This window comes from Lepidochelys kempii, chromosome 2 (assembly GCF_965140265.1).
Source record: "Lepidochelys kempii isolate rLepKem1 chromosome 2, rLepKem1.hap2, whole genome shotgun sequence".
NCBI lineage: Eukaryota > Metazoa > Chordata > Testudines > Cheloniidae > Lepidochelys > Lepidochelys kempii.
In genome coordinates, this window is record NC_133257.1 from 96,809,029 (window position 1) to 97,962,461 (window position 1,153,433).

The 1,153,433-nt window shown below is 41.4% G+C and overlaps 4 protein-coding genes across 28 annotated transcripts; 2 read left to right on the forward strand and 2 right to left on the reverse strand.

The window, feature by feature from the left end:
- Nucleotides 1-206,744: 206,744 nt before the first annotated feature.
- On the forward strand, nucleotides 206,745-638,037 carry DOK6 (docking protein 6). Of its 5 annotated transcripts, none has more exons than XM_073331715.1 (9): nucleotides 206,745-207,515; nucleotides 399,039-399,146; nucleotides 428,734-428,848; nucleotides 476,685-476,804; nucleotides 491,193-491,382; nucleotides 529,595-529,733; nucleotides 556,683-556,800; nucleotides 578,213-578,286; nucleotides 607,842-608,862. In XM_073331715.1, exons 1-9 carry the CDS (start codon nucleotides 207,450-207,452, stop codon nucleotides 607,872-607,874), a joined length of 963 nt encoding a protein of 320 aa, XP_073187816.1. In that variant the 5' UTR covers nucleotides 206,745-207,449; the 3' UTR covers nucleotides 607,875-608,862. The 5 variants fall into 5 exon arrangements, with proteins under 5 accessions (XP_073187816.1, XP_073187814.1, XP_073187817.1 ...); XM_073331716.1 differs by lacking the exon at nucleotides 607,842-608,862 and adding an exon at nucleotides 600,059-600,082 and having other exon boundaries at nucleotides 206,746-207,515; XM_073331712.1 differs by lacking the exon at nucleotides 607,842-608,862 and adding an exon at nucleotides 632,222-638,037 and having other exon boundaries at nucleotides 206,748-207,515.
- Nucleotides 638,038-646,257: 8,220 nt separating this feature from the next.
- On the reverse strand, nucleotides 646,258-684,948 carry CD226 (CD226 molecule). The gene is made up of 6 exons (XM_073331718.1): nucleotides 684,856-684,948; nucleotides 684,241-684,570; nucleotides 665,206-665,538; nucleotides 651,624-651,735; nucleotides 650,548-650,608; nucleotides 646,258-646,628 (listed from the first exon to the last, which is right to left on the reverse strand). Exons 1-6 carry the CDS (start codon nucleotides 684,899-684,901, stop codon nucleotides 646,491-646,493), a joined length of 1,020 nt encoding a protein of 339 aa, XP_073187819.1. The 5' UTR covers nucleotides 684,902-684,948; the 3' UTR covers nucleotides 646,258-646,490.
- Nucleotides 684,949-733,820: 48,872 nt separating this feature from the next.
- Nucleotides 733,821-879,201, reverse strand: RTTN (rotatin). Of its 12 annotated transcripts, none has more exons than XM_073331720.1 (49): nucleotides 879,025-879,145; nucleotides 878,275-878,462; nucleotides 877,353-877,551; nucleotides 875,945-876,034; nucleotides 871,673-871,763; nucleotides 870,177-870,291; nucleotides 869,514-869,664; nucleotides 868,295-868,454; nucleotides 864,694-864,875; nucleotides 857,556-857,671; nucleotides 855,351-855,521; nucleotides 853,134-853,346; nucleotides 851,616-851,728; nucleotides 848,739-848,865; nucleotides 846,137-846,262; nucleotides 843,308-843,424; nucleotides 840,143-840,282; nucleotides 839,595-839,766; nucleotides 835,860-835,959; nucleotides 830,978-831,066; nucleotides 826,124-826,241; nucleotides 825,714-825,810; nucleotides 824,145-824,213; nucleotides 821,400-821,588; nucleotides 818,538-818,777; nucleotides 813,439-813,583; nucleotides 812,032-812,186; nucleotides 810,896-811,115; nucleotides 806,921-807,049; nucleotides 805,338-805,445; nucleotides 801,410-801,568; nucleotides 797,185-797,256; nucleotides 791,819-792,011; nucleotides 789,979-790,061; nucleotides 780,809-780,920; nucleotides 779,360-779,558; nucleotides 777,951-778,041; nucleotides 775,212-775,365; nucleotides 774,704-774,841; nucleotides 773,454-773,665; nucleotides 766,521-766,626; nucleotides 761,648-761,745; nucleotides 760,619-760,696; nucleotides 758,502-758,628; nucleotides 753,274-753,476; nucleotides 743,769-744,036; nucleotides 737,187-737,290; nucleotides 736,272-736,341; nucleotides 733,821-734,304 (listed from the first exon to the last, which is right to left on the reverse strand). In XM_073331720.1, exons 1-49 carry the CDS (start codon nucleotides 879,053-879,055, stop codon nucleotides 734,222-734,224), a joined length of 6,711 nt encoding a protein of 2,236 aa, XP_073187821.1. In that variant the 5' UTR covers nucleotides 879,056-879,145; the 3' UTR covers nucleotides 733,821-734,221. The 12 variants fall into 12 exon arrangements, 11 of the variants coding, with proteins under 11 accessions (XP_073187821.1, XP_073187825.1, XP_073187829.1 ...); XM_073331724.1 differs by having other exon boundaries at nucleotides 773,454-773,509; nucleotides 868,295-868,460; XM_073331723.1 differs by having other exon boundaries at nucleotides 733,822-734,304; nucleotides 868,295-868,460; nucleotides 878,275-878,321.
- A 58,041-nt stretch (nucleotides 879,202-937,242) lies between these two features.
- SOCS6 (suppressor of cytokine signaling 6) lies at nucleotides 937,243-968,308 on the forward strand. Of its 10 annotated transcripts, XM_073331731.1 has the most exons (5): nucleotides 937,376-937,722; nucleotides 950,896-951,086; nucleotides 955,801-955,898; nucleotides 962,992-963,122; nucleotides 965,961-968,308. In XM_073331731.1, exon 5 carries the CDS (start codon nucleotides 966,086-966,088, stop codon nucleotides 967,688-967,690), a length of 1,605 nt encoding a protein of 534 aa, XP_073187832.1. In that variant the 5' UTR covers nucleotides 937,376-937,722; nucleotides 950,896-951,086; nucleotides 955,801-955,898; nucleotides 962,992-963,122; nucleotides 965,961-966,085; the 3' UTR covers nucleotides 967,691-968,308. The 10 variants fall into 10 exon arrangements, with proteins under 10 accessions (XP_073187841.1, XP_073187838.1, XP_073187832.1 ...); XM_073331736.1 differs by lacking the exon at nucleotides 955,801-955,898; XM_073331734.1 differs by lacking the exon at nucleotides 950,896-951,086.
- Nucleotides 968,309-1,153,433: the final 185,125 nt, after the last annotated feature.

Consider the following 1,153,433-nt stretch of genomic DNA (forward strand, 5'->3'; position numbering starts at 1 on the left):
TGTATTTGAGGTCTATAGGAAAAAGCCTTATAAATATTAATATTCATTTAGATTTCAAATCACCCCTCCTCTTTTATTTTTCCTGCTCTTGCCCCAGCCTCTCCCCCCACATACATGTGCATGCATACAAACATGTACATATCAGCTTATTTTAAGGGCTTAACTGTGCTTTTGTTTAAATATCTGTTTTATTAATTCTGCGTGTTTAAGTATTTAAATCATGTTTACGTATCAGTAGCTTTCTTATGTGAAGTAGCACTCTAAGCATTAGGACTTTCAAAATGACAAATTTTGAAAGCTTTGAAATACCATTCTCTTCAAATGTTAAAAAATGATGTGTAAGACCAGCATTTCTCAGCCACTGGGTCAGGGATATTCTCTAACAGGGTCAATAGCAACTGCCCTGGGGTCATTAATAGGAATATGAAAAAAACCCTACAAGTTTTGGTTCATAGGGATTCTATAGACCTAATGTGACAGTTCTGCAGTCCCTTAATTACAGTGTGATGCTGTGTCCGTATGAGCCTGAAACTCCAAGAGGAATTCTTAGTTTCCTATTGAAACCAACAAGTCTTGCCACCCTAACTCCACTAGCACATTAGATGCCCCTCTTCATTTTCCTTACAGTGGCCTACAATCCTTCTCCCTTTCCCATGTCTACATGGGCACCTGCCTGGCCTGCTCCCCGTAACTGCTGTCTTTGGGGAGTTGTGGGGAATAGTAAGATTGTCTGCTGTCCTTTCTCAGACATCCATAGCTGGTGCCCATGTTCTCCCATGGGGTGGAGGAATACATTGATTGAGACAGGTAGTTTTTAAACACAATTTCAAATTTGTGGGAATTAAGATTTTAAGAATGTTAAAAATAGTGATTTTGCTTTTTTGTCCAAACTGTCTTTCCTCCTGCCCTCCCAAAGCAGACTTCCTCACTGTTTTGTTGCCTAGACCTCTTCATATTTTGATTCAGAATACCCTTTTCACTCTTACAAGCACAGAAGGAAAGAAGGGAACCATAGCAGATAAATTCCGTGTTTTCTGTTTATGTACATAGGCCTATTGCCATTAGATGAGCATTGTGTTACAAATAATATTGATCAGATTTTAAAATATTTTCTCAGTTTAAATTAGCCATCAGATAATTCCATGTTTTTCTATCTTTTCCACATTTAATGGCCTGAATTCCATATTAGATTTCAGAAGAGAGAGAGCTTTCAAAACACTAAAACTGCAACTGTCATTTACTTGACTTGGCTTTTCCTTAGTAACTTCTTCATGTGCAGCTACATATAATACACCCTGGTGTACGCACTCTCGCGCTTGCTTGCTCTCTCACTGTCACAGCAGCAATAAACTTCTGTAAGGCTATCCACCAAGAAACCTGCTGGTGTCTACAGGAATTATGCCACACAAACAGCCTGCTTTTTGTTCTATTCCTGCCTCTTACCCACTCCCAGTTTCTCCAAATACCCATGGATATTCAAAGGCCCAGACTTTGTGGGGAGAGATGTGGCAAATGGTTTCCATTCTTCCCTTTTTGCATTATTTCAAGGGTTTCTCCATCATTTTTACTTGGATTTCTGTATCTCCATGCCTCTTAGAGAAGGAGAGCAGATGTCTCAAAAAGCCAATTGTTTTGCTGCCACATTTTAAAACTAGAATGGGTAAAGCTTAGAAAATTTAGAGAACAATTAATCATGCATTGGCAAAGGGATAGTCTTTTCCATCTGGATTTTTCAATTTGTGATTGAGAATCTGAAGATTAAAAATAATAGAACATTTAAAAAATTGCAAGTGAAATTGAGTTTCCATCCAGTAAACATTATTCTGTACACTATATTTTTCTTGCTGGAAAACTACTGTGGACAACTCACCACAAAATTAAAACACCACCGACTGTTCAATACCCTGTTCTGATCTTACTCATTTTTCAGATGTTGTGAATAAATGAAGAGCACTTCTTGAGTCCCCCTAAAACTCCAGTTACTGCAGCTCACTGAGAATCTTTGTGTCTACTCAACTAAATTCATCACAGTCCTAAGTGTAATGCAGCCATAGTGAAAATGTCAATATGCAAAATTTAAATGAAAAGCTAACAATTGTTTATTCATTTTAAAATACTTTCACTTCATCTTAATAATTACATTAATGCACTTAGTAATACTGTAAAGTCATGCAATATGCTTAATGTTAAAGCATGGTATTCCTTAAAATGTTGAAAAAGTGTTTTCTCTGACAAGATATAAAAATTAGTTTGTTATACAATGTGAAAACCCTAGAGGTCCAGCAATTGGGCAAAATTCTTAAAGTTTCAGGAGTCATATTCAGGATATTTCAACTTCTCTCATTAAACCGTGAAACCAAAGCAATTGACAGTACTAATAGGGAGCTAAGGCTTTGTGATTATTCCTGCCAAACCTCAAATGGTGAAAGGTGCAAGAAAAAGAAAACAATAATTAGTCTTCTGAATCCTGAGAAGTACTTAAGTTGAAGGCAACTGACACAGTCATTTGGGAACTAATTCCCAACAATCTATCTAAGCACTACATCATAAATCTTTGGTATGTGTTTGCCAGTTGCCCCATTGCAATACAAGTGGTGGTCACACTGATGTAGTGCAGCTGGACAGTCCAAGGGTAGTGGTGGTAAGTATAATTCTCAAGTGGTGCTCAAGATTAGAGCTGAATGAATAGTTCACAAGACATTACTTCCCCAGCCTGTTTAGCATCTCTTCCTGTTCATGGAATATTTATGAGAAAATGATGGTTCTCCTTCAGGTGCTTGTTCATCTCGATTCCAATCAGGTGTGTGCACACGCACACATGCATGGTAGCTGGAACATTTTTCCCCTAGCAGTATCCATCAGGTAGGCCTGGGCACCCCCTGGAGTCACAACTTTGTGGCGCTCAATATAGAGCCCTGTCGACCCACCACCCACTCAGTTCCTTTTTACTGCCAGTGATGGTTACTGAAACTTCCCTGTGCGACAAGCGCATTTTGCAGTTTCTTACATTGTTCTCCATTAATTTTCCATTGTTCGTTAATAGTTAGTAGTTCATTAGTGTTAGATAAGTTTCCTTTGGTGGGGAATCCCCGCCTACCCTCTCCCAATGCCAGGGTCTCCGGGCTTCAAAGCCTGTGAGGCCTACAGCAAGTGTATTCCCAGAAGCAATCCTCATACCTCATGTCTAGAGCATTTAGGAGAGGGCCATCAGAAGGATCATTGTGCCATTTGTAAGACCTTTCGGCCCAGGACTTTAAAAGATAGAGACCAGTGCCTGAAGGTCCTGTTGATTGAGGCAGCATTCTGCCCCCAGCCCAACCCTGGGTCGACGGACCCTGTGCCAAATACCTCCTCCTCCGTGTGGAGTGCTCCGGCACTGTCAGCATGACAGTATCCCAGTAAGGACTCACAGGACTGTCCCGGCTCCACTTGCAGCTCACATGCCGCATGCAGGCACTGTTCGCAATCGCTGGTTCCACAAAATAAGAGGCTGAAGAGCGGTCGATTTCCCACTGTTAGGCCTAAAGAGCCTGCCGCTGTTATACCCAAGTCGGGCTACACCAGTGTTGCTCCACCAGTGATGGTCATGCCGACTCCTGCCCACGGAGAAAGGTGGTTGAGTCTGGACCTTCCTCGCTTGCTGAGGCCAAGCTGTGAGCTGCACCTTCCTTCAACAAGATGACCCTCCAATCTCTGAGCCCCGTGCACCACTCCCCAGCACTGGAGCACACCCAGCAGCCACGCTGATCCCCGAGCCCTCGGCGTGAAAGCTCGGTGCCTAGAAGTACCACTCCCCCATGGTCATCGTTTTCACAGACCTCGGAGTTGGAGTCACGCTTCTATCGGTCCCGGAGGAGTAGGAGCAGATGATCCATGTTTGGGACCAGCACCCTTACCCAGCACCATGGCCCGCCCAATGGCAGCCCCTGGCGCAATGGCCCTTTTGGACTCCCTGGGCCTTTCATCAAAGCCATGGCCACAGCCAAGGGTCTCATTCCAGGGCGATGTTAGTGGCCTCAGCCTCATTTATACCCCCGCCAGCACCACCGGCACCAGTAGGTGGGGGTAGGCACATTAGCACCTTATGCTACCATCTCAATGCCTCCAGCATAACTGTCACTGGGCCTGGGGGGTCCCAGCGGCCCCAATACTGGCGGGGACTCTGGCACTGGTGGCTATGTTGGCTCCGGCACCAACAGCAATTCCGGTGCCGATGGCAATTCTGACCTTGAGGATGACATCTGCACCGATAGCACTTTCGGCACCAGCAGTGCCTGCATCGGTGTATACAGCCCCTATACAGCACGACACCATCTAGGCTGGCATCGGCCCAAGAAATCTAGGTGCTGCAGGATGTCTTGGGTGCAGAAAGAAGGGAGCAGCCACCCCTCCCGTGAGTCTCTTCTTCATTCTCACCAGATGAGGCATTGGAGGGCCTGGCAACAGCCCCAGCCTTGGAGGACAACAGTGTTCTGCAGCAATTGTTGTGGAGGGTTGCCCAGGGCCTGGGCATTCAGGTGGAGGAGGTAGTGCAGGATGCAGATCCAATGCCGAACATTCTTGCCCCCTCTGGACATGCACAGTAAACCATTTTGTCCTGCCCCCATAAAGACTATCTCTGACACCACAAAAACTCTGTGGCAGACCGCAGGCTCATTTGCTCCCTACGGCTAATCCCTAAAAAAGATGCTACTTTGTGCTGTCCAAGGGTTACGAGCATTTATACACACATCCCACACCTGACTCTCTCATGGTCAATGCTGCCGACCAACATGAGCGTCAGGGCTTTCAGGGATTTTCCCTGAAGTATTGGGAGGAGAAAAGGCTTGACCTTTATGGGAGAAAGGTCTACTCCACTGGAGGCTTACAGCTCCACGTATCCAACCAGCAAGCCATCGTCAGCATGTACTCCTACAACACATGCTGGGCGATGGCTAAATTCACGGAGATGCTCCCCTCGGACTTGCATGGCATTGGTTGAAGAAGGGAGACTGATCTCAAGGGTGTCCCTTCAGGCGGCACTTGACAGGGCAGATGCGGCCAATGGGGTTATGGCCACAGGAGTAGCTATAAGAAGGGGCTCATGACTCCAGGTTTATGGCCTCCCTATGAGATACAGTAAACCATTTAGGACCTGCCTTTTGAGGGTGACTCTCTCTTCTCAAAGAAAACTGACAAAAGGCTAAACAGCCTTAAAGACTACAGAGCCATCCTGAGGTCTGTGGACCTCTACACACCTTCAACTCAGTGGAGACACTTTCGTCCACAACCTCTTCAGCGGTTCAATCATCAGAACTGCCAAGAGGGCTCCAGGAGGAGAAATCGGAGCGGCAGGAGAAGGCCGCATCAACCCTCTGGCCAGGGCTCAGGACAGTCCAAGCCATCTTCAGGGCCAGACTGGCCTTTTGAAGGCACAGTGGAGGACGGCACACCAGAGCGAGATCTGGTTCTACCGTATCTTACCTTTTCATCCTAAATATCCCTTCTACCATGCGTAGTCCCGTATTACTTCAGACTGCTGGGTGCTCCACACAGTAGAGAGGGGATACTCCATCCAATTCTGTGGCCTCCCGCCCTTTCACCCCCCTTCCCCGTCCCTCTTCAGGGACCCCTCTCACAAGCAACTCCTCATCCAGGAGGTGCACTCACTCCTATCGCTAGGGTCAACAGAAGAGGTTCCTCTGGAGCAGAAGGGCGAGGGCTTCTATTGTTCTATTGTTTGTTTCCTAATACCGAAAGCCAAAGGCGGCCTCAGGCCCATCTTGGACCTGTGAGAACTCAACAAGTTCATGAAGAAACTCAAGTTCTGCATGGTCTCTTTGGCTTCCATCATCCCCTCACTGAATCCAGCAGACTGTTATGCCATCCTCGACTTGAAGGATCCATATTTTCATATCACAATCACTCAGACCCATAGAAAATACTTCAGATTTGTGGTGAACAATACCCACTACCAATTCACAGTCCTTCTGTTCAGCCTGTCAGCAGCACCTTAGTCTTCACCAAGTGCATGGCAGTCATTGCCGCATTCCTGCTCAGGCACCAGGTACAGGTGTTTCCGTACCTCGATGACCAGCTGATCAAAGGCTGCTCCAGGACCCAAGTGGAAGCTCATGTCAGACTAATCAGAGCCATCTTCAACAACCTGGGTCTCCTAAATGAAGCAAAATTGACTCTGTCCCCCATCCAGAGGATAAAGTTTATAGGGGCAGTACTGAATTTGACCCAAGCTGGGGCATACCTGCTGGAAGCAAGGTTTCAGGCCCTGACAGATATCATTCAAGGCCTCAGACAGTTTTCCCCACCACAGCAAGGAACTTCCTGAAGCTTCTCGGACACATGGCTGCCTGAACCTACATGGTACAGCATGCCAGACTCAGGCTTTGATCTCTTCAGTCATGGCTCGCGTCAGTGTATTGTCCAGCCCAGGACAGCTTGGACAGGATCATGACCCTGCCTCGCCCAATCATTGATTCCCTCATCTAGTGGCTTAACCCTCAGGAAGTGTGCTCAGGGGTTCCCTTAACCTATCCGCAGCTGTCTCTCTCACTAGTGACGAATGCATCAGACTTGGGCTGGGGAGATCATCTGGGAGACTGCAGGACCCAAGGTCTCTGATCTCAGGCAGACCTAGCTCTCCACATGAATGTCAGAGAGCTAAGAGCAGTGCGCCAAGCATGCCAGACCTTCCATGAACATTTAATGGGTCATTGTGTATGAGTTATGACAGACAATACAACAGCAATGTTCTATATCAACAAATGGGGGGTGCATGCTCCTCTCCCCTGTGCCAAGAAGCCTCCATGCTGTGAGACTTCTGTACAGAACATTCAATACACCTGCAAGCGTTGTACCTCCTTGGGGTGCATAATGAGCTGGCGGACCACCTCAGCAGGTCGTTTCATGCCCACAAATGGTCCCTTCATCCAGACATCGCATTCTCAATATTTCAGAGGTGGGGCTTTCCCCAGATAGACCTATTTGCCACGCGACACAACAGAAAGTGCCAGCAGTTCTGCTCCTTCCAGAATCTCATCTCAGGCTCCGGAGTGGACGTGTTCCTCCTTCCATGGGGATGCTATCTCCTTTCCACCCATACTGCTCATTCACAAGGTACTCCTCAAGTTCCGGAGGGAATGAGCTCAGGTCATATTGATAGCACCAGCCTCCTAGATGTCAGTGGAAGCTCTGGTCACCCTTTCATTCTTCCCAGACCTTCTGACGCAAGATCACGGTCATCTTCAACATCTGAACCTCAAGTTACTTCACCTCATGACATGGAAACTCCATGGTTGAACCCGATGGCGCTTTTCTGTTCAGACCAGGTTAGGCAAGTCCTCCTTGGCAGCAGGAAACCCTCTACGAGAGACACCTACCTTGACAAGTGGAAGAGATTTTCAATCTGGTAGGCGCAGCGCCATTCGTTCCTGATGCTACCCTCAATGCCACTCATTTAGGACTACCTCCTCCATCTGAAGCAGCAGGGTCTTTCATTGTCTTCAGTAAGGGTGCACTTAACCGCCACATTGGCCTTCCATCTGGGTGCAGAGGGCCGCTCGGTGTTTGCTAATCCTATGGTCAGCTGATTTTTAAAAGGACTCAGCAGACGGTAATCTCACGTCTGTCAGCCTGTCCTCATCTGGGACCTCAACCTGATCCTCTCTAGGCTCATGGGAACACCATTTTAACCGTTAGCAACATGCTCCCTGCTCTACCTCTCTAACAAGGTGGTGTTCCTGGTAGCAAGAGCCTTGGCCAGGAGGGTGTCTGAGCTCAGGGCCCTAATGTCAGAGCCTCACTACACCCTGTTCTATAAGGACAAGGTTCAGCTTAGGCCTCATCCTACTTTCCTCCCAAAGGTTGTGTCACAGTTTCACATCAACCAGGACATTTTTCTCCCAGTGTTCTACCCAAAGCCTCATTCCAGTAGTGGGGAACAGAGACTCCACTCTCTGGATGTCTGCAGGACAACCAGCCTTTTACATCAAGAGAATGAAACCATTCAGAAAATCAGTCCAGTTATTCATGGCAATGGCAGACAGAATGAAAGGTCTGCCGGTGTCATCACAACATATCTTGTCATGGATAGCGTCCAGTATTCGTGAGTGCTACAATCTGGCAGGGGTTCCTGCACCTCCATCACTGCGCCCTCCACCAGGGCACAGGTTTCATCAACAGCGTTCCTGGCTCAGGTTCCCACACAGGAAATCTGCAGAGCAGTGACGTGGTCCTCCATCCATACTTTTGGCACACACTATGAGATTACCCAGAAGGCCAGAAACAATGCGGCTTTCAGACGAGCAGTACTCCAATCAGTGGAAGACTTTGACCCCACCACCTAAACTTGGGCTTGTGAGTCACCTGATTGGAGTCGACATGAACAAGCACTCGAAGAAGAAAAAACTGTTACCTTCTCGTAACTGTTGTTCTTTGAGATGTGTTTTTGTGTCCATTCCAATACCCACCCTCCTACTCCTCTGTCGGAGTAGCCGGCAAGAAGGAACTGAGGGGGGTGGCAGGTCAACAGGGCTCTATATTGAGCGCCATGAAGGCGCAACTGCAGAGGGCACTCAGGCTGACCTGACGGATGCTGCTAGGGGAAAAATCTTCCGGTTACCATGCATGTGTGTGCACACACACCTAATTGGAATGGACATGAACAACACATCTCAAAGAACAGCAGTTATGAGAAGGTGAATAACCATTTTTTTCTTCAAATGTACTCATTGTTCACATTTATTCAACACCTTTTTTTTTTTTCAGTCTGCACATTGATACGGTTTCAAGTGCCCAATAATCAGTATTGGGATTCAAATTCTGTTGCTTGGCTGTGATAGGTAACATTTTTTTCTGTTCCCTAACAGGATGAGTACTCAGCTGCGTCCATTAGGGACAGTTATACATGCAAATAGGAAATTTTATTTCAGCAACTACTTAAGCATGTAACTTTGATATATTCTGTCTGTGACTAGTCAGGCCAGTTACTTTAAAACTGGCCAAAAGAGCACAAAAAATGCAGAATCATGACTAAAGTGATCTTAGCTTAAAATTTCCATAAATATCTGTTCATCATGGACCTAATCACCATAGAAACAGAACACCTCATCATCTTCAGTTGTGAGCATTCTTACAATACCTTTGTGAGGCAGGGATGTATTATTAACCTCATTTTGCACATGGGAAACTAAAGCACAAAGAGATTATGACTTGCCCAAGGTCATGCCGGAAATCTGTGACAGAGCTAAGGAACTCAGGACTCCAAAGTCCTAGTCTAACATTCCAGCCATTTGGTAAACTTTCTTCATCATATAGAAGTACGTTCAGTACTCAACTCTACTAAATGCAGATTTTTGAATCCTTGATCTCACATGAAATTGCTATAGTTAGTGATTTATAAATGTTTATTTCTCTAGAAGCTTACTAGATGTTAACAAATATAAAAAAGAATATTTACCACATATGAATGGGTCATAAACACTGCTCATACAGTAATGGGAAGCCATATGAGTAATCTTCAAAATAAAGTGTACTCTTCTAATGACAATCTTAGAGATCTGTTCTTTAGGAAGCTGCTTATTCTTAGGGATCAGATACAATTTCATACATGTATAAAGTGTCCAAATATCAGAATTATACACAATAATGAAATTGTTTGATTAGTTATTGGAGGAACATGTTTGCAACTTTATATCGGGGTGGGCAAACTACGGCCTGCGGGCTGGATCCGGCACGTCAGGGCTTTGGATCTGGCCCACGGGATTGCCACCTCCATGGCACTGCAGGCTCCGTGCCGCTCCCGGAAGGAGCCGGCACCACATCCCTGCGGCTCCTGGGCCGGGGGCGGGGGGGTGGGGTGGCAGAGGGCTCCGCGTGCTGCCCTTGACTGCAGGCACCACCCCCTGCAGCTCCCATTGGCCAGGAATGGGAAACCGAGACCAATGGGAGCTTCATGGGAGGTGCCCTCAGGCGAGGGCAGCACACGGAGCCCTCAGCCCTCCCTTCCCCTAGGAGCCGCAAGGACGTGGTGCCATCTGCTTCTGGGAGTGGCGCGGGGCCAGGGCAGGCAGACAGGGAGCCTGCCCTCACCCCGGTGTGTGCCACTGCCACCCCAGAGCTGCTCCAGGTAAGCAGCGCCAGGCTGGAGCCCGCACCCCGAACTTCTTCTGCACCCCACGTCCCAATGCCCTGCCCCGAGCCCCTGCTGTGCCTCGCACCCCTCCTGCACCCCGACCCCCTGCCCTGAGCCCCATCTTGCACTCCTCCCTGCACCCCTGCCCTGAACCCCTTCCTGCACCCCAACCCCCTTCCCTGAGCCCCCTCGTATACTCCAAACCCTCCTCTGCCCAAACCCTTGCCCTGAGCCCCTTTCTGCACATTGCACCCCCTCCCACACCTAGCACTCCCTCCTGCACCCCAACCCTCTGCCCCTGTATGCAATTTCCCCACCCAGATGTGGCCCTCGGGCCAAAAAGTTTGCTCACCCCTGCTTTATATTAAACTTGCTTATCTTTTTCAGAGGAATAATAGAGAGAAATGCTCTTTGGGGAAAGTTTGATCTATTTTGTATTTCTTTCTTACTTTGAAGGATGGCCCCCACAACTTCACCTGCATGGCTGCTTAAATATTTTTATGAGATAAATTCCAAAACAATGTTTATCCTATTGTCCACCTGATGGCAAAATAGAGTATTTTGGTGGGATTCTGTGAAGTGCCTCCAAGACAGGTATCACAGGACTCTCAGTTCAGGAGAAGGCAGGGGCTATAGTGGCTTTAAGTCACCTCTATGTCCTCCCAGTCTTCAAATTCCCATATTTCTGTGGTGCAACCATGTTCCCCTCCCTGCAAGTACACTTGTGAGGGGTCCTCAGTAGGCAATTCACAGCTATCTTCCTCAGTTCTTGTGAAGGAAAAATATTTGCATATACTGGATCAGTAAATGTATTCATGGATAATCCTCCCACAGCTGGACACAGGGATTTTAGGACTCCTTTATAACCCCCCAGCCCTTTTACCTGGTTTATAGGGCCCAGGCCAGGAGATAAGGCTTTTTAAACAGTAAAGACCCAAATAACAGAGGAATAATCAGAACCAAAAATTTAAAATCAAAACACTCTTCTTTTCAATTACTAGTCTGAGTGATATATTGAACAAACATAAGCATGTTAAAGTACAAATGTAATTATGTTGGCTCTTTTAATCACTAAGAGAATATATTCAAAGTGGCTCCATTTTGGGTGCTAATTGATCATAATCAGAAAAGGACTCTGCATAATGAACCTAGCTCCTGACACAAATGGATATCATAATTCCTAGGTTATTGCCATTTGAAAGGGGAAAAATACAGCTAGGGAAAGGACAAACAGACCTGTGCCATTTATCATTTAATTTTTGTTTTCCATGGAAGAAATTGTAGAAAGAGAAAGAGTTTGTATATACTGAATCAGTAAATACATCAGACGACATCAACTTATTTGCTGAACTCATTAGCCAAAAACAATGCCTATAGTATTTGTACAATGCACTGTATTTCTTTTATTACAAGTGGATTGGTCTTCTAGTCATATAATCAATATGAATATAAATGGATTCAACATCCAGTTTTCTGCAAAATTTCACATTATACATTATTATACTCCATTGGTATCGAATTAGTAGAACTTTTAGTTAAAGGCACAGTCTTAGAGATGTGTTTGGCCTCGTGCATTTATTTCTGCAGACTATGGCAGTGGAGTCTCAATCACTATGGGTATAAGCCAGAACCCATTGAAGCCAATCCCAAAACAATTCCCAAATAAATAGTATAGAGCATTATTGTATGGGTCACTTGAAAAAGCCATAAGAAACATATTAAAAAGTCAGAATTCAGGAGGGTCTGGAATAAGCACATTGCTGTTTCTGCACATTAAAAGAGACCATCTCAAGTGTATTTTGAAAAGGGACTAGCAAATTAGAGGAGTAATCACACTGAATCACATTTACTGTATTGATGTAAACCAGTCTGTAGGGAGGCAGAGTGGCCTCCCTCCGAACTGGAGTGTGAAGGACCACCACACTTTCCTGGGTGGGCGGAGCCAAATCTGCCCCTCCCCCTCTCTGGAAGTACCAGGTCAGGACAGGAGAAAAGGAGAACCCTGGAGCTCAATTGCTGCTGAGCCACTGGAGAAGAATGGACATCTCTTCTAGGGAGCAAACACCACTGCAAGAGCCCAGCCCAGCCCCAGAGTGGACCAATGCCTTGCAGTCAGGGGAGGCAGACAAAGACATTAGGGGGGAGGGATAGCTCAGTGGTTTGAGCATTGACCTGCTAAACCCAGTGTTGTGAGTTCAATCCTTGAGGGGGCCATTTAAGGATCTGGGGCAAAAATTGGGGATTGGTATTGCTTTGAGCAGGGGGTTGGACTAGATGACCTCCTGAGGTCCCTTCTAACCTTGATATTCTATTATTTTACTCTATTCTATGATTCTAAAACCCTGCCAGACGAAGAGCTGCCAGAGCTTCCAGCAGCCGAGTATCCCGAGGAGACAGAGGATCTTTGGACCACTGAGCCCTACACCCAGACTGTCATAGGAAGTAGCCCAGGGGGACCAGACTCTACTCTGGTTCTGCTGCCGGAGTGTGGGTCAACATGTTTCTGGAAGATCCCCGCTGACCAAGTGGTGGACCCATCCACCACTGTTAGGGCCCTGGGCTGGGACCTGGTGGAGCAGGGTGGGCCCGGGTCCCATTACCCCTGCTGCCAACCCCACCCCTGGGATAGCGACCTATTCACCCCTAGACCAGAAGGCCTGTGTGTTGCTTGTAGTCTGCTCCAGCCAGGCGGCTGTGGGCTAAAGACTGTGGCTCGGCACCACCCAGAGGGCCAGAGCTCCTATATAGACTGCTAATTATAGGCTGTTAATTACTGTCAGCCAAGCAGCTGTGGGCTAAAGACTATTATGATTCGTCCTGCCCAGGGGCTCAGGGCTTTCCCCTATAAGACTCTTACTTGTGGTCTGCAGTAGTGAGGTAGAATGTGAGGGACCACTACACAGACCCTGCTGTCTTTGTTAACCCTGTGCTGTATTTTTCCATCAGTATGTACTATGTTTTCTTCTTCATCATTAGTACTTGTGTTTAGTGGAATATGGAGTTCAGATAGGTGAGTAGCTCTCGTTTCCTTTAGTGTAACAATGATTTGTTTTGCAGTGGCAATGCCCTACGAAAGTTTACATGTATTTAGGTATAAGTGATCATTGATCACACTCCTTTATTGCAGCATACTCTTCTCAACAGTCAAGGAGTCATTTGTGGAGTCCTTTAAGCAATGGACAAGACATAAATCATAAGCTACCTATCTGCCCCCCAAACATCTTACGCAGTTAAACAAATCAAGTTTGTGTAGCCTTTATGATATTGGCTGCTGCTGTATTAGTTTCCTCCCAGCATGATGTCCTGGTACCAAGTATGACTCCGGTCACACTGTGAGTGCATGAGCATGTTCCAAAGCAGTCAAAACTATAAGAATCTCTCCTTATTTTTTCCTGGGTGATTTCAGCTGCATCCATCCCCGGGAACCACTATTCTAATTAGCAGTGGAAAGGCATAACCTGACGATAGTTACTAAAAGATAATATTGTAGCATTTGCCATGTAATTGATATTGCTTCCAGAGAAGGTGCCATGTAGTTACTGCACTGTTAATAAAAAATATGAGCAACATGTATAATTCATTACCTATATGCACTATACAGCCATAGGTTGCAATAATTTTGCAGTTTAACCATGGCATATAATCTGTGGCATGTGTATTTTTCAACTGGCTCTTTTTAAAGACCTCTGCATTTCTTGGGTCTTCATTCAGCTTATTCCATAAGCACATTTGCTTTAAAATATTACGCTTTTCTTTGGGTCTATGTACCTTTAAGGATTAGTTTTATTCTGTGTGGTAATATTTACTGGGATAGTGTGCAGAGGACTGGAGGTCTATATTTTGAACATGTAGTTGCCTCTGGTAAATTAGTCTCTCTAAGACTCGAAGGTGTGACGATTCAGATAGAGCAAAGACATAGAAAGTAGTGCTAGCAACACACCCGGCGAGTTGCTTCACATACAGCTCAGAAGGCACAGTGACCCTAATTTTCAGACAGAAAAGCTAACCAGAATGTCCAGTTCTGCCTTTGGTGCTTAACTCAACATTGAAAGATGCAAACACCTACTTAACAGGCCGAAACCCAAATGCCCATTTGGGATGCTAAATAAGGGATGTGAATCTCCTCCTAAGGACCCCATGTATGAACATTGGGCCCAGAGACAGAAGATATGCACAGATACTCAGAATGATGACTGTAAAAGGCCCAGTCCTGCTCCCATTAATATGAAATAGTTTTATCATTCTCTTCACTACAAGCAATGTCAAGCCCTCATTAAGGGGAAGAAAATAGGAGCCGTGCTTTTAACTCCACTGAAATACTGAAGAACAGGTGGATTTTTGGGACAGGATAGAAAATAATAGTGTTTTTTTTAATTAAAGTTAGGATTTTTCTTTCTAAATAGAGACATTTAGCATCTGTGCGGGAAGTACTGAGGAGCTATTTACAGACCCCTTTGTGAGAGTCCCCCCAAACCCCTCAGACTGTACCGGACAGCTAGTTTATGTATGATTTGAGCTGAAATAATCCAAGCTCTGAAGAATGACAATTTAAAAAAAAGCCCTGGTGGTTGTGATGGATCAAGGAACCATGGATGGGTGAAAGAATAATCCCTCGCCCTGTGGCTTCTTTCTACTTTTCAAGTAGAAGAAAAAGTAAATAAGAGAGTGGGGGGAGGGGTTTTTTCCCCAATTTTATTTTCACAAGTTTATTTTCCCCCTCACTTTTCATCTTTTCTCCCTTTTCCAGAGGGGAATGGAAAAAAAGCATGTGGAATAAACATACGAGGGGGGAGGGCCGCAGCATCTTAAAATGGAACTTTTTATATTTTTCAACAAAAGAAACAAATTATTTTAATTTATAATCAAACAACATTTTGTTTCAAGTTTTCCATTGAAAAATCAAAATTTTAATACAAAAATGTTTTGTTTCAAACATTTGGTGGAAATAAAATTGGCTGTTTCAACCAGCTCCATCTTGAATCAAAACTACTTGCCTAAAGCAGTTTATTAACTCTGCAGGCTGACTGTGAGGTCTGTAATCTCCAGGGACCAGAGCCTAGATCCTAGTGCAGGTTTTTAATACCTATTTTGCTTTGGTCTTCACTAAAAAGTTTAGTTGTTACCAGATGTTTAACACAATTATTAACAACAAGGTAATGAGAACACAAGCCAAAGTAGAGTAAGTACAGGTTAAAGAATATTTAGCTAAGATGTATTCAAGTTGGCAGGGCTTGATGGAATTCACCCTAGTATACTTAAAGAACTAGCTGAAACAATCCCAGACCCATTAGTAACGATCTTTGAGAACTCATGGACAACAGGTGAAGTCCTAGAGGAATGGAGAAAGGCAAACATAAAACCTATCTTAACAAAGAAGACCTAGGGAAATATAGATCAGTCAACCTAACTTTGTTTAATAATTTGTTCCAGTATCTTTCTGAGTATCGCAAAAAGAAAAGGAGTACTTGTGGCACCTCAAATAAATTGGTTAGTCTCAAAGGTGCCACAAGTACTCCTTTTCTTTTTGCGAATACAAACTAACACGGCTGTTACTCTGAAACCTTTCTGAGTATCAATCACTTTGTAACACCTAGAGCAGTGGTTCCCAAACTAGGGGTGCCACTTGTTCAGAGAACCCCCTGGCCGGCCGGGCCAGTTTGTTTACCTGCCTCATCCTCAAGTTTGGCCGATCGCAGCTCCCACTGGCCGCGGTTTGCCGTTCTCGGCCAAAGGGAGCTGCGGAAAGCGGCGTGGGCTGAGGGACATTCTGGCCGCCCTTCTTGCAGCCCCCATTGGCCTGGAGTGGTGAACTGCGGCCAGTGGGAGCCACAATAGGCCGAACCTGTGGACGCAGCAGGTAAACAAACCGGCTTGGCCGGCCAGGGGCTTTCCCTGAACAAGCGGCACCCCCTCATTTGGGAACCACTGACCTAGAGGATAAGCCAAAATAGATTTCTCAAAAAACAAATCATACCAAACCAACCAATTTCCTTCCTAATAAGGTTACTGGCCTAGTGGATGAGGGAAAGCAGTAAATGTGATATATTTTTATTTTAATTAAAATTTTTGACATAGTTCCATATGATATTCTCATAAACAAGCTAGGGAAATGGGGCCTAGATGAAATTATTACAAGGTGGTTGCACAACTGGTTGAAAAGCTGTATTCAAAGAATAGTTATCAATGGTTCACTGTCAAACTAAGAGGATGTATACAGAGGGGTTTCACAGAGGTCTTCTCTAGTACCGTTCAGTATTTTCATTAATGCCTTGGATAATGGAGTGGAGAATATGCTTATCAAATTGCAGGCTGGGAGGGATTGTAAACTCTTGTTTCAGTGTTGCTGAATCTGCATTTTTTGCTGAAAAACAATTCCCCTCAACTCTAGTTGTAAGTACTGCGTGTTTTGAGTCTTCTTATGACTGATGACTTCTACTAATGCTTAGGCCTTCTTGTAGAAGCAAAAGTTTTGTGCTCCCTGATGTGCACGTTCAGTACAATAATTTTAATAATCTTTAAAATACTGCAAAGAATTTTTTCCATAAAATTGCCTTAAATGAAAAAAAAATTGCTTAATAATAGTGCATTTTCAATTTACTTTTTAATACAAACACCATTCAGCCACCTACCTTATGTTTACGAACATACCATCTATAGGCATGTACGTGAATGCCTCAAGGCCAATAGGAAAGCATAGGATGGATCCTCTTGCTATACAAACAGGATAAGATCACGCTATAAAATTCAGGACATACCTGTGCTCTGTGTCCCCAGGGAGGTAGAGTTAGTTGTGACATTTTGAAACAATGATGAATTTTTTTCACAAGAAATGGTGCTGCTCTTTTTTACCAAGATATGGAGTAGTTGAAATTTTTCAAAAATTCAAAATTTTGCTGAAAATGTTTCAAATTTTCATAAACCTTTTCTGCACTTTTCCAGCACCTTGAGGAGGTGTGGTTTCTCCAGACCCCAAGCAGCTTCACATGTACACTACTGTCACCAGCAAGTGACTGTGGGCACCTTTCTTTTTAGAGACACCAGCTTGCACTTGCCAGGTTTCTGCAGCAGAGGATACAACTGGCAATTTCTATGCCCCCCCTGCACTGACTCATCCAGGGAAAAATATAATGCTTAAAATACGTACTTTGTCATATCTCATTACTCAAAACCCAGTATCTTGTACTAGGTATATTATCAGAAAACTGGCTGAATGAATATTGGTAATAAAAGTTACTAAGGTACTATGGAGCTACAGTACGACTGAGGAAAAATGTAAATCACTTCAAACATACTACATCTGTCCAGGCACAGAATTCAAAAGCTTGGTCACTATGCCCACTCTATTTTTCCATTCCTCATACAAATGACAGCCTTCCCCCTCTCCCCTCCCCCCCCCCCCCCAAAAAAAAAAAAAAGGTTAAAAAGTTGAACTGTGGATGTTTTACTGTTTGTTAGCACTGGTAAATCTGCTCTTATCATAGAATATCAGGGTTGGGAGGGACCTCAGTAGGTCAACTAGTCCAACCCCCTGCTGAAAGCAGGACTAATCCCCAGTTTTTGCCTCATATCCCTAAATGGCCCCCTCAAGGATTGAACTCACAACCCTGGGTTTAAGTAAGCCAGTGCTCAAACCACTGAGCTATCCCACTTGCTTTTCTTTCACTTGTGATTGTGGCAGGCAGCCACTTCTGTGCATATTACTTGGAGCAGCAAAAAATGTTAAAGGAGAGAAAAAGGCAAACAGCTTTTTGAAACATTAATAGTATTCTCCCTAATGAGGAAGGGCTCTAGACAAGTTTAATGAGCTTGGAAGTTGGTGGTTGGAAACCACTGAGAATTTAAGAAAAGTAATGGGCCTAGTAATCAACTGGTGTAAATTTACACCAACAGAGCTAGCCCAACATTACCCGCAATGAAAGTCCTTTGTCTTGACTATGATTTGATTTGATTGGGTGAGAATCTTGGCATGGATTGGAGGGAAAAGAAACCAAGATGCTGCTTGCTAATAAGTTCAATTATATCCCATTTTTGTACCAAGCTATGTGATTGCTTAAAAATCTTTTAGTTTAAAATTCTAATGGCTGTGAAACATGCCAGACTGACAACCATGGAGACTGAAACCTAGTATTTATTCATTGAACAGGTACAGCACAGATAGAAGTAGTGCATATCATCCTGCCCACTCCCTGGTTCATTGATACATTATTCCTTAGCGTAAACTCAGGGAACACAGTTAAGTTTGAAGCTGTACAAATAAGTAATCTGCTTAGTTGGAATCCAAGAGTGCAATTAAAATATCTGTGGGACTCTTCCTTTGTTTTTCTTTTGTACTTAAAATTGTATTTAATTTTATTTCTTTTCATCCTGTAATCTTCCCCTTTATCCTTTTGATTTTACATCACTAGAACGAACTTGTTCTCAATAGATTAAGACTCTAAAGAAAGAATGTGAAATACAGTTTTTTTCATTGCGAGGTTATTATTGGATGGGCGAAAAGTCTAAAAATATACAGAGTACTTTTTAAAAAAAAAAAAGATAATGAAACTCTTGATAGTAAAAATGTTACCATAGAATAAAAATCCAGCTCTGTGCTTCTAGAATCCAGACATTGCAACCTCTCAGATGAGTAATGTGAGCAGCCACTGAACCTGAGTTATGCGACAGGAAAGAGATGTTTTTTTTTTCTATTCTAATCTAATCTGCCTATCTCTCTAAAGAAGTACTGTGCTTTGTCCACTGGGTCTTCCACTGTCTGTGGTTCAGGTGCCATTGGGATTTGGCAAATGTATTGGATGGTAGCACTGATGTAATGATGACTCAGGAGCGATCTTGCGAGTCCCTGGAGTCAATATTTCACAAGCACTAATCTTTCCCAGCAAGGAATGCAGTAGAAGCTGAAATCAAAGAGGAGTCAGAGTGTTAACATTATGGATGGGATGGATCTTTGAAAATGGCATCTATTCCTGTAGATTTTTAACCTTTAACCTTATCTGAAATTTAAAAGCACAATCACAGTTTAACAGTCTGGCTTCTCTGTGGTGCTTCATTTTAACCTACATGAATGATGCCTGAAAACATGATCTGATCTGGGATTCTCACTTTCACTTGCTCCTGAATGTTTCAGTGGGTGTTGTATGTGTGAAGTGGTTATCTTTCTATGTGACCCTTGATTGTTGCATAGTTGTACCCTTCTCCCTCTTTTCTTTGTTTTTCCTCTCCTCTGGATCCCCCAGGTCTCTGCCTCCATTAACATACTCATTATCAAGGGAGTACTTACTTATACTGAAAAATTGTCTCTTGCATGCGCATATGTAATGTATTATGTGCCAAAGGCTTCTATTTGCCCTTCATAATGTAACAAGGTTAATAATGTTAAAGTTGATGAAAACTATTTTATATAAGACATTTAGCATGAAATTTCTAATAGCTAGCAACATAGTAGGCCATAACTAGCTTTTTGCACCCATTAATTCCACAGTAACTGGAAATAAGAATATATTGAAGGTCTGTGTCACTCTGAGTTGAAAATTAGAACAATTCATTGGTGAAGAAGAAAGCTGCAAGAATATTCAGCTAACTATATTTGCCCAGAGGAACCTTATTTCTGTCCTATACATTGCAGAGTAAAGGTCAGAGAAAGCTGTTTTCAGTAAGAAACAGATAAGTAAAATTCATTTGTGAAACTTATGCAACTCATCCTGTGAGTTATCTTCAACTAGGGACCACTTTTGGAAATGCTTTCAAATATTTGCCTTGCCTGTATTTGCGATTATTCTTTCTCCAGTTCATTCAAATGAAGTGTCCACCCAAGCAGGGGACGTAGAGTAAGACCAGAGAGGAAGATGCAAAGGGTTCAATGACTCCCAAGAGTGTGTATTACATATAAAATAATGATATGCTTTTTTTCCACCTAAGAATGTGTATTAACCAAAACAATATGATTATCTACCAACTAAAAATGTAAAACTCTATAAGTACATGGAAAATGCATGTGTTTCACATATTCTTGTATCATTATTACATCTATTTAACTTTGCTAGACACTAAAAATCCTGGACTGAAAAGAGACACTGGATTTATGGCTTATTACAACAATCTATAACCCACTACCAAACCTCCTTCCCACCCAAGCTGTCTTTTTTACTTCTCCCTTCCTTTCCCACTATGCCTGGAGGGGTGTTAATGGGCCACTTCACCATGAATGGGTTTGTTCCATCTTGTATTTAGTTAAAAGAAAAGGAGTACTAGTGGCACCTTAGAGACTAACCAATTTATTTGAGCATAAGCTTTTGTGAGCTGCAGCTCACTCACTTCATGTGACAGGCTGAGTATATTTCCTAGACCTGAAGAAGAGTTCTGTGTAAACTTGAAAGCTTGTCTCTCTCACAAACAGAAGTTGGTCCAATAAAAGATATTACCTCATCCACCTTGTCTCTCTACATCCATATAAGACTGTAGCACTCTCTTTATAATAGTGCAATCCTAACCCTTCAGATGTATTAGGTTGTGTAATAGACCCCAAGGAAGATGGTGAAAGTTCTTTTGTTTTGGACTCCTTACAATTAGACTGGATAAAACACTATAAATCACACATAATGAACAATTCTATACTGGCAAGGAGAGTGGACTCAGGGCTTTTCTGCACACTCAAAAGGTTTTTTTCACTTTAACTATATGGTACAACTAAGCAGTATAACCCCTAGTGTGGACACAATTATACTGGTATAAAGTTGTACTAGTATTATGATATACTGGTATCGCTATTCCTATATGAGAAGGGTAATAAGCTATATCTGTTTAAGCACCTTTATACTAATACAACTGCATCCACACAAGAGATTGTACTGGTATAACTATATCAGTTGAAAAAAAAATCACACCACTAACCAACATAGTTAAACTGTTACAAATTCTGTGCACAGACCAGGCCACAGTCTTAACCAGCTGTTTAAGATGACCAGATGATTCCAAAACTAGAAAAAAGCCAGAATACACTGGTTGTTAGTGTAGGACTTAAGGAAACAAAACCATGATGACATTTCTGCCACTCACAGCCTTTCTCTTCATAAATCATAGACTAGCAAAACAATATAGAATGCACAGTCGTTGAACTTAAAAACATGTTGATTGCCTTTGACAACTGAGTAACATTATCTCAGTATTTGTAATGTTCCCAGTCATGCCCTTTTCTTAGTCTAGGGAATGGTGCAGTTAACGTAGGACTGATATCTAGTTATCTAGGGCAACGTGGGAATGTTTTTAAGTGCAACTACTGCAAAAACTTTAATGAATGAAATGAAAGAGCTTATGTTGGATTCACACTAGTCATTAGATATTCACTAAACTCTAGATTACCTTTGATACTTGCACAATCTCAGTAATGCTTCTCTGATGTTATTAGAGATGCAAATAGAAGTCAGGTCAGAAAAGGAGCATTCTCACTTTAAAAGATAAATCATTCATAGAGACACATTTGAAAATTCAAGAAAATAGAGGCAAAAAAGTGATTTCTGGCAGTGCCAATTGCACTGCCCAATACCCTGGCAAATATGGTCTGTCTCACTGCTTTCTAGAAAGAATTCTGCGAGAAGCAGAGGAGCTCTGGGTTTTGAACCCAGTGATGGTGCCCTAACTAGAAGTCATATTGGATGAGATGTTAAAAATGACTTTTATTGTTGTAGTATCTCACTCTCTCGGGGCTGCTCTTAAAGTCAGAGAATGAGTAAACCTCTCTTTATTTCTAATGTCCCTTGGCCTGCGCCGCTTCCCGCAACCCCCATTGGCCTGGAGCGGTGAACTGCGGGCAGTGGGAGCCGTGATCGGCTGAACCTGCGGATGCGGCAGGTAAACAAACCAGTCCGGTGCGCCAGGGGCTTTCCCTGAACAAGCAGCAGACCGGCTTTGAGAACCACTGCAGGAGAGTATGTGGAGGAGGTGAGGGATAGGATTAGAGAACCTATGTTGCTTTACTTGTATCACATTGTCACATACAGGAATTATGGTAATAGCTACAGTTCAAATGATACTCATTTTGAGGACTTTTAATTCTCCATTTGGGTAGACATACACATGCGAGTTCTGATTGCGCTAGCCCACTAAGAGTAGCAACATGCCGCGGAGGATGGAAAGTGGCTCGGGCTAGCCACTCGAGTACAATCCCACCCAAGATCCTAAATACCAACTCAAGCAGCTAGCCTCAGCTGCTGCCTGTTTTTAGGAACTATGCTGGAACAAAGCTAGTGCATTTACATCTACCTAAGCTAGTAATTACACCTCCAGTTCCAGTATAGATGTACCTTAATGCAACAAGGTGTATGCTACACAATGAAGTACAGCGTGTTTCTGTAACAAGCCAGGGATTCTCCCCAGTTTGCCAAGGACTCGCTACCAGGCCCACCACCTTTTAGGCAGGATTACTGTCCAAATTTAAACCAACACACAAACAAAACTGTTTGTTAAAAGACCAGTTTCCTTCTCCCCGCCCAGACAATCTGGCAGTCCTGCTTCCTGCAGCTCCCTAGCCCTCTCTCAGCCAGTTCTGACTCACTGAGCTGCTCTCCGACCCATTATAGCCCCAGGCACAGCCTCGCCCACTTAAATAGATGAACTGGAGCACCTGTTCTTCAACAGGGAAGCTGGACCTACCTCAGGTAATGGGCCACCCATCCTGTGACAGTTTCACTTGCCCTGGCCAATTAAAAACTAACCCTATAATATTTTAAATTGGACAAAAAAATTAGCATTTAGTTTTGTTTCCAATTAACCTTAATGCCAAAAACACCTCTTTACAACTCGAAGGCTATCAATTTAAAATTCTATTCCACTGAAATTAATTGATTTAGAATGCTGAAAATGTATGTTCAGCATATGAAAATGTATGCTGAGAATGTTTAGAATGCTGAAAGTATGTTCAGAATCACATATGTTGGCTATACATGTGCATTCAGCAGCAGTAAGTCAGAAAAATCGTGATCTCTGAATGCGGAAATGTTGTTATTCCGATCCTAGTATGCATACAGATAAAGATGTTTTCAAAATTGTTGTAACCATTAGGATATTAGAGAGACAAGATGGGTAAGGTAATATATTTTACTGGACCAATTACTGTTGTTGAAAGAGACAAGCTTTCAAGCTTACATAGAACTCATCTTCAGGTCTGTGAAAGGTACTCTGAGGGTATGTCTTCACTGCAATAAAACACCCAAGTCTGTCCCATGTGAGCTGACTCGGGCTCGTGGGACTCGGACTGCAAGGCTATAAAATTGCAATGTAGAATTTTGGGCTCAGGCTATAGTTCAGACTCTGAGACTCTTCTGCCTTATGGGGTCCCAGGCTCCAGCCCAAGCCTGAAAGTCGACACTGCAACTGTATAGCCCCATAGCTGGAGCCCAGAGAGCCCTAATCTGCTGATATAAAACAGCCAAGAATGCTTTTTTGTAGACCTACCCAGAATGTCACAGCTAAATACAAGGAGGAACAGATTGTTTAGCATGTGTAGTTCATATATATTGTAAGAGACCATTTGAGGTGAAGTGATCAGTTAACACCTCTGCAGTCATAGGACAAAAAAGGGAAGTTAGTGGTTTAGAGATTGTTGTAATAATCCATAAATTCAATGTCTTTATTAAATCCATGAATTTTAGTTTCTAGCAATGTTATGAATTTAAGCTCCCAGGCTTGTCTTTTGAAAGTGTTGTGCAGGTTTCCTTAGAGGATGAAGACTGAGGGGTCAGATTTGGAGTGAGTGCTTTGTGAAGTGTTCACCAACAGGTGATTTTTTTGTGTTTTTTCATTTTTCTGTGTGAGTTCATTTGAGCATGTAGTGATTGTCTTGTGTCACCCATGCAGTTGTTACTGGGGCATTCCATGCACTGGATGAAGTACACCATATGTTCTGATAGGCATGTGTAGGACTCATGGATCTTGAAAGATGTGCTGTGCGGGGTATTGATCATCATAACAATGCTTCTGATGATGATAAGCTTGCGAGGTTGGGGAGATTGTTTGAAGGCAAAAAGCGGGGAGGAGTTGGAAAGATTTCTTTCATGATGTGGTCCTCATCAAGTTTGGGTTGTGTTGTTTAATGATACCACCCCACACTGGAACCCATATGAGACAAGTGACATTTAGAAGTGTGAAGCTGAAGGGTGTTTTTCTTCCATATTGAAGTAGGTTGTTGTATTTGGGTGGCCCATTCTGTGATGCAGTTTACTTCTCTGTTGGAGTGTCTTTGTTTGGTGAAGGCAATTTTAAGTGTGTTAAGCTGTGTATCCTGGACTTTCTCCTCGGAGCATATTCTGTGGCAGGGATCGGCAACCTTTGGCACACCGCCTGCCAGAGTAAGCCCAGATTTGTTTACCTGCCGCATCTGAAGGTTTGGCCAATCGCAGCTCCCACTAGCCGTGGTTCGCCGCTCCAGGCCAATAGGGGCCGCAGGGAGCAGTGCGGGCTGAGGGATCGGGAGCCATCCTAGTACCCATGACTGTTCCTGAGGTTTGGACAAAGTGTGTGTTGTTGAATGTAAAATTGTTATGGGTCAGGATGAAATAGATGAGTTTGGCCATGGGTTTGGGGTGGATATCTGAGTGCTGTCCATTTGTCTTGTAGCTATCTGAGGCAGGCATTGTTGTGAGGGATGTTGGTATATGATGAGGCGACATCTATGGTGGAAATGGATGGTGTTCCAAGGGAGATTGCTAATGTTACAGAGTTTCTGGAGGAAGTCATTTGTGTGCTGGAGGAAGCCAGTCCTTTGTATGTTGAGTGGTTTGAGGGTAGTTTCTATGAGTCCTGATATTCTTCAGTAAGAATGCCATGGCCAGATATGATCAGTCTGCCTGGGTTCCCTTGTTTGCATATCTTGCATATCATGTAGAAGGTCCCTGGATTGGGTTTGTGGGATGAGGTTGTAGAGTTTCTCCTGAAGTTGTTTGGGGAAGGATTTGCTGATGTCTTTAAACTCCTGAGAGAATTGTGGTGTGGGATCTTCTTTGAGTTCTTTACAGTAAGTTGTGTCGGAGATTGTCAGTTGGCTTCATTGATGTAGTCACCATGGTTGAGAACCACGATGGCACCTCCACTCAGGGACTGTGCTCTCAGTGTGGATGTGATGTTTAAGGATTTCACATTCAGACTTTTTCCTGATGCAATCAAATTAATGATCAGGTTTGTGGTTTCATCCACTGTGAGTGCCTACTCAGATGATTCTTCTTTCTTATGACTGCCAGTGAGGCTGGGGTAGTTGTGGGTGGTGTCATCCCTGTTGTGAAAGAATTCTTTGAGGTAGAGTCAGCAAAAGAATTATTTTAGTTCTCCACATGTTAATATATTAGATAAAGATGTGAGACCAGAAGGTTTAATACCTGCGGGCTTCCCATTTATTGTTCCAAGGCCACATGATTATAATGGATGCAAGTTTTTTTTCTGAATTGGGATAGCCCAGCTCCAGGTGTACGGTTTACATTTCATCCTAAGGTGGCAGCGTTTCCATCCCCACATTTAAAAAAAAATTGATATTCATTTTTTTTAAATAACAAAGAAATACTTTTATGTGCAGATACAAAAGAACATTTTAAAAAATTCATGTTTTTTAAGAAAGTTTCAAGTTTTTTTCCAAAATACGTAAAATGTAATCATGGCACAATGTGTACCACTGAAGCTAAAGGTGAATTATAGGAGGCTTGGAGAGATGAATTGCCCTTGCACTTGGGCATGGGGTGTAACTACCCATAGGCTAAAAAAAATTTTGTAGCTGGGAGGGGAAGGTCCTAGAGCCTGGGCTCCAGTCCAAGCCCAAACATCTAGACAGCAATTTTATAGCCCTGCAGCCTGAGCCCTGCAAGCCCACATCAGATGACACAGGCCAGCCATGGATGTTTTATTGCTGGGTAGACATATGCATACAAGCACTTTTCATCCTGAAGCTCTTTTCACAAGTAAAGCATCTCCTTGACTAAAAGGTGAGCTTTGCCTGAGTAAAGTCTATAAGACGTAGCCCAATAGTATTTATACTTTACTAACAACATCATCCATGCATTTTTCCCGAATGTGAAAACTACTTTGAGGTCACACATTATTAAGAAAACTGGGACCCCAAAGTCTAAAGTAAACTCAGGAAGTTTTATGACAAAATATGTTGAAAAGATACAAAAGAATATATGAAAATTAAGACTGTAGATGAAGAAAACGAGCATTTCTAATATTCTGTCCAATATTTATTTTGCAAATATAGACTTAGAATGCTGTTTTTTCCTATAATCTATTTGTGATACAATAGAACCTCAGAGTTACGAACTGACCAATCAACCACACACCTCATTTGGAACCGTAAGTAAGTATACAATCAGGCAGCAGCAGAGACCCCAAAAAAGCAAATACAGTGTAGTACTGTGTTAAATGTAAACTGCTAAAAAAATAAAGGGAAAGCAGCATTTTTCTTCTGCATAGTAAAGTTTCAAAGCTGTACTAAGTCAATGTTCAGTTGTAATCTTTTGGAAGAACAACCATAACCTTTTGTTCAGAGTTAAGAACATTTCAGAGTTATGAACAACCTTCATTCTTGAGGTGTTCGTAACTCTGAGGTTCTATGGTAATAGAGAAGAGCCTAGATTTGTTTTGTTTTTTTTAAAGTGATGCGGATTTGAATGAAGGGGAAAAGAAGTGTTAGAGGAAAAGAGCAAACACAAAAACAAAAAATCCCAAGAATTTAAGGAACAGTAACTAGATAAAAAGCCTAAAACAGAAAGTTAAATATGCAGGAATAAAACATCTACAGCCCCTGAGCAGATTCCTCTTTTATGATCAAGATTTCTAACAAGTTACACAAAGAATAAATTAAAGGGGAAATACAATACATACCATAACAACATAGCTAATTATACCAAGAAAATGGGTCGTAAAAATGATCAAAGTGAAAATATGGTGACTTTTTTTGGTTTGTTTTATACACTGCATCATTTGTAAACCCTTACTCTGGATACATCAGAGGAATTTGCTAGCTGTACATATTTAGGCAACTTAGCATGATGAATCTAGACGGGTAGCTTTTTCTGGTACCTGGTATACTGTGTTCTGTGTTATATTTTAAATTTGCTTTGGTATCATGGTTTTCACTCCTGAGTATTTTTTTTTAAAGATGGTATCTTGTGAAAAATATTTTAAAGTTTCCTTTTTGGATGTCATATTTTTTACATAATGTTGTTTTTTTTTCCTTTACTTAGTTTTTATTACATTAGGGACATTTGCCTGAAGACAAAATATTTGCTTCTTAAAAGTACCATTTCACTTTTAAGAACTATGTACAAATGCCTTAAGTTCCCTATGCGTAATCAATCTGATCCAGTGACTTTAGTAACAAGAATAAGATCTGATTGCTTTTTACTTCTGTTTGACTTGCAAAGCTAACTCAGCTAAAAAAAGCCATGTCTACATAGGGAATTTTATCCCCTCCCCATCCATCCCTCCACAAAATCCTGTTCATGCTACTGCCAGTTCATGTAACACTTACCAAAATATATTTTTGAACCACTTCTCATATACCCAGGGGAATCTGTCACAGTTTTACTAAATTTAATATAATTTTAAGTGAAAAATATCAGTTTTTGAAGCAACTATTTTATTTACTGAAATGCTACTGTTTTTAAGGATCCCCTGGGAGAATAACATGAAGGGAAAAGGAGTCCAGGAGAGCTGGCTGTATTTTAAAGAATCTTTATTGAGGTTACAGGGACAAACCATCCCGATCTATAGAAAGAATAGTAAATATGGCAGGAGACCAGCTTGGCTTAACAGTGAAATTCTTGCTGATCTTAAATACAAAAAGAAGCTTACAAGAAGGGAAAGATTGGACAAATGACCAGGGAAGAGTATAAAAATATTGCTCGGGCATGCAGGAGTGAAATCAGGAAGGCCAAATCACACCTGGAGTTGCAGCTAGCAAGAGATGTTAAGAGTAACAAGAAGGGTTTCTTCAGGTATGTTAGCAACAAGAAGAAAGTCAAGGAAAGTGTGGGCCCCTTACTGAATGATGGAGGCAACCTAGTGACAGAGGATGTGGAAAAAGCTAATGTACTCAATGCTTTTTTTGCCTCTGTCTTCACGAACAAGGTCAGCTCCCAGACTACTGCACTGGGCAGCACAGCATGGGGAGGAGGTGACCAGCCCTCTGTGGAGAAAGAAGTGGTTCGGGCTATTTAGAAAAGCTGGACGAGCACAAGTTCATGGGGCTGGATGCGCTGCATCCGAGAGTGCTAAAGGAGTTGGTGGATGTGATTGCAGAGCCATTGGCCATTATCTTTGAAAACTCATGGTGATCGGGGGAAGTCCAGGACGACTGGAAAAAGGCTAATGTAGTGCCAATCTTTAAAAAAGGGAAGAAGGAGGATCCTGGGAACTACAGGCCAGTCAGCCTCACCTCAGTCCCTGGAAAAATCATGGAGCAGGTCCTCAAGGAATCAATTCTGAAGCACTTAGAGGAGAGGAAAGTGATCAGGAACAGTCAGCATGGATTTATCAAGGGCAAGTCATGCCTGACTAATCTAATTGCCTTCTATGATGAGATAACTGGCTCTGTGGATGAGGGGAAAGTGGTGGACGTGTTGTTCCTTGACTTTAGCAAAGCTTTTGACACGGTCTCCCACAGTATTCTTGCCAACAAGTTAAAGAAGTATGGGCTGGATGAATGGACTATAAGGTGGATAGAAAGTTGGCTAGATTGTCGGGCTCAACGGGTAATGATCAATGGCTCCATGTCTAGTTGGCAGCCGGTATCAAGTGGAGTGCCCCAAGGGTTGGTCCTGGGGCCAGTTTTGTTCAATATCTTCATAAATGATCTGGAGGATGGTGTGGATTGCACCCTCAGCAAGTTTGCAGATGACACTAAACTGGGAGGAGAGGTAGATATGCTGGAGGGTAGGAATAAGATACAGAGGAACCTAGACAAATTAGAGGATTGGGCCAAAAGAAATCTGATGAGGTTCAACAAGGACAAGTGCAGAGTCTTGCACTTAGGACAGAAGAACCATGCACCACTACAGACTAGGGACCGAATGGCTCGGCAGCAGTTCTGCAGAAAAGGACCTAGGGGTTACAGTGGATGAGAAGCTGGATATGAGTCAACAGTGTGCCCTTGTTGCCAAGAAGGCCAATGGCATTTTGGGCTGTATAAGTAGGGGCACTGTCAGCAGATCGAGGGACGTGATCGTTCCCCTCTATTCCACATTGGTGAGGCCTCATCTGGAGTACTGTGTCCAGTTTTGGGCCCCACACTACAAGAAGGATGTGGAAAAATTGGAAAGAGTCCAGTGGAGGGCAACAAAAAGGATTAGGGGACTGGAACATATGACTTATGAGGAGAGGCTGAGGGAACTGGGATTGTTTAGTCTGCAGAAGAGAAGAATGAGGGGGGATTTGATAGCTGCTTTCAACTACCTGAAAGGTGGTTCCAAAGAGGATGGCTCTAGACTGTTCTCAGTGGTAGCTGATGACAGAACAAGGAGTAATGGTCTCAAGTTGCAGTGGGGGAGGTTTAGGTTGGATATTAGGAAAAACTTTTTCACTAGCAGGGTGGTGAAACACTGGAATGTGTTACCTAGGGAGGTGGTGGAATCTCCTTCCTTATGTAACCCTTCTGCCAGGCCAAGTTGATAGCACAGGGTTCAGTACACAGGGGTTCCCTCTCATCAAAGCAAATGCAAAACTGGCTCGAGCCCCCACCCAGTGACCTGGGAAAATCTTAAACACCCCCTGGGTGTACCTCTCGCAAGCACAGAGTCTTGGTGTAGTAGAGAATCTTTAATAACATGAGGTAAACAACATCAGCATCAAATTGGGGAAACACCACAACTAGTGTTCATTAACCAAACCATGAGCAAAGACCCACCCCAGAAAATTGGGCCACATCCTTTCCCTCGGGTTCTTGAGTCCCAGAACCCAAAGTCTCTTGAGTCCAGCAATCCATAAATCACCCAAAGTCCAAAAAGTCCAGCCCCAGAGTTCAAAAGTTCATCTGCAGAGTGTTACTCCCCAGTCTAGCTAAAATGTGCCTGTGTGTGGGGGAAAGAGGTAAGGGGCACCTTAGGTGTCCTGAAGCTGACTGGCCCACAGGGCTCTGCTCGGCTACGCTGTCTCACGAATGGCTCTGCTCCACCACGACCGGCTCCGCTCTGCACAGCTCGCCGTCTCATGAGCAGCTCTGCTCAACTCGGCGTCTCATGAACACACCGCTGTCTCACGAACAGCTCCGCTCTACCACGACCGGCTCTGCTCAGCTCGCCGTCTCACGAACAGCTCTGCTCAGCTCGCCGTCTCACGAACAGCTCTGCTCAGCTCGCCGTCTCACGAACAGCTCTGCTCAGCTCGCCGTCTCACGAACAAACCGCTGTCTCATGAACAGCTCTGCTCCACCACGACCGGCTCCGCTTTGCACAGCTCGCCGTCTCACAAACAGCTCTGCTTACCTTGCCGTCTCACGAACACTCCGCCAGCCTATCCACGAACAGCACCGCTGCACTCTAGATCTTCCAGCTCCCCACTACCTGACACAGTGCTCAGTGATTTCAGCTCATAGTAGCGGGAGCCTTAGTGCTGGTGCACCATAAGGCCAAAGTGAATGCAGCACAGTACCTGTAGCAAGATTCTTAATAGACCCAAAATTAGCTCTGACATTCCACAGTGGAGAGAGACAGAGGTGCAATTGGTGCTTCAGGCCCTCAAAAAGGGGCCCACACCACCAGGTACTAATACCTGTCTCAAGTCTGTCTCAATTCAGAGTTTTGGAACCCATGTCCCTTACCTAGCAAGTGCTACTCAGTTGATGGTGAGTCCCTCCATCATAACAAAAGGCCAAGTATAGTTCCAAGCACAGTTCCCATAATCAGGGTAATAACCATTTATTCTTCCCGCTCCAATAACAGAGACACTGGGGATCCCACAACAGCCAAAGTGACCATTTGGGCAGTTATGGCCTCATTCTAGGCGGGGTGGGTGTGCCTACGCAAATGAGATCAGCCCCTGAAGTTCTTTTCCACAACTTGCCACACCTCACCACCAGATGTCAGGGTGGAGCCCATCCTGACTCTGCTTACACTTAGATATTTTTAAGGTCAGGCTTGACAAAGCCCTGGCTGGGATGATTTAGTTGGGGATCGGTCCTGCTTTGAGCAGGGGATTGGACTAGATGACCTCCTGAGGTCCCTTCCAACCCTGATATTCTATGATTCTAAGGGTTAGATTGATGTATTGCGGTTACATATGCTTATGGGAATAGTGCAGCTAGAGTCAGATAATGCAGAATGTGAATTGCAAGTGGTCATGTCATATGGCATCAAGATGCCTGTTGTTTAAGAAATCCAGGAAGTGTTGTATCTCAGAGTCTGAACAATGAGCAGATGAAAGGTTCCAGATCAGAGCCAGATAAAGACATAGGCACTGTAGACCCATGCCTAGGCATCCAGCTCCTGGAGTTATGTGATTACAACATAATCTCAGCTTTTTAGCACTCCTGGTTAAAAAGGAAAGCTTGAAAACATGGATTTAACATAATCTATGTAATCTGTCTGAATTTGCAGACAGCCTGAATTAATTGATCTGAGAGATTTGAACTGCCCCCTATATCTTAGTGGGAAGTTAATTTCAAAATCCACTGAACTGATGACTCCACCACCAAGAGCTCAGCAGAGGACGTAGTGTATGGCAGAAGAAGTATGCTGCAGGCCTGAACTACCCACCCAAGCACATATGTCTCAGCTGCTGGGATAAGTACTGGGTATGCCACTCTTCCCTTTCCAGGTACGAGAGTGTGACCTGAGGTGCCTGGGGCAGCCCTCACTAGAAATGCCAAGGTCAGGGCAGGCTGCAAAAAGGAGAGCAGATACTCCCAAGACTAGTGGGTAACACTGTAGTTAAACTACCCAGCCAGTCACAAACTGTGATTCTGACCCCCCACACTGGTTATCAAGAACCAGAAGAAGACAAAGAAAAGAAATCACACAGCCCCCTTATTGCATTCCTGTTTTCTGGCTTCCAATCAGCACCAAGGTCCAGTACACTGAGAAGTTATTTTAAAACTGCTCATTATACAAAATGTTCTTCTGATCCCAAAGGACCAGCCACACTGCCAGGTCAATATTAGGTTGAATCTTACCCCAAATACCATGCTGCCAGCCGATCCTTTAGTGTAGAGAACTAAAGATTTATTATAAAGAAAAAAGAAAGAACAAGAAGAGAGCTGTTAAATGGTAAAGCAGTCACATACATACAAAGATTCAGATTCAATGTATCAGGTTCTTAGTAGTACTGGTGAGTTTGCTGGCTTGACAGTCCCTCTGGAATACATCCACAGTTTAGATGAGTCATTCAGTCCTTTGTTCAGAGCTTCATTTGGAGAAAGTTTACTCTGAAGGTAAGGAATGAAGACAAAATGGAGATGATGCAGCTGCCCTTTATAGTCCTTTTGCCATGCAGCTTGTATTTCCTTTGTTTCAAACACAAGCTGCCCAGCATATGGCCTGGAAGCCTTAGAATTCTGTCGATAGGCATGCTTCTACATGCCTTGCTGAGTCATAAGATGTAGCCCCCGGTCCTTTCAGTGGGTTCATTGTACAGTTGATGGGCCCTCAAGCAGGCTAGGCAGTGCTGATGCCGATCTGTTTGGAGGTGTCATCCAGATGCACAGCACAAATTTGGAAATACAGATATACCATACATATCTATAATGTACAAGACAAAGGTGATACAAACATATACACATTATCATACTTGGCAAATTATAACATTTTTGCAGATACCTTACATGGTATATCTGGCACAACTCATTGCAATTTTACAATATTGGTATTCATAATATCCTAAAGTGTCTCCCAGATTCCATATAGCATCACAGAGAGGGAGCCCCTTTAAGTAGTAGTAACTTGTGGCTGACAAAATCAAAGACCTAGATACATGATCTTTTCCATAGGAGTATATGTTAGTAGTAATCTTCAACACTCCCATTCTACAGTTGTAGAATACATCTAGTTTTAGCTTCCTCAACAGCCTAATCATGAATTTGCTTCTGTTGCATCCCATGAAGCAAAATAATAGTGGCAATCAGAGCCAGTTGGGAAGTTTTTGAGAAAATGTTCTTCATCAGAAAATGCCAATTTGTTGAAATCAAAACTTTGCGTGGAAACTTATCTGTTTCAAAAAAAGTTAATAACCAATAACCCAGTGGTTAGGGCACTCACCTGGGATGTCAAATCTCTGCTTTGCCTTATTCAGAACAGGGATATAAAGCCGGCTGTCTCACATCCAAGATGATTGCCCTTACCACTGGGCTATTGGCTATTTAGGAATGTCAATCTCTCTCTCATTATTTCATTAAAAAAATTGGTGTTGATCCAATGTGGAACAAAAACCTCAAAAAAAAATTCCACCCAGTCTTAGTGGCAATTAATTATTCATATCCTCTCCATTTTAAATACTGAAAGGACTGTTTCTTTTTCTTCAATGAGAGATGGAAATATATCTGTCACTGACCAGGGCTTCTCCTTACCTCAAAAATATACGCTGCTACACCAAGTCTCTTGCAAGGAAATTTATATTTTTTAATATAAGCAAGTACACAAACAGAGGGACAACCGTTTAACTCAGTTCTTATGTTCAGGCTTCACCTTCACCCCTCTTAGGTGTCTCTGGCCATTTCTCAGTTCTGATTAGCACTGCTCTCTCTCTGGGGCAGCAGTCTTAGAGCTGTCTCCCTGAGCACCTGGCCCCTTGCTCCAGGCAACCCACCACAGGAGTTAGCTCCATTCCATCATGGCTTTCCTTTTCCAGGCACAGCCCAACTCACTCAATCCCCACTTCTTTCTGCCTACTAGATGCCCTTTATAGGCTTGGGTGTAGCTCAGCCTTCTTTAATTGGTCGGATTGGACTCACCTGTTCTGGTCCAGGGCACTGGGCCTAGTCTATCCAGAGGGACCAGCTACCCTGTGGCAATATCACAATTGAATAAATGGGAGTATGGCACAAAATTTTAATAAACGTAGCCTCAATCCCAAATAATTATCCTTTCCTGTTGACATTAACGCTTCTTATCAATTTGAAGACGGCATTAACTTTTATAATTGTATCTCTTCAGTCTAATATATTCCTTGTCAGCTCAATAATCTCCCTTGAGTTCTTTTACTAATGAATTAATTTGATCAAATTGATGTTTAAATTTCTCTGCAATGCTTTTTAAAGGCATTGCATGTTAGATACTTACAGTCTGCTCTAAATCTTGCTCTACCATGTCGCAGCTTTCTAAAAGACTGCCAAATAATCCTAAAATATCTTTCTCTCCATAGGTGGTGGAATTAGTAGTGCTGCAGATGCTGCCATATCTGCTCGCTTGAAGTTGAAATAACAACCCAAATACACAGCTTCCGCCTTCAGCATCCTCACTATAAAAATGGTTTCGGCACCACTTTTTATGTCCCTTCCAGCTACATGAAGAGACAATACATGCCTTGCACAGCATTTTTGTTGTTTACGTAGGTCCCGTATAGGAAAGCCTATCAGGACAGCACTTAAGCATGTGCTAAGTCTTACAAAGCTCAGTGAGACTTAGGGTATGTCTACACTACGAAATTAGGTCGAATTTATAGAAGTCGGTTTTTTAGAAATCGGTTTTATATATTCGAGTGTGTGTGTCCCCACAGAAAATGCTCTAAGTGCATTAAGTGCATTAACTCAGCGGAGCGCTTCCACAGTACCGAGGCAAGCGTCGACTTCCGGAGCGTTGCACTGTGGGTAGCTATCCCACAGTTCCCGCAGTCTCCGCTGCCCATTGGAATTCTGGGTTGAGATCCCAATGCCTGATGGGGCTAAAACATTGTCGCGGGTGGTTCTGGGTACATATCGTCAGGCCCCCGTTCCCTCCCTCCCCCCATGAAAGCAAGGGCAGACAATCATTTCACGCCTTTTTTCATGAGTTACCTGTGCAGACGCCATACCACGGCAAGCATGGAGCCCGCTCAGGTAACCGTCACCCTATGTCTCCTGGGTGCTGGCAGACGCGGTACGGCTTTGCTGCACAGTAGCAGCAACCCATTGCCTTCTGGCAGCAGACGGTGCAATACGACTGGTAGTCGTCCTCGTCGTGTCCGAGGTGCTCCTGGCCACGTCGGCTGGGAGCACCTGGGCAGACATGGGCGCAGGGACTAAATTTGGAGTGACTTGACCAGGTCATTCTCTTTAGTCCTGCAGTCCTATTGAACCGTCTTATGGTGAGCGGGCAGGCGATACGGACTGCTAGCAGTCGTACTGTACCATCTTCTGCCAGGCAGGCAAGAGATGAGGATTGCTAGCAGTCGTATTGTACCATCTTATGCCAGGCAGGCAAGAGATGAAGATGGCTAGCAGTCGTACTGTACCATCTTCTGCCAAGCAGCCATGAGATGTGGATGGCATGCAGTCCTTCTGCACCGTCTGCTGCCAGCCAAAGATGTAAAAGATAGATGGAGTGGGTCAGAACAAGAAATAGACCAGATTTGTTTTGTACTCATTTGCCTCCTCCCCTGTCTAGATCACACTGCAGTCACTCACAGAGAAGGTGCAGCAAGGTAAATCTAGCCATGTATCAATCAGAGGCCAGGCTAACCTCCTTGTTCCAATAACAACGATAACTTAGGTGCACCATTTCTTATTGGAACCCTCTGTGCAGTCCTGCCTGAAATACTCCTTGATGTACAGGCACACCCTTTGTTGATTTTAGCTCCCTGAAGCCAACCCTGTAAGCCGTGTCATCAGTCGCCCCTCCCTCCGTCAGAGCAACGGCAGACAATCGTTCCGCGCCTTTTTTCTGTGCGGACGCCATACCAAGGCAAGCATGGAGGCCGCTGAGCTCATTTTGGCAATTAGGAGCACATTAAACACCACACGCATTATCCAGCAATATATGCAGCACCAGAACATGGCAACGCGATACCGGGCGAGGAGGCGACGTCAGCGCGGTCCCGTGAGTGATCAGGACATGGACACAGATTTCTCTGAAAGCATGGGCCCTGCCAATGCATGCATCATGGTGCTAATGGGGCAGGTTCATGCTGTGGAACGCCGATTCTGGGCTCGGGAAACAAGCACAGACTGGTGGGACCGCATAGTGTTGCAGGTCTGGGACGATTCCCAGTGGCTGCGAAACTTTCGCATGCGTAAGGGCACTTTCATGGAACTTTGTGACTTGCTTTCCCCTGCCCTGAAGCGCATGAATACCAGGATGAGAGCAGCCCTCACAGTTGAGAAGCGAGTGGCGATAGCCCTGTGGAAGCTTGCAACGCCAGACAGCTACCGGTCAGTTGGGAATCAATTTGGAGTGGGCAAATCTACTGTGGGGGCTGCTGTTATGCAAGTAGCTCACGCAATCAAAGATCTGCTGATATCAAGGGTAGTGACCCTGGGAAATGTGCAGGTCATAGTGGATGGCTTTGCTGCAATGGGATTCCCTAACTGTGATGGGGCTATAGACGGAACCCATATCCCTATCTTGGCACCGGAGCACCAAGCCGCCGAGTACATAAACCGCAAGGGGTACTTTTCGATAGTGCTGCAAGCTCTGGTGGATCACAAGGGACGTTTCACCAACATCAACGTGGGATGGCCGGGAAAGGTCCATGATGCTCGCATCTTCAGGAACTCTGGTCTGTTTCAAAAGCTGCAGGAAGGGACTTTATTCCCAGACCAGAAAATAACTGTTGGGGATGTTGAAATGCCTATATGTATCCTTGGGGACCCAGCCTACCCCTTAATGCCATGGCTCATGAAGCCATACACAGGCAGCCTGGACAGTAGTCAGGAGCTGTTCAACTACAGGCTGAGCAAGTGCAGAATGGTGGTAGAATGTGCATTTGGACGTTTAAAGGCGCACTGGCGCAGTTTACTGACTTGCTTAGACCTCAGCGAAACCAATATTCCCACTGTTATTACTGCTTGCTGTGTGCTCCACAATATCTGTGAGAGTAAGGGGGAGACGTTTATGGCGGGGTGGGAGGCTGAGGCAAATCGCCTAGCTGCTGGTTACGCGCAGCCAGACACCAGGGCAGTTAGAAGAGCACAGGAGGGTGCGGTACGCATCAGAGAAGCTTTGAAAACCAGTTTCATGACTGGCCAGGCTACGGTGTGAAAGTTCTGTTTGTTTCTCCTTGATGAAACCCCCCACCCCTTGGTTCACTCTACTTCCCTGTAAGCTAACCACCCTCTTCTCCTCCCTTTAATCACCGCTTGCAGAGGCAATAAAGTCATTGCTGCTTCACAGTCATGCATTCGTTATTCATTCATCACACAAATAGGGAGATGACTACCAAGGTATCCCAGGAGGGGTGGTGGAGGAGGGAAGGAAAATGCCACACAGCACTTTAAGCACAGCACTTTAAAAGTTTACAACTTTAAAATTTATTGAATGACAGCCTTCTTTTTTTTGGGCAATCCTCTGTGGTGGAGTGGCTGGTTGGCCGGAGGCCCCCCCACCGCGTTCTTGGGCGTCTGGGTGTGGAGGCTATGGAACTTGGGGAGGAGGGCGGTTGGTTACAGAGGGGCAGCAGTGGCAGTCTGTGCTCCAGCTGCCTTTGCTGCAGCTCAACCATACACTGGAGCATACTGGTTTGGTCCTGCAGCAGCCTCAGCATTGAATCCTGCCTCCTCTCATCACGCTGCCGCCACATTTGAGCTTCAGCCCTGTCTTCAGCCCGCCACTTACTCTCTTCAGCCCGCCACTTACTCTCTTCAGCCCTCCACCTCTCCTCCCGGTCATTTTGTGCTTTCCTGCACTCTGACATTATTTGCCTCCACGCATTCGTCTGTGCTCTGTCAGTGTGGGAGGACAGCATGAGCTCGGAGAACATTTCATCGCGAGTGCGTTTTTTTTTCTTTCTAATCTTCACTAGCCTCTGGGAAGGAGAAGATCCTGTGATCATTGAAACACATGCAGCTGGTGGAGAAAAAAAAAGGGACAGCGGTATTTAAAAAGACACATTTTATAAAACAGTCGCTACACTCTTTCAGGGTAAACCTTGCTGTTAACATTACATACATAGCACATGTGCTTTCGTTACAAGGTCGCATTTTGCCTCCTCCCACCGCGTGACTACCCCCTCAACCTTCCCCCCTCCCTGTGGCTAACAGCGGGGAACATTTCTGTTTAGCCACAGGCAAACAGCCCAGCAGGAATGGGCTCCTCTGAGTGTCCCCTGAAGAAAAGCACTCTATTTCAACCAGGTGACCATGAATTATATCTCACTCTCCTGAGGATAACACAGAGAGATAAAGAACGGATTTTGGTTGAATGCCAGCAAACATACACTGCAATGCTTTGTTCTACAGTGATTCCCGAATACGTGTTACTGGCCTGGAGTGGTAAAGTGTCCTACCATGAAGGACGAAATAAGGCTGCCCTCCCCAGAAACCTTTTGCAAAGGCTTTAGGACTACATCTAGGAGAACCGCAAATGCCAGGGCAAAGTAATCCTTTCACATGCTTGCTTTTAAACCATGTATAGTATTTTAAAAGGTACACTCACCAGAGGTCCCTTCTCCGCCTGCTGGGTCCAGGAGGCAGCCTTGGGTGGGTTCGGGGGGTACTGGCTCCAGGTCTAGGGTGAGAAACAGTTCCTGGCTGTCGGGAAAACCGGTTTCTCCGCTTGCTTGCTGTGAGCTATCTACAACCTCCTCATCATCATGATCTTCTTCGTCCCCAAAACCTGCTTCCGTATTGCCTCCATCTCCATTGAAGGAGTCAAACAACATGGCTGGGGTAGTGGTGGCTGAACCCCCTAAAATGGCATGCAGCTCATCATAGAAGCGGCATGTTTGGGGCTCTGACCCAGAGCGGCTGTTCGCCTCTCTGGTTTTCTGGTAGGCTTGCCTCAGCTCCTTCAGTTTCACGAGGCACTGCTTCGGGTCCCTGTTATGGCCTCTGTCCTTCATGCCCTGGGAGATTTTCACAAAGGTTTTGGCATTTCGAAAACTGGAACGGAGTTCTGATAGCACGGATTCCTCTCCCCAAACAGCGATCAGATCCCGTACCTCCCGTTCGGTCCATGCTGGAGCTCTTTTGCGATTCTGGGACTCCATCATGGTCACCTGTACTGATGAGCTCTGCATGGTCACCTGCAGCTTGCCACGCTGGCCAAACAGGAAATGAGATTCAAAAGTTTGCGGTTCTTTTCCTGTCTACCTGGCCAGTGCATCTGAGTTGAGAGTGCTGTCCAGAGCGGTCAGAATGGAGCACTCTGGGATAGCTCCCGGAGGCCAATACCATCGAATTGTGTCCACAGTACCCCAAATTCGAGCCGGGAACGTCGATTTAAGCGCTAATCCACTTGTCAGGGGTGGAGTAAGGAAATCGATTTTAAGAGCCCTTTAAGTCGAAATAAAGGGCTTCACTGTGTGGACGGGTGCAGGTTTAAATCGATTTAACGCTGCTAAATTCGACCTAAAGTCCTAGTGTAGACCAGGGCTTAAGCACCTGATTAAGTGCTGTCCTGAACAGGGATGGGCTTGATCAGGACCTTAGTTCATTGTCATTTGTGTCTTCATTCCCATAGACAAAAGCATACGCCTTTCAGTCTGTTTAGAAGCTGCTTTTCTATAGCAACTATATATTGATTCATAGCTATTGAATGGATGTATCCTGGGCTACTTTTCTGCTAGAAAGGCATACATGATAGTATTACTGAGGCATAAGAGCCTGATCCAAACTGCACTGAAGCCAATAAGAGTCTTTCCATTGTCTTTGAAATACATTGGGTTAGGGACCAAGAAAACAGAAAGCACCACAATGAATCATATATAGTAGAAGAAGTGGAAAATATGCCCCACGTTTAAGTCAATACTAGTGTGCGTATTGAGATGGACATTTGTAGAAATGAAGCCATGAGTTTCAATACTTTGTAGTTGAGATATTTTGTTGCTTTTACTTTTTTTTTTTAGATTCACTATTGAAATAATATTTAAGTTGAATTTTTTCCCTTTAGAAGTGTATTCCTGAAAGCAAAGCATTATTGTCAAATTCTACTTATATGTTTACCTTTTCAGTTATTCTAAATGCTGATGTCAACTCTGAATTTGGTAAAATGTAATAGCTTAAAGCCAGCTAGTTCCATCAGGATAAGAGTGACTGAGGAAACATAAAAGAGCATATTGTGAAGATAAAGGTTTTTTTACTTTGAAAGAAATTGTGGGTGTTTCAGAGAGGGCTTTATTTCTTTTAGATGGAATCCTGAGATGCCCTTCAAGTGATGACTACAATCAGTATCGCAAACCTAGCAACTGCAATTTCCACTTCAAAAATAAGAAAAGCTAAGTTCCAGACAAGGAAAAACCAAGACTTTGGACTAGACCCACAGCTGCTACAAATAAGTATAGCTTCATAATCACCAATACCACATCTGAGCTAATTTACTTGAGCTGAATCTGAACTGCTTAGAAATTCCACTGTCAGATTTGCTCACATTTGTTTTCGCTTTTCTTCCACCTTGTTTCTGACTTAGTATTATAATTATAGTTATTTTATAATACTTGAAAGTCCTCAATACTTCATTAAGAGTTAATAAATGAATCTCAGCTATATCTTTTTCCCTAATAAATTTAATTTAATCTTAGAATACTTTATGGAGATGTATAAAATTGCCATGCATTCTAATCTGCAAATGCTTCTTAACAAGTTAATTCCACAAAATAATCTATCAATTATTATCAAGTATTTTAATGTAATTTAAACCCTGATCCTATAATGTGATGTGGTCAGGCAGACCCCGGAGACCTTCTGCTATGCTTGAGCAGAGCCCTAATGTAGCTATATGTTGGTGCAGGAAGCCATTCATACACATCACATTGTAGAATAGAGGTTTTAAGCATAAATTTGATTTAGTCAAGATCCAGGCTGAGGTTCAGACAGACTTTTACCTTTTCCCAGCCAGTGCAGTAACAAAAACTAACATGAAAACTTTTATTTTCTCCTAGATACCTGCTATTCCTCAGTGTGTGACCTGAAATAAATCAGATGGAACTGCAGTTGATTGGTAAGTGTCTTCTGCAAACTAGAAAATACTCTGTTTTGTCAGTTAGTTGATTCATTTTCAGCTTGTTCAGCAGCTAAGTAATAAACATTTCTGTCACTTCACTGAATTCACAAAATTAACCAGAGGGATTGTGGAAAACAAATGGGAGTGCTTGGCTATACTTTCTTTCCATCTTTGAGTAACAGCAAAAAGCCACTCTACTCATGATCAATTTGTCTCTTTATTGTAAAAAAATTACATTTTGTATTATATGCAGAATATTTTCTTCTCATATGTACTACCCCAAGTCTCTCTGAAAACATCTGTGAATGGACATGAAAACCTCTATGAACATGTAGAAAGTCCGCTACTTTTGAATATCTTCTTCATCATCTAGTCTTTAAATGGCTATGCTTTATAGGTTTACTCCATATTTTGTAAAAGCATATGAGCAGTGTGGAATTGAATTAAATGCCTGCCTTTTGGAAAGAGGGGAGAAAGCTCTTTAGATGGTGGCTTTTCATTTACATAGAATGTATACTGTCCCAGATAATCTCTCCGGTCCCCCCAGTTCTTCATACTGAAGGGGCTCTTTGTGTATTGATCTCTCTGTCCCTTTAAGAATGGGAGTCTGCTGTCTTTTTGGCTCATTTCCCTAAATCAGACTGCCTGACTGGACTCCATAAATCCAGGATCTACTCAAAGAGAAGGGGTGGCAATAGGTGCGGTTGGGGAGGGGGAGACATCACCATTTTCTCCTTTCCAGGCTTGTGGAGGTTAAGTGGAAAAGTTAATATACACTGGGGCCAACGTTCCCTCTAATTTTTTCTATCCATGTGCAGAATGTATTTTGTTATATGCGCCAAATTATCGAGGTAATGTGCGGATGTGAGCCACCAGTAGAAATAAAAAACCTATCTATCTATCTATCTATCTATCTATCTATCTATCTATCTATCTATCTATCTATCTATCTATCTATATTTAAAGTTACCATCGGGATAATTACTGCAGCCAGGACAGGTTAGGCATTTTAGAATTCACTACTCAAAGAATTAAATTTAAGCATAGGAGAAAAATAAAATTATGAAATGCATAGACCAGTCAAAAAACTCAAATAACAGCACTTTGAAAGAATACAATTACAGAGACTATATGTGCATTGCAGGAAATATCTAGAAGTAACTACAACAATAACAAAAGTATGTGTTGGGAGGTGAGTGTGAAAGAAACAGAATGTGTGTGTGTATGGGAGACAGAGATGTGTGTCTATGTGTCTCTGTGAGAGACATAGAGACAGACTGTGTGTGTGAGAGAGACACACACACACACTGTGTGTGTGTGCTGGCCGATGGGGAGAGACACACACACACACTGTGTGTGTGTGCTGGCTGATGGGGAAGTCTATGAGAGACCATTCATTGTCTCTTTAAGACACACATCAGAAGGCTCAGGCAGCAGCAGCTGCCAGCAGCTCTCTTGCTCCAGACCTCTGTTTGCCCTCCCCTGCTCTGCAGAGATGGGGTACATAGGCATGGGGGAGGGGGAGAGACAGATTGTGCATGTGTGTGGGTGTCTGAATGTGTGTGAGACACAGAGACAGAGTGTGTGGGTGTCTGAATGTGTGAGAGACACAGAGACAGTGTGTGTGTGTGTGTCTGAATGTGTGAGAGACACAGAGACAGTGTGTGCGTGTGTCTGAATGTGTGAGAGACACAGAGACAGTGTGTGCGTGTGTCTGAATGTGTGAGAGACACAGAGACAGTGTGCATGTGTGCTGACTGCCTGGGAAGTCTATGAGAGATAGGGTTGCAAACCCTCCAGGATTGTCCTGGAGTCTCCAGGAATTCAAGATTAATCTTTAATTAAAGAGTAGGTCATGTGATGACACCTCCAGGAATACGTCCAACCAAAACTGGCAACCCTAATGAGAGACCATGTGTGGTCTCTTCAAGGCACTCACCAGAAGGCTCAGACAGCGGCAGCTGAGTTCTCCTGCTGCTGAACCCTGTCCCAACTCCCCTGCTCTGTGGAGATGGGATACATGGGCAAGGAGAAGGAGGGGAAACCCTGACATCAGCACCTCCTCTATCCCCCCCAATCTCTACAGCAAGCAGGAGAGTCCCGAGATCAGCTGGCCAGGGGCTCCAAGGCACAGGGCAGGAGCAATATGGATGCAAAGCAGTCGGGGGAGGAGCACCTGCGCACACACCACTGTGCCCAGCTCTGCTAATCAAGTGCACGGCACTTGATTTACTCCTGGGTGGCGACACAACCACGCAGCTTAGAGGGAACACAGACTGGGGTCATATTACTATAGAGAAGAGCTGTTGGCATACCTAATTTGTTCCGTTTTCTGGCAATTCAAAAACAATTGTCAGGTCAAACGAAAATGAATTTTTAAAAAATTTTTGATTAATCAAAAATTTGAAAAAAAAAATACTCCAGGTGGAACAAAACATTTTTATTTCAAGAGCTTTGTTTTAAAAATAAAACTGAAGGATGTTTCAAAACAAAAAGACAGGTTTCAGAGTAACAGCCGTGTTAGTCTGTATTCGCAAAAAGAAAAGGAGTAGCTCTCGAAAGCTCATGCTCAAATAAATTGGTTAGTCTCTAAGGTGCCACAAGTACTCCTTTTCTTTTTTCAAAACAAAAAGTCATTTCAAATTGAAAAATCAAAACTTATTGTTCTAAAAATGTTGCAATGAAAAGTTCCATTTTTTTTCCAAATTTCTTTTACTTTGTTTTCTGTGGTTGTTTTTTTTAACACAAACAATTCAGTGAAACCAAAATGGGTTCACTAAATGTTTGATGTCACTGAATCTGTATTTTTCAAAGAAAAAAGTTTAGGATGAAAAATTTCACCTAGCAATACCATAGAGCCATTTCATGCAGATCCCAGGGAAAGCTGAAGCCAGACAGGACACTGAGGACCAGAACAGATGCAGAGATATGGGATCTCAGGCAAATCTCTGGATGATCTGAGCAGCTTGGAGCCACTCCTGTCAACTAATCCATGATTTGGAAGCAAACCCTTGTGACACAAAGTTAGGGGAGGGACTCCGAGGGAAAACCTTGTGATGATTGTCTCCCCCAGACAACTCCTTCGGTTGCCTTTGTTATAGAAAAGGATGCCCAGGTCAGCGTATTTTGCATAAATACATCACCACAATGCGGGTTTGATCACACAAAGAGGTGTTGCACAAATTTTGCAGGCAGTGTTCAGTTGTCTTCTTTTGAAAAGGTCGTCACTAGATGCATTCTTGTGGTAATAAGTGGTTAATGCAGAAAAAAATACTTTTAAAAGTTTGCAAGACATAACATGTACTACTTGTAGTATAGTTTCGGTGCCGAAATAGACTGCAAGTTACTCTTTCTCTGTACAAAAGTGAAAGGAGTAGGTCTGTTTCTGAGAGAATATTCCTTTTTTGAAATAGGTACTATTTTGAAATCTTTCTTGCATTTTGCAGCTAATATATTACTGCTCTCTGCTGCCTGCTTTGCAATTCTATTTACTCTGTTTTAAGATCAAACATGTCTCAAGGGAAATGAAATCATGCCTTTTACTAACCTGTTTCCTCCAATTTGATGGAGCAAGTGCATAAATCCTGAGGAAATTGTTCAAGACCTATCATAAAAAAATTAATAGAGCTAAAAACAGCACCAGAGCTATTTGTATATCATGGATTACCTTTGGAAACAAGAGGCCTGAGGTGGAATAATTCTCAATAAAAATTCAAGACACTGGTGCTAACAAGGGAATGAGTGTCTTGAGTAATAAACTGATTAAATCATAGACTCATAGGACTGGAAGAGACCTTGAGAGGTCATCTAGTCCAGTCCCTTGAACTCATGACAGGACTAAGTATTATTTAGACCATCTCTGACAGGTGTTTGTCTAACCTGCTCTTAAAAATCTCCAATGATGGAGATTCCACAACCTCCCTAGGCAATTTATTCCAATGCTTAACCACCCTGACAGTTAGGAAGTGTCTCCTAAAGTCCAACCTAAACCTCCCTTACTGCAATTTAAACCCATTGCTTTTTGACCTATCCTCAGAGGTTAAGAAGAACAATTCTTCTCCCTCCTCCTTGTAACAACCTTTTATGTACTTGAAAACGGTTATCATGTCCCCTCTCAATCTTCTCTTTTCCAGACTAAACAAACCCAGTTTTTTCAATCTTCCCTCATAGGTCATGTTTTCTAGACCTTTAATCGTTTTTGTTGCTCTTCTTTGTACTTTCTCCAATTTTTCCACATCTTTCCTGATATGTGGTGCCCAGAACCGAACACAATAACTCAGTTGAGGCCTAAACAGTGTGAAGTAGAGCGGAAGAATTACTTCTCGTGTTTGCAAGCCTGCTAATACATCCCAGAGTGATATTTGCTTTTTTTGCAACAGTGTTACACTGTTGACTCATATTTAGCTTGTGGTCCACTATGACCCCCAGATCCCTTTCTGCGGTACTCTTTCCTCGGCAGTCATTTCCCATTTTGTATGTGTGCAGCTGATTGTTCCTTCCAATGTGGAGTGCTTCGCATTTGTCCTTATTGAATTTCATCCTATTTACTTCAGACTGTTTCTCCAGTTTGTCCAGATCATTTTGAATTTTAATCCTATCCTCCAAAGTTACAAACATTGGTGTTCCTCACTAACTGAAATATTGCCCAAATATATCTTAGGCAATGCACAGATATCTGCTTCCTCATTTCTAAAGAGCAGAGTTAAAGACATTTAGGGAACTAGTTAGTGCAGTCAGCTGGACTAAAGAGATCAGAGCCTTAAATGTGGAGGAGGCTTGGAATTTGTTTAAGTCAAAGGCTCAAAAACTATCTGGAATTTGCATCCTGAGCAAGAGGAAAAAATCTTGTAGAAAAGGGATCCAGACCTAACTAGGTAACTAACCACCTCAATAAGGATATTAGGAGTTAGCAGAGAGTCTACAAGGAACAACGGATTGATCAGCAAAGAAAACTACATCTTGAGGTTCAGAAATTGTAGGGTAACAGTGAGAATCGCTAAAAGTCAAGTTGAGTTAGATCATGTAAAAAAATGAAAACAAATAGTAAAGGTTCTTTAACCATATAAATAAAAAGAGAACAAGAAAAGAAGTGGAAATGCTACATAGCAAGAATGGGATACAGATTAAAATTAATCTAGGTATGACCCTAAAACTAAATGAGTACTTCTCTTCCGTTTTCAGTGAGGATGATAATGTGCAACATGGGGGCATAGGCAGGATGGCTAGTAGAAATTAGTGTATAGAAGTGACCACATGTGAGGTGAGAAAAAAACACAGAGTTTAATGTGCTCACAGGGAACAGATAATCTCCTCTGCAGAATACTGGCACAGGAAATTGCAAGTCTGGTATCAAGGATTTTTAATCTATCAAATGAAGGGTGATACTGTATAACTGGGGAATAGCTAATGTGATATTGATATTTGAGGAAGGGAAAAAATGATCCAGGCAACTACAGCCCCATTATTCTGACCTCAATAGTATGCAAGGGATTAGAAACAATTTTGAAAGAAAAAATAACTAAACACATGGACGTAAACAAAAACTTGGATAGAATGCAATGTGGGTTGCAAAGGTAGATCATGCCAAACAAATCTGAAATAGTTTTTTATAAGATAACTAATTTTTTAAACAAGGGAAGTGTGGTAGATCTAATCTATTTGGTGTTCAGTAAAACATTTCATATGGTACAGCTACCACATGGGAAATTATTACCTAAAATGGAAAAGATGGGGGTTTGTATACAAATTTCAAGATAGGTAAGGAACTGGCTAAAGAGGAGATAACAATGGCTTGTGCAGGAAGGAGAACTCTCTGGCTGGAGATAGGTTAACTAGTAGAGTTCCTCAAGGATTGGTCTTGGGACAGATATTATTTAATATTTTCATTAATGACCTTGACACAAAAAGTAGGAGCGTATTAATGAAATTTTCTGTAGCACAAAATTGGGGTTGCCTGCAATAGCTGGGGACTGAACTCAGTGGCCCACGAGGTCCCTTCCAGTCCTATGTCTAATGTTCCGACTGGAAGTGGCCCCATCCAGGAAGCCCAGCTCCCTGGTTGAGTAGACGGGAGACCATTGTTACTACTTCTTGCCTGAAGAGTTCAAATGCTAACAAGAAGAGAGGAGTACTTTCAGCAATAGAAACACATCTACCAGGAAGAGGGGTCCTGGGTTAGTTAGCAGATTTCCAAGGTACTCCCAAGCTCCAGGATTTAAGAGGAGAAGGAAAGCCTGAATGTGCTTCCCATGCTATGTGCACTCAATCTTCAGCTTGTACAAACTGGTGTAGCTCCATTGAAGTAAACTGTAAGAGACTGATTTACACAACCTGAAGATCAGGCCCTCATGGGTAGACTGAGAACCATGTAACAAGCTTATCAAATGCACACTTTCACCACCTGGAGAGCTGATTGGCTCCTGCTTCTGAACTCAGAGTTAGCTCCTTTCTTTTTCCGTGCCCTGGGAATGGGGTTTCTTGTTACATAACACAAGTGGAGGTTCCATCCTGTTCTTCCCAATGTGGAGAATAGACTTTCAAGGCAAGAACCAGTAGCATTTATTTTCTTTCACTCCACCTGCTGAATGCATTGCCTGAATATGGAACAAATAGCAGGGATGTTAGAGTGCAATGTATTGTCCACAAAATAGACCTGATTCTGAGAGGTGCTGAACACCCAAGACTCCCATTGTCTTTAATGTCTGTAATGGCTTCTCAGTGCTGCTCAGGACTGAGCTCTATAGACAGACAATATTCAGCTGTGTGAATGGCACCATTATCAGTGGTGTTTGGCCTGTTCATCATTTGTTGTATGTTTCTCTAATTGGCATGTGTTACTTGATTCTTAACAAGATCTCAATAACTATATTAATGGCGTTGGAAGCTCCAGTATCTTGCCAGTATTAAAATTAATAGATGGACTTCATTCATAATAATGATCTTTCTGAAATGTATTATTACCTGTCCCATTTGCTATATCATAGACTTATCATTTGTTTGTTTGCTTGTTGCAGTTGTACAGCAATCTGAAAATAAATTGCATAGGCTAAGTAAGATGAACAGGCTGATTGGCAAACGCAAAAAAATAATTTAAAAAGAGCAAAGCATAGATGGCTAGGAGGGAGCAAAAATTAGACCTTATTCCATGCCAGCAAGTAATATGAACATATGAGCTCTCATTTAATGACAAATGACATTGTATGCACAGAGAAGAATATGGATCTGTACAAAAATGTTAATATTTTCCTTGTCAAACAGAATCGTTTTTAAGATGAGATATTGAGCTTAATTCTCCAGCCTTTGCACCTTCCACAAACTGCATGTCAATATTTCCAAAACAAAATAGCAATATTTTATATCTACTTTGCACTGATGTAAATGGTCACAAATACAATGAAGTGGAGAGTAAGGCTGCATACATTTAAGGTGTACACTTTTAATATCCAGGAAAATATCTGGCTAGCAGAAAAGCTCCACATTTAGAAAATCCCTTCTCTTCTAATTCTTTTTATTAAAAGGAAGAAAAGACAAAGAATGTAGCATTGTGTACTGCCACTTTAAAACACCAACGCAAAGTTTTTGCTCTCAGGTCCATCTCTTTCTGAAGACCAGATGCAGGCACACATACTATAATTGGATAGTCCCATACAAATCCCTCATGGAAGTTTTAATAGTGACAACTGGACCTAGGGGTTACAGTGAGGGACGTGATCGTTCCCCTCTATTCGACATTGGTGAGGCCTCATCTGGAGTACTGTGTCCAGTTTTGGGCCCCACACTACAAGAAGGATGTGGAAAAATTGGAAAGAGTCCAGCGGAGGGCAACAAAAATGATTAGGGGACTGGAACACATGACTTATGAGGAGAGGCTGAGGGAACTGGGGATGTTTAGTCTACGGAAGAGAAGAATGAGGGGGGATTTGATAGCTGCTTTCAACTACCTGAAAGGGGGTTCCAAAGAGGATGGCTCTAGAATGTTCTCAGTGGTAGCAGATGTAGTAATGGTCTCAAGTTGCAGTGGGGGAGATTTAGGTTGGATATTAGGAAAAACTTTTTTACTAGGAGGGTGGTGAAACACTGGAATGCGTTACCTAGGGAGGTGGTGGAATCTCCTTCCTTAGAAGTTTTTAAGGTCAGGCTTGACAAAGCCCTGGCTGGGATGATTTAATTGGGGATCAGTCCTGCTTTGAGCAGGGGTTTGGACTAGATGACCTCCTGAGGTCCCTTCCAACCCAGATATTCTATGATTCCATGATTCTATGAACATTCTAGCATCTTCTCTACCTTGTAGCCATAGAACTCACAGAGCAAGCAGTTCAGATAGGTTGGATAGCAGTGTTTTCTTGGATTCAGAGTTTTAATGCAAAGACTATGCAGACAACAGTTTTAAATGTTTATAATGATTTTTTATGGCAATAATCTTCAGTTCTCTTCTGCTTTCCACCACTCTACTGATATCTGCTATTCACTCTCAAAGCTATTTGGGAGCACTTGTGATCATTCTTCTTCAGCCATGGCTCAAGCCCTCTTCCTCAGTTCTCACACCTTGTTGTCCTATTGTCTCTTTTCTTCCTCTAGGTTTCTACTCCTTGTAGGGGTGACGGAGTCTTCCTAATAGTGGGGTGGGAGAGGGGCATGAAACCTTATCCCCTTTCTGGCCCTGACCCCACCCTTCCTCTTCCCTCTGGGGCTCTGCTTCCCCAGCCAAACCAGGAGCCAGGGAGCCCAGGCCCCACCTGCCTACTGTGGGGACCCAAGAGAAGCCCCCAGCCCATGTCCCTGCCCCCCGGGCTCCTCACCCAGGGTGGGTGGAGAATCTGTGGCTCCCCACGGCTGCCCGCACAGTTCGTACCCTGACCTGATTCCAGCTTCCAGCCTGGGGTGGGGCCTCAGGGGCCAAAGTGCCAAACCTAAGCCATGGTAAGAGCTGCCTGGTCAGCTGTGAGGAGCCGTGGACACTCTATCTGCCGTGGGCAGGGAGTCCAGAGGGCAGAGACACAGGCCAGGGGCTTCTCTTGGGCCCTCCCACCCTGGGCAGGTGGAGGGGCTGCAGCTCCCCACAGATGCCAGGGCTCCCCAGGCCTCTCTTACCCAAGCGGGGCTCCAGCTTCCAGCCCAGCTGGGGAGTTGGGCCTTGGGGAGGAAGAAGAGGGGTAGGGGGCTGAACCTGTAGTGAAAAGGGACAGGCCAGGCTCATCCACTTTCAAAAGTAGAAGGGCCATCCATGGCCCCTTGGCCAACCATGTTCCGGTGTCCCTGACTCATCACCATGCTTCTTGTATACACTGTAGCTGTCATTTCCTCCTACACACTAGAACAGGGTACTGTACACTGTGAACAGAATCATAGCTGAATGGCATGCTGTCGCTGTACGCAAGGCATGCATTGCATATCCCAAGACTGGCTGTTCCCAGAGGATTATTCCATTTGGACCCCAAACACGTGAACAAAATGGCATCCTCTGCACGGTGTGACCTGACACATACGATGAGTGTGAGATCATGCTATATGGAGGATGCTTTCTGCATGCATGTGTATAGTTGCATGCCTGACTAAACTTGGCCCTAAATGAGAGAGGATGTCATTTCAAGCGGATCTGTAATAAGTAGCATTTCTGGCTTTCCCTGACCTTGGTTCCTCTACTCCAGCTGCTTCTTGAACTCCAGCACAGAGTTTAGCATACCCTGATTTGTATAAAATGTTGCTTTCCTTATTTTTGTTTTACGTTCCTATTTTCCTGAGAGCCCAGTGAGCCACCTCTGCCTTCTTTTATTGCTCTCCTGGTTGGCTTTCATTCTCTGTCTCCTGGGATTATCCTTTTAGAATAATATTCCTCAGTTCTATAGCATCTTTTATCACAGCACCTTAAAATCACTAATTAATTAAATCTCACAACCCACAGACATCATAGATATCTGCATTATTATCCCTGTTTTATAGATAAGGAGGCTGAATCAGGAAAGTGACTTGTTCAAGATTATACAGCAATCTGTTTCCAGAGATTGGTGTTACATCCAAGGTTCTCTTTCTTTAGGCCTAAATATTTATTGAGGAAACAATTAGAAGACAGATTGTCTTTGAGAGTTTTGATTTTTATCAAGTTTATTTGTTATTGGAAATTATTTGCAAATATTATTTCTGCACACAATTGCTTTTCCTGATTTCAGCAGTGTGGAAGGCTTGGCTGCACTGATAGGGAGATGGACAGCTCCTGGGAAGGAGAGATTGTGCTCAGGCATACTGGGGTCTACATCTTCTTGTGCCTCAAAGTACATGTTGGAGTGTGTCTGGGGGAGGCAGAGGGGATTCTGTGCCTCCCACTGGGCACCTGGGAAGAATTAGGAGGGCCAATTAGCTCTCAGTCCCTCTTCCCATCCAATTTAAATCCCTTTCAGGGATCTAGGGGGCAGCTTGCTGTAGTTCAGGGATTCTCAAACTTCATTGCATCATGACCCCCTTCTGACAACAAAAATTACTACACGACCCCAGGAAGGGGGATTGAAGCCTGAGCCTGCCAGAGCCCTGGCACCCCAGGCGGGAGGGGGAGCGCAAAGCCCAAGTCCATGGGCTTCAGCCCCAGGTGAGGGGCCTGTAACCTGAGTCCTGCTGCCCAGGGCTGAAGCTGAAGCCAGAGCCCCACTCCCCAGGGCTGAAGTCTTTGGGCTTCATCCCCAGGGGGTGCGGCTCAGGCTTCAACTTCGGCCTCAGGCAGCAGGGCTTGGGATTTGGCCCTGGGCCCCAGCAAGACTAACACCAGCTCTGGTGACCCCATTAAAATGGAGTCGCGACTCACTTTGGGGTCCCGACCCACAATTTGAGAACTGCTGCAGTTGTTTCCCCTCCCTCCCTGTAGCTGAGGTATGTTGAACTGTATTTCCAGGATGCTATGGGTCTGTATGTTGTGGGTCTCAGGAAGGAATTTTTTCCCCATTGGACAAACTGGCACTGGTCTCACCTTCCTCACAGCTTTATGGCAACACAGGTTAGGTTAAAAAGTGTAAGAATAGGAATTTCACCATTATGGGGAATATAGGAATGTTAGTTTGTTGCAACTTGTGGCCAGTGTCCTGTGCAGATAATGGCTAAAAGGGCCAGCTCCCAGAGGCAAAAGAAACTGGTGGACCTTTTGTCTGCAAGGAGAAGGAGACCTGAAATCTTTGCAACCTGAGTTCCCCCTTGATAAGAGGATTCAGAGGTATGCTCAGAGTTAGTGCATTAGTGAAGAGTGTCTCCTTCGAGTTATTGGTTATATGTTGTGAGCCCTTTAATCTCATACCGGACCAAACTAAATATCTGGTGTGTGAGAAAGCATCAGCAAATAGTATCCCTCACCATTGTTAAGTTAATAAAGTTTCAGCCTAGCACTTAAATCCATCTGTATGTCTGTCTTTCATTCACATGCATGTCCTGATCAATTTTGGATTGCAGCTTGTTTGCCAAAAAATTTACTGAGAGTATACTATATCTGAAGTTTGAGCTGTGTTGGTTAGTTTGGACTGAACGTGCCCCAATGTATGTTTCTGTTCCCTCACTGGATGAGTGTAACTCTTGGAATCAAATTTCACTAGTTCAGAAGTCACTTTAGGTGAAAATGTTATAAAATCTATTTCCACAAGTATTCTGGCCAATAAACTTGTTCATTTTCAATATCTGTGGAAAAGAACATATAAAGGGGGAAGAATTATAACAGAATCAACATCCATTTGTTATTTTCACAGAAAATTTGCTGAGATATATTCCCCTACCTCTAAACCTAACACCATGCAAGTGAGACTCCGCTTATTAAAACCAGCTAGACAAGTGCAGGCTTTCAAAGCAGGATAATATTGGGCCTACAGCTAGGAGCGATTTAACGTAGAGACAATGGTATCAAGCAGCATCCATTCATGGAAAGGCATCTATGACCAAAAGAGAACCTAATGAAAAGATGAGTAGTATTAAAGTCTAAGATCTGGGCACATATTGAAACTTGATCTCTGATCAAAATGCAGCTCTCTGGAATTCTCACTGGTGGGGGCATGAGAGGATGCTGTACAGATAAATTAGTAGAAGTCTGAGGGGTGAGCTTCTGTGTATTTCTTTAATGGTGCTACCATTAAAATAAATAATCCTGAGTCAAAAAAATACTCTTGTAGTGGATCTGAATTGCCAAGTGCTGCAAATCATGCCCCTTCGCGTTACTTTCAATGATTAAAAAGCTGAGAGTGCAAAGCCAAGCTATGAGCAACCCACCAGCGTTTTTAGCCACAGTACAGCTTTTAAATATAGTTTAAGATCTTGACTATTTGCTGAGTCTGTGGGAGTTAAAAGGACTATTTGCTGGATTCCAACTGTGGAGTTAACCTCTGCATCTCGCTGGGTACCTTTCGTTACTGCTCCATAGTACAGATATTGATTTTGGTTTTGATATTTTAAGCATTCAGGCCTTGATTCTCCACTATCTTGTCCCCGATACAGTCATTTCCCCTTGTGTATAGAGAGTGAACAGTGGGTGTAAAACATTACATAATCATAATAGTAGTATTTCACACCCAGTTTGCACAGCTGTAAGTGGCTACAAAAGGTGAGATGCATTGGAGAATTACGTCCTCAGTGTGTGTCTAAACCCTCATTTCCACACTGCTAGAACTTCAGTAAGCCATCATTTTTTTTCTCCCCTATATCCTGGACTAGGACATGTTGTTATTGCTCTGGCCTTTTTGAACAATGAACAACACCAAGCATGATGGACAGTAATAGACTTGGGCAGAATGGCCCAGGTTGTTGAAGATATTAAGTGCACGGTGGTCTTTGGGGTAAATTGCACTTAATAAAAGTGCTAATAAGAAACATCTCTTCCACTCAGTCGTCACTTGTTAGAAGCATCCTGCTCTCAAGCTGCTATCTCTGAGTACAGCACAGAGAGCCATCAGTCACCTCACCATTGCAAACATAATATCTTCAGCTTTTACAGCTGCCTGCAGCAGCTGCCATCTCAGTGAATGACTCCTCTCCTCCTCATCAATTTCCTTTCTCTGGCCACTGGTGCCAATCAGTGCCCTAGTTCTCCTGTTCCTTCCTCCCAGCAGCAGGTGCCTTCATCTCTCTTACTCCTCCATACTCCTGTTAATGCTCCTATACCCACATCCTTGTACAGACTGAAGACTTTGCAAACTGCCATCCACTCAGGGTTGTTTTTTTTTTAAGCAATGCTCTGTGCTGACAGTATGCTAGATGCCTTTCAGCTAGACTATAGGCCAAGCAAACTATAGAGACAACGCTTACTGCTCTATGGCTGACCTGCTCCTTTCCATAGAAAAGAAAGCACATCCACACTCATCCTGCTGGATCTCAGAGGCATTGGAGCTCACTAATCACCAGATACTCCCTCCCCACCTCCAAAAGTCTGTGACTGGAACCACCATAACAGGGCTTAAATCCTTTCCCTCAGAATGAATCCAGATGGTGACTATGGCCACTTTTCCCTCTATCTCCAAAAGCTCTTATCTGTGGAAACTCACAAGGCTAAAGGCTCTGCTCCATATCATTCAACATCAATTTGTAATCCCTGGGAGAGTGAGTGAGACAAAGGCTGAAGTGCCAGCAGTATATGAACAACAATACATCTCCTTTACATCAAATGCAAACAGTACCTTCTGCCAGCTTTCTCAATGCCTAGCCAAAATCAGCATCTGGATAAAGAGAAGCTGCCTAAAGCTGCACCCAGGGAAGATTGATGTGATGCTAATACAGAAGCATTACAAAGAATTTGCCTCCTCTACTGCATTCCCCACTCTCAAGAGCATCTGTTCTGAAATTGTTAAAATCATTCAACTGATCATGTGAGATGTATCATTTGGATCCAAAATCTTGTTGGATTTTTGGCCCTGTAGAATCTAACCATGACCCCTAACTCAGATTTGACCTCCAACTCAAATCTGGATCTGGACACAGCCCCCTTGGCCCCGTTCATATTCATACACAAGCAAAAAGAAAAACAAAAAGGTGGAGGCAGGATTTCTGAGGAAATCCAGTATTTTGAACAAGCAGTAATGCTATCCCAGAATATCAAATCCTGAAACCACTTTGCTCTTCCACTCCAGTGTCTGTGTTGCCATAGTCGGGGAGGAGTCCACTGCAATCAGGGTGGAATATCATGCTGTGAATGAAATGCACCTTTGCCTGACATGCCTCGCACAGAATTCAACACTGAAATGGTTCGACAATAACACCATTAGATTGCTTCACTGTAGAGAAGGGTCTGAGCCGCAAAGTCCAGATCAGGATCTGAGTTTCTCTAGTAACAGCCATGTTAGTCTGTATTCGCAAAAAGAAAAGGAGTACTTGTGGCACCTTAGAGACTAACCAATTTATTTTGAGCATAAGCTTTCGTGAGCTACAGCTCACTTCATCAGATGCATACTGTGGAAAGTGTAGAAGATCTATTTATATACACACAAAGCATGAAAAAATATCTCCTCCCACCCCACTCTCCTGCTGGTAATAGCTTATCTAAAGTGATCACTCTCCTTACAATGTGTATGATAATCAAGGTGGGCCATTTCCAGCACAAATCCAGGGTTTAACAAGAACGTCTGGTGGGGGGGGTGGTAGGAAAAAACAAGGGGAAATAGGTTACCTTGCATAATGACTTAGCCATTCCCAGTCTCTATTCAAGCCTAAGTTAATTGTATCAAATTTGCAAATGAATTCCAATTCAACAGTTTCTCGCTGGAGTCTGGATTTGAATTTTTTTTGTTGTAATATCACAACTTTCATGTCTGTAATCGCGTGACCAGAGAGATTGAAGTGTTCTCCGACTGGTTTATGAATGTTATAATTCTTGACATCTGATTTGTGTCCATTTATTCTTTTACGTAGAGACTGTCCAGTTTGACCAAAGTACATGGCAGAGGGGCACTGCTGGCACATGATGGCATATATCACATTGGTGGATGTGCAGGTGAACAAGCCTCTGATAGCGTGGCTGATGTTATTAGCCCTGTGATGGTGTCCCCTGAATAGATATGTGGGCACAGTTGGCAACGGGCTTTGTTGCAACGATAGGTTCCTGGGTTAGTGGTTCTGTTGTGTGGTGTGTGGTTGCTGGTGAGTATTTGCTTCAGGTTGGGGGGCTGTCTGTAGGCAAGGACTGGCCTGTCTCCCAAGATTTGTGAGAGTGTTGGGTCATCCTTCAGGATAGGTTGTAGATCCTTAATAATGCATTGGAGGGGTTTTAGTTGGGGGCTGAAGGTGACGGCTAGTGGCGTTCTGTTATTTTCTTTGTTAGCCCTGTCCTATAGTAGGAGACTTCTGGGAAGTCTTCTGGCTCTATCAATCTGTTTCTTCACTTCCGCAGGTGGGTATTGTAGTTGTAAGAATGCTTGATAGAGATCTTGTAGGTGTTTGTCTTTGTCTGAGGGGTTGGAGCAAATGCAGTTGTATCGCAGAGCTTGGCTGTAGACGATGGATCGTGTGGTGTGGTCAGGGTGAAAGCTGGAGGCATGTAGGTAGGAATAGCGGTCAGTAGGTTTCCGGTATAGGGTGATGTTTGTGTCACCATCGTTTATTAGCACTGTAGTGTCCAGGAAGTGGATCTCTTGTGTGGACTGGACCAGGCTGAGGTTGATGGTGGGATGGAAATTGTTGAAATCATGGCGGAATTCCTCAAGGGCTTCTTTTCCATGGGTCCATATGATGAAGATGTCATCAATATAGCGCAAGTAGAGTAGGGGCGTTCGGGGACAAGAGCTGAGGAAGCGTTCTTCTAAGTCAGCCATAAAAATGTTGGCATATTGTGGGGCCATGCGGGTACCCATAGCAGTGCCGCTGATCTGAAGGTATACATTGTCCCCAAATGGGAGAGTGATCACTTTAGATAAGCTATTACCAGCAGGAGAGTGGGGTGGGAGGAGGTACTTTTTAATGCTTTGTGTGTATATAAAAAGATCTTCTACACTTTCCACAGTATGCATCTGATGAAGTGAGCTGTAGCTCACGAAAGCTTATGCTCAGATAAATTGGTTAGTCTCTAAGGTGCCACAAGTACTCCTTTTCTTTTTGAGTTTCTCTACAGTTTTAAAGGATTTAGACTCATGTTTCTGTATTTTTATTTTTTTATATATATAATATGCTTTGGTATAAAATAAAGCTGGAAATCAAGTTCATTATTTTGCTGCTATCTAAAGCGATAGGTTTGTAAATATACTCCTTAATGCAGTGCTAGGTACATTAGATTCTCTGCTTTAAAAGGCACCAGCACAGTTTTATATAAGGAATCATATGTTTATATTGTGAAACTTCACTCAGTATTTAACATTCACTTATGTAGCTGGAGTTATTTCATCATATTATAATTGCATTTTAAAAGACATCTTCAGCTGAGAATGAATTGCACTCTGCCTGCGCAGAGCATAGATTGCTAATTAAAATGGTAACTGTTTGAGTCTTGCAGGTATATCTTAACTGTATCTTACCTCTGAGTATAATTAAAGAAACTAAATGTTGTGGATAGGAAAATGTTGTCTTCACTTATCTCTCCTTGAAGGAAAAAATCTTAGCTGATGATTATTGTAAAACTCAGTGAATGAGAGGCTAGATATGGCAATCAGCATGTCCTAGTGGCTAGAGCATTCTGTTGGGCCTCTGGAGACCTAGGTTCTAGTCCTGGTTCTGTCACTGGCCTGCTGGGTGACTGTGGGCAAATAATTTCAGCAAACTGTGCGCCCATTTCGTTAGCTATAAAATGGGAATAGTAATTAGATCTAGGTGGGAAGCAGTTTTCCCATCCTGTGAAAATTCGAGATATTGAAAAACTCTGTTTTCATACACCAAAAATCCCAAGAAAAAATGGTTTGGGTCAATTGAAATGTTTCATTTAAATCATTTCAAATGTTTTATTTTGATTGGTCATTTTTATTTTTAAAATATAATTAGATTAAATGACAAAATGAAAAGTCATTTTTGAGCCAGGAAACCAGAAAATTTTATTAAGAAAATGTCAAAAGAAAATATTTTGACATTTTCTTTTTTTTTTATTAGAAAAAAATTCCTTCAAAACTCACCCTTTCCCATGAGAAGTTTCAGTTTTGACTAACTGGCTTTTTCCAATGAAAAAATGTTGAATCTAAAAATTCCTAACCACCAATAGCGATAGTTATTTCCTTCTATAGAGCACTTTGAGATCTACTGATGGAAAGCACAATCTGAGAGCTACGTATGATGATGATTATTCCACAGAACAGTCAGAACAGAAGCAGTCACCATTTCATGTAACTTGCACTCATTGCAATAAAGAGCAGGAGCATAACTGATTAAGAATAAAGAAGGTTTTATTCAACAGCTCTATCTCCTAATTCTTTCCTAACTGTTTGTCTTCTTTGGACATTTTAGAAAGGAAATGTTTATTCTTCCCTCTGGTCTCCATGCACATGGCTACATCTTTTCTTTTACAGACGATGGAACAAATTCATCCCTGGTGTAACTTCAGGGAAGTTACTCCTGCATTTGGCCCATTCTTAGAGACTGTGAGCTCATGGCTAGGATTGTTGGTTCTTCAGTGGGGAAAGAATTCACTGGTTATGGACCTACCATTGAAGCATGAGATTTAATTTCAGGCCTTCAATAACTAGGAAACAGTTGCTGTTCAGCTCTCCATAGTGTGCAACTGATCTTGAAGTTTTCTTGCAGAGTGCTAGTTTTCAGACCAACCTGCCATTTCTTTTGTTGTTGTTCACACTAATGCTGGTTTACTTGTTTCCAACATGTCTCTTCCTTCTTTCTCTGGGACGTATCAAAGGATATGAGAGCAAAATAATCAACTGACAGAAAAATACTCATTTGACAATCCGTTAACTGTGAATTGCAGTGGTCAGTCATTGCTATTGTCATGTGGTACTGGTCCAAACCGATGGGGAGTTTATAAACCAGCTTTGAATAGCATCCAATACATGCCATAGATGTTCCCTATCCCCTCTGTCTCCTACTTGCTTGATCTAAAAGGTGCCTTGTTGTTCAAACAAACTCTTTGTTGGGGGAAAAATCCACTCTGACACTATCTGCACAGACAATTTTTATAATTTTTAAATGAAATAAAAAGTAAATCATGATGAAAATATAACATTTAAAAGGAGATAAAACAGTTCAACAAACAATTATTTCCTTCCTCAAAGTGTTTGTAGAATAGGCTTCTTCTGATTTCAAAGTGTGAGAATAATCTGCTAACATGTGGTAACTAAAAACAATTTAGTTCTTACATGGAATTTCTACACTGCTTTTACCATAGCTGATTTTATTTTCTACTAGTGCCCCTATAGATGTCCAAGGATATAATATGAGCTTATTGTGCCTGGTTGTTTGTTTTACAGCTGAAAGTTACACAATTGGTCAAGGGGAACTCTTCCAAAGAAAGAGCTGAGTTTCAATCCCTGACTCTTGATGCCAGGAAATTTAGTACTGAGTAATGCAGCCTCATGAATAACATTTTCAATGTATTCACATGCAGCAGGCCTATTCTATTATATATTTTGCATAAATGTCATGAGAATCTATCTAGACTGAGTCACAACAACTATTAATTTCCTAAATCCCTCATTATAGTGTATATAATGAATCCTGTACGGTTTTAGAAAAAGTTACCACACAATGCAATCTGAATTACCAGTTCTCCCTTTATAATTAGAATGAGAAATATCCATGATTAATAGGTGGTAATGATTGGTAAATATTAAAACATTAGAAGGCACAATGAGGTTCTAAATAGGAGATGTATAAAGAATAACAAAACTCTCATTTCTGTGACGTTCTCTGACCCATTCCACGTTTTTTCCCTCATATGAAATTATACCCAAGTTCACCAGATATCCTGAATTCAACATCATTTCACAAATTTTGCACTTAATTTACTTCAAAATGTCACACAACCTCATTTTTTCCAAGAAAAAAGCTTACAAAAACATGCAAACAAAAACATATTTTTCAAAATCAATGTGCACTTGTGAAACCTTTGTGATAGCTCTGCTTAATTTTTTGTCGAAATACTTCCCACACTGTAAGATAGGTTGCACTGCTGAGTAATAGATTTATTCATGTGAAAGGAAGGTATTTTCAGCTTTTGTCAATGTCTACACACTTAGAACTGTATTTTCTGTACACTTTTTAACAAAAAGAGGTGAACACAAGATTTCTTTAATCTTAATAATAACTAGCTACAATCTCCATTTCCAAGTTGGGATCCAAGTTTTTCCTCTACTGTTGGCTAAATCTGCACATTGAATCCTAGCACCCCAATCTTGGGCAAAGTTCAGATTTGGTTCAAGACTACGACCTACAAAGTCTGGGAGTTTTCAGATCAGTGGTTTGGTTCTGTCCATTACAGAGATACAAAATTCAGATCCAGAACTCAGCTCCAAGGCTTTTGTTTGAGCCTATCTCTAATAATAATAATAATATTTTGCACTTCCACACCACCTTTCATTTAGGGATTTCAAAGCACATTACTGATCTAAGAATCCCAACAAATCTATAAGGGGAATAAATATTATTATGCTCATTTTACAATGAGGGTATTGATGGAGGTGAAATAACCACAGTGCAGTCACTTGTCAGGAAGGTTGCTGTAGCTGAGAATAGAACCCAGACCTCCACAAATCATCTTTCCCCATATTTCACCTGTAACAGCTTTATTCCTGATTTTTTTAAACTATGGAAATGTCTCAGCCAGTCAGAGTTCAAGGATGCTGTTACATCCATACTTATGCTTATTTCTCAGGCATTTATGTACCCCTACACTCTTGTTTGCATAATGACAGTACAGTTCTATCTCACTAACCATACAATATGCAAATCCCTTTACTCTGAATGGCAAAAGGCCATCATTAGCCAAGCAGAGTATAGGGATTTACATTAATCAATGTATGGCTGTTTCTCAGTAACACATAGTGATTATCTAAAACTCTCAACTCTGATTAGCAAGGATGAGAGGAGGGTGATATTGAGAAAACTGATCTGAGGTGAGCTGAGATTTTGAAGTTACCATGTTTGTTGTGGACATGTGGGTGGCATGTTCTGATGGGTGTCATCAGAAAGATCTCCTGAGTGAGATTTTAACACATTTTAGCATAATTTTGAGGCTATTCCCTACATACTCATTAATAACCCTTTGTGAGGCTAAAACACGTTGCTCAGAAGCTGTTGCATAATATGGAACAGAACTATGATGAACACAAATAACATTTGTATACAATATATGCATTTTTCTTGCTAACTAGACACTGTAGATATGATACATATTATGTGTTATAAAAATAAAATCTTGGCTTTTTGTAAAGTATAGATACTTTAAGACAAGATGATAAACATGGTATTAGAAATATAGGGCTAAATTCTAGCTGATATAAATTAACATAAAAGCATGAACTCAAGAACTATGTCAGTTTATACCAGGTGAGGATCAATGGTAAAATTTTCAAAAGTTCCTAAATGACTTAGGAGCTTAAGTACTTAAGTGCTTTTGCAGTCTTTACCCTAGTCCATCATTTGGTCAAGAAGAGATTGAGAATAGTAGAATTTATACACATTCTGAGAATTTTTATCCCTTATTTCACAGGCACTTTAGGTGGCATAATTGAGAGAAAAAAGTATGCTGCATACAAGAACAAGCACAATTTTTCAAATTTGTCACTGGTAGCGTAGTTTTTTTGCTGTTAGTGAGGAGTAGAAAGAAAGAAAGAAAGAAGTATAGCCGAGCACTCCCATTTGTTTCCCAAAACCCCTCTGGTCAGTTTAGTGAATTCAGTGGAGTGACAGAACTGTCTATTACATAGGTGCTGAACAAGCTGAAAATGAATCACATACCTGACAAACTAGAGTATTTTCTGGTTTGCAGAAGATACTTACGCATCAACTCCAGTTCTATCTGTCAGCTTAATTTCAGGTCACACACTGAGCGATAGCAGATTCCTAGGAGGAAATAAGCTTTCTTTACCTTTGCTTTTTATCACTTTTACTGAGGAAGGGTGAACTGACTGGGACAAGATAAAAGCCTGCCTGAACTTCAGCCCAAATCAAGCTCATGTTTAAATTATATTAAAATACTAGCTAAAGTTTAGTGACGTGTTTATAAACCACCTATATGTTAGATATCATTAAAAAGCTGACAGTGGCAAGGAGCTACTGCAGATACATCTTATTCTGTAGATGGAAAAAATGTGGCACTCCCAGATGCCTCTAGTATAAACTGGCATAATTAAAATGAATTCTATGTACTTCAGTGGAGTTATGTCAATTTATACCAGTTAGCCAGTAAGGAAGTGAGATTTTGAAGTTTAATAAAGCACTGATCATTAGGACTGATTGACAATTTTCCATCAAAATTGGGTATTTTAAAAGAAATATGTTTTTTAACATTGTTTTCAAAAAGTGTCTAGTTAACATAGAAAATTTCAGCTTCTAATTGAGAAACTGGATGCCTGAAAACTGAAAGGTTTTAACTCAGAAATGCCACCAGGGTGCCTCATGGGATTTATAGTTAGGCTGCTTCATGCCCCCATGTAACAAGGGGTGCATGGTCTCCCCCACAGATAGACAGGGAGACTCCCTTACCCACCCTTCCGCACATCCATGCCCACCCTGCCAGAAATAGCAGGGCAGGACAGGAACTGGAAGTATAAAAGCTGAGCGCTGCAGCTCAGTTGGGCTGGAGTCACCAGAGGAGACAGACGCCTCTTGCCCACTGCTGGGTCTTGAGCCAGATGGTGACCACTACAGCGCTGACAAGCTACCAAAGCTGCTGGCTGCCAGGAATGTGGAGGAGCTGCTGGGACTGCTGTCATAAACATACAGTTAAGGTAGCATAAAATCCCTCCTTTACCTGAAAAGGGTTAATCAGTTCCATTAACCTAGTTGGCACCTGACCAGAAGGACCAATGGGGAAAGAAGATACTTTCAAATCTGGGGGCTCGAAGGTTTTTGTTTGTGCTCTTTGTTGTTCTCTCCGAGACAAAGAGAGAGACCAAGCAAGTAATCCAGCTCCTACTGAATGATACATCTAAAATTACAGAAATAATAAGTAATAGCAAGGAAATGTGTTAGAGTATCTTTTGTTTTAGCTTGTGAATTTTCCTTATGCTAAGAGGAAGGTTTATTCCTGTTTTTTGTAACTTTAAAGTTTTGCCTAGAGGGGAATCCTCTGTGTTTTAATTCCTATTACCCTGTAAAATTACCTTCCATTCTGTTATGGAAGTGCTTCTTTTACTTCTTTTTTCTTTATAATAAAGTTCTGTTTTTAAGAATCTGATTGGGGTTTTAGTGTCCTAAAAACCCAAGGGTCTGGTCTGTGCTCACCTTGTTTACTCTCAAGCCTCCCCAGGAAAGGGGGTGAAGGGGATTGGGGGGATATTTTGGGGAAACAGGAACTCCAAGTGGTCCTTTTCCTAAATCTTTGTCTAACTAGATGACACCATCCAAGGACAAGGAAGAATTTGTGCCTTGGGGAGGTTTTTAACCTAAGCTGGTAGAAATAAGCTTAGGCGGCTCTTTCATGCAGGTCCCCATATCTGTACCCTAGAGTTCAGAGTGGGGAGGGAACCCTGACACCTGCCATTAGCTGACTACCCTGGGGAGATGGAAGACAATCCTGGGACCCAGGTACCCCACAGTGGGAGTGTAGGAAGTAGACCAGGGGAACCAGACAATAGTCTGGTGGTGTTGTGTCCTGAAACTAGGTCAGCATGTTTTGGACAGATCCTCGCTGATCCAGTAGTAGAACACTCTGCCACTGGAATCCGATGGAGGCAGGTGGGTCTGGGTCCCTCTACCCCTGCCACCTGAACCCTGGGTGGCAGCCTCCCCACCTGAGGTCAAGATGCCTGTGTTTGTCTGCCATCTGTCAGAGCTAGGATGTCAGACTGTTTTCTGCCTAGCCGGAGAGCTGATCCCCTAGACTCATTTCCTGCTCTACCCTGACTGCAGGCCAGAGCCTAGTAACTGTTTAGTGCCCTTCCCTGCCTGAGGCCTGGGCTCCTAGACTCTTTCTGGGTGTTAATCCCCCCCTGAATTTGAGCCCTACAGAGGCACTGTAGTGAGGGGGGAATGGCCTCCCTCCCAGATGGGAGCAGCCGTGACCTCTTCCACCCCATTTTCCAGTATGGGCCAGGTTCCCCAGCTGGACTACATCTCCCATAATGCATTGTGATAACTCAATGAGAGGGAAGACTATGGTGCATCATGGAAGATATCAGCCAGGGAGTCCCACCCAAAGAGGAGAATGGGGGTATGAGGCACCTGAACTACAATTCCCAAGCCATAAATGAGACAGGATTCCTACCAATAAAAGACATTCACTAAACATCCCTGATTCTGACTCAGGTCACCTTCCATTTTATCCTGTGCACAGGAGTTGAAAATATGGGGAATCTGTTGAAAATATAATATGATATAACACTATCAAAACCCATAACCACAGGGGATATGCACAGGCACAGACAACCTTACTAGCAGCATTTCCTAATGTTTGAATGCTTCACTTTGCACACTTTACATTTATATAATGTATATCTTTGGGTGTTTTTACATAGATGGAATGCAAGGATTTATTAACATCCACTGGTGATAAAACATGTAAGAGACAGACAATTATTACTAATTGTGGGCTTAGTTCTCATCTGTGTCAAGTTTACAATAAGAGTGGAGCTGCTCTAAATTTCAAAGATATTAAGGTCAGAAGGGACCGTTATGATCATCTAGTCTGACCTCCTGCACAATGCAGGCCACAGAATCTCACCCACCCACTCCTGTGCTAAACCTCTCACCTATGTCTGAGCTATTGAAGTCTTCAAATCATGATTTAAAGACCTCAAGGAGAAGAGAATCCTCCAGCAAGTGACCCGTGCCCCATGCTACAGAGGAAGGTGAAAAACCTCCACGGCCTCTTCCAATCTGCCCTGGAGGAAAATTCCTTCCCTACCCCAAATATGGTGATCAGCTGAACCCTGAGCATATGGGCAAGATTCACCAGCCAGATACCCAGGAAACAATTCTCTGTAGTAACTCAGATCCCACCCCATCTAACATCCCATCACAGGCCATTGGGCCTATTTACCATGAATAGTTAAAGATCAATTAATTGCCAAAATCATGTTATCCCATCATACTATCTCCTCCATAAACTTATCAAGTTTAATCTTAAAGCCAGATAGGTCTTTTGCCCCCACTGCTTCCCTTGGAAGGCTATTCCAAAATTCACTCCTCTGATGGTTAGAAACCTTCCTCTAATTTCAAGTCTAAAATTCCCAATGACCAGTTTATATCCATTTGTTCTTGTGTCCACATTGGTACTGAGTTTAAATAATTCCTCTCCCTCTCTGCTATTTATCCCTCTGATATATTTATAGATAGCAATCCTATCTCCCCTCAGCCTTCTTTAGTTAGGCTAAACAAGCCAAGCTCCTTGAGTCTTCTTTCATAAGACAGGTTTTCCATTCCTCGGATCATCCTAGTAGCCGTTTTCTGTACTCGTTCCAATTTGAATTCATCCTTCTTAAACATGGGAGACCAGAAGTGCACACAGTAGTCCAGGTGAGGTCTCAACAGTGCCTTGTATAATGGTACTAAAACCTCCTTATCTCTACTGAAAATACCTCACCTGATGAATCCCAAGACCGCATTAGCTTTTTTCATGGCCATATCACATTGGCGGCTCATAGTCATCCTATGATCAACCAATACTCCAGGGTCCTTCTCCTCCTCCTTCGTTACTTCTAATTGATGCGTCCCCAGCTTATAATTAAAATTCTTGTTATTAATCCCTAAATGCATGACCTTACACTTCTCACTATTAACTTTCATCCTATTAGTATTACTCCAGTTTACAAGGTCATCCAGATCTTCCTGTAGGATATCCATGTCCTTCTCTAAATTGGCAATACCTCCCAGCTTTGTATCATCAGCAAACTTTATTAGCACACTCCCACTTCGTGTGCCGAGGTCAGTAATAAATGATTGGTCCCAAAACTGATCCCCATCTTTTCCAATTTAACTAATAATTCCCCATGTGGCACGGTATCAAATGCCTTCCTGAAATCTAGGTAAATTAGATCCATTGCATTTCCTTTGTCTAAAAAATCTGTTACTTTCTCAAAGAAGGAGATCAAATTGGTTTGGCACGATCTATCTTTTGTAAAACCATGTTGTATTTTGTCCCATTTACCATTGACCTCAGTGTCCTTAACTACTTTCTCCTTCAAAATTTTTTCCAAAACCTTACATACTACAGATGTCAAACTAACAGGCCTGTAGTTACCCAGATCACTTTTTTTTCCTTTTTTAAAAATAGGAACTATGTTAGTTATGCTATCTGCTGCAGGTGGCTGAGGAGTTTATGGCATATTGTCTGTTCTGCCCCATTTCCCCTCCAATCCCTAGCCCCCTCTCTTCCTGTCTCCAATGCTGAAGGTGTGGGGAGGATGGAGGTGTACAGCTATGATAGGGGAAATCCAAGGCTGAGCCTTTAGGGCAGCTGTCTGGCTGCTTTGCTGCTGCAATGGAAACAGATAATGACGGGGCCCAGGACTGAAACCTATGGTTGTAGTTTTACATATAATTATCAGAATAAGATAATGTAAATATCTGTAATTGCCTGGAAGATTGCAGTAGCTGGAATAAAATAGTCATCAAACCTGACCTTCCAATCCAATTACCCTTCTTTACCCTTTCCTCCAGGAATCTTCGTTTCCTATTGATTAATTTCAATAGCGCTGAATTTTTGCAAGACAATTGGTATGTAAAACTGCACATAAAATTGCCATTTATTTGCTGTTTTCACCATCAGCCAGGAGGCGTTATCCAAAATGATTATGTCCCTATATCCTGTATCCTTATAGCTGGGGAAGGATAGTTTTACAATGATTAGATATTTTATGCTAGTGCTAAACGGCCCTGAATTTGTAACTGTTTACACATGCAATTAATTTTATGGACTGTGAGCAGCACCCCTGAAATCAAAGATAAGCACATACATCATTGTATGCAATGTTGTTGTAGCTGTGTTGGTTTCAGGATATTAGAGAGACAAGGTGGGTGAGGTAATATCTTTTATTGGACCAACTTCTGTTGGTGAGAGAGACAAGCTTGTTGGTCCAAAAAGAGATATTACCTCACCCACTTTGTCTTTCTAATAAGCACATGCATGCATTTTGCAAGACTAAAATCTAATTGGTTAAGAAGTCTATAATTACTAATGGGTTAGCAATAATACTTAACTCTTCTATATTACTTTTCATCAGTAGATCTCAAAGTGCAAAGTAAGTATCATTATTTTCATTTCACAGACGAGGAAACCAAAGCACAGAGAGCTGAAGTGAGTTGCCCAGGTCAGCCAGTGAGGTATACAAGACTTTAGCAAACTTTTTGGAACTCAAAATCAACTGTTGCAGAGTACTCTGTCGTATGTATTTGGTAAGTACCAAATAAATCAAAGGATCATTCATGGAATGCTTTCCCTTTTCAGGAAGTCATTACATATTCCAAATTGTTTTCTTTTCTTCTTTGAATTATCCTTCCCAGTATTTAGATTAAACCTTTTTTTTTTAAAAAAAAAAGCTTTTAATAAATTGGACTTGTATTACTGAGCGGGGAAATAGTTACTCTGTTTACCCCCAACAAAAGGGGAAATATTTGACTGAGTTTATAATAACAACTCTTTGTAAGGAATAAGAGAAACTTAAATCTAACAGGAAACTCTAATGCATAATTAACTGAAGAAGCTACAAAGTTCACAACAGTTCACATTGTGACAATTATAAAGAATAATAGGAAAAAATTGCCCCACCCATTGATGTGGGTAGGTGGCATTTTTAAATGAACTTGGCCTGATTTATGATGTCATACATAAATAGAGCAGGGCAAAATTATTCAGACAAATAGTTTATTTGCCAAAAAATGCAGATTCAGGTGGACTGAATCTCTTTGCAAATTCAGGCTGAATTTGGCAAATAGTTTAAATTAAAAATATACTTTTTTTAAAAAGTTGAAACTTTTGAAATTGACTTTTTGTTTCAAAGTAACGTTTTGTTTAGAAATTTAGCTAGCTTTATTTTTTGTAAGTAAAAAAAAGCCACTCAAATATGAAATGAAAGAAACAAACAATTATTTCAGGTTGAACAAAACATTTTGTTTGACCCAAAATGAATAAGTTTTCCCTTTTTTATTTTGCTTTTGGGCGAATGAAACATTTTATTTGACCCAAAATGAAATCTTTGCAGTCACTGAACCAAAAAAATCAATTATTCACTCAGTTCTGTACAGAATTTCTATGAAATTTACAGTTGCACATGGTTTGGACATAAGATAAACTAATGCTCTGTGGTTCTGACAGGCTTTCACTTTGAGGCTGAGAGTTCATTTTAATCCCAAACTGAAAGTGTAACTTGGGAGCTGCAAACACAAATGGATCAAAACTTAAATAAAATAAAAACCAAAATTATTTATGAGCAGTATGATTAAAAACTACTCTGTTCCACAGAGCTTTAAATCTGGGGGACCTCAAAGGCCATCAGGCAGAGCAATCCAGATCACTGCAAATATCCTAAAAAGGTACACACTGAGGATCAACAGGATAGCAATTACAAGCAGGATAGCAATTACTGGGAATGGAAATAAATATAGTTTGAGTAGTCTACAGGAAAAAATACTGTTGATGCACTCAGATAATGATATGCTATTCTGTTGGCTAAATAAATGTATCAGATAAAGAGAAAGATTGGTAGGAGAGCAACAAAAATGAGTTTTCAGGACACTAATGCTCCCCTGAGGGATACGATGCAAAATTTCAGAGTGAGCCTTGCGTAGTTTTTCTTTCACTGCAATTTTACAGCAATATTAGGAGTATAAAATGAATATGGTACAATTCTTCTATATAGAAATACATACACTATAGAACTGGGCAACATTTTTTGACCAAAAAGGATTTCTCCAGAAAAACTGCAGACTCAGTGACACCAAAACTTTTTGCAGATTTGTACCGATTTTGCCAAATTGTTTTACAAAAAAGAAAATTAAAAAAACAAATTAGTTTGACATTTGAAAATTAAACATTTTGCTTGTTTGATTTAAAATAACTTTTGTTTCAAATTTTCTTCATTTTATTTTTTAAAATGTTAAAAATGCTCACAGATCAAAACTTGTTTTACTTTTTCATTCACTGAATTTTTTGAATAATTTTGTTTTCAAGTTGACACAAAATTGTTTTATTGTATTTCAGAATTACGTTCACCTGAAAAATCCCTGTTACTGCTCAACTCTTATCTGTAAATGAACTATTTTTCAACTGAAAGTAACTAGCTATGATATAAGTCATATGTGATTTCATATCTTGAATTTGAATAGCTCATTTTAATTCTCCCTTAACCATCTCTTACTGCTATTAAAACAGAGGTCATACATATACATACCCTGGAATCATAATCTCTTCACATTATCACATTATGTTTTTCAAGAGCTTTACTTTTTTTTTGGTCAGAGCTGCAGAGTGCTGCTGTCTTTGGTGGAGTTTGATCCAAAGCTTCTCAATGAGACAGAGAATGAACTGCACTCACCTACCTGTGAATTGGACCCATTTCTTTAACAATTAAGGCTCAGTGTTCACCATGGCAAAAATTTAGGAAAATCATGAAAGACATGCAGATGTCATAGGGAAACCCCTATGCCTGCAAGCATATTTTAATATCACATATAAATATTTTAAGATGTACCAAAATATTATTTAAATTATTTGGGAAATCAAATGAGAAAAATCCATAATATGAATTGAAAAGTAATGGCATTCTTATAAAAAAAATATATCAAGACATAGGTCCTGCTCCCCAGTGACTGTTACAAATCTGCAAATCTTAGAGCCTCCCTGAAGCTGCTATAAATTATGCTGGGGGTGGAAGAGAGGGAGGTGAACCAGTGGAGAGCAATGATGGCTTAAAACTATTTTTGCCCACTTTCTCTTTGCAGCTGAGATCCTGCTCCATGTCGACATTTTAGAAAGCTTCAAGCTATACAGTTAGCATTGTTGATGTATGTTACCTTTTTTCCCCTGCATCTAGTCAGGATATTACCATCTATCCAGCTGCCCACCTTCAATGTGAAATGAACGGCCAAAGTGGTTGGTTTCAAATCAGGATGCAAGGTTTCCTTGTTGGGCTTGATTTTATTTTGTTTCCTGTTCTTTATTATTATTTTTGCTGTTGTTATAGGTTTGGAGAGGGTATATTATTTGTGTTTTTCTTGCTGCTGCTTTGGAGGTGCAGGGGCATTAGGCCAAATGAGCTGACACTTTTAAGTTTTGTATTTTTGTAATCATCATTAAACAGTATGGGAGCTTCAGATACATGTTCCTGTTTGGAGACATCTCTAATTGCTCACCATGATGTGGTTCACTGGGTAACATCTCTTCCGCTGGAATTTTTCAGGCTTTGATGTGATCCAGGTCCCACGGGGTTGGAGCATTGGCTTACCTCCATTCCCATTGAAGTTGGTGTTACTATTCTCACTCATTTCAGTAGGACCAGAGTTAGGACAACACTGAGCAATTTTCCAAATCCAGCCCATTACCTGCAGGAGTCTGATTCACCTTCTTTGAATCAATGGAAAGACTCCTGTTGAGTTCAGTGGAAGTTATTGTCAGGCTGCATAGCATCAGGATTGCTGGTCCAGACCCAAGCACAATTTAGAACCCCTCAGGGAGCTCTAAACTCATGTAGACACGATAGCCCCCAGGTGCTGACCTTTGGTATAATTTCTCATTAAAAGCTGTCTTACTTTAGAGCACCCACCCTGGGATTTTAGCATCGGCTGAACTGGAACTGAACGTCCATTGACTATTGAATAACTTTTGTTTGCCAAGGGTCAAGAAAAGTTTGAAGCAAAATTCAGCTCAGTAGAAAATTTATATTAAAGTTCATCCAAGATGTATAAAGTATGTAAAATAGGCGGATATTTTGTTTTGTTTTTACCAATGCTGTAGGCACAAAATAAGCTGCCGTGGAATTTATCTTATTATGCAAGTTCCTTAAGCTTTTAAATAATCAGCATGTTACATACATGGGGAAACAAAACTGAAAATTATCTTGTTCCCTTGTCCTCTTCATGACACCCAATAACAAATGCGTAGAAAAGTCGTATCATCTGTACAATGTTCTCTGCATAAAAATAGCTTCAACTTCCAAGGTTCTAATAAACATGGAGAAAATGTGAATAGAAAAAGGAACTTTATTTGCATACAATTACAATTCTGTATCTCTTCTCCATATGATTTTTCTATAGTTATTCCTTTGATGTGCTATTATTCTCCATATTAAGTACACATCTTCCCACCTCATCTGATTCTATTGTTTCGTCCCTAAACTACATTTTTAATTGATCACTTGTTTATGTCTTCTATAAATCTTGTCTGTCTCTTTGGCTCTTCTCTTGCATATCACTCTATTGCGAGGAAAGAGCTGCACTTAAATTAAACGGTGTGAATGTTTCAATAATCCTTAAAGTGTTAACATGCATCTTTGATATATTTATTAATGTTATCTAATGTTTAATGCATATTTCAAGAATATTGAATATTCAGATGTTATTTATCCTCTTTGTATATTTTTCTCATCAGTTCTGATGATAAGTATTGTATTTGACACAGTCGGTACTTGCAGAATAAAGACAGGATTTCTGTGGTCAGAAATTCATTGAAGCATACTGAAGCAATGGAGGCTTTTCTTCTTCCCGGTGTATCCACTTGACAATTTTGAATAGATAGAACTGCTATCTCTTTCCATTTTTTTCTCAGAATAAATGTTTGGTTCTTCTAATGGAAGTGATTCTCTTTCATTTTTACTTAGCTTAATTGCGCAACTTCATAGAATCTGGCAGGAAAGCAGATGTGGCCTAAAATTACTCAAACAAAAAAACAGCAAGAAGAATCCATTAGACAAATATAATTTATGTACCTGGGATTCTGCAAACATATGCCCTCATATTTAAGTGCCATTATACTTCATTAGTTATTTTTCTTCTATTAAAGCTGAGGTAAGGATGAGAGAGAAAGTTGGGCATTAGTCCTATATGTATAGTTTATGACATGTGATGTAGCTGCAACTTCTCAAAATTAATGTAGTGATCTCCAACAAACTAGGCCAGTTGTTCTCAACCCATGGGCCACATGCGGCCCAATTAGCACACAGCTGCAGCCAAGCTGCAGCCCAGCTGTGTACTAAAAAAAATTCAAAAATTACCGCTCTGGTATGGCGAGGGGAGACAGCTTCAAGCAGCCTTGCTGGAGCGCTCCTCCCTGTAGTGGGCTGATGACGACTGCAATGGGGTAGGGTGTGGGAGAGTGGGTCTCTGGGGAGGATTGTGGGGGGCGCTGAACAGCATAGGCGTGGGAACTAGGGGTTTGCGGGGGTGCTAACCCTCCCCCCCGGTTTTATATGGGGCTCCACTCCTGGCCCCACGGCAGGGGTCCCAGCTGCCCGGCCTGGCGCAGCAGATCCCAGGTTGCGGCGGGGGTCCAGGTTCTGACTGCCCAGCCTGGCTCTGCATGGCGGGGTTCGTGTCGCAGCTGCCCTGGCCCGTCTGGCCCCATGTGGCAGAGTCCAGGTCCCAGATGCTCTGCCCAGCCCAGCTCGCTTGGCAGGATCTGGCTCCCGGTTGCCTGGCCCCATGCCCGGGTCTCCTCTCCTGGCCCCGTTCTGTGGAGAGGTCTCTGGGCAGGGGGCAATGGGCAAAGGTGTCTGTGCGGTTAGCAAGGGGGGCATACTGTGGTTCTCAACTTGTGCTCTATGTAACACAGTGTGGGCCACATATGTGTTGATAAAATGATAAACCACTGAACGGAGAACCGCTGAACTAGGCTGTTTGGGAAAGTCAAGAATTCTGTGTGTGATATAAGCCACTAGAGTTTGCAAAGTACAATAGCCTTATGTTATCAGGAACTTATAAAAAAGTGTGGTAAGGCTACAACAAATTTGAAAGGGAAGAATAGAGACTCAACTTTAACAATAGAGGGATTTACCACACATTTGTAATTCTTCACACACTACTATGAAAATTTAATCCATAATACAAACTGTGTCCAAAGACTTGTTTGAAATGACTACTGTATGCAAAAGGATGCGAAATAGGCAGCACATGATAAAGTTAAGACTATTTTTATTTATTGTTCTAAGAAACTAGGATGGTATAGAAAGCTGGAGGTGCTGTGATGCAGTTTAGCTTTAGAATGAGCTGATTCTATTGCCACTCAGATTCAGTGATGGCCCAGCATTTGAGAGGATAGGGTTTGTGAGGAGCGACCAGTGGTGGTTGCTAATGACTGGAGGCCTCAATCTGAAGTGACCAGATTCCAGAAGCTTCCTGTCCAGCTTCAGGTATCTCTTGTAAAGGAAAGTTGCAAAATAACACAAATATACAAAATGTGGTATGCAAAGCGTGTACAGGGAGATAATTCCTATGATTCTCACCGTGTTTTTGCAAGGTCATTTCAGACTCTGCCTACTCCTTAACTCTAATTACCTTCTTGCATTTAGCTGACAGGATCTCTAGCTTTTACTCTTTACATTCCCCCTGGAATTGGTAGCACTTGCTTTACAGTTGTTGCTCCCCAGGCAACCTGGAAAATGTGCTCCCCCTCTCAGTCTCACATTCGCTCGCACAATAAACAGTCACTAAACATTTTGCTGCCCTTAGGTGACTGCCCATTCTGTCTCTATGGTGGAACCAGCTCTGGGAATTAGTGATCCCTGATATCCAGATTTCTTATCTTGCTTTTTCATTTTGCACACTATGGTTGGCTGATTCTCTAAATTAGCTGTTGGCTCAGACAGGTCTACACTACAAATTTATTTTGGTATAACTACATCACTAATCCACCCCCCTGAGCAACACAATTATATCAGTCTAACCCCCAGTGTAGACTGCACTATGTCAACAGGAGGGCTTCTCCCTTTGACATAGCTACAACCTCTGGTTGGAGGTGGATTAACTGCGCCAACAGGAGAAGCTCTCCCGTCAGCCAACTAGCGTCTTCACTGAAGTGCTACAGCAGTGCAGCAGCACCGGTATAGCTGCACTGCTGTGGTGTTTTAAGTGTAGACCTGCCCTCAGCTAGTTGTCTGACTCTAACTTTATGTTGGGCAGCCTGACTTTCAATTCCTAATTTTAAAAATTTAGCTTCAGAATTCATATGTCACTGAGTTAAGTGATATAACCCACTTTCTTTCTCCTATCTTCTCACTCTTTAACTCACTCATTCATTCTCTCTCTCCTCTCCTTTCAGTCTCTGGCAGGCTGCTGCTTCGTTGTCAGTTTGACTGGTCTGCAATTGATGGTATGCACTTTCATGACCCTTTGAAGTGCTGATAACTACTGCAGCTGCTTCTTGCAGTGTGGCACAAAGTCACAGGCTTAAACATAAAATAAATAAATAGCACAATGTGTTACTAAACCGCAAGCTCTGAAATTCCTCCTTGCTCTTTTTCATCTCAGCCCTACTCCCTCAGGGCTTGTATGTATGGTGCATTAGTCCACCCTAGAGAGGTGTGCACTAGCGTGTCGCACACTAACTAGCCTTTGTGGTTACATTAATGCTCAGTAAAGAACCTTTAGTGTGCAGGGGGCAATTAGTGCGCAATATGCTAGCATGCGCTGGAATGTACACCCCTCTAGTACAGACTAACATGTAGACAAGCCCTAGGGCGAGGTTGCCGCATTATTCCTTTTTAAGAAAATTGATTGAATAATTAAACCTCAATGTATCCTATTTACAGTGTTGGAGGGGGAAGGGTTCTGGACTGTGTCAATGGCTTCTCAAAAGGGAGCTGAGTCTCATTTTACTCTGTGGACATTGTGTCCTATGACCTGGAGCATCAATTGTTCTGAGAAAACCTATTTTATTTCTATCTACTGATTTTTCTCTCCCCTGTACGGTGCTAATAACTTACATCCATTTCCAATGAATGTGGGGACACTACTGAATGCTTTTGTTATTTGCTGCAAAAAAATAAAATGGAAATAAAACCCAATCCTTAAACAAGCTCTAAAGATGCATCACTGTCCCCCAAATGCTCAAGTCCCCAAAAATATGACGGAGATTTGACCTCTCAATTCATTCTCCTTTGTCCTATCCAAAAAATAGCATGCCATATTTTTTGAGAAGTGATCAGCCTCAGTAACATTTTCTCTAAAATGAAAACTTCTTACTTTTTTATATATTCTTCCACAAACCACCTACTTTACTGGGAAACAATAGAGATCCTCAAAGGACCAGCAAAAATTGGGTCGACTGGCTGGGTCATAGCACAGTATGCTTTACTACAATCTCACAGTGGAGATACCACCTCCCTAATGCATGTATTTTGTCTTCCTCCCACATTGCAGTATAGACACACATCCAATTTAATTGCTGGTCCTGGATACTGTAGATAGTGTTTGAACTTGTGCTACTGCAAGCAGCTGAGCGGTGATAACGGTAAAACTGAGTGAATGTTATCCTGCTAGAATTCAGAGAGTAACATATTTTTGAGCTGATCACAGGTGCAGAAACAGTGCTTAGAAAATGTTCTGATCCTGAAAACATTTTATATCAGTCTACCAAAGTATTTTTCTGGTCCAGGGAAAATCACAAAACATTGACCATAAAATGTGTGGGTCACTTAATTTAGGGTCAGATGCTACATACCTTTCTTGCACTGAGTAGCGTTTACTCATATGGATAGTTCTACTGCCAAATAATGGCTGCAGAATAGGGGCCTTAATTTTGTTTTCAATATTTTTCTTAGTGAATATCAATGTAAAATCTCTCAGCAGTTCCACAAAACAAAGGTTAATATTTGTACCTTTCCCAACAAAGCCTGCAGTGCAGAGGATTCCCCCTCCTTCCTCCTCCCCCTCCCCTGCTACTAGTGCTGTCATAAGCAACTGCTGTTTCCATGTTTTAAAAGAGGGTCAATGTCCTCATTAAGTGAATGTTGGGGATTATTTTTCCTGCCACATCCAAATATTTATTTCCATGCAACTTCATGTGGCCATTGCAGCTGCCTTATAATATGAAGTGCTTATAATGTCAGAAGCATCATGGGTATCCAAGCTAATTATTTTGGTGGGTTCACACTTTAAAATGAGTGCATTGTAATTTACCACATTGCATTCTTTCCACACCCCTTGCCTTAAGTTCTGACATGATTTTATCATTCAGTATTCTCATGAACTCCTAGTGTTAGAGCTTAATGCTTGAAGTTTATACCATTTGGAAGCAGAGGGAGAGAGCTTTCACAGGGGGGATATGGCTTTGATTTCAGCTGTAACAATTCTCTACATAGCAGTCACTAAACAGAGATTAGAACTGAACTGAGGAGGAAAAGGCAAGAGGGTAATGAGAATTATGTACTTTTAAGGCCTGATGTCTTACTAACAACTAGAGTTAGCAAATACTGCTGCGCAGTATTGGACAGCTGGGATTTCTATGTTTTCAACAGAGTACAGCGTGACAGATGCTAAGGATTCGTAGAATATTCAAAGACCATTGTATTAATATTGTACATGTTATGAGTATCTGTATGGGCTTGCTAATAATTGCATTTCTAGTCAAATGGGTCAGATAAGCAATGCTCTCTGCAGGAACTTAAGTCAATGCAGGGTAATTAATGCAAGTTCCCAATATTGAAACAATGCAGCTAACAAGTCGAGACCCCCTCCTTGGGGAGGAAGCTCATAGATTGGATTTGAACAGGTTCAAGAAGCCTAAGAATACCAATGCCTTGATAGTGTATACAAATACTAGCTCTGATCTGGGAGTCAGATGGTCTCTCACACCATCTGAGAACTGATAGGCATGAGACTATGACCAACAGAACCAGGCCTTGTGTGAGGACTTGAAGTATTTTCAACCAGCCAGGGTGTTCATGGGGAAGATGGGTGCCACCTGGTAAGCTAGGCAGGTGCATAAGATGTAAACTGTTTTAAGAAATGTTTTATCTGAAATGCTTTTGTTCTGAATAAATAATACTCTGCTTTATGAAGGTGGCTGGTGACTTGGTGATCCCTGTAAATGCCCTTAGAGAAAAGAACAGCAGGGGCTGAATTGAATTCCGATTTGCTGAGGTGATCACAGTGAACTGCAGAAGTCTACAGCTGAAGAGCCAGGTCTTGACAAAGAAAACTGTGGGATTCCACCCCAAGAAAACTGAAGGCATAGTCCATACTTTAGGCTGAACTCCACATTAGCTACCTGGAATGTACTAACCCTAAATGAGGTCAGGTACCAGGTTTCATTAGTTGGAGAGTTGAAAGGATACAACATTGTGGTTGCTGGGGTAACGGAGGTGAGACTCATAAAAAATGTTCAACATTCTTTGTAGCATGCAAGTTTATTGTACTCTGGAGGAACCAGCTACACAAACAGGGTGATGTTAATGCTCCAGCCACACTTTAATAAATAACTCTCAACACGGCACCCTATTTCTGATTGACTGCCATATGCCAGTTTGATACATCACCATAAGCAGCTGTCCGCCATTGTAGCCTACACTCCCACCAGGGATGCTACTGACACTAATAAAGATTAATTCTATCAGCAGCTAGCAACAGTGATGCAATCTGTTCCGCTGCATGACAAACTTAGAGTTGGAGATATGAATGCGACACCAAATTGTTCCAGAAATGACTTTGAGACTATTCTCAGACGATTCTGCTCTGGAACAATAAATGAAAACTCTGTGAGATTTCTCTTCTTTTGTGCTTTTCATCATATTACCATCATTGCCTGTTGATTCAGGTGCTTTGATATGCATTGGTAAACTTGGATATCCAATGAAGGCCCGATGAGGAAGGAGCTGGATCATATATTGGTCCAGAATCACACTATGGTAAGGTCATATTAGGTCTACAGAGGCACAGAAGACCCAGCAAATACTGACCATTGTCTCCTTGTTGCTAAAATGGCAAGTACTCCTAATTTCAACACATGAGTGAGCCTGTTATGACACATAAGGCACAATAAGAAAAGGAGTACTTGTGACACCTTAGAGACTAACAAATTTATTTGAGCATAACCTTTTGTGAACTACAGCTCACTTCATCGGATGCATTCTGTGTGAAGTGAGCTGTAGCTCATGAAAGCTTATGCTCAAATAAATTTGTTAGTCTCTTAGGTGCCACAAGTACTCCTTTTCTTTTTGCGAATACAGACTAACACGGCTGCTACTCTGAAACCTGTCATAAGGCACAATGTGTCTGTGACAATTCAGTTCTTGCTAACAAGTACTCATCACAGTGCATAACAAATTCAATACACTTGGCGCTCTCACAAATGACGTAGATTTAGCTTGGACTGCCGTAAGCACAGTCATCCAAGAAGCCATAGTTGCCACCCCTACACTGAAATGCTAAAATGAATGCCCTGGGGTACCTGTTGAGACATTTCAAATTCTTCAAAAGAAATTTGAAGCCAGGCAATGCGACAATGCTGATGAATGTGAATATTTAGAAGATATTTTTCCAGCAAGAGAAAAAGTGGATCATGAAGCTAATTTTGAGAACCTGGCAAAAGAGAGAAGAGGGAATAAGATTGAATAAATTATAGCCTCCATTTAAAGCTCTTCAATCACTTTGATCCAAAACTGGAGAGCACATGGGATTTATGCCGATAAATATGGCTGATGGTAAAACATGCACAGCCCAAGAAGTCCTCTAAAGATGGAAAGAATACTAGAAAACTGAACTTAGCCATTCTAAAGCAGCTGTATTCCCAGATTTGGACTCATTAGTAGCAGAGGCAATCCCTGGTCCTGAAACTTGAGTAGATGTACCTACCTTGGAAGATGTTTGTTCTACCATAAAAAGAAACTGTGAAGCGGGCAAGCTGCTGGCCCAGATGGGATAACATCTGAACGTCTGAGCTGTACCATAGAGCCTGTAAATGTAGTTTTACACCAACTTCTTTGTCTGGGCTTTGGACTACTGGGATGGTACCAGTGGAGTGTGTCGTCAGATGTCACCAGGCCTCATTTTACCACAGAGTGGAAAGAAGGGAAAGGGAAAAGGCCCATGCACTGAGTACGGCAGCTGCAGGCCAATAACTCTGCTTTCTGTTCCCAGAAGTGTTGTTGCACATTTCCTTCTTGTCCAGCTCCAGCCTCTCCTTGTGAAACATCATCACCCAGAGCAATGAGACCTCAATACAAGGCAATCTTCAATGGATGCTATACTTGCTCTATATCTTTTATCAAAGATCCATCACGAATTCAATCATACTTTGACAGCAACATATGTAGACCTAAAGACAGCCTCAATTCTGTCAGTAGAAGGCCCTACAAGACACAGGCATTCCTGACATTGTCCTGAGGTTAATTCAAGATCTACATAATGATTTAGGAGTTTAGATGTGATGAGGGACATATAGGATATGACAGGTTTTACACTAGCTCCAGAGTGAAGCAGGGATGTGTCCTGGCCCCACCCCTCTTCTGTTGGACAGTGGATTGGCTCCTTGAACATATCTCCACAAATACCATTATAAATTAATGCCTTTTAGGGACCTGGATTATAGAAATTATGTCATACTCTTTGGCTAGGATGCAAACGACCTTAAAGATACACTAAAAAGCTTCCAGCATGTGGCAGCTACCCTTGGATTAAGGATTTCTTGATCAAAAACAAAAATCTGGAGCATTGACATAAAAGTTGTGATACAAGATATCTGTGCTGCTTGACAAACTATGGAAGTAGTAGATGATTTCACCTATCTAGGCATAAATTGTCATCAAATGGGTGCATCCAGACAGACATTCTGAGGAGAATCAGTTTAGCAGCCTCAACCAGTAAGGCCTTGCATAGGGTCTGGAGCCAAAAGAAGGTGAAATTATATTCAATAGTATGTATTTATCAAATCTGCATACTTCTATCCTCTTATACAGATTTGAAATGTGGAGGCTGCTTAAACAGAACATCAGGAGGCTGGAAGAATATCATACATGTTACAAGTAGCAATGATTAGGCATAAGTATTAGGAATTTATTATTGAGAACTGGCCTTGAGAGGATTGAAGTCATCATTGGTCACCACCAGCTGCCACTTTTTGGTCATATTTCCCACCTTGGAGATTAAGTCCCCACACATTGAGCTCTGAAGATCAGATTTGAGATCAGCAAGGGACATTGCTTGGCCACAGACTGGCAGTGGCCACGCAGTCATCCCCAATTAAACTGGCTACATCAGCTCCGAATAATAACCCAAATAATAACCAGGAAGCTTTTAGATGCCTGCAATAAAGCCGTTACACTATGTTGCCTCAAACATTCAGCCCTATGGATCCTCACTAAATGTATTGTTGTTGAAGGCTTGAACTCTAAGTGCCCTTAAGGAGACTGTGTTTTCCACTGGAAAATGCTGATTCATAAAAACCCAAACTTTACATAGGAACGGATTGGTTTTAACCAATTTCCCGTTTCAAAAATATTTTGAAAAATAAAAGGTCAATTTTTGAATTCAAAATAATTTTTAATTTTTAAATTTAAGTTAATTTATAATAAAAAAAGTCAAAAAGGTCAATGTACAAATAAAATATTTATAAATGATTGAAATATAACATTTCAATTAATGTGATCTATTTTTGTTTGGTTTTTGTTTTTGTTTTAATTTTGATTTATAAATTTTTTCTTGATTTTATTTTTTGTCCCAGTTCAAGAAGGAGTGCTATATCTCCAGACTAGCTCAGTTAGAGTGACTAATGATGGTCGCTCTGGAGGACCTCTGTTCAATCCCTGAAGATCCCAAAATGACAGCTATTCCACTTGTAGCATCCCATGCTCAGCTCCTTCCAGATCAGAAAAGATGAACAGTTGTTTTCATCATATGTCACCCACACAGAACCCCTGCTCTTCTTTTACCCCTGCTAAAGAAGTGATATCAGTTATATCATCCATCATCCTTCCTATCCTCTAGTTTCAGGAGCCATCTTTTAGACATTGATCGTGTTTCCCAGTGATGGATGAACATCCTGCAGATCTGGACACATAGTTGGTGCTGATGTGACAGAGACTTGGTTATAAATCAAACCAAAAACCCCAAACATTATTTTTGAAAGTACATGCTGGGAATAAAAAAGAAGGCTAGAGGTGACATTTTGGCTTTGGGCTACGTGCTGTGGAAATATGAAATATATTTTCCCTCTTGTTGCCTAAAGAAAAGTTTCTGAACAGTAAGGACAAAAGCAACATTTTCATGTACACTGATCAATGTACAGGAATGGTCTGTCTTGATTCACAGTGGACACTAGTATTGCCTACGGCCAAGGGTAAATCTGGAGTTCATTTAAAATGGTCACAAATACCGGGTTCATGGCATGAATTATTAGGTAGTTCTCTCTTTTCTTGGCAGTTTTCTAATATTATTCATCTAAACGAGAGTAACATTTAAAAATTGGATTATCTTTTTCTTCCTGAATTAATGCTGGGTACAGTTAGCTGCAGCTATTTTTCATGTCTATCCTTTTTTTCCTCTCTCCACTGTCATACTTTCTTTGTGTGTGTACACACACACGTATCTACTCCTATGTCAGAAATGCTGTGTTGAGGAAAAGAGTCTCATCTGAAATTAATCAAAAGATTTATGGTCATCTTCAATTTTTATTGCACTGACAAAAACATCCCAAGTGCCCAGAATTGCTCAGCATAACTTGGTAGGATTCATAATTTTTTTTTTTTTTTGGGAGGGGAATAAGCTACGGCATCTAAACCAATAAAAGCAAGGAATTCTGAATGGGTGATATAAATGGACAAATTCTCTCGATCCTCCTTCCTCTTTCATATACACTCTCGAGAGAAGTGCTGAGCTTTCACTTCTAGGACAAAGCTCAAGCTCAGCATTTCTACCCAAGGTTTTGTGGTTGTTGTGTAATCCCTCAAAGAAAATAGTTTTTTTAATCATCCAAAACACTTAATTTAATTTGGTTTCTTTTCGTCTGAATCTGAAACTAGTACTGTGATGGTGTAATGAATTGTTGGTCCCGAAAGACTTGGTTATAAGAAATCTATTCACGGAAATATTCACAGACAGCTGCAGCAGCACAGGAGCTAGCAAACAGAGGAGTTTGAGTGGGAGTTCTGTTGGAGGAGAAGGTATTTGTGTGTGTTTGGCTTTGTATTGGTAGTATTTGTATGTGTAGAGGCTTGTAGGGGCTTTGTGCTGGGAGAGAAGCTGAGCCCTGATTAGGGGGCGGGGCTTCACTGACTAGGGGTCCTATAAAGGTAGCAGCCAGTCAGGCAGCAGCACAGACAGCTGCAGCAGCACAGGAGCTAGCAAACAGAGCTGTAAACAGGGGAGTTTGAGTGGGAGTTCTGTTGGAGGAGAAGGTATTTGTGTGTGTTTGGCTTTGTATTGGTAGTATTTGTATGTGTAGAGGCTTGTAGGGGCTTTGTGCTGGGAGAGAAGCTGAGCCCTGATTAGGGGGCGGGGCTTCACTGACTAGGGGTCCTATAAAGGTAGCAGCCAGTCAGGCAGCAGCACAGACAGCTGCAGCAGCACAGGAGCTAGCAAACAGAGCTGTAAACAGGGGAGTTTGAGTGGGAGTTCTGTTGGAGGAGAAGGTATTTGTGTGTGTTTGGCTTTGTATTGGTAGTATTTGTATGTGTAGAGGCTTGTAGGGGCTTTGTGCTGGGAGAGAAGCTGAGCCCTGATTAGGGGGCGGGGCTTCACTGACTAGGGGTCCTATAAAGGTAGCAGCCAGTCAGGCAGCAGCACAGACAGCTGCAGCAGCACAGGAGCTAGCAAACAGAGCTGTAAACAGGGGAGTTTGAGTGGGAGTTCTGTTGGAGGAGAAGGTATTTGTGTGTGTTTGGCTTTGTATTGGTAGTATTTGTATGTGTAGAGGCTTGTAGGGGCTTTGTGCTGGGAGAGAAGCTGAGCCCTGATTAGGGGGCGGGGCTTCACTGACTAGGGGTCCTATAAAGGTAGCAGCCAGTCAGGCAGCAGCACAGACAGCTGCAGCAGCACAGGAGCTAGCAAACAGAGCTGTAAACAGGGGAGTTTGAGTGGGAGTTCTGTTGGAGGAGAAGGTATTTGTGTGTGTTTGGCTTTGTATTGGTAGTATTTGTATGTGTAGAGGCTTGTAGGGGCTTTGTGCTGGGAGAGAAGCTGAGCCCTGATTAGGGGGCGGGGCTTCACTGACTAGGGGTCCTATAAAGGTAGCAGCCAGTCAGGCAGCAGCACAGACAGCTGCAGCAGCACAGGAGCTAGCAAACAGAGCTGTAAACAGGGGAGTTTGAGTGGGAGTTCTGTTGGAGGAGAAGGTATTTGTGTGTGTTTGGCTTTGTATTGGTAGTATTTGTATGTGTAGAGGCTTGTAGGGGCTTTGTGCTGGGAGAGAAGCTGAGCCCTGATTAGGGGGCGGGGCTTCACTGACTAGGGGTCCTATAAAGGTAGCAGCCAGTCAGGCAGCAGCACAGACAGCTGCAGCAGCACAGGAGCTAGCAAACAGAGCTGTAAACAGGGGAGTTTGAGTGGGAGTTCTGTTGGAGGAGAAGGTATTTGTGTGTGTTTGGCTTTGTATTGGTAGTATTTGTATGTGTAGAGGCTTGTAGGGGCTTTGTGCTGGGAGAGAAGCTGAGCCCTGATTAGGGGGCGGGGCTTCACTGACTAGGGGTCCTATAAAGGTAGCAGCCAGTCAGGCAGCAGCACAGACAGCTGCAGCAGCACAGGAGCTAGCAAACAGAGCTGTAAACAGGGGAGTTTGAGTGGGAGTTCTGTTGGAGGAGAAGGTATTTGTGTGTGTTTGGCTTTGTATTGGTAGTATTTGTATGTGTAGAGGCTTGTAGGGGCTTTGTGCTGGGAGAGAAGCTGAGCCCTGATTAGGGGGCGGGGCTTCACTGACTAGGGGTCCTATAAAGGTAGCAGCCAGTCAGGCAGCAGCACAGACAGCTGCAGCAGCACAGGAGCTAGCAAACAGAGCTGTAAACAGGGGAGTTTGAGTGGGAGTTTGAAAGGGGAGTTTGTCTTGTGGTGCTTGTGTGGGGTTTGGTTTTGCTGTGGGTGGTGGTGTTTTGGTGTGGTTTGTGTTTCCCAGATTAACAGGATTTAGGTGGGAAGGCTATGACAGATTCAGAGGTGGCAGTGGGAGTGACCCATGTAGCAGATGACACAATGAAGATGACTGGATGTGGAAGCTGTGGTATGTACATGATCCTGGAGGGGGCACCTGGTAAGAGTTTTGTCTGCATGAAATGCCGTCTGATAGAGCTGATGGAGGAAAAGATCAGAGGTTTGGAGATGCAGGTGGAAAGTCTGGTAGAGTTTAGGAAGGGGTTTGAGCAGATTATGGAGCAAAGACATGAGGTATCTGAAGGGAAAAGCTCAGACTTGCAGATGGAAGCAGGACTAGGGAATTTTGAGGGGAGACTGGGTGAGGAAAGTGGTCAGTGGAAGCATGTGACTAAAAGAACTAGGCAGAGGAAAAGACGGGCTAGTGAAGGAGAAATAGAGCTTCAGAATAGGTTTGCAGAGTTGGAAAATGAAGAAGGGGCTCAGCAGGTAGTCACTGAAGGTGACAGGGCAAGGAAGAAGAGAAGAGCAGTTAGTCCTATAGGAAAAGGGGAAGAGTTAATGGAGATTACACCAAATATGAGCCCCAGGAGGATACAGGATGGGTTAAAAAGGATTACAAGGGAGAATGGGAATGGAAAAAACTTGCAGCCAGAGGGAACAGGGGATAGACTGGAGAATAGCACCGTCACTAGGAAAAGGCAGGTCTATGTGATTGGGGACTCTTTATTGAGAAGAATAGATAGGCCTGTAACCAGAGCTGATCCAGAAAATAGGAGGGTGTGCTGTCTTCCAGGTGCTAAGATACGGGATGTAGACCTGAGGTTAAAAAGGATTCTAAAGGGAGCGGGAAAGAATCCCCTAATTATCCTTCATGTGGGAACAAATGATACGGCTAGATTCTCACTGGAAAGTATTAAGGGAGACTATGTTAGGCTGGGGAGGACGCTTAAGGAAATTGAGGCTCAGGTGATCTTTAGTGGGATTCTGCCTGTTCCTAGAGAAGGGCAACAAAGGTGTGACAAGATTATGACTATCAATAGATGGCTTAGGCAGTGGTGCTATAAGGAGGGCTTTGGGATGTATGGCCATTGGGAGGCATTCATGGATAGAGGACAGTTCTCTCGGGATGGACTTCATCTGAGTAGGGAAGGAAATAGACTTCTAGGATGGAGGCTGGCACAACTGATTAAGAGAGCTTTAAACTAGGAATTTGGGGGAGATGGTTGGGAGATGTCCAGGTAATCTCCACGCCAGAATTTAGCATAGAGTGGAAAGAAAATGAAGTAAGAGTGGATACAGCTGTAGGTAGGAGGAAGGGCAGTGTAGATACAAGTCTAATAGGTTATACTGGTAGTAAAATAACCGTGCCTAATAGGGTACAGAATGTGAGTGAGGCCAAACAGCAAAAATTAAGATGTTTGTACACTAATGCAAGGAGCCTAGGTAACAAAATGGAGGAACTAGAGTTACTGGTGCAGGAAGTGAAACCAGATATTATAGGTATAACAGAGACCTGGTGGAATAGTCGTCATGACTGGGCTACAGGTATTGAAGGGTATGTGCTGTTTAGGAAAGACCGAAGTAAAGGTAAAGGTGGTGGAGTAGCACTGTATATCAATGATGAGATAGAATGTAAAGAAATAAGAAGCGATGAAATGGATATGACTGAGTCTGTCTGGGCAATAATTAAATTGGGGAAGAAAGCTATTAGAGCCTCCCCTGGGATAGTGCTTGGGGTGTGCTATAGACCGCCGGGATCTAATTTGGATATGGATAGAGCCCTTTTTAATGTTTTTAATAAAGTAAATACTAATGGAAACTGTGTGATCATGGGAGACTTTAACTTCCCAGATATAGACTGGAGGATGAGTGCTAGTAATAATAATAGGGCTCAGATTTTCCTAGATGCGATAGCTGATGGATTCCTTCAACAAGTAGTTGCTGAACCGACTAGAGGGGATGCCATTTTAGATTTGGTCTTGGCGAGTAATGAGGATCTCATAGAGGAAATGGTTGTAGGGGATAATCTTGGCTCAAGTGATCATGAGCTAATTCAGTTCAAACTGAATGGAAGGATTAACAAAAATAAATCTGCAACTAGGGTTTTTGATTTCAAAAGGGCTGACTTTCAAAAATTAAGGAAATTAGTTAGGGAAGTGGATTGGACTGAAGAATTTATGGGTTTAAAGGTAGAGGAGGCCTGGGATTATTTTAAATTAAAGCTGCAGAAGCTATCGGAAGCCTGCATCCCAAGAAAGGGGAAAAAATTCATAGGCAGGAGTTGTAGACCAAGCTGGATGAGCAAGCATCTTAGAGAGGTAATTAAGAAAAAGCAGAAAGCATATAGGGAGTGGAAGAAGGGAGGGATCAGTAAGGAAAGCTACCTTATTGAGGTCAGAATATGTAGGGATAAAGTGAGACAGGCTAAAAGTCAAGTAGAGTTGGACCTTGCAAAGGGAATTAAAACCAATAGTAAAAGGTTCTATAGTCATATAAATAGGAAGAAAACAAAGAAAGAAGAAGTGGGACCGCTAAAAACTGAGGATGGAGTGGAGGTCAAGGATAATCTAGGCATGGCCCAATATCTAAACAAATACTTTGCCTCAGTCTTTAATAAGACTAAAGAGGATCTTAGGGATAATGGTAGCATGATAAATGGGAATGAGGATATGGAGGTAGACATCACCATATCTGAGGTAGAAGCGAAACTCAAACAGCTTAATGGGGCTAAATCGGGGGGCCCAGATAATCTTCATCCAAGAATATTAAAAGAATTGGCACAAGAAATTGCAAGCCCATTAGCAAGAATTTTTAATGAATCTGTAAATTCAGGGGTTGTACCATATGATTGGAGAATTGCTAACATAGTTCCTATTTTTAAGAAAGGGAAAAAAAGTGATCCAAGTAATTATAGGCCTGTTAGTTTGACATCTGTAGTATGCAAGGTCTTGGAAAAAATTTTGAAGGAGAAGGTAGTTAAGGACATTGAAGTAAATGGGACAAAATACAACATGGTTTTACAAAAGGTAGATCGTGCCAAACCAACCTGATTTCCTTCTTTGAGAGAGTAACAGATTTTTTAGATAAAGGAAACACAGTGGATCTAATTTATTTAGATTTTAGTAAGGCGTTTGATACTGTGCCACATGGGGAATTATTAGTTAAATTGGATAAGATGGGCATCAATAGGAAAATTGAAAGGTGGATAGGGAATTGGTTAAAGGGGAGACTACAACGGGTCCTACTGAAAGGTGAACTGTCAAGTTGGAGGGAGGTTACCAGTGGAGTTCCTCAAGGATCAGTTTTGGGACCAATCTTATTTAATCTTTTTATTACTGACCTGGGCACAAAAAGTGGGAGTGTGCTAATAAAGTTTGCAGATGATACAAAGCTGGGAGGTATTGCTAATTTAGAGAAGGACAGGGATACTCCAGTTTACAAGGTCATCCAGATCCTCCTGTAGGGTAATAGGAATAGGATGAAATTTAATAGTGAGAAGTGTAAGGTCATGCATTTAGGGATTAATAACAAGAATTTTAGTTATAAGCTAGGGACGCATCAACTAGAAGTAACGGAGGAGGAAAAGGACCTTGGAGTATTGGTTGATCATAGGTTGACTATGAGCTGCCAATGTGATATGGCTGTGAAAAAAGCTAATGTCGTCTTGGGATGCATCGGGAGAGGTATTTCCAGTAGGGATAAGGAGGTTTTAGTACCGTTATATAAGGCACTGGTGAGACCTCACCTGGAATACTGTGTGCAGTTCTGGTCTCCCATGTTTAAGAAGGATGAATTCAAACTGGAACAGGTACAGAGAAGGGCTACTAGGATGATCCGAGGAATGGAAAACTTGTCTTATGAAAGGAGACTCAGGGAGCTTGGCTTGTTTAGCCTAACTAAAAGAAGGTTGAGGGGAGATATGATTGCTCTCTATAAATATATCAGAGGGATAAATACCAGAGAGGGAGAGGAATTATTTAAACTCAGTACCAATGTGGACACAAGAACAAATGGATATAAACTGGCCACTAGGAAATTTAGATTAGAAATTAGACGAAGGTTTCTAACCATCAGAGGAGTGAAGTTTTGGAATAGCCTTCCGAGGGAAGTAGTGGGGGCAAAAGATCTATCTTGCTTTAAGATTAAACTCGATAAGTTTATGGAGGAGATGGTATGATGGGATAACATGGTTTTGGTAATTAAATATTCATGGTAAATAGGCCCAATGGCCTGTGATGGGTTTTTAGATGGGGTAAGATCCAAGTTACCCGGGAAAGAATTTTCTGTAGTATCTGGCTGATGAATCTTGCCCATATGCTCAGGGTTTAGCTGATCGCCATATTTGGGGTCGGGAAGGAATTTTCCTCCAGGGCAGATTGGAAGGCCCTGGAGGTTTTTCGCCTTCCTCTGTAGCATGGGTCACTTGCTGGAGGATTCTCTGCTCCTTGAGGTCTTCAAACTACAATTTGAGGACTTCAATAGCACAGATATAGGTGTGAGGTCTTTTTTAGGAGTGGTGGGTGAAGTTCTGTGGCCTGCATTGTGCAGGAGGTCAGACTAGATGATCATAATGGTCCCTTCTGACCTAAATATCTATGAAAAAAAAAATACTCAGAAGAATCTTGCTAGAATGAAGCATTTGAAATCAAATCCTAGGAAGTAGAATCCGTAATAGCTAGAGAATATTTTGTAGAGCCAAAGTAAAGTTAAGCTTGTGTTCTAATAAGCTTTTGGGTGATCAGACAAGCAATTTGGCCAACTACAAGATCTCATTGTATTACTTGGGATGTTTTCTAAATGAAGTTTAGCCTGAGACAATATTCAGTGTAATTCATTGCCATAGCTTCATTGCATGCCACCAAACTGCCTCCTGATAGGTTTGGGATTTCAGTATTTGAACTGCAAAAGTCACCTGAGAATGTAATTTTCACTCTAATCACACCACCACTTCCTACATTAGCTGCCCTAGTTTTCACCTTCCAGTATAAATATATAAAAGCACCAATGACAGTAGTGGTGATGCTCCCTATCCCAATGTCAGAAGTGCTTTTCTGGTAAATGCAAAGATCTCTTTGGTTATCAACAAGACAAGATGGCCTTTGTTTGGGACACATGAACCTTAAACTATCTATGTGAAATTAGATGATAATGCGCAAGACACATAGTGCGCTATGTAGGTGACAAGCTGTAATTTCTCTTGTTTACATGTGTCATATATATTGGCAAAATATGCTTTAGATACCCCTTTGTCCTCTTGAGTGTACCCCTCAGGTTACAAGTCTGGATGCCTTCACCTTCCTCAAGGGTAGAAGAAACATGCGGACCAACAACTCTTAAACTGGATCTCTGGGCTGTTTCCCAGCCACATTAATCCAACAAGCTCAACTGAGTTTAACACATGTAAACCTTTTCCTCTGGAAGCTTGTAACCGATAAGCTGATTAAAGGACTCAAAACCAGCTTCTTCAAAACAAAGCATTTTATTCTTTCACCCAAAGGTATCAAGTATGTGGAGCATAGGTATAAAACAAAAAAGGCCTATATGCATGTTTCACCTTGCCTGAACTTTAGACTTTCCTCGCAAGCTTTAATAAGCTCCATACAGCCCAGTTTACCTCTATTTCTAGTCTGAGAGAAGGAGAAGCAGAAGCCTCATTCTGCTTACAATCCTTTCTCTCTCCCCCTTCCCCATTGTATTGCCTAGACTAGCATCTTTACGTTTTTATACACTTTAATCCTATGTTCAGCCTGGAAAGAGTAAACTTTGCTAGCCTATTGTATGCTAGACTGGCGATTATTTCCCCCTAAATAGGTTCCCCAAGGACCTTTGGTATTCCTTACAATAGCACCTTATCTTTGCCATTGTTTTGTTTCCTGTTGGTTTCCCTCTTACAGTGTACTTTGATTTAACTTTATGCATTCAGGCAGGTTGATATCACACACAGAGAAACTAAGATGCATATGGTTTTTCAAAAAGCACATAATTCCCTTATTCTCCACAGCATGGTTAGAGGAAATGTATAATCCCTCATAACAAGCAAGTCTAAAACAATTCCTGTTCACATCATGGGTTTCTGCAGTCCAGAAAACTGAGCCTTTCTCATGTCCCATTACTTCTGACAAGATACAGAGGGCTGTGTGGTGATTTGGGAATCTGCCTGGACACTTTACGAATTCTATGTGAGAACATGAACTCTCTGTATTTTTATCATGCTGCAAACTCCATTTAGAGTGTGGGGACAAGTTGCCTTCTCAGTGGTCTCTTTACCTCCATGTTGGACTGAAATTCCAAAGGGTAGTGGAACAGGGCTGACAATGGAGACCCATCAGATTAGGATCATCCTCTATTGAAACACAAACCCCATTGACAGTAGACTAGCTAACAACCAGAAGACATGGTTTGTCAGGGGAGAGTTAGCCTTGAAATGAGGTCACCTGTTGGGAATGAACAGGAGTTCACCCAGCATAGGGTCCTGGAAGGTTATAAAATGACAGGAGCTGATCTCTTTGCTTTCTTTAGCCATTTTGACCAGCTCAAGATGAGAGAAGCTGTTGCCTACCTGAACTCAGGAGGCCGCCAAAAAACACAAGGGAAGAGTGAGCCAGTGTGAGGTGAGCATGTAACATTTATTATTTTTATGTAGAACTGTGTTTTTCTTGCGTGATTGAGTTAAGAGCTATAATGTGTTAGACTTCAGAGCAAAGTGTCTCTGTGTTATATGCTATCCCTACCTACCTTGAAGAGGTAAACCAGAAGGCTCACACCATAGTTCTGGGAAGAGGGTATATTTAAGCCACAGGAATCAGCACCAGTTCCAGGGAGTGGGTAGAGGGACCATGTAGACCAGGGTGGGTAAAATATAGCTCGCAGGCCGGATTTGGCCCCTCTAACATTTCTGTCCGGCCTGCCATGACCAACATTTCTGTCCGGCCTGCCATGACCAACATTTCTGTCCAGACCCCTTGTGATCTCTGAGTCCGGGCTGCTAAAAGTCCCACAGCACAGCAGGGTACTCAGGCAAGCTGCCTGCCTGCCTGCCGTGTCCCCACACCGTTCCCAGAAGCAGCCGACTGCTGCTGGCATGTGTCTGCATGCCCCTGGCGGGGGCAGACACAACTCCATGTGCTGCCCCCATCTCCAACACTGTCGTCACAGCTCCCACTGGCTGGAAACTGGGAGCTGCGGGGGCGGTGCTTGCGGGCACGGGAAGTGCAAGGAGACCTGCTTCCCCCTCCCCCCAAGGGGTATGCAGAGACGTGCCAGCAGCAGCCGGCCACAGCCACTTCCGGGAGCACCATGGGGCCATGGCATACAGGCAGCCTGCTTGAGTCCTGCTGTGCTGCCGGCCAGGAGAAGCTAGTGGTAAGTGCCTCCTGGCCAGAGCCTGCACCCTTCGCACCCCAATCCCTTGCCCCAGCCCAGAGCCCCACTCCTGCACCAAACTCCCTCCCAGAGCCCGCACCCCCTCCACTGATATAGTAGAAATGTGCAGCCCGTGATGACTTACCAAACTTTGTGGAGTGGTCCGCCTGCGAAAATGATTGCCCATCCCTCATGTAGACTAAGCTCTCAGGACAGGGTGCTAGACAGAGGACTTGCACCCTGACTGTGTGCCTAGGGACCCCAATACTTAGGCCCTGGCCTGGAATGTGGGAGACCCAGGTTCAAATCTCTGCTCCAAATCAGACAGAGCCAGGACTTGAACCTGGTCTCTAACAGGCCAGTGGCGTAACCATCAGGTTGTAGACTAAGAAAGTCTTTCTCTCCATTTTGTGAAATTTTTCAGAAGGTCTCATTTTCGTTCTACATTCAAATGAAAACAAATTTCAAAACAGATCAGTGTTTCAAGAAACAGAACTATTGTTTTCTGGCCAGTGGATTATTTTCTTTTGCAGATGAGACTAGTCCTGCTTGCCTCTGTTTCCCCTCTGTAAAATAGAGATAATAATTCCTTACCTCACCAGGTTGTTGTGAGGATAAATTAATTAATATTTGTGAGATGTTTAGATTCTACAGTGCTGAGTGCCATAGAATAGTATATGAACTAATTGTTATCCCTCAAGTTGTAGCAATACAAGTTACCTGCAACTCCCATATGATGTCTACACCCAGAGGTGAAAGTAAGCTGGTACGCCCCGGTACGGCGTACTAGCAAGAGCCGGTGCACCGTACTCGGGCAGCCCGGATTCCCCAGGGGGCAATTTAAAGGGCCTGGGGCTCCCAGCAGTGGCTGGAGCCCCAGGCCCTTTAAATTGCCTCCAGAGCCCCACTGCTGGAGCCCTGGGGTAGCAGCTGCAGGGCTCCAGCAGCTATTTAAAGGGCCTGGGGCTCCCCTGCTTCTGCCACCTGGGCCCTTTAAATAGCCACTGGAGCCCCGCCACCACTACTTTAGGGGTCTGGCGGCTATTTAAAGGGCCAGGACGGTAGAAGCAGGGGAGCGGCGGGCCCTTTAAATAGCCCCCAGAGCCCTGGGGTAGCGGGGGCTCCAGGGGCAATTTAAAGGGCTGGGGCTTCAGCTGCCTCTGCCACCGCAGGGCTCCGGTGGCTATTTAAAGGGCCAGGGTGGTAGAAGAGGGGAGCCCTGGGCCCTTTAAATAGCCCCTGGAGCCCCAGGCTGCTGCTGCTACCCCGGTGGGGGTGGGCACTTATCTTACAGGGTGGGCTGGGGCTGGCTCTGACCCCTCAACCCCGCCCCTTCTTCCCTAGGCCCCGTCCCTTCCGGGGGCCAGAGCTGGCCCCAGAGTACCAGTAAGTCACTCGATTTACTTTCACCCCTGTCTACACAACTCCAAAAATGGAGCCAGGACATCTGGTAGGCACACTGATACAGTACGTCTCCCAGGAAGCCTCCATCATCAGGACTCATATGCTGCCCCAACCTCAATTTAAACTGCCCTAGATTAGTCATGCCCCTATTGATGCAAACACCACCATCTCCACAGTGGGGCATAGCTAGCCCTCCACCAGTTTGCTGAATCAACTGGTACTTCATGTGATGTTAGACAATTAACTTTTAACCAGTTTTACAGCCTGTTTTTCTTTGTTTGTTTTCTGCATTGTCATACCTCAAGGATGGTTCGTGTGATTACCCCAAACATTTCATTAAAAAGTATTCTCCTATGTCAGAGAAACACATATAGCAAAAGATGAGGTGGTTGCATGTCAAAATCAGTCCTACCAAGGAAAGACTAAGATCATATCTTTATTATAAAGTCTATGAGCCATATCCTGTAAATCCCTCCTACCATGTGTAGTGCTTACTACTGTGAGTATCACTGACGAAAATATGACTCCTTTTGGGAGTAAGCACTCTGCCTTATAGAAGTGTTTGCAAGATTGATCACGATAGGACAATCAAATAAAAGTACTCAATGGATCAGCAGCAGGTATAGTAGTAATAAGTGGTGCACAGAAAACACTTATTGATCCCTCAGGTTCCAAACAGACCTGGATTTAAAACTATTCCTAATATATTAATACTGTTCAGCCTATTTCTAGCGCTATCTATTAATTTTTAAAGCATGCCTCATATCTCAGTAATTATTACTACTCAGAATACAGTTATTTCAGATACTCTAAATACTTGATATCAGGGATTGCACTGGATGATTTATAAATGAAATACCCAGTATATGTACTTCCTTAGATATTAAATGGGTTCTGATATTAAAAGTAATAATATGTAGGGACACTCACATATTAAATCAAGTCCTAACATGAATCATCTTCAAAAATGGAAACACCTCCAGAGATCCAAGGTATCCTTGGTAACTTCCAATTTTAGTAGTATTATCATGAGGTATATAACCCATAGAGTATGTACATACAAATAGTTTGATGTGTTTTTAAACAGAGTGCTCCAGTTCTAGTTAGCCTAAAGAAGATAAATTATTCCTGGGGGAATTCTGTGCCAACAGATTAAAGATTCTGTGCACAGTATTGTCAAATTCTAGATATTTTATTTGTCAAAATAAAACAATATAATCATACCAGTTTTAATTATTTTTGGTCATCTATTTAAAAATGCCTGTCAGCAAGTATGTCTATAACAATCCAGACAAAAAAAATTAGAAAATGTTCTTTGACAAATAGATTCCTTACTTTATTAATACAGAACTCTGAGTAATAAATTCATTTAAACTACAATACAGAAACGTATTTCCTGCACCCCTCAGAAGCAGTGCATAGGCTTTGGGGAGTCAGGGGTAATGGAGGAGCTGAGGGAGAGGGAAGTAATTTCTGGGACGGAGCCCAGGTGTGAACTTGGAGGGTTTTTGGGTGTGGATGGGAAAAGAATAGAACAGGTTATTTGTGGGGGTGGGAAGGGACTGTTAGGGAGCTTACCCCATGCAGACCCTGCTGACCCCTAGCCTCTCCCATTCAGTCAGACACATCTGCCACTGTCCCCATGTGTTCCTTCACCCCATGTGTCCTTGCATCCCCTGCCATCAGACCATAAGAACATAAGAATGTTCAGACCAAAGGTCCATCCAGCCCAATATCCTGTCTACCGACAGTGGCCAATGCCAGATGCCCCAGAGGGAGTGAGCTTAACAGGTAATGATCTAGTGATCTCTCTCCTGCCATCCATTTCCACCCTCTGACAAACAGAGGCTGGGGACACCATTCCTTATCCATCCTGGCTAATAGCCATTAATGGACTTAACCTCCATGAATTTATCCAGTTCTCTTTTAAACCCTGTTATAGTCCTATCAACATGTGTCCCTCCACCTTCACACAGACACCCACTCCTCCCATCCCCCTGTAGCCCTGCACCCCCTCCCCCTGTCCCCATGTGTCCCCTTCAGCCACGCCATTCCTCCCTGTAGCTCTGCATCCCCTCCCCCTCTGCCCATGTGGCCCTGCACCCCCTGCCATGGTGGCCCGGTGCCTCCACTCCCATTCAGCCCTTGCCCCAGTCTGTCCTCCCCCACTAGTCCTTATGAGCCCCTGTCTGACACCCCAGCAGCCCCATGCTGTCTCCCTATAGCCCCTGTCTCCTGACCTTGTCCTACAGGTGCTGTGAAGAAGGTTCTGAAGGCTCTTTCTCTTCCCTAGCTGCCTGGGAGCTGCTGCGGTGTTCTGTCACCACAGCACCCTCTGGTAGGCAAAAGGTGGAACTGCAGCAACTTTTCAACAGATGCTTAGTTCTGTGCAAAGAAATGAAAAATATGCATGGCTTATAAGAGTAATAAGTGAGCAACAAAAAGGCCCAGATAAAGTTATTTGAGTGATCATATTTTCCATCAGAATTTTACTGGCACTGTAATTTCTAAAGTGTTGACACTGTTTCAAATATCGAGTTTCGCTCATTAGTTTTCGGGGTGTTTTCTTTTTAACCTTCATGCTGTTAGATTTAACACACATTAAAACATGATACAGCCTTTCATCTCCCCCTTTCACTAGCCTACATCTGAAAGGGTCCAAAATCCCCAAGTAAAAATACAACAACAACAAAGCCAAATAAATTATTCTAGCTGTGGTTTGTCCTTCACCTTTGTCCTCTGATTTTTGTACAGTCAATAATTAAGAAATGACTAAAACAGACAAAACTGTTCTGTTCACAGTTCCTGCTGGGATTAAAATTTTATGAAGCTTTTGTGGCCCATTTCAAATCTGACCTCCAATGGCAGCAACAGAGGACAACTTGTTATTTCTTTGGCTTAATTGGTTCCTTAAGGAGAAGGCACAGAGTCACACTATTACCACCAGTGAAATTTCAAACTCAAATATATTGCACTCGGTAACTACTTTTTGTTGTAATTTAATTATCAGTAAAATAACATAACTGATTCTGCTGAAGAATACTCATTAATCCTGTTAGTTATGTTGGGGCCACAAAGGCTTTGTTTATAGAGTATCAGCCAATATCTGCCTTCTGCTATATGCGAGCAGTTCCCATTGCTTTTAGTGGGAGTTGTGTACCCATGCATGTCAGAACAGAATCTGTCGGGACATAACAGTCACTTAGGGTGCAAATGAATACTTGTTTTCAATAGTATATTTACCCCACTGCTAGCAACTGTACGATGTAGGGTTTCATTACATGGTGCTAAATGCAACTGATCTCTGTGTTCACCATTGGTGGTATTGGGGAAGATGCACCATTACCAAAAAATGGATATTAAAATTTGCAGTGCCGACAAAGCCAACACGCTAGAGTCTTGTGCTACAATATATTGTTAAGTTTATTCTTTTTCTTTTTTTTCAATGCTGAAAAACATGATATTGCCTTGAATAGTTATTCTCTAAACTAAATGATTTTTTCCTTTTTCAAAGACATAATTTCAACAACAACAACAACAAAGATGGACAGGTATCTCAGCTGCTTCTGTTGCTGATGGCATAAGATCTGATTTTAATCCAATTTAAACAAGTTTAATTAATTGCTTTGATTCAGTGATTACAACATCCTATATGCCAATTTAAAAAATAAGGTGACACAGCCTATTTTCCCACATTCTGTTCATAATCTTATTTACTGGTTATATCAGGTAGCACTTACAGTGAGCCAAACACTGTCCACACTCACATATAGACATAGTCCCTGCTCCAGGCATCATAAGTGGAATTTAAGTGCTGCACAGGTCTCGTACTGCCCCAGGACACAGCTGTGAATTTCACCCACTACAAATGAACTCGGTAGTTATAAAGCCACCCAAGAAGAGGACAGCTTTTTCACCTGCATTCTAAATTTTAAAGGATTCAGGTTTCATTTCAGTCTATTAAATAACAGACAGAACAATATAAAAGCACCAGTTTAGCTTGATACTTCTGAAAGTCCATTTTAAAGCCCAGACTTGGCTTGGGTGGAGACTGCACTCCTTGAGTAAATATGCTCAGCCACCATATTCTCTTGCAGCTCAGTTAAAAACAATAATAAAGCAGTGTTGCTTTGCTGTATATTATTTGAATTGGGAATAGACACAATGTTTCTGTTTCCTCTCTGTATCTCAAATAACAAGAAAAAGGGGAAACAAATGCAATGAATGTCCTGTTGAGTGTGTCAACAGCCTGAGTAGCTGGAATGTGGGCTGGGTAAAGGTACAGGCGAAAGAGAGGAAGGAATCCTCCCTCCCAGGCTATAGAGTGGCTGCAGAGCTATTGATGGAATCTACTTCAGCCTGCTGAATGAAGTAGTCCTCCACACTTCTTAAATGACCGCAGGGCCTACTACTGGAGGATCTGCACAACAGTTGATCCTCTGACTCCACCTCTACCTGCTCATAGTCAAGCAGAGAACCTCTCCACACATCAGAAACTCATCACTGCAGAGGGGAGGGGAGACTTTCTCCATGATGAACAGCCCCTCCCTGGCAGCAGTGTCACTGACTAGACCATCCATGCCAAGAAGGTGGAGGCAGAATTCGTCCCCGGCTAGGTGAGCCTTTGATTAAAACATTTTCAAATACATTGAAGGCATGTGCTTTTTTAAATCCTTCTCTTTGTAAACAGCAGCTCTCAGCTTTTCTAATCAGGAAGTGGATAGGTTCTACTTGGCATGTGGGAAAACACAATCACGTAACTAAAAATATGTACATAGTTAAATCCTCTCTCCTCCAAACCTTCTTCTTGTCCCATTAACACTTAAGGGCTTGCATCTATGTAGCGGTAGTCACAAGAGTCAATAGATATTGACTGCCTGTCCTGTGATGTCTTTTGTCATCTGACTCAGATCATGTGCCAGGAAGTCTAGTATGTTTCTAGCACTCGTGAGTCAGACTCCTATCAGTGCAAGGTACAAATGTGAAATTCAGGAGACTAGAGACCAGATTCTCAGCAAATGTAAATCAGAATAGTTCCACTGACTTCAATAAATTGATCTCACTTTATGCCAGCTCAGAATCTGGTCCCAGAAGGCCGAGAAAACTACCTCCCATATTAATGAGGGGTCTTACACAGCCATCAAGTTACTCCAGTCTGGTAACAGACAGGTAGCTAAGTGCCTCATTAGTGTACTACAAAAGTATTTGCACCTGGGGAATGCCCACCAGACAAAATGCAATCAGTCTGGCTGGTTAGCCGGGGATAAGTCAATGAACCATTAGGGAGGACAATAGGTCTTTGAAGATGCAAATCTCCCACCTTCCTGAGAATCTTTCTGGGATGCTACAAGCGGCCTTTGACTCATGGCTGCTTTGACACTGCAAGGTCACGTGATCATGTCACCTGGTACTGGACTCCGTGATAGAATACCAGTATTTTTCCACTGCGGGGGTGGAAATCACACTGAAAGACAAAGGATTCCTGCCATATATAAATCCTATTTAAGACAGGGAAGTGAGATAATCAGGGTTTGTTCTTCACTGAATCCCCGCCCGGGATGGCTGCTGGAAACATCTAAGAAACAAAAACAAAGGAGTTGGGGAGAAGGACTGAGCCCAGGCTGGAAAACGTGCCAGGCCTGTGAAAGAAATACCTGGAGTTTTAAGCTGCAAGCAAGAGCAGCCTGTCTTCAAGAACCACTGCAATCTGCCAAAAACAACATTTAGGGTGAGCAGTTACTACTTGCAGCCAGTTTCTATAATGTATTAAGCTTAGTTTGCATTTTTGTTTTACTTACTCAGTAATCTGCTTTGATCTGTTTGCTATCTCTTATAATAACTTAAAGTCTGTCTTTTGTAGTTAATAAACTTGTTTTTGTTTTCTCTAAAACCAGTTGTGGAATTCATAATTGGGTGGGGGAAAAAGCTGTGCATATCTTCCTCCACATTTAGGGAGGCAGCAAATTTCAATAAGTTTATGATGTACAGTTCTCTGTGCAGCGCAAGACAATACAATTTTGGGTTTATACTCAGAGGGGCAGTGCACTTGAGTGCTGGGCAATTCCTTAACTGAAGCTTTCTCATGCAGAGCTGATTTCAGTGCCTGTGTCTTTCTGCAGCTGAGTGTGTCCCTACCCATGTGTGTGCTGGAGAATGCTTGAGGACTTGGCTCAGCAGAACAGTGTAAGGGAGCCCAGGCTGGTGGAACAGGTGGGAAACAAGCAGGGAGAACTGGAAGTCCTGGCACAGTTAAGGAATTATAATGTGATTGGAATAACAGAGACTTGGTGGGATAACTTATATGACTGGAGTACTGTCATGGATGGATATAAACTGTTCAGGAAGGACAGGCAGGGCAGAAAAGGTGGGGGAGTTGCACTGTATGTTAGGGAGCAGTATGACTGCTCAGAGCTCAGGTATGAAACTGCAGAAAAACCTGAGTGTCTCTGGATTAAGTTTAGAAGTGTGAGCAACAAGGGTGATGTCGTGCTGGGAGTCTGCTATAGACCACCAGACCAGGGGGATGAGGTGGACGAGGCTTTCTTCCAGCAACTCACGGAAGTTACTAGATCGCAGGCCCTGGTTCTCATGGGAGACTTCAATCACCCTGATATCTGCTGGGAGAGCAATACAGCGGGGCACAGACAATCCAGGAAGTTTTTGGAAAGGGTAGGGGACAGTTGCCTGGTGCAAGTGCTGGAGGAACCAACTAGGGGCAGAGCTCTTCTTGACCTGCTGCTCACAAACCAGGAAGAATTAGTAGGAGAAGCAAAAGTGGATGGGAACCTGGGAGGCAGTGATCATGGGATGGTCGAGTTCAGGATCCTGACACGGAAGAAAGGAGAGCAGCAGAATACAGACCCTGGACTTCAGAAAAGCAGACTTTGACTCCCTCAGGGAACTGATGGGCAGGATCCCCTGGGAGAATAACATGAGGCAGAAAGGAGTCCAGGAGAGCTGGCTGTATTTTAAAGAATCCTTATTGAGGTTACAGGGACAAACCATCCCGATGTGTAGAAAGAATAGTAAATATGACAGACGACCAGCTTGGCTTAACAGTGAAATCCTTGCTGATCTTAAACACAAAAAAGAAGCTTACAAGAAGTGGAAAGCTGGACAAATGACCAGGGAAGAGTATAAAAATATTGCTTGGGGATGCAGGAGTGAAACCAGGAAGGACAAATCACACCTGGAATTGCAGCTAGCAAGAGATGTTAAGAGTAACAAAAAGGGTTTCTTCAGGTATGTTAGCAACAAGAAGAAAGTCAAGAAAAGTGTGGGCCCCTTACTGAATGAGGGAGGCACCCTAGTGACAGAGGATGTGGAAAAAGCTAACGTACTCAATGCTTTTTTTGCCTCTGTTTTCACGAACAAGGTCAGCTCCCAGACTACTGCACTGGGCAGCACAGCATGGGGAGGAGGTGACCAGCCCTCTGTGGAGAAAGAAGTGGTTCAGGACTATTTAGAAAAGCTGGATGAGCATAAGTCCATGGGGCCGGATGCGCTGCATCCGAGAGTGCTAAAGGAGTTGGCGGATGTGATTGCACAGCCATTGGCCATTATCTTTGAAAACTCATGGTGATTGGGGGAAGTCTGGGACGACTGGAAAAAGGCTAATGTAGTGTCCATCTTTAAAAAAGGGAAGAAGGAGGATCCTGGGAACTACAGGCCAGTCAGCCTCACCTCAGTTCCTGGAAAAATCATGGAGCAGATCCTCAAGGAATCAATTCTGAAGCACTTAGAGGAGAGGAATGTGATCAGGAACAGTCAGCATGGATTCACCAAGGGCAAGGGCAATCACTAATCTAATTGCCTTCTAAGATGAGATAACTGGCTCTGTGGATGAGGGGAAAGCGGTGGACGTGTTGTTCCTTGACTTTAGCAAAGCTTTTGACACAGTCTCCCACAGTACTCTTGCCAGCAAGTTCAAGAAGTATGGGCTGGATGAATGGACTATAAGGTGGACAGAAAGTTGGGTAGATTGTCGGGCTCAATGGGTAGTGATCAATGGCTCCATGTCTAGTTGGCAGCCGGTATCAAGTGGAGTGCCCCAAGGGTCGGTCTTGAGGCCGGTTTTGTTCAATATCTTCATAAATGATCTGGAGGATGGTGTGGATTGCACCCTCAGCAAGTTTGCAGATGACACTAAACTGGGAGGAGAGGTAGATATGATGGACGATAGGGATAGGATGCAGAGGGCCCTAGACAAATTGGAGGATTGGGCCAAAAGAAATCTGATGAGGTTCAACAAGGACAAGTGCAGAGTCCTGCACTTAGGACGGAAGAATCCAATGCACCGCTACAGACTAGGGACCGAATGGCTCGGCGGCAGTTCTGCAGAAAAGGACTTAGGGGTTACAGCGGACGAGAAGCTGGATATGAGTCAACAGTGTGCCCTTGTTGCCAAGAAGGCCAATGGCATTTTGGGATGTATAGGTAGGGGCATTGTCAGTAGATCGAGGGACTTGATCGTTCCCCTCTATTCGACATTGGTGAGGCCTCATCTGGAGTACTGTGTCCAGTTTTGGGCCCCACACTACAAGAAGGATGTGGAAAAATGGAAAAGAGTCCAGTGGAGGGCAACAAAAATGATTAAGGGACTGGAACACATGACTTATGAGGAGAGGATGAGGGAACTGCGATTGTTTAGTCTGCGAAAGAGAAGAATGGGGGGGGATTTGATTGCTGCTTTCACTACCTGAAAGGGGGTTCCAAAGAGGATTGATCTAGACTGTTCTCAATGGTAGCTGATGACAGAAGAAGGAGTAATGGTCGCAAGTTGCAGTGGGGGAGGTTTAGGTTGGATATTAGGAAAATCTTTTTCACTGGGAGGGTGGTGAAACACTGGAATGCGTTACCTAGGGAGGTGGTGGAATCTCCTTCCTTAGGTATTTTTAAGGTCAGGCTTGACAAAGCCCTGGCTGGGATGATTTAATTGGGGATTGGTCCTGCTTTCAGCAGGGGGTTGGACTAGATGACCTCCTGAGGTCCCTTCCAACCCTGATATTCTAAGATTCTATGATTCTATGAACAGGTGGGCTCAATGGTACTCCAGTACATCAGGTGGCACCCCGGAGGGGGCAACCCATCACAATTAGTATCCTACTTTTGGTACTAATAGAATTTCATCTTTTCAAACTGTCAAGCATTCAGAAGTCAACTGAAATAGGAAAAAAATTATAACCAACTTTTTGCCCCCTTTTCCACCCTAGGAGACCTTGATTTAGCTGACTAAATACATACAACTTACATATTATAGCATTTCAACAGCAACAAACAGCTTATAATATATCTTTAAGTATGAGTTTAGAATAGAGTTCAAACTAATATTTTCTTTAAATTCTACAATTTTATACTTTAGCTAGCAAGACTACCGATGAAGATCCCAATTCAGTAAAGCTCTTCAGCACATGATTAAAGATAAGTACATGCTTAAGGGCTTTGCTGGATGAGGGCCTAAAAGCCTTGATTTTTTGGTTTACACACTTTAGATAAACACACACGTATGTATAGGTGGTATTAAAATAATAATGTCACAATGTCTATGCCTGCAAGTGGAAGTCCTAGAAATCTAATTTACTGGAACTTCACATATCTTGAAACACATTTGAACATGCCAAGACATAATAGGCAAACAATGCCTCAAATTCACATCACAGAGCACCTTTGTCACCCATCATGTGTTAAAGAATGTTGCCAAAGGTTATGACAGGAGAAATGTGTCAACAATTTACTGTGCTATAGTCTAATTGGACTAGTGACTATTTGAGCTGAATTATACCTGAAAGCCATCATGACCTAAATAGCTTACAGAACTAGATTTTTCCCTGCTAGATTTTGAAAATATATGACTCTGAGCATTTGGGAGTATTTCTTTAAAATGTTTTCCTTATTATACCTGTCAGAGGCATGTTCTATCATAGTTTCTGTTGCTATTAACAAATTATTACAGCATGCTTCCTTACTATAATTGGCTTATACTTTTAGGCTTATTTGTTCATCTTGATATGTGAGATTAACTCATGGAATTCCTTGTTACACTTTTGTGAGTTATGCATATAAATCCCTACAAGATTTTGCATTAGGAAAGGACAGAGTAAATACAAAGGCTATTAGAAGAAGTCGATGCCTGTAGCTAAGGATTGTCACCCATAGAACTAGTGTTAGCATTTATTTTATTCAGCCGTAACACAAGGAACCTACAGGCCTGTAGTCTGTAAGACATTGGCTTCAGCAGTTAGCATAAGGTTTGAGGCCTATGACCTTTGGCATCAGGGTACAGGATATATATACACTAGTGACTCTACATATGTGTGGCTGTGTCATAATCCCCTGTTGTCCACACCTAAACCCCAGAAGCACAGGTCTGAAGGTGACTAGCGGACAATTAAGCTAGCGTGTCTGTGGGGTATGGATAAGTTTTTGCTGTGGCTCAGGATCCTGGTCAGGCATGGGTGAGACTTCCTCCACCAGCTACTCCAGGTAGAAGTGCAGAATCACATACTTTTTGTCTTCCAGGGCAGCCTCCACAGTTCCTGCTGCTTCCTTATCCTGGCCCTCATCAGCATCCCTTTTGACAATGAGGCTTGCAGGATTGAGGAGGGCATCACTTCAGCCACTTCAGGGTCTATACTGGGAGTCCTTGACAGCACCTGGTCAAGTTCCTCATAGAAGGGGGCATGTATGACAAGCCCTCCTGGCGTGTCTGTTCAAGTCTTTGGCCTTCCTGTACAGAAACTTCAAGTGCTTGACACATTCCTAAAACCAGAACCTAAGGCTGGTAAGTTACAATGGACTCCCACCCTCCTTGCCAATATCCCCTCTTGCTCTTCTGCTACAATCCTGATTTTAAGACCAAGCGCATTTGAATTACTGTGCACTAACTTTTCCTTCCTGGATAATATGCCATGCCATATGTGTGAATTTGAACTGCAGTGCTGAAGCCATGGCATTGTCACACTGCTTCCCCTTACCAATCTCCTCCAATTTCCCCTCCTCCCTCCAGCCCCTCCTCCAATCCAACCTGAAAAGATTCCCATGTTTTAAATCAATGAGTTTATTAATTTCTGATTAAGCACTATTAGGCATTTGGCTAAAGCTCTTTCTTAAAAACAGTTTATTAAGGAAAAAACATTGTGCCACTGTGTCTGTGCATTTCTTGGCCAGCAGTCAGGCAGTGATGGTCCCAGGGCCACACTGAGCAGGAAGGGAGGGTATGGGTTAGAAAGGTCCCAGTCTGGGATGAGCCAGTTGTAGAAAACTTAGTCAGTTGTCTACAGTTAGTACCAGGTGTCTTTTGTACCTTGTAAGACTACATAGTTTCAGTGCTTCTCTCATGCCACTGATCTTACCATCCCCTTACAAATGGGAGCTCCATTTAAGGGAGAATGAGCAGGGAGGGAGGTGGAAGGAGGGGTTAGGCCCACAAAGGGGAAGGAACAAAACACAGCTGTAGAACACTTTGGTTGTCTGAGGTAAAGTTAGTCACAACATTCCTTTTTCACGTGGAAGAGTACAAAAATTTTACTATCCCCTTCACTGGTATCTGACTCTCCCCACACTGTGCCGTGCTGCAGCAGCTGTGGGAAACAGGGATGGGAGAAGGATCTGGTCTGGTAGTTGGATAAACACAATTGGTGTCACTTTTGTACTGGAGAGTCGAGGGGCTCATGATGCAGATTGGAAACTTTTGGGGACCCTGAATCAAATTTTGTTGTGTTTCTTTCCTTCCTTGCCTATTTAACCATTGTTAGCCAGGCATGGGGCAGGATTTTCTGGTAATGGGGCAGGCATGGGGCAGGATTTTCTGGCAATGCTGGGAGTGGGGAATGATTTTTATGGTTTGCATTTTCCTTTGCATGGAAACTCCATATGCTAGCTAAGAATATAGTTAATTTACAATTAAATTGCCTCACAGTTGTCTAAGCATATTTCAGCAAATTTCTGGTGTGACACAAACTCCAACTGGGTCTTGAGGTTCAATGTCTGCAAATGTGCTTGGTCCACCTTCATAGCTGACCAAACCCCTCCATTCCGCAATATACAGAAGGATGACCACTAGCAGAAACATCTCTGTGGCATAGATTGCTAGATCTCCTCCATGGTACTGGAAAGCCACTTGTCTTTTCCATTCTTGTACCCTGAAAACTGCTATGTTTTCCTAACTTTGACTAGCATGTGGACTTGGGTATACACACGTATATAGTGTTATACCCGTGTCCAGCACAACAAATGTGGACACTTGGCATGGTATGGGGACCACATGTGAGCTTGTATATGACTCAGTGCTTGAGTATGTATGTCAGTGTAGACAGCATAACAGATAGAGGAAGGGACTAGAAGTCAGACCTTGGTATTGGGCAAGTCAGTTAACTTATTTATGCCTCAGTTTACCCATCAGTAAAATAGATATGTTTTGTACTTGTCTGGTATCTTTCATCCAAGATCCCAAAGTTTTATTACAAACATAATACAGTCACTTCTTAATATTACACAAAACATAACCATGACACTATGTCACTTATATATTTGTTATTTGTATCTCATTCCTCCTTGGAAAAAAATTATTTTCTAACATAGGCCCATTTCTATGTTTCATCTCTGTAAACATAGAAAAACAGTAGTTAACCTTTTAACTATTGAAAGTATTATTGTGAGATGTGGTGTGAACAGGAAGGAGGTATAAGGTTATGGAATCAATCCTGGAAATGTCTGCCAGTTACACTAGGTATAACTGAAATAAAAACTTAGCGTAGCTTTTTCAAAAGCTTTCAGCATTGGCCTAAATTTGCTCCAGTTGAAGTGGCATCTCTATGGCCCTCCCAGTGTAATTGGCAGATACATTCTTCTTTCACCAGCAGTAAGGAAGCCTTTCTAAATTGTTTCATTAAGCATTTGTATTTTAACTGTATTGCAACGGATTTAACTTTTTGTAAGAGTTACTTGGCATTCCAAAAAAAAAAAATCCCAAATACCTTAACTGAACAACTGTTTCCCTAAAAGGCCACATTCTGGTTATTGTTTGAATGGTTATTCAATTAATACAGACTTAATTGTAGTTCACTCCATCAGTAATACATGTACCAAGTGGATTATAGATATAGGACCTAATTTTCAGATTGCACTTAATTGGACCTCCCTTCTAGAGCCCACAGCTTTGTGGACACCGTAAATACAGTATAAGATTGTGCTCAGAATTATTTGTGGGTGCAATTTAGATGACTGAGATTTCCACCTGGGTGTACCTACAAATCCGTTAGTAGATCTCTAAATTGTCCAGTTTACATTTACAAATAATTGAAGGCACAAAACTGTGATCAAGATTATTTGTGACCACAAAATCAATTGTGTGTGTGAAAAGAGAGACTGGTTGTGCAACTTCTGGCCTAAAGTGCTATTATAGTGTCATTATGAAACCTAATTTACACGTTCTGGTTTTCTGGATATATATATATATATATATACATCCACAGATTGTGTATTTACAAGCCCAGATACTCAGCTGTGACGAGTATCCACTGCGTGCAACTGAGGCAGTTAAGGTATGGCAAAGGTTTAGCTATGGCTTCTTTCTCCTTGGGTTAGTTCTATGCTCATCCTGAGATAGTTTATCGTATCCTGGAGGCTGCTCTAAAGTATGCCAGCTGGCTATGGTTTCAAGGGGCCATTCCACAATCCAAGAATAGCCAGGGTGCAATAGTGCTTAGGCCACACCTAGGGCTTCATGGGTGCTGGAGCAGAAACCAGCTACATTGGCTCTGTGCCAGCTAGGGTCTTCTCCTCCCCAGGAGAATCCTCAGCTGAGGAGAGCCTCTTGCTTTCAGCTCCTTTGCATTGTTGGAGCATGCCTATGGGAATGAGAAGAGAACCGTGTCCAACACAATACAGTACAGTGCAATACAATACTGTAAATACAAATATGTTCTGTAAATTAAGATATTAATAATCACAAGACTGCACAAAATGTGATAGGCACTTTCCAGCCATAAGAAAAACAGCCCATGCTCCAAACAACTGACAAATTACATAGGTAAGACATACAGCACTAGGCAAGCAGACAAGTAGCATAGATGATGTTAGACACACTTTTGTGCCCCTTCTCCACTACGTTCAACTCCCTGCTGCTTTCCCCAGCCAACCTGTTCCACCAATGCTGCCTCAGTGCTCCTTATTTGAGCAGCCATAGTATAGCTTCAGGCCAACAAAAGCTAGTCAACCAGGTGTAATATTTTTAAGCCTTTGTATTTGTCAATGTGTCTGAATGCATTCTAATTAAATTGGTAATCTGCTAGCTTAAACTGTTAGAAAGAGAGAAGAAACAGCATCAGAGAGATAGCAAAGAAAGTCATCCATCTCACTGACCTCAGAGAGATGGATAACCTGTTTCATTCTTTACTGAAACTGTGGCGGCAGCAGCACTGAGGATGGAACTGGAGAAAGGTAGGAAATAAAACATTTCCAGGCAGAATTAGATATCCTGATTAATGATCTCAAAAACCCCATGTGAGTTTTTCACACCGCCTGATAGTCAGTCTCTTCTGTGGAAAGCAGCTGGACATGGGCAAAAATTGAATGCCACTCTGCTGTGTCTAGGATGCCACTCTGCTGTGTCTAGGATCACTGGGGAAGGTATGAAATGTTGCCAGTCACTAACGAAATAAGCATTTGGATGACATTAAAATATGTTCTGGAGGGATGGAGGGGAAGCTAGGAATGTTCCTGTAGATGTACAGACTGGCATATTTAATTTTCTCACATGAATTTTCTGCAGCAGAGATTATCTTCAGTCTATCTAGGTCACTGCATAAGGGTATTTCTTACATTTAATTTTGTTAAATGCTAATTGGTCTATGAGGACATTCATAATCACATTTCATTTGTCAAGCAGCAATATAATTTATATATTAACACCATCCTAGCCAGGAAAGGGAGGTCATTAATCTTTTATCTTAATTAAAACACAGCATGAGGGCAGTGGAATTCAGTGTGCAATATCATACATTCAGTGGTGTTCTGAAGCATATATTGACTGCATGCTTTCCATTCACTATGCCAGCTGAGATACAGGATTGGCTATAAAGGATGTAATATACAAGGATGCTGCAGGTTTTATGTGGGTATAGATCTAAAAAAGTAAGAAAATGGTTAAATCCTGGAATGCTGTCTTTCGAATATGCTGCTGTAGTGCTAAATGCAATTAGTGGAGATCTGAAAAGGAAGTTTAGAATCTAAATTCTACTTTTTGTTTTAATGGTGGCACAGTTACAAAGAAAGCAGATGGACAAATTTTGGATTACCTACTCTCATCTAATTGTCTAGTGTTTGTTTGTTCGCCAAGGCGGGGAGTCATGCTCCCAGCTGCAGTGTAGACATGCCTCTAGTAGCACCATTTGAGCAAGGTGCAGCAGGGCTGTGGAGGTCCGCTAATGGATACACGGGGCATTAGCTCATTGCACTGCCAATAAGTTTAAAAACAAAAAATGACGAGTAAGTAGGAAGGAAAAAAAACTTACAATGAAATGAAGAGGGAGAGCTAGCAGGATGTGTACTGAATTCAAGCACATCATCCTTTACTTTTCTATGGTATCCCTTTTTCACTCCTCGCCTCGCTTCCCCACCATTCCCCCACTCCTTTATTTGTGTTTTGTCTATTTTGACCCTGATCCTTCAATGAGCTCCATGTGGATAGACACCTGCATGTGCATGGAGCATATTGTCTCCAGTGGGGCACCATCCATGGAAAGCTCATTACAGGAGTACAGACTTTGATTTTAAGTGCTTCAGGGCAAGGACTTCATTTTCTGAATGTCTGTAGACATCAAGTATACTTGTTGGGACTATGTAAATTTTTTTAAAAAAGTTAATATTAATCTCTGGATGGGCCTGTAATGATCTTCCATTTAAAATAACCTTTTTTCTATGTAGATGGTAGCTCACATGACCCAGTTCTCAGAAATAAGAGAAATAATGTAGGAAGGCTACATCAAAGAGAGAGGAGTAATATACAAAATGCCCATCTAGCAGTAGTTGCAGTGCATTATCCACCAAATATATCATTAAAAAAATGAGTGATACAGCCCCATAAATGCACACTGTGCTTAGAAAGACAGCCCAAGCCACAGGCTGTGATTAGTTCCTCCAAGGCTGATTGATTTGCTTTCTGTCCCCAAAATCTAATAATCCATCGCAGACAACAGTCCAACAACATGGTGCAATAGTTCAGGAAAGGGAGTGTGTGTGTGTGTATGGGGGGCATTATTTGTGAGAAGAAGAAGGTGGTAATACAGATACCTTGAAAAAGTGGATTATAAGGAGGAATTAAACGAAGAGGCAGCAGATATTTGGGCCCAGAGTCTCAAAGGTATTCAGGCACCTAATTGCAATTGTAATCAAAGGCAGTTCGATGTCTCAATATCTTTAAGGATCTGGGCCTTGGTGGACAAACAAAGGATAGCATGATATAAGGTGTGAGAGATTAAGGAGTGTGTAGGTAGTGAGAGGAGAAGGAGGGAGGTGGAGAAGAAAGCAAAAGATGTAGAGGGGAAAAGTATGATTAGGGGATTTGATGGTGAGGAAAGGGGACTGAATTTAATGTGGTACAAAATAGAAAGCCAATGAAGGGATTCAAATAGGGGGATAACATAGGTCAGAGTGGCGGGAGAGGAATTTGGTTAATCAAAGGCATTTTGGATACTGTGAAGAGGGAAAGACTCAAGAAGGTCAGGTTAACCAAATTAAGAGGCAATCAAGGCAGGGACAAGCTGTTAGCCATGGGGATAGAAGAGAAAGCATAAATATAATAGAGGAAGAAGTGATAGGAGTTAGGGAGACTGGACATTGAGGAAAATAAAAGAACCAAAGATTACCATGCGATTGTAAGCCTCAGATAGGAGGGAAAATGGAGTTGTCAGTTAGATTAGGGAAATAGGGAAAGGGTATCAGAATGAAAATCTGGTATTAGAGAGAATGAATTTGAGACGGCAACAGGGGACCTGGGAAATGCAAGAGAGTGGGGAGAGGTTGTAGGCTGAGAGGTAAATTTAGAAATCTTCCACACAGAGATGTTAATTGAAGCCATCAAAGTGCATGAGAGAAAGTGGAGGTGAAAATTTAGGACAGTGCTCTGAGGGACACCAAAAGAAGAAGAGGAGGAGGAAGAGCAACTAATGTAAACAATGAAGAAATTGGTAGTAAGATAGAAGAACCAAGACAGCACAGAGCTACAAAAACCAATAGGGGAGAGAAAGTGGAGGAAGAGAGACAAGGTACCAGAGGGATAAGAATAAGGATAGAGAAATATCCTTCTCATAATTTAGTGAGGGGGAAATCTTCAGTGACATTGAGATTGAGATTCAGTGAAGTAAAGATAATGGAAGCTGGATAGGAAAACAGAAGTGAGCTGGAGGAAAGGAAGTCAAGACAGTATAAGTAGAAAATATTCTCTATGATTTTGGAGATGGAAAAGGAGGAGGAGGAGATAAAATAACAATTATGGAAGGGAGGTAGGATTGAGGGAAAATTAGAAAAGGTACAGGAATATTTGAAGATTGAAGGAAATATGCTAGAGTTGTGAGTGCTGGTAGAAATAAGGAAAACAATTTGGGAAGGAGTCATGGATAACAGAAGTTGTAAAGAGACGAACTGTGGAGGGAGCATATAGATCTTATGTTTCCCACATGCAGAGAAGTTAGATAAAAACATAAAATCTTTTGCTGGAAGTTTGCAGTGTAACGCTGCTTTATTTCTTAGGATTCAGAATGATGATACACACAGAAAGAGTGAAAGCAAGCTACTCTCTAAAACAGACAGGCACATCTCACCATACCTTACTTTAGGTTGGTTGTATCAGAATGAGTCTGATCACACACTTTCTTTCAGAGCTCCCTATCCTGCAAGCAGGACCAGAAAACGCCTCACAAGTTAAAGTGACAGCCTATGAGTCCAATACCATTTTCAGATACACCACGGCTTTTGAAAGGCACTCCCATTCATGCCTCTGCTATTTCTGTAGTACTCTTGAAGAGGACCTAGAAGGAGGTGACTGTACTGGAGGAAGATGTGTGAATCAGCTTCTGAAAGAAGTTCCTTCAGAAAATTGCATCATTACAGAACATGAATATGCCAAGTCAATGATCAGGTTATAGCTTAGTCCTTTGTGTACCAAAGGACTGGAATGAGAATGTAGTTAATAAATGGCATTCACATGGGTGCAAGGGAATCCTGTTATATTCAACAGTCACCTCTAAGTAAATGAGGCAATTAGTGATGTAGGGAAAACAAAATACATGATTACTGCAAGCAAATTGATGAGTGGCACAAAGAAAAATATTAATTATTGTGCTTCCAATGAATTAAGAATAATGATACTTTGGAAGTATTTACTGCATGCAGACAGTACCCAAGAAAATTGTATGCTGTATTCCTTCTTGCCAGCTCCAGGTCTTTTAGCCCCAAAAGCACTTAGTACATTTCTTATTGCTTCTTTCTCCTCGGTGGCTATTTTGTCACTTTAATTCCAGATATGAGCAGGAGCAGTTCTTTTAGGAGTCACTACTAGCAGCCACCACTTTATGAAAGTATAGCCAGCATGACATACAGTGCTATAGAGTAACTTAGGTGGCATCCATCCCCCAGGAAGCTAAGCTTATGGTTTATCTTTAAGGAGCTCCCAATGTGCAGTAAGAGAAATAGAGTGATTGGGGCACTTTCTCCACTTTCATTTTCTTAAACTATTGCAGTTAATTTTCTGACCATATAAAGTCACACAGCAGAGGATTTTGCTTTGTTTTTAAGCTTTACTTCTAACATAACTCCTTTCCATGGGAACTTTTTTTCATTTATCAAGATCCACAATTGCTATAGTATAAGACTGGAATTCTGAAAATGGTTTGAATGGTGCAAAATAATAATTTGTAAAGAAAAAGAATTCTGTGCATTTTAGTTAATTAAAAGAGCTTGAATCTATGTATAATAAATTTATATAGTCATATGATTATACTAAGTTAGTATAGCCAAAAAATTTATTTGATTGTGGAGTGGTTTTTTTTTCCTTTTGGCCTTACCCAGCCACCAGTCATCTCTTTCATTGTCACTCAGTTCATCCACAACACAGCAAAAAGGGTCAAATATAGTATGGTTAGGAGGGCTTGGCAAGTATATTTTCAAAATGGGCACTCCCCAAGAAGAATCAAAGAGATTTTTGTCTGAGTAATACAGGCTACACAAGCACATCCAGTGAGGATCTTCAGTAAAGGAAGAAATGATGTCTTGAGTCTAGACCAAAGATAAGGGGCCACAAAAGGTTTAGTTCTAATTATAATGGGAAACCAAGTTCAAAAACGACCAGCACCTTGGTTACCTGATCTGTCTACCTGTTTACAGAATTTAGAGCTTTTCAAAGTTAAAATAGCAACTAGATCCCAAAACAGGTTAGGCATTCGTCTTGACCCTGGAGAACAATTATTTTTTTTTAGGTCTTCTGCAACTCCTTTTACACTGTATATGTATTTTTCCACAGGCCCAGTTGCCCATACTTTATTTCCCTGTCAGTTTGCAAAGTTGTATTTTTATCACTGAAATATATACAACTTGGGATGCGTGCCTGAACGCTTTAGCTTTTGGAGCTACAACAAAATTCCAGCTCTTATCACTTTCAAAAATACTTGTTACTGTGAGCAGTTATTTCTTAACAATATCTCACTGTTCAATTATCTAAATAAAATATGTAAGTATTTTATAATAGACTTGTTTATCATTGTTTTTATTCCATTAAACAAATGGGAAGTATTTAGTCATTTTGTTTTCACAGGATTAATACATTTGATATGTAAGAACCATCTTAAAATTTGTTCCTGCACTTTAGCAATTTGCGCTCAGTAAATTGTCTCCTTATCACAGCATTTTATTTACCTGACTCAAACTGTTATAGAAAAGGTGATTGAAATAGTTATCAGTGTTTCAGATACCACTCATTCAGATAATAATATGAAAGGACATGCTTGAAAAACTAAACTGGCCTTCAACTGAGAGAAATATTTTTTTAATAGCAGAGATGCTGCAGATGCAGCTAGAATTCTACTCAGGGCACACAGACTGAGTTCTTAGTGCCTCCTCCAAACTCATTCCTCTTGCAACCTCTGCTCCTCCTTTCAATTTCCATGCAGGAATTAGTGCTAAGAATTACAATGTAATTAACATTAAACCATGCTTGTTATCTCCAAAATCTTCAACTTCTCAGTGACCTTCAAAGTAATGACCTGTGCTTATTTTAACATTTTATTTTTTAAAAAAAATCTGCTTACATTGTAAAATCCTTGGGGCAAGGACTGCCTTTTTGTTCTGTGTCTATACAGCTCCTCATACAACTGGTCCATGACTAAAGCTTCTAGGTGCTGTGGTAATACAAACAAATAATATGGATAATCGTCTGAAAACTGAGGCAGAATTTATTATTTGTATTGTGGTGGCACCTAGGAGCCTCCATTATGGAACAAGAGCCCATTTAACTAGGTTCAACCATCCTGTGCTTGCCTCCCATTGTAACCGATGGAGAACTCAATATTGGGACCTCCCCATATTCCCCCCTCAACATTCCACATGGCAATGAGGTCAGTGCACTATCCTTACCACTCCACTCATGGGAACATTAAAGAAAATAACAGCTTCACATACACTGACCTATGAAAGTCATGGTTCGTATATGTGTAGCTGAAATGAAAATGACTGTTCTTTCCCCTTCATAAGTTCTGTTCCATTAAGTTTTATTAAGTTTTAAATGGTTTTTTAAATAGCCTGATTTATGTTACAGAATAAAATTCTATTTTTGAACAAAATTAATCTTTATTAGTTCATAACATATGCTGGCTGATGCTGAGCAGGTCTAACAGCAACCAACTATCTGTTATTGCACTGTGTCACACAATTCATAACATCACTCACAAACAATATAAATAGGTGCGTTGACAATACAGTATTCCTATGTACACAGCAATCTCTGCAAGATTCATACTGGGCATAAAAAGAGCACAGACAGAGAGAGCACACAGTAGAAACATACACATTACAGTGGCTCAGTATTAAAATCGTGTTTCAAAGCCTCCCTAAGCCATATAGGTCCACTTTGAGCTCTTCTAATAGCCCTTGTATCTAGCTGTTCAGCAGACAGCCACTCCACCTCCACCCTGGTGGAAACTCTCCCCCCTCTTTGCTTCACAGGTATTATGCAGGACACAGTAGCCAGCTATAACCATTGGGATATTTTTCCTCTCTGAGGTCCAATCTTGTAAGTAAACAAGGCCAACAATCTTTCGAATGACCAAAGTCACATTAAAGTGTCATTTTGCTGAGCCTGTAGTTGAAGCACTCCTGGTGCTGTCAAGGTGTGTGGCTTCATGAGTGATGAGAGCAAGGGGTAGGCTGGGTTGCCTAGGATCACTATTGGCATTGCAACATTTCCAATGGTAATCTGCTGGTTGGGAAAGAAAGTCCTGATTGCAGCTTTCTGAACAGTGCTATGTTCTTAAAGATATGCACGTCATGCATCTTCTCCAACCTGCCCACGTTAATGTTGGTAAAGCATTCATGGTGGTCCAACAGTGCTTGCATAACCATAAATAATGGCCCTTTCTGTTGATCTACTCTATGAGGTAGTCTCATGCTAAAATAGGGATATGTGTGCCACCTATTGCCCCACCACAGTTCTGAAACCCCATTGCTGCAAAACCATCCATTGTGTCCTACACATTGAACAGTCACAGTCTTGAGTAGCAGGAAGTGATTAATGACCTGCACACTTGCGTGACAATGACCTCTGCAATGGATTTCACAACTCCAAATTGATTCCTGACTGACCAGCAGTAATCTGGCATTGTAAATTTCTATAGTGCAATCACCACTCGCTTCTCAACTGTCAGTGCAGCTCTCATTGTAATGTCCCTGCTCTGGAGCATGGGGGATGAGTTTGGAACAAGATCCAGGAATGTGGCCTTGCACAATTGAAAGTTCTGCAGCCACTGCTCATCATACCAAACCTGCATGACAGTGCAATCCCACCAGTCAGTGCTTGTTTCTCAGACCCAGAACAGGAGTTCCACCATGTCCGGTTGCTCTGTAAATGCCACTAACAATCTTTAATTGTTTCTTTCTATGTCCCACAGCAATCTAGCTACCGATCATCATGTTCCCTGCAATTCCTCTTGTGGCACTGCAAATACTGCAGGATCATGTACCCTGTGCTTGCAATGCTCATGACAGTCATGAGGAGCTGTGCAGGCTTGATGCTTCTGTCAGAGATGGGGACAGCGAGGAGAGATGTGCATGTTTGTGGGATTTTGAAGAGAAGGCACAAAAAATATGGGATTGTAGCGAGGCGGTGTGGCTCCCCGCCGCCCTGGAGAGGCTCGAGCCCCTCCAGACACCAGAGTGGGTGGAGCCAGGAAGCTCTGAGCCCATCCTTCAGAGGGACAGGCTGTGACCCGGAAGTATAAAGGCGGGCCCTCAGAGCTCACTAGAGGACTAGCTGCCGGGGAGGCCAGATGTTGCCAGCCTAGCCCATGACTGGGAAAACCCCACGGCCCCAGGTCCATGCCAAGACTGGCCAGACCTGCCTTGCGCCAGCTATCCAGGGGAGTTGCCGGACCTGCCTTGCGCCAGCTCTCCAGGAGAGTTGCCGGGGCTGCTACTTGCCCACTGCCCTGAGGAACCCATGGTGCTGGACCCCCACAGAGAACACCGCCATGACCCAGGTACCCTACGAGGGGGAGACCAGAAGTAGCCAGGGGGCAGCTGACCCTAGTCTGGCTGCACCACTGCCAGAGCCAATGTCAGTGTGTTGCGGCCAGGATCCCCACTGACTCAGCAGCGGGTCTTCTACCGCTGCTAGGGCCCCGGGCTGGGATGCAGTGGAGTGGGTGAGCCTGCGCCCCCTGCCACCCAACTCGTGGTGGCAGTCTCCCCCTCTCCCAGGCCCTTGGAGGCCTGGGCTAATTCACACATGCTGTGTTGCTCAGCCCCTGCCTGAGGGCCTAAGCTATTGACTGTTTGTTGCCCCACCCTGACGCAGGGCCTGGGCCTGCCTAATCTTGAACTGTTTGCTCTGTCCCTGCCTGAGGGCCTGAGCTACTGACTGTTTGCTGCTCTGCCCTGACCCAGGGCCTGGCATACTAACATTGGGCTATGTGCTCAGCCCCTACCTGAGAACCTGAGCTACTAACTATTTGGTGCCCCGCCCTGACTACAGTGCTCGTTCCAGTTACTGCAAGAGCTGCCAAGGGAGACACTGGTGGCCTGACAAATTCCCCAAAGTCAACCGTGTGTAGCGAGCTGGTGTGGCTCCCTGCTGCCCCAGAGAGGGTCAAGCCCCGGCCTAGCCCCTTTACAGGGATGCAGAAGAAATTATGGGATGGAGAACACTGCATTATGGGAAGTTGACCCCATGCTTCCAGTCACCCCTGCATAACATGTTTCAGCCCCGTCAGATATTGAAAGAACTTCCCAAAAGATTCTGTGCTGGATCATGGTGAGTTGCACAGTGGGATACTTATCCACAGTGCACTGCATTCTGCATCGATACAAGCACTCCTGATGAGGACATGCACTGCTGACACAAGGAGCCAATTGTCCACACACACAAGAGATGTAATAATTGCAGAGGCTGTATGTCGACGTAACTTAGGTTGATGTTATTTTGTAGTGTAGACATGGTATGACCTCTTTTAAAGGGGGCTAGAGTGGAAATCTGAATGCAAACATAACTGTAATTGTCTTTGTTGTATACTTAATCACATGAAACGTACAGTATAAGTTGGAAAATTATACATTGTCTTTGTTGTATACTTAATCACATGAAATGTGAAAGGTACAGTATAAATTGGAGAATTATACATTGTATAGAATATATTAGTGCTAATGGTTTCATTGAATTATAGATATATTTTATATTATTGTAACAAATGTATAACTAGTGTTACATGATCTCACAGTCTATTTCTTTGTTAGCATAGCTAGACTGAGTCCCCCAAACAATGCTGAGCTCCTGTCGGCATCAAGCATAACCTCTCTGTTTCCAGCAGAGGGTACAAAGGTAGCTCTGCTCTGGCTGCTGTACCAAAGAGTTTCAATTTCTCCCCAGCCAGGAAGCACATCTCAACCCCCTGGATTTGCTCAGAGAGTTATCTCCTGAGACAGAGGCTCTTCCTATTGCCTGGAATGAGACACACCCTTTAGGGGCTGCCTAAGTGAGTGCCGAGAAACATTCACCCAGCCAGCACAGCAACACTGTCACGATAGCAATACTTACTGATGGGGAAAAGGTATTATGAAAACTTTAAAATGAGAATACATACAAACAGATTTCCAGAAGAGACCCACTTTACTCTTCTTATACCATATACACTTAAAACACACAAAGATTGAAAGGCCAGAAATCAGCAATGAAACAAACAAAAAGACAGCTAATAAGTTAGAGAGATTTTGCCTTACTTGGGTGCACAATGTGTGGCAGAGAGAGTAAAGAGTTTCCTTTCTCTCGACCTCCTTCCTCCTTGCAAAGGCCGTGTTAGATCTGGGCAGAAATGAAGTCACTGTGCTCCAGGAAGCACAGAGATTTCTCCCTAGTTACTCCCCCAGGAGTGAACCATGTCTCAATGGGGGTGAAGAGGTGTGGAGATTAGGCAGAAGCAAATTGCAAACCTTTTAGGGATTTAAGGGTTAAAACTAACATATGGAATTCCATCCAGAAACTCACAGGGGGTCAGAAAAGTATCTGGTCTGACACTCCACTTAACAAACAGGCCACTTCATTCTACACCAACTTTAGTTTCCAGCGTTATGTCTACACATAACGTTATGTCTATACTGTGTTTATACAGTGCCTAGCACAATGGAGTCCTGGTCTATGACTAGGTTGCCTAAGTGCAATGGATTATACAAATAATAACTAATAATTAATAGAATTACCATATAGCTTACAAAAAGGGCAACAACCTGTATAATTACTAGAAGCCTTGGATTTTTATCACATTTATCTACTTTAAGGAGCGGGGGGGAATATGTTCTGCTCCTAGTGATGGTCTGGGTTATGGATTAACTTCCAAAAATCAGTAGTAGTAAATCAACAACTTGGCTGAGAACTATTGGTGGGAGAGTGAGATTGTGTGAGTGTGTGTGTGAGAGAGAGAGAGAAGTGGTACTAAGAATTCAAATCTCTTATTATCACATACAAGATTCCCATCACAAACTATTGCCTATTAAGGCATTGCCAGCATATAGGAATATTAGTTTGCACACTCCTAAGTTTGTGGGAGCCCATTATGTAATGCAGCTTCTGTCTTTATTTTGCTGGTGAACACTTAACTGCCAGTTCCATAGGTAAAATCCAAGATACTGCCTACTCTCTTGGCCCAACCCGTTTCCTATTAAAGAGAACAGAAGGACTCCCATTGCCATCACTGGGAGTTGGATCAGACCTATGTGAACATTAAATATCCCACAACACTTTTCATAAAGGTAGGATTTTGAGCAGACCAAAACTTCCCTCCCCACCCATATTCTTCAATTGTATACCTGTTTGTAACAGATATGGCAATTTCCTGTACAAACCATATTCAATTAAGTTAAATCTTATTGAATTATGTTTAAGCATTGAGTTCAATGCAAATGTTTGTGTATTATTCTGAGATTGCATGAAACTTCTTTAGGAGGAAGACAAGATCAATGCAATCTCTGAGAAGTATTGTGAGCTTCAAAAGACTATACTGAACAATGCAGCGGACACAACTGATCTTTTGGGATAATCTGTGTGGAGTGGAATTCCTAGGAAGTACTTGAGAAGAGGAGATTGCAAACTCCCACCTCTGGACTCAGCCTTTGAAGCTTTCCCTTGAGATGGGAACCTTTTGTCTGCAGATCATTTGTTACATGAGGACAGTTCAAAGAGCAAGCATATAAAGAAGTAACTGACTTACTCATGATGGTTATTGTTCTGAGTAAAAAGACTGATGAACTGGTAACCACAAGAAAACCCTTGGGTGAGCATTGAAGATCAGTCTGTAGGGGAAAAACTTTGGTGACTATCATAGGTGCACCATCTTGGAATGCCCAAACAACTAGGAATCCATCTTGGCTGCCCTTCTTCCCCTTCCTCAGGTGTAGTTTCCTCCCCTTCCTACCAAAAGGTGGGAAACCAAGCAAAGCATGTGACTGTGATCTGCCCAGTAAGAGCAGGGCATATAAAGGCTAGCAATCAGAAGGAACGAGCTGCCCTTCTGAGTGGCAGAGTCTGGAGGTGCTGCTGCAGCAACTGCTGGAAAGCACAGCAGACACCTCAGCTCTCTAGGTTGCCCCAGAGGAGTAGGCAGAACACCGCACTCATTCATCTGGTTGCGGGAGGCTAATTCTCACTTGCGTACAGAGAGTGTGTCACCAGCTGCCACTCTTTCACTGAGGACAAGCACAGACTCACAACATTGCAGCGGGGGCGGGGAGTACAAGCCAAGTCATTGCTGGGGCAGAGCCATCATCAGCTGATCCTGAGGTCCACTCCTTACCTGCAGGTTCTGCCAACTGCAATGACAGCTGTCTTGTCATTGCAAGGGTCCTCAGAGCTGCAAGACATGGTAGTGGTCCATTGATCCTCCATCCTCTTACCTGGGTCCCGTCCTAGGGGAGGGAACTTATCCTCAGTCAGTCAGCATATTACCAGCCCTTTACTTACCTTTATATCACCTGTTCTGGGGGTCCTTGCTTTACCTGTGTTCCTATTCATTTGGTTCACCTCTGGTTTACCTTGTTTAGAACTGTTGATTGTTTAATAAATACCTTGGTTGTTTACACCCACACATCCTTCTTGGTTTACCATTTTTTTAAGGGGCTAACAACAAACCCAGATGATAGATGTGGGTAGGACGACATTCCTCTAAACTGATTCTCGAGGTCCACCAGCAATAACCCTTTTTGGAGTTGAGGATGATGTCTGGTGAGTTTATTAGCACATATGTAGGTTCTTTAATTGTTTTTATATTTTTCTCTATAATGCTTTTATCTTAATAATAAATCTGCTTATTTAGAAAGAGTTGGGTGGTAGTTTAATAGTGGCAATTACACTGTTTACTTTCTCTGAGGAGAAAAGTAAGGCAGTCTGGCATAGGCAGCCTGACTCTGTTTGGGAGGTCACAGTACAGGCAAGGAGCTGCCCAGTCTGGAAATACTCTGGTTAGGAGGGAGAGAGGCATAGGCCTCTGCCTAAGAAGGGTGGCAGCTAAGGATCTGGGAGCCTAGAGTGGGTGCCCTTGCTGGACCACGGAGGGGGAATACAGCTGCTCTTGCCCGGAACTAGGACGCTTGGCTGCTGACTTCTACCCCAGAAGTGTCTGCATTTCGGTAGGATACGTGTATAGTTTGGGAAGGCTCGTAGTATGTTTTGGGGATGAAAGGCACTATATACATATAAACCATTTTCAGATAGTTGAGCATCTAGGTCTTCGTTCCGTATGAATCTATCACTAGGCACAAGATTTTCAAAAGTGACTGGTGATTTTGGGCGCACAATCGAATGCCCTTCCAGAGACCTCTCAGAAGGGCCTGATCTTCAGAAAGCTGGTGCTCAACTCTTTCTGAAAATCCAGCGCCTTTAAGGTGTTTCAAGTTGGGCACCCAATAAATGAGGCATCTGAATTTATTAGCCACTTTTGATTAAGTTGGCAAAGACTTGTTTATTCAAACGCAAGTTTCAACTTTCCAACAATCTAGGAATTTTTAATTATATTTTCTGCCTGACTGTCTGCCTGATTCCATATTTATGTGGAATAATATTTAGAGAAGCACTGGCAAAAGTTAAGGTTGTTTCCCCTTATCTCCATAATAAGCAAGAAGCTGAGCACACCACATTTTTGAATGCATAACAGTGCTAGAAAAAAGTGCCTTCAAGACATAAAAGTCCAATGACATGCCAGTGCTATAAATGGGTATAGATGTTCAATGAAAAAAAGAACATTGTTTTCTGAGGGAAATTAGATCTGATCTTTATGATGAATTAAATGTTTTAAAATGAACATGGTTCTAAAAGTCAAGCCTGTTTCTCTGGCATTTTTTGTCTTTTTTATATACAAAAGCTGAGGTAAGTAATTTTTGAGATGCCCATCTGGAACCAAAGCCCTTAGCAATTCAAGAACAAAGCAGATTTGATGCACTATTGATTTTCTACCTTAGCAACACAAAAACAATTGCTATATGCAAAGATCAGTTTTTCTGGATCTGTGCCACACACAGCTCTTTTAATATTTGTGTAACACAGACTTTTAGTATCAAGAAAGGGTAATCAATCTTAATGCACATGTAGAGAAATGGAAAAAAAGGAAATACAGCCATTATCAGAACAGTTTTAAGTAAATTCTATTTAATACTGCAAATAAAAATGAAAGCTACTTGAATATTAATTGATACTTTAATATTTTAATTAAATTGTATTGTATTACTGAGAGCCATCATTATCTGTCCAATGGGTAGTCAGGGAATGGGCACCATACTTGAATTCACCTTCCTACCTCCCTATGAGCCAAACTACAGTATAACCTCACCGAGATATATTGTGCTAAAATGACTGTTACACAGTAGCATTCACAAGTCACTGAAAGGTTCGGGACTTGGTGATATATTATATGTTTATAGGTGCAGACAGAAGACCGTTTAAGGCAATAGTGAGTCTTTTCATAAATCATTAGGGTGAGAATTTCAAGTTCAACCTAAGGTTGCCCAAGAAAAAAAATCTCATTTAGAAAATATTTTACAATGGTGTAGACAGCAATTTGAAATGTGGGTACACACAGACTAATTCACTCCCATGGGTTATTTGCAAGTGTTAATATTATTCATCATAAGGGCTACTGAATGGGGCCCAATAGTAGAATGCAATGACATGCTTTAACCCTAATGAGTAGGACTGGTCAAAACTTTGAATGAAACATTTTCCCATCAGAAAATTGGGTTTCATCAAAATTTAAATTTTCCATCTGAAAAAACTGAGTTGGAGTGAATTTTCCATCAGGAAAATCTAAATGAAATATATTTTGCTTCAGGTTGGGTCTACATGTCCCCATTTCCCCCTATCTACCCTGATTTCCTGCCTGGCTACATCTGTCCTAATGCACCAAGGTCCCTTGCACAATTCAGGATGAAAATTAATTTCAAGGTATTAGAATTTCCCATGGGACAGAAATTCAAATGTTGTGGTCAGCTTTAGTCATGATAAAAGGTTACAAATGAGACCCATAATATTGGGTTCAACTACATATAAAACATTCTACACCCCACCCCATCTTCTGAAAGCATAAGTTTCAACAAATAGTGAATTTTCTGTATTCTCTTCCCCCTCTTGTTCTGTTTTGTCTCGTATTTTTGTTCTTCACCCTTCTGGTTTTCCGTGTTCTCCCCTGCTCTCTTTTCCCACTCTTGTCTCCTCCCTTGTCCTGTATCATCATTCTTGTGTTCTTTCTCTCCCCCTATGCTGTACTCTGTCCATGTCCAAGACAGTGAAACTTACTAACATTTTTACATCAGGATTTCAGCAAGTTTTACTGTATGCTTGCACAGAAGGAATGTGTTAATAAGGGACCTGATCAAGAACAAAATAAGCTGCTAGCATATCTTAAATCTTGTTGCCGCCAGGAAAGTTAAAAAATTGCATGCTGTGAATACATAACTAAAAGCCTGACTAAAACCAGGATTGTGTGAGCACCCCTATCTATCTGTAAACTTTCTATGAAACATCACATTTTAAATTTTCTGGGTACAAATAAATTTGTGCAATTTTTGTTAACTATTCTCTGATGATAGGTCTGATCTAAAGCCCTTTGAAGTCAGTGAAAGTCTTTCCATTTGCTTCAGTGGGCTTTGGATCAGGCCTACATGACTCTTTTAATGAGTACAATTTAAAAGCTTTGTGCACATGTAACACTGACAGGTGCCGCTCATCGACAGACAGGATCGAACCTGGGACCTCTGGAACTAAATACATGAGCTAAAAGCCACATGGCTCTTAGCTATGGCTGTAGCAGACTCATTAATCACTAAGTGATCTCTGTGCCACTAGAGGAGACAGAACACCACACCCAGGCAGTGTGTGGGTTATACATACAAAAAACAAACCATACCTGTGAGCTGTTTTCTAGCTGCTGCAAATTAGTGTAACTCCATAGGTTTCAATGGAGATATGCTGATTTACAAATTTTAAATCGACACGGTTTAGAAAGCTACATAAAATTTATATCACAAGAACAGAATCCAGAAGAAGGAATTTACCACCTGTTTCTGCCACCTTAATGGGACAGATGGTTTTGGAGCATGGTAATCTAAGAAACAAGCCTAGAACTGAGCCACTGCTCTGAATCCTACTGGCCAGCCAGATAATTGCTTCTCTCCAACCCATTTTATGATTTGATATTTACCATGCAACCTGGATAGTTGAAAGCAGGTGCTTGATTTGAAATACAACCATATGAATTAGGAACTAGCAGCTGCTCATGTACAGATGCTCTGTTAGAGCTTGTCTATATGTATATTTTCTTCATGGCGAGCTTGGGATGTAAATCACCCCACAGTAGCCTGATGCACATTAAGCATCTTTGTGGACCCTGCTGTCGCACACCAAAAATTCCCTAGAGTGCTTTGATCTGCTCCTGTTTCAAAGTGGGGTCGATCAAAGTGCACTGAGGCACTTTAGTGTGTAGCAGCAGGGTCCACAAAGAAAACTTTGTGTTCAGCAGGCTGTTGTGGGGAATATTTACACCTCAGCTTGCCACACATAGTGTTCATGTAGACGAGCGGTTATTTTCTTTCTTTCTTGTTAATATCAGTTTTGTAGAGGTAGAGTCTGTTTCTGCAAGTGCTCCATGCTCAGGGTTCTGTTGATGTCAGTGAGAATTGCCAATAAATGCCTCTGTGATAGAATAAGATACTACTGTGAAGAAGGAGAAGAAGAAAAGGGTTGATATTGCTTGAGAGTTGGTATGCCTCAAAAAATGACGAATAAGGAGTTAATTTTCTTTGTACCATAGATTTCAAAGGTTCTGGTTTCTATTTCAAACCTGATATTTGTGGTTCCTTTTGTGCTGCAGAATGAGTACACCCTTTTCAAAGAACAATTCTTAGGTACTTCGATTCCTATAACTATGATAGATTCTTTTTACTTCCAGAGTGGAAAAGGGTGGGAGATGAAACAATAAACTTCTCCACTTCTGTGTGTATGGCTTAGGTGCAGGGAGGATTTCTGGACTACACTTTAGTGTTGACCAAGAAAAGTTTTGTTTCTGATTCCAAAAACATCTTGAGAACTTCTCTGTCTACTTCTAAACTCCAGTCTTATTGTTGAGAATAAACATATTTAATTTATCCCACAGCAGGAGAGAATATGTTTGTGGTAAAAAAAGCAAAAACAGTGAAGAAGAAGTAAGAACTTTCTCTCAAAGTCTTTGATAGCTGCTGGTTCAGCCAATATCAGGACAAACTAGAGGCTAAAAGGAAGCAGATAAGCTGTAAGGAATGAGTTTGCCTACATTCACCAGAAAATCCAATATTTAGCTGCAGTGTCAGTTGGTGATCTTTAAAATAGATATGGGAATTGATGGCTGGAGGGATCCACTAAAGAAGTTGTCATAAATATAAAGGGAAGGGTAAACCCCTTTAAAATCCCTCCTGGCCAGAGGAAAAAGCCTCTCACCTGTAAAGGGTTAAGAAGCTAAAGGTAACCTCGCTGGCACCTGACCAAATTGACCAATGAGGAGACAAGATACTTTCAAAAGCTGGGAGGAGGGAGAAAAACAAAAGGTCTGTGTCTGTCTATATGATGCTTTTGCCAAGAACAGGAATGGAGTCTTAGAACTTATTAAGTAATCTAGCTAGGTATCAGAGTAACAGCCGTTAGTCTGTTTTCGCAAAAAGAAAAGGAGTTCTTGTGGCACCTTAGAAACTAACCAATTTATTTGAGCATAAGCTTTCGTGAGCTACAGCTCACTTCATCGGATGCATCGGTTAGTCTCTAAGGTGCCACAAGTACTCCTTTTCTTCTAGCTAGGTATGTGTTAGATTCTGATTTCTTTAAATGGCTGAGAAAATAGCTGTGCTGAATAGAATGAATATTCCTGTCTATGTCTTTTTTGTAAGTTAAGGTTTTGCCTAGAGGGATTCTCTATGTTTTGAATCTAATTACCCTGTAAGGTATCTACCATCCTGATTTTACAGAGGTGATTCCTTTACTTCTGTTAAAAGTCTTCTTGTAAGACAACTGAATGCTTTTTCATTGTTCTAAGATCCAAGGGTTTGGGTCTGTGGTCACCTATGCAAATTGGTGAGGATTTTTACCAAACCTTCCCCAGGAAGTGGGGTGCAAGTGTTGGGAGGATTTTTGGGGGAAAGACGTGTCATAGAATCATAGAATAACAGAGTTGGAAGGGACCTCTGGAGGCCATCTAGTCCAACCCCCTGCCCAGAGCAGGACCAATCCCAACTAAATCATCCCAGCCAGGGCTTTGTCAAACCTGACCTTAAAAAACTTCTAAGGAAGAGGATTCCACCACCTCCCTAGGTAATGCATTCCAGTGTTTCACCACCCTCCTAGTGAAAAAGTTTTTCCTAATATCCAACCTAAACCTCCACCACTGCAACTTGAGACCATTACTCCCTGTCCTGTCATCTGCTATCACTGAGAATACTCTAGATCCATCCTCTTTGGATCCACCTTTCAGGTAGTTAAAAGCAGATCTCAAATCTCCCCTCATTCTTCTCTTCCGTAGATTAAACAATCCCAGTTCCCTCAGCCTCTCCTCATAACTCATGTGTTCCAGTCCCCTAATAATTTTTGCTGCCCTTCGCTGGACTCTCTCCAATTTCTCCACATCCTTCTTGTAGTGTGGGGCCCAAAACTGGACACAGGACTCCCGATGAGGCCTCACCAATGTCGAATGGGGGGAAACTAGAGTCCAAACTACGTTTCCCAGTAAACCCAGATAAAGTTTGGTGGTGGCAGTGGAAATCCAAGGGCAAAGGGTAAAATTAATTTGTACATTGGGGAAATTTTAACCTAAGCTGGTAAAAGCAAGCTTAGGAGGTTTTCATGCAGGTCCCCACATCTGTACCCTAGAGTTCAGAGTGGGGAAGGAACCTTGACAGAAGTATAATTAGCAGAGCTCGGTGGGAAATGATTTTCCTCTGCCGGGACATTTTTTTGAGAATTTAAAATTTTCTGCCTTCTTGAAAAGTCAATATCTTGAAAATATTCATGAACCAAAAAAATTATTACCTTTTGCTTTGGTCAACTGAAAATTTTCATTCTGATAATTTTGAAACATTTTATTTTGATTTCAGTCTTTTTTTATATTTTTAATCTTGTTTTAGTCTAATTAATTTAAATGTCTAAATGAAAAGTAATTTCAAACTAGAAAACTATAATTTTTCATTTAGAAAAAAATTAAAGCTTTCAATTCAAAACTTCATTCTCAACCTTTTTCCCCAGTCATGACATTTGTCAGAACTGACTATTTCATGAACAGTTTTGGTTTTGACAAACTTTCATTTTTCAATGAAAAATTGTTTCATTGAACAATTCCCAATCAGGGTACTATAATAATCAGGTCTTCCATTGCACAAATCAAAATAGAAGATGAATACTATACATAGTAAGCTGCTTAATGTTCAGTTTATGGAGGAATTAAGTTCCTCTATAGAGAAGTTATATTAGCATTTTAATTTTTTTTTAGATTTTCACCAAGATTTTTTCTTTTCTCCAAGAGATATTTGCATATTTAACTGAAAGATAGCAAATACTGAACTGAGATGGAAATCTCAGAGGGACTATCAAAGGCAGATTTTTCATGCTTGATTAAAATTCAGTTCATTAGTTTCTTTTGCTAATTACTTAGGCCTGGACTGCACTACAGAGTTAAGATGATGCCAGGCAGCTTACGTCGACCTAACTCTGTAAGTGTCTACACTAAAATGTCCCTCCCGCTGATGTAACTCGCCACGACACCAACATAATAACTCAACCTCCACGAGAGGCATAGTGGTTAGGTCGACATAGTTACAGTGATGCAGTGTCAGTGTAGTGACATTTACATCAACCTTAGTGGCCTCCAGGAGGTGTCCCACAATGCCCCACCCTGACTGCTTTGGTCCTTGTTTTGAATTCTGCTACTCAGAGGCCAGGTATGCAGGTACACACCCCTCCCCCTTTAAAGCCCTGCAATTTTATGCAATTCCATTTCCTGTTTGCTCAGTATGGAAAGCTCTACCACCAGCCCCAACGGCCCTGTGGATACTAAGAAAAAATATTTAAGCAGATTCTGTGGATACTTTGGAGGAGTCATTGGCATAGGTCAACAGAGTGAACACTAAGGAGAAGGTGTTGGATGATGAGGAGGAGAATGGGGGACAGGTGACTGGGGATCCAGTTGTTCAGTAGGCCAGGACTTCTTTTAGAGTACAGAGCAGTCAAGCCAGTCCCTACCATCCAGCATGGCTGAGCCTGATGCAAAGGAAGGAACCACTGGTAAGTAGGTAGTTTGCTTTGATATTGCAGGGACACATCTATTAATTTACCATTTTTTTAAAATCATGCGACAAGAGGTAGTGAAATAATCAGTAGAAATAGAGTTGCTATCTGCTTCTTATTCCTCATACAGTTAGGCAGAGGAGGCCTTGCAGAACAGTTTATGTGCACCAGCTGTTCTTTGTATCCTCCATAGAGATCTCTCCTGGAGATAGTCTGCAATTCTCTGCTGAAGGTTTCTGGGGAGGGATACCTTATTTCTTCTGCCTGCAGTAGGATACCTTCCCACACCACTCAGTGTTTACTTCAGCAGTCATCATTGCAGCACACAGGCTAGCAGCATACAGACCTAGTCTGCAGCCAGACATGTGCAGGAGCTCTTCCCATTCAGCCTCCGTTATCCTCAGGAGTGAGATATCAGCTAAAGTCACCACTGCTAGTGGAAAACAGTGCCAGTATTCAGTTTAATTGCCCTATCCCCATATACTAATGCCCATGGGCTACCAAACAACCCTCTTATTGTGCCAACTTGCCCCGTCTGTTCCTGGGCCATACTCACCATGGCTGGGACTGCCACTTGCTCTATGCATAGGTGCCAACTTCTGCTCACACCAGTGGGTGCTCAACCCCTTTCTGCCCATAGCCCCACCCCAACTCCACCCCCGCTCCACCCCCAATTCAACCCCTTCCCCAAAGTCCCTGCCCCAAGTCTGCCCCCTCCCTGCCCCTATTCCGACTCATTCCCCAAATCCCTGCCCCAGCCCTGCCTCTTTGCCTGCTCCCCTGAGTGTGCCATATTCCCACTCCTCTCTCCTTCCTCCCGGAGCTTGCTACACCCCCAAACAGCTGTTTGGTGATGACAAGCACTGGGAGGTAGGCAGAGGAGTGGCCTGGTCAGGGGAGGAGGTGGAGAAGAGGTGAGGTGGGGCCTGGAGGGGAGCTTGGCTGCTGCGGGGGGGAGAGGATCCACTAATTTTTTCCTGTGGGTGCTCCAGCCCCGGAGCACTGATGGAGTTGGCTCCTATGGATCTATAAATCCAAAGAAGAAGTGATAATGTAGTGCTTGCAACTTGTGGGGATCACAGGGAGTGAGTTCAATATACCAAGTTTCCATTTATATTGTGAACACAGTCACAATAGTACCTCTGGGCATTGTATTTTTTGCAACTGGAAGTGTCTTTCCATCTACACTAGTGGAGTGTCTCAACCAGATAAAGGAGAAGGAAGAGAATGAAGGATAACATGCAGCAAGTGATCATGCAAGCCTCTGGTTCTGCAGATACCAAGCAGAGGGCTTAGAGGATCGCACTCGTGAAATGGATAGGGAAAAGGAGAGTGACATGCAGCAGGAGATGATAGCACTTCTAAAATGGCAAAGATATGCTAGAGAGTCTTGTTGACCTTTAGGCTCAACAGATTCGTGTTTGCCTCTCTCTGTAGCCCATAGAGAACTGCAGTCCGGGACCTCTCTACACCTACACCCCACATGGCATCCGGGGCCATTGTACTACCTATACCACTCCACCCCAGGGGAGAGTACAGACAATCACAGAAGCACATACACTGATCTGTGAGAGACATGTTTGGTGTATAGGTTTGTGAAATGAAAATGACTGAAGGGGGAAAACAAAGGTTCTCTTCCCTGTATTTATAAAGTTTCATTCAGTTATAAATATGTCTGCTTACATGGCTTTGAAATAAAAGTCTATTTATGGAAACTTAATTCATCTTTATTAGTTCACAACATAAGGTAGCTGGGGCTGGCATCCTTCACAGATAATAGCAATAGGTGCATTTGCAATGTTATATTACCACACACAAAGTACTCATTACAAGGTTCATACTGGGGTGCAAAAAAAAAGTCAGACACGCCACACAACAGTAACACACATTACTGTGTGTAACGGGGTGCACACCTCACCCCATCAGCTTTGGCCCATTGGCCCTGCTCCTTAAACACTCAGGGAGGCTCCAAGCTGGTGCAACACACGTGCACTTTATTTAGTGTCCATTTCCCCTCCTGGTCTCTGTCCCCTTCTTCCATGTCCTCCCAGCCTTTTAGCTCATGTGGCTGGCAGGAGTGGCAGTTCCCAGGCAAGCACTGGCTATTTACCCAGCCTCAATCCATTCCCCGGCATTGGGGCTGGAGTGGCAGGAGCTGATTAAGGGCTTTCCTAGCAGCGGCCTGCCACATTGTGTCTCATTATTAAAAGGGTCTTCTGAAGTCTTACTGAGCCTGATAGCTCCCCACTGAGCAGTTCTTATAGCCCCGACTGCTCAAAAATCAGCAGACAGCTGTCCCACCACTACCCTCCATCTCGGCAGGAACTTCTCCCCCTTTGCTTCACATATATTATGAAGCGCACAGCAGGCAGCTATGACCATGGTGATATTTTTTTCCACTTAGGTCTAATCTTGTAAGAGGACAGTGCCATCAGCCTTTCAAGTGGCCAAAGGCACATTCAGCTGTCGTTTGGCACCTGCTGAGTTTGTGGTTGAAGCGCTCCTTGCTGCTGTCAAGGTGGCCAGTACATGACTTCATGAGCTAGAGGTAGGCTGGGTCTCCCAGGATCAATATTAGTATTTCAACATCCCCTCTAGTCTGGAAAGAAAGTCCTTGCTTCCAGCTTTCTGAACAGACCTTTGTTCTTAAAGATGCCTTGTCATGCACCTTCCCTGGCCATCCCATGTTCATACCAGTAAAACATCCTCGCTGATCTATCAGCACTTGCAATAGAAAAGGAGCCATTTCTGTTGATGTATGCTGTGGCAAAATGGTCCTGTGCCAAAATAGAGATATGCATGTCATCTATCACCCCAATGCAGTTTGGAAACCCAATTGCTGCAAAACCATCCACTATGTCCTGCACATTGCCCAGAGTCACAGTCATTCATAGCAGGATGTGATTAATGGCCCAGCACACTTGCATCACAGCAACCCCCACACTGGATTTCCCAACTCCAGATTGATTCCCGACAGACGGTTAGCAGTCTGGCACACTGATCACTACTCGCTTTTCCACTGTCAGTGCAGCTCATTTTGGTGTCGCTGCGCTGGAGGAATGGGCCGAGTGCCACACACAGTTCCAGGAATGTGGTCTTGTGCATCTGAAAGTGCTTCAGCCACTCCTTGTCTTTCCATACCTGCATAATGATGCAATCCCACAAGTCAGTGCTTGTTTCTCAGGCCCAGAACAGGCACTCCACCATCTGCAGCTGCTCCATGACTGCCAACAACCACCGTGAATTGTTTCTTTCTATGGTGCATAGCAAGCCAGCTTGCTAGGAATCATCATATTCCATGCAGCAACTCTTGCAGCTCTGGAAATACTGCAGAATCAAGTGTGTTTGTTCACAATGCTCATCACAATAGTGCATAGCTATGCAAGATCCATGCTTCTCACGGAGATGGTGGATGCATGGGTTAGCAGGGCTTTTGAAGAGAGGTGGGAGATAAAATTATGGGAGAAAACTGCATCATGGGACATTGAAACCATGTTCCCAGTCACCACTGCATGTCTTGTTTGCCCAAACAAGGCATTGCAAATCTTCCCAAATCTCTGTGCTAGATGGTGGTGAGTTGCACAGTGATGTGCAACTACTCAGTTTGCACATCTCTCTGCATCGATGCACGTACCAGTAGTCAGGACATGTGCCACTGACACAAGGGGCATAGTGTGGACATACAAACACAATTTAATGACTGTGGCAGCAGTACATCACTGTACCTTAGGTCAAGTTAATTTTGTAGTGTACACTTGCCCTTAGTGATAGTTAACCACTAAAAGGATCTATTGTACTGCCTAATTTTAGAACTAAGAAACCTATAGATGAGCAAGATCTTCAGTCCTCCTAAGGAGCAGAAATATGCATAGGGGTAGCGAGGTCTGCAGCATGATTTTGTGTCTGTGAAAAATAAGTAAAATTCATATAAAGCTACCAGGCTGGGATCTCTCAGTAGATAAAAATATTTTAACTGCCAGCTGTTTCAGTTGAAACTAACCCACTTTTGCCCCATCCCCTGTTATTGGGCTGTGCGTTCTGCTGACTTTATGGATTCAACCAGAGCTGCAATCTAGTCTATTGAGCTAAAGAAAAAGCCACTCAGGGCAAATAACAGAATAATTTTCTTTTATTCTCTGCGGGGACATTTTGCATAATGACAATGATAGTCTTAGTTCAAATTGCTGATACTCTGATATCAGAGTTCTTTTGTGGTGGGTGCGTTTCTTTCTTGAATATGAGAAATATTTTATTTAATGTTATAAGTATTCTATTTGTAATACAAAATATATTATAGCCAGGGGGAAAAAAACATTATTCTGAGTGCCTGGTCTCACTGGTCAAATGTCTAATTAAATATTCTGTGCAGGGTGTGTAAAGAAGGATTGAATTTTCAACACTTAATTACTTTAGCCAGTTGCCATCTGTTCGTTGATTTCCGACCTTTTTTCCCCCCAACTTCAGACTACATGGAGTGTCTGCAGGCAAGCCAATTAGATCATGGGTGTTTCATGCTGACAATACAACAGACTTAATGTCTACCTGAAGAACTCTGGTTGGGAAATTAATCGTGATGACACAAGGGCCTTATGTAACCTTCATCTGGCATGCAAAGCGTGAGTTTATTATGCCTGGCATCATTCTTAATGGTGATAAAGTAAACTTCTGATTTGTTTCTTCAATACATGACATTAATCACACACTGTCAAATGCTTTTCATGATGTAGTTGCTCACAAAGGTAAGCAGAATAATTCTAAAAAACATCCCCACAGAAATTACCTTTATTGGCCCTCAGCAGAGAGGTCATGGAAACTAAGCTGCCCTCTCGTCCCTACATGGAGGTTCCACCAAGACAGGATTGAGGCACATAACATGAGCAGTGGAATTACATGTTTCCCTGCACTGCTCTACCTATATATTGTGACAAAGTTCCCGCTATACCTTGGTGGGTCTTGCGCTTATTGGCGGATATGCTCACCTTGGAGCTTCACGGCAGCCCTCAGCTTGGCTGTTTTTCTGAATTCACAGTCCAGGTCGACTCCTCCTGTGTCTGACCAGGAGTTGGGAGGAACACAGGCCCACCCTCTACTCCGGGTTCCAGCCCAGGGCCCTGTGGAATGCAGCTGTCTAGAGTGCCTCCTGGAACAGCTATGCGACAGCTACAACTCCCTGGGCTACTTCCCCATGGCCTCCTCCCAACCCCTTCTTTATCCTCACCATAGGATCTTCCTCCTAGTGTCTGATAATGCTTATACACCTCAGTCCTCCAACAGTCCGTGTTCTCACTTTCAGCTCCTAGTGCCTCTTGCTCCCAGCTCCTCACACACACACCACAAACTGAAGTGAGCTCCTTTTTAAAGCCCATGTGCCCTGATTAGCCTGCCTTAATTGATTCTAGCAGCTTCTTGATTGGCCGCAGGTGTTCTAATCAGCCTGTCTTAATTGTCTCCACAAGGTTCCTGATTGTTCTGGAACCTTCCCTGTTAGGAAACGGAACGTCTTTTGCTTGCTCCTCAGCTATCTGCTTTCTATTCTTTCCTAAAGCCCCCTGGCCCGGATTTTTCTTACTTTTTGCACCTGCCTTAGTCCCCCCCCGACCGGGCCAGACGCTTTTTTGTTTTTTCTTTTCATTTTTTGTGTTTTTTTCCCATCTACGTCCTTCACCGGCCATCCCCCCCCACGCCTGCTTTCGGGCGCAGCTATTTGCCTCAGCTGAGCCCCCGGAGGAGGGGGGGGAAGATTGCCGATTTTGCTGTCCGGAGGGGGGAGTGGAAACCCCCAGACCCAGCCGTTGTGTCAGCAGCTCGGATCTTACAACATTCTTAACATACCGGAGGACTTGGAACACAGCCAACACAGCCGGAGACGGAGATTTACAGAAGAAATAATATAAATCATCGTGACGGAGGCCGTGAGATTGAGTAACTTTTTGAATTATACTCTCGTGGGGGGGAGTTTGACTGTGATTACTTGCGTTTGTGGCAGCACAGGGGGTGTGGCGTGGAGACCCCCACCCCCGATCCATCGGTGCCCCTACCCCCCCATCGTTATTACAACTGTCACGGCCCCCCCGCAGTCTGTCCCTGCTGGCAATCTGCCATCTCCCTTCGGATCCAGCTGTTTGCTTTGAACTTTGCCTCCCGGACCGGACCTAACAACCGACCAACCGAGACTCTTTGGACAAACGTGTGTGGGTCTGCACCCCCCCCCCCCGGACTGCTTATCCTACAACTTGCCTCTTTTACTGGACCCCGATTTTGTTCCCCCCTTCCTCCCAGCCCCCCTCCCTCGGCATTTTTTCCCTTCCCGTCCGCAGCCAGCGGAGGGAGGGGCTATTCTGCCTTCTCCCCTCCCCCCTCCTCCTTCCGGTGTCTCCCTGTCTCTCCCTGCTCACAATGGCGGGGAACGAGAGGGGCGAGACTGCTTTAATAAAATTAGTTGTCCCTTCCCCACCACCACCCCTGCCCAACCCCCAAGGTCCCCCCCCTACTACTATTGTTAAGGTACTTACCACCCCCCCTGCTGGGGCACCGGTAGCAGGAGGCACCAGGGTGATTGCTGCTGCTGCTGCACCCACTACCCCCCCAGATTCTAGGAAACCCCCCCCCGGTTCGCAAGAAGGGCCAGGGCGGGTGGAAGGAAAAGGGCCCCGCTAAAACCACTGAGCCCTCCATGGCGGGAGCTGCCCCCACCGCTGCGGCCTCGTCATCAACCGTGGCGCCCCTCCCAGCGTTTCCCTCCACCAGCTCTGTGATTGTCCCTCCCCCGGCCCCCGCTCCCCGCTGCCTGCCGCCTCGTCATCTCGCCCCCCCCCTGCCTCCGCCACCATCACCAGCGGCCGAGGCCCTTTCCCCGCCTTGACCAGGAAGCACGGCGTCCGTTGCCTCCTGGTGCCCGCCTCGCCCCACGTGGAGACATACGTGCAGGCGTTGGCGAAGGTGGTGGGACCCACGGCTATTGTGGCGGCCTCCAAGATGTATGGGAAGGTCGTTTTCTTCTTAGCCTCGGAGGATGCCGCCCAGGAGGCGGTAGAGAGGGGCCTGACGGTAGGGGGGGTGTTTGTCCCCCTAGAACCGTTAGAAGACCTGGGCGTTCGCTTCGTCCTTACCTCCGTTCCTCCCTTCTTACCCAATGCTGCCCTGTTACCCACTCTTTCCACCCTGGGGAAACTTGTTTCTGTCATCAGCCCTCTCCCGTTGGGCTGCAAGGACCCCACCCTCCGTCACATTTTTTCGTTCCGCCGGCAAGTGCAGCTTCTACCACCGGCAGGGGCGCGTGACGGAGAGGCGCTTGAGGGGTCCTTTCTAGTCCCCTACGAGGGAGCCCGCTATCGGGTCTTTTATTCTACCGGAGAGGCCCGGTGCTACCTCTGCCGTTCAGCGGGGCACGTCCGCAGAGACTGCCCTTTGGCTGGGGGGGGAGGGGCACCCGAACCCCCCGAGACCCGGCAGGACATCGGCCCCGTCGCTGCCGACGCCCCTGGCTGCCCAGTACCTGAAACCAACCCTCCTCCTACTCGACCCATCGCTGCTCCCGTCCGGGCCCAAGAGATACCTTCCCTACAATGCCCGGGCGAGCAAGGGGTTTCCACCCTTGCTAGTACCAACCCAATAGAGCCCATGGAGGAGGGTGTGGCAAAGATATTATTGGGTGTAAGAGGGCCCTCCCCGAGGAGAAGCCCCCGCCCCTCATGTTGCCCCACCGCTACCTCCCCGAACCCCTAAACCATCGCCTCCGCCCCCCGACACAACCCCTGCTAACCAACCCCCAGATGATGCTATGGAGGGCTGGACCCTAGTCCAGGGGAAGCGAGGCAAGCGGAAGGCTCGAGCTCCGCTGCATCCACCCGACGCGGAAGCCCCCCGGAAGACCAGGAAAGGAGGCACTGCTATCGAGCCTCCCGCCACGGCCGCGAGCGAGATCCATCCGCCGGTGTCGGGAGGGGAAGACGGACTGGCATTGGAGGGCAGAATCCCCCCTCCACGGGAAACCCTTGTTGTACCAATAAAATAAAAACCAGCAGGATCTTATTAAAGGGAAAAAGGCAAAATACCACATTTATTGTGAATACAGAAAGAATCATAGTAAGCAGTTAGTTATAGCTATAACATTCCATTCAATCTCATATTTATTCACACATTCATTCATACACACACACACACACACACACAGGTTCTGCAAGGTTGTTATCATAGTTACCAGCCTTAGAGTTGCTCATGCCAAGCCACTGGCCAGGTGGCCTGGACATGAGGAGGGAGCAGGGCCTTGTCAGATGCTCATCTGATGCTCCTGGAAGTTGGTTTGCAGAATCAGACCCCCAAAATTCTCACTTTTTAGAGTCTATTTTTATAGGAATTTCTTCCTATGCCAGTCTATGGGAATTGCTTCATCATGCTGTTGCTGAATCAATCAGCAGATAGCACATTCCTGACGGCTCCAAGATGTTATCTTGTTCTTTGGTTCTCCCATCCTTGAGGCTGTTGGGTGGATTCCAGTCTGCCCACCGGGGGGAATCCTCTGATTATTTCTACTTGACGCCTTCTTCAGCCGAGGGACACTGGATTCTTAGGCTGGCACCTCCCTGATCATTCAGTTATTATCCACACCAAGCATCCATCCACATACATCCTCTATCTCTATTTTAATCACAATTGTTAATACAACAAAAGGGTGGGGAGTCTCTGGGTGCTGTTTCTGTTGTTAGAGTATTGCTTTGAGTCTCTCTCTCTGTGAATTGCTTTGAGAACAGACTCTGTCTTAGAATGTACTAACACAATTAGCAGCTTGCAAGTTTCACACATAGAGGGAGAGAAACAGTACCAAAAACCAAGAGACCTCTTAATTAGTAATACCCTGGAATTTAAACTCTGGGGAATCAAACTCATTTGTGATTTTAATACAGAACTTCTTTAATATGATCCAACACCCTCCCCTCCGAGACTCCTGAGGACACCCCTTCTGCCTGGATGCTACCCGAACCCCCCGCGGACCCCGAGGCGGCCGTTGAGGCGGGCCCTAGAGGAGAGGCCCCCGGGGTGGCAGGAGTTGGCCTCTCCTCCGTGTATGCGGAGATTGAGGCCCTGGATTTGACCCCAGTCACCCAGGGAGGGGATGATTTGCTGCCGGCTGGCCTCGAGCTGGGCAGCCTTACCCCAGTCTCCCTTTCCCCATGCTCCCTCCCCCTTTTTGCCTTCCCGGGTGAGCACCCTGCAGAAGGCGGTCCACCACCTGATGCCGTGACCGCTAAAACCACCAAGGAGCCAGCACCTAGCATTATTGGGAGCCCCTCCCCTTCCCCCTTAACCCTTGATTCTGCTCAGGAGGCACTTTCCTTTAGATGCTCTCCTCCTGCACCCCAGAGCCTTACCCCTGCCCCTGCCCCCACCCCTGCCCCTGCCCAAGGTCCCTCCTCCTGCAATGTTAATGCCGCCCCTGGGGTTATTTCCTTTCCGCCTTTTGCAGACTCCCCCCAGGGAGCAGTCTTTGCACTTTCTAGTCGCGACCTGTTAGGAGTGGCAATTTTTCCCCTGCCATCCCCCTCCACCCCAAGGCGTGAAGTGAATTTAATAACACCAGCCTGTCAGACGCCTCGTCGGTGGTCCGCACCCTGTTTACCTGCCTTAGCGGACCACGAGGCTGTATTAAGAGGCCCATCAGGGAATACCTTAGGAATTGTAACCCCACCCCCCCATGAGCTGCGGCATGCGCTACGGAAGTTCCTAGAGCACTCCCGTGGCGCCCGCGATAGGGCACAGCTGGCTCTTCGGCTATGGGGGGACTTTGATCAACTCCTCCAGGCCACAAAGGCCCTTATAAAGGAGGGCAGGGGGCAAGGAAAGCGCGGTGCTGCGGCCTACGAGCGAGCCCGCAGCTTCCGCAGCGATCTACTCACCTACGGGATAGGTCATAGGTTGCTGTGCAACCCGCCGGGGGCCCTGAACCCCCCCGCCAATACGAGACCCCCACCCCCCCAGCCCTCCGTATGACGCCTCTTATTATTGCGACCCTGAATACCAGGGGCTGTAGGATGGCTCTCCGCAGGTCCCAGGTGCTCTCTTACCTTCGGGAGGGGAGGTACTCTGTAGTTTTCCTGCAGGAGACCCATACAGACCCGGACGCCGAGGACAGGTGGCGGCTGGAGTGGGGGGACGGGGTATACTTTAGCCACTTTGCGACCTGGCAGGCTGGAGTGGCAACCCTATTCTCCCCCAACCTACGGCCTGAGGTGCTAGGGGTCAATGAGACCGTGCCGGGCCACGTGCTGCACCTTCGAGTCCGTATGGAGGGGCTCGTGGTTAATCTTGTTAACATCTATGCCCCGCAAATGAGCTCCAGGCGGCCACAATTTTATCAGCAGGTGTCCGACTTTCTCGGCACCCTGGATTCGCATGAGTGCCTGGTCCTGGGAGGGGACTTTGACACCACCCTCGAGGAACGGGACCGCTCAGGGGCCGAACCGAGTCCGGCCGCTGCGAATATTCTCCAAGGGATAGTCGACCATCACTCCCTAGTGGACGTCTGGCGCGACCATCACCCAGATGACACCTCCACGTTCACCTTTGTCCGGGTGGAGGCCCATCGGTCACACCACTCTCGGTTGGACCGTATTTACTTATCCCGTTTCCATCTTTCACAGGCCCACTCCTCCGCCATTCGGCCGGCCCCATTCTCCGATCATCATTTAGTCGCTGTAACGGTTTCCCTCCGTGCAGAGAGACCGGGGCCGGCCTATTGGCACTTTAATAACAGCCTGTTGGAGGACGAGAGCTTCGTGACGTCCTTCCGGGAGTTTTGGCTGGCCTGGCGAGAGCAGTGGCGTGCCTTTCCCTCGGTGCGGCGATGGTGGGATCTCGGGAAGGTGCGCGCCAAGCTCTTCTGCCGTGACTACACTCGGGGCACCAGCCGACGGCGAAATGCAGCGATAGAGCAGCTGGAACGGGAGGTCTTAGAGATGGAGAGGCGCCTGGCCGCCGATCCCGAGGACCCGTCCCTCTGCGGAGCGTGCCGGGAGAAGCGGGAGGAGCTCCGGGCCCTTGAGGACCACCGGGCCCGAGGTGCCTTCGTTCGATCCCGCATCCGCCTCCTTGGGGAGATGGACCGCGGCTCCCGCTTCTTCTATGCCCTGGAGAAAACGAGGGGGGCCAAGAAACACGTCACCTGCCTTCTTGCGGAAGACGGCACCCCCCTCACGGGTCCGGAGGAGATGTGTGGGAGGGCCCGTGACTTCTACACACGCCTTTTCTCCCCGGACCCGACCGAACCTGACGCTTGCGAGGTGCTCTGGGAGGAACTCCCCACGGTCAGCGTGGGCGACCGAGACCGACTAGAGCTGCCTCTCACCCTGGCCGAGTTCTCGGAAGCCCTCCGTCCATGCCCGGAGATTTATTGGTGGGCATGCGACGGGCTGACCGTGGAGTTTTACCGCGCGTTCTGGGACATTCTCGGCCCAGACCTAGTCACCGTCTGGGCTGAGTCCTTGCAGAGCGGGGTCCTCCCTCTGTCATGCAGGCGAGCGGTGCTCGCTTTGCTGCCAAAGAAGGGGGACCTCCGCGATCTACGAAACTGGCGTCCCGTCTCACTCCTTAGCACAGATTACAAAATCGTAGCGAAAGCAATCTCTCTGCAGCTAGGGTCCGTGATGGCGGACGTGGTCCACCCAGACCAGACCTATACTGTCCCGGGTCGCAGCATTTTCGACAACCTCTTTCTCGTCCGAGACCTTTTGGAACTCGGGCGGAGAGATGATCTATCGTTCGCCCTCCTGTCTCTTGATCAGGAGAAGGCGTTCGATAGAGTAGACCATGGGTACCTCCTGAGCACTCTGCAGGCATTTGGATTTGGACCTCAGTTTGTGCGTTTTCTCCGGGTGCTGTATGCCTCCGCGGAGTGTTTGGTTAGGCTCAACTGGACCCTGACTGAACCGGTCAGCTTCGGGCGAGGAGTGCGGCAGGGGTGCCCCCTCTCGGGCCAGTTGTATGCTCTGGCGATCAAGCCTTTCCTCTGTCTCCTCTGCAGGAGGATGACAGGGTTGGTGCTGCGGGAGCCGGAGCTGCGGCTGGTCCTGTCGGCGTACGCCGATGACGTACTCCTCGTGGTCCAGGACCCGGGCGACTTGGCGCGAGTGGAGGCATGCCAAGCCATCTATTCGGCAGCCTCCTCCGCCCGAGTCAACTGGGTCAAGAGCTCTGGCTTGGCGGTGGGGGACTGGCGGCAGGTGAGCTCCCTCCCACCCGCACTTCAGACCATACGGTGGAGTGCGGGTCCACTGCTCTATCTCGGCGTTTACCTTTCCGCCACGCATCCTTCCCCGCCGGAGAACTGGCAAAATTTAGAGGGCGGGGTGATAGAGCGGATCCGGAGATGGACAGGGCTACTCCGATGTCTCTCCCTCCGAGGGAGAGCACTGGTGCTTAACCAACTAGTCCTGTCCACGCTCTGGTACCGGCTCAACACCCTGGCCCCGGCCCCGGGTTTCCTGACCCACCTCCGGAGATTGATTCTAGAGTTCTTCTGGTCGGGAATGCACTGGGCCCCTGTTGGAGTTCTTCAGGCCCTGCCCTCCTTCCTTCAGGGGTAGATGAAGTGTCTGTACACTCAGGTCCGCGTTTTCCGCCTCCAGGCCCTGCAGAGGCTCTTTTATAGTGCAAGTAGTTCGGCGTGGAGCATACTGGCGCACGCCTTCCTGCGCCGTTTCCAAGGGCTTCGATATGACCGGCAGCTCTTTTATCTTTCTCCGAGGGGTTTTCCGCGAGACCTCTCCGGGCTGCCGGTCTTCTACCAGGACCTCCTCCGGATCTGGAAATTGTTTCTAACAACCAGGTCCGTGGCGGCCACCGTGGGGGCAGATCTCCTCACGGAGCCCCTGCTACACAACCCCCAGCTCCGTGTGCAGGTGGCGGAGTCCCGCTCGGTGCGCCAGAGGTTGGTCCTGGCGGAAGTCACGAGGGTCGGAGACCTCCTGGACTACGACCGGAGAGACTGGTTGGATCCCCTGACGCTCGCTCGGCGCATGGGGCTCTCCAGCCTTCGTACCCCCCGGCGCGTGCTTCAGGAGGTGAAGGCCGCTTTGACCCCCGCTGCTCGGGCTTATGTTAGCCGAGCCTTGTGCAAGGGCGCACCCCGCCCATCCCTTACCCCAGGCCCGCCGGACCTTTCCATCGGGCCCCCACCCCGTAGATCCCAACAAACCCCTCATCCTTTCACTGCAAGCCGGCTGCACGAACTGCAGCCGGTTAGCTTTCAAATTGCTTCACGGAAATACTTATATACACTTACGCTTCACACCCTTCACGCCCACACCCTGGTGTCCCGCCCCGATACAAAGTGGCGGGATCTCCTGCCACCTTTGGAGGGTGAGCAACCTCGGTGGGCTAGCCTGTATTCCACCCTGGTCCCAAGGCCCGTCGGGGACATCAGTTGGCGGCTCCTTCACGGAGCTGTGAGCACGGGCGTGTTTTTGACACGGTTTACCCCCATTCCGGACACTTGTCCTTTCTGTAATGTGAGGGAAACCCTGGCGCACGTGTATTTAGATTGTGCCAGATTGCAGCCCCTTTTCCGGCTCCTCACAAATATTCTATTACGCTTCTGGCTTCATTTTTCCCCCCACCTTTTTATCTATACACTTCCCATCCATGGCCCCACAAAGTCGCGGGATCTTCTGGTCAACCTCCTCCTAGCTTTGGCTAAAACAGCCATTTATAAAACCAGAGAGAGGAGGTTGGCCCATGAAACGTCCTGCGATTGTGGGGCCATTTTCCGATCCTCAGTACACTCACGTATCCGGGCGGAGTTCCTCTGGGCGGCGTCCACCGACTCCCTTGAAGCCTTCGAGGAGCGGTGGGCGCTGTCTGGGGTTCTCTGCTCGGTGACCCCGTCCGGTTCCCTCCGTCTGACCCTTTGATTGAGGGGAAGAGCGAGAGACGCCAGCCCCAGCTGTTGCCGCTGTGGATACCATCATTCCTGTCATCTAGGAGGGGTCCTATAATACATGGGTGTCTACCCCCCCCTCCCTAAACTGTCCACCCCGCAGCCGTGCCCATCTTACCGGGCACTCTCAGGAGAGGGAGGATCGGTGACACTGGGTGCGGCACTGGGTAACTCGAGGGGGTGGAAGACCACGAGTGTCGAGGAAGCCCCCCCACTCTGGGCCCAGGCTAGCCTGAACACTTCTCCCTCCTGAAAACTGCTGTGTTATACCTTCTGATTGCGTTGTTTTGTTGCATAGTTGTTTTGTTTTCTTTGGTAATTCTGTAAGTGTTACCAATAAACTTTCTGTTTTTAAAAAAAAAAAACAAAAAAAAAAACCCTTCCCTGTTACCTTACCCAGGGAAAAGGGACCTACTTAGCCTGGGGCTTATATATCTGCCTTCTGTTACTCTCCTATAGCCATCTGGCCCGACCCTGTCACAATATTCTGCAGCTAAATAGAGGACTTCAATTCTCCAGAGCTTGCAGTCTAGCAACTTTGATGAGCAATAAAATTAACAAATGCCTGACTATATTTCCTAATGAACTGTTGCAGTTTCTCACTGAAATGATTCAAACATATTTAACTATTTTTGATAAATTATTTAACATACATTCATAATTATTTCCATCTTTGCTAAAATATATACAGTCCATAATGTGGGCCCAATTTTGAAATGTAGGGACCTAATACAATTAGTTCACCTGGGCACCTTAAAAAAATGGCATTAACACAACTGTGTCCAAATGCATCACCATCAAAATGGCCCTTTGTGGCTGTAGCGGCTGTTACCGAAAAGTATTACTTCCGAACAAGGGAGTTCCAGGGAAATTTTAAGGGGTAATCATCTTCAGTTTCATTTAATATCTGCAAAAGAGATGTTCTCCTCCTTAAAGAAAGTAATCCTTTGGGGAGACATTGAACCATAGATGCTGAGACAAACCTGAAGGCCATAATCCAAAGCTCATCAAAATCAATGAAAGACTCTTTCTATTGATTTTAATGGGATTTGGATCAGGACCCATGTGCAAGATTTTGATATTCTGTTAAGGATGCCACATTTCAGAACTGGACTTCTCATAATGATTTATTTACTCAATGAGAGAGAACATACATTAGGGAAAGAATCTAATGGGTTAGAAGCACAGATCCATACACTCCGGTGTAAGAGTTGCCTCAATGTCTCTATTACTTGAATTGCCCATTGCAGGAGCAGGCCTGGTTATAAGGAAAGATAGGTGGGGAGTACCACGTTGGAGGGCATCTTAAACCGTGACAGTGTAGATCAAGTAGACTAATTGTTACTAAAACCCAGGGTTGTCTTTATGCAGTGTATGATCTCCCCTCCTGCCTCCACTTCCTTATTGCTGTGAACAGAGAAAAAAATTGCATGGAATACACTTAATATGATTCATTCAATTCCAATGCTAAGCAGTTATGAAACTTATAATGAACCACTTTGTATGTTTTGTTTATTTGGCAGCATCAAAACAGCAAAGATTAATGCATCAGGGAAGAAGTCTGGAGTTCATGTCATCTTGCCTAGTCTATCCCCAGATTCATACTAAGTGGAACATTTCCCATTATACTGTGTACAGACTTAACCCTGCAACTAAAAAATAACAGATGGGGCTGAACACTAGATTTCCTACATGAAGGAATTGAAATTTAGTTCAAAAATTTATTTCAGCTTGTATTCAATCATGTCTGCAATTAGGGAATGTAATTCAGAGCAAGCTAAACTTTTTGTCATCCACCCTCCTAAGTACTCCAGCATTGCTTTTGACATTCTTAAATATCATTCCAAGCTGAACTACTTAACATTATTTACCAAGTGTAGTGATGGATTCTCCATCACTGACCATTTTTAAATCAAGGTTGGATTTATTTATTCACACATTAGACTTTCATGTTCCACCCTGTTAATCAAAATATCACAGCTATCAACTCAATGAGTCAGTTTGTGAGAGGCTAGGGAAAGGTAGTACAGCGATCAAAGGAAAATGATAGACCATCCAATCTTTCCTACCTGCCTATCATGTCCTTATAGCACTTTAACACTGGGATTGATATTCATAGGGCTTGGCTACACTTGCGAGTTAGAATGCATTAAAGCAGCCCCGGGCGCCCTAGCTCATGATGCATCCACACTGGAAAGGCACGTAGAGCGCTTGGACTCCATGCCTGGAGTGCTCCTGGTAATCCACCTCCACGAGAAGCATAACGCTTGCTGCACCCTGGCTGGAGTGCTGTGGCACGAGTGTGGACACTCTGGTCTTTTAATGCACTCTGATTGGCCTCCAGAAGTGTCCAACAATGCCTGTTCTAGCCAGTCTGGTCATCACTTTGAACTCTACTGCCCTGCCCTCAGGTGACCAACCGTCAGACCCGCCCTTTACATTCTCTGGGAATTTTGAAAATCCCATTCCTGTTTGCTCAGCAAGGCATGGAGTGCTCTCAGCACATCTTTCCAGGCGAATGCCTCCACGCACCAGGCAATCCCCAGTATGGAGCAATGGGGAGGTCCTGGACCTCAGTGTTTGGGGAGAGGAAGCTGTCCAGTCCCAGCTGCGCTCCAGCCTTAGAAATTACAATACCTTTGGGCAGATATCAAGGGACATGATGGAAAGGAGCCATGATTGGGATGAAGTGCAGAGCGGGGTTAAAGTGAGGGAGCTGCAGAATGCCTACCACAAAGGCCACCAGGCAAACTGCCACTCCAGTGCTGCCCCCACGACCTGCTGTTTCTACAAAAACCTGGACGCAATACTTGGGGGCAACCCCACCTCCCCTCTGAAGACCACAATGGACACTTCAGAGCCCAGTTCAACAACGCAGGAGGAGTGAGGGTGCTGAGGAAGAGGGAGACAGCCTGGCATCCCTAGATGCATGCAGCCAAGAGCTGTTTTCAAGCCAGGAGGAAGGTAGCTAGTCGTAACGAATGGTGCTTGGGGAAGAACAAACACCAGAGGAAGTGCCCGGTAAGCGGCTTTTAGTTTGGGAAGGAAGTTGTTTGGTGCGAACTCTTGGGGCAAGGAGGGTTAGGGCTGCATGCATGTCTAGATGCAGAATAGGGTGTTGATGTGCTCTCACATCGCGGTAATTGGCCTCAGTGATCTCTTCAAAGGGCTCATGCAGAAGCTGGGCAATCCACTTGTACAGGTTCTTTGGCAGAGCTACTGTGCTCCTTGTCCCAGTAAGGCTAATGTGTCTGCACTACTGTGCCATGGGGGGCGGCGTGGGGACCATTGCTGCACAGGCAAGCTGCATATGGGCCAGGGCGGAAGCTGCATTGCAGTAAAAGACCCTCCCTTGCTTCCCAGGTCACCCTCAGCAGTGAGATATCTTCCAGGACAAACTCCAGTGGAAAATGTGGGGACAGTGTTCAGTATAGGGGCCCCCTGCAGCTGTTGACTCTCCCCAAGGCACAGAACCCCAGAGGACAGTATGGCCGTAAAACAATCAGTCCCCTTTGCCCCTGTGCGTACTCACCATTTCGGGGCTCCTGTGGGTTGTGTGCTCGCTTTAGGATGGGAAATTTCTGCTATTGTGTACACTGTGGTTGTCTTTAAGTACAGCTGAATCATTGCTTTGTCTGGTGTGAACAATGCTGCCTCTGTTAAGTGTTGCATTTTAGCTTTACAGATGCAACCTTGAGATCCCAGCCGTCCGTGTTATCAACGGCCAAAAGACTCCAAAGAATCAGGAAGCGTACTGGAAAAAGCAAAGAGGACATGCTGCATGAAGTGATGCAGCAGTCCATTAATGAAAATCAAAAAGTGCAGCAGGAGGGTCTGCCAGTAGAATGCCGGCACCAAAGCATGGAGCGGCTGCTAAGCATCATGGAGCGCCAAGCGGACTAGATACAGATGCTTGTAGAAATGCAGGTGGAGCACTTCTGTGCCCGCTCCCCCCCCTGCAGCCCTTGTCCCAAAAAACTCCTTTCCCTTGTGCCCCCATGTCACTGCCAACCCACTTTCCCCAACATCTGGGTTCTTACCGCCACCAATGCCTCTAACATCTGTGGCTTCACCACCCAGCCCTGCAAACTATGACCCTTACCCACTACACTCAACCCCCATCACCATGCATTTTAGCCAGCTGGAAGTGCAGTACTCCTTGCACAGCACTCTAGACAGGAAGGCTGAGTATGATAACAGGACATAAGCAAATCTGTGATTGTTCTGTTCCCCACTGCACCCTCTTTCCTCATCCCACACAGCACCTATGTGTAATGCCCTGTTTCCCAAGCAGTTATGTTTCTTTTCAATAAATGGATTTTTTGGCTTTGAAAACATTCTTTATTATTGCATTAAGTAAAAGATACTGTAGCCCAGAAAAGCAACAGGCACTGCAAGTCAGTGCATCATATGTAGCAAACACAGATTCCTACTAACATTAGAACCACTGCACTTCACTCCCATGCAGGACACCAAACTTTACCAGTGGCTTTCAGCCTCAAATTGCTCCGTCAAGGCATCCCTAATCCTTGCAGCCCCACGCTGGGCCCCTCTAATAGCCCTGCTCTTTGGCTGTTCAAATTCAGCCTCCAGGTGTTGAACCTTGGAGGTCAATGCCTGAGTGAATCTTTCATCCTTCCCTTCACAAATGTTATGGAGGGTACAGGACTGAGATATAACCATGGGAATGTAGTCATCGGCCAGGTCCAGCTTCCCATACAGACAGCACCAGTGGCCCTATAAATGGCCAAAAGCACACTCCACAGTCATTCTGCCCCAACTCAGCCTGTTGTTGAACCGCTCTTTGCTGCTGTCAAGGCTCCCTGTGTAGGGTTTCATGAGCCATGGCATTAAAGGGTCAGAGGGGTCTCCAAGGATCACAGTGGGCATTTCGACTTCCCCTATGGTGATCTTCTGTTCTGGGAATAAACTCCCGGCTTGCAGCTTCCTGAACAGGCCTGTGTTCTGAAAGATACGTGTGTCATGCACCTTTCTGGACCAGCCTGCATTAATGTCAGTGAAACTCCCACAGTGATCTACAAACGCCTGGAGAACCATAGAGAAATACCCCTTGCAATTAATGTACTTGGAGGCTAGGTGGGCTGGTGCCAGAATTGGAATATGCGTCCCATCTATTGCCCCTCCGCAGTTAGGGAAACCCATTTGTGCAAACCCAGCCACAAAGCCATGCATGTTACCCAAAGTTATGGTTCTTCTGAGCAGTATGTGATTAAGAGCCCTGCAAACTTGCATCAACATGATTCCAACGGTTGACTTTCCCACTCCAAACTGGTTAGCAACCTATCGGTAGCTGTCTGGAGTTGCCAGCTTCCAGATTGCAATTGCCACCCACTTCTCCACTGGCAGGGAAGCTCTCAATCTTGTGTCCTTGTGCCGCAGAGTGGGGGCGAGCTCAGCACAGTCCCATGAAAGTGGCTTTTCTCATCCAAAAGTTCTGAGCGACTGCTTGTCGTCCCAAACTTGCACAATGATGTGATCCCACCACTCAGTGCTTGTTTCCCGAGCCCCAAGCAGCATTCCATGGTGTGAGCATGTCCATGAATGCCAAAAGCAATGTCATGTCGTATGCGTTATAATAGTCAACGTCATCCTCGGACTATCACTGTCAGCTTGTAGCTTAAGGAGTAACTCGACTGCAATTCATGACATGCTGGCAAGACCCATCAGCATATTCCTCAGCAGTTCGGGTTCCATTCCCTCAGACCAAAAGGGAAGACAGAGCACGCAGTACAAAAAACATTGGAAGATGGCGCCAAATGTGGACGGAAGCACAGGGATTGCTGGGATGTGAACCAATGGATCATGGGGCATTGGGACAGAACCCAGAAAGCCACAGAATGGGAAGAGGTGCTCTGTGGGATAGCTGCCCATAATGCAGTGACTACACCAGTGCGCTTGCAGCTGACAGCGTGGACACACTGCAGCACTTTCCCTGCTGTGGTCTCCGAGGGCTGGTTTAACTCCCAGCGCTCTACTTCTGCAAGTGTAGCCATGCCCATAGTTTTCAATAGCTACAGCCTTAACATTCACAGATATCCACATGTTTCTGGATCAGGAGAGGATTCTCTCTTGTTCCTCCTTTCATGCATGTTTTTCAGATTAAGGAAATATAGATTACACACCACAAAGGCCCAGCTAGCACAATGTCACCACTATAATTTAGGGCCAATTTTACACCTGGACCTAAGAGCTTGATCCAAATCCCACTGACATCAATGGAAAGCCTGACATTGACCTCAAGGTGAGCTGGAGTGGGCTGTAAGTAATCACAACTTCACTGAAGTCGACAGAATTACAACTTTAGAGTCTCTTGCAATAGAAAAAGAAACAGGAGTAACAAGCATAGGGAGTGATTCTTTGTTTAGTGTGAGGGACACACAATTCCTATATCTCAAACGGCTCTTGGAATCCAGCTTGGGCTGCAAGTATTATGACAGTCAGTCTAAGGCCTGGTCTACACTAGAAAATTAGGTTGTCATAATTACCTTGACCAGTGTAGTTAAGATGACCTAAGTCCCCATGTAGACAGCATTAGGTTGATGGAAGAATTCTTCTGCTGACATAGCTACTGCCTCTTGGGGAATTAGATTACCTATGCCAATGGGAGAATCCCGCCTGTTGGCATAGGTAGTGTCTACACTGAAGCGCTATAGCAGCGCAAATGTGCCATTATAGAGTTTTAAATGTAGGCAAGCCCCAACTCCTGGCCCAAATTAATCAGTCATGGACTGGATTGTTTTCTACACTATATCCACCACTTACACTAAGTCAGAATTTGGCCCATTGTCCCCAGTAATGAGAAAAGAGAAAGCAAAAGTAAAAAAAAATCTGCTCATGAGCAAATACAAATCTGATCACAAGCTCTTTAGTCTTTCGTTTTAATAGGAGTTGAAATACTAAGTGATGTGGTGAGGTGAAGCTGTGTTAATCATCATTCACAACATTAGTTAGTAGAAAAGAGGACAGTTGAATAAGGGCAGAGATCTCTTTGCTAAAAAAATCAAGTCATTCTGAAAACAAAAATATAACTTGACTGAAATTTGAAATTACCTAATGTGACTGAAAAGGTTTAGAAGAAATAGTGTTTGACTTCATTAAAGTAGTAATAGAATTCTACATTCAACAGGAACTAGAAGAAATATTGATTATATGTACAACTTCACAGTTAGAAAATTCCAATTATCTCTTTCAGCCACACGTCAACATCAGTCCATCTATCCCATTCCTGAAAAGCATCAATAATTGATACAGCTTCCAAGCATGGACCTGGCCTTACCAAAAGTTATTCTATTTGAGCCACAGAGTTGATGTCGGTATACTTTATATACCTTACATAAATGTTATCAGTGTCTACAGGATTCAAGGGGAAAACTAAGCATTCTGCAAGAACAAAAAAGTAAATAATCATTTGTATTCCAGTCAGATAGTACAAAATGACAGTTCATTCTTGTTTGCTCATTAGTTTGGTTAAAATGCACAAAAAATGAAGCTAACATACAGTGATAGAAATGTGTTACTTCACAGCTATTTTATTAACTAGCAAATCAAATACCTGATTTTTAAAACTAATTTATATTTTTTGTAAAAATGTCTTTGATCCTTTCAAATTTTGGAGATACTGATTGTGCCTTGACTAGTATTTAAGATTTTCTCTCTTTTTTTGGTCCATGATGGAAGCAGTTACTATTTCCAATTATTTATTTTCAGGCATGCCTGAGGCATTTTAATGGGGAAGAAGGATTCATCCTGGTGACATTTTAAATAGTAGATTAATACATTCACAGGAGAAAGATAATCTTTATATAGAATGATGATGCAGCATATTTTGTTCAGAGATATTGTTAAAATGCTGTCAAACAAATTAATGTATTTTTAAAGAGGTATTTAAGATTGGGTGATTTAAGAAAAAATATTTAAGCAGATTCTATAATCTCTATGCAAATGAAATTTTCAAAGTGACATTTGCTGAAGACATGGCTTGATCTGCCACCTTTTGGCTTGCTGCCTCTCAAATCTACCCACCCCTAATCAACACTAAGTACCAAAAGTTTTGTACTCATTAATATTTGATAAGTTGTCTGTTAAAAGAGTGCAGTAAAGAAAGAACCACCTAGTTAAACACCAAATAACTATTTGACACTAGCAAAATTCATCCCTTATTCAGAATGTATGCAAATTCAGCATCAGTCATTCCCATTCACTACCATTAAGATAAATCATTCTCCAGAGACCTGTCTCACTAAAGTAACCATAACAATTCAGTGTGTCAAGAGCTGAGCAAAATTTTTCAGACTAAGTTTATTTGCCAATGTCATAAATATAAAGGGAAGGGTAAACCCCTTTAAAATCCCTCCTGGCCAGAGGAAAAATCCTCACCTGTAAAGGGTTAAGAAGCTAAAGGTAACCTCGCTGGCACCTGACCAAAATGACCAATGAGGAGACAAGATACTTTCAAAAGTTGGGAGGAGGGAGAGAAACAAAGGGTCTCTATCTGTATGCTGTTTTTGCCAAGGACAGAACAGGAATGGAGTCTTAGAACTTTTAGTAAGTAATCTAGCTAGGTATGTGTTAGATTATGATTTCTTTAAATGGCTGAGAAAAGAACTGTGCTGAATAGAATGACTATTCTTGTCTGTGTGTCTTTTTTGTAACTTAAGGTTTTGCCTAGAGAGATTCTCTATGTTTTGAATCTAATTACCCTGTAAGGTATCCACCATCCTGATTTTACAGAGGTGATTCCTTTCATTCTATTAAAAGTCTTCTTGTAAGACAACTGAATGCTTTTTCATTGTTCTAAGATCCAAGGGTTTGGGTCTGTGGTCACCTATGCAAATTGGTGAGGATTTTTACCAAACCTCCCCCAGGAAGTGGGGCGCAAGGGTTGGGAGGAAAGACGTGTCCAAACTACGTTTCCCAGTAAACCCAGATAAAGTTTGGTGGTGGCAGTGGAAATCCAAGGGCAAAGGGTAAAATTAATTTGTACCTTGGGGAAGTTTTAACCTAAGCTGATAAAAGTAAGCTTGGGAGGTTTTCATGCAGGTCCCCACATCTGTACCTAGAGTTCAGAGTGGGGAAGGAACTTTGACAGCCAAAAAATGCAATCTTGGGTAAATGAAAGCTATTGAGGGTTAATTTGGCAAATAATTTCAGCTGAAAATAAATTGGAGAAATTCAAAGTCAGAATGTTTTGACATTCTTGAAATGGTGTTTCACTTCAAAAATTGTATCTAGATTGGTTTTAAAAAAAACCAAAACAAAAGAGTTAAATACTCAAAAATGGAATAAAATATTTCATTTGACCTAATTTTTTTAGAGCAGTCACTGAACCAAAAAAAATTATTCACTCAGGCCTAAATGTGTCCCAGTTAATTATATAACACTTTTGCTAAGTAAATATATGTATCACCACTGAATTGAAGTGTCCTAGGGGGTGCATTGAGGCAATGAATAAGTGTACAGAAAATTGCATATAACTGGGGGAAAGGAACATTGTGTGCAATGACACTGGTACAAACCTCTGTTTACCAGAGGCACCAGGAGTTCTTTAACATGTCCACACACAGCTGGGAGAGGTTGGGTTGTTTTTCTTTTTTAATGGTCTTGTCTGAAGAATCAAGGTATGATATCAGAGCCAGACTGAGGGCCTTTGTTCATGAGAGAACATGCAGTAACAAATGCTTTAAAATGTTCCCTTTCTTGTTAGGGATGATCCCAACTTGAAACACCAAATCTAAACACTTAAACATTGAGATGGTTCAAAATCCAAACCTAGACATGAATTGTATTAATAGCACCTATCTTTATAATAGGCCAGACCAAACAATTCAGATTCAAACATCCCAAAACAGTTAGGTGTTCAAAATCCCAGTGTCACAGTTACTAAGCGAGTTGTCCCTTCTTAGAATCTCTTAGTGCACCCCTCACAGGTGTCAGATCTTAGGCCTTTACCTCTCCTGGAGAGAAATTCTGCAATTCATCCACTCTTAAGCCATATGATGGGATTCATTCACCATGCTAGCACCTCCTGCTAGATGTCAGAGGGATTAGCTCTGCTAGCCAGTGCATCTTCTTCCAGTGGTGTCTCACCACCATCACTTCTGCTCCTGGAAGCATGTCATTCCAAGGACTACAGCATCTTCTTTAGGACACAGCCCTCTGGCTGTGCCCCACTCTGTACTTCCCCTTTCCAGGGGACAATACCACAATCCAACCATTCAGCCCCTTCCTCAGTGGCAACTGGTGGGGGGAGGAACCCGGGCCCACACACTACTCCAGGTCCTTGCCCAGGGATCCTGTAGGTGGCAGCCATGTGCTGTGTCCCCTTCAACCTCACAGTCTATTTCCCTGGGCTATTTCCCCACAGCCCCAGTACCTTCTTTGCCCTTGCCTCTGGGCGTCAGCCTGCAACTCCCAGCCACCAGCTCTTCCCTAGCTCCCCTGGGCCCTGCTAGCAGCCCTGCTCTGTCCAGATTGCTGGCTTTCTTTTACCTGCCAGGCAGCTTATCCTCCCTCCTTGAGCTCCAAACAGCTACTGAACCTGCTCTGCCCTGCAGCTCTTCTTATATGGGCCTGGCCAGCCCTGATTGGCTGCTCCTTGCAGCCCCTTTCTAGTTGGCTGTCTCCTGCGCAGCTGCTCTAGGGCCTCATTAACCCCTTACCAGTCAGCGTGGGACGATGCCCCATCACAGGCTATGACCTGGGTTTGAATGGCCAATTAAAATGCCAGGCTGCACATGGAGGGGGAACAAGGTTTAACTCATCAAGAAAACCAGCTGGGCAGGAGCAGGATGATTAATATAAAGAGAGGAAGTTTGTAACAGAAAAGGGCTTGGGGAAGAATCTCTAATTACTCTCTGGGAATAGAGAGGATGTAAGGAGGAAGCCTTAGCAACAAAGAAGACCTAGGATCTTAGTCTGATAAGTAGCTAGGAGACACAAAGTAGCCACTGAAAGTAGAACAGGCTCTAGTAGTAAGCCCTTATAAAAATGAAAGCTCTAGCCTTCCAGAGAGGGGGAGAGAACGACCGGGAGGTGTTCAATTAAGGAAAAGAGCAAGGGAAACTTAAGAAACCTAAAAGGACAAAACTGAGGATGGTGGATGTTGACTAAGGATATGCTTTTAGTGTGGCATTCTCTTAGGGAATTCCAGAAGAGGGCCCTGAGAGTCCTTATCCTGAAAGAAGGATACAGCAGCAAGGAGTTGTAAGGAGCAGCCCTGGGATGCTATTTATATGCTATGCCAATTATAGGGTCCCTGGGCTCCAGCCTGGTGTAATGGGAGAGCCTGGATTCTCCTACCAGCCACTGGATAAGGTGGTGTAAAGCCCCCCTGTTACTAGTGGATAAGGAAAAGGGAAGCTCTGGGACAAGGCAGTGCAAGGACTGTTGGGGCCAGAGACTGGATATAAGGACCCTGGACTCTTGGCACTCTGTTATACTGGAAGAGGTAGACTTAAACTGTGACCTGGCTGGAGGGCTGAGGAAGAAGGCTCAGGAAGAGGCTAGCTACTAGAGTGGCTGTCAGCAGAATGTGCCAGATACGGAGAGAACCACTACACCATGTCTGCTACAAGGAGATGCTCCTGTGGTGAGTTAATTCCTTTGTGGAATATCTTTCTTGAGAGATGTTTAGACTGGGACTGCTGAAATTTTCAATGTTCTGAAGAGTTATATAAACATGTTAACTTTTTTATATTCGTCTTAGACTTAATTGATTCATTCTTGTGAACTACTTCATTGCCCATTATTACAAACTGGGCAACACAATGGGAATACAAGAAGATAGAAAGATGTGAGGATCTATTAAAAGGGAGAAAGCAAACTCTGGAGAAGAAACATAAGTGGAAAGAGGAATAAAATGAAAATAGGGAGATGGGAAGAGACTGATATCTGACTATAAAATGGGAATGTAGACAATAAGGAAAACATCCACCCTTTTACATTTCTGATCTGTATTTAATTCATTACACTCACTGTGTTATAGTATTTCTCTACCAGATGCCCAGCAAGCCTGGGGAAAGGGAATAACATAATGAATTCCCTACCGCACAAGGATGATAAAGACATTAAAGATTGTGAGCTGTTTAAATGCTGGGTGAGAGTACCATCTAAGTACCAAATATAAATAGACAGACATATTTGGAAACTTGAGTTGTCCTACTTTGTGCTGTTGCTCCTGGGCATGTTCTATGGCGGTTGGTAACTTTCCCCTTCGGTTGAGAATAAGGAGGATGTTTTTATAGTAATTTCTTTTTAAGAGGCCAGGCTAAAACCAAATTGAACAGTGAAGGTGTCATTTTTCCACCAGTCAGCTTTGAGGGAGATGGGTGGTTTCTCCAGTCACCAAGAATGCTAGTTAGGGTGTTAAAAAGATGCCTGGAAAAGCATCCTGCACCAATGGATCTACTTCAATTTATACAAAGTGAGGATCTGGTCTACAGGTTCTAGACTGTGAACATAAGAACAAAATAACTTTTTCACGGTATCTGTCACTTTGTACACTAGCTACAGGATATTTGATTGTCTCTATGCTGTGAAATTAGTATTATCATAGCTGCTATATTCTATGGGGCTTGTCTTTTGGATCTCATCTTCCATACAGAAACAGACTGGTTTATATGCCTCTCTCCACCATCATGGTTTGTGCACTGCTGTTGCTGAGTGGTTTCTCCCTCTCTCCCGCCCGCCCGGGAAGGAGGAACAATATGTGTGTAGCTTGCAGGTGTAACACACTGGCCAGTGTATGTCACATGATCCTCCCCTCCCCTCCCCTCTGCACCTGATCAAAAAAGAGTGAGAGTCTGCTACAGCCCTAGTTAGTATCTGGCTCTTTAGCTCAAGCAGTAAAGGCTTTTTGTTGGGGGAGACCCTACTTCAGTGGTGGGAAAGCTGCAGCCCACAGGCCCCATGCAACCCATCAGGGTGATCTGATTGTGGGCCACAAGACATTTTGCTGACGTTACCGTCCACAGGCATTGCCCCCGCCACTCCCAGTGGCAGGGAATGGTGAACCACAGCCACTGGAAGCTGCAGGGGGCCATGCCTGTGGACAGTCAATATCAGCAAAATGTCTTGTGGCCTGCAATCTGATGGGCTGCAGGTTGCCCACCACTGCCCTAGTTCAATCCCTGGTATTGGCTAAGATGATGATCATCATACAGGCATGCTAGAAGAAGGGGGATGGGGGAGTAAAGGAGTTGAAGGGGGAAACATAGAGAAAATAGTAATTTTCTTCTGTAATTTATAGACTGGTGCTGGCAAATTGTTGCATCTATATTAGTGGATGGTAACTTAGATTGCAAAGTGGCTTCTCTTCATGCACTCAACAGGACTTTAGAAGTTCTGGGCCTAACTCCCCTCCTGTTTCCCTTCCACAGCATTGTATTCATCTCTTCCTCACTGCTCTGGTTGGGCAGCAGGACCATGGCATCTTCTCCCCTTCACTACTGATTGAGAGTAGGGAGAAGCAGCACTGGTCACATCCCCTTTTTGATCTCCTATTACACCCCAGTGTCCCTGTTAAGACCTTTGAATGTTTTAAGTATCTTAAACTGCCATAGTAGCTTAAAACATCTTCTGTATCTTAAGCTACATGAAGGATTTAAAGCAGTTTAAGTTTTTTAAGATGTCTGAGGTCTGTAGGACAATTTAAGCTGCTTAGAGTAGCTCATGCTACTTTGGAGCCCTAAAGCTGCTTAAGGAGTCTAAGACCCTCTAAACCTTTAAAGCATTTTAATCCTCTTAGGATATTCTTAATCTCTGGCATATCATCTTGTGTGTGCTTGTAGCATGAGTGTAATAACAGGACTCCAGGTGGGGACGTACTCCCACACCTCTAATGTAAAGAGGGATGCTATAGTTCAGCCCCAGTCACCAAGGGATCCACTCTCAGGGTTCTGCTCCTCCTCCTTTGGTGTGCATTGTGATAGTGTTGCTTAGAGTGCGAAAGCTCTTCCCCTCAAGTCGTTCTCTTCTTCTGCCTTTTATTTGGGTGAGACTCCAAGCTGAAAAGGCACTTGGGTTCCTATGCTATCAGACTCCTAGTACTCTGGAGCCCAGACACTGCTCTGCATTCAGAAAACATCGTTATGTTGTACTCTCCATTTGGTGGTTGGTTGTGGTTTTGGTGTGGGTTTTTTTGCCACAGTGTAAATAATTTGAGAAAGAACACTTGCTCCCTGATTGGCAAGCTGTGTTCCCACTCCATTTATCTTGTTCAGCTATGCAGCATGCACTTTGAAACCCATCTCTGTTACAGGCTCCTATCTGACTCAAACTGTGAACTTTGTCTTGTCCTATGTGTGGAAATATTGGATATTGACTGTGTTCAACACTGGAAGTGACCAAAACCAACCAATGCACTGCATTTCTGACAACTGCCCTGCCTGGGAAGGGTGTTTGACACCACATTGAAGGACTAACACTTAACCATGGCTGTAATCTGGAGCCAGTGACTTTGTGTCTCAACTATGGCCCACTCTCAGGGAATGATGGATTTTCTACCCTGGGGCCTGCAGAGGAGGAAACAGCAAACATGACTGGTGGGTCTGTAGGTTTTTAATCTGAGCGTTGGTGGGGGGCTGTTTAAGAGCAGAGTTCTGCTCTGTGCAGGGAGGCAGTCATCACCACTTGTAATAAAGATGTACAGGAGAGTGAGGGCGGGAGTGATTGCCCAGCCTGGAATGCTGACAAACCTATCAGTCATGGAAGGGGTGAGATTAGGCTAGAAGAAGGCATATCTCAGGACTTCTGTTTCCAAAAACTTGTAACTTTCAAATGCTTTTAGAGTAAAGTCAGTGTGGTTAAATTCCTTTGCAAAGCCTGTATTCCCCACTTTCCTGCCATGACGTCCCCAAAGGGGTTACACTAGAAGTCCAGAGTGCCCATAGCTTAGGCAAGACTCTGGAGGAGCACGTGTAGGTGACTGGGGGCTTGGGAGGCCTCAGACCCTGATTTAGGGGCCTAGGGCATCTGGATGGCACTCCACATTCCAAGGAAGGACCTCAGATTTTGTATGAACCTCAGAGTGTGCCCTAGAGTCCAGAGCAGGAAGCAGTGACTCGACTCTATCACAGCTCTACTGACTTAGAAGCATGTGGAGCCCAGCAATTGGCTGGGTCCCCTCACAACAAACTGGTGAGCGTACAATGTGGCACAGAGCCAGGTTGTAACACAACCATTTAAAAAGTTTTGGGGGAAGACTTCCCCCAACTTTCTGCTCAATTAAGTTTTCACACCGCATTTAAATACTTTCATCCGGACCAACCTCTTGCTGATTACATTATTTCCTTATTCACCGCTTCCAGTGGGGAAACTCATTTACACTTGCAAAGAAAGTAAAGGCCTGATCACTCCCCCTGGAGGGGGGGGGACCCATGGGAGGGACCCTAAGAGGAGGATAGCTGTGATGGGTTTCCCCTAGGTCATTCAGTAATTGGCCAATGTGGATTGCTATAAGGATCTGTAGTAAACCAGATGTGACACTGAGCCAGCAAGGTTAAGCAACTAGTAGGCTAAATGACCTTCAAAGACATATTAGAAAAGTATATAAATGGTAATTAGGGCCATTCCTTTTAAATAGGTAACAAAGCCATGTTAGATAAACTAGAGCTTTGAAATGCAAACCTGTATTGTTAGAAAATTAGAGATACAAATACAATTAGTATTTACGTTTTACCTATATCTTGTTAGATGTTAACCAGTAACCAGATTGGTTTGTGGATGGTAATTCCCTTTCATGTCTTAATTACATTATATTATGCTTGCAGGTGGTTCAGTTAACCTTAAGATCAAAGATGTAAGATATTTCAGGAAATAATACTTATATTGTCTTCTGTTTAAATTCTGTGCCATAATGAAATGCCTTGATAGTCTGAATGGATAATTGCCTTATCTTAATTAATACTACTAGTTTACCTGTGCATACATAGGAAAAAGATTGTTTTACTTCAAAGCAATGCTGTGCATTACCTAATCTTCATTAAAGGAATGCCCGCTGTGTTATGATGTCAAGAGGCTATAGTAGCCTGCCAGAGATCTATAAAAGAATTCTAGGACCTTATCCTGGTCATCTCAAGCCTGCTAGAACCTTATCAGGGGAGCTTTTGAGTCGTCATAAGACTGAGGTCTCCGGGTACCCTAGACTGACCATGCAAGTTCTAGAAGTTATGGAAGGATTTGAACCAATGTTTATTGGATTATAACCTATGGAATTGATTCTGAAAGATCTTTTTTGCAACTCAGTAGAAATGGTGAACTGCTATAAAACTGACCTAAGAACTGTATTCATATCTGCATGTATAGTGATCTTTTACAAAAGAAAAAAGTATTGTGATTAATAAATCTTAGTTTAGTTAATAAGAATTGGCTGTAAGTGTGTATTTGGGTAAGATATGAAATATTCATTGACCTGGTGATGATGTGTCTGATCCCTTCGGATTGGTAGAACTTTATATATGGTGAAGATTTTAAATAATCCTCAATTTATTTGACTTGGCTGTCTGGGTGGGAGCCCAAGACTGGATTGCTTTAAGAGAATTGTATTTTTGGCTTCTGGGTAACCAGTACGGTATTGTAGAAACTGTTTTGTTGCTGGCTTGGTGAATCTAATTATTAGAATAACCACCAGTTTGGGGGAATTGTCTGCCCCATCCTTTGCAGCTTGCCCTGACTGAGCAATCTCAGTATGGCACCCTCCATTCACCATGGTCACACTGTGGAGTCCCTGTGTATCTGTACCAGTGTGAAGGCCCCCCACACACATTCTTTGGTGCTGCAGTGCTGTTCCAATCAAGTCAAGTCTCCAAGGCTTCCTTAATTTGCGGCTGTCCCAGAGACGCCACCCACTACCACCACCTACAAGAGGGAAAGGCTGTTTGTTAACTTTAGTGACTCTCACTAATTAATGCTCTTGCCTTTTGTTGGATTTCCCATATGTCTGTCAGCTCCTTTTTTCATGTGTGGCTCCCTAGCTCCATAGATCACTCTCCCTGAGGATCAGGAAGGTGGGAAGGTGTTATACAGGCATCTTTTACATGGGTCAGGGATGATCCATTCATGGAAGATCCCACCTGCCCAAGGATCTAGACAGCACTCTCTGGCCTTACTTTCCAACTAGTTACAATGATGACAAAACTCATTCAGGCAATTCTCATCTGCAGTAACAGATTCTATTTGGAGGGATAGAAGGGGGAGAAAAAAACTATAAAAATCTACTAAATGTGTCAGGAAGGCAATATGAATAGCATTTCTGAAGAGTATTTGGAAGTAGTGAATGCTGAATGCCTTATCAGTAATGGCACAGGCAAAGGTTATCTGGATGTGCCATACATCAAACATTGATTCCACGGCAACTAATTTAAGTGAAAAAATGTCTCTCAGCAAATGCTCTAACACAACATGAAAGCTCTTTCTTTTAAAGTGAAAGGCTTTCAACTGCCCAAGCAAGTTGTCTTTATTTAATATCATTTTCAACCTTGTGTAACCAACTTCCAAACCTCAGGGAGCACAGCTGAATCCAGTGGGACTCTGTCATGAATGTCCAGCTACATAAGCTAATTTTAAATAGTATATTAGGACAGCAATTAATATTTTATGTACACCATAGACCAGACTTCCCTGAAGTCAATGAGACTTATCCACTGACTTCAGTGGCTTTGACTATAGCCCTCCATCTGACTTTAGATATGAACGTAGAAAACATACTGTGGTTGTTTTAAAAGTTAGTATTCAGCTATCTGAGATACCAAAACTTTCTTAATATGGTATGGGAAAATGATAGCTTTCAAATGGGGGCCACTAAAGAAACACAATCTTGTCAAAAACAGAGGCTTAGTTCTGTCAAAATTTCCTAATTTATGAATATTAAAGACTCACATGGAAATCAGAGGCCAACTGGAGCCTTGATGTAAAAAGAGCAAGAATTGTAAAATCCTTAAATATAAGGATAAGAACTTAAGTCATGACGATGGTGACAGATACAGGAAAACCTAAGAGAGAATATTTGATGCATTCTCTAATTCTTCTTATATCAGACATTTTAATCAACATTGAACTTTTTAATATATATATTATCTATATATTTTTAACCATTTAGGTTTTCTCTTCACAAGGCTCTGTGAATTTTGAGCTTTTATCAGGGTTTGATTAACAGCAATCTAATTGTGACGGTTGCGTGGGACAGTGTTTCTTTTGGTTTCGTGATTGGCTGAACTTAGCCCATGTGGTCGGTAGAAATCATATTGACTACTTGAGGGGGAGTAGCTGTATCTGAATGCTACTGGGAAGCTTGGAGGAGTGGAGGGGAATAAAAACTTTGGCCTAATTTTCAGAGCTGCTAAACACCAGTAGCTCCTGTTGACTTCTGCAGGCATTATGGCTGCTCAGCAGTTATCTTAATTTTTCCAGAATGTGATCACTTGGATTCCCCAACGTCACAACAAAACACCAGAATACCCTCTTCTCAATACTTCATTATAAATGTTGCGCTGAGTTTTAAAGAGACATATTATTTAACTCAGGTTTTGTCTTATTTAATTTCCCTTGTGTCAAGGCTCTGGCGTGTGGCTTTGGGAAACACTGTCGTCCTGCTGTACCTCACAGCTTGCATGCCAACAAAAATAAAATATGCCAAGTGCATTATTGCATTTCTGTATTTGTCATCACACCAGAGTTACTGAATCGATGCAATTTCCTATGTAATCCTAGAGTCTGAACCTTCAATTAGAACTGCTAGCATGGACCCTCTCATCTATTCAGAGTCCCATGATGCAGGGGACCTCGTCAGCAAATCTAACTGTAGGACTGATGCGTGCCGCATCCGATGAAGTGAGCTGTAGCTCATGAAAGCTTATGCTCAAATAAATTGGTTAGTCTCTAAGGTGCCACAAGTCCTCCTTTTCTTTTTGCGAATACAGACTAACATGGCTGTTACTCTGAAACCTGTAATGAAGTGATAAACTGTATTATACTGTTCCACCACTAAGTGGCACTGCATAAAATACCCTATTTACACTAAACTCAGCCATACCCAGCAGAGCATTAAAGGAATTTTAAGATGCTGCTTACATCTGGTGTGTGTAAGCAAGCTCTGCAGCCAGTCCATATCTAGTACAGAAGAACATGATTTTCATTGTGAAGGGAGTGTTCAGATCCTCTTCTGTCTCCTTTGTAAATGCCTTTGCTTAAAAGTTTGGGTAACGTGTTTTCCTGCACTGTGAAGCAGTACCCCGCTTCATATAAAATACTGTATATCATTTCTTTTGTAAATAGTTGAAGACTCAGGCTTAAATGCCACAGAAGCATACCTACTACTGGACCAGTAAAATTCAACTTTAATTTCTCTGAGAAAATCATATGGGGAAAAATGCAAATACCTCTTCTACATCTTAAAAATGCAGATATTTTAACACTATTCTTGCTTCCATTCAGCTTGGAATTCCCATCATGTTCTGCTGCTCCTATCCCTTCTTCCCTGAAGACCAGTGTTGCTCATTTGCAGCGGGAGGGTGAATGGGCTGCTTTCAAATGAGGGCACTGTAAGCTCCCACTTTACTTAATTGACTTGGAGGCAGAGGGACAGTAGAGACTATCAGATGTTGGAAACCGAAATAGGGTCTTCAAAGATGCATAGGTTGCAGAAAAGTATGTGAGTGCTGGTCATGATGTAAAAGGGTGGGAAAGAAATCTGAAACCCCCTACTGTACACTTACTAGCCAAACCACATCTATGGCTTTGCCAACAGTAACTGCATCCATCCATGTACAGTAGGGGCAGATTCATCCCTTCAATGGCATTATGGCTGTTGCAGGGACAGCCAGAGGCAGCTTGTACATCCTCAATAGCAGGGCTGCTGGAGTCTGGCTGTTCTAAGTTGGCCTCTTGTGCACTGTCTTGTATGAGCCACTGCAGAAGTCCAACATTCTTGGAGCATAAGAAGACTTCTCCCTCTCTGGCTTGAAATGCCCCTCTGGCAGAGCCTCGAGGAGAAGGGAAGGGGTCAGCTGCAGAACTGGTTCAGTCCCTCTGGCACAGGGCCCCTCATTCCAGGAGTGTACCATGGAAGGGTTTACAGCCTCTTTTCACCAGTGTAGCCAACACAAAGGATATGTAGTACAGGGATAAATCTTCCCCACAATTCCTTCACACAATTCCTTCCTTGAATCCATTATTGCTAGCAGGAAAAACGTTAAGATCAGCAAAATAACTATATTTCAAAGCTAGGAATACTCAACCAACTTTAAGCTATCAACAAGGTCTAGAATAACTGCCTTATTCTTTTTTTTAAGAAAATATTAACCCATTTTAACCTGCTCGAAAGTTGAGCATGGAACTAGATACATACTGATTTTTTCACTAATCTAGGGCTACAGTAAAAAGTAAATGGAATCCACTTTACTGGGAGTCAAGAAAGAGTGTCATTTTCTCCTATACCAATTGTATTTCTGAGCATCAGGAGGCTGAGTTAGGTGTGCTCTTACAGAAAAGCCTGGCAGCCTTTCAAATATAGCAACATGAAGAATGCAAACTGGGGCCCAACAGATAGCTACTCTCTCACAGGTAGTAACATCAATACAAGGTTTACAGAAATCCCACATAAAAACAACGGAGTTGCAATTTCTGTAAAAAGCTTTGTCTTTTCTTATTCACATAAGAGATTCACTTATGAAAATGTACCATCTAGAAAAAATTATTGATTTGAAAAATGGCCTTGCAGACTACATAACCGCTATATGTTCATTCAGAGGAATGTTAATATATTTAATATGAAGAAGCTTTCTATAGTAGCTTGGATTATAAACTAGTTTTCTCTTAATAAAATTCAGTGGAAGAAGGAATACTTCATTTAGCTTTATTTGCCCCTATATTCTGATTTGTAAGAAAACATACACATCCCAGCAGGGACACTTTATTTTAAGTGGAATCTATGAAACTGACACGCTGCATAACCAAATCTATAAAACTGCAATCTGGAACTCAAATTGGTTCTATAGAAATTATAGTCAGGGGAGTTAAATAATTTGAAATTGTGATTGCTGGCTGATAAAAGCAAACTTAAATGGCGGAAAGGAGAACCCTATTGCTAGGGATTCAGTACTGTGATGAAACTGGACAGCCAGGAATCATAATGAGGGGTGTAAGATTTTTACAGGAAGTTTAGTTGATTTATCAGAAAGATCATGGAGAGGAAATTTGTTACCATGTTGCAGTCCTGCAACTCCAATGCAGCTACCATGGGTATGGGGGTAAAGATGGATTTGTTGTGTGAGGAAGGGAATGACGTTGATGGTAAGCTGTCTGGAGTGGCTCATGAATGTGGGTGCCAACCTCAGGGCAAACTGCTACAAACCAGGGTACCAGACCAGTGGTGAGTTCTATACTTAGATATTACCGAATCAAATGTGAGTTCCTTAACAGGAACAGCCTTAACATAGAGTCACACAGTCCCCTTGTTTCAGAGTAGCAGCCGTGTTAGTCTGTATTCGCAAAAAGAAAAGGAGTACTAGTGGCACCTTGGAGACTAACCAATTTATTTGAGCATAAGCTTTCGTGAGCTATAGCTCACTTCATCAGATGCATGGTACCCTCATCTATTGTGCCACCCAAGAAAGTCTGTTATGCCAAAAATCACAATAAGGTTCAGGTTACTCCCAGTCTCAAAGGATAAGTCCCCTACCCCAGGTCAATTGTACCTCAGATCTCACACCAAAGATGACTCATGTAGCCAATCCTATAATAAACTATCTAAAGATTTATTAGCTAGGAAAAGGAAATGAGTTATTTGCAAAGTTAAAGCAGCTAAATACATACACACAGACATGAGTTACGGTCTTAGGTTTAAAATAAATTAATGCATGCTTCTGTAACGTGCAAGCTCTATATGTCCTTTAGGGCTAACCCAAGCTAAACAGCTGGTGATCCCCTGTTCATGCTTAAAAGTCTTGCCCTCTTCCAGAAGTCCAGTCAGCATAGGGATAACCATTTCTTCTTGACAGGGATTTTTATTTCCCCCACCAAGCGCAAGTTGATGGGATGAGTATTTGTGCACATCTCCTCTTCATGGTTGGGGGAACAAAGTCTTTTGTCCACCAGTATTCCACAATGGCTTGTCTGGTGTCTATGGGCCTTCTTTTGTCGGAGAGGAGATGACACTCTTGTGATCAACTAGCATTTCACACTTGGTAATGCTTCTCTCCTCTAAAATGTGAGGGTTTATAGTTTGAGAGCAAACACTTAATAGTTCCTTATAACATGGGGTACAGCTATTATAAGTAAGATTAATACATGCAGCATCCGACGAGCATTTTATAAAGTCTAAATACATTCTTATAATTCTAATATCTATTTTAACACCACAGTTGGCATAAGAGGATGATGGGTCACCCATCACAGGGAGTGTAGATGGGGATGATGGAGGAGGTGACAAGGCAGGTGGGCTCCTCAAACACAGAAAAACCAAATTTCTTGTTACGGATACTAGGTACTACAATAATCTAGAATTACCATGAGAGGCATTCAAACCACTGTTCTCATATTACCACATTACTCTTCTCCTAAATTAGAAACCCTTATTTTCTCTCTCAGCCTTTTATTTCAACCTTCTAACATTTTCCTACTCCAAATTTATATCAGAATAAATTAGAGTAGAAACTGGTTTTACATTATGGCACACAGATTACCTTCCTCTATTGGAATGAGATCATTGTGTGGTTTCCTTAGCCAACATCTGTCTCCAACACCTCTGCCTTCTCCAGAGATTTAACTGATAAATCACTAGCTGACTACTTTAAACACATGATAAAAGTTATACATTTGTTACTATTATTATAACCCTTAGGAACCTGAGAAACCTTATTCTAGTGCCAGGCTCTATCTGCTATCTCTAAATTTCCAGCTCATAAATAAAAGTGAGCTTACAAGGATTTACAGTAAGACTCACAAGGCAGAGCAAACTGGCAGAGTGGAGCTACAGTTATCTAGATTTATTTTTAGTCCACAAATTTTACAGGCACTGAAACCCTGCCATTTCCTGACTTTCAAGTTTTATGCTTTTGCATAAAATTAAGGCATCAGACTTTATATACAGTTATAACCTGTATATTTTTTTTTCAAACTGAAATGTGTGTATATCTACTAGGGCTATCAAGCGATTAATCACGATTAATTTTTTTAATCGCATGGTTAAACAATAATAGAATACCCTTTATTTAAATATTTTGGATGTTTACTACATTTTCAAATATATTGATTTAAATTACAATGCAGAATACAAAGTACCAGTGCTCGCTCACTTTATATTGTATAACAAATATTAGCACTGTAAAAAAACCAAAAGAAATAGTATTTTTCAATTCACCTAATACAAGTACTGTAGTGCAATCTCTTTGTAATGGAAGTTGACCTTACAAATGTAGAATTATGTACAACAAAACCCCTGCATTCAAAAACAAAACAATATAAAACTTTAGAGACTACAAGTCCACTCAGTCCTACTTCTTGTTCAGCCAATCGCTAAGACAAACAAGTTTGTTTACATTTACAGGAGATATTGCTGCCTTCTTCTTATTTACAATGTCACCTAAAAGTGAGAAAAGGCATTCACATGGCACTGTAGTAGCTGGCATTGCAAGATCTTTATGTGCCAGATGCGCTAAAGATTCATATGTCCCTTCATGCTTCAATCACTGTTCCAGAGGACATGCGTTCGCATAGCACTGTTGTAGCCAGCAAGGTATTTATGTGCCAGATATGCTAAACGTTTGTATGACCCTTCCATGCTTCAGCCAGCATTCCAGAGGACATGCTTCCATACAGATGATGGTCGTTAAAAAAATGTGTTAGAAATTTGTGACTGGACTCCTTGGAGAATTGTATGACTCCTGTTCTGTTTTACCCGCATTCTGCCATATATTTCATGTTATAGCAGTCTCAGATGATGACCCAGCCCATGTTGTTCATTTTAAGAACACTTTCACAACAGATTTGACAAAATGCAAAGAAGGTACTAATGTGAGATTTCTAAAAATAGCTACAGCACTCGACCCAAGGTTTAAGAATCTGAAGTGCTCTCCAAAATCTGAGAGGGACGAGGTGTGGAGCATGCTTTTGGAAGTCTGAAAAGAGCAACACTCCAGTGCGGAAACTACAGAACCTGAACCACCAAAAAAGAAAATCAACCTTCTGCTGGTGGCATCTGACTCAGATGATGAAAATGAACATGTGACTGTCAGCTCTGCTTTGGATCATTCAGTCAGAACCCATCATCAACATGGATGCATGTCCTCTGGAATGGTGGTTGAAGCATGAAGGGATATATGGATTTTTAGCACATATGGCACGTAAATATCTTGCGACGCTGGCTACAACAGTTCCATGAGAACGCCTGTTCTCAGTTTCAGGTGACAGTGTAAATAAAAACCAGGCAGCATTATCTCCTGCAAATTGTAACCAAACTTGTTTGTTTGAGTGATTGGCTGAAGTAGGACTAAGTGGATTTTGTTTTGTTTTTGAATGCAGTTATGTAACACAAAAAATCTACATTTGCCAGTTCAACTTTCATGATAAAGAGATTGCACTACAGTACTTGTAAGAGGTGAATTGAAAAATGCTATTTCTTTTATCATTTTTACAATGCAAATATTTGTAATAAAAATATAAAGTGAGTGAGCACTGTACACTTTGTATTTTGTGTTGTAATAGAAGTCAATACATTTGAAAATGTAGAAAACATCCTAAAATATTTAATAAACTCAAAAAATGAATCATGATTAATTGCACTGTTAAAAATAGAATACCAAATGAAATTTATCACGTGAGTTAACTGCAATTAATCAACAGCCCTAATATCTACTTTAGAAGCAAAAATATTTAAGCAGTTTGAAAAGAGCGGAGTGGAGAGAAACAAACATCTGTTTCCAGTTATAAGAGAGAGCTCCTGCTTTTTCACAATGATGGAAGGCATTTATTTTTAAAAATATCGTGACCATTCCATTATGATCACCTTCAGCTGCAGAAGTAAAAAGAAATCTCCATCGAGTGACACAAGCAGAAAAGTGATTTGTTTAGGTTTCTCAGGCATGTCATTTGAGATGGAATTGTTTCCTGGAAGTGCAGACATAATACTGTGCATGTTAAACTTCTTAACAGAAAGAAGTAGCCTTTGATTAGGTTTCTTGTAATAAGCCCATGTTGAACAAGGAAAGGTATAAGTATAAAGCAAGATTCTTTCATCAACTCAGCTGTTTGGCACCATATGGGGCACTAATTGACCTGCAGCACTACTTAGGGCAAAATACATGGTCTGACTATTACAGGACTAGGAAATGTAACTATAATTAATTTACTATTTCTGGTAGTGCAAGTTGCTTTCCAAACAGAGAAGGCCCATCACTATCCCTGCCCCAAGGAGATCACACTCAAAAGCACTGGGGTGCTAGCTCTCCTATGCCAAGTGATTTTACTCAAACCCATCACAAAATTACACACACTTTCTTGAAAAGCAGCACACAACAGGAACAACACAAACATCTGCATCTTGTGACCTTTGCAAACTACTCTTTCAGACCTTTGAAATAACTAATACTTAACATTTGTAAACTAGGAACAATTTTACATGCAATGCTGTTGTGAAGCAGATAAATATCATTATGCCCATTTACAGGTAAGGAGATTTAGGTAAAGAGAGGCCAAGATTTTCAAAAGTGACTAGTGATTTTCAGGTTTCAGAGTGATAGCTGTGTTAGTCTGTATCAGCAAAACAATGAGGAGTCCTTGTGGCACCTTAAAGACTAACATTTCTTTGGGCATAAGCTTTCATGGGCTAGGACCCACTTTATTGGATGCATGGAGTAGAAAATATAGGATCAGGTATAAATACATGAAAGGATCGGAGTTGTCTTACCAAGTGTGAGGTCAGTCTAATGAGATAATTCACTTAACAGCAGGATACCAAGGGAGGAAAAATAACTTTTTTGACGTGGTAATGAGAGTGGTCCATTTCAGACAATTGACAAGAAGGTATGAGTAACAGTCAGGGGAAATTACAAAACCTAAACCTAATTTCCCTAGTACTAATGACCCAACCGCTCCCAGTCTTTATTCAGGCCTAATCTGATGGTGTCCAGTTTGCAAATGAATTCCAGTTCTGCAGTTTCACATTGGACTCTGTTTTTGAAGTTTTTTATTGAAGAATTGCCACTTTTAGATCTGTTATTGAGTGACCAGAGAGACTGAAGTGTTCTCCTACTGGTTTTTGAATGTTATGATTCCTGATGTAAGATTTGTGTTCATTTATTCTTTTGTGTAGAGACTGTCCAATGGCCAATGTACATGGCAGAGGGGCATTGCTGGCACAAGATGGCATATATCACATTGGTAGATGTGCAGGTGAACGAGCCTCTGATGGTGTGGCTGATGTTGTTAGATCCTATGATGGTGTCACTTGAATAGATATGTGGACAGAGTTGGCACCGGGGTATGTTGCAGGGTTTGGTTCCTGCGTTGGTGTTTTGCTGGTGAGTATTTGCTTCAGGTTGCGGGGCTGTCTCCCAAGGTCTGTGAGTGAGGGATCGTCCTTCTGGATGGGCTGTAGATCCTTGATGATGCTCTAGAAACGTTTTAGTTGGGGGGCTGTAGGTGACGGCTAGTGGCGTTCTGTTATTTCTTTGTTGGGCGTGTCTTGTAGTAGGTGACTTCTGGGTACCCTTCTGGCTCTCTCAATCTGTTTCTTCACTTAACCAGGTGGGTATTGTAGTTTTAAGAATGCTTGATAGAGATCCTGTAGGTGTTTGTCTCTGCCTGAGGGATCGGAGCAAATGTGGTTGTATCTTAGAGCTTGGCTGTAGACAACTGATCATGTGATGTGGTCTGGATGAAAGCTGGAGGCATGTAGGTAAGTATAGCGGTCAGAAGGTTTCCAGTATAGGCTGTTGTTTATGTGACCATCGCTTATTAGCACTGTAGTGTCTAGGAAGTGGACCTCTTGTGTGGACTGGTCCAAGCTGAGGTTGATGGAGGGGTGGAAATTGTTGAAATCTTGGTAGATTTCTTCAAGGGCCTCCTTTCCATGGGTCCAGCTGATGAAGATGTCAACCATGTAGCGCAAGTAGAGTAGGGGTGTAAGGGGATGAGAGCTGAGGAAGCGTTGTTCTAAGCCAGCCATAAAAATGTTGGCATACTGTGGGGCCATATGGGTACCCATAGCAGTCCCTCTGGCTTGAAAGTATAAATTGTCCCCAAATCTGAAATAGTTGTAGGCGAGGAAAAAGTCACAAAGTTCAGCCACCAGGTTTGCCGTGATGGTATCGGGGATGCTATTCCTGATGGCTTGTAGTCCATCTTTGTGTGGAATGTTCATGTGGAGAGCTTCTACGTCCATAGTGGCTATGATGGTGTTTTCTGGAAGATCACCAAAGGATTGTAGTTTCCTTAGGAAGTTTAGTGGTGTCTCGGAGATAGCTGGGAGTGCAAAGCCTGAGGAGAGAGTTTACATAGCCAGATAATCCTGCTGTCATGGTGCCAATGCCTGAGATGATGGGGCATCCAGGATTCCCAGGTTTATGGATTTTGGATAGCAGATAGAATACCCTTGGTTGGGCTCGAGGGGTGCGTCAGTGTAGATTTGTTCCTGTGCTTCTTTAGGGAGTTTCTTGAGCAGATAGTGTTTCTTTTGGTAATCCTCAGTGGGGTCAGAGGGTAATGGCCTGTAGAATGTGGTGTCAGAGAGTTGTCTTGAGCCACCTTAAAGAGGCTGGATTTTCAGAAAGTTCTGAAAATCAGACCCCTTTAAGGAGTCTCAAGTCATATACCAAAAATCACTCATCGCTTTTGAAATTTCTGGCCTAAGTCAGTTCCCTGAGGCCCCAGAGGGAGTTGGTGTTAGAGCTGGATTTAGATTTTCAGAGTACTTGGCTTTCAATTCTGTGGTCAGACCAACCTTCTCTTCCTCTGCTCACTCTGTAGGAAACTCTTCTGAGTAAGGACAGCAGAATTCAGCTAAAAGCTTGTAAACAGTGCACTACAGAAAAGTTTTAAGGTAGAAGTATGGTCTAGTGGCCTGCATGTATAAAAGTTGAAGTCAATATACATTTTGTCTGAGTAAGGACTGCAGAAATGTATCCATTTATTACGCTGTAAATATCTAACTTTCACAGAAGGAAGGGAATTGGGAGACAATCATGAAGTAGTAAATGCTTCAAATTCTTTCAAGCATGTTTTCAGAGTAGTGCTACCTATGCCAATGCACATTGGGCTTTTGGAAGGACATAGCAGCACTTCCTAATAGTTAGCATAATCAGTGTAGAATATATTGGTCAAATGGAGTCATGAAAGATATTCCCTCGTTTCTGGGAAAGGGCAGTTTTTTCATGTTTTGTAAATTTAGGACGCAGTCATGATACAGAGGGTATGAGTCACACAATGATTTCCCTGCCAACTCCCATTAACTTCAATGGGAGTTAGGCACCTAACTACCTTTGAATCCCACTCACAATGGCTGGATGAAGTCAAGTGCAAAGAAAAAACTGTCACTGGAAAAAATAAGAGTTCACCCCACAGCTACGGTGTTACTAAGGTCAAGCTTAATTTAAAAAAAAAAAAACCCTTTAAATTTCTGAGAACTAACAATGTGCCAAATTAACTCAGACTTAGTGATCAATACCAACATTTTTAACTGATTGGGAAAAGATGTTTCAGCTTTTTTGTATGACAGCATAGTGCCATCCAGAGGCCAGACAAGCTTATAAGTGTTTTGTTTACTATGGATGTTGTAGACCCCAGTCCTTGTCTTCTGTATAAAGTAGTGTTTGGGCTATATTTTTTCAGTGGAACTACACACTTCTTGGGCTACAGGTGGTAGAGTATAGGTAAATATTTAATTGGATTTCAAATTAATGAGAATTTTCTCAAATATAATAATTAGCACTTACATAAATCTTTATTTTCAAAACTGCACAATCTTTACCCCATGGGTAACTAGCGTTAAGACATGTTTAGACACGGGGATACTGAGATGAAGTGTCTGGCCTAATGCCACAAAGCAGGTCATTGGTGGAACTGAAATTAGAAATCGGGTGGTCCCGGGCTCCTGCCTCATTCTCAGACTCTCTGCCTTTCATCTGTGGGCTCCTTGTTTTGATGATGTATCTTACAATAGCTAGTTTCCTTTGCTCTCTATTCTACCCTGCGCTCATGGTCATTTACAATCAGTGACTGTGATACCCCTGAGGAGAATTCCTGCAGCAAACCTTCACCAGCCTACATCTCTAGCACGATAAATTTAAGTTCATTTTTTCCCCTCTTTTTGAGAGAAAACCTCTGTGAGCTGCTCAGCCAGGACTTTGGAGTCAACGCATCATTTTACAATGGCTCTGTGGTCCCAATTTTCCAATGTGGCTATCTAAATTGGACATCCACATCCTGGATGTGGACAATTACAGTGACACTTAATTGCTTAAAATGGGGCAATTATGCTTGTAATACCCAATTCAGCTGTACTAATATCCTGTTTGGACATCCTAGTTTGGTGCTGATGTTTGAAATCAAGGCTGTTTTTCTCAAACATGCTTCTCTTCTAATTGGAATATTTGTTCCATGACTTATATTTCCATCTCTACTTTATATACTGTATTCTCTTTCTTGGCTTCCTATCTAAAGATAATATCCTTGCTGCCACATACATCTCCCCCACCACTGGCAAGCAAGCCATAAAGTGATGGAAATACCACTTTTCCAATGTGAGCATAGCAAGACTGAAAAGAATTGAAGCAGGTCGACTCCATAGTCTCCTGTCTAATGCTCTACAGTAATTCTACATGGGATCCTTAAGGTGTGGGCTTATGCATGCACGGGAGAAAGGAACGCATGACCAGTACTGGCTTGAGCCAAAGCAAAGGGAAAGACTCCCATTCATTTCAATGGGCTTTACATCAGGACCTGCATCCTTGCACAATACTCAGAACCACTTTCTAGAGGGAACAAAATGCTACCACCACTATTTCTGACCTCACCATGTAGTACTTCTCATGGTCTGTGTCATACCTCCAACATTTGGAGGAAGGATTTTGCTTGCTCACCCCCATGAAGTTCTGCTGTACAGAACACTTTTACTTTAATTTTGCTCAGGGGATTACAATTTAACCTTGATTTTTTTTTTGTAGAGAATTTATGAATAAAATACTATTCAGTTGTTAAATTTATTTCCCTTCTGTTGTGCTCTTTCAAAAAAACAAAAGGAAGAAAAGGACTTCCATCCTTTGAAACAAGACAAGCAGATCTTATCATTAAGCAACAAGTGTGTCAAATATCCATCAAACCTTCCAAAAGAACTAGAAAATGACTCAGAGGTTAGTCCTTTTCAGAGGATTCAATGAATAGTCAAAATCTGTGGCATGCAAGGTTTAATAAAGACACAACAGAGAAGCAGCTAGTTTCGCTCATATGTCAGCCTTTGAATAAATATGTAAAACCCTGTTTGGTAAGCCCTATCCTGAATACTAAAAAAAAGGATTATTTTAATTTGCTTTTTAAGAAAAAGCACAGACAAAGCTTTCTACTGCTCCCAACATTCCAAGTCCATTCCTTTATTTTATGCCACACCCACAATTATCAGAATAGACTGGTGGTTTGGGAGCAGCGAGAGGAGTGTGTTCCTGCTCTGTTGGTCTGGGGCATTAGTGGAATAGGGGTGTATGGCCTTGAAAGATCAATAACTAGTTCTTTCCCAAAGAAATGCCTGCATGTCCACTGGGCACTTGAAAAATAATCATGTAGTGTTGTTCTCACAACAATTGTCCCTGGATAGTTGAAAGTCTAGGTATAAAATAACAGCTTGTATCAAACAGCAGTTTTGATGTTGGCACGTTATTCTTGCAAGTAAAATACTGAGGGCTGTTATTTCCAAGCCTACTGTGTTCATTTATCAACACACCACAATTAGACTTGACCCTTTTCCTCCTCTATCTAGACAAGCTCAAAGAAGCCTAATTATACTTTGTCTTGTTCAGCATTATAGTACAAACATAACTTCCTTTTTATTGTTTTTAATAAAACCATTTTTCAAATTTTACTCCTGTGATGATTTGGGGAATCTGTCTATGTACAAGTCATAAATTCTGGTTGATTTTGTGAAATTGCTGTAGCACTGAACATCTCAGTGCTATGTGGAATCTAACATCTGTTGTCAGGGCTGTGTTATATATCTCCTAGACCAGGGACAATGGATGATCATTAACATCAATGGCTCTTGTTCCAATAGGAGCGTCTTGGGACAATGAGTTGGCCAGTTTTATCCAATTGCTTTGCAAGAGGTTGGGGTTTGGAGAGTCAAAAATCACCACACTGGAGAACAAATAGATCAGGTGTTAACACTTCATCTCAAAAACAACAGAGCCTGAGATGCTATATGTACCTCCACATCCTCTAAAGAGACACAAGAAGACTTAGCAGGAGAAAGGGACAGAGGAGTAGTGGGGTTTTTTGTTTGTTTTTTGTTGTTGTTGTTGTAGCCAATGGGTCTCCCCCCTCAGAGGACAGAGACTCCATTTCAGAAGAGGAAGCCATATGCATAATGAGGGGATCCTGGACTCCTTACAGGAATCTGTTCGATGCCCACAGAAAGCTCAAGACTGGTGAGAACTGAGGTAGGAAATGTGTAGAGGTGTTCTATTGTTTTTTCTAAAACTGTGCATTCCTTGAGCTAGCTACAAAGTGACTGTTTTTTGGAACTATTTGCAAACCCCTTTCACCCTGAAGAGGTGAACTGTAAAGCTAGAACATCCACAAAGTGGAATTCTGGGAGAAGGTGAGCTTAAGCTACTAAAGAGCATGTGGGTGGGGGCACTCAGCACTGGGGGCCTAGGGCAGCAGGGCTACAAGGTCACATTTCTGTGAAGTGGAAACAGACACAGCCTGTGCCCAGGAAATGTGGCAGAGAGGCCAAGGAAAGAGATCCGCTAGACTCATGTGGTCTTAAACTTCTGTTAATCTAAGCAGACTCATCAAACAAGCTTGAATCACTCTCTGGAAATGGTTCTGCTTCAGACCGCACCTGCTCTTAAAAGGGACAATATATACCAACACTACATTTGTAAGATACCCTTTGTTTGGGAGTTCAATAATTTTTTAAAACAGCAAAGTTTAGCAAAACATCATCCATTGGGGCTGTTTAGAAGCATAGACATAAACACCATAGCCTACTCAGAAAAAAGGAAACTAAAGGTAGAGAGGGATGAAATCCAAACCCAGCAGCCTGGTGAGTGTCCACCTGAAAGAGCTTTATTAGGGCTGTGATAACTCCTAAAATAAACAATCATTTTATCTACACATGTTGATAGGATTTCACTTGTCCCCCAGTGCAGAAACACATCTTTCTGCAGACTGAAATAATCATGCTTACACATAAATCAATTATTTCTCATCTGAAGCAAGGTAAAAGACAATCGTGCACTAAGACAAAATGTACATTAAAAACAATTAAAGGAACACTTCAACAATTAGAACAAAGAAATTGGGAACTGAAAACAATCTGTGCACAGACACCATAGGGGGGTGGGGGGGATGGAAAAGAGAAATAAAATAAATCTTTTTTTTTTTGGGGTCCTCTGAACTACAGCATTCAACTTGGTTCACTTTATTTGTAATGCCTATCTAAAGATTACAATAAGCTTGACTGGTGGTGTAAATGTACTATGTTTCAAACATTTGGCAAGTCAAATTCAAGAAAATTGTTGTATTTGGGAGAGGAGGGTGAGGATGGGGGTTGAAGGTTCACATGAGAAGGCATTACCATGTCCGATGCTTCACGCCACTCCTATCCACAAAGTTGTGTACCACGAGCTAAGGCTCCTCTGCCGGGCAGTGAGAGGTCAGGAGTGATTAGCAATGTTGGCATATGGTAAATAAACAATAAATAGGGGTGTTGGAACCAGATCCTGCAGTCCTCACACAGGAAAAGCTCCCTTTGAAGTCAGTGAGATCATTGCGTGCTTCTAGATTGTAGGCCCATTCCCCGTGTATTGGCCAGTCCCTTTGTCCATTTTTCAATTGGACAGTTTAACTTGAAAAAAAGGGTGGGTTGTCAGCAACAGTAAATCATTAGAGGGAAGGTCCAATTTGGGTACACTGGCTTGTATAACCTCCTGTGCTACTCCATTCCACTTCAGCAGAATGCAGCAGTGATTTCAAAGTGCCAGTGCTCATTAGGAATGAGTCAGATACTTGACATAGCTATGAAGGTATTTATTTTTCCCCATGTACAAATGTCATTTAAAAAGTCAGCATTTGAAAACAGATGTCACTGCTTACAATTTCCAGTGTTAATTTCTCTCTCTGGGCTACGGAGCACTGGCTTATGGTGAGCAATTTTTAGAGAGCAGATGGAATCCGTTTGTGATTGTCTGGAGAATGTGAAGGTGTACTTTCTCTATGGTATGTACAATGTCCCTTCCCACTTAGCAGGAGGAGGACAGGGAGCAGGAGCATTTGCTTTGGACCAGCAGAAGGACAAGGGCTGCCTCCTGTTTCCTATCTCTATCCATAGGAGGATGTAGTCTTCACCTCCCTGGCCACCCACTGGCCAGTTCAGGAGGGGAAGGGTGCCAATTGCCTCCAGCAAACTCCTTATCCTTTCAAAAGGAAGATAAAGATCATTATCCCTATTCTATAGATGGACAAGATTAATTGACTTGCCACATATAACAAACACATCAGTGGCAGAGTCAAGAATGGTACCCTGATTCTTAGGCCAGCACCCGGTCTACTAGATCAGAAACTAAAGCTGCAGCCTCTAAGTCTCATGTGTTTATGGAGGATGAGGCTGGAATAATAGCCAATGTACCTTAGCTAGCATTTTGTTTTTGAAGTATCTGTAAGAGGTACAGCATTAACCTAGAAATCTGATTTATGCTTTTGCAAGATAGAACATTGAAACTAAAAATGGTGTGTTCAGGGAGATAAAATGTTTAGACTTGTTGCTGGTGAGTTGCTCATATTAATGAAATAATAATAATCAAGGAATCTGTTGCATGGTTGGTTAGGCTATAGCAAATTGGTCAACAGTCCTAGGAAGCAAAATTGATTATTGAATATATTACTTTTATGACAAAATGTGTCCAGTCTTCTTTTTCCCCCTTGGATTATATGAACTGAAGGTCTGTAGCATGGAAGCACCAGTGTGTAAGAATAATTTATAACCTAGTTATACACGACCAGTTTAATTTAATTAAAACAAAATTAGAAGTCAGGATGTTATGGTAGGTTTATAATAGCATTCGTGATTATTAATCTCAATCAAGCATGCAGCTTTTTTTCAAAAGGTTGTACTTTAATTACCAGGTTTATACGACAAGTTGTTTTAATAACAGCTTGGGAAACATTTACCCGAATGACAAGGTAACATTAAAGCTAATATTAATAAGTCAGACTGTCCTTTTTTCAAAATAAAAATATTTTGCTAACATTTATTAGGCTTTATGCTAGCCCATTTTGCACTTGTAATTTATTATTTGGTTGTAAGTGACTCAACCTTGATACTTGGGAAACAGCAAATTAGTGCTTTTAAAACAAGTTTTTTTCACTCTGGGTGAAATTTACTTCTGTTCAGAGGGCCCACACAAGGCATATACCCCATTTAAGTTTTACTTAAAAGTATTCTGAGGGTATGTCTACACTACGGAATAAGGTCGAATTTATAGAAGTCGTTTTTTTAGAAATCGGTTTTATATATTCGAGTGTGTGTGTCCCCACAGAAAATGCTCTAAGTGCATTAACTCGGCGGAGTGCTTCCACAGTACCGAGGCTAGCGTCGACTTCCGGAGCGTTGCACTGTGGGTGGCTATCCCACAGTTCCCGCAGTCTCCGCTGCCCATTGGAATTCTGGGTTGAGATCCCAATGCCTGATGAGGCTAAAACATTGTCACGGCTGGTTCTGGGTACATATCGTCAGGCCCCACTTCCCTCCCTCCCTCTCTCCATGAAAGGAAGGGCAGACAATCGTTTTGCGCCTTTTTTCCTGAATTACCTGTGTAGACGCCATACCACGGCAAGCATGGAGCCTGCTCAGGTAACCGTCACCGTATGTCTCCTGGGTGCTGGCAGACGCGGTACGGCATTGCTACACAGTAGCAGCAACCCATTGCCTTCTGGCAGCAGATGGTGCAATACGACTGGTAGCCATCCTCGTCGTGTCCGAGGTGCTCCTGGCCACGTCGGCTGGGAGCGCCTGGGCAGACATGGGCGCAGGGACTAAATTTGGAGTGACTTGACCAGGTTATTCTCTTTAGTCCTGCAGTCAGTCCTATTGAACCGTCTTATGGTGAGCAGGCAGGCGATACGGATTGCTAGCAGTCGTACTGTACCATCTTCTGCCGGGCAGGCAAGAGATGAGGATGGCTAGCAGTTGTACTGTACCATCTTCTGCCGAGCAGCCATGAGATGTGGATGGCATGCAGTCCTTCTGCACCATCTGCTGCCAGCCAAAGATGTAAAAAATAGATGGAGTGGATCAAAACAAGAAATAGACCAGACTTGTTTTTGTTCTCATTTGCTTCCCCCCCTCCCCTGTCTAGGGGACTCATTCCTCTAGGTCACACTGCAGTCACTCACAGAGAAGGTGCAGCGAGGTAAATCTAGCCATGTATCAATCAGAGGCCAGGCTAACCTCCTTGTTCCAATAAGAACAATAACTTAGGTGCACCATTTCTTATTGGAACCCTCCGTGAAGTCCTGCCTGAAATACTCCTTGATGTAAAGCCACCCCCTTTGTTGATTTTAGCTCCCTGAAGCCAACCCTGTAAGCAGTGTCCTCAGTCGCCCCTCCCTGCGTCAGAGCAACGGCAAACAATCGTGCATCTGAGTTGAGAGTGCTGTCCAGAGCGGTCACAATGGAGCACTCTGGGATATCTCCCAGAGGCCAATACCGTCGAATTGTGTCCACAGTACCCCAAATTCGAGCCAGCAAGGCCGATTTAAGCGCTAATCCACTTGTCAGGGGTGGAGTAAGGAAATCGATTTTAAGAGCCCTTTAAGTCGAAATAAAGGGCTTCATCGTGTGGATGGGTGCAGGTTTACATCGATTTAATGCTGCTAAATTTGACCTAAAGTCCTAGTGTAGACCAGGGCTTAAGGAATTTAGTGGGATTTAATTTTGCACAGAACCTCTACACGGGGATGAAGTTCACCTTCTGTGCTTTGTTTCTCTTTAGTTTACTGCACCATTATTTCCAAGACTCTGCTCCTGCAAAACCTTATTCACATGCTTAACTTTATACACTGTGAGTAGTCCAACTGAAGTAGACTTCAGTGGAATTACTCAGTGTGTAAGCTTAAGAATGCACATAAGCCCTATCCTGAAAGGACTTGAGTTCAGGGATGTACAGTACTAACCAGACATGGAACCAAAACATGGTATCTATTAATGTGGCCAGCTTTAGAAATGTTGATATACTAGGGAAATTGGTGGATTTTCCCACCTCTAACTTCTCTTATTGATTATTTTAAGTAATACTAAAACAGAATAGAAATGATAACCTACTGCCAGTGACTCAAAGGATATTGTTGCATTTTGTTTTTTGGCAGGATAATTATGTGACCCTATCCACCAATGTATTCACACTCTACATACCACATCAATGACAAAATATGCCTTCTCAGGTATCATTTGAAAACTAGCAACACATTGGTCATAACACCATTGTGAAATGACAAGGCTGTATGTGGAATTATGGGTACTCACCAATATTATGCTTACAAGTCTGTGACTAAAAGACTTTTAAACTGGGTATGTGAGGGAAAGTTGCTAATCAGGTTTTCTCCAGACCCAGGAAAGAGGCTAACACCTCAAACCAGGTGTAGACAAAATCAATTGTCCAGATATATATACTGGAGGTTGCAGGAAGAGATCATTTACTTTGTAAAAACTACTGGGTATGGGGGAGTGTAACGGGGTGGCTAACCTGCTCCTAAAATAAAAGGGGCCAAAGCATCCCTGGAGAGGGCTGTGGCTGGGGATGGCTGAATGGAGAAGCAGCCGCAGCTGGGCCACGCCCCAATCAGGCTGTGAGCCAGAGGCCCAAGGAGTCTCTCTCCATGCTGGGAGAGAGCAGGGTCTGGCTCCCTGCCTGACAGGGTACTGAGGGTGGTGCTGTGCTGGGAAAGGAGCAGGCTGAGTGGGGGTGCTCCAGGCTGGCTACTCCCCAGACGGTAGGGCCTGGTCCAAGGCCCATAGAGGTACTGGGAGGCAGAGGAAGGCAACAGGTCTGAACCCCCTTGCCTATGGTGAGTGGCCTTTACACTGCAGTCTGCCCCAGGGAGTGGGGGCTTGGTGATGACTGGCAGTAGCCCAGACTGAGGCAAGGTGAGGATAGTGGGTTGGGGGTTCCCCAGGAAGGGGACCCTAGAGGCAGAGTGTGGGAGTACTGCCAGGGTGCAGAACCCAGAGAAAGGGTCACTTGGGTCTGTGAGGGACATGGAGGCCAGAGCTGTGCAGATCACTGGTCTGCAGAGGGTGCTCCAGGCTGGAAAAAAGCTAATTCCCAATGACCAGCAGGAGGCACCGCAGGGGTGAGCCAGCTTCTTTACAGGGAGGAGAAGACAGAATGGCATCCACACCCAGCAGGGAAAGAAACTTTATCTGTGGATATATTTCAGAAGAATACATTTCAAAGGTTTACTGGGAAACCAGAAGGGCAGCAGACCCCTAAATTATCTTTCACCTGATGAGACAAGGAAAACCAGTGCATTCAAATCTGTGGGGATCCTGGCTAGACACTCACTGCTGGAAAAGGAAGATTGGTGAGGAAACTTCCTTGAAAAAAGACTGTAGCTTGTTGAGTTCGGACTTAATCATTGGAAAACATATTTTTACTTTTATTTATTTGTAACCATTTCTATCTGTATTCTTTCTGTTTGGTATCACTTAACCTTTGTCCTTTTGTTGTTAAAACTCATTTTATTTGAACTATAAACCAACTTGGTGCTTTGTTTGAAGGGAAGGATGTGTTACCCCAGTTAAGTTAGTACGCTGTAATGTACAGATCCTTTAAAAAGAGCAGCAAACTTAATATCTTCTATGAATGTACAGTAATAGGAGCTGTGCATTGCAGAGAAACATCTCTGAGGAGCTTGGTGGCTGGAGCTCACTGATTGTTGCCTGCTAGGCAAGATTTGAGGTTGAAGAACCTTGAGGAATCTGCTGGAGAGAAAGTCAGACTGGTGTGGCAGGGAGCTGACAAACAATTTAATCTCCAGCACAGCTCATTCTTGCTGAGGCAGAGAGATAAGAGTGCCTGACAGTTCTGGGACCCACCCTGCACAATGTTACAAGCCATCAATATTAGACTGAAATATCAATCCTAATGAAAGTATTTAAATCAAGATACAGGTTATACATATGCTACTGTATATGTATATTGTATTTGTTTGTGTAGGGCAGTGTGGTCCAAGGGAAAGACCTCTCCAGGGAGTCACAAGACCTCGGTGCTATGCTTGGCTCAGCTGCTCACTTTCTGTGTGATTGTGTGCCTCTAAGTGCCTAAGGGTATGTCAACACGACAAAATTAGGTCGATATTATAGAAATTGATTTTTAGAAATCAATTTTATACAGTTGATTGCGTATGTCCACACAACGCACTCCGCCGACTTAATGTGCTTACTCGCTACTGTGGCTAGCATCAACATACGGAGCAGTGCACTGTGGGTAGCTATCCCACAGTTCCCGCAGTCTCCGCCGCCCATTGGAATTCTGGGTTAAGCTCCCAATGCCTGATGGGGCAAAAACATTGTCGCAGGTGGTTTTGGGTACATGTCATCAGTCGCCCCTCCCTCCGTGAAAGCAATGGCAGACAATCATTTCACGTCTTTTTTTTCCATGCGGATGCCATACTGCTTTCAGCAGATGGTGCAGTAGGACTGCTAGCCATCGTCATCCCCCACTTCTGCTGCAATTCTGCTCTCATGAATCCACCTCACAGGTCCTCTCATCGTTCTCTATAAATATCTATTCTCATGACATCCGTCAGCCACCGCTTCCGCTGCAACTCTACTTTCCTGTAGACACCATACCACAGCAAGCATGGAGCCCGCTCAGATCAGTGTGGCAGTTATGAGCATTGTAAACACCTCGCGCATTATCCTGCAGTATGTGCAGAACCAGAACCTGCAAAAGCAGGCGAGGAGGCGACAGCGGCATGGTGATGAGAGTGATGACGACATGGACACAGACTTCTCTCAAAGTATGGGCCCCGGAAATTTGGACATCCTAGTGGCAGTGGGGCAGGCTCATGTCTTAACACCAATTCTGGGCCCAAGAAACAAGCACAGACTGGTGGGACTGCATAATGTTGCAGGTCTGGGGTGATTCCCAGTGGCTGCGAAACTTTCACATGTGTAAGGGCACTTTCATGGAACTTTGTGACTTGCTTTCTCCTGCCCTGAAGCACAAGAATACCAAGATGAGAGCAGCCCTCGCTGTTCACAAGTGAGTGGCAATAGCCCTCTGGAAGCTTGCAATGCCAGAGAGCTACCGGTCAGTTGGGAATCAATTTGGAGTTGGTAAATCTACTGTGGGGGCTGCTGTGATCCAAGTAGCCAACACAATCACTGAGCTGCTGCTATCAAGGGTAGTGACTCTGGAAAATGTGCAGATCATAGTGGAGCTTTGCTGCAATGGGATTCCCTAACTGTGGTGGGGCAATAGACGGAATGCATGTCCCTATCTTGGGACCAGACCACCAAGTCAGCCAGTACATAAACTGCAAGGGGTACTTTTCAATGGTGCTGCAAGCACCGGTGGATCACAAGGGATGTTTCACCAACATCAACGTGGGATGGCCGGAAAAGAAGCATGATGCTCACATCTTCAGGAACTCTGGTCTGTATGAACAGTTGTAGGAAGGGACTTACTTCCCAGACCAGAAAATAACTGTTGGGGATGTTGAAATGACTATAGTTATGCTTGGAGACCCAGCCTACCCCTTTATTCCAGGGCTCATGAAGCCATACACAGGCACCCTGGACAGTAGTCAGGAGCTGTTCAACTATAGGTTGAGCAAGTGCAGAATGGTGGTAGAATGTGCATTTGGACGTTTAAAAGCGCGCTGGTGCAGTTTACTGACTCATTAGACCTCAGTGAAACCAATATTCCCATTGTTATTGCTGCTTGCTGTGTGCTCCACAATATCTGTGAGAGTAAGGAGGAGATGTATATGGTGGGGTGGGAGGTTGAGGCAAATCGCCTGGCCGCTGATTACTCACAGCCAGATACCAGAGTGGTTAGAAGAGCACAGCAGGGTGCACTGTGCATCAGAGAAGCTTTGAAAACCAGTTTCATGACAGGCCAGGCTACAGTGTGACAGTTCCGTTTGTTTCTCCTTGATAAAAACCCACCCCCTTGGTTCACTCTACTTCCCTGTAAGGCAACCACCCTCCCCTCCCCTCTTCGATCACCACTTGCAGAGGCAATAAAGTCATTGTTTCAAAATCATGCATTCTTTATTAATTCATCACACAAATAGGGGGATAACTGCCAAGGTAGCCCGGGAGGGGTGGGGGAGGAAGGAAGCACCGGTAGGGTGGTGGATGCAGGGAGGCGGGAAGGACAAGGCCACACTGCACTTCAAATCTTTTTGAATGCCAGCCTTCTGTTGCTTGGGCAGTCCTCTAGGGTGGAGTGGTTGGGTGCCCAGAGGGGTCCCCCGCATTCTTGGGCATCTGGGTGAGGAGGCTATGGAACTTGGGGAGGAGGGCGGGCGATTACACAGGGGCTGCAGCAGCATTACTCCTGCTACCTTTCCTCCAGCTCCACCAGATGCCAGAGCATATTAGTTTGACCCTCTAGAAGCCTCAGCATTGCATCCTGCCTCCTCTCAAAATGCTGCCGCCACCTCTCCTCCTGCTCCCGCAACCTCTCACGTTGCTTGTCCCTCCTGTCCTCACGTTCGTTTTCTGCTTTCCTAGACTCTTCCATTGTTTGTCTCCATGCGTTCTGCTGAGCTCTTTCAGTGTAGGAGGACTGCATGAGCTCAGAACTTTATATCATGAGTGCGTTTTTTTCCACCTTCTTATCTGCGCTAGCCTCTGGGACGGAGATGATAGGGGGAGCATTGAAACATTTGCAGCTGTGGGAGGGGGAAAAAGGGAGACACATTTTAGAGAACAATAGATAGACTCTTTCACGGTGAACCAAGCTGTTAACATTACATAGCACATGTGCTTTCGGTACAAGGTCACATTTTTGCCTTTTGTACTGAGGGCCTGCTGGTTTGGTGTGAGAGATCACACACGCAGAGCCGGGCAACAGAATTTGGCTTGCAGGCAGCCATGGTAAGCCACAGTCTTTCAGCTTCTTCAAGCTTTATACCATGTGGGAATGGTTTCAAACAGCAGCACCCTACTTTCCCATACCAAGCACCCATTGGGTTGGCTATTTAAAAGGAGGGGCTGCGGTTTTCGGGTTAACGTGCAGCACAAACCAAACTAACCCCCCCTCCCCAAATTCTCTGGGATAATCACTTCACCCCTCCTCCCACCGCATGACTAGTATCAGGGAAGATCCCTACCAGCCAAACGCGAACAGCTCAGTGTCAACGCGCCCCCCTGCGCGCACACACCATGTGGCTAAAAGCGGGGATGATTTCTTCTCAGCCACAGGCAAACAGCCTAACAGGAACCGCCACCTCTGAATGTCCCCTTAATAATGTCCCTGGAGGATTTCTGCTCCATCCCCAGACACGTTAACAAACTGTTCCAGTAGCTGTACTGGCCGCAAATGCATCCCAAGTCTTCAGGGCAAACTAATCATTAAACACGCTTGCTTTTAAACCATGTATTATATTTACAAAGGTACACTCACCAGAGGTACCTTCTCCAGTTTCATGGTCCGGGAGCCCAACTTGGGAGGGTTGAGAGGTTATTGGCTCCAGGGTGATAAACAGTTCCTGGCTGTCGGGGAGAACGGTTTCTCTGCTTGCCTGGTGTGCACTCTCCTCCTCCTCCTCCTCCTCCTCATCATCATCATGTTCCTCATCCTCAAAATCCTCATCCCTGTTGTGTGAGACTCCCCCCTGCAGGTGTCCACGGACGGGCTCGGATAGTGGTAGGGGCACTCCCTAGAATTGCGTGCAGCTCATCATAGAAGCGGCATGTCTGGGGCTCTGACGCTGAGTGGGCATTTGCCTCTTTGGTTTTTTGGTAGGCTTGCCTGAGCTCCTTAATTTTCATGTTTCAGAGTAACAGCCGTGTTAGTCTGTATTCGCAAAAAGAAAAGGAGTACTTGTGGCACCTTAGAGACTAACCAATTTATTTGAGCATAAGCTTTCGTGAGCCACAGCTCACTTCATCGGATGCATACTGTGGAAAATACAGAAGATGTTTTTATACACACAAACCATGAAAAAATGGGTGTTTATCACTACAAAAGGTTTTCTCTCCCCCCACCCCACTCTCCTGCTGGTAATAGCTTATGTAAAATGATCACTCTCCTTACAATGTGTGTGATAATCAAGGTGGGCCATTTCCAGCACAAATTCTGCTGCGGGTCCCTGTTGTAGCCTCTTTCCATCATGCCCTTGGAGATTTTTTCAAATATTTTGACATTTTGTCTTTTGTAACAGAGTTCTGATAGCACGGATTCATCTCCTCATACAGCAATCAGATCCAGTACCTCCCGTTCGGTCCATGCTGGAGCTCTTTTGCAATTCTGGGACTGCATAATCACCTGTGCTGATGAGCTCCGCATGGTCACCTCTGCTGAAGAGCTCGCCACGCTAGCCAAACAGGAAATAAAATTCAAAAGTTCCCGGTGGTTTTCCTGTGTACCTGGCTAGTGCAACTGAGTTGAAAGCGCTGTCCAGAGCGGTCAAAATGGAGCACTCTGGGATAGCTCTCGGAGGCCAATACCGTCTAATTGCATCCACACTACCCCAAATTCGACCCGGCGATGTCGATTTCAGCACTAATCCCCTAGTCAGGGAGGAGTACAGAAATCTATTTTAAGAGCCCTTTAAGTAGACAAAAATGGCTTTGTCGTGTGGAATCAATCTAACACTGCTAAATTTAACCTAAACTTGTAATGTAGACCAGGGCTGAGAGTCAGATTTTTTTAAAGGAATTTAGATGCCAAGTGGGATTTTCAAAAACATCTAGGTACTTAACATTCCCCAGAAATCAATGAGTGTAAGGAACCTAGATGTCTTTGGCCTTGTCTACGCTACTCGGTTGTGTTGGCAAAAGGCAGCTTTTGTCGAAAAAACAGTGCAGGTGTGCAAACTACAATGCTCCTCCTGCCAACATAACTCTCCTGCTTTTCCGACAAAATAAAACCACCTCGATGAGAGACATGGGTTTTTTTGCAGCAAGGTTAGATCAACAAAGCGTCAGTGTAGATGCCGCATTCATTAAGTCACTGTAACTGTCCTCCAGAAGGTATCCCACAATGTCCACTGTGACCTCTCCGCTCACTGTTTTGAACTCCGCTGCCCTGCATCCAGTTAGAGAGGCATGTACCCCTCTCCTTACAAAGCCCCAGGAAGTTTTGAAACTGCTTAGCACGGAGAGCTCACATTGCTACTGCCCAGCTGAACATGCTGGCTCCTGGCAGCAACACACTCCTGCATAAGCAAAAGAAAAGTCTAGCAACACTTTTTTTTAAAATTTTAATCACAAAGTATAACCTATTGATGTTTAGGCATTAAGGACTGCTCTTTAAAAATAGTCTGTTGTAGGTGTACATAAAGTTATTCAGATTATCGGACAGGAAACAAACAAACATAAAAACTTTTCCGTAGTAACTATTGCCAAAGTTAATTAAATTGCAATCGTAAGAGTAAAGAAGTGGAAATGACTGGAGTAGTATTGGTTTTTAAACTACTTAACTTTAGTTATAATAATTATCCATTCATATGGAGAAACTATTCCATTGCATGGAGATAAATTTACAAAGTAATTATAGTTCTGTGCTGCTATACAATAAAATACCCATTGTCTTGGAAAAGGTTATCTTAAATATTTTGTTCCTTACTAAGAACATAAATCTATCTTGTCAAAATTTAGTGGACAGGGTCCTTCAGTGGAGGTTATACCAACTGAAGACCTGTCTCTGTGTGTTTATTTTAACAGATTAGGGAAGATACACTACTGGAGAAAGGCCTTGTATGTTCATCCTTTTTGGAGTATTTTAATGGTATCCCTTCTTGAGAAGATGTAATGGTTCTTTTGGGAATCTGCTCAGTTTTGTTGTGCTTGGTTCATTTTTGTCAGTTATGTAGCAGTTTTAATCTGAGAGTTTCAAGGTGAAATAAGGATCAATACCAGATTAGAGCCATGAGATGTTTTAGTAAGAGACTTCATTATACACCATAAGTAGATTTTTTTTTCATTCCTTTATTTTCATGATTCTTTTGGTGGTATTGAAACCTAATTTATAACATTGGCTAACCTCACTGGTATCAAATAAGGCTGCATTCTCTCACCTTTCCTGTTTGGCATTGTCTTATAATGAAGTAGATGGCAAAGTATAGATGGATATAACACAGGATTGCATGTTCAGCAACAGTTTGCTGGAAGATCTGGATCTTGCTGATGACATAGTTCTTCTAATTGACAGCTGAACCAACATGCAAGCCAAGACCAAAAGCTTGTCAGGGATCCCCAAAAAGATGGAGTTAACAATCAGTTATGAAACAACAAATCTAATGAGAACCCAGCAAAAGCCTTACATTAGATGATGAAAGAACACAAGAAGTAAGTCAATTAACTTATCTTGACAGAAATGTGCAAGCCATTGGAGATGACTACAGGGAGATAATGTCAACCTGGCAAGGCAGCAGCTGCATTTACCAGTTTAAACAAGATTTGTCATTAAATATCCACAATTTAAGTAACAAACTACAAATCCTCAGCTCAAATTTATTTCCCTCTTAATATATGGATGTGGAAGCTGAAAATCCACTAAAAATACAGACAGACTTCTAAATGGCTTTGAAAGCCAGTGCCTTAGAAACACTAGGCATTGAATGTAATTAATTTATAATAATGCTAAAATTTCACAGAACTGAACAACCTCTTCTCTCTGAAATTATCCAGAAAAGGAAGAGGAAATATTTGTGACATCTGTTGAGAATGAAGCCAGAGTATCTGCCATGGGACGTGTGGCATTGGGCAAGAGGAGGACCATCTAAAAGGGGTCGAACAGAAAAATGCCTCAGTTGAATGCTACTCAGAGGGAAAACTTATAGGACTTAACAACATAGAGGACATGCAAAGAGTGGCTCATGACCGATGTCTTGTTCATGCCCTAAGCAATGTCTGACAGCAAAGGAAAGATTGAAATTCAGAGCCTTACAGCTCAGTTACCAATTGTTGAATTGAATTTAGATGAGATATTTATGCTTTCCTGACTAATGTCCATGAAGAACACAGAATAAGCTACTTGCCTAGGTCATTGTTGTTCCTCTAGCAAGGTTTAATGCAAACAGAGGACACCATTTTTGACATGTAAATGGGAAAGAAATGTAAAGTTTGATTATTGTTTTCTTCAATAAAATGTTGGCATGGAGGTATACAAACTCCACACTGGGCAACAAGGGGTTAAGGAGCTGCTCAGCCTGCCCTGCCCTGATGCACAAACTAGAGGAGGAGATAAAAGGAAGCAGAACAGCTCACTTGGGGGCAGACCAGGGAAGAAAGCAGACCTGCAACTTGTCTCCTGAGGAAAGGCAGGATCTCTTCCTACAACGGCTGCCCAAAGGCCCTTCCCTGAGGGAAGGGAAGACCTGATGCAGATATGCCACACCTCCCCAAATGGACTCAGTTGGTTTGTGTTAGTCCATAAACGAAACAAAGGGGAATTATCTGAACAGGGGTGAGACTTGGCATTGATCTCGCTGAGAGCCAAGCCAGAGGAGGGAGCAGCCTCCACCCTGAGAAAGAGGGAGTCCTCACACTATGAATGGCCACAAGGAGGTGCCAAGAAGTGAACTGACCCTCTTTGCATCTCCTCACCACCAGTGGCAAACTCAGGACAATTGTGGGGTGACAGCCAGGGGTGCCTTAAGACTGTCCTCTTTGGGCCACTTCTTGTCAGACGTTTGATAGCCCTCACAGGGTTATAGGCCAGAGTCCAGTGGAGCGGGAGGGCCTGGGCTCCCCTACCAAACCCCTCTCTGCAGTTTGAAGGGCCTAAACCCTGAACACTAGGCAACACGCTCTGTGAACGATGGCCATCACAAATGTATATAATAACTTATTTGGGTTTTACTTGTCATACATTTTTGTGTTATCAGTTTAGAATAGCCAATCAGACACCATCACTGCAACTTCCAGTCCACTGAGAGGCAGATACCTCAATTACTAAGATCAAATAGGCAAAGAAAGCACCTATTATGTTTCTGATAAAATAATAATTTCCTATTTTGAAATATTAAACTTATAGACATTCACCTTAACAAGTTTCAAATAAGTTCTACTCTTATCTGTATATGTGGTTTTGATAGCTCAGTGAGTCTTAAATGTTTTATCTGGGGAACCACTTTATAAGAATAAAAGTCTTTTATGAGCCCCTGCTTCCCCTCCTGATCTCAATACTTAGTTCTGGGGGGAGGGAAGATAGGCTCATCCGACCATTGCTGGGCCATGTACCACAGCTGCAGAACCATCTCACTAGCTGAATATAAAACCACAAGGCTAGCCTTTTACTTTAATTTTTAACCCAGATAAAAGCAGTGATATCAGATAAGCAGAGTATTTTCATTACAATAATTTCCTGTAGAATAAAAAATAAATTCCTAAAATCAAGGATCAACTTCCTGTCCAAATTTAATATAAAGAGAAGTTATCACTAAAGTTTAAAAAAAATTAGAAGAAATTTTTCACTGTTTTAATAGATATATTCTTCCGTAAAGTTCCATTAGAGACAACTTTAAAAAAAAAAATCTACTAAACTGAAACTGAGGCTCTGTTTCACTAATGTAGTGAGACTCCTGGATGAGACCCCATATAAAAATAAAAAATATTGATTTTATATGCACGCTTCACAAATATCTGAGATTTTGTGGTGCAATATGTATGGGAAATACATCTCCCCTACTGTAGAAATATGTACATTGTCTGGACTGGAATAAGGGAGCCATTCTGTCCTTGTAATATGACACAGAAATTGGAGAACAACATGCCTAATTCAGGGGAAAGTCCCACTGGGTTTTAAATAACTTCTAGTGGTCAGGATCTCTCTTTCAGTAGCACAATGCCCCCTATGTCACTCCATGGCATTAGTTCATTACAGACTGAGCTAGAAGACACCTGCCTGCTGGATACCCATCCACACTTCCTGCATCTGCTAGGTTGTCCGAGATGGTCTTCTAGCATCCAAGTACTGGTCATCCCTTCTTTGCTTATAAAATCTGACAAACTCAAAGCCCAAGGAGGCTTGGCTGCAGATGAAGTTGGATAGAAGAAATCCTTGCTTCTAAAATGTTAAATGTTTTATCATCAGTGGGAGGATGTAATGTATATCTGAATTATTTGAGTGTTAGGACATGATGATTCATGACACATTTTTGAGTCAAAATTGTATCTTTTCTAATAAATTGTGTGTTATAACCTCTGTCATTTGGCAAAACAAACACACTTTTTCCCCCTTAAGCAGCCATGACTAAATCTAATAGTGAGATGATTTAATAATTACATAATAATAATGGGCCAGATCATGCTCCCTGGGTAACTTATTTCCACCTTTCTTCACAGTAACTCAAGGTACTTTTCATATATTAATTAACCCTAGCAACTCCTGAGTCAGATCTGTGAAATGGAGATAATAGTAATATTTGTGGGAAAGCGGAGGCACAGCAGAGCACTAAATGTTGTCAGGCCCTCCAGTATTACTAATTAATCCTGACTTTTTATTCCATTATATAATCTTTTAGCCTATTGCTGGTACTTCTAATATTCTTGTGATCCAATGCTATCTAAATTAACATGTAAATTTCTCAATCCAAAACTTTTGTTTCTTAATTTTTCCCTTTGAAAACTCAGCATATTACTGAAGTGTCATCTTTTGGAAGAATCCTTGCACTGGTAAGCAGTTAGTTAGATGAGTATTACCATTGAAATCAGGGGGTCTACTTGCATGAATAAGCCTTTAATTTCTAAGGGCTGTGACCCAGTGTCTGGGATAGACCACACTGAAAATGCTACACTGAGGGAAGACTGCAAGAAATAGGGCAGACAATCCCCAAAACTGGTGGTGTATTCTATAATTAGATTCACCAAGCCAGTTACAAAAGAACTTCTGGTTAACCAGCATGGTGCTACAGAAGCCAAACTCAGTCCCCTCTATGCATTCCAGCCCTTGCGTCCCATACAGACAAACAGGTCTCGTATAATGAGAGGTTACAGAAAACCCAATTCACCATATGTGAGGTTCTATTTCTTCTTTCATATGGCTGATGTAGAGCAGTAACTACAATTTTATCTGAAGTGGATTGAGCCAAATGGCTACATCAGGAATAGCAGAATTTATTGCAGTAGTGCCTCCTTCATATTTATAAATTGGGCAGTAGGTGGGGATATGTTCGATGGTCTGTCATGGGGAACCACACTCACACACTGGGGAGTCCTTGATTTTCTATTTGTGCATTAGATATCCGCATCTACCATGGTTGGTTTGAATTCGGTTCAGAGTTTACCAAGATGACTGTGGAAGGTCAGAAACCTTCTGCATGGGATCTGATGTGAGGTTCTACTATCCCAAAGGATCAGACACTCACTTACATATTGACCTGAGGGTATCTCAGATCATGCCCAAATGTCACTGTCAGTCATTCTTTTTCATATTCTCTGTGTATATATAAAGTCTGCTGCAGTTTCCACGATATGCATCTGATGAACTGAGCTGTAGCTCATGAAAGCTTATGCTCTAATAAATTGGTTAGTCTCTAAGGTGCCACAAGTACTCCTTTTCTTTTTGCGAATACAGACTAACACGGCTGTTACTCTGAAACCAGTCATTCTTTTGTAAACTAACTAAAGATTTTATTAATAAGAGAAAAGGATAGAGTTATAAATGCTTAATAGATCATATACTTGCAAATGATTACAAAGTCCTTTATATCAGGTTTGTAGCAGTGATGGAATAGACTGCTGGCTTGCAAAAGTCTCTCTAGTAACTTCCAAAGATTAGAAGGTCCTCAGTCCGTAGTTCAAAATACTCCTTTTAGTTCTAAATCTACAGTCCAGAGAACTGAAGCAGGAAATGAGGCAAAATGGAGATGTCTCAAGTGTCTCATATCCTTTGCCAGGTGCATGGAAATTTACTGTCCAAAAAAAAGCCCACAGCCCCTGTGTATGGGAAGTTTTATTGATTCATGATGGAGTCTAGGGTCACATGTCCTTACACGCTTTGCTGACTCACACAGGGTCAGGCATTGCCCGTATTTTTTCTGAGACATTCACAGGAAAGGCTTATTGGGCGGGATGAGTTTCCTCAATGGCCGGTTGTGAGCTGAGTGTCCTTAATGGACCATCAACACATAACAGACTAGCTCTGATGTAAATCTATCTAGGGAGTATCACCCCGATATACAACACATGTTTGAAATACAGATACATAGCCAACATTCATAACTTCAGATTCAAAGATGATACATGGATTTAATCAGGATAATCATATGTGATAGCATGTAACTTTTCCATTGACACCTTACATGATAGTTTATATAAAATTTGTTGCAACTGTATAACAGTGGTAGTAATACTGATACAAATGGTCATTTTCAATCATAAAGCATCACTAGGGGTTCATAGTCTAGCCCAGAAAGCCAGTAACATTTTCTCCTGTATTAAGGATATTAGTGCCACTGACCTTAAAATGATATGTTGGATCAGCCTCCAATGGAAGCAGGTTTCTGCCCTGTATCTGATATATTTTGTGTTCTCTTACACAAGATAAATTGAATTACATAATATCTAGATCTCAAAATTTAAATATTTTAGGTTGTATTAGAGAAGCTGCATGTCACAGCCATAGATTTCCATTGCCATTTATTATTCTTGGAGGAAAAAGTAATTTAATAACAATGATAAAATCATAAAAGTTCCTTGTTTAACTAAGACCTTGTTGTAAGCTGGACGAGCACAAGTCCATGGGGCCAGATGCGCTGCATCCGAGAGTGCTAAAGGAGTTGGCGGATGTGATGGTAGAGCCATTGGCCATTATCTTTGAAAACTCATGGCGATTGGGGGAGGTCCCGGACAACTGGAAAAAGGCTAATGTGGTGCCCATCTTTAAAAAAGGGAAAGAGGAGGATCCAGGGAACTACAGGCCAGTCAGCTTCACCTCAGTCCCTGGAAAAGTCATGGAGCAGGTCCTCAAGGAATCAATTCTGAAGTACTTAGAGGAGAGGAAAGTGATCAGGAACAGTCAGCATGGATTCACCAAGGGCAAGTCCCTATGATGAGATAACTGGCTCTGTGGATGAGGGCAAAGCAGTGGACATGTTATTCCTTGACTTTAGCAAAGCTTTTGATATGGTCTCCCACAGTATTCTTGCCAGCAAATTCAAGAAGTATGGGCTGGATGAATGGACTATAAGGTGGATAGAAAGCTGGCTAGATTGTTGGGCTCAACAGGTAGTGATCAATGGCTCCATGTCTAGTTGGCAGCCGGTATCAAGTGGAGTGCCCCAAGGGTCGGTCCTGGGGCCGGTTTTGTTCAATATCTTCATAAATGATCTGGAGGATGGTGTGGATTGCACCCTCAGCAAGTTTGCAGACGACACTAAACTGGGAGGAGAGGTAGATACGCTGGAGGGTAGGGATAGGATACAGAGGGACCTAGACAAATTAGAGGATTGGGTCAGAAGAAATCTGATGAGGTTCAACAAGGACAAGTGCAGAGTGCTGCACTTAGGACAGAAGAATCCAATGCACCGCTACAGACTAGGGACCGAATGGCTAGGCAGCAGTTCTGCAGAAAAGGACTTAGGGGTTACAGTAGACAAGAAGCTGGATATGAGTCAACAGTGTGCCCCTGTTGCCAAGAAAGCCAATGGCATTTTGGGATGTATAAGTAGGGGCACTGCCAGCAGATTGAGGGACGTGATCGTTCCCCTCTATTTGACATTGGTGAGGCCTCATCTAGAGTACTGTGTCCAATTTTGGGCCCCACACTACAAGAAGGATGTGAAAAAATTGGAAAACATCCAGCGGAGGGCAACAAAAATGATTGGGGGACTGGAACACATGACTTATGAGGAGAGGCTGAGAGAACTGGGATTGTTTAGTCTGCGGAAGAGAAGAATAAGGGGGGATTTGATCGCTGCTTTCAAGTAGCTGAAGGGGGGTTCCAAAGAGGATGGATCTAGACTGTTCTCTGTGGTAACTGATGACAGAATGAGGAGTAATGGTCTCAAGTTGCAGTGGGGGAAACTTAGGTGGGATATTAGGAAAAAATTTTCATTGGGAGGGTGGTGAAACACTGGAATGCGTTACCTAGGGAGGTGGTGGAATCTTCTTCCTTTGAAATTTTTAAGGTCAGGCTTGACAAAGCCCTGTCTGGGATGATTTAGTTGGGGATTAGTCCTGCTTTGAGCAGGGGGTTGGACTAGATAACCTCCTGAGGTCCCTTCCAACCCTTATATTCTATGATTCCTTCACTAGGAAATTAGGTCAGGCAGGGATGTGAAAAATCCACACCACTAAGCAATGCATTTAAGCCAACAAAACCCCAGGAGTAGACATCACTAGGTTGACAGGAGAACTCACCCATCAAGTTAACTACACTTCTCTGGGAGATGGAGTACCTATGCCAATGGGAGAAGCATTTTGAATGTAGACAAACCCTTGGTTTGAGTGTTCAAATGACTAGTATTAAAGTTATCTAAGCATATCTGACCCTAACCTATTATGCTAGCTCATGCAACAATGTTTTGTTGTCTGTTAACACCTAGGTATGAGCCCCAAGAGGATTCTGAAACTAAGGGAGGTATTGACTATATGAAATCTTATTTACTCATAAGGATTTTTTTTCTTTAAAGCATCTCACACTGTTTTGGAGGACTTTGTGTCCATAAAAGTAGAAAAGCTAGGGAGAAAGGAGCATTTAAAGTTTAGCATTTCATTTGATCACCATTTTAGACAAACTCATGCTGCTGCTTATGATGCAATTACTCTGGAATCCCAAGTCTTCTGAGGTTTCATACCTGTCAAAATAGAACTGAAATACAAGGTTGCCATTATGAATACTGTTGGTGGATCTACTAATGACCACAAAAGCTTGCTACTGTGGCTTAGGGTGACCATATGTCCCTTTTTAAAGCCCTGTCCTCACTGTCCGTACTTTTTTTTCAAAAGGAGGCATTTGTCCCATTTGCTCTTGCTGACTTTTTTTGTCAAAAAAGTGGGGTGCGATGTGGAGGAACATGAGGGTGTTGTGGGGCGAGTGGAGATGCCAGCTCCAAGAGGCAGAGTTGGGGTGGTGGGTTTCCAGCAAGGGGTGACTGCCTTGCACAGGGGGGCGGGGGAGTGCTCAGGTGAATGGCTGGGGAGGGTGTCCCATTTTCTCTTTGGGAAACGTGGTCACCCTATATGTGGCTTTAATTGTGATAACAATTTTTCAGTCACCATTGCTTCTTGGCATAGAGTAGAAATCCCTTGTTTGTCTCTGACTTTGAGAATACTTTGGCAAAGAGTTCACTGTGAATCCCAGAAGATGTTTTTATTTTAATTAAATTTAAAATATAAAATTTTTAAAAAAGTCCCAATGCGGTCTTGGCTGTGAAAAGAGGAGAGTTCCTGCGGCAAGTGGAAAAGGACAGGTCCAATAAACTTGGGGTTAAAAAAATGATGTATTAAAATGTGCTAAAGCTTTATTATAAAAACATATGTAGTACTTGTGTCTTTAGGTGCCTTTTGCTCTCCTACTGAGAAGTCTGTTTCATATTAAAAGTGTATATATAAGAAAAGAGGGAAGAAATATTTCCAAAAAATTAAATGAAATATCAAAACAAAAAATCCATTTTTTAACATTAAGAGACTCTGGGGACTGATTTACTTAGAGATTAATGCACTGCTTGGGACAAGAGCCTTGAACCTAACAGTGCACTAGAGGCATGTGTTAATGATCTAGTAAAACACATCCTATTGTGTCTTAGTGTTGTAGCTAGAAAGATAATGCAGTGCACACGTCTTCCTCAGAATTTAAGGGATTATTAACAATGTGTTGACCACGAAAGCCAACGTATTTTGTTTCTTTTAAAAATTGACAGTATGAGTGTTCTTCTTATCCTGTAATCAGCTGCTGTGCTACTTTTTAGAGAGGCATTCCTTTGAGAGGACACTGAAGTGCTTGACGTTCATTTAGAGGCTCAATACATATTTTACAATGAAAAAGAAAGGGATTTTTCACCCTAAAACGTAATGCTTTACATATTCAGGGCCTGAGCCTGGGAGGTGCTGTGCAGGTTGGGGTGGGATTGGAGAAGACTTGTAGCAAAGCATGTTGGGACTTTGAAGGCTCGGCCCAGATTTGTATGCTTTTTTTTTTTTTATTAGGTCTTGGTCTCTTAAGGCCAGGGATCCTGGGAACTGTAGTCCTTAGAGAGGACATGTGACTGCAGACTGGCCATAAAAGGGGCAACGTTCCTCCTAGTAGAGATCGGGGGCTGTGTGTAGGAGCTGTTCTCTGGTTATTCTCCATTGTAGAAAGTGGAGCTCTGGACTACAGAGCGCTGCAGTCAATGCTAGGTGCTGTGATGTTTGCTGGGTAATTTTTAAATATGTTTTCTGAGACTAAATCAAGAGAATGGCACAGGAAAGACCTGGTAAGAATCTTGTTGCGGAGAGAGATTTGAGGAAAGCAGCAGCTCAGTTAGAGATTAAGCTCTCCAGAGTCCTGGGTCTGTGCTAGCACTGGCATGGGTCCCTGCTGAGAAGAAACCAAGAGAAGGACTTGAAAGCTGCTTAAGAGGAGATCTGGGAAAAAGCAACAGCCAAGGATCTGGAGTGAGACAGATGGAGGTTCCCTGTGGGGATGTGAGCTGGGAAACTGTGACCAACAACACTGACAACCCTTGTCTCCTGCTTGATCTTTTGGCTTCTGTCATCATGTTCACCTACCACAGCCCAGTGGCCAGCACTACACTAAAAAATTCTGCTGGCATAGCGAGGAGAGTGGAAAATTCACACCCCTAGGTGACATAACTATACCAGCAGAACCCCCCCAATGTACACGCAACTAAGCTGACAGAAGAGGGTTTCTGTTGGCTTAGCTAATGTTTTTGAAGGCAGTGGGATTACTATGTCAGCAGAAGAATTTCTTCTGTTGGCCAGTGCAGCATCTATGCTACAGGGCTGTGAATGCATAGGTTCTGCACTGTAGATCTAGCCACAACTCACTGGCAGCAGACACCTGTGTGTGTCACTCAGGCTGGGGCTGTGGCCTGGTGTACATATAAAAATTAGATTGCCCTAGCTGCATCGCTGTGGACTGTGAAAAATTTTGTGCTCTGAGCACTGTAGTTAGGTTGACCTAAACCCCTGTAAAGACTGAACCGAAAACAGGTTTTTTTTTCAAAATTTTTGGTAGATCAAAAAGTCAAAGTTGTTTGGGACCAAAGGAACATTTAGTTTTGATTTTGATGGTCTATTATGGGATTTGTTTTAATTTAAAAAAAAAAGACATCTCAAAACAAAGTTATTTTTAATCCAAAAATTGTTCTTTTTCAAAACTGTCCAATTTTTTCTTTTTTACCTTTTTGGATTTTTTTTCCTGTTTTTGCTTTTGTTTGGTTTACATGAACAATTCAGTGAAACGAACACAAATCCACAAAATGTTTGAGTCTCACCAAACCTGAATTTTTGGCCAAAATTTTGCCCAGCTCTAGTTGTAGATGCCTATGCTGTTCGAAACTCAAGCCTTGATAAATTAAAGGATTTTCTGTTTGTTTGTTTTTTAAAAGTGTGTATATATAAGAGCTGAGATAGAATATGCACAAGTCTATTTATTGATTTACATGAGACCCTGTTTTAGTCTGATAAAAATAGCTTAGTAGAATATGTGCTACTTATTATCATGCATAGGGAAAAGTTCCCATAACCTAAAGGGGTAACTAAACCTTCTCTAGCCCCCTCTTCATCAGACATAGACGAGTGACTGCACATTTTATGGGAACTAAACAGGATAATCATCTCACAACTTGTTCATCAGTTCCACTCAAAAATGAAATGCATATGTACACCCTGGTGAGAGCAGAATAGACCTCCAGCTGCACTGACATAATAGATAGAGATATAATGGGGTACTGTAGGGCTTTGTAACTTTTGTGGGACTGAGACACTCATTTTCACCTGCTGTTGTATGTCTGAGCACTAATGAGCCATGAGTATGGATGATATGATGATGCATATGTCACACTTAAATGCATAAATTGCTTTACATTCATCATCAACAGCAACAAATTGCTCAGAAAAATAAAGTATCATGCAAGATAAAATAAAGTAGATAATAGTAAATATAAAAAGCAAGATGAGCTAAAAAGCAATAAATAAAGAACACCTTCCAAAACTTTATGAAAAACAAACTGTATATAGGGTCACATGCTAATATGTGTTGTTGTACTTAATATAGTGGGTCTGAGTCTCCAGTGCCTTCTGAGTTATGTAGTCATTTCAACCTGTGCAAAATGAATACAAAGTGGGTGCAAAATGCTACCACGTGCATGTGTGTGGAATTTGGATTTGATACCTTTACATATGTGTAAATGACAATGTCATATGCAAGTAGGGTGACCAGACAGCAAATGTGAAAAATCAAGACAGAGGCTAGGGGGTAATAGGAGCCTATATAAGAAAAAGACCCAAAAAACGGGACTGTCCCTATAAAATCAGGACATCTGGTCAAGACAGTTCAGGTTCAGGTCAGTAGTATACAATAGTAATTTATCTTGTTCTTGATTTCATTTTCTGTGCAACTAATCTGAAGATTTTTCTTTTTGTTTGTGGAAGACAAAGAAAGAACTTTACTGTCATAAAATTGCCCTGAGCGTCATTGGTGGTTCTTTTAGGCTTTCTCACAAAAGGGGTCTATGTGTTGAAGAAGAACTCCAGAGTTGTTGATTGTGGCTAGCTTCTTAGGGCTCTGATCCAAAGACCACTAAATCAGTGGAAGTCTTTAATAAGTATAGTTCAGGTCTGAAACATGAAAGATTTGCTAGATAATACTCCCTGGTTTAGGAGAGTCTGAAAGATGTTTCTCATGAAAACAGTCACCAGTAATTAAAATAAATAGGCCCTGGTGATTTTTATATGGACTGGCTTCCCTTTCAAGAATAAGAACAAAATATTATTTCAGGAACATCCAGAAACCCAGACAAATAAAAATGCTTCACTTAATTATGAAAAGCTTACTGTTTTATTGATACAGCAGTAGGATCCATATTTTTTCACACCCTTCAGCTTTTATTCCTATTTGTCATATGTTTGTATGTGTGTTCCTTACTGAAACTTTATCTCATTATTTTTTGTTTTCATAGCAGCTGAGGAATGCTGCATGGCATGTATACTTTTCAACAAATAACTAACTAGCTCCAAAATAAAAACCTCCCCCAGGGTTTTCACAGCTTCCTCTCATCTGAAAGCTTCTACTAGTCTCTTCCTAGATACTGCAACCCTTGTTTGTTTTTATTTTTGTTTTTTTGACTTGTGGAAGGACAGTACTTCCTGTAGTTAGGTAAAGCCAACCACCTCAAGGTGGACAAAGAACATGTATGGGGAGCAGGCTCTTCAGTTTTCCTGACCTAATAAGGAGTGCCCCACAAAATGAGGAATGCTTAGGAGGCATTCTGCTGCACAGTACTTATGGGTATTCAACTATACAGCACAGTTCTAGTCCTGAGTCTCCCCAAATTCTTAACTACCACACACTCTGACTCCCCCTCCCCCCCCGCCCCGGTTCATCACCTCCAAAGGCATCAAACCAGATCCCCAGATGCTAGTTTGCTTTTGCGCATACTCTCAATACAGTTCGCATACCAGAGATCTGCTTCAGGTTAAATTTTTTAAATGGGTTACTTAATGGAAAAATCACAGATTCAAAGATGAAATAACAAGGAAAGCAAACATGTACAAGTTATACATAAAATAAACCTAAAACCACAACCTCAGGCTTTACACTTTCAGATTAGATAAAAATTCCTTTTCTAATACAGGTTTCAGAGTGGTAGCCGTGTTAGTCTGTATCAGCACAAGTACTCTTCGTTCTTTTTCTAATACAAGTTACCTATTGCCTTTGAACTGTTTCCCAGCATACCCCCTGTCATGGAGAGGATCCAGTATTTCAAGGACAGCACCTGCCAATTGACTGTTATTCAGTTTCCAAATGAAGTCCTCAGTTTCAAGCCTGCTTTTTAAAAGGATATTTTTTTTCCTTTTTTTCTTCAGGCATTGTGACTCAAGTTTATTCAGGGTGGGGAAATTCTAGCCAGCATGTCTCATTTTCTTCCCATTAACTCTAATGGCCCCTCATTTGTCTTTTCCTGGATTATACAATGTTTGCTGCTTGGAACTAGACTTGTCTGATTGGGATGCAGCCCCTCCCTGCCTGACTGCACCACAAATTATGAACACAGTTTTCTATATACACAAATACATAAATGCATAACTTGAGTCCGTGTATATATATCTAATGATGAGCATTAAGTTTAGAACATTATAAGCTTTCATAAAAGACCTTACTTGGCCTATTTTTATAGCACACAGTCATATTATTCAACCAGTTGATTCAACTGCTTATTCTTTGGGATCCCCTAGGTGTCTGGACCCTAATTGCCACAACTTCAAGAAAAAAGACTGACCTGAAAAAATTATTGTGTCTTGACATGAAGACTTCAGAGTGATGGAGGGAAAATAAAAGAAAAGCTTTTCTTGCCTAGATCAATCTCGGATAAATCTCAAATATATTGCAAATAATATATCAAATATAGTTATCTCATCTCTGAACAGACTAACCACATTCCCACTTAATTAAAACAGTCATATTATAAAGGAGAAAGCTCAGAGGCTGATAGGGAACAAGATTCAAGCAGAAAGAGGAAATACTAGCATCCCTGAAATGAAGGATGATAGGCAAATAACGATGTATCTGACAGTCAAAAATGATCAATTCAGAAATTTCTGCCAAATCATTCTAATCTTCTGAAAATGTAATTAGTGCTCAAAATTGATAGTTTCATGGAAAATGATATTTTCAAACCCCTGTCTTTGGAACAAAAGAATGTATTAGGTGCCCAGAGCTGTACAACTAAATTGAGGCTGTCATAAAAGAAATGCTGTCAAATAATTCACCAGGAGTTGATGGATTTCTGGCTGATTTTTATAAACCATTCACAAAACAGCTATCCCCATTGACCACAGATTACATATATACACATTCCACAGTAGAGATTTATACCACTGGCTCTGTACTTTGGGACATATCAATAGCAAAGAGTTTCCATTACAAGTCTTGTTTTGGACCCCCTACTAACTCCCTACTAAAGCCCAAAAACCCCAGGCAAAACAGGTCTTCCATTGGCCTGAAACTTGTGCTTCAGTTCTTATTGGAGAAGAATGTTTTGGGAATATTTGAACTAAACTGAAACAAGCTTTCAAACAGCCTGGGTTTAGAAAAATTTCTGCTTGTTCAGTTGAATAAAATTATACTATCTTTTTTTTTTTTTTGGTCTAATTGCAACTCAAAAATGGCAAGCAATAAAAACATTCAAATTGATCTCATGAATTAGTCATCAGTGAGAACTGTCCTTTGGATCAAATTTTATTGGACAGCTGACAAAAGCTAATCTCCAAATAAAACGTTATTGAAGGTCAAAATTGTTAATGTTGAACCCTCTGCGAAGGTCTCCAGTTGGGATTGTTCATTTTGTGAGCTTCTTAGTGAAGGGTAGAAAAAGTTCAAATGTCTGCTAGCTAGAGGTACATGTATGACTTTAAATTGTGCTCTGACGTAGGATAACCTCCTGCTTAGACTAGCTGTAGTGCAGGTCACATAGCAGGAGTAGGGAGGTGGGATAGAGCAGCTTTTATGGGGGACTGCTACCTCATGTGCAGGTGTGTAGGAAGTGGATAGGCAGGTGTGAGGACTGGAGGGAGCCTTCACTCCTGACTCCAGCCGCACTCCCACCCACCACTCATATGCCAGACAGAATATGAGTCAACACAGAGCAGAAACAATTTACACTAGCTGTAAGTCTGGGGAAATCGGGGACCACAGTGTGACTTTCAGAGACTCACACAATGGATTCCATGGTCTGCTTCTTGGGCAAGGACACTACATCGTGCCCTTTATTCAGGGCCTGTGATGAAACCACAACATAGCTCTGTGATGTCAGACTGTATAACTTCTGAAGTGCCCATGAAGTATAACCCCTGCAAGTGCCTGCTTGCAAAAAAATATAAGACTCATGAAAGGTACAAGCTCTAGTGATACTCATGGAGTATATCTACCCTGCGAAATTTGGTACTTGTTTTTTTAGCATCAGTGCAGATACACTGCTATTAGCAATGGTGAAGCAACAGCGCGGATTGGGCCAGCTGTTCTTCAGCATCATGTCATGAAAGCAGATTGTCATGATATGGTGATTAAAAGATCTGAGTTCAGTCTACCCTGCTGCTTACAATTCCTGGAAAGTTGGTACAAAATTTTATTATATAGGGAATGATGAAATATTGCCGTTATGGAAGTTACAAGCTTCTCTAGCATTAATGGCAGGTCAATGAGAGACACTCGAGGACCACATTTTAAAAGAGTGAAGGCACAAGTGTTATGATTGTGTATGCAAACTGCTCACAGGAAAGCTAGTTGTGTGTGTCAATGCATTGCATATGAGGGCTGCAAGCTCTGTTAGGATAGTTATAACCATAGAGTTTTGTAGTAACTTTTACTTTAAAAAGTAGAATACACGTGGAATTTACTAGCTAATCATTACTTTTTGTTTCCCATATAGCACCCAGATAAGAGATGGTCTTCACTGTTTTGACAATTTCTGTAATAGAAATCCATAATCTGTTTAAGTTCACATAAAAATAGTAAAAAACAGGCAGACATGGAGCAGGATGGGAGGGACATGAATGATTTACTGATTTTTTTAAAAAAACAGACAAACAAGGAAATACGTAAAAAATCTTGAGAGAGTTGAGGGTGAAGTGTATAGTTTATTTTTATTGTTCAACTATAGTTAACTTTAAAAATTAAAAAGTTAGAACCTCAGAAAACTTGCACTTAAGATTCCAATACAACCTGAATGCTATCTCTCTTCCATTATTGCTGAAGACATTTTTATCCCTGCTTACTCACTGCTTTACCATGAATGGGACACAGATCTTTACTGTTCCCACAAAACCTCTCTAAATAGTGGTGTAAGACCTCTGCATACTTTGTGAGTCTTCTTATGGTGCACAGGGTTTTATATGTTTTAGAAGCTGCCAGAAACCAGTCAGAGAGATCATATGTTTATAGCTAGGCTTTGCATATTTGTGTACATTAGTAAATACAGTTATGAGGATTTCTCCTTGTGGTTTCTTCATATTGTTATTGTGGTAAAAGAGCAAAAGACACAAGTGGCCCTTGATCTTCAAAACCACAAAGAGGAGATATCTGACCCTTCATTACTCCACCCTCCTGATAAAAGCCAGAGATTACATCTCACATTTTAATCATCACAAATAGTCCAAGGTCAACCATCTCTCTGCCATTCATCATCCAGTATAAGTGACAGGACTCCAGTGAATCCCCACTCAACCTTCTGATACAAGTCAAAAACACCCTCTTGTGGGTACAAGTTAGAGACCTATCCTGTCTACCCTATTCTTTGTGAGGAAATGCAGGTTTTGCAGTATAGCCTAGTAAGCCTATAATAACATGAATGCAAATTTGGGCAGAATAAATGGCTGTAGCTTTTTCATTTGGTGCACCCAGAAGACAATATTGTCATATTTCACCCTCTCAACATAGCAGACTTATGTTCACGGCAATTGGTAGTTTGTGCAGGATGGCAGGCAAGGGGGTATCATAGAATCATAGAATATCAGGGTTGGAAGGGACCCCTGAAGGTCATCTAGTCCAACCCCCTGCTCAAAGCAGGACCAATTCCCAGTTAAATCATCCCAGCCAGGGCTTTGTCAAGCCTGACCTTAAAAACCTCTAAGGAAGGAGATTCTACCACCTCCCTAGGTAACGCATTCCAGTGTTTCACCACCCTCTTAGTGAAAAAGTTTTTCCTAATATCCAATCTAAACCTCCTCCACTGCAACTTGAGACCATTACTCCTCGTTCTGTCATCTGCTACCATTGAGAACAGTCTAGAGCCATCCTCTTTGGAACCCCCTTTCAGGTAGTTGAAAGCAGCTATCAAATCCCCCCTCATTCTTCTCTTCTGCAGGCTAAACAATCCCAGCTCCCTCAGCCTCTCCTCATAAGTCATGTGTTCCAGACCCCTAATCATTTTTGTTGCCCTTCGCTGGACTCTCTCCAATTTATCCACATCCTTCTTGTAGTGTGGGGCCCAAAACTGGACACAGTACTCCAGATGAGGCCTCACCAATGTCGAATAGAGGGGAACGATCACGTCCCTCGATCTGCTCGCTATGCCCCTACTTATACATCCCAAAATGCCATTGGCCTTCTTGGCAACAAGGGCACACTGCTGACTCATATCCAGCTTCTCGTCCACTGTCACCCCTAGGTCCTTTTCCGCAGAACTGCTGCCTAGCCATTCGGTCCCTAGTCTGTAGCGGTGCATTGGATTCTTCCATCCTAAGTGCAGGACCCTGCACTTATCCTTATTGAACCTCATCAGATTTCTTTTGGCCCAATCCTCCAATTTGTCTAGGTCCTTCTGTATCCTATCCCTCCCCTCCAGCGTATCTACCACTCCTCCCAGTTTAGTATCATCCGCAAATTTGCTGAGAGTGCAATCCACACCATCCTCCAGATCATTTATGAAGATATTGAACAAAACTGGCCCCAGGACCGACCCTTGGGGCACTCCACTTGATACCGGCTGCCAACTAGACATGGAGCCATTGATCACTACCCGTTGAGCCCGACAACAGCAACTAGGCAGCTGTTAAAGCTAATTGTCAATGTAATAGCTTTCAAAACATTAGCTTTTTAAATTAGCTATTTAGTCATGTTAATATTGTCTTTAAGGGAAATATATTTTTAACCTTAGCACTATCATTCAGAAGTTTGTTTGTTTTATCTGCGAATGCTGAAGAACCTGAAAGTGTGTTTGGAGACAATCATCAAGTGTTACTACTGATGTTAAATTTCAGCGCCTGCTAAACTTGTACCCACAATTCTATTCTAGAGTTAACCAGCAAGGGAGGAAGGGAAGAACACAACTTCACTCCTCTGCTAAAAGCAGATGGAGAGCTCCCCCTCCTTTCTGGCTCATACAGGAAGAGGTCTCCATCCTGTTTCAAGCTGACTTAACTACTGGATGTAACCATAATATTCCTTAATCATTCATGAGTTCATATGGGATTTATAACAACAGATTTGAAATATACGATACCAGGAAAATCATTCATTTTATGCACCAGACAGAGCATAAGAGTGTTCCACCAAGACGAGCAGGCTTTTGACCAAGGTGAGTGGCAATACCTGTTGTTTACCTGAAAAATATTTGGATTTGGTCCCAACTATACTGAATGGGTCAGTGATTTACCACCCTGATAGTGCTCACCTTTCATCTAGGGACAAAGGACCTGTTTTATTTGTGCTTTGGAAGCTGATGGCATTGGTATGTTTTGAAGCTGCTCTGACAAAGAATACTGTTCTCCTAACAGACCACTCTCTTGATGGACTTTCTAAGGGCCTGTTTACACAGATACTTAGTATGCAGCAAGCTTGAGTTAAATATACAGTGCTTTAGCCTGCTGAGTACTAAGGGGCCATGTGGACCCTGCTGCTGTGCATTAAAAGTTCTTTAGTGCATTTTGCATTCTGCTCTTTCAAATATCAGTGGATATTTTCTGTAATGTAAACAACTTGTAGTCTCTATTTAATGTGTCCTCAGGCATCTTGAAAAGACTTCTGTCAATAAACAAATTCCATTTTTTTTCTTGAGTCATGGAATATTTTTATATGGAATAACCCCAAATTCAAAATTAGGGAAGAAATATCCTTCTATCTAGAGTAGGAGAACAAAGTTATATTATCTCTTGGTCATTTTACTATAAATAGCCAGGAGCTACAACTGTCTATATGACAACTATTTTTCTCCATCTCTCTCTCTCATCTTATCTACTATGAACAACTGCATGATTAGATAAATGCTTGTGCTTGGATTGAAATAATGCAGATGTTATACTGCTAGAAGCCATTCCAAAATATACAGTGTCTAGGAGAGTTTAGGAATAGTTAAACTCTCACCTCACTTATCTGTTAACAAATAAAGTTTAAATTAAACAGGAATAAAAGATAAAATTGGAAGGTGAGTAAGAATATTCCTTCCCTAGCATTTGGAAAATTTCCAGTTCACTAGGATCTGATCCAAAGCCCACTATTGTCAATGGATCAGTCTGTTAATGCTCAGTCTTTTCCTAAAATAGGGTCCTAAACCAAGACAATGGGATGCAAGAGAAAATGTAAAAGTCTAGACTTTCAGATAAGTTTAAAAAAAATCTGGAGTTCCAGACACATCAAGCCTTATATTTTAATCCACTTATTATTCCTATATATTAATATAAAATATATATTGAAGTCACATAGCCTTTACTCATAACTCCATCTCCAAAGCTTTGAAATCTATTTTCCAGATTCTGATCTTTCTCCATCTTTTCCCTTTGTGCTTAAAGTGTATTTCTAGATGTAACTCTAGAGAGTTTTACTGGAAAGTACAACTTGCCCAAAGGTTGGCCAATCTTAATATTATTATTTCAGAGAAGAAATTCACTTCATGGGAAAACAATATAATAAATATAATATAATATAATTTTAATGTCCTGCACATTAACATTTTTTACTGAGACAGATATGAAAACCATTTAAAATAGAAAAGGGAAATTATGGAAAAGTGTACTTTTGATCTCACCTCAAAAGCACACTTCAAATCTGTAATATATATGTACAGTATAATGCAAAATTCTTCATAAATAACACTTCAGGGGTCAATTGTGCAATTTTACTGAGAACAGCAATTTTTTAGTAAAAAAAAAAAGTCATTAAACTTTAATTAAGCCTATTATAAACCTCTAACTTTCACATAAAATATTCTAAAAAAAATATTTTAGATACCAGGAAAATCTAATGTGTGTGCCTCTTACATCGATAGCTTGGCTTTGTGCAGCAGGCTAAATCACCTGTTTGTTTTAGGTATGTGCAAACCCAAGGTAGACAAGTAAATCAATCAGAGTTGTTTTTCCTGGTGTCTTCAAAACATAATCTAGCTTTAGTGCAGAATCGTTCTTTGCTAGATCTGCCTCAAGGAGCATTATAATTAAAGACATACTTATCACTGCTGAGAGTATAGTAGGTATGTGTGTGGCACAGTGTGGAGTTCCATTTCTCAAGCTCAAAGGGACTTCTACTTTATTTTTTTGTTGGCTGTTCAAAATGTTTATTATATTGATGCAATGCTGCAGAGTGTTTGGCAATGGGATGTAGTGTGCATTCCTGAATGCCTTAAAAAAGAAAAAAAGAAAAAAAGAAAAAAGCCCAGCCTTTCTTTATGCCTATGTGTAGACCACTCATGCCTATACTTTTAGCACAATATAGACATGATCCTCAAACAAATACACACCTGAGTCACTTTAAACTAAATGTCTGAGCTTTTCAAATCATTTTAGCCATACAGGTTATATAGTTGTTTAATTTCAGTGGGTGTTCTTGGGTCTAAATGCCCTGCCTGGGTTGGAAAATCTCAACCAAAGAGGGTGGTCGCTGAGTAAAGTTTCCCTTGCCTGTCAGTGTTTGCAGGATCTGGTCCTCTCACAAGTGTACCCAACACTTTTTGGTGCATGTCAATTCTGACATGACTTTGTCCACATGAAAATATGCCGGGACTGTGCCTACCAGGATGCACGTGTGCCCTGATCAAGTGTAAAAATCCTTAAGCAGCTGCCCTAGTCTCAAAATGGACCATTATAGTTATTTATTGAAATGACAGTTGCACTTATTGTGCTAGGCACAGTACAAACATAGGAAGGATGATCTCTGCCTTCAACAGTCCGGCCGAGCCCGAGGGAAGGGCAAGGATTATTTCCCTTAAGACGTTTTTAAGAGGCAAAATTAGCCCCCTGCTCGCTTCTTCCCTCCGCTACCTGAGCCAGGAAATCCGTGCTGTTCCCCTGGGTCACCAAAGGGGCTGGGTGAGCCGAGGGCATCAACTCCCCGAGCATCTTCTCCCGGGGGCGTAGGCAGCCGCGGAGGTGGAGCGTGCCCGGCTGAGGTGCGGGGAAGAGAGCCTGGAGGTGGGACCGGCAGATGGTGCCTTCCCCTCCTCCCCCGGCTGCTGAGGTGTGAGGAGGCGGCCCGGAGCCGGTGCCCACCCTCCCCCTCGCAGCGCCGGCGGATGGTGCGGTCCGGACAGCGGTGGCGCGGCCGCCGAGTGATGCGGGGGGGCGGCTTCTGTGCCTGTGCCGGCGGCGGCGGGGGGAGCAGCAGGGGCGCGGGGGGGAGCCAACCGCTGGCGGAGGAGCGAGGAGCGGGTCTCGGCTCCGGGCAGTAGCGCCGGCGGCGGCCGTCGATCCCCCCCCCCCCCTTCTCCTCGTCTCCCCGCTGCGGCTGCTGGAGCGGAGCCGCTCGCGCTCCCCCCTCGCCGCCGCCGCCGCTCCAGGGGCTCCGGGGCTGAGCGCGGCGCCCTGCGGGGGGAGCGGGCTGCAGCCGGGCAGCGCGAGCCAGGCGGGAGCCGGGAGCAGCCCGGAGGCTGCTGCTGCCCGCATGCCAGAGGCTCCCCGGGAGGAGGACGAGGCCCCCGGGCTGTGAGCGGCGGAAGCAGGCGGCACCGCTGGCCATGGCCTCCAACTTTAACGATATCGTCAAGCAGGGCTACGTGAAAATCCGCAGCAGGAAGCTGGGGGTGAGCCGGTTGCTTTCTTTCCGCCGGTCCTTCTCGCGCGCCTTTCCCTGGCACTTTCGGGGGGTCGGGAGGCAGGAGTGGGCACCTACCCACACCTCCTTGCCGTGGCTGGCAGGCAGCAAGCTGCCTGGGTGGGTGAGCAGGGCTTGCTCCCAGCTCCGCAGAGAAAGTGGCGGTGCTGGGGACAGCGGGGGGAAGCAGGGACCTGCTGCTGCTGCCTGGACTTTGCTTTCCCTTTACTTAGGTTGGAGGAGGGCTTTGCGTTGGCTGTGTACCTTACAGACAGTCTCTTCCCCCCAGTGAAGGCACCGTTTTTTCCTGTTTTCCTTGATGATTGACTTGTTTGGCTAATAGAGGTGATTGAGTTTTGTAATTTGATGGGAGCCTCTTTTTCCCTGTCGCGGTGTCTCAAGCTGGTGAGGAAATTTCCCTTTGGGTGTTTCTTCCCCCATCCACTCCCCGTTTAAAGCTTCCACTTGAACCGGGGTGGGGGGGGGGCAGTCTCTGCAAACTTTTGCCAGAGATCCCCTTTCTCCGTTAGAGGAGGGATGGCTCCAACAGAAGGAAATGATGGAAAAACCCGAGACTTTTGAACGGCTCCATAGCAGCCTGGCAAACCAACTGAGGAAGCAGCGAAGATTGGTGCAGGAAGAATTATGGCTCTGGGCCGGAGGAGAGGAGCAAAGTAGCTGGACTGGGGGGCTGAGAGGAGTGTAGGAAAATTGGGGGCGAGGGGAGTTACATCTGAATGGGCAGACCGCTTGGAAGGGGAATTGAAAGACTGACAGACACACTGGTTGACAACCGCCAGTGTGTGTAAATATATATGCCAATGGATAGGAAAAAGCGGCCGAAACGGTGTAACCCAAAGCGGTAGTCAGAGTCACTTTCAAGAGTGTACACTAGACAGGTAATGCTTACTCTGCTAGTCCATAAAAGCTTGCTCTGAAGGGCAGCGATACAGCGACCCAGACAGACAGAAACATCAACAGAACGGACAGAACTTTCCAAACTTCAGACGCTTCAGAACTTTCCCTTTTCTCTGTGTGTGTGTCTTGCGGGTGCTGGAGCAATACGAATTGAAAGGCCCTAATGAACCCCAGCCGAAATCATGATGAGTTTGCTTTTGTTTGAATGCATGAGCCAGAAGAGCTTTTATGATTTTATTAGGAAGTTCAGGGAGAACATTGCCAGTTTACGGGAAGCAGTGTGATTAGTCCCCAATCCAGGAGTTCCTTCAATTCCTACACGTGTTTGTAGACGGGCAGGTGTTTGGAGTAAAGGGAAAGGGGTTCAGTTGGTAGCACCGGTGCTTGTTTGCTGCTAAGAAAGGCTCCTCCTGAGAACAAGGTGCAGACAACGTGCTGAGAAGGGGCAGTAACAATTCTGGTCTCCGCTCCCTAGGGCAATGAAGAATTAAATTCTCCATTGACTTCAGTGGCGTGAGTTCGAATTCACACCCGAGTGACTCAGAGCAGAATCCTACTAGGTGCTCAGAAGAGACACTATGGTGGAGCCTCCCGCGTAATGGGCTGCTTAGCCAGGAAGGCGAAGGGAATTTAAACCAAGCCGGCGGTGTGTCGGCTGCGGAGCCGGGTTTGAATCAGGCAGGCAGTCACAGCAGAGGGCAGGGAGGAAGGTGCAGTCTCAGGCTCCAGCTCTCATGTCAAGGGCTTTTTCTCGAAAGCATGAGCCGTGTTTCTGCATCATATTTCCCTCTTCTCGACCCCAAAGCCAGATAAGGGAGAGGCCGTATGAAACCTGCAGTTCTACAAGTAGCTAGGAGCTTATCGCAGAGCTAATCTCTCTCGCTCTCCCGGATGCGATGCTTAGCTTGCAGACGCGGTGTACAGGGCAATGGAAATAATCACAAATTGAGGGGGTGAGGGGCAGCTCAGTGGTTTGAGCATTGGCCTGCTAAACCCACGGTTGTGAGTTCAATCCTTGAGGGGGCCGTTTAGGGATCCGAGGCAAATGTTGGGGGTTGGTCCTGCTTTGAACAGGGGTTTGGACTAGATGACCTCCCGAGGTCCCTTCCAACCCTGATATTCTATGACCTTTGGGACACTTTTCTGTCCTGACAGGGATGTTCCTTCGCAAAGGACACAGCAGAGTTTGGTTGGAATCCCACCTACAGCCGACTCCCCTAGCCTTCAGATGGGAAATGTTAGGGAAATTATCTTAAGTACAGCGAGCAATCACGCCTCCCTCCCCCACCCACCCCCCTTCCAAAAATCATGATTTGTAGGGTCAAGCGTTAGTTGGTGTCAGAAAGCTATCTCTGAACCTTAGTGGCGTGTGTTAACCCTTAGCTTCTGAGTCAGTAGTGGTATTATGGGGGACTGATCCAAAGCAATGAAAAGATTGAATCCGGGCAGTATCACAGCACGTTAGGGCTCTTAATTGGAGGCAGAATTGTCTTGTTGACTTACCTCCGAAAATAATTGGCCATACCTCTAAATATGTACAAATTAAAGGAAGAGTATATGCAGTAAACATATAATGGCTGCATATTAGCAGGCATCACACAAGGTTAATGTAAACATCCACAAGTGACACATATGAAGACAGGAATTTCATCATGGCATAGCTTATATGGTTGAAGTACTTTTAGAGCTGTAAATCTGAGGTGTGGCTGATAACAATGGAGTGTTCTTCAGAACTACACCTTATTCATGGTAGCTGGGCTGGTGTGCTGGAGAAGGTAGACTAGACCATCTCTGTAGTCTTTCTGGAAAATTGTCTCCTGTTGAAAAGATGTAGGGCGTGAGAGTTCAGATTTCACACCTCAGGTAGATGTTAGTTTAAGCTTATATGTGGAAAGTAGAGATGCAGATGTGAGTAAACTAAATATATCACATATAATGTACAAATGCATATTATTGTGTAAAAAAATAGCATCAAAAATCGTGAGATGCTGTGGTTGAAATGTATGAATGTGTGTGTATTGTCTATAGCTAATCAGATCCTATCCTGCCTGAATTTTCTAAATGAATGCAAATTTTATTCAGAAAATGAAACATTAAAGATTCAGGTTCCTTTCCTTATATAAAAGTATATTTCCAAATGAATGAGAGAGTCTGACTGTAGTATTTTACAGTTAAGCCTTAAAAAAGTGTACTAAAGCCTGTCTTCCTGTAGGTGAATAAATCCTCTTTAGGGGATGTAATAACATGAATTTTCTCATCATCCAAGAAAATAAATAATGAAATAGAGGGTCTGTATGTTGGAACTTGTTGCGTAGATAATTCTGAAATATGTAAAGAGCATTTTATCTCATTAGGGTATTTCTTAAATTATTTAATTTCCCTAAAATTTACATACATTCATTTTCTATTATAATGCTCTAAATTCTAAGAATGTTTTCCTGTAGCCTGTAAAAGTAGATCAGAACTGGGAGAGCCTAGATGGCTAATGCCACTTTAATGCCAAACCTGGGCTATAAAGCTTCTTCTACCCTCTAGGCAGGTGGCCAACCCATTACAAAGGTTCTTCCAGTGCTTTTGCTATATTCAGTCTTGTTTTATGACTGAGTGAGCCCTGGATGGGAACCAAACTAAAGATATTGTGTTCTAATGCAACTTGTGGAGTGACAGTCTGATGTTCAGGTGGGTGAAACAGTGCTATAGTACAAACAGAGGAAGTGTAATTCGTTTTTGAAAAACAAATTAATCTTAGGTTTGGAGTGAAATTTTGGTAGAATATATAGTTTCTGGAAACTAAAGCCATCTTATCACAACTTATGAATTTCACAGTTCTTAGAAGAAAAATGTCTCTTTATGAGTGCTTTCATATAAAATATGATACATGAATCACTATTTTATTAAAGGTATATTTTGGTTTAATTCTTAATGCCATGTAGTCCATTGGTTAATCCCTCTCTACACAGGGATATAGTTGAATTTAGATTTCAGTATAGGAAGTTCTCTCTTTGTTTAACATTCTCAATAGCAGCATCCATTTTTAAGTTGTGATTATTATACAAGTATATTCTACTCTTTTTCAGGGAAAGTAGGAGAATTATTATTCCTTGCAATCAACACTGTAGCCATGAGTTAATGATTTCATACCAAAATGATTATTTCGGATTAAAGAAAGGGCCCAAGTCCTGATGGAAATAAATGACAAAACATCTTACCAGGCTTGATAATGACTTGTTTCACAGTGGATCTACGTGATGTACCGATTATCTTTATTTTGTTGTCTCTTCGCCTCCCCCCACCCCCATTAACCAAGCACCAGTCTAACACTAGGCTTACATCTTAATGGGTTTGTGTGTACTTTTTTTGCCATCCAGCAATTTTCAAACTGACCCCATTGTGTACACTATTTCTTTACGCAGCTGGTAAAAATAGCTCCTTCTGATCCAGAATCAGAGACAATAATATCACAGAGAGAAACCTTACTTGCAGTTCTGTTTTTGTCAAAGTCTGTCAACTGCCACCATTGGGAATATAATTTAAGCTGCTGCAGAAGCAGCAGGATGTGGAAGAAATTTACCCAACTAGTTTAACTAGGGTGACCAGACAGCAAGTGTGAAAAATCGGGACTGGGGTGAAGGATAATAGGAGCCTATATTAGAAAAAGACCCAAAAATCAGTACTGTCCCTATTAAATGAGGACTTCTGGTCAGCCTAAATTTAACCCACCAAGACTCGAGTTACTTTCATTAATTTAAACATTTTAAAAAGGTACACAAAGTATTTTAGAATGCCCAGCAACTTGAAATGCGGTCTATTAAAGTCTGTGCACGAAAATATCCTAAATATATGCACATCAATTACAGTCTTTTATAAATATCTGAACTCCCACAAATTTGGAATCTATAGTCAGTAAGGATAATACTTGTAATTAAAGCATTTTTTTAAAGATCTGGATTCCCAGTGGCCTAAATATGAGTGTCTTTTCAACTTTCTAACATTACCACAGTGTTTGATATTTTGCATTTCTCTAATATTACATAAAGGAAATACCTCATTCTGCAGCCGTTACATTTGAACTGTGTGACCCTCTTTTGAAATAACTTTAATTGTAATGTGGTGTGCTGTTCAGATCATAATAGGTCATTTGTGTAGTGTGGAATAGTACTATGCTGCCTTTGTTCTTTTTGAATCTTTCATATCTGTGTTGCATTAAAATTCGTCTGACACAATTTTACACCATACTAGTTGTGCTCAGAGGCTGCAACTTCCTTGTAAGAGACAGGAATCCTTTTATTGTCTTCTAATATCCTGAGCTGCAAAGATTTCATGCATTGTTGAAGTGCTGTTTCTAAGAGGGAAAACAATTTGATGTCACGTTAAATAGTCTAATTAAAAGGAGTATTGTATCATTTCTACAGTTTTGTTTTGATCCATTTCAACCTCTTTGGTCACAACATTTATTTTATTTATTGTGCACTTTGACTACAGTACAAAAGAATTCTGTATAATAGAAATTTTCATTGTTTGTGAATATATCCTGTTGTTTATGTGTTTCCACACTGTGAGCAGAATTATTTGCTGAGTGGTTCATTTTGTGCTCTAATGCTGTTATCCAAAGAGAAAATTGTATCTGCCAGTCAGCCTTGATTGAGTAATAAATAACAGGTTGCTGTTAGCCAGTAAATGAAAAGTTTTATCATATAGCAAACTATTTTTAACCATGCTAGTAAATCATTACAGGTAGCTTTTCTGAAGACGAGCACAGTGCTTTTCCTGTTGATTGATTGAGGACAGAGTTAGCATTATTGTGAACGTGAACTAAGCTGCAGTCTGGGGTTTCTCTTGAAACATTGCAGTAAATACCTTGCAGCATGTTGATATTTAAATTACAGTCTGGCTAAGAATAAGTCAAGAAAATGTGCAATGCTTTAGCTTATATTGATTGAGAACAAAAGCTCTGTTTAACTGGAGGGGTTATAATGGATGTAGTGGGCATAATGGATGGTCTTTCACCTGGTTAGATTGTGGTAACTTATTATGAACAAAAGCAGCAACTTGATATTATGTGGAATGCGCTGACTTGAATATTTTCTTTCTGTAGTTTACCCTATATTTTCTGTTACATTTGCTCAAGGTCTTTGAAGGAATTCACGATGGGCCTATGATGTCATCGTCATCCTTTGTGAAATAAACTGACTTATTTCAGTGCATAAAAACAATTAATATGAGTGCTTTTAACATAATTTCTGTTTATAATGTGCTTTATTTAATATTAATGAATCTTCTGACCCTCAGCATTCATAAGTCTAATTCTGTGTGAAGGAACTTCTATTATTGTCACACCACTTCAAGACAGTCGGAGATGTGGCATTAAAAGGATTTACACACTATTTACATTCATATTAAATATTTTGTGCTTGGCCTTAAGTGGCAGTTTCTCTCCTTAAGATTATGAGCATTGCCTCTATGTTACTGTAGGTTATGGGAACTACAATATTTTCTCCCATTGGTTTCAAAGGGATTACTCCTCATCTGTGTACTGATTACTCATGGGAATAAGGGTTTGTGGAATTGAGCCCTTCATCATGCCAGTGATTAGGCAATAAATTTTTATCTGATTTTTAGCAGTTAGTATGCCTTCACTCTAAATTAATGGCCCTACTAAGCCACTAGTTAATGGTCTGTTGTTTTTGTCCTATTGTGAGCATTAAGGGCCTGATTCACAGTCCACTGAATTCAGTTTAAATAATCCCATTGACTTCAGTGGTCTTTGGGCCAGGTCCTTAGAGGAAAATTAGTAAACTGCATACAATCTGAATTTTCTTGTTGTAAAAAAAAAAACAACCCTACAACCTATACTCCTCTGAATAGTCCTTCTCATGAATAACTGTGGCAGGATCATGACCTACTTGTTTATGATTGAAATGTATAATAATAAGTAATTGTGCTCGTCAGGAGTTCAAATAGTGAGTTGCATTTGACCTTTTACAAAATGATTCTTCTGTTTTAATTCATTCATAGATTGTCACCTGTGCCTTCACAATGTGTTCTATGGGTTGCCTAGCAACAACAAATTTTTGCTCACATTAGTTACACTTTAGTTTTTATATATAAAACCTAGAAAATTCTAAGAAGCACAGAATAAGATGCTTTCATTTTTTTTAAAAGATGAGCAATGTTTCTGTGAATTTCATACATTGTAAAGTTTGTGTACTATTCTGAATTTGACAAAACAAGCTATTAATTCAAACACTTTCCACAAATGTCAGGATTTAGCTGACATTTGTAAGTAGATGTACCAAGCTTTGTAAAATATTTTAGATATTTGAAGTAAATAACAATAACAAGTAAATAACAAACACTCCAGTTTGTGGCAATTTACTGATATTGATTTAGATTGCTGGGCACTTTCTGAATTGAAACATGTTTCTGAAACAAAATTATGGTATTTTCCTTTACACTGTAATCTTTTAAACATTTTTAAATACACCATGTCAGTCTCTGCAGCATATCATGCAGCTCTAATATCCAGAGCTATGTCTGACTTAAGTTAACATTTAATCTGTTGCAAACCTGTACTTCCAGATAAAATATATAGTTTGACTGTGTTTGCTCTGGTCTTTGAAGATTCAGCAGTATTTAAAGGGTACTTTATTAAAGTGTTGTGTGGGAAGTTTGTATGTAATGGGCGAATAGTGCACCTTCTACTCACCTGAGTAAAGCCTGTTTGCATGAGTAAAGGTTACTAGAATCTGGCTGTTGATGCTTATCTGCCCTATAAAATTTCTCACAGGTACTAATTTGAAATGTTTTAGGAATGTCATGTTAAAGTAAAGACAGTGACACAGTTCAGACATCTGTTCTCTTTATTTATTTTGCTGCTAACAGATAATGAATGTTAAATAGATGTCCCTTTCAATGATTCATCATTAATTAAAATGTATAAGCATATGTCACCGTGCCTCAGTGGGTCACAGCTGAGAATACCAGATTCCGGACAAACTGCTGAGAAATGGGGCAGACCCACCCTAAACTAGTGGCTATTCTTCCATAAGATAGACCCAGCCAGTAACAAAAGTAAACTTTTGTCTCACCACTCTTGTTAACAAGAACTCAGAAATGCAGTCTTCTTAGGTATCCTAGCCCTTATTTCATCAGGCAGACACTAGACTAGACTTTATGATGAGAGGTTATTTAAAACCATTTTAATCAAAGAAAGGGTTCTTCTGATCTCAGAAGATCACCCACCTACCCAGGTCAATATATAACTCAGATCTTACTCAATAATCATGCTGTTGCAAATCCTTTATCTGATATTTAAAGGTTTATTTATAAGAGAAAAGAATGAGAGATTTAAAATGGTCAAAGAAATCAATTACAAGAACTCTGCAATGATTGTATGTATCAGGTTTGAAGCAATGATGTTACAGACTGATGGCTTGTAGTTTCTGGTAACTTCCAGAAGATTGGAAGGTCCTCAGTCAATTGGTTAGACTTACACTAAATGTAAGTCCATAGTCCAGAGATCAGAGCAGGAAAGAGGCAACATGGAGATGCTTCCAGGGTCTTTTATATCTTCACCCATGTGGTAGGAGTGCTCTCAGTCTTAGGCCTTGTCTACATTGGCAAGTTTCTGCACAGTAAAGCAGCTTTCTGCATCATAACTCATGAGGTGTACACACTGTCAAGTCACTTAGTGCACAGAAACTGCGCAGTTGCAGTGCTCTAAAAAGCCACCCTGACGAGAGGCATACAGCCAGGGCTACAGCACAACGGTGCCAGTGTAGCTGTAAGCAGGGGAATGGTCCTGCTATTGTGGGGAACTTTCCAGGCTTATACACTATCCCGGTGAAGTGGGCTAGCGAAAGGATCTGAGTCCTCACTCCCACTTCCTTTACCCAGAGGCCTGCCTGACCTCGAGGGCTCCCCTTCCACTCTGTGTGGCAGAGTCCTCGTAACCCCAACAAGGATGGGCCCAAAATTGAGCCTCCCAGCTTGTCGCGGTCACTGAGGGCAGGTGCTAAGGTGTTTCCACTCTGGGGTGCTCTCTCTGCACTGGACCCTTCCCTGACCCACTGATCACTACATACAGTTCAATAAATTGTATTTGCTTTGAACAGCAGTCAATTAAAAAAAATAGGAAAGGAGTTAAAGGAAAACATGTCACCCTGCTCTGTGGCATGGGGACATCACAACCAGCATCTTTGGAATGTAAGGTAAGTTCAGTCTGTTCCTCACAAGCCACAGGCCTCCTTCTCAGGCCCTGGCTGTGCTGCAGGGATTCTACAGGTCGGACATTTGCTCTGGCGGTGGCTACAAGCTCTCAGGCTTTAGGTGGCAGGACCCTTCTTCCCAGCATTGCCCCTGCCGCATTGGGATTGTGATCCCCCTCCAAATCTGGCCTGAAAGGGCCCTACGCTGGGCCCGCTGCCCAAGGTCCCCCTCACTCTTCCCAGATGCTCACCACACCCGGCTCTGGACTGTTCCAGCCCCAGCTCCACTCTGCCTCTAGCTCCCTGGGCTGGTTCTCTGGCTCTGGTTGCTGCAGATCTCCTCCCAGCACAGGTCTGCTCTGTGGGCTGCTTCTGTGACTGTGCTCCCAGCACTGACCTGCTTCCTGGGCTGTTTTTCTGGCCCCAGCTCAGCTTGGGCCCCGCTTTCTACTTAGCTCGGCCCCACTCAGTCTGACCCAGGCAATTCCAGCTCATGTGGAGGACAGGGCCCGCCCTGGCCTCCAACTTCCTGATTAGCCTGCCCGCTCTGTCAGTCAGGCTGACCTTGAGCGCTGGCCTCTCCGCATTGTTCCTGGGGACTGTCAGTCTCAGGGTCCTGATTTCCCATCGTCCCTTCCCCTTTCTTTGGTACTGGGAGCTAGCCAACTAAAACACACCCACTGAGTTTTAGTAAGGGGAAAACAGTCCCTTTACATAGACATCCTGGTTGATTACAGCGCTGCGATTGGCCTCTGGGAGATGTCCCACAATACCTGTTCTTGCCTCTCTGGTCATCGGTTTGAACTCTACTCCCCTTACCTCAGATGACGAACCGTGTGGCCCACCCCTTAAATTCCTTGGAAATTTTGAAAGTTTTGAAAATTTTGAACTCAGCACATCTTTCTAGGTGACCAGGCCTGCTCCATGCACCAGGTGATCCCCCGCTTGGAGCAATGCCAAGCTGCTGGACCTCATTAGCATTTGGGAAGAGGAGGCTCTCCAGTTCCAGCTGCGCTCCAGCCATAGGAATTACGATACCTATGGACAGATTTCATGACGCATGATAGAAAGGGCCCATGATCGGGACACACTGCAGTGCAGGAGCTGCGGAACGCCTACCACAAGGTGCGGGAGGTAAACTGCTGCTCTGGTGCTGCACCCATGAGCCCCTGGTTCTACAAAAAGATGCGATACTCGGCGGTGACCCCACCTCCACTGCAAAGGCCGCTGTGGATACTTCGGTGGCTCGCATGCCAGTCGAGAGGGGACTGAGCCAGGAGGAGGAAATCTTGGATGAGGATGTGGAGGGGGATGGGGACCTAGAGGCAAAGGACGGCTCAGAGGTCAGAGATGCATGGAGCCTGGAGTTTTTGTCTACCCTGGAGGAGGCTAGCCAGTTGCAGCTGTCAGATCTTGGTGAAGCGCAAATGGGAGAGGAGGCCCCTGGTAAGTGGCTTTGATTTTGGGAGTCGTTGAAGTGAGTTGTTGGGGGAGGAGGGTTGCAGAAAGCAGGCTTGACCACATGCCGAGTCTGAGTGGTGGAACAGGGCGTTGATTGACTCCCTAACTTCATGGGAATCTGCTTCAGATCTCCAGAAAACTCTCATGGCGATATTGGGCAATCTGCTGCTGCAGGTTCTTTGGCAGAGCTGCTTTGTTTCTTGCCCCATTAAGGGTAAATTTCCCACAACACTCTGACATCACGGAGGGGAGGAGGGGACCATTGTCACACACAGGTGAGCCGTATAAGGACCAGGGTGGAAACCACCATCTTGGAGAAGACCCTCCCTTGATTCCCTGCTCACCCTCAGCAGCGAGATATCTTGCATAATGAACACATCCTGTGGAAAATGTGGGGACAGTAATGATAAGGCCCCTCCCCCCACATTGCTGGCTCTCCCCAAGAGCCACATGCCCAGTGTACAGTATGGTCCTGGAACACTGATTTCCCCTGCCCCTGTGATTTCTCACCATTTTGGGGGTCTTGTGGCTCATGTGTGCTTGCCTGGGGTCAGCCAGTTAGTGACAGGTATGTGAATAGTGGCTATGTTTTAAATCCGTGGTCTGTGTTGCAAACAATACTGCTTCTGTAAAATGTTGCATTTTGGCTTCACAGATATGATCTTGGGAGCCCAGTCTCCCTCTTTATTGCCGGCTGAACGGCTGCGCAGAATTAGAAAGTGGCCACGAAGAACTAAAGAGGACTTTCTGCGTGATATCATGATGCTCTCTGTGGCTGAAGAACAAGAATTGAAGGAGCGGTGGGACAGCGAGTAGAGGGACTGAAAGAAGAATGCAGCACGCCAGAATGAAGCCAAGGAGCGGCTCTTAAACATTACGGAGCGCCAAACAGACATGCTCCAGGCACTACTAGCACTGCAAACAGAGCAGCTCCGCACCTGACTTCCTCTGCAGTCACTGTCGCAAAACTCTTTTACATGCGCCCTCCCAGACACCGCCAACACACTCTTATCAACCTCCTGGCTCTAGTCTGTACCCACTGCATTCCACAACTCCCCGTCACAGTCCAGCACTGCAGACTCCAAGTACTCACTGCACTCAACACTCGTCCCTCTGCAGTTGAGCCCTGCTGAACTACAGTACCCGCTGCACTGTACTTCAAAGGAGAAGGTTGTATATTATACCTGGACATACGCAAGTCTTTAACCATCCTGGGGCCCCACCTCCACCTGGGACCTTCCCTTTCCCCGTCCCCTTCAGTGCTGATGTGTTTTTTTTTGTTTATCTCTCTCCTCCGGTTGATGTTTTTTAATAAAATTGCTTTCAAACTAAAACAATATTTATTCTATTAATTGAAAGCAAACAGAGCCCTGCAAGGCAACAGACAATTTTCTTAAACTTTCATAGTGCATCGTCAGCCCCAATCACAGTCATTTCTGAGCATTACAAGCACTGCATGCCCAAGCATGGCAACAAATATTAGTGGCTTTCAGCTTCAAATTGCTGCCTCAAGGCATCCCTGATCCTTATGGCCCCGTGCTGCACCCTTCTAATAGCCCTGGTCTCTGGCTGTTCAAATTCAGCCTCCAGGCACTGAGCCTCAATGGTCCAGCCCTGAGTGAAGCTTTCCCCCTTCCCTTTACAAATATTATGGAGCGTACAGCATGCAACTATAAGCATAGGAATATTGTCATCGGCCAGGTCCAGCCTCCCATTTAGGCAGTGCCAGTGGGCCTTTAAACGGCCAAAAGCACACTGCACAGTGATTCTGCACTTGCACAGCCTGTTGCTGAATTGCTCCTTACTACTGTCAAGGTACCCTGTGTATGGCTTTCTAAGTCACAGCATTAAGGAGTAGGCAGGGTCTCCCACAATCACAATGGGCATTTTGGCTTCCCCTACAGTGATCTTCTGATCCAGGAAGAAAGTCCCTGCTTGCAGCTTCCTGAACAGGTCAGTGTTCCAAAAGATGTCTCATGCACCTTTCCAGTGTCATGTGTGCATTATGCACCTTTCCGGACCAGCCTGCGTTAATGTCCGTGAAATGCCCCAGTGATCCAAAAGCGCCTGGAGAACCATAGAGAAATACCCCTTCTGATTAATGTACTCAATGGCTAGGTGGTCTGGTGCCAGAATTGGAATGTGCGTGCCATCTATCACCACTCCGCAGTTAGGGAAGCCCATTTGTGCAAAGCCATCCACAATGTCAGGCATGTTGCCCAGAGTCAACATCTTTCAGAGCAGGATGCGATTTAATGGCTCTGCACACTTCCGTCAACACAACTTCAACGGTCGACTTTCCCACTCCGAACTGGTTAGTGACTGATTGGTAGCAGTCTGTAGTAGCCAGCTTCCACAGTGCAATCACGACATGCTTCTCCAATGGCAGGGCAGCTCTCATTCTCATGGTCTTACGCCTCAGGGCTGGGGTGAGCTCATCACACAGTCCCACAAATGTGGCTTTCCTCATCTAAAAATTCTGCAGCCACTGCTAATCATCGCAGACGTGCATGACGATGTGATCCTACCACTCAGGGCTTGTTTTTCCAAGCCCAAAAGTGGCTTTCCACTGCGATCAGCACCTCTGTGAATGCCACAAGCAATCTTGTGTCATAGCTACTATGCATGGTGAGATCAATGGCAAAGTCCTCTTGCTTTTATAGTTTAAGGAATAACTCCACTGCCACTCATGATGTGTTAGTGAGAGCGAACAGCATATTGATCAACAGTGTGGGATCCATTCCTGCAGATCGAAGAGGCAGCACGTGCCGTACCCAAACCATTGAAAGATAGCTCTAAATGCAGACAGAAGTACAGGGATTGCTGGATGCAAAGCAATTCATCACGGGGCATTGGGACAGGACCCAGGATGTCCCATGCCCCCTCTACCTTCCAACAACTCTTAGCGGCAGAAGAGAAAGAGATGCTTTGTAGGATAGTTGCCCAGAGTGCACTGCTCCAAATACCACTGCAAGTGTGAACACGCTATTGAGCAGGCAGTTGACACTGTGAACACACAACAGCGGTTTCCCTTCAGCACCCTCTAAGTGGCACTGTACCTGCTGGTGTAGACATACCCTTTTAGTTTGTGGAAAATTACAGGCATAAGATGTAGTCCGGGATCACATGAGCTAGTCACATGCTCTTGCATGATTTGATGGGTCACAGGAGCAGCCATTACCCATATTTTTGGATAAAGCATCCACAGGAAGGCTCACCAGGTGGGGACAAGCTTCTTCTATGGCCTATTGTGTTCTTTAATGGGCCATCAACTTGAATAGTTCATCACAATGTGCTGGGCAGACTGGATGTAAACACATTTGAAATAATGGTACCTAGTCAATGTTCGTAACTTTAGATATGTACATACAAACAGGATAATTGTATTTGATTGTAACTTTTTCATTGATACTTTCCATGATATACTTTGTATATGATTTGTTGCAATTGTCTAACAGTTGCAGTACCAATGTTATAAATGGTCATGTTTCAATCATACAGCGTCACCGCATAATAAAAGTTTAGTTAGAATTTACATGTCTTATTGGTAGATTAGGAAGGATTAGATTTTTATCAGTAAAAGTCAGTTTTGTCATACGTACACAAACCAACAACAAAAAATTTCCATTGATGATGATCTAAAATTACAGACAGGCAAAGTTTAAAAAAAAAATCCTGAAAATTTAGCAGAGTCAAAGTCCAGTGATTTAGACTTTTGGATTAGATTTGTTACAAATGGACTAACTGAACAGTAAAAGAGGTATGACTTGTTGACTGTAAGGAAATTTACTCTATATTTTAGCATGTGATGTTGACAATTTGTTTAAATGGTTTATAAAGATTTTTACTTTTTGAATATCAACACTACTGTAATTAATTGTCTGATCACATAATTTCATGCAATTGTGAAAACTTAAATTGATAAATTTAAAAATCTGCTTAGAATAGGTAGACGTTATCATCAATTATATATAAATTCTGCCAAGCTTACTTATAGGCTAACCAGATTTGTATTACTTTAGTGTTGAGAAATAGAAATGAATTTATTTCTATTTAAATGAATAAAAATCATGTTCACCTTACCTAAGCCTGTTAGAACGTCTAATCAAAATGTTTTTAACATACAGGAAATAGTTAGCTCTAAAAAGGACATCTTCTTAATTTAGTACTATACATTAGAAAGTATAAAGTCAAAGAAAACATCTCTTCCAGATAACCAGAGACATTCTTAAAGATATATCTTCACTATTCCTGGGTAAATAAACAGTCTTGTGTCATGTCTGAGAGGCTAATAAATTCGGACGGTCAGTCAAACCGGAAAATGGGTTGTAGAGTTGAAATGTGTAAAAAATGTCCTATCAGCAGCTCAGAGATTTTCTAATCTTTAATTAAGGGCAGTTAGTGACTGTTGTATTATCATAGCTCAGCTACCATTGCAGTGTCTGGAAAACAGAAGACCCTTTTCATGTAGTTAGGGCCAAATATTAGTAGAGCTTGAATTCCACTTTGAACTTACTGGAAAAATTAGTGCAGTCTAGGGACTACTGGTGAAATCTTGTCCAGTGAACTTCCCTAAGAAGTCAGGCTGCCACATTCTGCAGAATCTTTAAGGGCTCAGACATCTTTGTTGGCAGAGATTGTGTAAAATGCATTATGGTAATTCTATCTGGAGGTTAAAAAGACATAAATAACTATTGCATCAAAGAGCGGTTGTATAGACAGATTAAGGTCACTCCAGAAATGTAAAAATACCTTTTGAATTGGAAAACTAATTAGTGAAAGGTGGGGAAAACCTTCTGAAAAAATAAGAATAGGGCCATTCCCATCTTGATTATCACTACAATAGGTCGTCCATACTCCACCCCCCCCTCCCACCCCGTGGTCTCCTGCTGGTAATAGCTCACCTTTCCTGATCACTCTTGTTACAGTCTGGATGGTAACACCCATTGTATCATGTTCTCTGTGTATATAAAATCTCCCCACTATATTTTCCACTGTATGCATCCGATGAAGTGAGCTGTAGCTCACCAAAACTTATGCTCTAATAAATTTGTTAGTCTCTAAGGTGCCACAAGTACTCCTTTTCTTTTTACAGATGCAGACTAACATGGCTGCTACTCTGAAATGTCTTTCTGGGTTTGAGGAAAAGCCAGACTGCCTCCTCCAGCTGCCTCACATACTTATTCTAGAATCAGGGATGTGTGAGGAAAATATAAAATGCTTCACATTGCCCTATTTCCCCAATCTAGAATATGCCTTGGAGAGGTCTGAGGTGCTTCTCTTATACTTTTCTCTCCCTTGCCCACATGCATCTTATAGGTGATGGCTCCTGAGCTGTCCATCCTCAGAACAAATGGTGCATTCTTCTTGCTTGTGATGTCATTAAGTATTTATTTCTAGAAAAAGAAAGAGAAGAATGAGTAGATCACATAAGGTACATTTTTAATTTACAGACAAAAATTTATAATTGGCTTTCATTTATCCTGACCCCCATTTCTAAAATCACATTCTAAATGATGTGAACTCATCCAATCCAAATGTGGTTGGAAATTATTTTTTTTTTTTTAAATAGTGCAAATATACTTGGCACTTGATGGGGAAAAATCCATTCTATTTTTAACTTTAATTGTTGTAGTATGTTATTGGTGATGATTAGATATTGGCAAAGTGCTTTCATATGAGTTGCTTTTACCAGTGAAGGCAACTATTGTTTAGTAAAAAGAGAATAATTATATTTGCCCTTGAAATTGAACTTCTTGAAGTGCTACTGTAACGCCAACAGACTCTGGTCATTGGCGGGTGGGGTCAAACCGGGGACCCCTTGAGCTTAGTGCATGATCTTCTACCGCATGAACTAAAAGCCAACTAGCTGTTAGCTAAGGCTTTAGAGCAGACTCATTCTTCTCTCTCTAAGTGGTTTTGGTGCCACTAGATGGGACAGAGCACCACACCCAGGAGGTGTGTTGGTTACACTATTGCAATGGAAAGTCTGCTTGAGGGAGAGAACTTCCACATCAGAATACTGAAAGACCATTATAGTCTTGTGAGAATTAAAAAAACAAAAACAAAACTAAAGGCACTTAGTGGTCCTACAAAGTGCTGAGTTCTCTCGACTCTTACGTAATGTGCCCACGATGACCATACTAATTTCTGCTGATTTATATAAGGCCAAATATTATGTTGTCAGTGTTGTATTCTATTGGGATTGTGGCTCCGACTCTTAAATTAACATATTTACTGGCTGTCTAAAGACTTTCTGGCTGAAATGTTTGAAAGTTCAGACATTGAGGACAAGGCTATTTTACTTCTGATGACTTTTATCGTAGACATGCGGTACTGCTAGTTACTGTTACCCTTGAAGTGACTCTTGGGGATCTCCATGTATGTATACTATTGCAGAGAGGTCTACAGAGACTTAAGTAGACAGAAATACATCAAATGGAAAACTAGAGAAAATTCCTAAGTCAGGAATTTTGGTTTCAAACATATCCTTTATAAAATTGTTAGCCTTTGTTAACAGGCACTGCTGCTTCTTGTCTTTAAACAACACCACAGGTTCTCTCTTCAGTAAAGAAACTGATTTCAGCTCATAGCAACTGCAATAACTTTCCACAATTGTGACAAGAGGAAAACCAATATGTATGTTTTACTTTTTAAAGTCTTACTGTAGAAATTCTTAACTGCTATAGTTCTTAGGTTTTAAACTGTATTGAGGATTTGAAGGGTTTTATTTATTTATTATTGCTAATAACAAACTAAGACTCTCTCTTGTTCTAAATGCAAGGTGGCTATGGCTTATCTTCACTACTGCGCTAAATTGGTGCCACTGCATCAATGCAGCAGCGCCGACGTAATGTGTCTGCACCAGACATGCTATCGTCGACAGGAGAGCATTTCCCACTGACATAGCATGGTGTAGATACTGCTTTAAGTAAATGTAACTTACATTGCTCAGGGAGATGTTTTTTTTCACACCCCTGAGAGATGTAACTTACATCGACTTAACCGGTAGTGTTAACAAGCACTATGTGGGTAAAATGTTAGACTGTACTTAAGAGATCTGGGTTCAGTTCCTGGGCTCTGCCACAGGTTTAATCTGTGATCTTGGCAAGTCACTTTCATTTGTCTGTATGCATAAGTTACATTTAGATCCATTTTTAGGCCTCTATACTGCCAAAATAGTTTAAAGTGGCCTTAGTGTGAGTGAGAATCAGGCCTTCTGTGCTTCAGTATCTTGTTTATTTAGATCAATGGTTCTCAAACTTTTTTCATGGACCACTTGAAAATTGCTGAGTGTCTCGGCGGATCACTTAATGTTGTTTGTGCCATTAGCTAACTATTATAAAGCGCTTTGTTAAAAAGTTAATAATTAAGTTATATAATTATTAACTTTTTTTGTTCTACACATAAAAGCACAACTCATATTTTAATATCCGTAGTCTTACCTTTTAATGTGATGTCCCATATGAGGAGAGATTAAAGAGGCTAGGACTTTTCAGCTTGGAAAAGAGGAGACTAAAGGGGGGATATGATAGAGGTATATAAAATCATGAGTGGTGTGGAAACAGTGAATAAGGAAAAGTTATTTACTTGTTCCCATAATATAAGAACTAGGGGCCACCAAATGAAATTAATGGGTAGCAGGTTTCAAACAAATAAAAGGAAGTTCTTCTTCACTCAGCTCACAGTCAACCTGTGGAACTCCTTGCCTGAGGAGGTTGTGAAGGCTCGAACTATAACAGGGTTTAAAAGAGAACTGGATAAATTCATGGAGGTTAAGTCCATTAATGGTTATTAGCCAGGATGGGCAAGGAATGGTGTCCTTAGCCTCTGTTTGTCAGAGGGTGGAGATGGATGGCAGGAGAGAGATCACTTGATCATTACCTGTTAGGTTCACTCCCTCTGGGGCACTTGGCATTGGCCACTGATGGTAGACAGCATACTGGGTTGGATGGACCTTTGGTCTGACACAGTATGGCCATTCTTATGTTCTTATGATGGATGTGCCTGTTTTTGTGAGCAAAGTTCAGGGAAGTTGGGTGTAATGTTTGTCAGCTTTAGCCTTAGGTCAGGTTCAGCATTCATCCTGCTTCTCTATTTGGACTTGAGGAAAATCCTGTCTTGCACAGGTACGTAGTAGCAAATGGCATCAGAAAATGCACTGCTTTGTCTGCAAGTTCTGGGTACTCTCCAGTTCTTTGAATCCAAAACTCAATTAGGGAATGTCTTTTAAATTCTGACTATAATGTTTTGTCACAAGAAAGCTCCAACAAGCACTCTTGTGCCTTATTGGACAAACCAGAGGGCAGCTCACTGATTTTAAAAGGATTACATACCCAGTTTTTTGGTTCAGCTTCTACTGGAAAGCAATCTTCAAACTGTTGCTTAAGAGCAACAAGATGTTCTTTGATGTCTTTTTTTTTTTTGTCAAGAACCAGTTCATTTTCAGACAGAATCATAGAATCATAGAATCATAGAATATCAGGGTTGGAAGGGACCCCAGAAGGTCATCTAGTCCAACCCCCTGCTCAAAGCAGGACCAATTCCCAGTTAAATCATCCCAGCCAGGGCTTTGTCAAGCCTGACCTTAAAAACCTCTAAGGAAGGAGATTCAACCACCTCCCTGGGTAACGCATTCCAGTGTTTCACCACCCTCTTAGTGAAAAAGTTTTTCCTAATATCCAATCTAAACTTCCCCCACTGCAACTTGAGACCATTACTCCTCGTTCTGTCATCTGCTACCATTGAGAACAGTCTAGAGCCATCCTCTTTGGAACCCCCTTTCAGGTAGTTGAAAGCAGCTATCAAATCCCCCCTCATTCTTCTCTTCTGCAGGCTAAACAATCCCAGCTCCCTCAGCCTCTCCTCATAACTCATGTGTTCCAGTCCCCTAATCATTTTTGTTGCCCTTCGCTGGACTCTCTCCAATTTATCCACATCCTTCTTGAAGTGTGGGGCCCAAAACTGGACACAGTACTCCAGATGAGGCCTCACCAATGTCGAATAGAGGGGAACGATCACGTCCCTCGATCTGCTCGCTATGCCCCTACTTATACATCCCAAAATGCCATTGGCCTTCTTGGCAACAAACCTTCCAATGTTGGGAATTAACTGAAATCATCCTTTTTTACGTGACTAGCAAACAAGTCAAGTTTTTTGATCATTGTATTGATTTTTTTTTTGTCTCGCACATCCAATATAATCACTGAAATGCCCTGCCGTCCAGCGTTCTACTCCTTTAGGCGTGTGACTATATCGGAGAGGTAAGCCAATTGAGAGAGCCAGGATGAATCTTCAAAACATGAATTGGAATGGATGGTCTGTTAGAAATAGCTGTACTTCTGAACGTAGCTCGAACAAACAAGAAAGTACTTTGCCTCTTGACAACCACCGTGCTTCTGTATGAAGAAGAAGTTGTACATGAGAACTATCCATTTCATTGCACAGTACACTAAACATTCAAGAATTCATAGGTCTATCCTTTATGAAATTAACAGTTTTCACAGCAGAGTCCAAAACACTCTTAATTTCCACTGTCATTTTCTTGGCAGCTAGTGCCTCTTGATGAATGCTACAGTGCACCCATGTGGCATTAGGTGCCACTTCGTGGATACGAGCCATTACTCCACTGTCTTCCCGTCATTGCTTGTGCGCTGTCAGTACATACTCCAACGCATTGCCAGTCAATACTGTGTTCCTTCACAAACTCATCTAGTAACTGGAAAAGTTGTCCGAGGTTTTTCTTCTTGGCACTGAATGACAAAACAAAATATCTTGCAGTACTTTCCCTTCCAACTCATACCTAGTCTATGTAAGAAGATTTGCAACGTCAGCGATATCAGTCATCTCATCCAACTGCAATGCAAAATACCTACTGTTGTTCACACGTTTAATGAGAATATCTTTAACATTAGCTGCCATATCTTGAATTCTGTGTGACAGTGTCATTTGAAAGAGGCACACAATCAAACTGCTTTGCTGTCTTCTCTCCGCACATTATAAATGCAATTTCTTTAGCTGCAGGCGGAATAATTTCTTCCCCAATAGTGTGAGTTCTTTCCCCGCTTTGGCGATTCAAAGGCTTGTACAAAATGAAGCTTCCAGGGCCTTTACCTTTACTGTTGCATGAGCAACCATTGTAACTTTCCCTTGTTTCAACTCATTCAGTTTGTGCTGAAAAAATTCAGGAGGTTTATCTTTGAAAGCAACATGATTTGTCTCCAAATGACGCTGGAGATTTGCAGGCTTCAAACTTTTGTTAGCCAGTACTGCATAGCATAACACACATTGTCGCCTTGGTTTAGCTTGTTCACCAGTCCATGTGAAGCCTATATTAATATAAAAAGAAAAGGAGGACTTGTGGCACCTGAGAGACTAAAAAAATTATTTGAGCATAAGCTTTCGTGAGCTACAGCTCACTTCATCGGATGCATTCAGCTGTAGCTCACGAAAGCTTATGCTCAAATAAATTGGTTAGTCTCTAAGGTGCCACAAGTCCTCCTTTTCTTTTTGCGAATACAGACTAACATGGCTGCTACTCTGAAACCTATATTAATATAGCTTGAGTGGTATTGTCTTACCTGTTTTCAGCGTTTCAGTGTATTTTCATTACCGGTACTCATACTTGATGTACTGGTTCCTGGTAAACATTTCCTTTGCAGATGTATCTTCGCTTGCTGTACTCTCTCATGTTCGATTTTGAACTTTTCACTGATCTCACTGTCACTGGTTTGATTATTTGTTGTTGTTTTTCTTTTTCAAATATCCAGTTTTCAACCACAAATCCATGTCTGGGGGTTGACTATTATCCTACTTACTGGTCTGACAACTGTTACATTTTTTGAAAAAGCACTACATTCTGATACAGTCAGTACTTTCCACATGACAAGGATGCTCAATACATACAATAGGTAGGTTAGCTGAATTGCATCAAATACAAATCATGCATACACAGCTGAAAAATGAAACCAATTAAAACTATGTATGTAGTGTAGTAGGTACCAATTTAAAGAAATACACATTTTGTTTCTGGATTAAATGTGAGTTAAAATAAAATAACACAAGGGCCCAATTAAATCTTATCATAGACTACTAAATCTCTCCACCAGGCTGATAAAGAGGTGGGGGTGGGATGTCTCTCTCCCGCCCTGGCAGCCACCGGGCCGGGAAGGCATGCTGCAGCTCAACTTACAGGGAACTGTCAGTGCACCACCTGCAGTGGTACATGTACCATAGTTTGAGAACCTCTGATTTAGATTGTAAGCTCTTCAGGGCAGGAATTGTCTAATATCCTATGTATGTACAGTACATAGCACTGATCATGGTTGGGGTCACTAGGTACTGTTGTAATATAAATAATAGTGAATTGTTCCAAAAACATAAAAACCTGGAATAAATAATTGTGTTTTCTCCACTGCAAGCTAGTGAAGTGCATATTTAAAAGTTATGATGAAATGGTTCCTTTTGGTTGGATCTTTCTGATTTCCTCTCTCCTTGACCCCCCTTTTCAAAGACCTTCATGAAGATAAAAAAATGACTGCCTGACAGGAAAACTAGCATCTGGGGATTCCAGTACTCATCTCTCTCTACTACTTTTTGGAAGTCAGCATAAAGAGTAAAGGCCTGCTCTTAATACATATATAATTGTAGACTTTCGTTGGCATTTTAATGGATTAATTAAAAGTATAACATCACTGAGCCAAGTATATGCCTGGGATTGACCAACAAGGATGAATTTGGCCCATCATTACATAGAATCCTTCAGCATGCATAAGGATTTTCAACCCAAGAGCAAACTGTTGATGGATTTTTGTGTGTGATATGTATAAAACTACTTACAGGTCTGCATTTCCTATAAGTGGTGGTTTACTGGTTTTAGTGGTATGAGCTTGGGATGACAGCATTATTCATGGGTATCAAAACTATGAGCTGTGAAGGTCACCCTAAAAAAGTGTCAAACAAACCTTTATAACCCAATATATAATTTTCTCCTATATTTTATGGAAATGTGATTTTTAGAGGGCTTAAAAGATGTCATTGGTAACTTTATTTTTCTTATTCATCCACTAGTAAATCCAGGCAGCCTTAATTTAATGAGTCCAAATTTACAAATGGAAAAGGAAAATTGAGCTGCAATAAACTTCTAGAGGTTTAAAAATATTTAAATCAGGGTGCTATGGTTGTGAGGGTTGATTGCTATGATTGGAAAAAGCTGGTACTGTGCATGTGTGTTTGTAAAGTCTTCTTTCTCTTGAGATTTTTTTTTTTTTTTGGTATTATGCATTGGACTAACTTGACAAAGAAAGACCAAACTTTAAAAATAGTATATGCTCATTATTTATCCATGAAGTATAAATACACCATTGTTAAAATGATAAAGTGTAAGAGATTATTTTAAATACCCATATCAAATCAGTGGAAAAGTTAGATACATAATTCTCTTACTGAAGGGGTAAGAGTTACATAAATTATAAACTATTAAAGCTCTCAAAACTGCTAACCTGAGAAGATTAATTTTAAACTTAGATATGTCAGGCTTTTAAATGGTACAAGTACTGTATCTTCATGAAGTCTTTGATGTCTTAGTTTGCTAATTGGATCAGATTTTTCTCTTTTTAACTGTGGCGGGGAGAAGGAAGGGGAGAAAACTTTTACTCTTTCTACAGTTCCAAACTTCTGTTCCCTTTGAAATAGGTGTCTATATTCCTCATCTACTAGCAGAACATCTTTTACCATTATCTGAGAGTTAATCCCTTTTAAACACTCCCTTGTCTCCAGAAGGCGAGACTGCACAGAAAAATGTATCTAGCTTTGGCTTCAAGCCGTAAGTAATTGATTGATGGCAAAATTTTAGAAAATAGCATTACTTAGTTGAAGACAAGTATTAGCCCAATTTCAATAAAGTTTTATTTTGGGAACTCTAGTTATTTAGCCAACTTATTTTAGATCCCCTCCAAAGCATGTGATTTATGATGTTAGTAGCCAAAGTGATACATTGCAGATTTTCTTTAAGTGACAGTGAATTGCCAACACGATTTTAAAAAAGGCAAGTAAATAAACCACAGCACTGAGATTTTTCTCAGTACCTTTCAGTTATGCTTTGCATTGCTGGACAGAGTTGGGTTCAAAGCACTTAGAGGTGTAAAGTCAGTGTGGAATCTTTGGTTTGTGGGAGGTTTGGTTTTTTTATACATATTAAGGATATTTAAAGTTTTAAAAAAACCTTTTGTTCACCCAGATAATTTGGTTTTTTTTAAGTGCTTCTGAATATTTTTAAAATGCAAATTTATGCCATAGCTGTACTTATCCTTCCTTTTAATTTTTTAAGAGTTGCTCATCTCATAATTACATCTTTGGTGAAGAGATGCATTTCCACTGCTTTTTGGAGCCTGTGCCAATGCCACTGCATAGATCAGCTAAATCTATGGTAGAATAGTTTTGTATATTGCCTCACATGTCTGATGAATGAATACATTAGTTGTGTGACTTGTACAGCCGCCATTACTATTAAGCCCACGATTATGCAGTTTGTGTGTTACCCTGGGAGTCCAGACCCCAACTTTATGGTGCTATCCAAACAAAACAGTTCTTCAAGCCCACATACCCACCTCTTGTAACTGAATGGCCATGAGAAAAATCTACTATAGATGATTGTTGAGAGAGCTTTCATGTTGAATTATCATTGGTATTTGTTCAGTGGCTTAGGTATGCATGGTGTTTTATTGAGTAATACAATTGACAGGCCTCTGCATTAAAGAGTTTACAATTTAAGAGTTTGATATGCACTTTCTATGCAAACTTTCATTTAAGCATAACTATTTGCAGGATTTGGGCTCAATGGATTCATTCCCCCCGCACCCTCCAACACTAAGATCTGGTCTACACTATGGGGGGGGCGGGGGATCGATCTAAGGTACGCAACTTTAGCTAAGTTGTAGCTGAAGTTGATGTGCTTAGATCTACTTACCGTGGTGTCTTCATGGCGGTAAGTCGACGGCTGACGCTCCCCTGTCGACTCCGCCTGCGCCTCTCGCCCTGGTGGAATACCAGAGTTGACAGAAGAGCGCTCGGCAGTCGATTTATTGCATCTAGACTAGATGCGATAAATCGACCCCTGCTGGATTGATCGCTGCCCGTCGATCCAGCAGGTAATGTAGACAAACCCTAAGAACGGTAGTAGCAGGTGACTTCTAAGGCAGCAGTATGCTCCCTGCCCGCAGCAGTAGATACTGTCCCTCCCTTGAAGAGCTACATTAGGGTGTATCTGCTGGGGTATTTTGGTCAATCCTGGTACAGACGTCTCCTGTTGCCCCACACAGAGCCATTAGCTCGGGTGGTATTGTTCAGGTCCCCAGAACAGTGGATTCATAAAATTAATATAGCAATAAATTGAATAGGGGAGTTCACAATTTTTCAGTGTGTGGTTTTTTTTTGGTTTGTTTGTTTGGGTTATTTTGTACTCAGCTGACTCAGGTGTTGTCATAAATATAAAGGGAAGGGTAAACACCTTTAAAATTCCTCCTGGCCAGAGGAAAAAGCCTATCACCTGTAAAGGGTTAAGAAGCTAGAATAACCTCGCTGGCACCTGACCACAATGACCAATGAGGAGACAAGATACTTTCAAAGCTGGAGGGGGGGAGAAACAAAGGGTCTGGGTCTGTCTGGATGATACTTTTGCCAGGGACAGAACAGGAATGGAGTCTTAGAACTTAGTAAGTAATCTAGCTAGATATGCGTTAGATTATGATTTCTTTAAATGGCTGAGAAAATAAGCTGTGCTGAATGGAAGGAATATTCCTATTTTTTGTGTCTTTTTGTAACTTAAGGTTTTGCCTAGAGGGATTCTCTATGTTTTGAATCTAATTATCCTGTAAGGTATTTACCATCCTGATTTTACAGAGGTGATTCTTTTTAGCTTTTCTTTAATTAAAATTCTTCTTTTAAGAATCTGATTAATTTTTCATTGTTCTTAAGATCCAAGGGTTTGGGTCTGTGGTCATCTATGCAAATGGGTGAGGATTTTTACCAAACCTTCACCAGGAAGGGGGGTGCAAGGTTTTTGTGAGGATTTTGGGGGGAAAGATGTTTCCAAATGGCTCTTTCCTAATAAAAAAACCTGGTTAGACGTTTGGTGGTGGCAGCAAAAGTCCAAGGGCAAAGGGTAAAATAGTTTATACCTTGGGGAAGTTTTAACTTAAGCTGGTAAAAGTAAGCTTAGGAGGTTTTCATGCAGGTGTTCACATCTGTACCCTAGCGTTCAGACTGGGGAGGGAACCTTGACAGGTGTCATTGCTACATTGGTTATGCTTGGTTTATGTTTTTACACTTTTCTTCATGTAAACCATGGAAGTGAGAGACTTACTACTACTTTAAGTAAAATCTGAGATTCTGGTGTAATATTACCACCCCAGGAGCTGGTGCTCGAGGCACAGGCCTACAAGCCATGTGCCTTAACCTGGCCCGAGTTACAGCAATTAAAGTTAATTAAATATATTAATGTTTTTGCATATGCATATTGTTTTCTTTCTTTAAAATCAGTGTAAAATATTAAGTAACAATGAATTTTAGTATATGAGTTAGACTAATTACAATATTAAAATTATCTTGATAGATGTAATTAATGCCAATTCTTCTAATAATTACTCTAATAATTACTTTCTTCCTTCCTTATTATTTGTATTCTATATAGGTGTAAAATATCATTTCATCACATAATTTGTTATGGGCCTGCAAGAGGCAGAAGACCCACAAGTCCTTTTGAAGTTAGTAGGTGCTGGGTTTGCTCAGCACCTTGGAAGATCAGAGCCTATTATTATTTGTATTGCAGTAGTGCCAATCAGTCAGGACCCAATTCTTCCAGACATTGTACAAATTTATAACACAAATATGATCCTTTCCCCAAAGAGTTTACAATCTAATATCTGATTTGTTACATGTGGCATTCTGATAATAGTAATATTTTTCAAGTGAACACGCTGTTTCATTTTTTTCTGCCAAATCTATCTAATTGCATTTCTGAGGCTTTATCTAATCCCTACTGAAATTAATGAAAAAACATTTGTTGGTTTCAGTAGGAGGTGAATGAGAACCCTAGTGCTCTCCCCTCCATAGTACTATGTCTGTCTTTCTTTCAAATATTTTAACAACTATTTATCATCTAGGGGTGAAATCCTGGCCCCACTGAACTCAATTTAAAAACTCTCACTTGAATGAGACCAGGATTTTACCCTAAATGTCTATGGGATAACATAGGACGTGATTCTTCACAACTAGATAATCCTTTCAGGTTGCATTTTGCTCCTTTGTTTAAACAGCTCATATGTGTCATTTATCAGACTTTATTCTTATGAACTGTCAGTTTCAGAACAGGGAGAAAAAAGGTAGCAAAAGAAAAGATACTGCAACATCCTCCTACTAGACATATTTTTTTGGAATCGTGTATGTGTATGTGCACAGGTGAAGGGTGGTATAATTGGAGCAAACATGGAATAGTGAAATTATGCTAGATATTCCAAAGCTGAAACCTGCAAAATTCTTTTTATATTAGTTTGGCAAGTACTGCAGATAAATAATTTATTTTTCTCTCATGTAAACGTTGGATTCACTTGGTTATTTACATGAAAGCTCAAATTGAAAAATTCCCAGCCTGAAGACCACTATTATTCCAGGCAAAGGCAGTGTAACTGCAGAACAGTTAGATTGACTTTAATATGGTTGCAGAAGAGGCACTTAATTGTTCTATTGTAAAAAGAATGAGCTAATAAAGTCCAACACACAATCTGTCTCTGCTGTAGCTCTTGGCACAAAAGATCTCTAATTGGGTGAAGTTATCTAGGCTGTAGTTGCTGATTTTGCAGTACTGCCATGTTTACAGATAAGGCTTTAATACAAGTTAAAATTTGTTAACTAGAGAGAAACTATCATTTACACCAAAAGTGTGAGGGCACATAGCAGACATTTCTGTAAAAAATCTGGTGACAACGTAGGTAAAATATTGCAGCGTGCAGTATTGATGAATTCCATGTTTTAGGCTAATGAAATTCCTTTTTCTGAGCAAAAGACCAAGGAAAATGTTTGAGTATCAAGTTATGCAACCACTTCTGAAACAAATCTATATTTGAAATGATAGTTACATCATTGATTTCCATAGCTCTTAATTATCAAAAAGCTTTTAGCCTGGAGAGGGACAAATGCAACTATTAGATCAACATTGTGTCATGAGGTCTAGGATTGATTTGAGTACAAGAGAGAAGAAAGAGTCATCGTGTCCAACTGCCTGAGATTGTTGACATCAGTACTTTTATCTTCCTAATATCTGCTTTTTAGATTATTCATTAAGTCTGTTTTCATTTTCAGGTTTTCTGAAAATGACAGAAGCTAGTGCCAAGTGAAGTTTACTGTTCTATTCAATTTTAAAACAATGCTCTTATGTCTTGTACTGTGCTTTCTCCCCTTGTTAAATTTTTCAAATAGTTTGCTTCTGCCTATTAAGCTACCACTGTAAGCTACTGTTTCAGACTTGAACTGTAATTTGAAAATAGTTGTTGTCAAGGCTGAATCCCCACTCCGGCACCTTGAGTGGAGGAAGTGGGCGCTCACAAGGATTAAAAAAAATACTTGCCACTCTAGGCTTGTATTACACTCCCAAGGTTACAGCTTTTCTCTGACCTTGGCTTGGTAAATGCTGCCACCGCCCAAATGAAAAAATAATCCTTTGAACCCAGGAAGGAGCACTTGGAAATTCCTCCCTATGGGGTACCCTCAAGCCCTTTCACCCCCCCCCACCACTCCCCGCCCGCCTTATGGGGAAGTGCTGAGAAAAAAACAAAGGAAATTATCTGTGGCTACCAGCTAATCAAACAACATGCACACACCTCTTAGAACACCAAATATCCAATTCTATTCTTAAAAAAGGTAAATTTTATTAAAAAGAAAAAAATACATCTAAAACTTAGGCTTTTGCTAGATCTTAAAAGGAACACTTACAAAAATTAAGCACCCAAAATAGCTTTCTTGAGGGTTCATCTTAAAGGTTATAAGCAAACAAAAGCATCAGGGATTAGCACAGAGGAGATCCACAAGCCAAAATAAGAAATAAACCTGATAGCATTTAACTAAACATTCCCTATCCAAATAATATCTTCTAGGTATGGAAGATACTTTTTCATATCTGGTTCAAACCTTACACAGAAGTCCTGCTTATAGCATTGCTGCTCAGTGTTTCTGCAGCCCAGAGAACAACTGACAAAGGGAAAGTTTCTTTCCCCATTTTAAAAAGTTCTACCTTCCCATTGGCTCTTTTGGTCAGGTGCCCACTTTTTTTTTTTTTTTAACCTGGGGGACTTTTTAAGCCTTTTCAGGTAAAGCAAGTAAAGAACAGCTACCAAGAGGGATTTTATAGCTAACTTGCTGGTTGGATGTCCATCAAAGGGAGCTATCCCCCCCCTCCTTCATTTATCATAGTTGTATTAGCATTTGCAACTAAAATATAGTGATATTTTATTATTGCTTTCTATACGTGCTGAAAGCCAAAAGGAAGAATTAATGATATAAGGCACAATCTTTTCTTGGGCATATAAGATTTTTGCAAGAATTATTAATAAATGTCAGTCAACTCTGACCCTCTTCTCTCAGTTGCAGAGTTTATTATACAGATTCAACATAGGGAAGAGCCTTAGAGACTAGACTAGTGAAATAAACAGACACTACAATGAATTCCAGCTCAATGTTATTTCAGTATGTTGCCGGAACAAGGCTTGCCTAGGTATTTTGAGTGTTTTTGGTTCAGCTTCTTTTTTTTTTTTCTGAAATATATTGTATAACGTTTTGTAAGCCTCACAGTACCTATTTTCAGACTATTATTGAGATTTATATTAATCTATATAACTGGACATGTATATCAAAGCAAAGAAGCTGAAAGGACTAATTGCAAAAAACCCCTCTGAATCTGTTAGTGCTTAGAAGACAAGGGATCGTGTAAGTTTGTGAAAGTTAAGCTACAAATTATTATTACTCTTTGCTGCAGGGAGACTTAACATAGTAAAGGATGTCATTCTGCATGCAGGATATTTACTCGGAGACTCAGAAACCATGTTAAACATAAAATCCAATACCTACTTTTTTTTTTTACTTTATTTCATTTGAATTAATAGTCTGCAGTGTGTGTCGAGTCTCTCTGTCCCAGACCAACCTTTGATTAGTGTGTTCAAATGAAATGTGTTCTAGTTCCAGTAAAATTCTAAGACGATTCCAATAGTGCATCAGATGGTACCTCACCTTTATAATGGGCTCCAGTAGCCAATGGTGGATTTTGAATTTCTGCTTTACCGATGTACTTTGTAGTACCGCATACATTTAATAGTTTCCAAGGCCAGGAGGGGCCATTGTGATCATGTAGTCTGACCTACTGTATGGCTCAGGCCAGAGAACTGGAGCATCTCTCTTAGAAAACATCCAATTTGTCTTTAAATATTGCCAATGAAGTTGGACAGTCCTAATTTTTGGGAACAGAGTGTTATGGAAAATATAACTTGCTAGTATTTCCAAGCTGTGTTTCACCCTGTGTTATCTTGGGAACCCTGTGGTGGAAAGTCAGCATGGAGGTAAGGTCACAGAAGAGCACAGCTGAAATTGCCCCCCCTCAAACTTTCAGAAAAATAATACTACTAATCTAAGAACAAATGTGTAAAATTTCAGAAGTAAAAGTTTGAGGAAGTTATAAGAATCTGGGATATGACCTTTTAGTCTGAAACATTAGTGCAACCTTTACTCTCCAATGGTGTTACTGTATGTTGCTTATAATATATACCCCAGAAGTATCATAGGACCAGAGCCCTCTGTGACACTGGTGATCAGTGACTGGGGAGGGAGCAGGCTGGGGCATTATGATCACCTTACACCCTACTTTGACACTGAGGCTGAAATGGAGAGCCACATGGAGCATTTTGACTACTCAAAATAAGCAATTCGTCATTGAACCTGCCAAGGAACCACCGGGTTTTGATTTATGTCAGAAAGACTGGTATAGATTGAATTGCATCAGGATATTTCATGGGAGATGTGGACAAACCCTCTTTAAATGGAAAATGAGGAAAACACCAGTATGCAACTGTGATCAACAGCTACAAATGATGGAGCACATCGTATCTGAGTATCCCCTTTGTTTTTTCGCTGGAGGCCTGAAGGACATTCACCATCTCACTGCTGCCGCAATGTGCTGGCTATCAAATCTAGATATAAATTTGTAGTCATTGATACCTATCTAAGCCAGATGAAAGAAGATGAAGCATGAACACTCAATCTTTGTCCATCAGTAGGAGGTCGTCATCAACTAATGAAGCCAGTGTAGTCTCCATACCATATCTATTTGGATAAAGAATGAAAGTTTGCAAAAACATCTGAGGGCTTCAGAGGTTGCCAAAGCTGTCCCTTTTAGCATCTTATCTGTATCCCTGACTCGCAAAGCGAGGTTAGAAATAGTGACAGCAGGAACATCCACAACAAGCAGACTACTATGTGGAATACATATTTTATAAAATAAAAATCAGGCAAATGTTAACATGACAGGGCTACAAATACAACTTGTGTTTTCTGGTGACCACATGATCATCTTCAGCAGTGCCATCCTGGCTTATTATAGGAATTTATAATCAGAATTATAGCCCCACAATACGCAAATGTTTGTTTCTATTCCCAGTAGCAATGTTGTCATTGTAGAATAGTAGAATTCTGTAGGTCAAAAATATTATCCTGTGTGAACAAGATTCCTGACTGATAGAACACTTTGTTCTATATATGATTGTGGCAAAGTTCCTCCTCTACCTTGGTGGGTCTTGCGCTTATTGGCGGATTTGCTCACCTAGGCGCTTCACGGCAGCCCTTAGTTCGGCCATTTTCATGAACCCACAGTCAAGGTCAACTCCTCCTGTGTCTGACCAGGAGTTGGGAGGTTTGGGGGGAACCTGGCCCCGTCCTCTATTCCGGGTTCCAGCCCAGGGCCCTGTGGAATGCAGCTGTCTAGAGTGCCTCCTGGAACAGCTGTGCAACAGCTACAACTCCCTGGGCTACTTCCCCATGGCCTCCTCCCAACCCCTTCTTTATCCTCACAATAGGATCTTCCTCCTAGTGTCTGATAATGCTTGTACTCCTCCGTCCTCTAACAGTATGCGTTCTCACTCTCAGGTCCTAGTGCCTCTTGCTCCCAGCTCCTTACATTTGTGCCACAAACTGAAGTGAGCTCCTTTTTAATCCCAGGTGCCCTGATTAGCCTGCCTTAATTGATTCTAGCAGCTTCTTGATTGGCTGCAGGTGTTCTTATCAGCCTGTCTGTCTTAATTGTCTCCAGAATGTTCCTGATTGTTCTGGAACCTTCCCTGTTACCTTACCCAGGGAAAAGGGATCTACTTAACCTGGGGCTAATATATCTGCCTTCTGTTACTCTCCTATAGCCATCTGGCCCGACCCTGTCACAATGATTAATATCAGGTCCAGGTACAAAGGTATTTTTGATAGTGGATGAGCTGCATGGAATACTGGGGGGCAAAGGGGTGGTGGATAGGGATGCAGCAGTTTGTTTTAAACCTTTTGTCCAGCCCGGGCTTCCAGTTTAATTTGTTTTCATCTGGCTTGGCTAATGACTTGTAATTTTTATTGAAAAAGCTAAATTGTGAACCTTTCAAAGACTTGATTTGTTGGGGTTGAAAACACTGCAAGATGAATAATGGCATCATTATTCATTTTTTCAATATTTTTCAAGGAAGATAAATCAAGAGTGTTGCATGCCAGCTCTCTGAATGTTCTGGTATGAGGGCAGACTAGATGTGGATGGTTAAGGGTGAGGGAAATGGGATCATGCTTTACTCTCCATTTTTGGCTTGGGGATTTTGCTGTATACTTTAAGAATTTAACAGTCATATGCTATAAATAATGGAAAATAAGCAACTACATATCACAAGGCTACTGAACATTTTTTATCTTATACATCTACTGTGTCAGTACTGTTGATTCAGCAGTCTGTTTCAATTCAAGCATTCAAATATATGAAAATTACCATTCTGTTGCATTTGCTCCACAAACTTAGCTTCTCTCATTGTGATGTCCCTTAGCTTCTCTACCTCTGCCTCACCCTCTTCTCTGTTGAAATCATTTGCCCAAGTGTCCAGGGATTTAATTTTCAGCATAGGATCACCAGGTTTGTGCATTTACAAGGCATCCCTAGGAGCTACATGATCATTTTACTTAGAGCTCCATGAAAGACCACTCGCTTTCAGCTTTTGGCTAATACCTTCCCCATGGGAGGTCTGAAGAATGGCTTGAGATGCTGCCTCCTTTCTTGGCAGCCATCCTGTTACCTCTTGATGGAGAGGATTACTACTTGATGGATTGGTGGGCCTATAGCTACACTCACACTCTGGTTTTCATTGTTGGTAACAGCCATTGTCATATCCCTTCTAGAGCCTGGTAAAGTGTGGGCTTCCCTTGCCAGTCTGTGGCTCTGCAGGATAGTTTCACTCTTTGTAAAGTGAAGTTTGCTGTGGTACTCCTTTCACCTTAGAACTTCTGTCTTTTAGGTAACAAACATCAACACTAGACGGAGACAGACACCATAGCTTCTAGAAGGGGAGGCAGGGAGTAAATTAGAGCTTGGAGGGAGAGGGCTACACCTGCAGAGGTCAGAGCTACTGGACAGAATTGTTTATCAATGGATCTAGGGGACAAGGTCAAAGTAGGACAAACTAAATGGGTTAAAGGCTGTGTTAAGGGGTTAAAGGCTGTGTTAAGGGGTTAAAGCATGATTTTCAGCAGTGCTAAATGTTCTATTTGAGCCCAGCAGAGAAGGAGATAGTCACAGACACAAGCTGATAAAAACCCAGCTGTCTGCTGTGTTCACTTTGGTGTTCAGGCAGCAAAACTGAAACTAACATGAAAGTGACAATTTGCGCTGGGAATGGGGTAGTGTTCAAACATTTAAATGAACAAAACATCACACAATGAACCCATAGCTCACATAGAAGTGACTGCTTTGAACCTGTTCTAGTTATGCAGTTCAATACCTGTCTATTTTTAAAAACTTTCATATCCACATATATGTAGTAAATATGCAACTGAGATCAGGCTTGCAGGAAATTGTGTACACAGAGAAACCTGTTTTGCAATACTTGTGGAGGTTTTTAAATGTGGATTTAGAAGCCCTACTTTAGGCATGGATTTTTTAAAAAAATCTTGCTGTTTGTATTTGGTGTTAGGTCATGTTGTGTTGTGTGTTAGTCTATAACAAACTACTGTGCATGGATATTCAAACATACCTCAGTTTTCACAAGTGGAATGACTAAAATAAATTTATGATCCCAAAGCATGTAGGGAAGTCGGTGACTGTTTCCCATTAAGAATAATGATTGTTGCATGCCTAATTCACTGTGCATTTTACTAAAAAAATACTGCAATTAGGCCTTATACTTTTGAAATCTGAATGAAATGCAAATTAACATCTATTTACTGAAAGTATTTGATATAATTAAATTTCTAATTAAATATTAAATAATTAATGTAATTTCAAATAATGTCCTGATGCAATTAAAATCAGGTTAAAGCAAAATCACAGTTTATTATAACAGAAGATAAACAGAAAATATGTATGTGGATAATGGAGATTTAGAATTACTTCAGCAGCCACATCCAGGAGATGGTTAATATTTGAGATATATTTCATCCTAAACTGCCAAGATATCTCCTATAATAACTTGACACTCATGAATCCTCAGAGAGAAAGGGAGAGAGATGATATAGAGTAGGTGAGTAAATGACATTCAATGAAAGCACCTTTTTGATGAATTGTCAAATACAGTTTAATCAGTGTGAACATCTCTTTGAGACATATATGTATCTCTGCTTGGAAGGATGTCACAGCCCACCCACTGGGGACTTTATCTTCCTGAGGTATTTTGAAAGTTCTGATCACCGTAGTAACTAGGTGCTGAACCCCTTTGAATTTCTAATGTTAGGTAGTATGAGGGTGGAATAGCATTCTAAAAATCTTAATCACAAAATACTGTAAGTCTTCTGGGTGTAGAACTTCAGTGCGAGTTCTGTACACATAGGGTCTACAGACTAAAACAGACCCTGCTGACCAGGATATACAAGAGAATGAAACAGACTGTGGGATGGAATTTTTAAAGCTTAGGCTTCAACACTATTAAAGGTATCCCTTGAATTATACCAGTAGTACCAATGGACACTTTATTTAAATGTAGGATTTGATACATATAAATTATATTGCGAGTATTAATTTAACATTTTAGCAATATGTCTTTAAAAGTTGGGCTATTACTACTTGGTTACCGTAGCTGGTTACCTCACAAGGGGCGTAGTGGCTACATCTACTGTACAAGTTAGGGGTGTGATTCCCCTGCTTGTGTACACATACTCGCACTAGCTCTCTTCAAGCTAGGGTGAGTATAAATAGTAGTGTAACTGAAGTACCGCGGGTGGTGGTAGTAGTGACAGCAGAGGCACAACTGAACCGTGTTGAGTACATACCCAGCAGTTTCAGGTGGATCTGTACCCAGTATGGCTCAGCTGAGCCTCTGCTGCCGTTACCCATGCTACCACGGCTGCAATGCTGTGTGTACTCATGCTAGCTTGATGAGAGTTATCATGAGTATGTGGATATAAACAGGAGAATCGCATCCCTAGCTCATAGTGTAGACACAGCCTTTGTGTGCATGTAGATAAATTGAAACTGAGACCTTGAAGACTGAAGTTTTTAATTTATATTCAAAACATGAATACCATAGACCAGGGGTAACCAATTATTTTTTGTTAAGGTCCAAATTTCTCAGGCAAGATATGGTCAAGATCCACACTCCAGAGAAAATAATACAAAATAATAACAACGAGAAGTAAATAAAAAGATTTTGCGGTCCGTTCAAAAGCATCTGGCGGTCCGGATTTGGTCCGCAGTCTGCATATTGACTACTCCTGCCATAGACCATGGCAATTCAACATTTCTCCCTGCAGTTTACCTCCAAGCTTGTCTAGACAGACCACCTCTATGTCGTGAGAATGTACTGGTAGTTTAGTCTTTATGGTCCATTCAGTCTTTCGTCTTTCTGCACTTGGAATGCCAACAAGTGTTTTTTAATTATGGTGGCTTTTTAAAAATGTGGACATTTGCTCACTGGGAACTGGACTGAAACCACAAAACTCGTTGGCTACCACTCAGCCAAATTATCTAGATTGTAAGCTGTTTTGGACAGAATCTATTTCTCACTGTGTGTTCGTACAGTGCCTAACACAATGAAGCCCTGATCTTAGAGATTCTAGATACTACAGTAATACAAATACTAGTTCTACTAATATAACATCATAGAGTCCCCACGTACAGATGAAAACAACATTTGCTCTCTTTTAACTTGGGCTGCATTAGATTTATCATCTTAAAGATGATCGATCTCTGAACTGTCCAATCCCTCCTTAATGCTCTTCTATATAGTAATGCCATATCATATTACCAATTCAGATAACTGCTGAAGGAATTTTTATTGTTTAAATATGTCTATAATTTGAAACATATTTGCTGGTGCTTTCTTTGAAGCTTATGAATTATGCAGGGTAGTTTGAGATTTAGCAATACTTTTATTTATGATCTCATAGTCCTTTCTACAGCAACACATTGTGATTTAATGCATACTGTAATTACAAGGTGGAGGACCTAGGCTGACTTTAGTGCACACATATCTTAACACATTGTCCTGAAGGTAGTAAAATAATGACAAAATTGTATCTTTATTTTTATGTAAAATGTTAATGTTGAACCTTTTCGTAGAATAACTCAGGTCTTCCTCTGGTGATCCTGCTGAATGCATAGAATAAGGGCATTTTATAGAGCTATGCACAGGAGTAGCGGTTGGTATTACTCCATGTGTAGTAGCATAATGCTGGGAAAGTGACAAGTTCAAGTTGTGAAAAATTTTAGGGGGCATGGGTTTGAGGCTTACTGGAGTTGAGGATGGTCAAATCCCCCCTTTCTGTTAATCTGTCACTGAAAGTGAAGTGGTGATGCATTTACCCCACATGGCTCTGATATTTTACTGTGTATGCAGTGCACAGGCCACCTGCTTAAGGTTACACAACTACTGTAGTTATGTAGCGGGGAGAAAAAAATTAGGCTTTTTTATCTTTGAATAATAGGGGATTGCACAGCAACACAATCATTTTAGGAATGGGTTTCCATCATGTTAACTCGTGTACTGTGTTTGGCAGCCCAAATCTCAGGTCTCTATTATTGTGTCCTTTAGCTATAAGAATGACTGGTTATAACAATTACATCTGCAATATAATTAGGAGGTTTACACTAGATCTTTGATACCTCTCGCTCTGTTTTTCTAGAGACATGCAGGTTTATGGAGGGCAAGAAGAAATAACATAAAGACAAAGCCATATTATCTTATTTTTCTGACCTTTTGGAAAAGACAACCTTATGAATCTATTCAACCACATCAGTTTGTTTGGTTTTGGGTACACACACAAACTGCTTTCATGTACCTAACCTGGCTAGAAAAGTTCTGTTCTGTTAAACTTCCTCCTTAGCACAGAAGAATGAGTGCAGAATAAATATCACCATGATGTTCTTGGAGTGTATGCCTAAAAATTGGTAATTGCCATAAAGATAACTGGGTACATGTCTGGACTTGCATGGACTGTAATATTTTCATTAAGTGGCTTATTCAAATGAGACCAATATTTATTGGTTGTGGTGGGGTAAAACGAATACAAGTGCATATCTAATTGGGCACCTATTTAATTGGGCACCTTAATTTAAATGATGTATTTTCATGTGGTTTAATTCCAGTTTGCTAATTTATTGAAAACCCAAAGGAACAGCACTGTCATGAGAAGGCAGGACTCCATAACACTGAGATGCTATTTACAGAGAATTAGCTGTTCCCAACCACCTCTACAGTGTTAACACTGGCCACAATGGCAACAAAAGGAACTGGAACATTCCCATTTAATTTAAAGTAGGACTGTCAATTAATTGCAGTTAACTGAGCATTTAACTAAAAACAAATTAATCATGATTAATTGCAGTTTTGATTGCACTGTTAGTACTAATTGTTGTTATCTTTTCTTGAATATTCTGTTCTTTCACAACATCCAAGAAATGCTCTACACATGTTTCAACCTAATGTCTCTCTTTGGTATGTGTTACTGTTAAAGTAAAGGACTGCAATGTCCATGAAGCATCGATCAGGTGTGTGCTATGACTCCAAGATAGCTATGATTGCTCAAGGATGTCACCAGTCAAAACAACAGCTAGTGAATTTTTGAGAAGATCCAACTTTGTAGTCTTCTCACTGTGATATAGCTCATGTATTCATGATGATGTAATGATTCCTCAGGAGGGCAAGGTGTATGACTGATTGGAAAGTGCCATGTGAATAACATCTCTTAGCCATTTGTCGTTTACAGTGTTGCGTGGTCTGCTGTCCTTAGCTATCCACTTTGTAATAGCATTGGTTAAGCTGTTGTACTTTGTTTGATCCATGGGCTTGTAGCAATCCTGAAACTCGGTCACGGCTGGTGGGATTAATTTGCTGTCAGTGGGTTATCTGTAGCATAAGAACTGAAGGTGGAAGCATGTTTAGCATGTAGGTGGTACTGCAGACTTGAAGTACTTCGATGGTATTGGAACTTAGCCTTGCAATAGCTACATATAACCATCTTTTTATCCAGTGCGATCAAAACACTGATTAATCGTGATTAATTTTTTAAATCGCTTGACAGTCCTACTTATCAAGCTCAGTCTTGAAACAAATTAGTATTTTTGCCCCCGCTACTCCCCTTAGAAGGCTGTTCCAGAACTTCACTTCTCTTTAGAAACTTTCATCTAACTTCAAGCCTAAACTTGTTGACGGCCAATTCATATCTTGTACTGCCTCTGGCCCTTAACTTAAATAGCACCTCTCTCTTCCTGATGTTTATCCCTCTGACATATTTATAGAGAGTAGGCATACCTCCCTTCAGCCTTCATTTTGTTTGGCTAAACAAGCCAAGGTCCTTAAGTCTCCTCTTGTAAGGCAATTTCTCCATTCCTCTGATCATCCTAGCAGCCCTTCTCTGAACCTGTTCCAGTTTGAAATCATCTTTGTTAAACATGGGAGACCAGAATTGCATCCAGTACTCCAGATGAGATCTCACCAGTGCCTTGTACAATACCTATCTCTACTGGAAATATCTTGCATAATGCATCCTAGGATTGAATTAGCCTATTTCACAGCTGTATCATATTGGCAGCTCATAGTTATCAACCAATACATCCAGTTCTTACTCCTCCTCTGTCGCTTCCAACTGAGAAGTCCCCATGACCTTTCACTTTGCACAAGGGCTGTCAATTAAGGATTAATTCACAGAATAATTAACACATTGCGGCAAGCTGGGGGGCTGGAGCCCCAAAGCTCCGTGAGCAGAACCCTGCACCCCCAGCGGGGTTGGAAGCCCAGAGCCCTGTGCCCTGAGCAGGGCTGAAGCCTGGAGCTGAGTGGAGGTCTGAAGCTCCAGAGGCAGTGGGGGAGCTGATGGCTGGAGACCTGCACCCTGAGGGTGACAAAAGCCCAGATTTTTAAAAATCTTGATAGCCCTAACTTAAAGACAGCACTAGTCAACAGGTAACACTACATGTTTTATCTAATAAACATAGGGAACTGTATCTAATAAACATAGGGGCTGCTCAGGATCTCTGAAAATCACGCCACTGATTTAGGTCCCTGACTTTCTTTGAGTGCACAAATTTTGGCCAATATACTTAACAGAAGCAGCCTTGGCCCCCTTCAATAAACAAGTGTACTACCAATTAATGAAGTATCATATGGGGTGTATTCAATCGTGGAATGCAACCTTTCGTTCCATGGCTTCTGCCAGTCAAACTTTGGGAATGTAGATTTGCTCCCTCAAATCTGCAGAGACCTTTTAACTATAATTAATTGGCCATAAATCTTCAAACTAGGAAAGATGCAATTAAACTTCACTCTCTCAGAAGAAAAATCTTCTTAGGGAATTATACCATTTTTTCTTAGTTATATAAAACATTTTAGTCCTTTTTTCACATTTTATGATGTCCTTGGGGTTGAGGTCATGCATGTAGAGTAGGTGTACTAAAAATAGTCAACATTTTCCTCGTTGCAATATTTCCACATTACTGTAGAAAATTCTTTTATTTAAAAAATCCTGATTCAGGTTCCATTAAAAAACTTCCACAAGCTTAAATGAGAGCAGGACAGCCCCCAAATATAGGCCTCGGTGGAGAAACTTCCCATGCTATACGGTGATAAAAATGTTGACTTTTACAGTGCTGCACTCTAGGAAATGGTTTATTTTATAGATTGCATTCAAGATGTGGCCAAAGTAAAATCCCAGGTTCAAGCCCTAGAACCTTAGGAGCATTCAAAAATTTGGGTTCAAATTTTGCCAGTGGCTCATGTTTCAATAATAGACTGACCCAAAGCCCTAAATCTGAATTTGCTGAACTTTAGGGTATTGAAAATCCAAATGCAGAATTTGAAGCTTGTGCCTATTTCTTGACAATACATGTTACTTAAAACAATTTCTCTGTTTTTCATTCCTGGTTATTACATTTACTAAGAACTATAGTAACAGTATTGATATTTGTTGGGAGAAGGCAAATGGAATGGAAAATAGAATACAGCACACAGCAAGGAAAAACATTTAGTAGAGATATTGACCAAAATGTACAGGCAAGCAGCTTTGAAGTAAAACACCAAAATCCATATTTAGGTAATTGTCAAAATTGCCTGATTTTCAGAGGCGAAGCAACTGAAAATGAAGCCACTTATTTCTTTGAGCATGTAAAGTGCAATATATATATATTAAACAGTATTGATGATTACATTTGAATTTAGGAGCTTATCTTTAAGCACCCAATTTTGAAAACTATGGCATATTGCTCACTTGCTCCCAGGAGATGGATTAAGACTAAATGGGGTTCATATCTGTCATAAATATAAAGGGAAGGGTAACCACCTTCTGAATATAGTGCTATAAAATCCCTCCTGGCCAGAGGAAAAACCATTTCATCTGTAAAGGGTTAAGAAGCTAAGATAACCTCGCTGGCACCTGACCCAAAATGACCAATGAGGGGACAAGATACTTTCAAATCTGGAGCGGGGGCTGGGGGGAGGGGAGCAAAGGGTTTGTCTGTCTGTGTGATGCTTTTGCTGGGAACAGCTCAGGAATGCAGCCTTACAAACTTAACAGGAGTTGTAAATAATCTAGCTAGAAATGCATTAGATTTTCCTTTTGTTTATTGGCAGGTAAAATAAGCTGTGCTAGATGGAATGTATATTCTTGTTTTTGTAACTTAAGGTTTTGCCTAGATGGATTCTCTGTGTTTTGAATCTGATTACCCTGTAAGGTATTTACCATTCTGATTTTACAGAGGTGATTCTTTTAGCTTTTCTTTAATTAAAATTCTTCTTTTAAGAATCTGATTAATTTTTAATTGTTCTTAAGATCCAAGGGTTTGGGTCTGTGTTCACCTGTACAAATTGGTGAGGATTCTTATCAAGCCTTCCCCAGGAAAGGGGGTGTAGGGCTTGGGGGGATATCTTGGGGGAACACATCTCCAAGTGGTCTTTTCCCCTGTTCTTTGTTTAAAACGCTTGGTGGTGGCAGCATAGGGTTCAAGGACAAGGCAAAGTTTGTACCTTGGGGAAGTTTTTTAACCTAAGATGGTAAGAATAAGCTTAGGGGGTCTGTCAGGCAGGTCCCCACATCTGTACCTAGAGTTCAGAGTGGGGAAGGAACCTTGACAATATCCAACAAGGTTTTACCTTCCAAGATATACTCTTCTTCCCAGCCTAGCATCCTCTTGACAAAATTTTTCAGCCTGCTCCCTGTTTCTTCCATATAGTCTCTTGACTGCCTCTGAATCCCGAGTCTTTGATGCTACTCATTCAGCCTTTCTTCAGTCTCATTCTGCAGAGTCTGGGCCTTTTGTGGTAGACAATGTAGAGCTAAGGAACCTGATTTAATCCATCCCTGATTATATTTAGAACTTTTTGTTAACATGTGGGAGTTAGTGAATATACTGCAATGTATCTGATTTTTCCTTTGTAAATGAGAAACCCACTTTTATGTAGGGATAGAGCATATGTATTCATTCCTGTGTGAAAATACAAGTCCAGGGCATTGGGGAAACACACTTTGCAGCCATTGAAACAGAGATTGCATAGTCTGTGCGACAATTTATGCAGACCTGTTTATAAACAGGTTATAATATCACCTTTGTACTTGTCTCCAATTGCAGCAGCAAGTTCAGACATTTAAGACATACTCCAACCGTTAATTCTGTTTATCCCTCTATTTCTCTTTCAAATGTCCATTCTTTACAATGATTTTTAAAATGTTTCTAGATCAAAACTACAAGGAATAAAAGGAAACAACTTTCACAGAAATACCTAGCATTGGTCTTTCTTTTATAGATAGGAGGTTGGTGGAAGTGGAAATTAAAACTAAGGCTATATCTGCAATTGGAGCCGGGGTGTGATTTCCAGCTTGTGTAGACATACTTGTACTAGCCCTCATTGAGCTAGTGCGCTAAAAATAGTAGTGCAGCCACAGTAGCATGGGTGGCGGCTAGTGATTGCACAAATCTGCCTCGACCCCGTGAGTATGTACTGGAGAAGCTACTCATGCCGCTGCTGGTCACTGCCCATGTTACCATGGCTATACTACTATTTTCAGTATGCTAGCTCGATGGGAATTAGTGCAAGTATATTTACACGAGCTGGGAATTGCTCTTCTTGCTTCAAGTGTAGACGTAACCTAAGAACAAAGATATCTGCTTAATGTCTATTCACCCACGTCCTCTGACTCCATCATTTTTACTAACATCTCAAATACTATTATCTCATTTGCTACTGCTCCATATGTTAGTGGAAAGGACTTCAGTCTTATACTTCAGCATAGAATTAAAAAAAAAAAGATCTCTCTCATATTATGCTCTTTGAAAATATCACAAAATCTTTAAAATCACTCATTGTAGAGTTAAACCACATTTTTCTAAAACTTTCATAACATTTACTTAATGACTGATTTCAATGTAATACTGTAATCTGTACTTGAGTTCATATTTCACGTCTCCATGTTTTGTCAGGTTATGCTCATATTCAGCTTGAACAAATTTAAAATGAGACTCGGGTATTGAGTAGAGGGTTGGCAATTAAATACAATTCTAAGTTAAAAACAAAATTAGATTGCCTTTTTCTTACAAATATGTGCTCAGTTTTCCCTTTCAGTGTAGTAGGGGAAGTCATGAAAGGAAGAATTGGCTCAAGATTGGATGTTGTCCAAAATAAATATGCTCTAAGAATTATTTGGGGGACATTCCATGGCCTGTGTTATATAGGAGGCCAGACTAGATGATCACAATGTTTCCTTCTGGCCTTGGAGTCAATGAATCTGAATGAGATTTTTTTTCTTCTTCTGTTGATCTTGGAAAGGAAAGTACTTCAAAATTGGAGATTATCTTAAAACCCTGTTTTTGTAAAATTTCACAGCTCTCCTCCAGCTATTGTGTTTTAAATCTAACTAGTACTATTCTGAATCAAATTATGTAAGCCATAGAACAATAGAAATTAGGGCGGATGGGACCTCAAGAGATTATCTAGTCCATTCTCCCTTCCCCCCAGGTCTGAGACAGGACCTTCTATACCTACACGTTTTCTAGCAAACTATCTCAAGTTCATAAAACAAGAAATAAAATTAGTGGAATATTAAGTTTAGTCGTGAAAGTCAAAGAAGGTATGCTGACAGGTTCATAAATATATGTATATCAGATGCTGCTGGCATTGTAACCTTTTCTTGTGGGCCTTTCAATGTCAATTTTAGATAAGTCAGTCCAAAATTATGGGGAAGAGCCAGTCTTTGCAAATGAAATGAAATTAACTGCAAAATAACTGGAGTCATAAAGAGATCTTGATCCAGTTGGATTCCCTGCTGTGGTCAGTATAACATGTAAAGATCTACTGCCATCAGAACTTAATGTTCTTTTTGATTAGACGGAAACCAATGCTGCTTCAAATGCTTCTTTCATAGAAGAAATGCTAAAGAAATCTGGAAGCGCTCTCAACTGCAAAAATTATTTTCCAATCTCACGGATCACTGGGAAGTGATTAACACCCCAATCTCTCCACGTCAGACCCATAGTATTTCTCTTTCCATCTCACTTTTTCAGAAATGTGTGTTCTAACCAAGTTTCTATGGAATAACAAGCTGGCAGTGATAGTTATTAGAAAACTCCTTTCCAAGGAAATGGGCAAAGGTTGAATTTTATTTTAAAGTAAGATGTATTTTGAATTCTTCATCACATAGATTGTCCCTCTGCCTACTAGTGAAAATCATGCAGGTATTCCTTATTTTCTCAGTGCTGGTTTGTGCATGGCCTTTGGGCCGCTGCATAATGATTGAGAGTGAGAAGTTTTCCATACCTTGTACAGTTGCACTAAGGCCACTAACTATAGCACCCCTTACACTCCCTGGGGATTGCAAAGATTGTTTATTCCTGATCTTGATTAGAGAGCGGGAGTCTGAAATGGGGCACAGAAGAAGCAGGGTTGTGCTCTGCATTATCCTATGGAATGTGGCTAGCAAACTAGGAGGAGCAATTTCCTCCAGACCTTTCCCATAAAACAGGGGTGCCCAACCTACAGCCTTGGGACCATATACGGCCCACCAGAGCATTTCTTAAGGCTCACGGCCTGCTTCAACATAATATACTCATAGTCGATTCATTAGCACGTTGTCGTCATGTATACATCGCTTTAGTTTACACAAGTATGTAAATAGACAATTCTGTACATAGGTTGTTTCTGTCTAAATACATATGAAACAAGCTGAATTTAACATATAAATCGATACAGATGACTTCAAATCTTATTAAAATATGTAAAATCTGTTTGGCCCACACAAGGTTGCGCTTAGATTTATGACGCTCTCCTGTGTAATGAGATTGGGCATCAGTGGAAGGAGACTGCATTATCTGCAGCACAAGTTATCTCAGTGAAGCAGAGTCTTCCAGCGGAGCTCTGCACTTTCATCTGGGCTGTGGTCTAAAAGCTGCAATCCAGTGCTCGCTATTCTGCATGAAAGATTGTTTTGTGTCTTGTCCTGTTTAGTTTGGATTGTAAACTCTTTGGGGTTGAGAGTACGTCTTAATCTACATCACAACATGCTATGTGGATGATGTATGCTGTGCAAGGGTCAGATTATGTCACCATTATTTTAATTAAATAGTTTATTACACAAGTAGTTCAATTTCAGTAGGACTATTTATTTAGTAAGGTACTATTCAGTGTGAGTAAGGGTAGATTCTGGCCCTAGATAGTTTTTTAATTATGATACCTCAAATGACACAAGTAGTACTCTTGAGTTTGATTGTTGGTATGATTTACTCCTTATGTCATTGAATAGCACAGCAAGTGGCATAATAGCGTACATAAATGACTTGCATGCATGTTATACGCTAGTTTGTTTTTGAATGCTATGATGTTACAAATAGCCATTTTGAATACTTCTCTCTCATTACACTTATTTTTGTATACCCCTTTGGGGGTGTAAGAGTGAGTGACATTTACAAATTTAGTCTTTGGAGTATCCGCTTTTCAAGAATGTTTTGATTAAATTATTGCTACACATTGTTGTTTTAGTATTAGCAGTTCCTAATGTCATGGGTATTTCAAGTTGTATTTATTCAGTACATTATTTTATATGATGGAAAACCCCTGCTCCTACCAGACTTGTTCTCCCTCTATTTTGATTAAAACTCTCCATGTATTGCCATGGCTGGATTTTCATATTTTTGCAGAGCATTTTAGGCTCTGTATTAACTGATTAATCCTCCTGCTTCAAGATTATGAAACCCTCAAATCTGTGAACAATTCAACAAATCCAGATTAAAAGATTTTAAGCATTGGGAATCATGGATCTCTTGGGGCCTTGAACAATTATTTGAGCTCTGTGCCAAAGAAACCGAGCCATTAAGAATCATCATGTGTTTTACATTCTTTGAATCAGGAGGGAGGACTGACAGTGCTGCCTGTTTCTCATTTCCTTGATCAGTGATTTCTTTTCAGCTAGCTACTTACAAGTTAGTTTGTAGACAGCTTTCCACCACAACGCACATGTTGTTTAACAGAACTTCATGCTAACGATAAGCAGTTCAGTTCATTGCTGACCTGATTTTTGCTTTCAGGAGTTTTTAAAAGCTACAATAGTAAGGTTTTGTGAGTAAAATGCTTAAAACAATTGTTTTAACCAAGGGTTGACTCTCTTGACTGCATAAACTGAAAAATAACATTCACTGCTAGTATACCTAAATATGTTGGTGTGATTCTCTCTACACACACTAGCAGTATAAAGGGGCCTTAGTGTATATGAGAATCGTGCCCTTTGTTGTTTGGCTGTACATATTGAACTATATTTGCTCTTTTTACTTCTAATAAACATGATATCAAACCTATCATTGCAAGGGTTTAAGCCATCAAAGGATTTGTAAGATGCGGTATGGGGGGAGGCGAGAGGGTTTTTTTTTTAATTTAGGAAGTTTGTTAGCTGTGTACAGATCAGACATTCATGTCTGACTACCAGGAGGCTTAATAGTCCAGCATGAATTTTTGTATTCACATAATAAGGTGTACGCTTGAAGATATTCATATTTTCTCTCTCTCTCTCTCTCAGATATCAGGCCAGTAACTTTTGTGTAAATATTAACATATAAAGAAGCTCCACTTTTGACCGAACAAGCCACAACCAAGAGAGGTTGCTGATTGTAGAATATATTTGATACTACTAGATATGGTTTGACAAGTTTTGGATAACAACTTAACTTGTTTCATGCCAATATGTAGAAATCTAATTTGAGTCCATTAGAAATTGAAGTGACTAATGCAAATGGTCACTAAATATTTTCAACACCTGTTTGTGTTAGAGCTTTCCATTGGGGCCTCCTCTCATTATAAAGACAAAAAACAAGGAAGTTTGTTTGTCCGTTCCAGGATAGTGAATTTCGCTGCTGATAATGTTAATGGACATATAGAGTATATTCATAAGGGCACTTTTTCTTTAAAAGCCACTGTTTCTCCTTGATGTGCCCTCTGCAGTAACAATTTTTCAAAGATCAGAGCAGTGTTAGTCTGGATCTGTAAAAGCGGCAAAGAGTCCTGTGGCACCTTCTAGACTAACAAGCATTTTGGAGCATAAGCTATCGTGGGTTGCATCCGACGAAGTGGGTATTTTACCCACGAAAATGTGTGCTCCAATACGTCTGTTAGTCTATAAGGTGCCACAGGACTCTTTGCCAGTTTTTCAAAGGAAGTTCACGCTTCTTTTTCTTGGGAAAGTTCAGGTGCTGATTCCTGCCTTCATCCCAGTAGACGTAGCACGGTGCATGGTATTTTCTGTTCTCCTCATTCTGAACTAGATTGCCAGGCTAAATAACTATGAAATCCCAAATGAAATGTTGTCAAAAACAGACATCAGATGGACAGAAAAACAGATTCCAGAGTAAAATGGGACTCTTTGAGGTACCTACCCTTTTCAACTCCCTACTGCTATTACTCAGATTATAATGAAACACTTGAACCACCCAGAGTGATCATCTCCCTACTTCACTTCTGCTCTTTTGGATATAATGACATTCAAAGATTATTTGTGGCCACAATAAAATCAACAGAGCGGGAATTTAAGGAGACAAGCTACCATGGACATGATCCTCTGAGGCATTCAAGGAGAAGAGAGCTCTCCCCCCCTTTCACCGCACATGACCCCTCAGTTTGCTAACATGGGACTCAATCCAACTCTCAGTCAAATTGGTGAGCATCTTGTCATTAACTTCTTTGGGAGTTGGATGAGGCCTGTAGCTTAAATCCATGGGCAGCATCAAAGTAGGTCCTTCTCTGGATCAGTAAAAGACAGGACTTCTTACCACTGGGCACATTGTCAGCTCTCAACTGCTGCTTTTAAAAAAGTAAATAATACAATACAGATTAAAATTTACATTAACAAAATAATCATGTGACCAAAGGGATGGCTCCTCATTGAAAGATGATCCTGGAATTTCAGTAGTTTGCTATGATTTACAGTTCCTGCAAATTTTATTGCTTTGGATGAAAACTGAAATTGTCCTTCTGTTTGTGGGATTTCAAACAATAAAATTAAGTTAATCAGAACAATAATACACATAGTATTGGCTTTTCACCAACAAGGTAATGATGCCTGACCCTCTAATCTGTATTATCTGGTCATTTTCTGCTTAGTAAAGAACCAAAATGTATTTGTTTCAATAACAGAAAGAGAGGAAAAACATACTGAAATATAGATTATCCATTTATAAAATGGATAACCATTTTGAAACGAGAAAAGGAGGACTTTCCAATAAAGTGAGCTGTAGCTCATGAAAGCTTATGCTCAAATAAATTTGTTAGTCTCTAAGGTGCCACAAGTCCTCCTTTTCTTTTTGCGGATACAGACTAACACGGCTGCTACTCTGAAACCTGTCATTTTGCAACAATTATTTTCAGCTACTCATGAAAACATATGACACATATAATACTGACTAAGTTTATATTTTTTATTTCATTTCATAATGGTCTGCATTTTGATAACCATATTGAGCTTGATTAAGCCTTTGCCGGGGCTTCATTTTCCTCAAGTAAAAAAGGTGTATCAGCCCAACAGAAGCAGTTGGAGAGATGTCTTTAAAAGTCACAATCTTCTAGGCTCTGTGTATGCATAGCTATACACTGCAGTGAAAAGCAAGCTGCATGCAGGGGGGAAGCAGAGAGAAGGATCTGCAGTGGGAAGCTGCTAAAGCCTTTCTCTGCAGCCGGACTCTTTTATTGCATCAGGGAAAGCTCCCAGCAGTGCCTCACTGCTGGAACCTTTCCCTGATGCTGGAATTGCTGGAGCCTGTCCATGCCTCAGGGGAAGATTCCTATAGCAGGGAACTGCTGGAGTCTTTCCCCTGTACTGGAGCCTTTCCCTGTGGTGAGGAAAATTCCCAGCACTGGGGAGACAGCAGGACACTACACTGATAAAAATAGCAGTGTAGACTAAGGAAGGCACTGGTTGGGTGTGTAGAGAACTGTGTGAGTATATAAATGGGTATATACCCATAGAGTTCAGGAGTGTCTTTATTCTACTTGCCTAAGCAGTGCCTCACTAGCTACATTGCTATTAGTATCCATGTTAGGGGGGCATGTAGTGTATGTGTGGCGGGTTGGACCCCTTGGAAAGCCACCTGATGTGCTGAGCTACCACTGAATCTACCTGTTCTGCCAGCATGGGCCCCCCTTAACCTGTCTTGCTGAGCCAGGCTATTAAAGCCTCCTCTAATATATACATATAGGCAGGGCCACACCCCGCTGCAGATCAGCTCTGGGAAGACTTATATTTAGGGACTTGCTCCAACACGCAGATGTCCATAGAATCATAGAATATCAGGGTTGGAAGGGACCTCAGGAGGTCATCTAGTCCAACCCCCTGCTCAAAGCAGGACCAATCCCCAAATAAATCATCCCAGCCATAGCTTTGTCAAGCCACCTCCCTTGGAGTGCAGACCCAAAGATATATTATGAAATTTGCCCCTTCCCTCAATGTGGAGAGAGGTGTGCACACTTCTTGCCCCCCTCCCATTAGAAATTACAAAAACTGGGTTTAATAATAAACAAAACAGATTTTATTAACTATGAAAGGCAGATTTTAAGTGGTAAAAGGGGTAACAAACAGAGCAAAGCCTATTACTAAGCAAATGAAATCAAACATGCAAACTAAGCTAATTTCATTAAAGAAATTAGTTACAAATAGTATTTCTCACTCTAGATATTGTTGCAGACAGTTTGCAAAGTTTCTGTGGTTCAGAGTTCCAGTTATAGTCCTTTTCAGACTAGACCGCTGTCTGAGTCTGGACTCCCCCATTGCCTTCCCTTCAGGTGGCTTTTACAGACTTTCTTCTTGGGCAGACAGCCATGGACAGGAGGAGTCCTGTCAGCCTTTCTCCCCACCCTTAAATAAGATTTACATAAGGCGGGAATCCTTTGTTTCCCAAACTTGACCCCCCTGCTCTTACAGTGGAAAATAACAAGAAATCCCAGGTAATGTTTTAGTATCAGGTGACAAGACCACCTGACTCTGTAGGATCACAGCATCCATAAGTCAGTGGCAGTATGGAGTGTCCACAGGAAGGCCAAGCTTTTCACAGTCCATTGTCCTCGCTGATGGGCCATCTGGTCTGTCTGGCTTGTCCATTGTTGTACCTGAAGTATTAGCAGTGGGTGTCACTCAAAGTAGCATAGTTGAAATACAGATACATAGTCAATATTCCTAACTTCAGATACAGAAATGATACAGGAATACATATTGGATAATCACATTCAGTAAATCATAACATTTCCAATGATATCTCACATGAGCCATCTTGCTAAAAGTATATCTGTTATGTCATATTTATATCATAAGCATATTTCCATAAAGAATATGGAATGACATGTCACTGAAAGCAGCGTGTGAAGTGTAGATGTAATTAATATGTTACATTTGTATAACAGGTTTAGGTGATGCTCCAGTCTAACACTGCCCTGATAGTATACACAGAGGGCCTATTCATGTCCTATCTATGCATTCCCTCTGAGGTAATTAGCTCTGCTAGCAAGAATAGCTACCCTTCTTTTCCTTTTTGTAGCTACTAGATAATGCCTGCCTGATCATCCATCGATGCATTAGAGGATATGCCTTAAAACCCACCACCCCCATTGTACGCATAGAGGGAGGAATAATTTAATCCAGGGATTGGCAACCTTTGGCATGTGGCCCACCAGGGTAAGCCCCCTGGTGGGTCAGGCCAGTTTGTTTACCTGCCACATCCGCAGGTTCGACCTTTCCCAGCTCCTACTGGCCGCAGTTCACCGCTCCGGGCCAATGGGGGCTGCAGGAAGCGGCACGGGCTGGGGGATGTGCTGGCTGCCACTTGCCACAGTCACCATTGGCCTGGAGCGGTGAACCGTGGCCAGTGGGAGCTGCGATCAGCCGAACCTGTGGACGCAGCAGGTAAACAAACTGGCCCAGCCCACCAGGGGGCTTACCCCGGCTGGTCGCATGCTTATCCCTGCTGATCCCTGATTTAATCCATATAATTTATTTCCTTTCCTCTTTATGTGAAACTCCAATAAGTAAAAGCATAATAGGCAATTTTTATTTTTAATCCAATAAGTAACATTGGGCTGGATGGGAATGGCACCTGTGCTGACCTGACAGAAAATTTTGGTGCATTCTCTTCATTTACCTATCCTTGAATTTTTAGAAAAAGCTCTGCAGATTTTACAAAAATTACAGATTTGTCAGTTTGATTAGGACACACAAGAGAGTGATGACACAGATACAGCTATGGTTTTAAAGCAGAAGACCCCAATTTTATTAATTTTATTATTAATTTGTGGTCTTACATTCCCCCCAACCTCTTTAATTCCAGATTTAATTTGGTCAAGGATGGAGTAGAATCACTTTATGCCAGACAACCAAGGAATGAGGGTTGGCTTCCTCAACCAAACTTCCATGAATGAATTAATCGTTCAGGCCTCCACCTCCCCATTTCAAAGGGGAGTGAGAGTGTAGAGTGGGGTAGCTCAGTCTGTGAAGACTTAAGATCTCCTCTTGTACCATAACAGGGTTCATTAGTCCTGATGTCCTGTGCTCAGGTTTACCCTAAGAATGGCCCCATGAAGCCTCTTGCCTGCACTGGATACAAGCCATAAGTTGCAATACAATTAATTGACATTTACTACCACCCCCTTTTTTTTTTAAAGGTATTCTTTCTTCTCCTTATCCTTCAGGATGCTGTAAGGAAGGTGAACTAACCAGACACCTTGCCAATCTTGCCCAGAGGGAAGAATTCCTTTCTGATCTCAAAGGGTAATCTGGTCAGACCCATAGCAAGCTTGGAAACTCATCTCTGATAAATTTGCTATCTATATGGTAAAGCAGGTGGGCAGGCAGTTTTCAGTGGCAAGAATGGCAGCCAGATGCCCACTAATGTAGGGGATTTACTATAATTGCTAACATTTTCAACCCACCCCTCCTCCATCAAATTGGCCCAGGGCTGGTTAGGAGAGGTGCATCTCTGCTCCATTTTCTCTAGCCCCAGTCTCCACCCACTACACAATCCCCACATGCGTTTTGAGTAGGGAGAGAGGAAAAAGTGCAGGGCCTTGATGGCGGAGGGCATTCTCTTCCAATCAGGAACTGAGGGTATCATGCTATCTGGAGGGGCTCACAACTGTAAGTGTCTACATCAGGGCAGACTTAAAAACAGGGCAGACACCCCAAACTGGTGGTGTGTTCTATAATTAGATTTTGTGAACCCAGTGACAAATGTGAACTCCTGGATCACTGTAACAGTCTTACCATGGAGTCACAGACAGTCCCCTTAGACTCCTCAGTCTATCTTGGCACCTGGGCAAGTTGGTCTTAGTGATAAATGGTCACTGACACCAAAAATGGACACCGACACTTCTGTTAGTTGCCGGAAGAAAGCCTTGTCCACCTCACCCCTCTGATCTGGTGGTCTGTAGCAGACTTCCACCACGACATCACCCTTGTTGCTCACACTTCTAAACAGAATCCAGAGACTCTCAAGTTTTTCTGCAGTTTCATACCAGAGCTCTGAGCAGTCATACTGCTCTCTTACATACAGTGCAACTCCCCCACCTTTTCTGCTCTGCCTGTCCTTCCTGAACAGTTTATATCCATCCATGACAGTACTCCAGTCCTGTGAGTTATCCCATCAAGTCTCTGTTATTCCAATCACATCATAATTCCAGTTTTGGCTGTGCCAGGGCTTCCAGTTCTCCCTGCTTGTTTCCCAGGCTTCTTGCATTTGTGTATAGGCACTTGAGATAACTTGCTGTTTGTCCTGCTTTCTTAGTATGAGGCAGGAGCCCTCCCCTCTCATGTGCTCCTGCTCATGCTTCCTCCTGGTATCCCACTTCCCCACTTACCTCAGGGCTTTGGTCTCCTTCCCCCGGTGAACCTAGTTTAAAGCCCTCCTCACTAGGTTAGCTAGCCTGCTTGCGAAGATGCTCTTCCCTCTCTTCGTTATGTGGAGCCCGTCTCTGCCTAGCACTCCTCCTTCTTGGAACACCATCCCATGGTCAAAGAATCCAAAGCCTTCTCTCCAACACCACCTGCGTAGCCATTCGTTGACTTCCACATGTTTTCTTGTAGCATGGAATACATATATTACAAGTGATATTGATGCATTCAGCAACTTACATGCATTTCATAGAGTCTAAACTCTACATACATTCTTAGAAGACTAGTATTTTGAGCAAAACTAACATACAGGTGGACTGGTCTGGTCTCCAGCTATGAGTTTGTCAGTTCATCACTAATGCCTGTGGTCTTGGCAAAAGCTGGTACCTGGCCTGTCAGCATCACAGGGGGTATGGCCATTCTCTTTCTAATCTGATCAAACATTCCCTCTTCTAACAGTGGGAAGGTGCAATTTAATCATATTAGCATTATTTGTTTACGAAATGCCAGTTTTCTGTAATTACTAAATTGTTTTTTCCCTTTTTTTTTTTTTTTAGTAGTAACTGAATTTTAATACTGGCAAAATGTGTCAGAATGACAACTCTGGAGACTGACTTCCTCTATTATTCACAACATAGGCACAATATACACTGCAGCAATGCAGGTTTCCCACTGTTATGCTAAAGAGTCTTCTTATAAGTCTTTTTTGTCAGAGGATAGTTCAGTCTTCAGGTACATTCAATGTTTGTGATATAGACACTTGTTCCCTGATAAATGGAATGAAACCAGAAAATTCATTTCATACAGGACTGTGAAAATAACTTCAGGTGACTAGCAGTCTAGGACAGACTTGAAAGACAAGATTTGAGTTGACCTAAAATGTTGCATTCCATTTTTGGAGTACTAAGCCTTCCAAGCTAAAAGAGAAGAATATTCACTAAAAAGAAAGAATAAGAAATTTTTTTTTAAAAAAGAAAACACTATATACCCTGAAAAAATAAGTCTGCTCCTTTCTAAGGACTGCATTCTTACTGGGGATATATGGAGTAATATAACTAGATTATCATAAATTGTAAGCAAAAATTAGGTTGGACTAAGAGTACTGAGCAATTGTTACCTAGTTTTGGGGTCAATTATTAAATAAAGACATAGCAGTTCTGCTCTTTTGAAAAGTGATGTACTATGTAATAGATTATAATTCTAAGACTATTTTTTGAAAGAAAAATGAATTTTTTTCTTTTCTCATTACTACTACATGTATTATCCTCTTTAAGTGATTATAGTGACTCATATATCACTCCCTTGGTTTATTTTCTACACAGTTGCCACTGTATAATGGTGGAAATTGATGTTGCTCATAATAGGAATAGCTTTCCTTTCATAGCAGGCATGTACACTTCAGCAAAAGAATGATGACAATTCTTGTCTTCTATGGACATAGTCAGTCTAGGGTTGCCAACTTTCCAATTTTTCAAAACTGGACACTGCAACAAGAGTTCTGGAACCTCCCTCTGCTCCTCCACCATGGGGCCCCACCCCCTGCTTGCTATTTCACCCCCATCACTTGCTGCTCTCCCTCCTACCCCTTCCCTGTCATTTGATCCTCTCCCCCTTCTTTCCTCCCCCCTACACACCAATCTGGGTTCCCTCTGCCTGGAAGGAGACTACTCACCTGCTTCCTGCAAGGCCAGGGCTGGGAACAGCAGCCTGACGTGGAGCCTGCTGTCTGCCTGTCCATGAGATGGGTTCCATCCCTAGCAGGGGCCAGTGTGGATTGATCTGGTGCCTACCCCCTGCCCCAGCCTGCCTGCTCTCGCCCTTAAGGTAGGTAAATAGTGATTCTCCTGCCCTCTCCCCGTCCATTCCAGCACCACTGCTCTACTGTTATGGTTAAAATTGCCTGTGTTACTCAGCTTCTCCCATAGATCCTCCCCCGCCTAGTGGCCGGCAAGGGGCCAGGCCTCTCTTTCTCTCTGACCATGGAGGTGGCTCCTATGGGCCCATGGTAGCAGCCAAGCCAGCCCCCTGGGACAAAATGGAACCAGAAGCACCTCCAGCCAGGAGCAGGCCAGCCCCTTCCCCAGTTCCTGCCCAGCAGGTGCTGCTCTGACCTGGGCTCCAGCTGATGACTCTGGGCTTGATCCTATACCACCCCATTTTTGCACCCCTGCTGGCTCTGTGCCCAGGGCAGTTGTCCCTCTTGCCCTGTCCTAGTTACAGCCCTGGAAAATTGTGGTAACTGGATTTTTGGTTCACGGTCAATACTTATGACTGGAGACTGAACAGATCCCCTTAAAACCGGACGGACATTTCTGTTGAAAACCAGACATGGGGCAACCCTAAGTCAGTTGCCAGATTCTCAACTTGGTTGCAGGTTTAATTTTGACATGTGCATGCTTGAGATAACAGAACTAGAGGTGCAAAAACATTACTTTTGGCAACTGACATGTTCCGAATAGAGGTTTATAGTTTTGTAATGTATGATTACTCTTTATTTCACCTGAGCAGTTAGGTAGAGTTCAGGGCCCAGTTGGTGGTTTTCATTACCAGGAGAAATTGATCATGGAGTCAGCTATCTTTGGCACAAACCTGTCTATTTACAAGGAATGTACAAAGTCTTGTTCTCCTGAACACAGGAGAAAGCAAACAACAAGCACCAGTTTTGGTCCAAGCCATCAGGCAGACAGCACATAGTCCAAAAACACTTTATTAGCTTTCTCTCAGGACCATGTTTCTCAGTGCTTCTATTGTTGTATCTGGTCATTCTTTGCTGCCTTTTCTCGCTGCTTCTCTGGTCTTTCTGCCTTTTTTTCCCTCAGAAAACAATAGCCTGCAAAAGTCTTCTACCCACATGTGACTTGCCAGGTGCCTTTGTTCTGGGCAGTGATATGTGCCTGTGTTTTGGTTGGTGGCCTCTATTGTATCAGCTACCTGGTTCCATAAGGATTGCAATGTTTTCTTACAACTATCTTGAGAGAGGCCCATTTTTGTACCACCCATTTCAATGAGATTTAACTAAACCCATAACAGAATATTACAGCACATTTGTTTTTTGCAATAATTATCTTTTCATGGATTGCCCCTTAAAGTATATCTACTAAAGATACACTTCTTACACAAATAGAGATGTGGTTATCACTCCTGTATTTTGATCTATTAATGGCATCAGAATAATTAAATAAAATACATACATAAAATTTAACAGGGCCTGTTCAGCAGAGTATGGAACCTATCCTAGAAAGTGCTGAGCTCCTTCAGCTCTTTCTTAAAGCAATGGGAGTTGAGGGAGTACACGTCCTTGCATGATTGGACCCTCTGGCAGCTAATTGGGTAGAATTCCACTAACTGGGTAGAATATGGCAGCTGATTCCATCTCTTGAAGCACTGTGTTTTAGGAAAGAAACAGACATATCAGTCCAATTGAATAATGAACTAAAGATCCACATTTGCAACCTTTATTCACATGAATAGCGCATTGAATTTAATGTGATGGGACTATTTGAGTGAGAAGGATTATTTCAGTGTAGTGGAGGGGAGAATCAGAGAATGTCTGAGCTTACGTTCTTTGGTAATTGCACATTGAGACAACCAGTATAATGTAGCTGATTGCATAAACAGTAAGGTGTATTCAGTCTCACAGAACTTTAGAGGTAAAATGAAAAAAACGTAATTTTAAATATCTTATAAATTTATAAATAGCCCAACGCATCTCTGATAGTAATTATTTCAAATTGCTCCCATCCCTCCCCACTCAATGCCACTTTGGGAAGGTGCCACTATGAACTCATCTTGGGGAAAAGCAGATAGTGTTTTTGTGCAGTTTGGCCTCCCTGGCAATTCTACCTAACAAATGGCATCTCTAACCTCTGAAAGGGTCTCCATGGGTATGTCGACACTGCAATTACACACTCGCAGCTGGCCTATGCCAGCTGACTCAGGCTTGGGGGTCTTTAAGGCCTGGTCTATACTTACCAGTAGATTGGTGGGTGTCGATTTAGCGGGTCTAGTGAACCCACTAAATCGATTGCAGAGTGCTCTCCAGTCGACTCCAGTAATTCACCACTCTGAGAAGAGTAAGGTAAGACAACAGGAGAGCGTCTCTGGTCGGTGCAGCATGGGGTAAACACTGCAGTAAGTCAGCCTAAGCTATATCAACTCCAGTTATGTTATTACCATGGTAGTGTAGACAACCCCTAATTGTGGTGTAGACATTTGGGCTCGGGATGGAGCCTGGGCTTTGGGACCCTCCAACATCATAGCGCCCTAGAGCCCAGGTTCCCTGAACATCTGCACTGTAATTAAATAGCCATGCGAGTCTGAGTCATTTGGCATGGGCCAGCTGCGGGTGTCTAATAGCAGCGTAGACATACCCCAAATGATGCTTGCTGATGGAGGCTGCTCAAGAGATGCACTGAATGAGGGGTTTTGGCATGTGGACCTGACTTACCATAGACGCTACTGCCGGCTTCCAGGCCTCAACTAAGTAAGCTGAATTGAAGAGGCATACACGTGATGAACTAAAGATTATTGAGCAATATTTCCCTGCCCACATTAATATATTACACTTTTTAGAAGCCCTGCCTAAGGGCAGCTGCAACAATTTGCTTTAGTTATGGCATGGCTACGTTAATCAATATTATGTGGCTATCCAAGAAAATATTTTTAATTTACTTTTCTACCTATAGAAATTTTAATTTCAAACTGATTTATTAAAAATCCTATTGTCTACAAAGCTGATCCTCATTTTTACATTTCCCTTATGTTCAGTTACAGTAGCTACATAGCATTCACACTCAATACTGAAGGAAATAATTTGAAAATGCTGTAATTGGAATGCACATGGCTATGTTGTTTGTAAACAGCAAATAAGGCGTAGAAGAATGAGGAAACCCTGAAACCTTGAGTTATAAAACAAAAGGCAAAACATAATGAATGTTTTTCTGAAAGATAATCAAATCTATTTCTTCTGTATTTGCTTCATGCTTGTCTTTGGTGGCTGCCCAAAAATATTTTCTGATCTTTCCCTTAATTTCTATAGGGGAAAAAAATAAAGAATTTTATATATTGGAATGAGGGTGAAGGGGAAGAAGTCCATTGACATAATGAAATATTCATATATGCCTCATCTCATGAATACCAGTTTTAATGTCTACACATTATGTTGAAATATTGTCGAGAGAGAAATGAAAAGTACAAAAAGCCCTGTAGAAAAATGGAAAGGAATTTGACTCTTGTTGAATTATTATTTACTCCGCAAATATTTTAATTGATTACTCATGTTCTTAAAATTATACACATGCTTAAGTACCTTTCTAATAAGAGCCTAAATAAATGTCTCTAGAAAACACGGCAAGCTGCCCTCTGTGTATGGGCCCAATCCAATGCATACTGAGCTCAGGGGGAAAATTCCCACTGATTTCAAAGGGCATTGGATTGGTCATTCAGTGGACCCTGTAGTGGCAGCACTGAGTATGTTACTTCCAAAGAGTACTTCTAGTCTCTGATGGCCCAGGCATAAACCTAAGAACTCATGTTAAATCTTCACATTGAGTTGCTAACTGTTTTGTATTATTATTGCTAGGCAGCTAGACAGCTAAGGGTATAGCCCAGGGCTGGCCCACAGCATTTTGGCACCTGAGGCGGAAAGCTCAAATGATGTCCCCGTGCCGCCTCGCTTGGGCCAAAACTTTGAAAGGTCTCAATTCTGCCTTCTTCCTGTTCTACTCCTCTCATGGTACTGCTCTGCTACCCACCCCAATAAAGGAGAACTAACAACTTAAAATGCCTTGTTCAAAAATTTTAAGTAACAGTTAACTTTCAAACGCCTGAACAGCAAATGTAACTTTTCTTGCCTGCATAGTAAACACTGGCATTTTTATCTGTTTGAATAATCAAAGTGGTGCTTTCTGTGCCTTCTTGGCTGCAAAGATTTGAACTGCTTCCTACTGAAGGTCCACAGTCTGGGCCAACTCATGCTCTATTGAGATGGTTGCAAGGCCGACCAGCCTCTCCTGTGTCATTGTGGAGCGTAGATGTGTTTTTATTAACTTCAGCTTGGAGAAGCTGCTTTCTTCACTGGCAACTGTTACAGGAAGCATTAGAAGTATGTGCAGAGCAACAAAAGCATTTGGAAAGAGAGTGGTCATCTTATGTGTGCACATATATTCCAGAACAACCTTTGGAGATGATCCTGCTGAAATGTATCTTGAAAGGGCTTTCAGTTCATCACCTAAATCACTCGCATCAATATCACGCATGTCATCATGTGTCAACGCTGTCTCTAGTGCCCTGAATTGCTGGTGTAGGTCTTCTTCAGGTATAGTGAGGAGTCTTGGAATATCATACAACATCCCAAATATACTGCTGTGTTCCTTGAGCTGCGTGAAACATTCTTCAACTGACTGTATTGCACAATCTAGCACCTGCTTAAAGAATTCAACTTTGAATTGTTGTTTGGGGTCTCTTATGGGATTATCCCGTGCCTTGTAATCAAAATGTCTTCTTCAGTGACTCTTGTATTCTTGAATGGGTGGGAAAATAGCTTCAGTGTGAAGTTCCTCTGCCAACTTCTGTGCACTCTTCAGAGCATTTTGAATCCCTCATCTGACTGGTAAGACTGTAGGTATGACTTTGCTTTGTCCAGTTGTTCCATTGCTCTAGATATATCAGGGTCAACATCTTGGAGTCATTTGCTTACAACATTTGTTTCAAACAGTATGTCATGCCACAACACTAAGCCACACAGAAATTTGACAGGTTTCAGAGGAACAGCCGTGTTAGTCTGTATTCGCAAAAAGAAAAGGAGTACTTGTGGCACCTTAGAGACTAACCAATTTATTTGAGCATGAGCTTTCGTGAGCTACAGCTCACTTCATCAGATGTTTACCGTGGAAACTGCAGCAGACTTTATATACACACAGAAATCATGAAACAATACCTCCTCCCACCCCACTGTCCTGCTGGTAATAGCTTATCTAAAGTGATCAACAGGTGGGCCATTTCCAGCACAAATCCAGGTTTTCTCACCCTCCACCCCCCCACACAAATTCACTCTCCTGCTGGTGCTAGCCCATCCAAAGTGACAACTCTTTACATAATCAAGTCGGGCTATTTCCTGCATAGATCAAGGTTTTCTCACTGTGAGAAAACCTTGATCTATGCAGGAAATAGCCCGACTTGATTATGTAAAGAGTTGTCACTTTGGATGGGCTAGCACCAGCAGGAGAGTGAATTTGTGTGGGGGGGTGGAGGGTGAGAAAACCTGGATTTGTGCTGGAAATGGCCCACCTGTTGATCACTTTAGATAAGCTATTACCAGCAGGACAGTGGGGTGGGAGGAGGTATTGTTTCATGATTTCTGTGTGTATATAAAGTCTGCTGCAGTTTCCACGGTAAACATCTGATGAAGTGAGCTGTAGCTCACGAAAGCTCATGCTCAAATAAATTGGTTAGTCTCTAAGGTGCTACAGAAATTTGAAGTTATGTATGTTTCTGGTGATTCCATTTCACTCTGCCACTGTTCTCCCACAAACAGTTCCTGTCATAGCATTATCCTCCATAATGGCAACTATGGCATCATCTATCATCCCAATTTGGTGTTTGATAAGCTTTATTGCCTCCACTCGACTTTCCCATCGTGTGACACTCAGTGGTTTCAGTGTCAGAGAGGATGTTCCCAGATGTTGCTTCAAAATTTGCCATCGATGAGTTGGTGCAGAGAAAAAGACATAGATCCTTTAAATTACATTAAAAAATTCAGCAGCCTCACTAGAAGCTGACCACCAAGTTCAGTGAATGAGAACCGAATGGGACAAAAAAAGCTCAAGGGTTTAACTCTCGGATCCGTGTCTGCACTCCTCTGTTCTTTCCTCTCATGTTGGCACCATTATCGTAGCCCTGACCTCTCATGTCAGCTATCGCAATTCCCGTATCTTCCAGCTTTCTAAGAAGCACGTTTATAATACTGTCCTGTAGTGTCATCAATGTCAATAAATTCTAGAAAATGCTCTCTGACCATCACAATTGCAGGGGCATTTTCACTAGGTTCTTTTGTGAACCATTAAAGTTATTTGTTCCGTATGGTTGATGTCAGGTGTGCAGTCCAGAATAACAGAGTAATATCTTGTTGACTTCAGATCTGCCACAATCTTCTGTTTGACTTTTGTTGCCAGTAACTGTATGATCTCATTTTGAATTGCTTTTCCAAGGTAGTGGTGTGTGTACATTTCATGGGTGGTGACTCTTCTTAGATGCTCCTGGAGTACAGCATCAAACTCAGCCATCAGCTCCACAATTTTAAGGAAGTTTCCATTGTTTGGCACATGCAGCCGATCTGAAGTACCACGCAGTGCTAGGTTTTGGGTAGCAAGCATTCTCACAATGGCAGTGAGCCTTTTCAGAACATTTTGCCAGTAAAGAGACTCTGATACAATCTTCTCTTGATGCTGATCATCTCTGGTGGCCTTTAACCTTAGTCTCATCTCAAGCTCTTTCCACCTATGGAATGTTCTCTGGTGATTTTTTGCCTTCTCATGGCATGCCGGATTTCTAGCCAGATTTTTCCAGTCCTTTGTTCCTGTAGAACCCAATGTGGCTGGAACATTAGCCTGGAAGAGTTTTCAACAAAACCAGTATGCAGCATTCTGGGTTTCTGAGTACATAAGCCATGTTTGTCACCATTGGGTAGTTCACGCCAGTAATGTGTTGGATGTGTAAGGGGACTGTTGCCCCCTTACTAACATTCAGTGGGGGTGTTTTAGTTGCTAGCTACCAGTACTAAAAAGGGGTAAGGGTCGATGGGGAATCAGGACCCTGAGACTGATAGTCCCCAGGAAAAATGGGGAGAGGCCAATGCTCCAGGTCAGCCTGCGTGACAGGGCGGGCAGGCTAATCAGAGAGTCAGGAGGCCAGGGAGGTCCCGTCCTCCGTGTGAGCTGGATTTGTCTGGGACAGACAGAGTGGGGCTGAGCTAAGGAGAAAGCAGGGGCCCAAGCTAAGCTGAGGAACAGAGCAGTGTCAGATCCAGAGGGACAAGAAAAGCAGCCCAGAGAGAGCATACCCTGTCCTGGGACCAGAGCTGCAGCTCCAAAGCCAGAAGCACAGCCCAGAGAGAGCAGACTTGTCCTGGGAGGAGAGCTGCAGCAACCAGAGGCAGAGGGGCCAAAGAAGCAGCCCAGGGAGCTGGAGGCAGAGCAGCAGCTGCAGTGCAGAAACAGAGTGGTGCAGCTGGGGCTGGAGCAGTCTGGAGCTGGGTGCGGTGAGCAGCTGGGGAGACTGAGAGGAACCCTGGGCAGTAGGCCCAGCACAGGGAGACGCCTCAGCCAAGAGGCTCTGCAGGTCAAGCTTGGATTGTAACCCCAACAGGGCGAGGGCAACACTGGGCAGAAGGGTCCTACCACTTAGAGCCTGAGGGCCTGTGGCCACCACCAGAGCAAGTGTCCAACCCACAGCATCCCTACAGCACAGCCAGGGCCTGAGAAGAAGGCCTGGGACTTACAAGGAACAGACTGTGAACTGCCCTGACATTCCAGAGACACTGTTTGTGATGTTCCCTGCCACAGAGCGGGTTGATGTGTTTCCTTTAACCTTCCCCATTTTTCCTTATTCTTTTTAAAATTAAATGTTGATTAAATAACTTGCATTTGGTTTAACTTGTATGTAATGCTCAGTGGGTCAGAGAAGTACCCATGGCAGAGAGAGTACCCCGGAGTGAGGACACCCTAGCCTCTGTCCTAGGTGACCACAGCGGAGTTGGGGGTCGAGCCCCCCAGGAATCCTTGGCCCAGCCTTGTTGGGGTTATGAGGACTCTGCCAGACAGGAAAGTGGAAGGGGAGTCCTCAAGGGCAGGGAGGCCACTGGGTAAAGGAAGTGGGAGCGAGGACTCAGATCCTTTTGCTAGCCCACTTCACCGGGGTAGTGCGGAAGCCAGGAAAGTTTCCCACAATGGCGGGACTATTCCCCTGCTTTCAGATGGAAACTTCTATTTTCATTGTCTTTGGGGAACATGAAGTTTTTCACTTGCTGTGGCCTATGCAGTACAAGGAAGTCCCTCAGGCTACTGCTCAAGTGAGTCCACAGTCCCCGATCATCTAGACTTAAGGAACTAAACTCAGCAGCAGCTGTTTCTTGTGCCTCCACCACACTCTTCTCTGATCTACACTTTTCTTCAGGAATGTGCATGGTTACATCCATTTGAGATGGAGATATCGATGCTGCAGTAGTTGCCAGGTCACCTGCACTCTGACTAACTGAAGATCAGGCATCTCCTCACCACTCACATCCTCACTGGGGCCATGAACATTTGTGTCTATGTATCTCAGGAGAGCTCCTTCCTGCTTAGATAGAAAAGCTTCCTTTGCTTTCTTTCTTTTTGTGAATGCCGTCCCAGGGGGCGTTTTCTTCTTTCACTCATGACTGCTGCCTGTGCCAGCTATAGTGGCTCTCAACACTCAGTTGAAGGGGACAAATAAGCAGGCTGGTAGCAGGGCCTGAGTGAGGGAAGATATCAGCGTCTTAAGGGCCGAACTGGCTCTTACTACTTCAGTTGACTGCCTGTTCTCCTCAAGTGGGTTCAGGGAAGCAGCAGGAAACAGGAAGTTCTCTGAGAGGCTGGTGCTAATCAGTCCAGGCTCCTGGGGGTGCTAGAGAGGTACATAAGAGGCTCCTCCTCCTCTCTCTCTCTCTCCCTGCACCTTCTGCCTCAGTTTGCATCATGGTAAGGCCAGCCCTGGTGTAACCAAACACAGAGTTTTGGAATATTTGTTTTTAAAGGCATTATAACGGAGGGGGAAGGATGTAGCTTGGATCTGTAATATTAAAAAGTTGGGCTCTATTCCAAGGTAGGGGTATAACTCCTTGCTTAATGATATGGATTGCAAACTGCAGAAATATTAACCGTGAATGTGAGCCAACAATTCATGTTCTTCTGGCTCACAGACCTGTGTGCCTTCTCTTAGTTTAAAGAGTATTTTGTGGTGCACTTTTTCTGTCTTACTCATCTGATTTTACCTGAGAGGTACATGAGGGCTGCCAAATACTTGAATGTCTCACAAGATGCATGACAGTGATCTGGTCAGATAATGTACTCTTCCAGATTTGAAGAAGAGGGCAGTATAAGGTCTTCAAGCAATCTAGGCTGTTTTTTAAATACGTAACTTTGAACCTTCTGCTGTCTCAGGCTAGGCAACATCAACTGTCTTTCATTTGCAAGCTAATTTTAATTTTGTCTGATTCAGCCAGGTGTATGTGTTTTCCAAAGTAGTTAAATTGTGGTTCTGAAAACTGAAGGTGGTTTTCTTTTTTCTTTTTTTTTCTTTTTTTTTTTTGGAGGGCGGGGTAGGTATGATATGGTACACACACAAAATCAGTCTTTTCACATTCCCACATGAGATTCTATAGCAATGGTAGTGATCATAATACAAGGAAAAGAAATGGATAAAAATGTCCTCATGCTGTTTAATCAGAAAGACCACTGCAACCTTCTCTGAAGACTGCCTGCTTCTTTTCAGGGATATGTGACATTTTTCAGTTTAGGTTAATCCTGTTACAAAACTTATCAGAAATGAGCATGAATAAAATGTCTCCAGCTGATCATAAGACTAAGATAGTTCTTGCGAGGAAGGGGATCAGACTGTATGTTCAATTCTCTAATATGGTATTTTCAAATGAGTACGCTCTACTTAGCTACATTGAGAAAATATATCAATGAACCCATTTCTGTCTTTCAGGCTGCTTCTGTTTTTGACTCTTACTATTTAAAAAATAATCAGGATATATATTTTATTATTATTTGTATTATATGGAACTCGGGGGCCCCAATCAACTCAGAGCCCCACTGTGCTGGGCATATTACGAACACATAGTAAGAGAAAATCCCGCCCTTCAGAGTTTACAATATAAACTCGGACATGGTGAAACAGGTGGACATAAATGGAGAAAATGAAGAAGGGAGGATGATGGTAACAGTTATAGGAACACACATGTATTAGATTAATTATAAATAAAATTTGTAAATTCAAGCCTCTCTTTTTTTTTGGGGATATAAATAGTAATTATGTCGGTAATGCTTGTTGGTGACCTGCCTGAATTTGTAAGATTTTTATTTTACCTTGGTTCAGTATCCTAGCCTGCTGCACAGGCCAACAGAAGAAATTCTTCTGCTGACATAGTAATCCCACTGCCTTCAAAAACATTAGCTAAGCCAACAGAAACCCTCTTCTGTCAGCTTAGTTGCGTGTACACTGGGAGGTTCTGCTGATATAGTTATGTCACCTAGGGGTGTGAATTTTCCACTCTTCTAGCTATGCCAGCAGAATTTTTTAGTGTAGAGCTGGCCACTGGGCAGTGGTAGGTGAACATGATGACAGAAGCCAAAAGATCAAGCAGGAGACAAGGGTTGTCAGTGTTGTTGGTCACAGTTTCCCAGCTCACATCCCACAGGGGACCTCCATCTGTCTCACTCCAGATCCTTGGCTGTTGCTTTTTCCCAGATCTCCTCTTAAGCAGCTTTCAAGTCCTTCTCTTGGTTTCTTCTCAGCAGGGACCCATGCCAGTGCTAGCACAGACCCAGGACTCTGGAGAGCTTAATCTCTAACCGAGCTGCTGCTTTCCTCAAATCTCTCTCCGCAACTAGATTCTTACCAGGTCTTTCCTGTGCCATTCTCTTGATTTAGTCTCAGAAAACATATTTATTACTTACATTATTTGTATTTAAAAATTACCCAGCAAACATCACAGCACCTAGCATTGACTGCAGCGCTCTGTAGTCCAGAGCTCCACTTCCTACAATGGAGAATAACCAGAGAACAGCTCCTACACACAGCCCCCTGATCTCTGCTAGAAGGAACGTTGCCCCTTTTATGGCCAGTCTGCAGTCACATGTCCTCTCTAAGGACTACAGTTCCCAGGATCCCTGGCCTTAAAAGACCAAGACCTAATAAAAAAAAAAAGCATACAAATCTGGGCTGAGCCTTCAAAGTCCCAACATGCTTTGCTACAAGTCTTCTCCAATCCCACCCCAACCTGCACAGCACCTCCCAGGCTCAGGCCCTGAATATGTAAAGCATTACGTTTTAGGGTGAAAAATCCCTTTCTTTTTCATTGTAAAATATGTATTGAGTCTCTAAATGAATGTCAAGCACTTCAGTGTCCTCTCAAAGGAATGCCTCTCTAAAAAGTAGCACAGCAGCTGATTACAGGATAAGAAGAACACTCGTACTGTCAATTTTTAAAAGAAACATAATACGTTGGCTTTCGTGGTCAACACATTGTTAATAATCCCTTAAATTCTGAGGAAGACGTGTGCCCTGCATTATCTTTCTAGCTACAACACTAAGACACAATAGGATGTGTTTTACTAGATCGTTAACACATGCCTCTAGTGCACTGTTAGGTTCAAGGCTCTTGTCCCAAGCAGTGCATTAATCTCTAAGTAAATCAGTCCCCAGAGTCTCTTAATGTTAAAAAATGGATTTTTTGTTTTGATATTTCATTTAATTTTTTGGAAATATTTATTTCCTCTTTTCTTATATATACACTTTTAATATGAAACAGACTTCTCAGTGGGAGAGCAAAAGGCACCTAAAGACACAGGTACTACATATGTTTTTATAATAAAGCTTTAGCACATTTTAATACATCTTTTTTTTAACTTCAAGTTTATTGGACCTGTCCTTTTCCACTTGCTGCAGGAACTCTCCTCTTTTCACAGCCCAGACTGCATTGGGGCTTTTTTTAAAAAAAAATATATTTTAAATTTAATTAAAATAAAAACATCTTCTGGGATTCACAGTGAACTCTTTGCCAAAGTATTTTCAAAGTCAGAGACAAACAAGGGACTTGGGGGCTTTGTACAGGACTCTCAGCTTCATGTTACGTAAGTAAGTTAGATCACACTGGAAGACTTGAATTAACCTGAATGTCACCATATTCTGGTGAGATGCCTGGAGTTGTGAATGAAATTGGACACACTGCTTGTTTTTTTTGGTTTTGAGCTTTATAATTGTTGTTTTATTATTGCTTATCTACTTGGTAATGGGTACTGAGTTTTTCTTTAACTATTCTTGTGGTTTGCTTACATTAGGCTTATGTTTGAAGGGGCTGAAAATTTAGTAGATGTTAAGTTGATCTGGAAAATGTATGCCAAAGCCAAAGGCAGTTTTCCTCAGTTTTATCAGATAGTTTTATCTAAATATAACATTTAGTTTGCAGCATAACTTAAATATTTTTTCAGAAATGATGGACTATGTTTCATATGGGGAAATAAATGTCAAAGACACAAATAACACTGAAGTAATTTCTGTCAGTGATTTAGACATCACTTTTAAATATTTACATAACAGGTTGAATGAAAGTAAAAATAATATATTTAGTGAGAATATGGTGGAATTTATCCAAGTGGAAATAATCTTTAAGAGCTTATCCTGAAATGGTTACAGATGTTTTAAATAATCCATTATTTAGCAAATTTGATCCATGTTACTGTTACTTTTTATTAGCATTTCCAGTCCCTAACTGCTATTTTTATTCAGCCCCAAAACCTCATAATTTCATGATGTCTGTGTTTAAGATACTATAACTTGTTGCTATGGAAATTATTATAATGTCGTAAATGTAATACCTACTGATGGATGAAGTTTTGTCTCTTTTGCTTCTTTTCACTTGTAAAATTATCCAAATATAGAAGTATTTCAAATCACAAACATTAAAAAAGACTATATTTATGCCAAAAGGGCAAATAACCTACTTTGGACTGTTTAACCAAGAGCCTAGACGAGTCACCAAGAATTTGGTATATTTATATTTATGGCTGTCAAGCGATTAAAAAATTAATTATGATTAATCACACTGTTAAACAATAGAATACCAACTGAAATGTATTAAATATTTTTGGATGTTTTCTACATTTTCCAATATATTGATTTCAATTACAACACAGAATACAAGGTGTACAGTGCTCACTTTATTTTTGATTACAAGTATTTGCACTGTAAAAAACAAAAGAAAGTGTTTTTCAATTAACCTATTACAAGTACTACAGTGCAGTCTCTTTATCATGAAAATTTAACTTACGAATGTAGAATTATGTATAAAATAACTGCATTCAAACATAAAACAATGTAAAATTTCAGAGCCTGCAAGTCCACTCAGTCTGACTTCAGCCAATTGCTCAGACAAACGAGTTTGGTTACAATTTGCAGGAGATGCTTCTGCCCACTTCTTGTTTACAATGTCACCTGAAAGTGAGAACAGGCGTTCGCATGGCACTGTTGTAGCCGATGCTGCAAGGTATTTATTTGCCAGATGCGCTGAAGATTCAGATGTACCTTCATGCTTCAATAACCATTACAGAGGACATGCTTCCATGCTGATGATGGGTTCTGCTTGAAAACGACGCAAAGCAGTGCGGACTGATGCATGTTCATTTTTGTCATCTGAGTCAGACTATTTCCCCTTGTTTATTTCCCCTCCTATTGTTCTTGTCAACTGCTGGAAATGGCCCACCTTGATTATCACTACAAAGGTTCCCCTCCCCCCCCCCCCACTCCCGCTCTCCTGTTGGTAATAGCTCACCTTTCCTGATCACTCTTGTTACAGTCTGTATGGTAACACCCATTGTTTCATGTTCTCTGTGTATATAAAATCTCCCCACAACATTTTCCACTGTATGCATCCGATGAAGTCAGCTGTAGCTCACGAAAGCTTATGCTCTAATAAATTTTTTAGTCTCTAAGGTGCCACAAGTACTCCTTTTCTTTTCGCTTTCAGTTGACGTTGTAAATAAGAAGCAGGCAGCATTATCTCCTGCAAATTTTAACCAAACTTGTTTGTCTGAGCGATTTGGCTGAAGTAGGGTTGAGTGGACTTGTTGTCCCTAAAGTTTTACATTGTTTTATTTTGAATGCAGTTATTTTTGTACATAATTCTACATTAAGTTCAACTTTCATGATAAAGAGATTGCATTACAGTACTTGTATTAGGTGATTTGAAAAATACTATTTCTTTTGTTTTTACAGTGTGAATATTTATAATAAATATAACTGTAAAGTGAGCACCATACACTGTGTATTCTGTGTTGTAATTGAAATCAATATATTGGAAAATGTAGAAAACATCCAAAAATATTTAATACATTTCAGTTGGTATTCTATTGTTTAACAGTGTGATTAATCACAGTTAATTTTTTTGAGTTAATCATGTGAGTTAACTGCGATTAATTGACAGTCCTATTTATATTACATGAATCCTGATATTAGAACCAGCTGCTTTAATTCATCTATGCAAATACATTTTGATTGATAGCAATACTACTATTTGGCATTTTTAAGTGCTTTTCATCTGAGGAGCTCTCTGCCCTTTTCAAAAAATATTAATTAGGCCTCACAACAATGCTGATAGATGCATATCATTTCCATTTTACAGATAAGCAAACCATATCAAAAGAGGTTGTTGGCTTAACCAAGGTCACACATCATATTGGTGACAGAGTTGGGTATTCATCACAGTCTTTTGTTCTAACCACTAGAAAACATTTCTATCAGTACATGCATTTGTAACTAGCTTTCACCAACAGGCAGCAAGGAATAGATGTTGAACCCAAGCTTCTACTACTTGAGCTTAGAGAGTCACTCCGTTGGGTGGTGGCATCGGCAGCACTAGAACCTTGTCTTTCGTGTGGACCAGTCATTAGAAGGGGACAAAATTCACACTTATTTTTTTTTAAATAATAATATTTATAAGTCGCCTATTTATCCTGAAGATTCATGTATACCAGGGATCGGCAACCTTTGGAACACAGCCCATCCGGGAAATCTGCGGATGGGACGGTTTGTTTTCCTGCAACGTCCAAAGGTTCAGCTGATCGCAGCTCCCACTGGTCACGGTTCGCTGTTCTAGGCCAATGGGGGCTGCGGGAAGCGGCGTGGGCCGAAGGATGTTGGGGGGGGATAAAGGGCACAGCTGGAGCAACGGTGCCCCAGGACTGACTGACAGAGCCCCGCCACCTGGGCTTGGGTTCTCCTCACCTACCCCCCTCCCCAATCCCTTAACTGGAGGCAGCAGGGTCTGGCTGTCAGCCCCGGCATGGCAGCAGCAGCATGGAAGTAAGTGTGTCAGTGGGGTGCTAACCCTGATGTGAGAAGTTATATTGACAAAGATAACTTTTTACATTGCCTCCCTTACTTCTGTGCTGCTGCTGGCATGGTGCTGTCTTCAGAGCTGGGTGCCAGTATGTGTACTTGTGGAGGCAGCGTAAATGACTACGGACACAAAGAAGGGGAGCCCGATCAGATAAGTTTGATCGCTGCTCTAAAACAATCAAGCAAAAAGGTTATTTTAGTTATATTATTGTAATCAATGCTCCTGGTTTTACAGATGCATGGAGGCGGGAAATAGCACCCGTGCCATTTTAAATATTTTTATAATAATCTCAAAAAGAGTTTTTCTGTAAACTGTGTGTGGCATATACAGAATACATGATGGTATATGAGAAAGGTTGGATTGATAATTAGTTGGGATTACCACTATAAATCTCTCATGGTTTTGGCCCTTGTGAGTAATGCAGACAATCCAATTGCATGGAGTTGAAATCTGTCCCCCACATGGTGGTATCATAAGAACATAAGAATGGCCATACTGGATCAGACCAAAGGTCCATGCAGACCAGTATCCTGTCTGCCAACAGTGGCCAATGCCAGGTGTCCCAGAGGGAGTGAACCTAGCAGGTAATCACAAAAACAACAAGGAGTCCAGTGGCACCTTAAAGACTAACAGACTTATTTGAGCATAAGCCAGCAACTACACACCACACCACAGAAACACTACCCCAGGAACCAATCCCTGTAGCAAACCTCATTGCCTACTCTGTCCCCATATCTACTCCAGTGACACCATCAGAGGACCCAACCACATCAGCCACACCATCAGAGGCTCATTCACCTACATGTCTACTAATGTTATATATGCCATCATGTGCCAGCAATGCCCCTCTGCCATGTACATTGGCCAAACAGGACATTCCCTACGTAAAAGAATAAATGGACACAAATCGGTCATCAGAAATGGTAACACACAAAAGCCAGTGGGAGAACACTTCAATCTTCCTGGGCATTCTATAACAGATTTGAAAGTAGCTATACTTGAACAAAAAAAACTTCAGAAACAGACTTTAAAGAGAAACAGCAGAACTAAAATTCATTTGCAAATTTAACATCATTAATTTGGGCTTGAATAGGGACTGGGAGTGGTGGGCTCATTACAGAAGCAGCTTTGCCTCTCCTAGAATTGACACCTCCTCATCTATTGTTGAGAGTGGACTACATTCACCCTGATTGAATTTGCCCTGTCAACACTAGTTCTCCACTTGTGAGGTAACTCCCTTCCCTTCATGTGTCAGTATATTTATGTCTGCATCTGTAACTTTCACTCCATGCATCTGAAGAAGGGAGGTTTTTACCCACAAAATAAATCTGTTAGTCTATAAGATGCCAAATAAATCTGTTAGTCTATAAAATGCCACCGGACTCCTTATTGTTTTTGTGGATACAGACTAACACGGCTATCCCCTGATACCTAACAGGTAATAATCAAGTGATCTCTCGCCTGCCGTCCATCTCCACCCTCTGACAAACAGAGCCTAGGCACACCATTCCTTACCCATCCTGGCTAATAGCCATTAATGGACTTAACCTCCATGAATTTATCCAATTCTCTTTTAAACCCCATTATAGTCCTAGCCTTCACAACCTCCTCAGGTAAGGAGTTCCACAGGTTAACTGTGCGCTGTGTGAAGAAGAACTTCCTTTTATTTGTTTTAAATCTGCTTCCCATTAATTTCATTTGGTGGCCCCTAGTTCTTATATTATGGGAACAAGTAAATAACTTTTCATTATTCACTTTCTCCACACCAGTCATAATTTTATATCCCTCTATTTTATCCCCCCTTAGTCTCCTCTTTTCCAAACTGAAAAGTCCTAGCCTCTTTAATCTATCCTCATATGGGACCCGTTCCAAACCCCTGATCATTTTAGTTGCTCTTTTCTGAACCTTTTCTAATGCCAGTATATCTTTTTTGTGATGAGGAGACCACATCTGTATGCGCTATTCAAGATGTGGGCGTACCGTGGATTTATACAAGGGCAATAAGATATTCTCTGTCTTATTCTCTATCCCTTTTTTAATGATTCCTAACATCCTGTTTGCTTTTCTGACTGCCGTTGCAGACTGCATGGACGTCTTCAAAGAACTATCCATGATGACTCCAAGATCTTTTTCCTGATTAGTTGTAGCTAAATTAGCCCCCATCACATTGTGTGTGTAGTTGGGGTTATTTTTTCTGATGTGCATTACTTTACATTTTTCCACATTAAATTTCATTTGCCATTTTGTTGCCCAATCGCTTAGTTTTGTGAGATCTTTTTGAAGTTCTTCACAGTCTGCCTTGGTCTTAACTATCTTGAGCAGTTTAGTATTGTCTGCAAACTTTGCCACCTCACTGTCTACCCCTTTCTCCAGATCATTTATGAATAAATTGAATAGGATTGGTCCTAGGACTGACCATTGGGGAACACGACTAGTTACCCCTCTCCATTCTGAAAATGTACCATATAGTTATTTCATGGATTTCTTATGTATCATATATAACTTTAAATACTTTAAATACTTGGAGCTGCTTTCTGTCTCCCCCATGTGGATGCTGAAGGCACGAACGGAAAAGTTCCTAATTCTCTGGATTATATTAATGCAAATTAGGAATCTTTCAGTTCATGCCCACAGCATCCCTATGCGGGATTTACAGCACAGCACTTGGGTGCATTATGCTATTTGCGCTCCTGTCACTGTAGATAAAGCCCAAGATATTTCATGATCAGTGCTGCATCTTGTGGTAGGACTGTATTGTAAGTAGCAGTGCACAGCACCATCCTCTATGATGACATGGTTTTTATACAGTTTATATGTTCACAATTTAAAGGCCATAATTTCTTGTAATTTTAAGGGTATTGCAATGAATTATGCAAATATAATGTAATGTGGTTTAGTAACTACTGATTTTTACGTAAATACTTAAAGTGAGAAAAGTTAGACCCCTTATTTTAAATGCACTCAATAAGATCACTAAAAACTGAGAGACTAGTAAGAGTATGGTCTGAGTAATACAAATGAATTAGGTGAGAAAACAGATGTCATTTACTCAAGTACATTAGTAATAGAGATATACAAAAAAACTGCACCTGTGCTGTTTTTCTGAAGCGATCTTTTCTCTTTCCTGAATCTCCTTTATCTATTATTTCCATTTGACGTATTTGCTGTCATTTGGCCATGACAGTTTACAAATGATGGCTTTTCTTGTTTCTCAATGCTAGTCAGACATTAGATCTTGTTGACGTTCAGCAGTATAACATGCTTGCCAGTGGAGTCTCTGCATGAGCTCCTGTTCAGGAAGGATGAATGGAACTCACTTCAGACATGGTTTCTGAAACAAATTTGTGTTAAACCGCTTTCAAAAAACTCAGATATGCTTCAGCTTTCATAATAGTAGTAGTATTTGGAATAGATACTCTTGCTCTTTAGTTTACAGGCCAGATGAAAATTTAAAGATGAAAGAAGGGAAAAGAGAGTTCATTGTGAGTAATTGGATTTTTTGCATTTTACAACAATTGGAATATAAATTAATTACACTGATAAAGATTTGGGCTGTGTATTGTATTTGCTTCCAATTATGAATACTCCTCAGACTTTCACATTTAATGTTTCCCAGCTCCTCACCCATACATTTGCGGGGGAACAGGATTCGGTCTATTATAATTTATATCCATGTATCATTCAAATCTGAAGGAAAAAGGCAGTTTTAACCCTGGAAAACTGCTTTTCTATTATTCGTTGCCTGCCTACCACTCTGAAATATAAGATTATATGAGAGACAGACCTTAAACCGCCCAAGGTCCACCCACAACAACAATCTTCCATAAATAATATTGGCTGAAGACCTCCACCCTGTATCTAATGGGAAGTGTAATAAACTCACTCCTAAGCAACTACCAGGGCTTACAGATCTAGGACACTGTATGCCTATGTGGATTCTCCTGCATAAATGCAGAGTAGGAACAGTGGAGAATGGGTTGCTTAATGACATCCTGGATTTGTGGAGGAGATACAAAGGCTCACATGGAGCCTGAAAAGCCCCAGGCAGCCTTGGGGTTATGTGGTAATGCCTTCCTGGATGTTTTATTTAAATGTATATTTTCTCCTAGGGGGATTTACTGTACAGTGTTACCTCTCCATCCCCAAAGCTTCATATTTGTGTTTGTTTATGTGACAACTACTCATTTTATGCTGATCTGGCCCGTTCTCAAAATACAAAATGTGTGTGTGAAACTCCATACACAGCCTTTTTAATGAACTGATGCATCAATGATCTTTTAGAGATGGTTTTAAAGCCTTAGATGTGTTATCTTTTAGAATTGATATTTAAAAGTGATTTCATGTGAAAGCTAATGAAGATCACTCAAGGTGGGGCTTGATAAGTTTATGAAAGGGATTGCATGTTGTGGTTGTCTGCAATTGCAGGAGATTGGACTGTATGACCCAGGTAGTCCTATGATCTTATGTTAAGGCAATGTGGAGGGAATCTGCACTATCCTATACAGAGCTATATACTGAGACTAAATTCTGCTGAGATCCCATTGAATTTCTTTAAAAAAAGAAAAGTTTTCTAATTAACTTCTTACTTAGATTAATTTAGTACTTCATAATCCTGTAAACACTCATGTATGTTCTTAACTTTACTGTGTGAGTAGTTCCATTGATGCATATTTTTTTTGTTTACAAGATCAGGGCTTTATTAAACTGTGTTTTATTAGAACATGAATTAAAAGGAATTGTTGACTTCTCCCTTGGATCTTTGTCTCTTCAGCTTCAGTGGGGCTATTCACATGCTTAAGTATCTTGCTGAATCAGTGCCTAAAATGTAACTTTATTTATAAAACTCATTTTTCCTTCGCTATGTAGATTGTTGTAGAATTACATATATCAAATTACATTGCAGTAGTGTCAGAATTCATCAGTTGTGTCATGCCACATCTCAAACGATGACTATCATAATACAGTGTGTAGTATGAGAAAATGATAACTCAAGCATCAGGAAGGGTGAGAAATTAAATTGCTTGAAAAGCATAATTAAGGAAACAACAGTTTTATAGACTAGAGCCATTTTTTAAAATGACTGCTTGTGCACCATTCTTTGAACAGAAAAATGTCTACCAAGTATTTGTGAGGCAACTACATTTTGTGTGTACACAGATATGAATAGGAGAGTGGGAGACAGAGTTTAGGTGTGAATGTAAGGTGGAAGTATAGTGGTGAGTGAGGAATAAGAAATCCTATGCAGAAATGTCTTATGTCCCATTAATCTTTGGGTTTTATATAGTGCCCCCATATACAGTGATGAGCTGCCAAAATCTTAACAACGGGTTCCCTCCTCACCCCACTAGGGGGTCATTGCCCACCCCTACCCCCCGGGACTCCTGCCCCATCCAACCCGCCCGTGTTCCTTGACGCCCCCCCCAGCCCCATCCACCTCCCTCCCCTGTCCCCTGACTGCCCCCAGAACAGGGCAGGAGGGTCTTGTGGGCCACCATAGTGGGTGCCCACCCCACCCCTAAGAGTGAGAGGCACCTGCTGGGAGGCGAGGTGGGGAGTCCCGGCGGTGCTTACCTGGGGCAGCTCCCAGGAAGCATCCAGTAGGTCCCTCTGGCTCCTAGGGGTGGGGGAGCGTAGATCACATCAAAAGTGTCACCTTAGGTGCTGACTCCCTGGGTGCTCCGGGGCTGGAGCACCCACGGGGAGAATTTGGTGGGTGCAGAGCACCCACTGGCAGCTCCCCGCCCAACCCCAGCTCACCTCACCTCCGCTCCGCCTTCTCCCCTGAACGCAGCACCCCGCTCTGCTTCTCCGCCCCCTCTCCTGGCTTCCCGCGAATCAGCTGTTCGGCAGGAAGCCGGGGAGGGCTGAGAAGCAGGTGGCGACTTCACACTCAGGCTGAGGGTGGCGGAGGTGAGCTGGGGCAGGGAGCTGTTCCCCTGCGTGCCCCCCCGGTTACCTGCTGCAGCACGGGGTGGCCCTCCTTGCGCCCCACCCCAGCTCACCTCCGCCTCCCTGGGCCTGAGCGGGAAGCCGCGGCCTGCTTCTCAGCCTGCCCTGGCTTCCCGCATAAACAGCTGATTCGCGGGAAGTCTGGGAGGGTGGAGAGGCAGAGCGGGGTGGCGCGTTCAGGGGCAGAGACGGAGCGGAGGTGAGCTGGGGCCGGGGGTGGGGCGGGGAGCTGCCCTTGGGTGCTCTGCACCCACCAAATTTTCCCCTTGGGTGCTCCAGGGCTGGAGCACCCATGGAGTCGGCGCCTAAGGCGCCACTTTTGGCCGGTTAAATTTAGAAGCCCTTTTAGAACCAGTTGTCCCTCACGGAACAACCGGTTCTAAAAGGGCTTCTAAATTTAACAACCGGTTCTAGCGAACCGGTGGGAACCAGCTCCAGCTCACTACTGCCCTTATACGTAAATTATATAAAATTGGTATTCATCAGAATGGGCTATTTAACCTGTAAGAAACTATTTTACATGATATGGAAGCTTATAAATATTTGGCATGAATATTCTGCATTATGAAGTGTGACTTCACTTAAGAGAATTCAGAAATATTGGCAAGGTAACAGATTTCATATCTTCTATGGAAAAAGTATGCTATTCTTGCACATGCTGTTTCAGCCTTTTAAATTACATTTCGGTCAAGTAGTCACATAATATCCTCAGAATGAGTATACACAATGAGTATATCATAAACAAAATGCTGAATGTAAGAAAGAGATAAACTACTGTTTAGCAGTGGGGAATAGATATTCCTAAAATAATATTTTAATATTTAAAATATTACATTTTGTGCATCTAAATTTATTCAGATGGTCTGTGTTATTTCAGTGTGCAATCTGTAACATTTGATTAATTTAGTTGCTGAAGGATTAAGAGTATTGGAGCACATTAGTAAGTTAACAACTTTTTGATAATGACCTGCTTCATGATGACATACCTCTAAAGCTTGTTTCTCTCACCAACAGAAGTTGGTGCAATAAAAGATATTACCTCATCCACCTTGTCTCTCAATTAAATTTAAATCAGATCACTGTATGCTCCCAAGAGAGTCATGAAATGCAAAAATATGATTTATTATGTTTTTGTCAAACTTCATTTCCAAATACTTTATCTACATTTTTGTTTTTCCTCTGATTGACTATGTTTTTTCTTCCCTGTGCTGTTACACATTTCTTTGATGCTAGTTTTATACTGCTGTGTTTAGATTTGCATTCCAAAGAACCATAGATTGCAGTTTAGCAAAAACAGGTCTTTTTGATGTGAGAGGTTTATAGAGAATATGCTAACCTTGACAAGGGATTATTTGAAGATCAGTTATATAATTAACATTGGTTTCCAAAAGAAGAAAATTTTTTGGCTTTTCTGCTAGTTATGCTTTTGTTTTGGTTGTAGTAAAAAGAAATGTAATTAAATTTGACAAGTTCATGCTTACATATGTGAGGATGAGGCGGGAAAGTATTCTTGCCATGCTCCATCTGAAATCTAGATTGCATTTTAGAACCTACTTTTAAATAAACCTTGGTAGGTGGCCACTCTTAAAAATTTACCAATTGCTTTATGGCCGGTTCATGATACACTTTTTTGTTGGTGAGCACTTACTCACACCAGTAGTTCCATTGAAGTGAATGGGGTTACTCACATGAGTAAATGTTCACCAACACAAGTAAGTGTTAGTTAAATAAGATCTATAGTCTACCATGAATATGCACGAGTAGTCATTTGTTCTGTCCAAGTTCTTATATCATGGTGATGTCTGAGCATCTTCCAGAAATGCATAAAGTGATGTGACTAGCACTTGAGAAAATTGAGGTTTTGTTTCTATAATTTTTTGTTTTTGTCCATTGTGCTTTGTGTTTATATATTATTGAAAGCAAGTGTGAAGAAGCATGCCTTGCAGTGGGAACAGAAAGTGGTGAGATCCTGAAGGAGGTAATTCCCATCTTTAAGACCATCATTTGAAAAAACACTGTTTCAAGCATTTTCTACCCTTATATTAGACAGCTCCATTGCCTCTGTGGGGTGGAACTGTTGACAATGGTCCTCATTCCACAGATTAAGGTGATATTTTAGATATCCTGAGTAACCAGTCATATCCCTGTATTCACCCCTTGTGCACTATTGTAATAATCTTTGTACAAAGTATGCCCTGTGAGATACCATTTTAAAATTCTTAATTTACTGATCATTATTGTCCTGATAAAATACGTATGACAAAGTTGTTTTATGTAAAATATAAGATTCCACTGTATCATGTTACTAAAATGTGTTCCTAGTCTAGAGAGCAGCCAAACCAGTTCTTCACAGTCAAAGAGTAAGCTGATGCCTCAGTCAAGTGTAAACCAGGTCAAATGGGCCATCACCTGCTAAGAGGAAAAGGGACGTGGGCAAAAAACCTACATCTTAGCAAAGAAATACCATGGGGCTCCCATCTACACAGTGTGCTTGTTACCATGTTCCCAGCTGGAGATGCTCCAAAAGGAGGGAGAGGACTATAAAAAAGGAAGGGCAGGCACCCCAAATGATCCCTTGCTTTCTCTCTGCCCATGGCCTTCACCTGAAGAACAAAAGAAGTAGCAATGGACTGGGGAAGGGGTTCTGACTGAAAGAAGTTCAGCCAATAAAACTGTTGAAACATATGCAGAGAAAGAGAGAGAGACTTTGCCTTGAATTTACCCTAGCTGGCTAAGTTAGGCATTAGTTGTGTTTTACTTTTATTTGTCTTGTAACCAGTTCTGACTTTTATGCCTCATTACTTGTAACCACTTAAAATCTATCTCTTTGCAGTTAATAAACTTGTTTTATTGTTTTATCTAATAGTGTGTTTGAATTGAAGTGTTTGGGAGACTCCATTTGGGACAGCAAAAATGTGCATATAATTATTAATTAAATGACAAACTTTATATAAGCTTGTATTGTCCAGAAAAGGGCTGGGTTGTACATGATATACATTTCTGGGGGAAAATCTGAGACTGGGAGTGTATTGGGGTCACCCTGCAACTAAAAAGCCCGTGTGAGACTTAGCTGGGCATGACTTACATGCTGGAGGCTGTCTGTGAGCAGACAAGGAGTGTTGGCTACATGAGGAAATCAGTGAAAAAGGCACCCCAGGTTAGAGGGCAGGGGGACACAACTAATAAGTAGTCTGGATCTTACCCCAGGTACCTCATATCCTTCAACCAAACCACTGAGCACCTTGTAGAAGAGGACAGACATATTGTATTTGACATGGTATTCCACAGGGAGCCAATGTAACTAGTAGAGAACAAATCTGATGTGCTCACTGTTGCCCACATTGCTGAGGCGATGGGCTATTTTCTGTTGTTTTTTCCTGAGGGCTCTGGCTTCCTGCCCAAGTATATTGCATTGCTGTAGATTAGCCATGAGGTGGTAAAGATGTATATTATTGAGGCCAGTTTATTATCTGCCTGGATGAGATGCTATCTCCTAGCCAGCGTTAAATGACCGAACATGTTACTTACAGTCATTGCTATGTGAGAGTTTAACATCAGTGAGGAATTCAGGAGCAGTCCTAAACTGTGGACTGAATTGATCAATTCTGGACATGTATCTCCAGCTAAAGTAAACCACACTTTGGCAGAAGAAAATACTGTGAGGAGTTCTGAACCAGTTACACTAGCTGCCATTGTTCTCTGATAGAGCTTCAACCATCTGTTCTTCATTCATCAGCTGACCTCATCCAAGTATTGATCTAGCTGGTGATAGTGGTGTAGCTGTATGTTGTGTTGGATAAGTAGGGTTTTCCATCATCTGCATTTTGTTGGCACTTAAATCCTTGATTTCTCACCAGTTTTCCTTGTGGTTGCATGTAGACATTGAACAAAATCAGGAAGAGTGTTGATCCTTGTGGTACTTTGCAATTGAAGTGTTCTCTGGCAGAGGTGTGGTTTCCCATCACTACTCTTTGGATATGTCCATCCAGAAATGGCCCCAAATCATTTTAGTACATTACTGTAGATGCTACGACTTCTGTCATATGAGGCCACAGTATCTCATGACTGACTATTAAATGCTGGAAAGCGGTCCAGGAGTGTGAGAATGAATGTCTGCCCTCCATCCATTGAGTGTAGGAGACCATCTATCCATGCCATTAGTACTGTTCCTGTTCCATGATCCTGATTCCAGATTATGCTACATCTAGGGTACTGGCTTCAGTTAGATGTACCTGAAAGCAGCTCTTAGCTAGCTTCTCTGTTACCTTCCTGAAAAATGGAAGTTATCACAATAGTTAGCGAGGTCCAATGTATCCAGGTTGTATTTCTTCATTGTTCTCTGAACCTTTTGAATGTCTGAAAGAGGAAAGAAGATTCCTTCCCTGAATGATGCATTAGATTTTTCCATCAAAAGAGGCATTGGTTGCTTGTGACTCTCTCTTACCAACTAGGAAGGGCAGGAGTCAGTTTCACAAGTCTTCGTTCAAGTCTCCTTCACAGTGTCTGGTGTTTTCTGTTGTGTAAATTAACTGAACTCATGGAATGAAGGTGGGCTATTTGTTGATTGGGTGTAGAGAATAGATCCATGCAGCCTAAGAAATCTTAGGCTGGTTGATCTCTTTCAGAAGTGGGATGATTATTCTCTGCAATGCTTTGAGCTTGGTGTTGCTGTGGATGGAAAGCAGTCAGATTTTGTGAAGTGGCTTATCATTAGGATCAGCCAGAAAACCATTCTATTTCACCAAAAATTCTGAGGTTTCAAATATGTTTTCATTCTGATGCAGAACAAAAAATAGACCTTTTGCTTTATTTTTATTTATAAAACATGAGAAACTCATCCCTGTGTAGCCAATAGCCTAATAGTTAGGCCACCCACCTGGGATGTTGGGAGACCCAATTAAAGTCCCTGTTCTGCCTGATTCAGATCAAGCACTGGGGATGTGGGAGACCCAGGTTCAAGTGAGTACTCAATCAATCATCAGGCTATTGTCTATTCTGTAGTGGGTGTCTCCTGCTCACTTGTCCATTCTGAAATTGAGAATTTTTCATTGAGACTAATAGGTTCCCACACGGTTTTGACAGGGAGAAGTTTTTGTCAGATTTTTCAACCAGCTGTAATTATCACCCTAAATATCTCCTTAAGGCATGATTTGGTGGTTTCAATGCAGACAGAGGAGAAAGTTCTCTTAGCCTTTAATGCCACCTCAACATAAGCTTGGAGAAATTGAAGTCAATGGGACAACTCACAGAATATGGTGCTATTAAATATGAATTAGAATGGTAGGATCTGACTTTCAATTATTTTACCTAAGGATTATCAGTGTAGAGTATATTTCCAATAGTATATATAAGAAGTTTAGGTAATATTGCAAATACTGAAGTTTATCTTGCGCTCTCTCTCTCTCTCTGAAATATTGGCAAGTTTATATGGGTAACCATCATACAATATAAAATAGAACAATAGTTCTATTTTCAACTGTGATATTAGACACTAGCTTGCTTTTTTAATGAAAAGGTTAAAGGATCACTGTCATGGCTATGGGATTATTTTTATATTACACTGTACCCCACGGATAGTAGTGTGTTAGGATTCTTTAATTGTCCCTGGCTCTAGTTTCTTGATGACCACACATTTTAATTCTTCTTCTTTATTAATTCTATGTTACAAGAAAACAATAACTTACAAAATCAGCTTTGTCTTTCCCACTTTTCTTAAGTTACATTAGTAAGGTCAAGAAGTTTGACAGTATTAAATGAGGTTATGATGACGTTGCTCTAGGTTACAACCAAAATAGTTTCAACTCACAAAAGTGTGATTTTTGTTGTTGTTGTTAAATTGGTTTCCCCAAACACATACAGAAAGAAAAGACAGAAGAAGAGCAAAAAAGTAAAAATGTGTTTTGCTATGGTCAGATGTGGACGAATGGTTGCAGTGGTGTATCAGGCTGAAGCTGGTTCTGTTTTTTCTGTTCGGGTCAGGTTGAAGATTGAGGAGACAGAGGTGATGTAGTATGATGAGTGAAACGTTGGCCTCTCTTCCAACAGAAGAATCAATAAAGGCAATATCAAATGAGTAGGACAAGACTATGTGAAGGACTGTTAGGGTACACTGATAATAGTTCAAGAGGCACCAAGGCCATAGGTTTGATAAGAACAAGAAAATAGGAAAGGCAAAAGGAAAGGAACAACAAAGAGAAACCAGCAGAGAACCTCCTTTATAGTACTTTGGGTTGTCTCTGTTTACTATCAGCCATCCTGACAAGCACAGAAAGTTGTGTGTCCTTTCACCAAAAACATCAGAGTCTTGACCGTCTGGAAAGTATAAATTTTCATAATCCTGCTACACTTTATCTGTAAAGAGTCTCTGCATCTATCAGTAGGAATTTAGTTCCCAAAACAAGTTCAAGCAAAGCCTCCAAGTGCTTCATGCTCTTTCTGTGTGACTCTGGGAACAGGGCCTTCCCAGAATTACAAAAGAGACTGTCTGTACTTTATAGCCCTTGTAACTGTACAGTCTCTCTCCTGAAGACTGGTTATGTTTGCAGTTGGTTCTGTTGTCATGACATCACTGTCAACATTACTGTTTTAAAACTGACTGATTTCCTAATATTCCAGTTTCTGGTAGAGCAACCTTAAATGGTTTGTCTTGATTTTTTTCTGTAACTTTTTTTAAAAAAATGCTATAAAAGTTTTTATTCCATATGTTTAATATCAAAGCTGGAAGCCTCAAATGGAAATCTGAGCCACTTCTTCCTTGGGAATGCTGAAAGTAATATGAAGAATGATTTCTGGCTGAAAGTGAGGCTTTAAGCAAATGAATTAGTCCCATTGATATCAGTATCTTTACACCATAAGTAAGACTGCTCACATGCTTACCATTATGCATGTGGTTAAATGCTTTATTGGATCAAGGCTTAAATTAATTACCTCTAACATGGTAAACTATCAACGTTCAGTGGTTAGGTAGCTGATCAGTAAGGACTTCTGATATTTATCTGACTTATTCAAACTATATAAACACTTTTTCTTCTTACTGTTTCCTTGAGACTTACCAGTTGGATCTGGATCATGATTGGGCTGTGTAAGCACTACCCTCATCAAAATAAATAATTGTAATAAATAAATAGAAGACTTTGTGAAACCAGAGTTCAGTTTATAGAAAGCTGTATCTTATGCACATTTTCTGTGACCAATTTCTTTTTAGATGATCTCTCCTCTTAAAGATGAAAAGTAAAACGGAACTGTGAAAAGCCATGCTATGAACGCTGGTCTTTGGAGTATCATTGTAAACATAATGACAATTCTGCTCTTTTTTTTTTATGCCTTATATTAATGTCAAAATGATTCAGTTCCCTTTCTCTGATTTTGAGTTTATCTTTGAGTTATAAGCAGCAAGTAGGGTGGGTATATAACTATGTTTGCTAGGTTAACTAATATTTTGTCCAAAGTTGGATGGTATTGTAAAGTTTTCTTGAAATGGTGCAGCTGAATAGCTATAACTTATCTGAGTCATGTCAACTTTTTTATAATCCAAATTAAGTGTAGTTACCTGAAGTGCAAGATAGTTAGTATCTTACATGGTATTATTTGTCTTACAAACATACACAGTATATTCTCTTTATGGCAGACAGTTATAAAAAGTACTTTCCTAAAATATTTACTAAATTTCATTATTACTGTCCTCTTTATAACACAATATTTATTTGAATTTTAAAAATAAAAGATCCCAAGAATAGTGCAGTAGAAATTGAGTGGTATGTCTGCATTTATGTGGGTCTGTATGCATTTTATATCCTTATGTGAAGTGTAAATGCTGTCACATACTTAACAACTTGACTTTTTAATTTTTTCTTTCAGTGACAACTTTATCTCCCATAAAATTGAAACCTGGTCCACATCTTGGAATGTATTCTTCCCTTGACTTCTTTACAGAACTTCCATTGATCCCAACTGGTATTCAGTGTATTTAATTAGGGTAGACAACATGGTGTTGTGTTTATACAGTGGTAGATGTCAGTGTCGTATTAAAGATTTTGCCGCCCCTAGGCCCTGAAATAATTGCCGCCTGCTCAGCTCACCTCTGCTCTGCCTCCTCCCCTGAGCGCACCACCAGGTCCTACTTCTCCCCGCTCCCTGCCAGTGCTTGTGTGCAAAACAGCTTCACGAAGGAGGGGGGAAGAGAGGGGAACGCGGCGTGCTCAGGAGAGGAGGCGGGGCTGGGGCGGGGACTTGAGGAAGGGGACCAATAGGGGCAGGGAGCAGGTGGGGAATGGGGGCGGGGAACGGGTGGAGTTGCAGCGGGGCCAGGGGCAGAGGGTTCAAACCAGTGCCGGGGGAAGCAGCCTCTGGCTGCTATCATAAATTTGCCACCCCTACAAATTTGCCGCCCTAGGCCGAGGCCTTGTTGGCCTAGGCATTAATACGCCACTGGTGTGGGGTGGTGTTAGTAGTTCATCACTGATGATGATGACGATATTGTTGCAGTTCTCATCTATGACTACGCATATGACTCCAAAGTCTGAACCCTGATGCACAGAGTCAGCCACATTACGTGCATGGGAAGTCCATATCTATGATGTCTGATCATGCAGCTCTGTGGCACCTTTCATGTGCAGCCTGGAGAGATTTTGTTGATTCCTCCCAAACCTGTTACATGTTGATCTTGTCTGAGACTGCCAGTGAGTCCTGTTCTGAGCCATTTGCTCAAGTTCTTGGAGATTGATGCCCACCCACCGGAGACTGCTAGTCCAATTGTCTTTGAAGTGCTTATATGGATGACCCTTCTTTCTTTTGCCCTGACTCAGCTCCCCATACAAGATCTGTGTTGTGTTTATAGTGTGGTGGTGGGTATTAGCCTGCCTACAACTAGGTAGGCTGTTTAACCTTTTTCACTGTAAAATGTTTTTAATGACATTGTTGGTTGAAATTATGTTATTTCTAGGTCATTGAATATTGAGATGCACTGAAAATTTGAGGCAAACATCTGAAACTATGAGCAGTTCAGGACTTATTTGTCCAAGAGTCATCTAATTAACAGTCGGGTGAAATGATGATGGTTGCTGCTATAATCCTATGGTGCAATAGTGACATCCAATCGCCAGATAGGAATATTTCCAAATCATTGGCCAGTCCTCCCCTTCCTGCTGAGGCACAAAGAGAGAAGAGATTTACCAAGATCTCCTTGTATTCTCCCCGCCCCCATATTTTTTCATTGGAGAGAAAGAGTTTGTCTTCATCCAAGCCCTGTCACAGAATGAACAGAGATTCTGCCTCCCTGCTGGTTCAGGGGTCCGTAGCCTCTCCATTCTCCAGTTCTGTAACATTGCAGTTCTAACTTTAGCTGCACTGCAAAGTCTTTCCCCAGTTGGCAATGGCCCTGGAATTCTTCTTAAAGAGGGGGAATTGGGTGTGAATAAGTCAGTCCTAGTTATGTTTACTTGTTACCAGCTTTTCCATGGTGTTTGGGGAAAGGAAAGAGTGTGCATTCCCTGTTTTAGTCCCCATGTCTTCCCAATCTGTGTTCTCTCAAGTTGAGGACCCTCAAACACCCTAGGGGTTTTCTACAGAGTCTGGGAAAGGAGGAGGTGGTGCCAGGGAGCCAGAGGACTTCCCCAACCCCAACTTCACATGAGATGGGAGGAAGCTCATGGAGGTACTGTCAGCACAGTAAATACTGGGGGAATGATGGGGCCTCATGTCTCTACAGCCTATTTCTTCTGTTTAAAGTTGGCTATCAGAAGGGATTCAGGTATTAATTACTCTCTGTGTCTCGTTTATCTCTTCATCTGTTTGAAATGTAGCCAGTTAATTCATCTGATGAATGATACACCTGCAGGTATGTGTGATGCCTGTGGGGTCAAGTATCATAAGGTTTGTGAAGATTGATTTGTCATGCTACAGACACTACTGGGAGTGGAATGTAGTTTTATATAGAACTTCTTGTACCCAAAGTATCTTGACTTGCTTTACTATATGATTAAATGGATACAGGTAGTGCAGTGACTACAATATGTGTTTCAGAGTAGCAGCCGTGTTAGTCTGTATTTGCAAAAAGAAAAGGAGTACTTGTGGCACCTTAGAGACTAACAAATTATTTGAGCATAAGCTTTCGTGAGCTACAGCTCACTTCATGCATCCGATGAAGTGAGCTGTAGCTCACGAAAGCTTATGCTCAAATAAATTTGTTAGTCTCTAAGGTGCCACAAGTACTTCTTTTCTTTTTACAATATGTGTGGAAGTGTAACACAGAAAGCGTGCTTAGTAATAATTTAAATACAGATTTGGACAAAGTGCTCTTATTCTGTCTTCTGTTAGAGCCCTTTTAGATCTTGCATAGGATGAGAAATCAGGAACTCTGCAACCTGACATTAATTCATCACCATAATGTATAAGTACAGATGTGTTCATTTCTAAAAGGAAAGGAAGTGGATTTTTTTCATTTAGAGAAGCCAAATAACCCCAGGAAAATGTCACAATTTGTGTTATATCAGAAAGATGGGTGTTGCAAATTCAGAAACTGCTTCACAGTTCATTTATTTTCTCAAACCTTCTGCTCCAAGCTTAGGCTAGATTTACTTGGTGCTGTCAGAAAGCATAGACCGATACCTGCCCATCTACCATGTGCTGTACTTACATATGTTTGTTGTGAGTAACTGAGCCTGGGACATTAACAAAAACATTGACCAAGCAATAAAGAAAATTCAGTATTCTAGGGTTTAAAATAATATAACTAGGGTGTTTTGTCCTCTGCAGAAGAAAAGATTTTTAGCCCATTATGTAGTTTGAGCATTTATACTTATTTCAATTTATTATAATTTCTTGAACATTTCTTTTGTCATGGGATATAAACATAAATTGTTTAGTTTAAACAAAGTCTTACCAAGAAATGCACAAGAGATTGTGTGTGATAGGAATTAAATCTGTATTGTTACAGTTACCCTTTTAAGTATTTATTCCATTTTATTTTTAAATGAGCTGTGCCTGCAGAAAGAGCTTTCTTTAAAGGGAAACAAGCCAATGTAATAAATCCCTTTTGCAGAACGCTACACAGTATCAGAATTTATAGGGGCAGTGATTATGAAATTAAAGAGTTGAAAAGTTGTTATAAGATTTGGTCTGATGGGTTGAAACAACATTGTTTATATAATTTTTTTAGTAAAAGAAATATCCTAGGACAAATTCTCAAGTTTTTACTCAATTTAAAGATGCACAGGAATCTTAATTCTGGCATTTCCTAACTTTTGAGTGTTTGACATTATAATCTTAATAACATTATTTGTGTGTGTGTGTGTTTGTGTGTTAAATTTCCTAGGTTTTAAAAAAGCAAACTGAACACCCCCAGCAAATTCCATTGTATTGAGACCCACTTGCGTCATCCATGGGGAATTTTTAGATCTACTCTACAGACATTTGCCTCTTGAGGTTCTGAAGTAACTGATAGCAACAGTAGATTGTCATCCTCTTTGTGGAGCAGCACTAGAAAGTGTGTGTGAAAGTGTGCTTTGTCAGTGGTTTTCACAGATATTAGGTAACAGCATAGGACTGGTACGACTCAGGAATCTTGTGTTTTTTCCAGGTTCTAGAGAGGAGCAGTGTTTTCCCCAGTATTTGAAATTGGGGGGGTATTCAAATTTACAGGAGGGGGGGCAGGGCTGATGAGGGGTGAGATGATGAGGGTGAAGGTGGGCTGTATGGCACTATAGTAAAAATTGAAAAATGTTTCATGATCATTTTATTAGATTTTAAAATATTCACACAAATTAAAGTTGGCTACTCAAGCCTTCTATGAAGAACTACATCTACATCCTTTTTTGGTTTCTTGTTATAATTTTGCACAACTCTGTTAATGAACTTCTTGAATGCAATGCATTCATCTTTGGTGGCTTCTCTTGTGTCTGGTACTTCCATTCCTTCAACTGATATGCTCATTAGTTCATTCACATGATCAGGCAGAAGGAGACTTCTTTCAAAACACAAAATTCTATTCAGTGATGAAAAATAAGGCTCAACTGTAGCTGTTGTGACTGGGAGTAGCAAGAGATTAATTCCTAATTCTTTCAGCCCAGGAAACATAGCATAAAGATCAGATCGAGCCACTAGTGATGATAAAAAAGAAGTTGAAGTCAAATCTTCATTCATTCATTGTATGATATTCCACTCAGTGTTCAAATTCTCTATTCTGTCCTGAGCACATGGCAGCCCCATTGCTGGTAGTGCCTCATTCCACTCAACTGTCGGTATTTTATAAGACAGGGATCTGTAAAAGCTATGTAGAGGTTGAGTAGAATCTAGAAGGCGCTATTGTAGATTTTTAAGAATCAAGTCTGTGTACTTTTTCAGTTGTTTTAACAAACACTTCTTGTCCTCTTCACTTAAGGATTCAGTATAAATGCCTTCATTAGTCAACTTCTGGACTGAAGTCTTTGCTTCTTCCAGTACTTTTTCAATGGATAGCTTTCTGATTGATCCAAATCTAGCTTCTATTGCTGGACAAAGATCTACTACTGTTGTCGCAGATGCCTGGATGGCATTGTTTAATGACCCAAGTGGTTTCAATGGTAGACTTACAAGAGAGAGAATGGCAATAGTCTTCTCTGAATGTAGTAGCAAAAGTACTTAGTACTTAGATTCTTCCCATCTTGGTAGATACTTTCCAAAGCCAGTAATAACGGCTGGAGTAATTTTAAGACAACAGCCAAGGATCGCTCATGAGAAAGCCAGAGGGTTTTCCCAGGTTGGACTAATTTGAACTTCAGTCCCAATGTATCTTCTATATTTTCCAAGATATTCAGTCTTTTTGGACTCTTGCTGAAAAAAGAATATAATGAAGACATAAAATTTATAGCTTTTTAAATGTCTTTTGAAGAGTCTGCAGCTCATACTAGTGCTAGTTGGAGTAGATGGCCTTTGCAGTGTGTATAGGAGAGACTAGGGTTACACTTTTCTCTGAGCAAAGCTTGTGCTCCACGATGTCTTCCAGAGAAGTTTGCAGCTCCATCAAATGCACAAGCAGCCATCTGTTTGGGGTCCCATTGACAAGGATTTAACTCTTCTAAGATGTGGGTTGTCACAGATGCAGCCAATCTGTCTTCTATAACTTGAATATCTAGAAATGCATGTACTGGCCTACTACTGACATCAAGATAACATATACAATGACTTAATACTTGATGACCATTTGGATTGGTGCACTCATCAGCCATGTATGCAAATTTTTGAATGTGGTGAGAGAGTTCTTCACTTTTTCAACTGTTGAGTCTTTCACTGTTGCACCACATCAACAGCCAGTTAAGTTTCTTGCAGAAAGATAGTGAGCATTTGCTGGTCTTGTTCGGAGCCAGTGTTCAACTTCAGGATGAACAAGTGACAATGCACTTAACATTAGCCTCCAGTTTGTAGTGTGTGGTATCTCTTAAATAGAAAGTATGATGCCACAGCCATGTTTGTTCGTTTGAACTGTGTTGTGTAACAGTCTCATTAACTCACTGGTGTTGTCCTTGGTCAGTGGAGACTCAGAGTTCAGAGGTGCTTTCACATGAGTTCATCTCCCAGATGGGGGGCAAGAAGGCACCTTGCTTGTTCCTCCAGCTGCTCTGGCCACTGTTGTTCGTTGTGCCACCATTCACTCCATTTCTCTGTTGCCAATGGTCCTGCGCCATCACCTTCTGCTGCCACCTGCCACTGTCACCTCTGCAAGTTGGTCTCTTGAGGTTCCACCCAGCTCTCAGTGTGGGAACGTCGCAGACTGGGCCATCTCTTCCACAGAAACACTGTCCCACAGCAGGTCTAAGCACTTAGACCTGATTATCAGTGATTTCAGCTATAGTGGTCACTTAACAGAACAAAAGACTATCTATGGAGCCTAATCAGCTCTGTCTTTAAATAGTGGAGACAGGCAGGTCTAATAGTACTTGTGACTCAGGCAGACCATCAAGCAAAACACCTGTCCCCACCCTCTCTCTCGATGCCCTCAATCAGCACAGGCTAAGTACAGTTCTACTGTCCTTTACTCATACAGTAAGAATAACAACATTTTATTACACCCCCCCCCCCCGCATTCCAGTGATTTGTAACCCAACCCCAGCCAAAATCTATCACTTGGGCAACACAGCTCTGTTTGCTGGATACCTAGGTAAATTAGGTGTGAATGTAAATACAATCTGGTCCTGAAGCCTTTCCCCCCCCAGCCCCTAGCTCATCACTAGCGGTCAGGGAGAGCTCATTTAGACTTTGCTTACAAATCATAATTTGAAATTATTAGGTTGGCCAACATCACTGAAATGAATGCACTGACATTGTCATAAACAGCTGTACAAGGAAGCTAGTCTATGTTCATACTTTTCAAATGTATTATACTTTTTCAGGTACACGTATTTTATCAGACACTGTATATGCTTTTAAAGTATGTATGAATGTTTCAATTTCAATTCAAATGTCCAAATAATCACTAAATTGGCAACACCGCATGTAAGTAGTTCACAAAACTGGGGTCGGGGGTTGGGAAAATTCAGGGGGGTAAACACCCCCATAGGGGGAGTGTAGGTAAATCTCTGGGGAGGGTTTTCTAGTGGGCATAGATTTTATTTTTTTTTTCTGTTCATTCCAGCCAAATTTGATTCCTTCTGCCCTGTCCCAGTCATGTCTCTTTCCCATCCCTGGCTCAAAGGTTTCTAACTTGGCTAAATTTGGGCCGATTTTCATGGGGACACCAAAATTCACATCCCTGATAAAGACCGCCACTCTGTCAAATTTCAAGTTCCTACACTTGAGCAGCTCAAAAAGTCACCAGAATTTTTTGTTATGGGAAAAACAACATATTTTTCCCTAGTCTTGTTCTTAGAAATGGCTGAAGCAGTTTTCTGAAACAATTCAGCCTAATGCGGACACCCAAAATGGAAAAGTTCAGCCCAAATACCTAAAGTTTGACGGTTATAAGCAATTGAAAACAGGGTCTTATGATGGGAAGTGTCAGGCAACCTTTATAAAAGGCAGTGTGATCATCCCCACCTATAATATATAATATGTTTACTTGTGTGCACATGTATTTGGCAGCCACTGAATAGAAAATGGAATATTCACTTTAGCAGAGGCAATTTAGACATCTTCTCTCAGTGCTGAGAGATGTTGCAAGGCATTATCACATCTTATAAATCACTTGATATTCCTGTCTTCTTGAAGGCTCATATTTCACAAATTAGTGTGGTCCTTATTGGTATGCCCTTTACCTCCTCTCTGCCTTATTCTTCTCTCTCACTTCCCTATTTTATGTCTTAAGTGGGATTAAAGTATCACATAGACCTTGTGTTAGCCTTCTGCAAAGTGGTAAATATCACTCTGTGAGAACGGGTTTATAAACTGGAAGAGGGACTGCATCATTGTGGCTGTCATGGCATTTGGGATTTATTGATCTAGTATATGTCCAAGTGCTCCCACATCCCAGAATGTGACAATGTATTGGATATTTTTTCATGGCGGCAGGATTTTATGGAATGGAAAAAGGAATTTTAAAATAGTACTAAGGAATAAGTGACATGAGACTCCAAAGTAACCAAATTTCAGGTAAAGACCCAAGACTAATGGCACAGAAAGCTTAATATGATTTGGGATTTCTATGATTAAGAGAAGAATATTTTCTATAAAAGCATTTTTGAATCAACATTTTGGTGTTAAACTAAATTACAATAGTGAAAGTGAAAATGTACTTGTTTTCCAGAATTAGATAAATCTGGGTCTAAATTGAGGGACATCTCTCAAAATGAAGGACAGTTGGGACCTGAGGACTGTTGATTGACCTTACAGCTTATTTTGTAATGGATGAACTGTTACTAAAAAATTTCTCCAATATATTAGATATAAACTGGCTTTTGCTCAACATCAGCCATGGAGGTCAGCGATTTCCACTTTTTTCCTCAACTGCAAATATTTATTAAGTTCTCTGCAAGGAAAATTCCCTTACTTTGTAGTGCAGTAGTTTTCCAGTATTTCCCTTAATGCATCTAAAGGAATAATGTAGGCAGTTGTTACCAGTCTCTGTTTTAGAGTAAGGATCTGTTATCAAGCTTTAATGACATTTTGAAAAATAAATGTCTTTTCATGCAGTCATTTAATTTGGGAAAGAATGGGGGGCTTTTTGTGAATTGGACTGATTATCCTCCCCTTGTGAATACTTTTCCAACAGTTGCTTTTAATGACGATGGGCACATGTTATTTGCAGTGGTATCCAAGTGCTCCTGCTGTTACAAAACACAGCTCTGTATTTCACACCAAATCCTGCTATAATTACCTTTGAAGGAATATCAAATTTGAATGATGTCCCCTAATCCATAACTTTTTTTGTGAATTATAAGTAGTAGAGAACTATGCAAGAAGTAGTGAATTATCATCTGTAAATATATTTTTCCCCTCACCATTCACATACTTTTCTTTTCACACATTTCAAATACAGTATACTTTCATTATAAAGGACTGTGGATATGTGACAAACATTCTTTTATTGGCTGAGCTTTTATCTTTTAGAAGCAATGATAGTTTTGCTAATCTGGCTTTGAGTTAATTTGGTGGACTCACTGACTGGTCTGTCAAGATTAATAAAGTATGAGTAATATAAAATGTGCTTCAAAATTAAATTGGAACTGCCAAAAATTCAAGAAGAGCATTGCTGACGTAGGAAATCCTCAATGTAATTAATTGCATTATATAACTAAGGTAAACTTCTGGAGCAAAGCCTAGTAAAACTTGCTTCTGCAGTTGCATGATGCTACAAATCATGGATTTATAGTTTTTCTACTAAAAAAAAAAAAGTGCTTTGGAACTCTGAAGAGCTTTGGAAATATGATGAGTCTTAAACTATTTGTTATGAAACTCAATAAGTCAAACAGCAGCAACTAATTGAAAATAAATTCTCTGTAGTTTTAGTACTTTTCATCAGAGTATTATTATTATTTAGTTTAGCTGTGAAGGCCAGAGCTTTTGGAGTGGTTATTCATAACTGCATTGTCTGCATAAATGTGTGCCTTGTGTTGCACTGAAAGAACTTTAACAATATCTTATGTGGTACATGCTTAAAATGGATGTTTGTCAGCATTATCAGCAGTTGCTTTACTGAGTATCCATCAAGGCCAGTTTATTTTGTCAGCATGCCTAATGCCAGTATTGTTTGCAGTGTTGTAGCTGTGTTGGTTACAAGATATTAGAGAGAGAAAGTGGGTGAGGTAATATTTTTTATTGGACGGACTTCTGTTGGTGATAAAGATAAGCTTTAGGGCTACGCTGAGCTCTTCTTCAGGTCTGTGTGAGACCTCTGAGCTTGTCTCTCTCACCAACAGAAGATGATACAATGAAAGATATTACCTCACCCACCTTCTCTCTCTAATGTCAGTGTTATTACTTTGTGCACAATGAGAAAGATGAAGAATGCAAGGTTCTAGGACTAGGATCGGCAGCTGTTGGCCCACGGCCTGCCAGGGTAAGCCCCTTGGCGGTCTGGGCTGGTTTGTTTACCTGCCGTGTCTGCAGGTTTGGCAGATTGCGGCTCCCACAGGCTGTGGTTCACCGCTCCAGGTGGACGGAATATGCTGCCCACCACTTTCTGCAGCCCCCATTGGCCTGGAGTGGTGAACCGCAGCCTGTGGGAGCCGCAATCGGCCGAACCTGAAGACGCAGCAGGTAAACAAACTGGCCTGGCCCGGCCCGCAAGGGGGCTTACCCTGGCGGACCACATGCCAAAGTTTGCCAATCCCTGTTCTAGGAAATGTTTGAGATTAAAGGAAATATATGCTGTAGAGTAATGAAGAATACTAGATATTGTAGTTAGTTTAATGTGCATAACATTGTAGTTGTCCTCATGTGATTGAGTGCCATCTGATGTTCTCTTTCATTCCTGACTGAATGAGAATTTAACTTCATGTGTCGGTTGGAGGCTGAAATTTTCAGAACAAAAAGATGCATGCCTGAATTCCCTACACAACTTTGAAAATCTCAATCTGAATGATTAGTGACTTTCCTTCATTTTCAATAGAAAGAAATGTGAATAATTACCTGAGCTAGATTCCACCAGATGGTGAAGAGGTATTGTTTGCACCTGCTGTGCTTACAGAGCCCACTAAACTCAAGTAGTGATTCATCCCTGGAGAAGGGCATAGGTGTGAGGTTTTTGTGCTATTGTCCTCCCTCAATGGCTACACCAAGAAGGGGAAAACCCACTTCCATATTATAACTGGAACAATACTTTCAGGCAGCCCTCATTTTTCAAGTTGATAAGATCCCCTTTAGACCTATGATATTTTGAATCAACTTTGCAGTGTCATGACAAGATAGCTTAAAGATTTAAGGTTATTAAGAATGTCTTTGTTATGACAGTTATTTTGCAGGCATCTCATTCAAGAAGAGCAAGCTAGAAAATATTCATAGTGGGGAGGGAGGAAAGGTAAAGCAATTATCATTGTAGAAGTCAGAGTATAAGGAGCTCTCTAGCCAATCTTACTCCTCCTTTGGATATATAAAAATAGATTGAAAAAGTTTAATAAGAGTTGCCAGGTTCTTAAGGAAGCTTATAATTAAGGCTAAGATTTTGTCATGGTTATTTTTAGTAAAAGTCACGGACAGGTTTCAGGCAATAAACAAAAATTCATGGAGCCCATGACCTGTCCATGACTTTACTAAAAATAATTGGGGGCAGGGCTAAGTAAGGGGGAAGAATGGAGTCCCACAATTGGGTGGGGGAGCAACTGACAGGCCGAGACCCCTGCCATGGCAGGGGACACAGTCCCGGCTCCAGCGGCTGCAGTGGGGGGGATGCACAGCTCTGGGAAGCCAAGAGCGGGGCACATGGCCCCCACTGCAGCTGCCAGGCAGGGGCACACGGCCCCAGTTGCAGCCCTCGGTGGAAGCTGGGGGGCAATGGGAGGCTCACAGTCCCCGCTCTGGAGCTGACTGCAACTGTGGTCCCTGCCAAGCCCTGGTCACAGCCGCAGAAGGCCCTGGGACGTCTCAAGGGGGGCGCATGGCCGCTGCTGCAGCGCACTGTGTGGAAGCCGTGGGACTTGGGCACAGCAGGGGGCTCAGCCACGGAGGGCTTACAGCCCCAGATCTCAGGCTGGCCACAACTGCAGGACAGAGGCACACAGCCCAGCTGCAGCTCCTCATCCCTCAAGCCGCAGAGCAGGGGCTTGCAGAGTCCAGCCATCCATCCCCAGTTGCAGCAGTGCAGGGGCACGTAGTCCCACCTCCAGCCCCACCTCCAGCTGCTGACGGCTGAAGTAGAAGAAGTCACAGATGTCTAGTAAAGTCATGGAATCCGTGATTGCTGTGACCTCCAAGACTAAATCATAGCCTTACTTAAAATTAAATGGCAAAAAAACTTTGTTAATGCAAAATTAAAAGTGCCTGTTGACAGCTTGTGCCCTTCCAGATGGTTGAATTCAGCAAAGCTCAATCTTCTGAAAAACCAGGAAATATGGAGTTCAGGTAAAACACGCTCACAACATTAATTTTTTCCTTCTGGAGATGGCAATAGGCACTGAGAACTACCTGCATGCACTTCAGCGGCAGTCACTGCGTTAGGTGTAGCTGTATTGAATGGTGAAGGAATAAGTTGGAATAGTTTGAAAGAGCTATAATTGTAATATGAGGTGATCTGGGGATTAGTTTGAGGAGCATCACAGATCTATCATTGTGATATGAAGAGATCAGGGTCTGAGTACCTGCACGTGAATGATCAAAGGAACAAGGTGCATGTGTATCATGAGGTTCCACTCTACATCACTTCAACACAGAGTTGTGTTGGTTGTCTCAGTAGCAGGGAATGGAAGTCTTCTTGATGTGTGGACTGCCAGTAGTGAAGCAGGATATGAGAGCAGTCTGTGGATTTAATCTTGGGTAAAGGAATGTATAGGTTGAAGTGATATCCTGCATGCAAGTGTAAAGGGTTTATAAAAGAGTATGAAGTGGTTGTTAGAATACCACACTTCTAGGAGAATAAGCGCAGTGCTTGAGCAGAAGGCAAATGCGGGTAGCATCTGTCCGTGCTGTACAGTGAAGAGGCAGAGCATGAAGACGTATCTTATCAGCATTTTGAGGCCTTGCTCAAAGAGGGACAAGTTAAGAATGTGTATAAGGTTCTTTATTTCCTGGTTTTCAGAAGTTTGAGTGTTTTGCTGAACTCGACTCCCGGAAGGGCACGAGGTGTCACTGGGCAAACTTAACTCTGTGTTAATAACGTTTTTTGACATTTAATTACTTAGTTTTTTTAACCAGGAAGAGAAATGTTTGTTGGTAGGAGTTAGACATCATTTAGACGGTTATTGTTCTCACCTAGATTTGCAGTATATATGCTAAGTAATAATCAAAAGACCTAGGTTTTACACAGTGCTTTTTATCAGTAGATCTCAAAGAACTTTACAACATTATCCCCATTTTACAGATGGGGAAAGTGAGGCACAGAGCAGTGATGTAACTTACCCAAGATCACCCAGAAGGCCAGTGACAGAGCTAGGAATAGTGCTAGTCCCATGGTCTTTCCACTAGGCCACACTGTTGCTATGTGATTCCTTAGTGTTCCTCCCCACTCCTGTATATTTTGTTACAGTGGAATGGGGATAATGCATAGTCGCAAACAGGCCAGTGAGAGAGATCTCATCCATGGATTGTGTCCTTAAATCTTGACAATTTTATTATATGGCTGTTACAATAACTTTAAGCATGTGAGAGAAGACGGGTGTGCATCTCTCCTTCTCCATCCCCATCCCCATCCTCACCATTCTCCACAACATGTAGCTCTCCCCCCTGATCATTTCCAGTTCCCCCTTCCCTTCCCTGCCTATTAAGCCATTAGTTGGCACTGTAGAAGCCGTTAACACACAAGAAGTTGCTCTTTTCTGTCTCCTGCCCCGTGCTTCTGTGTACATATCACAGACCGCAGCTTATTGGAGGGCTGCATGCTACTTTCATTATGTAGCCCGAGCCACACAATGAGCTGGGGCCCTCACTGCTAATTCCCACCTCCATCTGGGACACCTGCCCCTGCTTCAGGCATCAGGCTGGTTTCCCCAGCCGCACCTCGGGTCCACCCAGTCCGCCCCTCCTCCTTACTGGGCCACACCACACACACATTGTGCAGCCCCTTCCACCGCACACAAGGGTGGTCTGTATCTTAACTTTTCATTTGCTGGATTTCAGGGGTTTAAATTTAAATTACCTTCATTCCCTGAACCCCAGATCCCAGCTCACATGGAGGGGCAGGGCGCAGGATTCATACCTCTGCAGAAGGGTATGGCTCCCCCAGATCCCAGCACAAAGGGAGAATTCAGGGTTGACATCTCCCTTCCCCCTAAAGTTCCTCTGCTACCCCTCTCATTCTCCAACCACTCCTTGTCTTCTGTGCTCCCACTCCCACTAGTCTCTAGCCACTGCCTCTTACCTGAGTATCCAACCCCTCTTCCCTACCACCTATCCCCATCTCTTGCTGTAGACCCCAGCCCATGTTATCACCGACTCTTGTACCCCTGGTCACCCCTCCCAGTGAACATTCACACACATTGGCTTCTTTTCTTTTCTTTTTTTTTAATATTTCAGAACCTTCTGGATATTTTGCTGTACTCAAGTTACATTTCACAGTAACACCACAGAACACCCTAACATCACCTTGATGGAGGGAGATTTTTCCCAGATGTTTACAGTACATTCTCAGATTTCTGACCAGGAAGTTAAGTGGCCCATTAATCTCAATGAGGTGGTCTCAGATGAAAGTGAATACCCAGTGGAGATGAATACAGTCTGAAACAATAGCTCTGAGACATGTGAACTCTCCATTCACATGTTCCCATCCTCCCTCTTCCCAATGCTGGAGAGTTTCTGTTATGTGTCAAGGGTACCTGTTCTCAGTTCCTCAGGCAGTCTTGATGGTGTGTCCTGGGTGCATATTCCAACTTGGGTATGCCTGTTTTAAGCTCCCCACCCAGAGGAGCAGGGCTTCCCCAAATCCCAGCTTAAATGTGGGAATAAGAAGAGGAGTTGAGATCCCCACCTAGAAAGGCAAGCCCCATCCAAAATCTGGATCCCATCAGAGGAGACAGAGATGGTGGTCAGACCCCCATAGATGAGCATCCTGGCATGTACATGGGTGGGAAGGGCAGGGAATGAGGCTCAAGCATCCCGGTTCACATTAAGGGGGGGCAGGTAGAAAGGCTCAGACCCATCTTAGAGAAGCACAGAGCCCCCTAATCCTGGCTCACATACAGGTATAGGGAGAGGGGCTCACACCTCCCAGATACAGGTGTATTCACATAGGGGGAGAATTTGGGGCTGACAGCCCCAACCCCCTGCCATGCACCCTGTCACCTTCTCTGCCACCATCCCCATTTATCCCCACCTCTCAGTGTAGCCCCCAGACTCTCTTGCACCTAAAATGCCCCTTCTCTGCCAGCAACCATTTTCATATCTATTTAAAAACACAACCAAAAAACTATATATACCTTCATTACTTCCTGGTCTTCACCTGCCCGCCTGCTCTGCTGACCGAGACAGATATAGCAATATGCTATATAACCTTTTCCAAATCCTTGCCCATGATAGGGCTGGAACAGACCCTGGTTCAGGTGCAAAGGCCTGCTGCTTATCCCCTTGAGCTATCCAGCTGTAGTGAAACTTGGAAGGCTAACCGTCCTCTGCACGTGCATGATCAGTGGAATGTCAGTGCAATCATTTAGTGTGAGAAGCTTCCGATGCACTAAACTAGAGAGACAAAATCTTTTTTCCCTAAAGGGCTGATGTGTGCCATTCACTCTATTGGGGTAACCCTTGAGCATTTGGATACTCTGCACAATGATCTGAGCCCTTGTTCTATCTCTGTCTCTGATGGTAAAAACATGTTGCCAGAATCTCTCAATTTTAAGAAATGCTGTTGGGTTTTCTTTGGCAGCAGTGTCTCTGGAAGCCCTTTTTCAAATTGTCCCAAATTTGGGCCAATGACAGCACACTGTGCCCCCACAAGGAATGCCATAATTTGAAGGCAATTTGAGCAGCTGTACAAACTTTCTAGCACGTAGGAGATTTGAGCTTTTAAACAGAAATCTGGTCTTCACCTCCACCATAGCAAGCCTGTTGCTCTTCTATAATGTGGGGGTAGGAGGGGGAGAGAGAGAGAGTGAGCATGCTCATAAATGCACACTTCAGTATAATTCTGAATTGGAGCCATCTCATTGATCTGGTTTGGCTAGGTGCAGCTGCTAGACCACTGTAAATGCTGAACAACATACTGGTAGACTTTGTTGCCAACTTACCATTGTTTCTCTCATGGAAAAAGCATTTGTGTGAGTCATTGGGGCCTTTAAGATTAAACCACAGATTTTGTCAGGAAATAGATAATGTTCACATACTTTGCAAATGAAAGAAGTTTATATAAAGCAGAAAAATATCAAAACCTTAAACCTTCAATTTTCAAATTTGAGTGCCTAAAATCAGGCAGCTGAGATGACGTGTCTGATAGTTTTTGAAAGAATTTCTTACTTCTTGCCAACAGGAGAAAACATATGTCATTTTACTGTGTTTTTGCTGAGGAAAGACATTTCTTAGCCTTTGCATTTTTCCTGTTCATTTGCATGTCTACTGTTTAAATATTTGCCTAAACAAACAAACAGCTTTGAGTATAGTGGGAAGTTGTGACTATAATACAGCAACTTTTAACTTTTTCTTCAAAGTGTTTCACTTAGTTTGGAATTCTGTGTGTTGCATGTAATGCATTTTTAATTATTCTGTACTTCTGGGTTGAAAGGTTATGATCAATAACTTTGTAGAATTCAGTGCTAATTGATTTGCTGTTCAGTATTGGAGACTGGAAGAAAATGAAAGTTCGATATTGTTCCACCTGATAATGGTAAGTGCTAAAATAGAACAAAGACGACCAGATAGGTCATCCTGAAAATATCTGCTGAACAGTTGTGCATCTCTGCTGATCACTGTGGGGCAAAATCAACATCTGTCTACATGGCTATGGAATTTGTACACCTTTACTGCTTGAAGGAACAGCTGGTTTGGGGGATGGTGGTTTAGGGGGATGGTGGGCAACTTGGGTGAAATTCACCCCTGTGCAATGACCTGGCACAAAGTCTATATACCAAAGGGCTGTTCTGAGGGCTTAAGCGGGACGGGACTTATGTGATGCACAGGTTTTGTTCCACCCATCAAAAAGTCGCCTCCTGCCTCTGTTCAACCCACAATGCTGGCTTCCATTGCCCGCTTGTTATGTTTTTCAAACAAGCATATTTTTGTTTTCTGCTGTGCTGCCCGACATGCTTGGGAGAAGCTCCCCATAAGCATCGGCAAAGTTGCCTCATTATCCTCCTTCAAATCCTTCAACCACAGTTAGGCTGATGGTATGCTGACATGCCTTTCTACTTAGATTTAAATTCTCTGGGACTGTCTTTTGTTCTGTGTTATACAGTAGCTAGCATGATGCAGTTCTGATCCACTAGAACTCCTATGCACTACAAAAATATAAATAAAACAAAATAATAATAGTCTGCACTAGGTAAATGTATCATTCATGTAAAAGTGCATAAACCCTGCATAGCAGTTTATAAAGGTTGGGGAAGGGGCAGTCTTAGGAAGTAGTGGTTGCTGCATGGATCCTACAGTCCCCACCTCCTTTAATAGTGATGTGTTAAGGCTATAGACAGTTACTTCAGCCAGTGGGCTGAAGCAGTCTCAGTGGAGTGGCACTTCACTCTGAGAGGATCCTTCAGTTCCTCTAGCCCCCATGGAGACACCCACTGCACTGGGCTCTGGGTCCCTAGATCTGGTTCAAAAGAACATTTCATCCCCATTTTTTACTTTGTGCACAAAGAAAATGATATGCCAATGCTTCAGCATCATAGAAACTGTGTACATGTAGAGGGAGTTGATTTATAGAAGCTAAATTGGTATTTCAGACAATTTTTTAACTTATAGGCTTTAATTTTTCCCATTTCTAAACAAAATGAAGCATATTTGTTTTCTCCATAAATCTTACTGAAATGTGAAAATTTCTTAAGAAGAGGAGACAGGGTATGTTGCATACTGCCAGCACATCTGGAGGAAATCCATCCTGAGTTTCTAATTATCCAAGAGAGAAGAAAAAGGCTTAATGTGTGTATGTGCCCATAAAGTATGTATGTACACAGACATGCTATATTATGGGGGGGGGAGGGGAGTGCGGATTGTGAAACCAAAGTTATCCTTCAAATATCTTCAGAATAAGGCATAAATGACTGTTTATATGTAGTTTTCAGGATCTGCAGTTACTTTTGAATTGTGTGGCACAATACCATATGGTTTACCTGGGCCACATTTACCTGATGAGTCTTTTGTCTTGAGCACTATGGGTAATTATTCAACATCTGTAATTTCCTCTTGAGATACAAGTGTCTCTCCTGTCTACCACCACTAGGAAGGTAGTATCTTATCTCACTCTTATCTTCCCTGTTTGGGTAGACAGTTTCTCCATGCTATAGGAAGCTTTGTTTTCTTGCTGCTTCTAAGCTTGACTGGAAATGAAGCAGAGAACCCCACTTTCAAAACCTGCAGTATTCTCTCCCACAACAACCACAAATTACTTAGCTTTGTCTAGACTTAAAGAAAAAAAGAATCAAGCTCTGTTAATGAATAGTAGTACTGTGTCATAGGGATGGATGAACCAAATAATAAATTTACTGGATGGCGTAAATAACTACCCTCTTTGGCTAGATGTCTGAATACCGATGGGAAAAATGTTTGCTGGATATTCAGGGATGCATGTGCCAATATGCAATTACAGGCTATAGGGATAACTTTATATCTTACAAGACTATTCCACTCAGTCAAACAACATATATGATTTTACAAATTTACAGTCTTTTCTTGCTTGTTTTGGCTGATGGAGTGAGTGGGAACAGTTTGCTGCCCTTTAAGTTGGGGGAAAAATGGCACTATTGAATTTAAATCTCTACACATTCTTATCATTGCATAACGTCTGACTTCACAGGTGAATAAGGATGGGCTGAATTGCTTAGATGATCTTCATTGACACCCACTAACAATTCTGAGTGCAAAAATCAGTAGTTTTTTCTTCTGCTGCTGTTGTGATGTCACTGTCCATTTAGTAGCCATTTTTAGTTGCTGTGTGTGTGTGTTTGTGTGTGTGTCCATGCAAGCGGGGCACTGAGATTCCCCTCACAGTTTTACATGTGAAAAATGTGCGTAGGTACTGATATCTATCTATAGATACAGATATAGTGTTATACACACACCACTTATGTGGAGGTGATAGCATTTGATAATTTTCAGTGTCATGATAAATTGCAGAACCATCTCCCTAGAACTTATTTGAACACTCCAAACACCTGAGCAGCTTCAGAGAGCTAATTTTTTTCCTATAATCTGGCATAGAACTCCTTCTTCCCAAAATGTGGAATTTCCTATCCCAAAACACTCCTTCCAATGCCCAGGATGGACAGAATAGAGTTGTGGGCCAGTGACAGCTTTTCTATATGTTAAGATGCCGTGACTTTGAATTCTGTTATCTTGTGACCCTGCAGAGCAGAAATTAGATGTTTATTCTGTGGGAAAGGGGAGATTCCCAGCTTCCCGGTGAATGGAATAGTGTGGTTCAGTCTTCTATTCATGGAGTAGAGTGGTACAGTACAAGCCACACTCTGCAGCATTTATGATTTTTTTTAATATATATATATATTCTTCAGACAGCAATTATATGTGTTGGCTCTAGTATTATCCTGCTGAGGGGCAAATCTGAAGAGGTAAGAGTCTGACCCAAGGTTCCAGCACTCATGCTACAACAAGGTGTTTCTCTAAAAGAATTTCATTTAATTGCTCCGATATAGAAGTGAACATTTTCTTTTTCATGGTCCTGATGCCACTTCCTTGAAGAGAGCCCTGGCAGCTTGCAGTGTGACAGATAAGCAAGCGCCTCTGGAGCTTCTCACTTGTTAACTCCTCAAAGGATGAGTGAATGTGAATGTCAGCCTCTGCCAGGTTTTGCTATGTCTGAGTCAGCATCTCAACTTTCACCTCCTCAAAGCAGAAAATGATCAGAGCCTGCTTGCTCTCCACCATATAATATGCAACATCTCATCTTGTTACTATTCCCTCGGAGAGTCGGCTCACATGGAGGCCCCTTTTGCTTGTAGCCTGTATAATTTTGGTAGAACACCGAAGAATGATTCAAAATAGCTGACCAACTTCCAGCTAATCATGAACATGTTGGTCTTTGAGGCCTGTTTTAATAAGGCATCAGTACAAAAGTAGCAAGGCATAGACAAAACATCTTAACTACACCATCCTTCACTTTACAATTAGCAAATACTTTGACAGCATTATCTCAGAGAACCACATGGAGGGATAGTTTTTCCAATCTGCCATGTAGCAAGAATGCCTAGAAAGGCATTGAACATGGTGCTATTTGTGTTGTCTGGTTTTGGAAGCTCTCAATGGTGTTCTTTTGAAATCTTTTCTTGGTCTTACAGCCCACTGCATCACAAAATAAGGGGTGCAGTAGTCCGGTTCCACATGCCTGATGTGAATTATGCTTGCTGCTCTTTCACAATAACAAGACGCATTAAAACATTGCAAGCAAACTCTGATATCTCCAGATAGCAGTATTTGAGAGAAGCTTAAGGGGGCAAAGTGGTACCAAGATTCTAATAGTCCCAATGACAATATCATTCACTAATCAGCTAGCTATTGGTGGCATTATTTCCTACAAAACAATCTGAATCTTATAAACCGCTAGAGTTCTGCCTTCTCTGGGCTACATGTTTTAACTGAAATTTTGAATACTCAATGTTTCCTAGTAGCCCTTATCACAGTGCTTAGCTTAAGCATGATTTCTCACATAGTAATCATCTTTTAAAAGCCAACAGTTACTTACTACAGTATGGGATAACACTGGCCCAATTGCACCTTCTCATCTTCAGGAGAAAACTCTGTCAGATACTCCTTGAAGAGATTTCTTATTGATTATTCCAATGAAGAGGTGATTTTCCTTCCCATCCTCTGTTGGATCTGGCTGTTGGGCCCACTCATGAGCCCCAGGAATCAGAAATAAGTCAGGGACAACGGTATGTGGAGGCCTTTTTCCTTTGCACCGACACCATGACCCCAGCAACTTCCCACCCCCATCCCTACCAGTGAGGCTCTCAAGGAGGGCTGCCAGAGTTTCTGCAGCCAGAGAGCCCTTGGGAGCTGCATTGAACAGTAACCACACCCTCTCTAGCTTCTCATCCCCCACAGATCGTCAATGGGGGGGCTTCATGGGGAGGGAGAAAGTGAAGGAGGGGGAGAATATTGCTGTAAAGGGACAGCTTTGTGTAAAGCTGACATTTCCCAAGAAAATGCTGCATCTGGCTGCATGACATCAACTATAATGTTTACTGTTAAAAAATGAACACATAGTCACACTTACCATGCTGAGGTTTCTGAGATATTGCATTATTTCCCTCTGCTACAAATGGTGATACAAAACTGGAGGCCAGCTGAAGCAATCTTCCAAAGTATATTTTGCAATTATTTCTTCTCTTTCCCAAAAAAGAAAAGCATGATCCTATACAGCTTTGAAGGCTTCATACCCCACTCCCCTCCTGCCAGTATACATAGTACCATATCCCAGTGCAACAAGACAGGTAGCTATGATCAAGATGGACCCTTCACCTCCTCTGCCTGTGTAGAATAGCTGCTATAGTTATGTAAAGATATGGGAAATACCTGGAGAGTTAAAAGGGTCACACATCAAATTACAATGCAGGGCTGTGATATTATTTTTTTAAAAAAGCTACATGCTGCAGCTAGGAATGTGATATTTCATGAACGCAAGTTAAAGATAAAAGATCCTACAAACTTTTCTTGCATTAGAGTGAATAACATATCAATTCACCCTCACCTTCCAAAACAGAGGGAAACTACTGCAATCTTAGCCCTGGTCTACACTATGAGTTTAGGTCGAATTTAGCAGCGTTAGATCGATTTAACCCTGCACCTGTCCACACGACAAAGCCATTTTTGTTGACTTAATGGGCTCTTAAAATCGATTTCTGTACTCCACCCCAACAAGGGGATTAGCACTGAAATCGACATTGCCGGGTCGAATTTGGGTTAGTGTGGACACACTTCAATGGTATTAGCCTCCAGGAGCAATCCCACAGTGCTCCATTGTGACCGCTCTGGACAGCACTCTCAAACTTTTGAATTTCATTTCCTGTTTGGCCACTGTGGCATGATCACGCAGAGCTCATAAGCAGAGATGACCATGGAGTCCCAGAATCTCAAAAGAGCTCCAACATGGACAGAACGCGAGGTACTGGATCTGATTGCTATATGGGGAGATGAATCTGTGCTATCAGAACTCTGTTCCAAAAGACAAAATGCCAAAATATTTGAAAAAATTTCCAAGGGCATGAAGGACAGAGGCTATCACAGGGACCTGCAGCAGTGCCGGTTGAAACTTAAGGAGCTCAGGCAAGCCTACCAAAAAACCAAAGAGGCAAAGGCCCACTCGGGGTCAGAGCCACAGACATGCCGCTTCTATGATGAGCTGCATGCAATTCTAGGGGGGTGCCCCTACAACTACCCCACACCTTTATGTGGACTCCTGCAAGGAATTCTCACGCAACAGGGATGAGGATTTTGGGGACGAGGAAGACGATGAGGAGGGGGAGGTTGAAGATAGCGCACACCAGGCAAGTGGAAAAACTATTCTCCTTGACAGCCAGGAACTGTTTAGCACCCTGGAGCCAATACCCTCCCAACCAGGGCTTCTGGACCTTGAAGATAGAGAAGGCATCTCTGGTGAGTGTACCTTTGTAAATATAATACACTTTTTAAAAGCAAGCATGTTTAATGATTAATTTGCCCTGAAGACTTGGGATGCATTTGCAGCCAGTACAGCTACTGGAAATGTCTGTTAATGTGTCTGGGGATGGGGCAGAAATCCTCCAGGGACATTTCAATGAAGCTGCCCTGGAGGTACTCCCAAACCCTTTGCAAAAGGTTTCTGGGGAAGGCAGCCTTATTCCGTCCTCCATGGTAGGACGCTTTACCATGGCAGGCCAGCAGCATGTAGTCTGGAATCATTGCATAAGAAAGCATGGCAGCATGTGGTCCCAGTGTTTGCAGGCATTCAAGCAACATCCATTCTTTATCTTTTTGTGTTATCCTCAGGAGAGTGATATCATTCGTGGTCACCTGGTTGAAATAGGGGAATTTTATTAAGGGGACATCAGAAGTGGCCGTTCCTTCTGGGCTGTTTGCCTGTGGCTGAAAAGAAATCATCCCCGCTGTTAGCCATGCTGTGGGGGGAGGGGTGAAGTGATCATCTCAGAGAATTGGCTGTGGGGGGCGGGGTTATTTGGGTTTGTGTGGCACATTAACCTGAAAACTTCAGCCCCTCCTTTTAAATGGCCAATGTGTCTTTTTCAATTTTAATCTCCCTTTCTTTCCTCCTGCAGCTACAAATGTTTCAACACTGCAACTAGCATCTCCATCCCCAAGGCTAGCACTGAAAAGAAGGTGAAAAAAACTGCACTCATGATGAAATGTTCTCTGAGCTTATGCAGTCCACCCAAACTGAAAGAGCCCAGCAGAATTCGTGGAGTCAGACAATGGCAGAGTCCAGGAAAGCACAAAATGAATGTGAGGACAGGAAGTGGGAGCAACAGGAGAGGTGGCGGGATCAAGAGGAAAGGTGGCAGCAGCATGATGAAAGGAGGAAGGATGCAGTGCTGAGGCTACTGGAGGATCAAACTGATATTCTCCGGTGTATGGTTGAGGTGCAGGAAAGGCACAGACCACCACTGCAGCCCCTGTGTAACCAACCTCCCTCCTCCCCAAGTTCCATAGCCTCCTCACCCAGGTGCCCAAGAATGTGGGGGGGAGGGGAAGGGAAGGGGTGGTGCTCTGGGCACCCAACCACTCCACCCCAGAGGACTGCCCAAGCAACAGACAGCTGGCATTCAATAAGTTTTGAAGTGCAGTGTGGTCTTGTCCTTCCCTCCTCCCCTCATCCACCACCCCACCCAGTACTTCCCTGCTCCCCCACTCCTCCCAGGCTACCTTGCCAGTTATCCCTCTGTTTGTGTGACAGATTAATAAAGAATGCATGATTTTGAAACAACAATGACTTTATTGCCTCTGCAAGCGGTGATCAAAGGTGGGAGGGGAGGGGAGGACGGTTGGCTTACAGGGAAATAGAGTGAATCAAGGGGGAGGGTTTCCATCAAGGAGAAACAAACAGAACAGTCACACCGTAGCCTGGCCAGTCATGAAACTGGTTTTCAAAGCTTCTCTGATGCGTACCGCGCCCTCCTGTGCTCTTCTAACCACCCTGGTGTCTGGCTGCGCGTAACCAGCAGCTAGGTGATTTGCCTCAACCTCCCACCCCACCATAAACGTCTCCCCCTTACTCTCACAGATATTGTGGAGCACACAGCAAGCAGTAATAACAGTGGGAGTATTGGTTTCGCTGAGGTCTAAGCGAGTCAGTAAACTGCGCCAGCGCGCCTTTAAACGTCCAAATGCACATTCTACCACCATTCTGCACTTGCTCAGCCTGTAGTTGAACAGCTCCTGACTACTGCCTGTGTACGGCTTCATGAGCCATGGCATTAAGGGGTACGCTGGGTCCCCAAGGATACATATAGGCATTTCAACATCCCCAACAGTTATTTTCTGGTCTGGGAATAAAGTCCCTTCCTGCAGCTTTTGAAACAGACCAGAGTTCCTGAAGATGCGAGAGTCATGTACCTTTCCCGGCCATCCCACGTTGATGTTGATGAAACATCCCTTGTGATCCACCAGTGCTTGCAGCACCATTGAAAAGTACCCCTTTTGGTTTATGTACTGGCTGCCTTGGTTGTCCGGTCCCAAGATAGGGATAAGTGTATTGTCTATCGCCCCACCACAGTTAGGGGATCCCATTGCAGCAAAGCCATCAACTATGACCTGCATATTTCCCAGAGTCACTACCCTTGATAGCAGCAGCTCAGTGATTGCATTGGCTACTTGGATCACAGCAGCCCCCACAGTAGATTTACCCACTCCAAATTGATTCCCGACTGACCGGTAGCTCTCTGGCATTGCAAGCTTCCAGAGGGCTATTGCCACTCACTTCTCAACTGTGAGAGCTGCTCTCATCTTGGTATTCTTGTGCTTCAGGGCAGGGGAAAGCAAGTCACAAAATTCCATGAAGTGGAGATCCAGTGCCCTTACACATGAGAAAGTTTTGCAGCCACTGAGAATCATCCCAGACCCGCAACACTATGCGGTCCCACCAGTCTGTGCTTGTTTCCCAGGCCCAGAATCGGTGTTCCATGGCATGAGCCTGCCCCATTGCCACCAGGATGTCCAAATTGCCGGGGCCTGTACTTTGAGAGAAGTCTGTGTCATTGTCCTCATCGCTCTCATCACCGCACTGCCATTGCCTCCTCACCTGCTTTTGCAGGTTCTGGTTCTGCATATTCTGCATGACAATGCGCAAGGTGTTTACAATGCTCATAACTGCCGCGGTGATCTGAGCAGGCTCCATGCTTGCCGTGGTATGGCATCTGCAGGAGAGCAGAGTTGCAGGGGAAGTGGTGGTTGGATGACCAGATTTGCAGACCTACTGCACCGTCTGCTGCCAGGACACAACAGCTGAGCAGACTGCATGCTTGCCGTGTTATGGTGAGACAAGAACAGCCAAGCAAAGTTGCAGCGGAAGCGGCCTTGCGAGATCACCAGGAGAGCAGAGTGTCAGTGGAAGCGGTGGATGACGATGATGGTTAGCAGTCCTACTGCACCGTCTGCTGAAAGCACTATGGTGCCCGCATGGAAAAAAGGCGTGAAACAGTTGTCTGCCATTGCTTTCACGGAGGGAGGGGCGACTGACGACATGTACCCAAAACCACCCGCGACAATGTTTTTGCCCCATCAGGGATTTGGAGCTTAACCCAGAATTCCAATGGGTGGTGGAGACTGCGGGAACTGTGGGATAGCTACCCACAGTGCAACACTCCGAAAGTCGACACTAGCCTTGGTACTGTGGACGCCCTCCGCTGACTTAATGCGCTGAATGCATTAGTGTGGGAACACACACAATCGACTGTATAAAATCGCTTTCTAAAAAATCAACTTCTATAAATTCGACCTAATTTTGTAGTGTAGACGTACCCTTAATTTTGCAGGTTGTTGAAAGCTCATGCTCTGGTGGCTCTAAAGCCATGTTTTCTAGCCTTAGTGTTCTCCATAACTTTTCTTTTGAGTGTATAAAACTTAGAAACTGAGAAGAAGTTTCTGTTTTGTCAGGTCTCTAGTGCTTTGTGTCTTTTCCTTTCCTGGAAGAAGTACTTAGGCCCTATTCAATCATTCTGTCAGGCATGCATCTATGGATGAGAGATCTAAAAACAACTGTTAGTTACCCATCAAACTGTCACATAGATAGCATATGAGTGGTATGGACCTGTTAAAGAATACAATAATTCTATTCACAAGACTTCTGACAAATGTCAACAATTTATGGTGGTCACCAGCCACATGAGGACTCTGGAGCATAAGCAAGTAAACATAATTGGCTGAATGACAACATTATTTGTATGCAGAAGGCAGAAACATCCAGTTCCTGGTACAGTAAATACTGCATATTATTAACACCTGCTATGAAGCTAGAGTGAGGATTTTATTAGGTTTTGTAATCTTCCTTCAGCAGTTACAGTATTTTCAAATCTGCCAGGTTTCTATGGAAAAAACCTTACACTTTCATCCTTTTTATGTAAATAGATTGTTTATAGATGATTTATAGCTTGAAAATGTGTGTGCTTAAAGGATGCAGTGCATTTTTCCTCAGCGAGATAGTATGTATCCCTCTGGATTAAAACTAAAATAAATTCCATAAAAGGAGTGTTACTGATCAATTAAGTCCATAAGCATCTTTCTATATATTTGATGAAGTGACTGTATGACTGAAATGAAATGCTCATACGTGGTGGAGATGCTGCTCTGTCATTTACTGTCTTTCACCTTGTGGCGAGTCCTGAAGGGAGTAAGGGGCAGATCATGTTTTGCATTTGAAATGGAGCTGAATTTTTACATGCACATTGTTGTTGTGAAATTCATGCCTCATTCGCAATTCATTCTCCATGCTTCTTAATCTGTGAACCCATCCGGTTCTTTTGTCTGATGCTACCATTATGTAAGGGATTGTGACCCCCTTGCTCACACTGATAAGCAGTTATTCACAGGAGTAGCCTCATTCACGTCAATCTGTTTCCTGAGTGTTTCTGAAGTGCACACAAAGATCAGTAAAACAAACTGTATATAGTTTCCCTGCTCATAATATTATATGAGAACAATATCAAATTCTAGACTGAGTCAATGGGGAATGAAGAAGATATTCAAAATTAACAGAGGATAGGAAGTACTGTCATAAAATTGATTAGAGTAAGAATTGGAAGTAACAAACTTGTCAATTTTTTAAATCAATTTTCTTGAAGTTCTTGGAGGTGCTATTGAGCAGCTGCCATCGTAGTGCTGTTATCTATGCTATAGCTGTTCTTTGGATGTGTAACAGTGTCCTGCTAGCTGAAGGGGTGGATTAATGTATGGGGCCCATGCCCAATGGCCCTGGTCAATTTGTGGGCCCCCGCAAGAGTGCCAAAATCTGGGTATAAGTGGGAGGGCCACTGGTGCTGGAACTGTGTCCCTGCCCTCTCCTTCCTCATGGGACCCCGCCTTCTGGCCAGGCTGGAAGCTAGAGCTGGGGAGTGGTAAGTGTTGCCCAGGGAGCCTGGCCACTATGGGGAGCCCCAGATCTTCTGCCTGCCCTGGGAGAGGGGCGGATGCCAGAGATCAGCCCCTGGCCCATGTCTCACCACCCAGGGCATGTTGCCGCCAGTAGAACCCAGGGGCGGGGGCTCTGGTCCGGCCTTCTGCCTCCTCCCCAGGGTCTGCAGACACGCTCTGCGGGGAAAGGAGGTCCTGCCCCAGCTGGGAGGTCACAAGCAGTGAGGAGCCAGGCAGGTAGGGCTGTTCCTGCTGCCACCTGGGCTTTGTGCCCAAAGCAGCAACCACCTGTGTCACTGCTTCTCCTGTCACTTCTGGCCCTAGGCTTGCAGTTTAGGTCTTTGCATCCTTGTTCCCCCCCACCCCCCTTCCTTGGGGCAGGGGGAAGTATTTCAGTTCAATAATCTAGCCACTTCCTCAGTGTCAGTTGTTCAGGAACCGGGCCTGCCCACTATTCATGGTCCTTATCCAGGGATCTTTTAGATAGCAGCCTCCTGCTGTGTCTCCATAACTTTGCTCAATGTTGCTTCAGTTCCCTGGGCCACTTCCCCATGGTGCCAGCATCTTCTTCGCCCTCTTCTCAGGGTATTGAGCCGGCAAGTCCAAGCAGCCAGCCTCTTGCTCCTCTTGTCCTGTCAGCAAATGCTCTGACCAAGGTACTACCCCTCCTGCAGCCCGCTAGGAATACAGTCCTCTCTCCTTGGGCTTCTTGCAGCATCTTTCTCTGGCATTGCAGATCCTTTTAGGTAAGTCTGTCCCTTGCCTCTGCCATGTTACTCAGCTCCACCCACTTCTGCCAGGCTCTAGGAACATGGCTCTAGCACCTGTGCTTTCAGTGCTGCTCCTGCTCGGGCTGCTCCTCAAAAAGAAGGTCCTATAACATGAAATGGAGACAGCACAAATTACTACAGCCCCTAGCTGTGTTATCCTGCTCTAGTGTGTTCCCCAGGGGGGATTACAGGAAGCAAGGAGCTAGGCTGCTTCCCCAGGTCTCCTTCAACCCATTACTTTCAGCTCCATGGAGCTAAAACCATAAAGTCCCCGGAGCTGGGATTTTGCAGAGATAAAGGGAAGTGCAATTCCAGAGACACAAGCTTCCCTCCATATTGGGCACAGGATTGAGCAAAGGGCTTGTAAATAATTGTAGTATATGAATAGTAATGAAATGATACAATACAAAATAAAAGGTGTGTATTTTGTGATCATAATACCTTATAAATAATTGGTATTATATTTTCTTAATTGTTTAGAAAATGCCATTAATTCTTAGAGGAAGCTTGGATAATGAAATACTTTCCCTCTTTATTCTTTCTGTTGTATAACCTATGAAAATCAGTAAGATCAATTAAATAGTGCAAACCAAATAGTCTTGTTCATTGTCACTTATACCTCCTTTTTGGATTTTAAAGACAGTTATATAATTTTTTCTCTGTACTGATCTTTCTCATTACTCGGATTATGTTGACTGCACTGAAGGTTCTCTGTATTCAATCAAGGACAGAATTTGGTCTCATTGGTTCTATAAAAATTGTTAGTATTTTATTCAAAGAAACTATCTCTCTGTGGTTTTTATGTTAAGTAACTCTTTTGAAAGAGTTGGTAAACACTGAGAAATTTTTACCTACTTCATAATTTGTGAGTGTGGAATTTTCATTAATGTTTTTATCTAAGGTTTTGTGGTGTCATTATGGAGTTTTTGCTTTATCTAATAGCTATTAGTGCTGTTTAAATGAAATTAATAGCAAAGTTCACATTGACTCCATTAGAATTCCCTCATGGACCTGTATGTAGGGCAACAAATGGTAAATATTTGGAGGGTTTGGGAGCTCTGAATTTGCACTATTTAAAGTTGTCAGTGTTCAAATTGCATGAACATTCAGAGGTAAAATAAAAAGAGGCTGTGGCAATATGATCTACCATATTCTTTTCAAAGAGGGTGATAAACTAATAGATTATTGCCAGCAGTCTCTATTTTAAGTAAAACATTGATACTATTTTCAGCCTTTTTGCTTTGTCCTTCCATAAATCTATTATATTTCATTGGTTTTAGAGGAATGTTCCTCCTGTTTCATACAGGTATACCAATTTTTATTACTTCCAAGTGTTGGCACATATAATAAATAACCCATAGTCCAAATAGTTAACTGTGAATAATTTAACACCTTAAATGGCATGTTTACGCCAGGAGCAATATAAAAAAAAGTTTTTAGTCTTTTTACATTCTGTTATCACCTCAGTTTTAAGCTATGAATGCCTGGTAAATTGGGTGGTGAATGTCTGGTAAATTGACTTGGCTTATAAGGGTCAAATGTTTTCTTTAGCATTAGCCCAAGGCCCAATTACTCACTCCTGTGGGAAAACCTACAGGAGGAGACTAAGCAGAGTACATTTCTGTTAGGTTTTCCTGTAGGATAATTCTCCTGTGTCCTTCTGTTGTGGTATGGTGTTTGCACGCTTTCCCCTTCTCTACCCTTTCACCTGTGAAATGATCTGAAGGACCATCCTCCATGCCTCATAGATCTCCTGACCTTATGCCTCTGTGCTGGCTCTCTATCCCGGACAGTCCATCCCACTCCCTGGTAGTGCAGATTGATTGGAACTGTGCATCCAGGTCCCCCTCATCCAGAAGTTACCCGAGGAACTATAGCAGTGAGGTGGTAGTGGGAACAGATTCTGAATATAGCCTGAGTCTGTATGGCTTTTCCTGGCCCATTTTCATGGGGTCAGTGGGACTGATCTGTGTATCACCACTCCAGCCCCTGCCTGCCCACTTCCTGACCACTCTCCACTTGTGGATGCCCTGTTTTGTGGAGCTCCCCCTATGGGCCTGGCTAAGAGTTGGAAACAGTATTGTCCTGACCTCCCTTTCTGCACAGGTACAGAACCTGTCAGTGTATGGATCATGAGGCCACTATAGCTGCCTTACCAAAAGGTCCTCTGTTTGCTTTTGGTACTGTAATGATTTCTCTCTGTCTCTCTCTCTTTTTTATTATTATTTTTTTTTGGCACCACACAATACACTGAGCCAAACTGATGCCTGATATCAGTGGGGTGACAAGAAGGATGAATCTGAACCATTTTCATCTAACTTTGCAAAAATTATTGAGGGTCCTTTCTTTGCGCCTTTCTGAGTATGCAGAATGCATTGTTTATCTTTTAGTTAGTATTCTGTAGAATTCCAGGCTGAGATTTTTTCAAAGTCCACTCTCTTTGTTAGGAAAAACAACAGCCAAACTATACTAACAGCTGTAAGTGATGCTTGCTAACAGTAGCTAGTACAAAGTTATCTCAGGAGAGATTTTAGCAACATAATTCTACACATAAAATGCAGAAGAATAACCTAGAAAGGAAGGGAAAGGAAAGATGAGGAAATAAGTCTACCTAGGTATTTATACATACACCAGTATAGAAACATCTAGGAATGGTGGGCTTAAAAACTGAGATACAGTGACCTAGAGACCAATATAGCATTCTTTGTGTATCAACAGTGGGAAAGGAAGACTGGCTGTGAGAGACAACAAACTGAGAAATTGAGGATCAGAGGGATTAACTGACTTTTACTGAGGTCACAGAGCAAGTCAGTGTCAGAATCAGGATTTGATCCCAAGACTGAAATCCCAAAATATATTCAGTGAAAACTATAATGTTTTTTCCCCAATAGTAAAATATTTTGATTTGGAAATGCCACTGCTTTCCCTCATGGGAGTTATAGTATGGGTACCTCAAGCATACGTCTCCTCTATAGGCTGTATCTCCTGTGTATATGTACCATGTCCAGGGATGAATCTCCTCTCCTCTCTATGAGCGGAGACCATGGGCATCATGAGAAATGGAGTCAAAATGGGGGTGTGGGGAGATTTGGAACCAACTCTAGCTCTTTATTATTTTTATATGTGTAAGGATGCTGCAAAAGCCTATTCTACAAAGTGCTGAGCACCCACAACGATCTCACAGGAGATGCTTCCTTGCAGGAACAGGACTTAACTTCCTTTCATCTATAAAATTGTAAGATCAGCCCTTGGGTTGCTTCAGATAATTGGAATGATCTGCATGTTGTGGGGGTTTAATTATATTAACATTATGTAGAAATGTTGATTTTTATTCTTAGGTACAACAGTAATCAGGAACATCTGTAAATTGGAAGTAATGATGATTATTTCACTGGGGAGGTCTGGCTGAAGAGCTATTCTTTTGCAAGCATAACACAATTAATATAAACAAAACTTACACACTGCAGCACAGAAAGCATTTGCCTTGAAAAACAGCATTCCCCCTAAGTGCATTTATTTTCAGCGTTGCCAGTTGGGAACTTTAAAAAGCAACAGCCTGGCAGGTGGATTTTAATTCCTGTTGCAAATGTTTGCTGTAGATTCTCCCCCTCCTCTGCCCCATAACTTTACTATTGCTGCATAAAAATTCATGTAATTAAAACTTTTAATTAATAATTATATCAAAATAATGCTAATGTTCCACATTTGGAAGAAGGGATATATGAATAGAAAATGTTACTGTTGAGGTTTATAGACAAAAACAAAGAAAAAACTATGACTAGAGAAATCATTAATATAGTAGTTACCAAATTCCAGTGAAAATAATTATATTAACTATAGTACACCAATTTCCTAAGGAGCTCATTATTGATATTGGAAGATGCTTAATCATTCAATGATTCATAAGTAACCAAAATAAATGAATTCTGTCGTTGGAAACATTACTGTAGACCCATATGTGCCAGTGTATCTCCACAATTTGGTTTATTTAGTCATCCAGGTTTAAAACTGCATAATTTGCTAGGAATTCTATTCTGTTCTAGCTAATCTATCTATATTCATCCAACAATGCCAGCATTGTTTCTCCATTCTAGGTGAAATCTCACAATAAATTGTCACTCACCAGTATCTGAAGGTATAAATAAGAGACCACGAGGATAAAGAACGACAAACCTTTTAACTCATTTGTAATACCATGGACTAATAGAGTTTTCTGGAGGGAGAGAGTAGGGAAAATAAATAAGGATATAAATGGGACCAGTGCCATGCCAAGAAAATATACTTATTCAGTATTTCTCTACCTTCCTTTTTGCTGTTGGTGAAGTTGTGTGTGTTCTAATAAGGGTTCTCACCATAATAGCCTAATCCTCCAGTGAGATCATAATTCTGTATTTCACATTATACTCAGTTGCTGTGGAAATTATTGTGCTGTCATAAATACAGCTTGAGAACTGGTTGAGAAGCTTCTGCTGAAGCAACAACATTTTGGTGAGAAAAAAAATAATGAAAAAGTTAATGAAAAATTGTTTTGGTTTCCCAGCCAGCTCTATTTCTTGATCAAATAAGAGAAGAACCTGAGTGTGAAATGTGGAAACACAAGAGTAAAGGTAGTTAAAAAGAAAGGATGAAAAGGATCAGAAAGATGTACAGATTTCAGTTTTGAGTTAGGTATATTTAAAACATTTTTGGTTACACTTTTATATATTGCCTAGCAAAATGGGTCTTAATCTCTGACTGGAGAACCTCAGTGTTCCTGCAATACAAATAATATTTGAAATAAAAATATCCATCATATCAGTACTGAATAGGACTGTTTACATGAGAGAGAATCACTCACGTGGATAAGGATTTCAGGATCAGGCCCCAAAGTCAATGATATTAAAAATATCACACTGAAAAGCTGCCCTTTCCAATGTAACAGCCTTTATAAAATATTTTTATTCAGAAAACTAAATTGCTCAGTTGAATGGTAACAACTTATATGTATAGTGCCATTATGTTTCCATGATACTAAGAAAAGCTTTTGTCTGTGTGTATTATGATAGGGTCAGGCCAGATGTCTATAGGAGAGTAATAGAAGGCAGATATATTAGCCCCAGGCTAAGTAGGACCCTTTTCCCTGGGTAAGGTAACAGGTTCCAGAACAATCAGGAAAGAATTTTCTGTAGTATGTGGCTGGTGAATCTTGCCCATATGCTCAGGCTTTAGCTGATCGCCATATTTGGGGTCGGGAAGGAATTTTCCTCCAGGGCAGATTGGAAGAGGCCCTGGAGGTTTTTCGCTTTCCTCTGTAGCATGGGGCATGGGTCACTTGCTGGAGGATTCTCTGCTCCTTGAAGTCTTTAAACCACGATTTGAGGACTTCAATAGTTCAGACATAGGCGAGAGGTTTTTCGCAGGAGTGGGTGGGTGAGATTCTGTGGCCGGCGTTGTGCAGGAGGTCAGACTATATGATCATAATGGTCCCTTCTGACCTTAGTATCTATGAATCAGGAACCTTCTGGAGACAATTAAGACAAGCTGATTAGAACACCTGCAGCCAATCAAGAAGCTGCTAGAATCAATTAAGGTAGGCTAATCAGGGCACCTGGGTTTTAAAAAGGTGCTCACTTCAGTTTGTGGTGTGCGTGTGAGGAGTTGGGAGCAAGAGTCACTAGGAGCTGAGAGTGAGAATGTGGACTGTTGGAGGACTGAGGTGTACAAGCATTATCAGACACCAGGAGGAAGGTCCTATGGTGAGGATAAAGAAGGTGTTGGGAGGAGGCCATGGGGAAGTAGCCCAGGGAGTTGTAGCTGTCGCACAGCTGTTCCAGGAGGCACTCTAGACAGCTGCATTCCACAGGGCCCTGGGCTGGAACCCGGAGTAGAGGGCAGGCCCGGGTTCCCCCCAAACCTCCCAACTCCTGGTCAGACACAGGAGGAGTCGACCTGGACTGTGAATTCAGAAAAAGGGCCAAGCTGAGGGCTGCCGTGAAGCTCCAAGGCGAGCGAATCCGCCAATAAGCGCAAGACCCACCAAGGTAGAGCAGGAACTTTGTCACGTTATGTAAGACAGCATATTATACTGAAAAGTAGTGAGGATAGTCTCAAAGAACTAGGAAATGCTGAAAGGTGATTCTGAGTCAGATGGTCTTTTATAATAGCATCTTTAATCACATTATGCATCTCCAAGGAGTCACAAAGGAAAATCGCAATATGGAATAAATTTCCATTTCAGATAAGTGATGAAGAAATACTTCACTGGCTGTCAGATTGGGGCACTGTTTAAATAGAAAGGACACCATGTAATTTGAGGTTTGTGAGTAAGAGGAAAGGTGGTGTCACAGGAAAATGCTAGGGCGGGGAGGCGGGGGGAAGGTTATACATTAATTTGCAGATCTCTCATTTCCTCATTCAGGTGGGGATTAGGGCTGTCACAAAATTGATATTCTTGGTCTCTGAGGAAGACTACAAATCACCTCACTACTAGCAGACCCCAGGCAACAGCTACATGGAGTCATTCTAACTGCAGTCCTATGGCTCATGGGAGGACCAGTGCTGATGGCCACTACAAAATGAATACGATGGGAAGAAATTACATTGATGGCGTTTCAGAAGGAGTGTTAGGAATGCCAGCTTCTGAGTTTTGTACCAGCCACATCGCAAACATTATGGTGGCAGGTCATGTGCTAAGGTATAGTCATATCAATCCATCACCATTATTTGCTTTGCAGTATGACATTTCTCCATGTGTTAAGTTTCTCCATATCTTAAATGAGGATAACAGTCAGACTGCTTAGACAGAGGATGTGCCATCTAGTTAATTAGGACCTGATTTGCGGAAGTGTTGAGCATCCACTGCAACCGCTGGCTTCAGTTTTCCTTTTGGATGCTCAGCATCTCTGAAAATCAGATTCTTAATGTTCATGAAGTAAAGCATGTGGGGGCACACATGCTAGAAGTCACTAGAATGCACAGCAAACTCTAGAGTGGGATCAGACCAAGAAGGGGCAATATTGGGCTAGATGAGGGGGTATTCTGATTCATCTCTCTGAGAGCCTCTGCTGTGAGGCTCATGGCTGGTGGGCCCCTTGGTGGAATTCCAGGAGGTGACGTGGTGGTGATGCTATTGCCTATCTTCCGTAGGGTTGAATAGCTGTCAGCAGAGCTATCTTGCAGCATTATTTTACATATGTGTACAGGTATGATTTTATATATCTCTATATAAAATAAGATAATTTAAAAATCACAGGTGGAAGCAAATCAGAATGGTGGGCCGAATTCTCAACTGGTGTAGATTGGTATAAATCCATTGTGCCAAATTACGTAAGCTGAAAATCTGGCAGAAGCTTTCTTAAAATTTCCAGGAAATGGAGTTTGTTTAGGAATGTATTTTAAAATGAGTTACACAGAAACACACACTTAGCCCACACCACACTGGGACAGGTAACCTCACTGGCACCAAGTGGATGTCAAGACCTGATTTTGGACACATTCAAATCAACACAAGTGTTGCCATTCACCTTCAGTGGGAGCAGAGTAACACCTAAATGTCATAGGATTCTGTTGTATGCTACAGTATTTTTTACAAAAAAGCCAAATTTCTCTGTAAAAATTCAGTAAATATGACATACTTTTCTGAAATAAATGTCAGCTCTCACCTATTGCATTATCTTCTTTATTGCCATTAAGTTTTCTTGGTGAGTCTGTTGATGGAAACTCATGGTTTGTTACTTCACTTCATGCTTTTATTTAACTTTAGTTATTTAATAATGAAAACATCTCAGTCAATTGACAAGACACTACAGTTCTGCTGATGTTATTGATTTTAGTGCTGTGCATATCTGCAATGATATACATTTAAAGTCCTTGTTAACTGATTTAAAGAATCAGGCCCTTTCTGTATTTTACAATTTAAATAAAATTGCACTAATCTTTCACCACCCACAAAACAAAAAAGCTTTTCAGTACATAACTTTAAAAAGTCATTACATAAAACTGAATTTTCTGTAAAATGTAACATGGGGCATGGGATGTTCTGTATGTTTGAAGCAAAAAATAAAATTGTTTTTTTTTTTAAATCTGCATCATTCTGCAATGGTAGAACATAGAAATTGTCATTACACCCACACCCACCCACACCCCTTTGGAGGTAACCAACCCCTGACATTTAGTGGTTGGCCAAGAACCTGAAGCATGAACACTTACATCCTTTAACATTGTTTTAATCCTGTTAATTGTAACCATGGAAGTTCTCATTATCCATATCAATGTGTAATGCTTTTGGAATCCTACTAAGCTCTTTGTCTCAATGATATCGAGGAGTTCCACTGAATATGCACTGTATATTAAATATTTCTTTTTATCAATTTTAAATATACTGCCTTTCAATTTCATTGAATTACTCCTTTTGTATTATGAGAAACGGTAGATAGGACTATCTGATATACCTTCTTCTACCGTTCATTATTTTGTATACCTGTAGCATACCAACTTCTGGGTTTTTCAAACAAAATGTTGTCTGGAGTTTGTACAAGAATAGTAAAACTATAGACAGGCCTGTGATATTGAATTGCCTCTCTGAAATGTATGAGGAAATCTTGGAAGTATGTGACAACTCCTATGTTTAGAAGTGCATTAGGTTTATAAAACCCACCCAGCTGCATATTTTTAAGGAAATGTAAGAATTATTCTCAAGAAGTCAATTTAATCAATTCCTCTTTCCTCCTTATCCACTGAGGCTTGTTCCCAGGCCCACTAAGCTCTTGCTGTTCTCATGCTCACCATCTAGGTTCAGTGCTTAGGGCACTACTTTAGGATTTGGGAGACTGAGGTTCAATTCTCAGCTCCATCACAAACTTCGTATGTGACCTTTGGCAAATCACTTAGTTTCTCTGTGCCTTACTTCCCTATCTGTAAAATGGGGTTAATAGTACATTCCTACTGCACAACAGAATTGTGAGGATAAACACACAAAAGATTGTGAAAAGCTTTGATAGCTACTGATAATACCTGGCTCTTATATGGTACTTTTTATTATTATTCATATCTGAGACTAGAAGAGCCTGATCAAAAGCCCATTGACATTAATGGAAATCTTTCCATTATTTCAATGTGCTTTGGATCAGACCCTCATTCAGCAAAGCAGGTAATCACATGCTTAATTTTATTCCTGTTCAGCAAAGCACTTACACTCAAAATTAAGCATGTGTTTAGGTGCTTTACTGAATAGGAACGGACTGCTGAATCAAGGCCTAAAAGAGGAAAATAATATTTTTGTCATCTTGGCAGCCCTGGTACTTTGATCACTGAGGGAGTCCTATATCTTCACATGACCGTGCAACCACCTTTGTCTCCCAGAACATTTATTACAAGACTCTTAAAGAAAAGACATTGCTAATTTAGCCATTTGTTTGACTTTTTATTTTGTGCAACCACCTTTGTCTCCCAGAACATTTATTACAAGACTCTTAAAGAAAAGACATTGCTAATTTAGCCATTTGTTTGACTTTTTATTTTGTGCAAGTTATCTTGTTTCTTATATATTGCACCTGCAAGGTTTGTTGTTGGCAGATAATTGAGAGTGGATTTGGAAAGTAAGACAATGCCAGATTTGTCAAAAATTACATTTTACTGCTTGAACAATTTACACATAGACAATATTTTACTTACTGGAAAATGTTATTTGATCGTCATTGCTGTTTGCACCATGGCACTAATACACTAGATACCAAATTATAAGCTTTGGCAATTTTACACAGGAAAGTAAGTAATTTTCTAATAAATGTCAACTTCCAAATTGTAATGCCTGGAATAAAACAAGGGCCAAATTCTGCCCTCAAAAATCCTTGGGCTTTGATCTCATCAGATTTCATAAATTAAGCAGGATGAACCCTGGCCACACCCCTCAAAGCAGAAAAAAAAACCCCTCTAAAGTCCTGCAACAAATGATGTTGATAGTTCAGCACCGAGACAAAGCTCAATCATTGTGTTAATGGGCATTGTGCTGCAGGAAGTGCCTCTTTCTTTATTTCTTTTTAACAAAATGTAAAACCTGAAGTTCTGACTGCTTATTGTCCTTAAAGGTTATTTAAACATTTAAGCAAGAACAGGGATGTTAGGGGGCTTATTCCTCCACCCACTTACTTCCCTGGTCCTTCTCGCATGAACAGAGAGCAATAATACCCAAAGTCCAATGGTGCAAACAATTTGAAGTTTATTGGGGTGAACTTCCAGCAAGCATGATTCCAGCTTCCTTCCTTAGTGTCCCCCTTCCCAGCTCTGACACCACAGAGCTTTACCTGTGTCCCTGTTCCCATTCCTGCCCTTAGCTAAACATGATTCCAATTTCCCCACCCTCATTCCCTGTTCCCATTTCCCCCCACACACACTTCCTGATTGACTGCAGACTATATAGTAAGACTTGAGTTCTGCTTAGCTATACCTTAACCAATCATTTTACTGAAATTCAATTAACCAATCCTAACATATTGTAACATGATTATTTAACCAATTATATCCCACCACCACCTTAATTAGTTTACACCCAGCAAAATTAATTAAACAACAGACAGGAACAATCACAGAACTAGACAGAGATTATACAGACAAGCAATAGGGAAATGGGGACTGCAGTGATAGAACAAACACAGAAATGAGGATTTTACATCCCAGCTATTGATAAGTGAGTTCTTGCCAGACAGGATGCTATCAAACTAAGTTTCCTTTTACATTTTCTAGGTACTTCCCTTTCTCTGGAGGTGACAGGCATTATCAGGACAGGATTGTATTCCTAACAGCCCAATAACACCTTATTTCAATGTGACTAGTTTGGAATGTGAGGATGTGACCATTTGCTTCCCAGTTTATGGCTCTCTGCTGCTTAGCCAAAGGCCTTAGCCTAAGAACAGGGCCTCAGACTGTCACAGTAAGAGAAGGCTCTTACACCGGCAGACCATGATTTTGATGCTTTCTTTTATACCTCTATAACTAGCCAAGTGATAAGAATACACCTAAATTCTTAGCGTATAGGCCTTTACAGACAGGCCTGAATATCTATATCCTAACAAGGGATTTTAATCATGAGCTTTGTAACATGCTGATGGGGATACTCAGAAGTGTGAGCCACTGGGTACTCGCTCTTGCTGATGCAGAGAGGTGAGACAGTGACCCAGGGTTACAGGTCAGGTAGTGACCCAAAATGTGACAATGTACTGGCCTAATTCCAATTACGCCTAGCTAATCACCCCCCCACACCCCCCACCCCGCTGTTTTCACTTGGGTACGGTGCTTTCTGAGCTAATTTGTTATGTGATATTTGTAAGCGCTATTTAATAGTCACTGTATTTCATCACAAGTGTGGTTGCATTTTACTGGTAAAATTGTTCTTGACATAGGCATGGTAATGACAGTGCTGTAATAATCTTTGGGATTGCACCTGATTTTTCAATTTCCTCTTAAGTTGCTTAAACCATTAAAAAAAGCAATTTCTTTTTGGGCTGAAATTTTCCATTCTTGTCTCATCCCCAAAATGAATCTCCAAGAAAAATTTGAGCAAAATTTATTCCCATTTTTGAATAACAATAAAGCTTGATTAGAAAATACATTTCCCCATATGTACTGATAAGTTTTTTGCTTTTATAACCCAAAGATCTGTTGTCTTGTTTTTATGACACACCTATGCAAAACATAAGCATAATTCCAGTGAAGACAACAAAAACAAAACTTCAGTAGCAAATCTGGTTCTGGATGGCTTTAAAGTTTTGACATTATTGTTAAAATCAGAAGCAAATACATTATTTTTCACAGGAAACTGCCCAAGATGACAAGTCTTGAATTTGCACTTGTCTGTAAACATTTTGCTGGAAGACCTGTTACAAATTTCAGCATTGTTTCCAACTGACAACATATTCAATTATTTTTATTATTCAGTTTCTCCTAATACACAGCTTGTTTGATTTCTTCTTTGTAATTTACACAGGCACCCTAGCACTTTTTTTCCCCCTGTGTTACCTTATAGGACACTTTTCAGTCTATGTACGGCAGAAGTTCTTTAAGATGAAGTCCATTTTATTTTAAAGGCAAAACAACACCTTGGAGATTATGTGGGTCTGAGCAATTACCCGCTGGAGTTGGGCCTTTTAGTATATTAAGTTGAGCTAGTTACACACAAATATATATATCTCCTTATGGAAAATTTTGACTTTTCAGTAAAAAATTGAAAGCTGAAAACATTCAGTCAAAGACTTTCAGTTTAAAACTGAAAATTTTGATTCACAAATGTCACTGTGGTGCCTCATGGGAGTTTGAGGTGTCTCACGCTCTATTTTCCTCTATTGGCTGGGTTCCCTAGCTGGACTACATCTCCATTGATTCACCACTGTCTCTCATCTTTCTGAGCCATTGGTGCATATTATAGGAGTCCTTGGACATGTTTCATCATGGGAAATGTATTCCAGTTGAACCCAGCCACAAGGGAGAATGGGGGTCTGTAAGGCACCCAAACTACAGCTCACATGATGTACCATAGTGGTATTTCCAAATCATTGCTGTGTTTTTCAGCTGAAATATTCTGGTTTTTATCTGTAGAAGTAATATTGATTTTTGTAATGTCTATCGCTCTATTTCTTCTTGACTTAAATTTAGGGATAAGCTTTTTATATCAAATGAGAATTATTGACTAGGGGTTTGGCTCTGGAAACAAGTTACTTTTAAGCCAATGGGACTACTCACAGAAATAAGGTTTCCTCTGTGGGAGTGTTACAGGGTAAGCCTTGAAAGAGAGAAAACTGAGAGGCCCACTGTACAACTGGAGAAAACAAAATAAATGTGGAAGAAAGGAGAAGATACGAATAGGATGGAGAAAAGTAGAATGAAATCTCCATCCCTCCATCCATATTGTTCTCTTTTTCTCTCTGTCGTTTTTTCTTTATTAATCTCCCTATTCTTCCTGCAAAAGAAAGAGGGAGATTTTTTTCCAAAAAAAACAAAGTAAGAAATTAGGGAAGGGAAGTTAAATCACTGGAATGTTCCTATTTTGGCAGCTGTTCGGCTTTTTTTTTTTTTTAACAAAATAATTTAACAAAATATTTAACAAAATAATGTTCTTTATTTAAGTGTAATTGACAGTTAAATTAAAATGATGATGGCTGGACACTAGAACACATTTTAAGCATAAACAGGGGCATGGTAATAGACATCACTCTAATGTTTGGAGTGCCCCTGTTGGTAGTGTGCAGCTTCTGAAGTATAAGTGTCATCACTATGGTCCTCAAAGAAAATAAAAGATTAAAAAAAGGTGTACCTTTAAATAATTGGCACTGTGTGTGTATGGAGCAGGGCAGGGTGCACAGGAACAGCAGGCAAGGACTTCATCAAAACTTTAATAAAAACAACAAGCCTCATTCATGCAGTCTCACAGGGTGTAAACAACCAGCTTGAAGACTTTGATAGACTGCATCGTTATAATGATGCCTGTGCCATTTAATCACAAAGCAAACTGCAAGCAAGTGGCCTCTTAGAAAGTAGAAGATAATTTTTTTAGTTTGAAACCTGCTTTGCCCAACCCATTCTCAGTTGCTTCAAAAGAAAGCTGAGGCACCTATTCCAACCAATTTGTCTTGGCTCACAAACATTTTCCTTTCAGATCAGGATAGACGTGGCTGGTATTCAGAACTCTCTAAATGTTATCAATGTATTTTTTTATAGGAGAAATATTAGTTTTGATTTTAAAAAGTCTTCATTATTCCTTTTTTCTTTAAAGAATCGTAATTGCCCAGAACAAAAACCTCAGGTCAAATATAGCCATGGTCTATCTCCATTGACTTCAATGGAATTGCATTCAGTCCCTAAATTTGTCCCAAATTATGGGTCTGGCTAGCTGAAAAAATACAGTAGTTTCACTCTGATTTACTTGTGACTTATATCTAAAATTACAAGTTACTTTGCTGTTAAATATTTGTTTGTGGATTTAAATTAAGGGAACTGTGTCACAAAGCATGTGTATTGTCCACATTTTAAAAATGAGTTGTATTTATATGCTGTGTCAAATATATTGCTTAAAGTTGTTACATTAGTTTCAAGTCATTTTTATATATTCCTCCATGTTTTTCTTCTTATCATGCTTAGTTTTCAAGAAGCTTTTCTTGCTAGCATTTGAATGTTTGCCAAGTGGTAAATAATTCATTCCTACTTAATCATGAATGTTCTCAATGTTAATTATAATATCGTAATTTCATATTGGTAGTTACACTGATTAAACTGTAAGAAAATATGTAATTAAACCTCCCTTATGGTATCCAGTTTAAAATAAAATATTTTGCAATTAAATCCCCGCCCACCGGTTACACACAGTTTGTATGTAATGGTAAATACAAATGCCTGTGTAGTTTTATGTTTTGTCTTGTTTAGCTTTTTTTCTTTGGTTATTTTTATTCTAATTTTTACAAATATGCATCTCAATTTGTTCAGAAGAACACAGCTAGTTGGATATAAGTAAGGCTAAGATTTTTGTCATGGATATTTTAAGTAAAAGTCACGGACAGGTCACAGGCAATATAGAAAAATTCACAGAGCCCGTGACCTGTCCCTGACTTTTACTAAAAATATTCATGATGAAATGGGAAGGGACTGGGCAGCTGCGGGGTGGCTGGGGCTCTAGGGCCCCCACCACCTGTGGGGACTCAGAGGTCCAGGGTGCTCCTGCTACCACCACAGTGGGGAGCTGTGGGGGTCCCCCTGCCCTCCCACGGCAGCAGATGGGGAGCAGCTGGGGTACCTCCGCTGCTCATGGCGGCTGAGAGCTTGGGGACCTGCTGCCTCAGGCGCCAGGGGTACCTTACAGCTCTCTGCTGCTGTGGAAGGCGACTGGAGCCTGCAGCTGCCAGCCGCCAGGGCTGAAATCATGGAGGTCTTTGGAAGTCATGAATTCCTTGACTTCCATGACAAAACCATAGTCTTAGATATAAGCAATATTACGCAAATTCATATGGTTCTTCAATCTCTGGGTAATATTCAACCCTATTTAGAAGGGCAGAACAAGACCTATGCAACACTTCTATTGTACTTAATCCCCTCAACATATGGCTTAAATGTGTCTTACTCTGCACAGTGGAATTTCATCCTATAGATAAACCTCACGGTATGTTGAAGCATGATTTAAATTATGAGGGACTTCAGCAATCAACTAAAAAGGAGCAGTTTTGATCCTACAATATTTTTGTGGGTAGGCCTGACTATCACAAATAGTCACACTAAAGTTAATTAAGGCCTGCTCTCACAATTAAGGGTTACAGGACCTGGTCCCTGCACTTTAACTGTCAAGAAATTCTGTGTCTGTGTGTGGGGACGGGAGCTGGCGGGGAGTTATACATGAGAATGGAGAGTTAGTTTTGTGGACACTGACTGATGTGTATGTTGACAGACCTCTGGCATGGTTACATTTACACACACACTGTGTTATTGGAAATGAATAGGGAAAAAATACTGATTTTTTAAAAAAAAATGTTATAGAAACTGGCAAGTATTTTCAATTGGGCTGATTTACTTGTATTGAATTAAGCAGGTATTATTTGAAGGGGAAGGAAGAAGACATGCAGAGGCAGCATCATATATGTATACCTATAGAAAGAGCATGGTGTAATTGATGAGATAAGCCTTGTAAAATATGCAGCAGTCATGGTTTTAGAATAAATCAGATTGTCATTTTTACTGTTCTATGTAATGAACTAGATAACCTATGCATCCGATGAAGTGAGCTGTAGCTCACGAAAGCTTATGCTCAAATAAATTGGTTAGTCTCCAAGGTGCCACAAGTACTCCTTTTCTTTTTACGAATACAGACTGACACGGCTGTTACTCTGAAACCTGTAGATAACCTGAGTTATTCAGCCTATTCTAATCTGGACTGGGCTGGGAATAGTACATTTTTGATGTTGTTCCCATTGGCTTGCATAGGAGCAGAATCAAGCCCCCAGGGCTATATCTTCCTTACAGTACTTCAGTAAATCTGTTTTTGTTTTCATGTTTCATTTTTTAAATAATCAAACTTTACTAAATCACAAAAAGCTTTGGGTGTAGTTTGCTTCAGCTTTTGGAAGACGGTTGAGGCTGTTTTGTTTTGTTCTTTGCTGGATGGGGCTGAAACTGGTTGATTCATTCCTAGTTATATTAACATCACATCCAATGCAACTGTAACTGGCTGGGAATTTTCCAATGTAGTGATTTATTTTTATTTTTTACAGAAAATGGAGTTTCTGCAAAATTGAAATTTTCCATGGTAAAATTTAGATTTTTGCTGATTTTTTTCATTTTTTCCACCAGGAAAACTGAAACAAAATATTTCATTTCACCTGGGATATGTTAGTTTTTGATGTGAACAACCATGTGCTTTGTCGAGTAAGAAAATAAAATCTTTCCAAATAAACAAACAGAATCATTATGGGGAATGATTTATATTTTTTACAGAGCAAAGTGAGGATTTTGAGTCTGGCTTAAGATTAAGGAAAACCAACAGTTATACTTTACAATACAGTGACTGTAATTACTGATAACTAATTTAACAGTAACTTACATAGCTAGAAATTTAATTTATTATTACCCTTTTCTTTCATATTTAATATGAGTATATTTTTAGAATCCAGGTACATTAACTGCATTATATTTACACTGTAATTATTGTATTTTAGTTAATCTGAAAATTGTATGAATTAGTGCTAGTTTCAGGTATCAAAAAGTGTAACTACATTTTAATTACACCACTTTGATAAAGCAAATCCTAAAAGAAAGAGGAGAAATCTAAAATCTGAGAGGGAGGGAAGAATTAGGCTCTCTCTGCCATCTCCTATTGGTTTCTGGGTCCAGTTATAATTCAGGTTAAAGTTATACACATAAAAATGTTTGGACTGTGAATGACTTACATTCACTAATGTAAGGCTATGTCTACACTTCACCATTAGCCCCTGTGATTGGCAGCTAGATTTGAGCACCTGGGTTAGCCTTGTCTAGGTGTGAATATCCCCACTGCAAAGCCCTGCTCACGTTACTGTGTCCCCACTATTTCTGTACTCACCTGTGTGTCTGGGGGAAGAAAATTGGCAGCATATGACCTCCAGAAGAAGCAAGAGGAGAACACATGGACCCACAATGCTGATAGAGGTAAGAAAAAGTTTTCAGGCTCTCTGCACAGGCACTATGGCAGAGAATGGTTTGGAAGAGTAATCTGGGGGAAGGGATTAGAGGGAGACCCCATTGACTGCAAGGCATGGGATTAATTGTCCTAGGGATGGGGGTTCCATGACCACCACTCCCAAAAGGAAGAGGCAGGTGGTGGTGGTCGGGAACTCCCTCCTAAGAAGGATGAAGTCATCCATCTGCTGTCCAGACTGGGAAACTTGGGAAGTGTGCTGCTTGCCTGGAGCTAGAATTCAGGATGTGACGGAGTGTCTGATGACACTGATCAAGCCCTTGGACTGCTCCCCCTTCCTACTTCTCCATGTGGGCACCAATGATACTGCCAAGAATGACCTTGAGTGGGTCACTGGAGACTACGTGGCTCTGGAAAGAAGGATAAAGGCATTTGAGGCACAAGTCATGTTCTCATCCATCCTCCCTATGGAAAGAAAAGGCCTAGAAGGGACCATCGAATTGTGGAGAAAAATGCGTGATTGTGCGGGTGATGTCAGAGAGAGGGCTTTGGATTCTTCAACCATGGGATGCTGTTCCAGGAAGTAGGATTGCTAGGAAGAGATGGGATCCACCTAACGAAGAGAGGGAAGAGCATCTTTGCAGGCAGGCTTGCTAACCTAGTGAGGAGGGCTTTAAACTAGGTTTGCCGGGGGATGGAGACCTAAGCCTTGAGGTAAGTGGGGAAGTGGGATACCGGGAGGAAACACAAGGAGGATGGTGCAACTGGGGAGGCCTCCTGATTCATATTGAGAAAGTAGGACAATCGGCTAGTTATCTTAGGTGCCTGTCCATGTTCCCTCTAATTTTTAACAGGCCGTGTGCCGCCGCCGAAGCAAAAAAAAAAAAAAAAGCCAGAGTGCCGCCGCTGAAACAACAACAAAAAAAAGCCGAAGCCGGAGTGTGTGCGGTGTTTCGCCGTGTGAGTGGGATTTAAGGTCTGTATGCGCACGACACGCGCACAGCTTAGAGGGAACTGTGGTGCCTATACACGAATGCAAGAAGCTTGGGAAACAAATAGGAAGAATTGGAGGTCCTGACACAGTCAAGGAACTCTGATGTGACTGGAATAACAGAGACTTGGTGGGGTAACTCAAATGACTGGAGCACTGTCATGGATGGGTACAAACTGTTCAGGAGGGACAGGACGGGGAGAAAAGGTGGAGGAGTTGCACTGTATGTAAGAGAGCAATATGATTGCCCAGAACTCCAGTATGAAACTGGAGAAAAGCCTGTTTAGAGTCTTTGGGTTAAGTTTAGAGGCGAGAGCAACAAGGGTGATGCTATGGTGGGGATCTGCTATAGACCACCAGACCAGGAGCATAAGTAGACAAGGCTTTCTTCCAGCAACTAACGGAAGTTATTAGATCGCAGGCCCTGGTTCTCATAGGGGACTTCAATCACCCTGACATTTGCTGGGAGAGCAATACAGCAGTGCACAGACAATCCAGGAAGTATTTGGAGAGTGTTAGGGACAACTTCCTGGTGCAAGTGCTGGAAGAACCAACTAGGGGTCATGCTCCTCTTGACCTGCTGCTCACAAACAGGGAAGAATTGGTAAGGGAAGTAGAAGTGGGTGACAACCTGGGCAGCAGTGACCATGAGGTGGTCGAGTTCGGGATCCTGAAAAAAAGGAAGAAAGGAGAGCAGCAGAATACGGACACTGGACTTCAGAAAAGCAGACTTTGATTCCTTCAGGGAACTGATGGGAAGGGTCCCCCAAGAGGCTAATATAAGGGGGAAAGGAATCCAGGAGAGCTGGCTGTATTTTAAAGATGCCTTATTGAGGACGCAGGAACAAACCATCCCGATGTGCAGAAAGAATAGCAAATATGGCAGGCAACCAGCTTGGCTTAACAGAGAAATCTTTGGTGACCTTAAACACAAAAAGGAAGCTTACAAGAAGTGGGAACTTAGACAGGTGACTAGGGAGGAGTATAAAAATATTGCTCAAGCATGCAGGGGTGTAATTAGGAAGGCCAAAGCACAATTGGAGTTGCAGCTAGCAAGGGATGTGAAGGGTAACAGGAAGGGTTTCTACAGGTAGGTTAGCAACAAGAAGGTGGTCAGGGAAAGTGTGGAACCCTTACTGAATGTGGGACGCAACCTAGTAACAGATGATGTGGAAAAAGCTGAAGTACTCAATGCTTTTTTTGCCTCAGTCTTCACAGACAAGGTCAGCTCTCAGACTGCTGCACTGGGCAGCACAGTATGGGGAAGAGGTGAGCAGCCCTAAGTGGTGAAAGAACAGGGTAAGGACTATTTAGAAAAGCTGGACATGCACAAGTCCATGGGGCCAGATCGAATGAATCCGAGGGTACTGAGAGAGTTGGCTGATGTGATTGCAGAGCCATTTTGGCCGTTATCTTTGAAAACTCGTGGTAATCAGGGGAGGTCCCGGACGATTGGAAAAAGACAAATATAGTGCCCATCTTTACAAAAGAAGAAGGAGAATTCTGGGAACTACAGACCAGTCAGTGTCACCTCCGTCCCTGGAAAAATCATGGAGCAGGTCCTCAAGGAATCCATTTTGAAGCACTTGGAAGAAAGAAAGATGATCAGGAACAGTCCACATGGATTCACTAAGGGCAAGAAATGTTTGACGAACCTTATTGCCTTCTATGATGAGATAACTGGCTCTGTGGATATGGGGAAAGCAGTGGATGTGAAATATCTTGACTTTAGCAAAACTTTTGATATGGTCTCCCACAGTATTCTTGCCAGCAAGTTAAAAAAGTATGGATTGGATGAATGGACTATAAGGTAGATAGACAGCTGGTTAGATTGTCGGGCTCAATGGTTAGTGATCAACTGCTCAATTTCTATTTGGCAGACTGTATCAAGTGGAGTTCCCTAGGGGTCAGTTCTGGGGCCGGTTTTGTTTTGCACCATCAGCAAGTTTGCGGATAACACTAAGCTGGGGGAGAGGTAGATATGCTGGAGGGACAAATTGGAGGATTGGGCCAAAATAAATCTGATGAGTTTCAACAAGGACAAGTGCAGAGTCCTGCACTAAGGAAGGAAGAATCCCATGCACCACTACAGGCCATGGACCAACTGTCTAAGCAGCAGTTCTGCAGAAAAGGACCTGGTGATTACGGAGGATGAGAAGCTGGATATGAGTCAACAGTGTGCCCTTGTTGCCAAGAAAGCTAGCAGCATATTGGGCTGCATTAGTAGGAGCATTGCCAGCAGATCAAGGGAAGTGATTATTCCCCTCTATTCGGCACTAGTGAGGCCACATCTGGAGTATTGTGTCCAGTTTTGCCCCCCCCCCCCACTACAGAAGGGATGTGGACAAAATGGAGAGAGTCCAGTGGAGGTCAACAAAAATTATTAGAGGGCTGGGGCACATGACTTATGAGGAGAGGTTGAGGGACTGCGCTCATTTAGTCTGCAGAAGAGATGAGTGAGGGTGGATTTGATAGCAGCCTGAAGGGGGATTCCAAAGAGGATGGAGCTAGGCTGTTCTCAGTGGTGGCAGATGACAGAACAAGAAGCAATGGTTTCAAGTTATAGTACAGGAGGTCTAGATTGGATATTAGGAAACACTATTTCACTAGGAGGGTGGTGAAGCACTGGAATGGGTTACCTAGGGAGGTGGTGGAATCTCCATCCTTTGAGGTTTTTAAGGCCCGGCTTGACAAAGCCCTGTCTGGGATAATATGGTTGGGGTTGGTCCTACTTTGAGCAGGGGGTTGGACTAGATCACGTCTTGAGGTCTCTTCCAACCCTAATCTTCTATGATTCTGGGGATATATCCCATCGTTCTTTAAGCTGAGATGCTCTAGGATTGTCTTCCAGTCAATGGTGTCTATTATGGGAGAACTTCTCTGTACTTAAGGGAGAATTGTGAGAGGGGCATTGGAAGACCATTAGCTCACAAATGAGTTAGCTTTCATCCTCACTACAAAGTGAATGGGTTCCCACCTGAGTTAAAACTGCCTGGGCTGTCAGCCACATCCCAAACTGGGTTAGCTAGCCTGGGTTTAAAGCACCCCCACACCCAGTTCAGAGGTTTTGGCATCTGGACTATAGCAGGTTAAGGTTAAATCCTGGGAAAGAGACCATGTTAATAGTGTAATGCAGATATACGCTTAATACAGAGGGGGAAGAAACTGCAGCTTTCCTCATTCTATTTAGCCATCGTGGCCCAGCCCTGGAGGTCACAGGATCACCCCCTTGGTGGCTGTCTCCACACACTTTCAATATTCTGCCTCTTTGCTGAGTCTGCAAAAAGGTGTTCTAATTAAAGCCAGAAATTGGACTGAGACAACCACTTCATTTTATGTAGGACACTGAACGAGCACCAAATGGTAATGAGTTTTGGTCAACACCAAGCTGGGCTGAATTCACACCAGCAAACTAGATGTGGAAAAGTCAATCTCCCATAACTAATCCCCTGAGTCATCAAGTCTCTGTAGTTGTATCTCTTTACAAAGACACATCTTCTACATGTTCCACTCTGAACTGAATGAATAAACATGATTTAATGTACTGACTGTAGGATTTTACTAATCTATTTATTAGTTCCCATTTCGAGGGAAGTTGTAATGTTGTGTTTTCACTTAGAGTAATTAGAATGTATTTTTAACAAGGGAAGTGGTTCAGATTATAATTACAGAGCATTATGCTGTACTTTTAATGATTTTGATCTTTACAATAATGAACAGTGTGAATCATTTTGCATAAAGTTATTATCTTGCTCTCATAATACAATTTAGGCCTTCTTCTCAGGTTCTTGTGCTTTACAGGTCATCACAGCTGCTGAGTATAGGAACCCTACTGTTTAGGCTAGGACAGATATTTTTAAATGGGATTAATAGATATGTAATAAATTGTGCAAATATCTTACTGCATTACACATCTGTATGAGTAGGACTATCTGTTTTTAATTACAGTTCTTGAAACAATATAATTTTGAAGGAAAAATGAAGATGGTATTTTAGATTTAACATTGCATGAAGTTTACTGGTGTTCAGAAATATGGTTTAATTTTCAGTTGCTTCTCTGGAGTAGGTAGTAAGTGCAGGGTCTGCAGTAACAACATGTCTATGAAAGTCATTAGGCAGGGGGAAATCCCATCCCATCTACTTGGCTGATTCAGAAAGTGCAACAGACAGTGGAACAGGTGCAGTTCTACTGCACACTGTAGGTGTAGGATGCAGGCGACCTAAGAGGAAGAGTCTGCATTTCCTATGCACCACAAAGTTGTGCATGAGGGAGGATCATTCTGTACAGCTATGGAGGGGGACATGGGGAGCAAGGCAGGAGATGAGTGGGAGCATGGCTAGTGGATCAAGAATTAAGCATATCCACCAGCTTGAACTTCCCTATCCCTATCATTAGGGAAGGTGGCAGGAGTGTAGAGGCTGCACTGATGTCCACAAGGAAGCTCTATTCCCTTCCCCATGTGCTGCTAAGCAACCCCACTGGAGCAAGCAAGCCAGAGTACTTTTTTGGAACATTTTTCTTGAAGTATATAAAAGAAGCTAAGAATGCACTTGGAACACAGCCTCCAGGAATCTGTTTGTATACTGATTACTGTAGGTGGGAAAAGGCACATGTTGGCAGGCACTGAAAAAGAAATAGCACTTTTGTATAGCCATTTGTATCAATCCTCTGTGTTGAAATCTAGCTGAGAGGAAGATGAACTATTCTAGGGAAACTCTTGGATCTAATTCCTCTCCCCTCATTTTGTGGTGTCTCACTTAATCAACAATCTTTCCTAAGAGACCTTAGTGTGAGTGGTGTTTATATGAAAGTAAACAAATAAAAGGATGATTTGTACATGTTCTGTTAGCGTGAGATGGAAAAGGAAGAGTTCAGAGACTCTGTATTCCTACTGAAACCAGTTAAAGATGTTCTGTAATGATAATGTGTCGTATGTCCTGCTACCATTATGGAATGCTAGTTCTTGTGTAAATAAATAGACCTTCAATATTTCATTATATTCTTTGTGTGTCTGTGGAAGTGGGTGTTGTGAGACTGGTGGTATATGATGGGAGAGGGTTGTGAGCTGTGGAGGTGTTAGATGGGAGTAGGAGACAACCCTGGATTACTCAAACTGGGGTGATAGTGGAGTATGTGTGTCTGAGCAGGTGAGAATTAGGTTGGAAGTAGCTGAGGAGGGTCTGATATGAGAGGAGGTTGTAATGAGTGATAAGACTGAGTGTCTTGGGAACAGAGTCAATAGTTGAACGAGGGTGTGGGTGAATTGGTGGTGGGGTGTGAAAAGGAAAGAGTGGGGAAAATGTGAGGGCTACATTGGTGGGGCAGAGGTTGGGATTAGGAGAGATCAGTAAAGGGGTCACAGAGGGATAAATACTAATTTTCCCCACCCTGCCCTATCCTATAAAGTGTCCCAATTTTCCATTCTGAAAGGGGCAGGACATGGGAGAGGGAAGAGAGCACTAATCTTTCTTCCCACTTCCCCCATAAACCTCCCTTAACCCACAACCAGGCTTTCCACATCACACTCCTGACCACAGTGTCCCAGTTTCTCCACTTTGAAAAATTGATCAGCATTTAATGGGGAGGGACCAGAGATGGGGAAGGGGCATTTGCTATGTACAGCACCATTAGTGGGAGTTGTGTGTGTGTGTGACAGATGTCATTGGCTTTAATATTAGATGACATAGCTTTTTTACAGATAGATTCACATAGGTGCATCATAATCAATGCTGAGCATGTAGGTTTTGTGCAGAGACTTAAATAAGTAATTTCTGTTGCACATATAGTAATCAAATCACCCCAAACTCATTTCTGAGCTGCCTGGAAACAAAAATTAATGTAGATGTAATAATTATTGCTATGAATACAAATATCCATTGGATAGTCACAAATAATGCGGGTTCTCTGTAAACAAATAGATTTAATATAATTCTACATGTTGACCTTTAAAGAAGTTTATTTTTAGCATATTAGGAGAGTGAAAATATCTTGCTTCTAGTATTATTCTTGAGTTACCCATATTGTTGTTAATGTTTGGACAAAGCATTACAATTGCATTATCAAGTGATAGAATCATGCTACTGCTCCCCATGAGATTTAAGTCACTATTTTTACTCACATGCTGTAAGTAAACAAAAGCATAGGTCATCCTGAAAAGAACATACACATTGTTGTTAAAAAGATAAGAAATAAAAATAAGTCTCAGTCTCTTTTATTTTGTGATTGGCACATATTTTAGGAATACCTCCTTTCTACTCTCTTGCTGTATTCAATTTGATTTCTATATAGAAGTTGCTTATTTGAATGAATGATTACAAAAAAACCTTCAGATAAAGAGAGAGAACTCCATCTTACAAAACAGAATTTGTTTTATGCAAACATTTCTTTAACCAACATAGTATATATGGTTACTGATCTCTTGTCCTGGCCATAGGTATTTCCCTCCACTGCTCTAGGGGCCTGCCAGGGTCTAGTTTGACTCCCAGAACAATTTAGTGCAGTCTCAAGGCTGCTCTAACTTGTGCCATTTCCTAATAGCCCTCGAGGGGCTGGTATGCCAGTCAGGGGTCATAGCTATTATAACTTTTTAGCCACATTCCTTCCCTCGCTACACACTCCTAAAGTGGGAGGGTCGGGGTAGGAGCACATGGGATAGAGTTATTTATACTGGTACTATGGTAGCTGTAGATTCTCAGGGCATCTGATCTGTGGTACTTAATTGAATTTCTCATACTGGTATGTGGTACCACTTCAGTCCTTGTTGGTAGGTCAAACAATAATGGCTTGATCCTAATTCCATTGAAATCAAGGGTAAAACTCTCATTGACTACATTGGGGCACAATTTTTGCTAGTAAAACACTGACTGTCCATTCATAAATTCCTACCTCACAAAATTTAGATTTACTCAGGCAGAGCCATCTCAGTAACTCAAATACAAGTGCCCTCCTTACAAGATGAGAAACACGTGACTCACAGGGTATGGACTTTAAGGGAAATATTTCATTTGGATTTTTGACACATTGTGAAATAGAGTTGCTTTGGTAAGGGAATGACAATATGTCTGATGGTTAACTTCATATCAATTAAATATGGTGAGATGTGAAAGTGTTACAATGCAATTTAAGCACTAATTGATTAATCCTTTACGTTAGCCTGTGCTGAAACTAAAAATATTGTGCTTATCAAACACAGGCTTCTGAAGAGTAGGAAGTAATCCCAACCTCAACCCCCTTTTTCTATTATGATCCATTTGTTAAGAGTGTCGTTTAGGGCCCGATTACAATGCTGTTCATCATGCTGAGCAGTGCCTTTCTTCACAAATAGTCTTCATTGAAATCAGTGGAACTACTCATGGAGTAAGGTACTACATGGAACTACAGCATGGGCAAAGGTTTCAAAATTTGGGTCTTTATGATGCAACTCCACCACCACCTTCTCTTCACTGCTAGGGGCTACTTTCTTTTTCTTTTCTTTTTTAACACTATTATCATGGGTGTTGGCCTATCTTCCCCATCACTGAAGCTGATGGAACAATGCAAAGGATTTTTCTCCTTTCATGAAGATGCACTGTGTCAGAGGGCAGCTGGTCCTTTACAGGGAATCAGGCTTAAGCTCACATGTGGCTAATCAGCTGCAATTCAAAATCACTTGTTTTTCATAAAAGCCAGCAGTAGCTCTGCTGAGCAGGAGAGCTATGGAGAATAGGAGTCCCTGGATCAGGGGAAAGAACCTAATTTACATGAAAAAACAACAAGGAATCTTTGTGGCACCTTAGAGACTAACAAATTTATTTGGGCATAAGCTTTCGTAGGCTAGAATCCACTTCCTCAGATGCACGGAGTGGAAAATGTAGGAGCAGGTATAAATACATGAAAAGATGTGAGTTGCCTTACCAAGTGTGAGGTCAGTCTAACGAGACAATTCAATTGACAGCAGGATACCAAGGGAGGAAAAATAACTTTTGAAGTGGTAATGACAGTGGCCCATTTCAGAGAGTTGACAAGAAGGTGTGAGTAACAGTCGGGAGAAATTAGTACTGGGGAAATTAGGTTTAGGTTTTGTAATGACCCAGCCACTCCCAGTCTTTATTCAGGCCTAATTTGATGGTGTCCAGTTTGCAAATTAATTCCAGTTCTGCAGTTTCATGTTGGAGTCTGTTTTTGACGTTTTTTTGTTGAAGAATTGCCACTTTTAGGTCTGTTATTGAGTGACCAGGGAGACTGAAGTGTTCTCCTACTGGTTTTTGAATGTTATGATTCCTGATGTCAGATTTGGGTCCATTTATTCTTTTGCAGGACTCCCAAGTAAGTGCCCTGTGGACTATAATCTTGCAGGGAACAGGCTAGGAAGAAAGGAGCAGAGAAGCTTGGCTGGACTCCCAGAGAGATAGCCTGAGGAATATAATGCTGTAGAGTAGATCACTCTGCAGAAGACCCTGGGTTGAGGGAAGGAACACAATGGATATGTTGAACTTCTGTTAGTTGGAAGAAATAAAGATGAAGAGACAGGGACTGAAAACCTGTGGCTGCAATGTGTTTTGACCCATGATCACTGAGTTAGCCCGCTAGTTTATAGCCTCTCAACCCAGTTAGCTAGAATGAGAGACAGAAAAAAAAAACACTATTATAATTAAATACGAATATTTCCACATCTGATTATAATCTCCCATGTTTTAGGTGAAGTTATGCCAGATTGGGCAAGTAGCTCAAAAACGTATAAATCTACTGGGTATTTAAAAAGTTTTCTGTTCAGGGACTCAAGTGAATCAGAAAGCAAGGTTATCTGAAATGTATAAATTAATTACTAGTCTAGGTAAAAGTTTCTAGACAGTATAGTTTCTTCAAATCCTACTTTGATACTAACAGATGCAGACATTTGCTATATACATGCTGTGCCAGCCCTCTTGTTATCTACTTTAATGGGAAGATTTATTAAACACTCTGTGCATTATGCACAGTGCATAGGGAGTAATTTTAGAGGGTTTTTAATCCTCAGTTGAAGACACAGAGAACAAATCTTTTTTTCCGGATTTACTTTATTTATTTTTGCTTGAAGATTGTTGTGTTAAGCTCAGTGGCAACAGAATACTCTTGTATGGGATTTGGGCTGTCAGAAAAAGCAGACCAGTTGCATAAAACAACAGCAGAAGACTATTAAAATGAGTTGTGGGTGACTGACATCCTATTCTGTAGGGTACTCAGTGAGGACAGACTTCTATGTCTGCATGCAGCCACACTGCATTCAAGTCAATAGGGCTCTGCACAGGCACATGGAATAATCTAAAGGATCACAATCTGTGTCCTTGTCAACTCCCCCACAGTTGATCTACCTTATATGTGAAGCTTATGTGAAATGAGTGAAAGAACAAAATAAAAATAGTAATAGCTCTGTTTTCTCATAGAATCAGTAAATGCACATTTTCTGTGAATTGTTCAACCGGCAGTAATTCAAGGATCAAACTTATACGATCCTGTATTTCAATGAAACGCCTCCTATTTGGTGTAAGGTTACTGGTAAAGGGTACACTATTAGTAGAGCTGCTTGGAACATTTTTGGCAAAACGGAATTTAGTCTCATTATCTTGTTTGTTCAAAGTCAAAGTGATTTGCATAATGTGACTAAACTATGTTTTGTCAAAAAACGTTCATCAGACCAAAGTTCTCATCAAGAAGGCACAGGTCACGTCTCATGAGACAGACCACAATCAAGTGGAAAATGGACATTTTGACACAAGTGTTTTTTTGTGGCAGAGTTTGAAAGGTTTTGTTTTGTTTCAGCAAGGAATGAAAACCAACTTTGAAACCTCAGAATTGTTGTGAAGTGGAACTGATTTCTCTGGTCAGCTCTAATAATTGGTCTTCTCATACAGACCATATGCATACTAGGCAATGTTGCTTAGTGGATAAAACGTGGGACTCTGACTCAGGAGACCTGGATTCTATTCCTGTCTTGGCCACTGGCCTACCGGATGGCAAGTCACTTCCTTTCCTTGTGCTTCCATTTCCCCATCTGTAAAATGGGAATAATGATACTGCCCTCCTTTGTAAAGCACTCTGAGCTCTATTCATTTGTAAACAGATTTGAAACATTTTCCATTTTGTACATTTATTTTACAGATGTATTTTTTTCTTACCCCGGGAGAGCAACCACTTGAGTAGTGGAGAAATGATTTGACTAAATGTATACAGTCGGGCTAATCCAGAAAAGGTGCAACCAGGTACAACTCCACAATAAACAGAGTTGTACCTTCTTGCACCGTTTCTTAGTTTGACTCATGCTATCCAAGAATTTCTTTGAAGTAGATATATTTTAATCTTTTCCTGTCTTTCATGTGTACAGAACAGAATTCACATCAGAGATCCTATAAACAAAAGTGATTTGTTTTCCTCCATATTATTTTGGTTCCCCTTGGCTGGAGTGAGCCTTCTGGGTTTTCCTGTTTCTGCTGCAGGGTCACCATTGTACAGACAGAACACCAAGAATTAAAATTCTGTGCTATCAATTGGTGATCAAATGGCTTGGTTGTAGAGATGACATAAGCAATATTTTCCCATTTTAATGGTTTTGCTGTTAGCTTTAAGAGCTCCTTGACAGAAAATTCTGTTCTATTGAGCATGCTCTTTTTCATGTATATTTGCAATCTCATCAGAAGTGGGATTCCTTTGGCAAAGAGCAGAGAGGTTCAAGATTAAAAGCTGAAATTTGTACGTATCACTTCTGTCATAACATTCTTATAATGGATGCCAGCACATTATAACCTAGAGATGCACAGTGAGCAATTTTTCCTAGTTCTTGTACCCACATAAAGTTATTAATCAGTGTAATGATGAGAACAGGAAGCAAATAATTGTGCTCTAAACAATTTTTTTAAAGACAGGAGATGGAAGCAAAGATATTTTTCTGTTATATGACACCAATCTATAAACTAGCCTGAGAATCAGCTGGAATACTTATTTAAACAGTATCACTGTGATCAATGCTATACAAAACAAAGAGGGAGATGCAGACTCTGATCCCAATCTGGGACCCCCAGTCCTCCAAAAATTTAAGAAAAGAATTTAGAATCTAAAATAAGTGGCAGATGGTGGGTGAGGGAAAGGGACACTATTTCAGGTACTTAAATTAAATGTTCATTAACTGGCTGATTTCAAATAGACATTACTGCAGAGAACTTCCATGGTGGAGCACATTTGATGAAACAGCACTTCCATAAAAACAATTTTTTGTGTCTTTTAAATTGTTTTTCCTTATATTTTAATTGATAATCCTTATCCCAATTCCAGTGGTACTGAATCTTGCTCTCTCTTTGTGAAATGTTTGCAAGATGCTTTCTCCCTCCCAGTCTAGCCTCTCTGTTTGCTTGCTCCTCCAGTGGAGTCTTAATCATGCGTAGGAAATTGGTGTGTTGCTATGGAAATGATAGGGATATCAGAAGTTCAACATTGAGACTTCACTGCAGGATTAAGTAGGAAGACATGAGTAGGAAGAATAAACTGTAAACTAGAGCTGGTCAGAACATTTTTGACAAAATGAAATTTAATCAAAATATGTTGTTTCATTGAAAGAAGACACTTTGGTTTTGACAAAATCTGCATCAGGAAGGTTTTTGGAGAGACTGACTGACTGTAGCTAGGTGATTAGGGTACTGCCTGGGATGAGAGACATGCAGGTTTAAGTCTGGGATGGAGAAACTCATCTCTGAATCAGGTGGAGCAGGGACTTGAACCTGGGTCTCCCACATCCCAGGCCAAACCTACCCACTGATAGAGGGTGGGGTGGGGTGTGGGAGACAGGCTTTCACACCTCTCTCTCCATCTGAAATCTTGCAAAAGTTCCTACAAAACAGAATTCTGTTCTAGTCAGATGTACTCTAAACACAAGTGTCTTCAGTAGTAACAGACAAGATGGGGGAAACTATACAAACACCTACAACTTCTTTCAGTCGCTTTAAAATTTTTAGTTTATTGGCAAGTTGTGGATCCAAATGGAGGCAGTTTCCCCATTTAGAGGCATTCCCCATTTAGAGGCAAGTTGTGGATCCAAACAGAGGCAGTTTTCCCATTCAGAGGAATCTTCTGGTGTTATAAGACTGCTATAGGTACTCCTGCATCACCCTTTCTGCAGCCGTAATCTCAAAGGTGTGCTGGGAGTGCCTATGCTTTGGCAGTTTGTAGCAGCTGCTGTACGGTAGATCATCCCTAGGGCAGCTCTTCTGTGGATTGTCTTGGTAGTCAGCCAGCCATTGGTGTCTCCCAGTATTATGGTTACATAGTGGTGTCTTTAAGAACACCTTTGTGCCCTCATGATCCTCCATTTCCCCACATACCTCTAAGCTGCACTGAGTGCAGATGGTATGTAGCTCAGAATTGTAACTTTTATACAAATCAAGCTTGCAAACAAGACAATTGAAACCCCGAATTTCAGAGCACTTAGCTCTAAATTGCTACGTCTGCTGGATTGATTCAAATTTCCATTGTACTCTGGCTTTGACCATCTGGGAGTATTTTTTTTTTATTAGAGCATAATGTTAATTAGTTGACATACTTGAATAATAATTCTGTACTGACACCAGATCAGAAATAGAATGCTGCTTTCTTTCTTGGTTCTACCTCAATATCAGTCAAGCAGGTTGTCTTTTTATACCTATCTATTTCTTCAATACGTGTGCTGCTTATGCTCAAAGCAAGGAAACTCGGTCTTCATTTATTTTTGGCTGCTGCCATGTCTCACTTGGAGAACTTCACAGGAGTAATGGAGTATAGGAATGTTTACCACACATCACACTCTTGTCAATTTTCGTGAATCCTACAAGACTGCAATACCTTAGAGCAAGTGTTAGTGTTCATGTATGATCTTCAGCAGTTATTCATAGGAAGTATGAGGGAATTGAGATTGATTGTCCATATCCTGATATGTGCAGATTCAAAGCTTGCATTTTATCCCATCCTTGGTCGCCTGCTGCAGAAAATGAGCAGGAAGTGGATTTTTTGGCAAAACAGGAGGAAAATCCTGTTGAGGCAGGTTAACCATCCATTTCCTTTGAATCATAGCAGTTCAGATGCCATGATAGTATAGATAGATAGGTGAAAACTAATTGAAAATATACCATTTAGAGTAAATGTATGGTGCATTGTTCAATATCTGTACAGTGCTATAGGCATGTGTGACACTTTACATAGGGATTAAAGATGTGGTCCCTGCCCCAAAAGCCATTATTTACACTGTTTTCTTGTGCTGTCAAAACAATGGAAATTCCAGTGACCGACATTTGAATTCTACTTTCATTCAAACCTTACCCACAGCCTGACACCTGTGATTTGCTAGCTTTGTGAATGGATGGGGTGGACAATTCCATGAAGTTGGTGGATGATCATGCCACACGCAATTGGTGAGAAATCCTGCACACATAGAAGACTGAGCAAAGCAGCAGTATGACTCTTAGCTAAAGAAGCAGCACCTTATTATAACAATAATCTTGCAGCTGAACCTCAGTCCACAGATAAGCTATGGTTTAGCTTAATGGTTGTGCAAGAAACCGCAGTGGTAAGTGTGGTATACGAGCCTGGGCAGCTAGAATTAGAGTCTCTGAAAGTTTCTAATTGACAATGTTCATTTCAGCTTGGCTTTCGTCATAGTTTATTTATTTATGTATCTGTATTAGATAAGGAGGAAGCTAGAAGTGGCAGCTCACCTCAGGGGAAGGCATCCTCTTACTTTTTGTCCCTTGCAAGCCATGATACATATGAAGAATCATTGCTGGAAGGAAGGCAGTATTACAAGGAGAAGAGAAGCAGGAGGAGGGGAGTGAAGTTTTGACAGGAAATAGAGAGACAGGACCGTCTGGAGAGCAGCCTGGGCACCTTGCAGCCAGGTGCCCTTGACTGACAGTACTGGTTCAGCCTCCAGGGGCTCACAGGTGTCGATATTACTCTCATATTTTCAACTGCAAACATATGGTAATAGGATAAAAGTCAGTTAACTCCCTCTCCAAAGCAGTTGAAAGAGAAAGATAATGTAGCTTTTAGTAGTTTGTGTTAAATGTTCATGTGCAGCTTGGTTTTCAGGGCTGGGTGATTTCTTTTTATTTCCAGATCTTTTTGGTGTGATACAATGGAATGTCCCTCTTGTGTGCAGATGGTATCATCACCATGCACAGCCATCAAAGCAGACTGTCATATTGCACTAGCTCAAACTCGCTGCTGAGAACTCTGCCAACATTGAATCACATCAGTATGCCTCTAATTCAAGAAATCATCTCCAGCTTCATTGAGGCAGTTCATTTTACACAAAGCCTCAGCGCTGAGTATTACATTTACTAGTTAACATTCATGAATATCTAAATTTAACTCAGCAGGACAAATGTGTGTTTTTCTTTGTGATGTGACTTCAGTGAGATTGCATGTGTCTAAATGAGGAAAAGAACTTGGTGTGCTGTATCTTAAGATGTGATCACCAAGAACCCCAATAATTTTCTGATTTTGGGGGGGGTTGCTTTGTTTTTTGTTTTTGTTTTTTGCTATATGCAATGCACTTAGTGTAGGAAAAGGGCACAGCAAGCAACTAAAATAGATTTTTTTCTTTTTACTTTATAAATACATAAACTACATAGCCCAAAAACTTAATTGCACTAAGGTTTCATTTGGCCCTTAATTTATATTCTTCTGTCATAATGTAACTTGAGGACAGTGCAAGCCTTTACATCAACTTTATTTAATCCTTTCCTGGTCTCACAAATGATAGACATCCTATACAGATGTACGATAGCAGAGGTACTAATAAAATGTATTAGAAAAAACCCAAGAGCTATTTTATGGGGAAAAAAATACTACATTAAAAATGGTTTTGAGCCTGTGACTCAAAATAAAAAAGGAGTTTGCTTTACAGGATAAGCATCGGTAAACTTTGTGCTGTCAAGCACCTTAGAATAACTTCTTGAAGACAACATTTTTATTTATTTATATTTTATATCCACCATGCTAATGAGTTTTAAAGAGGGCTGGTTCATAGATGCTGAATCTACTTCTCATGAAGTTTTTTTGTTGTACATGAGGATACAAGGTAGGGTACTGTAAAATAAAAATATATTTGTCTTAAATACACAAACACCCATTTTACATGATTGACCAGAATATCTCTGAAGGAGCAATTACAGACTGATAATGTGAAGATTAAAGCCCCTGAAGGTGCACTGTCATAATAGACTGTAAAGGCTCCCAAGGAGTTAGATTACACTGTGTTGTGTTAATGAAGAGTGGATAATGGATCACTGGGAGATTTTTGAATCCCACCTCGTTGTTGAAAAAACACTAACAATTCACCAGTCTCGGATACAAATTCAGTTCCTTGTTTTCTCTTTATAAAAAGCAAAAACCATGTTAATGAAGTTCCATCACTTTAAAATCACACTGAACTTACTTTTAATCATACTAATTAAAAATAAGATCAAAGACAGGTTATCAGACTCTGACCCAGTCCACAGGGTATTGCTGTTGCCCGAGGAAGAGCTCTGTGTAAGCTGGAAAGCTTGTCTTTCACCAACAGAAGTCAGTCCAATAAAAGATATTACCTCATCCACCGTCTCTCTAATATCCAGGACCAACACTGCATACAATGATTAGGGCTCTGTGTTTGTCACAAAGGTAGTGGAAGTCATGGATTCTGTGACTTCCTGCGACCACAGTGACTTCTGCAGTGGCCATTGTGGTTGACACAAGGGCCACGCAAGCAGTTGGCTCCAGAGCCAGCTGCTCAGGCAGCCCTGGGGATAGCCACATCAGCTGCCGCTGAAGCAGCTCTGCAACTCGGGTGGCTCCACAGCCAGTAGCACAAGCCACGGCTGGAGTAGCCTCAGGGCCAGCTGCACCGGCTGCTGCTCTGACTGCCCCAGGCAGCTGGCCCCAGGGACCACCAAAGGCGCTACTGATGCAGCTGGCCTTGGGGGACTGCCTGAGCAGTTGTTCTGGGGGCGGCCGGGGCAGCCACAACTTGGCGGCTCCCAGCAGCGGTCTTGGGGTGGTCAGAGCAGTGGCTGGCCCCCCGGGCTCCCTCTCCCCCCAGCAGTGGCCAGAGATGCCACTGGCTCCCTGGGGCTCCCCCCCAGGTGGTGCCTTGGGCCCTCAAAGCTTCCACCACCACCCCTCACAGTGCCCTCCCCCAAGACTCAGTCAGGGGTATTTGTGGTATAAGTCATAGACAGGTCATGGGCTGTGATTTTTTGTTTCTTTCCCGTGACCTGTCCATGACTTTACTAAAAATACCTGTGATTAAATCGTACCCTTAACAAAAATGGAAGGTATCAAATTTTGACATTTGAAATGTATTATTTTATCAAATTAATTCTGGCAGTCGCTACAAAGAAATTATGGAAGGCGAGGTAATTCATGGGATTACGACTGGAGGAGGAGGTTTGTCCATAAAACAATCTCTATTATTATTCTATTTGTAAATTCTGTGCACTTTATCTAGTCAGTTTTAAGGGTTTCCCTGTAAAATGAGCCCATTTGTCCTGTGCTTAGTGGGAGCCTTCCACACAGCAAGTGGAGACAACATTTCCAAAAGATATCAGAAAATATGGGGTTCGTTTTGTTTAAAGTAGAGCTGGTTGGAACATTTCCAATTAAATGAAATTACATGTCTTGTCAAAGCTGAAACATTTCATGGACACTGATCAATTTCAACCAAGTTTTCATCAGGAAGGATTTTTTTGGTCCAGGACTCTCTGGTCACTACTGACTGCAGGTAGAAGATGAGAACTAGGTTGAATCCATCACCACTCAACTCATGCGTGTGACTCTTATTATTTTGGTGAGCAAAGTTTGTTCCCAGCTCCCTGCCCATTTCTTTGGTTTCTCTTTGAGGAGGATGCCTTGCTCTTTCTTTCCCTCATCTGCAGGCATCCCCCAGGGGCAGAGGTTCCTCTCTCCTGTGTGTCCATTTACTCTCTACCATTACACCAGATCTTTTGGGAGTGGTATTTGATTTAGATATCTCTAGCTCTCATCTGGTTGAAGGGGCCTCTGGTCATTCCCCTCTCCCCCCATCTCAGTTATTTAGCATTCTTGGTTTTTCCTGCTGCTAGGCCAGCCCCTTGCTCCTGTTCTCTTCTCAGGTGATGATGTCATGGTGGCAGGCATAGTGGGGCCTTAAATTTCCTCCATTTTTTTTTTTTAATTTTTAAGTTTAGATATACAGTATATTGGACCATTCAAGGTGAGGGTGAAGTTATAGCAATCATTACAGTACATGTGTGTGTATGTATGTATACAGTGGGTGGGTGGGTGTGTATACACACACTGCACAACACAGTTTAACATTCAAAGGCACTTGTAGTATAAAGAGAAAAAAAATTGTTTTGATTAGTGTGCCGTAAGTCAATTTTACCAACTATACTCTGCCTTTGTACTAGCTATTTGTCAGATGTTCAAAATCATGAATAGATTTTATTAGATGTCTGTTAAATATGTACCAATGTCTCACTTAAACTTTGAATCATTCTAAACCAAAAGCCCCTGGCCTCATGCTTAGAAATAAAAATGATTAAATAGTTTGTATTATTTCAAGTTGGAGATTTGAACCTTTTTTTGCCTAAAAAGATAAACCTTTATTCTAAAATATTGTGATGAAACTTCTATCTGAAAATCCCTTTGGGATTATATTTCTCTCTCTCTCTCTTTTGCACCACCCTCTGGGATTTGATTGATAATCCTTTTTTGCAATAAAATACATATATTTTCATGTGGCTGTGCCTGTTGTGAGCCAGTCAACTGTTTCTTTATAAATAAAGAAACTAAAACAGACCAATCAAAAGCTGATGTGATATATTATTACACTATAAAGGCAGTGATAAAGAAGTGAGCTTGTTATGAAATGTAATGATCCCCTGTAGGCCAAAGCCTCTTTCTCTTATCTCTACCTGCCCGTGACAAAGTTCCTGCTCTACCTTGGTGTGTCTTGCGCTTATTGGCGGATTTGCTCGCCGTGGAGCTTCACAGCAGCCCTCAGCTTGGCCGTTTTTCTGAATTCACAGTCCAGGTCGACTCCTCCTGTGTCTGACCAGGAGTTGGGAGGTTTGGGGGGAACCCAGGCCCGCCCTCTACTCTGGGTTCCAGCCCAGGGCCCTGTGGAATGCAGCTGTCTAAGTGCCTCCTGGAACAGCTGTGCGACAGCTACAACTCCCTGGGCTACTTCCTTATGGCCTCCTCCCAACACCTTCTTTATCCTCACCATAGGACCTTCCTCCTGCTGTCTGATAATGCTTGTACACCTCAGTCCTCCAACAGTCCACATTCTCACTCTCAGCTTCTAGTGCCTCTTGCTGGGATTGCTCCCAGCTCCTCACATGCACACCACAAACTAAAGTGAGCTCCTTTTTAAACCCATGTGACCTGATTAGCCTGCCTTAATTGATTCTAGCAGCTTCTTGATTGGCTGCAGGTCACACTGCCCCTGTCAGTAGACTTGACATCAAATGAGACCTGAAATCTAAGATGAATCCCTTTCCAATTATGCATAAGGAATTGTTCATAATAACTCAGTTCCCTTTCTCTGAGTGATTTAATACAAGAACTACAGTAAATTTCTTAATCCACGCTCTGGCAGTGTCTATGGATTTATATCACACTGTGACTTCTGTCAAATTCCTGTCTCATGCCCCTATAATTCATGTTACATTCTTACTCAAAGTAGTTATTGCTAAAGCTACAGTAATTATTTTATTAATCCTACTAGACAGATGTCATGCACAATTTATACATTTTACTATGTAACTGTAGTATGTTCCTGACCTTTCATATGAAAAGATTGCTTAACAAAAAGAGTTACAATAAGACTATACTGATTGTCACCTCATACATGACAGCATCCTGAAACAAAATCAGTTACAAATGTATTACGATTTTTTTAAAGAAAATTATTCTCATCTTGTGAAATTTCACATTTAGAGTTGTTCCAATATGATCATTAATTAGAAACTTCAGATCCAACTCATGTGCCCAGTGTTGTCAATGGCAGTTTTGCCAATGACTGCAGTAGAGAGCACATTTCCTTCAAGAAACCAAGAGTTGATTATGCTGTGGTCAAGGACAGCTAATCCACAACTGATCCCTTACTTCAGCTCAGCCAACAGCGTTAACTGAGAGTTCTTTAATAAGGGCATCTTTCTCTCTCTCAACAAAATTTGGTTTCCAGTTCCTCCTCTTGGTATATCAGCCATTTCCTCCTTGGCAAGTGACTGACCTATAAGCTGCTGCTGTTCTGGTCACTGGAATAATTGTGCTCTACTAAATGGATGTCCGTATTTGTGTAATCAGTTCGTTTATAGATAACTAGAGGCCAATAGGGAGAACTCAAAAAACAAAAAAAGAAAGAAAAAAAAAGTAGCTTTGTTTGCAGGGGTTTTTTTTTAGAATAAAACTGTTGTTCCTGGCACTGAAAATGGTTTAGGTATGTAGCTCTTTTTGTGGAGCTCTTAATCATTCCTTTCAAAGTTTGTTTGAAAATCTCCCTCATTTGCTGCGCATCTTCATGTGCACAGATATCACATGCCAATAGTCCATGGGGCATGGAGGAGAAGAGGGTGTCCACAAAGCTCTGAGCCATAGGAAAATTTCTGTGGTTTTTGGGCTTTCCAAGCCTTGTTCAACACCTGCCTGTATGCACACACCCCCACACACACACCTTACACCCAAAATCTCTCTAATTACTTTTGACACCACAAAGTAAATTGCCCAAAGCAGACGCTAGCAATGTTTTAGCAACCGACGTGAATGTCATAGGGAGTACTACAGAGAGGTCAGGTTTATTTTGGTTTTTAATATCAATTCACAGGAATGTTCTAGAATATCTAGTGCAGATGAGATTTTCTCTCCTGGTATATAGCCAAACTCATCCCCACCCCCACAGCCAGCCAGAATGAACCAAACCCTTTTGTTGTCATCCCCCCTGCCCTTTTAATACTGGGAGGAAGGCATGGAGGCACGCAACAACAGTACTGCTTAAATAAACAGAAATACTGTGCAAGGGTACAGTCTGTCACTAAGCTGCTTGTTTACCTTAAATCAGTAACTCTAAATTGTGCCTTTTAATATAATATTTTCCAGGGAACATCAGGGCATGACAGAACACCATGTTTGTTTACTACCAATGAGTCAGCATGGCACACAAAATATGGCACCCACTGGGCAACCAGTCATGCTTTCCTCTGCATGGAAGGCTGTTCTTTTTTTTTTTCTTAGTAGCTTTTCTGCAGCCAGAGACTGGAGAGGATTTTAAAAAATACAACGGAAAAGCTACTGTGTAATTTTAACTGTGCCAGTGGCTTAATCATGAGGCTAGCATCTGTGATCAAAGTCAGTGTTCTTGGAGTGCTTGTTTCCAGAATGAGATGGAGAAGGCGAATCTTTGGGGTGTCACCTCATGGTTCGCTATCTGAGACGATGGCTTATTTATTGCTCTATTTTTCCCTTGTCTTTTTTTTTTTTTTGTGAGACAAGATAATTCTTCCTTTATCCAAGGAACTTGCATTTGTTTTAGATTGTCATTATGTCATAGGAATTATTCTTTTTAGGCCCTCACCAAACCACATTCAAGTCACTGGGAGTCTTTCAGCTGAACTACAATAGGCTGAAGCTCTAAAACAGCTCCAGTTCACATGTGTTTGGAGGTTCATCACACATGCTGAACAGGGACTCAAGAGAGTTCTCTGGCACAACTGAACACTCCGGTTTGGCATGTGGCAATCTTTTTTTTTTTTTTAAACTCTGCATTACCCACTGGGCCTGTAACAAGATGACTCCCTTTCCCCAACATTCACAGTAATCAAGTAGAAATAAAGAATATGTGCTTTCTTGCTTTTATTAGATGTACAAACTGTCCTTTTCTGCTTCATATTCCTCTTCTGCAAGAGAAACAGAACTGAAGCACTTGGATGAGAGGAAAGTGATCAGGAACAGTCAGCATGGATTCACCAAGGGCAAGTCATACCTGACTAATCTAATTGCCTTCTATGACGAGATAACTGGTTCTGTGGATGAAGGGAAAGCAGTGGACGTGTTGTTCCTTGACTTTAGAAAAGCTTTTGACACTGTCTCCCACAGTATTCTTGCCAGTAAGTTAAAGAAGTATGGGCTGGATAAATGGACTATATAAGGTGGGTAGAAAGTTGGCTAGATTGTCGGGTCAATGGGTAGTGATCAATGGCTCCATGTCTAGTTGGCAGCCGGTATCTAGCGGAATGCCCCAAGGGTCGGTCCTGGGGCCGGTTTTGTTCAATATCTTCATTAATGATCTGGAGGATGGTGTGGATTGCACCCTCAGCAAGTTTGCGGATGACACTAAACTGGGAGGAGTGGTAGATACCCTGGAGGGTAGGGATAGGATACAGAGGGCCCTAGACAAATTAGAGGATTGGGCCAAAAGAAATCTGATGAGGTTCAACAAGGATAAGTGCAGAGTCCTGCACTTAGGACGGAAGAATCCCATGCACCGCTACAGACTAGGGACCAAATGGCTAGGCATCAGTTCTGCAGAAAAGGACCTAGGGGTTACAGTGGACGAGAAGCTGGATATGGGTCAACAGTGTGCCCCTGTTGCCAAGAAGGCCAATGGCATTTTGGGATGTATAAGTAGGGGCATTGCCAGCAGATCGAGGGACGTGATCGTCCCCCTCTATTCCACATTGGTGAGGCCTCATCTGGAGTACTGTGTCCAGTTTTGGGCCCCACACTACAAGAAGATGTGGAAAAATTGTAAAGCGTCCAGCGGAGAGCAACAAAAATGATTAAGGGACCGGAACACATGACTTATGAGGAGAGGCTGAGGGAACTGGGATTGTTTAGTCTACAGAAGAGAAGAATGAGGGGGGATTTGATAGCTGCTTTCAACTACCTGAAAGGTGGTTCCAAAGAGGATGGATCAAGACTATTCTCAGTGGTAGCGGATGACAGGACAAGGAGTAATGGTCTCAAGTTGCAGCGGGGGAGATTTAGGTTGGATATCAGGAAAAACTTTTTTACTAGGAGGGTGGTGAAACACTGGAATGCATTACCTAGGGGGATGGTGGAATCTCCTTCCTTAGAAGTTTTTACGGTCAGGCTTGACAAAGCCCTGGCTGGGATGATTTACTTGGGGATTGGTCCTGCTTTGAGCAGGGGTTTGGATTAGATGACCTCCTGAGGTCCCTTCCAACCCTGATATTCTATGATTCTATGAATCTATACTGTGAGGTGTATACTGCTGGGGACTGCAGGTTTCATTCTCCCCTCACTCCTCCTCAGCCCATTGTTCTAGTCGTTAAATGCTTTTCTCTCACATCTGGAGCTGATGGAGTGCGTGTTCTGTTCAAGATTGACACACATGTCAGGAGAGGTCCAGTTGTGATATCTTGTAATGGGAAGCAGAATAGTGGAAAAAAGAAAACCATTCACAAGAAGCAAGTGAGGAGTTGAAAATGTCATTGTGCGCATTTGTTTTCTGCCTGAATACATGTTCCTTCTGAATACTTAAGACTTGAAGTAAATTTTCAGAGTGGGAGTACTGTGTGTATTTGCCTTTGAAAATTCCCCTTTTGCCTAAGCACTCAAGAGTGGCCCTTTGAAAAATCTGCTTAAATATAGTTCAGCTATGCAGACACATATATAACAGTAAACATTGTGTAAGGAAGATATTAAGCCCAATTAGCCTTCATAGGAAGCAAAAACAATATTAATACTTAGCCCTTGATACAGATTCCCCCCCACCACCATCTTCAAAGCAATGAGTCACTGAAGGACCATGACCAGGCCCTCAATTCTTGTGAATCTCTGGTTGCTCAGTAGGAGATACAGCTCTATCCCACTTTTCCACAACTAGAGGCTGAAGTGATGCAAAAAGCCAGGTGCTATGGGAATAGAAGCAGCTGACACAGGCACATCCTCTGGTCCATTGCTGGTAGTAGGAACCTCCTATTGCTCTACTACTGCTGCAATTAGGGTGACTACATGGCCTGATTTTATAGGGACAGTCCTGATATTTGGGGCTTTGTTTAATAGGTGCCTATTACCCCCCACCCTCTTTCCCGATTTTTCACATTTCCTGTCTGGTCACCCTAGCTCCATTATGACTCCTTTTTCAGAACTTCTTCAAAAGGCAACAGATGATGCAGCAGATTCCAAAGAGGAAAGCTGGTACAGAAGACCTGTAACTCTTTAAACCATAACAAGGGAAATAGGTTTGAGACCGAGGGCATAGTGGCAAGAATAGATGGTGATGGTTATAATGTTGGTGTGTCAATAGAGTCCCCAGCCCATGTCTCAAAGTGTTCCTGATATTTGTATGACCTGACACTAGGGGTTTGATTCAGACACACTGATTCTGGAAGGTGCAATTTGCAAAATGCATATCCTGTTCTAAATATTTAGCCCCCCTATAATATAAAATAGTGATATTTTAGAAAGTGATGTTTTACTATGTATGTACACAAAAAACAAATGTGCATATAGTTGTACAAATTGTACATGAATGTATATGTACATAGGTATGTAACCGTGACCAGTTATTTCATAGTAATGGACCATGGATTATGTGGGTCATTAGTTAACATACACATTTAAGCATCTAGTGCTTCTCCTGCAGAATTTTCTATTTGCAAAATGTTTTGAACCTATAGTATATTAGAAAAAAAGACTCTGACCTCCACTGTTTTACAACTAACTGACTGGGATGATATTAAAAATAAAATAGCCCGTAATCATATAAAAAGGTATGCTAGCTTTCATATTGAGTGCACATTTTTATAGTTGTGAAAATGCCCTGAATTTAAAGGGCTGTTGTTAGCCTTACTAAATACCACACTAAACAGACTCCACTTCTATCTGTCTTGTTAGTCAAAGCAACTTCATCCTGAGGATAGTGATGCTGTTTCTTGATAAATAAGTTTGTGTGATACAGCAGATAAAAATAAGGATTGATATGTAAAGAACACAAATGCTACCTCTTGAAAACATAAAGAATAAATGTATTGCTCCCAAAGCTCAATTTAAGTGTGTAACCCTCTAAATTAGGGCTGTAAAAATGATTGAGATTTTGTCCTTTGGTAGTTTAAAACAGGTGGCTATGATTATTATTCCATTCAAATTCTCTGCTTTGCTTTAAGGTATTCAGTTGCATGGGTTTGATTTTGTAATATTTATTTTGACAAATCCCTGTGCTCCCACCATGCAATACTTAGGATTTGAGCAGATAGCTACCATCTTTCAATATAAATGTGGTATTTGAGGCTGTGTGAAGGTCACAATTTTGAATTCTAAAGACACAAGAAAGGAAGCAGTATCTCAGTAATTATCTATCGCTTTTCCTTTATTTATAGTATGAAACTCCTTTTTGTGTGTGTGCATGCGGTAAACAACATTTACCTTGTCAAAGAACATGTATTAAAAATGTATAACAAAGAATGACATTTCATTGCCTTCAAAAAAGTGTGATAGAGTCAAAGTTTTAACTCAAAGAAGGTGGGACTTCCATTGCTTTAATAAGAAGACAAAATGTATTAAACATTAATGAGAAACTACAATTGTTCTCTTGAAGCATCATTACAGTACATGAAATCACTATTCTTGACAATCAGAAGTTCTTGATAATGTTATAACTTGAATCAAGCTAAAAAGAAAATAAGTAAATGTTAAGTGTATGTACTTTTTATTTTCAATGTTATTCATGTAAAAATAATTTTTACGAGGTAAAATAAGCCTGTACTGTTCAAATTTAGTGCCATATTATGTACCCTTTACTGACATAGAACGGTATCTTATTTTGCTAGTTCCACTGGTTTCATTGGGACTGTCATAAGGTAACACTGGCCTTTTAGAAGGGAAGAGGCCACTGCACCTATAACTGGTCTGTTGACCCCTAATAAGAGAGGATCTGGGCTGTAGAGGGAAGAAGACTAGGTGAATCAGAGACCTGGTAAATTGGAACCTGAGAGAATCAGGAAGGACCAGCAGACATTTGCCGGCGGGAAGGAGCTGAAGGAGAGCAGTAACTGTGAGCTGCGAGTGAGGAGCTATAGGTGAGAACTGACCAAAACGGAGGCCCCCTGATGAGTGGAAGTCTCAGGCAGAGGCTCCTAATAAAATTGGGAAGATCCAGCTTGGTCAGGGGAAGCCAAGCTGGGAAGCAAGACGGTTGTTGCAGGATAGATCCCTCTGAACAGTGGTGTAAAACTCCCTGACAAGGAGGCCTGAAGGAGTGGAATACTGTGGCGGGGAGGAGTCATAGAATCATAGAATATCGGGGTTGGAAGGGACCTCAGGAGGTCATCTAGTCCAAACCCCTGCTCAAAGCAGGACCAATCCCCAAGTAAATCATCCCAGCCAGGGCTTTGTCAAGCCTGACCTTAAAAACTTCTAAGGAAGGAGATTCCACCACCTCCTTAGGTAATGCATTCCAGTGTTTCACCACCCTCCTAGTGAAAAAGTTTTTCCTGATATCCAACCTAAATCTCCCCCGCTGCAACTTGAGACCATTACTCCTTGTCCTGTCATCCACTACCACTGAGAACAGTCTAGATCCATCGTCTTTGGAACCCCCTTTCAGGTAGTTGAAAGCAGCTATCAAATCCCCCCTCATTCTTCCCTTCTGCAGACTAAACAATCCCAGTTCCCACAGCTCTCCTCATAAGTCATGTGTTCCAGTCCCCTAATCATTTTGTTGCCCTCCGCTGGACGCTTTACAATTTTTCCACATCCTTCTTGTAGTGCGGGGCCCAAAACTGGACACAGTACTCCAGATGAGGCCTCACCAATGTGGAATAGAGGGGGACGATCACGTCCCTCGATCTGCTGGCAATGCCCCTACTTATACATCCCAAAATGCCATTGGCCTTCTTGGCAACAGGGGCACACTGTTGACTCATATCCAGCTTCTCGTCCACTGTAACCCCTAGGTCCTTTTCTGCAGAACTGATGCCTAGCCATTTGGTCCCTAGTCTGTAGCAGTGCATGGGATTCTTCCGTCCTAAGTGCAGGACTCTGCACTTGTCCTTGTTGAACCTCATCAGATTTCTTTTGGCCCAATCCTCCAGTTTGTCCAGGTCCCTCTGTATCCTATCCCTACCCTCCGGCGTATCTACCTCTCCTCCCAGTTTAGTGTTGTCTGCAAACTTGCTGAGGATGCAATCCACACTATCCTCCAGATCATTTATGAAGATATTGAACAAAACCGGCCCCAGGACCGACCCTTGGGACACTCCACTTGATACCGGCTGCCAATTAGACATGGAGCCATTGATCACTACCCATTGAGCCTGACAATCTAGCCAGCTTTCTATCCACCATATAGTCCATTCACCCAGCCCATACTTCTTTAACTTACTGGCAAGAATACTGTGGGAGACAATGTCAAAAGCTTTTCTAAAGTCAAGGAACAACACGTCCACTGCTTTCCCTTCATCCACAGAACCAGTTATCTCGTCATAGAAGGCAATTAGATTAGTCAGGCATGACTTGCCCTTGGTGAATCCATGCTGACTGTTCCTGATCACTTTCCTCTCCTCTAAGTGCTTCAGAATTGATTCTTTGAGGACCTGCTCCATGATTTTTCCAGGGACGGAGGTGAGGCTGACTGGCCTGTAGTTCCCAGGATCCTCCTCCTTCCCTTTTTTAAAGATGGGCACTACATTAGCCTTTTTCCAGTCATCTGGGACCTCCCCCGATTGCCATGAGTTTTCAAAGATAATGGCCAATGGCTCTGCAATCACATCCGCCAACTCCTTTAGCACTCTCGGGTGCAGCGCATCTGGCCCCATGGACTTGTGCTCGTCCAGCTTTTTTAAACAGTCCCAAACCACTTCTTTCTTCACAGAGGGCTGGTCACCTCCTCCCCATGCTGTGCTGCCCAGTGCAGCAGTCTGGGAGCTGACCTTGTCCGTGAAGACAGAGGCAAAAAAAGCATTGAATACATTAGCTTTTTCCACATCCTCTGTCACTAGGTTGCCTCCCTCATTCAGTAAGGGGCCCACACTTTCCCTGACTTTCTTCTTGTTGCTAACATACCTGAAGAAACCCTTCTTGTTACTCTTAACATCTCTTGCTAGCTGCACCTCTAGGTGTGGTTTGGCCTTCCTGATTTCACTCCTGCATTCCCGAGCAACATTTTTATACTCTTCCCTGGTCATTTGTCCAGTGTTCCACTTCTTGTAAGCTTCTTTTTTGTGTTTAAGATCAGCAAGGATTTCACTGTTAAGCCAAGCTGCCATATTTACTATTCTTTCTACACATCGGGATGGTTTGTCCCTGTAACTTCAATAAGGATTCTTTAAAATACAGCCAGCTCTCCTGGACTCCTTTCCCCCTCATATTATTCTCCCAGGGGATCCTACCCATCAGATCCCTGATGTTGTCAAAGTCTGCTTTTCTGAAGTCCAGGGTCTGTATTCTGCTGCTCTTCTTTATTCGCTGTGTCAGGATCCTGAACTCGACCATCTCATGGTCACTGCCTCCCAGGTTCCCATCCACTTTTGCTTTCCCTACTAATTCTTCCCGGTTTGTGAGCAGCAGGTCAAGAAGAGCTCTGCCCTAGTTGGTTCCTCCAGCACTTGCACCAGGAAATTGTCCCCTACACTTACCAAAAACTTCTTGTATTGTCTGTGCCCCGCTGTATTGCTCTCCCAGCAGATATCAGGGTGATTGAAGTCTCTCATGAGAACCAGAGCCTGCGATCTAATAACTTCCGTTAGTTGCTGGAAGAAAAGCCTCGTCCACCTCATCCCCCTGATCCGGTGGTCTGTAGCAGACTCCCACCACGACATCACCCTTGTTGCTCACACTTCTAAACTGAATCCAGAGACTCTCAAGTTTTTCTGCAGTTTCATACTGGAGCTCTGAGCAGTCATACTGCTCTCTTACATACAATGCAACTCCCCCACCTTTTCTGCCCTGTCTGTCCTTCCTGAACGGTTTATATCCATCCATGACAGTACTCCAGTCCTGTGAGTTATCCCACCAAGTCTCTGTTATTCCAATCACATCATAATTCCTTGGCTGTGCCAGGACTTCCAGTTCTCCCTGCTTGTTTTCCAGGCTTCTTGCATTTGTTTATAGGCACTTGAGATAACTTGCTGTTTGTCCGGCTTTCTTAGTATGAGGCAGGAACCCTCCCTTTCACGTTCTCCTGCTCGTGCTTCCTCCCGGTATCCCACATCCCCACTTACCTCAGGGCTTTGGTCTCCTTCCCCTGCTGAACCTAGTTTAAAGCCATCCTCACTAGGTTAGTCAGCCTGCTTGCAAGGATGCTCTTCCCCCTCTTCGTTAGGTGGAGCCCGTCTCTCCCTAGCAGTCCTCCTTCTTGGAACACCATCCCATGGTCAAAGAATCCAAAGCCTTCTCTCCGACACCACCTGCGTAGCCATTCGTTGACTTCCATGATTTGACGGTCTCTACCCAGGCCTTTTCCTTTTATGTGGAGGATGGACTAAAACACCACTTGCGCCTCAAACTCCTTTATCCTTCCTCCCAGTGCCACGTAGTCTGCAGTGATCCGCTCAAGGTCATTCTTGGCAGTATCATCGGTGCCCACGTGGAGAAGCAGGAAGAGGTAGCGATCCAAGGGCTTGATGCGTTTCGGCAGTCTCTCCGTCACATCGTGAATCCTAGCTACTGGCAAGCAGCAGACTTCTCGGTTTTCCCGGTCAGGGCGGCAGATAGATGACTCAGTCTCCCTGAGAAGAGAGTCACCGACCACCACCACCCACCTCCTCCTCTTCGGAGCGGTGGTCGTGGAACCCCCAACCCTAGGACAGTGCATCTCATGCCTTCCAGTCGGCGGAGTCTCCTTCTGTTCCCTTCCCTCAGATGTATCATCTAGTCCACTCTCCGCATTAGTACCTCTGGAGAGAACACAAAAACGGTTGCTTACCTGTATCTGCGCTGCTGGTACATGGACACTCCCCTTTCTTCTTCTGGAGGTCACATGCTGCCAAATTTCTTCACTGTTTTCCTGTCCCCGCTGTGCAGCCTTCTCTGAATCTTCAGAGCATTGTGCCCATAGAAGCATATCCCGACATCTGTCCAGGAAATCTTCAGTTTCTCTTATGCAACACAGGGCTGATACTTGTTTCTCCAGACCTTGAACCTTCTCTTCCAATATGGAGACCAGCTTGCACTTTGTACTGACAAAGTCGCTTCTGTCCTGTGGAAGAGTCCTCTGGGTGAAGACCCAAGTGAAGGGCTGTAGGAAGACTGGCCATTTCAGACAGGGAGGCCTGGGGAGTGGGCCTTGGGACAGGAGCAAAGGGAACTGGAACAAAGTGCTGCTGTTGACTTTCAGGTTGATGCCTCATAAGGGAATAGAAAAACGTTTACATGTTTATTGTGGAGATTGGAGATTGATTTTCACTACAAGGCTTTTGGGGAATTACTGCACTGGTATATATGAATGAATTAGGCCCAGAAGCAGGCTTCATATCAGTCACTGACGTATATGTTCCTTTTGTGGGTGGAAACTAAGGCAGGCACATCTTTCATGCCACAGTCTGACTCTGGAGGGCATCCCAGCAGGGCTGCTATGTGACAGGGAATACTTGTGGTGCAGATGGTAATAAGCATGAATTAGGTGACTTAGGGTTCAGATTCTGGCCCTTGCTTATCATCTAGTCTACTTGTTGTTAAGAATCAACCTGTGTGTGTAGAATTTAAGCCCTAATGGAATGTCTTACTCACAGGAACCAAACATTTTTGTGGGCATAATGAGAAATGTACTTTTTTAATATTGGAAGCGCTGGCTTTTTCCTCCTCTTGGTTAGTTTGCAGCACATGCTGTACGAAAGTTTGTACTACAGCATGTGTAGGAATTAGTGGCAGAGCTGGGTGGGAAACAATTCTCCCATCCCCTGGAATTTGAGATCTCAAAAAAAAAATGTTCCTGTCCTGAATTGGGATGAAAATTCAAAATTTTGAAATGTTTCATGAACCAAAAATCTGAAAAAAACCTCAGTGCAGGTCAGTCAAAATGTTTTTGTCTCAATGTTGGCAATTTCAAACATGTAGAAATTAGATACTGACAATTTTGGGGGAAAATCTGAGTCAAGAAATGAATAAAAACCAACCCTTTCCCAGGAAAAGTTCATTTTGACAAAATAGCATTTTTTCACATTTGTCACCAGCTTTAGCTAGTGGTGTTGTGAAATGTGAGTGAAATACAGGTGTTTGCATTGTTTGTGAATCTCTTCCTTCAGACAGTCCTATTGACAACTCAAGGCAAAGTAACATGATGTTGAGTTGTGAGCTTAATGTGTCTAGGGATTAATAAAAGTGAATATCTCTTCTCTGAAGAATGCTATGATTTTTTTTTCTAAATTTATGCCTCTAATTATTCATAAATAATTCAGAAAAAATATTGTATATAAAAACACATGAGAGAGAGAGAGAGAGAGAAGATTTAAATATTAACTATGTCAAAAACTGGAGCTAATTCTCTTTGTTTGATCTAAATACTCTTTTTGGATTTTATATTCCGGGGCTATACAGTTCGATAATACGCAGTGGTTCAGGGGTTTGGTTACCATAGGAATAGTTGGAAAATTACTGGTAATGACACACTCTGATTTCTGATAACTCTCTAATAGTAAGTAAATCTTCTTATGAATTACAAATAGAGCCCGCAACTGCAGATCCGTAAATTACAGTACATTATAAACATTCCAGATTCACGTACAACAGCAATTATAGGATAGCTGGCTGAATTGTCCCTAATCGTCTCTTTAACTCCATACTAATTCCCACTGACTGCAATCAAGCCTGTGAGGTCTGATCTAAGCTGAGATGAAACAGTCTGACTGCACCAGATGTTTCTATATTTCTTTCTGTTCCCAGCTGTAAATGCAAGCACATTTGCAGTCTGGAAAATCACTAAACAAAACCAGAGCCACCAGAAGCTTTGGGATTTGAACTGTGACACTGAAAAAGGATCCAGAGTAGCAGCCGTGTTAGTCTGTATCCGCAAAAAGAAAAGGAGTACTTGTGACACCTTAGAGACTAACAAATTTATTTGAGCATAAGCTTTCGTGAGCTACAGCTCACTTCATCGGATGCATTGAATGCATCCGATGAAGTGAGCTGTAGCTCACGAACTCAATGCATCCGATGAAGTGAGCTGTAGCTCACGAAAGCTTATGTTCAAATAAATTTGTTAGTCTCTAAGGTGCCACAAATCCTCCTTTTCTTTTTGAAAAAGGATCATATCTAAGTGGTGTCTCTAAACTTCTTTGTCACTCTGAATTATGGAATTTATTCTCCACTTGGATCGATGAAATTAAGCAAACAGCAACATTAGAAGTAACAGGTTCAAGAACAAAATCTACAAAAGAGAATGTTTTAGAAAATTCCACATCATGAATCAAATATCTCTCTATTCTCTCTATTTGTGTGCATATCAATGCAAGAACATTCATAAATTAAAAACATTTAATGATCTTTTTGGTGTTTCAGTGAGCAGCTGTTCAGCCCTTTTTCTATCAAGCTCATTTCAGAGTTGTCAGTTGTTCTTAAAATTAAAGTTAACAACTTTTTCCCATTATTGATACAGTACCTCAAGGATTTTTTCTCCCTAGCACGTCAAGAAAAGACCTATGGAGATAGGGCCTCGTTTTCCATTACCCTGCTGTGACAAAGTTTCTGCTCTGCTTTGGTGGGTCTTGTGCTTATTGGCGGATTTGCTCGCCTTGGAACTTCACGGCAGCCCTCAGCTTGGCCCTTTTTCTGAATTCACAGTCCAGGTCGACTCCTCCTGTGTCTGTCCAGGAGTTGGGAGGATTTGGGCGGAACTCGGGCCCGCCCTCTACTCCGGGTTCCAGCCCAGGGCCCTGTGGAATGCAGCTGTCTAGAGTGCCTCCTGGAACAGCTGTATGACAGCTACAACTCCCTGGGCTACTTCCTCATGGCCTCCTCCCAACACCTTCTTTATCCTCACCATAGGACCTTCCTGCTGGTGTCTGATAATGCTTGTACACCTCAGTCCTCCAACACTCTGCATTCTCACTCTCAGCTTCTAGTGCCTCTTGCTCCCAGCTCCTCACATGCACACCACAAACTGAAGTGAGCGCCTTTTTAAAACCCATGTGCCCTGATTAGCCTGCCTTAATTGATTCTAGCAGCTTCTTGTTTGGCTGCAGGTGTTCTAATCAGCCTGTCTTAATTGTCTCCAGAAGGTTCCTGATTGTTCTGGAACCTTCCCTGTTGGGAAACGGGACGTCCCTCGCTTGCTCCTCAGCTATCTGCTTTCTATTCTTTCCTAAAGCCCCCTGGCCTGGATTTTTCTTACTTTTTGAGCCTGCCTTAGTCCCCACCCCGGACCGGGCCAGACGCTTTTTTGTTTCGTTTCATCTTTCTGCCGTTTTTCTCTACTGCCGTTGAGTGCTGGTCAGCGGCCAACTTGCCGCCAGCCCCCCCCACGCCTGTTCCCGGGTGCAGCTATTTGCCTCAGCTGAAACCCCCGAAGGAGGGGGGGAAGATTGCCGACCTGCTATCCGGAGGGGGGAGTGGAAGCCTCCAGACCCAGCTGTTTTGCTGTCAGCTTCTTTCTGCAATTTTTCTCGGCCTGCCGGAAGCCTTGGAACACAGCCAACACAGCTGGAGAAGAAGAAGATAGCAGACAGAAGAAATCACCCAGGGAAGCTACAAATCATCATGGAGGGGGCCGTAAGACTGAGTAACTTTTTGAATTATACTCTCGTGGGGGGGGAGTTTGACTGTGGTTTAATTGCGTTTGTGGCGGCACAGGGGGTGTGGCAAGGAGCTGCTCCCCGATCCATCTGTGCCCCCCCCAACATTATTACAGCTGTCACAGCCCCCCGCCGTCCGTCCCTGCTGGCAACCTGCCATCTGCCTTCAGATCCAGCTGTTTGCTTTGAACTTTGCCTTGCGGACCGGACTTAACAGCCGACAAAACGAGACTCTTTGGACAAATGTGCGTGGGTCCACTCCACCACCCCCCCCGGACTGTTTATCCCACAGCTTGCCCCTATCACCGGACCCCGATTCCTGTTTTTCCCCCCCTTCCAGTCCAACCCATTTGGTACCACCGCCTGCAGCCCAGCAGGGAGGAGTGGTTAATCTGCTTCCCCCTCCCCCCTCCTCCTTCCGGTGTCTCCCCGTCTCTCCCTGCTCACAATGGCGGGGAATGAGAGGGGCAAGGCCCCTTTACCAATATCAGTTGTTCCTCCCCCACCTCCCCCCCACCCAACCCCCGAGCCCCCCCACCACCACCACCACTGTCAAAATACCTGCCACCGCCCCCACTGGGGCACCAGCAGCAGGAGGCACCGGGGCGATTACTGCCACTGCTACGTCCACCGCCCCCCCCAGATTCTAGGAACCCTCCCCCAGCTGGCCGAAAAGGCCAGGGCGGGAAGAAAGGAAAGGGCCCCACTAAAACCACTAGGCCCTCCATGGCAGGGGCTGCCCCCACCGCTGTGGCCTTGTCATCGACCGTGGCGCCCCCCCCACTGTTTCTTCCACCGGCTCTGCGAACGTCCCTCCCCCAGCCCCCAGGACGTATGCCCGGGCGGTGGCAGGCTCCCCCCTGCCTTCCGCCTCGTCATCTCGCCCACCCACTGCCTCCGCTACCATCACCAGCGGCCGGGGCCCCTTCCCCACCTTGACCAGGAGGCACGGTGTCTGTTACCTCCTGGTGCCTGCCTCACCCAACGTGGAGACATACGTGCAGGATTTGGCAAAGGTGGTAGGACCCACGGCTATTGTGGCGGCCTCCAAAATATATGGGAAGGTCGTTTTTTTCTTAGCTTCAGAGGCTGCCGCCCAGGAGGTGGTGGAGAAGGGCCTGGCGGTGGCGGGGGTGTTTGTCCCCCTAGAGCTGCTAGGAGACCTGGGCGTTCGCCTTATCCTCACCTCCGTTCCTCCCTTTTTACCCAATGCTGCCCTGTTACCTGCTCTCTCTACCCTGGGGAAACTTGTCTCTGTCATCAGCCCTCTCCTGTTGGGCTGCAAGGACCCCACCCTCCGTCACGTCCTTTCGCTCCGCCAGCAAGTGCAGCTTCTACCGCCGGCGGCGGTGTGTGACGGAGAGGCGCTCGAGGGGTCCTTCCTACTCCCCTACCAACGAGCCCGCTATCAGGTCTTTTACTCCACCGGAGAGGCCCGGTGCTACCTCTGCCGCTCAGCGGTGCATGTCCGCAGAGACTGCCCTTTGGCCCAGGGCGGAGGGGCACCCGAGACCCGGCAGGACATCGGCCCCGTCGTTGCCGACGCCCTTGGCCGCCCGGCACCTGAAACCATCCCTCCTCCTACTTGATCCACCACTGCTCCTGTCCGGGCCCAAGAAACACCTTCCCTACAATGCCCAGGCGAGCAAGGGAGTCCCACCCTTGCTATTACCAATCTGGTAGAGCCTATGGAGGAGGGTGTGGCAAAGATATTACCGAGTATAGGAGAGGGCCTGCCCCAAGGAGAAACCCCCACCCCTCATGCTGCCTTACCGTTACCCCCCCCCGAACCCCTGAACCATCGCCTCCGCCCCGCGACACGACCCCTGCTAACCAACCCCCAGACGACGCTATGGACGGCTGGACCCTAGTCCAGGGGAAGTGAGGCAAGCGGAAGGCTCAAGTTCCGGTGCACCCATCCAATGCGGAAGCCCCCCAGAAGACCAGGAAGGGAGGCACTGATATCGAGCCTTCCGGTACGGCCACGAGTGAGATCCATCTGCTGGTGTCGGGAGGGGAAGACAGACTGGCATTGGAGGGCAGAATCCCCCCTCCACGAGACACCCTCCCCTCCGAGACCCCTGAGGAAGCTCCTTCTGCCCGAACCCCCCGCGAACCCTGAGGCGACCATTGAGGTGGGCCCTAGAGGAGAGGCCCCCGCGGTAGCAGGAGTTGGCCTCTCCTCCGTGTATGCGGAGATTGAGGCCCTAGATTTGACACCGGTCACCCAGGGAGAAGATGATCTACTGCCGGCTGGCCTCGATTTGGGTAGCCTCACCCCAGCCCCCCATGCTCCATCCCACTAATTGCCTTCCCGGGCGAGCGCACCGCAGAAGGTGGTCCAACACCTGATGCCATGGCCGCCAAGACCACCACGGAGCCAGCGCCTAGCGTCACTGGGAGCCCTCACCCTTACCCCTTAACCCTCGACTCTGCTCAGGAGGCACCTTTTTTTTAGCTGCTCGCCTCATGAAGTCCAGAGCCTTACCTCTGCCCACGCCCCCACCCCTGTCCCTGCCCAATTCCCCTCCTCCTGAAATGCTAATGCCGCCCCTGGGGTTATTTCTTTCCCACCTTTTGCAGATTCCCCCAGGGAGCAGTCTTTGCACTTTCTAGTCGCGACCCATTAGGAGTTGCAATTTTTTCCCTGCCATCCCCTTCCACCCCAAGGCGTGAAATGGATTTAATAACCCCAGCCTGTCAGACGCCCCGTCGGTGGTCCGCACCCTGTCTACCCACCTTAGCGGACCACGAGGCTGCATTAAGAGCCCCACCAGGGAATACCCCGGAAATCGTAACCCCACCACCCCATGAGCTGCGGCATGCACTATGGAAGTTCCTAGAACACACCCATGGTGCCCGCAATAGGGTACAGGTGGCTCTTCAGCTATGGGGGGACTTTGACCAAATCTTCCAGGCCCCCACCAACAAGAAACCCCCACCGCCCCAGCCCTCCACGTGACACCTCTTATTATTGCAACCCTGAATACCAGGGGCTGTAGGATGGCTCTCCGCAGGTCCCAGGTGCTCTCTTACCTTCGGGAAGGGGGGTACTCTGTAGTTTTCCTGCAGGAGACCCATATGGACCCGACCGTCGAGGACAGGTGGCGGCTGGAGTGGGGGGATGAGGTATACTTTAGCCACTTCACGACTTGGCAAGTTGGAGTGGCGACCCTGTTCTCCCCCAACCTACGGCCTGAGGTGCTAGGGGTCACTGAGGCCATGCCGGACCACCTGCTGCACCTTCGCGTCCATATGGAGGGGCTCGTGGTCAACCTTGTTAACATCTGTGCCCCGCAAACGAGCCCAAAGCGGCCACAATTCTATCAGTGGGTGTCTGACTTTCTCGGCACCCTGGATTCGCACAAGTGCCTGGTCCTGGAAGGGGACTTTAACACCACCCTCGAGGAACAGGACCACTCAGGGGCTGAGCCGAGCCCGGCCGCCGCGAACATTCTCCGAGGAATAGTCAAACATCACTCCCTAGTGGACGTCTGGCGTGACCAACACCCAGATGACACTTCCACATTCACTTTTGTCCGGGTGGAGGCCCATCGGTCACACCACTCTCGGTTGGACCGTATTTACTTATCCCATTTCCATCTTTCACAGGCCCACTCCTCCACCATTCGGCCGGCCCCATTCTCCGACCATCATTTAGTCACCATAACGGTCTCCCTCCGTGCAGAGAGACCGGGTCCGGCCTATTGGCACTTTAACAACAGCCTGTTGGAGGACGAGAGCTTCGTGACGTCCTTCCGGGAGTTTTGGCTGGCCTGGCGAGAGCAGTGGCGTGCCTTTCCCTCGGTGCGGCGATGGTGGGATCTCGGGAAGGTGTGCGCCAAGCTCTTCTGCCGTGACTACACTCGGGGCACCAGCCGACGGCGAAATGCGGCAATAGAGCAGTTCGAACGGGAGGTCTTAGAGATGGAGAGGCGCCTGGCCGCCAACCCCGAGGACCCGTCCCTCTACGGAGCGTGCCGGGAGAAGCGGGAGGAGCTCAGGGCCCTCGAGGACCACCGGGCCCGAGGTGCCTTCGTTCGGTCCCGCATCCACCTCCTTCGGGAGATGGACCGCGGCTCCCGCTTCTTCTATGCCCTGGAGAAAATGAGGGGGGCCAAGAAACACATCACCTGCCTTCTAGCGGAAGACGGCACCCCCCTCACGGATCCGGAGAAGATGTGTGGGCGGGCCCGTGACTTCTACACAAGCCTTTTCTCCCCGGATCCGACCGATCCTGGCGCTTGCGGGGTGCTCTGGGAGGAACTCCCCACGGTCAGCGTGGGCGACCGAGACCGACTAGAGCTGCCTCTCACCCTGGCCGAGTTCTCGGAAGCCCTCCGTCGCATGCCCACCAATAAATCTCTGGGCATGGACGGGCTGACCGTGGAGTTTTACCGCGCGTTCTGGGACATCCTTGGCCCAGACCTAGTCATTGTCTGGGCTGAGTACTTGCAGAGCGGGGTCCTTCCTCTGTCGTGCAGGCGAGCGGTGCTCGCCTTGCTGCCGAAGAAGGGGGACCTCCGTGATTTACGAAACTGGCGTCCCGTCTCACTCCTTAGCACGGATTACAAAATCGTAGCGAAAGCAATCTCGCTGCGGCTAGGGTCCGTGATGGCAGACGTGATCCACCCAGACCAGACCTATACTGTCCCGGGTCGCAGCATTTTTGATAACCTATTTCTAGTCCAAGATCTTTTGGAACTCGGGCGGAGAGATGGTCTGTCATTCGCCCTCTTGTCTCTTGATCAGGAGAAGGCGTTCGATAGAGTAGACCATGGGTACGTCCTGAGCACTCTGCAGGCATTTGGATTCGGACCTCAGTTTGTGAGTTTTCTCCGGGTGCTGTACACTTCCGCAGAGTGTCTGGTTAAGCTCAAATGGACCCTGACCGAACCGGTCATCTTCGGGCGAGGAGTACGGCAGGCGTGCCCCCTCTCGGGTCAGCTATATGCTCTGGCAATCGAGCCCTTCCTCTGTCTCCTCCGCAGGAGGTTGACAGGGTTGGTGCTGCGGGAGCCAGAGCTGCGGCTGGTCCTGTCAGCATACGCCGATGACGTACTCCTCGTGGTCCAGGACCCGGGCGACTTGGCGCAAGTGGAGGCATGCCAGGCCATCTGTTCGGCAGCCTCCTCCGCCCGAGTTAACTGGGTCAAGAGCTCTGGCTTGGCGGTGGGGAACTGGCGGCAGGTAAGCTCCCTCCCACCCGCGCTTCAGACCATCCGGTGGAGTGCGGGTCCACTGCTCTATCTCGGCATTTACCTTTCTGCCACGCACCCTTCCCCGCCGGAGAACTGGCAAAATTTAGAGGGCAGGGTGATAGAGCGGATCCGGAAATGGACGAGGCTACTCCGATGTCTCTCCCTCCGAGGGAGAGCACTGGTGCTTAACCAACTAGTCCTGTCCACGCTCTGGTACCGGCTCAACCCCCTGGCCTCAGCCCCGGGTTTCCTGACCCACCTCCGGAGATTGATTCTAGAGTTCTTTTGGTCAGGAATGCATTGGGCCCCTGTTGGAGTTCTTCATCTACCCCTGAAGGAAGGAGGGCAGGGCCTGAAGTGTCTGTACACTCAGGTCCGCGTTTTCCGCCTCCAGGCCCTGCAGAGGCTCTTTTATAGTGCAAGTAGTTTGGCGTGGAGCATACTGGCGCACGCCTTCCTGCGCCGCTTCCAAGGGCTCCGATACGACCAGCAGCTCTTTTATCTTTCTCCGAGAGGTTTTCCGCAAGACCTCTCTGGGCTGCCGGTCTCCTACCAGGACCTCCTCCGGACCTGGAAACTGTTTCTAATGACCAGGCCCGTGGCGGCCACCGTGGGAGCAGATCTCCTCACGGAGCCCCTGCTACGCAATCCCCAACTCTGTGTGCAGGTGGCGGAGTCCCATTCGGTGCACCAGAGGTTGGTCCTGGCGGAAGTCACGAGGGTCGGAGACCTCCTGGACTACGACCGGAGAGACTGGCTGGATCCCCTGATGCTCGCTCGGCGCATGGGGCTCTCCAGCCCTCGTACCCCCCGGTGCGTACTTCAGGAGGTGAAGGCCGCCTTGACCCCCGCTGCTCGGGCTTATGTCAACTGAGCCTTGCGCGAGGGCGCACCCCGCCCATCCTCTACCCCAGGCCTGCCAGACCTTTCCATTGGGCCCCTACCGTGCCGATGCCAATAAACCGCTCACCCTTTCACTGCAAGCCGGCTGCATGAACTGCAGCCGGTCAGTTTTCAAATCGCACCACGGAATTATTTATACACACTTACGCTTCACACCCTTCACGCCCACACCCTGGTGTCCCGCCCCGATACAAAGTGGCGGGACCTCCTGCCACCGTTGGAGGGTGAGCAACCTCAATGGGCCAGCCTGTATTCCACCTTGGTTCCGAGGCTCGTCGGGGACATCAGTTGGTGGCTCCTTCACGGAGCTGTGAACACGGGCGTGTTTCTGACACGGTTTACCCTCATCCCAGATACTTGCCCTTTTTGTAATATGAGGGAAACCCTAGCGCACGTATATTTAGAGTGTGCCAGATTGCAGCCCCTTTTCCGGCTCCTCACAAATATTCTATTGCACTTTTGGCTTCATTTTTCCCCTCACCTTTTTATCCATACACTCCCCATCCGTGGCCCCACAAAATCGCGAGACCTCCTGGTTAACCTCCTCCTAGCCTTGGCTAAAACAGCCATTTATAAAACCAGAGAGGGGAGGTTGGCCCATGAAGCGTCCTGCGATTGTAGGGCCTTTTTCCGATCCTCAGTACATTCACGTATCCGGGCGGAGTTCCTCTGGGCGGCGTCCACCGACTCCCTTGACGCCTTCGAGGAGTGGTGGGCGCTGTCCGGGGTCCTCTGCTCGGTGACCCCGTCCGGTTCCTTCCGTCTTACCCTTTGATTGAGGGGAAGAGCGAGAGACGCCAGCCCCAGCCATTGCCGCTGTGGATACCGTCATTACTGTCATCTAGGAGGGGTCCTATAATACATGGGCGTCTACCCCCCCACCCCTAAACCGCCCATCCCGCAGCCATGCCCATCTTGCCGGGCACTCTCAGGAGAGGGATAATCGGTGACACTGGGTGCGGCACTAGGTAACTCAGGAGGGTGGAAGACCACGAGTGTCGAGGAAGCCCCCCCGCTCTGGGCCCAGGCTAACCTGAACGCTTCTCCCTCCTGAAAGCTGCTGTGTTATACCTTCTGTTTGCATTGTTTTGTTGTATAGTTTGTTTTGTTTTCTTTGGTAATTCTTTGTAAGTGTTACAAATAAACTTCTTTTCTGTTTCAAAAGAAAAAAAAAAAAACCTTCCCTGTTATCTTACCCAGGGAAAAGGGACCTAATTAGCCTGCTCTTCTGCTGCTGCCCTCTGGCCTGGGCTTTCCTTGCTTTTTGCCCCTGCTTTCGGCTTCCCCCCATGACCGGGCCAGATGCTCTCCCCCTTTTCTTTTCCTTTTGTTGTTTTTTTTTCCTTTCTCTGCTGTTGCTAGAGTGCTGGCCTGCTGCCAGCTGGCTGTTAGCCTCCCCCGCCTGCCCTCGGACGCTGCTGCTGCTCCAGGTGAATCCCCCCCAAGAGAGGGGGGGCCTGCCGGCCCGCTTCCCCGGAGGGGGGGAGTGGAAGGACCCAGCCACCAGACCCAGCTGCTTCCTGTTTGTCTGCGGACCCGTCTCCGGTTGAGAGGAATCTTATTACTTGCTTCGGCATTTCTGGAATGCAAAAAAGAAAACCCGGAACAGACAAAGAAAAAGCACTCCACCAGAGGAATACCGCCCGGGGAATCTACAAATCGCCATGGAGGGGGCCTAAGACTGAGTAACTTTCGAACTGTGCTCTCATGTGGGGGCAGGCCTTGACTGTGTTGTGACTGTGTTTGTAGGGACACGAGGGTGTCGCACGGAGCTGCCCCCCAATCCATCTGTGTCCTCCCAACCCCCACACTGTTATCCTCATCACTGCTTCCTCCATCGTCATTGCTGGCTGTTTAATATCTGCCTCTGGACTTAGCTGCTTACCCTGATTCCACCGTGTGGGCCAGAAGCACCAGCCAATAAAACAGGACTCTCTGGACAAGTGTACAGTACTTCATGTGCCCCCACCCTGAACTGCCCATCCCACAGCCTGTCCCTTTTTACCTGACCCCAACTCCTGTTAACCACCTGCCACTGCCCCCACTGGGGCATCGGCAATGGAGGGCACCGGGGTAACCTCCACCGCTGCCATGCCCACCGCCTCCCTAGACTCTAGGGGAGCCCCCCCAGCCAGCGGGAAAGGCCAGGGCAAGAAGAAGGGGAAGGGCCCCGCTAAAACCACTGGGCCCTCCATGGCAGGCTCAACCCCCACTGTTGCGGTCCCGCCACCGACCACGGCGTCCCTCCCCGCTGCCCCCTCCACCAGCTCTGTGGATGTCCCTCCCTCAGCCCCCAGGACATATGCCGGGCGGCGGCAGCCCCCCCGCCGGCTGCCTCGTCATCTCTCCCGCCCACCACTTCCACCACCATCAACAGCGGCCGGGGCCCCTTCCCCACCATGACAAGGAAGCACGGTGTCCAATGCCTCCTGGTGCCCGCCTCACCCCAGATGGAGACCTATGTGCGGGCATTGGCGAGGGTGGTGGGGCCCTCGGTCATTGTGGCAGCCTCCAAAATGTATGGGAAGGTGGTCGTCGTCTTAGCATCGGAGGCTGCTGCCCAGGAGGCGGTGGAGAGGGGCCTGGCGGTGGGGGGGGGGGGGTGTTTGTCCCCCTAGAGCTTCTAGAGGACCTACGTGTCCGCCTGGTCCTGACCTCTGTCCCTCCTTTTCTCCCCAACGCTGCCCTGTTACTTGCCCTTTCCACCCTGGGGAAACCTGTTTCTGTCGTCAGCCCTCTCCCGTTGGACTGTAAGGACCCCACCCTCCATCACATCTTTTCTTTCCACTGGCAAGTACAGCTTCTACTGCCGTTGGCAGCGCGTGACGGAGAGACGCTCGAGGGGTCCTTCCTAGTGCCCCACCAGGGGGCCCGTTATCTGGTGTATTTCTCCACAGGGGAGGCTCGGTGCTACCTCTGCCGGGCATCAGGGCATGTCCGGAGGGACTGCCCCTTAGCCCAGCAAGGAGGGGCACCTGGGATCCTCAAGACCCTGCAGGACATCGGCCCCGTCATTGCCGACGCCCCGGCCGCGCGATACCCGAACCTGCCCCCCCTCCTCTTCGGACAACCGCTTCTCCCATTCAGGCTCAAGGGGCACCTCCCCTACAATGCCCAGATGAGCGGAAGAGCCCCGCCCTCGCTGCTGACAATCTGGCGGGGCCTATGGAGGAGGGTGTGGCAGAGATACCACCAGGCATGGGAGAGAGCCTGCCCCAGGGAGAATCCTCCCTCCCTTATGCCACCCCACCGCCCCCCCCCTAAGTCCCTGAGCCATCGCCTTTACCCCCTGACACAACCCCTGCTAACCAACCCCCAGATGATGCCATGGAGGGTTGGGCCCTAGTCCAGGGGAAGTGGGGGGACAGGGTCTACTTTAGCCATTCCACGATTTGGCAGGCTGGAGTGGCGACCCTGTTCTCCCCCGACCTACGGCCCGAGGTGCTAGGGGTCGCCGAGGCCGTACCGGGTCGCCTGCTGCATCTCCGGGTCCGTATAGAGGGGCTTGTGGTTAACCTCGTTAAGGTCTATGCCCCGACATCGGGCCCAGAGCGGCTGCAATTCTATCAGCAGGTGTCCGCTTTCCTCGGCACCTTAGATTCTCACGAGTGCCTAGTCCTGGGAGGGGATTTTAATACCACCCTCGAGGAGCGAGACCGCTCGGGGACTGAGCAGAGCCTGGCTACCCTGGATACCCTCCGGGAGATAGCTGAACATCACTCCCTAGTGGACATGTGGCATGACCACCACCCGGATGACACTTCCACGTTCACCTTTGTCCGGGTGGAAGCTCATCGGTCGAGCCATTCCCAGTTGGACCACATTTATTTATCATGTTTCCATCTCTCACGAGCCCGCTCTCCAGCATTCGGCTGGCCCCATTTTCTGACCATCACCTAGCCACCGTGACAGCCTCCCTCTGTGTGGAGAGGCCGGGGCCGGCCTACTGGCATTTTAACAACAGCCTGTTGGAGGATGAGGGCTTTGTGACGTCCTTCCGGGAATTCTGGCTGGCCTGGTGAGGGCAGCAGCGTGCCTTTCCCTCGGCGCAGCGATGGTGGGACCTGGGGAAGGTGCGTGCCAGGCTTTTCTGCCACGACTACACCTGGGGCACCAGCCTACGGAGAAATACGGCGATAGAGCAGTTGGAACGGGAGGACTTAGAGATGGAGAGTCGTCTGGCCGCCAGCCAGAGGATCATCGGGTCCAGGGCACCTTTGTTCAATCCCGCATCCGCCTCCTTCGGGAGATGGATCGCGGCTCCTGCTTCTTCTATGCCCTGGAGAAAACAAGGGAGGCCAAGAAACACGTCACCTGCCTCCTGGCAGAAGATGGCACCCCCCTCACGGAACCGGCGGAGATGTGCAGGAGGACCTGAGCCTTTTACGCAAATCTTTTTTCCCGGATCCGACCGACCCTAGCATTTGCAGAGTGCTTTGAGAGGAGCTCCCTACGGTCAGCGTGAGAGACTGAGACCGGCTAGAGTTGCCTCTCACTCTGGCCGAGTTCTCTGAAGCCCTCCGTTGTATGTCCACTAGTAAGTCTCCAGGCATGGACGGGCTGACCATGGAGTTCTACCGCGTGTTTTGGGACGTCCTCAGCCCAGACCTAGTCACCGTCTGGGCCGAGTCTCTGCAGAGCGGGGTCCTCCCTCTTTCATGCAGGCGAGCTGTGCTCACCTTATTGCCGAAGAAGGGGGACCTTCGCGATTTACAAAATTGATGTCCCATCTCGCTTCTCAGTACGGACTACAAAATCGTAGCAAAAGCAATCTCGCTGCAGCTAGGGTCTGTGCTGGCAGACATGATCCACCCAGATGAGACCTACACCATCCTGGAATTGCAGTATCTTTGATAATGTATATATGGCTCGGGACCTTTTGGAACTCGGGCATAGAGATGGTCTGTCATTCGCCCTCCTATCCCTAGATCAGGAGAAGGGGTTCGATAGGGTGGACCATGGGTACCTCCTGAGCACTCTACAGGTGTTTGGCTTTGGACCCCAGTTGGTGGGTTTTCTCCGGGTGCTGTACACTTCTGCAGAGTGTCTGGTTAAGCTCAAATGGACCCTGACCGAACCGGTCAGCTTCGGGCGAGGAGTACAGCAGGGGTGCCCCCTCTAGGGTCAGCTATATGCTCTGGCGATCGAGCCCTTCCTCTGTCTCCTCCGCATACGCTGATGACGTGCACCTCGTGATCCAGGACCCCGGCGACTTGGCGCCGGTAGAGGCTTGCCAGGCCATCTATTCGGCAGCCTCCTCCGCCCGGGTCAACTTGGTCAAGAGCTCTGGCTTGTAGGTAGGAGACTGGTGGCAGGCGAGTTCCCTCTCACCTGCGCTTCAGACCATCCGGTGGAGCGCGGGTCCACTGCTCTTCCTCGGAGTTTACCTTTCTGCCACGCATCCCTCTCTGCTGGAAAACTGGGAAAATTTAGAGGGCGGGATGATAGAGCAGCTCCGGAAATGGACAGGACTACTCTGATGTCTCTCCCTCCGAGGGAGGGTGCTGGTGCTTAATCAACTAGTCCTGTCCACGCTCTGGTACTGGCTCAACACCCTGGTCCCAACCCCGGGTTTCCTGACCAACCTCCAGACATTGATTCTGGGGTTCTTTTGGTCGGGAACGCACTGAGCCCCTCTAGGGATTCTTCATCTACCCCTGAAGGAAGGAGGACAGGGCCTGAAGTGTTTATACACTCAGGTCAGTGTCTTCCGCCTCCAGGCCCTACAGAGGCTCCTCTATGGTGCAGGCAGTTCGGCATGGAGCACACTGGCACACGCCATCCTGCGCTGCATCCGAGGGCTCCGATATGACCGGCAGCTCTTTTATCTCCATTCGGGAGGTCTTCCACAAGACCTCTCGGGGCTGCCTGTCTTCTACCACGACCTCCTCCGGAATTGGAAACTGTTTTTAATGACCAGGTCTGTGGTGGCCACCGAGGGGATAGATCTGGGGGGAGGGATAGCTCAGTGGTTTGAGCATTGGCCTGCTAAACCCAGGGTTGTGAGTTCAATCCTTGAGGGGGGCATTTAGGGATCTGGGGCGAAAATTGGGGATTGGTCTTGCTTCAAGCAGGGGGTTGGACTAGATGACCTCCTGAGGTTCCTTCCAACCCTAACCTTCTATGATTCTATGATCTCCTCTCGGAGCCCCTGCTACACAACCCCCAGCTCCCTGTGCAGGTGGCAGAGTCCCGCTCGGTGCGCCAGAGCTTGATCCTGGCAGAAGTCACAAGAGTCAGAGACCTCCTGGACTACGACTGAGGAGACTGGCTGGATCCCCTGACGCTCGCCCGGCGCATGGGGCTCTCCAGACCTCGCACTCCCCAGCGCGTACTTCAGGAGGCGAAGGCCGCTTTGCTGCCCGCTGCTCGAGCTTACCTCAACTGGGTCCTGCTCGAGGGCACACCCCGCCCACCCTCTACCCCAGGCCCACCAGACCTTTTAATTGGACCCCTGCCCTGCAGACCCAACTGAGCCCCTCACCCCTTCACTGCGAGCCGGTTGCATGAACTGCAGGCGGTACGCTTCCAAACCGCACCAAGGAAACATCTATACACACTCATGCTCCTCACCCTTCACGCCCTCACCCTAGTGTCCCACCCCGACACAAAGTGGCGAGACCTTCTGCCACCTTTGGAGCGTGAGCAGCCCCGGTGGACCAGCCTATATTCCACCTTCGTTCCGAGACTCGTCGGGGACATCAGGTGGCAGCTCCTTCATGGAGCTGTGAACACGGGCACGTACTTGGCACGGTTCACCCCCATCCCAGATACTTGTCCCTTTTGCGGTGTGAGGGAAACCCTGGCGCACATTTATTTGGAGTGCGCCAGGCTGCAGCCCCTGTTCCAGCTTCTCACAAATCTCCTATTATGTTTTTGGTTGCATTTTTCCCCTCACCTTTTTATTTATGCGCTCCCCATCCGTGGCCTCACAAAGTCGCGGGATCTCTTAGTTAACCTCCTCCTGGCCCTGGCTAAAATGGCCATCTATAAAACCAGAGAGAGGAGGTTGGCCGATGGAGTTTCCTGTGACTGTGGGGCCATTTTCCAATCCTCGGTCCGTTCACATATCCGGGCGGAGTTCCTCTGAGCGGCGTCCACCGACTCCCTTGATGCTTTTGAGGAGCAGTGGGTGCTGTCCGGGGTTCTCTGCTCGGTGTCCCCATCTGGGTCCCTTTGTCTGACCCTTTGATTGGGGGAGAGAGTAAGGGACCCCAGCCCCAGCCATTGCTGCTGCGGACACCACCACTTTAGAGGGGTCCTTTCACACATGGGTGCACGTGCCCCTCCCTGGATTATCCACGCCACAGCCTGCCCCTCTTGTTGGGTGCTTTCAGAGGAGGGAATTGTTGGTGATGCTCGGCTGTGGCGCCAGGTAACTCGAAGGGGTGGAAGACCACGAGAGTCGATGAAGCCCCCTTGCTCTGGGCCACCAGGTAACTCGGAAGGGTGGAAGACCACGAGAGTCGAGGAAGCCCCCCGCTCTGGGCCCAGGCAAGCTTGAACACTTCCCTCCCCTGAAGTTAATGAGAAAACAATTGTGATTGGTTGCTGTGTTACACATTGCATATGCTGCTGTTTTCACTTTGTAAGTGTGTTATGCAAATAAAAACACCTTTGCTTCAAAAAAAAAAATTACTCTCCTATAGCCATCTGGCCCAACCCTGTCACACTGCATTATGTACAGTCACTCACACCTGTACAAAATGCTAGAATAATGATTTAGTAGTGTTTAACACCCACTCCGTTTAGGTGTAAAGAACTGCACAAAGCGCAAGGCAGGAAAGAATTGGGCCGTTAACCTTTCTGCTATTATACTAAGCTGTTAGCTGAGAAACAAGCATATCTTCTGGAATGTTCTTGGGTGCACTCTCACATTACAGTCTCTAAACCACTTATTCTCTCCCTCCTTTGGATTGTATTCTGATGCAGTTCTAGTAGTCTGTTTGGCAAGAAATTGTCTAGTGGCACATGAAACTGCAGCTTCCCTAATGGAATAGGGCTTGTGTACTAAATTATCTTCACCAGATACAGCTATATTCCCATCCTTGTTACCTCATTCTTACTCCATTAGGTTGGATGCATGACTGCTAATAAAACACTCTTTACAGAAATTGTACTTTTTTGCTTTACAAAAAGTACAGGGGTCACCCAGTGAAATTAATAGGTAGAAGGTGTAAAATGAACAAAAGGAATTACTTCTTCACGCAACATAGAGTGAACCTATGGAACTCATTGCCAGAGGTTGTTGTGAAGGCCAAAGGTATAACTGCTGTCAAAAAAAGAATTAGATACGTTCATGGAGGATAGATCCATCCTGGTTATTAGCCAGGATGATCAGGGATGCAGCCTCATGCTCTGGGGATCTCTAAACCTCTGATGGCTAGAAGCTGGGACTGGATGGATGGATCACTTGATAAATTGTCCTGTTCTGTTGACTCTCTCTGAAGCATCTGGTTCTGGCCACTGTCAGAAGATGGGGTACTGGGCTAGGTAGATCATTGGTCTGACCAAGTATGGCAGTTCTTATGTTCTTACATTGTAACTGTAGAAATGAGATTCAAGAAATAAAACCAAGAGTTAAGACAGAGAAGAATAATCTTCCCAATAGGCAGTTCAAGCAGAAGACCTCATATACTTTGATTTTTTGCTTTTCTTTTTTTCTTTCAATGCAATAATACATGTTATTTCAGCAGTTCTGCGGAAAAGGACCTAGGGGTGACAGTGGACGAGAAGCTGGATATGAGTCAGCAGTGTGCCCTTGTTGCCAAGAAGGCCAATGGCATTTTGGGATGTATAAGTAGGGGCATAGCGAGCAGATCGAGGGACGTGATCGTTCCCCTCTATTCGACATTGGTGAGGCCTCATCTGGAGTACTGTGTCCAGTTTTGGGCCCCACACTTCAAGAAGGATGTGGATAAATTGGAGAGAGTCCAGCGAAGGGCAACAAAAATGATTAGGGGACTGGAACACATGAGTTATGAGGAGAGGCTGAGGGAGCTGGGATTGTTTAGCCTGCAGAAGAGAAGAATGAGGGGGGATTTGATAGCTGCTTTCAACTACCTGAAAGGGGGTTCCAAAGAGGATGGCTCTAGACTGTTCTCAATGGTAGCAGATGACAGAACGAGGAGTAATGGTCTCAAGTTGCAGTGGGGGAGGTTTAGATTGGATATTAGGAAAAACTTTTTTACTAGGAGGGTGGTGAAACACTGGAATGCGTTACCTAGGGAGGTGGTAGAATCTCCTTCCTTAGAGGTTTTTAAGGTCAGGCTTGACAAAGCCCTGGCTGGGATGATTTAACTGGGAATTGGTCCTGCTTTGAGCAGGGGGTTGGACTAGATGACCTTCTGGGGTCCCTTCCAACCCTGATATTCTATGATTCTATGTTCCTGGGCCTAAAAAATAAAAATAAAAATAAAAAGGGTGGGAGTGAGGGGGAAGACACACTATGTAAAGGATGACATTTTCTTGAATTTACCTGAAAAGGCAAAGTGAATATGTATAGAAATAAGACTGTCACTCTCAGAGATGGTATTTCATATGGATCACTAGGTATATGCCTTATTGCTAGCACAGAAGAACGTCTGTGTTCATGGGGAAGAATACTTAATAGGGACTGAGATGAGTTTTCTAACTATTTGAGTGTTTTGATGTAGAAGTTTTATTCATTTTTATATTTTAAAAAATTGCCCATTAGGCCAATTTTGATCATCTGTATTCAATTTTAAGTTTAGGATATACTTTTTAGATAATTCTTTTAAAGCCACTATAACAGATTTTAGGGAAAGAAATGGAATATCAATTTTGATGTGTTAATCATATTGTACAGTAACTTTTCTGTGAACACTGGTTTCTTTAAGTAAATGCATACAAGATGCATATTTTTTTAAGTTACCATAAAACATGGCAAAACCACTGGCCAGGCAGCTCTGAGTTTATCAATGGATTTGGACAGCAACTTTTTTTAAAAAATAAATAAATAATAAACCCCCTCAAAACCTAAAACTGGCTCTTTGCTAAAGATCTTGAAAGTGACACTAAATCTAAACATGTGAGGTATCAAAAGGATAGGTTGCCATCTTAATTAAGTCATTTCATATAACTAATCTACCACTGATAATATGGGGCAAATTGTGTCCCCCAGGTGGGTTTTTTTCCCCACCCAGCTACTAGAAATTCCTCAAGAATTCCTCCCTCTCTTAAAGAATTATTTCACAGTTTGGTGGGGGCTTCAACGGAGACCCTAGATTCTTCAGATGATGTCCACTGCTATTCCTCCCCCGACCTCCATCTCTACTCATAGATCCCTTGTTCTGCTGAAAGTCTTCAGCAGAGGCAACTAGCACAGCTCCTTTTCTGCTCCATGTATAGATCCACAGTGCTTAGTGATGGTCACTACAGAAAGGCATCTGCTATACAGATGATCCGACACACACTTAATAGCAGTATTAATTTTTAAAAGTCTAAGAATTGTGCAGTAAAAAAGTTGTGTAAAAAGGAAATAGGCTAATAAGTCAACATATGCAAAAAGTGTAGTGCTGCACAACTCATTACTGCATAATTAACTACAGTGTGTAATTATTAATAAATAACTTAGAGGAGTGACACAGAACTTACAGCAAGTACAAAATACATCTTTTTTTCTTTTCTTTTAGGAGTACAAATAGCCGGTTTAATCTGATTGCTCTGATAGAAATACTGGGCTTCAAAAGGAAAATCTGAAAAAAAGCTTGTGCTTTTAAATGTTAGTGAGAGATTTGTTCTTGCTTTTTTTAATGTGTGCTGCTTCCTTTTTTTCAGAGTATAACGTTTTAATTCATTCCTGGCAAGCATGAATCTTATTCAGCAGTTTCTAGGTTTAGCAATGTAAATACAACTTTACATTCCTTAAGAATGCAAGTGGGAGATAAAACAGAACATTATATAAACATAATATTGTTTCTTTGGGCTCAGATGCAAGGAGAGAGAGCCAACCTTGACAACTTCCAAATGGGAAAAAAAAAATTAACTAAACCTCAAGCTTTGTAACCTAACAACATATGCAGCATTTCTCATTATTCAGTTCTCATGGTCATTAGTACAACTTCAGTCTGATTACCCACATTGTCTTTTCAGCCCTGAAAGGACATCCTTTCTAGATGTTTGGAGTAAAGCTGTGTTGTTTTCTATGGAAGAAAAGTAGGAGGGAATTTTCTGTCATTTCTCTTCTATCTAGAAATCTTTACAATTTCTTCTCCACAAGCAAGTTTGCTTTTATAAGTAGTGTCTTTCTGGAAATTCTCACCTCAAACTTGCCATAGTAGGTCCAGTATCCTGCTTCTGGCGGTGATCTATGCACAATTTCAAGCTGTGTAGAAAAAGAAAAGAACCCACAGTGCATCTAGTCAATTGTGTAATGATCTAGTACTAGTTATGAAGTATTATGATTGTTCTTAACAAAGAGAGCCAATCTTACTTTGCAAGATAGAAACCATTCCCTGCTGCAGAGAGCTTATTTTCTAACAGATACACAGTAGACAAGATGCCCTGGGAACGCTGTTGTCAAGGTTCCTCCCCCACTCTGAACTCTAGGGTACAGATGTGGGGACCTGCATGAAAAACCTCCTAAGCTTCTCTTTACCAGCTTAGGTCAAAACTTCCCCAAGGTACAAAACATTCCACCCTTTGTCCTTGGATTGGCCGCTACCACCACCAAACAAATACTGGTTACTGGGGAAGAGCTGTTTGGACACGTCTTTCCCCCCAAAATACTTCCCAAAACCTTGCACCCCACTTTCTGGACAAGGTTTGGTAAAAAGCCTCACCAGTTTGCCTACAGGTGACTACAGACCCAAACCCTTGGATCTGAGAACAATGAAAAAGCATTCAGTTTTCATACAAGAAGACTTTTAATAGAAATAGAAGTAAATAGAAATCACCTCTGTAAAATCAGGATGGTAGATACCTTACAGGGTAATTAGATTCAAAACATAGAGAACCCCTCTAGGCAAAACCTTAAGTTACAAAAAAGATACACAGACAGAAATAGTTATTCTATTCAGCACAATTCTTTTCTCAGCCATTTAAAGAAATCATAATCTAACACATACCTAGCTAGATTACTTACTAAAAGTTCTAAGACTCCATTCCTGGTCTATCCCCGGCAGAAAAAACATATAGACAGACACACAGACCCTTTGTTTCTCTCCCTCCTCCCAGCTTTTGAAAGTACCTTGTCTCCTCATTGGTCATTTTGGTCAGGTGCCAGTGAGGTTACCTTTAGCTTCTTAACCCTTTACAGGTGAGAGGAGTTTTTCCTCTGGCCAGGAGGGATTTCAAAGGGGTTTACCCTTCCCTTTATATTTATGACAGCTGTGGATTGTTTTATTCTTTATATTCAGTATTATTGTTAGCTCACTATCAAGAAAGGATGGGAGAAATTGCCTGACTCCTCTTCCTGGCTTCAGTGAACTTGAGGGAAAGACTCCCATTGACTTGAGTGGGAATTACATGGCTCAGGGACTTGGTGATTTGCTTTTCTCCTGAGGCATGGACTGTGCATGACTCCTGCATTTGGGGAGGCTGGGGGCAAGCGCTGGAAGCTCCCTAGAAGTAGGGGGGCACCTGTGCCTGGACTGTGGCCCCGTCCCTGCCCTGAGGCCCACCCCCACTTGGCCTCCTCCCCTCCAAGGCCCTGCTCCCTCTTGGAGGAAGGGGTGGAGAGGCTAAAGCGTCAGGTAGGGAGTCTCAGGGGAAGAGGTGGAGCGGGGACGGGAAGAGACAGAGCAAGTGCGGGGCCTCAGAGGAAAAGGCGGAGCAGGGATGAGAAGAGGCAGAGTAGGGCCAGGCAGAGTGGGGACAGGGCCTCAGGGTGGAGTGCAGGTGGGGTCATGGCTCAGATGCCCTTTTAGTGGGCAGTGCTCCAAACGCGGCGGGCTGTCAGACCTCCAAAGGGAGGTGTGCCGCATCCTGTTTGTGGAGACTTAGCCTCCCCTGGCCTCTTATATCCACTGCCCATGCCCTGAGGCATGAGTGAGTCATTTATTTGTTATCCTTAGAATTTTTGTGGTTAAGAGCTGCTTTTAACTCCCCTTAAATAAAACTTTTTAAAGCAAGTGTTAGATCCTCAGCTGGTGTAAATCAGCGTGGTTCTAGTGAAGTCAGTAGAGCAGCACTGATTACTTCAGCTGAGGACCTGACAAAATAATACTTCAGGCAAAGGAAAGGCTATCTCAGCCTGTCTTTCATCTCCTCTCTTTATTTTTGCCTTAATGTATTTTAACATGATGCAGATGAAAGTGGTGATGATGCCAGCATGATAAAACCTGAGTTTAATTTGAGTCAGGATTCTGTTTTTAGTTTACCTTCAGGTTATATGTCACCTCGTAGTCCACCTTTTTTTAAAAGAGTGTAGGCTCCCAACCATTACTGACCTAAATTGTGAACTTCTTCACCGTTAGTGCTTTTAATGGAACCTTGGTAGGTCTTGAATAATCATTTTAATATCTGAACAAAGTTGTGCCCCACTGAACCTGAGGGATGGAAAAGTAATTAACCTTTTCAATAAATGATTAAATGTAAGTCAGAATATTGTTATATTGATGCATTACTGGGATACAGTCAATGGGTTCACTTAGCAAAAATGTCCATAAGTGATGCTTCAGTGGCTGTTTCTGCTCAGCTACAGTTTCTTAAGAAGATAGGAGCTTGAGTCACTACTTCTCTGGAGAGATGGCTGCTGGTGACAGTCAATCAGAGGTTCTCCAAGTTCCCTAAGACTGGTGAGAGTGGCAATCAGCTAGATTTAGGACATGTCTACATGTACAGCACTGCAGTGGTGCAGCTGTACTGATGCAGCTGTGCTGCTGGAGTGCATCTGGTGAAGATACTATATGCCAGTGGTCCCCAACACAGTGCCCGTGGGTGCCATGGCGCCCGCCGGAGCCTTTATATGTGCCCGCCGGAGAACCGCCTACCGAAATGCCCCAAGAAGCATTGCCGTTACTCGGAAGCATTTCGGCGGGGACACTTCTTGCTGCTGCCGCTTCTCCGGCGACCGCATTTCGGTGGCGGGGTGTCCGGCGCCTGCCACAGTCTTCTGGGAATAGCAATATGCTATTCCCACAGAAAGATTGGGGACCACTGCTCTATGCTGATGGGAGAGAGCTATCTAGTTGGCTTAATAAAACCACCTCCGCGAGTGGCAGAAGTTATGTCAGCGGAAGAAGTTCTCCTGCCAACATAGTGCTGTCCACACCGGCGCTTATGTTTGTGTAACTTATGTCGCTCGGGGGTGGGTGGTATTCACACCCTTTAGCGACATAAATTCTGCCAATATAAGCTGTAGTGTAGACATAGCCATAAAAAGATCAGATGATATCTATCAGAGAGATTCTTTTAAGTGTTGTCAAAAAGAATTCTCAATGTGTAAACTTACTAGCAAAGCAGAGAGTTGAAAAACTTCTCAATCATATCCTTGAAATAAAGTGAGGTTATTTTGTAGGAGTATTCTCTCTTACATAGTAGATACTTGCTCAGGGACTTATGTCAATGAATGGATGCCTGTAAAAATGTGTTGGCTGTTTAAAACACTTTCAGAGTTTCATTATTAGTTATCGCTGAGGATATGAACTGACATTCATTCTGATTGTTGCCTAGGCCTCAAGTTATTTCTGGCTCAGTAGCCTTGTAAATGAGTGCAGAAGCACTTAAGAACTTCAAAAAAAAAGTGAAAAGGGAGTATGTCGCTGCAAAATCCACATCGTTCTCATCTATAGCTTGCTATCATCATGTATTATTTTTAGCAGACAAAATATTTTTGCATCTTGTACCTTCCAGAAAATGTATCTAGTGTATGGATTTTAATAGGGGCTAACGTTGTACTGTTGTTTTCCCCTAACATCTCCGTATTTGACTTTATGTATGACCTTGGTATTGATGAAACCACAGAGCTTACATCAACATGAATGAAAGTGGTTCAGTCACTGGCCAAACAAACACTTGCATGTATTATTTAAGTCAACAACCTTCAATGAACATAAAGTAATAATCAAGAAATCAGTAAAACAAGCTGTGAAGTTGCTGTATAGAACAGGGGAGGCAATAGAGCAGTTCCCAATCTTTTCTCTGCTCAATTAATGGTGCTTAATGTCTCTTTCTTATTATGTAAAGAACTTTTAAAGAACAACTGTAGATGATCAGAAAGACAGTTGAGAGGAGTACTATGGAGTGGTGCTTCTTTCTGCAAAGTTTTTTTTAAAAATTGTGTTGGGGAATAAAGTTACTTAAATAATTGGAACAATCAATTTCCTTTGCTATTAGATGAACTATTCTGTGTCCCTCTTCACTAATAGAAGTTCTTGACACCTGATTCTGCCACTCTTACACATACTGAGTAGTATTTTACTCATCCAGAGAAGTACTACACAGTATTAGTGAGGGTTGCAGAAATAATTCTTTGTTTAGCACAAGTGTGCTTTGTATAGCTGCACAGCATAAAGTGATGAGGGAATCTGACTCAGGGATAGTCTGATCAGATTTGACTGTCTGAATGAAAATCAAATGAATTTGAGAAGAAAAGGGCACTATTTAAAAAAAATACACTGCTGTCCCATAGAAAGAACCATGAATATTTCCCTGGTTCAGTGCCAATTGTTTCAGATTTGCATTGGACAACTTATGATGGCCCTTGTAATTATGATACTAAATAGGAGGAGGAAGAGAGTGTCATGTGCTTAAAAAGCATTTTGTGTCACCCTGCTAACCCCTCTGGAATTTCCATAGGGAAAAACTATAATATGCAGTTAGACATAGAGCATGTTAGTGCAGTGTTTTGAGTTTGTCTTCGTTTACCTACAATATAAATACTTAAGGCATTTTCCCTGTGCACTGGGGGCTAGATCCAAAAAAGGGACTTCAAACATCAGTGCTGAATGTTTAGGCACTCTGTCACTAAGTGGAATCCTAAGCCTAGAGTTAGTTGCCCAAGCTCCCTATACAATACATGGAGAGAGTTAAACACTTAAGAACGGGATCCACACAAGCCAACACACTGAGGACATATGCTAAAAGCAGAGACATAAATTCTTACAGGGAACACTAAATATTATATAGGCAAAACTACAGGCAGTTATAATATTTCTCCTACTGTTAAATGTCTGACACTGAAATCTTTCACAATTGCTACCAAAATTAGTTGTGAACTCCCACAGAATTTCAAAAGCTTTGATTCCTAGCCAGTAATATTTATTCATGTTTATTTAACCATATGTCTAATGCTTTTACAAATTTTCGGGCCAAACTCTTCTGGTGCAAATAGAGGAAACTCTACTGAAGAAAATGGAATTGCACCCATTTACTCCAGCTCTGAATGTATTTTCTTAGAACCTGGCCCAGAAAGTATAAAACTTCAAAATATAAAGACATGCTCCATCATGCCTGCTCCTTTCATAAAAATAACCTATGCATTGAGCATCCTCATTCAGCATTTGCATTCTTCAAATCTCTCTTCCCCTTTCTAAACAGTTCCAAAAGAGCAAAGGTAAATGTCAACAAATATTCCTGATGGTTAATATATTCAGGCAATGACAGATCAAGGTGGAATCATTTCTAAGGTCAAGGACCCTCACGTGAAATATCCTTCCACCAGCCATTTCCCTTTTAAATATGAGGACTACTAGTTTCCACTGATCACAGATTTGAAGGTATCACACAAATTGAATTGATTACTCCAGTATCCAGGTTCCAAACCATTTAGAACTTTGTAGGTCAAAATCAGCACCTTAAACTACCCATGAACAAATAGGAAGCCAAAGGAGCATAAGGGCTGGTCCACACTAGAAAATTAGATTGACCCAGCTATGTTGCATAGAGATGTGAAAATCCACACCCCTGAGAGATGATGTTAAGCCAACCTAAGTCCCATGTAGACAGTGCTAGGTTGATGGAAGAATCCTTCCATCCATCTAGCTACTGAATTACTGGGAGGCGGATTTACTACAGTTACAGGAGAATCCTTCTGTATGAAGCATCACTTACTCTGGCTTCTGAAGTCTGCTCCCGTGAATGTATTTAAAGCATCCCGAGGCCTAACCTCATGCAGAGGCCTAATGAGGGTTTCCTTAAAGATAATTGTTTGCCATGTTTTGGGTGAAACCAGACAATCCCTATGCTCTCAAATGAACTCACATAGAAAAATAATAAGACAAAAACACTGTATTACCCGTGGGGTGAACACTTTTCACAAAATGATCACTTCATATCTAACTTCTCAGTCCTCATCCTCAAAGGAAACCTGCACAACACTTTCAAAAGATGAGGCTGGGAGCTTAAATTCATAAGTTTTCTGGACCCTAAAAATCATGGTGTCAATAAAGACACTGGATTTATGGCTTATTACAACAACCTCTAACCCTTGGACCAACCTTTTTTGTCCTCACTGCAGAAATGTTAACTGGTCACTTCACCTTGAATGCTCTCTTACAGTATGGATTAGCTACATGTGCTAAACAATCTGTTCCACCTTGTATTTAGCTTTGACACTGAGTACCTTTCCCAGACTTCAAGAAGACCTCCCTGGAGCTCGAAAGCTTGTCTCTTTCATGAACAGAAATTGGTCCAATACAAGATATTCTCTCATCCACCTTGTCTCTCTTAAGGGTAGTTGGCACTGAGACCTTTGGAATGGAAGTACTGGCAGTCTTCATCAATGGGAGCCCAAAGCCTTTTTGCTGAACTTCACCAATATAGCTCACAAGTTGTAGCGCAAACCTTCTGCAGCATCTACAAAAACTAAGCAAGTGACAGGGTCTGAAATTCAAGCAAAGAAGATGTAATAGTTATTACTGTGAAACTCTGCTTTTTCCCCACAGTGGCAGACAGCTTGAACTAGCTTCCGGTGATTTTTATCTACATAGTAATGCAAATTCCTCACAGTGAGGGAAAATTTGACTCATTTAATTGGAGGCCAGCCAAATTAACCATCTGGAACACTTCTGCTGTGCAGGATCTAGCTGATGCTTTGGATCCTATCCCACATAACCGTGACATAAGACAGGAAAAAATATTTTGTCAGAGTCAGCACAAGGCCGCACAGTCTACTGCTACTGCTCTTGCTGACATCTTTTTTGTTTCATCTGTCTCAGTTTGAGGTCACCTGTAAAGTATCCATGAAGGACAATACTGATTAAGAGTATGTTTAAAGTCCACTGCATTGAAAATATAGAACATATGGTGTGGTATTCTGTAGGTTGAACAGTATTCTCCTTCAGACCCATCTGTCAGAGCACTGATCCCATTAATCTTTAAGGATAGATCATCAAAATGGGAAGTTTCACCCCAAGCCTAAAGTGGAGGAGACAATTGTGCATTTCACCATTACAGGGTGTAAAGAATCTTCGGAGAAAAGACTGACCTCGAAAGAGGTGGGATGGATTGAAAAAGCATATAGGCAGAACCTGAGAAGACTCGCATCCCCGCAAGGCAGCACTGATGAGATTCTCATTACCAAAGGAGCAAGATATAACAGGCAAGTTCTTGCTAAACCAGAAATGTAAACCACTGGAAATCGGGCAGTCATCTGGTGAGCAAACAGAGCAAAAAAGCATCAGAGAGCATAGCACGGTTGCATTTAGTGGTGTGAAGGGGAAAAATACTCTATATCTCTGTGTATTCACTTTAACTTGCATACATGGAGATTTGCCATGTTGTAACATTATTACCAGGAGATTGAACTTGTGGAGGTGATGTTACAGTTTCAGAGAAATAGCAGTTCCACTGCTGACACATCAGTTCAGAAAGTACTGTCTAATGAAGAGGATACATGAAGAAATGACATTACACTAAGGGACACGAAGGGATATGATGGTACGTTGCTTTCCTCACAGGTTAGATAGCATTCCCATTTTCAGAAGCACAGTTGTCACTTTCCAAACCTGAACAGAAGAACCAGCAACCTCTCTTGTCTTGTGATAAGAAACATACTTGGAGACCAATTCTTGAAGAGCCAATAATTTTATCTTTTCCCTTAATGTTTTCTTAAATAAACACAAAGTGACACTGTAATGTAATTAGAGTATTTTAAAGAGAACATTTGATTTATTGCATACCTAGCATTCATTTGAGATATTGATTCCATCTCATTGCCATGGTTTTACTACAGTATATTAATTTAAACTTGATTCCTACACTGAGATCATTATGAATAGCTTCTACAATTGCTTATACAGCAAACTCAACACACTCCTGATAGTGTCTATGTTCAGGGCAATTTACCATTAGATCCACCCGCTGGCAGTTGCACCAGTGCCAAATTCAGAGTTAATATAACCTCCCTACTCCTACTTGATATTCCCCTGCTTATACATCAAAGGATCGTAGTGAATTAACTAAACGAAGGCCACAGGGGTTTAACTAATCCACTTTAAATTCACACCTTTAGTTAATTTGGATCAATTTTCCTGATTGTCCAAGTGGAGATATGCCTGAAAATTGTCAGCTCTTTGGGCCAAGGACTGCCTTTTACTACGTGCATGCTCAGTGTCCAGCACCTTGAGGTCCTGATCTAGGTTGATAATAGAAATAAGTAATCATAATAACAATGGAAATGTTTTGGAATGCTATCAAAATAATTAAATGACAAGTCCATGTCAATATTACTTTTTTATTTTTGCATAATGTGTTTCTCTCTTAACTAGAATAGAAAAAATAACTGATTTGGAGTTTCATTCATAATCCAGTCTAAAGGTTTTTTGAAGTTCAGAAGTTGCATTACTATTCTACGTTTTGTCTGGAAACAGAAATACCAAAATACTGTAACAAAGTTTTTTACTAATACTTATCACCTACATCGTTCTTTTTACCCATAGGTATCAAGGATGTTTATATAAACTTTTAAATACTGGGGAATAAATTTTGGTTATGGTGAAGTTAATGGCAATTTTGCTCTTGACTTCAATGGAGCCAGGATTTCACTTTAGATCTATTTAAAACAGAGATGGAAGTGACCTCCTTGATTCGATGGGTACACTAAACTGCTGAGGAGGTGTTGATCACCCACAGCAGCACCCTCCTCCCTAGCACCGCAGCCCTAATCCTGGTTTATGTGGGAGGGGAGGCCCTGGAGCGTTGAGGGAGTTTGGACAGCTAACCTGACCCACACTCACCCCACAGCAGTGGCTCCTGTCCCTATGCTGTATTTGAATGGATATGTGTACGTGTTTAGCAAAATAGAACTCTCTTGTTTATACTTGTAAATGAGGATACAGGAAGGGTCCAATCCTGCTATATACCAAGGCTCTCTTGAGAGGTAATGAGCATCTTCCACTCTCATTGACTACAATGCTTGGACCCTAACAGGATCTTCTAGTCACGCCAGGGATAAGTGCCTATAGGACTCCATGGATGAGACATTTCTGCACCCCATTTTATTTTCAGTAATATGTCATTCAGTCACGCTTTCAATATCTCGTCCACCTACAGCACTGGGAGAATTTGTCAGGATCCCCAGCAGCACTACAGCTATAACGAAAAAGAAGGAGGTAGACGGAGGTTTGTGTCTGGTGTTCTTGTTGAGGTGTTCAGTAAACCAAGATGTGTATTTTAAAAAATGGGTTCAAAATGACCAAAGTCCATGTTTGAACAATAAGAGGATAGCAGTAGAAATATACTTCCAAACACCTGACCGGGATGGCAGTGGTGATTGTAAAGTGCTCAGGCAGAAAGCTCAACAATAATTTGCAATTTCAGCTATACTCATGCTGACTGGGTATGTGTCACCTCATGAAGGAATGCAGAGAGAAAATTTCCAGATACATTAAATGACTGTTTCTTGGAGCAGCTGGTCCTGGAACCCACCAGGGGACAGGCAATTCTGGATTTAGTCCTAAGTGAAAGGCAGGATCTGGTCCAAGATGTGAATGTAGATGAACCACTCAGTAATAACAACCATAATGTAATTAAATTTAGCATCATCGTATGGGGGAATACCAAAGAAACCCACTGCAATAGCATTTTACTTCAAAAAGGGGAGCTACACACAAATGAGGAAGCTAGTTAAACAGAAAAGGAACAGTCCAAAAGTGAAATGCCTGAAAACTGCATGGAGACTATTTGTAAACACTATACTAGATGCTCAAACTAAATATATACCCCAAATAAAAAACAAAAAAAAAATGAAACCAAGTACCAAAAACATACCACTGTGGCTAAGCAGCAGAGTACAAAGGCTGTTAGTAGCAAAAAGGCATTCTTTAAAATTTGAAAGTCCCAAATCTTGGTGAGAAAAATGGAAAGGAGCATAAACTCTGGCAAGTTAAGTGTAACAGGATAGCAACACAGGCTAAGAAAGTTTCTGTGTCCTTATCTACTTGTTGTTCAAATTCTAACATTTTTTTAAGTACATCAGAAGCAGTAACCCTGCCAAACAGTCAGTTGGGCCGCTGGACAATTGGGGTGCTAAAGGAGCATTCAAGGAAAACAAGGTCATTGCAGGGGAAGCTGAATGAATTCTTTGCATCAGTCTTCATTCCAGAGGGTATTAGAGAGTCCCACAGCTGAGCCACTCTTTTTAGGTGACAAATCTGAATAACTGTCCCAGATTTAAATATTAATAGAGGACAGTTTGGAACAGATTGATAAATTAAATAGCAGTAAGTCACCAGGACTGAACAGTATTCACCCAGAGTTCTGAAGGAACTCAAATATGAAATCGCAGAACTGCTAACTGTGGTTTGTAACCTACTGCTTAAATCAGTCTCTGTTACAGATGACTGGAGGTTAGCGAATGCAACACCAATTTTTATAAAAGGCTCCAAAGGTAATCCTAGCAATTACAGGCCTGTAAGTCTAACTTCAGTACCAGGCAAAATGGTAGAAACTATAGTAAAGATCAGAATGATCAGACACATAGATGAACATGGTATGTTGAGGAAGAGTCAACGTGGTTTTTGTAAAAGGAAATCATGACTCCATATTGGACTTCTTTGTTGGAGTCAACAAGAATGTGGAAAAGGGTGATCCAGTTGATATAGTGTATTGTACTTTCAGAAAGCCTATTGTACCTTCAGAAAGCCATAGGCTCTTAATCAAAGTAAGTAGTCATGGGATAAGAGGGAAGGTCCTCTCCTGGATCAATAACTGGAGAGAGGGGAAAAGGTCAGAATAATCAGTCATTTTTCACAATGCAAAGAGGTAAATAGTGGGGTACCCCCAGAATCTGTACAGGGACCTGTGCTATTCAACATATTCATAAATGATTTGGAAAAGGGAGTGAACGGTGAGATGACAAAAATTTGCAGATGACAGAATATTACTCAAGCTGTTTGGTAGCTTGGGGGGGAGCGGAGAGCAGCAAGCGGTGGGCGGGCAGGCAGGGGCCTCAGAGAAGGGGTGGAGAGGGGGCTGGAAGAGGCGGAGTGAGGGGTGGGGCCTTGGGGGAAGGGGCAGAGTGAGGGCAGGGACTCGGGGTGGAGCAGGGGCCTATGAAGGGACAGGTAATAGAACAGGAAATATCATAGTGCCACAATAGAAATCTGTGGTTTGCCCACACTTTGAATACTGTGTGGAGTTCTGGTCACCTCATTTCAAAAAGATAAATTAGAATTGAAAAGGTATAGAGAAAGGCAAAAAAAAAAATAGAACAGCTTCCATAAGAGGAAAGATTGAAAAGACTGGGACTGTTCATCTTAAGGAAGAGGTGACTAGGGGGAATATGATAGAGGTCTATAAAATCATGAATGGGGTGGAGAAAGAGAATAGGGAAGTGTTATTTACACATTCACATAAACACAAGAACATGGGGTGACCAAATGAAATTAATTGGCAGCAAATTAAAGCAAACAAAAGGAAGCACTTCTTCACAGAACACACAGTCAACCTGTGGTACTCGTTGCCATCGGATGTTGTGAAGGCCAAAAGTATAACTGGGTTAAAAAAATAATTAGATAAGTTCATGGAGAATAGGTCCATCAATGCCTGTTAGCCAAGATGGTCAGGGATGCAATCCCATGCTTTGGGTATCCATAAACTTTCCACTGTCAGAAGCTTGGACTGGACAAGAGAGGATGGATCACTCAAAATTGCCCTGTTCTGTTCATTTCCTCTGAAACATCTGGCACTGGCCAGTGTCAGAAAACAGGATACTGGGCTAGATGGACCAGTTGTCTGACCCTGTAAGGATACTCTTAATATCTTTAAACTGAGGGCTGTTTTATGAGAATTTCTTCCCATGGATCAGCTGAACCGTATAATTTAGGACTCTAATGTTAATGAGCTTACATAAGAAAGCGAGAATAATAGAGTTCCTTCATTTTGCTTGCAGATTTTCAGGCGATGCTGGTTGGTTTTCAAGAAGGCTTCTAGTAAAGGACCCAGAAGGCTAGAAAAATTTCCAGATGAAAAAGCGGCATATTTCAGAAATTTTCATAAGGTAGGTCATGCCCTCCCACAAGTGTACATCTGCTTGGGCATAAGGTGCTTCTGATATGTAAACTCTGGATAAAGATAGCATGACCAAGCTGAAGGGTGTGATCCTGAGATCACTGAAGTTAATGGTAAAATTCCTATTGATGTCAGTGTTGAAGAATCAGGACTTTGTTTCTGTCCAGATAAGCAAACGAAGTTTATTCTCTTTGATATAAGTATCTGATCCCTACATTAATGTTTGCCTTGAAAATATGAGACTGAATTTACTAAAATTTTGTACAAGGGTGTTTATGTCAAATATTCAACAATTATAAATTAAACATCAAACCAGTTTCAGAAGATGCTAAATGTACTGGTTGTAAGTTCTAGTGAGATCAATACTGCTGGAATATTAAACATAATTTTCATAGAAATCATAATTTTTCATAGAAAACAGCACAGTGGGGATTTTTTTTGAGAGAGAGAAAAAAATCAGCATTATTACTAAATTGGCAGTCTTGATTGAATGAGTTCCTTATTGCTTTCTATTTGTCACAATCAGTTCTGTGGTGGAACCCAAGATATTTGAGAATGGGCTTTCCATTCCTTTTGCTCCAGATTCTTAACTCGCCAAGTGGTGCAGCAGCGATGTAATAATAAAATGACATAATACGTTTCATTTCTATAACTATCTTCTGTCCAGGGATCTCAAAAGGCAGGATAAACATTTGGATTTAACCTCACAACAGCTCTATAAATTAGACATTACCTCACAGTTAGACATTACCTCATTAGCTCAGGGTCAAACTGAAGCACAGAGGTGACTTACCCAAGATTGCACAGTGAGACTGTGAAGGACTCAGGAGTAAAAATCCAGATCTTCTGAGATCCCAGTCTTGTGCTTTCCATCACAGGAGGACAAATTCACATTTCAGTTCTGATGAACTGGGTCCACCTTTTGGCACCTGTCACAAGGGAAACAGATCAGGTGGGTCACTTACTATTTCCTGGTGGATATTTGTTCACCATCCCCTTTTCCCCACCCAACACACAAATATTTGGCATTAGTGGAAGTCACTGTTAATGAGAGGCCCAGTACTCATATAACTATGATGTTGTGGGTTAGGATCAGAGCTCTGTAAGGAATTTTCACATTGCCCAGTGCAAGTCACTGATCTAGTATTCTCATTCTTAGATGTACCAAGTCCCCACCAAGCAAAAATAGTCCTCCTCCTCTTTAAAATGCAAGTGGGACAGTTTGAATTGGAGATGTAGGGCAAACACCTTCCCCTTCTTTCTGGGCTGCTATTATTGTCTATTTAAATTCTCTTTAAGTAACGTTGTAATTTTTGATATCTAAAAATGACTACACTGCTTTATCATTAATCAGAGGCAACTATGTCCACTATTGTTCATTTTACTGCATTAACATGATTCCTCTATATCCCTTTATGTACTTTATATTCCATTTATTTCCATCAAATATCCACAGATGGCTCACAACTGACATCAAGAATGACTTGCATAGAAAACAGCTGTGATGTCACAATAAAATTACATCTCCAGATAGGGAAATAAGGAGTAGGAGTAGACAAACTCTTCGGAAGCAAATATCTCTTTTACTTGAAAATGTCTTTATTGATGAAAAAAGCAGGACAGGATTTAAAAAAAATAGATTAAAATGACTAATATTTAGAAGTATCTTTCATCCAGAAGGCACCAAAGCACTTTTCATGCTGATTTGTCAGCTGTATATTTTATAGAAGAAACAATTATTTAATAGGGCATCAAAATAGTATAGTCCTGTAGGACAGAATGTGAAGAGTAATACCTTGTCCTGTTTCCATGAGTGGTGGAATTTTATTATGCGTGGAATATATGTGGAATATAATTAAGTACAAATTTAATCATGTCACCAGGGTGACATCCCCACTTTGTAAAAATTGTCATTAAATCAGTACACACCACAAGCAAACAAGAGTTAGAGAATTTACTTCTCATCCACAACAACATTTCAGAAAGCTTCCATGAGGCACGAGTAGCTTATTAAGAAGAGCTTAATGGCAAGTAGTCAATGGGGGGAACTTGGTTTCTTTCTTTGTTAGATTTGTTTAAACATCTTCTGTTCATTGTGTCAGATTGACCCTGCGGAATGATTGTGATGTGTGAGCTTGGTGTGACTGGTATAGATATTATTTTTACAGATTACCAGTCATTTTGTGTTGGAGTTTATCGCTCTCTCTGCAGTTGTGATAATTGTTTAGTTAGTATTCTTATTTATTATTTGTATTACCGTAGTGTTCAGAAGTCCTTATTAGACCAGGATCCCATTTGCTAGGTGCTGTGTTCTTGTTTTGGTATTTCTTCAGTTCTAGTTTCTTGACACATAATTCTTTTGTAGCTAGTACAAGATTAATTGTCTTTGGCTCAAGAAATAAGATGTTAACCATAAGGGTTTTTTTCTTTGTCTCTACACTTGAGATTTTAATAAAATATGGTCAGTTGCACTGTAGCATTCTAACAATGCTAAATATGGATCCTTTTAAAATTTTTGCTATTTGGACAAACTTCTGCTAATTCATTTTGATTGTCTAGTAAGGGCTTGAGGTGATGTGATTGAACTGATGTGTATATATATATATATATAAAGGATAAAGCGAATCTCGCAAATTTAATGTCAGTATTTGTTATTAACTCATCTAGAAACCCAGCGGGAACAAATTATGAAATGCAACATGTTGTGCAACTATTCAGTTTCAAGAAAAAATAGAAGTGGTCTGCTATTCAGTGGTAATCTTTCCCATTTAATTCAAATAGATCTGCACCAACTGCAGACTGAAGGCAATTACGAATATCATGAAATTTCAGAGATTATTTTGCATTCTGATTCCTTTACTGAGTGCATATTTCACCCATGGATACCATATCTTTGATGGCAACATTCACAACTGTCCAAAATGAGACATTTCGGACTCTGTTCTTATATTTTTCAGTACCCACAGGTGCATTGTTGATTATGCTTAGCATTTCTTAACTCATGCTGTATTGTATTATGACACAATGTCCTCTGTGTAGAAATTTCATCTCTAGTACCAATATGCTTTTGTGCTTGATAACTGATGGTGGTGGTTGTTTTTCCTGTCTGTCATCTGTCTAGGGTTAATCTCTGAATCTCTTGTAAAATCAGGTCATTTTGTATTTTTTCAGCTAGTCTTATCAAACTTTTTCAAAACAGCACATGAATTATATTTATTTCAGTGTATTTTTCCCACAGTTCCTTGCTGTCCCTATTTATAGTTGTTCTTTAAAGAATACTGGCATAAAGATCTCCTTACCAAGCCTATGTTTCACAGTTAAGGAAGCTTTTGCAATTTCTTGATCACTTTCTTAATTTTAGGTGGTACTTAGAACAGTGGTTTCTTTAATATGGATTCTAGTGGTTTATGGCATGTCTTCCCTCAGCTGATTTCTTCCTATTAACATACTTATAAAACAGCTCCCAACAATGCACAACATTGTCAGCATTTCTTTTTTAATCTGAGCATACTTCTGTTGCATTTAAATCAGTGCTTAGGAACTATTCACCACTGGACAGTTGTCTTGGAGAACAACAGTCCCCAGTCCAGGTGATCTTGCACTGATTTTAGGCTCTTCGTTAATATCAAAGTATTTCAGAACAAGTGGTTCCCTGACAAATTTAAATTCCCTAAGGCATTTTTCTTGCAATCATCCCTTGACAATCTGTACTGTCCTCAGATGACATAATTTGAACATTTATTTGTGAAAATTGAGTGATTTTTGTTTGTTATAAGATGTGAATTTTAGGCCTCCATATTTAGGCACTTTCTATTTGCATAATTACCTATCCTATGTCCACTGTCCTTTTTAGAACATAAGAATGGCCATACTGGGTCAGACCAAAGGTCCATTCAGCCCAGTATCCTGTGTTCTGACAGTGGCCAATGTCAAGTGCCCCAGAGGGAATGAACAGAACAGGTAATGATTGAGTGATCCATTCCCTGTCGCTCATTCCCAGCTTCTGGGAAACAGAGGCTAGGGACACCATCCCTGCCCATCCTTGCTAATAGCCATTAATGGACCTATCCTCCATGAATTTATCTAGTTGTTTTTTTAACCCTGTTATAGTCTTGGCCTTAACAACATCCTCTGGAAAGAGTTCCACAGGTTAACTGTGCGTTGTGTGAAGAAATACTTCCTTTGTTTGTTTTAAACCTGCTGCCTATTAATTTCATTTGGTGACCCCTAGTTCTTGTGTTATGAGAAGGAGTAAATAACACTGCCTTATTTACTTTCTCCATACCAGTCATGATTTTATAGACCTCAATCATATCCCACCATAGTTTTCTCTTTTCCAAACTGAAAAGTCCCAGTCTAATTAATCACTCCTCATATAGAAGCTGTTCCATACCCCTAATCATTTTTGTTGCCCTTTCCTGAATCTTTTCCAATTCCAGTATATCGTTTTTGAGATGGGGCGACCACATCTGCACACAGTATTCAAGATGTGGGTGTATCATGGATTTATATAGAGTCAATATGATATTTTCTATCTTATTATCTATCCAGTTCTTAATGAGGCCCAACATTCTGTTCGCTGTTTTGACTGCCACTGTACATTGAGTGGATGTTTTCAAAGAACTATCCATAATGACTCCAAGATCTCTTTCTTGAGTGTCAACAGCTAATTTAGACCCCATCATTTTATATGTATAGCTGGGATTATGTTTTCCAATGTGCATTACCTTGCATTTATCAACATTGAATTTCATCTGCCATTTTGTTGTCCAGTCACCTAGTTTTGAGAGATCCTTTTGTAGCTCTTCGCAGTCTGCCTGGGACTTAACTATCTTCCCTAAACATACTTTCCAAATAACTGATCTCATTCATCCAATCTGGAATGTATTCATATTCAAGTCAAGTTTCTTCTGACTAGCATATTGCAGAATATTTCAATATTTTATTATGTTGTTGCTTATGTTTTATCCCAATCAGCAGTTACGTCTGCCTCATTTAGAACCTCAAAAGTGTATGACATTATTATTATTAACATTGGTTATTATTAATATTAATAGCAATGGTTGACTGCAATTTCAAAGGGAAGTTGTTTAAACATATATCCACCAAAGGAAGGATTGGAAATTCTGGGTTTTGCATTTGCTATATTGAGTTAGTCTTGCCTAAAAACATTGGCTCATATCAAGCCTGAAAATTCTCTTTCATTTTGAAGTCTAGACATGTGTTCCTCAACTGTTTTAATGCATAATGCTCATGGTTTCTTATCTTAAAACCTCTGGATCTATCAAATTCTTAACTTGTTCGGTTTTCTTACAGTTGCCATTCTGTTAGCCCAACTGTTGATATATGAACTTTTATTATACCATCTGGTCAAGTTCATTTTTTACTTTACCTGTCAATGCAAATTCTCAAAGAGAACTAAATAGCTTCCCCCTAAAAATTAAGTCCCTTTAAGTTGTCTCAATTTCTAATCACTAGTCAGTTTTGAAAATCTGGACCAAACTTCATAAAGTTTCATCTCCAAAATAATTATTTTGGACACTATCAAAAGACGGATTTTGTACAGTAATGCTGATCCACCATAAACAATAACATCAGAAATACAGAAAGATAATTGTCTAAATAATATTTTTGAAAACATGTTTGATTGTTTTTGGAAATTCCTAAACAAATGTCTCTAAAGAGCCATTAATATGATGATTACTTTTATAAACCTTTTCATTCTTAGGCTGACAGACTTACTCAGATGCATCTATGGTTTTCAAAATGTCCCTCTTAGGTTTCCTAAGATTGTGGAAACTTCAGTTCTTGAGTAAAGTTTTCAAAAGTGCCTAAGAATATAAGAATGGCCATACTGGATCAGATCAGTGGTCCATCTATCCCAGTATCCTGTCTTCTGACAGTGGCTAGTGCCAGATGCTTCAGAGGGAATTAACAGAACAGGGCAATTTTGAGTGATCCATTCCCTCTCATCCAGTTCCAGCTTCTGACAGTTGCAGGTTTATGGGCTCCCAGAGCATGGGATTGTGTTCCTGACCACCTTGTCTAACAGCCATTGATGGATCTATCTTCCCTGAACTTATCTAATTCTTTTTTGAACTCAGTTATACTTTTTGCCTTCACAATATCCTATGGCAACGAGAACCACAAGTTGACTGCATTATGTGAAGAAGTACTTGGTTAAGTTTGCTTTAATTTTGCTGTCAATTAATTTCATTGGGTGACCCCTAGTTCTTGTGTTTATGTGAAGGGGTAAAGAACATTTCCCTATTCACTTTCTGCATACCATTCATGATTGTATAGACCTCTATCCTATCCTCCCACAATCATCTCTTTTCCAAGCTGAACAGTCCCAGTCTTTGAACCTCTCCTCTAATGGAAGCTATTCATTTTTACCCCACTATTTACCTCTTTCCATTGTGAAAAATGACCATTTATTCTGACCCTTTCCCCTATCTGCAGTTTCCCTCTTATCCTATGACTCCTTGTTTGCTTAAGAGCCTTTGGTGAGAAAGCTCTTAAGCAAACATCAAACAATGAGTTTCAAAAGCTTTCTGAAAGTGCAAGTACACTATATCAACTGGATCAATCTTCTCCACATGCTTATTGACTCCTTCAAAGAATTCCAGTAGATTGGTGAGGCATGATTTCTCTTTACTAACACCATGTCGACTCTTCCCCAATGTACCATGTCCATAATGTGTCTGATCATTCTGATCTTTACTATAGTTTCTACCAATTTCCCTGATACTGAAGTTAGGCTTACCAGCCTCTAGTTGCTAGGGTCATCTTTGGAGTCTCTTTTAAAAATTGCCATTTCATTAACTACCCTTCAGTCCTCTGGAAGGGGTCTGATTTAAGTGATAGGTTACATACCATGGTTAGTAGTTCTGCAACTTCATATTTGAGTTCCGAAGTTCAGAACTCTTGGGTGAAAACCATCTGGTCCTGGTGACTTATTACTGTTTAATTTATCAATTTGTTCCAAATTGTCCTCTATTAATACTTCAATCTAGGACAGCTCTTCAGATTTGTCACCTAAAAAAAAGTGACTCGGGTGTGGGGATCTCCCCCATATCCTCTATAGTAAAGACTAACACAAAGAATTCATTTAGCTTCTCTGCAACAACCTTGTTTTCCTTGAGTGCTCCTTTAGCACCTCCCTTGCCCATGGCTCCACTGACTGTTTGGTAGGGTTCCTGCTTCTGATGTACTTTTGCTGTTAGTTTTTGTGTCCTTAGCTATTTGCTGTTCAAATTCTTTCTTGTACTGTCTTACACTTTTACAGTTGACTTTCCAGAGTTTGCACCCTTTTATTTTTCCTCACTAGGATTTGACTCTTTTCAGTAGTGACTCTGGCCCAGGTTTTTAAAGGTACTAGGTATTGCCATACTAAATGCTGCAACCCCTAACTGATTTAGGAGTTTAAAAGGCAGATTCCCAAATGTATTTAGGCACCAGAATCTTGTTTACAGTGGAGATTTGGCACCTAAAGACCTTTTAAAAATCTGCCCTTAAGTGCCTAATTTATTTTTGGAAATGACACTTAGGTGTTGCAAAGCTGAACATTGCAATGCCTAAATGCTTTTAAAAATCTGGACGTAAGTCGTTATTGAAAATGGGTCTTAAGCACTCTTGAAAATGTCAGCTGCTTCTCCCCCCCCCCCACTTTAGTCCTGTGTTTTGAAAATGCTGTGGTTAATCTGTGAGATGAGAAACCATCTTTACTGAGTTTATTTGGAGGTTATGGGAAGATGAAAATATATATTAGTCAGGAGATAGCTGCCCTGGAAGTGATAACTGATTAAAGTGAACCTCATTTAAATGAGTAATCATTTGCAGAATAATTTAATATACTGAGTGTTCTGCACACCAAACCATAAAATTTGCAGTAATTATCAGCCCCCTTTTAAATATACAACTATCTGAATAATGTCATTGTTCAAAACAGGCATTCTGTGTACCAAAAAGCAAATTACAAAATATAATTGGAACTGTGCAGTAATAAAGCTGTTAATAGAGTTTCAGTACATCAAAGGGCAGAATATAAACTAACACAGTGAAATCCCTTCAACTAAGAATGTATTAAAGCAATACAATTGTTTTCTCCCTGTTACAGTGTAATTGAGAAAGCGGCATTCTAACATGCTGGCTGAAGAGAAGGGACCTGAATGAACTCTTACAAATTTGGGCCCAAATATTGCACATGATTACACATGTGTAGTCCCTTTATCTGCTCTTCTGTGGAATTGTTTGAAGTTAGCAGATGACACTAAACTGGGAGGAGAGATAGAATAAGCTGGAGGGTAGGGATAGGATACAGAGGGCCCTAGACAAATTAGAGGATTGGGCCAAAAGAAATCTGATGAGGTTCAACAAGGACAAGTGCAGAGTCCTGCACTTAGGACGGAAGAACCCCATGCACCGCTACAGACTAGGGACTGAATGGCTCGGCAGCAGTTCTGCAGAAAAGGACCTGGGGTTACAGTGGACGAGAAGCTGGATATGAGTCAACAGTGTGCCTTTGTTGCCAAGAAGGCCAATGGCATTTTGGGATGTATAAGTAGGGGCATTTCCAGCAGATCGAGGGAAGTGATCGTTCCCCTCTATTCAACATTGGTGAGGCCTCATCTGGAGTACTGTGTCCAGTTTTGGGCCCCACACTACAAGACGGATGTGGAAAAATTGGAAAATGTCCAGCGGAGGGCAACAAAAATTATTAGGGGGCTGGAACACATGACTTATGAGGAGAGGCTGAGGGAACTGGGATTGTTTAGTCTGAGGAAGAGAAGAATGAGGGGGGATTTGATAGCTGCTTTCAACTATCTGAAAGGTGGTTCCAAAGAGGATGGATCTAGACTGCTCTCAGTGGTAGCTGATGACAGAACAAGGAGTAATGGCCTCAAGTTGCAGTGGGGGAGGTTTAGGTTGGATATTAGGAAAAACTTTTTCACGAGGAGGGTGGTGAAACACTGGAATGTGTTACCTAGGGAGGTGGTGGAATCTCCTTCCTTAAATATTTTTAAGATCAGGCTTGACAAAGCCCTGGCTGGGATGATTTAGTTGGGGATTTGTCCTGCTTTGAGCAGAGGGTTGGACTAGATGACCTCCTGAGGTCCCTTCCAACCCTGATGTTCTATGATTCTATGATAGGGTATTTTGTTTTGAATTAATTGTAAGGTAGACAGGGCAGTTAAGTGAAAAAAAATATATACAGAAAAGGAAAGTTAGCTCACCAAGTGCTTTCATATAAAACAATTAGGTCTCAATAATAACAAGTCAGATGGCCTAGGTGGCCAAACTACTGTATCTGATTTTTATATACTCGGGGGGAGGGGGGGGAGAGCAATACAATCATAGTCGTGATTAGTTTGCTTTCGTACTAAATAGGCTGTTCTCTTGAAGACCCTTTATTCATTTTTTGTAATATTTGAAGGATGTGTAGTGAATGACATGGAATTATTGCATGAAGAGAAAAGATTGTCTCATAGTTAAGGCAGTTGAATACTGCCCTGGAGAATTAGATCCTATCTCTGCCCCTGCCACAAAGTTCCTATCAAGCCATTTTTAACCTAAACTTTTCAGAGGTATCACTAATTATGTGTGACTTGTTTTCTGGGTGCCTGACTTGGTTGGAGTGTGGAGCACTTAGAGCTGCAACTAAAGTCAATGAGATCTTTGCTTTGAACATGTAAAGTAATGTCTAATGGTAAGTATGCTGAAAAGTCAGGTCCTATGTGTCTCATATCAGGCATCCAAGTTAATGGACAAATTTTGACCTCAGTCTCTCTGTGCCAATACTCCTGTAAAATAGGGATATTACCAACCCTTCACCTTACACAGATGTGTTATGAAGATTGACTGTGAAGCATTCAGATACTGTATGGATGAGCAGCATAGAAAATCCTATGGATAAATTAACGATTCTTTCTTTGGGGCAGGGTTTAAATAGTGTGCAGCAAAGGCATGGTCCACACATTCAATATTTATGCTCATTGTTCAATAACTGCTCAGTCACTGAGCCCTATCCATCATGTGCATGGAATAGGGCAGGGGTCCTATGGAAAAAAAATAGAATGCGATCAAGTAATAAAGACTGTATCATAATGCATACACACAAGGGTATGAATAAAGCTTGCAGAGGTAACCTTAATTCTAGTATTTCCTAGCTTTGGGATGCTTAATTTTGCAACCAAAATATTCTTTTACCATAGGGTTTTTTTGTTTTGTTTTGTTTTTAAAGTGTGTAACACATTAAAGGAATTGACTACTTTGTGATTATCCAAGTAGAAGAAGTGAACAGCATAAACAGGAAAAAGTAAATTTGAACTATTTCAAACTTAACCATCTAACATACTATCAGTAACACCAGTAAGGAAATTTTGTTTTTTAAGCATGTATGATTTTTAACTGGAATGACCCCCTTAAAAGCTACATTGCATTTTGCTAGGCGAATCATGGAATGAGTATAGATTTAGGTTTCTCAAACTTAAGGAACAAGAAATTTCCTTAATAGCGAACAGGTACAGACATCACATCCAAACACATTAAGGTTGAATATGATGCTGGGGAAGACATTTAGGTTTATTGTCACTTTCACTCTGTGGTAATAAACAGAGACTAAATATAACAAGCCTTATGTGTATTAAAAGGCCCCTTCATGTATTTGGTATGTTTACTGCAAGAGACCCCTTCTAGAGTAAATAAAAAAAGAACAACTTATTATGAATATTGCTACAGAAATTCTGTCTGTAAATTTTACTACTTCATAGAAGGAAATTTGAAATTCAAATCACTGGCTGATGAAGAATGCTATTAAAAATGCATTAGGGTTGAAAATGTAGCTGTAGATAATTGTCATAACAGATATTCTAAACAAATTTATCCCCAATGACAATTAAGCTAAAAGAATGTTCATATAATCAGCTAATAAATTTCATTTAATTTTGAAACAGATGTAATAGAAACAATAAAAAGAAGTTTTAGAAGAATACAATACTAGAAATGTTATTTTTTTTAAAAAAAATGCAGAAATCCCAGACGAAGGGTTGTACTTTCATTCCAGAGTCTTTTTCACTTTCCTCAAACCACCATGTGCTTCCTTTCTCAGTATCTTTTGGGTTTCTAATACAGAATATCCTCCTCTTTTTCAGACAACTTCTAAATGAAATTAGTACAGAATTCTGAAAGGCAAAATATTTTTAACTTCTTTGTGCTGCTTTATATATTGTAATGTAAAATGCTTGGTATAAAAACCTTCTATATCTTTTACCTAATTGATTGTTGTAGCTTTCGGATATACTATAGGAAATTCCACAAATAATATAATATGATTAATTTCTTGTACATGGCAACTATAATGATTGTAAATGCATACATTGGTTGCCTTTGCATTTATAAAAAGAAAAGGAGGACTTGTGGCACCTCAGAGACTAACCAATTTATTTGAGCATACGCTTTCGTGAGCGCTCACGAAAGCTTTTGCTCAAATAAATTGGTTAGTCTCTGAGGTGCCACAAGTCCTGCTTTTCTTTTTGCGGATGCAGACTAACACGGCTGCTCCTCTGAAACTTTGCATTTATAGTTAAAGATTCCGAGGGCTTGTCTTTATGAAGAATGCTACAGTGGCGCAACTGCCCTGGTGCCGCTGCACCGCTGTAGCACTTTAGTGAAGATGCTTCTAAGCCGCCAGGAGAGCTTCCTGGCGGCGTAGCTAGTTCATCTCCCCGAGAGGCAGTAGCTATGTTGAGTAGTGTAGACCTGGTCCGAAGTGCTTACGTCACTTTTAACCATGGGACTTAGGACGTATCTACACTGCGTTGCAGGATGTGAATTGCAGAGCACAGCGGCGTGTGGCACTCTATCCCAGGCCAGGGTGGATACTGTGGCATGAGCTAAAAGGTACGTAGTTCACATTAACACAGTCCACACTATGGCTGGAGTAGATATAGCCAAAATCTCTCATACTGCTCAGGGCTTGTCTACAAGAACACTTACTTTGCGGCAAGCTGGGGTATAAATCTATCCTGCCCTGGCCGATTGTGCACTTAGTGTCCCTGTGCACTCTGCTGCCTCACACTAAATGTTCCACAGTGCACTTTAATCTAATTCCCTTTCAACCATGGTAGATCAAAGTTTGGTAAAAAAAAAACTTTTAGTGTGTGGCAGCAGGGTTCACATAGACACATAATGTGCAGCAGGCTAATGAGGGCTAGATTTACACCCCAGTTTGCCACCAACTAAGTGTTCATGTAGTCAAGCCCTTAAGTGTTTTGAAAATGTTAGCCTTATTGTGGTAACTTTATATTTATTACAATGTATTTTATAAGGTCACCAATCCTGCAAAGATTTATGTGCATGATTGATTTTAAGTGCATAGAACTATTTGTGCTTAAAGTTAAACACATGCTTAAGTGATTTGCTGAATCAGGCCCCAAATCTCTTAATTTACTTGTGTGAGGAGACACATCAGTGCTAGATGCTAGGCCCCGATTCCTCAAGCACTGGAGATTCAGGCTCATCTGAAGTGAAATCTTCAGATGACAGAAACCTGGAAGGAGCTGAAGGGCTGTGACAGCCTATAGTGGAGTCTTGAATCAGTAACAAAGGTGAAGTCTGAGAATGAGGCTGCATCTCAACATCCTTTTGAAGTCAGTGATACTATATGCAGGCTCAGAAGTCTACCCACATGGAGCACCTTGACCCACTCAAAGACTTAAATTGTGGATGCAAATTATGCCGTGAATTTTGTATACCTGAATTTTGCAGGAGTCAGTTAAAGCCATGCCAGTCCAACACAATACACACAGATGTGTCTCATTTTAATTTGTCACATGACTAATTAAACCTTTAAAAATCATTGGGGCAAATTCTCACCTGATTTAAAATGGGGTAAATCAGATTTATGCTCTGAACGTTGCATGATTTCAGAAGTTAATCTGTGCAGAGTTCAACACCTACTCCTACTGAAGGAAACTGTGAGTCTGGATTTACATCATTTTAAAGAGCAGAATTCAGCAGTTCAGTAGTTCCAAAGACGACTATGTTGTTAAACCCTAATGAAAATATTCTGCTATACATACACAAGTTAATTATTAGTCACAATTTGTTCTAAAGTAACTTCAAACTTAATAAATAGCTGTTAGTGACAGATCTGGAGTTCTGAAAATGGTGTCATTTTTAGCAAACTACGGGCAACATTTAAAAGTTGGAAAAGTATATTTACTTTTGATTTTACTCAAACTGAAATTTCACACATCTTTCAGAGGAAAAAAAAATACTTTTGGATTCAGATCAATTATGAAAAGTTTGGACCCAAATGGACTATTGGAGAGCATTATGATGGATAAAAGATGGAAGCTGATTGGCATACTCTACTAGTATTGTCATACTGTAGTAATCTAAATATATTATTAAAAGTGAAATAATTTCACCATTTATGCAGTTCATGTATTACTGTCTGCTTGGATGATTACACTAAACTGATCAGTTCTCCATTTCTGTTTCTCAGACAAAAGCAAAATGCTATTGCGTTTGTGTTCCCATCACATCAGGGGACTGATCAGTTTTAAAAACCATCTTTATTGAAATTTGGAAAGAAGAGAATGAGATGTTTGCTATTCATATTTGGTTTTTTTTAAACTCCCTCTTCCCCACATCCTCAAATCTACTTTATTTTTCAAATCTAAATTTGGATTTTAAATTGCAAGTTTCCTTTAATCAAATTATGGCTTATTTAAAACATTTCCAAACTATCAATTCTCCCTGAGGTTTTTATATTTTAATCACGCACCAAGATGATTGTTCTATGATATTCAATTTGTGAACCAAAATGAATGGTACAGTTTGGAAAATATATAGGGTGGGGGGAGTTGTGGAGGTTGTGTTTTTATATTACAGTTGATTAATCTTTGTCTACAAAGTATTTTTTTGAAGTATAAAGGCAATTCTTTTTCAGTAGCTATAAAAATAATAATTAGTGATTAAAATGAGAGAGATCACAACTAGGCTTTAAACTCCATTTTACAACTGCAGACAATTGGCCAGGAACACTGTAACCCCAGTGGCTGGCTGATTTTACGGATTATGCAGCAGTTGTTCAGTTCTGGAAGCATTACAGCAGTATACTTCAAGAGACATTGCTGTGATGAGGGCTCTGCCTTATTGCCTAATGAATGCCAGTCTACATGAATAATTTGCAGTGATCAAGCAGATTTGGTAGACCTGAGTTGTAGAGACTATGAAGCACTTAATATATGTTGTGAAATATATAGCAAACCCCCCCATCAAATGATGGTTGATTTTTTTTTTTAATTTAGATTTCATGGAAACAAGACAAAAGAATTCTGGAATCAGTTTGTTTGAAGTTTTATGGTAGCTGGACAGGTTTTGCATCATATGGTGGCAGGGTGCGGTAGGGTGAATTTCCTGGGAGTCAGTTTAATGATGATAATAATGATGCTCTGTTAAAGGTGAGGGTCAATCAGTTTTACGGTTCAAATGATAAATACAATTTCCAGGGTTTTTTTAAATTATTTAAATCCTAAGAATAAATGAAAGATTTTTATTTATTTTTCACTCAGTTCAAAATTTACAATAATAAAGATTGCATTCTCAAAAATAACTGAAGAATTTTGATCTTCGGAATGTTTCAGTTGTTTTAAAAGATCAAATCAAAAGGCAACAGGAAATAAGAGAGTGTTCATTTTCTGAGCTGTGCATATTTTCTCCAGTCAAATTTTCATTTTCTTGTAGTGGCCTTTCTTGACTGTACCTTGTCTACGTTTTGTATGTTTATCCTTTCTCACTTATTTTGGGCTAGTCTCTCTCTCCTCAGCTTTTTCCATTCATGAGGCTTGAGTCACCCTCCTGTTATGTGAGCTCGCCAGGATGGAGGCTGTCTATGTTGGGCCTGGAAGCAGGTGCTTGCAACCCTTTCTCTTCAGTCCAAGTGCCTGGAGGCATGCCCTGGGGAGCAAGGGTGGAGGCCACTATGTGTCTCCCTGGCAGAACTCCTGGAAGACGGCATTACTAGTGCTACTGCCTCCCCTGTCCCAGGGGGAGATTCCCCCGCAGGGGTGAAAAGAACTGTGCGCTCAGTCAGTAGGCTCTGGTCTTCATTTACATTTTCTCTCATTCCTCTATTCTGTTCTTCTTCCTTCATAGTTACTTTGTTGATACTCTCTTCAACCTTCCTCATCTAATTCTGTGTGGTCTTATCTGGTCTCTTGTTCTCCATTCAGTTTTGTCACTTTCCTTCTAAAACAGGTTTTGCAGTATCCAGATTTTTTAATATTTTTTGTTCAAGCTTGTTTTTCAGCCTTCCATATCTGCGCTTGGCCACATGCTGTGCCCTTATCCACAAAAAGCTGCACTGGAGCTAGAAAAATGCATCTCATCTTAATTGCTCTGGTTAGCAGGGCAGGATTTGCTGTCCCATATCGGTTGAGTTCAGCTTCCGCAAATATCGTGAGATACTCACAGATCTGGGACACACATCCCACTGTAAACCCAGAATTCTGCATTTCCTCAGGTCTCCTTGCTTCTCAATGACCACATGGCCTCCTTTAGAGCCACAAAGCTATGCAACTCCAGCACAACCTCCCCTTGGTGTCAGTAGGGTTCAGTCATGTAAAGGGAGCTACTGCTGACTCAAGCACTGTGCAGTTTTCTGTTGGATCACTGTACATCTAGCAGTTGCTCCTTCCATTTCTTGCAGTGTTGTCCCTTTTGGAGTGAGGGACTTCTGCAGTTTCTGGGGCCCAAGTAAGAATGCAGCAGAGCTGCTGCCCTTTGTCATTCCATTGGTTTTCCCTTCCTCACGTCATTATATGCTTGGTCTTGTACAGCAGATGGTAGCATATGGGTCATTATTCAGATAGCAAAGGGTGAACACTTACATTTTGCTGTCCTTTTCCTCTACTTCTATTGTTGTTGTTAATAGAAATGTAGTGACAGGAAGCTAGTGGCATGCTAAAAAATAGAAATCCATTCATGTCAATTCAGACCTTTCCTTCCGTCCAGGCAATTTCCAGGAATCTGTGCAATGTAAATACTGTGAGGTATATGGACTCTCAAGAACATTCCCTGTCCCACTTCCAGATATCAGGCACATTTTTAGAATGATGCAAACAGGACATGTCTAAGAATAAAATGTTTGGTGTTTTTCAATTTCCTCTGATGATACTAGGGAAAAGTTGAAAGATCATATTCAAAAAGTAGTTATCAGTGAGTCACTGTTAAACTGGGAGGGTGTACCTTGTAGGATCCCACAGGGCTCAGTCCTGGATCCAGTACTATTCAATATTTTCATGAATGACTTGGATAATGGAGTGGAGAGAGTGCTTATAACATCTGCGGGTGACACTAAGCTGGGAGGGATTGCAAGCACCTTGGAGGACAGGATTAGAATTTAAAATGATCTTGGCAAATTGGACAAGATAAAATTCAATAAAGACAAGTGCAAAGAATTTCATTTAGGAATTTTACAAAATGGGGAATTAGTAGCTAGGTGGTACTACTGCTGAAAAGGATCTGGGGGTGATAGTGGATCACAAATTGAAACTTCTTCAAACATGTTAAGAACAGTTATAAAGAGGACTGTGACCAATTGTTCACCATGTCCACTGAAGGTAGGACAGTAAGTAATGGGTTTAAACCACAGCAAGGGAGATATAAGTTAGATATTAGGAAAACCTTTCTAACTATAATCTTTCAAAGGAGGCTGTGGAACCCCCATCACTGGACGCTTTTGAGAGCAGCTCGGACAGAAAACGGTAAGGGAGAGTCTAGGATTACTTGGCTTCAATGAAGGGTGTTGGACTTGATAACTTCCCAAGGTCCCTTCAGTCCTACATTTCTATAATTCTATATATTGTTTTTGCATGTCTTCATTATCTGTTTTTGTTTGTCATAGGGCTTTATTTTCTGACTATGATTTAGGCCTTCACTGTGGAGCAGTGAGATGTTTAAATATATCATTTTAGGATCATGTTCCTGGATTTGAGTAATATACACAGACAAGATTTATTTGCATAAATGAATACTGCAGCTGAACTCTTTTGTAACTTTGCAAGGCATATATTAAGACATTTCTCCACTCCCCTGTAAATCTCAATTCCACAGTATAACCTAGTTGAATAAGAGAGTAATTTTAGTAGAGTATTAAGTAGACAAAATGGAAATGAACTCATTTCAGTGTGATTGGTTCAGCTATTAGTCAGTCATCCCATTTTGTATCTGTGCAATTCACTGCATCTCCTGGTATGTAGGATTTTACATTTATTATAATCAAATCTCTTATTGTTGCCTGTAGACCCCACTGCTCTATTATTATGATTATTAATACAATACAGTATTAACAATATGTTCTGTGCTTCACAGACAGATATGAAGACTATCAGTGCATTGATCCATCTATTTACCTGTATATCCCATCACCATAATAACAAAGCACCTGTCCTGAAAAATTTACAGTTTATGCAGAGATATAAATGAAGTAGGTGTAACCAAAAACAGTGCAACAGAATGGTGAAGTTAAGAATGTATGTTGTTAATTCCCTAGTTTTTGTGTGATTGTTTTTTTTTGCATAATAGATTTTTTTTATAGTAGATTAAAGGGGATGGATGGTGAAGCTCATATCACCAGTTTGGCTCTGTGTTGTGAACATAAGAATGGCCATACTGGCTCAGACCAAAGGTCCATCCAGCCCAGTATCCTGTCTACCGACGGTGGCCAATGTCAGGTGCCCTAGAGGAGTGAACATAACAGGTAATAATCAAGTGATCTCTCTCCTGCCATTCATCTCCGCCCTCTGACAAACAGAGCCTAGGGACACCATTCCTTACCCATCCTGGCTAATAGCCATTAATGGATTTAACCTCCATGAATTTATCCAGTTCTCTTTTAAACCCTGTTATAGTCCTAGCCTTCACAACCTCCTCAGGCAAGGAATTCCACAGGTTGACTGTGTGCTGTGTGAAGAAGAACTTCCTTTTATTTGTTTAAACCTGCTACCCATTAATTTCATTTGGTGGCCCCTAGTTCTTATATTATGGGAACAAGTAAATAACTTTTCCTTATTCACTTTTTCCACACCACTCATGATTTTATATACCTCTATCATATCCCCTCTTAGTCTCCTCTTTTCCAAGCTGAAAAGTCCTAGCCTCTTTAATTTCTCCTCATATTGGACCCGTTCCAAACCCCTAATCATTTTAGTTGCCCTTTTCTGAACCTTTTCTAATGCCAGTATATATTTTATGAGATGAGGGGACCACATCTGTATGCACTATTCAAGATGTGGGCGTACCATGGATTTATATAAGGACAATAAGATATTCTCTGTCTTATTCTCTATCCCTTTTTTAATGATTCCTAACATCCCGTTTGCTTTTTGATTGCTGGCAGCAGACTGCGTGGACGTCTTCAGAGAACTATCCATGATGACTCCAAGATCTTTCTCCTGATTAGGTGTAGCTAAATTAGCCCCCATCATATTGTACGTATAGTTGGGGTTATTTTTTCCGATGTGCATTACTTTACATTTTTCCACATTAAATTTCATTTGCCATTTTGTTGCCCAATCACTTAGTTTTGTGAGATCTTTTTGAGGTTCTTCACAGTCTGCTTTGGTCTTAACTATCTTGAACAGTTTAGTATCATCTGAAAATTTTGCCACCTCACTGTTTACCCCTTTCTCCAGACCATTTATGAATAAGTTGAATAGGATTGGTCCTAGGACTGACCCTTTGGGGCACACCACTAGTTACCCTCTCCATCCTGAAAATTTACTATTTATTCCTACCCTTTGTTCCCTGTCTTTTAACCAGTTCTCAATCCATGAAAGGATCTTCCCTCTTATCCCAAGACAACTTAATTTATGTAAGAGCCTTTGGAGGGACCTTGTCAAAGGCTTTCTAGAAATCTAAGTACACTATGTCCACTGGATCCCCCTCGTCCACATGTTTGTTGACCCCCTCAGAGATCTCTAATAGATTAGTAAGATATGATCTCCCTTTACAGAAACCATGTTGACTTTTGCTTAACAATTTATGTTCTTGTATGTGTCTGACAATTTTATTCTTTACTGTTGTTTCAACTAATTTGTCCAATACTGACGTTAGACTTACCAGTCTGTAATTGCCAGGATCACCTCTAGAGCCCTTCTTAAATATTGGCATTACATTAGCTATCTTCCAGTCATTGGGTACCATAGCTGATTTAAAGGACAGGTTACAAACCACAGTTAATAGTTCCGCAATTTCACATTTGAGTTCTTTCAGATCTCTTGGGTGAATGCCATCTCGTCCTGGTGACTTGTTACAGTTAAGTTTCCCAATTAATTCCAAAACCTCCTCTAGTGACACTTCATCTGTGACAATTCTTCAGATTTGTGGGTTTATTATCTCTCCTATTTCGATGTCATTTTCATATATGATCACAATTGAATTCATACCAAAGACACACCCAGTGAAGACATGGGAGTGGATGTTTAAGGTGCTTGTTCTTGTGTAGTGTCTTTTTGGATGCGGGGGTTAGTTTGTCTAAAAAGGCTTTGGAAACCCTTACAGACAGAGGCAACACCATGTGCTCCCCCAGAGTTCTGCCTTATATTTTTATTTGTATTTCTTTTTTTGCAGGGAGTGGGTTCTAAATATGTGATTGCACAGTAGTTTATTTCAAAACAGGGATGTCAGCAATAGCGAGCTGTCCCCCTTTACCCTTTGTCACCCTGGTGCTGACCTACAGTGACCCTCCAGCCACAACGGGGCTGTGCATGGGAGGCAAATGCCGCACTTGCCAGAGGCTTGCAGGGGCCCGTGAGGCCGGGTGCCTGCCCCGATGTATGTTCGTGTCTTGCACAGAGACCTGGGGGGGATTTAACCAGGGCCACAGGGTGGCTAATGCGCAAGAGTCCCTGGCTGTGGGGGTGGGGGGAGAGAAAGGGGGGCTTGGAAGCCACATCTGGAAACCACCCAGCCTGCAAGGGCTTGGGGCAGGGCTGGGCTGCCCAACTCCTGTGTATGGGTTTCTTGTTGACTCAGAGCCGGCCCTACACAGCAGGTGGTGCCCCTCCCCTCCCCTCCCCACACACACTATCAAGAGTTACACATCATCTCTCCATAAAGAATGCTAGGTTGTGCTATCAAGAATTTCAAGACTTCCATATGTTTAATCCCTGTAACAGAAATAGCTCTATATACCATCTGAAATTGGTCTTTGGACAGCATTGTGAGACATTGCATCAGAGACCTGGCTTGAAAAAGAACAAGATTCTGGATTCAGAAACATCACTAGACATAATAGAGATCAGTCAGTGCTGCAGAAACAAGGGCCATATTACTGTGAAATAGATAATGACTTAATAGAAAAATCAGCAGTCGTGTTAACTCATACACTAATATGTAGCGGAGTACCAATAGATGATCATAGTGACTGATCACTAGAACAAAATTACCCATTCTAAACAAGAACAAAAACATTCTGGGGATACCTAAAGTAGCTTGACTATGCATTAGGCTGACCAGTCGACATTGTTTACACGAGGGATAGAAGTAATAATCTAGTGTGCAAGCTTTCTGAAGTGGGCCAACTCATGGCTTTTGATTTATAATGTAAGGAAAATACTCTTAATATTAAGTTTTTGTCACAGTCATAGGAACACCAGTGTCCTGATGACTGTGAACCTGAGTGTCTGTTGAACAAGAAAGCAAAAACTTTACTTTTTTCCATGTAATTTTTTTCACAGATTCGTAGGCAATGAGGCTAGGAAAGACCATTCAGTTGAACAAATGTGGCAGAGCTACTTTTTGATGAATGTGGTAGTACTTGTTAATATATATTGCTCTATACCCCAAAATGTGTTACAGGATTTCTGAGATGCCCAGGTGGAACGTCAGGAGGAGCATCGTTTCAACACTTCCCCTCCACCCACAATCATAAGACCAGTGATTGCAAGCTGTTAGGGCTGAATTGGTCTAACTTCCAAACAATGGAGCAACTGTCACAAGGGCATTCTCTTAGATGGCCTGGCAGGTAGAGTGGGGAAAAAACAATCTGAGGTAAAAGAAAGACTTCATACCTAGGCCCTGTAATGAAAGTCATTGAGAAATATGAAAGAGACAAGGTGGTTCTGTTATTAAACCAAAATCTGTCGATGGGAGAGACAAGAAGTTGGTCCACTAGAAGATATTACCTCACCCACATCTCTCTATTGTCCTGGAACCAACACAACTACAACAACATTGCATATTTTGAGAAATATAATTGCGCACGGGCACACACAAGGATGAGAAAGAGGAGTTTTCATGAGAGTGGGTGTCAGGGACCACAGCCAGACAGTCACGTCCATAGATGGACTGGAGAAGGAGGTCGAGCCACAGTCAATAACCTGGGTCCAGAGCTGAAGGGGTGGGGTCAAGCCATAGTCTGGAAGCAGGACCTGGGGCCCAGGGTCAAGTCACAGAAAATAGTCAGGAACCAGGGGCAGGCTGAGCAATCTGCTTGTTGATATCCACGTTTCCGTGGCAGGTCCATAGCTGTGCTTGCACAGCCTCTTCTCACCACAGGCCCAAGAGATCCAATATCTCTTGTCTGCTCCAGGCTGTAGCATGTCTGGAGCACATAGCTGGCATGGTCAGCTGGGCAGATGCACACAACAATGGAGAGCTGCTAGAGAGGAAATCAGGAAAAGGAATTTCAAAAAATTGTGGGTCTTTAAAGGAGAGGGGCAGCTTCCAGTCTCCATAACCCCTGGGCAGTAGAGTTCACAATGGTGACCAGAGCAGTCAGTGTTGGGCATTGTGGGACAGCTGCTGGATGACTATTAGGCTTGGCACAGGTAACACAGTGTCTACCTATCAGCTATGTTGATCTCTGTACCTTGACCTTGGCTCAATGCTGCTTGGGGAGGTGATATTACTATATTGGCCTAATAGGTCACTTACAGCAGTGGAAGACAAATTTAAGTGTGGACACAAGCAGAACTAGATACTTAAGATCTTGTACTTAGCACACTTGAGTACAGAGGCATAAGTTGCTTTCTACTGGCTTTCCAGATTTTGATGCTAGGAGCAGTCATGAACTTATCTGGTCCTCAGAACAAGTTGAGCTGCCAGGAGAAGCTGATGAAGAGCTAGCAATACTAGCTTTCTGACAGTGATATAAGGATAATCCCCAGCAGGCTTTTAAAGACAAATTTCTATCCCTTTTTGCATTGCTGAAAGAGGACTGAGGACCTGACCCATTATGAACAGAGGGAGTTACTAAAGTGCCAGAAGCAAAATGATGTGAAAACTGGATTCTTTTCTTTTATAAGATGTAAGGGCTCTGGAACCAGAGGGGCCATGGCCCTCTCACTTTTTGAAAGTAGACAGGCCTGGCCCGTCCACATTTTGCCATGCGCCATCCCACCTCGCCAGCAGCTGGAGCCCAGCCAGGGATTCTGGGCAGCATGGGGCACCACAGACCCTCCATCTGCAGTGGCTGAAGTGCGGGGGCAGAGAGCACCCCATATCCCTGCCCCCAGGGCCCCTCACCCAGTTACCAGGGACAGGCTGTGGCTCCAAGGCCCCATCCCTTGGCTGGAGTCGGGTTGGGGAGAGCTGTGCAGGAGCCACAAACCCTGAGCAGGGGGGCTGCTGGGCATGGACAAGAGCTGGGGGATGCTCTTGTCCTCCCTACCCCAGGCAGGTGGAGGGTCCGTGGTTCCCAGCCTGCTCCAGCTTCCAGCTTGGCTGGGGATGGGACCACGGAGGGGGCAGAGACCCACCCAGGGACCCACACACTTTTGGGAAGGCTCCACCACTATTGCTAAGGTGATTCTTGTTGCATCAGTTAACTGGACAGTTTCGTCTGAGATCGATGTCAGTCAAAGATTAAAGAATGCAGGAAACATCTTGACTCTTTTTTTTTCAGTTTTGTTCATTTTATGCGCTTGGCAGTACTTTGAGTATGGTCACTCTCACTATTTCTCTGTAGTCAGTTTCACTTGTGTAGCCTTTTGGTCAGTTTGCCCCAATATTTGTGTGGGAATCTCATATCCCAATGGGTGAGAAATACTTTTAAAAAATGAAAACATGTGACTTGAAAACCTCAAATGTCATTAGGAGGGGTCAGGAGCAGTTGGGAGTACCTGAAAGTAATTGTAACTCCACTTTCAGAAAATGGCTGGGTTCCAAGTAGGCAATGTCCCTTTAGTGGGAAGAGAAGTAGCTGTTTAAAAAATTCAGTAGTAGAATTCTTTTTATTGACCAAGAAAAATCCTGAGAACAGGCTCTAAACCTTGAAAGGTTTCTAATAACAGAAATCTATACAGGGGAAACATTTGTAATTAAATACAAAACAACTCCAAATATTTTTTACGGTGTTGAAAATAGGCCCATTTCCATAGAAAATTTCATGAATTTTATGGAAAAAATAAGCGCATTTTCTACATGAAATTATGCATTATTCAACAACCAATTAACCCCCTGCCCTGTACAACCAATATGGTGGCAACCAATATGGTGACAACCAATATGAGTGGCAGGAAGCCCACGACATTCTAGGAATCAAAATCCTATGAAACCAAATGTGAATTTCATGCAGCTGTACTTGACCCACCAAACAAGGAACTTTACGAACAGTCTGTTGAAAATCTGGAGAACCATGGTGGCTCAGTGCTGATCATAGCACATTGTAAAGGACAAAAAGAATGTGGCAGAAAATGGTCCCCCATTGCCCTGCTTCTAAGGTGTGTATCTGAGTCCCATGAAAATCAAAGCATTTCTTCCCAGTGAGTCAAACAGAAGGACTCACCCCCTGCTTACTTCCAATTGGCAATGTTGAATGCTACTCTGTGTGTGACTGACACTGTTTTTTCTATTGCTGATGTATTTTAATACAATTATTTGTTGCATGATATAATTTAATATAATGATTAGTGTGAGAGACAAGTAAAATCTTTTGCTTCTGTGTGGATGGCTAAATATATCTTCACAGTTTTGTTGATAGTAGCCTCTGAACAAAATTTGAGTTACTATCAAAATTCTTATATAGTTTCGGTGCCTAGATTGGAGTGGTTTTTTAATCTATTTTTTTTATCAAAGGCAGCTCAGGAACTATTTACTGCAGGATCATTTTGATAATCTTTAATCCTCAAGTGATAAAGGAAAAAATCACTACCTAGCATAACTTGTATCTCTGGCTGAAGAGTTGTTTAAAGAGTTCTTGATGCAGTTTATGACATCTTGTCACCATTCAAAGCTTTTGAAGATTATTATCTAGTATTTCCTTTCCTCCTGCTCCAGAGAGAGAAATCTTCCATTGTTCATTTAGTGTATATTATACTGGGTTTTTCTGAACGTTGTTCTCATAACCATTTATACAGATACATCTAACACCGTCTATTTCATATGCTTCTCCCCATTTAATTAGGGTCATCTATATTTCTTTCATGTTATAGTGTTACTTATCTATTTAGATTCTGAACCCCTAATCTTAAATCAATGGCAGTTAGGCACCTCTGAAAAACCTCACTAGCCACGTATCTGCATCCTTAGGTGCCAAAACACCTTTAAAATTATAGGCCCAACTTTTCTATCCATAGTGAAAAGTACCTGAGATTTCACACTTCCAAGGCTACAAATCCTCCAAAGCCACATCTGTTTAAACTACATCTTCACTCCCGCACCAATAAATAACCAGATCGCTAGCTTGGCTGGGGTTTAGAAAAGTCTGGGAAGAGAGAAAGCCACTCCTTCTCTCGAATGATCCTCCTACCTGTATTTTGGCCGTAGTCCTGGTGCCAGATTGTGAGGGTTTTCTCCGCATCGCTGGCATCCAAGTGCCCTGTGGTGAAGTTGAGAGGGGCTCAGAGTATGGGTGCAACTTATTTCCCCACCCCTCTGTCCATGGATTGCTGATAATAAATAATTTAATAAATTCAGACCAATAATCACACACTGAGAACTAACCGACACCTCAGTTAGTTAATTTGGACTCTCTCCAGTCAGTCAATCTCATGATTTCTGAGCTCTAAATCCTATTGCTAATTAATGAGCCTGGGAGTTTATCCACCCTCCTATCTTTTAGTGAATTAATTTTGGGTTCCCCTTCATTTATTAAATTCTGGCATCTTCCTGCCGTTCAGTTATTGGATTCTGCGCTTCCTCCTCTCCCACCATTAATTAATGCATTTTCCCCGCTTCGTTCTTTGCGGCGCCTCTCTGGAGGCAACAGGTGTCAGTAATTGAGCACCCCAAATTAGTGGATACTTTTGACCATAATCTCTTATGCTTCAGCTCCCATTTGTAAAATGGGATTGTCATAAATATAAAGGGAAGGGTAAATACCTTTAAATCTCTCCTGGCCAGAGGAAAAACCCTTTCACCTGTAAAGGGTTAAGAAGCTAAGATAACCTCGCTGGCACCTGACCAAAATGACTAATGAGGCGACAAGATACTTTCAAAGCTGGGAGGGGGGGGACAAAGAGTCTCTCTCTGTGTGTGATCCTTTTGCCGGGACCAGAGCAGGAATGCAGGTCAGAACTCCTGTAAAGAGTCAGTAAGCAATCTAGTTAGATATGCGTTAGATTCTGTTTTGTTTAAATGGCTGAGAAAATAAGTTGTGCTGAATGGGATGTATATCCTGTTTTTGAGTCTTTTTGTAACTTAAGGTTTAGCCTAGAGGGATTCTCTATGTTTTGAATTGGATTACCCTGTAAGGTATTTACCATTCTGATTTTACAGAGGTGATCCTTTTATTTTTTCTTTAATTAAAAGTCTTCTTTTAAGAACCTGATTGCTTTTTTTCATTGTTCTTAAGATCCAAGGGTTTGGGTCTGTGTTCATCCATGCAAATTGGTGAGGATTTTTATCAAGCTTTCCCCAGGAAAGGGGGTGTAGTGCTTGGGGAGATATTTTGGGGGGGATACGTTTCCAAGTGGGCACTTCCCCTGTTCTTTGTGTAACACTTTGGTGGTAGCAGCGTTTAAGCAAAGCTGGTAAGAATAAGCTTAGGGGGTCTTTCATGAAGGTCCCCACATCTGTACCCTAGAGTTCAGAGTGGGGAAGGAACCTTGACAGGGATAATACCATCCCCTCACCTCACGGAGGTGGGGGAGTATTGTAAATATTAAATGAACTCTTTATGAAGTACTCAGATATTATGGTGATGAGCGCCATAAAAAAAACCTGAAGAAATGAACAATTATGTCTGCAGAGCAGTGTTCGATTAGTGTGCAGTACATAAGACCTAGGACCACATGTTGAACAATGAAGATAAAACAAAATATTGAATAGCTGTTTGTTCAATGAGCAATGTCCATCCTGTGCCCAGAGGCAGGGGTCTTGTGGAATATATAGTATGTGCTCATGTAGTTAAAAACTGTATCATAATGGATACTCACAAGGGGGCTAATTAAGGTTGCACAAGTAACCTTAATTTTGCATTTCCTAACTTTTGAGTGCTTGACTTTACGACCTTAGTCTAAGTCTACATGAGAAACTTTTGCCGGTATAGTAATGTCAGTTAGGGTTTTGTTTTGTTTTTTAACAGCATTACTAAAGTGGCAAAAATCCTAGTGTAGACACAGCAAAAGCAGAGATTATTTTTTTTTTGTTGGTAGAGCTTATTTTATTTGGGGAACCAGTGTAATCTATAGGTTTCAGAGTAGCAACCGTGTTAGTCTGTATTCGCAAAGAAGAACAGGAGTACTTGTGGCACCTTAGAGACTAACAAATTTATTTGAGCATAAGCTTTCATGAGCTACAGCTCACTTCATCGGATGCATTCAGCAAAGGAACCTTTTTTCCAGTATCAGTGTATATTCACTTGGAGGGGTTGCCAGTGGAGACTAGGTCCCAGTAATGTTCTTTTAACATAGTTCTTCTGTGTACAACTTCCAAGGTTTTTATGAGAACAAACAGGGGGAAAAACCCTGAAATTCCATCATATGGTATTGTGGAAGTATAACATTGTATAAGTATAACATTGTATAAGGGGACATGCTGGATACATTGTATATGAGAGGGCATGCCAAAACATGTTACAAAGTATCTGAGGGAGCACACGTAGGGACAGTTAGCTTTTGAATGGAGAAGCAATTAAGATAGGGCCAGCACGTCTAAGAAGCAGGCATCAGAATGGAAGGTGTGAAGGGCAATTAGTTAAGTTAACTGGAAGCTGTTAAAGGAGATTGTTAAGGGTGGCAGGTAATTGAGGATACGTGACTGGTCTCAGGGATCTCGAAGGGTGGTGACTAAAATCTTTTTCTTCTTCTGTCTGTAACTTCTCTGTAACTTGTTCTCCAAAAAACTGTATAAATTAAGAGACACAAGCCCCACTCGGGGGGCTCACTTCTAAATGTATTAGCAGAGCAGCTTTGCTAATAAAACAGAGTGGTCTGATAAATTGTGAGTCTGAGTCAAACTTTGACAGTATCATATTGACCCCCACATGTTCATCAGCAGGGTTGGAATCTTTAGATCAACCACGCAGACCTCTGCCACTTGACCTAAAGAGTAACTGATAGCAGGAGTAGCTTTCCATTTTGTCTTTGGACCACTGCTAGAGAGAGATGGGACCCTTTGCCAGAGAGTTTGACAGAAATTTGCTGACAGCAAAAATTTGGTGAGACTTAAGGAATCTGGTATTCTGTTCCAGGCAGCGGAAGCGAGTGTGCTCTAGTGGGCACAAACCCTGGTGCACCATCCTCTCCAACCTGTCTTTGTGCCCGTCTTATTTCTTCACTCCCCTTTTTGTCTTGTTCCAATCCCATTCACCTTGCCTATCCAGTCCCAGACCCCACTCCTCAGGCTTCTCATCCCAGGCACAATCTCCCTGCCTCAGTCATGACTTGTCCTGTTCCCCATCCCTATCTCTATGAATTTTTACCTTCCTTATTGCTTCCGAATCTCCCGCCCTGGATTCCTCATCCAATCTTAATGTCCCCCAACTCCTTATCCCAGTCTTCCCAGCCAGTCCTAGTTCTTCCCCTCTATTCTGGTTCCTCATCAGATCTGCCTCTCCACCATCTTCATGTTCTCCCCTCCCCACTCCATGGTTCTTGGTCCCAGTCTCTTTTTCTAGCCATTCCAGTTTCCCTCCAACTCCTCACCAATCTGTCTCCCCTATCACCTACTGAATTCCAATCCAGTCACCTTGCCCAACCAGTCATATTCTTCCCCAACTTCCAACCCAGTTTCCCTCTCTTCCCCTACTACCAGCCTTCAGTACCACTCTCTACCCTCTCTCATCCTGATCATTTTCCTTCTGCAATCTACTGCTCCCAGCTGGTCTAGCTCCGATGACCTCTGCATTCTGGGCATTGAGTGTAGGGGTGTCATTGCTTTCATGAGACAAACTCTTCTCTCAGGTCCGGAGTCCAGACCCTCACAGTCCATAGCAACCCAGACAAGCAAGTATAGGGAAGGTCCTTTGTATTCCTGAGCTGGAACATGCTCAGCGTGAATAGAATTTTTTTAGAGTTTAGCAGCTAAAATCCTTTAAGTCTCTACTGAACATGTGTAAAAGGGAATTTTTTCAAATGCTTATAAATTGGCCAAATTTGGGCAGATTTTCATGTGGACAGTAACAGGCCCATTGCTGACATATAGGCCATCTCCCTGCCAAATTTCTAGTCCTTGAATGTGAGTGCTAGAGCTGTCCATAGAAAAGGGCTCCAGAATTTTGTTGTTATGGGCAAAATCCTTAGCATCTTTTTTTATAAATGGCTGAACTGTTTTGGCTGAAAATTTTCAGAACAATTCAGCATGAGGGAGACACCTGGCCTGGAAAATTTCAGCCTAAATGGTTAAAGTTTCATAAAGTTATGAGGAACTAAAATCAGGGCCTTGTAATGGGAAATGCTACTTAATAGGCAGTACTAGAAGTACTCGTATTTTTCTGGGTATTTTTCTCCCATTTAGTGTTAATTGAAAAAATCCATGAGAATTAAACGATGGGAAAATATATATTGCATTGTTTATGCAATTAATTTATTATATTATGGCTAATTTCTTCTTGCTAAGTTTTTCCTGGACCTTCTCAATTTTTGAATCCATAGTTAAAGTTAGAATTATGACTTTCTAGTTTTGACAAGGACAGCACTGGAGCTGCCAATTCCACTTTAAAGATAAATGACACAGTGTCAGTATGAAGGTGTATGGTGTTAATTGGTACAATGAATTGGCTGCTTCCCTTGGCTAATAAGATACTGCTATTTCTTTAACAGCAACATACTGGCTACAAATTCTGTAACAGATTTGCCAATTTGTATGTTCACAGAAGTTTGTTGTAGTATAGGGAGAGTGCAAAGCCAGTCTAGATGAAAAAGAATATGTTAATACTTTTTCATGCACATTCTCATAAAATGAAAAAAAAATAAGACCATATATTTTTGACAGAAGATAAATTCTGTAGACAATTCTGCAGCTGTTGACTTGACACACTTGTATATTGTTTCTCAGCTACAAGAAAATGAATTCAGATGGCTATCCGACAATGTGGTGATTGTAGTGAAAACTGAACATCTGGGGTGAGTGTTCTGTACTATTTATACACTGGTCTAAAATATGTTTCTCTTCACTTCAAGGTAACTGAGCTTCACAACATCAAAAACATAACCAGACTGCCTAGAGAGACAAAGAAGCATGCAGTGGCAATTATTTTTCATGATGAGACATCAAAGACATTTGCCTGTGAGTCAGGTAAGCAATTACTACCACATCTCCAGCTTCAGGAAATCAAGCTGTATATGAAACAATGACTCAGAAGATGGATTAAGATACAGCAATAAATAGTAAGCCTTATGTTAAAGGAAATGTGTTGCATTTTTTAAAAGTAACCAATACTGGAAGTTTTGATTGTGTTGTTGTTTACAGAGGTTTTGATGATGATTTATTATTTGTCTTTGTCTGGGTTTTGTGCCCAGATGGTCCAGAGACTCTTGAGGTTTTCAGCTAAGCTTGTAGAACAAGTAAACATACCTATGGGACATTATTAAGGCAAGCAGTGACACGGATTCTGTTTTTTGCCAAGTGTTGCTATAAGCATTTGCTAGGGGAGTGATGCTGTCACGCGAAAGAGAGAGGCAAAAAACAATTAAAATCTCAAGACACTTTAAAGCCAAACTTCAAGCAATTTATACATTGAACAGTTAGCTGACATGATGAATGAATAAAGTTCTAAGTGTATTTGGGTATTGTGGTTCATAAAATCACCTATCATTAGTGAGACACCAAATGCTTTGTATTTTCAAAGTACACTAGCTTTCTTGTTTTGAAACCACACAAGTATATGACTATATCCATTGGTGCGTTACACTTAAAAAAATGATTTAAGTCTTTAAAGTTGCACATTTCTTATTAATTGATAACACACATTTGTTTAAGTTGTACTAGATTGTTTAAAGCTATACATTTCCTTAATTATTATTAAACAATATACAGTACCATGAATGCACGTAACAGAGCATTACAGACAAATAAAATGACATTCTGTAAGAGCAGACAGTCTAAATTAGACGTAACACCACAAAGGATAACAATAAATATTGGGAAGGGAGATTGCAAAAAGGCAATATATCATTGGATATGCACATTTAGGCCCCAGTCATGCAAACATTTATCCATGTGCTTAACTCCATTCACATGAGTAGTATCCGTAAAACTACTCAAAATCAGAGGGATAACCTGACAGAGAAGTGAATTTTGAGGTAAAAGGGAAAAAAAAATTGCTGTGGCTTTCTAGGATCCAGTTCAGGGGTATCAGCAGCAAAGGTAAATAGGTGGTATGTGTCAGTGAGTCTATTAGTTTTATTTATCTATTTTAGAGTTAAAAAATAATAGACACCTATCCCAGACTCCAGGCCAGTGGTGGGCAACCTGTGGTCCACGGGCCGCATGCAGCCCATCAGGGTAATCTGATTGCTGCCCGACAGATATTTTGCTGACATTGACCATCTACAGGCACAGCCCCTTGCAGCTCCCGGTGGCCATGGTTCTCCGTTCCTGGCCAATGGAATCTGCGGGAAGCGGCAGGCCCCAGGGCCGTGCTGGCTGCCACTTCCTGCAGCTCATGCTGGCCGGGAATGGTGAACCGCAGCCATTGGGAGCTGCGGGGGAGGCCATGCCTGCGGACGGCCAATGTCAGCAAAATGTCTTGCAGCCCACAATTAGTTTACCCTGACGGGCTGCAGGTTGCACACCATGGCTCTAGGCACCCTAACATAATCATACATAGAATTCAATTACATTAAATCTCAGCAACTTTAAAATCAGTTCCACAGGAACTTGGCTCTTTGATTCTCTACTGCAGCTAGGAAGCATACCCTCAGCCTGTGGAGAACTGGGAAACCAGTGGTTTATTTTCATGGGGGAAAAATGTGATTGAGTTTCTGTTCACTTATCTTGTTATTTATGGGGTGTGAATGAGATAATTTGTGTCTTGAAACAGGACAAGCTATGCAGTGACTTGGAAAAAGTAATAAATTGAACTATCAGGGACTGTCAACCTATGACCTGAGTTATAGAATCATGGAATATTCAAAAAGACCATTGTATCAACTTCATAAGTTTTATATGTATCTGCATGGGCTTCGGGGAGAGCTACAGTAGTTTCTTGCAGGAACTAAAATCACTGGGGAGTGATTAAAGCAAATCCAGAGGAGCCTCAACCCCTCTGAGCGAAACTGCATATTCTAATTTGACCTGGTTCAAAAGACTGCCAAACACAAAAAAACTGAAAATGATATAAAATGACCACCTTGATGTGGAAAGAAGGGCACTCTCACTCGTTCCAGATTTACCTGTCTAGCACCCAAACCAAACGTGTTGTCTGAGATTTTTGTGAATGTCTTGGTGACAAATGAAACCAGAGGGAAGATGGGTAGAGCATTCGTGCTAGTCGTCTCATGCTGAGACTGGTTGGTTGCAGTGTAAAGATTTTTAAAATTCTTATGCTATGGTTGTGTGGGAGGCAAAGTGGGAAAATAGTGGCAATTAGGAGTTGTTTTCTAAGCCACCTTATTTAACTACATTGTCAAGTCAATTATTTATCATTTTATAGTCTTATTAATATACATGGTTGAAGAGCAACGCCAACACAAAATGGGTATAAAATCTCCAGGCATGTGGCCAGACAGGAAAATTTGAAATTAGGGGAAAAAAACTTTTTAAAAAATGTTACCAGTATCTCATAATACAGTATTATTATCATATTTAATGCCTGAAGCTACAAAAGATAATTCTATTCTGATGATACAAAGCTCTAAAAGGGCATAAGTGACAGACCTTTATTAAGTCTTTTGAGAAACAGTTACATAATTCTTCCTATGAAAGTCATATAAAAGATAAAAGTGATTGAAGGATCATCTTGGTGCTATTTCTGTGTTCAATAAAATAAAAAAAAATTGTTGGATGAATCAATTCTCAAGACTGCTGTACCAAACTACTCCAAATGGCATAACTTTTATTGTATTTTCAGGGGTCACTAACTGTGGTATTTTAAAACAAGTAGAAAAGCTGTTGTAGGAAATCTTCATAACTATGTTTGTTTTTTAAATGAAAAAAAAACCCTGCATCATGGAATCCTGAATGTAATGTGTAGAAGCACTGGATTTAATGCTCTTTATTATGGGCAGAGCTGATAATATTTTCCCATTATAAAACCCTGTTTAGAGTTACATATGAGTTTGCCAAATTTTAACTATTCAGGCTGAAATTTTCCATGTTGGGTGTCTGCATCAGACTAAAGTCTGTTGGTGAGTTTCACCAGAAATAGTTCAGACCATATTTGGGAGTAGGAAGGAAGATTCTGACAAATGTTTTGTCGAGAAGCTGAACTTTCCTGTGAAAAACCACCCAAAATTGGCCAAGTTATGAGCCTCTGAAAATCTGTTTGAACAATCTCAGTAGAGATTTGTTAGAGTTTGCAGATTCTTTTTTTGACATTTCTGTCTATAATTAGCACACTCAATCCTAGGGTTGCAGGTGCTGAGCAGAACTGTCGCCGTGGTTGCTGCTCCTGGCTGCTGTTGCACTCGCCACAAGAACTGAGAGCAGGAACACTCTCTCTCTCCTTTGCTTTCAGTGCTCCCCCTACTGGGTCCCAGGCAGCATTGCGAGGAAGCTCCCAGACTCGAATGCAGAGTCAAGAGCCAGATTTCAAGCAGCATCTACTATTGTTATCAGTTACTGCATTAACTCAAGATTCAGAGGTCTTAATGAATCTAAATGTTCCAACCATGCTTATGACCCCTTTGGGTGTCAAGGTGATGCCACATGATGGAATATCCATTTGTACAGCTTCATAAAAAAACCCTAGAAAATTACATGCAAGAACATAAGAATGGCCACACTGGATCAGACCAAATGTCCATCTAGCCCAGTATCCTATCTTCTGACAGTGGCCAATGCCAGGTGCTCCAGATGGAGGCACCCATCTGTCAGCCTGATGTTGCATCCCAGGAAGTATGCCGCCTGTCAGGAACCCATGTCCTAGATGTTTAGATTGTCAAGGATTATCCAGCCCTCTGAATACTATCCCATGCTGCTCATTCATGTGGGCTCTAATGATACTGCAAGGTATGATCCTAAAAAGATCAGAAGTGACAACAAGGCTCTGGGAGTAAGGGTGAAGGAATTGGGGGAGCAGGTGGTGTTCTCTTCAATCCTTCCGATCAAAGGTAGGGGCCCAGGCAGAGACAGATGCATCCTGGAGATAAATGCCTGGCTGCAGTGATAGTGCCACCAGGAGGGTTTCAGCTCTCTTAATGGGATGCAGTTCCAGGAAGTAGGACTGCTAAGCAGTGATGGGGTCCACCTATCAAGGAATAGGGAAGAGTATATTTGGATACATACTGGCTAACCTCATGAGGAGGGCTTTAAACTAGGTTCAAAGAGGACAGGTGACCAAAGCTCACAGGTAAGTCAAAAACATGGAGACCTGGGAGAAGGGTTGGAATTTGGTGGGAACATAGGCTGTTATAGCAGGGATAAAGGAGAGATAAGACACAGCTGGAGTGGGGGAATCAAATCAGTATCTTAGATGTTTATATACTAATGCAAGAAGTATGGGGAATAAGCAGGAAGAATTTGAAATGCTAGTTAATAAACACAACTATGACATAGATGGCATCACAGAGACTTGGTGGGATAATATGTATGACTGGAATATTAGAATAGAAGGGTACAGCTTGCTCAGAAAGGACAGGCAGGGGGGAAAAGGGAGAAGGTGTTACCTTATATGTTAAAAATGTGTACACTTGGACTGAGGTTGAGATAAAAATAGGAGACAGACTTGTTAAAAGTATCTGGGTAAGAATAAAAGGGATAAAAAACAAGGATATGTCATGGTAGGGATCTACTACAGACCATCTAACCAGGAAGAAGAGGTGGATGAAGCTTATTTTAAACAACTAACAAAATTATTCAAAGCACAAGACTTGGTGGTGATGGGGGACTTCAACTACCCAGACATCTGTTGGAAAAATAATTCAGCAGGATACAGATTATCCAACAAACTCTTGGAATGTATTGGAGACAATTTTCATTTCAGAAGGTGGGGAAAGATACTAGGGCTGAGACTGTTCTAGATCTGATTTTGACAAATAGGGAGGAACTGGATGAGAATTTGAAATTGGAATGCATCTTAGGTGAAAGTGATCATGAAAGGGAAAACAATACAATAAGACTTCAAGAAGGAAGACTTTAGCAAACTCAGGGAGTTAGGTAAGATCCCATGGGAAGCAAGTCTAAGGGGGAAAACAGTTCAAAAGTGTTGGCAGTTTTTCAGAGAGACATTGTTAAGGACACGAGCAAACTATCCCACTGCATAGGAAAGATAGGAATTATGTCAAGAGATTACCCTGTCTTAACCAGGAAAACTTCAATCATCTGAAACTCAAAAAAGAGTCCTACAAAAAGTGGAAACTAGGTTACATTGCAAAGGATAAATATAAACAAATAACACAAATATGTAGGGACAAAATTAGAAAGGCCAAGGCTCAAAATGAGATTAAACTAGCTAGAGACATAAAGGGTAACAAGAAAACATTCTACAAATACATTAGAAGCAAGAGCAAGACCCAAGGACAGGGTAGGCCCATTACTCATTTAGGTGTGTGTGGGGGTGGGGGGGGACAATAACAGAAAATGTGAAAAGGCAGAGGTGCTTAATCACTTCTTTGTTTCGGTTATCACCAAAAAAGTTTAGTAGTGATTGGATGTCTAACATAGTGAATACCAGTCCAATGAGGTAGGATCAGAGGCTAAAATAGGGAAAGAACAAGTTAAAAATTACTTAGACAAGTTAGATGTCTTCAAGTCACCAGGGCCTGATGAAATGCATCCTAGAATACTCAAGGAGCTGACTGAGGAGATATCTGAGCCATTAACGATTATCTTTGAAAAGTCATGGAAGAAGGGAGAGATTCCAGAAGACTGGAAAAGGACAAATATAGTGCCAATCTAGAAAAAGGGAAATAAGGACAACCCGGGGAATTGCAGACCAGTCAGCTTAACTTCTGTACCTGGAAAGACAATGGAGCAAATAATTAAGCAATCAATTTGCAAACATCTAGAAGATAATAAGATAAGTAACAGTCAGCATGGATTTGTTAAGAACAAATGGTGTCAAACCATCCTGATAGCTTTCTTTGACAGAGTAACAAGCCTTGTGGATAGGGGGAAGCGGTTGATGTGGTATATCTTGACTTTAGTAAAGCTTTTGACACTGTCTTGCATGACCTTCTCATAAACAAACTAGGGAAATACAACCTAGATGAAACTACTATAAGGTGGGTGTGACATTCTGTACCTCGGGGAACACCCAGCACCCCCCATGTTCATCCTTACAATATGATTGTGTAGTATCTAATGCAAAGTTTGTCATGTCAGGAATCTTCAGAAGGCTCATTATGTACTGAGCATTCTTGTTATGGTAATGTCATAGTAATCGTTGTTATACTAATGTTATAGTAACATTCTAGGTTGTAATTTCATGTATATAGTTCTGAGGCTGAAAATATGTCCTCGTAGCTTAAAGCAAGCCCAGACAAAAACTCTCCAGAAGCAGAGGGGCAGTTCGCACCTCATCAGGTCATGTATGGGACAAACTCAGCCCAGCCTCATAGGAACAAAGGACACTGGCCTAGGCAACAACAAAGGATCTATTGAACTCTTGAGCGAGTCTCCCCCGTTCCTTTGGTCAGTTTGGGACTGCGATGAGGTAGTGCTCACCTGACCCTGAAGGGGAGGGGCAAAGCCGAGAGGGAAGAAAGGACATGGTAAAAGGGAGAGTCATTTACCATGCTCTTCCTCTCTCTTCCACCTACATCTACAGACACCACACAAAGCGACTGAAGTGCTGATCAAAGGGCAGAGCCTGGCTGAAGGGCAACCAGCCAGCCTGTGGTGAGACGCAGCTAAATTTGTAAGGGCATGGAAAGTGTTAAGATCAGCTTAGAATGATTTTGCTTTTATTTCATTTGACTAAATTTGACTTGTTATGCTTTGACTTATACTCACTTAAAATCTATCTTTGCAGTTAATAAATCTGTTTGTTTATTTTACCTGAAGCAGTGCGTTTGGTTTGAATTGTGTCAGAGACTCCCCTTGGGATAACAAGCCTGGTGCATATCGATTTCTTTCTTAAATTGATAAACTCATATAAGCTTGCAGCATCCAGTGGGCATAACTGGACAGTGCAAGATGGAGGTTCCTAGGGTTGTGTCTGAGGCCGGAGGTATTGGCTAGTGTCATTTGGTGGCACAATCCAAGGAGCAGTTTACATGCTAGAGGCTGTGCATGAATAGCCCAGGAGTGGGAGTTCTCACATCAGAACAGGGTAAGGCTGGCTCTCAGAGTCAAGGATTGGAGTGACCTAGAAGATCACTGGTCTGGATAACACCAGAGGGGAACATCACAGTGGGTCCATAATTGGTTCAAGAACCATTCCCAGAGAGTAGTTATCAGTGCTTCACAGCCCATCTGTAAGGGCAAATTGAGTGAGGTCCCACAGAGATCAGTTCTGTTCAATATGTTCATCAATGATTTAGACAATGGCATAGAGAGTACACTTAGCAAGTTTGCGGATGATACCAAACTGGGAGGTGTTGCAAGAGGATAGAATTGAAATTTAAAATGATCTAGACAAACTGGAGAATGGTTTGAAGTAAATAGGATGAAATTCAATAAGGACAAATGTGAACTACTCCACTTAGGAAGGAACAATCAGTTGCGCACTACAAAATAGGAAATGACTTCCTAGGAAGGAGTACTGCAGAAAAGGGATCTGAGGGTCATAGTGTATCACAAACTAAATATGAGTCAACAATATAACACTGTTGCAAAAAAAAAAAAGCAAACGTCATTCTGGGATGTATTAGCAGGAGTTTTCTAAGCAAGATACTCTAATCTACTCTACTCTATTCTACTCTACTCTATGTTGATTAGACCTCAAGTGGAGTATTGTGCCCAGTTCTGGCACCACATTTCAGGAAAGATGGGGACAATGGGGACAAAGTCCAGAGAAGAGCAACACAAATGATTAAAAATCTAGAAAATATGACCTCTGGGGGAAGACTGAAAAGATTGACTTTGTTTAGTCTGGAGTAGAGAAGATTGAGAGGGAACATTATAACAGTTTTCAAATGCTTAAAAGGTTGTTACAAGGAGGAGGGAGAAAAATTGTTCTGCTCAACCTCTGAGGATAAAATAAGACGCAATGGGCTAAATTGCAGCAAGGGGGTGTCATAAATATAAAGGGAAGGGTAAACCCCTTTGAAATCCCTCCTGGCCAGGGGAAAGCTCCTCTCACCTGTAAAGGGTTAAGAAGCTAAAGGTAACCTCGCTGGCACCTGACCAAAATGACCAATGAGGAGACAAGATACTTTCAAAAGCTGGGAGGAGGGAGAGAAACAAAGGGTCTGTGTCTGTCTGTAGTCGTCTTGGCCAGGGACAGAACAGGAATGGAGTCTTAGAACTTTTAGTAAGTAATCTAGCTAGGTATGTGTTAGATTATGATTTCTTTAAATGGCTGAGAAAAGAATTGTGCTGAATAGAATAACTATTTCTGTCTGTGTATCTTTTTTGTAACTTAAGGTTTTGCCTAGAGGGGTTCTCTATGTTTTTGAATCTAATTACCCTGTAAGATATCTACCATCCTGATTTTACAGGGGGGATTTCTTTATTTCTATTTACTTCTATTTTTTATTAAAAGTCTTCTTGTAAAACACTGAATGCTTTTTCATTGTTCTCAGATCCAAGGGTTTGGGTCTGTGGTCACCTATGCAAATTGGTGAGGCTTTTTATCCAACATTTCCCAGGAAAGGGGGGGTGCAAGTGTTGGGAGGATTGTTCATTGTTCTTAAGATCCAAGGGTCTGGGTCTGTAGTCACCTAGGCAAATTGGTGAGGCTTTTTACCAAACCTTGTCCAGGAAGTGGGGTGCAAGGTTTTGGGAAGTATTTTGGGGGGAAGGACGCGTCCAAACAGCTCTTCCCCAGTAACCAGTATTAGTTTGGTGGTGGTAGCGGCCAGTCCAAGGATAACGGATGTAATATTTTGTACCTTGGGGAAGTTTTGACCTAAGCTGGTAAAGATAAGCTTAGGAGGTTTTTCATGCAGGTCCCCACATCTGTACCCTAGAGTTCAGAGTGGGGGAGGAACCGTGACATGGTGGCACAGTGGTGGGATTAACCTGAAATCATTTTGAGATCCAGTTGAGATTTTTTGAACTAGAAATACAGATTTTAGGAAGTCCAGAAAGCAGCTTTGAAACTGAAAGCAGCTTGTTTTCTCTCTGCTTTGTGGCCAAGCAGAGACAAAAGGGGATTATCTTGTGAATTGCAGGTTTTCTTTGCCTGGAGGCAGGGTACTTAACTCCTGCAGGGAAATTCACAGTCTTCCAACCCAGAGGTTTTTTTTTTCTTTTCTTCCTAAAAGTAAATAGGGGGTGTGTGCTCTACCCATTTGCCTGGAGACAAAAGTGGCAGGTTTTTTTTTAGGATTTTGATTTTTTTTTGTTTTACAAGGAGCACAGGTTTGAAAAGAAAATTTTTTTTCTTTGGGCTGGGTAAGCAGGTTTCCAAGTAGTTGGAGGTTTTTTGCTTTAATTTGGGCCCAGAGCAGAGACAAGGGAATTGTCTTTTTCTGTAGGCTGACAATCACTATCAGAGAATAGGTATTCTATTCCAGCACAGCAAAATTTTACAGCCAAGTTTTGTTTGTTTATTTCTAAACCTCGGGTGTAAAGTTAGTTAAAAACAGAGAGGTTAGAATGGCCAAATCCTCGGCTCGACTACAGCTGGAATTAGCCAAATTTCAGGCTGAGGAAAAACAAAGGGAACATGAAAGACAGATAGAACTCATGCGGCTGGAGAAGGAGGTACAGGAGGCTGCCCACAAGAGGGAAATGGAGGCAAGGAAGCATGTGGAGGAGATGGAGAGGATAAAGGCCCAGCAGAATATACCAACAAACCCTAGCAATCCTTCTCCAGGTACCACTTCCCATCCCAGAAAGTTCCCCACCTACAAGGCAGGTGATGATACTGAGGCCTTCTTAGAAAACTTCGAAAGGGCCTGCCTTGGGTACAACATCTCTACTGACCAATACATGGTAGAGCTGAGGCCGCAGCTCAGTGGACCCTTAGCTGAGGTGGCAGCTGAAATGCCTAAAGAACATATGAACAAGTATGAACTGTTTAAATCCAAGGCGAGAGTCAGAATGGGGATAACACCCGAGCAGTCTCGTCGGAGGTTCCGAGCCCTAAGGTGGAAACCAGACATGTCATTTACCCGACATGCCTACCACATTGTGAAACATTGGGATGCCTGGATATCAGGAGCAAGTGTTGAATCTCCAGTAAATTTGCCCTTCCTAATGCAAATGGAACAATTCTTAGAGGGTGTTCCTGAGGAAATAGAAAGATACATCCTAGATGGGAAACCCAAAACTGTAATCGAGGCAGGAGAGATTGGAGCCAGATGGGTGGAGGTGGCAGAGAAGAAGAAAACTGGTCGCAGTTGGAGCGGAGACCAGAAGGGACCACCCCAGACCACACCCTATTACCGGGGGCCGCCCAAAGCCCCACCTACCTCCCAAAGAACCCTCCAGACCCCTTATCGTCCCACCACCCCGTTCTCCAGCAACCCACCTCGCCCCGGTGACCCGTCAGCTGGACGATGTTTTAAATGTAACGAGCTGGGGCATGTAAAGGCCAACTGCCCCAAGAACCCCAACAGATTACAGTTCATTGCACCGGAATCACACCAGAGGTCCACAGGCCCAGATACCTCCCAGATACCCTTGGAGCAGAGGGAAACTGTGAGTGTGGGCGGGAAGAAGATCACCGCGTGGAGGGACACCGGAGCACAAGTGTCAGCTATCCATGCTTCCTTAGTGGACCCCAATTTAATCAACCCAGAGATCCAAGTGACGATTCAACCCTTCAAGTCCGACTCTTTCAATTTGCCTACAGCCAAGTTGCCTGTCCAGTACAAGGGCTGGTCAGGAATGTGGACTTTTGCAGTCTATGATGATTATCCCATCCCCATGCTGTTGGGGGAAGACTTGGCCAATCACGTGAAGCAGGCCAAGAGGGTGGGAACGGTCACCCGCAGCCAGGCTAAACAAGCCGTGGGGCCTAGCTCTGTTCCGGAAACTTCTATCAGGGCCCGGTCAGAGGTGATGGACCCGGACCCCAGGCCAATGTCTGCAACAGCAGTAGTGGATCCAGTCCCAGAGACCCAGACGGAACCAGAACCAGAACCAGCCAAACAACCAACACCAGACCCCGTGCCAGCACTGAATCCAGTACTTGCAACCTCAACACCAGAGGGCCTCACCGAACCTGAACTGGCAGCAGCCGATAACCCTACACAAGAGGCTCAGCCGGAGCCTGAATCCCAACATAGTGCACCAGCGGAGAGCGGTTCACAGTCAACAGAAACAGCTCCATCCCCTATATCGCTTCCAGAGGGACCAAGCCTAGGTCCACAATCCCATGAGGAACTGATGTCTCCAGCATCAAGGGAACAGTTCCAGACCGAACAGGAAGCAGATGAAAGCCTCCAGAGAGCTTGGACGGCGGCACGGAGCAACCCACCGCCTCTCAGCTCTTCTAATCGATCCAGGTTTGTTGTAGAAAGAGGACTTTTATACAAGGAAACTCTTTCTGGTGGACACCAGGAAGACTGGCATCCTCAGAGACAGTTGGTAGTTCCAACTAAATACCGGGCCAAGCTCTTGAGCTTAGCCCATGATCACCCTAGTGGCCATGCTGGGGTGAACAGGACCAAAGACCGTTTGGGGGGGTCATTCCACTGGGAGGGAATGGGCAAGGATGTTTCTACCTATGTCCAGTCTTGTGAGGTGTGCCAAAGAGTGGGAAAACCCCAAGACCAGGTCAAAGCCCCTCTACAACCACTCCGCATCATTGAAGTTCCATTTCAGCGAGTAGCTGTGGATATTCTGGGTCCTTTTCCGAAAAAGACACCCAGAGGAAAGCAGTACATACTGACTTTCATGGATTTTGCCACCCGATGGCCGGAAGCAGTAGCTCTAAGCAACACCAGGGCTAAAAGTGTGTGCCAGGCACTAGCAGACATTTTTGCCAGGGTAGGTTGGCCCTCCGACATCCTCACAGATGCAGGGACTAATTTCCTGGCAGGAACTATGAAAAACCTTTGGGAAGCTCATGGGGTAAATCACTTGGTTGCCACTCCTTACCATCATCAAACAAATGGCATGGTGGAGAAGTTTAATGGAACTTTGGGGGCCATGATACGTAAATTCGTAAATGAGCACTCCAATGATTGGGACCTAGTATTGCAGCAGTTGCTCTTTGCCTACAGAGCTGTACCACATCCCAGTTTAGGGTTTTCCCCATTTGAACTTGTATATGGCCGTGAGGTTAAGGGGCCATTGCAGTTGGTGAAGCAGCAATGGGAGGGATTTACACCTTCTCCAGGAACTAACATTCTGGACTTTGTAACCAACCTACAAAACACCCTCCGAACCTCTTTAGCCCTTGCTAGAGAAAACTTACAGGATGCTCAAAAAGAGCAAAAAGCCTGGTATGATAAACATGCCAGAGAGCGTTCCTTCAAAGTAGGAGACCAGGTCATGGTCTTAAAGGCGCTCCAGGCCCATAAAATGGAAGCATCGTGGGAAGGGCCATTCATGGTCCAGGAGCGCCTGGGAGCTGTTAATTATCTCATAGCATTCCCCACCTCCAACCGAAAGCCTAAGGTGTATCATATTAATTCTCTAAAGCCCTTTTATTCCAGAGAATTAAAGGTTTGTCAGTTTACAGCCCAGGGAGGAGACGACGCTGAGTGGCCTAAAGGTGTCTATTACGAAGGGAAATGTGCTGGTGGTGTGGAAGAGGTGAACCTCTCCATGACCCTTGGGCGTATGCAGCGACAGCAGATCCAGGAGCTGTGCACTAGCTACGCGCCAACGTTCTCAGCCACCCCAGGACTGACTGAACGGGCATACCACTCCATTGACACAGGTAATGCTCACCCAATTAGGGTCCACCCTTACCGGGTGTCTCCTCAAGCTAAAACTGCTATAGAACGGGAGATCCAGGATATGTTACAGATGGGTGTAATCCGCCCCTCTGAAAGTGCATGGGCATCCCCAGTGGTTCTAGTTCCCAAACCAGATGGGGAAATACGTTTTTGCGTGGACTACCGTAAGCTAAATGCTGTAACTCGCCCAGACAACTATCCAATGCCACGCACTGATGAACTATTAGAGAAACTGGGACGGGCCCAGTTCATCTCTACCTTGGACTTAACCAAGGGGTACTGGCAGGTACCGCTAGATGAATCTGCCAAGGAAAGGTCAGCCTTCATCACACATCTCGGGCTGTATGAATTTAATGTACTCCCTTTCGGGCTGCGAAATGCACCCGACACTTTCCAAAGACTTGTAGATGGTGTCCTAGCGGGATTAGGAGAATATGCAGTCGCCTACCTTGACGATGTGGCCATATTTTCGGATTCCTGGGCAGACCACCTGGAACATCTACAAAAAGTCCTTGAGCGCATAAGGGAGGCAGGACTAACTGTTAAGGCTAAGAAGTGTCAAATAGGCCTAAACAGAGTGACTTACCTTGGACACCAGGTGGGTCAAGGAACTATCAGCCCCCTACAGGCCAAAGTGGATGCTATCCAAAAGTGGCCTGTCCCAAAGTCAAAGAAACAGGTTCAATCCTTCTTAGGCTTGGCCGGTTATTACAGACGATTTGTACCGCACTACAGCCAAATCGCTGCCCCACTGACAGACCTAACCAAAAAGAAACAGCCAAATGCTGTTCAGTGGACCGGAAAGTGTCAAAAGGCCTTTAACAAGCTTAAAGCGACACTCATGTCTGACCCTGTACTAAGGGCCCCAGACTTTGACAAACCGTTCCTAGTAACCACAGATGCATCCGAGCGTGGTGTGGGAGCAGTTTTAATGCAGAAAGGACCTGATCAAGAATTCCACCCTGTAGTGTTTCTCAGCAAAAAACTGTCTGAGAGGGAAAGCAACTGGTCAGTCACTGAAAAAGAATGTTATGCCATTGTCTACGCTCTGGAAAAGCTATGCCCATATGTTTGGGGACGGCGTTTCCACCTGCAAACCGACCATGCTGCACTAAAGTGGCTTCACACCGTCAAAGAAACTAACAAAAAACTTCTTCGGTGGAGTTTAGCTCTCCAAGATTTTGATTTCGACATCCAACACATCTCAGGAGCTTCTAACAAAGTGGCTGATGCACTCTCCCGTGAAAGTTTCCCAGAATCAACTGGTTAAAATCGTCCTTGAGATGTGGAAAATATTGTTAGTCTTTATGTACTTGGTAGTATATTTAGAGATGCATGTGTCTTATTAACTCTGTTTTCCTAGAGCTCCAGGAAGAAATCCCAGCCAGTGTTTCACCCTAGCTGAGATTTGGGGGGCGTGTCATAAATATAAAGGGAAGGGTAAACCCCTTTGAAATCCCTCCTGGCCAGGGGAAAGCTCCTCTCACCTGTAAAGGGTTAAGAAGCTAAAGGTAACCTCGCTGGCACCTGACCAAAATGACCAATGAGGAGACAAGATACTTTCAAAAGCTGGGAGGAGGGAGAGAAACAAAGGGTCTGTGTCTGTCTGTAGTCGTCTTGGCCAGGGACAGAACAGGAATGGAGTCTTAGAACTTTTAGTAAGTAATCTAGCTAGGTATGTGTTAGATTATGATTTCTTTAAATGGCTGAGAAAAGAATTGTGCTGAATAGAATAACTATTTCTGTCTGTGTATCTTTTTTGTAACTTAAGGTTTTGCCTAGAGGGGTTCTCTATGTTTTTGAATCTAATTACCCTGTAAGATATCTACCATCCTGATTTTACAGGGGGGATTTCTTTATTTCTATTTACTTCTATTTTTTATTAAAAGTCTTCTTGTAAAACACTGAATGCTTTTTCATTGTTCTCAGATCCAAGGGTTTGGGTCTGTGGTCACCTATGCAAATTGGTGAGGCTTTTTATCCAACATTTCCCAGGAAAGGGGGGGTGCAAGTGTTGGGAGGATTGTTCATTGTTCTTAAGATCCAAGGGTCTGGGTCTGTAGTCACCTAGGCAAATTGGTGAGGCTTTTTACCAAACCTTGTCCAGGAAGTGGGGTGCAAGGTTTTGGGAAGTATTTTGGGGGGAAGGACGCGTCCAAACAGCTCTTCCCCAGTAACCAGTATTAGTTTGGTGGTGGTAGCGGCCAGTCCAAGGATAACGGATGTAATATTTTGTACCTTGGGGAAGTTTTGACCTAAGCTGGTAAAGATAAGCTTAGGAGGTTTTTCATGCAGGTCCCCACATCTGTACCCTAGAGTTCAGAGTGGGGGAGGAACCGTGACAGGGGGGTTTAGGTGTGACGTTAGGAAAACCTTCCTGTCAGGGTGGTTAAGCACTGGACTAAATTGCCTAGGGAGGTTATGGAATCTGCATCGTTGGAAATTTTTAAGAACAGGTTAGGCAAACACCTGCCAGGAATGGTTTAGATAATACTTATCCGTGCCCTGAGTGCAGGGGACTGGATTAGATGACCTCTCCAGGTAACTTCCAGTCCTATGGTTCTTTGATTAAGTGTGTGTGCGGGGAAGGTAATTTGGCTGGCTGGCTGAATGAAGGGAACAGTGCTTTATGGCTTGAGGGGGAGGGGAGAGAGAGAAGAGGGCAAACTGCTGCAAAAGGGGACAAGGGGCAGTGTGGCGACATTAACTCATCCCCTGGGAACTGGATGTGCAGAAGGGTTTAAAAGGGGCAGCCCTGTGCGTGAAGCCCCCTCTTACATGGAGCAGGCGGAGGCAGCACTCACCCTCCCTTCCCTTTAGATGGTGAAATATGAGGTGTGGTCAAGATGTGCTGTGGGCATTGCACTAGCTGCCCCCTTTTTAGGGGGCCTGGGACGGATTTTTTCCCTTTCCACCAAATTGGCCTCGGTGGAGTTGGAGGTTTTTTGCCTTCCCCACAGTGGGTTCAGGGTGGGCTTTGTTGACATGTGCCGTGAAAGGAGGTAGGCCATATGTCGCAACTCATTATATAAGTGTAGGGCAAATATCCAGTGCAGGTAATCCATAGGGAAGCCATACAGTGATTGGATAAATAGCTGCATTTTTTTCATTTCAGAGGTGGAACTTCATGGGCATTCCAAACTTACAAACAAATTTTTAGAGGTTGTTTTGTTTGAAAATAGAGAAAAAGACAAAACAAGTATAAATGATTGTCTGATCATATCTTGAGTTACTTTTCCCAAGAGATAATCGGGTAGGCTATCTCAGCTTGAGCTACAGAAAAGAAAAAGCTATGGGCTTATGTGTATCCAGAGAGCACATCCTAATGTCTGACCCCTTTGTCTGACACAGCGGCAGGTCCCACCTTGACAGCATCTTTTTATTTGTTCCTTTTGAAAAGATCCTGCTTCCCAGTGATGGGCAGGTGAGATTCAATTAACACTGACAATAGCCTTTGTATGCTGTGGATTTATCCTGGGGCGACATCCTGCTTCCCCCACTCAACCAGTTCTAACTTTGTGTGCATACCTGCTCTAATATAGGCTTTAGTGAAATCTGGGCTCAGTAATCAAAGGTGAATGGTTCTGATACTGTGTTGGAATTGCTGTATTTATGGTATTTTGCGGCACCATTCAGTGTTCTAAGAAAAGGTATTCATTCACCTATTGTTTTGGCACACATAATGATCAAAAGTCAACTCTTTCCCCATCCCTTTTTCTAGTAGTTATAAAATACAACTGATAACTTTAGAGCACAGGGAAATACTTGGTCAGTTTTATAAAATGTCATTAATAGTTGGTTCCAAACTGTCACCTTAACTTTTCAGTGTAAAAAGGGAGATTCTTTCATATTCTTCATGTGAATTTTTTTTTCCAAGTTGTTCCACCTGGCCTTGTCATTATGAGAGAATATTCCTCTTTTTGTTTGTTTGTTTAAGCTAGCCATCTAGAAAATTATGCAGAATTCTTTTAACAGTGAATACTGTACCTTTGGCCCAAGCCGCTTCCCACAGCCTCCACTGGCCTGGAGCAGCGAACCGCAACCAGTGGGAGCTGCGATCGGCCAAACCTGCAGACGCAGCAAGTAAACATCCGGTGTGCCAGGAGCTTTCCCTGAACAAGCGGCGGACCGGCTTTGAGAACCACCGATCTGGATGACCTTGAAAAGTAATAGAAATGGGATGAAATTTAATAGTGTAAAGTGCAGGGTCATGCACTTATAGACTAACAGCAAGAATGTTCGCTATAAAGTGGGGACTTATCAATTTGAAGCAAAAGAGCAGGAGAAAGATCTGGGTGTATTGGTTGATCACAGGATGACTATGAGCCCTCAGTGTGATGCGGGTGTGAAAGAGGCTAATGCGATTCTAGGATGCATCAAGTGAGGTATTTCCTTTAGAGATAGTGGAGTGTTAGTACTATTATACAAAGCACTGCTGAGACCCCATGTGGAATAGGCTGTGCAGTTCTGGTCTGCCATGTTTAAGAAAGATTAATTCAAATTGGAAAGGTGCAGAGAAGGGCTACTGGGATGATCTGAGGAGTCTCAAAGAGCTTGGTTTATTTAGCCTAATCAAACAAAGGCTGAGGGGAGATATGATTGCCCTCTATAAATACATCAGAGGGATAAATATCAGGGAGGGAGAGGAGTTATTTAAGTTAAGTGCCAATGCTGACAAAAGAACAAATGGATATAAATTGGCCACTCACAAGTTTAGGCTTTAAATTATATGATGGTTTCTAACCATCAGAGGAGTGAAAGTCTGAAACAGCCTTCCAAGGGAAGCAGTGGAGGCAAAAAAGACTAACTGGCTTCAGGACTAAGCTTGATAGTTTTATGAAGGGGGAGGTATGATGAGTATATAGCTGATCTGCAACTGCTAGTAGCAAATATCCCCAACAGCTTGTAATCAAGATGGGGAGAGCTTTGAGTTGCTACAGAGAATTCTTTCCTGGTATCTGGCTGTTGGGTCTTGCCAAAATGCTCAGGGTCCAACTGACTGCCATATTTGGGGTCGGGAAGGAATTTTCCCCTGGGACAGATTGGCAGAGACCCTGTTTTGTTTTACTGTTGTTCTTCTGGGTTTTTTTGTTGCGTTCCTCTGCAGCATGGGGCATAAATCACTTGCAGGTTTAAACTAGTGTAAATGGTGGATTCTCTGTTACTTGAAGCCTTTAAATCACGATTTGAGGACTTCAGTAACTCAGCCGGAGGTTATGGGTCTATTACAGAGTGGGTGGGTGAGGTTCTGTGGCCTGCAACGTGCAGGAGGTCAGACTAGATGATCATGATGGTCCCTTCTGGCTTTAAAGTCTGAGAGTCTATTAGAGGGACCCAGAATACAGAGGCTGAGGGAGAAAGAGACCCAACATAAAGAGGCTGGGGAGAGGAAGGAAGTTGCAGAGACTTTGTCTTGTGCTCTCTTCATGGCAGTCAAGTAAGATATATAGGATGTTAGAGAACCATCCCCTTTGCTGTAGCCAGGACACTCTTGGGGAGCAGTAGATTAGAAGAACTTCAGTTAGGAAGTTCTAGAAGACAACCAAGAGGCAGAAAATTTCATCTGACTGCCAGCATATGGTGGAGGTTCAACTATATCTGTTACCTGTTAATCAGAGATTAGTATGAAAGATGTGAGTCCCCAGGCAGAGACCAAAGTCACCACCCTAACACAGGAAGCTTAGCACCCTTGCCCTTCCTAGTATGTGTGGGAGAGTGGGGGTCTGAACATCTCATTTGGCCTTTGCCCTGGATCTTACTATTGGGGAAGTGGGAGAGCCATATGTTTCATATCTTCCTCTAGCTAGTAGTGTGATAAATGTTTCAATCTCTGCATTATGCCAACCTCTGTATTCTGTATCTAAGTAAAATCTATACCAGTGACATGATGTAAGCACATACAAAAAAATAAAATCCTGCAATATCGTCTAACATTTGGCAAGCTAGACAGAATAAAGGTTGTTCTTTAGCCTCTGGTTGTTTACGGAAAAATTGAAATCTGAAATTATTCATACATTGTGCATCTCTGTATAATAATACTTCCTTCTGATCCAATTTAGAGTTTCTCAAGAGACTTGCCAAATGTACTCTACCATAAATAATTGTCAGTCCTTTTCAGCACAAATTTTAAGATATTCTCTTCCCTTTGCCATATGCATGATATAAATACGAGTCCCTATGTAAAGCTGAAATAGTTCTAAATAAGATATAATGAATGAACAACTTAAGAGATCAACATTTTATCATGTATGCATTTCTTTAAAAATTGCTAGGATACTAAAGCACTAAAAATTTTAAGGTTTCAGAGTAGCAGCCGTGTTAGTTTGTATTCGCAAAAAGAAAAGGAGTACTTGTGGCGGTTTTATAAACATTGTCTCAAAACATTCTTGTGAGGTACTTGGAGGTATTTCCCCCCCACTTTACAGATGAGGAAATGGAAACACAAATAGTTAAACTGAATTTCCCTGGTCTCACAGAAAGACTGGCAACAGAATCCATATGCCCAAGTACCAATTTCCATGTGTCAGTCATATGACTTCCCTTCACAAAATATAAATCTGGATACCCAGGGGACCAGATGTCCCAATTTTAAAGGGACAGTCCCAATATTTGGGACTTTCTCTTATATAGGTTTCTATTATCCTCCACCCACTTCCCGATTTTTCACACTTGCTGTCTGGTCACCCTAATATACACATGGATATTTGCATATAAGGTGAACATTTGCAGTCACTAGTGCTGGTCAGAAAAATTGAAATACTTTGAAAATTTTATTAAAATGTGTGTGTGGGGGAGGGGGGGATTATGTGTATTTTCCACTCTTGCTTCTCATCCTTTTCTAGATGCTCATATTTTGTGGATGCAACAAAAATAACAGTAAACTATTTTTGTATTCTGACCTTCTATGTGCACGTAGTTATTATTTTGGGGGACGTTCTAACGCCTGTGTTATACAAAATGTCAGACTAGGTGATTGCACTGGTCCCTTCTGGCCTTGGGATCTATGGAGTAGCTGGCTTTCTACACTATGTGAAAATAGACAATCTGTGTGGAAGGTGAGGAACAAATCCATGAATTTCATTTCTCCCCTGCTCCTTCCTAAACAATCTTGAAAATATTCATACTGTTGCTTATTTTATATAACTCATAAGCTGGCATACACATTTTCTGTATTGTATATTTTTTTAATTAACATGCATTGCTACAGGTGGGAATTTGGTGGCAGTTAATCAGGAGAGAAGCAGATTTTTCTGAGGCAAAGCTATTGGGGAAAAGGATGAGGGCTGCACACAAATTGACTTCTTTGGTTTAAAAGTACTTCTGGAACATCTGTGTTAACAGTCGCTAAAGAGCCCTCAGAATTACACAGAACATTTCTACAGCTCATGCTAAATCCTGTCCTCCAACTGGTTATATTAAAATCAACACTTACCAGCTTTCCACTATGAATTAGGAATTCATATTCATACATTCATCTTTATGGATATTATGGTGTTTTTATTCTCCTTATGTCATCTGGTTCCTTGCTATAGTAACTTGATGCTGTTATGCTTGCTATCTTAGTTAATTCCAGCCCACTATTGTATTTGAAATGATGATCAGAATAACTACTGTGCTTGGCAGTTATCAAACATAACCTTGTGTTGTTTTAGCAGAAAATAGAGAATATATAATGTGTGTTATGTAAAGTAAGTCAAGTATATATTATTATTATTAGATCAAAAAATATGTATGAAAAGAGTGTTGAGGGTACAAAGTCAAGCACTCAAGTTAGGAAATTCCTGAATTAAAACTGCCCATTCAACCTTAATTCACACCCTTTCTGTTATTCATTGTTGCAGTCTTTAATTATATAGCCATATGCTATTTTTTTTCTATAAGACTTCTTCCTAATTCAGTGTATGGGAAGAGCTGTGAATGCTGCAGGGCACTGCAGGAGGAGAGAAAATATTCTCTTGTGTTGAAAGCACTGGACTGGGACCCAAGTGAGCTGGATTCTGTTCCTGTCCTTGACATAGATTTCTTGTGTGATGCTGGGCAAAATTATCACAATGTATACATGCAAGGGAGTTCAATGTATTTGGCATTTCCGAACTTTGGAGTCCTTAGTTTTCAGGTTGCAAAGTACTTTTAACATAGTTTTGTTTTTTCTATGTCATAATAATTAGAAATGTTATTTAATTTACAGTATGCAGTTCTCTGGAATGAATTACTTAGGGGTAGATCCTCAACTGATATAAATTGTCTTAGGCCTATTGAAGTCAGTTAGCCTATGGCAATTAACACTAGGTGTTAATTAGAAGCTTGTAGAAAACTTGTGAGATATTAAGACACACTGTTATGAAGAACACTAATTTTTGTGAGCGATGAAGTGAAGGATAGAGTTGACAAGGAAATCGAGAGTATCATCCACATTTATTTTTTGGGAACTGGAACCAAATCCTTCTCACCTTACTCACATGAGTAATACCACTTATATATGTAGTAAAAGGAAATGGAATTTACCGATATATCTGTTTCCCGGAAGCTTCATAAAGCAAGTATTTGTGGCAGGATTTGTTGATACCTGAGTGCAATCTTAGAAAACAATCTATTTTGAGATAATCCTGCTTATATTGCATATCACTTATTTTATGTCTCTTCTCATTTTTTTATTATTCTTGAGGATATTCATATTAAAACAGCATTTTTGTTTTTAAGTTAATCTATTTACTCTGCTTATCACTCATTCAAACTCCTAATTCTTCTACTATGTTGTCATGAACTCGCTATTAGGACTTCAGTTGAGGAATAAGTAGCAGGAGCAGATGGACTCTTAAAAAATGTTGTTTCCATACAAACATGCCTAATAATAGCAGTCTGATAGAAATACATAACTCTGTCTGTGTCTGTCTGAGAACATACCTCATTTCTGGGCTGAAGCACATTTGCAAGTTTTGCTAGATTCAGCGCATTAGAATCTGGTATTATGTAACCAGACAAGACAGCACATGTGGTATGATAGCAATGGAGAGGAACTTGGAAAACCAGACATCAGCTAAGGCATGAGGGTCTCTACTCATCTTCTTGGAGTATGGGTTAGCACTTTCAGAGTTTGTGAAAATGTGCATCATATTGTTAAACCATGTGACTTCCGCAGCTCCTGGCGTCCCTTGAAAATAGTGTACATTTAGAGGCAGCGCAAAAACCCTTGACATTAACTTATAGATGGAATTTGGGTAGATGATACCCAAATGGATGATGTATAACTGGAGAGATTTAAATGAATAACATGGTAATTTACTGCACCTAACCTGAAACACCAGGTCTATTTTTCATTTTCTGTCACTATTCAGTCTCAATTGCATTTGACTACTTACATAACATGCAGTACATGGTGCTATAAATAGATTAACCATTTAAAGACTTTTCTGAAAGTCTGAACCTGTCATTGAATGAAGGCGTTTTGAACAGACCAGTATGTTTATATGGGCATAGAAAATAATGTATACAAGTTATGTGTACTTACCTGAAGCCTGGGGCATTCCTATATCATGTAATATCTAGTGATATGACTAGAGAGGAGGATACTGGTTTGGAATGAAAACTTGCCAGACAGAAATGTCGTGTGTTCTGTTTTTCAATAAGAAACAGAATGTGGTAAGTAATTTCATTCTGTGGAAAAGTTCATTATGGGAGATAAATATACCAATATGTTCAATATCCATCTAATCCCACCAGGTTTTAGGTAGATTGCCTGAAGTCACTTGTTAATTTGAATATTACTGTCAAAATAAAAGCCCCAGTGGGCTATTGCACAGCAAGATTCATAATAGCAACACCTCTTGGTGTTTACCTGTAAAGCTTTGGAACTTGCTGCTCTTTGTTTGTTAGATTTGAGAACTATAGAAGTTTGGGAAGCTGTCAGTATCATACTGGTGCTTAAGTATCATACTTAGTATCATACTTTGAGAGTGCTGGATGAAGAAGTACTTTCATTAAAGTCCATTTCTCTCTCTCTCTCTCTCTCTCTCTCTCTCTCTCTCTCTTTAATTTATCCCTGTTCTGAGATTCTCATGCTTTTTCTCAGATCAAAGGTAAAACTTTTTTGGAAAGATCTGTAAAAATGTGTTAGGCTGTTTTGGCGGTATGACAGTGGGAAAACATGGTGGGCTGTTGTTTAATATTAAGACTACTGTTAGTTAGGACTTGTTTGGCCTGTAATAACTCACAGATGAGTTATTTCTGAAACTTCAATCTTCTCATGAATTGAGGGCCAGATCATCATCAGGTGTAAACTGGCATACCTTCTGTGACGGGTTGGATCAGAGAAACCCCCTTTGGGGCTGCCACCTGATGTGCTTTGACTACCTCTGAGTCTGTTTTCCGTGCCAGCTTAGGACTTCAGTGCCATGCCTAGTTTGAGCCAGACACGCTTGCCTGCTGCAAACCCAGATCCAGGTCTGAAGCACGTCCCCTAAAAGCTGCAAGCTTAACTGAAAACATCTTAAGAAGTGCTCCTGGCTCCAACACTCAGATGCCCAGCTCCCAATGGGGTCCAAACACTAAATAAATCTGTTTTACCCAGTATAAAGCTTATACAGGGTAAACTCATAAAGGTTCACCCTCTATAACACTGATAGAGAGATATGCACAGCTGTCCCCCCCCCCCAGGTATTAATACATACTCTGGGTTAATTAATAAGTAAAAAGTGATTTTATTAACCACAAACATTAAGATTTAAGTGGTTCCAAGTAATAACAGACAGAACAAAGTGAATTACCAAGTAAAATAAAATAAAACACGCAAGTCTAAACCTAATACAGTAAGAAAGTGATTACAGATGAAATCTCACCCTCAGAGATGCTCCAGTAAGCCTCTTTTACAGACTAGCCTCCTTCTCGTCTGGGTACAGCAATCACTCATACCCCTGTAGTTACTGTCCTTTGTTCCAGTTTCTTTCAGGTATCCTTTGGGGGTGGAGAGGCTACCTCTTGAGCCAGCTGAAGACAAAATGGAGGGGATTCCAGGGGCTTACATAGACTTTCTCTTGTGGGTGGTCCCCTTCCCTCCCTCTGTGTAGAATTACAGCTACAAGATGGCATTTTGGAGTCACATGGGCAAGTCACATGTCCATGCATGACTGAGAATTTTAGAGGTGGCAGCCATTGTTCACATGCTACCTTGAACATCCTCAGGTAGACTTCTTAGGTGGATTGAAGTCTTCCAAGATCCATTGTCCATTAACTGTTTATTGATTGGGCACTTAACTTGAAAATTCCTTTCTAAAGAAGCTGACCAAATGCCTTACTAAGGCTACTTAAAATAAAACAAGTACACAGCCAATATTCCTAACTTCAAATACAAAAATAATACATGCATACAAATAGGATGAATATTTTCAGTAGATCATAACCTTTGCAGAGATATGTTACATGGCATACGTAGCATAAAACATATTCCAGTTATGTTATATTACATTCATAAGCATATTTCCATGAAGAATTATGGGGTGCAACATCACATCTTCATTTACTTCAGTGCAGCTATGCTGATTTGCACCAGCTGATGATCTGATGCTTAGCCCCTAATAACAGCATTTGAGATAAGATTTGCTTTAGAAATAATGAAATTATAACTTGAAAATTGTGAGTGAAATCCTGGTCCCACTGAACTCAGGCAAAACTCCCATTGACTTCAGTCGGGCCAGGATGTTATCCCATGTGTTGTACATGTAAATTGTGGCTTTTCCAATCAACTTTTGACAATGTACCATATTCTAGGTTTCCAAGCTATTTATAGCTGCATTTATTTCAATGTGTGAGCCTACGGAAAATATCCTAATGAATGCCTGGCTGCATTTAACATCTTTGTCCAAACTGATACCAAGTATTGCTGTTGCCATCTTGAAAGAAAACTGAAATTAGTCAATAGATTGAGTGTCTCTTGGCTGCACAGTTCATATTAGATTGCATGAAGAGTTGTACATGCACCAGTACACTTTAGTCTAAGGAAAACAATGCAAATAACTTTGAATACACAAAAACACACATATCAGTCATAGAAAGACAGTACATTTTGGTCTGAAAATGTAAGTGGTAAACTTACACCTTATATTTAGATATAGATGTGATTGTAAGGGAAAGCTATTTCAAATTCAGTTTTTACTGGTATTCCAAATCTGGAGAGCAGAATCTATGCAATAATAAGTTAGGTTTAATTTGTTAGGGTTTAAATTTTACAAATTCACCAAACTGTGTTTTGCCATTGATCATTACTGTGACAAGTCCACGGTCAGTGAAAGGATGGTCCAGCAGTTCGGAGTTAGCCTGTGACTTGGGAGACTCCAGTTCAATTCACTGCTCTTCTAGAGACTTGCCCATTCTGATTCCTTGAATTCAATGTGGTTGTGGCACTTTTATTTAAAAGAAATGTATTTACACTTTTCTTTGCAGGTGTAATATACTAACGATCCTCAAATGTGAACAAGTCTCCTATCCTTAAGGAACTGTCTTCATGCTGGAGTGCCTGCTAATTAGTGTTAGGGGTAAGGTGGTTTGAGAAATCAGAGGGTTTTGATCTCCACATTCACATGAATCCCAATGAGCGGTTCCACTCTTCTGACCTCTTGGCTAGGTGCAGACCTTTCTTTGGAGTTGAGTCAGCAGAGTACTAAAAAAAACAACCCTGATTTGCAGTTTCATTTTTTGCCAAATTGGCATTTGTTTGACTTGAAAACACTTTGTTGAAAAACTTCCAGACGGCTCTAGTACAAAGACACAGAGATGCATCTGAAAAGAAGACGAGCCCACACCATATGCCCAGCCAGCTCTCCACTGACCACCAAGTGTTCACAAACCACACTTAGGAACCACTAGCCTAGAGCTTTAAAGACCACCCCATACACATCTAAAGAACTTCTTGTCTCAGTTAAGAGATTATTTTTTTGAAATCCAAAGATTTTAATAAAAAAGTAAAATGTTTGTATTCCTAAAGGTAAGATCCAGATGTAGCACTTCTATTTTACTGTCCCATTAAAAGTACTGTAGGGCCTGGGTTTCCTAGGAACAGCTCTTGGTACCTAAAGTACAAAAGAGGTAACTGAAAATAACCTAGGACTGAGGAAAATAATAAGGAAGTCAGCTGTAAATTCATAATTGTAACAGCTAAGACAGGGTGAAACAAACTTGGCTATAAATCCAAAAATCTCAACAATTCCAAGTGGAAGAGAGAACTTTATCCTTTAAGCATATAATTTTAACAGTCCTGACTTTAGGAGGAGCTGAGTGACTTGCAGCTCTTTGACCAAATGAAGGCATGCTCCTCCTAAGGAACCTTCCTATCCTTCTTCACAGTTCTCAGTTGACCTAACCCTTTGACTAGCACAATGTTTATTTTGAGTAAAAATGTATCTTGTAATTAAATTTAAGTTCTATAAATAAAAAGGGAAGCAGAGATCACAAGTGGTTCCTCTACTGTGCTATGGATTGTTTTTGCTGGACTTAGCAATTAGAGTAGCATATTTAGAGAATTTCTATTGAGTGTGTGAGATGGATGTGGCTAATAAATGTAAATTGAGAGACCATTTGAGAATGTTAATGGTAAAGCCTCTAGGTAATTAAAGCTGCATTGGAAACCAAGACATATTAGTGTTAATTGAGCTCCTATGAACATTCATTCACAGACCATCACAGTCAGTATGGCAAACTATCTATGTAGCTTCTATTTTACATTCTAAATATGAAAGTCCTGATAGTGTCCAGCCCTGCATCAATGTGATGGTTAGTGTGCAAGGAGCCTTTCCTTCCACTTACGTCCTCCTGACATAAAAATAAAAGGGATGGGGCAGCATAAAAATACTGGCAGGAAAGGGTCTGTACTGTATCTTCTCAGTGTGGTTCAGCATCCAGGATGTCCCTATGCTTCAAGAGGCTGTACCTTCCTGATATTTCACTGGATATACCCAACTTGCACTGCCCAATCCTACTTTGTAATCCTCCCTTCCCCCGCTGTTGGTACAGGTTAGTACAGGTTAGTTGGTACATCTGACATACAAATAAGTAATATCCACATATTATTTAATAATCTCTTTATAGTACCTTTGTTTATCCTCTGTCTTGAGCAGAAGTAGATTTTATATCTCTATTTTTACTACTTCTTTTTTTTAGTATGCCCATCAAACCAGACTTTGTAATATTGTGCTCAGTGAGTGGTGAGCACAACTAGTTTACTTTCAAGAAAAGTGCTTTACGTTGGGAAAGAAATCTAGCTACCTACAAAAACATAAATTAGGTAATAAACATAGTTAACTATGATTCTACAGGACATACACTGACTAACTTTGAAGATCCTCTAAGAATCCAGTAGTTCCAGGAGTGTGTGTGCTCACACTCCAAACTGTTGCTTAGTACTTGCTCTCTGGAGCTTTCCTCAAGTTTATACAGCTATTGAGAAAATTATGTTCATAGCTGAAACTCATATATATAATTGCAGGATAACAGATGCCCTTATAAAGGTGGGGCATTTTTTAAAACATATTTTTGGTTTCTTTTTTTAACTTGCCAAGACACAATTGAAAATGTATTAGCATTTAGCTCTGAAAAAAACAGCCACTATTAGCAAGAGGTTAAAAACATGGGTGCACGTTTCTCTGTGTGGTCAGGGCAAGCTGCTTCATCAACCAGTATTCCCTGAGTTTCTTTGAATGTTTCATCAAGGGAACAAAGGTAAAGAGCTATACACTTTGGAAGTTTTAGTCATTCTAATTTCACTTGTTTGTTAGATCATCTGCATTTTTGGCCTCCTCATCATCTTAATCTATTTGTTTTCGAGTGTGGAAAAGCAATCAATCAGTTTATAGATGAGTTCCAGTTTTAATATTGGAGAATTAAATACTCTGGTCCAAATGTTTAGAGCACAATTCCTTAGGTAGGACTCTACCAATTTCATGGCCATGAAAAACGTACCATGAAATAAACCCTTCCCCATGAAATCTGATGTCCCCTTGTTGCTAGGAGCACCCCAGCAAAGGGGGCTCCTAGCTTCAGCTGGGCTGGGGACGAACAGGATTTACCCGTCCCCTGCACAGATGCTTTTCGGGGGAGAGGGAGACCAGACCCACCTCAGGGTGCCTTCCTCTGCTGCAGATGCTCTGGGACTGGGCAGCAGCCCCAGAGGTTCCTGTAGCTGGGGGAGGCTTGTGGAGTTGGATCCAATCTTCCCTGTGCTGCTGGAGCACCCCAGCAGGGGACTCCTAGCTGCGAGTCTGGGCAGGGCTGGGGAAGGACAGGACTTGCTCTTTCCCTACAAGGCTGTTCTTGGGTATCTCTAATGACTGCAGACAGCTCCTCACCCCTTCCTCCCCACTTGCTTCCTGTCCCCCTCTGTAGCTGCCTGGAGAGGGGACATTGTACAGGGAACTGCCTCTTGCCCTCCAGGTGCAATCATTAGCTTATTTCAATAAAAATAAAAATAAAGGTGAAGCACTTGACAGATTTTTTTTTATTTTTTTTATTAATACTTTACAGCAGCAGCTGACACTCAGGGTTCAACTCACTGATGGATATTGGGAAGGTTTTGTAGTGTAGTGATCTCAATTGGCAGCCTACCAGAAGACACGTGCAATTACTGTAAAATGAGCGTCCAAAGTAAATCAAAAACCTCAAAAATTATTACTGCAGTGGATCATGTGAAAGAATTTGGAAGCCAAATTCTACATGCCGATGGTGACAAACTATTTTGTACAAGCTGCAGTGTTTCACTGGATCACACACGCCGGGCAATGGTTCAGCGCCACTTAAACTCAGAAACCCATAGAAGCAGAAAGAGGGCTGCAGATAGCGCATTGCTGGTAAACGAAAAGTAAAAAAACCAAAAAATAATTTATTCTCTTTTTAAGAAGATGACAGAGAACTCTGAGATCCATCATTTAGCTAGAATGGAACTTGTGGATGCATTTGCAAGTGCTAATATAACGTTGGAGAAATTTGATCACCCAAAGCTGCGTGAGTTAATTCAATGGAATATACAAAATGCTGGTTGCGTACCAAGTATGAACAAGCTCCGACAGGACTACCTTCCAAAGGTTTTTGCTACACATTTTGAGGATACGAAGTCTCAAATTAACTCATGTAAGTCTTTTGCAGTTATTTCAGCTGAGTCAACAGATGAGCAAGACAACTATGTACTGCATGTTCTTTTTTATTTTACTTCTGACAAGGCCAAAGGTGTACAGACAGGGACGCCAACAACAGTGCTTGCGAACTGCATTTATTTGGATGCTGGTAACTACACTAGAGTTTCTCAAACGATAATTAAAACCATTTCAAAATGAAGTGGAAACTTTGACAAAGTTTGACATTGCAACTTACATGGTGAAAATCTTTCAAATCTTACATGATGAAATCTTTCAAATCAGTTCTCCAAGGTCTAATGCCAAATGCTGTCCATATTACATATTACATAATGTAATATATAATTACATATAATGTAATACATAATTACATATTACATATTCCAAATTACATATGAATTCCTGGTTTCAGGCTATACAATACCGCGCAGTCTCAGAAGAGCTGACAAAGAGACCGAAAAGGCAGGTTTTAACAGAACTGTCAATCCTTCTAAACGATGCTCAGCTGAATGAGGAAGTTCAGTTCATTGCCAAAAATGCCACAGGACTCATGGACTTAATCACTTGATTCGAAGCTCGGCATGTCACAATCTACCAACTGTGCCACAAAGTAATGGATGTAATGTTCTGGACTTGAAGGCAAAATCCCACACCTTGCAAAGCTAGTTCGGTGCTGTCTGACAATTCTAATGAACTCCATGGATGCAGCGAGAGCAGTGTCTAAACACGGACAGGTGTTTTCAGCACAGAGACAGGGAATGAAGAAAGACACCGCACAGTTGCTGGATGCTCCATGCTGACATTCTATTAATGACATTTGAAACCAGAACTTTTTTTTCACTTTTTTTTGTTAACTTAAGGCTGTGGCTCTCAAGTTTTGAGGCTACCAATTGAGATCGCTACCCTAAAAAACTTTCTCAGATGCCCATATGTACCAATCAGGGAGTTGAGCCCTGAGTGTTATTTGCTGCCATAAAGTATCAATCAATAAAGGCTGTCAAGTTCACATGACTTTACTTTATTTTATTGAAACAAGCTACTAATTGCATCTTGAAGGGGGGAGCACCCTGTACAGTGCCACTCCTCCTGTAGCTGTGGAGCGATGGGGCAAGAAGTGAGTGAGTGTGTGTGTGTGTACGTGCGGGCCGGGGAGGTGCAGAGTTCTCTGCAGCTGGGAGAACCAAGAGCAGCTGTGCACAGGAAGAGCAAATCTTGTTCCTCCCAACCAACCAGGACTATCAGCTAGGAGCCCCTGGGTGGGACGCTTCTAGCAGCATAGAGGAGATCAGACCCACTTCCACCTCCAGGAACCTCCTGTGGCTTCAGGAAGCTCTGTGGTTTCTGGCTTCAGAGTCCAGCTCTGAAGGCAGCACAGAAGTGAGGGTGGCAATCTCATGAGCCCCCTACAACAGGTTTGCGATCCCCCATCCCATTTTGGGTCAGGACCCCCATGGCTACAACGCCATAAAATTTCAGATTTAAACATCTGAAAACGTGAAATTTATCAATTTTCAAATCCTATGGCCATGAAATTGACCATAATGGACCATGAATTTGGTAGGGACCTATCCATAGGCCTATGTTTTCGATAGACTTCCATTTAAGGAAAATAAAATCTGTGTTTGTATCAGTTTATGTATGCAAAATTCTATGTTTGCTTAAAGCAATTGAGTTATTGTGCACACACACATTTCCCTCTTTATTAGGGTGACCAGATATCCCGATTTTATAGGGAGAGTCCCGATTTTTGGATCTTTTTCCTATATAGGCTCCTATTACCCTTCACCCCCGTCCCGATTTTTCACACTTTCTGTCTTGTCACCCTACTCTTTATACACTAGTACCTGGTTTATGAATGCAAATCTGGGTGCTCTGTCAGGGACTAAATTAAGGGGGAACGGGAGGGCATGCAGTACCCAATCTCTTCCTGGGCCTAGGTAAGCAGTGCTCCCCCAAAATTCTATTGTCTTTGGTGCAGTGTGAGTTCCCCCTCTCCTGTGTCAATCTACTTTAACAATGGGTTTGTGCATGCAAGATGAGGAGTGCTCAACTTTTACAATTTCATTAATGAACGGTCCCTGAAAACATGGCACTTAGAGTGAGTAGGGCCAATCAGTTAGTCATACAATATGGTTAATGTAAAGATTTTGCTCCAGGTGGCCAAATGGGGGTCACTCTCTCTGTGTACATAGTTTTCTATTTCCATTACATTAAACACAAAATAAGTGTAATACTTATTCTCATGTAGATTACTTTTTATATTATGCTTCTCTTTATTAAATTCATGTTGATGTATTTAATATTCTAATCCACTATCTCCTGTCAAATGAGATTAATAGATTTTTGGTTTTCTAGAGGATAAGAGAACATTCAGTGGTGTTCCATTTTCCCAAATGAGGACATACTGCTCATCCCTGTAAGAGATGTCTTAATCAGGTCAAATCAGAACAGCTGGCTGGCCATCCTGCCAAGAGATCACATCCTATGTTAAAAATTCTTTGTGTATCAAGGAAAGAACTATTGCCACTATCATGCTTATCGTACTCAAGAGGCATGAGATTATTTGCTTGGCAAGTGACAAGAAGGTGTTTTATTTTTAATTTTATCATCAACAGCAGCAGTTAAACTACATTTGATTTCAAAGGCCTCTGCTGCCTGACTGCTCTTCTTCCAATACTCTTTTTAAGTACCACTGGAAATAGTACTATATAAATTATCAACTTAATAAAAAGTTGTTTTCCATTAGGTTATCTGTACACTATTCCCAGCTTTATGCAAACAGTGTGAACGCTTTCAAAATTGTATCTACATATTTAATTTTGTGTGTCATATTGGGCTAACATTTTGTAGTCATGTCCTCTTTCAGAAGCTAAAGACTATGTTCACCTAAGTTTTCTGTCTAGTTCTGGTAACACACAGTAGGAGAAAAAGATTAGAAGAAAAAAAAAATCTTCTCTACAAGGCCCTGGGTATACTGTGGAGAGAACAGGTTGAAACATTTCTGACAGGACAGTTTTTCATCAGAAAATGCAGTTTTGTCAAAATCAAAACATTTAATGGGAATGTGTCTTATTCTGATGAATTTGGACTCGGTAAAAGCTAAAATAAAACACTTCAATTTCCTTCTTATGTTTAAATAATATTAAAGTGCTTTGTTTTGATAAGATATTTCATTTTGACATCATTTCTATTGATTTTGTTTTGATTTTATATTTTAAATATTTATATATGTTAAATAAATGTATTATTTAATATTTTAATATACAAGTAAAAACAAAATATGTTGATGGTTCCATGTAGGATTTCAGCAATGCACTGTGACTGGGGCTGGAAGTGAATGTCACCTGGAAGCTTCAGTTGACTCATTCTACAAATGGCCTAAATGGGCAGAGGCCTAGCTATTGTAGAGTTTGCCTCTCATGTAATCAAGCAACATTCCTTAGCAATGCTGTGACTGGAAGAACTTGGGATGAAGCTTTCAGGAGATGTTTGCAGCTGAAGTGTTGTGTTTAATACAATCAAGAGCCGTCACCTAGCTATGAACTGGCTGGAATATTTCCATTTGTCAGTCATTAATTGCTAAATTATAACCATCAGTGTGGCATTTGTGAAGAGAGAAGGGAGAATGGACAGCAATCTGAGCCTCTTACTGAAGATTAAAGGGGATAGACTGGTTAGCAAGGAGGTAGAAAACTAAGAGCTCATCACTATACCAATCACTTGTGTCAATAGGTCACATAAATCTGTTTATATATTTCTTTTTGGTCAATGTATACTCCACTGCGGGCCCCTTCCCCCTCCCTCCCCCCGTTTTATAATAGGTTCCTTAAGAAACTGTGGAAGAACAAAGATAGATTGTAGGTAGCTCAAAAATAATAGTAAACCTTGGAAAGCTTTTGAATAATTATTGTTGATTAATGGAGTCTACAAAACAAAATCTTTTAAGGGCAGTGGAGCATGGAACAGGTCTTAACTTCTTGTGAAGCAGTAGGTCTGAGAATTTCTGAAATTCATAGTTTTACTAAATAGTATTGGAGCACTTTTGTTCTCAATAAGTTTGGAAGGAAGATTCCTGCAGATGATATTCCAGTTCTTTTGTGCCTCAGAGAAAAGTTCAGATCCTGGTAGGGTCATCTCAGCTCTTCACTCTTCTGCTGTGATAAGCAATCACTATATTTCAGTTGGAATATTTATCTGAATACGGTGACCACAGGTGGTCCCATTGTGGGACAGAGAAGGTGAAGGGATATCAGATAAATCTCAAAAATTATGCTATCTAGAACTGGTTGAAAAATGGGTTTCTTTTCTTCAGTAGAACATTTTTCAGTTTTTGTTTTAAAAAAAAAACTTTTTTAGTTTTCATTAAACAAAACCCAACTTTTTTTTTTTGGCTGATTAACTTTTCTTCCAAAAAATTGAAAATTTTCACGTTAACCAGACACTTTCTGCAAAAAATTTCATTTAGTTGAAAATCTAATTTTCCATAGGAAAAAACTGTAGAGGAAATTATTGACAAGTCCTAGTGTTATCTGTTTTTCATGGTATTGAAGAGCATTTCATAGAAGAGCACAGGCTTGCTTCAATTTTGTTGGCCAAAATTTCTCCTTTCCCAACTTATGTGTAGTATGCTTTCCACTTCTCTTAGCTGTTATCCTCAATTTAGGCATGGTTTTTGAGCAAGGATGGGAGCGTGTGTGTGTGTGTGTGTGTTTACATAGAAAGACACATGTATGTTTATTTTTTGTGGGGGAGTAAATTTGTAAAGATAGGTGAACATGCTTGCGTGCAAATGCACACCAATGTTTATTTTTATCTATTTAAATATTAAATATTTATAAATATGTATATATTTGTCTTTGGGATATGAGACAATATCAAATTATTTATTATTTAACAAAACATTGATTGTATAGGGAATACTTTAAATGAATAAATTATAAAAACTCTGAGCAATATCTTAAGCAAATGTGACTTCCTCCTACCTCCCAGTTAGATAAGTATCAGGGGATAGCTGTGTTAGTCTGTATCTACAAAAACAACAAGGCGTCCGGTGGAAGGACTTTAATCCTCCAGAGAAATTGCATGTGCCAATAATGAAAGTAGTTCACAAATATACATGCATTGTATTACCCAGATATCTTAAATCAATGAAGATTATGATTGGTTAGAGACTAAATATTAGCCATCTTTTAAGATATTACTGTTTTACATCCACATCAAACCCAGAAACAGTGAGCGACATAGGCAAACAGTATGCAAATATATTTTATATACAAATCTTTGAAACAGTTCCTTAGTCAGTTTTGTGGGCACATAATGGCCCTTTCTGCACCTGCAGTAGCTATTTAATGAGATCTTCTTTCAACACATAGAAATTAAACCACTTGGTTTCTCTCTATTCCTAGATTGCAATGATTGTATGCCAAGGCATGTTTCAAGATTAATTCTGAGAATGAGAAGAAAGATTTGTGTGTGCAAGCCCTTATCTGACTCTGAAAAAAGAAGAGAACTCTGCTGCTCACTCACCTTCAGTAATCTAGTAGCTGCTGTTGCTGCAGCTATTTCTAATGCCATGAGCCAAAGAAAACCTAGATGCCCAATATATATCTTATAAATAGGTCAACAAAACCTGAGTTAACCTCACATATTTCAAAATCAAGAAGTGATTTTGTGTTGCAGGGTGTTTTTTTCTTCCTCTTTCTTATTTTTCCCCATGAAGACAGAACTAGGCCATGGTTGACAAGCAGACAGGAGAAAAGCATTGAGAGCCATTTTCCTGTTTAAGAGTATTAATGCAGAGAGCAAACAAAAGCATTACAAACAATGGGTTTATTGTCCTTCCACTCATCTGTCAAGTGTATACTGAGACTCAGTGCAGCCAAATGTCTCTGTGTTTTGTAAATGGCAATGTTCAATTTTCTCACCACTTGTTTTTGTTAAATTAAAACACATTTCAAGATGTTATGTTAGCTGAATATACCATCTTCAGAACATTGTTTTCTGTACTGCAAAGAGTTGGGAGAATATAGACTTGCATTTCACTAACAGAAAATTGTTTTTATTCTAGACTGTCGCCCCTTTTTTCAGGTCTTACGTCTTTAAACAATTCAGCCTGAAATCCAAGTGAGCAACATGAAAGGAGATTATTTAGGGCCAGACTGTGAATCCTTTACTCATATTGGAAAGCAGTTGCTCACATGACTAGCCCCATTGACTTCAGTGGCCTACTTCTGGGCTATATTGTGCGTTACTGTGAGACCTATGGAAGGGACAGTGCACAATTGCATTACTCCAGAAGCAGACTAGGGACACAGTTGGAACTCTCAGTCACAGTTCAGTCCCTGTCTCTCCCTTGCTCCAGGAGAAATAAACTGTGTCATCACCATACCTGGTGCAGCATACAGCCCACTCAGCACCAGCTCAGCTTCATTGGCCAATACTCTGCCCACTTCCCTGCCTGTCCACCTTATGCCAGAAGGGAGCCAGAGGCCCTGTGATGGCTGCTCTCTCCCCCAGGAACAGATCAGCAATGCAGATAACCCAGAAGTGGGAGTAAGGAGGTATTTTACACTCTTCATGTGGGTTCATAAGGCAGTTCACTATTAAGCCCTTCTCACCAATTTAAAGGGTTCACAATGTGGCCCATGGATATTGTCTTTCATTGTAGCCCTCACCACTGACTTCTGCATTTCAATCCAATCCTCTTTTTCTTTGAGTGCCTGTCCCTATGTGTAGTACACTTTAGGAGCACCCACTCCGTCCACACATGCACCCCTCATCTCCTTGTGCTCACCACCAAGCATCTAAAGGGGGCTGCCAAACTGCTGCCAGACTGTGTACACCCTGGGCAGACACAGCCTCGAATTGCTAGCTTTGGTTCCTCAAAGTGTCCTGGAGTCCCTTGGCTTGTGGGAGGAAAAGGGAAAGGTGTGCATCGGGGTCCAGTTCAGTCCCCCACTGCTAATGAGGACTATGACCACACAGACACATCCCTGATAGAGTAGGGAACCCACCTGGAAGGGGTAGGTGGTCCAAGCAATGTGGTCCCCTCAGGATTTAATGCTCCACATCCACATGCTGGAGTGGACAGTAGTCCACCTGGCCTGCAAGTATTTCTTGCCTTGCATTTGCAGCCAGTCAGTCTTGGTGCTACCGGACAATGTGACAGTGATCTGTTACATCAACAAGCAGGGAAGGGCATGTTCCTTGCAATTCTGTGCAGAGATCATCACCCACTGGAACATGTGCATACCTCTGCAAGTTCCTCGGGCTGCCCTCCATCTGCCAGGAGTTCAAAATATCCTCACAGATTCCCTCAGCAGAAATGTCTCCAGAGAGCACAGGTGGGAACTTCACAGCCTGACCCTGTGGGAGTTATTTCATGAGTAGGGTCACCTGAGCACAGGCTTGTTTGCATTCGGAAGTGAACAGAAAGTGCAAGGACTTCAGCTTGTGATGGGTTGTTGATGCTCCTGTCAGCCCAGCTTTCTAACTGCCTTCTCCTGGCATGAGACTGTTACCTGGGGTCCACACGCCTTCCCAGTCTCATGAACCTGTCACTTCATCTGTTCTTATTAGCAACACTGCAGCTGTGCAGCTGTTTCATCTTTCTTAGCAAAGGCCAATGTATTTCTAACTATTTGGTGTTCTCTCTTCCAGTTAATGGTGGATGAATGCACAAAATGGCTGTGGTTATGTCAAGGCCAATTCTCTCGTAACAAGATCTCTTGACATAAGACGAGGGGAGGACTCACCATCCCAGCGGATCCAAAGAGGTCTCCTAAACTCTGTTTTGTTTGTGGAGAGGATGAAGGGAAGAGGCTGTTTCTGCCCAGAGGATGTCAAAGTGGATCTTGGGTCACATAGTACTCTGCTATGAACTGAACAATGGCCCTCTTGGGGGCAGTGTGAGAGCGCGCTCGACAAGAGCCCAGGCAGCTTTAATAGTCTCACTCAAGGATATCCCTAGTACTGACATCTGCAAAGCAGCAGGCTGGGTCTCTGTGCACACTTGCATGAGACATCATTCACTGGTGCAAGCATCTGCCTTAGATGCCTCCCTGGGCAGGGTGGTCCTGCATTCAGTAGTGGCACAGGGCTCCAGGCACTCATCCCCTCAAGAGGGACATGGCTTGTGAATTGCCTGAAGTGTACTACACGTAGGGACAAGCACTTGAAGAAGAAGGAAAGGTTACTCACCTTATAGTAACTGGAGTTCTTCTAGATGTGATGTGTGATGTGTAATGAACTACTCAGCCCCACTGCCCCACTACTACTTCCCCACTGCCTCAGATTCTATCATGGAAACTAGCGGTAAGAAGGAACTGACAGGCCCCTTTGAACTTTCCTCGTGGAGTATGAGGAGAGTGGGGGTGCATGTATGGATTGAGCAGATGCTGCTAGGAAAAATTATTCACACCTGGGGGCATGAAGCTCATGCACAACTTGGAGTGCACTACACATAGTGCCAACACATCTTGAAGAACTCCAGTTATTACAAGGTGAATAATCTTTTTTTTCCTCTTAGTGAACTAAGTTCCCTGCTCCTGCTTTATGCACAGTTTTAAAAATAGGCTTGAAGAACACTCTTACATGTAAATGTTCCTAATATTTTTGGACAGTTCCACAGTCCCCTAAATAAGGGTGAAAGACTTGTAATCAGGCCTGTCTTTTGATAGCAAGTTTCTAATTTAACAAGGCTCTGAGTTGTAATTCAGCAGAATACTATTGAATTTTTAAACCTTTTTACCCTTTGTGATATGTTCCATCAATCTTCAGTCATCCAAACTAATTCTCAAGTTTTGCTTTTCTTGGTGGGAGAATGCTACATAATTGGAATGGGGTTCACCTTTTAGCACTTTATATAGGCATTTAGACTCTGGTTCAGCAAAGTGCATGATTTGCTGAGTCATGGCCTCTGCACGAAATCTTGGCCTTGCTGAAGACAATGACAAAATTTCTATTGACTTGAACAGGTTCAGGATTTCTCCCTCAGTTTTAGAGGTTTACGTTACCTAGGAGTGTCATTATTTTAAAAAAACCAACAACTTCTCAGTACTGATGGAGATGGATGGTCACATGTTTAATGTGACTCACTCTGAAAACCACAAATCTAAAACGATCTGATCTATATACGAAGTACAATTTCATTAAAAAAGAAAAGCAGGGGAGAGGGAAGAATGCTGCATATTATGTTTTGCTTGCTTGAACAAAACGTGTAAATATTTTCATTAAATCCAGAATATTTTTGGCTGAAAAAGATAATTTAGTGTAGAAAATGCAATGATCCATTTCACACTGAGAATAAAAGATACATGATTAATTTAAGATGAGAATAATATATACAATATTATTAATATTATATATTTTATATATATACTAAGAATTGCTAACAAAAGAACCACTTAGGATTTGATCAGTGTATTTGTGCAGTGTAAGCAGACATTTATTCATTAGGTTACATAGTCTACAGTTATTATATTGGGAAACTTAGAAGTTCTGTACTATTTTGCAATAGAAACATATTGAGAACTACAAGGGAAAACATGATAAAACAGTCAAATGGAAGGGTAACAGAAGACATACAAAATTACATGCTCTAGCTAATACTAGACCTACATGAATGCAAAATTTTATGACTAAAATTTAATTTATTCTCAGCAAAAGTGCACGCAGTGTATCATAGTATTAAGATATGATGGCATACTATTGACCCTGGAACAGTACACTGCCAGTATTTTATGCCATTGGAAAATGGGGCCTGAACCGAATCGTTTAATGTCACGAAGCTCCCATTTCTAGCTCTAATGGATAGAAAGAGGTCATACCTTTTGATCACTGGTTCAGCACCAGTCATTGCCCATTCTGAGTCTGATTCCAGCATAATTTTGGGTGAAATGTAATATTTTGGGGATAAAGGAAGCAAAGAGAAAAACATTGGTGTTTATTTTAAAAGACAGTTGTAGCAGAGTGAAAAGGAGGACTTGTGGCACCTTAGAGACTAACCAATTTATTTGAGCATGAGCTTTCGTGAGCTACAGCTCACTTCATCGGAGTGCAATGATGCTTTCCAAAGTCTTTGTACCTAAGAATGACACTTGCAACACTGACACCCCCTTCAACCCAAAAAAACCCTTGTCTGCTAAACCAAAACAAGGGGGAGGAGTTGAGCAGAGATTTAATAAAGTCTAAAAAAAATCACAATAAAAGCCCCGACCTCAGGCAGAATATTTACCCCCCAAAAGTTAGACTTCCTGAAGTCCACTAGGTACTTCATTATTTCTCCTGATTTATATGGATGCATTAGCATTGCTTCTGTGTAGATAGATTGCTACAGCAATTCTCTCCTCCTATCTTGTCTATCAGTATTCTGACCCTCAATAATTAAATTTGTCCATAACTGGAGAATAAGACTTATTTCTTGAAAATATTGAGGATTAAAGAAGTCCCAGACTCTGTGTTTGTATGAATACGAATTCTCATTTGTATGAGACTTGAAGCTCTGATGGCAGAAGAAAGGAAACAGTTAAGACTTGTACAGAAGGTACTTAATTCCCCTATTCATTTAAGAGATGATTGTTCGATCTCTCAAGAGAAACAAAATCCTTGCCGGGGAAAATTGAACCTGAAACAGGTTGAAGACAGTTTTGAGCCAAATAAATTATATGATTGACTGCATATCATAAGTAGCAGCTGTGTAACTTGATGTAATGGCATTCAATACATATGTTATTAGTCAGGGAATTCTGCACCATGCACGCACTCAGAATTCATGACCGGGACAGAATTCTTTGCTTCTCCATAGAAAATGATGGGGAAGCAAAAGGAAGCTGTAAGAGTGGTCACATGTCCCTCTCCAGCAGTGCGGATGCATCACTTCCGGCGCCCAGAGCAGTGGGTGGAGAGGTAAATCACTGTGGAGAGACACCATCCCGCCCAAACAGAGGCAAGGCATAAGGGTCACGCGGGGGCACGTGCCACTGTCTCCATACCACCACCCCTGATTTCTGTGAGTGCAGAACTGCCCAGATGAGGGAGGGTGGTCATTAGCCTCAGCTTCCTGACTCTGCACCTGGCCACCTCTGCACCTCGGAGTGAGGGGAGGGGGATATAGGTGCAGGGGACAGTAGAAAGAGGAAGGGGATGGGGCAGGGGATAGTTGAGAAGGGACGGGGGAAGCCAGCATAGCATGCAGCATCCCCTCAGTAGCTGGGGCTCCCATGCTAAGCAGGCCCATCGAACCCCCACCACAATGAGCCCCACCCCCTCTTCACTGGGATCACCCTGATGAGCCCTCCACACTGAGACCATGACCCCAGCAAGCCCCATTCCACCGGCACCTGGACCCCCACATCTAGACCCACCCCTGCTGAGCCCCAGCCACCTTCACCTGGACCCTCCCTGAAGAGTCCCATTTCCCCTGCATCTGGACCCTCCAACAAGCCCCTGTACATCCAGATCCCCCACTGAGCCACCTGCAGCCAGATTGCCCCCCACACCCCACACCTAGATCCCCTCACACTAAGCCCCTCCACACTTGGACCCTGCTGAGCTGAGCCTGCTTGTCCCTGCCTGGTGCACCTTGCACAGAGGGGCAGGGCCCTGGAGTGTTTCTGGGGCAGGCCTGACCCTTGCGCTATGTCAGGATTGGGTGCAGCCTCACTGACGAGTCCCTGTCTGGGCAGAGGAGGGGCTTCAGGGTGATCTCCCACCTCCGTGATCCCCACTGCTATGCTGAAGCCTCCACATTTATATATTGACAAATCTTGCAGAATTTCAAAATAGTGTGCACAGATTTTTTTTTGATTTTTTTTTTTGCCGCAGAATTCCCAAAGGAGTGTGTCATTGCTGAAAGGGCCCTTTTTGGAGATGTGACTGACATTGTTTATATTATTGCCATGAAGCATATTTTATACATGCTGCCTGCAGTTATTTTATTTTTGCACTGTTCTCTTTTCATTTAATTGCAAAATGGGAGATAGATTGATGATACTGGGAAGTTGCCTAATTTCTATGACAAATCCTTGTAGCTGACAATGTTCACTATAAAAATGTGTTTCTGCCTATTTCCAGACAGCTTTTAGTGTTTCCTCTTTTACACTAAAAAGGAAAAGCACCATTCATACCAAACAATTGTTGTATTTCTTTTTGGCTAATAACATTGGAGCCACTGTTACTCATATTGCATAGTACCTACTCTGAAGAAGAGTCCCATTGAAATGAATGGGAACTACTTTCTGAGAAAAGTACTACCCGAGATAAGTAATGGAAAAGGAAATCTACCTTAAAGACACAATTCTTTTGCTCTCACTGAGTAGCATTGTACTCCATGCGTATCACCATTCATTTCAATGGGACTAGTCAATGAGGTAAGTACCATTCAATGTAAGTAAGAATGGTAGAATTTATTCTTTAACTAGAGGAAAATAAAGAGGTGTGTTATGTAGCTAAATTGCACTAATGTCTAATGGGAAAAAAAAACACTTTCTATAAAATGTACAATTTCCTCTCATGTTCCCATACATTCACCGAAGTGTGGGTTTGCTTTTGTTTTGTTTTCTTTTGTTTTTTAACAAGAATTGCCCTGAAACTTAGCCCTTAGCCTATCTTGTCAAGATATGGTTTGGATAAGATACTCTTTCTCCTCACCCACTGTGACCTCAAGGAGACCTACTGAAGTATTTTGCCCCAATTCTGTACAACATTTCTTAAAATTTGATTTAAGTTTTCACATTATTGTCAGTATTTATTCCTTGGTTTTGCCTTATCTACTGTTAATGCAGTTTTAAAAACTGTATTCTGGAAATGGCTGACATTTTATATAGTTGTGAAAATAATGACTAATAGCATACAGCATTCTAGCGAGGACCTTACCAAATTCATGGTCTATTTTGGTCAATTTCACAGTCGTAGGATTTTAAAAATAGAAAATGTCATGATGTCAGCTTTTTAACTCTGACATTTTCAAATGACTACTTAGATACATGACTAGTTATTTTGTAATTGCAATTACTGTGATTTTTTTTCACAAACAGGATGCTTATAGATCTGCCCTTGCCATATCTTTCAGCATCTGTAGAGAAAAAGTGGATGGATGCTTTGTCTAATTTCTCTTTTCTTCCTAAAATATGGTACATTCTTCCTACAGTGGACTCCTATTTATTTTTTGAAGGAAATCATTGCATTTTCATCTTTAATAACTCGTATTAATTGACAATAATGTATTTACTTCATTACTTATTTATTAAGGATCTTTTACCCAGATATGTATTTAAAGCACTGCAGAAAAATGGTCATCAAAAGTCAGAAACAGCATAGTATCTTTAAATCACTTATTCTGACTTAAGCTGCCACACTGCTCTGAGTATATACTGCCTTCTCTAACTAACATGGATGCCATTAATTAATGGAAACATTGTCAGATAACTTATTTAAAAATAATAATTAAATAAAAAAATTCTCAAGTCTTCAGAAGTTATGAGGTCTGGGATAGTTTTATAAAAAGAAGTACTAGTTAAGAAAAAAATGGCTGTTGCAGGCTATACTGCTATCTACTAGTGAAAAATGAGATTACGCTTGTGAATTTATTTTACGTGGCTCAATTCAATTTAAAAAAATAGTTCTGTGCTGATTCTTTGTCCCCCCTCACCCTCCACACAGAGATTTCTTATTATGGCTGAGTGTATTTTTGTAAAAGTTGGCATGTGTGTTTCTTCAGCTCCCATCTTTCTTCTCCAAAAAGATCTTGCAGGTCCAGGTTTGAATAATCCAATTCTGTTTCTAGTTTTATTCTGAATGAGAAAAATCCAAATGGGGTCTTGGAATTCTTACAAACAGTTCTGGGACTGCAATGGTAACAGAAGTAACTTTTTGCGGAAAATATGTAGAAATTGCTTCCAAGTCAAAGATCCAGCCATTTTAGGTCTTCGTAGCTCAGGGGTTCTCAAACTGGTGGTCGGGACCCCTCAGGGGATTGTGAGGTTATTAAATGGTGTGTCACAAGCTGTCAGCCTCCCCCCCACCCATACCCCGCTTTTCCTCCAGCATTTATAATGGTGTTAAATATATAAAAATGTGTTTTTAATTTATAAGGAGGGGTCACACTCAGAGGCTTGCTATGTGAAAGGGGTCATCAGTACGAAAGTTTGAGAACCACTTGTGTAGCTAGACATAGGCAGGCATTGGGGAAAGCACAAAGAAATAAACCAAATTCATATTATGTACAAGGAAAAGGCTCTTTTAGCCCCATAAAACTGACAATTTCATACAAGAGCGGGGAACCAGCTTCCTCATCTTTATTTCAATTCAGTACAAAATCTGCTGAGCCATTTGTGTGTTGTTAGTGGGCTGGACCTGGTCCCACACTTTCAAGTCAGTGGTGGTTGTGTGTGCCCAGCACTTTGGAGGCCCTTTGTGATTCTTTAGTATTGATGCCTATAGGGCTGTACAATATGCATTTTCAATTTAACCTGAAGTACTGAATTCCTGAAACATGGCACTGCGCTCTTGTGAATCAGGATGCAGAGAAACAAAATTCACCTTATGTAATTGCAGCAGGTACTGAACTGTGAGCTAGAGCAGAAATGGCATATTCTTTTAGTCACTGAACTGGAAGCTCAGGGGAAACTGTGGGGAAACCTGCCTAAAAATCTTGCAACTAACAAGATTGTATTTTCAGAAGAACAGACTTCAGGCTGCTGCTAGTTACATTTCTCTTGCAAGAAGCAGTGTCAAATGGGGGCCACCTGTCTCTTTACATTTGATCTCACCTTTTGATGTTCATATAGCAGGGCAAAATATTTGAATATTAGAGGAAATGAAGATGTGAGTATTTATGGCTGCTTAAAATATGCCTTACAACGTATGGCATAAAGGTGTAAAAGCGGGCTAAATTCTGCAGTGCCATACAGTGATTGCCACTAAAAAGTCAACCCTTATCAGTAGTTAATACATAGAATCTGATTCAGATTCCACTGAAGTCAATGAGTACTTTGCCACTGATTTCATGGAAGCAGGATTGGATCTACTGTAATAGGTCAGATACTTCAGAATTTCCCTGTACTTGGAATAAAAAAGAATTGTGGCACTTCAGAGGCTGTGGCATGGCAATTTGTTGATTCTTAAAGATGAGCACTGTTAACAATGTCATATGTAGCAAATTTGGTGTCAGTTACTGAGCAACTCAAAGCATTCTAATTAGAGCTGTCAATTAATCGCAGTTAACTCACGCAATTAACTCAAACAATTAATCGTGATTAATCGCACTGTTCAACAAAGAATACCAATTGAAATGTACTAAGTTTTTTTGGATGTTTTTCTACTTTTTCATACATATTGATTTCTGTTGCAACACAGAATATGAACTGTACAGTGCTCACTTTATATTATTTTTATTACAAATATTTGAATTGTAAACATGTAAAACAAAATAAATAGTATTTTTCAATTCACCTCATACAGGTACTGTAGTGCAATCTCTTTATTGTGAAAGTGTAACTTACAAATGTAGATTTTTTTTTGTTATATAACTGCACTCAAAAACAAAATAATGTAAAACTTTAGAGCCTACAAGTTCAGTCCTACTGACTGCTGACTGACTCAGTCCTACTTCCTGTTCAGCCAATCGCGAAGACAAATAAGTTTGTTTACATTTATGGGAGATACTGCTGCCTGCTTCTTATTTACAATGTCACCTGAAAGTGAGAACAGGCTTTCGCATGGCACTTTTGTAGCTGGTATCACGAGGTATTTACATGCCAGATATGCTAAACATTCATATGCCCCTTCATGCTTCAGCCACCATTCCAGCGGACATGCTTCCATGTTGATGATGCTCGTTAAAAAAAATAATGTGTTAATTAAATTTGTGAGTGAACTCCTTAGGGGAGAATTGTATGTCTTCTGTTCTGTTTTACCCGCAATCTGCCATATATTTCATGTTATAGCAGTCTCGGATGATCACCCAGCACATGTTCGTTTTAAGAACACTTTCACAGCAGATTTGACAAAACACAAAGAATTTACCAGTGTGAGATTTCTAAAAATAGCTAGAGCACTCAACCCAAGGTTTAAGAATCTGAAGTGCCTTCCAAAATCTGAGAGGGATGAGGTGTGGAGCATGCTTTCAGAAGTCTTAAAAGATGCGGAAACTATAGACCCCGAACCACCAAAAAAGAAAATCAACCTTCTGCTGAAGGCATCTGACTGAAATGATGAAAATGAGCATGCGTCAGTCCACTCTGCTTTGGATCATTTTTGAGCAGAACCCATCATCAGCATGGACACATGTCCTCTGGAATAGTGGTTGAAGATGAAGGGACATATGAATCTTTAGCGCATCTGGCACGTAAATATCTTGCAATGCCGGCTACAACAGTGCCATACGAATGCCTGTTCTCACTTTCAGGTGACATTGTAAACAGGACGTGGACAGCATTATCTCCTGCAAATTGTAACCAAAACTTGTTTGTCAGAGCAATTGGCTGAACAAGAAGTAGGACTGAGTGGACTTGTAGGCGCTGAAGTTTTACATTGTTTTATTTTAGAATGTAGGTTTTTTGTACATAATTCTACATTTGTAAGTTCAACTTTCATGAGAAAGAAATTGCACTACAGTACTTGTATTAGGTGAATTGAAAAATACTATTTCTTTAGTTTTTTACAGTGCAAATATTTGTAAACAAAATAAATATAAAGTGAGCACTGTACACTTTGTCTTCTGTGTTGTAATTGAAATCAATATATTTGAAAATATAGAAAGCTTAAATAAATGGTATTCTATTGTTGTTTAGCAGTGTGATTAATCATGTGATTAATCACAATTAATTTTTTAATCACTTGACAGCCCTAATTCTAATCTATTGGTTTGGTATTCTGCAGATATGGAAAAGGAATCTGCTGCAACTCCCCTAGTATATCTGTGTTATAAGGGGGAATGTGGTAGTAGATTCAAAGGGAGTGTAGCCATTTAAAAACAGTTATTTCAGAGTGTGTGTCAACAGGGAAAGCTCCACCTGGGCAATCCTGTGCATCCAAAAAGTACTAGCAATGCATAAGCTGAAACAGCACCGTATAGACAATCCATTTGTGCTTCTGGAAGTGCACATACAGCCCTTCAGTCTTGCAGAAGCTGTTCAGTCCAACAGCAGTGTCATTTCCATAATGGAAAATATATATTTATACGGTATTACATTGTTTTTGTAACAGATAAACATGGGTTATACACTTACAATACGACAAATGTGACTACAGCCTGATGTAATCATAACTTTAGTATTTTCCTTTACTTAGTTGCATAAAAATCTTATCAATTAGTGGTAACAGTTTACCTAAATCAGTACAATTTGTTTTTGCCTGAGATTTATGTAAGTATAATGTATTCTTCAAATATTTGGCTATAAGTTCATGATTCATATATTTCCATATATTTTATACTTTCCAAAAAGTTTCCAAATATAAGCTATTAAAAGTATATTTTCAGCACTGACAATATATGTTCAGAGTTCAGTGACTCCATTTGCTCGCTATTGACTGTGCCTCCCATTATGTTGATTTGATGTACTAAATAGTTTCTCATATGTATTAAAATATATTTCTTCTGAGTGGGATTTTCTACAAGAGTTGCTTTCCCTTGGCTTTGCCTGATTTTGTGGGGTACAGGCGAAGTTAATCACCATGGAGGCATAACAACTTGCAGTAATAGCTACAATCAAGGAATGAACTGAATCTGATTACCACAGTGGGTTGCAGCTAGAGATTGGCCCAAACTAAACCCCCCTATTTGGAAATTTTGGATCCAGATCCCAATCTTCAGAGTCTAGAAATGCCTTGTTGATAAAGAAGATTGACAAGGAGCATTCACAAGAAACCTGCATGTTTCCTTTCAGTGGGGTTGTGTTTTTAGCACGTGTCATGAATTTGGCTTCAGGAGACATGTGGCTTAAAAACTTACTCAGTGCTTTCAAAGTATTTTTCCGTAAAAGTCCTCCTTTAACTATAGTGACCTTAGGCTGGATTCATGAACACAGTATTGATTTGTGCACATTGCTTTTTCTCTCTTAGATGTTTGAATGAGAGACAGAATGGCTTTACATGTATTTACCATCACCTCACAGATCTATATTATTTACTGTTGAATTTATAAGACAAACCCATTGTTGAACCTCTGGGTGCTGGAACAGTTCAGTACTGTAAGAAAACATATATTTTTGACAAAATAAATTACCTCAGGAAAAATGACAGCCCCTGTACGGTGCTATGAAAGTCATTAAACTTGGACTTTATCAGACGAATAAGGATGTGAGTTCTAGAGTTGAGTTTTCTCCATACTCTTAGTTTCCATCATATTGATGTCTAGGGACTGCAAGCAAAAGCAACCCAGTTAATCTTAACAATCAAGATAGATTTAAAACAACAATGTTTCTTTTCAGATAACTTCACATTAAAATCATTTTTAAATAAAATTATTTCCATCAAGCAGGACTTGCTGAAAGATACTTTCTAGACAGCCTTCCCCCACGCACCCACCTATCCAGAGAGAGTTTTGCAACTGGGAAAAGTTGGAGACTGTCCTGGGTGTTTGAGTTGATTTCTAGTTGATTTCTGTCCTGGATGTGTGAGTTGAATGAGCTGTTTTACACTTTTTGCCTATTTCTAATCAAATCAGGAGGCATGACCCATTTCTTTTTTTAGAAAAGGTCCATAAATCAAGGCAAAACAGTGTGTGTGGTATTTTTTGTTGTTGTTGTTGTTTTTTGCTGGTTTTGAAACAGACATTATTAGTCCTAACTCAGTCATAAAAATAGCCTGTTGATCAAACACTTATTTCATGTTGTACCTTCTTTTGAGTAAAAATACTTCATGAATTCCACTGATGTGTTTGTTTATGGTTATTTTCAGAACTGGAGGCAGAGGAGTGGTGCAAACATCTTTGCATGGAGTGTCTAGGAACCAGGCTCAATGATATAAGCCTTGGGGAGCCAGATTTGCTTGCTGCTGGAGTCCAGAGGGAACAAAATGGTAGGTAGCCATCTAATCCAGCCATTCCAAATATTTCTGTATAGTTCTTCCTAAAGGTGAACAACATTGTACATTTGTTGAGGGTTTTTTCTTCATATCTGCTAGAATAGTTGCCTTAAAATTATTAGAATTTTGCTCTATTTTAACAACATCATAGTATGTGTTAGATTAATAAGGAAAAATTAACCAGATGCAAGGAGGAGAGAAAATTCTGACTAACCCTAGTAGCAAGTCCCTGACAAATAAGATGTGTACATATAGAGAGACAGACAGACAGAGAGACAGATGCTGTGGTCACATTTGGGAAATTTAAATCATGACTTCATTGGCTCCAGAAACACCAGCCTCTGCACAATGAGAGAAAACAGCAGACATTCTAAAATAGTCCCTGAAGAAATTGATGAACATTTGAAAAAGTCACCCTTTGGGTTAGAAACCATCTTCTTGTTATATATTCATACAGTGCCTAATACAATGGTCCCAGGGCCTCTAAGTGCTACCACATACAAATAATAAATATAATGTTGGGGCGTGGTCCGCTGAGAAGAATGTCTCTAGCTTTCCAATAAATGGAATAAAACTTTTATCCAGACAAATGCGCAGGTGATTGGATGTTGGTGGTTGAAATCCGCAAGAACTAAACAAAATCTTCTGTTATACAGTCATTTAACACCAAACTCACAGCCCTCTTTTGTCAATAATTCTTATTCCTTGTAACAAAGTCCATGTCTTTTAACAAAGTAATGCAAAGAAGCTTAGATAGCTATAAAATAGTACCAGAACCTGTATCTTTGCTTCACCTTTGCAAACAATATTACATCATTAAATTATGGAAGGACTACCATTTTCTCAATATTATTTTATTTATTAACTTGTGGTAGTGTTGAATTTGAATCCAGTAAATGAAACATGGAGAAATCCATAAGAAATTTGACATCTTGCCAGTTCTAGGAAAGGATGTTGCTTAGATCCATTTCAAATAAGTCTGGGGCCTTTGTGTAGCTGTTTGCTTGTATCACTCACTGCAAGACACAGGGTTTAACATGTAATATGGTTCACCTTCACAACTGCCTCAGACCACTATACTAAGCTCAGGAGGGTGGGTTGACAGCCATGTGGGGAGGTGTGGGTGATCAGGAATATATCCATGGGGGAAAAAAAATCACAAACACACACTTTTTTTCTATCATCTGCCATATATGTATAGGTTTTTATATTGTAAAACAAGTGTGTATGTGTTTGATGAGGGAGTTATGGGAACAGTAGATGGAGGTTTCCTCAGAGAGGAAGAGGAATAAACCCGTGATCTGCTCAAATGGGTTGCAATAAAAGGAGAAACATCTTTATTCCCTACGGTCTCAAGATATCATCACAGAGCTGTGAGTCAGTGTCCTGCAGCTTTGTGTCATAAGCAGTGAATATCACAATGAGATTTCTCAGCTTATGCCTGATACAGTGGGGATCCCGTGACATAGGGTCCTCTGAAGATCCAGGTTGAACAGCTCCGTCTGAATTGGCTTGATGCAGTTGCTGTAGTATAACAGTTAATTGTGTTGCTACTGACTACTAAAAATTGGCACACGTAAAACTAATTAGCATCTTTATTGTCCTGTTGTAAATAAATAGAATGAAACAAATACAATTAGCTTGGGGGCATGGGGCCTTGGTGTGGATCAGATCGATAAGATAGCAAGGGATATGATTAGTGGTACTTCTTCAAGCAAAGCGGGGGGGGGGGGGTGAATGAAATCAAAATGTCAAGAACATTCTGGACTGAGTCATTAGTTACAGTACCTCAGACAATGCAATTTTGATACACATGCCCCAATATATAATTCTGTATTTAAATTAGCATGTTTAAAACTCAGAGTTGCTATCCTAGTTAGTTGCTTAATGCAAAGCAAGTGCTTGTTTTCTTAAAATCCCAGTAGGATGACCAGAAGACCAGATGCAATTATTATTGGTATCAGTCCACCCTTTTGGTTCACATAGCTGCCACTGTAAGAGCTTGCAGGTGCGCTCAGTTGTCTTCAACAGGGTTTTGGGTTTTTTTTTTTTACTAAAATAAATTGAATAGAACTGTGGACTTCAGATTACCTTAGTTACTCTAAACTTGGAGGCTTTATTCCCAACGTGACAGTGTAATGGAAGAAATTAACAATTTCTGAGGAAATAGTTTGGAGATCTGTGATAGAAATGTCAAATTTAAAATTTATTTTTCTTTAATCAGTGGTACAAAATAATAAGTTCTACCAATTTGCAAGATTCTAGCTGATAAGGGCTCACTTTCAAACATTGTAGCTCAAAGGGCCTTGAAATCCATAGAAAGACTGATGAGCTTCTGATGATTTGAAACTGAAAGGTCAGAGTTTAAATTTGCAGCCCATAAAAAGCAACAGTGTGTAACAAATTTCAAGATTCTTGCTCCCTGTGAAAATGGCAATTAATTGTCAGACTCAAGTCTGTTACAAATGACTGCATTATATAGGTGTTATGTAACTGTACTTAACACTTACACATCACCTTTAAACCCAGTATCTTAGAGTGCTTTATAAGCATTAATATCCTCACAATATCCCTCTGAGTTAGGCTAATATTAATGCACAGACTGACATAAAAAGAGGGGAAGACACACCTGAATCTTAGCAGCAGTGCCAGGAATAGAACCCAAAGTCTCTACTCCTAGTTTCCTTTTCTTACTAGTAGCATGTACTGTTTTTTTTTTTAAATTTTCAGGGCTATTCTCTTAGGAGGGTTGGATGGTGGCTGAACAAGAGGTACCCTATCTGTTGGTTCTTGTTAACAGCTGAGCCTGCGACAGAATTTTCAGTTTAATTAGACTTTGGGTTCTAACTTACTATTGATATTTTGTAGACTAAAATAATTGCAACAAGGTGACATAACATCACAAAGTTAATATCTTTATATCCTGGCAAGACAGTACTGCTAGATGCAACCCTACACTGCTATCATATGCAAATGGCCCGATATCCCTAAACATCTGCAGAACATACTTTGCCACAGTGAGGTGCAGACTTTACTGATAGGTAATTACTGTTACTCAAAGAAGCACTAACTTAGAACAGGTTTCAGAGTAGCAGCCGTGTTAGTCTGTGTTCGCAAAAAGAAAAGGAGGACTTGTGGCACCTTAGAGACTAACAAATTTATTTGAGCATAAGCTTTCATGAGCTACAGCTCACTTCATCAGATGCATGAAATTAAAACAGCTTTCTTTCATAACTAGTCTTGTTTTTCCATGGTAGCATTCTTAATATGCTATGTCCTACATCTCCTCAATATTTCCATGCTACACTCCCTTTCTCTGGAGTTTGTGAATTCTGTGTTGAGATCATTCCATAAATCAGTTAATGTAGATTGAAAGGGGAGGGGAGCACTTTCCACATAAGCCAAGGAGGAGCGGGAGATGTGGAGATAGCAGCCCATCCAAAGTAAGGAAGGAAGAATGGAGTTCTCTGTCCCCATTTCCCCTTGGTTTAGCTCCTAGCTATGGCAGAACAGCAGATGGGAGGGCCTAGCTTTCAAGTTTTGTAGTAAGTTGTTACAGTTCTCATTGTGTAAGCCCTAGGACTACATGACCTCTTGTCAGTGAAACATGCCGGGTGTTATTTTAGTTTTTACACCTAGTGCTTCCAGAGTTTTGAAAACATCTGGCAAGGAAAAATATGTGCAATATGGACAATTTAGCCAGCTTGTCCTCTTTTTTACATGTACATGTCCATTTACCCTCCCCCTTCACACTCCTGTGGTTCCCCTGAGATGAGAAACAGATTTTTGGAGGGAACATACTTGGTGCTTTGTGACATAAACCAAAAAAGACATCCTACACCATGGTTTTTGCCTGGAAATCTGGAAGAATTTATAATTAGGATGTAAGCCTAATTATAAATTATTTGCCTGATTAATTTGGTTTTTTAGCTGAAACAATTTGTTCAATTAACACACATTCACAAAATGTTTTGGTGTTGCAGAGCCTTAATTTTTTACCAAAAAAAAAAAAAAATTAAAAAAAAATGGGGGGGTCAAAATATTTCACCCAGCTCTAGTCTTAGGTCTATTAACTAAATTATTAATGTTGCTTGATTGAGGCTAAAGTCTGTGTTAGCCTAGTGGTTTGAAACAGATTGGCTCTTTTATGATTTTGAGTGTTTGATGGCTGATAGCAAGATATAAAACCATTTTCTAATTCTTTTCATTGTTGTACAATCCTTATTTGTAGCACCCAAAACATGTATTTTCTACCTACTGGTTTTATTGGATTTACGGCATGTTGTGAAAAATACATGTTCACATTTTCTCTTTGGCTTTTTTGTTAATGTTTTGAAAAGCAACAGCTTTTGCATGATAAACAGCCAGCATGTAAAGGAGAGTAGAAAAGGTTAAAACTTTTAGATTGTTGTAATGATTGCTTATTCAATATAGGTGGTATTAGAAGGATAGAGGGAGGTTCCCTTCCCTTCATCCCGCACCCCCTCCACTGCCACAATTATTCCCTGGTGATAAGAGTGAAGCAAGGATGTGGCAATGCTTGCTTTAATGGGGACCTCTGCCTGGAAAAGTCCTCCCACTAGGGAGGGAAAAAGAAGAGTTTTAAGCTACTGCTGCGCAAAGCACATCATTAACAGTATGAAGCCACCTGTTTGGATTCTATCTCAGTTATTACTCGTAAGAGATATTATTGCCCATGTAAATTCCTTAATTCCAATGCTTTAAGTGGCTTTTAGATGTTTTCTTTATATATCAGACTCCTAACTCATGGCTGAGTTGAATAAAATTTGTAGGAAACTGAGAGCTGAGATAAAGCCTCCCTTACTCTTCCTCTCCCCTTTTACCTTCTTTCCTCCCCTCAAAGCCTCCTGGATTACTGCAGCTCTCCAACCCCATGAACTTCAGCAACCTTTTCTGGTTAGATTGCACTCCTCTTATTTAAATTATATACATACATCTTTGGTATGTGTTCGTACAGTACTTAGCACAGTGGGGATGGGGCCTCTAGGCACTATCACAAATAATAATTCTAGTAAAGAGAGGCTGGACTCGATTACATCTGGATCCTGATAATTTCCATTGACCCTTAGCCACAGGTGAAGGATTTCTTGAGAGTATGGTACACTGCTCCCTGCCACAACCATTCCTCTTGCTGACACAGGAAATAAGAGTCCTAGTGTACATCGTCAACTCATTTCTATACAACCACACATGATGATGTATTTTGAATCTGTTGACTGAATCTTTATAATAGGAAAAATTGCACTATTTTAATTTGTTTAGCTGACTTGCTGTGGTTTGCCTGAGGAGTTAGGTTCTTCTGACCAGCTAAATCAAAATGCTTTAGTACTTTAGTTTTTAATGCTATGTTCTCAATCTCCTTGATAAAAATAAAGCTGTTTGTCCCTTGAACATTTACTTTAGCACTGGTAAAATACTGGAGTAATATTTGCTGTCTCTTGTCTTTGTTTGTTTTTTTCCAAAAAGACCAATATACACTTCTTTTAGAGGAGGACAAAACAAGTTCTTGTGTAGTGGAATGGGATTTTTGCTCCTGGGAGAAAACTAAGGACAGACTTCAGAACTTTGACATTGTTAGTAAAGTTATACCCAGCACAAAACTACTTTTAGTATGTGAAAGAGACTGGGAAAGAGGTAATAGTGATTGAGAATGGATGATACCGTGGTTGCTGTTAAAAATTCAGACTTTGCCAATAGTTACCCCTGTTGGTAACTGTTGCCCTTATATTTTATATAAGAGAGAATGGTAATACTTCAGATATTGTGCTATTTGTTGCCTTTTTAATGACAATCATTAAAGGGATATATCCATTATATGTAAGGTGGTGGAAAACTCACAGGCAAAGACATCAATTAAATTATAATATTTTTAAAGTGGTACAAATCAAATATGAAATCAGGTAATATGGGATCAGCTCCTGCCAGGTGATGAGTGCCTTTAACCCCCATTTTAGTAAATATTAAAGATGTTCAGAAAATTGCAGGATTGGACCAATAGAATCATAGGATTAGAAGGAACCACAAGGGTCATCTAGTCTAATTCCCTGCCAAGAGTCAGAAAGAAAAAGTGGGCCAGAAAGACATTCTATCTCGAAAAGGTGCAAAATGCCAAATGGGCAAATATGCAACCAAAGGGAAAATCTCAAAATGTACCTGATTATCAGTGGAATAGACATAAAAAAACCCAAAAGTTCTTTATGTGATTTCTTTGGGAATCTATACATAATGAGCTCACTCCTACTTGTCTTACTTCCTTCAGTGGGACCACTGCATGAATTAGGATTTGGACCTATATATCTTATTTGTTTTCTCTAGTTATTGTATTCGTTTCTGGATCCATATGTTTAAGACAGAATGTTGGGCCCAATGTAAAGCCCATTGAAGACTCCCATCAACTTTAGTTGGCTTCTGAAAATCTGGCCCTATGAGTGGGGGAGGTTTAGGTTGGATATTAGGAAAAACTTCTTCACTAGGAGGGTGGTGAGACACTGGAATGCGTTACCTAGGGAGGTGGTAGAATCTCCTTCCTTAGAAGTTTTTAAGGTCAGGCTTGACAAAGCCCTGGCTGGGATGATTTAATTGGGGATTGGTCCTGCTTTGAGCAGGGGGTTGGACTAGATGACCTCCTGAGGTCCCTTCCAACCCTGATATTCTATGATTCTGTGATCAAAAGTACTCTGCTTATGCAGAGGCATCAAAATAAGGGACATGTTTGGGCATCAGTATGCCCAATAGTGGGCCAGATTCTTCACTTGTTATGATGGTTTTATTTAGAGCATCTCCAATGATTTAAATGGAGTTACAGCAATGTAAAATTGGTATACGTGACTGGAGAAATTGGGCAAGTATATCCAGATTTTAATGCAAAAGTTTAATGGGGGGTTTGCTTAGGTTGGGTTGTGGGTGTACGAGAGAGAGAGTGAATTAGTTTTTCATTCCTTTTCAGTCTTTCCATGTTATCATTGACTAATGCCTCATAATTGATTTCTCTAGTAAAGACGTTTTGTTAGCTATTGTGTTGTCTTCCTTTGTATAAGTGCTTTTTATTTGGAAAATACCATAGTATTCAATTGCAGCAAACTCATTAACTGCCCTAGTGTCAAATGTAACTTGTTGAACCAAAGGTCTTGAATCCCCAGAGTAGCCTTTTCCTTTTTATATGCAGTGAAATTACAAACTTAGTCAACGCATACAAAAGATTATATGATTCAATTGCACTCATCGGATTCACTTTTAGAAAATGTTCTTAGATCTATTGAATTACTGTATGTGATTCACTGTGTGACAGAATTTTGCACATATTTTATTCATTTTCTGTCGTCCTTAATCCATTGTTTATAGTTTCAAATTTGAAAAAAGATAAAATACACATGTATGGCTAGTATTATTCAAATAAGACATTTATTTAACCATTAAAAAGCTTATTCAATATATAGCATCTGTAACCAAAGCAAATGATTAGTAAGTCCTAAGCACAACATCTTCGCTACCTTGCTGATTTGTAGGTGAAATTAACTGATTTATAATAGCTTTGATATTTAGGAAATTAAGAAATCTTTCTACAAAATATTTTGTAACTTATGTAAAATAGAATAATTGCTGTTAAAAAGGTAAAATCAATATTTAAGGGCCAGTTCCTCAGTTGGTATACATTGGGGAGCTACACTGATTCATACAAGTGAAGAGCTGGCTAAATTTGCATTTCTTTTTATCAGGCTGTGGTTGTGGTTTTCCATAAAAAGAATCCTGGACTTGGGCTATAACTAACAAGAAATGTTACTACTTGCAGATGACAGATACTATGAGTGAAAGAGCTCTGTTGACCACCTGGAAATGATCCAAGTAAAGTTAGTATCCCAAGGATTGTAGTTTGAGGACCATTACATTCAAGATTAAGACTAAGAGCTAGATTCACAAAGAAACTTAAGCATTGTGACACTGGGTATCACTGCTCCTAACTTTTAGGTGCCTAGAAAATCACTGGGATTCATAAAAGACTGTGTTTGGTGCCTAGGCTCCCTGTATAATGAGTAGGGAAAGAGAGGCTCCTAGAGTGGGAATCACAAAAGCTAGCATTCTAGGTAACTCCTTACCTAAACTAGCCAGTGAGAAGTGCCAAGCTGAGAGATGTGTGCTAAGCCCCACCCATCTTCCAGAGATAGATATTTAAGTCTGGGCTGCAGGGAGGTGCCTCCTCCTGCTTGGGATTCTCTGTTGCAAACCCTCTCTTGGTGTTTGGCACCTATGCCATTTTTGCAAGAATCCAGGGGCGAGTGGCGGGAGTTGAGCCCAGTGGTTAGGGTACTCAACTGGGCCTAGTTCAAGTCCTTCCTCTGCCTGAGGGGGAGAAGGAGTTTGAACGGGGATCTGCCACTTCTCAGGTGAGCTCTCTAACCACTGAGCTATAGGATATTCTGATCGTGATGCTCCCTCAGTCTCTCCTGTTGAAGCCACTAGCCCTCAATTGCCCTGAAAATGGAGAGGATATACAAAAGGCTAAAGAAAAATTTCTATTGGCCCAGTACTCCAAATGAGGTAAAGAAATACTTCAAGACTCATGCCAAATGCCAAAAGTGAAAAAAGACTGTACATCTCCACAAGGCTCCTTTGCATCCTTTACCTGTAATCAAAGGGTTGTCATGGATATCATAGGGCCCCCCTACCCAAGTCAGCCAGGGGAGAAAAATATTTATATTGATCGTGGTGGATTTTGCCATCAGGAATCCAGAAGCATTTCCTCTTTCAAATGTGGAATCTGAAACAATTGCTAAGGCACTGTTTTCTGTATTCAGCAGGATGGGCTATCCAAAAGATAAGTTATTAGATCATGGGTCAGATTTCATGTCCCAGCTGTTTGGTGAGCTACGAGGATGTGTGGGGGGGGTAAAAATAACTTAAATCTGCCCCATCCCATCCAGAAACAAATGGAGTAGATGAGAGGTTCAATGGAATCCTAAAATCTATGCTAAAAATCCATGTAAACAAGAAGGCAAGTGACTGGGATGTAATGTTACCCAGTCTATTGTTTGCTTACTGTGCGGTGCCACAAGAGTCCATGGGGTTTGCCCTGTTTGATCTCCTGAAGAAGGAGAAAGGTCAGAGGTCTCCTGGATCTGATTAGAGACCCTAGGAGTGTGACACTGAAGGAGGGTGGGGAACTGGTTACTGCATATGTGCAGAAGTTCGGGGTGGGGGGGAGGGAGTTAAAAATCCATGATGGAAATAATGTAGCAAAACCTCACTAAAAGCCAGGCAGCTCAGAAAGAATGATATAATTGCAATACCTGTAATCAGTCATTTCATGTGGGGGATTTGGTACCAGTATTACTCCCTGTAAAAAGATACAAAATGTAGAACTCATGGGGGGGGGGGGCTTTTGAGATGGTAGAAAGGGTTAGCAATGTTACCTACAATGTACAAAGACCCTGTAGCAGGGTTGCACCACGGACTGTGCATGAGTTAAAAACTTATCACAATTGTGAAGCCACTGTAAACATGATATGCTGTGCAGAGGAGGATTGTACGACTCTTAATGATTTAATGGCTGAATGCCATAGTGATACACCACTAGAGAGCATTAATTGATATGAAGGGTTAACCCTAACCAAAATAAACAAAAATTATGGCTGTGGTGTAAAGGCACCAGCAGGTATTTTCCAAAAGGGCTGGGCTGACTCACAAAATGGTCCATCAGATTAACACTGCAGGACCACAGCCTGCACCCAGCAGATCATACTGAACATCTGGTAGAATGGAGGAGTAATTCCCTAAGGAGATAGCTAGCAAGCTAGATGTGGCAATAATTACAAAGTCAAATAGTCCCATGGCTTCTCCAGTTGTTATGGTTCCCCAAAGGGATGGAACCATATGGTTTTGCGTTGATTATAGGAAACATAATGCTGTCATTGTTTCAGATGCATAGCCTATACCCAGAATCAATGACATACTAGACTCTTTGGGCAGGACAAAGTTCCTGCACACCCTGGTTTTGACAAAGGACCATTGGCAAATTACTTTAGACAACCCTACCAATCTCACTACTATTGCTCAGAGAGGTGATGTTCCTACAGTGACAGAAAAACCCTTTCTGTCGCTGTAGGCTGTGTCTTCATTATGGGGCTATACTGGCATAGCTACAGCACAGCAGTTATGCTGGTATAGTCCCTGTAGTGTAGACATGGCCTTAGAGGTTTTTATGGTTGCTGCTAAATTTCTTTCTTAGTCAAAATGCTTCATTTAAGAAATAGTCTTCCCCTTTATTTTACACTCTGAAAATCATTGTTAGTTTATTTATTGACACTGAATTTTTTTCATCAAGATAAAGGACTTCTGTTCTCGAAGGCCTACATCCTGGACTGTATCACATAACCCAAGTACCTTGCTCTGTGCTGTTCTGCTCCATGGAGAGATGGAGTAGGGAATGCCTGGCTGCATGCCCTATGTGGTGGAATGATAGATGCAAATAGCAGCAAATTCTCAGGCCCCTAGCTCCACCAGACCATGCTCTGCCCACAGCTGACCCTAATGTCCACAGGGCAGTTGTGAAGCTAAGCACCATGCCACTCCAGGGATGCACCCTCAAACTGGTCGGAGAACCTCATAAACATTAACAAGTTTATCCTCACAATGTAAGCAAGTATTATCTTCCCAAAATTTACAGAAAAACAGAAACTGAAACACAAAGTAAATAACTTGCCCAGAGTCATTCAGGGAATCTGAGGCAGAACTGGGGATTGAGCCTCAATTTTCTAAACCCTAGCTATGCGATTGGGGCCAAGGATTTGCCTCTGAAACCCAGTTTTTCCCCTTGACTTCACAGGGAGACTGTGCAAACCTTCCCCAGCAGATTTGACCCTAATTTGTAATCCCTTGCATTTTTCCTCAGAATTCATTCCCCCCCGCAGTTTCCTGTTGTCCGCACACTTTCATAAATTTTAGTTACAAAATTCTACTCTTAGTTAAAAAACAAAACTGAAAATCTGTAAAAACAAACAACATTTGCTCCTCCAGTGCACGTATGAATAACTTCTGTTGTTGCCAGCCTGAATAAGTTCCTATGGTTCCACTTAGTTGCCTTGCAGCTGATGTTCAGTTTAATCAGACACATTTCCTTTCAATCCATGACACCTCGCCTTATACACTGACCTTGAATGCAGAGTAGACAAATGTCTCCTGACAATTTGAGTATATCATGTCTCCTGAATGCCCTTATGCAATAATATCCTCAAATAATTCCAAGAAGTTAGGTTTCTTTCTGTGAACATTTTGGTAGCTTTTAAATGATGCTAAGCTTTTCTCTGTGAATTCAAAGTTGTTTTTGTATATTCTAAGTGGAAACTAAACCAATTGGCTTCTATTTTTCATATGTCCTTAGACCCTTCCTTAAATAATAGCATAGTGCATAAAATTATCCCTGAAAATTAAAATCTGCACAAAATGACAAACCTTTCTCCACTGGTGCTGGTGCCATTGTGACAGTGCAAGCAAGGTGAGTCTGCTGCACAAGAAAGGGGCAGAGTTTCAGGGAATGTACATCCCCTGTTCATCATGCGCACAATTCCAGTGGGGCTCCTTGTGAGGACACAGTGAGTCTAAGTCTGGGGTGGGCCAGAGAATCTGCCATTACACAGATTATCCGCACCTTTCATTCTGGTCCAATTCAAAGAGGGGGAGGATGCAAGGGCCTGGAATAGTCAGGCCATTCATCCAGTTTTAAGATGGACAGTTCTCTTTTTCTGTGGTCTGTCCCCTGTCCGCTACAGAGACAAAACTGAATGTGGTTTAATCAGGTATTATGGAGGAGGGATGCCATTTTGAAGATTGTGCTGCTCCACCCGACCGCGTGACTTTGCACAAGCCAGGTGCGATGTCACACTGTGGGGGGAGAGAGCAGTATACTCTTCAAAATGGCATCCTCTGTGCAATGTGACCTCTCACACATTGTGTGTGCAAGGTCACATTGGCGAGAAAAGCCCATACCATTCCTGTAAGTACCAGAATGTCTCGTATGCTGGGAATTCAGCAGTGGCAACCCTCGCCAGGAATGGTAATAACACAACAGTACAAAACTAAAGTCTAGTGTGTAACTAAATCATAACAGTGTCTATTTTGAAGTAGAAGTCATGAGACTGGCTAGAAATCTGTGTCCACAATCATTTTTGTTAGCCCATCTGTCAATCATTTCTATTATCTCACTTTCACACTTTTCCTTCCCTCCTCTATCTTTGGGTTTTGCATAATGCCCATCATTGTAGTATCTAATCACTGAACAGTTTGCCCAAGTAAAATTCTAATACAAAGAGTAAGTAAGCTATCATGATGTTCTCTAGATTCTTCACTCAGTAGTCAGTGTCTAAGGGCTTTTTATCCAAAGCCAACTGAAGTCAGCGGAAGACTTTTCGTTTATTTCAGTGGCATTGGATTAGATCTCTAATGAAGAAATCTCTGTGACCAGTAAGGGAAATTGTTTGCAGTGATTTTAACTGCATCTGCTAAGCTATTTGTGCTATCTGTTAAAGGACTGTTACTAAAGTGGGGGTGGATTTCACACATGGGACTTTAGTCATAGAATACACTTTACAGGGCTAACACCCATTAGTATGATTCATGAGAAATAGAATTTAAGAGAAGAGGTTGAATGGCCAGAAGATTGAGTGAATCAACTGGGAAGGCATTAATGAGTCAAAATTAAATGGACTGAGACAGACTATCGTTGGGAATGACAAGTTTACTTATAGCCACACAGGGTTGCAAATCTTACTGTACATATGATTGTTCACTTTAATTCCTTAACCAACTTGTGTTCATTTCTGCCCCTACACTTTTGCATTTTCCTGGATGCTCATTTACAACTTCTTCCTCCACTGATCTGTCAAAAAGTATATTTAACAAACATTGAAAATACAGTCCGGTCTGTTGGCATACACACATAACTTAGGTCTCTTTTGACTGATATATTTAGTTACTCTCTTTACATACCATCCTTAAATGAGTTTTAATTCCGTTCACATTTGTATGAGGACCCTCCCAATGAATGTCTGCCCAAGATTGGATTTTTTTTTTAAAAAATGTTCTGCACCAAACCCTTGCTCCTTTATTAATTTTTGAAGGCACTTTTCCTAATTGGCCCTTATACATATGTGTATGTTTCCAACCGCTCATTTATAGAGTGAATATTTCTGATGCCCTGTCTTGAATTGTTATTTTATTCATAGGTTTGGTCTTTTTAGCACCCTTAAAAGCAGCAACACAAAAGTGTAAGTGTATGACCTAGTTCCACAAGTGCTAGGAAATTCAGAAACAAATCTACAAACTGAGGCTGACATTCTGCTCTGGATCATGCCATTGTGCCTTGAGAATTAAAATATAACCCAGCATTTCCAATATTTGCACCTTAAATTTTGACTGTTATTCTGTTTGTGTGTGTGCACATATATAATATAGGTGGCAACAAACTACAATTTGATTTAAAATTCCCTGACTAGCATCATGGGCTTTTTCCATCCATGTGAGTAAATGATGCCTTATATAGTCTAATAATTTTTCAAAGCTTGCCTACTCTACTACATTGTTGAGGCACTTTTTAAAAGTGTTGTCTTCTCTTTGACCTTCTACCTAATGTATTAAAAGGTTTGTACTATGAAATGACAGTATATCTAGTAACAACTTCGAAAGTGCCTTCACAATATACTGTATAGAACTACATTTTACTGTGGTTATACAAGAGGTGGGTAGTCAAACATGCATGTCTATGAATTGCCCCTTACTTGGCAAATGGGCATCTGAGCACACAAATTAAAAAAATTGTCCATCTAACCAGACTTTTATGTGCAGTTAACAGGTATGCACAAACAATTGGGGGTCTTCATACAAAAAACAATTTTTTTATGTGTAACAGTTGCACAGATATTTTTGCCAGTACTCCTGTTGTTCTATGCCTTGAAATGTTGATACCCCATATTGTAAAGGATCCTTCAAAGTTGTTAGGTCACTGTGATTCTCCATCTATTAAGAAGTTAGCTAGAGATGCCCTCCAAAATTGGAAGGTCACGGTTTGCACACACATTACTGAGGGAAATGATCTCTCACAAGGTTAAAGTTCTTCAGTATATCTTGGAAAGTCATTTGTAATGCTGTTCAGATCTCAGTGAGCTCTGTTTGTAGTAGTACCATATGTAAAATACCTGGAGCCAGATCCTTCACTTATGTAAATGTTATGGCTTCATTGACTTCATTTAAATCAGGATCTGGCTCATGATATCTAAAATTTCTGTAGCCAGGCAAGTTGGTATTCTGTTAATTTTTCAAATTAACTCTCATTTTCACCAGATTTCCCTCTCATTTTGCTTTTTTCCTTCCTAGAGCGATTCAACGTATATCTTATGCCTACACCAAATTTAGATATCTATGGGGAATGTACAATGCAGATCACACATGAAAACATCTATCTCTGGGATATCCATAATGCCAAGGTCAAGCTGGTCATGTGGCCTCTGAGTTCTTTGAGGAGATATGGGCGTGACTCAACATGGTTCACATTTGAGTCTGGAAGGTAAGAGTTAAGGAACTGTGGCAAGTGGGAAGAAAATGCAAATCACTCCATTGTTCAATTACTGGGAGGAAATATTGTTACCATGGAAATTCTGGCTAATAGTTACTATCAGTTACCTACCTATGCCTTGATTTTGAAGATAGCATTATACTATTGGAGGGAGGATCCACTGACATGTGGGGGGAGAGAGTGATTCTTGAGAGGCAGATGCTCTAAGTTAGGGTATTCCATTTTTTTGAGTGAACAAGAAAGAGTAAATGCTACCTCCCATTTTGTATATTACTTTTCAAACTGCTTCATATTCAAAAGGATTGCATCATGCTAAACATTTAAAAGCACTAAAAAAGTATGAATGCTGCCCTTTTGTTTCTATCCAGCTTATTTCCATTTGTACCATTGCTGGGGCAGTCTTTCAAATAATGGGAACTGTGTTATCAGATTTGAGTATTAGAGATGTGACTATGCTCATGAAAGCTAGCAGGATATGTGTGTGCATGATGCAGAAAAATTAAAATCTGGTGAATGTCAAGGTGTTTTCTTCCTGTTATATGAAAAGAAAAAAACATCACTGGCCAAAAGGTGTAGGGTTTGTCTAATGCACGTTGCCATGCCATGTAGACAAGCCCTAAATCTTTTTTACAATTTATTTTTGATGATAGTCATGTCCTTATAGCTGTGTGCATCAGGATTCATTTTTATAGAGGTTTTTTTAGGGTGCTATTTCCTTTCCTTCACATCTTCACCATTAAGAAACTTAATAGGATTATTCCAACAAAATTGATGGAAACTACAATGGCTGACCTGTGGTTCGGTTATACTTCCAACAGACTAATTAGTGTGAAATGATTCTGATGTAGGTTTATAGAGAAACTGTTCTACTCCAAAGCTAATAGACAGAGTAGCAAGTGCATTCTTGGGTGTGATTGGTTACAGAAACCACTTAACAGATGGCAGATTTTAAAGTAGTTATACTGTAAGATTACCAAAGGCTGAAAGGGTAAGAAAAGTCTGAAAACACAAGGTAAACATCTATAGTTATTTGATGCCTGTAGCACTATAGCATTTTCAGCAGACTTCCTTTTTTGTCCATTCAAATCGTGTTTAATTAACAAACAAAAATGGGGACAAAAAATGTCAATGGGGAGAAGGCTACATTCACTGGGCTCAGGTTAACCATACAGCATAACTTTGTGTATCTGGCATTGCACAATACAGCCCAATGCATGTTTCATGAGTTGCATCACTGAGGACAAGAAATCTCTCTGCTAAAATCTAATATAGCTCTAATTAAAGTCACTAGAAAGAGAATTAAATTGGGCTTTTAAATAAGAGACAAGTCCTGTAACTAGAAATGATCAAAAAAAAGTAATGAAATATTTTTCTATTGAAAATGTTGTTTTGTGGAAACTGAAATGTTTTGCTAAAACATATTGGTTTCAACAAAAATTTTATCAGGAAAGTTATTTGGGTCCAGGATGGAATTAGAGAGAGAGGGAGACCTAGCCCAGAATACATAATTTTCTAGTGTTTGGGGCACTCCCCTCGGATGTAAGAAACCCAGATTCTAATCCCTGCTCTGGCTTATTTGTAGCAGGGACCTGAACCTGGGTCTTCCACATCCCAGGTGGGTGCCCTAGTCACTGGACTATGTGCTACTCTGGGGTTGGTCTGTGCCTGTCTCCGTCTTATTTTTGTTGTGAAAAAATTGAAGAGGTCTTGTTTTCGTTCCACATCAGAATAAAAGTAATCTTAAATCTCAATCTACGCTTCATTTTCTATGATCTGATCCCTCCCTTGGTTCTGTCAGAGTTCCTTATATGTGAATTTGCTCTGGCTCAGAAGATAGGGAGGTAAAATATATGACTACAGAAAAAGTAGTGCCTTTAATGTCATAAGCCTATGAAATGCAACATTGATGCACTTTTTAAAACCTGTCCTTGGCTTTATTCTATGGTTCTCCCTCCAGCGTCTCTCTGAACATTATTATTGCCTGGTTCTTTGATCTGTTCATCTCCTAATGCAGCAAAATACTGATATATGGTCTCTTATTAAAAGTGAAGAGTTGAGCCATGCTGTAAAAGGATGTTCACGGTAGTAGTGTTTTCATCTGAGGCATCAAAATACACATTATAATAATCTCTGTGTGCGCCACAGCACTAAGTATGAAGTACAGTATCGGCATCAGTCTCCCGGTGACTATTGAAAGCAATCCAGGAGATTTTAATAGGCTATTTTAAGAAAATGACATTATGTCAGGTTGGGGGGGGGGGAATCTCCCGGAATAGCTTCAGTCAGAATTAGCAACCCTAAACTGGTAAGACTTACGGAAGATAGCTATAAATGAAGATTGTTACTGTATTAAAAACCTTTTCTTTTATCATCAAATCTGGCCAGTATATGGATTTAATACCCTGTCCGCCTCTCCCTCAATGTGAAGAGAACCATACACACTTGTGGTAACCAAGCTGAAATTTTCCCCAGACATCTTAGTCAAATGCACACCAGTTTGGATTAAAGCATAAAATAAGTTTATTAACTATAAAAAGATAGATTTTAAGTGATTGTAAGTGATAGCAAACAGATCAAAGCAGATTATCTAGTAAATAAACAAAAACACAAAATGAGCTTAACATACTAGATAGGTAGGATATGAATTAGCACATTCTCACCCTGAGTGATAAACAGGCTGGCAGATTCTTAAGGCACAATCTGCCTTTTCTTTCCAGGTTTTCATACACAGGGTAGAAATCCCTTTAGCCTGAGATCATCACTTCCCCCAGTTCAATTTTTATTCCTCAGGTGTTCCAAGGTGTTGTTGTAGGGAGAGTAAGGTACAATCATGATGTCATTTCCCGCTTTCATATCTTCTTCCCACTTGCTGGAAAGCTCTTTTGCTGTGACCTGGGTCAAACAGTTCCCATTGTGTAGTGCTATCTCTGAGAAGTTTCTATTGTATGCAGTTCCTGAGGTAATTCTTGTGCTCGTGTGCATTTCCTCAATAAGCTACTAACATTGTTTGTCCTTTTTACTGTTGTACCTGAATGGCTGCTTGTGGGTGTTTTTAACCTCACAATATGCTTGAGTAACACATACATAGCCCAACTTCATAACTTCACATACGACGATAGCACATACAATCCAATAAGATATTAATGTCGAGCAAATCAAGACTTTTAGAATGAAAGTCACAAGGCATACTTGCTACAAAACATATCCTAATTACATGACAAAGATGAATATGGGGGTGGCAGGTTGTCACAGCTTTGTTCTAGGAAAGCTGTTTGGTCACCTATATTAACCACTGGTCACAAGCTATCGAATGAAACACTTAGAGGTGCCAAACCCAGTTGGACATGCACAGAAATTTTAGCTGGTACACAGGGTTCTGTCGCCCCAAGTTCTGGTCTAAGAGTGGGAGAATCATAGGAGTAAGAGATGCACCCCAGGGAAGAAGAGGCCTAACTCCTGAGCGGGTGCAATTAGAAAGAATCAAGAGGACTCAAGTACCACTAGCTCCATAACCATGACACATGTGCTTCCCTGAAATGCTTTTCTTTCTCCTTGGTAGAGTTTCAGGTGTTGGTATTTGAAGGATACCTAAGTATGTCCAAGTATAGTCAATCTACTCAGACATAAATATAAGAACAGCCATGCTGGGTCAGACCAAAGGTCCATCTAGCCCAGTATCCTGTCTTCCAACCATGACTAATGCCAGGTACTTCAGAGGGAATGAACAAAACAAGCAATCATCAAGTGATCTACCCCCTGTCTCCCATTCCCTGCTTCTGGCAAACAAGCTAGGGACACCATCCCTGCCCATTCTGGCTAATAGTCATTGATGGACCTATCCTCCATGAACTTACCAGTTATTTTTTTAACCCTGTTATAGTGTTGGCCTTCACAACATCCTCTGGCAAGAGTTCCACAGGTTGACTGTGCATTGTGTGAAGAAATACTTCCTTTTGTTTCTTTTAAACCTGCTGCCTATTAATTTTCATTTGATGACTCCTAATTCTTGTGTTATGAGAAGGAGTAAATAACACTTCCTTATTTACTTTCTCCACATGTCATGATTTTATAGACCTTTATCATATCATTATTGACTGTCAGTACACATTGAGTGGATGTTTTCTGAGAACTATCCACAATGACTCCAAGATCTCTCTCTTGAGTGGTAACAGCTGTTTTAGACCCCCATCATTTTATGTGTATAGTCGGGATTTTGTTTTCCAATGTGCATTACTTTGCATTTTTGAACATTGAATTTCATCTGCCATTTTGTTGCCCTTGTGATGTTATTGACATGAACTGTGGCCAGGGCTGGCTCTAGGATTTTTGCCGCCCCAAGCAAAAAAAATTTTGGGTGCCCCCATTTTTTTTTCATGCCCCCCAATCCCCCGGCTCAATTCCGCCCCTTCCCAGCCTCTTCCCCAAATCCCCGGCCCTGCCTCCTCCCCCAGGCATGCCACATTTCCCCCCCCTCATTGCTTCCTGCAGCTCCCCCCCCCCCCCCGCAACCTCCCGCCCTAGCTCACCTCCGCTCCTCCTGTTCCCCTGAACATGCCACTGCTCCGCTTCTCCCCCCTCTCTCTCAGGTGAAGGAGAGGCAGCGTGTTCAGGGGAGCAGGCATAGCGGAGATGAGCAAGGGTGGGGCGGAGCACAGGAAGTAACGGGGGGGTAGCAGAACCGCTCCCCGCCCCAGCTCACCTTCGCTCCATCACCACCGCTTCCCCTGGGTGCGCTGCTGATCGGCTTCTCCTCCCTCCCTCCAAGGCTTGCCATGCCAAACAGCTGTTTCGTGCATGGCAAGCCTCGGAGGGAGGGGGGAAAAGCCGATCAGCAGCACACCCAGGGGAAGGGGTGGTGGTGGAGCGAAGGTGAGCTGGGGCAGAGGGGACACATTTCTAGGGGTGGCATGGCCAGTACCGAAATGCTGCCCCCAGAAATGTGCTGCCCCAAGCATCTGCTTGTTTTGCCTAGAGTCAGCCCTGACTGTGACCGTATAGATCATTGTTGCAACCAAGGTCCTATAGTTTCACCAAATCTTGTACAAAGGAAGTCAAGTAAGGTGTCTATAGAAAGGTTGTAATTTGCTGGATATGATTATGCTGGCTGAATGTGTGTATCATTTTTGTGTTTGAAGTTATGAATATTGGCTTTGTACTTGTATCTCAATGTTTTTGATTCCAAGTAGCCTCAGTGAAGCATTTGGTCAGCTTCTTGAGAAAGGAGTATTCTCAGTAAGTGCCCAATCAAGAAACGCCAATGGACAACGGACTTTGGGAGATGCCAATCCACATCTGAGCTTTCCTGGGAATGTTCAAACTAACATGTAAACAATGGCATTGGCCTGCAAAAAGCTGAATCATTCATGGACACGTGACTTGCCCAGGTGGCTATAAACTCCATCTTGTTGCTGTGACTTTGCACAGAAGAATAAAGGGGTTTCCACCCACAAGAGAGATAATATAAAAAGCCCTGCAAGCCTCTCCATTTTGTCTTCAGCTGGCTCAAGAGATGGCCTCTCCACCCCAAAGAGATGCCTGAAAGAAACTGGAACAAAGGACAGTAACTATGGGGGTGTGAGTGATTGCTGGACCCACACTAGGAAGGAGTCTAGTCTGTGAAAGAAGCATATTGAGACATCTCTGCGGGTGAGATTTATCTGTATTCAGTTTCCTACTGTATTAGGCTTAGACTTGCATGTTTTGTTTTATTTTGCTTGGTAACTTTCTTTGTTCTGTCTGTTATTACTTGGAACCATTTAAATCTTACTTTTTATACTTCATAAAATCACTTTTTGCTTATTACTTAACTCAGAGTAAGTAATTAATACCTGGGGGAGCAAACAGCTGTGCATATCTCTCTATCAGTGTTATAGAGGGAGGACAATTTATGAGTTTACCCTGTATAAGCTTTATACAGAGTAAAACAGATTTATTTGGAGTTTAGATCCCATTGGGCGCTGGCTGTCTGGGTGCTAGAGACAGGAGCACTTGCTAAACTGTTTTCAGTTAAGTCTGCAGCTTTGGGAGCGTGGGTCAGATCCTGTGTTGCAGCAGATTAGCGTATCTGGCTCAACAAGACAGGGTTCTGGAGGCCCAAACTGGCAGAGAAAAAGAGCTTAGTCTCAGCACGTCAGGGCACAGTCCCAAGGGGGTCTCTGTGACTGAACCCGTCACAGCCCTGTCCCCCAGTTTTATGAGATCCCTTTGTAACTCTTTGCAGTCTGCTTTGGACTTAACTATCTTGAGTAGTTTTATATCATCTGCATATTTTGCCACCTCATTGTCTACCCCTTTTTCCAGTTCAGTTATGAATATGTTGAACAGCACTAGTCCCAGTACAGACCTGTGGGGGACACCACCACTCACCATTCTGAAAACTGACCATTTATTCCTTTGTCTCCTATCTTTTAACCAGTTACTGACCCATCAGAGGACTTTCCCTCTCGTCCTATGACAGCTTACTTTGCTTAAAACCCTTTGGTGAGGGATCTTGTCAAAGGCTTTCTGAAAATCTAAGTACACTATATCCGCTGGATCACCCTTGTCCACATGCTTGTTGACCCCCTCAAAGAATTCTAGTAGATTGATGAAGCATGATTCCCCTTTACAAAAACCACGTTGACCGTTTCCCAACAAATGGTGTTCATCTATGTGTCTGATAATTCTGTTTGTTACTATAGTTTCAACCCATTTGCCTGGCACTGAAGTTTGGCTTTCTGGCCTGTATTTGTTGGGATCACCTCTGGAGTCTTTTCTAAAAATTGGCATCACATTAGCCTCCAGTCATCTGGTACAGAAGCTGATTTAAATTATACCATAGTTAGTAGTTCTGCAATTTCACGTTTGAGTTCTTTCAGAACTCTTGGGTGAATACCATCTGGTCCTGGTGACTTATTACTGTTTAATTCATCAATTTGTTCCAAAATCTCCTCTAATGATACTTCAATCTGGGACAGTTCCTCAGGTTTGTCACCTAAAAAGAATGTCTCAGGTTAGGGAATCTCCCTCACCTCCTCAACCATGAAGACCACATTCATTTAGTTCCTCTGCAGTGGCCACACAAAACTGTTCTTTCACTTCTCTTTGTCTGAAAAAAAACCTGTAATTAAATGTGTTTTTCTTAAACACTCATCAGGCCTTGAATCCATTTCCACAGCTGAGAAAACTTTAAGTTCAAGGGTTACTGAACCATGAAGAGTGTTAAGTTCAGAATAAGTGTTGAGCCACATTTCTCTGTAATTTCTCTCCTTTTACTTGACCGCAGGTTGATGTATTAATTTTCTCAAGAGAAAATACACAGATGCCAGAGTTATGTGAAGCAGAAAGTTCAGTGTTTGACAGATATCTTTTATTTTTATGTCATTCTTCTACAGGCAAGTTTTGGAGTTTCATTGAGATGTCACAGTCAGGTAACCCGTACAGTAACGGTGGGGGAAACACCACAAATTCTTTTTGCATGTGATGGTGGGGCATTTTTTTTTCCAAATACCTCAAGTGAGAATCATTTTGGCCAAGTGGTTTAAAACCACTAATTGGAACTTTTTTTACAATGTTTCAAATTCAGCTCAGATCTCTTCTCCCACTTTCTTAAAACAGTATTTTCAAGTTTTGACAGTATTCTTTTAAGAGCTTAAAAATAAAAAGTTTGTGGAGGAAATAGTTAATAAGAAATGTTGCATATTTTTCTTCAGGCTTTGTCAGTAAATACAATTATAAAATTTTACAATGATAGTAGGAACAAAAATGGCATTTCTTACAATTGAAAAAAGATGCAGTGTGGCAGCAAAGGAAGAATAATTAGCTCTTAGTCTTTGGTAAAAGTGCCCTGCCTAAGGGTATGTCCAGCCAGTGAGTGTGTTCTGATTGTGTAATGTTTCTCTATTTTAATTCATTGGCTGCCAATGTTGTCACTCAATATTCAATTGCAAGACTTATGTGGTTGAAGTTTCTGCCAACCAATCCAACTTGGAATAAGCTCTATCCTGCTCATGTGTTTGACTTAATCGTGCATAATAAACAGACTTTTAATCCTTTCTCCAAAACAAGATATAAAAACAGCAATCACCTATTAATAACTGCCTTGTGATTGAATTCAGTAGCCTGAATGGGTATAAACTATTCAGGAATACACTTAGGCTGGAATTTACAAGAAGGATTTTAACCATCGGAGGAGTGAGGTTCTGGAACAGTCACCCAATAGGAATTGTGGGAGCAAGCAACCTAACTAGTTTATCTTAAAGCCTGGTGCATTTGCAAGACGGATTGTATGACGGAGTTGCTTGCAGTGGGGTGGGCCTGGGCTGGGCAACCCTAGGAGTACCTTCTGGTTTGTGTCTTATGTTCATAGAATCTCACGCTTCAGGGGGATTCAGCCAGTCACCTGTAGGAGTCAGGAAAGAAGTGTTTCTTCCCCCCCACCCCAGCTATATTCATTCAGTGGGAATAATGTCCCAGCTTGCCCAACAAGGTAAAGTCTCAATCTCCAAAATAAACCCTGGTATCATGCACCTTGCCAGTGCATCCCACATTAGTGTCCAGGAATCTGCCTCTGACGTCAACCAAGGCCTGCATAATGATGGAGTAATAGCCTTTGCAGTTTATATACTTGTGCTCCTGGTGGAAGTCACATGAGTCCATCAGTGGCCAAGGCACAGTTTGGAAAGCCCGTTCTCTCAAACCCAGCAATTATTTCAGGAACATTTGTAATGCTCCCCACCTTTGGATACATCACTGTCCTGATTGACTTACAAGCCACCACAACAACCCCTGTAGTTGACTTACGAACTCCAAACTGATTAGGAAGAGATGTATAGAAGTCTGGAGTAGCCTGCATGGCCTCCCTCATATATGTTTCCTGATGACGAAGGGTCGGAGCAAGCTGATCACAAACCTCCAGGAATGTCTGCTTCTTCATGTGAAAATTCCGGAGCCACTGCTGGTCATCCTTCCTCCACATGATGATGTGATCCCACCAATCTGAACTTGTGGTGCTGCTCCAGAAGTGTCAGTCTATGTATGGGGAATGCACAGCTATGGCAGCAGGCGTGAGCAGCACTGGGGGCTTGCAGCCAATATGCCAATGCTGTTCTGAAGGTGCCTTTGGCAGATCAGAAACCACTGCCAAAATGCCAGAGATGCTCTGCCTGCTTCCCTAAATAGAACTCACAGCATGAGCTGGAGAAGTTGTTCCACCAGGTTGATGGCTCTGGCTGCTGGCAGCATGATGGGAGTGTGCAGATCCTAAGTAGCTTGGCTGGACGAGTTGGTAGGCTCAAACCACTGAAAATGCTTCTGGTCAAGTCCTGAAGAATGGACAGAAAAGTTCTCCCCCAATCCACTATCAGCCAAACCCTATAGTGGCTACAGCTGGTGAGGGCACTAGGATCACTGTGATGCAATGGGATATGCCCCAAGAAGCAGAACATCTGACTCGGGTCTGTGTAGTGCAGTATGGACATGCCAGCACATTTGTGTGGCCCGGGTTTACAATGCAATGGGGACATTGAAGTGCAGGCTTGAAACCCCGAGTCTGCAAGCCTGGATCCCACAGACCCAGACTTACTGTGCAGCGTACACATAGCCAACTATCCACTAAGGGGTTTATTTCATCTTCCCCTGAAGCATCTGCTACTGGTCACTGTTAGAGACAGGATATCAGACTGGATAGTTAGTCTGATCCAATGTGTCAATTTTAGTGGAAGATTAATGTTAATAAATGTTTTATTTATGTATGTTGTGTGGGGTATATTAATTAATGCACAGAACCTTGAGGCATCCAACTGTTCCATATCTTTACTTACATACACACACACAAGCCTCAATGTCCCTCATATTTTTTGGTGTCCTTGACTATCCATGGGATTTTCTACAGTAGCATGTAAAGGGCCAAAACAGAATCTAGGCATTGTTTAAACAAATAATACAAAGACAGTCCCTGCTCCAAGGAACTCACATTTTAGGATTTAGAAAATGTGGACAGATGGGATAGAGGAGTAAGGTAACAGCAGAAATAGGAATGATTGCATAAATCAGTAGTCACTGCCGTCTCCATAGTCACAGTTGGCTACCAGCCTAACCAGTGCCATATGTTAGTGATTTGTAGGCCTCTCCTTTGTTCATTGTTTGTGGTGAACAGTGTGTGCTGAATACTATATGCTGTTAGATGTAAGGAGGAAGAGTTCTAAACAAACAGATTCTGTTCAGAACATGTATTTCCACCTTTCTGTACCCACAACTTAACAATCTTTGACTCTGGTGTCTCCACTTTTCTTCTGTAAATCCATCAAAGCATCATCTTTGTTCCAGATTGTCTCTGATATTTTACTGTGTTAGATGACTTGTAGCACTCACCCTCCACATCAAACTTGCCAAGGGACAATTCAATATAATGTTCTATTTCCACTAAAAGTACAGACATATTTATAAATAAATTATCCCAGAAATGTTTGTTCCAAGCAGGGTACTTAGAAAAACAAAACAAAATTACCTTTTCTAATATTTCAGACTGGTTGGGCATTATAAAATTGTTGTATTAAAGAGTTCTTCTCTTTGGAAGTATGTGACCAGTGGTTTACAGTAATCCTAAACATTCTTCTTAAAATATAAATGTTTATTTAACCATAGGAGCACAGCATAGCATAAAAGTAAAAGAATATTAAAACAATGAAAGGTCCATATCTGTGGCTCTCTGACTTAGAGTCTAAACAGTGTCCTGATGGGACCCCAGGAGGTCTAACTTTCCCCAGATTCCTCGTATGGTAGGCTCTGGGTTCTCAGACGTAAAAGCCTGTCTCTGTTAGTTGCTCCTCTCTTGAGGGCATGTGTGTCTTTAAACCCTCCTGAGTCTCTTTGCCCTGGTTTTCATTACAAACGTATGTCAGTATAACTACATTACTCAAGCATGTAGAAAATCCACACCCCCCAGTGACACAGTCATACTGTTCTAATTCCATGACAGGTGTGAGCAGTGCTATGTCAATGCGAGAGCTTCTCCCACTAACATAGCTACCACCTCTTCAGAGAAGCTCTCCTCTTGGTGTAGGTAGCGTCTTCGCTAAGGGCTGCAGCGAAGCAGCTGTAAGTTTTGATAAACGCATTGATTCTCTCCGTCCCATAGGGACTGAGTCCCTAATGGCAAAACATGTCTGGCAGGCTCATAAGGGGCCTGAGCCAGAGCATCGAAGTTAATGGTTCTTCCATTGCCATTCAAGTTTTTTCTGACAGCCTTCCTCTTCCTGGGGGCTTTTCGTGACAATCCTGCTATTGAATTAATTCAATATGTGCATCCAGTAACTGTCAACACGTAATATTCATAAATTATCACAGGCAGCTTCAAATGCATCACACTATTTGTTTTGGTTATTTGCCAGCCTGATTACCCCAAAACTCTGAGGTGACTAAAGGCTGAAACATTAATCATTATTCAGAATGTATACTGACCTAAAACTTTAAGACTGCTTTTTCAATGCATATCAGTGCCAACAGCCAGACACTACACCACATTATTTTCAACTCAGTGTTCAAATAGAGAGAGAAGCCACAGCTGGGGCATCTGGTGACGGAATCGCCACAGCACAGTCATGTAAATGTAACCTAACTCACTTTTATCAATGACATGGCCCACACTTTCAGATGAACCTCTAAACTTGGGCCCACCAGCTTGTGTGCTTGCAAACAGCCATTTGTGCTCCATATGGTGATTCAAAACCTGCATTAAAAGGTGCAAACTGAGTAGTGAGTCATGCACAGGAAACTGTCCTTATTCAGAGGTGAATCATTGAAATTGAGGATTGGTCTATGTAGCTCTTCTTTTCTATCTATATAGGTTTTGATAAGGTTGCCCATCATAGTGTCTGTCTTCAGCTGTGAAGCCCGCTGCTCAGGGTCTTTCTATTTGGCATTCACTGCCCCATTTTTTATTAGCCTGTTGTGTTTCGTTCTCAACAGGACTTTCAGTATCACTTACAGTGCAGATTTTGCTGCCTGATTAGATGATGTTTATGTCTAGGATGACATTTTTCTCATTGAAAGTTAAGGTTCTTACAGTAAAGTGGGGTGGGGAGTTCCTACCCTTGCAAGCTTGAGAAAGCTTTCCAATGTTATGGCTGTATCTTTACAATGGGGCGGGAGGATCTAAATTTCAGTTTCTAACAAAGTTACAATAGAATATTGTAGAATACAGCAAAAATACAGAAAGACTCTAAAGTGGTGGAATATATTATATCTGCCCCGACATTTTTCTGCTTTCTCCTATGTTAAGCTATAATTTTGAAGGATTTTCTGTGTATGTATTTTAGTGGAACATGTACACTCTCTCTCTCTTCAAATTGAGCCAGCAGCCTGAAAAGAGCAAGCTGCTGTACCTGTCCAACTGGGCAGAGAGAACATGTAGTGAGATCACATTTGGTCACATGCAGAAAGGTCTAATCATTAGATAAGATGACAAATAAGTACTCTCAAATTCTGATGCAGCTGCACTTAAGGTATATGGGAAACTATATAGCCTACCAACATTTCAGATATCTTAAAAGGGCTGACTTTTCCCTAAAAATCCTGCTCATAGCTATGGATCTGAAGAGAGATGTACAACGTGTTTTCTTGGTCTATGGTTTCTCAGATGAATGAATTATGACATATATTATGAAATGGGAAAATATATAGCTACATATAATATGTGATGCTCAAATGGAATGACTCATGGTCCATGCTTCAAAGAAAACGATTTTTAAAAAATCCATTCCAAAGTAACTGAGCAAACAGTTCCACTTCAGAAAACAAAAACTTGTAATCTGTATCTGTACATGAAAAATCTTCTCCCCTTTCTTTCCACGTCTTCACTTTTCACACACACATTCTTAAAGGATAGTAAGTTAAAGGTAACTGACCTTTATAAATCATAGAGGATACAAGAGCAAATGCTAGTTCCAAGTCAAACCATTTTTGAACAGAACATAATGATGTTCCTGGTGATGATGGTAAGGCAAAGAGGCAGTCACCTCCACTTTAGTGCAGTGGCTTTAGGTCCTGTCTTTCTAACAAGTTCACCTGCCACAACCAGAATGAGACTTGACATACAATGTTTTGGCACCACTCCTGATTTCCTCCTTTCAAATGAGCTGATTTATATCCATGTCTTGAGCTCAGAAGGTGCGTTTTCACTTATTCTCTCTATCTCTCACTTTTCATACCTCACCAATTGGTACAGGTGAACACAGACCCAAACCCTTGGATCTTAAGAACAATGAAAAATCAATCAGGTTCCTAAATGAAGAATTTTAATTAAAGAAAAGGTAAAAGAATCACCTCTGTAAAATCAGGATGGAAAATACTATCCTGCTATATGCCCTGCTATATGCACAAATCTTTGCATTAATTTTCCTGCCTCAGAATGTGACTAAAGATTTCATTAGCATAAATAAGTAGAGGTGGAGAGGAAGAAGACAATGCAGTTTCTCCATTTAAAATAATTTTAGATTTTCACTATTAGTTCCAAAGTCACAGCTTAACCCTTTAATGCCACAGCAGGTGCTCAATCACAGCATTTAATCTGCCATGTCGAGATTTTGAATAACTCTGGAGAGACACAGCCATAGAAGCCTTTCCACCATAAGAGTGACACGCACATCATTCTGCACAAATAACACAAAGAAAGAAAGAAAAAACAAAAGCACAATGCAACAAATAAACCTTAAAAACCCCAATAAAATAATGTAATAAAATGAAACACAATGGTCCTACCCCAAGCAGAGTTCTTTTCGCCAAAAGAGAAGCACCGGAGTCCCTTGAGGGCCTTGCTATTGCTGTTGGAAGGCACTCAGGTATTACAGTAATGAATGACAGTATAAAACTCAAAGATAGATAGAGCCATATCTGTGTGATGGTTTCACTATATACAAATAAGGCTGTTCAGTGAGTAAGATATTGAAATAAGCAATTGTAGAGGGCTTATATGTTTTTAACAACTTATTGCTAGACATATCTGTTACTTGGTTTAAAGATATTGTTCTGAATTGTGTTTTTCATTGTAAATATTTAAACTTAGATGTAAACTTCAAAGAACTTGACCAAAGAGACCCTTTCTCAAAATACATATATAACATCTAGATCTCTGTTTTTTTCCAATTTGTCAGAATCTGTGAGCTCCTGGACAGACTGGGCAATATGGTACCACTTGTCAGTCTATGACAGGGGTTCTCAAACTGGTGGTCGGGACCCCTCAGGGGGTCACAAAGTTATTACACTGGGGGGTTGTGAGCTGTCAGCCTCTGCCCCACATCCCGCTTTGCCTGCAGCATTTATAATGGTGTTAAATATATAAAAATCTGTTTTTAATTCATAAGGGGAGATCACACTCAGAGGCTTACTATGTGAAAGGGGTCACCAGTACAAAAGTTTGAGAACCACTGGTCTATGACATGAATGCAGTTGAAAATCTGTTTGAGGAACCCTGCACTACTCTGTACACTGTAGCAATACACTGTACAACACATAAAGGCAGCTAATCAAAACACAGCGAGCAGTGTCCATGTGCAAAATAAGTGTGTACATGTGCACATACAAATCAGTGCAAATGCATACGTGCACTTGCACATACATTTAATTTGTAGGCACGTTCACTCTTGGCACATGGTCCCCAGCCTTTGATTTCAAAACTTTGCTTCCTGAGGTTTAAAAGGCAGATAGCCTACTCCTAAAAAGAACTGGAATACTTGTGGTACCTCAGGGTTCCTTGCCCACTCTGAACTCTAGGGTACAGATGTGAGGACCTGCATGAAAGACCAGCTTATTCTTACCAGCTTACATTAAAAACTTCCCCAAGGTACAAACTTTGCCTTGTCCTTGAACCGTATGCTGCCACTACCAAGCGTTTTAAACAAAGAACAGGGAAAAAGACCACGTGGAGACGTCTTTCCCCCAAAATATCCCCCCAAGCCCTACACCCCCTTTCCTGGGAAAGGCTTGATAAGAATCCTCACCAATTTGTACAGGTGAACACAGACCCAAACCCTTGAATCTTAAGAACAATGAAAAATCAATCAGGTTCTTAAAAGAAGAATTTTAATTAAAGAAAAGGTAAAAGAATCACCTCTGTAAAATCAGGATGGAAAATACTTTGCAGGGTATTCAGATTCAAAATACAGAGGATCCCTACCCCTAAAGGTTATCATGCTATCCAGAAAGTTTGGATCGTTTCCTGCTGAAATTATAGTGTGATCAGATAGCACATGAAAAACCGGGACACATTTTTGAGAGGACGGGGATATATAATTGTGTATATAAGACAAAACCCCTAATATCAGGATGGTCCCAATAATATTGGTGCATCTGGTCACCCTATTAAATCATAAGTGATAAATGGTGTGGTGGTTCCGTTCTAATTCTAGTGATGACACTTGCTCACCCTGGAAATAACACGGCACAGTTTGGCACAGCTCAGCATAGTTCTCAATCCCTGCTCAAGAGCAGGGGAACACGAGGCCTGCAATAGCTGAGGCACTGCAGGTCCGGACTCATCTTCATAGGCAAACCTGTGTTGGGAGGCTTGCTTAGCCCTGGTCTTTACTTTGATTTGTTCTAGCTGTCAGTCCTCTGATTTAGTAAATAATAAATTAATTCAAAGTCGTATTGGTTCTTTTATGTTTACCTTTAGTATGATTTAACTATCCTTGAACCTGATAGTACCTCGCTGACTTTGCTGCATCAAACAGCTATCTGGGGTCACCACACCATGTCTTTGACCTTTGCTGTCATTCACAGAAGTACAGCAGCTCTCGGCAGCTAGAAATAACTGCACCTAGAAATAACCTTATAGGACTAAAAACAGTATTTTTTCCGCAGTGTTTCTTCCAATCATTTCTTCCCAAGGATGATTATGGATTGTACTTAGGCTTTATGAAGCTAAGTTTAATACTTTTATCAGGATTATTTTGTATTTATGGTGCATTATGCCTTTCATCTTGAAGGATCCCAAAGTGCCCCATGAAGTACAGTACATACATTCACCACTACTGATATACAACCACCTCTGAACCACTAAACACGGAAAAGAGAGAAAATTGTGGCTCAGGACAATGGTTGAAAAAAACCTTCTTCTTTTACGAAAAGCCTTTTATATCCACGCTACCACCAGACCTTGACTATTTCAAGACACCTTTCAAAAGTGCTCAGCACTCATAATTGAACCCAAATTCTCAAGAGTTCATTGCCTGGTTAGCCATTTAAGGCTAGTCTTCACTATGAGCTAGGGGTATGAGTCTTCTGCTCATGTACACATATATGCACAACAGAAGCATGGCCTCGCTATGCTAAGTACATACCCACCGATTTCAGGCGGCATGGCTAAGCCATGTCTCTGCTCCTACTTCCCATGCTACCATGATTTCAGTGCTGTTTATATTCATGCTAGCTCAACCAGAGCTAGCACAAGTATGTATACCCAAGCAGGGGAATCACACCCCCAGCTCATAGTGTAGACATAGCCTCAGTCTAGCAGCTGGATTTTCAAATACTCAATGTCCACAGCTCCCATTGACAGAGTGGAACTTTATATGTGACTTTTCTCTTTATAAAAATATTCCTGCTGTGAATTTGAATCTTTTTTATTATTGTTTATTCCTTTGGAAAGGGTTAAAATTGTAAACTTTAGCTGAATGCTCTCCATATAGTATAGAAAATAGCTTCTTGAGTTTTTCTGGCATTTTAAGTGTATTTACTAACAACAAACATTGGTCAAATGTGTGTTACCAGTGAAAAGCTAAGTTTTCAGAATTGAATGTATGCAAAGTAGTGCATAATTTGCTGCCTGATTGGGCATTTACAGTAAATGCACATGCAAATGACATACCAGTGAACTAGACATTTGTGAATGAAATTACTATGTTTGTCTGCAGTAATTGTATATGCAGGCTGTAGGTATAAATCATGTTCAAAACCTGGGACCTAAAGCATAAAGAGGAAAATAAATGAATACATTTAAAATAAAATCATTATTCTGCTGAGGGGAAAAGAAGGATAGTCACTGAAAATTATGTCAGAGTACCAATTGTCATGGAGTCACAGGCCCAATGCTCTGGAACTGCTCTGTATGAAGCCAGACAGGACTCTGGTGTAGTATGACTGTCTTCCAGGAATGCTGTCCTGGGCAAAAAGCCTCCTTGTCTATGGCCTTATTCGGTCTGACCTCAGAGCATTCAACACCCCTGTTCTCACTGTGCACTTCAGCAGCAGGTTCACCTGGATGGGACCTCTGGGGATGCCAGAGGGGTCCTGCACACCAAATTTGCAGTCAGCCGTGACTCTCAGCCAGTGTGTAAAACAGAAGGGTTTATTATTTGCCATCACAGAAATCAGGAACTTTCAGCTAAGTCCATCTTGGGGGGACCCCTGGCATGGTGCCTTTGGACTCCCCTCTCCGAGTCCCAAACAGGAGACTGACCCCCTCCAGCGGCCAGACCTCAACACCCCCCCCATCCCGTTGCCCCTCCTCTGGTCTTTGTCATGCTTCCTGGGTAATGTGTAACCTCGTCGTGTCCCCCTCCTGGTTCTCAGGTTACCAAGGGCATCAGCTGTCACTTACGTGCAGGCAGCTGGAGAAACCTCACCTGCCCTCGGTGTTCTCAGCAAAAGTCACACTCCCTTATTCCCACCATCTAGGCAGTGGTGTAATATACAGGAAAACTGAGGTACACACAGTATTCATGCAAAACAGTAAGACTGACATAGGCTCACGTACAACCTAACAAGGGGGGGGGGAACCACTTAATCACACCAACACATAGCTTATTCTGCAAGTCTTTGCATGTGTCTGAGTGTCTTCTCATCTCCAACTTTAGCTAGGTAAGAACGTATCAAAAACCTAACAGATAAGGAAAATCTGGAAATGTGTACCAAATTTTATATGAAGCTCATAGCATGACTGGAAATAGCAGGCAAAATAGGATGAGATAAATCTTGAGGTATGTTTGACTGAGTTCTTGGGCTCCTTTATCTGTTGCTTATTTAGGACACTGCAGGAAGTTTTGTCTCTAAGACCCTATGAGAGGAAGTACTATTAGATACTGTATCCCTTCTAATAGTACTTCCTGGATAGCAGAGTAGGTTATTACTATTATTGCACTATTAATAATTCTGGAGTCTGAGTAATACTGGGATGGTATGTGATTTAGTATTACTATGCATGGAGACTTGTCACATCATATTTTCTAAAAGGCCTTTTAATGAATGCATCTACACAACCAACCCTGTTCCGTCGACATAAAGGGCTCTTAAAATTTACTTCTTATGTTACATTACATTACGTTATGTTACTTACATTAACTTAGTGCAGAGTAGACACTGTGTTATGTCGACAGGAGATGATCTTCCATAGACATAGCTTCCACCTCTCATTGAGATGGATTAATCACAACAACAGGAGATTGCTCTTCCATCGATTTAGCGTGGTAGTGAAGAAAAGCGTAAGAGTCAAATATAAGATTGCAGTAACTTGGCTTGCTTAAACCAGTAAAACATGATTTTAGTATTTTACCATATAAAACAACATTGCCTTTTCTTTTTTAGTTACTCTATCCAAGTTGAGTAAATTCCCATCCCTCTAAGTGAGAAATGAGCTCTTTCTTTCTCAAAGTAGCAGTATGAGTGGCAGGATGTATTTCACAGATCGGCAACCTTTGGCACACGGCCTACCAGGCTAAGCCCCCATGGTGGGCTGGGCCGGTTTGTTTACCTGCCGCGTCTGCAGGTTCGGCCGATCACGGCTCCCACTGGCCGCGGTTCGCCGCTTCAGGCCAACGGGGGCTGAGGGAAGTGGCGCGGGTCAAGGGATGTGCCGGCCACCACTTCCCACAGCCCACAATGCCAATCCCTGATATATTTTTTCTGTCTGGATCCGTGTGTTGTGATGATTGAAAGCTCACAGCCAAGTGTGGGTGTGGATTATAAAAATAAAACAGGTTCAAATTAGTACTGCTTAATGCAAAATTCTATCCATGTGCAGTGTGTAAGAAATCGCAATATTCCAGTGACCAACAGAATCATGTGGTGTTTGTGGGGAAGAGAGAATGGAGGTAAAGATCAGTGAACTGTGTCAATATAGTGACAGTTGGGGGAAAAAAACTGAAGTTCTCTGAAAAGCTGGTCTTGGGGACATTTGCCCTACATGGGAGAGTAACGAAAGAACTGGTTGAACCATCTCCATTCCTGATGTCTTAACTGGGATCAGAGGCATTGCCTAGTAGACAATGTACTGTAGGGGAAGGAACTGGCAGAAGGGAGTCAAAACTACTTCAAACCATGATAATAGCAGTTGTGTGGATACCCTAAAGCTGAGGGCTGGGTTGAAAAGTCAGGTATTACAATGAAGGGCAGCAGCATTCTGAGAGGCAGCTGTGAAGCCAAACAAAGAGATGAAGTTGATGGGGCTTAATCTGATTGGTGTATGAAAACTGGGAAGAGTTCATCAGGAAGCTAGTAGGGAAATAATCAACCTAGTGGATTCAGAACAAAATTAAGGGCTAGAGAGTGGAACAGCCCATGGGAAAAGGAATTGAGGGTAAGTAGACAGGGGCCAGCGAGACACCATTAGAGCTGGGAAGAGGAAATCTGAACAGGAAAAGCAAGGAATGGTTGTTATGGTGAGGTAGCTAGAAAGAGCAGGAGAGGAATGGGAGGGGACAGTGACACAGGAAGGACAGCAGTGCCTCTGCAGCATGATAAAACAGTGATGCTTTGAAAGTTTCAGAGACTTTAGGTAACCAGTACTTAGGATGTATTTGAGAGAACAAGCACATCTTGCTTTGAGAATTCCACTTGTTTTTGAGAGGCAAGTTGGGGGAGGTAATATTTTTTACTGGACGAACTTCTGTTGGTGAGAGAGACAAGTTTTCAAGCCATGCAGATCTCCAAGCTTGTGTCTCTCACCAGCAGAAGTTGGTCCAATAAAAGTTATTACCTCACCCACCTTGTCTCTTTAATATCCTGGGACCAACATGGCTACAACTACATCTTGTTTTTAAAGCATCCAAACTTGGATCACCAAATCCTATACATAGCACTCAGTGGAACTCCTTTCAGTGTTCCCCTGCAACTTTCTGTGTTTTAAAATGGGAAGTTCCAACATCAGAAGGCATGTCATTTTCAGTTAGGTGGGGAAATAATGTTTTGAATATATACTATAATCAACTGTGACTCATTCACTTGCTCATTTGCCTATACAATAGATTTAAATTCAGCTCTATTCTTTAGCAATAAGAATTTTCCTCATTAATTTCTTGACATTGTTCATCCATCAAATATGCTAATTATATTAGTTCCTTCCCATTCATCTCTCTTGGTAGTGTTTTTTTTTTACATAAGCAGTGGAGACATTATTATATGTGTATTTTATTGAAGTATCTATTGCATACACTTATTTACAGTGCACATAAAAAAGTTGGTGATATCACAAGTGCATATAGTATGTCATTCAGAATGAATGAAGTGCTCCATCAGCACTGATATGTGGGATATAAAGTCACTGAAGCATTATAAGATAAAGCTTCTTTAAACCACCTCTTCGAAATATTCCCATGTTCAGTGCTTAAGTTTGCTTGTGTGAGTGTCCAAATGCCAAAATGGCCTTTGTGCAATAGCTTGTAAACAGCTGGTCTTTATTCATGATTGATTACTCAGAACATGTAAAGCATAATTCACAAGCAGTAGTAAAATGGTGGCCAATATCACAGCATGTGAGCACTTCACATTATTTAAAAATACAATTAAATAAACACAGTGACCTGCACAGGTTTGGTTACATAGTCTTTGCTTTACTAATCCATATTTTTTTACTGACATGTACCTCATCATTGCAAAGCCTTCAGCTCACCCACCAGGCAGATTATACAGACAGGTGCACATATCTCCAATCTCTGGCAAACAACTAGTGGAAGCAAATTCCATAAAGAATGGGCTTCTGCCAAGAACATCCCAATTCTAGCAATAAAGCCAGAAAAGATTATAAAGATGCAGTGGGAAAGAAAAAAGAAATTAGTTGAAATTTTTATTGTTTTTTATGTAGGGTGGCTGTGTTTTACTGACACTGGTATCCTGTATTACTGGGGGTGGGGGGTATGTTTAAACATAAAACACAAAGTAAACCCATTACCTTACAGCTTAAACTTTACTTTAAGCTGTAAAGTAATGGGTTTATTTTGTATTTTATGTTTAACATTGAGAGGTTAGCAAAATCAACTGTGTTAGTGTGTAATTAATGCTGCTTAACCTGTCTCGCTGCTAGTTAAGAGAGTGAGAGAGAATGAGTGTTGTTATGGGATGCTGTTTTGCTCAATAAGGAACAGTACCTTCTAATAGGATGCCACTTATTCTGTAATGGATTGTAATATCAGCCCTGGTCTACACTAAGAGTTTAGGTCGAATTTAGCAGCGTTAGGTTGATTTAACCCTGCACCTGTCCACATGATGAAGCTATTTTTGTCAACTTAAAGGGCTCTTAAAATCGATTTTGGTACCCCTCCCCAATAAGGGGATTAGCGCTAAAATCGACATCACTGGGTCGAATTTGGGGTAGTGTGGACGCAATTCAACGGTATTGGCCTCCGGGAGCTGTCCCAGAGTGCTCCATTGTGACCACTCTGGACAGCACTTTCAACTCAGATGCACTAGTCAGGTACACAGGAAAAGCCCCGGGAGCTTTTGAATTTCATTTCCTGTTTGGCCAGCATGATGAGCTCATCAGCACAGGTGACCATGCAGTCCCCCGAAAGTGCGGGGAACTGGATCTGATCGCTGTATGGGGAGACGAATCTGTGCTATCAGAATTCCGTTCCAAAACAAGTAATGCCAATATATATGCCAAAATCTCCAAGGGCAAATGTGTTTACAATGCTCACAACTGCAGCGGTGAGCGGAGTGGGCTCCCGCTTGCAGTACTATGGCGTATGTGCGGGCAATCCAGGAAAAAGGGCGAGAAATGATTGTCTGCCTTTGCTTTCATGGAGGGAGGGAGCGAGGGAATGGTCACTGACAACACGTACCTAAAACCACTGGCGGTTTCCTTGTCCGTTATCTCAATTATTTTAATTAATAAAGAATGCATGGTTTCAAAACAATAGTTACTTGATTTTGAAGGGGGGAGGGTGGTTGGCTTACAGGGAATTAAAATCAACAAAGGGGGCAGGTTTGCATCAAGGAGAAACACGCACAACTGTCACACCATAGCCTGGCCAGTCATGAAACTAGTTTTCAAAGTCTCTTGTGATACACAGTGTGCCTTGCTGTGCTCTTCTATTCAGTGTCTGGCTGCTCAAAATCGGACGCCAGGCAATTTGCCTCAACCTTCCACCCCGCCATAAACGTCCCCCCCTTACTGTCACAGATATTATGGAGCACACAGCAAGCAGCAATAACAGTGGGAATGTTGGTTGCGCTGGGGTCTGACCAACAATGCCAGTGAGCTTTTAAACGTCCAAAGGCACATTCTACCACCATTCTGCACTTGCTCAGCCTATAGTTGAACTGCTCCTGACTACTATCCAGGCTTCCTGAGCTGTGGGAGCAAGGGGTAGGCTGGGGTAGGTGAAACTGCACGGTGCTGCCAGGTGGGAGAGCAGCCTGAGGCAGAAGCCTCCAGCTCGCAGGAGATCAGGAGAGTTGCAGCGGAAGCGGTGGAGTGAGCAAAACACCACTGATGAGGACGGCTAGCTGTCCTACTGCACCGTCTGCTGCAGAGTTGCAGCGGAAGCAGTGGAGCCGTTCACCACCGATGCGAAGGCGCCCAGGAGCTGCTGCTGTGTGGCCAAGGCAAAAGAGCAGGAGCCCTGGAGCTGTTTCACGTGGAATGTGCGCCTGCAAGACTTCTTCACCAGTGACAAAGGACAGGAATATGATGCACCTAAAATCTAAAAAGGCCCGCACATTTCCCAGAGTCACTACCCTTGATAACAGAATGTCAGTGATTGCACTGGCTACTTGGATCACAGCAGCCCTCACAGTAGACTTGCCCACAACAGCAGTGGTGACGGTGAACTGAGTGGGCTCCCGCTTGCAGTGCTATGCCGTCTGTACGGTTAACCCAGGAAAAAAGCCGCAAAACGATTGTCTGCCGTTGCTTTCATGGAGGGAGGGAGAGAGGGAGGGGCAACTGACACAATGTACCCAAAACCACCCGCGAAAATGTTTTTGCCCCATCAGGCATTGGGAGCTCAACCCAGAATTCCAATGGGCAATGGAGACTGTGGGAACTGCGGGATAGCTACCCACAGTGCACCCTTCCAAAAGGCTACGCTAGCCACAGTACTGTGGACGCACTCCGCCGACTTAATGCACTTAGTGGGATGCATGCAATCAACTGTATAAAACCGCTTCTGAAAAATCAACTTCTATAAAATCGACCTAATTTCATAGTTTAGACATACCCTCAGTATTGGATATAAGCATCGATTCCAGGACTCAACACCTGCAACTCTCTGGTCTAAAAATATCTGAGCCCTGTTAAAATGAAAAGATACAATAAAAAAAATTTTAAAAACCCAACATAGGTAATCTTTATGACCTCATTTTTTCCCAGCTAGTTGGGTTTTTTTGTTTTGTTTTTTGTCAGTGGTTTGCCGTTACTGTTGCATTGTGTACCGTGACATGCTATAATGTTTCTATGGTAAAATTATAATATTACTACATAAACTATGAACTGTTATCTTCAGTCTTTCTTCTTGCTCTTAAGAACAGGTTCTATTTCAAGACGAGACAATGATAAACCATATTCTGTTATTATTGATCAGACCGAGGTTTCACAAATTAGGAGAATGAATTATTCGACAGCATTTTCATGTTTGCTCCACTGCTTACAAAAATGCATATTTTGCTCCAAAAATATGTAAATGCCTTCTGTATTTAAGAATATGTAGAACATTGATTTCACCATCCTGTCTTAGTTTATTTCTTACATTTAGTGTAGTATGTCATATGAGTGAATTTAATAAAGCTTCTTAAAGAAATCCTGAGAAGTCAAAAATCCACTAATACTATATCATGTATATATGATTCATCTGCATATTAATGTATTTTAAGTGAATTTAATACTGGTGAAAGATGCTGGTATGCATTGCCAATCTAGAAGACTTAATTCCTCTGTTTATTGAGAGATGATGTATAGTACTCACAGCAGCAGCACAATCTTTCCCACCAAAGTGCCTCAATCATGTTTTGGAGGATTATCTTTAGCTAGTCATGGGTGACTATTCAGATGTAGATGCCATTCATATTTGAGGATGGTAATTGTTGAACTCCTGAGTACAAATGTCACTCAGAGGACCCTTCTCCCAGTAACTGACTTCACGTGTGCCTGGGAGAGTATACCACAGTTCCTCTCCAGTGTTTACGCACCATTATATCCGGTTTTACCATCTCTGCTGAGACTGAGGGTAGTTCAGTCTTTGTACTCTTTCACCTTTCTGATATGAGTAGCAACAAATTTGATGGTTATGGTATTGGTGGTGGTTTTTGCAGTGTAAACACTTGCTGCCTTGAAATACCACTTCAAATTGGCTACTTATCAGCTGACAGATGGTAACTACATTTGACTATTTTTTTTCTACCTGATTTTTATATCGTGAGGCCTGTTCTTTAACTTTTCAGTGCTAAGAGTTGAGATTTATTCTGATTCACTAAGGAAAAGAAAATGAACTGAACACAAAAGACCAATTTATTTAGTGAAAGAAAAGAAGGTAAGAGCTTTTTTTTATTGTCTGAACCAAACCAGTCTGATTCAGTTCTAGTCCCTGACAAAGAATCCTGGTTCTTGAGGGTACCAGACCTGACAAACATCTCGGTGCAAATCTTACAGTTGCATACTATAGCTCCAATCCTGCATGGTTACATGGGAAGGCAGGGGTCTGCCTTCTCTGAGTCAATTGCAGGACTGTGGCCATAATGTGTAGTCAGTAATACAGTTCATCTGCAAACATAGTCTGCATACTGTACTTCCATTAAGCAGAAAGGGAGAAATGTGCATAATATAGTAATGGGATATTATTCCTGCAGTTCCATCAGTGTGATCTGCATGCGTCAGTACACTGAATGTAGGGAAGGTTATTACAGAGGAGAGACATCACAGTCACTGGAGAAAATTTAATTTCCAGAGAGACACCATTACTGCTAGAACTGTGCAAAAAAACTCTCCCTGCCAGTGAAACAAGTAGAAAAATACATTTCATGAGCAAATTACAAACGTAAAAATAAAAAATGAAAGACTTTTGTTCTTCTCCTTAAACTGTTGCCTAGTTTTGGTGGAATCTTAAATCTGTCACTTTACCTTAAAAATTGTTGTTTTTTGAAACAAAATACTGTAATCTAGGAGGGAAAATTGTTAGGTTATTTGGAGCATAAAATTGGAGCATAGATCAGTCACATATCAGCATAGATCAGTCACAAATATTAACACACACACACCTGGGGATGTTCATTAGTCTGTCACATACGGGCTCAGAGTTGCATTATATTACATATAAATAAAATAATTTGAAAACATAGTGCTGTCACTTGGAAAGAGTTACAGTTCTGCAGGACAGAATGGAGGATTGTTGGATCTCTTTGGAGCTTATGCTCAAATAAATTGGTTAGTCTCTAAGGTGCCACAAGTCCTCCTTTTCTTTTTGGAGCAACAGAATCTCAGCTATTTTTTAGATCAAGTCCTCACTGCCACTTACAACAAGCTGTGAGAGTTTTACATTTCAGAAGAAGAAATCCAGAATGGCAATATGTGGAGATTCATCGTTCCAGTAGATAGGTTTACTATCTGGAAAGGTATTTGGATACCAGGAAGAAGAATAGTCTTGAAATTAAGGCTCTGGACTAGGAAATATAGGTTCATGTCCTGTGTGACCCTTGAAAAATCATTTGATCTCTCTTGGCCTCCATTTTCCGTCTGTAAGATGGAAATAATATTATCTTCTTTCTCCTCCCCTTGTGTCTTGTATATTTGGCCTGCAAAGGAGCAGGTACTGTCTCTTATTATGGGCTTGTCTTCACCACTGCGCTATGAAGAAGCTCTCCCATCAGCGTAATTACTCTGCCTCTAAGAGAGGCAGAAGCTATGTTGGCAAGAGAGCGTCTCCTGCCGACATAGCGCGCTGTAGACACCGCTTTAAGTCGATGTAACTTACATTACGCAGGGAGGTGTTTTTTCACACCCTTGAGTGATGTCAGTTACATTGACTTAAGCAGTAGTGTAGACAAGCCTTATATATTTGTATAGTGCCTAGCACAAGTAGAGACACCAGTTTTGGCTGAAGTCTGAGAGTGCTAATTTCATAAAAATAGTAAATACTAATAACGAAGGTGATAGGCACTTTACAACTGCCTGAAATAGGCAGGGAATAAAGCTAACGGGAATTGCACATTTAAAAACATATGAAGTTGCTTTATACAACAAGAAAAAACATGTTTTGTACATAATGTTCTTTGCAGTAAATAACCACCTTTTATTGCTGGTGAACAAGCAGATGTCCTGTATATCAACTCATAATTCTACAATACAGCTAGAAATGGAGGACACTGATAGATCTATGGGGAAATTAGATTATAGGGCTGATAAACTATGAAATCAGTGGAGCTATACCAGGAAAGAATTTGGTCCATTGTTTTTCACCTTATAATGGCCACGATATCTGTTAGATGTGCAGAATGGGACTCTATGATGCTAACTGCAAAACATGGAAACCAAGCTTATTATCCATTTGGATTCCCACCAATTTCCTTGGCTAAATGACAGAGTCATTATGAACTTCTACCTGTTCTGTATGTAGCCCTTTATAAACTCCTTGCACTTCACATTATTATTCTTTGTTTCTCAGTTTTTCACTGACCTTTCTTCTGCTTTCACTGACCTTTTCTCACCTTTAGGGCTTCTCCTGTCTATTGTCAAAAGTCTACTCTTGTATTAAACAACATTTCCCGCTTGCCTCCTGTTGATTTTTCTCACCTCTTCATTTGTTGACCTTTTCTAGATTCAGGACATTTATGTAGTGTAACCTTTTCCTAATGACTCACCCATCCACCCTTTTACATTTCCTTACTCTAGCTCAGTACTCTGCATCTTATCAACATTGTCTTATATCTTCATCTGTTTTTCCTATCATTGCAACAACTGTCACTGCACTTACTGTCACAGTTTTTATAGCACCAGAATTATTTGTTATTGTTATATGTTTATATAGTATCATAGATAGGCATGGCTTTTTCCCCAAGTCAGCCCCAAAATTGACTAATATTACAAAATGACAGAATCTCAGGCTAAGCAAATAAAATGGAAAAGCCAAAATACAAGAGCAATGGAATCAGAGTAGTAAAACGTGCAGGTGATGATTGTTCATGTTCTTATCAGTTTCTTTAGCACACAGAACTGAGAATCAAGAATGGAGTTTTCACAGGTCTTTCTGCCATCACAATTAATCATAAGCTTTTGTGAGCTACAGCTTACTTAATTGACACAAGTACTCCTTTTCTTTTTGCGGATACAGACTAACACGGCTGCTACTCTGAAACCAACAATTAATCATGTTGCCTCAGACCCTGCCATGAGTCTGTAATGTTTTTAGTTATTGTTCTTGGCTGATGCAGCTCAGTTTATTAAATGGGTTAAGTGAAGACTGTTCAGGGGCTAATTTTTGACTAATTACATATTTTAAAAAATGTATATGGTTTTAATTACACTTCACATTAGTGAAATGACAGACTAAGCACTTTTATTTCTTTAATTAAATTAACAGTGCCATATTCGGGGGGCTCTTAAAATCAAAATACATTTTAATTAGAAATATGTAGGAATTAATCTACCTAATTATAAATGTCACCCTTTATTTTAAGATAGATTGAAAGTTTCAAAAATGAGTAGTGATTCTGGTTGCCTCATTTTTTGAGTGCTCAAGTTGAAACTCCTTAAAGGGGACTGATTTTCAGAATCAGACCCTTTTAGAGTATTCCAAGTTAACATTCAAACACCGAGGTACTCAAATTCTCTAGTCACTTTTGAGATCCTTGGCTTAGACATCTTGCCTGAAAAAAGATGAAAACCACATTATATTAGACTAGTTAGATATAAAAGCCAACCATGCCTCTTGGAAATAGATCGCCCCTGAGGAGGGTATGCCATGTGTTGCATTTGTGCACAAAGAACAAACATACTTTGTCAGAATTACCTTTATTTCTGATGAGAGACACGAGGTGGGTGAGGTAATATCTTCACGCAGCTCACATTGGCCAGGAACAGTGAACCGTGGCCACTGTGAGCTGCGGACAGCCGTGCAAATGTAAACAAATGGGCCACAGGTTGCCCACCACTGCTATAGATAGTCATAGTCCTGCACTGTAATAATTGCCTAAATATTTGTTTAACTCATTTGGCTATTCAATATTATACACTTCTCTTTTCTCATGCCTGATTGTGCACCACTGAAATCAATGGGAGATTTACCATTAACTTAAATAGATCCTGGATCACTTCCTTACCCATCACATTTCCTATTCTACAACTATCTGTGTGAAGCAACTGCAGGATTCAGAAGTTTAACTAACACAGATACAGACAGACACCCTCCCAGTGATCCCACTAAAATAGGAAATTAAATTACAACAGTCTCTCTCTATAAATGCAGTCCATTCTTGTCATTGATTTCCATTGCTTAATGTAGTGTTACTTAAGACTCGCATGCTGATATTCAGAGTCACTGACCATCCACAGCTCCAATTATTTTCATTTAATTTTTTGGGCGTTCAGCACTTCTGAAAATCAGCTCCCTTACCCCTAAACCTGCAAACATTCTAAAAAGTTTTAGGTGGACAACTCCTATTAAAATCAGTGGCAGTATTTCAGCATTCTTCACTACTCTCTGAAAATGTACTGTGCTCCTTAACCTAATAAAAGGGTAAATCTTTTAATTAAATAAATGTTTAGATAACCGAATGAAAAATAATACCTACAATCTGTTTTGCTTGCTTTTGTTTTGTGCCTCTCTTATTAGGATCTTATTTATAGATATGTTTAAAACATGAGGGGAAGTCTCAACCATGACTTGAAAGAATCAAGCTCTCTTAGGGAGAGAAATGCCATTTGTAAATGGTAGCATCAAGTCCATGCATTATTTACGTTATCATTAGCTTTCTCAACAGTAGTCCTATAGTGTCTGGTTTGAGGGTTTGATGTTTGCATCAATTAAAAAAAAGTTAATTTTAGAAATGATGCAAACAAATTCAGACTAAAGCAAGTATTTGGAACATATGAGTAAGTCACGGTAATTTTCATAATTGATCTACTTCCAATTTATTCTGTGCTGTCATCTTAGATGTCTTTCTTATCCATGCAACCGGAGCTTCTAGTAGTGATCCTACATTAAGGCTAATTGGTGAGCTAATGCTGTGACAACATTTCAAAATGAAATGACTTCCAAGGTTGCTATTTTGTGGAAAGTTAATTTCTCCTTCTTTCTTAAGGATCTGGTCTGACACCAGTGGGAATCTTCCCACTGACTTCAACAGGTTTTGAATCAGGCCCAAAGTGGTAAGTTAATCAGGGGTGAATTTAATATTAAATTCTTACTGGTATGGGGGGTTACCGGCCCCCAGAAGGGGCGGAGCCTCAGGCTGAAGGGGCAGGGCTGGTGGGGTCAGTATCCCTGAGCCAGCCCATCCACACTGCCTGGCCCCCGCTGCCTGTGGCTCCAGCAGCGATTAAAGAGTTCAGGGCTCCGGCCGCTGCTGCAGTAGCAGGGGCAGCGGCGACCAGAAGCCCCGGGCCCTTTTAAATCGCTGGCCCTGAGGCAGCTTCCCCTTTTGCCCTCCCCTTCAGTGGCCCAGGGGAGGCAAAAGGGCCAGCATCATTAGAGCACTGCTGTGGCAGTACTTTAATGTGGGCTGCGTACAGGCCGGTACCAGCATTTTACTGGTGTGCCGTACCGACCCGTACCAGCCCATTGTCACCCTGAAGTTAAGTATTCTGTAGATAATAGTGGGCATCTGCAACTATGGCACTGCATATTGAATCCCCAGTTTAGTATGATGTATGGCTGCACATATCAAATATGAAAGCAGATGAATATTTTGTTGTTCATTTACTGGGCTAATAGAAACATTTGCTACTGTTCTGGAAAATTAGCTTTAAAATGGTGTTCACTGTGCCACAGTTTGCCAACAATTAATCTAACAGAGTCAATGAACAGAACTACATGCTAATAACTGAGGTATTTCCTCTAGCTCCTGTCTTATTCATACTGTAACATGATAAATTAAAAATCTGCAAACTGATATTGATTGTTCACTAGAGAATAAAATATAAACAACTCTGATGTCCTCATACATAGCTTAGTATTCTTGCCAGCAAGTTAAAGAAGTATGGGTTGGATGAATGGACTATAAGGTGGGTAGAAAGCTGGCTGGATCATCGGGCTCAACGGGTGATGATCAATGGCTCCATGTCTAGTTGGCAGCCGGTATCAAGTGGAGTGCCCCAAGGGTCGTCGGTCCTAGAGCCGGTTTTATTCAATATCTTCATTAATGATCTGGAGGATGGTGTGGACTGCACCCTCAACAAGTTTGCAGATGACACTAAACTGGGAAGAGAGGTAGATACACTGGAGGGTAGGGATAGGATACAGAGGGACCTAGACAAATTAAAGGATTGGGCCAAAAGAAATCTGATGAGGTTCAACAAGGACAAGTGCAGAGTCCTGCACTTAGGACGGAAGAATCCCATGCACCGCTACAGACTAGGGACCGAATGGCTCGGCAGCAGTTCTGCAGAAAAGGACCTAGGGGTTATAGTGAACAAGAAGCTGGATATGAGTCAACAGTGAACAAGAAGGTGAATTGCATTTTGGGCTGTTATAAGTAGGAGCATTGCCAGCAGATCGAGGGATGTGATCATTCCCCTCTATTCAACTGTGTCCAGTTTTGGGCCCCACACTACAAGAAGGATGTGGAAAAATTGGAAAGCATCCAGTGGAGGGCAACAAAAACGATTAAGGGACTGGAACACATGACTTATGAGGAGAGGTCGAGGGAACTGGGATTGTTTAGTCTGCAGAAGAGAAGAATGAGGGGGGATTTGATAGCTGCTTTCAACTGCCTGAAAGGGGGTTCCAAAGAGGATGGCTCTAGACTGTTCTCAGTGGTAGCAGATGACAGAACAAGGGGTAATGGTCTCAAGTTGCAGTGGGGGAGGTTTAGGTTGGATATTAGAAAAAACTTTTTCACTGGGAGGGTGGTGAAACACTGGAATACGCTACCTAGGGAGGTGGTGGAATCTCCTTTCTTTGAGGTTTTTAAGGTCAGGCTTGACAAAGCCCTGGCTGGGATGATTTAGTTGGGGATTGGTCCTGCTTTGAGCAGGGGGTTGGACTAGATGACCTCCTGAGGTCCCTTCCAACCCTGATATTCTATGATTCTATGATTCATATTTTATACATAGCTTTATATTGTATGTTGCATCAGATCATACCATAAGTCTTCCAGTCGATGTTTGACTATTCATCCATCTGTACCATTCTGTAATAATACAAATAACTTCCCCTTTATAACGCCCCTTTCCAATAAATAAATTGAGGCACCCAAAATCAGAAAACAGTTGTGATAGTTTAGGCCAGAGTGACTTATTCAAGGTCGGAGAGCAAATCTGTGGCAGAGGCAGGAAAAGAAGTCCAATCTTAGTTCTGTGCATAACTAAAGCCAATCAACACTTCAAAAATCATGAAAATGACAATATTTTTGAAAGTTTTTTAGTATCATTGGATTTTGAAATTGACCTTTTATCCAAAATATTTGATTTTTTTAAATCAAAATGGTGATCAACCTTTTTTTATTTACAGTAGAACCGCAGAGTTATGAACACCTTGGGAATTGAGGTTGTTCTTACCTCTGAAATGTTCATAACTCTGAACAAAATGTTATGGTTGTTCTTTCAAAAGTTTACAACTGAACATTGACTTAATACAGCTTTGAAACTTTAATATGCAGGTGAAACATGCTGCTTTCCCATTTTTTTTAGTAGTTTACATTTAACACAGCACTGTACTGTATTTGATTTTTTTTTCCTTTAGTCTGTGCTGCTGCCTGTGTACTTCTGGTTCCAGATGAGGTGTGTGGTTGAGTGGTCAGTTCGTAACTCTGGTGTTTGTAACTCTAAGGTTCTCCTGTACCAAATTTAAACAAAAAATGATAAACATTTTACAGGAAATGAAAAATGTTGGTAGTGTCAGAAATTTTGGGTAAAAAGTGTCTTCCTATGCAGCATGGGGCACGGGTCACTTGCAGGTTCACAGTGTTAACTATGAAGTCTTTAAATCATGATTTGAGGACTTCAGTAACTCAGCCAGAGGAGAGGAGTCTATTACAGGAGTGAGTGGATGAGGTTCTGTGACCTGCAGTGTGCAGGAGGTCAGACTAGATGATCATGATGGTCTCTTCTGGCATTAAAGTCTATTTTGAAAGGCTATTTTTCCAATTAAATTTTTTTTCATTTGAAAATTTTTGTCCACTTCTGGCTTTAACCTATAATCCTTACTGCCAGATGCTGGGATGGGACGACTCAATAATTGTCCTGTTTTGTTGATTCTCTCTGAAGCATCTTGCGCTGGCCACTGTCAGAAGACAGAGTACTAGGTTAGATGGACCATTAGTCTGACATAGTATGAACATTTTTATTCTCTTCCCCTCTTTCTCTTTGCATATTTGTTCTGTGCATGCACATAAAAGCTATGCTCATACCCACCATAATGTGTTTCATGATAGTATTTGTCTCCTGACACAACTCTACAAAGGAACAAAATGTGAGTGTAGCTAAATGACAAAATAAGAATTCAACTGTTAGTTGAACACAACTGTTAATTGCCTAGAGCTGCAGTGCACAAAAGATATACTCTTAAGAATTTCATCAACTTGTATAATAATAAATTTTAAAAACTGTACAGCATACCACTGGGGTTTTAGCACATAAGAATGTGATTGTCTGGTTTGGAGTTCCTGCTCTGTCTTAACACTGGAAAGGGTGTAAGCATTCACTTTAGGTTTAGAGAGAAACTAGTTGTCAAAATGAGATTTATCTGCAGACCTCCAAATTTTCCCTTGATCGCAGCTAAACAGCATTCAGCAGACCTGAATGTGAAAAAGAATCTTTGCTTTTTAGCAAATTGTAACGTAGCTCTCAATTCACCTCCATTTGTGCTGTCTTCTGCCAGTGTAAACCAAGATGCGCAGCTTGTGGTGGGGAGGAGGAAGTTTCGTTGTAAAGGCCTGGCAGTCGGAAAAGTGACACAGCTGTAGTGGACCAGTGCAACAGGGAAGTGGAGGACAGAATACTGGGGGATAAAAAGGACTATACAGAGCATTGTATCGTGCTCAGTGCTGGCTGGTGTGTGTGTGTGTGTGACTGCCCTGCACCTTTAAGCGGGGGTTGTTTGGCTGGCTGGCCAAAAGAAGGGAACAGTGCTTTATGGCTGGTGGGGAGGGGGAGAGGAGAGGAGAGGAGTAGGGGGGTGAAAACTGCTGCAGAAAGGGTCTGCATGGTCTAGGGTGAACAGATAGCAAGTGTGAAAAATTCGGACGGGGGTGAGGGGTAATAGGCACCTATATAAGAAAAAGCCCCAAATATCGGGAGTGTCCCTATAAAATCGGGACCTCTGGTCACCCTAGCGTGGTCACTGACTTATCCCCTGGGAATGCAGGATTTAAAAGTGGTGGATCTGCGCATGAAGCCTCCCATCTTACACAGACCAGGACTGAAGCAGCACCTACCCTCCCTCCCCTTTTAGATGGTAAAATACCAGGTTTGGTTAACGCCTACTGTGGGCATTATGCTAGCCGTCTCTTGTTTGGGGGGGGCTGGGAAGGAATTTTGCCCTTACCACCATATTGGCTTGGGTGCAGTTGGGGTTTTCTTCGCCTTCCCCACAGCAGGTTCAGGTGGGTTCTGTTTATGCATGGCATGACGGGCGGTAGACCATATGTCGCAATTCATTATTTAAATGTAGGGCAGATGTCCCATGTAGGTACTCCATAGGAAAGGTATACAATGACCGGATAAATGGCTTGGAAAAGGACTTAAAAAGAGGTGTTCATTAAAGGAACGAAAGAGGGGGTGGTTGGGGACTCCTATGATTGGCATGGCAGGGAGCCAACCCCCAATTCTTATAGCCCACCTTAACCCTCCTATGGGGTGGGGGTGGATGGTAAGATCCCAGCAATGGATTTGCTGGAGAGGAAAAGAGGGGGAACTGTAAAATCCCCCTGGGTAATTATGGAATAAACAGGGGGTTACCTGACCTGTACACTTTTATCTGCTGGTTAGTCCCAGACATCTAATAATAAAGTTGCAGCCTGATTAAACCCATGTCAGATGTCTCCTGTCCTTCTTTTGGCATAGCCAGACAATAAGCAGAGCAGTTAGAGATGTACTGATTCTATGTATGCTTGGCAGTCTGCTGGCAAGGTTACTATGGAGCTCCTGGAAGAAAGTAAAGCTGCCCTTTCCCAGCATAGTTCCTGGAGTAGACCAACAATGGTAAAAACACCTGACCTCCCTCCTTCTCCCCACCTCCACCTCTAAGAATCAATCCCACACCTCAGGCTATAGCTGGTTTCTCTGGTTAAATTTGCATCTCTCTGTGCCAGCTGGGGTGAATCTAGCCCACAGTGTGCCAATATACATTTCATTGTTCTTGGACTCTTATTTCTAGTCTAACCACTTGTCATCTGAGGGAAACAATATAAATAATTAGGGTTACCTTTCTGTATCATAATATTCCAGACAGCTGAGCAAAAAGACTCTACTCCATACTATCCATGGAATAGACTCACCTCCTTGAGAGAGTAATTGTCTATAATAAGCCTACATGGAAGCAAGAGAGCTTTGTCCCACTGAGTCTTTCCAGAGACCATTTTCCTTTCATAAGGGTCAGCCCTGCATGGTGTTGAGTAGTGCTGGCTGGAAAACAATTCCATTTTGCAAAAATATTTGAAATTTGGTTTTGTTCTGATGTGGAACAAAACCAAGACCTTTCAAAATTTTTGTGAAAAAATTAGTGCGCCTGTAGCCAATGTCCCAATGGTTAGGGTGATCATCTGGCATGTGGGAGACTCCGGTTCAAATCCCTACATTGCCTCATTTGTTTTGGTTTGAACACAATGGTAATTTTCAACAGAAAAAAAGTTTTGCCAAAAAATTTTGGACCAGCTCTAGTGCTGCTTGCCTTCAACTCCCATTGACTTCAAATGGAGTTAAGCCCACTCAGCACCTTAAAGGGTGATGCCCATTATTCCCCTCTCACACCTTTTGAGCAGTTGCGTGTATAGTGAATCTTGAGCTAGGGAAACACAGTACATTTATTGGAAGGCTGCCATAAATAGCTTCCCTCATGTTGGCATAATATAGCACACTATGCTTTCTGGTTCCAACCGGAAGACACAACCTCCATGTTAGGCTTCACCAGCAAGAAGAGCTGCCATACCACCGCATGGCCAGCTTCATTGTTTCCTATTTTTTAGTTTGATAGTAGATTTTGATTGTATCGGCTCTGGCTGGTGATTATGCTTTGCTTTGTTAAAATAAGTAGCTTAACTCTTGAATCTTAATCAAACCCTGTTTGTTGTTTTCTTGTTGTGATCCCTGTTGATTTTTTTCCTCCTCTGAAACCAGCAAAGAGATAGTGGTTTGTTTCAGTTTGTGAAACTCATAATTTTTTCCAGACTTTCCATTTCACGCTGTTTGAATTTTATTAAGATCTCTTTACACAGGAACTGAATGTCAGTTATATGATGCCCTAAGGGAACCAAAATGTTGCTTTAATGCCTCAAATCTCTTGAGACATTTCGTTTGTACCAGAAGCTTCTTGGAGACCTGTGGCTAAATACATAAAATATTTTCAATGTTTACAGAAAGACTTCTGTCTCAGGTGGAATTTAATACAAATATTTTTATTTTTACCTTCAAATTGAATTAATGCCAAGCTTGCTAATAACCCTCTACTGCTCCTTATTGAAACAGATTGAATCTCGTTTGGTTAGTTGGTTTTTGTTTTGGAAGTGTGGTGATACAGTATATTATAGTGAGATTGGATTTTCTAAAGAGTGTGACTCTTTATTTTCTTTTTTCTATTCAACTGCACATCTCTATTGACTGTTAGCAAATATTTGCACCAAAAATATTTTCTCCACACTTCTCCTCCCCTCTCCCCCCGCCCACCCCCAATCCCTTGAAACAATTTTTGGAGATTGATCTTGACTGTTCTTGTACACCTTCCAGGAAAAACTGCTGAACTATGCCTGATGCTCACCTGATGTTTATGTTAAGATCAGTCTTGATATCATCTGAACAGTTTAAGCCTCTTCATAAATATTGAATACAATAATCCAGTACAGGAATAAGATTAAGGACTGCAGGAAGTATTACTAATATTAAAGCTGGTCAAAATTTTTCAAAATTCAAAATTTCAATTTGTGTCAAAATTTTGACAAAAAAGGATAAAAATTATATGAAAGTTACATCAAAGTTAGTCATAAAAAACAGTGTAACTTTCATATAATTTGAATCCTTTTTCGTCAAATTTTGACACAAAATTCCTTGACCTTTTGAATTTTGAAAAATTTTGACCAGCTTTGATCTATATGCATAGTCTGGGAGGGGGATTTATTCACGGGAGTTTATTAAAGCAGGGTAAGTAAGCTCATTATGTAGAATTAGATTTTTTTTGTATTAATGTAAAAGCAACTTTTAAGATTTTTATAAGAAACATAAATAAATAAAACTGTAGGAACTTTTAAAAGGCCAAGATTTTAAAAAGTGACTAGTGATTTTTCATTGCTAGATGTGAAGCACTGGAAAAGGCAGCTGAGATTCAGAAGGTGGGTGAAAAATTAGGCCCCTTTATGAAAAATTAGGCCCCTTAAAGGTATCTCAAGTGGGTCATCAAAAAAACGGAGACACACCAAAATCACTAGTCACTTTTCAAAATCTTTGTCTTGTAAATTTAACAGAAATTATTGAGCAGTTGAAAAATTGTGTTTACTAATGGCCCAGGAAATCAAATATTTTCCTATGTCAAATGATACTAAAACTCTTGATTGTTAATACTGAACCAAATTAATAAACCGATTTCAACTCAGCCTCTAAAATTGCACACACAACTATTTGTGTGCTGATTTTTGCATGCCCAAACCACTTAGTAGGCTGACTATTCAAATTATCTGAGCAAATTCCATTTACATGCATAAATGTAGATTTTATGGGGCCACATGCAATATTGCAGGGTGTCGTTTTGGAAACTGGGGCCCTAAATGTCTCCTTCACATAGTTCTTCCTCTTGAACCAATATTCACTTTAACTGCCTGCCCTTGAAGGTTTATTCACATTTAAAAATCTTTCCCAGTTCAGTTATTCATCTTATCTACCTCTCTTCTTCCTCCATATATTGTCGTGGGAAAGTCCTGAGAGTAAGACAGCACAGCACTTACTTTTCACAAAGGAAGAAAAGATTATTTTTATTTATATTGTAATTTGCATTATTTTAATCTACTTGTATAATACAAATAAAGTTCGTAGTACGGAATGTATTCATACTGACTGGCTTCTGTAATCATCAGATGAGTTGTAGAAACTGCCTAATGCAAATGTACTCCAACAGTATGAATATTATCTCTTAATCCCTTTAATGCTCGCTCTCAATACAACCTCTTTCCAGTGATAGACCACAATGGCATTTTTGAAGTGCCAATGTTCTGTTAAAATATCAGCACAGTGAGGCACGATGTACCTTGTACATTTGGCAGTAATGAAGTGGTTAAGGGACTTAAATTTAATTACCTAGTCACCAGTACAGGCATCTGAAACAAAGCCATAAATAGTTGACTGCATTACTAAAGGTTTCTTATTTTATTATAAAGACTCCTCTCATTCGGTTCAGATTATTTTGGCTGGATGACTAAAATTGAATCGAAAGGCTACATTCACAAAGTTCTGCACACACATATCTCTCAGAATACATTTCTTTGCTAGTAGAAGTAACCATGCAGAGGTTCAAAATGCCACAAATTTACCTATGAAAATTGAGAAGTCATTTCCAACAGCAGGGTGAGCACATGAATTATAGAGGTCAGCGCATTAATTTTTAACTGTTATAAAACAAGTACTCACTTTTTTTTCATTCCTCCCACTCCCTAAATCTTATCCCAGGATGTGTGATACAGGAGAAGGACTGTTCACCTTTCAGACAAGGGAAGGAGAGATGATCTATCAGAAAGTCCATTCTGCAACACTGGCAATAGCTGAGCAACATGAAAGACTAATGATGGAGATGCAGCAAAAGGCACGGGTAAGATCTTACCTCCCGTATTTTAAAAACTTCCATTGGTGAAGTGAAGGGTTATGATGATTGCAGAGTACAGCTCCAGCTAGTTATGCCATAACTGTGTGATTTAAAAAAAAAACGGTCCCAACAACTTTGATTTTTTTTTAAAGATGATAATACACAAAATAAAGAAATAATCCATCAGGCTGGATGGAGCAAATTCAAAGAGTGCATGAAAAAAGAAACAGAAGGTAATTTTCAACTACATCCTGGAATTTTGGGATGATGGTTTGCATAGTCCTACCTCCTTCTTTGTATGTGTGACAAAGCATGCAGCAGCATACTACACATATTGGAATTTGGAGAGCAGAGATCCGGGGAAGCCAGAGAGAAGGGAATTGCAACACTTACAGTGAGAAATAATGGCTAAGGATTTATGGGCAGGAATCTAAATAAAAAATATTGTAGAACTGGAGACAGGAAGATTTACTGATATAGGAAAGGTGAGAAGAAGAGAGTTCAAAATCAAGGTTAAAATGAAGTTGGAGACAAGCAGAAGGTCCAAGCCAAAAACGGCAAAGAGCAAATGGAACTGTGTTTAGTGATGTTCCAGTTGCCCAAAACACTTACTACTCTACAGAATATCTTAGTTCTATTGGTTATAGCATTGCCACCTTTCTAACTGTGGTAATAAGACCCCTCAGGCCCTACCCTCTGCTCTGCCTCTTCCCAGCCCCCATTGCTTGCTGGATCATCTCCACCTCCCTCCCCCTACCCAGCTGGACTCCTTCTGCTCTGGAACTGGGACGGGAGCTGCTGCAGCCAGACAAGGAGCCTCCCTGCAGATAGGAGGTGGCCCCAGTTGGGCAGGGACTAATGTGGGTTAATGACCTGGCGCCTCCCTCCCACCCCGCTTTAACCAGGTTTTTGGTGTCCGGTCAGTACATCTGATCAGACACTGCCAGGTTCCCTTTTTAGATCGGACTTTCTGGATGAAAACCAGGCACCTGGCAACCCTAAATGCAACAGTTCCTAAACTTTTGAGGGCCACGCTGCCCCCTTATCCGTGTCCCTGCCACCTCCTGCTCCACCCCCAGAGCTGGGTACTGCTGGGCAGGAGCACACACACAGGGGTAAGAGGACAGAGTCTGTGGACCGATCCGCTGTCAGGGGCGGAGCCGCAACCAGGCCACAGTGTGGGTCGACATCCAGGCCCACAGCCTGGTGCGGCTCCACTCCCAGCCCCACCCTGCCCACAACCTCAGTCCTGGCCAGAGCAGAGCCACAGCCAGGCTGTGGTGGGGGTCGGCAGCCGGGCTCCCATCCAGGTGTGGAGCCACGCTGAGGCTGTGGATGAGGCCAGTTGCATGCTGGGAGCCGGCGCCATGGCTGGGGCAGGAGCAGAGCTGGGGCAAGGGGTGGCACTACCTCCCTGCCCCCCATGGGGGCTGGCCTGGACCCTCTGTGCCCCCCCAACAGTCCCACCATGCCCCCCTGCCCCACAATTTGGGGACCATTAGCTAAATGGCACCTGGACACAGAAGCCAAAAACCAGACTGTCCAGATAAAACCCAGGTGAGTGGTACCCCTAATTAGGTACATAATAAAGCAGCTTTTTTACAGAACTGATTGAATATTAGAGATGGTGTCATAGGACTCTGTGGTCACCACTGGATGGCAGCCTCTTTGGGCAATCCTGGAGATTAGCTCTGCCCAGTTCAGCACCCCCTTTCTTCTTTCTACAATCTGCAGCTCTCCTCCTGCTCACAGAGTCATGGCATGGCTGCATCATGACTCTGGCCTCTGACCAGATCACACTTTGATTCCCCTTTGGGGGTGGGGGAAGTGTCCTTCAAAGTCTTTCTGCTCAAACAGTGTCAGGTAGTCCTCACACCTGCCTCCGTGACCCTGGCAGTCTTCTAGTTCACTACCCCAAGCAGTACCACTCTGCAGTATTTGCTAGTGCAACCAAGGCTCACCCTCTACTCTGTGTTCCAGTTCAAGACCCTGTAGTAAGTGGTTATGGTCTGTGACTACACCAATGGCCCCCAGACTCCTCCGGGGGGCATGGAATCAAGGAGTCATAACTGGCTGCTTGATAGCCACCCCCCAAAGCAAAATGGAACTTTGATGCAGGAGGAATTGAACCCTGTATGTCTACTGTTTTGGGGGCATTTCAATGAGAATACAGAGAATGGCTACAGTTTGCTTTATTTACTTATTTATTCATGGGACTTATTTTTCAGGACTTCCCACCTGCTCTCCAGCAGCTTTACTGTTTACTGAAATTGTTTTGGCTCTGCCATTAGATGACTGTTTTAAAAACATCACTTATGGTGCTTCTGACCATATGGCGAATAACATTAAATTCTTAGAGCAGACTGAGAAATATCCACCCAATGTCCTTTATACTTGTGTCTCTGGGATGTAAACTTGATGGTGACCTCCAAAGGGGGCAAAATAGCCTTGTGAACTGTTTTACTGCTTTACGGTTTATAAAAAAGGCCTGAAAGTTTGTTGATGTATATTAATACCCAGTAAGTCCAGTGTTACCTGATTTTACTGGAGCATTTACTGGAGTTCTCATATATATGAGAAGCTCCATCAGACTGTAACTGAAGAGGCATGAAATCTTTAACAAAAATAGTTTTCCCTTTAGTTAGATTGCATTGCATCACATCTCCAATATTGTAATCCTACCATTGCTCCAGATGGCCCCTTTGTTCTTAGCAGACAAGTTGTGAATGTATAGTGCAAGAAAGCAAACAAAAATATGTTTTAAATCTAGGATTAAGAGGCCAAAAATGTATTTTAAATTCTGCCTTCAAGTTCCCACTTTGGTCTTGTGCCCATAGCCTTTACTAGTTAACTTTTCCTTTTTTTCTGATTCTTTTTATCTTGAACTGTGTGCAATTAATATTGTATTAGATAGGGATTTTGCATTTAATTTTTATGAAACTGAAAGTGAAGGAAACAAAACACAAAAACTGAAGTTTAATAATATGTACATTATTATATAAACCAGGAAATTAAAGATGTGAGGCTAATTCCATCCATACTCCTTCCTTCCAGTCTCAGTAATGAATGAATGAAAGAAGGGACTGTCTGTAATAGCTTTGATTTTTTTGTACACTACATCCTGAACATTGTAGCATTTTTAATACTTAATGCTCTAATGCTATGTTTAAATTCCTTCAGATTAAAATTGTTATAATCCAATACTGTAAAAGATTAATGGAGTTTATAAAGGAAATGATTGTGAAGCTTTAACCATAGCAACCCTGGTGAGGTATATAGATTATATACTCCATTATGAGAACTAAAAGCAAAGTGGGTTACTTTAACATTCATAGAATACCAAATTCTGTCAATAAAGAAAAGGCAAGATTAATTTTTTCCTGCAAGAGGTCTGTCAAATAAGGGTATTGCTAATAGCTAGTAGCAAAACTTACCCAACATTTGGGGAATTATGTAAACAAAAAGCCTTATTTTATCTCAGTATAATAAGCAATAAACTAATTTCTCTGCTAAGAAACCTACTGCTGAACAGTAACACTAACGGTGTTGTGTGCTGGAAAATTCTGTGGGTTGCAATGGATGGGAAAAAAAATGAATCCTTCCCAATACCCTCCAAAAGGCATGAAATGGCAGCAAAGCTTCTCCATAGCAGCCACTGCAGTATCAGGGATGCAATTGCTCTGGTGTCTCATATACCCTTCCATCACCACGATGGAAAAGAATGGCAAGTAGATACATGTAGTCACAGACACATACACTTGGTGCCTTGCCAAATTCCCCTCCACGCTGTGGCATTGGGAGACCTCCTGGAATAAGAGTTGAGGCACCCTGCTCAATTGACCACACTGCTTCTGCTGCAGTCAGAAACTTACCCAGCCATGGGAGGCATGGATCGTGTTTTCCCCAAAGTTAATGCCAAGAAAAAACAGACATGCCAAATTTTACACTGTCATGCACTTTCTGCAAAGTGACTATGAAATATTACCAGATCCCCGCAGCAGCATTTTACACTCCCTTTGAACAGGTCTAAATGACTCCACAGGGTACAGGGCACTGGACAATTGTGCTTGATGTTGGAAGTACCTTACTGACAGAACATAAAAGCTGTTTTCTAGTGTTGCAAAACTTTTCTTTTCTTTTCTTTTCTTTTCTTTTCTTTTCTTTTCTTTTCTTTTCTTTTCTTTTCTTTTCTTTTCTTTTTTGCTTTTTGACAAAAATAGAGTGACAGAATCACTGTATTTCTGAGTATTATGTTTTGCTGGTGTTTTATTTTCACAAAAACATTTAAAATAATGTGTTTATCATTTAATAACATTTAAAATTAAATAAAACAATGACTGGTTTCTATTAAAGGCTTTTTTGTGCCATTATGTTATCTATATTAGCTTATTTCTATCTTTGGTTTTATCATTAGTAAGTTGTACGTGTAACTATTTGTGCAAGATGAAAAGATGTTATTGGCTTCCAGGGTACTTTTTGTTTTAATATTTGTCTCTTACTATTTTTGGTACATCTGGTGCTTGTAAATGTTGAGAGAATGATTGAAATCCTCTGTGTATCAAAAGAAAAGCAACAGCACTAGTGCAAGTTTCACCATACTGCTACACAGGTAAAGCCTCCTAGTATAGACACAGTGTATACTGGCAAAGGAGTGCTTTGGGTGGTATAGCGTATACCGGTTCCCCAAACAAAATAAACTGCACTGACAAAGGCACTTTTTTGCTGGTATAACTGCATCTATCCTAAGGCTTTGGTCAGTATAAAAATATTGTAAAACGACAATCACACCTTAACCAACATTACTATATTGGCAAAAGTTTTAGCTGTAGACCTCGTCTCTAGGGATGAGAGAATATTTCACTCTCTATGCCCATTCAATCCTTTGCATCTCTCTTTTTACAATCAATAAGGATGACAACTATTGCCAGTTCTACTGGTAATTATAAAAGAAACTCAGAGATTATCAAAGCATGTGAATGCAGTTGTTCCTAATGATCCTTATGTGTCTAATCTCTATGCACCAGTAAAAATTTCGCACAAGTCCTTCAAGTGGGACTCTTAGGCTTAATTCTTCTCAAACCTACCCCCGCTTTACACTGGTATAACACCACTGACTTCATTGGAGTTACTCCTGATTTACACCAATGTAAAGGCACACACAACCAGTCTCGTGTTTGGATGTGTAGAATGGGGAATTATGGGTTGCAATGCACTTTGATCTTTTTGAATGCATAGGGTAAGTTTTATTGTTCTGTTTGTGAGTGAATGACTCTGTTATGATTGGCTGAGGACAGAGATGTGTAATTTAATAGCCCTAAAAATTGCTTTTTCAAGAGGTGGCAGTAAAACTTCATTTACGTCTTCTCAAAAGAACTGTAATTTAACATTTTTAATATAAGGTTTGAATAAGATGAAAACAGCTGATGTCAGTCGTACGTCAATAACACTAGAAACAAAGTATTTGGAAAACAGAGAATTTTATATATTTGCACAACAAGTACAATTTTAGTAAGTGTACAGGAATTATAGGAAGGCGATTCACTAGCACAGTGGATGAGAAAGTGATGAAATTTCAGAGGGTGACTCTTTCTTCTTCTGATATGAGACATTTTACAATTAACCTCTTACAACCTCTTACAACTTACGGTGTCTATACGGCTCTCTTTCACTCTTCTCCTATCTATGTTTCTGTAAGTTATACTCCAAGAATTATTTTGGGGAAGTTCTGTGGCTGTGTTATGCAGGAGGTCAAACTAGGTGATCACAATGGTCCCTTCTAGCCTTGGAATCTATGAATCTACTTCTATCTCAAAGTCATATAAATTTAAACTGTGTCATTTAGGCAAGGAGAACAGTAAACGTGTTGACGAAGGAAACCATGGTACTCTACTCAAATTTTGATACCCAAGGGGATATTGTTCTACCATTTTTCAGATATGATAAAGAACCAAGGTCCTAACACTTGTGGTCATTAATGGTCTTGTTTCACTTGTGTAAGAGCATAGGTATTGAATGTGATGTCCTGGACAACAGTCCAACTGCTTCCAAATTTTTCCCACAGTTCCAATTTGATACAATATTCTTCTTCATTTCCTGTCCTAAAAAATTATATATCGTTGCTGTGCACTTTTATAATCAGCTGGTGCATCTCACCTCATCATCATAATTAATGTTAGGGGGCTTATTCCTTCACCCACTTACTTCCCAGGTCCTTCTCGCATGAACAGAAAGCAACAATATCTGAAGTCCAAAGGTGCAAACAATTCAATGTTTATTGGGGTGAACTTCCAGCAAACATGATTCCAGTTTCCTTCCTTAGTGTCCCCCTTCCCAGCTCTGACACCACAGAGCCTTACTTGTGTCCCTGTTCCCATTCCTGCCCTTAGCTAAACATGATTCCAATTTCACCACCCCTGTTCCCATTTCCCCCACACATACACCCACCCACTTCCTGATTGACTGCAGACTATATAGGAAGACTTGAGTTCTGCTTAGCTATACCTTAACCAATCATTTTACTGAAATTTAACTAACCAATCCTAACATATTGTAACATGATTATTTAACCAACTATATCCCACCACCTTAATTAGTTTACACCCAGCAAAATTAATTATACAGCAGACAGAAACAATCACAGACCCAGACAGAGATTATACAGACAAACAATAGGGAAATGGGGACTACAGTGATAGAACAACAAAGAAATGAGGCCACTGTCAAGTGGCCATTCTTTGGCAAGGACGTGGGAGAGGAAGGAACAGATCAATTTATATTTTAGCAAACAACAGCATGTAATCTTTCATCACAAGGCTCTATGACTCCAACCTCACTGTGGGAATGAACTTTATCTAGGGGTAATCCTGAACAAAATGCATTTCAAAGGGTGACCAGACTATAAAGGTGAGGGGCAAAACCACCCCAGGTATTCTTTCTCTCCCTGTCCATATTTCTCTTTTTTTCACCAATGAAGACAAAAGTAACCAGAGCTTTGGACTTTTGGGAGGGGTTCTGACTGAGAATTTGGTCAGCCCTGTTGCTGGGAACATTTGGTAATAATTTTATCTTGAACCAAGTCTAGTTTAAGTTTTAGCATTTTATCTTTATTTCTCTTGTAACCATTTCTGACTTTAATGCCTTGTACTTGTAATCACTTAAAATCTCTCTCTTTGTAGTTAAATACTCTTGTTTCATTTTTAATCAAAACTAATCCAGTGTTGTCTTTAAACTGGACTGTTTGGGTAGCTCCCTTTAAAGTAGCAACTGTTGTACATTGACCCCTTACAGGGGCAATGGGCCTCCAATAACTGAAGTGTCCAGGAGAGGGCTGGACAGTGCAGAACTCAAATTGTTAGGGGAAAATCCAAGACGGGGAGTGTGTTGGGGTCACCCTGCAAGTGGTATCCAAGGCTGGTGGAAGCCAAAGTGTACTGGCACCTTGCAGCTATACACAGACACTAAGGATGTGAGCTGTATGCTGTCTGGCTGTTTGCCTGGCGCCCAGGTTGGGAGCAATAGCAGCAAAGCATTGTGAGGCATCCCAGGTTGCATGGTAGGTCTGGATTGCACTCTGGAATGTCATAAAGGGTGAATGAAGAAAGAAGGGTGATGGAGAGAGAGAGATGCCTCAAAGATTAGGGGTGGAAGAGAGATATGGTAATATGTAGGGGCTTCTGGAGAAGGGAAAGAGATGGGAAGAGTTGAGAAAAATAATACAAAGGAAGGAAAGGTATAATGGAGCAGAAAAGGGAAGTATATGAGGATGAAAATGAGAGGCTGGAGAGGAGAAGAAACCTTAAGGAATTGATGGACAACTCTAAGATTAGCCATTTTTGTTTGTTTTTATTAACCCCCAGTTCTCATTCTTCCTCCACACAAATTCCACATTGAGTCCCTTATTTTCCCTTCTCCCCCGCACTGCACTCTCTCTATTTAATTTGTCCACTAGGCCTTCATCTTTAAATTCATTCCCAGACAGTAGTCCCAAAACATGACGATTGTAAAAAGGGATGAGATTCTGCTAACATTTGTGTGCTAAAAAAGTATATTTAGATATTTCCTAAGAAGTGGAAAATCTGAAATTTTGAAAATCTCATGCACTACTGAGCTGTCGGTGGCAAAAGCTACAAAGGTTCTGAGAGATACAATATACCTTCTTTATCAGAATCCTCTTTAGAAGACAGGAAAATTCTGTGCCTGTTGAAGACTTTTCAAACCAACCAGTGTCCCTCAGTGAATGTGCAGCTCCTGTGACAATGGGAGGTGCACATGCGTATCAAAGGGAAGACAAACATTCTCCCAGTTCAGCTGGGAATCTCCACAGGGGAGCATCAGACCCTACTCATCTAGTAAACTTTCCCTCTGATTTGTTTTTTGGTCCTCTGAGATATCTTATATTTAGGGTTCTGAAAGTGCATTGCAAACAGGAATTGATTAAACTTTTTCCTCTTTTTCCTCTTTTCCACTTTTCATCTTCTTTCCCAGTCTCAGCTTTGAATTGTCCTTCATGATTGGAAGAATCCTCCTCATGTCTGCCAAAAAAACCTGCTTCCCCTTCTTCAAATACATCCTAAACCCCATCCATTAATCCTCCAAACATTGATCTCCACATCCTCTATGCCTCAGTTGTAGCCCTGTTACTTTAAAACAAGATTTTGTTTGTTGCATTGACAACATTTTGGGACAGATATCTAGGGTAAAATTTTCTAAAAGGCTTAGAGGTTTTTAGGTGCATAAAGAAGCTGACTGCACTTGGAGTTAGGTGCTTTTGATAATCTCACTTGGCACCTATCTGCATCTGTAAGCACCTAAATATGTACAAAAATCTGCCCCTACTTGATTTATGAGCCTAAGCCCCATTAATTGTCAATGAGACTTAGGGCCCTATATGTCTAATTCAATTTTGAAAATAGGGCTTAGACTCCTAAATTACATAAGGGCATTTGAAATGTTTATCTTAATCTTATTCTTTGTAAAACATTATGTACATTTACAGAGCTATGGAAGTATTTAAAGGGACTGTATCAGCTTAAAACCCTTGCTAGAAAATGAGACAAATAAGTGAAGAAGCATAGAATTTAGCATGAGCGAAAAATGTGGTGTGATTATCGGCTTGTTCTTGAAGAGTCACAGGTAATAGGAACGTTAAGTTAGGAATGTTTGCTGTAATTATTAGATGTCTGGGGCATGCCTGACTGAACCCTGTTTGGCTACTCCCAGCTCTCCCCCAGTCTAAACTTTGAACAGACATTTAATATATTTGGGAAAGGAAGTACTTCTTCACACAATGCACAGTGAACCTGTGGAACTTGTTGCATGGGGATGTTGTGAAGGCCAAAACTATAATGGGGTTCAAAAAGAATTATATAAGTTAATGGAGAATAAGGCCATCAAAGGCTATTAGCCAAAATGGTCAGGGATGCAACCCCATAGTCTGTGCATACCTAGCCTCTGACTGCCAGAAGCTGGGAGTGCATGATGGGATGGACCATTCGATAATGACCCTGTTCTGTTCATTCCCTCTAAAGAACCTGGCACCAGCCACTTTCATAAGACAGGATACTGGACTAGATGGACCATTGGTCTGACCCAGTATTCTTAGTTCACTTTATGCACACTTTAGACAATTTAAGACAATTTGTTCATTTGTTTTTGTTTTTTAATAGTTTCACTTTTGATTCTTAGGCACAAGCATAATGTCACAGTGTCTGGGTAGTACTCACTGCAACAGAATGTTAAAATCAACAAACAAAACTTTTTTCAGGTATTTTTTTTTCAATATCTTGAACACATCTCCCTAAGAGTTTTCTATAAAGCCCAGCACTGTAATAACCACGGGCTCTGTCGAGCCTAGTGCTGAGGACTCTGCAGCTGATCCAGCCATAAGTGCTTTACTTTAATATTAAACTATTAATATAGAGTTTTGAGAAACATTTCTCTTGTACAACGTTCTAAATTCCCCAACAGAGTAGCTGTTATTAGCAACAATACTAACAGATAAAACCACACAACGCTCTCATGTGATAGGTATTATTTTAATAATTATATTAATGAGTAAACTGATGCACAGAGAGATTAAGGCCACATTTGTCTGCATATAACTTGCACAAGGTCATAGAGCAAATCAATGGCACTGCTAGTAATAAACCACTGCCAAAATGGAGTCCTGAATCCCTATCAACATCTTATTCATAAAAGTATTAACATTTGGAAGAAATGTTGCAATTCTGGGGAAATTTGACTCATACCCATTTTCTCCCACAGTTTTGTGAATCCCTATGTATGTGTCTCCCTCCCTCTTTCTCTCAAAAACAAAAACAAAACAAACAAACAAACAAACAAAAACCCACACCACTGAAAAGCCCTCCTCTATTCATGCACTAAGCAGCTCTTTCGAGCAAATTGAGGGGAATTGAGGATGTGTAGCTCTGATGCATAGAATCATAGGACTGAAAGGGAGGTCATCTAGTCCAATCCCCTGCAGTCATGGCAGGACTAAGTATTATCTAGACCCTCCCTGACAGGTGTTTGTCTAACCTGATCTTAAAAATCTCCAATGATGGAGATTCCACAACCTCCCTAGGCAATTTATGCCAGTGTTTAGCAACCCTGACAGTTAGAAAGTTTTTCCTAATGTCCAACCTAAACCGCCTTTGCTGCAATTTAAGCCCATTGCTTCTTGTCCTATCCTCAGCGGTTAAGAAGAACAATTTTTCTCCCTCCTCCTTGTAACAACCTTTTATGCACTTGAAAACTGTTATCATGGCCCCTCTGTCTTCTCTTTTTCAGACTAACAAACCCAATTTTTTCAATCTTCCACCCATGCCATATGCATCATCCAGTTGGTCATACTGGGACCCATATGGGTGGAGGTAAAAAACATGCTAGAAGTGCAGATTGCCATGGTAACAGATGCAATTAATTTCTTTTCTTTTTTGAGGCTGGAACTGAGCTGTGTTGGGGTGGCTCTGCAAGAATTTTTTTTATTAAATGGTAACTGTGGATTTCAAAAAGGTATTCAAAGTTTCAGGGCATGTGGTCATACAAATACAACCTAAAATATACCAAACAAGTCTGGACAGGAAGGAGCGTTGGGAAAAGAATTGCTTTATTAATAAAAAGTAAATGAACTAGAAAGAGCAATGTAGGTCAACTTATACCCATTCTGATTACAGTAAATATAAGAACATTTACAGGAAGGAAAGTCATGCTTCATCCAATATGTAATTGTTGCCAGTTGGTGGGATTCATTGGGCTGAGGCATATGTTCAAACCATTATATGAATTAAAACAATTTACAAAAATATGTGTCTGTCTATCCATTTACTTACATATTTTATAAATTGCAGTTATGTACATCAGGCTAACAAAGCATAAGGTTACATTGGTTTCCACTAGCTTCCATTGTCCACAGACAGTTGGACAGTGATCTCAATTTTGAGCCGTCCACACATAAAAGGTGTATTTGATTTTTTTCTGTTTCATGTGTACTTTATGCATATTTAACTAGGGTGTGTGTGATTGAGAGGTTTTTACTAAATCTTAGCATTGCAGTAATGATAGGATTTTGCATAGAATAGATGTATAGGCCAGGTCCTCAACTAATGTAAATTGGAATAGTTCTAGTGACATCAGTAGATCTATGCAGATTTAAACCATCTGAGGATCTGGCTTATATAAACATATTCCATGAAAACTCCTATCATTACTACAATGTTAAAACTTAGTAAACAACCACTCAAAAGTCACAAACACCCCTAATTAAATACGCATAAAGTACATATAAAAACTGAAATGCTTTCTCTCTCTGTGTGTGTATATATATTTCAAGAGATAATGTTTAAGAAATAATTAGTTAAAAGTAAACAAACTTCTGTGTGTGTATAATTTCTTAAACATTCTCTTGAAATATATTTATGGATTATGTGTGTGTGCGTGTGCACACACACATGTATGTATTCCTAACTATATACACAATATGTGTGTGTGTGTGTAATTAATACCATCGGTATAGTTCAAAAGATTTATAATATTTGAGAAATAACTAGTAAAAGTAAGCAAATACTTTATAAAAAGGCACTAATGAAATATCTAGGAAGCTTTGTGCTTCATGATTACAATGTATGAGTATTTTACGTTTTTATTATTCAAATATCTTTGTATGATATAGATATAAATCTGGGCTTCTAAAAACATCAGAAACACTGAGGTCAGCAGGACTATGTGTGTAACTGAATACGGGGATCGGATACTGACAACCTTATTGTGAACTATTTGTGAAATTGTATTTTATTAAAAGTTTAGGTAGATGCATTCTTGACCTTTCGTTAAAATTCATGAGTAGCCAGGAGTTTCTGTGCATATAAAATGAAGGTCCATTTTTGGAAATTAAATGTCCATAAATTTGTACAATAGAGCCAGGAACTCCTTGTCATGGTTATGGGACTGTTTGTACCATGAGCTCCTTTTTGGTCTGACTGAGTGCACGTGCTCAGGTATTAGGCCTTGAAACCTTGCCTGTCTCAAGGTGGAATTTTGCAATTCTCCCACTCTTATCAAAACATAGTACAACACTCCCATCTTGGCCAACTGTTTCGTAACACGCAGGTCAGACTGGATGCCTGTGTTTCTTCTCTCCAGGAGCTTGTGACCGGCACTATACAGTGATGAATGGCCTTCATAAAACAAATAGGTTTATCTAGCACATGGACCAAAACTTTAGAGAGCCAACACCCTACATCAGGGGTGGGCAAACTTTTGGCCCGAGGACCACATTGAGGTTACGAAATGGTATGGAGGGCCAGGTAGGGAAGGTTGTGCCTCCGCAAACAGCCTGGCCCCTGCCCCTATCCACCCCCTCCCACTTCCTGCCCCCGACTGCCCCCCTCAGAACCTCCCCCCTATCCAAGACCCCCCTGCTCCCTGTCCCCTGATTGCCCCCACCCCATCCACACCCCCGCCCCCTGACAGGCCCCCCAGACCCCTGACCCATCCAACCCCCACCCCCATCACACACACACTCCTTGTCCCCTGGCTGCCCCCTCCTGGGACCCCCATCCCTAACTGCCTCCCCAGGACACCACCCCCTAGCCAACCCGCCCTGCTTCCTGTCGCCCCCCAGGACCCACCCTCTATCCAACCCCCCCCCCGCTCCCTGTCTCCTGACTGCCCCCCCAAACCTCCAGCCCATCCAACCCCGCCCCCGTCCCCTGATTGCCCCCTGGGACCTCGTGCCCTTATCCCACCCCCCTCCCCCTTACCTTGCCGCTCTGAGGGGCAAGACAGGCTTATTTGAAAGCCTGGGAGATGGGTGGGCGCAAGCTGCACTGCCCATGTGGCGTCGTGGCTGTGGGGGAGGGGGAAAAGTAGGGGAGGGGCCGGGGGCTAGCCGCCCCAGCTGGGAGCTCAGGGGACAGGCAGGGCGGTCCCACGGGCCATAGTTTGCCCACCTCTGCCCTACATGAATATTTACTCTCATCTAATCTTATGTTTCAGAGTAGCAGCCATGTTAGTCTGTATTCGCAAAAAGAAAAAGAGTACTAGTGGCACCTTAGAGACTAACAAATTTATTTGAGCATAAGCTTTCGTGAGCTACAGCTCACTTCATCAGATGCATTCAATGGAAAATGCATCCGATGAAGTGAGCTGTAGCTCACGAAAGCTTATGTTCAAATAAATTTGTTAATCTAATCTTATGCTTCCCTACAAGCTAAGTTAGATGGGCTTCCCTCTTGAGTTACAGAAAGGGACAACAGGCCCTACTTATATTCTTTTAGGAAGCCCCAAACCTCTTGGGGCCCAGTCTGGTCTCCATTTCCCTTTCAGAGTGTGTCCCCCAGTCTGTTCTCCCTCTCAGAGAAAACTCCCCTTTCTCAAAGCTCAACCCTGTCTGTGTGTGCCTGAGTCTAATTACAATATTGCTTAATGGCTTTTGTTACAGGGCCTATGTGTGAAGTCTTCCTTTTGCCTCTTGCTGGGTTTTTTTCCCCCAGTCAGCCAGTCCCACCCCTGTGATGGTTGCTCCATTGTTTGGCAGTTAGATTTAAGGGCTTGCAGTCACAGGCTTTGAGACTATGAGGGGTCTGTATAGGACCTATCTGAAATGGTCTGTTTATCTATAGGACTTCTGAAATGGTCTGTTCCCCCCTTAGATTCCTTCAGAAGTCCTATAGATAAATCACATTTTGGGTCCAGATCAATATTCATTACCAAGCACCCTGGCATCCATTCAGCACAACAATGTGGGAATAGTTACCTGGGTGAAGTTACTATGAGGTGGTAAGTGTCTGCATTCAGACTCCCAAGATGGCCCATCTGTTTAACACTAGACTGAAACACCTAGTGACTTACTTTGTATGGAGAGTACTACAGCAGTACTACAGTGTACTAGAGACCCTCACTTGCTTCCTTTAAATAAACAAGCACAGCTGCCAATTACTAACTTAATTTATGGAGGAAGAAGTCAGTACTAATCAGATTTTGGATTCCTGCTGTCTAAAGATAAAATCTCCCAGAGCTGCTTTTGAAGCTGTTAAGAGATGTTTTCCCCCCTTTCCCTTAGCAAAAGTCTATTTGATCTCAAATACCATTTAGATAATGTTAGAGATCAAATATACATTTTCTCAGGGAAAATGAAGCTGTAAGAGCTTCAAAAGCAGCTCTGGAGGCTGGAGTACTTGTGCTTCACTGACATCCCAAATGGTATCCATGAGCCGTATGTACGGTACTTCACAGATCCAAATATATGAGGTCTTATGGGGCTCACACATCTATCAAGACATAACATAGTACTGCATATCCCATCGAAATCTGTGAATTGGAATGGAATACAAGTGCACATCTATAAAATTGCATCATTAGGCTCCAGGAAAGCAAAAGGATTTGTATAGAGAACTCTGAAGGATGCAGAGATGGTATCACACAAAACTGAATGTCTGGCACAAGCAGAAAACAAACTGAGGCTAACAAAATGCCAATTTATCTTCATTAGCTGTATAATCTGAAGGTAATCACTGATTATCAGAAACAGCACTGGAAGTTGAAAATGAATATATTTTAAAAACAAAGAGTTAAAGGATAAGAAAATATTGCAGGACATTAGTGGTAGGACAGGAGAATGAGCAAGAGGTGTATGTATGTCCTCCTTATTCTCAAGTATGTGACCTGAAACAAAATATTTAGTTTTGATTTTCCTGATGGAAAACTGAAAAAAGTTGGCAAAATAAAATTAATTTTGTGGAAACTGCATTTTCCTTCAAAAAACATTTTGACAGAAAATTCCTGACCAACTCTACTATCCTCGTTCTTGTATGGCTTCCATCACTGGTATATATGAGTGCCTACAAGGCAGGGAGGAAACATTTAATTCCATATTTCCTGTTTGTTTTCCAAGGTACTCCAACATTGCAAATCTATTTACCTGGAACCTAGCGCCAATTTCAAAGCTGCTGACAGTACGATTCTGACTGCATATACCAGCTATTAACTTACACTCTAGACTTTAGTATTATGATGTAAACAAAAATATTCCTTAGAGTCCCAAAACAAATTTTCTTTAGTCTCATAAATGAATCTCAGCTACAGGCCCAACATTCCCTTTTTCAATTTTCATACAAACTTTGCTCACACAGAAGTTAGTAAAAACTGAGGCATGAACAAGGGTGAAGCTAAATTTTATTTAGAAGATGGTGAAATGTTTATTAATAACTTTTTGCACGGTTTGCCCAGCTCTACATAAATGCTAAGTATAATTAGGTACTATTAATATGTAGGTTTGATTCGACCCTTGCCCACAGTGTGATTTTTTAAATTTACTGTAATAGCCTTATGCCTGTTTATTCTGCTCTTCAGCTTAACTGAATTTAAGCAGTTCCCTTCACTTTCCTCTTCTCAGAGTGAACACTGTGCGTAAGGGCAGTCTGACAGATTTCTCCAGTGTACATAAAAAAAAAAAACTAATAAGATAAAAATCTACCACTTAAATGCTAAGTCTTAAAATAAAAATTGTTCCTTCATCAGGAAAATTCTGGGTCACAAATGGCTGAAAGGACTCATGTGATGAGTCAGCTAATTTATAGTCTTCTTCAAGTAGTATCCCTATGGGTGCTCCACTGTAGGTGCACCCCTGTGCCTTTAGAGGAGATCTCTCATAGCTGTGTTCGTTTGGCTCGTATATGGGTGTTACTCAGTGTTATATAGCACTGCATAGATGAGCTGCCTTCAGTTCCTTCTTAGTGGCCTCAGCCAGAGATTAAGCCTTAACAGTCGTCTGCATTGAGTTTACCTCAACTGTGTCCCCTTAGCTCTTTTAGTAGTTAGTTTATTACAGTTGTTCTTAGTAGTAGTTAGTAGTTTTAGTTGTAGTAGTTTAAAAAAATCCTTCTTATACATAGCTTTTACATAGTTTCTCCCCTCCTGGGAGATTTTGCTTTACTGGAAAGGCATGCTGAGTTCTCCTTATTTCAAATGTTGCCTATTGTGCCTTGAGGCAATCCCGGTGAGTGATGGCACTCCCACTGCATCCACTGCCTTAGGGAATCTCATATTTTCCAAAAGTGCAACTTCTGTCTAACCGTACAATCTAGAGCCAGAAAAAACAGGGAGATCAAACTTTGGCTCCTCATGATGGAGAGCTCACTGTGCCCAGCCTCTAACCCAGACCAGGGGACCCCCTGTATGCCTGTCTCCAAGTAAGTCAGCTACCTGTGCCATTTCCAAGCTGCACTCCTCGAGGGAATCCAAGAGGAAGACACAAGATTCCTCTCATAAGACTTCCAAAGTTCATGCCCCGAGTTCTCTAGGGAACCTACATCCAAGAAGTTGAGGTTGCGAATGACTCTAGCCACTTTGGCTTCCATCAGTCTCTACCCAACGAGGGTGCTGGTTCCTCAGGTATTGAGGACTCAGTTAAGCCTAGAGACTCCAAAAAGTCGGGCTTCCATAGACCATTGGTATCAACGGGCAGGAAGAAGAGCTCTACCTCTCCATAATCGGTACCAAAAAAGGACCATTGGGACTCCATATGGACTCCCCTTCGAGCACTCAAGACTCTCAGTACTATCAACTCCCTCAGCTACCATTACTTCAGCTCAAGCCATGGACATGGTACCGACAACATTCTTGGTACCACAGGAGTTCAGTTTTCCCTGAGAGCTGGCTGTGTCTGAGACTCCTGACTCCCCATTGCTCATCTCCGATCTGTTCTCAGTACTGAGGACCTCCAGATCCACAGACACACATCCAGTACCAACGGTTGTATATCAAATGTCTTCTGCTACTCCAGCACTTCAAAGTGACTTGGAGGAGGAGGACTCTGAAACAGATCTTGCCTTGGTGTCTCAAATATCTGTCCATGGCTCTCCACTCTATCCCTATAGAGGCTCTTTTCCAGAGATCTCTAAGGCAGTTGATCTCATGAGACACATCCATAACCACCATCTTGCTGGTATGAGCACTCATGGATGCCTCCACCCATGCCATATGCATCATCCAGTTGGTCATACTGGGACCCTGGGTGGCTTATCATCAGCAATTCTCTAGGTCCTCAAGCAACATCTGTCACCGAGATAGACAACTTTCCTCACCATCCCTCTCCAGGAGACCAGAACCTTAGGAAGAAACCTTTGAGAAACAGGAAGCTAGGGCTGACAAAGAGCTCTCTCCACCAGCTGATATTTCTTCTTCATCCCCGGATGAAGAGATCATGCCACCTCAACCATCCCTGTCTGACAATTTAAATATTTCCAGGACCTTATCAAGAAGGTTGTGGATTCTTAGCTTGAGGAGGTTAAAGAACCTCATCATAAGCTGCTTGACATCCTCCACACAGCTTCATCTGCCTGCATTGCCTTGCCTGTTAATGAGGCACTCCTGGATCCTGCAAAAATTATCTGGTACACCCTGGCCTCAATTCCACACACATTCAAGAGCATGGACAAAAAATATGTCCCCTCAAAGGACTCAGAAATCTTATTTTCTCATCTCTCTCCTAACTCCTTGATGGTCAAGGCAGTTATTGAATATGGAAGGCAGTATCACACAAAATCTATGCCCTCTGATAGAAATCACAAGCCCCTCGACCTGTGTTGTAGAAAATCATATTCCACAGCTACTTTACAATTTGGAATTGCTATCTACCAGGCATTAATGGAGAAGTACAACCAAACAAATTGTACCAACTGAACTCCTTTATTGTACATTTACCAACAGAACACAGAGTAATTTCAGGCAAATATTGCAGAAAGCCAACTGCTTACCAGAATTTCTCTGCAGGCTTCTCTCAGTGCCGCTGATACTCCTGTTGATTTCAATTTCTATGGCATTAGTTATGAGGAGGGCCTCCTGGCTTCAGCTCTCAGGATTTCTAAAGGAGGACCAGAATACGACCTTTTTAGAAGCCAATCGTCTAGGTAAGGGAACACCAGAATTCCTTTTCTGCGGAGGTGTGTCACTACTACTGACATGACCTTTGAAAAGACATTTGGGAGAGATGATTGGCCAAAAGGGAGAACCCTTTACTGAAAATGGTTCTGACAGACAGTAAAACATAGGTATCTTTTATGGGATAGGTGGATTGTTATATGGAAATATGCATCCTGAAGGCTGAGGGCTGAGAACAATTCCTTTGGTTCAGTGATGGAATTATTGCTACAAGTGTCACCATTTTGAATTTTTGTGTCTTCACTAAGCTGTTGAGTAGCCTTAAATCTAAGACGGGTCTCTCAACCACTGCTCTTTTTTGGAGCCAGCTGACACTTCCCCCTCCCATCCAACAGCTGTATCCATTAGATTGGGATTCCCCTCTGCTCATGGAGGCAGAGAGAACAGTCTCACTCTCAATATATATCTCTTAGGTCAATAATTTTTAATCTCCACCTTAACAGAAGCCAATATCTATTAATACTGTCTGTGCACTGATTAGTGCTCTCCAGCTAGTAAATTCTGTGTCATAGAAATGTGTTTACTGTATCAGTTACTTCCACATATCAGTGATTTTTATATTGTTTCACAGCAGGGTACATTTTGCAGTTGTTTATTCTGCTAGTAGCTATGGGAGCTGACTTTCTAGCAGGCTGACTTCATTCCTTGGAAAGGTTCCTTACTATCAAGAGCTTTAATACCCTGGGCCCTGCCCACACTGGAGCCAAGTATTCAGTATTTGTGTTTTTAGTAAGTGTGTTGTGACTATTGCAAAGTGTTCAAAGCATATTTTACAGTGGTTCAAGTCTCGGTAAAACGTAAAGGTACAAGCTTCAGTCATTGCAATGATTAGCGTAATTCCCATTTATTTCAATTGGAGCAAAGAAAGAAAAGCTGAGTGTGAGAAGAGATGTTGAAATATGAGTGAATATATATACTTTATTAACAGAATAGTCCTCATATTCTGTACAAACTATTACATTAGTCCTTCATGTTTCAGATTATGATGTGATCTATTCTGGGCATCTCTCACTGGAAATACTGCTAGTTAAATATCCTGCCAGAGAGGGAGTGAGATGCCATAATCCTTTCTTTATAGTATAGCCAAGGAGATAAAAATTAATAGTCAATCCCCAGTCATTGATTCACTTTCCAGCTGATTATTCATTAGTGCTTCTTTATTTATATACAATATTGTCCACAGCCAGAGAAGATTACTACATATGTATGTAGTATCTTACTACATAAGATTAGGCCTAATTTTATTTTGCTCATTTTTATTTCTCCTTTATGTAGTATTAAGTAATAAGTAGTACCTGTTTGGTTGGTGTCATCATACACCTGTTCTATTCTGTTAATCTCATCTCACTGCTAGCATGAACTGTAGAAGCAGAGTTTGGGCCTATGAGCCTGAGCCTGTAGTCTAGGATTGCCGACTTTCTAATAGCAGAAAACCGAACACTTCTTCTCTTAGGCCCTGGCCTCTGCCCCACCCCTTCTCTGAGGCTCACCTTCTCCCTCTCCCCCACCCTCACTCAGTTGCTCATTTTCAACAGGCTGGGGCAGAGGGTTGGGGTGCAGGAAGGGGTGAGGGCTCTGGGATGGGTCTGGGGATGAGGAGTTTGGGGTGCAGGTAGGGTTGCCAATTTTGGTTGGCTGTATTCCTGGAGGTTTCATCACATTACATAATCTTTAATTAAAGATTAATCTTTAATTCCTGGAGACTCCAGGGCAATCCTGGAGGGTTGGCAACCATAATGTAGCCCCATCCTGTATATGTGAGCTACTCCTTAGTTGATTGTAATAGAGGCCACGGCAGGAGAAGGGATGGTGGAAGCCTGGCAATTTTCAAAGAGCTATCTGCTGTTTTGCCCCTAGTTGCAAGAGCATATTTGCAGTGCAGCGAGGAGCAGATACAGAGCCATGCAACCTTTTCCACTTCCACTGCTTTTTCCCTTTGGCCTGAGGACTGTGCCCTGTGCTAGACTAGTCTCAGGTCAGTGTGCTTGCCTCACTGGTTGGGAAGACTGAAATAGCAGGCATAAAACAGTGATAATTCAGCCAAGCAACTATGTAAATATCTTCATACTCAGTAAACCTTGATTGATGCTGATCACTGCAGATCACTCATGCATACCTCTGCCTAATGACCATGGGAGCTGCTCAGCACTTCTTCAGATTTTCTCTTTAATAAAATTTTTTTTTACAAATTGATAAACCAAAATCTGTGTTTTTCCTTATCAGGAGAGAATATAATCTATACACTGGGAAGCAACTATATTTGGGTTTCTTCTTCACAAAATTATAACATTTTTAAAAAATGAAATGCTCATTATCTGAATGTAATCTTGCCTATTGCTTACATTCATGTTGATAAGTGTTATGGTCTAGTTTATTACTCATCTCCTGCTTCCTCAAAGATATTGTGTGACCCATAAATCCTGGTTTAGAATGAATTGTTCTGGTTTCAGGGCAGTCCAGTTTTATAGTCTTTTGGACCCCCATAGTAGCACTACACTAGTTTTATGTGTCATCTTAAAATTCCTTTGGTATGTGAATTTGTAGAGTGATTTATAGCATGCTATAATGGGATTATGCTAGAAGTGATCTCTCATTTATCTGGGAGTACCTTATTGTTGTTGTTATCATATATTGTGCATGCCAGTGAAGTTAATCTGGGCTTTGCTGCCACCACCAGGTTACAGACATTGTACAAATAAAAAATTCTACCCCCTCTTTCTTCCTCTCCAAGTTCTTCACAGAACAGAAGCACCCTTAGGGCTAGAAAGAGGGAACTCTATATAGGCTTTAACAAGGTGTGGGGGGAGGGAGGAATATACTATGTTTCTGCTGCTGGGCCTGTTGAAAACCTCCTCTGTCTGTCTGAATTAAAATAGCTATTTGGCCTCACACATCTCCATTGGTAACATTAATTTGACAAATGCTGTTATGCTTTGGTGTCCTGTTCACACAGTATTAATCCATTTTGGAATCACTCTTTTCTTCTTGCTAGAGTCAAAAGATGATGTTCTGTCTAAACTTCTTGTTCCAGTTAAAAAAAAATAGAGCGGAAATATGAACTAAGACTATCACTAGCTATTTTTAATATATATTTACAATTAGATTATTCAGTTCAGTGAAAGGTTGTTTTTTTTTGTATTGGTGGGGGGGCTTGAATCCAGTATGAAATTGTCTCTGGTGACACTTGATTAACCAGAGCAGGTCTGGTGAGAATGTGAGATCAGTCAGTGGCCTCAGTCCAACTCCTTGTGGACCAATGTCCAAAACACACAAAAAACTGTTTTTATTGGCCAACTTTGGAGCAACCCCAAAAACTGAAAGGATGGGACACTCTTTAATGCTGCTGCTCATGTTTACATGCTCTTGAATAAAGAAAAGACTTTGTTCTTTAGTGCCTTCAAAGCTTTAACTTTTCTTTAGAAAAGTCAGAGGAAAATGAGAGAATCACATGCTATACATCAAAGCTCAGAGTTATAACATGTTTAACAGGTTACATTCTTAGAACCAAATTCAATGGCATCAGAGGGAGTAACACCACTGAAGTCAGTAGAGCTCTCCCATGGGCATCAGTGGAAAATCTAGCCCTTATGCCTTATTTCAAAAAGATACACTATTAACATTTTTGAAGATGGCTTACAGTGAAAAGAGTTTCCATTTCCATCCATCACAGTCCCTTCGAAATTGTAAAGAAGTCATTGGTTGTAGATGGAATTGATGTTACTTTAGATTTATTCATTATGGATAACCAACTGTGTCCACAATCCCAGAGGTCGAAATCAAGGGACATGTCAAGTATCTGGAGAAAACAAGAGCAATGGACTACTCCATGCCAGTTTAAGAAAAGTCTTTCAAATGTGTCAGTGATATTTTTGTTGGCTGCTTTAAATCTAAGAAATGTGGGTCATTCTGATCTAGATTTATGTATTTATGCTTCCCATTTCTACTCTCTTGCCTCCAGTCTCTAATCACAATAAGCATTTCTTTCCTCAGATCATGGGGAAAGAAGGTCTGGACTATGTATTTGCAGTCCTCAACATCTCAGTGAATCTGAAAAGTCTTTATAGCAAAATCATTCATGATATTTTTCACTTTTAGGGCTGTTAAATGGAAACAATAATACTGTTGTGATTATCCCACTGCTTCTGTTACTGGTCATATCTTCCTTTAATACAGGGGCAGGAAAACTACGGCCCGGGGGGGCCACATCCGGCCCATCAGATGTTTTAATCCAGCCCTCGAGCTCCAGCCAGGGAGTAGGGTTGGGGGCTTGCCCCGCTCCGTGCATGCCAGGTCTCTGCGCGGCTCCCAGAAGCAGCAGCATGTCCCTCCTACATGTAGGGGCAGCCAGGGGGCTTCACACACTGCCCCCACAGCTCCTATTGGCTAGCAACCACGGCCAATGAGGCTGCAGGGACGGTGACTGGGGACGGGGCAGCACACATCGAGTCTCCTGGCTGCGCCTCTACGTAGGAGCCAGAGGGGGGACATGCTGCTGCTTCCAGGAGCTACTTGAGGTAAATGCCACCTGGAGCCTGCACCCCAACCTCCTCCCATGCCCCAACCCCCTGCCCCAGTCCTGATCCCCCTCCCAACCTCCGAACCCCTTGGTCCCAGGCCGGAGCACCCACCTGCACCCCTAATCCCTCATCCCCAGCCCCACTCCAGAACCCACATCCCCAGCTGAAGTCCTTACCCCCTCCCACACCCCAACCCCCAATTTCATGAGCATTCATGGCCCGCCATACAATTTCCATACCCAGATGTGGCCCTCAGGCCAAAAATGTTGCCCACCCCTGCTTTAATAGGAACATATAACTAGTTATTTAATATTAAGGCTAGTTTATTTCTCAGAGCAAATCTTTTGAACGCATCTATACTGTTTCTGCCATTATGGACCTTGTAGACTTTAACATCACTGAAAACAGTAGACATGACTCTGCCTGTCTGCCAATGATGGAAAGTTAATGGTGCTACATTGTTGAAAGCAAGAGGAGAATCAAGCCCATTATACTGTTTCTAGAAACAGGGCACCTGCAACAACCTATTAAAGGGGGTATTGATTAGTGTTGATTTACTCTGTAGGTAGTAAATAGGGCTTAGTAGATACTAGACTGGTAAAATACTCTTAAAGGAAACTTGGACGTTGGGTACATAAAAATTGCACTAATGTAACTATGTCAATGTAGGGGTATAGGAACTGATTAAATTGGTTAAGGAATTTGAAGGGATCAATGCTTAGAGGAAGAAGGAATGAAGGAGAAGAGAAAAACAGATTATTTGTCTGCCTTTCCACATAAAGCTGCTGTCCAATTCTCTGTCCTATTTGTAAGCCCTAATTTCTGTCTTTTCTTTGGACACATCCAGTTATCCAGGCAGAAAATTTGGGCATATTTTGATATTAACTTCCCTGTGTGTGTGTGTGTGTGTAACTGTATTGCTCTTCCTCTGATATTATTAAGTCACTCTACCTTGTTTATTTGTTCTGAATGCAGTTCTATTCAGAAATCTAATGCAAGAATGTATTTTATTTTTTATTTTGCACAAGATGGGCATACTCAGCAATTACAGATGAAGGGAATAAGAACCACAGGAGATTTGCCAATAATAAGTTAACTGAAAATATTGACTGTTAAACCATTTATTTTTTTTTTTTTTCATTTTTTATAATGTAATTTAAAGGATGGATTGTATGGAATTGTATGATACTCAAAGCAAAATGGTTTTGGAAGATTGGAAGAGTCTGTGGAAAGAGCTACATGAAAGATAGTTATGAATTCACTAGCGCTGGAGTGACTATGTTAGTATTAGTATATGTGTTAAGCCTCTGATCATGACAGTATGGACTGTTTCAGAAGCCTGAGTAGTCTTATTCTGAGGTGTGTGTTTGTACCGTTAAGTCACAGTGTTGTACCTTCTCTCCTGGTAAATTTGACTCCTGGGTCCTTGTAGTGAGACAATGACTCATCGGTGCTGTGCCTCCTGTCAGCCGTCCTGGAAATTAGCTCTGCCACCCCAGAGCGCCCTCTGCAGGCCGGTGTCTCACCAGCCACTGGCCCCCGTGTCCCTCCTGGACCCCGGTGCCCCTCTACAGGAGGATTCTGCCCCCTGCAGTAACCCCACAGCTCTGGGTCTCCCCACCCCGGGGAACCCCCAACCCTCTATCCCCACCTCTCCTCAGTCTATGGCTATTGCCAGTCACCATCTAGCCCCCGCTCACTGGGGCGGACTGCAGTGTATAACCCATTCATTGTTGGCAAAGGTGGGTATGGACCTGCTGCCTTTGACTAGCGCCGGGGCTGTAGCCTCTGGGGAGTTGCCAGGCAGGAGCTCCCCTGCTCCTCTTGCCTTTCCCCAGCCCTGCTCAGTTGCCTGCACTCTCAGCTCCCAAACTCTGAAGCTAGAGGGAGAGTCCTGACCCTGAGGCCTTATAACAGGGCCAGGTGTGGCCTGATCTGGGCGTGGCCCAGCTGTGGCTGCTTCCCCCAATCAGCCTAGCCGTTGCTCACAACCCTAGCCCTCTCCCAGGGCTGGCTTTAACCCTTTCAGGGCTGGAGCGGGTGACCACCCCGCTACAGTCCTCCTTAAACATTATATTGTGTTATGAAGATTCATATATAAATGATTATATATAAATCAAAAATAATATACAGGTATAGCTTTTTTCCCCTCTCAAACTAGTTCCAAATTTTTCCTTTGGAGATACTCCTAATCTGGTACATAACAAGTTTCTCAAAAGTAACCATTTATCTATCGGTTAATAGCTTCTCCCAGTCTGTTTTATCATTGCAATAATATTGTGCAAAAATGAGTGTCTAAAAATATCCACTCTATCATTGACTAGCTCTTATATTAGGCCAGAAAGTTCTCTTTAAAATAAAAAGACGAGGGGAAGCCAGGACTGTGGTTAATGAGAGCATGCCAATTAATGAGATTAGCTTTATAGACTCATTAATGCTATTAATTGGCATTACTGTCACCAATTAAAGATCCATGTTTATGTTTTAAGCATAGGCCTTAAATGAAAAACTGGTGATGTGTTTTAAAGTGCTCTTTCCTTGAAGGTGATATTTCCATAAAATATGAATTGCATTCTCTTTGGTATTAACCATCTGAAAGGATATCTAGTTCAGTTCATACTATAGTAATATGAATACTGGTGACACATCTGCCTGCTTAATGCTTAATATCAGAAGATGTTTTACTTATTAAATTACAGATCCTGAGAAAAAGATGACCTGCTGTTGCTCTCAGAACTGTGCTTTTGGGTATAATAGTGGTTCTTGCCTTTTTTGTTTTAGGGGCATTTTTTAATCTTAAGGTTTCAATGAACTTGTGTATTATTTATCTGATCTGTGACTCAACTTGTCCATTACTTACCTCTGTGTGTCTTTAGAAAGTCACTTTTAGTTAAATCCCTGGGTGCATCTCTGGGAGAATGGGCCAGATTCAAAGTTGATTCCATTGATTGGAATTGGGTAGCACTTGGCATGAATCAATAACGAATTTGGAATGTTGCTTTCAGACTAGAATTTTGTTTCTATGTGGGTGGGTAACAAATTTCCTATTCCATAATAGGCTGCATTTTTAAGGCTTTTGTTGTTATTATTTATCACTTATCACAGTAGTACCTTGCTGCCTAGTCAAGATCAGGGCTGCCTTGTGCTAGGCAACTGTACAAACAAAGAGTAATTGTCAGATCATTTACTGCTATGTTAATTTCCAGGTAAGGACTTTATAAACTTTTATTAATTTTAAGTTCTCAAGTTTTTGACTGGAATCTTTAAGTTAGAATGATCTTATAGGGAAATAAATTAGATGTCTGGGAGGAAAAGGGATTAGCTAAAATAAATTTGACCAGTTTTGATTACAATCCCCAAGAAAGGAATTGCTAAAGTAGTTTCAAATCGAGACATCTGGAATCAAAATGACTACTACACAGCGGTGTATATTGGCACTCACTAACAAAACAACTGTAGCTCTTTCTTTGAACTACTGCCTCCAGAAGAAGGTACTTCTGATACTGACATCTTAGCTCAGCCAATAAACACAAAAGTGGTTGCATTAAGTATGATACTCAGGAAGGAAAATGACAAACGCATAGAATCATAGCGTTTAAGGCCAGAAGGGACCACCAGATCATCTAGTCTGACATCCTATATATCACAGGCCACCAACACCACCCAATCACTTGCACACTAACTGCAACAACTGACATTAGACCAAAACATTACAAACATGACCACATGAACAGCTGTAGGAAAGTAGGGGCAGAAGCAGGAAAAAAATGATCTAGTAAACCCCATTATTTAGGAATACCTATGATTTTTCCCCCTGAATACTAGCAACCCATTTCTAGTATTGATGCTCTTCACAGAAGGTAAATCATAACATACAAACTGTGATGATTCAGTAAAATGTACATTTTAATGATGGCTCTTTTCTAGTTTTAAACACTGAAATGTACATGTCAAATGGGTTGGTGAATGATTTGCCACTTATGTTTGCTTTGTCTTTTAGCTCCAGACCAGTCTGAGTGAACCAATGACATTATCCAAGTCAATCTCACTTCCCCGTAGCGCATACTGGCATCACATCACCCGACAGAACAGCGTTGGAGAAATCTACAGTTTACAAGGCAAGTAGCTTTAAAAATGAAATGACATGTTCATTAGTTTCCCTCACATTGATCAGAATTCATGCTTATCATTTGCATTGGTTGTTTTCCCTTCATTTCAATTTATCAACTGTCACCAACTATAGAGGAACTCCTGAGATTTGCAATACAATTTTTTTTAGTTATTTTTTGATAAACTAATGGTGAAAATTACTTCCAGAATCACCATGCATCAGTCAATTTGGCAATGGAATTTGAATAAAACACTGTACAATGTAACTTATAAGTACCTAAAGAGTGTCTGGCATCTGGATCCGTTTCATAGTGTGTTCTGCAGAGAGCTTTTCTTGCATCTCCTTTTCCTAATAAGATAGAGTATGAGGAGGCCCAAATGATATTCATCCAAGAGTTCTAAAGGAACTCAAATATTAGATTGCAGAACTATTAACTGTGGTATGTAACTGATTGCTTAAATTAACCTGTGTTCCAGATGACTGGAGGGAGGGCTAATGTAATGCCTATCTTTAAAAAAAGCTCCAGGAATGATCCTGACAATTACAAGCTGGTGAGCCTAACTTCAGGACCAGGCAAACTGGTAGAAACTATAGTAAAGAAAAGTATTTTCACATACATAGAAGCACACGATATGTTGGGGAAGAGTCAACATGGCTTTTGTAAAGGGAAATCATGCCTCACCAATGTATCAGAATTCTTTGAGGATGTCAACAAACATGTGGAGAAGGGTAATCCAGTGGATATAGTATACTTGGACCTTCAGAAAGCCTTTGACAATGTCCCTCACCAAAGGCTCTTAAGCAAAGTAGGCAGTCATGGAACACATAACTGGTTAAAAGATAGGAAACAAAGGGTAGAAATAAATGGTCAGTTTTTAGAAAGGAGAGCGGTAAACAGCAGGATCTCCCCAGAGATCTGTACTGGAACCAGAGCTGTTCAACATATTCATAGATGATCTAGAAAAAGGGGCAAACTGTGAGGTGGCAAAGTTTTCAGATAATACAAAATTACTCAATATAGTTAAGTCCAGGGCTGACTGAAAAGAGTTAAAAGGGATTTCACAAAACTGGGTGACTTTGCAATAAAGTCGCAGATGAAGTTCAATGTTGATAAATGCAAAGTAATGCACACTGGAAAACATAAGCCTGACTATACATACAAAATGATGGGGTCTAAATTAGCTGTTACCACTCAAGAAAGAGATCTTGGAGTCATTGTGGATAGTTCTCTGAAAACATCTGCTCAGTGTGCACTGACAGTCAAAATGCTAACAGAATGTTAGGAACCATTGATAGATAATAAGACAGAAAATATTATAAAACCACTATGTAAACCCATGGTACACCCACATCTTGAACACTGTGTGCCGTTCTGGTCACCCCATTTAAGAAAAGTTATATTAGAACTGGAAAGAAGTACAGAGAAGGGCAATAAAAATGATTAGGGGCATAGAAAAAGACAGGGTCTGTTCATCTTAGAAAAGAGATGATTGATGGGGGGATATGATAGAAGTCTGTAAAATCATGGTGTGGAGAAAGTGAATAAGGAAGTATTATTTACTCCTTTAGATAACACAAGAACCAATGGTCATCCAATGAAATTAAGAGGCAACAGGTTTAGAATAATAGAAGATTAGGTTTGGAAGAGACCTCAGGAGGTCAACTAGTCCAACCCCTTGCTCAAAGCAGGACCAACCCCAACTAAATCATCCCAGCCAGGGCTTTGTCAAGCCAGGCCTTAAAAACCTCTAAGGATGGAGATTCCATCACCTCCCTAGGTAACCCATTCCAGTGCTTCACAATCCTTCTAGTGAAATAGTTTTTCCTAATATCCAACCTAGACCTCTCCCACTGCAACTTGAGAGCATTGTTTAAAATAAACATAAGGAAGTACTCCTTCCCACAATGCAGTCAACCTGTGGAACTTGTTGCTAGGGGAATGTTGTGAATGCCAAAAGCATAACTGGGTTCAAAAAAATAATTAGATGAGTTCATGGAGGATAGGTACATCCATGGCTACTAGCCAAGATAGTCAGGGATGCAACCCCATACTCTGGCTATCCCTAAACCTCTGACTGCCAGAAGCTGGGAGTGGATGACAGGGGATGGATCACCACATAATTTCCCTGTTCTGTTCATTCCCTTTGAAGCCTCTGCATGGGCTACTGTCAGAAGACAAGATACTGAGGTAGATGAACCACTGTTCAGACCCAGTATGTCCATTCTTATGTTCCTATGTATTCTGGAAGCTAGTTTCAGGGCGTCTGATTAAATCTGCATAAAACTGATGTATGAGTTTCAAGTCTAAAATTAAAACCCTTAGAACAGGGGTGGGCAAACTTTTTGGCCTGAGGGCTTCATCGGGGTGCAAAACTGTATGGAGGGCTGGGTAGGGAAGGCTGTGCCTCCCCAAACAGCCTGGCCCCTGCCCCCTATTTGCTCCCTCCCACTTCCCGCCCCCTGACTGCCCCCCTCAGGACCCCCGACCCATCCAACTCCATCCTTGTCCCCTGACTGCCCCCTCCCAGGACCCCTGCCCCTAACTGCCCCCCGGGACCCCACCCCCATCTAACCCCCCCGCCCCACTCCCCCTCCCCTGACTGCCCTACCCAGAACCTCTGCCCTATCCAACCACCTCCTGTTCCCCATCTCCTGACCGCCCCAAACCTCCACCCCATCCAACCGCCCCCTGCTCCTTGTCCCCTGACCACTGCCTCCCGGGACTCCCTCCCCTAACTGCCCCCCAAGACCCCACCCCCTCTCAAACCCCCCCGCTCCCCATCCCCTGACTGCCCCCCCAAACCTCTGCCCCATCCAACCCCCCCCCCATTCCCCCTCCCCTGACCACCACCCCCAGAACCTCCGCCCCATCCAACTGCTCCCTGTCCCCTGACTGCCTCCTGGGACTCCCTACCCCTTATCCAACCCCCTGGCCCTGGCCCCTTACCATGCTGGTCAGAGCAGCATGTCTGGCCGCCGTGCCACCTGGCCAGAGCCAGACACGCTGCCGCGCTGCCCTGCATGAGTGTACAGCCCCGCCGAGTGAACGGCGGCTTGGTTGCGGGGGATGGGGAACAGCGGGGAGGGGCCGGGAACTAGCCTCCTGGGCCAGGAGCTCAGGGACTGGTCCTATGGGCTGGATGTGGCCCGCCAGCCATAGTTTGCCCACCTCTGCCTTAGAATATCAGTGATTTTTGGTGAATATGCTTATAACTAGAGACAAATGTTCTGCCCTTGGCTTGACTAAATAGGGGCCTGATTCTGAGACATGATGAGGAAGGCAGTGTATTTTAGTGGTTAGGACCTGTACTGGGACTGCAGGGACCTGAGTTCTATTGCAGCTGTGCCAATGACCTGCTGTGTGAGACCTGGAGCAAGTCTATGTATCTCTTTGTGCTTCTGGTTCTTCTCATGCCTTTTGTCTTGTGTATTTAGATAGATCCTCCTCAAAGAGGTTACAGTCTCTTATTATGTGTTTGAACAACATCTAGAACAGTTGGGCCTTCATTTTGATTGAGACTTCCAAGTGCTACAATAACAAAAATTATTAATAATGATGAATAATGCCAAAGATGAGTAACTTCCCTTTAAGTTAAGTGGAGAGGCAGATGATTTGCCCTTCAATGGTACAGGCTCTTTATGTATTTTAAAATTTAACACATAAATAAGAATAATGTTTTCATTCAAACTGAAAAATAAAACAAAAATCTACATGCTATCTATCCCTTTGTGTAATTTGACCAGGGTTTAACAGTTTTACCTGGCTTATCTCTTAATGAGATATGTGCATGTGCACTATCAATTTACAGCCAGAGGTAGAGGTTAGATATTTCAGGGTGAAATATTTGCTGAAATATCTTGCCTGAAAAAATATTTTACACTTTTTCATGAAACCTGGTGCAGTGCAGTGCCTTGATGAAAGACCTGGGCTGTTTTGTTTTGTTTTTTAAATCATCATATAAATTAAACCCAGCAGGTGGGAAGCTCCTGCAAAGATTGCAGAAGAGAAAACATCTGTACACTAAAGCGTGTGTTTGTAAGTCCTGAATTCAACCCATAATGTAAGCATTTTTTTCTTTTCTTGCCTTATCAAAGAAGGGCAATAAAGCAGAATAACTTTCTAATCAGGCAGTTGATGCAACTTCTGAGTTTTGTATTAGAGACTCATTCCTGGTTTAGAAAATATCCCAGGACTTCATGGCTAAAAGTTTATAGACAACAAAGATGTCGTAGATGTCCTACAAACACATGCAAATATAGAGGTTACTACATAGACGTAGCAAAGGTGGGTGTTTTATATTTACAGCGTTCTTCACATGACAGGGTAATTCTGTGCAAATCTTGAAAAACAAAACAAAATTAATTGTGACCGATAACAGGATGGTGTTTAACAGCCAGTATCTTTCTGAGTGTTTTTTGTCTGTTTACCTGGCCATCTGGACATTCACATCATTGTGCTAACCAAAAGGTATTGTGGAGTTGATTGTGAAAAAGATCTTAATAATGTATTGCTTGGATGACCTTCACCATATTGTAGATATTTCACTATATTCATATAGTAATAAATATAAATAAAATGTATACGCATTCAGATATTACAGCTCTTCTCGTTATGTTCAGTTATGTTTTTGGGGGAAATCTTTTACAATATTAGCTATTTTTGACAGGACAATGTTATGGTGTTCGTCTTGTGAGACAAATATATGAGACATTGACAGTGAGACAATTTTATGGAACATTGTGCCATATCTTGTGTTTCTGAAACAGCAGCTTTGCTAGTATAGGATTAGTGTAACAAAAATGTAGGAAATAAGGCGAGGTATGTGGAATATAATAAATAATAAATAATAATAATATGCATAACTGGTTTCACAGGAGAAAATATTTTAAAATATTTAAAAATATTTAAAAATCTCTTCTGCTTGCTTCGTCCAAGCAACCAACATCACATATATCTTATCTGGTTTGGAATCTGAGCCATTTAGCCCTAATCCATGTACCAAGTTCACCCGTACACCAAGTAATGCAATTGATTGTTTGGGCAGATACTGATGAGGCGGAGACAGAAAGCTGTGTGTCAACAACATACTGGTGACAGTGTATAGCCCATGCTTTCTCACTAACCCCCAATGGCTACTTTTAATCAGAGGGATGATAAAATGGAACTGTGGGTTGAGAAAATGCTACTTCAGTGTCTAAGTTGATATTTGATGCCTAGATACTGTGATGTTTGATGCTTTAAAAATGTGAATATAATAAATAAATAGGCTTACTGCAGGGTGCTCTTTGTTTGTCTTGTTCATTGCATTCAGTTTCTTTTTCATTGGTCTACAAGGTAAATTACTCAAAAGAAATTATTTAAAAATACATGCAGATAGGATTCAGCTCTGTAAATGGGAATGGTTTGGGATTTATTCATTTTTTAATTTGTACTAATTATCATCACTTCTATCAAATCCCCTGTCATGGCTGGTGAAATGGATAAACAAGAAATCTTGAGGTGGTGTCAGCAAAGGTTATGTTCTACTGCATGTAATCATCCTATTCATATGCATGTATCATTTTTATATCTGAAGTTATGAGCATTGGCTCTACGCTTGTATTTAAAGTGTTTGCTGTAGGAAGCACATAAGGTATATTTGGTCAACATAGTGTGAAAGGGTTATTCAAGTAATTGGGAGTACTCAGCTAACAATGGACCTTGAGAGACACCAATCCACATCTGAGCTTTCCTGGGAACATTCAAACTAACATGTAAACAATGGTGTTGGCCTGAAAAAAGCTGAATCATTCATAGACAGTGACTTGCCCAGGTGACCACAAAACTCCATCTTGTGGAGGGGATTTTACACAGGAGAGGAGAGAGGTTTCCACCCACAAGAGAAAAACTATACAAGCCCCTGGAAACCCCTCCATTTTGTCTTAAGCTGGCTCAAAAGATAGCCTCTCCACCAAAGGGATGTCTGAAAGGGATTGCTGGACCCAGACTAGGAGGAAGTCTAGTCTGTAAAATAAGCTTATTGGAACATCTCTGAGAGTGAGATTTACCCGCATTTAGTTTCCTATTGTATTAGGCTTAGACTTGCATGTTTTGTTTTATTTTGCTTGGTAACTTACTTTGTTCTGTCTGTTATTACTTGGAACCACTTAAATCCTACTTTTTTATATTAAATAAAATCACTTTTACTTATTAATTAACCCAGAGCAAATATTAATATCTGGGGAAGCAAACAGCTGTGCATATCTCTCTATCAGTGTTATAGAGGGTGAACAGTTTATGAGTTTACCCTGTATAAGCTTTATACAGAGTAAAATGGATTTATTTGGGGTTTTGATCCCATTGGGAAGTGGGTATCTGCGTGTTGGAGAAAGGAGCACTTCTTAAGCTGTTTTCAGTTAAACCTGCAGCTTTTTGGGGATGTGGTTGAGACTTGGGTCTGTGTGTGTAGCAGGCTAACGTGTCTGGCACAACCAGGCAGGGCACTAAAGTCCAAAGGTGCCAGGGTAAATGGGCTTAGAGGTAGTCTCAGCACATCAGGTGGTAGCCCCAAGGGGGTTTCTGTGACCTAATCCCTCACAGTTTTCCTGATCGTTAACTCAAGAGACAGAGAATTCACATGGCTCCTGCATCCCAGAGAGAGACAGTAGACTGAATCCCCAGGAGGCCTTCATGACTTGTAAGACACAGATATCCCTTTGGGAATATAAGGAATAGAGTGAGACTCCAGCTTTATCTTTAACTGTAGGAGAAAAAGAAACCAAGTGTCATAAATATAAAGGGAAGGGTAAACCCCTTTAAAATCCCTCCTGGCCAGAAGAAAACTCCTCTCACCTGTAAAGGGTTAAGGAGCTAAAGGTAACCTCGCTGGCACCTGACCAAAATGACCAATGAGGAGACAAGAGACTTTCAAAAGCTGGGAGGAGGGAGAGAATCAAAGGGTCTGTGGGTCTGTCTTTATGCTGCCTTTGCCGGGGATAGACCAGGAATGGAGTCTTAGAACTTTTAGTAAATCATCTAGCTAGGTACGTGTTAGATTATGATTTCTTTAAATGGCTGAGAAAAGAATTGTGCTGAATAGAATAACTATTTCTGTCTGTGTATCTTTTTTGTATCTTAAGGTTTTGCCTAGAGGGATTCTCTATGTTTTGAATCTAATTACCCTGTAAGGTATCTACTATCCTGATTTTACAGAGGGGATTTCTTCACTTCTATTTACTCCTATTTCTATTAAAAGTCTTCTTGTAAGAAAACTGAATGCTTTTTCATTGTTCTCAGATCCAAGGGTTTGGGTCTGTGGTCACCTATGCAAATTGGTGAGGCTTTTTATCCAACATTTCCCAGGAAAGGGGGAGGTGCAAGTGTTGGGAGGATTGTTCATTGTTCTTAAGATCCCAGGGTCTGGGTCTGTAGTCACCTAAGCAAATTGGTGAGGCTTTTTACCAAACCTTGTCCAGGAAGTGGGGTGCAAGGTTTTGGGAAGTATTTGGGGGGAAAGACGTTTCCAAACAGCTCTTCCCCAGTAACCAGTATTTGTTTGGTGGTGGTAGCGGCCAATCCAAGGACAAAGGGTGGAATATTTTGTACCTTGGGGAATTTTTTTACCTAAGCTGGTAAAGATAAGTTTAGGAGGTTTTCATGCAGTTCCCCACATCTGTACCCTAGCGTTCAGAGTGGGGGAGCAACCTTGACACCAAGTGATTTGGTCTCTCAGATGGGACCTAGCCAGACTGGACAGTAAAAAACTGGCAAGGAGAATGTGGGGGGAGAGAAACAGCCTTGAACAAAGACGGTGTCTTGCTAGATTTAAACTTCTAGTTGCGTGTTTTCATGATCATTTGCTTGTAACCATGTCTACCATATCTCTTTTACTTGGTATAATTTAATCCTTGCTCTTTGGTTAATAAACTTTCATTATAAATCATCAGTGCTGTGCAAATTCAATAAAGTGTGCGCTTCTAGAAAGCTAACAGGTTGGAATGTTTTACTGTCTCTGTAAAGACAATGAACCTCACACTTACTCTGTGAGGGTCCAGAGAGAGAGGGACTGGTCCTTGCCTTAGGATGATTGCGGGGTGAATTTGAGACTTGTGGGCTGCTGGCAGGCTGTTGGGGTTAGAGCTCTGGACCACGAATGTACAGTCATAAGACTCCAGGGTTACAAGACAGATGCTCTTGAACCCCTTATTGCCTGGGCTGAACCCCAGACTGTCACAGTTTGCTAACACGAATGTTACCCAGGATTTCTCAGCAGATATTCTACTATTAACAGTAGCACAAGGTGTGGCCATTGATGCTAACAGGTTTAAAGGCCGATGTTATTGTATTGCAGCCTTTCTCTATGTGGGTTTCTCTATAAAAAACAGCTGATTTTTTATCCTGATTTTTTATCCTATTTTTTCTTAATCCAAGCTGCAGTGTGATCAATAATAGTTTGGTAAAGAACAAGTCTCATATGTTGGAATTTATTTTCTGTGGGGAGAGAAACTAAGTAATTTTAAGCAATATAAGTTAATAGCCAACAGAAGTCTTGTAGGAATTAATTTATAGTTTGCTCACTTCATTTGGTTTGCTAACTGCTGGGCACAAAAATGTTTTCTCCCACCTTCAGGTGTTACACTAATTAATGGTAAGCCTGGGGGTTTTCTCCATCTGTTTTGTACTAAAATATTAAATATTAGTTTTAGAGGTGACAACTGGACATCTCAACAATAGAGTACATGTTAGCTCCAATTCAGATTGCGAGTGACCTGAACAAGAACTCAAATCTACTTCTGAGGGAGTTGGAGATTTTATCAACAGAAGCCATATTTTCCAAGACTGTATATTTTCTCTGGTTCTGAGTATTGTGCATTTTCACCAAATCATAGAATCATAGAATATCAGGGTTGGAAGGGACCTCAGGAGGTCATCTAGTCCAACCCCCTGCTCAAAGCAGGACCAATCCCCAACTAAATCATCCCAGCCAGGGCTTTGTCAAGCCTGACCTTAAAAATATCTAAGGAAGGAGATTCCACCACCTCCCTAGGTAACGCATTCCAGTGTTTCACCACCCTCCTCGTGAAAAAGTATTTCCTAATATCCCACCTAAATCTCCCCCACTGCAGCTTGAGACCATTACTCCTTGTTCTGTCATCAGCTACCACTGAGAACAGTCTAGATCCATCCTCTTCGGAACCCCCTTTCAGGTAGTTGAAAGCAGCTATCAAATCCCCCCTCATTCTTCTCTTCCGCAGACTAAACAATCCCAGTTCCCTCAGCCTCTCCTCATAAGTCATGTGTTCCAGTCCCCTCATCATTTTTGTTGCCCTCCGCTGGACTCTTTCTAATTTTTCCACATCCTTCTTGTAGTGTGGGGCCCAAAACTGGACACAGTACTCCAGATGAGGCCTCACCAATGTCGAATAGAGGGGAACAATCACGTCCCTCAATCTGCTGGCAATGCCCCTACTTATACATCCCAAAATGCCATTGGCCTTCTTGGCAACAAGGGCACACTGTTGACTCATATCCAGCTTCTCGTCCACTGTAACCCCTAGGTCCTTTTCTGCAGAACTGCTGCCGAGCCATTCGGTCCCTAGTCTGTAGTGGTGCATGGGATTCTTCCATCCTAAGTGCAGGACTCTGCACTTGTCCTTGTTGAACCTCATCAGATTTCTTTTGGCCCAATCCTCCAATTTGTCTAGGTCCCTCTGTATCCTATCCCTACCCTCCAGCATATCTACTTCTCCTCCCAGTTTAGTGTCATCTGCAAACCTGCTGAAGGTGCAGTCCACACCATCCCCAGATCATTTATGAAGAGATTGAACAAAACCGACCTTTGGGGCACTCCACTTGACACCGGCTGCCAACTAGACATGGAGCCATTGATCACTACCCGTTGAGCCCAACAATCTAGCCAACTTTCTATCCTCCTTATTGTCCGTTCATCCAGTCCATACTTCTTTAACTTGCTGGTGAGAAATGTGTTTTCCAGCCACACAGCGCATTTGATCCAGTTCCCTCAAAAGCAAAGGGCAAGTTAATTGGTTAATACCTGGATGAAAATAAGTAAAATGCTTCATATAGGTTGTCAGGCTTCCTTCCTCACTCTGAACTTCAGGGTACAGATGTGGGGACCCGCATGACAGACCCCCTAAGCTTATTTTTACCGGCTTAGGTTAAAAACTTTCCCAAGGCACAAATTTCGCCTTCTCCTTGAACAGTATGCTGCCACCACCAAGTGATTTAGACAAAGAACAGGGAAAGGACCACTTGGAGTTCCTATTTCCCCAAAATACCCCCCCAAGACCTTACACCCCCTTTCCTGGGGAGGCTTGAGAATAAACAAGATGAGCACAAACCAGCCTTGGATTTTTAAGACCCAAAAAAACCCAGTCAGATTCTTAAAAAACAGAACTTTATTAGAAGAACAAAAAAAGATGAGAACAACTCTGTAAGATCAGAATGGAAGATAATCTTACAGGCAGTCAGATTCAAAACATAGAGAATCCCTCTTGGCAAAACCTTAAGTTACAAAAAGACACAAAAACAGGAATACACATTTCCTCAGCACAGTGAATTTCACAAGCCAAAACAAAGAAAACCTAATGCATTTTCTAGCTAGATTACTTACTAACTTTACCGGAGTTGGAGGGCTTGCATCCTTGATCTGTTCCCGGCAGAGGTATCACACAGACAGACAAAAGCCTTTTTTCCCCCCTCCAGATTTTAAAGTATCTTGTCCCCTCATTGGTCATTTTGAGTCAGGTGCCAGCCAGGTTACCCGAGCTTCCTAGTCCTTTACAGGTAAAAGGACTTTACCTCTAGCCAGAAGGGATTTTATAGCACTGTATACAGAAAGGTGGTTACCTTTCCCTTTATATTTATGACATAGGTGTAATAGCAAAGAGTGTGCCTGCTAAAAATGCGTTCTTTGCTATTATTCTGGGATTGCTTACACCTGTTTTGCAAAGTCACTATAATTCAAGATGAGCAACAGGTTCTGAAATTTTTTTAATAGCAGAACATAACTGACAGCACAGATGTCTTTCATTTAAAAATTGTCATATATCCTGTTTAAACATATAGTTTAAGTTAACATTTTGACTGAAATTTTGCACTGAACTGAAATTTAGTATCATAGATTTTTCTAGGGACTGAGGTGAGGCTGACTGGCCTGTAGTTCCCAGGATCCTCCTTCTTCCCTTTTTTCAAGATGGGCCTACATTAGCCTTTTTCCAGTCATCCGGGACTTCCCCCGATCACCATGAGTTTTCAAAGATAATGGCCAATGGCTCTGCAATCACATCCGCCAATTCCTTTAGCACTCTCGGATGCAACACATCTGGCCCCATGGACTTGTGCACATCCAGCTTTTCTAAATAGTCCTGAACCACTTCTTTCTCCACAGAGGGATGGTCACCTCCTCCCCATGCTGTGCTGCCCAGTGCAGTAATCTGAGAGCTGACCTTGTTCGTGAAGACAGAGGCAAAAAAAGCTTTGAGTACATTAGCTTTTTCCACATCCTCTGTCACTAGGTTGCTTCCCTCATTCAGTAAGGGGCCCACACTTTCCTTGACTTTCTTCTTGTTGCTAACATACCTGAAGAAACCCTTCTTGTTACTCTTAACATCTCTTGCTAGCTGCAACTCCAGGTGTGATTTGGCCTTCCTGATTTCACTCCTGCATGCCCGAGCAATATTTTTATACTCATTCCTGGTCATTTGTCCAATCTTCCACTTCTTGTAAGCTTCTTTTTTTATTTAAGATCAGCAAGGATTTCACTGTTAAGCCAAGCTGGTCGCCTGCCATATTTACTATTCTTTCTACACATTGGGATGGTTTGTCCCTGTAACCTCAATAAGGATTCTTTAAAATACAGCCAGCTCTCCTGGACTCCTTTCCCCCTCATGTTATTCTCCCAGGGGATCCTGCCCATCAGATCCCTGATGTTATCAAAGTCTGCTTTTCTGAAGTCCAGGGTCCGTATTCTGCTGCTTTCCTTTCTTCCTTGTGTCAGGATCCTGAACTCGACCATCTCACGGTCACTGCCTCCCAGGTTCCCATCCACTTTTGCTTCCCCTGCTAATTCTTCCCGGTTTGTGAGCAGCAGGTCAAGAAGAGCTCTGCCCCTAGTTGGTTCCTCCAGTACTTGCACCAGGAAATTGTCCCCTACATTTTCCAAAAACTTCCTGGATTGTCTGTGCACCGCTGTATTGCTCTCCCAGCAGATATCAGGGTGATTGAAGTCTCCCATGAGAACCAGGGCGTACGATCTAGTAACTTCTGCGAGTTGCCGGAAGAAAGCCTTGTCTACCTCATCCCCCTGGTCCAGTGGTCTATACCAGACTCCCAGCACGACATCACCCTTGTTACTCACACTTCTAAACTTAATCCAGAGACTCTCAGGTTTTTCTGCAGTTTCATACTTGAGCTCTGAGCAGTCATACTGCTCCCTTACATACAGTGCAACTCCCCCACCTTTTCTGCCCTGCCTGTCCTTCCTGAACAGCTTATATCCATCCATGACAGTACTCCAGTCATGTGAGTTATTCCACCAAGTCTCTGTTATTCCAATCACATCATAATTCCTTGACTTTGCCAGGACTTCCAGTTCTCCCTGCTTGTTTCCCAGGCTTCGTGTATTTGTGTATAGGCACTTGAGATAACCCGCTGATCGCTCCTCTTTCTCAGTATGAGGCAGGAGCCCTCCCCTCTCATGCGCTCCTGCTCATGCTTCCTCCCGGTATCCCACTTCCCCACTTACCTCAGAGCTTTGGTCTCCTTCCCCCGGTGAACCTAGTTTAAAGCCCTCCTCACTAGGTTAGCCAGCCTGCTTGTGAAGATGCTCTTCCCTCTCTTCATTAGGTGGAGCCTGTCTCTGCCTAGCACTCCTCTTTCTTGGAACACCATCCTATGGTCAAAGAATCCAAAGCCTTCTCTCCGACACCACCTGCGTAGCCATTCGTTGACTTCCACGATTCGACAGTCTCTACCCAGGCCTTTTCCTTCCACGGGGAGGATAGATGAGAACACCACTTGCTCCTCAAACTTCTTTATCCTTCTTCCCAGCGCCACGTAGTCTGCAGTGATCCGCTCAAGGTCATTCTTGGCAGTATCATTAGTGCCCACATGGAGAAGCAGGAAGGGGTAGCGATCTGAGGGCTTGATGAAGTCAATTTTCTCTCTCTCTTTCTTTTTTTTTTTTTTGTAATGAAATGGATGTTGCAAATTTGGTATTCAATTGATTTGGCTATTTTAAGGCCAAAATAAAATTTTGATACAGAAACTTTTTATTTCTTCTCTCCACTCTGTTTTGCTATCACTGAAAACCCTTAGGAAATGAACTATAGAAAATCTAATTAAAGGCTGGCCTTAATCCAAGAAAACCCAAATTAAGGCTCACATACCAACTTCAGGTCCCCTGTTATGACTATATCTAAGGTTCTGGTTGTTATTCAGGACTTCTTAGTGCAACCGTCACTCATGTTAACGAACATGTACTCACACAAATAGTCCCATTGACTTCAGGGAGACTGCTTGCATAAGTAAATGCTCACAGCATGAGCATTACGCAGGAAGACCCTGCATGTTTTCATTTTGAGAAGAAAAGCAACTTCTTTTTTATAGTTACATTAAATAAAAGGAGGCAACAATGAAAATTTTGATTCAGCTTTATTATAAATGCCCAAAAGAGTATTTCTGCTTCAGACTTATTTTAAAACCAAAATGAAAGTCATCTAAACTTCAGAGTAGAAGCCGTGTTAGTCTGTATTTGCAAAAAGAAAAGGAGTACTTGTGGCACCTTAGTGACTAACCAATTTATTTGAGCATAAGCTTTCATGAGCTACAGCTGACAACTGAGCTGTAGCTCACGAAAGCTTATGCTCAAATAAATTGGTTAGTCTCTAAGGTGCCACAAGTACTCCTTTTCTTTCATCTAAACTTGTTTACCAAGGGCTAGATTCTCCCACCTTTGAATTCAGTGGGACTCCTTACAGAGTAAGATGCTACCCAGTGTAATAAGTATGGCCGAATCTAAGCCTAGTAACCGCTTACCTGATGAGCACTGTCAAAATAAAATGAAAACAGCAGGGATAAAATCCTGGACCCATTTGAAGTCAATGTGAATTTTTCCATTGAAACCAATGGTTAAGGTACAGGAGGGTCGCCTGTATACATTGGGGTTGTGTTCTTGAAAAGGGCAATGCATACCAAAACAGCGTATACCGGGGAATTTTTCCCCATAAGAAATAATGGATGTGTTCACAACTTCACCACATTTGCCTATGACAATGCTTTTTTTGCCTAAACAGTGTACCTAAACAGTGTACCTTTTTACAATGACAGGTTATACAGTATACATTTTACACACAAAGATTGAATAAAATAATGTAGAACCCTACTACCACCGTTCAAACACATAGAACATTGTAATACAGTAAATACAGTACAATAATACAGTATAAAAGTGTCAATTACACTAAACTTAGGTAGGGGTGGCGGCTGGATTTTCTTGGGCTATCTTTTCAGTTCCAGAAGACTTAAAAAAGCATTTTATCAATGTCTGCTCTCCTGCATAAATCTTTGAACAATAGATCTCCCTGTAGCAAGTCGCTGCCTCATTGAGAGCCCTGGAGACTTTGGCAGACCATTCACGAAAAAGTGCCAGACCATTCACGACTCTGTATGTTTTCCATCATCTCATCCAGCAGCCCCAAAAAATGGAAGAGATTCTTTGTCATCAGACTCCTAGCTTTCTGCCTTACATCATTGTCATCATCAAACTTGCTTTCTTCGGATATACATTATTGATCCAGATCAATCAGTTCCTCATTTGAGTCAGTTGCTCAGCGTGAGATTCCAGCAACTCCTGTACATCATCCTCCTCCACCTCCTTGAAGCTGACATCCTTCACCAACTTGACAATTTCTTTTCAAGAGCAGGAACGGCATCATAGAATCATAGACTATCAGGGTTGGAAGGGACCTCAGGAGGTCATCTAGTCCAACCCCCTGCTCAAAGCAGGACCAATCCCCATTTTTTGCCCTAGATCCCTAAATGGCCCCCTCAAGGATTGAACTCACAACCCTGGGTTTAGCAGACCAATGCTCAAACCACTGAGTTATCCCTCCCCCCCAAAATCCCATGAAGCTGTGGACAGCATCTGGCCATACACTGTGCCAAATGCCGTTCATACATTATGAAGTGACCTCTTCCCATGACATGTCAATGTTTTCCACACTGTTCAAGATGATGTAGGTCTTCCAAAACTCCTTTACACTTGGCTTTCCTTCACCTGCTGTCTCCTTAATCAGCACAAAGAACATCCTCCATAGGTAATAAGCCTTGAATGTGGCCATTACACCCTTGTCCATAGGCTTCAGCAACTATGTGGTTTTGGAGGGCAAAAATAGGACCTTGATGTTCGAGCAGAGGTCTTTGTAGTCCAGTTTGTGGGCACTTGTGTTATCCAGCAGAAGGAAAAACTTAAAGGCCAAATTTTCCTTCTGACAGTAAGCCTTCAATTCAGGGAGAGCATGGTCTACAAACCACTCACAGAAAATATTGTTTGTCATCCAGGCCTTTCAATTTGACTTCCAAATTATAGGGAAACGAGACTTAACATAGCCCCTCGTTGCTCTTGGGTTTTCACTGTGGTACACAAGCAAGGGCTTCAACTTTTAATCTCCTTCTGCATTTCCCCCAAACAGAAGCGTTAAGCGGTCTTTTGAGGCTTTGAATCCAGGAGCAGTCTTCTCATCACAAGAAATACAAGTCATCGTTGGCATCTTCTTCCAGTAAAGGCCTGTCTCGTCTACATTAAAAACCTGTTTCGGAAAGTAGCCACCTTCTGAAACAATTGTGTTTAGCTGCATAGGAAACATTTCAGCTGCTTCTTCATCTGCACTAGCCGCTTCTCCTGTGAGTTTTACATTATGTAGATTGGCACACTTCTGAAATCTGTGGAACCACCCATGACTAGCATTGAAGGCCTCCTTTTCTGCTTTTGAGCTCTCTGCCTCTCTTTCCTTTAAATCGTTATACAGGCTTTTGGCCTTCTCCTGAATCAAGCTTAAACTCAGAGGCATTTTCTTTTCATGGAGGTCATCAATCCAATCAGCCAGCAAACATTCCATCTTCTCCATTGTACTGCTTCTCTGTTTCATTATCTTCAATTATGACAATTTCAGAGCACTTCTAGTGCTTTCATGAATTCGATTAGCACTCTTAAAAATTGAGTGTACTGTTGAAGCAGGCAAACCAAGAATATGAGAAACGTCGGCTGGATGCTCTCCTCTTTCAATATGCTTTATAACATCTAATTTCACTTCTAATGTTACACTCTTACGTTACCTCTTAGACACAAGCCCATTCTTAACACTTTGAATGTGTTTTGCACTCATGATGGCTACAGGACTGTACTGCACACAGGGCCACCCTGCCTCTTCCTGCCCCCCTCCACCCATTTCCCACCTCTTCCTGCCCCTCCACCCATGCTCTGCCTCTTCCCACCCAGTTCCGCTCTCTCCTCTGAGTGCCTCATCCCCACTCCTTCCCCTTCCCCACATGGCTCCTGAATGCCGCCTAACTGCTGATTGCAGCAGGCAGGAGGCACTGGGAGGGAGAAGGAGGAGTTGATCAGCGGCCCTGCTGGCTGACACAAGCTGTACTGTACGGTAGGGGAATGTGTTCCAATTCACATCAGTCATGTTCCGTGCAAATGATGGATATGCAGATCAGGACCAGCATGAATCGGAACACGTTCCCCAATTGATGAGCACTGGATATCCGAAACAACGGATAAGGGGGAGATGTATACTGGGGACCCCCTGTAAAGGGGAGCAGGGAGATCATGGCTCCACTTCCTCTGATCAAAGCAGCAGGGAGCTCCCCCTCCTCTCCTTGCCTTGGAGAAGCAAGGCTCTCCCATGGCTCCCTATTTCCTGGGCTAGTGAGGCGAGAGCTCCCCTCCTCTTTCAATATACTGCAAAGCACTTATCAATGCTAACAAGGCTGATATTGGTGCCAGTTAAACCCATGGAGGTTAAAAGTTTTAATTCTAAGAAAGTGACAATGTCACACTCATATGATTTCAGCTACACAAATTCCCAGACTTTACACAGTAGAAGGAATGCTAGTTGGCAGCTCATTACAAATATTCAGAGAATATTCAAGTACTTAGAGCTGTTTGAATTATCCTGCTTAGTCCTCCGTTAGACTAATCCTTTGTGCTTCTGTAGCTTTCTGCAAATTAAAGAATGTAAAAAGAATCACAGGGCATTCATCATTTTGGAATTTCCATTGTTTGTTCATACTCACAGCAACTAAGTGCAGAATTCCTTTTTCTATTTACTTTTAGTCCCTGAACAATGCAATTGATATCAAATGTTACAGCATATGAATTGGAACATTCAGTTGTGTTTCACTGTCTGCCAGCAGCTGGATGAAACACCTTGCCATTTTTTTTTCTGAATCTATAATTAGGACTTGCAGATTAGTGAACTAAAGCCTTGTAAAGCTGGAAGTCAAAATAAAGGATACCAGAAATATGTACAGTAGTATACAGAAGATCCACATTATTCAAAGTGTTATTAAATTATAGTGTGTAGGTTCCTTAATCTTATGCAGTATCTTTGCTCCTATTCCTGAAAGCTTTGAAAATCTATATAAATGAATCTATTGTTAGTTTTATGCATTTTTCATTAGTTTTTTTTCTAAAAGCATTTCATGAAAATGTATATACAGGAAACATTAAAATGTTTGGTCATTTAAATCTCCACATACAGTGGTTGTGCCCCAAGACTTATTGTAAGTTTTTTGATTTGTTGTTTTTGTCAGGAACAGGAGTATAGGTGGTCTGGCCTAGTGATCACAGCTGGACTGAGGTCTGCACAGCAGGGACTGTAGTCACTGAGCAGGAGTTGCAGGAATCAGAAGAGCTAGGTCCCATAAGAAAGAGTCAGGGTCAGAATCAAGCTGGGGTCAGAGATCAGAAATAGTACCAGGCTGGAACTGGGAGACATGAGTCAGGGTCAGAATCAGGCTTGGATCAGAAACCAGAGATCAGGAGATCAAGCAAAGTCTGTCATTGCAGCAGGCCAAAGTCTGTGTGGTTGCCCAGACAACTTCCTGGGAGCTTGGCCAACCAGAGGACCGCAGTGTGCTGTCACTCTAGGTTTCTTGGGCAGTACTTCCTGTGGTGCCTACTTTCCACAGTGCTCCCTGGCTGTGCCCCTGCATGGCCTCCCGTTAGCTCTGTAGGAACATCAGCTGCCCGACTTTCTCATCCCCAGATCCTTACAGTTTTCCATTTCCCATTGAGTTTTTAAATCAAGTTTTTTGGAAGAATAATTCCCATTACTGTCTTATCTATTCTATATGGCCCTTATCACCATGATAGCTGAAAACCATTGATATTCCCTTTTCCTTTATACATTAGTGTTTACACCAAAACCCCCATTTCTCTAAGCCTCTTCATTCTATGAAATTATCACACGCAACCTATCCAATAACTCCCTGATTCGTACATAAGACACAACATTGACAAGCTCAGAGGGAAGGTCATGTTTTTGTTCATTCTGAACCGTTCTGGATGAGGTCTGAGGTTCCAAAAGTTGTTGACAATGTAAAACAAGGGAGAAAGTTGTAAGGTATTTAAAAGGTTATTAGGTTGTCAAATATGAAAGTTCATTTAAGGCCTGATTGCAATACTCTCTCACAATGAATGTCACCTTAGTGAAACTACTTAAGCTGTAATTAACTGTTAGCAATTTCTCAGGGTATTTTTAATATATAAAAAAAAGAAGTGCAACAAAAATGGTTCTATGTTGAATGGCTGCTTCAAAAATCAAGCAACTGATAGATTTTTAAGTAGTTTCTTTAATGTGCGTGTGGCAAATTGCCAGCCCTACTTTGATGGGTCTCGCACTTTCTTTTTGGGGAGGGTTCAGGGCACCATTTCTCGCCCCAGAACTGGTGTATTAACTGCCCCACTAGTGTCCTAGAGGAGGGGAGGGGAGAGGGAAAGACCTGGGCCTGCCCTCTACTCCGGGTCCCAACCCAAGAGCCCCAGGGATAGCAGTAAACTGCTTGAACTAGTGGTTCCTTCCCCTGGACTACTTCCCTCTCCTGCCCTTCAGCTTGTGGGGCTTCCTGCCCTCCCTCTGTATAGACTCCTGAAATGTGCAAGTCTGAACATAATTTTTGAATTACTTTATTTCCCTATTAGTTCTGGCATGACTACTTCTTTTGAGGGGAGGGGAGGAAGGCAACATGTGCAGAAAATCACCTCAACTTTTTAATTATTTTTTTAAAAGGAAAGTCAGATATCTGGAATTTTTAAATGAAGTCACTGGAAAAATAGTCCCCCCCAACCCCCAAAGACCTGTGTGGCATTTCACAGTATGAAAGTAGGAGAATCTTGTACCCATTATTTTAACATTTAAAGAGATTTCACACCTGCCATTTTCTGAGACATCCCACTCTGGATTTTTTGTTTGTTTTATTACTATTAGTTCTTTTCTGCACAAACAATGTTGCATGTCTGTGACCTCTACTGTGATAAGTAAAATGGAGTGAAAATCAGAAATTCCATCCAGCAGGAAATTTTGGTATTTCAACATGTTTTCTTCCAATTTTTTATAGAACAAAAAGTTCCAAAATATTTCAATTCAGAAATGACAAAATATTTCATTTCAGCATTTTCAATCCAACCAAAATATTTTGATGTTCCAAAATCCAAACATTTCATTTTGGCTTGTTGAACTGATCGGAAACCTTTCATTTTGAAAAATCTTTTATTTGCCCGGCTCTAAATACAATGTTCCTAATACATTGGCAACATCCTAAAGTTACACACACCAAGGAGAGCATCATTCCCGGAGCGTAGATTAAAGAACCATTTACTATAGTTAATAAGCAACAATTTTGTGCTACTTAAGACATCTTGTATTGGACTTTAGTGACTTTTGGTGGGACAAGCTTTTTTGGGTCGAGTCCTCTGTAGAGAAAGAAACTGCTGATTGAGGGAAGCAAAGGACTCAAGCTTGGAGGAGTGGGTGAAATTGAAAGTGTTTTTCCTGTTTTTGGTTGAGTTGGGTTGGGTTTTTTGTGCTTTTAATCACTTGGTTTTGATTTTTAAATTATTTTGTCTATGTCCCCAGGAGTATGGTGGAAATTGGAGATTGCATTTTGATGATATTTTGTCAAGTCATGCATGTGATAAGTAACATAGCAAGGATGGGTATGTTCACAGCAAAAGCCCTAATGTCTCATCAACTATGGTCATTTTACTAAAGCCTGGTCTACACTGCGGGGGGATCGATCTAAGATATGCAACTTCAGCTACGAGAATAGTGAAGCTGAAGTCGATGTATCTTAGATCGACTTAGAATCACTTACTTCGCATCTTCGCGGCGCGAGATCGACGGCCGCCGCTCCCCCATCAACTCCACTTCCAACTCTCGCCGTGGTGGAGTTCTGGAGTTGACGGCAGAGTGATTGGGGATTGATTTATCACGTCTACACTAGACGCGATAGATCGATCACTACCCGCCGGCCTAACAGACATGGCCTAACAGTGGGCTGAATTATCATCTTTCAATCCAGCCCAAGTAAGGGACAGTGCATAGTTACACTGCCTCAGGAGCAGGGATAGGTATTAGACTGTGACTCGGAGAGTCACAATTGGGTGCCAGCTTCTCCTTTGGTGAGGGAATTAATCTGTACCTGCTCTTTTGCTAGACCAGTATACTACCACAATTGCATTTATGGGGTGGAGCCAAGGCTCCATTCACTGTCTTTCTGTCACTGTCCACTCCCCATCCAGAGAGAGGAAGAAGCAGTCTGCCATTCTCCGCTTTCCTTCCACCCTTTTGCAGGGTTTGGCAATGCATATAGCTGTGCAGGTGAGTAAGGGGGCTCTTTATTCCTCTGTGCAGGTGCAAAGCCAGCTCATGAATGACCACCCAGTAACCAGTCTAAACTGATCAAAAAACAATGAGTGACTAATCAGAGCTGACATCTGTAATTAGTGTGTTTTATATACATTTTTGTATTGGTTGTGGTTTCTTAAGAAAATAAAGATATCCTCATGCTCACAACATTGCTCATTGTTCTTGTATTATATTAATCAAATTATATCAGTTTTACCCTCTACTGTATGCTAATGTATACAAGTTATAATATTTCCATGAATAGTTATGATGACCTTTCATGGAAGTTAAAGAAAACCCCATCAAGCATACCTACACATTTGACCTCATTTTGCTACTTTTCTGCATGTGTATTCAAACATATAAAAAAATGCAATATTTTGTTCCTGAACACATACATAAATGTGACCGAATGGCAGCCCTGTTTCCATAAATGTGCCTACATTTTTGAATAAACACAAATGATGCTTGTTTTTAAATAAGATTTCTGTGTACTACATTAGGATGTCTAATGGGAGAGTCGTCAGATTTCCTGGTTTCTTGGTCACGGACTGATGATATCAAACCAGGGATGCAGGTACAATATGCTTTTCTCTTTCCACTCATCATCCACCAAAATCTCAGCCTCGGAGAATGATCATGAACAATGTGGGTGCTGAAAATGAAATTCAAAGCCTGTTTACATAAACACCAAAGCATGAACTTCAATTTGAAAAAGCATGCTCTCATCGTAATTACTGTACATGCAGTGTGCGTTTGATTGGATGATTACTGACAGGCTTTGGCGCTTGTTTTCTCCATTACTGCCATTGTTTTGTTCATCAGTGTCTCAGCAGTTTGCAGGACTTTTATTTGTGAGATGACAGTCCTATCATCACCAAGCTTTTGATGTTACAGCCATTTTACCATAAGTAAGCTGAGCAGTTTTGGGTTAGGAAATGGAAATGCATTTCATTCGGTCTTGTCAACTGTCTCATTACTCTCCACTCATCAGATTAGGTATTTAATTCTGAGAAATAGCTCAGCAGCTTTTCGTCCTTTTTGTGCCTTAATAGAAGCACTTTTATTTGATCAAGTATGTGTATTTTGTCCATCTCTTGTTCTGCTTGTTCATATATCTGTTTCTGAAGATGCTTGTTTTCCTTTAACATCATATATTGTTGAAGACAACCTGAAGTTAGCTAATGGCTTTTGGTGAGGACAAGCACTGTGGGTGCTCTCGATACCTGTGTCTGAGTTTCAATTATAGTGTCGCTGCTTTGCATTTCACCATTGTTGTCAAGAGACTCTAAAGCATAACCACAGGAGCTTCCTCTCCCAGTATATGGGGATTCTGTGGTGGCTCAGAGACAACATAATGGCTTGTCCACCACTTTCCTCCCTGTAGCCACTGTAGGGAGTATTTTCCAGGGAAAGCGGGATGTATCGGGGATTCTCTGTACTCCAGTTATCCCTGGATGACCCTGGAGTCTGTTAGTCATCAGGCTTCTCTAATTTATGCTGGAGGATTGGACTTGCACACAGATATCCAAGGACTGGGATAGTGGAAAGGTGGCTTAAAGCCACCTTTTTTTTATATTCCAACTACCCACATGATTTTCATCCAAAGCTAAAGATCTGGGCCATAATTTTTGCAATGGTGTTTACAACATGTTAAAATCTTAAATGGGAAGGGTATTTAAGCAGTCATCCTCTATGGCATGATTCTCCTCTTGCTTACACTGATGTACATCAGGAATAACTCCATTGACTTGAATGTAATTACACCAATGTAAAACTGTTGTGAGAGGATAAAAATGCTGATGGCATTTAAATGGCAGCACTGTTGTGTCTGTAGGGTGCTTACTCATCTTGCTTACTTAAATTATTAGAATAAAAAAAGATATCAGATTTTCTCTCTCAACCAGATCAGAGAGAAAAGTGTTGTTATTCATATAGAAGGGGTCAGATCTCAGCTGATACAAATCTACATAGTTCACTTGATTTAAAGGATCTATACAGATTTATACCAGCTGAGAACCTATCCCTTTTATGGTATATCATATTCATATATTTTTTCAACATTAGTAGTATTTGCCACTTTTGATCACTTGTGCATTGAAACACATGAGTCAGAGCATTTGACCGAAGTGGATCTTTATTTTGATAAAAAGAACGAGGGGTACTTGTGGCACCTTAGAGACTAACAAATTTATTTGGGCATAATCTTTCTTGGGCTAAAACCCACTTCATCAGATGCATGGAGTGGAAAATGCAGTAGGAAGATATGTAGATATAGAGACAGATAGATAGATAGATGAAGTAGGAAGATATAGATATACACACAGTAGGAAGATATATATATATATATACACACACACAGAGAGAACATGAAAAGATGGGGGTTGCCATACCAACTCTAATGAGACAAATCAATTAAGGTGGGCTGTTATTTTGATAGGAATGTTTCTTTTTGTATAATTTTTATATACAGATTTAGGTGCCTTTTCCCTGATAACAATGTATTCTCTTAACTGTTTAGGATGATAGAACCCTTAAATGAAGGTGAATTATTTTTAATATTGCAGCTGGGTGTAAGCAATGAACTGACTGAGAATATCATCACAGACACATGGAAATGGCCCTTTTCCCAGCACCATTACCCAGCACGAAATTGCCCCAAACCCACATTGTTGCAGTTTAAGTTAATACCCACAGAGTGGGGTCCATGCCATTGCACAGAGTGTCAGTAATGCAATATTCAGTCTGAGGCGGTTGGGGACTGATCATCCCCTTATCTCCCTGAAAACAGCTTTAGTCAGTGGGAAATCTAAGTCTTGTACCTCCCTGCACATTGGCCTGCTGCTGCATTATTTTTCATCCAGAAGTGATAGACAGAGCTTGCTTTGGATCATGTCTGTGCTGACCCTAGAAGAGTAAGCAGATGTCACTATTAAAGGTGAAATATGACTCACCTTCTAACCATTCACACAACATTCCCAGCTTTCAGAGACACAAGAGGCAAGTGGCCAAATCCACGAATGTCATTGTGTCTCTCATCTAGCAGCAGAGTGCTGTCCTTAGACAACCAGTCAGGAATACACACACAAACTGAATATGGATTGGCAGCTGCTTGAAATGACTGTGTGAAACCAAGAGAGGCAAATGGTATCTCTTATTTAGTAGAATGTTACTGAAAATAAGTGCAGAATATTTTTTTCAGTAGATAAGTGAGTGTGTGTGCGCGCTTGTTTGTTTTCTTCCTCAGGGAAAAAAAAAAATGTTTTCAGGATTGACATGTTTGATTGTTTCAGCTCTTTTTCAATATTGAGTTTTTGCCAAGGTTGTTAACAACAAATAGAGCATACAACTAAGAGAGATTTATTAGTCATCCCCCAGATACCTCACAACCCAGTTATTATCTCACTCTCTAAGCCCACACAAAGAACAAAATCAAATCCTATAATGCAGAACAAAATAAAATGTAACTTGAAGGTGGGAGGTATCTTCACTATATAATAATCATTCCAATGAATACAGTATTGCATATTTTCATGTATTAATTCCAAATTTATTGATGTAACCCAAAAATAGTTTCCGTATGTACTAAGGCTGTGTCTGCACTTGCAGCTGAGGATGTGATTCCCAGCTTGAGTAGACATACTCGTGCTAGCTCTCATCAAACTTGTGTGCTAAAAATAGTAGTGTAGCCATAGTAGCATTGGCAGCAGTGTGTGATGGCATGGACTAGCCACCCTCAGTACGTACCCACAGGGTCTGGTCAGGTTTATACTCAGGTCAGCTAGCATGTCCTGCCTATCACCTCTGCCTGTGCTACTGCAGCTACACTACTATTTTTAGTGTGCTGGCTTGAGGAGAGCTAACATGAGCATATCTACACAAGCTGGGACTCAACCTCCAACTCCAAGTGCAGACATAGCTTAAATATCCCCTATTGTATATTTTCAAAATAGCTCCTTCAAGAAATGCCATGAGTAAGGTAGGTTAGCCATCAGACATTCTACTTGAGTTGGTGGTGCACTGTATTTTCAGACTCTTAATTATTCTATCTGACATCTTAATCCAACTTGCATCCAGATTGCCTTCCTCAGTTAAAAGTTCTTCAGATCAGAAGTATAATTTAATGTACAGTAGGATTAGCCGTAAAGTCCCCATCACCTTTTCCAAATATTCCTTTGTGACTTTACAATCCCAAAGCATGTCGATAACATTACTGACATAATTTTGACATCTCCAACAAAACTTTGTAGGTGTCACACCCCATCTACCCATTTTCTGTGGTATTTATTGTATGGTATATGCCTTTTTAAAAACATTCCCACCGCCTATTTTCATTCTCCGACTCAATTTCATTTTTCACTGGCCATAAGTGCCCATTACTGATACTTCTTAGAAATGTAGATACTTGACAAGAACTAAATCTGATTTTTTTCAGTAATGTGGCATGATCAAATGAGGGCCAGATCCTCATCTGTTCTAAATTGGTGTGACTACTCTGTCTGGCCCTCTGTGTTCATGCATGCTGAAAAGATTCATATTTCACCCTTATTCCATGGAACACATCAGAAGCATGTGCACCTTATCAGAAATATGCTTGGTTATATTTCAGTCCTTATTATTTGTATGCTATGTGCTATATGCTTCCATACATATTGTTTATTTACTTAAACCTCCAAGTAATAATTTCTCATTTAAACCTCATTAAATAGTCTAGTAGCTGTAACATTTCCTTTACCTTGCAGATTGGTTTCTGTTTTGCTTGGGACGTGTCATGCTGTGCTTTGAAACAAAATTGACAGTTTGGCATTGCAGTTAAATGGAAAATTCTGTCACTTCCAAAATATGTGGTACATACTTAGTGCAGTGTCTCATGAAGCTGCAAAGGCCACATTTCCTGCCCCTCTGTAGTCAGGAGTCTGATTTCTAGTGGCAATGCACAACTTCAGTCACAATGACTATAAGCAAGTTTCCTGATGTGGATGCCCAGCGTGAAAGAGAATTATAATAACTTGGCACCTTTTAACTGTTAATATTTGAAATATAAGTACCTTTGACAGGACTTTGCCATTAGGAAGGTAAACAGTGCAGCCATCATACTCTTGTGAGTAGGATTTGTTCTGAGTGTCATGTGATAAAGAATATAGAGACAGGGAAGAAAGTCCGTTCTGTTGAATGATATTACTGAACATTGTTAAGCTCAGTAGTTGTGTATCTTCATTTGAATAGTTATTTAAAAATGTGTACTTACTTCCTTTTTTACAGAAAGAGTACTCAGTGTGTGGATATTAATACAGACCTTAGATGTAACAGGTTCTTGTTTTAAAAGTTGTCATGGTAATTTGCTTGTGCTTCCTTTGATGTATGGAATAAGTCCCAGTTTTAAAGCTTCCTAGTTACTGCCATTTTTTACCCTAGTGCATTGTTATAACAAGAAAACTGTATAGACTTGAGATGCAATTAGTTACTAACTTAGGCTGTTTATGAGAACTGAGCTGAACAGCTGGAAGGTGCTCTGTTTAGGGATACCATAATCAAGACTTCAGGTTGCATTATTTATCAAGATTGGTAGTAAACATTAAGTATTTTTGTGAGTGTTTGAAATATAATTTGTAAAACCAAACCCTATGTACTAGACCCCCAGTTATTGTATATCAGTATTACACCAGCAAAGTTGATGGAGCTGTGATGATTCACGTCACCTAAGGATCTGCCCTATATATTCACTAAGGGCCTGATCCTGCAAAGAGGATAAGACCCAGATCTTCAAAGGTATTTAGGCACCTGACTCCCATTGAAATCAACATCAATGGGGATGTTGGGAATCAGTGGGAATTGAAGGTGCTTAATACCCAGGGCCGTTCCTAGGAGGGTGCGGGGCCCGGGGCAGAAGTGATGGATTCATCTCTTCTGGGACTGACCGTACCAGCCAATCACACCAGCCCGGGGAGCCTCCCATAGCACGGGGCCCAGAGCGGTCACCCCGATTCGCCCTACCCAAGGAACGCCTCTGTTAATACCTTGCAGGAGGCTGTCAACCCTTCACCAGGTAGGGCAGACAGAGGAGAGGGCAAAGGCGTTACAAAATAGTGCTGATTGTTCTAAGAACCTCCTGCTTTTAAACATTTTTGTTTGTATGTACAAGCTATCTCCTTTAAAGCCTGGAATATATTGTTCAAAATCTTTATGAACAACCTGTGGTCGGATTTCTGGTATAGCTTTCTTCCCTCCCACTAACCTTTCTAAGAAATCTCTTGCCACTAGTTTCTTTCCCTCAGTATACTTAAGCAGATGAAGTTGTTCTCTGAAGGAATACGCTGTAAAATAAGATCATTGTACAGGTACAGAATATGGGCCAGTTTCTGCCCTCTGAAAGAAGGTGGATTTTCCCATGGAAATTATTGGGAACTGCCTGCTCACCTCCAAAGTTAAAATTTTGCCCAATGAGAAGTAGGCAATGTACTGTAAATAATTCCTATCTATCATCATCATCTTTGTTCTCTCTCATCCTGTGTTTGAGACTGTGCTGAATGACTACTGAAAATATTGGTCATTAACCAAAACAGGTGTTAAATAGTTTGATTCTGAAAGCATTACCATACAAAGATCTTTGTTCCTCAGGCAAATTTTTTACCATTAACAACTGAATAAATGTGAAATTCCAGTTCCATCATTTTCAGGAAAATTTCTGGCTGCTTCCAAAAGACTAAAGCAAATTGGCAATAATTGAAAAGCTTGACAGCTCTCAGTTCTTTCTTGTAAAGATGAGTTTTCAAAAACCAAGTAATCAGTCTCAAGCTTACTCACCAGCAACCCATTTGCAGAGTTCAAGCTTCTTTTGAGCACTTAGATTATTTTCATGGCTAATAGGAAAAAGATTTTTAGTTCTGGTCTTTAGGGCAGCATTTTAGAAGCAAGAAGGAAATGAGTTAATTTCACCTCTATTTGACTACTGATCTCAATGGATCAATAAATGGTCTCCCAAGGCTTGCTTTGTAGTTATTGACCATGGACAATTTGTGATCTGTCATCTGTATGACCTATAGAAGATAGGTTATTTAATGTAATAGGTTCCTTAAAGAGTCACGCACAGCGGCAGCTAACAGGAGAGTTTCAGAGAGAGTGTGACAGGCTTTCCTTCCAGATTCAGTGTTATGTGTTGTGTCAAGATATCCAGCAATGGAACAGTGGCAGTGGTCTGCAATGGATGTGCCATGTTCTCTCTGCTGTCTGAAGCCAGAAGGGATTTCCTTTGCATGAAGTGCAAGTTAGTGGCTGGAGGAAAAGATTCTTGAATTGGAGGGGCACATTGAGATACTACTGAGAACCAGAGAAGCTGGGGAGCTCCTAGACAGCCAGGGCTGGGAAACACCAGTATACCAGGTTCAAGGAAGAATGGAGCTGGTCACCAAGGACTTGGAGAGGAAGTCAGAAAGGAGGTCTGGTGATTTGTAACCACCACAGGCAAGAGGTCATGGCTGGAGACAGATCAGGATAGGCAGGCTGTGACCACCAGAGAGAAAAGAAGCAGGAGGAATTCCACACTGCTAGAAGTTTCAAATCAATACCAACTCATCAGTGTGGAAACAATGGAAGTTACTACTCACGTTCCAACAGATCCAAGGAATATATGGGACACGCATGTAGATAGTGTCCCAACCTGTAAGAAAATCAAGCTTGCCTGCAAAGATTTCTCCAGCCATCCAAGGAAGACAGACAATCCTTGTTGGATATTCGATACTCAGATGAATCGAAAGAACATTTGGCAAGGGACAGATGGAAAACAGGATGGTGTGCTGCCTTCCCGGAGCCAAGACATGAGATGTCACTCTAAGATTGGATAGGTTTCTGATGGGAAAGGATCCATGGGTGATGGTTCATATTGGCACTAATGACACTGTGACATGGGCTATGGCATTATAGGTATGAGCAACTCTCCAAGTGTAATATTGGCTTGTCATATCCTTTAGAAAAGCATGAGCTGGCAACACAAGCCAGGAATTAAACAGGCATCAATAATATTTATAGAAAGGCTGAGGAATTAATAAGCTCCATTTCTAAAGTATATTTTAATCTTTCACCTATAAAACAGCTCATTGAATTGATAGGAGACAATTGGGGACTTAGCTTCAGTATTTTTTATGAATATAATGACTTCCATAAACTATACAGACATTTTTACTCTTTCCAAGGTGGTTTAATATATAAACTGGTTGTCTCCTGTGTGACACTGATCTGTTTTATAGCATTATTTTCCCATGAGGCATACATATAGTAACTAACTTCCCACATTATATTTGGCAAGAACTACATTTTCATCATTTTCTTTTCCTATTTGCTAAAATTATTAGTAATACCTTTTAACTTAATATATTCAATTCCTTGATTATATCCATATTCTTTATCACTGGTTTTCTGTTAGCAGCAATAATCTTGGACCACTTTTTTTGGATCAGTGTTTGGTCTTTTTTTAGTAGTCCTTTGTTATGAGAACAGCTTTGTTCACTTCAAGAGTACATTTAACATGCCAAGGAAGTAGAACATTAATATAAAAAAAAATAACTAATGGTGTTTGAGATCAAATAAAACCTTATTATTGATCAGTTCAGAAAAGATTAGCTTATACTCATAGATTTCAGTGTATGAAGAACACCAGGGTATTTATTAATCAGTTTTGTCCTGTGTAGTATTTTTAAATTTTTAATTTTTTTTATTTTTACCTGTGCTAATTACCTTTAACTTTGCAGAGAAAAGAAGCTTCTTTCTATAATAAGTTAAAAATTAAAAGTTACTATCAATAAAAAAAAAGACGTTTGAACTGAGTTTCAGAATACATCATCATCAGTGTTTGAGATACATTATCCTGAGTCATATTGTGATTATCTCCAGTTCAGGTAACTATAATAAATAGAATTATAATTCAATCACTATGTAGGCTGAAAAGCATGAATATGTGCTGCAATCAAATGTAGAGACATGGGACAATAATAGGTTTTGGATGCTGGTAAAGACCTTTTACACAGCACATTCAGCTACTTTGTCTGAGTAATATAAACTACAGGGATGAGAGGCTCAGAAGAAAGGGTGAGTGAACCCAGAAATACTAATGTTCAGATGCTGACAATACTGGTTTTAATGCCTAGGGTTTTTTTTCCAAATCAAGTATGCTTTTGTTCACATATTGAACATCTATTTTAAGAAATTGGTGTATTATTTCACTTTATGGGAAATCCTGTCATCCTGAAAATAACGAAAATGCAGTGAGATGATATAATATACCCGTAAGTGTCGTAAAATCATAATCCAACATCAATATGTCTGAGGTTTTGGTCATAAACGTTGAGTAAATGTGCTGATAATATTTGGCTTGATGGTATAAGCTTATTATAGTTGTGAAATAACTGAAACAGCTCCTTAGAGCAGAAGCATCCAAATTTTACCCAAGTAATAGCCATGTTACCAGCTCTCCAGGAACCCTAGAGATGTATGTAATTTCTGTAAAATGGAGCAGATTAGCTAAGTACCTGTTTCTGTGGAGCTTACTGCTGGGACTTGTCGTTTCCAAAGGCTTCATAGTGACATAGAACATCAGGCAGCCATGGACCACATTAAGGAATTTTGTTGGCTACGTTTATTAATATTTTTATGCCCCAACACTCCATGTAATGCTGTACCGAAATCCAAGAAAATGTGTTCTTGGCCCTGAAGAGATTACAATCGGTGTATAGGTAGAAGCTGCTACTGCCTTAAGACTGAAACTTTCCCATTCTAAGCCTTAGGCCTGGGTAACAGGGAAGGGAGGGAGAAAGGGGAGGAATTCAATATTTGTGTCGATAAGAAAGAAGCATTTCTCCAGTAGGGATGATTTATAAAATCTCATTGTAGTTTAGGATTTTAGAATAAATCTCTGTAGATGAATATTGGACAGAGGGCAGGGAAGGCAGTGAAAAGTGCATGTTAAATTAATTTATCACATAAATGTGTGTGTGCAAGATCCATTTTTCTCATACTTTGGCCACCACCAACATAGACCATCTTAGACCAATAAGCTTCTCTCAGAAAACTTCTCATGAAAGGTCACTTTCATGATAAGAATGCTAGTTGTTTCCAGTATTCCCAGTCAATTAATGGCTAATGAGTAAGTGCAGTTTCTATCATCAAAGTAATGTCTAACATGTAATCTATCAAAACAATGCATTTAACAGGCTGCAGTTTAAAGAAAAACTCCAAATGGGGCTCTCAACTATCATTTGTAAGCTTGGCACAGAGACAGAGTGCCATTTTGTAATCAGAAAGGGTAAATTGCAATCATTATGCTGCTTAAAATCATTCACATCACTATCCAAGATGATAAATCCAGGTAATATAAACACTCTTGCAGAAATAACTTCATACCATGATATACTGATATATCGCAAGTCATACAATAGAGAAAAGAAATAAACCAACACAATTTTATCACATTTTTTTGCAAATACCTGCCATTTCTTTACAAAATATAAAATGTGTTAGAGAATAATGGAAATCTTATATTTTCTGCAGCTACATCAGCTTGTATTTTGATCCAATCAGATCTCACAAGTTAATTAGGGTCAGATTGGTCTGTACTTAGGTTGGAGGCCTTCATAGTATATATTCAGGTGCTGCAAGAAATGCTATTGGTAATTGAATATGCAGCATTCTTTGAACTTGGTACTGAACCAGTGCTCAACAATATCTGGCATGGTCATAAGAACAATGCAATGAAAGCATATCATCTTTTGAAAGAAATATAAAATTGAAGTCCTGACCATTTGCAGTCCTTAAAAATCCATAACACTTTTCACAAGAGTTGAATTGTTAACATTAGTGTCCTAACAAAATTCCAGCAGACTATTTCTATTCTGTCCCAGCAGTCAGTTAGATAGATGTATAGAAATGGGCCAAATCTCACATTTGTATGCTTTTTTGTTAGGTTGGGGGGGGGTCTATTTACTACGGACTCTTTTGCACAGTCCTGCATTAGTTTCAAACCATGTTGGATATAAGATCCATCAAAAGTCCCTTTTTCCCAGGGATGGAAAATGGTTTTCCACATATTTTTAAGTTAATGTGGGCAATGCTTTGAACTGGCCTACCACAGGATTTTGTCAATGCTGGGAGTGTTTCTGTGGGGTTTTTTTGTTTGTTTTTTTGGGGTGGGGGGTGGGGGGGTTTGCCTGTTTCTATAAAACATTTTCTTTAGTAATGTTAAACCTGAAGTTTGTTGTGTCTGATTTTATTTAACTTCCTCTTCCCCTGCCCCCACTTCTAGAATAATGGGTAATAATAATTAATAATCATAAAAGAAACTATTACTTTTTCTGTATCGTGTCACAAGTAAAGGGGAAACTTGGAAAGTATAAAATACTCTAAACTCTACAGGACATGAATCTAAACAAGAACTGAATTTATACCAAAACCAAACTAATAATGCCTGATCCCATGGCTAGGTATTATATTCTTCTTTCTGCCCTTAATTATTATGTAATCTTATTATGCACTGTTAAACAGCTGCCTTGTTTCACTCTGCAGATTACTACATTTCAGTGACGGATAAATTGATTCATATATGTAATTTGTTATAGAGAGTTTCCAGATCCTTAATTATTCTTATGAAAAGAACTTAATTCGAAAAATGCTTTGCCACAGTATAATGTTGCACACCCCCTTCCTGTTTAAATTTTTTCTTGTTTGTTTAACACTAATCAGGAATATGGTTCTGTCAAGGTTCCTCCCCCACTCTGAACTCTAGGGTACAGATGTGGGGACCTGCATGAAAATCCTCCTAAGCTTCTCTTTACCAGCTTAGGTCAAAACTTCCCCAAGGTACAAAATATTCCACCCTTTGTCCTTGGATTGGCCGCTACCACCACCAAACAAATACTGGTTACTGGGGAAGAGCTGTTTGGACATGTCTTTCCCCCCAAAATACTTCCCAAAACCTTGCACCCCACTTTCTGGACAAGGTTTGGTAAAAAGCCTCACCAATTTGCCTAGGTGATTACAGACCCAAACCCTTGGATCTGAGAACAATGAAAAAGCATTCAGTTTTCATACAAGAAGACTTTTAATAGAAATAGAAGTAAATAGAAATCACCTCTGTAAAATCAGGATGGTAGATACCTTACAGGGTAATTAGATTCAAAACATAGAGAACTCCTCTAGGCAAAACCTTAAGTTACAAAAAAGATACACAGACAGAAATAGTTATTCTATTCAGCACAATTCTTTTCTCAGCCATTTAAAGCAATCATAATCTAACACATACCTAGCTAGATTACTTACTAAAAGTTCTAAGACTCCATTCCTGGTCTATCCCCAGCAGAAACAGCACATAGACAGACACACAGACGCTTTGTTTCTCTCCCTCCTCCCAGCTTTTGAAAGTATCTTGTCTCCTCATTGGTCATTTTGGTCAGGTGCCAGCGAGGTTACCTTTAGCTTCTTAACCCTTTACAGGTGAGAGGAGTTTTTCCTCTGGCCAGGAGGGATTTCAAAGGGGTTTACCCTTCCCTTTATATTTATGACAGGTTCCATGTTTCCAGTGGTTTATTATTTTGTACACTATCTGGTAATAAGGTACCTTAATTACTAGTACAGAACATTCATGGAGTTGACACCCTTTCCATATGGTGTTTGCACACACACCCATTTCAACACCCTTGTGTCAGTGTCTATGAACAAAGGGCAGTTCTAGGTATTCCTGAATGAGAAAATAGAACTTAAACATATACCAAATGGGAGCAGATGAATACATACGAGGTGACCTAAAAGATGCTTTTTCCAGGTCAGTTATAGGCAGATGTAACTGTGGCCTAGCTCTAAAACTAAGAAAAATTGTAATTTATAGTATTGGATCTGGATTCTGTGAGAGGCTAGAGAAGCCAGTAAAATAAGTGGGACCTCAACAGTTTGTCCCAAAGTGACTTTCCTGCTGCATCTGCATTATGATGTTAAATGTTTTTTTTTAAATAGCCAAACAACATAAAACACATCTCTAATCTAATTTTGCGTGAGTTGGACCCAGTATATTTAACTACACTGGAAATGTAGAAGTGGTTTTAGACTGGAAGACATCATTTAATTACCATCAAGCTCTTTGATCTGTAAAACTCCATGCTATAGTGAATCAGTGACTAACAGCATAGAGAATTTAAACAATTACACTCAATCCTGAGGCTGCTTAAGCACTATTCTTTAGATGTCTATCAATATTCAGGAGTTCTTGACTGTTCATCTTGATAACCTTTTGGGCCATGGGCACAAAGAAGGTGCAAAATTTAGCCATCAATTAGATTTGAAGTCAGAGATAAATAGACTTTGTTAATGGTATTTCAGTCACTTAAAATGAAAAAGCTGGCTGTCTGAGGATTCAGAATCATTTCACACCCAAGGTTGCACTCAGCTTTTCTGATAAACAAACAGAAAGATACACTGTTAAATTGCCCTGATCTACACAGGGAAGGGCAACTCCACTGATCTGTGACAGAAAATGGGATGGACTGTAAATTTGATCCCAGGGGCAACCGCCAGCTCTGGAAGCTGTAACAATGCAGCTCCACTGTAGAGACATCATTAGGGAATTGGAAGAGGGTGGTGCAACAGGCACGGATCTCACCCAGAGACATACAGTCTCTATGAAGATGTCTCTGTCCCTCTGTTGACTCCATGGAACAATCATATAGACTTCCTCCTCTTTAACTTGCTTCCAGTGGGAGGAGAGGAGTAGGGCCAATTGTTGTTGGACGTTATTATTAAGAAAACGTGATTAATGATAAAATATGGAGCTTTCATCTGCACATCACTCATTTGAACATCCAGATGGCACCTATCTTAAAGTCAGTCCCTTCTGCCCACTGGATTTTGTGGATTAAATTGGTGATTTCCCTCCAATTTCTAAAGGAGAAATATTCACAATACAAACATCACTACCATCATCAGAACTAATTTTTGTCCTTGTTGGAAATCTTAGCAGAGAGACTAAAAACTGGCAGGTAGATGGAACTACTCTTCCAAACCAGGAGTTGGTGACTTTAGTTTGAGATGATGTATATTTTATCTTCATAAAGTTTGGCTATATTTCAAGAGTATTTAATTGAACTTTTCGTAAGATCATTTTCTTTATTAAAAATTCTGTGAACTTTTTCTGAATCATGTGATCTTATTTCATTCTTACTATTTTCTAAAAGAAAGGAGAGAAATTTAGGAATTCTGGTATGAACAGGAGTTTTCTGGTGAACACAGTGACAGTCCAGTAGTAGATTTTACTATTCAGTCATACAGTAAATGAAGTGAAATGGAATGGAATGAGCAACTAGTATCCAGTATGGTGGTTCTTTCTGTGAATAAAAATTATGCAAAAAAAGATGGTGAGATCATGATTTTGTGTTAAAATTTTATTCTATTCCTGTACCGCTTCACTACAATGTGACTACTCACATGAGCAAGGACTACTGACATTAGTTAGTTGGGTTCGAAATCTTTCATATATGTTCCACTCTGTGTAATAATTATTTAGTCACAAGGGGGCAATCTAGTTCTATTGGGCCTAGTCATTCAGAGCATGTTTATGAACAAATGTCTAGATCAAAATACAGTCTATCGCAGGGGCGGGCCACAGGCCACATCTGGCCCCTCAGACCATTTAATCTGGCCCTCAGCTCCCACCGGGGAGCTGGGTCAGGGGGTTGCCCCGCTCCAGCCAGGGAGTGGGGTTCGGGGCTTGCCCCACTCCATGCAACTCCCAGGAAGCAGCCAGCCTGACCCCCTCTCCGGCTCGACCCCACTCTGGCTCCTACATAGTACACAGAGACGTGGCCAGGTGCCTCTGCGGATGGGGCAGTGCGCAGAGCCGCCTGATCATGCCTCGGAACCAGAGCAGGGACATGCTTCTGGGAGCTGCTTGTGGTAAGCGCTGCCTGGAGCCTGAGCCCTCCCCTCCCCACCCACGACCCAATCCCCTGCCACAGCCCTGATTTCCCTCCCACCCTTCGAACCCCTCGATCCCAGCCCAGAGCCCCCTCTTGTACCACAAGCCCCTCATCTCCAGAGCCCACACCCCCAGCCAGAGCCCCAGCCCTGATCCCCCTCCTGCCCTCTGAACCCATTGATCCCAGCCCAGAGCACCCTCCTACACCTCAAACCCCTCATCCCCAGCCCTACCCCAGAGCCCTCACCCCCCCATACTCCAACCCAGAGCCCCCTCCCGCACCCTAGACTCCTCACCTCTGGCCTCACCCCAGAGCGCGTACGCCCAATGGGAGCCCTCACTCCCTCCCGCACCCCTACCCCCAATTTTGTGAGCATTCGTGGCCCGCCATACAATTTCCATATCCCAATGTAGCGCTGAGGTCAAAAAGTTTGCTCACCCCTGGTCTATGAGATGGTAAATATCACAGTTATGCCCACTAAGTTATTTCAAAGATGAGCAAAGGCAGCTTCTCGAATTGAAGAATACTGTGATCATCTCAGTACTGTGTGTTTATCTGTCTGTCTAATGTTCTAAAGCCTTTCTTTTTCATTATTGTTTCCAATATCTCCCTTGATTTTTAAATGGAATGAGCTTTTAGGACATGATCTTTCGACCCTTGTTCAGTTCAATGGATTTACTCACATGAGTAAGGGTTTGTAAGATTAGTTCATAAATCTCAATCAGGCACTCAAATCCAATTTGAAATTGTCTGTCTGTCTCTTTAATCTCCAACACAATGGTCTTTCAAAATCTACGATTCAGCATAGTTTTTCCAGGCAAGAAGCTCAGATATTGCTGTCCTTCTGTGGGAGATTGTAGTAAATCTGCAGGAAATTCATTCTTTTATCCTGCAGGGTGCCAGTAGAATCCTCAGTGTTGAAAAGATTTTCACCTAGTGCAATTCTGTAGTTTGACGAATCGCAGCTCAGAGCCAGGTGGCATATGTCTTGATTGTTCATTGTCTGATAAATTCAGTTCAGCAGAAGCCTAAATGGAAGGATGTCTTTTTGAGACCATCTGTCCTAGGAGATATCAGCAACAATAAGGAAAATAAAGTCTTTAAACGTTTTAGAAAAACCCCACAACACCACACACACCTAACAAAACACTTCCCATTGGGCTCCCCTTTGATTTTGAGAAACAGAGGATGTTTAACTTTCAAATAGTTTACTTGTCATATTTGTTGTGTTTTGAGTTTGAAGAATATGACTTCAGCTGACACACTTGTGTGTAAATATGTATCGAATGGACCTTGGCCATGATCATGTCTGGAAGTGCTGGATTGCCCCCTGGTGATTATAATTTTTCTTTTCAGCCTAGAATGCATATTAATTAATAACAGTTATAAACAGAAATCTCAGTTTTTTTCAAGGTTTTCTTTTTTTTTTTTTTTCTTTTTTGGATGTTATTTATCCAAAGAAATTACTGTAATGGCTCTGCCACAAAGTTAATTATCTTTAGAAGTTTCTTGTTATTGGATTACATTGCAGTTATGATTTCTTGACTGTAAAATCAGTCAGGTTATGACTAGGCTCTCATAATGAGATTGTGATGCTTCAGTTGATATAGATTATATGATGGTAACCGTGATAGAAAAAGATGATTCTTTGCTGCAGTTGAGTGACAAGCTTTATTGCTCTGTATGAGCCAATCTCTATTGCAACAAGAGTAATATTCCAGTCTCATATAACACAAATATTTTTGTGACACAAGCTCTTTGTAAGATCAGAGTGTTATTTGCTAAGATACCACAATCGATACCTTGACTTTTAACAGAAATCCTATAGTCCCTTGAAAAGATTCTCAAAGACCAGCTTTCTGCTAAATGGAAAAAAAAAAGATGATAAATTGAAAAGGATCTAGATATGAAGCACTATTTGTAACTGAACTGTTCTGTAGCTCTGTTTTCCTGTTTCTGGGTCCAAAAAGAAAGGCAGAGGTAGGGAAATAGGGGCGGGAGGAGACAATGGCCCTTCATTTTCAAACCTGCAAACTCTGTGTTAATCTACTGCTGCCTGCAGTCCATTATATGAAATGATTTAACCCTAGTGGCATACAAATTGCAAACAATATTGTTTAGGTGTCAGATTTTTCAAAGGAAGCAATTGCATAAACCTCACACCTAAGTAAATAACATATTGAGGAGCTGCTTTTACATGCATTCGGCTACCTGACAATTTTTGTGTGTTAGGGAAGCAGCACTGTTTTTTATTCCTGCCTTATTTCTCCTTAAACCAATAAAGAAGTGGAAAATAGCCATTGATGGTACTGGAAAACATGCCAGCCACTCAGCCGAGACCCATAATTGCCCTGTTACTCTGGGCCAGAGGCATATTCTAGAAGAATGGGTTTTCTGCCTGACTGTGTCTCCGAGAAGAGAGAAATGAAATGTCAGACCAATTATCTGAGCAGTGGACAGTGTAAGGAAAACTGGCTGCTTTGTGAAGTTGTGGCCAGAGTCCCAATTATTGGATTAGGCAGAGTTTGCTGCTACACTTCACTGTCATGCTGCTATGTACCAGGGACTCGAGTACACTTAGAGGTGAGTCATGTATGACTGCAGCAAAACAGCCAATGTGCTTTGGTAAATGAGGTTCTGACTGCATACAAGCAGTGTCACTTCTGTGGAATGTATTTTTGTATTAGCTGCTGTTGAACTGGCTTTCCCTTCAAAGGTCAGTATCCATTTACTCCTGTGCAGTTGGAAGTAACTCAATGAAGTATGTGAGGTTACACTGCTGAAAAACTGGTGTGAGACCAAAATCAGGCCTTCAGTGTGAGGGAGTGTTTGTAAATGTCAAAAGTAAGAGAGAAACCTAATGGCAGTGGCAACTGTGGCTGGTTCAGTGCTTAAATACTCCATTTTAATTTAATTTGTAAGTAACAAGGGGCAAAAACCAGTCAGAATTCTTCCAATAGTTAACAGTGGAAGTGGTGTAAGCATGCATCAAGTTGTCCCCTTGTAAACTACAGACTTTGTCTGAATGGTCCAGCATAAGTTGAAACAAACCAAGAAGTGGATATAAAAGTGTTATCTACTAATGAAATTTAGCTCATGAATTTAGTATCAGGGTTAAGCATCACAACATCAAATTAATGGATCTTGATAAAGTAGGGTAAATGGGAAAAAAGCATGACTGATATCTGAAACATGCTAGAGAGAAGATTTTGCAGGTGTGCATCAGTAGTATTCTGCTGCAGCAAATTGTTAGTGTTCTTGATTAACCATAGACACTGCACCTAGTAAACAGAGTTTAGACCAGTGGTTCTCAACTAGGGGTACAGGAACCCCGGGAGGAACGCGGAGGTCTTCCAGAGGGCACATCAACTCATCTAGATATTTGCCTAGTTTTACAACAGGCTACATAAAAAGCACTAATGAAGTCAGTACAAACTAAAATTTCAGACAATGACTTGTTTATACTGCTCTATATATTGTAGACTGAAATGTAAGTACTATATATATTCCAATTGTTTTATGTTTTATAATTCTATGGTAAAAATGAGAAAGTAAGCAATTTTTCAATAATAGTGTGCTGAGACACCTTTGTATTTTTATGTCTGGTTTTGTAAGCAAGTAGTTTTTAAGTGAGGTGTAACTTGGGGATATGCAAAACAAATCAGACTCCTGAAAGGAGTAGAATTGGAAATGTAAGGAGCCCATTTGTCATAGAGTAGGGTTCCCTCACCCTGGATTCCTCCCTGCAAAGAATCCTCATACACTCTGCATAGTTCATCACTGTATGCTTTAATTACAATGTGCTGTGTGCCCCTCCTTCACCCACTCTTCTCCTTTCTCTTCCTGTCTTTCTTTTAACTGTCCTGAGCTGAAGAGCTGAAAGACCTTTTTAATTGGTTAATCACTTGGTGCTTAATCAATTATCTTATCAATTTTGCCCATGTGGGGACACTTACGAAGTGCACAGAGTGATGAGTCAACCTGAGAATACTCATGCTTTATCCCATCATTATTTTTTCAGAGTTAACACTAGGAAGAAAAGTTAGGCCTCTTCATTAGAGATCTGAACAGAAATAAGGGGCAAATCCTCAAATGGTGTAAACTGTTATGTTCCACTGACGTCAGTGAAGCTATGACAATTTACACCATCTGAAGATCTGCCCCATAATATTTAAAATGCATGAAAATCTATTCAAAATACTTGAACTTAATACCTTTATTTTAATTTGCTTAGCTCATTCTCATTCAGGTGCTTCTTTCCAAATGATGCAACTCACTGAAGTATGAAACAAATACCAGTGAGGCATACATCAGCCCGCAATATAGTTCATTTAAATTCACAATTTTCAGCAGGTGACTAGATTGGCATGAGACCCTGAGACATTCTTTTAAGCCATGTGACACGACACCAGCTGTGATGAATGGAGATAAGAGACTAAAATGTTTTAAGGTAACAACCATGTTCCAGCTGAAATAAAATCACAAAACACCAGGAAAGAATTTGGATTTATTTAGGATATATAAAAGCAGGAAAACTGCCAGTGAGGCTCAGCAAGACATATAGCGTGCAATAAAATGGTTAACAGTGTGTCACAGCTTACTATCTTCTATATAACTCTCTTCTTTTTCCTCAAAAATAACCAGTATGCACATTATAAAGCATCCTTCTTTTGCTGAGTCCCCTGCTAAATGTAGAGGACTCCATTTTAGGAACCTGCAATGCCAGAAGAGTTTTACCATGTCACAAATTATTTGGATGTTTGAACTATGAAATAAAACTAACCTTACAAAAAATGTTCAGAAAAAAATACGAAGAAGACAGAAGCAATATAAAACAAAACCAAAATATACCAGAAAAAGTTTGAATACTAAATGTTAAATGTTTCATTAATTAACAATAGCACTCAGCTTTTAATGCAAAATTCCTAATGTAGGTTGGCCACTGCTGATGAAGTTCAAAAATAGAGTTGGTCAAATAGTAAAACAAAATGGATTCATCACTCCCTAATAAAAGTGCTGAATTTTTTGGGGTGATGTTATTTGTTATTCAGCAATGTTTGGATAATCTCTGGTTGTTTGTGAAAATGTGTGCAAATCCTGAGATTCATGAATGATTATTGGTCCAAAATTCAAAATGAAAGTATGCTGTTCATTATTTGTCATTTATTATTGACCTGTCATGAAACTCATCCAATCGGGAAACAGAAAAGTACCATATGACTTAAATGACCAGTTGCACAAACCAAGTTGGGTTTGAGTCAGTAAGGCACTTGTAAACTATGTCCTTTGGTCTTGTTGAACTCAATGGAGCATAAGCACTTGCTTAAAGTTAAGCACATGGTTAAATACTATGCCAAAAAGGAATGGGATTATTCATATGCTTAAAGCTATTGCATGTTTAAAAACTTTGCTGAATCAGGAATATGAAAAATAATGATACCAGGGTAAACAATTCACAAACAATCAACAAGCTGGAAATGATTTGTCAAAACTATTCCACAAATAACCGTAAACACTGAATATACCAGCAGAAATCAGAATTTGATAGCCAGTAAAGGGGCCAGACTCAAACGAATACCATTGCTAACAACTATTCCAACCACTTTAATCAAAAGCATCATCACTGTCCTCCACATCACATACATCCCTTTCACACACAAACACTTAGCCCTGGTCTGCACTACAAACCTATGTCGGTATAACTATATCGCTCAGGGGTGTGGAAAGTCCATAGTAGTTATACTGTTGTAGAGAGTGGTATGTCACTGGGAAGGCTTCTCCCATCGACATAGCTACTGCCTTTTGGTGAGGGGGAGTACCTACGCCGATGGGAAAAGCCCTCCCATCAACATAGGTAGCATCTTCCCTAGGCACTACAGCAACACAGCTGCAGCGCAGTAACTGTAGACAAGCCCTTACAGACATTTAATTTAGAGACGAGGAGCATAATACAAATGAAGAGACACATGACCTGGGAGAAAGGCAAATAGTGAGAGAGTGGCAGGTGGGATAGTAGAATTATCGTTACTCCTTGGAATGCTGCGAACCCCGGGGCTCCCCTCCTTTGTGGCAGGGCAGCATATAGCCAACATCTGCTTCTTTCTTCCCTGCTGATGATCAGAGAACAAAAAGGGAGCCCCTCTGTGTTGCTATGACTACATCTAAAAACAACACCTTAGGATTTATATAACGTTCCAGCCAGGGTGATCAGAACTTTGGAAATTGCTTTCCCCCAATCTCCTAGCAATACAATCTTGAGAAACCCCAGGTCAGGTTAAGGTAGGTACAGATCTCCTTTTTTCTCTCTCCCCTGTCCCCATGCCATATCGGATCAGAATTCCTGCTCACCGGTTTGATAATTCCAGACACACAAAGTTCAGGAGAACTTAGATTCCTGTTAGGCAAAGGCAGTGTTATTAAAAGAACTATGAAGGCAGATCTGATGCAAAGCCATGTGACAGAAGAGACTCTCCATCTGGGCAAAAGGATGAGACCCAGTGCACTTAGGATTGCACTGCATTTTGAGAAAAGGAGGAGCTGTTGTGTTTGCTGCATCTGGGGCTGAAGGCCAGCACTGGTCTTTCATTATTGTTCTCATCTTTTGCAAGTTGTCTCCTCCAGAATCACTGCTGCTGAGACACAATAGATGCTTGCAACTCTTGTCGTTTGTGTGTCACATACTGGGCTGAAGAGCATGTGTGGAAGAAGGGAGGCTGTTTTCTGGGTTTTTCTAAATAAGTAAATGAAAATTATTTTTTATCGGGTGGGGGGGAAGAGGGGAACATGACATACTGTGACACATCCCTACTGTTTTTTAAAGGCAAATTCATTTTCAAAGCAAAACAAAAAATCCCTGGCTGGCAGAAGCCTGAGCCACTGTGCTCGTCTCAAAATGCTCCTTCCTGCTACTGCTTCTTAGTTTAACTATTACAAAAACTGTTTAGTGATAATGGTGTGGTTTTGATTTGTGCGCTTTGGCTGTGTTCTTTGCCTGTTGACACTACCTATGTGACCAACCAACCACTTCCTCCTTCAGAAATGTCTCTTCCTTGTACACCTGCCTAGATCACACACTGCCACCACAGAGTTTTGCAAGTGTTTTCTGGGAAATACCTTTGCAGGGGTGAAGCACTCTCTCTCAGTGCCTCTCCCAGTATCCTGAATGTCACCTAAGTTTTAAATAAGACCCCAAATGTTTTTGAAATGCAGTTTCTGGCCATCCACTGGCTCCAGGCCTTGACAGTGAACTGGGAAGACAGACCCCCTAGGTCCATACAGAGCCCCATTTTATCCTGTGATTGTCCTCAACGTGCTCTTAAATGAACACATCTGGTATTTTTAAGTTTAATTTGCCTTTGTGATGAATACCTAAAGCCAACACTTTGTGCTTCTTATTTGCAGGCTGCCATTTTGCCTTAATGGAGAATCATTTGATCACCTTTTTCATCAGATACAATATTTTCAAAGTCATCTGTGTCAAAATTGGATTGGATTGACATCACCCAAGATGTCAGAGGCTCCCAGGCATGTAAAGGCAGTTTCCAAACCACCTGCTCCCAGGTTTCATTCAACTAAAGATCAGTCATAATACAGGGAAGGAACAACCCATGGCCCTAAGCAAAAAATTGCCCTATGCTTACATTCACTAAGTAAAACAGAACCTATTAAAAGCAAAATGATCTTTACTGCACGTCTGAGTATTTATAATAGTCTCAAGACTCAGAAATCAAGAAATGCCAGTAGATTGAAGACTATATAAAGGGGATCAGTTTAACAGTACGCCACAGTCATGGGGTATAAATATGGTGATTTTTATCACGCAGAATCAATGTCCTGAGTAATCAAGATGATTCAGTCATCCCTTGTGTGAGCTATAGCATAATAAATTCTAGATGTTGTTCTTCCAGAGGTAGAAAGCATTGATATGTTGTCATTATAACATGCCCATTCTATCAGAGTTATCTCAAACTTCAGCTGTTCCTGCCTGATGCATGCTCAAGAAAGAACTGTTGTATTATGATGGAATATATGGGCAGAAAGAGTTAAAGGTGGTAACATAATCCAGTTACTGTCCAACATTAAACAATGTTAAACAAGGTGTGGGGTTACAGAGACCTCAGCTTGTTTAGTACCATGGCAAATACACCATTTAAAATCCTTTTAACCTTTTATTTAAGATACAGAAAACAAAGAAAAGCAGTTAAAGCATTTGAAATGTAAAGTACTAATTATGGCTTTCATGTTAACAACATCCCTTGTTCCCTTTCCCTTTAGTTGGAGAGAGTTTTTAGAAGGGAAAATACCCTTTGTCTGGCATCTCTTAGATGGTATCAAAGATGGTAATAACTGTTCTTTTGAGGAAAGGAAAAGAAGTTAGTTGAAATAGGCTGAAGCTGTTTTTTCAAGTCCAATTTCATTTCACCCCAGGTTGTGTTTGGGTTTTCAATGGTAGGTGAAGGTGGGGAGGTGATAGTGTCATCTAAGTCCCTCTCTGTGATCCGGTCTAGTCAGGACATCTCTCAGGATCAGGATAATGAAGACCTGGAGTCTCAGGAAGTGGTGGGGGTGGAGCCAGTTTTTCTCCCAAAATCTCTTTCCTTAAGAACGCCAAAAGCTGGTGGTGGGCAGAATAGCCCCCCCTTTCTCCCTCCCCCCCCCTTTTTTATTTTGTCCATCAACTAGGCCTGGTTTCAGACACATCAGTTTTGGTTCACTGATTTCTGATTCCACTCTTTTCTTGTTTACCAAGCATGATCTTAACCCAGTCCTTGAGTTATATTGTTAGGCCTTTTTGTTTGGACAAATTCAGTCTTTCTGTGTCCCTTTCATACCTTTCTTTGTTGTTACAGATTTTTGTGAAATCTTATGAACTTCACTCTTTACAGTTCAACTCCCAATTAGGGTAAATTTGTAGGCCCAATTATCACAATATTAAAACCTCTCAGAACAGCTTCATTCTCAATACCATTTGACTTTAATAAGTCATCATAGTTGCTGGCTTATTTTTTAATAGTCTTACTTCCCAGGGAATGCCGCCTTAAGAAGACAAATTAAAAGCAGTGGTGAAAAGCTGTTTGCTGTTTATCTTTACTTTGGGGGATTGTTTAGCTACTGTTTTTTTTATTTCCTGTGTTATTTTATTGAATTCTTAAAAACAGCAGATACGTTAATTTTGGTTTGCCTTTCGTGTTCAAACTCTCTAGCCAATAATCTTTGTACTGCATATTTGCAGGCTGCTATTTTGCCCTAATGTAGAAGCATTTGATCACCTTTTTTAATCAGACAAACTATTTCCAAAGTCATGTGAGCTAAAATTGGACTGTAGTGTCCCTCCAGCTCTGTATAACTATATTCCCAGTTTCATCTATCTGGGAAGCCACTTAAATTCTGGTGTTTATTGTCTTCCTCTTCGGCTGTATCAAAGTTTGCTTGTACTTAGATAATTCCCTCTGTGTTTGCAATATTTGTGAAGAAGGGTGCTGTAGTTTAAGAATATTTTTGTATTCGTATTGTGTGTGTCTACACAACAACAGGTTCTAGTTTAAGACAGAAGTTTAAGGGACAGATTCTACGCTGTGCCTCTCTCAGGGGATGCAGCCCATATGGCACAGTTCATGGCAGCTGCAGAAGGGCATGCATTTTCTTGATTTCCCTTTTTATATATCTCTGCTTCTGGAATGCTGATCTAACTTCACCAACTTCTCTATTGCTATCATTGGTTTGCTTCACATCCAAGAATAGCTGGAGCACAAAGTGCTGGCCACACCCCTTCCATCCCCAAAATGTGAAGTGGGGCTAAGCATGTGAAGGGGCATGTCAAGGAGAGCTGCATTTCCTTTACACTACTGGAGCATACAAATCTGTCTCCAAATAATTCTAAATTTTGTTATGCTCTGCCAATTCTTCTCGGCTCACTGTAACCTTCTCTTTCTCTCACTCCTTTCTCCATCCTTTTTTTCACATTCCGCCTTCCTCCTAAAAACTGATCTCTTTTCATTAGTCTTCAATCATAGAATCATAGAATCATAGAATATCAGGGTTGGAAGGGACCCCAGAAGGTCATCTAGTCCAACCCCCTGCTCAAAGCAGGACCAATTCCCAGTTAAATCATCAATTCCCAGTTAAATCATCCTCTCCAATCATCCTCTCCAATTCTCTTTCCCACTTTGTCATCTTCTATCTGTTTACAAAGCACATCTGATATTGCAGTAATAGTAGAGAACAATCTTTGTCGTGTCCCCTTCCTTTTCCTATCAAAGCCAATAAGTTCATGGAGTATAGGTCCATCAATAGGTATTAGCCCGGATGAACAGGAATGCAAAACCATGCTCTGAAGTGTTTCTAGTCTCTGATTGCCAGAAGCTGGGACTGGGCAACAGGGGATGGATCACCTGATGATTTCCTGTTCTGTTCATTCCCTCTGAACCACCTGGCATTGACAACTATCAGAAGACAGGATACTGGGCTAGATGGACCACGGGTATCACCGATATGGCCATATTCTTACGTTCAATAGCAACATTTCCATTCATTTCTTCAATGGAAGGATTGATCCCATTACTTTGTAAGCAATAAAATTTAAAATAAAATTTTCCTTTTCTCAAATGTTCATATTAAGTATAATTGTCTTGTGCATGTGGCATACTCTAAACACTATCAGTTGTTGTTTTCCTGGACAGTAACCTGGGCTGTTGAAAAGATTCATACTGTCTTTTTTTTGTAATGATGTAGCTCATACTAGTAATACATAACTAAGAGGCACTGTGAAGACAACTAATTTACCCTTTGAGAAGACAGTTTCAGAGATCTGCCTGCCAGCACGTTTAGCAGATTGTTCATTTGATTTGTCAGACTATAATGTTTTGCATAAGGATGCAGCTCCAGACACTTGGGATTAAACAGAGCTGTGTAAGGATGGCTGCTGCACAACTGTTGTATTTTCTGTGGCAGTACTGATCACAAAGGCAATACTAACAAAGAAAGGGACTGAATGAGCAGAGAAACAGAAGTGGCAGGAGACTGGAAAACGCAAGATAGATGTTTACAAGTTAGGATTATGATTCCAAAAAGGATATGCTGGTAGTCATTGGGGAGGGGAGAGCTATTTTAATGAAGCTTTTATTTTCTCTTTTTTTTTTTTTTTTGCAAGAGATGTTTCTAAGGGTCTCCTACCATCACACACACACTCACTCTCTTACTTTTTGACACATCTTTTCAAGTTCTGCCTCATCTGGTTTCATCCAGCTTTACAAGCATCTAGTGAAAATGAGACAGGCAGTTCACAGCAGAAGTCCCTTCTGGGGAAAAGAAAAGAACATAACTTACATCCCTCAATAAATCTGTCCTTTTGTTTTTGATTTCCTCGTGGTAACTGAGGGCTTTTACAGCTAAAACAAACTATTTTTAGAGTTATGAAAAGTGGATTAGTTTCCCTTGGTGGTTCATGGATGTTTTAGACAACTACTTTATTCCTACTAAACTTAAATAACTTAAATGAATAAAGTTTCATATGCCACAGTAATAAATAATAGGAGAAAATATTTTGTTTGGGCCTGGGGGAAATACCTTGTTTTCTTATACTTTATGGCTACACTCTGTATTCCTCTAAAATTAAAAGAAAACTGCTTTTGAGTAAGTGGGTAATCAAGGCACCTGTTCTAGTCCTGAACATATATAACATAGTGATAAAGGCTGGGATTTTCAAGAGTTCCCCACTTTTAATGAGAATTGGGCACCTAAATGTCCTTTGTGCATTGAAAATCACCTTCTACCCTTAAAATTGTTTTTTAAAGTGGAGAGCCAATTCAAGATTATTAAAATAAATTCATCAAACCCTTTCCAGTGTGACCAGTCTATCTAATGGTCTCCTAATTGCAGAATGTTAGGAAGGAACAGAGAACCTGCCTGGACCGGATCCCAGGTCCATCTAGTCCAGTATCTTATTTTTGACAATGGCCAATACCAGATGCTTCAGAGGAAGGTATAAGTGCCTGCAGTAGCAGATATAGGATAATCTCCTTCCTCATAGATCTCATCCTGGTTTCCAGTAGTTAGAGATTGATGTATGCACTGAAAGCACAAGGCTTAATGTCCCTTTCAAAATTTGTTCTCATGAATTGTGATCATTCTTGATATCCATACCCTATATATGTTTTTCTTCTGGATTTCATTCCTGATCTATGCTCCAGATGATAAACAAAATTGTATTCATTTAATCAAAGGTGTGTTTTTCAGTCAGTTTAGTTAAACAGGTGCAAAGCTCTGTGTGGACATTCTTAATTCAATTTAAAGTTGGTTTATATTGATTTACTCCAAGTCAATACCTTGTTAACTTAAGATAAATCAATACAAACTGGAGTTAAATCGATTTAAGAGTGTCCACACAGGAGTTTGTACTAGTTTAATTAAATGAGTTTTTTTAAAATAGTGCAATATTTGTGTGGTGCCAAGTCCTAGCTCTCTTTCTGTCTGGGCTGTGAGAAATGCAGCATGGGTATGGAGAATCTTGAGTTAATTAACAGTTACACTGTGTCTGATTTTAAGATGTTGTATTTACTGTATTGTGGTACTGGTGGCTGGAAAGTTCCCAGCTGCCTTGACCACAATGAGCATGGTTGGATAACCGCAGATCATTTCCTCCATAACAGTGTATTAAAGAAGGAGAAACTGATGGGGTGCTTGAGAGGTTTCCTGAAGAAAACTGGGGTTTCAGTCTCTGTATGAAGTAATTTTTATTAATAATAATGATGATGATGATGTATTATTTTATTTATTTTATTTCATGTTCTTCATTTTAGTGGCAGCAAAACGCTAGGCACATCACAGGCAAGAATACAAGATTTCTATCCCAAAAAGTTTACAATCTAAACTGACAAATTACAAAACCAAGAGAGGGAAGGGAACCAATGAAAAGCCATACAGCTGCATGGTAAATGTAGTCATGTGTGTTGATATCTCCCTATTTTTAATGCAAATTAATATTTTGGCTTTGTTTATTTATGGCCTATCTTTTCAAAGAGTCAAGTTAGTTAATACCTGAGCAGGAGTGGAATTGTTGTCCAGAAGACAATTTATGAGCTCTTTGAAAGAGAAGTGGGTTTTTTTTTCCCCCAGCAGCAACTTGGAGTGAGGATGGTTTAGGTCAGAGAAAGGCTGTAAGCTATTTGGAAGAAATTCAGGACATGAGCATGGAAGGAGGGCATCGATCATGTGACCATGATAGAAGAAAGCTGCTCTCTCTAAGTTTCTCTAACTCTGAACAAGAACTTCATTCGTAAACTGGAAAATAGTATTTATCCCTAAAGTTAATCTATCTCTCTCTTTCTTTGTCACTGCCTAGACTTTTTCCTCTCCCCATGCATAATGAGGAGGGTAGCAGACAGATGGAAGAGAGGTAGGCGGGAGCTAGGTTGCAGCAAAGCAAAGATCTTAAAGATAATCTAGGTGATCTGGAAAACTAAGTAGAAATATCTGAAGAAGACTTAGGATATATCTACACTACGAAATTAGGTCGATTTTTTAGAAGTCGATTTTTAGAAACCGATTTTATACAGTTGATTGCATATGTCCACACTAAGCGCATTAAGTCGACAGAGTGCGTCCTCAGAACCATGGCTAGCATCGACTTACAGAGCGGTGCACTGTGGGTAGCTATCCCACAGTTCGTGCAGTCTCCACTGCCCATTGGAATTCTGGGTTAAGCTCCCCATGCCTGATGGGGCAAAAACATTGTCATGGGTGGTTTTGGGTACATGTCGTCAGGCCTCCCCTCCCTTCCTCCGTGAAAGCAATGGCAGACAATCGTTTCATGCCTTTTTTCCTGGGTTACCCATGCAGATGCCATACCATGGCAAGCATGAAGCCCATTCAGCTCACTGTGACCATACGTCTCCTGGGTGCTGTTGGCAGATGTGGTACTGCATTGCTGCACAGCAGCAGCTCCTTGCCTTCGCAGCAGATGGTGCAGTAGGACTGATAGCCATCGTACATCTCCTGGGTGTTCCTGGCAGACCTCAGTGAGATCGATCGGGGCACCTGGACAGACATGGTTATTCTCCTCTTAGAGCACCGAATGGGAGCCAGAGACTACAGGTCATTCTCTTCTTTAAGTTTCGTCTCATGGAGATTCAGTCCTGCCTGCAATATCATGGGAGCTTAGGCCGCTCTCCCAGCCGGCAGCACTGCACGGTCGCACCTACTGCAACCTACCCATGGCTCATGAAGCCTGGACAGTAGTAAGAAGCAGTTCAACTATAGGCTGAGCAAGTGCAGAATTGGTGGTAGAATGTGCCTTTGGACATTTAAAAGATCGCTGGTGCTGTTTGCTGACTAGGTCAGACCTCAGCACAACCAACATTCCCACTGTTATTGCTGCTTGCTGTGTGCTCCATAATATCTGTGAGAGTAAGGGGGAGATGTTTATGGCGGGGTGGGAGGTTGGTGTCTGATTTTGAGCAGACAGACAGCAGGGTGATTAGAAGAGCACAGCAAGGTGCACTGTGCATCAGAGAGGCTTTGAAAACCAGTTTCATGACTGGCCAGCCTTCGGTGTGACAGTTGTGTATGTTTCTCCTTGATGGAGATCCGCCCCTTTTGTTGATTTTAATTCTCTGTAAGCCAACCACCCTCCCCCCTTCGAAATAAAGTAACTATTGTTTTGAAACCATGCATTCTTTCTTTATTAATTAAAAAAAAGAGATAACGGCCAAGGTAGCAACACCCAAGCCCATGGGGTAGGAGAGGAGGGAAGGACAAGGCCACATTGCTTATTGTAGCCACACTACTGTTTGAATGACAGCCTTCTGTTGCTTGTGCATTCCTCTGGAGTGGAGTGGCTGGGTGCCCGGAGCCCTTCCCCTGCGTTCTTGGGCATCTGGGTGAGGAGGCTATAGAACATGGGGAGGATGGGTAGCTCAGTGGTTTGAGTATGGGCCTGCTAAACCCAGGGTTGTGAGTTCAATCCTTGAGGGGGCCATTTAGGGATCTGGGGCAAAAATTGGGGATTGGTCCTGCTTTGAGCAGGGGGTTGGACTAGATGACCTCCTGAGGTCCCTTCCAACCCTGATATTCTATGATTCTATGAGGGTAGACGGTTATACAGTGGATGCTGTGGGGGTCTGTGCTCTTGTTGGCTTTCCTGTAGCTCCAACAGATGCTTCATCATGTCTGTTTGCTTCCCCAACAGATGCTTCATCATGTTCATTTGCTCCTCCATTAGCCTCAGCATCGCATCCTGCCTCCGCTCATCGTGCTCACTTAGTTCTTTCCTGGCTTCTGTCACCTGTGCTGCTGAGTGCTGCTGAGTTCGCCATGCTGACTAAACAGGAAATGAAATTCAAAAGTTTCCAGGGCTTTTCCTGTGTACCTGGCTAGTGCGTCAGAGTTCAAAGTGCTTTCCAGAGCAGTCACAATGGAGCACTCTGGGATAGCTCCTGGAGGCCAATACTGTTGATTTGTGTCCGCACTATCCCAAATTCAACCCAGCAAGGTCGATTTTAGCGCTACTCCCCTCGTTGGGGAGGAGTACAGAAGTCGATTTTAAGAGCCCTTTAGGTCGACGGAACAGGGTTGGTTGTATGGACGCAGTCATTTTTAAATCAACCTAATGTGGCTAAATTCGACCTAACCCCGTAATGTAGACCAGGCCTTAGACATAGTCAGAACAGTGACTATGGAAGATTATTTCTGTAGCAGCAATATTGGGGACAGATTGAAGGTGGCATCCATTAGGTCAGATGAAGAAGCTGAAGTTACTTAAGTGACAGTTAATCCTTAGGACCCAAACAGGGTTTTGGCAGAGAGGAATGGGCAAATTTTTGAGTTGTATGAACACTGAAACTAGTATTGTTTGAAAAATACTATTAAAAAGAAAATGTACAAGTTACCACCTTCTCTGACTTTCAGATTGCAGGAAATGCCAACAGGATGATATATGCAGCTCCTTGCTTGGCTTCCTGGCTTTTGTGGATCCTATTCTTAGGTGCCTAACTCTCTCCAAGCATTGTATATAGAGCTAAGTGTCCAGCTTGGGGCTGTGGATTCCACTAAGCGGTAGAGCACCTAAAGTTAGGTTTTGCAACACTGAGCCTAAGTCCACTTTGTGGATCTAGCACATTCTCTCTGAATGTTCTTCATGGCAATTAGTTCCAAGGAAAATTTGCACCATTAAAGTCTCAAGTGACATCATCATTTCCAGTAGCTGATAAAGACTGAATAAAATGTTCTGTTTTTAACTGTTCCCATTGACTGAAAATTAAATATAAATGTAACTGAAATATTGTTGTTTTGTATCATTTTATCAAGTAATATTGGGACTAAGGAACATGACATAAACAGTGCTGAGGATAATGGCATTACCTTCATGAAAGTGTACTGGCCTTGTCACTTTCAATTCCAGCTTTCCCCAGAACAAGTATTATGTTCTTGTATAAGAGTTGACACTAGAAGTGCTGCGGAGAATTAAGATCACTTGACAGATATTGTGATCAAGAGGGAGAGAAAATATTGTTATAGCAGGGGTGTTTATTACAGTGCATAAGCTTGGGACTAGGGGTCTCCCAAGAAGAAGGCTTAGGGGCTTGGACTGTTCTAAAGCAACTTGTTTCTAAAGGCCAGATCCTCAGCTGGTGTAATTTGACATATCACCATCTGGTTAAATTGAGCTACATCTATTTACACTAGCCAAGGATCTGGCCCAAAAAGAGGACAGATTGTTCTGAAGCTTTTAGCCTAGAACACTGTTTCTTAGTAGAAGAGCAGTGCTGCCTTTAGTGAAATTTCTGTAGAACGGAAATGTCTGTGTGCAGTTTTGACCTCCTCTGTTCAGGATAATCAAGACTTGGATCCATTTTGTAAATTACTGTCTTACACTAGAAAATACCCTGACTCTTCCAAAAGGAAACTGATCTAGTACAAGGCCCCAAAGTCTGCTTCTGATCAGCAAATGTGCAAAAAATTATAAATCTGTTGTGTGTATTTGAATGAAAATAAAAATGTGCTATTAATTAGTTTAATGATAAGAAAAGAACTAATAAATGAGGGAAAACAGTTTTAACTGTTGGAAATCAGGATGAATATTTCATATAGTTATAATTGGTATGGCAGGTATCACCAAGTAGTGCTGTGACATATGGTCTTTGGTGTTTGTTGTTTTTCTTTACTGTGCAAGCAAATGTTCCATCTTAGGAAGCCGTACTGCGTTGTTTGCTTTGGGGTTAATCAAGGTTTTGTGGAGAAGGAGCTGTGAGAGCAGAAGGAGAGTTTGCTGACTGTCTTGGTCCCTGATTAGAGTCAATTCTAGAGGCAGAATTGCTCTTTAGGAACCAGGCATTGTTGTTGGGCTGCGATTTCTGAAAGAAGGGATTGCCCTGCATGCTCTTTGATCATTTCTGTTCCAGGGCTGGAGTACGTTTGAAAATAAAACAAGTTAACCTAGAACAGGGGTTCCCAAACTTGATTCGCGAATTGTTCAGGGTAAGCCCCTGGAACGGTGAACTGTGGCCACTGGGAGCTGCAAGCGGCCATACCTGTGGACGCTCAGGTAAACAAAGCATCTCGCAGCCCACCGGGGCTGACCCTGAACAAGCTGCGAACCAAGTTTGGGAACCCCTGACATAGAATAAACCCAGACTCTTTCCCTGATTTCTCCTCCACTGGGAAACTGATTTGCAAGAAACTAGACAGACATTGGCTAGCACTCTGGAGATAGGCAACACTCATGTCAGAATATGACACTGATGTTGGAAGCAGGGGCAATATAAACTTTTGCCACAATCAGCAAAGGCTAGTAACTTGTGTTGTAGAAGGAAATTATTTGTTACTATTTCTTCCTGAATACTGGTGGAATGGCATTGACTATTCAGGGCACTGTTTGGATGATCTAGGAATGTTTGGCCAAATTCATCCCTGGTGAACCTTCCTTAACTTCTTTAGAATACACTGACCCACAAGTGTGTGTACAACTCCAGATGAACATCAGGGCTACATCAGTATATCTCCTTCAGATATACATAAGAACTGGCTAACTGACATATCTCAAAGTAGTCATCAATGAGTAACATCCTCAAATGGGGTTGTTTCTAGTGGGATTCCACCAGGATAAGTACTAAACCCAATACTAGTCAGCATTTTCATCAGTGATCTGGAGGTAAATATAAAATCACTGCTGATAAAATTTGCAGATGACACAAAGATAGGCAAAGTGGTAACTAATGATGATGACAGGGCAGTAATACAGAGTGATCTGCATTGTGTGGTAAGCTGAACCTATTCAAAGAAAATGCATTTTAATCCAACAAAATGGAGGACTGCATCCTGGAAACCAGTGATTCTGAAAAGGATTTGGTGTAATGAGCAACTCAGCATGAGGTACCACTGCGATGCTGTGGCTAAAAGCGTTTATAGAGAAGTAGGGAGGTGATTTTTACCTCTGTAAAGAGCTCGATCTATTTAGCTTCTCAAAAAGATTAAGCGGTGACTTGATTACAGTGTAAAAGTACCTTCACTGGGAGAAAATACTGAGTCATCAAAAAGTCTTTAACTTGAGGAGATAGGTAGAACAAGAGAACCAATGGTAGAAAGCTGAAGCCAGACAAATTCAAATTAGAATTTAGGCACAAATGTTCAACAGGGAAGGGTGATTAACCGTTGAAACACACTCCCAATAACAGTGGTGGAGTCTCCATTTCTTGATGGCTTCCAATCCAGACTGGAGCCCTTCTGGAATGTGTGTTAGCCAAACACAAGTTGTTGGGCTTAGTACAGGGACGACTGGGTAAAATGTAATGTCCTGTGTTATACAGGAGATCAGACTATATGATCTAATGCAGTGATTTGCAACCAGGGGTTCAGGGGGAACCACCAAGCAGGGCCAGCATTAGACTCACTGGGGCCCAGGGCAGAAAGCCAAAGCACCACCACCCTGGGCAGAAGCCTAGGGCCCTGAGCCCCGCCATCCGGGGCTGCAGCCAAAGCCTGAGCAATGTAACTTTACAGGGACCCCTGTGACATGGAGCCCCAGGCAATTGTCCTGCTTGCTGCCCCCTAACACTGATCCTGGCTTTAATATGCAGAAAACTAGTTACTGTGGCACAGGTGAGTATTGGAGTTTTTATAGCATGTTGGGGGTCGGGGGAGCTCAAGAAGAGAAAGGTTGAGAACCCCTGACCTAATGGTCCCTTCTGGCCATAAATTCTATGAATCATCCCTCTCACTTGAATTTCCATTGTCTAAATCTTCCATTCAGGAAACTCAAAGTATGTGTACATTTCACAGACATTCACTGAAGCAAATAGCGAAAGAAGAACAATAGACATACTTGAATACTTGATGTAATGTGCATGTTACTCCTTTCCTCCTATCTCACTGGGTCAATTTTAGTTCAAAACTTGATTGCTTAAGTAAAACTCACTTTGGTTAGATTTAATTAGTCAGATGTTGGTGACTTTTGATCACTATTTGTTTGCAGGACGTTTAGGAGTGGTTCATGTGGGTCAGAAAAACTGTCTCTTGAGTCTTCCCTACCACCCGGATCTCATGTTAAAATATTACAGTTTGATAGGCCAGCAAAGTCAGCATCCAGTCTGTATCATATGTCAGTGAAGTAGTGTCAATCAACAGTTCAGTCTCTGTAGAAATGTGCACAGAATCTTTACAAAAAGAAAAGGAGTACTTGTGGCACCTTAGAGACTAACCAATTTATTAGAGCATAAGCTTTCATGAGCTACAGCTCACTGCATCGGATGCCGAAAGCTTATGCTCAAATAAATTGGTTAGTCTCTAAGGTGCCACAAGTACTCTTTTCTTTTTGCGGATACAGACTAACACAGCTGCTACTGTGAAAAGAATCTTTACAGTAAATATGGGTTTGATATTGCATTGTCTGTCCAAGGTGTGTCAGATAAGTCCAAGTCTTTTAACCCTCAGATTGTGATCATTTTGTTCAGTCTGCATTCCCTTAACAGTTTTGTACTAGAACAGCCCTGGCAATATGCTTATTGTAGGAAACAATAAATTCATCTGCTCATAAGTAAACAATTTAGATGATTTTGGAGTGGTGGAAGGAGAATTGGTTCCTTTACTTGAAGAAAAGTTGATGTACTTCTGTAGTTCTGTATCGTCAGCTAGATATGCAAGTGATGGCTGTCTTAAAAATGTGTATAATAGTAGTAGTAGAGACTGTTGAGACATGAGTGTGCTCTTGTATCAAGGATTCCTACACATTCCTTTCTGGGGAACTTGTTGGTTTCTTAATAAATGGGCATGTGTGTGTATGGGGGGCGGGCATGTGCACGCGCGCAAAATGCTCGACTTTTCTTTAGACAGCTCCTCCGATGGACATATCACAAAATAAAATTCAAAGAGGGAAGGCAGTCACCATTCTTCATGATCTTATGCACAGTGGAGCTGATAAAGAGAGACCCTCAGAAAGATTAATGAATACTGGGAAACAAATTCTGCCCTTGAATGTGCTTATAGCTCCCATTAAATTGGTGGCAACCGCACATGGTGCATATAAGAGCAGAATTTATCCCCATGTGTTTACATCCATGTTACATTTAATTCAATAGATTTTTTTCTAAAACACTATCAGTAGTTAGACACAGTTTTCTATATTACTATTTTTAGTTTCTCATTGCTGCTCTTTTTTCTTGTAATATTCACTTAGAAACAACAGAATAAAAATCCTTTGCTAGTGGTTTGGCAAACACAGATTTTTCTCTCTCTTTATTATTGACGACAAGCTGACATAGAATACAATGGATACTTCCAAACAGCATAATTTTCTATTCCATCAGAGTTGTTAGCACTGTCCTGGGAATGGGATTTATTAATTGATTTGCACTCCCTGTTTATCTAGGGGTTTTTCCCCATTATTTATACCACACTTATTACTGTGGAATCTGAGCTACTTTTCTGGCTGTGCAGCAGAGATTCAAACAAATAGTGTAGTGCGATATATGAGCAGAAGAAACAGGGTTTTTATGGCATAGGGTGATGGGTATCTGCTCAGGACATCACTTTTCAATGAAGTATTATGACTCTGGTAGGTATTCCATTCCTTATGGGAAAAATAAATAGTACAGTTCTAAAGTGACCAATTGTCCCTGGTACAATGTAACACTCTTTGTGTTTCAGACAAGTATAATACGTAGAGTTTTTAATAAAGGACCACATGAAGACGCCATCTGGACTATAGACAGAATATTCCCATGCTCCAGAAGCCCCCAAAGAGTGCAGGCAATGAGGGAATGGCCTTACCCTGAGAGGTCTGAGCATCTTTGACTCTCATGAGCTTAAGTTGGAGATGACGATATTCAGAGGAGGTGCCACTCACTACCTTTCAATTCAAACTCCTACAGTCCAATCTCATAAGGTGCTAAATACCCTGGTCCTAATTAATCAAAGCACCTAAGCATAAATTTAACTTTAACCACACGAGAAGCCATACTGAAATTAGGCATGTGCTTTGCTGGACAAGGACTAAAATGCTCAATATTTTGCATGACCAAGTCACTATTGGGGGGGGGGGGGGGAGGAGAAAGATGGGCAGTAATGAGAAAGAGATGGGGACACCATGAGAAAAGATATTTTAAAGAATAAAACAGAAAGATACAAGAGGGAGAGTAATGGGAAATGTGCTTTGTTTACTTACGAAGGAAAAGAGTCAGACAAGATGCAAAAGTATTGCAGTGTTGCATAGACATAAACTTGTTTCCCATTTATAATGCTTTGTCCATTCAAAAGGCTCTTATAAGCAACATGATACTTGCCTGCACATACTTCCTGGAAAACAACTAAGTGTCCCAAACATACATATTATGACTACTTTTATGAATTCTGCCATAGTAGACCAAATTTCTCTTTGTCAGTTTCTTTGTGCTTACCTTGCTCACTATGTGATATCAGTGTATATGAATGATACAAGAACTAGCATAAAAAATAGAGATAGGAACAATACATCAGAAGCTGAAATATGATAGCATTACATCATCGTGTTGAATGACAAGTTCATTCAGAAAGTAGATTCCATGCAAATTAAACTTTATACTGCAACACATTTCTAAACTAAAAATTCCAGTAGAATTCCATACCTGTAGGAATATGTATTGTGAGGAGAGCTAAGTGTTGCTGAAGAATCAGAATGTACACATACACACAGCCTACTGTGGTACAATTTAGCACAGCCATCTATCGGGTAAAGCAGGGGTTTGCTCAAATCAGATTGAGGTGCTCTTGCAAAGGTATGTATGTAGAGAAGTGCACTCCCTGGCTGACTAGCTACTGCTGTCAATTAATTTTAAAATTAAAATTAGAAGGAAGCATTAGGATAATCTAATCAGACTTCCTACATATCACAGGCAACAGAACTTCCCAAAATAATTCCTAAAGTATATCTTTTAGAAAAACAGCCAGTCTTGATTTTAAAATTGTCAGTGACGGAGAATCCACGACATCCACGACAACCTTTGCTAACTTGTTCCAATGGTTAATAATAGTCACCGAAAAAATTTACACCTAATTTCCAGTCTGAATTTGTCTAGCTTGAACTTCCAGTCATGGGATTGTGTTATTCTTTTCTCTGCTACATTGAAGAGCCCATTATTAAATATTTGTTCCCGTGCAGGTACTTATAATTACTTGTGTAATCAAGTCACCCCTTAACCTTCTCTTTGGTAAGCTGAATGGGTTGAGCTCCATGAGTCTATCACTGTGGCATGCTTTCTAATACTTTAATCATTTTTGTGGCTCTTCTCTGAACACTCTCCAATTTCTCAACAGCATTCTTGAATTGTGGACACCAGAACTGGACTCAGTATTCCAAGAGTAGTTGCACCAATTCAGAGGTGCCAAATACAGGGGTAAAATAACCTCTCTACTCCTACTTGAGATTCCTCTGTTTATGCACTGGAGGATCACATTAGCTCTTTTGGCCACATTGTTGCACTGGATGCTCATGTTCAGCTGATTATCCACCATGACCCACAAATCTTTAGAGTCACTGCTTCCCCAGACAGAGTCCCCCATCCTATAAGTATGGCCTATATTCTTTATTCCTAAAGGTATACATTTACATATAGCTGTATTAAAACACATATTGGTTGCTTGAGCCCAGTGTACCAAGTGATCCAGATTGCTCTGAATGACCTGTCCTCTTCATTATTTACCACTCCCCCAGTTTTTGTCATCTGCAAACTTTATCGGTGATGATTTTATGTTTTCTTTCTGATCATTGATAAAAATGTTAAATAGCATAGGACCAAGACCAATTCCTGCAGGACCCAAGTGGAAATACACCCTCTCCATGATGATTTCCTGTTTACAGTTACATTTTGAGACCTATCCATTAACCAGGTTTTAATCCACTTAATGTGTGCCATGTTGATTTAATATCATTCTAGTTTTTTAATCAAAATATTATTCAGTACCAAGGAAAACACGTTACAGAAGTTTAAATATATTATGTCAACACTGTTACCTTTGGCAACTTATAATTTCATCATAAAAAAGCTATTAAGTCAGACTGATGTGATATGTTTTCTATAAACCCATGTTGATTTGCATTAATTCCATTACCCTTCTTTAGTTCTTTATTAATTGAGTCCTGTATCAGCTGCTCTATTATCTTGCCTGGGATCGATGTCAGGCTCAGAGGCCTATCATTACCTGGGTCATCCTGTTTACCATTTTTAAAAATTGGCACCACATTAGCTTTCTTCCAGTCTTCTGGAACTTTCCCAGCATTCCAAGGCTTACTGACAATCATCAAGCAGCCAGTGAGCTGCACAGCCAGCTCTTTTAAGACTCTTGGATGCAGGTTATTTGGACCTGTTGATTTTAAAATGTCAGACATTATTAACTTTAGTTTAACGTCCTCCAGAGACAGCAGTGGAATGGAAAGAGTACTATCACCATATGATGAGACTATATCATCCGATTTCCCCCAAATATAGAATTTAGACATTTATTGCACACCTCTGCGTTTTCTGCATCATTATAGACAATTCTACTCTTTCCATCTAATAATGGACCAAATACTATGGTCAGGATTCTTTTTGTTCCTATTATATTTTTTAAAATTCCTTATTGTCCTTAGCTCTGCTAGCCATAGATTTGTCTTTGTGTCCCTTGGATTTCCATATCAGTTTTCTACAATTCTTAACTTCTCATTTATATTAATGACTATGGACTTCCCCTTTCTTCCATATATATATTATAATTCTGATATGTTAATTGCAACACTTTTTGAGTTAGGAAATCGTCATCTATTATGTTTAGAAATTCCAAGGATGTTTTACTACTGGGAGCATGAGATCTCCAAGTATGTGTCATTCAAATAGAAGTTCCCCCAGGATCACACAGCTTTGTTTCCTACACATTGTAGATAGATGCATAAGGAAATGGTCATCCTGTTCCCTAATGTGATTTGGTGGTCTACAGCACACAACAGCTAGTACCCCCAACTTGGGCTTTATCTAATAGTACATTGATCCATAAGCATTCAAGATTATTTGCCAGACTGATTCTATGAGAGCCAAAATTCTCCCATAAAACCATGTCATATACCACAAGAACTGATGCAACAGTCTTCCCTTTACTAAAATAAGTTGTGACCAGAGCCTAAGCATCAAAATTTCCACTGGCTTCTACGCAATTGGGACAAAACTTGGTCCTAAAGCAGGTATATACTTGGAAGGTGCAGTTGTAGGGTAGATATCAAATGCCACATCCAAGGCTGGGGCATATTCTCACAACAGGGAGCAACTTCCGCTGCTGTTGTGCGGTCAGGGAGGCCTTCAGAGCTTGAGAGAACCAGATAGTTTCAGAGACTGCTTTCTTTTTTATAGGCTTCACAATAATGTGTGCCAATGTACAGCCTTGTCTAAGCTACTTGTCAGTCATAGGTAATGTATGTAGGGTGGGCAAGGCCTAAGTGTTGTGTTACTCCACTGTCCTCAGCTTCCCCGCTATCAAAAGTGTGTAAATTATGTTGCTTGGTAGTCAATTTTTAAAATCAAATCCATATTTCAGTTTTATGAAAACGTGATGAAATCATATTCTCTTCAAGTGGCTAAACCAAATTTGCTCCCTGGCCTCAGACTTTGTATGGCGAGTTTTATCTTGGAATAGTTTTTTAAAATAAGTTATCAATCCTGTAAATAGAGTATTTATTATGGAAACACTGTCGGGCCAGGAAAGATCAGCAATACTATAATAGATAAAAAGCTTTAACATCTCTGAACAATCAGCTTTTATTAACTTTCTATTTTCAAGAGATGCTCTACTTTCCATCTTTATATCTAGCTTTATATTTTCAAAAAATGTCACTTTTTTCCTCTATTCTTTTTTAAGGCCTTCTATTAAACATTCCACTATGTCACTTTACTACCTGTAATGTCAGTGCATTGCATACAGGCCATTATCACATACAAAGTGTTTTCAGGGATAGCAATTCCAAAGGACATATGTCAAAGTGATTTAAAATTCAGTAAATATTTACCAGTAGACTATTATATATCCTCAAAACCGTGGTGGAATTTGTTAGTTACCTCTACTCAGTAATTCTGTTAAAGAGTACTTCGGAGTGAAATCATGATAAGAAATCAGCATACATGCTTTTTAAAAAATAATAATATGGCAATTGATATTGTCCTTTCAATTGCATATTTGGTTAACAATTGAAAATTACTATATATTACATTTTGAGAGACGTGAAAATGTCCCGTAAGAGATAACAGACCAGTAAATCAAGAAACTAGCACTGTTGATATAAGCTACCTGTGTGAAAGTACCTTGGCAGAGGTAATTTTCAAGGATCTAAAAGAAAATGGTCTTATAAATCTGGTTAGGTGTGAAATCAACAATAAATTGATTCATAAAATGATTTCTTGCTATATCCAAGTATCTAATGCAGTGCAGTCACCATCTCCTTTTGCTTTTGTTTCTTGTTTTATTACTCTTATGTCCTTACCTGTTTTCCAGGTCATTCCAATAGTAAGCTATTTTTAATGGTTCTCTTTCCTTACTATTGATTTGTCATATGCCTATTTTATTTTTGCCAGAGTTTGCTTTGTGATCAGACCAAATAGGTTACATTTGTCATTCCCAGTCTAATTCAAACATCTTTTTCAGAGGAAATAGAAAAATGTTATCTTCCGGTGACTTCCTCAGTCATTTTCCTATTTCTTTCTCTAATATACCAGTTCTCAACTCTCTATTAGTATAGAGCTTTGTGAAGCTTTTGTTAAAACAAAACAAAAATCCTGCAACCACATGAAGCTCTGCTAGTTTTGAGCTCGAACAAGACAATGAAACTGTCTGACTCCTATGCAAAACTATTTTGGCCCTGTTAATCTTTGGTATAACCTACAGGCAAAGGTATTTTGCTACATTTTGGAACAAATAATTAAAACCAAAGTTTTGCTGTTTCATTTATAAACCTTCTTCTAATTATCACTGTCAAGATTCCTCCCCCACTCTGAACTCTAGGGTACAGATGTGGGGACCTGCATGAAAAACCTCCTAAGCTTATCTTTACCAGCTTAGGTCAAAACTTCCCCAAGGTACAAAATATTCCACCCGTTGTCCTTGGACTGGCCGCTACCACCAACAAACTAATACTGGTTACTGGGGAAGAGCTGTTTGGACGCATCCTTCCCCCCAAAATACTTCCCAAAACCTTGCACCCCACTTCCTGGACAAGGTTTGGTAAAAAGCCTCACCAATTTGCCTAGGTGACTACAGACCCAGACCCTTGGATCTTAAGAACAATGAATAATCCTCCCAACACTTGCACCCCCCCCCTTTCCTGGGAAATGTTGGATAAAAAGCCTCACCAATTTGCATAGGTGACCACAGACCCAAACCCTTGGATCTGAGAACAATGAAAAAGCATTCAGTTTCTTACAAGAAGACTTTTAATAAAAATAGAAGTAAATAGAAATGAAGAAATCCCCCCTGTAAAATCAGGATGGTAGATATCTTACAGGGTAATTAGATTAAAAAACATAGAGAACCCCTCTAGGCAAAACCTTAAGTTACAAAAAAGATACACAGACAGAAATAGTTATTCTATTCAGCACAATTCTTTTCTCAGCCATTTAAAGAAATCATAATCTAACACATACCTAGCTAGATTACTTACTAAAAGTTTTAAGACTCCATTCCTGGTCTATCCCCGACAAAGACAGACTACAGACAGACACAGACCCTTTGTTTCTCTCCCTCCTCCCAGCTTTTGAAAGTATCTTGTCTCCGCATTGGTCATTTTGGTCAGGTGCCAGCGAGGTTACCTTTAGCTTCTTAACCCTTTACAGGTGAGAGGAGCTTTCCCCTGGCCAGGAAGGATTTCAAAGGGGTTTACCCTTCCCTTTATATTTATGACAATCACATAATAATGGGTTGTCTGGGTCCCTGATTGTCTCAGCCAATGTGATTGGGAGACCACATATGCCCCTTTTTAGGTCTTGAACCCTTTCGAGTCCTGAGCACTGTCAACACCTTTTGTGAAGATACTCACCACTTCACAAGATCAGGCTCATACTCTGAAGCGACCCAATCCTCCTCGCACTTAATTTTTCAACAGTACAAAAGTTGAAATTTTTTGTGCAACCACGATGTTGAAAACGTTCTGTTTCAATATTTTCAATCAAAACTAAACATTCTGACATTGTCCAAACTAACTGTTTTGTGTCAATTGATTGAAATGACCGGAAACACATCACTTTAAGTCTGTTGAATGTGTGACTCCCATGACCCCATTCAGAGGTCAGAGGGAAATCTGCATTGTATTATGGGAGATATAGTCCTCTGGGGAGCCTAGACCATAGGAGAGAAAAGGGGCCCAAACTACATCTCCCATAAGGCAATGCACTGGGAGGGAATGTAGCTTGGGTGAACTGATTCAAAACAAAATGTTTAGGGTCAGTTCAAAAAACAAAATATTGTGATTTGGGTCGAACTGACCAAAATAAAATAGATTTAGATTTCCCAATGGGAAATTTTGAGCAAAATCAAAATTTGCTTATATGGATGTAAGATTGGACCTACCCCACCCCCCATGAGTGTGTGTGTATGTGTGTGTATTATGGGTTTTCACACACAAAGATCTCCATTCCACTCTCACTGACACCAATGTAAATGAGACTCCTTTCAAGTAAATGGGGAGAGCTGATGACAAAGCCATTAACCCTTAAAATAAACAATAATGGTCCAATCCTGTAAGGTGGAGAATGCTTTCCACTCCCATTGAAATAAATAGACATTTATGATGCTCGGTACCTCACAGACAGCCCATTCTTATGCCCGTTGAATTCAGTAAAGACTTACATTGACTTCATTTTTGATCAAACCCAGAGATGAGCTTTTAAAGAACACATGAAAGAATACATGAATATAAACATACAGCAAAATAATGGGTTTACTTTGTAGTAGTTTACCCTAGTATGAACCTTTGCTTTAGTTTTCCTATTCAATGATGGACAGAAAAGGTAAAAGTGGTTTCTCATCAACAGCTTAATAAGAGATATTGTATATTCAATATTGAATTGTAGGTAGAATTTTATTAACCAATAAAAGCAAAGTAGAGTAACCACAATTCTTTATTTTCTGCTTTAAATGAAATTATCCTGTTTTGATACAATAAAAGCCATTTAAGGTGACTTGAAGTTGCTGTAAGTGTATTTGATGACCATCATCTGTACCCAGATTAAAAAAAAAGAGGATTCTTTATTTCTTCTCAACAAAAGGATTAAAGCTTCCATCTAAAATCAGCAGCAATAACAATTTAGTGTTTCATTCTTCCCAGCGGAAATTAAGACCATGGCTACCGTGCCTTTCTGTTTTTGTCATAATTCTTTACAATGATGCTGCCAAAAATATACAGCTTGAAGCACCTCTGGAGACACACTCCCTATCAAAACAACAGCATTACCACAACCAGTGGGCCTTACCTGAAATAAATAGAAGGCACTTTCACTGATGATGGAAATGTCTTTAGAGGATATAAATCTAGATTAAAAGCTGTTACCAGTTTTGTGAACTTTTCTGGCCAAAGGACCATTTCTAGGCCTAATGAGTGAAGATATGTGTGAAAACAAAATGCAACAGCTGTCTCTTCCCCTCTCCTCCCCACACATATACAGACACGCTCTCACATACCTTTATTCTTCAAGCATCCATTAACTTACTAAAAGAAAAGGAGTACTTGTGGCACCTTAGAGACTAACAAATTTATTTGAGCATAAGCTTTCGTGAGCTACAGCTCACTTCATCGGATGCATCCAGTGGAAAATACAGTGGGGAGATTTATATACATAGAGAACATGAAACAGTGGGTGTTACCATACACCCTGTAACAAGAGTGATCACTTAAGGTGAGCTATTACCAGCAGGAAGGCGGGGGGGCGGGGGGAACTTTTGTAGTGATAATCAAGGTGGGACATTTCCAGCAGTTGACAAGAACGTCTGAGGAACAGTGGGGCGTGGGGAAAAACATGGGGAAATAGTTTTACTTTGTGTAATGACCCATCCACTCCCAGTCTCTATTCAAGCCTAAGTTAATTGTATCCAGTTTGCAAATTAATTCCAATTCAGCAGTCTCTCATTGGAGTCTGTTTTTGAAGTTTTTTTTGTTGAAGTATTGCGACTTTTAGGTCTGTAATCGAGTGACCAGAGAGATTGAAGTGTTCGCCAACTGGTTTTTGAGTGTTATAATTCTTGACGTCTGATGTGTGTCCATTTATGCTTTTACGTAGAGATTGTCCAGTTTGACCAATGTACATGGCAGAGGGGCATTGCTGGCACATGATGGGATAGATCACATTGGTAGATGTGCAGGTGAACGAGCCTCTGATATTGTGGCTGATGTGATTAGGCCCTGTGATGGTGTCTCCTGAATAGATATGGGGACACAATTGGCAAAGGGCTTTGTTGCAAGGATAGGTTCCTGGGTTAGTGGTTCTGTTGTGTGGTGTGTGGTTGCTGGTGAGTATTTGCTTCAGGTTGGGGGGCTGTCTGTAAGCAAGGACTGGCCTGTCTCCCAAGATCTGTGAGAGTGATGGGTCGTCCTTCAGGATAGGTTGTAGATCCTTGATGATGCGTTGGAGAGGTTTTAGTTGGGAGCTGAAGGTGATGGCTAGTGGCGTTCTGTTATTTTCTTTGTTAGGCCTGTCCTGTAGTAGGTGACTTCTGGGTACTCTTCTGGCTCTGTCAGTCTGTTTCTTCACTTCAGCAGGTGGGTGCTGTAGTTGTAAGAATGCTCGATAGAGATCTTGTAGGTGTTTGTCTCTGTCCGAGGGGTTGGAGCAAATGTGGTTGTATCTTAGAGCTTGGCTGTAGACAATGGATCGTGTGGTATGTCCTGGATGAAAGCTGGAGGCATGTAGGTAGGAATAGCGGTCAGTAGGTTTCTCGTATAGAGTGGTGTTTATGTGACCATTGCTTATTAGCACCGTAGTGTCCAGGAAGTGGATCTCTTGTTCGTAACTCTGAGGTTTTACTGTATTTTGTTTTCTCTTCATTGTTCAATGTAAGGTCTTTATTTACTGCACACTATTTAAACCCTGCTCTAAAGACAGAATTATGAATTTTCTCACAGGTTTTCTATGGTGCTTATACTAAAGTGCTGAGTGATTCACAAACATTAATGAATTTTTTTTCATAACACTATGCTTATTAGATGAGCAGGTAGAATTATCCCCATTTCACACCTTGGAAGCTGTCAGATGACCTCAATAATTGGCAGTGCTACCCACCCCATTTGTAATTATCTTTTATTATTTGTATTATGGCAGCACTTAGAGGCCCTGATCAGGATTGGGTCACCATTTTGTTTGGTGCTGTCCCACTACACAAGCAGGTCTAGTCCCTGCCCACAACAGCACAATATGTTAAAGGGGCTGCACCCCAGATGCTAGTTGTGTGCCCCTAGCCAATTTTTAAATATTTAAAAATGGAATGGGAAGCAAGGAACATTGAGGGGAGCTATTGAGGGGGCATGGAGTAGATGATGCAAGGAGCCAGAGGGCAAGAAGGAAACTGCAGGGGCTGAGGGACTTGGAGGGAGGTAAGGAAGGAATCACAGGCAGGCATGTGTGGATTGGACCTCTAGAGAAGGGACTTTTTTAGGCGTCATAGGGTGTGGAGCTGGAGTACAGGGGTTATGCAGGAACATAGATGTGAGCAAATTCAGGAAAACTGAGCAGGAGGATAGGGCTACCTTTTATCACGTTTTAAAAAAATAAAACCCAAGGAAATTCACAAACAAAAATGCATTTGCTTAGAGCTAAAGTCACTCAAGTGCATTTCCTATCAACACAGCCAGTAAAAATCTAGGAAATTATTGCTTAAAGGAGGCAGGCCTATATATTAAGATGTGTATATATTTTGAAATCTCTTGCATTTTCCATTTAAACTCAGATCACTGTATATACTTCTAACCTCCTTGGAGAAGCTGTGATTATCTACCTACCTACCCATCTGCCCTATCATTAGTTGTTGCTGTTTTGTTTTTTATCTCTAAAGGAGCGTAATATGTAAGAACCATGCCACAAAGTGTTATGCTGCAGCAAACTGCTTCTGCCCCCAACCTAATTAAGATTAGGAGGAATCTAATTTTGTCCTGCTTTGCCAACTAACACTTGTTATCTTTATGAATTGTGTATACTTATTTGGTTTGGACTAAAGCTTCATTGCATCCTGTGATAGTGAGAGGAAGAAAAAAAAGACAAGCAGTTATGTAACACAATTTCCTGTCCTAAAACAGAAAAGAATTAGACTTTTCATAAGTCTGTCACAGACCAACTCTCCCAGTGTGAATGGGTCCTACCAGTGTATGGTAATGGAACTCTTTACCACAACCATGGAAGTGTGTGTGTCTGTCTTGTGCACATTGTGAAATGTACAGGAAAAGAGCCCCAGTAGCTCAGAGCTGCTGAAATATGCAGGAGACAGTTTACCTATATAGGCTCTCAACTTGCCAGGTCCCAGATGTGGGACTTAGTGTGTGACAGTTACTCAGAAAGTGGGACATACAAATATTATTCATAACAGAAGCTTAAAACACTGTGGAATTAATGTATTTACTGCAAATAACTCTGCCTATATATTCAGTTTCAAATGTAGTTTCAATGAACTTGAAACGTTTAGGAGCAAGTATGGATTTTGACAAAAAATTTAACAGAAAAATGTCTCATTGTTTCATTTGGTAAATGTTGAAACGTGATTCATTTCATTTTGACCTTTATGTTATATTAATATTATGTACATGTAATATATTAATGTAATATAAAGTCAAAATGAAACATTTCAGTGGTCTAGAAGCTAAAAGATTCAATGGTCTTGAATTAATTTTTGTTACATGGGAAATTTCAAAATGTTTTTTCATTGAGATTCAGAATGAAAACAAAATAGAAATGTTGGAATTTCTCATGGAATGGTAATTCAGATCACCTGTTAGCTCCAGATCTGAGTTATGATACATATTTGTTTCCATGCTTACTGAAATGCTTCTTGTTTACAATGTCACCTGAAAGTGAGAATAGGCATTCTCATGGCACTATTTTAGCCGGTGTCGCAAGATATTTATGTGCCAGATGTGCTAAAGATTCATATGTCCTTTCATGCTTCAACCAGAAGACATGCATCCATGCTGATGACAGGTTCTACCAAATAACAATCCAAAGCAATGTGGACTGACGTGTGTTCATTTTCATCATCTGAGTCAGATGCCACCAGCAGAAGGTTGATTTATTTTTTTGGTGGTTTGGGTTCTGTAGTTTCCGCATCAGAGTGTTGCTCTTTAAAGACTTCTGAAAGAATGCTCCACATCTCATCCCTCTCAGATTTTGGAAGGTACTTCAGATTCTTAAACCTTGAGTCAAGTTCTGTAGCTATCTTTAGAAATCTCATATTGGTACCTTCTTTGCGTTTTGTCAGATCTGTAGTGAATATGTTCTTAAAATGAACAGCATGTGCTGGGTCATCATCCGAGACTGCTATAACATATAATATATGACAGAATGTGGGTAAAATAGAGCAGGGGTCATAAATTCTCCCCCCAAGGAGTTTAGTCACAAACATTAAACACAAGTATTATTTTTTTAAAAAGCATCATCAGCATGGAAGCATGTCCTCTGGAATGGTGGCCGAAGCATGAAGGGGCATAAAAATGTTTAGCATAACTGGCACGTAAATACCTTGCAATGCCGGCTACAACAGTGCCATGTGAATGCCTGTTCTCACCTTCTGGTTACATTGTAAATAAGAAGAGGGCAGCCTTATCTCCTGTAAATGTAAACAAACTTGTTTGTCTGAGCGATTGGCTGAACAAGAAGTAGGACTGAATGGACTTGCAGGCTCTGAAGTTTTACATTGTTTTGTTTTTGAGTGCAATTATGTAACAAAAAAAAATCTACATTTGTAAGTTGCAGTTTCACAACAAAGAGATTGCACTCCAGTACTTGTATGAGGTGAATTGAAAAATACTATTTCTTTTGTTTATAATTTTTACAGTGCGAATATTTGTTATAAAAATAATATACACTTTGATTTCAATTACAACACAGAATACACTATATATGAAAATGTAGAAAAACATCCAAAATATTTAATAAATTTCAATAGGTATTCTGTGGTTTAACAGTTATTTAATTAACTGCAATTAATTTTTTTAATCATGATTAATTTTTTTGAATTACTTGCGTGAGTTAACTGTGATTAATCAACAACCCTAATTTATACATAAGCACACTTTTCTGTATCATTTGATTGCACTTTTGGTGGTGTTTTTTCTTTGTTGGCTTAACTTTACCACAATTTAGTTTGGGATTGTTGCTGTCTAGGATTCTACTGCTCTATGAAACAGCCTCTGCGGCCCCAGTTCTGTCTCTTGAATTCTTTGTACATGAATTTCCCTCTACCATTCAGCACCTGACAGGTGAAAGAACCACATCTGCAAAAACAATCACCCACCTGGATAGCCCTTCACTGGGTCAAGTGTCTGGAGGTGATGAGTTGGGAAGATAGATACACTATGTGCATTATTCTCCTGTCTTACCCCACCTCACCCCAGCTTGCTGGGGAATCCACTGAAAAGTTAATGTACCTGCAGTCTGTATTCATGTTTCAGTGAAGCCCCTGTGCACTGTAGTCCTCTCTCCCCCCTGGAAGAGGGGCCTAACAAAAGATGAACAAAGGAGGCTTTGGTAACATGGCTGCAAGAAGCCGGGAGAGTAGATTCCAAAGCCTATCCAGAAGCATAGGTCCTCCATGAGGGAAACCTTTTCCTCCTGTGGATTTCCCTGTGTGATGCAAAGTGCAGAATGTGGCCCAAAAGATTAGTATTTACAGACTATTTTTGTCTAAATTGAAATTCTCTGTCCAGTCCAAGTGACAGGACTGAGCACTGGAGAATTCTATGAGGGGTAGAGGGAGACAGAGTCTTTCCCTCTAGGTCTCTTCACAGCCTTAACTCCATCTTAAAAGCCTGGAATAGGCTTCATTTGGCCTTACTGTGCTCCACAGGAAAGACCAGAGAATCTCTGTAAGGTGGTTCTTCCCCGTCCCTCCTTCTGCTCATCCTTGAGCATCAGGAACATGGCCAAGTCTGGAATATGCAATGCATAAGTTTTGGAGGGGGGAAAAGAGGACTTGTGGTACTTATGGAGGAGTGGAATCACATTATTTCCACTGCAAGAAGGAATGGTAGAGGGAAATTCATGCACATGGTGGAAGGAGTGCGCAAGATTTGTCACTTAACACATACTATTAAGTTTTTCAAATGGCAGTTAAATATAATTTTTAAAGGTGCTTAAAATCATTTATCAGACTTAAATCATCTCTCACACAAATTTACTCCCTCCATATCATGCTTCCATGAAATTTGCCTCACTAAAGAACAATAGTTTTTACTGTCTACAAATGTATGGATTGCCACAAGCTGTTTTGTTAATCCTACAAAAGTGAATTAACTCTTCAGAATTAGTCACCAGCCTGTTCATAGATTTCCACTGAGACAGGAGATTCTGGTGAGGAAACACCTAAATGGATATGAAATATCCATGTGAATCCCACAGAGTGAGCAGATGGGAGTAAACTGGCTTCAGTCCTTCGGAATGAGTGAGTGATCTGTGAAAAAGAAAGACCAGTTTCTGCCAACTCCTGGTGAGCTCCAGGACTGTTCTTTTCCTTTTGCGTGGTTTATACAAGAGACCAAAACACATGAACGAAGGTACAATATGACCATTAAAGGGAATACAAAGAACCAAACAGGGAGCTAGGACTGGTTTTAGGTACATTCTCACTAGCGTCATACGTTTCAAAATATGCAGTAGAATACTTTAGATCATCTTTCCCGTTTTGATTAATGTTTTTGTGTACCATCTAGTCTTTTTCTAATGAGAGCCTACCATTGTACACAGCAAAATGCATTTCAAAGAATAGAAAAGACTAGTGACATGTTGGATGGATAGATGGATTAGATTAGATAATTATCTTTGTTCTCTGCCTGTGTTGCTCACAAACATAATACTTTCCTGGTGAAGTTTTGAAGACCCAATAAAATTTCTATATTAATAGTCCAGTAGGAATCATTAAAGACTGTATCATTCCAGCTTTCAGGTAAGTACAGAACGAGCCTTTACATCTTCAGAAAGGACACTGGAAGCTTTGAAAAAACATAAGAGCATGTGACTGGTACAGAGATAGGTTTGAGTTAAGTTAAAAAAGAACGGATCGTTATGATGCAAACTCCAGATAACTATAAAGCTCTGCAAGGTCCCAATTGAATCTCTTGTATGAGTAAAGCTTTTCAGAATTGACTCTTTACTATCTAAGTCTGCTTGTGCTGTTTCAATAGTTTTACCTTGCTGTTCAGACCTCACTGCCAGTTTAATGCAGTGGCTCCTTGAAGCAGAAAGACATTTAGGCTTGGCATCTCAGTCAGGATTTTGATAGCTAATGTTAATTTAACCCAATGAGGAAAGCTATACAGACAGAATGCAGTCTGCTATGCATGCTATAAAAGGGATTTTGTGATCATTAAGTTGCCACTGGGAAAGCAGTCTGTGGTTTTATTGTCTCTAATGTTGCTGGGTTGATTAGTCGTTTTGTTTGTTTCCTCTCTCTCGATATTGTTGCTCATTTCCTTGCCTTTTAGAGACCTGTAATTTTGCATGAAGCAATAGACTTACAGCAGTGGCCATAGCCAGACTTTTCCAAGGACAGCCATTATGGCAAAGTTTTGCAATGTGTCTCATTCCTGATCAGCTGCATATTTGCTATTCCTGCTCTACTAGTTCAGGCTTAAATCATTCTAGAAAACTGCTAGTTATCTTGAAATTCTTCAGTGTGAAACCATCGCTCTTATTCACTTGTTAAATAGTTTCCTTTCATTCCATGCAAATATTTAATTTTGCGTTGTCTAAGAGGATTATTCTTTCACCTTCTCATATATAGTAAATTTACTAAATACATTTTAATAAACACTTTCTAATCTCACTTCAGATCTAGTCTTGAATGTGGATTCCAAAGGTGAAAAAGGTGGATAATAATTTGCACTAATTATCCTTTGATCTAAGAAACTAAAAGAGTTTTATCAATTGTAGATAATTAATTACATCTCAAACCTTCCATCTGAGGTAGATAAATCTATAGGATAGAGAACTGGGTAATCTGAGTTCTATTCCCAGTTTTGTCACCGGTTTGCTACAGGGCTTTGGACTTTGGACATCATTTAAATTTTCCATAACTCAGAGTAATTAGGGCCAGGTCATGCTGCATATCAATAGCATAGTAGAGAATTTAGGTAGTTCTGTAGACTATAGGGCTAGCTTTCTTGCTTCCCTGTATATCTTTTCTTATGGGTTTCTTATTTTCTTATGGGCTTTATTGTTTGTTTCATTATAATAGGTTTATAGGTTCATATTAGAGTATTTTTGGCTGTAACGCAAGGGACCTGCAGGCCACATCCTATATGTTGAGCTAAGGTAAAGTTAGGGTACATATGTTTGGGACTTTCCACCTGGATCGGTGGTGATGAGCTAAAGCATAAGGTCCATATATGGTTGTGACCTTTAACATAGATAGATAAAGGATATATTGAAGCAGGGTGGTATGGGGTCTACCTAAGTTCATATCCTCTTTAAACTTAACAAGTACACCACAATTTGGAACTTGGAAAGAACCAAAATAATCAATTAGGACAGAAATAACAGAGAATGAGCTAATGGCATTAATATGTCAAACATACCAGCCTATGGAGTAAGTGTGCCCTAACATTTTGTGGGTGAGGAAACTAACTTTGGACATAGGAGGAGGGCTCAAGTGCTCAAGCTCCATAAGAGGGGTGACCCACTTGTCCCACTGGGAGAAGAATCTTATTATCTTCTGATCAGATTAACTGGCTAGCCTATAATCCATATTATTCAAAATAACAATATTAACCTTCTAAAATCAGGCGACAGTTCAAACACATGGACCATGTTCCACCCCAGATTAATTCTGAAGTACAAATGCAAAATGCTGGTTTTTACCCAACCTTCATGTCTTCTAAATGCAACTTTAGCATGCAAACAGTCTATGCTCATAGCCACTTTTGCATGGAGTATCACATATGGGAGTAATCCCATTTAAAACAATGGGCTTACTCATGTGAGGAGGGGTTTCCATTAGTTCTGAATTATTAACTCAGTTAATTACCACTGAGTATTTATAAAGCACCATAAATATACATGATATTCCACAAAATAAGACCTGATTCTTGCTCTGAAAAGTTTGCAGTCTAACACAAACAAGACACAACACATCTAAACAGCAATTTAAGTAAGGGAGAGGACATAAGAATCTATGGTGAGGAAGAATTTATGGAAGAGATGGGTGCTGAAGAGGGATTTTAAATAAGAAAGAAGGTGGACAAGAAGAGGGAGGGAGACTGTTCCAAGCACAAGGGGCATCATGAAAGAAGGAACAGTTTGGGAGAGAGAGAAATAAGTAAAGGGAACAGGAAGAAAGAAAGGTAAGGGAAGAGCACAGTGCATAAGAGGGAATGAACAGGAATTGTAGGTGTGGGTGATACCTAGTCATAGTGTGTAATTCAACATCCACTGAAGGATTTAATTGGTTTCAGAGTAGCAGCCGTGTTAGTCTATATTCGCAAAAAGAAAAGGAGTACTTCTGGCACCTTAGAGACTAACCAATTTATTTGAGCATAAGTTTTTGTGAGCTATAGCTCACTTCATCGGATGCATACTGTGGAAAGTGTAGAAGTGCAAGGTAACCTATTTCCCCTTGTTTTTTCCTACCCCCCCCCCAGACGTTCTTGTTAAACCCTGGATTTGAGCTGGAAATGGCCCACCTTGATTATCATACACATTGTAAGGAGAGTGGTCACTTTAGATAAGCTATTACCAGCAGGAGAGTGGATTTGTGCTGGAAATGGCCCAACTTGATGATCATACACATTGTAAGGAGAGTGATCATTTTAGATAAGCTATTGCCAGCAGGAGAGTGTGGTGGGGGGAGGTATTTTTTCATGTTTTGTGTGTATAAAAGATCTTCTACACTTTCCACAGTATGCATCCGATGAAGTGAGCTGTAGCTCACGAAAGCTTATGCTCAAATAAATTGGTTAGTCTCTAAGGTGCCACCTTTTCTTTTTACATTAAAATATTCCTCAAGGAACCTGATCTCTTAGAGGTTTTTAAAAACAAAGCTGATCCACATGAAGAACTATTGTGACTTCACAGGCTATTTACTACATTAAAATAGGTTTCAGAGTAACAACCATGTTAGTCTGTATTCGCAAAAAGAACAGGAGTACTTGTGGCACCTTAGAGACTAACCAATTTATTTGAGCATAAGCTTTCGTGAGCTACAGCTCACTTCATCGGATGCATGACTAATTGGATTTAACTAAGGATATAACTAATTGAATTCTGTCCTGGTGAAAGCTCTCCAGAGCTTCCAAAAGAACTAGTGAGACTTACATAGCCTTTTTCCTAAAAGAGCACTTTAGAACTTGACCATGGTAACTGTTGCTGTGAAAAATGGCATATATTTTGTTTGTTAGTGAATAAAATAAAAAGTCATTTCATGTGGGGAAAGCAAGGATGACTCCCACTTACAGTCACTCTCTCCCATAACAGCCTGCTCCTGAAATTACTCATACAAATAACTTATGTATGTGCACACCTAAAACAGTACAGAATCGAATCATATGGGGTCCGGGGGTTGTTGGAGGTATCCCTTACTGAAAAGCCCAGGAACAAGGGTGTAAATATGAATAAATCAGTGTTTATTAATTTGATTCATGGAGGAAATAAAGGAAGAGAACCGAAAATGAAGCCAAAGCCTTGGTTCGTTCTTTTTCTCCTCTGTCTGAGTGTTTTTGGCTAAAAGTGTCCAAATACAGTATGGATCTGATGCACTTGTTTGTATAGAGGATGTTGCCAGTTCAGAAAGAGCTATGGCTAATATCTTATTAGCCTATTCAGAGGACATTTTCAGCTCAGTTGTTTTTGAAGCTCAGTAAGTTGATTCATAATACATTGCTCTCTGTCTTCCTTCCAGGTCACAGTCTCAGTTCAACAAAGGTGTCTCGTGCACAGACGTTTCCCAGCTACGCCTCAGAGCCGGCCAAGGAGCACCAGCAGTCCCTGTCGCTGTCTAGCAGCTATGGATTCAGCTACAGTTCAGCCCTCATCCAATGATACACACACAACAGATGACCAGAGAGACAATCGAGCCTGGAACCTGCCAGTAGGGTCAGGAAGCCAGTTGCACCCTCAGAATCCACGAAAGACAAATTATAATGAAAACTGAGGCCTACCAGCTCCAGTCTGGTCACAGTGAAGATTAAAAACTGCAGTGCAACTTCCCTGAGAGACAGGCTAAGTCTTTTTATTTATTAAATTTTTATTTTCTTTGGTCCATATGTAAAAACAACCAGACAGATTTCCAGGTGTAAGAAAGCAATTGAATCCAATGAAACCCTGTTGGTGTGAAGCAGAGGTTTCTGCTTCACAGGACACCACCTGTTCTGGGGTGGAAACATGACGACACAATCAACGTTAGACTTGTCCCCCAACACTATGGTCAAGTTGCCCATCTCCATTTCCACTGACAGCACCCACCTTTTTTATATCCAAGTGACCGCCCATTGGTTCCAATTGGTACTGGAAAAGTGTTGTCCGTTAAACAGTATAGCGACTGTAGATGTTATCCTTTGAAATAAGCAAAGCTGCAATTACAAAAAGGAGTGAACACCTTTTTAATCAGGCTCCCATGGCTACCATGTTTAACTAAACATATATATATATATTGGGAGTAGCAAGATAATCTTCAGTAACATCTTGGGAAATAGAATTTGGTGCATTAAAAGTAATATTACTACCTAGTATAGCTCTCATTTTAAATTCCTAAGGCCAGTTTCTGCTTCTGAATGCCATTCAGAGCTGTACATACATATCTAAAGGGCAGAATCCGGCTCTTAGAACTGTGAAGTCTTCACATCTGCAAAATATCTAAACAGGACTGTCTACTGTTATGACAAGTATATCTTTAAAAAAAGAAGGGAAACTATTCTTCAAACAAAGGAATCTGGGCTGAATTCTTGAAAGGCAAACTCCTATTCTACCTAATGAGCTAGATTCTCTGCTAGTGTCTAGCAGCCTAGCTCTAATTCTTGTGCTTCTGGTCATTGTTACTTTGATTTTTTCAGTTTCTTTCCAGGATTTCTGTTTTAGCCACATTGTGTGTGTTGTGTATGATTGTGGATCAATTACCTTGGAAAGACATGGAACAATTCTAAACTAGGCCTGTCCGTGCTTGAAAGGCATTTAAAAAAAAACTGCTAAGTTTGTTTAGAATCAGTAAGGGATAATGGGGAAGGCACAAATGTAGGTCTGGAGAATGAGTTTGAGCTGCCCTGAATGTTTAATTTTTCATAAGGGTCATCAATTATTTATGTGCAGCATCTGAGGCTCTGAAATGCTGGAAATTGGGGGAACAAAAATCTACTTGCTCTGTATCATGTGAGCCAACCGTACAGTCCATTCTCTTTATGGATTGTTTGCCGCGATTACCAGAGGAATTCTTGTCATTAGTTGTCAGGACTGGCAGAAGCAGCAGAACAAGGAAAAGAGCAGTAGATTCTTTTTCCAATGACATGAACAGTTTTATCTATGGTAATTTAACTGAAAAATGGCAGGGTTTTTTATAAAAAGGTACAAAAGAAATGTCTGCTTTGACTAAACATTTATTGATACAGTATGTTTGACTTTTCTCCAAACATTTTACAGGCTAACAGATTGCAAACTTGTACACCTCTGTGAAAAGCTGCTGAATGAAAAGGTTTGTGATCTGTTTGTTACAGAGTGCAGCTGATTCATTTAATCAAGGTTATTCTTTTCTTTCTTTGCCTTTCTCTTCCCAGTCCTTATTGGGCCTCTTCCCCCACCACATTCACAAATAGAACAGCCCCCTGTATAGCATATTCCAACAGCCCCCTGTATAGCATAACTGGCTAACCCCACAATGGAAATACGCTATCCAACACGGTCAGCAAATTGCCCCCCATGATACTGCACCCATCAATAAAGCCTCAGCTACACTCTTCATTTTTAAAAAGAAAATTCGGTTCAGATCCTCAGTGGGTATAATTTGACATAAATCCATTGTTCAAAGGAGCTATGCCAGATTTACATCATTTGACGAGCTGGCCTAATATTTTTACTTCTTTGTAACTGGAAATGCTGCAGCTTGCCCACAACGAAAAAGAAAGAGAGAGAGAGAGAGAGAGAGAGAGAGAAAGTGTGTGTGTGTAAAAAATTTCCTTCATATTTCTTGGTCTAAATATTCTTGTGTGTTTCATGACCTCAGATTCTCATTCATTGTGTCCCTCAGTGATATCAATGTTGGTCACTTCATGGTCCAAAACCCAGGGAACTGGCAGGGTGAAAAGTGAAAATGGAAGCATTGGAATTGCCATACAGACCACATGTCCATATGGTGGTATATGATTGTTGATAATCTGTGTTATTTTAGTCTAGCCCTTGTAACAGCAGAAACTATCTGCTGCCCCCTGCAAAAAAAAAAAAAAAGCCACTTATAGGAATCTTAGTAATTGCCTTTATCTTCATAACTTTGAGTGGCTATAATTTCCAAACCACTCATACTTTTATCAACTCTTTAACCAGTCCTTGCACCTTCAGGTGCAGCTAAAACAAAAGAAAAAGGAGGGAAAATAGGTCCAAAATTAAGTTAAATTAAACCTATAGAAAACTTGATTTCTCAGACAGTGAACTAAAGCTTAAAGGAAGCTAGAGACAGACACAACGGCACTTGCAGCATCTTATAAAGACTCATTAAAAGAAAAATGGACACCCCAGACACAGGGATTTTCAGAAGCAGATGAGTGGATTCTACCATTTGCTTTATGTGCCACCTCAGAACTGCAGGTGATACAGCTGAAGAGGCTTTGGTTTGTCATTCCCCGGAAGAGTGTTACACTTCCTACAAGAACTGGTAAGGGCTCGTGCTAGCCATATCACAAACACTGCCTTCATTGAATTACAGTAACTTGTGGCATATGCCTGCTCTATGATATGAGTGGCTTCTCATTGAAAAAAGCTTTATACAGCTCCTAATGGGGTTCTGCCAGAAGGAGCCACCTTTTTGGCACATAGCTGAGCTGCAGTCTAGAGCCCACCAGGGTCCATAAGAAGCCTTTGGACCACAAAGAGTCCTATTCAAGTCTCAGCTTCATTCCTGTGCCACATACACAGATAAGAAGTCCACTCCTGAAGCATGAAAACTGAACTCTGATTTCAGCTCCTGGGCTGTGTAGAGCAAGAGGGCAACAAAATGACTTCTGTGGTTCTGGTAACGTGAATATATCTAATTAGCTTTGATTTACACTTTGAAAAGGACTTTTCTAATATAAATACCCAGGGTGTACATTAGTCATTATATACAAATGAGGCACTGCATAGTTGCACCTAACTAGAATCATAGCACGTGAGATGTTCTAGTAGATTGTCACATGCTGATGTTTCTAAGCTATAGCATTCACTTAGGGCAGATAAGGGGAAATGGAGTGGAGACCAGTGATAAGTAATGAAATATGCTTCTAAAGTAGTGTAGTTTCCTCAGGGTGGTCAGTGCCCCCTCCCCAGTTTTTAAGTTGATACATTATGACACTTTTTGCTTTAATTTGGCTCTGAGTATACTATTATGGATCAATTTTGCTTGCCTGCATTAAATATCTTGAAATCTGGAGCTTAGAGTCTTCTTGTAGAAAAATTGTACAACTATTTGGGCTTTGCTTTTGTCTTTTCCAATTTGAGCCCTGTTCTCCAGCTACATGCTGTCCTTCTGAAGTTATGCCTTTGAGTTGGTGGAGGTAGAGCAATAGGAAAAAGCTTACAAATCTGTTGGTAAAGTAAATGCAGGGATCAAATTTGTTAGGAAAGCTATTCTGTTTCATTCTAGCAAAGGTCTAACATGAAGTTTCTGGAAAATCTTACATTTGACACCATAGAAACAAATCAGAACCAGGTAGTAAAATAAACATACTGTTTTAGTTATGCCTTACATTAGTTCTTCCCTGTAAACCAGATCAAATTTTATGGGTGGTGTTGGGACAAAACAGCTGAAAGACTCTATAGCAATAATTTCACTAGTAGGGCTCACAATATTTACAGCTCACAAACATCCTGTTTAGTTACTAGTTTAGTAAGCGGAAGACAGACTCGGCTTTTTTTTCTTAAGTGAAATTAGAAAGCAGCCAACTCAGCATGTTTCACGAGCAATAAAGTCCTTTAGTTATATGCAGAACAAATGCAACAGGAATCATAGAATCATAGAATATCAGGGTTGGAAGGGACCCCAGAAGGTCATCTAGTCCAACCCCCTGCTCAAAGCAGGACCAATCCCCAATTAAATCATCCCAGCCAGGGCTTTGTCAAGCCTGACCTTAAAAACTTCTAAGGAAGGAGATTCTACCACCTCCCTAGGTAACGCATTCCAGTGTTTCACCACCCTCCTAGTGAAGAAGTTTTTCCTAATATCCAACCTAAACCTCCCCCACTGCAACTTGAGTAGTACTTCTTCTCAACCTTGAACTGTAGTGGCCACCTGTGTGTAAAGTTCAGACTTCATGCTCATTCAGTTCTTGGCCTCCATTGTAACTGCTAACAAAGATGCTAATTAGAGCCAAGAATGCTGGTGATTTTAGGGATGCCATTATCTGTGTATTAGAAACTCACTGAGCCCATCGGCCAATCGTCACATAGATCTCAGCATGGAGGTTGGCCACGAGCAATCTAGGCTGGATTTTAACTGGTAACCTGCAGGCTTTGTTTTCCATGATCAGATCTCATAATTGCTACACTTTGGACTGAAGCAAAAAAACAAACATCATTCAAATGCAACCTGTTTGTCTCCAAGTCCAGTTTTGTATTTTGTAATTTTTCCACATTTTATAGATAATTTCTTAGGGGGCGAAATGGCCATTGCACAAAATCAGAAGGAATGGGGGATAGGGTAGCAAAAAGCCATTGTTAATTAAAGATGACAGGGAGGCAGCACCAGAAATAGAATGACTCCTCTTCGTACATCAGCCTAATTAGTGACACTCTCCTATAATAATTTATGTCACAACAAACAAATCCTAGCTTCTCACATTCTCCCCCACACAGAAAAGCCTATGGGGTCAGCCTATAATTTACTGGTGGAAGGTTGCATCGACACAGGTGTTACAAGTGAACTGGTTGAGATTTGATGCAGTACGTAAGTGCTTTCTGGAGATAAAGTCTTGAGCTTCTGAAATCAAGCATAGTCCTTATTCCTGACTTTATGAAGAAAGGTGTCTGATATTTGAAATGAATGAGCAAGTAAAACAAATACTCTTTAGAATAAAATGAATACTAAGAAGCACAGAGGAACTACCATAGTAGTTGAATGGTCCTTGAATGTACACTGAATGCCCTTCTGTAGCTCTAAGAGGCAAGACACTCACAAAGCAATGAAGTCAATGGGCAGTGGTGGGTACTCAGCACATTTAAAAATGAAACCACTTATTTAGGTGCTTAAATGTGGATTTCAGACCCTACCTCTATGCTTCTAGGTAAAAATCCTGACTCTATGCATGTCAGTGAAAGTTTTGCTATCAGACACCATTCTGTAGCTTTTTTCTACAGTTTGTTCCCTATACTTGGTAGACTTTTAGAGAAAGATGTTAATTTAATTGTAAAGAGTTCATTTTTATTTAAAATGTTTAGTCATTTAAAAATAAAGAGGAAAACATTATTGTAGATGAAGCACAGGTTTTCCTTTTAAGTTCACTTTCACCCTATTGGCCAACTTTTGCCTTGAGTTACAATCCATTTGAACGGTTTCAGAGGAACAGCCGTGTTAGTCTGTATTCGCAAAAAGAAAAGGAGTACTTGTGGCACCTTAGAGACTAACCAATTTATTTGAGCATGAGCTTTCGTGAGCTACAGCTCACTTCATCAGATGTACATCTGATGAAGTGAGCTGTAGCTCACGAAAGCTCATGCTCAAATAAATTGGTTAGTCTCTAAGGTGCCACAAGTACTCCTTTTCTTTTTGCGAATCCATTTGAAAATAGGCTTGTTTTCAGTTACACCTTGTGACCCTCCACTAAGCTCAATGCCTGGTCAGCATATAAAATGCTCTTTAAGAGAAAGGAGTTCAAACCCTTCTTAAATTTCACACTTCATTCTGAACAGCACTAAGGGTTAAGTTTTCACCATTTCCGCCTTATCTTTCTGTGTAGAAAGTGTCCTGAGAATGAATAGATTTGCATCTTTATTTTGTTATAGTCTTAGGAGATTCAGGGGAATTGATATATTTTACAGAGGATTTTTCCATGTAACTATTTTAGTTCTGAGCAAAGTTATCCCCCGTTTTTAATATATGTTTATTCTTGTTCTCAATATATATTTAATTGTCTTGTAACAAAGACTGCAGCAAGCATAGAAAGACAGCATAAAATTAATCCAGTCGCTTGACAATTTTACACCAATAATGAGAACAAAGATGGCAGTTATACATTGTCATGACTGCTCTTGCAGCAAGAACAGAACATGGTACAAAATAAAGCTATCCCTGTGACAAATTAATATTGGAGTCTTTTAAGCTTCCTCAGATGACAATGATATCAAGCATCTAAATTCTGGAGGTGCTTTTTGTAAAAGTTGCATAGCACTTTTTTAGACTGTAGTAAGAAAAACAGTAATAAATGGAATGTACTCACCTTCAAGCCTGCATTCAGCTCTTGTCCCCTCATCTCCAAAAGGGCATAGTAAACAGAGCCCTCAGGGAAGGGCAACAAAAAGAATAGAAGCATGGAATGGGGTGAGGAGTGAAAACAAGGAAAGATTTAAAAGGATTAGGGTAATTTAGGAGATATGATACTCATAGAGCATTGGATCCTGCAAGGTGCCCTCTACTCCTATTGAAGCCAGTGGAAACTGAGGGTACTCAACCCTCACTAAAGTGCTCAACTTCCACTGGCTTCAATGGAAGTTAAGATTGGTACTCAACTCATAGGATCAAGGTCCTACAGAACAATAATTTGCGCAGAGAGGGTCAATCAGGTGTTCTTGTATTATGGAAAAGGATAAATAAGAACATCAGCACTCACGTTAAAATGCATTATTTAATCTAGATGAAAGAAACTCATTTATAGTTGGTTTAGCTTGTGGAACTAACTGAGGCAAGATTTTATTGAAGCAAATAACTTGGAACATTTCAGAATTGGATTAAACATTTATATGAATAAAAACAATGTCTGCAACTATAAGTAAGAAAACTTGAGGACCCTCAGTTCTCATGCTTCTGCCCATACAATGACATGCAGAAGGAGTCTAATGAGAAATTTCCTACATGATACATTAGTGCACAATTATGGAGGTTTTACATCTTCTGTGTGATATAGTATAAATCTTAAAACATTTATTTTCTTGAATACCTTCTTTAAGTTGTGAGAAAATATGGTGTTGCACACAAACGGAACTGAAATATATACTACTCTTATTAACAAATACAAGAAAAATGTGGCAAAATGTACTTTGACTATAATTTAGCATGGCTAATGTGCTACTGATCACTAATTGGAAGTGATTTCACGTAGGAGTGAAAGAGATATGAAAGGTAACAAACAAAATATACTTTCTAGTGACTAAAACTTAACTTCAGCAAGTTACAATCTTTGTCTAAGCAGGTTTCTCACCTACAGTCAGTTCCCAGAGACTTCACCCTCTTCTTCCTCCCCCCTTGGTTGAAGGATCAAGATTTCAAGAGCTCTGGCCCCTTGTCTCTCTCAGGTGATAGATGCCAAAGTGGCTTTATGTTTCTTCTTATATTTTCCAAAGTCCATTGTCTCTGTTTTAAGAGCCAGGGAGGCTTACTGAGGGTACAACATACCCCATTGTGATTGGTAAGTGGTCATCTCCCCTACCTGCTAGTTTTATGGCTGTGTTTACTTCAAATGTACTCCCATTATATGTCTGTCCTCACCTTGCTCAATTTACATTGACAACACCGTGAAGCCAATGAAACAACATTCCTTTGGCTGGGTTAGGCTTATGCACTGCTGGCCAAACATATTTTAAGACCATATTTCCAGCACACAGCTATAATTCTCTATACACCACCTGTAGCTAAATTGTGCAATAATATTAATCACTGGCATGTTACCAGTTTCAATAGGATACCTTACAGGATGCCTTTTTTCACATAGATTGCCCCAACTCACTGTTGTCAGAATGAGTGTGTCAGATCTCAGGTGAGTTATGGTATGGTGGTGCCTTCTTCCAGCTGGCATAGGGAAGCACCCAGGGGGCCTCAGCTATTTCTCATTTTTCCCATAAGCATTTTCAACTTTGCTCAGTACTGGCTGTGTTACTAGGAAAGTGGCTACTCATAAAAATATGCCAATTGCCTTAGATAACTTTACAAATTTACCTCAGTATTTCTAGTTTTCCAGTTATTTCCTATATAAAGTATAGGTAGGCTAGACAGGATTAGATTTTTAATTGGTAAATGCCTATAAACATTGATTTCTCCATACACACACGTTGATGAAAAAATATTTCCATTGATGGCAGCAAAATTTATCAATAGTCACAGTACAAAAAGTGCTGTTTGCAAACTTATTAGATTTTGATTTAAGGATGGTCGCTTTGTATATTTTGACATATGTTGTTGCTTCCACCCCCATAATTTCACATGATAGTGAAATTTTAAAAGGATAAAAATAAGTTTACAAATAAACATTGATATTATGTGTCAAAAATTAGAAAAAATAAAAATTGAATTCTGCCAAGCCAAAGTATAAGGGAATATTGTACCATAGATACTAACATAAACTTATCCTTTTAACTAAGGTAAAACTTTTTTTTTTGAGTACCCCACATGATGGAAAAGTAACTGTGCCCAGAATCCATCTTTGTATTAGACACAGTGCTAGCAGAAGGCAGGGTGGCGTGATAACTGCATAATTCACTCTGAAATAGAATTCATCTCAGTCTTGGAAGTCCTGAGAGTGGTGGCTAGATTTAGGAAATATTCAATACAACATTTTGTTCAGATCCTTCAAAATTAGGAAATCAAACAGCCATGTGTTTCAGCAGAGTGTGGCAGATTTTACTTACCCCGAGGTCCATATTTTCCAGCATTGATGAGCTATCTAAATTTTTCCAGGTATATCTCAGCCTGTGGGAGGTAGATGCCTGAGCTGCTTTCTTCTGAGAATGGATTAAAACATCAGGTAACATTTTCAAATGCATCTGAGCACATTAGGAGCCTACCTTCCATTTTCAAAAGTGTATAACACCTTTATGAACTAAAGCTGGTTCAGCACCTATCTCCTATTGATTCCCATGGCAACTAGGCATGTAACCTGCTTCAGTGCTTTTGAAAATCCGACAATTTGCCTATCCACATCTCTAGGTGCCTAAATACTGTAGAAAATCTGGTCATTAGACACTTAAGTTTCATAGCAAGTCAGTGGTACTTGAAGTCTTAAATGCCTAAGTCACTTTTGAAAAAAGAGACTTAGGAGCCTCAATCATTTAAATGTTTCTGAAAATTTTGCTCATCATCTAAATAATTCTATAAGCAGGGTTTAGATTGGGAGCCTGAACTAGTCAGGTTGGTGTCCAACTAGACATAAAACATGTAAAAGGAAATGTGCACATTTCTAAAATTTCACAATTTCAACAGATCAGTGGTGTTAATTTCAGAATTAAGTAATAGCTTTAAAATAAAATTCCTCAGAACATGGAGAGTGTCATCTTGCTACCCGATGATCATTAAAGACAGGAGCAAACAATTAGATTTAATTGGAGAAACAAGGTATTAGCAATTAATTGTAGCCCTGGTGTAAGCAAATACAACTCCATTGAATTCAGTGGAGGCATTTAGAGCCTGGGTTTCCTCTCACTTACATCTGTGTAACTCAGTGAGGTAGATGGTAACTGTGCTGGTGTCAATCAGTGTCCCTCCTTGGACTTGAGAGGAGCATCGCCACATGACAATCACTTAGCCTACTGAGTTAAATGGAACTTCTGGGGTGTAAAGTAGATATAAGAAATAATCTGCCCCATGGTTTCCAGAAGTTTTAAGACTGCAAGTAATCTTCACCCTAGGATCTATTATTTGAAACAGTTTCTTTTCATGGCTCAGCCCAGACCTTTCCCCAAATCCAAAGTTCCTACCTGACTGAATCTTTCAAGTACAACCCAACATACGCTTTTAGCTCCCTTCTCTCCCCCTCTCAGCAACAAACCCTCCAGACATTCCTTCACACCTCCAACTACTAGCAGACAAAATGCGCTCTGCTGGGCCCGAGAGAAAGAAATAGCCAAGAGGAACAGAAAGTGGGAAGTTATGATAGGCCTTGGCAGGATGCAGATTATTTATTGTCTTTAAAACACATCAGCATTTTTTTAAGAATAAAGGAAGCTAAAAGAAATATTTCAATAGAGCATCTCAATTCCCTGCTATGCTATCTGCCCAAAGCACCTTAAAGTGGGAGTTCGATCCTCTTTCTGTTTTTCATGAACCAGGAAGATGGCTGTCTCTGCAGAGTGAAGCGCTGCCAGAATAGGCCAATTTCAGATACTATTTTACTTTGGAGGACTCAGTTTTTCAAGAGACATGTATTTAAGTTTAAAAGGTTTTATAATGCCATCAATTACAGGACTTCTCCTTGAAACATAAACCAAGCATATAAATGTCTCTCTCCTTGCGCACAACATACATGCATACAACTAGCCATAGCAGATTTAATGTGTCACTGAAGAAAAGCCATCTTTTCCCTTTCTTAAAAGCTTTTATCAGTATAATTCCAGTTTTCTGCTAAGAGGTCCCTTAATTAAAGATTAACAAATTAAATATCTCTTTTGTTTAATGAAAATATGCTTTATCCTGTAAGCTTCATTTATTTAAGTAATGTTTCTGGAGCCTGGGTTTGTTTGGTTATTTTTAAATAAGTAATGCTGTAATAGCCTTCAGTAAATTCCATAATCTGCCTGCTGTTTGGGGTTTATTGTTATCTTTGTGGGACATTGATTTTTTTTTAAACGGTTCTAAGCTGTAGAGAAAAAACACACTTATTTCAATCATTATTTTCAGTGTTTATCATTGCTATTTTTCTGTTCAAAAGTGATTGCAAAGTTTAGTTGCATACTTTTGCCCTAGAGGAAATAAGCACCTGTAAAAGGAATTGCATTTCTTACATTTGCTAAGGATGTAATTTGGTCCTATTATGTGAAATTCTGAGCTTGATCATCTAAGTCACAAATAGTGCCCTGTGAGCTGTCTGACTTCAGAGTGGGTACCTAGAACACTAATTTAAAACGATGCAAATTTTGCCATAGACAGTCCCTCGAGCCACACTCATACATTTTAAGAGGTTTTAAATCCTACTCCCCAACTGCTGTGCTTAGACGCTTCACCTACAGTGATTTCCATTAAAAAATCAGCACTGGCCAACAGTTACTCCACAGTGGTAACTAAGTTTTTCCTTCTATTTAGAAAACAAACTGTAGGCAATGTTGACATATTAATGACAACTTGTGCAAGCCAGGCTCTTTAGTCTTAAGAGATTTTAGTAACTTACTGATTTTGCTGCCAGTTTGGAACATTGACAAGGTTGTTTTTTTAATGGTTTCATCTGGGGTTCAGCTGCTGTTCACTGATATAGCTTTATGATAATGGTACAAAATTAAGCTGTTGCTTGGTCTGTTTATTGGAAAAGATTAATATATTACTTTTATTATGCTGTGTGTGATGTGTTGACACAATTTTCCCTGTATACTGTCTTTGTAGAAGCAAAACATCTATGGAATTTGAATTAAAATAGATGAAACAAAATGCCAAGATATGCAGTACAGATTTCCCCCCCTAAAATCTGGAAAATGTTCAATTATTTTGAAAAAAAAATGTACAGAGAAATGTTATAATGGCCTCAGATACCATGTCAAGGAAACATCAAGGACTCTTACCAGAAACAAACGAAAATAAGATGATCCTGTAGCTATTCAAGTTAAAAAAAAATCCCCATCTTTTCACCCTCAGTAAAACCAACTCTTTAGTTTATGTAGACTAGTATGAATGAACTACAAGTGAAAACTCTGCTTCTAAAAAAACAGGGGGGCACTACCAACTTTGTGGTTATTATATTTTGAGGCATCCAGAGCTCTGACTAGAAAACTTAAATCTACTGGAATACATTATATTAACAGCTTGGCATTTGAATATAAATGGGATCACCAGATCTAGGTTAGAGAAAAGGCCTGCTGATACAGGGCTCTACTTTTAATACTGTGCACAATTTGCAATGATCTGGTATGACGTGATAACTCAGGTAAAAAAAAAACCCAACTTATCAATAGTACATTTCATTGTATCCTCATCGATATGATGCAATTTCATTGTTCATCTGCTAACAATCCTTCAGTCGGTGGAAAAAAAATAAAAGTACCCCTTATAATGTATATAGGTATTTGCTGAGGAGTACACAGATATTAAAAAAAAAAAAAAAAAAAAGATGTGTTTGACATTGTAAACAATGAAACTCTTCAATGCTAGGTTTGAATGAATTTTTAGTCTTACAACACTTCAATTTAGCTGAAGTGTAGGCTAGCTGCACAATGCTGTGATCCTCTACAGTAGCTTGGGACTCCTATGTCCACATAATGACCAGAAGAATCTAGACCACTGTTTTTTTATTCACATGAAACCAGCCTTCTGTCAGAAGAGGTTAACTATAATGTGCTTTTAGCTTTCAGGCTGCTGTCAATGCTCTTTTCCTGCCAAACTCAATAGAACTGGTAACTAATGCTTAGGAAGAATGACATTAACTTTTTTCCCCTTTCCAGAAATATTCAAGTTCAGTACCACTTTCACTAATGTTTAAAGAGAAAGGGAGCACCAGGCCAAGCAGATGTGATTAATCAGCCTGACACACAGTATACAGTATGTTGAGGCACTATAGTATGCAGCCATATGTGACTATTAGTCTTCATAATAGCACTCACTTACCTGGATTCCTCCCTCATGTTAAAGTGACTGTCCTGCACACGCCTAGAGACATTCCACTTGTGTAAAGACCATAATTCTCAGGTCTGCCTTCTGGTTTTGTTTCTTTCTATTTTTGTGCATTTTCTTCTGCAGATTCCTGCAGAATATATACACATATATGTATGTGTATGCATACATATCATTTTGTAAGTGTTCTTAATCATGCTTTTTTCTTCTGCTTTGCCTCATTTATTCCTGTATCCTCCTTGTTCTCATTTATTTTTTGTGCAACCAAACCTTATAATAAATTATTATTAAATATAACTTGCCAGTGACAGAGTCTTTGTGTTTTGTTTTCACCTGAGGGCTTGTCGACATTACCAGCTAGATCAACGGGCAGTGATCAATTCAGCAGGGGTTGATTTATCGCGTCTAGTCTAGATGCGATAAATCGAGTGCTCTCCCATCGACTCCGGTACTCCACCAGGGCGAGAGGCACAGGCGGAGTCAATGGGAGAAAGTCAGCCGTCGACTTACCGCAGTGAAGACACTGCGGTAAGTAGATCTAAGTACGTAGACTTCAGCTATGTTCTTCACGTAGCCGAAGTTGTGTAACTTAGATCGATCCCTACCCCAGTGTAGACCAGGCCTGAGTGTGCTGCTGTGCCTCAGGGCCAGATTTCTATCCTTTCCTCAACCATAAGGACCTGAGTAACTGCTTGAACATCTTGTGTGGCCATGAAGAGGGAGGGATGGTGAGTTCCTGTGAACCAGTCTTATTCTGGGCAGGAGAAAACCGGCTGCATGTGAAGTGACAAGATCAAATACAAGTATTATGTTACCAGTGAGCAAAAACAGTTTCATTCTGCTACCACTCTATAAAGCACACAATGTGAGTGCCACTGTAGATGTTAAACACCTGGATCTAGACAGAAAAGAACACATTTTCCCTCTGCTTCACTCATTCAGATAAACTTCCAAGATCAAATTCAGACCTGGTGTAGACAGATGCAGCTCCAGTGCCATTGGAGTACAGCAGCTCTGAATTGGCCCCTTAATTTATTCCCTCCCTCCCTGCCAAAATGATGGCTTAAAATGTAGTTAAAGTCTTGGAAAGTGTAAATTATAGACAAACAAATAATCTCTTGCTGGACTGATAAATCAAAGTCACTTTGCTGATGGAGACTAAAAAAATAAAGGTCAGTCTGGTACAAAGAGAATCCAGCCTACGATCCAGAGCCTGTACTTCGACATTGGTTACTTTATTCAGACATGCGAAAGAAACTCATGCTCTTGTCTTTGGTTTGCGTGAGTAGTCTCTGTAGTTGATATAAATCTCATCCATCTGCCCAGACACTGATTCTACTCCTCTTCTGCTGTCTGGTGTGCCATGAAAGTTGGATCTTCCATAACTGTTACTGGGCTAGAAGAACATAAAACCATTAAAAATGTCAACAGTGAACTGCAAATCATTGGTTCATTAGATAGCCACACTTTATTTAATCAAGGGAGATGTTCACAATCGAGCTAAAGCTCAAGAGCCCCTGTTAGTGTTGGGCTCTGAATGCCCTCAGAACAACAATAATAGGAATGTCAAAAAAATGAAGAAAAGCTGCTTGAGCCCAGATCTCATTTACAGCACTGGAAGATACTGCAGTAGTGAAGGTAAGGTGGGAAACAACAGAGATGGGAGGAAGAACCTGGAACAAGTTGGTACTTTTAGTATTCTGAACATTTCAAAAAGTTCCAGAGTTTTCTCAAAACATCTAGGACAGGGCTGTCAAGCGATTAAAAAAAGTAATCATACAGTTAAAAAAAAATTGTACTGTTAAACAATATTAGAATACCATTTCTTTAAATATTTTTGGATGTTTTCCACATTTTCAAATATATTGATTTCAATTTCAACAGTGTACTGTGCTCACTTTATATTTATTTTTTATCAATTTGTGCTCTATAAAAATGAAAAATTGTATTTTTCACTTCACTTAATACAAGTACTATAGTGCAATCTCTTTATCATGAAAGTTGAACTTACAAATGTAGCATTATGCACAAAAAATAACTGCATTCAAAAATAAAACAAATTTCAAACTTTAGAGCTTACAAGTCCACTCAGTCCTACTTTTTGTTCAGCCAAACGCTCAGACAAGTTTGTTTACATGTGCAGGAGATAATGCTGCCCTCTTCTTGTTTACACTATCACCAGAAAGAGAGAACTGGCGTTCACATGGCACTTTTGTAGCTGGCATTGCAAGGTATTTATGTTCCAGATATGCTAAAGATTCATGTGTCCCTTCATGCTTCAACCACCATGCCAGAAAAAATTAATCGCAATTAAATCGCAGTTTTACTCACACTGTTAAACAATAGAATACCAACTGAAATGTATTAATTATTTTGAAAGTTTTTCTACATTTTCAAATATATTGATTTCAGTTACAGTACAGAATACAAGGTGTACAGTGCTCACTTTATATTATTTTTGATTACAAATATTTGCATTGTAAAAATGATAAACAAAGAAATAGTATTTTTCAATTCACCTCATACAAGTACAGCAATGCAATCTCTTTGTCGTGAAAGTGCAACTTACAAATGTAGATTTTGTTTGTTAAATAACTGCAGCACTCAAAAACAAAACAAATGTAAAACTTCAGAGCCTACAAGTCCACGCAGTCCTACTTCTTGTTCAGCCAATCACTAAGACAAACAAGTTTCTTTACATTTACGGGAGGTAATGCTGCCCTATTCTTGTTTACAATGTCACCAGAAAGTGAGAACTGGCATTCACATGGCTCTTTTGTAGCTGGCATTGCAAGGTATTTATGTGCCAGTTAAGCTAAACATTGATATGCCCCCTTCATGCTTCGGACACCATTCCAGAGTTCATGCTTCCATCCTGCTGATGCTCATTAAAAAAATAATGCATTAATTAAATTTGTGACTGAGCTCCTTGGGGGAGAATTGTATGCCCCTGCTGTTTTTTAACCCACATTCTGCCATATATTTCATGTTCTAGCAGTCTCGGATGATGACCCAGCACATGTTGTTCATTTTAAGAACACTTTCACTACAGATTTCATAAAATGCAAAGAAGGTACCGATGTGAGATTTCTAAAGATAGCTACAGCACTCGACCCAAGGTTTAAGAATCGAAAGTGCCTTCTAAAATCTGAGAGGGACGAGGTGTGGAGCATGCTTTCAGAAGTCTTAAAAGAGCAATACTCCGATGGGGAAACTACAGAACTCAAACCACCAGAAAAGAAAATCAACCTTCTGCTCATGGCATCTGACTCAGATACTGAAAATGAACATGCATCGGTCCGCACTGCTTTGGATTGTTATCGAGCAGAACCTGTCATCAGCATGGACGCACGTCCTCTGGAACGGTAGTTGAAACATGAAGGGACATATGAATCTTTAGTGCATCTGGCACGTAAATATCTTGGGACTCTGGCTACAACAGTTCCATGCAAATGCCTGTTTTCACTTTCAGGTGACATTGTAAACAAGAAGCGGGCAGCATTATTTCCTGCAAATGTAAACAAACTTGTTTGTCTGAGCAATTGGCTTTACAAGAAGGAGGACTGAGCCCATGCAAGCTCTAAAATTTTAGATTATTTTATTTTTGAATGCAAGATTTTTTTGCAGAGTATTCTACTTTTGTAAATTCAACTTTCATGATAAAGCGATTGCAGTACAGTACTTGTATTAGGTGAATTGAAAAATACTACGTTGTTTTTTTACAGTGCAAATACTTGTAATCAAAAATAAATATAAAGTGAGTATTGTACACTTTGTATTCTGTGTTGTAATTGAAATCAATATATTTGAAAACATAGAGAGCACCCAAAATATTTAAATAAATAGCATTCTATTGTTTAACAGGGCGCTTAATCACGATTAATAATTTCAGCTGGGGCATAGTAGATAGATGAAAACAACTGCAGGACTCGTCCAATCTTAAAACACTTGTGATTCCTCATGCATTAATTGCTTTATGAACTAGGCAGTTCCTAAAGTTGGAACAAGTCCCATTAGGGCTCCTTATCACAGAAAAAGGGAAGATTTCTTAGTGCAGGGATTTCCCTGAGGCCTGTACTCCCATTACAGCCTGCTTCACCCTTCTTCTGGTCAATATAAGACAGAAGGGAGGCAGTGAAGACTACGAGTAAAGATGGAGTTTTAAAGAAATCTCTACCATGCAACTCACAGTGGCTTCATGTACAAGCTGGTGACTGGGAGAAGCAGCGAGAGACTCACACACCCATTAAGAAAGGTTACATAGTGTTCAGGGGGAAAGATGGCAAAGGTGGCCCCAGGAGCCAGGACTGAGGGTCAGTGTAGAGGAAAGGCAGGAGCAGAATTAAGTTGGCACCCTTCCCTCACCTTAGCATTCTTAGGGCTCTATAAAGATTTATATTATATTATATTTTTTATGGAACACAAATGTCTAAAAAAGGTTTAAGTATTAGTGTTTGGGTCCCACCTCTAAAGAACAAAAAAGAGGGAAACCTCTGAAAACTGGGTATCTGCCCTACAAAATTAGAGTAGATGAACTCACATCTCACTCCCAAACACAGCACCTAAGTTCTCCTGTTACACTTCTCCCATGGCAGAAGTCCTGCATACATATGCAATATGTTTAGGTATTACTTTTAAGACAAACTGAAGATGTATCAAATAATAGAATGAACCAATGTTACATTTAGTGTCCAAAATTAAACATGCATGCAGCATATGGAGGAATGATGGGGTTAGCTTTCAAGCCCAAAGGTAAACTATTTGCAAACATATCTACCCTCTTATATCACAGAAGGATCACTGCCAAAACATTCAGCACTTTGATGTCTAATACTATCAGAGTCCTTAGCAAATATTAACTAATCCTTGCAGCACTCCTCTTAAACTAACAATCCATTTTTATTCAAGGAGAAACAGAAATTCAGAAAGGTGTTAAAGCCAAATTGGGAGCTCAAAATCCAGCCCATAAATCCATATTTAGGACAAATACACAGGGCCTGATTTGGAGCGTTGCTGAGCATCTGCAACTCCCATTGACTTGAGAATGGTGGCCTGCATGACGAGCCCATCAACGGGATTAGACCTCAGGAATTCCTGGTGCTTGGATCAGTGCTCAGACCACTACACCATGCTGTCTCTTACAAGTGTGAGCATATTTCAGGGAAACAGTGAAAAAAGCACCAGTAGTAAGAGTAGAATCTAAATTGCGAACTGCAGAAAGTACTGTTTTCATGTTGTCACATTTAAATTACTCAGAAAAGAAAGACACACAAAAAGATCCCGCAAAAAGGAAGTAGTTCTTTGGCCAGTCTTACCCGGGTCTGAGTAGAGTACAGGGCTTTCGACAGGGCCTTCATAATCCTTCTCCTTTTCTTTCTGGTGACACACATTCAGCGGGAATGTTACAGTGGAAATGCACATCTACATAGTTTAGCAGATTAATTCTAACAACATAGATCTGTACAATAATTTCAGTACAAAAATAATAACCAAAAAAGGCTTAAAAGGCCATCTAGCATCTTGGGATTTTGTTTCCCAGGGAGAACTAGAAATGAGAGAGATAATGGAGGACTGGGTTTACCTTCTTACTCAAAGCAAAAGAAAGAACAAACTCCAATCAGCCTCTCCTCTGGGTCCCTGGGCAGCTTAGTGTTTCTGTGTCTGAGTTATAGACTGTAACCTCCTTGGGACAGAAATTAACTTTGTCTCATATAGTGCTGAGCACAAAGTTGGGACATAAATAATACATTTAAAAAACCAACCCCATTTCAGGTGAATAATAAGACATATTTGCCAATTAGCTAAAATGACCTTTTTTCTAAAAATGCTTTGTATTGCGGGGGGGGGGGGGGGGGGGCGAGATGTCTCATTATTTTGTTACTGTTGTTTTTGCCAACTTCAACAAAAAACAAAGACATACAATCTAGGTTTAACAACTTTTAGTCATTTGGTAGGGGATGCAGTATACTTGGGGATGGGAGGATTCAAGTGGGAAATAAATTCAGAACTTAATCCCTTACCATGTAATCGCAGAGTGCGCCAGTTGTGGTTTATGCCATGAAAGCATTTCATAAGAGCATGAAGATTAGAACGTGTTGACATTTTTTGAAATTCAAATTTTTAAAAAAATTAGGAAAAACTTGAAACATTAACAATTTTTTCTACCAGCTGTAGCATCAGAATTTTCCAAGTGTTGATATTTCAAATTTTGAATAAAAGGGGTACATTTTTAAAAATTGCTACATTTCCACACCCCATTTTTTAAAACCAATTCTAAAGAGGATGTTAGAGTCTTAGCAGTTATGTCAGTGGAAGGCTATCCAATATGAGGTCTTTGAGACTTTAGAGCTACTCAGGGTCGTTAAGGAATTGGATCTGTTACTCTACTTACTTTTTACGATAAACAAGAGCGATGCTGATGATCAGTATGGTGACCAGTAACAGTAATGAGGCAGCAGCCCCTCCAGCAATGAGCAAAATATGCCAGTGATGATCCAAAGTTTCTAGAAGATGATAATAAAGATCATCAATAGTTTGAAGAGGCAGGTATTCTTCACATTCCACTAAGGTTCAAATCAACAGTTATACAGATAAAAACATATTCAGTGAAAGCTAAAGGGGAAAAGGAGACTGGCCCTCCTGCCTTCCCCTCAGGCTCCAACACCAATTTTTCACTGTTACCTTTGTTTCTGGGGCTCTCAGCAGAGTTTATATAGATATCACAAAAGGTGAGAGACCACAATACATAGATAGGGACTAAACAATGCATCACATAGCTTATTTTTCCCCACTGAGGAAACCAGAGTCTGATATCACAGACAAGATCTCTTCAGGTAGAAATAATAAAAATACTGCATGCTAGTCGTGTAAAAGTTATTGCAGAACCAGATATGGCCTATGATTTTACTCTACAGAGGTTATCCTAAACAAATAGTCCAACAATCTCTCAGTACTCAGCCTCCTGGGCCTCATGACTCAAAACAACCAATAGCTTTGTCATCTCTTCAGAGACCCCCAGAAAAAGGTTGCCACAGTCAACATTACATTGTCAACATTTGTCAACTGATACTACTACACAATCATGCCAGTTATTTCCTGTGCTAACTATAGGGGAAACTGTTTTAACAAGCATTTCCACAAAAATTTGTGCCCTTAACCTATGGTAGATCCCATGTCCTGGGGCTTTTGTTTGAAGAGCTTATTCATCTGTTCTACTATTTAAACAAAGACACTTTCTGAGAACCATAACCAAGGTGAGAAGCACTTAATCAAAATTACATTAGACTTCACTTTCCTTGAAATGTTTAGATTTTATTTCTGAAAATTTTACTGGGCCAGACCCCAGCTGTAGCCAAGGAACACTCAAATGGCCAACTTGAGGGGGGAAAGATGGTTTTACATATGTACTCCCCCAATCCTGAGACCGCCCTGCACACAATCTGTTTATATAGTTCCTGTCATCTGAGCACCACAAATGTTATTATATTCTCACACACCCCTGACAGGTAAGAAGTGATTATCCCAATTTAACCGATGGGAAAATTGAAGCAGGGCAGGGAAGTGACTTGCCCAGGGCCTCCCAAAAACTCTGTGGCAGTGCCAGGACCTGAACCCAAATCTCTTGAGTCTCAGTCCAGTGTCTCAGGCCTACAACCATCCCTTTTCAGCACTGTTTACTACACGCACAGTAGTTATACTGAATATATTTTCTCACACTCTTGATACTGATTTTGATTAAAAGAAGCAGGAAAAAAAAGTATGTTAAACCACAGAACTTCTAATCTGCCTTTGTGCAACCCACCACAATGCCCTGCTTCTTCCTCCTATGAGCAGGTACTAGGAGCACACCCAGATAACACAAGCTGTTAATAGCAGCCTAAGCATTAGCCAGCTGGTTTCACCTCCTATGCTGCAGGGTCCAGTGTGTGAACAGACATACCACCCAGTCCACCCGAGTGGTGGGAGAGATTCTGTTCAGCTATTTGCATAGGGAAAAAAATGCACCCTTATACAGTCTTCTGCTTCTTTTACCTCGGTGCATAGAGGGAGTAGGATCTAGCCAAAAGTAAACAGAATGCAGAAACAAATAACCTTACTGTTTTCAAATTCTGACGTGACACAGAAATGAAAGTAATGAACAATAAGCAAGACATGGGCTGAGAAAGGCAAATATCTGGTTTGTTAAAAATGGGGACTTTTAATCTACTGACTAACTTAGCTGTATTATGCTATATATCAGCAGTTCTCAAACAGTGAGCCAGGAAACCATGGTTGGTCACATAGTGTAGTGTCTCCTCCTGGTTTCCATCTGTTAAAATGTATTAAAGGACAGCTGAAGTGCTTTCCTAATATTCTTTCCATGTAAGCAATTGCTGTAATTGCCACAGAGATACTAATTAACTGAAAATGGGAGGACAGCAGACCACGAGAAAAACTCTCTATTCAGGTCTGGTCCATGTTACTGACGATCTTGAGAACCCTTGCCACACATCATTATTATTTATTACTTGTATTACTAGAGCCTAGATTACTAAACCAGACCGGGTCTACAGACCCTACAGACACAAAGTAAGAGACAATCCCTGCCCCCAAAGAGCTTACAGTTTAAACAGGCAAGAAACAGACTAGTAGGCAGGTGATAGGACAAGGTAACAATAACAGGAGTATGTTTAACCAGCAACTAGCTAAATGCATTGTTTGTATGTGAAACAAGCCAATCAGTAGCAGTCATCACAAATCACTACCTGCTTAACCCATTACCAGATGGCTGTGTTCTGGGGGCATCATAGCAGAGGTGAATCCTTAGGTGGACAAAGAAAGTTAACAGTGGTTATTGGCTACTATGAACAGAGGCCATAACTTGTTCACTAGCTTCTCTTCAATGCTGATGTGCACACAGGAAACTGCAGGGCAAATGCTACCCACAGAAAGACCCCATGTTTTAATTTCAATATTGTTCTAATGGAAAGAAAGAAAACTCAAACTTTATATTGCTGAAGGGACATGGGACATTACAGCATTCTGACGGACTGTTAAGAGCTGAAGATTTTCATATTGTAAGCACATATAAAAACCTGTGGCCTTGTGTTTTGAGCCTGATTGTAGTTGTCATATGCTTATAATGACAAAGGAGAAGAGAAAGACATGTTGTATTTCCTTCCAAGATATTATACAGCATTAGTCAGTCTCTATATCATAAGGATTTTCTGCTTTGGCAATTGCAGAAACAAACAAACAATTGCCCTCTATGGAGCAAGTTCAAACATCTTCACATATTAGCTGCTTTGCTAAAACAGAGCATTTCATTATTATCTGTGCCAGAACATCAGGTGCTAATCCCCTCGCATTTCAGGAAAGGGTACATCTGCATCAAGCTCAATACTTCTGGATTGAATCCTTGTAAGGTAAATTCCAACCAGAAAACTCCCCTCAAAAACAAGGGGAGTTTGGGCTCCAGGGTTATTAGGCTGGGCTGATCTCTGATTTATGACAGTTTGAACATGGTGATTACCAGCTACCGAGTTTAAAGTTGGGTAAGAAAATTCTACAGATTTTGCTTTAGAAGCAAAAATGCCTAGAAGCCCTTTTTTGCCTTCTCAGTTGAAGTGAATTATGCCCTACTGCTGCTTTTGTTTTCATAAATATACCAAACCCTACTGTAACTACTGACCTTTCAGACTTGTCATTTGTCTCTTTAATGCCTGTCTTCTGATTAAAGGAGCTAGGTTAATGGGAGACTATTCATCTGGTCTAAAGACCAGGCGCATTTCCCTTAAGTGTTGGATGAAAAACAGTTTTGTAGTATTGACATTTTCTTCACAGGATTTTGGAAATTTCACGGGTGAAGTCTTTCAACCTTCAACACACTAACTGTTGCTTTGAGAAGGAAACACTGATGGGCTAGACAGTTATAATGCATTGTGACCTAATGAGAGGGGTTTTTATTGCACTGTAAGGAGCTGCTTATAGCTTGTTATACGCCTTGCTGGAATGGTACATACAGTATGCTAACTACACACTGCTGAAACAGCTGATTGTGCAAATGAGAGCGAGAAAGAAAGCAACACATGCATGTTCATGCTTAGGAAAAGGGGCTTTGTTAACTCCTAAAAGTCCTGCAGACACACACAATTCATTTAGGAAACTAAGGTGAGGGAAAAGAGCTAATTCCACTCAGTTCCTGTCTCTTCACTTCTGTCTTCCTTCAATAGCCTTGCCTTCACACACACCACACACATGCCTCTCACTGCCTGCTGTAGAAGGCAAACTCCTAATACCACCTGCCTACATCATACCAGAAGAGCCACTGACTGGACAACGTGCCTCCTGCTTCCCACCCATCTGACATTCCCCAGCAGCCACTTTTGGCTGCATGTTGCTTTTATCCTGTCCCTGAGCTATTGTTGCCACAGTGATTGCCTGAACCTCCCTTCCACCCTTCCCTGTTGCTTTCAGAATGAGGCAGAGGGCTGGATCTAGCAACACCCAAGGAGGCAGAATGAGGCAGGGCAGGGGAAGGGAGGTGTGTTCCTATGTAGGGCAGACAATGTGGGAAGGACTGGCTGTGCTCAAGGGCCCTGATCCAACCCATTGTCTCGTTGGTTTTCCGCTCTCACTGAACCAGCAACCTGAGACCCTTGGAGTCCTGACAGCTTAAAATACCACAGGGATTGCCATTACCCAAAGGGTGGAAATGGTATTATCTTCTCAGGTGGCCAGTAGTCTGGAAAGGGTCTGTCAAGGTTCCTTCCCCACTCTGAACTCTAGGGTACAGATGTGGGGAACCTGCATGAAAACCCCCTAAGCTTATTTTTACCAGCTTAGGTTAAAACTTCCCCAAGGTACAAACTATTTTACCTTTTGTCCCTGGACCTTATTGCTGCCACCACCAAGCATCTAACAAAAATAACAGGGACAGAGCCCACTTGGAAACATCTTCCCCCCCCCCCCCAAATCCCCCTAAGCCCTACACCCCCTTTCCTGGGGAAGGCTTGATAAAAATCCTCACCAATTTGCATAGGTGAACACAGACCCAAACCCTTGGATCTTAAGAACAATGAAAAAGCAATCAAGTTCTTAAAAGAGTATTTTAATTAAAGAAAAAGTAAAAGAATCACCTCTGTAAAATCAGGATGGTAAATACCTTACAGGGTAATCAGATTCAAAACATAGAGAATCCCTCTAGGCAAAACCTTAAGTTACAAAAAGACACAAAAACAGGAATATACATTCCATTCAGCACAACTTATTTTATCAGCCATTTAAACAAAACAGAATCTAACGCATCCCTAACTAGATTGCTTATTAACTCTTTACAGGAGTTCTGACCTGCATTCCTGCTCTGGTCCCGGCAAAAGCACCACAGACAGAGAGGACCCTTTGTTTCCCCCCCCCCTCCAGCTTTGAAAGTATCTTGTCTCCTCATTGGTCATTTTGGTCAGGCGCCAGCAAGGTTATCTTAGCTTCTTAACCCTTTACAGGTGAAAGGGTTTTTCCTCTGGCCAGGAGGGATTTAAAGGTGTTTACCCTTCACTTTATATTTATGACAGGGTCCTATGGCTATTGACAGCTAATGGAGCTGGCAGCTTCTTTCAGTCAAATGTAGAGCTGCTGTCTTTAGAAATGATGGTCTCTGACTCAAGTACTAGCAAATGGTAAGTTTCTCAAACACTTTAACCGGTTTCCCTTTACCCACATCTGCACCAAAAACTCATCTGGCAAAAGTAGAAATCTTCAGATCAAATAAAACCTTTAGTAGATTGGATAAGAAAAATCTACAGTTTTGCTTTAGATGTAAAAATAATACCTAGATGCCCTTTTGTCTTTTCTCAGTTGAAGAGAATGGTGTGTGTGTAAAGTATACACACAATTTTGATTTTTTTCTCTAGTCCTAATTCAGCTCAAATCACTTTAATTAGTCACAGTAATTTAATCAGTTTTAGATCATACAGAGTAATTCAGTAAATGCCAAAGTTTAATTAAAGGTTAGAGATTTAAAGGAGATTCCAAAACTAATTCAGTAAATTCACCTGTCATGTTTATAGAATCATAGAATATCAGGGTTGGAAGGGACCTCAGTAGGTCATCTAGTCCAACCCCCTGCTCAAAGCAGGACCAATCCCCAACTAAATCATCCCAGCCAGGGCTTTGTCTGTAAAAAGGCAAACAATGCAATTGGTACTAAAAGAATTTTCTTTTTACAAAGGAAATTATAAAACAGAGACAGGATAGTCAGTGAATGAATGGTCACGTATGTGTTCAGATGGAAAGTACCTATTAGCTGGATGCAGGGTTGTTATACAAAATTTAGATGTTTTGGCCACAGTCAGCAACAAGTGAATGACATTAACTGCAGCTCTTATTAAAAGCAAGTTCAGACTAATGGAGACATTAAAAGGATAACAATTGCCGGTATCTAATTTCATGACATGATCATATTTAGCAAGACATCATGTCAACAGGATTTATAGGAGACAGGGAGATTTAATTAGGGTGACCAGCTGTCCCATTTTTAAAGGGACAGTCCCATATTTAAGCCCTCCCGAAGGTATCCTGACATTCTTAAAAATGGGCAAACTTTCCCATATTTTCTGACTCCTCCCGCCCTCTTCCCATCAGTACTGGTGGGTCCTGCTGCTGGCCAGATCCCCGCTTGCCAGCTGCCTGCCCACCAGCAGTGAGTGGGGGGGGGTCTAGTGGTTGGTGGTGGGTGGGGTGCAAAGCTGGTTTCCGGGCAAAGATGCAGCATGTGGGGCTGGCTGCTCTGCGTGCTGGCTCTTAGCCAGCAGGGCCCCACCCCCAATCCTGTTTCCAGCTGGCACTGGCTGCACGCTGCGAGTGGCAGTGGCTGGTGAGTGTGGGCAGGCACCAGGTGGCGGCTGGTTACGCGTCGCCTCTGCTGCCCACCCATCAGCCCTTTACGTGCTCCCCCTCTCGCTGTCCTCTCCCTGCTTTGCCCCTTCACCCCTCCCATCCCCACTGCTCCTCCATATCCCCAGCAGCGGGTGCGTCCCGCTCCCAGCACTGTGCGGAGAAGCAGCCCCTGTTCGGAGTCCTCAGCTCACCAACAGCCTGGCCAGCAGGCTCCTTCCTTCCCCCGCTGCCTCTGGCTGCACCGGTGCCCCTGGAAAGCCCAAGACCCACCAGTCCGGGGCTCTGGTCAGGAGGAGCCAAGCCCTGCATATGCCAAAGCCCCGCACAGCGCTGGCATGGGGAAGCCTCAGAGCTTAGCAAAGGGGCCGAGGAGTGGGAGGGTGGGGGAGCAATTTCCAGCCTGTTCATGCCCCAACCCTGCAGATTCCACAGGCTGGGGCTTAGCACCCTCTTCACCCGACCCCCCCACCCCACCCTGGGTCCTGCCCCTCGGGAGCAGGGGCTGCTTCGTCCCCTAGGCACCCTCCCCTGCCGAGTCACCTCTGTGGCAGGGTTTGCTGAAACCCCTGCAGTCAGGTTCCCTGGTGCATAATGCATCCTTAGGGCTTAACCCCTTCCTGCCCGTGCTGTAGCCAGAGGCGGTTGGGTTATGTCCGTGGCCAGCAGCAGCCTGGAGGTGTTAGCTGCCTTTTGACACAGTGCAGGCAGGAATGGACAAGCTGCTTCCAGCCACACGGTGGGGGTAGGGGTGTGAAGAGATGAGCTCTGCAAAGACACGGGCCAGGTCATCCCTTTCCGCTGCCCCTCTCTCGTGGCTGGAAGCAGCTCCCATCCCTTCCCTCCCGCACAGTGCCGAAAGGCTGCTGCTGGTTATATTCTGGCGTGAACCCTGGCAGAAATATGAGGGGGACATGTGAACCTATGCCACCCCACCGCACGTTGCCTCAGGAAGATGTGGCGCCAGGTACCGGGAGAGGCGGGTCCATCCCAGGGGCCCAGCCAGGCATGGAGGGTGGAGAGCACTGGGCAGGGAGGGTCGGGTCAGTTGGTCACCACCCGCCCCCGTGTGAGAGAGGTGTACAGGAGTGTGTGTGGGGCACCCCTCTCCAGGTGAACCCTAAAGCCTTAGAGATAAGAAGGTAAATAAAATGAATCCAACTACACAGTATTTCTTAAAAAAAAAAAAAAAAACGGGCTCTGTCAATTTGACCTTAATTTGAACATTTGTACTGCATAGTTCTGATTGATTTAATTCTTTAGCTTAAAATTATTTAGTGTTACAATGACATCTACTGCAAAGATTTGTGAAATTAAACACTAATTCTAACTATTACACCATACAAAAAACTGGCAGCTACTTTTCCAATTTAAAGATACCTTGTGAGCTTTCTAGAATTAAAATAAGGTACTTAGCATGAACATCCTGCATTCCCTGTATCCTACAATAGATCCATATCCTAGCAAATGTCCTACAATCCTTTTGAATGGTAGAGGTATAGATTCCATAGCACATTGCTGCTTCAGAAAATAAAACATCTGAGTTGTACTTAGTTTGGACGGTTAGATTTCACACTTTGCAAAACCAATACAAGAGGTTTGACGTCTTTGTGAGACCAATCATCACTGAAACGCAAATGTGCTGCTGCGGTTAAACCAAGTCATCAGGAGACGAGAGGATACACTACACAGGCTACAGCCTGAGACACATGAAACTCGAAAGATGGAAAATTTTACTTCTAATAATATGGAAATCAGTGCAATAATAAACATGCACTCCAATTATACTATTGTGTTTTTTCTTTTGTTTTTTTACAGGCACTTTTCAAAGTTGAACCTCACTTTACTGAATATACCTCCAGCATGGGTAGCTCAAGGTCTCTTAGCCACTCCTTACTTCACCCTTTGTGGTCTTTTAACTATATCCCCTTTTAACTCTCTCAAAAACCAACTTTAAAACAAAATATCTAAATTCAATATAGCAGATGTAACTTGGTTTAATAATAGTGACACGCCGACCTTATATAGGCAACATTTTCAAACTTGTATGCCTACAAGTTCGGCACATAGGGCCAGATGCTCAGCTAGTGTAATTCAGTGCACAACAGATGGACTTCTGGCCCCTAAATCCGTATTTAAGCACCTAAAAAACTTGTCTGGTTTTTAGAAAAAGAGTGAGAGAACCCACAGCTACCCATAACTTTTCTGTCTTCCTTTGTTTAGATTAGAAATAAATTGTTATGCCACCATTTGTAAAGATCTCTCTTGGGATGGGCAGACAGAGAAATAAGAAGCATAAAAGTAGTGAACGTTGCCAGCACTTTAAACCTAGGTGGTTAAAAGATCTGAAACAGCATCTCTGCAAATGACACTTTGCCGACAGAATAATAGACAGCCTTAGATCACTCCACCACAAACTCGAAATTGAACTTTCTGAGGTCTGCTGAACACAGCCAAGATTGCTTGTTTAAAACTAAAATAATGCTATCTATTTAGCCAATATATTCAGCCCTGTGTTCCTATTACTGTCACCCTTCTCTATATTGTATACAGCAATCTAGCTGTCACTTCATGTCTTTAGTCAGACTGTAAGGGTTTAGAGACAGAGAAAGTCTTATCTGATTGTAGAACACCCCATACAATGAGATTCCACATGTTATTGTAACATAAATAAACCAATACATACAAGTAATAAGGATAGACTGGAGAAAAATCAGGAGTATTAAGTGGGCCGCACTCTCATTCCCCTGAGAAAATGTCCAGCTGTAGCATGCTGACTTCTAATGACAAATATTGTATGAGCCCTCCATAGTATATTTTCTTAATTTGCTTGTACTTCTCCTTATTTTGACCAGAAGTGCATGGTGTGATTTCTGATTGCAAAAAGAGATGAAGAAATTCACATTTAGAAAAGGAGAAACTTTTATTCTCCCACAGTATTTTCTCTCTCATAACCTGAGTATATCTGTTTCTATGGCTTCAACTCTGCAAATGACTCCCAAATCTATTTCTCTGCCCCTGTCCAATGCCCCTCTGTCCAGTTTCTCCACTTCCAAAATTGTCAGATATTTTCTTACAATGGCCAACCATCTTCTCACACTAGGTCTCTCCAAAACTGTATTTCTAATATTTCCTTTATATCTAGTTCTGGCTTGCAATATCTGTACAGAACCTCTCAAGGTTTTAATCCACTTCTAGATCAGGAAGAAATGGTAAGGAGTTTGATAGGAGATTGAACCTGGACTATTACTTGGCTCTGCAGCTCCAAATGAAAGTCAGGCCACCATCATAAATGGATATGAAAAGGAAATACATAAAATGGTACATCAAGTAGTCATGCCTAGAAATGAATTGTTTTTCTTGGCTCATTCAAAACAAGTGCTGAACCAGGCCACAGTCACTAAATTTGACCTTGGCTGGACATTTCATTGGTTTCCCCACATCTCACAGAATGTTAACATAGGAATGGCCATACTGGGTCAGACCAATGGCTCATCTAGCCCAGTATCCTGTCTTCCACCAGCAGCTGGTGCCAGTTGCTTCAGAGGGAGAGACAAGCACACGACGATTTATTGAGTGACTCATCTGTCATACAGTCCCAGCATCTGGCAGTCAGAGTCTTAGGGACACCCAGAGCATGGGGTTATGTCCCTGACCATCTTGACTAATAGCCAGTGATGGACCTATCCGCCAGAAACTTGTCCAATTCTTTTTTGAAGTCAGTTATGCTTTTGGCTTTCACAACATGCTATAACAATGAGTTCCACAGGTTGACTATGCATAGTGTGAAGTAGTACTTCCTTACGACTGTTTTAAACCTACCTGCTGCTTGTTAATTTCATTGGGTGACCCCTGGTTCTTGTGCTATGTGAAGGGGTACATAACACTTTCCCATTCACTTTCTCCACACCATTCATGATTTTATAGATTCAGGATTTTGTTGTTGTCTCTTGTCAGTTGTCTCTTTTCTATGCTGAACAGTCCCAGACTTTTTAATCTCTCCTCATCTGGAAGCTGTTCCATACTCTTCATCATTCTTGTTACCCCACTCTGTACTTTTTACAATTCTAATATATCTTTTTTGAGATGGGATAACACACAGTATTCAAGGTGCGGGCATACCATGAATTTACTTAGTGTCATTGTGATATATTCTGTTTCATTATCTATCCCTTTCTTAATGGATCCTAATATTTTTAGCTTTTTTGACTGAGGCTGTACATTGAGCAGATGTTTTCAAAGAACTATTCACAATGACTCCAAGATCTCTTTCTTTAGTGGTAACCGCTAATTTACACCCCATCATTTTACATGTATAGTTGGGATTACCCTGGGATTATGTTGTACACCCCATCATTTTATATGTATAGTTGGGATTACCCTGGGATTATGTTGTACACCCCATCATTTTATATGTATAGTAAGCAGATTACCCTGGGATTATGTTTTCCAATGTGCATTACTACATATAGAAGTGATACCAGTTCTCTCTCCCCCTTCCAGTTAATATTTCTCTCATTCATTCATTGTGCATTATAACACTTTTGAAAAATGTTGAAAACAAACAAAATGATTAGAAACACATTTCAATAAAAAATATTTCCTTTTGTTATTATAAAAGGTGCACAGTTGTGTGTGTAACTGAGAGGGAGAGGGCTTGGCACACTCTGAATTGTATTGCTCTGTAGGCAGTCTTTCAACTTTTTTCCCATCTAACAACAGTTGTTAGAAAGAGAAACCAAATGTACACTGACAATGTCAAAGTTGTCAGGGATTTATAGGATTTCTTTGAAGCTATAGAAGGTTAATAATCTTTAGGTTGGAAGAGGGCGTTTTAACAGGTGGGATAGACTGCTCCTTTTTATTGTTTGGGTTTTTTTTGTTGTTGTTTTGGGCTTTGTGTGTCCTGCTGCACTTGGAGTCAATAGGAATTTTGCTAGACACTTCATCAGGTTCAAGCCTATTTGATTATTATTGTATAAGGTCAACATTTTTAAACTTGGATGCCTAAAACTGTCAAAGTCAAGAGAAATTCAAGATTCAAAAGCTTCTTTCCCTTCCCCCTCTCATTCAACAACAGGTTAGGTGTGCACCACAGTAACATGCCCAGTTTATTTTCCCATGTTTCCACCCCCTCATAACCACCCTTTGGATGAAACCTTCTGAAAGGATTCAGACTCCATGCCATAGGAACTACTTCTGTTAAAGAAAGTCTTCTAGTCCTAGGATGTATGTTGAATATCCAGAACACTCAGTGATGAAAAAGAAAAAAACAGTACTTTTAAAGGTACTTAACAGCATGGACTTAAACATGAATGGAAGGAGTCGAATTCGGAAGGCACAAGAGGAGTTATCCTTTCAAAACAACCTAAAATGAGTCTTAGCTCCTTCAAAGCATATTTAAAGTAGAAATCAAAACTGTAGCGGGATTATTTAGAATGGACCATCAAAGGAGCTCTCCGGTATCAGGATGAATGGAAAATGCAATAAAATGTGAGTTAGTTCACATATACACAGGAAAATATCAAATTTTTCGCAATGGTTAGATTTCTGGTTAGGAAGACGGAGACTGTTACAAGCAATCAGTGAAAAATGTTTCCATATTCTCACATGTACTGTCTTTAATTTCACGTACATCATAGTTAACACTTTGCACTGTGTTCTCTCCTGGCTGTAAATTCAGTGGATAGGTTTCTAAGCATGAAAAAGACTATATGAATATCGACTAGCTCTTAAAAGAAAACCAAAAAAAGAAATTCCTATTTTGAATTTTTACTCTGCATGTGGTATCTACATTATATAGTTCTGAGACAAGGTAGTGAGATCCCAATCCATAGCCTTTAGTGATGCAAAACACTGTCAGCTGGATAGCTCTGTGCATTGATAATGGAACATGGAGCATTTCCTATCAGATTGCCAGTGAGAAGCCAGGCCTGGTTGCTATCACACAACAATTCTTCAATGGTCTAGAAGAAATTATTTTTGTGGTCTTCATCTTATTTACTAGTGTGGTGGTGGCCATATCCCTATATCATCAGCACAATTAGTAGAGAAGCTAGGGCAGTGGTGGGCAACACGTCCCTGCGGCCCGCTGCTTCCTGAAGCTCCTGTTGGTCAGGAATGGCACACTGTGGCCACTGGGAGCTGCAGGGGGCCATGCCTGCGGATGGTCAACATCAGCAAAATGTCTTGTGGCCTGCAATCAGATTACCCTGATGGGCTGCATGTGACCCACAGACTGCAGGTTGCCCACCACTGAGCTGGGGTGGCCAAGCTATCTTTTCACCTGGGCAATGTGGGGGAATTTGCACTGATTTGGTGTATGCTTAGACTATTCCAAGGATAATGAGTGGACTTCAGCAAGTGTAGCTGTCAGTTTGGCATGTTTCACAAGCATTACATTAGAAGTTTACAATACGGATGGGATGAATACTCTATTCATATCCAAAACAACAAATATATATAAATAAACAAGTACCTAACCTGCATATTGTAGCAGCCATGTTTGATATACTGCAGCTCCAGACAAACTGCACTCTTGAGCTTCCCAGATATTTACAACTCAGAGTGCATCACACTTCTGGAACCCAGCATAATGCAATCCAGGGAATAGGTGCTGGAATTAGGTGCTGCACCCCTTGTCTTGAAGTAGTTTCCATCATATACAGGGTTGACAGTTTGGTTCAATGGCACTCAGCACCCCCACTATAAAAACTGTTCCAGCACCCATGCCCCAGGGCACAAACACTGGAAAATTCCCAAGGTGCAGCTTGAATGGAGCTGGAGACTCCCCTTCCCTGCCTTATGCAGCTCTCTCCAACTACTATCCCCTGTTCCAAACCACCCCTCTCACCTTCTCTCTCACTCCCACACAGTCACTCGTTTCCCTGAGACAGCTGTAAAAGAGACCAGCCAGGTTCAAAGTCAGCCCAGCCTTGTGAAAGCCATCGTAACCACCACGTTCTGCTATTCATGACACACTGCTAGTTTGAATGTGACATCAGAGAAGCCCACTTAGCGGTTACAAGTATTTGTGCATGAGGGGGGAAACGTAAGTAGTTCAAAGAGTTCCCATCTGTGAAACCATCTGCCCCTTCACTTACCGCTAGTGACAGTCAAGCTCATCACATGGGTTTTGTTTCCACCGTAACGACAGCGGTAAATTCCAGAGTCAGAAGCTGTAACATTTTGAATGACAAGAATGTCTCTCTCCTGAGTAGCACAGTCTATCATTGCACGCTCCTGGTAATCTGAACCATAGGTTTTCCCTTCTGACAAGTTACACAGGCCTATGGTATCCATCCGATCTGCTTTAATCCTTTCCCACATCACTTGCTGCACCGAATTTCCAACACTGTAAGGACATCTAAGCGTCACATTTCCCCCTGATTCAGTAATCGTGTGGTTGGTTGGCAGCACAGGTACCTCAAAAGAATCTGTTAAAAGGAAAGCAAAAAAAGCATTTATAATGGATACAGGTTACATTTAAGAGCAACAATCTATTCCAAGAAATACTGTTGTCTATATGCTAATACTACATGTTAATACTAATTAAATTGGCTTAGAACAGAAGGATGTTTGAAGACCTCTGGTAATTTTAAAATACTTAAAGGTAACACATTATATATATATATATACACACACACACATGTGCACACACTATATTATAACACCTCCATAATGCAGGATGTGAAGACATTTTCAAGTTTATTTTTAATGCATTACCCATTTACCCACATTGTTGAATAAATCCCCAGCCACAACAAAATTATAGTAACAATCAAGTTAAGATTCAGATGGCACTTTCCTTCTAAAAGTCTGTTTTTCAGTCACATTAATTTTTATTTTTCAGATTAATAAAAACCTGCCTGTTGTGACCTTTCAGCACATGTACTAAAAAGTCAACCCCCTATATAGTTCCAAATCTACATTTATCAGTTAGATTACATAAGGTACCAGTTAATGAACTGAAGTTCTCCCAACCACAGCCCCAGAGCACCTCAAACAATCTCATACCGCCCACTGAGGAAAAACTTGCATGATAGCTAAACATTTGACTGTCCTGTGAAAGGTCAGTAACTCCCCAAATGAATTATTTTAGTTACCATCAGCTCAAGAAACTGACTTCTCAGTTGCACAAATTTCTTAAAAGAAATTCTTTTTAAAAATCCTCTTGCTGAAGTTTCTTAGCCCAGTAGTTGTTTTTGGAGTGAAATAGTTAGCTGGTTATAAATAAACAAAGCAAGAAAAAAAGTTCCTCTTCTTTAGAACAACTTTAAACAATCTTGGCATTCAGAGGACTCAATAACAGTTTGGTTTCTAACATTGATTTTTGGATGTATGTAACTCCTAAATGACAATAGGTATTTTTGTCTTGTTTGGAGACATTTGGTGCTGAAAGAGGTTGGAAATCAAGTTAGTGTAAAAGGAGCAGTCCAAGGTGCTCAGTGCACTCAACTTCCACTGGTGGTAAGGACTGAAGCGTTGGATCCCATATTACCTTTGTTCACTTCAGAAACTTGTCTCAAGATACGTTTCTCAAGCTTCTGCATGCGCTTGATACCATTAACATACATATGCGGGAGAGTGATGTAAAACAAAATAATACAAAATCACATTAAGTAGATTAAAAACTGGCTAACTGACAGGTCTCATAATGTTATTGTAAATGGGCAATTTACCCTGTACCTCAAAGTAGCACCCTCTAACCACCAGATTCATCATTCGTATATGGTTGTGATATTTCATACAAAGCATGCCCCGTACATGGTAAATAATGAAGAGAACAGGTCACTGATAGAGAACAATCTAAATTGCTTGATACACAGAGCACAAACAAACAATATGCATTTCATTATGACCTAATGCAAATACATAAATCTAGGAACAAAGAATGGAGGCCCAACTTACAGGCTGAGGGACTCTATCCTGGGAAGATGTGATTCCGAAAAGCTGGGGGAAGGCGGGGGGGTCATGGTCAATATGCAACTCAACAGGAGCATCTAGTTCAATGATATGGTCAAAGGATTAATGTGATCCTTGGATGCACAAATATAGGAATATCAAGCAGGAGGAGAGCGGTTATATTGCCTATACATTTGACATAGTTGCAACCACTACTGGAATTACTGTCTCCAGTTCTGGTGTCTACACTTCAAGAAGGATGTTGAAAAACTGGAGACGGTTCAGAGAAAAGCACAAGAATGATTAAACAATTGGAAAATATGCCATATAGCCAAAAACTCAAAAAGCTCAATTTATGTAGCTTATCAAAAAGAAGATACAGGGGGTGACTTTTTTAGAGTTTATACAAGTACCTTCATGGGGAATAGAAATGTGATGAATAGAACTCTAATGGGAAAGGGTATAACAAAATCCAATGGCTGGCAGCTGAAGCTTGACAAATTCATCCTGTAAGGTGCAAATTTTTAACAAGAAGGGTAATTAACCTTTGAAACAACTTGCCAAGATCAACAAGATTAGATGTTTTTCTAAGAGACATGATATGGTTCAAATTAATTCAGAATTAATTCAGAGAAGTCTTCCTGGCCTGCAGTATGCTTAGTCAGACTAGATGATCCCTTCTGGTCTTTACATCTATGACTTTATGAAAAGTGCTATTTCTTCATATTATATTAGTGGCCCAATAATATGCAACAGTTACCAGCAGTATACTGTTTTATAATAAAAGATCCTATTACAATACACACAGGAAGAATAGAGTTAAGGTGGCTATGGACCTTAGACCTATAATTTTCAGACTTGTATGCACTTAAATATTTGATATTGTGCACTTCAGACTTGATATTACATTAACTTGGTTATTTTTGATATAATAAATATTAGGGTAGGAAGAAAATGAAAATAATAGCCAAACATATTTTTAAAAAACAAAACAAATAAGGATAGCACTGAAATTCCTTGCCAATATGTAGCTGTTTGAGCATTTCATCATAAGCATTACCAACAGGGAAGAAGTCACATTCTATTTTAAAATGATAATCTTTACTTTTCTCTCTCTCGCATTTATACATAGGGCAACATACTGTAGAATAAAACCTATCTGCAGTCATTTAAACCTGTGAAAGTGGGTGTAAAACGCTGCCATTCTGACACGGTAGTATTTTACACATACTGTGTATAGGTGATCCCAGAAGGTGCACGGTAGTGGAGAATCAGGCCTACATATTTCTAATTAAACGCTCCCAATACATGGATCAAAAATACTGCACATTTGGAGCTTTTGTTTTATTTAATTAGCTCTCTTTATCTTGACACGGGTATTAGCTCAGTACTTTCCTCCTCCTCCTCCATGTAACAACTTTCTTTTTTAGCACATCTCACTATATACTTACTTCTTGCTTTGTGTGGGATGAGTGTGCTAGACTCTCTGAATAAGTTTTTCCCTGCTAATGCTGGAACTAATTCAGGTCACAGTCAGAGCTATCTTCTAGTCTCCTCATATCTTGCAGCCATGGACCCTTCTCCATGGTTTGAAGCCACTAGAAATGTGAAAGAAAATCTTTATGTTTGTCTCTTGAAAGTCTCTAGCCATTTTTCTTGCTATGGTAGCCTTGAAAATGTAAATAGATATAAACCAATGTAATTTAATTGCTAGGGTTTAAGAGGACGAACAGCTAAGCTCAAATTCTGCAACAGGAAGTTGGCTGGCATGAGGGATTCCAGTATCTATTCTCAACATCCTGTAACAAAAAGTTCCAGGTGTAGGGTTGAAAGGGCTTTTTGTTTTGAATTGAAAAAGTTAATTTATAGTTTAAGAAAGTTTTAAAAATCAAAATGAAATGGTTCAAAATTATCTAAACAAAAATTTTTTTGATCTGATCTAAAAAAAAAATCAGATTTTCAGCTTCTGAAAATTTTCAGTATTCCTACTTTTTGTTCTGATCAGACATGGGGAAGTTTTTAAAAATTTTGAAAATTCTTGCAGGATGAGAGAACTGTTTCCTGCACAGCTCTAGTATTTTTCTCATTCTTTGGACAACCCCACCTAATTTTGGTTTCTTCACTGGCAAATGGTTCAGACATCAGGCTCTCCCCCTCCCAGCTAGTTTTTCATTCATTTTTAAAGTCAGTATATATGACTTTATTACTGATTATCACAAGTTGCACTAGTTCAAGATTTACAGTCTTGTAAACCTTATATTCATTCTTGAGTTTAACTTTATTGTATAAACTTCACACAACTCTTTTTTTAAATTTTTGATATAGAAAGACAATTACAGTAACCTTAAACATCGATCCTGCCAACATGAGATAGACATAGCTCAGTGAACTGAAAGAAAATGCATAATGATAACATATGTATTCTTGTGGCTTTGCACATTGCTTTGTCTATTTTGACCAGTTTATTTTTGGATACATTTAGATTTTGCTTTGCATGGTGCTGGAAAATTTCACAACTGATTAGAGAAACAATGGGATCCAATAGATAGCTCTCTTGAGTCTCTTCTAGTACCCTGAAATCTGTTCCCAGATTGGTCTCATTTTAATTCTTTGCAGAATGAGGATAATGACACTTAGCCTTTGCAAAGTGCTTTGAGATCCTGTGATGAAAACTTAATTATTACTATTGCTTGTTCATACATATACACTCAGGCAGGGTGATGCAGGCTGATGCTTGGCAGGCGCACATTCTGCCTAGCAACAGGCAATCTAAGTCAAGCCGTGAGTGCACACGGTTGCTGTGGGGAGCACTCCACCTGAGTTCATCACTAACAGTCAATATCAGTGTGCTTACACTGCCAATGGGTAGGGATCAGGGGCACCTTCACAAATTACTTTTGCATATTTTTCACATCCCTGTAGGTAACAACAATTTTGCAGCTATTTTTGCTCCTACTTACTTTTTCAAAGACAAATAAATATGGGGGAACCTCAGCAGGTTCCGAGGTTCCACTTGATTAGCATAAACCATTACACAGCCTTCACTCCAAACACCCTCTCCCTTCTCTGCCAAGAATAAGGAGGATACTTTTATTGGATTCTTGTTTTACTTTGATCTAATCCAGAGCTACCAACAAAATATTTCAATTTTGAATCTGCACTGTACAATCCTTCATTTTATTTTGATTCTTTCCAGATGTTACAGGTTTCCTCCTTATTAAAAATAAGGCAGGTTGTTTCATACTAAGCTTCTTAGTTCCAGATAGATAAATAAGAGTAACCTATATATCACCAGTGTTTTTTACTGTACTTTTCATCTCCATTTCCTTCTTCCCTTATTAAATTCCCAGTTATACTGTTTAGCTGTCACACTAGCCAAAAGAAAGGCTAATCTTTAGAGACAGCAGTGGAAAGGGGATCTAGGACATTTAAAGAATATTAACTGGTAAGCTCCTTTCAGTGGACTCCACTGAAGTACTGGAAGTCCAGCGTCCCAATTTATAGTTCCCCTCACACTTTGCTCATCTCCTATCTGGGTTCATTCTGCAGATTAGTCATAAAATGCGGTATATTTTCCCAGCACAATATGTTTCTCAGTCTGTTCTATGGAGCCTATTACCCAGCTCCATAATTTTAAATATTTTAAAGTTACCATTGTACACTTTCCACTTCCCTCCACCACTGCCTTATGTAATAATATCCATAATCAATTATCTCAAAATTTAATTAATCACATTTATTCTTTAGGGAAAGGGGGGAAAACAGCTTTGGATCTAAGCTACTGGGTGTTACAGAGGTAATGGTGGATAGTGCAGATATTATGTGCTTAAGCCAAGGTGAATTCAATTGCTGTTGCAGCAGTATAACGCTGTGGAATAATAATTGGTAAAATAAATAATTTTTTGTCATATACATAGATATATTCAAAAAGATATAATTTGACAGCAGCCTTAAAATTAAGAATGTGCTATGCCTAGAAAAACCTTCACATTTCATACTGCTAGCCTATGAACCAGATTCCCATGAAGCTTTGCAGTTATGCTAAGCAAGGAAAATTTCCAGTGTCTTGTATTACTCCTAGGGGAAATTCTGAGCCAAAAAATTAAAAATTCTGCACACATTATAAAATTCTGCATATTTGTCAAAATAACAAAATATAATCATGCCAGTTTCAATTATAGTATTTTATTAATTTATTTCAAATACCTGTCAGCAAGTATGTCTGTAACAACACAGACAATAAAAAAGATTCAGGAAATGTTTTTTGACAAACAGATTCCTTACTCAGCATAATAATGCAAAATTTTGAGTGATAATTCATTGAAACTATAATACAGAAACCTATTTCCTAGACCCTTCAGAAATAGTGCAAAGGCTTGGGGGAGTCACAGGTAATGGAGGAGCTAAGGGAGAGGGAAGTAATTGCTGGGAAGGAGCCTAGGAGTGAACCTGGAGGGTTGTTGGGTGTGGCTCGGAAAAGTATGGAACAGGTTTTTTCTGGGGTGGGATTGTTAGGGAGTTGGGGAGCCTTGCCCATGCAGACCCTGACTGACCCCTAGCCTCATCTGCCCATCTCCATGTGTCCCTGCAACCCACTCCCCATTCAGCCAGCATAGCTGCCCCCGTCCCCATTCAGCCACCCCCCACATGGCCCTGCATCCCCCTACCCAGTCCCGTGTGGCCCTGAACCCCCCTCACATTCAGCCCCTGGCTCAATGTTGTCACCCCACTAGCTCCTGTGCCCTCACCCCAGTCTGTCCCCTCGACTAGGCCGGTCTGCGTGACACCGTCCACTCAGCAGCCCCATGTGCCATGCTGTCTGTCTGTCTCTCCCCCGCTCCCCCCGCGTATCCAATGCCTCCTCACCTGGCCCTGCGGGCGTGGCATTGAGAAGAAGGCAGCCTCTGCCCCTTCCCTCTCTGTGGCTGGCTGCTCCAGCCTGTGAGTCAGCTGCCCTCTTTTCGGGTGCCACTTCAGCCCCTGGTCAGTGAGAGGTGTAATTGAAGTTTCCTTTCCCCTCCCCGTCAGAATCAATTATTCGGGGCCCGGATGGCGGGGGGAATCTGCAGGGAACATTAATTCTGTGCTTGGCAGTGGTACAGGACTAGTGTATATGTTAATAGATTATGCCACATTTGACTAAAAATAAATGTGCTTATTAGGAAAAATATGATTGGTTCTGTTTCTTGAGTACTGGTTATAAATTATATGAAAGCTAAAAAAAAGGGAAAAAAGCGACAGACACAGTATAAACAAGTATGGTTTAAAAATAAAGTAGTTTTGTAATCACTTTAGAACAGAAAAAAATCCACGATTGCTGCAAGGCTGTTCTTCAAATTAGTAACATTAACTTTTCTGTGTTGTTCTTTTTAATACTTTGTTAAATAAGCTAATTGAGCCTGGTTATCTGAGGTCTTATATCCTAATACCTGTAACAATAACATCCCATTTTCTTCTTCCAAATATCCCTTCTTTCAACCAATCTTCCATATGCTGTTGTTCCTAATGAATAAATATTGAGGGTTTTTTATAAATCAGTTTTAAAAAGTGGAACTAATACATAAAGAAACTACATGACCTTTTATCATCTAGGCAATCTTGCCACTGCTTTCTCCAGTTCCAACTGTCATTTCGTGTCTACCTAGAGATTGAGAGAACTTCAGGGCTGAAAACCTTCAAGTTTCCTAATGGCAATTTCCCTACACTATGTATATGATCATGCAAAGTTCTCCTGTGCTACGCTTTACATTTTCATTTAAAAATGTGAAAATAATTTCTACCACGTTCCTGTGTAGATGCACCGATAATATTACAGCTAGAGTTAAGAACTGATCTAATTAAGGAATCTACCAAGATACTGTCATATTTGCAAGGTGTCTAGCTACATTGCTTTTCCATATATTTTCCAAAGTGATTGCCTATTTTCATCCTTTATAGCAGGACATTTGGTCTCCAGCCGGGCACAAGTATCTGGGACATTGATCCTTCTCTTCAAGAGAAGGATCAGAGTTGGCAATGTTATTATAATTAGAAAAAGATGTCCCACTTAGGGTGCCACGGAGATTTTCTGTAAAGACTCCAGCACAATGATTTCTGAACGGCACATGAAAACCAAAAGCCTGGAGATGAAAGGACTCTCCCTCACTGCACAATAAAAAATTGTGCAAACTACTGTATTCAGGATTTCTAGAAAACAACAACAATACACTTTCACAAAGAGGAATACATTATTTTATATATATAAATTATAAATAAACTTTATTTCAGTTGCCATTACAAAAAATATTTTCCATCATTGGAAAGACTCATCCAAATTACCTGTCTCGCACACTTTGCTCACTATAGGATATCTTGCCTCCTATGTATGTTCCATTCCTTTCCCCCTTGAATGAACCCTTTTACCTGAGCATGCCAGGGGAGGACATATTCTTCCACAACTAAATCCCTCCACATAGCCTTTTGTACTAGTTTAACCTGAAATTTGTTTAATTAAATCAGTGCAAGTCTGTATGTAGACAAAAGTATCGGAATAGAAGAGTGATGGATCTCACAGCTTATTTTAGCCCTAGACGTCTCCTGCCTGCAAAAAGAGGACGAAAAGAGTATTCCTCACAATCTGAGCCTCTTCTTAAGAGGAGAAATGGGTTCGTTCCACCTGTTTCTTTTCCCCCACCTCCTCTACTGAAGGGAAATGGTGTACTTTCAGTCTGTAGCACCCCCCACCCCCAGAAAACAAGCAGCAAAAAGGAAGCCATTAACAACCAGATCTCTAGGAAGGGCAGCCTCGTTTGGTCTGAGCCGCTTCCTTCTTTTTTATTAATTGTTAACATGCTTGGCACTGTAGAAGACACACACTGTCCTTTACCCTTGGGAGCTCACATCTAAGAGAGAGATAAGGAGAGAAGGCCCCTCAGGATCATCTCTGCTTTCCAGCTACTGAAAGTGGCTGATAATTTTTCACTACAAATCTATGAACCTCATTCCATAGTAAGGCACAGATAAGCTGAAAAAATGTTATTTAAGGTGAATAAGGACATTGTAAAGAATATATATCATGTACTGCTTTAAGCAAACATAAGAACAGTAATCTAGAAGGTAGTGCTTAGTGTCAGTGTATAATTGCACTAGTTAAGAACAATTGCTCTCTCTCTCTGCTATCACAGAGCAGAGCATACCACTCTTTAAAATGTGATAATACTTAATAGGTGCATCTGGCATTGAAACACTATTAATAAACTTCCTCTCATATTTAGCATTGATCCGGAAATGTATCCCCCTGGGACAAACAATCTATTGTCATTGATTGTTTGAAGCACAAATTTAGTCACAAATTAAAAACTATTTCTGTTTGCATTACTCTCTTTCAGAGAGAGCACTCAAATAAACTTTTTCCAAGACATAACAGGTGACATACAGAATTCACATCATGAGATTTTAAAGTAACTCTGGGCATAAACAGAATATTCCATTTTCAGTTCAAAGCATAAAATAAGAGTGCTTTGGGGAAAGGAGCAATGATTCTGTTTTACCTTCTAAATGCAAGAAAAGAAACTGGGAATTCTTGGTTAAACTTTCCGTACAAACAATATTTTGAAATAAGCAATGAAAGTTCCCCAAGCAACTTTAATTCTATCACTATGTACCATTGCTCTGCACACACACCATAAAAGGATGTCTCTGGTTTTACCACTAGTTTTCATTTTAAACCTTGTATGCCTTGACAGTTAAGTTATAAACTCTTCCCTCGACTGCAGATTTTAAGAAGCCCACGTTGTTTAAGTAATAGGATATACATAGATTAATAACAAAGGCGTAGTGTATAGGAATCGACTACTATCCCTTCAAATACCTTGAATACTTTAGTGGTGCTAACCATGTTTTCTATGTTTTAGAAACCCCAAGAACCCAACCAGAGAACTAGAGCAGTGTATACAGTTAGAAAGGCCCTGCACACTGCTTATATTCAGTAAATATACTTGAACTCCACTATGCCCATAGAGTTCTGTCTTATCAGATTTGTTGTGTAAAGAGCAAACCACATGACGAAAGGCAAGCAAGCCATCTGGACCTGCAGTGAGCCTGGCCACTGAGGAAACTCCGGCTGCCAATGAAAAGCGAATCTTTTTTCACCTTCTCTTAGCCAGAAGGCTGTGCCACAGTCATTCCTAATGTCTCCACAGTCATTCCTGTTTCCATCATCTTCAGACAGAACTACTCTAACTCACTCTTACCTGAGTTTAGAGTCAATCAAGACAAAAAAACTGGAGTGAGTACACCTCACAGCAGCTCAAGTCGTTAGCAACAAAGGCTGACATAGGCATCGAGCACCTGTGCTTTCTAAATGACACAGGCTCCCAGGACTCTTCCAAAAAAAGAATTTTAAAAGGCTTGGTCCTAATCTACAAAAGACTTGTTACACTGGAACCTAAGTAAGCAGTACCTCAGCGAATGCCTTGCTCTCCCCAGGAATAACACAACACTGGGAACAGAACACTTTTGGTGCTAGTATATCAGGAATGATCAGGCTGAGCCCAAGCCAGCTGTCATTCAGATCAGATGGTAGAACCTACTGTTTCAGTAACTTCCACCCACAAAAATAAATGCCCTTAAAATAAATAATCAAGTGCACAAATCCATGTTCTTTTGTCTGAAGGATTAGAGAGAAAGAATTTTTTTTTTCTGGGCTCTTGTGCTATTTTAGATACCATACTGATAAGTACAACATAAAAAACTCCTAAGTACACGTAGATGGGTAAATTAGATATACAGGATTCAGACTCTGTAACATTTCCACAATGACAACTGTATGAGAAAAGCAGTATGACATTGGACAGGTCTTTGTGTGTATGTGTAGCACACGAAACAAGACGTTGATGTTGCCATTTCTCAAGAAGAGGTGAATAAGAGGATAGTCTGCAGTTGCGTAGGCGATGCAATGTAGGAGTTTTGTGGTGTGAACATGAGTATGGTGCGTTCCAGGTGAGAGAATGGGAGTAGGTGCCTCATACTTTTGTGTGGAAGATGCAGCGTGTAGGCATGATTATCTCATCATTTTGAGTGGTGGGTTGGCAACAGTATAGTGACATATAAATGGTTGTTTGTGGTATCTTAACTGTCTATTTTCCATACTTTCAGATGCTTGATTTTGTTGATTCTTTTCAGTTTATCATTGTCTTAGAATTTCTTGTCTTTATTTTGTTTTTTTATTTAAATGGTCTAAATTTTTCTTTCCTTCCAGAACTCCTAGGTGTTTACAATCTAAACTTTAGCTTAATTAAGTCTTTTGGATGAGGATTTTGTTAGTTTTTAATCATTATCATTTATGTAATAGCAAAAATTACTCTGTGACCTCTTGAGTTACATTTTACAAGTGTAGATATACCAAACTTCATATCCCTTATCAGCTCATCTACTGACTTCAGAATATCCAGCAATCGGTCGTAGACCTGGCAGGGGTCAAAGTGCATTCTCCCAGTGAAATTCAGCAGCATCTGCAGAATTTAAGCTTCCATTTAGGGTGGTTGGGGCAGTTCTAGCCTTTATGGTCCTAAAAAAAACCTCCCAAACATGAACAGAGTGCAAACATGTACAGTGCTGAGTATGCTGCAGGAAGAATGCCTGAAACATAGCTATATGGGACAGGCAAACTCCCTACATTCAGCTCAATTTGTGGCATATTAACGGAGCTTTCTTTGTGGTTTTTTTGGGGTAATAGGAAGTGGTTGCGGTTCACACAAGACAGGAATACTACTAAAAAGGCCCTTAAAGAACTTCTCTAAACAGCTTGGTGTACTCTCAGACCACAGCAAGACACACTATCACAAAAATAACACAGAGCTGGCAAACGTTTTCCTGGTGGACACTAGAATTTTCAAATGCCCTGTATAATCAAATCAAATAAAGACAGAATGTACCATCAGGGTCTCTACAGCAATATTCTAGACGTTCACTATTTCGTCCACTTAAAGATGCTTCACTCACATATTTAAACAACATATTTGGTGTTTTCACTAAAAATGCCAGTAGTTATATTTGGTGCTTAAGTATTTCAGCAAATACAACTAAAGTGAATGTGGACAATCAACAGATTAGCTACTTGTTGCCATATTTACTCAATGACAATCCTCAGGAGTCCTGCCTTGAGCCTTGCATTATCATTTATACCAGTGCAAAGTGGATGTAAAATGCCACCAAATCAGAATGTTAGCAATTTACCCTGACTTTGTTCTCACTTTGCTTGGATGTTAACCTACTATCCAAGGTGCAAGGTAGAGGATAATCCAGCTCAAGGCCTCTACGGAGTATAAGATAGGGCTGACTAGAAAATCGAGGATTCTATATCACACATATATGTGTTTTTATTCCAGACCTGGCAGAGCAGGGACTTGAACCAGAGTTTCCCACATCCATAGGCACACAGACCTGGATGGGACTTCCTGGGTCATCGACTCCAGTCCCGCTGCTATGATAAGCAACCCCATCATGTCATCCCATTCATAAAATTTATCAAGCTCCATCTTAAAACTAGCTAGTTTGTTTGCCCCCACTAACACTATTGGGAGGTAATTCTAGAACCTCGCTCCTCTCATGGTTAGAAACCTTCTATTTTCCAAAGGTACTCATAACAAATGTATATGCATTTAGTGTTGTGCAAAAATTGTTCTTTAGGTTGTCCTTTACCTCCCTCCCCAATATATTTATAGAGAGTAATAATATCCCCTTCTCAGCCTTAGTTTTGCTAAACTAAACAAGCCAAGCTCTTTTAGTCTTCCCTTGTAAGACAGACTCCCCATTCTCCTGATCATCCTGGTACAGCCTTTTTCTGTACCTGTTCCCATTTGAATTCCTCTTTCTTGAACATGGCTGACCCAGAACCATACACAGTATTCCAGATGCCATGTTCAAAGGTATTACTACTTTCCCCCTCTCTCTGCTGGACAGACCTCACCTCACACTTGCCTTTTTCATAGCTATATCAATTGGTGATTCAAGGTTATTTTCTACAACTAGCTCTTTCTTAATGTCCTCACTACTTACCAAAACCAAGTCTAAAACAGTATTGCCATCACATTCCAGGTGAGTGTCCTAATGCTAACTAACTACTGGCTATTCTAGGATGGGTCTCTCTTTCTCCTGGCCTCCTCACCCCATTCCCATACCTCCCAATCCTGGATCTGAACAACCTTCCTGATGAAATTTTTAAAATTTGGGGGAGAACTGATAAGTTTCCATGAAAAGTTTCAGTTTCAATGAATCGGCATTTCCCAACAGAAATTTTTTTTCCAAAAAATTCCTAACCAGCTCCACCAACAATGGTAGAGATAACAGCAAGGAAAGGAATCCATATCCAATACTGTTAGTGTAATGCTGGCTCAGTACTAGCCTAACAGTTGTTCACAATCTGCAAATAGAACTTAGACTATGTGTGATTTTAATTATGTCTACAGTTTCTGTAGAACACTTCTATTCCATTCTAACTAATCTGGAAATTAAGTGATGCACTACAGTGCCTGAGAATTGTCTGAATGGAGTACTGTTGATATTTTTTTTATTATAAAGAATGATCCAAGACACTTAGGGCTTATCTGTGCACAGCAGTTGTGCAAGTTTAAAATCTGATTTAGATAAATTAGTTAAAAAACAAAACTCTGTGGACCCCTTACATTGGTTTAAAACTGGCTATATAGTTTAGCTTGTGCCTGTAAGTTTACCACTGCAAGCTGAACTGATATAAGCCAAGTTTACACTGATCTAAGAGTTCCCACACAGAAAAAGTTATAGTGGTTTAAATAAAATTAGTATAAAAATCACACCTTTAGTTTAACTGATGAAACTTTGCATGTAGAGTATGCCTAACAAAATGATAGAAAGTACAGCTTTTGAAAGGGAAAAAAAAAGAATTTAAAATATTTTTTGGGTAAAACTTCAGATCTCATTCAGTTCACTGTATTTCATAAAGATGGAGCTTATTGCAAAATCCCAGATCTGTCATTCCAACAAATAGAAGAAGTGAGGTTCATAATGTCTGCAGATAATGTATAAAATAACTTCAAAATACCCAACTGAACAAAGAAACTAAGCCTTTTGGAAAAGTAATGTCCATTAAAAGTCAGTAAAATACAAATTTTAACAAAAATCTTAACTCATGAAGTCACTGTTACTCAAAAACAGCCTCAAATGTCTACTAAAGTGACCCTTCTGATATAAGAAAAGGAGTACTTGTGGCACCTTAGAGACTAACCAATTTATTTGGGCATAAGTTTTCGTGAGCTACAGATGAATGCATTCCGATGAAGTGAGCTGTAGCTCACGAAAGCTTATGCTCAAATAAATTGGTTAGTCTCTAAGGTGCCACAAGTCCTCCTTTTCTTTTTGCGAATACAGACTAACACGGCTGTTACTCTGAAACCTTCTGATATATTGGCCAGATTTGTGAATAAAAGAATACTGCCTCAATAACAGCTATCTTTTTACAGGTACTCAGAGTTACTTGATAATGGAATTTATGCTGCAGGACATGAAGCAAAACAGAGGGAACTATAATACTTTGCTCTCATATCGCACTTTTCATCCATAAATCTCAAAGCATTTTAGAAAAAAAGTCAAATGTGACTATCTCCATATTAAAAGTAGAAAAACTAACACAGCAATGTGAAACTAAAAGCAAGAGGGGAAGTGACTTGCTCAAGATCGTATACTGCTGGTCAGTGGCAGAGCTGGGACTAAAACTCAGGTCTCCTGAATTATAGTTCAGTGCTTTATTTGCCAGATCATCCTACCTTCATTAACTCCAGGATTGTATATATTTATATCTATAAAATTAGATATAACTGACAGAAAATGTTCTGCTATGATCTTGCTGTGATAGATATCTTTTATCTATTTTTTTTAACTATCTTATTTTTAATTGTTTAATGCATGTGGTAGAATAAAGTTATAAGGCATAGACTCCAGTGGTAAGGCAGTTCATTCCATTTAGACCGATGTTTACATACACCTTTAGGGAAGCAAATAATTCACACAATTGTTCTTATTCCCAGGCTTAATTTTTCTAAATGAAAAAAAAATGTTATTTCTATGTGACATTTATTCTCTCTCTTGGCAGATTAAAGAGAACATCTGAAGAATTTTTTTTAAAAGCGCTAAAATGTGTGTGTGTGGGGGGGTGGGGAATCCCTAACACTGAGCATACCAAACCTCATGATATCATTTTTAGATAGTTACCTCTGACAACGGCTGCAATTTTAACTGGGATTTATAATTTGCTGATATATGTGAAGGGGATGCCATTTGCAGATATTACACTGTGGATTAATTTCCCAAAGGAATGAGGTGGAAGCCTTGTTTCTTGAGGAATTTTAAGTTAGACTGGCCAAAGCACTCAAAAATACAGATCTGGGCACAATCCTGAAAGGGCAGAGTGATGGAGCGAAGGACCTATAGGTCTCTTCCACTTTTAATTTTTTAGATTTTATGGGAAATCCCTGTCAAGAAAGGGTAGACTTGCTCAGAGCTCAAATTGGGATTGGTCACAAAGGGTCACCAACCTTTTCCCTTTTTTCTTGAGACAGCCATGTTGTTCTTTACTTTTTTTTGTTTTAAAGTAAGCTTTGAACTCTCATGGCTATGAAGTGGAAGCTAGTGGGACATCTGAGCCCTACCAAGGGGTGGATTCCACATAGCCCAACAGGACAACCATGCCTCCTCACTGACTATCCATGCACCTTTTCCCTTTCCCAGAGTCGTGAGGGCCTAACCTGGTCAGGAGTATGAGCCTGAGGCCAGGTGGCTTTCTCTCTGATTAACAACTGCTGGTCCTCCCTCTGCTGAACACTGTCTGCAGGCAGACAGCACTGTATCTTTTCAAGTTTTCAAACCTCTCTTTGCAATTCAAGGCCTAGAAATCTTTTTCTTTTCCCCTGAAGTGAAAACTTAGATTTTGACATCATCGCACGGCTCATGCCAGCCTCTTAGGTGCACCAAGATTTTTGCCTATGCTTCAATCTGGCACTATCCCGGGGTGTATTTGAATATCACTGAGAGGGAACCAAGCCAAGGTACCTATGATCATGTTTTGAACATCTGCACTGTGTATTGTACATTGCATCTCAAGTAGCTGAAGCCCATTAATAGCTTCCAAGACCAGAAGGCTGTGATCATCCAGTCATGATCCTCGGTAAGTTGTTCCAGTGGTTAACTGCCAGCCATTATACTTGCCTCTGCTAGATGGAAGAGCCCATTGTCAAATGTGTGTTTCCCATGTAGGTACTTATTGACTGTAATAAGTCCCCCCTTAACCAAAAGCACCATTTTCTTTCCAATTCAGGCCCTGAACATTGTGCTATTTAGGTGCAGGATCTCCCAAATTCATTAATTCCATGCTACACCATCACAAACTGAAAACTCTCCATGACTCACTCGGTGCTTGTTCTGGGTTTAGGGCATGGTAGCTACTTTAGGCAGTGCCAGCTGAACCAGCGCTTGGAGACAGGTAAAAAGTTACAAGGAAGAGCTTCTGACTCTTGTAGTCTTTAGTCTGTCAGGGTGTAAGTCCAACAAGTCTCAGCTAGACTTCTGTTTGGTTTTGGCTTTTTATTTGTTAGAGGTGGTGGGTCAGTGTGTGTGGGATGCAAGAACTGAATACAGATATAGGCCACTGACCCATTGGTCTCTCTGTAAATGGCACTGCTAGCCAATGTGCTGGAGTTAGGGTTACATATCTGTGCCTCACAACTTGCTAAATGAAATACTGGGATAGATGGCATGTAAAAACCACTTCCTAAGCTCTGCAAATAGTATCACAAGAAGTTAATAAAAAAAAATGTTCAGGTGTTTGCTGGTGTCATCACTGATATTTTCATATTGACATTTCACCAAAGGAAAGAGTAGAGACCACAAACTTTCCTTCCACTGCTCTTTGGTTTCTATTACAATTCTTTTTAAACCTCCTGTGTTTCAATTAATTAAAAGAATAGGATTAGGAAAGTCAAATGTACCAGTCAGATATTATTTAAAATCACTTTTAAAACTGAAAATATTTACTATTTTTAGGGGACTTAATTGTTTGGTTTAGCCTTTAGAAACAATCTCTAGGCTGAGTGATATAAACCATATTAAAAGTTCTGTGGCTTTAGAGAAGATTTTCAAAGGCTCAAATTAGCATTTGGTCCCTATGGCCCTTAGGAAATCTTCCCTCTTATCCTTCAAGCAAAGAAGGATTGTCTTTCCCTCCAGAACCTTTTAACTTTGCATTTTGGTCTCTTTAGAAGATCAGTAAAGACCCCTAATCTAACAAGAGAAATAGAACAAAAAAGCCGCTACTCAGGGATATCACTGAAGGAAACCATTGGAGAGGGTAAGTATGGAGCTCCACCCTGGATTTATCAATGACTGACTGTTACAGGTGCAAGGTGCAGCTAATGAAGCCTTCCCTGCTGTTGGCAGACTGCTAACACAATCCCCATACTTGTTTCAGGGGAAAAAATGCTCCCCTCACCTGGTAGACTGATTGATGGCTACATAACAGGTATAGTCATTTCCATCCCAGAATTTCTGCTCTAGCTAAAACAACTTGTGGGGCAGGGGGGAAAGAAACAGAATTAGCAAGTTTTAAAAGTGTTGTTTTAGTCAGGAAAGTAACTGTGTAAAAACAGCATCTTCTCATTCCCCACATCTGGTCACTATGCTGACAAAGAGAAGTTTTTACAATTGACAGAGCTAAGATAGGTAGGGAAGGATGACCTGGATTCCACCTCAACAAAAGTGTCATCTTAAACCCAAGTGCAACATCTTAATTCTGGAGGAAAGGCGAGAGGTAGAGAGAATAGAGGCGTTTAGATCTCAGGCTGAGCCTGGAAGTCAGAAAAGTCTTCTCTCATATTTGACCTGGGATTAACGTGAAAGAATATTCACCGTGGGACAATATGGATCCCCCAAATATCATTTTTATACAGCTAACTCTGACTACAACTGCAACTTATACGTATAAGGATACTGAAATAAATGAAGGATAGAGGACAGAGTGCAGGAAAGGAAGATGGAATTTAAAAAGGAAGTGTCCCATTAGCAGCTACTGGATTCCAACTGTTAGAGGCTAAATTCTCCTTTCAGCTCATCATTGCCTGAGAGGGAAATACCAAAAAAAAAAAAAATTTAAATGGAGATACGAAGAGTCAAATTTTACCACAGTAGCTCTAACGGTCTGGAACAGGACACAGACTTTCACTGGTCAGCAGTTCAAATGTAGCCCAGGTTGAGTAGTGACCAAAATGTATTATCTTCTGAAAGCTGTTCAATAGCCTGCACAAAATGAATTTATGTTTGTAATCCAGCTCCTAGTAGATAGATGTTATTAACTGGCACTAAGCGTCCTCACTGCTGGCAGTCTTGACAGAAGAGCCAAACAAACAACTACCTTGCTGCTCCCACCTCCAGGGGACAGCAAGAAGGAAAGGATCCTCCAGCTTTCCTCTCCCACAGGGACAAGGAGAGAAAGCAAACAATAAGAACAGTCAGCAACTACAGGGATAGGTGAAGCCACATGGGCCCCTTCCCTCTCCTGTACAGACTTTCATTAACATGGCTATGACTTCCTCCTCTCCCCGGCTTTAAACAATGTCCATTTGGAGAGAGGGATTTTTGTTTGTTTTTTACCCTTTCCTAACAGTCTCCCTTTTGTAGTCTCTTCATTCCTAAATGGCTAATTACTCTGTCATTCTGTTTCTGAAGAGCTTCTAAAGGAATTAATCCTGGGGCAGAAGGACTGATGACCAGGTAGTGTGGACCCAAAAGCATGTACCCCAAAAAAGTACAATCTACGGTGGCGACAAGGGCTAATTTCATACATGTAGTGAGGTTGCAATGTCATGAGATATTATTTCCCAATGGAAATGACTCACTGATGTTGCAATGTGCAATATTCTCTAAAACCCTGTCATTGCTAAACCCTTGTCATGGCAATTAAATAAATTTGTATCACTGCTGTGATGTCTTCCCTCAAACATTCAGCTCTTCTCCTTTGTGATATATGTTGAGCACCCCTAACTTGGATCCCTGGCAATGTAATTATTTTCTGAAATGGTAGCAAGCAATCTCCAAATTACTCCATTTCCACATAGCAGAGCAACTGAATCATCCACCAAATTCTGTTACCAAAAGGAGAGCCCAGATCTTTCCTAACTTTGTATATATTTGCATTTACCAGCAATTTATAAAATAGCAAAGGTTTCACTTACCTGATTGGATAACCTGTACCACCTTTTCCCAAACTCCGTCTGAGAAAGTTATGGAGCATAAATACAAGCCCACGTCTGCTTCAGTGGTCTTGATGAAATTTAGGGACCTGTCTCTTGAGGAAGCATTTATAAAGCGAACTCTGTCTTTATATTTGTCTTCAATATGCACACCGTACAATGGGTGGGAGACAGCAATAGTTTCTTTGCCAGTTGCAATACTCTTAACCCAGGACATCTGGGTTATACCAGCTGTCTTTGGATAGATGCATTCCAGATTCATATTATTGGTGAGTTTTACAGTTGCATCCACAAATCTTCCTTCCCCCATGGCTGAAACACATACACAGCGTTAGCACTAATTGTAGTTTCAAAGTTTAATACAACTAGCGAGCTAACATCCTAAGATCAAGCAAAATATTTGAGATGTTGAAAAGCCTGGCAGCACAAAAACAGGCCCAGCAAAATCCTTATGGGTGTTATTACTTATAACCGTTAACTTTTAAGGCATTCAGAAAAACTATTTAAGCCACACATAAATACTGATGAATTCTGATTATATCTGTCATTCAAGAAAAAAAGAACATATATTAACAACGAAAAAGAAAGCAATCTTACTTTCATATAACTGGAGAACAACAATAAGGCAGGCAAGATAGTCCATCTCTGAGAACACTAGAGTAGATTACTATGTGATACAGCTTTATTCAGACTCCCTTCACAATATGCTATTTCCTAATCGACTGTTATCACTGAAGTCTTTACTTTTGAAATGAGACACTAGAAAGAAACAATGTGCTTTTACTTTCACATAAACAATAGCCCCATCTATAGGCAATCAGGTTCACCGTATAGTTCAGCTATTCACATCAGATGCACTAAATGTCTGTCAAAATTCACTGAAACAAAAGCTTTCCAATCCCAAGAGAACTTTAAAAATGTGGATGATGATGTTTGGGTGATCTAGAGCAGTGGCTCCCAACCTTTCCAGATTACTCTATCCCTTTCAGGAGTCTGATTTTCTTACATAAAAACCTCCAAGTTTCACCTCACTTAAAAATTACTTGCTTACAAAACCAGACATAAATACACAAAAGTTCCACAGCACACTATTACTGAAATATTGCTAACTTGCTCATTTTTACCATGTTATAAAATAAATCAATTGAAATATAAATATTGTACTTACATGTCAGTAGCCTGCTGGTAAAACTAGGGAAATAGCTAGATAAGTTGATGTACCCCTTAGAAGACCTCTGTGTACTCCCAGGGGTTCGCGTGCCCCTGATTGAGAGCCACTGATATAGGGATCCTTAGTTTTCATCTGTGCAGGCTAATAAAATTCCTCTTGTATCCAAAGAAAACTGAATTTCCATGGTTTCATTCTACAGTAGTTTGAACTGGAAAGCAATGCCACAGACTACCCTTGAGTATAAGTGGTCCTGTGACTGTCACAGAACTGATCTATAGATATATCTTGAATCCCAGTGGTTTCACTTGTTTTCTACTCAAAAATATATGGCAGAACAGAGAAAGGGCAACACCTGATTATTTGAAATGCTCATTCCGCATCTTGTTTAAGGATTGGGACTTGATTTTAATACTATGGGCTATAGGCTAGCAAGTGGCCTCCTCACATTCAGATACCATAGTGAGGGGTGTGATATAAGAACCTATATAGAATTGGGAATCTGAGTTGGGACTCGTTCTACTGGCATTACACATTTCTCCTTCTTAGGCCAAAGTTTAATTTAGATCCAGCTTGCCACAAAATTTTGACCATAACAGCAAACAGGAGTGGCAAATGGGAGTTTTAGAGTGCATACCTGTGGATGCTGTACTTGGAGGTAGATGAACTTGGTGAGAAGTTATTCGCTCCTTGTTAGTGAAGGGTTGGAGTGAAGAGTGAAAGTCATTTGCCAAGTAAACTCATGACCAAGTGAACAGGAATAGCAAACAGGAGTTTTTGTTCTAGGTATAGCTCTACACTTAATGCTGTGATGTCCAGCAATAGAACCGTAGTTGTCATAAACAATATATGTGCCATGTTTTGTTTCCTACTGGAAGCCACAAGGGATTTCCTCTGTATGAAGTACAAGCTGGTAACTGTGCTGGAAGAAAAGATTTGTGGTCTGGAAGACCAGTTCAGATATCACGGAACATCAGAGAAGTTGAGGGATTCTTGGATGACCAGATTCAGGAAGCTTCACCACTCCAGATTCAAAAAACAAAGGAACTGTCTGCTAAGGAACCAGAGAGTATGGACACTAGAGAGGTGGTTTGGTAGTTGCCACCAGAGGCAAGAGGGCCAGGTGGCTTGCTACATGGCTGGAGGCAGATGAAGGATGGGCAGGCTGTGACCAACAGAGAGAAGAGCTCCCGTAGGAATTCCACACAGATAGAAATACCCAACTTTTATCACATTCTCAGTGTGGAAACTGTAGAAGATATCTCTGAAGATCCAGCTGGTCAAATAGAATGGAGAGCTGCACAGGACATACTGTGGGTGGCTGTACAGCCCAACCTGTAGGGTAATCGAAGCTGACCATGAAGAGATCTCCAATGATCCAAGGAAGACAGCCTGTCCTTGTTGGGGTTTTGGTACTTAGAAGAATGGAGAGGAAATTCTGCAAGGCACAGGTGGACAACAGGATGATGTGTTGTCTTCCCAGGTACGAGAGTCGACTGTAAGACTAGAGAGGCTTCTGAAGTTGGTGTGCAAAAATCCATTAACAATGGTGTATATTGGCACAAGTGACACTGCTTCACAGATTATAGACAACTTCAGGGAATTCGGAAGGGCACTGAAGGAGAAGAATGTCCAAATGATCTTCTTGGAAATCCTTATATTGAGAGTGAAGGAAGACAGAAAATTGAAGATTCTGGAAATGAAATGCTGGCTTCGTAAGTCGTGTCAGATACAGGGTTTTAGTTTTGTGGAACATTGGTCCACCTTCTTTGGGACAAGGAGGCTGTACAATTTGGATGGCCTCCATCTCAATAAAAGGGGAACAAATCTTCTAGGAGACAGGCTGGCTAGACTAGTCTGGAGTGCATTAAAGAAGAACAAAAGAGGAGGGTGAAAAGGGAGAATAAATGAGAATTTATGTAAAACAAAATCAAGATGTTGAGAACAAAATTAATCAAGAAACCAGGGAACTTAAAGAGAATACATTCTTTATTAGCCTATATACTATGCTAGTAGTCTGGGTAATAAATGAGAGGAATTGGAATTGCTCATTTATTAGTATAAATTTGACCCAGTTGGTATAACTGAAACATGGTGGGAAGATTTGCATGATTGAAATGTTAAAATCAATGGTTATAACCTATTTAGGAAGGACTGAGTGGGCAAAACAGAATGGGGAGTGGAACTCACTCATAACTCAAGCTATCTTGGTAGAAAATGAGTGGCACTCAGGTATGGATGCCCCTTTTATGCTGTAGTTGCCAACTTGAGCGCAAGACTCAGTGCCTGGCTATTGGGAGGTATAACCACTGACAGTGAGAGGTGCTGGGTTATATTTATATATATAACGTACTTAATGCTTTACATGAATAGATGGAGACAAGGTCTCTGCTCCAAGAGTTTATGTTCGAAATAGACAAGTAGATAAGACAGTATAACTGGAGAAACCTACACAGAAAAAGGAAAATAAGGAGCCTGATTCACCAGTGCATTATTCCCATTTTACATCAGTGTAGCTCCACTGATTTCAGTGGAGTTACACTAATGTAAGACTGGAGCAATGGTCAACTAGGCCCAAATAATCTATTATTTAAGAAATTGCAACCTTAGAAAACTTCCACCAAAACACTCTACATGTACTTGCTGGAGCAAGGAAAATCTGCAAAACACCTATAATATCTAGTCACAGGGGAACTTTCTAGGCTGGACGATTATTATTTATATAATGCCACAGTTGAGTGTGGCATTTTACAGATCTGCAGGAACTGGCACCAGACAGAGAAAGATAAATATAAACTTGTGCTAATAAATGTTTATTTTTATTATTCCTAGTGAAGCATCCTACAAATCTGTCATCCTTAATTGGGACTGAAATGGATTACTAAAGAAGCCTCACAAATGACAAATTCCTTTCAGTGAAAGTAAATTTTCACTCGTCTGTTTATATATAAATTACTGTTATGTTGAACTGAATTCCATGCTCATTTCTCTCCATCTGTCATTAAAAGAGAAATGGAAGTTACTAAAATCAATATCCAACCCTACACGATGCCTAATTATTTTGGATGTGATATGTTGTAACAAATACATGTCAGCAGATGCCAGGCACAATTACTATATAACTCACACAAGGAGAGCAGGGACTACAATGCTGGACATATAGTTTCAAAAACACAGATCTCTGACATTTCTGCTAAAGGGGAACTTTTTAACCAACCCATTGCAGGGTTTCCCTGTGAGTGCAGTAAAATACCAGTCTACTCTAGATATCTGGGAGCATGCTTTGTATACCAAGAGCTAGGAAGGCAAACCCTGTAGCTGCTGCAAGCACTAGCTCTTCGCAGGCTGTAGTCTTTGGGCAGGGAATTCTGATTGTGATTTTGGGGACTGAGCATTTAAGGGCTCAGCTTCCCAGCGAGAGTCTGGGCAGGGCACTGTGAAGCTGTTGTTATGCACAGCTAGTTGGAAATGGACATAATAAAAAACCAAATCTCTAGCAAGCTCCTGAAGCACGGAGTGATCACTGAACACCAAACCTATTAACACTCACACATTTCAACTAACTACACTACACATCACTAGGGCTGCCAGAACATAAGAAGTGCAGATACCCTGGTGCAAGGACTTTTAATCAACCCAACAGTACAGAAGTCAGTCCTTTGGGGCAGTCCATTTGTGGGGCATAAAGGTAACTGTACCTTGTGGCTCCCAGTTTAGTACCAGGGATACTGCCTTCCAGCCTCCCATCTCCTGGATGTAACACAGCAGTGACTCTTTTGCCCACTCAGTTCTCTTGTCTATGGCCTTGTTGGAGCCCATGTGTACTGATCACATGCAGGTGGTTCCCTGCTTATTGGTCACTGCCCGCTATCCTCCTGCTGCAATTACTACTGAGGCTTTACTGGCAACATGCTGCTTCCTTGCTCATCTCTCAGCGTGCCTGCTACCCAGACTTCCTTCCCCAGCCAGTTCTCCAGTGGCTGCCTCCAGCCTGCTGCTCCAGCACACATGCAGCTTCTGCCTCTTTCCTGACCCTCGTCACCCTTGATCTCAGGATATTACACCTTTTTACTGAACTTACAGAGCTCTCTAGTGTCTGGATATTGAACAGTGCAACACATTGCACCCCACTGGCGAGATCCTTTCCCTCCTGCTCAGAGTGAGGGGGATGGGTAAGGAGTCAGTCCGTTTATTGCAACTCTATCTGGCAGTACTAGTACCAACTCCCTTATCCTCTCTGTGGACTAGCCATTAGAAGGGCACGGCTGTCACCGAAAGAGCCTGATCTAGCTCTCTCTACTGCCACCTTCTGCAACTCTGTGGTATTTTACAGCAGGCTCATACCATGGGGCTTGTCCTTATTGGTGGAGACTGGGCCGTGCCTGAGATATGTCTTGCTTTTTTTATTTACAATCTTGAAAATGAATTGGTGCATGGGATTTTATATTAGGGTCTCTGAGCATGTGTTTGAGCAGCAGCTAGATCTCTGATAAATACAGCAGAGCTACAGGGAGGCCTCCTCAATACTGCATGGGACCCCTGTGGCACCAGCATTAAGGAAAGGGAGGACGTCCCTCTGTTAATGCTTCCCCTACGGGTGCCCAGTAATCCTGGAGCCACCAGGGAGGAGAAAACAGGGAAGAAGAGGCAGCAGGCCACCTCAAGGCCTTGTTAGCAGAGGAATTAGCAGAACAGGATGAGGAGGTAGCGGCTTAAAGGAAGAAAACAGGCTAGCATGACAGGGGCTCAGATGGCATGAGGAGCAGAAGCATAAATGATGAGGCTTCTCCAGGATCCTCTGCAAACAATTCTCAAGACTCCAGGCTCCCGCTGTTATTACTATTACATCTGTCTCGAGCCAGTATTGGTGCACAGAGCAGAAACCAGTCTCTACCATCCCTCTCTGCCATTTGGTGCTGCTTCTATCTGCTCCATAGTGTTGAGATTAATAGGCAGCAGATTTAAAACAAACATAAGGAAGTACTTCTTCACACAACACGCAATCAACCTGTGGACCTAGTTGCCAAGGGATGTTGTGAAGGTCAAAACTATAAAAGGGCTCAAAAAAGAATTAGATACATTCTGGAGGATAGGTCCATCAATGGTGATTAGCCAAGATGGCCAGAGATACAACCCATGCTCTGAGTGTCCCTAGCCTCTGACTTCCAGAAGTTGGGAGGGGACAACAGGGGATGGATCACTTGATAATTGTCTGTTCTGTTCATTCCCTCTGAAGCATCTGGCATTGGACACTGTTGGAAGATAGGGCACTGGGCTAGATGAACCATTTGTTTGACCCCATATGGACGTTCTTAGGTTCTTAGATTGACTTTTATGCTCTCTGTGCTGAGATTTCTTTTCAAGGTTTCTCTTGAAGATAGTTCTAGGGTGACCAGATGTCCTGATTTTATAGGGACAGTCCCAATTTTTGGGTCTTTTTCTTATATAGGCTCCTATTACCCCTCACCCTATCCCAATTTTTCCACACTTGCTGTCTCGTCACCCTAGATAGTTCAGACTCCAAATTTTAATCATAAAATAATAATAGTTTTGGCAGAATCAAATAGGAATGTTTTTAATGAAAAACTCTCTCTCTCTCTTTCACCTCCATGCTTCTAGTGCTCCACTCCCACCCAGCACGCACGCACACACACCTACCTCTCCCATCAGAGCTTTTTGCAAAATAGGTGGTTAAGGCCATTACCAGTGAGAGTTGACATGCAGTCAAATGCAGGTGGGCAGCCTCCTCCCCCCAGTCTCTAATATCTGTCTTGTTGTCCACCTTCCCATGCCACCTCTGCAGAGAAACACATGGAGAAAATAAGCCAACAAGGGGTGTAAGAAGAACAACTGGTGAGTAGGATAGTCAGCCATCAGTTGTCTGAAAGAGCTGCACTTATCAGTCGAGGGCCAAAGATGAATAGGGAAAAATATTCAACCTCTGAAGGTTATGGTGATGCAATTCTGATACCTGGAATCTTCATATTTCCTTGACACCTGTCAGTCTCATTTTTGCCTGGACAAGTGATTAGACTTGCACTAGTCTTCTTATTTGCTGATCTCTCCAACCAAAAGGGTGATGATCAATGCTCATTCTTCTACCTGCCTTTGATATCACTTATCTCAAGGTATTGTTGACACATCTTCAGATCTTTGCAGAGATAGACCACGTCTGCTTGATTGGCTTCATTCTTTTCTCCTTAAGAAGATGCACAGAGTAGCTTTGGGTGATTGCTCATCTGCCACAAGGGCTGTCCAGTGAGCAATACTGCAGGGTTCTGTTCTGTCCCTCACCCTGTTCATAATATTAGAGTGTCATATTTTAAGGTCAGAAGGGATCATTACCACCATCTAGACTGTGTCTGCATTCCTGCATTGCACACGCCACAGGGGATGGATCACTTGATGATTACCTAATCTGTTATTCCCTCTGAAGCATTGACCACGGTCAGAAGACAGGATACTGGACTAGATGGACCACTAGTCTGACCCAGTATGGCAGTTCTTATATTCCTGCCTCAAGTTAAATAGCTTCAGAATGAACTGGAGAAACGAATTAGTTAAATCTGTACACACAACTCTCTATCATCACCAGGATGTGTGACAAGAGTGTGGAAAAATATGTAGAACCACTCTTTCAATACATGCTGGCAAAATGACACTATTTTTGGACAGATTCCAATACCTTACTCCATGAAATAGTCCCACTGACCATAAAGCAAACACTCACAAGAAAGGTACTACCCAAAATGAACACAGATATCAGACTCTAGCCCTATATGAACTACATTAATGCTATTAATTAAGCTTACATAAACATATATGGAAACAAGTTATTCTCAGTAGAGGGACATTGCTTCTCATGTTTATTCAGAGTCCAAGTTTGTAAACATTGAAGGGTTAATAATTTTTAAAAAACCTATCGTAGTGAGGCCTTATTGGAATCCTGGGAGATGGGTGCAAGCCTGCCCAGGTCTAAAGGCCCCTGCCCCAGCCTTGCAGGAGGGACCACTTGACCAGGGAACCAACTGAATATGGGGGACAACTAATGAATAACAGAGTCAGGAGTGAAGGTCATAGGTTCAAAACTAGGAATCCAGGAGGAGGACACTGAGCAGAGAACCCAGGACAGCACCCACTGCTCCTAAAAGCTGTCTAGGGAGCCAGCGGGGGCCACCCAGAGGAACTCCACCCAGACGCATGAGAGTAGAGAGGAGAGAAATAGGCCCCACAGTCGCAGAGCACCCCCTCATCTAGCTTCCTCCTCCCGGTGTTGAAGATAGCCACGGCCAGGAGGAGCTGACGAGGAGGTCTCGAAACTTCTTGGGGCCACAGACAGGGTGAGAGAATATAAACGGGTGTGGAAAAGTGCAGCCAGAACCTCAACAGGAGGTTCTGGAGAAGCCAGAATAGGGGCTGTAGCCTTGTGCGCTCAAGATAAGCATGCCCCAGGTTCTCCCTCATGCCGCAAAAGGGGCAGGCGTTGGGGATGGGGATGAACAATGCTAGGTATACGCCCATGCTCACGGCTCCATGGAGGAGCCACCAACCAATATCCAGCATGCCATGGGACCAGGATGGAATAGAGGCTGGCCCACCGGGGTTTCTCACCCTCCACGGGTGGTAGATAGTCCCACCATTTGGTATCAGGGCAGAAAATGAGGGTGAGGAAGTGAAACATGTGGCGCATGAGCGTGAGCGTGTTTCCTTGTTGTGGTTTGGAAGTGAACTAGCTGCAGGGTGTGCAGCCAGCTCGGATTGTGGAAGAAAGGGGGCCGGGAGGACTCACAGGACAGGGGCCCAATGAAAAGGTCCAGAGGACCTGGGGTGAGGGGTGGGCAGGGAGCACCCTCTTGCAGTACCCGCTCAAGAAAAACCCAAGAGGTAGGCGAAAAGGCTGTCCCCACCTCCTGGAGTACGTGCAGGAGGGTCAGAAGGGTGGAGTGCCCCCATGTGCTGACTGAGCACTCAGGGATCCACCCAGTCCCCCCCGTCATAGTCCAGGAGGTCTCAGATTCTGGTGGCATCTGCCAGGACCAACCTCCAGTGCACCGAGGGGGACTCCGCCACCTGCACACAAAGGGAGGCATTGTGTAGAGGGGCTCTGCAAGTAGGTCCACAGTCTCAGTGGCCATGATGGACTTGGTTGCAAAGAACAACTTCCAGGTCTGGAGGAGGTCCTGGTAGAAGACCGGCAGCTCGGAGATGTCTCGTGGAAGACGTCCTTTGGGTGGAGAAAAAAAAAAAGCTGCCAGTTGTATCGGAGCCCTCGGAGGAGTCCAGGAGAGCTGGCTGTATTTTAAAGAATCCTTACTGACTTTACAGGGGCAAACCATCCCGATGTGTAGAAAGAATAGTAAATATGGCAGGCAGCCAGCTTGGCTTAACAGTGAAATCCTTGCTGATCTTAAACACAAAAAAGAAGCTTACAAGAAGTGGAAGCTTGGACAAATGACCGGGGTGAGTATAAAAATATTGCTCGGGCATGCAGGAGTGAAATTAGGAAGGCCAAATCACACCTGGAGCTGCAGCTAGCAAGAGATGTTAAGAGTAACAAGAAGGGTTTCCTCAGGTATGTTGGCAACAAGAAGAAAGTCAAGGAAAGTGTGGGCCCCTTACTGAATGAGGGAGGCAACCTAGTGACAGAGGATGTGGAAAAAGCTAATGTACTCAATGCTTTTTTTGCCTCTGTCTTCATGAACAAGGTCAGCTTCCAGACTACTGCACTGGGCAGCACAGCATGGGGAGGAGGTGACCAGCCCTCTGTGGAGAAAGAAGTGGTTCGGGACTATTTAGAAAAGCTGGACGTGCACAAGTCCAGGGGGCTGGATGCGTTGCATCCGAGAGTGCTAAAGGAGTTGGCGGATGTGATTGCAGAGCCATTGGCCATTATCTTTGAAAACTCATGGCGATAGGGGGAAGTCCCGGATGACTGGAAAAGGGCTAATGTAGTGCCCATCTTTAAAAAAGGGAAGAAGGAGGATCCTGGGAACTACAGGCAAGTCAGCCTCACCTCAGTCCCTGGAAAAATCATGGAGCAGGTCCTCAAGGAATCAATTCTGAAGCACTTAGAGGAGAGGAAAGTGATCAGGAACAGTCAGCATGGATTCACCAAGGGCAAGTCATGCCTGACTAATCTATTTGCCTCCTATGACGAGATAACTGGTTCTGTGGATGAAGGGAAAGCAGTTGACATGTTGTTCCTTGTCTTTAACAAAGCTTTTGACACTGTCTCTCACAGTATTTTTGTCAGCAAGTTAAAGAAGTATGGGCTGGATGAATGTACTATAAGGTGGGTAGAAAATTGGCTAGATTGTCGGGCTCAATGGGTAGTGATGAATGGCTCCATGTCTAGTTGACAGCCGGTATCAAGCAGAGTGCCCTAAGGGTCAGTTCTGGGCCCGGTTTTGTTCAATATCTTCATAAATGATCTGGAGGATGGTGTGGATTGCACCCTCAGCAGGTTTGCAGACGACACTAAACTGGGAGGAGTGGTAGATATGCTGGAGGGTAGGGATAGGATACGGCGGGACCTAGACAAATTGGAGGATTAGGCCAAAAGAAATCTGATGAGGTTCAACAAGGACAAGTGCAGAGTCCTGCACTTAGGACGGAAGAATCCCATGCACCGCTACAGACTAGGGACCGAATGGCTCGGCAGCAGTTCTGCAGAAAAGGACCTAGGGGTTACAGTGGACGAGAAGCTGGATATGAATCAACAGTGTGCTCTTGTAGCCAAGAAGGCCAATGGCATTTTGGGATGTATAAGTAGGGGCATTGTCAGCAGATCAAGGGACGTGATCATTCCCCTCTATTCGACATTGGTGAGGCCTCATCTGGAGTACTGTGTCCAGTTTTGGGCCCCATACTACAAGAAGGATGTGGAAAAATTGGAGAGAGTCCAGCGGAGGGCAACAAAAATGATTAGGGGACTGGAACACATGACTTACGAGGAGAGGCTGAGGGAACTGGGATTGTTTAGTCTACAGAAAAGAAGAATGAGGGGGGATTTGATAGCTGCTTTCAACTACCTGAAAGGTGGTTCCAAAGAGGATGGATCTAGACTATTCTTAGTGGTAGCTGATGACAGAACAAGGAGTAATGGTCTCAAGTTGCAGTGGGGGAGATTTAGGTTGGATATTAGGAAAAAATTTTTCACTAGGAGGGTGGTGAAACACTGGAATGTGTTACCTAGGGAGGTGGTGGAATCTCCTTCCTTAGAAGTTTTTAAGGTCAGGCTTGACAAAGCCCTGGCTGGGATGATTTAATTGGGAATCGGTCTTGCTTTGAGCAGGGGGTTGGACTAGATGACCTCCTGAGGTCCCTTCCAACCCTGATATTCTATGATTCTATGCGGCAGCAGAGGAAGGCCTGCACCAACTTCCTCCACACCGGACTACCTGCACCATACAAGAGTCTCTGCAGGTCCTGGAGGTGGAAGACCTGGACCTGGCTGTGGAGGCAGACCAGGCCCTGTCCTCCCTCCTCCAGGAAAAGACTCAGGACCCCTGCAGAGACTCAGTGCAGTCCTGGCCAGAAGAACTCGAGAGCTACCCTCCGGAGCCAGGCCTGGATCCCCAGGGCCAGGCTCAGGGTATTGAGCCAGTGCAAGAGCATGGACAGGACTAGTTGGTTCAGTACCAGTGCCCTCACCTGCAGAGAGGGGCACTGGAAGAGCCCTGTCCAACTCCACAGCTGCTCACCCACCCTGGCCTCCAAATCCTGCCTGTTCTCCGACAGAGAAGTATGTATGGTGGAAAGGTAAATGCTGAGATAGAGCAATAGACCTGTGCTCCACCGAATGGCTCAAAGAATGGGTGGGAGGGACCTCATCTGCTACCCTTCCCCGACCATCAGGCCAGAGCTCTTGCCCTAGTTGACCCGGGCGGAGGAGACCGCTAGTCCTGGACCACGAGGAGCACATCATTGGCATATGCTGACGGGACCAGCGGAAGCTCTGGCTCATGGAGCACCAACGCCATCAACCTCCAATGGAGGAGACAGAGGAACGGCTCGATTGCCAGAGTATACAGCTGACCTGAGAGAGGACACCCCTTATGCACCCCCTGCCCAAAGCTGACCAGCTCAGCCAGGGTCCAGTTGAGCCTGACCAAGCACTCCACGGAAGCGTACAGCTCCTGGAGAAAACCCACAAATTGGGGCCTGAAACCAAATGCCTTCAGAGTTCCCAGGAGATACCCATGGTCCATCCTGTCAAACGCCTTCTCCTGATCCAGGGACAATAGGGCAAACAACAGACCATCTCTACACCCAAAATCCAGGAGATCCTGGACCAAATACAGATTATTGAAGATTAAATGGGCTGGGATGGTGTATGTCTTGGGATGGACACGTCCGCCAGCACAGACCTGAGCTGCAGCGAGATGGCTTTCACTAGGACTTTGTAGTCTGTGCTGAGGAGCGAGATGGGATGCTAGTTTCCAAAGGTTGTGGAGGTCCCCCCTCTTGGGTAGCAAGGTGAGCACGGCTCACCTGCATGACAGAGGGAGGACCCTGCTCTCCAAGGACTCAGCCCAGACGGTGACAAGGTCTGGGCCAAGGATGTCCCAGAACATGTGGTAGAACTCCATGGGCAGCCCGTCCATGCCCAGAGATGTATTGGTGGGCATGAGATGGTGGGCTTCCGAGAACTGAGAGGCAGCTCCAGCTGGTCCTGGTCACCCGTGCTGACTGTCAGGAGTTCATTCCAAGCATCCTGCAAGTAGTGGAGTCAGTCAGATCCGGGGAGAAGAGGCTGGCGTAGAAGGCCCTGGCGCTTCCACATATCTCCACTGGATCCATAAGTGGGGTGCCATCCTCTGCCAAAAGGCAGGTGATGTGACTTTTTGCCCCTCTTTTTGTCCAGGGCATAGAAGAAGCTGGAGCTGCAATCCATCTCCCAAAGGAGATGGATGCAGGATCGAATGAATGCACCCTGGGCCCCATGATCCTCCAGGGCCCGGAGCTCCTCCTGCTTTTTGTGGCACGCTCCTCCAAGGGATGGATCCTCAGGGCTGGTGGCCAGACACCTCTCCAGCTCCAAGATCTCCCGCTCCAACTGCCCTATCACTGCATCCCTGCGCTGGCTGGTGCCCCAGGTGTAGTCTCAGCAGAAGAGCGAGGCGTGCACCTTTCCCACATCCCACCACCTCCGTGCCAAGGGAAAGGCATACTGCTGCCCCCGCTAGAAATCCTTGGAGGATGCCACAAAGCCCACATCCTCCAGCAAGCTATTATTAAAGTGCCAATAGGCCGGCCCCAGCCTCTCTGAGCTCAGAGAAGCCATCATGGTCACCAAGTGTTGATCCAAGAACAGGGTCATCCAAATGCTTGAGGAGTGGACTCCTGCCAGATGGAAACGTGATAAATAAATGCAGTCCAACTGGGAGTGACGCGACCGATCACCCTCCACTTGGACATAGGTGAAAGTGGTATCGTCGTCCAGGTAGTGGTCACACCACACGTCCACCAGGGAATGATGGTTGATGATCTCCCTGAGGATGCCTGCTGTGGCCTGGCTACTCCCAAGCCCTGAGTGATCCCAGTCCTCAAGGGTGGTATTAAAATCCCCTCCCAGGACCAGGCACTCACGAGGATCTAAGGTGCCAAGATAGGCAGACGTCTGCTGATAAAAATGCACCCCCTCCGGGCCTGCATTCAGGGCGTAGACTTTGAATAGATTCAACATCAACCCCTCCGCACAGGCCCGGACATGCAGCAGATGACCCGGCACGACCTCAGAGACCCCCAGCACCTCGGGCCGTAGGTTCGGGGAGAACTGGGTGGCCACTCCAGCCGAATTAGCCCCGAGGTGGCTAAAGTACACCCTGTCCCCCCACTCCAGCCGCCAGTAAGCCTCAGCGGCTGGAGCTGTGTGGGTCTCCTGCAGGATAATCAAGAGTACCTGCCCTCCTGGAGGAAGGAGAGCACCTAGCTCCTGCGGCAGGGGCAAAGGTGAGAGAGAGATCCCCGGTAGTTATGTCACCGGGGTGCGGCACCTCTCGACCAGATTCAGGGCCTGAGGGGGCAGGGACGGGAAGGGGTCCCACACTGACGCCAGGCCTGGGTGCTTCAACAAGCTTAGTGCCCTCAACCACAGCATCTGATATAGTGGCATCAGCAGCAGGGCCCCCAACCTAGAGGGGAGGCAACTGCCCGCCTCAGAAAGGGGTGCACGCAAAAGCTCTGGGCCCGGTCGCTCAGTGCTGGCTGTCACCACCACAGGCTCAGCAGCCACAAGCACGGTGCCATCTGCGGCCGGGAAGATTGACAAACCCAGGGTCACCCCAACGTCAAGAGCTGGGACAACAGCTTGGAGCAAGGGGCAGCATGACGCTGCCCAGATTGAGGCTTGCTGGCAAAGGGTCGTCCTCCTCCTGGGTGATCGGGGTCAGACCCAGGGCCCTGATCTCCTTAAACGATGGAAGTGAATTCTCCCCCCACCACCCCAGAGTCCTCCCCGCCAGCAACCGAGGCAGCAATTGCCTCAGCACCAGCAAGGGGCACAGGTGACAAAAGGGTAGTGGGGGTTCCATCTGAGGCCCCCTTGGGGAGATACCCCAAGAGAGGGGCAGTCCTGCCCCCCTCCACTGCCACGGCATTCCTGGCCAGCTCCACCTGCTGGACTCTATTGGGGGCACGGCAGAAGGCTCGGCAGCAGCGGCCCCCCTCGTGATCTTGCTGGGTGCCTCCCCCCCCTGCGTTGATGGGGAGGTTCTTAGCCTGAGCCCTCCTTTTGGTGCACTTCCCCTGCACGAGTACCCAGCCCTCCAAGGCGGAGGTGCAGGGCCGGCCAGCGGGGGTGGGGCCAGGGGGCAAGGGCAATGAACTTGAGGGTCTGGGGGGCAACAATGAGAGGAAGGGAAACCTCGCCTTGGGGTTTCTCCCATACCCAGCAATGGCCCTGCCCCCCTCTCCTCCATGGGCCCCACCAGACTACACACAACGGGGGCGGGGCCCACCTGCTCATCCTAGCACACCACAGGGGCTACCCGCGGGAACTATGGCAGGAGGAGGAGGGGTGGACTCTGGGAGCCGGACCACCAGGGTTGGCAGTGATGGCAGGGCCAGCACCCTCCCGGGTCTCAGGGGTTCCAGGCACCCCTCCGTGCCGGACCAGGGGGCAGTCCCTCTGGACATGCCCTGTCGCCCAGCAGAGGTAACACTGGGCTTCCCTGGAAGATTAGTGCACCTGGTAGTGGGCCGCCTGGTACGGCACCAAAAAGGACCCTGGAGCACCACCCCATCACGCGCCAGCGGCAGCAGATGAAGTTGGACCTGCCGGCAGAAGGAGAGGATGTAACGGAGGGTGGAGTCCTTGCAGTCCAGGGGGAGAGTTGACAACTTTGGGCAGGAACAGTGGGACAGAGGTAAAATCCACTCGCACTCAAGGATAACCAAAGTAACCAGAGTTATATGTATAGTATTGTAAAGCTCTTACCCCAAGACCGTAACTCCAACATTAAATGCACTTAGAAGATTAACTAAAATAAAGGAGGAAATAGGGTCTTGCTGTGAACACACACATTGGATTCTATTCTCGGCTGAAACACTTCCTGTGTGACCTTGAACAAGTCACTTCAAGTTCATGTGCCTGCAAAATACAGATAATACCTAATGCACAGAGATGTTTTGAAGTATGTTGCATAAATGTCTGTTATAAACACCTGTAATGGAAGTTGCTATGTAAAAGTGAAGAATTGTGTTTTGTTTTCAGGCTTCTTACTACATAGGATACAACAAAAACAGAACTGGCCCTGGAATATTGTTATGAGATAGGTAAAACCTTGTTCTGAGTTGAGTTAAAACCTTGTTCAAACTAATTTGTGAAAATGTACAAGTTTGTGAACGATACCAAGCTGGGAGGGGTTGCAAGTGCTCTGGAGGATAGGATTAAAATTCAAAATGATCTGGACAAACTGGAGAAATGGTCTGAAGTAAATAGGATGAAATTCAATAAGGACAAATGCAAAGTACTCCACTTAGGGAAGAACAATCAATTGCACACATACAAAATGGGAAATGACTGCCTAGGAAGGAGTGCTGTGGAAAAGGATCTGGGAATTATAGTGGATCACAAGCTAAATAAGAGTCAACAATGTAACGCTGTTGCAAAAAAAAGTGAATATAATTCTATGATATATTAGCAGGAGTGTTGTAAGCAAGACATGAGAAGTAATTCTTCTACCCTACTCCATGCTGATAAGGCCTCGTATGGAGTATGGTGTCTAGTTCTGGGCACCACATTTCAGGAAAGATGTGGACAAATTGGAGAAAGTCCAGAGAAGAGCAACAAAAATGATTAAAGGTCTATACAACACGCCCTCCCCTCTGACAAAAGATTGCAAAAAATATGTTTATTTAGTATGGAGAAGAGAAGGCTGAGGGGGGACAGGATAACAGTTTTCAAGTAAATAAAAGGTTGATACAAGGAGGAGGGAGAAAAAGTGTTCTCCTTAACCTCTGAGGATAGGACAAGAAGCAATAGTCTTATATTGCAGCAAGGGCAGTTTAAGTTGGACATTAGGAAAAACTTCCTGTCAGGGTAAACACTGGAACAAATTACCTAAGGCAGGTTGTGGAATCTCCCTCATTGGAGGTTTTTAAGAACAGGTTAGACAAACACCTGTCAGGGATGATCTAGTTATTACATAGTCCTGCCTTGAGTTCAGCAGACAGGACTAGATGATCTACTGAGGTCCCTTCCAATCCTACAATTCTGTGCCATTCGTTTCAAATAAGTGCAAGACAGTTAAGGGGTCACACCAGAAACAAGGCCTAAGAGAGCTTGACCAGAAACCAGCACTGTGTGGGCAGGGGAATTCCCTGGATATTGTGACTTGGGGTGTGGGGCGGAGAAGGTGAAAGAACACACAGAAACCAAGAACAGAGAGGGGCTGAGGCAAAAAAGCAAGAAAGCCAAGCTGTAGCCTGTGAGCACAGTATGACCTTGTAAAAGACTAGAGTGAAAGCTTCTGGGTCAGCTGGCTAAAGAAGCTTTGGGGCTGCAAGCTAAAAACCTGCTCTTTTTGTTCTTGGTTCCTCCTGCAGTTGGAGAGCCAAGACTTTGTACATTCCTTGTAAATAAACAAAATTGTATCAAAAACTATCAGATTCTGTCAATTTCTACTTCTAGCTGGAACATCCTAGAGCCCTGAAATTTGACTAGCCACTTGGTTTGAAAAGGGACAGTAATACGCACTACAAATAAATAGTTAATTTTGTTGAGTCTTAAGTAAAAACGATGAAGCAAACAAGAAAAGATATTTTTCATTTTCCCTGGTTTACCTGAATCTTCCCAAGGAAACCAGGCTCACTGAAGTGGAAACAATGGGTCAGTTAAGAACAAGTAGATTCACCTGTTTCCTTATGAATGATAGACTTCCTGTGGTGAATGAACCCCTCACCAGGGAAATCACCTCTACTGTTGTTTACCATTCCACAGTTTCTCTAAGCAGAGTGTCTCACTGCTGCAGTAGACTCAAGATACAATAATTTAATTTGCTTTTTTCCCTTCCAATATCTATTCCAACTGAATCAATAAAGCCTAAAATAATATTGGATTAATCTAGCAAGCATGCCTGACTCACTGACATAATAGATAGAAATCTTTAGCGTGTATTCATTAACCTCAAAGGAAAGGATATGTTAATATCATTTATTACTCTGAACAGAGAGAGGAGAAAGTTATGAATTAAATAAAATAATATTTTAGAGACCTAGTGAGAAGGATGACTCAAAGGGGAGGGAATGGACTACAATTTGACCTTGCCTATAAACAGGAAAGGAGAGAGAATGAAATCTAGAGAACACTGTACATCTTCAAGTTAGTCCTATACATTTAATCACAGTAATTTCTTTGAGAAGCAACATTATAAAAATATCATTTGAAATGAAAACACCTATTGTACAGTTTCCCATTTGCCTTACATCAAAAAATATGAACACACATTATTGGCAAGGGAATTACGTATCCACAGCTTTCTATAAACTCAGTTCATAACAACTGATGGAATTAATACACAGTAGTTACAATACTGACAACTTAATGATCCACTGCACAGGAGTTCTCTAGCATTTCAACAAACCATGGGGAACAAAAATCAGTTTAATAAAGTGGTGTCAAATCAGTGGAGTGTGGAGAGATTTTTTTTAAACCATATGCTCATTCTAGAGAAAAGGCCATTAGTGATAACTCTTAGAAAGACAAATAACACATTTTATTTTTACATTTCTGGTGCTAGGCAACATTAACTGCAAATGCTGATTCCCAGTATCACTTGGGTACCCAAATGTGCCAGGAAATTACAGATTGCTGGTGACAGAAGGATGCAAAGCAATGTGTGCACAGATGTCACTGAAATGTTGAGATTCAGGAAGCTCATTTTATTGGTTTTCTAAGAGGGACTAACTATGATTAATTGATGGTGGCTGAACAAAGGAAAAAATTAGCAGGATGAATTTCCTAACAGTGAGATTTAGTTGTCTGTGGAACAATTTTAACCAGGGATGTGGTCGAAGCACCGCTATAGAAAGCATTAAAACTACATTAAACAAAGCACTGGTCACAGAGCTAGCATTACTGACTACCTTGCTAAAGAATGAAGGCTATTCGTTTTGGTTTTTTAAAAGACATTGCATACCTGATTTTGTATCAGTTTCTTGGCAAGAAAAATTATGCCTCTGAAGTTGGGCACAACTTGTTTATTGTTTGTTACTTCCTGTTGTACAACCCAAAGAATGGTTTCAGAGTAGCAGCCATGTTAGTCTGTATTCGCAAAAAGAAAAGGAGTACTTGTGGCACCTTAGAGACTAACCAATTTATTTGAGCATAAGCTTTTGTGAGCTACAGCCCAAAGAATAGTCACATGAAAAGAAACTGAGGGTAACTTTCTGGACATTAGCTTAAAATAAAAATGGAAATTGTCTTGACCTCTCCTTTATCATATTTCCCAAAAACAAATTGAAGGAAGTTAAAAAGAGACAGAGAAAACTCAAAAATAATCAATCATTAGAAAATAATCAGAGAAGGACTTGAGAGAAATTAAATATTTAAAGAGACAAAATATTCTAAGTGATAACTTGGAGACTCAGGTATAAGATGTTACTAGCCACTGTTCATCTAAGCCTATTTTAATCAGACAATGGTCACAATTACGAAGTAAGTATTTACCACACAGTGGCATTTGAAATACTGTAGTTTTCTTCTATATTTAGGATAGGAAGTAACTGTGTGATGTTGATGACTGTTGTAAGGCCTATTATAGATATCGGAGGAAACCTACATGTACCTACCTGAGAATAACTGGCATTTTACAATGGAGGAAGTATTTGAAGTATATTTATAGCAAACAAAAAATTACCTCCCAAAGACAGCTGTTGTGCAGCATTTGAGTCCTTGTCAGATCCATTTACTGATGTTGTTTCAACAGTGGGCCTTGTAACATTGTTTTAAATTTAGCTCCTTTCCCCCATTCAGTTCTCATTTTCTATTGATAATGCTTACCATACCTTCTAACACAAAGTGTTATCTTCAAGTTACTAAAGGAAAAAGCGATGCAGAAAGATTTGAAGGTCCCACAGGAAATCTGTATCAGAATATGGAATAGAGCCTCTTCCAAACCCCACTCTGTCCCAAGTCAATGCTTTCAGCACACGGCCATTCTTTCTTCCGGTTCCTCACTCTCCTTCCCCGAACACAATTTTTTTCCTGATTGTACTATATGTTCTTTACCAGTCATTTCTTTACAATAATGCACAGCCATTTTAAAAGTGTTAAAGGCCACCTTTAACAAATAAGTGTCACCTGTTTCTTTATTGCTGAAATAGGCTGACTGTGTCATTTTCTATCTCATGAGCTTAACAGTAGCCTGAATGTACAACCTTCCCACATGGCAACCCAAGTTGGATGCCTTTCTGCTTAGAACAAAGCAATGCTGAGGCCAGATAGAATTAGGATTCTATCAATTCAGGCATATTTTCAAGGGAGTCTATTACTTATATGTAATTCAAATTAACGTGCGTAGCCTGAGCCTTCAATAGCTTTTGAAAGTGCTTCAAATATGGCACCATGTATAGAGAGGGCATAAGGTCCAACAGCCTTAACATATTTCTCATTGACTTTTAGTATCTCTGACTTAACCTACCTTTTCACACCAGAATACCCTAGTCTAGGACATGTAGAGGAGAACGGGGTCTTTTGGACCCTGTCATTTCAAGTCCTTTATGTACCCCACCTATTGAGAGGTTGCTAAAGCAGAAAAGTATGGAACAATTTTAAACCCTGGGTTAAAGAATTTTATTCTAGTGCATATATTCTTCCTATGATCTGAGTAAAGTAGTCTATTCCACCTGTGGCCTCATCCAAAAACTGCTTATTAACGTAACTCCACAATGTACTTTGGTGATAATGTGTAAAACAAACAGCTGTATTTAGATTTTCAGATGCGTGGCTTAGCCCAAAAGACTGGTGTAGAAGGGTGACTCACTGACTGGTACGCCTCTTCCTGAATATGGCATAGCAGGTTCTCTCTTCCTCTGGTGTCCCCTGCCATTAGCCGTTCCAGACTTGCGGCAATCAGCTTCTTCTCATGATTTGCCCCCGAATAATAATTCAATGACTTCATGCTATGTCTTCAGCCTGACTCTGGGTTTAATAGTATTTACAATCCATAAATCAGTGGCTCTCAACCTTTCCAGACTACTGTACCCCTTTCAGGGGTCTGATTTGTTTTTGCGTACTCCCAAGTTACACCTCACTTAAAACTACTTGCTTAGAAAACCAGACAAAAATACAAAAATTTCACAGCACACTTACTGAAAAATTGCTTATATTTTCATTTTACCATATAATTATAAACTAAATCAATTGGAATATAAATATTGTACTAACATTTCAGTGTATAGTATATAGAGCAGAACAAACAAGTCATTGTCTGAAATTTTAGTTTGTACTGATTTTGTTAGTGCTGTTTATGTAGCCTATTGTAAAACTAGGCAAATATCTAGATGAGTTGATGTATCCCCTTAAAGACCTCGGTGTACCCTCAGGGATACACATACCCCTGGTTGAGAACAGCTGCCATAAATCACAGGGCTTTCACACCATCTCACTCAGTGGCCAGTAAGGGAACTGTCAAGGTTCCTTCCCCACTCTGAACTCTAGGGTACAGATTTGGGGACCTGCATGAAAGACCCCCTAAGCTTATTCTTTCCAGCTTACGTTAAAAGCTGCCACCACCAAAGTATCTAACAAAAACAACAGGAGAAGTGCCCATTTGGAAACGTCTCCCCACCAAAATATCCCCCCAAGCACTACACCCCCTTTCATAGGTGAACACAGACCCAAACTCTTGGATCTTAAGAGCAATGAAAAAAACAATCAGGTTCTTAAAAGAAGAATTTTAATGAAAGAAAAAGTAAAAGAATCACCTCTGTAGAATCAGGATGGTGAACACCTTACACGGTTATCAGATTCAAAACAGAGAATCCCTCTAGGCAAAACCTTAAGTTACAAAAAGACACAAAAACAGGAATATACATTCCATTCAGCACAACTTATTTTATCAGTCATTTAAACAAAACAGAATCTAATGCATATCTAACTAGATTGCTTACTAACTCTTTACAGGAGTTCTGACCTGCATTCCTGCTCTGGTCCCGGCAAAAGCATCACACAGACAGAGAGGCCCTTTGTTTCCCCCTCTCCAGATTTGAAAGTAACTTGTCTCCTCATTGGTCATTTTGGTCAGGTGCCAGCGAGGTTATCCTAGCTTCTTAACCCTTTACAGGTGAAAGGGTTTTGCCTCTGGCCAGGAGGGATTTTATAGTTCTGTATACAGAAAGGTGGTTACCCTTCTCTTTATATTTATGACAGGAACCCAGGCTGCTCCTCTGCTCAGGTTTTCAGCCCAGAGACTCTGCAGTGAGCAGTTAAGGTCTGCTCCCTAAGGCTCCTTGCTGCCTCCCTGGACTAGTTGCTACCTTGGCTTGCCTCTTCCTGGTCTCACTGCTCTACAGGCTTTTCACCCCCTCCCGGGCTCTGCAGAGTTTTTCCTGCTCTTATACAGAGCAACACCTCCCTCCCTGGAACTCTAGCACCTCTCTGCCTCTCCCCAGACTGTCAGGGTGTTTGGGCCTGTCCACTGGCCCTTTGCCAGAGCTCCCATTTCAGGAGACAATCCCAAGGCCTACGCTTCCCTTCTCCCCTTCTAATGCCCTAAAGTCCTTCCTTTAGGAGCCACCCAGCTGGGGCTAATACTAAACTGGGACTGGCTCACCTTCCAGGTGCAAGCAAATGCACTAATTGCTCTCCAGCTCCAGTTAACCCTTGAACTGCCAATGTGGGATACACACCCCATCATTGCTGGATAATTAGAGAAATTGTTTGTTGATCTTTGACAATTGTTTGTGTCTTTTATAAAAGGCCCCGATCCACATCTCTAACTGATGTAAAATAATTAAAATACACCAGTAGAAATATATTTCAAAAGAACAATAACAAAACCCAACATAAATGAAGGACCCAGGTAAAATAATCCAAACTCAAAACAACAAAGAATTTGCTACAGAAGTCAAGAGGGGATGGGGAACAAAATCGTGCACCACCTCTGTGGGTGTGTAATACCCTTGGGACAGAAAGAGAGGGAAATGAAGCCCATTAGAAGACACCTACCCACACTGCACAGTACAGGCACACCCCTGACTCTGCTAAGGGTCTATGTGTGGTCATAAGCTGGAGTGTGGGGGAAAGACAAATTATTTTATTTGGGTTATTATTTGTATTGAAGTGGCACCTAGAAACCTCAGTCATGGCCAGGACCCCATTGTGCTAGACACTGTACAAACACAGAAGAAAAAGACTGTCTCCGCCCCCAAAGTCTTTATAATATAGGACAAGAGACAACAGATGGAGACAGGGGAGTACAAGGAAACGAGGAGACAGTATTGTCTAAATAGAGAGACAGGGCGGGGAAGGAGAGAGTGAACAATGTGATGGCAGTAAATGTCATGTTAGTTTCAAGATTACTTATTTACTTTTGGTGGGTTTAGTTAGGAGGGGATCAGCTAAATGGATGGGAAAGGGAAGGGGATGAAAGGGGGACTGGAAGTTCGGCAAGTGTGAAATGACGCTTAAGGTGAAGAGACTGGGAGGGTTGGGGTTGGAGGGAGCAATCAGCCAACCAATACAGGGCAGAGAAAGTTAGAAATGTCTAGAGGTCCAAAGGTCCCTGCTTTGTCCACTCCTGGTCCAAGTGACTGGAGTCTATTTGGCTACTCTCTGAAGTTCCCCCTCAAGACCACCTGGGGAGAGGAGGGCAGGGGAGGCATTGCCTGAGTCCTAAGGAATAGTTAGGGGAGGGGTGGCTCCAGGTGGGCCCCATTTTACGTCCTCACTCCAGCGCAGCAGTTTGTGTTCCTACTAGCTAGAGCAGTGATTTTCAAACTGCGGGTCGCAGCCCAGTACTGGGTCATGGAATGTCAGGCACTGGGTTATGGTGGCTCTGTTCAGCACTGCTGACCGAGGCTTTAAAAGTCCCTTTGGCAGTGCTGCACAGTGAAAGCAGTCTTGTCCCTACCTGTTTGACACCACACGGTGCCCCAGAAATGGCCAGCAGCAGGGGAGGGGCGGCCATAGGGCTCCACGCACTGCCGCTGCCCTGAGCACCGGCTCCACACTCCCACTGGCCAGGAGCTGGGGGCGGGGGGGGGGCAGGCAAGAACTGCATGGAGCCATGTAAGGGCCTCCGCCTAGGAGCTGTACCTGCTGCTGGCTGCTTCCAGGGTGCAGTGCGGTCCGCGGTGCTAGGACAGGCGGGAAGCCTGCCTTAACACCCCTGCTGCACTGCTGACCGGGAGCTGCCCAAGGTAAGCCTGTGCCCCAACCCCCTGCTGCAGCCCTGAGTCCCCTCAAAACCAGAGCCCCTACCTGCACCCCAAACCCCTCATCCCTGGCCCCAGCCCAGAGCCCTGACCTCCTCCCTCACCTCAATGCCCTGCCCCAGCCCAGAGCCCCCTCCCACACCCTGAACCCCTCATTCCCGGCCCCACCCGGAAGCCCTCACTCCAACCCTCTGCCCTAGCTCTGAGCCCCTCCCATACCCCAAACCCGTCATTGCCAGCTCTGTTGGGTAGCAGGCATCAACAATTTTCTTCAACTGGGTCCCCAGAAAAAAAGTTTAAAAACCACTGAGCTAGAGTCTCTGGCAGACTGCTTACTTATACCACACCCAGCACAATGGTATCTTAGCACCTTCCAAAAGTGCTACTTGGATCCTCCAGCCATCCCTAACTGCACAGGGACGGGCTGGCCATAGAGCTGCAAAAACATTACACTGTAGTCTGAAAAGGGGATGTTTCCTTCTCTACTTCCCTGTGCAAAGATCCCACTGAAGTTACTCAGGGCTCATCTTACAAAGACTTAGTGCATGGCAAGCTGAAGCATGTGACACACTAGCCTGCCACGCACTAAATCCCTAATTGTGGACCCTGATACCATGCACAAAGTTCCATAGAGCACTTTGACTTACTGCTCTTTGAGACAGAAATGGAATTTTAGTGGACTGCAGCAGGGTCCACTTGGCAATTTAGTGCACGGCAGACCAGTGCGCTGTACATTCACGTTCCAGCTTCCCATGCACAAAGTCTCCCTTTGAGTGCTGGAGAGAGGATTCCCCATGCTCCTCCCAAAGAAAGAATACATGTGGAAGAATAGGATGACATTTTTACAGAAGTCTGGTCTCCCAGCTACAGTGTCACAGCACTGGAGCTTTTCAAGAATGGCAGCTGTAAACTAACTGAACCAAAGCAAGAATGAGGGAATCTGCAGCAATCATTTGAGTTAATAGAAAGAGTAATTGTACCAGAAACTTATGTCTTATTCACCACCACATTACTTCCGGTTTACACTAATGTAACTCCAATGAAATCAATAGTGTTTATACTAAAGCAGTGATGGATTAACATCTCCTGCTTTGAAAAGGAATGTCATGGCTTTGCCCTGGCATTTATCTAGCATTCATTCTGCAACTATTTTCTATTCACTGATGTTATCTCTTCATAGTCAGCGGATGTAATTACAGCAGCCATTATAGAAGCACTGCAAGTCATCCTACTAAGGCTTACTTTTAAAAATTCAATTATTGTGACTTCACAGGCCTATTTACTACATTAAAATAGGTTTCAGAGTAACAGCCATGTTAGTCTGTATTCGCAAAAAGAAAAGGAGGACTTGTGGCACCTTAGAGACTAACCAATTTATTTGAGCATAAGCTTTCGTGAGCTACAGCTCACTTCATCGGATGCATACTGTGGAAAGTGTAGAAGTGCAAGATAACCTATTTCCCCTTGTTTTTTCCTAACCTCCCCCCACCCCCAGACGTTCTTGTTAAACCCTGGATTTGAACTGGAAATGGCCCACCTTGATTATCATACACATTGTAAGGAGAGTGGTCACTTTAGATAAGCTATTGCCAGCTGGAGAGTGGGGTGGGGGGAGGTATTTTTTCATGTTTTGTGTGTATAAAAGATCTTCTACACTTTCCACAGTATGCATCCGATGAAGTGAGCTGTAGCTCACGAAAGCTTATGCTCAAATAAATTGGTTAGTCTCTAAGGTGCCACCTTTTCTTTTTACATTAAAATATTCCTCAAAGAACCTGATCTCTTAGAGGTTTTTAAAAACAAAGCTGATCCACATGAAGAACTAAATGCTTGTAAAAATATTGTACAAGCTCAAGTGGGATTTTTCAAGTACCCTAATATTTAAGTTATTAGTACCATTACACATCCAGAAAGCCTCACTGTTTCTTTTAATTCTCAAAATTTGCTTTAATTCCATCTTATCCAAAAATCATGTGCCAAGATTCGGCACAAGGAAGATTTTCAGAAATAAGGCAAACTGCCTTGAACATTGGAGCTAATAATCAAAAAGTTATTGTACCTTACAGACACCATGAATTTGAAATATAGTCACTTTTTAAGAGTGAGCTAAAAGTTTCAGGTACCCCACCGACCTCTAGCCATTATCTTTGCTTTTACAATCATGTTTTCCTATTTTTGAAAATGATTTCTTGTCCGTGTGTGAAAGGTCTACCCAACCAACTAGGTGAAATGACAAAGGGTCTGTCTTAGAAACACTGATGCACAGGTGTAACTTTGCCCACATGAATAGTCCCCTTGATTACCAAAACACACTAACATTCCAAACTCTTACAATAAAGTGTCATGGTATGTTTAATGATCAAAAAGAGTCAGGATTTTGGTTTGGTGTCTCAGACAAAAGGGGACACCTCCAACAGCACAGTAACCCTAATACAATGCTGAGCCTTTAGTTAACTCCTAAAAAACAAGGCAAGATGTGCCATTTATCCAATCCTCCTTACTACTTCCCTGCAGAGCTGGGTTTTCTTTGAAACCATCCAAGCTCTAGCTTGGCTCAACTTTTCTTAGCTTGTGCCAAGTTAACAGCCTGACCTGGGAATAATATTTATTCTTCAACCTCCTTGTATTGCTGGATACATCCATTGCATTGTATTTTTCAAAAAGAGAACTGGATGCCCAGCATCTAGGTTTTATGGTGTGCATACTACTCTGAACACAAAACACATGCTGCAACTACGGGGGCATTGTTATAACTGTTTTTCTTCTCCTGTTTCCTAGCATGACTGAAGCCTTTGTGCTGGTCTTTTTTATGTTGCACGTGGTGGTAGATGGTGATTGATAGGTAGCATGGCTGAGGCTCTATAGACTTTTTTCCCCACCACTGCAACAATTGCCTTTTTCTATAAGCCTGAAAAACACATTTGGCCAACTGCCATTTAATTAGACGTTTTGCTGCTTCTGGAGCAATTTAAAAATTATTCACAGTATGTGGGAACTGAATTAATTTACTAAATTGGTAAATATGTGAACACAGATACAGATATCCTGCCAGATATTACCTATTCTTTGTATAAGACAGTTACCCAAGCATTTTAAATGTGAGCAATGGGATCTTTTGGGCATGATTTTAGCAACATGAAAAGTAACTAATTTTGAGATGGAAACACTGACTCTTTAGATTTCATTTTCACATCACTCCCTTCTGCTGTGTTTGAAAGAAATATCAAGTTTGTTTCTAGATGAGTCTAACTCAGTCCCAATTAAATTCCTGTTTACACTGATCAAATATTTTGTTCTGAAACAAATGTTACTGCTAGTATTGTCTTGCGTTAACAAAAGTATCTGCAGTATCTCCCAAGTACACACTTTCTTTTTTCAGTGAATGGACTACTGAGAGAATAGCTTCCTCCAAATGTAGCAGCAGTAAAATTCATTGACTACATGATAGAACAGCAACAATACTCTGCATGTACAGCAAATATTTTATCTGAGGATTTCAAAGCACATAACAAACAAATTAAGCTTCATAATGCCAATGTGAGGCAGGTAGTTAGCCCAATTTTACAGATAGGTAAACTCTACACAAAGTGATTCATTGGTAGAGCCTTGCTGTAGCTCTGCTAAACATTCTAGCCTATGTAACATTTCACTCTACCTTGGTCACATTGATTATCTGTCACACTAAATCAGATTGTTATATTTCTTTAGAAATCAGAAGACAAGATAGCAAAGTTCTGGGTAAACCCAGAAATGGGTCATTATTGTAACTTTGCAGGATGGTGGAATGAGGGCATTTAAGCAGGAGAAAAACCTAAACAAAACAGCCTAACAAGATGCACTTCTATTGCCTTTATTCTCAATAGAGAAAACTAAGGGGTTATCTACACTCAAAAGTTGTAACACTTTATGACAATGTAGTTAAAGCAGTACAACCTACTCATATTATTGAAGTTATATTGGCATGAAGGCACTCAGTTATGGCTCATTCCCCTATGGGAAGGGGAATAAGCTATATTCATATAAGGCATCTTTAATTTAGTATAATTGCATCTATACTAGAGCTTGCTCCAGTATAATTTATATGGGTAAAATATTGTTATTGTTAAAATTATTATATAGGTACAAAATGCATGTGTAGTTCAAGCCTAAAAATTTTCTTTTAAATTCATTTATGTAAAGTGTGGGAAGCTGCAGACAAGTTACTGTAAATTAATCTATAAGAAAGAAATAACTAATATCTTACTCAGAAAGGGGTTTGTCTCAGTCATGCCAGTCATGATGAGCATAGGTCATTTTGAGAAACTCTTTAATGCTAGTTTAAACCACCAAGTAGATCTCTCCGTCCTCAGGATGACATAGCTGTCATGTGCCAGGCAATTTTATTCATACTGATGGGTTCAACTAAAAAGTTTCCAGAATGTAGCAATGGAATACAGCAAGTCATTAGCAAGCACACAAATAAAGATAAGGAAACCAAGTACAAACAAGAAAAATGAATCCAAGCTGTAGCACACTAAATCATTTCTTTTCCAAGTTTATTCTACTATAAACTGGACTCTAGGATACTTATCACAAGTAAACACGATAATCCCAACAGCTGTTTTGTATCAACATTATTCTGTTAAATCTTCCCCTCCTTCCCACCCTTCTTCAATTCCTGATAGCTGCAGCTCGATTTCAAACCCTCAGACAGGTGCACACATTTCTTTATCAGCCATACTGTTTCCACTTCAGGTTGTGATCTCAAATTCTAGCATTTAATAAAGAACTGGCATGATCTGTATTTGTCTGGAGACAGCGAAGGAAAAATCCAAGGAACTATATGGAATGTGTTGGCAATTCAGTATGTGACATTCTTGTCTCTAGTCATTGAACCAATTCCCTCAGCATAGGGTTAGGGGCTTCTCTGCTACTATGATACGCCTCCTTTCAGAGGTGGCACAAAACTGAGTTCATAGGGACCTGTGTTCTCGGTAACTACATTTTCCTCTTAATGCCCTATGTACTTCCTATTGGTATGGTCATCTATACAGTAGTATTTTATTCTGTTAGGACCTGTTCCAATGCCCACTGACTTCAATGGAACTCTTTCAATTTACTTCAATGGACTTTGAATTGGTCCCTCACAGTTGCTGTTTTACTTATTGTCATGGATGCATAGTGCTCAGTGTATTAATTACAAGGACGTGCAATATGCTTTAGAATTCTTCTTGATAAAAACCACAATGTAAAACTATGGCAATTACATACAAACTAGGAACAATATAGAATACTAAAGGATGAAAAACCTGCAGTCTCTTATTTTTCATTCGCAGTTTGCAGGATTTTTCTACCATTAGAAATAGTGAGATTTCAAAAAATGAGTTCAGAGTAATTGCTCATACTATACTCAGTCTCTGCCAGTTTTTGTGATACTACAAAAACATTTTCCTATTTAAAAATTTTTTTTCTTTGCCCTCCTGCTGTATGAAAGACTCACAAATAAGTGGAGAAATGGACTATATATAAAATTCTCAAATGGACAAAGTAAACAAAGAAAAGTTTTGCTTCTGTAATTAAACATTAAAGTCTATTAGTACACGACACCTGACAAAAGTGTGATTTTTAAGTTGATGATGTCCCTGTAAAAGCAACAATTGCTTAAAATGATTGTTCTTTTTGATCTATTAGCTGTCATACATTCTATCTTAGCACAAACTTCATGATTACAAACAGTCTTAAACAAACTAAAGTCCTAGAATACTGGTCCTGAAAGGACTCTTGGCTAGTCCTTTCATACTGTAATGACTTAATACTGAACAACTCTGCTTGTTCTTTCATATTAATTTGGCTTTTGCAGAGAGGTTTTCAGATTGCCTGATTTATAACAGCGGACTACAGTAGCCCACCAGTTGTGTGTGATAATTTCTGAGAAGCAGCAGGATTTGTCATTTCAAGGAGAAAAAATGAATATGAATACTGCATAGTTCTGTGTCATTGTACAGATGTTTTAAGTAGTACAATATAAGAAAACACACACTTTAGCATATTAAGAAATTCAATTACAAAGGTCCTAAAGCAACTTTATTTCAAATATTTCAAATCTTATGGAGCATGTAAATAATTTAAAATGTTAATTTCTGTTATAACTGAGCCAGACCCTTGAAAGGTGTGTTGTATATTGTCATAGACAGCACCATTCTACAATTCTGTGCAGTTTTGTGGAAACAATATATTTTGCAGGAGCACAACAGCCATACCACAGGGTATACAAAAGTTTGCTAAAGACCTTTACTGCCTTGCTACAGTCTACAGATTAAAAAGCAGAGTGGAAACTTCCGAGACCTGTGGAGTCTATTGATGTTGTATCTATTGATGCAAGCAGGAGCATTCTCTCATCACCCCTCAGACTTCTGGATCATTTTCCAACCTGAGCACAAACTTTTAAAGCACTGAGGTCCTTATCTTGATATCAGCACACACATGAATAGTCCCACTGCTGGATAGAAGCCCAAGTATGGCAGGATTAATACCTCTTGTCCTGTCGAAAAGAGGACCTGGCAGAGTCCAGTTGGCTGTACTGACCAGAAACCAAAAGTCCGGTCACTGTGGGTGAGGGAGTGGGGTGGATTGGAGGGAAGTGGCAGCCTCTCACCCAGCCCTGAGGAGTCAGCTCCCGTGGCAGCATGCATGCACTGATGTGGGTGGCCCCTTTAAAGGAGCACTGTTTGCAGGGCTGCAGTGGAGGACAGAATGTGGGGGCTCATGGCGAGTGGGGTGAGGGGCTCCCAGCAGGCATGGAACTTTCCCCAGGAGGGAAGGAACGCGAGCTGCAGCTGTCAGGCAGCTCTGGGGTTTGGGAGGGCTCGAATGGGCGGGTAAGGGGACTGCTGGGCAGGCAGTGCAGAGGGAGGCTGCTGTGCAGGAGTACTGAGTCCTAGCTTGCAAGCAGGGGTGCCTGGCTGCTCCTGAGAGACCACAGCACTCATCTGACCTGCACTTCCAAGTGGCCTGCTGGAACTGGGGTTTGCAAGTCCCTTGGGACTGCTCATGTTGGAGTTGCTCGGGGGTTAGAGAGACGTTGCTGGGACTGGAATCTGTTTGTTAGGCATTAAAGCTGCAGAGGGCTTGGCAGACTTTGTAAAGGGGGAGAGGTAGAAGAATAAGTGGGGCAGGGCCTCGAGGGAAGAGGCGGAGCAGGGCCTCTGTGAAGAGAGATGGGATAGGGGGGTCCTGTTTTCAGACATTAGAAAGTTGGCAACCCTACTTGTGCACTATTATTTCAGTCAAGTCAGTTAATAGTGGCTAGGTTGGGAGGCAGTTGGGCATAGAGGACACACATGTTTGCACTTTTTAAATAATAAATGGTACAGTCAGAGAGCTGGTCAGGGAATGATTATTTTTCCTCCTGAAAAAAAAAATTTCTAAACAAAATGGTTTAATTTTTGTTGAAAACCTTTTTGATAAAAGTTTGACAAAAACAAGTTGCTCAAAAAGTTCCATTCATTGAAAAGTCCTTTTTTGTCAATATTTTATGGATTTTGTTGCCAGCTTTAATATTTGACTTGATCGTTCTCTCTCCATCCTTTACACAGTGGAGGGAGATAAAAGGGGTGAACAGTGAGGTGACAAAGTTTGCAGATGATACAAAATTATTCAAGATAGTTAAATCCAAAGCAGACTGCAGAGTTACAAAGGGATCTCACGAAGTTGGGTGACTGGGCAACAAAATGGCAATTTCAATTCAATGTTAATAAATGGAAAGTAATGCACATTGAAAAAAAAATCCCAACTATACATACAAAATGAAGGGGTCTAAATTAGCTGTTACCACTCAAAGAGGTCTTGGAGTCTTGGTGGATAGTTCACTGAAAACATCTGCTCAATGTGCAGTGTCAGTCAAAAAAGCGAACAGAATGTTAGGAACCATTAAGAAAGGGATAGATAATAAAAAAATAAAATATCATAATGCTGCTATATAAATCCATGGCATGCCCACACCTTGAATATTGTGTGCAGTTCTGGTCACCCCATCTCAAAAAGGATATATTAGAATTTTAAAAAATACAGAGAAGGGCAACAAAAATTATTAGGGGTATAGAACTTCCATACGAGGAGAGGTTAAAAAAACAGGGACTGTTCAGTTTAGAAAGAGAGACAAGTAAGAGGAGAATATGACAGAGGTCTATCAAATCATACACGCTGTGAAAAAAGGCATTATGGGCCTCTCCGCATAACACACAAACCAGGGTTCAACCTATGAAATTAATAGGCAGCAGGCTTAAAACAAACATAAGGAACTATTTCTTCACACAACACACAGTCATCCTGTGAATCTCCTTACCAGGGGATGCTGAAAAGGCCAAAAATACTACTGGCTTCAAAAAAGAATTAAAAGATAGGTTCATGGAGGATAGGTCGTCAATGGCAATTAGCCAGGGTGGTCAGTAAGGAAACCGCATCCTCTGGGTGAGTCTAAACCTGTGACTGCCAGATGCTGAGGTTGGCTGACAGGGGACAGATCACTCAATAGTTGCTGTGTTCTGTTCATTCCCTCTGAGAAGGGAGACAGAATACTGGTCTAGATGGACCACTGGTCTAACCCACTATGGCCATTCTTATACATCACTTGTCTGCGTGGGCCTTGACCCTGCATAGCTCAGACTAGGTGAATCATACTGCAAGTTTGGGGCCGAAGACTGAAAACTCTTGACAGCAGCTGTTCAGCACAACAGGTTCTTGATCCTGGTTGGAGCCTTTGAGCATTTCCAAAACAAATATTAAAAATGTCAACTGCCAACATGAAACTGATCTGCAATGCTTGTAGATATTTCTACAAGCATACAGCCCAAGATACTTGTGTTATTTGCTGTTTTGTTGAAAAGAATGGAGTATTGTCACCATATTTTTGAAGTTACCTTCAGTTGTAAAATTGTTCTTTTCTCCCTTCCCCCCGCCCCCAAGATATGAGCAGCACTCATTTTATTGCACATGAGTGGCTAGCAGGGGCTTTTGCTACTGAGGGTTTTCAAAAGGCTGTCAGATTATCTGCTGATCTGCGGTTTTTTCAGTAGCATGGGTAATGCACAGACCCCTTTCATTATTTCTCTACATTGTTGGAGTTTTACTCTACAAGTTGCAGGATATACTTTTATTTGCAAAAAGCTGAGAGCATTTGCAACCTCCCTTTCTAAAACAGCGACATCCAGTGCGAGAAACCTCCTCACAACTAAAGACCAAATATTTTCCATGCTTTATCTGATCCCATTTAATCCATGTAAATACATGGAGTTATTTATTAGACTTACACAGAAATCTTGCTGGTGGTTTTCAGTGGACTATTTGTTCAAGGAAATATTTTATAGCATACTTTGTCTTGATTTTACACATTGCCAAGTGGAAGAACTAGTCTAGGTTTAGTGTTACCGCTAAAAAAAAAAAAACCACTTATTAAATTAAGAGCCCTTTATTTATTTAGATGGATATTTTAAGGCTATGTAAGGAAGAAAGTAGATACAAAAAAAACATGAGAATGTGGAGTGAATAAACAGCATCCTCAAAACTTCCATTGCTAGTTAGTAGAAAGGTTGTAGCCCAAGATAGCCCAAATGTTGCCCAGATGAAAGCTGCAGTGGCAATCTATCAGTAGCCCACCTAATATATGTGTGTGTATATATAGATAGATGTAGATATATAAAACAGAGCAGACTGCAGCCATCTTCATTACATAATTTTGGTGCAACCTGATGAAATTACAGGTCCCACCTTAATCAGAGAAGAAAAATTATAATTAAATGAAATGCATTTCCTGGGTTTGATGATAAAGCAAACCATTGCTTGGTGTTTATCACTGAAGGCTTCATGGGATAAGGGCTGTTAGCCAACATTTCTTAGAAATGCTCTCTCCAATACTTAAAATTCTATGTTTCAGAGTAACAGCCGTGTTAGTCTGTATTCGCAAAAAGAAAAGGAGTACTTGTGGCACCTTAGAGACTAACCAATTTATTTGAGCATGAGCTTTCGTGAGCTACAGCTCAATTCATCGGATGCATACCGTGGAAACTGCAGAAGACATTATATACACACAGAGACCATGAAACAATACCTCCTCCCACCCCACTGTCCTGCTGGTAATAGCTTATCTAAAGTGATCATCAAGTTGGGCCATTTCCAGCACAAATCCAGGTTTTCTCACCCTCCACCCCCCCCCCCCCACACACAAACTCACTCTCCTGCTGGTAATAGCCCATCCAAAGTGACCACTCTCCCTACAATGTGCATGATAATCAAGGTGGGCCATTTCCAGCACAAATCCAAACACACACACACACACAAACTCACTCTCCTGCTGGCAATAGCTCATCCAAACTGACCACTCTCCAAGTTTAAATCCAAGTTTAACCAGAACGTCGGGGGGGGGCGTAGGAAAAAACAAAGGGAAAATAGGCTACCTTGCATAATGACTTAGCCACTCCCAGTCTCTATTTAAACCTAAATTAATAGTATCCAATTTGCAAATGAATTCCAATTCAGCAGTTTCTCGCTGGAGTCTGGATTTGAAGTTTTTTTGTTTTAAGATAGCGACCTTCATGTCTGTGATTGCGTGACCAGAGAGATTGAAGTGTTCTCCGACTGGTTTATGAATGTTATAATTCTTGACATCTGATTTGTGTCCATTTATTCTTTTACGTAGAGACTGTCCAGTTTCACCAATGTAAATGGCAGAGGGGCATTGCTGGCACATGATGGCATATATCACATTGGTGGATGTGCAGGTGAACGAGCCTCTGATAGTGTGGCTGATGTTATTAGGCCCTGTGATGGTGTCTCCTGAATAGATATGTGGGCACAGTTGGCAACGGGCTTTGTTGCAAGGATAGGTTCCTGGGTTAGTGGTTCTGTTGTGTGATATGTGGTTGCTGGTGAGTATTTGCTTCAGGTTGCAGGGCTGTCTGTAGGCAAGGACTGGCCTGTCTCCCAAGATTTGTGAGAGTGTTGGGTCATCCTTCAGGATAGGTTGTAGATCCTTAATAATGCGTTGGAGGGGTTTTAGTTGGGGGCTGAAGGTGACGGCTAGTGGTGTTCTGTTATTTTCTTTGTTAGGCCTGTCCTGTAGTAGGTGACTTCTGGGAACTCTTCTGGCTCTATAAATCTGTTTCTTCACTTCCGCAGGTGGGTATTGTAGTTGTAAGAAAGCTTGACAGAGATCTTGTAGGTGTTTGTCTCTGTCTGAGGGGTTGGAGCAAATGCGGTTGTATCGCAGAGCTTGGCTGTAGACAATGGATCATGTGGTGTGTCCTGGATGGAAGCTGGAGGCATGTAGGTAGGAATAGCGGTCAGTAGGTTTCCGGTATAGGGTGGTGTTTATGTGACCATTGTTTATTAGCACTGTAGTGTCCAGGAAGTGGATCTCTTGTGTGGACTGGACCAGGCTGAGGTTGATGGTGGGATGGAAATTGTTGAAATTATGGTGGAATTCCTCAAGGGCTTCTTTTCCATGGGTCCAGATGATGAAGATGTTATCAATATAGCACAAGTAGAGTAGGGGCTTTAGGGGACGAGAGCTGAGGAAGCGTTGTTCTAAATCTGCCATAAAAATGTTGGCATACTGTGGGGCCATGCGGGTACCCATAGCAGTGCCGCTGATCTGAAGGTATACATTGTCCCCAAATGCAAAATAGTTATGGGTAAGGACAAAGTCACAAAGTTCAGCCACCGTGACATTATCGGGGATAGTGTTCTTGACGGCTTGTAGTCCATCTTTGTGTGGAATGTTGGTGTAGAGGGCTTCTACAGCCATAGTGGCCAGGATGGTGTTATCAGGAAGATCACCGATGGATTGAAGTTTCCTCAGGAAGTCAGTGGTGTCTCGAAGGTAGCTGGGAGTGCTGGTAGTGTAGGGCCTGAGGAGGGAGTCTACATAGCCAGACAATCCTGCTGTCAGGGTGCCAATGCCTGAGATGATGGGGCGCCCAGGATTTCCAGGTTTATGGATCTTGGGTAGTAGATAGAATATCCCAGGTCGGGGTTCCTGGGGTGTGTCTGTGCGGATTTGATCTTGTGCTTTTTCAGAAAGTTTCTTGAGCAAATGCTGTAGTTGCTTTTGGTAACTCTCAGTGGGATCATAGGGTAATGGCTTGTAGAAAGTGGTGTTGGAGAGCTGCCTAGCAGCCTCTTGTTCATATTCCGACCTATTCATGATGACAAGAGCTCCTCCTTTTTCAGCCTTTTTGATTATGATGTCAGAGTTGTTTCTGAGGCTGTGGATGGCATTGTGTTCCGCACGGCTGAGGTTATGGGGCAAGTAATGCTGCTTTTCCACAATTTCAGCTCGTGCACGTCGGCGGAAGCACTCTATGTAGAAGTCCAGTCTGCTGTTTCGACCTTCAGGAGGAGTCCACCTAGAATCCTTCTTTTTGTAGTATTGGTAGGGAGGCCTCTGTGGATTAGTATGTTGTTCAGAGGTATTTTGGAAATATTCCTTGAGTCGGAGACGTCGAAAATAGGATTCTAGGTCACCACAGAACTGTATCATGTTCGTGGGGGTGGAGGGGCAGAAGGAGAGGCCCCGAGATAGGACAGCTGCTTCTGCTGGGCTGAGAGTATAGTTGGATAGGTTAACAATATTGCTGGGTGGGTATGGCCCACCTTGATTATCATGCACATTGTAGGGAGAGTGGTCATTTTGTATAAGCTATTACCAGCAGGAGAGTGAGTTTGTATGTGTGGTTTTTGGAGAGGGGTGAGGGGGTGAGAGAACCTGGATTTGTGCAGGAAATGGCCCACCTTGATTATCATACACATTGTGAAGAGAGTGGTCACTTTGGATGGGCTATTACCAGCAGGAGAATGAGTTTGTGTGTGGGGGGGTGGAGGGTGAGAAAACCTGGATTTGTGCTGGGAATGGCCCAACTTGATGATCACTTTAGATAAGCTATTACCAGCAGGACAGTGGGGTGGGAGGAGGTATTGTTTCATGGTCTCTGTGTGTATATAATGTCTTCTGCAGTTTCCACAGTATGCATCCGATGAAGTGAGCTGTAGCTCACGAAAGCTCATGCTCAAATAAATTGGTTAGTCTCTAAGGTGCTACAAGTACTCCTTTCCTTTTTTTAAAATTCTATGTATGTGATGTGTTACAGTTAAGTTACACACAGGTGTTAACCTACTGGTGTCTCAAGTATTTTCATATTGGTATGTCAGCCATTTTAGTAAAATACTGGGCCAACTAAGCAGAAGACTTAGGCCATTTTATATTAGGTAGGAGGGGACATTAGGAAGGCCAGTGAAACCTGACCTATTCTCTTCTATGCACTAACGGGTACTGTCTCATTACTGTCCCAGAAGGAAGTGATCAGATCTATAAATGGATTTTTGACTGTCAGTATCAGAGATAGCAGTAGGAGCTACTCAAAGTAGATATCCAGCTTTGATACATATTAAAGTTATCTAACTGGTTAATAGAAGCTGTTAATTTGGCATTTTGGCCTGTCACTATCCAAAGTGAACTAGAGTAAAATTAAATCACAGAACCATATTGTCATTATAAAACTCACTAATATTTGCTTTCCATCTTCACCAGTAGATACAAGTGACCATAGTAAAAATACTTTAGCTTCATCATCATGTTTGATTGACTTAATTTTTTTTCCAGAAGAAAAACAGAGGACCAAGGACTGAAATTTTTCCAAAGGGTCAATATATACACATATTCTAAGGGCCTGAATGGTTTTGCTTACATCAGCAAGACTATAAAGCTTTATCATCACATAAACAAGACCCTTACATATTGTTCTTAATTACCCTCTACTGAAATTAACATCAGAATACCATTGTGAAAATTTAAGAGGATTATGGAATTTTTAAAAATTGAAATGGAGGTTCAAAATCAGCTAAAGAACTTAAAAAGCACAAATATTAACTCAAAGCAGGGGTGAAAGTAATATTAAATACTTATAGGACTGGTGCTTGGCTCTGGGCCTCAGGCAGAAGGGGTGGGGCTGGGTGTCAGCCTCCCTCAGCCAGCCCGTCTGTGCTGCCTGGCCTGCGCCGCCCAGGGCTCTGTCAGCGATTTAAAAGGGCCAGGGCTCCCGGACACCACTACTGCAGCAGAGTCCAGAGTCCCAGGCCAGCTGCTTCTTTTGCCTGCCCCCTTCCCCGTCGGTCCTGCCAGTAAGGTCTGTAATATAATTGAAATAGAAAGGTTTAACTTTGCAGTGTGCCAGGTGAGAGCAGGGTAAGAAAACAGCATATTTCCTCGCCTGACGGGGAAGCAGAAATTATTTCCCATTTCTACCAAGTAGCAGAGCTGGTCAAAAATTTTCCAGCTGGTACAGAACACCTATGCCTATCTCCTCCATGGTTTAGGCTGCCATGAGCACAACAGACTCTCCAAATCTCAAGTCTCTCTACTAACTTCTAGTCCGTTTCAGAGGCCAATCTAAAGACTTAGTCTTAATCTTCAAAACAATTCATGGACCAAGCCCCAATTATGTTAAATACTGAATTTTAAATAGCAGAACTGCTGAAACAGTTGCACCCTTCTGAGAATGCAGATGACAAAGTCTAAGATGAAGCATGTGAGAGCTGGGGACAAAGCAGTCACAGTTGAGGAGATCCAGCTATGGAATGAATTTGCAGCAGAGATTAAATTAGTACCATCTTCTGAGATGCCGCAAAACATTCAAAACCACCTGTCCCCCAGAACAAGTAAGGGAAATTTCTGCCTTACCTGGGAATTTTGAGAGTCTTCGCAACAGGATGTTTTTCCTGTCACCATTGCAACTGCAGGCATATCAGATCTTTGGCTCTGAGCCTATGCTTTGAACCACTTCTCAGGAAGAACCCCCCAGAGTTACAGTATTTTCCAGCATTGGAAGTTAACTATATAAAAGTTTTAAAGAGCTAGTTAACTGAAACCTTTTGCAGCAGAACCTTGACATGAATTTTAGGGTTTCCCTGGAGCAATAATGAAAAGTTGTGGTTTTACAGGAGAAAAAAATATCACTTCCCAACCAGCTCTACCATATTATACATATATACAGGTTTTGTATTAAAAAAGTTAACATAATGGGCATAGAGGACAAACTGCCTCCCAACCTAGCCACTATTTATTGACTGGAATGCAACAATAATGCACAAAAATGGCAATTTATCAATCCTAGTATAGGTTGGCTTCTGCCTTGCAGTGGGACTACACAAGTGTTAGTGTTCAAAACTAGGGTCTCAGGGCTTTAAAAGTTTGTACTCAAGCTGGCAAATGACCCACAAGTTTCAAATGTGATGAGATAGTGCTCGTGCTTGCTTGTAGATTCCACATCAGTACTGTTTCAAGTTTCTACTCTGCCCTCTAATTTGAGTTTGCACAGGGTCAGAGAATCTGCTACTTTGTAATTTCAGAGCATTAATGTGTGGCAATGATAGTTCAAGTCCATAAGCAAACGGTAGCCTGGTGGTATGGCTGGTGTGCACCTGCAAAATATATTGTTTTCAGAAAAACTGCAACCACAGAATTGCACCAAAAAGAAAAAAAAAAAAAAGAAGCCAGCTTATGTTACCATACTACTTCCGTCTCTCTTCTGAAACAAATGTGGTCTTGAATTACAAAATAGATGCTGGAGTTTTGTGAGGGGCTGTAATTGGCCCTTCTAATTGCTCGCTCAAAACCATATTTCAGAAGATTTGGCTTGTGTGTCCTGCATAGCATAACAAGGCAAGGAAAGACATACATTCCTTTCACTTGCAAGGGAGGGATGATATGGCATTTAGGAATACCCATGTACAAGTTACAAGTCCAAAAAGAGAGTACTCTGTATTGAAAATGCTTCTTCTTGTAGCAGAAACTAAAGGTTTCTCTGGATGACTCTCCATATCTTCAGTAGCAGTCCAGGATATTTATTTTCATATTCTGAAGTTTTGGAACAATAATGCGGCAATGGCATATTTCAGTATTTTCCCCTAGAATATTCATCTGACAACATACACAGGGCTGAGTTGCTGTATTGAAGTTTTGCCTGAATGATGATCTCCTTCAGCTGGTGTAACTATGTCCTTTATCAAGGAGACCACAGCAGGCTTAACTACAGGCAGAGTAATAAGAACTAAAAGATATTCAAGCAGGTATTTACAGGGAATTTCTACTCCACCTTAATCACACCATCATAAACGAGGTGAGGAAGAATTACAGGGTTGTTGGGTTTTTTTGGCATTTTGTTTTCTGAAAACAAACACCTACAAAGTTATATCCCCATTCTCACGTAATTCTGGGAAGCTTAATTGAGAGTCTGAGTTCTCATCCAAAGCTCCAGCTTTAGAGATTTCTTCTTCCCTTCAGAGGAATAGAGGGGAGGGATCTCTCAAGAGAAGGTTTACATCTTTGTGCTGCCCCTTTAAGAGCTGCTTGTGAGGAATATGCTTCACCAGTCACTATGTCAAACACCTGGAAAAAAAAGTGGACGGGCCCCATGAGGGACAGAGTGCATTATCAGGAAGATTGTGAGACTGTCTGCAGACATGTACCCTGAGGAAACCAGTAGCCACTTTATAACCTCCTGTAGAACCCCTGGAGACTGGGAGGGAAGAGGAGGTAGGGTCTGTCTCCCAAAGAAGGGGATATGATTCACTTTATGCCATGCTCCCTGTTGCTGGGGCCAGGCTGAGTGGGAACTGATCACACAAAATGAGTGCTGGACAAATGACGCATTGGTATCAGGGTGGTCACAAGGGCTGGCACCTTTCATGTTTGCTGAGGCCTGGCTGCCTGTGGAAAACCGCTTGTAGGAAGAGGGGCTAGAATACTTTGTAGTATTCTCAACCGTCTCAGCACAGATTTTGCTTGCATGCTGGCTGGGAGCAGGAATTCCTTCCTGGTTGCTAAGGGGAGACCTCTTCCCAGAGATTCAGGAGACTCCAGTGAACCTTTCCTGCTGGCCCTAGAAGCTGTGGGAATAGGAATCCCATGCCTAGGAGACATGCTAGAGTTACTCTTGCACTATTAAATTAAACAAAACAGTGGCCCTGTTACAGGCCACTGATTCTGGCTTGCTCTCAGTGAACGGAACTTCACTGTCTCAGCATTGACCGAGACTGGAGCCAGGTTTCTCTATCTCTGACTGCCATTTCTGAGGGGGCAGGGAGGAGAGCCTACAGCCCTTAAAACCCTCCTCAGAAAGCCAAAAAGGGGTTTTTCTTTGTTTTTTAGATTGGCCATTCTCAGGAGAAAAAAACATGAAGCCAATGAAGAAACTCAGAGACATTTAATTAAAAATCTTTTTTTAGAAATCCTCTGCAAGTTCTGCTGCAGTGGGAGATCCGGGGTCTGCCGCATGGGCTGCTTGGAAGCAGAGAATTCTGGGGATGTTTTCATGAGGAGCCCAGGCTCAAAGCAAAGATCTGGTCTGCCTCCAGTTGTCGTGGGGACAGGAATGCCTGATTGTGAAGGCTGACACGGAGGGGGCTCGGAATTACATCACTGACACCTTCTATCCTACCCTCCCCCGTCCAAAAATAATCCCCCATAGTACAAGAAAATTAACATACAAAAAACAAAATAAAAAACCCACTCAAAATATCACCCCCCCATCATCAAAATATATCAATCTTTACTCCCCAAAAGACCCAGAGATGCCACAGAGTCCACTAAGAACTTTGCTATTGCTATCAATTTTATAAGATAGAGGCTCCTACACTGACAGGAAGCAGCATTAGTCTGTACACAAACACACCCAGTATGTATAATGTAGATATTTACTGCTTCCATCATAGAAGGTGATGTGACCTTGCCAACAAGAGTTTAATTACACACTCTAACCACTTATTTTGTGGGGGTGACTGTGCCATCCGAGTTGGCTGAATAAGCCTTGTTCAGTATGGAAAATTGATTTTATAATGAAATTTGATGTTTTCAGAAGCTTGTAACTTATAAGTACAACAAGTTCGTTATAGCACTCTCTAAAAACATAAGATTTCTGTGTCAGGGTGTAATTTATTGTCATTGTTAACATTTAAAAATATTTTAAGATTTATTATTTTCTTAGAAATAATTATGTTTATACAGCCCGTTTCACTCACCGCTGTGGCATCTCCTTGTGGTTGGGTCTGGGGATTAGTTCTTGCTAGGTTTGGCACCCCCTTCCGTTGGCCATTCAGTTGCGGTAGCAGTCTCTTCTCCAATACTTCACAGCACTCCCTCTTTGTGGCTCAGCCCTCCGACTAGGTCTTGATCTAGTTTTCCCCCTCTGGGGTATCAAAAGTTCCTTTGGACTGTCTGTATACTGGCCCATGCAGTCCTCCATGTCAATTCCCAGTCTATGCCACTTTCCCAGTGATTCCCTTCTCTATCCCAGCCCAGGGACCCTATCCTCAGCAGCCAAAGTGTACACAGTCAACCTTTGCTGCTTTTTTCCTGGGCTTCTTCCTACTCTGCCTTCCACAGGGTTTCCTTACAACTCCTCTGACTAAACCTCTTATGTGAGGGACAGGAGAATCCCAGGGTTTCCTCACACCCACCTCTCTGTGCCCAGAGTGACTGCAGAATCTCTCCCTGCAGCACCCCTTTCAATTTCCTAGTTTTATACAAGCCCAGTCTGTTCCTGCCCAGCTTGGCTTCATCTTCAATTAGAGCTTGTCAGTCAAGCCTGACTTTCCCCCAGGTGCAATCTATAAGGTTAACTGGCCTCATCTCAGCCACCTTAACTCCATCAGGGCTGGCATGGGGTGAACACCCCACCACATACTCTCCCCATCAAGACTGCAACTGTCAGGGGTATGGATTCCCCCAACCCTGCATTTACCAGAGTTGTGCCCGGAGGTCATTTCGCTCTTGCTCCAATTCACTCATCAAGAGAAACAGTTTCCCCCTCTTCCATGGTGTACCACTACTTTTCGTTCTGATATTCTAGGTCTTGTACAGCTACTTGTAAGGTCTGCTCTGCAGCTACTGCCTTCTCTTGTAGCCCCTTCCCTTGCTTTGCAGACTCTCTCTCAGGATCTGGGTTCTAAACATATACTGGCTAATCTCTGTTTTTATCCCTGCCTCCTTCAGGTTTGTCTTCGTAAGAACCTTTCTCCCCTTCAGTTCCTTCTCACGCTCTGTCATCACAGCCTTCTCTACTATATCTGTGCCAATGCTGCAGTCTCCAACTTTCTTCAGTCCCCCAGTTAGGACCCTGCACTTCTCTTGGACACATTTCTGCTTCTTACGAGGGCAATGTCTCCTCACATGTCACAATTCCCCATAGAACAAACAGGCACACCCCCTTCCAACTCTCCCAGCACGTTAGATGCCTTAGGGCTTTCTTGCATTCCCATCTCCAGTGTAAGGCTTCTTATCCCCATACAGTTAGGGTCACTTTTTTTTTGCATGTCCCCATAGGCATAAAGCTTCCTTGGCTGCACTGCTGACCTAAGAACCTCTTTTCTCTTCCCAGCCTCTGAAGTCTCTGCTAATTTCCTCCCGCAAGAGCCTATATAAATTCTGCTGTTCCCCAAGCCTCAAACAGCTCTACAAGTATAACTGTGCTTCCCACTATCTCTGCTGCTCCAGGGACCTGTGTAAGTAGCACCGGGATCCCCTTTTGTTGCCAGCCCCCTTAAATGGGAGAGTGTAGCTGCCTTCTGGAAAGGCAGCTTCCATACATGACCCCATTATCTTTCTCCCTGTTCTTCCACTGCAACCTCTCACACTCACCTTGGGCGAGTCATGGGGGCAACAGTCATGCCTGCATTCTCCATCAAATTGTGACAGGGTTCACTCACTGCTGGGGTGCCCCCACGTGGCTGGGTCTGGGGATTAGCTCGTGCCTGGTTTGGCACCCTCCTACCATCAGTGATTCTATGGCTGTGATGGTCTCTTTTCTCATACGTCACAGAACTCCGCCTTTGTGGCTCAGCCCTCCAGCTAGGTCACTATCTAGTCTTCCCCTTCCTGGGTATAAAAGTCCCTCTTGGACCAACTCCTGTCTGTACACTGGCAGTCCTTCATGCCAATTCCCAGTTTGTGCCACTGCCCCACTGATTTGTAGGGAAACCCACGTGTGGCCTATATGGTTAATTGGCTCCTTCTGAGCCACCTTAACCCCTTTAGGGCTTGTATGGGGTGAACCCCCATCACAGCTTACAATAGGTTTGCACGGTTAAATGATACATATGCTCCCATCAATTAGAAGATTGTTAGATTTTACCTTAAGGGTAAATGTGTGTAAGAATATCAGATCAGTTAACTGATAAACAGGGATAATGATATTACTGCCTTTGTAAAGTGCTTTGAGATCTACTGATGAAAGCCAGGTATTATTTTGCTTATGAATTTTCAGTAATTTCCATCTTAAGTCTAAGTCTGTACAGTGGTCTCTAAGTTTGTACAAGTAGCTCTAAGGGCCCTCATACAGGAAGTCTGACAGAAATATATGTGGTTTCTTCAACCATTTCCTATAAAGAGATGCAGATGAACGTTTGGTGAACCACTACATGTCTGTTACATGTTCTCTGATTTTGTTAAATATTTAGCTTCCATGATAGCAATGTATTAGAATGTTACCAACAGGGCACTTTTTAACGTGAGTTATTAGTATACACTGGTTGAAAATAACAGCATGAGAGTGAACTTTAGAGAGAGCAGAGAAAAAAACCTTTTCCTACTGCATGAAAACATCTTCATTCTCTGACAAATTCTACTTCAAGAATTTTAGCCAGCTTTAGCACAAATTTGGACCTGTAGACCTAGATTTCCTAGGCCTTATTTACCTTAATCATAATAGAGAACAGTTAAAACTGCCTCCCATTATTGCTTCATAAATAAAATGTTGAGAAATATAAAGCATTTGTCTGGCTGTGGATTTGAGATATACAAATTAACAGAGTAAAATTTGCTACAGCAACAAATATAACCTGAGTCTACCTGCATTTTACAATAGGAGTAACTGGATAAAGAAACACAAATAGCTTAATAAATTCAAAATTATATATTAAAAAGGAGATCCAATTCTATTACATCCATGTTGTACTCTACCTGGATTTGAGTGAAATTTTTCTTAGACTGTGTGTTAGACATATCAATATCAGATGCCAATTAGACAAAAGAACCCTTGTCTGTGCAGAATTTAAAAGTTTAGAATGTAGACAGATCATTTGTCACAATGCTTGTAATCTTCAGACAGGTCCTCCTTTGAGCTGAGAAATCTTGTATGGTTTTTATTTCTTGAATGTGCACGTGTGATTCTTTCCTCACAATAGTGAAGAGCTTTTCAATTTCTGTACCTCTACAGAGAAAATATATTTTTTTATATCAACCAAATACAACTGGCTTTTGAATTAGCTAGATAACTCATCACTCTTTTCTCTGCCTTATTGGATCCACATGGTAAACTTCAGAAAAAAATATTTTTAAATTGATATAACAGCTTTCTTTTTGCTCCTCCTAAATGCATAATAAATTCCTTATGTTTAAAATTAATAAATTTGGCAGTGAAAGACCTGGCTTTCTGTCTGTCTCTGTCAGATGAGGTGGGAGAGTTGACATTTTATGTGCCTATTCATTAGTTGCTTTTTCAGAAAAATCTTTAAACAATAGATTCTGAAGGAAAGCAGTAATGTCTGAAGTTTCCAGTTCCTTGGGGAATCATAAAGTACATATATTATAACTGTGGTGATGACTTTCTACATAATCTACTTTATCCATTAGAGACTGTAGTCCTGACTCTCCACTGCTTTGCATTTTGTGCAGTCATTTATACTTATTCAAAGTGGGTGTAAAACACTACTAGGTCAGAATGACAGCATTTCACAGCAGCTTCGCCAGGATAAATGACTATGCAATTTGCAAGGTAGTGGAGAATCAGGCCTTGATGATCTAAAGGACTTCTTTTCTCCTTTCAGGAAAATCACCCAGGATTTTGCTGATTTTCATCTGAGCCACTACTGTCCTGATAGAGAGCTAACCCAACGTTATCTGCATCATGGCAATGTCTATTATTATGTTATAAAGTTGCACAGTTTTATTATTATTGCCAGAGTATAATTTCAAAAATAAGCAAAGACAGATCAGTTTTCAAAAGTGCTACGGTCTTTTGTGGTCTGGTCTGGAGGAAAAGTAGGACAGTTAAAAATGGAGACTCAAATCTCTGCTTCAGGTGTTTCTTAGAGGTTTGTTCATGCTTAATTGTGTGTCAGTTCTCCCTGGGGGACTCATGAAAACACCATGTGTACCTAGGGAGAAGCAAAGCAGCCCTGTAATGGATCTCAGAAGCACTTGCAATGGAGCTCTCAGCCACACACTACATGGTGACACTCTTTCCACTTGCTGATGTTCCTGAATGTATCTAGAATTTATTAGGAAAACCATGATGATATGACTGACATGATAGCAGTTTAAGGATACACAGACCTGCCTAACAGTCTAATCTCTTCAAGGTAGCACTTTGCCTCTGTGGTTTTTGCAAAGCACTAGAACTCTACAAGTAATAAACACAGTTTCTGGAAGTGCCTCTTACAATGTTGTAATTATAACTTTTCCATTCTGATTTCCAACAGAAGAGCCTGAAACACTTGCACAGACATAAGAGCTGCTATGTTAACATAACTGTCATGGCAATATCAATAGGGACTTCTCTTGTACACATTTTGAAGTTAAGGTTCTAACTTTAAACTGAAAAATCCATGGGAAAAAACATCTGCTCACCTTCTCGTAACAGTTGTTCTTCAAGATGTGTTGCTCATATCCATTCCAATTAGTAGTGTGCGCACCACATGCACAGTTGTCAGAAAGTTTTTCCCCTAGCAGCACCCGTCAGGTGGGCTATGGAGCCCCCTGGAGTGGCGTCTCCATGGCGGTGAAAATAGGTCCCTGCTGACCCGCTGCCTCCTCAGTTCCTTCTTGCTGGCTACTCCGACAAAGGGGAAGGTGAGTGGGTTTGGAATGGACATGAGCAACACATCTCAAAGAATGACAGTTACAAAAAGGTGAGGATCCGTTTTTCCTTCTTCGAGTGCTTGCTCATATCGGTTCCAATCAGGTGACTCCCAAGCCTTACCTAGGCAGTGGGCTCAGAGTTATGGAATCACAGACTGGAGTACTGCTCTGCCGAATCATCTCTGGTGTGCTGGGTAATCGCATAGTGAGCGGTGAAAGTGTTCATTGAGGAGTACGTTGCTGCCCTGCAGATCTCTTGAATCAGCATCTGGTCCAGGAATGCCATTAAGGAGGCCTCACTCCTTGTGGAATCTGCCATGAGTGCTGGCACATTGGCCAATTCGTAACAGGTGCGGATGCAGGAGGTGATCCACAATGAGATCCTCTGCGATGAGTCTGGAAGACCTTTCATACGATCTGCCGACATCACAAACAACTGGTTCAATTTTCAGAACAGCTTCGTGCATTTGTTGTAAAGGTGAGCACTCATCAAATGTCCAGTAAGTGGAGTCTTTGTTCCTGGCTGCTCGCATTAGGTTTAGGTTAAAAAACAGGCAGGAAAATGTCCTGATTGGAGTGAAATTGGGACACAACCTTTGGAAGGAAAGCAGGGTGAGGTCTAAGCTGCACCTTGTCCTTAAAGAAAACTGTGTAGGGAGGGGCGGAGGTGAGAGCCTTACGTTCTGAGGCCCTCCTTGCTGGAGTAATGGTGACTAGAAAGATAATCTTCCATGATAGGTACAGAAGCAAACAGGTCCCCAGTAGTTCAAATAGGGGCCCCATCAGTTTGGAAAGAACCAGATTGAGGTCCCACGCAGGCATCGACTGCTGAATCTACAGTGTCCAGTGAGGCCTGTAATGAGGTCCATGCCACTGCCTTGCCCACTTCAACAATAACCCCAAGCTCCTCCCTGAACTCCGTGGGTACTAGGTCCCTGAATTTTAGCATGGAGTTCCAGGAATTGAAGTGTACCTGCTCAGGATTGCCTGCTGGTAGGCAATCCTGAGTTGTAAAACCTGAGTTCTGGTCGAATAGACCTTGCATCCGGAAAGGTCCAGTCGTTTAGACTCCTTTGATTTGGGGGTTAGACTGTGCTGCCTCGCCTCTCTCATTTGTTCTGTGGGGCCAAAGTTGACGGCGTTGGCTCATGAACCTTCGGTGGCAGGTACTCCTCTGTAGGATGCACCCCAATGGCAGCTTCCAGGACAGCAGACCTTGGTGTAGGGGGTCAGTCCCTGTCCTGTTTCCAGTGCTGCTTCTGTGGCACCGGAGAATGAGATTGGTACCTTGCAGTCTACACCGGCTTTGGTGCCGGGGAGTGACGGTGCCGAGGATCTCTGTGCCCAGAGTCCTGCCTTGGCACCGCTTCTTTTACAGAGGCCAGAGCGCGCCGCACAGAAGAACTCGGTGCCAGATTCTGCCATGCCGAGGTTTCAGATCTGCCTCCATGAGGAGCTGTTTTAAACTAAAGTCCCGCTCCTTCTGAGTTCTGGGACAGAACCCTTTGCAAATCTTGCACCAGTCTGTCTGGTGTGCCTCCCATAGATACTTGAGGCAAGAATCGTGGGGGTCGCCTGTTGGCATGGGCTTGTGGCAAGACTTGCAGGGCTTAAATCCTTGGGATTGAGGCATGCCCCGAATCCCAAGGGAAACAGGAAAGTTGGGGTGGGGAAGAACCCCACCTTCCACTCCTATATACTAACAAAATAACTATAAGTAAGGCTATGATTTTGTCATGGACATTTTTAGCAAAAGTCACAGACAGGTCACGGGCAATTAACAAAGATTCACAGGAGCCGTGACTTGTCCCTGACTTTTACTAAAAATGTCTATGACAAAACAGGGAGGGAGGAGGGTCCAGCACCCTGCACTCCTGTGGCTGGGAGCTGGCACCCCTGCCCTGTGGCTGGGAGAGACCTTCACCTGTGGCGCCTAGAGAGCTGTGGGGGATCCCCTACCGCTTGCTGTGGCTAGGGAGCTGTGGGGGCTAGGGAACTGCCAGGGGATTACCCCCCACCGTCCGCAGCCCCAGCAGCTGGGGAACTGCCGGGGGATTCCCCCACACCGCCGGTGGTAGCAGCTCCAGGCCACCGCGGGAGGTGGGGGAACCCTGCAGTTCCCAGCAGCTGCGGGCTGAAGTCTCAGAGGTCTGCGGAAGTCATAGATTCCGTGACTTCCGCGACCTCCATGACCAAATCGCAGCCTTAACTATAAACTATGAAACTATGAAAACGTTATACACTGAACTACAGAAGAACTTGCGAAAGCAAGCCGCAATTCCAACAACTGTCACGGGCAGCAAGAAGAGACTGAGGCAGCGCTGGGGTCGGCAAGGTCATACATTGAGTGCCATGGAGGCGCCACTCCAGAGGGCTCTACAGCTGACCCAATGGGTGCTGCTAGGGGGAAAACTTTCCCATGACTGTGCATGTGGCACACACACAACTAACTGGAATTGATATGAGCAAGCACTTGAAGAAGAATTAAGATTTACTCTTGCTATTCGACACCTAGCCATTATGATATACCAGGTTATCTCAGCATAGCAGATGTAAAAATTCACATATCCCTTTTTTAAGTGAGAAGTTTTATTTCTTCCTTTTTCATGTTTTAAACTCATCTATAAATTATGATCCACAACCAAGATTTATTTTAATAAAAAAAACTTTATTTAGATGGGCTCAAACCAACCACTAATATTTTCCAGTAATAGTTTCAACACATAATTTAATAAAATTATTAATTTCCCATACCATTTCCTTCCCCCCTCCCATGTTCTCATTCTCCTTTTGCATTTCCCAGATGCAGTATCACCACAATTTCCCATTGGGAATACAGTATATGCAGTCTCAACCATATTCTATGTTATTTCTTTGGCGTTAGGTGATCATTTTTCCCAAAGACGTAGTAAATTTTTTCTGTGACACGATGCCTCCACAAATCTCAGCATTAGAGGTCTTTCCTTTAAATTCCAGTCTTCCATGGAGTAAGCAATCCACCTTCAATAATGAGAACTCACCAACAGTCATTATCTATTGAGAAGTCTCACTAGATTCTCTAGACATTTTAAGTGATAGGCTTTTAGCTGGTTTCCTTCTGGCTGCGAAAGAGCTAAAAAGGAAAAAAAAAAAAAAAACCAAGACTTCAGAGCTTTTCTGTTACCTTTCAATATTTCACGTACTCGGACTTCAAAGGTTACATCAAACCCACAGATTCAAGAGACTCTTGCTAATGCACACATTTTATAATCTGCACAACAAATTGGTAGTCGCGTTCCCCTCAAATATTTTACAGTAATATCCTGTACTGGCATTTCATATTGCTGTCTTTGTTTCTACACAAAAGACATTACAAAACATTTACTAATACAATACCCTTGGAAATTTCCAATCAACTGGGACAAGGAAGGCAAACGAGCCTTTCCTCAGGCTCCAACCAGTGTATCCTTGGCAGTTGCCTCAGCATGAATGAGACTGTGCTTCTACTACAACTTCTCCAGAGCACAGGGTAGAGTGGGGAAGGACAAAGCTAAAACAAGGCTAGTAATGCACTTCAGAAGTCGAGCCACGAACACTCTGAAAGGATTTCTATGGTGCCCCAACCAGTACATTCCCACTCGCTCCCCTAGTTGGAAGCCTGGTCAGCCTTGTAAAATCATGAAAGCTTCCCAGGCCAGCCTAGTAGATATATTTTCCTGAGGTAAGTTTTCCTGGCAACTGTGTATAATTGCAAAGGGTTATAATTAAAATTTAACTAATCTGTGAAAATAAGTAGTACAATCTAGGGCTAATAGGTGCTATGGTAATAAAAATAATCAACTTTATAATGCACCATCCTTGTATTAGTTACCTGCTAATGTGAAAAATTCAGTAATTCAAGGAGTTATTAGAATAATGAGGTATTATAATATCTCTAGCAACATATGCTGTTTTTATATAGCTCTATGGACGTACAATGTATAATGATTTTGCCAGGCAAACAAGACTTTCCAATCACAAGTACTTTAAACCTATTGAACCAATAGGCTGGAACAGTACAAACAGAATACACCACACAAATGAGTGGAAAGAAAACCACTGTACATTATATAGAACTTAAAATGTATTTTCTAACAGAGGACGGTCATCAGATATGCTGGCAAAAATCCATCTAATCAGGGCTAGTCTACTCCAAAATAAAACAAAAAATAGTCTAAATTTAGGAGCCATTTGCTGGCCACTCTGTCTTGTAAACAAATATGGCAATTTAGCCCCAATTGTGCAATGATGTGTGCGTGTACTGAGGAGCATGTACAGACTGACTGAACTCACTAGGAGTGCTCAGGTGCTTAAAGATAAGCATGCACATAAGTCTTTGCAGGAGCAGGGCCCCAATGAGACTGAGCAGAACAAACAAGCCTACATATTAGCTACTGTAGCTACAACCCCACTCTACAGTCCTGCTTAGAGAAATGTCCAATTAGACATGCTTTTAATCTTTTTTGGACAGCTTGCAAGAACAGTTATCTATTATGTAAAAGCTGTCCAAATTATAGCTAACTGCAACTTCTTAGAACAGTCAACATGCTTTTAAAAAGCCATCCAAAGTCAAAGTAAAAACCAGCCAATTTACAGAGCAGTACTGTCAGGATAGAACAGTATTCGGGTCTTCCCTGTGCAGCAGAATTCAGCAAGGTTAAGTGAGGTCAGTTCTAACTGGGCAGTGGTTGTCATCACCAAAATACAAGGTTTTAGCACAGAGAAAGTCTGGCTACAAAATCGTTTTGCTGCCATCACAATCAAATGTATCTCACAGACTAATCCTTAGCAATTACCACCTCACAAATCTTATTTACAATTTGGCACCAGAAGCTTTTTTTATTATTATTTTGAAAAAAGATGCCGAACAGCAAAGTACATGGTGAATTTAAAAGGATCAACAGAACCCAAAATTTTAGAAAAAACTTACAGCACAACAAAATGCTTCCTTTTTGTTGTACTGCAGAGCAATATAGTGTATTAATGATTTCTTTTCACAGAAAAATTACAGAATTGGCGGTTACTCCTTTGAGATGGAAACTAAATTCTCCAATAACTTACTTTTCTTCACTAAAGAATAAGCCTCATCTACTCTTCTCTTTATTGATGGATTCTTCAAAGTCACTTTTGCCTGTAGCACAAAGAAGAATAATCCAATAACTACATTTATTACCACATGCTGATGCTTTTAAAATCAGGCTGTCTTCAAACCACAGCTATTTTTTGGCAGCAAGCCAACAGAATATAGCATTCAAGAATTTAACAGTGCAACAAGTGATTATACCATCTTGTACACGGCATTTGTGAAAAATAAACAGGAGAGCAATGAATTGCAGCAATGATGGAACCCATTTCCCAAGCCATGGCTTGGTGTATCAGCAAGTACTGCTTGGAATATTAAATTGGCAAACACAAGTGACATTCTTGCAAACTTCATGGTAAAAAGCACAGTACAAAAAGGCATATATTGTGCGACTTCTAAAGCAATAAAAATGTCATATTGTAATCAGCATATATCAGAAGCTACATGATAACTTACAAGAACACGGTCATGTTACTTAGGTTCATGTGAAAAATAAGTTGACTCTCCTTTGTATATCTCCTCTGAAAGGAAAACTAGTGACTTAGTTTTAATTACAAATAATTTTAAAGGAAGTGAATCTTCCAGTGAGTAGGTTTTTGATTTATTTATTAAGGCCCCAATCCTGCAACTTGTTCTTTGGAAGTGGATCCCAGCATCTGTTTCATTCATTCCAATGGGATCTGCCAAGGCATGGGTGTCTGCCCAGGCTTAACAAGTTGCAGAATCGAGGCCTAATTTTATAACTGGACATAAAGGATACATTTTACAGGACATCTAACTTGTAGTAGATCAACATTATAGCAAAAATGTTATAAGGATATAACTGTTATTACTGCAGGTTAAGTGCTTTGATTTTTTTTTTTTTTAAATTGGAAGCCTTTTCAAATACTAACCTTCTGATAATTGTGAAGCAAAGACCAAAGTGCAGCTGCTCCTATTCTCTGAGCAGTGAGGCTGTCACTTTCTAAACAGGCAGACAGCACTGCAATAGCTTTATCTAATGAAGAAAACAAAGGCATACACAAAGACTAGCAAAACACATTATGACAGATTTCCACCTATGAAATGTTTTTATTCTGGCAATTTGTCTCTATTTCTAGGATAAATATTGCTATGGCACAACAAGTGCAAAGTTCATATAATCAGATAGTTTAATATGAATAAGTACCTAGCATACCTGTAAGCAATATAAAATAATGTTAATAAATATAAGAAGCAAAATATAGTCTATACTAAAAATTAAGATTAAGCCATAAAAGAATGGACATTTTAAATTATAGCCACTACAATGTGCATAGCTGACTGTTGCACATAAATATTGAACCACATAAGAGATACTACATATTAAGCTGTTTTAAGAACACCTGATAGGCATATATACAATATTATATATACAGTACCAGTATCATTACCAGTACAATGGGGTAGAATTAAGACAGTCTGCCAATTTTTACAGTGGTTGCCACCTGCTTGATATCACTACTGTCACATTTTTTGCCTTATCCTTCTCAGATTCTCTCATCTCCAAAGTTTACCTCTGGGCTTTCAGTAGAATGAAAGTCATCTGGTCTATCTGTTCAGCACATCTGACTGCTCACTCCACAATACAAATGCATTGGGTAGACTATGGAGTTGAGTAATGATTATTTATCAAAGACACTCAACAATGATCTGGAAAAATTTGAGAACAGCTTCAGTTGGAAGCTACTGGGAACTTCATTACAGAAGAGTGGAACATCCTTTCTAAGTAGTCCTGGCCTCTACAAACTACCAAAGAGAACTCTTTCTATTTCCCTGCAGTAAGCATTTATGCTATATTCATCCCTATAGTATAGGAGTGGATCAGTATATCTGGAGAAAAGTGGCATGACTTGACATAAGAGGCACAGATTTCTGAGGGGTATAGGGAATATGCACAGTCTAAGTTTTGTCCAACTGAAAGACAGCTCTTATAACTAACTCATAAGATTCTTTTTTTAAATTAAAAAGAAAAGGAGGACTTGTGGCACCTTAGAGACTAACCAATTTATTAGAGCATAAGCTTTCGTGAGCTACAGCTCACTTCCTCAGATGCATATCGTGGAAACTGCAGCAGGCTTTATATATACACAGAGAATATGAAACAATACCTATTCCCACCCCACTGTCCTGCTGGTAATAGCTTATCTAAAGTGATTTCCAGCACAAATCCAGGTTTTCTCACCCTCCACCCCCCCACACAAATTCACTCTCCTGCTGGTGATAGCCCATCCAAAGTGATAACTCTTTACACAATGTGCATGACAATCAAGCTGGGCTATTTCCTGCATAAATCCAGGTTCTCACATCCCCCCCACCCCCATACACACACAAACTCACTCTCCTGCTGGTAATAGCTCATCCAAACTGACCACTCTTCAAGTTAAAATCCAAGTTAAACCAGAACATCTGGGGGGGGCCAATTGGCTAAGTCATTATGCAAGGTAGCCTGTTTCCTCTTGTTTTTTCCTACCCCCCCCCAGATGTTCTGGTTTAACTTGGATTTTAACTTGAAGAGTGGTCAGTTTGGATGAGCTATTACCAGCAGGAGAGTGAGTTTGTGTGTGTATGGGGGTGGGGGGGATGTGAGAACCTGGATTTATGCAGGAAATAGCCCAGCTTGATTGTCATGCACATTGTGTAAAGAGTTATCACTTTGGATGGGCTATCACCAGCAGGAGAGTGAATTTGTGTGGGGGGGTGGAGGGTGAGAAAACCTGGATTTGTGCTGGAAATCACTTTAGATAAGCTATTACCAGCAGGACAGTGGGGTGGGAATAGGTATTGTTTCATATTCTCTGTGTATATATAAAGCCTGCTGCAGTTTCCACGATATGCATCTGAGGAAGTGAGCTGTAGCTCACGAAAGCTTATGCTCTAATAAATTGGTTAGTCTCTAAGGTGCCACAAGTCCTCCTTTTCTTTTTGCGAATACAGACTAACACGGCTGTTACTCTGAAACCTTTTTTTAAATTGTATTTCTAAGCCAGATTATGTAAAAGCTAAGTGTTTGATGCACAGGACTCCTCCTCACTTCCTTTTAAAAAAGGCATGGTCTCCCATTCAAGTGCCTAGTCAAAACCTTCCCATTCAAGTTATATTATTGTAATTTCAAAATAGCAAGATCTCAGAATAAAGGGAATGTACTTACTTTATAGGAACTGAAATTCTTTCAGATGCATGGTCTCTGTGGGCATTCACTATGGATGCACATGCACTCTGTGCAATTGGGACCAGAAGTTATTGGAAAGCAGTGTCTGTTGTTCCACACGTTCACCATTCAACTCCTCATGCTTTCAAATGAGGGCATGAGGGGTGGCACAGACCGTCGCCCTCTCTCCAGTTCCTACTCTACCATGAATCACCTGAGCTGAGCAGAGGGGAAGGAGGATGGGTCATGAATACCTACAAGGACCACTCATCATGAAGAACTCCAGTTACTATAAGGTAACTGTCTCAGCTGGTGCCTATGGGTATTCACTATGGGTGACTCCCAAGCAGTGCTTATTGACAAGGTAGGTGCAAGGAAGTGTTCTGCACAATACTTTTCAGGCTTGCAGAACCAAAGGAAGCCAAGGTTTGAATCAGAGCATACAGTCTAATAAGTGTGTGAATGGAGCCCCTAGTTGCCACCCTACAGTTCTCCTGGAGAGGCTTGAGCTCTGGTAGAATGAGACTTGACTGAGGAGGAAGGGCTTCTGCAAGCTGATAGCAGAGGATGATGCCACTGGAAATCCATCTTGAGGTCCTTTGGGAAGATATTGCCTCTCCATTCATTGCTCAATAATGCAGATGAATAAACTCAGAGATCTTCTCAAGATCTGCCTAGACAGAACACCAGAGCTGTGTGTACATCTAGGGAATGGAGTTTTCAGTCTTCCCTAGTGTTGAGAAGTTTCAGGTAAAATAGAGGTAGCTGAATCATCTTCTTCAAGTGAAAGTCAAAAGGATCTTTGGGGATAAACTTGGGATGCAATCTGAGGATACTTTCCCTTTATGAGAGATCATATAAGATGGGTCTGCCGTAAAGGCTCTGAGCGCTCACACCCTCCTGGCTGTGGTGATGGCTGTCAGGAAGACCCTCTTCATTGTTAAGTGTAAGAGGGAGCAGGAGGCCAAAGATTCAAATGATGGGTTAATAAAAACCGATAGCACAAGGTTTAGATCTCAAACAGGAGTAGGTCTTGATACTGACAGGAACATTCTGACAATGCCTTTTAAGTACCTTACAGTTGTGAACTGGGTGAAAATTGAGCAGCTCTCTATCAGACGATGAAAGGCATTAATAACTGCTAAAGGTACCCTCAATGAGCTGATGGACAGGCCCGATGACTATGGGGAGAAGATAATCCAGGATAAGGGGAGGATACTCTCTCTGTGCAGTAACTGGAATTCTTCAAGATGTGTGTTGAGATGTGTGGGTGCTTCACTTCAGGTGCACATGCACCCCATGTGCCTTTGATCAGATATTTTTGATTTCAGTGCCTGTTTGACCTGTGCATGGGCTCCAGACAGCATCGTGTCCCGTAACAAGGATATAGAGAACTATGTGGGTAAACCGCCCTCAACTCCTTCTCTACCACAAAGTCCCGCAAGACAAAACTCTGAAGCAAAGGGGAAGGAGGGTGGATAGTGGAGCATCCTAGTGATAGGAGGACACATCTCAAGGAACTCCAGTTACTGCACAAGGTGAATAACCTCTCCTTCTCAGAGTATTGTCCCTAAGTGTGCTCCACTTCAGGCTACTACTGGGAACCATCCCCTGAAGGGGGCGGGGGGGATTCAGAGCTGGATCTAATACTGCTATTCCAACGGCAGCACCTGACATAGAGGAGCATACCAGGGGAAAAAGAGTTTGAGAAAAGTGTGCACTGATGCCCAGGTTGCCGCACTGCAAATTACATCAATTGTTTCATTTTTTAATATTGCCATGGAGGTAGTTTGGGATCTTGTAGAATGAGCTATTATTCACCAAGGGGGGCTGAATATTAGCAGCCTTGTAACAAGCAAGAATACAACTGAAAACCCACTTTGAAAGTCTTTGGATGGAGACTGTGGATCATTTAGATCTGTCCGTAACTGAGATAAAAAGTCCAGAAGACTTTATAAATGGTTTGGTTCTGTCCAAATGAAAGGCTAAAATCCTTCTAATGTCCCAGGTATGGAGGGCAGTTTTCTCTCTAATCTCCTGTAGCTTTGGGGGTGGGTGGGGAGGAAACACAGGAAGGTGGATAACTTGGTTAATGTGAAAACTGGAGGGTATTCTAGGTATGAACTTGGGATGTGGGTGTAACGATTCCTTACGCTTGAAGAAAACAGTAAAGCATGGTAGTGGTGGTGAGGGATCAGCCATTAATGCTCTCAGTCCCCCAACTCCGTGAACAGAAGTAATGGCCCCTAAGAATGCCATTTTCATAGATAAGTGCACCAGAGAACACTTAGCTAGCAGTTCAAAAGAAGGTTTAATAAGACTATTAAAGACCAAGCTCAAATCCCATACAGGAATAGGTTCTCTGATTTGTGGAATAAGGGTAACCAACCCTTTGATGAATCCTACTATTATGGGTTGAAAAAGACTGAGAATTCCTGCACAGGGGAATGAAAAGCTGTAATAGCCACCAAATGAACTCTGACAGAACTCATGGAAAGACCCGATTTCTTTAAATCCAACACAATCAGGAACAGTGGAGTGGGAAGAATAAACTGGTGAACATTGTTGCTTGGTACACCAATGGTGAAATTTCTTCCATTTTTGAAGGCAAGTATTTCTAGAAGAGACCTTTCTTCTATTAAATAGGACCTGTTGTACCTCTGTCGAATATGGAACCTCCCTGAGAACCATTGAGGAGCCAAGCTCTGAGTTGGATGATGGTCACGTCAGGACAGAGTGTCGGACCAGAATCCCAAGACAGCAGATGAGAAAGGCCGAACTGGAAATGAGACGAATCAGGTAAGAGTATTAGACCTGCCTCAGCCAAGGTGGTTTAACCAGAATGACGATGATTTGTTTGATCTTGTTCAGTACTCTCAGAGGATACACCAGGTCCAAAATAGCTTCATTCATGGGGAGTGCCACTTTGGAGGTAGCAGTCAACATGAGAACGTCCAAGTGCTTTGTGTGTAAATTCCTGGTACTGCCTTTCGTCATCTGGAGAACAGCGGGAGACCAGCATCACTGTCTCACCCAGAGAATATGAAGAAGCTGTTGGTGGATCCAGTGATATGCGCTTCTCTGGCTATAACTGTTCCTCTGGATGCTCTAGAGGGGTCTGAGATGCTGGCAGACCAGGTGCCAACCTAAGTTCCCTCTAAGTTGTTAGGCTGCGCAGCTGCCTATTAAGCCCTACACAGGGGCTCAGAGTTGCGGCAGGAAGAGGTGCCCCTCCCCCAGCATGGACCTGCAGTGGCAGGGAGAGGCCTGCATTCCTTGTGAACTCCGGTATACCCATTCCAGGGCATGGAGTCACACCTGGACCCAAAGGAAAAGGAAGAAGCAGCTCTCTTCTTCCAGGACTGCTGAGCTGATTTTGTCTGACTTCTTATGAGGGTATATCTCCTTACCCTCTTTGTGATTCTGATTCATGTAGTCTCAGGACCTGCTAAGGGTTGTGCTGGTGCCAGGCCAGAGGCACCAGACGGTGAGGCAGAATGCAGGAGGGTCCCGGATCCAGTCAAGGTCTCATGGAGAGCTCCATCAGGTGCTGTCAAAGTCTAAACTCCCAAGACTGCCTAGTGCAAGAGGAGAAGGAACAGCAGATCTCACACTTTGATGGGGTTTGTGATTCCCCCAGCCAGTACAGGCAGCTCTTGTGGGGGTTGCTTACTGGGAAGACCAGTGGTGAGACAAAGCAAGGACCGTGGGCATTAGCGTCCCAAGCACTGGAGGAATAACTGTGGTTGGGGCGGAGGGGAACAAATTCCCTTGCTTCCTGCTAAAACTACTAACAAATTAAATGCTAAAACTTTTAAAATAATTAAACTATTTACAGTATTCACAGGTTAGAACTTAGAGCAAACTAAAGACTATAGACTTTAGGTTTCTGTCCCAGACCAGGAGCGGTAGAAAAAGAAATGGAGAGAGAGTCAGGTCGACCTGTGCCAGCCCCTATGCCCTCAAGTGAAAGCACGAGGTGAAGGGCACAGGTATGAACCACTGGACGTGGCTATTGAAGGATTTCTGGTCCCGGGGTGCATGGAGCACCCTTGGGACCAGCACTCTAAGAACAAATACAAATAATTTTAGCTGTCTGGTATGTTTCCTATAGTCTTCTTGAACATATTTCTTCCAGTTTTTAATGTCTATAATTTCCCAAATTTTTGTTAGAAGACTGAGCATTCACTGAATAAAAAATGCTTTTGTAAACAATATATTGGATTTTCTGTCAGCACCCCAAATTACAATAAAATATAGTAGTGCAAAATCTAGACGAGAGTTTAGATATCATTGGGATATATACCATTCGCAAGTATCTTGGGCTTGTTAGTTGGACTAAAGCAGATGTTGTGCAGAATAAGAAGGACTATATGGTGACTACTCTTGTGTTTGTATTTGCTCATCTCCACCAGCTGGTCTAAACCACCATTTAGCTTCATAATCATCTGCTGTCCATCCTCTCCAAAGGATATATTCAGTAGCAGCTTTAGCCAGTGGCTAGCCAGTGTACTAGGGCCTTTATTTCCTCCTTTTGGCAATGACAGAGACAAAAAGTTCTGTAAGAAGTTACTCTGTCAGAAAAGAGAAAATGCACAGCGTTATTTCATTGCTAAGTAATATTCCTTTCACACACACCCTCCATGTAACTAGTGTACTGGTCTACCTGTCCCATGTTCCCATTGTTAGTCTCCTATGCCCATATTATTCAAAACATGTTTTCAGCAATATTTCGCAATAGCAAAAAAAAAAAAAAGTGTTTCAAAAGTAAGTGCTTATCATAGAATCATAGAATATCAGGGTTGGAAGGGACCCCAGAAGGTCATCTAGTCCAACCCCCTGCTCAAAGCAGGACCAATTCCCAGTTAAATCATCCCAGCCAGGGCTTTGTCAAGCCTGACCTTAAAAACCTCTAAGGAAGGAGATTCTACCACCTCCCTAGGTAACGCATTCCAGTGTTTCACCACCCTCTTAGTGAAAAAGTTTTTCCTAATATCCAATCTAAACCTCCCCCACTGCAACTTGAGACCATTACTCCTCGTTCTGTCATCTGCTACCATTGAGAACAGTCTAGAGCCATCCTCTTTGGAACCCCCTTTCAGGTAGTTGAAAGCAGCTATCAAATCCCCCCTCATTCTTCTCTTCTGCAGGCTAAACAATCCCAGCTCCCTCAGCCTCTCCTCATAACTCATGTGTTCCAGTCCCCTAATCATTTTTGTTGCCCTTCGCTGGACTCTCTCCAATTTATCCACATCCTTCTTGAAGTGTGGGGCCCAAAACTGGACACAATACTCCAGATGAGGCCTCACCAATGTCGAATAGAGGGGAACGATCACGTCCCTCGATCTGCTCGCTATGCCCCTACTTATACATCCCAAAATGCCATTGGCCTTCTTGGCAACAAGGGCACACTGCTGACTCATATCCAGCTTCTCGTCCACTGTCACCCCTAGGTCCTTTTCTGCAGAACTGCTGCCTAGCCATTCGGTCCCTAGTCTGTAGCTTCTTGTAGTGTCAATGACCACTGGCGTTTTTCTTGGTGATCCGTCAAATTAAACAGTTTTAATAGTTACACTGTCCCATTCTCAGTTCGTTGACTCACATGACCCTCTCAATCTGTAGACACATGAAAAAAATCAAAACCGTATGTACATTTTACTTACATTTCAGGAAAGCTGTTAGATTGGCATTTAAGAAAATAAAGTGTGGTGAAAAAGCAAGAACTTCTTGGCCATTACAGGAAAGTGCATCATCTACTCCAATGTTCTAGAAACAAAGGGTAACAAAGAGTTTGCCCACTCCTCCCACTGCCAGTAACCATCCTTTGTTGACCTTCTTTTCTGTGCAGCTGCCATGAAACCTCCATCCTCCTAAACACAGCTTCCGTGGTGCTGAAGATGCCCCAGAGAGTCTTTGATTTGCTTGACCTGGCATTGGTCATGGTATCAAAAAACTCTACTTCCACTTTAAGGTGCTCTAGGGCAGATGGAAGCCTACTCTATCATTGCATGGGAGAGAGGGTCTGGCTTGTTGGTCTCCACCCTAAGGAAGGTCTGTAACTGAGTGTGTCAATCCTTTCACATCTGAAGTTCTCTCACAAGGAAATGTAGTTCAATCCCAGTAAGACCTGCACGATCTGTGACATAAGCACTCAGCTGGTGGGGAGGAGGGAGAAATCACTCAACTAGTAAACCCTTGTAGCCAAACCAAAGGGTAAGCTATGGAGAGAAGACCACAGTCAAGTCTTTTCACTAGACAGACAGATGCTCTAACAGTAAAAGAAAACAAATAAAATGAAAGAATTGAGAGAGATCTTCCAACAGGAAAACCTTTCCAAAAAAAGAAACACTGATACATAAGTAGTTTCAATATAATTCATGTCTAAATATACTGAGCTGAATACACGATTATGCTAATTATTTTATTTTCAAACACATAATTAGCTTCAAGTGCAGTAATGTACATTGACAGCACATGGAGAAAAGAGAGATGAAGAAGACAGCAATTTAATCAAAAAGGAGCACCAGTAATAATATAATCTTAATTTGGAAAGGACTCTACAAAGACATTAAATAAAATACAACCAGGTAATACCAAACATGTTTTATTACCAGCTTTTGGAGCATCAATGCCAAAGACTATTTATATTTCAGTACCACCAGAAGCTCCAGTCAGCATTGGGGCCTCGCTGAGCTAGTCTCTGTACATAGTAAAACAAGGTCCTTGTCCCAAAGAGTTTATAATCTAATAAAATGAAAGCTAGCAAAATAAAGCAAAATTCAAAAGAATGAAATGAGAACTTTTCAGCATACACCTGAAATAAGAGAAAAGAAAAAAAAACCCTTAAACCTAACTAAACGAGAATTCCGACAGTGTAGAAGTATTTGATTTAGGTGCTATCCTCTCTAAAAGTGTATTTTTGTTTTTCATTATCACTGTGTCTGCAAGACAGATAAATCAAATGACAGTACCAAAACTTTATCTTCTTATTTACTCATGAACAGCTTCTTCTAATATATACTGACTGCTATAAAATCTTACCTCACTCACCTTGTCTGTCTCATGTCCTGGGACCACAGTTACAATAAGAATGGAAGACTTTTAATTTTGCTGTTTAAAATGGAAACTCCATAACAGGAAGAAGAAAGTCAAACTCAACAGTGACATCTACTTCCTGAGCAAATGCAAGAAATAAAACATCATCCCCAGAGGGATCACCATCTATAACCCTCTGACCACCACATACAACTCCAAATATGTTGAAGAGCTAGTTAGAAGGTCTGCAGAAAAACTGAGGAACCACCTCCAGCACCTCACACATTCCAGAAGGTACCACCTCAAACAAGAAATTACCACATGATCCAACACAATGGAAGAAAATATATAGGAATAACAGAGCAGGTGACACCTGTGGAGGAGAGGCGCTATATGTGAAAGAAAGCACAGAGTTAAATATAGTAAAAATCTCAAATGAATCAAACAGTACCACAGAATCTTTATGGACAGAAATTTCATAGTTGAAAAATAAGAGTTAAGCAGTAGGAGTACAATACCGACCACCTGACCAGCATGGTGATGGTGATTTGTGAAATGCTCAGGGAGACTAGAGAGCCTACAAAAACAGAAAATCCAATAATAATGGGGGATTTCAACTACCCCTATATTGACTAGGAATATACCTCCTCAGAATGGGATGCAGAGATAAAATTTCTAGACACCATTAATGTCTGCATCTTGGAGCAACTAGTCCTGGAACTCACAAGAGGCAGGGGAATTTTTGATTTAGTCCTAAGTGGTGCACAGGTTCTGGTCGAACAGGTGAATATAACTGAACCTCTCAGTAATAGCGACTATGATGCAATTAAACGTAGCATTCTTGTAGAGGGGAAAATACCAAAGAAATCCAGCACAGCAGCATTTAACTTCAAAAAGGGGAACTACCAAAAAAAAAAAAAAAAAAAAAGGGAGGAAGCTAGTTAAACAGAAATTAAAAGGAACAGTCACAAGAGTGAAATGCCTGCAAGAATCAGGGAAACTTTTTAAAACCACCATAAGAGAGTTTCGAACTATATGTATACCTCAAATAAAATAAAAAATACAGTAAAAGGACAATAAAAATGTCACTATGGCTAAACAACAGAGCAAAAGAGGTGGTTAGAGATACAAAGACATCCTAAAAACTGGAAGTCAAATCCTATGGAAGAAAACAGAAAGGAGCATAAACTCTGGCAAGTCAAGTATAATAAGGCAGGCCAAAAAAGAATTTGAAGAGCAACTAGCAAAAGACAAAAACTAACAGCAAAATGAAGTACATCAGAAACAGGAATCCTACCCAACAGTCAGAGCGGCCACTGGCCCACAGAGGTGCTAAATGAGCACTCAAGGAAGACAAGGCCTTTATGGAGAAGCTAAATGAATTTTTTGCATCAGTCTTCACGGCAGAGGATGTGAGGGAGATTTGGAACAAACTGATAAATTGAACAGTAATAAGTCACCAGGACTAGATGGTATTCACTCAAGAGTTCTAACGGAACTCAGATATGAAGTTGCAGAACTACTAACTATGGTATTTAGCCTCTGTATCAGATGACTGGCAGATAGCCAACATGGTGCCAATTTATAAAATGGGCTCCAGAGGTGATTCCTGGAAATTACAGGCTGGCAAGCCTAATTGCAGTATCAGGCAAATTGGCTGAAACTACAGTAAAGAACAGTATTATCAGACACACAGATCAACATATGTTGGTGAAAAGTCAACATGGCTTTGGTAAAGGGAAATCATGCCTCACCAATCTATTAGAATTATTTGAAGGTGCCAGCAAACATGAGGACAAAGGTTATCCAACGTATTTGGACTTTCAGAAAGCCTTGGACAAACAAATTACAAATTAGTTGTTACCATTCAAAAAAGAAATCTTGGAGTCTTTGTGAATAGTTCTCTGAAAACATCTACTCAATGTATAGCAGCAGTCAAAAAAGCTAACAAAATGCTAGGAACCAGTAGGAAAGGGATAAATAAGAAGATAGAAAAAAAATATAATACTACTATATAAATCCATGGCTCACCAGCACCTTGAATTCTGCAAGTATTTCTGGTCACCTCATCTCAAAAAAAAAAAAAAATAGAATTGCAAAAAGTACAGAGAAGGGACAACAAAAATGATTAAGGGTATGAACAAATTCCATATGAGAGATTAAAAAGACAGGGACTTCTCAGAAAAAGAGACTGCTGAGGGAGGATATGATAGAGGTCTATAAAATCATGAATGCTGTAGAGAAGGTTAATAAGGAAGTGTTATTTACTCCTTCACATCACACAAGAACCTGGGGTCACCCAATGAAATTAATAAGCAGCGGGTTTAAAACAAAAACATAAGGAAGTACTTCTCCACATAATGCAGTCAACTCATCGTCAGGTGATGTAGTGGAGGCCAAAAGTATAACTGGATTTAAAAAAGAATTAAGTACATTCATGGAAAATAGGTCAATCAGTGGCTCTGGGTGTCCCTAAATGAGGTCCCCAATCCATGGTGCGCACCACCGCAGGGGGCACCAAGGAATGCTGAGGGGGGGCACAGCTGGGGCTCCACTCACTTGGACTCCTGGCCCTGCGTCCAGGGCTCTGTGCCCACCCCTAGCTATGGCCCCAGCCTCGGCCCCCGTACCCTTGTATGCATCCCTACCTCACGGAGCCACAGCCCCACGCCCGGCACTAGGAGTTGCAGGGGCGGCGTGAAGTAAAAAGTTTGGGGACCGCTACACTAAACCTTTGACTGCGAGAATCTGGGACTGGATGACAGGGGATGGATGACTTGATAAATTGACCTGTTCTGTTTACTCTGTTTGAAGCATTTTGCACCAACCACTGTTGGAAGATAGGATACTGGTGTGACGCTCACTATATGATTTTATAAAAATATGCTAATGAGTGTGAATATAATGTAACTGGAATATGTTTCATGCAAAAGGTGTCTTGTAAGGTATCATTACAAAGCTTGTAATCTACTGAGTGTGGTCATCCTATTTGTATAAATGTATCACTCTTGTATCTGAAACTAGAAATATAAAATATAACTCTGAGGGCCTATTGTAATTATGCAAAGTGTGGGCCATTAATGGTGATTTGGACTCTTGATGGCTCCCATTAACCAGGACAATTGTCTGCAGATGGCTCTGTTTCACTTGTAAGTCTTCCTGTACACATTGGTGCTGGCAAGTGGGTAATAAAGTCTTACAGTGACATGTGATCATGTCACCTGAACTGGAATCAATCTTTAACCTGGTGCTTTTCCATTGAGAAGGCGCGGGTGGGAACCCAGAGAGGGACAAAGGATTCATGCCTAATGCAAAAGTGGCTGGAACAGAACAAAGTGAGGCAGCCATCATGAGGAATCCCCTATCTACCACCTTAGCTGGAACAAGGGCTGTACCAGGGGGAAAGGATTGTGTCCAGACTAGGAAGGTGTCCAGTCTGTGAAAGAAACTTATTGAAACATCTCTAAGGGTGAAGATTTTATCTTCAGTTTTACTGCTGTACTAGACTTAGACTTGTATGTTTTATTTTATTTTGCTTGGTAATTCACTTTGTTCTGTCTGTTACTACTTGGAATCACTTAAATCCTACTTTCTGTATTTAATAAAATCACTTTTTACTTATTAATTAACCCAGAGTATGTACTAATACTGGGGGGGGGGGAGGACACACGACAAACAGCTGTGCATATCTGTCTGTCAGTGTTATAGAGAGCAAGCAATTTATGAGTTTACCCTGTATAAGCTTTATACAGGGTAAAATGGATTTATTTAGGGTGCGCACCATGGACCTCATTGGGAGTTGGGCATCTGTTAAAGACAGGAACACTTCTGTAAGCTACTTTCAGTTAAGCCTACAGCTGTTAGGGGACGTGGTTCAGACCTGGGTCTGGGTTTGCAGCAGGTTAGCGGGTCTGGCTCAAACAGACAGGGTGCTGGAGTCCTAAGCTGGCAGGGAAAGCAGGGGCAGAAGTAGCCTTGGCACATCAGGTGGCAGCTCCCAGGGGATCAATGTAATCCAACCCATCACAACTGAGCTAGATGGACTTGGTCTGATCCAGTATGGTCATTCTTATATTCCTAAAAAAAATCATGAAGCCTAACTAGAGATACTGTAGAAAACCTAAAACAATTATAACATCCCCTGCCCTCCCCCAAAAAACAAATGACAGCCATCCAACACACACACACACACACACAGCTGAACCAATTTCAGCAACTCCACAACCAACAGATTGACCTTTCTGGTACAAATCACGACACCAGGACACATAACACAGACACCAAATGACACCTCAACAACATCAACCTATCAGAACTCCCTCTAACATGAAATGAATTATCTTTACTCTCTAAGGGATTGAACTTCTGCCTCACCACAGAACCTGATACCATACTAACATGTGGAACTAGAAGAATTCTTTCAGCAACTCTGCCTCAAAGAATTCACTCACAACAACCATGTCCCCTCTCTCAGTTATAAGAAAAAAGTATCATGACTGGACACCTCCCCCAGTGGACAAAGCACACACTTGATCATTATTATATTGATTGCTTCAGGAAAAATAATCAACTGTGAATTCTTTAACAAAAATGACGTCCACCACAATCTCTCTACCACCAAGAGGACAGCTGTACAGTCCCTGAAATCCAAACACCAGACAGTGATCAAACCATCAGACAAAGGGTGTGCAGTTGCGATCACTATGTCAAAGAGGCCAACTGACAACTCTTGGACCTCACCTATGACAAAGAACTCAAAGAAGATCCCACACCACAGTTCACACAGTAATTTAAGGATATCATGAAATCCTTCCCTAAACAACTTGAAGATAAACTCTGCAACCTCCTCCCCTACAAAAATCACCCCAGGGATCTTCCACATGCTTCTCAAGATACACAAACAAGGGAATCCAGGCAGACCCTTCATATCTTGCCACAGTACTCTTACTGAATGAATAGCAGGAGTCCTAGAAACCACCCTCAAATCACTCATGAACACAAAGGGACAGTTTCCTCCAGGACACATCTGACTTCCTCCAGAAACTCTGCAACATCAACAACCTTCCTCAGAACACCATCCTTGACATAATGGATGTCACCTTCCTATACAATAACATCCCTCATCATAACTCTGCTGTACATTAAAACTCAGGAACTTAACAGAAGCTGGTTTTATGGCTCACCAACTGCAATTTGTACCACACACTGCTGCCTATACACCCTCCTTTGTCTTCAGACTGCAGAGGTGTTAAGTGCCCACTTCATATTTAAGTGGTCTCCTACAACATGTGTGAACCCCTTATGCTTAACAATCTGTCCCACCTTGTATTTAGCTGTGACACTCTAGTTACAGTCTTCAGACCTGAGGAAGAGTTCTGTGATGCTACAAAGCTTGTCCCCTTCACCAACGGAAGTTGGTCCAATAAAAGATATTACCTCACCCACTTTGTGTCTCTCATAAAATCTTTTACACATCTCCCAGTTCCTTTTCAAAAATGAATTTAAATTTTAGTGCATTGAAAACGTCTTAAAAGTCTTAAAATTTTTCTAGTGTGTTAAAACACATGCCAAATTACTACTACTATGATTAATGTGTATGACGCTATTGTATGACTAGTAACATGATTTGTGTAGAATAATGCAATTGTAGAGGAACAGCTGAGCTTCCAACCCCTCCCATTTTCAGCAATAGAAGGCAACTCCCTGTGGGGATCTGAATAGTTAAACTCTGAGGTTCCCCCATCTCCACAATAATCCTTAATGGAACTTTGCTCAATGCAAAGAGGAGCACTGATGCTCTTTCGAAAGAGCCTGTCCAACTGTATGGACTAGTAGTATGCCACTCATATCTATTACTCTATTTATAGTAAGAGTCCCATCAGATACAAAGCAGATCCTAAACTGTGCTCCAGGGACTGAGCACTAGATGGGCATGTGGTGGTCTTCCTTATTTGCAGCTGCTTTTACAACACCTCAGACTCTTCACTGAAGAGCAGCGCAAAGCAAAGCAAAAGAAACTGGAAACAGGGAAAAGTAGCTGCCTCTACTTAGAGGCTACTGCTATATAAGAGGGAGAAAGGAAACAGGTGCTACCAGCCACAAACAGGAGAAAACAGAGTACAGATGAGAGGGACACGTGCATAGGAAGAGAAGGGGACTAAGTGGAGATGAATGTGCAAGTGAGTGGGAGGGAAAGAAAAACTGAACAGAAAGGAGAGAAAGAAAAAAAGTATATTGTGCGATTAACAGTTTTCAAATAGTACAAAACACAATGCATCAAGGAGACATAAAACTACATAAATGTGTTTCTATTATAACTCTTCCTGCAGTTGCCTCTGGGATATTATGCAGCTGTGAATGATGGGAATATGGTCTGGGGAAAGGCATAGAGAGTAGTCCATGAAACATAGTAAGATGTATCCCTATTTTGGAAAAGTTTGTGAACTCCTGAATTACACTGCTTATGAGAATAACCAAGTGTATATGCATTTCATGATCTTCAGATAGCCATCTTTTATCATTTCCCTACCCTACCCTCTTAATTAGGTCATGTTGAGTGTAGGGCCTGATTCTGTAAATATTTAAACATGCCCCATTCACATCTTTGGGACTCCGCACATACACAAAGTAACTCATATCTGCAAATGTTTCCTGGATTGGGCCTTAGATTGTTTGCCTTCAAGAGCCAGGAACATGTCTTGTCTTAGTTGTGTGATGCACCTTGCAGCTCCTGAAGTGCTCAAAAAATACAGAAATAAATAATGTTGCCTCCTTACCTTTTGAATAACACCCTTGCAGTCATGAGAAATAGCAAGGTTGGAAAGAAGAGTAAAGACCGTACGCTGAATTGCGCTGTTCTCAGTTAGTGTTTGGGAAGCTAACTTGATAATGCTGAGCATTAGTGAGTTGCTGGTTGCGCTTCTCTGTGCAGTCTGAAATGGAGACAGTCCACTGCTTGCCCAGCAAAGAGAACCACAGCCTTAAAGAATGAAACATTGTTATCATTAACATTTAAATGAGACTGCCTCACTATTACAAAATTAAGAAGTGACCAGGCTGGATGGGGGAAATCTATATAATCAGTATATACCATATCTATAGAAAAACAGCATCATCTAGACTATAGAGCAAGTGGCTGGGAGTCAGGAGACCTGGGTTTTAATCCCAAGTTCTGCTGCTAACCTGCTATGTGACTTTGGGCAAGACATTTCACCTCTTCCCCTCTTATCTATTTAGTTAGCAAGTTTTTCCAGGCAGAGCCTTGTCTTTCACTATGTGTTTATAAAGCTTCCAGCAAAAAGGAAATCTGATATTACTTGGGACTTCTAGATGTAATGGGGAAAAAGTCTTTTTTCCACTTTATATTAAACACCTAAAATATGAGATTCCATGTCAAAGAAATTAAATCTGCCTCAATCGCCTCTTCAGACAATATATGAAAATAAGGATTTTGATCCTAGTTTAGCAAAGGTGGACTTTATCAAATATTGAGGGAAAGCAGAGGTTCATCCATCAGTGATATTATTAACAGATAAAGGAAAATACAATTCCTAAAATTTGCTATATTCACAAAATCGAAGAAAAACGGTTTACTATAGATAGGATTATAAAAAGGAATAGGTGAATGATAACTATCCCAAGTTTTAGAATGAAGAACTTCTGCCTTTACTGAAGAAATGAAAAACTGTCATAGGGGAAAAAATGATCAGTATCTTGTGATACAAAGGAAAATTATTACATGTTACTTATCAGCGCTACTTTACATCAGTAAGGCTAAAAGAGGAAGGACAAGAGAAAAGATGGCTGTGTGATACAAGTGAATTTCATGTACAATTTGGAGGTATCACCCTAAAAAATAATTGGAAGCAAATGTGTGAACAAATTGAATACATTATACTGATTGTATTTACCAGACCACTGGTACAACTGCTGCTAATTCTGTTGGAAAAACAATATTTTAATTAAAGAATATTCTGATGAGCTGCATTTAGTAGTTCTATTGCAAATCACTGGAAGACACATTATCCTCCAGAAACATCTTGTTTTATAAAACTTGGTAAACAGCAGCAATAGGAAGCCTCATCTAAAAAAAAAATTATTCAACATTTGGAAAAAAATGTTTTAAAATATATGGTTACCTTTGGTTGAATTTGTGGGGAAAAGTAATTCTCCAGCAATCAAGTCAACAATTACATTTATGTTTATTCAATGACAAATAGCAACATTGGTCCTATTTAGTGAATTTCTTTTTTATTTTTAGTTATTTATAAACAACCTTAATAGAATGGCTGTTATTAAATAATTATCATATACTCAGTCAGAACTCAATGTCATTATTACACTTCCAACAGTGGTGTGAGGAAAACTCTTATAACCTCGAAAAAGAAAAGCAAGGTATAAATTTAACCTCAAAGTTAGCAATTTCTGGATTATAAAATATAATATAAATGCAATGTGTGAAATACAAGGTATTTTTCTGTATTAAACTGGCCTCTTTCTGCCACATAAGTAACCATTTTATTTTTCTGGAATACACGGATTGACTCCAATCCTGAAAGCTATTCTGCGTGGAGTTCCAACGAAGTCCACATATCCACCTGCATGGAACAATTTGCAGAAATAAGGCCTTCGAGCTGCAACTGTTAAACTAATCTCATGCTAATGCTGAGAGGAAAAATCAGGGCATTTTTTCAGTTTCTACATGTAAGGTAACATGCACAGTTACTGCTCACAGGAAAAATTAGTAGAACTGCCTTGAATGTTTAAAGTTATTCATGAAGTACTATTCTTTAGAAATATAAACCTAATGTTCTAAAAGCCTTCATTTCATGCAAGCTGGACTGTGTGAGCCAGCATTACTCTATGCAGCTAAACATCAAGGTCAGATTCAATTTTCCTCCACATACCCCTCCCACAAAATATTTTTTGCATTACAAATACACCCACTCCCCCCTACCTTCAATGTATTTAACTTTCATATTGCAGTAGCAGCCAGCACACACATACACAACCAAGTTGGACCCCCACAATACAAAAAAGGGGTAGTTCATCTCTAGCTGTTGCATATAGATGAGCATCACCAAACATTGCTTTACTCCTAGGACGCTAACGGAAGTGGTTTAATGAACTGATAAGGTGAGTGGGTTGGCTCAGCTTGCAGCTAGCCTGAATAGTAAGAAAACATGATTAAACTGAAACCACATCCCCTTATAGGCAAAGTAAAACAAAATAAAAAAATGGAAACTTCCTTCTAACCTAGATTCAAACAGTTTAAGGCCAGAAGGGAACATTAAATCATCTAGTCTGGCCTCCTACATATCACAGACCAGTAAATTTCACCCCGTTGTCTCTGCACTGAAACCAATAATGTGTTTGGTTAACACACAAACTTCCAGAAAGCATCCAGTCTTGATTTGAAGGTGTCAGGACCACTTCTTTTGATAGTTTGTTCTGTTAGTTAGTCACCATTACTGTTAAAAATGTATGCCTTATTTTTAAGAATTCTAGGAATTTGTCCTGTTCAGCTTCCACCATGGTTCTTGTTATGACCTTCTCTGCTAGGTTCTACACTATGATCAAGTCACCTCTGTCTTCTTTTTGATAAATTAAAACAGATTAAGCTCTTTATGTCTCACAGTAAGGCATTTTCTCCAGCCCTCAAATAATTGTTGTGACTCTTTCAGCCTCAAGTGTTTCAACATCCTTTTAAAATGTGGATAATAAAAACACACACAGTATTCCAGTAGTTTCACCAATATAGGTAACTCCTGAAAGTTCACTGAAGTTTGTTAATAACTGCCTGTGTTTTTGGCTGATATAGGTCTTATGGTGCAAGTTGTAATGTATGGGCAGATCCATACTGAAATCAATGGAACTCCATGCAAATACAGCAATCTGTCCACATGGTACAGGATCAGGGCCACATCATGGAGCTGTTCCAATATAAGTAAATATATTAAGTCCTTCACTACTACTACTAAAAAAAAAAAGACCCTTCAGATCATTCTTGCATGTATACGCTAAGTTAAATTCTAAAATAAAAATAAAAACGAGCAAGTAATCCATAAATTTTTACAATATAAACGTTCATTTTAACAAATGTTTTTCACAATTAGAAGTTCCTAAACTTGGTATGTCTTCTGTTTCTGACCATGCCCCTCCTCTGTAGGCTGAATACAACAGATAATTCAGCTGAACAGGTTTACTACTGGAAATACATTAAAGCATGGTCCACATGTTAATTTGCACCATTAAATCAAGGTGTATTTTTATATGGGTTTAAACAGGTGCACTGTTGTGTGTGGTGACACTAAACCTGGCTTACTTTGATTCAGTCTGCATTGATAAATTAGGCACAAGCTAAGCTTATATAACCAACTTTAAACTGATATAAGAATGTCCACATGGGTGTTTGTACTGGCTTGAACCAATTTAAATTACACAGGTGCAACTCCTTTGTATAGACAACCCCAAGAGAAATTTCAGAAAATTTGTGATGGGGTATACAAATTGCATATTAGCTCATTAACCCTGTGTTGCCCAATGTGGACGCAGGTTGCCCCACCCCATCATACTTGGGAGAGAGGTCAAAAATGGATGGAAGAGCTTAAAAGGGAGAAACCAAGCTCAGTTGAGGGCAGTGCAAAAAGGACAGCAGACTTTCGCTCCTTAACTACGGATAGAGGGCTGATGGAATGCAGAAGCTCCTTGGATGACCTCTGCCAAATGGCTCCTCCCTGAAAGAAGGGTAGGCTTGAAGCTGACTCACTTTTGAGAGGGTTTCATTACTCTCTATTTACTTGGGAACCTGGGAACTGCACAGTGAATTAATATGGAGAAGACAAAAAATCTTACTGGAACAGAAATTTGGTTGGCTGATAGCAGATCACAATTAACAGGTAGTCACAAGTGTGTTTCATTGTATTTACCCTTGATGCTCAGAATGCTGAGGTACACTTATTATGGAAAGAGAATAATGAGCGAGGTTGTTGGAAGCATAATAAAAACACAGATGCCTCTAAAACAGTGTTTATCAAGTGTTTAGAAAGGTATTTGCTATTGCTATCACAACATATCACAAGATTGAGAGGTGACTTGATCACGATGTGTAAGTACCTTCATCAGGAGAAAACATTGGGCACTGAAGGGATCTTTAATCTAGCAAAGAAAGGCATAACAAGAACCAATAGCTAGAAGCTAGTTAAGAACTTATTTCTAATTTGAATTTAATAGTTGGGGTGATTAGCCACTGAAACACACTACCAAGGGAAGCGATGGATTCTCCATCTCTTGATGCCTTCAGATCAATACTGGATGCCTTTTTGGAAAATATGATATAGTTAAACACAAGTTATGCTTCAGTCAAATACAAGTTAGTGGGCTCCATACAGGGATAAATGGGTGAAATTTAATAGCCTGAAATATACAAGTCAGACTAGATGATCTAATACTCCCTTTTGGTCTTAAATTCTATGAATCCATTCATTTATAATGCCACATTACCACTTTCTTGCAGGAATACAACCTTCTTAATAATGGCTCATCCATGAGTGTTCTTAATAAAGAAAGTATTGTTTTGCTATTCGCTGCCACGAAATTCCTGAAGGTGGTATTTCCACAGAATATATTACAATGTGGTGGGTCTATGGGGATTTCAGTAGCATTGAGGCTCACCTGGAATTTAATACCTATTTAATATAGGATCTTTCAAAACCCAATCTTTTTTTCCCCCCAAAGACAAGAAGAGACTTTCAGATTTAAAGAATATGTTCCTCGGAACAGGGACCTGAGGCACAATCCTGACTCTTACTGAGGCAATGACAAAATTCCCATCCACTTTGATGAGGCCTGGTTTCATTCTTTTTCTTTATACTTGTTTGTAAAGAGCACAGAACCTTTTTTCGCACTAGAAGCACTCATTCTTTTGCCTCTTTTTTTCCATTTACATAGACATTACTCTGGATAAAATGTTTTGACATATTATACCAAAACTTGAGTCTCTTACCCGTGGGATAATTTGCAGTGTAGACACAAAGCAAATGAAGAGCTATTTGCATTAAGGAGTCATCCATTATAAACCATGGCCACAGAGAGTGGAGGACAGGGACAAGATGAGCCTCGAGTGCTGCCACCTAACAGCAAGATATAAGGAGGAATATACAGTACAATAATAAATATTGGTTTGAAGCATTTTATGCAATATTGAAAGCAAACAAAGGAAATTAAAGAATTTTAACATACTATGGAATTCTTTTAAAAATTCTTTTTTCCTTGAAGGGTCCCTTTAATGTACTTTAGATTACAGAGTTAAAATTTACTTGGTTGCTTTAAATGGTACTAGAGGCAGAGGACAGTCTTGTTTCAATACTGGAATATTGTCTCCACAAGCTGCCTCAATCACATTTTAATTCAAGTCAACACTGAGACTTGATTGAACTGGTTCCATCCGGACTCCATAAGATTGTCTTTACTTACATGCACTGATATTTTTTGCTATTTTCTTGATAGTCTCCATTGACTTGTTAGTAAATTCTCATAGATGTGCATTGACATTTTTTTGTTTCATCCTCATACTGTATAAACTGAAGGATATTTACCAGCTACTAAATACAATAAAAGCTTGTTTACCCAGCATGCTGGGGAAATGCGGGGTGCCAGTAAGTGAAAATTTCTGGTTAACTAAGAGGGAGACAGTTTGGGTGTGGCAGAGGATGTGGAGCTGGGGCACAGGAGGGGGTGTGGAGCGCAGGCTCTGGGAGGGAGTTTGGGTGCAGAAAGGGGCGTGGGGTGCTGGAGGGGACTCCGGGTGCCTGATCTGGGAGGCACTCACCTCGGGCAGCTCCCCACAAGCAGCGACCTGTCCCTGCTGTTCCAAGGTGGAGGCTCGGCAAGGCGGCTCTGCATGCTGCTCCCGCCCTTGCTCTGCAGCTCCCATTGGATGGGGACTGCAGCCAATGGGAGCTGAGGAGGTGATGCCTGCGGGTGGAGGCAGTGCGCAGAGCTGCCTAACCGCACCTTTGCCTCGGAACAGCAGGGACAAATCGCTGCTTGCGGGGAGCTGCGTGGAGCCAGGTAGGGAGCCTGCCAGCCCCGGGCCAACCAGACTTTCTATGAAGATTAGAAATGCCGTTTATAGAGCTTTCCGGTTGGTAGAGGGCCGGATAACAGAACTTTTATTGTATATTGTTTCTGCAGATCTACACTAACAAGCCAATGTTGTCATCCTGGAACATTTTAATTACTGGTGAGCATAAACATGAAACTGAAGATGTTCTAACATTCCAACTGCGATTTTACAAGGCCTCACCCTCCTACACATACTGTTTCCCTCTACCTCAACTAAATTTGTTATTAAAACTCTGGAAAAAGCAGAAAAGGAAGGAGGATCAGTGTAGTTCTGCAGAGAATACATTCAGAGAACTTCAGTCATAAGCAGTAAGAGAAGGTCACCTGTGCAATAACAGAGGTTCCTCGAGATGTGTCCCCCTATGGATGCTCCACTGTAGGTGCGGCAGCACCCCGTCCCTGGGATTGGAGATCACTGGTAGCAGTGCCCATTGGATCATGCACACCTCCCTGTCTTGCGCTGTGAGCGGCAGCTATATATAGCACTGTATGGTCCAACTTCCCTCCAGTGCCTTCTGTCCAAAGCAGAGGGAAGGAGGGTAGATAGTGGAGCACCAACAGGGACACACATCTTGTAGAACTCTTCTCCATGTTTTTCCTCACCCCAACCCTTCTAATAAGTATTCCATTTTTCCCTTTGGAAATTTTGTCTTCTAGCAGGGGGAGGTAAGAAATGGGTAGGAAACAGTCCCCTACCAAATATTTTGGCCACTACCTACACATTTTTAGCTTAACATCCCATACCACCTCTGTTGGCAGAAGTTTGTATTCAGTGGCTGGGAGCTGAAGTTTCAGTGTCAGAGTTAAAAGGTTTGATGTATGCATGTAATGTTCTCTGCTGCAGGAAACAAATGAGCCATTCCGGTCATTGGTATTAAGATGAGGTCCAATCAACCTGAACAATATTTAAAATTGAACATATCTGTAATCTTTATTCTTAGACCCCGAACTAGCTGTATGTGGTAATATTATAATACAAATAGTATGACTACTTACTTTGCACTCTTCATTTTGAAAGAGGCAGTTTCTTAGGAGCTGCAGAACAATTCTTAGTTCCCTGATAAGATTATCCTCCTGTTTCGACAAATATGTTTCAAGAGTGTCAGTTTGAAAAAAGAATCCATTTTATATAAGCAGCATGTTTGTCTTAATGGCTATATTGTAACACACAAGCTCTCACTTATGCCATAGAACCTTTACTTGTAGGACGCTAACCATCTCTGAAAAGTGATATTTCAGTAAGCTCATCTACCACAGAAATCTATTTCTGGTCATCTATCAAGCATAAAGGAACAGTGATATAAAATAGGGTCCATGCTTCATCTCTATAAGGTGATACATGTAACACTTGTTTTTAAATCCCTGTATGTATGCTGGCTAGGACTCTGAGTGATGAAGTAAAAGGCCTTTCAAAGAGGCAATGTGAGAGAGCGAGAGGAGGGGAGGATGAAATAGAAGGAAATATGAAAGTTATCTTTACAAGTGACATTTGTAACAAGTTTTTTCCCATTTTAACAAAACAAAATACAGATAACATGCAATCAAAAATTGCTGTGGGAGCTTCTATATACACTACTAGCTATTTTTGTATTTAAATAATAAATCCTAACTGCAATCCTCTTTCCAAAAAAACAATACCCTATAATTAAAAACTAACAGTATGGAAATCATTGGGATGTCAGAAAGTTGCAAACATACAAATAGGATACTCATCCATAGTATTTACAATATTGTGCCTCCATATATTTCTAGAATCATGTTCAACCCTCCCCTTCATAATTCCCTTCCAAAAGGGTGAAGAGTCCAAGCAGATAAAATTAGCCGGACTGATGATTAGCGGAAGAGACCCTGTCTGAATCATTTCTCTCAAGGGAAAGATTTAATTATTCAATTAACACACAATAACTGGGCAATACTCTAAGCAAATGCACGGTCACTGTCAAGAAAGAATATCAAATATCAGAAAAAAAAATCTTCTGCTGCAGATAAAATGTTTTGTGTCCACCTTGTCAATTTTACAGTTACCTTTTTTTTCTGTGCTGTTTTTCCAGGCCTCAGGGATTCTAAGTTCAGCTGTGCATGAATGTGCTTCATCTGTTCCATGCAGCTGTCTATAAGGTCAGCTGAAAGACAAAATCCATACAATTCAGAAGCCTATTCACATTCAAAAATACCCAAAACCCCTCACTTGTAAATTAAAGTATAAGGAATTTTGTTTCCTAATCAACTCTTCAACTTTGTGCTTTCCACATAATTAAGGCTCTCTATATGATGGAAATGAGGTAAGAGTAAAAACAAGTAACCCAACCTTTTTACCCAAAATACTCAGGTGGGTAGGGTATTTCAGCTGGTACCCAAGAACATGAATTTGTGTTCAATACCTAAACCCAGTTCACATTACGAAGTTATGAACAAGAGGGTCAGAAATCCATCAACCAAGTTGAAAAACAGCCAGGAACTGATGGAGTTAGGGTTGTACACCTTTAAAACTCTCTTTGCTTCTGTGTGCATGCATCATGGCATAGTGTCCCCTTCTAGGCTAATTGTTTTTTAACAGTTCTGGGATTTGTCAGGCAAGTGGGGATCTATGAGGCAATTTCACATAGTGGAAGTTAACTACTGTACATGACCTAACAGCAACGGGTGGGGAATGTAATGTCTTATATATACACACTATACATAGTGTTCTTCATCCCAGAAGACCTTCACAAGTTTAGAATAAGCAGACTATACAAAGGAATCCACCTACAAAATACAGTCCTTCTGAGATGAAAAAAAAAGAGAACAGTTTAACTAGTTTAGGACAGTACATTATTATCAATTATTATTATTATTATTTGTATGCTTGGAGTGCTCAATGTGTTACAACTGTCCATATGCACAAAGTCACAGCGTCTTCACAGAGAAGATCACAAAAGCTCTGAGACACTGGTAAAAGAAAAAAAAACAACAGGTGTTAGACACCAGCAGTGTTTGAATGTTTTTAGTACTCTAAATGCTGAGGAAAATAGGTGTCAAAGCACTGAGAAAGACAGGTGTTGGAACACCACAAAAGTACACTTATGTGCCCAAGTCTCAGAAATGTATGGTGTACTGTACCCGGCCAGCAGGTAGAGCTGGGATGAAGAAAGTATACTTAATGGACGTCAAGTCACTGTGATCTGGAACAGTAGCTTGTAGGGAGTTCTTTTGCTACCTACAGTCAAGAATGAACATTCAGAAGGCAATACTTATAGCTGGCAAAAATTGTGGATTATTTCTAGCAAGGATCATGCTCTGTTCGGTTCACGGTCTTCATGCATCTACCAATCTCATGCTAAGAAACCAAAAACCAGGAATGAGACTCTTATACAGATGGTATCTTTAGACTGAGAAACAGAGCCTTTGTGTTTTCTAAACTTTAAGTTAAATGCTCAGTGACATATATAGTTACAAAGAAACAAGATAAAAACAGATTTTAAAATATTCTTATTTGAAATTTAGGGCAAGAGAAATATTTGTGTCTCTCTATGTATCAGGTGTAGTAATTCAAACTGTATTCTAAAATTCACTAGGGCAGTAGATCCTGTAATTACCTCATGCACAGAATAGTTATGAAGATTAAAAATAAATATAAAATGTATAATATTCCACTAATAAATCACATTATTGAAAAACTACACACAAGCCTTCATTCTCTGATTAAAAGGTTACTTACCATGGACAGTAACTGTGGTTCTTTGAGATGTATCCCCCTATGGGTACTCCACTTCAGAAGCACAGATGCCCCATATGCCTTCAGAGATTTTCGTTAGTGGTCTGTCTAGCCTAGAGGTGCACACTGCACAGCCTCATGTCCTGCTCAGAGGCTGAATAGGGCTGCATGGATGAACCACCCTCTGTACCTTCTCTACTGCAAAGCCCCACAAAGAAAACTCTGAAGCAGAGCAGGTAATGGAGCACCTATAAGGACACACATCTCAGAGAACCATAGTTACAGCAGGGGGTGACAGGTTTCAGAGTAACAGCCGTGTTAGTCTGTATTCGCAAAAAGAAAAGGAGTACTTGTGGCACCTTAGAGACTAACCAATTTATTAGAGCATAAGCTTTCGTGAGCTACAGCTCACTTCATCAGATGCATATTGTGGAAACTGCAGCAGACTTTATATATACACAGAGAATATGAAACAATACCTCCTCCCACCCCACTGTCCTGCTGGTAACAGCTTATCTAAAGTGATCATCAGGTGGGCCATTTCCAGCACAAATCCAGGTTTTCTCACCCTCCACCCCCCCACACAAATTCACTCTCCTGCTGGTGAGTAATCTTTTCTTCTTCTTCTTCGAGTACTGTCCCCATGAGTGCACTCCACTTCAGGTAACTCCTGAGCATCATCCCCACAGGGAGGAGGGAAGTTTGGAATCGAGTGAAGAACTCAAGAACGAACCACATTGCCAACCACTATATTTGATCTAGAGGAATGGACGAAGGAATAGTGCTTGGAGAAGGTATGTACTGAAGATCAGCTAGTGGCTCTGCAGCTCTCATATACTAGAATGTCTTTAAGTAATGCCATAGATGTTGATTGGGATCTTGCAGAGTGTGCTAACACCCAAGGAGGAGGCTAAATGCTGATAGCATTGTAACATGCAAAAATACACCCACAGATCCACCTTAACCTCTGAGGGGAGACAGTGATCCTTTAGATCTGCTTGCAATGGAAACAAACAGTCTAGGAGACTTCTAAAATAGTTTGGTCCTATCCATATATAAAGCCAAACCTCATGTGACACCTACAGTATGAAAGGAAGCCTCCTGTTGAAAACTGTGGGTTTCAGGGGAAAAAAAGCAGTAAATTAATGGACTGATTAAGATGAAATTCGGATGATGCCTTAGGTAGGAATGTAAAGAATAAGGAATTTAGGGACGGAAAAAAACCTGGTCTTTGAAAAATACTATGACAGTATTTCTGCTATTAAAGTGCCAATTTCTCCAACTCTTCAGGCTGATGTGATTGCTACCAAAAAGGCCATTTTCATGGACAGATTAAGTCAAAACTGGTGTTTTGATGCCAGCTGGGTATTTGGGCCAGGTGGATGAGAGGTTTTTTCCCGCTCTGGGCATCTACGTTTCTTACTTGGGTGTGGGGGAGGTCAGTAGGTCTTTGGAACCCAGAGAATCAGGGTAATCTGCTGGCGGGCTGCGAGACAGTATTTACATTGACCGTCTGCAGGCACGGCCGCCCGCAGCTCCCAGTGGCCTAGGGTCACCGTTCCTGGCCAATGCGAGCTGCGGGAAGTGGCGCAGTCCGCAGGGATGTGCTGGCCACAGCTTCCCGCAGCTCCCATTGGCCTGGAAGACTTAAGGCACTCAAAGGATTTATCGTTGACAGATTAACTGGAGTCTCTGCTGCTTACGCGTAACAAGACCCACTCAATCACCAGCCTCCCATATGTCTTCGGTGCCTTCCAATTCCAATTCATCACCTGTTTTGGCTGGAGCTGCCTCCTCAGTTGTCTATAATCTTACAAACCAGATGTACAAATTGTAATGGTAGGTTAATATTGATGTAAATTCCCTTGTCAGTTACAGATTTTTAACATTTTAGGGGTTTTAAAAATGAAGACGCTATAGTTTATGTTGTTCATATGAGGGTTATTCTAATTACTTCAACAACTTTAAATCCCTGAAGGATTTCCCCCCCATTTTTAACATAATACAAATTTTTAAAACATTATACTTATTTAAAAGAGACATGGTAAAAATAAACCCCTTGTTTTACCACACAGCATAAGTACATAAGAATGGCCATACTGGGTCAGACGAAAGGTCCATCTAGCCCAGTATGCTGTCTTTCAACAGTGGCCAGTGCCAGGTACTTCAGAGGGAATGAACAGAACAGTTAATCAAGTGATCCATCCCCTGTCACCCATTCCAAGCTTCTGGCAAACAGAGGCTAGGGACACCATCCCTGCCCATCCTGGCTAATCGCCAATGATGGACCTATCCTCCATGAACAGATTTAGTACTTTTTTGAGCCGTGTTATAGTCTTGGCCTTCACAACATCCTCTGGCAAAGAATTCCACAGGTTGACTGTGTGTTATGCGAAGTAATATTTAACCTGCTGCCTATTAATTTTATTTGGTGACTCCCTAGTTCTTCTGTTATGAGGAGTAATTAACACTTCCTTATTTACTTTCTCCACACCAGTGGAGGAAGAGAAATTCGCTGTCACCCAGAGAGCAATGGTAAGGCGAATGTGTAAGATATCGCTTCATGATCATATACCAAATGAGGAGATCAGAAGGTGTCCAGAGGTGACTGATGTAGTGCAGGCGACGTACAACGCAAAGCGAAGATAGGCAGGTCATGTAGTCCGCAGGCAAGACAAGGGGTGGACAACCCTCATCAGTAACTGGATTCCCAAAGACCATAAATGACTGCTGGGCAGTCCGAAAATGTACTGGGCCAATCCCACGACAAAACTTTTAGCCAGAAATGGAAAGAACATGCTCACAACAAAACAGAATGGCGTGGCTTCGACTTGCGCTCGTGGAGCCATGGGCAAGGACAAGCCGGACAAAGGTGACATCACATGGTCACTACTGACTAGTACTAGAAAGCTAGATCCACTTAAATGAAATGCTGTGGGTTGTAACCTGTTAATGTAACCTGAAATATTACTGTTAATAATAAAGATACAATTAATTCAAAAAGTGTTAGATGGGGTACTGACATTTACATATAATTATAAACTTCAGTAATCAAACATTTTATTTACAGAGAAGCTTCTTAAAAGCAGTATTAAAAATAACAGCTTTGTTTTTAGACTGAAGACAATGAAAAAATACTATTGGCAAGCATTTGATTTACAGAGTATTTTAAGTATACTGTAGCATGTGTGTCTTCAGGCTTACCTTCCAAAGCACATTTCTGAGCACTTTTACTGACAGCCAGCAGGGACAGTAAAGCACCTGCAGCAACTCGTTTCCGCACATCTTTAGAGGATTTTCCTTCATAGCTCTGCAAATGAGTAAAGATTTATCACTACATTGGAAAAGTAAAACATATACTGGAGAAATGTTCATGATCATGTTTATGCCTGTACAAGTGATGTACCATTTTGAGTTCTCATTCTGATGACTCAAAATTAGATCTGGGCAAAGTTTTCATTTTGCAGGAAATTTCAATATTTCAAAATTTCCCACAAGCCAGAGATTATGAAAATTTTTGTTTTGGAAACACCAAAACATGGTGTCTATCTGCTTTAATTGGAGAGAAACATGTTGAAGTTAGAACAATTAATTTTGTTTTTTCTCCCCCGGCCCAACTGTCAATCTGTAACAAATGTGTCTATATGGACGCTATCTTTTGCTGGGGAAAAGTGGACAGGAAGATTAGCTAGATATTGGGAAAGTGACTATGTTAAGACTTTACACTAAACCTAGGGATTGAGTTTTTAAATACTATGTGTACTGATCCTGCTATATCAAGAGAGCTGCAAAAATCCACTCACCAATTTGTAACTTTCCCTAGGGAGTAAGTGGGGAGGAGCAGATACGACATCAATTTCTACAGAATTGTAAAAGTCACTCTGCTGCTAATTGGTACGGCTATGAACAGAACCTCAGATATATACTTGAGATATTCAGCAGAGAAGAGCCCTAAAAACAGATGGAACCCATAAGGTTGTGGAAAGGCTAGAGTGTATGCCCACACAACAGCAGTAAGGAGGTTCTGAGGTTGTAGGGGAAGAGGGAAAGGTCTCCTCCCTTCCAGCCGTCGGAGTGCACTAGAGGGAACTTAAATTATCAACAAAGATAGCACTCTAGTAAAAATCCTACCATCTACAACAGAAATTCTCCTGAGTGCATTGCACCTAGACTTCACAGATTGTACCCCACCTGCTTCTATCTTACATATCATCCCCTGGCTATTAGCTTTAGTCCTCCAGCTAAAAGTCATTGTCCAGTATGTTTTTCAAACCCTAAATGTGCAATAAATTAATTCTTGCTTTAGGGTTATTTACTGCAGAGCTTAAGCAGTTAGACAGGCCTGAATAAGAGAGTCAAAATAGGAATGAAAAAGAATAATGTTTTTCGGACAGGAAAACAAACATTTTGATTATGGGTATGTCTGCACAGCAAAGAAAAACCTGCAGCTGGCCAACTCAAGTTCACGGGGTGGATGAGACGGGTTGGGGAATCTCTTCTGCTAAGATAGCAACAAATGAAAATATAGAATGAAGTACTGTTTATGAACAGTTCATCAACCACTAACAGATTTAACATAACTTGAAAAAAATATGATGCTGTAGTTCTTATAGGTAGGTCACCTTTTGGTTGAAGTAAGACAGTTCAAGGAAATCACCTTAGGAGAAATGAGTAGTGTGTAGAACTGGAAGGCATCAAGAGAAGTCAGGAGAAATGGAAGCTAAATAAGAATGGTGTAGTTTGGGACGCAAAGAATTGTATGCACTGGTGGTTGGAAATAAGAGGGAAATTTTGAGTTGGTTGTCTAACTCTCCTTTGGGCCACTGAAAATCTCTCACTAAGCCCTCCAGCTGGGAAGTCTCTCAACAGCAGAAAGCTGACTTTGGGCTTGATTTACCTCTAGGTATGCTAGCTTAGGTGAGTATAATAAAGAATGGAAGGGTCTGCGAGAGTGTAGAATTGTGGCAGCACATACTACCTCTCAACCCTCACAAAGGAGTATGTAATTAACCATCTCAAAATGTGACTGCTCCTAGGAAGGGAGCGGCATGGCCAGAACAGCTGGGAGTTGTGCTGAGTCATTATGCAAGCATCTCCAACAGCAAGCTTTTAACAAGCTCCAGAAGCAATGTAAAGATTCCTTCCTTAAGTGGAAACCCCAAGGAAAGTGGTACCAGTTGGTGTAAATCAAGCTTTGAAGAGCCTTAAACCCACAGAGCAGGTTAAGTTTCCTATTAGACACATTTGGAAAACTAAAACCACCCCATAATAAGTATCTGGTGAAATGAAATGGAAGTTCAGTGACATTGCTAGTCATGGCTAACGTTTTGTTTTCCACATACAATAGCAATTCTTCTAACAGTGGGTAAATGCATCTTAGCAAGTATTCTGCTATTTCTATAATGGAATTTGGGGATTCATATTGGAGTAGTGTATGATAAAAATTAAAAGATTTACACATTTTAATCTGTTAGTTTTCCCAGATCATTAATTACATTTTGAGTTTCTTCCAACTGAAGTTGCCAAAGAGCTTTCGTGATTCAACCACATTTTATGCACTTCTCTTAATAAGTAGTAAAGGCTTTTTTCCTGTGCTAGCCTGTCAAATGCTAATTGTGTATATCTTGCCTCATACTTAAGAGTAATAAGTGTTCTCATCTCATTAATATTTGATATATATTTACTAATTGGTCTATCATGTTGCTTTTCTGTAATCTGAATACCCCATTATGTGACCCCTTAGGAGTAAATAAATACTTCTAAGTAAATTAGGGTACTTATACAATATTCTTACTCATGTCTCAAAAGTTCATTTTTTCTCCCCCCCCCCCCCGAACTGTCTTGAGAAAACAACTTTAAAAAGTCCATGTTCTCTCAGAACTCATCCCTTAACATATTCCCTACTACTCTAAGTGGAGCAAGTACTGAGAGGTTAATCAGAGACCACAGTATTAGATCAATCACAGTAAGTAATGATTTAGAAATGAGAAATAGATCACTGCTACATTAGATGCACCTTCTTTTAGGTCAGACACTTCTTGGCATAGACGGCTTGTGCTCTCTTGGTTGGGGCTAAGGATCGGAGGGCTCAAGGTACAGATCAGGGCTATACATTCCCAGAAAGCATAGGGATAGTTTATAATTTTGTCAGTGAATGAAGAACACTGTCTCTACACTCACTGAAAAAGTTATGAGCCCTCAAAGGCCAAGACCTTGACCATGGCCTGCACTTCCCTTGGATGACCAATGCTTGAAGCCACAATACACATTGCATGGTCACTGCAGCGGCCATATATCTAGCTGAGGGGTCTGAGCCATCCATCGCTGCTTGTAAGGCTGTCACCAGCTGGGCTTCCCTATGATGTCCTTAAGAACCTTTCAGCCAGTGCTGGTGCCAGCCCATTGGGAGGCCCTATGCAGGAATATTTTTGGCCCTCCCCCCACAAAGCATACTAATAATTAATAGGGGGCCCTCTTGAGCTGCTTGGGCCCTAAGCAATTGCTTAGTCTGCTTATGCCTGGCGCCGGCTCTGCTTTCAACTGTCATGAGGGAGCTTTGTGAGAAAGGCACTCACCCTGTCCCAGGTGAGAAAGTCACACTTGTCGCAGCAGGGCCTCACAGTTAGCTTGGTGCATGTGCAGTGAAGCAGAGAAGTACAACTTCCTTCCAAAGAGGTTGAGTCATTTGTACTCCTTGACCTTAGGCATACTTTTGCTGATTCTCGATTTCTCCTACATAGCTAGTACAATGAAGGAGCCTGAGATGGGGTGAGTGGAAGTAATAAAATCATCTGGGGGTCACCTAGTACCTCTTTTTGATCCATTTCATCATTGGTGGTATAGTGGCTGGTGTCTGCCAGAAGGGTTAATGGGAAGGATGATCCTGATGAACAGAAACTGACAGAATGTCACAGCTTGATTATTTCAGAGAAGTTCCACAATGTCTGACTCTCCAACAATCCTCACAAGGAGCTCCTGAAATGCTTTAGAATTGTTAGGTGCCAGCACATACCTCTTTATCCACTAATGAAGAGAGATTCTTTAGTGGCAAGATAGGGAGGAGATGTCACTCTGTGCCTGGATCTGGTTCCTCATGATAATTCTGGCATTGGTAGCTTCACCAGGGATACCATCTGAGGAGAGTGATCTCTTTCTTGATGATGGAGTGACCCCCTTTCAGTGCCTGACTGACAAGACACCGAGGTGTCACTGCTGGCTTTGACACTGATGTTGAGGTTGGGTTTGGTGCTGGGGCTATAAGTGCTGGCACCAGATTTTTTTTTTCCTTTTTTTTTCTTTCAGTTTCTTCTCCTATGCAATCTTTAGTGTCGCCATTCTGACTGAAGGGCTGTTACATGATACTGGCATGTTCACCAATAGAATGCTGGACAAGGTTGTTCCAAGTAAGTGGAATTATAGCCTTGCTCTTCCAACTTGTGTCTCATAGCAGAGAAGGACAAGAATACAGAGCATCTGCTCAGAATATGAAATTTCCCTAAGCAAGAGAGACATTTACTGTATTCATCCTTCAGAGACAGACAGGGCTTGAAGCTTGCAGGTTTTGAGACTGTCATTTTAAGAGCCCTATATAGGGTGTGAGAGTATAGAGGCGGTCTCACTAGAAAATTCAGTTCAGAGGGGTCACACCAGTCGAAATCAGGAGATCAGAAGTAGTTCTGAAGACATGAAGAAGTTAGCCTGAGCTAAGTGTGAGAGACACTTGGCAAGTTCTGTCTTATTGTCACAAGCAGCAAGAGGAAACTGAAGGTTGTGGCCACTGGAAAAAGGGGTGAATAGTGAGGTAACAAAATTTGCAGATGAAATAAAATTACCCACGATAGTGAAGTCTAATGCTGACTGTAAATACTTTAAAAGGATCTCACAAAACTGGGTGACAAAAATGGCAGATGAAATTCAATGTTGATAAATGCAGAGTAACTCACATTGGAAAACATAATCCCAACTATACATACAAAATGATGGGGTCTAAATTAGCTGTTACCAATCAAGAATTGATCTTGGAGTCATAGTGGATAATTCTCTGAAAACATCTGTTCAATTTTCAGCAGCAGTCAAAAAAGCTAACAATGTTAGGAACCATTAGGAAACGGACAGATAATAAAAGCAGAAAATATAATGCCATAATCCATGGTACGCCTTCACCTTTAATTCTGCATGCAGTTCTGGTCACCTCATCTCTAAAAAGATATATTAGAATTGGAAAGCGTACAGAGAAGGGCAATAAAAATGATTAAGTGTATGGAACAATTTCTACATGGTGAGAGACTAAAAAGACTGGGACTGTTCATCTTGGATGAAATGACTAAGGGGAGAATACGATAGAGGTCTATAAAATCATGAATGGTGTGGAGAAAGTTAATAAGGCAGAGTTAGGAACGTGTCTTCACGTAACACAAGAACGTGGGGTTTCCCAGTGAAATTAATAGGCAGTAGGTTTAAAACAAACAAACTTCATTTTTCCTTACTTCTTCATACAATGCACAGTCAACCCGTGGAATTGTTGCCAGGGGACGTAGTGAAGGCCACAAGTATAACCGGTTTCAAAGAAGAATTAGATAAACTTATGGAGGACAGGTCCATTAATGGCTACTAGCAAGATGTTCAGGGATGCAACTTCATGTTGTGGGTGTGGATGACAGGAGATGCATCTACACCTCTGATTACCAGAAGCTGGGAGTGGATGACAGGAGATGCATCACTTGATAATTGCCCTGTTCTGTTCATCACCTCTGAAGTATCTGGCACTGGCTGCTGTCGGAAGATAGGATATTGGGCTAGATGGACCACTGGTCTGATCCAGTTTTGCCATTCTTACATTCACACCACCCTTTATGTCCACGCACAAGAGCTTGAGGTGTCACAGGGCACATGAGAGGCCCCAACAGTCACTGCTACCCAAAGTTTTTCAAGTCTCACGTGTGTAAATAAAGCACATCTACAGTAAGATCCACACCGACACATACTTGAAAAAGAACTATTGTTCCAGCATTGTGGCAAAATAATGGCATTAATATCACTGGGAATCTAGGTATCAGAACAATAAGAGCAGTTAGCCATATTAATTTATAAAGAACAAATTCAAACTTGACAGCTTCTAGTGACTAAAATAGTTAAAAATAGACCGATGTGGATATTTCAGTTTTATTAAATCATTTGTTATAGTTTCACATGAAATCTTACTATTACCACCAAATATACAACGATAAAGTGCAGGTAGTTAAGAGTAAGCCAATGAAAGTGATAGGAAGCTGAAGGACTTATGAGGAAAGAGAAGTTAAATATATAGCAGCTAAGTGATAAGTAATGTAAGACATATTAATGTTCTACAACTGACAGTGTAAATATCAAGGAGGGAAAAGAATTATTTAGGGTAGTACAAGGAAGTATAAAGAGGAGTAATGAGATGACATTAGGAAAGAGAAAACATTTTGGTTAATATCAAGAAAATTGTCCTGTTGGTGAGATCTATTACGTTAAGGAACAGTCTCCCAATGGAAGAGATAAAAGTTCAGTGCTTGGCAGATTTAAAACTAGATAGTACAATGCATTAATAAAAGTTTTGTATGCAATAATCAGACACTAGCAAAGAATGGACTAAATGGCCAAATGGGTTTTCTCAGTTCCTAATTTCTATGATTATGTGATGTTAAAGAGCACTCTGCTGCTGTCATTTACAGGAAGAAAAACAAGGTCTCAATCCTTAAATATTCCAAGGCATATCTGGAACAGTAGGAATCCTTTTGGCCAAAATATCGAATTATTTCCTATTTAAATTTGCATAATGATATTCTAATTATGTAAAATGTTCCCCTGCAGCTTAAAACAGATATTGTATTCACTTCCTACCCTAAACTATTATGTAATGTTGCTGTGTGGTGTTAAACAGCTGTTGTCTTCAAAGAAAGCTGTATAACAGTGGTGGGAAGAGTGATTTATATATACAGTTTATGAACCAGTTTGTTTGAAGTGCTCTGGATTCTTTAATAAGACTATTTCTCAAAATAGTTGACCGAGCTTTTAATTAGACATTCAGCATTACAATAGAAAGATGATCTCAGTCATATAATCAAAACCATAATACCATTGTATTAATTTATTGAATATATAAATTTATACCTGAATTATTAATTCATTAAGTTTGGCTCCTGATGCCAAACTTCCTTCAGCTTCATCTAGAAGAAAAGTAATTGTTGGGTTGGGGCAAATATTCTGTTTATCTTGGAGCTGCCTTTTCCCCTCTTCAGCCAAGAGAATGGAGAGGAATTGCAAACTGGCCATATATAAACTGGGACATATGGTAGACAGATGCACACAGTCACAAATTGTATCTAAAAGGTCAAATACATAACAGATTTTTTTAAATTTCAGCATCAAGACATGGTTAAACATTTCAGACCTGGAACGGACTAATCCAAGGCATATGCATGGGTCAGGGAACAGCACCCTAGTGCTTGCAAGAGATATCCAATGAGCTCTAAGTATTTGCTCCTAAGTTTAAAAATATATTTCTGTATTCTAAATTTATGGAAAGTGTGAATGACTAAGTATTTCATATTACACTTGAAATTAAAAGAACAAAACCACAAATGAGCACTGAAACTGTTTAGTCAACCTTCACTTGCTACACGAGTCACTTGCTTGAATATTTTAGACCAGAGCTTGCATTATACTGAAGACAGCAACAATCAGAAGCTTTTCATTAGAAGCTGACTCTGTTGGCAGAAGTGCAGTTAGGCCCTGGCTCAAAAAGTGACTTAGCACATGCCTAACTAAAAGCATAGATTTCAATTGGACAACTTAGGTGATTAATTGTAGGCACATGCTAGATTACCTTGCTTAATCAGGGTCTTAATTACAATAATTAAATTATTATTTGTGTAATAGATTAAACTATTATACAATAACAAGTGACTACATATTGACTCATGCAGCAAGAAAAGGTTTTGACCTTTAAAACTATTTTTCAGGCTTGTATGTTTTTGTTTGCTTTCTTACGTTTTAGATAAACTATCAGTGTAAGAAAAAAACAAAAGCAAAAAACAGTATGCTGTGGCTCAGTTCAGCCTCTAATTAAAGCTGATTTACTTTATCCCAAAGTTTAGAACCAGAAACTGTTAAAGTCTATAAACAAAAAATATATATAGAAAGCTGTGTTATAGCTGAGAAATTACTTTACAGAACTATAGAAGAAAAAGCTATAAAAAACAAACAAGGGTAAAAATACACTCCATATCTTCTCAGTAAAAAGCAGACGCATTTTGTTTATTGTTATTGACATGTCCTTTATAAATATTTGATAGCATCTAATAAGAGGTCATCCTCATTATTAGCTGCAAGGTCTAAATCCATCTAAGAATAGGCATTACCAATTATTGCAGTCCAATGTTTTCCAAGAGCTGCTGTCACAGATGGAAGAGCAATTTGGCCACTTTTCCTTAACAGTATAGCCAGAAGGCTAAACAAGTCTGTCCATGTTTGGTGAACCGCAGATGTTAACTCAGTATCTGTGAACAGAACATAGGAAGTTCAAGCTATTAACACAGAGAGAGAAATCTGGATATCTAAGCCTGACCACAGAAACTTATCTTTAAAATAAGAAATGATGAAAAAAAAACCCAAACAAACTTGCAACACCCCTATCCCATAGGCAAATAATTCAGCCCCAAACCAATTTTAACTCAGTTTCTCCCCTTACTTCGTAATAATGCTTGAAGACTAGAGAGTAAATGGCTAGCAGATATAAACTTCTAAAAATTAGCACATAGCAAATGAAACATGTAACTACAGTTTAACATACAGTGTTAGGAAAGATGGTACTGATTTTTCTAAGATGTGCATCTGTCTGTCTAGACAAGAGAAGTATCTACATATTACCCAAGCCATCCAGAGAGCGAATGGAGAGGATCATTAAGGTATTTCCCAAAAGAGGTTTCATTAGCTCATCCTGGATCACAAGCTGAGTATCTACCAATAAACATGACTGTAGAAGCCTGGACACTGAAGACAAATACTGAAGTAGGAATAAAACCTGTTAAAACAGTAAAAAGGACACAAAAGCTGAATCCTTGCAATCTGATTTTACAGTATGTTAAGACCTACTTTAGGCAACACCACATAATACACCTTTTTAGATATCTATGTCTATCTATTTATCTAAGAACATAAGAAGAATGGCCATAATGGTTCAGACCAAAGGTCCATCAAGCCCAGTACCCTGTCCTCTGACAGTGGCCAATGGCAGGTACCACAAAGGGAATGAACAGACAGGTTATCAAAGTGATTCATGCCCTGTCACCCAATCCCAGCTTCTGGCAAACAGGCTGACCATTCCTGCCCATCCTGGCTAATAGCCATTGATGGACCTGTCTTCCATGAATCTATCTAGCTCTCTTTTGAACCCCGTTATAGTATTGGCTTTCACAACACACTCTGGCAAGGAGTTCCACAGGTTGATAGTGCATTGTGTGAAAAAAAAATCTTCCTTGTGTTTGTTTTAAACCTGCTACCTATTAATTTCATTTAGTGGCCCCTTGTTCTTGTATTATGAGAAGGAGTAAATAACACTTCCTTATTTACTTTCCCTATACCACTCATGATTTTATAGACTTCTATCGTATCCCCTCTTAGTCGCCTCTAAATATACGGTTGGCAGAATTTGATTTTTTTTTTTACTTTTTTTGTCAATTTTTATTTAAGATTTTTTTATTTTTACTGATTTTATTTTTAAAGTTGTGGGGGATAGGGTTGAATTTAGGGTTAGGGTAGTACTTACAGCAGGGGGCTCTCTCTGTGGCCCAGGGGCCCAGACACCAGGGAGCAAGGTGCTGGGAAAGCAGCAGTCATCCTGGACCTGCAGAACAGAGACCCCCAGCCACAAGAAGGATTATCCTGTGGCTGTGGGGGAGGTCACTCCACTGCTGAACAGTTTCTGCCAGGGACGGCTCCCACACTCCTGGCTGTTGAGTGAGCGAGCTGGGCTGTGACAAGGGAGCTGCAGAGGGCTCCCTACACAGCTGTAGAGCTGGTGACAGTGGATCCCTGCTGGCATAAGATGCGGAGAAGGCTCAGGGTCCTGTCTGGGCATAGCAGAGACTCCTGGCCAAGGCTATAAGGAGTCGTCGTCGTCATCCTCTGCTGCAGTGGAGGGCACCCTGCTGCTGACTAGTTCCTAGAGCCCCCCACAGCTGAGCTGAGGGTGTCTTTGTTCCACTGGGCCAGGATTGCAACCTTCCCTGCACCATGTGCCTGCAGAAATTGGGTGTCACTGACCCCACTAACACACTCACCAGCCAGGAGTGTAGCAGCCACCACCCTGCAGGAACTGATCTGCAGTGGGGTAGCCTTCCCTGCCGCCAGCAGCTCGTCTTTCTCCTTGAAGTCCTAGCCACGTGCAGAGTCTCTGCTCTGCAAGGCCAGGACAACTGCTGCCTCTACTGCACCTTGTGTCTGCAGGGATCAGGTGTACAAATGACTACCCTGTCACAGACCCACTCACTCCCATGACAGCAGGGCTGCAGAGGACTCCCTGAATGGCTGCAGGGACAGTGACACCTAAGCCCTGTAGATATACCTATAGTTACTCATTGATTTTTTTGTCACTGATTTCAGCATCAGCTGAAATTGACATGGTCATAAACATGCAGCTAAGGGTAGCATTAAAAATCCCTCCTTTACCTGTAAGGGGTTAAGAAGCTCAAATAACCTGGTTGACATCTGACCAGAAGGACCAACGGGAAAAGAAGATACTTTCAAATCTGGCCGGGGGCAGGTTTTGTTTGTGTTCTTTTTGTGTTCTCTCTTGAGACAGAGAGAGAGACCAAGCAGGTAATCCTGCTCCTACTGAAATGAAGCATCTAAAATTACAGAAATTATAAGTAATAGCAAGGAAATGCATTAAGATTATCTTTTGTTTTAGCTTGTGAATTTTCCCTATGCCACGAGGGAGGTTTACTCCTGTTTTTGTAACTTTAAAGTTGAGCCTAGAGGGGAATCCTCTGTGTTTTAAATCTTTTTATTACCCTGTAAAATTACCTTCCATCCGGATTTTACAGAGGTGCTTCTTTCACTTTTTTCTTTATTATAAAGTTCTTCTTTTAAGAACCTGATTGGTTTTTAGTGTCCTAAAAACCCAAGGGTCTCGTCTGTGCTCACCTTGTTAACCTATTTGTTTGGTATATTATTCTCAAGCCTCCACAGGAAAGGGGGAAGGAGCTTGGGGGGGATATTTTGGGGGGGGGGGGGGTAGGGCTCCAAGTGGCTCCTCCCTGAATGTTTGTTTAAATCACTTGGTGGTGGCAGCAATATCGTCCAAGGACAAGGAAAGGAATTTGTGCCTTGGGGAAGTTTTTAACCTAAGCTGGGGAACATAAGTTTAGGAGGTCTTTCATGCAGGTCCCCAGTAAACATAGTATATTTTCCTCTCAAGTTTACATAAGAATTTGATTGGATAGGTTATGATTTAATGTAATTTACATGACAGTTTAGAATAGCTTTGATACAGCTGTTCTAAGATATTGGGTAGATACAATGTAAACAAACTGATAGGGTTGTGTAAGTTTAGGACTCAGGATTTCTAAATTCATACAGTGCATTTCATAATCACATACAACTAACCTGAACTTTTGTATGTTCAACGTGACATGGATGAGGCAGAGGAGCTTTCAATTCCAACATACATCTTTCAACCAACCTAGCATTTACAAGACTAATGGAAAATATAGGATAAATAGTTTGTCGGAGTAATATATATTTCAACTTTCATGCAAAACAAAAGAAACTATATTAATATGCTATTAAAAATAACAGTACATATCATTAACTTAGAATAAAATACATTACAGGGATGTGACAATTATCCCCAAAAAGTTATATTATTTCAAACCCTAGCGCAGATGCAGTTATACTGGTATAAAAGGTGTTTGTTTTTTTTAAAAGCAAAATAGTTTTACCAGTACAACCACTAGTGTTGATGTTGTTATATCAGTAGGGAGGTGCATAATTCTACTATAGCTTATTCCCCTTCCTACACAGGAATAAGCTACACAGGTATAAACACCTTTATATTGGTGTAACTGCATCCACACTAGCAGGGTTTTTATTGCTTTAATTACACTAATATGTAATGTGTAGACAAGCCCCTAATAAAAGTCTTTGAAATTCTAAAGGCTGTCCTGCACTAAGATATAACTAGCTAGAAGCTTCACTGTTTAAAAACACTGTCAAATACTTCCTTCATGTGACCAAAAGTAGCTCTGAAGACCAACATACCTGCAAGTGCTTCATATGTCACAGGTGGATCAACCACTACAGTTTGAAAAATTAAACCTTTTTTGTAACATACTATAAGTACATTTGTTCTAAAAATATATATTAACTTTAACCTAAGTATCACTTTAATGTTGTTTAGTATTAACAGTTTTTGCATTTAATTACTTTGAGTTCTTAAAAAAACAAAAACAAAAAACAAACAAAAATAGTGAGCGTCTCAAACCTAAGCCCTCTCTCAGCTGCCAAACATCACTTGGAGATATAGGAGAGGGGAAAAGGACAAGTCCCATGCTGTCAAACTCTACTTTCCCCTCCAAACCAAACTTTCCAATATACACAAGCATACACTTTGTGCAATTAAAAATATCACAATGAAATATAATCACTTACAACTCTCAATGTCTGATGATCACATATTCAAAAATGGAGAATAAATAAATACCCATCTGAACAAAGGTTAATCATTACCAAAGGGAAACAGGAGATGCATACACTGATGTAAACCTGTACCAGAAAGACTCACTGAAAATAATGAGAATCATCTGTCTGGAAGTGGGTACCTGTTCCGAAAGCATAAAATGAACACATGCGTCTGCTAGCTTCATTTAAAAAGCGTTTGTGAACATTTCAGAGTACCGAGAGCCAATCAATACCTGTCACAAAGTCCTGGTTAGAAACATGGATATTGCTGATCCTGTTCTAGTTTTCCTCTACTGCTGCACCTGTTTGTAGCTCAGCAGTTATTGATCTCTTACCTACTGAGCGGTGTTAGTAAGTGTGCTTGTCGAAGAGCAATTCCAGTGTCCTTTGGAACAACCACCAGCAAGTTGTCCAGCAGGCTGCATACAGCTGACAGGAGAGGAGGTGTGACTAGAGCACACTGATTAGACAGAACAGCAGTCTGGGGAAAATCATGTGGACTTGGAGATGCTGTTGTGGTTGTGTCACTCTGACCTAGAACACAGCGACCAAAATAAAAACACTCATCCAAAGATAAAACAGAGCGATTACATAATACAAAGAACTATACATATTATTTGCTACCCAGTGTATCCAACTTCTCTTTAGATTTTTAAACAGTAAAACAAGGGCTTCTTGGAACAAAAAACATATGAAGTTTCACCTCAAACTACAAGAAATCAAATATGGAATGCTGCTTGGCAAACTGTGGCACAAGAGACCTGAATGAATAATCAGAAAGACGACAAGTGGGAAACATTTAAAATAATGAATGAAATATCTGTATGTAGTGTTCCTTAACTGTTGTTTTTATTTAATCATTTGTGATACTAAAATATATTATCAAAATTTATATAAATTAAGTAAGACAATGCCCAGATTCTATGACTGAGGAATCCAGAGAAGCCTATTCATAATGCTAATTTGCCTGAAAATGTTAAAAATATAGTTTTTCATTTTAACAGATAATTACTTTAAAAACAGTTTTGAAATAATCACTCTTCTAGAGAGGGCCGAAGTGTGTGGGGTTTTTTTTTGTTTGTTTGTTTGTTTTAAGATTGATGACAGATTAGGAGAGATGGAGAAAGAATGAGACAATGAAATTCAAAACAGAAGATCTTTATGTCAGACATTTATTTCTCTACTGAAAGCTTTGTGTTCTGAAAAACTGACAGATTGACAGCAACAAAAACTGATGTCCATCAAACATGTGTATCTCTAAAAAGATTAGTGCAGGCTTCCTTACATAGCTATGCCAGGAAAGCTCAGACTTTGTGCCCACGTAACGTGGCCCCACTGCTGAGACCACCAGTAGGAACACCAATTAGTGCCAACTGTGGTGATTGTTTTTGCAATGCAGACATCTGTCCATTAGTAACTGACAGACCATGAATTTATTTCAGATAGGCTACAAAAAAGCCACCACATGCAACTTTTGGTTATTACCAACTTGTTAGTACATAGAACCTTTTATTTCTAGACTTCTAGGTCAAATGAAGGTCAGATAGCCAAACCAGCCAACTTCCAAAAAGATACTTTTTAAAATTAGCTATAACTTTAAGAAGTAGCTGTTGTATTTAATGTTCATGTGTAATTCTCTCCCTTCCCATAAGGATAATGGATTTCCTACCTTCAATTCCACAGAAAACCTCATGTAATATTGCTAATTTCCCCTCACCCCAAACCAACCAAAAAATGTTTGTGTCCATGGATACATTTAAAAATTAAACTCAAATCTGGTTTACCTTGAGCCATAAGCCGGTCAACTGGTATTTCAGGGACAAAACAAGCTGATGCTAGCGGGGTAGGGGCCTGCAGCTCATCAACACTCCTCAATGACGGCGATGCAGAAAAGATCTAGGAAGTCACAAAAGCAAAGCAATCAATTTACTCTTTGTAACTATTATGGTGTTTATTGTCCGAAGATAGCTAATTTTTCAGGAACAAAGTGTTTGGGCGGGGATGGGGTAGTGTGTGTGTGTGTGTGTGTTAATATTCAGTGTTAAAAAGCAGGTTCCTGGAAATACATTTAAAAAAACCTGGCCTCACCTGAAGCTCCACAGTGCCAGTGACACATGCCCAGTGGTCATGATAGACCACTAGTGCACCTCAGCCTTTTCCACAATTCTTTTCAACTATTCAAAATGGAATAAAATCAACCACAACAGAACTTATTTTTTGTCACACCTTTTTTAATCTCTAATGAACATAGTTAAATGTTCAGATAACCAGAGTAGCAGTAAGCAAATAGCTCTTCCCTTAGCAATTGCTGTGGATACACAATAGTTGGTCGTGAACATTACACTAACTGTTTATTTAATACAGGTGCATTCAATGGACAGTTTTTTGAAAACACTAAGCTCTGATCCTGGAAAGTATTATGTAGGTGCTTAACTTCAAATACGTGAGCAGCCTCACTGAACTGAAAATGGGGCTACTCATGTTCTTACACGTGAGTGCCTGTGTAAGTCTTTCTAGGTTCAGGATCTAAGTCTTCTCTTTAAACACTTTATTGTAAAATGTCTTGTTACTGCAAACCCTAATGAAGGACTACAGACCTGCTGAGGCATTTCAGTTTTCTTGACTGGTAGATGTTCAATATATTGGAAGCCTTCCAATCCCATTCCGTTTTAATTCTGAAAATCATGATTTTTTCATCCCCCTTGAAAAAGAATCTGAATCACTGAAGCATTTAGATTTCAGCTTCTCATGCTGTCTGGCCACAGTATGATAGCCAGCGTTGTCATTGTCTCTCTCTGTGGACGCCTATTTCAAGTGACAGGCCTACACTTCCATTTCTCTCAGCGTGGAACGCTATTGTTCACACAATTTTAAGACTGGATCACTACATTACAGCATGCCGCTTACCAAATATATTTACCTACAGCCCTAGGTCCAGCTCATTTTGGTCCCTGGTATGGAATCCCCTCCAGAAACTGTGACCAGCTGGTACAAGCAGGGTCAGAAAATAGCTTATTCAACACAGTATGATTTATTTAATCATAGGAACATTTCAAGCAGAGAGAAGGCTCAAAAGTATCAAAAGCCTACGTGTTGTCTTACTAAACTTAGCCTTTCTTTTCCAGTTTAAATGTGTTCTGCTTAACCCAGGCACCTCCCCAAGCATTGTGACTGGAAGAGACAGGTTGTCCCCTACAAATGCTGCCTCTCAAACAATCTTACCTCTTTTCCCACCCCCCTCAGTGTGTGTTGCTCAGGTACCAGGATATCTTTTAGCTTTTACCAAGTCCCTTTGTTGAGAAGCTCCTGCCTGAAGTTTTTCCCACTCCCTTCAGGGCCACCAGCCTGCCTGCTGGTGAGAACATGGCATGGGTCAATTTACAAAGAAACTAGCACCTGTACTGTGTGTCAAATACCAGGGATTGGGGTAAAGAGCCCCATAGCACTGAGTTAACCATAAGGCTCCCTTATATCTGTCACCCACTGAATATCAAACAGGGATTCCCACAATGTTCATAAAAAAAATACAGATAGCTCCCCCAGTCTTCACAGATGGTTTGATGTTTCTTGAATAAGGAATGTAGAGCAAGTATCCATGCTACATTCTACAATGCCTACCAATCTGAAGTCAACTGGAACCAGGCACCTAAGCAGTGGGCTATCCTGCCCCAGACCTATTTCTGGATTTGGTTACAATCACAGTGACTGTTTGGACTGGAAGGACGGGTTGGACTTGTTAACTGATCTGGATTTCCTCTGGGTCTTCCATGTCCAGGTTTTACCCCTGGAATAAGAGCATTCCCTTCTCTTTCTCTGTAGATAAGAACAAAAGGCTTCATGCAAAGCCCATCAAAATCAATGGAAAGATACCCCACTGATTTCAATGGGCTTTGAAAGGAACCTCTGCCCTTGCCTCAGGGTTTGTAATCAGCCTAGGACTTCGCTGGAGTGAGAAGCCTTAGCTTGTCCATGTTCTCAGATACCACCTTATCAATCTTTCTCAAACATGAGTCCACCAGAAAGTTTTGAGGCACCAAGAATGCACTTTAAATAGCTATCTGCTAAAGCCAGATGTGACATCTAGCTACTGAACTAGCTACAACTCTTGCTACTAGTTTCATGGAATCACAAATGCAGTAACTACAGATATTTTCCATAATACAAGTTGAATTTATTATGAGATTGTGTCTTTTTAGCTTGTTGTACTGGGATATTGTGGCTCTAGTGAAACATGTGGCAGCAAATAGAGCTATCAGGGATTCTGAAGAAACTTCTAAGAGCGGCTTCTATCTTTTTCTCTGCAGGAACTTTGTGGGAAGTACAATTCCTACACTGGCTTTGAGGAGAACGAAGGGGAAAGTTTCTATAATCCTATACAGAATTTCAAAGCTTGCTGACAGAGCCTTTTACCTTTGTTAGGAGTTTCCCATTCCTCCTTGAAAAAGAAATGAAGTTGAATGGAAAATTTTCCTTATGCTTCTCAGGTTCGTCGTTACTGTGATCCAATGTGGAACTTCCCTGCTTTGGGGGAGATGCTAGAGGTTGTGGAAATAGACGAGCACCAGGAAAGCTTTTGGGCTTTATCCACCCAAAAAAAAAGCTTTTTTTTTTTGGTCTTTTTGATTTCCTTTTACCTTTTGAGCATATGGTAGTCACCCCAGAGGACCTACTTTTTTTGCTCTGTTCTCTCCTTTTAGATCATAACCCATCCTGGTGGAGGTGTCCTGAGCTTATTCACATCACACATAATGCTCCTCATTCGCCAATATATATAACTGGAGATGAAGTGCAGGGGATCATCCTAACAGAACTCAGATCTTCCTTTTGCATAGACGGAGAGTCAAAATGGATGTCAGATTCCTCGTCAAGTGGTCTTAACTCACCACTTAAGAATCAGGGACAGGAGTCTGTTGCTTATCCCTTTAGAGGTGGACCAGACCAGGTTGTTCAGGGGGAACTTTTGGCTTACTCATGAAGAAAAATCCTTGAATGAGCAGAGACCAGTTTGCTGAATCCCAAGTACTCAAGAAGATTGACATCTCTGTGAAGTAGTTTCTGAGCAAGTGTTTGCTGATTTGGGGAGATCTGAGGGTCTGAGAGGGTCTCTTCTCAGATGGCGTTCACCTCTTCCTCTTTGACTTGCTCAGCTTTGTTGGGAGGGACATGGGGAGGAAGAAAGAAAGTAAAAGAAAGAAGGAGAAACGGATAATGTGAAAGCGTTGCTTGCAACTTCCTCAAATCAACTTCAAAAGTTATGAAGCTAATGGATAACACAGGAGTGTTGAATCACCACTGTTTGCATCACCAGAAGCAGCTAATCTGATACAAGGAGGTTTGGCCAATCCCTGCAGGCCCACAGACAGGTCTGAAGTGCCTTGGTACATTCAGAAAGAAAGGTGTAGCACAGTGATCTTGTAATTCGGTAAAGATCAGGATCCAGAAATAAAATAAACCCAAACTACTTAAAAAAAAAATCAGAAGATTGGGCGTGGGATTTTTTTTGTTAATCAAATACAAAGCAGCAGTCACAGTGGTCAGCAAAGGGAAGAGATGCCCAATTATGGCCAGATCTGCACTGATTCAGCACTGCACCTTAACTCTGAAAATCTTTTTACTGATTGGCTAAAGCCACAAATTCCTTTCTTTTTAAAGAAACTCTTCAACAGTCATAGAAAATGCTTTAGTAAATAATGTTACATAAGCCAGCAAAGCCGTAACTGTGCCGAAGTGTTGAAAGAAAGCCCATGAGTTCATTACTACATACAGAATAAGCTTAGACAAGGAATCTCAATTATGGTCATCCAAAACTTCAAGAATCCATTAGTAGCACAGCATATAGTACAGATAAAACATGTACACTTTACAGCTTCCTTATCCCTACTTTGTGTTGTCAAGCTGCCTGAATCTTACATCCCAAGAAAAGGAAAACAAGGTCTTAGGTCAGTAAAAATCCATAATAATTTACCTGGTTAGCTTCTTACACCAGTGAAGTCAGCAAAGGTAATGTAACGGTAATGGCTTCACAGCATCACAGAAGGATAAAGCTTAAAAACAGAATTTTTCTGCTATCTAAACAGGACACATACAATAATACAATGTCATTTTCACAGTGTTCTGCTGTCCTATGAAGGAAAGATCTTATCACCTTCACAAATCAGCTCTGATGGTGATAAACTTATGGTACAAGACATCATATCCAGTAAAAGGATATTTTTACCACTACCTATGTACTCTCATCAGAAGTAATTTAACTTTCTTATGGCATAAAAACTAAAGCTTTTGAAAATTGGAAAAGACAGGGAAGTAAGGGGTATTTGTGAGTTAGCTAATAAAATGGAAAGCATAAATGGAAAAAAAAAGAAAATTTGGGTTTTTGTCCTTCATCTACCATTACTTACCAATTAAGGGTTTTTTCTTTACCATTATTATTAACACACACACCCCCAAACTATTGGCATTGCCCTAACAGACCTTGAATAATCAGTTCTCGTGAGAGCTCCATCCCAGGTTTAAATCACCTCACTGTACAACACTCTGATAGCCATAGATCCAGAGCATAAACACACATTTATAAAATAATGAGAAGGATCCCTTGGGAAGGATGGTCACCACTGAAAGTTATGGCCACATTTTGGAGATGGCTTTAGTTTCTTCAAACTGCGCCACCTTCTGTAAAAGTTACTGCAAACTGGTCATGCTGACATGATAAGCACTCCTGGACATGGACTGTGACTTCCTATCTCTTTGTACAACACTGAGAATGTTGGGGCCCCAGTACTGATCGAGGTCTTTGGACACCTAATACTATAATATAAAGATAATCAAATAAAAATAACACAATTGTCACTTGTGTTCAGTGATATTATTAATTAAAGGGAATGTTAAAAAGAAATGTCTTATTTAAGAGTACTTTCACCACACTCTGACTACTATACTCTATCTGCTGAAAGGAAACACTTCCTCTGAGAAGTAGAAATTACATGTTTCCACTATCCATACTATAACCTGATAGAAAACTAAAGATGCAGATATGGTATAAAATCAGCAATCCAGAGAGATCCTACAATATATGATCCTGCTCCAGGAGGCAGTGTGAACAAACAGGTAGGTCAAAGGGCTGGACTGGACCCTGGAGACCTGAATTTTATTTCAAGCTCTGCTACTACCCTGCTGTGTGACCTTGAGAAAATTATTTCACCTCTCTGTGCCTCAGTTTTTCCATCTGTAAAATACAGACAACTGTACTTATCTCCTTTGTGAAGCACTTTGAGCTTTATGGAGGAAAAATTGCTATACAAGAACTAGGTATTATATTAGTTTTCTCAGTAACAGTCAATTTCTCTGATTAATTGGAGTGAAAGCACTTATGATTTCTACATTAGAAGTAGGTCAAAAGTAGGAGAAACCAAAAATAACTACAATAATTTAATAACACTCTTGTTTAAGACCATTAGGAACCCATTTTAACAAGGTCTTTGGCGTAAGATAGTTTAATGAAAGTAGGAATTACGTGGCACTCAAAACCATCATTATTCATTAAAGGAAAAAGAACACCATTATGTTTCAGTATGTCAAAAAATAACCCAACAGATCTAAAGATTCACTAAAAAGAGGCAGTAGTTGCCTCCATAAATAATATTGAAGTTCAACTAATTGACACAAAAAGCAGCTTCAGTTTACAAAGATTAGCACTCTGGAAAAGAATTTGGATTTTTTTTTATTTCTATTACAATATCAAAGAACAGTTCCTGCTGGAGAGCATTGTATTCGGTTTACCAGCTGGCAACTCTCAGTTACTTAGGGTCAGCAAGACATAATCTGCACTGTACATAAATGCTCCTGCAGTTCCTCACCAATTAAGACATCTAGGCTCTTTCTCAGGTGTGATGGGGAAAGCATGACACCTGTTGGGCTTGGAGTGATCTTCTCTTGGTGTCTTTAATTAGAGAAAGGTCAAATTTAAAGATCACATCTGGTGATGGCTGTCCAACATCTTGATAGATGAAAGGAAACACAACAAAGTTGGTCTGTCAGCAGTGCTTAGCAATGGTATGGGAAAAGAGCCCGACATGTGAGCAACAAACTTTCCCCTGTGGCTACAGGTCCACTCACCAGATGGAGGTTGAAGCATACTCTGCTTCCTGGCTCACCTGTGGGCCTCAGCATGGGCACTCTGATGGCTCTTTGCAGTGGCTGCACCAGTCTTAACCTGGTTTCCCCAAACTGAACGATTCTGGGCATGATTTTCCCACTTGTCAGTGGGAATGCTGAATTTCTTGAGGCCTTATTTCACCTTGTCACTGTATCGGAGCTTTGGTCTTCCTCTGTGTTGTGGGCACTTCTTAAATTGGCCATTAAGCACAGCCTTCAGCAGACGATCTTGAGGCATGTACTCCATGTGCCCAACCAGCAAAGCCTGTGAAAGTCCCGCATAGTTTGCATAGATTGTAGGTTGGTTCTCTCAAGGATCTCGTTATTGGTGATCCACTTGGTTCCAAGTAACTCCAAAGATTTTTCTAAGACACTGGATGTGGAAACTGCTCAATCTTTGCTCCTGCTTGGAGTATGTAAACCAGCTTTCACAATCGTAAAGGAGGGTACTAAGGACACAAGCCTGATAAACAGCCACCTTTGTGTTCAGGGTTAGCAACCTGTTGTTCCAAATAGGTGAGGTAAGTTTGCCAAAGGTAAATGAAGCTTTGCTGATTCTAGCATTAAGTTCCCTATCCAGGTTACGAATTGGTAAGAATTGAGCTGAGATAGCAGAAGTGATCCATGTTGTCCTGAGCCTCATGATTGACAAAGATTTTAGGTGGAATGTGGTACTCCGTAACGAGCCAATTGTTTTTTTTATACTGATTACACCATGCCAAACTTGGTGGATTCATCGAAAACTTGTTCACCATGACCTGCAGTTCATCGGGTGAATTACAGATGAGTATAGTGTCATCTGCGAAAAGACAATCCCAAATAGTAAGTTGAGTGTCATGCCTTCTATGCTGGAATCATCTGATGTTAAATAAGCTGCCGTACATCCTCAATTCAATTAGTATGCCAGATCGATCATTTCCAAAGGCATACTTAAGAAGAATAGAAAAGAAGATACCAAAGCCAGTGGGTGCTAAGACGCAGCTTCATACCAGTATCAATACTAAACTTGGATGATGTTTCATTTTCATACTGGATGGTTACCTTCATTCCCTCGTGGAACTCCTTGAATAGGGAGAGCACCTTTTGTAGATAGCCAATTTTCAACTGGGATCTTATTGACGCCATTCCTGCTAACGGTGTCAAAGGCCTTTTGTTGGTCAATGAATGCTAGATAGAGAGGTGTCTGTTCACAGCTTTTTTCTTGCAACAAGTGCAATGTGAAGGATGTGTCAGGAATGGAGCATCCAGCTCTGAACTTACACCGTTCTCAGGGTAGACTCTCTCAGCAAGGACTTGGAGTCTTTTCAACAGGACCCTTGCAAGCACCTTGCCAACCACATTGAGCAAAGATTTCCCTTGATAGTTGTTGCAACCTGCCCTGTCCCCTTTATTTTTATATAATTATCTTTGCATCTTTCAGATCCTGGGGTATATGGCTTTCTTCCCAACAGGCATGCAGAAGTGCACAGATGTTACTCACAAGCTTTCCTAGGCACAATCTCTTCGATAGTCTTCTCTACATCTTCAAGAGTTGGTGTTTGTCCAGCTCCTACATCGTTGGAAGCTGGGGAACGGCAGCTAAAGCAGTATCACAGATAATGGCATCCTTTGAATAGAATTCTTTGTAATGCTCAGTCCATCAGTCAAATTGTTTTTGCCTGTCAGTCAATATGGTACCATCTTTCACTTTCAGGTTTGAGGTCTTTTTACAAGGTGGACCAAGTGCCCCTTTAATTCCATTATCGGTACCACGAACGTCCCTGCTTTCAAAACAGATCTGAATCTTTTTGGAGAGGTCTTGCCAATACTTTTGGACACATTTTTTGGCGGTTGTCTGAAATGCAAGCTTACTTGGAAGTTCTAGATAATAAGGTATCTAAGTTCCTCATACAGATAGTTTCACCTCAAGTGCTCAGGTTATAACAATACAGTGACCTCAAGGTACATATCATTAAAGGGTTTCTGTTGTATTTATTTTTTATCATTTTAAGTTTACTGAATTACATTTTATTAAACTTAAAATGTTTGTGCAACATCTCAAAACCTTCTGGGGAGTCATGACCTATCATTTGGGAAACGCTGAGTAGACAAGACATGTAAAACTTACATCAGGTAATATATGAACATTATACGATTTTTTTTTTCCTTTTCAGAGATCCTATGAATCCCTTCTTTCAGCCATGAGGATCCATTTCAATTTCTCTTGGTTTACATTTAATATCGTGAGGGATAATATATGCTTGAAGTCTTGTACTGCAGCTATCATTCTTCTAGCCAGAAAGAGATTTGCTAATGTCCTGTGTCTTGCAAACACTGCTTGTGGAATTTTCATATATTCTAAAAACATTTTGGGGGCCCAAAAGATGTTGTGACTTTGCACCTGCATACAATGAAATTCTGACACATTGTCATGATTTTGTGACATGTTATGCTGAGGCATAACCATTAACCATTAGTTTGGACAAAGTAAAAAGTAGCTAGGAACAACTTCATTTGGATTTACTCATTAGATCAAATTACAACATAATTTTTAGGAAACTTCATCAGATTTAGAGGCTCTAGAGTTGAAGTTTACTTGCATATGTAACTGGGTAACTTAAGCCATTATTTCTGAACTTGCATACGTGACTAAATGCAGAGGTTTTACTCAATTTACTAAAACTAAACAAGTGTACAGCTTGATGATTGTTTAGCTTAGTTTTGCAATTTTTACAGTTTTAGCACTTACATTACTGTCTGTTTTCTTGAAAATATTATATAAACAATATTAAATGTAATATGCATGCAATACTTTGGTATTTACCATAGTATCAGATGTTGACTGAGAACTCGGAGATTGGCTTTGACTGGATGGAACTCTCCAAAGATTAATAGAGTCATCAAAATCTGCAGAAAGAGGAAATAATAACTAACTTTTCAACTATTCTGTTTTAAGATTTTATTTTTATGGGGGGGAAAGGTAGAGAAAGCATAGAAAGGAAGGTGGGTATAATCAACCAGGAAAATAAAGTTACTAAGCAAATGAAGGTCACTTACTTGTAACCAGAGTTCTTTGAGACAGGATCTGCTTATTCCCACTTAGGGGATGTGCCAGCCGGAGGCAGCTCAGACAGTGGAACTTTTATTAGCAGTGGCCACAGGAGTGCACATGAGTCCCTCTTAACCCCCTCCTTTGGCATATGCCAATATTCTAAGGGCGGGGCTATAAAACTGGGCCTGGTGCTCCAACCACCTCAGTTCCCTCCACCACTTCTCCTAATCCCCAACACCCGTTAGGACTCCAGCAAAGAGAGGAAAGGTGAGCAACATACTATGCTCACCAAGGAATGAAAAGTGCAACATACTATGTCACCAACAATATACTGTATGGTACTACAGAAGGCTTTCCTTTGAGGTCTCTCATGAAAATAATTACCAAACCAATTCTGCTTAGCTTTGTACAGCACAAGGCTGTATGGTTACATATAAAAATACTAAAAATTGCAGCAGTAAGAATCCAGTAAGAGTCCAAGATAGGTTTTGTTTTTTCTTTCCTTAGAAACAGATATTTTGCACCTTGGGTGAACTTCTTTCAAGTCACTGTAGAGTGTAAGTAAGGAAAACACATCAAATACTAAGGAATTAATAGAATAGTTTAAGGAAATCTAGATTGGATAAGCCAAGAAGAACCTATTGTGAAAAATGACAAAGAAATGTAATGTGAGGAAGTGTAGTGAGTCAACAATGACCCTAAAAAGATTTTAGACAGAGATTTTTCAAAACTATGTTTCTGATTGAAGAGCATCTTTCTGTGGTATAGAACAGTTCTAAGTACATTAATGTAAGGGTGCTGTCCTGCTGGAAATTAGCTCAAGGAGTAGTAATTTCAAGGTGATGTATAATCATTTCACTGCTGAGATCCTAGCCATGCATTCTCTGAGTCCGTGCAATGCTGTAGTAAAAAAAGATACTATGTCAAACCTGGTTTTGGACAACCTATATATGGAGTTATAGTTAATTCTCCTCTCCTGTCTTGCATCAGTAGGAGTTCATTCATTGACCCACTGAGGACAAAGAGAATTTACTTCCATAGGCGTTGAATAATATCCTATATTCGCCACACAACATTCCTTGCTATGTCATATATCAGAGTAAGTCTGAATTGCACCACTCTGTTAAAGAGTCCCTGGGGAGGTGCCTTAAGACACACAAGTTGTGTCTTCTCAAGAGGCTATGAAGGCCGCTTCACTTTTAAGAACCGGCCACATATTCAATGCCTCTCTGAGCTTTCTCATTGCTATTGTACTGCAAAGTCACACCTCTTAAAAGTTAAATTAAATATTTTCCCATCATCTTTACCTTTTGCAGGAAGATGGACTGGATGATCTAACAGGTATTTTCCATTTATAACTTCTACGAACACATACACAAAATACATAATTGTCTCTAGGATACTGGAGTAGATGAACTGAAATTTTCATTCTTACATCTTTAAGAGACCAACAATTCTAACTTTAACTATACATTCAATTTAAAATGACAGTTGCAATGAATAAACACGACGTTCTGTAAAAACACGTACAGGTGAATTCCAAGCTAGAAGAGCATTTGGCTTAAAAGCATTATTATAAAGTTATTATGAAGTTATAAATAATGTCACTTACCATTTATGCCATTTTTCTCTGCCATGCAGCTTTCTCCCACGGAACAATTCAAATCAAATGTGTATCGACCTAGGTAACAGTGCTTCACCATCTGATTCAAATGTTCATAGAAGTGGCAATGATATAATAGAGCCTGAAGGGCAGGTTTTCCTATCTGAGACAGACCAGACTCTTCATCATGTACACAAGGCCCCTGAGGAAACCAGGGTAATCAAAATGTATTTCTTTACAGGAATCTACATTACAAAACATACTCCCCCATGGCGGAAACAAAGCCCAAAACTTTTCTATACAGTCTATCTGAAGAAAAGTCTCACCATATATTATATTTAACTAAATTATATTTAACTAAAATAAACAAACAAACATGTTCCGTATCATGGCAACGTGTTCAGTCACACATCGTATGGGTTTGTAAGCATTCATCACAAATGAATGCAGTTTTAGGACTTTTTTGTAAATCACAAGTAGTAATAAAAAAACTGGTTGTTTTAAAATAACTTAACCGTTAAACAGCTAGACTTCTGGTGGCTAATTATAAGTATGAATCTCAATCTGTGTTTGATCCTGTATAGATCATCAAGATAGCTTTACAATAAGCCTCTAGAAAGTTGTTATAATTTCTCATTTAATTCTGTTCATGGATAGCGACTGACAGTTCATTTCAAAGGGGAAAAAGGAGTAGCTTTGAGCAAAGCTAAAGTTGCTAAAATAACGTAAGGAATCTTAGAAATCTTGGCTCAGAAGCCAATAGATGCTGCTGCTAAACCATGCACTGAGAGGGCATATGCTACAATGCACATAATACTCTTTACCGAGAAAGTTCCTTACTTTTAACAATAAAAATAATATTAAGAGTTCAGGGGTGACAGCAGATCCACTAAAGGACATTGCACCTTCACAGCACTCTAATATACTTAATTTCTCTGCCCCTAAACATAAGTATCCTGAACAAATTAGACACTGATTGAAGCTACAGAAACACTAAGATGCATCCATTCATTCCAATCCAATAAGAAATATAAACCTATTCAGAAAATAAAATATACCAAACAGTAAGAGAAAATCTGACACAGCTAAATAAATATAAGGCTACAAGGAGGGATAGGGAATGATTTTAAGCCAAGAAGTTTCTAAAGCACTCATTTTTAGGCAGTGAATTTAGAAAAAAATAAATCTGAAGACTTGTATTACACCTTTTGAGAAAGACTTAACAGGACTGTCTCCAATCTAAGACTATTACAGTGACTTCTTAGATTAAAAATATTTTCCCAACATGATATGTAATGAACTTAACATTCAACTAGATTTCACTAGACCTAATTTGAACTTACTGTAAAAAATAATTAAGCATTACTTGACAATGGAACTCACACTGAGTAACGTTCAAACAAAGCACATTACAAGAAAAGCTTACTCTGAAAAGAAGTCCTAATAGCAGTTCATGTTGCTTTAAGAGAAACTATTGTAAAAATTCCTTGAAAGAAAAAACAACTTGCCATTGGTGGTGGCTTTATTTGGTATATAAAGGGCATGGAAGTTGATTCATAGCCCATTTAAGTCAATGGAAAGACTCCTGTCACCATCAATGGGACTCAAATCAGGCCCTAACATATCAATTTCTGCAGAATTTAAGCTTAACTGGAAGAAAAACAAGTGGGTAACAAACTAGAAGGACAAAGTATACTCTGGGTTATAAAGTTATTCTGAGTAATAACCCAGCAGTACCTTTTCTTCTTTTTAGTGTGCGTAATGTAGCGTCAATACATAACTGTCCAAATAATCAACATTTTTTGCCTTTTGCACCAATTGAAACACAATAAGAATGCAACAGTTACTTTGACAAACACTTCTCTGCTTTGTATAAATTGTTAACAATGAGTTACAGGGTTGCACTCCATATGCACAGAGCTATCAGCACTATGCATTAATTATATCAACCACAACTTCTGCATAATCAGGGAATTTTGCAGACAATGCATGTGATGACACTGAGTTCAAGTTTTGATATCCAGAAATGCCTATGCCAGTTTAAAAACCTTGTCCCAAGCCATTCATGGCCACAGGGGTGTGCTAAAAAGCACTGAAGTCTTTCACCAATTATGTTCACAGCATGCACGGACTTCAACAACCTTGAGATAACATACTGTGTTGTGATCCAACAACATCAAATTATATGGGTTGATTTTTACCGATGGCAAAAGTTTGTTTTGCCATTTTAAAGACATGGGAGAGACAGAGCTTGCTGCCATCAAGAAAAATAACTACACTAACTATGCAATAAACATTAACATCCAAAATCTGGGCTGCATTCTCTATTAACAACCTTTTAAATGTTTGCCTCAGGAATAAAAATCTTAATGCACTGCATGCCTATGACACTTTTCCCTACTACCCTCCATATTCCTTTTGTCAGCTTTTCTTTTGAATGTTCTTGTGTTAGATGGTTTACAGATAAATCACCTTACACTTGACACCAAGGAGAGGAGGAAGCTATATTTTTTTCCAGTACAAAGTTTAATCCTGGTAGTAATTTTACATTTTAAATTGGTGACTTGACTCTCTACTGTATTAACTCAACCAGTTACCTTGAAATCTTGTTTGATAATATCTTTCAGCATGAATACTTAAGTGACAAATGACATTTCAGCTAAATTGCGTTTCTTAATAAGAATTACTTTAACTCAAATCAGTACTAGTAGAAGTTACAAATTTGTTATACCTCATTTGGAATATTGTGATTTGATTCTTTCACACCTTACTTTTAAGCCTTTGAAACTTCTTTTATAAAAAGACAAAGCATTTTTGTGAAAATCTTTGTAACCAATATTAAAATGTTATTGCAAATGTCTTCATATTATAATTCTCAACTCTCTAAGGGCTTGTCTACACTTGAAATGCTGCAGCTATACCGCTGTAGCTCTTCAATGTAGACGCTATCTATGCCAATGGGAGGGGTTCTTCCACTGGCATAGGTAATCCACCTCCTCAAGAGGAGGTAACTAGGTAGATGGAAGAATTCTTCTTCTATCAAGCTAGATCTGCCTACACTGTGGGTTAGATCAGCTTAATTATGTTCCTCAGGAATGTCGATTTTTTTCACAACCCTGAGTGATGTAGCTTGGTCAACTAACTTTTTAGTGTAGACCAGGCCTAAAAGTACATCAGCTAAATTTAACGGTCATATACAAAGACTAAAACGGGCCATATTTGAGGGTCTACCTTCATGTTCTCATCCCCTAAAAGCTGTAATGAAATGAAGTGGATTTGGTTTTGGATACACTACAATGATAGTATTCTAGCCTCCACAGATAAGAGATAGGAATGTTCTCCTCAATCCTTGTTGATCCTCTTGGGAGGTGCCATCTGAATGTGCCTCAAAAAAAGGAGTCTTGCAGGGTCCCTCTGATAGAGTTTCAATTCTATTCCTGAGATATAGGCAGAATTTTCTGCAGATCTGGGGGACTGGTGCAGACAAGGAAGGCTATGGTTATGCAGAATGAGAGACAGGTGCTGATGAGGGCATTGGTACTAACAGAGTGTACCAGTTATTAGCACCAGTGCTGATGTTTTCTTGCAACTTCCAAAAGACAAGTGCTGCACATATGGCTACATGAGTAATTGAAGAGGGCCTCCGTATGATGATGTGTGGATTTGAGGCAAAGGAAGAGGTTTGGTGTCTTGTGTTTGAGTCAGGGGATTCTCAAAACAGAGAAATCAAAGGTGTTAGCAGAATCTAAACTTTTGAGAGGTCCAAGTTAAATTGGTGTCATGACATCTGGATCTGGAGGAGTGTGGAGAAGAGGCAACAGCACCGCTGTCTATGTCTTCAAATCACTTGTTGGTCAGAGTACAGAAGTGGAGAGAAATGGCACTTCCTCTTTTGTGTTCTGTTTTTGCCTCTCTTGTGGGGCCATATGCTTCCTCTTCTCCTTTTTATCCAAATGGGTCCTGAGCAGGCTTGTGGTGCTGCAACAGAGGAGTCAGTGCTAGACAGGTTCAATGGTTCAAAATAAGGAGTAGGTGCTCAGATGGGCACTTCTCCAGTATCACCAAGGCTACTGAGAACTTAATAGGCAATGATGGTTTGTTCTTTGATTGTGCTTTAGATTTAGCCAGCACCAGTGGTGTTGGGTAAGGGCTTTGCTCTAAATATAAGGCCAAAGAGATTCTGGTTTCAAGACAGTAACAGAAGGCAGCACTGAAGCCGAAGTGGAAAGTGTATCTTGGGTCGTATGTAACAAGACGCTGGCACGGAGGCTAGTCTCTGCGCCCCCAATGAGCCCATCAGAGTACCAGGCTATATACATTGAGAACTAGATGGGACTGAAGCCTCAAGCATCTCTCTCTTATGGCACAGCAAGTAAAGGCATATAAACTGCATACTGACTTTCCAAGTAGGTCTCACCCAGCCACAGAAGGCACTGAATGTGAGTGTCTCTTTTTGATATGATCACCAGGTAGGAAATGTACCTCTTGAAGTCCTTATGTGGTTCTGGGCTCAAAATGGTCCTGTTAAGGGGCTAAAGACCCCTGGGACAAGGGAAGAACTCTACATTGTGCCACTCTAAATGTTTACAAGAAAATCTTACCCTAGGATAAGGGAAGGTCTAGTCTAAGAACACAAAGGTGAGATCTGCTCACTCTCTTTGATGATGGCGAAGAACTGAGGTGGTTGAAGGGTGCAGTCCCTCAACAGAGAAGGGAAAGGACATCACCCTCATGCAAGGCCTCTCATGCACCCACTAATGAGCATGGCTTTTCAAGGCAGTTCCACATCTCAACACCAGGCGTACCATATCCCACAAGCTGGAATATATAGAGGCGCTTGAAATTTTAAATTTTAAAAGAGCGACCAAGGTTATTTACACAGCATGATCCCCACCCCCCTTTTTTTGGGGGGGTGGTGTGGAGGGGGGGTAAAAAATGACTACTTTGTTTCCACCTACTGATACTTTTAAGATGTTTTATAATGTATTAAAATATATGCCCAAAGTGGTCTTTTCCCCCCTACCTAAGTAATATCACATTCTGAGTTTGGCCAAAACAAATTACTAATATGTCTCAAGGAATCTGAATTACTCATGTTACGTAATATCACTATCAGCTACACTTTGTATGTTGCATTCCATATAGTTAAACAAAAAGATATTTTTTCTCTCCAACTCTAACTGAAAACATGAAAAGAATATGAATATTCATATTTTTCTCTTGAAAAATACCTGAATCAGTTCTGACAACTACACAGAATGATTTCTTTCACTTATACTTACATGCAATAAATATCTGAGGATGCAAAATTATTTTAATTTCAATTAATCTACTTCTACCACATGGACTTTTCTTATTAAAATGTAGTTACTCACCTGCCAAGCACAATCTTTCACTTCTTCAGTTAGCATTGGGATTACAAGAAGGTTCTGAAGAATAAAAGCAGCCTAAAAAAAGAAATGAAAGCATCGATACTGCCATCTTGCTGCAGCAGCTAAACAAAGCAAAGTAACCAGATCCAACAGCACTCTAAAAGCAAAAGCATAGGTCAAACTGATATGTCAATCAGCAAGTCACCCCGCTGCCTGAAATATTACTGAGGCTGTTTCAAATTTCAAGCTTCTAGAAAGTTTAAAAGGCACACAGTCACCTTAAAAATCACAAACACCTAAAACTACTCAAACAAAGACATTAGAGGAAAAAAAAATCTTTACTTTGGGAAACTAAAAGCATTTTGTACAGCAGTTTAACTGTTTTCCCAGTATAATGTTTGTGTAGATTTTACAGAGCAGCAGTAAAGAGAAAAATATTTTAAAAGAACAGGGAAATGAGATTGTAAACACATCAAAAAAGGCAGAGGAAGTCTGGGGCAGGTGTAGAAACAAACTACTTTAAACTTAAAAAAGAATGAGTAGATTTCAAGTTGACTCTTTTTAAGACACCACTTCAGCGAAGTCCTTCAACAATGACCCTCAATGCATTTATGTGCTTGACTATTTTTGTTTATATTGTAAGATCACTGGTGCAGGACAGTGTCTTTCTTTTTTTGTGTAGCACCAAACACATGCTGCCACACAAACAACACAGTGCCAATGCCATTTAAGTTTTCCCCTTTAAATATCTAGGGCATATTTTAAACAATGTGTTCAATGATAAAATGTGAAATAATTCTATCTAGTGTCATTAAATCATTTTAGAAAATACAATAAAAGATGATCCCAACAGCTCTATGATGATGTGAGCATTAAGTTTTACAATATGAGAGGTTTAAACTCCTTGAAAGCTTTTTTTGTGCAGCAATGCTCACAAGTGGTTTTATTTGGAATAGGTAATTTGTTAAGTAAATGTTTGGCTGAAGTGTTTTTTAATGTCTTAAAACTCAGTTATAAAGCTTGAATCTAACTACATCTTGGTTGCACTGTGGTCACTGAAGCAAACTGAAAAGACATTTACAGATGTTATTTTAAACTCTTTCAACACAACTAAAAGATATAAACGATTGGCTGAACATTCCTAGCTCTATTTTTCAATAGAAGGTGACTCATGCAGTTCAAAGCTTTATTATGGCTACAGGGAAAACAGAGAAGGAAAATTACTATTTCATTTTAAATTGAGAAGTGTGTTACATTAAATTCATAAATGGTTCACAGATTCAGCCCCGTTTGGATGAGTGTGTCTAGCTCTGAGCTGAGATATCAGAACAAACCTATAGATTCATTTCAAGAAGGCTGAATTTCTTAATGCCTATATTGCTTCAGCCTTCACTAAAGAAGTTAATGCTGACCAGATACTCAACACAATTAATATTAACAACAAGGGAAAAGGAACACAAGCGAAAATAAGGAAAGAACAGGTGAAAGTATGTTTAGGTAAGTTAGATGTAAACAAGTCAGCAAGTCCTGATGAAATTCATCCTAGGGTATTTAAGCAATTTTAGAACCATTAGCAATTTATTTTTGAGAAGTCATGGAGGTCGGTGAGATTCAAGAGGACTGGAAAAGGACAAACATAGCACCTATCTTCAAAAAGGGGAACAAAGACAACCAGGACATTATAAACCAGTCAGTCTAACTTTTATACCTGGAAAGAAACTGGAAAAAAATATTCAACTATCAATTTGTAAGGACCATGCGGACAGTAGGGTTACAAGGAATAGCCAGCATGGATTTGTAAAGAAGAAATCATGGCAAACCAACCTAATTTCTTTCTTTGACAGGATTACAGGCTTAAGGAATAAGGGGAACCAGTAGACCTGATACATCTTGATTTTTGTAAGGCTTTTGACACAGTCCCACATGATATTTTCATGAGCAAATCAGGGAAATACTATCAAGGTGAAATGATTATAAGATGGGCGCAAAATTGGTTGACAGACTACATTCAGAGTAGTTATCAATGACTCACTACCAAACGGAGGGCGTATCTAGTAGTGTCCCACAGGGGTTAGTACTGGGTCTAGTACTATTCAATATTTTCACTAATGAATGGATAATGGAGTGGAGAGTAGGCTTATCAAATTTGTGGATGACACCAAGCTCAGAGGGGTTGCATGCACTTTTGAGGATAGGATAAGAATTCAAAATGACCTTGACAAATTAGAGAATTGATGTGAAATCAACAAGTTGAAACTCAATAACGACAAGTGCCAAAGTACTACACTTAGGAAGGGAAAACCCAATTCCCAACTACACAATGGGGAATAACTGGCTTAGGTGGTAATACTGCAGAAAAAGACCTGTTATAACAAATCACAAACTGAATATCAGCCAAAAGTGTGACACAGTAGTGAAAGAGGCTAATATTATTCTGGAGTACATTAACAGCAGTGTTGTGCATAATATCCGGGAGGTAACTGTCCTCTTTACTTAGCACTGGAAAGGCCTCAGCTGGAGTACTATGTCCAGTTTGAGGCTCTACACTTTAAAAACGATGTGGAGAATTTGGAGATAGATTCTATGGGAGAGCAACAAAAATTATAAGAGGTTTAGAAAACATGGCCTATGAGGAAAGTTAAGAAACTAGGCATGCTTAGGCTTGAGAAAAGAAGACTGAAGGGGGAGGCAGGAACCTTATAACAGTCTTCAAATATGTTAGAGGCTGTTATAAAGAGGATGGTGATCAATTGTTCTCCATATTCACTAAAAGGTAGGACAAGAAATAATGGGCTTAACCCTGCAGCAAGGGAGATTTAGGTTAGATATTAGGGAAAACTACCCTTATAGTTAGAAAGTTAAGTCCTGGAACAGGCTTCCAAGGGAGGTTGTGGAATCCTCAATGGATTTTTTAAGAACAGGTTGGACAAACACCTCTCTAGGAATGCACTAGGTTTTACTTGATCCTGCCTCAGCACCGAAGGCTGGACTTGATGACCTCTAAACGTCCCCTCAGACCTACACTTCTGTGATTTCATCATCCTACAGCTCAATCGCTGACCTGTTGATAAGGCTTCCTTCCAGTCCATGAGAGGTATCCTGGGAATGGGTTTATCAACAAACAAGAAATAAGAATTTTCTATTTAAGGTGAGATGCTTATTGTATTATAAATACCTGCTACACTGGACAAAAATATACCTCTGATGCTTATTCATGAATAGTGCATCAACCTTAAACTGTCAACGTATAAATAAAATTTGAGCATATTCCAGAATTTAACAGAAGTTGCAACGGAGACCAGTAGCATACACTGGTTTTGAAAGTGTACACAAGTTTGCTTTATATTTGAGTATCATGGTGTTCTTAGCTAGCAATAGACAAACCACTAGTCATCACCTTGCAGTTTTTGTTGCTTACAAACCACCCATTGAATAACATGTGAAAAGACAGACCTCTAGAGTGTTTTTTTAAACTATTTAAATTAAGTAAGCAGCTACTGGATGACAAATACAAATTGTACGTATAATTTAATAGCTTATTTTACACAGTGCTGTGGTGTGCTACCAATGTGAAAGTGGTCTTGAACTGCAGAGGATTAAGATTCTAATTTACAATCTGTAGCACATATATGTCACTTATTACCAATTAGTATTTTGATACACTTTTCTATATAAAAGAAAAATACAGTTTAATGTACAAAGTTAAGTAATGAGCATAAAGTGAACCCAACCTTTAATTTCTTTTAACATGGAGAAAAGCAGACAAGAAAAGCCCCTGCATTATATACCACATCAAAATGAACTTAAAACCATTTGCAGTCTAGAATTCAAGATGCTTTAAAAATGTATAGCAAGAATGGCTAGAGATTATTCTTATAAGGTTAAATAAAGTAACAGCAGACAGTATCTTTGTGTGCAACTCATTATTTTTATGACCCCACTGAGACTAGCATATCACTGAAACAAATTACTTCTGCTTTACATTAGTAGTCATGTCTCTGGTGCTTTTCAAGCGAATGCTAAGACAAGACAAGAAAAAGATGTATTTCATTAGGTAGCATTTAACTTCCAAGGCAGCAGGAATGTTGTGCCACCTGAGAAAGTCTTGGAAGCTTTCCTCTCAGTAACAGCTTACAAAGGAAGCATCTTGTACTACGTTTTCCCTTGAAGATACATTCATAAGAGAAATGTGTATTCATGGACAATAGGAGGACAAACAAAGACATACCTCTCTGCGTACCATGCTACATTCTGATTGGTCCAGAAGAATGTTTATCACTGTTCCCCATAACCCTCCTGAAATGTTCTGACAGCTCTCTGCTAAAGCAATGCACCCTAATTCAAGAGATGTAAGAGCTGATCCGATTCCAAGGGAGGTGAACCTTACCTGGAACATTTTAGCAAGAAAGAAGCTGTATTTCATTGTATGAAATGTTAATATTTCATAATTCATTCTTAAACCTTTATAATGAAGCATGCAGTCTTCATTATCTCTAAATTCTCTTGAACAGCTACTAATGAATTACTTGTATTATCACACAAGAGCATATAAAAGACCGACAACATAGCTTTCAGTATTTGGATGAGATAATTCTCTCCACCTAACAAACATAAAAGGAGCATTTTTCTGTATATATATTTTCATTAACAAGTATAAATATTAACTGCTCAGCAGGAAAATGGATGCAGATGCCTTATCTGAAGCCTACAAACATCTGTAAATATGTCATATGAAAGAACAACACCTGAATATTCTTTTTAATTGTAAATGGCACCAGTATTTAAACTAGACTTGAAACCTGGTTGATTAAAGCTGTTTATACACTGTCTTGTAAGTAGTTTACTATGACTGTATCCCTGACTAAAGATGGAGAGTGAGTTGTTCCTGAACACCTTGTTACCCAAATTGTAAAATACAAAACACCCCCTCAGATACTCCTCTCGTCAATGTGGTCATAACTTTTGTGGAAAAAAAGGCAACAAGCCCAACATATTCTATTTAGATTCATCTCTGGTGTCCACCATCATAGTGTCATCTAACTGCCACTAAAGATCAAACCAAAGATAGTTGCTAAAATAAGGCAATAGGACTGAATACACATAGAAAGCAGACATGATGAGTAAGGAGCTGGCATTATCTAGTTACTTTTCAGAGTAAGCCTGTTCTGGAATTGTATATGTAAAGTTCCAGATAATCAGTTTTAAATAAAACATTCTTGATAGTTTGGATCTGAGCATATTTGCTTTAAATTTTTGTGCAAGTCATGTTAATAGGAACTTTTTTTTAGTAGAGACAAGGTGGCTCAGATAATATTTTTTATTGGACCAACTTCTGTTGATGAAAGAGACAAGCTCATGCCGAGCTCTTCTTCAGATCTGGGGCAGGTAATCAATGACAAAGCTAAATACAAGGGTGGAACCGATAAGGAGTTAACTCACATTGTAAGAGACAATTCAATGGGCAGTTAACAACTCTACAGTATTCAGAGTAACAGCCGTATTAGTCTGTATTTGCAAAAAGAAAAGGAGTACTTGTGGCATCTTAGAGACTAACCGATGAAGTGAGCTGTAGCTCACGAAAGCTTATGCTCAAATAAACTGGTTAGTCTCTAAAGTGCCACAAGTACTCCTTTTCTTTTTACCTGTACAGTAGTTGGACAAAGGAGGGTCAGTGAGTTGCAGATTGTTGTAACAAGCCATAAATCAAATATTTATTAAGTCATTTTTGGTGTCTAGCAGAGTTATCAGTTTAAGTTCCCAGTCTTGTCTTATGAAGGTGTAGTGCAGGTTTCCTTTGAAGACAAAGACCAAGAGGTCAGATATGGAGTGATTTTTGTAAGAAGTGTTTGCCCTCAGGCGACATGGTGTTCTGTTTTGTTTTTAAATCAGCCGCAGGAACTAGGATGACTTCCCAATGGGCCACCGTGAGGAAGACTATCTGGTCAAATGCACCACAAAATCAATGACATATCGGAGACGCATCAATGATATTGTATCATCTGGACAGACATCCTAAACTCCCTCACAGATTTCCACCACAACTTCAACCACCACCACTCATCCATCAAACTCTCTCTAGAACAGTCCCACACCAGCATGAACTTCCTGAACACCATGATCAGCTTCAGCAATGGAACTATATCAAGAAACTCATGGATCACCACTCTTACCTTCACAGATTTAGTAACAACCCCAAGAAATTAGTTACCTACAGTCAGGCACTCAGATACCATGGAAATATGCTCCAAGAAGAAAACCCAGGATACACAACTTAACACACTTAAAACTGCCTTCACTAAACAAGGACACCATCATGGAATGGGCCATCCAAATACTCAGAGAACCCACTTCAACACAGGAAAAACAAAAACAAACAAACCAAAAACTTCTGACTGAACATCCCTAGTTGTCACCTACCACCCAACCCTGAAGCCCATATGCGTTATCATTAAACAATTACAATCCATACTCCATTCTGAAAGAAATCTTTCCCAACCCTCTCTTCTGGCCTTCAAACAATCGCTCCATACTCAACATCAGAAGCAAGCTCCCCACAGATCAGGACTCACCAATTCAAGGTGGCATCAGACCCTGCCATAAAAACAGATGCAAAACCTGCAAACATATCATCTCCCATGCTACAGTGATCAATAACCATCCCCCAACACACGTTTCGAGATCCATGAGTCCTACACATACCTATCATGACATGTGGTGTACCTCATCCAGTGCACTAACTGCCCCAAAAACACCTATGTGGGTGAAACAAGACAATCACTACGCTCTTGAATGCACTCTCACAGAAAAAAGATAAAAGACAAAAAAAAAAAATCACCTGGGGAGAACAATTATCACTCCATATCTGACCTCTCAGTCCAGATATGCTAAACATTCGTATGCCCCTTCATGCTTCGGCCACCATTCCAGAGGACATGCTTCCATGCTGATGACGCTCGTAAAAAAAATAATGAATTAATTAAATTTGTGACTGAACTCCTTGGGGGAGAACAGTATGTGTCCTGTTCTGTTTTACCTGCATTCTGCCATATATTTCATGTTATAGCAGTCTCGGATGATGATCCAGCACATGTTTGTTTTAAGAAAAGTGTCACAGCTGATTTGACAAAACACAAAGAAGGTACCAATGTGAGATTTCTAACAGCACTCAACCCAAGGTTTAAGAATCTGAAGTGCCTTCCAAAATCTGAGAGGGACAAGATGTGCAGAATGCTTTCAGAAGTCTTAAAAGAGCAACACTCCAATGCGGAAACTACAGAACCCGAACTACCAAAAAAGAAAGTCAACCTTCTGCTGGTGGCATCTGACTCAGATGATGAAAACAAACATGCATCGGTCTGCTCTGCTTTGGATCGTTATCGAGCAGAACCCGTCATCAGCATGGACACGTCTTCTGGAAAGGTGGCTGAAGCATGAAGGGACATATGAATCTTTAGCACATCTGGCACCTAAATATCTTGCAATGCCGGCTACAACAGTGCCATGCGAATCCTGTTCTCACTTGCAGGTGACATTGTAAACAAGATGTGGGCAGCATTATCTCCTGCAAAGTGTAACCAATCTTGTTTGTCTGAGCGATTGGCTGAAGTAGGACTGAGTGGACTTGTAGGTTTTAAAGTTTTACATTGTTTTATTTCTGAATGCAGTTATTTTTGTACATAATTCTACATTTGTAAGTTCAACTTTCATTATAAAGAGATTGCACTACAGTACTTGTATTAGGTGAATTAAAATATACTATTTCTTTTGTTTTTTACAGTGCAAATATTTGTAATCAAAAATAAATATAAAGTGAGCACTGTACACTTTGTATTCTGTGTTGTAACTGAAATCAATTTGAAAATGTAGAAAACATCCAAAAATATCTAAATAAATGGTGTTCTATTATTGTTTACCAGCACAATTAATCACACGATTAATTTTTTTAATCGCCTGACATCCCTAGAGGATAGGGATTTGTTTCAAGATGCTTTGACAGAAACATTCTAACAGCAACTATTCTTTAGAATACTTTTTTAAAACACACATTTAAAATTATGACAAGTTAGTTAAGTCTCAATATTAAACATAGTTTTTAGATTTGTAATACATTTGTTTCTTAAAGTTGGAGCAACAGTTTTATGCCAGAGTACACTAACCTCAGGATCTCTATCTACCCATAATGGAACTAGCCATGCCAGACCAAGCCGAGAAGGAACTTGCTCTTCACTTTTATCGTAAGGCAAGAACCAGAGAGACACCCAGTCCTGATCAGAAAAAAAAAAAATGAAAAGGATTTATTTCAGACAGTAACAGTTCAAATTAACTCTGCCCTCCAACTATATAAGCTAATTTTTTTCCCCTTTATTTCAGTACAAAGCACAATATTGTATGGCAAAGATTCTGGAGGCAAACTATAAAGCTTAACAATATTACTGTATGGTATAAAACACTTTTTGCATTATAAACGGAATTAAAATTAAAAATGTACTTGTCTGTAAGACAAGACTATTGTCTTCATATGGTATAATGGTTTCTAAATTAACAAAGAAAAATAAACGCTGAGCTAAGAGGAAAGGGTCACAGCTTAATTCTGTTGATTAGCTGCACAAGTGAGAAGTGCTATCCAAGACACTAACTTTACTATCCTTGAACTGTGTAGTACTTTACTTCACCAGAAGCCCCCTTGATTTTATTGGGGCTATTTCCAGAGTAAAATACAATGCAATATGAGTAGCAGAATTAAAGACATCTGCTATCTGCACCCAGTGTGAACTAAATTTTTTTCAGTCTTAACAGAGAGCATTCCTATACTCTATTTTAGTCTCCCAAAATGAATTACAGTAAAATTCTGGCATTGTGTTTAGCCAGTTTAAGCTCAGGACCATGGCTTCCACCTTACTCTTAACCCTAAAAAACTGAATTTGCAGAATATGGTCACAAGCACATTTGGACGTTACATTATCAGGATTTAATTAAAGAAAATGAAACAATACTCATTAGTAGGAATTTTTAGCCAGTTTAATTTTTCACATAATCTATAAAATTGCTTAGGTGCTTATCTACATCTGCACAAAGATGTAAGATATTTAATAGAAGAGTCCAGGACCTCAATGTGTTTATTTAGGCTCTGATATAGCACAAAGCTTAAGCACAGTCTTAAATTTAATAGGACTCACTCACACATTTAACATTAGGAACATGTTTCAGGACTTGAATCAGCATCTTGTACATCAACATTACCACAAGAAAGTTCTAATATTGTGCAGCATTCTGTTAAAAGAACCTCTATTTTTTTTTCAACTGTACCGTTTCCAAGTACCAGAAGCAAACTCACTTAAAATAATTTTGAAGACACTATACTTATTACAAAAATATTTTAGAAGTAAATACCATACTTTTAGTCCTGATTTACCATCCTTGCCTTTGAGTAGTACCTCATTCTGCAAGTACTTCCTCTTAAATTAGAAGGACTACTTGCAGGGTGATACTGCTCAGTAAGTAAGGTTAGCAGAATTGGACTTTAGCTAGTATATGTGGTACACTTAAAATAGTGATATTAGCATTCCCTAGAGTTCAAATTCAGTAATTTAAAGCATCACATTTCCAAGGAAAACATCAGTTAAAATTCAATTTTCTGCTCTCTAAAGTCAAGCAAAAATAGACTGTACGTTTGAACTCTGTCAGTAACAACGTGTCAATGCTTTAATCACACAGATGACAAACTAAGGGCAGCTCTCACCATATTTTTGGCTTGAGCCATCATTTCATGGGACAAGTGAAGCAAGCAAAGCACTGTGCTCTTTGTGACGCCTTTGCCCATGAAGGACATAGCATTTCCTCCCCATTCAACATAAAAAGATGAGATGACCTGTAATAAAATAAAAAATAAAAATAAAATAAAGCAACATAATTTCATGGTGGCTTTACTATGAGGAATACATAGATAAATACAAACAGTCCTGCAGACTTCAGTTAATTTAAATCATGACTAGTGTAAATAGCAGCCTTTACCTGCAATTTTAGAAATATTTTACATTTCTATAAGCTACTTGGTCAGAGGTTCGTTTGTGTTCTGGCTGTACCCCAGTGTTCAATGTCCTTCCCTTCTCTTGGCTCTCACTCAGGTCTGCAATGTCCTTCATTTGTCTAGGGGCCTGGGACCTAATGGATCTTTTATGTGGTTGTGATACACACAGTTATTCATGATCAGGTGTTTTTGTTCTGAGTCTTGTATTAGTATGCCTGGGATTACAATGTATTGTTTAGCTAAACATGCTCGATTTTTAGCCTTGACTAATTCACATATCCAGCTTGCCGCAAACCCTATATCCCAAGTTACTATTTTGTATTAAAACATTCCCTTTGGATAACTTAAAAATAAAACTTCTTTTGCATGGCTGATAAAGACACACATACTTTACAGTTATGACCGTCAATTAAAATATTTTGTAGCTCTTTATAATTGTCCCTTGGATAGCAAGCCTTCCAATATTATGAAGAAATTATTTATGGTTGTCTGGGTTCTCAAAAAAAGGGGATGGTACGGATAATGTCTTACTTCTTGCTAAAAGTAAATTTGTTATTACAAGATTTCTGTAAAAAAAAGCTTCTGTGTTTAGTTGTTGGTGCTTTGTACAAAACTTGCACTACAGGAAGAGGGTTTATATTGGGCAGTTTATTTTGACTTGCACTGATATAAATAGGAATTTTAATTTTAAACATCAAACATCAAAACCTGCTAAACAGTGATATGATCACAAAACTGATGTAACCATTAGGTGTAAGAATTACACCTAAAGAACATTTTCCATCAAAAACATTGCTATTATAACTTGCCTATTTGCCTGTCCTTCAGATCATCCCCTTCCATAAAAACCCTAAACCAACTCACTGTTAAGTTATCTGTTATATCTGGGTTCACTTGAAATTGCATGAAACTTACTGCAGACAGGACCTAAATGTTAGAAATTGGTTCCCTGTTGCCTTCATCCTAGCTGTTAATCTGATCACTTTCTATTACTTGACACCATCTATAATCTTGGTCCCATTTTTGATTCTACACTCCCATCTGAAGCTTTCATCAATCAAGTGGATCCAAATATTTTACTTCCACTTTAGGAACTTGCCAAATTGCTAAATCAGCTGTTGAACTCTATGTTTTTGTCTCATCACAACTTGATTATAGTAATCAGTTCTTTCAGGACTTCCAGACATTGGTTGACTGTCTTCAGTTATTTCAGAAGCTGACAATTAAATTAAAAGTAAAATGTTTCTATCAGAATAGTCTTTTCACAGAGCTAGCAAAGCTGTCAACAATGTTTAAAATTTGAATCTGAAAGAATAACCCCTGATGTATCTCTTTTTTCACTCTTCATGATAACCTGTTGGTAGACCAAAGTTAAAATCTAGACAAACTGTTTTCCTCCACTTTGCAGCTACTCTACATTACTATAAGATTACTTAAGAGTACTAAATTATTTGTAATATTTTATTTTAGAAGACAGATAAGTTTTTGGGGGAATGCAGGGGGGAGAATAATTCCATAGACTTTGACAACAAATGAAGGAACCAGAAAATGAAGGTTTGGGGCTTACAAACAATGAAATTATTCCTTTAGCCCACTATGCTTTCCCTAGTTTACCGCTATCTTACCTACCTACCAAGGTTTTCTTTTTTTGCAGCTCTAAAGGACTTTTGCCACTAGGGAGATGTCCTGTGGATTTTTCTCTTTCGTATTTCTTAATTATAAAACTCAGTCCAACACACAAAGGACATTGTGATTTTGAAAAAGTACTAGCCTTATTTACCTCCTATAATTTAGTGATACTCTTGTCTGAAACTAACAGGTACAAAAATGAGAGAACATAAGCACAAAGCAACACAAATTGGATTGATTTGTTTTTAATTTAGATTAATACTTGTCACTACAGATTGGTTTTAGTGTCCACCCAGAACATTTACATTCCACAGTTTAGTCTTCAGTTTATTTTTTGCCATATTGGAGATAAAAAAATAGGAAGAAAAAACCTTCCCCACTGTCTGGCTATGCCAGTAGAAGAGTAGGAGGCACTGCATGTGGTTTTAATTTAATTAAATATCTGGGATTACACACCAGATAAGACTGTACAGTGTAGGTAATTCCATGTGTGTTTATATTCTGGGGGCTGCTATCAGCCTTCCCCCTTTCCAATCCAGATCCCACTGACCTCACTACTTTAACCCCATTACCCACTCCTTGTATGGTGGTTAAGGGAACTATAAGGGAGGGGCTAACTCCCCACTATATTAGTCATAAAAACCCCGAATCCCCTTTCTCTGCTGCTTTAAAGGATTCTTCCTTTAAATCCTTTACCAATCAATTTTACCTGATCATCGTACCCATTCCATACGGTGTACCTGCACTGGACATTTTGCCACAAGCTTACATAACGAGTTGAGACATTAACCCCTTATGGCCTATTCCTCCTTTCATACCCTACCAGGCCCTAACCCATTGAGGGGAGGATAAAAATCCACCTGACCTCAGCCAATCTGATGGTGAGAGAAAATGCCTTCCCAGACCCCTGAGAAGAGCCATGACTAGCATAATGCCCACAGTAGGTACCAATGAAGTCTGCTACTTTAACCACTTCCATAGGTGGAACTGTGGGTGCTGCTAGCCTTGTCCAGGCTAAAGACGGCTTTGCCAGAACTCCCTTGGGTATAACTACACCCCTTTCTTAAGGCAGCTGTTATGAGGAGTGGACAGTTGTTGTCCCCCACTGACCTGGTCTGGCTCTACTGCGTCCTGCTTCTTTACCTGAACAGGTAATTGTACCGGGGGGAGGGGGCGCGGCGGAGAAGAGGGGCCTTAATGAGGGCAACAACCCTCTTCCTATCAACCTGCCGGAAAAGCCCTGTGCATGCAAAGGGAAATTCACCTTCTCCTTCCAGCCAAATAAAGGACCCCACTTCCTTATATGTAGTGAGGACATTATAAAAACAACTGTTTTACAACTAAAGCCAGAAAAGCAGAGCATCAAAAGTTGATATTTGGCATGAAAATAGTCCTCATTTGGCATAGACTTGAGAAGTTTGGGATTAAATTAATTTTGATTTCATCAATTAGATTCTTTGAAAATTATATATGCACAGTACATTTTGCATAGACTTTTACTAAGCTCATAAAGGAATCAATCCTATGTAATTATGTCAATGGACTTTTGTCATTTATTTAATTTGGAACAGGGTAAGGACCAAAGTGCACAGAGGGGGAAGACCATGCTGCACCTTCATACTTGAATAACTTAGCAGCTCACTTTGAAATGTAGTGGTGATGGTCAACATGTATACCTCATAAGGTATTAAAAGGTCCAGGGGAGGATCAAATGTGGCCAACTTACCAAACACAAAGACATTGAAATATACAATTTCAAACTGGTCAAAATGGATCTGCTTCACTCCACCACTCATAAGTTATTTGTTGATTTCTAACTGGTGAAGTAAAATATTTTTTTATCGGATACTCCTTCCCTACAACTTGCATGGTGTACACACACCCAGAATTCATTCATTGTTCAGTTTTCGCTGAAATCACTGTGCCACAAGAGTAACAAGTAAAATTTCCCAATAATCATATTTCATTTAACAAAACAAACATGGTTCACAAGAGTAATATGTACCTTGTTTTACGGTTGTTACCACAAATATACAAGTGATAACATAAGCTACTTACCTCAAGAAGACCTGTCAAATATTTCATACAAATTGTGAATGGCTCAGTTGTTGCAGAGTATGAACTCCATCCTGGGTGTGCAGTGACATGGACCATTCCTCGTAATGTTCTCTCCAAAGAAGGCAATCCATAAAAGTGGGGTGCATCTGTTACCCGTAAACACTGTAGCAGTTTCAGAGCCAGCTGTGTTCGGACACAATCAGTAAGTTCCAAGCCCTTTCTGTTCCAAATAAAAAAGGCAAATGTATCAGATGGAAGTATAAAAGTTAACTTAATCATTATTATTTGATAGGATGCCAATGACATCTTATTGTTCCTGTAGTTCTATAAATCTAGGTATCAAATCTCTTGTATATGGTGAAGAAAAACAAAGTTTGGCATTTCCAGCTTCAAGTGTTTTTCAGTTCTAAAAGCCCCAAATTTCATTGTGAAGAAATAGGAACACTCACTCAAATAAAAAAATGGATGAATACAGAAAGAACCCTGTAATATACTAAAGAACACACCAAAGAGAGGGAAAGAAAAATCCAGAATCATGGATCCCTTGTTATGAGAAGGGAAAAAAAGTGCCAAGTTCACTAGTTGCACTTTAAAAATTCACTCTGGTTTTAGAGATGATAAAGGTATCAGAGATATTTCCTGTAGTTAAAGTGCTACCAGGCTAGATTCCAGCTAAAAATGGTACAGTGTTATAGGCCATGAACCCAGGTGTTAAGCAAAATGTGGCAATCAGCAGGGATTTTTGTAAAAAACAAAACAAAGAACAAAAACCACCGCTCCCCCTCCTTTTTCTTAAAAAAAAAAAAGATGTATTCCTCACTTTTAAAGATAAAAATAAAATGAACTGGAGAAAAAAGAAAAGACTATTGCTTTGAAGAAACCATAAACAGTCTGATTTGACTAAATAAGTCTGTTCATGTTCATAAAATATACACAATCATGTATACAGTGGGGAGAGGGTATTTAAAAAAAATACATGGGAACTATGTAGTTGCAATCTATTTCTATTGCGCCACCAAGGACTTATAATTATATTACTCTACTATTACTATACTATAACCATTACTATATTACTAAATTTCAGCTACCATATACTTGAACCCTGAATCATGTGGACAGATCCTCTTATACTGTACCTGTCAGTAACTGATGTGAAGCAGAGTAGCAACGTGTTAAAGAGACCAATCAGTTCTTTCTGCAGTTGTTGCCTGACAGCAGTCTGTATGTCATCTGTTTCATCCTGCACCTGGGATTCAGATCGCACCAGAAGGTCTAGCAGTGAACTTGAATTCTAAAGAGGGGAACAACATTCAAATCTTTGATTCCTATTCTAATACCCTGTCTACTGAGAATTTTTTTTTTGGTCCACTTGTTATAAGTTACAATTTAGTATAATAATTTCATTAAAGAATATTTCTTTTAAAAACCTGAAATGTATAATTTTCTATTAGGTCTGCCAGTCTACTAAGCAGTACACAAGGAAAGTTCTGATCATTAAGTCATAGTACACTGCATTATGAAGCAGTACTATTCAAGATAATGCAAATGTCACATGAATTATTTCCCTGAGATTCCAAAAAGCAGGTGAAAGATACACACATGCAATTGAGATATTAGTTCAAATTATATCCTCCTGTTTTACTACATCTCCTGAAAGACTCAATCTGATGGCTTTTAGTTGTTAATATATTTTATATTTAATGGGCTATCTTTTCAACAGTGCTCAGGTTCCCATTTAGGGAGATAGAGTGATCAGATTTTCATAATCAGTGAGAACAACGGGGACTGGTGGATGCTGAATACTCACTTTTATGCTTAGATTACATTTCATTAGTATTCTTTAAAATGCAGAAGGTATGCCCTATGCAGGATCTCTTCCAAGGTAGAAAACCAAATAAATTATCCTTCTTCTAGGCCCATGTAGTTTAAAAAATAAAGCAACTAGTATCTTATGAGCTCAAGCACCTAAAAGTACTGCAGACTTCATCCTTGGTTAATAGTATTTTACTATCAGTTTTTCGTAGTATCACTTCAAAAGAAGTTTTATTTATGAGCAACAGACAATCAGCAGTCAGTCCAAATAGAGAATGTACTGCCACCATTTAAGTAATATCATTACTACGGAGCATAAGCCTAACACTGAAATCATAGAGGTATATGAGTAGAAACCCATCATCATCAAAGCAACACTTGCCATCACAAAAGTCATTCACACAATAACAAAAAAAAAAAAAAAAAAGCAAAACCTTTTACAATTGTTTGATGTTAAATCATCAAATTATTAGAAGTTGTGGTACAGACTACAAGGTTACCTATCACTACTGATGATAAATTGAATTGTAGTTCTTTATTTTGTAAAAACAATATAATTTTCTTTAAAACAGCAGAAACCACTTTGCTGTTTTCCCACCAGGAATGCTTTAACCAAAAGCAAACAACAAACAAAATCAAGATGCCTTTTAAAGGCTTTATTTGTGGATGGTTTGCAGCTATACCACTTTGTGAAGTCTGCAATTTATATTTTCCCCTAGGTATAGTCTTACATGTTTAAACAGTACCTCCAGAATCCACTTTAGATGTTCTACCTCCAAACTCTTCCTCTGTTCCCTAAGCAACTTGTTTAGAAAACTTAAGACATCAGCCAGAAGCTTCTCATCTTCTGTAGAAGCTGGAAGTACTTGCAGAAACCTTTGGTACAAACAAACAGTATAACTATGGATTTCACTTTCATATCTGAAGCACATGACTTGAGATCTGAAATTCCAACATGATATAAAATATCCATTAATGTACCGCCACTATGGACTTCTCTATAGTAAGGATTAAATTTAGAGAAATGAACAGAAGACAGGGAAAGAGCTATTAACACTTAAATATACTACCAAAACTAACTAAAGGGGAAAAAAGCCGAATTAGCTGCTTTCTTTTGTACAATTCACCTTTTAAATTCAGTTGTTTTAGTCATTTACTTTTTAGATTTTGCTCCTTTTCTAAGTGTAAATTATATATACTTGGCAACTAAGAAGCCAATTCCTTTTTAACATTTTTTTTTTTTAAATACTGAAAGCAAAGGATCTTTTCTTATCACTTTATTCTGTGGAGAAAAGATTATTAGGAAAACTCCAAGTATACTATACATCTTAAAGCTTAGATACTTAATATTACAGGGGCAGCTGGTAGCAACATCTATTTAGGTTGCTTAACATTTTCCATCATGTAAGATTTTTGACCTTTTCCATAAGAAGCCCTCACATTTCCATTGTTTGTAGCAGGCCTTTGCTATTCACCAGGGGAAATACTCTCACAGAGAAGCATTTTTTCTTTGTCCCAGGCAATTCCATTTAGATTTAGCTGAGTTCTAAAGTGTTCAAATCACCATTTTCCATCTCACTTGCTTTCATCAGAAATGTTTTGGTAGTGTGCCAATATTAATGAAGATTCCAAGACTGGCTAAACCTGCCACAGTAGTATTAGCAACATCACAGATACACCTGTGAGCTGCCAGAATTGCTGCTATGTGGAGAGGTGTGTGAGAAGAGAAGGGAGAAAGCCAGGCTTCCCCCCACAATCCCTCCTGCCTACTTCGCCCATTCTCAGCTCCAGAGTTCCATTCCCTAGTCCCATCTCCACCCCCCATGCCCCAAACCACACAGGACAAGAGCTTCTTCAACTCCTGCATGCAGGGAGCCAAGAGAGAGAGCCGAGCCAAGCTTTTCCTGGAGCCACTCCCTTCCTCCTTAACTCCTAGGAAGGGAGAGCAATTACTGAGCTGGGCTCCACTTGTAATCCCCTTAGACCTAGCATATGGCCCCAGCAGTCCATTATTACGGGACAGGAGCCTCCCCCATGCCTGGGTAGGGAAGAGAGCTAGCTGGGCTCTCCCTGACTGCATTCTGGACCCAGCACATGGTGCCAGCAGCCCATCCTGTCCTCTTCTGGATTAAGATACAGCTAATGTATTTAGTCCTGTAGCTCAAAAAGTAGCAGTCTGTGCTACAGTCATGAAGGCTATGGGTTCTAATACTGTTGATGATGCATGATGGGGAGCATGTTAGTTATACATGTAGAGAAAACGGTCACCTACCTTTCGTAACTGTTGTTCTTCGAGATGTGTTGCTCATGTCCATTCCATTCTAGGTGTGTGCACGCCCACGTGTATGGTTATCAGAGATTTTCGCCTTAGCGGTATCCATAAGGCAGGCTGTGGCTCCCCCTGGAGTGCCGCGCTCATGTGCTAATATATCAGGCACCACCAGCCCTATGGCTTCTCAGTTCCTTCTTGCCAGCAACTCCGACAGAGGGGCAGGAGGGCAGATTATGGAATGGACATCTTGAAGAACAATGGTTATGAAAGGTAGGTAACCATTTTTTCTTCTAGTGCTTGCTCATGTCAATTCCATTCTAGGTGATGCACAAGCAGTATCAATGGAGATGAGGTCAGAGTTCGTGGTCTTGCAGCACTGCTCTCCCAAAGCCAGTGTCATCTTCAGCTTGCTAGGCAAGCGAATAACAAGACGCGAACGTGTGGACAGATGACCAGGTATCTATCAGGTATCTCTTGGATTGGTACCTGTGCTAGGAAGGCCAGGTGGACCTTGACTGATGACAGAAACAAACCTTGGAGTTTGAGGTGCAGCAGATAATCCAGGATCTCCTGCAGCGGGGCCTGCTCGTCCTGCATACGCCATTCTGAGGCCCAATATGTGAACCTTTTCCATTTGGACAGATAAGTTGCTCTGGTAGAGGGTTTCCTGCTACCCAGCAAGACCTGCTGAACATGGGATGAGCATGCCCATTTGTCTGCACTTAGCCCTGCAATAACCAAGCCAGCAAGTGCAGTGCCACCAGGTTCGGGTGCAAAAGTGAATCAACGGCACTGGTGGGAATGCATATAGCGCCCCCAACCATGGAAAGAGAAATGCATCTGATAGGAAGACCCTGTCCATCCCTAGAATAAAACAGAACACAGGTGTGCCATGACCTCATCAGGGATACTGTTCCTGACAGCTTAGTCCATCCTCGTGTAGAATATTGGTTTAAAGAGCTTCTACATCCATGGTAGCCAGGATGGCATTTTCAGGAAGATCATGAATGGATTGTAGTTTCCTCAGGAAGTCGAAGATACCTAGGAGTGCTGGTAGCGTAGGGTCTGAGGAGAGAGTCCAAATAGCCAGATAATCCTGCTATCAGGGTGCCAATGCCTCAGATGATGGGGGGTCCACGATTCCCAGGTTTATGGATCTTGGGTAGTAGACAGAATACCCCTGGTCGGGGCTCTAGGGGTGTGTCTGTGTAGATTTGTTCCCATGCTGTAGCAGGGAGTTTCTTGAGCTGATGGTGCTTTTAGTACTCCTCAGTGGGATTGGAGAATAGTGGCCTGTAGAATGTGGTGTTGCCAGGCATCCTCTCCCCTGTAGGAGGGGGGTTTTGCTGTGGGAGCTGTGTCCTCTACCCCGACCTCCGAGCGCGTCTCCTGCACCAAACCCAGTGCCTCCAGCTGTTGCTCCAATGAGACAGCTGATGAGTGATGTGAAGGGGGCATCATCATCACTGGCACGCCCCACACGCTCCAATAAGGCCACTGTGCTGGTCAACGGCTGTGCTGCCAAGGCAGTGCTGTAGATGTCGATGCAGCCTCAGGTGCCCAATCACGCCGGTGGGGTCTTGGCAACTGCCCTTCTGTGCCTGAGGAATCTCTTTCCAGTGACCATGGAGGGGCCATCGATGCCTGTGTCTGCCTGCTGACCATCGCTGCCAGAGACCGGTGTTTGGAGTGGAGGGATTGGTGCTGCTGTCAGGGGGACCAGTTCCAGTATCCAGGGGACTGGAATCACGACAGAGTGAGCTCCCATGGGGCAGACTACTGAGATCTGCACCAAGAGTACAACCGTCGGGAAAGCAAACGGTACCAGTAGTACAGAGACCAGCGCCGCTCCCTCAGCGATTTGTGTCGAGATGGTGGGAACCAGGATCGCAGTGCTGGTGACTGAGGCCAAGCCCCAGAGGATCTGGGCCAAGATGCCGGAGATCTGCGGCACAGAGATGGAGAGCGCCACCTTGTCTCGGGGGATCGGCAGCGCTCCACTGCCCCGAGGGGTCTTAGCAGCTGGCTTACCCTCGTAGGGAGCCTTTACCACTTCCTGCAGCACATGCGGTGTCAGCAGCACGGGCAGAGGCCTCTGCTTTTTCAGCACCAGGGGAGCTTGGGAAAGCGTTGATGCTGCCAGAAGTTTGGGTCCCCTACCGCTCCCGGGTGTCAGTGGTGGATCCTTTAAGGGGCTAAGGGCCCCGACCAGGGAGGCACGTCCACATGGCTCTGGAGTGGCACGACAGCCAGAACCGGGTCCTTTGCCTAATGCTCCATGGCTTTTCTTGCCTGGTGCCGGGGAGCCATCCTTCTTTGTTTTCTTTCAGGGCACCAGCAATGGGGAGTGGTGACAGGCAAAGCCTGGTGCTGGGGTGCACTGCACACCAAGGTGTTAGGCGAGTTTGGTGGGACGGCTCGGAAGTCAGACAAAGGGCAGCCTCCATGAGGAGAGCCCGCAAACAACTATCCTGCTCTTTCTGAATTCTGGGTTGAAAATTTTTACAAATACGACACTTGTCCTTCACATGTGATTCCTCCAAGCACTTGAGGCAGCTGCTGTGGGGGTCCTCTACAGGCACAGGCCTGTTACAATCTATGCAGGGCTTATACCCTGGAGACCGGGGCATGCCCCACCTACAGTCCTCGCAGGGACTCTAGCTTCTAACTCCACTTAACAATTACTTAACACTAACTACTATAAACAACTATTTACAAGGTCTTAAGGCTCGAAGTCAGAAGAGACAAAACTGCTAGCCTTTGCTATGCAAGGAAAGGCGCTCCAACTAACCGCCATGGGCGGTAAGAAGGAACTGGGTGTAGGGCCGGCAGCGCCTGATATACCGACACACGAGCGCGGCACTCAACGGGGCGCCACAGCCGGCCCTATGGATACCGCTAAGGTAAAAATCTCCGACAACCACACACGTGGGCACGCACACACCTAGAATAGAATCGACATGAACAAGCACTTGAAGAACTTGTTTTTACCTTTGTCCTTTGAAAAACACAATCTAGGAAACTGAATACAAAAAACTATCTTATAACAAGTTGCAAACTCAGGCATACCAGGAAATGCAAAATTAAGATTACCTGTGCCACTATTTGGCCCTCTTGTGCATATTCATAGATTTGAAGGCCAGAAAGGATCATTGTATGACCTGCTGTATAATAAAAAGCATAGGACTTCCCCAAACTAGAGCAATTTTTTTTTTTTTTAAATCCAATCTTGATGCAAATTGCCAGTGAAAGAATCCACCACAACCTTTGGTACATTGTTCTAGTGCTTAATTACCCTCTCTGTTAAGTGTGACACAGTCTTTAATTACATGATACTTTCTTCCACAAGACACTTGCCTCATTCATTACACGTACTAGACACAAAAGGGGATGAAATTAAAGTTGTCTGGACAACCATAAATCTGGAGTGTCCTAACTTGCAAGTGCTTGACTTTGCAAACAAAACATTTTTTTAATGTCGGGCTTTTAACGTAATATACCTATATACCCTGACGCACTACTTTGTAACCAGTGACTACACTCTGCACTTACGCTTACCTGTTGAATGCTGTTTGCCAAGCCACGATCTTTGAAGTGGTCCTGTAAGAGCCAGTGCTACATTTTAAAGCCAGCCTGTCATTTAAAATATAAAAACTCATCCTAGTCACAGCAGCTCTAACTTCCCTGTGGGACACAGCTTGAATTACTGCATTAAGACAATCCTGCAGTCCACCGGTTGTGTGCGTTATCTTCAATGTAAGAATGTCCTCTGAGGATAGCTTTAATGTGTCTAAAAATCTGAAAAAGAAATAAAGGCACGGAATGACAATTAATAACCTGCAACTTTTAAAAAGATTTTAATAGCCACTGATTTCTTCACTTTTCTAGCTCTATTGAGAAAATTAACTGTGAACCTCTTTGATATTCTTTTTGATCAATCATGTCTTTAAGAAAAAAAATGAACTCTGAGCTGTCTTGTTTTTAAAGGTTGGTTTGTATTGGGAAGCTATTGGGCATAATTATGGTACTTATGTCTTCTCAGTACTAATGTTGGTAGTCACTTCTATGAGAATGCTATTTTATTTTTCGACAGAGTATACCAAAAAGAGTATGCTAGATCAGTGTGCATTTGCCTATGGAAAATCAGCATAAATATGACTGTCCTGCCATAAGGATGATGTTGTTAGTGGCTCTGCGCCTTCAAATGTCCCAAAGTAGATGAAACTTCCAAAGGATAGCTCCCTCCCCATTCTAATGAAGTCCACAACTCATCAGTTCCTCTGCTTGTCCAGCCAATCTACTGAGTTGAAGTAGCTTTATAAAATACCCCAGTTTCACGCCCCACTGAGAATCACTGGCTTCTCCGCCCAATTAGCAGACAGATGTATCAAATTAATTCTATTTTTCGTAGTGATTTTCATGACACGGACATCTGAGAGATGAACTGAAACCAAAACCCTCTCACATACAGTATACTACTCACAGGACATTCAATAGCAATGACAAGGCAAAGACGCGTGGCATTATCAACATGCACGATGCCACTTCATTATGCCCCTCTAAAGAGTTTCAATATAAATGCACCTTTGGAAAAGTCTCAGTTTGGTCAGCTTTGTTCCTTCCTTTTCCCCCTCTCCTTTAATTAAAACATTTCTGCAATGTTCATAGGCATGGAGCTAGCAATATGGGCCCCAGATATCATAAATCCTATTTTAACTAATAGTAAGATGGATAATAAGACAGAAAAGCATCTTATCCTAGATAAGTTACTTCTTAAAAAATTGTTGAGATGAACAGAAACTTGAAGAACTATTTAAAATACACAACCACATCCTGTGATGTATGTGCAGATAACTCATAAGGAACTAGATATGTATACTGAAAATGTGCTCGTTAAGACAGGTCACCAGAAGGTGATAAACAGATTCTAGGCAGGAAGGGGGTAGTAAACAGTTCTCTCTCTGGGAGACCTTTGTGTATTGTATGCTTCTGGGACAACTCAATCTCCATAAAACGAATGTATATACTTTGAGACAGGCTCCATTTGCTGTCTGCGTCAGGTGCAGGCCCAAGGATTTACAAAGACAAAGGAACCCCAAGATAAGCATCTTAACAGGGGACATCCTGGGGTAAGGGACCATATTCAGTAACTGCATAAAAGCAGCAGAGAGGAGATGAGATTTCATCCTTCACCAAGGAATTTAGATGTTAGTGAGTTTGCTTGGATGGAAAAATGGATCTCAGTCAGGCTTGATGAAAATGCTGAGAAGAAAACTTTGGGTAAGAAATTTCTTAATGCAGGAAGATAATTTATTAGTTAAACTTGGGTTCTAGAAAGCATGTTATGTTTTTATTTTATATGTAACCATTTGTTCCCAATGTTCTTATTTATTATCATTTGGAATCTCTGTTCTTTTATAATAAAAACTTATATATTTATACTGAAAACAAGAATATCTCAGTGCAGTGTGTTAAGTAGACTGGTGATCCTGAATTAAACTAGTAAGCTGGTGTGTACTAGTTCTTTGTGAGTAAAGCATCAGAGTCCTCAAAGTGTTCAACAGATCATGGGCTGGGCACTCCGGAAGGATGCTTGGAGGACTTGGGCAATAGGCAAACCCCAACGCTAACCTGTACAGGCAGAGCAAGGCCTGAGGAGACAGTGCTTGTTTTGCCAGAGGCTGGTGGAGTCAAGCAGCTGATCCACAGCAGGTACAGACAAGGCCGCCTCACGCTAAGGGCAAGTGGTAGCAAGATGCCTCACAGCCCTGGGTAACCCTGGGAGGCATCACAGATATGTAAGCAGATAATTCAATCCTACTAAATAAATCAAATGCCCTTTGAGCAGAGCCAACTTGTAGGAAATTTAAGCTCTGAAAAATACACCAAAATACAGCAAATTTAAGCACTTTTTAAAATTATGTTAAATGTAATTCACATAGATATGAAGGCCAATTTCTTGTAAGACCACAATAGTCCTTCATGTATATAAAATTAACAGTTTTAAGGAAATTCCATCCCAAACCAACAGTAGATGAAGAATTTAAGTCAAATGTTTACTTCAGCAGGATATAGCACTCTCTAAAATCAAGATGAGCTGCCTCATGTTCAGCAACACTTAGCTTTATGGCTTAACCCTGATTTCATTGTAATCAAAGGGAGTTTGTTTTTTAATCTATATTAATGGGAGTAGGAGCAGGCTCTAGATTTATCACAGAGCTGCAACTCAGATACACTAGCAGCCCCTGACAGCATTTTTCACAAACAGCCGGTATGTGATCCTTTACCACTTAAAATTATAGCGATTTTGAACCATGAACAGTTTGGACTACAATGCAATATAAAGTTAAAAGGCATTTAACCTTGTAGGAAGGCTACTTTAATTATATTATGATTCAGTATAAAGGTATCATGACTTACGCTTGTGCTTCTGTTTCATAGTTCACCAGCTGCAGTAGGTTATCAATCCCATGGTACCATGACAGATTCCAAGCCATCTTAAGCATGTCTGACACAGGCTTTGACGCCAAGCAGTCAGAAGATAACAGCAAAACAACAGAGTTAGGACTAACTGCATGATGAGCAGTGATTCTGATTGGGAGGTGATACCTTTAGAAAAATTGTATTGAAATATTCAGTTATAATAAGACAGTCAATCTTTCAACCAAGGTTTTTTGAAAGTCTGCAGAGCGAGAAAAAAAGCCACATTTACTACTTAAGAACACAGAACACAAATATGTCCTTCCCTTCACAACAGCATCTTCCAATCTGGAAGCTCCAAGTTCCCAGACTAAAGGATTGTGTGTGTGAAGGAAGATTACTCCACTATGAAGAAACCCATTTTTTCCCGTCCAACACACTGAATATAGAGCCTGAAAAGGATTTTCTTACTACCACCACCTACCTGTAAGAGAGAGATAAACAAGTGAAGAACTATACTTTTCTTTGTTTCCACCTCCTTTGGCTAGGAAACATAGCATGGTGTCTGGGCTGCCATATAGGAACACCATAGAATTAGGTAGGTAAAACAAATAGAAATCTAGCTTCTCATTTACTACTACTCCTGCCACAACAACATGGTCACAATATGAGAGAATGCAAGACTCAAAACTGGGCCTCTGAGTAGAAACAAAAGAATAACCGTATAATAAAGGGAAAACACTTCAATCACAATCCAACCCCCCAAAGAAAACAAATCACTCAAAGATGCTCAGAATGAAAACTTTTAAAGCATGCAAAGACTACACATGTATTGTGAGGTTTCATATTTACTTACTCATTTCCATGTAAATTTACTCAGTTTGGAAGTTTATTTTTTGTTTTGTTTTAAAACTGATAGCCCTAAAATTCACCCTGACCTCTGACAGCCAAGCTGGGGTTTCTTGATCTCACACAGTTGCATCAACAACAGATCTGTAGTTCAAACTAGTTCCTGAGTCACAACCCCATTATCTTTAGAGCTTACTGATCACTTTCATTATTAGCCTGATCTGAAAAGTTTAAATGGCAAAAAAAATTATAAACTTTAAGGTGAGCAAATCTGATATGGAAACCAGAGCAGGGCAAAAAGTATGGAATACCAAAAATGTCATTTTAGTCACTTTTTTGGATAGATTACTTTTTAAAAAGTGATGCAAAGGCCAACCTTAGCCCAAAATCTTTGTCAACCTCATGGGGAAAAAAGGGTGGGAGTGGGGTTTATTTAAAGGTGGTGTTCTTTTGTTGTTGTTTTAACTAAAACAAATATCCCTTGAAGTGTTAGCAATCCAAACACTAATAATGTTCTGGTGCATGAGAACTTGAAATTGGTTAGAAAGTGATTATTAATCAAAGTGAAACAGAGCAGTATATTTTTGTTAACCAGGCTGAGAAAACAATAAAATCCATGAATAGTTAAAAGCCCTGTGCTGATTTTAGGGAGACTTTCACATGTTCCTAGCTCCTTTTAGGATCTGGCCCTTACTGAAAAGTAAGTTAGAGCTTTAAAATTCTTTTAGTTTTAACAGTGTTACATACTATTACAGTAGAAACAAAGCTAAGGATATTGCCTAACAAATGATTTGCTCTGACTGCTAACTATTATGCAAAACCGTAATCACTTCACTTTCACCCTCACTAGTTTGCTTTTCTCCATCTATTGCCTCTTATCATATGCTTAGATTGTAAGCTCCTTGATGCACAGATGTCGTTTCTTTCACATGCATCCGTTAAATGTATAGTGCCTAGCACAATGGGCCACTAGTCCTTCTGCAACCAACAGTATTTTGCAGCTGACAGGTTTACAGGAAACGTAAAACACAGAGCTGAGCAGAAAGTTAACATGACTCGGCATTCCAGGTGTTTAGTGTCTGAGGACACTAATTCTGTCCATGCTTATCTTTGCACTTGTAAATAATCTCACTGACTATCCATGTAAGTTAAACTCTTGCATAAGAGTTTACAGGATCAGAGTACTTGTTAGTCTCTAAGGTGCCACAAGTACTCCTTTTCTTTTTGTGGATACAGACTAACACGGCTGCTACTCTGATACAGGATCAGAGTTTTTGTTGCTGTCATCTGCAGCTCACAACGGCAAACAACATTCCTTCAGCTTGAGTAGAGCTGAAGTTTTAAAAAAATAAATCAGAAATTTCAGATCAATTCAGGGAAACAAATAGAATTTTCATGTCTACTAAGTAAAAACTCATTGATATAAAAGCTCCATATTAGTTTACGTATAAAATTAGCACTTGGGCAAAACACACGGTACCATTGCTCTTTATAACACAATTTTCAGAAGCCACACAGATGACTAGGAAACTTACTGCAAATTAACAAGTAAATGGAAAAAACAGAACAGTAAAGCTAATGCATCACAAAATATATTTTAATTTACTTTGAGAATTTTGTTTAGCTTTACTTTTAACACTTCATAATGCTATAGTGCATTTTGTAAAAACAATGAAATCTCATGAAACAATATGACACCTTACTTCAGCACTTACTTTTACATTTTTAATGGGTTGTGAGGAAAGACGCAGTTACCATCATTCTTTTGTGTGAATTTCAAAATGTACAGATTAGTGAGTTTCTACTGTATCTGTATTTTTTTATCCCAGGAATGTATTGGTCCCCAATGGTTGGCAGCACATAGACAAAAATAAAGTTAACTGTAAAGAGCCTTACCGTCTAACAATAGCTACAGGCAAGCTGAAGGCAGTTCGGTTAGAACAATTACTGGATACATCATCGGCCCTGCAAAAAGAAAGATTCATTAAACAGTAGTATTAGACTGAAATTCATCTTTAGCTGTTATTGCCTGACTTAAACTCTGCTTTTTCTACTAAGGCAACACCAATACTTCATAATTCTGATAACCTATCTTTTTATTTCCTCTCTCCTTTCTGGCTCTTCACAGGATATTTCTCAACAAACAGTATATTCATATAATATTATTTTGTTAATATTGACTTGTTTGTAGACCATGCAAACAAATAAGGGCTTTTGCAATAATATTATAATTTAAGACATACATACTTTGGTATTTACCTGTAGAATATCTGTTGTATGTGTTTACTGTCTGATAACATTATAGTGGTATATTAAAGCGTTATGGTCAGTTCAAATTAATTCTGTATTTCCTCACATAAAAGTAACAACTCTTTCCAATAAGTTTCAAGTATATGAACTGCAAGAAGACAATACTAACTTTCTTTCCAATGACTTAACATTTGTTTTGAGTGATGAAGCACATACAAATGTTTTTTTGGAAAGACAAACGGATTTTTAAATGGAATCCCAGCTACCATCAACCAAGCAGTATTATTTTTTTCAAATTTTAAGAGAGCTTACTGCAGGGATCAGCAATCTTTGGCACGCAGCCCGTCAGGGAAATCCGCTGTCGAGCCGGGACGGTTTGTTTACCTGCAGCGTGCGCAGCTTCGGCCGATCGCAGCTCCCACTTGCCATGATTCACCGTTCCAGGCCAATGGGGCTGTGGGAAGCAGCGGCCAGCATATCCCTCGGACCACGCTGCTTCCCGCAGCCCCCATTGGCCTGGAACGGTGAACCCCGGCCAGTGGGAGTGCGATCGGCCGAACCTGCACACGCTGCAGGTAAACAAATCGTCCCGGCCCACCAGCGGAATTCCCTGACAGGCCGCATGCCAAAGATTGCTGAACCCTGGCTTACTGTTTAAATAATTGAGGAATGCATTTACAGAAAAGATATGCAAACAAACAATAAGAGCTTTTGCAATAATATTTTAATTTAAGACAAATACAGAATTATTATGAAATATTTATATTGCTGTACAATCCAGAAGCCTCAGCCAGGTTCTGGCCCTATTGTGCTAAGCACCGTACAAACATGACTAACAAAGTATGTATCAAATGGTAAGAAATGAAATTATTTCTAATGCATTAATGAAATGTAATGATCAAAGATAATCTGTTGTGAGGTTAAAGGAAAATTTCGTATGCCTCTATCTTGCAAATGACTCTACAGGAGTTATTCAATGTAAGTGCAAGGATCCAACAACTGGATCAAGACCTTTGGATGCGGCCTTTAAAACCTAAGTCCACTGACATCAATAGAGAAACACCCCTTCATATCAATAGGCTTTAGATCAGGCTCTATATTAAATTGTAGGATAAATATTTTGTGCAAACTCAAAAACATAACAAGAAAATTATACATTTTCATACAAAGGGATAATGAAGAGAGGTATTTTTAAATTACTATAGTTTTGCTTACCAGATTTCTTTTCTTGCTACTTCATCAAACAACAGAAGACAAAGCAATGCTGCACTTTCAGTCAGAACAGCACAGTCATCTTGGAATATCAAGGAAACTGAATAAAACAAGATAAATTTAAAACATTCTTCATTAAAACATTGGTAGTCAACAGTACATACAAGAGCATTGATATAACCCTTTTAACTCAACAGGAGTACTAACTTCAAAAGGAACAGAATACCGGCTCAAATCAGTAAGCCATTTTTTCTTAACATTTTATGCTATCTGAAGTAGCCACAGACTGATCCTGTGTCAGTGGAGAGTTTGGTATTTGTTTTTTGGGGGGAGGGAGGAGAGTTTGTAAATAGCTAGTCATATTTCAGACATTTTCTTTCCATTTAAAGTACTTCAAAGCTTTTTCAAGTCACCTCTCAATAACGTTAGCAGGATAGAAGGCTGCTGTGCTAATGACAGGCGTATAATTGGATCAGCATATACAAGTTTTCGTAGAACTGTAAGACATGGCAACACAATACATTCCATGATCTGCAGGGGAGAAAAAAAAGAGTATGTTAATGTAGATGCCTCCCTATATGCAGTACTATTTAGTCAAGTAAATGAGAAAATTCTTAATTTATGATTAGTAGACAACTGCCATGCTAGGAATTTCTACTATTTATCTCCTCAAAAGACCAAAAGCACCAAGACCTAGAAAACTGTTAACCAATAAGATTGAATCTGGAAATCAGTGCATCCTAACTGGCTATAATAAGTTCAGTGGGATATTTTTAATTACTTCCAGGTGTAAACAGATATTTTTCTGGACCTCTAACCTCACACCCCTCCTTGAATGTTCATTTCAAAAAACAAAATTAAAGTCCTGTCTATATTAGAAAGATTTCCAAATAGCTCTAATTAAATAAAGTATAAATAATATTTTATACTTTATGGCATTTTTCATCTGCAGATCTCAAAGTGCAGCACAGCAGTGACTAAATTTTGTTATCCCCAAATTACAGATAGGAAAACCGAAAAACAGATAGGTAAGGTAACTTGCCCAAGATTAGAGTGTCAGTGGACTAGCCAGAAACAGAACCAAGGCCTCATTCAGAATGTAAAGAGCAGAATACATTTGGACAATTTGTCCAGTGAACACCAAGAACTAAAGCTACTATCTCTTTCAGATATTAGTATTTCAGAGACTATTCCATTACTTTGCTTTCCTTAGTTTCTATACTTAAGATTTGTTTTATGAAATCTGTTTGCACCACTATAACTAGAGGCTGCTTCTGAGGCTTTATTTAAAACTCTGCTCTCCCCAGCACTCCATTGGCAGCCCTCCCCAAAAGGATACTTACAGTACAGTTTTTAAAAATTATTGAAAAGTTTATATTTCTATGTATATTTTTTCAAACTGGTGCATTAAGTTATCTTGATATTGTATGCAGTCAATATCTAAGTACAAAAAAAACTGAATGCACATGGGAATTAAGCCATGGTCTCACCACCATAAGGGGATCCCTTCAGATCAGGGTAGAGAGATCCTGGTGGACAGTTTTCATAGATGAAGCTCATAACTGTTCTGTGGTTAGAGAACTTCACTCTCCAGGTCTGTCAGTCTAGTCACATTTCAAGAGCATTTTGAAAGTATTGGTGAATGACTTAATCTAGCAAAATGTTCAATATTCCAGTCATTAATTTTAGCCAAGTTTTTATTTATGATGGATATTCAGTCTTTTTATGATGTATAAGGTTTATTTTAGGAAAATGAAGATAGTGACTTCGCCTTTCTATATCAATTAATCCACCTTCCTTTCCCACCTGTCCACTTTGAGCATACCATAGATAAACAAACAAAACACACCAGCCAAAACAGAAGTAACACAGTTAGTGATAGCTTACTGTGATTTCCAAATTTCCTGTACACACAAACAACCTTCTCCCCACTAAGATTAAGAGAAAAATTTTCAGAAGTGCTTAAGTGACTTAATATTGACTTAGACTTGACTTTTACTGTGACTTAGGTGCTTGGTTAATTTAAGCACTAATTTTTTACTCTAGATTCACAACCAGTGCTCTTCCTCAATCATGCCTATTAAGGGGTTTCTACTCTGATATTCTTTAACAAAAATTCTGCTTGTTTGCATCAGTACTATAGTGTTAACTATAGACAATTCTCTAAGTCAAAAGGATTTTATTAGCTTAGTATTCTGTATGTTAAACAAAAACATAATATCATGCTAAAATAAAATTGGCAAAATAGAGCTGTGGGAATTAAACCTCTTCTGCAGCAATAGCCTTGAGTAGATCTCACATTCAAGCTATCAGAATCTGGCGATAGAACTCCTTAATGTGACTGAGGTAAGATACCTTTTCCAGTATCAATATTTAAAAACATTTCTTCATAAACTTAAAATTAAAACTTCTGTAAAATTAACAAGTGTTTTGTGGTCTTCAGACTCCTAAGGGAATTCTACACCAAAAAATTAAAAATTCAGCAAAATTTGCCCATTCCCAGCTTCTCGCAAACAGAAGCTAGGGACATCATCCCTGCCCATCTGGTTAACAGCCACTGATGGACCTATTCTCCATGAACTTATCTAGTTCTTTTTTGAACCCTGATATAGTCTTGGCCTTCACAACATCCTCTGGCAAGGCATTCCACAGGTTGACTATGCATTGTGTGAAAAAAAATACTTACTTTTGTTTGTTTTAAACCTGATGCCTATTAATTTCATTTCAACCTAGTTCTTGTGTTATTTGAAGGAGTAAATAGCACTTTCTTATTTACTTTCTCCACATCGTCATGATTTTATAGACCTCTATTATAGACTTTCTCCACCTCAGTCATGATTTTATAGACCTCTATAGTTGTCTCTTTTCCAAGCTGAAAAGTTCCAGTCTTATTAATCGCTTCTCATATGGAAGCAGTTCCATACCCGTAATCATTTTTGTTGCCCTTTTCTGAATCTTTTCCAATTCCAATATCTTTTTTAAAATGGGGCAACCACATCTGCACACAGTATTCAAGATGTGGGCGTACCATGGATTTATAACCTGAAGTCTCGAAGTGTATGAGAGCCAGCAGCCAAAGTTAATCCAAGCAAATAGCCTGTGAACAGTCTATTGCCCAAGACATTTTTACATAAAGCATTCAAACACTTTGAAATAATGAACGATCATGAAATTTTAAGTGTTTTCTAATCAATCACAAACACAAAAAGGCTTGGGCATGTCTGACTGCTACAAACTCGTTGTTCAATTCTATGGGTGACCTTGTCTGCTGAGATTTCCCTGGTGAATGCTCTGTAGGACAGCAGTTTTCAAGCATTCAGGAGGCTGTTTTATTTCTATCTGTATGTTCCTCAATAAACTTTGGATGTTTTACAATGCATGTCTGCTTCTTGTAGATTACTCACTGTTGAGGACTGGACTTTAGGAGTCCAGGATGCAACCTTTAAAGACAATGTTTGACTTTATGAACCCTTTAAAATCACTTTTTAGTCTTCAACAAGGGAGAGATTAGAGATTTCAATATTTTCGTTAATGACTTGGATAGTGGACTGGAAGCAGGATTATAAAAATCTGCACAGGAGACCAAGCTGGGAGGGGTTGCAAGCACTTTGGAGGATATGATTAGAATTCAAAACAACTTAACCAAATTAGAGAATTGGTCTGAAATCAACAAAATGAAATTCAATAAAGACTAGTGCAAATACTACACTTCAGAAGGAAAAATAAAATAAACTACAAATGGCGGTAATGACTAGCTAGGTTGTATACCGCTGAAAAGATCTGGGGGCTGATAATGAATCACAAATTGAATGAGAGTCAGCAATGAGATGAAGTTGTGAAAAAGGCCAACTTTCTAGGGTGCATTAACAAAAGCGTTGTTTGTAAGACACGGGAGGTAAATGTCCCACTCTACTCGGCACTGGTGAGTCCCCAGACGGAGTACTGTGTCCAATTCTGGGTGCCACACTTCAGAAAAGATGTGGATACATTGGAAAGAGTCCAAAGGAGAACAAAAAATATAACAAGTACAGTAACGTTGTCCCCGTTAATGTTATTTTGTTATTAGGTCGCTGACCTATTAGAGAACATACTCCTTTAAAGTCCTGCAATGTTCCCTTATAACGCTGTTTGGCTCCCCCGCCCACTGCTCTAATCGGGAAGCAGGCAAGCCCCTGCTCCACAGGCAGTAGCGCTGGGCAGGCGGAGCGGAGCAAGCCCCCACGCCTCTCCCCGGCACGAGGTCCAGGCAGGCGGAGCAGAGCAAGCCCCGTGCCTCCACCCCGCTCCCCGGCAGGAGCGCCAGGCGGGTGGAACAGGGCAAGCCCCAGCGCCCCAACCCCACTACACCCCGCCTCAACCAAGCTTCACAATCATCATTGCCGAGTACAGTATTAAATTGTTTGTTTAAAATTATTTAAAACTTATACTGTATATGTATATAATGTCTTTTGTTTGGCGAAATTTTTTTTCCTGGACCCTACCCCCCCTCACCCATTTATATTAATTCTTATGGGGAAATTGGATTTGCTTAACAGCATTTCGCTGAAAGTTGCATTTTTCAAGAACATCACTAGGACGTTAAGTGAGGAGTTACTGTATTAAAAAACTTGACCTTTGAGAAAAGGTAAAAAAAACTCTGCATGTTTCGTCTTGAGAAAAGATGACTGAGGGGGAACCTGATAGCCCTTAACATATCTTAAAACTGTTATTATAAAGAGATCAACTGTTCTTCACGTCCTCTGAATGTAGGACAAGAAGCAATGGGTTAATGTGTAGCAAGAGAGATTTAGTTTAGGTATTAGGAAAAACTAACTAGAAAGGTAACTAAATTGAAGAACAGGATTCCAAGGTACCCACTGCTGGAGGTTTTTAAGAACAGATTGGGCAAAATCTGTCAGGAATGGTCTAGGCTTACTTGGTCCTGCCTCACCAGAAAGGGCTGGACTTGATGACCTCTTGAAGTCCCTTCCAGACCATTTCTATGATTCTGCGTTAATGGGGATAGCAGATTCTTCCATCACAATTTTGATAACTATATTAACTACACATATGGATTAAGTTAATAGGGAACCTACCATAAGCAAAAGCCAAGTGAAGAAAGCAAACATACAGCAAGATTACATATTTGTGTTCTTAGATGGTCGTGTTATTAGTGTAATTAATATACTTAAAGACTGTGCTTAAAAAAAAAAAAGAGGTAGATATCAAGTTCTACTGCTTTTACCACAACATTTACAAAAATAAACAACTCATGGTAATATTTTTACCTTGCCATCCCGGTGTACACATTCAGTAAAGTAAACAAATAACTTATCTATCAAACCCAGTTTTTTCACAACATCATGCATTTTGGCATCTGTAAGAGAAAAAAGCATTAGCAAAAGCCATTAGTTCCACACCAATTTTATATTTAACTTTCTGGGTGGGAGCACACACTATTTTAATGCTGGTGAGATGTACTAATGTTACATCACTGAATGCCAAAGCCCTCTAGCCACGGAATAGGTACAGCACAGGCAATAGCAGTGCAAGCCTCCTCAAAGCCTTTTCAACATGTCTTACACCTATTCTCAAGGGGTGACAAGGAAGTTCGGTTAACACACCCAAACAACACTTGACCTCAGGAATGAGGCTGCCAATGACTATGCCAGTCATGATGGTAGTTGTGGAGATACAGATACCTGCCTACTAAGTGTAAGAGACCATGAACTCATTTTCCCTCAGCACCTAGGAGACATCAGAGAATGATTTTTACCATTATTCCTCAAGTGAAAGGATCTGTATCTCATTGCCAATCTCTTTCATACACCAACCCCTTGGATTATTTTATTAAATACTCTGAATATTGGTTTATTGACAAGGATAAACTCTTTGGTGGAGAGACATTTTGTTATCTGTTTGTACTGTGCCTAATGCCATGAGGCCCAGGTCCATAACAGGAGTTCCTAGAGCTGCCACAATTAAAATAAAAAAATAAATGGAAAGCTAGGTGAAACTCCCACTGACGTTGATGGAACCATGATTTCACCTAGGATATTTACAATGTTTATCATTGGTTAACACACCAGTAAGTTTTTAAACATACTCAAATGAAATTATTTTTCAGTACAATTACCACCACCTACAGCACCTGGCTCAAAAATAAAAACCGTAATCAAACACTCAGGAAGGTATTTCAGAGGCTGGTTTTTTTTGTTTGTTTTTAAAATGAGAGAGATTCTTCTCTTGGGAATTTAAGATTATTGGGCTGAGTAAAATAGCTGCAGTTTCACCCTGAGTCATGCTTGGTATTTCCTATCTAAAGGTTGAAAACTACAACAGCCAACATGGAATGTAGTTCACTGGATGTAAAAGAACTGTATGCATGTATATGACCTACCAAGAAAATGCAAATTTGATATTTGAAATGTCAGTATCTTTTCATTGTAGAAAACTGAGTTAACTCCTACTACTAGGGTTTCTTGCTAGGAGAAAGAAACAGTACTTATCTGCAACTGGAATTTGAATAGATTATGTACAAATCCACTCTTGGAATGCACCTGTGCACTCTACATAAAGCCTGAAGCTCTCTGAGTTCAGACTACTGAGTGCACCTGGACCATGTATTGACCCAGAGAATGTTCCCTTCAACGTTTGCATGCCTTCACCTAAATTTGTTCTTTAACAAAATTTGTATATTTTCTCCCTGTGCTCCCACAGATTTTTTTTATTTGTTTTTTATTTATTTTTATTTATTTATTTTATTTATTTTTATTTATCCCACCATCTCCCCAAATCTACTACATTAAAAACAACAGGGAGTCTATAACTTCATTATAATAGACAGTGTAATCACAGAAGCTAATCTTGATTCTGTGAAAGCCTCTGCCAACTCACAAGTGACATTTCAGCCCCTTTTAATTGCAGGCAGCTTCTTAGGATTAAGCAGAGTGAGGAACATTATCTAGATGAACTCTAGCCACCATTGACATCCTGGCCAGCAAAGAACATAAATTCAGAAAGATAGAAGGAACTCCTCATTCAGAGTGAACCCCCTTTGGTACACATGCTTCCTATACCAGATCAGGCTAATGTAAACTGCTCCTTGTTAGCTGCAATTGAAGCTCTACTGTGCCCAGGCACATCAGTTGAGACCGGTGGTGTGAATGACCCAGTCAGGCTTTTTCACAAAACACTTCTCTTAAATAAAAGCAATAGCTACTTGCCTTCCCTCAACCTCCTCAACATTCTACTAGATTCTTTAAGGGGAGATCTAACTGAACTGAGAGGAAAAGGCAAGTTATAAAAACTTTTGGAAAGCTTATTCCTTATGCTGTCGACTCTGAGTCAGGCACAGCAATGTAGAGTGACAGGTTTCAGAGTAGCAGCTGTGTCAGTCGGTATCCGAAAAAAGAACAGGGGTACTCGTGGCACCTTAGAGACTAACAAATTTATTAGAGCATAAGCTTTCACGGGCTACAGCCCACTTCATCGGATGCATAGAATGGAACATATAGTAAGAAGATATATATACATACACACATACAGAGAACATGAAAAGGTTGAAGTAGCCATACCAACTGTCAGAGGCTAATTAAGACGAGCTATTATCAGAAGGAAAAAAAAACTTTTGTAGTGATAATCAAGATGGTCCATTTAGACAGTTGACAAGAAGGTCTGAGGATACTTAACAAAGGGAAATAGATTAAATACGTGTCATGACCCAGCCACTCCCAGTCTCAATTCAAACCCAAGTTAATAGTATCTAGTTTGCATATTCATTCAAGCTCAGCAGTTTCTCATTGGAGTCTGTTTTTGAAGCTTTTCTGTAGCAAAATTGCCACTTTTAAGTCTGTTACTGAGTGGCCAGAGAGGCTGAAGTGTTCTCCTATGGGTTTTTGAATGTTATGATTCCTAATGTCAGATTTGTGTCCATTTATTCTTTAGTCTGGTTTGGCCAATGTACATGGCAAAGGGGCATTGCTGGCACATGATGGCATATATCACATTGGTAGATGTGCAGGTGGCTAATGTGATTAGGTCCTATGATGGTGTCACTTGAATAAACATGTGGACAGAGTTGGCATTGTCCTTTGCTGTAAGGATAGGTTCCTGGGTTAGTGTTTTTGTTGTGTGGTTGCTTCCGGTTGGGGGGCTGTCTGTAAGTGAGGACTGGTCTGTCTCCCAAGATCTGAGAGAGTAAGGGATCATTTTTCAGGATAGGTTGTAGATCTTTGATGATGCGCTGGAGAGGTTGATGCGCTGGAGAGGTTTTAGTTGGGGGCTGAAAGTGACAGCTAGTGGCGTTCTGTTATTTTCTTTGTTGGGCCTGTCCTGTAGTAGGTGACTTCTGGGTACTCTTCTGTTTTTTCACTTCAGCAGGTGGGTATTGTAGTTTTAAGAATGCTTGACAGAGAGCTTGTAGGCGTGTGTGTCTGTCTGAGGGAATTGACGCAAATGCAGTTGTATCTAAGAGCTTGGCTGTAGACAATGGATCATGTGGTGTGTCCTGGATGGAAGCTGGAGGCATGTAGGTAAGTAAAACAGTCAATAGGTTTCTGGTATAGGGTGGTGTTTGTGTGACCATCACTTATTAGCACAGTAGTGTCCAGGAAATGGACAGCTTGTGTGGATTGGTCTAGGCTGAGGTTGATGGTGGGATGGAAATTGTTGAAATCATAGTGGAATTCCTCTTCCATGGGTCCAGATGATGAAGATGTCATCAATGTAGCGCAAGTAGAGTAGGGGCATTAGGGGACGAGAGCTGAGGAAACGCTGTTCTAAGTCAGCCATAAAAATGTTGGCATACTGTGGGGCCATGCGAGTACTCATAGCAGTGCCACTGACTTGAAGGTATACATTGTCCCCAAATGTGAAACAGTTGTGAGTGAGGACAAAGTCTCACAGGTCAGCCACCAGGTTTGCCGTGACTTTATCTGGGATACTGTTCCTAATAGCTTGTAGTCCATCTTTGTGTGGAATGTTGGTGTAGAGAGCTTCTATATCCCTAGTGGCCAGGATGGTGTTTTCTGGAAGATCACAGATGTGAAAACACTTTAACCTCTCTGGCCACTCAGTAAAAGACTTAAGGGTGGCAATTTTGCAACAGAAAAGCTTTAAAAACAGACTCCAATGAGAAACTGCTGAGCTTGAATGAATATGCAAACTAGATACCATTAACTTGGGTTTGAATTGAGACTGGGAGTGGCTGGGTCATTACACATATTGAATCTATTTCCCCATGTTAAGTATCCTCACACCGTCTTGTCAACTGTCTAAATGGGCCATCTTGATTATCATTACAAAGGGTTTTTTTTTTCCCTTCTCCTGCTGATAATAGCTCATCTTAATTAATTAGCCTCTTACAGTTGGTATGGCTACTTCCACCTTTTCATGTTCTCATATATTTTCTTACTATATGTTCCATTCTATGCATCCGATGAAGTGGGCTGCAGCCCACGAAAGCTTATGCTCAAATAAATTTGTTAATGTAGAGTGAGTTAGCCAAGCCTCAAGACCATTGCAGTAAGAGAAGACTCTACTGTTCCAGTGAGTGCTTGTGTTTTCAAGTGTAACTTAATAAAATCAAGTTAAAGACTGACCTCGCCCACTTGAAGAAAATACTGCAGTCTACAAAATAGAGTTCATAATCTAAAAAGTGACAATCTCAGCCAAGAATTGGATAACACTAAAAAAAACCCTACTCTTTGCTAAAGAGAATGGTCTCTTCCACGCAAGCAGAAATAACTAGCATGGAAATGCAGGAATTTTGCAGTGTCATTATCTCTAATAAACAAGAATAAATTAGGTGATAAAGTTCAAGGAAAAAAAGGAAGGAAAACACATGTTGACTGGGTCAATCTAAAAAGCCCTATTTTAAATCCCAACCATTAGGTTTACCGTAACTTTGCAGAATTATACTTGCCCTCTGACCCAGGTAGAGCCATTCTTTTTTCCCCCGATGGGAGAATAAAATCTACATCCCTCATTCTCAAGTATAACAAGAGCAGGCAAGTAAATCTTGAACTTGGGCTGTGAAATTTTCATGACAGTTTTGCAATATTGGTCTGATAATATAAGGGGAAGTTACATAGTTAAATTTTGAAAATAGCATTTCAAGCAGAAAACCAGCTCACCAGCACATGAATCAATATTTCCAGAACACTTTACCTTGCATAATTATAGCTAGCTGCTCTGCTGCAGACTTTCTCAAAACTAGGTCAATGGTGTCAGAAGTAAGAATACCATACAGTTTTTCCACTGCCTCATCCTATTAAAACAAAACTGTATTTAGAAATACATTACAATATATGTCTCTTAGTTAAACAGGAAAACTAGCCCTCTGATTCCCTCAAAGTGTAGGACATATAACAAACGATCTAAATAAAATGTGACTAGGATCCATTCTAAAAATCCTTACAAGCAGCATATATATATTCACTCAGAACTGATCATGGTCTGATTTACTGAGCTTCTAAAGCATTTCTTGGGGAACAAAAAATTAACAATTTCCAGAATGTAGCAATTGGAAACAACAACAACAACAACGTACCATGCCCATTGTTTTTTAAAGTATGCAAAAACAGACATTTCAAAAAAGTATTTATATTCTGTCATAAATATAAATGGAAGGCTAACCACCTTTCTGTATACAGTGCTCTAAAATCCCTCCTGGCCAGAGGTAAAGTCCTTTTACCTGTAAAGGTTTAAGAAGCTCAGGTAACCTGGCTGGCACCTGACCCAAAATGACCAATGAGGGGACAAGATACTTTCAAATCTGGAGGGGGGCGGGAAAGCCTTTTGTCTGTCTGTGTGATACCTTTGCCGAGAACAGATCAAGGATGTAAGCCCCCCAACTCCTGTAAAGTTAGTAAGTAATCTAGCTAGAAAATGCATTCGGTTTTCTTTGTTTTGGCTTGTGAAATTTGCTGTGATGGAGGAAATGTATATTCCTGTTTTTGTGTCTTTTTGTAACTTAAGTTTTTGCCAAGAGGGATTCTCTATGTTTTGAATCTGACTGCCTGTAAGATTATCTTCCATTCTGATCTTTACAGAGTTGTTCTCTTATCTTTTTTTCATTCTTCTAATACAGTTCTGATTTTTAAGACTCTGATTGGGTTTTTTGGGTCTTAAAAATCCAAGGCTGGTTTGTGCTCATCTTGTTTATTCTCAAACCTCCCCAGGAAAGGGGGTGTAAGGGGTTGGGGGGATATTTTGGGGAAATAGGAACTCCAAGTGGTCCTTTCCCTGTTATTTGTCTAAATCACTTGGTGGTGGCAGCATACTGTTCAAGGACAAGGTGAAATTTGTGCCTTGGGAAAGTTTTTAACCTAAGCTGGTAAAAATAAGCTTAGAGAGTCTTTCATGCGGGTCCCCACATCTGTACCCAGAGTTCAGAAGGGGGAGGGAACCCTGACATATTCATACTCATTCTTCTTGTGTAATTAACAAGTGCAGTAATGTACATTATTATTACATGCATATATTCATGATTATGTGACGTAGTTACCTACAATAGCAGGGAATTAGAGTCAATAGTCCTAGATCCTATGTTCACTACATTGACATGTTCACTACTTGACATTTCAATGCGGTATAGTTTTAGCTAAATGAAAAAGACTCTCTCTAAAATGGCTTGTGTTTAGGTCAGCTATTAAGTTCAACATATACAGAGAGATTTTAGATCTTACATTTTTTAAAAAAAATCAATGGTAAACTGAGTGGCTACATTATTTTTACGCTGGAGGAAGAATGTCATCTTTCACAACTCATTTAACATTTTGATTTATTTTATTGGTTGCTATTTGCTTCCATCAGTTTCCTGCAGACCATGAACTTCTAATCTAGAGCCCAACAGCCACAAGTAGGTCCTGGATTTTATCTTATATTATAGATGTAGAATTTGCTTGTATGGTAAGGAACTGTTTTGCACCTGTCTTATCCTGGATTACAAGCATCTGTTATTTGGGTTTGAGGTTGCACAACATAAGCAGCTGGGATATTAAATGGTTTTCAGCAAGTTTCAACATACAGTAATATGACCAAAAAGGTATATATTTACCTGTTGGTCTCCCAGAAAGCATGAGATGTTCACCTATCTATATCTTCTGCAGCAGATATTGCACCTACCTAAGGGCCTGCTGTTTTTCCCCTTCCCTTAACCTGTTTACTTGTCTGTCTATCCTTACATTATCAGCTCTATGGAGCAGAAACTCCTTGAGTGTCTCAAAAGAAGCCAGCACATAGTGGACGCTACTGTATATGATAATCATGCATTCTACGCCAAAGTTACTTTCCATGGGAATTCCTTCCATGATTGTGAGAATAACTGTGAGAACGTGGATCTATGGAATTTTGTTCAACTTGAAGCAAAAACACAGCTAAAGACAAGATGACAGTACGAAGAGAACTCTGACATTTGCTTTGATGTCAGCCTGTATTATTAAAAAATTATAGTAGGAACTACCTAACACTATTACCAAAGGTTACGTGGTTGTTTATGTATTAATCCCATTTCAATTGTTCATATCTTCATCATAAAATTTTAATCTTTTGGGCTGAGATTATCTAGACAGACTACCCAATGTGAATATTTTTTTGGAAACTGAGCAACTGAGCAGCTGTTTGAGTGAAACGAGAGATTTTTTTAAAAGGTACACTTTTCCCATGATTAGAAGAGTCTTGTAATCTTTTGTTTCCCAGCAGCACAAGTGGCCAGAGGCAGACACTTGACATTTGGCCTGGAAATATTTCACAATGAAAAGTGCCTTTGAGTATTCTAGCAAAAGATAGTTTTGATTTAACAGAACCATGACCGTTTGAAAAAATGTTCTACTCATGCACAATAGAATTTTAACAAGTGTGATAAGCTATTATAGTGTGCAGCTAAGTACATCCACTTTGCATTTGTGGAGCTAACTTATCTGCACAGGGTAAAATCTAGTGAAGCTGAGTAGTAAGTGAACCCATGTCTCATTCAATGTTACACCTTGTGATGGGGTGGACTAGGTCCAGAGGCCCCCTGCTGGAGGCCTCATGGCCCTGCCTCACCGTGCCCCAGAAAGCAGAGGAGAAGTACTCCAGGCAGCCTAGAGTGGCTGCAGAGGAAGCAGCCAATCAGAGGGGCTGCTGGACGGCCAACCAGAGGTCACGAGGGCCATACGAAAAGCAGCAGAGACAGAGCAGTCAGTTGCTTCCTGGAGCTGAAAGACAGAGGGCTGGGTTCTTGGCTGGCTGGAAGAGCAACAGGACCACAGACAGCTCAGTGTGGGCAGGGCTGAGACCAGGAAGGACTGCCGAAGATCAGAGAAGCTAAGAAGGAGCTCCTGGGTGGCTGCAGGGACCAAGCAAGGACTGAGCCCAGAAACTAGCCAGACCAAGCAAGGGTACCACGATGGGCCCTATTGGTCTGGTTAAAGATTGAGCCTAGGGAGGGCTGCCGAAAAGGACACCCCAATGGAGAGTACTGCGATGGGCCCTGTTAGACTGTTATAGAGGGCAGTGTCTCTGGGGGGAAGCCTTGGTGGAAGACAGTGTGTGAGACTCAGCCAGAGGGCTGAGTCATTGAAGACACATCAAAAAAACAACTGGCGGCGGAAGGGGGGGCACTCGCAAAAGGTGGATGCCAACAACTAAGAAATGGAAGGCTCACACCAGACCACAAGGGGGCACTTGTGAGAGGCGACCCCATTACATATCTTATAACATAAAAGCTACTCTTAAAGTTTGTAGGGTAGAGGTTCTCTGGCAGTCTTATTTTTAAGGTGCAAGACCATTCAAGGGAAAAGATTACTGTAACCTGCAGAAGGTGAAATAAATGACAAGCAGCAGCCTTCTCACATGACGTTAATCAGCAGTTCAAAAAGGACAGAACGACAAAATACGCTAAAAAGATATTTTGGTCACCTTAATAATTGACTCTTTTGTATCATCCAACTTCAGCTCAATAGGTCTTTCCACAATAAACAAGTTAGGAACACTGGAGAGAACACAACCATGCAAAAGAGGGCGCTTCAGGCTGGCCCCTTCTTCATTCATGAGATGGAATGTTAGATGTTTCAGTGCCACAGAACGGACTCTAAGGAAACAAAGTACTAAGGATAATGGTTCTTTTCAGTGGGGCATTTTAGCTCTTCAGATATATATACAGAGTTAGAAAATGTCAGAAAAAACACACTGATAATGTTTAAGATTCATAGATATTAAGGTCAGAAGGGACCATTATGATCATCAAGTCTGACCTCCTGCACAATGCAGGCCACAGAATCTCACCCACCCACTCCTGCAATAAACCTCTCACCTATGTCTGAGCTATTGAATTAATCATTTACCCACAACATTTCAAATCAGCCCTCACTGTAAATCAATGGAATAAGTTTTAACAGTTTAGGTTAGACTTGCTAATATCATACATCAATCACATGCTGAAATTATTACAGGACATTACTACTCACAACTGCTTTTTTGAGAAGAGAAGTCGTAGAGCAGCCCTTAATCTAGTAGTTCTAGGGAGAATCCCTTCTCCTTTGTCAGAAGACGTTTTGCTTAGACTCAGGATGTGGGTACCCAGTGTCTCTTCTGTGTCTGCATAACCCTAAAAACATTTAAAAACCTATTCACCAGTTTGCTTAATTAAGAAACAAGCATGTCTACTTTTGACAAAAAACAAAACCATATGAATGGAAACTGTATGTTTTCTAGGTAAGATTATATTGAATTGTACTAAGTACTTCAAATGAAACAGTCTTGGAAGTGCACATAAAGCATGCCCTTCCCTCTAAGCGCATGCTTCTTCCCTCTAAGCACATCTAGGGAAGGAATTGCCTCACACACTTTCTAATTCAAGTCTAGACAATGATTACCTTTCCAGAACACCCCAAAGTTAAATTCTCACGACCCAGTGACTTAAAAAATAGGACGCCACCTACCTTAAAACAATAGAAGGTGGGGGACTATTTAGGCAACTATCACTTTTTTTAATAAAGTTAAATCATTTTAATTCTGCAAAATAAAATGTTTCCACAAAAACCAGGTGTGACTGTAAGAGTTCATCAATGCCCACTAGCAGAAGGCCAACCATATTGTAACTCACATCAGGCCTGACATATTCACTATCCCCTCCACAAACACTGTTGTCATAGTGTGTATCTAAAAGGTATGCCATAAAGTATCATACATAAACTGGTGACAAGCTGGTCCCAAATATCATCGCTTGATGTATGTACAGTTTGTGTACAAAGATGTGTATGTTTGTGTGGGAAATATGTTCTTAAAATGTGTTTTGGAGGCAGTGCATAAATCCAGTCTGCCTTAGACAAAGGTATGTGGATTCAACTGTCTGACTGGCTTGATTACAGGCAGAGGGCAAGGAAAGAATATTTACACATAAGGTAAACAAAGCAATCAAGCTAACAAGCGGCACCTTAGCAAGCACCCCAGAAATCCTTCCTGACTCTTGAGGCTGAGACAATGGACTTTGGGTACTATAAGAGCAAAGAGACATTTTAGTTATTCATCACTTAGGGGTCACAGCACCCTTTGAGCCTGTGAACGTTGGATCCTCAAGTCTGGAGGGCTACAGCCATGGTTTTTAACCTATTTTTTTATTTGCAGACCCCTAAAAAATTTCAAATGGAGGTATGGACCCCTTTGGAAATCTTAGACATAGTCTGCGGACTTATTCTTGTTTAATTATAAACCATCTCAGTGCAGTGTACTAAAGTGAAGTGAGAGTCTTCAGCTAGTCTAATAGGCTGGTGTGTGCATTGCCTCTTTGGAGGCAGCAAACGTAGTATTTATGAGAGTGTCCAATGAGAGGGAATGGACACTGCAGAAGACATTTCTGGGGCAAATCAGCAATCGGGGTTCACTGTACATTACCACTTAAGAGCATGTCCACACTGCAGTACAGATACAACCTATAGCTTGTGTAGATATACCCACACCAGTTGTACTCTAGCTAGTTTGCTAAAAACAGCAGTGAGGCTGTGGGAGCACAGGCTGCACCAGCAAGTACATACATAGGGAGGTGCGGGGATGAGGAAGGGGACGCTTGGACACACCTTGCTAAAGCCCGTGCTACTGCATCAGCACTGATGGTTTTAGCAAGTTAGCTAAAGCACAGCTAGCGTGGGTACATCTACACAAGTGGCAAATCATACCCACAGCTCCAGTGTAGACAAATCCTGACTTAAAAAGCAAAGCATGGAGACTGCCTGAAGGTCTCAGGACAGTAAGGGTCATTAATTATGTTTAATCAAGAAAACAGAAGTTTCAAAAAGGCATGCCACCCGAATGGAGGACGACAGCCAATTTGTACCAAAAAGATATGAAGCATATTTAGGTCTGTATTGCACTAAGTTACATGAAATTTGAATAATCAGGAACCTCCCACAGATGTCCAAACTCAGTGACGCAAAAAACAATGAGGGAAAATAAAGCAAAAATGGCCAGATCTTTATTACTTTTACAATCTATTTTGTAGTAGCGCCGGCAGGCACCAAACTATATTGGAGTCCATTATACTAGATGCTACATAAACAGTAAAATACAGTTCCTCCCTCAAAAAGTTTGCAATCTAATTTGAGCAGTATGCCATAAGAGAATGTGTGTTCATCTACACTGGAATTTTCAGTCATGTTCTAACAAGTGTTAATGATTACATATTAACTAATACAATTGTAATTTCTACCATAGGCACTTCACAAACATTTGTTGCAGGACACGAATATTTGTTCCCAGTTGTGTTCAATTTCACATATAGTTGTGCTAGTTAATACATTTTGAATTTTGTAGTTAATTGACAGTCTAAATAAATCCTATGACAAGCAAAAGGAGGAGGGAGCATAAGAGAAACATAAGATCATGTGGTTAGCTACTGCACAACTTTTTGTTCTCTAATCTATACATCAAATCACTGACAAGAAAGACAGACACTTTGGTATTTTTCCATTCTGAAAGATGAGAATGTTGTTTAACTGCAATAAAACACCGTAGTATTTTCTTTTACATTAAGATCTCTCAGGCAAAACAAAGCAGACAAATAATAGAATAAAAACAAAAAGACTAAAGCTCCAAAAACTGTGGTATACAAGACCCTGATCTTAAGAAGATTTCCTAAGGGAAAGCTTCTGGGATTTTTTCCATTTACCATTTGGTGTTTTTCGTTTTGTTTTAGTGTTCCTCTGGTCTGGAAGGTTTAAAAGGCAGATAGAACTCTTGTAAAAAATACTTTGAGATATATGTTAGAAATACATTAAAGTTTCAGTTTTCCTGAACCTGGAGGCAAGAATTTGGGCTGATGGAGAGAGCTGGGTTGTGAATTGACACAGGGAAGAATGATTCGTCATTTTATCTTATCTCTACAGTCTGAACCAGATTCTTCAATTGCAATGAACTTCCCATATCTGCTTAGGAAACATACAAAACTGTCCCCTATTTAACACCCTTACATTTTGGCCTGCTCAGGTGACTATTACTTGCTCATCTATTCCACCCTCTACCTTGCTGAATTTTCTTCTCCTTGTGTAACATGACAATGTTGCAGTGTAAGTGTTTTTATGGTAAAGTAATTAACCTCAGCTCAAGACAAACTGTGCTTTAAAAAAAGCTGCAGGTACCTGTAAAATTGGAATGATGGGATAGAGGGCTTCAATAAACTTGTTCCAGGTCAGTGTTGTCATCATCAATTGCCCCTGCAGGAGATACATAAGAATGGCCTTGGCAGCAGAGTTCACCTGCTCAACAACAAAGAATAAAATAATGTAATAAAGAAAAAAGAATTTGTTGATCCCACAGTATGAAATTAAGCTGTGCTTTCTAAAGTAGGTTTTGAAGGAGAAAACACTTGAAATGTAATCAATATGCATTAGAATCTATTACTTGCTAGTTTAGTATTGTCTTCCACACTTGAGCTTAGATTGCAAAAGACCCTTACAGGAGACAACAAAAAGAGGGAACAAGCAAGGAGTTTCTTCTCCTTTATACAGTTCATGCAAGGACTTGAAACCCTTAGTCTCAGAGCTCAGAGGGTATATTCCCTCCATTCATCCCAAAAGGGAAAGAGACGGAAGGAGGTGAGGCCATTGTTCATTCCACAGAGCAGGTTGGTTGCACCAAAGGTAACAGGCTCAACCACTCTAAATGATGGTTCAAAACTGAGGCAACTTTGGCATGTAGCCATGAGGGGAGGGACTGCTCTTCCTGAACAATTCCTCTGCAACCAGTACATGTGGCAATGCAAACTCTGCACCACCTCCTATTTACACTAGTGGTTAAAGCCACAATTAGACTCTTAAAGTTTTAATGCACTTACAGCTTAGCTATCAAGTGGCTGTTATGGCACTGGACATTCTACTTAAAAAGAAAAAAAAGTTCTGTGAAGAATATGAAAAGATACATGTTACATTCTGACATTTTTTTAGGTTTGTCAAATCCCATTATTCCCTTTTGTCCATAACTTCCCCCCCCCCCATCTTTGATTCATATTCTTTTCAAATTCTAATGACTCTTTCCAAGCACTGAAAGTAGTATTCATTAAGAGAAATTAATCACTATGAACTCAGACACCTATTGGCCTCTTTCTTACTTTCTTTCAGTCTCTGGCTTTATACAACAAGTTCTCTTTCCCTTCTTATGTGACTGTACTTCTCTGGAACATTTAATTCTCAATCTCCATGACATACTGTTTTTTCCCCAGAGTGATTTAAAGATAGTTGCATGACCATGTGTCTTTCTTCAAGAAAACAGTCAAAAGTATTATGCCAGCAAAACACTTAATTGACATTTAAATCTTCTCTCTCTCTGTCTCGTGTGTTTTTATATACATACAATTTTTTTTCTGAATTATTTATGAATAATTAGAGACAGAAATTTAGAAAAAAAATTTCATAGTATTCTTCAGAGAAGAGATATGCACTTTTATTAATCCCTAGACACATTAAGCTCACAACTCAACATCGTATTACTTTGAGTTGTCAATAGGACTGTCTGAAGGAAGAGATTCACAAACAATGCAAACACCTGTATTTCACTCACATTTCACAACACCACTAGCTAAAGCTGGTGATGAATGTGACAAAATGCTATTTTGTCAAAATGTACTTTTCCTGGGAAAGGGTTGTTTTTTATTCATTTCTTGACTCAGATTTTTCCCCAAAATTGTCAGTATCTCTGCCCACATGCACCACCCCTGCAGCTCCCATTGGCGCAGTTCCTGGCCAATGCGAGCTGAGGAGCCAGTGCTCGGGGAAGGGCAGGAGCAATGCACATCCCCCATGGCCGTTTTTCCACTTAGGAGCAGCAGGGACATGTCGCCGCTTCCGGGGAAGCGCACAGAGCCAGGTAGGGAGCCTGCCAGCCCCGCACCAACTGGACTTTTAATGGATATCAGAAATGCCGGTTTTTAGAGCTTTCCAATTGATAAAGTGCTGGATAACACAGCTTTTACAGTACTTGCTCTTTTAGAAAATACAATATTAAAAAACTCACGCACAAAATGTATATATTCCAACAAAATTTGACTTAAATTTCTTAAAGATATTAATCTTTGAAATAATGCTTTTCAGCAAATTTGCAGCTAAAGAAAGCTGTTAAATGTTGCTTGCATATAGTTTTAAGGGAATCCTTAACCATCAACAGACAACAGTACAAATCCAAATCTGCTAGAAAGTAGGTACAACTACATTGATTTCAACTAGATTTCAATTTATTCACAGCAGTTCTAAATTAGATCCAGGGAATGAATACAAATTATGAACCCAATCCTTCAAACATTTACACATGAAGTTTAACTATAAGCACATGGGAGTTCCTTTTCTTTTAACAGAACTATTCACACGCTTAAATTTAAGCAAACATAGAAGTGTTTGATGAATCAGGACCTAAGATTATTTGCTGTTAATACAAATTCAAAGGGTAACCAACATTTAAAAAAATACTGTCTTTATTCTTCAGAGAATATCCATTTACCCCTTCACTAAACTTTATAGGCACTTCACAGACTTCATTATACTAGTATTTAAAGTATTATTTTGCAAATTGATATTTTGCTAGTCAGGATAATAAGATTAAAAACAAAACATATTCTTCTTTACTATATCTTCCAAATAAAATCAATGCATTAGAGGAGGTTTTTATTTAATCATATAAACCAGGTTAATTTCATTTGTATGTTAGTACATGTACAGGAAAGAATCCTTTACTGAACAACTTTATATACAGAGAAGCTGTGTATGTAAGAAACTAAGCAGTGTAATTAATAACTTTATTTCTCGGTTTTATTATTATTTTCTTAGTAAAAGGTACTTTTAACTCTTTTGTTACAATTCCTGAAGTTAAAATTATCTTTCCATCTCTCAATGGAAAACTGAAAACACCACTGAGGATATGAGATGGATCATTCCTTCATGCATAAATGTCAACCCATAAGATTTTTTTTAACATTATACCTCATTTTGGGACTCCTGGAGGCCAAATGTACAGATTTCATATAAAACTTTTGGATGAAGAAGAAAGTGAACTCCATGACAAACAGAAGACACAGGTTTTGTGACATTATGGATACCCAAACATTCCTAGAACAAAAAAAAGTAAATGGTTAATTTCAAAATTCAAGGAAGTTCCTATTTCTATACCATTTCTTGCAGATGCTATTTCTTACTTTGTGTGTTCCAGGTATAAGGACATAAGCATACTATGCTAAAATGGCCCCAATTGCCATGCAAAGTATAAGCATTCAGGAGCTACAGAATAGATGTTGGTGCTACTGTTGCTCCATAAATTTATATGACAATACAAATATTTTATTCTTGACAGGCTGTTGCTATCTCCCTTTCCTGCTGTGACAACTTGATACCTCAATTCTCATTTGAGGTTACTGGGCATTTCCTGACCGTTTCAGGAGGACCACAGTCCCTGAAAGTGGAGCACTATGGAAGTAGACACCTTTGCCTCTTGACTGAGAATCCCAAGCAAAGTAGGCTGTAGACACTGATCCTTCATGAACTCTTTTCAAAGGCTGAATGGCATTTCAACCTTCTGGAATGGTCCATGTGAAATTCCTAAATATAAAACTACAGAAAAGTTTATACTACTTTTATAGTATACTACTGTACTACTAAAAGAAGATTTAGTAAAAAGAATCAGATAAACTAAATATACAATATGCATCTCACCCAGTATGCATATTATTTTCCCAAACTCTGCAAAAGCTAGATTAGACAAATATAATCCGTGTATCAGAAAACATGGCGGGGAGGGGGAGAGAGGAGACAGACCAAGGAAGAAATTCTGGCTCTTCTGAAGTCAATGGAGTACTACCATCGACTACAATAGGAACAGAATTTCACCAAAATTCCTTAAAGGTGCCCTACAAAAGGAAAAAATAGACTACTACTCTTTAAAATATAGAGCATGACCTGGAGAAAAGTTTTTGTTCTTTTGTTGTTTGTATCAAAAAAATTAGTTCTTGTCTACCCTAGATGATGGATAAGTGGAGAATTAGTAGGATTACTACATCACAGATACTATGAAAGTGAAAATCAAAAACGTTTGAGAAGCTACCTGATTTTATTCAAACTCCTTAAACTTTTGTTTTTTTGTGAATATATATTTAATGCAAACATTCAGGACAGGTACTGAAGCGTGAAATGTGATTTAAAATAGTAGTTTGAAACTCATTTGTATTGTGGTAATGCGTAGGTGCATAAGTTACAGACGAGGACCACAGTGTGCTAGGCACTGTGCAAAGGGAAGACAAAGGCAGAAACTGAGGGGGGTTATTTGCTTCTAGAGGATTTCCATCTGTTTACAAGTACAATGATGTTTGATTTTAACTGCTGTCTGTGAAACTCAACTAGCGTTCTTTCTATCTTATGCATCAGCCCCAGTAACACATATATTATAAGTTAAATTAGCCACTCAGTGACACGCATGTACAACCAATGCCTTCAGTTGGATTGCACAAATATAAATAATTGAAACTTAGTAAACAGTTCTGTTCATAGAGAAAAAGAATCCATAGTTCTCTCTGCCCACAGTTTTGTTCTTTTGGAAGAGTTAACGTTTAGACAGAATTGTAAAAAGCAGTAAAAATGAACAAATAAAGTGAACTAAAGTGAACAAATACAACTCTGAATACAAGCAGGGAGTAAGCTTTTAAGTAAGAAGTTGCCATTTCTACTTAGTCACTTTTCAGAATACAGCTGTGTTTTAAGGAACTCACAACTCTATCCCTTTGGCTAAAGGATAAGAAACTCCTTATCAATCCACATGTATGAGTCATCTATAACATTTCCACAGAAAAATGAAGAGAAGATTTAATATTCCCGATATTTTTAAAGTCAAAATTAGGTACATACACAAAAAAGTTGACTAGTCTTAACCTAAACACTTTAAACAGGTGTTTAAGTCAGAGACGAAAAGGGACACAAAGCAATTTATGTTATTTTTTCAGGTCATCTATTAGTTTAAAGAGATTCTTCATCAATTACTTGAATATAGATTCACAAAATATGTTTGTATATTTATTAATACTTTCAGTAAACTTTTTCTATGAATGAACCTTTCCTAGAAGAGCGGTCAACTCAAATGACATTGCACTAACGCACAAGGACTAAGAAGGGAAAATGACCAGAAACAAAAGTGAACCTAGCCAGTCTAGTTTCAGTGTCCAAGTTAATTAGACTGCATAACTCATTTGTGATCTAAAATTAATTTAAATATCACATTTTAATCTGTTATAAGGGAGGTAAAATTAATGACATGCAGGATATTGAGAGGGTATTTGGAAAAAAGCTGAACACATTGTTTGGATTTATCACACAATATGAATCCCAGACTCTATTAACCCCTGCCACTATATCTAGTACGATCTATAGCCAAACCAGTTCGGCTTCACTCTTTTACAAATAAAACATAAATCTTCAAGTCCAGACCAACATATAGCAGACTGGAAACAGACTAAACTGTAAAATCACAGATAAATGACAAAAAAAAATAATCCACATTTTCTTCAAAGAAAACATGATAAAACCCATATGTAGCTCTAACCTTAACAATTTCCAGACAGCAATGGTAAGCTTCAGTTTTTATATTCAGCAGAGGATGGGACAACAGATGGAGAAGCACCTTCTGACTCTCTGCCTGCAGCAATTGGTTAGCCTGGGCAGACTTCCAGCTACAAGTGGAAACAGTTAAATATCCAAGATAAATTAGCGGCTATACTGTTTGTTGTACCACATTGATAAACATGCTTGTTTTACAGAGTAAGACATGGAGGACTTCTGCAAAATTTATGATTATGTCCAGTGTACTGCAGGGCACACAGGCAACATTCCTTTTAAAGTACAGACAGTCATCATCTTGAAGAGGAAATGACTCAATATAGAGTTCAGAGGTCATTTTGAATTTTCCTCCAATGTTGTAAAACTGCAACTTATAATACTGATATTCACTTCTGTACATTTCACTTAAGTTTTCCTTGATGTAATGTGGCACTATAGATGATCAGAGTAGTAATCCTGGTTGGGGAGTTTGAAAAATGTATAAATGCTGTGACATTTTTCACATTTTAGTCATCATGTTTAAGTTGTATAAATCTGGCACATGATCAAAACAACATACACATAAGTGAGCCAACATAACTAAAACCACAAAGTCTTATCTCAAGACTGCAATGGATACTGAAAAAAGGAGCACAACTTTAAGTGATTGCTTAGCACTAATTGGTATGGTAAATCCACTTGCAGTAATAAATATTTAACAGATCAATTACTTGAATATAGATTCAAAAATATGTTTGTGTCTTTATTAATACTTTCAGTAAACTTTTTCTATAAGTGAACCTTTCCTAGAAGAGCTATCAGCTCAAATTTCAGAGTAACAGCCGTGTTAGTCTGTATTCGCAAAAAGAAAAGGAGTACTTGTGGCACCTTAGAGACTAACCAATTTATTTGAGCATGAGCTTTCGTGAGCTACAGCTCACTTCATCGGATGCATGCCGTGGAAACTGCAGCAGACTTTATTTATACACAGAGAATATGAAAAAAAATGACATTGCACTAATGCACAAGGACCAAGAAGTGAAAATGACCAGAAACAAAAGTGAACCTGGCCAGTCTATGCTTCCATTTCCACGAAGCATATCTCAAAATTGCAATGGATACTGAAAAAAGGAGCACAACTTTTTTAAGTGATTGCTTAGCACTAATAGGCAGTGGCAAATCCACTTGCAGTAATAAATGTTTATCAGATATACCTAATTAGCAGCAGAAAATAGAGGAGTGGAATTCACATTTTCTGACAGGCAGCATGAATAGAAATGTCTCTTCAGACTATGAAATTTGTTGTTTCCTGCCTTTATAACTTGCTCACAATTCTCAGAAACCACAGCCTTCCAAAGAAACTATGTATATTAAAATGAAAAGAATCATGGGGGGAGGGTGAACCTGGGCTCAGGGTGGCTAGCCCCCAGCCCAGCCCACCCCTTCTACTCAAAGCCCTGCCCATCCCACCCTGCTACCCCCTGACAGAACCCCCCACAGCCACGGGCCGCCAGAATGCCCCGAGCCCCAGGTGAGCTGCAGAGATCCCCTCCAAGCCCCAGAGCACTGGGTGGATGAGCAGGCAGCATGCCCCTGCACAATCCCCAGCATGCTAGGCAGGCGGGTGGCACGCTCTCTCCCCCCACAAACCCCGGAGCGCTGAGCGGCATGCCTCCCCGCACACAAGCCCCGGAGCGCTGAGAGGCACCCTCCGCGCCCCCCCCCCCACACACACACACAAGCCCCGGAGTGCTGAGCAGGTGGGCGGCACGCTCCCCCACACACAAGCCCCAGAGTGCTGAGCAGGTGGGCGACACGCTCCCCTGCACACAAACCCCGGAGCACTCAGCGGGATGCACGGCCCCCAGCACCAGTACACCGAGCGGGTAACACAGCTCCCCCACCCAGCCCCAGAGTGCCGGGAGGCGTGGCGTGCTCCTAACCCCCACCCCAAAACACCGGGCAGGCAGCGCAAGCACCAGCTCCCATCGCCCGGAGTCCCTGGCCGCAGGCTGGCACCAGCCCCAGCCCAGGGCTCCGGCCATGGGGAAGAGCCGCAGAGCACCAACAGGAAGCAGGAGATGGTCTGGGGGTGGAGCATGGGCGGGACCACAAAAGGCTCTTTGGTGAGGCACAGCATCCCCCAGTCTTTGATACCCACTGGCCACGAAAAGAATTCTGAAGTATAATTAGCTTAAATTTGAATTTCATACCAAGGCTACAATGCAGAATCTCCTTTTCAGGAACCACAGACTAGCAGAAAGTATTTACCTATTGTACGCTTTAAAAAGATATTTGGTAAGTAAGCTCCCATTGGAATTTACAACATAAGAAAGAGTTCTCTCTAGCAGAACAACTGCAGTTAAAAATATATATATATATATATATATCTCTGGAAAATATCCAAAATGGGGATCAGATCAGAAGTCAGTCAAAAGGGGAAGGAGGGACAACAACCCAGGAGATACTGTTTACCAGAAAGGTTTTAAGGGCCACTCCCCAAAATCCTCATTATCACATTTAAGCTTCAAAGGCAAAATTATGCCAAGTTGTCCTTAAACAAGTCTCCTTGAAAAGTTACTTTCTAATCTGTTTTCAAGAAATGTCAGAGTTAAAATGGTGGCTTCGACCTTCAAATACATTTGAGATGCTTTTTTTTTTTTAAAAAAAAAAAAAATCCTAATGCTCTCTCTCTTTTTTTAACTAGTTTAGTGACAAAACTTTGCACATCTCTTTTCTTTTAAGATATGCTTGGATAAATTAAGGATGGGAACAAGACCATAATCTAGAACGAGTAAAGAGTCCACACTTCACCTGCAACATATGGGACACAGTTCTTCTATACAAAGAAAATAGTAATAATTTAAAGTAATAATTTATTTACATATTCAAGCAAACATGGATGATTTCCTGAAGTAATGGAAAGTGCTGATGATAAGGAAGACTATTTAGGGCCTGATCTGCCAATTCCACTAATTCAAAGAAATGTTTTTCTCCCTAAAAAATAAAAAATAAAAGGCAATTATTAATGTTAATTTAAAAAATAAGTTACTTCTGTACATTCTGAGGACTAGAAAATTTGGTGGTATCCACCAATTACATCTTGCCAGACTCAGTCTCTCTCTGCAATGAAAACAACACTATTCCATGTGGTTAACCAGGATAACAAATTACAGTTACTATTAAATACTTTTAAAACAAATTACAACAATGTGATCAATTGTCCATGTTAGCGAGTACAAATGCCTACATTTATGGGCTTGTGGGCTGCTAAATAACTCAGAGGTGCTGAACTTCCTCAAGTCCCATTAACTTCAATACGAACTGAGGGTGCCCATCATTTTGCAGCATTAAGACCATAACACATCAGAGCATCTCAAAATATTCCTAAGCCCTTAATATTTAAGCCATTTTAATAATGAAGTACTTCCTTCAAGACTACAGTAAAGATCAATAAGTGTTTTCTTAACTAGGGTCTATAAAGTATAACACTATTAATCCAGATTATCTGTACTAGAACTAGCTTTATGAATCTCATCAAAACATAAAATATTATGTTTTTGTACATCTGTTAAGGCTAACCCTTCAGAGTTAGGTATTAAATACAAATTATTTAAACTTTAATTTTAAGAGCTAGTTAAGTTGAATGTTAAGTACAAGGACATAAATTCAGTTTCTGAATCTGTGTATGTAACTGATGAATGAACTCAGAATTCTAACTACATGATGATACTTCTGTCCAGAAATAACATTACACTTCTTTGGGACTGTGCCTGATGTAGCTTCTCTCTATTGGCTTTATTAATGGAACAAGGAATGTAGTAGTCTGTACAAACAGGAACAACTTTACACTGAGTAATGGAAGAAGATAGGTTAGTACCACACTGAAATCATTTAACACTATAAAACACATTATTCCTTGTCTCCTTGTTAAGGACTTCAGAGTACCTAACAGAGTAAATGTCCATGAAACACATGAAGACAATAAGGATCTCTCTCTCAAGATTCGTAGCATAATGAGTGTCCAAAGGTCTTTACCTTGTTGGTAGTGCCATCTTATTTGGACTGCTTGGAATATAAAATGTTCTAAGTCATTTCAAGTAGTGCATAATTACTTTACAGCATTTTTTCCTTAAAATATACTACTAATTACTTTCAGACCTTTCTGGTTATAAATTCACACAGCAATACCCCTTATTTTTAACTCCTGCATGTGCCAGATTTTCTCAACTTTGTGGTTGATATTAAGTGAAACTGATTTCTGACATGAGGGTAACAAAGTACACATATCAACAAAAAACAATGAATATTCTCACACCTAAATATTTTGGTCTCTAGTTTTTCGTTCGTTTTTAATTTTCAAACAGCTTTTCAATATAGTTTTTGTACCAGAATCCAATACCTCCTTACGGACATCCATCATAAAGTTACAGGTGCAGTCAATTGAATAGACAGCCTCTGCAGCTTGTTTATAAATACTGTAGTTCTCAGAATTCATCTGCTCCAAATAGGCTGCAACAGATTCATGAATACTTGGATATTCCAAGGAGAAGGGCATGTCCACGGAAAGAAGAAATAAAGCAGTCACCAAGCTCTCTGGTAACACTTTGCTAGCCTTGAGAAAAATTGAGGGGGAGGAAAAAAAGGAAAAAATTAGTATAAACATTAGCTATTAAATTCAGCTTTTGAATTATTTAACAAGTGCAACCCTCAATGCTGCTATTTAGTATTTAAAAAAAAATCTGAAAACTGACTTCAGGATTCTACAAATTTGAACAGATGGAGACCTTTTAGGAAAAACTGAGGGGAGCCTATAGCCTTTTGGTATAAAAGTCTGTGCTAAAGTAATATATATATATGCATAGTCCAGCCCTGGGATTGGACCCTCCGCTAATTTGTTAAATTGTCTCTAATGAGTAACCACCAGATGGTAACACAGACTCAATTATTTCTGTAGCCTCTTGCCCTTTATAATGTTATCATTACAGGTATCTTTATAATCCCTAAAATACTTGCAGCTTTACAATTGTATGGTGTTGCAACATATTACCAGATGAGAACTTGCTCTAATTGCAATAAGTGGTCACTCAGCTCAAATTAGTAATTCAGAGTCTGACAGCTATATTGCTCAACTCCTGTCCACATACAAGATAAAAAAATAAACAAAAAAACCATTTGCTGAACTCAAAATGATAGTAATGAAAATAGTGTTTACACAAAAATTGATATATCTACAATTTTTAGGGACTAGAGAGAAGGCATATACGTTAAATAGTACAATACAAGTCATGGTAAATCATATTTGTATCAGTTAAATGATCCTCCTAGACAATGAATGTTAAGCTGCAAAACTTCTGAAAAAAAACAAAGTTACACTGCAGAACAAAGCAGTGAAAAATTGTTTAAATACAGACAAGTCATTAAATATAAACTAAAAACTCCCAGGGTTTCTAAAGATTCCATTCCTAAACAGAGCTCCAATTTTTTAGACTGCCTACAATTTATAGATAATTGCAGGGCTGTTTATCATGATGTAATAATTCTTTGCAAACAGTAAAAGTTTAAGGTTACTGCAAAATATAAGGTATTATCATGGCACATAATGGTCCAGGCATCAGACAAAAGTTCAAGTGCCTTAATACATAGAGCAAGTAAAGCAAAAATAATTCTATCTGAACAGCGTTCAATTTGCTATTAACAAGCAGAGGGCAGCATAGTCTCGCAAACCACACAACTCTTGGAATAGCTTGAAAAACACGGCAGTGATAAAATTATGCTTTTGTATAAGTATCCTTTTAAAAGGCTTACCCAGTTAATCAATCTAAGCAAATAAACCTTCTGTAAGCTAATCACACAATTAGAACAATTAATATCTGTTTCCTGCATAACCTAATCTACTGATCTAATATGATTCCAGGTATGGTATTTGGAAATAATTAATCTATAATGAATGCACAGTGCTAGCGGCAGTCACGATGAATTAAAGAACCTTCAAGAGTAAGTACTATTTACGTGATAATGCTGCTCCACCCAACATTCCAATGGCCAACTCCCACCAGAGAGTCTTCTTGCCCGAAGCCACTTGCTCCTGCTCACTGTTATACAGAGCAGGACCTCTACTGCTCATCTTAGACATTCATGAACATACTGCTCATGAAAGTACATCATGACCCAAAGTGAAATGTGACACTTTCATGCCTCTTCCTAGCCTTCCAACACACCCACCCACACTTGTGTTCTCATTTCAGGAGCTGAGAGGAAGGAAGTCCTTGGGTTCTATAAAAAAAAAAAAAAAAAGTGAAAAAAGTTCACCAAAAAAAAATTCTATCTTTAGCAGAAATTGAAAACTGCAACAGATCTTAGCCAAAGGCCCGTACAAGCTTAAAAACTGAAGACTGTGGAGGTGGCTACTCTATTCCATTATCCTACGACCTCAGCAATTCACCAGGTTTCCTTTCTTGCCAACAAAGCTTTGTTACCAGCACCAACAACCAAACTCATCTTAGGAAAGAACCTCTTTGTACTCTCCTAGTATTCAAAGACAAAACAAGACTACTTTTTAAAATCAGTAAAAACATTAACAATATTCAGTTCATTACTAACTTTGTTTCCCCCTCACCTTTTCTACAGGGAGAAGCGTTTGCAACAGTCGCATGCTGAAAAGTGAAATGCTAATAAATGCCATTCTGTGGTGCACTAACATCAGCTCAGGCTGCTCTGAGCTGATGTTACTTTTGTGGTAAGATATGGTTTCTCCAAGTGAACCCAGGACCATAAGCAGCTTATCTTTCTGCAAGAGAAAACAAAAGATACAATATAAATTCCTATCAACAAAAAGCATCATCACCAATCATTCTCTCTTATTGCAGGACCTTTACAAGAACAAAAGTGAAATATTTATATAAGGAGTACAACTAAGCAAAGTGTCAACATTCTACTATTATTCTTTTCCAGAAATATAACACAAGTTGAACTGTATTTTAGCATTTACACAGAAATGGGCTGAAAAGTTCTAGAACATTTAGAGATTCTGAACACCAGTTTCGGGATTTGGAGTTTTGGGGTTTTTTTTTATTTTTTAAGAAAAGAATCTAATTAGTATTTCCCCCATCTTGTTTTAATCTTCTATCACTCTGTAATATTTGTATAAATACATTTTAAAGTCTGTTTCAATACTAGAAACATTGGGATCTAATTTAAACCTGTGAATATCTACTTTATCCTAGTAAGTAAAAAAGAGAGTCTTGAGAACATCAAAACTTTCTGTTATGTCTACTGGCCCTAACAGGAAACAATAAGAGATTTCAGGAACTGCTTAGAAGTCTAGCGCAGAAAATGAATGGATACAATCACTGGTGAATGGAGATCAGATGAGATCAGCTCTTTGGATGTTGAGAGAGCGAGGAATGGATTGAATTGTGAACCATTAGTAAAGCTTGGTTTGCTAGAATCTGGAAAGTAGGAACGATATCTGATACCTAGCTATATAACTCATTTTATTCTTCACTACTCACAGTGCTGGATTAAGAAGGTGGTGGTTATTGTAAACATGAAAGCTGCTGATCAATTCTGAAAATTAGTAAATTAGTGCTAAGCAATTAACAAATACTGTATAAATCTGAGTCAATATGCCCAAAGTGCAAGGAAATGTGTAGGAAACAAGTAATTGAACCGAACAATAATTCTTCTAAAGTAAACACTGTCCACAGTTATTAGATAGCCAGATGAAAAGGATTCCTACTCATCTGAAAAAATACAGAAAATTTATTTCTCCTCGGCTCACTAATACAGTAGCTTGACTTCCTGGTTTAGGAACATGAGAAGAGTATATTAACTCAGTGGTAGAATCAAGCTTTATTACTCCTAAAAAACAGTTGCATCCCTGCTAGTGATACAAATAGTTGAGCCTGTGACCATTCATAGTATCAGGCCCCCTATTTCCCAATCAATTAGATTTACATTACTGACTTGGAAGAGGAAAACAGCACACTAATTAAATCCACATCACAAAAAATTGGGAAGCATTCCAAACAGCAATGAGAACAGAAATACAAAAAAAAAAAAAAAAAAAAAGACAGAACAGAAACATGGGTAGAGGACAAAAGTAGGCACTGAAGCATCTCCTCCTAGTTCTTGACGGGATTACCAAAGTCAATTTTCTCCTCTAGAGAATCTGAAATAAGAAAAAAATAGGATCCCTTTTCGCAGGGCTGTCAAGCTGTGACCAGAACAAGGAAAATACAGAAGACCAAGTGCCCATGAAACTTTTAAGCATTTCTGGTTCATAATTTTTTTCCCCAGGTCAGTTAGGCAGTGACTTTGGAGGGTTGTTGCCTTCGTCTGCACATGAGAGAGTGGGTCACTTACCAGGACTGTCTGTGTATATCTCATTTAATCATTTCCCCGCCATTGCAAGGCCTCTAGCACTGGTGCATGTTAATCCCTCCTATTCTCTCCCTGTGGGTCTCATTTACTTCAGTCTCATTTCTGCTTTTGGGTTTAATGCGCAGGTGCTGGATAGTGCTGGCAGCCTGTGACATACAGGAAGTCAAACTAAATGATCTAGTGGTCCCTTCTGGCCTTAAGCTTTTATGACTTCAATATTTCTAGTAGAGGAGGAGTATACATATCAAAGTTTAAAATAAGAGGAACATGCCAGCAATATCAACTTTTTGTAATTATTGGACTGTTTAAATGTTTGAAAAAGGGGAGTTCAGTAGAATTGGCTATCCTCCAGTACAGAAAATGCCTGATGTCTACAGCAAAGGCAAACTGTTAAATACCATTGACCAAAGTCTAAAGATAAGAAACTTTCCAGACTCACCAACTCTAACCCAAAGAGGCTGTTGTCCTCCCAAACATCTTCAGATACTGCATCACCAATAAGAAGCACATCTTCAGCAAGTAATTCAAGAATGTGCATTGTCACTCTACTATTGCCTATGAATGCAAATGTGAAAGATGTTACAGCAGTTCAATTGTAAACAGTGTATAAATGATTTAATGTTAGTAGAACAGCCACTTTTCAGCCAGGGAATACTTTAACTCTGAACATCTGTAAAATTAATTTTCTTGTGCATTCATGCTACTTAGTTAGCATCAATTGTCACCACTGCAACATCCAGCAATAGCTTTGAATCACGTCTACTTTTTCTTTGTTTTCTGGAAAGAACATTTTGACAGTTAATGCACTAGAGAGCTCACTATTCACCAAAAGTACTAGGCACCCCCCCCACACACAGTTCAGATCTTGACACGGTTTCATTCTTTGTACTACAGACAGCTCTTCATATGCTAGTTGATGACACTGACTACTTAAAGCCAGCCACTCACATTTCTTGTGAGGAAAAAGTCACATTCCACCCTGGATTCTTTAACTACCCTGAATTCACAAGGGTCAGCTTATTGAAATGATAAATTCCTTCTTCTAGTTACAGCAACACCATTTCTAGTGTATTATTGTGCCTACTGTTAGCATTTTTATAAGCCCAGTGAAGACACAGACGTTGCATTGCTAACCTTGGGTGAACTCCTAAATGACAACTAGGGAATAGTTCCTTAGAGAAGACACTCCTGGAAAAAAAGGCTAATGTATATTTACCATGGACAGGAATTTTGCCAAATAAATTCAGTTGGCTATATGAGGATGTTTACGTATAAAGTTGTGTAGTATTGCAGACACATTTTACCACCGCTGTGGATATGATGTTATTTGATTGATCTTTCTAGTTCAGGGATAAATCTGCCTGAAACATCCCACCTGAATAGGCAGGAGAGAAAGTTATCTCCCCATTTTTGGTGGTTTTGTTTTCAACATAGGATGCATGTTTCCACACTAGCCTATGTACTAAGATAGCAGCTCCCTACTTTTTGTCAAAGGCTGGTAGATGGATAATCCTGCTATGCCCTTTCCTGGCATCCCAAGCTAGTCACAGACTTATTTTTTTTGGTCCATTTTCTTTCTCCTGTTCTTTTTCAATCTGGGATCTTTTGCCTTGTCATTCCCACCCCCTACTCCTTTTTTCTACTTCTTTTTTACTCTTTCATTTTGTAAGTTCCTTTTCTTGGTCCCCATTAACCAGAAGGTTACATTCTGCTTAATGTGGATTGCCTATTGGTGACTCTGAGGTAGGGCTTCATGGTACTCTTACAGTTGAGGATCTGGGAGCAAAGAAATGTGGAATAGCAAGCCTGCAGATGTGCTGTACATGAGAGTTGCCGCTAAGCCATTAGTGGCCACAAAAGGAGCAGAGATGGAAGGCTGGCAGCTTCCAAAGTGACAGCTGCTGCTTTATCTGTTGCATATTTATTGGGAGTGGACTCAACATCATGCAGTTTTCTCAACAAGACAAGTTAGGCCCTGCCTCCTAGCATGGGCAAAACTTTAGTAGGGCTAAGTTAGGTTTGGCATTCTCAATGCTTAAGGTCTTCTTGCAATTGACTCACTGGGTACACTTTCTTCCCTATGCTTCCACTCCTTTGTGACATATTTGTTCGTACTTTTGAGGTTCACACACTAAATTTTAAAAAAGTTTCCCATTTATAGCTCAGGAGGGTCACTGTAGTGTTCCTGATCTTAGTTATGGTTTCAAACATGTTAATTTAGTAGTGAAATGCTACATTTCCATAGTAAGCCCGCACCCGCCCACCCTGAGGGTGGGTACTTGATCTGGAGTCTAGATGAGTATGAATTCTGATCAAGAAATAGTCAGTTTACACTATCCAGGTAAGACTGAAGTGAGAGTGAGGGAAAGGGAAAGAGAAAGAGAAAGTTTTTAAGGATCAGCAAAAGCAACAATTTCACTACCTAGTGAAGGCAACATCTCCATTGTCAAGGTAGAATGAAGTCTCAAGGTTCAGCGGAACCTCATGAATACAGATAACAGCAACAGCAGCCAGAGCATTTTCTAAATAGAGACTGCACCCACCTCTCACAGATAAAGACTTAGCTAACGTAATCCACACTTTTGTGACTTCCAAGCTAGACAATTTCAATGCACTCTACCTGGAGAGGACTATGCAGGCCACATGCACGCTACAGCTAATTCAACATATCGTGGTCCTCTTGCTAAACAAAGCAGAACGGTGAGAGTATCACACCAATACTCCACATTAGCATCCAGTCCAACACCAAATAAAGGACCAGGACCTTAAAATGTAATGCCACCAGTGGAAAAGAGCCAAGCTTTCTTAATAGCAACTCTTTCTCCACTTTCCTCACAGTTTCAGCAGCACCTTCAATCAAGGTGGAAGCTCCCACTGATAGCCCTAAGTGTGAAACTTTCAAGAACTGGTACAGAGTAGAGGACCTTTGCTGTGTGATATCACTGATGGCAATCATATCAACAGAACTTCTTCAGACAGGACTTTCTCAAATAAAGTAGCATAAGGACCCCATAATGTTTCTAAAGGAAGGCCAAAGAGATTAACACCCCTCCCCCAAAGAGACTTAAAATAGGGATAAGAGCTTGGTCTAAGTTTGGATATATGCATGTGACTCCTTAATACTAGTGATTGATGCATTAGAAATGCATCTATGCTAGCCCCTGAATATTAGGAGAAGGTCCTAAACAGAGCTAAATTAGTTATTTAAAATAAACTGATCAAGATTGGGCTACATACTGTGACTACCTTTTTAAAAAGGACGGGACAGCTGAAAAATGAGTCCAGAAATATGTACAGTCAGTTGTGGAACTTTGAATTTTTACTTTGAATTTTTATAAATCAAAATTATAATAATGTTATATATGTATTTATAACTTTAACTTTTATCTTAGTGAATTTTCCAATCTGGAACTATTTATATTTTACATATTTAAAATAAAAATATCTCCTACTCACTGTTAAAAGCAAAATGAACCTTTCATTGAGGGTACATCTACACTTCAGTTTAAAGTTGTACAAGTGACAAATGACTGATAATGAATCTAATAATATGTAAATACCTTAAATGTTTTAATACTTATTTTGCGTTAAACATAAAATGCAAAGGATAGTAACTTAGGGTATTGTCTATGCTACAAGCTGAGGGTGAGATTTGCAGCTCCCGAAGACATACTCACACTAGCTCTAATCAAGCATTGCCATCAGAAATCAGAAATGCTAGGTAAATACTCTATCTTCCCACAGTCGTGCCGCTGCGGCTACATTCTAGTTTAAGTGCACCAGGTCAATTAAAGCTACCTTGAGTATGTCTCCTCAAGCTGAGACTCACACTCAAGCTAAAAGTGTAGACATACTCTGAATGACTATTCTTTGCCTTTTAAAGAGCAAAATAAAGTTTTATAGCATTTAAGATGTTTACATAGTATTAGATTTATTATCAGTCATTTATTACATTTAAACTGACTATACATTTGGAAGTTGTTAAAAGTCTGAAATTAATGCAGACAAGCATTTCCTCAACCTTTCAAGAATCGATTGTGTGATGAGACCTTGTGTGATGAGAGTTTTAAATTAAGCAAGGAAAACTAAGTGGTAACCCTAACTCGTTCGCTTAAGGAGTCACAAATACAGGTTGATTTCTTTAGGCTTTCAAATTACTGCACATTTCCATGTTCAGTTAGTTGAAGTCCTTTTACAGACCTCTTCGCTGTGAATCAACTGCTGTTAGAAGGCACATAAGACTTCGCTACTAAAGGGCAAGGGGAAATTTGGTAAATTAATGTATGCAGAAATAACTGCAATCATCAATGTGACTTCCACAAAAAATTAAGAAAAGTTTAGAAGCAAAGTATGATGCACCTAATTTCCCTTCCGTGTAAAACGGGGTTTAGAATATCAATATGTACATTGCTGTAATACTGGTAAAGGAAAATGAAGTAGTTGTGCTACCAGAGTCTGGAAATCTGTCACTATTTGCAAATAGAAAATGTACAGCTGAGTATGACTGAGGAACAGCATAGCAAAGTTAGCGTACCAGCCTTTTCTCTTGGATTTTAGACAAAACTGACCACCATTCTCAAAAACTACAGCCATAAGTGGGACTGCCGGAGCTGGGACCCCTCTGGCTGGCACGCAGGGGGTTAATGGTTCAGGTCAGTTAATGATAAGCCTAATGCTTACCAGTTAACCTTTTACATCCCTACTTCCTATGAGATACTAGTGTCCACTTGGTAAACTACCGACCATTAGTCCAAAAGAGTTCAATACAGTGAACAAGAGCTTCCCACATCCCCACACCACAATGTAGTTCAAAACGGTATTCAAATAAAAAAGTTGATCACCTGCCAACTCCTCAAACCAAGAGAGCTCCAAATAGGTTAATAAATAATGCAATTAATGAACTGCATGATTCTATAAACATGCTTCAAAACAAAGGCCAAGTAGTTGCTCCACTGATCCATAAGAATGCTGTGTGGCTGTTAAAATCATTGGTTCAGGGAGGTCTAAAATTGATACTTGCATCTAGACAGTTAAATACTGGATTATATATTCAGTAAATTAGAAACCATAAAAAAAGATCAATTTAAGAACTTTGTTATTGATTTAAAACATATTCCAAAAAAAAACATAAAAAGCCACTTAAATATTTTCACACAAATAGTATAAAGTGAAGTATCAAGACAGTATAAAGTGATACATTAATAAGTCTGAATAAAAATCTTTACAAGTCAAATAATCTTTACACTATCCAAGGCAGGCCAAAATATACTACAGTGTAATATTTGGATGAGATAACTTTTCACATTTGGTCTTACTTTATTCCCTACTAATTTAACCAGTTTAGAAAAATAAAGAGCGTATAAATATCATCTAAGATTAACAGTACCACTAACTGTGCCAACAATTATGTTCCAAGGCACATTCAGACACTGTTGCTAAACTAGCAATCCAGAGGGGTAGAGAGTTGTGAAGGGGAGAACGGGGGAAAATAAGGGTTGTCCCCAGATCATGGGGTTTCACACCTCCTGAGACGGGCTGAAAATATAGTAGGTTGTTTTCTACTTATGTCCCATTACCACCCTACGGGAGGCAGAGGGAGATATAACTAACCCACTTACACTGACAAAGCCATGTAAAGAATTTAAACTCTAGGTTGGGTGGTAAGGAGAAATTACATCACCCCTAGGTGAGGGGAACAGGGAGAAACCACATCACCCCAGATCTAGACACATAGGGTACATCTATACTGGCATACAAGACCTGTGGCTGGCACAGGAGGCTAAAAATTGCTGGCTAGACATTTGGGTTCAGGCTGGAGCCTGGTCTCTGGAACCCTCCCCCATTGCATTGCTGCGTAGATGTAGGCTTATGCATCATCCAAAGGAACTAAAATCTTCCCCCAACTTCCAAAGCATAGCTGTTTTGTAGGATGAAGAGAAGACTGTACTGTGAATCTGGGGCTTTGCAGTGGCAGACTCAACTGAAAGGCAATATGCAAAAACCACAAATTAGCTTGAAATGTATCTGTTCTCTATAAATTAAATGGCCTTATATGTCTCACTATATAATCATAATCCATTCTGGCATTAAAGTCTATCAGTGAAACCCTGGGCTGTTTGAACTCAAGGGGAATTTTGCCATTGCCTTCAATGGTGCCAGGATTTAACACTATAAATCTATGAAAATGCAAAATTTAGAATAGATAAACTGCCCATTAAAATACTTTTCCTGATAAAGTTATCTGGATATTCCATTTACCAAAACAAAACCTATAACAACAGATGTCAAAAGTGACTTGGATTTTTCAGCTGGCTAACTAATATAACTGACAGGTTATGTAGATTTCTTACAGGAAAGGCATCCTCGTTCCTTTCTGCAACTCATCTGATCACCACTTTCTTTTAGTAAAGTCATTAATGAAATGCAAGAAGAAATCTGTGGATTCCATCATTCCATTTCCTCCTTTTTGCAGAAGCAAGAAAAATCTGCTTTCCTGGCAATAAACAGGACCCAAGAATAAGTACTCAAAGTCAGTACTGAGAAAGTAAAAGTAAAATATACAAATACTGAAATTCCAATTTGTGACAGGAAGATAAAGCACGAGTCACACACGATTTATTCGTTCTCTCTCATCATACAAGTCCTCAGTTAATAAATGTATATGGAAGTTTACAGAGAAAAAATTACAGATTAGTCAAAACACAAACACAAGATGAAATACTTTTGAACTTATTTTAATGTGGCACAATAGGTAGATTTTATTTCTAAAGTCCTTCTGAAATATTAATGTTTAGCAAATGGACACTAAGGCTCTATGTCCACCAAAAAAGAAAAGGACTGAACAATATAGAAAAAATCTAAAGGTTTCTGCCACACATGAATATTTTCTCACATGGACAAGGCCAAGAAATATTCCGAGTAGACCAGGGCTGCATGACAGGAAGCTACAGAGCTAGCCCCAGAGACGACGTACCTGCTCTGGGTTAGAAAGAGATCTTTTCCTTCATAGTGATTATACAGAAATAAGTTTTGATTAAAATGAATTTTTATTTTAAAAATGTGAATTGCATAAGCTTATGGAGGGCAACTATAGAGACACCTGTAAAGAATACAGTACAGAGAAAAAAGAGAGCTGCATGTTCATGCTGGTGACAGAAAGAAACCACGTTTAGTTAAGAGAGGGTTTCTTTCCTGCTTGTCAGTCTACACACCCCTGTACCACTTTACTTTGTCTCAGCCAAACTCACTATTTTCTCTTCCCTTTGAATCACACTACATTCCTCGTCTCCTTCCCCTGTGCACTCAATTTCTTCCCACTGTCTTTTTCTAGGGCAAAACAGAGCCAGAGATCTATTAGCCAATCCAACTTCACAGAGCCTGACCAAATATCCCACAACAAAACAACTTCAATAATGTGGTTAATGTGCTTAAGAATGGCTGCTTTTTTTAAAAAAAAAAAAAATCTTTACAAAGCACCCATTTTGAAAATATTATGGGATTCTCCTACTGGGATGGGATACAAAATGAGGGAAAATAAGGATTCCTGCACACAAAAAAACCATCGAATATCCATTCACCTGTTCTTAGAAGAGGTACAGCATATTCCAGGGTGGACACACAGAACTGAGGAAGGCTGAGCTGTTGGAACTGTAACTCTAAAGTATCCTCACTTTCCAGGTCTGGCAGGTCAATGTGCCCTACATCCAGCGGTGACTGCAGATATATTCTGGAGTTTGCACTAGCTTGTGTACTGCTTCCACTACAAAGCAAATACAATATAGTAATTAAACACTGTCAAACAACATAAACTTAATTAACCATACAAAAAAAAAGACCTGAAGAGGTAAAAAAGGATTGTACCCTTTTTTTCATTTCTTTATGATTTATAAAGGCAGACTAGCTTTTTCTCCCATAAACAAACAAACAAAAAAAAAAAAGGATGCGGGACATTTTTTTTCCTTAGAAATTTACAGTATGTTAAGTCTGATGTTGCCTGTTTTAGTAGAGATCTTCAAAGATGGACCTAGAAATGTGGATCGGGAATGAATGGAGCGTTGAATCTTTGACAAAAAAGAGTTTTTCCTTCCGTGTATTAGATGGTTGTGCTAAAACTAAGAGCAGGTCTACACTACGGGGTTAAGTCGACCTAAGTTACGCAACGCCAGCTATGTGAATAATGTAGCTGGAGTCGACATACGTTAGGTCAACTTATTGCGGTGTCTACACCGTGGTGGGTCGACGGGAGAAACTCTCCCGTCGACTTACCTTGTGCTTCTCATTCCTGTGGAGTACCGGAGTCGACGGGAAAGCGATCAGTGGTCAATTTAGCAGGTCTTAACTACACCCGCTAAATCAACCCCCAGTGGATCGATCACCGCAGCACTGATCCACAGTAAGCGGAGACAAGCCCTAAGTAAGAACAAAACAACCCACAGTGGAGTGGTCTGAATTAAAGTCTCATTTCAATAAATCAGGTTTCACTTGCTTGGTATCAGCAATGTCATTTCCCTGCTACCTCTCTGGCTGCCCATAGAATCTTCCAGGAAAGAACAGTCCCTAGAAGACCTGATTTTCTAATGTGAAAAACAAGCTGAACATAAAATCCTTTACAGGCCTTGTTTATACATCAAAGTGGATAAACAGTGCCTTATTCTCCCACCCCCTTCAAAGACATCTTCAATACAATCAAGCATATGCATCAACAGTACATTTTGATTTTTATCTCTTTCCAGCTACCTTTAAAGGCTCCTAGATTCGCCAGATGTGTTGAACTGAAGATAGCTCAAAGACATAAGGTTTTTCTTATAATTGTTTTCATCTCTACAAGTCATTATTTTGACTAAATATTTCTAAGGATTTATAAAGCAATTCAAGATACAATAACTTTATTCATTTTCCCTTATGAAGAATTTGAAGGAAGTGATCTCTAGTATGGTTACATTATGTTATATTGTCTTTATATGGATTCCTCTTTCCAATGCACTTTGAAAGGATAGCAGCATATTCCTATAGATTCTTTGAACTTAAGAGTTGAAGGAGAATAAAAGGACGATACAGCAATGGAAACAAAAATACAGATGAATCAACAATGGATGGTTCTGATTGTCATACATGTGCTTATAAGATGAGGACGAGACGACGCATCAAATCATTAGAAGTATTAAGAAAAGGATAGGTTTCCAGACAGAAGTTAAAACACAGACGATAGCAAAGTTCCAGAGATTTTAGACAAGAAGAGAAAGTGTGATATTTAGAAACAGAAATAGAAAAATAAATCAGATTATGAAAATTTGAACAAGAGTTGGTGGCTAGAAAGGATTCTTGTTTAATAGTATTAGACATAAGGATTGGAATTTTGAAGCAACACTTTTTCCTCTTTCCTAATTATTTTCTCTCTGTTGTTTAATTCATCTCATTCTCTCGTTGAGCTTCAAGTTTTCCACCATATTGCTGCCGAGTTAAATTGTGGCTTTGCCACAAGCCTCATGCAAGAAGCAGTGAGTAGTTACACGGAACAGACACAGTCCAAGTTCTTGGCTCCCTTTTGTTCCCTGAGCATGGCATAGGTTACTTTCACTGCAGCATGAGCAGATGCATGAGGAACAGAACCAAAGCTCCATGAATTCCCCACCCATATGCATAGGATGGGCAGCAGTAGGCTGCTCCCAGACCTGTGCTGCTTCCTGTCATATGGACAGCCAGATCAGGAGACTAAGGGAGCACTGGCATGCAGACAGCGTTAAACAGATCACAATATGGTACTTCATTAAGTTATCATTTGTTCTCTATATGTCCTCTCTCTCTCACCTGCTAAAAGTTCAAGTCATCCTATGTTGATTTCCTAGCCAATGAGATAGCCACCCCTGCCATTTATCAGATGAGTTGATCTTTGCTAAGTCTTTCCCATGTTAGATTATAAAACACTTCAGGGCAGAGGGAAAGGTCTTCGCCTATGTGCTGTAAAGCACAGGGTTCATTTATCATGCTATATACCTGCTTAATAAAAACTCAATGTACTAGATCCAATAACTTTTTTACATAGTAATAATAGCTCTCAAGACCTTTAAAATTAATCATCTGAGCTACCATATCTATAATGTGAGAACACTTAATAGTTAGTAGAGCTAACCAATATACAATAAAGACTCAAAAAGGTATCACCATTGACTAAATAAGAATTCAGTCTTTTTAAATCCTCAACTAATGACCTAATAAAGGACAAAGATTCTTAGAGTGATTACAAATCTTGTGCCAAGAGGAGTACCACATATACACACTAACCTCTACATTTTAAGAGTGTCCAGTAAATCAGTCATAAGATTTGAATTATGTGGCTAAATCATGTACAACTGAAATGTTATGTGGTCAAGCTTGTATGCCAAAAATCCTTAGAAACTTTTTATGTAAGTGTGTATAGTTACATCAGATTAAATTACACTCATTCTAAATTTTTTCTGTTACTAACTGTTGAAGGGAAACAAAAAATCCCGATCTCAATACTTGTCAAATAAATAGGAGAAGAAGTGGTTTTCAAAACTCACTGTAAACCAAGTCTACACACACTGAATTGCTGATTTCTTATCTTTAGCAATTTGAGAGTGTCAGATATTTGTAGTTCATCTCTAAAATACCAGACAGTTCTCTCTCTTTAGGAGCAGAATGAGAGAGATCAAAAGGATATTAGAAATTGTGAATATCATTTAAAATTTAAGTTTCGTTATTTTAAAGACTTTTTCCAATTAGCATCCTAATTTCAACAATTAGACTTACAGAAGAACCTCAGAGTTATGAACACCAGAGTTACAAACTGACCGGTCAACCACACACCTCATTTGGAACTGGAAATATGCAATCAGGCAGTAGCAGAGACCAAAAAAAGCAAATACAGTACCGTACTGTGTTAAACATAAACTACTAAAAAATAAAGGGAAAGCAGCATTTTTCTTCTGCACAGTAATATTTCAAAGCTGTATTAAGTCTATGCTCAATTGTAAACTTTTGAAAGAACAAAGTTTTGTTCAGAGTCAGAACATTTCAGAGTTACAAACAACCTCCATTTCTGAGGTGTTCATAACTCTGAGGTTCTACTGCACATGTTTTCCCACAAGCTGGCTAGGAGCAAAATAGGTAATTCTGGTAATAGGCAACAGGCTTAACTTAGCCTCCCACTTTGTTCACCTGGAAGACGCTGCATCCCAGTCTTGGCCATCACCTCTGGGACGCTGACCTGTACGTCCAATCACAGATGGTCGAGGGCTACTACTTCCAGGTGATGGATTCTGGGAATGATAAGGTCCTCTTGCTTCTTGGCCATAAGACATAGAAGAATTCTGAGAAGCTGTACCTTATACAACAAAAGCAGAAAAATAAATTTACCACGCACCTCTCTGTCCTACAAACCGCTCGGTGAAGCACGAAAAGTCCACGCTGGTTAACAAATGGCAAAAAAACCTAACACTATTCATTAAAGTAGAGTAAGAAAAATAATGAGGAAAGTACAGGATGTTGGCACAATCTACTTTAGTCCGTATGAATCTCAAAGTTGAGAGGTTCATTTCAGACTAACATTGGGGGAAAAAAACAATTTAAACATAATTCTTGGGTCTGTAAAATTCAACTAGAAATCTCACATGAACATTTTGTGTTGTATTTTGGTACTTCTGCTTCAAGTTCTAGAAGTGCAGAGCCCAGTAAAGATTTTTTTAAAAAGTTATCTAAGCCTCAAAGAAGTTTGGGGTCAGCTTTTGGTCAAAGATGTGGGTGCTCTTACTCAAAAAGTAAGTGCTCCATTCATCATACAAAAAAATGTCTGAATCTTGCTAGAAGCGCAAAATTCAGTTCAGTCTTAACTATAGAATCACAAGCAGTGTTTCTGTAACAACATGCTTGCAATGTTTTATGAAAAGCTCTAACATCAAAGCAGGCAGAGAAAAAAGATGAAATTTGGCTGAATAATAGGCCATGGAAGGAGAGGGTGTCCTTCAGTCTTTAGTGAAAGTCAGTCATGATTTTGCTGGGTCATGAGGCTTTGCTTCTAGATCCAGAAGTCCCAGGTTCAAATGCTGCTGTTGATGTTTTAATTTAATTGAGGTCTCCTCTCCATTTGAGGCCTGTACAGTTGGACTCACAGTAACTAATGCACCTAGTTTTACAGGTGGAGGAGCATAAGAAAAAATTCCAATTAATATTTTTACAATCCTAAAACATTTATAAAATAGTTTTTATTTAACACATGTAGCATGCACAGCCTACATGTGAGAGAAGAGATTCATCATCACTTTTGAGCAAGGCAGCAACCCAAACTCACATTGCTACAGGATGGAATTTTCAAACATGACAAATTATCATCTTTAGAAAATCCATTCCACAGTCACACACAACATTTATTTATACACACCTTGGTCAGTGGAGAAAAAGCCTGGATCTCTGTGAAAATTAAGCCTATTTCTTAAGAAGATACATAACTGTTGCAGGCATGACACAGCCTGCAAGGCTAAGCGGTGTTTTCCAGATTTTCCAAAAGCCAGCTTTAGTAGAGACAGAAGGCTCTAAAAACACAAGGATTAACAGAAATTTGTAAACAAAAATAAAATAACTTCTGAACCAGTGTAAGCAAAACCATACCGAAAGGACAGTTAAAAGTTCTTTGTTCATTGAAGGCAACATTATTAGTCCGAGAAGAAGTGTGTACTTCATACTATTTTCAAATGAGTCTCTGTCGCCAGCCTAGAAACAACTTTTATGGGAGATACTTGCCATTCACCTTAGCCAGAAGAATGTGGAGAAAAAACCCAATTCATAGTATGCATAGATTAGATGTTGTGAACATCTAAGCAGGTGACTATAACAAAATTAAAAATGCAGGTTTCCTCTCTTAAGTGCGCCATGTAGTAAATTCCATTTTCTCCTTCCACTTAGCCAAACATTCATTTAATTAGTGTCTATCTAAACACAGAAGCATCGGCTCCAGATGGATTATCAGGAAAATTTATTTGAGCTCCTGCTTTACATGGCTCGCTTTGTAACCCAATGGAAAGTTTTAGGTGATGGTAGTTCTAACCTGAACAATCTTTGGTCTTTGAAGGAAAATCTCAGCAGGGAAATCTTGCATAATAACATCCTGTAGAAGCTCACACGTACTCCAAATTAAACTGTGGTTATTACTTCTCAAAGAGCTAAAAATTGAGTTGAAATTAGTTAAATATCAGAAATACTAGAACGGTGGAAGTCATTAGAGATAGACTTTTCCTTATAAAGCTATCAGTGCAATTGAAAGCATTTTCCAAGTAAAGGTTCCTGGTTGTGTTATTTTTGTAGACAAACAAGAGCAATGTTACACCCAAACTCAATTCCATTTGCGATCAAACCAATTTTCAACCTATATTTCTCAAGGAGAAGCTATTTCCTTAATCCCTTCAGAATTTTAAATTGAGATAAGAAAATCAGAAGTTCCCTGTGAAATTAGTCGTTCCCTATGGTAAACAACAAATTGACTAATGTCATAAGTAACAAAATTCTACCATTACCACTACCCAAATTAGCAACATTGAGAATTTCAGTCAGACGTAAGAATTTACATAAAGGAAGCCAATTTAGAACAAATGGCATTTACTCTAGCTTTACTGTTTTCCATTAAAAAAAATTTCTTTTCTCCACCAACTTCCCTTTCTCAAGTCCTTCTCCTTTGCTTTTTCAATTTTCTTTCATTCCACCCTCTCTTCCCTACTGTGCCTCTTCTTTCATTACAAATAGTTTTTAAATACCTAAGCCAAAGTAGTAACCTTGTCCTGTTTTGTGAACCAGAAATCTGTCAAACTGTCACATTTAAAGGAAAAAATAAAACATTAAATATATTTTCCAGATTTTGGAATTTATCAAACAGGAAAAGTAGACAAATCTGTTTCTTCTGCAAACAGTGACACGTCAGTTGGAGATGGAACAGGTCTGTTAAGTAATCTAGTCCATCTTCCTCCATTATTCTCTGTACTAGACATATACTATCTGCTGTTTTGCCTATTCTGAAGTGATTCAAGCAACAGAAGTTTTTACCACAACACTTTAAAGGCTTTTATAGTCTAAAATTCCACCATCAGAAAATCATCTAGTTTTCAACAAGGGAGTAACATCAACGTTTAAAGCCTTTCACACCAGGAAGGAGGAGCATTTGGCTCAAGGGACTGGAATTGAGACATACTAGCTACAGCTGACTGGGTTCATATCTGAGTTACCAATAATGATTTGGTGACCCATACAAAGTAAGCTCATGATCTTATTCTAGTGAGTACCAACGAATTGTCCACATCCCAAAACCCACCAAATTGGCATTGTTGGCTGACTCAGCAATTTATGCTAAAGGTAAAGGTTCAGGACAAAGTTCAGACACTATAGTGGGTACCGTGTACTATGACTGCTATCAGCCTTCAGAATAGCTTTTATAATCACTCAGTTCATTTAAAAAATATTCACAACAGGAGCAGTTAGTGCTGAAAAGTGAAGTTTGAGTGGTTGCAATCCAATGAAGTAAAAAATATTACTATAAAATCTCCATTACTTTACCTTTCATTTGATGAAAGAACATGTCTATCCGTTGTGGTCAGTGTTAACCAAGGAAATGTGGAAAACTTCAAACACTTCACTGCCTGATTTACTGTTAAAAAGCATATTCAAAAATGTTAGTGTATTTCTTTAGAAGAGTCAACATGTGTACAGTGAGAAACAGAATTTTTAATTATAAAACCTGATTGAACTAAATCTATTTGAAGAGCTGCCAATGAGAGTTTTCAGTAGAGTAATCAGAGAATGAACAAGTTGCAGTCACTCATTGATATTACATAAAGAGATTCAGTAAGGAGTAGCAATATTTCCCCTACCTCACATGCATCAACCTGTAATCTTATCTTGTTCTTCTGCAAAAACATATACTTTCCCAAACTTGAACATAAAAGAATTATATTTCCAATTTCTACACTTAATAATAATTTGTGTAATTTCTAAACTTATTTGTTTTTCTTATTTGTGACAATATCTTGTTTAAATTAACCTTTTAATTAAAAATGGCATTTAAGTAATTTTGTATTCCTAATGATGGCTAATATGCTGCTGAAAAGTGAATTGGTGAAAGAAGTATGGTAATGCCAATGTCAACTTGTAAAACCTAGTTTTCATCTTGTGACACTACTGACAGAACAATTAAAAGAACATTACACATTATGGATTGCTTTTCAGCAGGTTGGTCTGATTAACTGGATATAGAGCAGTGGTGGGCAACCTGACGTCCATCAGGGTAATCTGATTGCGGGCCACGAGACATTTTGCTGACATTGACTGTCCGCAGGCACGGCCCCCTGCAGGCCTCAGTGTCCGCAGTTTGCCCCCCCCTCCCCCCCATCAGCGCCTTCCCCTCCCTCCTGCCTGCCGAGATCAGCTGTTTCACAGCATTGAGGAGGCTCTGGGGGCAGGAGCAAGGAAGCAGCACCCGGGGCCCCTCCCTCGCCCAGCACCTCCTGTCCACTGCATTCAGCTGTTTCATGGTGTTGAAGAGGCTGGGGGGGGGGAGAAGGGGAAGGTGGAGCGAGAACGTGGCGCCCAGCTCCCCTCCCTCACTCGCAGAGCTTCCTCAACGCTGCGAAACAGCAGATTGCGGTGAGCAGGAAGCACTGGGGCAGGGAGTGGGGAGGAGTGAGGACCCAGTGCGCAGCCTCTCCACTCCCTCCTCCAGTGTTCCTTTGCCTCCTGCCCACCACGATCAGCTGTTTCGAGGCCAGCAGGAGGCTCTGGGAGGGGGAAGGGCAAGGACATGGCTCACTGGGGGAGGGGGCAGAATGGGGTGGGAAGAGGTGGGGCAGGAAGAGTCATGGTGGGGTGGGGACTTGGTGAAAGGGGTGGAGTGGAAGGCAGGGCCTGGGGCTGTGCCAGGGGTCCAGCAAGTCCAGGCCAGCACCTGTGTCTCCTTGACTTAACTTCACGGTGACTACCTGGTGTGGAAATTTTTAATCAAACGTTTTCTTACACCATCTAACAATGGAAGGCAAGTGCAAATGGAAAACAAAATACACAGATGAAAATCGAGGCTTCCAACAGGAGTGGGAGAATAAGTACTTCACCAGATTTGCCAACCGATCACAGATTGTAAGGTTAGCCTCCTATTATGTGGCCTGGCACATAGCCTGTGCAAAAAAGCCTGACTCTGAAGGTGAGTTTATAAAAACTTGCCTCACTGATGTGATTTCAATCCTGTCACCAGAGAACAGGAATCTACAGAAGAAAATTTCTGGCCTGCAGTTTTCACGCCACACAATAAAATGCAGAATCTCCAACCTGAACAGTGACATCGAATCGCAACTTAACTTGCAACTTCAGCAGTGTGAGTATTTGAGCATCCCTTTGGATGAGTCATGTGATGTACTCGATAAACCTCAATTAACGGTATGTATCCGGACTATGTCTGACAACTGTGTTGTAAGTGAAGAACTCCTAGCTATCGTGCCACTAAAGGACAGAACTCATGGATGAGATCTAAAGGAGGCATTGATGTTAGTTGCGAAACACCACTTTCCTGTACAGAAGCTCACTGCCATTGCAACAGATGGGGCTCTGTCCATGTGGGGATCTGTGATATGAATTAGTGGGGCTTTGTAAGTCTGATGAGAGCTTTCCCGAATTTTGGACATTTCACTGTATTAGTCATCGGGAGCAACTGGCAACTACAAATCTCCAATTTGATCACATCATGAAACATATCTTGCACATTGTGAATTTCATTCAATTCAAATGCACTCAATCACAGACAATTTCAAAATCTAATCCAATATCTGGATGAAGACAACTTCCCTGCCGATTTGCCATTTCACTGCGCAGTTCAATGGCTATTGAGAGGTAAAGTTATTTCCTATTTTTTCGAGCTCCTAGAACCAGTAAAATTGTTTATGAAGGAGAAGCAAAGAATACACCCTGAGCTTACAGATCCTGGATGGGTTCTAGACTTCGCATTTCTTGCAGACATGCTGCTGCATTTGGATAAACTAAACGTGGACTTACAAGGAAAATTCCAGTTACTGTCTGATCTAAGCGTATTTGCGTTCATGAACAAACTGCAGTTGTTTCACAGACAAATGCTTGAGAGATAGCGGACACAATTTCCCTCAGTGTCACAACTTCAAGCCAGATCAAAAGAAGATGCTGCAGAACCCCTAAAATGGAGCACAACTAGATACGCGAGCATGATTAAAGACATTAAGGACAGTTTTGAGGAAAAAGACCTCAAATCAGATTTCTGATTGACCCTTTTAGTGCTGAAGCTGATTGTCTGAAGGCCCCTTTAGTCACTGATAAAGCAACATCCCAGATGGAAATAATAGAACTTTTGGAAGATGACAGATTGAAATCTGTTCAGAAGACAGAGGGGACCCTTACTTTCTGGAAATCTGTACCAAAGGATAAATACTGCAACATCAGAGGTGCAGCCCTAAAATTAATTTTGATGTTTGCCTCAGCCTATCTTTGTGAGTCTGTTTTCTTGATGCTCAAACATGTGAAATCCAAGCACCGATCCGTTCTGACAGACAGCCACTTAAGAGAACTGCTGCATTTGAGCACAACTGAACACAAACTTCAAAGGAAGTGCTGAAAGCAAAGACTGCCAGAAGTCCCACTAAGTAAAAGGTTAAGACAAGTTGTTGTTATTGTCATTAACTATACATCAAATGATATAATGATTATGTGTGCACGCACACACACACACACATATAAATACATGTATTTACATATGTAAATCATTACATAATACTGTGGCTCTTTGGCAATGTACCTGGGTAAATTCTGGCACCTTCTCAAGCTCAGGTTGGCCACCCCGCATTAAAAGATACCAACTAGTGAACAAATCTGGACTGGACAGAACAACAGGATGGTCGAAGTCTGGGGGAAGCTAATTTTCTCCAATTACCCCACAGGCGGTGTTATAAATACAAAGGGAAGGGTAACCACCTTTAAATCCCTCCTGGCCAGAGTCAAAACCCTTTCACCTGTAAAGGGTTAAGAAGCTAAGGTAACTTTGCTGGCATCTGACCAAAGTGACCAATGAGGAGACAAGATACTTTCAAAGCTTGCGGGGCGAGGGGGGGGGCAGCTCTGGTCCTAGGGTCACTGGCAATGGGGTCTCAGGGCCCCATTTCCTTAAAGAGGTAACAGACAGAGCCCATGGACAGGAAATATGCTAAGGAAGCCAAGGGAATAGACATTTCTGAAGCCTGCTCAGATCACAGGAAACTTAAGAGTATACATGTCCAGCATATGAGGTCCAAGTAAGGTGATTGTCCAGGCAGGGGAAGTTTGATCAGGGACGTGTGTGACAGAGGTACTTCTGCTATGTTTCTTACAGTTATCTCAGTGATACTAGATAAATAAAAAAGCATTAGTGCTGTTTACTATTTAGATAAAGGATAACATTTTCAAAAGTATGTAGGTCCCATTCTCAAAAAAGACTTAGGCGTATAAGAGTCTAAATTTCATTGCAAGTTAATGGTATTTAGGCTAATTCCCTAAGTCACTTTTGCCACTGGAATTTAGGTCCTTTAAATTTTAAAATATTAAAAAATTAAAAATGTTCTAAAATGTCTACTTTTAATTGTTACTCCACAAGAATGACTAGATGAAAACTAGATTTATCATTTCTACCAGTGGAGTTTCTATGGGGCCCATATTCACGAAATGGCAGCAGGAAGCAGAAGGCACAACAATGCCAGTTGTAATTAAAAAGATATTGGAAATTATATTTTCCACAGAATCCTCTATTGAATATATGTGTATGACAGAATTATTTCAATTGCATACCAACTGATCTTTTGGGAGGGATTTCCATCTGTTGCAAATTACTTCTGCCTTGGTGAAAATATCCAGTGACTATTTCTTCTTGGGGTAAAACTAAAACAAAACAAAACAAGGCAGTAAACAAAAAAGCACATTTTCATTGTATATAAATATTGTATTTTTCTGTATTCTGTGGTTGAATTGTTTTCTACTTTATCCCTAAATTAGAAATCTTATGGAGTTAAATGGAGTTATTTATTTCAGATATTACACTTTGCCCGAGTCCTCTCTCGAGTTGTAATTTTACAATCACATTCTCCAATTTGTAAGATGTTTCTCTGTTTCCTTCTTGTGTCCTAGGCAAACAGGGAAACTGACTATACACAAAGTGCTGCCAAATGAACAAAGTAAACAAACTGAAAGACAGAGAAAATGTTTTCCTCTAATCTGAAGTACTAATTTTGTAACAATAGTCGGTAAAGTTTCCAAAGAGAATGATAGTTTAGAGGTACACAGTCAACCTTAAAGTAAGTAGCAGGTCAGTTCAGCAGTTTATTGGGCTTTTTAAAATATATAAACATATGAAATACACACATACACACCCACAATTATTTTAATATCCCTTTGGAACATCAATAGCAATATGGATTCCCAAAAGTAAGCTTCAGGAAACCAAGTTAGGAATCTCATTTGGTCTAACCACATCCACGCTGTTAGCTTGATTTTTAATGTTTCCCTACAATTAAAAAAGGCTAACTATTTATCGAAGGGGCAATTGTGGCTTCTGATTTAAAGAACTGAGTAAAACTAGCACATGCTTATCACATATAATTTACACTGGAATCAGAAGTTACCGTCACATAGTAGCATTGTGATATTTAGGGTAGGCATATGAGAGGGGCTGTAGCTTAGTAGCTGGGGGGGAGAGGGGGGGAAATCACCACATTTCATACACAGTGGGAATCAAAATTGGAGAAGTAAAAATCTGCCTGAACTGTCAAAAGAGAACCAATAAAGCTAGTTAGGTTCTTTAACAAGAGTTAATGGCCTAATCTTGATTCCTCACAGAGGCCCAGTAAACAAATTATGCACAGAGAAATTCTGCAAGAGTCGGAAAGGCCGCAAGAGCCAAAAAAAGAGCTGTTCCGCTCTCATACTCTGCAGCCTCAAAGCTAGAATAGCTGCTGATACTACCATACTCCTTTACCCACACACAAGGGGGTTAGGCCAGTGGAGCAACATAAATGATACATCATCACCCTTGCCCAAAAACACCATGAGCACTAGATAAGGAGCCCCACGAAACAAAACTCTGTAGTGCCTTCTCCCAAAGACACTTGTGTTCAGAAATGTAAAGAGAAAATGAACAAGGTGTGAACTGGAATATTCTTTTTAAAAAACCAAGCAAGTAAACTTCAAAAATATAAATTACCTGGTTTGTCGTCTGACGGTAAGGGCTGACCTTGATAAGACACTGCTGGATAATTGGCAGGAATTTCTGAAGGAAGTAGGAAGAGCCCATCTAGGATCCCATCAATTACAGTCTGCAGATTTGGATCCATATTATGACGAAGTTGAGAAAAGAATTCCACTGCACCAATCCCAACCAATTGCTGGACAGCAGACGGATGCTAGATCAGAAAGAGGATAATCAGACTTGCTGGCAATTTCTTTAAGTTTCTGTACTACATCAGAAAGACATAGCTATCGAACTTAAATTCAGCTTTTTGTTATCTTACAGAAAATTTAAGTTTTTCAACTCAATATCAAATGTTTTCCCACACTGTTGTATGGTGATTAGCGCAGGGAACTGGGAGTCAGGATCCTGTTCCACACCCAACTCTGCAAAGGACTAGCTGCGATACTTGGGGCAAACCATTAACTTCTTTACATGCATCCAAATTAGGCAAATATCCCCTATTTTTCAGCAATAATGCTGCTCTGCAGGTGTTACCAGTGCTGGAAACTTTACCATAAATGGAGTAAAGGCATTTTAACCACTGTATTCTCTAACCCTGTTCTAAGCAAATCCCTGTTCTCCATTTTTCTGATTATTTCAGTATATGTGGCAAAAGTTGAGACTGGTCACTGCACTGGGAATCAAGTGACCAGAGTTATTTTTCCATCTCTCCCACTGACCTGCCATGTCATCTTGCACATGTTATTTCACCTCCATGTCTGTTTCATTATCTATGCAATGGTTTTAGTGATATTTATCCTCATTTGTAAATTAATCTAAGTTAGTTGCAAAACACTCTAAAAAAAAAAAAGAGCACGGTGTACTGTGTGTGTGAGTAAATTCCATTTATGTCTAATATTGTAAATGCATACTGTTTAAGAACAAGATTTCATACCTTTACCAAGTTGTTCACCAAATTTAGTATCTCCTCTTTCATTGGAACTATAGGAAAATTGAACCATTCCAGCAAATGGAGAAAAAGCAACTTTTCTTGGACTAGATCAGCATATGAAATCAAATTATGATCTAATTTACACAATATATTCTTGAGAGCTCGTTCTCTTATCTCTGCAAGTTGATGACCTGTGCAAAAAAAGACGACGACGGCAAAGGAGTGCTAAAGAATTAAAAAGTGGTTCAGAAACATATCTACAATACCACCCCAATTCTTCGTTTTATTTGGTGTCTCAGCAGGGACATCCAAGATTTAGGAAAGCTTGTGCTGCTGCTTGTCACAGGGACAAATGGTACTTCATTCTCCATGCCTGAGTCAATGGAGCATCTTCTAAAGTTCTAAATTCACTTTTAAATAAAAAGGCTGTATTAATACAGCAGTATCTGCTTTGGTTCTACTGTGTTCAGACAAAAAGGACTTTGGGTACATTCTTTGTAAATACACAGCACTGCCCGTGCCCCCAGCTTGTCTGTGCAGACACCTGCGCGCGTAGCTACACGCGTGGACATGGCCCGTGTGCGCGAGTGTCCGCGTGCGCACCCCCCCCCGTCAGACACACCGCCCGGCGCGGGCCGTGGCAGCGGGACCCGCTCAGCCCCCCCACACCCACGGCCGTTCCCAGCCCCAGCCCGGGCAGGGGCGGCCCGAGCAGAGCGGAGCGGAGCAGAGCAGGGGACGCGGGGCAGCTACCGAGTTTCCGGATGAGCGGGGCCAGCTCCATCCCCGCGGCGCCGCTCTGCCCGCCCGGAATCCAACCGCCGCGTCCGGCGGCGAATCCGCTCCGCCTTGAGCAGGAGGGAGCAAGCGGAGAGAGACCGTTGCTGGGGGGGGGGTCAACAAACCGCAAGGCATCCTGGGAGGTGTAGTTCTTCCACCACTCTTCCTGGGCGGCCTGCAATTCCCAGGATACCGCGCGCCCGGAACGTGGGCTCGCCGTCGCCCGATCCCGTGAGTTCGGTCCCCCTGGTGGGAGAGGAGGGGGCAGCAGGAGGCGCGGAGCGAGTCCCTCGGGAAGAGCTCCGAGCTGGGGCTGAGCGAGGACGAGGCGGGCTACCAAAGGGCCCCGAGCCTGCCGGGGAGCCTCACGTGGTGCCCAGCCCCGTTGGGGCTCCTCGGGGTCGCTGGGCCTCGTGGAGCTCGCTTTGGGACATGAAGTTCCCCCACGCGACTGAAGGGACCCAGCCCATCCGCCTGGCCCCGAGCCAAAGCTGTGTCATTTCTCCCGCTGCAGACCGGCCACGGAGGGGTTGCTGCCCATAGCTGTGCCAGCGTGCAGTGGAGTGAAATTAACTAAAGCATAGATTTCAGCCTTACTCTTTCAGTAACTCCCCAATGTCTGTGCTGTAGGGCGAAACTATTCTGCTTTGATCTCCTTGCCTTAAGCAAAAATGAATAGGACACTTTGTCCCCTTCACCCTGAGGTCAGTTTAAAAATCATGAGACTCAAACAATGAATTGTGGGTTCTTTCTGTTTGCTCTCTGGTATTGGAGCACTTAGGGATTTATGTTTTCAGTCTTTTTTCTCACAGACATAAGGCTAGAAACATTGTTTCTTTTTATGATAAAAGCTAAGATTCCCAGACAATAACATGATTTCAGCAGCAGGGGCTTTAAGGAAACCAAACATCATCAGGCACCAAGGCTGGCATCAAGAATTACCAAGCTGTAGAGAAGGAGTTGTGACAGTTAAGCTGAGAAGAGGCATGATTCCTTTATTTTTAACTGCTACATATAACATGATAATGCTTGTAAAAACACCTTTTACTTAAATGATGGAGATTTCACTGGATATATGATTGTCCATAAACTGGTTATCGAGATCATGAGGATGAGTAGAGAGAAAAGAGAGCAAAGTGGAGGAGGATGATAATAAATGTTTCTTTCGGAATCACATTTAGCATCCCCATAGCACTACTTTATATATTTTTGACAGAAAGCAAATAAAATGATCCCTTCTGATATTTTTCTCTCATACAGTATATCTGCTAAAATAATATGCTACTAGAAAACCATGCAGGGATTAGAATAATTTCTTCTAGATTACCTAAAGACATGTTGTGATGGTTTGGATCACAGAAACCCCCTGGGAGCTGCCACCTGATGTGCCAAGACTACTTCTGCCCCTGCTTTCCTGCCTTGGCAGCTTAGAACTCCAGCACCCTGCCTGGTTTGAGCCAGACCCTCTAGCCTGCTGCAAACCCAGACCCAGGTCTGAACCATGTCCCCTAAAAGCTGTGGGCTCAATTGAAAGCAGTTTACAGAAGTGTTCCTGTCCTTGACACTCAGATGCCCAACTCCCAATGGGGTCCAAACCCTGAATAAATTTGTTTTACCCTGTATAAAAGAATTAAGATACCTGATGATTTGTGCATGAAGTTCAAAATTTAGAAATGTTTCTGGTAAAATGTGAGGTCTTCTCTAATATAGGACTGTTTCCTTAGCAAACAGATGGATGCCCTCATTCTCCCACACCTCAGAGTGCTAAATTTTCTTCTCATTCAGTAATCAGAGATGTCCATCATTTTGCAAGATAATATTTGTGTCAATGGAGTAATAAAACAAAGGGGCTTTATTGAAATAATAATAAACATGCAATGATTGCTGCAATTAGTTTTTCCACAGAGGCTAGAATCACACAGGTCTAACTGTGGAAAGAAATTTTTCATGAGCAACTACAGAAACAGCATCTCTGGCAGAGTGACATTCTTTTTGGCTATAAATTACAACCTCATACAATGAAAAGTAAAGTGCTCCCATCAGAGAGGAACTCTCAGGTTTCCACAATGAGATTGGTGGGAAACTTGTGAGTTCCATGGGAGTGTTTCACTCTTTAGTGGAACTGTGGATTGGCATTATACCTCAGTTGTGAAGTGAAGAGAAGGAATTGCTTAGCTAACACAGCCACACCCTGTGACGTTCCCCTCTGGTGTTATCTGGACCAGTGATCCAGATAGGTCACTCCAATCCTTGACTCTGGGAGCCAGCTTTGCCCTGCTCTGCTGTTCATGCACAGCCTCTGGCATGTAAGCTGCTCCTTGAATTGTGCAACCAAATGACACTAGCCAATATCTCCAGTCACAGACACAACCCTAGGAACCTCCGTCTTGCAGTGTCCAGTTATGCCCGCTGGACGCTGCAAGCTTATATGAGTTTATCAATTTAACAAAGAAATTGATCTGTGCCAGGCTTGTTATCCCAAGAGGAGCCTCTGACGTGCTTCAAACCAAACACACTGCTTCAGGTAGAATAAACAAATACATTTATTAATTATAAAGATAGATTTTAAGTTATTATAAATCAAAACATAACAAGTCAGATTTGGTCAAATGAAATAAAAGCAAAATGCATTCTAAGCTGATCTTAACGCTTTCAATGCCCTTACAAACTTAGGTGCTTCTCACCACAAGTTGGCTGGTTGCACTTCAGCCAGGCTCTCCCCTTTGATCAGCGCTTCAGTCACTTGGTGTAGTGTCTGTAGATGGAGGTGGAAGAGAGAGGAAGAACATGGCAAAAGTCTCTCCCATTTATCATGTTCTTTCTTCTTTCTTGGCTTTGCCCTTCACCCCTTCAGAGTCAGGTGAGCATTACCTCATCGCAGTTCCACACTGACCAAAGGAAGGGGGTGGTCTCCCTCGAGAGCCCAACAGATTCTTTTGTTGCTGCCTAAGCCAGCGTCCTTTGTTCCTGTGGGACTGGGCTGGGTTTGTCCCATACATGCCCTGATGAGGTGTGAACTGCCTCTCTGCTCTTATTTTAAGCCATGAGGATACATTTTCAGCCTCATAACTACCGACATGAAATTATAACCTATAACATTACTATAACAACAATGCTCAGGGAATCATGAGCCTTCCGAAGACACCTGACATGACAAACTTTGCATTGGATACCATACAATCATTATACAAAGATGAACATGGGGGTGCTGGGTGTTCCCCCAAGGTACAGAGTGCCACACTCCCTAAATTCGATTCAATAACATTTCTTCAGAAGAAAGCACAAAGCTAGATGGATCTGTAAGAGACTAATGAAAGCCCTTGTCTGCCTGAATATGGCCAGTCAGCCTAAGCACTAAGGAAGTAAGGACATATTTTTGCTCCATGTTGGATGCCTGCATTATATGGATATTTACATGAGAGAAAGGTCCAGAAAACACTCTCATTCACAGACCACTGTCTCTGATCTATGTAGTCAAAGATCATGATGACCAATTTTTGCTTAATATTTTCAAATGCTACCCCAAAGGGGAAAAAGGTGTGTCATGAGACTTGGTGCATCTGCAAGGGGATGCTGGGTAAGGACACTTTTCATTGGTTATAGGAAGTGAAGGAAGGTTTGGCAGTTGGGATGGGGTGTGGTTAAGCACTTTTTGTTATATTTGCAAGAGGAGTTAGCAGTTAAGGAGAGAATCTGGTCCACAGTTATTGTGAGTGTCTACCCCAGGGATATGTACTCTCCTGCTTTGCATCTCTCAGCCATCTGCCCTGCCTGCTCCTCCTCATCAGCCTTCAGACTCCCATAACTATTTCCCAATCAACTCTGATTTCTTCCTCCCCTTTGGCATTCCTTTGCATAAGTTTTTTTTGGTGTCCACTTGAGAGGAACTATCTATGTCATACACATGAAGAATATTAAACAGAAAAAGCATAATGTAGCTTCTCTTTTCTGTCACTTCCTCTTCAGTGTGCTGGTTTTGGGGAAGCCAGTAGCTGAGGCAACTTCTCTCCATGCCTTCCTCTTTAGCTATGTGTGCATTAAACCTCAAAGGAAAATCCTGACCTTCAGATATAAAAGTTTTTTTTTTTAAAGAATCTATTTCTGTACAGAAGTCTTTATGTGTTCAACAGAGCTCTTCTCTCCCGTCTCACATTATCTTTGTTCGGCCGAAGGGGAATGGTTGGCTTAAGCAGCTCCTCTCCTTGCCTTCAGCCAGCAGGCTCCCTTGCTGAACACATCTCTACTTATCAGCTCACTTTTACATAATTGAGTTTCTACTGTATGTGTCATAAATGTAAGGGAAGGGTAAACCCCTTTAAAATCCCTCCTGGCCAGAGGAAAAATCCTTTCACCTGTAAAGGGTTAAGAAGCTAAAGGTAACCTCGCTGGCACCTGACCAAAATGACCAATAAGGAGACAAGATACTTTCAAAAGCTGGAAGGAGGGAGAGAAACAAAGGGTCTGTGTCTGTTGGTATGCTGCTTTGCCGGGGATAGAACAGGAATGGAGTCTTAGAACTTTTAGTAAGTAATCTAGCTAGGTATGCGTTAGATTATGATTTCTTTAAATGGCTGAGAAAAGAATTGTACTGAATAGAATGACTATTTCTGTCTGTGTGTCTTTTTTGTAACTTAAGGTTTTGCCTAGAGGGATTCTCTATGTTTTGAATCGAATTACCCTGTAAGGTACCTACCATCCTGATTTTACAGGGGTGATTCCTTTACTCCTATTTACTTCTATTTCTATTAAAAGTCTTCTTGTAAGAAAACTGAATGCTTTTTCATTGTTCTCAGATCCAAGGGTTTGGGTCTGTGGTCACCTATGCAAATTGGTGAGGATTTTTACCAAACCTTTCCCAGGAAGTGGGGTGCAAGGGTTGGGAGGATTTTGGGGGGAAAGACGTGTCCAAACTACGTTTCCCAGTAAACCCAGTTAGAGCTTGGTGGTGGCAGTGGTTATTCCAAGGACAAAGGATAAAATTAATTTGTACCTTGGGGAAGTTTTAACCTAAGCTGGTAGAAGTAAGGTTAGGAGGTTTTCATTCAGGTCCCCACATCTGTACCCTAGAGTTCAGAGTGGGGGAGGAACCTTGAGAGTATGTATTCCTGTTGATCTCTAATAGAACTGTGTATGAGTAATGACATTGGGGGAATTATTCACTGAGTTTCATTAAAAGTGTGCCCACATTGGTTAACAGCTTATCTCCTTATAGTGCTCTACACAGTCACAGGATGAATAGTACTGCACTGTCATCTGTTACCTCCTGTCATGGTTTGTTTCTAACTTTCAAACAGCTCCTTTCAATCTCTTTTTCATCAATCATATTTAATCCAAAACTCCCCCTTTGTGTTGTGTCTTCCTCTGCAGTATCCTAAGAAGTTCAGATCTTGACTCTATTTACCTTCTCTCTATTTGTGATATTATCTGTAGATGATACTCAAATATTCAGATCTTTGCATATTTCTTGTAAGGCGTACTCTCTAGTCTAACCTGACCTTGTAGTTTTCCTTCCGCTAAATGTCTCAAAGACAAATGTGTTTCTTTTCTGTAAAGGGAGCATTCTCAAACATGGCTAAGTCTCTTCTAGCTCACTTCTCAATCCATTTGCTTCCATTGTTCACTCCACTTGAATTCTCTCTTCCCAGTATTCCTATTCTGAAAATCTTCCTATGATCACCTCTAAAACAATGCCTGTACAAGACACAATCTTGACTTCACCTTTGATAAAATCCTCATCATGCCTCTTCTCAGCTTAACTGTTGCAACTCCTTCTCTACAGCTTCCATGAGTCCTGGCTGTCCATATTCCAACAAGAGTGGAATGCTGCATACAACCATCTCACTCATATAAAGTGGCATAACCATAACATCCTCCTCCTCCAGTTAAACATCTACTTTAAAAGTGCCCTTTCTGTTCTTAAAACAATCCATAATTTTGCTTCAGCGTCTCTCAGGAACTCTCCTCCCGTTCTAGTCCCTTAGCAATTATTTCCTTTTTGTCTCTTCAGAAATCCTGGCTACTTTTGGTGTAAGAGCCTTTTTCTCTGTAGATTCTACCATCAGGAACAGCTTTCCTATATTTCTTCCTACTAAAATCTGAGCCAAATTTCAAGATATGCCTTAATTTGGACTCTAGATTTTTACCTAGAATTCTGCTTGCTAATTACCCAATCTGCCCACGTTACAAATTGTTTCCATGTGCAACATTGCAGATACAGTTTGGGTGCAGCTATGGAGATTTTTCCTTTCACCTCATTTATAATCATACAATTCTCCCACATCTTTTCTTCCTTGCCCATACCTTGTAATTTTTCCAGCTCCCTGCTCCTATTTTCATTTAACTTTTTAAAGCATTTTGAGATACAGCTTATGTGAAACATTCTACATAAATTGCTTGTATCTAAATCAATAATGATTGCCAAAAGATTTAACTTGATGGAGATAACACCATGGTACATCTGATTGACCTAGTGTACTCGGTAAATCCATTGGTGTCAAATATAGATGCCTGTGGTGAAACAGCAGAACAAGAAAGTCTGAAAAACAAAAAGAAAGAACTTTGTTCCATGAGATGATGAATCATACTTCTATCATAGGAATGCTATTAGGTGAATGCTTTAGTGCTTTAATAGCTGAGAATTTGTTTCCTCTAATCTTTGGGAGGATTGGTCTCTTAGCAAATATCAAAACCTTTGGACATCCAAGTGTGTGATATTGTATCTAAAATACTTTACCTTCTACACATATTATCTGTCTTCTTTCCACAGCAATATAGTATCCAGTTAAATTGAGTGCTGTCATGGTTCATTTGGCAATATTGAAAGACTGAATTAAATTGGCATAAATTGCATCTGCATCCACCTCCCTGAAAGGTTTGGCAATAACTAACCTCCAGCTGCATAAGGTGTCTTTATTTAAGAGCCCAGTCTGACTACATAAAGATTTTGGCTCAGAAGGGCTGCACATTGCATAATCACTAGTCCCTTCTTCTTTTTTGACACTAAACTGATTCTAATTATACAACTTAAAATTAACAGATAATTCTCATTGAGCCTGGTATGTGGGTAAAGCAACTGAACTTCAAATTTATTTTTACAGAGTGCACTACATTATCTTCTCAGCAGCTTTCAGAGAGACATAGTTGGCTTTGCAAAGAGGTCTCTGTACTCTATTGCCTAGATAATATATCACATCAAACATCCTAGGAGGGTCTGTGACTGCAGAGGTAAAGCTTGATACATTCTCAGGAACCCACTGTTTAGTTGTTATCCAGGGTTGTTGGATGTCAGGATTGTCCTCCAATCCCACCGTATATAATTCTCAGAAGAAATCAAGTTGAAATTAAAAGTAGTTTAATAGATACAAGCCATTTCTTGGCTATCGAAAATATTCCCATCTATCAAACTTTGTATATTATATTTTTGTTTTTACACTAATGCAACCTTAACTAACTCTTTGAGTCAAGAAATCATTGTCAAGTCAAGAAATCATTCCTCTTAAAATATTGAGAAAGTAATAATTTTTGTATCACATATTAAAATATAAAATAGTACATTCTCAGCATGGTGTTCAAAGAATTAGAGAGGCTAATAATTCATATTACTACAGCTAATAAATAAAGGCGGTATTTTGTACTTTTTATCTGACTAGATCAAAACCCTTTACAGTCCTAAATGAAATCTCCCAATTCCTAGGGGAGGTAAGTTGCATTATCCTATTTTACATATGGAGAAATTGAGGCACAGAGAAATTGTTAACAATGTTAACAAAGGGTCTGAGCTGGGAAAATAACCTAGAATACCTGATCTCCAGTCTCATGTTATCACAACCTCTCTATAGCAGTATTTGCTAGTCTGTACACTAACCTCCACATCTACCTCACAGTCTTCGAGTCATGGGATAAAACAGAAAGCAATAATGGGGGGTGGGGAGCCACTGAGGTTAAACACTTTTTTTTTCTGATGCAGACTTCCACCAGGTGAATAACTAATAAAAAAAATATGTCTCATATAGAGAGAGAGGGACCTTGCTTGCACTCTGAGCTCTCAAAGGAACCCAGAGTTCCTCAAAAACTGGTGTTATTTCCAGTGGGACAAAAATGCTATGTAAGAGTAGTTCCTACATCACGGGAATAGATCTCACCCCAATGTAGGAGGCAGAAAGTATTAAGGGTCAATTAAGGAGAAAGAACAAGAGGAGGCAAGCAACAGAGCCAAATATTCTCTCTTAAACTGCATTCTGACTTGGGGAGGGTAGACAAAGGAAGGGAGGGCCTTTGATGATTGTAACTGAAGATGAGGTAGGAAATGCATCTTCCTATATGCAGCCATGTTAGTTTATTCAAAAATGTTGAAATTATAATTAATAATGTAGAAATAATTGGATAATAGAAATGGATATTCTTTATTTTCATATTAACACAGAAGAAATATTACTACGAACATAAGAAAGCCATACTGGGTCAAGCCAATGTTCCATCTAGCCCAGTATCCTGTCTTCTGACAGTGGCCAATGGCAGATGCTTCAAAGGGAATTAACAGAACAGGGCAATCATCAAGTGATCCATCCCTTGGCATCCAGTCCCAGTATCTGGCAGTCAGAGTCTTAGGGACACCCAGACCATGGGGTTGCATCCCTGACCATCATGGCTAATAGCCATTGATGGTCCTATCCAATGAACTTCTCTAATTCTTTTTTGAATCAGTTTATAGTTTTGGCCTTCACAATGTCTCCTGGCAATGAATTCCACAGACTGACTGTGTGTTGTGTGAAGAAGTACTTCCTTTTATTTGTGTCAAGGTTACAGGGCCAGCTGACTATTTCTGTCTCTCTTCTGGTCTCTAAGTGCACTCCTTCAGGTTTCAGGCCTTGTACCTTCATCTTTCCTGGAATGGAATCATACAATTCTCCCACTCTTAGGCTGGGCCCTGGACTTCAGTAAGTATTCTGTATCAACCATGCTGACCCCTCAGGTCTGACTAGGTTCAGCACCTGCAGTTCTTTCCTTTGGGAGTCTGTGAGCGGTGAATAGAGTAACCAGACACTCTAATTACTTTTCTTATTAATTTCAGCAATAGGAAGAAAGCTCTTAGAGAAAGAGGATTTTAAAAACAACAGTCTATACACATGTCTATCTTATTTAAAGCTTATCATCTCCTGATGATAGTGTAGGCATGCTTAGTTTCTTCAGACATGCCAGAGGGTGCCTGTGTCAGTCTGACTTTAATTAGGCCCCAACAAATTGACGCCCCCTTAAAAACACTCTTTTAATCCATCTTGAGGTCCTTTGTTCTTGTCAGTTCCCAGGCTTCAGCCCTGCTTCTTAAACCCAGATCAGTAGGTTGAGCAAGAGATTGAAGCAGATTCCTCAGAGTTATTGGCACTCCCATTGTCTCATAACATCCCTCAAGTGTACACAGGGAGTGCCTTATCTTAAGACATTGTTTAGCTTCCTGCTTGTTTTTCTTAGAACCTGCTATTAAATTAAACAAATATAGTCATGCAGTGAACATCCCAATAACCAGGTCTACATACATCAGTCATAATTTAATACAGACCAACTTTACATCCACCACAGCTTGATACCTGAGGATCATGGTGTGTCCTTTTTGAAAGAGATTATTAATATGTGTATTTTTAATACCCAATACAAACTATGTAGAGGTCTCTCTTGTGCTTAAAGCTAAGATCACTGAAATAAGACAACACTGCAAGAGATATAAGATGTTATGTGACCACATAAGAGTTCTGTTTGGTCAGATGTCTATAAGCGTATAAGAATGGATTGGCTGATGAGCTCTTCACTAATTATAAGAAAAACTGTTCTTTAAAAACGGTATTTTGGAACTGCACATTACTGGCCCCATTAAGCTTTTATACCTTCCGCTGAAGCATTAAGAATTAGATACTACTGGAGAGAGACTGGAAGGCCCTTTGATATGTTTTGGAACAGCAATTCTTATTTGATCCCTTTTGGACCATATTTTCAAAAAGGGCCTACAAAAGTACATTTGCAAGTACATATGGTTATATGTACAAAAGCCTGCTTTGCATATGCAACTACAGAGTTTTTCTTGTGAAAACATTGTGGGAACATTTTTAAGAAGTTGCTTTGAAAAATTAGCCATATGGGTGCCTCCACCTCGGTCAAATTTGCTTAGTTAGTTAACAAAAATAAGTCTTTGCTATTGTCACAGCTGCTGAGTCAGAATAGCTGCCAAAGAATGAGCTGGATCTATTCTATTCTGCCTCAGGAATTAAATGCATAACAGAACTGCCAGCCTGCTGATTTCTGACTCCACAGACTTGATCATTGATGATGAATAGTGAGTAACACATGAAGAAGAAAGAATACTGCTTTGTTTTCAGACATGTGGTTGCAGTACTTGCATAAACTGCCTTGTGTAAACTGAGAAATTGGATATCAAAGTCATAGAGAGACACTAATTATGGCTGCCAAGATGTCACTGTTACAAAGTTGTTTTCTGACCATGATCTTATTCAGTGAATATGCTAATTGTAAAACACAGAAGCTGCAGTCACACTCAGTATGTGTTTAAATACTGCGACTTAAGTTGAAGCTGAGCCTCCTTTTTCAAAGTGTAGTCTACAGAAGGTAGATGACAATTTAAGAATTTTGAGGCCTAGGCAATTTCCCGCAAAACAAGGAATTCCTTGCATCCCCCTTATAACACTGAGAATCTCTGTTTCTTTGTCTTCTCCACCATTTAGGCCTTGTGTTGCAGCCATCAGACTAGAATTTACCATCTAATCGTTAAAGTTATGTTTACATAGCAGGTGGGAGGTGTAATTCCTAACTCATGTAGACTTACACCTGCTAGCTCTGCTCAAGCTAGTATGCTAAAATTAGCAATGTTGCCATGGCTACACAGGAAGCAGCTCTGGCTGGCCACTCAAATACAACCCCAATTGACCCCTTGTATATACTCACTTCTCACACTGCAACCACTATTTGTAGCACATGCATCCAAGCTGGGAATTACACATTCCAGCTGCTGAGGAGATATACCCTAAAGGATTTATTCTGGCATTGATACAAATATATAACTGTCATTAGAACTAGTAGAAGTTAAACACTTGTAAAGACAGCACGACAGACCACTAGAAACAGCAAGTCACAGAATCAGGTTTCACATCAAAACATTTTAGTTATGCAATGACTTTTAATGGGAGATTAATATAGGAAAACTATACGAATGGCAGCCTAAAGACATCCTGGGGTAAATACTTAGTGTGCCAACAAATATTTGATATTTGTGTCTTGTACAGCACTGAATTCCTTTAAAATCCTGGCTCCCAGTTCTGTGTGCTCCCCCCCCTCCCCCCACCCCAACAACCCACATTTGAATTAATTGTAAGACTAAACATGCTCATATAAAGCTTGCGGGTTTTTAGCTGTGACAAATGTGGAAATATTATTTTTATTTTTTATAGAAGCAAATTTACTTGCTTGGTAGTATAACAGAGTTCCCTCGTCCCCCGCCTTGTGACCAGGAGTGGTGTAGCAGTTCTGACTGGACTAGCACCCCTTGCTGACACTCGCTCCAGCACTTCCTCTTCCAGTGACTTGGCCCTCCAGCTGGGTCACCATCTTAAGTCCACTCCTTCCAGAATCACAATTGTCCCAACTGAAAGTCCCAAAAGTGTCCTTAACACAAACAAAAATCCTTCTATCTCCTTCTCTGAGACTCTTCCTCAGCCTGTAGCACACTTGCTTGAAGTGGAGCCAGTAGAGAAACTGAGCCCAACCATCCATCTGGATCCAGGGCCCTTAACTGAACAGCTAGGTCTGCTCTATCTGTGTTGTAGTTTTTCCTGGGTCACTTGCTACCCAGCCTCTTAAGTTCTCCGCTAGGTCTGTCTCTTTCCCACTTAATGGGGTCTGTCATAAATATAAAGGGAAGGGTAACAACCTCCCTGCATACAGTACTATAAAATCCCTCCTGGCCAGAGGAACAAAATCTTTTTACCTATAAAGGATTAAGAAGCTCAGGTAACCTGGCTGGCACCTGACCAAAAGGACCAATAAGATACTTTCCAATCGGCAGGGGGTGTGGGAGGGGAGAGGGTTTTGGTCTGTCTGTTCTGTGTGCTTGCCAGACACAGATCAAGGAAGCAAGCAATCCAACTCCATTAGAATTAGTAAGTACTAGCAAGGGAATGCGTTAGGTTATTTTTGTTTTAGCTTGTGTTTTTTCTCTGTGCTGAGAGGAAGGTGTATTCCTGGTTTTCTTTTTGTAACTTTAAAGTTTGGCCCAGAGGGAAATCCTCTGTGTTTTTTAATCTGATTGCCCTGTAAAATTATCTTCCATTCTAATTTTTCAGAGGTGCTTCTTTTACCTTTTTTCTAATAAAGTTCTGTTTCTTTTAGAATCTGATTGGGTTTTTGTGTGTGTCCTAAAAAAACCCAAGGTTGGTCTGTGCTCATCTTGTTTATTCTCAAGCCTCCCCAGGAAAGGGGGTGTGGGGCTATAGGGGAATATTAGGGGGAGTAGGAACTCCAAGTGGTCCTTTCCCTGAGTTTGTCTAAATCACTTGGTGGTGGCAGCGTTACCTAATCCAAGGTACAAGAGAGAATTTGTGCCTTGGGGAGTTTTTAAACTAAGCTGGTAGAAATAAGCTTAGGGGGGTCTTTCATGCGGGTTCCCACGTCTGTACCCTAGAGTTCAGAGTGGGGAGGGAACCCTAACAGAGTCTGTCTCAGGCCACTCTGCCTGGACAACAAGCTAGCTTGTTTGGCCTTGTCTTGTGCCTCTCACTCACACACAGCACTTTGGACTTTTATTATCACTTAAGCCTCTTTTTTTTATTCCCATTACTGCAGCCACCTTTTGTTCTTTATGGGGTATTCTCCTGACGTGGGGCTGATTCTGTAATCATGTTGGCTTACCCCAGGTTCTCCAGCCCACTAGGCAAGCCACCCTGTCACAGGAAGGATTTCCACAATCCTTCCAGTTCTACTTACAGATGATGTTTTGACATCATAGAATGGCTAACATTCAGTGCAAAAAATGTACAGTAGTGATATTATGAAGGCACTGGTGGCTGTTAGCATAACTATCATGACTTAGTTGGGTAATACTTAGAGGAGAGAAATCTATGTTTCCCACCACAAAGTGATACTTTTTAAAATTTAGCATACAAAAAAATCTAAATTACATGTAGTGAACATAGGTCTCTGACTAAGAAGGCCAATTAACTGCCTAGGGTACCTTCCAACTCTTAATTTCAAGGACAGAGGAAAGAGCAATCCAGTATCTGTTGCTGCTGTGCTCAGCGCCTGAAGGAAGCAGATTTATCGTTATCCGTAAGAAAGTGATTTATTATAGAAATATTCTGTTATCCATAAAACTTTTCTCCCGTGGGCACTAAGAAAATTTACTGACCTGATATTGAAGGAAGCCTGGGTTAGACAGATATAACACAGATCCTGCTGACTTAAGGTAGAAAAATTGCTCTTTTTCTAGTGCTACTGCCAGCAGGTCTCTTCCCCATAACGTAATTAGCTATATAATTATAAAGCAACAAGTTACATTAACAGTCCATTTGAGAAAGCAGGCTGGAGGGGTTCTCTATGGCTAATGACAACCGTTTGCCTGATATGCAGCATGCAGCACTTTGTTAGACCTAAAGCTTTTCATTCAACCACTACTTAAGTTTTAAATACTAGAGGCCAGTCACCGGCTGCCTGTTTAATAAAAGCATGACTGGAGGGTTCACACTGTACACAGCTTAAGCAACGTTTCAACATGAGACTATCGGCCAGAGGCATTTTAGATTTTAAGTTTTTAGCTCCAAACCACCCTTGCAGGCTGTATCCCTGCAGAGATCTCACTGAGATGTTTTCAGGACAAATTGCTGGTAGTGCCTTGTTACAAATATTTGTGCAGGCCTAGGAAGACAACTAAAGGTGCTTTCTTCCTTCTCTCACATTGCTCTTCTATGCAAGCTTCAGCCACACTCAAGTGTTGTACACCAGGACCAGGGGACTCCAGTTGCAAAAATAACTGGAGAAACCTTATAAAGAGAAAAAGAGAGGTTATCACACTGTTCGCATGCATGCATGCATATACACAAGCAGAGCTGGATTAGCACAGGGAGACGTACACACTACTCCCTGTTAAAGGGTATAGAATCAGCTGCTGCTGCTGTTTGTGCCTCCCCAGCATAACAGGGTGCATCTCTGGGAACTGCTATCCCTCCCACCTGCCAATGTGGGTTTGAAGCGCCAATCTAGCCCAAAATTATGTGTGAGAGTTTGTGCACCATCAAATGAAAAGATCCCACACTGCTTAAAGTTCAAGAAAATAATGACTGAACAAGACCAGCTGCAAGTTCACAACTACATTGCCCTGTGTTTTTAGATGCCCACCATTTCACATGCTGTTTAAATTGCGTCTGTACTAATCAAAAGGGGGTTAATTAGATCTTTTTTTAAAAAAAGATGAGATACAATGAAAGTGACAAATAACTGGGCCACCCCAAAGGGCAACTTGTGCCACTACACAGGGGACCAGAGATCAAGGATGAGCTTGGTTGTTTGCTCCCAGGACTGAAGTGCAATGGAGGCAGCACCTAGAGGGAGAGGGAGCTCTTTGAGATATACTACAGATAAAATTATGGATTAGGACTGACACAGGAGTGTTGTTAAAGCTGCAGAGAGAAACACATCCAGTCCTATTTGTCTGCTTAGTATGTTGCCACAACACAGGGCCTTTTCTGGGAGAAAAAGGAGACTAGAGAAGAACGGTGGACATGTTCCCTTAAAGGAAAATGGTTGTCAAGTCTCCTATATTGATCCAGGATTGCCTTCAATCAGTCTTTGCCATGATAAGGTCATTAGAGGACTCATACGATTTCTTAGACCAAATGATCTCTCTTTCTTCACCCTGGTCTTGAAAATCCAAATCGTCACATTCTGATCAAAAGTAGCGCCATAACAGTGGAAATGTATTTGTCAGTCAAATATTGCTCATAAGTAGAAGAGAGGAAGTGGGTCTAGGTAGACATGTAGAGATAACTGCATAAGAAAATCCCCAAATATCACTATTAAGGTACATCTACACTAGCAATTGTACATGTCTATATGTGTGGTTGTGCCATAACCCACCTATTGTCCACATTTAAGCCCCAGGAGCACATGTCTGAAGGCAAGTAGAAGACAAGTAAGATAGCATGCCTGAGGGGTGTGGGTAAGTACATGCCTCAGACTGTGGCATGGACGGCCCCATGCCTTTGCCAGTTTTCAGTGTGGATAGGGGGCAAAAGTTGGGTTCTAGGTCTCAAGTTTCAGTTGTTCTCCACCTCTATTCCCACAATTGTCTACCACCCCTGTAAGCATATTTCAGCAAATTTCTGGTGTAGCAGTTGGTTCTTAAGGTTCAATGATGGTGAAAATCTGTTTGGTCCACCGTCATAGCTGATCAAACCCCTCCATTGAGCAATATGTGTAGGGTAACCATTAGTAGAACCATCTCTCTGGCATAGACTGCTGGATCTCCTCCATGGGACTGGAAAACCACTTGTCTTTTCCATTCTGGTACCTTGAAAACTACTATGTTCTCCAAATGTTGGTCAGCCCTTAAAGAAGAAATTGCAAACTGGACATAAACATGGCCCCTGGAAGGGACTGCTCCTTCCCCCCCCCCCCTTTCCTCTCTTCCACCTTGAGACTATATGACCATTTTAAATTTAAAAAAAAATACAGTTTTCTCTCCATTACTAGCCTCTGCGCCTTTCTCATGGGCACCAATATTTGTCTTAGAACCAAAGATAATCTTCAGGTGGGAGGGATAGCTCAGTGATTTGAGCATTGGCCTGCTAAACCCAGGGCTGTGAGTTCAATCCTTGAGGGGGCCATTTAGAGATCTGGGGCAAAAATTGGGGATTGGTCCTGTTTTGAGCAGGGGGTTAGACTAGATGACCTCCTGAAGTCTCTTCCAACCCTGTGATTCTAACAGTTGCATTCCTGGAATGCTGAAAAGTATCAGAATTGTGGCCTTCTACAGCAAAGTAATATTACAGGGAGGGGATTTTTCAGCTTGTTCCAAAGGCCAAAAGTAAAATGCTACCCTTCTGTTTGAGTTGACAGGACCTTCAGCTCCTGAAAGTGAAACCCTGCCACCAGGAGGGCAGGAGCAGCACCCCACAGATAGTGGAGGGCAGAGGCAGACAGAGAAGGACCCTGGAAGAGCTGCTCACAAGGATGGACAGGAGAAACCAAGAGCAGTTTGAAAAATTCCTCAGGACACAGGAGGAGTGGGACATTCAGCAAGAAGAAACACTGATGAACTGGTTCATGGAGCAGGAGGCACACTACAGGGAATGGGAGCATTCCTTAACAGAGAGGCTCATTGAACTGGTGGTCATATGAGTTTGGGTTTTGCTGAGGCCACAGAACCAGAAACTGCCTCCTCCCCCTCCTCTAGCTGTCGCCCAGAGTGCTGCTGAGCCATGGAATCCTGATTCAAGAACCCCCAAGTGACCTGGAAGAGAACATGGAGACTGCAGGATTCCCAGGACCTCATCCTCCATCGGCACCTGAAACCCCTCACGGGGGAATCCACCTGAGAGTCCTGGAGGTGAACAATGAGCCTGTGGGAATCTCTGAATCCCACCAAGTGCCTGCCCACAAATCCCTCTCAGGAGATATCCCAGGTTTTTCCTGAGTCACTTTTCCCTGTTGTACCACCTTTTGTCAAGAGGAGGGCAAGGAGACGGGTGCAGAGACAATAACATTTCGGCAGTGTTCCCACTTGCATTCCCTTTATTTTTTTAAAGATTTGTTGCTGACCTTTCTTGTTAAAAAAATATTTCAATTAAGCTTTCCATCTAATACTTTTGATAAATGTTATATTTTCTTTGACTTGTGTGTGGCCCCTCCTTCCTAAGTATGATGAACTGAAGATATTTTGAGCTTCAGGACTGGGCACATAAGGTCATTAAGAGAGACTGAGTGCTCCTGATAACAGAGGTTTGTAAGCAAGTGTGACTAGTCAAGATAAAATCACTGAACACTGTGCAACTCGGTCTCCACCCTCCACTTGACAAGCCTAACCCCAAAGTGATAATTTAAGGAAGATATATTGTGATGATTGTCTTGAATATGTGCAATGTCACTGTGTCACAGAAAGGCTAACAACCTTTTGCTACAAAACCCTCACAAAGCTGTGTAGCCCCACAAGTATGTACCAATGATTCCTTGCATGCATTCCAGCAGCTGTACAGGATTTTCTGTCTCCCTGCTGTGCCAAGATATGTGCATGTATGGCATCCCTGATTTGCCTCACCTACAGGGAACTAGGACCAGTTTGCACCTGGATGGGATCTGGCTGCCTGTTCAGAGTCTGTAAACCGGACTTGTCTTGAGCCCACCTCAACAGCAGGTGATGCCAGATTGGCATTCAGATGAGTGTTTAGGGAGAGCCTATGAGATTTCAGGCTACCATGACAATTCTACAGCTACTGAGCTTGTAGCTGAATTCCCTTTTTCCAGGGTTATTGCAGTCAGGATATGGTTTCATGATCCAAGGCAGGAGTGGATATTTGGGGTCCCCCAAAATAACAGTTGGCACAGACTCACTATACAGAACAATATTGTTTCTGGGGAATAAAGACCCTTATTACCCCTTCAAGTACAATCCCGATCTCCTCAGCATCCTGGCGTTTTGAATCTTTCCAGAGTTTCCCACACTTGTATTCATGAATCTGCCTCTGTGGTCCACTAAGCCTTTTAGAATGAGTGTATAGTAACCTTTTTGATTCACATACTCACTTGCCCCTTGTGGTGGGCAAAGTACTGGGATACAGGTACCATCAATGACCCCTGCACAGTTTCGAAACCCCATTCTCTGAAATCCAGCTATTACTTCTGAAACTTTTCATATGGCAACCACCTGTGGATAAATCATGCTGTTAATTGCCTCACAAACTGGCACAACCACAACCCCGACAGTGAACTTTCCAACACCAAAGTGATTTGTAACAGACCTATAACTGTCTGGTGTAGCCAGCTTCCACATGGCAACAGCATCCCACTTCTGAACTGGTATGGCTCCCCTGAATCGAGTGTTCTGCCACTGGAAGATTGGTGCAAGCTCCTCACACAGCCCCATGAAGGTCTGTTTCCTCATTTGGAAGTTCTGAAGTCACTGCTGGTCATCCTAGGTTACCAAAACAATGTGATTCCATCACGCAATGCTCGTTCTTCTGCACCAGAAGCAATGGTCCACCCATTGCCATACCATGGCAATGCTGGCATTGATGGTATCTGTACCAATGCAGTTGAATGAATTGTTTTTGATCCTCAAGGTCAGATGTCTTCTACATGTCAGAAAATTCTGCCCAAATTCCATCCAGCACCTCACAAATCCCCTATTCCAGTGCATAACCATTTGTCCTGCAATAAGGAGCAGAAACAGAATCAGATCATCATCCCATTGCTCCATATCTTCCATCCCGTTTTGCAGGGAATAACAGTGAAGGGCGACATGATCAGGAACTACCATTGGTAAAGGTGTGAAGGCAGGGGACAGTACCAACAACACACAGTAAAGTGGTTCCTAGAGCGCCGCGGCTTTGTTTGAATTGAGTTAGCTGCTACCTGTTAGCGCATTGGTTACAGTTTACTTCCACAGCAAAACTCCACAACATCTCTGGGTAGTACTTGCGTATTTTTGCTAAGGGGTGCGAGGACATATTTTGAGAACCAAAGGGGTGCAGGCTGCAGTAAAGGTTAAGAACCACTGCTTTAGATCATCAGAACACTTTCAGCATATCTTTTTGTGAGATCTATTGTATGCGAATCATGGATTAGGGATGAAACTTTTCATAACCAGGGATCTGGATGCCTAGTTGCCATTAAGATTAATTTTTTAAAATCTCAGGCTAGATAGTAGAGGTGTAAAAGACTGAGAGAGTCTTCTAGTTCACCTATACTACAGGGATAAGAATGTCCCCACTGAATATTTATAAGGGTTTTTTTTAGCCTATTTTAACTATTTCTGATGATTCCTCACTTTGGACCTCATGCAATTATTCTATATGCTAAATGTTTTTACTTGAAACATTTTTTTCTGATGATTAATCTTTTTTTTTTCTGTATACCATTTCATATGCCTACATTTTTCCTCTTGACATCCTTATGAACAATTCCTCACCCTCCTTGATTTTTACAACCTTCACATATTTATAAACTGATAACATGTCATCCATCTCATCCTCCTTTTCCTAATGCAAGCTATACATATTCATTTCTATTAATCTTCCCTCATACATCAATTCCTTCAAGCTGTTTATCTTCCTAGTAGCCCTTCTGTGAACTGACTTAATTTTATCAATATATTTTTTAAACTGTAACACATAAAATTACACCTGGTTGCCCAGTTATCAATAACATATAAAGAATGAAAACTTGAAAACTTGTCCTATTAAAGTCAATGAGAGTTTTGCCATTGACTTTCAATAGGGCCAGGATTTCACCCAAGGGATTAAATTCACCCAGATGCATAAAGCCAGCATAAGATTTATATATTGCATAAGTCCCATTGAAACCTATTTTGAGAACTTAGGTTGGACCCAAGTGGCATATAGGCTTTGTCCTGGCCATTTGCATAGGGATGAATTTCACCTAACGAGAGAATTGTCCTTCAAAAGATGTAAAGACTCAAAATATGGTGAGAAAATGTTAATCAGGTCTTCCATACTATCTAATCCCAATACATTTCCATTTTATATTTTACTTAAACAAACCAAGTTAAAAATGACCTAAGTGTTATTGTGCAATTTATTTTTAAATGGTCTCCAGATCTGAGACCTAGTATTATAAACCTGATCGTGTTACATTTTGGTTTGGGGCAAATTACCTGTTTCAGAAAATGGAATTACTAGGAAAACACCAAGACAACCTTAACTACACTGCTGCTAGGGGGATACTATGATATATTACAGTGAAATATACAGTAATACATAAAGTCCTTTCAGAATACCAGAGACATAATCACTGCTAAAGAAATTCCACTGACATCATAAGCAATGAAAGTAGAGCTCGAGTAGTTTATGAATGAAGTCAATGGAACTCCAAGAATGGAGTTCACTTTTAATATTTCATATCACTCTCACTTTAATATTTCATCAAGAATTATTCATTGTTAAGATAATGCAATATTCTCTTCTCAGCTAGAACAGTGGGCTAACCCAGTCCAACAGCAATAAAAAAGTCCTTTCCTACAAGAGATTTTGTTCCCAGGCTTTGTTTCCAAGTTTTGGGGCAGGGGGAGCAGGGGGTTATACAAAGAGAAAACAAAAGGCATTTTTCAATTAGCAAACAAACAAAATAAAGGCCTTAGGCTACTCTGTGTGTGTGTGTGTGTGTGTGTGTGTGTGTGTGTGTGTGTGCGCGCACACACAAAGGGACACACATAAGTGCCTTGTCAAAAGCTGTGTCCACTTCTAAGACTTGGGGAGCTATTTTAATAGAACTCATTGATTTCATAGGGCTTAGAAGACCCAGTCGCTGCCTCAGTCTGATTATTCCATCCAGTGTAAAGGAGGTAACTGAGGATGTCAGAGACACAGTTACAGATCCCTGATTATGCTCCAACCCAGCCTGATGATTACTTGTACAGGTTAGGATGCAGTTGTGTCTCCCAAACTGTCAACACTATATACAGTATCGCACAGTAAACTCTGTCTTAGGGAGTAGAAGGGTTCACTTTCATATGAAGCATCACAAATTGGCTATGGCTGGAAGCAGATGACTGGGCTTGGACAGGATGTTGAACCAATGCTTTGATCTGGTATGATAAATCTTATTTTAGCAGCTTTTCATGACACAGAATGCTAATGTAGCTGTAATTTTTTTCTCCATTACCATGTTTAAGATGAGCTGCTAGAAATGCAAAATTCTTGCTTTGAAAGATTCTAAACCATTTTGAAGTTTTAGTAGATTATAGATGTAAAAAAGTCTCTCAGTCTATGTGATAATAGATGAGTCAGAGAAAAATGTGGGCACAGCATTTTGCCTGTAAACTTATATTAATAAAGCTTTCTTGTGAGAGAAAATGGTTCAGAACTTCAAAAAGAGACTCTGGCCTAGATAAAGTAAACACCATTAAATGCTTGGATAAAACTAGTATTGGGGAAAAAAGGTACTGATATTTCAGCTAATTTGGCTCAACAGTGAGTCAGAAGAGTTTCAGTGATGAAAGCAGTGTCTCAAGGTGGTGGAGTGCACTTCAGTGCTCTGTGCTGGCAGATGGCATGAAAAGAATTCCTTGTAAAATTTTGCAGACATGGAAAGATAAGGTAAGGTACTCTGGATTGCTGGATATGTGAGCTTTTATAGGCTCTATAAGGTTTTAGGTTGGCTATAGCATTACAGGCATAAAACAGTAAAATATAATGTAATCCAAAATATTCACATAAAATATCAGATAAAAGAGACAGAAAACCTTTAATTTCAAATTAAGGTTGCAACTGTATTTACATACCAAGGAGCACAACAGTTTTAAATAAAAGGACCAGATCTTTAGCTGGGGTAAAGTGACATAGCTCTGTTGAAGTCAATAGGGCCAGAATGTTTTGTAGATTTAGACTCCAATTCAGCAAAGCATTAAAACATGCATAACTTTAAGCAAGTACTTAAGTCCATCCCCATTCATCATTGAAGTCAATGGAACTAGTTAATTTACACCAGCTAAGTGTCTGGCCCAAAGTAAACTTTTGCAAGTAAGGAAATGGGAGATAAGAGAAGGTAGATCTGTATTTAGATACACTCAAAATTCATAGGTTTCAGAGTAGCAGCTGTGTTAGTCTGTATTCGCAAAAAGAAAAGGAGGATTTGTGGCACCTTAGAGACTAACAAATTTATTTGAGCATAAGCTTTAGTCTCTAAGGTGCCACAAGTACTCCTTTTCTTTTTTCAGAATTCATACAATCTCTCAAATAGCTGTAGCTGTTTTGGGACTAGAACAACAACAAAGACACATTAGATAAACGTCAAATTCCTAGTGACCTGTAACTCAGAAAGAGTTTGACCTTGCTTATTTACATTATATAGCAGAATGCTCTTTTGCCTTAAGAATAAACCTGGCCATTTTCAGTCCAAATAAATTTTCCAAGGCAAACATACAGAGGAGCTAAAAGCAGGACTTACAATGTAACTTAGTTGCACCCTTAACAATGGCGAGCCTACTACTTCTCTCCATATATATTAAAGATAGTAATTCCTTGATGCCTTTCCCCAAAAGGAAATAAAGCTGAGAAGCAGAAAAAAGGGGGAAAGAGAGAAGTTTATCTTCATTATGTTATATATTAAGGATTTCCATGCACTACTTTCTATCCTTCTTCTTTTTTATTATTTATAATGTTGTATTAATTTTTCCAAACACAACAAATATACCAAAATACCAGATTCATCATAATGCACAAATTAAATAAAGAGGGTTAGGATAAAGGGAGGAGAGGACCTCGAAAAAGTCATCCCAACTTGTTTTGAATTTTTTGGCCATTCCCTTTCTGTGGAATGCCACTTGTTTGTTAGCTGCAAGATCAGCCATGTCACTGTGCCAAGCATCAATATTTAGTGGGGATCAACGTTTCCATTTTTGCAGGATTAATTATTTAGCTACCAAGGCTGTGCATTGGAAACACACTGCCTTTTTACCAGGTAACCTCCAGGTATTGGGAATATATCCAAGAAAGAAACTTAAGGGGGAGGGCTCCAACTTAACATCCAATATACATTGGTCCTTTGATCCACCTCAGACCAGAAATTCTTGATACAGGGGCACTCCCAAAACATATGAGCTAATGTAGCACTCCGGGAGTTACATATCTAACTGTGCTCAGCATTTATGAGGCCCGTTACCATTAGTCTATGTGGGGACCAGTATATTCAAAAGCGTGTCTTTTGATGAATAATCCATAGTCTCAGTCTATAGCTGCCTTTCAACATTAGATGCAATTCATTGAGTCAGAGACAGTTATGTATCTAAATCTCTGTTCCAAGCAACTCTCAAATTATCAATCTTTGGCAGAGTTTTTGGGCCAGAAAATCGTAAAAGGATACTGCTGGCTGAGTAAATCCAAGAAGTTTCCTCCAAAATAATAAAAGTTTTGGAAGTTCTGGAGCTCCCAATGCATCTGGTACAAATACATTCGTAAGTAAATGCTTTATCTGAAAATATTTCCATGCTCTGGAGCAGGGCAAGCCAAATTGTTGCTGAAGATCTACAAATGGTTTAAATTGATTATGTCAATTAGCTGCAACACAGTCATGATTCCTCTGTCCATCCAATCTCTCCATATCAAAGTTTTTACACCAATTTTAAGGATAGGATTGCTACATAGGGCTGTCTCTACATGGAAGAATGCAGCCAAGTTTCTAGCCAAGTTTGACCAAACCATCTTCTTATTTTTAAAATTTAATTTGCAGACATTTAATGAAGTTTGTGTCCCATTCTAAAAATAAGGTCAACCTTGAGAAACTGAGATGAACCTGAATTTATGAATAAATTAATAAATTAATTGGCTTAGCCATAACAAAGAATAATAATTCCTATCTAGGTATTTTGTCGCATGCGTGTCAAAGTTCTGCATTCTCCACATACATAGTAGTTTATCATTAATTGCTGGATTTCCCCCACTCCCTATTCATGATATACAGAATATTATTCTTTTACAGAAAGTAAGTGTCCTTGCAAGAAGATTAAGTTCCAGAGGACAATTGTTATTATAAATAAGCCTGGCTTAAATATCATTATTTGAAAAGAACCTAAAGCCGTTATATCACCTAACATCAGATTTACACAAGGCAAACCCATTTTGTAAAAAAGTGATGAGTCATATAGAATCATTTAAATTACAAGCTTATCAGATCACGAAGTCCATCTCTTGGCTACTGTAGGATTGCTCTCTACATTTTTTACCTCCAATTTGTGCAGTCCAATTTCTTATAATCAAAAAGAAAGAATACTGAATACTAAATTCCCAATGCTCTTGATTTTGCCTTTAACTGTATCAACATGGCATGTTTAAATATGTTACTATTTTAGGACTACATTTTCAAAAGTGACTAGTGTTTTGGGTGCCTCCATTTTGGGGGGGCCAACTTGATACAACTGGAAGGGGGCCAATTTTCAGGGGACTTGTGACATTCCCCTCTGGTTTTATCTGGATCGGTGATCTGCTACGTCACTCCAATCTTTAACTTCGGGAGCCAGCCTTACCCGGCTCTGCTGTGAGAACCCCCACTCCTGCACTGTTCATGCACAGCCTCTGGCATGTAAGCTGCTCCTTGGATTGTGCAACCAAATGACACTAGCCAATATCTCCAGTCCCAGACACAATCCTAGGAACCTCCATCTTGCAGTGTCCACTTATGCCCGCTGGACACTGCAAGCTTATATGAGTTCGTCAATTTAACAAAGAAATTTATATGCACCAGGCTTGTTATCCCAAGGGGAGTCTCTGACTTGCTTCAAACCTATCACACTGCTTCAGGCAGAATAAACAAACAGATTTATGAACTATAAAGATAGATTTTAAGTTATTATAAGTCAAAACATAACAAGTCAGATTTGGTCAAATGAAATAAAAGCAAAACACATTCTAAGCTGATCTTAACACTTTCAATGCCCTTACAAACTTAGATGCTTCTCACCACAGGCTGGATGGTTGCCCTTCAGCCAGGCTCTCTCCTTTGATCAGCGCTTCAGTCGCTTGGTGATGATGTCTGTAGATGGAGGTGGAAGAGAGAGAGAGCATGACAAACATCTCTCCCTTTTATCATGTCCTTTCTTCCCTCTTGGATTTGCCCCCTCCCACCTTCAGTGTCAGGTAAACATTACCTCATCGCAGTCCCAAACTGACCAAAGAAAGAGGGGTGACTCCTTGGAGAGTCCAACAGATGCTTTGTTGTTGCCTAGGCCAGTGTCCTTTGTTCCTGTGAGGCTGGGCTGGGTTTGTCCCATACATGCCCTGATGAGGTGCGAACTGCCCCTCTGCTTCTGGAGAGTTTTTGCCTGGGCTTGCTTTAAGCCATGAAGTCACATTTTCAGCCTCATAACTATATACATGAAATTACAACCTAGAACATTACTATAACATTAGTATAACAATGATTACTATAACATTACCATAACAAGAATGCTTAGTACATCATGAGTCTTCCGAAGATTCCTGACATGACAAACTTTGCATTAGATACCACACAATCATATTATAAGGATGAACATGGGGGTGCTGGGTATTCCCCCAAGATAGAGAATGTCACAGGATATATGCTTAGCATTTTCTGAGGATCCTCTAGTGTCTTCAGAGCAGCTGGCAACACAAGGCATAGCAAGTATCAGGGCCTTATTTTGTAGAATGTACCACACTGAATCTGATCTATACTGGCAATGCAGTCATTCCATAGGATCCTTTAAACATCTCTGGTGGGACTTCAAACTAGAAAAAATCTTTCTGGAAATATTTACAAATACAGTAACTCCTCACTTAAAGTCATGCCGGTTAATGTTGTTTGTTGTTACATTGCTGATCAATTAGAAAACATGCTTGTTTAAAGTTGCGCAATGCTCCCTCATAACGTCATTTGGCAGCTGTCTGCTTTGTCCACTGCTTGCAGGAAGAGCAGCCTGTTGGAGCTAGCTGGTAGGGGCTTGGAACCAGGGTGGACTGTCAGCCCCCCATCAGCTCTCCGTTCCCTTAAGTTCCCTGGGCTGCGGGAAGGATGTACTGGCCACTGCTTCCCGCAGCCCCCATTGGCCTGGAGCAGTGAACCGTGGCCAGTGGGAGCTGTGATCAGCCGAACCTGCAGTCACGGCAGGTAAACAAACTGGCCCAGCCCACCAGGGGGCTTACACTGGCGGGCCGTGTGCTAAAGGTTGCCGATCCCTGTAATATGGTCTTTTGTCTGGTGAAAAAAATTTCCCTGGAACCTAACCCCCCATTTACATTAATTCTTATGGGAAATTGGATTCGCTTAACATCATTTCGCTTAAAGTCATATTTTTCACATAACTACAACATTAAGCGAGGAGTTACTGTACGCGCACACACACACACACACACTTGGATTCTGAGTTTTTCTAGGCAATTTAGTTTACCCATTGCTTTTCTGGGGCTTGGTAACTCTGATTATACTAATAAATTGGATCCCCTCCTTTATTTGCTTTTCTTTGCCGCTTACCTTTCCATAGCTTCTCAGTAGTATGAACCTCATGTTCCCTCCACAGATACTTGGTTCAACAACTTCTGAGATATTCTTGCTATGGAAAAGCTCACTACACTGATCCCTTTTCACCACTGGTAAACCAAGGCAAAACCTTACAATAGTCTGCAATTTTGGGCACCACTCATTTTTTACACTGCATCTAACTTTAATGTTATTTCGCCTCAGAATTTATTGTCCTTTGATTCTTATTGACAACAATGGCTATTCTTTATTTTTCCTCTTGTAACAATTTGAGCTAACCTTCGCCTTCCTTTGTAAGTTACATTCTGCTGTACAAAAGCATTGTCATTATTACATTGTCTGTAATACCTGCTCCATATACTATATATACTCTCTATTATATTTGTGGTGTAATTTTTTTTCTCTTCTAAAATAGGAAAGAAAGACAGAGAAAACACAAAAAGAAATGAAAATGGGCCCACAATGTCTGTAGGCATTGAACTGGGAACATGATACATTTGGGTATAATATTTATAAGCTTTCTTTGCTTACCATAACTAAATATATCATGGAGAAATCCGTACTAAAGTTCTATTACATATTATGTTAACTTTATATTTTGTTTGTTTTAACCTAAGCTATAGTTCGTGGCAACTGTATGCAAATAGACAATATATTGAGAGACTAACAATGACTGTCCTAAATAGTACCATTCAAGGATTTGCATGAATAACAATAATAAACAGAGAAAGCTCACAAGTGGCTTTGTTTGCTATTTGTAATGTGGAGGTCAGATATAAAGGAATCTGACCTCTGAGGGTTAGGGGAATTGCCCATATGCTGTTCCCAGATCCAGAAACAAAAGACCCACACATAAAGTGAGACTATTGTTAAACTACCGTTGCAAGAAGAACAACTGATGCTTTATTGCTTTGTTTATTCTATGACTAATTTTCTCAAAACTTGATTATATTTGTGCAAATTATGGCCAACATCAGCTCTATGCAGAGCAATACCCAGCTTGACACTGTCCCTCCCAGTGAAGATGAAAACTAACCAAATTGTCCTAGGAAATTCCTGTGATTTTTTTCCAGAGTCTGAAAGTTAAAAATGCAACTTCTACAAACTATAAACGTCTGATCAGCTACAGCATAAAACTAAAAACAACATACCACAAGAGAATGAGAATCTATCCCTTTTCATATATTTTATGTCATGTAGAAATGTAATTCAGTGTTGGCTTACTGGGTGGGTACAATTTTTATTTTATTGTTGGGTTAAGATCTGGATTGCACACCAGGAGAAGCATGAAATGAGACTGGACTAGAACTATGTACAACTTGGTGTTTTTGATTCACAGGATTTTATGAAAATATTTTTAATTCATGTTGAGTTTGCCCTTTTTGACTTTTGCTTTTGAACCCTGAAATTCAAAGCAAACCTTGGGTGACCAGCTAAAGTTTATAGATTCATATATTTGTAGGCTAGAGGGAGTATTCTGGTGAACAGAAGGGAACACTGTAATCAGAAAAAGAATCACGATGATCAAAAACCATCAGCAACTGTGGGGGAAAATCAATTAATTTCACACTATTTCCCTACCAAATTATAAATCAGCACAGATTCTCTCCAAACTTGGCTGAGAGTTTCTTGAAATTTGGGACAAACTTACTCAAAACTTGGGTTTGCAAAACTTTTGACAAATTGGGCCAGAGTTATAGGTCCTGATTCAGGAGAATATTTAACCACTTGCTAACTTTAAAAACACAGTCCCATTGACTTCAATGGGCTTTGGATCAGGCCCATATTGCCTTTTAAAATATATCAGTATTGATCAATCCTGGGCATTGCACAAGCTATTATTTTTATTAGCAAAAAGGTACAGCTAAGCTGTCAAAAATTGGGTTTAAATATCTAGATGCCTGGAGCCACAGATTTGAATGTTCACATGAGTGACTCAGTCACTTACCTTATTCTTTTGAGTTAGATATATTGAGTACCATTTAGATTACCATATAAGAGATTTTTAGAAGATAACTGTGACATTCCCCTGGTGTTATCTGGTTTCCACAATGAGATTGATGGGAAACTCATAAGTTCCATGGGAGTGTTTCACTCTTTAGTGGAATGGCATTGTACCTCAGTTGTGAAGAGAAGGAATTGCTGAGCTAACACAGTCACTCCCTGTGACGTTCCCTTCTGGTGTTATCTGGACTGGTGATCTGCTAGGTCACTCCAATCCTTGACCCTGGGAGCCAGCTTTACTCTGCTCTGCTCTGAGAACCCCCATTCCTGGGCTGTTCACACACAGCTTCTGGCATGTAAACTGCTCCTTGGATTGAGCAACCGAATGCCACTAGCCAATATCTTTTCCTTCTCTGAAGCTTCCCGTCTGACCAGCTCTAGTTTTGTAGCTGCCTCACTGGTAGTCATTTTTCTGCTTTCTTGAGCTTATTCACCCAAAATAAACAAACAGAAAATAACAAAACTGTGATCTCCTCCTGACTGTTCTTAGCCACTGCACTTAAGATTCACTTAAAATCTCAAATATCAATGCTTAAAGCGTGAACTTCACTTGGAGTAACAAGCCGTACATACACCCTGATCTCTGAGCCACTGTGACATTCCCCTCTTGTATTATCTGGACCGGTGATCTGCTCGGTCACTCCAATCTTTAACTTTGGGAGCCAGCCTTACCCTGCTCTGCTGTGAGAACCCCCACTCCTGGGCTGTTCACGCACAGCCTCTGGCATGTAAGCTGCTCCTTGAATTGTGCAACCAAATGACACTAGCCAATATCTCCAGTCCCAGACACAATCCTAGGAACCTCCGTCTTGCAGTGTCCAGTTATGCCCGCTGGACGCTGCAAGCTTATATGAGTTAATCAATATAACAAAGAAATTGATCTGTACCAGGCTTGTTATCCCAAGGGGAGTCTCTGACATGCTTCAAACCTATCGCACTGCTTCAGGCAGAATAAACAAACAGATTTATTAACTATAAAGATAGATTTTAAGTGATTTTAAGTCAAAACATAACAAGTCAGATTTGGTCAAATGAAATAAAAACAAAACGCATTCTAAGCTGATCTTAACACTTTCAATGCCCTTACAAACTTAGATGCTTCTCACCACAGCCTGGCTGGCTGCTCTTCAGCCAGGCTCTCCCCTTTGATCAGCCCTTCAGTCGCTTGGTGGTGATGTCTGTAGATGTAGGTGGAAGAGAGAGGAAGAGCATGGCAATCGTCTCTCCCTTTTATCATGTCCTTTCTTCCCTCTTGGCTTTGCCCCCCACTCTTGAGAATCAGGTGAGTATTACCTCATTGCAGTCCCAAACTGACTAAAAGAAGGGAGGTGACTCCCTTGAGAGTTCAACAGATCCTTTTGTTGCAGTCTAGGTCAACTTCCTTTGTTCCTGTGAGGCTGGGCTGGGTTTGTCCCATACATGCCCTGATGAGGTGTGAACTGCCTCTCTGCTCTTGGAGAGCTTTTGACTGGGCTTATTTTAAGCCATGAAGACACATTTTCAGACTCATAACTATAAACATGAAAATATAACCTATAACATTGCTATAACAATAATGCTCAGTGCATCGTGAGCCTTCCGAAGACTCCCGACGTGACAAATTTTGCATTGGATACCACACAATCATTTTACCAGGATGAACATGGGGGTGCTGGGTGTTCCCCCAAGGTACAGAACATCACAATAAATTAGGTCCTCTCTGTTCTGATTGGAGAGTACAGATTCTGTTCCCATCTTCATTAATGTAGAGGTTTCCCCAGGATCTTTAACACAGCTCTCCTATGTTGTACTAGGTATATGGCTGCCCTTTTCTGCTACAGAGATAGCTGCACCTAAGTGATGGTATGTGGTGTATTGTATTTTCCGTTATAGACAGATTAGACAGATAAATTTAAAATATGGTTTGTAAAATACCTTGAGATACTTTGATATGAAAGTTGCTTTGTTAAACATAAATTATTAAATTTGTTTTCAAATGTATGGAGGATAAAATATGAAAACTGTGCATCATTTTCATTTGCTTAAGTATTAGAGCATTTGGGAGATCAAAGAACACGCTTGGTATTGATATAAAAATAAATCAGTAATTGATAATAGAAAAAATAGCCTTTATATAGAACCTTTACAAATGTTGGGTCAGTTTCATCCCTGGTGTAATTCCATGGACTTCAATGGAGTACAGCAGTGATGAATTTCTTCCAGTGTCTAATTAAGTTATACAACAGCCCTGTGAGGTAGATTAGTAGTATAATTAATTTTACAGATGGGGAAAGAGTCAGATCAGTTAAATGCCACATTTTCAAGAGCCCTTTCTAATGTTAGCTGCCACGGATTTTATATATGCCCAACTTCAGACACCCAGGCCCTGTTTTCAGGGGTGCTACATACCTGCAACTCCTATTGGCTTGAGCTGGGCTTGTGACTGCTCAGTGTCTCTCAAGATCAAGCCATACTGTGATGGGGTATATAGACCCTACGCTGATGAGGAAGGTTACAGAGAGGCCCTAGGGCTCACCCCACCGCTCTGGCCATGTCAGTCTTATATGGTAGGGAGGAGGCCTTTAAAAGGGGGGAACTGCACTTAGCTGTGGAGGAAGGAGCAGAACTGCTTTAAGTAGGAAACTACTGGGTGACTCCTGGAGTGACAGAGGAACCTCTCAGCTAGGATATCTTCTCCCTGATCTTACAGAGGGTGCAGTGAACTTCCAGGGTAAGCTGGAGAGACTTAAGAGGGCCTGCAAAGGACAGGGCTCTTGCAAGCTGTAAAGAACTGGGGACCAGGGTAAATAACTGGGTGCAGTCAGTTTCTTCATCCATCTGGGAGAGAAATCTCAGGGGACTCTTTTACACATTTACATTGAAATCCAAAAATGGAAATACCCCAAATTAGAGGCCAGTTATCAAAATTTGGGTTTAAGTTATTTGTTCAAGTCCCAGAAGGAGCTGATACCAGGAAAGGATTAGAACTCAATAGGTTTCCATGCTCAATTTGCGACTCAGGCTACTAGATTGCACACCGGCCTGCAGATAGGCATATCAAGCATCCCCTTTTGCATCAAGTTTAACTTTCTATTATATTTTATCCACACTACGATACCTTGTGGGGGAGCCCTAGCAGAGAAAATTGCATCCACAGTTGCTCATTGGAGTAAGCTCTATTTAAAAGCTATTCCTTGAGGCCATATTGGGTACAAGACCCTGAAGCAAATCTATAACTTTATTTTGGAACTAGATATGTCCCAAAAATTGTTGGGATTTTTTCAACAAAACTTGTTTTTGTTGATGTGATGCTGACAGACCAGCTCAGGCCAGAGCCATAGGCCAATTCACTTGTGTGTGACTATCAAAGGAGTTAAATGTATTAGTATATATTCATGCCAATTCACTTGTGTGTTGATAGAGATCAAAGGAGATGTTAATTCTATTGTTTTTGCCTATCAATATCCTATTGTTTGCTATTACATTACATTTAGATTATGCATGCCTGATAATTAAATAACCCTAGATCAAAATGTGTTAATGTAACAGTAATGTAATGTATTGTATTCAGGTGTTAGAACTTCATGAAAACTATTGGAATGTACTTGTATTGTTTTCACTTATCTATTCCTATTATAATGTAATGGCAGGCATTTATATTATGTATATCCCTATGACTAAATAACTAATCAAATGCAAATGAAGAAGGGTGCTAAATTCAAAGCAATTGGCCATTGTGTGGGTACAAACACTTATCAGATTGTTGTCTGGAGAAGAAGATATAAGTACTGATTCAAAGGAAGATCCTTTATCTCTGGACTGTTTGGATTCTAACAGGGTAGAATCACTGAATAAGAAGATGGACATGCCCAGAGTTATTCTGGGTAGCCCTGAAAAGACTTTTGGGAAACTGCTACCATTTTGGACTTTTTGTTATTATATTTTATCTGCTCTAACCCCTTAATAACTCGCATCCTCTTTTTTTTGTTTTAAGCTAATAAACTGATCGTTAGTGTGCTATAGAATTGGCAGCCATTGTTGTCTTTGGGGTAAGATCTGGAATACCAATTGATTTGGGGTAAGTCTCTTGAGACTGGGAGAAACCTGATATGGTGTGATTTTAGGTTTAAATAACCTTTAATCAGAAAGTTCAGTTTGTCTGGGTGATAAGATAGACTGGAGAGTCTAAGGGGACTGTCTGTGACTCCATGTGATGTGATATAGTGATTCAGGAGTTCACATTTGTTACTAGCTTAGTGAAATCTAATAATAGAATATACCACTAGTTTGGGGTGTCTGCCCTTGTTTTTTGTCAGTCTTCCCTGAAATAGGCACTCACAGTTGTGAGCCACTCCAGACAATGGACAGTTGGAAAATGCCAGTTTGCTGAAACCAAAACTCTAATGGGAAAGGGTCATTTCTGAGAAATTTTTTGATTGAAACAAAATTTGAAAAAAGTTTCAAACATTTTTTTAAATAAAAATAATTAGACTTTTTGCCTCTAAACAACTTTTTGTGTAGAAATTGAAGTTAATTATAGTGATTTTTTTAAATGGTCAAAATTAATACAAAATGTTCTGATTGACTTGAACTGGATTTTGTTTTGAAATTTTGAGTCACAAAAATTGTAATTGTGTGAAAAATTGATTTTTTTTCATCCTGATTTGGGAGGAACATCTCAAAGATATTTGTGGAATGGGACGGCCATTTCCTACCCAGCTCTAGCTGGACACTAAAGAAAATGTCTCATGATCTGACACTAGTCTTTGTTATAGTTTTTCATTTCCATATGGTTGACCAAAAGCCTACCTATCTTCCTTTGCTGTTTGTACTCTCAATAGCACTTTGAGGCTACTTTTATTCTTGAAGCCGAGGTATTCCCAGCTCGAGTAGACATACTTGTGCTAGCTCAATAGTGTAGCCACAGTAGCATGGGCAGTGGCATGAGCTAACCATTCAGGTATGTATCCACATGGTCTCGGCAGGTTTGAACTTAGGGTAGCTACCCTGTGATGCTGCTTGCATTGCCCATGGTACCATGGCTATGTTACTATTTTTAGCACGCTAGCTCAATGAGAGCATGGGTATGTCTACTCAAGCTGGGAACCATGCCCCCAACTTCAAGTGTAGACATAGCCTGAATGCGTGACCACAATACCTCTCAATATTTTGGTTAGAAACAAGTTAAGAGCATACAGGGTGACCAGAAGTCCCAATTTCATAGGGACAGTCCCGATATTTGGGGCTTTTTCTTATATAGGTGCCAATTACCCACTCACCCCCATCCCGATTTTTCACACTTATTATCTGGTCACCCTAAGAGCATAGCAAACTGCATGTTATAATTTTAAAAATGCATCCAAATGATTTCTATGTAAATGGCTCCAATTCAGCAAAGCTCTTAAGCATGCCCCCCAAGTTAAGCATATACTTATGTGCTTTGCTGAATCAGGGCCACTGCTATTCACCTCTAAAACAAACAAATGAGGAAGGAAAATCAGAAAGGTTTTCCTCAAAAAAGCTGTGGAATTTCTGCAGAGAATTTATTTTTGTTTTCTATTTTATGTGATTTTTCTTTAAGGACAAATCCTGTCTCTCCCCTTCCTCATCTTATGGCTGTAGAGAAGGCCCCTAAGGATATCAGAACCACTTCACGAAGGACAGCAAGATGCTGGTACCCCATTGCATCTCTTGTGCTTTGTGGTGATGTGATTTTGTGTGTGTGTGTGTGTGTGGCATCCTGGCCCCTAGTTCACAGCACCCGAGGAGCCTTGGGAGTGGATCTGGTGGATTAATGACGACATGGATCTACTAGCCATTCCAGGCACAGAGTATAAGAGCTATGGGGACTACTACTGTGTGCCCCCAGAGCAATGCTGTTCCAAGACCTTCCATTTGCAACTCCCCAACACACAGCCCAATTTTGTGGGCTACAAACTAGGATTAAGATTTGCACCTAAATGTTAATGCCAGATATCGTTGTAAAGCACAAAGGTCACTGAAAATATTTTTTTGGTACAAAAATGAATTATTATTTAATATGCATCTAATGGTAGTGCCTGAAAGCCAGAACCATATCTATGATCTCTAATGTTTAATTGCTAACTTTTCATAATAATCGCTGGTATTCTAGTCCAGAGCTGAAGTTAGTGGGAATGCCTATAGATAAAGAGGTATTTGTTAATTTACTCATTTAATCTACTTATTTTTAAATTAACATTTTATTGTAGTTTAACATAATTAACTGTGGTGTAATGCTCGTAGGAGGTAAAAGTGTTATCTCCTGCGCGCATTACACCACAGTTAATTATGTTAAACTATAATAAAATGCTAATTTAAAAATAACTAGATTAAATGAGTCGTTCTCAAATTATGATCCATGGTCCACCAGTGAGCCCCAGTACTTTCTTAAGGTCCTCACTACCATAAGAACAGAAAGGAGAAGTAAGGAACTGGAGGTTTGTTTATCTTTCCTATGGGGACTGGACCAGCAGAAAGTGAAAAGACGAACGTTTGCCGTTCTCTCCTCCCCCATAAACTTGGGCTATGTGTGCATCTGGCTCGTAACAGAGGATCTGGCCCTACCCTAAGGATCTCACTCATAAGGAGGAAGAGTGCTACTAACAAAAGGCTTGATTTTTGAGCAGTCACAACTCCTCTTGAACTTGCACCTCTCAGGATCAGCCCCTTATAATCACTAACATAACTTCCTATAACATCAGGGTTCTTCTCGGCTGAATCCTGTTCAAGTATTGATTTATCAAGACTAACATTTTACATGTGTACAGCACTTGCCAACTATATATGTAAAGCACCACTGAAATGTATCTACCTCTGCCTTGCAGGGCAGCAACTTGCAAGCCTCTGCAATACAGTGAGATGAAAGAAGAAACATTGACCAAGATACCATGGCAAACCTCTACTTATACTAAACATGTTGTGAGATCTCCATGTCCACACAAATTGAAGGGGACCTTGGATTTGAGGTTCTCTCCCAAAAGACTTCCACACAGTGAACTTGTATGGCATGACTCGTTTTGGGGCCAATCTTGCATTCCTTGTGCACCCAGAACTCCCACTAACTTCAGTGAGAGAAAAGGAGTACTTGTGGCACCTTAGAGACTAACAGATTTATTTGAGCATAAGCTTTCGTGAGCTACAGCTCACTTCATCGGAAGCATTCAGTGGAGAGTTCTTCATTGCACAAGCGGGGGAATTCACTCCTCTACTGAAGCCCCTTCTGGGAAATGTCACTAATGCATGAGGTCCCCATTCAGTATGCCTGGTGCAAGAGGCCCCATGCAAGATCAGGGGAGCCCACTCTGCTGACTGTACATACCATTGTTGCAGAAGGCCCCCATTCAGGAGTCAGAGGCAGTTTCTGCACTAAAATGTAGAACACCAGGGCTCTTGCACTTAGGGCAGCCTTTAGGGCTGAACCAGTCCCCAAGAATCCCTGAATAAAGCAGCACAAGCTACATCCTTCTGTAGCCTATATAGGAATTTGGCTCAGGAATGCAAATTCTAGCCTTTATCTACCCAAAAAGGATGAAAGGCTGAGTGGACCATCTCCTGTATTTGACCCTGTGGTTCCAAAGAGTCAAGATATTTCAGACTTGAAGCTGATGCTGCTAAGCTTTTTCCACTATATGACAAGATCTGATCATGTAACAGCCTGAAGTGGTATGGGTGCAGGATGTCATGCTACTAGTGACCATATTAAACAGACAGAACAGGGTAAGATTTAAGTTGGAAGAAGTACGACTTTAAATAACTGCTCACAAAACAGTTCTTTTGCTAATGTTCATCTGACAACGTCAATACATTATATTCTTGTTTCACATTGAAGCAAAGAGAATCTGCTGTGAAAGTTTAAATATTTAAACTTAAAGTACTGTCAAGTTAGCATAACTATTTCACCAGTGCTTTGTTTAATGATCAAGCCTTTTATAGGAAAAATCCATGAAGACATTGAAAGCTGTCACTGACCTGTGACCTCATGGAGCTGAACGGTTGAACTGTCACCTTCAGAGATATTTATTATCCATTTCACTTTAATATAATCTTTTCAACAGCAAGCACTCATTTTTTTCAAATTGTTTCAATATTTCTTCAGAACACCCCTCTCAGCTGTGCAAGTCATATTCTCATCATGGGTTGCACATAAATAAATCATTACTTCACTTCATTAGCTTTTGATGCTAGTGTCCTGCAGCCCATTCTTCACTGTATGAAAGTTATATATCTTTAACAGCAAGCATGGTAGTGTCAATCTGATGATGGTTAGTCCTTCTGAAACTTTCAAACACAAGCTGGCAAGTTGATGTTCAGAAAGTCATTTTCTATACTATTGCTTTTGTCTAAGTTGTCACTCCTGTGTTGTCAGTTGTTCTTTCTATACTAAGATTTAGTAGGGAGACATTTTTACTGGATGGAAAACCTCTATGGTTTACCCCATTCCTCCAGAAAAGGTTTTATTATGAAACATAGTTTCTGTCTTTAGAACACATGGATTAAACATGAGTTACCTTCACAGGAAGACTCGCATCTTCGGAAGAAATAAAAATGGATTAGGAATTTAAAAAAATTAGAATCATATATGGAAACACATCCTATCTGTAATTGTATTCTACTTGTAAAAGATAAGTGATCTCCTTTACAGGGCCAGCCATTGTATCCAACACCCCTTTCGCAAGAAGATGGGAGGCAACAGAACTTTGACTTGACTTCAACATGCTCAGTTATATAATTGTGCTGATGCACTGGGGACTGGATACTGTTACAGATATAGACCTGCCAGGTTTATTCCCTCCCAAGAGTAGCAGGAGACCAGGAGGGAGATTGTGACTCAAGAAATCACAATCTCTCTTCTGGCCTGCTCCAGAGGCAATGCAGTAATGCACTGTTCCTTACTCTAGACTAGATTGCAAACTGATTAGGTAGCCCAGAGTTTTTATATAGGTAGAAAAAATGTTCTTAGACTAGATTACACAGTAAATAGTAGATACACTTCTATATTGACATTATACCATAATAGTTCATGTAAGGGTTTTATCTATTTTGTATTAGGGCCCAAATTTCCTTTTACATATAACTTTATTATCAAGCATGTCTCTCTAGATACTTATACCTAGCGGACGGGGCACTGGGCTGGGACTCAAGAAATCTGAATTCAATTCCTAACTTTTCCACTGGCTCACTGGATGATCTTGGGGAAGTCACTGTCCTTCCCATGCCTCAGTTTCCCCACCTGTAAAATAGGGATAACAATACCAACTTCCTTTGTAAAATGCTTTGAGGTCTGTGGAGAAAATGTGCTACAGAGCAGCTATGTATTATGATTATTATTATATAACCCTCCTCACTGCAAGGTATCTGAGGGCATCACAGTCATTAATTGACTTTATCCTTCCAGCACTCCTATGAAATGGGAAACATTATCCCCATTTCATAGATGGTGAACTGAGGCAGTATGATTTGCACCAGGTCATGGAGGTAGAACCAGGAAGTGAACCGGGGTCTCCAGAGTCTAGCCCAGTGCCCTGTCTCCTAGACCATTCTTCGTACCCCTGTGAGATAGGCTATATAAAGCTAACACTGGGCCCGAAGGAATTAGAAGGCAATATTGGGCCCATGTAGCCCCGCCCCTCCAGGCCTGCCAAGCATGCTTCAGGTAGAAGAGCAGGTTGAAAGGAGCTCAGAAGCCCAGTCAAAGGTGGTGAATTGGTAAAGGTGGTGAATTGGCCTTCAGGAAGCCATGAAGAAGGTTGAGCCTTAGAGGGGCCAACAGAATGGATAAGGCCCACAACCACCACCCCGTTTGAGAACCTGCCGGACTCTGCTCATTTTAATTCTTCCACTTGGACAGAAGGGGCCATACCTCAATCTGGAGGAGCACTAGGTAGGAAGTAGCTCAGGGTAGTGGACTTAGACTCTCTGCACTGAGGACCCTGCTGGTGTTGCTTCCCACAAGACCCTGAGCTGGGATGTGGTAGAGAGGGAGCCCCCCTCACAACCTTAAGGGTGAAGGCCCAGACATGGGTGGATGCCAAAAGTCGCCTGGCTTAGGGTCAAGAAACAGGCACTCTACTGCCCTGACAGAAAGACAAGGGGCTAGTGGTGAGGTGCACTAACTGGTAGGCTCCCTGGCCCTCTGAACAGCCTATCAACAGCCTGCATAGAAGAAACTTTAAATTCAAAGGAACAATATTTGTTATTTTAAAAAGTCTAACTTTCCAGTTTAATGAAGGAATGACACTGATTTAATAACATTTAGAGTAACTAAACATTATTCCCTTTTCACATTTCTGCACTGATTGATAAATCTTTAAAGTTAGAGATGTACGCTCTCTCACACATCCCATGTTAAAAATTCCACTCAAAGCAATATATCAGTCACTTCATCACAAAAAATATCCCGTAACTAAATTGGCCACTGTTATCTCACTACTGTCATATGTACCCAGGCATGCCAAGAAGGGCAGCCCACGTATCATGACTTAATAAACCAGTGCATATGGGTAAAGAGTTGGTCTCTGACTGTTTTCATATGGTGTTCATTAAGAACACAAAAGAAGCGCCTCCAGCAATTTTTCCTTAGAAGCAGACAATGCAGCCTTTGTCTTTTGAATCTGTGTCAGAGAGTCACAGACCATTTTTATCTAAGTTTCCTCTGTGAATTAATGCCATCCAAAAGTGACATGGGTGAAGTATGTTTTGATTGACATAGGCATGTTAAATAGTTGCAAGTAATGCTTTATTAAGTTACTTTCTTAGATAAAAATGGTCATTTCAAATGCATTGCCTATCTGCTTAGGGGTAAGAAATTTAGCAGTAAATTATCATATACAAATTTAGCTTTGATACAAAAGTGATCTTAGAGAACCAGTAAAAATCACTCGCATATAAACAGTCAAAATATGGTACTGATGAGTCTAGTGACTTCATTTTCTTGTAGTAATTTACACTACTTGGCATGCTATTATCTTATAAGCTTTCAGTTCAAGGCCACACCAACTTTTCTACTGGACACTGACTGGTTAATTATTTAATTGATTTAATTAATTAAATGATTTAATTATTAACCAATCAAGATGCTTTTATTATGTTATTAACCAGTTGTAGTTGATAAAATAATAATACTTGGTCATTCATTTTGCTGTAAGAATTACATATATATATATTAGGGCTGTCAAGCAATTAAAAAAATTAATTGCAATTAATCGCACTGTTAAACAATAATAGAATACCATTTATTTAAATATTTTTGGATGTTTTCTACATTTTCAAATATATTGATTTCAATTGCAACACACAATACAAAGTGGACAATGGTCACTTTCTATTTATTTTTGAATACAAATATTTGCACTGTAAAAAACAAAAGAAATAGTATTTTTCAGTTCACCTAATTTAAGTACTGTAGTGCAATGTCTTATCACGAAAGTTGAACTTACAAATGTTGAATTATATAATAAAAAAATTGCATTAAAAATAAAACAATTTAAAACTTTAGAGCCTACAAGTCCACTCAGTCCTACTTCAGCCAATCGCTCAGACAAACAAGTTTGGTTACATTTGCAGAAGATAATGGTGCCCGCTTCTTGTTTACAATGTCACCTGAAAGTGAGAACAGGCGTTCTCATGGAACTGTTGTAACTGGAGTCACAAGATATTTACGTACCAGATGTGCTAAAGATTCATGTGTCCCTTCATGCTTCAACCACCATTCCAGAGGACATGCTTCCATGCTGATGACGGGTTCTGCTCGATAACAATCCAACGCAGAGTGGACTGATGCATCTTCATTTTCATCATCTGACTCAGATGCCACTAGCAGAAGGCTGATTTTTTTTTTTTTGGTGGTTCGGGTTCTGTAGTTTCCGCATTGGAATGTTGCTCTTTTAAGACTTCTGAAAGCATGCTCCACACCTCGTCCCTCTCAGATTTTGGACAGCACTTCAGATTCTTAAACCTTGGGTCGAGTGCTGTAGCTATTTTCAGAAATATGGCAGAATGCGGGTAAAACAGAACAGAGGACATACAATTCTCCCCCAAAGGAATTCAGTCACAAATTTTATTAACTTGCTATTTTTTTAACGACCTTTATCAGCATGGAAGCATGTCCTCTGGAATGGTGGCTGAAGCATGAAGGGGCATACAGATGTTTAGCATATCTGGCACATAAATACCTTGCAGCGCTGGCTACAAAAGTGCCATGTGAATGCCTGTTCTCACTTTCAGGTGATATTGTAAATAAGAAGCAGTCAGCAGTATCTCCCATAAATATAAACAAACTTGTTTGTCTTAGCGATTGGCTGAACAAGAAGTAGGACTGAGTGGACTTATAGGCTCTAAAGTTTTACATTGAGTGCAGTTATGTAACAAAAAAAATCTACATTTTACGATAGAGATTGCACTACAGTACTTGTATGAGGTGAATTGAAAAATACTATTTCTTTTGATTATCATTTTTACAGTGCAAATATTTGTAATAAAAATAATAATATAAAGTGAGCACTGTACACTTTATATTCTGTGTTGTAATAGAAATCAATATATTTGAAAATATAGAATAAGATCCAAAATACTTAATACATTTCAATTGGTATCCTATTGTTTAAGAGTGCAATTAATCACAATTAAGTTTTTTAATCACAGTTAATTTTTTTGAGTTAATCGCGTGAGTTAACTGCAATTAATTGACAGCCCTAATATATATATAAAATATTTCCCCGGTCATACTATTTAAATATGAATATATAGTACTATAGTAAATGAAACAATGAATTCACGCTACTGTGGGTCTTTTGGATATTGTTGATTGCTAATGTGGCTCCTGGACCACTGCAATTTCATTGAAGTAAATCAATTGCCACCAGATGAGGATAAGCCCGATAGAATGGGTCTGCGCACACACACTGTTAACTGGTGAATCTTAACCATGAAACACCCCGTTAAAGGATCTTTGTCACAGTAGTTAGGCAAAGTTTTTTTGCTGTGTGAAGAGGTATCCCTCACCCTGCTATCATAACCAGTAAAATCAAGCTCTCTCCTGCAAACACTCTACAATGCTTTTTCCCCATGTGTTGCAGGTGACCCTCTATACACCTGACACCTGCACACTTTGTCCTGCAGGCCTAGGGTTTTCACAGAGATTTTACCTGGCTGAAAGAAAGCTAAGAAATGAGGAGTCAGGAAACAGAACAGCACCGAGAAGCAACATGGTCCAGTGGATAGAGCACTCAGGCAAGCTGGTTCTATTCCTCACTTTGCCACTGATCCACTGTGTGACCTTGGTGAAGTCATTACACTTCCATTTCCTCTCTTACACTTTATATGTCTTGTCTATTTGGACTGTAAGCTCTTTGGATCTGGTACTATCTCTGTACAAAGCATAGTGCAATGAGGCCACAACTGAGAGTAAGGCCTCTAGGCCAATGGTTCTCAACATTTGCAGACTATTGTACTTCTTTCAGTCTAATTTATCTTGCTTACCCTAAGTTTCACCTCACTTAAAAACTACTTGCTTACAAAATCGTACATAAAAATACAAAAGTGTCACAGCACACTATTACTGAACAATTGCTTACTTTCTCATTTTGTCTGCATGAAAGTTTAGTTTGTACTGACTTCGCTAGTGCTTTTTATGTAGCCTGTTGCAAAACTAGGCAAATATTGAGGGAGTTGCTGTACCCCCTGGAAGACCTCTGCATATCCCCAGAGATACAGGTACCCCTGGTTGAGAACCACTGCTCTGGGCATTACTGTAATGGAAATGATAAAACATACGTAGGAGGAAAGGCAAGGACTGTCAGTCAATAATTTGAGGAAGCCTTGGGCAGGTTAGACATAGCCATGACTCATTTTGCTGGGAATAGTGCCCATGCCAATATGCAATAATTACTCAGAATCTCCCAGAATTCAGTTCTACAAGCACAGTTAAGCAAAGTGAATCATAGAATCACAGAAATGTAGGGCTGAAAGGAACCTTGATAGGTAATCTAATCTATCAGCTAGCATTGAGGCAGGATTATATGTATCCAGTCTACTCTGGTAGACGTTTGTTTAACCTGTTCTTAAAAGCCACTAATGATGAGGATTCCACAACCTCCATAGGTAACTTGTTCCAGTGCTTAAGTATGCTTATAGTTAGAAAGATTTTCCTACTATCTAATTTAAATCTTCCTTGCTGCAAAAAAAGCTGATTTCTATTTGTCCTACCCTTGGTAGACATGGAGAACAATTGATCACTGTCCTTTTTATAACAACATTTTACATATCTGAAGCCCTCTCCCCAATCTTCTCTCCTCTAGACTAAACATGCACCCTTTTAAACCTTTCCTTATAGGTCAGGTTTTCTAAACCTTTTATCATTTTTTTTTACTCTCTTGTATTTGTCCACATGTTCCCTAACAGGTGGAGCCCAAAACTGGACACAGTACTACAGCTGAGGCCTCACCAGTTCTAAAGAGAGCAGGACAGTTATTTACTGTGTGTTACATAACTTCTGTTAACACTCCATAGAATGATATTTGCCTTTTTTTGCAACTTCATCACACTGTTGTCTCATATTCAATTTGTGATCTTCTATAACCCTCAGATCCTTTTCTGCATTACTGTTGACTAGCTAGTTATTGGGTCTGCACACACACACACACACACACACTGTTAACTGTTAATCTTAATCATGCAACACCAACAGATCTCAGGATCTGTGTCACAGTAGTTAGGAGAAGTATTTTTACTGTGTGAATGGCATTCCTCACCCTGCTATCATAACCAGTAAAATCAAGCTCTCTCCTGCAAACTCTCTACAATGCTTGTATTACAATACATCTTGTATTTGTGCATTTGCTATTTCCTTCCTTCAGTGCAGTAATTTGCACTTGTCTTTATTTAATTTTATTTTATTTTCAGACTAGTTCTCTAATTTATCAAGATCATTTTGAATTCTTATCTTGTCCTCTAAAGTGCTTGGAACCTCTCCCTGCTTGGTGTCATCTAAAAGTTTTACAAGCATACTTGCCACTCCATCATCCAATAGTTAATGAAAATATTAAGTAATAATGGACCCATAACACAACTCTGTGGGATCACACTTGAAATGTCCTGCTAAGTGTGGATGGAAAGCAGTCTACCACAATTGTGTATAGGACTGAATAAAAAAGTGTATGTTTCATAAAAATAATTGAGGGGAAAATTAAAATTTTTGAATTTCCTTAAAATTTTTCACAATTTTTTTGTTTTCTTAATTATTTTTTAACTTTTTGGGGGGAGGGTGAAAATAATCATCTTTTTAAAAAGAAATTTCAAAAAAATTATCAATATTTTGTGTCAATTTTCTCAAACACTGATAAAAATGAGTTTGTCCACAAATTTTTGTTGTTGTTGTTGAAACTCCTTTTTTTGACAAAATTTTAACCAGCTCTAGTTGGTAAATTATATGTGAATTATAAGCAGCCGAACTCTCTGTGTCCCAGCTGGCTGCAAAATGACAACCCTAGCTGTAGTGTTGGCCACATGGTGCAGAGTTAAGATTCAGCAGAAAGTTAAAAGCTACCACGTATCCTGCAAGACACTATAGAGTGCCATACTTCCTGCTGATTTTTTCATAGTCTCCTCACAAGACAGGAGCCAGCTGCAAGACTGAGATAGACAATACAGCCAGGCTCAATTACTGAGGCATCTGTTCTGTGCTAAATTTATAAAGTTATTTCTTGTTTTTAATTACATAGAATGCTAAATCCGTGTCTTGGTCACCTCTGAAATTTTCAAAGTGGAGCCCTTCAGAGTTGTTAATAGTAAACTTTGTAATAGTAGCTTTGTTTCTTTGTGGTAATTTTTACATTATTTCCCATTGATAGTTTTATAGATAGGCCTCCTTTGGGTTGGGTGAATCATACACTCAGTCTGTTCTCCATTTATTTATGGGACAGTGAGCAACCGTCATTGTAATATCCTGACATCCATTAGACAAAATGTTAAATATACTAAGTTAGTGCTTCAGTACAAATCAGTTCAATAAAGCATTTTTACAGACCAATTTTATTTTTTTAAAGGAAAAGCTTACATTCATTTGAATATTTATCAAGAAGCAGGACCCTATGATCCTATAAAGACGATGTGTTCCATTGACATAGGCTCTAAATTATTGCATAAAGAGTCCAATTTTCAAGTGAGGGCATGTAAAGTCAGGCATCTAAGTCTACATTTAGCCACCTAGGTTGAAATCCTGGCCCCCTTAATGGGTCAGTGGGTGCTTTGCCATGGATGTCAATGGGGCCAGAATTTCACCCCAAAATGGGTATTTAGTTGAACAACAAAAGTGTTGATTCAAGCATTTAAAAGTGGCTGGAATGAGTGTCTAGGTGCCTAGTTTAAATATTGATCCCACATTGCATATCCTTGATAAATATGAATGTCCTGATCTATTCCTCATTTTTGATCTATGGTTGATTATTCATAATAAAAAGTTAACATGTTATGGCTATATTTGATAACGTTTTTCAAGATGGGGTATATTCAGTGTTACATAATATCTTTCTGAGTAATATTCTATTGCTACTGTTGCAAAGTAGGCACATACGATTTTCCTTTTTTTCATCTATGATAAAATATTCTTTCACTTCTCATCATAATCAAAGTAAGCAGGGGTTCTTGTAGCTGTTGAATGCTCCTCCATTCAGATTTTCTCTATTATTCTTTTCAGTTTTGCTAAGTAGCCTTCAACTTTACAGTGAGAAATGTGTTCTGCCCTGTCTCATATCAATATATTTTAAAAAGTATTTTATATACAGCAAAAAGTTATACAGATGAGCACAAAAGCAAAGAAATGTTGAGTTCATGTAACCCTAACAGATTTTGGGGTAGATTTTTCAAAGGCATAAATGGTAGTCAGACATCCACCTTCTCTTAAAGGGCTAAAGGGAGTCAGGCACCTGCTGCCTTTTGTGACTTTGAAAATCTACCTGTTAATTCTTACCATTTAGTGGCTTACCTTTGCTTCACATTTTAGCTTCTATTGAAGGAAAGCATTATCTTTTTTATAGAGCAAAGTTTTAAACAAAACTAGAGATGGATTTGCACACCAAAAATGGTATATACCCTTGCATTTGTGGATGCAAAGTAATTGTGTTATATGTGTTCCTTTTGCAGGCCTATCAGCATCCAGTCTATGAAAGTTTGCCCTTGTCTATCAGGCTCAGTTGAAAGCATTTGCAGCTCTGAATTTAGGGTTATAACATTCTCAATTCTGGGTTTAGAGGTGTAGATTTAGGCTGCATATTGAGGTGAGCTTCAAGCCCATTGTATTTTCTGCTCTGCAGTAGAAGAGGACGCTGCGCTGCTGGATAATCATTTGCAGCTATGGGACATCATATTAGGTATTATATGCTGCACTTTGATGGAGTTCCTGGCTGAAGTCAGTCGGAGTTTTGACATTGTTTTCAATGTGGCCAGGATTATACCCATGGACTGTTCTGCCCAGGATCAGCAACTTTACCAAAGAGTATTGAAAATACCAAAGAATGCATACGGCAAGGGTGATGAAAGCCATTGTTATGACACTGTAGCACCAAGTGGATCCCTGTAACAACAGTGAGGATATCAACTACCTTTTTAATACAAAATAATGAAGACATCTTTTAGAGAGCTGGAAAGCTTGGTGAAGGACAGTCTTGTTCAGAAGATTATTGTCTTTGCCATTGCTCCTTTGGAGAAGATATTAATCTCAAAAGAGGCTGTGGGAGAAAGCCTGCTAGGGGAACGTGGGCAGGCAAGTAGACTATTTCCTGGGCATTCTGAATTTTAAGAATAACCTAAGAAATTATTTATAAGCTGAAGCTCTTTATATTGTTTTTTCCTTTTTTTCCCTGAAACTGTTGAACTGTTAGTGTTAACCCACCATATATTAATTTTATAATGTGCCTTCAAAATAGCCTGATGTAACTGACAAACTGTCTTGTTTCTAAAATAAGAAATTGAAAAATACACATTTACCACATTTTAGTCTATTACTAAACAGGTGCCTTCGTAAAATCAACTGGGAAATTTGTGAAAATAATACTTTTGTACTGAGTGGAAGATTTTCAGATGAATGTAATACTGTTTAAAGATCTGATATTCTGGAAACCAAAGTCTGTAGAACTAGTACAGTAGGGCAAGCTTTTCCACATTGGTGAGGCAATCTGCTGTACCATGGACATGGAGAGAGAAACACTTAGGTGAATGTTTGTAGTCCAGTTTATATCCCCCTTTTAATCCTGAGGCCAAATTCATTCCTGCTGTGACTCCAATGGACTCCATCAATATTTTATTGCTGAGACTATCAGCAGTACCATTAGAGCTGGTCAAAATATAACAAAGGGAAAACAATTTCACAAAAATTTACCAAGTTGCTTTTCCCCATCTTCTGCAACAATTTTCCATGATATTTTTGGATAAACTTTTAATTTACTCAAAACTCCATTGTCAGAAAGAAAACACAATTTCAAGTAAACTAAAAATGTCAATACCAATTTTGAGTTTCAATAAAACTTATCATGAAGACCCCATGAAAAACTGAATTTTGACAAACAATATTTTTGGAAAAGATTTATTTTTTAAAGAAAGATCACTTTTCAACACAATTTTCTCTTGTGAAAAAGTTCAGCCTGCTGTCATTGTTGTTTATTATATACAAGGAAGAGCATGAGGTTCCCAACTCTTTGCACATTGGCTAAAGTACTGATGTCGTTGTTACTGAACTTTCTTTCTGCTAATGAGGACCACATTTGAATTTGTGATCTAGACATGAAAAGGTCCACATCTCCCCAATATCCTGAGTTACCTAGAGTTAAATATGATTTCTTCTGAAATAGGTATTTTTATTCCAGAAGCCAGTGGATCTAATTACTTGATTGAAAAATAACTTGCAATTACGTTAAATCCAACCATTTTCTGACTTTGAGTTTTATATGCACAAGAAGTTTTGAAACTAGGAAGATTTTCTTTTATTTACAACCTGCCTTCAATTAAAAGTAGCGGCTGCAGGTACTTTGTGTCATGACAAGCCCATTATAAGCAACACTGGGGATAAATCCTGAAGTCACTGGTGGAGCTGATGAGGGTAGGAGAATGTGACTGCCCTCAGTGGCCTTTAGCTGTATATGTGATGCCTTTTCAAGCATATTATGCAATTGACAAAAGTTGGTATAAAACAAATTTTCACATGGATCTGGAGCATGAACTCTGAAGACCCGCAGCTCTTGTCCTTCAGGCTGGGCCTGGCTCACACGCTGGGCACTGCAACATGGCACGTTGGGTTGTGTAGTACCGCAACCCCATATATGATGTTGCATTGCCTCTCACTCAAATTTTGCCCAGCTGACCCTCTGTCATGATGGAGGAGTGACTAGGCCAAAGCTGAAATGACACCACAACTGTGTGCCAGGTTGCAACACTCATAGTGGGGAGCTGGAACCAGGCCCTTAGGGCAGGAGAAACCATTGCTGGGTGAGTGTGCGGTGGGCTCGCTCTTCAGCCTACCACCAATAATCCGTTACCCTCCTGCTTCCAAACCTGGCTCTGCTACTTTGAAGTCAGTGGGAGTTTTGCCATTGAATTCAAAGGGAGTGGCATGTGACCTGAGGACCTTGATTCTACCTGTTAATTTGAGGTTTTTCCATTAGATTGAGTGGAAGCAGAATCATGCCCTAGGACAACAGCTCAGTCAGAATTGTGAAGTCTGCAGGATTCGTGAGACTGGGGATATATTTTAAAAGTTTAGAAGTACTTATACCCATAATTTGAATATATTCTATGGCTCCTAGCACTCTCTCTCTCTCTCTCTTTTTTAAATATATGCTGGAAGAAAAAGATTAAGGAGGTCCCATCTTGCCTTTTCATGTTTGGAGTGGTTGCAACTCTGGCAGCTAATGGGACACCTACTTGCTATATGGCAAGTGGAAGAACATCAAATCACCATCCTACCTGATACTATTTGGTTTTCATGCACTCTTTTTGAATTGACTAAAAACATGAGGAGTGAACTAACATTTAGATTCTGTTTCTACTGCTCTACATTGCTCTCTTTTCTCGGGTCTAGTGAATGGAGTGTGATGTATTGACAACTTTATTTTCGGTTAGTTTAACAAAAAGGTGCTATCTATAATTGCTTGTCTTTTTGTTTTATAAAAGCTGGACTGGAATTGATTGAAAAATGAGAGATTTTTCATGACAAAATTAATGTAGAAATAATGTTTAAGTTTTCAAAGGAATGATTTTTGGTTTATATGAACATCTGCAGAAAATAAAAAATGTCATTTTCATTCCTTCCGCTCTTCTCACTCCACTCCTCCCTCTGGAAGAGGGGAAGAAGGTGGAAAGAACAAAAAAAAAGGATTGTCAAAAATCATCCTGAAAATGTTCATGAAAATTTGTTTTTGAAACAAGGCCATTTTTCAATGAAAAACATTTTTGTTCAAGCAATTTTGACCAGCTCTAACCTGAAAGATCAAAGTATAAGACTTCCTCAGTCTGCGCCTTCCCTCAAAAATGGAACCATTCATTAGGAAACACCTTTCACTAGCAACTGTCACAAGTGACTGTTTATGGCAACAGTCAAATCACACAGGAGGTTTCTTACCTGCTACATTAATTCTAATTATCCCCCCAAACCTATGGCTTCTGTGTGGCCAGAGGCTTAAAACTGCCTGCTCTGGAAAAACATAAGGTGGCATCTGGAGTATTTCAGTTGCTTTTTTGCACTTGAATTTAAAAAAAGTTGAATTTTATAAAAACGAATGTCCCAGTTCTGTAACTCTTGTGGCAATTACTTCAGTGTGACTACTTGTGCAAGAGTTGCAGAGCAGGGATCAGATACCACAGTGATGAGGGTGATATAAGCATCTGAATAGAATAAACTTGACTACGGAGAAGTAAATAGTTTGCCAATGAGAGAGAAATATCTGTTTAAAAACAATTGCTCCCCCACCCCAATTCTGATACCAATGGCCATAAAATGTCCTATTGAGGATATCTTTTTATTGAGGAAGGGAGGAGGCTGCAGAAAAGCCTTTCTGGGGCTTCTGCATTTCCTCTGTTCCACATAATGCTCTGCAACAGCTGTTTCTGTAGCATCTTGGAGGGGTAAACTGTGGCAGAACATGAGAGAAACCAGAATGTGGCCAATAGTTCCAGAAGTATGTAGATACTTTGGCCTATGGTTGGAGGGTGGAGTCATACAGTGGGCCTGGGTGCTAGGCTGTAGCAGGTACTCTGATGACTTACTGTGTGTCTTGAAAGGGAAGGAGAATTCTATACTATTCTTCTGACATCTCTTTGCAAGGATCCTGTTTGCAAAGCCCAGTTTACTCAGGTTTTGCCCAGGTTTTGGCCCATAGACAATGAAAACTGCTATTTTTTTTTCAGTAGGCAAGCAGTGTTTCCATGTGGTCATCAGAAGTAAGTTTATTACATTTTATCTTGCTGTCCTGCCTTTGATGTCTACCATAAGTGTAATTATTAGAGCAATTGGATCTAAGAAACCACTTCTCTTTGTTCTTGCCAGAAACTAAGCAACATTATCTTCACCAGAAACTTTAAACATGTTTGCTTTGGACATATGTACCTTACTTTCAAAGATATTCCTTTTTTTAAATGCTTCCTCTTGACATAGAATGAAATAAGTAAGCATTATAACTAGAATTAATTAAACATGTTTTAGCAGAAAATTTTTTGGTACAAACATTTTTCAGGGTTTTTTATTTGAATTGAAAACTAAAATTTTGCTCAGATCTTCGTTTAGAAAAACATGCCATTTTCTGTCAATGTTTGACAGAGGATGTTGTAGAGTCCCAGACAAACTAATTTTATTCATTGTTCATTCATTTATTCACAGTTGTTTATTATTTCATATGGCTGACTTCTGCCCAGCGAAGAGTTTTTATAAAAAGTGAATTGTTACAGAGCTGACCCAAAGATAATCTTTGCCTAGAAAACCATGTTATGGTCCAATTTGTATACTCACTGAACAATACAAAAGTCTTGATCATCACAGGTACCTTGACAAAATTAAAATCTTACTTTTGTTAGTTTTTAAAAAAATTTAATGCGAAGATGTGGGATGTCACAACATAATAGAAATAGTATAAGCAACAGCTCTGGGAATGACTTGGCCTGTCCCAAGCTTGACTGGTAGTTCTCAGTGCTGCTGCTTATGCTTCATTCAGTGACTTCCTACATTTTGTCTGGGCCTTTTACCTTCAGCAGCTAGGGTGAACTTCTGGTCAACTTTAAGTAAATGGGAATTTTGCCATGAACTTTAGTGAGGCCAGGATTTCACTCACAGTAAGAACTGCATATTTAATGCCAACATCAGACAGAAGTGGAAAAAAGTCACACATACTTTGTGTTTGTTTTCCTCCCCAATGACATCAAGTGATGATGGGGGACTCTCCAAGTAAGGAATAAACTGTGCTCTGAAAAATATGTACATATATCAGTCTTTTCACATATTCTATTAAAATGGAATGTAATTACAGAATTCACAAAAGGAAAACCTAGGAAAAATAAAGTAGAACCATCAGCTGCTTGCATCAATAAATTATTTAGGAAGATAATTACTTATGCCGGTAAAAATCTTGGTTGTAGGAAAATATTACAAGAGCTAGAAAATTAGAACTTGGGTCATGGTTTTCAAAAATAACTAATGATGTTGGTACGTTAGTGTGTGCATTTGTGTGTCCTTAAAGCAGGGATCAGCAACCTTTGGCACACGGCCCACGAGGGTAAGCCCCCTGGCGGGCCGGGCCGGTTTGTTTACCTGCTGCCGTCCGCAGGTTCGGCTGATCACAGCTCACACTGGCCGTGGTTCACCGTTCAAGGCCAATGGGGGCTGTGGGAAGCAGCGCGGGCCGAGGGATGTGCTGGCCGTCGCTTCCCACAGCCACCATTGACCTGGAGTGGTGAACTGCGTCCAGTGGGAGCTGCGATCGGCCGAACCTGTGGACGCGGCAGGTAAACAAACCTGCCCGGCCCGCCAGGGGGCTTACCCTAGCAGGCCACGTGCCAGAGGTTGCTGATCCCTGCCTTAGAAGTTCTGCTTTTCAGAAAATGCTGAGCACACATTCTCTGAAAATCAGGTCCCTGTAAATGTCTCAAGTTGGGCATCCAAAAATTCAGGCACCCAAAGTCATTTTGAAACTCTGGGTTTTACTTATGGTATGTTACATACTTTGTTTATGGAAATTAGGGATTTACTCCATTTATCATTTCAACTAGCAAATACTTCAATACTGATTACCTAATTTTCTTTTTAAATGGATAACATTCCTCACATTTTTGTCACTGAAAATCTTGGTGTGCACAAACTTAAGTATACTAAAATACTGGTAATTTGGAACTAAATGTCTACTAAATTAGACAAAAACATTCCCATAAGATGATATCATTAGAGTTGTTAATGTTTTCATCCAATATTCTACTATTGTTTGATGTAATATAACAACAAATAACCTAATTATTTAAAAATGAGACAGAAAACATAAACCTTATTCAGTGATGGATTATGACAAATGCAGTTTCTAATTTACACTCCCCAGAAGTGAAGAAGAAAAAAATGTATTGTATTTAAGAACATGATGCTTTACTAAGTAACCCATGTTCAACTGATTTAACTCTCCCCCACCCCATTAGATCAATTTAAGACAAAATTAATCAAAGTAAAGTTACTATTGCTCCAGAGGAAGAAATATATATAGTTGGCTCTGAAATGTCTTAAAGATACTAGAATCCCATAAAGCTAAAGTCTCCACAATATGCAGTCATCTAAATAGCTGGAAGTATACATGCCTATACTTCCTCTGGGCACAAAAAACTAAGGAGTTGCATACCCACATAGGTTAAAAGGGGATGTAAAACATCTCCTTAATCTGCTGTTGGGTTTACCCATATTGCAAATCATAATGTTGAGCAGAAGCAACCTCCACAAGACTATTACACTTCCTCTCACACAGGTGGGTGTAAAATGGGTGGATGGAGTTGTAGCTCAGCGCTGGTTCTGCACATCAGCAAGCACAGCTGAGTTTCACTCTGAAACACTCAATCTGGCATAGGCGCTGACTCCGTGGGTGCTCTGGGGCTGGAGCACCCATGGGGAAAAATTAGTGCCAAGCTCCCCACCCCAGCCCACCTCCTCCTCCGCCTCCTCCCCTGAGTGTGCTGTGTCCCCGCTCCTCTGCCTACCTCCCAGTGCTTGCCGCTGCCAAACAGCTGTTGCAAGCTCCGGGAGGGAGGGAGGGGGGAAGAGCGGGGGAAAAGGTGGGGCCGGGGTGGGGATTTGGGGAAGGAGTTGGAATAAGGGCCGGGAGGGGGCGGAGTTGGGGCAGGGACTTTGGGGAAGGGGTTGGAATGGGGGAAGGGAGAGGGCGAGGTAGGGGTGGAGTCGGAGTGGGGCCGAGGGGGGTCGAGCACCCACCGGCACCATTAGAAGTCAGCGCCTGTGCAATCTGGTGTCTGATCTGCCCCTGTGGCTGCACAGTTTCATACTGTTGCTCATGTGAGCAATCTAACCCATGCCATTTTTATTTCTGGTCAGAAAGACATCATTATGTCAGTTGGCAAATGATCACAATTGGATACTCCTATACTGGAATAATTCACACGTCTAAAGACTGAATGGCTTTCTAGATTTTTTTAATATTTGGAAGTTAGCTGTAGTTTAGTGCTCATATGTGTTCTGCTTGCCTCACAGCTAGTAATCCTGAGACAAGGTGGGTGAGGTAATATCATTTATTGGACCAGCTTCTGTTGGTGAGAGAGACAAGCTTTCGTGCTACACAGAACTCTATTTTGGTTCTGGGAAAGGTATTAGGAGTCAGTGTCACAGCAGAACACAAGATCAAACAGACAGGTTATCGTAAGTATTTAGCACATATTCTAAGGGACCATTCAAGGTGAAGTGGCCTGTTAACACTCTATCATCATAGGACAAAACAGGGCGGTTAGTGGGTTACAGATTGTTGCATTAAGCCATAAATCCAGTGTCTTTATTAAAACCATGATTTTTAGTGTCTAGCAAAGTTATGAATTTAAGCTTCCAGGATCATCTTTTGAAAGGTACACTACATATTGTGATAGGCATGTATAGGATTCAGGGATCTTGGGAGGTGTATTGTAGGAGGTGTTGATCATTGTAGCAATGGAGATATGTCCGCAGGTTCTGGATCTGTTGTTCTGGCAGGATCAAGTTCTGTTTTGAGTTGGTGTGTCCTGGTCTGTGGGAAGCTTGCTTCTGATAATGAGCTTGGAGAGGTTGGGTGCATTGTTTGAAGGCCAGAAGAGGGGATTCAGGAAAGATTTCTTATAGGATGGAGACCCCATCAAGTATTGATTGTAGTTATTTGATGACACCTCATATGGATTCTAGAGTGGTTGGTAGGTGACAAACCAGGGGTGTGGTGAAAAGGGGTTTTATTTCTGTATTGAAGCAGGTTCTCTCAGGATATTTGTGTGGCATGTTCCATGATGTGAACTACTTTTCTGGTGGTCTGTCCTTGTTTGGCGAAGGCGATTTTGAGTGTGTTAAGGTTTATATCCTGGACTTTCTCCTCAGAGCATATTCTGTGGTATCTGAATGCCTGAGTGGCTGTAGAAAACAGATTTCTTAGTGTGTTTGGGATGGTTACTGGTTCTATGAAGGTAGGTGTGATGATATCAAAACATATGTACCTTATCCAGTGCACTAAATACCGCAGCAACAAATATGTGGGTGAAACCAGAGAATCACTTTCCAATGAACTCACACAGGAAAATAAGATAAAAACACAATATCACCGGGGGTGAACACTTTTCGTAAAGCTATCACTCTATATCTGAACTTTCAGTCCTCATCCTCAAAGGAATCCTGCACAGCACTTTCAAAAGATGAGCCTGGGAGCTTAAATTAATAACTTTGGTAGATACTAAAAATCAGTGTTTTAATAAAGACACTGGATTTACGGATTATTACAATGATCTGTAACTTACTAACCCCCCTTTTTGTCCTATGATGATAGGCGTGTTAATGGGCCACTTCACCTTGAATGGTCCCTTAGAATATGTGTTTCAGAGTAGCAGCCGTGTTAGTCTGTATCCGCAAAAAAACCAGGAGTATTTGTGGCACCTTAGAGACTATCAAATTTATTAGAGCATAAGCTTTCGTGGGCTACAGCCCACTTCATTGGATGCATTGAATGGAACATATAGTAAGAAGATACATATATACATACAGAGAAGGTAGAATATGTGCTAAATACTTATGCTAAATTGTCTGTTTGATCTTGTAGTTTGCTGTGAAACTCCTTGTACCTTTCCCACATCTGAAGAAGAGCTCCGTGTAGCATGAAAGATTTTTCTCTCACCAACAGAAGTTGGACCAATAATTACCTCACCCACCTTGCGCCTTAACTAGACACTTTCAAGTAGTATAAGCCTTACATTTATAAAGGGGGGAGGTCTTACAAAATTTAGAAAGTATAGAAATGTTTCATTAAAGAAAGTAGTTTAAATTTTAAAAGGCATTAAATCGGTTTCTTTTCCAATTTTAATACCCCCCTATAATGTTGAAAATCCACATTGAACAGGATTGTGAAGGAATAAAAAAGTTAAACTGACTAAAACCAGAGATTAGTTAGTTTCAATCAAACTTTACTATGCATGCTGAGTGAAGTACAAACACAAAAGATAAAATGTAAACTAGTGGTGGTACCAAGGAACAGCTGTTTTGTGCAACGGGCTTCCTTCAGATTTCAGCAGAAATACTGTCAGAAAAATCAGAGGGAATGAGGTGGATGAGACTAAATACATGCTTAAGTATTTGATGAATTGGGGCCTAAATTAACTCAGAATAAAGTTGAAATAAAATGTATGGCAAATGATATTTCCTGAGCAGGAAAAATATCCTACTCATTCAAAAAATTAAATTGTAACAGTTCATTGTTAAAAATAAAGAGGGTGTTTTAAAGTCTTTGAAATTTCCCCTTGGATCTCTTGAATCAGATTTCAATGCCTTAATTTTATTCCTGATAATGGGCCAGGATTTTGAAAGATGGACTCTATTTTGCTCCTGCAATTATTTCTGGACACAGATAAATAATCTTAACTTCACCTACTATTATTTGCTAACTCAGAATTGACGGGGAAGGAGCAAAAATGAAAGTCTGGTAAAAACAGAACTGAACATTTTCCTCATATGATAAAGATTTATGCAATATTCATTATGCGAACAACAAATGAAGAGTCTCAAAAAGTGTCTACATTTATACTATTCTGGCCTTAATTACAGATCTGAACCTACTCCCATGAAAGACAGTGTCAAAATTTCCACTGACTTCAGTTGTAACTTTTACAGGATCTAGTTTAACTAGTTCTGTCAGACGAGCAGTTTGGAGATGCTTTGTCCATCAAGTAGTGTAGAATCCCTTCAGAGATTTTTTAAAAATAATGTTTATACCAAAATATCTCCATAATTCAACAATCTAATTCTGAAAATCCTTACTCATTCAAGTGCTGCACTCTGAACAGAATGGAGGGCTGTGAAAAATATGTAGACACAAAAACACTCGCTTGAGAAACTGACTTTATTGTAATATGACTGAAACAGTCGTTTACTGCAGTTTCTCCTGGTGCTCCTTAACTTCCCTTAACCCCTCTTTCTGCATAGATCTCTTTCAAACCTTAATTTGTCCTAAGCGCCCTTTGGATTACATTGCTGAATGCCCAACAAGTTACTCAGTAAAGGGGAAAGTCCACCAGCTATATTTAGGGGTTCAGACTTTTTCCATACCCTCACTAGTCCTTGCATCTCACTTCTCCCTTTTACTGTCCAGTTTAGCTTTCTTGCCCCTCCCCAAAACCTACTCTCATACTTCTCAAAGTGGTACATATGTCTCCCAAATAGGAGGCGCACTGAATAGCACTCCTTATTGATTTGCCTTGGAACTAGACTTTCCATTTTAACTTTCCCTTTGAACAAAACACTCAATTTAATATTGTTTTAAAACAGCTTGTATGATATGAATATCACTACACTCTACACAAAAACCATTACCAATAATATGGTCTCATTCTTCCACGGCCTTAGACATGTAGTCTTTTTGTCAATAGTCTCAATGACTTCAATAGGACCAGTCACATCAGTAGGTTTCAGGATTGGATCATAGATCCAATTATTTTTAGAAACTGTAAATATGGAAGGATGAGAATGACTAGATTCTGATCAATCTGGACCAACATCTCTCATCAAATGGAGCAGTTTTTACCATTCCCAGAGGGTTACTTAAATATTTACAACCTTCCCAATATACTTTCTTTGATGGTATTTATCTGTATATGAACACCCTTGTATCATGAACTGTGTACCATATCCAAGTCTTGTTTGTTGTACCACTGTTCAGACCATAATAACAATATTATAAATCCATTAAAATATATGCTTATTCTGATGTTAGGTGCATCGTGTCTGAAAAAAGACCAATTTCATTTTAAACTTTTGTTTAAAAAATATCATCCCTGTTGTAACTGGAGTCAGTGCCTTCTGGGTAAATTTGGCCCACTATCCATTGAAATGTACCAAACACATTAAGAGCTATAAAAGATTAAATGGAAATGGGCACTCTCTAAAGAAAGATAAAGAATACAGCATATGTTTCCAAGCTGAAAGCTCAAACTTGAGAGATACTTACAGTCCTCATTTCTCATTGAATCGCACGTGATCGGACTATAAAAACTTAAATTTATTCATACAATAATCCCATATCCCAGGCCATAAAAGAATTAAAAGAGTGAAATCTCCATGAATTCACTAGAACTATTTGGATGCTTACAAGTTAAGCAAGTGTTTAAATAATTAAAGGACTATGGCCTAGAAGAGTTGCAACTTAAGCCCTTATCCTGCAAACAATTAAGCGACTACATAACTTCCTTCATCTGAATTGTCTCATTGACTCCTATGAAACTACTCATATGAGTAAAATTACATAAGTGTGAAAGTATTTACAGGATTGAGTTCTTGATTTGCATCAGTTATTAACTTTATAAATCAAACCAGGAAGTGAAGGAAAGCCATATTTTATAGCACTGATATTACTCAAAAGGTCAAAGGTTTCATCACTTGGTAAATATTTTTAAAAGTTTCAAGCTGCTTGCTGCCCACAGATTTCAATCAGTTTTATTCTTTCTGGTCACTTTTTGCCAAAAAGGCTAAATCAGGGATTTTTTATGTATGTATTGATCTTGATTAGCATTTCATTTACATTAAAAAAGCTTAACAGCTGTTGTGGTTGCACACTCCCACAGGCACTCTTTGAAGCAAAATTTAAAGATAAAAATGGCCTTTTAAAAATGACAATTTCAAGGCCGAGTCAAGCTATAAGAGAGGAGAAGATGAAATGGAGAATAGAAAAGAAGATACAAATCCTAGGGGACACAATATTGTGAAGTGTTGAGAAAATTTAACTCCCACAGAAATTACAATTCTCAGCAGCACCTTGTAGGATCTGGCATAAACAGAGCAGAGGCAGGAGGTTGCTACTGAGTATTTTGCAGCTTCCCTTCAATTCCGTAAGAGTTAAGAGAACTGAGCATCTTGCAAGGATGGGGGTGTGAGCCAGGCATTCATCTGAAGGTAAACTGTGAAGCTGTACCCATTTTGGAATTCTGACAGCATCATAAACGTGCACTTTATACGCCTTATTTATAAACTTATACAAAGGCGAGGGTTCCAAAAGTGGACCATGGAGGAGGAAAGGAAGTTACTGGATAACAAAAGGACTTCCCTTAATGAACAAGTGCAAATGAGGAATGTTCTAGTGGGGGATACAAGCTGCACTTCTGCTGTTCACTTTCGGTCCCCCCTGTGAATATCCCAACGCAGCCATGTGCATCCTCGGCCAGCCCTGGCCCTTTCTGTCGCTGCTCTGGCATCATGCTCCGTGAGGGACGATTTGGCGACGCTGCTGCGGTTTCTCCTGCTGCGGGAGCTGCAGAGGGAGGGAGGAAACCCAAGGGCAGAGGGCGGCCAGCAAGGGGCATGGAAGAAGTGGAACGGAGTGAGTGAGCCGAGCGCCAGCGAGCGGAGAGAGGGGGCCAGGCGGGCCAGGGAAGGGGCTTGACGGCCTCCTCCCCCGCAGGGCGGTGAGGGCAGGCGGGTGGCTGGCGGAGGGCAGGGCAGCCGGGAGGAGGCAGGGCTGAGATGAGCGGCTGGCAGGGCTGAGCCGGAGGCGGCGGCCGAGCCGTGCGTGTGGCCGAGCCGGCCGGTCCCGTCGCTGTGGCTGCTGGTGGCGGGTGCTGCGGGCTGGCTGCCCCCTTACGCCCCTCCGAGGCCCGGGGGGAGGAGGAGGAGGAGGAGGAAGGAGGGGGAGGAGGAAGCGGCGGCAGCAGGAGCAGGGAGGCGGCGGCGAGGGAGCCTGGTGGAGTCGGAGCCGGGCCCGCAGCGACGGCGGCTCCTTCTCGGTGAGTCCCGCTGCGCGGCCCGGCCGGGGAGCAGCCGCGATGGTGGGGGGTCGGCCCGGCCCCGGTGCCGCCCGCGAAGCTGGGCCGCGGTGCCGGCAGCGGCCTGGAGCAGCAACGGGACGCGGCGGCCTGGGCTGGGTGAGCTCCCCTGGCAGCGGGCACCTCCGCCCCGGCCCCTGCGGGCTGCGGCCCGGGCCGCGCTCTGCCTTTGTTCGCTTCCCTCCCCGCACCAGCGGCGGCGCCAGGCCTCGCGGAGGGACCGGGGCCGCGGCGCGGCCTGCCGGGGAGCGAGCGGCGCCCGGGACAGGGCCGCAGAGATACCCCCGCCCCCAAATCCCAGAGCAGGAAGGGGGCTGGGTCTGTCCGTGACCCCCTCAAAATTCCGGGCCGGGGGGGGGGGGGCTGGATCTGAGTTTGACAACAACAAAAAAAACCCAACCCCACAAAGGCCGGTGCAGGAAGGGGTCTCCCTCTGCCCACCTCCCTCTCCAAATCCCAGTGCTGAGGGCAGCAGGCAGCTGGATTTCCCCCATGTGTAGCCCCCTTCCCGCTCTCAGAAATAAGAGAGCTGGCAGAGTCGCTCTCCAACCAAGTTCCCTGCAGGCCAGGTGCCCAGTGCTAGTGTTGTGGTTAACCCCTTTGGCCTCTGCCTCTGAGGCTCAGGAGAAGGTTAAAATCTAAATGTCACACTGTTATTATTGCATTATATAAATCTGATAATTCTTCTCTCACCCAGGAGTAAGTAGGGGCAGAAATAATATGCTGCTGTGTGAGAGAGGGAGAGGAGAGATTTTGAAACAGCTGGACCCACCCATGCACCCCAGCCTTCTCACCCCAAACAGTTTTTTTCTCCATCAGAAACAGACAAACTACAGCCTAGTCTTTGCCTCTGGTTAGTTGATTACTTAAAAACAAAACAAAACACCAAAGTTGCCAAAAATCAACAAAGCTGCCAAAGTTGTTGGAGCTTTAAGCTGGGAAGCTCCTAGTTGAGCTTCTGTGATTCCATTATTTTTGGTTTTAAAATTTAAATTGGGCTTCCATGATTCTGGGATGCAAACACTGGTGCAGAGCAGATCACACTGTCTGGGTGAGGTGGACGGCAGCTGTAAACACTTCACTTGCATCTGGCAAAGTGTCACTACCAGACTTCCAGTTACTCTGCATCTTTTCCACTAACCTGCCTCAACACCTCTTTTCTAGCTGTCAAATATGTTTCCACTTATGTTGCCCCAAATCACATACATATGCCCCCTACCATGCCTCCCTGCTTCTTAGGGAGTTATAGCCCAGAGGTAGTTGTACAACACTATGTGTACACCTCTTCTGGAGAGTTGAAGAGTGGTAGTACTGTTGGTTCATATTAATAAACATGTCCTTAGATTGTATAGATCATGTGGAAGCTTCATAGTGGTCATTAAATAATTTATTTTGCTTGGCTAGGGGTCTTAAATTTTTCTGGAAGATTGTTGGAGAATAAGTACAAGTAGTCATTAATTTTTTAATAGATAATTTTTAGTAAAGCAATTACACAAGAAAATATGCATTTATGTTTGATAAACTGAAGGCAAATTATGAGTTAAAACAAAAGATATCTGCTTTAACTTTCATAATGCTTTTTAAAATGTTTAGTTTCTCTTACGCAATTCACTAATGAGGTTCCTTGTTTCCTATTACATATTTCATAATAAAATTGTGGAAGTATGGTCACAGTTCCATAGTCAAAATTTAGTTGTTTTCCCTTAAAGCAGGTATTCAGCCTCTTTAAGATATGCAGTACACAGCAAACACTCCCCATACAATGATTTCTGAGAATTAAACTAAGATTTATTTTAGAGTTCAAATTAAGTGAGCCTTTGAAGAAGTTTAGCACTTAGGGTATGTTTACTCTTAAAATGCTACAGTGACACTGCTGTAGTATTTTACGGTAGACCAGTGGTTCTCAATCTGTGGCCCGTGGGCTGCTTGTGGCCCAGTCAGCCCACAGCTCTAGCCCATGTGACATCCTCAGGCCATACAGGTAGTATTGGATGCGGCCCACATCACACATTGTGGGCCGCCTTTTCGGCCCACAGTGGTAAATAGGTTGAGACGCTCACTATAGTGATGGGGAGGGGAGGGTCTCCTTTCATTGTAGTTAATCCACTTTCCCGAAAGGCTGTACCTCTGTCAATGGAAGAATTCTTCTGTTGACGTAGCTCTGTCTACACTGGGAGTTAGGACAGCACAGCTGCGTTCCTCAGGGGACGTGGATTTTTCACACCCTTGAGATCCATAGCTATGCTGTTGTAAGTTCCCAGTGTAGCTCAACCCTTAGCAGCAAACCTTTTTTTTGTCCTGAATTATCTTAGCAGAATATGCACTCTTCAAATTTTCCATATAGTTCACTCATTTCAATTCTGTGTAAAGGCTACATTTAAATAAATTAAATTGCAAATTTACTAAGTTATTATTTCTAATTGTTATAGACAGAGCCAGACTGACAGCTGAGGTCACTCAACCAATCATCCTTCCTCTATAACTAATTTGCATGCTACAGTTGTGCTTGTGCAATGAGACAGTGGCATAAAAGAGATTGAACTCATGTTAAGAATGATCATAGATAGATTACTTGGTCCCAGCTATCACTGCTCCTTTAAATTTCTATGGTTATCCAGTGCATCAGTATTTGAAAGGCTCCTCATGGCACTGTTGTGTTGATTCCACTGGGGGCAGCACTGCTGGGGAAACTGAGGTAGAAGTGCAGAGACATTCCTGTTTATAGCCCCTGCCATTTTCCTTCTCTCCCCACAGTGCTGCTTTCAGGTGTCTGAGTGGAAGGGGAGGAGTGCAGAGGAGGAGAGTGGTGGGATGGAAGGGGAGGGTGAAGACTCCCAGTCTGTGTGTGCAGATGTCTGTTTCAGCTCCTCTGGTGGTGCTGCTTTGCTGCACTATGGTCCTGAGGCAGTAGTGCTAGAGGGAGCAGTTCAAGCACACCTCAAACCACATGGTGGGGGAGGGAATCTAAAAATCAGTTTAATGTAATCCAGGACCACAAACACTAAAATGCATTGATCATAATTGTATGGCTGTGGCATGATGATCACAGGGCAGAGTTGAGATTATTTTGGGGGTCTTAACTGTACATTTCCATACAGCAACATGTTTGGGTTTCTTTTAAGTTTAACCTGAACTTTGAATTTCCTGGGTTTATATTGTTTGTTTGAAATAATTGCGACATTCCTGTAATGATTCTTACCCTTAAATTACTGAGAGGTAATCTCAACTGATTTCCATTTTAATGTAGGCTTGGTAGGCTGTGTGTGTGTGGGTCCGGGAATATATAGCAAACATCAGAAGACATATTTGAGTTGTTACTCACCGAGGGCTGCAGTTTCAGTAACAAAGCTCAACAAATTTATAGTAGCATCAGGCAATAAAGATCCTTAAAAGAAAACTTGGGCATATGTCATGTAAGTAATTTCAGGTGACAAATGACATATGGTTATATTTTAGAGCGCATAGTAAAATTATGAGTAGGACAAGTTATGTCTAGTGTTTATATTGGAATATTCATTAACCATGTTTAAATAAGGCAGCTTTATGCCATTCAAAAACATATGCATCCAATTTAACTGCAGGTAGAGAGCAGGGTATTGGGGCCATTCTTATCACTGGTTTCATATTCTCTCTCACAGTAATTGGAATGTTTGAATTGAAACTTTTAACTAAGTAAATTGGACAAGTGATGGGAATTTTAAAAAAAAACACAGAATTTTTAACAGCTTAATTTTGATAAAAACATCCAAAATCAGTATAACCTCATTTTCCCCATAGTTTTGGATTTCTTAAAGGAAGCTTAAAATGTCAGAGACAACTTTATTTTGTTAACTGAATAAATTAGGTTATCTCACCTACTTCGTTTCCCTGGCATTTTGGTGTTTTTACAGTCACACTTTTTAAAAGTCTTTCTTCCCTGTTGCTGTGTATGAAAGACCCACAAAGAGTGAAATCTGCCTATACACAAAGTGGTTGTCAAACAGAGAAAATAAAGAAAGGGGGGAAATAGCAAAATATTTCTCTAATACTATGTCTTAACTTTTAACAGTAGCAGACAAAATTTTCAGACTTAAGTGTTTTTGATGCTATCTCTGTATGTTTCAGTATCTTACACCCTGATCCTGCTGTTGGATCCACTTAGTCAAACCCTTATAATTCAGTCTAATTGAAATCAGTGGGGTCTCCCTGTGCGTATAGGGATCTACCTGTGCATATCCAAGCATGAGATCAGAGCTATAATTTTGAAAATGCATAGAACACATACTAAGTGCTGTATTTTTAGGATTTTGCTTTCTGCAAAATTGGTGGATGTCAGATTCCATGTTTAAATTCTATTAGATAAGTTTGCTAATACAATCCTATACCTGAGGGAGTATCTTACTAGATGTCTCTAGTGCTTTGTCCAGTTGTAAGTGACTAGATTAATTCCACTATTTTATTTGAATGATTATTTCACAGTTTAATAGAGCTTACTACTAGAACCATCTTCCTGATATTGCAACTGTGAATCCTGGGTTTAATTTTGTCCCAGTACTCTTACTGCTTGCTTTTTCAGGTATCTGCTAACATTTCATTCCTACCAATTTGTTTTCTGCTCCTGTTCTTGTAATCTTTATTTATAAATCAGTCCCGTCAGTCTTTTTCTTCCCCCTTTTAGTTGCTTGTCTTGCTATACTCTCCAGTCTGTCAATATTTTTCTGATTTTGTGGTGTATAGATACACTCTGCCTTACGTGTAGATTCACCAATGCTGCAAAAAGAGGACAATCTGTGCAATAATACTAAAGGTGCAACATGATGTATCATGAGACAGCACATTATGCACAGTCTGATCTAATAATTTAATCCTGAGAACTAGGCTTAAATTCTGGAAAATAAAAAAGGGACAGATTATGCCTCTTGATCAGGTGCCTCTTGATCACTGTAGTGATACAGAGGATAGAAATGTGCTGCAAGGGGCCCTGGGGAGAATTACTTCTGTGCAGACATAACCTATGCTGGCATTCTTGCAAGCCCTGCAGTAAGGGCCATAGCACATATGGGCGATTCTGGGCTGTGGGATTAGACATCAAGAGATTACTGTGAATTAGAACAGCCCCCGGTATCACTAATGTATACCCAATGCCATTTAAAGCCACCTTTTCCCCATCACCTCTCCCTGGTCTGCACATTCTGTATTGTGCCTTCAAGAGACTCAGTACAGTATTCAGAGGAACAGCCGTGTTAGTCTGTATTCGCAAAAAGAAAAGGAGGACTTGTGGCACCTTAGAGACTAACCAATTTATTTGAGCATGAGCTTTCGTGAGCTACAGCTCACTTCATCAGATGTTTACCGTGGAAACTGCAGCAGACTTTATATACACACAGAAATCATGAAACAATACCTCCTCCCACCCCACTGTCCTGCTGGTGAATTTGTGTGGGGGGGTGGAGGGTGAGAAAACCTGGATTTGTGCTGGAAATGGCCCACCTGTTGATCACTTTAGATAAGCTATTACCAGCAGGACAGTGGGGTGGGAGGAGGTATTGTTTCATGATTTCTGTGTGTATATAAAGTCTGCTGCAGTTTCCACGGTAAACATCTGATGAAGTGAGCTGTAGCTCACGAAAGCTCATGCTCAAATAAATTGGTTAGTCTCTAAGGTGCCACAAGTCCTCCCTTTCCTTCAGTACAGTATGTAATCCAAAATATTACTTTATTCTGGTAACATGAAATCCTTCTTTTTCTATGGCATATGTTCTAAAGAATTTTTACAAAATTGCCTACAATCCAGTGAATTCCAGGTGCTGTATTTTTCACAATTCTGTTGTTATGGAATTGTTCATTATACTTGGATGGAAATACCTTGTTTCATGGAGGGGTGGAAATCCCTAGAGCAGCTGAGTGTTAGAAAGGCTGTGTGGCTATACACCATTCCGAAAGATTACAAGTGTATACAACTCCATGCAATTTAAACCCAGGATTCTGGCTTTTCTGGGTTGATTTAGGACTGTGTTAGCATTACTGGTGAACTTGTCTGACTACATCATATATTGCTATTCAGGCATTTGGGGTGAAATTAAAGCAGAAGCAAGGTTTACAGTCCTGAGCAATAAAAGAGAGTAGGGAGGGGAGACTTGCTTTTAAGTAACTCAATGCAATTAACGTCATTTAAAATATTCCTCCACTGTTAGTTGCTGCTGATCTGCTATTTGCCTGTCATTACAAATGCCGAGGTAAACATGACACAGCAATATTGTTTGCTTTTGTACATTTAATGCTCCTACATACCATTATTTTTGCTCAAAAAAAAAAAAAGGTGACTTTAAGCAATTCTCTAGTGCTGCTTCTGCTGTGAAGAGGGACCCATTGACTGCTGCTGAACAGCCTGAGAGTGCTGTGCAGCAGCTGGTTCTATCTTTGGGAATAAAGAGAATTCCTCTGCTCTCACCAGGATAAGGGGGAGGACATAACTTCTGGAAATTTCTGGGGAGGGCATCACTCACTGCTAGCCATTGTGTGTTAGATTAGAGCATTCTTCCTGCCAGTTATGTTGTCTTTTATTAGGTGATAGAATTACACTGGTGGTGGTGGGGTGGGGTGGAAACTCAACAAAATCAACAGGCTAACAGTTGCAAACCTGACTGCCTGCAGTTAGGCTCCTAAATTCAAGTTTAAGCACCTAAATAAGAGTGATATGTTTTCATCCCCACTACAAAGCTGCTGAGCACCTGTAATTCTAGGTGACTTCAACAGGATTCGTGAGTGCTCAGCACCTCTACAAATTCCTGTTGGTTCTTAACCATTCACCACCATTTTCTGACCCTTTACCCAAGCCAACTGGTTAAAGGATGTAAGGGCAAGGATGTAGCCACATTTTATGTAAGGCCAGGTTTAGACTACAAAGTTTGGTTGGCATAGCTATGTCAATCAACAGTGTGAATAAAACCAACATCCCCCAGCTGACATAGCTATGCTGGCTAAAACCCCAATGTAGACACAACTATGCCAATAGAAGTATGCTTCTGTTGGCATAAATAATGTCATTTGGGGAGGTGGTATTACTGTACCTGTAGAAAAACTCCTCTTGGCATAAGCTGCATCTACAGCAGGAGGCTCTGCTGGTATAGCTATATGGGCAAAGCATTTGTTATGTAAAGTCTAAAAAGTTGTTCCTAAGTGGCTTTCACATTTTTATTACAGAGTGAGCCTGCAAATTAAATTAGATTTTCAGTTATTTGTTTTGTAAGGATTTTTGATCCATTTAACAGATACAATATTTAACTTTCTCTGAAGGAATATAAAAACAATCGTGAAATGTCCAAGTATCACCCAGTTTGGGATGCACAGTGAACCGATTTGTTTGCTGTAACACTGCCCTCTGAATATTGCTTCCCTAATAACTTTATACAGATTATGTATTTTGATTTAACTTCCTTTGTTTCTGTAATCTGTTAAATGTAGTGGTCAGACAGTTTTAGAAAACTTCAGGTTTATTACAGTGTTTATGTTCTTGTCACAGTGATGGTTATTTATTGTGACCTGTTATAAAGTAATTTTGGATGAGATCCACTTTGCCTTTGACGTTGCAGGTGTGAATAATAGATGTTTCAGTATGTTTTCTAAGTGTTGTTACAAAAATACAAACATTGGAAAATGACAGTGTCACTGGAAACTAATATTACTATCAAAACCATGTATGTGTGTAATCTTCTTCCTGCCCCCAACACAATACACAGTAAAAAGCTAAAGTTCCATTTTTTGTCACATGATGCTGCAAGAAGCTCATCAGTCAGAGGGCTTGCATAGGGAGTAAATGCTCACATCTTAGAGCTTGGCTACACTTACATTTTATAGTGTTCTAACTTGCTGGCTCAGGGGGTGAAAAATCACCCCCTGAGTGCAGCAAATCAGAGCGCTTTAAAGCACTAGTGTAAACAGGCTCCGAGCGCTGGGAGCTAATCCCCTCGTGGAGGTGGATTATCAGGAGCGTTGGGAGAGCTCTCTCCCAGCGCTCGCGTGCCACCAGGCTCGCACTTGAAAGCACTGCTGCGGGAGTGCTCCCGCAACAACACTTCGAAGTTTCCAGTGTAGCCATGCCCTTAGGGTGATTATTTGGGGGAGCGGGGGGGCAGAGTGGCGGTGCATAGGTATCTAGATCAACTGATGGATTTTATGGTTTAGGATGCAACCAAAGTTACTACCTTTTTTACCACTAGCTGAAGATGATCTGATTCTTTAAAATTATACATTGTTTGCTGTTCCGGCCCACAAAGCTGCTGCTAGAGATCCTCCAAACAGACTTAGTTTTGCAACTTGAACTTTTTCGTTTTTCTCTAATTGAATTATTCTTAATTACTTTGAGTGATGTTCATGTTTAATGTTGTATGTGAATAATAGAAGTTTGTAGGAGTGTGTTGAGTAGATGACTTTCCACACGCTAAAGCACAGTCCTCGAGTAGGATCAAAACCCACCCTCTTTCTGGTTACTCAGACTGAAGATCCTTCTGATAGAGCAGTCCAACTCTGAAGCCTGCTTTCTTGCTTTATTCCCACTAACTGGAGAGCCTTCCCTCCAGACTTGATATCGTTGGCAAGTGCTCTGGAGTAGGGCTATATTTCCAAGACAGACATTAGCCAGTTCTTTCCTTGGCTGAGTGTGGTTTTTTTTTTCTGCCCTAACAAGATTTTACCATCTCTTTCAATATTAGAAATCCGTCTTTTACATACTTTACAGTTGTTAAAAGTAATCTGTCAAATTAGGAGAGGTGGAATGAATGGACAACAAGATGGATGAACAAGGAAAAAGTGACATTTAGGTCAAATGGATTTGAGGTACAGCAAGAGTATGAATAGTTGTTAAGAGGCACACTGGGGAATGAGGTTTTTTTTAAAAATTGTACTCCAAAAATGGGATTTGCCTATCTGAGAATATCTCTCTCTCCAGGCCATACTGCCTTAGCTGTGGTCAGTGGGAGTAGCTGAGCTCGTGTCCCTTAGATGTAAAAGCTCCTGGCAGGATATGTATCATGAGAGCCCGTTGAGTTTGGAACTCAGTTTCCCTTTTGTTGCAAAATAGCTTGAATCTGTTGACCTTAAGGGCTCCCTAGAAGGCCTCCCACTTCTTCCTGGTTTTTGTGGGAGAGCTTAAATCTCATGAGTGGGAGTACTTGTAATTGTGCTAATCTAATAAAGGCCTTAAAATACTTTTATTCTTTTCTTATTTCTGGAACATTGTTGGTTGAGGGATGACTGCAGGAGTTTTCTTTATTTTATATTTGTATATTTTAAACATAAGAACATAACATAAGAACAGCCATACTGGGTCAGACCAAAGGTCCATATAGCCCAGCATCCTGTCTTCCAGCAGTGGCCAATGCCAGGTGCCCCAGAGGGAATGAACAGAACAGGTAATCATCAAGTGATCCATGCCCTGTCACCCGTTCCCAGCTTCTGGCAAACAGACGCTAGGGTCACCAGCCCTGCCCATCCTGGCTAATAGCCATTGATTGACCTATCCTCCATGAATTTATCTAGTTATTTTTTGAACCCTGTTATAGTCTTGGCCTTCAGAACATCCTCTGGCAAGGAGTTCCACAGGTTGACTGTGTGTTGTGTAAAAAAATACTTCCTTTTGTTTTAAACCTGCTGCCTATTAATTTAATTTGGTGGCCCCTAGTTCTTGTGTTATGAGAAGGAGTAAATAACACTTCCTTATTTACTTTCTCCATGATTTTATAGACCTCTATCATATCCCCCTTTAGTCGTCTCTTTTCCAAGCTGAAAAGTCCCAGTCTTATTAATCTCTCCTCATATGGAAGCCGTTCCATACCCATAATCATTTTTATTGTCCTTTTCTGAACCTTTTCTGATTCCAATATATCTTTTTTGAGACGGGGCGACCACATCTGCACACAGTATTGAAGATGTGGGCGTACCAGGGATTTGTATAGAGGCAATATGATATTTTCTGTCTTATTATCTATCCCTTTCTTAATGATTCCCAACATTCTGTTCGCTTTTTTGACTGCTGCTGCAGTGTGTGGATCTTTTCAGAGAACTATCCACAATGACTCCAAGATCTCTTTCTTGAGCGGTAACAGCTAATTTAGACCCCATCATTTTATATGTATAGTTGGGGTTATGATTTCCAATGTGCATTACTTTGCATTTATCAACTTTGAATTTCATCTGCCATTTTGACAGGTTTCAGAGTAGCAGCTGTGTTAGTCTGTATCCGCAAAAAGAAAAGGAGTACTTGTGGCACCTTAGAGACTAACAAATTTATTTGAGCATAAGCTTTCGTGAGCTACAGATCGCTTCATCAGAGCATCCGATGAAGTATTCCTTTTCTATCTGCCATTTTGTTGCCCAGTCACCCAGTTCTGAGAGATCCTTTTGTAGCTCTTCGTAGTCTGCCTGGGACTAAGTATCTTGAGTAGTTTTGTATCGTCTCCAGATTTTGCCACCTCACTGTTTACCCCTTTTTTCAGATCATTTATGAATATGTTAAATAGCACTGGGCCCAGTACAGACCCCTGGGGGACACCACTATTTACCTCTCTCCATTCTGAAAACTGACTATTTATTCATACGCTATCTTTTAACCAGTTACCAATCCATGAGAGAATCTTCCCTCTTATCCCATGACTGCTTACTTTACTTAAGAGCCTTTGGTGAGGGACATTGTCTCAAAGGCTTTCTGAAAATATAAATACACTATATCTACTGGATCCCCCTTGTCCACATGCTTGTTGACCCCCTCAAAGAATTCTAGTAGATTGGTGAGGCATGATTTCCCTTTACTAAAATATTATCAGGGGTTCTCAGATCCATATAGTTTTTACTGGTTATATATAAATAAAAATATGTAGTGGGTAAGGCTGTAACTCCACCAGGAAAAAGCACTTGACCACATTTTGAAGTTTACCACCCTCAATTGTATTATAGTCTTAGACCCTGATCTTGCTAAGACTTATGCACATGCTTAACTTTAAGCATTTGAGTGGCTTTAAGACTATTCATGTGCTTAAAGTTAAGCACACAGATTTATTCAAGATTGAGCCCGTAGGACTATTGCATGCAAAAAAAAAAATGTGTTAATGCAATGTAAAGATGGCATAGTTAAAATCACTGAGGCCCTTATGCTATATTCATGAATTTTAACTGTAGCCCTTACTGTTGTATAGCTAAACTCCTGATCTTGCAGTCTGATTGTTTGGGCAGACCCCTGTAAGGATCTGTCTTCACAGAGTCCTATGGATGTTAATAAAACTTTCCACACAGGCACAATGGTTTTCCTACATGGATCATTCATATAGCTGTGTTGCACAACTTGGTTATTTTATTATATACATTTAATGAGACAGTTATATTAAATTAGATGTTTAACAAGGAATAGAAATATATGGGGCATTGAAACCTTTAGTTATGTTTCCTTATTTTTTGTGATATTTTTAATGGTTATGGTGTTTTTTAACACAGTTTTCATAGTATCATAGAAATGTAGGGCTGAAAGGGTCCTCGAGAAATCATCAAGTCCAGAACCCTTTGCCAAGGCAGAACCAAGTAAACTTAAACCATCCCTGACTGTTGTTTGTCCAGCTGGTTTGTAAAAACCTTCAGAGATGGGGATTTCAGAACCTCTTTTGGAAGCCTACTCCAGAGCTTAAGTATAAGGATAGTTAGGAAGTTTTCCCCAGTATTTTACCTAAATATCCGCTGCTGCAGATTAGTCCCATTACTTCTTGTCTTACCTTCAGCTGCTTACAAATTTATTGTTTAACAATTTCCAGATATCAAAGTACCATGGATTTATATAGTGGCATTATGATATTTACTGTCTTATCTATCCCTTTTGCAGTAGTTCCTAACATTGTTAGTTTTTTGACTGCTCCTGCAAATTGAGTGGATGTTTTCAGAGAACTATTCACAATAATTCCAAGATCTCTTTCTTGAGTGGCAACAGCTAATTTAGACCCCATTTTATATGTATAGTTGGGATTATGTTTTCCAATATGCGTTACTTTGAATTTATCAACGTAGAATTTCATCCTCCATTTCGTTGCCCATTCACCTAGTTTTGTGAGATCCTTTGTAACTCCTCCCATTCTGTTTTGGACTTAACTATCTTGAGTAATTTTGTGTCATCCTCAGACTTTGCCACCTCACTATTTACTCCTTTTTCCAGATCATTTATGAATACGTTGAACAGCTCTGGTCCCAGTACAGATTCCTGGGGGACACTGCTATTTACCTGTCTCCATTCTGAAAACTGACCATTTATGCCTACCCTTTGTTTCCTGTCTTTTAACCAGTTACTGATTAAGTTGGGGACTTCCTAATGTATTTAAAGAATCTCTTCTTCTTGCCTTTTATGTCCTTTGGTAGGTTTGTTTAATTTTGTGCACTATGTCGACAGGAGACACTTTCCCGTCGACTCCCCTTGTGCTTCTCATTCAGGTGGAGTACAGGAGTCAACGGGAGAGTGATCTGCGGTTGATTTAGTGTGTCTTTACTAGACCTGCTAAATCGACCACCAATGCATCGATCACCGTGAGTCGATCCCCCAGTAAGTGTAGACAAGCCCTTAGTGTTTCTACTCTTTTGGTGTTTTCAATTAACCTAGAGACAGTGGGTAACACCTCGTTTCACGTAGTAAAACAATGGTCTGAATCCTTAAGTAGATGTGGTTCTCTATCCAAGTTTATAACTTTTCTTAACCTTTGCCTTACTTTAAGATGACAAATATTTTTAGATAATGGTAGGCAACAGGTTTTCTTGCCATCTTTTTGGTCATTTTGTGGAAAAATTCCTAGATTGGATCTCCTTTTTATTTCTCTCTACAAATCTGAGGAATGTTTCTTATCAGCTTCTACTTCTTCTGTGTTTAAAATTCCAGTTTTGCGTCTGAGTGTTATACAGATGGGTATGAAAGATCTTTTACTTTTCTTTTTTATCAAGGCAACATGCTTGTTGTCCTCATAAAGGCACAAGCAAATCCACTTTATTTTCATTTACTTATTGAAGGAGTTAACTAAATATTGAAGTATGGCTGCATCTTATTTTAAGTTGGGAAGAGAGACTAGTGTCTTATAATGAAAGACAAACTTTGTTTTAGTGTTTCTTCTTTTTGTCTCCTGTTTCTAAAAGTAGAAGCGTTTAACTGAAGGAGGAGTTGTAGAAGTGCTGAGAACTGTAGTTTCTTCATTTCATCTTCATCAGATGGAATCTATCAGCTATTTCCCGACACTAGACTAGCTGGAGTCTAAAGACAGCCAATCTGTGGTTAATTTGAGGAGTCACAGGTGCCGCCATAATTAATCAGCAGGAACTGAGGCAGTCAGGTAGGTAGGTAGGTATTTGTATACAAAATCTCTGCAGCAGTAGATTGGGGTTCAATTCTGTCAGGTCCTTCCAGAAAGTATGATAGGAGAAAATAAGCTCTAATTAAAATAAATAAAATACAAATCCTCCGATTATAGAATCTGAATGTAATCTACACACCTGGGAAGCTATATTGTACATATATTTTTTTCTCTTCCTTTTTAACACATTCTGACTATAGTTGCCTTCAGGTGTCAGTTTGCAAACTTGTTTCGGTCTCTTGGACAGTGACACACATGTGCAACATAAATATCAGTGTTTGCATGGTCTGTGTAGCTACAACCTAAATTGAATGAATCATTCCTTGTAACTTCATTCTGTATGTTTTGCTTTGGTTATTTTAGTAGATAACAGCTATCAAAGCTTTTGAATAGTGCATGAAGAAAAACATAATTTCTCCTCTGTATTGATTTTGTTGGGATACTGCTACAAAGACCATATTTTTTCTGACATTTTCAGAATAATTTATTTCTCTATGCAGAACCTGTGAATTCAGTCCCTGTTACTACTGATCCTTGACTGCACGTGGAGCTCTGTTAACTTCATTGGGCCTCTGCATGCTCATAGAAGTCCACCTATGTGGATGCAGTTCTAGGTTCACAGTTCATTACATTAAGAATTGATCTTGTAAACATTTAGAATGTGAGTAACTTTATTTCTGTGAACAGTCTCATTGTTTTGTCTGAAACATTAACCATAATTATCAAGACTGAATGCATCACTCAAATAAATAAAAAACAAGCCACTACAATGTATGGAATCTGGTTTCATTAAGGGTGTCTGGGGATGAACTAATTAAGGTTCTGAACTTGCAACTGGTGGTATGGGGATGAACCTTTACACCCAATGGAACCATTTGTAGTATCAGAGCCTAACTCATCTCTGTATACAACAGGTTAGGGAAATCATTGCCTGTCCGATGATTAAAAATCAAGTCTGGGAAAGTGAAACTGAACCACTTACTGCGTAATGATCAGGTTGTCAACTTGCACTTGTTACAAGTCTTGTGTTAGCTTTCCTGAGTAGGATGTCCAAGCGGCAGTTGAAAATGAAAGCTGGTTTTCTGTCTTGATTTTCTTATAAATGATACATGACAGCTCACCTTAGCTGTACCATAGTTAAATTTCTCCTTTCTCTCCTCTTCGCTAGTAAGACCCCATAATATACTTTGAGGTATCGACATGACTAATGATTTCTGTGCTTTCTCAAAGTACAGCATAAGACACAAGTATTGTTTGGTGGCAGTTGCAAGAAAACTGAAACAGAAGGCAAATTTTAATTTTCAGGTTGTACGCCCTGGCCAGGCAATGCATGATTATTTTTTAAACACAATTCAGCAGCTTTTAACTGAGGGAGAGAAGCAACATAAAAAACGTACAGTATCTTTCTCACCTCTCTGGCATCAAGTTCAGTCTTCAAGTGGTGAGGAGCAATGGCAGCCTTGTGTTCTCTTCACAGTAGCATGACATTGTGGACCATTCTCACACTGTTGCTTCCAGGGCCGTAACTAGAGTGGGACAGCCGCCGCACAGGGCACAGAGCCGCTGGAGGCTCAAAAGTGGGGCAGCGCACAGGATCAGGTCTAGTGGCGTCAGCCCCTGCACCCGCCCCCACGATTAGGCCCAGAAGCGTCCAGCTAGAGCCTAGGGTTCTCAGGCCCCCTCATCCCCGCAGGTTCCCTGGCACTAGGACTCTGGCAGGGCGGCAGACAGGCAGGGCACTGAGTGCTGGCTTACTCCTACTGAGCATGCTCATTTCTCAGTAACATCTGCTAAAGCTGCTGCCCTCACTGGGGATTAAAAAGGGTTAAAGGAGGCAAATCGGGGGGAGGAGGGTGATGGGCAGGGTCTGAGCAGGGAGTGGAAATTGACTGTGTTGGGTGTGTGTTTCAAAGCTGGAGGCAGGGGCAGGAGAGGGGGCGAGGAGCAAAATTTGCAGGGGGAGGAGCTGGTGTTCAGCCCAGGCATGAGGCATTGCCAGATGGTGGCAGGGGGCACAACCCCGGCACAGGGAGGAGTAGAGGGGGTAACAACAGGGTAACAGTCACCTGGATAGGATGAGCCACATGTTGTGTTTGCTAAAATGGGGGGTGGAGAGCAGAGGTACTTCCATGTTTAGGAGGAGGTGTTCAGACGAGTCCTGGGCTGCTTGTGATTTACAGCAAGAGGAAGCAACAGTAGAAACAAAGGCAATGTCTACACTACAGACTTTACAGTGGCACAGCTGTACCGTTACAGCTGTGCCGCTATAAGGTCTCCTGTGTAGCTGCTCTATGCCGACAGGAGGTTGGCATAATTAAGCCACCCCTGGTAAGTGGGTGGAAGAGTGTTGCCTGCTGACATAGTGCTGGCCACACTGGCGTTTTTGTTGGTGAAATTTATGTCAGTCAGGGTGTTTCCCTGGATTTAAGGGGTGTATATACCTCAAAATATAATTAAGTTAATTTTAATCATATTTATGTGAATTTAGCCACCCAAAATTATTAAAATAAAACACCACATAATTAAGATTTAATTTAGAGACAGACTTTTAGAAGTAAGGTTATATTTAGCTGGCAGTTTCTGCTAATTAGAATGGGGGGAGGGAACAAACAATCAAACAGTTGAAACTAAAAACCTTGGTGGTTAAAAATCCTTAAGTCTAGATGCTTTTAATATTAAAAGTCTATAAAAAATTTAAAAAGTAATAATGTAGTAAGGGTTATTATGACCTATATGTTTTATAAAAGTTAGTTATAAAAAAAAATCTAATAAAATGTACTGGAAAGCAGTCCTCTGAAGCCATTTTAAAAGACATTTTTCCTGACACCATTTCTCCCCGGTGGGTGAGCAGCTGGCCACTGCGAATCTGCTGTTAATTATTCAGTACCATTCCAGATGTTAGGTAAATATCTGGGAAGTTTTAAACCTATTGTTTATGTTTGTGCTTAAAAATCTAATAAACTGCAGTTTTAAAAAAGAGTATGCTCACTTGCATGCATCTTATCAGACGGAATTGCTGTGTTAACTATTTTACTTTAGGCGGCTACTGTTTTACTTTCACAGCTCTGACTGACAGAATTTTTACCAACAAAAGTGCAAGTGTAGATGTAGCCAAAGAAAGTAAACATTGCAAAAGTAACACATGTCTTTTTAGTCAACACTCAGTAGAGGTAAAACACCGCTGTGCTTCTTCCTCAAGCTGTGTTTTCCTGTTACTGTGACCTACCCTTACTTTGTGCTGCCACAGCCTAATTTAGTCATTATTGCAGAGAAAAGAATAAAGAGCCTCCCTCTGATCCATTGTTATAATGCACCATTAACTGGTCAGCAAGGTGCACTCGCACATCAGGGAATTGACATCTTCAGGGCAGACTGGCTCACAGTGGTGAATGCACCTTGGCTTTGCTTTTAAAAGGCCTCTAATTCTGGGCTTGGGGCAATTTTCAGTTTTGCCCAGACAGATAAAAATACAGGCCATTTACTGTACAGGTGAAGAGACCAATAGGGAAATCTGCACTGCGTGCAGTTCTGGATTGGAGGGTGCTGGTGAGATATGCACTGGTGAAGAAGCATGTCCACTGTGACCTGTGCTTGTAGTACTCTGGGCTGTGACCTAGCAGTCTGTTCCCGAAACCCTTCTCTATGGGACCAGGGCCATCACCTCAGTGATATCTCCGTCTAGCCACTGTAACCCTGGCATTAGCATTGTCTCACACTGAAGCACACCATAATCAGATTTCACAGTCACCACAGCCATATACTTTCTTCTGTGTCCACACTTAGGCGTAGGGAGGATACTATAGGGGTGTTAAAGGATTATGTGAAAATGAATATGGCACCTAAAAGAATCATACAGTAGCTTTTATTGGCTACATACTGTACTGATACGCAAAAATAAATGCATTATCATTACTCTATAATATCCTAACTCATATCATCTAAAAAAAACCTGGAAAGGGGCACAAATATGCTTGCTTGCGCAAGGTGCTAAAATGCCTAGTTACAGCTCTGCTTGCTTCAGTTTTGATTTTGACATCACCATCTCTTCTTACAACTTGTTGTCTAAGTGGAGGTTCTGCTGCACTACCCCTTTAGAGCTATATTTGGTTAGGAATAATGCATATATCAGTCTGTTCATTACAAACTACATCAATTTGTGAACATGGATTGTTACTTTTGTCAAGTATTAAGAAATGGAAAAATACAACTTACAAAAATTGAGCAATAAAAATGCCTATCTCCACATACAAATAGTACATACAAATTAAAAAATATAAAAAAGTCTTAGTAGAGTGTGTTCTGTGGATTGTTTTTTCTTATGGCACTGGTTTTCATTTCATAGCCAGCAATAATTGGAAATCAGTGCAGGAATTTGACCATATTCAATTTTTTATGTGGCCATTGGAGTGGAGGTTGTTCTTTTAGATATCATTCATGGTATGAGTTTGGTGCTGTCTTGTTGAGTTGGCTACACATTATGTGCACTTGTGTTCTCTGAGATTGCTGCATATTTCAACTCAGGAACCATGAAAAATGTTACTGTGTTTATTTGTTACAGAAATATTAATCAAAAGCAGTACAGTACAAAATAAAAACTAACTGCTGTACCAACATGAAAACTGGAATAGCATTTTAACGGTGTACGAGCATTCACTTGCTTTTATTCTACAGCCAGTTTTCTTTCCCTTTTTAGGGAAAGGCTTGAAAACTGCTGCTGGAGGTGATGTTATTGGAGTCATATTAGGAAAAGAATGATTAGACTGATGCTGACCAGGAAATTTCTTTGAGAAGGTGCTTTATTTTATTGCTTTTAGCCTTTCAGTGCACACCTTAAACAGTTCTACTGTGTTTTTAAAATTACTTTTTGAAATGCATCGGGATTTCACAGACAAACTCTGTTGCCTAAAATTCTTAGGCAGTACTTTCATGTGGACAACTGATTGGGTTATGCCCTTTTCAACAAGTGTTCCAGCTCTCCAGGACTAAAAGGATTTGTTGATACTTCTTTGTTTTTTCTTTTTGCAGAGACGGTCCTAATTTAGAGAAAGATAGGTCCTTTTATGGTTTTACAAATATCTTTCCTATTCTCCCTTTCATTTTCATTACATAAATTTGTAGGACCCTTTATTACATTGTAATAAAATATATTTTAAAAGTACATTGCTCCCTGCCCTTAGTTATGAAGAAAGACACCATGTAAGTAATTCTAGCCAAGTGTCTGTAACTTTTTTAAAAACAGCTTTAATAAGATAATACCTAAAGGAAACATTGTCCTAACAGCAGTAAAAAAAAGGGTGGGGAGGGGAGCAACAGAATCTTAGAACTTCCCAACTTCTTCTTCTTATATTTTGAGCATCCCCGCTTCCTCAGGGCTCAGTAGAACTGAAGAATTCCAGTCTTAAGCACAGTGTCTTGTACTTTACTGTATGAGAGCGCCACATTCAAGGAGAACTCAACTTCCTGTATCTATAATCCTCATCTGGATGGGAAGGTGGATTAAAGCCTAATCTTTCCCAAACACAACCTCCCTATAAATCTAATCATCACCTAGATGCTAAAGTTTAACCCTTGCTGCCAGGACATACTGCCCAAAGTTGCAGTCCTGTGAAACAATAAGAAATGAAAATGGAACCTGACTCATACTTAAGAGTCCATACCAGGCACAAACAAACAACATCATATCTGATGCATCCGATGAAGTGAGCTGTAGCTCACGAAAGCTCATGCTCAAATAAATTGGTTAGTCTCTAAGGTGCCACAAATACTCCTTTTCTTTTTGCGAATACAGACTAACACGGCTGTTACTCTGAAACCCATCATATCTGAGTGTCCCCTTCGTTCTTTTGCCAAGGGGCTGAAGGACATTCACCAGCTCACTGCTGCGACAATGTGCTGACTATCAAACTTAGATATAAATTTGTAGTCATTGCTACCTACCCAAGCCACACAAAAGCAGAATACCTGCACAACTCAGCTAACAGTTGTGTGAAAAAATTCAAAACTTCACATACAAAGAAAAAAGAAATCTAGATATTACTTTGAACTGTAACCAGACAGATGTGGAAAGATATGGGAGTCCCTGCAGCCAGTGTTGAGTGAAGTAGGGAAAGGGTCTGTTTCAGCCCATTGCAGGTTTGCATTTTCAGCTGCTTGCTGGCCAGTCCAGTTGCCTGGTAGAAGTGTTGGATCTGGCTACAGATTGGCCTCCTAATAGGAGGCAAAACACTAACAAGCAATGTGATGCTGCCTGAAGGTAGGGCCAATCGTCAGGTCCCAACTCTGCACTCTGGCATCAGCTTAAATGGTTTTGCATTCTGTTGTCATTTTGTGTACAACTGATTGCACTGTTAGTGATGCAGAAACTTTTCATACACAAGGGTTTTTTAATAATGCGGTTTTCCTCCTACTTTTCTATTAGCAAAGATTAACTTTACTACCTTACTATTCTGCTATTCTGATTGATAATGGTTAGCAGATTTGCTGTATGTGCTGCTGATAAAGCATTATTACTGATGGGCAGTTTTTCCACTTATGATTTATGCATCTCTGGTAAAAAGAATTGTAGAACAGATGTGACTAGCTATTTTGTGTTTGAAGCCAGAGAAGAGTATGCTGTACCTGAATGTGGTTTTTTTTTTTTTGCCATTGGGAAAAGGGACTTTGTTAGACCCATGTGAGGCAGAAAACTTTTTTCCTTTGTTAGTTATTTTATAAAAGTTTGGAAGGTTTAAATGCTTGGTGCATAATAATGAATGTTCAGGGCATAGGTCTTCATTTATTGTTAGAGAAAAAAGGGCCTGAATTACTGTTAAACTGTGAAAGTGTAAGATGTGGTGAATTATCTAAATCACCAGTCCATAAGGGCCTCAGAACTGCTTTGACATCTCTCCATCTCGCATATGAAAGAGTGTTTGTGCGCTTCTTATGCTGAGCTACGAGGCCCGTGCTGAGCAGCAGATCTCCAAAGAAAAGCAAGAAGGAGATAGGATGGGCTTTGGTACAATTTAAAACAGTGCTGAGGCCAGTCCCAAACAGGTCTGTTGTGTTTCTTTGTTTTCAGAAAGTTTCAGAGCATCAACATAAAGAAGTATTCAGATTAAAATGGCTTAATTGAAAGCAGAATTTTTCACGTTTGACCTAGGAATTTAGTCCAAGTTTAGTAAAAAGAAAACATAGCAGTGTCTCCAATGTGCTTGTGACACAGTGAACAAACTGAAGATTGCTGTGTGTAATCTTCCCCACCTGGAATTTTTTATTTTGTAGCGTCTAGTATGGACATGGACATTACTCTCTACATTAAACATTTTAGGTACTTGTTATAGAGTGCTAAGTATGAAACCCTGTTCACAGCGGCACCAATCAGGCATAGAAGATTGGAGCTGATGATGCAGACCTGTGCCTAATTTGTGGGTGGGGCAGGGCAGAAAGGCTAAATAAACCATTAGCCCAGTGGTGAGCAGCCTGCGGGTTGCATGCAGCCCGTCTGGGTAATCCGCAGGCTTGGCCGCCCGCAGCTCCCAGTGGCCACGGTTCGCTGTTCCCGATCAATGGCAGTGAGGGGGAGACAGAGATTGCTTTCCCCCTGCTTGTAAAGGTGCTAGGTTTGGTGGCACTCAATTATAAATAAACTGCACAGGGTGTTGAACCAGTACAAGGGTCTCTTCGTGCTTTGTCGACTGAGACAGAAGCAGGACCGAGGAGGCCCTGTTACAGTACTGTTTGAAGTGTTGAGGGTGGATGGTGGGAAAATCTCATTAGACAGCTTCGTCTCTTAACATATTGCTGAAGGTGCAACTTACCAATGGAAGTTAAGAGGTGTTAAGTAAAATACACTATTGTTAGCTTTTAAAGAACCATTCCTTAACAATTGATATGTATAAAAATAACTGTACTTATATTTGCCCCAGCCTTTTTCAAGTATTCCATAATACTTTGACACAGCTTCTCAGATCACAGAGGTATTCATTTTAAGGTAAATTTTGAGTACTCAATTTGAAAAGAAATCTGAATTATTCAAATATTTAAACTATTGTGAATCTTTTAGTTCCGGGCATTGAAACTTGATGTGGTTGTGCCTCATCAGTAAAGAAATGTGACTCAGTTAGATGCAAGCTTTTAATATATTGTTTAGGATTAAAAAAATTTAAATGATGTATTGGAAATCCATACAGAACAAAAATGTGTGACTCCATACAGAATAAAAATAAATTAAGTGGCTGTGGCTTTAATGTGGAGTGCAAAGTTTAAATGAACATATTTCTTAGTAAATTGGGGCTATGTCATGTCAGTTTCTTCTATAAGCATAATTCCCTTTTCAAATCAATAGCACATTCGGCATTAAAAATCAGTGGCACGTTACCTATGATAATTAAGTACACAACGTTAGGTAACTATGCATTTGTATTAAGATGCTTTCAGATCCAAGGCTAACTATGTACTTCCCTGTTTTCAGTATTCGGCTTTAATTAAATGTTTCGGAATTGTGTCCCCCTTTTTTAAAAAATAGCAAACAAGTCCCTTTTTTAAATCTCCAGAACCATGCATTGAGTGGTGATTGTGGGTACTGTCTGTATTGTTCTGTTCAGTTTATCTCTGTGCACGGTTGTGCTGAATGCTCTGAAACAGGATGTGTTTTTGCTATGTTGTGAACTTTGTAGATAAATCTAATAACTTGTTCTGGCTGGGATTTTGTATTTCTAAATTATACCTATAGCATACTATAAGTGCAGCAATACTATAAGTGCAGTTGTGAGTTTAAAAATCAAGTTAAATGTTTTCATGTTCCATTTGATGGAAATAAATAGACAAATTAATTAATTAAAAAATCTAATTATAGGAAGGGTAACTGATTTGTTGCCTGATAAATGAAATTGAACCCCATCTCTTCAAAATCATAGTAGACCAGCATCCTTCTCCTCCTCTACCACCACTGCTTCCTCTTCCTCCCCTGCCTGGGTGGCACCGATGACCTGCAACAGTCACTGAAACCTCTGTGCTATCACTGAAACCCTGATTCCAGCCTAGTAAGGTGGGAGTCCCTTGGCAGGGGGAGGTAGTTGGAGAGTGAGCCTGCCCCGCACTTACCCTGCAGCGGTGACTCCCATCCTGTGGGGCTGGGTCCAGGGGTTGAGAGAGAGCCTACCCCATGCTCCCTCCAGGCAGCAACAGCACCTGTGTCCGGTGAGAATGTGCCTAAGCATTGAGAGCGAGCCCACTCCACACTTACCAGGTCACAATGCCACTCATTCAAATTTGGCCAGGCTGCACCCTTGTTATGATGGAAGGGCAGCAGGGCAACCCTATGTGCCAGGTTGCAACACGGAGTGAGGAGCTGGGCCCAGTCCTGTGGGACACAGGAGCTGCCACTGTGGAGTGAGTGCAGAGCAGTCTGGCTCTCCAACATGTCCCTGTCCCTCCACTCAGTGCCACCCTCAGCACTAGACTGGTGGGGGCAACCCACCTAGAGCCTTCCCACACGGACAAACAGAGAAGTGTCAGTATCAGGGAGTTTTTTCACTTCTGTGACAAACTTGCAGCCCTAATGATAGGCAAGCGTAAATTCTATAAATAAATGTTAGAGAATGGCTCTGTGTCAATTTGTGATTCTATTTTTGTTTCTATTCAGTACTTCAGAATTATCATTTCTATTGTAATTGTTCAAGTTTGGCCACATATGGGTGTGTCTGCTTTTTGTATTAACTTTTTTAAGGAGAAAAAGTGTGTGTGTGAGATTAATTTCCAAAGCTGACCTGTTACATAGTAATGTCTTCTGGCAGCACTGTAAATAGTGTTTATCTCAGGAAATGGCTATAGTTAACCTAGGTGAAATAGGTAAAATGAATAAAAACTCTATAAATACAAATACACAAACTTTCTATTGACACAGTACCACACATAAACCATTATGACTGACGTGCCAGATGTCCTATTTAGACCTTTTTTACACCATGATTTAATTGAAACTGCTCTGAAATATTTTGAATAAGCAAGTCTGTGTCATGCTTGTTCAAACACGTGCAATTCTTTAGCTTTCACGGTATATTTTAAATACAGCACCACCATAACATCTCCAATCGACATGTGTTTCTGGAAAATAGATCCTGTCAGACTAACTTGATACCTGTTTTTTTTATAAGATTACAAGACTGGCTGATAAAGGCAATAGTGTTAATATATTATACTTATGTATCTCTAAGGCATTTGACTCGGCACCACATGACTTTTTAATTTTAAACTACAACCATACAGATTAACATGACACACATTAAATGGATTAAAAGATGGCTAACTGTCAGGTCATGAAATATAATTGTAAGCAGGGACTTATCATCCAACAAGTGTGTTTCTAGTGGGTTCGTGCAGGGATTGGTTCTTGTCCCTATGCTAATTAACATTTTTATCAGTGACCTAGAAGAATACAGAAAATCACAATTAATAAAGTTTGCGGATGACACAAAAACTATGGGAGTGGTAAATAATGAAGAGCTGATTCAGTTGCTGATTCAGAGCGGGCTGGATCACTTGGAGAACTTTGTGCAAGCAACTTTACGCCTTTTAATACAGCCAAATGTAGAGAAACACATATAAGAACAAACAGTGTAGGCCCTGCTTACAAAATGGGGGACTCTCTCCCAGGAAGTAGTGACTCCAATACAAACTTGGGGGTCATGGTGGATAATATGCTGAACATATGTGTGATGCTATGACCAAAAGACCTAATTCAGTCCATAGATGTATAAACAGAGGAATCTCAAGTAGGAGTACGGCCGTTATATCACCTCTGTGTTTGCCATTGGTGCCACCACTGCTGGAATACTTTGTCCAATTCTGGGGACAATTCTGGGTCCTCAATTCAAGAAGGATGTTGATAAATTGGAGAGGGTTCAGCAAAGAGCCCTGAGAATGATTAAATTATTGGAAAACATGCCTTACAGTGGTAAGACTCAAGGAGCTCTATCTAATGCGTTTAACAAAGAGATAGTTCAGGTGACTTGTTCACAGTTTATAAGTACCTGCATGGGGATAAAAATTTGATAATCGGCTCCTCAGTCCAGCAAACAAAGGTATAACAAGATCCAATGGCTGGAAGTTGAAACTAGACAAATTCAGGCTGGAAAAAGTTGTAATTTTTTAACAGTGACAATAATTAACCTTGGAACAACTTAACAGCAATTTTTAAATCAAGATTGGATGTTTTTCTGAAATACATGATCTGGTTCAAACAGGAATTAAATCAGGGAATTCCTGTGGCCCGTTTTATACAGGTCGGGTTAGATCAGTGGTAGGCAATCTGCGGCCCGCGGGCTGCACGCGTCCCATCAGGGTAATCTGCTGGCGAGGTGTTAGACAGTTTGTTTACATTGACTGTCCAAAGGCATGGCCGCCCGCAGCTTTCTGTTAACTTTTTGTAGCCTGCCTAGCCTTTAGTAGTCTATGTCTTCTTCTAAATTATGTTTGGTAAAAATCTGATTTTAAAATAAAAGTTTTTGGACTATCAGAGTTTCTTTTTCTTTCTTTCTTTGATCCCTGGCTGTCTCCACTCTCATTTCATTTTGTCTGTCTAGCTTTCTACCTCTTTTGATCTCAAAGTATTCCTAAAATATTTATATTGTCCACTAGACTTTTTGGAATACCATAGCATAACATACTGCATATTCACAGCAGCAGATATCTGCATCAGACCTTACTGGAGAACTTATTAAAATTGACTATGCAGGAGGTGCTACTGAGAAAGTACTTCCGTACAGGGGCTCAGCAATACTATAATTCTTACAGAGTTTCAAATTAAGTTGTCCCACTGATATTAACTGCTACTTTTATAACAAACACTACGGCAAGATGCATTCCATGAAATAATACATATACTAATTTTTGTCATCCCTAGGTGGGAAAAATCTGTGCATGCAAGAGTGTCCCAATGAGTTCCTAAATGCTTCATTCTTTGCACATCTGTATGTATGTCTGTACAGTTCTTTACTAACAGCCCTCAATATAAGGCCTACCTACTTCTCAGAGGTAAGTATTATTAGCAGTTTACATCTGGAAGAATTGAGACAGAGAGAGGTTAAGGGTGTGTCTGCCCTACAGAGGAACAGCTATGGTTATGCAGGAATGCCACTCTAGCGCTGCAGTGTAAATGCTTCCTACAATGACGGAAAGGGTCTTTCTGCTGATGTGGTTAATCCACCTCTCTGAGAAGTGGTAGATAGGTTGACAGAAGAATTCATCCATCAACCTAGTTGCAGCAATACTGTGGTTAGGTCAACCTAACTGTGGTGTTTAGGGTGCCAAATTTTTCACAGCCCTGCGATGAGGCTAGGTCAATATAATTTTTAACTTAAACCAAGTCACTGGACTTCTCAGTGCAGACTGGTCCAGTACGTAATAGGACTTAATAAAAAGCCTATTGAAATCAATTTCAGTTAAATTCAGTATTTCAGTTGAATTCAGTGGGCTACAGGCCAGGACCATAATTCATTTGATCACGTTGCTTGTTCATGGGTGAATAAACTGGTGCCCTGGGACATACCAAGGTTAATCCTGCACAAGTTTTTATAACTTTAAGACATGACCATCATTCTCATTATATGCTTTATTAATCTGATAAATATATTTAACTACCAAAAGTTGTAGACCTATAATCCATAAGGTTTCTGTGCTAAAACATAGTGTTCACAGTTGCAGTGGAAAGTGGCAGATCTTTCTTTCTAGACTAGCATGAGAAAATATTGGCAACTAAAGCATTTTAAAATATAGCGATGTCATTTTGTGACAGTTCTCTTGTATTCTTTACAATATGGTAGTTACTTTAGTGTTGTTTGATAATGTTGGAGTTTTCTCAAGATATATTAGCCTGAAATTCCAAGGTAAGGTTCCACTTTGCAAAAATCCTCTAATAATCAAAAGTATGCTAATGCACAGTTTAAATAAATCCAAACAAGAACTACTCTGCTCCCATAGTGGCACTCAGAACCAAGAACGATTCAGAGATGACCTTTTCCTCTCTTCCCACCAGTTCCTTTCATTAGAGGCTTCAAAATTAATACTTTATTCTTAAACTTGGTGAAACTTTGTGATAAAGTTTTTGCAGATGTGTTTTGTCTGCTCTCAGGGTGCTCCAAGAGGGTCAGAATTAGGATAGTTTGGATGATCGTACTCTGCATATGCTTAATTTCAAATATGTTTGATTTTTGTAGAGTATTTCCTTAGATTTTAAAAAATGTTTAAGAATTGCTCAGTAGTAGAAATACCTGTAAACCTTGGAAGCCAGTCATAGATCCGAGCTGTGTTGGAATGTAAGTTGGACCAGACAGCCTCCAACTTTCATAAGTGGCTACCTCCTTCCTATTCCCCATCTTGGCCTTTCATCCAATATACAGCTTTCCTTTTCCTGTGGTCCCAATGTAGTTTTCTACTAGCTACTCCCTACTTTGCCACTTGTGAGTAATTCTGCTTTCGCAAACTCATTCTAATAAAAATTATACCATACCATATCATTATGTATTTTACTTAATACATATTTAAGTATTTTCACAACACCACCTTTAAATGTTTCTATAATTCCTACATGCACGCCCTCAAACCTGTGAAAGCTCCTACTTAACATCAATGAAGTTTGATGTTCCTGGATGCACCTATTTTAAAGAAATGATGACCCTAAAGGGAGTTGGGAGAACCTTTGAAAAGTGAATGAAAGGAATTTTTTGTGAATACCATATCTCTGAATTTCCTTGTTTGATTTGCATTTAAAAAAAAAAAAAGTTACCTTGCAATAAGATGTGAAGGAGATTGTTTTGGTTTTGTTATTGTTACTAATATTGTCTTGTTATAACTTATAAGTCCAATTCTGTGAATGAAACTCTCATTTCACTCTTTAACTACTGCTCCTTAATGACAAGAAAATGTTTTTTATGGTTATCTCTTCCTGTAGCCACATGGTTTTTCTTAACATGTTCTTTAAATTAAAAGGCATTTTTAAGTGTGACAGAAATCCTATAATTAATGTTTGGGCATGATCCTGCAGCCCTTACTAACTTGGGGAGCTCCATTTGTAATCATTTATACCAAAAAATTAAGGTTGGTTGTTAGTAACTGAGTGAATGTAGTTGTGGTACACAAATTATAAAGGCATATTACAAGGCTGCATGGCTCATGAGTAAGGAGAGGCATGTAGCTGTGCTGCTTCATGAGGAGCCCTGGGAATGAATTCTCTGGGTAGGGAGTAGGGGGGAAGTAACTTATTGTAGCCCTATACGTGGTGCTGCCCCATGTATCATTTCATCTCAGTTGAGGGTAGGGGAGAGGGGATGGAGCCAAGGCTCCACCTACTCCCCACTCCTCTGTCTACATACTCTTGGGGTGGGGAAGGAAGGAGAGGGAAATGGGTAGTATTGAGCAGGTACACCTTGCTCTCTCTGCTCTCCACCCCCCATGGCTGGACCTGTGATGTGGGAACCAAAGAGGCTGGGCACACAGAGTGAGTGAAGGTCTCTTAGGGCTTATCTACACAGGAAAATTTCCTCATGGCCACGTTAGGACCAGTCACAATCTAGCCCTGGACTAGGAAGCTTGTTGTACCCATTATCATCCTCAACAATTAGTCAGCTTCCCCTGTGTTGGGTTGGTCTTTCACATAGCAAAGGAAAGAGGAAAATTATATATAAAAACTAAAAAGTGATTTTAAAACCAGAACAACTGGCAGGCAACTCAAAAAGCAGATGTTGTACTTTTAAGTCATTTATTGAACTTGACTGGATTTCCTAAGTACAGCTTTGCATTCATTTGGTGCCCAACTGTAGTTTTCGTTTAAAATGTTTCTTTTGTGAAGTTAAATGTCTTTTTATTTGTTTCCAGGAAATGGCTCTTGAAGTTAAATGAGGCTGGATAAAATATATACATGAAGCAGAGGCTGCTCTACATGTGTTAAGGCTAAAATACAAGAAGAGTTTTTGATCAGCCAGACTTGGTAACTTGTCATAATGAAGAAAATTAGTCTCAAAACAATTCGCAAGTCCTTTAACTTAAATAAAAGCAAAGAAGAAAGTGACTTTGTAGTGGTTCAGCAGCCATCATTAAGTGAATTTGGAAAAGATGACTCCTTGTTTGGCAGCTGCTATGGTAAAGATTTGGCTAGCTGTGAAGTTAACAGTGAAGATGAAAAAGGTGGCAAAAATAGATCAAAAAGTGAAAGCTTAATGGGTACTTTAAAAAGAAGGCTTTCAGCAAAACAAAAGCAGAAAGGGAAAGGCAGCACGCCATCTGTAAGCTCTGCTGATGACGATACCTTTTCTTCCTCATCTGCTCCAATAACCTTTAAAGATGTGAGAGCTCAAAGACCTCTAAGATCCACATCCCTCCGTAACCATCATTACAGTCCAACACCATGGCCTCTTCGATCGACAAACTCAGAAGAGACTTGTATCAAAATGGAAGTGAAAGTCAAGGCCTTGGTCCACTCCTCTAACCCAAGCCCAGCACTGAATGGTGTTCGAAAGGACTTCCATGACTTGCAGTCAGATAGTGTGTTTCAAGAACAAAACAATACATTAAAAAGTACAGAATCCCAGAATGGGGACCTACATCTTCATATTGATGAACACGTGCCTGTAGTTATTGGACTAATGCCTCAGGACTACATTCAGTATACTGTGCCTTTAGATGAGGGAATGTATCCTTTGGAAGGATCACGTAGTTACTGTCTGGATAGTTCCTCACCCATGGAAGTTTCAACTGTTTCTTCTCAAGTGGGCGGAAATGCTTTTCATGAAGATGAGGGTCAGGTGGATCAAGATGTAGTTGTTGCTCCAGATATCTTTGTGGACCAGGCAGTGAATGGTTTGTTGATTGGTACCACAGGAGTCATGTTGCAAAGCCCAAGAGTTAATCACAGTGATGTCCCTCCACTTTCACCATTGCTACCTCCAATGCAGAATAATCAAATCCAAAGGAACTTCAATGGACTGAATGGCACAGATGCCCATGTGGCTGAAAGTATGCGCTGCCATTTGAATTTTGATCCTAACTCTGCCCCAGGAGTTGGAAGAGTCTATGACTCTGTACAAAATAGTGGTCCTATGGTTGTGACGAGCCTCACAGAGGAACTGAAAAAACTTGCAAAACAAGGATGGTACTGGGGCCCTATCACACGTTGGGAGGCAGAGGGAAAACTGGCGAATGTGCCCGATGGTTCATTTCTTGTTCGAGATAGCTCTGATGACCGTTATCTTTTAAGCCTGAGTTTTCGCTCCCATGGTAAAACTCTTCATACTAGAATTGAACATTCAAACGGTAGGTTTAGCTTTTATGAACAACCAGATGTGGAGGGCCATACTTCTATTGTTGATCTAATTGAACATTCAATCAGGGACTCTGAAAATGGAGCTTTTTGCTATTCAAGGTCTCGATTGCCTGGATCTGCAACTTACCCAGTGAGATTGACAAACCCAGTATCTCGGTTTATGCAGGTGCGTTCCTTACAGTACCTGTGTCGTTTTGTTATACGTCAGTATACCAGAATAGACCTGATCCAGAAACTGCCTTTGCCAAACAAAATGAAGGATTATTTACAAGAAAAGCACTACTGAAAGCTTATGGGAATCTTGCATCTTGCACTTTGGGAACAAAAAAAAGATTGAAATACAGTTTACAAATTTTCATTGCTATCAAAATCTTTTGCTGCCATAACAATGTTTCATTTTTGTGTGTAAAGAAGGGTAATGCATCTTTTTTGTTTGTTTATGTTTGGTGTTTTTTGTTTGTTTGAGGGGGCTTTCTTTTTTTAAAAAAAAAGAATGATCTCAAGGTTTTTAGAAGTGTGAAATATCTATCTTTCATCAATGTGCAGAAAATAATCTCAATGTGAATGATCAGATTCTCCTTAATTTCCCCAAGTTCTTTGCTGCTATCCACTGTGATTTTTATGCATTCCGAGTGCATTTCATGTGTATTCAACAATAAGTAAAAGTGAAATGAAACTTGTAGAATGGAATTTTTGTCTTCTTAAAATGGCCTATTTTATAAAGATAATTGTGGACAAAACATACAGGTAGATAAATTACAGAATGTAGTGAAAATGATTTCCCAGCATCCTAAATGGACATCTCCATAGAACTGCCCTAATTTCAAACTTATTAATTGATGTAGCTGTGTGATGGAATATAGTTATGCAGCATATCTTTGGAAACCTCCTTTCTCCTAAATGATTTCATAGTTTGTACACGCTATTTTGCCTTTGAGAAATTGGGTTGAATTTTCTTTTTATTGGAATTTCCTTATAATTTTTTCTTCTCCTTTTAAAAACAGCCTTTAAAAACAGTTTTGAAAAAACAGAGAATCAATATGGAAATTGTAGTATTTAAGATAAGTGCTAAACATGGATTACTAATGGCACTGTTGAAAAAAAATCTACAAATCTCCCTAATTGTAGGAACTATCAATTAAAGTGATAATGTGACGAGACCTCTTAAAGCCAATTTCTACACTACAGTTGGTTTTGGTTTGTCCCCCCCCCTTCTCTTTTCTCTCTTGCATTTTGATAGCTAGCTAGGATTTGATTCTGGGATTTTTGGGGGGAGTGGGGGAGGGCTTAAACAAATTATCCCCAAGGCTGCATTTGTATATTTGAAATTAGAAGGAGAAGGGGTTTTGGTTTAATACAGTGGCCACAGAAAAATGCTTCGTTACTAACAGTCCCAGGCGCTGTCATGAAAATTGACTGATTTGACATAAAGGTATCATATCTATTTAGTAAATATTTCTAACATCTGACAAGGATAGTGGCATTTGAAAAGTCTATGGGGAGCCTGACTTTCTAAAAGAGATTTCTGAATTGGGAGACTGGGCCCTAGATTGCAAAGTTTTCTTTGTGCAATATTCATCATATTGGTGTTTCCCTTTATAGCTATATTACATTTGTGTTTTCAATTTTAAAAGTGACCATGACTAACTTTGGTTTTTTGTTTTGTTTTAAAATCAATGTTATATTTTTAGCATGTCACCTTCTCCATCAGCAGTTGGCAGGAGTTTCTATTTAGTAAAGACCAACATAGAAAAAGGCTGGGATAAATCCTTTTTGGATCATTTTCTTCTGCTTATTCTATCTAGCTTTTTTTGCCCGTGAAATGAGTTTGTAGCATTGGATACACTATTGCCGCCAAGTGCTATAGTAGCACTTACATCTTGGGTTGCCTGAATTGATATGCTAAATTTATATATATTTTTTTTTAATTTATTTTTTGGACCACAGTATTTAAAAAAAAAAATCAAAGGCAGATAAAGCCTGTCTGTTCTGAGGGATAGAGGATAATGATTTCTTCTTTTGTCCAATAATATTTTTAAACTTAAAAAAAATTCTCAGAAAAGTATATATGTTTAATTTGTTGTCTCTGCCATTCACATATATTTATGCAAGTTTGAATCCAGATTTTTCTCTTCTGGAGGTTTTTTTCTTCTTTGAATCAGGGCTACAAACTTTATTAAAAAAGGCACAATAATCTTATAGCTTGGTACAGTGTTCTGATTCTATCTGAGAGGAGGACAGAGGAAATAATTTTTATGGCATATGAAACATACTTGTTAGAATGAAACCTCTCACATTTTTTTCACTTTAAAAGTTCTTCCCCCATGCAGTCCAGAGGGACCGTACATTGTACAAAGTCTCTGGAATGGTGTAGTACATTAGGCAATTATATAAAATTAGTGAAATATATCCCAGTGTTTAACAAACTGAAAGATGCATTTAAAATATGCTTTGTGCATAAGTATTTAATGGACCTTGTATAAGGGCTTAAACATGTGAAACTCTAATATCCCAATTTCATTGCTCTGTTGAGAAAATGTATATGAACTTGTGTGCCAAGTTTCTTTTCCATGTCTTCATTTATTTGTTTGGTCACCTATAAGAGTTGGTTACTTTTGAAATACTACTTTTGATTAAAATCATCCAGTCCATTTTGAGTTGCCTTCCTTGCTGTGTACTTTAATTGTAAACTTAGTAAAAGGTCCAGTTCTAATTGCCACTTTTGGACGAGCTTTCCATAGGTTTGATTAAAAGGACCCTGACAAGTAATTTAGACCTAAGAGATGACCTGCCTAGACTTTTTTTTGTAATCTGATGCTGTAGTGTCCTAAATTTCAAATATTTTGAAATCCACCATTCTGTAAAGACATATTTTTTTAAAACTGATGGATTCAGAATCTCTCTCTTTTTGTTACTGAAGCAGTCTTCCAGCCAATAGTAGGAGCACAAATTAAGAAACCCTGTTTTGAAAACATTGACTTATAGTTGCTTATTATAGCGATTACTGTGACAGCCATAGTAAGGTTGTTTAGTTACAAGGCAACTGAAAATTATTAAGAGGCAGCAACTGTAATCAGGAAAGACTGTGTTGGTTTGTGCTCAATAACAAATAGAGGAACAAAATCTGTGTTTGCCAAATGGAAGAAAACAAAAAATGGTAGGTTGAGGAAAAAGTTATTTTCAGGCCTTTAAAGGAAGATAAACAAAGATTAAATAAAAATAAAAATGACTTGACTCTGTTCCTTTAAAGTAAAACAGTGTTTATTTTAGTCAGCACAACAGTCAGACTTGCAACTGAATTGTTGCAAAATGTATTTGAAGATGAAACTTTGAAATAAAATTTATTTCTGAAGCTACAAGATGATGATGGAAGTTATTGGTGACACTGACTGCTTTACTAATTAGAAGAATAAAACTACAGCTTGTATTTCGATATTATGTCAAAGGTTTTTTTCTGATTCTTACAACAGTGTTAATTGAAGCTATTCAATTAGCTTCAATTAAGTTTCTTTATATTCTTTGGTCAGGTTGCAGGTCCTTTATGCTGCTGCTGACATAAATTAATACTATCCTTTTTATCAAGATGGTTTCCACCATTAGTAGCTTTTATCAAGATGGTTTCCACCATTGGAAATGCTATTATTAATTAGAAATTTTATTTTCAAATATATACATTTCATAGTCTGATCATGCTAAGAGGTGCTTTTATATGAACATTGACTGCTGGGCTAATGAAAATATGAGAAGTTTTTCTTCTCTGCATTTCATACTGTATGAATTCTGGCTATGTAAATTAAATCATAATACCAGCAATATATTGCCTGTAATTCCAGTAAGGAATGGTTCTCAGTTACATAACTTTTAAATTCTAAGCTAAATGATGGGTACAATATTGATTGCCAATCTTATTTCTTTTAATACTTTTTAAAATTCTACAGAGAAAAATATTAAAAACATTCTTTATTAATAGACATGGGATAGTTAATAGCTCATAACATCACAAAATATTATGGAGCTTGCTCTATCTGGAAAGTGTTCTAAACCCTAAACACGGATAATGAAAAAAATTCTTACAGAATTTTGTATTAATACATGTTGGGTTAAAGAATTTTATAGTGGTGATGGAGTGCCATGAAATTAATACTTGCAATCCAGATTGCTGTAGTTTACATTTTTCTGTATGTTTCAAGCTAGGTGTGCGTTATTTGTACTAAGCACACCAAAGAATGAATTATCCAAAGTCCATTGATTTTAATGTGTTTTGGTTTGTAAACAAAATTATAGTAATTTCTTGCACATTTTTGAAAAAATAATTGTATAAGGATTTATGTATCTGCTTCTAGATACAGTGTGTAAATAAAAATTTCATTCACAAGAGAATCTGTGGAGTATTCAATAAACAAAATGAAATCCTGAATCAAATATTGAAAATTTTTTGGGGGGAGGCGTGATAGCTGACTTATATCCGTATCAATGAGATGTTGAGCTATCATTTGCTTGTGATCAGAATATAGCTGCAATTTTTCCTGCTATTAAGGTGCTTGTATCTCTGGCTATCATTTTTGCTTTCCAGGAGGTTGCCAGTATATAATTAAAATATGGTGTTTATTGAGCATGCACACTTTAGATAGCTTTGGCTATCACTGTTTCCTGTGGTGGTGCTGCTTTCAATTTTTTAGTGTAAACGCTCCAAAAAAAGCTTGCCTTGAATGGTGCCCTTTTTTTTTTTTTCCTAAAAAAAGTGAGAGTTCATAATTTTCAGGAAAGCCATCAAGTAGTTTGAGTGTGAGCTCCAAAATTGAAGTTAAAAAAGGTACAAAATACATAATCACTAGTTTATTTGGTGCTGTTTGGGTTAGTTAAGGTAGTAGGATGTTTAAATCAGGGAATGCATACAAAATTTCAAAAATATTACAGCATTAACAATTTGTATTATATAAATAATTGGTATGTCTATAAAAATGATATACATAACAAGTTTTCATTTTTTTGTTTTCTCCCTACAGACTTGGTACTCAGTTTCCCAAAACCACAGCTTTAATATATATTTCAATGGCTTTTTTTCTGTTGTTTTTAAACTTACAATTAAAAGAAAACACATTATTGTAGCAGCTAATACTGTCAGTCTTTGAGTGGGTGTGGGGAAGGGGTGAAGAAGCTTTCCCTTTGTTGAGGTCAAAGGTGGTTGGAACTTAAAATTCCTATTTAGCCACTGCTATTGCAAGAATCATTTGGGATTTGATTATATACTGACAAATGTAGTTGCACATTTCTGCCTGTCTCTTAAGTCAGCTGTTGTTTTTGTTCACATGTTCTAGTTGATTTTAAAGGTACTGTGTGATATGTGGTTGTGTTGTCTATCTACATCAAGTCCTTTACACTTCACTTTTAAAAATACCAGGTCAAATTTAGCTCTAATGTAAGCATTAAGCATTCTCAGTTCCACTGAAGCTAGCGAACTTACTGCCAATTACGCCAGGGTGAATTTAGTCCAATAAGATCACAACTGTGTCAGCTTGTGGATAAATGTGTATTTAAATTTGGGTAAGGGATGGGGTTGGGATTGTTATTAGTGCAATTATAAATTTGAAAATGACTCTATAGGATTGAAATGTTTATAATTGAGATGCTCATGCTCCCAGTCTTGTCCATATTATGTATCTTCTTTGTTTTAAACATGGGAGAATGGATGTAAAAAGCCTACCCTCAGGGGTAGATGCCTCACCACATGAAACATGGAATAAAGCGTAAGTGCTTTAACTTTGAATGCTGTTTCTCCTATAAGTACTAAAGATTTCTATGAGATCTGTGGCTTTGTCACTCATGAGATCTTCTTCTCTCATTTGAGGTATAAGTCTCACTTAATCTGTTTCCTTTGTATATGGTAATAGTAGTTTTTAGTTCTATATGTGTGACTTTTTTGTTTTTCTTTAGTACACTTTGCCTTGTTACCACTAACAGCTTTTCACTTTTTAGATTTTGGGTTCTCTGTTAGGCCTGATTCAGCAAAGCAGTTAAGCATGTGTTTAAATACATCGCTGTTCAGAACAGAGCTTAAGTCCCATAGACTTAAAAGGAACATAAGCATAGTCTTAAATTCTGTCCTGAATGAGGATGCTTTCTTGAATATGTTTTGTGTTTTTTATTTTAAACCAATCTCCTACTGTCCACAGTAGCACTTGTATCCTTATGTCTTCTAAGTGTGTTATACATTAGAAAATTGATTCTGCTGTTTCCTCTCATCAAAAGCCATTCAGAGTGGGAATGGGATTACATAGGGAAAATAAAAGTTAAATATTTTCTTGAAGAAGGGGGGATGACTCAGAAACACTATGTATTCTGCACCCTCAACATGGAGCATGTGACTCTAGCTAGCCAACTTGCCAGTTACCTTTACTGAATCACCTAAAGTACTAATGCAGCACTGGGGTCCTTGGCAGGCTAACTGGCCCTCTTCTTATGGTTGTTTGTAAAGGCAGTAAATTCAAGCGATACCTTCCAAAATGGGCAAGAAGAGGCAGACCCAGCTTTGCTTGGCTGACATCAGGAAGGACAAGCAAATAAGACTTCCTGCTCTCAACTCACAACAGTCCAGAGTGTGAACAGGTTGTGCAAGGATTCTCCACCCTGTGCTAGAGCCAGTTGCTGACCCTGTAGTCAAAGTGCTGTCTTTCCACCCGGGCTGGCTCTACGCTTTTTGCCGCCCCAAGCAGTGAAAAAACCTGCCGCCGTCAAATTGCCACCGCGGACGGCAGGAGAGAGAGAAGTTGCCACCACGGCCGGCAGAACGGAGAAGCTGCCACCGAATTGCCGCCACTGCGGAAACTCTGCCGCCCCTTTCTTCTGACTGCTGCCCCAAGCACCTGCTTGGAACGCTGATGCCTGGAGTCGGCCCTGCTTTCCACCCATGGAGTGAGGAGAGTGGGGTCACAATCCAAAAGGGAGTGGGATGGGAAAGAGAGGAAGAAGAGCTGTGACAAGAATAGTGTTAGGCTTTGCCCCAGAAAATTCAGGAGGCATTGTGCTGTGGGGCTCCACAATCCATCTATTCTTAGACACAATCTAGTCCTAAATTTAGTATTCTAACTAATTTTCTTCAGTCTGTGTCTATTTGCTAATATGTTGAGCTGAAGTGATTCCTTGGATTGGAAGGAATCAAGATACATTTAGTTACAGGATGTTTATAGAATTCTACGTCATGAATCCTACAGTGCGAAGGAGAAAGCTTTATACACAAGTTCTCCATCTTACTATAGGCTCTGCAACTCTCCTCAGCTATATGAAGCTATGTAGAATTCTTCCTTCTGGCTCAGAGACAGTTTCATGGTTTGCTTAGCCTTCTGCAATGTATGAACCAGAAACCATTCATATTTTTAAATGCAACCCCTTTTAGTTTATAGCAGTTTAAATATTATTTAATTATTGCTACATTAATGGAGAAAATACTTTGTAGTATCATCCTCCTTTTCCTAATGACAGCTACATTGTCTTGCTTTCTGCTAAAGCTTTCAGGTGAGGACATTTCTGTGTTTGCCCATATCTCATCAATCTTGGAGGCCTCTGGGCTGAAGAGACTTTTGGCACTAGTATTCCCCCAGAGACTGCATTCAGCATTCCAACTTTTCCCCAGTTCACTGCCTCTATGAGGAAACAGCAGCTGCTCTTTCTTGTTCTGTCTCAGAATTCTTTGGACTGTACGATCCATTGCTTTTGCACATCCACTGCTGGGAACTCAATTCTTCACAGAAAAATCTCTTATTTAGTATCTTCTATTAAAAACACATTCCTTCCTGCCTCTATGTAGGGCTTCACAGGAGTGTAGCCCAGCCATTTGTGTTCTGTGTTACTTGAAGGAGTTTTAAAGCTAACTAAGAATAAAAAATCAAAACTGCCTTGCTATTTGCCCTAAAAGAAGTGAAGTGGTATATAGGAAAATGCTTTGTTTATTTCTGAACTAAGCAAAGCAGGTAAACTTTTTCCTTTACTGGTTTGGAGAAGCAGTGTTGCCAATTCTTGTGATATTTGGGTTTGTTTCCTTAAAGCCCCAGCATCTGTGATTGGGAGATTGGACTCTTTGCAATTCATGAACATGGATATGTGTGAGGAAGTAGAACTCAGTTTCTTGGTATCTTTCTTCTTTTTGCTCTATGAGGTTTCAGTGGGAAATGAAATACGTAGGACTTTCTAATATCTGATATCTAATATCTAGTGTCTGCTATTGTGCTGTTGGCTGAGCCTGCATTTCAGTTCTGTCCACTAGTTTGGTTCTGAAATAGTTTCTGACTTGATCTTCTGAGCTTCTAAGCTGTATGGACTGTACAACATATTCCTGTTTTTAGGGAGCACAAGTGAACCCTGCCAGGACACCCACTCCAAATACAGCTTTTCTTCCTCCTTACCACTCACTGCTGAGAGTGAGTGTAATGCCACTTGGGTGCTCATTCAGTTTCTGCAACTTGCTCTTATATCTGCTGTTGTCCTTAGTAATTGACCTTTCTCCAGTTTCAGTGCATTAAAGATAAATCCCTAGGGTTATATCTACACTGCGATTAAAAAAAACCCAATGCACAGAGTCTCAGAGCCTAGGTCAGCTGTCTTGGGCTAGCAGGGCTCAAGCTGCAGAGCTATAAAATTGCAGTGTAGACATCCCCCTTGCAGGGTCTCAGAGCCAGGCTCCAGTACAGAGCCTTGTGAGCCTGCCAGTCCTGCTGCAGGTCTCGTATCACAGGGTAGTGAGGGTACAGTATGCAAACTCAGCACAGTCTCTAGCACTGTAGGGACCTGATTCTGATCAGGAGTACTATAATATAAATAAAATATATTTTCTAATTTACATGCCTAATACTAGTTAAATGACACTCTGGGGTTATATTTCTCACAAGTTACACTCTCCCCAGGGTCTAGTTTAAATGGAAATGGTGTACTTTAATCACAGTCTAAATGCTGAGAACTGAATATGGGCCTAATGTGGCCCAGGAAATCCTTGATTCTTCAATCCTCAGTCAGTTAGTTAGTTGTATATCCAAGTCTCAGCATGAAGAGATCTGACTGCTCAGCATGAAAGTGATAGCCTCTTACTTCACTCTCAAATCTCTTGATGTCTTAAGTCACTTTTCCATCTCCAAAGAAACATCCAAGAAAAATGAAATTTAATGTGCTTTTCCAAAATATTATCAAAGCACCAATTAGACCTGTGAGTGTCCTGGCAGCACACTTCCTCTTCCTATTAGCAATGATATCAGTGAGGTAAATCAATGAGCTTTCTATGAGGATCCCATTGTAAATGATATTTGCCTAAGTGGTTAGTTTACTGCTTTGTCTCCAAGACAACACAGAATTCCACTTGAATATAATATACTTCTCTGCCAATTCCTTTATTCTATCTAATGCCAGTTACATGCTCTGGATGCTTCAAGAAATGTGAAATTCTTTATAAACCAGGCTCAGTGTTGGTGAAAAATCAGATGCCCTTTTAATGTTGAACAGATGGGCTGTTACCTATTAACGAAAACTACAACTCCTCTGAGTCCACCTAAGACCATGACAGTCCAATCTGCAAGATTCCCAGGTACCTCCTAGGCAGAAAGGAACAGAGTATTTGAAAAGGAAATATAGGCTGGGTTTTTTGAAGGAGCCAAAGGGAGTCGACACCCATCTCCCACTGTGATACCTTAGGCTCTTTTGAAATCCCAGCCTCATAAGGAAAAAAATGGAAAAGGGCAAATTAATGGATGGGAGAACACTGCAGTGTATTATGATTTCTTCCCTCATTAATGGATGTATGAATTCTGATTTTTCACCTATCCGAAGCCCTGAGCACATTGCAAAATATAACAACATGTTAATGAAGCCTTTACTGTTTGCTGTTTCCCAGCAATGTTCTTTGGGTAGGTTTGTTTCTGGGGGAGGAGGCATTTTCCTGTCTGTAGTGTTTGGTTTTCGTTGAAAGGACTGTCTGCAGGAAACCTTGCCAAAAACCAACAGCAAAATAATAATTTTAAAAAATAGCTAAAGAAATAAGCAAGTGAACTTGTGTATAATTTGTCTGTTTGACTGTAGTTTGTACACTTGGCAATAGTGTTCCAACAATTTTGCTGTATTCCTTAGCCGATGCTACTTGCAGGCTTCAAGGAGAGCTTTGTTCCCAGAAATCTCTCCAGAAGCCTCTGTGGTTGAAATGGGCAAATCAGACCCACTTGAGCCTTCTGGGTTGATAGAGTTGGATGTTAGTATTATGAAAAATAAAAATCACAGATAAGAAATCTCTCTTCTTTCACCTCTGAAATAAAATCTTCTTGTTTAAGTCGGAAACTGTCTTGAGTTCCTCTGTTGTTGGTGAGCATGGTACCTCTCTTTTTCTTAAGCAGTAGGTAAGCAGTTGCATGGCACATGTTGAGGGAAGTCATGGGGAAGCTGTTTCCATTGGTGTGGCTTCAATTCATTGGGTGTATTGCTGATGCTTCTTCCATGTGTATTCTGATGCATAAAGCTCTGTGTGATATTTTAACATCACTGACAAGTTGGTCAGCTATAGGAGACAACTGTCTTTTCCTCAAGATTTTCATATTATGGTGTTATGTTTATGAAATTCAGTGTTACTCAATTCAAGCTTGCAGTGTCCTTCAGCAACTGAGCTTGCAAATTCTGATAACTGCCTGCACATACACATATAAACTGTATCCATCTTTTAATGTGCAGGTACCAGGTTACTGGAATTTTCTGCTCTGCCAGCTCATTCCTGCATTGTCACATGCTATAAACTATTTGAAAACAAACATTTTAAGATTACCAAAGGACATCTTAATGCCTATGTGCACGCCATTTGAAATTTGATATCACAGACATTTTTACAGTTGTCCCATTGGGGAGAATGATCACGTGAATTTATTTTACAAGGCAGTGTTTTGGATTTTTTTTAAACTCCTGTTGAGACTCCAAATGGCTAAAGGAAATTGGTCAAACTTTCAAAAAAAAATTTACTTTCAGGTGGAGTCCAAGCATAAAAAATTTCATCCTAACAGGTATCTTGGGAAGTTGCAAGGGAGAAGGAGGAGAAATATCAGAATGGAAACACTTTTTCAGCAGTAACAATAATGAATCCATACAGCAGGGGTGGGCAAACTTTTTGGCCCGAGGGCCACATTGGGGTTGCGCAACTGTATGGAGGACCGGGTAGGGAAGGCTGTGCCTCCCCGAACAGCCTGGCCCCTGCCCCCTATTCACCCCTTCCCACTTCCTTCCCCCTGACTGCCCCCCTCAGAACCCCCGATCCATCCAACCTGACCGCCCCCCCCACCTAACCGCCCCCCAGGACTCCCCCATCCAACCCCCCCCCCGCTCCCTGTCCCCTGACTGCCATGACCCCTATCCACACCCCCACCCCCTGACAGGCCCCCCGGATCTCCCATGCCTATCCAACCCACCCTGTTCCCCGTCCCCTGCTCGCCCTCTCCCCAGAACATCCGCCCCATCCGATCGCTCACTGCCCCTGGGGACTCCCTTCCTGCCCCTTTACCATGCTGGAGCAAGCCACGCTGCTGCATTGCTCGACAGGAGTGGTGGGCCAGAGCGCTGCCCACGTGGTGGCATGGCTGCAAGGGAGGAGGGACAGCGGGGGAAGGGCCGGGGTAGCCTCCCTAGCTGGGAGCTCAAAGGCTGGGCAGGATGGTCCCGCGGGCCAGATGTGCCCCACGGGCCATAGTTTGCCCACCTCTGCCATACAGTCATGATTGCTAATAATTCCATAACAAGGTTCCCCAAAAAGTTCACTGCATGTGGGCAGCTTTAGTACTGCATGATAGAGAGACCTTCCAAGGGTAACTGGAACATGTGACTAAACATTAACATATAGTGGTGCTCTCTTTTTTGAACTGCTTGATTCCAGAGGCATGGAGTTACTGATATCAATGTTAACATAAAATATTTCAGGGCTAGGAAGAGATCTTTTCTTCCCCTGGTGTTAATATATACCTTAATTCCATGTGATGCCCTTCAACCCAGTGTGCAGATGCAAGGTTTGTAAACATGCTGCATTAAAAAGTATTAAACAGTTATGCAGGAAATATGCAACACTATTTGTTTATTGTATGCTGCAGTATATTAGTAAATATAATTAGTTCCTGCCTGATAGCAGAGTAAATACATTATAAACAAGTGGTCACGATAAATAGGGTTATCCTGCAAAAGCTCTGGAAACTTAAAGTGATACAACACGCATTTTTTAACAAAGTATCTGCTTATTTCTGGCCGTTTGAAATGAGTAGCAGGATCTCTTTCTGTTGTAATTCAGTTTTGGTTGCTTTGGTTTAAATTCATCTTACACAACCATTCGAGGAATTTGCAAAAGTCAGTTGCTCAGCACATGAGGTTGAACAGAATTGTACTCAGCATGTCGGGGAGATACTTCATAATGGCCTTCTAGTCTAGGAATTCTAATCCTTTGAATTCCTTGTTAATGTTGTACAGGATTCATTGCAATACATTAGCTGCACTCCTAATTACAAATGAATTGTTTTTAGAAACATTTGATATTCTTGATTTTACTATCATCTTGGATACTTCGTACAAAAATATACTTTTTTACATTCTGTACAGCTTCTATTGTAAAGAGATAGCCAAGTAGTTTGGGTCTAAAAATTCAACCTGTTTTAAAATTACAATGATGTGGGAAGTGTATTCTGGACTGTATATGCATTGAATACATTTTTAGAGTAATAGTATTCATATAAGACCTTCATAATGACAATATTTTGTCTCTGCAATAGCATTTTACTGGCAAAGTATTACCAAAGGTGTGATGACTTCACTGTTTAACAGTGGAATACAAGCCAGGAGCTAAACAAAAATTAATATTAATTTCAAATTCTGAATACTGTGAGGGAGAATAAGGACAAAATCATTATAAGATAAATGTCATTCTTGACTTACTAAGAGAATACCCCAAACAACAGATGGCTTTATATTGTACTTACATTTGTGTTTTTTTTTTCTTACTTTATTATAGTTTTTATAGTTATAAACTTAATAGGACAGTATCAGTTTGATCTCCCTCCTTTTATTTCTAGTGGGAGGGAAGAGATATGTAAACTGAATTCAGTTTGTTGATATCATATATACCATCAGCTGCATGAAGGTTTATATAAAATGAAAATAGTTTGCATAGAGCATGTTGGTTAAAACTTTGCCATCTTCCAGCAATACCATAATGATTGCTGCTTGACAGCTTGGAGGAAGTTGTTTTAGAATTAGTGCTCTCTCTCACACCCACCCACACAGCCACCCCGAGGTTTTGAGTGCTCTAAAGCAGGAGTTCTCTCTTCTTTTTTTCATTACAAGAACCATATGTTAATAGAGAAGTCTCCTAGATCATCCCATCTATGAATGTGCAAAACACTTCATGTCCTGATAATGATAACAAAATATCCCTGTGGCAAATACAGTAGTTGGTTACATAAGAATGCAATCAGAAAATATGTACTTTAGCTGCCTTCAGTGAGATGTAGTTTGTTCTTTTTGGAGATGGTTAACCACGCTCAGCTTCATTTAATCTCTTCCTCTCTCTTCTCTGGAAACATGAGGAGAGCTAGCACCTTGATCCCTATGATAAAAATACACAGAACGTAAAAAAATCACTAAATCTTTTCTCTTTAGCTACCACTGCTTAACCCTGAGCCAGGAGCAAGATTCGTGGTAAATTGCAACGGGGGTGTGGGGGGGGAGAGAGGAGCAGTGACAGAAAATAATTCCTGTTTCTTTTAGTGGAGCATTACAAGGAGCTATAATTCATCTGCCATTGTAAGAGGAGGGATTTGATCCAGCTGGAATTTCTAACTGATTTTTTCATGTAACACTTGCTTTTTAGTGCATGAGTGCAAAGCCAATAGCTACCTTTCCAACATTATTCTATGAATTGTTAATTTTCATTCAAAACCTGCTGAATGCTCCAGAATCATCCTAGCATCACAGGCTATGCCAAAATAGATGTTTGTAGCTGAATATAAATGAAAATTTGTGCAATCATTCAAAGAGTGCAGCAAGACAGGAAATGCAAGAGCAAACTAGATTTGAGCTTCTATCTCCCACGATTGTAAAGGGGGCTTTATTTTTTTCTGTGGTATCTGCTGAGCTTCTTGAAAGTGGGCTTCAGAAATCTTTGGAGGACTCTTTGTGTATCAGCTTATAGCAGAAAAGTACCACTTGCACATCCTTTAGAGCGGAGAAGGTGAAGCAAGCTCTGTATTACAAAGGTGATGAAATACCAAAAGAACAAGTGAGGGAAAGAACTTTATTTTTTTTTCTTTTTGGTCAATATGGTAGCAGACGTACTGAACAAATTTTGGGTGGGGATGAACATTACAACACATTAGAAATGCTTTTCTTTGACTGAATATGTTTGTTGTCATTAGTGAAGCACTCTTGTAAACAATGATGACTGGTCATCCTGATGTCTGTACATCTGCTGCTGTTACTCAGAGGCAGCTTTCTGCAATATGGTTTCATTTTTCAAAGATACTGTTGGGCCCTTAGTTTAAAAATAAGTTTTATTTCTTTTAAAAGAAAGATTAGATTGCTGAAGGGAGGAAAAACAGGGTCAATCCTTAACATTTGTATCCTTGATATTCTTGGAGTAAGTAAAATACCCTGCTAATGAATGTGGTAGCACTTTTGCTTTATGAGTCCAAGATATTTCCCAGTGGAAATATACAAATAGCTTTCAATGGGGAACAAAGACAAGATTTATTTTAGTTGAAAAGAGCAAATGCTGAGGGGGATTTCTAGTACTTTTAAGTTTCTGATTAGGAATGAAAGTGAACACTGCACAGGGATTTGACTACGTATTTTTAAAAAGAGAGAGGGAGGTAATTAAAATCAGCAAACGTGATCAGTGACTTGTTATTTTTCCCAAAGTCTAAAAGATCGTCACAGGAATGTAAGTTTCTTAAAGTCAGTGCAGCAGCTGTTAGAAAGCTGGGTCCTCATGTATGACCCTGAAGACATTTCTGCTAGTACGGTTGCTGATTTCCCTTTCTTGTTGTTGGTTTGGTTGACATAAGTGTCATGTACTGGAGATTAGAACTGAGCCCTACCAGTAACAGTACAATGCAATGACAGTATAGAGGATCAAACAAAAAAACCCACCAAACTTTAAATAAAACGGTCTGTATTGAGAAAGATGGTATCATTCTGAAAATGTGGACATCAGTATTAGTCAAATTAAACCTTTCCCTCTTTTTGGGGATCTGGTGGAAAACATGGCTTATCAGGGTGGAGATCAGTTTCAATTCTTCTGACAGGAAACTAAAATAAAAATCTGAATGTAAACACTAAAATGATGTAATTCTTTTGTTAAAGCAAATGGACTTGAATTTTCATCATTTTTACTTCTGATCATGATCTTTAGCTTTTATTGAATTCAGTTCTTTTGATGTAACAGTTATAAGAGTTCAAGTAATCTTGTTATTAGTTTGTCCCACTATAAACAGACTCATCACCACTCAAGCACTCCCTTGTGTCCTGAAGCAAGTCTGCAGTGCACTGTCTCTATTTCCCCTCTTCTGGACTCCTCAGTACACTCCACAACCAACAGGCTTCCACAGTTCCTATAACAGCCTTTCTTGGGATCTGGTTTCTGAACATAAAGCTCAAAATAAATACAAGGTGGTCTTCCACCTTGTTGGTACAAAACGAGAGGATAGGATGAGGCCCTTTCAAAATAAATAAATAAATAAAATCAAGGCCATAGTGTGGCCATGCTTCTCACTCACTTGAGAATATGCACTGTGAAACAACTAGCAGCATCCGTCTCCCCTCTACTGCAGTGGAGCAGGAGGCAGCACTGAGCAAGTAATGGGGCCTGCGAGCTGCAGAATAACAGAAGAGTTTAGTTTAGCTGCCAGTGGTCCTACCAAGCTCCTTCCCAGAGTTCTTCCCCCTCCTCTCCAAAATAGAACACCGAAACTCAAAACACAAGCAGTTTCCTGCCTCAAATGGAGTTGAGGTGAGGGGAAGCCATCACAGCCCCAGCAGACCAGCAAGAAGGTTGAGTGAGGCCTCAAGGCACTACTGGAAGAAGGCACGGAGAAGGAGAGACCCTTGTTTTGGTGGGAAAGGGAGTTTATCCAAAGTAACATACAGTTTAAAAAATAGATTTGGCCTGGGAATAACACTGAGATTTGGGCTGCTTTTAACTATTTTTAATTTTTTTTAAAGTTCATCCATTCCTAATCTTTGGTGCTAATTAGGCCTGAGCCACAAACTTCCTGTGTGACCTTGGGCAAGTCACAATTTCCTTGGGCCTCCATCAATTTAGCAGGCAAATTGGACAAAAAAACAAAAGCCCACTGAAAAACAGATGCTATAGCAGATCATAGCTTTCCTGCATTGAAAAGTGAAATGAACCAAACCCTTATGCTTTAATTAAACATTTTGTAAGAAACAATGGACTATGCATAGAGCATCCAAACTCGTTTCACAGAGACTTTGAGTGGAAACATTATTTAAAAAGTGGGACTTTCATACTTAGCTATTTCAGAAAACCTTCATGGGAGGCAGATATCAAATGTACTGTGTGCATGTGCACTGTTTCTTATTGCTGGGTGTCAGACAGTCCCATTTGTTATTGAGTCGCAGCTACAACATGGGGTCAAGGTTACAATGGCACTTTAAGGCAGCAGTTCTGCACATACATGTATGTGAATAACCTCATGCACGGGAGTCATCCTGCTGATTTAGTTATCTGAACAAGGAATAAACATACTCTAAGTATGTGTGCATGTGTCAGGACAATCAAGATTTTCAAAATGAGCTATTTTAGAACTTTAAACTTGGTTTGTGCACTGTTATTTATTATGGCACATTAAGTTGTCCATGACATTTTAGAGAACATCTGGAAAATCGAAGAACTTCAACAGAGTGTACAATCTATCTTAGGCAACTATAATATACTAGGGTGACATCCGGGCCCCACTGACATGAACGGAAGTTTTACTGTTGACTTCAGTAGGGCTAAGTGATTAACTCATATGTGAGACAATGCAGAGGCATAGTGAAGTGAGGCAATGAAAGGGGAATAGTCTAATAAGCTTTCACAATATAAATGAAATAGAAGGAAAAGGAGAGTGTTTGGTGCACTGCACATATAATATAATGTGCAGTCCTGACAGAGGATTATGCCTTGGCTTGACGTTGTAGCCAGGAAATAATCTTTTGAATTAGCATGTTGGCAATAAGATTCTCTCAAGTCTACCTTCTGGAAGTTAGTTTACTGTGGCTTAGGCTCTATGGGCAAGTACCATTTTTGACTATTCCCTTTTATTGAGGGACAGAATGTTCAGATATGCAGTCTTTATTTTTTAAATTTCCTTTCACATATCCCATAGCATTTCAAAGCACCCCTAGAATCTGGATACATTTGCAATAATGCCGTATAATCTTTTCTTACATGCCAACTGGCTAGACTAAAGTCTATATGCATGTGTGGCATTCTGCTATTAGCAGGAAGTTGTTAGGAATATTTCCCTGAAGTGTCAGAAGGCTGTTTCAATCACAATCTTAATTGCCATATTTCTCTACAATCCTGATCTATATCAACTGTGATTTTTTGTTGAACTATCCAGTCTACCACATGCTGACTTTAGAAGTAAGGTCTTTCATTTCATGATTACCTAACACATGCAATGATTCAAAATGCTGCACATGTAGCACTTTCAATGGTTATATTAATGGGCAGGACAGTTTAAGTATACAAATAAACAGACACATAGTTGAGGGTCTTGCAAAAATTGTATCGGGGCATGCTGCATTATAAATCAGTTTCTGAGCAGATGCCGTTTCTTTGTGTGATGAAGAATTATCTGGGATTTAAGTAATTTGTTGATTTACCTCCAAGCAGCATTCCCTAGTTCAATAAAGCTGAATCTGAAAGAGTAGAAGGTGGCAGAAGTCTGGACTTTTCATTAATTCTGTATCCAACTAAGACTAACTGAAACCAAGGTGGCCTGAGGTCAAGGGTAAGATTAGTTAAGTTTTATGAAATTCTTACCCTTTGAGAGCTGACTCCAGAATTCAATAAAGGACTGGAACAAGTTTTGTTTCTTTGCTAATGCTATAAGCTAATTTTATCCTTTGGGGTTTTGCAGTTTTCTACCTTAGTTGCTATTTTGTTTTTGAGAAAAAAGTTATCTTACTGTTACCTCCTCCTCTTTGCACTCCTCTCCACCCTTTATCTGCTTCATTCACCTGTTATGTCTTATCATAAACCAACATTGTAAACAGTCTGGGTCAAGAATGTCTCTTTCCTACATGGTGGTTTAGCACCCAATGCAATGAGGTCTTGATCTGTGATTGTGGCCCCTAGGTTCTACTGTAAAATAAATCACTGTAAGAATTGATTTGAACTATAAATATAAACATGCAATTCAATCTGACCGTACTAGCCCGAAGATGCGACAACTTCTGAGGGATGATAGTTTTCAAATCATGACAAATAATGTTATTCAAAAACAGCTTAATTGTGCTAACAAGCCACTATAGCTTACCAAATACTGATGGTGCATTACACTGTTCATCGACCGTTCCTAGTTGAAAGATTTTGGGGCAATTACATTTTTGCAGATGTTGATAACTGCTCATTTGCGGATTCTAATGAGTGCAAAATCTATTCAGGAAATGTTATCAAACTTTGATAGAGAAGTTTCCATGAACCGAACTAATCAGAATTATTGTGGCTGTGGATCAAAAATGTTAATTTGTCAAAGAATGACAGTGTAAGAATCTGCTTTTGCTCTATGGTTTGGGATCAAGGAAACATCAGTCCCAGGCAGGTGAATATTGGTTACATTTAAGGAATCTAGAACTGTTGGCAACTTTCCGTTTAATTGTCCCATTCCAAGTTGCTTCCTCTTTCAGATTATTTGGATTGAATATTATTTCCATCTCTACCACCTACATTGACTCCGCTACCCCAAACATGGCCTGAGGTGTATAGTACAATTTATGTGTGTATTTATTAGAAAATGACAAGGGGTATGTGTAGATAGAATGGGAACACACAACATGATCCAAAGGGAAATCTAAACAAAATTCTATTTCATGTCCCATGAATTAAAGTGAGTTGCATAGCTAGGGTATATGGAATGAGACAAGGCTGAGACTAAAAAGCTAAGAAAATTGGCTTTGTCAATTATCCTGGTGGTGACGACTAAGTAAAAGGAGACATAATGAAACACACAAACCACATTTGTTCATTTCTAAGGTTTAAATAATATATCTCCAGCCTTTTAGCTTTTCCTGGTTATTGGGAAATAGAAGATATCATGAAATTTAAGAGATGCAGACAAAGACAGACAAATACTACCAGAGAATGAAATATTCATTTTATTGAATGCATCTTCCTAATATAGGGTTTCCTAGAATTTTTCATGGCATGAACTACAATTTACAGAGATTTATAGAAACATAGACCACCTCATAACATCTTTGTGGCAGCTTAATTGGGAAAGTAATATTAGGAATGTGTGTAGTTGGGATTTTCAGAAGCACTCAATGTTGGCCTAATTTTGCTCCCAATGAAGTTTTACCATTGACTTCAGTGGGAGACTATTTAGGCCCGTATAGAGCGCTTTTAAAAATCCTAGCTATAGTATATTTTAGCAGCTGGAAAATAAGGCACAAGAGCCAGCACTATGTGATGCCTCCATGGCCCACCAGAAAGTGATATGCAAACCATCATTGGTCCACAGACCAGATTTTGGGATCCACTATCCTAATATAGAATACCTTGTATTCAGATAAAAGACCTCTGCTTCCATTCCAGTCCTTGCAGCGTGAGACTTTTGTTCCATGAGAATAGATATTTGAAACTACAAGTTTGTTGACCTCTGTGCCTCTGCCTTCATGCTTGTGTTGTTGCATCTTCTCAGGTGGGAATGTCAGGATGTCTTTAACCAGCTAGACTACACAAAAAAGGCTTGGGTTTATTTCTGCATTCATTTTTAGGTCTAGGAAAGGAAAACTGTTCTTTTGCATAAAGCATAGGAATGGAAATCAGGAGACCTGGCTGTTCTGTTTTAGCTCTGCCAGGCATCCTGTGTGACCCTGTGCCATATCTTTGCCTTACCAGTTGCTCAAAATTCAATGAGAAGTTTCACATCCGGAATAATGGTGGTACGTGACCTTTAAGCACTTGTGCCTTGGTGTTGCCATTTGTAAAATATGGCTAATCTCCTCCTTATAGGAAGCCTGTGAGTATACATTTGTTAAAGGTCTTTGAGAAGGCACTACAGAATGCTTCTAGAACACTCCAGGTCCAGCTGGATGACTGAGGTCCTTAGAAGATTCTGTGGAAATGCAAATTTTTATTTCAGTCGTCCTTTTGAAGTCTCTGATAAACAACTTGGCATTTATTTCCAGAACTTTGTTCCCACAGAGCCTAATCAGGATTCAGGAACTCAAAGTTGTGCGAAAGCTGGATTTCAGTTTTCTCCTCCATTTCCTCAACATGCACATAGAGCCAAAACCCATGGTCCTTTCAATGCTACCTTTGGATTAAAGAAGATAGATAACAATGTTGCCAGTTTCAATATACTTGCGTTGATATACCTATACGTGCCAGTGGGAGTCTTCTCTGAGGCTGATAGCAGCTGGCTGACTGCCAGACTCTCCACTTACATCCATTAATAATAATCTCTTTTAAGAGAGATACTTTTCACCCACCCTTGGATGTTCCAAGGAGAAAGATACAGTCATGTTAAAGCCTGTTAAAACATGTTAATCATTGATATTTGCAAGCTAAAGAATCTGGACCCTCTGGTTGAAGGACAGTGGTTTACTTTTTGTTTGTAGTGCAACTAACATGCTGCTAAAATGCTAAAGAGAATGTAAGACAAAAGTACTCTGCAATGAACAAGGGAGCATGGTTGTATATTACCTCTCTCCTTTCCTTAGCCCCCAGAACCCCAAACCTTTGGGCCAATACTATAGTATCTGCCATTCTACTATCATGTGATTGTATTTACAACTACAGGGTGCAGAGTGGTTAACAAGAAATTTACATGAAACACTAGACACACCATATGTACTTTTACTGAGGCTACTTATAGATTGTAACATCTTTGCATGCAGTAGCCTGATGGCAGTTAGGGTAAAATAGCCAATTATTAGGAGGAACCACAAAATAAGAGCTTTATTTATTGAAAAAAATCCTATCTATTTAATCTAGACTAATCAGATTTCCTGATATAAGGGGGAATGACCCAATATTATGTTTCATTGTGTGGGTAGGTGATTGCAATAGCTGCCACGTTTGACTTATTCATTCTTTGCTGATTTAAAATGAGAAGCATCGGGCATACTTACTTCTCCACATTAGCTGAGTCTTGAGTTTTCAGATGCATTAATGTATGTTCTTTCAGCTGTGGTGCCTTCACACTATCCTGAGACTCATAAAGCAAAAGGGATTGATTGGTTCAGCATTTTGCTCATGTAACATGCACAAGTCATTTAGTAGAGTGATTGATGGTATTGCAGTGAAACAGTTCATAAAGGATAATATCCTTCTACTTAGAATTCACATGGAAAGGCTTTGGCATTTGAAGGAAAAATCAACTGCAAAATCATCAATTTGAAACCAGCTCTAGCATAAGAGCACTTTGAATGTGGGTTGGAAGGAAGTATCTCATAAAACATTTTATGCCTGGGAAGTTAGCTTCCTCGCTAGTTAAACACAATTACTCACAAAAGATGCAATTAGACAATTAGCTAAAAATTTGTGATTATAGCTGAGAGAGACTAGGCTAGTACACAGACCTCTCTATGTGTACAAGGGACAGTTTCTTCAGGGCTGAGCCAATGAAACTCAAGTCGTTAATGTATTGAGGCAGTGCCAGAAGGGAGGGCATTCTGCCTGTTGTGACAAACCCAACACTTAAATCCTCAGTCCAATGTGCAGCAACAGTAAAGAAGACATATTACATTTTCTTGTTTAGCTGACATGGGACTGCAAAGATGCATTCAGGCAGATTACAAGCGCCTTTCTACACTATATAAAAATAGAGACCGTTATGGTGGATCCAAACCAGCTAGCCCTGCTCTCTTCTCTGGTCCTGGATTAATGACAACCTTCCACTGAAACTGAGCAAAGTTGTGAGGCATTGATGTGACAGTTCTTTGCTCTTCCTTTTAGGAGAGAAATACACCCAGTTGACACCATTTCTGTACTGGTGTTTTGGAGGTATAAGGTAGTTGCCAAAGTGCTATAATACAAAACAAACAAATAGACTCCTCCGTGGGATCTGAGAATCTTTTTGTTTATTTTGAAACACCACAAATGTACTTTAGAAGATAAAGTGTGTTCAGTAATATAAATTGGCATTGGTCCATTATGTAAACAGAGGGTGCGTGCACTCTGAGGGTCGAGTTGAAAAGTCACTACCAGAGGCAATACTCCACTGGGGGGTTATTTAGTTTAAAATATTTACAAGTACACCTCCAAGCTCTTCATGTCCTCCAGTCAGTCAACACTAGATGGAAGACGCATAGAGGGATTAGGTCATAAAGGGTGACAAGACAACCTACTAAGGGTCTGGAAACAACAGTGTGTTCTAGTCCTACCTAGAGGCTGAAGATAAATTCTCCACTTGCTAATAAAGCTCCATTCTGATTTCTCATTTTTAGGCACTTTTTGTGGCAGGCATTAAATTAATTTTGGCTCTTCTCTCCCACCACATGAACATATTCAATTTGCTATACATCTGTTAAATCAATTCTGTGACTGGCATGATGTCTAAATAATATTTGCATAGTATGAAAAAGATACAGTGTCAACTTGCTATCAGTTTTCAGAATTCCCACAGATAATTTAGGAGGAAATAGAAAGATTGCCTAGTATAATTATATGCAAATTTTAGAAGCATGAAAGAAATAAACAAAACAAGGTAAATTACATGTCAGAAATGTCAGCGTTAATCTTTAGAGGAGAGAGGGGTGAAAGGCTGTCATTGCTCTAGAAGAGCATTTATAAAATAGTGAAATGCACATAGTTAATTATTGATCGAAATAAATTCTGTGGATTAAGATGAGAGTAAGAAGGGGTTCATTAGTTGTTTACTCATTGTGTTGTCATTTACACCTATGCCAAAGTCTCTCTAAGGTATTTATATGGCCTTCATTACTGTAGTATCTGAGTGCCTCACATACTTTAATGTATCCTCAAAACTCCTTTGTGAGGTAGGGATGTACTCTCCCCATTTTAGAGAAGTGGAATTTAGGGGCTTTTGAAAGAGTTAACCCACCATCTCTCTGTGCCCAAGTTCCATTTTAAAAAGTGACTTAGGCCATAAAGGTACATACATGCAAAGGCTCAATTTTAGGCACCATTGTGACCCACCAAACCTTCTGCATGGCTGCCACCTAGCAGGCACCTAAAATCATTCAACGCTGAATTTCTTCAGTAAAAGTTCCCTTGGTGCTTACGTTTCTGCCTCTGGGCATGTGCACTGTTGCCTCACTCTAGGCATCCAGCTGCCTATTTCCTGTCTAACCCACAGCGTGATCCACAAACTGGAGGAAAGATAGACATTCAGCTACCCAATCTGTGTACAGGGACTGGTGTGGTAGCTGTGCTCAGGGCCACCTAGATCGACACAAAAAAGCTAGGGGAGCAGGATCTCCCTTATAACTTTTAGCTCAGTAGTAAAAGCACTCACCAGTTCAAGCCTCCCCACCCCCACCTGATAAGAAGACACTCAAACAGGGATCTGCTGTCGCTGGGCTAGACAGTGATTCTCACTCTCTCTGGACCAATTTCATATTTCATTATTCACTTCAGTTAAAGTAGAATAACTCCAACAGGAGAGATTGAGGGAGAGCCATCGTAGATTATGCCATAGCCTAGTGGTTAGCAATCTCCTATGAGGTAGTAGAGCCCTGTTCAAATCCCTTCTCCTCATCAGGAAGAGGGGGGACTCAAATTGGTCTCCCCCCACATCCTGGAGGAGTATTCTAATCACATGACTAAAGATTAGAAGGGAGGTGGTGGTCCTCCTCCCTCCCCTGGCCTGTTGTGTGTACATATAAGTGGCCTCTGACTACTCCTACCAGACTGGTCCCTAAACTCTTCCCACACAAGCTAGGCAGAGGAGCGCTTGTTGTCCACTAGTTCATTAATCACAAGCTGCAACTGACTCATCCTTCCTCTCTAAAAATCAGTGTAAAATGTGACCACTCATATGATAGCTTTTTACACCTACTATACACAGCTGTTATGTCTATAGAAGGTGTGAAGCAGCGGAGAATCAAACCCAGTGTCGAGCATGAACCACCTTATCAGGGGACAGATAAAGGGGAAGGTTTTGTGAAATGAACAATCATAATAGAAACATTGAAATTAGAGATGAAAATAAGGCCTAAATAGGTCATCAATTTACCAGTGTAGGATTGTTCTCTACAATGCTGTCACAAATCTTTTATCCAAATGACAGAATGGTTTCTGAGGATGATGCTTCTCCCTATAACTTTTGAGGCTATTAAAATTGTTAAACATGACTTTGCAGTTAGTGTTGATAAAGTCAAGTGGTGTTTAATATCTAAGTGACAGCAGATCATGGCTAAACCCAACTGATCCAGTGGGAACTGGTAATAATCACCTGACATAAAGGTCCCTGTCTACACTGAGTTTTAGAAAATCATGTTAGTTAATACAGCTCCTCAAGACTGCATTCTAACACCACTTCATTTTCTAGTGAAGATAAGCCCGAACAGACCATACTGCTATGACAGTTTTCCTTCTATCCAGTTTCTCCCCACCTTTCCCCCATATTTAATGTCCTCCCATTACTTTAGTTATAAACTTGTGTATCAGCCTGCACAATTCATCTCTCTACTAGGGTATTTACAAATTCTTGTTCCCCTTAATTGTCATTCAGTCAAGTTAGTCCATATTTAGTTGTTTTAATTTTTCATCTTAAATCCTAGATGAAAGGTCTGTGTAAATTGAAAATTAATTAGACTAGTACTTAGAGGAGGGGAATGAGAGCCATGGATTCTATTCATAGCTCTGCCACTGATGTACTCTGCAACTCTGAAACCTACTATTATTAGAAAACTGGATACCTTCAAAAATATTAACACTGGGCAGATTGATGTCCAAAACTGGGGTAAATCCAAAGTAACTTCACTAAAATCAAGGCATAGTCTACTTTTTCATGTCTTCTGAACTGAAATATGGAGTCAATGGAGTTACTCTGGATTTACACCAATATAACTGTGATCCAGATCTTGCCCACTGGCTATTAAATCTTAAACAAATTAAATAAAATAAAAAGGCAGCTCTTGGTTTCTGATGTTTGTGAAAGTTAAAGCGCTAAAAGTGATGGGGAAAATATTTACATGTAGGAAAGAGGAAACAAACTTACAGTGAATTTATTCCTCTCCTAATGTTATACAATAACAATTGAGTCTATCCAAAACGGTCAATTACGTCACTCTGAGCAAATAATGTATTTTCAAGTTCATTGTATGGAACAATACTTTGATAGGAATTGTTGGACTGAGCTGTGGCCTTGAAACTTATATAATTCAGAGTGACAAGGTAGGTAAGGTAATATTTTATTGGACAAACTTTCTGCTGCTGCAAGAAAACAAGTTTTTGAGCTTCACAGAGCTCTTCTTCAGATCTGAGAAAGGTAATCAGAGGCTATGTCTACACTTAAATCACTACAGTGGCACAGCTGCAGTGCTGAACTGAATTAATCAGCCCTGACCTGAAAAGGCCAGCTTTTCCAAGTCTGATGAAATGTACACTAGCAATAGCATTCTTCAATCAATAGCTGGTCTCTTGAAGCTATGCCAGATTACTCGAATAAACAGGTGGGTTTTTTTATGATTTAACGTATGGTTAAGATACAACAAGTTCAGTTATGCTCCAGCCTCCCATAGCTTATGCCCCTCAGGAATCCTGTTGGAAGGTCATTTTAAAACATACAAACAAAATTGATGAGTTGAAAACTTCACTCATGCAAGCATATTAAAATTTGGAATAAAAATAATTTACTAATGGGGATAAAATTGATGAGCCCATATAACTGGTCAGTGCCGGAGACTGGTGCTAGACTCTATATTGCCAATTCAAATCCAGCCCATGTCTTGTTACTTTAATTACTGTACACTTACTTGTCACCAAACAGACTGTACTCTATGGAAAATCAGTTGGTGGTCTCATTCCATTTCCCAGAAGATGATCATTTATGTCTTGAAAACACCTGCCCAGTTGGCATTAATTTACACTCTAGTTTGAAAGCTTAGCAGAGGCACCAAGGACTGAATGATCATGGAGACTAGCTTACCCTGTAAGTCAGGGCACTCTGGGGAAGCTTCTGCTGCCTCTGGCCCTGTCAGACTTGTTCTGAGGGCACAGGACTTTAGACTGAAATATGAAAGGAAGGAAATTAAAAGTTCAGAGGGATTTGAGTATTTTACTTCCTTAGGCTCTTTTGACAATCCTAGCCTTAGTGTCTAGCTTGTCAACCTGGCCCTTTTCAAGAACACTAAACTCACATGAAACACTTAAACCAAGAGAAAAATGTGGGTAAGATTGAGATTTGAAAGCCTAGTTCAACAGCACTGCACACTGAAAATTGGCCCACTATAGGAATATCTGTAGAAATAAATTATTCCTACTGATTTTTGTTGGGGGGGGGGTTGGGGGGAGAGGGGGAGGGAAATATACTGGGGGGAGGTATGGGTGCACGACTGCTTTTCTTAGAGGCCTGTCTATTCTGTCAGGCAGAACAAGGGGGAAGAGTGGGAGGTTGGGTTACTTTGCTTCTCAGTGTGGATTTAGTTGGACAATGTAATCATATGAGGAAGTTATTACTAAACTGTTAGTTAAAGGAAATCAAAACAACTTCAGGATGATAAACTACCATGCCTAACCTATTTGTCATTGTCTTCAATACGTGCAAGAGTTGTGAAATACTGAAATCCTAGCCCCAGTGATGTCACGGGCAAAACTTCCATTGACTACAATACAGTCAGGATTTCACCCATGACCTGCTTCTCACTGCATTATGCTACTGCCTGCCACACAACCTTTTCCAAAGCAATCAAAACGAAAGATCTAGGGTCACTGCTGTCTCCTTTTCTTAGGGGCTTGTCTACACAAACGTTTAATTTTGACCTACTCCTGTTTGAAAGACGACTAGATCAAAGCGTACTGATGAATTGTTAATGTGTGCCAGCAGGGTCCACACAGACAGGTGACCTGCATCAGGCTAGTTCAGGGTACATTCATCTCCCAGCTTGCAGCAAACTGAAGGTTCATGTAGATAAGCCCTTAGTTAAAATAAAAAATAAAAATAAATACATCTGTGGTTCAAGTCAATCTTTTGAATGTTGATGCCAACTCATACCCTCCAGTGGCATGAAGGCCCAGATCCACAAAGATACTTAGGCACCTAAAGCCCAGACTTAAGCACCTATGTCCAACTTCTAGGCTCCACTGTGATCCACAAAACCCTGCTCAGCTACCACCTAACTCTGCATGAACCTAAACTCACTTGGCACCTACATTTTCAGGGTAAGGTTCCCTAGTTGCCTACATTTCTGGTTCTAGGCAGGAGGCTAAAAGTTATAAGGTAGGTGTCAGTGGTACCACATCCTCCTCCCCTGGCCATTTATTTTGGCTTGAGGCAGCACCTAACTCATTTGCACAAGCAATGACTTGGGCACCTTAGCTGGCTGATGCTAGCAAAGTTGTTTCTGGAAGTGGATTGCTTGCAGAGCTAGGCACCTCGTCTGGATTTACGTGCCTGTCTCTGGGAGAGGGAAAGGGCTTAGGACACACCCTTCTTGTCAGCATCTTCCGTTGGCCAGCTTAAGCAGCTCCCTGCCTGTCATGATGGCTTTTGTGGATCACTTTCTTAGGTGCCTGTCTCTCCCCATTCACGATATAGGAAGACTTTGTGGATTGCATTGTTGTTCCAGTGATTTTCTAGGTGCTGAAAAGTTAGGCGGTGCAATGCTCAACATTGAAATACTTAAGTAACGTTAAAAGAAAAGGAGTCATTAAGTAACGTTGTGAATCCAGGCCCAAGTATCTTTTCTTTTCTTAGTGTAACGGCATTTCTTTCCCTTTTTTCTTGTCACAGATTTACCATATTCAGGAAGGAACTTGGCTATAAATGTTAGGTTCATTATAACCTCATTCAGCAGTGGAGACTGAATCCTTTATTTAGATAGTCTAATTACGATTTCATTGGAGGGATCCTATAGATTTATCTTTGTATAAATTTTGTTTTAAATATTGCTAAAAAAAGCACTTATATCTTCAGGTGCGAATATTCTGGTTTTATTTCACTTTATCCTGGATATTTGAAAGTTGGTTGATTTGTTGTCTGGCCTTTATGGAGAGTACCTTAAGTCTAGTATTCCTCCCAAGCAAACTTCTCTCACACGTTATTTTAATAATTAATATAGAACTGTAGATGTTAAAGACCTAATAGATCATCTCCCTGCTAATTCAGGAAAACATTCCTACAATGTTTTCTAGCATCTTTAACCGTCTGGTTATGATTATTATAGTTGAGTATAATTTTATATTGGGGGGAAGAGGAGGTGTTAATTGTTAGACAGCCAATTGTTTCTCCATGTGCACCAGAAAATGTCTGAATTGCCAAACCTGAGTCAAGCCCTATGATTCATAGACTTGTTTTCTGACCAAAGGTCACTGCCGCTCCCCTTCCCAGCCCAACCCTCTATCAAAGGCTGTGGCTCAGCCTATAGTCCTGCATAAATTCCAGATTACTAATGGGTCACTAATTATACAGGGGCTTTCTTGGCATTAAGCTGTATCTGCTACTAATCAGTGAAGGTGTGAGTTTCCTTTTTCAAAATGAAAGACTGGGTTGGTTCACATTTAATACTAAGCATTGTAAGAAACAGCCAATTTGGTGTGAGTCTAGTAGCAATATAAGCACTGTGCTAACAGTGGAGGGAGCTGAGGATGCAGTTGCTGCTGGTGAAGATTACATTCGGAAAGGAATGTATTTACAACCAGGGCAGGGACGAAGCTTAGCAACTGACTAACTCATAGCAATAATACTTTGCACTTCTAAAGCACCTTCTCAGGATCTCAAAGCACTAATAATTGATTGATCCTTCCATCCAGATGAGGTGAGTATTATTATCCCTATTTTACAGATGAGGAAACAGAGGCATAAAGAAATTAAATGTTATTTCCTACCATCAATCCCCTTGCTGAAATCCCAAGTAAAATCAATGGAGAGTTCTGCTTTAAAATCTCTGGGAGTATATGGCCCCAAGTGACTTGCCTAAGGTCACACAGGAAATTTGGTGCAGAGCTGGGAACAGAACTCAGACCTCCTAGCTCCTGGGTCTCTGCTTTAATCACAAAAACAATCCTTCCTCCCTCATAAAAAAGAGTTGGTTCTACATTTCATGTAGTGTTCTATTATTTAAAGCCCAGCATGAGTGTGTTACAGTGTAAATATGAGTGCAAGATTGTACAACAGGTAAGAGGATCACACTGTTTCAAACACAGCTTGTTGTAAGACTTCAAATTGCTTTCAATGCTACTGCTTTTAGCAACAAACAATACACTGAGCCTAATTCACTGGTAACTTGGTAACTTCACTGGACTGGTACTCACACCAGGTCTGAATTTGACCCATAGTTTGTTCCTGCCAATTTCCCCCTTTTTAAGTGTAGCTGTATCACACCTTTCCAAAACTCTTTTACAAAAAGTATTGTACCTTTATAAGCAATCAAATAAAAAGATGGAAGCCTGAATCAGCTGAATTCTCCTCACAGAGGTTATTGGTTTGAGTCTTTGAAAATTCAGCACAACTCTGCTGACAGAGCAGTTGGTGGCCTCTGACAGATGGTGGATTTTCTCTAAGCATCCAGTCCAAGTATGCTGCTGCCTCTTGGCTCTGACACTCAATCATTTTCTATTGCTGTACAACAGTCTATACGATAAAAGAGTAAATCACAAATTACTGAATCAACTGTTGGCTCCTCTACAGGTCTGACCGACTGCGTCAGATTTCCTGTCACTTAATGGAGCACGTGCATTACCTACCAGTCTGCTGTGGGAGTCTCATCAGTATGGTAGCCTACTGCACTGGTGTCTACACTGCCCTCACTTTCGGGTGAAACTTGGACAGTACCAACCTTTTCTGTTGGCGCTCCTACCTACTTTTACGGCATGGAACATTTCTGGCATGGCTCTTCTGCTCCCTCCCCACAATGGCACCAATATGCTCCAAACCAAAACGTCTTCCATTTACTCCAATGAGTTTGCTTCCTTCTCTCCACCCACTCAGCCTTTCCTGAACCAATGGCCTCCTCCTCCAAACTTCCAGTAGCCCTGCCATGTAAAATCACGCCTGCAGGCTGGTGGCTGTCAATTCTCCTATCACCTTGCTAGTAAAAGTGAGGTTTTCAGCACTACACTTGGTGAGGTCATTTCAACTACACCATTCAGCTGGCATAATGCAGAGCACACCATAAACATTCCAGCTTAACAATCATACCTGTTACTTCCTAGCATTCTGTTTATATTCAGGTATATTAAAAAATCATTACACATTTGGCCTCCTCATTGTTTTTAATGAAAGTCTGAGCTGCGTTATCACAGCAAACAGAGCTCTGCCTTTGTGAGCCAGGAAGTGAGAAACATTAAACAATTGTAAGGGATAAAAGAAAGAAAATCTCCACTGTACTTTGCTTTTTGTGTGTAGGTGGCATTACCCATTAGAGCAGAAATTTAAACAAAGGCAGCAAACAGGCTCCTTATATAGATCAAATAGCTGACCGGTTGGCTTTACAAGGAAAGCCATTTTTAATCACTGCCCTGTCTCTCCAGAGTGTGACTGCAGTGTGCATGAATAATGCAGTACAGACATACGCATCTGAAGCCAGACAGAAATCTCATTTGTGATGGGGCAGGAGGGTGATCACAGGCAGTAGACGTTCTTTGGGAGGTAAAGAGTAAACTGTTCCGAACACTTCACATCTTCATTCGAAATCCAGTTTCTCTTTGCTGGTCTTTTCCCAACTCCTCCATAGCTCACAATAGCTAAGTCCCTTTACAAGCTGTGTTCAACACTGGATCATTGCAAAGAAGTGACCCAAATGAGAAGTACATAGATATCCTCCATGTACTGTGAAAACGGGCTTGTCTAGGCTGGGGAAACTGAGTTTAACATGGGTTAGATAACACATGGTAATGGCACGTGTTCAAACACTGTATAGCACTTATGATAGACAAATACAGTGATGTTTTAAAAACTTGGGAGGTGGGAACCCTAGTGTTGAAAAGGAGCAGAAAACACATTTTTAAACATGACTTCCCACTCCACACTAGGTGTTCCCATATTTTAAACACAAGCTATTTTCTAGTCTAGATGTGCTCCATTAGGGGTATATAAAGGATGTGAGGAAGAGTTGAGGATTCACTGTAGATGGAAATACAAAACTGCCCTAGCTGCAAGCACAGGATTAGATCAAGGGTGTGGCATTTCTTTGTTCTATTACACAAGCCAAACAATAGCTAAAGTTATTCAGCCTAATCAGTTTCTCACAATCAAGTGCATGGAAACTGGCATGTAACTATAGCAATCTGGACTATTTCCTGAAATGCCCTGTTCATTCAGTACAGGCATGCTCAGAGTGTGGTATGATCTGTTAACTCCTTCATTGCTTACATTACCTATTATAGGAATGAAGAAGCAGTCAGGTGACTTTCAAGACTTTGGTTTAATCTTGTCAGGAAGCCTGTGTGCCCTAGACAAGAAAGGATACAAATCTTCTAAAATTCCCTAATCCTGTTTGCCTGCTGCCTTTCCCTGAGAGATTCAAAGTCGCAGTAGTTTAAGACCTTGTCCTGATTACAGGAATAGAAAACAGAAACAAGAAATGCACATAACCAATTGCAGCTAAACAACAGCTCTGTTCTCAGATGTTAAGTACAGAATTCTTGCAGCCAATTGTGTTTGGCCCACAGACATGAAACCAAATAAAATGTATTAACCTGTGTTAATTATAATTATGGATGCATTCTATTAAATATATCTGAAGATATTGTTATCTTCTCCTAGCCATTCCGCAAATCAAGAAAGTTAAATTCATCATGGAAACTCTGCATTTGCTCATCTCCAACAGAGATGAGAGGGATAAAAAGAGTAAGAAAGGAAAGTAAAGGTACAGGCTTTTTATTTTGCCTTCTTCTCCAACTCATTGGCTACTGGAATGTACTCCATTGATTTCAGTGGAGTTTCCCCAAAAATTAATTTGTCCCCTTCTTTTCCACTCTCTACAGAAAGTGTCACCTAATGTTGCACGTTCCCTTTGTTTTCACTGTCAGTGAATTTCTAACTGGATGCGCATCTGGCTCTAAAAGTCCTCTGTGTGGTAGACAGCTGGTGAATACAGCTTAAGGTGGTGGCTGAGGACATTATTACACACTTGAAATCATTTCATGTAACAGGGTCTTTGTGCCTTTGGCACTGATTGAGCCACAAACTATTTCAGCTAATGTGACTGTGTTTTATTAACTTACATTTCCAGATGTCAGGACTCAAGATTTAACAGGAAACATGGTGAGGATATTAAAAACCTGGATTTGGGATAAATTTAGCAAGCTTAGAGAAGGATGAAACTCACATTACTACAGTTGTAATGTAGGTGATGTATCATAAAACTGCCAGGCAGGCTAGGTAAGAGCTCTTTTTAATGGCTACATGTAGCCTCATTGTAAATGTAGTACTTCACTTGAGAGAGACCAGCACTCAGTGTTACAGTGGTCTTGTTGCTAAATTCCATGTGTTTACAAATCATAGGTCATATTGTTCAGCCTTTACTCATGCAATTAGACCCATTTACTTTAACTGTTCAGATTGGCATATATTTAACAATAAGAGTAACGATTATGTAATCTAGCCTTGTGTGAATCTCCTTTTCTCTCACATCAGGATCTTTGAAACAGTCACTTATCATTTCCATGTTTAGTTATTTTTCCAGGTCCCTAAAGTCATCCTTCACTCTGTTGAATTGCTCGTCCTGTTTGCCATTGACCCTCATTCACTACTGTAAGTGAAAGTTTCACAGTTTATCCTTTTTTAATCTTTTCCTGGGAGCCAGTTTGCAGCAATACCCTCCTTTATTCTTTATGTGGTCACAGATATTCCTAAATCATGATTCATTGGCGAGACTACGGTCAAGATCTCTTGCCTCATCTTCTTGTTAGACTATTCTCTCCCCCCGCCACACCCTGCATGCTTGTCTTTCAGTCACTGGTCAGGTTATTCCAAGATCACTTATTATTCATATGTCCCTCCAAGACAGCTATGTAGTACTCCACATGGACACTTAGAATCATAGAATCATAGAATATCAGGGTTGGAAGGGACCCCAGAAGGTCATCTAGTCCAACCCCCTGCTCGAAGCAGGACCAATTCCCAGTTAAATCATCCCAGCCAGAGCTTTGTCAAGCCTGACCTTAAAAACCTCTAAGGAAGGAGATTCTACCACCTCCCTAGGTAACGCATTCCAGTGTTTCACCACCCTCTTAGTGAAAAAGTTTTTCCTAATATCCAATCTAAACCTCCCCCACTGCAACTTGAGACCATTACTCCTCGTTCTGTCATCTGCTACCATTGAGAACAGTTTAGAGCCATCCTCTTTGGAACCCCCTTTCAGGTAGTTGAAAGCAGCTATCAAATCCCCCCTCATTCTTCTCTTCTGCAGGCTAAACAATCCCAGCTCCCTCAGCCTCTCCTCATAAGTCATGTGTTCCAGTCCCCTAATCATTTTTGTTGCCCTTCGCTGGACTCTCTCCAATTTATCCACATCCTTCTTGAAGTGTGGGGCCCAAAACTGGACACAGTACTCCAGATGAGGCCTCACCAATGTCGAATAGAGGGGAACGATCACGTCCCTCGATCTGCTCGCTATGCCCCTACTTATACATCCCAAAATGCCATTGGCCTTCTTGGCAACAAGGGCACACTGCTGACTCATATCCAGCTTCTCGTCCACTGTCACCCCTAGGTCCTTTTCCGCAGAACTGCTGCCTAGCCATTCGGTCCCTAGTCTGTAGCTGTGCATTGGGTTCTTCCGTCCTAAGTGCAGGACCCTGCACTTATCCTTATTGAACCTCATCAGATTTCTTTTGGCCCAATCCTCCAATTTGTCTAGGTCCTTCTGTATCCTATCCCTCCCCTCCAGCGTATCTACCACTCCTCCCAGTTTAGTATCATCCGCAAATTTGCTGAGAGTGCAATCCACACCATCCTCCAGATCATTTATGAAGATATTGAATAAAACCGGCCCCAGGACCGACCCCTGGGGCACTCCACTTGATACCGGCTGCCAACTAGACATGGAGCCATTGATCACTACCCATTGAGCCCGACAATCTAGCCAGCTTTCTACCCACCTTATAGTGCATTCATCCAGCCCATACTTCCTTAACTTGCTGACAAGAATACTGTGGGAGACCGTGTCAAAAGCTTTGCTAAAGTCAAGAAACAATACATCCACTGCTTTCCCTTCATCCACAGAACCAGTAATCTCATCACAAAAGGCGATTAGATTAGTCAGGCTTGACCTTCCCTTGGTGAATCCATGCTGGCTGTTCCTGATCACTTTCCTCTCATGCAAGTGCTTCAGGATTGATTCTTTGAGGACCTGCTCCATGATTTTTCCAGGGACTGAGGTGAGGCTGACTGGCCTGTAGTTCCCAGGATCCTCCTTCTTCCCTTTTTTAAAGATTGGCACTACATTAGCCTTTTTCCAGTCATCCGGGACTTCCCCGGTTCGCCACGAGTTTTCAAAGATAATGGCCAATGGCTCTGCAATCACAGCCGCCAATTCCTTCAGCACTCTCGGATGCAACTCGTCTGGCCCCATGGACTTGTGCACGTCCATGTAGATTGGCCCAGGATAAGACTCAGGCAAATGCATTCTCAATTATGTGACCCTGGGTTCAAAACATTTTATTAGAGGAGATCAAATGAGTCCATTATTGACCAAATTCTAGACTAAATGGAAGGCCTATCTCTTTGATAAGGCCTTCTCCTCATAATGGATCTTCCCGTGACCTTTTTATCTGCAGAAATTAGACTGGGAGGCAAATATTTCTACACAAAGGTGAACCCTGGGAACAAATGAGACCGTGAGCATATTCCATACTTATAATGTAATGTAACATGTGTACATTAAATTTATCAATCTAGGAGGCATGGGCTGTGAAGTTTTCAGTATGCTGGTGATACTCAGCTTTATGTCTGCATTTTATCTGATCTAGTGAAAGTGATCAGTGACCTTATTCAATGTCTGGACGAGACTGAGTCATGAATGAAACAGCTGACTGAGGCTTAATCCAGAAAAGACTATGGTGATATTGGTTGGCTGAGCCAATAGGCATAGCCAGAGGAGATGGTGTGAATAATATCTCACCTTTAATTGAGGTTATGTGTTCCCTATTTGCTGGTCAGGTTTACAGTTTATGGGGCTGGTTGGATGCCCAGTGCTATTTGATCAGGCAGAAAAAACTATGGCCAGGTCTGCTTTTTATCATTTACACATGGCTGGCAGGTTGTAACTCTTCATTTCAGACATAGATCATGTTGCTGTCATCCATGCTTTTGGGAAATCTTGCAATGGTGTGTGAAGGGATGAATTTTAAAGGGGGTGTGTGTGTATGAACTGTTGGAGTGGGAGGGTAAATAATGAACTTCTGAGTTGCCTGTTTTGTGGGTAATGGGTTATATTGATTTGTACTGCTGCACATTAGTTATAACCGGATGTTTTTATATTTTTATGTTATGTTAAGGGCATCTAAAGCACATGTGTGTGTATGCACACACACACACACACACACACTATCCTTCTAGCCTGTATGTTTCCTCCTTTCAATATTTGTCTGTCCTAGCATGGTTAATTACTTGATAGGATTTCTTGGTAATAAAACGAAATACAGAAATCCTGTATTATAAGGTGGAACAATAACTGATCTTTAACTCAACAACAGCAATCAAAAGACAAAACATTAATATTAAAATAGAGCATTTCCATCCTTTGGTTCCCTTGCAGGTAAAAAGCTTGCAGAACACAAATTCTTAATACATCAAAGCTCAAAAGGTCAAGATGAAAGAATTGGTACTGATAAAACACACCCTGAGCAATTGAACTGGGATTTGATTTTATATTGCTTGTTACAAGTTAAAATATAGTAACAGATGAGGCAATATCTTATTGTGGGGATACTTTCAGCTTTCAATAATACAAAACATGCCCCTTACATCTTTGGTTGAAAGATTGCAATGAAAAAGCATTCCTATGACATGGATTTGATTATATGGATATTTGCAAATATTCAGGCAAAACCTGATTTCTCTAAGTTTTAATATTACCAAAAAATTGCTATCATTTCTTTTTGTACATGCTTGGTTACATTTAACAGCCAACAAAGTTCTTCCATTCTTCAATTTCCCGTAGAGATTTTTTTATTTGTTTCTGTGTGGTATTGACCTAATTGTCAAATCCAGAGGTCAAAACAGTAATTCCAAGTTTACACCTCTAATCGTGAGAGGCTGAAAAATACTATGCTAAAACAAAGAATAAGACTAAGTTAAACATTATAACTAACTATTCAGTTTTATGCAAAGGGGTAGATTCCATGCAACACAGTCCCTAATTATGCATAAGCAATATTCATTAGCAGTACAGGGATATTTAATGATCTGTGGCCATATACACATGGATACTAGCACTGTCAGCCAAACAAATATAATATGATGACCTTTGATCTCTGTCTGATCATCTGGCTGCACAGTGCAATTTGGTGGATCTTTTCAATAGCCAGTAAAATAGATGTTCATTGCCACTAATTTAACCAGTAGTTCTAGTGTCTAAATTTAGCTGGGCTAAGCGGTATGTTCCTGGGTATCTCTGTACTGTTGAGTAGTGTGATCTTTTTAAGGCAGTCATGTTAGTGTCTCTTCCCCTCCATTTGTCAATTACTCCTGTTCCTGTAGTGGCACTGAAAAAGTCACCACCAAGCAGGGAAAAAGTTAAAAAGACAGGATTTACTTACAGCCTAATAAAGAACTCAAAAATAAGAAAATAAATTGACCCAGGCTTGAATATATATAAAATACTAAAAGACCCAAGGATTTAATATATAGTGGATTTCCAAACCAAAATTAAGTTGAATTATAAATAATTTATCTCCTTTTACCTCCAACTGCTGATACAATAAAAATTGACTCCTCAGTAGTGTTAGCAGTTGAATTTACAGCCTGATCTGCTGGTTACTCCATGGGAGGAACATATCAGCCTTTTCAGTCCATTCCACGCCAACAAGATAAGGCCGATTTTTTGCTTCCACGCCAACAATTTTAACGGACACATCTTCCTTTTCTGGAAAACGTCCCGCATCTGCATCCTATTCTTATTACTTTCCTTGGCAATTGGAATGCAGCCAATATACCATTCTGTGGACAGGGTGTCAAACACCACAGCCACTTGGTGTTTTTATGTGACCCACAGGACACATTCGGATTCTACTGAACCTAAGCTTACCTTTTAAAATTAAACTATGGCTGTGAAAAAAATCTTCCAAATGCACAGCAAGTGTAACTAATGCAGTGTTGTCCTCCTGAGTCTACAGACAGCCTGAAACAATGCTTCCCTCACTCCCTACCAGTCTCACAGGGTCATTAACTCTGAAATCTCCTGATGCCACTGTAACCATTAACTATTTAATTGCTGATGATTTTAGTGGATAGAGCCAGTCTGACATCCCCGTTCTATTTAGAGATACAAAGTGGGTGAGGTAATACCTTTCATTGTATCAGCTTCTGTTGGTGAGAGAGACAAGCTTTTGAGCCACACAGAGCTCTTCTTCAAGTATTCGAGTTCTGTGTGGCTCAAAAGCATGTTGGTCCAATAAAAGATATTACCTCACCCACCTTGTCTCTCACCTTGTATCCTGGGACCAACATGGCTACAGCTATACTGCGTTCAATCCCTGTTCTATGGCTTTTACTTATTAAATTTCCCATAGATAGTATGACCTTTGGATTTTAAAAAAAGAGTCCTTTCTACATTTTGCCCAGTAAGCTAATGGATCTTATCTCCATTTTCGGAGAAGTGAATGGTCCAGTGGATGGGACACTAGCCTGGGACTTGGGAGACCCACATTTAATTTCCTGCTTTGCTATAGGTGTCCTTTGTGACCTTGGGCAAGACAGTGCGGGTGAAATCTTGGTCCCACTGAAGTTAACTGGGGTTTTATTATTGATATAAATGGAGTCAGGAGTTCAGCCATGCTCCCTATGCCTCAGTTCCTCATTTGAACAATGGGGATAACCTTTTCCTGCCTTACAGGGGTGTTGTGAGGATAAATACATTAAAGATTGTACGGTGTGCAGATACTGTCGTAATGGGGGCAATATAATGTCACAGATAGCTCGTCTAGAATGGGAATTCACACATGAAGAGGTCTGACACATTTTGCCCACATGAAGGTATATATATGTTCAGAAACTATTGCATAAGAGACCCCAAATGGATTCCTTTCATACTCAGAGTCCTAGTGAACTCTCAGTGGAGACTGGATACACAGGAATTGCAGAGTTGGACTTTCTCTTGCTCTCTCTCTATACATGCACATACACATTGAGAGGGAAAATGTATTTCTAAATATTTAATCAAACTATAAATACCTGAGTTCCAGACTATTAAACCTTAAGAGTGTTATGTTTGGGTAAGCATGATATAGGTGGCTCACACAGACCTGGACAATAGCCTGTTCCCCACAACCACACCATCCAGGTCACCTAGCTAAATTTTTATATGACCCTTATCACCATACTGCCACTCAATCATTAATCTTAGTCCCACAACACCCCTCTAAGGTAGAGAAGCATTATTCCTATTTTAACAGATAGGGTACTGAGACACCGGGTAGACTGAGTGACTTGTGCAAATTCACACAGGAAATGTGTTGTAGAACCAGGAATGGAACCCAAATCTCCCAAGTCCCAGCCTGGTGATTTAGCCACCATCTTCCCATCCCTAGAACTCTTCAAAGAGTCATGTGTATGAACCCACAAACTCTCACCTCTTAAGTGAGAATCTTACCTCAAGGCCAGCCTCAGCACACAGTCACCTCACTGCATGTGCCAAATCTTGCTCCAGCCAGGACAACTGTGCTCCGAAATCATGACTGAAACCAGGCTAATTTTCCTCGCACCACATTGGATCAAGGGCCACTTGGAATATATTTTTTTTAATGAAAACATTTATTTCCAATATGTTGCTGAGTTCAAAGTGATTTTTTTTTAAATGTAAAGACAACATAATTGAACCAGAGCTAGAGAGGTGTTGATCACTTGCAATTCCCACTGGCATCAGGTCAGTAGCAAAAAGCCTGACAGCCTTTGTTCCCAGAGATTGTAAACTTTGTATTCAGGATACAGAAGGGAAGATAAATGACTAATATTTTAAGATAAATGTAGCAGTGGTGATGCTTTTGCAAACTGCTAGAAAAAAAACAAACACAGCATCTTTGAGTTAGAAATAACTCTGTAAAAGATTTTTTTCCTCCTAAGCCTAACGCAAATATATAAACTATAATAAAACCACACCAGTAGTTAATTAAATAGATGTTATTTGGCTCTTGGATATTGTTCATTTTTGGAGTCTCACTCTGATGGATGGCTTTTCATGAGAAACAATAAAACTTTCCCACAGTCACACTTATTACTTCTTGATTGATTGACCGAACTTTAGTACTAATGTGATTTCTGAAACTAAAATTTGCAGAAGTCATTGTTTGAGCAATAAAGCTTGAGTCATCATTTAAAATGAAGACAAAGGTTTGGAAACACTTTCCTTTCTCCTCAGATTTTAGAACTAATAGAGGGTGTTTTCAAATAATCTGCTACAGAAATGTGATTGTGAATTGATGAGAAACAGTAAGGGATGAATACATTTAATACCGCCCATAGAATAGGAGAAACTGCTAGTGAATAGGTTTCAGAGTAGCAGCCGTGTTAGTCTGTATCTGCAAAAAGAAAAGGAGTACTTGTGGCACTTTAGAGACTAACAAATTTATCTGAGCATAAGCTTTTGTGAGCTAATAAGTAATGTAAAAAAACAGTTAAAAAGAGATGATGAGTTAAAGGTTTGAAGACTAATTCTCTAAGACTGTACTGCTATTTTATATATTCACCCAAATATCTCCACTTGTTATCAGTTAGGAGGAAATCCTAACTGGAGATGCAAGGTATTAGAGAATCTGGGAAGATCAGATAAGAAACTGCTGTTAGTTTACTAGCAGCATCCCCTAGTGGTAGCATTTTTGATTTCTTATCAGGATCATGTTTCAACAGGGATTAATTTTAACAGGCTTGCCTATGTACATAGTGGACTAGATCTTTAGTAAAGTGGTGAAGCCTTAAATTAGAGACCATTTTTAGTTGGGACACTACCAATAAAAAAAATCCTTGTCTGTTTTATTATAACACTTCCAATTATTTAAAAAATGAAAGGATTTTCAAAAAGTCAAACTTACTTTCCACAATATAGAACACTTACTTTTTGAATGTCAGTTAACTTAGAAAATGAAAATAGGTGGTCAATTTCTAAACAAGTTCTGTTTTTGATTCGCAGACAATGCACCATGTTTTTGTTGTCTGTGTTCATAACATTGAAAGAGAAAATTTAAATACAAAAAGGTGTTTAAGTGAAAATACGGAGAAAACATTTCTATACACATTAGGTTGTGGCACTCCCCATGTGCCTTTTAAACACAATTTAAAGTGTATAAAGCCTAAACCTAGTTGATGGTATTCCTTTAGGGATTCATATTAGAGAAGCATAATGATACTAAAACATCTTGGGATAATTTCTTTCAAAAATGCCAAGGGGACTTAGAACTTTCAGTGAGACTTAGCTCTTGCTAAGTGCCTAAGTCACTTTTGAAAATGGGACTCAGGTTCTTAAGTGAGTTAGGGCCAGATTTTCAAAGGAGTTTAGGTACCTCATGGGATTGTCTAAAGCATCTAACCTGCTCCGGCCCTTTTAAAATCCCATCTGGCACCTATCTTCATGTTTAGGCCACTAAATGCCTTTGAAAATCTGGCTCTTAGACTAGTGGTGGGCAACCTGCGGCCTGCAGGCCACACACAGCACATCAGGGTAATCTGCTGGCGGGCCACGAGACAATCTGTTTACACTGACCATCCACAGCCACGGCCGCCTGCAGCTCCCAGTGTCCGCGGTTCACTGTTCCCAGTCAATTGTCGTGCTGGCCATCGCTTCCCGCAGCTCCCATTGTCCGGGAACGGCAAACCATGGCCGTGTCTGTGGACAGTCAATGTAAATAAACTGTCTTGCGGCCCACCAGTGGATTACCCTGATGGGCCATGTGTGGCCTGTGGGCTGCAGGTTGTCCACCACTGCCTTAGACACTTCTGAACATTTTAGCAATAGACTTTACAATTTCTCTCTGACAAATAGTGGATGGGTTTATTAAAAAAATCCCCTGTGATAATATTAACTGGTAGTTCTGGCATAAAAAAAAATTAAACAATGAACCTAAATGCCTTCACCTAACTTTGGCACCAAAAGAGAAAAAGAGTCCAGGAACTGGGGAATTCAAAATAAAATTATATCGGAAGGTTGCATGCTTTGAAGCTTCTATCACGAACTCCTTGCAATCCTCCATTCCCCTCACTGAGTGCCACCTTCTCAACCCCGTCTATTTCAGGGACTCTCTGCAGTCCTCATCTCCTCCTCATGCCAGGGGCTCTATGTCCCCTATTGCTCCTCCTCTCACACCAGAGTTTCCCAATTTCTGCCCATGCACGGGGCTCTGTGTACAATCCCATTCCCTCCTTTCCCCCCATATTCCCTAGACCAGTCTCCAATTCTCCTCCAAGTGCCAGGGGCTGTGTGTGCACCCTCTATTTCCCCACCATTCTCTTTCTCTTTCAGGGTGTCAACATTCCATTGACATCTAGAACATTTCCTGAACTTTTGGAATTGATTAGATGTAGTTTTAAAACATTATCACATTGCAGACAAACAGAGAAATGCCACCAAGTTGAGTATAAGAACTCTCTTTGCTCAGCCAATTAAATTGATTCTTCTTTCAATTTGTTCCTCAAATTTAAGATAAACCAAACAATATTGATGTGATGTTATCTGATTAAAATATGACCATATAGATCATTGTTGCAACCACTGTTATATATTTGCAACAAATCTTGTACAAAATGTGGCAAGTAAGATGTCTATGAAAAGGTTATGATTTGCTGGATATGATTATGCTATCTGTATGCATGTATCATTTTTGTATTTGAAGTTATGAATATTGGCTCTATACCTGGATTTCAAATGTTTACCTTGTGGGCGTTACCCTAGGAGCAGTTAGCCAGCACATCTTGGAGGGACTATTCAAATTGAGTGGCCCACCAAAAGGACACTTAACTGATAATGGACCATAGGAGATACCCATCTACACTGAATGGACTTCTCCTGCAAATGTGCTGTCTGGGGTATAGGTAATGATTTCCTGCTGTGACTAAGCAAAATTATGCATGGACACGTGACTTGCCCATGTGATTCCAAACTCCCATCTTGTCATCTGTAATTTTCCACTAGCTGTGTTGAAGGCTTTGTTTGAAACAATGGGTTCCCTCCATATGGCAGAAGATATAAAAGGCCCTGGAAACACCTCCATTTTGCCTGTTTTCTGCTCCAGCTCTGGACTATGAACTTATATTAATGGAAGCATTCTAACCAAGGAATTGAGGACCTTCCAATAACTTGGAAGCAGCCAGAGACTTGACTTAAGCCAGCAGTTTATTCCATCACTGCTACAAGCCTGAACCAAGAACTTTGCATTTATTGTATGTATTTGATTCTTTTAACCAATTTTAACTCTTACCTTTCTTTCGTTCTTTGAATAAACTTTTAGATTTTAGATACTAAAGGATTGGCATCAGCATGATTTTTGGGTAAGATCTAAGTTATATATTGACCGTGGTGTATGGCTGGTCCTTTGGGATCAGAAGAACCTTTTATTTGAAGAGAGTGGTTTTAAAGAACCACTCATATTTAAATCTAGTGTTTTTGGTGGTGATATCACAAGTGAGATATCTAAGGAAACTGCTTTTATGACTTCTGGTAAGCCAGTGTGGTGAAACAAGTTTACATTTGTTACCAGTTTGGTATATCTCATGGGAGAATAACCTCCAGGTTTGGGGTATATCTGCCCTATTTCTCAGCAGTTTTTCCTGAATTTGCTATTCTCAGTTGTGTCCCACGGAGGCACGTTTACAATTGATAATGATTGTTATGGTCATGTATTTGAGTACTTATTAAATAATCTTTTATTTTGTCTTGTAGTAGGAGCAGGCCAAAACCTAACAACAACAAAAGTCATTTGTGGAGATGGTCTGGAAGGCAACATTATAAAGTGTTGGCTAGTACTCAGAGAGTTGCCACGTATCTAGGTTTACCCAGGATCATCACTTTTTGGAGGTAGCTATCCTCAGAAGTCTATAAGGGTGCTCAGTACACATTGGCAGCTGTCCAGTTTTATAGGCTCAGGATCATCCTGGATGTCCCATTCTTTTGTACCTCAGGGGTGGCATCCTTAAAAATAGCTACAAGACACTCTCAGGTCAGTGATGAAGTTTGATTGCCGGCTGGTCACAGGGGAAAAGGGTTGTTATCTGAGTGGAAAGTAGGAAAATACTGTATTGTAACTTTTGACAAATTGCTTATTTGCCTCTAATCCTATGGGTTTGTCTTTTTAGTTGAAACTTTTAGAGCAAGGATGTTTTCCATGCCATACCTGTGCAATACCCAGAACAATGGGGTCCCAATTCTGGTTGTGTCCACTGCTGGAATACATACAGTAATAATACACAATAATAATACAATAGTTACTGATATGTCTGGTGCTTTGAAATCATGAGTACCAAAGCATTCAGTGTCTAAGAATTAACAAGAATAACTGTGTTTGCAGTAAACATTGTTTTATCAGTATTGAACATCTTAGCAGCAGAACAAGGAAGAAAAAAATACTATGAAAGTTAGAGAAAAAGAGATGATAAAAGACAAATCTAAAAGTAAAATGTGCTTACGTAGGGGGTCCATACTCTGGATGCTTTTCTCAAATTAGGATAAGTGGTATATTCGGTAAATGAATGAGTGGTGTGTCAACCACACTGCTAGGCATTTAGGTATATGACAGATTGGTGTTTTAGTTTGCACCTTACAGCCAGCCAGCCAGCAGGCAGACTTCTTAGACGATTATGGACAGGTGTCTGTGTAAAAGAAAAGGACTGCCTTACTACCTGTCAAGAATACATTAATTTTTCCATGCTGTACTCTGGGCAGCTTCATGTTCTTAAAGTACAAGGAAGAATGTTAGATATATAACACAGAACTTGACTTCAGTGGGGCCAGGATTTTACCCTGGTTTTCTACTAGTGTGACTGCAAATAGAGCATAGCAACAGTCATAATAAAGCCATTTCCATTTATACTTTCAAACACACACAAAGATAATGGGCCCAACCTGCTCTGAGTGACACCTGTGCAATTCCATTGACATGCGGTGGTGCTACTGAGTGCAGGATTAAGGCCTTGTGTCAAAAACCAGTTGGACAACATTGCTAAGGAAACATCACTTTGTCTGTATGTTGTGATAGGATGAAAAAATATGGGCCCTACAATACCTATTGAGGGAGAGTATTAAATACAATAATTAAAAAAAAAGTCTGGTGTTCTTATATAGTACGTTGAATTAATTTTTGGAATCAGAGCAATTCTTAATGTAGCAGAGAAATGAGTCTGTGCCCAGAAAACATTCCAAAAGAACATCATGGGGTATGTCTACATTGCAATGTAAGCCCACGCTCGAACCCAGGCTCAAGCCTAATAATTCTTCTTGGGTCTACACCGCAATTGCGCTAATTCAGTGTTCAGACCCGGGGTCCCAGGATCCTGCAGGACTGGAGGGTTGAGCTTGAGTTAAGCTGGGACCCAGGATCTGAGCCCTATTGCACTGCAGTGTAGATACAGCCCTGCTTGACTCGAGTCAGCCAGAAGCATCCCACAATTCCAAGGGAAAACTTCCTTAGTCCTCTCTATCCTACAATCTGCAATTTGCTGTATTGAAAACAGAAGTCACCCCACCTTTGCAAATGGCAGCAGTTCAGCTCAGCGTTAACCCATTCTCCTCCGATCACTGATCTGAAAGCATAGTATCAGAGAGCCTGTTGCCTGTGCAATGGAGAGTGAACCAATCCAGTCTTTTGCAAAGCAAGCTGCTTCCTGGTAACATGCAGAGTGGGCAGTAAAGTTTTCCCACAGTGCACCATGGTCCTAGGGCTAGAGCAGCCACATTTAGTGGGAGGGGGCGCTAGAGACTTCGGGATATGGTTACTTTGACTTGGATCCATGAACTGCAGCGTGGACATCAGATCCCTAGGTTCAAGAACGGATTAGAAAAACTGTAACATAGGGTTAAAATACACAATAGATGCTCAAACCCTAACATGGGTCAGCTGACTCAAGTTCCACTAACCCTGGACTTACATTGCAGTGTTGACATATCTACTGGCAATGTGAGACGGGTGAATCTCTGCTTAACAAGGGTGGCCAGCCTAAATTATCGGATACCAACTTTTCAAAAGCATTTTGAACATGAAATAAAAGGAGTGCTCAAGGCCTCAGTACCTGCGTCAATAACAGGAACTGCTTCAACAGACTATGGTTAAAAAATAGACATCACTATTGGAGGATGACAGGATATACAGTATTATAAGAGACTAACTTTGTGATGTTATGGACAGGGCCAAGTGGATTGTCCTTGTTACCTAGTAACTGAAGTACTCTATTAATAATCTTTATAGAACATTTCTATATGAATCTCTAATTACAAAGAAATACATATTGGGATCTCTGAACATCTCTTGCTGACAACACAGGAGATTACAGAGCTAGAACACAAGGTCTTAGGTCTCTCATGAAAGACTCCAAACTACAAATTTTGAATCTGAATGAACTGTAACCTTAACAATCTGCAGGGAGAGAAGAGTGTAAAGAACAAGAACCGTATCAAGTTTGAAAGTAGGACAAGAGCTAAATACAGAGTTCAGCGTGATATCATGTTCCTTAAAGGAGAAACTGTGTTCATGCTGAGATGTATGATTCATAATCGGAGGTATCTTTGGGCCTCTTGAACATCTCTTCAACTGGAAGTTAAGTTGGACATAGGAAAGTAACTTTAGGTATCAAGAAATCTGGACCAAAATTTTGAGTTATGGACACTTAAAATTAGGCATTCATATTCAAACACTGTGATGGGTTTAAAGATCCAATGCTGAAACAGGGCAAGGCACAGGGTAACATTAGGCTAGGTAGGCCCTGCCCCTGAGCAACTGCAGGGCATGCTCCAGGTGAAGGGATAGTTTAAAAGGATCCTGGTAACCCAGGGGACAGAGCTACAGACTGCACCAGGAAGCGAGGTTGATGCCTGGAGCTGTAAGAGGAGAGGTAGCAGCATTTGGGAGTTGGAGACTGAAGAATGGGACATAGTCACACTGACAGACTAACTGGATACTCCTTTGAATCCAGTGGTTCTCAAACTGTGTGTCGCATGGGCCAGTGTTAGACTTTCTGGGGTCTGGGGCCGAAGCCAAAACCTCAGCCGAAGCTTGAGGACTTCAGCCCTGGGCAGTGGGACACGGGCTCAGGATTGGGTTCTGTCCTCCCCAACCCAGGGCCATGTAATAATTTTTGTTGTCAGAAGGAATTGTGGTGCAATGAAGTTTGAGAACCGCTGCCTGAGTCTATGACCATGTCCCAAACAGAGGAACCACAGTCCATTAGGAAGAGATCCTAGGAGTGCAGGGAGAGGAAATATAACTTTTGTGGTGGACCAGTGAGTGGTCCAGACAATGTAATGTTCTTGTAGTTCTTTAGAGTAGAGTGGGTAGAGTGGGTGGGCCTGGTTCCCTCTGCCTTGCTCCCCTGTGCCCCTACCATGATAGACCCCTAGGGGGTGTGGAAGAGACACTCAAGAGGGATAGCAGCCTGCTGCATACAACCTGGTGTTGGTATTCCCTCTGAGACCTTTTCCACACAGCTGATCAGAACACCTCACCCAGCTCTGGGAGAACCCGTTATCTAGTGCTTTGGAATGCAAAAAACTCAGTTCAACGCCATACTTATTACTGAGATTTCCTTCTTGGCATTTCATAAAGCAACACCTGAGGTTATCAGGTTCAGGTGTAGGGGGTTAGTTAGGATGCACCATAACCCAGGTTCAAGTATAGGGGGTTGGTTAGGATGCACATAATTCTAAATCTGATTATATAAATATTCTAAAACAGACTAACACATGCACATTACCTTCTACACTTTATCAAATGCTTTATGACTGGCTTACTAATTTTGTGAATCCCTGTATAGGTCATAAGCAGGCCATATGCTACTAATTGTGCTAGTAAGCAAAGCTCTGGCTGCAAGTTATTCATACATTATTCTTCTTACAGTTTCTTTATCTACTAGCTACATATTGTTTACAAGGCCACTTGTGAATTCCTGCTTTGTCCATTGTTAATCTGTTTCCTTATTTCTGATTTCTTTCGTTGTTCATGCAAGGCCTACACTTGCCCCCCTCTAGAATGATCAGGAAAGAACTGTGGAACCATTGCCTGACCACTAGGTTAGCTAGCTTCCAGATTGAACCACTAGAGACGACTACATAGATAGCTTAATTTTCAGAGTTAAAGACCCACAGTTCCCTCCAATTTCACTGGTAGATGTTGAAAGCTCAGCATCTCTAAATATTCAAGATACCCATATATGGATTTAGGTGCCTAATTTTAGGCACTTAAGATGGTATTTTCAAAAGTGGTGGATTCTCAATCACTGACAATTTTTTAAAAATGATGATCGGATGTTTTTCTAAAAGTTATGCTCTAGGATCTATTTTGGGGAAGTTTTATAGACTGTGTCATATAGAAGGTCAGACTAGATGATCATAATGGTACTTCTGGTCTTGGAATTGTTGAATCATTGAAAAGTGCCCAAGTGACTTAACAGTGTAAGTTCTATTGGAAGTCCCATCCCCAAGATTCAAAATTGTGGCCAGAGTACTGATGATTTTTGTAAACAAAGTTAAGAATTGTTTTTATTATTTTTGTTTCCAGTCTTAAAATTTAGTGGGGTGATTTGATGCTTCTGAAATTGAGGAACTAAACATTGACTTGAGTCAGGCATAACAGGGGGACACCCCCTCTGAGAACTTCTGGGCATGTACCTCAAGTATGACTTGTCTAGTCCCGAGCCTGTCTTCATCAGAGATTAAGAGATGGTGCCCTCTTGTATGATGATGTGGGCATGTGTATATCAGGGAGTAAAATGAAACCACCAAGTAGCTCATTGCCACAGGATTTAAATCGTAAACCAAAAATATTATGTGCATTAGACAACCAAGACTCCTGGACTAATATAGTCTGTGGGAGGCTCTGGCCTGTACTTCAGAAGGATGAAAGACTTAGGCCCAGATTCTCAATGGCAGTTAGGCACTTTACTCCCACTGGAGTTAGGCTCTTAACTACCTTTGAGAATCTTGTCCTTAGTCACAGGAAGCACCTTTGAATTGCTACCACTGCTGATGAAAACGGGCAACTCAGATGTTTTATAAAGATTTTTGAAGCAGCTGAAAGAAAACCCCACCTACATGTTAACAACCTACTGACCCAAATTTTACTGTGAAGCTAATGCATTAACAAATAGATCTCAAGCTAATATACTTCCAATACAGGATTTTTTTAAATCAGTTATATTGGCTAAGAGGTTGTGATTTTTCCTAATAATGTTGTCTGTACAAACTATTACGCTACTGCAAGGAAAGTTGTTCTGTAATAATTTTTACCAATTATTTCAGTTGCATGGACATAATTGTCTCACTGGGTTGGTTGGTGTTCTTTGCTTATTCAAGGGAGGGTTGCGTCAGTATTTGGTGTCCTTTCCTCCTGCTAGATGGAATGGCTTTTAGTGGTCTAAACTTAAGTTGTTAAAGAACTTGACTCCTGGAACCAGAAACTGAAATTCTTGCATGGTCGACTCAGCCCTTCATCCATTTGAAATAGGCAAGTTGCTATCTACTTTGCGTGGGTCAATCAGATGTGATCTTAAAGCCAAGATCCTTTCCACTCTGATCAATAAAAATCCCATGGCACTTTCAATACGAACATAGGTTTGACCTGATGTCCTGGGTAAAAATTCCCTTCCCTCCTATTAGTTGCACAGGTCATACAGCAGGTTGGAACCCACCAGTCTGGCCATGGCTGCTTCTTAGTGACAAAGTGATTCCTGAGTGGATATATTTAGTAACATGCTTTAGGATCTGTTGGGATGAAAGACAGCATTACAAATGCAAGATATTATCTTACTGAAAGCTTTAACACAATGTAGGAAGCTACAACAGCTGACCTTAGAAAAAATAAGTGGCTCTTAAATAATCTAATATTTCAGGTAAAATATCAGGAATGGGTTTTTTTAACCTTGATTCTTCTGTGCAGATCTTAAAGTCCTAGCTTATTCCACCTGTCAAAACTATAACTAATGAAGGTCTTTGTGGTGACTCTCGCTGTGATCCTTGGGATTATAAAGAAAGAATGACAAATGAATATTCTGCTTGCTCTGATACTTGCCTCAGACAGTCCTACAATTCTTTGGCTCAAGCTGCCTGGCAGCCTTTGTACAAAACTGACCTGACAAGACTAATGATTTGACCTTCATTTCAAGTTTACTTTCCATTGGTGACAATGATGGTTGATAATGAGGTATGTTACTCATCTCTGTTGACAACGAGGCTGTCTTGTAAATAGGATACTACTCCTAAGTGTTTTACCCAAGAAAGTAAACTTTATCCATGGTATTCACTGTTTCTGGGGATTCTTACTTCCTCTCTGATCCATCTCTTATGCACCGATAAAATACATTTCAACCACAGCGAAGATGAACAAGTGTATCCAATAACAAATCATATGGGGGAGGGGAGGGTGTCAATCACTCATTCCTGTTTGCCAGTAGGAAAACAAGGACAGAGACAATAACGTTGTATAACAACCGATAAAAGGAAGTCAGTTTTTATAATGCATATTTAACATGTGTAACTCACTGCCTCAAACTACCATTGCAGCAAAGAACTCAATGGCATTTGGGCATTTATCTAAATAATAAGTCTATCACCCACAATTACACTAGCTAGGATAAAAATGTATGAAGAATAAAACCTCTCATTTTTCAGGACACAAGCCAATCGCTAATTACTAGGAAGAAACTTCTCTTAATCACTTTATAGTGTAATTTGTCCCATGTGAGAATTTATCCTTTCCTGTGAGTCATCTGGTATTGGCCACTGTCAGAGACAGGATACCAGCCTAAATGGACCATTGTTCTGAATTGGCCTGACAGTTCCTATGTCAAAATATCCTAAGGGGTACAACACTAACAATAAGAACATGTTCCTTCTTACTTTAGCAAGCGTTCTTGAAAACATTTCAAAACAGGAGCAACAACTTCCCAGATGGGTCATTAGAAATGGATTTTGAAGATTCAATTTTTAAATTTGATGTAAAATTGTATATTCACAAACATTGCAAATGCCTGGTCTACCCAGTTCATCAGCCCTGTGGTAATGGTATGATTCCTAATCAGTCCATATCAGGAACACTATCAATAAAATCCTTACATAAAATATTGATCTTTTGTCCTTAAAGAACTCTCTTATCAGCAGTGTCTGTACCCTATTGGTGGGTATTACTCTGAGCTGTGACAGGACTTTTTGACTCTTTTGTATCGTGCAGGACAAAGAGAGGTCAGATATATTTACTTCCAGACCCCATTCCTCTCTGTCTATGTTTAAAACCATAAAAGCTAAATTGTCTATTTGAATCTGTTGGTGGAGAAAGATGTAGGTATTGCAAAATATTTTTGTGGCTCTACTGAGCTTTGGAAATAGCAGCATGCCACTGTGTTGTAAAGCTAACTAGAAATGATCTATCAGTTGCAAAGTAAGAATAACTTGCCATGTGAGAAGGCAATTGTGTTGCAGACAAAGTAGGTCTCTCTTCCGGCCCTGATGACCTCCTTTGAAATAGAGAATTTTGAATATTTTTTGTCTCTAATTTACAGAGGTTTGGCCCTCAACTAAAATTAATATACTTCTTCACTGCACAGTCTATCATAATTATTTTCCCTCTCAAAGGTGACCCTGAGTTCTTTGCTGGGCCTGCCTAGTTGTCCAATGATATGCATGAGAGTTTTCCCTGATCTCTTATCGCTGCTGCTTTGGAGCCCGTGCTAGACTGTGTTCTGAACACTGTGTGTGGGGGGGTGGGGTGGCTGAGGAAGCTGGCCTCATATGGCTCCCTGGTACTGAGGGTAAAAGGGCTACAGTTCAATGAACAGGTATAAATGGCATATTTCTCATAATTTCGATTCTATACACTTCACTTTTTTGAGGTCTAAAGTTACTAATTCAAATAGTTGTACAGAAGTTTGCTATTCTTCCATTTTTTTATGAGTAGGGCAATGCACTGTGACTGAATCACTATTGTTTGTATATGATTAAAAATTCCACCTCATTGGCATGGCCCAGTCCACCACCTCTGCAGTGCATAAAGAGGAACGTCTGAGTGCTTTTGAGCCAGGGCTCAATTTTGATGATCAGATGTTTCCCTCTTTCTAATCCTTATTTTCAATGGATTTTGTAGGGCTTTAGTGAAGCTACAGTGGGGGCATCATGGTGTAATCCACATACTTCCCTGGGTGTGGTGTTCTGTCCCATCAAGTGGCATGGAGACCACTTAGAGAGAGATTAATAAGCCTTTTCTACAGCCTTGCCTAACAGTCACTCATGCTCATGTTAGCTCATGCAGCAGAGGCTCATGCATTTAGCTCCAGAGGTCCCAGGCTCGATCCTGCCCCGGGTCTGTCGGCGTTACAATGACTCTAACAGAAGCGGTGCAGTATACAGAGGTGAAAAACAAATCTAACAGTCCCACTTCCCAATATAACCCTAAGAGGTTTTCTCCTGACTGTGCTGTTAGCAACACTTATCAGTACAAATGGAAACTAGTTTCATTCTTGTCTCATAGACATTTTTCATACAATTGTAAGAGATGCACATGCTTCATATAAAGACAATTTTTCCTCCATTCTAGCAAGTACTATCTAAAGCAGTGGTGGGCAACCTGTGGCCCACAGGACACATACGGCCCATCAGGGTAATCCGCTGGCAGGCCGCGAGACAGTTTGTTTACATTGACTGTCTGCAAGCATGGCCACCTGCAGCTCCCATTGGCCGGGAACGGGAAGCTCAATTAAAAATATATATTTTTGGCTATGCCTCATGTCCCTTTTGTATTCACTTTTTGTGAACTTTCTAGTGAACAATTTAGTATTAGAAATATTTTTGGAAACAGAGTTAAAAAGCAACAACATTTAGTTAAAAGTAATGTTTACTCATACATTTGAGTATTTGCATTGGAAACCTGATTCTAAGAGCTTCTATCCAATTAGGGAGCATCAACAATACCATGTGACCTATATCCAACAAAACTGAGCAACTTCTCAAAGTTTGCATTTTCAATACAGAATATTAGAACAAACTAATTATGAATGATCAGACCAAGAATTGTTGCAGAAAGTATTCAATGAATCATTTGAAGTTATGAATACATTCAAGAAAACTGTACAATTTGTGAAAAGTCAGAAAATCTGAATAGAAAAGAGGTGAAATGTATCAAATTAAAGTTACAAAAATTGACTTTCTTCCCTCCTAATGGGAAACAAATTATGAACATGGTAATTTTTAAAAAATAATTTCAGTGAACTGAGAGATAACAGCTTGATCTTAATGTATTACCCCTTTTTAATGAATTAAGGGATCCCAGTGTCTGGGCACTGAAAACATATATTAATGAATTTGGATATTTCTGTGGAGTGGCACTGAGAACCCATTTTAATGAATCACGAGATCTCAGCACGCTGTCATGAAGAAAAAAAAAATCAAGAGCTGTCCATGTATTTGCTGTGAACATATGGTACAAATATCTTCCTGTCTTAGCACAGTGGTCTCTATTAAAATATTTAGCTTTTTTCACATGAAAATAATAAGAAAAGACAATTCTTATTAATGTAGGGTACTAGATCTTTTCAATTAGTTAGATTATATAGATCACTTAATTCATAAATTACATATATTTTAGAAAAATTGTCACAGTGGAATGCAGCTGAGTAGAAAGGAGCTAATTTTAATGAGTTTGTATTTGTAACAATCAGTACAAAAAAAAAGTCTCCAACTGTCTCAGGAACCAGTAATTGAGAGAGGGATGTTCTGTGTTCTGGCGTAAAAAAAAAATCCCTGCTGGTTCAAGAGAAAGTATATGAAAAAGGAAAAGCTCCATATCTTAGAGCCTAACTGAAAGTGAGCTCTTTATTTAGAGTCCTCTTTGCCTTCCTATTCCATCTCCTCCCACCCCTCTTTTTCCCAGAAGCACTGAAACTTTTTGTAGTTAAGTTTTAATGAAGTAGCTTGTTCAGTGTGTGGCTTTTTAAAGCAGCTGTTGCTTGACTGAGGCTTAAAACTGAATCTTTTGCTGAGCTAAAAAAGAAAACCCAATCCGGCATTTGAACAGATTTAAATTAGGAATTCTGAATTATTCACTGCCTAAAATTGAGTGAGTATCTACAATCTCAAGTTCCCTTTATTTGGTCCTCTATGTGGGGTTTGATCCTGAGAAATGCTGTATGTGGTATTGGGGACTTTTAGGGCTGAGCTTCCCAGACAGAGTCTTGTTAAGCACAGCCAGTTGAAACCAGACACCAAATGAAGCTGAGCCATAGGACTGAGTGATTGCCGACCACCACACTGATCTCCCTCATCTTCCACTGAGACTTATTAGACTTAACACTGATCATTTCCATACTGTAAGGTGTGCATGAATGCTCATTATGGGCATGCACTTGCAGACTTAAGGCCTGGACTGTACTAGGAAATTAAGTTGGTTTAACTGCATTGCGCAGGTGTGTGAAAAAACCATCTCCTGACCAACGTAACTAAGCTGATCAAGCCCCCAGCGTAGACAGTACTAGGCTGATGGAAGAATTAACCCAGCTACCACCTCTTGAGAAGGTGGATTACCTACACCAGTGGCAAAGCCCTTCCCATCAGCATAGGTAGTTTCTACACTGAAGCGCTGCAGCTGTACCACTGTAATGTTTTAAGTGTAGACATACCCTAAGAGATTTTTCTACTGCACACTGTTCCAGGGACATGTTTCAATGGTCATAAACTATTAACTCAAACCCAAAATCTAGCAAAGATGCTGTACCTCAAAGATCATTGGTTAAGTCAATAGTGGTCTTCTAGTCCAACATTTTTTGCTTTCTGTGTTTAAAAATCATGGTCAGCAGGAAATTGTGAATGCGTTTGGGGAGTTAAGCTTGCAAATGGATGCATGCTGCTGGCCCACTGTGAAGAGTTTCCACTCACTGCAAGTGTGCTGCCTTGTGGCTGGATCTGGAAAGTAGCTTTCACTGCATCTGGTTGCTCACTCAGTGCACCTCTCTCTCTCTCTCTCCATGACTCAGTGTGCTCCTTCTTCATGACTCAGCCCTTCGGCCAGGTCACTATGTAATCCCCCTTTACAGGAGGGACAAAGTGCCATGGGACAACCTGTCTATACGCCATCTCAGGGCGCCTTCTGTGCCACTTTGCCAGCAGCTGGTAGGGGAACCCAAGCCCACCCACTGTTGTTGGTTCTGGCCCTGGAACCCTATGACTAACAACCTCAGTCTCAGTTGCTAGTTCCCTGGGCTTCTTCCTATCCACTTCAGTATCTCCTTGCTTATGTCTGGGTTTAGCACCGGAGCTTCCTCCACTCACCATAGCTAGTTCACCACTCTAGGTCTTATAAGACTCCCCAGTGTTTACACTACCCCTAGAGCTCCTCCTTATCCCTGGCCAACTCCCTTTCTCTCTAAGGAGAGATGGCTTTATACTCTTATCCCAGCTCCTTCCCCAGCTGGGTTTCATCTGTAATTAGTGTTTATCGATCCCTGGCTTCCTTTTAGGTGCAGCATGTAAAGTGAATTGGCTCATTCTGGCCCATGTTAATCCACTCAGGGCCTGTGTAGTGTGGTCACCCCATCCCACATGTTTTTTTTTAAAGGTTCACTATCTTCTGACTAAAGCTCTGGGCTGGGATGCCGAAGATCTGGGTTAACACTTTGGAAAGTCATACCACTTATTCAGGTACCTGAATATGAATGTTGAAGATTACTTTTGAAAATCTTGGCTTTAGGTTATAATGAAGAAATATGGAAAGGAGTAACCTTTCAATTTACAGGGCTGCTCCTATAGAGTAGTCATGCATCTGTTTAGCCCACAATTTCCTGCACTTGCACACTGAAATGAACATTTCAGTGCCCACCCAAGTCAGGTACCTGTGTGAGCAAAATTGTATTTAGGTCCTCAGTTACCTAACCGGAGTGTTCATTTGCCCTGTCTGCTTATTTTTGCAAGTGGACATGCATGCAGGGCAAAGAAACGTGAAAGATTAAAGGAAAAAAAGGGGATCAGTGCCTTATTTTGCATAGCTAATCATTTATTTTCATTCCCCCCTGATTGCATGTATAATACAGGTATAGTGCATTTCTGTTAGGTTGAGAAATACCATAAAATTGGAAAATAAACAAACTGAGGTATTTGCCGAGACTACAGCTGTGTCACTACATGGCAATATGTCGCAGCACATGCTGTTCTAGAATATAATTTCTGGTTTCTTTTGGATCCTGGAGTGCAAGAAAAGGGTTTATTGCTCTCATTTCTGATGTTATAAGGTTACAGGCTACAACCTTGGGGAAGTTTACACTAAATTTGATTTTTATTGTGTCACAAAATGGGAATTGTTTTCTGACAGTCAATAAAACTGCAGCCGATACTCCTCTTATAATAGATGTGAATGGACTATTACTGTTTGTTACAGTGGTTTAACTGCAGGGCAAGCTTATAAGGGATGTCATTGGAACAATACACAATTTTTGCCAGCCCCAGGACAAGATTGTATTTATTTATTTATTTAGGAGGTTCACTGTTAATACTGTTATATACAGCAAGTCTCCCTACTTTAGAATGAGCAGAAAGTTCTCTGCCTCCAGTGTTGGTGGGATTAGAATGTGAGTGATCACCTACCTGGTACCAATGGCTAATATCAAGACTGCAAATGTTATTACTATTAGAATAGTAGTATTAAAGAAATCCAGTCTACTTCAGTCTATTCATCAAAGTCAGATTAAGATTTCAGTAATGGCAAAGGTATGGTCTGTACTCCTATCCTTCCAATGAATGATTATGTGGGTTTTTTTTGGTGGTGGTAGAGGTGGTGGACTAGTATTTCCAAGTGAGCCCCACACTAGAGCCAGCTTTCATATTTAGGCCTACACAAAGGGTCTTTGCTGATACCACAACAGTAAAGAATTCCTGTCCATCATTAACACAACCACTCTAGGGAGGGTTAATGAGATGATTTTTCCGCATACACACCAAACAAGTAGATTTTCACAAAACTGTCATGCCTGTTTATCCTAGGCCACTCTGTCTCTTCTGTGTTGTTAAGTCCCATAAGTTTTTGCCTGTCTGAGTAGTGTTCAGCTGAGGGATTCTTTTGGTTGGCCCCTTTTGGTGGGTTCCTCCAACTGCCCAGTGATTTGCCTGCCCTTGCAGATGTTCTGGCTCCATTCTTAACCTGTGTCCCAGATATTTCCTTCTTCTTTTCAGGATAACTTTAGAGGTAGTTATTGAACTCTGACAAATCTTGGCATTTGTTACAAATTCATTCCACTTAATACCTAGTTTTTTCCCCCTGGTATTTACTTTTGAAGGCACTTAGACGTCTATCTGTACTCTTCGGGGATTTCCAGCTTTCACATCTTTATGTTGAAGTAGAAATAACATTTTACTTGAAGACTTATTGTTTTTGGTTTTTAAGTTGTAGATTTTTGATGACTAAATCTTTTTAAAGCTTGTGATGCATTTCCTGCCTTGCCAATTTATGATATTATTTCCTTTTGGGTATCTCCTTTGGCTTGAACATTACTGCCAAGGTAAGTAAATTGACTCAGTTCTGGGGGTTTTTTTTGTATTTTTTTGTTTTGTCTTTTAATGTACCACTTGAGTTGGAAGTTGCTGGGGTTCTCATTAGATTTGTTTGTTCAGGATTAATTAGTCCAGTTTTTTTGTGATGCTGAACGGTCTTTCAGTCTTCACTTGAATATTGGTTGAGCAGTCACTTAGAGCTATGTTGTCAGGAAAATCTAGATATTCTATTATACTGTTGATGAGCCATGTGACTCTTGTTTTGTATCTATTTTTTCCTCATAATTAAGTCAATAGCAATGCCAAATAGGAGAGGTAAGAAAATGTACTTGTTTGACACCAGTGTCTATATATGTTAAAAGAAAAGGAGTACTTGTGGCACCTTAGAGACTAACCAATTTATCTGAGCATAAGCTGTAGCTCACGAAAGCTTATGCTCAAATAAATTGGTTAGTCTCTAAGGTGCCACAAGTACTCCTTTTCTTTTTGCGAATACAGACTAACACGGCTGTTACTCTGAAACCTGTATATATGTTAAATCATTCCTCAAGTCTGCTTGTCTACACCACCGCATGGGGTCGATCTAAGATACGCAACTTCAGCTACGTGAATAGCGTAGCTGAAGTTGACAAACTTAGATCTACTTACTGTGGTGTCTTCACTGCAGTAAGTTGCCAGCTGATGCTCTCCCATCGACTCCGCTTGCACTCCTTGTTCAGTGGAGTACCAGAGTCAACGGGAGAACGCTCAGCGGTCAATTTATCGTGTCTATACTAGATGCGATAAATCGACCCCCGCTGGATCGATTGCCACCCGCTGATACTGTGCAAGTTACACCTTGATATAAAACTTTGATTATGTTATTTATTTTTGCTGGCATGCCATAACACTTCAAGATGTACCACAGTGAATGGTGATGGAGGCTATCAAATGCTTTCTTAATATCTATGAAGTTTATAATGAGTGGTTTTTGCCATATAATACTTCCTTTGATTATTATTCTTAGGGTGAAAATCTGGTTGACACATGATCTTCTGGGTTGAAATCAAGCCTGCACTTCCCTTAGCTTTGCCTTAACTGCTTTCTTTATTCTTATATTAAGATCATACGCAAAGTCTTTGGCAGTATCACCTAAAGAAGTGTAACACTTTACTAGTTGTTGCAATTGTTTAGGTCACCTATCTTTGGTATGTTGACTATAATGCCATTTTCCCAATCTTCTGGAGCTTTTCCTGATCCCAAACTTTGTTGAAAATTTTGATATTTTATCCATGGTTTCATCAGAATTAGCTTTCAACTAGGGCTGTCAATTAATTGCAGTTAACTGATGCAATTAACACAAAAAATTAATCATGATTAATAGCAGTTTTAATCGCGCTGTTAAACAATAGAATACCAATTGAAATTTATTAAATATTTTGGATGTTTTTCTACATTTTCATATATATTGTATTCTGTGTTGTAACTGAAATCAAAGTGTATATGATTTTTGATTACAAGTATTTGCACTGTAAAAACAAAAGAAATAGTATTTTTCAATTCACTTCATACAAGTACTACAGTGCAATCTCTTTGTTTTGAAAATGCAACTTACAAATGTAGATTTTTTTTGTTATATAACTGGCCTCAAAAACAAAACAATGTAAAATTTCAGAGCCTACAAGTCCACTCAGTTCTACTTCTTGTTCAGCCAATCACATAGACAAACAAGTTTGTTTATATTTTATATTTATATTTATGTTGTCCTCTTCTTATTTACAATGTCACCAGAAAGTAAGAACAGGCATTTGCATTGGAACTTTTGTAGCCAGCATTGCAAGGTATTTACATGCCAGATATGCTAAACATTTGTATGCCCCTTCATGCTTTGGTCACCATTCCAGAGGACATGCTTCCATGCTGATGATGCTCGTTAAAAAATACTGCATTAATTAAATTTGTGACTGAACTTCCTGGGGGAGAATTGTATGTCCCCTGCTCTGTTTTACCTGAATTCTGCCATATATTTCATGTTACAGCAGTCTTGGATGATGACCCAGCACATGTTGTTCATTTTAAGAACACTTTCACTGCAGATTTGACAAAACACAAAGAAGGTACCAACATGAGATTTCTAAAAACAGCTACAGCACTTGACCCAAGGTTTAAAAATCTGTAGTGCCTTCCAAAATCTGAGAGGGACAACATGTGGAACATGCTGTCAGAAGTCTTAAAAGACCAACACTCCAATGTGGAAACTATAGAACCCGAACCACCAAAAAGGAAAATCAACCTTTCACTGGTGGCATCTGACTCAGATAATGAAAATAAACATGTGTTAGTTCACACTCCTTTGGATTGTTATTGAGCAGAACCCGTCGTCAGCATGGACTCATGTCCTCTGGCATGGTGGTTGAAGTATGAAGGGACATACGAATCTTTAGGCATCTGGCACGTAAATAACTTGCGATGCCGGCTAAAACAGTGCCATGCGAATGCCTGTTCTCACTTTCAGATGACATTGTGAACAAGAAGCAGGCAGCTTTATCTCCTGCAAATGTAAACATACTTGTTTGTCTGAGCGATTGGCTGAACAAGAAGTAGAGGTGCAACGAAATGGTGGGGGCAGCTCTTCCCCTGGCTGTCTCTGAGTGGAGATGCAGCAGACACTGCCTCCTCTCCTCCACGGCTGTGCCTGACACAGCAGCACAGGATACCAGGTGTCACAGCCCTGCTTGCTCGAAGTGATCAGAAATGCTCTGGTGCTTTCTCCCTCTGCCCCCAATTCTTCCTCCCTCTTCCAGTTATAATAATAATAAGAATTAAGAATTAAGAATGGACCTACAGGGTTCACATTTCAGTTATTTCTGAGTGGCTTACCAGGTGGGGTTGTGTACTTTTAGTTCTGACTGTGTCTTTAAAAAGGAAGGGCAGGTTGGATGCATTAACAGGGTATAAAGAAGTATTTACGTTTGTGTGCTGGGAGGGGAGGGCTGGGCAGTTTTCCAAGCCCCCTACCCTGGGTGGGGCTGCTGTCCAGATACTGGGTCTTTCCATGGAGAATGGGCGCTCTGGGACCCTGGGACTTGCACAGGACACTCCCCTGCCCTTTCTGGGTCGTGGCCTGCCCTGTCACTGGGGCTCTGGTCTCGCCACATCCCAAGGCACAGCTCAGAAAGCACAGGGGATGATACTCCTGGCACCCAGTGTCCCTACTTCTCATGGAAAGCCCTGGCATCTTTGCTCCAGCTCCCTTTCCCCCATTGCCCTGCCTGGGGTAGGGCTCTTCGGAAAGTGCCATGGCCTCCCCTCCTACCTTTCAGTGCCAGAACGCTGGCAGGGGCTCCCCCATGGGCAGCTTCTTAGCCTGTTATCTCCTGTGCAGGTGGCGGTCCCTGATTTCAGGGTCACCCCTGCATTTCTGTCGCAGGCACAGCTGGGAGGTAAAGCGCTGGCTGCTTGGTGGTATCTGCTCAGAGTCAGCTGGGTGGGGGGATGGTTCTCCTGCCCTCACTGTGACTCTGACCCTGCCTCCCCTATGGTCAGTACCATGGGCACACTCCTCTTCCCCCCCAAAGTGGTGGGGTGGGGTGGGGTGGGTGGAAGACTTTTATCACTGCACCAGCCAAAGGCCAAGGGTGCTGGCAGGAGTACAGTGTGGGTACCCCTCCGTTTTGCTGCTCCTGAGCAAATCGACCAAAACCCATGTCAGCAGGGCTTCAGCAGAAAAATGAGTCCTGACACTTCTCTTTTTAGGACTCAGGCACTCGTGTGCATCAGGCTGATATGGGCGGGGGGTGGGAGGGGGAAAGAAAGATTGAGTTGCTGCATAAGGTGGGAACCTGGGACGCACATTCTTTTGTGAGAAGGATCTGCTAGTGGGGCAGGGAACATCTATAACGGAACTTTTCAGTTTTTCAAATCCTCAAATATGGCTCTATGCATATTTCTGGAATCCAGCCCCATCTTTCCCATTAGCACCACAGCAGTTATTGCAGTCCTAAGTAACTCTAGGTACTGCAGGCTACATAAAGCATATACAGCTTGGGGGTGAGGGAGGGAAGGTCAGGAATAGGAGCCTCTCCTATTTAAAAAGGAAAAAGAAGATACCATTTCTGTGATGGGGCAGGAAGTTGGAGAGATCTCCATCCGCCCTTCATTCCAATGAGCAGATCCATTCTCTCTCCTTGGCTGAACTCTGTTTTGTAGCTATCTGTCAGGGACTGTGTGTTCTCCATACTGAAAATGTACCCCAATGTTTATTTTTTGGGGGGAAAGCATTGCAATCCAATCTTCCCCTTCCCCTTACAACCTTGCAGGCCTGTTTTATATAGATACATCATAAGGAACCCAAAAAGAGCACAAGACCTTCTCTTCCCTTTTGCAGATTACCTTTGTAAATGTTGTTTCTGACTGGCCTTCATTAGGCACCACACTTCATTAGACACCACACATTAGATGCTACCACACTGCAGACATGTATTTTTCTGTTCCTTTGAGCTGACTGGAACTGGGGGGATCACAGAGGTGACATCTCCCACACCAGCGAGCAGACAAGGTGCTGTTGCTTTCATTGCATTCTGCACTCAGTCCATTATGGGGAATGACATGCTTTTGGAAGAAACTGTTTGTCTTAATGGCTGTGCTAGTAGCTGTGATGGAAGATGGGGGGTCAGAAACCAACTCAGAATTAGGAGTTGGGTAAAGGCTTTCAGACAATCACTCAGTGTAATTAATATCATGCATTTTCAGAGGGCGAAAAGTATATTTTTATCTATAAATAATCATCTCTTGTTTCAGTGGGGGCTGGTAATTGACCTGTAATGATTAGTATGTGCAGCAGAGGAGGACCCTCCCCCCGCAGCAAGTGTCTCATTAATGTTTCATTTTAGGTTGCAATAATTATTCCTGCTAGTTTCATTAGTGAAAAGAATTACTATAGGTGGTAGGAAAGAACAAATGAATACAACAGTGTATGTCATCCATCTAGACATTTTTTCTAATAATTGTGTGAAATTATGTATTTACTTTTAAACAGCAAAATATTAGTATGTAATAATACTGTTGTTCTTTGGCTTTTATTATGTAACATTTATATTGAGATGACACCAAAATAGCGACAGCCCCAAAGGGTATAACAGGTAGATGAGACAAATCCATCCGCTGTTAGCACATTCTTAAAGACATGACATTTTACACATATGTGTGTGTCAAATGCTCTATCTATTTGTCGAACCAGAAAAAAAATTGACCTCTCTGAAAGCTTTTTTCCCACTGCAGATCTTCTAGGTCACCTAATATTACAGGAGACAACTGTAAATGCTTGTAGGTGTGCACAGGGTATTACTGAAATGTTCCATCAGGGTTTTAGCATTTTCTCCAGACACAGTACTATAATTCAGTGCAAACAATATAGTCTTGGGTATTCAACCAAACAGAGCAGCACATGGCATGGAGAAGTCACAAAAAATACTCATGACTAGAACAGAAGTACAAAGAATTTGCAAAATAGCTCATATTTTTAACAGCAGCATATTATGAAAACTCCCACAAACGTCAAAACCAAATAAATAGCAAGCACACCAGTTTGTGTATGACTTTATTGTGAATAAAAACCCAACAGAACCAGTAGGATGTTGATTGTTGAATTGGGTACCAAAATAATTGGTGAGATTAGGTTAGTGAGTATAGTTAGCTTGATTAAACTGCATTAAGATCTGGGATCATATTCTTTGCTAGTGTAAATTGGTTTGCTAAGGGAGCTGTACTGATCTACATCAGCTGAGGATGTGGCCCTGGGACTGATGTTTGGCTTGTAATGGTTAGAATGCAGTCTATGCAAAAATTGCTCCTTGCATTGTTTTGAAATTTCTGAGGAAATTTATTTTGACAAAGTGATATTAAATACAATTACATCTGTGCCATTATGTGTTGCTACCACTGTGATGGGCAACGTCCCACATTTCCATTGTTAATCATAGCTGATGTCTCCGTAATTCTCTTTTGGTTTTGTTTTGTAAATTATATATTTGTATTTATGACTTGCTAGCTGTTGAAGGACTTGCAAATACCAAATGATACTTTGATTTTCATCACCCACATGGATCAGCAAATGAGATGCAATTTTAACATTAATGAGATGTGTTTCCTTCCATAATCTTAATAAACACCTCTTTTTGGTTTTTATATAATCACCACAAATCTGACAAATCTTTTTTGGGACTGCTCAGTCCAATTCTTCTTAATTACCCCAATACAATTGCATTAACTTCAGGGGAGAATTTAGTTTATACTAGTCCCAGAGAAAGTATAATCTCCTTGTCTCCACTTCATGAAGAAGATAATAGAAAGGAAAGCTATTACTTGCTGTGTAACTGGTTGGGCAGACAGAGACCTCTGAGAATTTGTCCAGGTACAGTCATGGAGAAAGATGGGCCCTGAGAAAGGGCATGAATCACAAAGTACTACAAGAGTAACCCTTTTACAATTTTAGTTTGTGATAATGATACTTGAGCTGTAGGTCAAGCATTTGAATGTGGTAAAAAAGCTACCCATTAAACAATTGGGATAAAAAAATGCCCAACTTGGGTGTAAACACGTATGGGTACCTGAAGATAAAGGAATCTGAACTGACCGCAATGACTTCTGTTTCTCAATCCAAGAGAGCAAGATAATCTAGGAAGAGTTCCTAGCAGTAAAGAAACATTGTGATCCTTGAGGAGATGTGGGACAGGATGCACTTGTGTCATAGTCGTATATGAGACTATTTTGCCAAACCAGTAGATGGAGCTCAGAACTGGGATCATCCTAGGGATTCAGGTATAATTATAAAGCATAATCTGTAATTCAGTTTTACACTCTCTCTTCTGTTTGCATGGTCTAAGGGTGGCTGAACGTTCTTAAATCCTGACCTGTGGATGGCAAAGTGATTATAGACTGGGCTTGTTGGTCATAGCCTTCCCAAGCCATGAGTACCATGTATACCCTCTCTTTTGCTCTCTTCTCCCTGCTCTGTTCCTCCCCTCCTACCGCCAATGTGTTGCCTCAGGCTGCTATTACTTTGTTGCTTTCTCATTGCACTTCTTTCGCACCTAGACAATCCATTATTTCTGACTTGTCTCCCATTTTGGAAACAACAACAAGAAGAAATAGAAGCAGCCAATGACAAAGCTGATTTCTGCTTGTATATATTGCCCTAGCTGCATTGCAGAGGGCTGTGCATGTAAAGGATTCAACTACACACACACACATGCTAAGCCCCATTAGATGTTGCTATTATGCCAAATCCATTAGAAACACCAGCCTCACTTCTTTCTAGGTTGCCCTGTGGCGATAATGTTCAGAATTTTTAGGCAAAAATTAGAACAGAAATGTTTTAATTGTCTAAGACATAGCATTTAGCTGATTATCTCAGCTCAGCAGCGCAGAGTAATGACTCAATTTACCAGTTACTTTCATTAACACAATGCCCTACAAGAATTTCTAACATATATAGATTTGGACATTGCTTTCACTCAATTTCTACTTTTGTAGCTAAAGTCTCTTTTTCATTTATGGTAGGCGATATACAATTATATTACTCGTGTCTCTATCCTTTTCGTACAGTGATACTACATAGAACCTTTTCATGATTCTATTTCACTTACTACACATACAAAATCTATAGTATGCCTGTGAGAGTCTGATGTAGAAAATAATTCTGTGCACTACTCATTTTCAGACATTCCACTAGAGAACCATGTATCTTACTTCCAGTTTACAGTGGCTTATTATATATTAGAGTGGTCTTCAAGAAACTGCACATTCTTACAGTATCCTAGCTTAGCATCATTCATTTAATTAATTTTTGACATGCCTTCCACCAGCTTACATACAGCATTGTTTGGAGAGGGAAATTATAGTTTAGATGTTCAGACCATTATCACACTCATAACTCACACTTCTCAGTGATCAGTTACCTTTTCCCAAACACTGGTTAAAGTAGAACTGAGTGGTGTTTTTTTTTTTCATTTTGTGTCCACCCCCCCAAGGTTTTGACAGAAACAAAAAACTTTTTCACCAAAATTTATGTTTAATTGAAAAGCCATTTTTCATCTAAAAATGTTAACAAACATTTTAAATCAGCTCTATGTTAAACCCAGTTTAATAGTCTACATCTCCAACTCCAGCTATCTGAAATAAAAGATAACTATAAATATATGTATCAAGTGGTAGCCATGTTAGTCTGTATTTATTATAATTTGTAATTACAAAAGCAGCTTTGCCTCTCCCGGAATTGACACCTCCTCATCTGTTATTGAGAGTGAACTACATCCACCCTGATCGAATTGGCCCTGTCAACGCTGCTTTTCCACTTGTGAGGTAACTCCCTTCTTTTCATGTGTCAGTATAATAATGCCCGCATCTGTAATTTTCACTCCAGGCATCTGAAGAAGTGGGTTTTTACCCATGAAAGCTTATGCCCAAAGAATTCTGTTAGTTTTTAAGGTGCCACTGGACTCCTTGTTGGTTTTGTGGATACAAGGACTATACTAGAATCTTAATGGGGGGGGGTCCACAAACCTTGCATTATCAAGTATGCAAATACTGCTTGAAAGATGGCTGTGACTGTACATGATTATAAATATCTGTATTAATTGCACATTTCAATCTGTGTCAAAAATGTGATCTATGTTCTTGATTTCTAAAATTGGCAAAGGCGATCAGACCATTTTGACACCCTCAGCCTACATGCATAAACATAAACCTACAGACATAAACATCAGGCTAGTGGTTACAACCCAGTGAGACTGAATGGGTCTATCCAAACAAAGTAGGAGCCAGCACTGGGGAGGTGGGGGTGAGATTCTCCTGGACACGTCCTGTTGCATGCTCTGGCTGACTGGACAAAAACAAACAGCATGAAGCATAAGGCAACTTCACATCTGGGCCCATAAACAAAAGAAACCATTGAGCAATATAGTAATTGGGCCCAGATACATTCAGGGAAGGGTCTTTCTTGAACCAGTCAGAGACTGAGCCTGGGAGACCTACTGACACACAGGAAGCTCTGAGGTTGGTGCTCTCAGAAAGACCAGAAAAGGGACAGAGGAACAACTAGTCCAGTAACCATGACAATAGTATATACAGGTCAGTCCCTCCTTCCCCCCATCCATTTGTCAGTATCAAGTATCTGTATATCTCTAAAAGTCTGTATGAGTTGTATTAGCTTCTTCTTTCTCTCCCTGTTCTATGGGCTTGATCTTACACTCATTGACTGCGTCATAGTGGACAAGCAGCTGAACATGAACTTCCAGCATGATGCAATGGCAAAAAGGGCCTCATGCAATCACTGAATGTATAAACAGGGGTGTAGTGAGTAGGAATAGGGAGGTGATTTTACCTCTGTATATGGCATTGGTGATAATGAAATACTGCATCCAGTTCTAGTGTCTACATTTTTAAAAAGAATATTGAAAAATTGGAGAGGGTGCAGAGAAGAGCCCCAAAAAACGATTCAAGTTCTGGAAAAAATGGCAGACAGTGAGAGACTTAAGGAGCTCACTCTGTTTAGTTTACCAAAAAGAAGATTGAGATTGATTACAATGTATAAGTATCTTTACAGAGAGAAAATACCAGGCACTAGTGGAGAAAGCCATAACAAGAACCAATGGCTGGAACCTGAAGCAAGACAAATACAAATTAGAAATCACACAAAAAATTTTAACAGTGAAGGTGATTAACCATTGGAACAAACTAGCAACTGAAGTATCAAATCAAGACTGAATACCTTTGTGGAAGATATGCTTTAGCCAACACAAGTTACTGGGCTCAGTACAGGAGTATCTAGGTGAAATTTAATGGCCTATGATATACAGGAGATCAGATTAGACGTTCTAATGGTCCTTTATGGCCTTAAAAATCTATGAATCTATGATTAAAAAAAACCTCCCATTGCTTTAATAGTGCAGGGTCAGGACCTAGGTGAGAATTACTCTCTTATCTTTGATACAGTGATCACTTGAAACCTGATATATCATTGTGGAGTATCATCTTTGTTGCTGAGTCAATAAACTGTAACATACTTTGTTTCTCCTAGTTACATATCCAAGAGGAACTTTTACATATCCAAAGCATACAATATTTTGCTAATGATTAGAGGACTACCGAAGTGCATGTAGTAAAAGTTTTTCTCCATTTCCATTGGTATGAACAATGGGTGGCATTTAGGTGTTGCTAATTTGTTGGTCACTAGCTAGTAGGTTGTCTTCAACACCTTTTTGAGACTGTTTGATCATCATAAAAGTTTATGTAGCTTAGCAAATTTTATGTAGCAGGTGCAATCCATATTGGACAAGGATGGGTACAGTCCATGCAGGCTGAGATTTGCAAAGTCACCTAAGGCAGTTCGACACCCATTTATTACTTTAAAATGTAATCATATTATGTAGACATGATTGCTTGGGTGCATTTTCTGATCCTTGTACAACTGTCATTATAGCTATTATTCTCTGTCCCTTACCATTGTCTGAAATATACATTATTATAAATCTGTCCTGATAACTGTGTGTTTAATCTTACTAGAAGCTATTTGAAACTTAATGTATATGATGGTACTGTGTATGGATTTTGAATTTTGTGGATTTGTGTTTGTATGTGTAAAAGGTGACACTTACAATACCTCAAACAGCTTTCTGTGCCATAAAACTTTATTATTACAAATTATGTGGGTTGTGTCCAGATTTGGTTTCACTGTGATTTGGCTCCATGAAGCTGCTGGAAAGTCTATGGTCAAGGTGTCTAAAATAGTGCATGAAACAACAGAGTCTACAATTCAATGTGAGATGAGAGCTGCTGCTCCCCTAAATAGGATCAGCAATAGCCAGCACTTAGTTTCCCAGAACTTAGATTAGTTTCAAAACTGAGTGTCTCTGATGGACACAAATAAGTGCTTGAAATCTACAAGACTCAAACATTACTTGACCTCACAGGCACATGAGTGCTCCGTTTGTCTAAGCTTGTAGAAGGGTCTATTCCCCAGGATAACTGACAGAAAACTTTTCAAAAGAGAAGCTGAAAATAGCTTCTGGAAACTATCCCATAGAGTTCTATCTCTCTTTCGATGACTACCTATTTACGTCTCTATATTGCTCTACACTCAGATACTGAGATCAAGGACAAGGAGTGAGCAGTACCTGCACAGAGGGACATACTGGAATCACAAAAGCATTTAGGAAAGAGGGCTTCAGTGCTACTTTACATTCTAACTCTTCTCAGTTTTGAAATTCAATATTCACCTTTAGGAGCAGCACCCAGTAGAGGACGAATGAATAATTTTTCTTCTGCAATGGAGTGAGATCCCCCTGCACTCCTTTTGGAAATCTGAGGATATTTTTTTATCTATCTTTAAGGCCATGCAGACCCTGTAGTCATATTGAAATGGGTCCCTCCAGAGCTTAGCATTCTAGCTACTGAACCAAGTAGAGGGGTTACTAGCTAACTGCAGAGTGATCTGAAAAAAACCTTAGCCATCCGTGAGAATCCACCAGTTTGCCAGTGCTACACTTTCACAGTGGAGCATGGGAGTGGGGGTAGAGATAGCTTGAGATCCTTGAGGCTGGAGAAGGGCAGTTTTGCACCTGGTATATTTTAGAGCAGCCTCAGGCCTTCTTTATATCACACCTCAATGCAATAGACTTCGAATGGCCTGTCCACAGCTGGGAATGGCGAGAGTACAGTGTGTTCTGAATATACCCTGTTGTCCTCATAAAATTCCCACACCAAGGAAGGGAAGCCTTATAAGAGGCCAGTATCTGATTTAGAAGAGTGAATTACTTTGAGAGATACTTTCCCTTTGAGTTTTTATGTATGTTGAGGCTGGTGGGCTCTTTCACTAGCCCAAGAAAGAACCAGTTCCACATCAGAGTCTGTTTCAGTTCCTTGCCTCAGTGCACAGAACTCATGAGTAGTACAAGAGCAAAGAATTCCCCCTGACCAATGCTGGCTACAGTGCTCAGTGGCTTTCTCCCTTGCCTCTCATTGCCCTAAAAAAAGACTTACCCTTTTCTAAATCATGTGTCAGGCATGTAGCCCTTAACCCTTTCCTGTCTGTTCTACCTGGTCACAGTATGCCGACCAAGAATTTTTCCATAGTGAAACCCATCCCTTGGTTTTATTTTAACAAAAAACACTTAAAATTTATGTAACATTTATTACCTTTTTGTAATAAGACCTACCTGAAAAGGCATGAATACAATTAGATGATTTACAATATTTTGGCAGGGTTTAGATTACCACACAATGTCAATTTGTATTGTACTAACAACAAGAAGTAAACCTACAGGTGCTTGGACTTTTGTAGAGATAAATGTCTTCAGCATCCTAGGTTATGTATCTCTTGTTGGGATATGTGCTAGTATATCAGTAAAGCAGATTCAAGTGCGTGTTTGATGTAATGGGTGAGTGGCAGATGTTATCAAAGATTGGTGGCTGTAGGCCTAAGAGGCTCCCATATTACTTTGTATTGGTCTGTTTTTATCTTGCCAGCTAAATCGGGATTTCTCCACAGAGACAATGCTTGTGGTTGTTTTCAGCAACTCTGGCTATGAGAGTTCGGGGCTAAGAACATCGGTTTTTGACAGATGATGTTCCCACCATCATCCATTTTTGTAGAGTCTAGAAATGTGAATCAAAATCAGAGAAAAGCAGCTGCATTGTTTATGCATCTTGATTAAATTGACCAGCAGAGGGCAGTGCACACCAACAATCACTCCTCACTTTTCTATTTTCAAAGCTGCATGAGTCCACATATCCTTAAAAAATCTGTTCAGTTTACTTTTAAGAACATGAGAATATTAGCTTTGTTGCCCAGGTTACAATCAAGATATATAGAATCAGAAAGTGAAACAAGACAGGAGAAAAATAGAAACAAAAGAAAAATTCTGTAGCAGTAATGATTGGACAGGTAAAGCTATAGAATCTTTATTTCTTGTTAAACGAGCTAAAAATGATGACAAATGATTTATTTTTACATTACCAGTATAGCTTTCAAAATATAATTTTGAGCCATTAGATAGTCCCTTAGAAACCTAAATATTATAATAGAATAAATAATAAGCTGATGATTTACTGGATTTTTCCAAAACAATCATTGACTGACTGGGAAGTGAAATGTTACTGGTAAAAGTTCGTGGCAATTTTTACTATGCATTTTTATACATTTTACAGTTTTGGTTCTTGTCTTGACAGACATAGAACTCTGTCCGTTCCTGGTTCCACAGTACCTTCAGCACCCCTAGTTCCAACATCTACAGAGCTGTGAGAAGGGGGTGGTGCTTCTTGAAATTCACCAAGTGAAACTGAAGAGGTTAGGAGTCTGATAAGAAGTCCAGAAGTTCAAAGGTTGGATTTGTTGTGTTGGACTGGAAGTCTCCTGAGAATAGCCTTTCTTGAGAGCTCTGATACCAACTGTTTTCAGAAATACTTCAAGAGCAGCCTCTCTCTCGGTATCACTTTCAGTTCCCAGGGCAGCTGGTATATAGAAGTACAAAAACACACATGAAAATAATACAGAAAATCCTTAACTGGAGTTTTTCGAAACATACAACAAAGTTAGATTGAATTTTGGACAAAGATGGGTGTGGAGTGTGGTTGTTTTATGCAAACTAGATCCCCCAGTTCCTCCTGAACACCAAGGTAAAAGTACCATGATGTATTGCCACCTCAATTTAAAATGGATTATAACATGGTGCAGAAGAACAGACCATTTTCAGATATTGGATTGTGTCATCATGTAGTTTCCAGTGTAATTATTTGTGTAGGCTACACCCTTTGCCTATGTATTTTTTAAATTGGCTGCTCTGCTAGGAATTTTTAGTATACATTGAGTAAAACTAACCAGCAACACATAGCTACCTATACATTAAGAAGTTGCAATTGACTTTGAGACTTTCCAGGATTTATCTGAAAAGGTGGCAGGCATATGGTGAAAACATTTTCTGATAACTAATTAAATCTGTCACAGGTAAATCAGTAGATAATACTAGATGACAATTCTAAATTGTAGCTTACTGACAATAATAATAATAATTAATAATGTAAGAAAAGGGGAAAGTATCAGCATGATATACTTCTCTGAGACCTCATCTGTATCCAGAGATGCTATGGAAGGTAATGGATTGTTTTTTTTGTGGCTCATTGTTAGCTTTCTGATATAGTGATACCTCTAGCCAGAGCTTCCAGGTATCTGTAGCAAATGGAATTGATGCTGGAATGTTTATACAAAAATGGCCTGAGGTTAGTAATGGCCTGAAGTTAAATATAACATTTTCAGAACCAAGCTGCAAAATATAACTTCCTTGCTAATGACAGGTTTCAGAGTAGCAGCCCTGTTAGTCTGTATCCGCAAAAAGAAAAGGAGGACTTGTGGCACCTTAGAGACTCACCAATTTATTTGAGCATAAGCTTTCGTGAGCTACAGCTCACTTCATCCGATTAAGTGCATCCGATGAAGTGAGCTGTAGCTCACGAAAGCTCATGCTCAAATAAATTGGTGAGTCTCTAAGGTGCCACAAGGACTCCTTTTCTTCTTTCTAATGAAAGGCTTAGTACAGAACAGCAACTTTATGCAAAACCATGCAGACTATACATTATTTCTGCTTTGTAAACAGACTGCTATTGTTATAAACTACTCTGATATATTATTATATCAGACATTAGCCCAATAAATAAGCTGCTAGACTGGTAGCAATTAGACAAATAGCAGTCATAGACAGCAGCTGGAACAGCATATCTGGCTGGATGACCCACAGAATTAGGCCCCAGTTTAGTAAGCTACTTAAACTTGTGAGTAGTAGTCCTATTGACTTCAATGGTTTCAGTGTTTTGTTGAACAGGGATAGACTTAAATAAATGCTTAAATGATTTAATGAACTGGGGCCTCCGTGAATTAACCTTTGACCTCTGGAAACCTGGGCTCAAATCCTGTGACAATGAGTAAGCAAGCTTTGTTTTAGTTCACAACACCAGCATTTGTGATGCTTGCAGGCACACCTGACCCCTGGACTGTGGGCGGCCTATACAAGAAAAGGAAATCTCAGCTTGTGTTTAAAACAAAAAGTCATGAGCCTTTCTCCTTGTGAAGATTGCCCTGAAAATGTAAAATGCCGTAAATCTAATGGAAAGTTTGTTAATTCTTCCCCTCTGCTCGTCCCGCCCCACCCCAAGTTCATGAGTTAGTCATGATCTCCCTAGAACTGCTCAGAGTTAGGTTTGGGAAACTGAGAAACCTGTATCAATAGTATAGGTATCTTGATTTTGGGGGTACTAGGCTAATTCACAGTTTTGATGAGTCTGTCTGTGGCACCTGGGATGCTATTGCTGGTGATAAGCCCACTGCAAAATCCCTCTGTTGAGCAGACAGCAAAGCAACATGGGTTACGTTTTAAGAGTGCTAGAGGCAACCAGGCCTAGTGAACTAAGTGCAGGTTTGAACTGATTGCAAAAGGCAATAGTATTCTAATCCTGGCCTGTCAGTAGCTCCTTCAGTAGCCTTAGCCATGCCACTTAACCTTACCTTCTGTTGTCCCTGCTGTAAAATGGGGATAATATTTATTTCCCTTATGGAGTTGCTGTGATAATTAGTTAGCTACTATCTAATATTAATATAGATATTAATATATCTATATATATTAATATATATTAATATCTAATATTAATATAGTTAACTGCTACTATATAAAGGTTAAAATTCACCAGACTGCACACAAAACATTCCAGAAGCTGAGCTCCTCGGTTTTCGAAGATAACTGTCCCTTAAACACTTTAAAATACTCACAAAAACTATGCACAAAAAGCAGCACAAGTACTTGAGCTCCATTTCTCTTGCAGCAGGAAACTAAGACATAAGAAGATGCAGTCATGGGACATAGACATTCCTGAGTTTATGAAGATAATGGACCGAGGAAGTATGGAGGTCAAGCTGGTCAGGAATTTTTAAAGGATTTTTTTTATTGAAAAATCCTGATTTCTTGAAACTGGAGCTATTTGCAAAACAGGGTCAGCTCAACAAATTTCTCAAATTGAAAAAATTTTCAGTTTCAAAATTGTAAAATTTCATTTTTATTTGTTTTGAAGTAAAAAAAAATCCAATTTCTGGTTCAAAATGACTTTTTGTTTAGAAATGTAAAAGAGTGGAAAAAAAAACAAGGTCAAAATTGAAACAAAAGTTTTCAAAATTATCAAGACAAAATGTTTCAGTTGACACAAAATGAAAATGTTGGGGTTTTTTGGTCTGTGAATATTTTTGAGATTGTTTTTTTCATTCTGAATCGAGACAGGAAAAAAATGAAAACTCTTAATTATTCATGGGATAGGAAAATCATTTCTCCCTTACCTTTTGATGGGAGATGCCCCAAAGAACCCTTTTGTCAAGCGTTCCAGAATGCTAAGGCCAGCCAGGTCAGTAGTTGTGATCAAAATAGGCAGAAGTCAGTTATATTAACAGGGACAGTAATAGTGAAAAACTGTTTTGCAGGCCAAACTAAAAATGCTAAGGCCAACTCTTCACATCACAGATCAGTGCTATTTGTTGGTTTCATCTTGGGGAAATACCTACAAGGTATATGAAGGATGGGAAAGAGGTTCACAGGCAGAACCATTCAGTCCTTCACTTTTAGCTCTGCTCTTTAAGGAACACTACATTTACTCATGAATATTTTTAACAGAAAAAAGTATGTAGGAACTGGTGTCAATATATTCAAGTGTGTGCACAAAATTGCTTTTAAATGACTATCAGTCTGATTGATTTATGTGTCCATTAATCTGTGAATCACTGTATGTCCCACATTTCTCTTGAATCACAGTCATTCCTGGGTTCTACTACTGTTTCTGTTTTCCCTCATTCCTTTTACTCTGTCTCCTTTTATCACTGTTATTCTCATTGTCTTTCTCTCTCTCCTATCATTCCTTTTGCTTTTTTTCATTCCATTGCTTCTGCCCATTCTTATGTTTTTCTTTGTAAAACATATCATATGCTTTAACACAGAGAACTGCTCAGAACCCCTGTCATAAATATAAAGGGAAGGGTAACCACCTTTCTGTAGACAGTGCTATAAAATCCCTCCTGGCCAGAGGCAAAACTCTTTCACCTGTAAAGGGTTAAGAAGCTAAGGTAACCTCGCTGGCACCTGACCCAAAATGACCAATGAGGGGACAAGATACTTTCAAATTTGGAAGGGGGGGACAAAGGGTTTTGTCTATCTGTGTGATGCTTTTGCTGGGAACAGATCAGGAATGTAAGCCTTACAACTCCTGTAAAGTTAGTAAGTAATCTAGCTAGAAAATGCATTAGATTTCCTTTTGTTTAATGGCTTGTAAAATAAACTGTGCTGGAGGGAATGTATATTCCTGTTTTTGTGTCTTTTTGTAACTTAAGGTTTTGCCTAGACGGATTCTCTGCGTTTTGAAGCTGATTACCCTGTAAGGTATTTACCATCCTGATTTTACAGAGGTGATTCTCTGACCTTTTCTTTAATTAAAATTCTTCTTTTAAGAACCTGATTGATTTTTCATTGTTCTTAAGATCCAAGGGTTTGGGTTTGTGTTCACCTGTACCAATTGGTGAGGATTATTATCAAGCCTTCTCCAGGAAAGGGGGTGTAGGACTGGGGGGGGGGGGAGGGGATATTTTTGGGGAAGATGTCTCCAAGTGGTCTTTCCCTGTTCTTTGTTTAAAACACTTGGTGGTGGCAGCATACTGTTCAAGGACAAGGCAAAGTTTGTACCTTGGGGAAGTTTTTAACCTAATCTGGTAAGAATAAGCTTAAGGGGTCTTTCATACAGGTCCTCACATCTGTACCCTAGAGTTCAGAGTGGGGAAGGAACCTTGACAATCCCAAAGAAATGTTCGGTATCCCTTATGTAACAGAGAACCAGTCCTACAAAAGTCCATTTAGTTACATGGGTCTGTCCTTGACAAACTCTCCAAAAGCTTAATTTAGTGTTTGATGTGTGGGTGATCACTAGGCATGAGTGGAACAGGTTAGGATAACATAAGAACAAACCAAAATCTTTGCCAGAAGTTCAAAGTAAATCTGAATCAAACCTGTTTTCATAATTCAAACCAATTATTTTGGGTAGCTAGTCAGCATTGCTATTGGATGGTTATCCTTTCATAATGTTACCCATTTTAATGTACAGAATCATTTCTGCACTAAAGAATTAATTACAAGTCACTATGAAGAGACATTGTACATAACCCAGATCCCAGAAGATTGTTCAGCTTTACATGGTTAGCCTGAAAAATGTGTTGTACTTAAGAGCGGATTAGTTGTAATGGAGTCTAAATTTGCAAGGTAAATCCTGCATTGAGATGATAGCCACCGAGGCTAATACCTGATTTATCTGAAGAACATTCAAGTGTGGTAAATGTGAAAACATTATCTATCTTCAGCCATCAAAAGTGTGTCTTGCTAAACATGTTGGCAACCATTTAAATAGCTGCAAGTTTTGCCAGTCAAACAGAAATGTACGAGCTCTGGGATAATTTTATTTGCAAAAGTGGGCAAGTAAATCACACAAGACAGTATACATTGACTTGCATAAAAAGGAAAGCTAAGTCTATTTTCTTGCTATTAATATTTGCTCTTATTGACCAAGTATTTACCACAACTTCAAGTACCACTAGATACAAATACATTGAGAACCTTGAGTCCTTTGGCTGACTGGGAGAAACAATCTGCACTTTACATCCAGGGGATCTGCAGCATTCCTTCAACACACTGAATGGTTTTAGAAGAGCATTCTGAAAATCGGTTCAAATACCTCCCTTGCCCTACAAAATCCTAGCTGAGTTCAAAGAGTTTTCCTTTACAGAACTATAGAAAACAATTGGAATTCCATGACTATGATTGCTCCCCATGAATTATTTGTGAACTTTAAGTCATATTTATTTGGGTAATAATAGATATTGTGAAAGAGCTGGGGCATGAGGTCACCTTCAAAAAGATAAATGCAGGAATTCTCTTCCATAGCTCGCTGGGTCAAAAAACCCTAATAAAAAGTGGATGGGAGAGAGGGAAGTGAAAAATTTGTGATTGGCTAAGTGAGTAAGAAGAATTTTCTGAATGATCAAGGTACAAATCAAGTGCCATAAAACAAATGTTAACCCACTTAGTACTACATCCCTCTCTTTTAACCACAGGTTAACAACCTACTACTGGTACCTGCTAATGGAAATTACTACTTTAGCTCCAGCGTTAGAAGTAGTCTCTGCTTTCATTCGGAAAAGTTCCAGGTTCAAACCACTCTTCAGAGCTATTATTCTGAGGCCTCTTAGAAGTTAACTAAAGACAATTGTAGAGGTCAGGCTTTCAATCAGAAGGAAAGCCCAGGTTCTGGGATTAGACAGCATCTTCTTGGGATTGCTACTCAGTGTAACAGAACCATTTTTTTTAAATGTACAGTTTATCTTACAACAGTTTTACAAGTATGTGTCTTTCTCATACTTTTCAATAGTGAGCTGGATATCTTGTATTGTACCCTACGCCATCTGACTGAAAATCGGAGCCTCCTGCTCTTTTTAAAAAAAATTATGTGGGCCAGGTGTAATATTAGTTTTAAAATGATTTGTTCTTTGCAAAGCTGCAGTGATTAGATCGCTTTTCACTTTTTTACGGTTTCCCTTTAAGTCTTCTCTCCTCTTCTGATCTAGATGAAGTAAGGTGAATCTCTATAATGAGCAACATATACATAGTAGAAACCATAAAATGCCAATATTTGCTAACCATTACCAATGCAGTTAGCACATTTCCTACTTTAATTATAGATAAACATAATGGTATTCCAGATACCACTGTGTGATAGTGGTGGGGGAATACTGTTATTTTTGTCAATGTACTAATCATTACTAGCTCTACTAATCAGCCAGACAAAACTGAAGCTAATCATTTTTACTTAGTGTACATTGTTAAGGTGGAAGTAAATCATTACATTAATCAGGATCCAAGGCTTTATGTCAGAGATCCGTGAAATTGGTGTGAGCAGAGTATGTCCAACTTTAGAACTAAGTGAATTATTTGGGCTAGGATCACCTTGTGGCCCCTGGAGACACCTGCTGATTGTATTTTTGTGGATAAAGACTTCAGCTGGAGGCTGGGGCTTCAGATTTCCCTGCCAGCATTAAGTATATGGCTATACTGCAATTAAAAGTCCGTGGCTGGCCTGTGCCAGATGACATGGGTTTGTGGGGCTCAAGCTAAGGGGCTGTTTAATTGTGGTGTAGACGTTTGGGCTAATGCTGCAGCCCAGGCTCTAGGACCTCGCAAAGTGGGAGGGTTCCAGAGCTCGTGTTGGAGCCCAAGACCGAAAGTCTATGCAGCAATTAAACAGCCCCTTAGCCCAAGCCCCATGGATCAGCTGGCCCAGGCCAGCCAGGGATTTTATAATTACAGTGTAGACATACACTGACTGCTGGCATTAAAATGCAGCACTTTTTAATTGCAGTTCAGACCTACCCTAAATGAACCACCTAAACTTGTGATGCTTGCACAGAGAATTCTGTGAGTGATCCTGTGCTCAGTGAAGACAGTGGAAGTCTTTCCAGTGCCTACAATGGGCTTTAGACAAGGTTAATAAAACATGGGGCGGGGGGGAAGACTAAACACACACAAATGGTAAGACCACACCTTAAATTTGTTTTATTAAATAAAAATATCCTTTACTGGCCATGTTTCAAATGAGCCCAGTGATCCTCAAAGGAATACAGAGAATAACCCCTCCCCGCCCTCTTTTGGGGACTAGAATCTTTCACCCAGCTTATGTACAAGGACCTTGCAATCATCCTCAAACATCTTAATTAGTTCTGTAAAAATACTGAAAATAGATTCAAATATCCTCACTTTACAGCTTATGTAATCTACCATTTATACAAACCACAGCAACAATAGGCCCGAGTTACCAGGCCAAATGTATCCCTGGTTTTATTTGACCGAATCCAATTTTACACCAGTGATGAGTTTGGCCCATTGCCTTTTTCAAACATGGGCAGTGCAAAGGGGCTAGCTATAGGTGGTTGAACATGCACGGTATATACAGAAAGATGAAACTAGAAAACTTCCCCTTCTATTCACATAACCATTCTTAGCAGACACATGCAGGAGTCTTTCAGTTTCAGGGCAGCAGCACTCAGTCTTTGGGTAATTGAAATACTCGGCATAAATATTTTCATTTTAGAACCTGGACAATATTTGAATTTTATGGGTTGCTTGTCATACTAGTAGAGTCACAGTCCTGGAATTAGCATATCCTTGAATGCTCCAGCTGGGCTTGTAAGAGATTTACAAATATCCTTTCAGCCAGGCAGCTGGTAGCATCCCAGCAAGGTATTTCTAGACAATGGAAGATACAATTCTCTTCAGAAATAGGTTGAAAAGGAAAACTTCTGCATTCTGATCAGGCTGACAAACAAATATGCTAGTGGAGAAAACAAGCTAATTAGGAATTCTGTTATTGAACTGCATGATACTCTGCCACAGAGATCTTCACCATAATTGTGGTGATTTATTTTTATTCAGGAGTGGTTAAACTTTATTGTTATGCTGCCTGTTCAGTGCTGCCCTTGCCTGGAGGCTGTGATAGCTCAAACCTCAATGTGTTAAAGAAGAAACTGTAAACACTAAGAGACCTTGGAAGAACTAACGGTGTGCAAGAAACATAATGGCTCAAAACTGGAGACTGTAAATATGTGCACAGGCAACTTCTGGGCTAGAGGAGACTTTGGAGCATGGAATCTGTGGAGCTGCTTTTGCCTTTTAATGGGATTGTGGTGGACCCAGTGGGTTGTATACATTTAAAAAAATGTTGGGTGGCTCTTATTGCGTTGTAGGTCCCTGACCTTTAGCTGAAAAGCGGCTTTAGCCCAGATCCTCAAAAGATATTTCGGTGCTTAATTCCTAGTGAGATCACGGGGAGTTAGGGGCCTAAATATGTTTGAGGACCTGGGCCTTAGCCAAAATGCAACTTTTCCATGCCCCAGATGAAACACAGACAAGAAATACAGTGAAATCCTCTCTGCAATGCCCTGCAAAACCCTCCTTGGCCTTGGGTAGAACTCGTGATCTGATTTTTCAGAGGTGCTCAGCACTCACGATGCCCACAGATTTCAGCTAAGTTATTTACCATCCATTGATGTATCGCTTGTTCTTGTGATGCTTTAGCACATCCATGCAGCAAGAGTGCTCTTGACAGAATCACACAGAGGACACCGTATAATAATTTTGTTCGAGTGCATCCTAGGATTTCTGATGGGTTGGAGGCTAGCTGAACAGTGCTGTTATAAAGCGTGTTGCTTCTTGTCGCAGTGGGACTTTCCTGGTTCAGCTGAACTGAACTGCAGACCTGCCCCAAAGGATTGCAACCCATTAAGCAGAAGGTGCTCTAAGTCTAACCAAACTATATTTCATGTATCAGAGCTCTCTTAAAGCTTGAGATATGGCAAGCCCACTCCATCCCAGGAGGAGCACTGGATAGATTCTCCTTTATGCAGGCACAATCCTACCAGGACTGGCCTTCGACATGAGGTGAGGGTAGGGGAAATTAGGACAGAATAGATTGATCCTTGCCATACTCCAACCCCATTCTGTGGGCTGGTGAAAAAGAGGCCAAATCAGCTGCCCATCCCCATTTTATTAGTTGGCTACCTAGGATTGAGCAGAAGTGAGCCGTCCCAGCATTCTTCAAGCAGTAGGGACGGCTATCATGAGATGCCCGGTGGGGTGAGGTGTGATGGGGGGGGCAGCTTCTCGCTCACTCCCTGTTCCATGGGCATATCATAGTCTAACCTGTTATGTACCTATAAAAAGAATAGACAAGTTAACAGTTAGATTTTTGCTGTTATAAAGTTACCCACTAAATACTAGGTTTCTACAATAACAAGAGGGAACAACTACCAAGGGATAAACTGGGATGCATTAAGTGTAAGGATTAAATCCAGCAGTAGATATATGAATATCGTAAAGGACAAATGTTTTTCACCAAGGTATATTATAAACCTAGGAATTGAGCAACTGTTGCCTTCAGTCTCCAGTAACCCAGAGGAGATCATTGGTAATGTGGAGATAATCTTCTGTTGTGACTGTGAGACCCTAATCTAGTTAAGTTTCACATCAAAAAAGTGAGACACAAAGGAAGGAATCAAATCATGGACAAAGGCAGGAAGGACTCTCTGAGAGTGACAGAGGGAAAGCAATGTAGTAGAAATTGAAAGTGCTCAGACATACTGCAAAATAAATGTCCCAAAGGTTGTGTGTGCTACTCGACAATAAACAGATGAGAAGTAAAAAGGCCAATAGCAATGAACAAGGGAAAACGAGAAATAATGAATGGTAAGAATGAAACATCGAAAAGGACCAAAACAACAGGTAAGAAGAGGACTGTAGAGAATAGGCAGTAGAAATAAGAGGATATGAATAACAGTGAAAGGAAAGCATAGGTGAAGAATGAGAGGAAAATTTCACATGAGATTAAGCTAAATACTATGATAAAACATTTTTAGTATGTAAGGAACAAGAGGTTCGAGAAGAGACACCAGAATGTTTAATAGATGGCCAGGATAATCTTTTGGTAGAGGATATAAACAATAAAAATGCTAAAATATTAATTCTTCACTTCAGGGTTCCCAAAGGAAGATGGAGGACAGATGCCAAAAAGAAATATGTAGTTTATGTTTGGGTTGGACATTTCCATGGATAATGAGAACAGCCAGCGTAGGCTTATAAAATATGTTTAGAAGGGATTCAAATCCTCATGCTTTGGGCCATAAACTATTGAACATCTCTCTCTCTAACTGATAGGGCTGGGACAAAACTTCTCCTACAGACAGGTTATTATTATTTAATACTTATATTGTGGTGGCATCTAGCGGCAAACTATTCCATTTTGCTAGGTGCTGTGCAAACAGAGAAAATGACAGTCCTTGCTCCAAAGAGCTTATTATTTTAGGGTTTCTTGCATCTTCCTCTGGAGCATCTGGTGCTGGTCACTCTGAGACAGGACACTAAACTAGGTGGTCCTCAGGTCTTCTCCCATATGGCTATTCCTATTCAATGTACTGATGTAAATAAGGATCATGACAAAGGAAACAAAACTCCAGGCATTCCAGCACTGTGAGGAAAATGGAAAAGAGCAAGGAGAAAGCACACCGCAGATATGCTGATGGAAGAAAGAAAGTGACAATAAACTGAAGAAAAAAAAAGAGAAAAGGATGGCCATATCTTATTTTTCACATATTTTCTTAAAGAACACAGACTAAAAGCAACAGAAATTGATAACTTATTTTGGGGACTGATTCATACTCCACTGGAGTGCGTGCAAAGGCTACAATGGGTTTACGATCAGGTCCATAGGCTTGATCTCTAGGGATCAGCTTTTATGAGTGCAGAGGCTACTTAGTCTTCATGCCAATTGGATCCTTGTTTCTTTGTGCCCACCAAGTTGTTAATGTTTTCTGAAGGGGCATGCTTTGCATAGAATGACAGTTTCTCAGATGTCTAATAGGCCAAATGCATCCCTGGTGTAATTCCATCAACTTCAGCAGTCGCATCAACATCGGTCATGATCCCCCTATGTATTTTAACAGATGTAGAAAACAAATAATGGTTTACAGAAGATCCAAATGCTGATTGAAGCTCAAACAAACTGCACATAAATCACACTTTCAAAGTGCCAAATAAGTCCTATTTCTTCCAGTAAGTTCCCTCACTTAGTTCCTTTCCACTTGAAGGGACATGACATGAAGCATCCTCTGCATGTAAAATCAGAGTATTAAAGAAGCTCACAAGCCAGTAATATCTTATGACTGTCTTATCATCCTTATTTGCTTCCTACTTGTGTGTGTTGGGCGGGTGGGGGAGGGAGGGAGGGAGGGAGAAGAGGGGAATGAATATTTTGCAGAGACATTAGATATTGTACAAATTCTATTCCCAAATCACTGAAATGGTCTTTTGAACTGTCGGTTAATCAGTGCCCAGTTAATATGAAAATAAAGTGGAACATATATAAATACATAATGAGTTCACTGTCATCAGCACTAGTGCAATCTGTCATGAAGAAATATATATGGAACGATGGGGAAACTAAGTGTTCTGTAATTTGTCTCTTCTTCCATGCTTGTCCAAAGAAATGGCAGAATAGCTTTAATACCAAGTAGCATATTTCAAAATTTTGTGCTAGATTATATGTCCTTTATAAAAACCAAAAACAAAACCCCATGTATTCTGAAGGAAATTCACCAAAGGAAGATTTATGTAAGTTTCTGGAGTGGCTGACAGTCCTTGATTTTTAACTGTAGTCCTTATTCAGTGGTGAAATCAAGCTGAAAGAGGACCTAAAAAAACCCAATTCAATTCTATTCTCAATGAGAACTGGAATAAATTGAGGTAATTCTTCTTTTGATCAGATCTTTTAATTAACAGTAAACTCCAATGTAATAAAAAGTTCTTCTAATTGGTCTGTCCAATGAAAAAGAAGAGTAAATCTCTAAAACATTTGTAATGTCTTTAAATATAATAAAATGAACAACAGTCAAACAGGAAGCTGCCATCATTGTGGTCTGATGGTGGAGAGCGTGACTGAGAGAATTCAGTTCCCATTTGGAAATGGGAGACTTTAAAAGTTGTCATGAGGTATTTTCTATGGTCTTGAGCCTGCAAGAGGATTCACATAGTGAGATCTCTGCCCCTGCATGACTGTAATTCCCATGATCAGATCTAGAGCAAATGGGTACTATATTTGCCACCCTCCAACCCTTGGCTGTAGTAGCTAATTGTAATGGAGTTGCGTACTTCTTCTGGTAACTTGTCACTAAAGCTAGTCAAAAAATGAGGGTTTTTTCAGTGGAAACTAAATAAAGGTTAACCAGCACTTCTTGTCACCCTTAGAGTGTCAGTCTATAGTGGCACTATGTTTTTTGACTCCTCAGTCATTGACAGTGCCTCATCTGTTTACCCAAAAACAGTATGTCTGAAAACCTGGTTTCACTGAAATCAGTGAGTTTTGCTGTTGACTGCAGTGGGGCCAGGTTTCACCCTTAGGCGGTAGTAGATATCCTCTGTTGTGAAGATTAATGGAGAGAAACCCTTTAGCAAATCTGCAGCATACTTCCTCCAACACTCTGCGGGGAAGCAGATGGAAAAGACTGCAGCTGAAACAAGGGGGGGACAAATATAAATAGGTTGGTGATGCGAACAAAGCGCAGAGAGAGAAGCTGGATCTCAGCGGAGCTTGTCTTGGGCCACAGCTCCTACCAAAATGAACAATGACTTAAATCTTGCTTTCCCATGCTAAACTAATGACTTTCTTTTGCTATATTCCAGGCGACTAATAAATGTTACCTTGTTTCGAAAATGCTGCCCTGCTTCATTACAAATCATTGTCACGTTTCATCATTCCCTAAGCAAGTAAAGTCTCTACAGGAGCCTGAACTAAGGTGAACCTGCTGTAGGCGCTCATGGTGAGAAATGGGATTTTGGAACCCAATTTAGGAGTCACTGAGACTGTGGACCTAGCCTTGTGGAAAATTATGGACCCGTGGGATATGTCAACACTGCACCTGGAAGCAAGCCTCCTAGCCCAGGTTTACAGACTTGTGCTAATAAGGCTCACAGTAATAGTCTAAAAACAGAGATGTAGATGTTGTTTTGATGTTGCAGATCAGGCTGCAGCTCCAGCCCTCAAGCCCACCCTGCAGTCTAGGCTTCAGATCCTGAGCTGCAATGTCTACTCAACTATTTCTAGAGTGTAAGTGTGAGCCCTGCAAGCTCCATTCTGTGCACCTATCATGGGAGGCACACACTCAGATGTAGTGTAGACATGTCCTTGGGGGTCTGGTGCACTAAAGGGGTTTCTCCCAGGAAATCATTTAAAGGCCTGACATAGCACAGATGCTGTTAATCCTTGACAATGGCTTTGATTATTTGCCTGTTAATTCCCTTTTAGCCTGTTTAGCTCAAATTACTTCTTTAATGTTTAGTTAGACTGGTTTATTTCTCTTCTTGCCCATTTCCTTTGTTTTTCTAGGAGAAAACATGCATTCTATAACTCTGTTAATGAAACGCTTTAATTAGCCCCGAGGCTAAACCTAAGGAGGTTAATTTCCTATCTTTTGATTTCAGTGTCTTCTCAACGAAGTTCTTTGTTTTTTGTTAAAATCCTCCCTTTCAAATTAATGATGCATCATTAAAATGATAACCCCCCACTGAGAAAGAGAAGAGCGTCATTGGATGAACAGAGATCCTGAAATAGGGACACATTTCTAAAAATTAGAAAATTCATTTGAACATATATTCTTTATTAATTGTATAGTTATCCAAGGTCTGGCCATTTAATCACTAACATTTAATTTAAATCTTGTATCTGGTTGAATTGACAAATTACCTTTACATTTAAGAACAGGTAATTCTGTTTATTTCCTGAAAAGGGAGAATGTGTTTCATAACTGGGTGATAGCTTCACCTTTTACTATTGTCAGGTGCAGGATGTCAGGGCAACTCATGTGTTAGTGACCCTACAAATATAGTTTACTTTGCGTTCTTCTCTGAATTTGAGTTGATTTCTTGAAAAAAAAAGAAAGGTTGCCTGCAACACAGCATCTTTTAAAATATCTCCCTAACTGGAGAAGACGTTTACATTCATACATATGTACTCTCTTGTGCACAGAAAGCAACTAAAACCACTGTGGTACTGTGGTTTTAGCTGTCAGCACTTCTGCATGATACTGCCTCTCTTTGGCCCTCGTGACTGATCTGGTGGAGAAGCAGTTACCAGTGGTTCCAGTGGCAGAACTAATGATCACAAGATGTTTAGGTCATGTGTAATATCATAATTCATGGCTCAACTTTGTAGAGGGTTGGGGAGGGCTCTTTTAGGGACTGACTCACTGTTCTAGAATCTAGATTACCAAGATTTATCCTGAATGGATATAAATACACAATAACCGGTGAGCAAAGTAAGATGACATAGTGAGTTCTATAGCACAAATTTGTGAAATTGCCCTCAGTAAAACTTCAGCTTGTAGAAAACAGTGTGCTTGCCATCTTTGTGGATTTCGATACTTTCCATCTCATGGAAAAGCTTGGTGTGCCTTCCATGGGCTACCACTGCAGGCTATTATTGTCCACACAGGTACCAGTCTATAAGGTAACATGAATCCATCCATTATCCAGAAGGAGCTGTGCTTAGTGTTTGGTGGCTGGAAGTTGCTCTCCAATACTGTTCGATATTTTGTAACTGGATTAGTGTTTGGCTGAATGAAGATAACTATTATTTGGCTTATGCAAATGAACATATAAGCAAAGCAGAACTCCCTAACTGACACAGTGCATACAATGCTTTGTGGACTCCTCGTCAATTGTGATACAGTTACGATGGCCATTGTGATAGCCATTATGCTACCTCTAATGTGTTGTCTCTGGTGGTTATCAGTCTTTGTAGCCTCCTGCATAATCCAGATTGTTTCTCTGCCTATTGTCAAAGCCCTCTTGATTTCTTTGGTTCTTGTCAGCATCAGCAGTGAGTGAATGTGTGTGTGCAAGAGAGAGAAAACAAGAAAGAGGCTGTCCACCTATGTAAGTCTAATATCTTCAGGATGATTGCTTAGGGAAGTGGATAAATTAAAAATGTTTCCTGGTAGGAATTCACCTGAAGGGTTGCCCATGCATGCTTTGCTCCCACCATTTATCCTCTACTTTTCTAAACAGTGGGTAAACACGGAGAAACATTTCTCCACGGAGGTCTGTTGAAAAGCCTAATCCTTTTCAGCAAGGCTGTGTTGTTTATTTATGGTGCTGTTGCTGCAGCAAGCATGGGGCATCTGTGAAAGAACACACAGCTCTATAAGATAATAAAACAGCCAGAAGGCTTTCCATGTGTTCATGTTACAAAAGACCCTTCAGAGGGAAACGGTATTAGTGCATGAAGAAGTGTTATTCCAGAATCTGGAGGTTGCAACTTTTTTTTTTAACTACAATTGAATGATTTTTACTTGTATTTCTCTAATAAAGGAATATGTCTCCTTGCTTGCTTAGAGACTATTTAAAATCTTTAATACTTAAAATGGAAAGACTGCATGGCGCTGATTGAAATAGTGATGTTAATACAGAAATATTTCTTCTGTTCTCAGTAGGTGGCTTTAAGAGCTGGGGAAAATACCTATGAAAAGAACAATGAGAAAGAGGGACTAAGTGGATGGGAAAAGAGTCCCTAACCAGTTAAACCTTTGATGTGAGGTGCATCAGTTTTGGAAGCCACAGACCTATAGAATATTTTTGTCCCTTATACCCTTTTATGTTCATATTATTAGTTCTGATAACTTTTAAAACCCTTTCTGTTTTGAAAATCTTGTTGTGCCTGATGGCTATTGGTGGTCCTTTTAGCAAACTGGCTGGGATAATTGACATTAAAAGACAAATCTACAAACTTTATTTGCAACGGGCTAGACACGTTTTCCAATTCACGAGTTTTCATGACAACTGCTTAACTGGTTTTCATGACATCCACTACTACTGAGTAGTTAAGAACAAGAAGTCAGTACGACCAATAAGATGGAAACTAGTGGATGGTGGTGATAGAACAATCAAATTGTTGAATAGAGGTGACTGGAAAATGGAATTACCAGCCCATGGGAAATTCTAACATTTTGAAATGTGCTTTCATCCCAATTTGGGACAAAAAGTCAACATTTCAAAATGTTTGTGGAAATTCTAAAATGTTTTGATTCTGAAACATCAAAACTACCTTATTAAAATGCTTCTTTTCAATGTTGAAACATAAATGTAATATATTTAAAAGCTGAAACAAAATGCAAGAGTCATAATGAAATGAGATAGTCAAAACAAAATTTTAATTTTGAATCATTTCAAAATCTTTCCATAAAAAGTTTAGTCAAAATGGACACATTACCGTGAAACTTTTAGATTGCAACAAGATACATTTTCCAACAGAAAACTACTGTCCAAATTTTTTCAACCAGCTGTATTGTTGAAAGAGTCATTGTCACAGTACCTGGGCAAACTGCACTGCTAACACCTCCTGGTCTCTCTGGGTGCACTCCCTCTGGGTCTCAGGCCTCAAGCAGATATGTTTTACACCCATTCCCAGACTGGACTGTGGGTTGCTTGAAGCTAATAGCTTGCCCCATTCTCTTTCTAGAGTATGCTGGGGTGTCCTTTACTAAATCTGTTGTACTGCTTTCCTGTTTGCTTTCCCCACAGACCCCTATTAAGATAGATCAATACAGATACAGGAAACTGTAATGACCACCGTAGTTATACTGTAAATTTCCCTCATTGACTAGGTCTCTTACAATAATCAGACCATCATTACATATCCTTATTTATGGATTATTACATTGCAGCTTCTCATCCAGCACAATCATTATTTTAGTCCAAGTGTTCTGTGCTGTAAGGATGGAATTCATGACTGAAGAGAGGGCCAGCAGGAAGCCAAGCTCACACTTCAGTGGTACATTGGTGTTGCTGTCCATCCGCACAGGGGTATATTTCATCTTCAGTGCTGTGTGTGCATCTACATATGCACACAGATACCAAGTAACATATCCATCTTCAAGTAAGTGCTTGCTGAAATGTGTGAGTCTGTGAGTATACACTAATAATACTTAACATGAAACTTCTACTCATCTGACTACATTGAGAAAAACTTCATTCCAATGTTGGTGCAAAACGAGCCATAGAACAACGCTGAGTCAAGGCCTGTGTGTTTAATATATGATATACTGTTTGAAGAACAAATGTGCAGAAACATAACACTAGAAATAACATTTCCATGCTGGGGGCACTGAGTCACTGGCACTGAAATAGCATTTTAAAGCCATAGGTCTCAGTGTTCAGCCTTTTAGTATTCTCTTATACATTGCACGTGTCTCATGTTCAGTTGCTTATGGAAAAGTCCTATAGAATTTAACAGAGAATGATAGCCAATACAACAGAATTTAATAGAGAATTATATCTGGGCTCAATAATCCTGTTGCCCCTTTTTGACCCAAGCAGCTGGTCAAAGTTTGGGGCCCTAGGGATGTTCCAGTTGAAAGGAGAAATTGCTGGAAACTGATCTGTTCTTGGATACAGTCTTGTTTACTTACAAGAAATATACAAAGTCCTGGTTTTGTGAATGCAAGAGGAACCAAAACCAAGAGGAGCAGTTTCATTGCTCACAGCCCCAAGCCTCTGTTAGCTAGCCCCAGTCGCAAACATTTTCCCGGGTCATACCGGGTTCACAGGCTGCTACTTGGTTTTCTTGCTTTTTGCCTCTGCCTCACACCCTCCCTTCCCCACCCTCACCCCCTGTACTCAGCAAAAGCCTTTCCACTCATTCAGTCCAAAACTCCAGGGCAGGTTCACAACCCTCTCTTTTCTTAGGTGTGGAGCTTGTGATGACTTCTCCTGACGGTTATGTGAGTCGCAGGGGCATTCACACCCAGTCTCAGAGACATTTGTGACTGATGCCTTCACCAGAACCTCTCAGCATATATATATATATATATATAGTCATTTTTTATTAAATGTTTATAGATTTAGAGTTATATCTAAAACAAATTCTATTATATTTCTACACAAACTTATTTGTTTAATCCCAATATGATTTTATTGGATCTAAATGTATGTATTACTTCTAAGTATTCACCAAATAGTTTGGAAAATATTTTTAAAACCCTGGATTTTCACAAGATATTCACTCAGACTATTTGCTAATCACCATTTGTATTGTATTTATTTCTGTTCCCTGAATCGATGACTGGAACCTTTTAAACAGGAGAAATTATAAGGTAATAGTAAATAGCAAAGCTAACTTTGGGCACAAACTTTTGGATTAATAATAATAACATTTTCAAATTTTTAGGGATTTGGCAGTATTGTCATGAGTAAGGCTACATTTTAGTCACAGGTATTTTTAGTAAAAGTTATGGACAGGTCATGGGCAGTAAACAAAAATTAATGGCCCGTGACCTGTCCATGACTTATAGTATATGCCCTGACTAAAACTTGGGTGTTCTGGGGCAGGGGGTTGCCCAGGGGCACCGTGGATGCTCTTGGGGGGGGGGGGGCGTCCTAAGGGCTCTTTGCGGGGCAGCACGGGGGCATCCTGGGTGCTCTTGAGAGGCAGGCAGTGGCGCATGGCCCAGGACATTCACTGCTGAGGGGGAAAGAGGGGGCTGTCAGGCTACCTGCCCAGTTTCGTGCAGCTTCAGGAAGTGGCCAGAATATCCCTTTGGCCTCTACCTAGGCAGACTCAGAGGTGTGGCCTGGAGGGGCTCCACACACTGCCCCCCCCATGAGTGCCTGTTCCACAGCTCCCATTGGCCAGAAACTGCGGCCAGTGGGAGCTGCGGGGGTGGTGCCTGCAGGCAGAGGCAACACGCAGAGCTGCCCATTCCACCTCTGCCTACAAGCCATGGGAGGAACATGTTGCCACTTCCGGGGAGCCCCTCCCCAAAGTAAGTGCTGCCCAGAGCCCTCACTCTCTCCCACACTCCAACCCTCTGCTTCAGCCTGAGCCCCCTCCTGCGCTCATACTCCTGCTGCTGCTGGAGGGGAGGGGTGCAAAGGCCCGAGACTGCCCCAGCAGTGGCCAGTGCAGCTGGTCTGGAGACCTCCCAAGCCGCTCAGGTGGCCCCTGGGCCAGCTGCACTAGCTGCAGCAGAAATCATGGAGGTCCCAGAAAGTTATGGGATCCATGATTTCCATGACCTCTGTGACAGACTCCCAGCCTTAGTCATGAGTACCAGGGTGGCTGGCTGCATACTCATAAAAGATGAAGAACACAGCCTCATGAATCATAGTAAACTGAATTCAAACCTTATTTCATGATAGTGAAAAATAGAAGAGACAGAGAGAAATACTATTTTTCAGTTTTATCAAGAAAGTTGGCAATTACTGTCAATTGTGGTGGTGATGGTTTTGTCTTTTAGGAAATGGATAAAACCCATTTCACTTGTAGCACAGCACAGTCTCCAGGTAATGACAATGCTCACTCTCAGGTAGATTAAAATATCATCACCACCACTACCACCAAAAATCCCAAGGGTATGGTCTCCTTGCAAAGTTGAGCACCACCTGGATCAGTCTTTGGCAAGGTGCTTAATGTGAGCTAATTGTATATTCGGTTTAAGTCCATCACTGGCAATCTTACTGCACCACTTATTGCCAACAGCACAATATTATTTGTGCATTCCAGATCTTGAAGCAGAATGGTGTCCAGCTCAATGCCAGTGACATCAGTCTCCTCAAGCTTATCCATCAGCCAATCAATGCTGATATTGAACAATGGTAGTGACAGAATGCAGCCCTGCTAATCTCCCAGGGAGATAGCAAACCATGCTGGTTATCTGCCATTGACCCAAATGCAACCTTTTGTTCCATTATAGAGCTCATCTGTCAATGACACTATCTTCCCAGGGATGTCAAGATGCCTCCTGAGATCCCACAAGCTAGTCTGATGAACTGAATCAGAGCCCTGGCAGAAGTCTATAAAAAGTGCTGTTCCCAGCTTATTAAATTTCAGCCATCTTCTCAAAAAACTGTCTCAAGATAAAAGTCTGGTTGACAGTGGAAAGACCAGGTCTGAAGCCACATGGAGTATCCAGACCTTGCCGCACAGCGCTTTGTTGATTTGAGACATTAAGACAGACAACAGAGTAATACCTCTATAGTTGCAACATTCAGCTATATCACACATTTTTGAACAGATGCAGAATAACCCCCTTCTTCCAGTCATGGAGATGATGATATTATGCCAGCATAGCAATACTCTTACCTGTCTTTAGCAACTTAGGGGTAATGTTACAAACCCCTGGTAAGTTTCCAGACGTCAGCTTACAGACAGCTATCCAGATCTCTTCTTGTTTGAAGGAAGGTGTCTCTGCTGGAATATGCTGCCCCTCTTCAACTGGAAGCTGACAGAGAATTGAGGAGTGCCTTGAATTGATCTTCCCGTCAGTGCAGTGATCCTGTGGGCCCCAGCCGATGCTGCTATCCTGATTCTGATTCTTTATTGGACCAGCTGGGGCAACCATCCCCAGAAACAGCACAAAGTTGAATAGAGGGCATGGAGATTAGAACTGGCTACTACCAGGCACAAAATTTGCTGCCTGAGTTGACTACTAGGTTTCTTTATCTTTGCTACACAATGACTTGACAACATCCTGAAGTTTAACCCATTCAGCCCTTGCTCTCAGCAAATGTGTAATTGACGACTCAGATTGTAGCCTTGCTTTTTTATTAGATCTAACTGCTGTGAGCATCTCCTCACTGAGCCATGGATGATATTTGAAGGGCTGAGGCCCTAACACCGAGCTTGCAGCAGTCAGCACTTGTTAAGGTTCCTTCCCCACTCTGAACTCTAGGGTACAGATGTGGGGACCTGTATGAAAGACCCCCCTAAGCTTATTCTTACCAGCTTAGGTTAAAAACTTCCTCAAGGTACAAACTTTGCCTTGTCCTTTGAACCCTATGCTGCCACCACCAAGCATGTTAAACAAAGAACAGGGAAAGAGCCCACTTGGAGACGTCTTCCCCCGAAATATCCCCCCAAGCCCTACACCCCCTTTCCTGGGGAAGGCTTGATAAAAATTCTCACCAATTTGCACAGGTGAACACAGACCCAAACCCTTGGATCTTAAGAACAATGAAAAATCAATCAGGTTCTTAAAAGAAGAATTTTAATTAAAGAAAAGGTAAAAGAATCACCTCTGTAAAATCAGGATGGTAATTACCTTACAGGGTAATCAGCTTCAAAACATAGAGAATCCCTCTAGGCAAAACCTTAAGTTACAAAAAAGACACAAAAACAGGAATTTACATTCCATTCAGCACAGCTATTTTACCAGCCATTTAAACAAAAGGAAATCTAAAGCATTTCTAGCTAGATTACTTACTAACGTTTTACAGGAGTTCTGAGCTGCATTCCTGATCTGTTCCCAGCAAGAGCATCACACAGACCGACAGACCCTTTGTTCCCTGCCCTCCAGCTTTGAAAGTATCTTGTCTTCTCATTGGTCATTTTGGTCAGGTGCCAGCGAGGTTATCTTAGCTTCTTAACCCTTTACAGGTGAAAGGGTTTTGCCTCTGGCCAGGAGGGATTTTATAGCACGGTGGACAGAAAGGTGGTTACCCTTCCCTTTATATTTATGACAGCACTGATAAGGAATCATGTTGTTTCAAGTCATCAGATGGCAGAGTGACACTTCAGTCTCTAATGGTTTGATGGCCTTATGCAGTTCTGAATGGAAAGGCTTTTGATAGCTTGGTTGTAATAAGTGCTGAGTAGAGTGGGACAGTTACCTCTCGTGTCTTACATATGACACATATATATATAATTAGCTTTTTTTGCAACTGTGTCATGTTGTTGACTCATTCAATTTGTGATCCACTATAACCCCCCAGATCCTTGTTACCAGTACTACCATCTAGCCAGTTATTTCCCATTTTGTAGCTGTGTATTTGGATTTTCCTTACTAAGTAAAGTACTTTACATACGTACATAAGAATGGCCAGACTTGGTCAGACCAATGATCCAATTAGCCCTGTGTCCTGTCTTACAGCAGTAGCCAGTGTCAGATGCTTCAGAAGGAATGAAAAGAACAGGGCAATTATTGAGTGATCCATCCCTTGTCATCCAGTCCCAGCTTCTGACAGTCAGAAACACCCATCATGAACCTATCCTGATAGAACATATCTAATTCTTTTTTGAGCCCAGTTACAATTTTGGCCTTCACACCATCCCTGGCAATGAGTACCACACATTGACTCTGTATTGTGTGAAGAAGTACTTCCTTTTGTTTGTTTTAAACCTGTGGCCTATTAATTTGATTGGGTGACCCTTGATTCTTGGGTTATGCGAAGGGGTGAATAAATACTTCCTTATTCACTTTCTCTACACCATTCAAGATTTTATAGATCTTTATCATATTCCCCTTAGTCTCTTTTCTAAACTGAACAGTTCCAGTCCTTTAAATCTCTCCTCATAAGGATGCTGTTCCATATTCCTAATCATTTTTGTTGCCTTTCTCTGTTCCTTTTTAAATTCTAATATATCTTTTCTGAGATGAGGCAACCAGAAATGTACACAGTATTCAAAGCGTGGGAGTACCATGGGCTTATATAGTGACATTATGATATTTTTATCTTATTATCTATCCCTTTCCTAATGGTTTCTAACATTGTTAGCTTTTTTGATTGCAGCTGCATAGTGAGCGGATGTTTTCAGAGACCTATCCACAATGATTTCTACATCTTTCTTGAGTGATAACAGCAAATTTAGACCCCATGATTCTGTGTGAATAGTTGGGATTATTTTTTCTAATGTGCATTATTTTTCACTTATCAACATTAAATTTCATCCTTCATTTTGTTGTTCAGTCATCCAGCTTTGTAAGATCCCTTTGTAGCTCCTGACTTAATCTTGAGTAAGTTTGTAATGTCTGCAAACTTTGCCACCTCACTGTTTGGTATTCGCTCACTTTGCACTTGTATTTACTGAATTTCATTTTGTTGATTTCAGACCAACTCTCCAATTTTTCAAGTTCATTTTTAATTATGATCCAAAGTGCTTGCCACTAGGCCAGTAACCCTGTCAAAGAAGGCAATTAGGGATGTTTGGTAAGATTTGTTCTTGACAACTCCATGCTGGCTATTCCTTGTGACCTTATTATCTTCTAGGTGCTTACAAATTGATTAACAATTTGTTCCACTATCATTCCAGCTATCAAAGTAAGGCTGGTGCAGGTCTATAATTCTCTGGGTCATCTTTGTTCCCCTTTTTAAAGATGAGTGCCATGTTTGCCCTTCTCCAGTCTTCTGGGACCTCACCCATCCTACATGAATTCTCAAAGATAATTGCTAACAGTTCCCAGATCATTTCAGCTAGTTTCTTAAGTACCCTAGGTTGAATTTCATCAGGCCTTGCCAACTTGAATATATCTAACTTACCTTAGTATTCTTGTGACTGGATGCACCCTTGTATTCACCTCCCCCTATACACTGTTGTAGTAATCTTTGTACAAAAAATGAAGTATCATTTGAAAACTCATAACTCTCTGTCAATATCATGGTAATTCTTTACCTATTCTTTCCCTGTTTTGGCTTGTGTTCCTTCATCCTTGTTAATATTTAATTGTGTTGTGCATCTGATCACCATTAACCTTTTTAGTGAAGACTGAAGCAAAATGGGCATTGACCACCTCAGCTTTCTTGATGTCATAAGTTATTAGCTCTCCTTCCTCACTAAGTAGAAGTTCTATGCTTTCCTTCGTCATTTTTTTACTCTTACTATATTTAAAGAATCTCTTCTTAGGTGTAGCTCATTTGGTGCCTTAGCCTGTCTGATTTTGTCTCTACATGATTGTGCTATTCGTTTGTACTCTTCACTGACCATTCATCCTGTTTCCATTTTTTGTAGGATTCCTTTTTGGTTTGGTTGAATCAGGCTAATTTTGGTATATTAACTGGATGTCTTTGAAGTTGGAGGCACACTTTTGTCCTCTGTCATTGCTAAGAACAGCACCTTTGCAAACTTGTACATCGGTGGCCACTGACCACCAATGATTGTTTCTGAAGACACGATCAATAACAGTCTGGATGGTACCAGGTCATCTGAAAAATTATTATCTAGAAATACAGGCTAGATCATCAGTTTGTGATCTGGCACAGAAGAATGGGCAGTGTATTGTTTTACTGCCCCTGGAGCAGCCCGGGCAACAGATTGTGACTCGGAAACTCACAGACTCCCTCCTAGTCTTCCTGCTTCACTGAGGAAGAAATAAACTATAGCGGGTCCATACCTGACACAGCATATATCCCCTGACACACTGCCAGTATGAATTATGTAACTGGGTTTAATTAAGTATCAGAGTCAAGAATCCTTTCCATCCACTTTCCTCCTACACCTTTCTACTCATCTGTGTGAGGAGGGGACATTCTGGTTCTGTGGCGCTCAGTCCCCCTGCACACAGGAAGTAGCAGTGTGGTGTGCCTGCACAATACAATGTGACATCGTATGAGTAGTTTATGGCTGACTCAGCACCCTGTGAATGTGGCATGCATCTCCACATGGGCCAAACTGAGGAGCGAATTGGTTAAGGAGTGGATTATTAACCAAGCAACAAGGTGGTTCAGATCATCAGCTGAGGACAGAAACAGGAAGGAGGAGAGGGGAGAAGGCCAGAATGAGGGCCAGAGAAGCACGGAATCTCAGGGACGTGAGATCTCTCCCCCTTCTTGCCCAGGAGAAGGTAAAAGCCTTATGCTGTGAGGAGACAAGGACTTTTATAGCTCACTGTAAATAAAGCACTTGGTGTTGAACTTGCCACTGGTGTTTGAGAACTGTTTTGCCCCCTTACTTCCTTGGGCCGGTGTGCAGGAAAGGCCACAATCTAGCCCCTAGAAGAACTGGAAAAGATCCTTCCCTATTGATCTCTGATCTAGAGTAAATTTCTCCATAAGCCCAACACTTCAAAATAGAACCAAAGCAGGGTTTTCTCTTGGTAAGAAACCTTGAAATGATGCATGACGCATACTCTATGTTTTGACTGTGAGTGTCAAGTGGATTGCTTACCATTTGCAAATTAAGTGCATGATAAGAATAGCATGGCAATTTGTAGTTGAAGCACAGAGTACTTCACATTTGGGTATCAGAGGGGTAACCGTGTTAGTCTGGATCTGTAAAAACGGCAAAGAGTCCTGTGGCACCTATTAGTCTATAAGGTGCCACAGGACTCTTTGCCGCTTTCACATTTAGATGTGGTGCTCAATCTCTCCAGTGTATGGATAGTCTAGTGGTTGATCACAAATATAACTCTGTTCCCTTTAAGTCTCCAGAGCATTCTCTCTCAACGCTATGAGACACACTGATATGTTTGGAGTCTATGGGATCTGGTAATTTTTGGGATGTGGATATGTAACAGCGTGGCCTGGGTAGTTTGAGAAGGTAATTTTATTGTAAAGTATGAGAGCCATAAAACTATTAGGGATCAGGATTTTAGGATGATCAAATGGTATCTACCTTAGATCCTCAAAGTAATACTAGTTATTCTTCTCAGTTACCAAGATTAAAGAAGATGTGTATATAAACTCCAGTATCTTTTCCAATTTTTGACTAAAAGTCAAAATTCACTACAAAAAGTAATTTTCCCTCTGTTGATATTCACCCCTTCTTGTCAACTGTTGAGAATAGGCCACTTCCACCTTGATTGAATTGGCCTAGTTAGCACTGACGCCCCACTTGGTAAGGCAACTCCCATCTTTTCATGTGCTGTAATATATATACTGCTTACTGTATTTTGCACTCCATGCATCTGATGAAGTGGGTTTTAGCCCACGAATGCTTATTCCCAAATAAATGTGTTAGTCTCTAAGGTGCCATAAGGACTCCTCGCTGTTTTTGCTGATACAGACTAACACGGCTACCACTCCGAAACAAACACAATGATGATCTTTCAGAGTTATGGTTATTTAGGAAAGGATTCTTAATGGTTCCTCCTCCCCTCATGTCCTGTTCCTTTAAATCTCAGACTTTATACAACACATCATAAATCAAGTAAAGGTAGGAGCTTAATTTTGTTTGCAGTTTACAGTTTATACTACTAAATCTGACATCAATTGAGCAAAATTTTTCCCACAAAGCCAAATTCTTCTTTAACACAGGCCTTCTTTTTGCATCCTTCACCTCTGGAGAAACCAGCTGTCTGTTGCTATGGAAATTAACTCAGTCAGCATTTCTTAATGACAGCTTGAGCTAAACCACCTGCAGGTCTAGTTGACATGGTCATAAAAACTCAAGTGGTCTGTCTACATTATCACTCCCCTGATAGAGAAACATAGGAGAATTCCCTGAGATTCTCAGTGTCAACACATCTTGTACAGCTTGGCAGAGGAGGGTCTGATTTTTGCTGTTGCTGTTAACCTCATCTCTGACAGAATCAATGAGTGAAATAAGAGGGAGTGTTGGGGTGGGGGAAAGTACAACTTCCACTACTCTCCATGGCTGGATCTGGGGGCTCCCTCTCATTTCCCCCTCCGTTCTTGGCTAGTGTGGTGAGAGCGGCCCCTAATGTTTCAATCTATTTGTTTCTGCTAGCCACAGATGTTGGGCCTGTTCACCCCATTTGTCTGTCTTTCTCTCACACACACATATCCACTCTCTCTCTCTACATTGGAAAGGTGCATGTGTAGTGAAGTATCCACTTTCCTTGCTGTTTGTTATCAGCATCCTCCATTTCTATTTACTGTAACTATACTGAAATGTTTTTTCCTGAGGTGCCGGTTCTGAGAAATGATAAAGGATGATTGAGTACCCGAAGAAGCAGATAATTCTAGAGTTGGCCATCAGTGTGGCAAGGAACATGGCATTACCACAATAATAGTTATTCTGCTTGTGGGTCAGCAGCAGTAACTTTCACCACTGGACAATGCTGAAGTTGATTCCTTATTTGTGGTTTCTCATTCAAAAGCCTTTTTTTTTTTTTAAGAAATTTCAGAAAAAATGCATTTTAGTTTTATTACAACTTATTAATTATACAAATAAGGAACTGGATTTTGACTGCCCATGACAATATTCTTTATGGGTTACCCCGAGAGACATGTCGCTGTGACTGTTAGACTCTTCTGAAGTAACTGGGAATGCCACTTCCTGACCAGAAGCATTATTCCTGTGCGATATGCTACCACATGCCCCTCCCCCACCCGAACTCCTTCCATTTTGCAAATGATGCTTGAATAGCAAACAGGATTTTGACTGGCTAGGTGAGAAAATACTACTTGGGTCACCTCACGTGGCACATCTTTGTTATGCCATTCTTAAGAGTTGATGATATGTTATTCCAGAGCCAAACTTTCCTTGCCAGGTAAATTTCTGCTAATCGTGTCCTCCCATTTCTAGTTTGCATTTTCTGTACAATATATATAAAAAACAATTTGTTGCAAACTCAGCTGTAATTTCACATGAATTATTTAGACAGTGACAAATTAGGAAGTCTATAGAAACCCCTGTTTGCTCTTAGACAAATTAAGAATGAGAAAAATGGCTCCATTCATCAGTTGAGTTAACGGTTACAAATATAAAAACATGCTATGTTTAGTGTTGTGTCTTTTGCTCTTTACACAACCAAAATAATGCCAAGAAGTTTCATGGGTACAGTTGGCTCCCAAATAACTATTAATTATATACTTATTATTTGCATTGACATAGTGCCTAGGAGCCCCAGCCCTGGATCAGGACCCCATTGTGCTAGGAGCTGTACAAACACACAAAAAAGACAGTCCCTACCCCAAAGAGCTTACAGTGTAAATAGACAATTTAGACAGGGTAGGGGAAGGGCTATAATACAATCAGAGTGAACAGTGTGATGGCAGCAAATTACATGATTGGTGCCATTTTTTGGGGGGGGTAGTTGGGAGGGATCAGCTAAGTGGTCCCAAAGGTAGGACCCAAAGTGGTCCCAAAGGTAGGGGGCGTTCTCCTGCACATCCAGGGGTTTCTGGGGAGAGGGGATGGGACTGGCTGGACCCCATTTTATCCTCTCCCCTCCAGTGCAGCAGTCCCTGCTTTGTCTGCTTCTGCCCTACTGGCTGGAATCTCTGGCTCTCAGTTAACCATATGCTATTAACGACATGTTTTTTTTTAGCATGTACTCAATGCTTTTTTTGCCTCTGTCTTCACAAAGGTCAGCTCCCAGACTACTGAACTGGACAGCACAGTATGGGGAGGAGGTGACCAGCCCTCTGTGGAGAAAGAAGTGGTTCAGGACTATTTAGAAAAGCTGGAGGAGCACAAATCCATTGGGCTGGATGTGCTGCATCCGAGGGTGCTAAAGGAGTTGGCTGATGTGATTGCAGAGCCATTGGCCATTATCTTTGAAAACTCATGGCGATCGGGGGAAGTCCCAGATGACTGGAAAAAGGCTAATATACTGCCCATCTTTAAAAAAGGGAAGGAGGAGGATCCGGGGAACTACACGACAGTCAGCCTCACCTCAGTCCCTGGAAAAAATCATGGAGCAGGTCCTCAAGGAATCAATTTTGAAGCACTTTGAGGAGAGGAAAGTGATCAGGAACAGTCAGTATGGATTCACCAAGGGCAAGTCATGCCTAACTAACCTAATTGCCTTCTATGATGAGATAACTGGCTCTGTGGATGAGGGGAAAGCAGTGGACGTGTTATTCCTGGACGTTAGCAAAGCTTTTGACACAGTCTCCCACAGTATTCTTGCCAGCAAGTTAAAGTAGTATGGGCTGAATGAATGGACTATAAGGTGGATAGAAAGCTGGCTAGATTGTCGGGCTCAGCGGTTAGTGATCAATGGCTCCATGTCTAGGTGGCAGCTGGTATCAAGCGGAGTGCCCCAAGGGTCAGTCCTGGGGCCAGTTTTGTTCAATATCTTCATTAATGATCTGGAGGATGGCGTGGTCTCAACTACTTCAGAACAGTCTACAGTCACAGGGATATGTCACTTAGAGAAGTATTTTGTCACGTAACACCAGCCAAAATCTGGTTCCTATTCTAATAATTAATAATGAATTTGCATTGTTACAACATGCAGTTTCATTTCTTTTGGTGAAATTTCTTTAAAAAATTCTTATATTCGGGTTTTATTTTATTTTTCTAAAAGTGGCATTTCAGTAAGGAACCAACCTCAGAAAGTGTGTGTGTGTGGTTTGTTCCATATGTACAATTTTTTTCGTTCAGTATCTAGTCCTAGTATTTGTGCACACAGTGCTGGCAAAGTGTGCTGGAGCGGTGTCATTTGTAGAAAGCGTTAGCATGTTGTGTTCTAATTCCCCCATCTAGACCTACTTACATATTTTTAAAGATGCAGGCTGAATGATCAATTAAAAAATGCTATGTACAAGTTTTTAAAACTGATTATTTAGGTTGTACCTACTGTACTCTTATTTTTATAACTCTGTTCTTTAAGCACAGCCCTTCTGAGTGTTTCAGTAAACAAAACTACACCTGACAAAAGAAAGTGGCTGGGCTGGAGCTATATCTTCACAAAGCCCCTGATGATGTTCCCCTGACATGTGCTGTCCCAGTTTTATAAATTAGAAATCTGGTCATCTCAGTTTAGTCTCTAAGCGATGCCAGCTGTCTCTCCTCACTACAGCTTCTAAGATGCTTTGAAGCTGTTTTTGTATTGTGTTGACAACATTAGTGCAGAAAGATTTGAAGAATATACTAGCTGAAAAAAAGGTTACACAGGCACACATAATTGACTGTGGCAATATAAAATATTGCCTGCTCTCTGTTTTGTAACAAAGTAGATATTGCTTTCTTTTAGATTTGAACAGAAACAAAATAAATCTCAAATGCCTTTTTTCTGTTAACTTTCCAAGTTTAAAGTTGCAAATCTGTATGAAGTGACTTTTCTATGGTTGCACGGTATTCACCATTCGATTCAGCTGAAGATAACTTGTAGCTTAACAGATCAAGTGTTCTGCAGTTTCTTCCACTATCTATGGAGGGTAATTGGTATTTCAGAAAAAGAAGTCAATGTAGGGCTGTAGGAAATGAGACTTTTTTTGACTTATTGATGCTTGTTTATGTTGAATATAGTGACATACATATTCTAGGGGCATATTTAAAAAATGTTAAACTGAGCCATTTGGCTCCAAGGAAGTTAAAATGTGGGGTGGAGGGGAGGGAGTTGTTCATTGTGGCTGGCTTGCAGAGCTGCAGCACCATTCTGGGAAGTGGGAGAGTTGTGGGGGCAATAAAGCTGACCTTGAAAGAGGAAAGAGGTGAGTGAGATGTAGAAGCTGATAGTGGACAGGTGAACCCTGGGACCTTCAACAGAATTCAGCACATTTCTTCGGTAAAGTACTGGTGAGTTGGAGGAGCCCAGTCCAAGGAGGATTCAGGAAAATCAGGGACAACTCTGTAGAGAAAGAAGAGCCCTATGCAGGACAAGATAAGGAGCATCAGGGAAAGTTACTGGAAACGATTGTTTCTGTGTTGTTGTAATATCCTGCTCAGCTTTCCAAATGAATGTTTCTGTGCCTGTATATTCTTTCCAGCCCTACTTTGCCCCAGAATGCAACACTTGTAAAGTGCAGAAACTAGTTTTCTTTTTTTTTCCTTTCTTTTTTTTTTTTTTTGTAAATAAAGAGGAAAAATTAGAAATGAGTGAATTTTGGAACCATCAATAAAAGCTCACTTACTAGTTTAGGCATTACTTCTTTTGACTTGTTGCAATAAGTTTACCAGTTGCATCATACATTGCTTGAAATAAAAAGGCAAAATTTGTGCACTATGCTGCCATACTCAGGAAGCCTTGGTTTTGGGACACAAGTGATTCCTAAGTTTATTAGCAGGTGTGGGGAAACTCCTTTCTTACTCTGTTTCCCTGTGGCCCTGAGCAGAAAGTGGGAGGATAATTGTTGTGAAAATGTGAAGGGAAAAATGTACCTGAACCTACAGACTAATTCACTTTAGCATGGCTCCCATGGTTGTTTAATTCAAATGAGAACATAAGAAAACAGAAAGGATATATATTAAGTTCAGCCACAATCATTACTATAACTTTAAAAATAAATATGACAAGGCCAGAACTCTTGACAAGGCCAGAACAACAAAACCATTTGTGGCACAGTTTGGAAGCGCTGTTAATACTTCAAACACTATTCAGACAATTACTTGGCAAGATAAAAACAAAAACAAAAAAACTGAGTGTGGGTCACTTTACAAACAGGTAGTGGGGCAAAGTAGATCAATGCCACTATTAGGGTTTTATGCCAAGCAATGAAACATCAAATGAATTCTCAAAGAAATCTGCTAGTCATCATATATATGACTATATATAGATGACTATCGTCCCATTTGATAAAAGCAATGGATAATAAAAACAGTAGCTGGCATACATTTCAGAGGTGAAAAGGATAAGCCTCTGAAGAGATCCATAAAATATTTATTGGAGTCTCCACTGTATATTCAAGAAGCACGTGGGGCTAGTGACAGTGATTAAATGTTCAGCATCTGCAATGAGATATGCTGAGGTTTTAATGCACAGAATATTGATTGCATGATGAATCCGAGCAGTTTGTTTCCTGCAGTTACCCTCAACAGGGGAGAGAAATGAAAAGAGCATTTAACATTCTTATAGGCAAAACAGGGCGTTAATGACTTTGCTGAGAAAAAAAAAACTCCTTTATCCAGCTGTGTATATTACTAATAATACCTATAGGACCTTCTGTCTTGGTGACCTGGTTGGCTCACAGAGTTAAGTCTGGAGCCTCAATATTTTACCCAAGGTTACTGCTAGGTTAGGAACTTTAAAGATAAATTTTAAGACAAGGCTTTCCTTGTCTTAAGCCATCTTTTAGCATTTGGGAAAAGCATCTTTCCATGAAAATACAGTTTAGCATTGTTTTCAAGACAGTCTGTTGAATAGAAACATAACACAGGAAAGAGAGTGTCCCCTTCTCGGTAATTACCCAGATAGAATATTGGAAACTCCATGAAGTTCCTTTTTCAAGAGTTTCCCGGGCATCATTCTGTTGCACAGGATGAAGAACATTTTCATTTTCAAGCCAGGAGTCCAGCCTTCACACACAGTTGAACTTCCAAGATCCACATGCTTCTTGATGTATTCCTGCGGCTAGGGCTGTCCACATTATGATCCTGTCCCAGCTCCCTGGGAAATATGGCTCTGTTGGACTCCCTGTCCAGTCAGTACCCCTCTGTGCCGGAGTGAGGGGTTATACAATATGAAAGGTCTCAGTAGTATTGTCTCAGTGGTATGATTTAGGTAGAAGATTACTGCAAGATTGGTAAAGAGATCATGCCAGTCTGGTGGTAATCCTTCCTAACCTCACTTCTCTCCATCTACATCCTTCTGGGATGGAGGTAAGGTGCTAACTACTCGTGCATCACATAAGCTGGCTGGATCCACTGTACCTTAGTCCCCTGACACTGCAGAGATGGAGGGGATGATCTGAATCCACATAAGGGAGATCTATCCATTAGATTCTCAACCATGAGAGGCCATGATCTCCATGGGGGATAAGGGGCGGGTTAGCGGGTGCCACCCACCCTCTATTTCTTTATAGCAACAGAATAGGAACCTTTTTATTTATCTTCCTTCAAATTTTAACATGTCTCTGAGGATACTTTCAGAATATCAATATATATTGAAAACTGGTATGTGTGTAGGTAGCATATTGATGCATTGACGTCTTCCTTCTTTTACATGACTTGTGTTTTAGGGAAGAGAAAGTGATTCCTATCATAACTATCTAGGGTGACCAGATGTCTCGATTTTATAGGGACAGTCCTGATATTTGGGCCTTTTTTTATGTGGGCTTCTATTGCCCCCTACCCCCTGTCCCAATTTTTCACAATTGCTGTCTGGTCACCCTATAACTATCCCAAACTATCATGACCACACCGATTTGGGGATATTTGGCTCATTTCCTTTGATACCTGAAAGGTGTCACAAATCATAGTTTCAGGATACATCAAACTAAAAAACTGTGAACAGAGCTGGTGTGAAAACAATGTGCATCCTGTGAGAAATATTAATATTTCAACATATATTCTTTCCAAATTGGGACAAAAATTCAAAATATCAACAATTTTTGTGGAACAAAAATTCCAATTTTTTGACACTTTCAATTGAAGTGAAACATTTTGAAATGTCAAAACACTATGTGGATTCCAAATTAAAATTTGATGATATTTCAAATCACAATGTTAATTTGAAACTAAATGTGTCATTTGGAATATACATTCAAAATGAAACATTTCAGTTCATTTCAAAATGTCATTTCAGTTTTTTTAAATCAAAATCAATGTTTTCCCCATGAAAATTTTGAATTGGACTGAATCACATTTTCCAGTGAAACATATTTTCCTATCAGTTTTAATAGTGAAGCCCCATATCTAATCATTTCTGTTTCGGGCTGGTGGTGTGATGTGTTGTCATGTTGTGACATTGCATCACTATAGCATAATGAGCCAAATTCAGATGGTAGTAACCAGGTGATCATCCTGTAGACATGTCAGGGACCAATCCAGCTGAGCCGTTAAAGGTGGTGACAGTTAATCAGAAAGTGGGTGCAAATGGCAAAAGTAATGTAACTGGCAACCTGGACTTTAGTGGAAAAATGAGTGTAACTTACAAATCAAGAAGGAAAGAGGTGTATATATGCAGGATGAGAGAAGAGGGAGTTGAAAAAACAATATAAGAGAACATAACTAAGTGTCCCTCCTCACTGATCCACCACGTCACACCATCCTCCAAATTTCCGAAGCCAAATTAAGTCCTGTTGTAAGTGGTCATGGCTCCAATAGACTTCAATGGGAGATATACTGACTTATGCCAGAAACTGAATTTGATTTTCACAGAATACTAAACTGGTGTAGCATTACAAAACTTTCCCCAGTAAAACCACCGTTTACAACCCTGCTGAATTTGGCCCACTATCACATGCATAGAGTTAGATTTCTGTTATTACAGTCTCATTGTATAGTGGAGGCTCTGATGATTCCCCTTGATAACCAGGAACCTCTAAGGTTTGTAGAGCACCCCTTATTCCACATGGTTACATTTTATTTCTCTGTATCAGCAGGGAAATGGGAGAGACAAACAGTAATGAGTTTGTATTGGCTGTTATGGGCTTGAATGATTAGTGCTTACTTTGCCTTCTGGATGCACAGCCAGTAAAAAAGATAAGACTTGCATGTTCTCTTTGCTTCTCATGTGCATCTGTTCTCTAATGCCAGTTATCACAAAAAATGGTGGTGAAGGTAAAAACAGAGGTAGAGATAATGGATTTTACTTGGGTTTCTTCAGGCGTATGGGGACATATTTTTTCCTGTCTCATTTCAGATTAAATATCATCTAGTCACCTAGTAAAGGCAGCCTTGTTTTTGCAGTATAGTTCAATTTGCTGACAGGTATGCACTTAAATAGGTTTTACATTTAAAACCCTCAGTTCTGAAGATTTTTTCATAGCTCAGCATATATATCTTTTAAATGATTTGCTGAATGCTAGACACCATTAGGTCAAAAATACTTGAAATGACTTGTATCCTTCCTTTTTGGAAAGCAAATGATAAACATTTTTTTTTAAAAAATATGCATGACTGTATATTGAATAAAAATAAATTATGAAATAAGGTTGAGTCACCATACTTGGACAAATAAAAATGGTCTCAAAAATCTCCTTTTCCTAATGCACTCTTTAGAAAGAAACACCTAAAAATACAAGACAATAACTTACTGTATATTCATTGGTCCTGCTTGCCTTTAAAGACATCTTGTTTAATATAGCAGGATGCCTTTTTTCAGTCTAAGCATTTAAACAATGACTGTGGAACCAGCCTTTTTATATATTGCATATTTGACATTGCCAAGCAATGTATTACTGTTCTTTGGAAATAAAACCATCCTCTAATGCCATGAAAATGGTTCACAGATATGCAGAATACACTTCCAATTGATAAACCAAGCACAAACTTGTAACATTCTAACTAATACTGGGGCCAGGATGTATAGGATCAGAGAGATTCAAGGGTATCTCTGGTGTAAGAGAAAATTGAGCTGTTAACCATTAGTCTTAGCCCTGTGTAACAGGCAGAAAGAGCTCCTTACACAAGTCTGAAACTATGCTTTTATGTGACACTTTTATTATTACAAACCATCTTGAAAAATGGCGAGAGACTTTCTGCAAAAAGGTTTGTGGAGAATTTTTTTCGGTCTCTAACTTTCAATTTTTTTTATATTTCCAACCAACTCCATTACAGCCTAATAAGTCTATAATTCTCATTTTGTAAAAGATTACTTCATGAATTCCAGTACTTGACTTCCAGTAACAAAATTCCATAGTAACAGAGAATCTACTTTTGAATGCATTCATATTTAATGCATTAGTAGGCATTAGACTGTTTTTAAGGGTGATTGTATTGATGTGGAATGATTCCCTGGAAGACCTCAAGTATAACTTGGGGATATTGTGGTAAACATATATAGGAAATTTCTACTTTTGGATATAAATATGTGGCTTCCACTGAAGTGAAGAGAAGCTCTGCATACAGATCTAAGGGCAAAATTTGTCTCATGGCATTACAATCAAAGTAAAATGATCAATCAACTTTCTACCTAGGACACATTTTAAAGGAAAATCCCAGTGCAATAAGATGGTCTAATCCGTACATGTAATTATAAGGAAGAATAAATCACTTAAAACAATTTTAAGTATCTTAAATATAATGAATAGAATCATAGAATATTAGGGTTGGAAGGGACCTCACGAAGTCATCTAGTCCAACCCCCTGCTCAAAACAGGATCAATCCCCAATTTTTGCCCCAGATCCCTAAATGACCCCCTCAAGGATTGAACTCACAACCCAAGGATTAGCAGGCCAATGCTCAAACCACTGAGCTAAAGTTACCAATACCAGAAGAAGAAATCATCCTCAAATTTGCTGATGCAAAGTAGGACTGAAATCCCCCTTAGAAAGCATTAAAACAAAGACATTTTATTTTGTAAATCTAAATCATGAAGCTGAGAGACCTCACACCAGCATGAAAGGGGTTAAAATAGCCTATTGATGCAGCTAGCCCAGTTATACCTGCTGCCAATGACAGACTTGGAGGGGGGGAGAAAAGGAGAGAACCTGGATCAGTTCAGGGCTAACTGATGAAGAGATAGGAGCTAGTTGCCTCCCTACCTGAGGGGAGGGTTAGGAGGAGCTAATAGCTGGGACAGCCATCAGGGAAGAATACGTGACCACATGTCCAGTTTTCAACCAGAACACCCAGCCAAAAAGGGATGCTGGCAGCTCCGGTCAGCAGTGCTGACCGGGCCATTGACTGTCTGGTTGGCAGTGTCGCACAGCAGGGCTGGCAAGCTCCCTGCTAGCCTCTGTGCCGTGCAGCTCCCAGGAAGCAGCCAGCATGTCCCTACTCTGGCTCCTATGTGTAGGAGCAGCAAGGGGGCTCTATACGCTGCCCCCACCCCAAGCGCCGCCCCTGCAGTTCCCATTGGCTGGGAACCATGGCCAATGGGAACTGTGGGGACAGAGGCTGCAGACATGGCAGCGTGCAGAGTCACCTGGCTATGCTTCTGCACAGGGGCCGGGGGGGACTTGCCGCTGCTTCTGGGAGCTGCTTGAGGTAAGTGCCACCTGGAGCCTGCATCCCTGACCCTCTCCCCAGACCCAACCCCCTGTCCCAGCTCCAGCCTGATCCCCTTCCCACCCTCCGAACCCCTCCATACCAGCACCACCCCAAACCCCTGATTCCCAGATCCACCCCAGAGCCAGCACCCCCAGCACCCACCCCCCGTACTCCAATCCCCTGTCCCAGAACAGAGCCCCCTCCTGCACCACAAACCGCTCATCCCCAGGCCCACACCAGAGCCCGCACCCCCAGCCCAAGCTCTCATCACACTCCCAGCCCCATGAGCTAGCTCAGTGAAAATGAGTGAGTGAGGGAGAGTGGGGAGAGCAATCAACAGAGGGAGTGGGGATGGAGTGAGTGGTGGTGTGGCCTCAGAGAAGGGCGGGGCATGTGCGGGGCCTCAGAGGAGGGGCAGGGCAGGGGGTGGGGCAAGGGTGTTTGGTTTTGTGCGAGTAGAAAGTCTGCTGTCCCTGAAGAAGGTCCCTGTCTGAGGAAGACAGTGGAGGAGACCAAGGGGCACCTAGCATCTGCATGAGCTGAGTGACTGAGCTATAGAGACATTATGGGGTTAGACCCTGCTAAACTAACAGCTCCTTGCACAGAGGAACCTTAGACTGCAGGATGCTGACCAAGGTCCCCGAGGGGTGACTACTTGAATCAAGCCATTACAAACTGTTGGACTATAGGGGCCATGACCTAAACGTAAAGGACAGTGGTAGAAAGTAGTCCAGGGCAGTGGACTTAGAACCTCTGCTGGAAGGTCCTGGTTTGGGGTTTGCTTTACTCAGGGCCCTGGGCTGGGGCAAAATGGAGAAGGAGGGCCCAGGTCCCCCTAACCCATCTGTCTTAAAGACTTAGAATCATAGAATCATAGAATATCAGGGTTGGAAGGGACCCCTGAAGGTCATCTAGTCCAACCCCCTGCTCGAAGCAGGACCAATTCCCAGTTAAATCATCCCAGCCAGGGCTTTGTCAAGCCTGACCTTAAAAACCTCTAAGGAAGGAGATTCTACCACCTCCCTAGGTAACGCATTCCAGTGTTTCACCACCCTCTTAGTGAAAAAGTTTTTCCTAATATCCAATCTAAACCTCCCCCACTGCAACTTGAGACCATTACTCCTCGTTCTGTCATCTGCTACCATTGAGACTTAGGCACCTCTGCCAGAAAAGTAAGGAACTGGAAGTCAGCTGTACCAACCACTTGGCCTCATGGTCCTCCAAGCACCCTTTTACAGTCTTTACAGAAAATGGGGGTTGAAGCCTGATTAGTTGAACAGTTATTAAACCAGCAATTGTTTTGAAGGAGATTTTTGATCTAATGGAATAGGACATCAAAGAGATCTATGAAGTTACAATCAGATTACTACCTTCAAACTGTAATGGAAATGGACTCTCTGTTTGTACAATCACATTCTTGTTACATTTAACCAGCTTAAGTTTGGTCCATATTTGTATTCTTTTAACAATTTTTGGATTCATTTTATGTCACCTTTGTTCTGTGTAATGACATTATTTTTTATTTTAACATATGAAAAGACTATTTTGACATTTATTAAATGACATACAGAGATAGAGGCCCTTTGGCCAGAATCTTCTATACAAAATTCTCTTCAGCTAATGGTTACTGATGACGGATGGAAGATGCTGTTTCTACCATATCTGATAACACTAGGATGATCCTGGCCACGTTTTATTGTTGATCAAAGAATGGGCTATCTGGTGTTTTCACCCTTCCCCCCAAACTTCCATATGTATTTAAAGAGCTATTGTCTGCTCATGTAAAAACTCAAAATATGCTATGTTGAATTTTAAAGGTTTTGTATGTGTTCTTCCCCACATCATTCACCTTGTTAAATAAGTCTACTGCTGATTCAGATTTTCTGAAGTATATTACTCTGTTTTGATTTATTTTCTTCTTGAGTGGTCTGTATTGAAAAAAACTTTGTATTGGTTTGTCAATGTGAACTTTTGAGGCAAAGATGATATTGGGAACTACTATCTAATTTATCATCATCTGCCCATCACCATGGAACTCTATGTTAATTTATTCATTGGATAATCCATAGTATTCAATTTTGTGAGCTGGTATTATATCTGTTACTATTGATGAAAACCAGTGCTTTTCTCAAGAATGAGTAACCATACGTTATTAGTAAAAATAAATCCTTCCTAATATTTGTTAGTGGTGGGTGAATGGATAGTGGCCTACACAGTGGTTTGCTACGTCTGATCAGTATTCATAGTGTGTTACTTCTACACCACAGTACTTATCACTTCTTTCCCACTGTAAACTTTAAAGGACTTCCATGGAGAAAGGCAGCTGTCCACTGGCAGTGAATTTACATACAACAATGTTTTGAATATTTGCTTTAGTTAACAGACAATCATTCTATTTCTGCAATATACCTTCCTTAGAAACTTGCTGGGATTTTCCACAGGATAGATGTAGAAAATATTTATTTTGTGATATATTATACCCACACTGAGAAAAAATGGGTCACATGGACTGGAGTCTGGGTAGAAGCTTGCAACTCCTTGTGGTATCAAGTGTTTTTTGCTCCCAGGGCCATAAAGAGAAATGTTGTGACTGAGGGCCAGTTACAGACTGTAACAATCAACATACATGCTGTCACCACAGGTCTCCTGATGAGGATAATTGAAGGAATTTCCAAGAAGTTTGCCTTGGAGCTGTTAAAAGAAAATATTTGCTGCCCATTACTTGGCTCAGTGAAAGGGTAGGGTTTCTGATAACGAAACTAGACAGACATGTGCTTTACCCAGTAACATGGTCATGTTTCAATAAGGACTGGGTCAGAGATGATCACTTCAGTGTATTTATGAGTAGTAATTGATGAAAAATTAACTCTGAAATTAACTGGTGTCTAATGTTGGATGATGTGGCTGCATTTACCCTTCAGAAAATACACTTATTATACTCCAGACAGTTGTTGTCTGATTGAGTGGTATCTACGCTGACAAAAATGTGGTTTTAATATGTTCTAAAATGTTGTCTCTGTATAAAATGAATTGTGTACCTTCTATATGCAGCATTATTCTGTAATCTCACAGGGACGTGCTGATTCATAGGAGCTGTACTATCTCGCACATGATGAATACAAGCTACATCATATCCAAGAGGAATGGACTCAGAAGGTGGCAAAGAATAGGGTTCTGTGGTTGCTGGCCATCTGCATGAAGAACAGTGTTTAAAATAAATTTATAGCAAAAGTAAACAGGTATGTTCTATCCTTTCGGGGCTGTCTGCTAACAATTGAATCCATCTGATTTCCACTCAGAACAGGTCTTTGTATTCCAACAAAATCCCTTTCCAACTGTTTCTTAATTTGGCTAATTTGGCTCTTCTGCCTGTGTGCAAAAACTAGAGAAACCAAGCTGAACAAATAGTGTAAAGATCTTGATGCTGATGCAATCAATGACCTTGTCTACAGTAGGAAAATTAGGACCCATAATTCACCATAAATTATAGCAATTTTAGACGTATTAATGTAGCCAGTACTCAAGAGCTTTTACCACTGTGTCTCTAAATTTGTTCTGAATAAGATTAGAAGACATATTGGTAAAACACCTGAGTCCTTGCTACACTACAGCATATACTATTGCTGTTACCAGGGGACCGACAGTAATGGGAAAAATTATAAATTTTTCTAGTGCAGATGCAGCCACTGTGTGAGATTAAAGGTTATGGTTTTCTTATTGAGAGAGTATGTGGTTGTTTTGGTATAAATGTGTGTCACCTGCCAAAAATCTTCCAGATATCTGATGTTTTCTAAAGTGGCTTGAGGAAATAGAAAACTAACAGTAAAGGTACCATGCTGTGCGCATGTATCCATCCCAATTGGAATTCACTTCGCTTACTCTTCTGTGTCTCTCCAGCTATCAAGCTTTTCCCAGTATTTTTTGGGCAGCACTGTACTCTCCATGGGAGAGACAAGGTCACCAGCGTGGATTTATGAGTTCTGGTTCTATGTGACTACTGAGTTCCCCCTGGGGACTTCTTTTGCCAATCCTCTACACTATAGGTGCCTGTGATGGGGTATATAAACCCCACACTGTTGAGGAAGTGATCAAAGAGTGGTCAAGGCTGCCCCTGCCCCTCTGACCCAGGGGGTGGAATAATGGCTTAAAAACAGATAGCGGCTCTACAGCTCCCAAGAGTTCCCTGGAAGCCTTCAGGTGAACTGCCTCAGGAAGTCCATTCATCAATCTCTCCCCCAGGCCTACAAGGAGACAATGGACTCTAGTATACCAGAATGGTAGGATTGGTTCTGTAAGCCTCAAGGGGAGCTGTTAAATGGTTGGTTCTGCTTCCCTCTACCCCTTTTGGGGATAGGGAAGCTGGGACTATCCTGAAGGGACTAGGGGAATGGTAGTGAGGAGCCCCACCCCCTTCAAACACAGTCAGACTATTTGTTTTGATTTTATACCACAGAGACTCCTGTTTAGGCAGATGGGTGTACTCTAAGGATATTTCCGTGCCCAGAAAGTAGGAGGTTCCCGGCAGCAGCCCTAGAACTATGACAGTGCCATGCTCTGGTGCATAAGAAGTAGGCATCTGGGGAGAGCCACAAGTTCATTTTGACCAGAGGTTACACAACATTATATTATTGACACCACCATGCTGTAAATAACCAGTGTGGACAAGTACCTATCTACCATCCTCTGGCCATTCAAAAGAGCTCCTTCTTGGCCAATACATATCTGAACATGAGACTAGAACTCTGACTAATGGGATAGTCTCCTGTGATCCACCATTGCTGCTTCTCTTCTAGATTGACTTCCTCATTTATCCACTGCCTTCCAATGTCTCCTTCTGAGACTGAGCCTGAATGGGTGCAAGACAGTACACCAGGCACAGGTAGTTGTACAATAGCCCCTTGTTCTACCTGCACTTGCATATTCTGGGTGTTTATGATTTTCATATATATTTTTAACCTCATTGAATTCATTTTTAATATTAGTAGGCCAATAGTAAACCTTCATGTGACTGTGGATGTACTCTTGCCCCCTTGCAAATGTAGTCCCTAAAGTGCATTCTTTGAAAATTAGTCCATTATATTTGATCTTGGGTCACTAATACTAGTTCCTTTCTTTTACAAGCACAAATATTAATCAAATGCACCTGCAAATCAAAGCTGCTAATGAATATTAGCATTGCTCAAAAAAATTCCAGTGGAATGCTGTGGAATCAGTACCCAGCTGATGGCAGGAAACCCAAGAGAGAGAGAAACTCAGCTATATTTTGACAAGAAAGTGACACTGTAGGTTGATTTCCAAAGGCACGTCTGACTAATGCCTGTGCAATGGGCTCTTGAAAGAAATGAAAAAATTCATATCAGTAGTTGATATGAGCAGGATAAGGGGGAAAAATAATGAGGGGAAAAAATAGAACTTTTTTCATTAAAAACCAGAACAAGAGTTTCACACTGGGAACCGAAGAAAGCTGTAAGAGCTAAAGTGAGGACTGGAACTGCAATTTTTAAGAAAGATGGGTGACTTAAAAGTGAAACACAGCAAACTGGGGGCAGGTTTTGGGTGAGTGAGTTATTATGGCCAGAGGTTATGCTTGGCACTTGCAAACAGTGATTTTTGTCAAGTTTTACTTTTCTTCTTGTAGGAACAGTTATAAATACAGCATTTGCTACAGGAAGTAACTTTTTAAAAATTGAATAGTAAAAGACAAAGTATGCAACCTATCACTGCATAATAGGTTGGTCATCTTTTAGCTCTTGAGAAGCTAGCTGGATAAAGTTATACTCTCCTTCCCATGTGCACATGGAGAGCTCCTTGTAACATGCATAGAAATGAACACACCAAATATACCAAAGTATGCCAGAACCTCCCAGAACACAGAATTCCAAACACTGATTATATTGTCTGGGGAAAAGAAACCCAACTTGTATTACTCCTGAGGGCATTCTGCGCCCAAAAAATAAAATTCTGCACACAATATTTTAAAATTCTGCAAAATTCTGCAAGTTTTATTTGTCAATAAATAAATGCAGAGGCTCCAGCACAGCAGTGCATGAAGGTGGGAGATCACCCGGCAGCCTCCCCACCTACTATCCCAGGGATACGGACTCAGTGTTGAGGCTACACCCGATCATGACACAGCGCAAGGCCTGGGCCTGCCCCAGAAACACCCTGGGGCTCTGCCCTCTATGCTAAGCACACCAGGTTTGGGGCTGGCAGGCTCAACAAGGCGGGATCCAAGTGTGGAGAGGCTCAGTGTGGGGGGATCCAGATGTGGGGTGAGAGGATTCTGTGTGGGACAATTTGGGTGCAGGCAGCTCAGTGGGGGGTTTAGGTGTGAGAGGATCTGGATACACAGAGGCTCGTTTGGGGGATGGGGTGGGGTTTCCAGGTACAGGGCCAGAGGGACTCTGCAGGGACTTCCAGGTGAAAGTGGTTGGAGCTTAGTGGAGGGGTCTGCATTTGGAGCTCTCAGCAGGGGGGTCTGCATGAGTGGGGCTTGGTGGTGTGAGGGTCTAGGTGCAGCTAATTGGAGGTCAGTGGCATGGGTGTTTGGATGTGGGGGCTCAGGGTGGTGCAGGGGTGTGGGACTTGTCAGAGTGGGGGTTTGAGTGCAGGGAGCTCAGTGGGGGGTGGTCTGGGTGCAGGGGGTGGTCTGGAGGCAGGTGGTCTGGGGTGCAGGGGGCTCCAGATGCAGGCATTGAGGTTCAATAGGATGGGGTTCAGATATGGAGGGCTAGGGGAACTTCAGGATGTGTGGGGTGAGGTGTGGCAGGGGTGTCTGGGTGTGGGAGGTCTGGATGCATGGGGATTGGGTGGATGGGGGAGCAGCTCCCCGTACAGTGACCCCTTCCCCCTGCAGCTCAGGAGCAATGGGGCAGAAAGCAGGGGAGGATGCTGAGCTTCCTGCAGCTGGGGGAGGTTTCTGGGGGTGGGTCTGACACAGCCCCAGGCACTCCTTGTAGGGGAAGAGGAAGTCCTTTTCTGCGGAAAAGGACCTAGGGGTGACAGTGGACGAGAAGCTGGATATGAGTCAGCAGTGTGCCCTTGTTGCCAAGAAGGCCAATGGCATTTTGGGATGTATAAATAGGGGCATAGTGAGCAGATCAAGGGACGTGATCGTCCCCCTCTATTCGACATTGGTGAGGCCTCATCTGGAGTACTGTGTCCAGTTTTGGGCCCCACACTACAAGAAGGATGTGGATAAATTGGAGAGAGTCCAGCGAAGGGCAACAAAAATGATTAGGGGTCTGGAACACATGACTTATGAGGAGAGGCTGAGGGAACTGGGATTGTTTAGCCTGCAGAAGAGAAGAATGAGGGGGGATTTGATAGCTGCTTTCAACTACCTGAGAGGTGGTTCCAGAGAGGATGGTTCTAGACTATTCTCAGTGGTAGAAGAGGACAGGACAAGGAGTAATGGTCTCAAGTTGCAGTGGGGGAGGTTTAGGTTGGATATTAGGAAAAACTTTTTCACTAGGAGGGTGGTGAAACAATGGAATGCGTTGCCTAGGGAGGTGGTGGAATCTCCTTCCTTAGAAGTTTTTAAGGTCAGGCTTGACAAAGCCCTGGCTGGGATGATTTAATTGGGGATGGGTCCTGCTTTTGAGCAGGGGGTTGGACTAGATGACCTCCTGAGGTCCCTTCCAACCCTGATAGTCTATGATTCTATGATTCTAAGTCCCCTCCTCTTCTTCCTCCAACCCAGCCATCATTAGCAGCTGATCCTGGCTCGGGGAGGAGCCACTGGCTGGGGCGTCCCCAGCCCAATGGTGATTTACCTCTCTGCTAGCTGCTCTGGATGCCTGAAATGATGTACCTGCACAGCTAGGGAGTGGTGCATGACTGCGCTTGCAGCTTCCCTTTCTGAGAGGGAAGCAAAGTTATTTTTCTGCAGGGAAGCAAAAAAATCTGTGGGTGACATGAATTCTGTGCACACACAGTGGCACAGAATTCTCCCAGGAGTATTGTATAAAGTAAGTAAACTAAATAGAATTAAAAGCATTATTTTTGTTGACAGTCTCATCTTTACAGAATGTGGCTCTGTAACATGGTGGGGGACCATGGCACTCCAAGGGGTAGTAGGTCAAGGACCTGAATGTTTCCTCCCCTCCTCCAGGTTTTCCTTATATGTCACATTGGTGCACAATAGCTTATTCTTCACTTCTTTTAAAAGTGTATTAATCCCTCATACAGTTAGATTACACTACATGGGATGTGGCTATATGTAGAGGCAAGAAAGTTATAGGTTTTGTGACAGGGTCAGGCCAGATGGCTACAGGAGAGTGACTGAAGGCAGATATATTAGCCCGAGATTAAGTAGGTCCCCTTTCCCTCGGTAAGGTAATAGGGAAGGTTCCAGAATAATCAGGAACCTTCTGGAAACAATTAAGTCAGACAGGCTAATTAGAACACCTGCAGCCAATCAATAAGATGCCAGAATCAGTTAAGACAGGCAGGTTAATAAGGGACCTGGGTTTAAAAAAGAGCTCACTTCAGTTTGTGGTGTGCATGAGAGGAGCTGGGAGCAAGAGATGCAAGAAGCTGAGAGTGAGAAGGCTTACTACTGGAAGACTGAGAAGTACAAGCATTATTAGACATCAGGAGGAAGGTCCTGTGGTGAGAATAAAGAAGGTGTTGGGAGGAGGCCATGGGGAAGTAGCCCAGGGAGTTGTAGCTGTCACGCAGCCATTACAGGAGCCGCTGTAGACAGCAGAAATCCACAGGACCCTGGGCTGGAACCTGGAGTAGAGGGCGGGCCCAGGTTCCCCCCATCCCTCCATTCCCCCAACTCCCTACTTGATACTGGAGGAGTTGACCTGGACTGTGAGTTCCACCAGAGGGGAAGGTCTCTGGCCTGTTCCCTGATCCACTAGGTGGATCAGCAGAGACTGTGGGGATTGTTCTTCTTCCTTTTCTCCATGCTGGCCAATGATGAGGCTAACTGAGTGAACAACAGATTTGAGCCACGAAAGTGGCCAAACTGAGGGCTGCCGTGAACCTCTGAGGTGATCAAATCCGCCAATAAGCATAGGACCCACCAAGGCAGAGGAGCAACTTTACCACAGTTTCAACAAAGCAAGCAGTTACTGTTTGAAAATGCTTTTCATTTTGTAATGGGAAGGTCTTAGAAACATCCAGATTGTTTCAATAACCAGAGTCTCTTCCTTTATTACAGAGAACTATGCTAAAAGAATGTTAAGGTTGGCGAAGTATAGCACTGAAATGTTAGTACATGCCAGAATTAAGGTTGGGGACATTAATTTGTCCCCTTTGTGAGATTTATATACTGTATTGTATACAGTCTTTAATTATCCTCCCTTCTTGCCCCTCTGCATTTGACTCAGGTTGTTTTCTATTCCATGTTTTTTGAACACATTGAGAGCACAGTCTCCTTGCACTCAGCTCTGATACCTTGAGCCACGACTCCCTGCAGCAGCTGGGAGGATCAACTGCAGGGAAAATTCTGCTTGGCCTCCAAAGTTCTGGGATGGAGCATGCTCTTTGCAGATGGAATATTTGGAGAATTTAGCTGCCAAACTCTAACAAATCTTTACTGAACACGTGTGAACTGAGTTTTCACAAAGGTTTATGACTTGGCCAAAATAAGGCAGAAATTCATGAGGACAGCAAAAAGCACATACCTAACAAAAAGACAGCCCCTTGCCAAATTTTAGGTTGTTCCAGAACACAAAGGCACTAGGGCTTCTCAAAGAAATGGTTGTAAGGTTGTTGTTTTTTATTTTTAATTCAGGCAAAACAAGATGATATTTCCCTAATCTAACTCTTCAAAACAGCGAAATCATTTCTGCTGAAACTTTCAAAATAAATTCTGGCTGCATGAAACATTTGTCTGAATGCTTAGAGTTTGGGAAACTTATAAGCAAATGAAAACAGGATTTTATAGTGGGAAATGTTGGGCAACCTTAACTATACAGGGAGGATTGCAAGCAATAAATATTAAAGCAAGTTAATTATTTTCTGATAATTAAAATATAGAGAGTGTGTGTGAGAGAGAGTGAAAGAGAAAAAAATACATTCCTTGTGAGGTGCTCTACAAATTCAAGTCATTATTATTATGAGAGGAAGTATCCTGGAACATAAATGTCCATAGAAATTAAAATTCTGATGTTATCTACCATATGGCTATAGTCAGGTTGTTGTTTATAGTGTGTTGATAAAAGAAGATTTTGCTAACTGGAAACTGCTCTGCATTGTACCAGCTGACATCTGAGGCTCTGCTGTAATAATACTTTAAATTCCAAAAACTGAAATTCTAACTCAAAATTATGGAGTTTTGCATGGATTCATTTGAACTATAATTGATGGTCTAACACAGAGACTGTGCTATATGATTTATCTGGTACAGAGTTATCAGCTAATTTAGAATGTAATTATTATCAGCATGGCTCCTTTCAACTATTCTTATGTACATAAAAAGAAAAAGAGGGCTTATAGGTGTTCCCGAACAGAGAAGAAATCACTTGGCCCTGTAGAAGTCTATTAAGTTCAAGCTATTAATTGTTTCCCACTAGATTTCTCCTTATAGTTATTTTAATATTCAAAGGGCAATTCTATACCTCTTTTCCCATTAATCAGGAATAAAGAACCTCGACTGCAGTACATAGTATTTCCTGCTATCATCTTGATAAATATGGATCAATTAAATAAGTATTATATGTACACTATATAGGGCTAATCTCAATTTATGTGAGAAGTATGGCAAACATTTTCAAAAATGGATGGTTAAAGTTAGGCTCCTAAATCCATAAATGTGGCCTGATTCTCTGAAGTGCTGAGTACCAACAAATCCCATACAAGTCAATGAGAATTGTAGGTGTTCAGCATCTGTGACAATACAACCCATTTTTCTTCCCTCCCCCCCCCCCGCCCACGTTCTTGTTAACTCCTGGAAATGTGCTGGAAATGGCCCACCTTGATTATCACTTCAAAAGGTTTTCTCTCTCCCCACCCCACTCTCCTGCTGGTAATAGCTCATCTTAAGTGATCACTCTCCTTACAATGTATATTTTTTTCATGGTCTGTGTGTATATAAAATCTCCTCACTGTACTTTCCTCTTTATGCATCCGATGAAGTGAGCTGTAGCTCATGAAAGCTTATGCTCAAATAAATTGGTTAGTCTCTAAGGTGCCACAAGTACTCCTTTTCTTTTTGCATTTTTTTAAGGTTGCAGAATATGGATTGAGCCTAATATTAAATTGGAAATCGTTGGTTTGTGTTGCTACTAATTCTGGGACTGATTCTTCATATCAATTTTCTTCAGTGGTTCCCCCCACAATAAGGAGTGCAGAATTTGGCTTTAAAGTTGTAGGGTGGGATTTTCAAAAGTGCCTAAGTGACTTAGTGGGCCCAAGTCCCATTGAAGGTAAAATACATTGAGATTAGTTATATAAAGGGTGAAATCCTGCCATTTAAGCCAAAGGCAAAACTCTCATACTTCAATGGGGCCATGATTTCACTTATAGTATATATATATATATATATATATATATAGTTTTGTTGAGAGTCACTGAGACTTTTGCTCCTAGGTTACTTAGTTGCTTTTGAAAATAATTCAGGTAAGTATTTGATTTAGGTAGGATTTTTACAGTTGCATCTTTAACAGTCCATTCAAACAAGCAAGAAAACCCAACCAAACCAAACCAAACCCTTGGTTCCAGGTTCTGGCATTTCCACTACCCATAACTCTAAAATAAAAAAAGATGCTTAGAACATAATTGGCAATACATTTTTTAACTAAACTATAAGAGTGTTTGTTCATTTTTTAAGCATAGAAATGAATAGTTCTTGACTTAACACTAATGGCCTATTCATGTGGGACGTATGACTGGCTGTGTTCAAATATAGCATAATGAACTGTTTTTGTTAACAAAAGAAAAGTGAATTAGGAGGTTTGCTCAAATTATGGACCCTTATATACCCAGACATATATCAGAGATGCTGGCTAACCATTAGATTCATTAGCAGGTGCTGAATCCATATATTTTAAAAACCCCTCATTCCTTTCCAATCTTTGAAACCCAAATAATCAATATTCTATATGAGTAAAATTCACCCCAGTGTGAGGCCACATGTAAGGCTTTTTATGTTACATAAGCCCCAATGTGGAGTTCAGAGAGCTTTGTGCTCTCGAGGAGGGCTGCATGCTGGATCCACTTATGTAAGTATCTAGGGGACCATCAGGGACAGTCTGTGGGGAAGCCAAATGAGGGGCTACTTGTGCCTACCCCGATCCAGTGGCCAGAACCAGTTAGAGGGAGAGTGGACAAACTGGCTGCAGTCTCTGCTCCAGTTTGTGGAATGAAAGTCACCTCAGAGGGGCTGTGTTGCATTGTGCCTGTGGATTGTGAAGGCTGATGTGAATTCTGTGCCTGCCCTCCCTGGTTAGTTCCCTGTACAAAGATTTAATCAGGTTTAATGGGTGAATTTCACATTAACAGGACCATGCTTCACCAATGGCCCAATGACAGAGCTCCCAGCTCCACTCCTTCCCAGCAGCCACTACATGTCCCCTCTGCCTATGACTGGGTGACAAATGACAAATTCTTCGGGCCCAGTGACAATGAATTCTTCAGACCCTCTCCTTGAACTCCCTTCATCACCCTTCTCTCACCTACATATAACACTATCCATCTGTTTTTATGTAAGTTAATAAGGGCGTTTGGAAAGCCCTTGTTGCATGATTGTGAATTTAGTATCTGAAATATACTATATATATATATATATAGTGACAAAGTTCCTGCTCTACCTTGGTGGGTCTTGTGCTTATTGGGGGATTTGCTCACCTTGGAGCTTCACGGCAGCCCTCAGCTTGGCCGTTTTTCTGAACTCACAGTCCAGGTTGACTCCTCCTGTGTCTGACCAGGAGTTGGGAGAATTTGGGGGGAACCCGGGCCCGCCCTCTACTCTGGATTCCAGCCCAGGGCCCTGTGGAATGCAGCTGTCTAGGGTGCTTCCTGGAACAGCTGTATGACAGCTACAACTCCCTGGGCTACTTCCCCATGGCCTCCTCCCAACACCTTCTTTATCCTCACCATAGGACCTTCCTCCTGATGTCTAATGATGCTTGTACACCTCAGTCCTCCAACAGTCCGTGTTCTCACTCTCAGCTCCTAGTGCCTCTTGCTCCCAGCTCCTCACACACAAACCACAAACTGAAGTGAGCTCCTTTTTAAAACCCATGTGCCCTGATTAGCCTGCCTTAATTGATTCTAGCAGCTTCTTGATTGGCTGCAGGTGTTCTAATCAGCCTGTCTTAATTGTCTCCACAAGGTTCCTGATTGTTCTGGAACCTTCCCTGTTAGGAAACGGAACGTCTTTCGCTTGCTCCTCAGCTATCTGCTTTCTATTCTTTCCTACAGCCCCCTGGCCCGGATTTTTCTTACTTTTTGCACCTGCCTTAGTCCCCCCCCGACCGGGTCAGACGCTTTTTTGTTTTTTCTTTTCATTTTTTGTGTTTTTTTTTCCGTCTACGTCCTTCGCCGGCCATCCCTGCCACGCCTGCTTTCGGGCGCAGCTATTTGCCTCAGCTGAGCCCCCGGAGGAGGGGGGGGAAGATTGCCGATTTTGCTGTCCGGAGGGGGGAGTGGAAACCCCCAGACCCAGCCGTTTTGCCAGCAGCTCGGACCTTACAACATTCTTAACATGCCGGAAGCCTTGGAACACAGCCAACACAGCCGGAGACGGAGATTTCAGCAGACAGAAGAAATAATATAAATCATCGTGACGAAGGCCGTAAGATTGAGTAACTTTCTGAATTATACTCTCGTGGGGGGGAGTTTGACTGTGATTACTTGCGTTTGTGGCGGCACAGGGGGTGTGGTGTGGAGACCCCCACCCCCGATCCATCGGTGCCCCTACCCCCCCCCCCATCGTTATTACAACTGTCACGGCCCCCCCGCAGTCTGTCCCTGCTGGCAACCTGCCATCTCCCTTCGGATCCAGCTGTTTGCTTTGAACTTTGCCTTCCGGACCGGACCTAACAACCGACCAACCGAGACTCTTTGGACAAACGTGTGTGGGTCTGCACCCCCCCCCCCCCCGGATTGCTTATCCCACAACTTGCCCCTTTTACTGGACCCCGATTTTGTTCCCCCCTTCCTCCCAGCCCCACTCCCTCGGCATTTTTTCCCTTCCCGTCCGCAGCCAGCGGAGGGAGGGGCTATTCTGCCTCCCCCCGCCTCCTTCCGGTGTCTCCCTGTCTCTCCCTGCTCACAATGGCGGGGAACGAGAGGGGTGAGACTGCTTCAATAAAATTAGTTGTCCCTTCCCCACCACCACCCCAGCCCAACCCCCAAGGTCCCCCCCCCTACTACTATTGTTAAGGTACTTGCCACCCCCCCTGCTGGGGCACCGGTAGCAGGAGGCACCAGGGTGATTGCTGCTGCTGCTGCTGCACCCACCACCCCCCCAGATTCTAGGAAACCCCCCCCGGTTCGCAAGAAGGGCCAGGGCGGGTGGAAGGGAAAGGGCCCCGCTAAAACCACTGAGCCCTCCATGGCGGGAGCTGCCCCCACCGCTGCGGCCTCGTCATCAACCGTGGCGCCCCTCCCAGCGTTTCCCTCCACCAGCTCTGCGATTGTCCCTCCCCCGGCCCCCAGGACGTATGCCCGGGCGGCAGCGGGCTCCCCGCTGCCTGCCGCCTCGTCATCTCGCCCCCCCCCTGCCTCTGCCACCATCACCAGCGGCCGAGGCCCTTTCCCCGCCTTGACCAGGAAGCACGGCGTCCGTTGCCTCCTGGTGCCCGCCTCGCCCCACGTGGAGACATACGTGCAGGCGTTGGCGAAGGTGGTGGGACCCACGGCTATTGTGGCGGCCTCCAAGAAGTATGGGAAGGTCGTTTTCTTCTTAGCCTCGGAGGATGCCGCCCAGGAGGCGGTGGAGAGGGGCCTGACGGTAGGGGGGGTGTTTGTCCCCCTAGAACCGTTAGAAGACCTGGGCGTTCGCCTTGTCCTTACCTCCGTTCCTCCCTTCTTACCCAATGCTGCCCTGTTACCCGCTCTTTCCACCCTGGGGAAACTTGTTTCTGTCATCAGCCCTCTCCCGTTGGGCTGCAAGGACCCCACCCTCCGTCACATTTTTTCGTTCCGCCGGCAAGTGCAGCTTCTACCACCGGCAGGGGCGCATGACGGAGAGGCGCTTGAGGGGTCCTTTCTAGTCCCCTACGAGGGAGCCCGCTATCGGGTCTTTTATTCTACCGGAGAGGCCCGGTGCTACCTCTGCCGCTCAGCGGGGCATGTCCGCAGAGACTGCCCTTTGGCTCGGGGGGGAGGGGCACCCGAAACCCCCGAGACCCGGCAGGACATTGGCCCCGTCGCTGCCAATGCCCCTGGCTGCCCAGTACCTGAAACCAACCCTCCTCCTACTCGACCCATCGCTGCTCCCGTCCGGGCCCAAGAGATACCTTCCCTACAATGCCCGGGCGAGCAAGGGGTTTCCACCCTTGCTAGTACCAACCCAATAGAGCCCATGGAGGAGGGTGTGGCAAGGATATTATCGGGTATAAGAGAGGGCCCTCCCCAAGGAGAAGCCCCCGCCCCTTATGTTGCCCCACCGCTACCTCCCCGAACGCCTAAACCATCGCCTCCGCCCCCCGACACGACCCCTGCTAACCAACCCCCAGATGACGCTATGGAGGGCTGGACCCTAGTCCAGGGGAAGCGAGGCAAGCGGAAGGCTCGAGCTCCGCTGCATCCACCCGACGCGGAAGCCCCCCGGAAGACCAGGAAAGGAGGCACTGCTATCGAGCCTCCCGCCACGGCCGCGAGCGAGATCCATCCGCCGGTGTCGGGAGGGGAAGACGGACTGGCATTGGAGGGCAGAATCCCCCCTCCACGGGAAACCCTCCCCTCCGAGACTTCTGAGGACACCCCTTCTGCCTGGACGCTACCCGAACCCCCCGCAGACCCCGAGGCGGCCGTTGAGGCGGGCCCTAGAGGAGAGGCCCCCGGGGTGGCAGGAGTTGGCCTCTCCTCCGTGTATGCGGAGATTGAGGCCCTAGATTTGACCCCGGTCACCCAGGGAGGGGATGATTTGCTGCCGGCTGGCCTCGAGCTGGGCAGCCTTACCCCAGCCTCCCTTTCCCCATGCTCCCTCCCCCCTTTTGCCTTCCCGGGTGAGCACCCTGCAGAAGGCGGTCCACCACCTGATGCCGTGACCGCTAAAACCACCATGGAGCCAGCACCTAGCATTCTTGGGAGCCCCTCCCCTTCCCCCTTAACCCTTGACTCTGCTCAGGAGGCACTTTCCTTTAGCTGCTCGCCTCCTGCACCCCAGAGCCTTACCCCTGCCCCTGCCCCCACCCCTGCCCCTGCCCAAGGTCCCTCCTCCTGCAATGTTAATGCCGCCCCTGGGGTTATTTCCTTTCCGCCTTTTGCAGACTCCCCCCAGGGAGCAGTCTTTGCACTTTCTAGTCGCGACCCGTTAGGAGTGGCAATTTTTCCCCTGCCATCCCCCTCCACCCCAAGGCGTGAAGTGAACTTAATAACCCCAGCCTGTCAGACGCCCCGTCGGTGGTCCGCACCCTGTCTACCTGCCTTAGCGGACCACGAGGCTGTATTAAGAGGCCCATCAGGGAATACCTTGGGAATTGTAACCCCACCCCCCCATGAGCTGCGGCATGCGCTACGGAAGTTCCTAGAGCACTCCCGTGGCGCCCGCGATAGGGCACAGCTGGCTCTTCGGCTATGGGGGGACTTTGATCAACTCCTCCAGGCCACAAAGGCCCTTATAAAGGAGGGCAGGGGGCAAGGAAAGCGCGGTGCTGCGGCCTACGAGCGAGCCCGCAGCTTCCGCAGCGATCTACTCACCTACGGGATGGGTCATGGGTTGCTGTGCAACCCGCCGGGGGCCCTGAACCCCCCCGCCAATACGAGACCCCCACCCCCCCAGCCCTCCGTATGACGCCTCTTATTATTGCGACCCTGAATACCAGGGGCTGTAGGATGGCTCTCCGCAGGTCCCAGGTGCTCTCTTACCTTCGGGAGGGGAGGTACTCTGTAGTTTTCCTGCAGGAGACCCATACAGACCCGGCCGCCGAGGACAGGTGGCGGCTGGAGTGGGGGGACGGGGTATACTTTAGCCACTTTGCGACCTGGCAGGCTGGAGTGGCAACCCTATTCTCCCCCAACCTACGGCCTGAGGTGCTAGGGGTCAATGAGGCCGTGCCGGGCCACGTGCTGCACCTTCGAGTCCGTATGGAGGGGCTCGTGGTTAATTTTGTTAACATCTATGCCCCGCAAATGAGCTCCAGGCGGCCACAATTTTATCAGCAGGTGTCCGACTTTCTCGGCACCCTGGATTCGCACGAGTGCCTGGTCCTGGGAGGGGACTTTAACACCACCCTCGAGGAACGGGACCGCTCAGGGGCCGAACCGAGTCCGGCCGCTGCGAATATTCTCCAAGGGATAGTTAACCATCATTCCCTAGTGGACGTCTGGCGTGACCATCACCCAGATGACACCTCCACGTTTACCTTTGTCCGGGTGGAGGCCCATCGGTCACACCACTCTCGGTTGGACCGTATTTACTTATCCCATTTCCATCTTTCACAGGCCCACTCCTCCGCCATTCGGCCGGCCCCATTCTCCGATCATCATTTAGTCACTGTAACGGTTTCCCTCCGTGCAGAGAGACCGGGGCCGGCCTATTGGCACTTTAATAACAGCCTGTTGGAGGACGAGAGCTTTGTGATGTGCTTCCGGGAGTTTTGGTTGGCCTGGCGAGAGCAGTGGCGTGCCTTTCCCTCGGTGCGGCGATGGTTGGATCTCGGGAAGGTGCGCGCCAAGCTCTTCTGCCGTGACTACACTCGGGGCACCAGCCGACGGCGAAATGCGGCGATAGAGCAGCTGGAACGGGAGGTCTTAGAGATGGAGAGGCGCCTGGCCGCCGATCCCGAGGACCCGTCTCTCTGCGGAGCATGCCGGGAGAAGCGGGAGGAGCTCCGGGCCCTTGAGGACCACCGGGCCCGAGGTGCCTTCGTTCGATCCCGCATCCGCCTCCTTCGGGAGATGGACCGCGGCTCCCGCTTCTTCTATGCCCTGGAGAAAACGAGGGGGGCGAAGAAACACGTCACCTGCCTTCTTGCGGAAGACGGCACCCCCCTCACGGGTCCGGAGGAGATGTGTGGGAGGGCCCGTGACTTCTACGCAAGCCTTTTCTCCCCGGACCCGACCGATCCTGACGCTTGCGAGGTGCTCTGGGAGGAACTCCCCACGGTCAGCGTGGGCGACCGAGACCGACTAGAGCTGCCTCTCACCCTGGCCGAGTTCTTGGAAGCCCTCCGTCGCATGCCCACCAATAAATCTCCGGGCATGGACGGGCTGACCGTGGAGTTTTACCGTGCGTTCTGGGACATTCTCGGCCCAGACCTAGTCACCGTCTGGGCTGAGTCCTTGCAGAGCGGGGTCCTCCCTCTGTCATGCAGGCGAGCGGTGCTCGCTTTGCTGCCGAAGAAGGGGGACCTCCGCGATCTACGAAACTGGCGTCCCGTCTCACTCCTTAGCACGGATTACAAAATGGTAGCGAAAGCAATCTCGCTGCGGCTAGGGTCCGTGATGGCGGACGTGGTCCACCCAGACCAGACCTATACTGTCCCGGGTCGCAGCATTTTTGACAACCTCTTTCTAGTCCGAGACCTTTTGGAACTCGGGCGGAGAGATGGTCTATCGTTCGCCCTCCTGTCTCTTGATCAGGAGAAGGCGTTCGATAGGGTAGACCATGGGTACCTCCTGAGCACTCTGCAGGCATTTGGATTTGGATCTCAGTTTGTGAGTTTTCTCCGGGTGCTGTATGCCTCCGCGGAGTGTTTGGTTAGGCTCAACTGGACCCTGACTGAACCGGTCAGCTTCGGGCGAGGGGTGCGGCAGGGGTGCCCCCTCTCGGGCCAGTTGTATGCTCTGGCGATCGAGCCTTTCCTCTGTCTCCTCCGCAGGAGGATGACAGGGTTGGTGCTGCGGGAGCCGGAGCTGCGGCTGGTCCTGTCGGCGTACGCCGATGACGTACTCCTCGTGGTCCAGGACCCGGGCGACTTGGCGCGAGTGGAGGCATGCCAAGCCATCTATTCGGCAGCCTCCTCCGCCCGAGTCAACTGGGTCAAGAGCTCTGGCTTGGCGGTGGGGGACTGGCGGCAGGTGAGCTCCCTCCCACCCGCACTTCAGACCATCCGGTGGAGTGCGGGTCCACTGCTCTATCTCGGCGTTTACCTTTCCGCCACGCATCCTTCCCCGCCGGAGAACTGGCAAAATTTAGAGGGCGGGGTGATAGAGCGGATCCGGAGATGGACGAGGCTTCTCCGATGTCTCTCCCTCCGAGGGGGAACACTGGTGCTTAACCAACTAGTCCTGTCCACGCTCTGGTACCGGCTCAACCCCCTGGCCCCGGCCCCGGGTTTCCTGACCCACCTCCGGAGATTGATTCTAGAGTTCTTCTGGTCAGGAATGCACTGGGCCCCTGTTGGAGTTCTTCATCTACCCCTGAAGGAAGGAGGGCAGGGCCTGAAGTGTCTGTACACTCAGGTCCGCGTTTTCCGCCTCCAGGCCCTGCAGAGGCTCTTTTATAGTGCAAGTAGTTCGGCATGGAGCATACTGGCGCACGCCTTCCTGCGCCGTTTCCAAGGGCTTCGATATGACCGGCAGCTCTTTTATCTTTCTCCGAGGGGTTTTCCGCGAGACCTCTCCGGGCTGCCGGCCTTCTACCAGGACCTCCTCCGGACCTGGAAATTGTTTCTAACGACCAGGTCCGTGGCGGCCACCGTGGGGGCAGATCTCCTCGAGGAGCCCCTGCTACACAACCCCCAGCTCTGTGTGCAGGTGGCGGAGTCCCGCTCGGTGCGCCAGAGGTTGGTCCTGGCGGAAGTTACGAGGGTCGGAGACCTCCTGGACTACGACCGGAGAGACTGGCTGGATCCCCTGATGCTCGCTCGGCGCATGGGTTCTCCAGCCTCCGTCCCCCCCAGCGCGTACTTCAGGAGGTGAAGGCCGCCTTGACCCCCGCTGCTCGGGCTTATGTTAGCTGAGCCTCGTGCGAGGGCGCACCCCGCCCATCCCTTACCCCAGGCCCGCCGGACCTTTCCATCGGGCCCCCACCCCGTAGATCCCAACACACCCCTCACCCTTTCACTGCAAGCCGGCTGCACGAACTGCAGCCGGTTAGCTTTCAAATTGCTTCACGGAAATACTTATATACACTTATGCTTCACACCCTTCACGCCCACACCCTGGTGTCCCGCCCCGATACAAAGTGGCGGGATCTCCTGCCACCTTTGGAGGGTGAGCAACCTCGGTGGGCCAGCCTGTATTCCACCCTGGTCCCAAGGCCCGTCGGGGACATTAGTTGGCGGCTCCTTCACGGAGCTGTGAGCACGGGCGTGTTTTTGACACAGTTTACCCCCATTCTGGACACTTGTCCTTTTTGTAATGTGAGGGAAACCCTGGCGCACGTGTATTTAGAGTGTGCCAGATTGCAGCCCGTTTTCCGGCTCCTCACAAATATTCTATTACGCTTCTGGCTTCATTTTTCCCCCCACCTTTTTATCTATACACTTCCCATCCGTGGCCCCACAAAGTCGCGGGATCTTCTGGTCAACCTCCTCCTAGCTTTGGCTAAAACAGCCATTTACAAAACCAGAGAGAGGAGGTTGGCCCATGAAACGTCCTGCGATTGTGGGGCCGTTTTCCGATCCTCAGTACACTCACGTATCCGAGCGGAGTTCCTCTGGGCGGCGTCCACCGACTCCCTTGAAGCCTTCGAGGAGCGGTGGGCGCTGTCTGGAGTTCTCTGCTCGGTGACCCCGTCCGGTTCCCTCCGTCTGACCCTTTGATTGAGGGGAAGAGCGAGAGACGCCAGCCCCAGCCATTGCCGCTGTGGATACCATCATTCCTGTCATCTAGGAGGGGTCCTATAATACATGGGTGTCTACCCCCCCCTCCCTAAACCGCCCACCCCGCAGCCGTGCCCATCTTACCGGGCACTCTCAGGAGGGGGAGGATCGGTGACACTGGGCGCGGCACTGGGTAACTCGAGGGGGTGGAAGACCACGAGTGTCGAGGAAGCCCCCCCGCTCTAGGCCACCAGGTAACTCAGGAGGGTGGAAGACCACGAGTGTCGAGGAAGCCCCCCCGCTCTGGGCCCAGGCTAGCCTGAACACTTCTCCCTCCTGAAAGCTGCTGTGTTATACCTTCTGATTGCGTTGTTTTGTTGCATAGTTGTTTTGTTTCCTTTGGTACTTCTGTAAGTGTTACCAATAAACTTTCTTTCTGTTTCAAAAAAAAAAAAAAAGCCTTCCCTGTTGGGAAACGGAACGTCTTTTGCTTGCTCCTCAGCTATCTGCTTTCTGTTCATAGAATCATAGAATATCAGGGTTGGAAGGGACCCCAGAAGGTCATCTAGTCCAACCCCCTGCTCAAAGCAGGACCAATTCCCAGTTAAATCATCCCAGCCAGGGCTTTGTCAAGCCTGACCTTAAAAACCTCTAAGGAAGGAGATTCTACCACCTCCCTAGGTAACGCATTCCAGTGTTTCACCACCCTCTTAGTGAAAGTTTTTCCTAATATCCAATCTAAACCTCCCCTACTGCAACTTGAGACCATTACTCCTCGTTCTGTAATCTGCTACCATTGAGAACAGTCTAGAGCCATCCTCTTTGGAACCCCCTTTCAGGTAGTTGAAAGCAGCTATCAAATCCCCCCTCATTCTTCTCTTCTGCAGGCTAAACAATCCCAGCTCCCTCAGCCTCTCCTCATAAGTCATGTGTTCCAGTCCCCTAATCATTTTTGTTGCCCTTCGCTGGACTCTCTCCAATTTATCCACATCCTTCTTGAAGTGTGGGGCCCAAAACTGGACACAGTACTCCAGATGTTCTTTCCTAAAGCCCCCTGGCCCGGATTTTTCTTACTTTTTGCACCTGCCTTAGTTCCCCCCCCCCGACCGGGCCAGACGCGTTTTTTGTTTTCTTTTCATTTTTTGTGTTTTTTTTCCGTCTACGTCCTTCGCCAGCACCCGCCCCCCCCACGCCTGCTTTCAGGCGCAGCTACTTGCCTCAGCTGAGCCCCCGGAGGAGGGGGGGAAGATTGCCGATTGCTGTCCGGAGTGGGGCGTGGAAACCCCCAGACCCAGCCGTTTTGCCAGCAGCTCGGACAGAAGACATAATATAAATCATTGTGAAGGGGGCCGTAAGATTGAGTAATTTTCTGAATTATACTCTCGTGGGGGGGAGTTTGACTGTGATTACTTGCGTTCGTGGCGGCACAGGGGGTGTGGCGTGGAGACCCCCACCCCCGATCCATCAGTGCCCCTACCCCCCCCATCATTATTACAACTGTCACGGCCCCCCCGCCGTCTGTCCCTGCTGGCAACCTGCCATCTCCCTTCGGATCCAGCTGTTTGCTTTGAACTTTGCCTTCCGGACCGGACGTAACAGCCGACCAACCGAGACTCTTTGGACAAACGTGTGTGGGTCTGCACCCCACCCCCGGATTGCTTATCCCGCTTATCCTATTACTGGACCCCGATTTTGTTTCCCCCCCTCCTCCCAGTCCCCCCCCTCAGCATTCCTCCCCTTCCTGCCCGCAGCCTAGCGGAGGGAGGGGCTACTCCGCTTTCTCCCCCCCCCCCATCCTCCTTCCGGTGTCTCCGTCTCTCCCTGCTCACAATGGCGGGGAACGAGAGGGGCGAGACTGCTTTAATAAAATTAGTTGTCCCTCCCCCACCACCACCCCTGCCCGACCCCCAAGGTTCCTCCCCTACCACTATTGTCAAGATACTTGCCACTCCCCCTACTGGGGCACCGGTAGCAGGAGGCACCAGGGTGATTGCTGCTGCTGCTGCACCCACCGCCCACCCAGATTTTAGGAAACCCTCCCCGGTTCGCCGGAAGGGCCAGGGCGGGTGGAAAGGAAAGGGCCCCGCTAAAAACACTGAGCCCTCCATGGCAGGGGCTGCCCCCACCGCTGCAGCCTCGTCATCAACCAACCCTGCTCCTACTCGACCCATCGCTGCTCCCATCCGGGCCCAAGAGATACCTTCCCTACAATGCCCGGGCGAGCGAGGGGAATCCACCCTTGCTAGTACCAACCCAACAGAGCCCATGGAGGAGGGTGTGGCAAGGATATTATCGGGTATATGAGAGGGCCCTCCCCAAGGAGAAGCCCCCGCCCCTCATGTTGCCCCACCGCTACCTCCCCGAACCCCTAAACCATCGCCTCCGCCCCCCGACACGACCCCTGCTAACCAGCCCCCAGATGACGCTATGGAGAGCTGGACCCTAGTCCAGGGGAAGCGAGGCAAGCGGAACGCTCGAGCTCCGCTGCATCCACCCGACGCGGAAGCCCCCCGGAAGACCAGGAAAGGAGGCACTGCTATCGAGCCTTCCGCCATGGCCGCGAGCGAGGTCCATCCGCTGGTGTCGGGAGGGGAAGACGGACTGGCATTGGAGGGCAGAATCCCCCCTCCACGGGAGACCCTCCCCTCCGAGACTTCTGAGGACGCCCCTTCTGCCTGGACGCGACCCGAACCCAGCACGGACCCTGAGGCGGCTGTTGAGGCGGGCTCTAGAGGAGAGGCCCCCGGGGTGGCAGGAGTTGGCCTCTCCCCCGTGTATGCAGAGATTGAGGCCCTAGATTTGACCCCGGTCACCCAGGGAGGGGATGATCTGCTGCCGGCTGGCCTTGAGCTGGGCAGCCTTACCCCAGCCTCCCTTTCCCCATGCTCCCTCCCCCTAATTGCCTTCCCGGGTGAGCACCCTGCAGAAGGCGGTCCACCACCTGATGCCATGGCCGCTAAGACCACCATGGAGCCAGCACCTAGCATTATTGGGAGCCCCCTCCCTTACCCCTTAACCCTTGACTCTGCTCAGGAGGCACTTTCCTTTAGCTGCTTGCCTCCTGCACCCCAGAGCCTTGCCCCTGCCCCCACCCCTGCCCAAGGTCCCTCCTCCTGCAATGTTAATGCCGCCCCTGGGGTTATTTCCTTTCCACCTTTTGCAGATTCCCCCCAGGGAGCAGTCTTTGCACTTTCTAGCCGCGACCCATTAGGAGTGGCAATTTTTCCCCTGCCATCCCCCTCCACCCCAAGGCGTGAAATGAATTTAATAACCCCAGCCTCTCAGACGCCCCGTCGGTGGTCCGCACCCTGTCTACCTGCCTTAGCGGACCACGAGGCTGTATTAAGAGGCCCATCAGGGAATACCTCGGGAATTGTAACCCCACCCCCCCATGAGCTGCGGCATGCGCTACGGAAGTTCCTAGAGCACACCCGTGGTGCCCGCGATAGGGCACAGCTGGCTCTTCAGCTATGGGGGGACTTTGATCAAATCCTCCAGGCCACAAGGGCCCTTATAAAGGAAGGCAGGGGGCAAGGAAAGCGCGGTGCTGCAGCCTACGAGCGAGCCCGCAGCTTCCGACGCGATCTACTCACCCACGGGATGGGTCATGGGTTGCTGTGCAACCCGCCGGGGGCCCTGAACCCCCCCGCCAATACGAGGCCCCCACCCTCCCAGCCCTCCGCATGACGCCTCTTATTATTGTGACTCTGAATACCAGGGGCTGTAGGATGGCTCTCCGCAGGTCCCAGGTGCTCTCTTACCTTCAGGAAGGGAGGTACTCTGTAGTTTTCCTGCAGGAGACCCATACGGACCTGGCCGCCGAGGACAGGTGGCAGCTGGAGTGGGGGGACGGGGTATACTTTAGCCACTTCATGACTTGGCAAGCTGGAGTGGCGACCCCGTTCTCCCCCAACCTATGGCCCGAGGTGCTAGGGGTCACTGAAGCCATGCCGGGCCACCTGCTGCACCTTTGAGTCCATATGGAGGGGCTCGTGGTCAACCCTGTTAACATCTATGCCCTGCAAACGAGCCCAAAGCGGCCACAATTCTATCAGCGGGTGTCCGACTTTCTCGGCACCCTAGATTCGCATGAGTGCCTGGTCCTGGGAGGGGACTTTAACACCACCCTCGAGGAACAGGATCGCTCAGGGGCCGAGCTGAGCCCAACCGCCATGAACATCTCCGAGAAATAGTCGAACATCACTCCCTAGTGGACGTCTGGCGTGACCATCACCCAGATGACACTTCCATGTTCACTTTTTTCCGGGTGGAGGCCCATCGGTCACACCACTCTCGGTTGGACCGTATTTACTTATCCCATTTCCATCTTTCACAGGCCCACTCCTCCACCATTCGGCCGGCCCCATTCTCCGACCATCATTTAGCCATCATAACGGTCTCCCTCCGTGCAGAGAGACTGGGGCCAGCCTATTGGCACTTTAACAACAGCCTGTTGGAGGACGAGAGCTTCATGACGTCCTTCTGGGAGTTTTGGCTGGCCTGGCGAGAGCCTTACGCGAGGGCGCACCCCACCCACCCTCTACCCCAGGCCCGCCGGACCTTTCCATTGGGCCCCTACCCTGCCGATCCCAACAAACCCCTCACCCTTTCACTGCAAGCCAGCTGCATGAACTGCAGCCGGTCAGTTTTCAAATTGCACCATGGAAATATTTATACACACTCACACTTTACACCCTTCACGCCCACACCCTGGTGTCCTGCTCCGATACAAAGTGACGGGACCTCCTGCCACCTTTGGAGGGTGAGCAACCTCGATGGGCCAGCCTGTATTCCACCTTGGTCCCGAGGCCCGTCCGGGACATCAGTTGGCGGCTCCTTCACGGAGCTGTGAGCATGGGCGTGTTTCTGACACGGTTTACCCCCATCCCGGATACTTGCCCTTTTTGTAATGTGAGGGAAACCCTGGCGCACGTATATTTAGAGTGTGCCAGATTGCAGCCCCTTTTCCGGCTCCTCCCAAATATTCTATTGCGCTTTTGGCTTCATCTTTCCCCTCACCTTTTTATCTATACACTCCCCATCTCTGGCCCCACAAAATCACAAGATCTCCTGGTTAACCTCCTCCTAGCCTTGGCTAAAACAGCCATTCATAAAACCAGAGAGGGGAGGTTGGCCCATGAAGCAACCTGCGATTGTCGGGCCTTTTTCTGATCCTCAGTACACTCACGTATCCGGGCGGAGTTCCTCTGGGCGGCATCCACCGACTCCCTTGACGCCTTCGAGGAGTGATGGGTGCTGTCCAGGATTCTCTGCTCGGTGACCCCGTCCGGTTCCCTCCGTCTGACCCTTTGATTGAGGGGAAGAGTGAGAGACGCCAGCCCCAGCCGTTGCCGCTGTGGATACCATCATTACTGTCATCTAGGAGGGGTCCTATAATACATGGGTGTCTACCCCCCCACCCCTAAACCGCCCACCCCGCAGCCATGCCCATCTTGCTGGGCACTCTCAGGAGAGGGATAATCGGTGACACTGGGTGCGGCACTAGGTAACTCGAGGGGGTAGAAGACCACGAGTGTCGAGGAAGCCCCCCCGCTCTAGGCCACCAGGTAACTCAGGAGGGTGGAAGACCACGAGTGTCGAGGAAGCCCCCTCACTCTGGGCTCAGGCTAGCCTGAACACTTCTCCCTCCTGAAAGCCGCTGTGTTATACCTTCTGTTTGCGTTGTTTTGTTGCATAGTTTGTTTTGTTTTCTTTGGTAACTCTTTGCAAGTGTTACACAATAACACTTTTTTCTGTTTCATAAAAAAAAAAACAACAAAAAACCTTCCCTGTTACCTTACCCAGGGAAAAGGGACCTACTTAGCCTGCTCTCCTGCTGCTGCCCTCTGGCCTGGGCTTTCCTTGCTTTTTGCCCCTGCTTTCGGCTTCCCCCCCAACTGGGCAGATGCTCTCCCCCCTTTCTTTTTGTTGTTGTTTTTTCTTTCTCTGCTGTTGCTAGAGTGCTGGCCGGCTGTTAGCCCCCCCCACCCATCCTTGGATGCTGATGCCACTCCAACTAAAACCCCCCAGCCCCGAGAGAGGGGTGGCCTGCTGGCCCACTTCACTGGAGGGGAGTGGAAGGACCCAGCCCCCAGACTCAGCCACTTGTTGTTTGTCTGCGGACCCGTCTCCGGTCGAAAGGACTCTTATCACTTGCTCCGGCATTTCAGAAATGCTGCAGCTGCAAAAAAGAAAGCCTGGGACAGACAGAGAAAAAGCCGTCCACCGGAGGAACACCGCCCGGGGAATCTATAAATCACCATGGAGGGGGCCTAAGACTGAGTAACTTTCGGACTGTGCTCTCGTGTGGGGGAGGCGTTGACTGTGTCTTAATTGTGTTTATAGGGACACAGGGGGTGTCGCACGGAGCTGCCCCCCGATCCATCTGTGTTCTCCCAACCCCCCCACTACGATCTTCACCCCCCCCCATTCCACCATCTTTGCTGGCTGTCTAACATCTGCCTCTGGACTCAGTTGCTTGCCCTAATTCCACTGTGTGGGCCAGAAGCACCAGCCAACCAAACAGGACTCTCTGGACAAGCGTACGGTGGTTCATGTGCCCCCACCCAATTGTCCACCCCACAGCTTGTCCCTTTCTACCTGACCCCAGCTCCTGTTAATCACCTGCCACTGCCCCCACAGGGCCATCGGCAATGGAGCGCACCAGGGTAACCTCTGCCGCTGCCATGCCCATCGCCTCCCCAGACTCTAGGGAAGCCCCCCCAGCCGGCGGGAAAGGCCAGGGCAAGAAGAAGGGGAAGGGCGCTGCTAAAACCACTGGGCCCTCCATGGCAGGGGCCACCCCCACTGCTGCGGCCCTGCCATTGACCACGTTGTCCCTCCCCGCTGCCCCCTTCACCAGCTCTGCAGATGTCCCTCCCTCAGCCCCCAGGATGTATGCCCGGGCGGCGGCAGCCCCGCCGCCTGCTGCCTCATCATCTCTCCTGCCCACCGCCTTCACCACCAACAATAGTGGCCAGGGCCCCTTTCCCACCATGACAAGGAAGCACGGTGTCCGATGCCTCCTGGTGCCCGCCTCGCCCCATGTGAAGACCTTCGTGTGGGCATTGGTGAGGGTGGTGGGACCCTCGGCCATTGTGGCGGCCTCCAAAATGTACGGGAAGGTCATTTTCTTCTTAGCATCAGAGGCTGCCGCCCACGAAGTGGTGGAGAGGGGCCTGGCAGTGGGGGGAGGGGTGTTTGTCCCCCTAGAGCCGCTAGAGGACCTGGGCGTCCGCCTGGTCCTGACCTCTGTCCCTCCTTTTCTCCCCAATGCTGCCCTGCTACCCGCTCTTTCCACCCTGGGGAAACCTGTTTCTGTTAACATCCCTCTCCCGTTGGGCTGCAAGGACCCCACCCTCCATCATATTTTTTCCTTCCGCCAGCAAGTGCAACTTTTACTGCCATCAGCGGCGCGTGACGGAGTGGCACTCGAAGGTTCCTTCCTAGTCCCCCACCAGGGGGCCCGTTACTGGGTGTACTTTTCCACAGGGGAAGCCCGGTGCTACCTCTGCCAGGCGTCGGGGCATGTCCGGAGGGACTGCCCCTTAGCCAGGCAAGGAGGGGCACCTGGGATCCCCAAGACCCGGCAGAACATTGGCCCCGTCATTGCTGATGCCCCTGGCTGGCCGATACCTGAACCCACCCCCCCCCCCTTCGGATCACCACTACTCCTGCTCAGGCCCAAGAGGCACCTCCCCTACAATGCCCAGACGAGCGGGAGAGCCCTGCCCTCGCTGCTGACAATCTAGCGGGACCTATGGAGGAGGGTGTGGCAGAGATACCACCAGGTATGGGAGAGAGCCTGCCCCAGGGAGAATCCTCCCTCCCTTATACTGCTCCACCGTCCCCCCACCCAAATCCCTGAGCCATCGCCTTTATCCCCTGACATGACCCCTGCTAACCAGCCCCCACATGATGCCATGGAGGGCTGGGCCCTAGTCCGGGGAAGCGAGGCAAGCGGAAGGCTCGAGCTCCGCCTCATCTACCTGAGGCGGAGGCCCCCCGGAAGACCAGGAAGGGGGGCACCGATGCCGAACCTTCCGCTTTGCTCACAAGTGCGTCCCATCCACCGGTGTCAGCTGGGAACAACGTGGCAGCACCGGAGGGAAGTGTCTCCCCTCCACGGGAGACCCTCCCCTCCGAGACCCTCGAGGAAGCCCCTTCTGTCCTGACGCTACCCGAAGCCCCCGTGAACCCCGAGGCAACTGCTGCTTCCACTCCCACCTCGAAGGAGGCCCTGGACTCCTCCTCCGTCCCAGCCGCTGATGGCACCCCGCTGATGACCACCGACCCTGCTCAGGTGACAGCCGGCGCCACGCGGCTGGGACACGAGTTGCCAGGGGCACCCCCGGTTGGTGCGGAGCAATTGACTTCCTTCCCGGGTGGGGCCTTACAGAAGATAATCCACCTCCTGATGCTGTGGCCGCTAAATTCACCACAGAGTGCGTGCCCAGTGTCACTGAGAGCTCCTTCCTCACCCCCTTAACCCTTGAGCCTAATTGGGAGGTGCCACCATCCAGCTGCTTGCCTCCCAAAACCCAGAACCTCGCCTCTGCCCCGCCCCTACCCCTATCCAATTTACCTCCTGCAATGTCATTGCCACCCCCGGGGTGGTCTCCTTCCCTTTCCCAACTGATGACCCCCAGGGAGCGGCCTCTGTGTTCTCCTGCCCTGATCCATTAGGAGCTGCTATTTCCCCTCCACTGCCCCCTATCTCCCCAGAGCTTGAGGCGGGCCTAGAAGCTCCAGCCCATCAGGCACCCCGTCGGGGGTCTGCACCCTGCTTGTCCATTTTAGTGGACCACAGGGCTGCACCATGGGCCCCGCCAGGGAACAACCGGGAAACCATAACCCCACCCCCCCATGAGCTGCGAGGAGAGCTGCAGAAGTTTTTAGAGGATGTCCGTGGCTCCTGCAACAAGGTACAGCTTGCTCTCCAGCGATGGGGGGACTTTTCTCAAATCCTCCGGGCCACAAAGGCCCTCATGGGGGAAGGTAAAGGGACGGGGAAGCAGGATGCTGTGGCCTACTGGCAGGTCCGCGTCTTCTGTGAACAATTACTCACCTATGGGATGGGTCACAGACTGCTGCGCAGCCCGCTGGGAGATGCGAGCGTCCCTGCCAGTGAGGACCCCCCCGACCCTCCCCATGACACCTCTCACCATCGCAACGTTGAACACCCGGGGTTGTAGGATGACTCTCCGGAGGTCCCAGGTGCTCTCCTTCCTTCGGGAGGGAGGGTACTCTGTGGTTTTCCTGCAGGAGACCCATACGGACCCGACCACCGAAGACAGTTCACGGCTGGAGTAGGGGGACAGGGTCTACTTTAGCCATGCCACGGTTCAACAGGCTGGAGTGGTGACCCTGTTCTCCCCCGACCTACGGCCTGAGGTGCTAGGGGTCGCTGAGGTCGTGCCGGGTCGCCTGCTGCATCTCTGGTTCCATATGGAAGGGCTTGTGATTAACCTCGTTAACGTCTATGCCCCGACATCAAGCCCGGAGCGGCTGCAATTCTACCAGCGGGCGTCCACCTTCCTCGGCACCTTAGATTCTCACGAGTGCCTGGTCCTGGGAGGGGACTTTAATACCATCGTCGAGGAACAGGACTGCTCGGGGACCGAGCGGAGCCCGGCTGACACGGACACCCTCCGGGAGATAGTCGAACATTACTCCCTAGTGGACATCTGGCGCGGCCACCACCTGGATGACACTTCCACATTCACCTTTGTCTGGGTGGAAGCCCATCGGTCGAGCCACTCCCGGTGGACCGCATTTATTTATCATGCTTCCATCTCTCACGAGCCCACTCCTCCAGCATTCAGCTGCCCCATTTTCTGACCATCATCTAGCCACCGTGACAGCCTCCCTCTGTGAGGAGAGGCCGGGGCCGGCCTACTGGCATTTTAACAACAGCCTGTTGGAGGATGAGGGCTTTGTGACATCCTTCCGGGAATTCTGGCTGGCCTGGCGAGGGCAGCGGGGTGCCTTTCCCTCAGTGGGCGATGGTAGGACCTGGGGAAGATGCACGCCAGGCTTTTCTGCCGCGACTACACCCGGGGCACCAGCCAACGGAGAAATGTGGTGATAGAGCAGTTGTAATGGGAGGTCTTAGAGCTGGAGAGGCATCTGGCCACCAGCCCTGAGGACCCGCTCCTCTGCGGAGCATGCCGGGAGAAGCGGGAGGACCTCCAGGCCCTCGAGAACCATCGGGCCCGTGGCGCCTTTGTTCGATCCCAAATCTGCCTCCTTCGGGAGATGGATAGCGGCTCCCGCTTCTTCTATGCCCTGGAGAAAACGAGGGGGGCCAAGAAACACATCACCTGCCTCCTGGCAGAAGACGGCACCCCCCTCATGGAACCGGTGGAGATGTGTGGGAGGGCCCGAGCCTTCTACATAAGTCTTTTCTCCCCGGATCTGACCGATCCTGGCGCTTGCAGAGTGCTCTGGGAGGAGCTTCCTACGGTCAGCGTGAGCAACCGAGACCGGCTAGAGTTGCCTCTCACTCTGGCCAAGTTCTCGGAAGCCCTCCGTCGTATGCCCACTAATAAGTCTCCAGGCATGACGGGCTGACTGTGGAGTTCTACCGCGGGATGTCCTCGGCCCAGACCTAGTCCCCATCTAGGTCGAGTCTCTGCAGAGCGGGGTCCTCCCTCTTTTGTGCAGGCGAGCTGTGCTCGTCTTACTGCCGAAGAAGGGGGACCTCTGGGATTTACGAAATTGGTGTCCCATCTCGCTCCTCAGAACTGACTACAAAATCGTAGCGAAAGCAATCTCACTGTGGCTAGGGTCTGTGCTGGCGGACGTGATCCACCCAGACTAGACCTACACTGTCCCGGACTGCAGTATCTTTGATAACCTATTTATGGTTCAGGACCTTTTGGAACTCGGGCATAGAGACGGTCTGTCATTCGCCCTCCTGTCCCTAGATCAGGAGAAGGCTTTCAATAGGGTGGACCACGGGTACCTCCTGAGCACGCTGCGGGGGTTTGGCTTCAGACCCCAGTTTGTGCGTTTTCTCTGGGTGCTGTACGCTTCCGCAGAGTGTCTGGTTAAGCTCAACTGGACCCTGACCAAACCGGTCAACTTCGGACGAGGAGTACGGCAGGGGTGCCCCCTCTCGGGCCAGCTGTATGCTCTGGCGATAGAGCCCTTCCTCTGTCTCCTCCGCAGGAGGTTGACAGGGTTGGTGCTGCGGGAGCCAGAGCTGCAGCTGGTCCTGTCGGCGTATGCCGATGACGTACTCCTCGTGGTCCAGGACTCGGGCAACTTGGCGCGGGTGGAGGCTTGCCAGGCCATCTATTCGGCAGCCTCCTCCGCCCGAGTCAACTGGTTCAAGAGCTCTGGCTTGGCGGTAGGAGACTGGCGGCAGGCGAGTTCCCTCCCACCCGCGCTTCAGACCATCCGGTGGAGCATGGGTCCGCTGCTCTACCTTGGCGTTTACCTTTCTGCCATGCATCCCTCTCCGCTGGAGAACTGGGAAAACTTAGAGGATGGGGTGATAGAACGGCTCCGGAAATGGATGGGACTACTCCAATGTCTCTCCCTCTGAGGGAGAGCGCTGGTGCTTAATCAACTAGTCCTATCCATGCTCTGGTACCAGCTCAACACCCTGGTCCCGGCCCCGGGTTTCCTGACCAACCTCCGGACATCGATTCTGGGGTTCTTTTGGTCAGGAATGCACTGGGCCCCTGTTGGGGTTCTTCATCTACCCCTGAAGGAAGGAGGACAGGGACTGAAGTGTCTGCACACTGAGGTCCGCGTCTTCTGCCTCCAGGGCCTACAGAGGCTGCTTTATGGTACAGGCAGTTCAATGTGGAGCATACTGGCGCACACCATCCTGTGCCGCATCTGAGGGCTCCGATATGACCGGCAGCTCTTTTATCTCTGTCCGGGAGGTCTTTCCACGAGACCTCTCCGGGCTGCCGGTCTTCTACCAAGACCTCCTCTGGACTTGGAAACTGGTTTTAATGACCAGGTCCATGGTGGCCACCGAGGGGGCAGATCTCCTCACAGAGCCCCTGCTACACAACCCCCAGCTCCGTGTACAGGTGGCGTGTACCAGAGTTTGATCCTGGCAGAAGTCACGAGAGTCGGAGACCTCCTGGACTATGATCGGGGAGACTGGCTGGATCCCCTGACGCTCACTCGGCACATGGGGCTCTTCAGACCTCATACCCCCCGGCGCGTACTTCAGGAGGCGAAGGCCACTTTGCCACCCGCTGCTAGAGCTTACCTCGATCGGGTCCTGCTCGAGGGCACGCCCCACCCATCCTCTACCCCAGGCCCACCGGACCTTTTAATTGGACCCCTGCCCCGTAAACCAAATCGACCCCCTCACCTCTTTACGGCGAGCCGGCTGCATGAACTGCAGCTGGTATGCTTCCAAACCACGCCAAGGAAACATCTATACATGCTCGTGCTCCACACCCTTCATGCCCTCACCTTAGTGACCCGCCCCGACACAAAGTGGTAAGACCTTCTGACACCTTTGGAGGGTGAGCAGCCCCGGTGGGTCAGCCTATATTCCACCTTGGTTCTGAGGCCCGTCAGGGACATTAGTTGGCGGCTCCTTCACGGAGCTGTGAGCATGGGCACGTACTTGGCGCAGTTCAACTCCATCCCAGATACTTGTCCCTTTTGCGGTGTGAGGGAAACCCTGGCGCACGTATATTTGGAGTGTGCCAGGCTGCAGCCCCTGTTCCAGCTCCCCAAAAATCTTTTATTATGTTTTTGGTTGCATTTTTCCCTTCATCTTTTTATTTATGCACTCCCCATCCGTGGCCTCACAAAGTCCGGGATCTCCTGGTTAACCTCCTCCTGGCCCTGGCTAAAATGGCCATCTATAAAACCAGAGAGAGGAGGTTGGCTGATGGAGTTTCCTGTGACTGTGGGGCTGTTTTCCGATCCTCGGTCTGTTCACGTATCCGGGCGGAGTTCCTCTGGGCGGCGTCCACTGACTCCCTTGATGCTTTTGAGGAGAGGTGGGCACTGTCCGAGGCTCTCTGCTCGGTGTCCCCATCTGGCTCCCTTTGTTTTGACCCTTTGATTGGGGGAGAGAGTAAGGGACCCCAGCCCCAGCCATTGCTGCTGCGGACACCACCACCTTAGAGGGGTCCTTTCACACGTGGGTGCACGTACCCGCCCCCCTCCCCACGTACCTGCCCCTCTTGTTGGGTGCTTTCAGAGGAGGGAATTGTTGGTGACACTCGGGAGTGGAGCCAGATAACTCGAAGGAGTGGAAGACCACAAGAGTCGATGAAGCCCCCTCACTCTGGGCCACCAGGTAACTCGGAAGGGTGGAAGATGACGAGAGTAGAGGAAGCCCCCCACTCTGGGCCCAGGCAAGCTTGAACACTTCCCTCCCCTGAAGCTAATGAGAAAACAATTGTGATTGGTTGCTGTGTTACACATTGCATATGCTATTGTTTTGTTTTGTAAGTGTGTTATGCAAATAAAATAATACCTTTTTTGCTTAAAAAAAAAAAAACTACTCTCCTATAGCCATCTGGCCCGATCCTGTCACAATATATATTATTCAGGGGCATACTACCATTGATTAGCCCATGGAACAAGAGTAGAGGTACATTCCTTAGCATAGTATCTATAACTCTTCATTAAAATAAAAGGCTATTTATACTGAATATATATTGTAAAGCTTTGCTTGGCCAACTTTTGGCTGTGGTGTGGTCTGCTTTCAGAGCAGAGCTTTGCTAAGATATTAACATGGAATTTTTTCACTTGTTCCTCTTATATGGAGACAGTGAACCCAGCACTTTTCTACATAAATTACATCTACAACAAGTAAGTGAGTAGGAGAAGACACAAGGCCATGTTTTCGAAACTTTGGTCGGTCCCTAAGTTACACCCAAAATACTGCTTTACACACCCTCACTATCACGTGCACTGGAAAACTGCATAAACTAACACTAATAAGTAATTGCCATGTCCAAATAGATTTCTATGTACAAACATGGATTTTGCACATGTAATTAGTAGAATGGGTGTATTTTCTGGACACAGGGCAGGGCCTCAATTTTGAAAACATCACAGTTAATTCAGAGAACTTTTGTTTGTTTTCATTGCCACCATCCCACAATACACTCTGTTCTATAATGGTACAGTAGGCAACATTAAATTCTATACTGTAGATAATGATTACATATTAGAATTTATAGCAGTGCAGACAATTTCTGTCTTGCTGAAGAACATTTGTACACTTATTAGGAATCAGATGAGGTAGGCAGGATGTAGAAGCTTATGCAGATTTAAATTATGGTCATAGTCTCAAAGAAGAAATCTGTCTTTGTCTAAGTTCAACATTAAAGCATCGTTATTACAACCTCTAAGGTTTCCAGACATATAGTCTAGAGGATGCAGACGTAAAACTTGTTGAGATACAATTAAAACTCAATATCCAGTAAAACGTGTAAATCAACTGTTAATGCAGCATTTTATTTTATAATTTAGAAAAAAAACAACCCCTTGATTTTAGATAATTGACATATAAAAAGATAGGTATAATTAGCAAGTTACCAATACACCTATTTAATGTCAATTACTATTTCTAGCATTTGAAATAACCTTAACTTAGGTGTCTCCAATAACCATTTAATTTAGATTTAGGAAGACAGTTACTCTGCTAATTAGATACCAATGGATTGTTAAAAATGCAGCTATTGAACATTCGGTTAGTACTTATAAGTGAAAAGCCCAACTATAATGTAATTAGCTCAAAGTTACATAAGCAGTAAAGGTAAATGATCATACCCTTAGGGCTTTAGTCTAGTTTTTGTATTTATGTAATTCTCTCTTCCTAAGAAGGGCTTTTGTGAGACTTGAAGGATACACACTCCACTAGGTATTCAGAGTGCTAAAAGTTGGAAGCACCTGGAAAGTATCAATTTACCTTGACACCTTCAAACCTGCCACAGCTTGACATGAGCCAGCCCAATATATGAGAGATAACAGAAATGTAGAACACCTATTTGCATACCCCTGTTATTGATCTCTCCTTGTTTTCCACCCAGTTTCATGCCCCATTGTCTCCCACCCACTGCTGTTTGTTTGCTCCCGCCATTGGGTCCCACCATTGTTTTCTCCCTGTTTGCCCCCCTTTCTCTCTCACTTGCAGACTTGCTGTGGGACGTGGCACAGGAGCTCCAGGCTTCATCAGGCTGAAGGTGGCAGTATAGCAAGGGGGTGTTAACAGCTCACCTTGGACATCGACATGCATGCTCAGACTGTGCCACACACAGGCACTCTCCTTCCTTGCTTCCCTCCCTCTTGACCTCTGGCAGGTACATGCTGGCTTTTATTCAGCGCACCCCAGATGTGTAATATCTCAGGAGGCAGAAACACATGACAGAGAGCTTCAAAGTACGTGAAGTGCTGTACAGTTGAGGGATCTGAGTATAGAAACATCTAGGCAAAATTTGGATCCAGATGTGAAAGGAGGATTTTCTGCAGCATGGGTAAGGAATGGAAAGAGCAATGTGTATATAGACTATAGTAATACTCGTACTACTATCTGCAAGTGCCTTTCATGCAAGGACTTCAAAGTGCTTTACAAACAAGAATTGATTAAGCTTCACAACACCCTTGTCCACATGGCTGTAGTCAGGTGTACCTCCCACTCACAGCTCTAATGGCCATATCCATACTGAGCTGTTCACTGTTCAGCAAAGCTTGGGCAGAGTCTCTTATGAGGAAAAAGATGTCTTAGCTCCAGCCCACATGGAAGAACATCCATTAGGCTTCCAGAAGCCTTTGTTCTCCACACAGGAGTTGGGGAGTAGGCCAAACACTGTACCAGTCTCAATGGACAGGCTACATTTGATTCTGTGGGTTGTACATCAAGGCATCATTGGCTCCTCTCAGTGTTCTCAGGAAGTCAACCAGGTTGCGATTACTCTGGGCCACCCACAGACAATTGCACACGTGCTTGTGCTGCTGCCTCATCTCACAGCTTCCTGACACGCTATGAACCCGATTTCTCCACCTGAAACATGCTGCTGACCACTTCTGATTTTTCTCATTACATACCTTGCTTTGACAGTGCTTGGTGTGGTTTAGCATTGCTGAGGTACCCACTTACTGGAGTTTGGAGGAACGCTTCATCTGCCAACATACCAAACAAGTTTCCTGGGTTTGATCACTGCAGGCATCAAGGAAAGGAATCATGTGTCCTTGATTTTGTGCTTTGCTGCTTTTTACCTGGTGCTGTAACTTTTTTTTTCTCCTGCTGCTACTACTGGTTGCCTGACTGGACCAGTGTAAACAGCCCCATAGGAGTCTGTAACATTCCTATTAGTATCTGCAGCTTCACTAGAATTAGTAAAGGATGATCTGCATTCAAAAAATTACCCTGCATACTAATTTGTTTTTTATGTAATATTTTGCACCGGTAATGACACTACTAACTTTGCATCAGCTTGTTTGCTGTGGCTGGCACGCAGGGTCAAGCGTGATGCTCTGTCTCTCCTAGCAGGCATGAACTTGACATTTACAAGAATCATCTTCTTCAAGGCCAAAGCTTTCCTTACATAACACTTTAATTTCTCTGCACACAACCACATGTTATCATGGCTAGTATCTTGCTGTAAGTGCTGATCTTCCTGCAGAACTCTGTCAGTATTGCTCCACGTCAGGTGACAAAAGTGCTGCTGCGGTGAAGCAAGTGAGGGAAGTTGTTACTAGCAGGATTGACCACAATTGTTTTTGGAGGGCTGCTGAAGGTAGGTGTGGAGGATGGCAGGGGCTGCCAGACAGATTGTGGGAGATCTGTGGGGTTACAGTGACAGTTTTACAGGCTTTCTGATGACTTCTCAGCCAATGGAATCCCTGGTGGTATAGAGCTGGCATAACACTGCATGGTCAGGGAAAGGGGGGTAATGAGAGGGGAACCTTTGTGACCTGGTGATCCCCTCTTGGTGTCACAAACTTCCAGGAACAACACAGAGCAGCAATGAGGCTGCTCTAAGTGATGCCAAGGGCTTAGCTGGCCCCTGGCTAGCCCCAGGATTGGGTAACCACAAAGATGGTGTGAAGCCACCTGGACCTGGGCGGAGGACAGCTTGGCTTGTCTGGAAGCTCCAGCCCTTAAATGTTCAGAGCAGCAACCAAATATTAGATACTAGCCTGATCCTCCAGACCTTTAGCTCTTCACCCATTTCAGATAAAATTTAACAATTGCAGACATCCCAGTTCTAGAAAATCTATACTTTTATGAACTCTGCTCAATAGGAGCTTTAGATAAAGAGCCAGGTTTTCCAAGAAGCTTGTGGGTTACCCAAGAAAAGGAGTCATCACTCATGCACAGTTAGTTTTTACAGAATAATATTGCTCTTAAGTAAGTAACATTTGTGATCTAAAAACATGGATGCCTACTCTAAAAGTAGAAAAGAATACCTGTTGTATGCTATAAACACATGCTGTCTGCTTCACTGTGTCGCAATCTGAATATGTTTTAAAAATATTCTAAGTAGACGCTATTGTGTAGATTAGACAACTTGAATAATGCCACATTAGATAACAATACTACTATACATACGCTAATGTTTTTCTATTCAATATTGACATTATCTTTAAACAGTGAATGGTTTTAGCTCTTCTCTTGCATTCAAACAGTGCTGAGCACCTATTCCTTACTCCTAAATAGAACTGGTTGAACTTTACTTTATGGACAACTTATTCCTTTGATTTGACTGTTTTTTCAGGGTGTGAATTGTCTGCAAGCCAATCAGACTGGTCAGCAGAAGTACTTGAACTGGACCCTGGAGTCCACTATGAAAGAAAATGAGCTGCTTTCAGAATATGTTGTGTGAGAATTCCCCTGATTTTGGCCCAGCTCCGGACCCTTGCTGTGTGCTTGTGCCAAGGAGCAAGGTGGCTGAAGATGACCATTTATTCCCTTGTGCCTGCTACTGGTATCACAGGTAGCAGCGCAGGGAGTGTTGGCGAGGAGATCAGCCACCCTTGGGTGGCCACACCCTCTCCTGGGCAAGAAATGTGGCAAGCAGGGTCAGGGAGTGACAGCCTTGGCTTCAGCACTTTCCTAATATTTAGGCCAGCAGAGCTCAGCCAGTGTAATGACTGCACCACAACTAAGGTGAGGCAGAGTTTGTCTGGGGCTTACCCAGGAAGGAGAGCTCTGCTTTATGGGGTGGGGAGGGAGAGGAAGGAGTTCAGAAACTGCTGTAAAAAAAAAAAAAGATGCTCGGTGATCAGCTTTGCAGCAATGACTCCTCTACCCCCAGGAACGTGAGGTCCGAAGGGCATAAAGGTACAAAACCTGGGTGTGGCAAGTCTCACTAACACATTTGAGAGTTCTTCCCCGGAGACATATCAATTAATTCATCACCTGTCATACCCTCCAGGTGGCTCTGTTAATGATGGGATAGACCTGGCACTATGTTCCGTACGCTATTCTTCCATTAATGAAGCCTTTCGTATTGTTAGGGCATGTGGCCCTGGGGGGCTAATGGCTAAATGTGATATCAAGTCTGCTTTCCGACTCTTGCTGGTGCACCCATTGGACTTTGACCTATTGTGTTTCTGTTTTGAGGGGCAATTTTATTTCAACAAGGCTATGCCCATGGGCTGTTTGGTATCTTGTGCAGCTTTTGAGAAATTCAGTACAATGTTGCACTGGGCAGTGGTGCAGTCAGTGGGACTAAATCAAGTAGTGCATTATTTGGATGATTTTTTGTTCACAGGGAGAGCCAGGTCAGATGGATATGAACTGGCCATTGGGAAGTTTAGACTTGAAATTAGAGGAAGGTTTCTAACCATCAGAGGAGTGAAGATGTGGAATAGCCTTCCAAGGGAAGCAGTGGGGGCAAAAGACCTATCTGGCTTCAAGATTAAACTCGATAAGTTTATGGAGGAGATGGTATGATGGGATAACATGATTTTGGCAATTAACTGATCTTTAACTATTCATGGTAAATAGGCCCAATGGCCTGTGATGGGATGTTAGATGGGGTGGGATCTGAGTTACTACACAGAATTCTTTCCTGGGTATCTGGCTGGTGAATCTTGCCCATGTGCTCAGGGTTTCAGCTGATCGCCATATTTGGGGTCAGGAAGGAATTTTCCTCCAGGGCAGATTGGAAGAGGCCCTGGGGGTTTTTCGCCTTCCTCTGTAGCATGAGGCACGGGTCACTTGCTGGAGGATTTTCTGCACCTTGAAGTTTTTAAACCATGATTTGAGGACTTCAATAGCTCAGACACAGGTGAGGGGTTTATTGTAGGAGTGGGTGGGTGAGATTCTGTGGCCTGCGTTGTGCAGGAGGTCAAACTAGATGACCATAATGGTCCCTTCTGACCTTAATATCTATGAGTCTTGAGTGTTCAGCTGTTGGACACATTTCACTCCCTGGCTAAAAACTTGGGGGTACTCCTAGCAGAGGAGACAACAGAAGGCCCTTGACCTACCTGGGCATTGAGTTGGACACCAGGGAGGGCATATCTCAGGATAAGCTTCAGAAAATATTGGGGTTGCTCCAGAGAGCAGTGGGACTAAAAAACATGCTGTAGGAACTGAAATCTATTTTGGGGCACCTGAACTTTGCTTGCAGGGTTGTTGCCCTGGGGCGGGTGTTTTGTGCCTGGCTGGCAGCGGCAACAACCAGCATATCCAGGCCACACCATTACATACGAGTCACTAGAGAGATGAAGGAAAACTTGGTGGTGCGGGAAAGTTTTCGGAGTCGAATTAATGGGGTATCATTCTGGAGGGAGGAATGGTTATTACAAGGGGTGTTAAAATCCACTCAGATGTGGCAGGGGGCACAGGTTTTGGGGTGTTTTATCACAGCAAATGGTGTGCACAAAAATGGCCCACCACCTGGACAGAAAACAGGGTTGTGCGTGACATGATCTTTTTAGAATTTTTCCCCATTTTAGTTGCGGTGGTGATTTAGGATCAGAGCTGGGTAATATAAGGGCGTGCTTCTGGTGCGACAACATGGCTGTGGTACAGGTTATCAATCGCCAAACTTCCAGATTGCACAGGGTTATGAAGTTGGTAAAGGTGTTTGTTCTACAATGTTTAACCTTCAACAGCTGTTTTTCTTCCAAACACATGCCGGGCATGGATAATAGCATAGCAGACACCTTGTCTTATTTCCAGTTTGACAGATTTCATGAACTTGCATCAGGGGCTAGCAGTGAACCCGAGCAAATGCCACTGGTTCTCTGGAACCTCGAAATATGATGTGGTCGGTGGAATTGAGAGTTTTGGCTTCTGGCTTACAAGTCGTTTATTTTGTTTTCTCTTAAGGAGCCTTGTCAAGTCAAGGATCCAGAGAGTGGGTCGCCTATACAGCTCTCCATGTAGGGCAGTTATTGCAGTACCAGGACAATGCAACTGCTGGTGCCCCTTGACGATCACACATAGGACAATGGGTTCTTTCTCCCCAATAGGGCTGCTAGGCAAGAGGCCATTTGGAGGTGTCTGGGAACCCTGCTGGTTTGCGGGGGAAGCAGCCAAGCAAATTGCTGGTGCCTCCTTGTGGCAGATGTCCAGTGCAGGTACTCCATAGGGAGGGCAGCCAGTGACCAGATAAATGGCTTGGTAAAGGACTTAAAAGGAGGTACTGGATAAAGGAACAGAATGGAGGAGGGGTTGGGGACTCCTCTGATTGGTACGGCATCTAGCCAACACCCCCCCACCCCATTCTCATAGCCCACCTTAACCATCTTACGAGGGTGGTGGATGGTAAGGTCTAAGCCATGGGTTGGCTGGGGGACCTGGATGGAAACAAAGGGGGGCTGGTGGAAGCCCTGGAGAATTGATTTGAACAAACATGGATTTGCCTGTACTTGTCACTTTATCTGCCGGGTAGTCCCAGACAACTATATAATAGAGTTGTGGCCTGATTAAAATCCATAACAAGTATTTCCTTCTTGCAGTGTACCCAGACAATAAGCTGTATGAGGACAAGCTGTCTGGCACAGCTTACTTCCCCCCAAGGAGCTAGGGGGGAAAGCAGGAACAGGCTCCCTGCAGTTCGTTACACTACCCTGGGAGCAGTGTAATTATGTGCTATCCTGTACTCAGGACAGATTATAAGATTATGTTTTAGCTCTTTGGAATTTATTGTTAGAGTTAGTTGAAATTTTTTGTTAAAAAAAATATTTTTTGGACCAAAAATGACCTTTTTTTTCCTCCAAACAAAAATTTTCAGACACTATTTTCTGACCAGCTGTACTTGTTACCACCTTTGATCCAAAATAGTCCAAACCAGTTGACCTTCAGGGCATGCTGCAAGACCAATCTTTTTACCCAAGTTTTTTGGGAAGGTGACCGTTTGGGTGAGGCAGAGCATAGGTTAGGACTATGCTCTTTATAGATTGACTCCTTCCTCCAAACCAGAAAATAACCAAAGTGGCTACAGCTTGGAATACATGATTTTCAGAAAGCTATATTATAAATGGAAATAAATAAGTACAAATAAGTAAATTGTGGCTAGATTCTGTGTGTGAGGGGAGGTGCAAGGCAGAATTAAGCTTCTTACCCCTTTTATACCCTAGCACACTCCCATCGGCCAGCCAATCTAGCCTTAAGGTCTTAGAACTAATCACTGCATTTTTCTTATAATAACTTGTGAATACAAAAGCAACTGAGCAGTGTTCTGATATCTCCCCAAGGAACACCAAATGGTGGTTTATGAATGTCATTAATATAATATGCAAATAATCTGTTTGACTTCTGTGCCTCTGCTTGGGGTAACCTTGTCAATCAGTCAGATGTAACTAATGAGAGAGTTGATGAAAGCTTACCCAGCTGCTGATAAGGTCAGTGAAATGATAGACCTCTCTCTCTATCCACACTTGGCCTACATCTACAATATTGAATGTAGGAAAAAGCCTTGATTAATCTTTAACTGAAGTCACCTGTGTGCTAATTAGGGAATATGAAGTGGTCTTGTTGGAACATTTCCTAAAACACAATATAGTACACTCAAGTATTGCAAATAAGTTAAAGCTATTGTGTATGCGGGTTTTTAGGTACTCTCAATATAAAAGCAAGATCGTCAGACTATGCAGGTTTTTTTGCTATCTTAAAATATATTTAACCCTAAATGAGGAATTTCATTCCAGACAGAAATTGACATGATAGAAGTCAGTATATTGCGGCTGTGTTGTTGTTTCTTTTCTAATCCTCTTTTTTGGTTGTTCAGCACTTTCTCCAACTATTCCTTTTTCCAGCAATTTTTTTCATGCTTAGCCCAATAGAACTGAAGGGAATTTTTAATTCTGGAAAATTTGTTGTGCCTTTTTTCAAATAATGTTTTTTAAAAGTATGTCTACTTATTCCATACATTCTGAATATAAATGTCATATATGGTTAGCAGAAAAAAAATTAGAGCTAGAAAGATCAAACAGGGATTGCTTTGTAGGTCTCGTTGTTGTCTAACATGACTTTGAAGAGAGTAGGTTTAATAGTTTGAAAACTAGAAGACCTTAAAATGGGAAACACTGTGCATGCACAATACATTTTTACATTTGTTTTTTGATCTGTCTAAAATGCTAGTCCAAAAATAAAACACTTCACAGTGCCTCTTGCATCAGGAGCTGCACTGAGGTATATTTTCAGGCAGATGTTATTTAAACTGGACTCAGACAATTGAGCTATACAGGGGTCTCATTATAAATAAGATGACTAGATGTGGGAGGCTTTGGTCAATATCAGCTTGATTGTAGAGATGTATGAGTTGAAGACAGCTCAACCGAGGGTCGCAGCATTCAGGAGATAGCAATCCAAATATTTCCCTCCCTTTCGTAAGTGCTTGGATCATCTCCCCTTTTTGTGAACACAACATTCTTATGGCAACTACAGCAATCACTTACATGGAAAAGTAATGTTAAGAAAGTATTTTAACGAAATTCAGATGGTGGAAACAAGAGGGAGAGCCAGAATCATGTAACGATCCTATTCTCCAGCACCAAAATATGGAATCTCCACAATAGAAAGTAAGCAATAGAACAGCCGCTCTATGAATTCAACTTAGGCCCAGATCGCATGAATGCTTATGCACAATGAGTAACTTTGCAAATGAGAGTAGTTCCTTTTAACTCAGGTGGACTATCCAAGTGTATGAAACCACTCATGTGCATATGTACTTGCAGAATCTGGGCTTGGGCTTTTGATTTTTCTATTTTTATTCATAGACTTAGCTCCTGATCCAATGCCTATTAAAATCAATTAATAAACAGACCTCAATTGACTTAAAGAAGTTTTGGATCAGACCCATAGAGATTTTTTTAAACCTGTATTGTCATATCAAAATATTTTCATTGCTTTCATGTCTCTAATAAGATTGACTATAGTGACAGAATTTTATTAAAGTTGTACTAATCGTACATGAAAAATAGGCAAGGGGAAAAAGGAAATATCATGGATTTGCTCAAAGGGTGGGTTTTTTTTTTAGATAATCTGTGCAAGAGGTGAAAAGAACAATCTCTACTTTCTTCTTGATCCTCCTGCACTGACAGATGCCTGGGGATCCCATCAGTTTCATCCATATATTTTGTTCTGTGTTGGTTTGTTCAGGCTTTTGAGTGTCAAGTTCATGGATTTTGCTTCTTTTTCTATTGTTCTCAGAAAGTTTTCTAGGTCGCCCTTTTATTCTTTCCAAGTGGGACTGTATTGTCACTTGCCACGGAAGTAATGTTAGTGGCATCCTTATAGCATGCCCTAAATATGTCCACTGTAGGCTTTTTACCATATTTGGAGCTTTAGATTGATTTGCTCTGCTTAGAGCTTCTGATATTGCGAGAAACTCTTTCTAATGAACGCTGAAGATCTGCGGGTATTTACTTTTTAAATGAGTTATCATCGTACCGATTTCTGAGGTAGATTTCCACCCCTCTGCTCCACGGAAGACGACAAACATGTTGCTTGTGTGGAAAAAATGTGTTTGTGTCAGTGCCAATCATGCAACTTTTCAAAATCTTTTCGGGTTTATGAAAGGGGTTCGCTGCGTTTGGTATTCATTGGCTGACGTCTAACACGCTGCCACCATCATTGCACATCTCGCTCCCTATATAAGTAAAATGTCTTACCTTTTTAGCATTTCTCTATCCATTCTAATGGTCAGTTGTAGGACAGTGATTGCCATATATTTTCTTTTCCTTTTGTTGATGAACAAAACAACTTGTTTTGCTTCATCTGCAAAAAAACTGCCTCTTCTCTTCCATTAAGCAATGTGTGGAGCTAAGCAGGAAAATGTCATCAACAAAAACAAGGTCACCTAATTGTGCTTTATCATTTGTCCCTAAAGTTCCTCTGTTGCTTTCTGATAGTTATTTTCTTCGTGACATACTCAATGACCAGTGCAAACGACAGTGGGACATAATACATACTTGCCTAACTCCAGTTGTCACTGCAAACCATTGGCTGATGTCACCATCTCAGACCACACATTTGGCATTATATATAGACTATATATATTATATAGTTTGTTTCTTGATGATGTTTCTTCAGGATTATGTTGCACATTACTTCCAGTACCTGGGAAAATAATGTGATTCCTCTCCAGTTATTGAAGTTGATAAGCAATCTCTACAGGCTCAAACAAAGAGGGTCAAAAAACCTGGACCAAATGCAAGACTTGATCCTGCTTCAATTTTGTTAACCACAAGGTGGAAAAATAATGATTTATATGTTTACTTCTGTCCTGTGTACAGCTCTATCGCTAATTAGCAGACCAATAAAAATAAGCATTCGTTTTATTGTTCTTATGCCTGTATTATGACAATTAGGGAGAATAAAATGAATAATTATGCCAGGTCTTTCCTTAATGTACCCCATTAAATAATCTGAAAGCTGTTCATATTTTTAAGTCATACTTATTTCAATAATGAAGCAATTGTTTTTTTTAAATTGCTTTGATGCATATATTGAATTTTACAGAATTCAGACATTAGATCTTGAAAAAAATATTTTCAGTCTTTCCCATCCTCATTTATCTGTTTGAAAATTATATTATAATACAATACTCATATTTTAAGGCGGTTTTGGTGTATTGAGATTTGGTATGAATGTTATCCATTATGTTGAAATCCAGATTAACACATTGTTAGAAATAAAAACCTTGAGCTTGCACACTAAAATAAGGAACAAAATAAACTTTAAGATAAAACAGGAGGACTGGTTGGAAAATAGAAAAACATCTTAATCTGAATTTTCCAACAACATTTTCCAATTTCTGTGAAAATTTTCCAGGCACCCCTGTAAAAGCCTGATTCAAAGTCCACTGAAGTTAATGGAAAAACTCACTGACTTATATTGCCCTTGGATCATGCCACAAAGGAGATCAATTCTGGTTTATTTTACATAGTAAAAGTATGTGGTAACATTTTTTGATTAACTGGACTATCATATTACTTTGTAAAAAGGGCTTTCATTTTAGTTGTTATAGAGATGACCTGAGCTAACATGCAACCTAATTTTATGTCTTTAAAGCTTTTTTAATAAACCTAATGTTGATAGAAATATTTTATTAAATTCCTACAAAATTTCAATGGATGCCATTTTTATTTGGTTCTCATCACCCTATAAGGTTTGCTACTAAAAAAAATGCAGGAATTTGCTAATGCATCAGAACCAGAAATTAAAATGACTAAGCAAAATTGTATCAGACTAACCTACTTTTGTTGTCAAAGATGAAATGCAAATGCTTAAACACACAGAAAAATAGATGATCAGTTTCTTTTAATCAGTTAAAATCTATAGTATTACTAATAATTAAGGAAATCTGGTTTTGTTTTTAAAATATATATATTTTTACCTGCCATTGTCCCTTTGGCTTTGTTTTACTCTGCTGTGCAGTTCCTATTTCTCTTAGAAAAGTAGAAATGGCGTTGTCTACAGTGGGAGAATAAGTTTATACATTCAGCGTGACTTCTGATTCCGGGAGCTGTCCCCAGTGCTATGGTGCTGCTGCTCAGCATTTTTGTTTCTGCAGTGTTGCACTTATCTTTGTTCTTGCATGAGGCAAAAAAGAGACACTGATTCACCTTAAAATCTGTCAAAAATATTGGGTGGAACAATGAGCAGCCTCTCGCCTGACACTGTCTGCCAACAGATGATGAGCTTTGCCCTTACAAGTGGATACCACAGTTGAGAGTTTCAGAGAACATGGAAATAGTTCTTAGCCATTCAGGAAAAGTAGAAAATAATTGTCACTTATTCCCTCTACTCTCTCTCTCTCTCTTTCACTCACACATGCACGCACACATACCCCCTCCCCCCTGAGGTAAAGGGAAAATGGTCATGGTCTGATTTAACAGGTAATAAAATTTTGTACCATAATGATGTTTTAGCCTAGAGTGATCATATCTCCCATTAATCGAGGTTCATCCCATGGCATATGAGTTTTGTATAAATGTAATTTTTGCTTTAAAAGTTGTCTGATAAGTAAGGCTATACCCCTCCCACCCGCAGTAAGCTGGATCATTCTGAGTTTCCTCCTGGTCTTGACATGGCATATCTCCTGGGTTCATTAGTGCCTCATGTTATGCAACACTGACAGTGGCAGTGTAAAAAGAGATGTGATTTTATAAGCAACATAGTTAAAGGGGACCAGATGGCTCATAGAATTAGTAATGAGGTCAGCTCTGGATGACTGGTTCAAATCCAGCTCATATTGTAAATTCATTCCCGTGGACAGAGATCCCTGGAGATATATTGCCAACATGCATGAAATTTATCTGGGAAGACTTTTATTTCTTTTCCTTCTACTTGGCACTGCTTGTACAGTTTAGAAAAATAGAAGGAAGGTTTAACTAAACTACTGTTGCTTCTAGAACAAGTTTTATAAAATCTTGGAAGCCTCATTGCAAGAAACACCACTTTTAACTTACTTTTCAAGGACATTACCAAGCTCAGTTATCCAAATTAACAACAATTATATTAAGAAAAGTTGGTCAACTATTTAAAAATAATTGTCTTTAATTACACATAGAAACACATAGATTCTATGATGTTGGCACTTTGTAAATAATGATAAACATAACAGTAAAACTTAGTAAAATCTGAGCAATAAAACTGCATGGACTTTCCATATAGATTTATCTTTTTCTCTGGGACATGTTGCAGTGATACTTTTAATTTTTGGGTAGGAATTTTTAAAAAGCCTTGCTGAGCCAAAGTGAGATTAAATATAACAAAAGGTTGTTTTAACTTACAAGCATGTTATGTTAAATTGTTGGTAAAAACAAACATAAAGTGGAATCAAGGAAACTGCATGAACTGAGTTTGTTTGGGCTAAAATGTGATGGTGAAATGTCCAAGAACTCTTACGGGGTGGTGAGAGAGATATTGCTATGTGCCACACTGTGGAGCCCTTTCTCAAACAGATGAGCACCTATGTCACTAATGTTAGTAAGAGCTCTGCAATCTGCCTGTATGTTTGTAGAGGTGAAAATATCCTTGAATGGAAAAACGGATAAGACAGAGGTGGTTGACTATACCATTTCTGGATATTTGAGAGAGGGAGAGAGCTGCACAGGGTCATCTTCAGACTCCCGGAAGAGTTCAGAGCTTGGGATCTCATCATCCTATTCAAGACACAGCACTTTCCCCTGTGGACTTGGGGAAAATTCTTTGACCCAACCAGCCCATAAAGATACAATTGAGGATATAAGTCTGTTGTCATTGGATCAACTGAACTCTGAGGAACCTCTGGATCAGCTGAACCCTAAGCAAATGTAAGATTGTAAGATTTAAGATTCCTTTTTCTCTCCTTCCTTTGTGTCATTCATCCTCATTTTACTTTCTTCTCTCTTACCTCACTTTCCTCATGTGTTTTTTCTAATCAACTCCAAGGGAAACCATTACTGGGCCTAATTCCATTTCATAAGCCATAAACAGCATGACCGGGTGTAAGCAGCCTTGTTCCAGCATAAAGCACAGCCAGTGGGAGGAGAGCATAATATGGCAGCTAGCTGGCATCCCAGCCTGGGGAGTGAGCTGTGTTCAAAGACTAAAGAACACCTATTAATGACTGACCTGTATGGTTCAATTTCCAGCTATTGGATCTTTTTGTGCATCTTCTAGATTAAAAGCCATTTACTATCTGAAATCTCCTCCCCCTGTAGGTACTTGTGGGCAGTGATTAACTCACTTCGAACCTTGTCTTGGATAATGAAAATAGATTGAGTTTCTAAATCTCTGAGTGTAAGGAATGTTTTCCAGGCCCCAAATAATTCTTATAGCTCTTTTTGGAACCCTTTCCAGTTTAATATCTTTGTTAAAGTGTGGACATCAGAACTAGATGCAATATTCTAGTAATAATCTCCTTACTGCTGAATATAGATATAATGCCTCCCTCCTCCTACCTGATATTCCCTACTTGTACATCCAAAGATCACATTAGTGCACTTAGGTCCAGCATCTTTCTGGGAACTCATTTATAAATGGTTATTGACCATGACACTAAGTTTTTGCTAACATCACTGCATTAAAGGATACATCCTCCCTCCATCTTGTAAATGTGACCTAATGTCCTGTTCCCCCAAACACACAACTTTTCACAAAAAATTGATGACACCAACATTTTCTGACTCCCCCCCCAAAAAATTTTCCCATGATATTTTTACTGAAATGTACATCAATATTTTTATCGCAATATTTTTTTCAAAAAATAACAGAAGACTATGTGGAAAATATATCCATCTACTTCTAAAGCTTGAATCTTTTTTCTTGACCTGCTCCACTTTTTAAACATTTTGCCCTCTGAAGGACTTTACTTAAAGTAAAAAAAAATAAACTCTCAAAATGAACAATCATTTTACTTTTGAATTCCAACTATTTGTTGGCTCTTGTTTTTTTTTGTTTTTTTTTTTTCAGTTGTCTGTTTAATAAATATTCAGGTTTGTTAATAAAAAGGATTTTGATGGTGTCATTGCTAAGATAAAGGCAGGCATAGACTGGCTGCCTCTCTGGAAGACATGCTTTAGCCAAACATAAGCTACCAGGCTGAGTACTGGAGTACTGGATGAAATTCTAGGGCCAGGAGGTTAGACTAGATGATCTAATGGATGCTTCTGGTCTTAAAATCTATTTGTCTGTTTTGTTTTTAAATCCATCATATAGAATTCTACAGCAGAGATTTCAGTCTCTATTAAATTCTATAGGGTTAGGTATTTTTATAGAACCCTATTTAATTTCCAAATCAACCTATTGGTTTTGTCCCTATTATGATTCTTTAGCGCTTTTCTATAGGAGGAGGGAGAGTCATAGCTAGATTTCCTCTACACCACCCAAAATAACAGACTGGGTACACAGTGGAGCATATACTATACTACACTACCTTACAATATGTAGCTGCAGGTGTTTTCCCCCCTGCATACTTGGGATTATATCTCATTGAGGCATTTCCTCCTGGTGCACCTCCCAAGACAGGCATAAAGTAACTCTACACATGAGTTTTCTATCCTAAACAAAATGGGAAAAATAGCGAATGTAATGATGGAATACATTTTATTTAGCAGTTTCAATTTCTAATGACTTCATAGCAAAGAGATGTACATCTAGAACCGTGAGCACGTTTTACAAACATGCCATTGAATTATGGAATTGATTTAGGTTTTTACTGAGTTTGCAGCCATTTTTTAAAACTTTCTATATAGATTCATGCAAGCAAGTTTTTGTTTACATGTGAGTTAGGTGAAGTTTATGTTCATCCTAGCAATGTCTACTGAGTCCATCTTCAGTTGTCTTTTTTGGGATCAGGAATGAATTTGTGGAAGGAGAAAGGATGGTAGCATGGAGAGAAATTGAAGTGTCTTAAAAATAAATACATCATGAACATCATTGAGGAGGAGAAGGGGCTAGTGCCAGAAGAGAGAAGGCCCTTGCTTGGGGAAACATTGCACATGTTCCACCTCCAGAACACAGAGCAAAGGGTCTGCAGTGTATAAGAGACAAGAGAATGTGTGTGTATGTAGCACGGACACACTTATTTGGCCCTCCAGCCATAGAGTCACCCACGGCAATAATGTCCAAAGAATGCTGACAGGGAATGTCTGGTCAGCAAGACAGAGAGGATGAGGCAAGCTACAAATACCAGCAGTTAGGTAAGAAGTGGGGTCACAACTCCAGCAGTTGCTATGGTGGAGTGAGCAAAAGAGTCTGCTCACTGCTGGGCAACAGTTCTCTCTGAGCAGCAGTACACATTGGGTAGTTTGAGCAGCTCTTAAGGAGGGATTGAGCTATGCTACCTACAGGAAACAAGGAGGGAATCCTGTGGCTTGAACAGGGGCATCAGGTGACTGCTTCACTGGTTTTTGGCATATTTGGACAATACTCCTACAGAATCTGAGTTGTTGTATGAGATCCTCCTATTTCTGCTCCTGTTAACCTAAATAGGTGGCTATATTCTGTCCAGAGCCATCCCTTGGGTACAGCGAATCGGGTGACCGCTTCGGGCCCTGCGCTTTGGGGAGGGGCCCACAGGCCAGTGCGATTGGCCAGCGTGGCCGGTCCCAGGAGTGACAGATTTGTCACTTCTGCCCTGGACCCCGCACTCCCCTGCGGACGGCCTTGATTCTGTCAATGGAAGGACTTGACAACCTCTTTATGGTTTCAGAGGTACCTCATTCAGTCAACAGAGACATTATTAAGATGCTTTTAAGGTGTAGTCTGATTTTTTTCAAGGTTTAACATTTTGATAGACAATACACAGGATTCATCTGGAGACTGAAATAAAAAACAAAGTAACCAGCATGTCATAATAACTGCAGTATTTCATTTACTGTTTCTCATTAGGATATTTGTACTTACTCAGGTCTTGTAGGTGGAAATGAATCATAGGAGCTAGAGATGGAAAAGACTTGTTTGGTTATATATTCTATTTACTTACCATAAATTGCATTTCTACCTCCTTTCTCTAGTCTAATTTTAAATGTCTCAAAAGATGTTATAATTTGGGAAGATTATTTTACAGGATGTCAGATGTTTTACTGTTGTCAGACTAAATGTTCCCCTTTCTCAATTTCATCCATCACTAGAACTGGCTGAAAGATGGGGACTTTTTTTTGTCCCTTTTTTCATTTGAAAAATTCTAACATTCAAAAATTTTTGACAAGCTCTATAACTGGTTGAAAAATGGGGTGAATTTTTCAACAATTTTTTTCCCCACCAAAAATTTTACTTTACTGTTTACTCCTGTTTAGTCTTCCAGCACCATCCTACATAATTTCATTCTTTCTTTGTTACATACATCATTTATTGATAGATTTATTATTTCCCTCAAGATTGGCTTCTGAGGCAAGAACTCTCTCTCTCTCTGTCTCTCTCTCTCTCTACACTTTAAACCTTTTCCCCTAAACAAATCCTACCAGCCCCATAATAATTTATTTATCTTCTCTGAACTCCTTTCAATTTGGCAATGTCTTTCTAATAAAGGAATGCTCATAATGGAATAGGGTGTGATCAGATCTGAACCAAACCCATGTAGTGCTTACATCTCCCTGCTCTATTAAACCTCTAGTTACAAACTTCAACATGTCAATGGCCTTTTATTTTATTTCCTTATTGAAATGAGCATATTAGAAGCTTTGTTCCTGTTGTATCTAGCAGGACTTATTTATACTATGAAACTTCTGTGTGCTGTTGGAACCTTTTCTGATTTCCATTTCTATAAGAAAGCCAATTGTTAGAGGAGTGCTCTGTCTGTAGCTATATAAAAAGTTGACCTCCAAGAGACCACCTGTGAGAGTTCCTCAGTATGTATAGAGACTGGTGGTGATTATGAGGGGAGTTCATCTATTGGTGACTCTCAGAAGCTGGCAAAGGCATTGCCAGTAAATCTAGTATCACAGAAATCTCTTGAGGGCAAATGGCGCAAAGGGACTCTTATTTGAACCACTTAAAGTGGAAGAGCTGTAAAGTTACCAAGTCATTTAAAGATTATGTAGTTAATTGATCTGACTCACTCTCCATTATGTAGAAGGATGTTACAGGAGTGCTCTATCTGTTATTTGTAAATAATGCATTAACAGATAAGATGCCAACAGATGGTTCTCAATAATATTTAGCATTGTTCCTGCTCAATATTATTGCAAGTCCAATAAAACTTCTCCCTGTGCTCTGCAAATGTAACAGTGCTTTACATCAGCATTTACGAGCAAGAAGCAAGAATATGAGCAGAAAAAAATAAGGACATTTCTGATTGTAAGACATACAAAGAGTAGGAGAAAAGCCCAAAGGAGTCAGCCTTACATCCAGTGGAGAATTGTTCTCCTTTTCTAGCATTTTAATCAATATTTGCTGTATATTTTTCCAATAGTTTTACACAGTCCCAAAACACATGTATTACATCAGCATTATCTGTATTTACTGCTTCAACATTTATCTCGGATACATATTTGTTTCCATTTTTCTGGTGTGAATCAAAACATAATGTATCTAACATTTTGCATTTGTTACATTTTCTGTTAGTTCACAAGACTTCTCCAGGTATGATAATGGTAGCGGGAGTACCCAGATATGTTTCCCATGAATTTCTTTTCTGGCTTCATTTTTTTCCTCCATTATGTCAGCAATTGCATTATAAACAGGAACAAATTTAGGGCCCAGTCCGGCAAGCATTACTACACATATGGGTACGATCCAAAGTCCTTCAAGTCAATTAAAAGACTCCCACTGACTTCAATGTGCTCTGTATCTGGCACATAGATCCCTGTTTAGCAAGCCAGGATTGTTTATCAAAACGAAACATGCTTAACTTTAATCACATGCACAAATCCTATTGACTTAAATGGGTCTTCAGATCATGCTTAATATTATGCTTCTGCTTACATGCTTTGCTGATTTGAAGCTAGAGCATTTACTGCTATGAAAATGCATTGCTTCTGAAATTAATATATTTTTGTTATTTTTTGTTCAAGTTTCTAATCTCTGTGTGTAGCAACCCTTAGTAGCAACCAAGGCAGGCAAAAGAAAACCATGCATAGTACTGATATCCCCTAAAAGTTAGAGCTGTGAGAGGGGAAAGAACAGTAGATAAGTCTGTTTAAACAAGTAAATTTACACCAGATCAAGATTTATCCATCTCTACTTTTAGTTACAGATCTTCAGATTGCAACAATCTAATGGATAGAGCTAGACAAATGAAAAAACTCAGATCACACAGCAGAACATGTGTGCGGGGACTTAGGGAAATGATTTTCTATTACTTTTGAAAGAAGAATTTGGCTCCAATACCCTGTGTATTAAAAACCAAGGGTCACATTCTGTTCTGTTTCACCTGTGTAACTCCATTAACGTCAGTGGGTTACAAAGGTGTAACTGAGGACAGAATTTGGTTCAAATTCTTGGAAGCCAGAAAAGAAGAAAAATGCCATTCATTGTGTTTTACTCTGGCTGTCTCAGCTAATGAGCAGCAGTTGGAAACCTTGATGGAGAACAATAATCTCTTTTTCAATTGTACTGTATTTGTTCCTGACTGACCTCAGAGGCTTTCAGCATGTGTGTGAACAAAATATTCATAGCAAAGTTGTGTCCAAGAGAATATTTCTCCATAATCTCCAATGCATTTCAAGAGTAATTGGTAATGTCCAGTTTGAGGAGAGCCTCTGCAATAGTTTAGGCCTACATTTTCAAGTGTATCCATTAATACTGGGTGCCTATATTTTTGGGGTTAGCTTTTCAAAGATGTTCACTACCAAGAATGTCTTTACAGAGAATTATTTAATCTGTTCACCTGACATTGATTTTTTCCCTTATTTTATCTTATGCTAGTCATACAACTTAAGCAAAGGTTGACTTCCATTATTAGATCAGTTTCACCCTTGCAAATCCTTCATTGGATTATGCAGCTCTGATAAAAAGTTAAGTGTCTGAACTGAGCCACCCCTACTGCCCCTTATACATGGGAGGAGCTCCCTGTAAAAATTCACAGTATTGTCCTTCAAATCTAAACACACCTCTGCCATGATGCCTATGAAACTCTTAGCAATGGGGAGAGCAGCTGGAGGACTAGGACTACTGCTTACAACACTAATTATCTCATTGTTACCCTTGTGCTCCTCCACTTATTTGCTATAACTGCCTGTTGTTTCTCATGAAATACTTTAGGACAGTCATAGGGACTATCTTTATGGCTAGTGCTTTCAGGCCCTGATCCTTGCTAGTATAAGATTTAGTGTATTAAATTGATTACAAAATAATTAATGGACACTTGAAAATGTAGCCCGTAACTTTTAACTAGAGCTGTCAACCACTGGGGGATTTGCGTAGTTAAAATAAGTTAATAATCAACAATAACTAGAAGTTTGAGATCACTTTATGCTGATAAAAGGGTTAAACTTAAATACAAACCATCTTCAAGAGAACAGACAAAATACTTCTCTGGGAAGTTATTCCATTAGAACACACATAGTAAGACATTGTCCAGTTTGCAAATATGACTTTCATTGACATTTGGGCATCTAGCGTGACTTCGTGCTTTTGAAGATATCCCCCAACATGACTAATTTCCTCATCAAAGAGGAGAAAAGCAAAGCAAAGACAGTATCTTTGAGAGGTACAGCTGGTAAGAAGTAGCAAAGAAAACAGAACAGCTAAGTCAAAATGTACTGGCAATAAGTATTAACATTTCTTTCTGAATTTTCTTCAGTGCTCTGTTTCCTTTGTCTTTTGCTATCCTCTCCTTCAGATTATCTAATCACAAAAGTATGTGTGTTCTCCTTTCACCTTACAAATAATCATTCATGAGATATGTTGTTTCCTTTATTATTCAAATAGGGGTAGGGTTTGTAAGGAATAATTCTAAATAAATTGATTGATTATACTTCTATATTCTTTACATAACTAAATTGACTTTAACAAATTTGTTTCACATCGTTGGCAATAAGGTAAGTGTTTTGCATCAGTAAGTTAAATGTTCTACTTTATAAATTGGAAACCTGCCTGGTGCAGTAGATAATGCCAGCTGGCTGATCTTCTGTGCAGGGCATTTGCTTATCCTTTGCTTTGAGGTTTGGAACATGTCAACTGTCTCTTGTCCATTCTATAAAGCAAAACAAATAGGAGGGGTGATTAAAAGAGCTGCATTTGCTTCACTGATCTTCTCCCCAAAAGCTGATACTCATGTAATGCAAAAGACAAATGCAATCTTACCCTCCACAAAAAGAAAAGGAGTACTTGTGGCACCTTAGAGACTAACCAATTTATTTGAGCATAAGCACGAGTCTAAGGTGCCACAAGTACTCCTTTTCTTTTTGCGAATACAGACTAACACGGCTGTTACTCTGAAACTTGCCCTCCACAGTTACTCTTTGTAGGATATCACTGCAATAAAAATGCAACATTCAAAGAATATCCAAAGTCTAGGTGATCCTGTGTATGCGCCTTTCACCTCTGGAGAGCAGAGTTCAAATCACAGCATATGTCACAAATGAAAATGACTTTGAGGGCCTCATCCCATTCCTTATTTGTTCACTGCATGACTAGCAGCTCTGTTCTGGAATCAACAAGATTACTGCAGCCAGTCAGGAAGTAGACTTATCAGTAGTACCATATGAGGAAGCTTGCATAGTACCTGTCACTTATCAGTGCTATTATTCCCTGTCTTTTCCTGAATGCTAAGTTCACTCCCAAGTTAAGAAAGTGGGGGAGGGAGGAACAACAGAAACCAGCCAACCAACCAAAGAACCACAAACCTAACTTTGCATTTTTTTTTTTTGTATATTAGTTACTGTGTTTGCTGGCAATGAAACCCCCTGAATCACAGTTCTCCCTATGAGACTGGGTATGATTGATGAGGTCACTTTATCCAGCCAACACATATTTCAAATGAGACAAAGTTGTAGAAACAACTGTGCCCTTTTAAAAACCATCAGTCTATTACTATTCATTCCACAGGTCTTATGGGAAAGTTTACAAACTTTAATGAGGATTTCACATTTGTTTTTCTTCAGTGAATACTAACTTTTCTCAAGCAGTTGAGTTATGAGTTGACTGAAATAATTGCACATTAGGGGAATGATTTCTAATGCAAGAGACTGTGGATACATCATTTAGAGGAGGTTTTTATTTAATTTCATAGATACCATTGTATACTCAGTGTATACAAGAATTTTCACACTGGATTATATGAAATTTAAATGGAAAAACAAGGATATTTTAGAATGTGTCTCTACAAACATTGGTGCCATTTTTGCAGACTTTTAATAAATGTTCACAGACTATTGAATTAATAAGGAAATGCACATGTAATTTTATATATATACATATATATATACATACATATATACACACACTTCCTACATCGCACTGTTTTCAAAGCTTCTTTGGGACAGATTTTTAAAGGTAGCTAGGAATTGTTGCTCTCAGTGTTTCAATGCCTAACTGATTTAGAAACTTAAATCTGTTTTTCAAAAGTGATTTAGGCACTTTGGAGCCTAAATCTCATCATCTCTCAATGGCATTTTGGCTCCTAAATGCCATACTCCTTTAAAAAATGATATTTAGGTGCCAAAATCAGTTAGGCATTGCAACACGGAGTGCAGCAATGTGGGCCTTAATCTTCATATTATATGGTGAAAAGCCTCATTAACCTGTGTATGGAAGGCACTAAAGAAAGCAAAGAGCTTTCACTTATCTTTCTAATCTAGTGGTGCATGTTAATGAATGTTGTGTTAAGTTTGCTGTCAAAATTGTATTCTTAAACTTCACTAGTGACTTCTATAGGATTTTATTTTTAATGTGTATCCTGTAGCTCTCCATATTGATGGAATAGCACTTCACACCTGTAACCATTAGCTAACAAAGGGTACACAGTGCAAAGTAACCTTCAACTGGCTGGAGAATTTGCAGCACAGTATTCCCCTCGTGTAAGCATAAATCTGTTGGAGGTGGCATAGTCAGTTGCTGTGACAGCTGCCCCCCTGTAAGTGGGGGGAAGGGACATATCAGGGCAAGGTGGGGCTGGGCTCAGGAGGAGGCTCAGTGAAGCTTGGCTCCATTATAGTGCATGCTATAGAATTTATAAAAGTGGTAGAAGTTACAGTGGGCCCCCTGTTGGTTTAATTCCCACTGGGTATGGGTGGCTAAGCGTCAGGGAGCTCCAGCTAGCTCCATCACGCTGCAGATATACACTATATCTTAGCATAGCTTGGACATAGCGGAGAAAGGAGTGGGGAGAACTTTTTGTCTCTGGAATGAAAATTATCCCCTTTTGATGGCTGTTTTGGGGGCCTGTATGCAGTGATGGTCTGAGTCCAGTTCCCAGAGGGAAGTTGTCCTTGGCATACAGTATTTAATGGATCTAAATCATCACTTTACCCCTATATCTGGTCTCTTTATGGCTAGGCTTCATGAGCAATGGTGGGGAAGTATGTGATGGCTGCTGCTCTTTCTGTACTTGTTCTGTGCATAAAAAGAGGACTTGAATCTCCAAGATGAATCCAGGCCCTTTCAGAAGCACCACACTAATGAAAAAAAAATGAGGAAGCATGTTTAGTAGTAAAGGAATAATGTTATGGTTGGAGCAAGAGACTCGCAGCCCAGAAACTCCTGAGTTCTAATCCATTCTCCTATGAAGGCACCCTCTTTGGCGTAGGATGTGGCTCCCAGGGTCTGGATCAGTGCAGAGAAATTCTAGCCCTGGGCAATAAAATAAGTCCAAAGTAGCTGGCTACAACAGCTTTAAAAGGTGCTTACTAAAAATCCCAAAGGCTGAGAACTCACGTGGAGTACTGAAAAGTTTGGGTACCACGCAAGGCAGCTGAACTTTCAAAATTCTGTTCATATCCATCATCAGACTGGAAGATTCCAAAGATTCCAAGAACACAATAATACCCAATAATACACTCACCCAGCCCCTCAGAGATGCAATACTGTGTGCCTCACCCAACCCCTATGAAAATCTCACTGAAAATTTCTTCGAGCATTCACATCTGTAGAATGGGGATCATATTTATGCAGCTCTTAAAGGAGCTGCCAGAAGACATTTTTGTGAAGTGCTTTGAAGATGAAGAGTTATAGCCGAGTAACACGTTATTAATAATGCTTCCTCCTGCTTTCAAATGTCAGACACAGAAAGTTATGTGCTGTGTTTTGAAAGCCCTGCTTTTGGAATTTCCTCTAGTGTATGCTCATACTGAAAGAAATTCAAAACATTGCACTTTGAACAAAAGCAACTTAGTGTCTCGGAGGAAGTAAGCCCTCAAAAAATAGTGTTTCTGGAATTTAAAATTGGGGTATTCTTGGACAGCTGCACCATATGTTTCTAACCAATGTTAATGGAAGAAGGACAATAGTTAACAGCCAGCAGATATATAATTTGATGAAATATTCCAGTGCTGATGCCAACACCACAGAGTTTCTGAGTTCACAAGATCTTCATCTGACTGGAGATCTGCATGTTGCTTATTTTGCTTGCAGTAGGTTAACGGTGCGAGAGCGACTCACTCTGACAAATTAGTACACTAGTTTTAAGGAGGCACACTACGCAGTATAAACCAGTAGTGCCTTCCAGCAATTTAGTTGCTTCCCTGATGCAACATCTGCCAGTATTTTTTAAATATTGTATGAGATAGTTAAAGGTGAGGGCACAGCTGTTGTGAATATCCATAGCCATAAATCATTATTAATGACAAGGCTTAGTGACAGAGTTCTCTGGGTGATGCTTGAGCCTGCCTCAAATGGGACTGACAATCCCTTTAAAAATTCATCAGTTCTTTTCAGTCTTTATATTGCACAGGCTTATCAAACATTATTAACCCTGTCATATCTAGGGCAGAATGTAGTAAATGCTCCAGCATCTTTCCTCTCTCCTGTGGCTGCTGCGAAATCTGCTTTGGCAAAGGGTGACTAAAACAAATCTTCAAAATTAGAAAGCTAGGAAAGTAAGAAAGATAGCTGCAAATATAGCTTGTCCTGATCTTCAAAGTAATCACCTTTATAGCACCCTTTACAGTTGATAATGCTCTATAATACCTTTACAGTTACTGCCTGATATCCTCATAAGCCATACAGTGCCGTCAGAGACTAGGTTTTTCAGGGAAAGATGTCATAAGATTGACATTAAGAACATAATACATCTGACTAGGCTTGTGGAGGCTAGGAGAATCTGGATATTTTCCAGGAAATACTCCAGTGTCTGTATTATGTTTAGAGCTGGCCAAGATATGAAAAAAATAAAATCATGAAAAATAATTTCCCTTTTTTTCCATTGACATTTCAATCCTCTGGACATTTTCAGACCTGCTCTAATTATATTCTATTAGAATAAAATGTCTGGTTGTTTATTAACTGCCATCTACACCAATTTTCTGGCTATTATAAGTCACAAAGCATTATTGTAGCTTACAACATGATCTAAAGCATGTCGGCTAGTGTGAGTTTTATTTTATTTTATTTAAGGACTAACCTGACAGTTTCTTACTGAAACAATCTGTTTTTCTTTCTGCCTATCTTTCACACATTAATCTGTTTTAAAAAGATGGCTCTCTTCACATTTCTCTGCCACTCAGGGAAGAGAATCCTGTAGGACTGATTTTTGTTGTTGTAGATTTTAGTGGTATAAAGGGCTGATGTAGGCATATTTGATGCCGGAGGAATTTTCAAGGTGAGGAAAAGGTAGGTGGCGCTTATGGTAAAGAGGGTGAGAGATGGGAAGATCTCTCTTCTGAAGATATTCAGTTATTGCCTTTTGAAGTGTTCCTTCTTTTCTAGCTAAGGTTCTTCAGCCCAGTGGCCCCCAATCATAGAAATCTTCATCATCCCTTTAATTTCTGTCAATGCACTCTGAAAGTGGCACATTTATACCTACTCTTGCAAAATGAAGTCCTCAGAGGATGTTGCTACATTATGGTATTGTCTTAATGTTTCAAAACATGGACACAGGTCTGCACATCAAAAAGGCTCAAGCACCTATTTTAATGGGTAATTGGTTTAGCGTCTGTATGTACCATTTTGGTACGTGGGCAGCAGCTTCTACCATTTTTAAAATGTGACCTTGTAAAACAAGGGATTGGCCCTTGGATTGGCCTTCACATTTTGTGATGACAAAGGAGAGCTGGCATCCTTTTTTAGTCTTTTCTCTTCAGTTGACAAAGTCTACAAACTCTGCAGGAGGGAATGGGAGCTCTTCACACAATTAGCTAATTGCTCATATCGTTACAAAATGCATTCTCAAAGGTTATTCACTGAACTAGAATGGTCACTCCCTCTCTCTCTCTCACATGCTCTGTCCTCCACATTTTAAGCTGTATTAGCTCAAAAGAGCACAATTTTCTTGTCAGGAGGGATTTGACAGACCACATATAGATGACTTTATTGTCACAGTCTCCATGAAAGTATGGTTTGAGCTAATTAATAACTAAGAACTGTAACCACACAAGAATAGATCTGATAAATAATCCAGAGAATCTAAGGAAACATTCCATATTTTTGAGGAAACATGACTAATCTCAAAGACAAAGGTGATTCACTTAGACCAAAACAGGAAGGGTATACCTAAACATAAATGGTGATATGCAATCCTGAGTTCCTTCCTTTTCTTCTAGCATAGGAAATAGAAGACCCAGTTCTCTACCTCCAAAATCTCCTGTATGTTTGTGAAGGAGGTTTTGTCACAGGTCCTTGCATCAAAATGATGGAAAATTACAGAAGACAGACAGCTGAATTCAAATGTCAATATTTCAAAGACTTGCACTCCTCTCCAGACAAAACAGTATCAGATGAACACTTTTTTAGCACATTTGATTGGTTTATTTGAAATGTCTTAGTAGGGCAGATTCTTGAAAAGTGAATGAGTTGGTAAAAGTGTATCATAGGCAAGAGCAGATACAGAAGAGTGCTAGGCCTAACTAGTTACTTGACAGGAGACTTGTTTACTGTGTTTGTGTGTTTTATTTATAGAATTCTGATCTGTTCATTTTGAGAACTACATGGGCATTTTTATGTTTGAGGAATGTATATATTTATAAAATAAAAAACAGAATATGTAGTTTCTATTTCCTTCCATAAAAACTTCAAGGTTTTTCAATGGATATTTTTTCCTTAGAAAAATAAAGAGAGATTTTTGGGTTGAGGAAAAACTTCTGTTTCCTGGCAAATTGGAGGTAGAATAAGATATTTTTGACACTGATGCTACCTTATGATCTCAGCTATTTTGATCTAGTAAGTATATATGTTAAAGTACCTCCAGAGTTTCATGTTGAGTTAAAATAAAATACGCAACAGCATATTTTCAGATCCTGATGAGAAGGGAAAATAGAATTTTTCCATATTGTCAATTCACATTTATCTTTTTTTCTAAATCAATGTAAAATGTTATTTGTTTGGCACTGGAATAAACTAATTTTATTAATGATACACAAACAAGCATGGTTGCAACTGGAGACTGAACAACACGTCTCTCTCAGCACTACTTTTTTTATGAAGAATATAATGCACATGACTTATGTAAGGCTTTTGTGCTTTCATAAATGTTTTGGATGCTGATGTGAATGTTGCTGCTACTTTTACTCTTTTGTCATTTGTAAGCCAGATCCAAAGCCCATTAAAGTCTTTCCACTGAAGACAGGGCGTAGTGTATTGTTATTAAATTGTAATTCCAATTCCTCAGATTTTTACCCTTCTCCAAAGCCCTTAAAAATGTCCAATGACAGCATCTATATTTTCTTTGTTTCTAGAGAATGAAGGAGATTAACTTTGTATTGTTTGATGTTTTGAGATTTTAATTGGATGCTAGATCCTAAATTGTCAAAAGAATGGGGGGCATTCAACTGGAAATTAAGGGCCTAATCTGTCAGAGATCTATGCATTTAACTCTACACATAGAGTAGAGTTTACTGGGTGGGATTTCCAACAAAGTCCGTGGAACTTGTACTCCAAAATTTGGGACTTTGGAAAATCTTACCCTCTGAATTAAATGGGGCTATCCACATGTATAAAGGTAATGCATGTGAATTTGCAGGATCAGGACCTGAGGTTATAAATCTCTTCTCCCCATTCTCCTACACCTCTACCCCCCAATAAAGTTAATAATAAAAGCATTTCCTACCAGTGTGTTATACAATAGGACTGGCATGTGCCCTTATTCTAAACGATTAGGGAATATGTCATGATTGTACAGCTGCTGGTTCATACCAGATCAGAACTGGATGTATCCTTGGGGCATCCTTGAAAATTTTCTGTCCTTTGCAGGTAAAAGGGATACAAATCATAGTTATACTTCTAAGTTCTTTTGAGAGACATAATATACAATTATACTCTGGTACAATAAGGTTTTTCCAAGCAGCTAATTTGTGGAAGTCTGCTTAATAGCTGGAAGAATTATAGATTTGATACATAACTTTTACTTAAAACAGAATCATAGACTATCAGAGTTGGAAGGGACCTCAGGAGGTCATCTAGTCCAACCCCCTGCTAAAAGCAGGGCCAATCCCCAAATCACCCCCCTCAGGGATTGAACTCACCACCCTGGGTTTAGCAAGCCAATGCTCAAGCCACTGAGCTTTCCCTTCTGTAAAGTGTTCCCTGAACACCTCTGTAAGAGTTCACCAATTATTTTAGAAACAATTTCTTTGTTGTATACTTGCTCCATTTAATCTGTACTTATAGCTTGGTCCTGCATTTATATTCACTGTGTGAAGTCTGAAAAAAATAGCATTCTACATATTAGGGGAGTCTAGGACACAGTTTCCACAGAGCCGGGAGAAAGAAGGTTGCATCCACATTTGAGGTAGATTGCAAGAGGAATCAAGCCTGACTAGTACTTGCTGACAGTGTGGCATTTAACTGGTGGCTCCCCCCACTCTTCTATGGCCACTCACATGCACATTTTCAAATGCCTATTATTTTAGATGCCTCCTTGCATTTTTCTTACTTTTGCCAGCACAGGCTTGTGGGATTGTGCTGAAGTAACTGAGAGCAGCATTTGGCCTAAAATACTTTAAGTTCTTATAACTTCATGAGTTTGTGGCATATTTCAGATCATGCTTATTACCACAATGCTGTGAAGGTGACAAAGTTCTTTTTTGTTACCCTCTCTCTTGAATTCTCCCTAAAGAGAAAGAATCTAAATACAATCAAGATGCTATCTGATTAGAAGCATTTTCTGGATAGTGTCCTGTCAGTTGTATTTCATCACATTCTCATTCTCTGCTTCAACATCTGTTGTTGCAGAGAAAAGAACCCCCAAAGTTCTGCTAAAATGGATACAATATGATACACAGATTTCGTTAAAAAATAAGAGTAAATTTGGTGCTTTTGAAAGTGGAGACTGGCTAAAGTGAGGCTTAGTATAGAAAGATTATGTGCAAATTTTATTTTCTCTTCCACAGCACTATTTAGACACAGTCTTATCCAAATATTCTAGTCCTGTGCTTTTCTTGAGTAGACTGCCAAACTCTAACAAGCTGTATCAGGTCAGCATGTGTCTATCGGGGGGTGGGGAATGGGGGACCTAGGAAGAGAACAATAACTCTTTTTCATTCAATTTCTAACTGACTTTATTTGAATCCAAGCAACCTCCATCGCTCCAATTATTCCCATGTGTATATATTTTTTTAATGGTTTATTTAATTTTTCTTAGGAAGACTCACTGGTGACAAATCCTGCCATTCATTCTCTCTCTCTCACTTTCTAGTTATATTGTGAAAGCTAAAAAAATGTTAACATCTGAACTATAGGGCCAGGAGAAGGGGAAGCTAATACTTCCCCAGATTCCTACATCTTTGTCAGAACTGGTTCTTAGTCTCACCACTTGCAAGGCTCAGCAATAGTCCACTGCTTAGTAAATAGTTTATATATTACATGTTTTGATCACGTTTCTTCTGAGTACTGGGACTGAGATAACTGGCTGGCCCATTTATTTCTTTTTCCACCAGGGGATATGCCACAGTTTGCGTGTTGGTTGCATAAGATATAATATTGATGATGTCAATAACAATGTCTAAATAACATAACCTTTTAGTTTTTGTCATCTCCTCTGGGTTCTTTTGTGGGTGAACAGGCTGAGGAGTGCATCTCTTAACCTTCCATGCTGGTCCTACATGGGAAGAAAAGGGCAAATAGAGCCAAAGGGATGGGACAAGACAGGAAAGAAAGGGGGAGGCCAAGGGGGATGGGGGAGAGGTCGAGATACAGATGGGGGAGAGAAATATAGATAGGAAGATAAATTAAGTGACAGTGAGGGGAAGTTGGTGGGGAAAGGGAGCTAAATGGAAATAGCAGGGTTGCCAGCCCATGTGACTTTATCACAAGCTTTGTGATATTTGATTTTCTTAAAGCTCCAGTTCCTGGAGTTGTGTCATTATGAGAGAATCTTGTTATTAAATTAAACAAAACAAAACAAAAAAACCCTCATGTTTATGGAAAAAGGTGATAAACTTGAAAGTATTAACCCTAAAGGCTCAAAACCAGCAACAAATATAAAGTGAACTCCCCAAATATATTATTAATTTCTCATGATTTTTAAACCAACCTCATTTTGGGGAGTGTGGTGGGGAGCTAATAATTTTTGAATGCTTTGGATTGGCAGCACTGAAAAAGGGAGAAGTCATCAGGCTGCTTCTATTATTTATTCTGGGGCCAAAATATCCTAGCTGCATCTCTGGCTGTAAGGGCCTTCTATAATTCTTAATCACTCCTTTGAAAGACAAAGAACTGTTAAAAACATTGGAGGGTAATTTGATCAAGCAGTTTCATTTTCACTTTTCATCTAGAGCAGTGCGTGCCAACAGGGTGTGAGAGCAGCAACAGCAGGGAGGCTGCAAAGATAACAGACTGTGCAACAACTGCACAGTGACTCCTGGAAAACAACAGGAGGGGAAATGCTAAAAAAAAATTAAAAGACAAAATGCGGTTCAGAGACAGAAGTAGGGGAAACAAAATCAAAATATAGCTGAGTTGCAACAAAACAAAGTAATCATAAAAACAAGGGCTGCTGAAAGAAACAATAATAAACCAGAACAAAACCCATAAAGCTGAATTACCGTCAAAACAGAGAAAATGAAAATAAAATAAGAGACAGATGTGACATGATGAGATAGCCAAAACTAAATAATGGAGAACCAGCAGAGCTAAATAATGGAGAATCAGCAGAGAAGTGTCTTTAACAACAGTCACAAATAAATACTTGTAAAAATATATAGGAAATAGAGAACAGGGTAACATACAGGAATTCCTGAGGGGCTCCTTTTTTTGAGTTATTATAGATAATGTTCATTGAGAAGACTTCCTAAGCCTAGATTTTCTATCACTTGTAAAACTGGCATCTAGGCATATTCCGTTCCATTCATTAATACGTTTTAAACTTTAGCATCCAGCCCCTAATAATTTAAATTCCTTATGCATAAAACTCTATATACTATTTTCCCACTTCTCCACAAAGCAGAGTTCCTAACAAAAGGATCCTGCATGTGAAACAGGAGTGGCAGGAAGTGATGAAATTACACACAAATAGAATTGCCCTGGTGAAAATAAGTGTCTGACTCTTTCAAAAAAGAAAAATCAGGAATTAGAATGTGATCATTCAAAACTCAGTCTATACATATATGCATAGGTCTACTTATATATGTGCATGTATGTGTGAGTGGCTGTGTATATCTAAGACAACCCTCCCCCCATATATACATACATATTTCCACACACATCTACAAGACCACCATGAAAAGAAACTACTTTCTGTATCACATACTTCTTTCTAAAAAAACATTGATTTAATTGGTGAACTTCAAATTTACTGGAGGGGAAATTGCAAGAGAGGTATTTTTCTGTTGGCCAGAGGCATTCCCCCAGTTTGAAAAAAACATTAATCAGTTTTACTACATCATCATTAATAGTTATGCTAGGTCATCTGCTCCTTGTTGCCCCTGGATACCTTGCAACATGTGAGTTAATTTTTAGAGCATCAAGAGCATTGTATTCAATTTTATTTTTTGAAAGCACATTTTACTGTAGTTTTTGGTTTTCCATCAACAGACATCTTGATTTAGTTGGTGTTGGTCCTGCTTTGAGCAGGGGATTGGACTAGATGACCTCCTGAGGTCTCTTCCACCCTATGATTCTATGATCGTTTTGTCCCATGTTCATGAAGTGTACATAGAAAGTCTGTACAAAACTTAGTTGCCCTTCTGTTTTCGAACACTCACTGTACATCTCCTGTGAGATACATGCTTTGGCTCAGTGGAGCTTTTTCACCACTCTGTGATGACTGAGCTCAGGTCAAAGAGGGAAGCAATTTTCTAAGGAAATTAAAAGATATAAATTCCTCATCCTAAACTATAGTCTTATTGCACTTTGCTATCTAAAAATCCCATTAACAAGACACCAGTAGAAAGGTGTAAAAGAAAATCAGTAACTGGCAGAAAAAAGGACCCTTTTCATAATTCAGCTTCCAACTACATTCTAGGAAAAAATCATTTAGAGTGATACAACACTTTAAGAACAATATGCAGGCAACCAGATTTTTCTTTGTTATACCAATGCAAATCTACAGTAATACCATTAACTTAAACCAATTACACTGGAGTCATTTGCACCAGAATTTGACCCAGCTGTGTTAGTGGAAAGATTACCAAAATCAGTAATATTTAGACACAAAAGGCTTTCCTCAGAGTAAAGCCATATACTAAGCTCAATGCTAGGCTAAATTCTTCCATCAATTACTCTGGATTTAAATAAGTATACTGAAAATCCATTAACTCATTGATGTATAGCAGAGCAGAATTTAGCCCAAAGTGTTTAGTTGGTCTCACTGCAAACAGAATATTTGATCCTAATCTGATTACTGAAGAAACTTTAATGTGATGTTTACATTAGAAGGAGAGACCTAATTTTAATGCTTCAGTAAGAATTTCAGTCACTAGTCTGTATGTCCATCCACATTATGAAATAGCTGCAGGTTTTCATGCCTATTAAAAATTGGAAAAATGCGAACAAGTATCTTAGACTATATTTAATACATTTTTATGAGAAATAAGAATTGAACTATAGAACTTTAGTTCTGTGCCATTTATTATTGATTATTTGTATTACAATAGCACCTATGAGCATGGACCAGGATACCATTTTGTTGGATGCTGTACAAAAAAACAGAACAAAAAGATGGTCCTTATTCTTATATTGAGGCTTTTCTATGGTGCTCATCACCGTATGTCTGAGCATTGCACAAACGAATTTATCCTCACATTGGGGAAGTATTATCCCTGTTTTATCGGTGTCCCAATGTTTGGGTGCCCAATTTGAGACACCTTACAGGGGCTTAATTTTCAAGCTGGATGTTCAGGACTTTCAGAATGGAGGGTATTGCAGCCTTGCTCATGCCTTGGTTTTTGAAAATTAGTGTAAGATCCTTAACATTCTGATAGTACAATTCCTCGTGTGGAATACATCTTTTACAGCAAGTCTTGCATCTGTGATTAGGACGAACATTAGGTGTGCCCTTAAATTGACAAGTTATGAACTTATTTGGAAAGCTGGGTCTGAATCTTGGTGCTTGCAGCAGGAAGATTCTTTATTGCTTCCCATTATTTTCTCTTTTTACAGCTTAAAATTATCTGCTTTCATATTTCTATATTGAACTAGCATTTAAGACAATGGGAAACAGAACTCCTCATTTGTTTCAGCAAATAATTTTGTCTGCCTGACACCTAATCTTTGCATAATTTTCTTTCTATTTTTACTTCATAACGCTCCACAGCCATAGAAGTCTGAAGTGGAAAGTTTCCTTAGTCTATCCAATATGCCTTGTTTAGTGAAATCAGTGTATGGCACTCATGAGATAATTTATTACCTTATGGGCAAACTAACTCTACTTAATATAAATATAAACCTTAGATTACATCTTCTGATGTCACAAAAGATTAAATTTTTATCCTTTTTGGCATACAATGGATAATTTAAATTTAAAAAAATGGATAATTTAATATTGTTCCAGTTAATATGTTTGAATGGTGTTCACTGATTTAAGGAGCAATGAGCTGAATTTGTGGATGATGCACTTGTGGAAACCATTTTTCCACCCCAGTGGAAAAAATTTCAGTAAGACCAGGTGGAATGGGTCCTATCTACATGGAGTTTTAGAGATGTGCAACTAAACGTATTTCTGGTCATTAAAATAAAACCCATCAGCATAATGCCAAGGCAGACTTAAAATTATTAAAAAGAAAAGGAGTACTTGTGGCACCTTAGAGACTAACCAATTTATTTGAGCATAAGCTTTCGTGAGCTACAGCTCACTTCATCGGATGGATACTGTGGAAAGTATAGAAGACCTTTTTATACACACAAAGCATGAAAAAAATGGGTGTTTACCACTACAAAAGGTTTTCTCTCCCCCCACCCCACTCACCTGCTGGTAATAGCTTATCTAAAGTGATCACTCTCCTTACAATGTGTATGATAATCAAGGTGGGCCATTTCCAGCACAAATCCAGGGTTTAACAAGAACGTCTGGGGGTGGGGGTGGGGTAGGAAAAAACAAGGGGAAATAGGTTACCTTGCATAATGACTTAGCCACTCCCAGTCTCTGTTCAAGCCTAAATTAATTGTATCCAATTTGCAAATGAATTCCAATTCAACAGTCTCTCGCTGGAATCTGGTTTTGAAATTTTTTTGTTGTAATATCGCAACTTTCATGTCTAATCGCATGACCAGAGAGATTGAAGTGTTCTCCGAGTGGTTTATGAATGTTATAATTCTTGACATCTGATTTGTGTCCATTTATTCTTTTACGTAGAGACTGTCCAGTTTGACCAATGTACCTGGCAGAGGGGCATTGCTGGCACATGATGGCATATATCACATTGGTGGATGTGCAGGTGAACGAGCCTTTGATAGTGTGGCTGATGTTATTAGGCCCTGTGATGGTGTCCCCTGAATAGATATGTGGACACAGTTGGCAACGGGCTTTGTTGCAAGGATAGGTTCCTGGGTTAGTGGTTCTGTTGTGTGGTATGTGGTTGCTGTTGAGTATTTGCTTCAGGTTGGGGGGCTGCGTGTAGGCAAGGACTGGCCTGTCTCCCAAGATTTGAGAGAGTGTTGGGTCATCCTTCAGGATAGGTTGTAGATCCTTAATAATGCGTTGGAGGGGTTTTAGTTGGGGGCTGAAGGTGACGGCTAGTGGCGTTCTGTTATTTTCTTTGTTAGGCCTGTCCTGTAGTAGGTGACTTCTGGGAACTCTTCTGGCTCTATCCATCTGTTCCTTCACTTCCGCAGGTGGGCATTGTAGTTGTAAGAATGCTTGATAGAGATCTTGTAGGTGTTTGTCTCTGTCTGAGGGGTTGGAGCAAATGCGGTTGTATCGCAGAGCTTGGCTGTAGACAATGGATCATGTGGTGTGGTCAGGGTGAAAGCTGGAGGCATGTAGGTAGGAATAGCGGTCAGTAGGTTTCCGGTATAGGGTGGTGTTTATGTGACCATCGTTTATTAGCACTGTAGTGTCCAGGAAGTGGATCTCTTGTGTGGACTGGACCAGGATGAGGTTGATGGTGGGATGGAAATTGTTGAGATCATGGTGGAATTCCTCAAGGGCTTCTTTTCCATGGGTCCAGATGATGAAGATGTCATCAATATAGCGCAAGTAGAGTAGGGGCATTAGGGGACGAGAGCTGAGGAAGCGTTGTTCTAAGTCAGCCATAAAAATGTTGGCATATTATGGGGCCATGCGGGTACCCATAGCAGTGCCGCTGATTTGAAGGTATACATTGTCCCCAAATGTAAAATAGTTATGGGTAAGGACAAAGTCAAAGTTCAGCCACCAGGTTAGCCGTGACATTATCGGGGATAGTGTTCTTGATGGCTTGTAGTCCATCTTTGTGTGGAATATTGGTTTAGGGGGCTTCTACATCCATAGAGGCCAGGATGGTGTTATCAGGAAGATCACCGATGGATTGTATTTGGATTCCTAACCCCACCCCCTCCTCAGATGTTCCTGTTAAACCCTGGATTTGTGCTGGAAATGCCCACCTTGATTATCATACACATTGTAAGGAGAGTGATCACTTTAGATAAGCTATTACCAGCAGGTGAGTGGGGTGGGGGGAGAGAAAACCTTTTGTAGTGGTAAACACCCATTTTTTTCATGCTTTGTGTGTATAAAAAGGTCTTCTATACTTTCCACAGTATCCATCCGATGAAGTGAGCTGTAGCTCACGAAAGCTTATGCTCAAATAAATTGGTTAGTCTCTAAGGTGCCACAAGTACTCATTTTCTTTTTGCGAATACAGACTAACATGGCTGTTACTCTGAAACCTGTTATGTATAAATCATAAGTAAAAAATAAAATTGGTTTATGTAAGACTGAGGTTTACCTTCAAGAATCTATAATAATCCAAATATACAAAGCCCAATTGTTCAACACCACCTTTGAAGGCCTTTCCTTATCTTCCTTGCCAAAGAAGTTACATGGAATATTGGTTTGGGTCATTTGCCCAAAGGAGCAAAGCTTTGCTTCATTGAAAAAGTGATACTGTATATACTAATTTCAAGAAAGGCATAAAGATGAGCTCTCTATTACATAGAATAGCTGAAACTTCTAGAGAGAACTATAGAACTCTAACTTTCCATGTTCACTATATTTAACTAAACGTACATTACAATAGACAATTTGCCACTGCAGCCAGGAACTTAGACATGCAAGCACTTGAATATGAATGTGCAATGGAGGTATGGGTGCAAATTTGGATAAGAATAAAAAAAAAATCAAATATTTAGTTATATTTTCTGAAGCTTTAGGGTTGAGAGAGGCTGAGAACCACATATGCACTTGATTTCCTACAAGATTTCATAGAGTAAGGCCGGAAGAGACCATTATGATCTAGTCTGATCTGCATAACAAAACGCATAGAATTTTGCCAGGTGATTCCTATTTCAAATCCAATAACTTGTGGTTGAAAAGGAACAAAGTTTTAGAAAGACATCCAGTCATGATCTACATTTCCAATACATACTGACGTGGTTGGGCTGGTAATTTTGCAAGAACAAACCATCTCTTGATTCTTCTGTGTATTTGACCTTGGCAAAACCAGAATGCATGGAGTAACACAATCAAAGAGAGTGTAAACTGAATTGAATTGAGTTTCAGTTCAGGTTTGGATTGATTTTGATTGAAAGGGTGAAGGTTCATGAATCAGTTCTTATTTTATTCTAAAAAGTTTACTCTTCCATAATTTAAAATGTACTGAATGTAGTTAAATATTAAAAAGTTTACTAAGTTATGTTAACCAAGTTAATGGTTGAATAGATAATCCTAATTTGTTTTCTATATCAAATAGCATAATTACATTTCTTCCAAACATAAAATTTCTTTCTTTAATAACAAAGGTTATATATCAGACTGTTTAGATGTATTCAGCTCAAACAAGAAACAGAAGAAATGTTTAATACACTAAGGGCCTGATCCAAACAAAATGAAGTCAGTGGGAGTCTTTCCATTGACTTCTGTGGGCTTTGGATCAGGTTCTAAATTCTTAATGATAGCAAGGGTGACAAGTAAGTCTGATGACTACACTAAGCCTGACGACTATACTAATATACACAGAACAGAATGTTTTTTTAAATGAGTCATATAGCTATATAGTTATCATATAGCTTATGCTTGTCTGCTCTGATAAAGTATTATTGGTACATGGTTTCTGTAACTGAGATTTTCTTGAGGTAACAGGAGTACTTTAACATTTATAAGAATGAATGGATTCTTTGTGTTTCATCTCCATTTCTAGCAATACTCTTCTTTGTTATTATCCTCTTATTACACCTTGCTTTGGAGGAAAGCATTAGAACAGTGGTTCCCAAACTAGGGGCACCGCTTGTTCAGGAAAAGCTCCTGGCGGGCTGGGCTGGTTTGTTTACCAGCCACGTCAGCAGGTTCGGCTGATCGCAGTACCCTGTAGCTGCGGTTTGCTGTTCTCAGCCGATGGGGGCTGCGGGAAGTGGCACGGGCCGAGGGACGTGCTGGCCACCCTTCCCGCAGCCCCCATTGGCCTGGAGCAGTGAACCGTGGCCAGTGGGAGCCGTGATTGGCCAAACCTGCGGACGCAGCAGGTAAACAAACCAGCCCGGCCCGCCAGGGGCTTTCCCTGAACAAGCGGTGCCCCTAGTTTGGGAACCACTGCATTAGAACACTGGCATTTAAAGGGAGTTATAAGTTATTACCCACAAAAATACATTAATATATTATAAAGGTTGCAAAATCAAGCACTCAGTAGTCAGGAAATAGCAGAATTAAAGTTACCTTCGCAATTTTAATTTAGCCCCCTTGTGTGAATGCATGATGACAGTCTTTAATTCCATTACATTTTTTTCATAGGACCCTACCTCATTCAATATACAAGATGGACAGTGTTCAGGGAAGAAAGCAGCTGTTCAATATTTATTTTTATCTTTATTCAATATGTGACCCCAGGCTTTTTTTTTTTTTTTTTTTTTAACCAGCACACACCCAACCCCATACTGAATGCCTCCTTGGCTTTTATATAGTGTTCATCACTATATTTATCTGAGCCACACAAACATTAATTCATCTTCACAAGCCCCTATGTGAGATAGAAAATATTATCCCCATTTTACCAATGGGAAACTGAGGCATGGGGAGATTAAAGGCCACAGTTTAGAAATCTCCCTTATTTTTGGACGTTTTGATGATCAGGTGTCCAGCTTAAGACATTTTAGGCTTTGCTTTTTGAAGGATTTAGAATTTTATATCACTTTCTATGTTCAAAGCACAGTACAGATGTGAACTAAGCTCACAACATCTTTGTGATCAAGGTAGGTAAGTATTATACCCATTTCACAGATAGGAAAACAGAGAAGTAAAGTGATTTGTCCAAGGACACACACAGAGGGCCAGATTCAGTCCTGAAAGAGACCTTCAAACTATTGTACACCAACAGGACAAAAAAAAATGTTGATTGATAGTATTGTTCACAAAGTAATTCAATGAAATTTTTACAGTGTTATTAATTAATGAGGAAAACTCATATTTGCTTAACAGAAGTTTGGTAATAGTGTCTTAACTTTTGTCTGTTTACTCTTGCAATATTTCCCCCCACATGCTCTGAGTTTTGGATTCCCATTCCTTCTGTGTAATTTTGTTCTGTAATTAGTGGGCTTTGTGAAATTTGATCACAGTTGTTGTTTTTCCTAGGTTTTCAACAAAACAAACCATGTGGAACTGCAAATTTAGCACGATTTTCATACAAATCCAATAGTCATGCATACCCAGGTCAAGAATCCGTTCAAAGTCTGGGTGACTTTTGAGTGAAACTTTTCTGAGATTGGAGGTTACAATCAAAGTCAAGGGAGCTTCATGTGGTTTTGTGGTAAACATTTTGCACAGTTTAGTGCTTTCTCAGCTAGGTCAGTAAGTACATCACCATGTGCTCAGTGCAAAATATATGTTTATTTACTTTTTCTAATTTAAAGTATTGTTCCTGAAAGACTCCATGGTTTTAGAAATATGTATATGAATCATAGTCCTTATGCTTCCTGTGGTATATTAAAAAAGGGTTCCACAGACTTGGCTGACTTTTCTACTGCGTGCACTCTTCTAACATGGTGTGCCATGTGAGGTCTCCATTTTTGTCTTCCTCAGTAATACAGTATCTTAACATGCAATGGGAGGAGGGGTATTTTACTTTTTACATTGATAGTTGACTCCTATTCCAAGTGAGATGTAGAGTACCAGAGCATAATGATACCTCTTAGCAAGGCAACTTTTCTCAGGTCAGTATGCATGCTAAGGTGTCACTTTTCTGAAAAGAGGTATTTGAAAAACATAAAAGGCATAGGGTTTTTAACACATTATAAGGACTGAATTAATTATAGCTATAGGTCTAACCATTTTCAGTTAAAAATAATCTTTCACACACTTCTCAATCAGTTACAAGAAAAAAAAAACATATCTAGCAAAACAAAAGGAGAATACCGCAAATTCAGAATTAGAGCTAGATTTTAAAATCTGACTTCTTGCACACAAACATCTTTGTCTACAAGCCTTCTATGAAAGGCATTTTCAAATCTAAGGCAATTTTGGCTTTACTTCATCTTAGACCAATACATTTTTAGCGAGTAAAATCCATTAAAAACAATAACCCTCTAAATACCATGGTTGGCATTCAACATCAGCCTGCTGTCATACAAATGAGACTCTGCTATACATCATGTGCTACAGCAAAGAGGCACAGTGAGTAAAAAACATGCACCTTCACTTCCCATGAACATTAATAATATATGAAGGAGAGTGCTTAGCCAGACATTCAACAGTCATGGTCTTGCAGTGCTCTTAGAGACTAATGTTTCAGAGTGACAGCTGCTACCTTTTACTCAGAGCATATTCTTTATTCACATTGTAACTCTATGACAATGGTAGGAGTCTGCACTTCTCTAGGCTACCTCAGAGAGTGGGTGGGTGCACACTCATGGCCACATGCGTGTACACGCATACACAGTCATTCTTGGAAACCATTTTTGTTTTTTATTTTAATGGGAAAATTTATTTTTTGATCCAAAGTGGAAGTTATCTTTAGAATTTTCATCTTAAGAAATGTTTGTGTAATCTTTACTGTATTCATGTAGAACAGATAGATACAGGCTACAATGTATGCAGTAAGTTTCAGTGAGTGATTTTTTTTTTGGCATTAAATCAGTACATTTTAAAAAGCCCAAGTTGTCAGAAAATCGATGAATAGGATAACGCTTTGCTGTCTTGGCTTCTGATAACTACCACAATTATTAGGAATAAAATTTTCTAACTATGATCTCATAACATGACTTTTGTTTTTCCATTATTACTAGTCATGTGAGTATGTATGTGAGAGTGTGTGTGTGAGAGAAACTGTTTCACTCTGATGGGCCATCAAAAGCTTGTAGGATTGCCATCACATAAACAATTTAGATAATGTCATTGTTTGCCTCAGGACCTAGACATTAAGATAGAACTGACACAATCCTTACATTTTCCAAGTGGTCTGTGGAGCTTTAACCAGAAGAATCCCATTCTCTTTAATGAGAGTTGCAGGTTAAAACACTATACAGTGCTTTGAAAATTAAGGGGATAATGGTTTGCTAACTTTTGCTGATCATTTTCTCTTTTCTGTGCTGGACGTATATTTTTAAACAGTTTGAAAGAGCCATAGTAAACCAGATTTCAGAGTAGCAGCCGCGTTAGTCTGTAACCGCAAAAAGAACAGGAGTACTTGTGGCGCCTTAGAGACTAACAATTTTATTTGAGCATAAGCTTTCGTGAGCTACAGCTCACTTTATCAGATGTATGATAACAGTAGGACGATTTTATATACACAGAGAACACGAAACAAGGGGAAATAGTTTTAAAGAGTAAAGACTGGGAGTGGATGTGTCATCACACAAAGTAAAACTATTTCCCCATGTTTATTTTTGCCTCCTACTGTTCCTCACACATTCTTTTCAACTGCTGGAAATGGCCTATCTTGATTTTCACTACAAAACGTTTTTTTTCTCTCCTGTTGGTAATAGCTCACCTTAACTGATCACGCTCGTTATAGTGTGTATGGTAACACCCATTGTTTCTTGTTCTCTGTGTATATAAAATCATCCTACTGTATTTTCCACTGCATACATCTGATAAAGTGGGCTATAGCCCATGAAAGCTTATGCTCAAATAGATTTGTTAGTCTCTAACAAGTACTCCTGTTCTTTTTATGGTAAACCAGAGTGCACAAAGATGACTAGAAATAATATCAGTGTAAACAATGAAATATCATAATTGCAGATGGGCCCACTAAATCATACCTGAGCTGACTATTAGTAGGTGGGGAGTGTTTCCTAATTTTAGCATAATGACATTTTGACACACGTTGTAAACATGAGATGGATATGGAAATTCAAGGTAAATAATTTGATCCTTTTTTTACTTGTGTAAACAAAGAATGGCATAGCAGTGTATTTACTTTGTGGAGCTAATTGTCTGCTCATTTGGTTTAAAAGCACCAGGCTTCAATCGAATATAACTAAGGCCCAGTGTATTGTGCAATTACAGCATTTTTTTGCTGAATTAACTCTTTATAGCAGATCTTGTGCTCCAGAATATGAGCTTTCATTTGAAAAAAAATCCCAACAAAAAACATCTAGCCCTTATGGTTCCAAAGTTAACCTCAAAAATGTGAATCAAATATGCATCTGACTCTGCAAAGTGTCTGAAATAATGGCATGGAGAGGTGTGAACTGCCCCAGTTATCTCACTGGTGGCTTCATGGACTCTAATTTTGCAGCTGTGGAATTTGGCAGGTTTGTAAGTTACCAGAGAGTCTAGCTCTTTTGCTGTAGAATTCATTACTGTGCGTCTGTCAGGCACCCACTATTTTTCTTTTTCCCTGCCCTGCTGCGATCTGTCTGCAGCAGCCTCTTGCTCTGCATCTTTCCCCACAAAGGGGACTTTATTAGATTACAGTGCATGCTCCCTTCACTGTTGTATAAAACCAGACAGGAGGGAGGTCAGGGAACCAAAGTTAGGGTCCAGTTTGCAGCTAGAAAGTATGGGGTGACAGAAGCGCAGACTGATTGGCTAGCCTGCCAAGAGAATAGATTAGCAGAAAAGCAAAGATGTTGAAGCTCCTCCATTCCTTGGCATTCACAGGGCGGGGGAACGAGATTCAGAATGGTCTTGCCCAAGCAGCATCATAACTGCTGAAAGACCCTAGAGCTGAGCTGTCTGGAACACACAGTGAAAAAAAAACTATCATCAAGAATAATTGCTGAAAGTAATCATTGGTGAACTGTACATCAATGAGTATTTTCAGCTATAAGCTATAGCTGGGTGGATGTGTTCAGGTGTAGAAGAGATAGGAATGATGGGTATTACACAGAGATACAATAAATTAAGATTCCCACAGAATTTAGCAGTCCTTGCGACAGAATTTGGTCCCATTATGACATGAATAGAATATGAATTTGTGAATTGTCAAGTTGAGATGTTTGGTACAGTAGGGATTAAATGATTGGTTGCCATTCCATTTCTTTCCTTTCATCAAGGATGCTCTGATATATTTGTCACAACATCTTTTCTAACTGATAACTACAACAATCTAAAATCGTAAACAAATTTTTAATGCTTAAAACTCTCCTCCTCCTGCCTCCTGGACACTCAAGCTTCACTCTTGTTGACAAAAAATAAAATAAAATAAAAATGCAACAGTTGCTCATAAAACCGTCCCCATTTCCCCAACAATTCATGTTTCAGGCAACAGTTTCTTCTTTTCCAGGAGCAGTCTTCTTGATCTCTACATTTTTTCATTCTCAGTCTCTTGATCTCATTTGGTCCTCTCCAGATTCTGGATTATCGCCTTTCCTTCTAAAGGCTTTTGCCCATTGCCAGCAACAGTATCCCACATCTGATTCCTCAGATGGTTGCTTGTCTATCCTTCTACCATACTCTGTTTTATTCTGTGTTCTTATGTCAAGGCAGATCTCCTACGTTCTTGGAATTCTTTTTTTTTTTTTCAGTCCTACTGCCTTTGATAAATTTGCTTTTGTCTGGTCTTTCTTCAGTGTCTCTTTCCTGCATGACTAATTTTGCTCCATTTCTTTTGTTCCCTTTTCTTCACTTGAGCATCTCGTGCCTGGTGCACCACATAGTGATGGCCAAGAAAAAAATCTTCTGTTTTAATACTTCATAAAACAGATCACACCACTTGTACTTTGGAACCATAAATCACCAGTTGCCTTATCTTCTGCCACATTGGTGTCTTCAACAGCAACCAAAGTGCTTCTAAAATGCTGATTTTTCAGATTCTGCCCTGTTAATACCTTGGGAGCCATTCCTTCCACATTACTTGATCATGACAGTTGTGTTGTGTGTCTTACTGCTCTGGCAATGAGATAC

What these genes read in the sequence shown, in the direction of transcription:
- CD226 (XM_073331718.1), bottom strand. Translation starts at nt 684,901, where the DNA reads ATGGACTATCTTGCCTGCCTTATTGTTGTTCTCCAGTTATATGAAA. An exon ending in GGTACAGGTTATCCAATCAG is followed by an intron (nt 665,539 to 684,240) that starts GTAAGTGAAACC and finishes TCCTTTTAACAG; the next exon opens with ATTCTTTTGAGGTACCTGTG. An exon ending in GCTCTTGTTTATCGTAAAAA is followed by an intron (nt 650,609 to 651,623) that starts GTAAGTAGAGTA and finishes GTGTGTCACCAG; the next exon opens with AAAGAAAAGGAGAAGGATTA.
- SOCS6 (XM_073331740.1), top strand. Translation starts at nt 966,086, where the DNA reads ATGAAGAAAATTAGTCTCAAAACAATTCGCAAGTCCTTTAACTTAAAT.
- DOK6 (XM_073331712.1), top strand. Translation starts at nt 207,450, where the DNA reads ATGGCCTCCAACTTTAACGATATCGTCAAGCAGGGCTACGTGAAAATC. An exon ending in TCCGCAGCAGGAAGCTGGGG is followed by an intron (nt 207,516 to 399,038) that starts GTGAGCCGGTTG and finishes TTTTGCTTGCAG; the next exon opens with ATTTTCAGGCGATGCTGGTT. An exon ending in GACATTTGCCTGTGAGTCAG is followed by an intron (nt 428,849 to 476,684) that starts GTAAGCAATTAC and finishes GGTTATTTTCAG; the next exon opens with AACTGGAGGCAGAGGAGTGG.
- RTTN (XM_073331719.1), bottom strand. Translation starts at nt 879,055, where the DNA reads ATGGAGCTGGCCCCGCTCATCCGGAAACTCG. An exon ending in TTGAACATACAAAAGTTCAG is followed by an intron (nt 775,366 to 777,950) that starts GTTAGTTGTATG and finishes CTGTTTTAACAG; the next exon opens with GTTTTATTCCTACTTCAGTA. An exon ending in TTATTCTTTAGTGAAGAAAA is followed by an intron (nt 734,305 to 736,271) that starts GTAAGTTATTGG and finishes TTTCCTTTTTAG; the next exon opens with CTCTTTCGCAGCCAGAAGGA.